This window comes from Lissotriton helveticus, chromosome 7 (genome assembly GCF_964261635.1).
Source record: "Lissotriton helveticus chromosome 7, aLisHel1.1, whole genome shotgun sequence".
Lineage (NCBI taxonomy): Eukaryota > Metazoa > Chordata > Amphibia > Caudata > Salamandridae > Lissotriton > Lissotriton helveticus.
Window position 1 is genome coordinate 764,499,913 of NC_136068.1, and position 1,112,780 is coordinate 765,612,692.

General features: G+C 46.3%; 2 protein-coding genes across 4 annotated transcripts; both read left to right on the forward strand.

Moving 5' to 3' along the window:
- The first annotated feature begins 60,547 nt into the window (after nucleotides 1-60,547).
- MEIKIN (meiotic kinetochore factor) lies at nucleotides 60,548-897,261 on the forward strand. 3 transcript variants are annotated; one of them, XM_078650674.1, is made up of 16 exons: nucleotides 60,548-60,867; nucleotides 78,198-78,288; nucleotides 232,576-232,660; nucleotides 319,449-319,515; nucleotides 445,207-445,347; nucleotides 557,101-557,238; nucleotides 606,331-606,370; nucleotides 633,835-633,893; nucleotides 645,657-645,751; nucleotides 650,098-650,177; nucleotides 658,838-658,994; nucleotides 772,511-772,594; nucleotides 819,913-820,050; nucleotides 863,963-864,055; nucleotides 875,788-875,896; nucleotides 896,621-897,261. In XM_078650674.1, the coding sequence occupies exons 1-16, from the start codon at nucleotides 60,723-60,725 to the stop codon at nucleotides 896,638-896,640; spliced, it is 1,542 nt and encodes a 513-aa protein (XP_078506800.1). In that variant the 5' UTR covers nucleotides 60,548-60,722; the 3' UTR covers nucleotides 896,641-897,261. The 3 variants fall into 3 exon arrangements, with proteins under 3 accessions (XP_078506800.1, XP_078506801.1, XP_078506802.1); XM_078650675.1 differs by lacking the exon at nucleotides 650,098-650,177 and having other exon boundaries at nucleotides 557,101-557,250; nucleotides 658,833-658,994; XM_078650676.1 differs by lacking the exon at nucleotides 650,098-650,177 and having other exon boundaries at nucleotides 658,833-658,994.
- LOC144769126 (uncharacterized) lies at nucleotides 78,596-84,905 on the forward strand. Its single transcript, XM_078653127.1, has 5 exons — nucleotides 78,596-79,918; nucleotides 82,493-82,592; nucleotides 82,697-82,795; nucleotides 82,937-83,077; nucleotides 83,246-84,905. Exons 1-5 carry the CDS (start codon nucleotides 79,661-79,663, stop codon nucleotides 84,901-84,903), a joined length of 2,256 nt encoding a protein of 751 aa, XP_078509253.1. The 5' UTR covers nucleotides 78,596-79,660; the 3' UTR covers nucleotides 84,904-84,905.
- Nucleotides 897,262-1,112,780: the final 215,519 nt, after the last annotated feature.

The window sequence follows — 1,112,780 nt, forward strand, 5'->3', positions numbered from 1 at the left end:
CATCTGGGGCAGGTTGCTGAGCCCGTGGCGAAGTACTGTTGGATTTTCGCCGGGGTCAGATATGCCCGATGGAGTATGTAATAGTGGACCAACTGAAAACGGGCGTGGCGCGTCCCCTTCCAGGCCCGTCGTACGAGCTGAGACCAGGTCGCTTCCGGGATTTCCTTGCCTATGTCTGCCTCCCACCGGGCCTTCAGGGTCGTAAGGGGGGCCAGCCCTTCATTGATCAACCTGCCGTAGAGGCAGGTGACCGCCTTCACCGTGCCCGCAGACATCATGACGTATTGGCACACCGGAGACGTAGGAGGTTCCTCCCGTCCGCCTTTCCAATGTGCCTGGATCGCACGGACCAGGGCCGAATGCAACAGGAAGTCGCCGTGGGGATTCCCGAAGCGGTCAATGAGCTCCTGAAAGGGCAAAAGCACCCCAGCCTCATAAAGATCCCCCACCAACTGCAACCCCGCGTCTTCCCAGTCCGCCAAACGCGACCAATCGCCGCCATGGGGCAAGGTTGTCAACATCCCCAACAGTATTTCAGGCGCATACGGTATCCGCAATTGTCCCCGGGCGTGAGCCCGGTTCCAACATAGGCGAAGGGTCTTTTCCTCCAACGTCAGATCCTGCAAGGTCAAGCGTTGGCGTAGAGCTATGAAGGATAGGACATGCCTGGCTATCCCTATACCCCTCCTGTCCTCTGGGCCACGGAATTCCCTGGCAATCTCCTGGGTGAGGGTCTGGAGCTGCGCCGCCAGATAGTATTTCTCAAGATCCGGCACCGCGTGTCCCCCCTCGGCTTTCGGCCTCATCAGGGTCTTAAGGGCCACTCTACGGCGGCCCGAGCCCCAGAGGAAGCCGACTATCATCGACCGGAGGAGCCTAAAAGTGGCTGGCGGGATCCAAACCGGTAGCGCCCGGAAATAGTACAGCAGCCGAGGAAGAGCCACCATTTTGAGGAGAGCGACCCGCCCCGCCAACGAGAGCGGCAGCGTAGCCCAGAAGTCCATATTCCCCCGTAAAGCTCGACTGCATCTGGTAATGTTTCCGTCTAGGAGGTCAGATGGATCATGATAGATGTACACTCCCAGGTACCTGAAGCAGTCAGGTTCCCATCTAAGCTCTCTATTGAGGACCGGATTAGGGGTGCCTCTGCGAACCGGGAAAAGGCATGTCTTGGCCCAATTCACTCGTAGGCCCGAGACCACCCCAAACGCCGTGAGCGCCGTCTCAGCTCCATGTAAGGCCTCGACTGGGTCCTCAAGGAAGAGCAACAGGTCGTCGGCATATAACGAAACGTGGTGCGGGCCCGAAGGTGTCCAGAACCCACTGTAATGCGCCCCCGAACGGAGTAGCAATGCGAGGGGCTCCACCGCTAGCGCGAAGAGAAGTGGGGATAACGAACAGCCCTGTCTCGTACCCCTTTCTACTGGGTACTCCGAGGAGATTAACGGACCCGCCCGAACCCTGGCCGATGCGGAGGTATATAAAACCGCGGTCCACCTGATGAAGCCCTCGCCGAGACCGAATCGCCGCAACACAGCATGTAGGTAGTCCCATTCCAGGCTATCAAACGCCTTCTCTAAGTCCACCGATAGGACCACCGGGCACGGGGCATCCACCAGGGGGTCCCCCAGCAAGCGGAACAGCCTACGGATGTTCATTGTTGTGTTGCGCTTGGGGATGAACCCAGCCTGGTCCTCATGCACCAGGGAGGTCATATGGCCCAGCAGTCTCGAGGCCAAGATGCTGCTCAGAATCTTATAATCGACCGTCAGCATCGATAAAGGACGGTAGGACGCCGGATCGGTCGAGTCCCGCCCCGGCTTGAGGAGGGGAACCACCAGGGCCTCGCGCATCGAGCCAGGCAGTCGGCCAAGCCTCTTCGCCTCTCTATAAACAGTCACCAGTCTTGGAGCCAAAAGGTCGGCATAGGCCGCGTAAAATTCCACAGGAAGACCATCCAGGCCTGGGGTCTTATTCCGCGCCATCTTCTTAATGGCGCTGCGGACCTCCCCTAGTTCAATATCGGACCCCAGGGCTTTCGCCACGTCGGGCTCCACTACTGGGAGTTCCAGGGGCCTCAGATAGTCCTCGAGAAGGTCAGGGTCTTTGGCAGCACGACTGCGATACAACTGGTCATAGTAGTGCCGGTAGCAGCCTAAAATCTCCGGTTGAGTGTGCACCATGGACCCATTCGCCATGCGCATGGACGTCGTCAGTGAGGTCTGGCGCGTAGGGTTAGCCAGCCATGCCAGCAATGCGCTCGACCTATCCCCTTCTGCAAGGGACCGAACCGTATAGGCCTTGTAGTCGAAGCAGCGCAGCCGCTCAACCTCAGCCGCCACCGCCTCCCTTGCCTCCGCCGTGCGTCCCTGGAGTTCAGGGTGCCCGGGGCGGCGGAGTTCCAACTCACGGAGCCTTCGATCAGCCACGCCCAAGTCCTCAAGGATAACCCGCCTCACCCCTACCGTCTTGGAGATGCAATAACCCCTAACCACCACCTTAAAAGCGTCCCATTCCAGTGCCCTCGAGCTCGCAGAGCCCCCATTGGACGCAAAATACCCCTCGATCTTATCACCTAAGTCCGCTCTGAATACAGTGTCCTCGAGGATCTCAGGGCGTAACTTCCAGGTGGGCACCGCCGGCGCCCCTGGAAACCAGCGAAGGGCCAGCAGGAGGGGATTATGGTCCAAAACGGTCCTAGTCAAGTATTCGGAACGGACGGCCGCTGAAACCAGTTCAGTCGAGCCAAGAAACCCGTCCAGCCGAACGTGCAACTCGTGAAGACCCGAAAAGTAGGAGTAATCTCTAGCCTCAGGGTGTTGCGCTCTCCAAATATCCGTCAGACCCCACCGTGCCTGCCAGTCCCTACGGCCCTTGGCCACACGGCGGACCGGAGAATCAGGAAGGGGCGGGTGTGAACGATCGGTCTCCACATCCACTACCGAATTGAAGTCCACACCGAGCAGGAGGGGCCCCGTGAAAAAGTGGGCCAGCGAGCCCGATAACCTAGAAAGGAAGGCAATCTGGTCCATGTTAGGTGCGTAAACACAGCAAACGTTCAGGGCCCTCCCCCCCAGAGTACCCGAGATGGCCACGTAGCGCCCCTCTGGATCTACCACTGAGTTCGTGACCTGGAAGGGAACCCCAGCCCTAATCCAGATTAGCGTCCCCCTGGCATACGCTGAGTACGACGTATGAAAGACCTGCCCCCTCCATCTGCGCTGTAGCGCCGCCCCTTCCGCCTTGGTCAAATGGGTCTCCTGCAGCAGCGCCATTTGTATTCCCCTACGCACTAAATAAGCGTGGACTTTATGCCGCCTAGACATGGTATGAAGCCCCCGCACGTTCCAAGTAATACACTTCATATTAGCAACGTCAGCCATTGTCCCATACTGTTCGTGCAAAGTCTCCCCATCTGGGTCTCAACAAAAAGCATACAACAATCCCCCCAGCACTGATGGCGGTCATTTCCCCCAACCAGAACTCAACAACTCTTACATTAACCAAACCCCTGCCCACCCTCCCCAGAACAGGACCCAAATAATTCCATCTAGTTCCCATCCAAACCAAGCCCTCAGAAAACCCTTCGTCCCAAACTAATCCTACGGTCGCCACCGTAGGAGGGCCTTAAGGGCCGGGTGCGGGCTGGGCGGTGGCAGTGGGCCCTCGATGCCCTGGCCACCAGGACTAATGCAAGCCCCAAACAGCAACGGAAACCCTCGGGGCAAAGGCAAGGCACCCCACCCCCCGCTTCTTCGAGGATCATGCTGAACCATCGGCTCCCGCCACCCCCGCTACGGGCCCCCACCCAAAAGGATGCAGCTCACCCCGTCAACCTTGTCCATCAAGAAGGTCCTCAGCCGATTTTGGCGTAACCTCCGGTGTGCCGGTGCTATCAGCCACCGAGTCCTCCGAGTCCGTCGATGCCCCCTCGCCACCAGGGTTCTCCTCTTCCGCGATGGTATCATCTCGTGAACCAGACAACGCAGACAGCACCTCCAGTACCCCCTTCCGCTCCGTCGATGTCTCCGCAGTAGAAGGGCCGCCCGACCGGCCCCGTCGACCCCGCACCCTCGTGGATCGCCGTCGCCGTCCTGGCTCCGCCGTTGGCTGAGATGTGGAGGCAAAGCCATCTTTCCCAGCTCTATAAAGTTCAAGCCAATTACAGGCATCTTCCGGGGTATCAAAAAATTGAGATTTGTCATCGACAATGACGCGGAGCCGTGCAGGAAATAAGAGCGAGTATTGGATGCCCTCGCTCCGAAGCTCGCGCTTGACCGCCAAGAATGAAAACCGCCTGCGTTGGGTTTCAAAAGTGTAGTCCGGGAAGATGTTCACCTGGCTGTTCTCCACCTTGAAGGGGCCATTATGTCTAGCGGCATTGAGAATGAGGTCCCTGTCGCGAAAATGGAGGAGGCGCGCCACCACCGGGCGCGGCGCTCGGCCTTGTTGCGGTGGCCTCGCTGGGACTCTATGAGCTCGTTCAAGGGTGTAGAAAGAGGATAGGCCCTCCGGGGCCACCGTGTCTCGGAGCCAGGCCTCCAAGTAGGCCACCATGTCGCCATCTTCGATCTTCTCCGGCAGGCCCACCACACGGATGTTGTTGCGCCTGTTACGGCCTTCCGCATCCTCCGCGCGCTGCTCCAGGGCAGAAATCCGGGTCAGGGCATCTTTCATTGCCGCGGCCAAAGTGCGCTGCGCCGGCTCCAAGGTCTTCACCGAGCCCTCCACTTCCTTGACCCTGTCCGACAGCTTGCCATGATCCGCCCTGAGGAGGCCCAGGCTCGTCGCCACCTGGGCAATGTCCTGCTGGAGGGCCGAGCGTGTGGTCGCAATCGCCTCCAGGACGCGATCAAACTGTTGCTGCAGCGGCGCGCCACCAGCGCTCCCCGGGTTTCCATGGCCTTCCTTGTCCGTGGTCTCCGAGTCAGAGGCCGCCGGGGTGGCCCCCTTGGTCCCTCTCGGCTTCCCCATGCCGCTGGAAGTGCACAGTGTGGACTCAGAGGAGGGCGCCACCCAGTGCGGGCGCCGACTATAACTCCCCCGAATGCAGGCCCTCGGGGTGAGGGCCGGTGTTCCTCCTCTCCAGGGCCAGGCGGGTCGCCTCAGTTTCGGTTCGCGCCACCCCCGTGTCGTCTGAGAGCGCCGAGGAGGAGGCGGAGACACTCGGCGCCAGGCCGGGTAGGCCCGTCCGGCTGACGAGGATCTGGAACGAGGGCCACCCACACCACCAGAGATTTTTGGACGCCAGGGGGTTGTGCTTCCCATGGGATCGGGTCGAACGGTGGATGCAGCCAAGCGCCGCGTCGGGGGTCGGCACCCCCGTCAGGCCCTCCAGGCGTCCGTGTGCCGGGGTCCACTATGGTAGGGGCCTCCGACCGCCCGGGCGCAGTTACCGATATCAGAGTCACAGCAGTGCAAAGTCCAGCTCCTCACTCTCCAGGATAACACAAGAGCGGAGGGCACGCCATGACCAGCGACGTTCTCTCAGGCTAACGGTCCCGTCCAAGGGGACCAAGGGGTCCGGGCGCCATATTGGGTCGCTCTCCGCGGGACCACAAACTTCAAGTTTCGGGCGGATCACACCCGTCCAGGCCGTGCCAGGCGTCCCAGCAGGGTCCAGTTGGGCTGAACAACGATTTGCGGGGGCTAGGGTGCCCCGCGGCCTCCGATTAACAGGATAATCTCGGGCTCAGTCCCGGAGCCGAGCTCTCAGGCGACCATCGCCATCGGCGCCCAAGCCACGCCCCCGTGCACTATGTTCTTATGTGATGTATTCCTTTCCACGCTCGTCTCTTGAAGAATGTTTTCCTTCAAGAGATGCATTTCTCGTGACACCCCTCACCTGTAATCTTCAACTGTGAGTCTGTGCACTTCTACAGTTGGAGGTTGCTGTGTGCGGACGTGCTCCTGTGATGCGCCTTGGATTGTGAGATTAAAACTTACCTGTCGACATCCACAACGTCTCCTGACTATTCCTGCTAACTTAAAACCTCCACTTCACACCCACCCGAGACCCAAGCTGCTGTAGTCCACAGTCTCAGGGGGCTTGGAGACTCTCATCCGCTCTCCGCAGCCGCTCCAGCCCTCTTGGCCTCCTGCAGGCCCACTGCAGCACGACTAGTCCCGCGGGCTGCGCCCTGCCTGCCTGGCGTCAGGCTCCGCGAGACCGCCGATCGTTTCTTCCTCCTGTGCTTCGTTGGAAGCTCGGGCAGCTCATCAGCTCTTCTGATGCCTGTTCTTAGTGCGCGTCTGTGCCGCGCTCGTGGGTTCTCGCCCTCCTCCACCAATTAGTTTCGGTCTCCAGCCGGCCTGGAAGCAAGCCGCCCGGCGAGAAACCCCTCCTTATTCACAAGGCGGGCCGGCGCAGGGACACATCGCCAGCCAGGAACTTCAGCAGCACCGATCAGTGTCTGCGCAGGTCCTGGGTCCCGCTCATCCAAGCAACATCTCCGCAGCTTTCTGAACTACGGCGCCGGCTCTGTATGGTAGGCCTGGAATTTCGATTAGTCCTGCTCACCGTCCGCGTACTCCTCACTGTGGACACTGATGTCTCGCCCTTTCTCCCTCTTGAGTCATTCCACAGAGAGCCTCAGGCCAGCCGGTACGCTTCATTTCCGGCCCTGGCGGCCCCGAGACTCAAAGCTTTAAAAGCGGGCCCGACTGGCGAGATGGAGCGACGAGCAGGCACGTCCTACTCGGTCGCCATCTTGGCCACGCCCCAGCCTAATTTGAGATTTAGAGATAGTTCAAACTCACCTACCTTTTTGAACAATAAGGATTTAGGTTCAATATAATAGCAGAGTCTGCTATACTCGCAAAGGTAGGTGATGCATAGCCAGTATCATCTGATTTGCATGGGACAAAGTTCCTCTCTAACCCTTAACAACCTGTGTTTAGCTTATAAAACATCAGTCATTGTTGAATCTTTCAGGATAAAAAATTAGCAAAGTGGCTTGATGCCCTTTTACTTATTTTAATTCTGGAAGACTTCCCCCAGATGCATCAACAACCCAATTTGCGATTCCTAAAAAATTGCGATTTCTTAGAATTCCTTAATTGCGACTCACAAATTGCGAGTCACAATTAATGAATACCTCCCCATTCATTCCTATGGGCCTAGAGGCCCATAGGAATGAATGGGAAGACAATCTCAATTTGCGAATCGCAATTAGCGATTCGCAAATTGAGATTGCAATTTCAAGGGTGCAGGGGTGTCCAAAGGACACCCTGTTGCACCCCTGAAATTGATATGTGCACATATGTTGCGCACACACATGCCCCTGGGGCATGTGTGTGCGCAACATGAAACTTTGAAAAATGCACTTTAGTGCATTCTTCAAAGTTTTTGCAAATTACCATGAAGTTGTACTTCATGGTAATTTGCGTGCCCTATTAGCGATTTCGCTATTTTAAAAACTTTCATGCATTGCATTTAAGGAATCTCGGCAAGATGGCGGTCTGACTTGGACCGCGTAGCAGCAGCTCACCTGAGCTCCGATATCCGAATGGAACCTAAGGGATCACCTTCTTGAGCGTAGGATGCATTAATGGACTAATTCCCATCTACGAACCTATATTTAACTTCAAAACTACTCAAGCTCTAACGTACAGCCATTTCAAGGTCGTAAAAGGCTGTTTTTGTGCGGAAGGGAAAAGAGAAACGGAGCATCGCTTTCAAACAATGCTAAGCGACTTCAAAGACTCACCGTTTTGTGAGTCGTGTGCCGCAGGTACGCAGCAGCGGACGATACTCGTCTACCTCAATCACGCAGTCCTGAAAACTTTGTGTGCCGTTCTGCTCGGGAGTTCACACCGGGCTCAGGGTGCTCCCTGCTCATTGGGTTCGGATCAAACGCTACAGCCGCAGGAACACTGCTCTACTCCCGAGCCGATAGTGGTGACTCGGGCGGATCCAGAGGTTCACAGTAAAGCACTGCTAACATTGAATCGCATCAGTTCCGCTCTCGACCACCTACCAGAACCTACCGATATGCCCCCGAAAACGGCATCAGTGATATCATCCGCTGCAGCCCGGGCGAGGCTCGTGAAAGCAGCACGAACAGTTCGGGAAGAGACGGACCGGATTCAGAGAGACGGAGCCGGATCCGAGAGTGCATCCACTCCGACAGGGAAGCGTAGAGGAAAAACAAAGAAACCCCCGACAACTGAATGCTCTCCAAGACAAGAGGCACTCGCCGTCAGAAGGAAAATGAATCCCCAATCATAGCCCTCTTCTGGTGGCTCAGTAATGGATCTGTTATTGCGAAAACAAGGCACCCAAAACAGAAATCAGCTTGGCTCAGTGATCCTGACTGAGCCCGTGATCGACATTCATCCTTCACAGACTTCATCGACTGCTGAGCTCTCTACCCCAACACTTTTGACCCTGCCAACTGTAAGTACTGTGAGTAGTGGGATGACGATAGAGTCTAGTGTCTCCAATGAGGCCAGCAAGAGCATTGGGGTAGCTCCTAATTATATTCAAAATGCTGAACTGATCGAATACGATACAGCAGGGCTTTGCATGTCTTTTTCAGGTGAAAGCGCAAACGTACTTGGAGTTGAACTTCAAGATGAATTAGAGGTTCAGGCGGGGGGTCAAGCCGGGGGTCAAATCAGCGATTCGAACACCCCTATTTTGGAGCAAACGCCGACCAATCCCACGACGATCTTAGAACTCTGTACTACTAGTCCTTCAAATATTGCCTTAAAATCCACCCTGCCCTCCGCTAGTCCAGAACCCGTATTACCAATAAATATGGCACAGGAAATACGCACTATGGCAGACGGGGATAAAGAACCTTCTGAATTCTATTCTTTTTCCGACGAAGCGGGGGTAGATCTAGAAACAGAGGGCTCTCTAGAACCTGAGACCGAGTCGGATCTGGAGTTTTCATCTGATTCTGAGGAGGGGCTGGGGTCGGAGTATATATGTAGCTCCTCGGAAGGTACCAACGAAGAAAATTTAAAGACCAATACAGTACGTACCAAACCAAACGTTAGCTCTAGACCGCTGCAAAGTTGTACTGAGGGGGATCATCCCCCTCCGAAGCTGTCTCTCTCCCCTACACAAGAGCCTGAGCACTCCAACACTAGTGAGTTTTCATCAGCAGCAGTGGAGGCCATTCTGCAAGCTATCGCAGCCCACAGGGAAGAGACTACCCTTGATAGTAAAAGATCTAGAGCTGCGCTACGAAAAGTCCAAGGGGTAGTCAGAAAGCTCACTCAGACTTGCACTGTATTTGGTGAGAGAGTGACTGAGATTGAGTCAAGAGTGCTTCTCAAGGAGAATGAGGTAACGGGTAATACAGAAAAAATTAAGCTGCAAGAAGCCGAACTAATGGATATGAAATGGAAACTCGAAGACTTTGAGAATCGGCAACGTCGCAGCAACCTACGCATTTTAGGAATTCCTGAAAATATCGAGGGCGAGAACATCCGTACTTTTGTAGTGAAAATGCTCAGAGACTCAATGCCTGAATTAAATGATTGGAACTGGGATGTGGAAATACAGCGAGCACATCGGATCCCTTTTAAACCACCTACTAAACCTGGTGTATATCCACGAGCCATTTTAGTGTATTTTGGAAATTTTTTGTTGAGGCAGATAGTCGCAGAGAAAGCTAGGCCAGACCGTAAGCTGAAGTTCAACGACTGTTCTTTTTTTACAAGGCTTGACTTCTGTCATGCAACAGTGGAGCGGCGATGGCGCCTACGCTCATTGATCAAGCCCTTTCAGGATAAAGGAGCTCAAGCCTTTCTGAATAATCCAGCTAAACTAAAAGTTGTGCGTGCAGGACAGACTATATTTTTTACCTCAGAGATTAAAGCCAAAGCGTACCTAGACGAGATGCAGTAACTAGATTTCTGGCTATAACTCTGTGGTTGGTTTTTTGGTTTTTTTTTTCTCTCAGTATTTCTCATTTTTGTTTTTGTTCTTGTGGTTGGTGATCCTGTGGTGATTATATATATATATTATAAATTTAAGTAGGTAGCTCAGGTGTAGCTCTGCTTCTCATCACCCAGACTCTGGTAGAGTCTGAATGCCTTTGGTTGGGGGGAGGGTGCTTTGGGGGAGGGTTGGTCAGGGGTGGTAGGGAAGGGTGGGGGGTGGAGGGGGGGGGAGCAGCTAAATCAAAAAAAGAACCAGGCCAGTTACTAGGAAACACAGTATGTATGAATTATAATAAAAAAAGTTCCAAACAAAAGAAGTTACCGTTGCATATTAACCATATTCAAATATGTTTTGGTAAAATATGTTGGCCAATTTACAACTATGATAATGGGTAAGCTAACTATTCAAACACTGAATGTGGGGGGTTATTGACTACTAATAAACGACAGCTCCTGGCTGAATTAATTCACTTAAACCCAGTTGATATCCTGTGTCTCCAGGAGACGCATATACCCTGGGAGAAAAGATCTCTGTACAAATTGAGGGGGTACAACTTATTGGCAAGTTCAACTCAAACTTCTAATATAAGGGGTGTGGCGATTATGGCAAAAACCTATCTCGGGGCGGCTATCCGGCAATTGTCAGATCCTCACGGTAGGTGGGCGGTGGTTAAATTGGCCCTAGGAATTACAATTTGTACCATTTACGGCTCTAATCAAGACAAACCAGCTATCTTTGAATTTCTAGAAACAGAGCTCCCGACTTGGCAGGGTCCACTCATCATCTGTGGGGATTTTAATATTTCTCTTAAGGTACAATCAGCCATAACTCCCCTCCAACAGAAATATGTAGGCCGCAAACCTAAGGTATTCAAAGCACTTACCAGATTGGCTAATAGTTTAGGTCTAGTCGATTTTTGGAATCATTCAAACAAAGATGATCCAGGGTATACATACTTCTCGAATCCTCATCAGAAACACGTTAGGTTTGATTATTTTTTTGTTTCACACGATCTTTTAGCACAATCTTCAATCAGCAAACATCCAAAGATTATTTCGGACCACAATCCGCTTATTTTTATAACAAAAATACCTGACCCCGCTAGTCAACACAGGCCTTGGACATTTGACCGGAAATTGCTGGTGAATAGTCAATACATTACTCATATCAAACACTGGATGACACAATTCTTTGAGGCCAATCGCTTTAGTGCACCTAGGAATATAGTCTGGGACAGCTTTAAAGCATCTCTCAGAGGCGAAACTATTAGCTTTCAAAATCATGCTAGGAAACAGCAATTTAACGAATATAATCTAAGGATGCAAGCCCTAGTGAAAGCAGAGGAAAAACATATTATACAAATCTCACGAGGCTGTGATGCGAAGCATGAGATGTATCAGGTGATAGCATTAAAAACTGATCTTAATCACAGTCTTAGTCAGAGTGCGGCCCAAACATACAGAACACATAGAAAGGACGTTTATGAGAGTGGAGAAAAAGTTGGCAGACAGTTAGCACTACGCACACGTCAGAAGAACGCCACTAAAAATATCACCTCTATTCATGATAACGGTCAGATATATACCCAAACGGAGGATATTGCTAAGCAATTTCAACAATACTAACAGAAATTATATACTGAAGATGTAGCGTATACCGAAAGTGATTCTGCCACTTACTTACACAACTTACTTAACTCCCCAGAGGAGGAAAAGCGTCTTGATGACCTCTCTCGCAGAGATCTAGAAAAAGAAATTACATTAGAAGAGGTGCTCGCTGCTTTATCGGCACTTTCTCCCGGTAAGGCTGCAGGCCCTGATAAAATCCCAATAGATTTATATAAAATATTGTCCCACCAGCTCGGGCCGCTTCTCCACGACCTATTCTTAGGTACTCAATATAATGGGATTCCTCCTGAATCCTGGAATGAAGCCAATATTGTTGTATTCCCAAAGAAAGGTAAACCTCCGCAACTTGTTACTTCCTATCGTCCAATTTCATTAATCAATTCGGACTCCAAATTATACGCGAAAGTGATGGCCGCCAGACTGAGCAGGGTCATTGAACATCTGGTCTCCCCGTGGCAGCATGGCTTCGTCCCAGGGAAAGGGACCACCGACCATGTTAATAGGGTTATTACTCTATTCGACGCCATGTCTGTTACGGGGGGCCGGATGTCAATGATCCTGCTGGACGCAGAAAAAGCCTTTGACCGCGTCTCTTGGTCATTTTTATGGGCGGTCATGTCGCGTTTCAATTTCGGCCCTAAATTCTTAAAATCAATTAAATCTATGTATTTATCTCCCAAAGCTAAGATCCAGATACTAGGGCAAGACTCCGGTCACATAAATATATTTAGGGGCACTAGGCAGGGTTGTCCTTGTTCCCCCCTCTTATTTGCACTCTATATTAACTCCTTAATTCTAAAACTCTTAGAGAGTCATTTAATCAAGCCAGTGGTCTGCGGTCAATACAAAACGAAAGTGCTAGCGTATGCAGACGACATAGCTGTTGTTATTCCTGATCCTTCCGAGGCTATCATCACTATTGAAAATTTGACCTCCGAGTATGGTAACTACTCGGGGTACTCTCTCAATAAAGGGAAAACAGTAATAGTACGTACTGACAATGTAGACTGTATCGATTCTAGGGTAGCTAATAAAGCTACATATCTGGGAATTGTGATCAGCCCAGATATCAAAAGTATTATTAAAATACATTTTGATCCTCTCCTGGACAGAATTAAATCTGACCTAGATCGAGTGAATAGTCTTTATCTCTCAATTATTGGCAGAGCAAACTTTTTAAAAATGAACGTGCTACCTAGGTTTCTATACCTATTCCGGGCCATCCCTCTAGCCATTGACGATAAGATTTTAAAACTGTTAAATTCTCTGATGTCTAAATTTATCTGGCAGCACGGCAAAATCAGGAGGTCTCATAAATTGCTGTCTTTACCTTTGGATAGAGGAGGGCTAGCCATCCCCAACACTACCTTGTATCACTGGGCCGCCTTCTTACATATTTTTGCTTATTTGATCAAACCAAAATGTGTAATTGATAATAGGGAAATCAAACCGATACCATCAATTTATGAGCTTCTCCTTGGGAGCAATGCGGAAGGCTTGTTTCTGCGATATACAGATTCCTCTTACTACAGAAACAATTGCCAATACGCAACTATAATCAGTGCCCTTAAAGTCTGGAATAAGATTTATAAACACATGCATATTAGCAAGATTAATAGATATACACCTTTGTGGCACTCGACTCTCACATCTAGTATAGGTTTTGACTCCATTGCAAAAAAATGGAAACTCCTTGGTATCCTAACGGTCCATGATTTCTTGTTTAAGGGCTTTGAAACTACCTTTTTTGACTTGAAAACGAAATATAATTTACTTAATGGAGACTATCTTAAATATGTTCAATTGTTTACTAAACTGAAAGCTAATGTATTATCAGTGGATTTGTCAAACATCGAGCTGCTTGAGCTAATGCGCAGACCCAAGATCAGAATTGGCACCCTGTATGATATTTTTATGACCAAAACTCAGGATGATCTTGAGAAAACTGAAGTAATGTGGGCAGCGAAGTTCGAAAATCCAAATGTTGATTTGTATAAATGTATTGAGCTCTCAAACTGTCTTCTCATGTCTAGCAACCTCAAAGCCCAGTTATACAAAACCTTGTTTAGTCTGTACTACACCCCGGCTAAGTTACACGCTTGGGGGAAAAGAGAAAATGACCATTGCCCTAGATGTGCAGTGGGGCCCGCTGATAGTATCCATATGTTTAGTAGTTGTTGTAAGCTTGATTTAATTAAAAGTATGATATCAGATTGCTGGGAGGCACTATTTGGCCACAGACTCCCCGAATCGGATTGCTTATATTTACTGGGCTATGATAGTTCTCTAAAGCTGTCAAGAAGGGAAAAAAGACTTGTTTTTATCGGTACAGCTATACTAAGAATAATTCTATCCGCACGCCGGAAAGGCTCTGATCCTCCCAGTTTCCAAATGTGGTTAGCCCGCTTTTTAGCGGTATGCAGCTATGAGACATCAATTTATTCTACTAGGGGACTGAAAGCTAGGAAGTTGGGAGACGCAATCTGGAGTCCGGTATTACACTGGAAGGATGGAATAAATCCAACCTTAAGTTGCAACATGTAGTTTATTGGGTAAATGCTTCTAGTTTCGCTAAAATTGCCATCTGTTTTCTCTGTATTTCTCTCTGGTTTTTTTTGTAATAGAAATTACATTAATATATCATTTCTGCTGTTCTCTGTACAACTTGCTGTGTATCCAATGTACTGGTCTGGTTTAAAATAAAAAAAATTAAAAAAGCATTTAAGGAATCTCAATTTGAGATTCCTTAAATGCAATTAATCGCAATTTAGCGATTTCTAAAATTACGATTTTTCCATTTGGGATGATGCATCCCAAATGCAAAAATACCGCTCGCAAAGGGCCAGATTCTCAGAATCTGGCCCTGTAGTTATCAGCTTTCCATAAAACGTTGTTCAATAACATTTACTTAGAACAGAATGGTTTAATACTGGGAATATATTCAAGCCAACTTGAGTATCACGTTGCAAAACAATTTACATAAAATAAATGTGCCTTCTATAGTAATCACTTGCATTCACATTTAAATGATTATCTTGTGTAACTTAAAAACGGAGACCCCTTGAAATGAGAAAACATAATAATCAGAACAGCAGGACTTCAGGAACAGTTAGGGGTAGAGAGAGGTGAGTAAACACGAATTACCCCTACCTTTAAACAGCAAAAAAGGAGAAACTAAGCACACCATCCAAACAATACTAACTAATCACAAACAAAGAATATGAAGACAAACAAGCAAGGTGTTGATATTCGATCAATGACTATGAAGGAAAACAATTCTGTTAACACTGTTGTCACTCACACCAAATATACTGGCCAATTCCCATGACATCGTATGCGCTAACAACTTAAAAAGAAACCGAACCTATGCCAAGAACCAAGCCACTTGTACATGCAGCAAAGTATGTTTAGGAAACTAAGCGATACAAAAGGGGATGATGGACGGAGCGTTTGAGCAAATCAAACACTCACCCCCAGTCAACTGATCTGGGTTTAATCCATCACCATTCTTTAGCTCACTCAGCCACCCCAGTTCAGACATGGCCATATGCAAATCAGTCTGACCCTGTGCCTCATGGGAACAGTCCAGCCCGAACTGCCAAGCCAAGTCTTCCCTGGACCGGAAACAAGCATCCTGGGACCGGTTTTGGATTCATAATCCTCATCAGCCAGGCTATCTTGAATCCAGTGACCAAGTGAGCAAGGGACTCACGTCTGAGCATACCCTGCCACACTTAGGGCGAACAAAGCGATACAATAGGGGATGATGGACGGAGCGTTTGAGCAAATCAAACACTCACCCCCAGACAACTGATCTGGGTTTAGGAAACTACCAATGCACAGAAAAGTCACTAGACTTGATGGCTCTGGCCTTCCACCACAACCGAAGAAATGACCACAACACTTTACTTGAATAAAAAATCAACATGGCAAAAAGTTCAGGCTCAAAACTGGAGATCTGATCTAAGTAAAATGGTACTGATCTAAGTAACATGTCTAATGTTCTAAAAATGGTAAGCAAAGAATCATGAGAAGTACTTTGGAAAACTGTTTTAAGCTGGTTTAAGGTCAATATTGGGTATGGGGCGGTCTGGCATCAAGATGGGTATACATAGAGCCCATATTCCTGACTGGTCTTATAAGGCCTCGCTCATCACTGGACGCCGGTTGGGCAATCTATCTGAAATTTTGGATCGTACTAGTGAAAGCCCAAATACTTTTGTACTGAAGCTATTCGCCTGACTTATTTGAAGTCCACAGTGTTCATACCAAAATCCAATTTTGTTTTTACGCTTCCCCTGATTTTGAGTACTAGCAGAGGAGTATTAAAAGGGTGCTTTTAATGACTATGCAAAAGATAATTAGGGATTTTTGTTTTTCTTTCACTTTATTTGTATGTTATTGTAATCTTGTTCCTCTATGGTATTTTTATTTGTATATTTTGCACAAAGACAAGTAGATGACAGTTTTAAATAAATCGAACCTCACAGGCTAAGTCCCCACTTGATGTTTTTATCTCTAGAAGGAACCTGCAGGGATTATCAACTGGTGTGTATTTTTGTTATCTTTTACCAGGCTCTCTCAGCTCTTCTACTTACCACTTCACCCTCTGGTTCTTTAAATGATAGTCACTTTGTAGCACTGGTTCTGGATTTGGTCCCAAGTCCCCAGGTTTACTGGACCCAATATTGCAAAGGACAGCTGTTTCTGAGAGGGTTGTATTGTATATTTCAGTGTAGAACACGGGTACTCATAGTACGGCCTGCGGGCCGCCAGTGGCCCGGCAAGCCTTCCATGGCAGCCCGCGGACCTTGCAGACATCTTACCTGAGTTTTTTAAAAAAAATTTAAAGAGTGTCAGCAAACACAGACTCTACTCTATGGGGGCGGGTGATTCCAGCTATACTCAGAGTGGAGCTGCAGGGGCGCTAAGAAGAGGTCAAATATAACAAAGCCTCATTAACAAGTGAATGGTCTTTTAAAGACCTGTGAAGTACTCGGGCGGCTGTGTCTGTGCCCAGGAAGCTGTCTCCGCCTGGGCTGCCACACACACACACAGGGTGAGGTGACAGAGGGTAGCAGGGAGTGAGAGCTGGGGCAGACAGATGAGGCAGAGACAGGGAGACAGAGGCAAAGACCGGGAGACAGAGAGAGACAGAGTCAGGTAGCCAGAGAGACAGAGACAGGGGAGACAGAGAGACAGAGACAGGGACGACAGAGACAGACAGACAGAGACAGGGTGACAGAGACAGGGAGACAGAGACAGGCGAACCGGCAGAGAAAGGGGGACAGAGACAGACAGACAGACAGAGACAGGGAGACAGAGACAGGGAGACCGAGACACAGACAGACAGAGAAAGGGAGACAGAGACAGACAGACAGGGATACAGAGACAGGGAGACGGAGGCAGGGGGAGACAGAAGGAGGGAGACAGCGGGAGGGAGAGACAGAGGGAGGGAGTGACAGAGGGAGGGAGACAGGGAAAGGGAGACAGGCGAAGGGAGACAGGGGGAGGGAGACAGAGGGAGGGAGACAGGGGGAGGGAGACAGACGGAGGGAGACAGAGGGAGGGAGACGGGGGAGGGAGACAGGGGGAGGAAGACCGAGGGAGGGAGAGGGAGACAAAGGGAGATAGAGGGAGGAAGACAGAGGGAAGGAGACAGAGGGAGGGAGACAGAGGACGACAGAGGGAGGAGGGCGGCAAACAGAGGGAGACAGAGGGAGAGAGAGGGAAACAGCCCGAAAGAAGAGACAGAGACAGGGAGACAGAGAGGGAGAGAGCGATAGACAGACAGAGAGAGAGAGAGAGAGGGAGACAGACAGAGTGAGTGAGACAGAGGGAGAGAGAGAGACAGACGGAGGGATTTATATTATATATATATATATATATATACACATACATACACATATATATATATAGAGAAAGATAGATATACACATATAATATATATATATATATATATATATATATATATATAGATATATATATATCTTCACACGCTGGTTCCAGGTTACCCGGCCATTGAGCGCTCGTTGTGGGTGCGTAACCCTACGGCAGAACCTCGCCGTTATATATTTAAAGCTTTTTCGCTTTCACGCGAAAGAAATCGGGCGCACTCCCTCTGTATATCACGGTTAGATTTATTACAATCTTTTCAGCATGAAAACCAAACGATCTACGCGTTTCGGTGCTGCAAGCACCTTGCTCACGATGAACTTCCCATATTTTTTTCAAAACATTAAAGCAATCAAAGGATTAGATGTTACATCACTTCCTGTTCCTCAATGCTGGGCATTGTGGATATTGTAGTTTTTATAGTTTTTTATAAAATAAAAAGAGTCTCTGGGTGTGATTTTTACCGTTCATTTTACACAGAAAATAATAACCCCTTATTTTCAGTATAGAACTCTTTTCATGTCTTAAAGACAAGTGACATTATTTTTTTAGGTTGTATTTTTTTCGTTTTTTAGTGTCTTTAACCAACAAGGTTGTTGCTTTGTTTTCCAATCCCTCTGGTGGGATTTGTCATCTTTACTCTGTTCTTTTTATGGGGTTCTTTTCGTTTCCGGATCTTTTTCCGATTTTAAATTTTCGGTTTAGAGCTTTGTACTCTCTTCCCTTCTCATGTGTTCTATTATTTTCAGAGATGAATGTATAACTCCTCCGATTGGTTGAGGCCATACGGAAGTTCTGAAATTTAGGATGTGGCGTGACTCTTTTTGCCTTAAGGCTTTTTCTCGATCTCCTCCACGAATATTCTTTGGTATTGTTTCTATCCCAAAGAATTTCAGTTTTAGCCAGTCTCCATTATGTTGTTGCTCCATGTGTTTGGCCACCGCGTTTGCTCTGTCCTTATGTGTTGTGGCTCTTGCATGTTCCATTATGCGTTTTTTTAATTCACCTTTTGTACTGCCCACATACATTAGAGTATTTACAGCAAGGGGTGGTGAGGGACAGAGTCTCTGAATTAAGCAGAATACTCTCACCCAGTCAAGAGATCAGGGCTAGGTCCAACACCGTTTTTTAGCTCATTGCACCATCCCAGTTTCAGAACCCGGCTGTATGCAAATTAGTCTGTCCCTGGCCCAGTGCATCATGGGAACAGGGCAGACCAGACTACAAAAGCCAATTCTTACACTGGGAAGGAAACAAGCTTCCGGGGACCGGTTTCTGGCATTTCAGCCGTCTTTGGCCCGGCTTGCTTGAATCCTGATGGTGCAATGAGCAAGGGACTCACATCTGAGTATACCCTTCCACGCTTAGGGTGGACAAAAATATTTACAACAAGGGGTGGTGATGGACAGAGTCTCTGAATTAAGCAGAATACTCTCACCCAGTCAAGAGATCAGGGCTAGATCCAACACCGTTTTTTAGCTCATTACACCATCCCAGTTTCAGAACCCGGCTGTATGCAAATTAGTCTGTCCCTGGCCCAGTGCATCATGGGAACAGGGCAGACCAGACTACAAAAGCCAATTCTTACACTGGGAAGGAAACAAGCTTCCGGGGACCGGTTTCTGGCATTTCAGCCGTCTTCGGCCCGGCTTGCTTGAATCCTGATGGTGCAATGAGCAAGGGACTCACATCTGAGTATACCCTTCCACGCTTAGGGTGGACAAAAATATTTACAACAAGGGGTGGTGATGGACAGAGTCTCTGAATTAAGCAGAATACTCTCACCCAGTCAAGAGATCAGGGCTAGATCCAACACCGTTTTTTAGCTCATTGCACCATCCCAGTTTCAGAACCCGGCTGTATGCAAATTAGTCTGTCCCTGGCCCAGTGCATCATGGGAACAGGGCAGACCAGACTACAAAAGCCAATTCTTACACTGGGAAGGAAACAAGCTTCCGGGGACCGGTTTTTGGCATTTCAGCCGTCTTCGGCCCGGCTTGCTTGAATCCTGATGGTGCAATGAGCAAGGGACTCACATCTGAGTATACCCTTCCACGCTTAGGGTGGACAAAAATATTTACAACAAGGGGTGGTGATGGACAGAGTCTCTGAATTAAGCAGAATACTCTCACCCAGTCAAGAGATCAGGGCTAGATCCAACACCGTTTTTTAGCTCATTGCACCATCCCAGTTTCAGAACCCGGCTGTATGCAAATTAGTCAGTCCCTGGCCCAGTGCATCATGGGAACAGGGCAGACCAGACTACAAAAGCCAATTCTTACACTGGGAAGGAAACAAGCTTCCGGGGACCGGTTTCTGGCATTTCAGCCGTCTTCGGCCCGGCTTGCTTGAATCCTGATGGTGCGATGAGCAAGGGACTCACATCTGAGTATACCCTTCCACGCTTAGGGTGGACAAAAATATTTACAACAAGGGGTGGTGATGGACAGAGTCTCTGAATTAAGCAGAATACTCTCACCCAGTCAAGAGATCAGGGCTAGATCCAACACCGTTTTTTAGCTCATTGCACCATCCCAGTTTCAGAACCCGGCTGTATGCAAATTAGTCTGTCCCTGGCCCAGTGCATCATGGGAACAGGGCAGACCAGACTACAAAAGCCAATTCTTACACTGGGAAGGAAACAAGCTTCCGGGGACCGGTTTCTGGCATTTCAGCCGTCTTCGGCCCGGCTTGCTTGAATCCTGATGGTGCAATGAGCAAGGGACTCACATCTGAGTATACCCTTCCACGCTTAGGGTGGACAAAAATATTTACAACAAGGGGTGGTGATGGACAGAGTCTCTGAATTAAGCAGAATACTCTCACCCAGTCAAGAGATCAGGGCTAGATCCAACACCGTTTTTTAGCTCATTGCACCATCCCAGTTTCAGAACCCGGCTGTATGCAAATTAGTCTGTCCCTGGCCCAGTGCATCATGGGAACAGGGCAGACCAGACTACAAAAGCCAATTCTTACACTGGGAAGGAAACAAGCTTCCGGGGACCGGTTTCTGGCATTTCAGCCGTCTTCGGCCCGGCTTGCTTGAATCCTGATGGTGCAATGAGCAAGGGACTCACATCTGAGTATACCCTTCCACGCTTAGGGTGGACAAAAATATTTACAACAAGGGGTGGTGATGGACAGAGTCTCTGAATTAAGCAGAATACTCTCACCCAGTCAAGAGATCAGGGCTAGATCCAACACCGTTTTTTAGCTCATTGCTCCATCCCAGTTTCAGAACCCGGCTGTATGCAAATTAGTCTGTCCCTGGCCCAGTGCATCATGGGAACAGGGCAGACCAGACTACAAAAGCCAATTCTTACACTGGGAAGGAAACAAGCTTCCGGGGACCGGTTTCTGGCATTTCAGCCGTCTTCGGCCCGGCTTGCTTGAATCCTGATGGTGCAATGAGCAAGGGACTCACATCTGAGTATACCCTTCCACGCTTAGGGTGGACAAAAATATTTACAACAAGGGGTGGTGATGGACAGAGTCTCTGAATTAAGCAGAATACTCTCACCCAGTCAAGAGATCAGGGCTAGATCCAACACCGTTTTTTTAGCTCATTGCACCATCCCAGTTTCAGAACCCGGCTGTATGCAAATTAGTCTGTCTCTGGCCCAGTGCATCATGGGAACAGGGCAGACCAGACTACAAAAGCCAATTCTTACACTGGGAAGGAAACAAGCTTCCGGGGACCGGTTTCTGGCATTTCAGCCGTCTTCGGCCCGGCTTGCTTGAATCCTGATGGTGCAATGAGCAAGGGACTCACATCTGAGTATACCCTTCCACGCTTAGGGTGGACAAAAATATTTACAACAAGGGGTGGTGATGGACAGAGTCTCTGAATTAAGCAGAATACTCTCACCCAGTCAAGAGATCAGGGCTAGATCCAACACCGTTTTTTAGCTCATTGCACCATCCCAGTTTCAGAACCCGGCTGTATGCCTCACATACGATAATTTAGTGCAATTATTTGAAAATAGTACATTCCAATAGATTTTTGAATTTTACACCATTCATTAAAGATTAATACAATGATAGGTAATGTACAAAAAATAGTAAGGAGTCTGGGAGTAGTAATGACTCCTAGATGCTCAAGCAGACCAGTAGAAGAATGGCCTACGCGTTTCAAATCCCCTTCTAATCGTCAGGGATTCTCATCAGGGCCTCAAACACACCCAATGGACTGTACGTAGATCCTATGGGGGTAGGAACAGAATCGGCTTCTCTGAGATGACAAAGCCACTAAGTGGATGGAAGTGAACAAAGGTTGGTCAAGATTTATGGTGTACGATGAAACATTCATTGACCTCGTTTGGGTTGAATCCAACCGCCGATTATGCAAGGAGATATGACATCGGCGTGTTGAACGGGAATAGTCTCCGTCGCCGTCAGACGGGGTAACAACAGCGCATACCCGCTAAATCGAGGGTCGCAAGTGCTGCGAAATATTTCTTTAGAAACGGTAGAACGTGGAAAGCTATTTCGGAATTCGTCTCCGTGGCGTAGTGGGGAGGGGCAGCATCAGCACATACCCGTTTAATCGCGCATGCGGTGGGCTTGAATCCAACGGTGTCTCACTTCGCACTGGAGTCTGTCGGCGTCTAACTTCACACTAGTCTCTCGCGCACTAAATTATCGTATAACTTGTGCAGATCCAGCTTATATTTTCTTTCCATTGTAGCAGCAGTATGTGGTATGTTTGATTCAGGTATGAATGCGGCGAATGTTTTTTGACTGTGACATGATTGAGGTTTTGGGATGTTATAAGTTTCTACTGAATGTAGTTTAATGTGTCCTCAATTGTTCTAATTTCTCTAATGCTTCTCTTTTTTATGAAAAAATAAATTTTGTAATAAACTGTTGAATTTCTATAAAATAAAATTGCGACTAAGTAGCAATACCCTATCTCGAATCAATTTTCTTGATGTGGATGATGAATTCTACCATTGAATAAATGTTATCAGTATTGGCACTTCTCTTTGTTATTCAACAATAAGAAGCTCTGGGTGTAATCTTGGGTCTGCAGTAATCGGCGGAAGAGGCAGGTGGTTGCATAGCTTTAAGACCAGCCTCTATGGTGCAATCCACAGCAACCTTTTTGTTGTGGCTCAGCTCCCCACCACTAAGTGGAGACAATCCTTTGAAGCTGCTGGAAACCCTTCAAGCCCAAGTGCCGACACTGACTGCTGTGCGTGCAAGCACTACTCCACCACAGCAATCTTAATTAACATCATAACTTGCAGTCCTTCTTCCTTTACATTACTCACAGAGATTGAAAGGCTTGAACAAATGTGTGGTGCCTCAAATATGACATTACATTTCCACAAATTGGCGAACAAATGTGTGGTGCCTCAAATATGACATTACATTTCCACAAATTGGCGAACAAAAGCAGTGGAAAACCTCAGGCAGGGATCTGGATTTTTAATGACGCAGACAACCTAAATTCTTATTCGGCTACTATACACTGCAGCCACCCTCTAATTTATACTCTCTTGAATTCCTTGCAGCAACACTAGACCACATAAGCTGTTCTAAAGTAAAGGTCACGCCCGCGATCTTCCGGGTGTTGTGATTGACCATAAAAGTTGAAGTCAAATCATCTAGTAGAGCAAATGTACCTGTATACTCTTCAACTTCTATCACCACATGTTTTTTTCACAGCTAATTAATGGTAAAAGCCTACAAAGAATATGCTTGAATCTCATGCTGAGGAAATCAAGAGAGCTTCTTAGGGGTCCTACTGATACTTGGTCCTTTTAAACCAACAAAGAAGAAATTGTCACAGAAGCTGAAATATAAAAGAGCATCTTTATTAACCTCAAATGAGTGAGACTACGTCACACAGAAGCTTTAACAACTGAATGAGACAGTCTGAGGAGTACAGAAAACAGAGGCCTTATATATGCTTAGGGTTACATACTCAGCAAAAGACCAAAGTGCAGTCCTGGCACATGTAAGCATGCAAAAATGACTGATATGGGCATACAAGATCTGCTTGCTCAACAAAGTGGGAGGAGAGTTACTTCTCCATACAGCAGCAAAAATAGCCTGACAGTTATACTAGAGAAGCAGGTGCATTCTACTAGCTAGGCCCTTCTGGACATGTGCGAAGGTGGAAGATGCTAAATATAGTTAGTTTCTAGGCAGATTACAAGAGCAGTCAACACTGAGGGAGGACAGAGCCCATGGCAAGCACGAGGCAGCACACGGCAAACAAGATGGCTGCCAGAAATACAAAATGGCTTTCAGCTCATGCTAACAAATCCGTCCAATATTTAACAGATAGTCCTTTTAGCATGAGCTAAAGACATTCCTATGATCCAGTAGGAACATAGAAAATATTTGCACATTAATTTTCATAAATTTATCAATATCCTAATTCATTGCTAGGTGGGCATTTTCCATTCTAAACATTTCATTAAGCGGATATATATAAGCATAAGCAGGAATACAAAGGGAACAAAGCATCGGGTCATAATTAACATTCAGAGAGTAATGACCACTATCACAAACAGAAATATAATTTTTCCTAGTCCTAAGAAAAAGCAAATCCTAAAATCATCTAGTAAACATTTTCAGGGCTCCTATGCATTTCAGTGACTATTCATTCCAATTTCAGAATAGCTAACAGGACATCTCTAATAAAAATATATTCACTAGACTGTTCCATTTTCCTTTTATGAGGGCTAGAACAACAATTTAATACATTCAAGGAAAGGGCAAAGTCACATTTTTCAATTGCTCAGAAAAATGTTTTTCGTGCATAATAAATATAACTAATGCAAATATTAAAGCTACTAAACAGATTATTACAAACACAATCCTGGCTCCAAGGGACCAGGAGGACTACACAGGACCATAGGAATTAGAACGAAAAGCTGCAAAGGGCTGTTCCTCCTCAAAAATGGGACTAAAGGGGTATATTATTGACAAAAAAAGAAGTCCTTGGGGACATTGAAGCTGCTGTACAACCAACCCAGAGGGGAGTCTTCTCCCTGTGTCCATTTGAGCCTCACAGGCAGGCTCTTGTTGTTTCCACGGTGGAGCTGTACAACTCGCAACTCAAGAATCACAGCCCAGTTTCAAGGAAAAAGTCTGTTCTTTCAGGATAGGGCAGTCACCCACCAGGCAAATGCTCTTAGCGATCCTGTCCAGTGTCTCAGGCAGTGCACCAGTTTTCTTCACTTCAATCTAACAGGCCCCAGAGACACAGCACCTGTACCCTAATCTCAAGTCCTTCCCTAACTCCTGTGTTGCTCTGCTGGCGCACTGCTCATTCGTTGGGGCCACACATTGCATCCAGTGTACCCAGGTATCTCTTGACCAACAAACAAAGGAGCAAACTTGCATTCACTTTAGGACCAGGATTCAGAGGCCTGATGCTAGGATCTCTGAAGCAACCCTTGTTTCAAAAGGGGTCGCCTCAGGCAAAGCCTCCTCGCCATACAGGTCGGTCTGTGACTCTCAGCTGGGCATGATCCACAATTTCTCCTTTCTGATTTGTGACCCCATCTTTCGCCCAAGACAGTGGAAGGGGTACACACTTCATTTCAGGGCTTCCGCCTTCACTGAGGTCCTAGTTGCCAGCAATGTCTGTGCTGGTTATGTTCAAGCTGGACTGATGAACAGCCTGGACCTACTGGCAAGTATAAAAGGAACTCTTTGGTGAACAAGAGTAATACATCACCCAATCCCAAGCAGCCAAGGCAGTCTGTATCAATTTACTAAACTCAGAGGAAAAAGAGAAAAACAACACAGACAGACCCTAAACCTTACATTGGTGTATTCCTGTGTGCTAATCTCAAAACCCTCAAAAAAAGGAAATGTTCTACACTTTTGCTCATAAACTTTACATTACTTGTACAGGACTGCAGACACTTCTTAATAAAAGGACCTACATTGTACATTTTAGGACCATGCTCTCATGTTATAGGAGCAGCAGGAAAATCTAAAACTGCTAATTTAACAGGGTTCTTATCTATAAAACAACATTTTCTTCAAAACATTTTTTTGGTAAGGATCACATGGGCATCTTCCCTACGTTCTACTTTTCATGATCCAAACCATGCCACATCAGCTCTAATAAGGACTGTCAGTTTATTTACACAGACTAGCTAATAAAAAACTAGCAATGCCCTTGCAAAACTATGTAGCATGGAAAATCAAACAATAATGGTTTTATCACCTAAGAATTTTAGAACAAACACTACCCACATATAGCTCCCCTTAAAAGGTCAAAATAAGGGAACAGCAATCTTATCCTGTCATAATTTCATCAAACTGGATGGGCAGTAACATAACATATATATTTTATTAATTTTATTAATGCTAATAATGTTTAAAACAGTATTACTGAATAGCCAATTAAATGTCTTATTGCTATTTCACAGACAATTTAGAATTTTGAAAAAAGGAGAGAGCAACATACATATTACCTAGCCTTAATTTGTAGAGGAGCTAGCCTCCTTCCCCCCATTTTGACAGTGTGAAACCTGAAACAGGTTTCGCTTCTGTCAACACTATTGACCCCTATGTGTAGCAACTGGGCATAAACAAAGTTATAGGAGGTACATAGCACTTTTGAACGAGCTAAAAAAAACATGAATACCCAAACCCCAATCCATTTAGCAAATGTACAAATGAAACATGAGGGCACATGAAGTCAAACTAAATTTCATTTCCTCAGCTTTAAGCATTAGTACTGTATAAATATGGCAAAGCTTATCTGTTAATCAAAGTTCACATATACCATTATATCGTTTTCTATCACATCAGAGCATAAAGTGCTTGTTTTTTGCCCCCCAAAAAGGTACAACTTCTCGTTTTTCCCTGCGCTGCCATCTTGTCTTTCAAAAAGTTTCAGATGTCAAAATGTCAAAGCAGACCTTGCTCTGGTGGCCCTGCCAGGCTTCTAAATATAGAACTGACTTTTAACTCTTCCCAGCTGTCCTATTATGTGTGCAAAGTATTCCATGCAGCTTTCCCTATTCAAAGTCACCCTGAAAACAGAAAGCTGACCCATTCCCCTGTTAGTCAGTTTAACAACTTCTTCTGGTTTTTTATACATATTTTCAAAATGTAAGCAGTGTGTAATATACTTGTCTAACAATATAGAAGTCAGCTATTTGTATTATACCTAAATGTATGCATTTACTGAAGCTTAAGGCACTTTAAAAGCTGCTCTGAATGGGAAAAATGCTGTTTAAATACCAAATTTCGACTTTGATATTTGGGGCACTTAAAAATGAACATCCCATATTTTTTTGCATAATAGTCATTATCAGAATGTTCTCTAGATAGCCCAGGAGTAAGAAATCAAAAATAATCATATATACCCTTATACAAATGAGTTTATTGCGCTTGCGCAGAGTGATATTCCATATGCAAATTTCCTCATTATGTGATACAACACAACTTAAATTAAGTTTTAATGCTAGGAGGTCACAGTATGAGTATTAAGCTTTATGAATATTAAAAAACGAATTTAAAAACACTTTTTTTTAAATAACTAATATATATATTTTTTTTAAATAATAAAACCAATCATTTTGATAATTCCACATAGGAAAAGCAAGCTTCATTCCTTGCCTATCATATTTAGATGCATTCATTCATAAGCCTAAGCACAGAAGCCTAACTTGAAACATGAAAAGTTTTGCGCCACTTGTTTAAAAGGAGTCATTATTTAACATCAGAACCAAGAATGTGCTTATGTAAAAGGCTTTTAGAATGGTAATCCCTACCTTAAATGTTTTCCTGGTATCTAAAATATTGAACCTGATTTTTGTAACTTTTTAAAACAGCAGTCTGAAATGCAGGATTTTACACCATGCTAGCACTGCAAAATCCTGGCTGAATCAACATCCCTGTCTCTCCGTGGCCGACAAAAACAACAGCTGCTTGCTTAGCGGCAGTAAAAACACAGCTGAGGAAAGCTTTTTTCAGTGTTGAAACGTAAGCACTGTGCCAGTCTATTTAAAACTGAGGCATTTCAATGCATGTTCTATAATATGTGTTTAGTTCAACAAAATCCAATGTATTCAGATGAATTGTTTGCCTGTTAATATCTAATACAATGTATCTAAGGAAAATGCTTTATAATTGTTTATTTATTACAAAACACACAATTTAGTTTTTGAGGCCTATTTTATTCCTATTGAATGGTGAATTCTAATGTTATCTTTTAAGCATTAGCAATTTGTACATGTGCATAGTTGCTTACTCTATCATTTAAATAGTAACATATAATTATTTAGCATATCATATGGTTCATTTCTGGATTTTTATTTAATTTTTATTTAATATTAATTAAATGACATTTTGCATAACAGACTGATGACAGCAAGAAAACACAAACACACATTGAGCTCATTCCAGACATATACAGAAGGGGTCATACACAATCGCTATTTACTTACAGAAGTTGCAATGTAAAACCACGAACCACACAGACATCCAAACACATGATTAACCCACAGATCAACACTTAGGGCAGAAACAAAGGACAGCCCACAGACAGTACTTGAACCAAAACATTTGTAAATACTAGTTGTAAGTCATATTTACAAGAAGCGCTTCTCAATATTATTCCAAAAGACTGCAAAAAAAAATAGCCCAACAGAATGTTTTATTTCCAAGAAGCCAAAATACACTCAATTCACTAGCTTAGGCTGGCAGAACACCAAAAAATCGCTCTGCATTTCTCCATTCATAAAATTGCGCAGAAAAAGGATCCTTGTTTGTATTTTGTCATATTTTAATTCCCTGGGGATACAGAATCACCAAGGAAGAAATATGTTTTTATACCTAAACCTATTTAGGTATTCCCTCAGGGGAGCCGGCTAATTTAATTCACATCTCACTATGGTACCTCCAAAAAGCAACACATTCTTCGATGTGTGCTTGAAACAGGCATGCCAAAAATATTGCAGAATATGCAAATATTATACCCAAAGTAGCGCTTAAGGTACTCTTCGTATGTTGCGCCGTTCAAATCTTATACAAAGTAGAGAAAAGTCTCCTCATTACCAGCCTACACAAATTGCAATTCGTATATCTATACCATACAGATCCAAAGTTGGCCAACACAAATTCCAAAATTCCAAAGCCACAGTAAGCGTTACTAAACTACTTTACCAATCAAAGGCATCAAACCAACAGCAAGTGCTGCAGAACGACTCTTACCAAACAAATGGTTGTCCAAATTCTAACTGCCAAGTTCTGACTGACCTAACGGTCTTTTTTAGAATACTCACTCCAAAAAAGGTTCTCAGTCAGGAGTGACATCATGTGGAGGATCAAAATTAGGAAGATCAGAAATATACTGGGCTGCAGAGACAGAGAATCCCCAGAATCTCCGTGCACAGAGTACCTCCTTAGTAGATTCCTGTCCTGTCCTCCTCAGTAGATTTCTGTCTCCTGACAAGATCACTCCCTTAGATAGCCACTTCTCTGATAAGGTCCACGTTGGAGCGCCATTTGAAGAAATAAAGAGACCTTCTTAGGGGTCCCACTGATACTTGGTCCTTTTAAACCAACAAAGAAGAAATTGGCACAGAAGCTGAAATATAAAAGAGCATCTTTATTAACCTCAAATGAGTGAGACTACGTCACACAGAAGCCTTAGCAACTGAATGAGGCAGTCTGAGGAGTACAGAAAACAGAGGCCTTATATATGCTTAGGGTAACATATTCAGCATAAGACCAAGGGGCAGTCCTGGCACATGTAAGCATGCAAAAATGACTGATATGGGCATACAAGATCTGCTTGCTCAACAAAGTGGGAGGAGAGTTACTTCTCCATACAGCAGCAAAAATAGCCTGACAGTTATACTAGAGAAGCAGGTGCATTCTACTAGCTAGGCCCTTCTGGACATGTGCGAAGGTGGAAGATGCTAAATATAGTTCGTTTCTAGGCAGATTACAAGAGCAGTCAGCACTAAGGGAGGACAGAGCACTTGGCGAGCACGAGGCAGCACATGGCAAACAAGATGGCTGCCAGAAATACAAAGTGGCTTTTAGCTCATGCTAACAAATCCGTCCAATATTTAACAATGCATGTCTTCATTGCAGACTCTGCTTAGTCAGTTCCAGTTTAATTTAGGAGCAAGCATATCATATATTAAACATTCTTGCTAAATTTCACCTGCTGGTAGACTTCTATCTTGCAATTAGCTCTGCAATCTTGCTTTTGCCATCTCATTACGTAAACCACACTAAGGGTTTATCATCCAGACAACATTGCATCTGATAAAACTGGCCAATCTAGTGATATGCCGCACCTATGTCTCCATATCAACCCACAGCCTGTGATCTATTTACAGCAAAGAAAATACTCTTGGAAGGATCATGTCTTCCAGAGCAGAGACCCCTTTTTAATGGGGAACGTCGTTTACGACGCAACTTTTAGCACGCAGTGCTATTACAACGCGGTCTTCCAATCGCATTCTATTACAACGCATGAGTCTGGGGGGCGCTCAAGGATAGGGAATACTTTTAATTTACTATCCAACACCTTCCCTAGTGTCAACGGGGACTGGTGTTGGAATAGTAAATTAAAATATTCACTATCCAACACCCCTTTCTGTTATGCGTTGTAAAAGAATGCGTTATAAAAACCGCGTTGTTACAGCATGCGTGCTAAAAGCATGCGTTGTAACAACGTACATCCCTTTTTAATTTCAGTTTGAAGACATGTTATTCAACATATAACAAGTGATAAACTGCTATCTCTTCAAACGCACATTTCTGACTTGCTTGTGTTCTGTAAATGTATAATGAAAATGTCTGATAAGCAAGATGAATCAAAAACACTCAGTGATAATTTAGTGACTATTTAGCTTAGACTTTAATTAAGGAATGTTATAAATCTTATGACTGTTTTCCTCAATAATTCTATTATTTTATCTATTTTAATCTGTTGCTCTTAGGCTTCTTTCTTTTAGCTTAAAATTCTTAAACACATAACAGGTCAGGTTCCATTTTATCTATAGTCTCCATTTTAGTTAGCCTGTCCACTTTGTTTACCTTTGTCCCCGAATCAATCCTAGTTAATGGAGGTCGCCATTTTAGACAAGGGAAGCTGCCATTTTTCCTCAAATTATGGAGAATCATCAACATGTCTGCCTTTGACCTAGATGTCGACTGTGCCTATCTTTCCAAGAACTGTGAAAGTGTCAAGTCTTTCAGATATAGACATCAACAAAACCCCCAGTGTGACATCAGTCTGGGAAAGGTGCCTTTTTCAAGGTCATAAAAGATCCACAGACAAAACAGTGTAGTCTGCAGTAACGTTCTTGTGGAGCATTCCATTCTGCCTTAACGAATTGGTGCCAGGATTGTGTTCTCTCGTAGACACAATCTTCCAGCTCTTGGCTTTTAGCTTGTAACAGCTGACAAGCTATTCCAAACAGACGACAACCCTTTTGTGCAGGTATGCACACCACCTCCGAAACTCAGGCTTATTATTTATTCATCTGCTAGAGCTAGCATAGAGCTTAGAAATAGCATAATGAGCGTAAGGGTTATAAATTGTAATGTTGTGATTTTTCTCTGCTTTCACTGTTACTGGAAATCTTAGTTGCTTTTTATTATCTTCTATGATGATATCAATATTATGTGCACTAAATTCCGGCATTTTAAAATAACTATTTTAGAATAAATATGTTGAACGTATTCAGTTTTTAGTTATCTTGAGTGTGTAAATCATTAATAAACAATTATTTGGATTACCACTTCTCACTGTTAATAACTGACAGCAATGCTTGTGGGTTATTAACCACCTTATTTGTACATTGGGAGAGGTTCTGCGGGACTACAATAACCTGTCTTTCACATTCAGCGCTGGTGAGGTGGATTATGGTCACTCGTGTCACCCTGGATGTGAAAACAGACCTTGTAGACCTGAGGAGAGAATCAGTTTACGCAATATTACAGCCACTGCTATAGTCATTTACCTCTGTGGCACCAGCACACTAGCGTTAAACCCTATAATGGCCCAATCCAGTTATCCTGGAAAGTGCCAATTAAAGCTAGCCCTGTCAGTTTTGAAATGTTATAGCCTTCGGTAATGACATGCAAATGTAGCAAAATCCTATTTAAATTCTTCCCTGCATATCATAAAATACTCTTTCCCAAAAAGATGAAATCAGTGCAAATCTTTGGTTTTACACACCTGACATCAATACATGAGACAACACCTTTAAACATATCTTTCTTTATTTGAAGAGGCTAAGACATTGGTGGCTTGCAGAAACTTCACAGAACGTCTTCTGTACACTGTTCACTAGAAACAGCTGTAAAACTCGAAATATATACTGAAACATGCAAGTCAGGACAACCTATTTTCTTTTATCTCCATTTCAGGAAACAAAAGAAATCACTCTAATTCAGTCTCCTGAAATGTGCAAAGTTTTTGACCATCATAACTCTCTGTAAGCGTTATACTTCCTTAATCACATCCCGTTTTCCTACTTATAAATTAACTAAGAAGATCCACCCATCAATGCCGAATTCAGCAACACTGGCCTATATTTCCTGACCTAAATACCTCAATGGCCTAAAACGTTTACTGACTCTTGGCACCAATCCTTCACCACAACCCTCGCCTATAGTTACACCCATCAGGGTTGTCATCATTTAGTTTGTAGGTGTCCTCTACAATGAAATGCCCACTCTATCCACAATCTCATATTAAACAATGCCTTTCACCTTTTAGCCATATCTAAGATGTGGTGCAATGTTTCATTGTCACCTGACATTAATGATCTGCTCCTGGAGAATTATAAAATAAATCTTACCAAAAACAGAGAGTGGTAGAAGTGAAGTTGGCACAATTTAACCCAACTCGTTCATTTGCAAAGAAATTAGTGGGCAGTCTTATGAATCATTCAGCTAACATTGATCAAATGAATCACCAGCCCACTCATTATGATTGTCTTTTCTTTAATCTATCTCTCACCTAAACAAGCATTGGCATTGCCAAAAGGTCTCGCTTTTGAGATCTTATAAGTATTTATTTATGCAGCACAATATACTTTGTGCAACAACATCAACCGTTGCATGGTTAAACAGTTATAATGTCCCAAAGGCGAGACCTTTTGGCTAGCCAATGCTTGTTTTCCTTAGATTTTGATCCGTAAAATCTGGAGACGTTACACTATTTTGCGACACAAAATCTTTAAGTACAACACAACATACTGAATCCCCTCTAGCTGATGCTGTGGTGGTGCTGAGTGATGCTGTGGTAGTGCTGACTGATGCTGTGGTAGTGCTGACTGATGCTGTGGTGGTGTTGAGTGATGCTGTGGTGGCGCTGAGTGATGCTGTGATGGCGCTGAGTGATGCTGTGATGGCGCTGAGTGATGCTGTGATGGCGCTGAGTGATGCTGTGATGGCGCTGAGTGATGCTGTGATGGCGCTGAGTGATGCTGTGATGGCGCTGAGTGATGCTGTGGTGGCGCTGAGCGATGCTGCTGTTGCGCTGGGTGATGCTGTGGTGGTGCTGAGTGATGCTATGGTGGTGCACAGTGATGCTGTGGTGGTGCATTGAGATGCTATGGTGTTGCTGAGTGATGCTGCCGTGACACAGTGTTTTTGCTAGTTAGAGTGGGTAGAATAGGGGTAGAAGAGGGATAGTAGAGGGGTAGACAGCTAGTAGAGGTGTAGAAGAGGGGTAGAAAGGTGAAGGTTAGAAGAGGGGTAGAAGAGGGATAGAAGAGGGATAGAGGAGTAGAGATGTAGAAGAGGTATAGACGAGAGGTATAAGAGGGCTAGAGGGGTAGAAGACGGGTAAAGGGGGAGAAGAGGGAGATAAGTGTAGAAGAGGGGTAGAAGGGTAGAAGAGGGATAGAAGGGTAGAAGAGGGATAGCGGTGTTGAAGAGGGGTAGAGGTGCACAAGAGGGGTAGAAGGGGTAGAAGAGGGGTAAAAGGGTAGTAGAGAGTTAGAAGAGAGGTAGAAGAGGTGTAGAGGGGTAGACGAGGGGTAGAAGAGTAGAAGTGGGGTAGAAAAGGGGTACAAGAGTAGAGGGGTAGAAGAGGGGTATAAGGGTAGAAGAGGGTTAGAGGGGTTGAAGGGTAGATGAGGGGTAGGTTGGTGCAAAGAAGTGGCAGTGTGAGCACTTACCATTCCAGTCTGGAATGTTTGCCCGTCCAAAAAAGCTTACAAGGCGGGATGGACATGTTGGAAGAAGTGTCTAGTGAGAAGTACTGGCAAATGAAACTGACAGAGGGGGATAAGGGAGGGGGGAGTGCGAGCGGAGCAGAATGAGTCACAGCAATCTAAAAAAAAAGCTGACAAGAAGGGCGGATTGGCAATTTGAGGATAGGTCGCTGAGGGAGGTCAATTTGAGGCAGCTCGTCTGGGTGCCTACACTTCCATCTGCAGTCCGCAGTATTGTTGTGTTCTGTAGCATAGGAAGTCCTGTAACAAATAGGTAGTCTAACTTTGCTTGCTGTCTAAAATGGTTGCAGGACCATACAGTGCACCTGGCCAGGTCGACGCCCACTGTCGGCCAACTGGCAGGGGAACAAAGTGCAGTGTTCACTAAGCACAATGACCATACTGTCAATTGTGTGAAAAAGGCATAGGATGGTGCTAGAAGTGCACAAAGTGTGCTTGAGCACAGTAGTTTTACAACTCCATATTCCAAACGCACATGCTCTACCTCACCCAGCGCACCTCAATACAACGCATCTGGCCATGTTGATGCCCATGTCAGGCGACTGGCAGAGAAACAATGGGTGATGCACCTACACCAGATTGTCGACTTTCCATGTAGGGTAGAAAAGGCGAGGGTTGGTGCAAAGAAGTGGCAGTGCGAGCACTTACCATTCCAGTCTGGAATGTTTGCCCGCCCAAAAAAGCTTACACTGCGGGGATGGACATGTTGGAAGAAGTGTCTAGTAAGAAGTACAGGCAAATTAAACTGACGAAAACAGAGGGGGAGAAGGGAGGGGGGAGTGCGGGCGGAGCAGCACGAGTCACAGTAATCTAAAAAAAAAAAAAGCTTACGAGAAGGACAGGGTGAGAAAGGAGGGGGTAGTGAGGGGGTAGTGCAAGCAGAGGTGACGAGAAGGGCAGGGGGAGAAGGGCGGTGTACATCTGCACTTTAAAACACCTTTTAATCTACCTAGGGTGATTCTGTGGCTTCGTGAGGCCATCTGACTAGGTCATGTGCTTATATTGACTCTACTTAAATCATGTACACCTGCACTTTAAAACAGCCATGTGACTTTATGATTTTATGAGTTCCTCTGATAAAGTTGTGTGCCATGTTAGCACTCCTTTTTAGCCTGTACATTTGCACTTTAAAACACCTTTTTAACTTTCCTGGGGTCTATACTCATGCAATAGCACAATTGCTTAGGGTTCTCTTTTCTTGGTTTGCTTTAGAAACTATGATTATTGTTTTCTCTTCTCTTGCTAGAATTGTTATTATTTGGCGCAAATTTAACTGTTTTAACTTTATCCTAAGTTCCACCAGTTCAGATAACTTCAGTGGAGAATTTAAAGCCCCCTTGGCAGTTTTATCTCAATCTTCCTATTCGTTGCACCTGACAGCTGACCGGTCCGGAATGATATGAAATACCCGGACTTTACCATTAACTATACCACGGTGACTGCAGTGGCAGGTCCCAGCTACACCTTTAAAAAGTTCCCTAGTAACATTGCTTTTGTGGTGATTGGATCTGACCTATACAATTAAAAAATTCTTTTGAAGTTAACTATATATTTTATTATATTTGCTTACACACTATACGTTATACTACAGTCAATTATTGCTTGGGGTCAATTTAGAGTGACGTTAAGCCTGGAAACGAATCCAGCGTGCTGCGCATGCGTACAGTCCACCGACCTCCCACAGGTGGAACGCAGTCCTTGTACGCAGCGTGGTTGATCTCATGCAGCACGTGCGCGCATTGGCTGGCAGAATTTACATGCGCCTCTGACACAATGGCCTCCCCATGGGGCGTTGATGACATGGAGTGGAAATGTGACACGCATTTCCAGCTTCCCCTAGACTTTTTCAGCGTGCATTACGTAAAACTAGGTGTACAAAAATAGCGCAATATATACCTGAGTAAGGATAAACGCATACATTACGAAATTGTACCTTTAGGCTTGAGTCTCGAGGGAATGCACGTAAACGTCCAGATGGTAGTGAACTACATACTGGCGAACATGTCAACGTAAACACTTGCCATGCACAAGTCAAATGATACAGGATTCATCCCACAGTTTTCACGCTTTTAAAACATTTTTTTTAAAGAATAGTTTTGCTACTTTTGTTATTTTCATCCGGCCAATCTGAGGTACCTATGTTAGGTGTAGGACTGCACAGAGTCCATTCTGAAACCACGATTCACACACGTGGAGCCCAGAAGCGTTTCTCTTCTGACTACTCTGAGCGCATAACATTTTATTTAACTATCTGGACGGTTATTTTAAAGACATCCAGGATGTTGTGACCCTAAACTAATGGACTGAAGTGGATTCGAATTAGCCTTTTTTAGTCATTATTCAATCAACCCTCTCCTCCTATGAGAAGTCTGTCAACCACCCGCATCAGAGAGAGCCGTTTCAGAATTGGGAGGGGGGAGTGCAAGCGGAGCAGCATGAGTCACAGCAATCTAAAAAATAAAATAAAAGCTGACGAGAAGGGTGGGGGGAGAAAGGAGTGAGTAGTGCAAGCAGAGGTGGCGAGAAGGGGGGGAGAAGGGCGGAGGTGGGGGTAGTGCAAACAGAGGAGCCTGAATAAAGCTGACAAGGAGGGAGGGGGAGAAGGAAGGACGGAGTGCGAGCAGAGGAACCATTATAACAAGGCTTAATGAGTTAAGAAAGGCAGATGGCGGCTGAGAGCGTTCACGCGCACATGCACGCAAGCTTTAGGCCAGGAAAAGCTTGTGGGTAGCACTTTGAAAAGCCCCTTACTAAAAGTCGAGCAAGCAGCGCATGCGCTTCTCTAGGCTCGACCTAAAAATAACACATGTACTTCCCAACTCCTTGTTCTTGCACAATATACATTAAGTATCTCTGACTAAGTCTTCATTATCGGTGATCGTTACATTCGGCTTGACAATCCAACTGAAACCTACAACATTAGTATCATTGGGGACCTGACCACTAATGTAAATCCCCACTGGTTGAATGGTCAAACATTTTGGACTAGTCACAGCTTGGAAATTCTCTTCTCCATAATATCTGAACTTCGCCTCAATGGTTACCAATGCTTCTCTGAGTCAGACTAAAATATTGTTAACTTTTTGATTGAAAAATAGCTTTGCTATAACCCAATCATTTTCCCAACCAGGATAACAAAACCAAGGAATATTATTTCCCCTCAAGCACCATTTACTATTGATACCATCAGCTGGATAACTCCACCTAGATCCTTGCAAATCTAAATCGAAAGCCCCAGCAGCTGTCAATGCTTTTCTCCCACCATTAGTCACAAATCTGCTCTCAACAATAAATGGTTTAATTATAATCTTCCCTAAATTAAAGGTACCGGAGAGCACTGAAGAGACGTTGGAACATATCAAGACTCCAGGTTAACAGCATTGTCTGTCTGCCTTTGACTCCAAAACCTTGAAGTCAGCATCAGGGCTGAAAAAGGTGGACTTCCAGGTTCGTATTGGCTATTACTGACAATCATACAGAGGAACTTTCACTGCAGTGGAAAACGGCTAGGCCTGCCCCAAAAAAACTATTTGATATACTACTGTTGTCGTTTTTCAGTAAATATCGACTCCATCGATCCATCAGTATTACTGCCTTAGAAGTTCCTGACACGCTACTGAAGCGCTGGCTTGAAAAATAGCTTTGCTATAACCCAATCATTTTCCCAACCAGGATAATAAAACCAAGGAATATTATTTCCCCTCAAGCACCATTTACTATTGATACCATCAGCTGGATAACTCCACCTAGATCCTTGCAAATCTAAATCGAAAGCCCCAGCAGCTGTCAATGCTTTTCTCCCATCATTAGTCACAAATCTGCTCTCAACAATAAATGGTTTAATTATAATCTTCCCTAAATTAAATGTACCGGAGAGCACTGAAGAGACTATGGAACATATCAAGACTTCAGGTTAACAGCATTGTCTGTCTGCCTTTGACTCCAAAACCTTGAAGTCAGCATCAGGGCTGAAAAAGGTGGACTTCCAGGTTCGTATTGGCTATTACTGACAATCATACAAAGGAACTTTCACTGCAGAGGAAAACGGCTAGGCCTGCCCTTAAAAAACTATTTGATATACTACTGTTGTCGTAAATATCGACTCCATCGATCCATCAGTATTACTGCCTTAGAAGTTCCTGACACGCTACTGAAGCGCGCTGGCTTGTACATTTGTACTTTTAAAATCGCCGTTGTGACTGTCTGCCGAATGAATGACGATTCTGCACAGTACCTGTATTTTTTTAATTCTTATAGCCTAAGTTACCTGCCACATTAGTATTTTATTATTTACTGAGGGAACTTACTGTCCTGGGCACTGCTTCTCTCCCCGGTCCACCGCAGCTTGTTCTGTTTGTATGGAGGAAGGCAGATAGCGCGGTACACAGGAAGTGAAGGATACTCACTTCCGGGGGTACATTGGAGGAGGCCATCTTGGAGGAGGTGACGGTCTAGTGTTTGCACTGGGACCGGTCTCGGCCTCCTATTTAAAGCTCACATGGCGCCGATGCGCAGCGGGCGCGCCCAATTGTGTCCAAAACAACATCTGACCAGTGATACTATATTGTCTCTAAATAAATATTCCAATCCTTGCCATCAGGCCCTTAATGTGGACACCTGGGTGGGACTTATTAGCTGTTACCACTGCAAAGAATTTCTTGATCCCAAACAAGCATCTAAGGGAAAAGGCGTGCCTAAAAGTCTACGGGGGGGGGAGGGGAGACTCATAAACGCTAGATCAATGTGCAAAAATGCGTTGCACATCTTTGACTTAATAGGGGAGAGGGAATTTGATTGTCTCTTCATAACTGAGACTTGGTTGAAGGCTTGGTGCAACCCGGATATTGTGCACGCCCTACCCCCAGGCTATCTAATCCAAAGGGTGGATAGACCGGAACAACGTAGTGGGGGCCTCGCAATTGTCTATCGAAACTTCATGAAATGCACTATAAATGAACTTCCAGATTTCAAAGGGGCAGAAAGCATGGGCTTCTGCCTACAGGCTCACGAGCCCTTCACTTTTGCAGGAGCATTAGTTTATCGCCCGCCAGGACAGCAAAAAGAGTTCTTGGAGAGCATTGGGGAGGTGCTTAGTAACCTTACGCTCCTAGGCGACCTAAATCTCCATTTGGATGCAACCACAGATCCAGGTGTAATTTGTTTTAGGGACATGTTGAATGTCCTCGGACTAACACTACTCACCCTGGTCCCCACACACAGAGCTGGCCATACTCTGGACTGCATCTGTTCTAACTTAGACACGCTGATAGTGAAACCCCCGCTTAAGCAAACTTGGTCTGACCACAAATTCATCCCTTTCGATTTCTTAGTGGAATGCAGGGCCTCTGGTAAAAGCATTGCGAATACTGATCGGTTGGGCAAACCCAGCTGGAAAAAGATCATAGAGCACCCTGATTTCCCGAGGAGAGCCAATGAAATTAAACCCACAATGACAGGAAACACCTTAACAGACAATCAACTTTTTGGGGACTGGATCTGTGAAATAAGCAAGCAGGCGGGCCACACAGGTTCAGACACTATATCTCGCCGTAAGAAAATGTCTGCACCTTGGTTCTCACGGTTCTTAAAAGAAAAACAAGGTGAAGTCAGGGCGCTTGAACGTAGATGGCGCCGACATTATGATTACAATGACCTTAGCACCTATAAAATGGCTAGGAGACTCTACCATGCCCTGATTAAACGCGCGAAAGCTGATTTTTATACAGCAGCCATTGAAGCTACTAATAACAATCAGAAAGAGATTTTTAAGATTGTAAATTTCTTTAGGAACCCCAATATATTGTTGCAGGAAATCCCACCCTCCCAGACCCTTTGCAACACCATAGCCGATATCTTTGAACAGAAGGTACAAGCCCTTACTAAAGACTTCCCCCATCCTGTTTCTTCTATCTCTGATGGGGGGGGCTATGGATGATGTTACAAACACTGTCTCTATGAGGACTTTTTGTCCCATCAGCCTGGAGGGAACCCGCCAGGCCATCTTATCTATTAAATCGGGATCCCCTTTTGATCCTTGCCCCCCCTATGCTGTTACAAGCTATGGTGGACACGGTTAACCCCATTATTAATAGTATTATCGACTCCTCAATGTCCTCTGCTGAAATTCCGTTGGAATGGAAACTCGCAGCAGTAAAGCCGCTTCAGAAAAAACAATTAGCAGAACCTACAATCCTCTCGAATCTACGGCCCACCTTCTTCCGGCACTATGTAAGTTAGCAGAAACTTTTGTTAACAGACAGCTTACTATGTTTCTAGAGGACAATAACATACTACATACCAATCAATCGGTTTTCAGATCCCAGCATTCAACAGAGTCCGCCCTTCTGTTTACAGCAGAAACCCTACGGGCCGCCATGGATCAGGGCAAGAAGGCTGTCTTGATCTTATTAGATTTATCCGCGGCATTTGATATGGTCTCACATGCTATCCTTATAGATCGCCTAGCAACATCTGGCATAGCAGGAGTCGTATTGGAGTGGTTTAAGAAATTTTTAAACATAGACGCCAAGAGACTACCCTAGGACAGTTCTGCTCAGAAGAAAAAGCTTTGACGACAGGGGTCCCTCAGGGCTCCAGTCTGAGCCCAACGCTTTTTAATCTTTATATGGTCCCCCTGATCAAATTAATTTTGTCCTTTAAGATCAGCACCATCTCTTATGCGGACGACAGGCAGCTGATCCTAGTCCTTGATAAAGATATGGTAAATGCCGAAGAAAACCTTAAAAACTGTCTCTCAGCCACCTTCGAATGGATGAGAACCAATCACCTGAAGTGTAACTCGGGTAAAACTGAAATCCTGCCGTTTGGACAACAAAATCTTTTTGTCCCCAAAACAGTGGTGGCCTGAGGATACAGAAGCGCCCCCTAATACAATTAGTGCTGCCCGCAATTTGGGAATTAAATTTGATGACACTTTGTCCTTTAAACAACAGGCGTTAGCTGTGGCAGGCACCTGCTTTAACATCATAAAGGGATTGAGAAAATTCTTTGATCTGCTCCCATTAGAAGCCAGACGAACGGTGGTGGTTGCATTGATAACATCAAGACTGCTCATAATACATCCAACGAGTTTGGAAGAGGTTGGAAAACATGGCGGCCGCCGGCTAGGGCAGGTCGCGTCTCTCTGTTGGAGCTCCCGCACCCTGACGAAAATGAACCACCGCCTGACCCGATAGAGCACGGCGTGATAGGCAGCCTACTGATCGGAGGTTTGCTCTCCACCCGAATTTCAGTCGAAGAGGTTTTCGTGGCAGCCGCAGCGGAGACTTTGGGGCACTGAGAGCCGAGAGATAAGCAGAGCTGTACCTGGCCGATGTGCGGCCACTGGGCCCCGCCCCCCGCTTCTCTCTCGCGGTGGTCTGTAGCAGCCGTGGAGCTGCGGCGGAGCCGCAGGGCAGCGGCTCGCGGACATTTGAGAGGCAGCATCCACACTTTGCTGAAAGGGGTAGCAGCGCAGAAAGAAGCCCACTTGGAGCCAGTGAAGGATACTAGCCCAGGACCTGAGCCTCCCCGCAGGGGAAAGCCGAAAAACCCCCGCCGTCCCCGCCACCCGAAACTCGAGGTAAAGCCTGGAGCGGGGCTGGGAGCAGGGCTGGGAGCTGAACTAGCTGATTTAGAAGCGGAGTCGGTACCTGAGTTTGCACGACTTGCAAGTAAGGAGTGGGGGTTCGGGGGTGCAAAAGGAGCTATCAAAGGAGGTATTTGCTCACAGGGGGAGGCCAAATTTGCCTCGGCTGGTAATGGTTTAGAAGAGGGGAGGAGCACTCCCTCCGATCAGACTTTGGAAGCATTACAGGAGTGTGGGGCTGTAAGGGGGGACAGGGTCCCCCGTGTTCTTAGTGTTGGGAGAGTCGCAGCGGGCGGTGTGGAAGTGGATGTGGAAGTAGAAGGAACTAACACTCCAGGGCCCTCCACCTTTATTTTTTCAGGCAAAACTTCCACTACTATCCCCCGGGTTTCTGATCTCAAGCCTATAGCGAGAAATAAATCCCGAAATCTCCGCAGTAGTGCGGCGCGTCTCACTCTCTCTCTTAGGACTTACTTCAAAGTGCTACCGCAGGTTCTGGAATTTACACACAGAGCAGGGGAAGAGCTGCCCTCAAACAAAAATAAAAATAAAAATATGAGCGAAGCAGACAATACACAGGGGACTGCGTCTACGAGCCCGGGGGTCGCTGAAACTCCAGATATCTCGCGGGGGGAGAATGCCTCAGGGGGGTCTGAATCCTCGACCTTAAAGGCCGGTGGTAACAGCATTGAGCTAGCGCCCAGTGATAGGGAGAAAGGGATATCACTGGAGGTACTTCTACATGAGATTAAGAACGGATTTGCTGAATCAAAGCGTAACCAGAATGAGATAAAGGCGGCTTTCGACGCTCTGGATAAGAGGGTAGACATGCTCTCTGAGAGAACAGATTCTATAGAAAGCACTGTGGGTGAGCTAAAAGCGAAATTGGACCGCGCAGAGGATAAGATTCAATATCTAAGAAGAGAGGGTGATGCAACAAAAGACAGAGTGAAATCTATGGAAAATTATTCAAGAAGGAACAACATCAGACTCTTGAAGGCCCCGGAAGGAAAAGAAGGAGGTGATATGAAAAAATTCGTCGCGTCCATACTCAAAGATGCCCTGATTTTGGAAGAATCCGTTGAAGACCTGGAGAAAGACATACAGAGGGCCCATAGAGACCCATTTCGCCTTAAACCAGGGAGAACAAAACCCAGGAAAATCTTGGTAAATGTTCTAACCTACACTACTAAGGAGAAAATCTTAAACCTGGCACTTAAGTCTGGTGCACTAAAGGCCCCAGACTTCTCCTTTGACGTTCGCTCTGATCTGTCCAAAACGACCTTAGACAGACAGTGGGAGTTGGGGCAGAAAATGGAGAAATTTAGGGCCCTGGGGGCGACGGTCCAGTTGAGGTTTCCCGCCTTCCTGAGGGTGATGCATAATAACAAAATGCACAACATCCGCTCCCCTATGGAAGCGGATGAACTCCTAGCAAATATCAGTGACTATGAACAGGGGGCGCGTTAGCCACTTAGTCACTCGGTTTTGGTATAACACCTAGAAAGACGTTTGATTACCTCCCACCTTGCACTAACTAGCTTATTTTTTTACTCTGTTATCAATCCTGTTTTAGAAATCCAAAGTAGCTAACGTCCTTTGATAACTAGTATAATAGGAACACAGAAATCCAAATCTACTTATAGGGAGGAAAAAAAAAGAAAAAAAAGGGGGGGGGAAAGAAGAAAAAAAAAAATGGGATGGGATGGGTGGAAAAAGCTCACAATAACAAATAATTAAGGGAAAAAAAAATGGGGGGCTCACAAGAGAGATCACAATAAAAGGAAGAGTTTATTTAGGGGGCATACACTATTTCACATATCTTTGTACCTTTTTCCTTCACTATCATCTCTCTCTAGGGACGTACCCAACACTATCGACTAGGGTTCTGTCGGGTAGTTTACTCCATACATATATGTAGCAGGGTCGGGAGAGGGGCTCCTCAGAGAGACGAATCTGGCTACCAACTGGCCAGGTTAAGTAAGGGGAGGGGTTCCAGGAAGGGGAGGGGGGGGGAGGAAAAAAAAAAAAGCAAAAATTCCTCATCTGTCGGACTTCGTGTCACAAATTATTATTATTATTATTATTTTTTTTTTTTTTTTTTAAGGATCCGTTTAATCTGCCTTGGGAGCTGTGGGCCTTTTTACTGTCTAAGAGGTATGAAGGGCCTGACGAACAGGGCGGGGGCGGAAGACACTAGATGGGGGGGATAAAGTTTTTGTCCTGGAATGTCAATGGCCTGCGTGTAAGGGGGAGGAGACACAGAATATTACAGTATCTGAGAGATTCCCCTGCTCAGGTCATCGTCATCCAGGAAACTCACCTTCTCCAACAAGAGGTGAAGGACATGTTGAGGAAAGTTAGGTGGGTAGACAACTTTATATGCACTAATCATAATGCCAACATTCGGGGGATTCTTATAATATTCAAAAAACAAGCCAAGGTACAGATCATCGAGCATGAAGAAGATCTCAGTGGAAGATGGTTATATACCAGAGTAAAATTAGAGGGGAGACCCTACAATTTGGTGGGATATTATGGCCCTAACCAGGACGACCTTTCATACTTGCATAAAATTCAGAGCCATCTGTTAACAACTCAAGACCCAATAATTTGGATGGGTGATTTTAATCTAGTACTAAATCCTAAACTGGACAAATCCCCCAATTCCAGGGCTCTGACTTATGAGAAATCCAGACAAACCCTTAGGGTGATCATGTCAACGCTTGGGTTAGCAGATGTGTGGAGGGAGAGGGCGGGCAACGCACTAGGTGTATCTTACCACAACTTAAAATACAATCATAAATCCAGAATAGATTATGCCCTTTTCAGCTATGAATTAAGAGACTCTTTGGAGGAATTGGATTACTTGCCTTCGCACCTATCGGATCACTCGGCCGTTTTTTTCTCTTTAAAAACTTGTCACCAAACCGGACATACGTCTTGGTCTTTTGACCGTACGATCTTGTTAGAGGAAAGCGAGACAGATCATCTCATTCAGGAAGCTAAGTCTTTTATGGACATTAATCTAAACTCAGCCCCGTTGGGGATTGTGTGGGAGGCCTATAAAGCGAATTTGAGAGGGTATATCACCAACAGGGCTTCCTACCGAGGGAAAGTCTATAGGGCAAAGATTGCCAGTCTAGAACAAGAACTTGCCCTCTTTGATCAAAACCTTGGCTCAAGTATAGGTACCAAAGAAGATCAGAAACAACGGATGGAATTAAAGGGAAAGCTTGAAAGTATCCTCCAAGAAAGGGTGGCAAAAAGGTGGGAAGCTAGTAAACTTTCAAACTTCGAATACGGTGAATCCTCAGGCAAGGTTTTAGCTTGGAAAATTAAATCCGACCAGGCCAAAAAACATATCAAACTCATCAGTGTAGAGGGGGAGCCTAATGATAGAACTTCCACCACATACATAGGGAATGCATTTCTTGACTTCTTTAGCACTATATACAGCGAAGATATATTGGATGACCCGGTGGTAAGGGGTAGATGGTTAGATAAGATATCCCTCCCGACTCTTTCCCCAGACCAAAGTAAGCGGTTAGATAGACCAATCTCGGAGTTAGAGGTGAGCGATGCCATCAAAAAGGTGAAGCGGGGCAAGGCTGCTGGACCTGACGGGCTCCCTGGTGAGATTTACCGTGTTTTGGCGCCCGCAATCACCCCAGTGCTTAGTACAGTATTTAATGAAATTCTATTAGAAGGGGCTACGCCACCTAAATCGTGGGGGGAGGCAACCATCGTTTTAATTCCCAAATCTGGGAAAGATCCAGCTAAATGCGGTTCTTATAGACCGATTTCGCTACTTAATTGCGATTATAAGATCTTTGCCGCAGTATTGGCGGCACGGTTGCGGAGCGAAGTCGGTACAATCATTCATACTGACCAGAAGGGCTTCATTCGAGGACGGCAACTTGCGGATCTTACTTATGACTTAATAGGGGCAGTAGACATCGCCTCAACTTTCTCTCTGCCTCTGGCCATTATGACCCTGGACGCTACGAAAGCGTTTGATAGAGTAAACTGGCCATATTTGGCCGCGGCAATGAGGAAGTTCGCAATTGGGCCCAATTTTTGTCGGGCTATAGGTCTTTTATATCGTAACCCCAGTGCGAGTCTTTCGGTGAATGGAATCTGTACCCAGCCCTTTCAGATAAGCAGGGGAACGAGACAGGGCTGTCCCCCCTCCCCCCTACTATTCAATATTTACATCGAACCCTTTGCACAATCCCTGAGAGATGATCTAGGTATCCCCTCGTTTCATTTTGGTGGTTGGGCAAAAAGGGTGGGGCTATATGCGGACGATATCGTTATCTACACCACCGACCCGGCTGTGGCTTTCCCTATAGTTGTTGAGAGAGCAAAAGAATTCGGAAGTATCTCGGGTTATGATATAAATGCCGAGAAAACCGAACTTATGACATGGAACATCACTAACCCAAGCGTTGCGGTGACTCCCTTAATCCGTTACCTAGGAGTTAGGATAACGCAAGACATAGACATCCTGGCTAAATCCAACTTAGATCTGGTTTTCCAGGAATGTAGGGCCTTATTGAAATCTTGGGCTGGTCTCCGATTGTCAATTTTTGGGAAAGTCAACATTGTGAAAATGGGGAGGAGCCTAGCTCGCGGACGTAATGGCCGCCTTTTAGCTCGGCTCCGTCGACCCTCCGGCTAACTTCGACTATCCTGTCATATATCCTGCACTGCGACGCTACTTCCATACAGAATTCGAACTTTGAACACCCACTCTTACTCACCGTCTGATCCGGAGGTCCCTGGGTGCTGTGGATCCGCAGCTGTGCTCTCGGTGAGATTGGGGCCTCCGGGCGCTCGAGACCGGGACCTCGCCTGCGGGACCCGACCGGCGGAGGCGTGATTCCTGCGGGACCGACCGGCGGAGAAGAGTTTGCCGGCCCCGGCCGCGACAGTGAGCCACTGGTGGGAACCGTTGTGCGTGTGCCCCGGAGATCCTGAACCGGCCCGATGACTGGGCCGTGCGGCTGGAGGGGGACGAGCTGTGTTGGGGGCTGACCGTGTGAAGGGGTCCCTTCGCCTTTGTCTTGTCCGGCGGTCCTGGACCCCGCGCCTGGCTCTCGCCTGTGGGGCCTGCCGCTGTTCGGAGAAGATCCCCCCCCATCGGACGCTCTCCCATCCTGTGCCGGTGAGGCCGTTGTTGGGAGCCTCCGGGGGTCTGTAAAGTCCTACATTTGGGAACTGTTTGGGGGCCCACAGTGGAGTGTGGGGCGGCGAAACTCACAAGATGGCTGCCGACAACGTGGGGGACACTCCGCTCTGCACCGATGCTCCTTGCCGGCCGGGTTGTGCAGAGGCCTGGGTGTGTACTCGAGCGCCCACGCCCGGAGATGTCCTGGACGCCTTGATGTCATTGTATGCTGTCTTGGCCCCCGGTGCCTCTGCTGCCCCCGTGCGGCTCGCCGCCATTTTGGGCCGCCGCTCTTTCATGCACCCCTATCGTCCTGATGCCGCCATTGCTTCGCCCCCTTCGGCTGCGCCAGGAGTTGCTGTTGTTGTTCTTCGGCCGCTGGATGGGCCGGTGACTTTTGACCCTCTGCTTCCTCGTCGCCTGGATTCCGAGGACTTCCACACGCCGCGGAGATCTGCTTCTTCTCGGGTGCCTGGGACTCATGGTGGGCCGCTGCTTGCTCCCGCTTTGTTGGATTCGAACTTTTGTTCTGGAGGGATACCTTTGTACTGTCGAACTGTGCACCTGGACTCCGGCTTGCCTTTGCTTGCCTTGTCGTTATTGCTACAATTGATTTGCTTAATTGACTTTTTGTATTCCCTCCGTACGAAAACTCTACCTGATTTATATCATTATCGTGACTCTGGACTACGTTATGATTATTTTTTGCTGGGTGGTCCGCTCCACATTATCCTTGATTGGGTTGGTTTCGTGATCAGGAAGGGTTGGGGGTGAGTTGCACGACATGATAGTTTGCTGGTCCACCGGCCCGTTGCTTTGATGTCTGTATTCCCGACACGGGGAAACGTTACGATCTCTCCCTCCTCCCCCTCCCTGTGGTTCTTGCTGTACGTGAAGGTGTAGTACTGATTTGACATTTATTCATTTGTTGGCCGGGGAGGGTCGTGGCCGAATGTCTTTGTTCATATCCTCTGGCTCCTCCCTCACACTTTATTTTTTGTTTTGTACTTTATCCCCTTCTCTTTTTGTCTTCTTCCTTTACTTTTCTTTCACTATATTTCGGGTTTCGGATTAGGGCGACAGGCACGCTGTTTGGAGGGTAGGCCGTAGCCTTCTGCAGGGGTGCGGGGTGGGACGGGTGGGTGGGGTCTTTCAGATGTTTTCTTTTGGTTCTATGGCCCTTTTCTATCCCTTTATAGCGGTGCCGCTTCTGTCCTCGCTTCTCAGGCTTGGGTGGGTTGGGGTCTATTGCTTTGCCGCTTTTCTCGGTTTCGATGCTTCGTTGCGATTGCCATACCCTTCTTTTCGCCAGCTACCACTTTCTTCTGTACTATTAGCCACGGGTCGCTTGGCCCGGGGTGGCGCCCGTCTCGCACGATTGTGTTTCACTTTTATTTTCTTTATTTTGTTCTTCTCCCTTCCTTTCCCTCCCCTTTTTCTGTCCCTTTTTTTTTGGTTTCCTCCCCCTAGTTTCCTTCCTATTTTTTCCCCCCTTCCCTTCTTCCCCCCCCCTTTTTCCCAGGCTCGTATTGTGAGACGTGGGCTTGGTTCGTACATTTTTCCGTTCCCCTTGCCTCCGTTAGCGTGTTATTGGGTGGGGGTCATTAGATCTTGGTAGCACTTGTATGCTTCTCCACTACATTTTGCGTCTGTTTGTGCTATGGTCGTATCATGCCCTTACATCCTCCTCCCCCCCCCCCTTCCTCCTCTCGTTCTGGCATGGGTATAATCCTGTTTCTGGGTTTTTCCGTATTTGTGAGTCAGCCATGAGCCTTGTCCCCTCATTATAAAATAGACCTCATTGATCCTGATGTTGGGCCGTCATTGCTGCTTCTCCCATTTCGAGCATTGTTCGATTATGTTTGCTTGCCTGCCACCTGGCCTCGTGTTGCCTCTTTTGCTTCTTGATTGTCTTTGATTTGTGGCCGGCCGGAATGGTTGTAGGCCCGTACATGTTTATCCTAATGATGCAAATAAAGGTCTTCTAAAAAAATAAAAATAAAAAAAAAAAACATTGTGAAAATGTCTATCCTCCCTAAACTCACTTTTATTTTCAACACCATTCCCCTGCCATTCGACTCTAAGCAACTCCAAAAATGTCAACAAGAAATTAATTCTTTCATCTGGGGAAACAAAGCAACAAGGCTGGCATGGAAAAAACTAAGGAGGAGGAGGGAAAAGGGAGGGCTCACACTGCCAGATTTGCAGTATTATGCGTGGGCATTCCAGCTTTCCCACACAAGGATGCTCCTAAAGTCCCCAGTAAATTCCTCAAATGGGAGACTATTTAAGGCTATGTTGGTCGGGGCTAACCTTCCCCTAGACGGGTTTCTATTCAAGTTCGGAGATCGAAGGTTCTTTAAAAAGGTGAGGCTAAAGATTCTTTTAGCACTATTAAAGACCTGGGTGCAAATTAAAGCAAAAGTGGGGCTGGCATACTTCTCCAACTATGCCCAGATATGGGACTCTCCCGGACTCCCAATGTGTTTGAAAGACAGCCTGGCAGTCCCTTTGGTTGAAGCTGGGCTCTCAAGATGGGGCGAACTGTTTGTTGGAGGGACACTGGTGGGGTGGGAGGAGCTTAAAAAGAGAGTAGGGCCAACCTTATCAAGATTTAAATACATGCAACTTAGTAGTTGGGCCAGGGAACTAACTAGGAAGAATCCTAACATTGGGAGAGCTAGCCTCCTTGAACACCACTTAGTAGGAAGACAAACGGGAAGTAAGGAGGTTGCCTTCTGGTATTGGTCCATCTTGGAGGAGTCGGACGGGGATTTCAATCTCCCGATGGAGCTATGGGGAAGAGAAAATGGGTTGCAGGATGGGGAAGCATGGATAAATTCCTTTTCGCTTCTATATAAAGTTGTTAAACCGGCTTGGTTGAAACGGAACCATTTGTACACCTTACATCGGGCATACCTTTCCCCCTTACGGCTATCCAAATACCAGGTAGGGAAATGTTGCAACAAGTGTCTACTCCCAGCAGCCTCCGACTCCCACATGTTTTGGGATTGCCCCAACATAAAAGTTTTCTGGGAAGAGGTAAAAGTCACCTTGGAATCAATTCTTAAGACAAATCTATCCCTAACTCTATCATTAGTTATATTTGGTTTAGATCAGAACATCACGGGGGTGGCGCGGTCTTTCCTATTCTATGCTATTCTCTTAGCTAGACGCCAGATATGTACATATTGGGTAGATACCATCGCTCCCACACACTCGGCCTGGCTGACATCCCTGTACGAAACATCTAAACTAGACCTGGCCAGATCATGCAGTCCGCAGAGCGTCACCTTTTGGAACCTACTGATTGAGTGGAACTGAGCTTTGTCTAGGCTCGTTGGGGGTTTCCCCCCCCCCCCCCCCCCAAGGTCCGATGATTAAGCCCATTCACTTCATGGCCCAGTTCTGAGGTTGGCTCCGATCCCGCTATTTTTAAACAGGCCCAACAGGCAAGAAGTTGCTTAGAGGAGTGTTAACTCGGTGCAAAGACATCTCCCGCCAACGTTGCTAAGTACTGTCTTCAGTGGGAAGCGGCTCAATGTAAGGGCCTTGCTCCCCAAGGCAGTAAGGTGGTTGGTGTGTTTTCTTATGCATCCATGGAACGAGAGTTGGGCAGATGAGGACAAAAAAAAAAACACCAAAAAAAAACATCAAGACTGGACTATTGCAACAGCCTTTATGCGGGATCGAATAAAGCGGTCCTACATAGGCTGCAGATGGTCCAGCATGCAGCCGCTCACCTAGTGCTCAGATGGCCCAGGAAGTCCACTGCCACTGCAGCGCTGGATGCTCTTCATTGGCTTCCTATGCACAAACGCATCTTGTTTAAAATACTAGTTATCACTTTTAGGGCCTTTCATTCTCAAGGACCTAAATACCTCCAGAAAGCTTTCAGTCGCTACTGTCCATCGCGTCACCTTAGATCCTCAAACGCGAATCTGCTAATCATCCCCAAGTTTAGGCTTGCGACCAAGGGAGGGAAATCCCTGGCAGTGATCGGGTCCAGGGCTTGGAACAAACTTCCATCTCAATTACGTCAAATTCCCTCTGAAACACGGTTCAGAAAATCACTGAAGACCTGGATATATAGCCTTGCGGACACAGCGTGCAAAGCGTTAGTTTGAGTGTTGGACCCTACGGATAAGAGCAGTTTTGATCAGCTTTTACATCTGTCTCTGGTTTTTATCGCCAAGATGCTCCTTGGAGTGATAAATGCGCTATAGAAATGTTTCTTCACATCACATCGAGGCAAGGATTGTATCTCCTAAATATAATTTGGAAGAATTACATTTTCTACTACTCAACTGCCCACTCCCTTTAATTATTTAAGTTAGGGCAGGAAATAGTGGGGAAATAACATGATACACAGATTGTGGGCACACAAGATTTAGGGGACATTCACAAAGATTAAACTATTAATATTCACTGAGGTTTGGCGCTGAAGGGGAAGAACTTTCTCCACAAGGAAAAGTGTTGCCTCTTTGGAGAACATACACAAATTAGCTAAATGCCTAAATGAATTTCAGCACATTGCAGACAATCTGCATGTGAAAATACAAAGCCACTAGAGAACTAATGGTAATCTACAGCTTTTGTAGATTTACAAGTGTACTCCACAGGATTGTACACAATCTCATAAAAGTCTGGAAAAGTAGGAGGAAATTTTAGAGTAGATTTCTGACTTTTAAATAAATGTCTGAATTTGGATTCATAAGTTTTACAAGAGTGAATATAAGTGAGGCTAGGCTTACATGTGTGAGTCAGGCTGTTAATGTGCAGGAGCTAAAACTGAAGTAGGAATCCACTCTACTGGTGTGATATGGGTTTAAATTTACAGACTTACTGTGTTAGTCACCTTGAACTGACGGAACAGAATAACTGTCAATCTATGAAAAACAGTAAATACAAAAGAGGTAGTAAATATGTATTTCTTATATTCATGTATGCCTCAAAAGGCATGTACAGTATTCTTAACTGGATCTACAGTATTAAATTAACTCATGTTCTTGCTCCTTCAATATTTGTCAAATCTAATGCTTATGGGTCACATTCACACCGTTTTTTTTAACCGCATGCGCGCTAGCGGTTTTCTCGCTGCGTTTTTAAAAATACCGCGTTACGTGACGAGCTGAGCTCGTCATCAGTGTAGCGCAGGTTACGCTCATGACGAGCTCAGCTCGTCATCATCCCGAAGGGGTTAATAAGTAAATGTGTCTTACTCCTGTTTTGTCTGTGAATTCCTCCTGAAGATCAGGTCTGAATATAAGGCCCGATTATCCACAACTCAATCACTAAGTGTCAGGCCATGCTTGGGGGTGACGGTCACAGAGCCGACAGAGGCTACTGGACCCCAATCAGTTGTGATTGAGGTTGTTTGTCATTGCTGTCTGTCCCACTACGGCTCTGCAACCTAGGTGAAAAACAACCTTTCCTGCACTCGACTCTCAGGGTAGTGTGGGTGAGCAGTCACATGCTTTTCAGGGAGGTAGTGGGAGTGGGCACGAGCTCAGAACTCAATAATCAATTAACAGACACAATAAATCAGTGCTCATCTTTTTAAAAAGAATGTACTTTTAATCAAACAGCAATACTAAATATTACACACATTGAGAATACAAGGTAAAATCCTTCATCACCATGTGCCAGTGGGCACTACATCTCCTTCTATCTGTATTTTCTTCCACACAGATGATCCTGATTCTTATATTCTCAGTAAACTCTGACAAGAGCATGAATTGCAGGCGTAGGCCCACAGTATTCATGTGAGGTTCTTGCAGTGGTTGCGGGGGAGGCCGGATACACATCATGTCTTTAGTGTGTGCCTCTCTAGGAAACAGGCAAATGCTGCCCTCAAGCATCAATCCTGGGGTATTCTGCAGTTGTAGCCTCCTCTGGACCAGTGGCAATAAAGCATGGGATAAGGCAGTAGCTGCACTTCTCAGACCAGTGTTCAGATTGCACAGCAAGCCAGTTGCAGCCCAATTCAAGCTGGTATTCACACACCAAGGCACTTGTAGTCAGCCTGCAGCCCGACTCAAGCTGGTGTTCACTCACCAAGGAAGTTCTAGCCTAACATGGGCCGACGCAAAATTCACACAGCGAGGCAGATGCAACCTAACTAAGGCTGGTGCATGGATTACACAGAAAACAGTTGTAGACAAACCTGGCTAGTGCGGAAACACATTTTTGTAAATAGAAGATCAAGCTGGCTTCACTTACTTTTAGTACAGGCTATAGTCAAAGGCTATGCTCACTTTCAGTAATGCATCTCAGTTTAGCACTTCTCCACACATTTAGTCTTGAAACTTTGATGGTATTAAACAACATTTGAATATTCCCAATTGTTTATACCTCAACAGCCGCCTCACATTCTACACCCCCACCCGCCAGCTCCGCTCCGCTAGCCTCGCCATCGCTTCCGTCCCACGTATCCACAGATCCACCGCCGGAGGAAGATCCTTCTCCTACCTGGCGGCCAAGACATGGAACTCCCCCCCCACCCACCTACGGCTGACCCTGGACCACCTCTCCTTCAGGAAACAACTCAAGACCTGGCTGTTCGGGCAGTAGCAACCCCCCCCCCCCACAGCGCCTTGAAACCCTTACGGGTGAGTAGCGCGCTTTACAAATTTATTGATTGATTTGGTTTAATTCCCACATAAAATTATGGGGATGTACGAAAATTCCACATATAGACATGTCACTTTGATTAAAGGTGCTCTTCTGCTGGTAGAAGACTACCTGGTGAGAGCTATGCCGAGGAGCAAAGCATTCTTTTTAGATATTCCTGTGTGTACTGAATGCTAGCAGTGCAAGTAGGGGGTGAAACAGTTGACTGGTTTAAAAACTAGGCTGATTTATTTTGATCTCTGCTACTGAACTGGAAAGATAAGCACACTGTCCATACCCTATTACAATATTATTATTTACTACAGATACATCAGCCCCGAATAAGAAGGCCAACATAGATATTAAAAACAATCGAGTTCGTTAACAATCCCTTGAGCCAAACCGTAATGTAGTATACGAACGATGGAATGATAGCGATCAATAAGAAATTATGTTTACTAGTCTAATGAATTACCTTGCATTCCATAGTTTGCCAAATGAGCCAATAGAATTGAATGGTTCATGGTGTCGTAAAAAGCTGACAAATTAAAAAGAATTCTATGGCAGGACAGGAGGCTTCAGATTATGCTTTCTCTATTTCTTTACTACTAACAGCAGCCAATAGAAACACAGTAAAGAAACGAAAAAACTACAACTCCCATGAGCCCTTAGGCCAACCATAGAGAGTGCATGCTATATAAGGAACCATAGAAGACAACACTTCCTCTTTCTTTGCTGCTTCGCAGCCAGTTAAGTGCTTTTGACTTTCATTACTTGTTTGTATGTTGCTTGGCACTGTTTACTTGCTTGTTTACCTGTATGCCGGTTTCGCTCTAGCGTTTGTTTCACAGCCGCGTTGTGCGTCGCGCTGCCACCGGCGTTTCTTTTGAAGGTTTACTCGTTTGTGCTTTCGCCGCTTTTGTGCTTTGAGAGCGCGTGTTCGCCTCTCTGGTATTTGCGGGCGCGTTGTGCCCGCGCTGCTGTTTTGGTGGAGCGGGACCGGAGCTTGGGGACTCGCGCGCGCGTGTCGCGCGCCGCTCCTCTTCCGGCAATAGGCACGTCACCGCGCATGCGCATTGGTGGCACTTGTGACGCTCCGTTTGACAGGAGCTTCTGAACGCTGTGAGGCGGCGCGTTTTCAACTTTGCCTCGGCCCACTTTGCCTGCCGGAGAGCTCCTCTGACGCCCTCTACCTCTCGGAAGGTTTTGGGCTGCATAACTTTTAGAGGCAGTGTCTAGGGTGTCATTCTTTGCGCAAGCTGGTCCCTCCACGCTTTATTCTGTTTGTTGGGTCGAGTTGTGACTCTGCCTGTCTAGCTTGCGTGGGGCTGTCACCCCCCCCTGTCGGAGTCACTTGATTGTGACCTTTTTCATTGCATTTCCATTTGCTGTGGGCCTCTAGTTATACTTTGGTATTTCTAGATTTTGTTATTTCTGGGTTTCTACCTCATTCCTCAGTGCATCCCATCATCATGGCAGATTATGTCGATGCTGAGGGATATTTTTATGAGGAGGTTCAGGAGGAATCCTTTGAATTTGATTTGGTCGAGGCCCTTGACCAGGGCGTTCAGCAGTCTGTTAATACTGCGTTGGTCCGTGCCATTGGGCCTCTGAAGCGTCATTTGACTGACTATGCTCAGCAGCAGGGTTGGATCCCATCCTCTGCCTCTGCGCATTCATCTAAGTCTCCTGGTAATCCTCATAGGTCTGACTTTGCTCGTTTGGCCAGGTCTTTGTCTGCTCCTGCTCCGGACACTGAAGATACCTCTTCATCATCATCTTCTGGTCCCTCTGGTCCCTCTCCGGCGAAGAAATCCCGAAAGGAACATTTTGTGGACGCTTCTCCGCATCCACCAATCTTGACCTTTGAGCCCTCCGATATCGTCCACCCTAACTCCAAGGTTTGGTGCCCAGCCCCAGAGGTCGCGGATTATATTCAAGAGCATATCCGCGATTCTTTTGATCAGGAGGTGCGTGCTCGGTTACGTTCTGAGTGCCCTCGTCCGGAGTTGGCGGACAAATTAGCGGATACTCCGGAGGTCGATCCCACGATTTTGACCTACCTTAAGAAATTTAATAAGGATCCCAAGAAGGGTATCGATCGCTCTTGGCGACTGTGCCAGGACAAGTTACTGGATGTCCTTGGTCCTTTGACAAAAATCCTGGATCTGGCATACCAAGCCCAAGGGGAGGCGTCTGGCCTTGATCCCGATGTCCTACTTGGCTGGGCCCAAAGGGCTATCTGTCTCTTGGGGAACGCAAACTGTGCCCTTTCAACGGAACGTCGCCGTTCCATCTTAATCAAAATGGATCCGCGTTTGTCAGAGCTGGCTACTTCCGAATCCGGTGCTCTGGCTCAGGGTCTATTGTTTGGTCAGCCGTTTTTGAAGGAACTGACTACGTTTGTAGCGACTTTTAGTGGCCTGGACAGGGCGCAATCTTCTTTGCGTAGGGCGTTCCGCCCGGTTTTTGCCAAGGCCGGACGTTCAGGGGGACGTTCGTTCGGCCGAGGTTCTGGTCAACAACGTGGCCAGCAGTCCCATCAGGGTGGAGGCGGACAGCGCCAGCAGCAGCAGCAGTCCTATTCCGGATCCAAGTCCACCTTCTACCCCTCCCGGAAAGGTCGAGGCCAGGGCAACAAAGGAGGCTACGGTGGTAACCAGGGAGGACGACAGGATTACTCCTCTGCAGGTGAGCCTGATCCCTTTCGACAGTGTTGTTTTGGGGGGCAGGATTCAGTGTTTTCTAGAGAATTGGCGCTCGATCTCCAGCGATGCATGGATCTTGCAAACAGTGCAGGGGTACCACATCGAGTTTTACCATCCCCCTCTTCAGGGTCCCGTCCCTTCTCCCCTTGTTTTTTCCCAACGAGATCGCGAGGTGATCTCCAAAGAAGTCGATTCCCTTCTTCTCAAAGGGGCCATAGTGCGAACGAACCGCCATCCACAGGGGTTCGTCAGCAATGTGTTTCTGGTGGAGAAGAAGGGGGGCGGGTCTCGCCTTGTACTCAACCTCAAGGAATTCAACAACGGGGTGATTTATCGTCACTTCAAGATGGAGGGCATCCATCTTCTCAGGGATCTTCTACGCAAAGGCGACTGGATGGTTCGCCTGGATTTGAAGGACGCCTACTTGTCCGTTCCCATCTATCCGCCACATCGCCGTTTTCTGCAGTTCCAATGGCTGGGGACCTGGTTCGAATACACGGTCCTCCCGTTCGGTCTCTCGTCCGCCCCATGGTGCTTCACGAAGCTCCTGCGGCCAGTCATGGAGTTCCTGCGTGCGCGGGGGGTGAGACTTATAGTGTATCTGGACGACATTCTTTTGATGGCTCAGTGTCCTCTACAACTGCGCTCCCATTTGTCTTGGACAATCGATCTACTTCAGTCTCTCGGCTTTCTAGTGAATCCGCAGAAATCTCATTTACTTCCCACTCAATCGATAGAGTTTCTGGGTTTCCTTGTGGATTCGGTCTCTTGCCAACTTCTTTTACCTGCTCAGAAGGTCAGGTCTATCAAGAGGGAGTTGAAGTCACTGTTGTCTGCACCGAACGTATCGTTGCGGTCGATCGCTCGGATTGTCGGGCTGTTGGCTTCTTCCATCCAGGCGATATTTCCGGGTCCTCTGCATTATCGGGCCTTGCAGCGCCTCAAAATCAGACATCTGCAGAAGGGTCTTCGGTATTCCGACCTGGTTCCTCTGTCCCAGGATGCGAAGTCGGAAATGCTGTGGTGGCTTCAACACATGGAGGCTTGGAACGGGAAAGCCCTTTTCGGCTCGACTCCGGATCTGGTTTTGGAATCGGATGCGAGTCTTTGGGGCTGGGGAGCCCGTTGCGGGGACTTGACAACGGGCGGCCGTTGGTCTCAGGACGAATTAGCCCTCCATATCAACTGCCTGGAGCTTCTGGCGGGGTCGTTTGCGATCCGCAGTTTGGCTCCACAAGCCACCAGCTGTTGCATTTTGCTTCGCATGGACAACATCTCGGCGGTGCGCTATGTGAACAAATTGGGGGGGACTCGGTCGAAGTTGTTAGCGGAGATTGCGAAGGACTTCTGGCATTTCTGCCTACAGAGAAAGATCACTCTTATTGCAGAGTATCTTCCGGGTCGCCAAAATCAGGTGGCCGACTGGAACTCTCGCCATCTCATGGACTTCAGCGACTGGCGTCTTCACCCTCGGGTCTTTCGCTCCCTGTCTCGCCTGTGGGGTCGTCCCTGGATCGATCTCTTCGCCTCTCGCCTCAATGCTCAGCTACCCAGGTTTTACAGCTGGCGTCCGGATCCGGAGGCCATAGCCACGGATGCCTTTCTCCAGACTTGGCCTCCACAGCTTTGCTATGCCTTTCCCCCGTTCGCAATGATCCCGCGAGTCTTGGCCAGGGCGAAACAGTTTCTGTCGGAGATTGTTCTGATCACTCCTCTTTGGAGAGCTCAAGCTTGGTTTCCGGACCTTCTGGAAATGAGTTGCTCGACACCATTTCTGCTTCCAGCGAGGTGGAACTTGCTGTTGGATCCTCTGCTCCACCCGCATCCCCTGGTCTTGTCGGGTCAGCTCCGTCTTGTAGCGTGGCGTCTCTCGGGGAACGCTGGAAAGTCCCTGGCTTATCTGGAGACGCTGAGAGGTTCATCAGTGAAGCTTGGGCCCCCAACACGCGCAAACGTTATGCGTCAGCTTGGCGTAGGTGGTGTGATTGGTGTTCTGAACGGAATCTGGATCCCACTTCTGCAGATATCTCTCTAGTAGTTAATTTTCTTGCTTCTATCGCTTCTGCTGGTTCTGCTTACAGGACCGTCAATTCTTTCCGTTCCGCTCTCTCTGCGGGCCATGCTTTGGTCGACGGTAAGCCTGTTGGGGAACATCCTCTCGTCTCTGCATTGTTGCGTGGTGTGCGAATGGCTAAACCACCATGTCCGAAATATGTGGCTCTTTGGGACGTCTCTGTTGTGCTGCGTTTTCTGGAGGCTTGGCCTCCCAACGCTTCTCTGTCCCGTAAGCAATTGTCTGCAAAATTGACAATGCTTTTGTGCTTAGTGTCTTGTAAGCGTGTTTCAGATGTCCGTGCGTTGGACCTCGCTGGTCGTTCTTTTTCTCCGGAAGGGGTTACTTTTACGGTCTCCAGGCGTACCAAGACTAATCTGTCTACTGTCACTTATCCTGCATTTCCTCATCACCCACAATTGTGTGTGGTTCGCTGCATAAAGGATTATGAGGTGAGTACTGCTCCTTTTCGTCAAGATATGTCTGGACAGTTATTGATTGCTTTGTTGAAACCTTTTAAGCCTGTGGCGTCAGCTACTCTTGCTCGTTGGGTACGCTGGCTTATGTCTGAGGCAGGCATTGATACCTCCATCTTTGGAGCTCACTCCGCGAGGGGTGCCATGGCCTCCAAGGCTTTTCGTGTTGGTGTAAGTTTACCTGACATTGTGAAAACAGCTGATTGGTCTTCTGATACAGTGTTTAAAACCTTTTATTTCAAACCCATTGTCGATATTGCATCTGTTGTGGTGGAACAGCTTTGAACAAGCATAATCTGAAGCCTCCTGTCCTGCCATAGAATTAAAAATTTGCAAACATTCGTGACAAGAATTTTCAATTCTATTAAGGACACGGAGGCGAGGATTATCCCACCCATTGGTATTCTACTGCATTGTTCATGTGCATCTTGGCTTTACTATGATATGCGTTGTTTTGCATTGATATTTTTTCCCCACCCTATGTGATGCGACCTTCAAAGGTTTTTTTTGGGGATGTGTATTACGGCTCTGTTTTTGATTTCAGGTTCGGACCAGAAGTGATTTGTCATCTTGGTCTTTCCGGCACCGTTTTCCACGCCTTGGAGCCTGGAGTTGCTGTGTTTCCTGATGCACCTTCGGCGCTTGTGGAATGGTTGCCTGTTTTCCTGTTGGGTTTCTTGCGCTTCAGCCTTCGGACTTTCCTTTCTGGATGGTTGGCGGTACTTTTCTTCAAATGACTTTAGACTTTTATGGTTCCTGGACAAAGAAAGAGGAAGTGTTGTCTTCTATGGTTCCTTATATAGCATGCACTCTCTATGGTTGGCCTAAGGGCTCATGGGAGTTGTAGTTTTTTCGTTTCTTTACTGTGTTTCTATTGGCTGCTGTTAGTAGTAAAGAAATAGAGAAAGCATAATCCTCGCCTCCGTGTCCTTAATAGAATTGAAAATTCTTGTCACGAATGTTTGCAAATTTTTAATTAGCACTGAACTTCCTCCTTGGTCCCAATTCATTATAAGATTCTCGACTCAGGGCGCGCTACACGAGTACGTTTTGAGTGCTTTTAATTTCTTTGAGTTCCACTTTTGTGCCTCGCAGGGTGCGGTAAAAGGATTTTAGTCACCCGAGGCCGCGCGCCGTGCCGTTTCAAAGGCGCACTTGTGATGTCATTTTTTTTAATATACTAGTTCCCAAATTGTGCCTCGCACAGTAGGGCTCTGGCGGCCAGACACACTTTTAATCTCAAACCCTAAATGATGCACCTATAGCAAAATATTTCGAGCAAGGTTTGTAAACAGTGAGGTAAGAGAAAGGAAAGAATGTCAAAACAACAACACACAAATACCATTGCCTGAAATGGTTTGAAACTGTAAGCTTTTGCTTCTTTTCTACGATTTTTAAATATGCGATTAAAGAATATGTGTACAATGCTTTTGTAGTTGTTAAGAACGTGCAGCATTATCACTCGGAGACTAATACTCTACTAGTATGCTCCGCGCATTAAATACAAATACTACTAATGTCATACTAGGTTTCTGCAACAACAAAAATTGCATGTCATTAGCCACCAGGAAAATTAAGGGGATAGACTAGAGACATGACAGCTGTGTATGGCCTAAGAGAGAAATGGCTCGTGCAGTACTTTGCATTCTGGGATTAGTAGTTCCAATTTTAACATAGCTACACATTCCCGGAATGCAAAGTAAAAAAAAATGTTTTTGACGATTTACTAACACATAGACACGAGGAACTTTACAACTCCGAGAAGATACATTTTAGGAGCATTGCAGCAGAATTAAATGCATTTCTAGTCCATTATATTGAAAAAAATATCTAAGTTCTGAAATCTATCTCACTAAATGGACACAACCTTTGTTTTATTAGCGGGAAGGCACAACTCTAACTGCAATACATATACACGTGACTAAAATGAGACAGGCAAGCAATATAAACACTTGGGGCCAGATCTACAAGCCCCTTGCGCCACTTTTAACACGGGAAAAGTGTCGCAAAAGTGTCGCAAGGGGCTTGTAAATCTGCCCCTTGGTACCTAGGGTAAAGGACAGCCCCGTATGCACCAAATGTATGCCTTAAGGTTTGTTACTCATTCTCCAAATGTAAAATACAGCCAAGTATGACCTCTGAAAACATAAACGATCTACCCTAACTCGGTATACTGAACCTCTACATCCTACCACGCACGCACTAGAAGGTTAGTCACCAATCGTACAATTTTCTGTCTCAAACCACCCAACGGTTGAGGACCGCCCAGGCGGATGTTGCGCAATGGTCCCACCCACCTGCCTTCCATTGGACAAGGCGGCAAATGACAGGCAGCCTCTTCCCAGACGTTTTACCTAATTAGGGCTCTTCCTCCAGGTCCCTGCCGCAACCGTTGTCTGACCCCTGTCGTCGTGGCGTGCATTTGCAGTGATAACGCCTCCTTCGTTGGAAGGGGCTTGCGGCTGAGTCTTCTGATTGTTCTGCCCGACCTTCAAGCCAAAATGAACCGGTTAAAGCAACGAAGGGCCTGCGTCACTAAAGAGCGGGCTGGGATAGGCCGCTGCTCGTCGCCCGTGCCACTTCTGCATCTGAAAAGAGGCGGTCGACCTGATTTGGTGATGCAAACGGAGACCCGACCGCCAACAAGTACAAGTCATTCTTTATTTATGTACTTAAATGCAGCCCCGGTCCGTGCAGGTAACCGCGGCGGGGCTGGGTGGGCGGAGAGGGGAATTTCGAGGGACGATGCCGAGGAAAAAGTAAAGAAATAATTAATTTTCCGTCGGCATCGTCCCTCGCCCCCAGCTGGCCCCCGTTGTTACCTGCACGGACCTCGGCTGCGTAAACGAGTGTACATGTTAAAGGCGCGCATGGTCATGCACGTTCCATGTCATGGCTTCATTTGTAGGGTTCCAGTGACTTTTACTCCTTTGAGCCTCCAGATAAAGAAGTGCATATAGACATAAATAGATCACTTCCATTAACAAGCATTGGAAATGCAATAGGTCTCGCAGTAGTAAAGTTTGAGCTATAGGTGTTATTTTTTTTTTGTTTTTTATTTATGTGTTGTTTTTTCTAAATAGCTAAATTAATAGCTTTCTTCTTTACAAAGCCAATAGTTATAATTTTTGTAAATGTGACACCTCTAGCATTTGTAAAGCAACATGTTTTGTATTAACGGGACTTATATGTGACTTATATGTATTGATATAAAAAAAATCAATGGCTTAAAAAAACAATTAATAATTAATACGTAAATAAAATGGATTTTATTTTATATTGCCAATAGCTTAAAGTTTATTAAATATATTTAGTGAAGATGCTGTGGTTGCGCTGAGTGAGGGTGAGTGAGGGTGAGGGTGAGGGGTTGAGGGTGAGTGAGGGTGGGTGAGGGGTTGAGGGGGAGTGAGGGTGAGTGAGGGTGAGTGAGGGTGGGTGAGGGTGAGTGAGGGTGAGGGGTTGAGGGTGAGTGAGGGTTGGTGAGGGTGAGGCTTTAATTGATGGAGCCCTTTGAAACCTTGTGATGACATAGATCTATGCTACTTGAGAGGCACTGTAAGGGTGTCAGCTGCTGAGCTGTGGAGTGCGTGATTGTAATGGACACGTATAAAAATGTTTGCACGAGTTACAGTCTGATGGTGTATTACAAAAAATCTATAATTTGAAAGCGCTTTTTTCTTAAACCTATTTTTTTTTTACACATTTTGTGACAGCCTACCGTATTCTGGTATAATGTGAGTTTAAAACAACTTCATTTTCACAATGCTTTCTGTCACATTCTGGGCCCTCAAAACACTAAAAATACACAAGTCATTCTTCCCCACAATTGCCTAAGAGGTACGTCCAAAGGAATGAGTGGTGTCAACAGAGATGCATTTATTTGTAACGAGCTGTAGTGTAAGTTCACATGCAGCTTGCAAAATGCATTATTTTTAAGGCATGGCGATCAGACTTTGAAAACCAAACACCGAGACATTGCTGAAACACAGAAGCAAGACCACAAGTTTGCATCAATTGAGGGCCACAGAACACCAATGTAGAAAACAAACATAAGGAGTAAATAAATGCAAACTTTTACACATCAGATCTTCTCAGTTAATTATTTTCCGTAGAGGGCTTCTAACTCATTCTGCACTGGAGCGCATGACAAATCACCTTTGTTCACTCGTTTGTCTACTTGCTAAATGTACTGGCTAGAATGATGTTGAAACCCGGGACAGTCCCTACACATTCGGGTCACCCGGATACCCTGTGGTGTGGATCCTAATTAAGGAAATGCACTGCAGTACATGCTAAACAGGTAGATTTCTGTATTATTTGCGCTTGCTTGCCAAGAAATAAAGTTGGGACGGTGTCATGATGTGTGTACATTCTGTCAAGAGGTGGGGCTGATAGAAGTATATCTCATTTCAACAGCGCAACTACCATAAATCAAAGATAAGAGCTTTATTTCACGATTTTTGCCGTGGGAAATTGTTTATTCAACTCGTCGGTGACACACCACAGCGCCCACTCGTTTGTTTACTTCTTTGCAGCCCTCGCACGCATCTGCGCTCTAGAACCACATGACCGGGCTTGGTAAGAGGCCAGAAAGGCAGACAAAATACACAATTCGCTCACTGATCCAGCGGCCACGTTAAAGTCAGGCAGGAAATTACATGTCCCATCCTTCAACAAAGGAAACAAGCATTTGCACCGGAGGCCAGTACTTACCAGCATAGTCCTAGGTCTGTACCGCATTGATGCTGGCTGCGGGTCGGCGGCTCTTTTGCCGAGGATGATCTTCAGAGCTGGGAAGAGAGCAGTGGGCTAACTCGGGAGGGGGCGGAGCGGGTAAAATAAACAAACGAGACGGAGGGAAGAGAGGGGAGGGGGGAGGAGAAATGCGACACGGCGGGAAGGGGAGGGGGCGGAGCGGGTTAAATTAAACAAACGAGACTGAGGGAAGAGAGGGGAGGGGGGAGGAGAAATGCGACACGGCGGGAAGGGGAGGGGGCGGAGCGGGTTAAATTAAACAAACAAGACGGACGGAGGCGAGGGGAGGGGGGAGGAGAAATGGTACACAGCGGGAAGGGGAGGGGGCGGAGCGGGTAAAACAAGACGGACGTGCACGCGCTTTTAAGCTCAATGCGCATGCGCATTGAGCTTAAAAGTCACGGGCACTGCAAGGAATCGCCACGATTCCTTGCAGTGGATCAAGAGTGGATAAGCCCCCATAGTCTCGCTTGCTCGATGCGCATGCGCATCGACAGGCGAGACCTAAAAACCTGTATCGGCCAGTCCCTTTAATTAAACCACCAGCAGTCGAGCGGACCCAAATGTCTTCTTTGGCTCTTATTATGATGTGTTGGAAAAACGAAAAAAAAGTTTATTTTTTTTAAAATATGCGGAAGATGTTCACCTAAGTAGGTAAGATTATATCACTGCAGTAGGCGACGGCGTTTATCGTTAGTTTTTAAAGAACGAAGAGACATTCCTGCGCCCTCCTTCCCAGACCGTAATGTCCTTAGTGAACCAAGAAAAGTCAGTTGCTCGTGCAACCTATGTGTGGGCTAGATTACTATACATGGAGCAGCACTATATACTCTTAAACGCAATTTTTTTGTACAGCACGAATTCTGACCTCATGTCTTTTAAAAGTATTATATACAATCAATGGTCGAAGTGGGTGGAAGCATGGGAACTGTGTGCAGAGAACTAGAGGGCGGGATTAACCCGAAAACGGGGTCAGTGGCAGGGTCGGTTTGGGAACACAATTGGGCCCGGGCACCGAAAGAAAACGTGGCCCACTTTTGTTTATAATGACCTTTCATGAAACGTTGCTTAGTATCGGGAGTCATTTTGGGAGAAATCTCTTATAAGTTAAGCATTCTAAGCTCCCGGGTTTGGTAGCAGTGGTCAGGACTAGACGCACCACTAAACATACCATTATTCCATTGCAACTCACCCCACCTGATCTTCAGGCCTATGCATTTGCCTGAATGTGTTACTCACCTATTGGTCCTCTAGTCTGGAATGTATGACGTTACAACGAATTCCGTTGCAACGCATGCCTTTACCACGCATGCGTTACAACGGAATTCGTTCACCACGCATAACCTTTACCTCGACTACTTGCATGGTGATGTCATACGTTTTAAACGACGCTGATTATGTGCAGATCCCGACGTGACTTCTGGTGAGTTTTTTTTTTATTTGGGGGGGAGACCCCCAAGCCCCCCCTTTTTTTACTTTTTACCTTTACCACATATGCCTTTACTACAAACCTCGTAGTAAAGGTATGCGTGGTAAAGGCTTTAGTGGTAACCACGCATGCGTTGTACTGCATGTGTGGTTAAAGATTTCGTGGAAACGGCTTCGTCGTAAAGGCAGTTTCCCCTAGTCTGTGCTTCCACCCCAAAACCCTGAATGCCTGTATTCTAGCAAGCCATGAGTCAGAAAACCATTTGCAACCATTGTGTCTGGAGGCTTCTGTTCACCTTCAAGGAACCAGGGGTCTCACTTGTTCACTCGGGAACCTCTTTGCAAGCGATGTGTTTGGGGATTGCATACTACTTCGTACTTGATGTCTTTTGTATCGTGGGTAGAGACTTGATCTGAATCTGGAAAAGCTGCAGGAATTCAATCAAATGCCTTTGATTCTCTCTATTCCCCTTTCTTACTTGATGTGTGCAGCTCTCTTGTTCTCCCTATCACTTTTTGCCCCTCTCCTAGTTCTTCCCTTTTCTCTCTAACTCTACTTCTTTTCCTCTCCTTGGTGTCGCTCATTCTACCTATGTGCTTCACTCAGTCTCTCACATTTGCACTCTCTCTTTTCCTTTCTTTCTCTGTCTACAAATCCCCCTCTCTCTCGCACTGCCGGCTCTCCTGTGGTCTCTTTTTTTTTTGTTTTGTATATCTTCTAGGCCCTTATTCCTCCTGTCATTTTGCATCTCTCCTTTAAGTTTTATTTAATTTCTCTGTATTGCAAACCTTTCCTTTCCCTCGGTCTTGCTCTCTCCTGTCAGCCTCTTTCACATCTCTCTGCCCCATGAATTTCTTTGTACTGTTCTTGATTTTATAATCTTATGTCCTCTTTATTGTTTCGCAGCAGGCAGTATCAGAAAGTCCTCATGTGCTTGGAGGCAGTGTTTAAACCAAAGGAGAATCCACAGGTGGAATTTCCTTTATCATTCCATCCCTTTGATTAAGGAAATTCCACTGGTGGATTGTAGTCTACAATTAGCATTATCTCCTAGAATGCCAGCAACCTCTAAAATAAGCACTAGACTGAGGTAGAGAAGTAGGAAAGTGCATGTGAGGTACCAGTAAACATCCTTCTTTTTTTTTTCTCTTTCTCAGAGACCAGGAAATGTTTGACACCCTCGTCTGCTTTTCTCTCCTCTCCATCATTTCCTTTGCCATTAACTTTTTTTTTGTTTTATATAGTGTACACTCTACCAAAAAGAAGTGCTTTACATGTACACATTAGTTTTTTAAGGCACTGGCTTAGTGATATGCCCAGAATCACAAATTGTTGAGCCAACGCCAAGACTCAAACCTGGTTCTAAAGTTCCAAAGTCGGAAGCTCTAGTCATTACACCACATCCTCTATCACCACTTTCCTGCCTCTCTTCTCCACTTTCTCTCTATCTTTATCAATTTCTGCACTTCTCTCCACTGCCTTCCACAACTTCTTCTCCCTAATCTCTTCCCCCTCACTCCCACCATCTCTCTGCAGCTCTACCACTCTTATCCTCTTTTCTCTGCCTTTCCTTTCTTTGTCACTTGATTTCGTTTTCCCCTTCCCATATTTTTGTCATTCTTCTCCACTCTGCTGTCTCACTTCTCCTTTTTCTCTCTCCACATTGCTCTCCTTGCTCAGTCCATTTTGTTACTGTCCTGCCATGGCTGTTCTTCCTTCCCTTTTGTAATTTTGGTCGCAAATGAACGTTTTTCACACATTTATTTTGTGTTGTCAAATTGTTTTTTCTTTTTGCTCATTTTGGTTGCTTGCATTATTTTTTATTGTCGTGCAGTGGTGAACCGGAGTCCCTCCCAGATAACAAGGTAGCAGAGGGCTACTTCTGAAAGGGAAAATAGAACCTTATTTATATATATATATTTGTGACAGATGGCTGTCACACTTCATCTTTGACCCTGCACAGTCCCCTTTCTCGTCACCCCAGGTAAAATTAAAACTGGTTGTGACGCTCAAAAAGATCCCAACCACTCCCAGTGGCCTCACTGTATCTCTGAGAGACTCAGGATGGGAGGGGACCCATCACATGCTGTGCCTGCTCAGTTTGGCACATTGTCCTACTGTACCAGAGGACGATGAGCCAGCCATTCTCGGTACTTGATTATAAGAAGCTCAGATCTTCTCTCCAAGGCTACAGCAGCCTTTAAGCTACAGCACAGGAAAATGTGATTTTATCTAAGGATGAAAAACGTCTCACCAGCTACCTTTTCCTCGGGCAATGCCCGATTGCCTGCCCTGCCAATCTGACACTGGTCAGTGGGGCGGAGTTAGGTGTGGCCAAAGAGAGAGAGAACCCAGTTTTTAGCATTTCTTTGGCATTTCACTGATCAGTTACTTCTTATTATGTTATTTAATTCAACCAATGGACAGTTATGTTTATTTAAGGTTCAATATTAGTTATTGGCATTAAAATATATTAACAAAGTGGGATAAGTTTCCAATCACAGAATGTCCCAAATGTGCTTAAAAGTGGAATCACAGCTATTTGTTTCCGAGCCATGCAGTTTCTGTCATTAGCACTTCTCCTCCCTTTTTGCAAAAGAGCAGTTCAAACATGAACGACAAAATATCCTAGTTTGTAAATGTGTTGATATGTTGTTATACTCAGAGTTTACAGAGTTGGTCCTTCTGAGATTTTGAAAAATTTCTTAACCTATGACACCAGTTTGTTCTTGCTGCTATCATTTAAATTGTGCACCTTTATGCTGGGTTGAATAACCTTTATCTGTTTTTGATACTCCTAATCCATTATGTAATTTTAGGTTGTGATGGCAGTAAGTATGAATATTTAGCGAAGCAAAATCCGGATCCAGAGGGAGGCATTGATCGGCTCCGTGCACTGATGTTCCCGACCCCTCTGAATCCGGTCCAGCTTCAGTTGTGCCTCGCTACCTTTGCTGACGCTCCCAGCTCTGCTAATGGCCCCCACTCCAGCAGCGCCAGCCCAATTATGATTCCCGACACAGAGCTTTTACCGCCTACCGATCCCAGCAGAACCTTCAGGTCCAGGGTCATTTCCTGATCCTTATTCTGAAGGGCTAGGAGTGCAGAAAGATTGGAAGGGGTCGGTGGACCCTTTAGAAGACCATCCTTATCATGACCAGGACTGGTGTGAGGAGTTGAGTGAGGTCAGTGGTCTGGACACTTCTCCAGATACTGGCATGCTTGCTCCTCCTACAGTGGCTACAGAGGAGAGCGCTTTATTTGCTATGACAGTGCGAATGGCGACGGAGGTCCTCTACCTTTTGCTCCCTTCGGTGGTAGTCAAGGCTAATAACTTGACTGAAGTCTTGCAGCTAGGTGTCATCTCTTCCGAACCCGTGCTATCTTTCAATGAGGCCCTTACAGATGTCCTACTATGTACCGGGTCCAAACCCAGTACAGGGGCTCCTGTGAATAGGATAATCGCCCATTGCCCTGCCCCGGACGACCCAAGCTTCTTCCCCCACCCACCCTAAACCAGAGAGCTTGGTGGTCCAAGCCTCTACCTCCCATAGCGTGTTCACTTCTGTACCCCCAAGCAGGGAATCCAAGAGGCTGGAAAGTTGGGGTAAGAAACTTTTTTTCTTCCATTAGTCTTTCGGTCGGTGAACACAGCATGCTTATTGGGCCGTTATTCCCACTCCCTGTGGGAAACTGGTGCGCAAGTGCTGCCACAGGTCCTGGAGGAGGCCCGGGCAATCTTTCCCAAGCAGTATCAGACGGGAGAGATACAGATATGTTTGCCATCCGTTGCGGTCTCGATACATCCAACTCGCTGGGCAGAGCGATTTCATTGACGGTGGCTGTTCAATGCTGCGCATGGTTGAGAACATCTGGCTTTGCGGGGGATGTCTAGGCCTCTCAACGACATTCCCTTTGATGGCAGCTGTCTCCTCGGAGACAAGGCACACATGGGTACGGCCAAGTCCTTGGACCTCGGTGACCTCTCTTCCGAAGTCTGCCTTTCACCCCTTTCGAAGCTATGGAAGGGACTTTGAGTCGAGCCAGCCCTATCCCAGCCACAGGACCGGGTAGGTCAAGCAACCTCCCCACGACCAAGGGTGCCACTCGTTCCGACCCCTTGGGTCAGGCAGTCAGAGGTTAGGCCAGTCCACCACCTCCCCTGCAGCCTCACCCTCCAAACCCCTCCTTATCTTGCCCTTCATGGGCGTCCAGTTGGTGGCAGGATCCGTCATCACCTTCACCACTGACTCAGTGTCACATCGGACATGTGTAGTCGCCAGATAGTCCGAAGGAGCTACTCCCTCCTCTTCAAGACTACCCCTCCCTCTATGCCTCTATCTTACATCTGACAGCGGATCATCTCATTTTACTTCAAGAGGAAGTAATTGCTCTCTTGGCCAAGGAAACCCTATAGAGGGTTCCTACGCCAGAAGTAGGCTGTGGTTGCTATTCCTGCTACTTTCTGGTCCCGTCATATCCTAGATCTATGAGCCTTCAACTCCTTCCACAAAAAGGAAAAGTTAAAGATTCTCATATTGGCTCAGGCCTTGTCTGCCCTGGACCCAGAAGATTAGATGGTAGCGTTGGGCTTGCAAGATGCCTATTTCCATCTTCCCATCCTGCCTGCTTATTAGTGCTACCTGCGGTTTATGGTAGGCCATGAGCATTTTTAGTTCATCGTGCTCCCCTTTAGTTTTACCAGCGCCCCTTGGGTGTTCACCAAGGTGATGGCGGTGGTTGCAGATCATCTGCACAGACCAAGGATTTCAGCCTCCCCCCTATCTCGAGGACATGCTGTTGAAGGCGAGCTCGCCCAGGCTTTTGTCTCCCACCTCCAGACTACTACAGACCTGCATACGCTGGGTTCACTGTCAACATGCTGAAGTCGCACCTGACTCCCTTTCATACACGCTCCTTTTCATTGAAGCTGTCCTAGACACAGTGAATTTCGGACCTATCCTCCAGAGTGGAGAGTCCAAGATATTCAGGCTATGATACCAATGTTTCATCCTCCACCCTGGATTTTGGTGAGAATGACTCCTGAGGCTCCTGGGGCTCATTAACTACTGCATCCTGCTAGTGACATGTGCCAGATGGCAAAAGCGGGCTCTGCAGTGGGACCTATACTTTCAGTGGGCACAGCATCAAGGGAATTTCTCTGACATGGTCCAGATCTCCAAGGGAGCTGCACAGGATTTCCAGTGGTGGCTCACAAATTGTGATTGGTTGATGGGCAGACCCCTCTCTCTTCCTCAAACAGATCTCGCAGTAGTGACAGATGCATCGCTCCTGGAACGGGGTGGGCACCTGGGAGAGGTGGAGCTCAGAGGACTCTAGTCTCTGGCCGAATCCGGACTCTACTTTAACCTGCTGGAGCTCCGAGCCATTTGCTTGGCACTGAAAGTCTTTTTCCTTCCTTCAAGGGGAAGCTAGTGCAAGTGTTCACAGAAAACACCAACAGCATGTGGTACTGCAACAAACCGGGCAGGGTGGCGGTCGTAGACCCTTTGTCAAGAGGCTTTGGATCTCTGGACTTGACTGGAACACTTGGTTCATCACCTGGCAAGTTTGCTGAATGCTAGGACGGACAAACTCAGCAGACGATGGCTAGCAGATCTAGTATGGTGTCTCCAACAGTGGAAGAGAGCCTTGGTTAGATCTGTTGCCTCTGTAAAGAATAAGCTATATCAGCAATTTTGCTTGCTAGAGTTTCCAAGGCAGCTTTCGCTCGTAGATGCTTTTTGTCTCGGGTGGAGCTCAGGCCTCCCGTACGCCTTCCCGCCCATTCCACTCATGCCCAGAGTTCTAAAGAAGATCCCCAATGACCGGACCCAAGTCATCCTTGTGGCCTCGGACGGGGCATGAAGAGTCTGGTATCCTGAGCATCTCCACCTGAGCATCGTTCCTCTGATCAGGCTGCCCCCTCTGGAGGATCTTCAGTCACAGCAGCAGACGAGGGTCCTCTATCAAACTGTCAACACTATGCCTTCTTGCGTGGAGATTGAGCGGTGGCTGTTGACAGCATTCAACCATCCTCCCGAAGTCTGTAATATTATTTTGGGAGCCAGGCGTCCCTCTACCAAGTCGGGGTTATGCCTGCTGATGGAACACATTTGTATTATATTGTACAGAAAAGTTGATTGACCCTCTTTCTGCTTCCCTATTTGACATTTTACTTTTTGTTCTAACCCTTGCCCAGCAGGGCTCTACTTTTGGCACTCTCAAAGGGTCCCTTTAAGCCCTACCTGCCTTTCTGCAGCTGCCAAACCAACCCTCTTTGTTTAAATCTCCCATTGTTTACAGATTTCTCAAAGGGGTGTACATATGTCTCCTTTCATCATGCATAAGTGGGCCTTAATTTGTTTTTCACCTTTCTAATGTTCGCTCCATTTGAACCTCTGCACAATTGCCCCCTCCGGCTGCTTACTATCAAAACATCCTTTTTTAGTAGCAATCAGATCTGCCAGGAGGGTGAGCGAATTGCAGGCTCTGTCATCCAAGCCTCCCCACCTGACCATTTTCCCAGATAAGTTGGTGATTCACACTAGGGTCTCTTTCTTACTAAAAGTGGTAACATCTTTCCACTGGGGCAATCTGTCACCTTGCTCACTTTCTCGGCTCCTCTGCATCCCTCTAAAGAAGAAGTGACCCCACTGTCTGGAGCCAAAAAGAGTTTTGTCGTTGTACCTTGACCACACTAAAGAGTTCCTGTGGGACCACCAACTCTTTGTGGGGTACTTGGGAGCTAAGAAAGGTCAGGCGGTGCAGAAGAGGACCCCCTCAAGATGGGTTGTCCTCTGCATCAAGATTTGCTACACCCTGGCAAAAAAGCAGTCTCCTAAAGACTTAAGAGCTCATTCTACCAGAGTGAAAGCTGCTACAGTGGCTTTGCAAAGTGGAATTCCAGTCCAGCACAATTTTCCGGATCCAGTCTGACGCCTGCAAAATGCAAAGGTAAGGAATCTGCGGCTAGACCATGTCTCTACCAGATAAGGTGCTTGAAGTGACTGAAGACGTTCTGACAAAACGGCCAACATTCTAAATAGCCTCCAGCAAAGGATTCTAAGGAAGAGGCTAAGGGGAGAACAGAGGAGGGGGAAAGTGGGAGAGACCATGTAAGATACAACACATCTCCCTCCCTAAAGGAGAGAAAGCGGAAAGTAAGGGCAAAGAGAAGAAAAGGAGGAGAAAGAGAGGGAGCGAGAGAAGGAGTCAAAAGAACAAGAAGTACACCGAGGAAAAAAAAAACAGGTAGGCAAAACAGGAACAGTAACTTAGGTCATTACAAAATCTTTCTGCCACCTGGGAGGGAACGCTGTCCTGCAAACCCTTTTTTCAGGACCTGAACCCCACTTGGACCAAAACTGTTCCTCCCCCTTTTCAGTTGGAATCAAATTCAGGGGGCATTCTGTAAGTCTATCCATGCTCCACATTTTACCGTTTTCCAGAACCACTGCATTGTTTTTGACAAGTTCTATCTTCTCTGGCTCATAGAATTTGTCCCCTTTGCTGCTTGCCACCTGGGGCTTCCTTACCAGAACCCACTGCCCTGTTCTCCAGGCCTTGCTTCTGGCATCCCACTTTTTGTCGTAAGCATCTTTGTATACCTTTTGCTGAATACAACTGACTTTTGTCAGGAGCTACATCATGCGTCCTGCGTCGCTGTGACCAGGAACAAGCAGATCCCCACATTACATGCAGACACTGTCTGAAGTTAGATGGCCCCCGGTCATTATCTCTGTCCAGTTTTATTACCGGCACGAACGTCCCTGACCAGTTTCTTCTAATTAACTTGAGTGGTATTTATGATCCGTTTAATTGGGTATTTGACTGACGCAATACCATACCTTTAGGATTTGAACTTGCTGGAGATCTGTGATATATATCAGAGTTTTACCACGTTTATTTATGCTGATGTGTCAGGCACCTTTTGGTGGACATTCTCCTGCCTTTACACATTATCAACTTTGACCTTCTTTAAAGTTCTAACTGGACCACCAAGTTTTGAGCATCAATAGACTGACAGTGAGGCTATAGTCTGCTATTCTATCATGATGTTAGAGCCTTCCACATCAATTATAAGGTTCTGATTGAACTATATTCATGGCTTCCTGATGAAGGCTGAAAGCCAAAACGCGCGTAGGATTTACCAGAATTTACAGCCATGTCATCACTGAATGTTGTTCTTACATTGTAAATGTGTTATTTGATTTAATGAACTCAAAGTTACTCCTGAACTTTAAAAACTGTGAAAATATAAAATTGAAGCACAGTAACAAAATGTATACAATTTATATTGGGCAACAACATTTGAAAAGTGTAATTGCTAGATAATTTCTTTGATAATAAAAAGAAAAAATTCAAATAACAAAATAAAAATAATTAGTTGCTGTCCATTGTGGATTAAATAGGCTGCATTTATACCGCACTTGATTATGTTGTATCGTGCTAGTTGTTTAGGTCCAGAATTACTATTTTTATCTTCCTAAATGTACTTTTTTCACACCTACCCTTTGCTGTCTCACCACCCTTTCTCTGACTTCCTCAGGGTCAAAAGTGATCGTCTTGTTCTTGACCAACCAACTGGCAGAGAGCTTAGATCCCAACTTTCGCCCCCTCAACATTTCATATGGGGACCATCCTGTAGTGGCATTGGGGGTAGTGTGGTAAGACCATAACTTGTCTCTCTCATGGTGCTCTCAATGGGTTTCCCTGAGGCCAGCGCCAACAGAATGGACTCTTTAACCCCTTCGCTCATGACGAGCTCAGCTCGTCATGAGTTTCGCCTCTCGTACGCTCATGACGTGCTGAGCTCGTCATGAACCGCGGGTTTTAGAAAAACTCAGCGCACGGCGGTAAAACGCTTAGAGCGCATGAGGTTAAGCATTCTGTTAGCCCTTTCAACTTTGCCTTGGGGCAATACAAAGGCCTGAACACACGTGAGATGGAAAGATCTCTTAAAGTCTCTAATTTCTTACAACACTAATTGTACACCATTGTCGGTGATTCCCTCCCTGGAGAATACCTCTGATAGGAAATCAGTGAGAGTCTTAGTATTGAAGATACATACTAGTTTGTGTGATATCCAGTGTGAGAAATAGTCTGAGTACTTGGTATGAGAACCCATGGCCTGTAAAGGTCCTTCAATGGCCAAACCCAATTTTTTTCACTGAACAGTAGGTACTTCTACTGGAATGAGGGGGGAATGTCTGGTACATTTGGTTTTGTCACTAAGACTGCATGCCTGACAGTGTCTGACCTTTTCTTCCATGTGTTGATCCATTAGGGGAAACCAGTAATCCGATCGGAGTTTAGCTTTACAGATGCTCCTCCCCAAATGTCCCTCATGGGTCAAATCCAAAATCTGGTCCCTAAGGCCTTCAGGAGGGACAATTTTGCCTGACTTCAATACCAAATCCTTTTCGAAGGATAATTCATCCCTAACATTCCAGAAGCACGGTAGTTCCTCTGGAAGATCCTTGCATCAGTGTGGCCAACCATTGATGATAAATCTTTTGACAGCCTTGTGCTCACAATCTTGATCAGAACACGATTCCCACTGTATCAATGCAGGTACTCTAACGTCTGAAATGGCATCCTCCAAAAGCTTACAACCCTCCTCCTTGGCCACAGGTGCCCTAGGCAAGTAATCTGCCGCACTCTTCTTGCATCCAGGCACATATGTTGTTCTGAAATTGAAAGTTTGGAGCCCCAGCACCAACTTGGCTGTGGGCAGTGTTTTCTATTTCTTTTTTTGAAAACTGCCACAGTAAGGGTTTATGATCTCTCCTAAGCTCAAATGGGAAGCACCACAAGTAAAATCTAAAGTGGGTGATGGCCTAGTAACAAGCCAGTGCCTCCTTCTCTACTGTGGAGTAATTGGCTTCTAGACGAGTAAGTATCCTGGAGGCGAACGCTACAATTCTCCCTTGATTGGCTATTCTTTGTGACCAAGTGGCTCCTATTCCCTGGTTACTGGCATCAGTGGTAAGAAATGTATCTCGTTCCACACTGAAATTACCAATGTGAGGTGCATTAGCAATCAAACTCTTTATCACCTCAAACGCAGCATCGTGCTCCCTCTCCAATTCAAACTCTGCCCCTTTCTTGAGTAAGTACCTGAGTGGTTGAGCGAGGACGGAAAAATTCTTTATGAATTTTGACATATATTCAGCCAGTCCCAGAAAAGACGTAATCTCCACTTTGGATGTGGGTTTAGGGGCTCTATGTACTGCTTCCATAAAATCTGCTTTGGGTTTTATTCCCTCCTCTGAAATAGTGTGACTAAGTCCACTGAAGTTATACTCTGCTTACACTTGCTTTCCTTGGTGGTAAAACGTTTTCCTTTAGTTTGCTCAAAACCTTTCTAAGATTGTAATCGTGTTCACTTTCACTGGACCCATATATCAGTATATCATCTTGAAAGCACAAAGCCTTTTGCACACTCCCTCAATATGTGCTGCATTATTCTTTGGAATGCTGCAGCAGCTGATGCCATTCGCAAAAATTTAAAGTTACCAAATGAGGTGGTGAATGCAGTCAACATTTGTGAGTCCAGATGTAGATTCACCTGGTGGTACGCCGATGATCAGTCCAAAACACTGAAGTACTTGGCGCCCTGTATAGTACTTAACATCTCATGTGTCCTGGGTAAGGGATGCCTGTCCAACCAGATGGCGCCATTAAGGTCCCTTAAGTCTACACACAGACAAATGTTTTGTCCATTGTCCTTGGTGGTAAAGACTATGGGTGCCAACCACTCTGAGTTCACAATTTCTTTTATCACCCCTTGTTGTACTAGTTGGTGCAACTCCTCTTTTAAAGGTTCTCTCATGAGGAGGGGAATTGATCTGATTCTGTGGACCCCAGGGACAATTCCTTCTTTGAGGGTAATCTTGTGCTCATAATTTTTTTTAACTCCCCAACTGCTCAGTAAACACCTCCAGGAACTCCTTGGAGATGTTGCTGCCTACCTCTGGTGGCTCAACTAGTAGCACTTGGTCAATGTTGTTGGGATCGAGAGTAATGCCAAGCTCCTTCTGGTGTTGCCATCCCAACAAACTGGAAACTTTATTTGTAATGTATACCTTCTTTGCTGGGTATCTACCCTTGAAGTTGTTCTCATTTTTACCATACCCACTGAAGGAATGGGTTCTCTGTTGTACCCACCAGGATGGATGTCAGCAGCCTCCACTACAAGATTGTGTGCTGCAGATTTTCTCAAACAGTTTATCTTCTATAAGTGTATACGGTGAGTATGAGACAGCGAACACTCTGATATTTACACCCTCAAGAGTTATGTATCTTCCACATCCACTTACTTTATTTGAAACACAAAGTCTTTGTTTTCCTCACCTTTGGGGTCTGGACCATTTAAGAAGTGTACTCTTTCACTCGCAGTTTTGCACAACATGGCGAAGTGGCCCCTTTTATTATTTATTCTGCATACCACATTTCTTGCTGGACAACTGAAATTATTCGCCAGATGATTATGGTTAGCACACCTGTAGCAGCGAACATTCTCCTGCTTGTGGTGAACCTCTTTTTTACTTTCACTGATCTTGCACACAGCGTCTTCACTAACACGGGTTTCCACCTCCTCTTTCTCCCCCACTGTCACCTTTTTCATCTCCCTGGTGCATAATGCGGTATGTTCTATGCCTTTGGCTATGCTAAAGGCATCTGTTAAATCAGGATTCCTGGTAAGCAGTTCCTCCAGGTACTCTTTGATCATTAGAGCATCTGACAACCTGGTCCCTTATAAGGGAATCCGTCAGGGTGCCAAATTCACAGGTTGCTGACATTCCCTTTAAAACAGTTACTTACGCTGATACTCTCATCTTTCCCTTGGGCCCTTTTGAAGAACTTATGCCTCTCTAAGACTACATAGATTTTTATCTCTGAAGTGTGCGGCCAATATTCTTAATGTATATTCATATACATCCCTCTCCCTCTAACACTTTCTCAACATCTCTTCCTGTTTTATCCTCGTACACCCTCCTTTGAATACCCAAATGGTGCAGTAAAATGTGTTGCTTCCTTTCTGATGGGAAGTTCACTCCCCCAATAGCTATGAGATAGGATTTGAAAATCCCTAATCACCTACGCCAAGGTATGTCTGGTTTACCTGATTCATTAAGGAAAGTCGGGGGCTGGCTCATGCTTGCTGCTGCCATGGTGGGTACAATGTGTATCCGTAGATTAGCAAAAACTAGAAAACCAGAACCAAAAGCAACTAATCACTACTGTTTCGAAGTGAATGTTAGCCCACAAACAAAAGCACATAAATACCCAAAAATAAATTGTAAAGATTTTAAGAGGCTGAAGTTCACTGCTACGTACCACGTTGTGAATCTGAAGAAATACAGCGAGCAAAAACAAAGTCCTCTTCCTATGACTTCGATCAAAGGAGTCACTTCCTGGAGATATTCCTGTCCGGAACCACTAGAGGCACCACAAAGAGGAGCTGATGTGGCTGGAAATCCACGAGGGAGGTGCCGTTAAGGGATCCTGAGGAGGAGAATGAAGGCACACAAGCTGATCATACCATGAAGCACACGTCGTTGCACATATGGGGTAACTACATGCTGGACGAGAGGAGCTCCTGCTGAGCCTGTGGAGCACAGTCGGAAATCCGATGAGGTCAAAAACAGAAGAAGGCCAACGAAGGCGCAGTCCATAAAGAAAGTACGCAGCGGGTAGGCTGCCTCAGCGTTCTCTGAGAGGATTCCCTTGGAGCAAAACAAAACTGGCTAGGGTAATTGACAGGCGGTTGAGCGTGGGTGCCGGGGCGCGCAGGCAGCAAAGCGGACTGGAGGCCAATGTCACCCCACTGAAGTAGGAGGGCTACCACAGAGGTAGCACTTGCGAAGCACCTTAGAAGGGAATGAGTGGAACGCTAGTCCAAGTGGGCTCAGTGGGAAGGGTGCAGTAGTCTGAGCCCGCCCTGACAGGAACAGTGAAAGGGGGTGCACAAAAATGATGCGCAGACGGTGACCTTGACCGGAACAGTGATCACACGGCACTTAAGGACGAGGCAGGAGGATCAAAGGTGGAAGAGAAGAGGACACCCTCCAAAAATGCGTTCAAGGTTAGGAGCAAGCAGCAGAAAGATGCCAGGAGCTACCCGGGGGGTAAATGCTGAAACACTGGACGCAGGAGCTACGGAGCAGTGTGGATACGGAACTGACCCACCACAGCCACACTTAAAACACCGCAAATGGCTACTGTCCAGTGCTTGGAACCAAACAAACACGCAAATAGTTCCACAAGAACAGCTCCTGGGACTAGCAAGATGTACATCAACAGGGTGGAGGCGCAACGCTGTCCCTGTCGCAGCATTCCATCCTTGTTGCCAAAATGAAGTGACTGAAGACGCCAGAAGATAGGGTAAACTCCTTTATTGCAGGTAGAAAGTAAACACCTCCAATTGATAGTCTGACAGGACAGCCAACATTCTAAATAGCCTCCAGCAGATGATTCTAAGGAAGAGGCTAAGGGGAGAACAGAGGAGGGGGGAAAGGGGCAAGTGGGACAGTCCATGTAAGATACAACCGTGTTACCAAGGCAAGTAACTTGTCTATTCGGAATCTGAAAGGGCGCTCAGTGCACTGGAATATTAGAGTTAACATAAAGGTTTCCTTTGATAATATACAAAAAAGACTCAAACCAGGTTAGTAATACTAACTTTAAGGTTATAGCTTGCAGGCTTCACACGTGACTTAAATCTTTTTTAATTTCGTAATTTAATACCAGGACAGTGTAATATCCATTTATTTTCTTTTTTTAGGAAAACTGGTTAAACGCACTGGTAAAGTTTTGCCTAATATACTGGAGAACCTTGTTTCGGATGAGAATGGGAACCCATCAATGCAAGACAGGTTAGTAAAGATTATTTAAAAGAAGGTGCTAAAGTGTTGATGTTTTTTAAGTGTAAACCAAGTGTACATGTTGAGGCATCCGGATGTTTGTTTGCTGTGCATTTGTATTCTTGTAGATGCAGTGGGCACTGCACAGTTGCATGTCTGTAAAAACTGTTTCTTTGAATTGATCCTACCAGACAGTGTCTGTTGTAGTACCAAACAAGCATTGGCTAAGCCAACAGGATGCTTTTAATGGCAGTAGTAAGCCGGGATACCACTCATCAAAAAATCCTGGTCGCAATTTTGACATGTCTGGTCGCAAAAGGCTGGTCGCAATTTTGACAGCTTTTGACATGTCTGGTCTTAAACTTCTGGTCTCATTTTTGACAGTTTAAGACCAGGACTGTTTAAGACCAGGGTTTGATCTGGCCTTAAACAGTCTGGTCTTAAACTTCTGGCCTTAAATTTAACAGCTAGGGCAGCAAAAACATGTGGTAATTGTGTATGTGTTTAAAAGTGCATAGAAAAACTGCCTGGTTGCAGGCTGGAATGTCTGGGCACTTTTAAAACTGGGGGTTTGCAGCCTGCTGCTGTTTGAACAGCTGCTGGGGCAGGCCTGAGTTCCCCAGCCCAGGGCCTGGGAAGAAGAATGTGTCATGTAGGTGTCAAAGCTGTAAAGGGTCCTCACAGTCTTAAACTCCTGGTCGCAATTTTGACAGTTTAAGACCAGGACTGTTTAAGACCAGGGTTTGATCTGACCTTAAACAGTCCTGGCCTTAAACTTATGGCCTTAAATTTAACAGCTAGGGCAGCAAAAACATGTGGTAATTGTGTATGTGTTTAAAAGTGCATAGAAAAAAACTGCATGGTTGTAGGCTGGAAATGTCTGTGCATTTTTAAAACTGGGGGTTTGCAGCCAGCTGATGTTTGAACAGCTGCTGGGGCAGTCCTGAGTTCCCCAGCCCAGGGCCTGTGAAGAAGAATGTGTCATGTAGGTGTCAAAGCTGTAAAGGGTCCTCACGTCTTAAACTCCTGGTCTCAATTTTGACAGTTTAGTTCCAATTTGACGTGGCTGGCAGGAAATTTGACATATGAGTCCCAAGGTAGATTCTGTTCCCGGGCTCCCTAATTCCCAGGAGAAGGGGTCACGTAGGGGTGAAGAGTTTTACACCGGCCCCCATTGTCTAACCCCACTCTTCCCAGGATAGGCCTTGAGTTTGAGTAACAGGTGTCAAAGTAAACAATGTTGTACTGTTTATACTGTACAAGGATAGAAAAAAAGGTTCCCATCCAAAGGCCACCATGACATTGTTCTAAACACCCCTCAAGTCATAAAGGGGTGTGGGGGGCTTCTAATTAGCATGCTAGGACAGGTATAAAAAGGCCCCTCATGGAACACTGCCAAACACCCATTCAAAAAACCCCCTTTGAGGAGCGACTGGCGTGGATTGTTCTGCTGTACCTGGAGGACTCCTGCATCTACAACCCAGTCAGAAAACCTTTGTGGATTTCTACACCATCAAGCCCTTCAAAACCTTTGGGGAGTGACTGGCCTGGATTGTTTTGGAGCCAACCCAAGGAACTTAAGGCAAGAATGGACCGGAGCAACTTTTCCCAGATTGACACCGCCTGTCAACATGTAGAGAAGGTAAATAATGGATGGCGCAATGGTGTATTAGGGTGTACATGTAGTTTGGAAAAAAGTTGCACTTTTAAAAAATAGTACTATGTAGTGTGGATTGTAAACTGTTAATCTTTAAGGCGATGTGCTGTGTTTAATGTGAATAAAGGTTTTGTTGAAGGATGGAGTTTAAAAAGACCTGAATTGTAATGTAAAGGTATTTAAAATGAATAAAGGTTTTGTTGAGTTTAAAAAGCTATGTGTGTAGGTATTTAGTGTTAATGGGGTGGTGACGTAGGGTAGAGTTTGCAGGCTATGTATTTAAGGGGCATAATGTTGTAGGCCTTAGGAGGGTACATGCAGAGTGGAACAGGGTATTTTACAGCTCATAGAAACATTTAACCACACTGTAACGGTACCATAGGGGCTTTAAATAATATACAGGGCATATAATTAAAAAATTAATAATGCCTGGTTGCACTCACCAAACCGCTGTAGAGAGTTGGAGGGGTCCATGGAGGGCTCCGGGGTCCTTGCTGCTCCTTGGGGGGTCCTGAGGGCCTTGTATTTAAAAAAATAAATAAACCCTGGGGCCAGTTGTCCAGGGGGGCTCCTGGTGGGGCGCCATAGTCCCTTGGGGTGTCCTGGGGGTCTCTGGGTCCCTAGTGCAGCGTTATTTTTAAAAATATGCCCCCAGAGCCCGCGTGCCTCGGGCGCTGCTCTGGGGGGTGGGGGTCGCGGTGTCTCTGGGCCTCCGCGGCCGTTCCTTGTGTAAATAAAAGGCCCCCAGAGCCCGCTTGCCTCGGGCGCTGCTCTGGGGGTGGGGGTCGCGGTGTCTCTGGGCCTCCGCGGCCGTTCCTGGTGTAAATAAAAGGCCCCCAGAGCCCGCTTGCCTCGGGCGCTGCTCTGGGGGTGGGGGTCGCGGTGTCTCTGGGCCTCCGCGGCCGCTCATGGTGTAAATAAAAGGCCCCCAGAGCCCGCTTGCCTCGGGCGCTGCTCTGGGGGTGGGGGTCGCGGTGTCTCTGGGCCTCCGCGGCCGCTCCTGGTGTAAATAAAAGGCCCCCAGAGCCCGCTTGCCTCGGGCGCTGCTCTGGGGGTGGGGGTCGCGGTGTCTCTGGGCCTCCGCGGCCGCTCCTGGTGTAAATAAAAGGCCCCCAGAGCCCGCTTGCCTCGGGCGCTGCTCTGGGGGTGGGGGTCGCGGTGTCTCTGGGCCTCCGCGGCCGTTCTTTTTAAAAAATAATCCCCCACGAGCCCGCTTGCTGCTGGCGTTGCTCGAGGGTGAGGGGTGTAGGGCTCCGGTGTCCTTGGGGGCTGTGAGGGTATATACCAGCCCCGGGCTCCACGTGGATCCAGCAGCAGGCAGCATGGCGGCGTGAGCTTCTCCGGGGCTGCTGTGTAAGGACCGCCCCCAACAGTGATGAGTTGGTGACATCACTGAAGGGGCGGCCCTAACCCTGCAGCCCCGGTGTGGTTTTTTATTGAGAATTATCTAGCGCTGGGCTTTACCCCGAATGTGTCAGGGCGCTTCACAATAGCGGGACACGCCTGGGGCATAGCGCTTCACATAAGAACTTGCTGCAAAAACATAAGGACTAAGGATTACATGCACTACATAAAAAGATACAAACAGGAAAACACACCACGGAGCTGCAGGGCAGGGTCCGCCCCTCCACTGATATCACCAGTGATGAGTTGGTGATATCACTGGAGGGGGCGGACCCTGCACTGCAGCTCCGAGGTGTTTTTTTTTTTTTTTTTGTGTTTTATTAGCTAGCGCGAACTGTACACGAAGGCTGGCAGAGCGCTTTATATATGACCCATTTGTAAGACATAAGCACTAAGAATTGGATGAGTTATATAAAAAAGATACAAGTAGAAAAAAATGTAGCGCAGACTTTATCCCAAGTTGTCAGAGCGCTTTACACAAGAACCTGTTTGCAAAACATAGGGACTCAGGATTACAGGTGTTACATAAAAGATACAAACAGAAAAAATACTGCTTGTTAGCGCAGACTTTACCCGAAGGTGTCAGAGCGCTTTACATAAGACACAGTTGCAAAACATAAGGGGAGTGACATGTGTGCCGGTTACAAAAGCAAACGTTAAGTTACATGAGTAATAAATAAAGTGACAAGTGTGCAGGTTACAAGAGAAAACAAAGTACAGTTAGAGCTATAATACTGTGATATAAGGCAGACACTCAAGCACAAGAATAAGCGTTATGTAGGCAATTGTGGCAATGGCGCAACTATTTAAAGCACTCAAAATGTGAGAGTTATTAAACAATGTGTTACAAGAGAAAAGTGGCATGTACATGTTACAAAAGAGTAACCGGTATATAGGGTAGTGGTTAAATGTCAGAAGGGCCATGTGTACCTAAAGTGGTTTACCCCATAAGCAAAGGATATGGCGCAGGTTGTTTTTTAACATATGTTTTAGCGCAGCACTTGCAACGCTTTTTTAAAAATGTGTGTTGGTGCACCCCGCTTATCAGGTTTTAAATGTATACAAGAATTGTTTGAAGTTGTGATACTTTTGTTTAAGAAAGGCGTTTACTAAAACCGCTGCTTTTTTTTTTTTTTTTTTTTATGTTTAATACAGGTGCAAGACCTTGCAAATGCAACCGTCACCAATGTGCCCCCTGCGCTGGCCCCAGCTGTAATAAATAGCAACGCTGGGCACTTGTCAGCCCCGCAGCCAGGTATATATATATTTAAAGCTATGTAGTTCTACGTAGTTTTGTACACCAGTCTCTCAGAAGTTCTCTTTTTTCTAATGGGCTCTCATGTGTGTATGCTTTTACAGCTTATGACCCCGACCTACAACAAGCTTTTGACGATTTTATGGAGTACATCGAGGCTCAAGACGCTCTGAACACTGTGCAAAACACTTCAGTTCCTACAGGTAAATAAAAAGACAGCTGTTATTTAAACTGTCTAAGACGCTGGGTAGTTGGTGGGGTAGGCCAGAGTCCTGACCCTGAGGATGTATAGAGGTAATCATCAGAAAAGATGTCTAATGTTGGGTATTATTTTTTTTTTACAGGTGTCCCTACGCTATGCCAGGACGTCGTCAAGGTCCAAGAGGCGGCGCATGGTTCAAAAGAAATCCCCTTGAAGAGGAAAGCTTCAACTTCTAAAGTGGGACCACTGTCAAAGAAAGGAGCTGCAAAAAGACCTCTTTCAGGTGTGTTTTTTACAAAAGGGTGTGAGAAGTACTAGAGGTGTTACAGCTGCTTGTAGCAAAGCCTATATCAAAAAAGGTGGTTGTGTAGGACGTAGTCCGCTGGTGCTTGTATGTGTTGTTTTTTTTATGCTTTCTCTAATATATATATATTTTCTGTTTATATTTTAGAAGCGGCTCAGAAACATGCTGCTGAAGAGAGGTCGGTGGCGCCCTTAACGGACATAACAACATCCGTCCAGAACAACGGAAGCGGCGCGAAAGGCGTGAGTAGGCGTGTACGCCAGGAAAAACTCTCTACCTACTATACACCAAGCAACACGCTGAACAACCAACTACAGCAATCTATTCTGCACAGGGGTGGGGTCAACACTGGAGGCCTGCCTACAAACCAGGCCTCCCTTAAGAAGAAACAGCGGGACTCAGAGAACCTCCCCAAACCTTTAAAACGTGTGAAGGCCTGTAAGGTATTCACAGATCCCCAAACAGAACAGTTAAACATGAAGAAGAAGACACCGGAGGTGCTCCAAGAGGGTCAGGCAAAGCTCTTAAGTCCTGAGAAGAAAAGCCCTAGCACCCCTGAGCCCCAAGCTAGCCCCCTAGATTTATCTATAAAAAAGGATGCTAAGCCCTTGAATGAGACCTATACAACCTTGAGCCCCAAGGAGGTGTTAGTTGCACCTGTGGGTGTAGAAGAGGCGTCGCCACCACAACCCCCTAAAACATCGCGCCTCTCAAGGAAACATCTGAAGCTGAAACCGGGGGTCCCTAAGCTACAGTTAGCAGAGACCCTCAGCAACCCTAAGGCAACGCCGGATCCACCAAGCGTCCTGAAACCCCAGACAGTGCCAAATAGAATAACTGTACATGTAGAGGTGCACGCCCCTGAACAGCCCCCAAAACCGGTTGTAAGTGTTCAGGCACAGCCTAGGGTCTCAACAGGTGATACTGCGCAACCCCTAGAAGGTCCTTCTACCACGATTAGCAACTCTCTTGAGGCGTTGAGGGGGTTGGTAGACACCATAGGTAGAACCCCAGAAGCGGTGTACCAAGGGTCTTTGAGCACAGAGGGTTTACAGAACACAGGTAACCAGGCACCACACCCTACCACCGACATTTCAACTAGGCCCCAGGATTACAACGACACCTCCTCACAATCCTCATACCCTTTGTCCCCGAGTACCCCTCCAGGAGCATACGACCCTACCAGCCCCACGGCCATTCACATGTACACCCCCGTGTCCAGCCCCTCTGCCAACCCCGTGTACAGTCCTGTGTCCAGCCCAGCTGCCAATCCCGTGTACAGTCCTGTGTCCAGTCCCATGGCCAGCACCTCTGCCAACCCTGTGTACAGTCCCGTGTCCAGCCCCGTGGCCAGCACCTCTGCCAATCCTGTGTACAGTACCGTGTCCAAACCCGAGGCCAGCACCTCTGCCAGCCGCGTGTACAGGTCCGTGTCCATCCCATGGGACATGCCCGTGTACAGACCCGTGTCCAACCCCGTCTTTGAGGGTTGCAGTATAGATGGGACTGGGGGGGTGCCTCCATTTATAAGACCTCGCAAGGTGTGCCCCCCTAAGCAGGAACAAGATGGGTCTGTAAACACAGAAGATGTATTGAAGACACACGTAAGAGAGATACAGATGGCGGTTCGAAAATTAAAACGGCAGGCGAACCGTGCACTCATAAGAATGGATATGGGGTATTCCAATCTCATCAACAAGAGGGAGGCCCAACATCTGGTCGTGGCCAGGGTTGGGGTTTGTAAAAAAGACATCATACAGATGTGTCAGGCGGCTGTGGCCGACATACAAGGTACACATTCATGACTATGTAAGCACCAACCCCTAAAGACCCCCACAACCACTGGTGCTCATAAGAGACCCTCAAAATATAGCCGTACGGTCCAGAGGTTAGTGACAAAGTCTGCACGCTTCTTAAAACTGCTCAAGCAACGCCCAGTTGGTACCCCACAAACCTTCAAACAAGACCCCAATGTTTCCATAGAACCCTTCAAACAAGACACCCCTGTTTCCCTAGACCCTTTCAACCACGGTACCACAGCTTCAAGATCAACGCCTGAAGCATATAAGCCAGCACTTCACCACCGACAATACATAGGGGCAGGGTCTAACATCCCCAGGGTCGGCCATTTAAAGGGGGTAGGGGGGATGGCAAAACTCCAAACAACGCAACATTCAGAAGGACCCAGGGGTGGAACTGTAGCGGGGGCCTCCATGAACAAGACATCCAACGACAGCGACCTACCTGTTCAGATAGGCTGGGGCTTGGTATCTAGAAAAGCCTGGGCCCGTAAAAAAAAACAAAAGTGGCTTAATAGTACAAAGCAACGCCGGCTTTTAATAAATAAGCTCAAGAAGGCTAGAATATGCGCTACCCGCAGGTTTACAAGGACCTCTGAGACAGGGACCAACCTGACCTCCCAAAGTGACACATCAGAGAACACCTCCACAAATCACACTCCTACTGATGAGGGCCCAGAGCCCTTGTTTTTAGAGAGTGTTAGGAGTTACACTCGCAATGTAGAGAGGTTTAGGGCCGTAGAACACTATGAGGAGTTTAGATTTGTTAACCTACATCAAATAACATCAACCACTCACGGTGTTCTGGCTATACATCAGGCTGTGCAGGAGCTCATAGTAAGGTTGTTACACGCTGTGGGGCCTAATGACTTTTTCCAACTCCGCTTCCAGGGGCAGGGTTTTGACACACCGTTGTTCACCAGGCGGAAGACCCGAGATGTTTTTGATGCTGTGCAATTTTTAGAAAACCTCTCAAGGCTTTTACAGAGTAAGGCTGAACTAGTCGCCTATGGCACGTTTAGAGTCATAGCCCTCATTGTACGGGGGCGTGAGGGGGGTGTTTCCAGACCCTTAAAGAGCGTACTATACAGTAAAATAATTGGCAAGAAACAGAGGTGGCTGCTCAACTTTAGCAACGCCACTGCCAATACATGTCTGGCGGCCAGCATCGTGGGTCTGTTGATGACTCGCAAGACCCCTGACGCTGTCATCATGTCTAGAGCTGCTGAAGCCCATGAGGTTCTTGAAATACCTCCTGACCGAATGGTCGGCTTTGGTGATATAGGTCTTTTTGAGAACTATTTCGCCGTGACGGTGAAAGTTCTCTATCACAGCGGTTCCTGGAAGTACTTTACAACCGGGGAACCTGTGAGAAACAAGACCGTATATGTCCTCCACATGGAAAATCATTTTTACGGTATCTTGAACCTTAAAGGTTTTCTGGGGGCCAAATATGTGTGCGCCCACTGCGATCATATATACAACAATAAAACATACCACCAGTGTGAAATGTGTTGTAAGATGTGTCAGAGGGACGGCTGCATAGAAGACGCTACCCTAAAGGTGAGGTGCGGCATCTGTAGGTTGTTTTGTCGCTCGCAAAACTGTTTGAGCATACACGAGCAATCTTACAGCTGCGTCCCTAAAAAGGACTGTAGCGAGTGTGGGCGGTATGTGGCAGTGAATCACAAGTGCAAAGGTATGATATGTCCCCGTTGCCATGTATCTTACAAAGCCGGTACCAACCATCAGTGTTATATGGTTAAAGGTCCATCTCAGACCAAGACCGAAGACTATATAGTGTTTGATATAGAGTGCACACAAGAGACGGGGGTACACCAGCCTAACTACATTTACGCGCACCATCTAACTTCCGACGACAGTTGGGAGTTTGAGGGACGAACGTGCGTTGGTGATTTCCTGAGCACTTTCATTCAGGCCAAATTCCAAGGATATACCATGCTAGCCCACAACTCGAAAGCCTATGACTCCTTCTTTATTCTACGAGACATGATTCGTGAAAAGATACAGGTGGAACTCATAACCCAGGGGTCTAAACTGATGCTGATGACGGTATGTCCTTTAAAAATACGCTTCATAGACACCCTGAATTTCCTACCCATGAAATTGAGCAAGCTGCCAAAGGCCTTTGGGTTCCAAGGTTGTAAAGGGTATTTTCCACACTTTTTCAACACCTGGGCTAACCAGAATTATGTGGGACCCATGCCGCCTCCTGACAGCTACGGGGTTGAATACATGATGCCTGATGAGAAAGTGAGCTTTCTAGAGTGGTACTCTGAAAACCGTGAAAAGGAGTTTCACTTTCAAACAGAGTTGAAAGCTTATTGTCAGGCTGATGTAATGATCCTCCGGCAAGCTTGTAACCTTTTCAGAGATGTTGTGGTGTCTATGACTAAAGAAGTCAAGGCCTTGAAACCTAAGACATTGACTAAGAAAGTCAAGGCCTCGACATCCAAAACCCCTGAAATACAGCATGCGGTCGAATACATAGACCCATTTCAAAACGTCACTCTGGCATCCATGTGTATGTCCATCTACAAACACATGTTTTTGAGGCCAGAAACTATCGCTCTAGTACCGCCAGACCTCTATAACGGTAAACAGAAACGTTATTCAACCCCCTCTATCCAGTGGCTCATGTACGTCTCTGAGAAGGAAGACATCCAGATTCAACATGCATTACAGGCTGGTGAATTCCGCCTGGGCCCCTATTACCTGGACGGGTACTCTGTAATTAAGGGTGTGCCGACAGCCTTTGAATTCAACGGCTGTTTTTACCACGGCTGCCCCAAGTGTTACAAGCCCCACGAATATAACAAAATGCTGGGTGCCAAATTTGAACACTTATACAGACGTACTCTGACAAAGGCCCAGTATGTTGAAAACAGTGGCTTTGCTATGAGAGTTCTTTGGGAGCACGAGTGGTTAGACATGTTAAAAACCGACACAGACCTCTGCTCTTTTCTTAAGACTCATGATTTACCCACACCTTTGGAGCCCCGAGATGCCTTATTTGGGGGGCGTACAAATGCCATACAACTGTACAAGGCCGTTGGTGAGGGTGAGAAAATACACTACTATGATTTCACCAGTCTGTACCCTTTTGTGAACAAGATGAAGTTGTACCCGGTGGGTCATCCCACCATCATCTATAGAGATTTTAAGCCCCTAGACGAATACTTTGGGCTTATCAAATGTGAAATATATCCTCCTAAGCAGCTTTACTTCCCGGTGTTACCATGCAGAGTCGATGGCAAGCTAATGTTCCCCCTCTGCCGAACCTGTGCGATGCTTAAAGAGGTTGACGGCTGCACACACACCGAGGAACAAAGGATGCTCACAGGGACCTGGTGTAGCATCGAGGTACAAGCTGCCTTAGAGAAAGGGTACAGGCTAGGTAGAGTACACGAAGTGTGGCACTTTAAGAACACTACAACACAACTCTTTGCCCCCTACATTAATTTGTTTCTCAGAGACAAGCAGGAGGCCTCAGGGTATCCTGACTGGTGTACTAGTCAGGATGCAAAACAGAAATACATCGATGACTACTACGCTCACGAGGGTATCCGTTTACGATCCCATCTGATAGAGGTCAATCCTGCACGCCGACAGTTAGCCAAACTCTGTCTCAACTCCTTATGGGGAAAATTTGCACAGCGCACAAACCTTTCAAATACTACCTTAATATCAGATCCTGATGAACTGTTCAAGTACCTGTTTGCCCCATGCTACGAGGTGTCCAGCTGCGAGTTTATCGATGACGATACCGCGGCTTTGTGTTGGAAATATGCCCAAGAGTACCCCACATCGAGTAACAACATAAACATTTTCATAGCCTGCTTCACGACAGCCCACGCTCGTCTAGAGCTTTACGGGGTTATGGATAAGCTCCAGGATCGCTGCTTGTATCACGATACAGATTCTGTGATTTTTCTGAGCAAACCGGGGGATGAAGACCCTCCTCTAGGAGATTATCTGGGTAACCTAACCAGTGAGCTAGATAAGGACGAGTATATAAAAGAATATACTTCCTCAGGGCCTAAAACATACAGCTACCGTACCAACAAGAACAAGGTGTGTATGAAGGTCAAAGGGATAACATTAAATGTCAGCAACACCCTAAAAATCAATTTTGATAGCTTGAAGAATCTGGTGCACGAATACGTTACAGCAGACGATTCTGAGAATGCTAAAACCATAGTCGTGAACCAGCCCTGCATAGTCAGATCCAAAAAGAAGTGGGAAATCACAACCGAGCCTCTACATAAAACATTGCGAGTTGTTTTTGATAAAAGGGTCCTGACCACCGACTATAAAACACTGCCTTATGGTTATTAGGCCCATTAGAGAGACAGCCGCCACAGCATGGACACCAGGTTACAGCATCCATTCTCCTGCGTGCTAGCAGGACCCTCAAACTGTGGTAAAAGCTACTTTATAAAAAAGCTCTTAGAAAATGCCAACTCTGCTTTATCACAAACCCCTAACAACATTGTGTGGCTTTATTCATGCTGGCAGCCTCTTTATACAGACTTGGGCAGTCGGTTCCCACATATCAAATTTATAGAGGGTATACCGAATAACCTCAACGATGATGAACTACTACCACCAACCCTTGTAAATATGATAATTGTTGATGATCTGATGCGTGAAGGTGGTGATCATCCAGAGTTAGAGAGAGCTTTTACTCAATATTCACATCATCGCAATCTAAGCATCTGCTACATTGTGCAGAACTTGTTTTACAAAGGCAAGAACAGTAGGTCTATAGCTCTCAACGCTTCATACCTTGTTTTATTTAAAAACCCTCGGGACAAACAACAAATAGCTGTCATAGCTAAACAGATGTACCCCGGAAACACACACTTCTTCATGGAGGCCTTTAACGACGCTACATCAAAACCCCACGGGTACCTGTTGGTAGACTTAAAAAACGAAACTCTAGAAGACTATAGACTAAGGGCCGATATTTTTCCCCCAGAGCTACCTGTAGTTTACACACCAAAGCCCAAGACCAGGCCCTATAAAAAGCAGCGGTGAAGTCTTTTAGAACCATTTACAGGCCAGCCCTTATAACGCTCAGTGGTGACCATGTCTACACACCTACGCCGCAATTTAGCTCTCCTGAAAATGCTTGTTACAGCCAGCCCCCAACACCGAAAGGCCATCCTGGGCACCGCTTCTGACGATTTAGTGGCCGCCATTTCAGAAATAGCCCTAAACACCCTAAAAGGCAACGTCCCTATATCAAAGCGTCAGTTACAGGTTCTGAAGAAGAAGAAGGGGCTCATCAAGAAGCTCAGTAATAAAAGGGGCTCACTCATAACAAAGAAGAAACTGGTGAAACAGTCTGGAGGTTTTATAGGTAACTTGCTGGGCATAGCTATACCTGTAATTACAAGCCTCCTCTCGGGTCAGTGATGGATCATGCCACCAAAATGTATCTGGTTCCTAGGCAGCAAATGGAGCAGCTGGGGTCCACCACGGACAATGCCTGGGATATTCGTAGAAATGAGACTCTACGCCTGGATACTGAAATTAAGGACATTTTGAGCAGGACTGATCTAAACCCCTACGACAAGGCTAACCTTTACAACAGCACTCTAAAAAAATTCTTAAATTACTACACCCAGTGGAATACTGAGAAGAACAAGTTGACTCTATATACCCCAGACTCTGAACAACCAGCTGCTCAGGCCCCCGACCCTCAGCCCCTACAACCGCCTCCCGATGGGGCGACAGCTTCAGATACCTTTGCTGGAGACCTCCTAAAAAATATAGGTCAAAGGCACAGAGGGGCTGCGCAGATGCTGATGAGTAAACTAGCCGCTTCTAAAGACCTAGCCTCTTGGAATGAACGCGGTGAGTTTCTCTACAAGGGCCAACCTGTTGCAGGGTCGCATATGTACGATCTAGTCAAAGGTCTGACCCACCCCAAAATCCTAACGCCTCAAAATGCACCGAGAGGCTGGGAGCAGTTTCTGAGGGCCGCTGCTGAACTCAATATACCCTCCACGCTTGTTGGTAATAATGAACACCGGCGCCTGCTAGACAATTTGAAGAGTCCCCTACTGCCATCGCCTACAGGTTCTGAAGGCCCTAGACTATCTCCTACTTGGTCTACCCCTACCCAGCCGACGACATCTCGAAAAAAAAAAAAGACATTGACCCAGCCACCCATCGCTTGGATTTTTGATTAATTGTGTGTGATTTTTTATTCCTAGGTTTCTGCAGTAAAGTTTTGTCAACTAAATATTTGTAATAAACACCTTGTTATAACTTTACAAACCGTCTCAGTCGTCTTTCAAAAAATCATTTCATGTTGCATGTATATTGAAATAACGAGTCTGAATGCATGTTTTTAAAAAAATATAATGTCTTTTATTTTAAACGTTCAACTTTAGACATACAACTGTTATAAACCCTTACAGTTTTGACAAGGTACATATTCTGTTTTCACAGGTCTGACCGACACCCAGGTGTTTTCTTTTACATATTTCGCAACTATACGGTCATTGTTAACAAGATCCCCCGGATATAGATTTAAGAAATTTCTAAACGAAAGACCCTGTGACATTTTACTGATAAAATAAATACAATGTTCCCCGCATGTGATGGCCATGGAATCCTGCACCCTTAGTTTGTTATACTCCACCACAGCTGCAGCTTTTTTCACAAACTTGAATATAGGAGTTGTATAGAGTCTGTGCTCAGGGAACTCTGCGGTACTGTCAAACACTATAACCTTATCAACATCTATAAACATGGCCGCCCAATGTGTCCCAGCCTGGTCATGCGGGTCTGTGTTAAAGACTAGGGTGCAGGGCCTTTCTGCCCCTATTTCGCCTGGTAACCCATCGCTAGGGAAAACACCCAAAAAGTATTTCCTAGCGTATTTATGTCTGCTTAAGAAGTCACGTATCTGCACCGTATCCATTTCACCAATGTTTTTAAAGATAGTCAAACAAAATCTGCCTTGCGTGGTTGATCTGAATGATGCTGTCGAATACAGAGAATACGACCATGTTCACATTAGTCTGTAGTGGAGCAGCGAATCGTATTTCAGCTTTTAGATTCCCATTTTTGACCAGGTTGTAGTGATCGCCATCTTCCATGTCCGGTGTCAGGTCGAATGCGAACAGCGTGTATCCACGGCCATAGCCTTCTCTTGACACGGCTACACCGCAGTCCCTTTGATGCTTTCCTGTTATCGAAACCAGTCCTTGATATTCCCTGATGTAATGCCTTGCTTCAAAACTGGGGGTGTAGGGTTTTGCAGGAATCACATTGCCCTCGTGGACCAACGCTGCGTAGTTGATGTTGTAGTGTTTAAAATTGAAGGGGTTTGAGCCATAGGTGCCACTAAAAGCTGTATTGTCCACAAACCCTATGATGATGAGTTTTGGTAGCTGTCCCAGAAATAAATTCTGCTGTTGTGTTAAGCGGGTACCTGCAGGGATGCTGAATACCTTCAGAGCTACTCTTTCCACAGCGTACTTGGCGTTGGATATTTGCAAAGCTTCGGCGTGCGCTAACCTGACGCTCGGGGACACTTTCACTCTCTTTACAAACAGACTCGCAGACAGTATGTTCAGCTTGTACTGTTCAGCATCCCCGTTGATGAGGCAGAATGAGTCCTTGTTGCGATTGAGCTTGATCTTAAGATCAATTCCGTTGATGAGCAGTTTATCTTGGAAGAAGAGGTCCGAATGTATGCGCCCCAGGAGGTCAAAGGTACGGCTGGCTGCAGCATGCCCCGCTCTTTTTATAAAGCCCTTATTATCACCATCCAGAGCTGTGATTTCAAACTGACCGTGTGTATCCCTGTGAAAGAGACCCGCTGAAAGTTGTGTGTCAAGGGCTTCGCTACTGTAATTTAGAATGCTTTCTATGTAGGCTCTGTAGGCGTACATGTTATCGTTCTGGGTGATGAGTCGGTCGCCCAGGGTGATGTCCACTTGATTAAACATGGTAGCTAGAGGGTAAGCGATCGGTGCCACTTTAGCGTCGTCGGCAATGTCGGACCCATCCGCTTTTACGATTTTACACATAAGATGCAGCAGAGTGTTGTTGAGATCCAAATACATATCCGTGGCCCCTGACACATAAAACTCTATAGGTGCCAGAGGTGTCAATGCTGCTAAAGGTGACACCTCCATGAAGAAGCTGTTTTCGATGCTTGTCTGCGTAGGTTTTAGACTAAACAAGTCTAACTCTGATTTGGCGCACTCTCCAGATCCACAATGTACGAAGGCCATGGCTGTGTTTACAAGTCTTTAAAAAATATTTACTTTAGAGCCGGTTCGTTTCTTCGCAGCTCTCTTCCGTCTTGGAGCTCTTCTTTTCTGAGGACGTTTTGAAGAGGTCCTCCTTTTTTTATAGGGGGCTGGGGGACCCCTGCGTCTGGAAACACGCCGTTTCCTTTTGACACTAGCGCGTGGCTTATACATCAAACCAGCTCCTTCTTGAGGTTGCTTGTTCATGCGCTCTGCAACCGCCGATGTAACAGACCCCACCACCTCCTGGGCAATGTTCGTGGCAGCAGCCTTAACATGAGGCTTTGCAATTTCATAGCCTCTTCTCAGGAAAGGCATAGCTCTTCTAAACAGACTCCTAAAGAATCCCCCTAATCCCGCCCCGTACATAACAGGTGAACCTTGAAAGTACGGTGGTCCTCCATAACCGGCTTGACTTCTGTAATAGTCTCTGTACATAGACGGATCTCCGTAGGTTTTCATAACCACCATGATGGCTGCTTAATACCCTCTGTCGTGTCTAGGCCTTAAATGAAGCTTGACAATAACTTTCCCGTATTTAAAGGCCACCGGCTCAGACTGATCATCGTAGATCATAATTGAAATAGTGTCAAAATGGTTTTTAGAAACTGCGACGTAGTCGGGTTTGTTAAATTGTATGTTGACCATGGTATTATTATCACCCTGTACATGCACCCACCTTAACAACGGCGAGTAACTATCACCTATCCTCTGAGACTCTACAATATCGCTGTACACATAGAGCGTGTAGAACCCCCCATTAATATCGGGGCACGTGTGATCTGGTTCCACGGGGCTTTTCACATGTTGTACTGTCCCTAAAATCCTTCTTAATTTACCTGAACAGTTAAACAGGTTGTTTCGATTTACGGATTTAAGAAACACCTTCCTTCTCACATTATCTAGCGCCAGATGAATATTCGGATGTGGTTCTATACTGGCTATGGATTTGTTGATGGCTTCGATAATGCTTGTTACGTGTGGGTAGTAGCCTGGTGGGAAGGATGTGTGTATGCCCATGGGGTCCTGGTCCCTCTTGATGTAAAACTTGGTTTCAGCCGCTGTAAATGTATTCCATGTTCTAGGGTATTGTATTTCTGTTAGGGCGACCTCCCAGCCCCCCTTCAGGTCCACAGCCTTAGCCAATTTGACGGTGTAATTAGAAATCTGATTGTTGGGGAACATGTCCTTAGAAGCGTTGGATGGTAAGGTTATATAAAAGGGTGTAGTCTCCATCGTCGCAGAGGCTTTTAGTTCACACACCCTTCAGGGAGCTGGCCAACACCCAACTGTTAAATTTCTCAGGCCATCCGCGCCATTTGACATATGCCTGGCTCTTAGCACCGGTACCTTTCCTTTTCAGAACCTTTTCAACCCTATACACGCGGTTTGGATCATCGGGCACCTTTTGTAACTCTTCCTTGTAAAAGGATCCTGACACCGTTTCCCCATCGTAGTCCTTTAGCCTGTAAATATACACCCCTTCCTTAAGCTCCACACTTTCCACTATAAATATTTCATCACTAAAGGTCTGTTGGTAACCCTTCGTGAAGACTCCTTTCAGTTTTGAAATCCTGACGTGATCACCATTTTTAAAAACAGACTTCTTCACCTTTGTACCAAAGTTAGACCCATACACGTTTCTCCAGGCAGTTAACGAATTATCAGTTGTTACCTCTTCAGGTGCCATTTTGATGGTCCTATGATAACTGGCATTATATACAGCTATAAAAGCCTGTAGAACATCCACGTATCTGTATGTATTGTTGGCCGTAAAATACCGCCACATCTTAGACTTTAAAGTTCTGTTAAACCTTTCTACAACCGCTGCTTTTACCTCCGTGTGTGTTACAAAATGTTGAACATTATGCTGCTTTAATAATTTCTGAAATGACTTGTTTAAGAATTCTTTTCCTGCGTCTGTTTGTAGTTTTTGAGGAATACGCCCCTTATCGAAGATGGCTTTAAAAGCGTCTGTGACGCTAGCTCCACTTTTATCACGCATCGCCTCTGCATACGCATACTTGGACAACACATCTATGACTGTTAATATATAACACACACCGTCGTTATGTTTTGCTATATCTTGAAGGCTGATTATGTCCGCTTGCCACTGATAATCTATACACGCATTAACGATTGTGGGTCGTCTCTTAAAACGTCTTCTGGCAGGTTTATGTAGTGAATATGCCTCCTCTCCTGATAACCATGTCTTCACAGCTTCTCTGCTTACAGACTCCTTTTCAGCCACAGCCCTTCTATATAGAGCTGCGCCGCTTCCAAAGCTGCCAACCCCTCTTGTATCATAATAAAGTTTTCTTAACAGGCCCTCCGACATGTTAGCGGGCATTACAGTACAGGAAATGAAAGACGCTTGTTTTGTGTAAGAACATTTTATTAAAAAAGAATGAGTATTACCATATCACAGACATTTTACATTATTACATAGCAAGTATGGTTTACATAAAGGTATCTTGAGGGTGTAACATTCTACTACATTACTTTAAATGCACGCTATAAGGTCACAATACATCAGGCCTTATCTATTATAAAACAGCCTTTGTGGTGCCAAGGATACCACTTTTCTGTTTTTTAGATACAGATTACACATGCGCCTTTCTATAAGTCTCTGTGCCATCTTTTTGTCACAGCACACACCTGTGCCTGGCATGCTTCTTAGTTTTGCGTAGGGGTCGTTGGCATAGCGTATCTCCTTGACTGCCGCTATCATGATCTTCAGCATGTTCGGATGGACAAAACTATTTTCAGCGCTCAGGCCGTGCACCACCCTTAGCAGTTTATGCATCTTGTACGGGTCTAGCATACTACATATGTACCGGATTACACGGTCTCTGTATGATCCGGATAGACACTCGTGCGCCCCCTGTTCAGGGTCGTTAATACGATGGCCGAAACACAGGCTGTAATAGTCCCTTTTGACGCATGTGTATACAACCACAGCTGCGAAACCTTTAACACTTGATATGTCATCAGTGGTGAACCCAACTCTGGTGAACCCTGGCGTTGGTTTTTCAGAGTCGTCGTTCTTAGAACACTCTTCACACTCCTTAGACATAGGTGTCCCCAGATTTGTGGAACTCCCCGTCTGGTTTGCACAGCATATACAAGACAGATTCAAGCTGCGACCTTTTGCAGTCTGCCCCTGGGCATCAGTTCTTTTCGGTGTTTCATCCTAGGTTCAAAAGACAAATATTGACAACCCGTTAGCGTTAGAAAGACAACAAACGTTCATGTAAGGGGTCTACTCCTAACATTTTTTTTTTTTTTTTTTTTTTGACTTACCACCACATTTTCACCATCCTCTGCAGCGCCTCTGAAATCTTGAGAGTCGGTAATATCCATTGGGGACCCTTCATCTTCCACGCTTGTACCAGGCTGTTGCACAACTACTTCCTGAGGACTCGTCATGTGAACATCCGGGGTTTCATAGATGGGTGTGTTAGGAGCTGGTGCTCTCTAGAGGGGCCATAAGTAAGATTAACGTTTGGTAGTTGAAGAAATAAAATACATCCTTATGCAAAATAGTTGCTCCTAACATTTTAACTCACCTCCACATTTTCAAACCCCGCGTCGGCTACTCTGACATCTTGAGAGTCGGTAATATCCATTGGTGAGCCCTCATCTTCCACGCTTGTACCAGGCTGTTGCACACCTACTTCCTGAGGACTCGTCATGTGAACATCCATGGTTTCATAGACGGGTGTATTAGGAGGAACTATGGATTCTTCCTCATCCTCCAACTCCAAGAGCATGCTTTGCTCAGACGCCAAACCGTCACTCGAACACTCGCTAGAGCTGCTGTAACGCTTAATCGGGTCCACCCGGCTCGGCCATTGCTTAACAAACCCCCAGCCAGAAGGTTCTCCTGGTTGAGCATTATGTTCCATTACCGCAGGTCTGGTTCTGTAAAAGCTACTGACGGGGATCTCTGAGCCACCAAACCAATGTTTTCTCTCAAATGGTTTGTAGCTCTTCCTTTCTGCCATGGTGACCCTTCACGTTGTCCAGCGGCTGCTTGCTACAACAGGCTCCTGACAAAGGCTTATATGTATTCAAAGAAATCACCACCCCTAAAAGAGGCGTATACCTCTACACCACAACAGGGACACATGGCCGTAGGGCTGCTTTGCCACGCCTCTACCTCCAAAAAAACAACCCGCCCCCTGTGACTCATACGCCCCTTCCGGGGCACCTGCCGGCCCTTGTCAACACTCGGGCCACCTGTCACTTGTTTGAGACCAACAGTTTAAGGCCAGGACTGTTTAAGACCAGGCCTGAGCACTCCTGGGCATGTCCATTTTTGCAGCCCTAGCTGTTAAATTTAAGGCCAGAAGTTTAAGACCAGACTGTTTAAGGCCAGATCAAACCCTGGTCTTAAACAGTCCTGGTCTTAAACTGTCAAAAATGCGACCAGGAGTTTAAGACCAGACATGTCAAAAGCTGTCAAAATTGCGACCAGCCTTTTGCGACCAGACATGTCACTTTTGCGACCAGGATTTTTTGATGAGTGGTATCCCGGCTTACTACTAATGGCCTCCCACTGAGTTATTAACTTAGCCAATGCTGTGTACATGTAGATGGCCATCTTAGAACTAGGTTACCCTTCCTATAATTGTAATGAAGTATGGCAAACACCATTGATCTTTGAATGGTCTTGGTATGCTTTGATATTCTTTACTGTTCCAAGATGGCTTACACTGTGTTTTAACAAAAGCATTGGCAAAGCTAGTTGATCTTGGGTTTTCTTAAACATGCTTCTTCTCATACTGCCAGGTTTGTGCTCATGTGTATGTGGATGAGTGAATGTAAGAATGATCCTTGGATGGAACAATAGGATAGCAAGTGGGTGAATTAAGTGGTAAAGGAAGTGCCAAACAAAGTAAGTTGATCGATGCAATGAGGGTTACCATAGTGTTGATGTGTGAGGTTTAGGGCTGTGTGAGGGCAAGGGCTGCATGTGGGGCATGATATTGCAGTGTGGTAGACTGCTTTTTGTGGCGGAGTTAGTATTTATTGGTTAATGTGGTACTGACCATTGGAAACATTGTACATGTAAAAGGGATAGCTTTTCTTGGTGTTTGAGAGAATATTCTCCTTGTGGAGACAAGTGTGTGTTACAACATTATCCTTGCCATGCATAGTGACCATTTATTTTTAAAGATGAGAGATGCTTTTTGCTTAGCCTTAACAAATATAGGTTTTACTTTTTTTAAACATAAATAATTTGTTACCATTATCTAAGTTCCTGGTACTTTATTTACTGGGATGAAAGACTGGCAGAGCCTTCCTGCATAAGTCACTGCAGAGGTCAGCAGCGAGCAAATACAAATACGCAACACAAAGTCACTCAAAGAAACACTCTTTTACATTAGTTTAAAAAAAGTATGCAAATTATTGCACAGACGTATGCCAAACAGACTCTAGCAAATGGAAAGCATAAAAAACAAGCACGTAAACGCACCCGGAATGCAGCACAAAGATATCGTATCAACGTGCCAGCGGGGCTACACCAATTATTATGGCCATGCCCAAGCAAGTACATGGACACCTAAAACACTAATATAAGTATCCAAGTAAACCTCCCTCAAAAGAAGCAGCAGGAGCCCAGAGTGGACCGGTTAGAAAGGCTTTATTTTCCAAAAAACAGCTCCAGTGGCGGCGAATGCATTTCGGCTTTCGCCTTCCTCAGCGCCCAACACCAGAAGTGGAAATCACGGTGTGTTGTTGCATGCTGCCTTTAAATGAGAAACATGCAAAAAACAAGTTGATGGACATAATGTAGAACAATGTCATACATTCACCCTAGTACAAGGATCTGGACCTAAATCCATCGTTTTTTTGCACTCCACACCACCCTGGGTTAGAGACTGGCTATATGCAAATCAGCTCTGACTCTGTGCCTCATGGGAACAGTCCAGTCCGAATTACCAAGCCATGTCTTTCCCAGACCGGAATCAAGCATCCAAGGACCGGTTTCTGGCTATCGGCCTTCATTCAGCCTGGATAGCTTGACTCCAGTAAATGAGTAGCATGGGTCCGCTCCTCCCCCTTCCAATGATGCTCACCTGTTGCAGATCCTTCGTGTACTACGGACTGCAACTCCCAGGATGCCCAATTTATACAGCAGCGCAGGTCGGTGATAATGGGGGGAGAGCTAATGTAAAGATTCACTGCTGCGGAGCACAAGTAACGCAGGACATGTTGACACACTCCACTGTCCCCAGATCACAAGGCCTCTTCTTGGGTCCCCTCGTACCGCCACAGCCCCCAGAATAGGAAGTCCAATGTGCAGGGGCTAGTTGCGATAGCTAATTGCCACGAGAGAGGTACAATACCTCAACTACTCATGTCCTTCCAATACAGGGGCGGGTGCCAGCCTCATTCCGTACAGGAAAAAACAAAGTTGCCGGGAGGCGAGCCAGCAAAGTCCGGACCCAGATGCGTGGCAGTGGCTTCTGAATTGCGCTGCCAGCGCAGAAATGTTTCCAAACAAACCTAAGTATATGCACAAACCTGCAAATAAACACACATGATACCAAACAAAACGACAATCTGTCACAAACAAACAAAACACACAGTCGGGACAACTGCCCATTCCGTACAAGAGTTTCAAACTCTCTTCAGGTTCCAGCGCAGTGGCAAATGTCCTTATTCGCTCTAAAGTGATGACCGCAGGCACTGGACAGGGTGAGTGTGTCGATCACCCACAAAAATCCGCGAAGCACCACCTGATACAATCTGAATGATAGCAGTCGCAACAAATTAGGCCAACTCTTTCCCCCTCTCTCATAAATGCACACATAAAAACGATTTAGAGAGGAGGAGGGAAAGAAAGAATAGGGTGAAGAGAGATATAGCTCATTTAAAAAGTAACACCGCTTCCGAAAATAGCATTCTGAACAAGTTTCACTTTTCAGCAATTCAGCTGTCACATTACAAAAGGAGGAATATGAGGGGAATAGATGGCACAGGCAGCAGAATATGTCAAGCAAACGGATAGCTCTACATGGGCTTCTGCTGAGCAGGGAGCACACTTCTACATGGGATCCTGCTGAGCAGGGAGCACCCTTTTAGAAGTGAAAGAGAAATAGTTCAAATTAGGCTGCCATATGCAATTCTGTCTTCAGCACAATAGGAAGGGGAAACAAATCCCACTTTAAACCAGAAAAATAAAATGATATAAATCACATATTATTTACAAATTCTGCATTTATTTTTTGTTGCCTTTTGAAATGTCTTGCAGGTGTGCTAAATATCATGTGAACATAAAACACATTAAAAGCAAATATCACCATTCTTTTTTACACACAATCACTCACCTTTAAAAAAGTAGACCCAGCAAAGATTGAGTGTGAAACTGGCATACACTTTTTAGATTTACAGCTTACCCAGGAAACTAAACAATAACCACATACTATCAAAGAAAACGTTGCAAGAAAAAGAAGACCACATTAAAGAAAAGATCAAACGAACAAAGAAGACCGATTACACGAAGACACATAGTGTGTGTGAGGAATAAACAGAAAACATAAAAAAAACTGAGATGCCACATTTGTGAGTGCCATCTTTCTTGCACTGGTATGCCCCCACTTTTTGCTGAACTGCTGATGTACTTTGACTGAGTGTGCCCTGGGCTCCTGCCAACCAGGTGCCCAGGGCCTGTGTTCCTTCCCTAAAACCGTGTTGAAAACAAAACCCTATTGGCATCTCTGGCCACCTGTCAGCCCCTAGTAAATGGTACCCTAGGTACCAAGGGCATGGTGACCAGACAAAACCCCTAAGGGCTGCAGCACTTATTGTGCCACCCTTGGGGGCCCTGTACCCTGACACCCACACCCTGCCTTTGCAGGCTGTGTGTCGAAGTACAGAACTAAACAGTCGACATGGCACACATCCCTGTGTGCCACGCCCACAAGACCCACTGCCCTGGCATACCTCAGTCACCCCTCTAGCTGGGTGCACTATGCCAGTGGTGTGGGCACAGGTGCATGAGCCCTGTGCCCCTACAGTACCCAGGGCCATTCCTGGGCACTGTAAGTGCAGTGTTGCCATTAAGAGTATATGGTGCTGGGAGGTTGTCATTATGAACTCCACAGCACCATAATGGCTACACTAAAGACTGACAAGTTTGATATCAAACTTCTCAGCACATTAAACCTGCACTGATGCCAGTGCAGGATTTAATGTAAAATGCACCAGAGGGCGTCTTAGAGATGCCCCCTGAAAACCTAACCTACAATCCACGTCTGGACTGAGAGGCTGCCACACAGCAGACATGTTGCTGGACCCCTGGGTGGAGAGCCCCCCGCTCTCTTGGGCCTGCAACAATGCACATCCTGGGCGCGGTGCTAGGTCTCCTCCCCCAGGATGGGCAGGGGTAAGCTTCATAGGCATGCCGACCTTGTGAGCTTCTCCAGACCATTTGCTGTACTCAGCAACTGGCCCCCACCAGTTCCGACCCCCACTCTGGTGGGAAGACTGGCGGGAAACTCTACGTCAGGAAGAGGGGGTGTGCCAGCCTGTGCCAACTCCACCCCTCAGGTGGGAGAGGCGAGGTGAAGCACGACCCGGGGCTCCAGCCATCTTGAAGATGGGGAGCCCTGCCCAATCACAGCTTGGCTCATGCCCCCCTCCCGCAGGCTTGGGTTGTACCCACCCCAGGACAGGGAGCCATTGGTCCCTGCCCTTGCCCTACCTGTAACACCCCTGAACTTAGTATTTAGGGGCACCCTGAACCTTCCTTCCTCAGATCCCGATAAGAAAAGAAGAAAGAAGATCAAGAAGACCCGCCGTGCAGCTGCTAACAGGACGACACCAACTCACTTGGCCCCAGCCCTACCGGCCTGTCGATCCTGGAACCTGCTCCTGCTTAATCCCGGCAACTCCTGCGGACAGCAACCTTGGGACACCCGGAGGACCTGCCTGCCTTGACCCTCTTAAAGATTGGGACTCCCATAAGCAAATGCTCTGCTTCAACAACCAGACACCTGGTGCCAGCCAGGAATCACAAGACCAACCCACTCTGCACCCGCCGAGCCCGGCCCGTGCAAGAGTGATCCAAGGCCCCGAGGGCGCCCCCCGGCGACTGGGACCCGAAGTCCAGTGCCCAAACACCCTCCTCGACGAACCAGACGACGCCTGAAGCCTCAGAACTAGGGACCCCTCCAACTGCGACCAGGCGAGGGTAGGATTTCCCGACACCCCTGCACCTGGTGGCTCCCTGTGCCTCCCTTTGGGGTACCTACCTCTTCTCCAAGATCCCAACTTACCTCTCGAAGTGGTGGTCGCACCTGAAGCATCACCGTCCCCGAGTCTGCAGCCTTTGTTCCATTTTTACCTTTCCCATTGAATAACATTGAGCGCTCGGCGGCTCAAAAGCACCCTGCAACCAGCTGCCCGAGTGCCGCTGGCAGTGTACCCTGTGTCCTGTCCTACTTCCCCATTTGCCCTGAACAAGTAACCAGGAGCCCAGCTCCCACTGCCGCGTGGCCTCCTAGCCAGCAGCCACCAACCGAAACCCCCCTGCCTCTCATTGGGTAACATTGGGCCTAACTACCTCTGCACCTGGCTGCCCCTGTGCCGCTGAGGGTGTACCTACCTGACCCTGGGGGACCCCTGAGTCAATGCCTAGAACCTTAACTTCACCAGTCGAGTACTCACCTGGAAACCGATAACTCACTTTCCTTCCATAGGATAACATTGACTGGTTTGACTCAAAAAATCATCTAAGTGTGAAGTTTTGAAACTTTAAAATATTCCTATAAAATCAGCCGAGTAACGAATTTTGAAATACTCACCTGGAATTGGGAGAGGAGACAGTACTGTACCTTTCAGCCCAGTACTGACCCGCAAAAGTAATTTTTACCGTACTTACCCATAACTTGAATTTTCTTCCATAGGAAACAATTGACTGTTTTGCTCTGAAAAAGTGTCTACTTTTGAAAACTGCAAATATTCTTTACAAATCGTGACAACTACAAAACCGTAAATACTTACCTGTATAAGTAGAGATCCCAGTGCTGGACCTAGGAGCCCAGTAGTGGATTACACCAGTAACGAGAACCTACTTTACCTGTGACTTGATTTTCCTTCTGTTGGATAACATTGCTAATTTTTCACTGAAAAGTTTCCAAGTGTCAACTTTTAAAATAGCTTTTATATTCTTTAAAAATCAACACAATAACCAAAACGTTTTTACTAAACTGTTATCAGCTTAGACCCCAGGACTGAATCTAGGATCTAGTCCTGGAATTACCAAAGTAATCTAGAAAGTAATCAACTGCATTTATGTAGAAAAACCATTGAGCTCAATGTTGAATTGTGTTTAGAAGTGTGTTGCCTACTGCAACATCTGTACCTATTGTGTTTGCAAAGTCGATTACCTTACTGCAAAGTAATTACCTGAAGTCACTTATATTGAGAAAAGTATATTTTGATGCCTGTTGGTTCAAAAAATAAAACAAGTATATCTTTTGATATAAAAACAATTGGCCCGGAGTTCAGTCCTTGAGTGTGTGAAACCTTTTGCTGACTGTGTACAACAAATGCTTTACACTGTCCTCTGGTACTGCCTTACTGCTCGACCAAGCTACCACTTTAGAGAGTAAGGTCACACCTGGCTTTAACCTCTGCTATACCTCTGGGGATTGTGGACTCTATGCACACTGGACCTTACTTTGGTCCAGTATATAGTCACTTTCTTACAACATTCAAGTACGTACTCGAGTAATAGCATAGTTTGTGGCACTGCAAAAACAATGGCAAATGAGGCTGACTCAAAACCATTTGATATTTTTATGAAAGACATTTTTCCATTTTTTTAAAAACTTTTTACAAAAGCTTGATAGCAAGCCTCACTGACCTGTTATGAGAAGCCATGATTTTGGAATCGCAGAAGGCCTAGTATTTCGTCTTTCTAAAAGAGTGAAACTGAATACGATTAGAAAAGGCTAACGTCATGAGCTACTATAAGAATGCAAAATACATTGCAATTTGTCATTTAAAATGCCGACAAAAACACGTGTGAGGTGCTATATAAAAACAATTCATCAATGTTATCGCTTTTTCTTCCGAACTTTTAACTACCAGTGTAAGTAAAAAAATTGCACCTAGGTAGTAAATGCGCCCTGCCAGACATGCTGTACCGGGAAAAATGTAAAGGGATCGGTTATCCGCCCCTACCTAAAATTGCATATTCAATTTCCTTATTCGAGGCTGCTTGAAAAGGAAATAAAGAAGCAACTGTTAATTATCAATACAGTTGAAAGATCATTTATTCTATACTGACTATTGATAGTGAGTCATAGTTAACGGCATGCCTTGCAACTGATTGCAGAGTTTGGTCAGTGGTTCTTTGTAAGTGTGTGCAGTCTAAAAATATTAGAACTGTAACAGACCCACAATAACCAGCTCATAGATTTGTTTTCAGTGACAGTTCTTAAATGACTTCTGCCTTTAGAAACATAAATAAGTATGTTTAGGTCTCGCCTAGACGAAAGCAAAAGCAAAGCTTTTGCTGTCTAGTGCGAGACAACTTATGTTGTCACTTTTGGGGGAATGTGGACAGCAGACTGCCACACACTTTTTGTGGCAGAGATTTGACCTCGTGGGCGCGCACGCCTAGCCCGGCGCCGTGCACGTCCCCTGCCACAGATTCCCTGAACACACACATGCACACGCAGGCAGGAAGGCACACGCACACACATACAGAGACCCACCGCATACATACAAGCGACGCCGCCGCATACATACAAGCGCCCCCCCGCCCCACTTACCGCCATTCTAAACTCTTGCAGCCTCCGCGGGGCTCTCCCTCGGGCATGGGAGCCCTGCGTCACCAGCACTGCTTCTCTCCGTGGGCGCGTGCGCAGGCTTCCGAAGACTGAAGTCCCGCTCCATGGAAGGTTTCGGTTACGCTGTCTGAGCTGGTTTTGCTGGGAGGAGGGGGAAGGAGCCAGGTGCTGGTCCCGCTTTGGCACACTTGTTGCTGCTGCTGTAGTCGGGCAGGATGGCGGGCTGCTGCCTTTCGGCGGAGGAGAAGGAGCAGCACAGGATCAACACGGAGATCGAGCGGCGGATCAAGAAGGACAAGCAGAACGCTCGCCGCGAGCTCAAGCTGCTGCTGCTGCTCGGTAAGTGGTCGCGGGCTTGCAGCTAAGTATCACTACAGTCTTAACATGGCCGCGCCCCTCCTAAGGCAGGCTATACTGGAAACGTGGCTTTATGGTACCCTGTTGGCCTTGTTGCACTTTACTCTGTTAGGTGTCCCCAACATGGCAGCTGAACACGTTCCATGATGCTGATGCACACAGGATCGCCGTGCATGCACACTATATAGCTAGGCAGCCACAAGCAAGAGCACTCAAAACTGTTTCCCACAGACCGTGTTTACAACACCCCGCATGCGTGATGAAAGACGAGTTAGCGCAATGGCGCTCCCTGCTGGAGCCTCCCTCACATCTACCTGGAGCAGCGTTCCATGGCCGCAGTACTGCAAACTAGCGTATGTTTGAGGCACTACACCTTATTCCCTCGCCAAGGCTGTTTACCCGCTGGCTTCCCATCCCAATAGTCATAGGCACTGCGGTCGCAGCTCTGCTGAGCTCCAAGGCTACCCCTGCCTGCTCACCAGCGAAGGGCTGGGCTGCTCGGCACACTGAGGCAGCAGATAGAGTAGGTGCCAATGTTGCCGTCATTTTTACTGCACACACTGCTCCGCATGGCTCGGAGCGGCTTATAGAACGCAGGAACATACCCGCAGCACCGCAAACTAACAACCAGCGCATCCGCGGCCAGAAACTACTATGCCTGGCTCCCACCTGGGGCTGAGGGTCATGGGCTCCCATGGCCCTCTCAGCCCCCACTAGACAGTGCCTTGCGGCTCTGTAGGCGGTTCTGGGGGACTGGCGGGCGGGGTGCTGGTGCATCCCAAGGGCTATCTTTGAGCAACCCCAAAGACCAGATGCTACACCTCAGTGTTCCACGCCATCCCATTCTAATTTCCACTACATCCCCTTCTACATTCCCCGCTGTCTCCCTCTCCTTCTACCCTTCACCCCACCCCGAAGCTTCTCACCCACCGCACACTACCCTTTCTCATCCACGGCTCCTTTCCTCTCTTGTTTCCTTCTCTACTCCTGCTGCTCTGTCTTCCTTGTCACCCCACTGCATTCTTCGCTCATCTGCCCCCCGCTCTCTTATTCTGTCCATCAAGGCCCACTTGCCACCTCCTTCTATCTCACGCACTTTGCGCTAGTCATTGGCTTGTATCCTGTTTAACCTCAACCCCTCTTAGATCCCCCTGCATTTATAATGCAATAGGACTCGCATTTGCAAGAGGTTAAGCTATTGGCATGGTCATTTACAAGGCCAATAACTCAAACTCTCCTAAATGCGAGACCTATTGCATTGCAAATGCTTGTTTTCTTGGGGGAGGAGGATGCTAAAAGTGAAAACATTCCAGAGAAGGTAAAGTCAAAATGACATGGGCTATAAAACTGCACTGACACCCATGAAGAACTGTCCTGTAAACACTGCAACACCGTAGGGTGTAACTAACCGACAGGTTAACATTTTACAAACCAGCGAGGCAGACGCTCCCGCCTGTACGAGTGAAACCTCACATCTCTTAGGCAGTAAACAAGAGTGCAGATTTACATCAGCACAGCCTGAGCATGGAAAGAAGAGAAGCACGAGCAGGCTCATCCCGTGTCCTACTTCCCGAATCCTGTCAGAAAGCACTTTGGTTGCCACTCTAAGGTGTACTTCAAAATAAAGGAAAATGTTCAAACCATTGCTAGTTTCCAAGTTCAAGTTCAACTTTATTCGGGTTCCATAAAAGCACATCGCAAATTTGATAAAATTAGTTCCATATTGCTAGTTTCCTATTGAAATGTAGTCCAAAAAATGAAATGCACCGCAAGGCGCCCTACAAAGAGGCTGCCTACCGAGACCCCACCAGGAGGAGGCATTTACTGAAGAAATGGGAGGGGGGCAGGGGGGTGACAGTGCATGGCACACACATGCCACTTATATGCTGCAAATATATTCAGTAAATAAAAGAGAGCTCACATTTAAATCAAAGGAGAGTGACCATGACCCCTACAACTGAATCCTACTTTTTTTTTTTTTTTAGGAAGATGTGTCCCTTTGCACAGGCAAAATGTTGTCACTCACAGTGAAGAGTGCCAGTGACTGAAGTGAGCTGACCCCTAGGCCTACGCGAAATGCTGTGGAGTGCGGAAGAAAAATATGAATGGCACTTGACCAGACCAATGAATAAACCCTATAGACAAAAAGCCATGTATGTATGTGTTCATATAGTTCTTAAAAAAAAAAAATAATAATAATAATCTGGCTAGACACTAAAGCTGTTTAAAAGGCCAGGCTTAAAAATTAGGCTCTTGCCAACTGCGTGCTGTGAACATAGTATGGGGTGTTCAATCAATCAGAAATGTTTAAAGATCACAGCTACTCTAGTTTCCTGGCGCACAGACCATATACACAATTATCACACAAATTAATTACTGAAAAGCTGTTTGAAACCGACAGGTTTTGAGGATGCACCTGAAGCGATTTGTGTTACTCAGCGACCACAAGTGCAAAGGGAGACCATTCCAGGCCTGAGCCGCAAGATAGGAGAAGGACACATCAGCCCCCTTTTCCTCCTTATTCTTGGTGCTAGGGCCAGGCCTGCACCAAAAGAGTGGAGCGTTCTAGCGTAGTGAAAATGGGAGATCCTTGCAGAGAGATGCATAAGGCGAATCTAATAAGAAAGCTTGATGGGCTAACGTTTGAGTTTTATACTGAATTCTCTCCTTGAAAGGCTAAGATAAGGGCGAATATGTGTGCCTAGGGCCTTTTAAAAATAGTCTTGCAGCCGCATTTTGCACCAGCTGTAACCACCTCAGCCAGTAGGCTGGAAGTCCCAGATAGAGAGATTTGGCATAATCAAGGCTGCCAGCTGCTTCACTCCGTACTGTGCCAAGACACTGATCGAGATGCGGTCCGGGGGTGCAGGACGCGGGACCCGACCATGGGCTCTGCGTTAAGTTCCTCCCGCGGCATCCAACTCTCTCGTTGCCCAACAGATCTGCGAGTAACATCATTTGGATCAGTGCGAGGCGGCTGGCGGGATGAGGTGATGACTGCACTGGGAGTACAGGTGAGGCTCAGAGCCACGATGCAGCTGGCATTAGGCCAGTGCAGCTTGCTTCCGCAGGGAGGCCCGCTTCCAGTCTCCCCACTACTCCCCCAGTTTTGGCTTGTTTGGTGCGTGCAATTTTTCATCTCTTCACCTTTGTCTTGTTTGGTGCCATCCTGCACCACTGGATCTTTTCACTTGTTTAGACAATCTGATCTTTTTGGCATGCCCGATATGGTCTAGTAATACGTAGCAGAGAAGAGAGGTAAAACATTATCATAAGTATTTGTTTGAACATTGACCTTCATTGTGGCTGCTGTGAAGGACATAGTGTGGACATATTTTTCTAAATCTACCAACTGAGCCTTTATGTCTAGATACGAGAGCGTCCTGGTTGTTGGAAGTTCTGGTTGTATGTCCCCTATGTAAAGGTGTATTATTGAAAATTACAGATTGATTCTTCTTCCCCAGTGGTGGCACCTCTCCCCTGCTCCATCCATTCTCTGGCTGCTTTCCTGGGGTGCTGACAATCAGAAGGGGGTAGGAGGGTATTGCTAGCACCGATCAAGTTGGCTGGTAGTCTGTGGGCAATCGGGTATCTACTCCTAGTAAATATAGCCCTCTTTAAAGTTACTTCAAACTTGGTGCTTCTGCCAAGAAAGCCTAGCGTCTCTAATTGGTCAGTGGTTAGGCATGACCTTTAAGAAGATTCGAGCTGAAAGGATGGTAGTCACAAAAGCTTGTAAAAATACCAAAGTCAGTCCTCTGAGAAAGACCTTGCAGGCGAATGCTCTGAAAGGCTTTAATGCAATTTCCACCTTTTTCTCCAATTGAGAGGCAGGATCAAATAAAATAGCTTCGATATAGTCATCCGGAAAGACTTGCAAAATCTCCAGTAGGAGCCGAAGCATCCACTAGGCTAAATAAATCTATAGTGGATAATACCCTGCTCATTGGGGAAGAACTACCCTTAATTGAAGATTTCACTCTCCCTGATATTGATATTCCTACTGCCTCTAATCTGGCTCAATCTTCTGGAGTATCGTCTGATCCTCTTCCTTCTCTGTTTTCAGTGGAGAACACAATGGGTACCCCTTTGCGCCTCCACCCCCAGGATGCAGCTTATTAGTTGTACTCAGTGAAAGGTATTCAGCTAATTTGAGGGTGTCTGTCTTTCTTGAAGTATGCCTGAGTTCGCATTCTTCCTGCAATCATCTAGGTAGTAAGGATCTGTTATCTGATTCACTTCATTGTTTAGAAAGAGTCCTGTCTTAAATTTTGGCTCCGATGGAGAACTCAATAAACAGGTCGGATCACATTCTGGACTCACTCTCGTCTTTAACAACATTTTTGATTTAGGACCAAAGAACTGGAGTAGAAAAGGCTTCGTCCCTTTTGGTTAAACTTTGTGGCTCCAAGAGTAAATGTTTGCCTGAATCTCAGCATCTCAGTCCCCCCATTAAGTAATGCTCGTAGGGTGCATTATGCCCTTAATCACATTTATAAGGATGAAAGTACACCGGCTGACCCTCTCCAATGCAGGAAAGAAAGCAATGAAATCCAGAATGTATTCAAGAAGGATTAGTCCTTCTCTTTAAAGAAGTTCTTTAAGTTGGGTCCATCAGTGCCCTCGACCCCCGTCCCATCAAATGAGAAAAAAGGAAAAAAAAAGTTTCCTATTTTTCAAAGGAAGGAGGCATCTGTAGTATCGCTACCTTCAGTGGAGGAAAAGGACAAGAACGTGCAAAGGACTGCAAGGGGGGAAAAGCTACACAGAATCAACAAAAAAACTATCAAGAAAGCTCTACTTTGACTTAAATGTGGCTTCAAACTTTGTCCCGACTGCGGTCTCATTTCTAATCTTAAAAAAGGTGGAGGAAGGTTCTACAGAGGAAAGAAGAGGACTTTCTCTCTCTCTCTCTCTCTCTCTCTCTCCATCGCCCTTAGAGACTATCTCGGAGCCAAAGACAAATCCACAAGGAGATAATGTACTGCATGCACTTGTTTCTGGTCCTGTAATGGTGTCTTCCCCCTTCTATTTTGATCCTCGTGCTAAAATGTTTATTTCCAAAGTGGGGGATAATGTTGTTTATAAGTCCAATGTGTGGGGGCATGTTGGGGAAATTCCTGTCAATAATTTGTTGTATGTGCCATTGTCTTTAGAATTTTTCTCCATTTTTGATCAGGAGATTTATTTGAACAGGCCCTTCCCATCAGGCTGTTTAGACATCGCCGCTATCCAAAAGGTACAAAGTAGCAATGTTGCGTTGGTTAAAGTTTTTAATCATTGAAGGAATGGTGGGGCGAGAGTGACGTTTAGCTCTTGGGTGATATCTAATTTGGTGATCTTGAATAGCTACAAGTTGCGTTGTCACGGTATCGATGTACTCCTATCACAGGAGGAGAGGGCTTTTAAAATCTCTTCACATAGCCCCATCGTCAGGGCAATTTTCACTCTGACCCTCCTCATCAAGATCGACCCCCCCCCCCCCACCATTTCGGATACAAAGACTTCTCGCATGTTTCTAATTAAATTCAGGCGGTAAAATAAGCTTAAATGGGAGTCAGGAAAGCTTTGACTCGCTGCTAATAGTAAATGTATACATTCCACTGGACTCTTCTCATACTTACATGTGGAAGTATATGTTTGATTTAATTTCTATCGCATGACAAGAGAGGTTTGTACATAGTTGAAACTGGTAGGTGATCTGAATGCTAACGTTTCTAATCACACTTTAAGGCTATTTGCACATGTCCCTGAAGATGAAGCATTACAAATTGCCCCAGCTATGTTTCCTACTATTAATAGAGAAGATAAAAAAAGATTGCTTCTATTAGAAGGCTTAAGGAAAGCTGAACTAGTAATTGTAAATGGGAGAATAGAAAATGATACCCCTTGCGAAGGTACTCCAATGTCCCTCTCCAGTGGTTCCATTATTGATTATTTAATTGTCTTGTTTGTTACTTTTAATAGGAGATCATGTGTGGAAGTCCTTGATCATACATATATAGTGATCACATGCTGATCTTGTGAGATTGACTTGAGCTTAATGGAGGTAGGGCCTTGGAATTTTCAAGATAAACCAGTAGGGTTTGACAAATCTAAGGGCAGAATGTTGTAATGCCACCCCCTTTTGTACCGCTTTGTTCGCCATAAGTTGGCAGGGTATGCTCAGACATGAGTCCCTTGCTCACTTTTCCACTGGAGTCAAGCAAGCCTGGCTGAAGACGGCTGAAATGCCAGAAACTGGTCCTAGGTAGCTTGTTTCCGGTCCAGGGAAGGCATGGCTTGGCAGTTCAGGCTGGACTGTTCCCATGAGGCACAGGGTCAGACTGATTTACATATGGCCATGTCTGAACTGGGGTGGCAGAGTGGGCTAAAGAACGGTGATGGATTAAACCCAGATCAGTTGACTGGGGGTGAGTGCTTGTATTGTCAACGCTCCGTCCATCATTTCCTTTGGTGTTTCTTTGATTTGCATATGGCCATGTCTGAACTGGGGTGGCAGAAAGGGCTAAAGAACGGTGATGGATTAAACCGAGATCTGTTGACTGGGTGTGAATATTATTTTTTTTATTTTTTTATTTTATTTCATCAGTTAAACATAACAATCAAGTACAGTCTCATCCAGTTACAGTTCCGCAAGAGCGGTATCTCATGTCTGTATTTCTAACATCAGAACACTACACATAACAGAGCATATTCCTGATCCATCCCCCCTCCCTGCACCTCTAGTCCACATCTAGTATATAGATCTGATCATTTATGGACTGTTCTCAGGTGTGCGCTCTGTATGTGGCGGCTCACAGAGATCTCCTCTGGCTTCATTCCACTTCCCCCATATTCGTGTCCATTTCTTGGGGCAACCTCTGTGTACGTATACCGCCTTTTCAGCTATCATTGCCATGTCCATATCATCTTCCCACTGTGATTGTGAGGGCGTCACTCCGGAACCCCAGTTCCTGGCTATATTCCGTTTTGCAAGCGCCATCGCCATTGTAGCCCACGTTTTTTGTGCCATATTGAGGGGATCTGCCCTAACTTCTACTTCACTCACTTCTGAGATTTGTTCCAACACCCCTTCCCAGTATGCTTGAATTTTGGGGCAAGCCCATAGCGTGTGATAGTATGTACCTGTTTCTCCACATCTCCTGAGACATAGTGGGTCAGGTGCGCGCCCTTTTTTGTGTACCAAGGTACGGGAGTAATACACTCTGTCACCTTTGGGTCACAAGAAGGAAGGAGCCAATACTGGAGAGCGACAGTACAACATTTTTATTTGAGTCCAAAACACAATACTCCATATAACACAAAACATTAAGGGTCCAGTATCCTTTGCTCCACAGGTTCTTGTCCCTTGTAATGGATGGCCGGGTTCCAGCGCATGTAAAGAAAGAAAAACGAGGCTTTAGTGGACTGTCACGTTATGAGCTAATAGCCAGGACGGGGAGTGAGGGAACAGGTAACCACCACCATCCATGTTACTGCTACTGAAAGAACAGAGACCTGTGTCTTGTGCAGAATGGATAACACGGTGCCCCGACGGTACCTCGGCTGCCTACCCTGTCCCTCCCCTCTTGTAATGCAACAGGGAACTTAAACGGGCACGCACCTGGAGAAGCCACGCGTCCTCCTTCGCGTGGCTGGGCGGAACACCGTGACGTTGGCCTCCTGGCTTCGCTGTCTCCGTTGTCTGGTTCTCCTTGACGCCTTCTCTGCTCCCGGTGTCGGCTTTCCGGAGGGGCTCCGCCTCGTTGTCCTCGGCTCCCAGTCCTGTCGGGTCGCTGTCACCGTCCTCGTTCCGGCTCGCGTTGGCCTCCTGGCGCTGCACGTCTTCTTCCCAAGACGTGTCCTTTGCGAACACACGAGCGTTGGCGTCTTCCGGGTCTTCCCCCATATGACGCATGGTGGGACCTGATAGGCCCACAAAGTCAGATGGTCCGGGGGCGGGGTTCTCCACACGAAACCCCAGGCCGTCCTTAAAGGGCCTGTAGCTGTCGGTCTGTGGGGGAGACGAAGAAGTAATTAGCTCAGCCTGTGCCGAGCAGGGGACCCCCTGACACACTCGATGGAGGATTTTAAGCTGAACCAATTTCAATCGGGAGGGGATTGCCGCCTCTCTAGCCGACGCAAGCGCCTCCAACCAATCCGAGTCGTCTATATCTCAAAGTTCTATCTCCCATTTGCTGCGCAGTACCACAGTGGGGTCTGAGATTGTTCACCAGTTTACGGTATGTTAGTGAGATGGCTTTTTTACTCAGATGGTCAGTGAGGAGCCTGTCCTCCAGTGGTGAGGCATCGACCAGTGTGGTGTCGGGGGTGATGGCACCTTGAAGTGCGTGCCGGATCTGGGAGTAGCGGTACAACTCTGAATCCGCCATACCATATTTCTCTTTGAGCGCGGCAAAGGAAAGGATTTCTCCCCTGACCCACAAGTCTCCAATGTTCGTATTGCCTATGAGGTCCCAGTGTCTGAATCCCTTGGTGTTCCTCAATGTGCCTAGTCGCCTCGTTTCCCAGAGTGGTGTGGCCAGTGTCAGAACCCCTTCCCATCCCAATGTTTTTTGAGCCGTGTGCCATATTTTGATAGTGTGTGCCGTGGGGCCAGTCAGTGTTTGACGTGTCCTGGTGTTGTATAAAGCCCTCATCAGCCGGTCAGTAGGCACTATCTCTCTGTCCAGTCGATAAGCCGGGTCATCGTGGGGAGCATGGAGCCACTGGTTAATAACTAGTTGTGCCGCCCAGTAATATAGCTTGACGCTTGGTAGTGCTATACCGCCATCATACCAACTGCGGGTCAGCTTGGGGTGTGCTATCCGCGCCGGACGTCCATCCCACAGCAGGTTTGACACTTCAGCATTGATGGACTGGAAATAAGAGCGCGGCACCGGGAACGGCGTGTTCTGGAGTGCATAGAGGAATCTTGGGAGCGCCAGCATTTTAAAAAGCGCTGCTCTGCCCAGCAAAGTGAGCGGGAGAGATCGCCAGTGTGTTACGTCAGATTTTAGCCTATTCAGTGGTTTCATCAGGTTTTCTGCCACAGATGTTGGTCTGGGGTGTTACGTAAATTCCCAAATACATAAATCCCCTGGTTGTTATTTGCACCGGACATTCCGGAGGCAAGGGTGGGGCCGCTCCACGCAGTATGTAGAGCATAGATTTGGACCAGTTAATAGTGTAGCCCGACTGTTTCCTGAACCTTGTAAAAATATCGAGGAGAGCCTGAAGGGAGTCTGCTGGGGAGGTCATGTAAATCAGTAGGTCATCGGCATATAGGGAAATTCGGTCTTCCCATCCCGTCTCCCAGGTTATCCCCCGGATTAGCGGTGTTGTGCGTGTCCAAGACCGCCAGTGGCTACAAGACCAGGGCAAAGAGGAGCGGCGATAGCGGGCACCCCTGCCTTGTCCCTCTGCCAAGCGTAATCTCTCTGGAGATATGACCATTTACGATCACAAGTGCCAATGGTGCCGTATAAAGAAACCGTACCCAGCCGCAAAATTTGGGACCAAAACCCATCCGACCCAGAACGGCATTCTTAAATGGCCACTCTACCTGGTCAAATGCCATGGTCGCGTCTAGGGAAAGGATCGCCGCGTCTTGGCGAAGAAGGTGGGTCCGCGCCAGCACGCCGTGTAGGCGCCGCAGGTTGAGGGAGGTGCTGCGGCCGGGCATAAAGCCCGATTGGTCTAGGTGGACCAGTGTCACCAGCTGCGACTGCAGTCGTATCGCCAGTGTCTTGGCTAGAAGTTTCGCCTCCATGTTAATCAGGGATATCGGGCGGTATGAGGACGAGCGCTCAGGGGGCTTACCCGGTTTGTCGCTAATCTTTGATCTTGGGGTGGGTGTGAATGTTTGATTGGTTCGATGCTCCATCCATCACCACCCCATTTTGTACCGCGTTGTAATGACAAAGCATCTGTACAATTAAAAGAATCATTGACCGTGTTAGTAGGAGAACAGCAGCTCTTTTTTTTCAGATCCGTTGATAATGTAAGGAACCTATATAAAAACCCTGGACTCTGCCTGTAAAAATAATAACTTATCTTTCTGGGCGGAAATCATATCAGGATCTGGTTATCACCCTAAATAGGGAAATAAATAAACTAGTGAGTGCACAATTTAGAAGATACAGGAAAAAACTTACTTAAAGAAAAGGAGAACTATAACTGGGTTCAGCTAAAAGAGGCAGCTTCCAGTAAAAATATCAAGTTACTAGGAAATTATTTGACTGCTGTGGCTCCGGAGTAAAATCTCTTATCATAAAAGAAGCAATATGGAGAACACATCTTGAAAATCTTTATTCTGGAAACACTGACTCCGTCTGGTTGCCCTCCCCCCTTTAGTAAATTCTACGTCTCCTCCAGTATGTTATACTTCTTTGATGAGCAAGATCATAGGAATCATAAGGAACATGAGCTCCTCGGGGGCAATGGGCCCAGATGAAATTCCCATGACAGTTATTAACAAGCATTTGCAATGCAATAGGTTTCACATTTGCTAGAGTTTGAGCTATTGGCATTGTAAATTACTATGCTTTTTATTTGTGTGTGGGTTTTGAAAACAAATAAAAGCCATTGTCATTACAATGCCAATAGCTTAAACTCTGGCAAATTCGAGACCTATTGCAAATGCTTGTTTTTATTATTAAATGAGCTTTTTAATTCTTACTTTTTTTGAGTGCATAAGCTCTGGCAAACAGTTAAAGCCATTTCGAACTAGTCTTAACAAGCACTGGCAAAGCTAATAGGTCACCCCTGTGTGCTCTTTTGGCTCTGCCAATGGTTTAGCCATGCTGCACAGCATCACTGATGCTATGCCACATGACTTGTAGACAGGGGTAAAAAAGCCTGCTCGGACAGCTGCATCATTTTGCAGATGCGTGCGCCAAACATGTACGTGCCTACAAAATGACAAACCTTTTTTTATTTTTGGTTACGGATTGGTAAGCAAAAAAAGTAACAAGAGCAGGTGGGTCAAAGAATTCAGATATGGAGCAAGAATACTGGTTGTGGAAAGCAACAAGAAAGCGGGAGGGACAAGCACCGAGAACGTGCAGAATCTGCACAGGTGTGGGGGAGGAGCAACACACAGGGCGCACAGAGGAAAGCTAACAGAAGAAGAAGGTAAAAGGGCGGAAGCAAAGCAATAAGAGAGTGCAATGTTGAGTTAAAGGGCACGGGAGAGTAGCTTGAAGTGCAAAGTTGTATAAAATTGAAATTGTCCAACTCTAAGGACAAAGTTGTGGAAAATGTTTTTTTTCTGTTATGAAAGGAAATATGCTGGGCGAAGTTGGCAAAGACACAGAACATAATTGTATACTCACTCATGGAGTGCTTTTAAGAAAATTGAAAAAGAATTCCAGAAAAGCAGACACTTGTGAAAGAATAAATGGAGAAAATCAGAGCGATGCTAAATCGACTATGCCCCTCTGGAGAGACAAAGACTAGATGGGCTAAAGCAAAGAAACCATCAAATACAAGGCAAGAAATGAAGAGTGAGAAAGCAAAGATCTGGAGTGTTCACACAAGCATTGGGAGCACATATTCAGTGGTAAAAAGAGCACATCCGCACCCAGAGGGGTAAAGAGGTACAGATCTTCAAAACACGGGGAAGTGTGGCTCAATGGTTAGAGCAGCAGACCCTGATGCAAGGTCTAGCCCGCGACCAGGGTTCAATTCCCGCCTCGGCAGGGTCTTGCGCTCAATTTCCTCAGACCTGATATTTCTCGCCTCGGTGCCTATTCTAATCATGAGTCCCACTCTGCAACTCTGGGCAATAGCTTGCTTAATCTCCACAACTGCCCCAACAACGCTAGGATGCCTGGCTTCGCCTTGGGGGTGCCCAGGAGTGGGCACTTCACATGGAAAAGCCAGGAAGGGTTCCACAGCGGTATGCGTGCAAGCGCCTGAGATACCCCTTTGGGGGTCGATTCGGGCGCTATAAGAGTACTACTACATTTACAGTCCGATGTCTTTTCCTGACCGTCTTGACTTAACCAGCCCAAGTATCTCTCAGCCCTTCAACTAGACAACCCCATTCAGAAGCGAATGCAGCCTGTGGCTTCTTTTTCCCGATTAAAACATGTCCTACTCACTTCTTTTAACCCCCCACCACGTGCAAAGCCACGAGGGAGAACGAAGGACCATGATCTTACCCTGAGAGCGTGAATCCTGCAGTAGCAGAGAGAAACAGAACAGCGCCAGCAGGGGCATTAGCGAGGGTTACGTCACCGCCAGGGACGAAGGTCTAGCATCGCCTCGTTTGGGGACAATAAACCCAATCGAAGATGGGCACTGCATTAATAAATTTTTTCTTTAAAAGAAAAAAAAGGCAGTAGTGATCATATCGTGTGTTTGAATGTGCTCTTTCCGAAAGAAACAAGCACTGGCCGCGCGTGAGGGAGAAGCGGGAGTTGTGTGCGTGCTCGGCCAATGCTTACAAAAACAAGCATTGCGCGCAGGCGCACGTGCGGCCGAGAGCAGACAGCGTTTCCCTTGCGGGAGCGTGCGACCATATGGCCCTGCGCGCTCTCGCAAGGAAATTGCCAAAACGTGCACGCGTTGCTTTGAAAGCAATGCAACGCGTGCACGTTTTTGCCTGGAAAGCTGAAGAGCTCTCAAGAGGTCTCTTTCCTATGCAGCGCATGCGCACTGCGTAGGCCAGACCTAAAAAGGAGTTTTTGCTGTGGGCCTCCTATCTCACTCCTTTTTTGCTTATTGTAACCAGCATGGGGTGACTCCCACTTCCTGGTCTGGAAACATTTAAATCCCGTTTTGTTAAAAAGGGCCAAGGCGTCTTCCTTGCAATTAATGCCAAATAGCATTGCTAGATGTGGTAGGGATATTTGCCTGGGGTATTCTGGTGCACCTTAACCCCTTTGCTGCTAGGATTTTATCCCTCCTGTGCTAAGCCTTTTTTTGGCTATTTGGGGTAGTTCGCGATAAGGCCCCTGTAACTTTTTGTCCACATAAGGTATCCATGCCAAATTTGTGTCCTTTTCTTCCAACCTCTTGAGGATTGTAAAGGTACCCAGGGTTTGTGAATTTCCCTTGAGGGAACCGAGAAATTAGCCAAAAACAGCTAAATTCTTTTTTTTTTTTTTTTTAAATTAAATAAAAAATGGGGAAAAGTGCTGCAGAAGAAATTGCCAGCTTTTCACTGCAAAAGGGTATCAACAAAGGCTTTTTTGTTGCTAAAATCACCAGCTTTCAGGAACAGGCCGACTTTTGTCAGAAAACCAAAATGTTCTATAGTTTTGGCATTTTACTGGGACATAGCCTATTATTCCTATCTTGTTGTGCTTTCAACCTCCTTCCAGTTAGTGGTAGAAATGGGTGTGAAAGCAATAATGGATCCCGGACAATTATATATTTCTGAAAAGTAGACAACATTCTGAATTCAGTAAGGGGTCTTTTGTGTAGATCCTTCAAGGTTTTTCTATAGAAACTAAAAGTTGAAATAAAAGAAATATTGAAATGGAGTTGAAAAAAACCTCCATTTCTGCCAACGTTTTCACCTGTACCTTCTTCTAAGTTTGTGTTTGACAGATTTTTAAAGCAATATACTGTTACGTCCGCTGCACCCTTCTGGTTGCGTGGATATATATGACTTGTAGGTTCACCAAGAACCCGAAATACCCCGAGCCAATTACTGAGCTGCATTTTGAAAAGGTTTTTCATTGTGTCCCAGGTATATAGTCATTAATTTGGTTAAATATAAAGAATGATAAATGGGTATCAAAGAACCCTATAATTTCCCGAAATGGGAACAAAATGTAGAGTTTAGAAGCAGTGGTTATTTGCACACCTCCGAAATTGTGGGTATCCATACTAGCATTTGAATTAGAGGACATTTTTCAAAATGACTTATTTTTTACTTTTAGTTTCATATTTGGAAGGCAGAAATGCAAAGAAAGTCAATTGGTACGAACACTTTCTACTATTCTGTGTTCTCTGAAGTCTCCCGATACAAATGGTACCTCACTTGTGTGGGTAGGCCTAGTGCCTGCGACAGGAAACTGCCCAAAACGCAAATTGGACAGATCATGTTTTTCCAATGAAAATGGACCCTTCTTTTGCAATGTGCCTAGCTGTGGATTTTGGAGCGTAGCTCAGCCAGCACCTAGGGAAACCTAGCAAACCTATATGTTTTTTTAAACTAGACATCCCGGGGAATCCAGGATGGGTGACTTCTGTGGCTCTCACTATGTTCTGTTGCCCAGAATTCCTTGCAAACCTCAAACTTTGTGAGAAAAAAATATTCCTCATTTCTGTGATGGAAAGCTCTGGAATCTACGTGGAGCAACAAACTTCCACACACCCAGCATTCTCCGTAAGTCTCCAGATAAAAATGGTACCTCACTTGTATGGGTAGGGCTAGTACCCGCGACAGGAAACTGCCCAAAGTGCAGCATGGACATATCATTTTTCCACTGAAAACGGACCCTTTTTGCAGTGTGCTTAGCTATGGATTTTGGGCCCTAGCTCAGACAGCATGTAGGGAAACCTAGCAAACCTGTACATTTTTAAAAACTGCACACCCAAGGAAATCCAAGATGGGATTACTTGTGTGGTTTTCATCAGGTTATGTTACCCAGAATCCCTTGCAAACCTCAAACTTTGTAAAACAAAAACAAATTTTCCTCACATTTCTGTGATGGAAAGTACTGGAATATGTGAGGTCCCACAAACTTCCACCCACCCAGCATTTGCTGAAGTCTCCCCGTAAAAATTGTACCTCACTTGTGTGGGTAGGTCTAGTTCCTGTGACGAGAAACTGCCCAAAACGTACTATGGAGACTTAAACATGTTCTATTACAAAAAGACCTGGTTTTGCAAGGGAGACACCTGCATTTTTGATCCCGGGCCCAGCGGCCATCTACGGAAACCTGGCAAACCCAGACATTTCTGAAAATTAGACACCTGGGGGAGTCCAGGAAGGTGTGACTTGCTTGGATCTCCCAAAGATTTCCTACCCAGAATCCCCTGCAAACCTCATATTAGGATGAAAAATAATCACATTCCTATGTGGAAAAGTTGTGGGATCACTGGGTTGACTCCCATTTCCTACCAACCTGCTCTCCCCCTGATAAAAATGGTACCTCACTTTTGTTCGAGTCTAATGCAGAATTCCCTAAAAAAGTATATATAAAAAAAATTGAACGCTTAGAGCTCTCTGTGCTGTCCCCTCAATCCATATGTTTTTGGCTTTCCCAGTCACAGGCCCTTGTCCCACCCACAGAAGTGAGGTATTTTACTCGTGAGACCGAGCGAAACGCTGCGTGGTAGGAATTTTGTGCCGGTGTGGTGATCCCAGACAGAAATGTGAGGAATTATTTATTTTTTTCTAAATGTGGGGTTAGCAGGGGATTCTGGGTAGGAAAATGTTGGAAGATCCACGCAAGGCCTGCCCCCCTGGACTTCCCTGGGTGTCTAGTTTTCAGGCTGTCTTGGTCAGCTTCTGGGAAGTCGAGTGTTTGTCAGAGCCAGTAATTTATTGCAAATTCTGCTTTTATCAGCGTTCATTATTTTTTAGACTTACTTAAAATTTGCTCATTTTGAAACTCACCGTCTACTTGTAACTGTTGAATTGCACTTTTTTCTTTAACACGTGGCGACGGTGGTAGCTGTATGTAAGATCTGGTCCACCATTGCAGTTTTGCGCTTTAATTGGGAGGTGGGGGGCTACTTATGTGCAGCCTGTCGTGTACCCGGTGCGTACGCGCCAAAGGCAAGCTCGTCTGCGCGTGGATTGCTCAAGGGCCAGAACCCCTGCCCAATTTACCTCAGGAAGGAGGCACTTGCGACAGTACGCTAGTGGAGAACTTCGTGCACTGGGATCAGCTGGTAAGAACTCAAGTTGCTCTATATTAAAAACTGACACCAACCCAAACATAACTATCTGCCCCGATTGCAAGTCGTCACTAACAGACTTATTAGCAATTAAGAAAGAAGAGACTTCAAGTCAGAAGAAGGCGTGTAGAGAGGCAAGGTCTTTACATTTCCCCTAATAAACGCTAGGTCTCTAATCGAACACAAATTTGAATTTGTGCTCTTTGCTGAAATCAATAACTTCGATATAATATTCATCACAGAAACATGGGCCGATGAAACTCAGGCCTGGATTTAATCTAATCTATTCCCTCAGGATACAAATGGCGCAGGTTGATAGAAAGCTGAAAAGAGGAGGGGGGGCCTAGCTATTTTCACTAGGGGCCTAATGGCTATAAAACACACGCCAGGCACAAATGATGCAAATTGCGAATCCTCTCCTTCCAAATCGAACTAACCAAAAACTACTCTCTGAAAGGAACACTATTGTATTGCCCTCTGGGCCCAAGGGAAGCATTTATTTTAAACACAAGCACAGTGATAGAACAAAGCATCTCGATTTCAGATTACCTAGTGCTGGGAGATTTCAACTTCCATCTTGACAATCTGAAGGATAGGGGGACCACCCAATTGCTAGAGATCATGGAGACTATAGAGCTGCGTCAGTAAGTTGAAGGCCCTACTCACTCAGAAGGACATACACTAGATGGGATCTTTATTAATATTTTGCTCATGGAACTAACAAATATTTTCGCCTTGGTATGGTTGGACTCTATGGCGGTGTTCTTCTCAATCAATCCACCACAACCACAAAAAGCAGCTGCGTAGCCATAAATTTAGAGCATGGGGTAGATTTAACACGCAGACCTTGAGCAGACCATGCAATCCACACTACCCATAATCAGTGAATATCCTAACCAAGGTGTCGAAACAGCTACACAGATGTACACAACAAGGGAAAAAAGGCTATGGACATTCTAGCACCTGAAAAAGCGCGGAAAATCGTTGCAGTACCCCTTCTGAGCACTGGTTTTCCGAGTGCCTGAGGAATCAAACAATTATACAGGAAATAAGAGCGAGTATGGAGGTCCAAGTATGATCCTCAGGAGAGAGAGGTCTACAAAAGAACGATCATTGAATATAAAAAATCTCTTACAAAGAGGAAAAACAAAGTAACTCACTGATAAAATTCAGCAAGCAGAAAATTCAGCCAAAGAACTCTTCAGTACGGTAACAAAAACTATCAAAGAAGGTCATAAAAACTGGTATCACTGAAAACAGAACGGATATTCCACAACCAGTGGAATATCCTTCCCATCGACATTAGGATGGCCATGACCGAAACGGTTTTCAGGAAGCTTCTAAAAACCCACCTGTTCACTCAGTAGTATCGGTTCGGTCTGCTCTGTCTCTCTCTCCACAGCGCGGGGACACGCCGGGATGGCGTCACCAGTGCGCTTTACAAGCCCCTTTATTATTATTATTATTATTATTATTATTATGTGATACTCTTGCAATTTTTTTTCAAAACAAAGTAACAAAGGTCTTTGACTCCTTTACCCTAAATCACCAAGATGAACCCAAACTGCTAAGGAATAATTAACCACCATCAGATATAATACTGGACAGGTTTATGCCTCTGAACGAAGAACAGGTTCTGAAATTGATAAAATCAAGCAAATCAGGATCTCCATTAGATCCCTGCCCCACGAAAATCGTACACTTACCGCCTAGAATGTTTGGAGACCAATTGACAAAATATTTGGAGATCAATTGACAAAAATAATAAAGTTATCAGTATGGGACACTTTCCCGTACTGGAAAGTGGCTTCAATCCTTCCTCTACTGGAAAAAAAGCAATTTCAACCCCTACAAACCTAGTATCTATAGGCCCATCTCCAGGCTTCCTTTCCCAGCTAAACTGCTGGAAAAACTGCTGGAAGAGCCGAGATGGATAATGGAGGTCAAGCCGCATTGATACTGCTCGATCTCTCAGCGGCCTTTTATACGGTCAACCATACCATTCTGACTGACCGTTTTAAAGGAGCTTGGAATAAGAGGTGCAGCCTTGAAACTGCATAAAGCCTTTCTTACAAACGGAACAAGCCATGTAGCCATGGGGGAATTTACATCAAACCAATTCTGCTTGCCTGGCGGAGTACCGCAGGGCTCTCATTGAGCCCCACCCTTTTCAACCTGAATGTTGCCTCTTTGGTCAAACTCATAAAGTCCTTAGGTTTTTCAGTGGTGTCCTACGCTGATGACACCCAAATCGTGGTGTCCCTCTCCAGTGATCATGAGGAAATTGGACAGTTTCAACTCCTGCATGGTCCAAATAGATCATTGGATGAAAGGAAACTGCTTGAAACGAAATGCAGGAAAAACAGAGGTACTATTATTCGGGAAAGAGAACCCGCCCTGGTCACCAATCTGGTAGCCTAAGAATATGGGGCCTGTACCAATGCCAGGACAGAAAGGAAGAAAACTTAACTTTGATCATCAAGTAAAGGCACTCACATCTTCTGTGTATTACACACTGAAAATAATAAGGAAGATTTTCCCTTAATATCCCCCATGATCTTCCAAAAACAGTTATCACCAAGATAGATGGAAATTCCCTTTTATCGGCATCCAGAAAAGGTCTTTACAAAAACTCTAAATGCTACAAACTGCTGCTGCTCGACTCCTTACCGTCATCCCCAAACGCAAGTAAGGAGCCCAAGCTTTGACCAAATTGCATTGCTTACCTATAGCCAAATGACTGAATATTAAGGCGTTATGCATTACCTTTAAGGCGCTGCACAACATGGAACCGAGTTATTTTCGTTCGAAATTTGCACGGTACTCTCCTGGCAGAGGGCACAGATCCTCAGATGCAATGCTATTAACTCTCCCAAGAGCAAAGCGTACCACCTGGGGTGGCAGGAGCTTTCTGCTTAGAGCTGCCTCGCTATTAAATAGCCTACCAATTAATAGACGGAAATGCTCCGATTTCCTGGCCTTTCGGAAACTGATAAAGACCTGGCAATTCACACATTAGTAACATCAGCAAATCAGTCTTCCCTCTCGGTTTTTGCTGAAAAGCTAGACCGCAGCAGGGCCAAGAGGCCTCTGGGCATTCGAGCGCTTTACAAACTCAAAATCAATCAAATCAGAAATGTCTGGGTTTGGTAGCCTTCTTTAGATCGCTGTAGAGCCGAAACAAAAAACGCAGGTGCCCCCTTGCCGTTTTGTGATACCTTTTGCATTTAAACTAGAACTATAATTGTTCAACTTTTTTTTTTTTTCCCTTCAGGCCTGGCCCTAGCGCTCAGCTATGCTCGTGTATCGTTTTTCCACAGAGTAGATTAGCCCCTGAGATAGGATTCCATAATCTGTTCTTGAATAGGATCTATGTGCATGCGAGTAGAATAAATAATCCTTGCATTTAAGGTGGAGCATATGCCATAATTCCACAAGACCCTAATCACAAAGTTTTCTCTTTAACTTTTGGACATTGTCCCAGCATGTGCATACCTAATACCTCTCCTGCCCTACCAAATCCTCCTCTTGTCCTTATTAGGGTCTCTCACCATATTCACATCTGCACCTGGATCACTTTACCCTCACTAGTAGCTACCAGTTTTGCTACAATTCTTTTCAGGAATTAGTTTTTCCCTACATTGGGGGTCATAGACCTTGATTAGTAATACTTATTAGTGCCACTTATTGCTGACACACTGCATATGCACCCATATGTGTCTGCCTTCTGGATTGCTTTACTTTCAGAGGTGCACCGAGCTGTGCTTATTTGCACAGTACGGTTAAGCCTGCTGATCTGGGTGATGTTGAGGCACAGAATTCTAGGAGATAGCATTTGTGTCAAACAACTAAAAAAAAAAGGGACAGGAGCTGAGGGATAAATCCGGTCCAGCACACATCCATCATTCAATATATAACAAAACCATAAACTGGTGTGCTGCTTCAAGAACCATTTGTTGAGCAAAAATAGACATGTAGGTGAAGTCTTTGTGGCAGGTGAAAATTTTCAAGGATTACCAGAATGGGCTCTTTATGTATATTTTTAATGTTTTTACAGGTCCATTAAGAGGAAATCATCCCTTACCAGATACACAAGCCCTCACCCACCTAAGTGGCATGCTTCATCATTGGGTTGTGCTCCTTGCTGGGCGGGCGCTGCAATGCTCAGCTGTCCCTTATGAGAGGGGATCTTTTCCAGAGGCCTTTTATTTCCCAGAAGTTTATGTAATACCCTGCACTTAGTTGGGAAGAGGGATGAAGAAGTAGTAGGTTGGGGATGTCTGTGGTCTAAAATTAGCTATGGGTTTTAAAATAAGGAAAGCCTTTTATTATGACATCTGAGAACTCATTAAAGTCTCACAGGGAGGGGCGGGGGCTTGATAGGTCCAGCATACAGGCCCCACGTACATTGGTGAAGAGAAGAAGTATGCTGTTCCTAAGGGTGTGGGGGGATGAAAGAAGTGACAGGCCATGTCGGTATTGGTGGTTTTACCATACGGTGCTAGACAGGACAAGGTAGGGAATTCTAGTCCAGGGATAGCTCCAATAAGGAGCAAGGGCCCTCACACACCCGCAGCGTGCAGGGGAGCATAATGCCGGAGGTCTTCTCGGTTTGTCGTCATGAAGCTAAATGGTATTATGGTAAATGGTATTATGGTGCCTGTGTGTAGTGAGTAGAAGTGGGATAGTGTATGTGAAGTTTAAAAATGGCTCCTGGAATCTACAAAAAGTTTATTCGAGGAGTACCTGGACCATGAGTAAAGAGTCGTGGACTGAAGAGGGAGAATTAAACCAGTATCCGTCCTAGTGAGTTGTGCAGGGGGTCAACAGGTTTCTTGCCTTTATCAGTCAAGTAGGATCTAGGCAATTCTTCAGGACCTATTTATCCTCATCTACTGTAAGGGGGAGGCAAGTGGTGTTTAGCCAAAAGGGAGCTAAGAGTCACGTCCCTTTATGTCTGGATCCACAGTAGTCCTAATATGTGAAAAAGTTATGTGAAGTATAAATATACCTTCTGGAAAGGTGTGCCCCTAAAATTGGGATATTATTGCCCCAGCAGGGACAGGCTGGGCTGCTCACTTTTTGTTGGGAGAGGGACCAATTTCAGTCCACGCTGTTCTGAGTGAGGGACCTGCCCATGGCCGTCTGTCCCTGGATCTGAGAACTCATGCCATGTTTAAAAACAAATGTTGAACCCAGAGGGCCGCCAATGAATCCTGGGTTCGTGGAAAGGCTACATGTTTCTTTGCTGAAACTGCTCATGAAGGAGTCCATGACAATTCATCAGTACCTGGAGATAGAACCTAATGTACCTAATCAGAAATACTGAATGGATATAAATTACATCCTAGCAGTAGTATAGCAAGCACATGTCATATTGGACTAATGTATTAGAACAAATACCAGTGTTATATTGGAGTTGCTACTGCCGTTAAAAACATTCATGAAATCAAAATTGAAAAAGGCAGAAAATATTATTTCTTATGCATAGATATTGAGTTGAGTGCCTCACCAATAATGATCTGTTAGCCTTTGAACAATACTACACGTTTCTTTAATTTTAAATCCATGCATAGCGTTTGATTTGTAGAAATATAAGATGGACATGCAAGCATTACTATGTATAGTTGCGGTATTCCATATGAGGGCTGTGGACATTCCCTCTGGGCCTCCATAAACCTTGTCTTGCACCATTCTCGGTGTTGTCAGTGAAGAATGAAGTGTTGTCTCTTCCATTATCTCCTTCTTTAACCTAGTATCAATCGGATGGATGCCTGTGGTACTTCATCTTCTACTGACGGTAAAGTACACTGCACATTGTCAGCCCCAATTCTATTTGCACTTAGGCTTATGGAAATGAGTGGGTTTAGAGTTATTTCTACCACGGCATACGCTTCTCAGAAACCCGATATTTAATTGATACAAGGGCTGTGAGAGGGTTTAGAAAGACAGCAATATGTGTTTAAATCATTGGAAGATGAGCACAAGACATGATTGACAGTTGAGTATTAGTGAATGGAGAGGGTGAGGATAGGGCCTGTAGATACTGGAGAGGCAGAGCAGTTGGGGAAATAAAGGTCCAAACCAGGTGTAAGGCCAACGGGAAACCGGGACAAGCCAGGAAGGAGGTTCCAGGTTGGTTTCTGCTGCGATAGCGGAACGGAGAAGTGGCCTCTCAATTTCATTTGTTGTAGGGCCCTTCTTAGCTGTTAGTTCATTAATTGTTGGTGTTTTCCCCATGCGTTTGTTGGGTTTCCCTCCTATCATTAGGACGTTGTAGGTTCTGGAGGCTTGTTCCTGGCAGCTTCTGTTTGGGGTTCTGCACGTGTGTGGCTGCTGGTGCACCAGAGTGAGGAGGCTTCCTGGAACTCTCCAGGGTCTTTGAATGTCTTTAAGTAGAGTATCGGGTAAGCTGATGATAGAGTTCTGTGATACGTTTTTATGGTCATGCCTAGTAAGCAGAGTAATTAATATCTTTCTTGTCTTTTTCTTTACGTATTAGCATAAGCCAAGAAACTAAAGCCGATTTGAACCTTGTGAGAAGTGCCTGGCAGTGTGGGGCCATTCACAAAGATCAAGCCAGTGGTGCCATAGTCAGTATTTTTCGCCCCCTCCCTCCCAGTCCCTCATTCCCCTTTGAACAATTGGGGTTACAGAATTTCTTATTTTAATCACATTTCGGCATACCATTCCACTTGAGTTAGCAGTGAACAGTGGCATTCTTTGTTACAGCATTGTCCCAAGAGATTGGCTTGTGACAACACTGCTGGTCTAACTTCTTATATGTGATTTGTGTGTTTTAGCCCTCATGACCCTGCCACTCTTCTTGTACAGACCTCAGTTGCGCAGAATCTTGCCTCTCAGCTTGGAGCACCTGATATTCATCATTTCACTGTCTGCTTCCAAATCATCCTCGTTTCCATCTATTCCGCATTAACGTTCTTGCCCTCCAAAGAATCTTCATGCTGGTCAGGGGATACATATTTTGGCAGATGTCACTTCTCACGTCCAAAAGAAGGAGGCGGCGGCCTTGGCATTCCAAATTGGATGTAAATACCTTTTTTAGATGTTCAACTGTGCTGTTCCCGTGCTCACAGTGCCACCTCTTTTGTTCCAGCCCTAGACTCGCCTTCCCTCCTGTGATGGGGTTGGGCAAGGAGCCAAGAAAAGCTTTTGGAACCTCTTCCCCAGTGGCTTCAATGCTGGTCATAATGTTCTTTGTAAGGAAACCTCATCCACCCCACAGAAGCTTTCATTCATGACCAGATGGGTTTTCTTTTCCTATGTCACTTTCTTTAGCGTGTCAACCAGTTCCTTACCCCTTTTGTTATCCTAAAGTGAAGCCCCCGTCTGAAACGTCACTAAAAAAAAACATTGAGGCTAAACCATGTAAGCTAATATCCCATTATGTTCGTGGGAACCTGCTGGGGGACCTGTATTCCACCCTGAGAAGTTACACCATCATGTACTTTGGTGATGTGTACACCTCTGTGTCATTGCATCCAGCCAAACGAGCTTTACCAGGGAAAAATAGCCAACAGATATTCCTGTGGCAGTGTGTGAGGACCAGCCTTGTGCAGGACGGAGAACAGAGTGGACAGGACTGAGGCTGTGCTGACCGGTGTTGTGGCACGTGCTGTGTGATATATTACCTGAACACTTGAGCGGGGCAGACAGAGATAGGACTGCAGCACTTAGCTGTCAAGTGCCTCTCCCTCTATTCCCTTTTAGACTACGGCAATTAAGATGCAGTACACCTCTTTCCTTTCGCTGAAGCAGTTGCAGGCTCTTCTGACGTAGAACTATGTCATGGCTCAGTGGATACCTGCAGGAGAAGCTGCTTACTACTAGCACGTTGGCTACTCAGTAGATGTGCCGGATCCTTTCTTCAGGGCAACAAAGAAACAAACTTGCTACCTTAGCAACCTATGAACCGAAAATAAATCGCCCTAAATAACAAGATGGTACTAATCCATGGCCATAGAGGAGCAAAGAAAGGTAGAGCCTTACAAATACTTTATGACCCTAGATGGTTGTGATTGATTTTATTTATCCTATGGTTTCAACATCCCTGGATCAAGGAAAGTGTATTTTACATTTTTAGTGTTGGTGTTTTGGGCTATTCAGTAGCAAAGCGAAGAAAGGTAGTTTTCCTGGCTCCTGTCCTGACTTCGCATTATGAGTTTTGCAGGTTTGTGCAGGTTAAGGCAAAGCTATGATATGGCTGTGTGGCCTGCACACTTCAGGTGTTTTCACATCTTCAACTAAGGAGTTTAGTTGCTGGTGGCAAGATATTATTACTATATTTGGGTAGAACTTAAAGAAGCATTTCCAGTAGAAATTATAGTATTTTTCAGAAATGTGTATGATTCAAACAGTAATCAAGGGGTCTTACAAAAATGGACAGCGCTCCACGTCGCTGCACAAACCAGTTTATTCAGATTTCTTGGTGCACGGTTGGTGCAAAAGAAATCTTTTGTTCCATTCCTGTGAATTGCATTGACCCCTATTTTCCCTCATGTATGTCATAATAAGGTATAGCCTTTGGGTATGCAATGTCATTCTGTTTGACTGCACCAAAATGCCCCAGGACTTTTTTCAAACTTATAATTTTTTACTTTGAGTGTAAAATTTAAACGTGGGACATCTTAAGGGATACTCCACATATATGATCCGTTTCCGAAAGTCGTATTTTTATTTCCCATTGATAAATTGTGTGGTGTCTGTGTTATTTTTGCATGTCTTGCATTTTGTACACATATGAAATCCTGTGTATTCCTTGCTCGGCCAGTTATTTTTTACTGAAGTGTCATCACTACCAAGCTATTATTGATTTTGCTTGACATATGTGATTGGTCTGCGTCTGACTTCATTTTTCAAATCTTTAAAAAACACTGATAATCTGTGGTCAGTCCTGACAAGTTATACGTTTTCTCACTCCAGTGTAAATTTGGTTATAAATCTTACTCTTGATCTGTTTCGTTTTTCTCTTTACTTTGTGTCCTTGTTAGTAAGTCCCACCTCCGTACCTCCTTTGCTCTTCTTCAAGAATTTGCCTACACTTCCATCGGATACTTCCTTGTTTTGAATATTTGCAAGCAATCTTATGCTGTGTATTGTTATTAATTGCACCATTCTGTTTGATCCTCAAGAGCGCTTGAAACAGGATGCTGGATTTGAGTGACAGTTATTGGAACACCATTTTCTGTTTTCTAGTGGTGCAGGGTAGTCTTGAGTCATTCCATTCTCCACGTATATCCAGAAACATTATCCTTTTGTCATTTATTTCATATGTGAACCTTGAGTTAAGATCATGCTCATTCCATATTTAAAAATATGGTTAGAACTCATCTTCAAATCATTCACATAGGATGAAGAGACCCCCCTGTCTTTTGTAACCAAATTTTTGTTTTGTTGACCTGTCTTTCTCCTCACACCAAACTAAAATATTTTTCCACTGCCAAATCTGCATAGTTTACACGCGTGGTTTGCATAATAAATTACCCATTGTGAGTGCCACATATCTGTTCTACAGCACTTTTATGAAAAGGCCGTAGTCCATCATCTGATATGATTGTGTAAAGTGATACTATCTGCATGTAAGTATGGAACTAGTGCATTCCATGAATCTGTTGCAAAAATAATTCTGCAGTATCCTTTATATATGCTTGTTTTTTTTTTTTTTTTTTTTAATCTGGAGGTGCTGATGCAGTGATACATATACTCTATTGGTTTCTCCAACAATGATCCAATTGATTATGTATTTCTTGGAGTGTTCGGCTGTTTCTAATGCACTTTGAGAATAGGACCGTGTCTTGCTTTCGGCTCTCAGATAATACAGTGCCCACACGATGGCTCAAACCCACAGGGCGAAGCAGGAGACATAACATAATACAAACAACACTTTAAGAAAAGGGTTTTATTTTACAACATGCAAGGACTCTTTCTTGTAGAATTAGGCTTGGGGTTTTATTTTACACAATGCTCTCTAACAAAGGCTTTCCCAGATGCCAAATGCAGAACAATAAAATACACCAAGATATATATATATATATATATATATATATATATATATATATATATATATATATATATATATATTTAAGCAATAATAACACACTGGGTAAATTTAACAGCTAAATGCATAAATAATACTGATGAATAAACAAGCAGCAAATAATATGAAAAAAGACTCGAGCAAATATACTGGATGCCCTGCAAGAGATCAGAAAGATGTATATTCACTCACTAAAAAAAACATAGGTTTCAGGGATGTTATAGTTCGTTGGACATTGGACTCCTTTAAAACCATAGAAATTCGCCTGTTATAGTTAGTTGAGCTAACGATAACTCTCGCGCTCGCAATGCACTGCTGATGTCACATATTAAATCACTCATAACCTGGTCAGTGACATCACTGATGACATCTCAAATGACATCACTGATGACCTCATCCAGTGAATGTGTGTTTCTGTAAAGTTTAAATATTTTTGATATATATCTATGCCAAGGTGTATTGAAGAATACGTGGATTTACAAGGGCCTGAATGGATTATTTAGTAGGTACGTGACTGACTGTATAAGTGAGTAATTGAACGTGTTTTATGAATGCATGGGTTAGTGACTAAACTGTGTGAAAGTCTGTATTAGTCTCTCAGTTGGTGTGTAAGCGGCTGCATGGGTTGGTGAGTAACTACATGACTGTCTATATGGGTTATTGATTTGTTGTCTGAGTATCTGTATGGGTGCCTGGGTGTCAGTGTGGGTGGGTGGAGGGGTGTGTGACTGTGCATAGATGTCTGATACTGGTTGTATGGATTCAAAAGTGCATCTGGGAAGGGCTGTATGGGTGAGTTAGTGTGTGTATGGGTGTGTGGGTGAGTGAATGAATGTCTCAGTGGTATATGTGTGAGTAACTACATATGTTTTAAGGCAGTATATGTGAGTGTTGGAGTATATAAATGACTATACGTGAGAGTAAGTTATTTGAAGAGTGGATGTATAAATGAGTGTCTGCTTGTATCAGTGATTGTATAAGACAGTAAGTATTTTTTAGTATCTGCATAAATAAGTGATATGGTGTGTGTTTATAAATAACTGAGTTGGTGTGTATAACTGTATGCATGAGTAAATGGGTATGTGATTCATTCTTTGCATGACTAACTAGGTGTGTGAGTAACTATGGGTGAGTGTGACTGTATGTATAGGTGTATGAGTGCATAATATAATACTGTATTGATGAGTAACTGCATGTATAAGTGACTGGATGTGTGTATAGACCTAGGAAATAGTGGGTGGTATGTAGTATCTGGCATTGTTCCGTGTATGGTTTCAAAAATAGTAGTCTGTATTTTACAGTGGGTGTATCAATGTTTATATTAGGGCATCCGTATCTGAATCAGATTATCACGTAGATGTCATCAGTGATGTCACTGACCATGTCATAAGTGATGTAATATGTGATATCCGCAATGCATTGCTGGGGCGCGAGATATAGTTAGCTCAACTAACTATAACAGGCGAATTTCTATGGTTTTATGAGTCAAATGTCCAACTAACTATAACGTCCCTGAAAACTATGTTTTTTTGTGAATTTCGAACGTTTTTTAACCCCTTCCATGCTGGGCCGATTCCGCCGCTGTGCGGTAAACAAAAGAACAGGGCGGGCCGTGACGAACCCCATCCGTCATCAGCACACAAGCACCGTGGAGCGTGACGGCTGGGGTTCGTCATCAGCATGGAAGGGGTTAAATGTTAATTTCATATTTTAATATTTATAAAACCTATATTTTTTCTAATTTTTTAAATATTTTGCAACTCTATTATCCTTTTTTTAATTTTAAAAATGATGTAATGCTTTATATCTTCAAAAAGAATATCTATATTTTTTATTTATTTTGGAGAAAACTAGAGTCCCGTACCGATAGTCTCCCAAGCTCCATCAGCACACGAATCCTATTAGCCATATTGCATATTGCTAAACTCGTAAATGATGCGCATTTCGTATCCGACGGGTTCGTGGTTCTGCGTAACAACATATACGTATGAAGTCGCGACAGCTACTACTTTGGTATGCGACGGGTACGCAGTACCAAGCCGCACATTACGTCATGTACGTATGAGGTCGCGCCCGCTGAGTGTTGCGTATGCGACGAGTGCACGCTGCCAGGCCCTGTGTTACGTCATAGACGCATGCCATTCCTTAATTTTTTTTTTTATGTCTCAAAACCTATATCTAAATAACTTTAAAGTATATATGAGAGCAAGCGATAATGTAAAATATTTTAATCGTTTATATATTTCTAACTGTAATGAACTTATATTATAGTAATTTTATTTTCTCAAAATCACGTTGGGTGCGATCTTCTTGCGCGCTGGGTGCACGATTGCCATGTGACCTAAAAAAAAAAAAGCATTTGATTAGTTCATAACATTTCCCATTGTAGCATTTGGAAAACACCACCCATTTTAGTCATTCTCTCTACAGCATATGATGAGACACACCTCTTCTGCTTAGAGAGCTTTTTTGAAAACTTTTTGCTATGTACACATCTTACACTACACACAACATGCAACCATCATCTTAATCAATATTCATGGTCTGTAAAGTAGCCTTCCACCTGTGATAGCCATGCACCTAAAAGTTACATAACCAATGTTTTCCCCACTGCCAGAGGTAACATGGTTGCATACGCTGTCCACAGCACAATGTAATGTGGTACGGCCCAGGGGCAGTATCATGCATAGATAATGAACACACGGACACAGATAGATAGTGAAAGTGGGTACGGGCACGTGCGCTCGACACCATTTTATTACCAGGGTCTCATACCCAGTGAAGTCTGCTGCATGCGTGTGGGGTGAGTGTAAAACAGCCCTCAGGGAATGGTTGCTGCTAGCATCAACTACAACAGTAATCATTGGGTCACACACAGAGATTCAATAATTAAAGGGTCAATAGTTTGTGCTGCAGTAAGGTACGTTAAAGAAATCTGGGTGACCCAATAAACCCCTGTAGGCTTGGGCAGTCAATAATATAAAGGAAGATTGTCTACAAGGGATTTTATTTGTTTGTCAAATTTGTAGTTGTTTTAAATCTAAGTCAGAGTGTTTGTCATATGATCAAACAGCAACGTGCCCACAGATCTACAGCAATGAATGTAGATCACGAGTCAGAAAAAATTCATCAAAAGAAGAAATAAGGGGGCGTGGCCAAGATGGCGACCTAGCTGGATGTATTTTCTGCGGCTCCCCGCCCTGAACCCCGTTCTGCCCCTTAAGATAGCCTGCATATCCCCCACTTCACAAGCTTTTGTCCGGAGCTGTCCGTTGGGCGTGCCTGTGACTGCTGGGAGGCCGCCGGAGCCCCGCTGGCCGAGCCGCGAGCACCCGCTGCACAACATGGCGTGACGGCAGCCGCGAAGTCGAAGCAGCTGCCCTGGTGCGGTGAGGCTCGGCGCCCTGAACGACTCCTGCGCTGCCCCGCACTCGTCATCTGCTGTGACTGGAACCCGGGTTCCGGTGTATCCTTGCTGGTGCTAGGATCCTGAAGCCGTGACGCACTGGTGCGGCCAGCGGGCAATCACGAAAATTGAGGCTCAGGGCCTGGCCTGGTCAAGACCCAGCATTCTCTCGCAGCGGGGGCCCGCCGCAACGCCCTCTGAAGTGACCGGGCTTGGGCAGGTGCCGGCCCCCACTCCCCACTGCTAGCGAGGAGCCTCCTGCGAGGGGTCTGAGGCCGGCGTAGGCAGCGCGGGTTGCTGCAAAAATTGAGGCCCCGGCTTGGGGCCTAGGAGGACTTGGCCGGCCCACCTGTTGCAGCGCTGCGGCTGATTCCTGAGAGGGGAGCCACACTTCCACCGACGGCGAACACCCCCCTCCCCGGGGCTACCTTCACGCGGGTCAGGTGAGAGGGGGCTCGAGAGGGATGGAGAGGCCCTGTTGCCCATCCCACAATGTGACAGACGGGCTGCTGACCACCGGGGGCCTACGGGGCAGCTGCCTCCTACTATAGACTGTCTGCGGAACAACGCCCACTTCCCGGACTTGCCTGAACCCCACCAGCCTGCCTAACTCTTACGAGCGGGTGGCGCTGCTGTGGGTGACGACCCGTCGTGCGGCAGGAGCGTCGGAGGCCGGGGTGCCCTGGCGGGCGGCTGCAAAAACTGAGGCCCCAACATCGGGCCTACCACGCATAGGGAGGCGAGGCCTGACGGTGCACCTGATCCGGGCCGGTACCTTCACACCGAACCCAGCAGCGCATTAACCCCCTGAGAGTCCGGCGTTGGGAAACGCAGAGCTGTCCTGCCGCTAAACTGGAGGCCACGGTCTGGAGCCTAGCCAATTCCGACCACCTAAGAGGGGAAGGTGGCATACGCCCAGTGCCTGGAGGTGCAGAGGACTCCCTTGGCCGCTGATCTGGCTGCTACACACTCGGCCGACCAGTAAGGAGGGGTGCAGGGGGAGTGCAGATGCCCGGCGCTGACTCGGACAACCGACCGCCAACCCCCGGAAGACCCCGGGAGAGAGCCGGGTGACTGCCCCTCGCAGCCTGAGCACGACGATACAAAGCCCCGGCGTTTGGCATGGACCTCATCACTTGCCCACCGGCCCCTGTCACCCGGATCCCACGCCACTACATACCAGGTGGGGAGAGGCACGCTGACAGCGGAGGGGCCCCACAACTATCCTGCAGCGCGACGCCCCGACCCACCACGTACCACGAGCCCGAGTGGGAACTGCCTAACAACGTGGGACCCCCTCTCACGTAGCCCACCCTCCTGGGGCTGCTTGGACCCCGCCTGAAACCCGGAAGAGTGCCCGGCCAACGCATCCAGCCCGACAATAAATCTTGAGCTCCCCTGTGTGACGGGGAGTGGCAGACGGGATATGTCCAACGCAGGAAGCGGACCACACTCGCAGCGAGGAACTCTAACTTATAAGGCAGGAGGTAATCCAGCTTCGGGAACAACAGGTGGACCTCCAAGCACATGCAGAGGACCTCGAAAACCGCTCCCGGAGAAATAACATACGCGTTCGGGGAGTGCCATTGAAAGCCGAGGGAAACAGCGTCACATGCTATTTGCAGGAACTCTTCAAGGAAATTCTCGGAGAGCCAGCTGACTTTGAGGTCCGCATTGATCGCGCACATAGAGTGGGCCATCCAGCCCGACAACAAATCTTGAGCTCCCCTGTCTGATGAGGAGTGGCAGACGAGATATGTCCAACGCGGGGCGTAGAACGGGCCGCACCATACATGACATGCTGGCCAAAGGGACCGCAAAAGGGGAAAAGACCCAAGAGAAGGCCCAAATGCCTCCCTCACCTACAGCGCCGGCTGGCACCCCCGCGTGGGAAGATGGGGAGTCCCCCATCACAAAGGCGTTCCTGGAGTCGCTCTTCAATACTTTGCGCGACGACTTCATTGCCTTAAAACAGGATCTGGCTGGAGAACAACGAGAACTGTGACGCGACGTGGACGGCTTGGGCGAAAGAGTGGCTGCCGTAGAGGAAGCGACCACACTCGCAGCGAGGAACTCGAACTTATGAGGCAGGAGGTAATCCAGCTTCGGGAACAACAGGTGGACCTCCAAGCACATGCAGAGGACCTCGAAAACCGCTCCCGGAGAAATAACATACGCGTTCGGGGAGTGCCATTGAAAGCCGAGGGAAACAGCGTCACATGCTATTTGCAGGAACTCTTCAAGGAAATTCTCGGAGAGCCAGCTGACTTTAAGGTCCGCGTGGATCGCGCACATAGAGTGGGCCTGGCGCGACGAGCTCCAGCCCCCCCGCCGGACATCCTGGCCTATCTCCCTGACTTCCCCTTAAAAGAGCGGATTCTAAAGGAGGCCCGCCGGCAGCAACCTCTCCGCTTCCAGGGCCACCCGGTGGCCCTATTTCAGGACCTATCTGCCATTACTCTTCAGAAAAGGGAGGCTTTCCGAATGGTCACTACCTTTCTCCGGGATAAAGAGATGCCATACTCCTGGGGGCATCCTTTCCGACTGATCTTCCTACACCAGATGCGCTCCCTCCGCGACACTTGCGCCCTGCTGGGCATCGACTTGACGGAAGAGGACTTACCTGGAGAAACTTCACCACGACAATCGCAAGAGCGGCTCTCGCAGCCATTGATGGAAGGGTGGCAACGAGTGCGAAGACGCCGCCTTCCCAAAGCGCACCTTAAACCTGACCCGGAGACTATGGCCCAGGAACAGGCGGCAGCTGTCCAGGAGGTGGTCAGCGACACAGCAGTTCCACAGTGACACACTGAGATTGAAAGAACAACACTCGTGAAGCAAAATATCAAAATCAAATGCTGTTGGCAGCACATACGGAGACGCTGGCAGCTAGTACGGAGGCGACGCTCACCTAAAGCACGCCTGCCACTAGACCCAGCGACTGTCGCCATGGAACACGCAGCGGCCATCCAAGAGGTGTTCAAGGACACGGCGGCTCCATCCTCGGGCGACGTGGTTTGGGGATCTGCTTCCATTGCCTGACATTTGAGAGGGCGGGGGGAGGGGCGGTGGGGACTCAGGGGTTGCCACTGCCACGTTCTCCTCCTTTTTGGGACTCTACGTGCCTGACTCTCGGATAGGCCCGGGACTATGGTTCATGTTTGGGACTTACAAGTTGGGGTTCGGGGGATGAGGGCGGGGCTGGTGGATGGGAGTTTCCAGGGGGGGTGTTGGGGTTCCGGGGAGGGGTCAGGTTGGGGCTGGCGGGTGGGTAGGGGTAGACTTCAGTTGGGGACTGAGGGGTTGGGGTCCGGGAGATGTTTGGGGGAAGGGGGAGGTGGGGGAGGGGGGTTCGTTGGGGTTGGGATGGAGTTGGGGTTGAGGGAGGGGCTGTGGGTGGGAACCAGTGTTCCGAGGGGTCTCACAGTGCTGGATCGCTCACTACATCTCCATTTGATGTAGAGGCGTGATTACGCTCACAGGACATCCCGCTCACCTGACTTATTATGGCAGGTTCCAGTTTGAAGGTACTGACCCTTAATGTGAAGGGGTTGAACAATCCTATGAAGCGGAGGGCTGTGATTTCATATCTGGAGAACTCTGGGGCCGAGATTTGTTTATTGCAAGAAACTCACCTTCTGCCCAAGGACTGGCACAGGATGCGCTCCCGTGCCTTCCCCCAGCAGTTCTTTTCTCTCTCCCAGCGAAGAGGGCAGGGGTGGCCATACTGTATCTAGGCGATTCCAGGGAAGGGTGGAGAACAAAGCCGGGGAGGTCAAGGGTCGTCTTTTGGCTTACACCTTTCTAATAGGGGACCGGCGCTTGACGATCGACTCCATCTACGCCCCAAACACGGGACAGGTGGTTTTTAAAAGGTGCTGTTTCAGAATCGCTTCAACCCTCCAATTCCCTCTTGCTCATAGGGGGGGACCTCAATTTGGTTATGGATACGAATAGAGACAGGTCAGGGCATCGCTATGGGGAAACATGCGCTCTTGCAGCCGCCGGTACAGAGCGGCTACAAGAGAGGGGTCTGACGGACCTCTGGAGGGCCAAGCACCCTAACACGACGCAATTCACCTTTTATTCCCACGTGCACCGCACCTATGCCAGATTGGATTACTACTTGGGCTTCTCTGAGCTGCTTGCGACCCACAGCGATGTTTGTATCGTGCTGGCGGCCCTCTCGGATCATGATGCGGTGGAGCTGTTGCTCAAGATCCCCAAGCCCACCCGCCCCACAGGTCATGGCGGCTGCGTGAAACCCTCCTGCAGCGACCAGACGTCACTAAGCAGCTTCACAAGTGTATCACTGACTATTTAGCCATTAATGATAATTCGGAGACATCGGTGTCGGCCCTGTGGGGAGCCCTGAAGTCGGTGGCCCGAGGTGAACTTACCGCGATAGCCGCGGCAGAGGCTAAAGTCCGTAAAGCGAAGAGAGACGACCTCACCGCTCAGGTCTCTGAGCTGGAGAGGGTTCATAGCCGCACCTGCGCTCCACGGGTCTGGAGACAATTGAAGGCTGCCAGAACCCAGTTAGCTAGCCTAGACACTGATAGGGCGGCATTTGCTGCTCTCCGTCTCCGTCATACGTATTACGTTGGGAGCAACAAAACTGGCCGCTTACTTGCTAGTGCCCTGAAGGCTAAAACCCAACATTCGAAGATCTCCGGCCTTACAGATGACTCAGCCGCAGTCCCCTCTGAGGAGACTCAAGTTTCAGAGGCGTTTCGGACCTTCTATGCCTCTTTATACAGGGCCGACACGGTATCACCCGAAGACGTCGATGCTTATTTGGGTTCGGCGGAGATCACCGCGCTGTCTCAGGCAAACGCGGACGCTCTGGACGCCCCCATCCGCCTGGATGAGGTGCTGGCCGCTATATCCCGCTTTCGCCCGCTCAAATCTCCAGGGCCGGACGGCTTCTCGGCCGGTTTTTACAAAACCTTCAGTCAGCTGCTAGCTCCTGTTCTCACCCGGCTCTTCAACTCCTTTGAGGGCCCAAGCTCCATCCCCCCGGACATGCTGGCGGCCGAAATAGTAGTGCTACCTAAACCGGGTAAGACACCTACGCACTGTTCTGCGTTCCGCCCTATCTCTTTACTTAACCTGGACCTGAAACTCTTTACCGGTATCTTAGCTGCGCGACTTGGTCCATGCCTGCCTGGGATTCTAGAACCTGACCAGTCGCGCTTTGTTCCTAATCGCCAATGCAGCGATAACACCAAGCGGGTACTCCATTTGGTTGACAAGGCCCACTTCCAGGACTCTGACTCTGTGCTGCTGGCCATCGACGCTGAAAAAGCGTTTGACCAAGTCGACTGGACCTACTTGCAGCGAGTCTTGACGTGCTTTCGGCTGGGAGACCACTTTCAGTCCTGGATCGCAAGCTGTTACCACCGTCCCCAGGCTCGGGTCCGCTTGGGTGGCCTCCGATCAAGCCCTTTTGAGATCCAGCGCGGTACGCGGCAGGGGTACCCCCTCTTGCCCCTCTTGTTTGCCTTGTACGTGGAGCCCCTTGCGCAAAAGATCCGGGATAACCCTGATATCCATGGCATCACCTTCGGCCGAGAACCTCACACGGTTGGCCTCTACGCCGACGACATAATAGCCGCTCTCGACCATCCAGACTGCTCTATACCCGCCTTTCTGGGGGAGCTGGAATCTTTTGGAGTTGTCTCAGGCTTCAAAATCAACAGGGGGAAATCCCTGATATTGCCCCTGGGCAAAAATGCCCACCCTTGCATGACTACAACCACATACGGAGGCGGCTTACAGTTGACCACACAACTCCCATACCTGGGTGTTACTCTCGCTTCCTCAACGGAGTCGACGATAGCTCTCAACTACAATGCCCTCTCCTCCCAAATCCGGACCGATCTTACGCGCTGGTCCAAGCAGCCCCTCTCCCTGCTGGGACGTGTCGCGGCGGTGAAGATGTTGGTTCTACCAAAAATCTTATACCTTTTTCAGACCCTCCCGGTCCTGCCCCCGACTGGCGTCCTTGCGGGTCCTACAAACCGCTCTCCACCATTTCATCTGGGATGGGAAGCGGTTGCGCTTACACAAAAGGCTAGCATACCGGAGCATAGATGAGGGGGGGGGTCTTGGAGTCCCCAACCTTTTGCAATATTTCCAGGCCTTCCAACTCTGCTACTTGGTGGAGTGGTATAGGCCGGAATCCGAGAAACTGTGGTTATTTCAGGACAGGTCGATGGCCCAGACGTCCCTTTGGAAAGTTCCCTTTCTCCTCAGGCAGCACCGGCCGCGATACCTCTTGAGATCACCCATCAGTCGCACCATCATGCGGGTTTGGGATACGGTCGCTGTTAAAAGAGGTTTGACGACTTTCCCCTCCCCACTTACACCTATCCTGGGCAACCCGGAGTTCCCACGGGCAATGATCCCTATGCCTTTTTGCAATGGCCCGGTACCAGCTGCCGTTCCGCCGGCCACCTTTCCGATTTGCGGGGCTTTCTCTCCCTCTCGGATATCTCACAGGGCTATGACATAGCAGATCCTCACGTTTTCCAATACTTCCAACTTCGACATTGGCTCACGAACCTGGTCTCCGCCCCTCTAGGTGGTCGACAGATGACGGTCTTTGAGAAATGGCTGGTGACAAAAGACTCGGATAGATATCTTATTTCAGACATCTACAAAATGCGTCCTTACGGACGACGCTATCGACCGGAGTTTGACCCGTGCTTCAGTTAGCCTTTTTGAAATAATACGGACAGACTGCCTCGTTTACGATTTTCCTCATTATTCGTGGAGTCTGTGATTTTAATTATCAAGTCAGTTTTGGAGATACCGAAAGACGATGTGGTCACGTGACTTGCCTTTAAACACTCATTACAACACAGCAGCACTCCCTCAACTGAGTCACCTAAGGGGCTTCCTTTGCAATTTTCATTTGTCCTGATGATGGTCTTGTAAACTACTGCTTCAAAGACGAAACGTCGACCTGCACATCATCTCCCCAGGAATTCTTGTCCTTAAAGAGCGACATCTCTCAACCTTTGTTACGGAGTCGCTTTAGCATATATTTTGGAGTTGATGTTTTGTTGTGATTTGATTTTTTTAGTGAATTTATACATCTCTTCATGACATTTGTTGCTTATGTTTTGCTCAATGTATCCCCTTGGATCAATCTCTGATAAACCAAATACAGAATATATTTTCATATAAATAGGATTTTTCGTGTGTTAATTCCTTCTTTCTTCTTTTGATGAATTTTTTCTGACTTGTGATCTACATTCATTGCTGTAGCCCTGTGGGCACGTTGCTGTTTGATCATATGACAAACACTCTGACTTAGATTTAAAACAACTACAAATTTGACAAACAAATAAAATCCCTTGTAGACAATCTTCCTTTATATTAGCAGTAAGGTACGGGCAGTAGATGTGAAATAATACAGAAACAATTCTATTGTTAAAGGAACCACAACTTGTGGTATACTGAGACACAGGCAATAGATCTGAAATAATACACAAAAAGATTGTATCATAAAGGGTCCATCAGTTCTAGTGCACTCAGAGAGCCACATCAAAAGCATTCAGCATGTGCACAGCCAGCGATGATTCGTGCTGCGGGCAAGCCGTACTTGGAGCAATGTCTGTTGCCATCAACACTGCATCAATTGCAACAGCGACTGGATCTGAATTGTGAACACTGCTGTCTGCAGTGTAGGCTAGAGAGCGGCCAGCAAGGGCCCACAGCCACGTAATGTGGACTTGAGCTGCCCAGTTTGCCATACGAGAAGCAACAATAAGCGTGTGTGGAGCCTGCAATATTGCTTATGTGTGGTGCGGACAGAGCGCACTGGAGCAATGTCTTTTGCCTACAGGACTGAGTCATCTACAATAGCGACTCAATCTGAATTGTGGACACTGCTGTCTGCAGTGTATATTGAAGACAGTAGTCACACAGACATCCATGAATACGTTTTCTCACTTCCTCTTCACAAAATACATCAACATAAATGACAGAAAATACTGCAATAAATGAAAACAATTCGAATTGCGATGTCTGCTGTCCACAATGTAGACTGTTATTCAGTGTTTCTTTGGACTTGCAAGATGAATTTGGTTATTGTACTAAACCTATAACTCACCTAAAAGAAGTACTTCAAGCAAGTATACTAAAAGGATATTGTGTATATTTCAATAGATGTTGTAGTTACTGGACTACTGGATTCTGTAATTAAACCATCACCACTCGATCTGAATTGTGAGCCCAGCTGACCGTCGTGTAGGCCAGAGGCAGTGGTCATTAACGCCTCACAGCCATGTGCCGTTGGATTCAGAAGCGCGCAGTTGGTTGCACCATATCGGAGGGGGTACACAGAAATCATCACATACTTTAACTTCTGACATCCTCAATCATAGAATCAAGGCCCCGTTTCTCTGTTTGGACTTGCTGTACCGCGGTGTAGTCCAGCGACTACAGTCAATCAAACCCAATATTCATGTGCAGCAGTTGGCCACGGAAGCACAGAGTCTGATTCACCTCAACAGAGGGAGTTCTATGAAAACCAAGCAGCAGGTAATATCGGACATTGTCCATTGTGGGATCAAGACACCGTCCAACTGTTGGGACCTAGAGTTGGTTGCACCTGGTCGAAGGCAGTACCTTCATCTCCATACTCAGATGCAGTTCTAACATCGTCCATTGTGGGATCAAGACACCGTTCCACTGTTGGAACCTGTTGACTACTGTGTTAGCAGTATACAGAGCACTCCATGCTGCTCTGCCTCAGGCTGGACCTGTGTGCCTGTGTCGCGGTAGCCAGCGTTAATCTCAGGAGCCTTCCGACTTCACAGACCTCGGCCCAGGAGCTTCTGCTGGCACTTGGTGGACCCTTTTTCACGTATGGTGGTGTCGAAAGGTGAACTGTGGGGCATATGTGCGTCGCAGCGGCCATGACGGTTTCAGAGTATCAGCAGGCTGAGAGCATCATTCACGCAGCCACCTTCGCTCACAGGCCCATCCTCATGGCGGTGTAAGCAGCGCAGACCTGGCAGAAACGTTCGCCATTCCTGAACAAAACCACACCCACAGAAACATGCCTTTTATTGATACCCCTACGCTAGCCTTGCGTACGCTGAGCCAGCCCACTACGCTAAAGATTTTTTGGGCGGGGAGGGGCCACGTACGTGCTATGTTTTCGTAATCTTCCCTACTAACTGTACTATCATGGTTGCGTCCACTGTCTACTGCACTCAATAGACCATCAGTGTATGTTGACATGTACATGTCTGTGCTCTGCATATTCAAGTCTCTCCGGCACATCCCGTCAACACTTTGCATTGTATACTTTTATAATCGAGAATCACTTGCCACCTTCACACATACTTTGCTCCCATCTCTCCTCGCATTCTGCATTGTGTAGCAGAAGTGCCATGCCATGTTCGGTTTGGGTACATGGCTAGCCATGTTTCCCACAGTACGTAGTGTCGTTGTGTCTGCTAGGTGTACATGTTGTTTGTCTTGTTGTATGTGATTATACAAGGTTGCCCATTTATTCAGGAGCAGTGGTTTCTCCCATTTACATATCGCTGTTTTAAGAGGATACAGAACTTTTTCTCACAGGTGAAAAGTGCGACCACAATGGCAGTCATTCATTACTATCCAAGAATGTACAACTACACGACTCCTCTAAGCTTACAGCCCCCAATCTTGCGTGCTTTCTTAAAAGTACACCTATTCCCACAATCAGACCAACATTCACACAGCTCTTAACGGCAGTTATCTGCTTCTCAATAACGTGCACTCCTACGGAATGTGAGCTGGCATACCGTATGCCCCTACTGTGTCAAACCGAGTAACTTCCTGTGGCAATTTCTATTCCCACCCACACAAAGTAACTCCCAAACTTCAACTTGGCCTTCAATACCTACTTTGAAAACAGATTTCATTAAACTAACCAAACTGAAAGCGCTTTTGTTCATAACAGAAGTGTCCCTCACTTCTGCAATAGAAATTTATCGACTGCAGATAGCACGATCTTCAAGTAAAATACAGTCCCTTTTAAATACGAACCTCCCATTATACTTTGTGATTTGTTACACAATTTTCAACACCTCACACTCAATTTCTGGCACACTTTTTTAACATGGTCTCCTCCGCCCTTGTCACAGACTTAATTTATTTGATAATCTCTGGAATAACAGGAACAGTGCCCATAATTCTCGCTCTCTTTTTTCGGCCATCCTACTACTATTTTTGCTTGTAAAAAATGGCTGCGCTTCCTGTGGTAACAACCATGTCCGACAGAATATGCCTCTACGCAAAGGTACATCAATACTCTAAAAAAAAAAAATTAACAACTTTTCGGCTGCCCATTTATTTACATATATGCAATCTGCGTGCAACCATATTTTTATTGCAAAACTTGCCCATTCAACTGGCGAATGGATCTATGCCTTGCCAATATCCCAACAATCGCTCCCGATAACCAGCAGGTAATAGAGTATCTTGGAAACCATGAACTTGATTGTTCAGGCAGTAGAGAAATGGCGGATGCAATGCAAAAAGGTATCGTGGTGGAATGGGATTTCTGCGCAGCCGCGAAAGATCTCCTGCAACGTGCGACCTTTGACAACATCGCAGATTGCCGCTCCAACATTCAAGGAACAATACTGTCCCTTCGAGGATATGAATTGGATCGCTTCTCTTTTCTCACACGATGGCAACAATTACCTCTTGGAACATTACACATCTCAAGCAGCTAAAGAACTTACAGACTGCAATCTCCAAGACTTGTAAAAAAATTCATGTTATTCTTGGATTGAATTTTTCCAACTTTTTTTTACTTTTTCCTTTACATCTTTTTAATACACTTCAATTGAACTATTTTCATATAATAACTTTCTAAGTATGCTCAGGCATTTGAACTCTGTTTTCATTATTGCCCCTTACGTCTCCAGTTTAACCAGGGATGGATGATGTATGGCCTATGCAAATACGCTATTTACTTGCGAAAATAGCCTAAACCCGACATCCATTTTGAAACCATGTCTATTCTTTGTGCACACGTCTCTCTGCCTGCCTTTTATCCACGAAGCCCTTTAATACAAATTTATTCATCCTCAGCCTGGCGATCAAGATAAAAAACACAACATTGTTTAGAAAGTGGTTGGCACAGTGTGGTAATCGTTGCCCCCCCTTTATTTTCATTATAGAATTTAGTCATTCATGTCTAATACCTATTGTTTATGTCACATGGAACTGTAATGTGAAATTCACTGATGCAGGAGCTTCGGTTTGAATACAGCAGAAGCGGTTGGAGTTTTCCTCCGCTCGATGCTTTAGCTCTTTGCACAAGAATGTTTTTTTGAAAGAGCTGAAGACAATGATGTATGGTTTGACAAGAAGGGTACCGAATGTGCTTCTCAGAAGTGCAATGTTTGTGTTCCTCCTCAAAGTTCCGATGTGGGTAGAACTATTACCAATTCTGACACGCACCAGATTGAATCTACTGTCCTAGAGATTGCTGACTGTTCTAATGTTTACAATTTTGTGTTATAAAAAGGAGTACATGGGTACCTAAGAAGTTTGATGATTACATTTTGCTAATTTTTTTTTGTTTGGTTTCTTAAAGGATACATGTTGTAATCGTATCCTACCTTTATTTTCATTATAGAATTTAGTCATTCAAGTCCAACAGGTATTGTTTATGTCACATGGAACTGTATCATGTATTGTAGAATTCACTGATGCAGGAGCTTATGTTTGAATACAGCAGAAGCGGTTGGAGCTTGCACCACTGGACCCATTTATGGCACTTAAAGACAATTTTGATATAACTTTCAGACTCCATCGCTTTATTACACACAGCCACTTTCTTAGACACACCTGATTTCACCATTTCTCTTCTGTGGCATTGCAACATTCTGCATTATATTCTTCACGATTATTTCTTTATTCCTGCTTGCTAAAACACTGCATTCCAGTCTTCAGACCGCTTCCCTCTCCCTGTATAGTATAAACGCATACTAACACTACTTACACAGGTATGCTACAGTGACCAGTATCCTACAGCGCCCACATCACTTTACAGCAATCAGCTCACTGCTTAGGCTCACGGTTTCATCCCAGAGTCTTCAGACCGGTACAAGTGAGTAGTTTGCTTCCTACTCCCGCCATAGTCTAAACGCATACTAACACCACCTGCACAGCTATGCTACAGTGGCCAGTATGCTACAGCGCCCAGAGCACATTGGTTTACAGCACTCGGCTCACGGTTTAGCTGCATGCTTTCATCCCGGAGTGTACCGGCACCTCACATCAGCACCATCTCACTTTTAGAAAAACAGCACTTTCACACCGGTAGGGGTAAATACTTCGCTTCACACTCCCTGTATAGCGCACCCTAAACACCCCACAGCATTACAGTGCTCCTACCCTCCTCTTTCCAACTTTTTTCACCCTTTTTTCCCTTACTGGCTTCAACAGAATCACTCAAAGACACACGAGGGTCCCTGAATATGAATGCTAGGCGGAGGAGGCAGGGGAAACACTGTAATCAAGAACAAGGAAACCTCCCCTAGGACAAAATATATAATCGGGTAATCACTCTAATCTTTTGTTCAAAACATCATCATTGTCCCACACTGAGAGTATTTATTTGAAAAACATATGTCTATTTATTCTTCTTTCTGAAATATTCATTTTCTGAAGTGTTCATTCATAAATCCAAAAGCAATAACGACATCAATATATATATACTCTATTTACATTTCAAAACATGTGAACGCCCTCTCATAACTTCAATACATCCACCAATCACACCATCCAGAACATCATCAATCATACCACTCGACAATATATACAAAGGACACAGAATAAATACAAATAATTAACATTCATATATATATACTAAAGATCAAATAAACAGGGAAAAAGTAAAGCGAAAACAGAAAAAAGGCAGAAAAAAAGCGCTGACGCGCGTTTCGGGACAGGACCGATATCCACCAATCCTTCGTCAGGGCGCAAATGGATAAATGCATTTTCTTCAGTATCTTCTCAAAACATCAGAAGTATACCAGAGAGTTCAAATTCAAAGAATAATTTTAATTGCTTAAAATTGCGTGTTGAAATGAAATCAGGGCTGGAGCTTCACATCTTAGTATTGAATCTTTAAACCGTATCTGCGGGGACAATGAGACAACCCATCAATAGGACTGATAAAATAAAATATATGCTGGAAAACTATCACCCAAAAAATAGATGCACCCGAATACAATTTTTGCCAAGGAAAAAGATAAAGAAAAAGAAATTAGTCGAAGAAAAGAAGAAAAAAGGAAGAGAGAAAAAGAGAAAAGAGAGAAAAGGAAAGGTACCACAGGGTATCAATAGATAACCACAAAGCCAGATAAGTTCAGACAAAGTGCAGAGAATGCATGAAAATAGACAACAAGCCATCACCATATTACAAAATACACTCAGCCCGTGCACCATACTTCCATGCATCTGGTGGAGAAACCCAATTATCAAAGGAGCACATACCCCTATCTTCAAACAGGGAAACAAATTGTCGGTACACGTACTGAAAATTGTAATTCACTGGAGGACTGAATTAGACTCTAGAAAACGCAAAACAATGGTTAAGTCAAAACGAACACTGGTTGAACAGCCTCAAATAGAGAGCAACGTTCGATAATTAGTATTTCTTAAATTGGGAAATACCATCAGAATCGCCACATATTCGTAGCACCCACATCAAGATAGACTCCCTCCATATGTCAAAGCTACTCTCTCTCTAGGCCTTCACCCGAGAGATAAAGAAATCTTTTATTGTCGCTAATGACAGGCTCAATTGTAATATAGGACCTACCGATATAGAATAGATCCTAAACAATGTAAGGTGATCACTACGATGTTTGTGTTCAGGCCCAGACTCCTGAATGTGTCTCCAGGCGGAATAAACCTCCCAATCTAAATAGAAACTGAATTAGTAATTAGAGAAAACACTGCCCGCATCAAGATGTGCCATAAGTCTATTTAAATTTATTATGCCACCTACCGAGGAAATATATATCTCGCAGAAAATAACAAACTGGAGGCGGTAGTCCAGTCAACGGTAATAGACGGGGCCCAGTTCCCTCTGCAGTCCCCCGACGATTAGAATCCCGTGGCTACAAAATCATATGGAACACAAAAGCAAAGAGTAAGAAAAGGTGCCGGTTAGGCAGGCCCTGGCAGCGTGGGAGATAAAATTTCCCCACAGAGAGGAACCTTACCGCATAGGGGTAGCGCGCCTCCTTTCGAATACGTCGCAGCGTGGGTCCAACGATGGAGCTGAAGCGGTCAAAGAACCCAACAGAGAAAAGTTCTTTTATATAATCGGAAAGCCCGCTAGAAAGCGATAGATTGCACCTGGAGGTTTGTGGATTAAGCCATACTGGGCATGCGTGACCCTAAAGGTAAAAAGGGGACTAAGCGCGGGGCCTCCGGACGTACAACAAACTCAGAGGCTGATTGGTGTCATAAAGATAGAAGAAGTACTCGGCACAACACCTCGTATTGGGTCAAGACTGAAAATAACATTAGGAGGGGGGAAAAAACTGTACCCCTAAATCCATAGAAAGAACAAAAAAGATACACACCGAATAAACATATTAGGACAACTAACGGAAAACCGAAAATAAAACAAAAGAATATCAGAGATAAAAAAATATATATGAATGCATATGGAACCAAAAGCGCCGGGGGTCAGAGCATACTATCGTGGCAAGGGTGCAAACAGAGCAGAGTTCAAGCTAATTATATAAGAAGGACCGGAATCCTGTCCATAACTTATATAGGAAACCTCATATCCGGGCATTATGCCAAGGAATGGATTCATTGAGTCCTAATTCTACCGTTTGTAAAGTATAGATCCAAAACACCTCTCTTTTGCCATTGATGTTATTGTCAATGGGTTTGTGTACTTTTTCCAGAATTCTCCATCTAAGGTCACTTAGGAGATGTTGTTTTTCCTGCCAATGGGCTACCAACGGTGCTCCACTCTTGCTGTTTTTGATGGCTGACCTATGCTCACTAAGTCGGAATCTAAATTCTCGACTGGTTTCGCTCACATACCCCAGGGGGCAGGGACATAAGATGAGAGAGATCACGTTAGATGATCTACAGTTTGTCATTTCTTTGGCAGTGAATTTATTTTTACCCCATGTCAGTTCTGAAGAGACAATTGCTGACTCACATGCGTGGCAGTGGCCACATTTGTGGGTGCCAAGTACGGGGTTAGACCCTGTGATGGATTTCTGAAGAGCTTGGGGTCCTGATGTAAGTTTGGAATGGACTAGATTGCTTGGATTTTTATTTCTGCGAAATGCAAAAATAGGTTTAGGAATAGCCATTCCTGCTGATCCCGAATTAAGTATATGCCACTGGGAACAGACAATCTGTAGGATCTGATTATTGTAGTTGGAGTGGCGTGTCACACAGACAAGTTTGGACTCCGTCGTCTTTGTCTCGTTATTTAAGAGCGCATCCCTATTATAGTATTTTGCCCTCTTGTATGAGTTTTTTAGTAGTCTAGGTGGATATCCTCGTTTGAGAAGTTTCGTTCTTAATTCTTCAGCATGTAGCTCAAAATTACGCATGGTCGTACAATTGCGTCTCAGCCTCAAGAATTGACTAAATGGTATCCCATCTTTCTGGCATCGAGGGTGAACTCTCGTATCTGAGGAGAGTATTGCGTGCCGTGGGCTTGACATACAGTGACACTTCGATTCGACCCTCCGATGCCATAATCCAGATATCTAAAAATTCAATCTTGATCTTACTTTTGTTGGTACTAAATTTGAAGTAAAGATTGCATAGATTGAGCCACAGAGTGAATCCATCCAATTGCTCTTCAGGTCCGCTCCAAATGAAAAAGACATTGTCAATATAGCGATGCCAATGAAAAATGTTTTAAAAAAAGGGAGCGATTTCGTTATAAATAAAACAATTCTCGAACTCACCCATATATATATTGGCCACATTTGGGGCGCAAGCCGCGCCCATACTTACTCCTTGCACCTGTTTATAGATGCATCTGTTAAATGCAAAGTAATTCTCTTGAAGCACTGTGCTCAGACATTCCAAAACAAATAGATTATCCGAGTGACTATTTGTCCTCTCTAAGGCAGTTTTAACTGCTTCGAGTGCACCTCTTTGAGGGATTGAGGTATAAAGTGCCTCAATATCCATCGTAACGAGTATGTCCGACTGGTGGTTAAATGTCAATCCTTCTATGACACTGATGAAATGGCCAGTGTCTCTAATATAGGCTGGCAAGCCCAGGACAAGAGGTTTCAAAAATGTGTCCACATACTTCGACAAAGGTTCAGTGATTGAACCAATTGTTGAGACAATTGGCCTATATGGGGGCGACAGAATGCTTTTATGGGTTTTGGGTAACCCATATAACACAGTAATACTGGTATATGGAGGGTTCAAATACTCAAACTCTTGTTTGCAAATGGTACCTCTATTGAGGGCATTCTGTGTGAAGCATAGTACATCACTTCTGATTCTCCTTTCAGGGTGGCTTGCCACATGTTGGTAATGCTCTGGAATACTCAACATGGCTTCAATTTGTGAAACATAGTCCTGTGTATTGAGAGCCACTATCCCTCCTCCCTTGTCACAAGGTTTAAAGGTTATCTCTTTATTCTGTGACAGGGACTTGAGGGCCATATATTCCTCATATTCACGATTGTATGTTACTTTGGGAACAAATTTGGTCATGTTATGGATTTTAGAGCACACCACCTTCTCAAAGACCCTCACCTCGGGGCCAACTTCATCCAGGGAGGGTGTGAACAGAGAATCCGGTCTTAATCCTGATAGATTAAGAACTGTAGGTGGATCGTGATTTTCGAAGACTTTTTTTAGTCTTATCTTTCGGAAAAAAGATTGTAGATCACGATTAAGCTCAAATCTATCTATTCCAGTACTAGGGACAAAAGAAAGCCCTTTAGAAAGAAGATTTACAGTGGAATTGTCAAATGGAACTTTGGATAAATTAAATATCAGGATCACATCCAGTTCTGATTCTCCCAAATTAACAGTCTTGATCTGCTTTATTGTTCATTCTCAATATCTCCAATATTGGTTCCCCCTCCTGTTCTGATTTTGAGGGTAGTTCTCTGAGTAATGATATTCTTCCGTCGGTTGGTATTAACCCCTATCCCGGGACCTGAACCTGGTCCTCGGTGTGATCTGCTTTATTGTTCATTCTCAATATCGGTTCCCCCTCCTGTTCTGATTTTGAGGGTAGTTCTCTGAGTAATGATATTCTTCCGTCGGTTGGTATTGACCCCTCCCCCGGGACCTGAACCTGGTCCTCGGTGTGAACTGTCGGTAGCCTAAAAAACGACCCCCTCTCTGTTGTTGGTTGGCAAACGGTCTTCTGTAGTTATTGCCCCTATATGTATTGGGTCCTGTATCTCCCTCAGAGTCAGAGGACTCTGAGAAAGTCAAGATTTTTTTGTTGGACCAATGGGCAGTGTCACCTTGATATCCCTGATCCCTAGAGGTATTAGAGTAATATTGAGCCCACAGGTATGGGTAGACTTTCTCCTCAGAAAAATAACGGATATCTTTTTTCAGTTTCTCCGTTTTTTTCTTTGAGATAGTCGTTAAAGGAAGCTAGTTCAGAGTTAACTTCTTCCAGCTTCTTTTTGGCTTTGTCCACTGGATCACTCTTGCTAAGAGTTTTCTCTATCTCTGCTATTTCCTTCAAAAGGGTATCTACAACCTCTCGAGCTGTTTCAATGATCAGGATCATAAGATCCCTCGAGCATCGATTGGCGATGAGTGACCACTTTTCAAGGAATTTACGAATTTCTACAAAAAGACCTGGAATATTGCGAACACGAAGTCCATTAGGTATCACTCCTACCTTTAAATAGGCCAGCATAAATTCGGCATATGACTGTTCTTTTGGCTTTCTTTTTCAAATGTAAAAGTTAGTGGGTCACTGGCAGAGAATCACTGCTATCATCTTGCAGAAGCGAGTCAGTGGGAGGAGCACATAACAAGAGAATCGCAATTGACAGCCCACGATGCCATGAGGAGGCAGCAAGGAATACTGGGGGACCCTTTTTGAGCGCAGAGGCCCATTAGAGGAGCTAGAGCAGCTGAGATGGGAGTGTGTCAGGTCAGGAGGAATGAAGAGGTTAAGAGTGGATTGCTCCACTACTTTCGACCACACCGGTACCCTCCTTCCCACTGTTGTCCAGATTGTCCATACTGACTACTACTCCATTGCTTAGGCTATCTCTATCTTGTTTGCTTCTTGCTTCCTGATAACTACCATCGCTACCTTAGAAGCAGCTGTTGCACATGTGCCCCTCTCTCCTGCTATAAACCTGAACCATCTTACAGTAGCTTTCCTGCTCACTGGCCCACTAGGACACTCGAGGATGCCAGAGGGAGGAGGGAGCTAGACCACTCTTGGGGGAGGAAGGCAGCATAGCTCGCTAGAGATTTAAATCGGTGCCAAACAAGACATTAATTAGAAACAGAAGCGAAAAGGCACAAATGAGTGCTAAAATCGTCAGAGACCAAATAAGTGATAACACTGGAAATTGAAGCACAGGAAAAGATCAAGCACAAGGCAATTCGTAATGACCATTAACAAAATGATAGCGGAAAAAACTGCGGAAAGCATGTAACAAAAAGATTTAACAAAAGCTCTAACACTAATATAAAGTCATTGAAACGTAAAGCTTCTTAAAAAAACACATTAACTCTGGACAAATTGATCCAGTTATTCGAAATAATGCAATCATCTCAGAAATCAACTAACTACATCAAAACGTATGATAACTAACTTCTAATGCCGTTACATCACAAGCAGATTTGATAACTAATAAAAGCCAAAGTCCCCCCAGGTAAAATGTGCTAATACTAAGGAGAGAGGCAAATACAATGGCTTGAGATACCGCCCAACACATAAATTATTTAACCCAATTAGGCAACTGAGATTTTGAAACTCCCTTATTAACAAGAAAAAAAACAGAACTCTTCCTAAGAAAATGACCACTGCACAACACAAGGCATTACACAATATTCTGCAAACAAAAAGCTGATGGAAACAAAATAGACCAGATCGATTGAACACAGGGGCGGGAGCCCAGAAGGCTGAGCTAGGAAAAATTTAGTTACTGGTGCCCTTAAGAAGGAAAGACATGACCTCTTAAATCAAAGAAATTTCCTCAAACTACTGAACACCGATGAGGAATTATTGTTTCTGAACTTGACACATATAATTGCCATAGAATTCCAACCAGCATGTGTCGCCCGCAATGTAATGAATCTAACCTGGTAACCTGCCATTCAGAGGACGTTGAAACCTATGTTTACTCAAAGTCTATATTCAAGAAATGGGGAAATCAAATCGCAAAATAAATAGAGGATGCCTATCCAGAAATCATATTCTTTAATCAAGAGGAAAATCCTCTCAGAAAAGTGGCCATTAGATTAAAATGTCCTCTAGTAAAAGAGGAAGAATTAGTTACTCAAATATTTTAAAAAGCCATAGGTTTACCAAAAATTAATCAATAACATGCCAGATCCAAAGCAAGGCCTCCGTGAGAGATGGCAAAAAGACATGGGGTAACTAGACGACACTGACTGGCAGGAAGCGTTGGAATCCCCGCTGTAGGTGGCAATACCCTCTAGATTGCGATTAGTACAAGGTGCTCCGCAGAACTTACCTACCCAGGGAAACACTAGTTAGAATGGGGTAAATTGATTCCCCGCTCTGTTTGCATCAGTGTGGAGGAACAGGCACATTCTACCACATCTTATGGGACTGTCCAGAGATCAGGAAGTACTGGAAGACAATCATGCACACAATCACACAGGTATGCAGGACCCCTGTACAACCTCAACACAAAAGATGCCTTCTCAATATATGAGAGGCCACCGACCTTAATCATAATAACCAAGACTCGGCGACATTAGGCATGATGATTGCAAAGCGCAATGTTGCTAAATAATGGGAAGCGCAGCCTACACAAACACCTGCTGAATGGTGCAAAGATATGGATTGGGCCATGGTTGCCAAGAAGGCAGTCTATGTAAATAGGAGATGCCCCACAAAGTGGGAACAGGTATGGGGAGGATGAAATGCGTACAGGAGGGATATGCCCCGCCCTCCCGGGCTTGTCACTGGAGATCTGAAGAACATATCTGGACAAATTGACAAAAACGACATATGAACACCATAAGGGATGGACATAATTTTATTACAGCTATTTTGTTGCAATATTGCCAATATTGTTTGAACTGTATTAATATCTTATGCTGCTATCAATAAAGAGTTTTAAAAAAGCCAAAGGTGCGGAAAGTAATAAACAAAAGGAAAATGCACTGAATGTATCAATTTCCTACGGTCAAAGAATCGGAAGACTCAGTAACATGAAGGATCAACAACCGCTGCCAGAAGTAGATTGGAGTTGGCTTCTGATTGCATTATTAGACACATCGAACAAATGAATAGTGGATCAAATTGCATGGCTATCATCTGGAACCTTAGTTTTTCTCTTTGAATGTAGGTGGATTAAAAGCAATTACCCAAGACACATAGGTTCTAACCCGTTATTTTACTACACAACACTTGAATTCTATGTTAGGACCCAGACGTAAGGATTAGGTTTTTCTTTCCTACTTTAATTTGTCCAGCATCCTTTTACAAAAATGATTTCAATAAACACAAGCTACATTTCCCATTAGTCCTTGAGGGGGAAAACATAAAAACAGACTTCTCCAGTATTACATCTTTCATAGATTCACATGCTTGTATCTTCCCTGTCTTCATGGTGGGAGTCTCACAGTAACATAATGACCAAAGCAGTATCATAGAGAAGAAAAACTGCATAGAAAAGCCCATAGGGCTTGTATTATTTAGTAACCAGACCTCCTAATTGTTTGGTCCAAAAGTCAGCCAATCAGCATTACTGCCCTGACCTCACACTCCCCAGCAGAACCTTCCTGCCTCAGATTTCCAACCGCCTTCGTGTGAGGAAGGAGTCTCCCTGAGATCTGCTCAGTTTGGTATTTCAAAACTGAATTTTTGGCCTTTTTCAACTGTTTTTTTCTTCTGGATAAGGCATTGTCTATCATTTACTTTACCTTATTATGGCTGAGAGCTCTAAAAAGAGGCTTTTCAGGCCTTGCAGATCCTGTGGAAAAGCTAGGCTTTTCTCTGAAGACCCTCACAAGGACTGCTTATACTGTCTTCATCCAAGGCATATTGCCAAGGATTGTAAATATTGTAGAACCTTCTCTGCTAAGACTTTGAGGGACAGAGAGGCTTGTCTGCTGCTGTGGCTTCAAAAAAAGAAGGCCGCATCAGATTCTGATTCTGGTGAGGAGTCTGCTGCTCAAACACCAAAAAAGAGGAAGGCCTCACATTCTGAGGAGATGGTAGAGTCTAAAAAGTCTGAATCTAAGGGGAAGGAGGCATCTTCTCTACCTCAGACTCCTCTCAAGAAGTCGTCAGGTCAGAAAGTGGCATCTTCTGCTCCGGCGACCAGTTCCAGGATTTCTTCTTCAAAATCTGAGGTAAAGACCTCAGCCCCGTCGACGACTTCAACGTCGACAACAACTATTTCGACGACGACAGCGGCGCCGACGACAGGAACTAAGTCAGTGTCGACGACGACTACGTCGATGAGTGTGACTATCCCGTCGACGAAAAAGACGGCGACAATGATCTCGTCGACGACCTCGACGACTGTGATTCCGTCGACAAGTGTCCCGTCGACGATGGCTTTGACTACGACGATGGCTCCGACGACGACGGCTCCGTCGAAGATGGCTTCGTCGACGTTGAGTGTGATTTCGATGGCGAAGGCCTTTAAATTGCCGAAGTCGAAGACTTTAATTTACATTCGTTCATATCAATCGTCGAGAGGATCGTCGACGATAAGTAAATCAGCGGAATTCACGTCGTGGACGCAAATTTCTCCTCTACCTCCGTCCAGCCTGCTGGAGCAAGACTCAGATGATGAGGGGTCATCTGGAGCGGCCTATAGTCCATCACAACTTCAAATAAGAGTCAGGACACAGATGAGGAGGAAGTCTTTTCATTTAAAGAGCGGGCCGAGTCAAAATCTTCAAGATATGAATCTTTCCAGGACACTGGTGACTATGGTGAGGAGGAAGAACAGCAAGAGGAAGCAAGAGAAGAGTCAGTCTCTATGCCTTCATCTCTAGTCTCTGACCTGAGGCTTATGATTAATGACTATTATCGTCGTTTTCCAGAGGCAAATGTGCCTCTGTCATCTACACCGGCTCCTGTTCCACAAACTCCGAGGGCGCAGAATACACAGCCAACGAAGCCTTTACGTTCACCACCAGTGGTGACAATTAGAGATGATCTGACTGATACAGACGATGATGATCAGCCTGAGGAGGGTGAACTCACTCAGGATGCTTCTGGAGGCCAGGAATGGAATGAGTATATTTTGCCGTCTGCCCCCTCGCCTATCCCGGCGCCATCCACTTCTCCTCCTCAAGATATTGGAGGATTTCACGACATTATAGAGAAAGCAGCCAAAAGATTTGATTTAGAGATGGAGGTTCAAGAAACGGAATGTTTCTTATACGATTTCAAGGATGATGCTAGGATGACATCCAGATCAATCCCAATCATCCAGCATATTTGGGATGAGGGTCTAAAAATTTTGAAGACGCCGGCTTCAATTGCAGTTTCGGTTCCTAGAATCAAAAAGAAATACAGAGCTCCAGAGTCTTTTCCGGCCTGCCTGATAGGGCACGCTAAACCAGAGTCGGTGGTAACACAAGCGGCACAAAGAAACTCCAAAAACCCAGTTTCTACTTCTATGGTACCGCCAGACAAGGAGGGAAGGAGAATGTCTGGAGCTGGAAAGAGGTTTGCAGTGATGGCAGCATCTACTATTAAAGCAGCCAACGCTATGGCTTTAATCAGCCGTTTCAACAGACCAATGTGGTCGGATTTGGCGCCCATTTTTGCTGCGCTCCCGGAAGACAAGAAAGAAGCAGCTGCTATCATTCGTGATGGAGCGAAATCAGCTTCGGAATCTATTGATGTGGCAATGGATATCTCATCCATGGCTTTTAGACAGATTGCAGGAGCAGTTTCCCTTCAGAGACCGGGTTGGTTGAAGGCGACCTCGTTCCGACCGGAAGTGCAGGCGAAGATTGTCGACATGGCCTTCGATGGCGAAAATCTATTTGGCAAGAATGTGGATGAGGCCCTACAGGCCATTAAGTCGGATACAGATACAGCCAGAGCACTGGGATCCCTGCAACAAGGAAGGTTTCAATCCTTTCGCAGGAGAGGTACGAGAGGACAGTTCAATCAGCGGTCCAATTATCAATCCAACAGATATCAACCCTACAACCAGCATAGTTCTAGGCAATACAATGCGGGTCAACAATATAGATCTTCAAACTCTTCGTTTCAGCAACAGTCCAGAGGCAAGCCTTCCAACAGAGGAAGGAATCAGCAGTCTAATAGACGACAATGATTCCAAGATGGCACTCTCCACTCAGCAAGTTCCCGAAAACGACCACTATCTGTCTCTATTCTTCAGAAATTGGCTGTCCATAACATCGGACAGGTGGGTTTTGGACGTGATAACCAAAGGCCATACCTTAGAGTTTGTGCAAATACCACCAGATCACCCCCCGGTGTTCAAGCACCATCAACATGCACAGGAATTGCAAAAGGAGGTCCTTTCATTACTACAAAAGGGGGCTATAGAGGAAGTACCGCGGAATCACAGAGGGAAAGGCTTTTACTCACATTTATTCCTCATCAAAAAGAAGCAAACAACAAAATGGAGACAGGTACTGGATTTGAGGGATCGAAATCAATATATAAAGAAAATTCCCCTTTGGATGCTCTCGCTGCAAGAGATCCTTCTTATGCTGAAGAAAAAGGACTTCATGGCTTCGTTGGATCTCATGGATGCATACTTCCATATACCAATCCATCGAAAGCACAGAAAGTATCTGAGATTTGTTGTGGACAGTCCATTTTCAATTCAAAATGTTGCCATTCGTCCTCAAATCGGCCCCGAGGGTATTTACGAAATGCATGGCCCCGGTGGCAGCCCACTTAAGGTTGAAGGGCCACTGCATTTACCCGTATCTCGACGATTTGCTGGTGACCGGTCCATCCTTCAAGAAGGCAGAGTCATCCCTACATTGCTGCATCAGTCTGTTTCAGCGGTTAGGCCTGGGGACCAACTTAGAGAAGTCGTGTCTGGTCCCAGCACATGGCATTCAATTCCTAGGAGCATGGATATGCACACAGGAAGCGAAAGCATATCCTTCGGAGGAAAGGATCAGGAAAATTATAGGCCTAGCAACCTCTCTGCAAGCAAAAAGGTTCATTTCTGTGAGGATATATAAATCCTTGTTGGGAATGATGTCATCTTGCATCCCACTGGTTCCAAACTGCCGTCTTTGGATGAGACCGTTACAGGAACAGCTAGAAGAGCAGTGGGTTCAATCAAAAGGAACATTCGAAGATCGGGTCATCATATTTCATCTAATGAAGGTGGCCATGTCATGGTGGAAGATTCGGGAGAACTTGAAACAGGGTCTGTCTTTCGAACTCCAGAGCCACGAACATGTGATGACGTCAGACTCTTCATTGCAAGGATGGGGTGCGCATCTTCAGGAGCTGGAAATCCAGAGGCTCTGGTCGGAATGGGAAGCGCAACTTCACATAAATATGTTGGAGCTCAAAGCTGTGTTTCTGGGGCTTCAAGCCTTTCTCCCCAGAATTCAGGGATCGTCGGTGCTTGTTCAGACAGACCGCACCACGACAATGTTTTATCTCCTCAAACAAGGGGGAACACGATCCAAACAGCTTTCCATGCTAGCGCAAAGGATTTAGAAATGGCTCATAAGGCACGACATTTCTATCCAGGTACAGCATATTCAGGGCATTCTCAATACAAGAGCAGATGTCTTAAGTCGCACGAAGACTGTGTTGCACGAGTGGCAGCTGAACGACACCCAGCTTCACAGAGTGTTTCAAAAATGGGGCACACCAATGTTAGATTTGTTCGCGACTCAGGACAACTCAAAGTGCGAGTAGTTTGCGTCCAGGTACCCTCATCAAAGGTCAAAGGGAAATGCGTTTCATCTGAACTGGACGGGAATGTTCGCTTACGCGTTCCCACCATTTCCTTTGATTCCAAGAGTGATTCGCAAGATAAGATCAGAACCATGTCAGATAATTCTAGTAGCACCAGCTTGGCCGAGACCAGAATGGTTTTCAGACCTACTACAACTTTCAAAGGGCAACAAGTGGCAGTTCCCGATGGTCCAGAACCTCATATCGATGAACGGCGGCCAGATCCTACATCCAGACCTGACATCGCTAAAATTGTCCGCATGGAACCTCATGAGCGAGAATTCCAGGCTATGATCATACCACAGGACTGCAGGGATATCTTAACGCAATCTAGGGCCCTGTCTACGAACAAAACGTACACAGCGAAATGGACCCGTTTCTGTCACTGGTGCGCTAGTAAAGATCTTCACCCGCTTACAGTACCACCTGAAGGTATTTTGCCTTACTTGCTGTCATTATCAAAAGCGGGACTATCTCATGCCTCAGTAAAGGTGCATTTGGCGGCAATATCAAGATTTTCAGGAGGACGCCGGGTGAGCCGTCTATTTGGTCTCATAGACTAATCAAGCTAATCAAGGAATTTGTCAAGGGGCTCTTTAGAGCTTTTCCACCCATTGAACGGCCGCCAATACCATGGCAACTCAACACAGTTTGGACGCAACTGATGAGGCCGCCATTTGAGCCTATACACAAGGTAGACTTGCAATTTATCTCCTGGAAGACAGCTCTGCTTCTATCACTCACCTCGGCAAGGAGAGTTAGCGAGATTCAGGCCTTCTCAGTGGATGAGCCTTTTCCCCAATTTCGAAGGGACAGTCATACTGAGGACGAACCCGAAATTTATACCTAAGGTTCCCACTTCGTTCCATCTTAATGAACCAATTATTTTGCCTACTTTTTTCAGCAATCCCTCTTCTGATGCAGAAAGGGCTCTGCATTCCTTAGATATTTCCAGGTGTTTAAAATTCTACATTAAGCGAACACAGACATTTCGAAAATCGAAACAATTGCTTGTCGCATTTGAGTGTCAGAGGAAAGGAATGTCCCTGTCAAGACTGAGTATTGCCCGATGGATATCGTCGGCAATCATTAAATGTCATGAAAAAGCTGGAAAGACGCTGCGTTCCAGGGCGAATTCTCACTCCACAAGAAAGATGGCGACATCTACGGCATTGTTTGCAGGAGTGTCTCTGCCGGACATCTGCAGAGCGGCAACGTGGAGAAGTGTGCATTCATTTACCAAACACTACTGTCTGGACACTGCGTGGAAAGAGGACACCGCAGTGGGGCACGCTGTACTGAGACGTCTGTTCCAATAAGGTATTCTGTTCTCTGTATTGGTGTTATGTACAGTATATATATATATATATTTTAATATAGATGTTTTAAGTTTTTTTCTGTGAATTATAGATCATGTACTATGCAGCAGAACCATACTGCAGAGTTCTACCATGGAAACGCTCCAGGTTTTGGGTACTACTTGCTACTCTGATACAAGCATGTGAATCTATGAAAGATGTAATACTGGAGAAGGAATTAGTTACTTACCTGTACACTATAGTTCTCCAGTATTATCTTTCATAGATACACATGCGCCTGCCCACCTCCCCGTTTCTCAGGTAGAATCTGCGATCTCGGTATTTATCCATGTCTCACACGTGGGGCTGGAAATCTGAGGCAGGAAGGTTCTGCTGGGGAGTGTGAGGTCAGGGCAGTAATGCTGATTGGCTAAGGTTTGGACCAAACAATGAGGAGGTCTGGTTACCAAATAATACAGGCCCTATGGGCTTTTCTATGCAGTTTTTCTTCTCTATGATACTGCTTTGGTCATTCTGTTACCGCGAGACTCCCACCATGATGACGGGGAAGATACAAGCATGTGAATCTATGAAAGATAATACTGGAGAACTATAGTGTACAGGTAAGTAACTAATTCCTGTCCAATCAGAACTCATCACGTTCATATAATAACCGGCGCAGGCACTCTAACCCCTCTTTCTTCGCTGCTTCAGCAGCATGTAAAAAAGTACCTTTAATGCAAGAAGTCAGTATTGATTTTCCAAGATTAGGGTCCACTCAGGGAGATGGGCCTTGTCATCCAAAGGTTTTTCTTTGGTAGCTAGATTAGAAGATATTTTCAACGCTGGAGACTGGTATACAGTATAATGAAGCTCAATATGATGAATATAATGGAGATTTTATATGTCAGTAATTACTGTGATCCGCTGGCGTGGACTCGTATGCGCCACATCGTACTCGGCATATGCGCGCGGTGCACTCATCTGGATTCGACCAGGCGCCCCCTTTCGGGAGACACGTAGGGTGGTGGATAAGGAGGGAAGGTATGTTCTGTTGGAGGGTCTATAGGATGGGCAGCCGATCCTCTTAGGTAGCATCTACGCACCCAACACAGAGCAGGGGAAGATTCCGTAGCTGGGTCACACACTGGTCACTAGTAGATGCTTGGAGAGCACACCACCCCCATAGTCAGTTGTACTCATTCCACTCCATCCCACATAATCTGCGGACAAGACTTGACAGATTTTTATGCACCCAGTCAATAATACCCATGATCCACCACACTGACTACTTAGGCCGCGTAATCTCAGACCACGACGCACACAACCTGAGCATCCGCTGGAGACCGCCCCACCCTCCGGTACCCACTTGGCGCCTCCCGAAGGACTGTCTCACAGACCAGGTCTTCAGACACGAACATGCACAGACGATCCAAGAATATTTCACTTCCAACACCGGGACCGCCACCACCGGACTCGTGGAATGGGACGCATTCAAACTAGTGGCACGGGGCGCTAGCATTCAACAGATAACGGGGGCCCGCCGCACGCTTGAACGCACACTCGTCGACACGGAACGTACGCTAGCAACACTCACCAAGAAGGAGGATGCACAGGCGGCTACAGCGGCCCAGGTGGCTAAGGCCAAAACTAAATACGCCACCGCTCTGGCGGATATGCACAAGTTCAACTTCCGAGCGTATGCCGCCCGCGTCCACAAGGAGCGGCACAAAACGGGCACACTACTTGCGTGGTTGGCATGCCAAGACTCGGATGCGACACCTATTACCGAAATTCTGTCCCCTGCGGGCACTCTAGTACGCTCTCAACAAGACATACTCGATGCGTTCCAGCACTATTATGCCGCCGTGTACAGCACTCAGACACACGATCGGCAGGATGCGGCCTCACAATTCCTAGACTCATTGCCACTTCCCCATATCGAGAAAGCAACCAGGGACACCCTGGATGCGAAAATCACAGCGACCGATGTCTCCAGCGCGATACGTTCCCTAGCTCGAAACAAGGCCCCAGGCCTTGATGGGCTACCTCTCGAGTACTACAGTACCTTCTCCACATTGCTGACCCCCCGGTTCACGGCCATGATCGGGAACGCTCTCTCTCGAGAGAGAGGGGAGCTCCCGAGCTCTCTCCGAGAGTCGGTGATTGTATCCTTTCTCAAACTGCACAGAGACCTGCAACAGCTATCCTCATACCGCCCCATCACACTCCTTTCAGCGGACTGCAAAATCCTGGGGAAAATTCTGGCCACCCGATTTGAACAAATACTTCGTCCCCTAATACACCCAGACCAAAACGGTTTTGTCCCCGGCAGGAACACATCCCAGAACATCAGACGATTCATTCATATTCAGGACCAGGTGGGCGACACCTTTCCACACGCGGCCTGTATTATCTTAGATCTCGAAAAAGCCTTCGATACTGTGACCTGGCCATACCTCTTTGCTGTACTCCACCGGACGGGAATAGGTCCCAACCTTACACAATACACTCGACTGCTCTACACAAATCTGACGTCTCGGGTCAGACTTGACAAATACATCTCGGCCCCAGTGCGAGTCGAAAGGAGTACAAGACAGGGCTGCCCCCTATCTCCGCTGATGTTTGCCTTAGCCGTAGAGCCATTGGCGATTTGCCTGCGCCAGGAGGGCGCGGAATGGGGCATTCCCATAGCTGATACGATTCACTGTGTCTCCATGTATGCGGACGATCTATTATTATACGTCCGGGACATCACCAGGGACCTAACCCCCATATGGACGATCCTTTCCGAGTTTGCAGAGGCACCTGGCCTCCGAGTGAACTGGGAGAAATCGGTGGTGTATCCCCTGCATCATTCCCTAAACCCTCGAAGTCCAGATCGGTATGCAGCACCTCTCCTGGGCCGAGGGAGCCCCACGGTATCTGGGAGTCCACCTCTATCGGTCGCCCACTGATATGTATGAGGGCAACCATCGCAGAGTCCTCGCCAGCATCCGAGCCTCGGTAGGCTTTTGGAAATACCTCCCACTGGCCCCTATCGGTCGTGTAGCACTCGCAAAGTTGGTCATCGTCCCCCGACTATTGTACTACTTCACTAACCTCCCGGTTGTCCCACCTAGAAGCTTCTTCCGCGAGTTGGACACGCTACTCCGCACACTGGTGTGGGGAGACGGCCGGCATAGAATAGCCCTCGCCAAACTTCAACTACCCACCACACTGGGAGGCCTGGGTGCCCCTGCCTTCGAGTCATACTTCCTAGCAGAGCAACTCCAGTGGTTGTCATACTAGACGGCTGGCAGACACGCTGGGGAAACTCACACATCACACGGCCCTATCCCCACACCAGAACTCTGTCGCATGCTGCTCCCCGGTACCAAGCCCCGCCGGACATATCCTTTGCAGGTATCGGTTGCCCGCCAATGTATGTTACGTATACACCGTTTGGCGCCAGGGACTCCTTGCTATTCCCCCCGAATACCACTAGTGGGTTGGCCACGTGGGGACTCCTACTTCACGAGCGCCATGATGCACGTATGGACAGAATCGGAGATCACAGAAGCGGAGACGCTATTTGCAGAGGGCCAACTTCGTCCATACGACCAACTTATAGAGGACTACGACCTCCCGCCCGGACAGTTTCTGACACACCACCAACTCATTGACTGCTTCCGCCCACATGGTGACCTAACGGCAGGCGAATCTGCAACGCACCCCGTAATCCACTCCATCCTTTACATGGGCTGCGGCAGACACCTGTCACTTGGCTCTATAAGTCAATCAGGGAACTCACATACAAACCTTTACTCACTCTGAGGGCTACTTGGGAGGACGAGTTCGGACGGCAATTGCGCGACGGGGAGTGGGATAGGGCGCTTGAATTCCCAAAGAAAGTCTCGAAACGCAATGTTCAAAAATATCCAATTCCATATTTTACACCAGGCCTATCAGTCCCCTGCACGCCTACAGCGGTTCTTCCCCGACACGCAGTTCCTATGCCCCCGATGTCATTCTCCGGACGCACACTTCCCACACATGTTCTGGAGTTGCCCGACTCTTCAATCCTATTGGTCGGCCATTCTTGACTCACTTTGCACCCTCTCAGGCCTCGCAGACCTTCGCTCCTGGGAGGAAGTTGCGTTGAGGATCTTCCGCTGGCCGAAGACACGCAAGGTAAAGGTCAGATATGCAGCCCTATCCTTGCTCTTAGCAAAAAGGAACATAGCCATGCAATGGCGGGCGGCTGCCGGCCCCTCATTTGAGACATGGGTGGGAGCGGTGAAAAAATGGGCTATGGCTGTCACGATCGCGGATGGCCGCAAACTACATTTCCCGGCATGCTCCAGGAAAGAACTACCGTTCCCGGCATCCTCCGCGACGCGCCGCATTCCCGTGAGACGTCTTTTAAGGAGAATGGCGGCGGGGAAGCGGTGTCGGGTATTCCTAACCTGATGCGATTGCTGACCTCGGAGTTCTTGGTTCGGGTGCGGTAAGGGTGCTGGCACCGCGTTGCTGAGCGGCAAAACTCTGTTTCTGGCTTTGTAAATTCCTGCTTTGCTGCATTTTTCGTCGTAATCCTTACTGGTGGTAACGGATTATTGCTGAGGGTTTTCTTTATTGGATTTGTCTCGGTTGGCATTTCCGGCCAACGGTGAGGTGGCATAGTTGCTATCAGACTTTGGATAGCCTCTCATGTGGTACTGATATTCATTGCTGGATATACGAATATTCCTGGAACCCAGCTAAGGCGTATTAGTTGGTGGCTTCCCCTATGGATTTTCCAGAGGAGCTTTGTGTGTGATGATATAACTGTGTGTGGAAAAGGGCATTTATGATATCCTTTGCTTGGTGTGTAACAGTATATGTAACTCTTCTGTTAACAGGGGATCTGGAGGTGTGGGATACACTCTACCCCTGTGAGGTTTAGTGGAGTCATACTTAGGTAGGTTTATGTATCTGGGATAGTTGGTTTGTACAGGAGCACTGACCTTCATGTCCACATATTTCATTTATGTACCTGTATTTTGTGTATCCTTTTAGTTACATCATACCAAACCCTACGTTGCCTCTACACATCCACAAAGCTTTTTCTTCTTCTTTTTCAGGTATAAACCCGCATAGCAACATTTATAGCATTGTGTTGTGTACTGTTTAGGAATCTAGTCTTATGAGTTCTGTTTATATCTTTCAGATCTCCCTCCCCTTCCTTTCCTTCCCTTTCTTATTTTTTCCCATCGCTTAATCTTGTCAACGCTCTGTGCCATTACGGCTATCCAGGCATTGGCTCGATTTAGAGGTGGGCTTACCATTCAACAAAACGATCCTGAGGACTAATTCGCAACAATGGCAGAGGAAGATATACTGCGGGAGGAGGAGGCCAGGGGCCAGCGGAAAAACCCTATATCCTTAGTGGGCCACACTGTCCCATCAATTCCTGAAAGCCCACCGACGCGACGCCCCGACCGTCTCACAACACACCGCGGCGTCCCCGTCAGCACCAACGCCTCTCAACACGCACATAGCCTAATCTCCCATCCATTCCTCGCATCCCACCTCCCCAGCTGGGCGCCCGACGTTCTTCCTCCCCTGCCTTTTCATCGTCCCCCTCGCTGCCTTCATCACAGATATGCCTAGTACAATCCGTTAAACTCTGCCCCCCTGCCTCAGCCTTCGACCCTTTGATTCCTCCCCCCCTAGCTTCTCCCCTCATTAGGGTATTCTCTCCCATCTACCTGTAGTCGCATGACCTATGGTCTCAAACTCCCTCTTCCCACAACTGGCACCTAGTCCCCCCCCCCTTTCCCCGGAGTACCACCCGCCGGTCTCACGCTGCGTCAGTTATGTGTGACCCCATGCCCTCAATCTGTATATTCGCAAACTAATGTATACATTCTATTGGCATGACTGCACTGTTGTACCACCTCCAACAGCGATTGATGTATTGTGAAGTTTTTTATGGCCACAACATTAATCAAAATAATTTGGAAAAAAAAAAGGGCGGTAGTACTACTGATCTTGTTCTGCTGACAGCTAAGACAGGTACTGCTTTTCTGTAAGAAGGCCCAAATTCCTTCTTCACCGCAATCTTTTCTCTGACCAGATCCCCAATCTTTGGAATCCAGACAGGTCTTGCTGGGAAGGTGGTTTTTCTTCAGTGGCCGTTGGCTTTAGCTTTGTGTTACTTAGACTTCTTCTTGTTTCATTTAAGTCCTGTAAAACAGCCAAACGATCTTTGATATCAAAGGTTTTTTGTTCTACCACTGAAGTCTGACAATAGAGATCATGAATGATCATTCTAGTACCAATCAAAAGTTTGTATGGAGTGATACCTCCTAGAGAATTTCTTGGCAGATTATTAAGACTACGTTGGACACTTATTAGATGTTAGACCCACCCGTCACCCGAACCTAATACCCTCGCTGTTATAGATTGCTTTATGTCACGTTTTTTCTCTCTCCACTACCGCATTTCCCTCGCGTTGGAATGGACTAGAGTACCGCAATGCAATGCCCATGCTGGCCATGGCCTCCTTGTAAGCTTGAGAGCTAAACGCAGGACCCTGGTCAGAATGTAGCATGCCAATTGCGTATGTGCCGATAAAGACTCGCAAATCTTTTATAACAGTTTTGGCGTCAACCGAGCGCTGGGGCCACATCCAAATTAATCTCGTCTTAATAATTATGGGATCGCATTTTTCCATCTGGATGTCTGCGTATAGATAGCCTAATGCTGTCTAATAGAGGTGTCTGGGCAGGTTTCTGGTCTGGTTCACAACTGCGATCTCTATTGCAGTTTTGACAATTCATTGCAAAGTTATAAATTTGCACGCTCATCCCCGGCCACCAGTATTGTGATTGCAATTCTATTAGAGATCTCAAGATCTCTTGGTGCGGCAGACCCATTCCCATGTGTGCTTCTTGAATCAAGTAAGCCCTCGGGTTCGTGTTTGGAATTACTCTATTCCCCCACTCCAGGGATTTGAGCAAAACGAACGGAGTTTGCATCAATTATGTATGCATTTCCAAGTGGATAATTTAGAGGTAACGCCGCATAGTTGCCTTCCATTGAGGCTTTTACTGCTAGTAGCGTTTCACCATCTATTTGTTTTTTAGAACGCTTTTTTGTGGCTATGGAAGCCGGTTGAACAGCTGCCTCTGTGGCTCTGTTAGCCAATGAATTCTCTGCAACATGAACGCCATCACGTTGATGACTCAGTGTATGTATCACGTGAGTCTTTCGTAGTTCTTTCTGTAAAAGAACTACTTGTTCCCAGAGCTCTTTATGCTTTATTGTGGCACCTGTATCATCTTTGTAACCGTTTTTGATCCAGGTCTGCATGTCATTACTGTAAGACTGGACGCAGTAATGCGAATCGCACACTATTAGTGTGGGGAATTCGCGATCAGCAATTTCAAGCGCCATCTTTACAGATCTTATTTCAGCTCACTGAGCTGTACAGTTTCTGAGTGATTCAGTTTTAGTGACCATCGGTCTGAATTTACCTAAGCGCCAGGGACCTTTAACAATCGCGCATGCTGCATTGTAAACTTGTTTTTTCACAACGTAGTGTTGTGCAAATCTGTCCGTGTAGATTACACAGGTGTATTGTTCGAGAGGCAGAATTTTGATTGACGGAGGACATTCATGTTCGTATTCCAGATCTTCTAGCTTTTTCATTTTGGGATCAAATGCGTGTTTCACGTCTGTTGCAGCAAGAGAAGTTTCCCATTGTATCCATTTTGGATCTAAAGCTTTAGCATTTGGAATGCTTGGTCTTGTTACTGCCTCAAGGGCTGATACTGCTGTTAAAACAGATATGCTCTTGCCTTGGGCTATGGCTCTTTCTTTTGCTACAGCAGTTTGAACCACAGTCAGAATTTTTTCAGTAGAACTGAATTTCATTTCAGTTTGTGTGTACAAGTGTGATTTATAAGCTGTTGGTACCGTTTCTCCCTCATTAGAGGTCAGGTATGTGAATCCGCATCTTCGTGGGATGACTCGGATTACAAGGTTGCGTTCGTTTGCGCGTGTTTGCAGTTTTGTTTTAGTTAACATGTCTGTTTGTAATGAACGTAAAATTTCTGTGTTTCTGAGTCCAATTAATTGGTTTGAAATCAGGTTTTATTAATTCGCAGAGAGGTTTAACCCTCTCTGCATAATTTAGAATGTATGTTCTTCCGAAATTCAGGAAACCTAGAATTTTTTGTAAGTTCTTCAGCGTTTTTGGAGCTTGGAGTACTGCACACTTCTCTAAGAAGTTGTCTGCTAGGCTTTTGCCTTCACTAGATAATTCATATCCTAAAAACAGGACAGTGAGGTGGGCAATTCGTGAATTTATACCCTTCAGCTGCGAACACAAGTATTATGGTGTTCACCCTTTTCAAGTGTGTCTCCAGGTCATCGTCTGTAAGATAGATGTCATCGACTTAAGATAATGCTTCATCATACATTTGTAGTAACTCTGTTACCCTGGCTGAGAATAATCCTGGGCTAGTCTTGAATCCCTGTGGGAGACGACAAAATTGCCTATGGGCCCCCATACTGGAGAAAGCGGTCAAATACCTGCTTTCCGGTGCTATGTTTTGACAGAAAAAAACATTTGAGATATCTAATGTCGTTTTATATTTTTTGCACACGATGTTATTCATTAGTGCTGCACTGTGTGAGTTTTGTACTGCAAATGTTTTGCAGCATGAGTTTAGATGTCTGTAGTCCAAAACTAGACAATATGAATTGTCTGGTTTGGAGACCGGAAACAAAGGATTGTTCATTTGTGAGGTGCATGTTTCAATCACCCCCTGATATTCAAGTTGATCTAAGATCTCCCTGACTTGTTTTTTAGCTTCTTGCTTAACAGGATACTGCCTCTGTGCAGTAGGTTGATTTTTTTAACTGAATTTTGTGGTGAGGAGAACCCTCATCCCATCCTACATGATTTTTATATAATGTAGGGGCTTGGGCCACTGCCCATTTTCTAGCATATGTGTGTTTTTATGAATTGGAATGTGATTAGAGAAGGCAGGCATAATCATTTCTTCGCCATGTGGGCTCTCCTTGACTAACTCTGGTGGCCAGTCTTTCTCTGCTAGAAGGATATCATAGCATTTAGATAGGTTCTCCCAAAAGAGACCTCTTATTTTCCTAGTTTTGTCCCCTTCTATACGTAATGTTATTTCGTAAATTTTATGGGTCACGCTAACTCTGGTGTCTGCAGTTTCCACTTTAATGTATTCATTCGTGTCCACTGTCTCCAGAAGATTCATCAGGCTCTTGCGAGCTATGGTCACTTCTGCTGCGCTGTCTAGCATTGTCTGGGCCCATTCTCCGTTTTTCAGTTGTGTCCTGAGAATCCTCGGCATGTTTTATTTTAATACTAGCTACCTTCTTTTTGGGAAATTGTAATTTTTTTCTTTGATGAGCAGGTTCCTTGTCTTTGGACTTGACATGCTCTTCTTTGTGTTCTGACCGTCCTCTTCTTTCCGATTTCTGTGAGGAAGTCTGAAAAGATCGAGAGGGACGTGTATCAATATCTTGATACCCGTCAGGTTTTCTCAAATTGTCCCTATTTCTAAGGTTGTATCTTTTTTCAGAGGGCTCCCTTTGTGGATACTTGCCTCCTCGTTCTGGAGATCTATCTCTCCGTTGAGGAGACCTTCCTCCGGACTGAAACTGTTTTTCTCTGGAAGTGATTTGTTTATTAATTACCCTCCCTCCTCTTTTTTTGGAGTATTGAGATTATTCTTAATAAAGGTTTTTTCAGGATTTTCAGTTAGTTGGGGTTTTAGTGGTTTCCCACCCAAACTATCTCTACCTAGTTCTTCATAGGATTTTCCAATTATTCTTGCAAGTTCAAAAGGTTGTTCTGCTATATCTGTTTCTTTCAATTTTTGGCAGATTGCCACAGATGCTGCTTCTCCTTTTATATTGGCTAGTAATATAGCCGAGACTTGCTTAAAGTCTTTCAGTAATTTCATACCTAGAGTTAAAGCAGGTTTTGGACCGTATTCATTTTGAATCCGTCTTAGTACGTCTGGTATAACAGCCATAGACTGAACACCATGTGTTTTTGTGTATATTGAAGCAAAGACTGTGCCCCAAGTGTCACAGTCCTCTACATGTGGTGCGATCCCCATTGGAAGACAGATAGTCAGGATTCTGTGTTTCTCATTAGGTGTAGTATCAGGAAATACTGCCTCTATTTGAGTAATTTTTTGAGTTAACCAGAACGGAATTTGTTCCCGTTTTGCGGGTAATTTGCCAATGACTGATTGTATAGTCTGTGGTGTAATTTTATTTGTGTTCCCCTGTTGAGGCGTGTGTTGTGGAATTCTTATTGCTGGTTGGACTGTTAAAGTCCGCATGACATCTTGAACCAATTGTCTATGTATTTTAATTAGTTGTTTTAGCTGAGCTAAAAGTTCTCGGTCTGACATTTTTTCAATGTCCGGATGTGGTGCGTAGCCGGCCATGTGGCTCCTGGTCTACCTAGTGGACCCAGCCTGGTAATGTGATTTTGATGTTTTAGGGCGCCATTAAACCAGAGCCGGTGCTCTTGGTATGTTAGTGGAATGTCAACGTCCTCGAAAGGGGCGTATTCCTCTGGAGATTCACCTACTTTGTAGTAGTGAAACTCGCGTGTCACAGCATGTGCTGCTGGAAAATGTATCCAGGAATAGAATACCTCTGTCTGCCGATATTCATGGGCCTCTACCACAAATATGACTGTACCACCTCTTGGTGATACTCCATTTTTTATAAGTTTCATAGTTATAGTTTTTCTTATATTTACCGGGATGAGTATTGCATCCTGGTCATCATTTTGGAGAGTTGTGTCTTCCGCTAAAAGTTGAGCTGCTAATTTAGCTCTCTCCCTTTCGTCTTCACTATCCAACATTTTTCTGACAAAGTTTTTTTGTTGCAGAGCAAGTTTCAAGGAAACAAAGATTAGGTGCACAATATTTTGGAACACTGTATCCTTCAACGTTGACTAAACCAAAAACTAATACATAGGATTCTCATCCTACTAAGTTCTGGCGGATATTAACCTTTTACCCACTCCAGACGTCTTTTGGAGTTTTTACGGGAAAAAGGGGTCTGTGTGAAAAGCACAACTGAGTTACTCTAGTATCTAGCGTTAGATTATCGCCTTACCAAACGTTGGGCGCCATGTAGTGTAGTTCGTATATTCCCAATAGGCTCTGCACATTGGAATAACATAAATGATAGTTTAGACGTAGGACTGAGGTCGACTAGGTCTCTACTGAATATGTTAGACTTAATTATGAATGCCAGCTAGCTCAGAGGTCACTAGAAACTTCTCGAGTGAGCAGGAAGGAGTTAACTTTCCTGAATAGACAAGAAGGGATTAGTTTCTGACAACCGCATAAACATGACAACTTTGCTCCCCCCAGAATAAGGAGTATATCTCCAGAGTCGCGGAAACAATAGACAGCTATTTCACTCAGTCAATCGTGCATGCTTAGTTTCACCAGGAGTGCAGAGAAATAGAGAGACGGGCGTTTTCAATAAAAGTGGTTATTTATTGAGCAGTCCTCTTTCTCATGCAAGAGAAGTGAATTGCCACAATTGCAATACTTGTCATAAAGTAAAGTGCGTACAGTAAAAGGAGTATTATGAAAATAATACTGTAAAAGCATTTATATGGTTTCTAAGCCATAAGATACTTAAAACGGATAAAATACATACAATGATAAAAGTTGACTAAACGTGCTCAACTGGTGTTTCTAAAATACGCCTACCCCGGTGTACCTAACCTAAGCCTAGTACGTGGGAAGGAGTAAGTGAGATATAGTTTTAGTTAAGATAGTTTTGCCAAGAATCTGAATCAAGAATTCTCTAAGGATCTAATCGGCTCCGTACCTTGGTTATAGAATGAAGGAGGTCTTGTATCTCTTTCTCAGGACTCGATTGCCCAGTAACCCGCAAGGGTGACTGGAAACACTGGAGCTGGATTTCTCGGCAGGAGAAAAGACAGCGTCTCTCTCCGTGCGTCAAATGGGAGGGTCGGCTTCCTTCGGCACTCGTTTTCCAGCAGGGCGTCTGGTAAGTAGATAGCCGATCTGCTCCAAACCGCTGTGTGTTTGCTAAGGCAGATGCTGGTATATTTATACCTGGAAGGTGCCGTGTTTGACGTAAGGTTGGACATAAGACGTCACTAAGAACTCACAGTTCTTTTAGGACTCCAGGAGTTCTTGGACAAATCAAAACGGAAGCGGGGGGGAATTCTCGGGCTGCTGGAGGCTTGGTTTGTTTAAAGAACGCGTTGTACTTTCTAGGAGTCTATGGGAGTAGCCTTGCCGTATTTGGACTGCATTGGCTATGGCTAAATATGGATATGGATATGGATATGGATCTTATGCCTTTATAAGGATATTATTTGTTATAACCACATAAGGGCATAAATCGGGAATATTTAAATAGGGTCCTAGATACGTTCGCAACAGGAATGCTTTGTTTTGGGCTCCGTGGGTGGAAGCTTTTGAAATGTAACAAAGTATTCCTTGCGGTCGGTTTTACATGCAAGTCAACTTCCAGTTGTCCTGATCGATTTTTAATTATAATATCTAAAAATTTGACCTGAGCTGTATTGCTGTTAGCAGTAAATTTCAAATTAGAATCTGTGAGGTTTAACCATAGCACAAACTCTGGCAGTGTGTCTTCCCCACCTATTCTTTTCATCACCTGTGTTGGTTTTTTCTGTACTTCACAAATCAATTTGCCTCCTAAAAAAATCCCCCCCCCCCTTCTTTTCCTCTGTTCGAAAACTGTATTGTCTTTATTAGGTTGTGTGTTTTTAATTAAGAAAGATAAAATGAAGGTATATTTAAACTAATCAAAAAATATATAGCTTTGTATGTGTCAGTCAATTGATGTAACGCAAATTGAAATCTAGATGAAAAAGTTAAATAACAACAAATGTCAACTCTTTTTTAGAATGTTTTTTATTGATTTCAGGATTTGTGGTTTTTCCTGATGAAGGCTTACATTACGCCGAAATGCAAGTTGAAGAGTAAATAATCTTGCCATGAAACTGTTTTAAAGTACTTTTTTTTAAAGATATTCTCTGTAAAATGTGATAACAGTTCTGCATGTTTGTACAGAATAACATTGTTTTTATACCTTGTGTTATTTAATATGTAAAGAATAAAAACCAAACAAAAGAAAAACTTTTTTGTATTTTGGAAATGAGTTGTTGTTACTTATAGTTACGTTGACTAGACACAAACTTAGCAAATGATTTTTAATTTAACAATTGCCTAGGAAGTTACTTTTCACTGTGTATTGCCCGGCCCTAGGAATTTTATGTCTAACATATCAGGGGGTCCTTGTTATTTGCAAATACCACCACCATATTATACATGTTTTCTGCCCAGTCGACGAGTCGACCGGCGGAAAAGCAGCGGACGGTCTTTCTGTCCGTTGCGGACCCCCCAGCCATCCTAAATGGTAAATGGCATACGGGCGGTGTATTATGGCGGACGGATCGCCACCGCCGTTTGGGCGGTGGCGATCCGCCTGCCATTGTAATGACCTCCTAAGTTTTCCGGATATAATTTTGACTCACTTATTTAGTCGCTATTACCCTCCTCATCAGCACTCTAGCCCAAATCTAGGTTCCACTCCTTACATACCATCATTCCTTCCTCTTGATTCTTGTTTTAAAGAAAACCGAGAGTATGTATGGTTTTTATGTCTTTCAATCACTCTTCTCTGTCCTACTCTTATCACTTTTCATTATGGCATGAGATTCTATTAAATGTTTTAGGTAAGTCCATCTTCATTTCACCCACATTTAATTTTATGGTTTGGCAAAAGAGGATACATTTCTTAATTAGTTATTTCTGTGCTTGAGTGAACGTTCTGTCTAAAAGGTTTATATTACACATTGGCAATGTACACTGTGTAGTTATGTTTGAGTTCCATTTTTCAGTGAAAAGGCATTTTTTGATTTGCTTAGAACTTTGGTCCCTATGGATAAATCTGCACCAAATTTTGTATTTGCTTAGCATATGCCACCAAGTCTCGTGCACTTCCATTAAGGAGAAAAAATATTAAGAGATGGGTGGGTTTCAAACATGTTCCCATGTTTATCTTCCATAATAAAATGTTGGCAGCAGCAGCTACATCAAAAAAATACTAAACAGATTTACAGCAAACTTGGCCTGAAAGTACAACTTTACGTTTGGTTTAAATCTATTCAGTAGTTTTTGTGATATTACTGTTTGAAAAAGGTGTCTGCTGGGCTCAAAAGGGTTTACGTTTTTGTATATCTTGTCACTTGAAAAGTAATTTGTTGATTTGCTTATAACTTTAGCACCATTGACAAATATGCTTGAAATTTGGCCGACACTTAGGCCCTCATTTTGAGTGGCCCGGAAAATTGCCCAGATTTTCTGTACCATGAGTTACTGATACAAGGTTACCGGTGGTGAGGAAAATCTGAACCTTGATGTGGTGGATCCTGAGGGTCCCCTTAAAAATTATGAGTAAGTGAAGGAAATTGTAATTCTGGGTCAGATTCCGTCTCAAATTCCTCATTCCCCTAGATCTACACACAGATTTTCACTACTTTCAGTATCCAAAATCTTCTTGTAAAAAAGAACAGATTCATGGAAGCCTATATCTATGGCCAAGTTAAAGGGGATGGGAATAACAATTTAATTTGCTTCTAACTCAGGAACTGTCTGATGAATCTGCATCAGATGTGGCAGGCATGTAGCAAGTTACCAACAGTTTAGATATTTCAGGTTTTATGCCGAGGAAACGTGACAGGGAAAAATGTTCAAAGGTGGGCATTTTATATTCTAGGTCAGGACCAGAGGCAAGGATTATGCTTTACTTTAATTTATTTCCAGGCTCCAACACCTCAGCATATATCAATAAAAACCACCTTTCCCATAACACCCCAGGAAAGGAAATAGAAAAACGTTAACCAATAAACAGTTTCTCTCTTGTCCTCGAATTAGATGGCTCCCCCTGTAACTTCCGCTTTCTTTCCTGTGTCGGCACGAAAAGATGAGTGTTACTCTATTCTCATTTTTCATATTGCTTGTTGGTGATATAATTGTGCACCAATCGTGCTAACGTGAGTTTTCTCCCTCACGCTGGCAAGATGGCGGTCTGACATAGGACCGCGTAGCAGCAGCTCGCCTGAGCTCCGATGACCAAAATGAGATAAAAGGATCATTCCCTCTTTCAAACGATACAATTATGAGCTAACTACTCTTAAACGTATCACTATGGTGCTACATGGTATTTGAGCTCTAAATCGCATACATTTAAAGGATATCGAAGGTACTTTTAAAAAAAAAAACAAAAAAACTGAGTACTCATTTTTCCCCGTGATGCCAAGCGACGTCAAAGGCTTACCTTCAGGGGAGACGTGTGCCGTGAGTAGGCAGCAGCAGTTAATCCTTGTTTTGCTTAACCGAGTGATCTTGAAAACTCTGAGCGCCGTCCCACTCGGGTGCTCTCTGTGTGCTCCCTGCTTGTTGGGCTTCGTTCAAGCGCTGCAGCCGCAGGTACATAGCTGTTTGTTCGAACCGGATCTAGCGGCTCAAATAGACTCAGAGGTTTGCTGTAAAGTTCTACGAATATTGTGCCACGTCAATTCCTCTTTTGATTACCTAGCAGAGCCCGGCGATATGACCCCTAAGACGGCATCAGCAGTGTCATCCGCTGCAGCTCGTACAAGATTAGCAAAAGCAGCTCGAACACTTTGGGAAGAAACGGACCGGATTCAGAGGAATGGAGGCGGACCCGAGAGCATCTCTACTCCTGCAGGGAGGCACAGAGGGAAGACAAAGAAACCCCCTTCAGCCGAACGTTCCCCAAGGCAGGAGGCACTCGCTGTGAGAAGGAAAATGAATAATCAACCACGGTTTTCCTCTGGTGGATCAGTTATGGATCTCTTAATGCGAAAACAAGCTACTAAAGGTGGAAATCAGCCTGGGATGAGCCCTGTAAATCTGACTCAACCTGTGATCGATATCCAGCCCTTGCGGATTTCATCGACCGATGAGCCTTCTGTCCCATCTCTCCCGACTCTGGAAACTGTAAGTACTTTGAGTTGTGGGGCAGTGATAGAGCCTAGCGAGCCCAGCGAGGTTTGTAAGAGCACAGGGGTAGCTCCCAATGATGAACTGAATGAGCACGGCACAGCGGGGCTTTGCATGTCCTTTTCTGGCGAAAGCGCAAATGTACTTGGAGTCCTAGAAGTGCAAGATGAGTTGGGGGGTCAAGTCGGTAAATTGAATACCCCTATCCTGGAACAAACTTTGAACCTGACGGTGCCCAATCCTACGGCAACTCCAGAACTCTGTACTACTAGCCCCACAATAATCGCTATAAAACCCATCCTGCCCCCGGCTATCTCAGAACCTGAATTACTATCAAACGATGTGCAGGAAATGCGCTCTATTGTAGAAGGGGATAAAGAACCTTCCGAATTCTATTCTTTTTCCGATGAAGTGGGGGTGGAGATAGAAACAGAGGGTTCTGCAGAATCAGAGACTGAGTCTGACTTGGAGTCTTCACGTGGGTCTGATGAGGAACCTGGGTCGGAGTATATCTGCAGCTCCTCCGAAGGCAACCTCGAAGAAAATTTAAAGGTCAACACAGTACGTGCCAAGCCAATCTCTAGTTCTAGACCGCTGCAAAGCTGCACCGAGGAGGATCATCCCCCTTCAAAGCTGTCTCTCTCCCCACACAAGAGTCCGAGCACCCTAATTCCAGCGAATTTCCACCAACACCGGTGGAGACTATCCTGCAAGCCATCGCAGCTCATAGGGAGGAGACGACCCTTGATAGTAAAAGATCCAGAGCTGCACTTCGGAAAGTTCAAGGGGTGGTTAGGAAGCTCACAAAGTGTTGCACTGCATTTGGGGAGAGAGTTACTGAGATCGAGTCAAGAGTGCTCCTTAACGAGAATGAGGTTATGGTTAATACAGAAAAAATTAAGTTGCAAGAAGCCGAATTAGTGGACCTGAAATGGAAACTCGAAGATTTTGAGAACCGGCAGCGCCGTAGTAACCTACGCATTTTAGGAATCCCTGAAAATATCGAGGGCGACAACATCCGTACTTTTGTAGTGAAATGTTCAGAGAATCAATGCCCGAATTGATTGATTGGAACTGGGACGTGGAAATACAAAGAGCACATCGGATCCCATTTAATTTACCTACTAAACCTGGTGTATATCCACAAGCCATTTTGGAAATTTTTTGTTAAGGCAGATAGTTGCAGAGAAAGCCAGGCCTGATCGTAAGCTGATGTTTAATGATTGTTCTGTTTTCACAAGGCCTGACTTTTGTCATGCTACGGTTGAGCGACGATGGCGATTACGCTCATTGATTAGGCCCTTTCAGGATAAAGGAGCCCAGGCCTTTTTGAATAATCCAGCTAAGCTAAAGGTTGTTCGTGGAGGTCAGACCAAAGTATTCACTTCAGAGATTAAAGCCAAAGCTTATTTAGATGAGATTTAAAATGAGGTCCGCTAAGTAGATCTTTGGTCATAACTCTGTTATTTTTTGAAGAGGTCTTGGTAAATTCAATTGACTTGTTTTTCTTTTTTTAATGTATTTTCACTCTCGATCTTGTGGTTGGTGATCCTGTGGTGACTGTATATTAGAAATCAAGGAGGTAGCTCAGGTGTAGCTTTCCTCTCCATCACCCAGACTCTGGTAGAGTCTGAATGCCTTTGGTTGGGGGGAGGGTGTTCAAGGGGAGGGTTGTTCAGGGGGGGTAGGGTGGGGGTGGAGGGGGGGGGGAGCAGCTAAATCAACAAAAAAAACATGCCAGTTAAAAGGAATCACAGTGTGTATGAAGTACAATAAAATAAGTGTCAAACAAAATAAGTCACTGTTGCATATTAAGTATACTCAGTTATTTTTTGGTAATACAGGTTGGCCAATCTACTGTTATGATAATGGGTAAGCTAACAATACAAACATTGAATGTAGGGGGATTACTGACTGCTAATAAACGACAGCTCCTGGCTGAATTGATTCGTCTAAATCCAGTCGATATCCTGTGTCTTCAGGAGACACACATACCCTGGGAGAAAAGATCACTGTATAAACTGAGGGGTTATAACTTATTAGCAAGCTCAACTCAAACTTCAAATATAAGGGGTATGGCGATTATGGCAAAAACTCATCTTGGGGCGGCTATGCGCCAACTGTCCGATCCTTATGGTAGGTGGACGGTGGTTAAATTGGCCGTTGGTATTACAATCTGTACCATCTATGGTTCAAATCAAGATGAACCAGCTATTTTTGAATTCTTAGAAACAGAGCTTCCAACCTGGCAGGGACCAATTATTGTCTGTGGGGATTTTAACATCTCCCTTAAAGTACAACCAGCCATAAATCCCCCTCAACAGAAATATGTAGGCCGCAAACCTAAGGTGTTTAAGGCTCTTACCAGATTGGCTAATAGTTTGGGTTTATTCGATTTTTGGAATCATATAAACAAAGAAGATCCAGGGTATACATATTTTTCGAATCCTCATCAGAAACATGTTAGGATTGATTATTTCTTTGTTTCACACGATCTTGTTGCACAATCCTCAATTAGCAAATATCCCAAGATTATTTCGGACCACAATCCGCTTATTTTGACAACAAAAACACCTGACTCCTCTAGTCAGCGTAGGCCTTGGACGTTTGACCACAAATTGTTGGTGAACAGTGAATACATTACTCATATTAAACAGTGGACAAATCAATTTTTCGAGGTCAACCGTTTTAGTGCATCGAGGAATATAGTCTGGGACAGTTTCAAAGCATCTCTTCGAGGCGAAACTATTAGTTTTCAAAATAGGGCTAGGAAACAGCAAGTCAACGAATATAATCTAAAGATACAAGCCCTAGTGAAAGCAGAAGAAAAACATATTACACAAATTTCACGGGGTTGTGACGCGAAGCACGAGATGTATCAGGTGGCAGTACTAAAATCAGATCTTAATCATAGTCTTAGCCAGAGAGCTGCCCATACTTACAGAACATATAGAAAGGGTGTATACGAGAGTGGAGAAAAGGTTGTCAGACAGTTAGCACTACGTACGCGGCAGAAGAATGTCACTAAAAATATCACTTCTATTCATGATAATGGTCGGATATACACCCAAACGTCTGATATGGTTACGCAATTTCAACAATATTATCAGAAATTATATACTGAGGACGTAGCCTATACTGAAAGAGATTCCTCGGTTTATTTAAACAATTTACTTAATTCCCCAGAGGAGGAAATGCGTCTTGATGATCTCTCTCGCAACGATCTGGAAAAAGAAATTACAATAGAGGAGGTACTGGCTGCTTTGTCGGCACTTTCTCCAGGCAAGGCCGCAGGTCCTGAAAAAATTCCAATTGTTTTATACAAAATATTGAGTCACCATCTTGGGCCTCTTCTCCACGACCTATTTTTAGGCATTCAATATAATGGGATCCCCCCTCAATCCTGGAACGAAGCCAATATAGTTGTATTCCCAAAGAAAGGTAAACCCCCAGAATTCGTTACTTTTTATCGTCCAATCTCGCTAATCAATTCGGACTCTAAATTATATGCTAAAGTGATGGCTGCCAGACTGAGTGGGGTCATTGAACATCTGGTCTCCCCATGGCAGCATGGCTTCGTCCCTGGGAAGGGGACAACTGACCATGTCAGCAGGGTTATCACTTTATTCGATGCCATGTCTGTTATGGGGGGTCAGATGTCAATGATCCTCTTGGATGCGGAAAAAGCTTTTGACCGCGTCTCTTGGTCATTTCTATGGGCGGTCATGTCACGTTTTAATTTCGGCCCCAAATTTTTGAAATCTATTAAATCCATGTATTTATCTCCCAAAGCAAAGATTCAGGTATTAGGGTATCATACTGGCTACATAAATATTTCTAGGGGCACCAGGCAGGGTTGCCCTTGTTCCCCCCCTTTTATTTGCACTATATATTAACCCCTTAATTTTAAAACTTCTCGAGAGTCACCTAATTAAGCCAGTTGTCTGTGGTCAATATAATACGAAAGTGCTAGCATATGCAGACGACATAGCGGTTGTCACACCAGATCCCTCGGAGGCCATGAACACAATTGAGAGTGTGACCTCCGAGTATGGTAATTATTCGGGTTATTGTCTTAATAAAGGGAAAACAGTAAGAGTATGTACTGACAATGTTGACTGTTACGATGCTAGGGTAGCTAGTAAAGCTACATACTTGGGAGTTGTGATTAGTCCAGATATCAAATGTATTATAAAACTAAATTATGATCCTCTCCTGGACAGAATTAAACCAGACCTAGATCGTGTAAATGGTCTGTACCTCTCAATCATTGGTAGAGCCAATTTTTAAAAAATTAATGTGCTCCCTAGGTTTTTATACCTATTCCGTGCTATTCCCCTAGCCATTGACGATAAGATTCTAAAACTGTTAAACTCTTTTATGTCCAAATTTATTTGGCAGCATGGCAAAATTAGGAGTTCACACAAATTGTTGTCTTTACCACTGGAGAGAGGAGGGCTTGCTATTCCCAACTCTACTTTGTACCATTGGGCTGCCTTTTTACAAACCTTTGCTATTTTGATTAATCCAAAATGCGGAGTTGACAACAGGGAAATCAGGTCAATACCATCGATATATGAGCTTCTGCTCAGGAGCAATGCGGAAGGCCTGTTTTTGCGATATACAGATTCTCCTTATTACAGAAATAATTGTAAATTTGCAACCATAATCAGTGCCCTTAAGGTTTGGAATAAGATTAGTAAACATATGCATATCAGTAAAATTAATAGGTATACACCCTTGTGGCATTCGACTCTCACATTTGGTTTAGATTTTGATGCTATAGCAAAAAATGGGAGTTGCTCGGTATCAAAACGGTCAATGATTTTTTGGTCAAAGGTTTTGAAACTACCTTTCTGGTTTTGAAAATGAAATATAATTTACTTAATGGAGACTATCTTAAATTTGTTCAACTGTTTGCTAAACTTAAAGCTAACGAATCATCAGTCGACATGCTTAGCATTGAACTGCTTGATTTAATGGGAAGATTTAAGATCAGAATTGGCAGACTATGATATTTTAATGACCAAAATTCAGGATGATCTTGAGAAAATTGAGGTAACGTGGGCAGCGAAGCTCGATAATCCAAACGTTGATGTGTATAAAGGTATTGAGTTGTCAAACCGTCTTCTTATGTCTAGTAACCTCAAAGCCCAGTTGTACAAAACTTTGTTCAGTCTGTATTATACCCCGGCTAAGCTACATGCTTGGGGAAAAAGAGAAAATGATTTGTGTCCCAGATGTGCAATGGGTCCTGCTGACAGTATTCATTTGTTCAGTAGATGTTGCAAGCTTGATGCAATTAAAAGTATGATGGCAGACTATTGGGAGGTACTATTTGGTCACAAACTCCCCGAATCCGATTGTTTATTTTTAATGGGCTATGATAGTTCTCTAAAGTTATCAAGAGGGGAAAAAAGACTTGTATTTATTGGCACAGCGGTACTAAGAATTATTGTGTCCGCACGTTGGAAAGATTCTGATCCTCCCAGCTTCCAGATGTGGTTAGCCCGCTTTTTAGCGGTATATAGTTACGAGACTTCAATTTATGCTACAAGAGGACTGAAAGCCAGGAAGTTGGGAGATTCAATTTGGAGTCCGGTATCTCACTGGAAGGCTGGAATTAATCTGACCATAAGAGACAGCATTTAGTTTATAGGGTAGTAGTTATTGGTCATTGGTAACTTGTGATTTGTTTCTCTCTATCTTTCTGCTTGTACTGGATACCATGATAATATGATAATATGTTGTGTCTTCATTATAACTTGCTGTGTATCCTATGTACTGTCCTGGTTCAAAAAAAAAAAAAAGTTTTCTCGCTCACAGCAGCGCACCATTCGCAGTGACTTATTTTCTATCTCGGTAACCACGAGAGCCAGTTAGGCGCATTAACCCAGTAGAGGGTGCAATCTTGACAGGCGATGAGCTTTACGCACCTTGTTGCTCTGCAGGCTGCACGCTTATCAGCAGATAATCGAAGAGCCACCTACCTCATAAAGCTGGGGCCTTGCCTGCCAGCTACCCCGGGATTCCTGGAAGCCCAAAACGCCCTGCGGGGTCTGTATTGCAACTGTGCATATAAGCGACAAAATGCCTGTGTTGGAAACCGGTCTGTGTATTTTCTCCTCAGCGTTATGCTCAAGCCCAAGGGTACAACGCAAATTGCAATTCTGTTTAGCGTGCCCACAGCCACTGGTGTCCGCCAGCACGATATTTTGCGCAAACATGTTATCACCCAGTCCACCCTCCACCCGAGGGGTTTCCTCAACAATATTTTTCTTGTGCAAAACAGAATGGAGGTCAACAACCCCTGAATTACCTTCGAGAGTTCGGTGGGTGGTTGGTTTACCGTCACTTCAAGATTTTCAGCCATCCATTGAATTGCGTGATTTGCTACAACTATGGGACTGGATGGTGCATCTTGATCTCAAAGATGCATACCTCACAATCCCCATCTTTGCACCACATCGCAGATTCCTTCAGTTCCTATGGTGGAACCAAGTCTACGAATTCACAACCCGTCCTTTCATTCTCTCTTCAGCCCTGTGGTGTTTCAGCAAGATACTCAAACCAGCAATGGAAACCTCTCAGCGCGCAAGGTTTCTTTCTGATTATTTATCTAGACGATCTTCTGCTCAATCAATGTACAATGAGACTGTGCGGGCCATTTCAAACGACAGTTCACCTGCTGAAAGGCTTTCATTTTCACGTAAACGTAAAGCAGTTTCTACTGACCCTATCCAGCAGAGGACCTTTCTGGGTTTCGTGATCAACTCCACTGAGAAAGCCCTCAGCTTACCCTCTCTGAAGATTGCATAGATCCGAAGAGAACTAAGACAGACCCTGTACAAACTGACAAACTCTTTAAGCATATAGCCTCTCATCTTCCCTGGCCCGTTACATTACAGGAACCCTCAGAGACTCTGGATCTTTCACCTCCACAGAGGTCTTCAGTACTCCGAAAGAGTGCTGCTGACAGAGGAGGTCCAGGAAGATCTGTGTTGGTGGCTGGCCCACATGGTAGCATGGAATGGCAGAGCCATTTTCAGTTACGATGTGGATATCATAATAGAGTCCAATGGCAGCAACTCTTGATAGGGAGCGCGATGTAGGGACTCATTCACCGGAGAAAAACGGTCTGCAGCAGAGTAACTACTCACATCAACTGCCTGGAATTAATGGCAGGATCCATTGCAGTCTAGTGTTAGGCAATGGAAAAGGTGAATTCCTGCGTTCTGCTAGTATCGGAGAATGTGTCAGTGGCCCAATACATCAATCACCTAAGCGGTCCCTGATCCAAGATCCTGGCACAATTGGCCAAGGAATTCTGGACCTTTTGCCTTCGAACAACTTATCGGTCAGAGTGAAATATATCCCAGGGGTGGCCAACGAAGTGGCAGACTGCTGTTCACGAAAATGATCAGATATGAGCCCCAGATATTCAGGCTCCTCAACAACCATTGGGGCCCATTGATGGTGGACCTATTTGCATCTTGCCTTGATTACCAGGTGAACCAGTACTTCATTTGGAAGCCGGATCCCCAGGCGATGGGAATGCATGCTTTCCTGCAGGATTGGTCGGTGGAACAGGGATACGCCTTTCCACCTTCTGCAATGATAATGAGCCTGTCTACACTGGTCTGAAAGCAGCCAACAAGAGTGGTCCTTATCACGCCATTTTGGAGTTTGTAAGTGTGGTTCCCAGTTATTTTGGAACTTTCCGGGAATTGTCCAATTCTTTTACCCCATGCTCCAGATTCCCTCGGGGATCCTCACCCACTAGTTCTCCAAGGCAGTCTACCTCTTATGGCATAGTGAAGAACAGGGAAAGATGGAGAGTCCCTGACTTTAAGTGGACAATAAGAGAATGTTAACTGCCGCATGGGCAGATGATACCACCATGTGTTACAAATCAGCCTGGTTAAGATGGGTTCATCGCTGTATACAAGCAAGTAGTGATCCCTTGGAGTCTGATGTCCAGGTCATGACTGGTTTGGCTCCCCTAGTATCTCAGGGCATGACTTACAGGACAGTAAATACCTTTAGGTTAGCCACTTTGGTGGGACAACCCCCTAATACAGGTCAACGTGCATAGTAATGGATGCTCACCTACCTGAGCATCCATTAGTATGCAAGCTGATGAGCGGCATCGTTCTGGTGTTAGCTCCAGAAGGTAGCCATTCTGCTTTGTGGGACGTAAATCAGGTCCTATATCTCCAAGTCCTGGCAGAGAAACACATTTCTATCCCTTAAGGAACTTTCTGGGAAATTAGCGATGCTGCTCTGTTTAGTATCTTGTGGTAGAGTCTCGGATGTATGGGCTCTTGATATTACAACCAGAATTAGTTCCTCAGATGGAGTTGCATTCAATATCTCATGCAGAACAAAGTCTAACTCTAGCGTGATCTCTAACCCGCCATTTGATAAATCATTGAAGTTGTGTCTGGTACGATGTCCGAAAGCATATAAGCACATGACAGAAGAGTTCCGGCCTCCTGCTAATATACCTAAAGAAACCTTTTAAAGCTGTGTTGTATCCAACAATTGCTTGGTGGGCAGGCTTGGTCATGAGGAAGCTGGTATTAATGTGTCCAGTTTTGGCACTCACTCAGTGAGAGGAGCCATGGCTTCTAAGGCATTCTCTTTGGATGCTGAACTTGAAAATAAACTTAATGTGTCTGATTGGTCGTCTGACTCCATGTTTAAAAAGTTTTATTAAAGCCTGTCTTGAATATGGCATCCCTGGCAGTGGAAAAGCTTTGAATTAGCATAATCCTCACCTCCAGTCCAGACTTAGAATAAAAAGTTTCCAAGCATTCATGAAGGAAAGGTTTCAATTCTATTAAGGACACGGATAATGACATAGTGAATGAAATGCATGGAATTTTGCAGAGAGCATGTTCAGCCTATTCCTGTTTTTCTCAGTTTCCCCCAGTTCCATGATCGGGGGTATAGGAGGAATCAAGTTATCATTAAGTAATAACTTTCAGGCACAGCCTGTGCAGGTAAGAGTGGAGGGACGAGGCAATGGGGGGGGGGGGGGGGGGGGGAGGGGGGCTGTGGAATCAACAGACGACAAGGTAAACTTACATTTAAAAAAAACTGATCTTGTGCTCGCCACATCGCTGAGTCTGCGACGTGTCTAGCGCAAAGTAAGTGATTTTGTTAAATCTAAGTTTACTTTGTCTGTACACTCCCCCCAACTACCCCCCACCCCACAGCTCTTACCTGCAAGGGCCCTCGCCTGCTAACTTTACCTTTATCTGGCAAACCTTCAGCAGGTTTAGCCTTCTATTATGTCACTTTTTAACCACACCTTGGAGTGAGGCAAATATATATGATGGCAATAAAAGTTTCATCGACCGACTAATAACTTTGTGCTGTATGATAAATCTGTACAAAAAAGTGTTCGGGAATAAAGTTGGTGCAAAGCCAGACGGACTCTGCGTACAGCCAAGGAGCAGTGTGTGCAGCATGGAATGAGTACGTGGCAGGTGAATGTGGTAGATCAGTGGTTCTAAACCTCTGGTCCGGGAACCCCTGTGGGTCCACAAATCCTACTCTGTGGGGTTCTGTGACAGCTTAGAAAATTAAATATGTTAATAAAGATTAATAAAGTGTATATAAATTGTTAGAAAGGGGGTCTCTAGTTGGCAGAGGTAGGTACCTTTGTCCGAATAGAGACCCTTGTTTCTAGTCTGGGTGAGGGGGATTCACTTCTAAAATAAGCCCTGTTCACCCCCTTTGTAGCTTGGCATGAGCAGACAGGCTTATCTCAGAGGCAGTGGGTAATGCATTTGTGAACACATACAGTAATACAGTGAAAACACTACAAATGGACACCACACCAGTTTAGAAAAATAAGTAATCTTTATCTAAAGACCAAATGACAAAAATCCACATTACCGTAATAAAAATATGACTTTCAGATGGTAGAAATAGTTCAGTTCAAAGCAAATTGCAGATGCAATACTTTTCTCACAAAGTACCTTGGATATGTCACGCAAACAAACAAAATGGGCCTCAGGGAAGGTGCTGTCGGTTCCTTACACTCAGGGAATATGATGCCTCGGTTTCTTGCTGTGAGGGAGGTGAAGCACCGGTTCCTTACTGCCGCAAAGGGGAGATAATGCGTCTGTTCCTTACTGCATCCCCCAACGATGCGACAGACTTGGCGCTGCGATGCGATTATCCGGAACGATGCGTGAAGTCTTGCAGCCGCACAGTAGGCATTGCGTCAAACTCGGTGCGATGATCTCAAACCTCGGAGATCGGTGTGCCCGGTGCGGCGATTTCACGAGCCGCGGCAGGTGCTGCGACAATTTCTTCGGCGATGCGTCGAAAACAGGTGCAGATGCGTCTCGCTTCTTTGAAGTTGCATTAATTTTCCAGCTCCCAGCGGAAAACTTTCTTTTGTGGTCCAAAACAACAACAGGCACCTCTTTGAAGGGCAGAACTCCCAGCAAGGCAATTCAGGGGAGCTGGTGGTGAAGTCATTTATTTATTTATTTATTTATTTATTTATTTATAACACTTATATAGCGCGCTAATACCAATCGGTGTCCTGGCGCTGAAGTGGTAACTCCCTAAGAATGGGCCTTCGGAAACTAGAGGGAAAAGAGCCATATTTTCAGATCTTTCCTGAATGCCAACAGATTTTCGTTTTGTTTTAGGGTAAGAGGAAGGGAGTTCCACGCCATTGCTGCTCCCCTAACAAAACTCCTGCCGCCCCAGCGCGCCTTCCTGATGCGGGCTGTTTTAACCAGCCCCAAACTGGCCGACCTAAGTTGTCTCCCTGGTCTGTACCATTGAAAATGATCCTGAAGGAACAAAGGGCCAAGACCGTGTAGCGCCTTAAAGACAATACAGAGGGCCTTGAACAAAATCTGCTTCCGCACCGTGAGCCAGTGCAGCTTCTCCAGTTCCTTGGTGACTGAAGAAAACTTGGGCAATCCCCCAATAAGGCGGGCAGCCGCATTTTGTAGGACCTGAAGTTTGTTGAGCACCCCCTGTTGTGCCTCCAAAAAAAGACTATTACAGTAATCGAGGCGTGAAAGTACAAGGCCCGTCACCACCGTCTTTCTACTTCCCTCCGGTAGGAAGGGGAGAACCTTCCTAATAATTCTCAGGATCCAATGTATGGAGGAAGTCAACGCCTTAACTTGGGGTTTAAAGGAGAGTTGGTTGTCAATAATGACACCAAGATTCTTCACCTTTGAAACCGGAGAGGGCGGAGGTCCCATATCAATAGGCCACCAATTGGGGCTCCAAAGGTTGGTGTTTGACCCAAAGATAAGCACCTCAGACTTGGAGGAGTTCAATTTTAAGCAGCTTTTTGCCATCCAGGAACTGACTGCTGACATACAGTCCTGGAACCTAGCTGCCACACCCACCTCTGTCCCCGGGAGCACCGAGACCACAATCTGGGTGTTGTCTGCGTAGGATGTTAGCTCGAACCCAAAGGATCGGATCACCAGGGCAAGAGAGGATACATAGATATTGAATAAAGTGGGGCTTAGGGAGGATCCCTGCGGGACCCCCCCGGGGAGTTCGAAAGGTCTTGATTCGAAATCCCCCATAGCCACCACTTGTACCCGGTCTGTTAAGAAGGCTTTCAGAATGTTAAGTGCTTGACCCTGGACCCCGCAGCCCTCCAACCGATCCACCAGCATAGCATGGTGGACCGTGTCGAAGGCCGCAGACGGGTCCAAAAGGATCAGCACTGCCTGGCCCCCTTCATCAAGCACCTTCCGGACCTCCTCTGTGGATTTAATAAGAACGGTCTCGGTGCTGTGACCTTCCCTAAACCCATATTGGGCTGGGTCTAGACCCTTCGAGTTACGCAGAAAGAACAGAGCTGGGAGTTCATGATTTTCTCGATCGGCTTAGCCGGCAGCGGCAGCCTGGCTATTGGCCTATAGCTATTGGGGTCCGTGGTATCAAGCGAGGGTTTTTTGAGAAGTGGGCAGATCGAAGCCCGCTTCCAAAGTTTAGGGAAGTCACCCTTCTCAAACATCAGATTGAATATGCAGGCCAAGGAATCTGCAATGGGAACGGCTGCCAGCTTTGCAATTGATGTAGGGCAGGGATCTTGGGGTGAGCCTGATTTGGTTGCCATCAGAAGTTTTAGCACATCGCCAGCATTAACTGGCTCGAAGGTCAAGAATTTAGCCCCCGGGGGTCCGGCCGGGAGAATCCCGTGGGACTTCTACGAGAGACTCTGGGCCACCAGAGGTTCAAGAGAGGTAAAAATTAATTGAACTTTGTTCAGAAAGAAATTTGCTAAATGATTCACAAGGTTCGATATTGGGTGGCACAGTCACAGATTTAGGAGAGGTCAGACTGGCCACTGTCTCGAAAAGTTCCTTTGCTGAGTTCTTGACCTTCTCAATGCGGTCCGTATAGTAGACACTCTTAGATTTTCTAATGCTATCTTTATAAACCCTCTGACTAACTTTTAGTCTCTCTTTATCTAGCTCGTTGTAGTTAACTCGCCAGATCCGTTCTAATTTTTTGCATACTGCTTTGGCTTCTCTGAGCGCGTCAGAGTACCATGGAGCTGATGGAACCGACCTAGTGGGCCGACATCTCTTAGGAGGGGCTAACTTATAACAGGCCCTGTCAATCCACTCCGTGTACACGGTGGTAGCTGTGTTTACGTCTGCAGACAAGGCCGACCCAGAAGCCGTTAGCAACTCCTCCAAGGCTCTGCCGTCGATGTTTTTCCAAGCCCTGCACATTCTAATTGTTTGCCCCTCACACAAAGTTGTCTTAACCCGTGGGCTGAAGATGGAAAACAGCACCACCCCATGGTCTATGTCCCTGAGACTTCAGAATAGGAGACAATCTCAGTTTCAAGCCCTTGGAGAACTTTTCCTTAAGCAGGTGACAAAGCAAACAGCAAAGTCCTTTTATCCTTTCCTTGGCAACAAGTAACCACTGCAGGCCAACCCCAGACAGACAGCAAACAGCACAAGGACAGAATTCTTCCTCGGCTTCTCCGGCTCTTCTCCTTGGCAAAGGTTCCTCTTGATTCCCAGAACTGATCTAAATGTCTGGGGTCTGGGCCCCTCTTTTTATACAAAAAAATCCTTTGTTCTCTGAAGGCAGAGAATGTCTGTACCCAGCCAAAACCAGTTATGTCCTCACTGGTGCAGCCTACTGGCAGGGGGTGGAGACCGCATTATGGAAGGCAGACCAGGCCCATTCAGGTGAACGGAAATCTCCTCCCCCTTCTCTAAATGCAGCCCAGGTCTATTCAGCCCAGCCCTGACTCATCAGGCTCTCAGGAGCCACTGCTCCTCCCCTGCCCCTGTCATCCAAAATCCAGGCATGCAAAACGCACACCTAGCAGAGGCATTCTGGATGGCTAAGCAAGAAAATACCTATTTTATAAAAGTGGTATTCTCAAACATAAAATGCAAAAATAACCCTCACTAAAAGATGCATTTTAACATTATGAGTTCAGGCATATCAAACTTTACTTTCCTACCTTGTTCCCAGGGGCAGTTATGTTTATAAGATGCCATAAACAATCTCCCCATTGGTAGCCTTGCAATAGTAAAAACCAAAATTGCCAGTATTTCACTATCAGGACATGCCACACACATCAGGGTATGCCCTACCTTTAACATACAATGCACCCTGCCCACAGGGGTACCTTGGGCCTACCTTGTACGAAATGGGAAGGTTAGGGTCTGGGAAGTGTGTGCACTTGCCAAGTCAACATGGCAGTACCAGACTGCACACAGGCTCCGCAATGGCATGCCAGAGTTACATTTTACAGGCTGCTTCTGTAGATGGCGCAATCAGTGCTGTAGCCCACTATCAGCATTCGATTTACTGCCCATGGGCTCAGATAGTGCACTGTACCAGGACCTGACTAGTAAATCAAATATGCCAATCATGGAATCACTAATCCATAACAACAATTTACAAAGGGAGCACTTTCACTTTGGCACTGAACAGCAGTGGCAAAGTGCCCAAAACATCTAGACTAGCAAAACGGAGTCCAACACACAGCAAAAACACAAGAGGCAAAGGCACAAATAAAGGGGAGACACACGCCAATGGTGCCAGGTCTAACATAAATAAAGAAGCAAAATGTACAATTGAACATTTTAAAACATTTTGTAAATGTCAAGGAATTGAAGGAATTTAGCGGCTAGAATTGTTAGTATTTTCAGATTGATTCATGGGAGCAGTGCATGTGCATCAAACAGAATATAGTATGGACCCTGATTGCCCTAAATTGAGTTTATAAAAGATCCAACCCTCCTGTAGGAGAGTAGGGTCTGCTTCCTATGGTCACCCCCACTTTTTGCTGTGATTCTCTGGTTTTTCGACTTTAGTGTGGGCCTGCCAATCAGACCCACAGCCCAGCTGTTCTCTCTCTATATTGAAACCATGTACTTTAGGTACATGCCAGATTGGTTACTGGGTCACTCTTGTGAGCCCCTGTATAGTGTACCATAGGTACCCAGGCTGCAGCATGTATTGTGCCACCCCTGGTTTGCCTTCTAAACGGACACCACAGGTCTGTTCACACAGCCTGGGTAAGGTGGTGTAATCACTCCTTACTTAGATATAGTATACCGATACCTACCTTTACATGTATACACACATACACCTATAAGCCACTCCTATGGTAGGCCTCGACAACCCTGGAGGCAGAGTGCTTGGTTTTATGTGAGAGGGTGCCCTAGCATGAGCTGAGCCCCTCTGCAGCTTTCGGAACCATCTCCTTATAGCTGTTCTATGCTATAGCCATACCATATACTCTTAAGAACATTATAAACCTCGCGGTTAATGCTATCTTTGGTTTGGCTTTATCAAAACATGTAGTGTAAGGTGTCAAACACTTTGGAATAGTCCTGGCGGTGGGGGTAGCATTCCACCCTTCTAGAGGGAGAAGACATGTAGTTACTAGTTTACCCGGTTAAAGTTAAACAGAGCCTCAGCATCACAAAATGGATGCTGCTGCCACAGACCCGAGTCTTACCTCCTGTTGCTGGATGAAACTCCAGCAGGGGAGGCCTGGACAATAGGTTTCCACCTCCCCAGACAGGGGTTTTGTGTATTGGGGCAGGGAGGGCTGCGTTCAGTGAATGCTTCTAGACACTGCCTGGGGCACACAAGGTGCTCCATGCATAGCCCAGTTCAAACCGGTTGCTGGGGCACACAGCCCCAGCTCTGGCGCAAAACTGGACAAAGGGAAAGGGGTGTAACCACCCCCTTCTCAGGTCCAGCCATAGGAGGGACCTAGTCAGGTAATCCAGCCTCCATTCTTAGTATAAGTATAGGAGCTGTGTCCCTAGGACTTTAGATTATCCTGGACGAATCTTTGAAACGCATATCTTGGACCTTCGACATTCCATTCTGACTGGAAGACAGAAGACCTCTCCCTTGTGGTCAAGGAGTGACCACCCTGTGCAAACAGGCACCAACAGCAACTTTGCCGGTCTGCAGTTTCAAGGCTCCCGTCGGATCCCGAAGACTCTGCGACACAGGAACTGGACTTCCAGACTTCTCTGACTTAGACCGAGATACAGAGCAAAGCTGAGACCCGTGGCGGACACGAGAGATGTGGGACCGGACACCCTGGACATCCTGCATTTTGCTACCTACACTCCTTTCCTGAAGCCTCAGTAAGTTATGCATTGGGGTACGAGAAGCCCCAGCACCATTTGCACCGGAGCCCAGGCCCCCACACTCCGCGAGTGTCCCGTGGGCCCCGCCTTTGCATTTGAGCTCGTCACGTCTGCTCGGTTCCTTGCCCGTTGGCTTGTGAGCTCCCTGAAGACCTTCCTTTGAATTTCATTTGCTTTCCTGGTTGCTTCAGGCTTGCTCCAGCTTCCCTGAAAAGGAGAAGCGCCACAGACCTTGCTGGTCTGCAACAGAGCCAATCTCGACATCCTGCGTGGGTTGTGGTTGCCAAGGCTTGTTGGGTCCAATCCGGATACCGACACCGCAGTCATCTAGATCCATCGTGGGACAGCTCGAATCCAGCGCCTGGTCATCGTCGATGCCTCCTGGACCTCGTGGCTGAAGAGACAAGTTTGACTACTTCACCTGAAATCACCCGACATCGCCTGGTTCCTTCCTGGTCACTGGCTAGTGACCCAGACTCTGTCCCTTCTGCTTTCAGGTTCTTCAGACCTTCGATCCACCCTTGGATCCACCCGGACACTTTTCCTCTGGTCGCCTGCAGCACTTCTTTTCAGCTCTCCATAGAAAACAACGACAAAACCCGACACACAAAAACACCTATGCACCCGGCTCCCTGGGTGAGGTAACATGAGTACTCCGGTGCTCCCGTGGGTCTTGACTCTCGAAGTGTCCTAGTTTAAAAGGGTTCCATCCGGAAGTGTCCTTAAATTGTATATTTGTAACTTATTTGTTTCCCATAGAAAGTCAATGGTAACCTGCGTGTTTAGACACTGCACGCGTCTCCCGTGGGCCTCCTCCTTCCTATCCTTTGGTCGAGTAGAGTAGCCCCAGCGATTCAACAGGCCCCAGGCCTTCTTTATAACTCTCGTGTGGTACTTATACCACTTTCTTAGTATATGGTTTGTGAGGACCCTAGGGCATAACGTATACTGTGCGACTTGTATTGTATTTTTACCTCTGACCTCATAAAGAATGCAGAGGGGTGGGGGTGCTAGAGGGCGCACACACAGAATGGCTGCCTGACGGTGAGGCTCCTGTACCCTGGGGCATATATCCTCCATTAATCCTCACTTACTGGAAGCTGGAAGGTTCCAAAACCTGCTTGTTTTGCTGCTGACCCGATCTTCCTGACTCGGTTCGGGTTTGGAGTGAATCCGGGCAGCGGCGCCTGCTCACTGAGTTACACCTGTTCCCCCTGGTGCTGTCACTGGAGCTTCTGAGGGAGGTGAGCCGGGCTGCCAAGTCTAGGCAAGGCCGGGGATTACCACGAGGTGGTGGGCCTCGTTTGCGGGCACCGGTCAGGAACATCCTCGCCATAGCGTTCCTGCCTACGGAGTTGTCACGCGAGTCCCCACCCTGTGCTGCAGACTGCTTCCGATATAACAACAAAATTTGCCAATACTGCAACCTATTGATTATGATCTCAGTTGCCTACAACTAATTTGAAATAAAACAAAAAGAGGTTAAAGGACTATTATTTGGTCCGATTCAATCAGGTAGTTATTTATTCAAATTATTTCATATTTAAGAAAAATTATTTTTCAGTTTTTTCATTTTTTGATAGCGGCGATCATACAATTATAAATATACGAAAAATACAAATCCAGAAAACAACATTTAGACAATAACCTGTGTGCTTTGCGGCCTTACATTCATACCCACTCTACACATTCATCCTACACAACATTACAATATTTACAATAGTTCACATTTTTGACATATACACATCATTTCTTCTTAGCCATAAAGAAAAACGATTCAGATTTATTTTTCTTTGTGCATGATTGATTTTAAAGCAATACTGTTTTAGCAAGACTTTTATGGCTGGAACATATGCAAAAAGAAAAATAAATCTGAATCGTTTTTCTTTATGGCTAAGAAGAAATGATGTGTATATGTCAAAAATTTGAACTATTGTAAATATTGTAATGTTGTGTAGGATGAATGTGTAGAGTGGGTATGAATGTAAGGCTGCAAAGCACACAGGTTATTGTCTAAATGTTGTTTTCTGGATTTGTATTTTTCGTATATTTATAATTGTATGATCGCCGCTATCAAAAAATGAAAAAACTGAAAAATATAATTTTTTCTTAAATATGAAATAATTTGAATAAATAACTACCTGATTGAATCGGACCAAATAATAGTCCTTTAACCTCCTTTTTTGTTTTATTTCAAATTAGTTGTAGGCAACTGAGATCAGAATCAATAGGTTGCAGTATTGGCAAATTTTGTTGTTATATCTGTTTCAAAGGCTTGGCCTTACTGCTTGGGAGTCTAGACCCAGTAGTGTTGTTAAAGCAGACTGCTTCCAGCATCTCCCTACCGCTTGAAGCGACGTGGGCTGCTATTGCCGTCCCTGGGTCCTGCTCGGAGCCGCTGCGAGCTGTAGCCCCCTGCTACCGAGGGGATAGCTGGTGACATCAGCGTGACCTGCCGGTGGCTCCCGCGGGAGGCGGCCATTGAGGGGCGCCTGCTTTGCTGAGCGGAGTCCCCAAGCACCGCACTACAGTGCCACTGACTGCAGAGACGACGGTGATCGTCTACGACATTTCCGCGGCGCCATTAGAGGATTCTGCTACTTCTGCCGCCATTACTGTGAGAGACCCGACGCGCGGCAGCGCTGTACCAACTGAGGAGCCCCGCATTACCGGTTAGTGCACCTGAAGTTGGGGCGTACTCGAAGGGTGGCCCCATAACACTGTGGCATAACAGCTGCCTCCACATTGCTGAGTTCACGCACCTCCTAGCACTGATTTTGGCGGCAGGTTTGACCGCATTGCCACGAGCCTGAAGCCGACTCTACTGGCGGCGCCGGACGGAGCGCATTGTGTAAGGCTACCTCCTGCTTTCTGCCTGCACCAGACAGCGCCTCCACGGACTGAGGCGAGCCTTCTGCGTTATAGGGGTACTTTATCGTTGTGGCTGCCCTGCTGAGGACTTGTGGAGTTGGTAGCCCGGCAAATCCATGTGTATTATTGCCCCATTCTGAGTCCCTAGTGGATCGCGTATATTACTGGTGCCTCTGGCGTCAACAACCGCTGTTGTGCTGTGGCATATTGCGGGGGATTGTGCCTCCATTGCAGGCCCTTGAAGGAGCTGGCGTAAGCACACGGGCTAGGAGATTGGCCGCGGTGGCACGATGGTTAGGCAAGACAACCGCCAACCGAAGCTATCCTTCGAGACCACAAAGAGGGGGCAGAAAGCGACGGTCGAGAAGCCCAGCATGAGCGGTGCAGGTGCAGCTAGCGCTGCCCCTCCCCCTGACAGCCATGATCTGCAGCAAATCCTGCAAGAGATGCGGCAAGGCTTCTTCACAGTGGTGGACAAAGTGGACAGGATGTCATCTAGGATGGATGCCCTTGTTCACAAAGTTGATCAGAATGAAGAAAGGATTGCGGCTACTGAGCAATGTATCTCCGACAATGATGACACCACGTCATCCCATACCACCCAACTAGCCCGGATGGACAACTTGCTGCGGGTCATTGCGGCTAAGAATGAGGATTTGGAGGCCCGCAGCAGACGCAACAACATTCGCGTCACGGGCGTACCAGAATCCACAGATACGGGCAGAATGGAACTGTATGTGGAAAAGATGCTCCTAACGTCCATTGGGGAGGATGCTTTTTCCCTGCAGTTCATCGTAGAGCGGGCGCACAGATCCCTAGGCCCGATACCCAAACCAGGTACGCCGCTGAGGCCCATAATAGCCCGTTTACTGAACTATCGCGACCGCGACACAGCTTTGAGAGCGGCACGTACCAAGCAGAATCTCTCCTATAACGGTGTGAACTTTTCCATTTATCCCGACTTCACTCCGATGGTTCAGGAGGAAAGACGCAAGTTTGTTGAAGTGAAGAAAAAATTGCGCATGGCACAGATAGACTTACTCTATCCGGCGAAACTCCGGATCACGCACCAAGGGAAGCAGCGCTTCTTCACCATCCCACAAAAAGTGGAAGATTACTTAAAGGCAACTAAGAGGGCGCAGAGAGGGATGCATGAACATGGCGCGGCGCGCGGAGACGACCCACCTGAATCGGATGGAGACGCCTGAACTATCCTAAGTTGCAGCAAGCACCGGACTATGTGCGGCGGCCCTGCATTGATGAGACAATGTTTCCTGTGCATAACGGACAAGTTCTGATACTTGGACACGGAGCAGTGACCTACTTCCAGTGGTAATGTACTCCAGGGTCCACTACCCCTCCTCAGCCCCATTCGAGGGCGGTACACGTTGAGAGGCTAGAGGAGGGAGTTGTGGTTGTGCGCCGTTTGATGCTGTTCCCCCTACGGGTGTACCCCACACTTGGGTCTTGATTTTCGAGGTTTGTTTGGATCGGGAGGGAGGGTAAGTGGGTAGGGATAAGGAGTACCTCGGCGAGTTGGGGCTGCTGCGGAGAGTATGGGGGAGGGGTGGGGAGGGTACAGGCGGCTGCTGGCATGATTGGGATGCAGTAGTGGGAGGGTGGTGGAGCTATGTTTATGAAGGTTTTTTCTTTACAGAGGGGAAGGGCCTGTTGTATGGAGTGTATGGTTATATGCATCGCCTGAATAGAGATGTTCTTTTCGATTACGATATGGCATGTTGCAATTCTACAATGTGTTCTTTAACATATGGCTGGGGTGGGACTTGATACGCAATTGAGTTGTATGTCATGGAATGTCAGGGGTCTTAATAATGCAAGGAAATGCCGAAATGTGATTGCATACTTGGATCGTCTCCAAGTCTCCATGCTGCAGGAGACGCATATATCACCACAGACTCGCACCACATTTGCAAGCAGGTGGGCCGGTGTCTGCTCTTTCTCGTCTTACTCCTCATACCCAAAGGGGGTGACTATCCTGGTCAGACGCAACTTCCCCTTTCAAGTGGTTGGTGAGGTCTCGGATGCAGAGGGGCGCTTTAGTTTGGTGTGGGGGCGCCTAGGTCGCGACACTACTACGTTGGTGAACTGCTACGCCCCTAATGTGGATCAGCCTAATTTCTTTACCACATTATGGGGTAAGGTCCTCGACATAGGGTCCCAACATATCATCTGGGGGGCCACTTTAATGTGGCACTGGTGCCTCACCTCGATAGAGCAGACGGAGTGGCACTTTACAAGCCCAGATCCAGAGAAGCTCTGGCGGGTGTGACCGAGGAGGGAGACTTGGCGGATAGCTGGCGACACCTACACCCATCCCGTAAAGAGGGCACGCACTTCACGTCACTGACTGGTACATGGGCACGACTGGATTATTTTTTGTTGTCTAGAGGAATGAGTGTTGGGGTGACTAGGGTGGAACATTTACCTAGGACATACTCTGACCATAGCCCGGTTCTGGTACGCCTGCAAGTGCCCGGTTGGGACAACCCCCGACCGCATTGGAGGCTGCAACCTGCGGCACTGCTGGATGCGGTGTTTCGCGCTGGGCGAGGAGATCGATGCTTTCTTCCCTCGCAACAAGGGGTCTGTGGACTCGGTTGAAACTGTTTGGGAGGCGTTCAAAGTTACGGTCAGGGGATACTGCATATCGAAGAGCTTCGGAGTGCTGCGCGATATACAGCGCACAATTCGCACCCTTGATAGAGACCTGAAAAGTCTGGATGATAGAGGGAGACAACACTGAAGCACATGCAGAGTTTAGGGAAAAACTAACACAATATGAGGAAGAAGCGGCCAGGGAAGCTAAATTTAAAGGAAAATATTAGCAAGCGAGAAAATATTGTGAGGGAGATAGACCTGGCAAGGCACTAGCAGTGCTGACACGCGCTCCCCACACTTCAAATACCATCCTCGAGGTCATAGATAACCAGGGCCAAACAGTCAGAGATGCGGATGGTTTACTGTCTGTGTTCATGTCTCATTATCATGCGCTGTATACCACAGCCACGACCAATGACGTATTATACGACGACTTCCTCGGGGAAGTAGCTCTCTGCTGGCTTAGTGACGTTCACAGGACTTTCCTCGCCGCTTCCTTTGAATTGGATGAAATTAGAGATGCCATTATGTCACTCCAAAATGGTAAAGCCCCCGGCCTCGATGGGTTACCTGCAGAGTTCTACAAGGCGTACATAGATATAATGGCTGCTGTCCTTCGAGAGATCTTTGAGGAATCTCTGGCTGATGGGATCCTTCCTTGCTCAATGCGAGAAGTTATCACGTCGCTCCTTAAGCCTGGTAAGAGCCCCAGCAACTGTGACTCTTACCGCCCACTCTCGCTCTTAAATTGTGATGTAAAAATACTAGCTAAGGTGCTGGCCACCAGACTATCCCTCCTGATGACCCAAATTATATTACCTGACCAATCAGGATTTGTCCCTAGTCGATCCACTTCCCACAATCTGCGCACGTTGTTCTTGATTCGTACGGTGCACCCAGATCTTCCAGTTGCGGCGGTCTTCTTGGACGCCACTAAGGCCTTCGATTCGGTCGAATGGCCATATCTCTTTACTGTCCTCACCCGTATGGGATTCCCTAAGCTATTCATTTCCTGGGTCCAGTTACTTTATACGCAACCTTCAGCGAAAGTACTGATCAACGGCTACCTATCTTCCTCAATTGAGATTACAAGAGGCACCAGACAGGGGCTGTCCCCTCTCCTTTTTGCGATAGCCGTTGAGCCCCAGGCTTGCAGGCTGCGACAGCTGCATCGCGAGGGTGCATTTCGCTGCTTTCAGTGTCAGCTTGATGTGTCACTGTATGCGGACGACATGACGCTTTATGTCAAGGACCCGTTGCACAACTTGAACCCTCTACTGAGGGAATTTGTTGTCTTCGGCAGACTGTCCGGAGTACATATCAATTGGGCTAAATCACAGTTCTAGCCCCTCACGGATGCAGTCACCGACTTTCCGCTGGATTTTCCCTTAGAGTGGTGCCGATCAGACTTACGCTACCTGGGTATTCAAATAACGCGAGATAAGGACGAAACACTGCGGCTCAACTATGGGGTTGCAATCCCAAAGCTCACTGCCTCGATTGACCGCTGGATTTCTCTTCCCCTATCTATGGCTGGGAGGGCATCGCTTATCAAAATGGTGGTGCTGCCCCGCTTTTTGTATCTTTTTCTTAATATTCCTTATCACCCGGGCGTGTTTTTCTTCAAAACATTGAGGACGGAACTATGCAGGTTGTTCTGGGGGGGGGGGTAAGCACCCACGACTTCGATGGTCAATATTGACTCAACCTTATGAAAAGGGAATCTTCGACATACCCGATTTTGAGGCTTACTATGTATGTGCGCAGGCTCATTACGCCTATCATTGGATGACCCCAAACCTTTTATGCCTCAACAGGCAGTCGAAGACTGGATTGCGAATCCTCTTCCTCTGAGTGGGCTCATTCATTGCCCAGTGGCTTCCATAGAAATGCCGTTTACTACGGTTACATGCACTGTAGATGCCTGGCGTCACATGACGAAGATGCTGGGCTGTGCCATGCCATATTCTCCTCGGCTGCCATTGACATACCACCCTGCGCTGGAACTCCTACTGGAGCGTAGCTTCCAGTTGCTTTGTCGACGTCTGCAGGTCGCCCGCTGGGGAGACCTCTTTACCGACGGCCAGTTCAAAGCAGTGTATATGTTTTTTAAAACTCATCACCCTACTCCTCTCGAATCGTTCTATTACCTACGACTGCGTCAAGGGATGAAAGAGATTCTGCCTGACTTTCCCAGAGAACCTACGGTCCTATCCCCCTTACACTTCATGCTATGCTCACAGGACGGCTCCCATTTGGTGTTGGGCATTTATCGGCACGTCAGGGCGTCCAGAACAGGGCTGGAGAACTCGGCCCGATCACACTGGGCTACTGACCTGGCAGTGGAGATCACTGACGACCAGTGGCTCTACTGCTGCTCCTCACGGCTCGAATCTCTGCCATCTGTAGGCTCAGGATGATTCACTATAAGTTCCTCCAACGACTGTACTACACGCCGGTAAAAAAGCACAAGTTCCGATTGTCCAGCGATGACAGATGTGAGCGTTGTCGCCCGGAGCACGCTGGATTCCTACACTTGTCCTGGGAATGCCCCTTGGTCCACGACTACTGGCTGCAGGTGCATGTTGCCCTTGAATCCATGGTCGGAGAACCAATTAGCCTGGATCCTTTACTGATGCTGTTGGGGTACACGCCACACATCCCTAAGACTTGCAGGAAATTCCTGGACATTGCTCTCCTTCTTGCAAAACGCCGTGTGGCATGCAGATGGGGTCGTGGTAGGGCACCGAAGTTTAAGGAGTAGCTTGCAGATCTGACCCACTGTCAAGAACAGTCCACTATTTTCGCTGAGACACTTCCGATCTCCAGTAAGCCTAGGGATGTCTGGGGCCCATTGACCACATATTTACTTGCCCAGGGACATGAGGATGATGACTCATCCGAAAGGGATTTACAGACTGACGATGGTAGACAGGCGGTACTTACCGGGCCTACTTCATGATGTTACTTGTGAGCGGGGTATACTATTGGAAACTGACTACCTGTGCGAATGCATGGACGTGTATCTCATACCTCATGTTACTGTTTATTGTTAATCTGTATGTGGGTCCGGTTACCTGCCACTGTACATCTTTGAAATAAGTCAAACTGTGTTGTCTAATGTAATATCGCCTCTGGATGCTATCTCTTCTGAACATGTGTTTTATTCGATCAATTACCTATCCCTCAATGTGTTGTAATGCTCTACTGCCATGATTTATTTGAGTGAAATGCCACAGGTGTTACTGTAACGCTCCATACTGCCAACCTCTGGTTTGTTTTGCAAAAAAACTATAAATAACGTTTTTTTAAAAAAAGATTGCAGAGGGGTTGTGTTTAGATTAAATACAAATATATTTGATATATACCTTGTGTGGTGTCCTTTCACTTGGTACTCAAGGGATTATATATGGTAAAACAACTTGCTTAACTCGCCTACTGAAGTCTTAGCCTGAAGACTGCTGGTTCATGCTGCCACTAGGATAGCTTTCTAAAGGTTGACTTTACAACCACCATTAATAAGGGTCGATTAGACTGGTGCAAGGTACCCACTAGAACTAGTGGACATCATATGCCAGGCTAACTTCTCACATTGGTTTGCAACGGTTGGGATAAGAGCTTGCAATTTGTTTTACCAAATAATCTCGAGATATCATCTGAAAGATCATATCAAGGTACCTGTAGATGCATATAAATCAAGTCTTATATAGATAAGTACTACTGAACGTAGTAAGGGCTTAGCACACCCTGACTACAATTCCTAGAGAGGTTCTAGTAGGAAAGAAAGTAGTGTAGGTAGGTGCACACACCACACCAGAAATGTCCTTGGAAGCAGGGCCTAGTGGGCCTCTGCCAGAAGACAACCAGAGGTTGCCTTCTAAGTATGACTCATTCACTTTTCAGGAATTGAGAAGCCTATGTGCAGTCAGAAAGTTGAGACAAGGGCAGAGTCCAACCTTTAACCACCTGGTAGATATCTTAGTGGCTCATGATGTAGAGAATGCATCAGACCCAGGTAGCCAAGGGGGTAGAGAGGGGGGCCATCTTTCAACGAGGAGAACACAACTTGGGAAGATCCAGTGGTCTCTGAAGATGATGCAGATGATGACCAGGAATAGGTTGATGAAACTGACCTGGGCAACCTAGGACTGTCTGGAGGTGGAGAGGGCCAAGGTAGGCCCCCCTCTAACATTCCAAGTAGGCCACTGGAAACAGAAGGCGCAGATCACTTTCCAGTGGTTCTGAGCATTCTGACTCGCCAGTAGTGTCCAATGCCTCTGCTCTGAGGAGTAGGACTTCCCCTCAGAGGAGAGAGCATAAAGCTAGAATGAAAGAGGTCAAGCTTAGGATCAAGAGGCAAGAAATTGCCCTTGCATAAGAGACCCTAGCTGTTGAAAGAGAGAAGAAATTGAGTGGGCTAGAGCCCACTGGTGGCAGCATAATTCCTAGAGATAGGGAAAGGTCTCATGACCATAGAAACCTGAACAAGATTGTCCCTCCCTATCAGATTGGGGATGACATCCACAAATTGATAACTGCTTTGGAGAGGGCTTGCAAAGTACAGCATGTACTCCAAAGTCAGTGGGCAGCAATGTTGTGGCTCTCCTTTGCAGACAAAGGAAGAGACAAGCGCCTCACTGTTAAAGAAGAGGATGCTGACAACTATGTCCTGAAGGGTGCTCTGATAGATGTTTTTGGCCTAACCACTGAGCAGGATAGGTTGCCGTTCAGGGATACCCAAAACACACAGACTCAGGACTGGGCTGATTATGTAGATTTTGCAACTAAGGCTCTGGAAGGCTGGTTACTGGGCAGTAAAGTAAGTGACTATACAGGATTGTTTAACCTTATTATGAGAAAACAAATTCTTAACAACTGTCAAAACCAGTTATTGCATCAGCACTTGGTTGACCCTGATCTGACCTCTCCCCAAGAATTGGGAAAGAAGCCAGACAAATGGGTCAGAACCAGGGTGAAGCAGAAGGTACAGAACCAAGGTGCTGATCAGAAGAAGCAAGACCAAAAGGGTGGGGGAAAGCAAAAGACCAGAAGTCTTCTCAAGGTCCCCAAAAAGCTTCTAATGGTGGGGGTTCCCAACAATCCAGAAAGAAAGAAGGCCCAAAGGAACCATGGTGCAAGTTTTGTAAAAGTAATACTCACTGGACCAGTGATTGCACCAAGAAGGAGGCAGCTCCAGCCACCATTGCCCCTAAGGCAACTGTTCCCCCTAGTTCAGCTCCAAGTGGTGGTTCTCAACAGAAGGGTGTAGTAGGGTTAACCCTGGGAACTGAGATGGATTCTGGCCTAGTCCGGATACCAACTCAAGCTGTTTTGGTCTGTGATGGGGACACCATTTTGTCCTCTACTGTGAGTCCCAATAACTTGGGCAAGTACAGACAAACTCCTTTAATTAATGACAAAGTGGCCCAGGCCTACAGGGACACATGTGCTAGTGTCACAATGGTGAAGCCTGGCTTTGTGGACCCTGGACAGATCATATTAGGTGAAAATTACCTAGTGACCAATGCTAGCAATGTTACTACCACTCACAGTATGACAATTGTTAATTTCTCCTGGGGAGGGCTAACTGGCCTGGGAGGGGTAACTGGCCTCAAAAAGGTTGTGGTTAGCTCAGACCTCCCTGTAGAATGTTTGCTTGGAAATGACCTGGAGACTTCAGCTTGGGCTGAAGTGGAGTATAGGACCCATGCAGAAATGTTAGGGATATCAGCACATGTCCGTGCTGTGACTAGGTCACAGGTCAGAAATTTCAACACTGAACAGGCACTGGATTCTGGAACAATGGACCAGTTGCCTACCACGAGGAGAAGCAGTAGGGTTAAGGTTGTGCCTTCCCTCTTGCCTCAGGAAGAGGATCAGCCTTCTCAGGAAGCTGATTGTGAGACCCAGGAGGAAACTGCCCTAGAAGAGCTTGAGCATGATCAGGTTGAGTTTCTTGGGACAGGGGGACCCTCCAGGGCAGATCTGAGACCGGCGCAGTTGGACTGCCTTTCTCTTGCACCCCTCAGACAGCAAGCTGCTGCTGAGGCTGCAGGGAATGCTAGTGGGACCCATAGAGTTTACTGGGATGATGGGCTCCTGCATTCAGAGGCTAGAGACCCCAAGCCTGGACCTTCCAGGAGGTTGGTCATACCTTTGGCATTCACGGACTTCCTTCTCACACTAGCCCATGATATTCCCCTTGCAGGACATCTTGGCCAGAACAAGACTTGGGACAGGCTTGACCCTCACTTTCACTGGCCTCAACTTGGTGTTGTTCAGGATACTCCAGTTTCCATGTTTTGCGTGTGATCCAGGAGAGCGGGAGCGGGAAGCAGGCGAAGCGGCGGTGACAGCGGCTCGGACCGAAACCGGAGAACCGCGAAGTATTTGCTGTGAACTGCGGGGAAACCTGCCCATGTCCTGCATGTAAGCGCCCAGATAGTGCTGGAGGCGGCCTGAGCTGGAGCCAGAGCAGGAACTCCTAAACTGTGCTATTAGCATCAGAGACCGCGTCCTTGACTTCCACGTCGACTTCAGTCTTTGGCGGCTGCAGCGGCGGGTGAGTCTCTTGCAAAGCGTGGAAGCAGCAGCCGCAGCAGCCGCAGCCTGCATTCACGGGCGGCGGGGGCAGCGAGGGTTCAACGCTCACCTTATTAGACCTCCGGTGAGCGGGAAGAGTGGGGAAAGAGCCGCAAGCTTTTTCTTAAAGCTCAACAGCAGCTGCGAGCAGGAATCAAAAGCGGCAGGAGCCAAGAACTCTAATTTTAAAAGTGGCAGATACCGCAAACAGTATTTTCAAAGCGACAGAAGCTCCACATATGGGGAGTGAGCTGCTAACTCTTTTGGAGCCTAATTTGACTGTGTGGAGTTGGTAGCCAGTGGCAGCAAGCACCGGAGAACTGGGGCGGGCACCTCCCTGGCAACGTGAATGTTACTGGGGGTTGAGAGACGAGGGAAATGAGATCGGGGAGAGTTAGACAGGCCCCAACTCAAAACTCAGAAAACCAAGAGTGACAAGCAGAGCAAGAAGGGGGGAAAAAAATGTGCGAAATTAGAAGCAGAAGGCTGTGCCACCAAGCTAAAAAGCCCTCTAATAACACCGATAACAACAATGTTCAGAAACGCAACGGAAGGGGCCAAAAGAAAGCTAGCACTGGGCGAAAGACTGCTATTGCTTAAAGACCCTGGTGCAGCCATTTACTCTACAACAGCGGAGATCCAAGGTCTCAAGACTCCTCTGGCTCCCCAGACTTTTTCTCCACCCAGGAACAAAAAAAAACAGGGTACAAAACGAAGTGGGTCAAAAACCAGATGGCTCCATCAAACAGTGGCTTTTACGAAAACCAAGCCTGAACGAGGAAAAGTCCGACCTGACCCTGGCAGAAATGGAGGAGTTGATTAACAGCACTAGTGCAGGTATGGCGCACAAAGAGGTCTCAAACCTGAGCTCGGATCCCGTACAAACAGATGGGAACAAAAGTGAGGGTACTTCTTTCAACCCTACTGAAGACAATCCAGAGCAAATGAATCAAACTGACCAGCAGAATCAGACAGCAGGCGCATTAAACCCAGAGCAAAGGGCAACAAGCTACAGGGAAAAATCCTACTCGCTAACAACAATTCTCAAAATGGCTCAAGGGGACCTTACATCTTCTACCCCGAAGCCAGCAACAAACAACGCAAGACTAATACGGCTCCAGACAGCCGCCCAGGTCCACCAGCTGGACCAAGAAGACCAAGAAGGAATAGACAATGCCTGGCTAACTGAAAGAATGTCACCTACAACCAAATACACCATGCAAACAACTCCTTCGGAAGTAATAGCCCAAACGGGCAGAAAGTTCCAAGTCAATTAAAAAAACAATACAACTTTAAATGAATCCCTTCAGGGAACTAAAACCATGCCAAGAAACTCCAACAATAACTCCGGCAGGGAGGGCGATGAAAAAATCCATTGGCTTGACCAAGATCAAAACCCAAAACAAACCCAGGAAGTAAAATCGCCGTACCAACAAGGAGCGACAGCCAGTAGTCAAAGTATTTTCTCGGAGACATTCAAATCCTTATTGAACACACTACGCACAACAATAACTGCATTCAATATGCAAAATGATAATATGGATATCAAAATAGACCTGATGAACATCATAGCAGCACAAATAGCTGGGATCAACACCAAACTGGAGAACATGAACAATCTCATCTCAAGAGCCCAGGCAAAATATTCTGTTCAGTGTGCATGCAGTCCAATAATCAACAAACTAAGCCTGCTTCCCACACTCCTTGAACAGATAATCCAAATAAATAAAACAACCATGGGGGTGAATGTAGAAAAAAAAAGAGAAAACGAACCAATTAATCCTAAAACAGAAAACAACCAAGTTCTCCTAAAACCAGAACTTTGTGAGGACGATAAAACAGACAAGCAGGAGAGTATAAGCAATAAAGATCAAAATCTATCGCGTAAACAAAAAAAAACGCGATAGGAAAGCACGCAATAAAATGTCCCTCCCTACAGAGCAGCACACAATAAAGACCTACCCAATGTTCTTCCAACCAAAGACCAGTAACACAACAATAGCCTCAGTTATTTCAACTGACGATCTCTCCGCCAGCTTCCTTAGCTCAGAACTGGCAGAAAAGGATGACAACAAACATGGGCCAATTAAAAAGGCCACTGAAGCCGGTTTCCAATAAACAATGAAGACCAATTATTTGAAAAACCTGCAGAACAAAAGGGGGCAACGGACTGAAACCATTAAAGAAGACAAGAGAAAACAAGAGCAACAAGGAACTTCTTCCAGCTTTTCTACAGCCCACAATTGTCTTGAGGAAATAGGCCCAGGAAATAAAGCGGCAAGTAATCAAACGCAATCTAAAACAGAAACGGGCCATGACACCAAAAAAGACTGTGCAGATGGATGGCTAGAAATAAGAAAGGTCCATGAACATCAAGACAATTCAAAAACTGGGAACCAAAAAGGCGTCGATAGCAAGATAGATGGCAAGAAAAAGGCCACTCCAAATGTTCAGTCTTGGAGAAACCAATGGAAGGGAGCATAACCAAAGGATATAGCAATTGGCACAGGAAGGCGAAACAACTCTAAGGAACACTGCCCTGGAAGCAGAAACGATCTATAGTTCAGGAAGCCGGGCGGATGATCTCTTGGTCGATCTGCTCCAACCACCCAGATTCCGGCCAGAGCTTTCTTGGGCCTGACTGGGTACTATAGGAAATCTGTCAAGGGGTATGGTTCCATAGTGACACCCCTTAATGACTTAACTTCTAAGAAAATGCCAAAGAAAGTCCCGTGGACAGTCAGCTGTCAAAAGGCATTTGATGACCTGATCAGGCCATGTGCACTGCTCCAATTCTGCAAAGTCCAGACTACTCCAAAGAAATCATTGTTCAAACGGATGCTTCTGAGTTGGGGGTAGGTGCTGTGCTTTCACAACTGAATAAAGATGGTCAAGACCAGCCAGTAGCTTTTTTTTAGCAGAAGGCTGACCCCTAGAGAGAAACGTTGGTCAGCTATTGAGAGGGAGGCCTTTGCTGTGGTTTGGGCCCTGAAGAAGCTGAGGCCATACCTGTTTGGTACTCACTTCAAGATTCAGACAGACCATAAGCCCCTCTTGTGGCTAAACGAGATGAAGGGTGAAAATCCCAAACTGCTCAGGTGGTCCATTTCCCTACAGGGGATGGACTTTACAGTGGAACATAGACCTGGGACTGACCATGCCAATGCAGATGGACTCGCCAGATATTACCACTTAGAACATGAAGACTCAACTGGTCAAGGTTCCCCAACGGAATCCCCCAAGCGATCTTCAAACACGACATTCCGTTTTGGGGTAATCACCTCTCCGAATTATATCAAGAGATAGAGAATCTAAATATACTACCAGTAAACTGGCAAGGTTCGATTCTGACGCCTATATTTAAAGGAGGAGACCGAGCAAACCCAGCACACTACAGGCTGATAGCCCTGCTAGATGTAGAGGCTAAAAACTACGCATCCCGGGTGCTGGAATATCTCAAGGCATGGTCTGACAATCTCAATCTCATCCCGGTCAACCAGACTGGGTTCAGACAAGGATTAGGGACGACGACGAACATATTAGGTCTATCATTAATCGCAAACAAGCATAAGCTGAGGAAACTTCACCTCTACCTCTGCTTTATAGACCTAAAGGCAGCCTTCGACAGCGTTGACCGCCACCTCCTATGGAGAAAGCTGCAAGCTTGGGACGTCCCTGAAAGACTACTAAAAGGCACTTTGCTGTTCTATTCAAACACCTGGTTAAGGATCAAGATCGGTGATGGGACCAGACTATCAAGGAAGCTGACAACCACCATAGGCTTAAAACAAGGGTGTGTCCTGGCCCCTCACCTTTTTAATTTGTTTCTATCTGACCTCTCTCAAAGGCTAGACAGCACTAATTCCCATCCACCAAAGGTTGGGGACTTGAGACTCTCGCATCTTTCATACGCGGATGACGTGGTGCTAATGAGCCAAACAAAGATTGGTCTCCAAAGATCCCTGAATGAAATGTCAGCATACATTTCAGAAAACAAACTTGAAATAAATATATCCAAAACCAAAACAATGGTGCTTGGGAGTCAACAGCGAAGAAAACAGACAATCTGGCTCAACAGAAACCAATTAGAGGAGGTTAAAAAATACAAATACTTAGGCCTCTACATTGACAACTCAAGAAACCTTACGGAGCAAAAAAAGTATATGTCGCTGCGAACAAGTGCCATAACGTTTGCCTTCAGCTCATTGGCCAAAAACCTGAGGGGCCCCTCCTATAAACCCTTGCTCGCTGTAATGAAGGCAAAAATCCTGCCAACTCTGACCTATGCCAGCACTGCCTTTCACGGCGAGGATGGCGAACTTCTAAACCAACTAATAGCCTCCATCTATAAAAAGGTATTTCACATTCAAAGGTCGGCCTCTCCAGCTCAGGTTCGCCTTGAATTCGGCCTACTAAATGAAGACGTAGGCAGAATGTACGCGACAGTGAAAACTTGGTACCGATTGAAGCAAAGGGTAGCCATATCAAAGATCAACGAAGCCCTCTGGTGTGAACTAAATGAAGACCAAACTTCTCCTTTTAAGCAATATCTCTGCAAATCACTGTCTTTTACATGCACAACGGAACTATGGAATAAAAACTTGCTGTATCAATCTTTCAAACAAGCGGTAAACAAAGTTTCAAAAACTCATTCATCGCTTCTGGATAAAAACCTTTTTAGACTAAAATCGCATGCCTGGATGGTGATGAACCACTAGAAGTCTCTTGCACCGGCGGCATATTTGAGCGAAACATTTTCAATCAACGTAAAAAAACAACTTATGATATTACGCTTTGGATCCTTACCATCTTTGGCCGATCAACCCTCTTGGCTGTACACAGGCCCTAAATCATGTCGGCTGTGCAATTTTCAAATAGAAGATTTCATCCACGTAATCTGCACTTGTAAAAAACTGCAAGCGGAACGAGTAATCCTTCTAAAGACCTGCTTCAATGAAAGAGGTATTCGATCCTGCAGAGCTGCAATAATGGCGTGCCTAAACCCCTCAGATCCTCCACTGAATGGCAGGCTGATTACATTTCTTAAAGCATTCTCAAAGTTGTGCTAAAAGGGTCGGAAGCACAAAAAAAACTGTGGACTAAATTCATTACACTGAACTTTTTCTAGCACTGAACTTGTATGTTTTTAGAAACCACGGGAAGATACAAAATGATAGTATGTTTAAGTCTTTCCTTTTAACCTTTTGTTACAATATTGTTCTTATCTGCTTTTGCTACCTGTTCTAAATTGTTATGGTTTTAATTAACTTAACAATAAATATTACCTCAAATACTTCACTGGCCTCATATGTCAGAGGATACCAAGGAGTTTTGTTGCTCCTGTGTCACCTGCCAAGCCAGTGGCAAATCAGGTGGCACCACAAAGGCCCCCTTAATAGCACTACCTGTGGTGGGGGTTCCCTTTGAACGTGTAGGGATTGACATTGTTGGACCAATGGATCCCCAAACAGCCTCTGGGCACAGGTTTATTCTGGTGGTAGTGGATCATGCCACCAGATACCCAGAAGCAATTCCACTTAGGACCACAACAGCACCTGTAGTGGCAAGAGCCCTCCTGTGAGTTTTCTCAAGAGTGGGCTTTCCTAAGGAGGTTGTCTCAGACAGAGGTGCAAACTTTGTCTGGATACCTAACTGCAATGTAGAAGGAGTGTGGAGTGAACTACAAGTTCACCACACCCTATCATCCACAGTGCAATGGTCTAGTTGAGAGATTCAACAAGACCTTAAAGGGCATGATTAAGGGTCTCCCTGAAAAGCTCAGGCGGAGATGGGACATCCGGCTGCCCTGCCTTTTGGTTGCTTACAGAGAAGTTCCACAGAAGGGTGTTGGCTACAGCCCTTTTGAACTTCTGTTTGGGCATCCTGTGAGAAAACCCCTGTGTCTGGTAAAAGAGGGATGGGAGTTACCTCTCAAACCTCCCAAACAAGACATTGTGGATTATGTACTTGGTCTCTGCTCCAGGATAGCCGAGTACATGAAAAAGGCATCCAAAAACCTTGAGGCTAGTGAGGAATTGCAAAAGGCCTGGCATGACCAAAATGCTGTGCTGACTGTTTACCAGCCAGGGCAGAAAGTGTGGGTGTTGGTGCCTGTGGCCCCAGCAGCTCTCCAGGACAAGTGGAGTGGACCCCACACTATTGTTGAGCAGAAGGGAGAAGTCACCTATTTGGTTGACCTTGGAACTCCCAGGAGCCCCCACAGGGTGCTTCATGTCAACAAATTGAAACCATATGTTGACAGGGCAGACATTGGCTTGCTCATGGCTACTGATGAGGGACAGGAGGAAGAGAGTGACCCTCTCCCAGACCTGCTTTCTCAGAAGCCTGATGATGGTTCAGTTGATGGTGTAGCCTTGGCAGGCAGCCTCACTGACCAACAGCAGCAGGACTGCAGACAAGTTCTACAGTCCTACAGACATATGTTTTCACTGACTCCAAGTCAGACTACCTGGTGCACTCATGAAGTGGACACTGGGGACAGTCTGCCTGTTAAAAGTAAGATTTACAGGCAACCTGATCATGTCGGGGACTGTATCAGGACAGAGGTCCAAAAGATGTTGGATTCGGGAGTCATTGAGGCCTCGGAGAGCCCTTGGGCCAGTCAAGTAGTCGTGGTGCCTAAACCTCACACCCAAGATGGTAAGAGAGAGATGAGGTTTTGCGAGGATTACAGAGGCCTCAATGCTGTCACTAGGACAGATGCCCATCCAATACCCAGGGGAGATGAACTCATTGACAGATTGGCATCTGCCAAGTTTTTGACTACATTTGACCTGACAGCTGACTACTGGCAGATCAGACTAGCTGATGATGCAAAGCCAAAAACAGTATTTTCAACCCCTGGTGGGCATTATCAATTTGTGGTGATGCCCTTTGGTCTACAAAATGCACCTGCCACATTCCAAAGGTTGGTGAACCAAGTCCTCTCAGGTCTGGATGACTATTGTGCTGCTTATCTAGATGATATTGCTGTCTTTAGCTCCACTTGGGAAGATCACCTGATCCACCTGAAGAATGTTTTGGAGGCCCTGCAAAAGGCAGGCCTAACTATCAAGGCTACCAAGTGCCAGATAGGGCAGAGTCATGTTGTAAACCTGGGCCACCTTGTAGGTGGAGGCCAGTTTCAAGCATTGCAGAGCAAGATCCAGACCATAATGGACTGGACTGCTCCAACCACCCAGACTCCGGCCAGGGCTTTCTTGGGCCTGACTGGGTAATACAGGAAATCTGTCAAGGGGTATGGTTCCATAGTGACACCCCTTAATGACTTAACTTCTAAGAAAATGCCAAAGAAAATCTTGTGGACAGTCAGCTGTCAAAAGGCATTTGATGACCTGAAGCAGGCCATGTGCACTGCTCCAATTCTGCAAAGTCCAGACTACTCCAAAGAATTCATTGTTCACAACAGATGCTTCTGAGTTGGTGGTAGGTGCTGTGCTTTCACAACTGAATAAAGATGGTCAAGACCAGCCATTAGCTTTTTTCATCAGAAGGCTGACCCCTAGAGAGAAACGTTGGTCAGCTATTGAGAGGGAGGCCTTTGCTGTGGTTTGGGCCCTAAAGAAGCTGAGGCCATACCTGTTTGGTACTCACTTCAAGATTCAGACAGACCATAAGCCCCTCTTGTGGCTAAACCAGATGAAGGGTGAAAATCCCAAACTGCTCAGGTGGTCCATTTCCCTACAGGGGATGGACTTTACAGTGGAACATAGACCTGGGACTGACCATGCCAATGCAGATGGACTCTCCAGATATTTCCACTTAGAACATGAAGACTCAACTGGTCAAGGTTAGTTTAATGTCCCTGCCTTTAGGGGGGTTGTGTAGGAGAGTAGGGTCTGCTTCCTATGGTCACCCCCACTTTTTGCGGTGATTCTCTGGTTTTTCGACTTTAGTGTGGCTGTGGGCCTGCCAATCAGACCCACAGCCCAGCTGTCCTCTCTCTAAATTGAAACCATGTACTTTAGGTACATACCAGATTGGTTACTGGGTCACTCTTGTGAGCCCCTGTATAGTGTACCATAGGTACCCAGGGCATATGTGTACCCTAGGCCTACCAGGGGCTGCAGCATGTATTGTTTCACCCCTTGTTTGCCTTCTAAACTGACACCACAGGTCTGTTCACACAGCCTGGGTACGGTGGTGTAATCACCCCTTACTTAGATATAGTATACCTGTATCTACCTTTACATATAGACACATATACACCTATAAGCCACTCCTATGGTAGGCCTCGACAATCCTGGAGGCAGAGTGCTTGGTTTTATTTGAGAGGGTGCCCTAGCATGAGCTGAGCCCCTCTGCAGCTTTTGGAACCATCTCCTTATAGCTGTTCTATGATATAGCCATACCATATACTCTTAAGTGCATTATAATCCTTGTGGTTAATGCTAACTTTGGTTTGGCTTTATCAAAACGTGTCATGTAAGGTGTCAAACACTTTGGAATACTACCCCCCCCCCTCCCGCCCCCGCCAGTCCTGGCGGCGGGGGTAGCATTCCACCCTTCTAGAGGGAGAAGACATGTAGTTACTGGTTTACCCGGTTAAAGTTAAATAGAGCCTCAGCATCACAAAATGGATGCTGCTGCCACAGAAACGAGTCTGACCTCCTGTTGCTGGACGAAACTCCGGCAGGGGAGGCCTGAACAAAAGGTTTCCTGTCCAGGGAGGTGCTGGCACCTCCCCAGACGGGGGTTTTGTGTATTGGGGCAGGGAGGGCTGCATTCAGTGAATGCTTCTAGACACTGCCTGGGGCACACAGGGTGGTCCATGCATAGCCAAGTTCAAACCGGTTTACATCAGGTACTGGGCACACGTATGGGACAAACAACTTTAAGTAATTCAGTTGTTGTGAGACAAAATATTAGACACCGGTTGTATGGTGAAGACAATACATTAGACTTTATGTACGTCTTTTTCTTTTTGGTATATTTACAGAACGCCAGCCGACACGTGTTCCATCAACAGGGCAGTGCCTGTGACTCATCAGGGCTGAAATGGCGCTTGTTTACTGATCGATGGTTCCGGTGAAGTCAGGGCAAGATCTCATAGGGAAAATGACGGGCGAAGGTCATCAATCTGACGGATGGCTTGCACTCACCGTCGGGTATGACTGGGGCGTTTTCTCCTGGGAAAGCGTGGTAGCTTCACTTCTCGTAGGGTTCAAATGGAGTGGAGAGCTTCCCCTCCACTCCATTTGAACCCTACGAGAAGTGAAGCTGCCACGCTTTCCAAGGATAAAACGCCCCAGTCATACCCAACGGTGCGTGCAAGCCATCCGTCAGATTGATGACCCTTGCCCGTCATTTTCCCTATGAGATCTTGCCCTGACTTCACCGGAACCATCGATCAGTAAACAAGCGCCATTTCAGCCCTGATGAGTCACAGGCACTGCCCTGTTGATGAAACACGTGTCGGCTGGCGTTCTGTAAATATACCAAAAGAAAAAGACGTATATAAAGTCCAATATATTGTCTTCACCATACAACCGGTGTCTATGTCTCAAAACAACTGAATTACTTAAAGTTGTTTGTACCATACGTGTGCCCAGTACCTGCTGTATACTTTGTGTGGTGTTTAGGCATCCTATGCCTGACTGCCTCTGAGAGGTTTCGGGTTTCCCTCTCTACTGGTTGCACCGTCCAATTCTTGTCCTTCTTAGCCATCACGACTTATTTGTACCTTCAATGCACTGTATGAGCGCCTGATACTGTACATATCCCAACCCTCAGTAGAACTCTTCAGTTCAAACCGGTTGCTGGGGCACACAGCCCCAGCTCTGGAGTGAAACTGGACAAAGGGAAAGGGGTGTAACCACCCCCTTCTCGGGTCCACCCATAGGAGGGACCTAGTCAGGTAATCCAGCCCCCATTCTTAGTGTAAGTATAGGAGCTGTGTCCCTAGGACTTTAGATTATCCTGGACGAATCTTTGAAAGACAAATATTGGACCTTCGACATTCCATTCTGACTGGAAGACGGAAGACATATCCTTTGTGGTCAAGGAGTGACCACCCTGTGCAAACAGGCACCAACAGCAACTTTGTCGGTCTGCAGTTTCAAGGCTCCCGTCGGATCCCGAAGACTCTGCGACACAGGAACTGGACTTCCAGACTTCTCTGACCCACATCCACAGCAAAGCTGAGACCCGTGGCGGACCGGACACCCTGGACATCCAGCATTTTGCTACCTACACTCCTTTCCTGAAACCTCAGTAAGTTGTGCATTGGGGTACAAGAAGCCCCAGCCCCGGGCACCATTTGCACTGAAGCCAAGGCCCCCACACTCCGCGAGTGTCCCGTGGGCCCCGCCTTTGCATTTGAGCTCAACGCATCTTCCCGGTTCCTTGCCCGTTGGCTTGTGAGCCCCCTGAAGACCTTCCATTGAATTTCATTTGCTTTCCTGGTTGCTCCAGGCTTGCTCCAGCTGCCCTGAAAAGGAGAAGCGTCACAGACCTTACTGGTCTGCAACAGAGCCAATCTCGACGTCCTGCGTGGGTTGCGGTTGCCAAGGCTTGTTGGGTCCAATCCGGATACCGACACCGCAGTCATCTAGATCCATCGTGGGACAGCTCGAATCCAGCGCCTGGTCATCTTCGATGCCTCCTGGACCTCGTGGCTGAAGAGACAAGTTTGACTACTTCACCTGAAATCACCCGACATCGCCTGGTTCCTTCCTGGTCACGGACTAGTGACCCAGACTCTGTCCCTTCTGCGTTCAGGTTCTTAAGATCTTTGATCCACCCGGACACTTTTCCTCTGGTCGCCTGCAGCACTTCTTTTCAGCTCTCCATAGAAAACGACGATGAAACACGACACGAAAAGACACCCATGCACCCGGCTTCCCTGGGTGAGGTAACACGAGTACTACGGTGCTCCCGTGGGTCTTGACTCTCGAAGTGTTCTAGTTTAAAAGGGTTCCATCCTAGTCCATCCGGAAGTGTCCTTAAATTGTATATTTGTAACTTCTTCGTTTCCCATAGAAATTCAATGGTAACCCGCGTCTGTGTTTAGACACTGCACGCGTCTCCTGTGGGCCTCCCCCTTCCAATCCCTTGGTCAAGTAGAGTAGCCCCAGCGATTCCACAGGCCCCAGGCCTGCTTTCTAACTCTCACGTGGTACTTATACCACTCTCTTAGTATTGGTTTGTGAGGACCCTAGGGCATAACGTATACTGAGCATCTTATTGTTTATTAACTGTGTGACTTGTATTGTATTTTTACCTCTGACCTCATAAAGAGTGCAGAGGGGTTGTGTTTAGATTAAATACATATATATTTGATATATACCTTGTATGGTGTCCTTTCATTTGGCACTCAAGGGATTATATATGGTAAAACAACTTGCTTAACTCGCCTACTTAGTCTTAGCCTGAAGACTGCTGGTTCATGCTACCACTAGGATAGCTTACTTTAAGGTTGACTTTACAACCACCATCAATAAGGGTCGATTAGACTGGTGCAAGGTGCCCACTAGAACTAGTGGACATCATATGCCAGGCTAACTTCTCACACCTCCCGTTCACATTTCTATTTTTTTTGTAATTCGTTTTGGTATTTGTGTGTGAATGAAATAAAATGTTATTTGTATATGTTTAATGAATTCTTTTTTCTGTATTGTTATGTATTGTTTTGCGAGGTAAATGACCAAAAAAATTTAGACCAGGGTCCCTGGCTTCCAGTAATTACTCAGTGGGGATCACTGAATTCCAATAATGATTAAGTGGGGGGTCCCTGGATCCAGTAATGATTAAATGGGGGTCCACAGAAGTCAAAAGGTTGAGAACCACTGTGGTAAATCATTAAAAACTCGAATAAAATTTACTGGAAAAAACACGGTTAATCCTTTCCGTGCGCCCGTCTGCCAACGGCCGTCGCAAGCACTACCTCTGTAGTGCTGTGCACGTCCGTTGGCCGATGGGGGCCCACCCACTCAATTAAATCGCCGCACTGCGGCTGAATTGCCACAGCGGTTAAAGGTTAGTTATAGCTCAATGAACACAAAACCAAAATAGGCCTGGCATTTTCTAGGCATGGTGTGCAATTCTCCATGTACACCATAGCTCATTCCCTATGACATCCATGATCATGGCATAATAGCATGTTCAAAAAAGGATCTATACAAAGAAGAAAAAATGGCAGTCGCGCTAAGTTCAGAAATGGGGACAGCTCTATGGAAAAAGGCTGTGTCACCTGCTTATAAAATAGTTATATAACCCGCCTACATCTTTTTGTCATATAATGTGAGGAAGATTCCATTTTCTCTATGCACATGCTATATTTACCACCAAATTTCACTTAGACCTGCGTTGTGAGATTTCTATTTGTTTTGACCTTTTTAAGTACCATTTCCTTTTTTGCAAGGTGGTTATTTCGATTTTGCTTCCTTGGATGCTATTCATGTATTCCAAGCAATCGCCGTCCGTGTGACCATCTTTTAGAATCAATGACTTCCAGGATAAGGAGGCGCGTGGGATAAAATGGTAGTGAAAATGTACTTTCATGTTCATTTAGCTAATGGTAATCCTCAAGTTTCCTGCTTCATAACATCTACCCACCAAGCCATCTCGTTATATCCTGGAGAAAAACCTAGCGCAGCCAACTGTGACTCTTCGTGAAAGCTTGAAATCTGGTTTTGAGTGGGTGTTGGGGACAAACACTGCCACCTGGAAATTTGAGCAGGGGGAAGAAGACCAAAGCATTTAAAACGGCTAATAACTCTTTCTTCCTTGGTCATACTTGACGTGGAATTTCCAAACAAGTTGTCTAAGAGAAAGAGCAAGGGCTGTATCACAAAAAAATAAAGGTTTCATAATTAACCTCCAACACATTAAAGCAATTTGAAATGCACGCTGGCAGGTAAGTTAAGTTTTTAGTTTTGGCCTGGTATCATTTTTGTTCATTCTCATATTGGTTATTTTTTTGTAACCATGTCTATAAAGGATTCTGATTGTTAAAACGGAAAACAGCTAGTTTTTAGCCGCCTCATTCCCCCTGACGTAATTCAGTTGTCATTACAAATATGTTGCATTGTCCCCACCTGCCTAGAACAAAATGTTTAATACAGCTTATTTTTCTTTTATTGTTTTAAATTGACTAATAAGTGGGAGGGAGTTAGTGGTGTTGGTTTTCCCATTTATTTTTTTTGTAAATCGTTTTTACATAGAACCCATCCATCCTTTCACTAGGCAACATCACTGGTGTGAGAAGGTACTTGGGTATAGAGCATGTGTCCAAGAGAGATAGTCTGTGGCCTGTACTGAGGCCCGGGCGTAGGCTCTCAACTCTAGCCCAGTAGGTGACTTGCATCTATGCTTGAAAATAACGATTTGAACTCTTCTAAACTGGGAAGTAGAACCGGGGTACACTGTGACTATACTGGTGTCGTAATATGAGCCAGCGGGGTTAAGACATCTGAAGTAAGGATCTGGTTGCGTGGCACTGAGAGGGGGCAGGCAAGGGCATCAGACTAGGAGCACTATAATGTTTTTTTTTTTTTTTGGGTGTAAGATGTTTATTGCACATTCCAAAGTAAACCAGTTACAATCGTGGCGCCTACAACCTCAATGGGCCGGCTACAATTTTACACAGCAGATAAAAGATGTCATTAAAGTTACACAGCCCATCAGCCGACATCCAACGGACCGGCGGCGTCCCGGTTGCATATTTCAGATAGCGCTGTCAGTGCTGCAATCGTGTACACGCATGTTTCCGTTCTTACTTTTGTATTTTTAAATTCAATTAACATAACATTACTTTACTCAACCTGTATTTAACCTCTAACCACTAGAGCTCCGTATCACAGCATTCTCCCTCCTCAGTGCCATCTTGACAGTGAATTCCATTCATATGTCTATATCTGCAGCCTGTACATTTCAGCCCTCATCCACATCCGACTCTGATGTACCGTGTGCAAGCAAATAATCACGCAAGAACCCCCAATAATCTTTGGGTCTAGACCCAGTCGGCAATTCTTCCTCATATGTGATGAGTGTGTCCTGACAATACGTCATATCCTCCAGCCACTGCTTCGCCTGCGGACCCCTTTTGCTATTCCAGTGGAGGGACACCCTTCTTTTGGCCAACAAGAGTGCCACAGCACAGAACTTACGTTTCAAGGCCCTCAGTTGCGGAACAATACCCAACAGGCAGATCTTCACCTCGCATTCCAATGATATTCCAAGCATTTCATTCAGAACTTGTATAACTTGTTCCCAGTATCCCGCCACTTTGCGACAGTGCCATGCTAGATGCATGAAATCTGCATCTTCCTGACCGCATCTGTAACACTTGGAGTCCTCTCTTAGGCCATATCTGTGTAATCGCTGTGGTGTGTAATACACCTGATGTAAGTATTTGTAGTGAATAATTCTCAAGTTTCCGTTAGGCGTCAACATGTTAGTCAGCATACAACAGGCACTCCACTCGTCATCAGTTAGCGGCATCTCCAACCCAGCACTCCACCTATCCTTAGCCTTGTCCGTATTTCCACCCATCGCGTTCTGTAAGCTTGAGTATAGTTTGGACACCAAGTGTGATGCAGTGGGCGTGGTAAGGAGTAATTGTAGTGGAGCTAGCGTTTTAGGTTCTACCGGATGTGTAGGATAATGCTCTTTCAGTGCCCTTTGCAATCTATAGTAATTAAAGCTGAACAACAGGGACGGGTTGCTTATGTAGTGTAAGTCGGCCAAGCTCTGAAATTGACCCCCGTCATACACGTCGCCTAGTTTGTCTATACCAGCTCGTTGCAGGAGGTCCATGCCTACTTGCTCCTGCGTCATCGAAATGGCCGGGTGATGTGCTAGTGGAAGTTCTGGTGCATAGAGCGGCAGGCTGTCCGTCACTTTCCCCATTAGTCTCCAAGCCTCAGTGGTAGTGTCTACTGTATTAATATCGCGTTCGTGTAACCTGGGGCGTTTATGTGGCAACATATTGGCTAGCGGTATTGGGGCGGTGTCGCCCGCTTCCACAGCCACATGGGTCAGAAAGGGTATTTCGTGGAACCAGTAGTGCGCGAATTGCGCTTGTGCGCATAAATAGTAAAGATAGAAGTCTGGAACCTTGAACCCTCCCTTAGCATATGGTAGTGTCATGGTGCGTAGCTCCATCCTAGCTTGTTTCCCCGCCCAGAGCAAACGGAGTACCAGTGTGTTGATAGTACGGAACACTGCTGCTGGCGGCCTTATCGGGACATTATTAAACAGGTAAAGGAACTTGGGTAACAACACCATTTTAACGATCGCGGCCCTGTCGGCCAGTGACAGAGGAAGTCTATTCCATTTTTTAATTTTGTCTTCGAGGGATGCAATGGTTCTGCCGTAGTTCGTTCTGATGACCAATTCAGGGTCCCTATGGAACCAAATGCCTAGGTATTTCGTCGGCTCGTCTTGCCATCCCAGTGGGTAATCTAATTGTGTGGGGCGCGTACTATCTGTTAAAGACAGGATTAGAGATTTATCCCAATTGATTTGTAATCCCGAGTGCTGACCGAATTTTATGTATTCCCGTAACAGTGGATTTAAGTGCTGTTCTGGGTTCTTCACATATAATACCATGTCATCTGCATATAGCGAGATGTGAATGGGGCGTGTAGGCATTTGTATTGCAGAGTAATGATGGTGTTGTCGTATTTTACAAGCCAGCGGCTCTAATATTAATGCAAATAACATCGGTGAGAGCGGGCAGCCTTGTCTGGTACCCCTACTGATTCGTATCGGTTCCGAAACATACCTGTTTACTCTAATGCGAGCCGTTAAATTTGTGTAGAGCATCGTTATCCACCCCAGAAAGATAGGGGGAAACCCCATCCTCTCCAGTACTGCATGCATGAAAGGCCATCCAATAGTATCGAATGCCTTCGCTGCGTCCAACAGCACCGCCACTGCCTTCGTCTCGGGGGTTAGATAGTGTGCCAATGCGAACAGTGTCCGGGTGTTATGTGTGGTGGCCCTATCTGGGATAAAGCCTGACTGATCAGGTCTTATTAATAGGGGCATTAGTGGTTTCAGCCTATCCGCCAGCAGACTCGCTATTATTTTCGTATCTACGTTCAGTAGAGACAGGGGGCGATAAGAATCACACTTGTTCATCTCCTTGCCCGGTTTCAGAAGTGTAACTAGTAACGCTTCCCTCAGTCGCTGGCATTATCTGGGCTTCATGCGCTGCGCCATATAGCTTCACTAGGTGCGGAGCGAGCAAGTCTGCATACGTTTTATAAAATTCTGTCACATAACCGTCAGGGCCCGGTGCTTTGTTGTTGGGCAATCTCCTAATGGTGTCCGTCACCTCTTCCACTGTGACAGGGCGTGCTAAGTACTCCCTATGACTATTTGCTAGCCATGCTATCTCCACATCTTCCATGTATTTTAACAAGTCTACTCGCGATGGCGATGGGCGTGCCTCGTAAAGTGTGCCGTACGTTGTCATGAATTCCCGCATTATTCCTTTTACATCAGTAATCTCTTCTCCGGTATGTGTGCATATAGATGTGATATTTTGTGTTTTCCTACCTGCACAAATTTTCTCAGCTAGCGCTCTACCCGGCCTGCCCCCCTCACCATAACGCCGAGCAGTCGCTCGCTTAGTAACATATTTAAGTTCATCAAGTGCAAATCCCCTATGTTCCGTTAGCAGAACCTGGATGTCCCCAAGGACCTTAGTATCCCTCGTTTGTGTGTAGTGTTGTTCCAATACTTGTATTGCTGTTTCACGTGTTTGCAGTTGGTGACGGATATCCTTTAGTATGCCTGAAGTTGTACTGATGCACACTCCCCTGATTGTGGCCTTAAAGGCTTCCCAGAGCAATCCCGGATCTTCAGTCGTCGGGCTATTCAGATCAAAATACTCTACAATAGCATCGTGCACTGTGGTGACATATAAGGGGTCTCTCAAAGCCGCTGCATTGAAGCGCCATGTGAAGGGCGGTGTCTCGTAATGTGGGATATTAACGTCCAGGAGCACTGGATTGTGGTCCGATAATGTTCGTGGCAAATGTTTGATGCTCACTACCCAATTCAGCACCTCTTGCGTACCCAACCAATAATCCAGTCTAGCCCAACTATTGTTAGCTGCATTAATATGTGTTGCCGTTATCTCCCCAGGGTTACCAACTCTCCACAGATCTACCATCCTCAGGTCCTCCATTGCATCATGTAGCATGCTTCTAGCATTCCCATGTTGTTCCGACGTGTGAGCCGCCCTGTCTAGCGTGTCTTGCAGCGTTACATTAAAATCTCCTCCCCATATCACATGTGTCATCTTCAGGTCATCAACAGTATGCCATACCTTTCTGAAAAATCCCGGATCATCAACGTTAGGGCCATAAGTATTCACCAACAGTAGCCTCTGCCCTCTCACCCTACCCGCCACCATCACGCTCCTCCCCTCTGAATCCGAGTGTACATCCATGATCTCAAAATTCGTACCCCTCTTTATGAATATGCTCACTCCTCTGGAGTAAGTTTAGTAAGACGAGCTGGACACAGATTCAGCCCATTTAGTTCCCAGAGAGGTTGAGCCGTCTCGTGCCAAGTGCGTTTCCTGTAAGAAAACTATGTCAACATGCATACGGTCTAAATAAGCGAACATTTGTCTTATCTTTTTCGGGTTACCCAGGCCCCGTACGTTCCACGTTAGGAATTTCAGCGTATTATTACGTGACATTTGTACATTGGTGGACTGCTTACCAAACAAGATAGGTGTTTCACATGCAGTGAGTGGCACAAGCCATAAGCATCATACAGCATTAAGAACAAAAGTATCAAAGACATATGTTCAAATAAGTTCGCTGAGCCTTTCGCAACCAAGGAGTTCGCCATGCTTCTCAGACACGGAGATTGCAGTTGAGTATAACTGGAACATTTTCCCCTCCCCCCACCCACTTTAGCACCCAAACTTTGCCAAAGCCATTCCCAATTAACTCGTAACTTCAAAGAAAAACATGTCATGGGGTGCACCCTCGCGGGGGTGTCACTAGGTTCGCACGACTCCATCCACATGGTGGACGTGGACGGACGCTTACACGTACGATAATATATTGCCTACACATGACCTCCGGCCTCCCCTCAATCCCTCAAATAGGAGCAAATAGTGCTGCAAGGTGTAGCTCCATCCACCCAGACCCCCAATGCCTCCGCGATGCACAGGTACAGCGACTTAGAGCCGCATAAGTTCCACATTTTGCATAGCAGGCAATTAGTATCAGCCACAATTAATCAATTCGCGAAGTTAAGGTCTATAGTGTGCTTCTGGCGTCATGCAGTACCCACCATATCCTCCTGTTCTCGCCCACTCTCCTCAGACATTCACTACTCAACAATACCTACATCGTGCATCCGTCGATGTCGGTCATAGACTCAGCATTCAGGGAACTGCAGCGTCATACCATTGTCTATCGCATTCGCTGCTGATGCGTGCTTCAATAGTCCCCATTGCACGCTCTAGCGAGCAAAGTCCACAGTCCGTGTCTCGTGCCCTGTAGTGATGTCCAGAAGAGGTACAAGCAGAATATCACTCAACATCGCTCGTAGGTTCGTTTTGCTCTTGATCCTTTCGTCTTTTACTTTGTCTCTTGATGTACTCATGTGCCGCCTGCACTGTCAAAAATATAACCGGCTTCCCTACATTCGTGAGCTTGAGCTTCGCTGGGTACATCATGGCGTATTCCGGACCAAGGTCCCGTAGCTTCTTCTTCACCGGAGCAAATTCCTTCCGTGCCAGTTGAACCGCCATGGTGTGATCCGGGTAGAATTCCAGAGTGTTCCCCTGATGAGTGATCTTGCCCATTTCTCTGGCCAGCCGTAAAATCGTGTCTCTATCCCTGTAGTTTAGCATGCGTGCTATTATCATGCGTGGCGCTGCTCCAGCCTTTGGTACGGGAGCCAGGGATCTGTGAGCTCGTTCCACCAAGAACACCGAGGATAGTTTTTCGGAGCCAAAGATGTCTCATCAGCGTCTCAATGTAAGTTTCCATCCTCCCTGTATTGGTGGATTCTGGCAGGCCAGAAATGCGGACGTTGTTGCGTCTGGACCTGGCTTCCTGGTCTTCCACCTTAGCTCGTAGGGTCTCCACTGTTTTTTCCAATCCATGGCAGGTCTTTGACGTGATACTGTGGTCGTCTTCCACCCTGGAAATACGCTGTTCAGCTTCCCCGATACGGCCGTCGTGTTTTTCAATCTTCGCTGCCATACTGTCCACTCTTAGCATTACATTATCCAATTTACCGTTCATGTCTTGCAAGCTCTGCTGGATTGCGCGCAGCACTGACTCCATGCCCGTTCCCTCCGCCATCTCTCGATGTTCCTCTGCCGCGGGGTCCGTTTGTGGAGGCCTGTCTTGTCTTCGCGCTTCAAATGGGAGCTTGGTTTGCTGCTTATCTGGTTTCCCCATTCCCCCACGTGATTGCGACAGGGTCTTCCCTGGACTGTCAGCTGGTGTAGTCTTGGCAGTGGACGTAGCTGGACTGGTCGCTATCGCTGCCCTCCACCGCGACGTGCGTGTAGACATCTACTGAGTTACTGGTTTGGATGCCCAGTACCGCTGAGGAAGGGAGCGCGCGCTGCTATTTCAGAAGTTCTCGCCACCTGGGCGGCACACGTGGCCCTCGCGTTATATGGCGTGGTTCGCTCGTTCCTCCCGCCGCCTTGAAGTTAGCCTGGTCCGTGATCCGGTGTTATTGCAGACGGGGAGGGCCCTCTGTGCAAAGGTGTTCTTCCCAGGGGTCTGTCACTGCCGATGCCTCTCAGTCCCTGCGGGGTGTGCAACCGCCCCCACCGCCTGCATGCACATCTCCTTAAACGCGGTGCGTGTTGGAGGCAGCTCCACCCCCCACAGCCACAGCCATTCCACAATTGCGCTTCCCTTTTACCTCCAGAGCTCGCGCCCACTTCCAGTCAGCATCGCGGGGGTCCACAGCCTCCGTCCCGATCAGTTGCCGCTCCGCAGTTTATGCGTTTCAGCGGCGCCGCCATTTTGTGCTCGCTGGAACGCACGTCAAAATACAGCGATATCTCTCGCCGCCGCCGTTTACCTTCGCTGTCTTACTCCGCAGGGTGTCTCAGAGCTGCTTCCCAGGGGACGGCCGCATTTCAGGTCGCCTATACCTTAGCCTTCGTTGCTTTGTGGCGAGCACAACAATCTTCACGGGCGGCCATGTTGGAGTGCTCTCTCGTCCTTTTCACCATTCGCCCCGTTTTTTTCTTTCATGCCCTTCGCATAGTCATCCGCTGGACATAATCGTGTACAGGCCGGGTTCCGCCGCCAGATTTATACTTTTTCGGGACGGTCTACGGGGATTAAAGGGGCCAAAGGCCGTAAATGGCGCGCCCGTCCGGCGGAGCTGACGCGTCAGTCAGCCATTCCGCAGTGCGCCCTCTAGCGCCCCCAGGAGCACTATAATGTTTGTATGCCTCGGGCTGCCACCCAGAGACCATCGGGTGCCTGATCTACGGGGAGACTGCAGTGGACCACCATGGTGCACGCATTCGTTGCAGGGGCACGAGCGCTCCGGGACAGTGGCGCCTCCGTCTCTTCCTGTTTAAAGGAGTGTAATAGGCTAGCCCATGACATGGATATGGGATGCTTGTGGATACCCTTAAGCTCTTCAAAACAAAGCACCTCGGGGGCGTGGCCAGCAGCCGACGATGGCGGCAGCTTAGAGGGCAAGCTCCGTAGTTGAAGCGGCCTCTCCGAAAATCCGGCTACTAATCCGTCACATATCTGTCACAGGCGGATAGGTTCTGAAGCCCGGGACCGGGCGGCACAATCGGGGATCGGCGGATTCCAGATCCGAAGGCGAGAGGTGCAGTTGGTGTAACGACCGGCAAGGCTGCTGTGGTGGTCGTGAGCCGGGGTGTTGACTGCGGCGGTGGGCGGACAGGAAGTGCGGCGATCCGGGAGAGGCTGCGCCGGAAGTATCCGCTCGGGTCCGAGGACCCGTAAAGTCAAGGTATTCCCAGACGGGGCCACCGCTGGAGACACAGCCGGACGAGAGGTGATCACTTGTGGAGCTCGCCTGACCCACCCGGCTGGAACGAAACAGCGGAGGTATCCTGGTCGCCGCAAGGGTCGTGGGCGCCATCTTGCCGGAGGTTGGTGGTGAGACCCGGGGACCCGGAGGGCTTGAAGGCGGCGTGAGCCGCATTGAGGACCGGACACTGCTCTGACCCACGAGGGCTGCCCAGCGGAACGTAGAACCACCGGTGAGAGGAGGGGCCGATGTGAGACGGCTTGCCGGGTGGGGGCGCGAGGGAGAGGAGACTCGCGCTGCCGTCTGACAATTTCTGACTCCTGGAAGCAGCACACTGCCCTCTGGACCCAGACCTGGTATTCTGGAGCCCCGCAACTCATTGGGTCCGAGGGAGCGCATCTGTGCCTTTAAACTGATTGCAGGGGCAAACACCGCGCTTGGCAATTCATGAGGTGTGGTGCACCTCCCAGCATCGTTTAAGTGGATTGTGGTGGCGTCGCGACAATACATGTTGAGGCACACATAGACCTGCGGAGTATACCCCCGACATTGCGGGTTAGGAGTGGTGGGGGCGAACTGACCTACATACCCCGAAGGGTTCACCGTTTCTTGTCGCCCTGCTCTCGTAGGGGCCTCACCCACCATTGGCTCAACGGAGCTGTAACTGTGCTGGTGCGACGCACACAATTCCAAAGTGGTTTACGTGGGGGTGGTCTCCCTTTCGCCTGCGTGTCTGCAGTGATTTTGTCCACCAAGATCGTTCCCTGAACGCCAGGTCGGAGGTCACCACCAAGATGGCCGGGAAGGGGTCGAAAGGTGGAGCCGCACAGGCCCGGTTGGAAAGGTATGCCTACGATAGAGCCCCCTCCTCTTCGCCTGATGCGAAATCGATACAGGGCAAGACGGTGGAGTCAACGGGGGGCAAGAAGGCGACAATAGACGACGTCATGAAGGCCCTGGCTCAGGTGCAGATGACGGTGGGAACGATATCGACCGATATCACACTCCTGCGGGCGGATCTCCATAAAATATCTGAGAAAGTGCAATCGATGGAAGTTGTAACTAAATCTTTGGTGGAGGATGTCTCAGAGCTGCAGACCAACATGGAGCGGATCGCGAAAGAGAACAAGGACTTACGTGATAAGCTGGACGATCAAGAGGGACGCTCCAGGCGGAATAACATCCGTATTATTGGGGTTCCGGAGTCGGAGGGCACGGGAGCCATGGACCTCTACGTCGAGGAGCTGATTAAACAACACTTGCGACCGAAAGGCCTCTCGGACTTTTTCTCTGTAGAGAGGGCACACCGGGTACCAGGAGGCCGCCCGAAACAAGGAGCGAACCCACGGCCGGTCATAGCGCGCCTCTTCAATTTTAGAGACAGGGATGCGATTTTGCAGGCGGCGCGGAAATCACCACCAGTTCGAATACACAACTCCACACTGGCGTTTTTTCCGGACTATACGGCGGAGGTGGCACGGAGGAGAAGGACCTTTTTTGAGGTGAAAAAGGAACTCAGGGCCAGAGAACTGCCTTACTCAATGCTCTTTCCAGCCAAGCTCAGGGTGGTGGCAGACAATAAAACGTGGTTTTTCGAAAATCCGGAATCGGCACAGGATTGGTTAGAGGGGTGGAGAACAGCAGCGCGGCCGCGCCGTTCCAATAGGCCGACCGAACACAGAAACGGAGAGGCACACCAAAGCTCCCAAACGTCAGGAGAAGAAACAAGTCAACGCTCACCTTTGCACGGAATTCAAGAAGCGGAAGATGCGACAGAACTATGATCTCTACCAACTGCCATTAGGGATCACTTGTAACGCTGCCCGGGCGTGCCGCCATGGACCCTGGGCGGAGGACCTCCGTGAATGAGGAGGGAGGCCGCTGACTCCGGAGGGTCCTTCACCCCAGCGCGCAAGTACTATGTTTTGGGATGGGTTCAGGCACTCTGCTGAGTTGTGGGGGCGGGCAGTTTGGAGTCCGTTAAGCAGGGGGGCAGGGAGGAGGGGAGTTGGGAGAGGGGGGGTTTTGCGTTTTGAGTATTGTAATGTTGGTATGGTTAGGATGTATATGGCTAGTTTGCACCACGTAGCAGGAATTAGGTACAACGATCGAGCTCAGTCATGGCTACACAATACTACATCCACGCACAGCACCTATGGCACACACAACGCGGTCTGAGGTGGAGAGGGAGGGTCGGGAGATGAAGCGGGTAGCGCCATTGGGCGTTATGACCTGGAATGTACGGGGCTTAGGGGACAGGATCAAGCGGGGACTGGTTTTACAAAGTATAAGGAGGTTTAATGCGGCCTTGGTCCTATTGCAAGAGACACACTTAACGGGCACAACTACACGGGCCTTGGATAGGAAGGGATACTGTATGATCGCCCATTCTGAATTCACGAAGGGGTCCCGTGGCACAGGAATCCTCATGCACCGTTCCTCAGGGTTCATTGTCCAATCCACAAAAACAGACACACAAGGACGTTTTGCAGCTGCACATGGTCAGTGGGAAGGGAGGCCGCTGAACGTGGTCTCGGTCTATGTTCCACCGGCTCTGCATGCAGTGGCTCTCCCTGACCTGGGGAGGTTTCTGTTGGATTTACCGGAGGGAGATCTTGTTCTGGGGGGGGACTTTAACACTGTGGCACACAGCGCACAAGATAGATTCCCGATACGTACTCGATCACCTGGGCCCTCACGCCTACATGGCTTCCTGGAGGCACAGGGTTTGGTGGACCTATGGAGACACTTACACCCAGAGGATAGGCAGTATACCTACCACTCGGCGGTCCATGACAGTCTGTCACGGATTGATTACTTTTTGACTCTGGGACACGGCCTCCTCACTATTGAGGACGTACAGATTAGACCCAGGGGTATTTCGGACCACTCTCCACTGACACTGACTCTCTCCAACCCTGAACGAACAAGGAAACGTATCTTCCCGATACACCCGGGATACCTTGAAATACCACAGATATCCAAAACACTGAAGGAAGGGACTAGGTCATATTTTAGCGAAAACGAGGGGACGGTTGCGTCTCCTTCAATTCTATGGGAGGCATACAAAACGGTTCTTCGAGGACTAGCTATTTCAGCGATTACACGACATAAACACACACAACAACAGGAACTTTTAGACCTCGAAAACAAATTGGAAATGGCCATTAGAGATCATGAGACCGATCCGACGTCGAACACACGACATGCACTCCAACTATGCCAGCGGAGTCACTATGGTCATGTGCGCAGCGGGGTGGTGAACGCTATAACGTCCACGCAACAAAGACTGTATGATGTGGGCGATAAGGCAGGTAGACTCCTAGCCTGGTTAGATAGGAAGCGGGAGGGACAAATGGCCATTCTACTTCTGAAAGACCGTACGGGTGTGTTGCAGTCCCACCCTTCACAGATAGTTGAGCTACTAGCGGACCATTTCCAGGCGGTATACACCCCCGATACTGAGGTGACTCGTGAGATGGCAGAGACATCCCTCGTAGACGTACCCACTCGCGTCTTGTCACAGGCCAGCATCGACGACCTGGAAGGGGACGTAACCGCTGATGAGATTCAAATAGCTATATCAGCATTACACTCAGGGAAGGCTGCAGGACCTAACTGTATTCCGATAGAATGGTACAAGGTAATGTCGGAAAAGCTCTCCACACCCTTGTGCAACATGTTTCGGGATAGCCTGGAGCGGGGTCAACTGCCGCCCGACCAGCGTGCGGCGACCATAGTGACAATCCCAAAACCCGGCAAGCCACCGGAGGAGTGCGGCTCGTACCGCCCAATCTCCCTCCTCAACGCTGAGAACAAAATCTTAGCTAAACTACTGGCGAATAGGCTACAGCCGCATTTGGTGCATCTAATACACCCGGACCAGTCAGGCTTTATGCCACATAGGAGCACGGCAATGAACCTCAGGCGGCTGCATGGGGTGATGGCGCGGGCTCCACTGTTGACGGAGCAGGCGGCGATCCTCTCACTGGACGCCAAAATGGCATTTGATCTAGTGGAGTGGCAATACCTTTTCGCAGTTTTGGAACACATGGGTTTCGGCCCGAAATTCATAGCTTGGATTAAACTGTTGTACCAAAACCCGACGGCGCAAGTGACGGCAAATGGTCGTATCTCCAGAGAGATATTGTTGGGGAGGGGCACGAGGCAGGGCTGCCCGCTCTCGCCGCTGCTGTTCGCTTTGGTCCTGGAGCCTTTAGCCACTGTCATTAGGACTACTCGGCTGTTGAGGGGTGTGCGGTGGGGGGAGGATTGGGAAGACAGAGTCTCATTATACGCTGATGACATGTTAATTTACCTGATGGACCTACCAACGGGGATACCAGCGTTGCTGGCAGTGTGTGAGAGACACGGGCTGGCCTCGGGTTACAAAATAAACTGGGCGAAATCAGTGCTATATATGATACACGGCGCGCCACCGGCTCTGCCCACTGACTGTCCATTGTTGGTGAGTGACGTTTCTTTCAAATATCTGGGGATCAATATTACGCGAAGCCACGATACCTTTCTAGAATTGAACTTACAGCCACTGCTCAGGAGACTGAGAACAGACGTGGGACACTGGAAGACTCTCCCCCTGACTTTGCTGGGCAGGGCAGCGTTGTTTAAAATGATGGCGCTGCCCCGCTTCCTTTACGTCCTGGAAAACACCCCAGCGGCGGTCCCGCCACCGTTTTTCAGACGGGTCTCGGCACTGCTGTCGGGCCTCATATGGGGAGACAAACCAGCGAGAGTAGCACATCTAAAATTGGTCAGGGATTGGTATAGCGGGGGGATAGCTCTCCCCAACCTGGAACTGTACTACTGGGCGGCACACCTTAAGGTGATCAACCAGTGGATACATGGGCCGAATGATGACCCGGCATTCATGGCGGATAGGCAGCAATTAGGTGCTGCCACCCTTTTGGCTCCACTTTATAATAAGGGGATGATTAGGGAACTGAGAGGCCCCACTAGGCATACCGTAGCAATATGGCAAGGAGCCCAAACGCGACTGAAATGGGGAGGGGTGATTACGCGTATGACGCCTTTGTGGGACTCCAAAGTCTTGGGTAATCTAAGGAGTAGTAAGGGCTTTGACCAGTGGGACGTCATAGGAATTTCCACGGTTGGGGACTTGTGGACAGGGGAGGGAGTGGTGACATTTGAGACCCTCAGGGAACAATACGAGTTGAGAGTTACGGAGACGTACCGTTACATACAGATCCGACACGCATTGCTGTCGGCGCTGGAGCCTGGGAGGACGGTCCCGGAGTCGGCTCAGTTAGAGGACCGGCTTCTGACAGAATACATGGAAAGTAAGGCCACCTCCCTCACTTATCGTAAACTAATAAATAACATGCCAGACCCGTTGCAAAAACTAAAAGTAACCTGGGAGGAGGAGCTGGGTGAACTGAATGAGGAGGAGTGGAATGCCGCATTGGCGTCACCCAGGGAGGTGGGCATATCGACAAGATTTCGGTTGGTGCAGTTTAAAATACTGCACCGAGTCTATTATACACGTGTTCTGCTACATAAGATTCATAGAGCTGATCACCCACACTGTCTGAGACAATGCGGAGCACAGGGTACACTATTTCACACTTTGTGGGAATGCCCTGACATCGTGGTTTACTGGCGGAGAATAACACGCACAATGGCTCAGGTATTACATGTCCCCATCACACCTGACCCCAGAATCTGCCTGTTAAATGTGTGGGGACCAACCGACCTGACGACATATGGGAGGCAATGGGTAATAGTCGGCATGATGCTGGCGAAGAGAGATATAGCGCAGAAATGGGGGGCAAGGGAAACCCCTACCCTAACGCAATGGTGTAGGAATATGGATATGGCGATGTTAACGGAGAGGGCGGTGTATCAACAAAGGTGTAACCCACGTAAATGGAATAAAATCTGGCTCTCATGGAACACTTATAGGGGAGATATATGTGAGCCTTTGCCGGAAGGTGAAGACCTAGATAGCGAGGGGGAGGACGAGGACCTAGAATGAGGGGGGGAAGAAAAGGGAGTTGAAGCTTGGTGTGGGTCTGATGTACACTGGAGGTGATCTATTGAAGGGGCCGCAGATTGAATAGGCCGCAATGTGTTGCATTTATGATGAAGAGTAGCCAGTACTTATAGGGAGGATGCTTATGATGGTCATTGCCATATATCCAATCAGTTAAATTTTCAGTTACTCGTTAATGTACTAAAATAAAAGTTGCAATGTCGAAGAAACGTGGCTGAATGTTGAGGCCACACTTAAGAATGTGTATAAATGTGACCGAGTTTTTCACTGTGCAACAATAAAATAATTAAAACAAAGCACCTCCTCTTCTATGGCACCCCATTTGCTGACAGCCCCACGCCAGACCTATATCGGAGGTCCCCCCGGCGGCTGTTTTTCACATTAATAATGATTAGTATTTCTCTTATTAGCGAAGAATACATGAAACTGTCATGCTTCTTTATTCATGTCTTGATGTTTTTGTTGAGAATTGTTAGCCGGGTGATGAGTACCTTTATTAAAATAATTCTGCTTTTAAAATAAAGTGATATGTGCGAGGTAGAAGATATGAATGTGAATATTTCAAATATATCAAGACAAGTGTTCCCTTTTCATATAAAAAGAATGGCTCAACTACCTATGTTATTTTATTGCATAGCACTGAAAATCTTGGAGTGGCCGAAAAGTCAGATACAAATGAAGAAACAAGCCCTGTTAGTCAAATGAATCTACTACATGAGACAGTGAGTACATCTGTGTGCTTTGCTTGTATTTGTTGTTGTGTGTGGACCATGCAGTTTGCAATTGTAATGCTTTGCTTTGTTACAGGTTACGCAGGACAGTTTCATGATCTATTCTTTGAAATGTAATCCTTCTCTTGTTTGTAGAAATCCACCTGTCAATGAGGATGACCAGAGGTGCTAATGGCCAAGGTTACACTCTCAGAACAATGTTAATAGTGGCATTGCAGGCTTTGATTGATGCAGGCCACCTTGAGCGGCTACTGGAAAGTAAATGAGTGTCCAATAGTAAGTTGTGACGACTGATTCCTTATTAGTGCAGGGGAACACAAACCGAATATTCTTAAGTGAGAACCATTCCTCTGTGACTGGCTTTGTGAATATTAATTGGGGTCTTGTTCCAAGTACACTTGGATTTTTTTTGCGGATAGATTAGAGTGATGTGTACCAACCAGGGAATGTTGCTTGGTTGTGTTTGTTGGAGCAGGAGTGACATCAATGTTAGATTCTGGACTAATTTTATACCATATATTGTCTTAATCGCTTTTGTTTGTTATATGAACATTTTCTATAAAAAGATTTAAACAAAAAAAAATCCAAATGAAAAGCAAAGTTTAAGGTTTTTCCTGCCCAATATTGAGGGGAAGGGTCAAAAGGATTCAGCAACACAAACAATAAAAAGTTAGATAATTAAAAATATTCCAACTATCGTAACCAAAAGTTTAAATTACATAAAGAATATGGAGGCGAGGATTAGGCTTTACTTTCTTCACTTCATTTTTAGATTTTTAAATATAAACTACATTTCCCATAAGTCCTTGGAGAAAAAAACAAAACCGTTTATCCAACCAGAGGGCTGCACTTCCATATAACGTTTCCTAATGTAGGGATGATGAGTGGATTGGGTAGGAACTTGGGGAGGATACCCCTGCTGGAGAGCTATCGTTAACCCTTTTGCTGCGGCGGCAATTCCGCCGCAGCGCTAACGGGGTGGGGCGGCCGCGCGGCGCTCCGACTCTTATGACGGAACCGCTCCGTCATGGCCCTCGGGTGGGCTGTGCTTGTGACGGAGCGGTTCCGTCATGGCCCCGCCCGTTCTTTAGAACGTCAGCGCAGGCGTGAAATCAGCGCCGCGCAGGCGCGGCGAGCGGGCCATGACGGAACCGCTCCGTCACCAGCACAGCCCACCCGAGGGCCATGACGGAGCGGTTCCGTCATAAGCGTGGGAGGGGTTAAAAAGAAGTACCTTTTCCTCTCCTGCAAAGGATCTTTGCAAAATAAATGATCTTCTAGATAAAGCAGGGAGGTTTGTTTTTTGTTTTTCCACTTTCCTTGATTCATCCAACTTTGTGAACCATGTTTAGCCTTCAGAAATAAACTTTAGTAAACTCCTGCTCCTTTTATTGAAACAAATGTTTATTTTAATTCCATACAAGTAAACATTACGAAGGCAAAATATGCTCAATGTAGCAGCATTGCAGTAAACAATAATGCCACTTTGAAACAATACATCCAAGTGCCCTCGTCTAACAGATAATAAAGGCTTACGAGTTGTAGAAAGCAGAAGTAGAAACAAAACCAATATGCATAGATAGACAAGCTTACAATAAACTTGAGTAAAGCAGTAGCGGAAATATGTACTAATACAAGATAAAATAGTGAACAAGAAAAAGAGAGGAGGAGAGGAGAAGGGAAAGTGAAAAAGGGCTTCTACACACAGGTGAAAGCTTAAGTAGAAATGAACATGGAGGTGCAGGAGCTACATAATCCCTCCCTGGCATTGGGGCATAGAGGGAGGGAAAGTGTATAGAGTGTATCAACAGGTTGGGGTAGGAGGAGCAAGCATAAGGGAAGTATGTGGGTAATAAAATGAGGAAAGAAAAACCAAAGGTGGTGATGGACGGAGCGTTGACAATACAAACACTCACCCCCAGTCAACTGATCTGGGTTTAATCCATCACCGTTCTTTAGCTCACTCCGCCACCCCAGTTCAGACTTGGCCATATGCAAATCAGTCTGACCCTGTGCCTCATGGGAACAGTCCAGCCCGAACTGCCAAGCCATGTCTTCCCTGGACCGGAATCAAGCTTCCCAGGACCGGTTTCTGGCATTACAGCCGTCTTCAGCCGGGCTTGCTTGACTCCAGTGGCAAAGTGAGCAAGGGACTCACGTCTGAGCATACCCTGCCAACTTGGGGCGAACAAAGAAAAACCAAAGGTGGTGATGGACGGAGCGTTGACAATACAAACACTCACCCCCAGTCAACTGATCTGGGTTTAATCCATCACCGTTCTTTAGCTCACTCCGCCACCCCAGTTCAGACTTGGCCATATGCAAATCAGTCTGACCCTGTGCCTCATGGGAACAGTCCAGCCCGAACTGCCAAGCCATGTCTTCCCTGGACCGGAATCAAGCTTCCCAGGACCGGTTTCTGGCATTACAGCCGTCTTCAGCCGGGCTTGCTTGACTCCAGTGGCAAAGTGAGCAAGGGACTCACGTCTGAGCATACCCTGCCAACTTGGGGCGAACAAAGAAAAACCAAAAGTGGTGATGGACGGAGCGTTGACAATACAAACACTCACCCCCAGTCAACTGATCTGGGTTTAATCCATCACCGTTCTTTAGCTCACTCCGCCACCCCAGTTCAGACTTGGCCATATGCAAATCAGTCTGACCCTGTGCCTCATGGGAACAGTCCAGCCCGAACTGCCAAGCCATGTCTTCCCTGGACCGGAATCAAGCTTCCCAGGACCGGTTTCTGGCATTACAGCCGTCTTCAGCCGGGCTTGCTTGACTCAAACGCTCCGTCCATCATCCCCTTTTGTATCGCTTTGTTCGCCCTAAGTTGGCAGGGTATGCTCAGACGTGAGTCCCTTGTTCACTTGGCCACTGGATTCAAGATAGCCTGGCTGATGAGGATTATGAATCCGAAACCGGTCCCAGGATGCTTGTTTCCGGTCCAGGGAAGACATGGCTTGGCAGTTCGGGCTGGACTGTTCCCATGAGGCACAGGGTCAGACTGATTTGCATATGGCCTTGTCTGAACTGGGGTGGCTGAGTGAACTAAAGAATGGTGATGGATTAAACCCAGATCATTTGACTGGGGGTGAGTGTTTGATTTGCTCAAACGCTCCGTCCATCATCCCCTTTTGTATCGCTTAATAAAATGAGGAACCAGCATTGGCGAGAACAAGCATTTGCAATGCAATAGGTCTCGCATTATTAAAGTTTGAGCTATTGGTGTTGCATTATTAGCCCTTAGTTTCACGTTAACTCACTCAACAGTTCTGGCTAGTGTTCCAATATTAATAATATGAAACCGCAATATGATTATAACTTCTTTTTAGTACAACTAACAGTTTGTCTGCTTTTTTGACCTTGAAGTGCTGTGAGAGTACTGTGAGAGTGCAATGTACTGTTCCTGACACCCCGGGGCTGTATACGAGTTTAAGGACCGTACACTAACTCGGTGTGTGTCTGGATACTGCCCACTAACAGCGCTGTGTGTGTGTGTAGTGGAAACATTCCACCCCATGGACAGTACTGGGGTGTACAGAGCCCTCATAGCTAAGCGTCTGCTAAATCAGCCGGTGTAGTGAGCTCTTGCTCGATGGGTAATGCTGGCTGGTTGCTTTTTGTTTGTTTTTGTAGTTGTATATAGCGCAAAGTCCACCCAAAGGTATTGGAGAGATTTACAAGACAACCAGTTACATTACACAAGAACACATTGCCTATTGGAAGGCGCAGGGAGATGAACTAATTTGCCCAGAATCACAGGATGGTGAGCCAACGCCGTAACTCGAACCTGGTTCCTTAGCTTCCCGCTCGGCAGCTCTGGTCATTACGACACATACTTGTGCTTTAGGGAGTTGCCTACTGTCATATTGTGTGCCTATGCTCCGTTTTTGTACAGTTCTATTGCAGAGAGGGCTACTGTGCCCCTTATATTCTATGCAGTGTGCCACAGTGATGCAACGCATCAGTTGTTAGTGGGGAAGGAGGGGGTCTGGGGACACAGTGAGGAGCAGCAGGTTATAGAGTCTCCAGAAGTGTGCCCTGGGTGGTACTGTCCCTCTCGTTCCTTAGTATGCAACAGGCTGAATACTCTACACAGGGTACCGCCTTTAAATAATAAGGTAGTCCATACATTGGAAGAACTGTTCCAATCTCAAACTCTGAAAAAAAAAAAACATGATCAAACGACAGAACGAGGAAATACTGATGGCTGAAAGGCCTGAACCCTATGCGTCTGTGTGCACATTACCTTCCATCCCTGCCCAGTAACTAGAGTAGTGCGCACGGCTTCAAACATAAAGTGGGATACTTACTATACAGGATAAATGTGAATGGGTGGAGGTGATTGAGGGCGTAAGAGGCTGGGTGATTAGTAGGGATTGCGCTGCAAGTAGGGTGAATGTAGAGGAGTGTAGGAGGATTAGTGGTGAAAAGTGAGGCGCTGACAGGGAGTGGGCTTGAAGAACGGATTGGGTGTAAGCTCTGAATAAGCATACCAGGAGATAAGTAACAAAGATTATGAAATGTACAGATCACATTCAAAAGAGGGGTCAAAGTTTGAATTCCAGAACGGGAGGGAGTGTTGGGAATCCGTTAGGGACACAGATTAGCTTTACATAAAGACAGGCGTAACATTTGTGTTGCTTTTCTTGAATGAATGAATGAAAGGCGTTTTATAACGCGCGAACTTAGCCCCAAGGGGTATCAAGGCGCAAAACAGACACACAAAAGTCCAGAACTACCAACTGCAAAATCAAAATACCATTAGGAGCGGAGCCGCTAATAAGCCTGAGAGAAAAGCCAGGTCTTCAGGCGCTTCCTACAAACCACCAAAGAAGACTGACTGGAGAGCTCCAGAGGGAGGGAGTTCCAATGTTTTGGAGCCAGGGTGGAAAATTCTCTACCTCCCCATTTAGCCTTCAAAAATCTAGGAACCGAGAGCATGTTCTTAGATGCCGAGCGGAGAGTTCTTTGAGGGGTATAGACGCGTAAGAGGGACCTAATACCCTCTGAGCCAGAGCCATGAAAGGGCTCTATGAAGGTAATAAGTATGGGAAAGGCTACAAATGTGATATTGTGTATTGATACAGTGTGTTGATTTCAGATGTTAAGTATTGCTAAGATGGTAATGAACATTCATTTTATTGGTGTTTCCAGCTTACCCTGATGAAGGGCACTTGATGCCCGAAATGCATTGGTTTTTCGCAATAAACGCTGTTTTGGACGAACCCCTGCACTAGTCGTGTTTAAGCAAGAGGTCCGGATGGGCACAGCCTTTACACTAGAAACTTGAAAATGGCATAATATCCCGCGTGTGGATTGAAAGAAATGTTGAATATTTATAAGGATTTGCAGAGAATGATTTACGTTGACAAACATTAGTTGAAATGTGATGGGAACAAACTGTTTGCCAGAGTGGCGCTATGTAGCTGTGCGGCCGGTTTGGAGCAAAATGTTGCTCCTTCTATTCATGTTGATACTTACTGTACAGCCACAAGAATAGTTTAATGGAGCACAGCATTTCTTTGAAGCCACAAGTTGTGCAGCCACGCCCGAGAGCCTTATACCAGCATGTGACCTGAGACAGATTGTCATTCAGCTCCACCGCTTTGGGTGGCCAGTCGTTGCTCCATGGTCGCTGAGAGGAAAATGGAATTGTCTGGGCCACAAAACAGGAGGGAATCATGCGTGAGAAAGGGGTGGAAGTGGGGGGGTCACCTTTCCTATAAAATAATAACGGTCATTTCTTGATTTAAGAGTCTAACTCCACCCGAAGTAGTCAGAGCACTTTATATGAGCACCAGTTGCGTTACAGACGGACACATTTAAAAAAAAAAAAAAATGTTAGGGCACTGGGGAGATGAAGTAATTTGTTCAGAATCATAGGACGTTGAACTGTTTCTGCCAAGACTTGAACCTGGTTCCCCAGATTCAAAGTCGATCGCTCTATCCGCTCGGCCACATCCTTTGTCATTACTTTCTGTGACGTCGTGGACATCATTAAGGCCTCAAGTGCAGTAACCTGGGCTATCTTCAGGTCACAAGTTTTTCATTCTTGATTAGCGTGGGAAATGCCATCTCCAGCTCGTAAGGAAATGTCCTTGCCTATTATGAAACAGATTGTGGCAAAGCCCTGGAAGACTTTTAAAGGCATCATTAAGCAAAGAGCTCTCCTCGCGACATGACCGACTCTCCCCTGCCAGACTAGATTTCTGGTGCACTGGCCGGCAGCTGATTTGTTTTAATTATCCTTTGAGCAGCACTGGTCCAGCCCAGCACTAGTATTTAAGAAGCACTGTCCTCTACGGAAAGCTAACCAGACCTGCAGTCCTTTCAGATGCACCTGGCCTTTAGGGATTCTTGCAGAGGCCGCCGCACCCCTCCGAAGGGGGGGGAGGCTCAGGGGCCGGCGCCATAACCCACGCCGAGCCCCAGTGGGGGAACCAGTTCTGGGCGCCCAAAAGCGCCCAGAAGCAGCAAGCAAGGCCTACCGCCTCTCGCGGGAACACTTCGGGGGCACCAAGAGACCCCCGACCAATGGGGGGGTCCTGCTAGGTACAAACCCGCCAATGGAAGAGCAGCACCTGGTTGGCGGGAAGAGAGAAAAGGGGGATATAAGCACCGCTCCCCCAGCTAGCTCCTAACTTCGTGGAGCGGGGGAGGCGGCACACCTGCATTTTCTGGACCCACCCACCCACACCTAGGAACCAGCAGATGTCGCAGTGCTGGACAGCAAAACAAGCTTTGGCGGAAATTGGTACAATGGTTGGCTAAGGAGACACACCGACAGGGCGGTGTGTAGGAAGTAGGCCACTCATCTTGGGATGCCACACGGCAGGGTGAGGTGGCCGGGCCAAGGAGGGGAGTAGCAAACGGAGACGGCACTCGCGGCCCAGACCCGGCCGGACGGCAGGGCACAAAAAGGTAGCGAGTTGGGGGCCTAACTCCTTGGAGAAGCTACCCCTCCCTACACGCAGAGCGCGTGGGGTGACCAACCGAACGGTGGTCCCAGAAGTAACTCGACAAAGAGGACTACCAAGGACTAACAAAAGAACTGGTTTTTGGGCGTGCCATTTACGAACTGAATGTACAACAATATGATCTGCACAATATGATGATGACATGTATGATTTATGACCCCAGATATGATTTATGACCCAGATATGGCAGTTCGCAAAATGACACAAGGTGACCATTGTTCATGCTAACGGTGATTGGATAACCAGTTTAAGTTTGTGTATAATCCCAATAAAACTGCAGCCAACAACAACTCTCTGTTGGCTAATGTTATTGGGATACCAGGTAATGGGTTGGGGAAGATAGTCCCCACGGTATGGGCGAGTGCCGGGGTTATTATGTGCCACTCCCAGCTCCTCCAAAACATTGGCTTCCAATCAGCTAGGCGCCCCAGGCAGCGAATGAGCTATGTTTACCAAGGTTGGGCTCCTCTGCGGGGCATCATTAGTCCGGCCCCAGGACAGAGGGCGGAGGGTCACGGGAGGGCAATGGTGTTTTCTTACAGACCAGTGCCCCCTACAATCAGGGGCCCAGCAGGGCATCGCTTGTAGCCACTGTATTTCCTTTGTTTATAACTTTTAAATCCCAGAGTCCCGGGGGTCCCAGTTAGCAAACAGCCACCCATTAGCGCCCCATTATACTCCATTGAACTGGCCGGGGTTCAAGTGACACTTGTTAATTGCCAGTGGTTAATCAGCCTTAAGGATTTGTGAGATGTGAGGGGAGGTACAGGGCATGCTGCAGACCGTGGGCTCTGTTGGGGGCTGTTTGAGGAAAGACTCCACTGAGTGCGTGCCAGGGGCTTAATCTGTCTGCCAGGGCCCTGCCAGGCTGCCTCAGGTGAAGCCCCGCTGGGAGACAACTTGTACGATGGAAGCTAAACCGCTGCAGTAACTGGAGAGGCCCCTGTAATTCTTAATTCTACAAGCCAGGAAGGCATCTGTGTGGTCTCAGGGGCTAATGCACGGCGCCACCCTTGCATTTCTATTGTTGCCCAAGAAAAGACATGGCCACCAGCTCATCAGCGCATGAAAGGCCATGTAAATGATATACAGTGCTTCATTTACGTCTATTTCAGTGCATCTTAGTCCTTGGGCAATTAAAAAAAAAAAAACATTGTCCTTGGAATCAATTTTCATATCATAAAACATAGAAGTCGCTACATTGCACGTGTTTCATCGAATCACATTCAAGTTGCGTATTACATACAAGGGAGTAAGCTTTGGTTTGGTAATACATGACCAGGCATCTTACATGAGGAAGTGGCAGGTGCATGCGTATGGTACCAGGTAAAAGCAACAGTTGCATCTGAACCGGAAGGACTTATGTCTCCTGCACCTCTGGGATCTTTAGGGACACCGCAGAGGGGTTTCAGTAGTGTCAAAGGTACTAGAAGTACAGGAGGTGGCACCGTGCCTATTGGGTACACTTGGTGGCTTCATGCGATGGCGGAAAGAAGGGACACTGGGCCTATGTTTTTATCATGGCGTGATCCCGGCATTAGTGCACATAGGAACACACTCCCCGCCTCGCATACCAGAATTGGCATCAGGACTGTAGGAGAGTAGGGTCTGCTTTCCTATGGTCACCCAATTTTTTGCTTTTTGCTTCACTGGTGTTCGACTTAATGTGGCTGTGGGCCTGCTAATAAGACCCACAGCCCTGCTGTTCTCTCTCTAAATTCACACCATGTACTTTAGATACATCACCAATTGGGATTTGGGTCACTCTTATGAGTCCCTGTACAGTGTACTATAGGTACCCAGGGCATAGGTGCACCCAAGGCCTACCAGGGGCTGCAGCATATCTTTTGCCACCCCTAACTGGCCATACAAACTGACACAACTGGCTGATCACTCAGCTGGGGCAAGGTCGTGTAATCACCCCTTGCTTAGATATAGTAGTCCTATGTCTAACCTTATATCTAGACACATATACACCTATAAGTCACTCCTATGGCAGGCCTTAACAATCCTGAAGGCAGAGTGCTTGGTTTTATGTGAGATGGTGCTCTAGCATGAGCTGAGCCGGTCTGCAGCTTTCGGAACCATGTCCTTATAGCTGTTCTAGGATAATGCCATACCATATACTCTTCAGTGCATTATGAACCTCGCGGTTAGATTCTATCTTTGGTTTGGCTTTATCAAAACATGTTGTGTAAGGTGTCATACGCTTTGGAATACTACCCCCTCGCCAGTTCTGCGACGGGGGTAGCATTCCACCCTTTTAGAGGGGGAAGACATGTTACTTCCAATAATCCCGGTTAAAGTTAACCAGAGCCTTAGCATCACAAAATGGATGCTGCTGCCACAGACACAAGTCTGACCTCCTGCTGCTGTGAGTCCTTCCAGCGAGGGAGGCTTGGACAATAGGTTTCCTGTCACAGGGAGGTGCTAGCACCACAGCAGACAGGCTATAGTGTATTGGGGCAGGGAGGGCTGAATGAAATGAGAAACTGCCTGGGGCACACAAAATGTCCCATGCATAGTCCAGTTCAAACCGGTGCTGGGGCGAAACTGGACAAAGGGAAAGGGGTGTAACCACCCCCTTCCTGGGTCCCAGCCATAAGAGGGACCTAGCAGGTAATCCAGCCCTTAGATTTGGTATATAGGTAGGAGCTGAGTCCCAAGACTTTAGATTTATCCTGACTGAAACTCTGATACGAAACTCTGGACCTTCGACATCCTACTCGACGTAGAAGACTGAAGAATCTCCCTTGTGGTCAAGGAGTGACCACCCTGCACAAGCAGGCACCATCGAGCGATCAACGGTTTGCTTTGTCGACGCTCCTGCCGGAGCCCGAGCACAGAGCCTGACAAGAACCAGACTTCCTTCAGCCCGATCCACAGCCACAGCAAAGCTGAGACCCGTGGAGGCGACGCGAGACGTGGGACCGGCCATCTTGGAAAGCCAGCAAATTGCTTTCCGTGCAACTTCTGAGGCACCCTCGAAGTTGTGCATTGGGGATTGAAAAGCCCCAGCCACGAGCACCAACTGCACACTCCACGAGTTCTGCGTGGGGCCCTTCTGCATTTTCCTGCTCGACGCGTCTGTCCGGTCACTTGCCCGTTGGCTAGTGGCCTCTGTGACAACGAAACCCGAAATCTACACTGCTGGTCTGGTTGCTCCAGACTGGCCCTTGCTTCCCTGCGAAGGAGAAGCCCCTCAGTCCTTGCTGGCCTGAGTAAGAAGCCATCTTCGATGCCTGCGTGGGTTGCATTTGCCAAGGCATGTTGACTCCGAATCGAGAACCGACACCGCCAATAGCGAGAGCCTTCGTGGGACAGTCCGTGCCCAACTCCTGGTCGTCGTCGACACCTCCTGGTCCACGTGGCAGCGGAGACCAGCTTCGCGACAGCACCTGATTGCTTCCCGACATCGCCTGGTTCCTTCCTGGTCACTGGCTAGTGACCCAGACTCTGTCCCCTCTGCTTTCAGGTACTCTTCATCCTCGATCCGCCCTTGGATCCATCCGGACTTTTCTCTCCTGGTCGCCTGCAGCATCTTTTCTCCAAGGCTCCATAGGAATCCACGACGAAACTCGACACACTTTGGGTCCTATGCACCCGCTTCCTGTGGGTGAGGTAACGCGAGTACTCCGGTGCTCCTGTGAAGATTGATTATCCTAGGGTCCTAGTTTCAAGTGGTTAGCTCCTGGTCCAGTCGGAAGACTCCTAATTCTTTAACTTTATAACTTTACGCACCCATTGACTTCTATGTGTGCACGCGTGCACAATTAGACACTACACACACATCCCGTGGGCCTCCTGCTCCCTAACAACTGTTAGTCCAGTGTAGCTCCAGCGATTCCCAAGGCCCTAGGCCTTTCAACTGTTCGTGACGTGGTTCTTATACCACTATTTTAGTATATGGTTTAGCGGGCCACCAGGGCCTATCCATATTTGTGCAACTTATTGTATGTTGTGTTGAGTTGCTTGTTATGCGCTTGTGCCTCTGCCCTCATAAAGAGTTCAGAGGATTGATTTAGAAATAAATACATATATATTTAGAATATATAACCTGTGTGGTGTCCTTTCATTTGGTATTAAAGGGATTGCATATGGTAAAACAGCTGGCTTCACATGCCCTCTTGAGTTTAGCCTAAGACTGCTTTTGTCCATGCTACCACTAGGATAGCTGGCCTATAAGGTTGACTTTACAAACATCACCATAAGGGTTGTTTGGACTGGTGCAAGGTGCTCACTAGAATAGTGATCATCATATACCAGGCCAACTTCTCACAAGGACATTGCAAACAAAGGGGCGCTGATTCTGCCATGAAAACGCTTGTCTGGTCCCCAGGACCCACGTCAAGAATAATGACGAGGTCAAAGTGGGTAACTCGAATGTAGCTGATGGAAAGGTTATGTTCATGTACATCAAAACGTAGACTGCAGACGTAGTCATTAAGCACGAGTCATGAAATGCTTGCATAATTAAAAGTGATTAAGCGTTAGGAAAGAAACACTAATTCTCTTTTATAATTCTTAAGACACATTCTCCTCCGTTTAACTTACCATGCAAACAGCATGTGTGTGTATACCAATAGGTCAGCAGTATAAAACCAGTGGTGCGCACGCACCACAGAGGAGTGGGGGAGGGAGCGCGGCAACGAGGCTAACGCCCGTTGCTGCGCGTACTGGCCACCGGTGGGAATGGGCAGAGCGAAGGCGGGACATGCGCCCACCTTTGCCCAATTGCGTTTTTAAAAAAAGCACGCAAAAGCCAATGGCAGCCGCGGAAAGCTGCTTGCACGAGCAGCTTTCAGAACCCCATACAAAAGTGCTCTCGCTGCGCGAGCAGTGCTGGCCACTGCAACGCAGGCGCGAGCCCTAAACAGGATATCATGGTAGAGGAGAGCAAGGGATGTATGCGAATTGCTTGGGATGAATCACATAAGCAACCTTGAAAGTTGCTGAATCTTACCTCATCCCTATCATTGCTAAAACTAGAGACCCTTGTTCCTGATAAGCTAGCTTCTCCAGTATTGGGGTGTCTTTCATAGATTCACATGCTTGAATATTCCCCGTCGTCGGAGTGGGAGTCCCACGGTACATAAAATAGTAGTAAAATAAAATCACATTTATAAATATATATGTCAGAGTAATAATAATAAAATAGAATTTAATAATAATAATAGAATGCTTGAAAGTACCATAGAACAATATTAATACATAAGGAAGCACTGAGGGAGAATCACTTTACTGGCATGTCCATGTCGTTATGATAGTCCAAATTCCAGCCAATCAGGCTGTCGCACCCTCTAGAACCTTCTCCTCAGAAGCTCAGGCCCTCAGATTTTCTACCGCACGTTGTGTGAAGGGAGTCTCCCTGAGCTCTGCTCAGTTTTTACTTCAAAATTTCTACAATCTGCAAGTATTTTTACTTTTCTTCAAAGAAGTCTTTATTTTCAACTCTGCTTCGCCCTTTTTCTAAGAACCCTCCCGATAGTCCTGTCTTTTTTCTGAACATCAGGTGAGGAGTCGCAGGTTCTGTGGAACCCTTTTCTCAAAGGACCTTTGAGAGCGGAGAGGCCCGTCTTCTTCTGTGGCTACAGGAGTTGTAGACTTTCTGTCACCCCTGTCTCTGACATGGTGAGTGTTTGTTCTGGGCATGCTAACTCTCTAAGCGTGGGTGTGGAACTGAGATTCTTTCTTTTTGGCCTCCAAGGATGAAGTAGAATCCTCTGGATATTGTTCCCCCATGGAGTCTGCTGGCCTCCACGCCTACGGGACCTGGTCTCTGGCGTTTTCAGACTCTTAATGCCACCTTTACACTTAAAAAGGTTGCAGTCCGTCGACGGGCTCGTCGACCCGCCCGTCGACGATGAAAGACTCCGTCGTCACTTCGTCGATGACGACGTTGAGTGTGTTGACGAGTCTAAAGGCCATTTTCTACTTCTAAGTTTCCGTCGACGGTGGCTCTTTCGACGACAGTGAGCACAGTGCCCTCTCGTCGACGGTAGGCTTGTCGACGGTGGCCTCGTCGTAGACGGTGGCTTCATCGTAGACGGTGGCTCCATCGACGACAGTGAAATATGCCTCGTCAACGGTAAGCCTCGTCGACGGTTGGCCCATTGACGGTGGCCTCGTCGTAGACGGTTGCTCCATCGACAGTGAAATAAGCCTCGTCGACGATAAGGCTCGTCGACGGTTGGCCCATTGGCGATAGTCCGCTTCGTCGACAGTGGGCTCGTCGGCGGTAGCTCGTCGACGGTAAACTTCGTCGACGGTGTACTTCGTCGACAGTCATTCTCGCCGACGGTAAACTTCGTCGATCATTGGCTTCGTTGACAACAGAGCTGCGTCGATGGTGGGCTCGTCGACAGTGGCCTCATCGACGGTCAGCTCCGTAGACGTTACAATTCAGCAATTACTTCATCAACTTTGTCCAACAATGGACTTTGTCGACGGCGGAAAGCTTCGTCGACGGTTGGCTTAGTCGAGGGTTGGCGTTGTCGCCAGTTAGCTTTGTTGACGCAGATGGCCTCGTTTACGGTTGGCCTCATCGACGGTTGACCCAGTCAACGGTTGGATTCGTCGACGGTTAACCTAGTTGCCAGTTGGCTATATGCACAGTGCTTTTGTAGCCTATTTATTAGTCGTACACTGCTTTTCCGCTACATCAATGTGATGGCGTGATGGCTCCTTACTCAACGCCATAATTTCTTAGGCTGGCAAAAAACTTTGCCAGACTCTCAGCCTCTGGTTCCTTAAGACCAGAATTATGTTTTTCTGACGAGGCTGCCATGTCCTGTTCCATGGTGAAATGATACCCTCTCTTACACCTGAATCTCCATTACATTACCATCCGGTGGATAGTGGAGGATCAAACCTCCTCATGGAGAGAACGGCAGCTCGCTTTCATCTTCCCCTCGTCACGAGGAAAGAAGCAGACCGTTTTTCTCCTTGATTTTACAATTAACTACGGACACAAGTTCGTTCAGTTCCTCTGATACCTTTTATTTGACAAGAGGTCTTTGACTCTTCCTGAGCCCAAGATCTGCGCTGGCGGTTCTTTCACGCCTCGAATACAAATTTAAAACGCCAGACAATTCACCTGCTTGTCTTGTCTCTCAACTACAACCTGACAATGGCTGCAACCACAGTTTCAGCAGGCAACTCTTTAGCCATTTCGGGCAGGTACCGCTGCCTGAGGTAGTCTGGCATGTTGGCGCAGGTAGGCCTTATTCCCGAATCCTCCTCGGCTGACGTTTCAAGGATCATGCAGAAGAATGGAAGGAGTGCATCAGAAACAATAAACCGTGCAGTGCACATTGCGTCTCCGAGTTTTTAGACAGCTCGCAGCAGCGGCAGTATTGCATAGACAAGGTTGGCAAAACGCCCGTTTTTTTCGCCCAGAGGTTCAGACTAAAATAATGGACGTACCTTTTATGGGTAATCCCTCTTTGGCCAACATGTTGAGCAGACACTGCAGACACTACCCGTGCCTTCGGTTCTCTCCAGTACAAAAAGCAGCCCTTTCGAGGTGCCCAAGGTTGCAGCTCCACATCCTCTTTTCCAAGGAGCTCCACCCAGTTTTACTCCTACAATCAGAACCAACTGCATTATTCGACTCAAACTCGTTTACAGGAGGTAATTCTTCCAGGAAACAACGACTTGCCTTAGAACCCACCCTTAATCCATCCCAAAAAGGCTGACGGTGGAATTTCTCTCTCTTTTATTCCATTTGGTCAACAATGCCATTTGTCTGTTGGGGGTTCTAGTAGTTGTCGAAATGGCACGCTCTAGAATTTGCCAAATTCCCTCTTGCAACATCTTCAAAGGGGGACCTCTACCACCTCATTTACGCGAGTCGTTTTCACAAGTGTCTATATTGTTACACACAGGGACCGTGGGGTGGTTCCGAATCTCCAGCAACAGAGTTGGGTTTACTCTCAGTTCCTCATCAACAAGCAAGTCAGGAAGGAGGCGCCTGATTTTTGATCTTTGCGCAAACTTTTCAAATGTTGTACCTCCAGAAGGTCCTGAAGTACTACTGCCAGAATGACTTTATAATTACACTCGACTTCCAGGATCTCTATTTTCATGTGCCAATCCTTCCACAGCACAGGAAGTGGCTATACTTTACAATAGGTACAAACCTTTTCAATTTAAGGTCCTACCTTTGGACTTCGGTCCGCTCCACGTGTCTTTACGTGGATCCTGGCACCAGTGGCAGCCTGTCTACGTCTGCAAGGCATACAAATGTATCATTACCTAGACGGCTGTATCATAAGGGCTCGCTCTTATCAACAGGCAGTCCAGCACAACCAGACTTGTCAGTCACTGTTTCAAAACCTAATTTAAAAAAAATCATGACCAGTCCCAACTAGTCCTAGCTCCGATATGAACATTTCTCGGAGCATCAATCAATACAAGCCTAGCAAAGGTGTTTGTTTCACACGAACGACAGGCCTGCATCTCCCACATGGTGGTTCTTCTACGTACAAAAAAGGTCCGTTTCAGTAGATCCTCAAAGTCATTCCTGGCCACGGCCTCCACCTGCATCCAGTTGGTTCCCAACTGCAGATTACACATGAGAAAATGCTAGAGGAGCTAGCCAAGCAGTGGCGACAGCTATCTGGCTCATTCGACGACATCTTATTTGCCTTTCGAATGAGGACACCGCTGGGCTGGTTGTCCCACACTCCCAGTGTCGCAGCAGCCCGCTCCCTCCTCGGATGCTCCACCGCTCACCCTTACCAACGATGCCTCTCTGGAAGGTTAGGGAACGCACCTTCAGGGTTTTTTCCATCAAAAGCCGATGGATGCCTTTCAACGCACGTCGCACACTAACCGCTTGGAGCTGTTATCCAGTTTCCTGGCTCTGAAAGCCGTCCGCTTCCTAGTAAGAGAGGAATCGGTGTTAGCGTGTACAGACAATACTATCACTATACACTATCTCAACAAGCAAGGAGGTATGCGATCACTGTCTCCCAAACAAGCACAACACATTTGCGAATAGGCCATTCACCATCGCGTTGATATTTCTGCAATACATGTTCCAAGGGTCTCAAACGTCATGACTGACTCCCTCAGCAGATCCGCCTAGGACAACCACGGGTGGGATCTCCACCAACGGATCCTGGACCACATCTTATGCCTGGGGGGACAACCAGACCTGGGTCTGTTTGCAACGCCTCTCAACCGCAAATGCCTATACTATGCAATCTGCCTTCCCCACAAAAGATCATGCGGAACTGCATTCGATGAACTCGTCGACAGTATTTGCATTTGCTTTTCCACCGATTCTGTTTGTGCCTCGTCTCCAGTGGAAAATGAGGTTCTAACCATGTCACATCACACTCTTTGTGCTCAGACGGCCTCACCGACCGTGGTGCATGGGTCTCCTCCTACTACCTTGCTGCGAACCTAACACGCTTCGCCCTCAGCCGCACCTTCTGACAGTACAGTACGGACGGATTCACCATCCGCATTCCTCAGGCCTCCAGCTTGTGGTTTCAACCTGTGCAATCCGAATTTGCTCTCTTGTGCATTGCGCAGACTGAAGGGAGGTTTCTGACGAATGCAAGAGCCCCTCCACTACTTAGAAATATAAACTAAAATGTAAACGCTTTGGTATCTGGTGCGAGTCTGTCTGCATCAATTCTGTGCATGCTACACCAGAGCAAACCCTGCCTGTTTTTCTCCTTATGGCAAAGTCAGCGTTTTTCTCATTTCGTCTTGAAAAGTACTGGCTGCACTTCTCGTTTTTGCCATGATGGATTCAGGTCTCTCTATTCCTCCCGGATTATTCGCAAGTTCTTTTAGGGCCTCTACAGGATGTGTCCGCCCATCGGGCGTTCCCCGCCTACTCGGCGCCTCAACGTCGTATTAGCCCAGCTTCTCTAAGCTTCTTTTGAACCAATCGAGTTTCGGATTCGACATTTCTAACAGGGAAAGTTTCCCTCCTACTCGCTCTCACGTCTTCTCGACGGGTGAGTCCTATTCAAGCTTTTACCATCAAATATATTTAACTTCAACTTCCAAGTAACTCTCTGGTGCTGCGCACCAATCCATTATTTATACCACAGGTTCTATCTGACTTTCACGTTTATGAACCAGTCATCCTATGAAACTTTCTTTCCAAACCCTCAGTCTTCAGCTGAGCGCACTCTACATTCTTTAGATTTCGAACAATGTATTAAATTCTACATACAACGGACAGCTGCCTTCGCAAGCTAGACCACCTTTCTTGTGTATGAGCGGATGCGTTTAGTGCATCCAGTGACCAAACAAACCATTGCCCCATGGTTTGACATCAGCTATCTCTTTTTGTCATACAAAGATGGGCAAGCCCTTACCTACTCCGGTGAGGGCCCACTCGACAAGGGCAGTTTTCATACTCCACTGCCCTATTCGCTTGAGTGCCTCCATCAGATCTGCTGAGTGGCAACGTGGTCCAGCAGACGTATGTCTCACAAGGCAATACTGTCTGGAGGTAATTGACAGCGCAGACACTGCTGTGGGTCAAGCGGTGCGTCTGAATTTTTTCAAGTAAGGTGAGCCTCTGTTGCTTTCCTTCTTCTGTCATAAAAGGTTTTTGCATTTTCGCATCAGTGAACCATTAATAGTGTTTGTTTAAATATTCGATATGTTCATGCATTACAGTTGTAACCTTTATGGATATATTGGCTATTGCTTGCTATTCTATTCAAGCATGTGAATCTATGAAAGACACCCCAATAATGGAGAAGAACAAAAGCTACTTACCTGTAAACTGTGGTTCTCCAGTATTGGTGTCTTTCATATATTCACATGCGACCCACCCTTCCTACCCTCAGAGGCTCTCTTCTCCTCATCCACTCTTTTGTCACTCTTGTGCTACGAAAATCTGAGGGCCTGAGCTTCTGAGGAGAAGGTATTAGAGGGTGCGACAGCCTGATTAACTGGAATTTGGACTATCATAACTACATGGATATGCCAGTAAAGTGATTCTCCCTCAATGCTTCCTTGTGTTAATAATGTTCTATGGTACTTTCAAGCATTCTATTATTATTATTAAATTCTATTTTATTATTATTATTACTATGACATATTTTTATATATGTGATTTGTTTTTTTACTACTATTTTATGTACCGTGGGCCTCCCACTCCGACGACGGGGAATATTCAAGCATGTGAATCTATGAAATACACCAATACTGGAGAACCACAGTTTACAGGTAAGTAACTTTTGTTCTTTTGTTCTTACCTAGTCATCAGATGTTGGGATAGAAACTATTCTACTGGGAGGCAGTCAAAAGGCGCTGCTATATAATAAAGGACATCACTTTTGATTTCATCTCCCACTTTTTCCTAGCTGGTTGTACTGACTTTAGGACTCCTCGCACCATGCCCCTGTTACGCTGTGACAGTGTATGTAGCGTCACCTTTAAACATTGGTTTTACCTAATTGGCTTAACTTTTCAATAAATCCAAGCGAGATGGCTTAGGAAATTTGATTATTAGAAGTTATTTTCTACTGAATATTAAACATTTAAATCAGTGGTGAAAGTAGAATTATTATTATAACTGTAGTGGAAAAGCAATGTTTGAAAAGTGTACTTCTGCCTGGAAATACACTAGTTTTGAACTTGTTTGCCTCGCAGTTCTACTCCAGGGACTGACTGCACATCCCTGAATTACTACCAACACTCCTCCTGGAAGGCAATGGCTTGGTCTTTGGAAGCAGGAAAGCAAGAGTGACGTTAACAGTGGTAGCTTTGCAGCAGTCAACCATGTAGGAAGCGAAGGTGGCAACACCAACGTATAACACAAGTCATTGTTCACCGCTGTTCCTTTAAAGTGGAAATGCCAAATGGGCTTGTAAGGAACTGCAACTTTTTATTCCCAGAGCCACCACACAATTTCAGTCTGACACCAGCAGGAAAGACCCCAATCTACCATTGACACAGGGGAGAAAACTTAATTTCTTTAGGTGAGTGACTAGAGTAAGGGGAATGGCTCCTGCATCTGGAGGAAGGCTATGGAAGTTTTGATTTAAGGGATATGAAAAAGGTTGTGAAAAAGGGCTGCAGTAAGTGGGGGGAATTATGAGGAAGTAGTTATCATTGGGTGTGGGGAATTCTCAAATCATGGAATTTGCACAGGGTAAGAAGGGTACACCACCACCATCTCCTCAGAACTTTCCTGGGATTGGGTTTAAACATTTGAAAGTAAGGAGACTGAAAGTTGGAAGAAAGTCCTGTGACGTTTGCTACCCCAGGACTGCAACTGCTCTCCACGGGTCACATAGTTGTCTTTCTGTTTTCTGCTACTAGGCAACAAAAGCAGATGGAAGATGAGCCTGCAAAAGTCCTGACTGGAGAGAGACCTGATGCCTATAAATCAATTTTGGGATCTAAAGCATGCAGGAGTGTCCAGGAAGAACATTTCCAGCTGTTGGAGAAATTTGGACCTTGGCAACTCTTTTTATTCCTCAGGGGACCAGGGCTGGGTGACTAGTTTTCACCATACATGGAACGTCCTGGATGGACAAGAAGCCCAGGTGCATCCTGCTTGAAACTTTTTGATGCGCTGAAAAATGCTTCAGCGTGACCTTGTTGCAATGTTACCCATCCTCTTGCTTCCCTGCCCAGCTGCAGATTCCATCCTTGCCCCACTAGTGGGTTTTGAGAACCAAAAAAGTGACTAAGTGTGAAGGTAATACCCTAAACTGGGGGGAGGGGCAAATCTAGTTGTAAAGTGACTTGGCAGCTACCAAATCATGCTTTGTCACATTCTGAGCTTTTGCCACTAAAACTGGAGACTTCAACAGAAACTTGATGCCGATGTATTCAACTTTGAGGGACCCTCACCAGCTTCAACATCTTGCCTGGCACTGCTCAAGTATTTGTTGCTCCAAAAGTAGACTTAAGTCTGAAGGTAAAAACTTTGAATAGTGCAACCTGCTTGGCCTTGCCATCGTAATTGGCCTGAAGTCATGTTGAGGTCCCACAAAATGTTATGATGGGCAATGTGTGTTAGCAGGTTCCCCTTATCCATTTGTAATTATTTTGGTGTCTTTTTGCTTCAAGGTGTGTCTATATTTCTAAATTGGTTAGGGATTTCTATTATGATCTTGACTTTCTGGTGCTGCGCTTCTTGAACTTAACATGTTTTTCTCTCTGGGAATTACCTGCTGCTTGTGCCATTGCTACCAGAGGTTGAGCAGAGATTCTCTTAGAGGTGTTGTTGCCTAAACATAGTGTGATTATTAAGGTGGAATGTGTATCCCTTGAAAATAAATAGGCCACTTTCTTGCAACTACTATCAGTACAGATCTGTCACAAATCTTCTGTAGTGCATGTAGAGCAGAGGCAACTCTATCCGGAATATGATGGGGAATTTCATAGTTATCAAACACAGGCATTTACAGGAGCTCTCAGACAGATGTTGCATTAAGCCCAATACTTTTTTGTAAGATATCCTGGTCAAAGGCCTGCCTACATGGAGTTTGGGCATTACTCTGGCAGGCTTACGTCAGGATCTGGTGACTCCAAGATACTGGCCAATCTTGTTGTGATAACAGCAGCCTCTTGGAAGTGGACCCAAGGACTGAATGCTTAGGAAAATAAACTGTGTGTTTTGGTAATGAACGTCATGGGGAAGCAGTAGAGCTACTGAATGGACAAGGGCGCCTCATGGAAACCTACAAGAAAAGCAGTAATTCACCCATAGTTTTCTTGGACCCTTTCAGATAACCAAACCTTTAATAGAGAAATGTGGAGAGAAATTGCATTTTCCCTCCTAGGATCTTTGCTGATATTCTGGAACGTTGAATTTCTCCACCTCTTAGCAGTATAAAACTTTCATTTAAGTTTTCATATGTTTCTATTCATGTTTTTCAACTTACAAAACAGAAAGCATCTCCTGTTCCCTTCTCCGCCAACTCCCAGGTTCCCCCACCATACCCATTCAAATGTTCTCCCTGATTGTCTTTGTGTAGTTTGAAGTGCTCCACAACCCCACTTTATATCGGTCTTATTATATGATGTGTATTATATCATACTGTAGTATAAGTTAAGCTTGGTGTCTTTGAGGATGTATAATGTCCTCTGCCTTTTTGGGCACTGTAGTTATTTGTAATCTTTTCCTAAGTAATCTAGGAGTTGTCTCAACAGTTCCTTAACATTGTTTTCATTGCTGCAGTGATCATAACCATTTTCTCCATTCCCAACAAATTTGATCGTTTGTTCACCCATACTTCTCTGTCAGGATTGTTGCAATAACCTAGGTAAGTTGAACAGGGTTTTCGTAGGCAAGAAGAATTGGCGCTCAAGCAGTATTTACGTTAATTTGTAAGTGAAAAAAGAATTTGGTATGGTGCTGCCAGGAAGGGGAGACTCTAAAACCCCTTACTCTGTGACGGAGAACAAAACACAATTACATATAACCATAGTCCTGCGCACTCATACAAGATAGTACATCATGTGGACGAATTTCGAAAGCAAATGGAACTAATCCAGCGTTGAGGTCTTTCATCTTTTTAATCTGTCATCAAACACAATACACACAGCCAGCCTACACGTGTTTCGTCAGAGAAACAGTGCTCTCTGACTCTTCAGTGCTCTGTGGCTGAATCCAAAATCATTAATATCCCACAGCCGGTGTTGATTCCAACCCGTGGGGTATTCTAAGTCTCGGCAGAAGGAAGGTTAATCATAAGTAGAACAACAAGCTAATCAAGTATACGGTCGGGATAGACGCCAGTGTGGGTTGATAGTGGGATATTAATCTAATCAGTACTGCAAATCGAAGCAATTAGCTTCCGGTTCTGTCCCGGTAATGCACGAGTGCATGCTGTCCCATCCTTTAGTTACGATATAGTGCCTGCATCCTGGCGTCTTCACTACAATCCGGGAGTGGGAGTCACCACCCCCGGAAGTTAATATATTGCCGTGAATGGCCGCAACAACTAGAGCGCGGTCTATCATGTTAAGGGGACGTCAACTCTAAGTAAGACGTTGACGACGTGAGCCCACTTCCCTTGGAGATACGTAATCGCCGATATGGCGTTTCCTCTTTAGCACGTACGAGGCATTACCAATTCAACTAATTATTTTGATAGAACAATGGAACATCTAATAAAAATGCTATGTCCTGTGAAAAAATTATCTCCTATAAAACCGCTATAAATGTAAAAGAGTTTAGAAAGCTAAATTCTATAATGTATATATATTTCCAATCAACAAACCTAAGTAAAATAATTCACATCGATAGTGGGCAAAAAAGAAAGACGAAAAAGTCAGAAACCACAAATAGGCAAAAGAATGTGCACAGGAAAGTGCCAATATATGTATACACAAGCGGAAGTACAAGAGGCTAAGTAGGGGCCCGTGTGTGAAGGCTGCCTGGGTTCATAAAGAGTATAAACTCCACTAAATGTTGAGTTAATTTGATTTGACACTGACTACCCGTGTAGCAACCGTACCTCATTGTGAAGACACTGGCCTAATTAGCCCTGATGAAGTTCTCCCAGTGAGAAAAGAAACATATTGGCTGACTATAAAACTCCAATTTCGTGAGGATTAACCGATTGAAAATAAAGACTTATTTTGAAACTCAATGTTGACTTTCTGGACTTTGTTACTTGGCGCACGCCCAACCCCTGCTTTGCTTCGGTATTTTCATATAGCTTGACTATAAGTAGGAAAAACCTTCTGATTCTTTCTTTTAATGCTAACGGTTTTAACAAGCGCAAGACCCATGCAATTGAAAGTTGGCTCAGAGGATATAACCCTGACACTATTTTATTACAAGTGATCCATTTTCGGAGTGCATTAGATGCTAGCAAAATGTTTACGAAATGGGCAGGTTTTCACTGTTCAGCAAATGTAGGGTGCACACAGAAGGGGGTGGGAATATATGTTGGTAAACATGTACAATTCTGCAGACGGACCCACGGGGGAGATGGGCATATGTCTACGGAAAACAAAACCAGTCCAATCTTACCTTGGCTACAATCTATGCACCCGTTCTCGGTAATCCTCTCCTGTTGCTACAGCTCAAGCAGGCCCTTTCCTGTATTCCCAGCCCTATTATATTGGGGGGTGGGGGGTGATTTTAACTTTATCCAGGATTCCTCAGTAGACTCCTCTAAGAAGACTCGGAAGCAAAATAAGCCACAGGTGTCTATTGCCTTGTCTAGCTATAAAAATGATTTATACATGGTAGGTCGATGGCGCCTTCAAACCCGGGAAAGCAGGATTATTCATGCTTCTCGGCAAAGTATAATTCGGCGTCTAGAAAATACTTTTCTTTTTTTTTATCTCACATGACCTCATTATTAACCGGTACGATCATATTTCAAACGCTTTCTCTGACCATGCATTAATTAAGATAAAATTAGCTGTAATGGGCCCGGGGAAAAGTGCCTAGAAGGTGGTACTTTAATAAACTCAATTTGGAAAACGAGAGCTGGTGTACAGAGGTAGCCCATGCGATCAGTGTCTTTTTTTTCTATCAACACAGACTCCGCTCCAATTAATATAGTCTGGGACGCATTTAAGGCTACATAATTACATCGAAAGAGATCCCGCAGCAAAGGGCAATAAAAGAGGAAAGACTAAAGATTGAGGCAGGTAAACCTAGAGTGCATTAAAGATAGAAATGTCAAGACTGATCAAATCAGGACTCATGGCTATTAGACCAAGCAGGGTATGAAATGTAATGCATTAGAATGATCATGCTTTGTATCTACTTGTGCCGCGGTCAGCGGATCTACTGTACAAAATGTAAAAGGCAATAAAGTTTGTTTAACCCCTTCCATGCTCGTGACGGAACCATTCCGTCATGAGTCACAGTTGGGCTGTGCTGATGACGGAATGGTTCGGTCACGACCACGCCCGCGATTGGAATTTCCAGCAGAGGGCTGGAATTCCTGCCGCATGCAAGCGGTTAATAAAAAGATAGAAATTTCAAAACAAAACAAGAGCTTCTCCAAGCAAAAATACAGATGCAGGAGTATTACTACCAATTAGGGGATGCAGCGAGTATGACTTATCTTCAGACAGTGTACAAGAGAGTGAACATACAGGGAAGCTTTTAACATAGCAGACAAAAGAGAAACCTGTCCAAAATAGAATCAATAGCATCTGGGATGAGATAGCTAAAATACAACTAACTAGAACCGAGGATATCTGAGATGCCTTTCTGAAGCACTATTGGGAAATCTATCACTCAGACCATCAAATGCCATCCGAGCACATTATAGGTTTCCTAGATAATTTACCTATCCCTTATTTAAATAGTGAACTCAGAGAAGAATTACTAGATGAATTCACAATAGAAGAACTTGAATTAGTGATCGCCTCTATGGCAAATTGTAAAGCGTCCTGAGAGGACGGACTGCCAGTAGAATTATATAAAAGGTTCGCCTCAACCCTCAACGTACACATTTTTAAATTGGCTAACCACTTACTTAAAGGAGGTGAACCTCCGGCCTCTTTCCATCCAGCAGTAGTTGTAAGCGTTCTGAAGAAGGATAACAGGGAAAATGTCAACTCTTATAGACCTATAAGTCTTCTTAACATTGAATACAACATTTTTACAAAGCTTCTCACAAATAGACTTAATAGAATCGTGGCAATCTAAAGAGGCTCGCTTGTGGTTTTCGGATGCAGAGAAAGCTTTCGACCTGTTATCATGGGATTGTCTTTTTTTAATCCTGGTCTCCCAGAAGGGTTCATACACCTAATAAGAAGCTTAAATAAAGGCTCACAGGTGCAAATATTAATTAATTCTACAAATGTGGGTACCTGTTGAATAAATAGGAGCACAAGACAAGGTTGTACCCTATCCCCTATTTTATTTGCCCTTTTTATACAACGCTTGGCAATAGCTATCAGACAAACAGCGGCACATACTGCCCCCCTTCAAGGTATGACTAATATAAAACTTTATGCTGACGATATCGTCCTTTTTTTAAAATTCCATGGAACATACTCGGGAGGAAATCCTAGGGATTTTCTCGGAATTCCAGGCGATAGGGGGCTATAAATTAAATAAGGCCAAGACTGACATGTTACTTTTTTTTTTTTTTTTGCAGAGTTTTATATAGCGCGAACTTGACCCAAACCGAATCGGGTATCAGAGCGCTTTACATAGCACCAGTTACGTTACATGAGGACAGACATTCATTTTTGTTAGGCACGGGGAGATTAAGTGATTTGCCCAGAATCACAGGATGTTTGGCGTCGTTTCCGAGACTCGAACCCGGTTCCTCCAGGTCCGAGGAACGCTGATACGCTATTGCCAAATCTTAGGTTAGTATATAATTCTCGTCCGAAGAGATATTTAGGGATTTATGTGATGGAAAGATTACAAGAACTATTCTGTTCGAGGCATGTGGGCTGCTAAATTCATATCTTAGCATTAGATCGCCGCCTAGTGTTGGGTCCGGATGATCGCACATTGTTGTCCTGGAAGAGTCTTCGAAGTATCCTGAGATAGGTGGCTCCTCCCCTGGACTACAGTGCGCATGGGCATCGGCTCCATCCTCAGATTGTTTTTTTCCGCCATTGGGTTCGGATGCGGTCTCGACTTCTCTCTGTCGGAACCGAGTAAAACTTACTTTTTAAGACCAAAAGGTCTTATATTTCATAGCGTCGGTATTGTTTGCGCACGGTCTCGAGTTCTTCCAACTCTTGGAGTCGGATTCAGCGGAGTTTTTCACTCTTCGGACGTCGAGGCCTTCTCATCGCGACACGACCGCAACTTTCCAGCATGGAGCGGAGTCCGTTTAAGTACTGTCCGCTCTGTGGGTCTAAGTACCCACATATAGACCTGCACCCGGTCTGTAACAAATGCCTTTCACCGGACCATGACGACGGCAAGTGCAAGGCTTGCGCTCAGTTCCGGTCAAAGAAAACTCTTAAGCTCCGGCGCGCGGTGCGCCTGGAGGCCAGACAAGCGGCCCCGGATCCAGAAAACATCTTCAGCGACCAAGAAGAAGATGAACAGGGTCATCATCTCCAGATATCCCCACCCGAAACGGAGGTCGAGGCGGATCCGGCGGACGACGACGGAGTCGCGGATCAAGGCCTTGAATACGTCGACGAGGTAGGGGACGTCGAAGAAATTTATGGGGCCGCGGAAGATAGCTCAGGGGACGAGCTATGCCCCGAAGGTTTCGAAGATCACGATCGGGTCACGGGATCGCCAGTCGGCCTTACCCAAGACCCCGTGCCGCAAGCCACGGCCCCGCCATCAGGCCCGGCCACGGACATACTTGCTGAGCAGGCCACATCGAAACCGAAACCTAGTGTCGACTACACCTAAAATGGCCGACCCGAAAACGAAACCGAAACTTATGGACTCGAGCGTCCCTAAAATGGCGGCCGGCACACAGAAAACTACTGCGCCCGCCGCCGCATCGGCTCCGTCGACCTCCGGTCCGCAGAAGTCAAAGAAGCCGGTCGATTCCAAAGGGTCAAAATCGGCGCAAGAGGAGGGATCCTCTACAAAAGGTGGTCGGCACGGATCAACCGCGGCGACACCGTCTAAGCACGCCAAGGCCAGCGGCACGGCTCCTGTTACGCCTGGGACTCCGTTGGTCGGTCGCGTAGTGGACGCGGAACCGACGAAGGCGCACGGATCGACAGCTGGCACATCTGCGCATCGATCCAAGGACTCTGGGTCGGCGACGACTGCATCGGCGTCCAAACCTAAGAAAGGCCACCATGACGTCGGATCCGAGGGGAAGGTCAAGACACCCTCGTCAGCGCCAAAAGACACTGTGAGTGAAGCGTCCCCCATCGCCGCTTCGCTACAGAGAATCAGGGACAAGGCCGCTGCTATGTCGGCTCCGTTGCCGTCGCCTCAGACGCCGAAGGACGCTCCGGCAAAGCCTAAGAGTAAACTTCAATCAATCAATCAGTGACACTTATAAAGCGCGCTACATACCCGTAGGGTCTCAAGGCGCTGGGGGGGGGGGGGGGGTGCCGCTACTGTTCGAACAGCCAGGTCTTCAGCTTCTTCCTGAAGGAGAGGTGGTCTTGGGTCAGGCGTAGGTCGGTCGGGAGGGAGTTCCAGGTCTTGGCGGCCAGGTAGGAGAAGGACCTTCCTCCTGTAGTCGTTCTTCGGATGCGGGGGACGGCGGCGAGGGCATGGTTGGCTGATCGGAGGTGGCGTTTGGGAGCGTAGAAGTTGACCGAAAGAGGCTCCGAAGGCTTTTTCCACGAAATCGACGCCAAAGAAGTCAGATTCTTCTACGGCAGGTGCACCTTCAGGTCGAGAACTCGAATCAGAGGACGATTCGGAGCACTTCATCGACGCCAACACAGGCAAATTAACCCTATACAAAAGGAGGATCACTTCGGAGCCTCTGGACTCCTATGTCATCCCGCTAAAAAAGAAAAGGGTGCCTCAAGACGCTTCTAACCTGATAGAGCCTATCCAGCCTCCTCCTAGAAGAAGCCCTACTCCCTCACCAGACCAATCTGAGGGTGAGGGATATAATGAAGAGGACCAATACACCTTCCCCGTCAATGAACCAGATGCACATCCAGATGCATATGATGACATTGGTGACCAAGGCACCCAGAGTGTGGGGCAAGATCCACAACCATTCAGTGCACGTGCATCCCCAACAGAGGATTCTGCAGGTTTTCATGCACTAATTGAGAGGGCAGCTGCTAATCATGATGTGGACATGCATGCTGACCCGGTTGAAGAAGACTTTCTCTTTGACACGTTTTCAGTCTCTGAGAGGACTGTAAAGACACTGCCTATGCTCAAGGGAGTCCTCAAACATGCTGCGGACATCTTTAAGGAACCCACTAGGGCGAGAGTGGTCAATCCACGTATTGAAAAAAAGTACAGACCAGCACCTGCAGACCCTGCATACATTCGGGGACAGTTGCCGCTAGACTCCCTGGTGGTCGCCAATGCCCGCAAACGGGCCAACTCCCAAACAACGGGTGAAGCTCCTCCCCCGGATAAGGAGTCCAAAGTGCTAGAGGCAGGGGGCAAAAGAGTAGCTGCACAAGCTGCCAACTTTTGGCGTATTTCTAATACACAAGCACTCTTAGCACGTTACGATAGGGCGCATTATGACACCCTAGAACAGATTGTACAACACCTGCCTCCAAAGTTTCAAGAGGGCACAAAACTGCTTATAGAGGAAGGAAAATTGATCTCTAACGCAGCCATCAAGTGTGCACTTGACGCCGCAGACACAGCAGCTAGGGCGATCAACACTAGCGTCATGCTGAGACGACAGGCTTGGCTCCGCATATCTGGGTTTAAACCTGATATTCAGACAACCATCCTTAATCAGCAAGTCAATCCTGATCGACTGTTTGGTCCAGATGTTGACACCACCCTCGAAAAGATAAAAAAGGACACAAACTGCTAAGTCCATGGGGGCCCTACAGTCACAACAGTTTCGTGGCAACAATTTTCATCGCTCAGGTGCACGTGGAGTCACCAGAGGACAAATGGGTCAACAATCTCAATTCTCTAAAGGTGGGGCACAATCCTCGTTCACAAAACAAGGGAGGTTACAGAAATAACAGCAACAGAGGTCGCGGCAGAGGAAACAACAGCTCCCGCTCCTCTACCCCAAGCAAACAGTGACTCTCTGTCACTGCCCCCCGACCACTTAACACCTGTCGGGGGGGAGACTGCAGCAGTTCCTGCCCGTCTGGAGAAACATCACCACAGACAGGTGGGTGCGTCAACTAGTCCAGTATGGTTATTGCCTAGAGTTGAAATCCACTCCACCCAACATCCCGCAAAGGCCTATGTCCGCAGAGCACTTGCACTTATTGCAGCAGGAGGTAGTGGTGATGCTGCAAAAAGGCGCAATCGAGCTCGTGCCAGTGGAGGAGGAAGGCACAGGGGTGTATTCCCTGTACTTCCTTATCCCAAAGAAGGACGGATCTCTCAGACCCATTCTGGATCTACGTCCCCTAAACCTGTATATACTGTCAGAACATTTCCATATGCTCACACTGCAACAGATTCTTCCCTTGTTAAACCAGGGGGACTTCTTAGCAACCTTAGACCTCAAGGATGCTTATTTCCACATACCACTACACCCGTCCCACAGAAAATACCTCAGGTTCACTATCCAAGGCAAACATTATCAGTTCAAAGTCCTACCCTTCGGAGTCACCACAGCCCCAAGGGTGTTTACGAAGTGTCTGGCGACAGTAGCGGCGCACCTCAGGAGGCAGGGCATCCATGTCTACCCCTACCTGGACGACTGGCTCGTTCAAGCCAAGTCAGAACAACAGTGTGCCGCGGACATGTCGACTACCATTCACCTCCTTCACGATCTAGGTTTCTCGTTGAACTACCCAAAGTCGCACCTTCAACCGGCGCATGTCCGGCAGTTTCGAGGCGCGACAATCAATACCCTGACAGCCGTGGCTCAACCAAACCAAGTCAGGATAGACAGCATGCAGTCTCTGATCCAGAAGTTCAGATCACAACACTCACTTCCAGCGAGAGTGTTCATGCAGTTGATAGGCATGATGGCCTCCTGCATCTTCATAGTCCCTCACGCACGGCTACATATGCGCCCGCTCCAGGAGTGCTTAGCAAATCAGTGGACACAGGCTCAGGGACAATTAACAGACCTAGTGTTGGTTACCAGTCGGGCATAAGACTCTCTGCATTGGTGGACTCCACACAACCTTTGCAAGGGCCGACTGTTCCAGGAGCCAGTGCCACAGATTACCCTGACAACGGACGCATCTCTCCAGGGATGGGGAGCTCATCTGCTCAATTACACTGTGCAGGGACTATGGACGACGCAGCAACAGAAGATGCACATCAACTATCTGGAACTGATGGCAATCTTCATGGCACTCAAGTCCTTCATTGTACATCTGTGCAACAAGGTAGTGTTGGTCCGGACAGACAACATGACCGCGATGTACTACATTCAAAAGCAGGGGGGCACCCACTCGCCACAGCTGTCTCATCTGGCTCAGGGCATGTGGAAGTGGGCCATTCAGAGGAACATCTTCCTCATGGCAGAACACCTCCCGGGCAAGGACAATCTAATGGCGGATCTGCTCAGCAGACACAGCCATCAAATGCACGAGTGGGAGTTACACCCATCTGTACTCCACCCGTACTTCCAGCAGTGGGGTCATCCGGAGATAGACCTGTTTGAAACAAAAGAAAACGCAAAATGCCAACACTTTGCCGCCAGGTTCCCTCACCCACAGTCGCAGGGGAATGCGATATGGATGAACTGGTCAGGCAAATTTGCGTATGCTTTTCCGCCAGCCCCTCTGATACCGCTGGTGGCAAGAAAGCTAAGGCAGCACGCGATGACTCTCATCCTAGTTGCTCCAACGTGGGAGCGCCAAGCATGGTACACCACGTTCCTCGAACTCTCAGTGGTGCCGCATCAAAGACTGCGCCTCACGCCCAGACTTTTGACGCAGAACCATGGAGAAATTCAGCATCCAGATCCGCAACAGCTCAACCTGGCGATCTGGCTCCTGAAGTCCTAGAGTTCGGATACCTTAACTTACCTCCAGAATGCATGAACATCATCAAGGAGGCAAGGAAGCCAACTACCAGAGCATGCTATGCTGCAAAATGGAAGCGTTTTGTCATTTACTGTACGGCTAATGACATCACCCCGCTAGATGCATCTATCCCTAACATCATTTGTTATCTGCTACATCTGTACAAGTGCAATCTAGCGTACACTTCCATTCGGATACATCTATCCGCCATCGCAGCATATCTTCAGAATAGGCAGCACCTCTCTGTCTTCAGAGTGCCGGCCATCAAAGCTTTCCTTGAAGGTCTGAAACGAGTCATTCCCCCAAGAACACCGCCAGCTCCGGTGTGGAACCTCAATGTGGTCCTCACCAGACTGATGGGACCACCATTTGAACCACTGCACTCGTGTGAACTCCAGTTCCTAACGTGGAAAGTGGCTTTCCTAATTGCTATTACGTCACTGAGGCGTGTTAGTGAGCTGAAAGCGCTCACAATCCAAGAGCCATTCATTCAGATTCGTCCAAATAGAGTAGTACTACGTACTAACCCCAAATTCCTTCCGAAGGTGGTGTCACAGTTTCATCTCAACCAAACTATTGACTTACCGGCATTCTTCCAAAACCCACAAACGGTGGCGGAAAGAATGCTCCATACGTTAGACGTACGGAGGGCGTTGATGTACTACATTGACAGAACACAACACTTTAGGAAAACAAAACAACTTTTTGTTGCCTTCTCACCACAACACAAAGGCAACCCTATTTCCAAAGCAGGAATAGCCAGGTGGATTGTTAAGTGCATCCAAATATGTTATCACAAGGCCAAGCGCACTTTAACGATACCCCCAAGGGCGCACTCCACACGCAAATTGGGGGCATCCATGGCTTTCCTAGGAAACATTCCTTTAGAGGATATTTGCAGGGCAGCCACGTGGATTACACCACATACCTTTACAAAACACTACTGTGTTGATGTACATTCCAAGCAGCAAGCTGCTGTAGGACAGGCTGTTCTCAAGACACTTTTTCAAGTTTCTGCAGCTGGCACGGGCAACCGCCGCTGATGGAGGGACTGCTATGTATTCTATGCTAAGATATGAATTTAGCAGCCCACATGCCTCGAACTGAATATGCTACTTACCAGTATGCATCTGTTCTTGGCATGTAGGGCTGCTAACATTCATATCGCCCACCCTCCTCCCCGGTGCCTGTCGCAGCTGCAGATATACTATTGTATTCAATCATTAGCATGGACATCCTTTACACTTTTCACTCCATCTTCTGCCACAATGGCGAAAAACAATCTGAGGATGGAGCCGATGCCCATGCGCACTGTAGTCCAGGGGAGGAGCCACCTATCTCAGGATACTTCGAAGACTCTTCCAGGACAACAATGTGCGATCATCCGGACCCAACACTAGGCGGCGATCTAATGCTAAGATATGAATGTTAGCAGCCCTACATGCCAAGAACAGATGCATACTGGTAAGTAGCATATTCAATTTGAATTATACCCCCCCTGTTACAAAAGGTTAAACGTTTTTTAACCTGATGGAACCAACTCCCACTAATAATACTGGGCTGTGTGGCACTCATACGTATTTTTTTCTTGCCTCTATTTAACTTTTTATTCACGGCTGCCCCGTATGTGTTACAATCGTCTGTCTTTAAGGAGATGGACAGTTTGTTTTCACCCTTTTTATGGGCCAATAATGCACCAAGACTAGCACTAAGCACTTTAAATTATCCTACTGAGGAGGGAGGATTGTCCCTTCCATACATAAGAGTATTATCATGCAAATTTTGCACACAACAATCGTAGGTTTTATTCCCAGCCGGACCTTCCAGAGATGGACAATTTTTCTATGGATAAAATGTTAATGGAGTATAATATCTCAGATCAAACGAGAATAGTTAAGTAGCCTAAGAAAGTGCAATATAAGGTACTCCAATGGATTTTTAAACAAAAAACCCAATTATTAGTATTCCAAAGATAAATGGTTCAATGAGGCTGTCCTTTCTCTATACTGGGGAGGAAAAATTGCTGCAAACAGGTATCTTAAGAAAGTGGGAGGAGAACGGATATATGCAAGTGAGAGATTTTAACTCTGACTCCTGGAAAAAGTGGCCCGAGATAGAAATTGGGCTTCTTTACTCAAAAGATGCGCCGAAATGGCCATTTATTAACATAAAGCACTTTCTGGAAAATATTGATGCTGGAATTCTAACAGAACGTTCAGGCATAAGTGAAGCTTTTGAAGCTCATGTAAACGGTCAGTAAGTGCATGGGTGAAAATCTTTAATGATAATAAATCCGTCCCCATTTATGAAAAATAAGAGATAGATGGTGGAAAAAAGGTTTGCAGCTCCCACAAATAACCTGGAACAGAATTAACAAACTTAACCCTACAGTAATTAGAGGCGCACATTTTAAACTTATGCAATTTAATACCAAATGTTAATTTAAAGGACTCCCCTTTTTCTGCATAATATATATCCTCAAATTGAGGATAGATGTTCTCGTTGTGCTAAGGAAGGAGGCGGCACTGGGTCACATACTGTCTGGGACTGTCACAAAATGAAACATTTCCTAGTAACCATGACAGAAAGTTTCAATTCTATTAAGGACTCTGAGGCGAGGATTATGCTAATCTTTCTTTTATTTTCCTGCAGAGCAATTTCAACATCATCAAAAGAATAACTACAAGTCCCATCGTAACTGTAGTCCATTCTGTAACTCCAGCCAACCAATCAGGAGTGACCATCACCCTCTAGAGTGCGACGTTGCTCCCGTCCTTCCTCTTTCTTGACTGGGATCCATTGGACACCCAAGAATCCTAATCTGTTTTGAAACCCTTGGGACCTAGAGGAAGTTAAACAAGAATCAATGAAACCATTCTCCAGGACATCGAAGAACACAACCTCAAATTACACAACAAATGTGAATGCAATTGAAGATAATATCTGAAAGAGGAATACTTATTCCATACGAGTATCCTAGCTGGAAAGATTGTAAACCAACTGATCCGATAACTCCATTAGGGAGGGCACAGGTCTCCTTAATCCTAGGGTGGGAATAATCCTCGTCTCCGAGTCCTTAATAGAATTGAAACTTTCCTTTATGGTTCCTAGGAACTTTTTCATTCTATGGCAGGACCGGAGGCGAGGATTGTGCTCGTTCAAAGCTTCTCTACCACCAATGACGCCATATTCACGACTGGTTTTTAAAGTAGAATCTTTTAAACCTGGAGTCCGAAGACCAATCTGCTGCATTGAGAATGTCTTCCAGTCTGGCTTTAGATGCCATAGCTCCTCTTACTGAGTGTGCTCCGAACTGCGAGACATTAATGCCCACTTCCTGCATCACCCATCTGATCCAGTGAACTATTGTTGGTGGTGAAACCATCTTGAAGGGCTTCCTTAAGGAAATTAAGAGCTGACTCTCACCTGGAGGCCGTTGCTCCTCGGTCATATTCTCGTACTCCTCAAGGCAACGAACGACACACAGCTTTGGGACTTTGTCAAACGCCGGATATGAGATGACTCTAGTGTCTGATTTAGTCCTTCGCGTGAGGTGAAATGTAACCGCATCCAGGGTAAAGCTGCAATCTGTAATGTCCAGGGCCCTGACGTCCGATACCCGCTGACAGGACACCAAGCAGAGAAACATAGCCAACTTGGCAGAAAGCTCCTTGCGAGAGAGGTACCTGCTAGCCTGCACCCTTGAAACAAGTGTAAAACTTTGTTGACATCCCATGAGGAGGAATATATGGGTTCCGGAGGAAGAGAACCACGGATTCCTCGCATCAACTTGCATATGAGAGGGTGTTCTCCAGCCGGTGTGCCGTCGATCGGAAGGTGACCAGTAGAAATCGCTGATTTATAAGAGTTGACAGTGCGATAAGCAAGACCCTGTGTCGCCAGAGAAGCTAAGAAGTTCATGATATTCACCACTTCATACCCAATGGGATTGTGACCACCCCGAATACACCAACGAACCCATCTGGCCCAAGCCGACTTGTACCTCTTGTTTGTGCCACCAACCCAGGCTGCTCCCAACAAAGACTGAGCCGCTGACGATGTGTAGAAAACTCTTATCTGCTGACCATTTTCCTCCTGTAAAGGAGTCCCCGCAGCGGGCCCCCCAGCCTGACTTGCTGGCATCGTATTCTATTACCAAATTCGGTTCGCAGTCAAAAATGGCCCTGCCATTCCATGCCTCCATGTGGTTGAGCCACCAGGTCATCTCAAGACACACTTTCTCGGTCAGGGGAACCTTATCCGAGTACTGTAGGCCTTTGTGGAGGTGCAAGGCTTTCAGGCATTGTAATACTCTGTAATGGAGCGGGCCTGGGAAAATTGCCTGGATCGATGCACTCAAGAGGCCTACTAGACGGGCGATCTGGCGAAGTGAGGTGGACCGACGTGCAAACAATCTTTGTTATCTTGGGAGCCGGAAGGCTCAAGGTACATGAAACAGAGTCCACTACAAACCCGAGAAAGGTCATCTGTTTGGACGGGATCAGGATTGATTTCCTGGAGTTTATAACAAACCCCAGGCTTTGTAGAAGATCTATCGTCTCTCGCAAGTTCTGAGCAAGCTTGACCGGACATTGATCCAAGAGAAGATCATCCAAATAAATAATGAGGCGTAAACCCTTCACCTGAAGCGTCTCCACCACTGGCTTGAGAACCTTGGTGAAGCACCATGGTACCGACGACAGGCCGAAGGTGAGTGAGGCGAACTCGAACACTCTGTCTTGCCAGATGAACTGAAGGAACCGCCGGTGAGGGGGAAAGATGGGTACCACTAAGTACACGTCTTTTAGGACCAGCCGGACCATCCAATCGTCTGATTGAAGAAGGTCCCGAAGTAAATGGATCCCCTCCATCTTGAAATGTCGATATACCAACCATTGGTTGAATCCTTTTAGGTTGATTACGGGGCGCTGCCCACCATCTTTCTTGTCAACCACAAAAATATTGCTCAAGAATCCCCTGGGATGAAGAACTGTTGGGACTACCGCTCCTTTTTGCAGCAATTCGGACACCTCGCGATCAACAAGGGAAACCTGATAGGCTGCAAAAACCAGCGGGCGTGGGCAAGCCTCTTGTTTGGGAGACCCGTAGAATTCTATATGAAAGCCTTGGACCGTCTGCAGCACCCATGCGTCTGAGGTAATAAGCCACCAGTTATCAACAAAAGCCCCCAACCTGCCACCCACCTGGAGGGGGGATAGAGTGGGAGAAGGTCTCACCTGGATTAGAGACGTTGTGGCCTGCGCCTCGTCCACCACGGCCTCTGGAGCCCCGACGGGACTGAAAGAATTCTTGTCGGCCCGTGTCCTGTTGTCTTTGGTCATTGCCTCGTTGGGAGCCTTGATTGAAGGAGCAGCCTGTCGAGCGCCCCCTGCCACGGCCGGCCTCAATGAAAACCTTAGGGCGGAAAACACGTTTTATTGAAGCTTGTGCTTTATCAAGCGAGGTAAAGGTTGTGACAAACCTTATCCGCTCCTTTACGAACGGCTCCCCAAAGGGGCCTCCTTGAGCCACTGCTCCCGCCTCAGAAGTGGAGAGGTCGCCCAAATTCAGGTCCACTTTGATCAAGAAGGAGCCTCTCCTCTCAGTAGAGAGGGCGCAATTAGCGTTGCCTAGGAATACTATGGCCCGCTGTGCTCAGTTCGAGATCCTCTCAGCCGAAAGGGGAGCCCCAGAAGATTTTTACCCCCTCTGCTAGTTCTAAAATTTTGGTGAGGGTCCTGCAATGTCCGATAGCTTATCCTGGCAGGAGCGCCAGGAGCGATCTAGCCCTTTCTTGGGATCCCAGATATATTTCTGAAGAAAAGTGGCCATTCTCTGGTCCACTTCTGGGGTTAAAGCTACCTTGCCCGGAAGGGCAGGGCGTGGGCACTCCGCCTTGAGGCACACATGCACCTCCTTCTCAAGAGGTTTTTTTTGGTGCCCGCCACGAACGCAGAAACCCTAGCAGAAGGTGTTCAGTCCTCTGGGACCAACATATCAGACTGATTGACACCCTCCGGTTCGCCTGTGGCCGAATGCTCCGCGGGGCGCCAAGGCCTGGAAGGATCTGCCTCGTCGGCTGACTCCTCTAAAGAGTCCTCATCATCATCATCATCATCATCATCTTGCACGGGTGGTGAAGCTGGTAGTGTTGGTGGGATGCGATGGGGGTCCCTTTCTGACCTAGCCAAAAACGCCTTTTTGAGGTGATCAAAGGCGCCCAACTCTACCTCTGCCACGTTTTTCCTTTTTTGTGGGTGCTGCGACTGTATCGCAAATGCGTATTGCATGATACGCTGCTCAAAAGGTCCCATGGTCTCATTAACCGCCTGATGGATGGAGACATCCATGGAGTCCCAAAACTCGTCATCTAGTGGGATGACTTGGACAGTTTCTTCCTCGGTGTAGTCCTCCATCGTGATTAAGCGGAACAGACTACCTTGCCACAAACAAAGCGGGAAGAAAAGTAAACCCCAACGTTCTAAGCGGTAGTAGAAAAACTACCTCTAAGGGGATGCCAATTTGGGCGTGCCAGGCACTGAATATGGGCCACACAGAGTGTGGGCTGGGATGAAACCCGCAGGGGCGACTCACCCTTCAATTACTGGGTATCAGCTTCTGGGCCTGCCCCTAATCTCCTGAAAGTGCTAATAAGCGCTGTGTGCACCTCAAACTCGCACCGCAGGCAAAACACACACTCACTTCCAATACCGACCTGCTATGCGGGCGTTCACAAGGAGATTCAGGTATTGATAGTACGGACCTGCACGAAGCAGGCGTAAGGGCTTCCAGAGCTCGTGCGGGCCGTGCACGATGGGCTAACGATCGGCGCTCTCTGATCCCGCCGCGACTAGCGCGGCCGAGATCAGCGAGACGCCGTGCCCCTTGTCTGCTCAACACCACACCGCACTATCACTTGGGCCGCGAGTGGAGAGTTAAAGCTCCTGCGGCCCTCCCTGTGGAGAGAAACGTTATAAACGCACAATTCAGGAATAAGACTGATAGACAAATGCATACAGAGAAAACACCAGTTGAAGAAACTCAACTGCACGCCAGAGCGAGGGCAAAATAGACTTATCTTGTGGTCGAGGAGGAAAGAAAGAGGAAAGACTGGAGCAACGGCACGCTTTAGAGGATGATGGTCACTCCTGATTGGTAGGCTGGAGTTACACGATGGACTACAGTTACGATGGGACTTTTAGTTGGTTTACTGTGCAGGAAAATAAAAGAAAGGTCAGCATAATCCTCGCCTCCTGTTCTGCCATAGAATTGGCAATCTATGGGGAGAAATAGAAAAATATCTCAAAATTACAATAGACCACTCTATTTCCATTGATAAATATATTGCAGTTCTTGGATGCTCCCCAAGTATAACATTGAACAATATGCAAGAAGAATGCCTATTTATATCCGCCTTAGTGGCAAAATGTTTAATCCTCCAAAACTGCAGTTGTAATACGGTACCTTCTTTTTCAAGTTTGGAGAGCAAAGCTTATTAAAGTTAAATAATTTGAGAGAAGATATGCATTAAGATCAGGATCATTTAGGAAATTTGAGAAACGGAGCTCCATAGGAAATTAGTCTGCGTTCTGGGTTAAAAGATTGTTAGTAGAGAAACTGTGCAATATATGGTTTTTGAATAGATGTTCTGGGACTCTAAGTACGAAAGTTACACTCCTCAAAGATTGCTCTATGTATATTTATATACTATGCTGTTAACTCTATTCCATATTGAGCACCTATACATCTTATTTTGTATTTTTTGTGTTTTTTGTTACTTGAGTAATTGTGCGATATATCATTTTCTTTGGATAATCTGCGCTGTTAAGAATTATAACGGGTGAATTTTTTAGATTTACATATTTATATATTTTTTAATTTTTTTATTTGTCATGCCGTTAAATAGGAAGTCATCGCAAGCACTTTTTCACTTTGCACTGAACTCTCAATTAAAAAAAGAGGGAACGCAAGTCCAGTCCTTTTAGGGCTCTTCTCCGGTTGCAGACATCAGGTTCAGTACTCTTCTGATCTTACTCAGGTGCAGGATAGTTCTAAAGTGGGTAGCTGGAGATGTCAGATTTATGCCTGTCATGAGCTGGTGGGTGGAAATTACTCCTGGGCATGCCCTAATCAAAGGGGTAAAAGTCCTCAAGGCCTACCCTAGCCACTTTAGGCATTTTGAAGATGGCAAAAGTCTTCAGCCACACAAAACTGGGAATCCGAGGGCTGTGTGTGTCGGGGGGTCGGGGGGCTATACAATGGTAAACCTAGTGTCCTCCCACCTCTAATACTAAAATCCAATTTGGGGCAGCTACTGTACCTACAATAAACGTGGAAACAGATGTCTGGTAGATCAAAGCAGGGTTTTGCAGCAACCAGACAGTGGATACACAAACATTGTTTTGCCATCCTATTTCCTCCTTTTGAATTGCACCTCAAGTGTCATATATAAAGCCCCTGCAGACCTGTCGAGCACGATTTGACATTGTAATTTCAAAAAGAATGCTCATAGCCACACCATGATTAATCTGAAAGGTTCTTGGGGGTCTTCTCTGCCCAGTCAGGTCATCCTATTGTTTGCTCGTGGGAGGTATTTCCCACCTATGCAAATGATATTTACTGGCTGGCAAAAGTGGGAGAACAAACGCGCCTCCAGAGGCTTTCGTTTCGGGGAAAAGGTAACGTTTTAGAAGTACCTTTTCCTTAATAAGTATCAAAAATCTGACATCACAATCAAATTGGATTCTTAGGAACTATTAAAAATATTTATTTGTGTTACTGTTTCCTAACCGAAATTAGCATTGTTAAATGTAATAAAATAACACTGTGTTTCTCTATGGAACAGCCTGCTTTACTACGGTAAAAATTGCTTTTGGGGCGTTTTCATTGTAAGGATATGTCTAACAGTAAATTCCTAATAGTCCTACTTTAAAATACCATGTGCCCTGAATGGGGCCTATATAAGGGTGACTTATAAAAATGTAAAAGAAAAGTTTAGACCTGACAAAAGGGGTATTTAGACAGGTAGAATTTGCGGTTTAAAACTGTAACAGCCAAGCTACAATTCGATCATTCATGTTTGCACTGTCACTGTAGTGGGTGGCCTACTGAGTGCTGGAGTCCACTACTGACATTTAACTTGCTAAGGACTTCTATGTAAGTTAAATATGGCAATTATGGGTATGCCAATTTCAACACGTTGAAAGGGGGACCACAAGCACTTCATCACTGATTAGCAGGGGTAAAGGCTTTAAAGTCCTACAGCCAGCAAAAATATAGGATCCAGCAAAAGGTGAAAAATCTGAAGTGACCCTGCAGAAAGAACATTTCCTTCACAATCTATGTGCATTTCTCTGTGCAACATCCTCTGACCTCCTCAATGGCCTAACTTATTTCTTGACAAAAGGTTTTTATGAGTAGCAGGACCAAATGATTTCTCAAGGACCCAATGTTGCTACAACCCCTCCAACAGAACAGGACTTTTTGAGGCCCTATACCTCCCAGTCTTGCATGGGTGTGTTGCCAGTGCTTTATATTGCCAACATCTTTTATCAACCCCTACAAAGCAAAATATATTATTTCTTGTGAGGTACTATTTAATTGGTCCTCACTTAATTTTGTTCCCAGGATTTTGTCCACGCGCTGTCTGGAATAAAAATGTGTCTCCTTCCATTACCTTGTTTAACAATCTATAAATCCTGGAGATTGTCGATCACTGTCGCATTTAGGGAGGCGTTTTCCAAAGGGAGTCGAATCCCTTATTGCTGCTTTTTATTTTGGGGTTGCTGGATCCATTGCCGAACATGGAACTATCAAAAATGCTTCATCTGGCAAAACTCCTCTTTAAGTTGCTTAAATGGTTTTGCCTGCACCATCCACATCATGTTCAGTAAGGTTTTGCAACATGACTCCCGCTGTTTCTGCAGAGCCTCTGGAATAATAATGTCTGGTGTTAAATCAAGGTTCCACCCTTAGAGTTGTAAATGGGGAAGATATGAAGTCAAGCCTTTTTGTGTGACCAAACTCTTAAAGTGGTTCCTCATAGAGGATATATAGAATTTGTGGTCTCTTGAAACTTTTGTGTCCTCGGGCCTCACATAATGGTCCACCTCCTAAAACCTGGTCTTTCATACACAACCCTTTGTTGGTTTCTCTTCTAATACAGCCGATGAGAAACAGAAAATGTGCTGCATATTAATAAAGTAGGTTTGGGACTCCCATCGCTCCCATATCTTGACCCTCATCATGCATTGCTTCTTAATAATTCTCTTTCATCCTCTACTAAATGAAATGATTATAGGTTTGTTTTTCTGCTGTGTAATCTTTGCATATATGTAGTGTCGTTATTTTAAAATAATTTACAGCACTGATGCGCCGTGAGCGAATACGGTTTTGTATTTAAAACTTTTTAGACCTTTTCTTGTCTCCCTCTTCAGTTCAGTGGGGTTAATCTTCTTATTTATTTGTAGGCACCCTGATAAATCAAGACCCAGGTGCTTAGTTGACGTTTTTGCTCACTGGAGAGGAGTCCCGCACTTAAATGAGTATATATCATTAGGGGGTGTTGGGAGTCAAGGGCCTGGTAAGTAAAAGAAATATGTCATCAGAAAACACACTGAGCTTGATTTCTTGTGGCCCCAACGTTATTCCCTTTATCAGTTTATTAGCTCGAATCATCAAGGTAAGTTGTTCAAGGGTGAGGGCAAATAGGAGAGGAGAAAGAGGAGACCCATGCCTAGTACACATTGGGAGAGAGTGCTAATAACCCTAACCGTTGCCTTGTGAGTTTGGTATCTTGAGCGGACCCAGTCGGGATGCTCTTACGAAAACCCATTACTCACAGGGTGTCTAAGTAAAGTCACAATTAACCCTTTCAAGGTCTCTTTCGGCATCCAGGATGAGTAGAACTGCTTTACTGTTGCACTTACTTCTGTTGGCCGTTAAACAGAGGGCTTTGTTGGTGTTATCCCTAGCTGATCTGCCTTGAATGAACATTGATTTATCAAGGTGGGCAAGATCCTCTTTCACTGTTTGCAACCAAAGCATTGCTATTTTCATGAGATTTTCTGCATCCATAATCGGTAATGAATGAAATTTGTCGGTATGAGGCACAATCATCAGTATTTTGACCAGGTTTGGGGATGAAGGATATATAAGATTCTGACCTAATTGGAGTCACTCTCCCCTCCAGAATTATTTCCTGTAGACTATGAGGAGTATAGGCAGCAGTGAAGTACTGAAGAGGTTATAAAAAGCAACTGTGATTTTATCTTCTAATTTATTTGTATCTGTAATTGAGATGTTGGACAGCTATTTCAGCCATTTAGGTTTTCAGACATTGGTTTTGAGGTATCTCTATGGCATATAGCCTTCCCTAACATTTTACAAAGCACTATGCTTTTATTTCCTTCCCTCACACACAAATGGCCCTCCTCTTTCTTGACTTTATGTGACTTTTTGCCTGGTGTGCGCTAAGCTGGCTTGCAAGCAAGTTATGAAGTTTCTTGCCCAATCCATAAAATCGGCTTATCTAGTCCGGTAAAAAGCTAGTTTGATCATTTTTTTAAGGCTCTAATCTCTCCCCATGCTGCTATGACATTTCTATAAATTCTCTGGAGCTTTGTGTGGTTGTGTAGTTTCTCTAATTCTGTTAATTTGTCTTTCCTGTTCATAAGTAGTGCTGCTGGATCAATGACATTTCCAAGGAGAACAGATTGTAGGGCCTTTCATAGAATAAAACTGCAGATTTTCCCCATGTCATTGTTGGTAGTGTATTCCTTGATACTGTTGAATATGTTTTTTTGCGTCAACTGGATCATTTAATAGTGCATTGTTGAGGCGTTAAAGTACTCCTCACCCCCACAACAATATAATTGGTCCCTGTGTCACCTCTTGCAAGTCTGATACTAGTGTTTTGTCAAGCAGGATGTAATCTGTACGGGCATAGCTCGCTTGTCCTGCTGAAAAGTGAGTGTAATCTGCTCCTAGTGAATGTCTCACACCCCATCTATTAATCCCAGCACTTTCAACCAAGTCATTGCTGAGATTTAAACCAATGTCTTCCTTCCAAATTTGCTTTGTTCTCTATCCTTTTCACCTTGCCTGACCTAGTTTAAGCTAACACCCCTATTGACCACAAATTCAATTTGTATGGTCTGGCTCAAGAATTGTTCTTGGTCTTGATTAGGGCTGTATATAGAGGCTATTGTTATAGGTTCCCCATTGTGCATACCTATCTAACAGAGACTTCTAGTTGGAGATTACTTACCTTAGAATTATCCCCAGGCATCAGACTGGATCCAGAATTTATTTTGTGCGCTGTCCACTTGTGGCGTCATTTGGCTCAGTGTGGCAGCATCGTCTGCGCCTGAAGTGACGTGCACAGTGCCTATATATACTCCACTCCAGCACGCTGATGTCTGTAGTTCTCTTTCTATGCGAGCAAGATGTGCCCTGTTTCATTTTTGACTAACCTGTTTCAACTTTTTGTCAGTCTTTATTGAGATCTTCTCCTTGTGTGGCAGAATGTCCACTAAGAAAGGCCGGCTTCAACACCTTCAGCTCCTGTCACTGATAAATGTTGGTAATGAAACCCACACCTTGTCTGCCTCTGGTGCCTCAAGCAACCACAGCGCTAAGACCAGAGTCTATTGCCATGCCATGCAACCCGAGGCCCCTCCCTCACGCTCCTTGCCACTTAACTTGCGAAGCTGCAACGGTCTTGATCCAGATTTAAAGGAAGGCCCTAGTATAAGTTGCGGAGCCCAAGATCCTTGTCTCATTCAAAGTCATCTTTGGGTAAGTCACACAAAAAAATCAAAAAGTAGGAAGTCGTAGAGATCTTCAGCTTCGCCCTGTCCGCCAAAGTCATCCGACGAGGCAACGTAATTCGAGGCCTGGCTTAGTGGTTGAGGCCTGGGCCTGCTCCGCCTCCCCAAGTTTCTAATTGTCTGAGCGACTCCTGCCCAACTTTGTGAGTTCTGTGAAGCCATGCACCTCATATTTGAGTGGCCCGTTCCCACTGGCGCACCTTCGGACCCCACTGGTTTAGGAGGTGTCCCCACAGGTTCTGTCCCTGGCACCAGTCAGGCCCCGGGGATCCATGGATGGATCCGGGACCGGCACTGGTCATTCCACATTGGCTTTCCCTGGCGCCGGTACTGGTGCATATGCTCTTGGCAGCGGCATCCTCCCCATTCTCTTCCCTGACTCCAGCATGCAGCTGGAGGGGTATTGCGTGACTATGGAGCCGATTTGAACCATGCTCTCCATACCAGACCCTAGACCCTATTCCTGTGGGACTCGGGGGAGGGGGGGAAGGGGGGCAGGGGGCAAGGGGTGGGAAAGGGGTGGGACGTGTTGCTGGAGCCTAAAGAATACCAGCCCTCTAGACCCTAACATGGACAGGTGTGAGGAATTGACAGATGCTAGCAGAAAGGACACCTCCCTCTCCAAATACTGCCATGTTCTCTCCCCCTACCATGGCTACGGGATAAGGAGCCTTTTTTGATATGGTTGTGAGAAAGGCAGTCAAGGTCCTATGCCTTAGCTTACTCTCAGTGGCAGTCAAGACTAACGTCTTGACAGAGGTGCTTCAGCCGAGAGTGACCCCCTCAGAACCGCTTCTCCCATTTAATGAAGCCTTCACTGTCGTCCTGCTTTTGACTTTACCCCAAACCTAAATTGGGGCTCCTCTAAAACGACGATGACCTGCTGCCTGCCCTAGGGGACTCCTATATCCTCACTTACTTCCACCTCTATTTCCCTTTATATCATTTACAGAGCACGACAGCTGCCCCAGCCAAGAGGCGTCCCGGCGCTAACAGCAAAATAGGCAACATCAGCACAGGAAGAAGTCTACAGAGTGGGGAAGAGAAAGGTTTTAATAGCTTTCCTTAATTCAGACAAGTTGTCAAGCCCACCAATGTAGAGTAGCAAAGAGTTCCAAAGAGTCGGTGCTCTGTACCGGAAGGAGCGGCCTCCGGCCCGGATTCTCCTGACCGGAGGGACCACCAGCAAGTGTTGGCCCATGGAGCGAAGCTGACGGGAAGGAACATAAAAGGAGAGCATATCTGTCAGGATATTAGGGGAGGCCACTTTCAAGATCTTAAAGGCTATGCAAAGAGCCTTGAACTCGATTCGTTGAGCCACAGGCAGCCAGTGAAGGCGACAAAGTGTACTGGTCACCGAACAGACTCTACGCAGTCCCAGAAGAGCTCTTGCTGCGGCGTTTTGTACTCTCTGTAACCTATGTATTTCAGCCTTGTTGGGCCCCTAGGTACAGAGAGTTCACATAATCAAGTCTGGATAGAATCAAGGCTTGAATAATGATCTGTCTGGTCGGTGCAGCAAAGAAACCTAAGATAGGTTTCAGCCCGCGCAATAAACAGGTGCCCGCCACCTTTCTTCGTTTGAGTCTGGAAACTAAGAGAGGAATCCATCCAAACCCCTAAGTTCTTTACCACCTGTTTAGGAGGAAGAGGGGTGCCTAGGTTCATGGGCCACCAGAATTCATTCCATAAACCATGATCAGAGGGCTCAGAGAGGAACCCTGTGGTACTCCGTGCTTGATGGGAAAGGTAGATGAGGAGAACGGGGAGGCAATCACTTGATCAGAGAGGAATGACGCTAGCCACTTCAATGCAAGGCCGCCGATACCAGCCTCTTCCAGACGGTGCAGCAGGATGGCATGGGATACCGTATCGAACGCGGCATTGAGATCCAAAAGGATCAGAGCCGATGTCTGTCCTGCGTCCAACGCTGTCCAAAGGTGTTCTGTCACTGCCAGAAGCGCCGACTCGGTGCCATGGCTGGGGCAGAAGCCGTTTTGCGAGGGATCTAGCGTGTTGTTAATGGTCAGATGCTCTGAGAGGATGGAATTAATGTATGCCTCCGCGATCTTAGCAGGCCAGGGGAGCAATGAAATTGGCCTGTAGTTCTCAGGGTTTTTGGTATCCAAAGATGGTTTTTTGAGCAGTGGTAACACACTGGCTTGTTTCCATGCTATGGGCACAACAGCAGAACTTGACGATTTATTGATCACCTGACCAAGAAAAGAATTTTCCTGAATTGGTCAGGTTTCAGTGGGTCAGTCGGTGAGCCGGACTTGATTTTAACACAGAGGGCAAGTAAGCGGTCCTGTTGAATCCGAGGGAAAACCTCGGAGGTGGCCATTGTACCATTATTGGTTGGCTCAAGGAAGTCTGTTTGGGCCGTAGGAAAGCTTTTATAGATGTCTGCCATCTTTTTTGAAAAAAACAAAGCTCCTCGCATTGCATACTTCAAGTAATTAATGGACCAGCAGACCCTTTTGGGTTTTTGAGGCCTGAGACAATGGAGAAGATACTCTTCGCGGGATTGGTGCTGTTACTAATTTCCTTGGCGTAAAACGCTGTGCGTTCAGTATGAATAGCTTTGTGGTAGATAGTTACTGCCTCCTGATAGCGATCTCTAAAAAATGGATCAAAGTCTCTTCTCCAAGCCCTTTCGCATTTTTTACAAATTTTTCGCAGCAGCGCAAATTTTTCGTTGTACCACGGATTAGCTTTAGATATACGATTGAGTGAACACTTAGCTGGGATCAGCTTCTCCAACGGCAGATTGATCTAGTCTGAAAAGGCAGAATTGGCCTCATCAGGGTCCGTCGGCAGCGACGGAACTGAAGTCGAAAGATGGGCTTGAAATTGATCCCAGTTTAGCTTATGCCATGGGCGTTTAAAAGAGTGGAAGTTGTCTAATTTTTGCATAGGTGCAATGCCCTGAATAGACAAAGGGACCAGAAAGTGGTCCGACCAAGCCATTGGGACCAGCGGTTGGACCTTGATAGACAAAATGTTGGTAAAAACAGGGTCCAACAGGTGACCAGCCGAGTGTGTGACCAGAGACCCGCTGATCAAGCGGACAAGCCGCTAAATCCATGAACGTCGCATACTCAACAAACTTAAACAGACACCTCCGTTACCTTCCAACCGGCAGATAAGGGGGTTGCTCTGGTAATCATGGATACTGATTTTTACATAGACAATGTCAATGCACATGTGAATGATGATAACACTTCTATACACATGGAACAAGATCCAACAAGAGTTTTACTAAGCACGTTGGAAAGCATTCTAGAGTAGGGAGTAGAAATGGCAATTATTGATGAAAACACACGGAAATTTCTGATAAACTTGAATCCAAAAATCCCTACAATTTACATGCTACCCAAAGTGCATAAGAACAGATACAACCCCCATTTCGTCCCATCGTGGCAGGATGTGGATCGATACATGAAGGACTCGGCCATTTTTTAGATCATCATCTTCAACCGCTTGTCCAAAAATGGGTAACTTATGTAAAAGACACGACCGACTGCTTATTGAAACTTGACACCATCAAGGAGTGTTTCTTGGACAACATTTTACTGTGCACCATTGACGTGGTGGCTCTATATAAGTCGATAGTGCATGAGGAAGGGCTGGAGGCAGTCGAGTGGATACTTTTGAACTCAGACATAGCAGAAGACAAAAGTGTATTCCTTTTGCAATTACTACACTGTATCACAGCTATTTTGAGTGGCAAGGAGGTTTTTATGTACAGAGGACAGGGACATCCATGGGATTTCCGGGGGCACCGGCATATGCCAATACATTCATGGCATATTTTGAACACAAATACATCTTGAATCATCTGAACTGGCAAGAAAATGCAGTATTGTTTTTACGATACATTGATTACATTTTAGTCATCTGGAAAGGAACCAGACAGTTACTAGAAACATGTATACAAGATTTAAATTTATGCAACCCTAGGATTCAATTTACCCATGAGATTGGCACGGAAGTTATACACTTTCTGGACATTGAAATTCAAAGAACTGACCAGGGTATACTAACGAAAGTGTATCACAAACCAACTGACGTAAATACTACATTGCATTACACCAGTGCGCATCCTTTATCATTAAAGAAACATTTGCCAATCTCACAAATAATGAGGATAAAGAGGATTACATCAGAGGAGATGACATGCACTCATTTGATTCAGGAACAAATCATTAAATACAAACAGAGGGGTTACCCTGATGCAATATTAAAAGAAGCTGAAAAAGTGGTTCTTGAAAAAAAGAGGGAGGATTTGTTGCAACAAAAAGTCAAGACCCCCTTAAAAAGAGAATTATTTGTGTTGAAACATTCGACACAAGCTCCGCAAATCAAGGCAATCATACGACACAGGTGGGAATTGATTGAGAATGAACCAGATTTTAAGAACATCTTTCACGGTTCTCCACACACGATCGCAAAATATGAGAGAAATATTAAAACCATCAGCAACAGTCCAGAAAATGGTACACAAGGGAATGAGAAAATGTTATAATTGTGGTCAATGTGTCAATGTCATGGAGGGGAAAGAATTCAGACACCCACATACAGGAAAAGCCATCAACCTTCTACATACATCTGATTGCACCACGGAAAAGGTGATTTATGCGATAAAGTGCCCATGTGGTCTTGTATACGTGGGAAGAACCAGCAGAAAAAGAAAGACTAGAATTGTAGAACACAAGAGCCGTATCCGCAATAAAAACATGGACTCTTGTCTAGCAGCACATTGGGTAACAACCTCCCATACAATTCCGCAACTACGGTTCACTATTCTAGAACACATTGACACTCATACAGGCATTGACTTAAACACAGCACTTGCACGTAGGGAGACACACTGGATCAAATTTTTAGGAACCTTAATCCCAGGGGGCCTCAATGATCATTATGAGCTTCTGTGTTTTTTATAAACGACACATGTATCAACAGTACTTCTTAGATTGTAAGGGACTTGCATTTTTATCACAACATGTACTGGTATACATACCATTCACTAATTTCACAATTATTTTTACTCGGGTCTTGTGAATTTATTCAATTAATTTTTAGTTATTGGATAGGTTATTGATTTTGGAACCTACATTTTCGGCACAACGCATCGAAATGAGGAAAGCCTTCCTTCTAACCTTGGTAGGAGACACGTTCAGAATATATAGATATTTTGAATAGGAGACACTCGTACATTGTTTTGTTTATTTCACAATCATTAGATTGGCATTCTCCTAAATAGGGACAGGTAGAATACCTTGGGATTTGTTAGGTGGATGCAAGTTGGTCCATAAGTTATATAGGTACATCAGACTTGGAATGCATAAGTCGATTAGACTAGTTGTTCCACAAGTTATATAGGCACATCCGATTTGGAATGCATCAGGCGATTAGACAACTCTCACGCTCCTTGCGGTGTTTACTATCACTTTTAATTGTACTTTCTGTCACTCGGAATCCTGCTTTTGTAAATAAAGTTTTTTCGGCTTTAAAAGCAACACAATGAGGTTCAGATTGATCGCTGCTGTAATAGACAGTCCTCTGTCTTTGTTCATGAGATAGAAAGTATTTCTAACCGTGATTTGTTAGGAAGCACACACGTGATTGCAGGACGCGTAGAGGGGACGCCACCGACGTTTGCAATCGGTAAGCTCTAAGACGATAAGGAACTAGTTATTTTGAATATGCACTTATGGGACTTGGTAGTGATAGTTATTCACATTTTTTAGCTCCGCATCGGATGGGGAACTGGAGGTTAGAGGCATGTGGGCTGCTAAATTCATATCTTTTGCATAGATCGCCGCCTAGTGTTGGGTCCGGATGATCGCACCTTGTTGTCCTGGAAGAGTCTTCGAAGTATCCTGAGATAGGTGGCTCCTCCCCTGGACTACAGTGCGCATGGGCATCGGCTCCATCCCCAGATTGTTTTTTTCCGCCATTGGGTTCGGATGCGGTCTCGACGTCTCTCTGTCGGAACCGAGAAAACTTACTTCTTTAATGTCAAAAGACCTTCGTTACCTACGTCGGTATTGTTTGCGTGCGGTCTCGAGTTTCTCCCGTCTCTTCGAGGCGGAATCTGCGGAGTCGAGTTACTCTTCGGACATCGAGGCCTTCTCATCGCAGCAAGACCGCGACTTTTTCAACATGGACCGGAGCCCGTTTAAATACTGTCCCGTCTGTGGGTCCAAATACCCACATATCGACGTGCACCCGGTCTGCAATAAATGCCTCTCGCCGGACCATAACGAGCAGAACTGCATGGCCTGCTCCAAGTTCCGGTCGAAGAAAACGCTCAAGCTTCGGCGCGCGGTGCGCCTCAAGGCCCAGCGGGCGGCACCGGCACCCGATAACATCTTCGACGACCCAGAAGACGAGAGCCTAAGCCATCATCTTCAAATCTCACCACCTGCGACGGAGGTCGAAGCTGATCCCGACGAAGACGACGGGGCCATAGAACAAGACCTTGAATACGTCGACGAGGTAGGGGACGTCGAAGAAGTTTATGGGGCCGCGGAAGATAGCTCAGGGGATGAGCTATGCCCCGACAGTTATACGGATCAGGCTCAGGTCACGGGATCGCCTCTCGGCCTTACCCAAGACCCTGCACCGCAAGCCACGGCCCCGCCTTCACGCCCGGCCACGGACACACCTGCGGGGGCTACGCAGCCCATATGGAAACCGAAACTGAAACCAACGGTATCGACTGCACCTAAAATGGCCGACGCCAAATCGAAACCACCGGATTCAAGTGCACCTAAGATGGCGGACGTTCCATCTAAGACGCCAAAGCCTGTTACCTCATCGGCTCCGTCGACCTCCGGGCCACTGAAGCCGAAGAAGACTGTTGACTCAACAGTGCCAAAGTTATCGGAGGGGGATGCGTCCTCAAAGAAGGTCGTCCGTCAAGGGTCGACCGGAGCGGCACAGACGAAGTCCGCAAAAGTCGTCGACAAACACTCGGTGCCGACAGGGGCACCGTTAGCCGGACGCATGGTCGAGGCGGAGTCTACGAAATCCCTCGGATCCAAGAGCGGAGGCTCGGCTCATAGGCCCAAGGACTCCGTGCCTAAAGCTGCGGCATCGACGTCTAAGCCTCCAAAAGAGCCCCAGAAAGTCGGGGGCGGCGGCCCGCTGGCGGACTCCTCGTCGGCGCCAGGTGCCTCGGCGGGTGGAGCATCACAAATCGTCAGTTCATTGCAACGGATTCGTGAGAAGGCTACTGCGACATCGGCTTCCGCGCCGTCGCACCAGAAGACACTGGACGTGCCTGTAAAGCCTACTGCCAAGCTCTTATATATTCTGCCGCCGAAGGAAGCCCCGAAAGCCTTTGCCCCAAAGACGGCGCCGAAGACATCAGAATCTTCAACGTCTACCGGCCTATCGGGTCGACAACACGACTCAGGAGACGAATCTGAGCGTTTTATCGACGCAGACACTGGCAGGCTGACCCTTTATAAGAGGAAGATCACTTCCCCGCCAGTGGACTCCTTTATTATTCCACTGAAGAAGAAAATCCCTACACAGGACATTCCTGCCCTAGTTGAACCTATCCAGCCTCCGCCTAGGAGAAGTCCAACACCTTCCCCCGACCACTCTGGGGGAGAGGAGGAGGGACTAGATGACCAGTATAATTTCCCCATCAATGACCTTGATGCACAACAGGATTCCTATGATGACGCTGGTGACCAGGGACACCAACCTGTGGGGCAAGACCCACAGCTTTTCAGTGCACGGGCATCCCCAACAGAGGATTCTGCAGGATTTCATGCACTAATCGAACGGGCAGCTGCTAATCATGACGTGGACATGCACGCTGACCCAGTGGAGGAAGACTTTCTATTTGACACTTTCTCTGTCTCTGAAAGAACAGTCAAGACACTTACTATGCTGAAAGGGGTCCTTAAACATGCTGCAGAGATCTTTAAGGAGCCTACCAGAGCGAGAGTGGTCAACCCACGCATCGAGAAGAAATGCAGACCGGCACCTGCTGACCCCGCATATATTCGGGGACAGTTGCCTCTTGACTCTCTGGTGGTCGCAAATGCCCGCAAACGGGCCAACTCCCAAACGACTGGTGAAGCTCCTCCCCCAGACAAGGAGTCTAAAGTGCTTGAGGCAGGGGGCAAAAGAATAGCTGCGCAGGCTGCCAATTTCTGGCGTATTGCAAATACACAGGCGCTATTGGCACGTTACGATAGGGCACATTACGACACCCTAGAGCAACTTTTACAACACCTGCCTACACAGTTTCAAGAGGGTACCAAACTGCTCATAGAGGAGGGAAAACTCATCTCCAACGCAGCAATAAAGTGTGCACTTGATGCCGCAGACACAGCAGCTAGGGCTATTAACACTAGCGTCATTCTAAGGCGACAAGCGTGGCTACGCATATCAGGGTTTAAACCAGACATTCAAACAACCATACTCAATCAGCCCGTCAATCCTGATAGACTGTTTGGTCCTGATGTTGACACCACCCTCAAAGATTAAGAAAGACAACGAAACGGCTAAGTCTATGGGGGCCCTTCAGTCACAACAATTCCGGGGCAACACTTTTCGTCGCTCAGGTGCACGTGGGGTCACCCGAGGGCAGATGGGTCAACAATCACAGTTCACTAGAGGTGGAGCATAGTCCTCGTACCCCAAGCAGAATAAAGGAGGTTATCGAGGAAACAGCACCAGGGGACGTGGCAGAGGAAACAACAACTCCCGTTCCTCTGCCCCAAACAAACAGTGACTCTCTGTCACTGCCCCCCGACCATTTAACACCTGTCGGGGGGAGACTCCAGCAGTTCCTGCCAGTCTGGACAAACATCACCACAGACAGGTGGGTAAGACAACTTGTCCAGTACGGTTATTGTCTAGAGTTAACGTCCACTCCACCCAACATTCCACCAAAGCAACGGCCTATGTCCGCAGAGCACTTGCCCTTATTGCAGCAAGAAGTAGTGGTGATGCTGCAAAAAGGCGCAATAGAGCTCGTGCCAGTGGAGGAGGAAGGCACGGGGGTCTATTCCCTGTACTTCCTTATTCCAAAGAAGGACGGATCTCTCAGACCCATTCTAGATCTGCGCCCCCTCAACCTGTATATACTGTCAGAACATTTCCATATGCTCACACTGCAACAGATTTTTCCCTTGCTGAACAAAGGGGACTTCCTAGCAACCTTAGACCTCAAGGATGCTTATTTCCACATACCACTACACCCGTCCCACAGAAAGTATCTCAGGTTCACTATCCAAGGCAGGCATTATCAGGTCAAAGTCCTACCCTTCGGAGTGACCACCGCCCCCAGAGTGTTTACCAAGTGTCTGGCGACGGTAGCGGCGCACCTCAGGAGGCAGAACATCCATGTCTACCCCTACCTAGACGACTGGCTCGTTCAAGCCAAGTCGGAACAACAGTGCGCCGCGGACATGTCGATTACCATTCACCTCCTTCACAATCTGGGCTTCTCGCTGAACTACCCAAAGTCGCACCTTCAACCAGCACATGTGCGGCAGTTTCTGGGTGCGACAATAAATACCCTGACAGCTATGGCTCAGCCAAACAAGGTCAGGATAGACAGCATACAGTCTCTAATCCAAAGGTTCAGACCACAACACTCACTTCCAGCGAGAGTGTTCATGCAGTTGATAGGCATGATGGCCTCCTGCATCTTCATAGTCCCTCACGCAAGGTTACATATGCGTCCGCTCCAGGAGTGCTTAGCAAATCAGTGGACACAGGCTCGGGGACGAATGACAGACCTAGTGTTGGTTACCAGTCGGGCGTACAACTCTCTGCATTGGTGGAATCCACACAACGTTTGCAAGGGCCGACTGTTCCAGGAGCCAGTGCCACAGATTATCCTGACAACGGACGCATCTCTCCAGGGATGGGGAGCTCATCTGCTCACTTACACAGTGCAGGGACTATGGACGACGCAGCAACAGAAGATGCACATCAACTATCTGGAACTGATGGCAATCTTCATGGCGCTCAAGTCCTTCAATGTACATCTGTGCAACAAGGTAGTGTTAGTCCGGACGGACAACATGACAGCGATGTACTACATTCAAAAGCAGGGAGGCACCCACTCGCCGCAGCTGTCTCATCTGGCTCAGAGCATGTGGAAGTGGGCCATTCAGCGGAACATTTTCCTCATGGCAGAACACCTCCCGGGCAAGGACAATCAGATGGCGGATCTGCTTAGCAGATACAGCCATCAAATGCACGAGTGGGAGTTACATCCATCAGTACTACGCCCGTACTTCCAGCAGTGGGGTCATCCACAGATAGACCTGTTTGCCACAAGCGAAAACGCAAAATGCCAACACTTTGCCGCCAGGTTCCCTCACCCACAGTCGCAGGGGAATGCGATATGGATGAACTGGTCAGGCAAATTTGCGTACGCTTTTCCACCGGCACCTCTAATACCGCTAGTGGCAAGAAAGCTAAGGCAGCACTCGTTGACGCTCATCCTAGTTGGTCCAACGTGGGCACGCCAACCATGGTACACCACGTTTCTGGAACTCTCAGTGGTGCCGCATCAAAGGCTGCGCCTAACACCCAAGGTCTTAACGCAGAACCATGGAGACATTCAGCATCCAGATCCGCAACAGCTCAACCTGGCGATCTGGCTCCTGAAGTCCTAGAGTTTGGCTACCTTCACCTACCTCCAGAATGCATGGACATCATCAAGGAGGCAAGGAAGCCGACTACCAGAGCATGCTATGCTGCAAAATAAAAGTGTTTCGTCATTCACTGTACAGCCAATAACATAAACCCGCTAGATGCATCTATCCCTAACATCATTTGCTATCTGTTACATCTTTACAAGTGCAATCTAGCGTACGCTTCCATTCGGATACATCTATCCGCCATAGCAGCTTATCTTCAGAACAGGCAACATCTCTCTGTCTTCAGAGTGCCTGCCATTAAAGCCTTCCTTGAAGGTCTGAAACGAGTCATTCCCCCGAGAACACCGCCAGCTCCGGTGTGGAACCTCAATGTGGTCCTCACCAGGCTGATGGGACCACCTTTTGAGCCACTGCACTCGTGTGAACTCCAGTTCCTAACATGGAAAGTGGCTTTCCTTATTGCTATTACGTCACTAAGACGTGTCAGTGAGCTGCAAGCGCTCACAATCCAAGAGCCATTCATACAAATTCATCCAAATAGGGTGGTACTACGCACTAACCCCAAATTCCTTCCGAAGGTGGTGTCAGTTTCATCTCAACCAAACTATTGACCTGCCCGCATTCTTCCAAAACCCACAAACGGTGGCGGAAAGAATGCTCCATACTTTGGACGTTAGGAGGGCGTTGATGTACTATATTGACAGGACACACCACTTTAGGAAAACAAAACAACTTTTCGTTGCCTTCTCGCCACAGCACAAGGGCAACCCTATTTCCAAAGCAGGAATAGCCAGGTGGATTGTTAAGTGCATACAGATCTGCTATCAAAAGGCTAAACGTACCTTAACAATACCCCCAAGGGCGCACTCCACACGCAAATTGGGGGCATCCATGGCTTTCCTAGGGAACATTCCTTTGGAAGACATTTGCAGAGCAGCCACATGGGTTACACCGCATACCTTTACAAAACACTACTGTGTTGATGTGCATTCCAAACAGCAAGCAGCTGTTGGACAGGCTGTTCTCAAGACACTCTTTCAGGTTTCTGCAGCTGGCACGGGCAACCGCCGCTAATGGAGGGACTGCTATATATTCTATGCAAAAGATATGAATTTAGCAGCCCACATGCCTCGAACTGAATATGCTACTTACCAGTATGCATCTGTTCTTGGCATGTAGTGCTGCTAACATTCATATCGCCCACCCTCCTCCCCGGTGCCTGTCGCAGCTGCAGACATACTCTTGCATTCAATCATTAGCATGGACATCCTTTACACTTTTCACTCCATCTCTGCCACAATGGCTAAAAACAATCTGGGGATGGAGCCGATGCCCATGCGCACTGTAGTCCAGGGGAGGAGCCACCTATCTCAGGATACTTCGAAGACTCTTCCAGGACAACAAGGTGCGATCATCCGGACCCAACACTAGGCGGCGATCTATGCAAAAGATATGAATGTTAGCAGCCCTACATGCCAAGAACAGATGCATACTGGTAAGTAGCATATTCATTACTTGGTTTGGAAATCTTAACGTGAGGTTCCAACTGTGTATAATCGACTGGTGGTGATAGGACACTGGAGTTCACCGCCAGGTAAGATCCTCTCCTTGTTTACTAGTTTCGCACTCCTCATAAACTCGGGGGTAACCTGACACGGAATTTGTTGGTTGGTTATTTCACAGCATCGTTTACAGTCCTGTGTATGGATAACCATTGAAACTTTATGGGAAGATATCGGGTATGAAGCTGGGCATCGCATGCGTTTAGAGTTTCACTTGGATGGGTGTCATCGATCTTTTCTGGTTTTTTAATGTTAGAACATAGTATATAATTAGCTCACAGGACAGTCTTTTGAGAATGTAGGTCAGTTTTGCTGGTACGGATTGGATATTTCTGACTAATATCCATGAATAGAAGACCCAGAGACACTTATCACTAGGAGGTGGTGTTGATCTCACACACTTTTCCTTTCTTTTTTTCTAGTTCTTCTTCTTTTTCAACTTGGATAAACTTGCAAGTCTTAAATTTTTAGAACGAGCAAACAATAAGTACTGTCATGATTTCCTTTTGATATTACACTTTGTGTTGTAGATTCAGGACGCTACGTCATAAGAAATGGAATGATTCTCTCATCAAGTCCGATAATTGTTATATGTTACTTATATCCCCTGATGAAGGGTTCTGGAATGAACCCGAAATGCATTGGGTTTTGATGGTACAGAAGAATTAGCATTGTATGTCTTTTGATTTTTTAACAATATTCAAACAAACAATACGGGTGAACAAATAATGATGTTGTGAGTACAATGTATAATGAATTGAATTATATATTTTGAGCTATTCAGATTTACCGTGTTAAATGTAGATAAAGGACTCTGCATAACTAAGTTTGGCACACAACTTGTTTTTTACACATTTCCTATAACATTTACACAATTGGTTTATTGAACTAGGTTGTTTAACAACCTCACAGATGTGCAAACGCATAGTCCTTGGCTGTCCAGGACTCGCTCTTTAGTTCATTTTACCCAGGAGGGAGGTGGGCACTCTCCCCCACACATGTTAGCACGCGCAACACTAACATTCAAGATTTAACTTTTTACAAAGGTTTCTATCTTTACAAAACAGGTGTGCAGATCCACGAACACTTTTTGTATAAGCCGCTAAATCCGCCATTAAGTTGGCCACATCCCATCTAGGTGGATACCAAAATGTAGATTAAGTTCTGTAGTAGGGGATCTCTGTGTATAGTCATAATCTAGTGAATAGTCCCGCTCATGAGCGTGGACCCCGGAGCAATCAAAAATAATGTCTTAAGCTGTCTAAAATTGCAGTCCTGCAAAGACACTTAAGAGAGAATTTAAAGACATATAATGCAGCCTATATCCACAGGCTACACTGTCCAGTACTTTAACTAGACATACCACCAAAACCACAACCAGCACAGCTTGTCAAGTTTTCTTCACAGAGAAAAACTTGCCCTTTTACCAATAAAGCCTCAGGAATGATAGAGAGGAAGGGGAGGACAGACAAGCCCCATAGGCTGCTATTATGTGGCTCAAAAAGGGATACTGTGCCTTTAAGAAAACTTTCTAGAACTTTCCCAGTATCCCAGAATGCCCAGCAGGTCCCATTTACTTTCAGTTCTTTTTTCCGGCTCCTGCTAGCAGGACCCTGGAGCATTGAGCTCTCCATTTTTTGGGTTTATTATAGAATTTTTGCACTTTTAAAGTGTGTGAGTGTTTACACCCGACGTGTGTTGGTGCCCTCTTCCTATTCTAGTGTTCTGAGCAGTTCTTTTATCAAAAATGCCTGCATTATTTGATAAATGCCCGGAGTGCTCGAGGAAGAAGGCCAAGTCGGACCCACACTCTGTGTGTATCCTGTGCCTCCCTTCTACTCATCTCCCTGAGAAGTGTGAGATTTGCCAAACCTTCTCCTCCAGGACCCTGAGAGACAGAAAGAAGATCAGGCTCCAAGGACTGGAAGAAAGAAGGCTGCAGAGTCAAGGTGGGTCTGGGCAGGCTAGATCTGCTTCCTCTGCCCATGCTGAGGCCTCTGGGGGGCTCCCCAGCGTCAAGAAGGCCAGAAAACGTCGCTGTTCTCCGTCGACGTCAATACCGTCGACGTCGATACCATCGAAGACGGCGTCGAGAGGCATGACGGCGATCTGCTCCCCGTCTCCCCAGGGCTCTGGGTCGAGTCGACGTTCGGCATCGAGGGGACTGACAAGACCGCCGTCGAGGTCACCGCCGAAGACGTCATCTTCATCGACGTCATCATCATCGACGTCGTCTTCGACACTTCGACGTCGTGAGGATTCCAGACGGCGTCGGCGCTCGCCGTCGAGGCGACACCGCCGTTAGCACTCGACGACGGCTCGGCGATCAGCGTCGAGAAGGAGGCGTTTGACGTCGAGACACAAATTTTCGGCGGCGAAGCCCGCCGTCGAGGCATAGGTCTTCGACGCCGAGTCGGCGTTAGTCGGCATCGAGGAGGCGTTCTTCGACGCCGAAGAGGCGCTCGGCGCCTAAGAGGAAGAGATCATCCTCCAGGAGGAGTCCTTTCAGATCCTCAGGGGCATGACGGCGACGTCAGTCACCGACAGGGGGCACTGCCTCTCGATCGCCTACACCGAGGAAGAAGATGGAGTCACCGGGCTCGGTGTACTCTGTGGTGTACTCTCCTCCCAAGCCGAAGTCACCTACTCCTCCTCCTCCACTGCCGAAGGAGCCGCCTCCCCGCACTCCTCCGCCACCACCTCCTCCTCTCCCTCCACAAGCACCGCCACAGCCTCCGAGGTCGGTGTCACTGACGCACATACCTATGCCGCCTAAGGGGGCACCTCAGCCGAGGTCCCCGGTCAGGCCACCACCGCAGGCTCCGCCGCAAGCACCCGCGGAACGCTCAAGGCCTAGAAGACCCAGGTCTCGCTCCGGACCGAGAGGGAGATCAAGGAGTCGCCGTCGCTCCTCAACGAGATTCAGACGACACCGTCGAAAGGGTCGGTCTAAGTACAACACAGATTCGTCCAGCGCAAGGGATTTTTCTCCAACGCTATCTGAATCCCCTCAGACGAGGGTATCCCCTGTGGACGACGTGGTCTCCCTTCGGGAAGTCTTGTTGAGGGGTGCGAGCAAGCTGGGCATCCAACTGACTGTGCCCACGCCTACGACCTCCGTAATATTTGAGACTCTCCACAAGAAGCACCTATCTAGGCCCCTGTTGCCCTTGGTGCCTGGATTAGTGGAGCCCGCCATGGAGCTCTCCCTCACTCCGGCGGTGATGAAAGCAGCCTCCTCCAGGCTACAAAAGAAGTACAAAGTTCCTGAGGCGCACCCGACTTGCCTCCGATTGGATCCAACCCCGGATTCCGTAATTGTGACCGCAACACGCCAGCACCCCGTCCTCCAATGTGCCTCCGGACAAGGAGAGTCGCTGGTTGGACTCGGCGGGCAGGAAGGTGTGCCGGACCGCCGCTACCTCCATGAAGGCTGCCAGTGCATCTGCGCTGTTGGGGCGTTATGATCGGGCGCTGTGTGAGTCCCTCCAACAGTTCGCTGACCTCCTCCCACGGGAGAAGGAGGATTTTATGGAGATCCTGAATGAGGGATTGCTGGTGTCAAACCAGCTGATCAGCGCAGCTGCAGACTCGTCGCTCCTGGCAGCCCACGGGTACTGCCATGGAGTTAATCAGAGGCGCCACGCTTGGCTCAGATTGACGTCACTGAAGCCCAGCAGAGGGTGGCCAACCTGCCCTTCTCGGGCGAGACTTTATTCGGGAAACACGCCTACGATGAGATGTCCCGCATGAAGGCGGAGGCCGAGACTCTTAACAGCTGTGGGCTTGGAGAAGCCCAAGGACCACAGGAAGAACTACCGCCCATTCCAGAGACGGTACGGAGTGCAGGGCAGGGGGCGAGGTCAACAGTCTGGACAGCAGCAACAGTTCCAGAGGAAGCCCTTCCAGAAACGTCAGAGGGGCAGGGGTGGGCAGCAGTCTGCCGCCGCGACCAAATGCCCGGCCGGGTCTCGGCCCTGAGCGATTACTTCCCCGTCATCCGTTACCCGCTCCGGTGGGGGGAAGCGTTCAATATTATTTGGCAGAATGGAGAAAAATTACTCAGGACAAGTGGGTGCTGAATATTGTTTGCAATGGATACAGTCTTCCGTTCATCAGCCCGCCTCCAGCAATACCACCGGTTTGCTCGCAGTTTCAGCTGCGCGAGCTCCAGGCGGAGGCCGATACCCTGTTAAGGAAAAGGGCGATAGAAGACGTCCCTCTGTCCCAAAGGGGAAGAGGTCTGTACTCACGGTTCTTTCTAGTCCGAAAAAAGGACAAGAACGAGTTAAGGCCTATTCTGGATTTGCGACAAGCAAACAAGTGGATTCGCAGAGAAAAGTTTTGCATGCTGTCCTTACACCAGATTTACCCTCAACTGCAAAGGGGAGACTGGCTGTGCGCGATAGATCTGCAAGATGCATACTTCCACATGCCCATTGCACAGAAACACCGGAAGTTCCTGCGATTCCAAGTCTGCACCAATCACTATCAATACACAGTGTTACCGTTCGGGCTGAAGTCAGCGCCCAGGACCTTTTCCAAATGCATGGCAGTGGTAGCGGCATACCTGAGAAAGAACAGGGTGTTTGTCTACCCGTTCCTGGACGATTGGTTAGTCAAGGCATCCTCCTTCGCGGAAGCACAAGCGCACTTCCAGAAGACGTCCGTTCTCTTGAACAAGCTGGGGTTGCACATCAACATGTCCAAGTCTGTCCCGACTCCGGCCCAATGCCTACAGTACTTGGGAGCATCCATCAATACGCTGTCTGCAAGCGTGTCTCCTTCGGAGGAAAGACGTTTATCACTCCTTCGGAAGTCTCAGGCTCTTGTGACCGCTCCATCTACGACAGCGAGGACGGTGTCTTCTCTACTGGGGTCGATGGCCTCCTGTATCTTCCTCACACCACACGCACGGCTGCACATGAGACCGCTGCAGGAGTGTCTGGAGGATCAGTGGGACCAGAGGAGAGGAAACTGGGACGACAAGATACAACTGTCTCTGCATGCTCTACAGTCTCTGAAATGGTGGTGTTCAGCGGAGAATCTCCTCAAAGGGGTTCCCTTCCACAAGGGCATTCCCACTCAGACGATCGTGACGGATGCTTCTCTCCACGGCTGGGGAGCGCATTCCAGAGAGTTACAGATACAAGGAACCTGGTCCCCGACGGAGTCCACGTATCATATCAATTTCCAGGAACTCAGAGCGGTTCACTTGGCACTGAAGGCCTTTCATCCGTCCTTCCAGACCAACTCTCTGCTTGTACAGACGGACAATACGACCACAATGTATTACCTCAACAAGCAGGGGGGCTCGAGATCGCGCACCCTGTCGCAGGAGGCGCAGGCGATCTGGCACTGGCTTCTTGCCAGAGGACTGACGATAACGGCTACTCATCTACCAGGTGTGCAGAATGTTCAGGCGGACGCACTGAGCAGGCTGATCCAGGAAAACCACGAATGGGTCATAAACGACGAAGTATTCGGAGACGTTTTCGACAGGTGGGGCACTCCAGACGTGGATCTGTTCGCCACCGCCGAAAACAGCAAATGCCGAAACTTCGCATCCAGGTACTACCAGCAGGGAACTCTGGGGAATGCGCTATGGATCGACTGGTCGAACAGCTTTCTGTACGCTTTTCCACCCATTCCCCTGATTCCGGTGGTGCTCATCAAACTAGCCCAGTCCAGGGCGCGGATGATCCTGATTGCCCCGGAATGGCCAAGGCAGTGGTGGTTCACGGACCTGCTTCACCGGTCCCTCCTTCCTCACATTCGGCTGCCGTGCCGGTAGGACCTTCTCACGAAGTTCGGGGGCAGATGGTGCACCCCAACCTCTCGTCTTTGAGTTTGGCGGCATGGCTCCTGCGATAGTGCAAAATGGCCATTTAAATCTCCCTGCAGATTGTATTGACATACTGAAGGAAGCCAAGAGACATTCCACTAGGACCTCTTATGCGTACAAGTGGAAGAGATTTTGCATCTGGTGCAAGTCCAAGAACTATGATCCGACGACATGTAAGGAAGATGTCATCCTTCCATACCTTTTACATTTGGCGCAGTCTGGCCTTAATTGTCATTCCATTAAGGTTCATCTAGCTGCGCTGACTGCCTACAGGAAATGCCCTTCACAGACCTCCTTCTTCCAGATCCCTGTGATCAAAGATTTTTTGGAAGACTTGAAGAAAGTGCTTCCTCCTGTCGGGCTTCCTTCGCCTTCATGGGAATTGAATGTGGTGCTGTCCAGATTGATGAAGGAACCTTTTGAAAACATTCATAAGGCTTCGCTGCAGCACCTGTCCTGGAAGGCAGCGTTCCTCGTGGCCATTACATCGGCCCGCAGGGTTAGTGAAATTCAGGCGTTGTTGCCAAGAACCTTATACTGTATTTCATGCTGCTATGGTTGTTATGCGTACTCACCCTAAATTTCTTCCTAAGGTTATTTCTGATTTCCATGTTAACCAGACCATAACTTTACCTACGTTTTTTCAGAATCCTTCCTCTCCAGCGGAAAGGTCCCTGCATTACCTGGATGTTAGGAGGGTGTTGAAATTTTATCTGGATAAAACCAAGGATATTCGTAGGTCAGACCAATTGTTTATCAATTATGGATCAGTCAGGACCGGTCTTGCTACCTCTAAACAGTCCATCTCGAGGTGGATTGTGTCCTGTATACAATTATGTTACCAAAAAGCTAATAAGACCTTAGGGGGTAAACCTAAGGCTCATTCCACCAGGGGCAAAGCTGCTACTACTGCTTTGCTACGTAATGTTCCCATTGCAGAAATCTGCAGGGCAGCCACATGGAAGTCAGTCCATACCTTTGCTAAGCATTACTGTCTGGACTCTGATGCCAGGGCAGATGCTCAGGTTGGGCAGGCTTCGCTGCGAAATCTGTTTGCACAGTAATGGTGTTGTACTCTTTCTCTCCACCGCAGCTTTTGTGTGGAGATGGGCTTGCCATTCTATTCACTAGATTATGACTATACACAGAGATCCCCTACTACAGAAGGAGTAGTTTCTGTCCTGTAACTCCAGTTCTGTAGTAGGGGTATCTCTGTTATAGTCATAAGCGCCCGTCCTCCTCCCTGGTGGAGACAAATGTTTATGTTCGGAATGCTACAGGTCTGGCGTTATACGCCTTCAAAAAGAACTGAAAGTAAATGGGATCTGCTGGGCATTCTGGGATACTGGGAAAGTTCTAGAAAGTTTTCTTAAAGCCACGGTATCCCTTTTTGAGCCACATAATAGCAGCCTATGGGGCTTGTCTGTCCTCCCCTTCCTCTCTATCATTTCTGAGGCTTTATTGGTAAAAGGGGAAGTTTTTCTCTGTGAAGAAAACTTGACAAGCTGTGCTGGCTGTGGTTTTGGTGGAATGTCTAGTTAAAGTACTGGACAGTGTAGCCTGTGGATATAGGCTGCATTATATGTCTTTAAATTCTCTCTTAAGTGTCTTTGCAGGAATGCAATTTTAGACAGTTTAAGAGATTATTTTTGATTGCTCCGGGGTCCACGCTCATGAGCGGGACTCTTCACTAGATTATGACTATAACAGAGATACCCCTACTACAGAACTGGAGTTACAGGACAGAAACTACTCCATATCCCAGGACCGTAAAGTTGGGAGTGTTGACCGCCAAAGTACAGACTGTTTCAAAAAGCGCTTCCCTGAAAGCTTTGGATGGGGCTGGTGGCCGGTATACCAATAGACCTGTCCTAGTGTAGTTAGAGTTAAAAGTGATTTTAAAACAAGCACATTCACAGCCCAAAATGGGCTCTTTAGTGAAGGTGCAGGAGTAGCCAGTTTTAACAATAGCCGCAATACCCCAACCTCTTGTGTCTCAATACCGCCTGTGTAAATCCTGCCACGTTCCCTACCAATCCAATGGATAGGGAATCCAAGAGGCTGGATGCCTTAGGAAGGCAAATGTTTTCTTTCATCAGCCTGGCACTGCGGTCTGTGAACATCGCATGCCTTTTGGGCCATTACTCCCATGCACTGTGGGATTCAGTTATGCAGGTGCTGCCCATGGTACCGGAGTAGGCCAGGCCTTACTTTCCCAAGCTATTATGGGCGGGAGAGATGCAGCCAAGTTTAAAATCTGATGTAGTCTGGACATGACCGATTCGCTGGGCAGAACGGATTTTCTGTCAGTGGCCTTCCAGCGCCATGCCTGGCGGAGAATAACTGCCTTTTTTTTGGGATGTCCAAGCGTCGCTTAAGGACATGCACTTTGATTTCTTCCGTCTCTTCGGAGACAACGCGGACTCAGTGCTGGACTACTTCAAGGATAGCAGAGGTACGGCCAGGTCCTTGGGCCTTTCCGTGGCCCCTTGCCAGCTCCAGTCCACCTTTTGCTCTTTTCGTGGCCACTGAAGGGACTTCCAGCTACTCTTTACCAGTCCAGCAATCACAGCGCTCGGCCTCTTAACCTCTGCGTGCCCGAGGGCTCGGTAACCACAAAACCTGTGGTTTGGGCAGCCAGAGGTCCGGTCTGTACACCCCAGGCAATCACCGCCCTCTAGCCCCTTAACTTTGCCCTCTTACCATCCAAGGCACCCTGTGGAAGGTAGGCTTCTACATCACCTATCCCACTGGAGGTCAATAACATCAGGCTACCAGGTTCTTAAGATTGTCTGAAGGGGCTGCTCCCTCCCCTTCATGAACTCCCCTCCAACCATGCCACACATTCGGGACAGGCTGACGGAGGACCTGCTGTCCTCCCACTGCCAGGAAGTGACTCCTCTATAGGCCAGGAGAGCCATAGAGAAGGTGCCAACGCCAGAAATAGGTCATGGTTGTTATTCCCGCTACTTTCTGGTGCCCAATAAGGACGGAGGACTTTGTCCTATCCTAGACCTGCACTTTCTCAATTTCTTCCTGAAAAAGCAGAAGTTCAAAATGTCCTGCTTGCTCAGGTTCTGTATGACCTGGACCTGGGAGACTGGATAGCAGTTGCAGGATGCAGACTTCCACATCCCCATCCTGCCTGTCAACAGGCGTTCCCTACGGTTCCCAGTAGCCAGGAGCACTTTACTTTACTGTACTCCGATTTGGCCTTACCAGCTCCCCTTGGGTGTTCACCAAGGTGATGGCAGTGGTTACAGCTCATCTGAGTATATCAGGGGTGCCAGTCTTCCCCTATCTCTACTACTGGCTGTTGAAAGCAGGCTCGCCTCAGGTTGTAATCTCCCTCCTCTAGACTGATGGACCTCCTGAACTCCCTGGGGTTCACTATCAACTCGCCAAAGTCACACCTGGCTCTCTCAGACGCTCCCTTTCATTGGAACTGTTCTGAACCCTGTACAGTTTTGGGCCTATTCTATATTATTCTTTGCAGTTCTAAAGCGCATGGCTACCCAACGGTCCTCCCAGTGCTATCCTGAATGGCGAGTCCAGGATATGCAAGCTATGATAATGATGTTTCAGCCTCTAACCTGGATATCAGTGAGACTGACTCTGAGGCTGCTGGGACTCACAGCCTCCTTGCATCCTGCATATGACACATACCTGAAGGCATATGCAGGATCTGCAGTGGGGACTGAAGTTCCAGGCGACGCAGTATCAGGGGAATCTCTCCGACATGTTCCCGATCACAGAGGGATTACAAAATATCCACATTAGTGGTTAACGAACCTCGATTGGGTCAGCAGCAGACCCCTCTCTCTTCCCTGTTAGATCTAACAGTGGTGACAGATGTGTTACTCCTGGGATGGGGCGGCCATCTGAAAGAGGTGGAGAGCAGAGGCCTCTGGTCTCTGGTGGAATCCGGATTCCACATCAACCTTCTGGAGATTCGGGTAATCCGGAAAAGCCTTCCGACCCTCCATCAAGAGAAGGTTAATACAGGTGTCCACGGGCAACACCACCATGTGGTACAGCAACAAACCTGGCAGGTGGGGTTGTGGACCCTTTGTCAAGGAGACCCTGCTTCTCTGTACCTGGCTGGAACGTCGGGCATATCTCTGGTGGTTAAACACCTTGCAGGCTCTCCGAAATCCAAGGGGGATGGATTCAGCCAGAGGTACCTTGCGGACTCTTTGAACGCCAGGGCAGACTAGTTCAGCCAAAGGTGCAGAGCAGATCAAGAATTGTCTCCATCCGGAGTTGGTGCAAGGTCTCTTTCAGCATTGGGGAGATCCTTGGTTAGATCTGTTCGCCACTGCAGAAAACGCACAATGCCAGCAGTTCTGTGCACTGGAGTTTCTAATGCAGCTCTCGCTCAGAGATGCTTTTCATCTGGAGTGAAGCTCAGGCCTCCTGTATGCCCTTCTGCCCATACCACTCCTGCCCAGAGTTCTCAAGAAGGTCAGGAACGACTGGCCCAAATTCATTCTTGTGGCTCTGGACTGGGTTCAGAGAGTTTGGTATTTCGAGCTGTTGAGCATGGCCATCAGTTCTCTGATCATGCTGCCACTTCGGGAGGATCTTCTTTCGCAGCAGGAGGGCAAGTTTTCTTTTTTGGTTTGCTTTTTTGGGGAGTTTTATACAGTACAAACTAGACCCAAAGGTATCCGCGCGCTTTGCATGAGCACCAGTTGCGTTATAGAAGGACACATTAATTTTTTGTTAGGGGCCAGATGTGTCAACGGGTTTTACCCATTCTGTGTCTCTGGGAAAATGTGTTCATAAATATGGCCCCAAGTGATTTGCACAGAATCGCAAGATGTTGAGCGTCCCTGCTGAGACTCAAACCCAGCTCCCCAGCTTTGAGGTTGACCGTCCTAGCCGTTAGGCCACATCCTTTCCAGCCGAACCAGTGAATGGTCCGCCCACATGAGTGGAGATATAGCGGTGGCAGTTGACAGCTTTTGACTTTGTGCCTGAAGTCTGCGATGCTATCTTAGAAGATAGGCGTCCCTCCACTAAGTCAGTATACTCCTGCCAAAGGGGAAAGTTTGTGGGGTGGTGTGCAGAGAAACCGGTTGACCCTCTTTCTGCTCTCCTCTCTCACGTCCTGCACTTTATCCTTTCTGTTGCCCAGCAGGGCTTTGTTCTGGGCTCCTTAAAGGCCTATCTTTCTGCCAACTCAGCCTTTTTGTGGTTACCTAATCAGCCATCCCTCTTCAAATCGCCTGTTGTAAATAGATTCTTGAAAGGTTTGCAACTCCTTTTTTCCACCTTTACCCTTCTTCATGCCTCAATGGGACCTTAATCTAGTGCAAACTGTTTTCTGAGCCACTGCAAAACTGTCCTCTCAGGCTCCTTACCATCAAGACGGCCTTCCTGGTGGCAATAACATCTGCCCATAGAATCAGTGAGCCTCAGACTTTGTCATCTAAGCCTCTGGACCTAAACATCTACCCAGACAAACTGGGTCTTTGCTCTAGAGCTTCCTTTCTGCTGAAAGTTGTTGCTCCTTTTCATATATGCCAATCCATCACTCTACCTACCTTTTACACTCCAGCACAGCCCTCTAAGGAAGAGGAGCTACTTCACTGACTGAACCCAAAAAGATTGTTGTCAGAAAGAGTTCTGGGTGGGCGACCAACTCTTTGTAGGGTATGTCTGAGTGAAGAAGGGAAAGGCCGTGCAGTAACATACCATCTTGCGATGGATCGGGCTCTGCATTAACATCTGCTATGCATTGGCTAAGAAGAAACTCCCTGAGGGTTTGTGTGCTCATTTCACCAAAGCTAGTGCTATGACCTCTGGGTTAGCATGTGGCGTTCCGGTCCTGGATAACTCCCAGTCCGCAACGTGAGCTTCTTTATACATGTTCATGAAGCATTACTGCCTAGACAGTCCGGTCCGTCGTGATGGACATTTTGCTTATTTGATGCTGCAGGACATTCTAGTGGGTTTTTTTTAGTTTTTTTTTTTTTAATTCTTTTTATTATTGAAATTAACACCATACATCGGCCATCATGGCCACACAATAGGGTTGCAAAGACGTACAGTGGGTCACACAAGGAACAACAAATTACATTGAAGTCATATCAGTGGGACTACAATCCATCAGGACATCTAAACATCTGCCTCAGACGTCGATCTTCGAGGCTGGGGGGGGTTCACATACAATGCCCCTGTATTCATTCCATTTGTCCCATATCTCCCCCCATTTCTTGGGGTACCCACGGGCAACATACACAGTTTGTTCCTGTAACATGCACCAGTCCATGTCACGTTTCCAGTCCGCGAGTCGCGGATGCGTGACCACCCCCCAGAGTCTTGCAATGTTACGCTTAGCCACCATCTGGCCGAGTGTTACCCAGAGCCTGCCTCTGGCTGATGGGTCTGTCGGCTCCCATATGTTCAAGATACATCTCTTAGCCTCTGGGCGTAACTCTACCCCCCAAACGTCCTGCATACAGCGCGTCACTTTCACCTAATAGGCCTGCAATAGCGGACACTCCCACAACATGTGAAAGGAGCCAACCATTCCGCACCCCCTCCTGCACCTGTCATCGTCACTCCTGCCCATCCCTTTCAACCTAGTGATGGAAATGTAAACTCTGTGTAAAATTTTAAGTTGGATGAGCGGCAGCCTAGACGAAATAGCTACCTCCTTAGGGGAGGCCAGCGCACTCCTCCACTCCTCCTCGTAAATTTCGAAACCATCATCCTCCCACCTCTCTTTGAGCCCTAAGAGTAGGTCAGGGAGGTTATTTATCAACTTCTTGTATAGGAGTGAGATTGCATGTTCCTGTATGGGGCCATCTAAAATCCTATCCTCCAGGGGGGAAGCCTGAGGAGGCAGCGTACCCTGAGGGATATTCTTCTGCAGTGAGTGGCGAGGACATTCTAGTGTTAAACAGTTTCGCAGACCCTCCAATGGGGAAGTATTGCTTGGGAATCTATTCTAAGGTAAGGAAACTGCGGATAGAAGTCTCTTATCAGATGAACAAGTTACTAACCTTTTGGTAAACAAGTTACTTATTTTCAGTAACACCTTATCTAGTAGAGACTCTGTCTAGTCACAGATTCCTTACATTCCCACCCATCCTCCTTGCTCTACGACCTGTGTCTAAAGAGAGGGCTGTTCCCCTTTCAGAGCCCTAGTTTTCCACACCAGTGGTCAGTGGTCAGCGTTCTTTGTGGCTTCGTGCTGCTGGTGTGGAAAGTCGCAAAATGAAACTGACGTCAGAGCGCTGGGGTGTCGCTTATCCAGGCACTGTGCACGTCACGTCAGGCGAGGCCGACTACACCACGTTAAGCTGAAAAACACCATCAACGGTGCATAGGGGTGTTGCTCACGAAAAAAATTCTGTATACAATCTGATGCCTGGGAATAATTCTAAGTTCAGGAATCTGCAGCTAGATAGTCTCTACCAGCTACGGCATTACCAAAGGTAATTAACTTGTACTTTACTTGCCCACATCCAGACTTGCCCTTTAACTTCTCTTCTGCTCTTAAGGCACATTTCAAATTGATTAGTACCCTTACACCAGCCATTTTCTCTTGCTGATGAAAAGTCTGGTACTGGAAAATCTTTATATTTAAGGCACTGCTGTAATCAGTGAGTTTAACGAATGAGCCATATGTCCATGTCAAATAATTACAGTTTGTGAAAGATCCCTTTTCGCTTTGTGAGGCTGTTTAATCCCTCGCGTCAGATGTAATGAACAAGCTAACCTTTTTTGTGACCCTTCCAAACTATGTTGCCTTAAAGTGTGTGACATATGAATGCTCAAGAGCGGTTTCAACTCTCCCCCAACTTTTCCCTTCTCCCAGTTCCCATTTAGAACTTCCCTTTCCCATCCCAAACAACCAACAGTATAACATCCAAGGGATCTAGCAATCCACAATAATAGGTATCTGATGTCCTATGTGTCCTTTACATAATGCTGGCTCAGACTGCACCCCTGAAGTATAGATAGAAGAAAAAACAAAGTATGCATAGCTGAACAGCTTCTTTTGGACTGGTCCAGCCACCACGAGGTTTTTTATTTGCGCTCTTGATAGTTTGAGCCTCCAGTCTTTTTCTGTTCTTATAGAGCTTAGCCTGGCTGTAATTCTTCGCCTATTATATGGTTGTTTCCGGAGTCCTTGGTGTCTTTTGTTGGCTGCCCACTAACTTTATGAAGGTGTTTTTACTTATCTCTGTATCCCAACAATAGTTCCTCTTTCCTCTAGGTTTGTCCTTTGTGAGTTTAGGAGACCCTTCACCATATTGGGTCTGGGGCAGTCCTGGTTATTTCCTTGTCCTTCTCTTTCTCAACTTTGAAAAGGGATTTTTTTCAACCATTGTTTGCCTTGCCAATCAAAACTGATATGGAAGTGGTGGCACCATCTATGCTTGATGTCTTTGTTTCTCTAGAACATTGTTTTTGACCTGATGGTTTGCTTTTTTGTAGAATTATATCTGATAGATCCGGAAATATCTCAAAATCTGGTTAGTTGTAAGAGATTGGTCTTCCTCTGATACTACAGTCAGAAATTTGTCTGTGGTAGCGATGTACAGGAATGTCTGGAGATATGTTTGCTCCGGGATGTCGCCCAGTATCCCTGGGGGCTCTGCAAATTTGAATGGGTTCTCCTTCCCTTCACTCGAGGATCGTATTCAACACATACTTTGTTACATCTTTTTCTGCTCTGCCCTTTGGTATCCCTGTAATTTCAGCATGTGACGGGGTTTAAGAATACAAACACATTCACAAACTATAACATTCATCATACTAACCCTTTCCGTTTTATCATGACAACATTTACTAAACTGTTTAACTGCCACCCGGTTGGCAGCTTTCTGATGTAGAGACTGAAACTTCACTGTCCTTGTTATTCCTTTTTCTTTTCTTAAACCACCAAGGAAATACTCTGGAGGTAGGTTCCCTTCTTGTCACCACCGTAAAGGCAGTCTCTTCAGTGGTGCTACGTGGTTGTTAGTTTGGAGACTATATAGGGCAGTTGTGATATGTGTGATGCAACAATTTTTAAGGAAATCTTTCATGTTGACAGACAGTAACTGGATGCCATTGTCAGTGACTAATGTCCTAGTACATCCTTCTCTAGGAAACGATCTTTGTAAAACTCAATAGCTACTTCCATGGTGGCTTGTCAAACAAACTTAGCCTCCAGCCATATAGAATGATAATAAATGGCTACTTAATCTGTGATTAGAAGGCAATTGCTAAGTAGCGGTTGGCAGGTGGAGCTAAGGCAGGGCCTGTAGATACGCCCCTCACCACCATGCATACAGCTAGTATCAACCCAACAAGAGCACTGCATTGGCAGATTGCAACCTGCTCAACATAGCTATGATATATCCTATCCCCCTAAGACCCGAAGCTGCTGAAAAATACTAGTCAACAGCCAATTTTACACATCACGCCGTACGTAATGCCTGCTTATATGATATAGTACTGTGAAAACCAAGGGGGGAATTGTGTGCCATAGACAACTTACAATATGTACTGAAGGAAAGTTGCTGTCAAATGCTCAGAAGTTATTGTTATTTCTGTTAACTTGTTGCAATAATCATCTGTATAGGAGAGTCTACCAAGGGCAAAATAACCAATATGGTATTAATTACAGACTTTGAAATAATCTCTCAGAATGACGAAATGCATGTACAGATATGGCACTGTTAAAACATTTAAATCTCAATACACAGATATTAAAAAAAAAAAAGAAAAAAAAGAAATAGAAGGCAACTGCTAAAATGGTCCTGAAAGTTCAAAAGCAAACTTTTATTGGGAGGTTGCACTGTCCTGATTTTCTAAATGTCCCTGCTTCTTCTGAAGTATAAACAGCAATATAAGGTGGACTTTATGTTCTTCCAGGTCAAGAGTTTCTCTTGGACATTTTTTTATATTTTCAGCATATTGCCTTACTTTTCACTTCTTTCAGACTGCATTTCAGCTCCATATAGACTACCTTTATTTTTGCATCACCTCAAAGTAAAATTGCTTCGTAATCAATCAATCATTTGTAAAGCGCACTACATACCCGCGAGTGTCTCAAGGCACTCGTGGGGGGGGGCGCTACTGATCGAACAGCCAGGTCTTGAGTATTCTCCTGAAGGTCACCAGATCTTGGGTCTGTCGTAGGCTCAGTGGGAGGGTGTTCCATGTCTTGGCGGCGAGGTGGGAGAAGGATCTCTCACCGGTGGTTGTTCTTCGGATGCGCGGGACGGTGGCGAGTGAGAGGTCGGCAGAGCGTAGCTTGCGGTTGGGGATGTAAAAGCAGAGCCGTCTGTTGAGGTTGGCTGGGCCAGTCTTGTGAAGTGCCATATCTGCGTGGGTGAGGAGCTTGAAGGATATCCTCGTGTTGACGGGAAGCCAGTGCAGGTTTCTCAGGTGGGGGGTGATGTGGCCGTGGCATGGTACGTCGAGGATCAGTCGTGCCGAGGCGTTTTGGATGCGTTTGTAGTTGTTTGAGATTGGTCGGGGCTCCCGCGTAGCGGGCGTTTCCGTAGTCGAGTCTGCTGCTGATGAGGGCCTGGGTGACTGTCTTGTATCTGTCGGGATCCATCTGTAGATCTTGTGGAGCATGCGGTGGGTGTTGAAGCAGGCAGGAGGAGGAGACGGTGTAGACTTGCTTGGTCATTGAGAGCGTTGATTCGAGGATGATTCCCAGGTTGCCTGCGTGGTCGGTGGGTGTTGGGGCTGCCCCCAGTGCCGTCGGCCACCAGGAGTCGTCCCAATGTGAAGGGTTGGAGCCGAGGATGAGGACCTCCTTCTTGTCCGAGTTCAGCTTCAGGCGGGTGGTCTTCATCCAGTCGGCGACCGCCTTAATTCCTTTGTGGAGGTTGGCTTTGGCTGTGATGGGGACCTTGGTGAGGGAGAGGATCAGCGGAGTGTCGTCGGTGTAGAAGATTATGTTGAGGTCGTGCTGTCTGGCAACGTGTGCGAGCTGGGCCATGAAAATGTTGAACAGCGTCAGGCTGAGGGAGGATCCTTGGGGTACGCCGCGGATGATCTCGGAGGCTTTGGAACGAAATGGGGGGAGGCGGACGCTCTGGGTTCTGCCGGAGAGGAAGGAGGTGGTCCAATCCAGAGCCTTGTCTCGGATCCCTGTGGCGTGGAGGCGTGCGCATAGTGTGCGGTGGCAGACAGTGTCGAAGGCGGCAGAGAGGTCTAGGAGGATGAGGCAGGGGTCCTGATGTCGGTGGCGGCGATAAGGGCAGTCTTGGTTCTTTGCTTGCTGCGGAACCCTGACTGGGAAGGTTCCAGGATTCTGTTTTCTTCGAGGTATCGGGTTACCTGTCTGTTGACGGTTTTCTCGATGACCTTGTCCGGGAAGGGGAGCAGAGAGATGGTCCGGAAGTTCTTGAGGTCTCTTTGGTCTGCCTTAGGTTTTTTGAGTAGGGAGTTGATCTCAGCGTGTTTTCAGATCTCGGGGAAGATCGCGGTCTCGAGGGAGAGATTGATGACGTTGCGCAGGTGGGGTGCGATGGTGCTGCTTGCTCTGTTGAAGACGTGGTGCGGGAATGGGTCCGACGGAGAGCCAGAGTGGATTGAGCGCATTGTCTTGATGGTGTCATCGATGCTCATGCGGGCCCAGGCTAGCAGGGGGTCGTGGTCGATGGTGTACGGTGGGTCTGTTGTGTTGCTATCTGTTGGGGCTGTCGTGGATGTCTGCTATCTTGCGGTGGAAGAAGGTGTCGAGGGAGACGCACAGGGCTTGCGACGGCGGGATGCCGTTGGTGTTGGAGCTGGGGTTGGAGAGTTCCTTCACGATGTTGAAGAGCTCCTTGCTATTGTGTGCGTTGTTGTCGAGGTGGTCTTTGAAGGAGGTCCTCTTGGCCTCCCTGATGAGGTGGTGGTGGTTGCGGATGGTGTCCTTGTGTGCTTCGTGGCTGTCCGGAGTTTGTTCACTGTGCCATTTCTTCTCTAGTTTCCAGCAGGCTTGCTTGGAGGCTAGGAGTTCTGGGGTGAACCAGCTGGCCCTCTTGCTGGTGTCTCTGTGGGAGGGTTTCTTCAGCGGGGCGAGGGTGTTGGCGCAGTCCTCGATCCAGCGTTTGAGGCTGTGGGCAGCGTCGTCGGTGTTGGAGGGTTTGGTGGGTGGGCTGAGAGCGAGATATGCGTGTAGTTGCTCTTCGGTGATTTTGCTCCAGCAGCTGCGGGTGATCTGTTGGGTGCAGTGGTGTGTGGTGGTTTGTGGCAGGCGAAGTGGATGCAGCGGTGGTCGGTCCAGAGGAGTTCGGTGGTGTGGCTGATGGAGACGTACGGACTTGAGGAGAAGACTGGGTCGAGCGTGTGGCCAGCGGAGTGGGTGGGCGTTGTGACGAGTTGCTTCAGTCCGAGGTTGGCGAGGTTATCGATCAGGATTGTGGAGTTGTTGTCGTTCTCAAGGTTAAAGTTCAGGTCTCCGAGGAGGATGTAGTTGGTGGAGGTCAGGGCGTGTGTGCTGATCAAGTCGGCAATGGAGTCACTGAACTGGGGGCGGGGTCTGGGGGGTCGGTAGACAAGGGTGCCTCTTAGGGTGGAATTAGCATCTGTGTGGATCTGGAAATGCATGTATTTGGCGGTGCTGAGCGTATCATCGGTGCTAGTCGAGACCCTGATGCTGTTCTTGTGGATGATGGCGATTCCTCCTCCATCTAAGTTGGTGCGGTCTCTGCGGGTGATCTTGTAGCCGTCTGGGATGGCTATGGCGATGTCGGGTGCCGAGGAATCGTTAAGCCAGGTCTCCGTCAGGACGGCGAAGTCCGGGGATGTTGTGTCGAGCAGGTCCCAGAGCTTGACGGCATGCTTGCGTGCGGGGCGGTTGTTCAGTAGTATGTATCGGAGGTGGTTGGGGTCTTTCTCGGCGGGTGGTTCGACGGCTCTGAGACTGGTGTAGCAGCAGTTGCGGCAGGTGAAGGGGCCATGTGTGCGTTTCGGGGTGGCCTTGAAGCAGGTGTGGCTCCGTCCGGAGTTCAGAGCGTGCAGAGTGCTGGCATTGTAGTGGCGGCGGTCGTCGTGGCAGGGGCCAGGGGTTCTGGCACTGGGCACGGACGGGCGCGCCATCGGCGCGGCAGCGCAGTGGCTGGCATATATGGGGAGGTGGGAGGGAGGAGCAGCTGGCAGGCGAGAGGCGGGGGCAGCGAGTGGGCAGTCAGGGGGCGGGGCCGCAGGGTACACAGCGGCGAGGGACAACAAAGGTAACAGGAGGAAAAAGGGGCACAAAAATTGAGGGTAAAACAATTGGCACAGAAGGCAAAAGGGCACAAAAAAGGAGTGGAACAGAAGGCAAAAGGAGCACAGAAACGAGGGAAAAACGAGTGGCACAGAGGGCAGAAGAGCACAAAAAAACGAGTGGAACGGGGGCAGAAGGGCACAAAAAACAAGGAAAAAATGAGTGGAACAGAGGGCAGAAAGGCACAAAAAACAATGGAAAAACGAGTGGAACAGAGGGCAGAAAGGCATTAAAAACGAGGGAAAAACGAGTGGAACAGAGGGCAGAAAGGCACAAAAAACGAGGGAAACGAGTGGAACAGAGGGCAGAAAGGCACAAAAAACGAGTGGAATAGTGGGCAGAAAGGCACAAAAAAACGGGTGGAACAGATGGCAGAAAGGCACAAAAAACGAGGGAAAAACTAGTGGAACACAGGGCAGAAGGGCACAAAAAAACTAGGGAAAACGAGTGGAACAGAGGGCAGAAAGGCACAAAAAACGAGGGAAAAACGAGTGGCACAGAGGGCAGAAGGGCACGAAAAACGAGGGAAAAACAAGTGGAACAGAGGGCAGAAGGGCACAAAAAACTAGTGTAACGGGGCAGAAAGGCACAAAAAAACTAGGGAAAAACGAGTGGAACAGAGGGCAGAAAGGCACAAAAACGAGGGAAAAATGAGTGGAACAGAGGGCAGAGAGGCACAAAAAAACGAGGGAAACCCGAGTGGAACAGAGGGCAGAACGGGCAGAGAGGCACGGGGGCAGGGAGGGAACAGAGGGGAAAACCGGGCAGAAAGAGCACGACCTCAGCAGCGGCAGCTGGGGCAGGGAGGCACAGGCAGTGCTATGCAGAGGGGAGCGACCTACCTGGTGGGGTCAAGGTAATGCTTTAGTATCTTTATTATCGCCTCTTCAGTGTCCAAGGTCTCGCCACCTGTGGTTTTTTTTGGTGTCAGGAGGAGCCACCTGATCCTGCTGCAAAGGGTCTCTAATATTATTGTCCCTCTTGTTCCTGCCTGCTGCCATTTTGAGACTAGGTCTGGTTGTTGACATAAATAAGACTTGACAGACATTTCCTGCTATGTTTCAGATTTTGTTGGGGCATTCTCTGCTACACAATCTTTGCCTGTGTATCTCTTTATGGGGTTCATCTTCCATGTATTTTCATCAATGGGGTATTTCTGCTTATGAAAGTGGTGTGGGAGGGCTTATCTTCATGGCTGTCTATTGTCCTGTCTGAGGCCCCTTTGTATTATTGCCAATTATGCTTATTTAACTGCCTCGCGCAATTATATAATTTAATTTCCTGTGGCACCAGATGCCCCAATGCAACCAGATTAATTGGCGTGAGCCTGTTGTGGACCGCCTTAGCCCCCCTTGCCCCAAAAACATTGCTCTTGAGTATTTGGCCAGCTTTTCTTGCTCATTGCATCCTCCAGTTGACAGGTGAACCTTATTAAGTTTTGGGTCTGCTCTTGTACATTTCTTAATCTAACCTCTGGCTTCTATTGTTGTGTCTTCAGTGCTCTCTCCTGGACCTCCAATGCTCCTTACTGCTAGTTTGTGTGTTGATCGCCTTCCTTGAGTGGCCATGAGGGATCACCTCATTCCCCTGCGATTCTGCACTGATGGGTGCCCAAACTGTTGTCCCTCTAGCAAGACGTTCACGTCCGCGATCTTTGCCCCAGTCCGTATTTGTCTATCAGGCCCTCCGCTCTGTCCACGAACACTTCAGCTCCTGTCAAGTGCCTGCTCTCAGAATTGCTCCCACTGCTACCTACAACCTGTACTTCAGGGTCTTCATGTCTTTCTTGGTTGCCTTTTCTCAGCAGTTAGTCTCCTGTGTGGCTTAAGTGGCAATTTGGTATAGTGCCCACTTGGTTTCTGCTACGCTATGTCTTCTTTCATGGTTCTTCCAAACTCCAGCTCCCCTGCTGGCTCTCAGGGGGGGTCATTGTGGCTGTCTCGATCACCTTTCTTGGCATCCAGTATGTCATGCATATACTTTGTTACATCTTTCCTTGGGTGTTGAGAGCCACCAGCTTGACTTGCTATCCAAGCATTCTTGCTCCTGATTGTGCTGCCATTTAGGCACAATACTCACCTCACCCGTTTTTCATCATTTTCTTCCTGTGAGAGGTACCTTCCTTCTTGTCCACCACTTCAACCGTGTGTGTTGTCCGACCAGTTCAGCTACCCAGGGGAGTGTTTTAGTTTGTTCTTCAGGGTGGTCCGATAGGAACTGCAGGGCTATACATTCGGGGCCAACTTAGCTCAGGCTTAACCCACCCCCCCCCTTTCATTTGCATACGGCATGAAAAGCCCTTCTTAAAAACATTTTTTTTAATTCATCTTATTACCCTAAAGAAGGCATTTTGTTTAATTTAATCCATTTTTAAAAGAAAACCTATTCCGCCTACTTTAATGAAAAATCCTCAAACTATTTTCTTAAAGAAAGACCAAACATTTAGCTTTTGAAACGTAGGAGAAAGGAAAGAACAATGCAGGCAAAGGCATAGCTGACCTAATGGCTCTAGCTTAGAGGAAAAACTGTGCTGAACCTTTAAGGCTGACCTGAGTATCAGAGTTATCCTTCATTTCATCATTTTGCACTGGCCAAATGTTTCCAGTAAGAAGCTTCTTCCCTTAAAGCTTTAGGATGTTTAGTTTAGCTTATCTTCATCTTGAAGTCTAGCTTTTCTCTTTCAAAGTGTCGTCTTTCCTGGGGAAACATCCCTTCATCAGTTGTGAAATGCTTTAAATGTGGGAGGAAAAAAATCTGAAAGACCCCCATGATCTTTGTGTCAGGTCTTCCCGATAACCATGAGCAGTGTCCTCACTGTCTGAAGATGTCAAAGAGAACTGTGCGAGACTATAATCGGATAAAACTGAGAACAAGGAACCATGGCAAGCCAAATCCTCCTGCAGTCTTGTCTGGTTCTTTCTCATCCAAATAAAAGGCTGGGTAGTCTAAAAGAGTTTCTGCCTCCTCTTTAAAGGTTTTACTGCTGCACAAAGGTCATCACAGGAAGAAACAAGTCAAAAAGCTCAGATCGGCGCTCCCTATCACTGTCGGGGCATTCTCTGAGAGAGATCCAGTGCCATGATCGCGGACACTATTGACGTTAGTAAATTTGCTGGCATCAGGAGGTTTTTCAACACTGAGGTGATCACCATCATACTCTCCTTCTGCATAGTTGGGATTGATGCCAAAAACAGCTTGATCAAAGTCACCATTGAGGGTGAGACCCCTGGTGGCAAGATGTTCGTTACCCAGAGCACAGCTAATGTCAGGCAGACATTAGATGTCAAGGAGTACATCGCCAGAAACAGCAAGTGAGAGATGGATGTAAAGTGTACCACTGATGTTGTGGAGATAATTGCCATGGAAGTGAAGCCCGAAAAACTCCAGGACGTCTTCCTTTGATTCCAGGCTATTACGTTCTCCTTCCATGGTAGAATCTGTCTCTGTTATGGGAAGTTGATATTATTCAGATGCACTAGCAGATACAAATTCCAGTGACAGAGTAATCAGCTCCTCAAACACCTGTTGTCGCTCCTAGAAAACATTGTCTGCTTCTCAAAGTCCTTCTAGAAAAAAAATTAGATGACTAACTTGGAAGTACCCCCTCAGTGCACGTCACCAGTTGGGCCGCAGTCCTGTGGACAACAGGAACAACCCAGAGAACATCTTCATCTGCATTTCACTTATTTCCTTCTCAGATTAGTAAACTGATTTAGTTTACAGACACTGTCCAAGGAGCGATAGCTGAAGATCAAGAAATCCCCTTCTTCATGGTATGGTAAGAACTCCAGCCAGATGAGACCATTCTCCTTTTTGTCTGCGGGATCGCCTTGGCGAATGTCACCAGTAGAGGACGTTTTCAGTTTCCATGAAGTTTTGTGCAGAGACGCCTCCAAGCTGAGCATCACTTTTGAGGCTCGACAAATTGCTTCTTCAGTGATTTTCAAAACTCTTCAACATAGAGCTCTTCCAAAACGGCTTATGCCATTTGTTTCTGGTCTTTTGGAGCTACTCTTATAGATTTTCCAAAACCATCTACTACTAAACAAACAAGCAAGACTTAAAGAACATATATACATAAAATCCCTTCTCAAGACTTGACTCTGAAGCAATTTCTTCCAGTCATCAAGAACGAGAAAATCCATATTCAAAAGGACAACTTGACAGTAATGTATTACTGTAACAACCAAGCAGAGGTCATTTTGAGAGCATTATTCCTGGGGGTGGGGGATCAGAATATTTGGCATTGGCCAATATCTAAGAACCTCTGTATTTAAATGGATTCAAAACGTTCACCTGCCAAGAGTTCACATCAGGATGTGAATGTTCTAACCAGGTATATATAAGACAGTGAATTGGTCATCAATTAAGGTTCTCGATCAGGTATTCAAATGCTGGGGAACACCAAGCAATGATTTCTTTGCCATTGCTGATTCAGCAAAATGGCAAGGTTTTCGCATCCAGGTTCCTGGAGCAATTCTTTTGATGAAGTGGTCTGTATAAAGCCCACCCCTCCACCGCAACATAATTGATACGGGTAATGCTGGCCAAAGTTAAACGAGATAAAACTAGAATTATCCCGATAGACTTGAAGGCCAATTCAGTAGAAGTACACAGATTGCCTGTACCTGTCCAATGAACCAAGCATGAAACCGAGCAGGTACTTCCTGATTAAAGTCTTTTTTTTGGAAAAACTTTATTCACAGCTGCAATTTCACATGTTTCCGCTTTTCATTACACAGTGTAAACATTTCAGCCGGTGTTTTCTGTTTTCTCCCCATGTATTATCCCACTTGTCATTTCTCAACCGTGACTTTAGACAGGAGAACTCAGACCTTAATAATTTACAATTCCGTCTTGTCACGGATACAAAGGGAGTGTCACAACATCCCTTCCCCCTCCCATCTCCCCCACCCATCTGTGTACATGAAATTGAACTTCCCCTCTCCCGGCGGTATTTCAATTTCCCTATCTAAAGATTGCTCGGGCTTACCCGGCTGTCGTGGGCGGTAATATATGTTGCCTCGTGGGGCATTGCAGGTACTAACACGAAGAGTACAGCTATCCGGGGCCCTTCCGCACTCATTATAGTCCGTCAGGTCTTTCCATTCTAGGTCTCCGGCCCATTCCCTACACTCAGGCTGAGGTCCTCACCCTCCAGTGTAATGAGCATAGCCTCCCATTCTAGGGAAATCGGGAATTTCCGGAGGCCACGTGTTTCCTCCCTCCGAAGTGTTGTCCCCTCCGCCCTGCCCCATTTAAGTACCTCTGCCTGCCAAAGGAGTATCCCTGGTGGTCTGGGGGACTTCCATCTCATTGTGATCGTCCTGAGTGCCAACAGCAGTGCGAGGTCCAGTAATTTCAATTCGGCCTTTAGCGTCTTAGGTGTTCTGCGCAAACCCAACAGGCAGGTTCGTTACCGTCCGCAGCGTCCGGCACACACCCATCCAGTACTCCCGGAGTCGTGGGCACAACCACAGCATATGTAAGACCCCAGCGAGGTCCTCTCCACATCGTGGACAATTATGAGGGGAGCCCGGGAACATCTTATGGAGCCTCAGAGGGGTTAGGTATGCCCTGTGCAGAACCATCACTTGTATAAATCTGAACCTGACATTACGAGATACCCGCCTAGGATGTTCTAGTATCGTGGCCCAGTCTTTGTCAGACAGCTCTTGACCTGTTCGCATAAGTGCAGTAAGTGAGACTGCTGCATGTGCCCTAACCCCTGTATACAACCATCTCACTAGGTGACCTCCCGATCCCATGTAGTATAGCAAGTGTACTACTTCATGTTGTGGGAGTTGTAAACGTTGTGGTGCCCATCTGTGTTGTATGAAGTGCGTAACAGCAGCATGTAGTATGTACAGTCCAGGGGGGGCACCAGTGGCCTGTACGAAGGCCTCATGTGTAAGCAGGTGATCATCTCCAAAAAAGTCCCCGACTCTTTCCACGCCCGCCTCATGCCATGACCGGATCGCTCTGTTCGAAAGCCTGCCTTGTGGCGTAGGGACACCTAATAAGGGAATGTTAGCCGCATACGCCTCAGCCGAGGACGTATACGCTAAAGCTTCCCGCCAACATCTCAGGGCTGTGCGCAGGAGTGGGTGACATTCCACAGGAATGCGGCTCTTCGGGAGTAGCAGGGCATGCAGCTCTCCGCGACGCAATTTGTCAGTCGTGTAATCTATTTTGTGCAGATTCCGTCCTGCCGTCCAGTAAGATAGCCATTGAAGTTGGCTAGCATAGTAATAACCTCTAAAGTCCGGGGCCCCCAGCCCACCTGCTCTGGTGCCCAACTGTAACTTCCGAACTCCAATCCGTCTTCTCCCCGCCCCCCAGATCAGGGTGGTCAGGAGTGAATTGAGGGTGTCAAAGATAGATTGTGGCAGGATTACCGGTAGATTAACAAAGAAGTAAAGCATGCAGGGGAGCATGACCATTTTAGAGATCGCAATTCTTCCCATGATTGAGTGGCAATGTCGTCCAAAACCCCACCGAGGCGCGGAGGCCCGAGATGGCTTAAGTAATATTGCCCGCTATCTGGTCCTCTTGTCGTCTATAGACCTGAATCCCCAGGTATTTAAACGTGGCGGAGCCACCGGGATAAGGTGATCCCCAAAAGGTATAAAGCCGGGATTCGGTACATCCCTGAAGTAAAAGCCAATGGACTTCTCAGGGTTAATGGCCAGGCCCGAGATTGCAGAGAAGTTCTCAAAGATCTCGAATATGTCTGTGTGGTCAGTCTCTAGGTTGCGGAGGAACAGCAATATATCGTCCGCATAGATTGATATCAAATGTCGAACGCCACTGCTGGGGGTACCCCTCCGTTCCATCCTAGTCCGCAGGGCCACGGCCAGTGGTTCCAGGGCCAGAACGAAAAGCAAAGGGGACAAGGGGCAACCTTGTCTAGTGCCCCGATGGATCGCGTATGCGTCAGAGATATGCCTCCCCGTGCGTGCCCTTGCTGACGGAGCAGTATAAAGCAATCTGATCCATGCCAATAAGGGGGCAGGGATACCAAATCTCTCCAAAGCCTGGAACATATACGACCAGGTCAATGAATCAAAAGCTTGTCGGAGGTCTAAGGCTATACAACCCGCTCTAGGGAGGGTCGGAGGCGTGGCCGCCATGAGTGCGTGCAACCGTCGCGTGTACATGGAGGTGCTTCTACCCGGACTTCCTGATTAAAGTCATGTGGAAGATTCTGCACCACAGTTTGATATTTATGTATTTGCCTGCTTACTTCCTGCACATGTTTAAAAAGTCCCAGTATACAATTAGGCTAAAAGGTATTGATGGCCAGTAGCAGTTGATATTATAGAACAGATGTCTTTCCGGTACTTCGCAACTCGTGAGCAATCCCAGAGCATATGCTTAAAGTCCATGCAGACCGGCTACTTGGAAGCCAGTGTAGTGTAGTTCCTATATTCCCAATAGGCTCTGCGCATTGGAATAATATATCCTGTAGTTTAGGCGTAGGACTGAGGTCGACTAGGTCTCTACCGAATATATTAAACTTAATTGTGAGTGCCAGCTAGCTCAGAGGTCACTAGAAACTTTCTGGAATTCACAAGAAGGGACTAGTTTCTGATAACCGCATAAACATGACAACTTTAGTCGTGGAAACAATAGATAGCTATTTTACTCAGTCACTCGTGCTTGCTTTATTTCACCAGAGGTGCTGAGAAATAGAGACGGGCGTTTTCAATAAAAAGTATTTATTGAACAGTTTTCTTCCTCAAGCATAAAAAATGTACTGCTACAATCGTAATACTGGTTATAAAGTACAATGCATACAGCACGAAGAGTATTATAAAATAATACTGTAAAAGCATGATATGGTTTCTAAGCCATAAAATACCTAAAATAAATAAAATACGTACAGTGATAAATAATGACTAAAAGTACTCAACTGGTGCTTCTAAAATACGCCTACCCTGGTGTACCTAACCTAAGTCTAGTACAGGGGAAGAAGTAAGTGCGGTGTAGTGTAAGTTTAGTATTCTTTGCCAAGAATATATTCCAAGAATTCTCTAAGGGTCTAATCAGCTCCGTACCTTGGTTTTAGAATGAAGTAGGTCTTGTATCTCTCGCTCAGGACTCGATTTCCCAGCAACCTGCAAGGGTAGCCTGGAAACACAGGAGCTGGATTTCTCGGCAGGAGAAAAGACAGCGTCTCTCAGTGCGTCAGCTGGAGGGTCGGCTTCCTTCGGCACTTGCTGCTGCATGGCGCGTTGGGCAAGTAGAAAGTCAAACTGCTCCAAACCACTGTTTGTTTGTCTGGGTAAATGTAGGCATATTTATACCTTGAAGGTGCCGAGTTTGACGTATAATTGGACATAATAACGTCATCAAAGACTCAGTTCTTTGAAAACTCCATGATTTCCTAGATAAATTAGTATTCAGGCAAGGGGAAGTCCCTAGCTGCTGAAGGCGGGTTTTTCTAAGAAATCGTTGTTGATTCTCGGAACTTAGTGGAAGTAGCCATGCCGTATTTGGGCAGCATAGGCTCAGTCTAAATATGGTAATGATTTCTATGCCTATATAAGGATCGGGTAATTTATACCTATATATGGGCATGAATAGGGAAAATTACACTAGGGTGCTAGATTCCTACACAACACCAGAGCATACTTTTTGTTAAACACGATTGTCTGGATTCAAATGCCAGAAGGGAAATCCAAGTTGGTCAAGACTCTTTGTGTAAACTATTTGCCTAGAAAGCTCTCGGAGTCCTCTCGACTCTGCACATTGAGGGAGTTTGATAGTCTATTCTCCATTCATGAAAATCATCAAGAATCCTATGATGATGGATGTATGAGAGTAGGGTCTGCTTCCTATGTTTACCCCCACTTTTTGCTGTGTTTCACAGGTTTTTCGACTTTAGTATGGCTGTAGTCCTGCTAATCAGGACCACAGCCTAACTGTTCTCTCTCTAAATTGATACCATGTACTTTAGGTACATACCAGATTGGTTACTGGGTCACCCTTATGAGTCCCTGTATATGGCACCTTAGGTCCCCAGAGCAAAGGTACCCAAGAGGCCTACCAGGGGCTGAAGCATGTATTGTGCCACCCCTGGTTAGCCTCCCAAACTGACACCACAGGTCTGCACTTGCAGCCTGGGTAAGGTGGTGTAGGCACCCCTTACTTAAATATAGTATACCTATATCTCCCTATACATATAGACACATAGTAACCTATAAGTCACTCCTATGGCAGGCCTTGACAATCCTGAAGGCAGAGTACTTGGTTTTCTGTGAGACGGTGCCCTAGCATGAGTTGAGCCCCTCTGCAGCTTTCGGAAATATCTCCTTATAGCTGTTCTATGATATAGCCATACCATATACTATTAAGTGCATTATAATCCTCGCGGTTAATGCTAACTTTGGTTGGGCTTTATCAATACATGTCGTGTTTGGTGTCAGACACTTTGGACTACTACCCCCCCACCAGTGAAGACATGTACACACTGGTATACCCGGTTAAAGTTAAACAGAGCCCCAGTATCACAAAATGGATGCTGCTGCCACAGACCCGAGTCTGCCCTCCTGCTGCTGGATGAAACTCCGGCAGGGGAGGCCTGGACAATAGGTTTCCTGTCCAGGGAGGTGCTGGCCCCTCCCCAGACAGGCTTTAGTGTATTGGGGCAGGGTGGGCTGCATTCAGTGAATGCTTTTCAGAAACTGCCTGGGGCACACAAGGTGCTCCATGCATTTCCCAGTTCAAACCGGTTGCTGGGGCACTCAGCCCCAGCTCTGGCAGAAACTGGGGGAAGGGGTGTAACCACCCACTCCCCAGGTCCACCCATAGGTGGGATCTTAGAGTTAGTTCAACCCCTAAACTTACTATAAGAATAGGAACCCAGTCCCTAGGACTTTAGATTACCCTGGACGAAACTCTGCAACATATATCTTGGACCTTTGACTTTCCATATTGACTAGAAGACGGAAGAAATCTGCCTTGTGGTCAAGGAGTGACCACCTTGTTCAAACAGGCACCGACAGCATCTTTGCCGGTCTGCATTTTCGAGGCTCTCTCCGGATCCCGAAGAATCTGCGACACAGGGCACGGACTTCCAGACATCTCTGATGCTGACCTGCGCTCCCAGCAAAGCTGAGACCAGTAGCTGACATGAGACGTGGGACCGGAACTCCTGGACATCCTGCATTTTTGCAACTGCACCTACTACCTAAGGTATCTCGAAGTTGTGCATTAGGGTATTTGAAGCCCCTGCCCCAAGCACCTTTTGCACCAAAGTACAGAGGCCATCACTCCACGAGTGACCCGTGAGTCCCCTTTCTTCACCGCAGCTCGAGGCTCCTTCGCGGTTCCTAGTCCGTTGGCTAGTGAGCCCCCACGAAGGCTAATCCTTTATTTCTTGAGCTTTCTTGGTTGCTCCAGACGTGCTCTGACTCCCCTCCAAAGGAGGAGTCCCCCAGACCTTGCTGGTCTGAACCGAAGCCAATCTTGTCATCTTGCGTGGGTTGCTGTTGCCAATGCTTGTTGGGTCCAAACCGGATTCTGATGCTGCAGCACTCTACATCCTTCGTGGGACAGCTCGAATCCAGCTTCTGGTTGTCGTCGATGCCTCCTGGTCCTCGTGGCTGAAGAGTCAAGCTTCACCTCTTTCACCTGAAAACACCAGACATTGGTTGGCATCCTCCTATCGCCATCCTGGTCACTGGCTAGTGACCCAGACTCTGTCCCCTCTGCTTTCAGGTTCATCACATCTCCAATCCACCCGGACACTCTTCCTCTGGTCGCCTGCAGCATTTCTTCGAAGCTCTCTATTGGAATTGACGACGAAACCTGACCCCAAAAGACACCTATGCACACGGCTTCCCTGGGTGAGGTAACACGAGTACTCCGGTGCTCCCGTGGGTCTTGACTCTCGAAGTGTCCTAGTCTAAAAGGGTTCCATCGTAGTTCATCTTTGAGTGCCCTTAATCTTTAAAATTGTAACTTGTTCGTTCTCCATAGAAAGTCAATTGTGATACGCGGCTGTGTTTAGACACTGCACGTGTCCCCCGTGGGCCTCCTGCGTCCCTACCTTGGGTGGTTCCTGGTAGCCCCAGCGGTTCTAAAGGCCCCATGCCTGCTTTCTAACCCTCACATGGTTCTTATACCACTATTTTAGGATATGGTTTGTGAGGCCCCTGGGGAATAACGTATACTGTGCAATTTATCGTATGCTAATTAAGTTCCTAGTATTGTACTTTTACCTCTGACCTCATGAAGAGTCCAGAGAGGTTGCGTTTATATAAATACATATATATTTGATATATACCTTGTGTGGTGTGCTTTCATTTGATCATTCAAGAGATTTTAACTGGTAAATCAACTTGCTTAACTCTCCTCGAAGTCTTAGCCTGAAGGCTGCTCTCCACAGCAACCACTAGGATAGCTTTCTATAAAGGTTGTCTTTAAACCTACCATCAATAAGGGTCGTTTGGACTGGTGCAAGGTGCCCACTAGAATAGTGGACATCATATGCCAAGCCAACTTCTCACAATGGAGAAGAGAGTTTCTTACCTATATAACTGGTTCTCTGCCATAGGAATCTTTCCTCAATTAATGAACAGCCCTCCCTCCAGCCCGGAACGCAAGAGAAATCATAAAATCCTGTAACAGTTCTCATTTTTTTTCCAACTAGTCAAGATGAATTTAAGGCTAATTGCCTCAAGCTGCCCGACATGACGGTCAGTGTAATCAACGACTTGAATACTGAGCTACAATTAAAGAGAGCCAATGAAATTCAATTAAATCTTTCTTTGTGCAGTGTCATTCCCATGGAGATCAGGCTTCCCATAATATTTAAGCAGTGCTTAAAGTGCATCAGACTCCTTGGTAATGGGACACTTCCAGTTTGTATATTAAACCTAACTTGACAAGTTGAAACTTTGCGAGTTGTGCTAATATCTTTTTTTATCAGTTTAACCAAGTATGTACATTTTGCAGCTGCACCCTTGAGTGAATGAGCACGTTTTACTTTGATAAAATAATGATAATGAAAAAGAAGCTGCTGTGTAGATTACCGCATCACATTTTAATAAGCGAGTAATTGGTATAGAGGTATTGCTGTTTGTATGTGCAGGATTACATTTTTTTCCTAATGTTCCATAGCTAATATTTTGCTCATGGACATCTACAAAAAATGCGTATTTTTTATTTCAGGGATCCGTCTGCAGCAATTTGGATAGTAAAACAAATATGAAGACTGTTGAGACCACATCAGATACGGGTACTTTTAAGTATCTCCTAAACTTTTTCTTTTAATTTCAAAGTGGTTATCCAGTAGTCATTAACATCTGCATGAAGTAAACAGTGTATCTTGCTTAAACCTATTCTGATTGCGCAGCATCATTGAGAATTGGATAAACTTGTATACTTGTAGCAAAAGAACAAAAATGGGAATTTAAATGAAGATGTAATTTGATGTATGATTACCATTTTTTGTCGCAAAGGGCGATAATGTGAATATGCTAACTCTCTGCTTAAGTATATCCTGACTATTTTAAATCATTTCTGTTAGTAGGGGATTTTGGCAATTCAACATTAGCACTCTGTACTTTTCAGCGTCTGCTCTTTCTTTCAGGTTCCTTATTTATAAACGTGTACGAACTGTGCAATCTGTTTGCTATTGCAATATAATGTGTCAAATATACATGCAATTGCCAGGGCCCAATACAATTACCGACCTTGAAGAACCTTCTTCATGCTGTCTCTGCCTGCAGCAGAGCTGGGAGCCGATTGTTTCCAGTATGTCGTTTCTAGCTTTAGAGAGGTAAAGGGCTACAGTAGGTTCATAGAGGGGGCGCACATGTGAAGACTGTGGCGGTCTCTGTCCCATGCTCTTACCAGATGTGCAGCTTGGAGTCATGTTGACTTGATCACCCTCATGGGAAGGCAGTAAACCGTTGCCTCCCTAGGCTTTAGACTAGCACTTGGAATTCTGCTTGGCTGTAATGATCTGCAGTATCCCTTCCAGGGGATCAGCATCAAACGAACGGCATCTTTAGGCAGCTGTGTTGTACGGTTCTCTTTATAGGTATGACCTCTCTGCTGCTAGTGGATCTGATAGCGACTGAGGCTCTACCCTTCAAGACCGCTGTATTGAAAGGTCTTGGGTCCACCTCATTTATTATTAAATCTCAGAGGCTCCGATACTACACTGTAGAGAAGTAGGACCGTAATGTTGACATAACCTACAGACCAGCCAATTTGGTTACATGGTAAAAATCCTAGGGTGTGGAGCCTTCTGGAAATGAGAGAAAGAATTTGCATGCATCTGAGACCAGGTGGTCCCTTGGGTTTATTACAGAAACTATGTAGCTATAACTACAGAAAAATACCAATATGCAGCTCTTGCCGCCACGTCCTACCCCTCAGGAAAATTCTCAGTATAGGAATGTTGTAGCAAACCCTAGACCTGCCACACCCATAACGTAACTGGTACCAAGTTGTAATGTCTTGGTGGTTAGAGATTAGTGGAATCTTGCACCCAAACCAAAACCTGAAATAAACAGGTATCCACTTTACACAGATTGCGTGGCTTACTATTCGAAAGATATGCCACCCACTTCTCTTTATGCAAAATGATGCAATTTTTTAGATGAAGCAGATGCTTGCGTGACTAAGAAGATGGGTAGGCTGAGTAAACCGGTGTAGAAAAGGGATGTTGTAGTTATACAGACATATCTCAAATTAATTTGTAGCCCCTTAAAAAATAAATTGTGCCTCCTACGACTAAAACCCCGTATCTCCCCTCACACTTTTATTAAACCTGCTTGTTGAGACGGATAGCAGTCAATGAAGGCGAAGAAACGTACTGTTTCATTAAATCTTTACTGCAGATTTTAGACCGGCCCGCAAGATAGGTACGGCACAGCCACTGTAAATTATTACAACCACTGTGAGTGCAGCTCTCCAAATGCCCCAACATTCTATTTACCCTAATATAAATACACTTTATACATTTTACATTCTAACATTACATAATAACGTTTCCAACTTAGCCATAGAGTGAACAACCACGAGAGAATTAAAGCAATGTCTGTACAACGCTGCTGTTTGTACCCCTGCAACACAATGCGCATTTACTTCATCCAACTCTTCGGGAAAGGGTTACAATTGAAGAGAGCCTCACTTTTATATTGATGACATAATATTAGCGATCTAGGTGTTCATTAAAGACAGGAAAAACTGCAGTTGAGTTAACTGGTAGACTGTGCTTAATTTGTAAAAATAAAATTTAAAAAAAGTGCCAGGGCTCTAGTCAGCAGACCACTTCCGCTTGCACTGCCCATTGCCACTGTCAATTACAGTAACAGCATAACTAATAAGTCACACTCCTGCGAGTGTGACAATTCTGAAATTTCAGAACCCCAAAGTTAAGAGTGGCTTTGGCAGCAGGTATCAGTCATTCTTGGTGTGTATATAATTTTTAAAAAACAGTTGTGTTCATCTCTGAATTCAAAAACAGCACCATCATGTGGGTGACTGTCATAGGTACCGGTGCTGGCAATTAAGTGCGGTGTGGAGCACCGGAAACCACCCACTCAAATTAAGCACTGACTGCTGCTGATGTTGGGAAGTATGTTTCACCCTGCATTTAAGAATGTTTTATTGAAATAGATGAGTGATATATTTGAGAACTCGTAGAAAATGTATCTAGTGTGTGTGTTTTTTAAGACATTTTTATTGTAATTTTACATTTCATACAAGTAGATTCAGCACTTGAATTATTGACAACCATGTTACACCTTCCATCAACCGAAATTATGAATGTATTTCTGTAAGATCCGTAAACAGGTCGGGGGGTAATAGGAAATCATCAATTATTAAACTTGTTCTTTAAATCTGAAGACCCGAGTATAAACCAACCATCAAGGTATAGGGTTCTGCATACAATTGGTATATAACAATCACCCCCGAAAAGCAAAGCTAGTATCTCTGTGGGTAAAATAGAGGAATTAATGCCACTCCCTGTGGCCCTTGGATGAAGATGATTTAAGTGAAAAATACGCCACTTTTTCATGTAATCTCTCATCCACCTGCCCCCTAGATCGCGGACTTAACTGAACATAACCTTGTATAGGGCACAGCGCAACCCAAACAGTCAACACCTCACCTATCTCATTTCGGACAGTTGCAGTCAGGCCATTGGACAGATAGTCCAGGAGATGTCAGGGGATTGGAGTTGAGATGAGTAGCTCGATATTAACAAAGCCAGTTGGGATTGCCAAGTGGACAAACATGATGGATATCAAGCACATTACTTACTTACTTACATTAGAAGCCATCTAGTGTGCAAATGTCTAAGAGATGCTCACCAATGGGATCCGTGTGAAAATCTCTTGTGCTTATCAACAGGAAGGATTGCTCTCCGACAGGCACAAAAATATGAGTCCACCAAATGGCTGTAATGGCCAGACACAATTCCACGGTGATTTCCCCAGGTCTCAAGCTATGACAATAGGTGTATCATATCCTAGGTGGCCCCCCGCCCTAAGGCAGTGTTTCGGTTGGGTAAATGACCATTGTTGAGATTGTGGAAGGCCAAACTCCAGGTGGAGTGCCTGAAATGTTTAAGTGCTTCCTGCAAATAAGGCATCATTGCGTGCAAATCGTGTAGACTTCCACGTTGGCCAGGACTCCGAGCAATCCCCTTTTTGTACAACCTGATTAAGCAATATGGGAGCAAAGGCACTAATCCACAGGCTAGCTTTCAGAAGGCCATTCGCAGATTTCAACATAACATGGATGGCTCCAATCACAAGATTATCATTCTGTGGCGAGTGGGCACTATATTTGTAGATAGGATTAAGAGACTTATAACACCTTAATCTGGCTTTTTCTCTGGCATTCCAAGTGGGCAGGTCCGATATCTTTGCTATCCGGTAGATCAATTGTAAGGTTATGAGCAATATAGTAGGAGGATATTTGGAGGAGATAGAGGCCCCCTGATTTCATGTACCCATATAACGTGTCCATTTTTAATCAGTGACACGTGCTTACCCAGTTAAAGGTTTAATGTTTGAATACATTTGTGACGTAAGGGTTTTAGATACCAAGGCAGGGAGCATCCCCAACACATAATTAAATTGGGGTGCAATAACCATCTTCACGGGCTCCACCCGGCCCCAGAGTGAGTTGGAGAGGGACCGTTTTTCAAAATATGGTCCGGTTTTAGCTGATATGGGGAGTTAATTATTTTATATCATGTGAGGTAGGCTCTTGTTGAGAAAAATCCTGAAGTATCTCATAACCCTGGTACCCACTGAAAAATTATATTCTTCAATGCAAGTTTTAGTAGTAACCAAGGACATGGCCATTACCTTACACTTGCCCCAGATATGTTTATACTGGGAAACAGTGTCCAGATGGTTTGTGAGAGCACATAATGATTTCTCTCAATGTTTAATAGTCATGAGAATGCCATCTGCATAAAAAGAGCTCTTTCACAATGACTCCACTGACTGTAACACCATGTATCTGATGTGAATTCCAGAATGCTAATCAGTGACTCCAAGGCTAGCAGGAACAATAATGGCAAAAGGAAGTGAACAGCCCGGTCATGTTCCTCTGTCAATGGGGAAGCTGCAGGAGAAGGAGCTACCACAGTAAAGTTGGGCCTCTGTTGTTTAGTAGAGCCACTTAATCTTTTTAATGAACTTGGGCTCAAGGAAGACTTTGTTTTAAAGTTCCATGGGCTATGTCTTGGGCACCAGGCTGTGGTGGGATAAGACCATTCCATTTGTCAGAAACCTTTTCCGCTTCTAGGGAAATGGCTACAATTTCTTAGTATGAGTCAAAGGAAGCCCATAGTAAGTGTGCTGGTGTCCTAAGATGATTCCTGGATGAGCGCCCAGGCACACACCCAACCTGAAAGGAATATATGACCTTGCCCAGTTTAGGCGTCGGGATTTAAAAATCTACATTGAGAGATATGAGCCTGTAGCTCCCACAGTCTAGAAGGTCATTGCCATCTTTTGGTAATAGAGTAATACTTGTTGTTTTAGAAATGACACACAGGGAGATTGGAGTTTCTGCTTCAATAAAAGCCTCATACAGCATAGGGGTTATCAGTGGTTTGCAGGACTTTAAAAAATCCCACAAGAAACACATCCTTCCCCAGGAATTTGCAGGTTGGGTGGTTAGAGATGGCTTTACTGATCTCATCTGATGTAATCTCACCTTCCAGAAGCACACAGCCCTCATCTGATATAGAGAGAGGGAGCTGGGGGAGGGATTCAAGGACGTGGTTCTCCTTATCATGATTGATTGAGGTCGAGGCTGAATAAGCATGATGCAAGGCAAAGACCTCCAGATGGGTAAGGAAATTACCCTGCAAATCGCAGCTAAACGGGATTGCCAGCTGGAACTCTCCTTGCTGGAGGAGGAGGAGCATTCCACCTGCTTTCTTGACCTTTTCATAGTGATGCCATTTCAGTTTCATCAAGGTCCACTCTGCCATGGATGTGTATTGTTGGTTAAGGGTATGTGCTTCCAATTGGTGCAATTAGTGCTATAATTAAATGAAGGGAGTGCGTTTTACAACGCTTTGGCTATTGCTAATGCCACCTTCAGGCATCTTCTCTCAGGACTCTTTTCTCTGAAGGCCATGTCCCTCATTAAGAGGCTCCACCAGGTGTCCTGGCACGATGCCCACAGCATCTGTGGTGACCCAACTGAATGAGCGTTTTCAGTATTGCATTCTCAGACATGCAAACTGAAGGGCGCTTGTCATCTGTGGTTTTATAATGAGCAGTGTTCATCCGCCATCCCTTCCCTATTGGTTGCTTGTGCACCAGGTGGAAGGACTGTCCAATTGGGCAGAGATGTCTCAGGGCAGAATGTCTTTTTGTTAGGTGAGTTGCAGCAGAGGGCCTCATGTAAGTAAGTAGCATATTCGTGAGGGTTTATTATGTACTCTAGAGTAAATTGTATAGTCCTTATGCCTCGGGTGGGAGATTCACCAACCATCTAAAGGACAGTTGTCAGTAAGTACATCCTCCCGGATCACTCTGTCTGGCACATTCCAGGTGTATGGGGGACCCTTGCGGTCAAGAGCGGGTTCAGTCACAATGTTCCAGTCCCCCTCACCCTCCCAAGAGCACCTTGCTGATACCAAATTCAGTAATTAGTCTGGAGATGGGTGCTGAAAAGTGTGATTTGCTTGTGTGAGGTGCATGAGATTTGTATGTGTTAGGCGCATGAGCTGAGCCCAGTATCAAAGTGTGTTCTAGTATGTTGATCTTAAAAATCTGCCCTCTTGATTGTCTAAGTTCGACGAACTTGATAGAGGGAAAGATTTCCTAAGGAGTATAGCAACCCCACATTTCTGTGTTGAGGTAGTAGCGAGCGGTTTATCAGTGTCGCTCAGATGAGTCTGAACACTATGGACAGCCTTATCAACCAAGTCCCACCTAATGACTGCTGTTGGGGAGAGATGGGTCTCCTGGATCATTGCCACATGCGTATGTTTATGTGAATGCTTGACAAATACAAGTACACATGTTAAGGCAAGTCAAAATTATTTGTGGATTGACAACTGTTTAAACCATTAATGCTTAAAGGTAATATTGTGATGTATGTGCGTGGGCATGAGCCTGGCCATGTTTCTCAGAAATGTGTTGGATGTGGACTCGCGACGAACAAAGTTTTTGTCAGTATGGCAAGAATGGGACACCTCTCCATGGGGGCGGAAGGGAGTGAGATATAGGTAAGGCGGTGGGGTGAGGGGAAGAACAAAGAGAATCCTAACCTCTGGCCTGCAAGCTGTACTCCGCTATCCTCTTACAACTGGGGCCACCAGGGGTGCGGTCAATGCATGTATAATGGCTCATATGAAAAGTGAGATTTCCAGTCTTTTCAGTGAGGACACAGGGGATACGTATGGCCCCCGCGCCATGCTTATGTGAATTATGGCCATCTCTTTGTGACGTTGGGTGTAAGTGAGGATGAGGCCCCAGAGTATGCCTGAGATGAATGACCTAGTTATATCAAATGGGTCAGGCATTTGCATATACCTGATAAGAATCTCCCCTGGTGAAGGGGGGAAAAAATAGCAAAAGAATAACAATGACTGATATATGCACAGGGGCGTGGCTTGAGCGCCGATGGTGGAGGTCGCCTAGTGGCTCGGCTCCGCGACCGAGCCAACTATTATCCTGATCCTGGGAGTCCCGGACCCCGCGAGAGAGACCCCTAGGACCCGTGCACCGCTCACCACCGGTGACGATCCGTGGCGGGCTCTTTATTCGAGAGCTGGAGGATCTGAAAGCCCGCGAAGCGGAAGGCAAGATGGCGCCCGCTCCGACTTGGGAGCCGTAGAGACGACCGGGAATCCTGGTGAGGCCGGTGCTCCGGGCGCCCCTAGCCGAGGTGGCCGCTCCCTTCCCCAACAGGGAGCCGCCGAGAGGTTTGCCCCGTAATAGCCCCTGAGAGCCCGGAGACACCTGGAGGCGGACCGCGGAATGCCCCGAGCAGCTACCGCCGAACACTGCCGGGGAGTAGTGTGGGGGGAGCGAAGAGGAGAGACGGCCCAAGCCGTGTGACGGACCCCACAAGGGAGACCCCAGTGTTCCGTGTACCGCTTGCCGCTGGCGAGGATCCGCGGCGGGCTCTAAATCCGAGAGCCGGAGGATCCGAAAGTCCGTGAAGCGGAGGGCAAGATGGCGCCCGCTCCACCTTGGGAGCCGTAGGGACGACCGGGAATCCTGGTGCGGCCGGCGCTCCGGGCGCCCTTTGCCGAGGCGGCCAATCCCTTCCCCAATAGGGAGACTCCAAGCGGTTGGCCCCGTAACGGCCCCTGGGGGCCCGAAGACGCCTAGAGGCGGACTGCGGAGTGCCCCGGACTGCTGCCGCCGAACACTGCGGAGGAGCCGTGCGGTGGAGAGGAGAGGAGAGACGGCCCTCGCCGTGCGGCGGAGTTTGCCGCGCCCGCCCAATCTCCCGACCTCCTGGCTGACCAAGTGAGTGGACCAGATTTGTGGCACTGAGGGGAGATCTGAGGCGGCTTGCTTACCCCCCCCCTTCCGCTGACGGAACGGAGTGCGTAGCACCGCGGTGCTTGGACTAGGAGCCGGCTATCACTGAGGGGGCCGGGGGCTCCTTGGAAACACACCGCTCCCCGGGCTCTGTTCTGGCCCCCCCCTGCCCCTGAAACTAGGGCTAGAAGATTGCAACTACTCTGCGCTGGGGGTGAGGAAGCTGCTAGACCGCCTACGCCGCGCTGCACCGGCGAAGCCCATCACCACATTCTGCCCTGAAGGCCCGAGCTAACCTGTAATTGGTCGACCCTATTGACCGTCGTCAAGAGGCCTGCTGGTGACCGCAGAGGGGAAAACCAGGTGGTGACGCCATTTACTGCGGCAGCTCCGCACTGACCAGCATCCCCGGCTTGCTCATCCCCCGCTCCCACTGGGACCCCTCACCGGAGACCCCACACAATATGGGTAAGCCAAGGGGACCTAAAGGTAGTGCCCAGACTGCCTCTGATGTGGAGCCGCCGGATAGCGAGGATTGCCTACACCCAGATGGATTAGGGAACCCACACCTTCAACAGCAGCTGGACACAATCCTGCTGGCGATCACTGAGACTCGATCAGCCCTCCGAGAGGACATAGCTCAAGTTGCGACAGGCCTGGGGTTGTTAAGAGCGGACCATGGTAAGCTCTCAGACAGGGTGAAAGAGGTGGAGAGTACTGTGAGACACCTGGAACCGGCGCAGAAAACCTTGAACGCCACAGTGAAGGACGCACTGTCCCGAATAGAGTCCCTAGAGAAGCGGGCGGAAGGGCGCAATCGGAGAAATAACATTCGTATAGTGGGCCTTCCAGAAACAATTGAAGGCGAGGACATGGTGGCGTTTCTAGGGGATTGGCTACGGACGGTGGTGGCACCGGAGGGGTTGTCCCCCTTCTATACCCTGGAACGTGCTCACAGAGTACCGGCCAAACCGCCGTTACAGGGCCGCCCCCCCGACCGGTGGTGGCGCGACTGCTTCACTTCCGCGACAGAGACTTCCTACTGCAGGCTGCCAGGCAGAAGGGTCCTTATCAGGTGGAGAACAGCCGGGTGAACATTTTTCCGGACTATACATATGAGACGCAAAGACGTCGATCCTCCTTCCTGGCTATCAAAAGAGAACTACGCGACAAGGGCATCCAATACTCCCTACTTTTTCCGGCACGTCTCCGCATCAGCCTGGACGATTCAACTAAGTTCTTTGACACCCCGGACGATGCGTGTCGTTGGCTTGAATTTTACAGAGCTGGCAAGGATGGTTTTGGGGCCTCCTCCCAATCCACGATGGAGAGCAACCAACAGAGGAAACCTAAAAGATTCCGACATCGCAGAGGTAGAACTACTCGACCCTCGACGGTGGAAACTGAGGCAGAGAGACGTGATGCGCTGGAGATGGTCTCCACTATCTCTGGCCCCCAGAGAGACCTGGGGACTACACACTCGGAACCTGGAGAGAGTGGAGGCCACACGGACACGGAGGGTTCTGAATCAGACAGCGTGACACTCCCAGTGGTTACCCCGGAGACGGCGGAGGGCCTGCTCGATGAACAATGAAGCTTTCGGGTGAGCCGGCTCCGATCGGGGGGCGGGGGTGGGCGGGTGACTGTGGGGGGTAAGGTTTCATAAGGGGAACTGTTAGATTCCTGGCTATATGTAGGGTTACGGTGATTCCCTGTCTAGGCCCAAATGCCTTAGGGCTCGGTCGCATTGTGGCGTTGCAGTGCGGAGACCCCCGTCGATGCTCGGCCCCCCATATTGTCCTTAAGGCACACCTGCGGTGACTACCGTCAGGTTAGTACAAGGGGGTTTTCTTTTTTTGAGGATACAGTTTGGATGGGGACTAGATGGTACTTTTTGGAACCTGTTCTGGGGGGGTGGGAGGGGATTCATGTTTGAAGGTTGTTTTATTATTGTTGTGGGAGGGACTCGTCATCGGTATGGAATTAGCTTGGTACTTGCCTATGCTTGGGATGTGTTTGGAGAGACAGGAGAACGCTGCATGGGACAATGGCTGATCTCTCAACTCTGAAATGCATCACCTGGAATGTACGGGGTCTGCACTCCATGTCCAGACGACATAAAGTCCACGCTTACCTAGTGCGCAGAGTCATACAGATTGCACTACTGCAGGAAACGCACCTCACCAAGTCTGAGGGACTGGCGCTACAGCGTAGATGGCGAGGACAAGTATACTACACCACGTATTCAGCTTATGCTAGGGGCGCGCTAATTTGGATAAGAGCTGGGGTGCCCTTGCAGGTAGATAGTCACACAGTGGATCCGGAGGGGAGGTACGTGGCACTGGCAGGCAAACTGGGGGGATGAGATGTGAACATTTGCTGCATTTACGCGCCTAACACGGACCAGCTCGCCTTTCTGACTGCGCTGTCGGGCTCTCTGACCCGCTACCTATCGGGGCCCATCCTATTGGGGGGCGACTTCAATTCGGTGGTAGACGTTGACCTTGACAGGTCCCATCCTCCCCTCATGGACTCACCGACCCACCGGGTGGCCAAGGGCAGGGCGAACTGGCAGACTAAGTGGGGACTGACAGATATCTGGCGAACACAACACACACACACACCCGGGACTACTCCCATTTTTCAGGCATGCACGAGTTGCATGTGCGGTTAGACGGCCTGCTGGGGTCGAGAGAATGGGCTTCCTCAGCTGTGCGATCTGAGTATCTGACGAGAAATATCTCCGACCACAACCCACTATTGGTTGATTTCCGGTGGCTTCAGAGCACCCCCTGTGTGCCGACCTGGAAACTACGTCCCGAGCTGCTGGAAGACCAGGTGTTCCGTAGTAACCTGGAAGATAAGATCACGGAATACTTTGAGGTGAATGAGGGCATGACAGACGAGAGGGCTACGGAATGGGACGCCTTTAAGGTTGTGGTTAGGGGCTATTGTATAACGCAGAGAGTTGGGGTACGTCGGGTCATCCTAGAAGATCTGGCTAAAGCGGACCGAGTACTCCGCGAACTGGAAATTGCCCGCCCCGGCCGCCCGGAGCTCCAACAGCAGATCTTGGCGGCAAAGGAGGCGGTGGCCGTGGAGGTTGAACGGCTGCAAAGCTATGACCACAAGGCTTACCTGACTAGATCGCTTGCTGAGGGGGATAAATCGGGAGCGCTGCTAGCTTGGCTTGCCAACCCGACGAGGCGTACCTCGCCCACTGTGGCCATGCACACTGCGGAGGGCAGGGAGGTATATACGCAACCCGAGATCCTTGACTGTTTCTGGCGCTACTATAAGCTGCTATACCGCAGTCGACTATCACCGGACACCACTCCGACTGAGGTTTTCCTGCGTGATCTACCGATCCCCACTCTGGAACCTGCACAGGCGAAGGACTTAGGGCGCGACGTGGAGCTGGGTGAGGTCAGAAGCGCCATTAAAAGGATGGCGCGAAATAAAACGCCGGGACTGGACGGGCTCCCAGTCGAGTTTTACTCCACCTATGTGGAACTCCTGGCCCCCAAGCTTTTGAGGGTTTACAAAGAAGCGAAGACCCTGGGGCGCTTACCGGGCTCGATGCGTGAGGCCGTGGTGATTCCCCTGCTCAAACCCGATCGGGAAGGCGTAGAGCCAGCGTCCTACAGGCCGCTATCAATGCTCACCGTTGATTACAAGATCTTGAGCAGCATATTAGCAGCACGACTGCTGGATCACATGAACTCCTTAGTGCATATCGACCAAGCGGGCTTCATTCCCAAGCGTAACACGACAATGAATATCCGCCGTCTGTTTCGCCTGCTGGAGGGGGATCACACTGATGCTCCCGATCCCATGATCCTCTCGATTGACCTGGAGAAGGCCTTCGACAGCCTGGAGTGGGTTTACCTCCGCAAGGTCCTGGAGCGATTTGGCCTGGGAGAGGGATTCCTGCGATGGACCACGGTATTGTATACCTCGGCGATGGCTAGGGTTAAGTCGGGCCCATTGATTTCTCAACGATACCCCGTAGAAAGAGGCACTAGACAAGGCTGCTCGCTTTCCCCATTGTTATTCGCCCTTGCAGTGGAGCAACTGGCCGTATCGATCCGCACAGGGGCCCATTACAGGGGATTGCAGTCTTTGTCGGGACACCAATACATTTCCCTATACCCTGACGATCTACTGCTTTTCCTCGAAGACGCTGGAACGGCCCTGGCCGGAGGTGATGCAGTGCTCACAGCTTTCGGTGAAGTGTCAGGACTCCGGGTAAACTGGACGAAAACTTGCCTGTTTCCGGTCCACAGCGATAGACCTCAGCCGGATACTCACAGGGAGATCAGATGGGAGCCTGTTTGTTTTAAGTACTTAGGGGTGTATGTTTACCATCATCCTGTTGATACCCTAGAGGGCAACATCTTCAGAAGCATCCGGGCGTTGAAGGGTAGCATGTCCTTTTGGTCCACCCTGCCCTGATCGGTGGCGGGACGGATAGCACTGCTAAAAATGGTGGCACTCCCCCGCCTGTTATATTACTTCCGGACACTTCCGATCTGGATCCCCAGATCTAGCTTTCAGAACCTAGACTCGATGATCGTAGCGTTCCTATGGGGCTCGGGCCGCCGCAGAGTAGCGCTCAAGACCCTGCTGAGACCAAAAATGGAGGGGGGGGGGGCTGGCGGTGCCCGACTTTGAAAAGTACTATTTGGCTGCCCAATTGCAGGCCTATACTCAAGAGATACCGCGGGAATTTCGTGGCCCAGAAGAGACGCAGGGCAATGGTATACCCAGACATGTCTTATCATATATTGCACTGCAACAGAAGCTTGATCTGAAGGACCTCACCCAGGAGGAATGTACTATACGGTTATGCTGGAACCGAGTGCATCGCAGACTGGGAAGGCCGCGACCCTATGCCCCGGAGATCCCGCTGGGAATGCTCACTGCATTACCCCATGGCGGTGACTGGTCGCGCTTGGGAGCATGGGAAGAGTTGGGTGTGCAGTCCCTGGGAGACCTGTATGAGGGCAGGGCGTTACTGCCTTTTCAGGCACTTTTAGACCGCTACGATGTCCCCAGAGGCGATTTTTTGCTGCACGCGGCGGTCACGAGGGCACTCCAGGCGCACTGGCAGACTGGTCTTGAGGAGCCGCAGCTGTCCGAGACCTGCCAATACGTCATGATGTCTGCGGGAACGGTTAAAGCAGTGTCATGCCTGTATTCCAGGTGATCAATGAGAGATTGACTCCCATGGTGGTGCTCAAGACCCGCTGGGAAACTGATATAGGGAAGGAAATCCCAGAGGCCACGTGGGCCCAGCTGCTACGTCGCGCCTGGAAGGGCACACGCAGTGCTCGATTCCAATTGGTCCACTTCTATATATTGCATAGAGCCTATCTGACTCCGGAGAAAATACAGAAATATTTCGCCTCGAAGACGGCGGCCTGCCCTAGATGCAGGACGCTTGGAGCGGACCTCATCCACATGTTATGGTCCTGCTCCGCGCTGACCCCCTACCGGTCGTGTGTAGTAGACACGCTATCCGAAGTAACTGGAAGACCCTTGCAGATTGATATGGCGGTGGGACTTCTACACTGGTTCCCACATACCCCTAAAAATAAGATCTCTAGCAAGTTCATAGACCTGGGGTTGCTCCTGGCTAAACGGGAAATCACCAGACATTGGAAGGCGAGAGTTAGTCCAACGGGCACTAAATGGCGCAACGAACTTCTCAAGTGGGCAGGGAGCGAGAGCACGTTGAGATACCAGCAGGCAAGGCGGCGGCAAGATGAGCGAGCACTGGAGGCAGCGCAGGCTTGGAAGACATTAGTGCAGGCCCTGCGCGACCATGACCCACATACTGACTCTGATAGTGTTGATGAGGAGTTACCTGCACCCCAATAACATAATATTGATGAGATATCCCCAATAGGAAGAACTAAGTCTCTTGGCACACGCTCTTTGGCTGTATACTACACTACCGATGACGGACTGGGAGGGGGGAGGTGAACTGAAAAAAGGAGAGAGCCATTAGTTTCCACGACGCATCAGAGTACTAAACTATCAGGTCTTGCGACCCACTCCTCGGGGGAGCTAGGACTGTTGGGGGAGGGAGGGGTGTTTATTTGGGTTGTTTAGAAAAGCAGTGGAGACCGATTCATTTTCGTCTGTTTTGCTCTGTTGGAACGTGGAGCTATCTACTGAACATTAGATGCAAATGCCGCCCGACCCCCGGGTTGTGGGCTGAATGGCCGTGTATAGATGTTCTACCACCACTGCCGACTGTGATATGCACCTTCTAACAGGCGACTATTGTATACTTATATTTTATTCCCTGCAATAAAAATATATTTCGTAAAAAAAAAATGACTGATATATGCACTGCCATAACTCCAGTATCTGGGTTCCCAGAGAGCTTTAGGATTACATTCAAGTATGCTCAGTAGGAGTTCCAGTATCCTCACCCTTGCTGTCTTTCAGTGGCAAGAAAGATTTATCCCTGTCTTGTGAAAAGGCTTCAACGACCTTTGTAAGTCATGCATTGTGTGATTGTCTATGGTGCTAAGCATGGGACCTGTTCCGGAGGTCCACGCTGTTTTATCAATGTTCTTGACCACTAGTTTGCACCGTCTTGTCACTTGTCGTGGATTCCTCGCACTCGATCTCCATCAGAGTAAGTTATTTTGCATCCCAAAAATCTTCAAGAATGTTCGTGTTGTGGAACTCTGATGTTTGTCCCTTAAAAATGATAAACATCACTGTAGGAACAAGAAGACCATATTTGATTTGATGTTGGTGGAACAGTGAATGTTGGGCTAAGAATTTCTAGCGCTATATGGCAACGCTATATGGTTATCTTTCCAGATAATACTTAATAAAAACTATACTCTAAAAGGACTTCTTGTATATCGTCCACCGAATGTACAAACCCCGCTAATGGAGAATATTAGCCCCTTTTTGGAGTCCAGTATAAACTGTTCAGACTTTACAGTATTAGGAGATTTTAATTATCATCTAGAAAGGGAAGATGATGATAATACTGCAGCGCTTAATGATGCAATGGCAAGTTTCTCTCTGGGGCGGATAATCAGGCAAGAGACGCATAATGCAGGGCATACCCTTGATGGAATCTTCACTTCTAATCCCAGGGTAGAAGTGTTGGAAGTTATTCCTGTTCTGTGGTCAGACCACAAAGCCATAATATTCACTGTACGGGAGAACTGGCAACAAACATTCTCCAGTATTAGGGGTGTCTTTCATAGATTCACATGCTTGAATATTCCCCGTCGTTGAAGTGGGAGTCCCACGGTACATAAAATAGCAATAAATGCTAAAAAAATATATGTATGTGATAACATAACATAAGAAGAAATAGAAGTAAATACATAACTGAAAACCTCTAAAACAATTCCTCCATAGGAATGCATGATAGAGAGAGAAAACACTTGTAACATATCACTGTCATTATGTTAGTCCAAACTACAGCCAATCAGGCGCCAGCACCCTCTAGAACCTTCTCCTTTGAAGCTCAAGCCCTCAGATTTTCTACCGCATGTCGTGTGAAGGGAGTCTCCCTGAGCTCTGCTCAGTTTTTTCCTCAACTGCTTCTTGTTTCCTGAACTTTCATCATGTCAAGTAAGAAGTCTTTATTCCGACCTTGCTCTTCTTGTGGGAAGTTGCGTCTTTTTAAAGAGGACCCCCACAAGAAATGTATTTATTGTCTCTACCCTGAGCATGAAGTTGGCAGCTGTAAGTTTTGTAGAACCTTTTCTAACAAGACACTAAAGGACAGAGAAGGCCGTCTCCTCCTTTGGCTCCAACGTCTTAAAGACAAGGATTCAGCTCTGTCTGATGCTGAGAATTTTCACTCTGGACCCTCCACTGCAGCCTCTAAGCGTGGTGGTGTGCAGGATATGCCTTCTCCTGTTCTAAAAAAGAAGAAACTGGCCCTGCCTTTGGCCTCTGTGGTGTCCCCACCAGCTCCTACTACTGCTGCGCCCACGAGACCTGGCTCTCGGGCGTCTTCTGCTGCCTCTCAGCGTGTTTCCACACCTAAACATGCTTCGTCGTCGACGGGAGCGTCTACGAGCGTTCCGACGACTAGATCTGCAGTGTCTACATCGTCAACGACACTGACGACGACGTCAGCTTTCACTTTGTCGACGACGGTCTCGTCGACGGCCTTTACAGCGACGAGAGTTTCATTGGCCTTTCAGACTCTCGTCGACGATTCCTATCACCTCGTCGACGAAGAAACCAGCATCATCGACGAAAGCCATCAAAAAGTCTTCGTCGTCGAAGAAAACTCCGTCGACTAAAGCCTCGTCGACGAGGGCTCTGTCGACAGGGGTGTCTCCTGCGTTGACGACTTCGTCGGCGGCTTTGCCATCTACAATACTTCCGTCGACGACGACTCCGTCGACGAGCCTTCCGTCTACGATGGATTCATCGAAGTCATTTTCTTCGACGGCCATTTCAGCACCGTCAATGATAACGTAGACGGCACCGTCGACGGTGACACCATCTTCCTTTGCCTCGTTGCCTCTGGTGCCTTTACCTTCTTCAGGTTCTGCATCTGTCGCCCCCAATCTTTCACACCGTCCCCGACTAGAGCCTTGCCACCAGTTGTCCGCTCCAGATCCGCAGCCTCCTTCACCTATGTTTGCCACTAACTCTGAGCACGACTCGGACTCTGGTGATGATGTGGATGACACTTTCGGGGCGGCCCACAGTCCGTCTGATCTAATCATCAAATGTCAAGATTTCTGCAGTGACGACGGCGGCGACCAGGAGTCTCACGCTGAGGAACAGTGCATCCAAGTTCCAATGGCTACTTTGCCTTTGTCTTTGATTTCAAATCTCCAGCATATGCTGGTCGACTACAACCGGCGTTTTCCACCAACGCCACAAGGTACTCCTAGACCATCACCTGCTGCGACTGCGACAGCTCCGCCTTCTGTTCCGTCAACTTTGCCACCGACGCCTTCTCCCCAGGTTCAGACGTCGGTCAAAATTCACACAACTGTGTATCCACAGGATGCGTAAGATGAGGCGATTCCAGAACAAGAGGACGGAGAGGTCCACGATGATACGGATAATGACGATGCCGCAACCGGCATGGCAGAGTGGGACGACTACCAAATGCAGACGCCCTCCCCTCCGCCAGGTGAATCTGGGGATTCCCCTCCAGTAGATATTGCCAGTTTTCATCTGCTGATGGATAGAGCGGCTCAGCGCTTTAAACTACCAAGGACACAGACAGAGGAGGACTGTTTCCTCTACTATTTCAAGAATCAGCCTTTCAAACAAGTCCACACAATTCCAATAATCGATTTTATTTGGAAGCAGGGAGTTAAGCTCATGCAGGCTCCGAATTCGTTACCTGCCCAAATGCCGCAAAGAAATATAAGGCCCCAACTGGTTCACCAGCATGCCTCGTCTCTCACCCTAAGCCAGATTCGGTTGTAACACAGGCAGCCCAGCGTCGGGCCCGTAATCCAGTGTCTCCAATCCACGCACCTCCAGATAGAGAAGGTCGGCGCCTAGACGCCATTGGAAGAAAATTCTCCACCATGGCTTCCACTACAGTACGGGTGGCAAATGCCTTAGCCATCTTGGGCCGCTACGACCGGCAGATGTGGTCGGACATATCTGCCCTAGTCAACCTCATCCATGACGCTTCCAAAGCGGACGCTCTGCAAATCCTCCAGGACGGACAAAGAGCATCTGAAGAGATGATTGACTGCGCAGTCGATATTGCGGGCACTGGCTTCCGCCAGCTTGCTAGTGCGGCTGCCTTACGACGCCAGGGTTGATTGAAGGCCACCGCCTTCCGGCAGGAAGTTCAATCCAAGATCCTTGATATGCCATATGATGGTGAATCGCTGTTTGGGTCACACATTGACGAAGCTCTAGAGTCCATTAAAAAGGACACTGATACAGCTAAATCACTGGGCACTTTGCAATTTCGGAAGCAGCCATTTCGAGGTGCACACAGACGCAGCACTTCTTCCACTTTTCGAGGAGAACAATCTCAATATCGCTCCTACAATCAGAGCAACCAACGTTCCTCTTCCAACCACCAGCAGTCACATCGACAACAGTCCTCAAGGCCCTACAGGGGAAAGTCATCCTATCGGGGATCCACTCCCAAACGCCAATGACTTTTGTCATCCCCAAAGTGTTGGAGGTCGAATCTCTCTGTTTTATTCTCAGTGGTCTTCCATCACCTCAGACCGCTGGGTGTTGGACATTGTGCTGAAAGGTCATACCTTAGAGTTAATCCAGATTCCTCCTCATACTCCACCGTCTGGCCCGCCTCCTCCCCATCTCAAGGAGCTTTACCATCAAGTCAGTCTTCTTGTTCAAAAAGGTGCAGTCGAAGTGGTTCTAGTGTCTCAGAGAGGAGAGGGGTTTTACTCTCGTTTCTTCCTCATACTCAAGAAGACGGGAGATTGGCGACCAATTCTGGATTTGAGGACTCTCAACAGATAGCTAAAGAGCCAATCTTTCCGAATGCTGGCACTACTGGAGATCCTGCGTCTTCTGGCCAGCGGGGATTTCATGACCACCATAGACCTTCAAGACGCATACTTTCATGTCCCAATTCTCCAACATCATCGAAAGTACCTGCGCTTCAGGGTGGGGCAGACACATTATCAGTTCAAGGTGTTGCCGTTCGGACTCCGATCCGCCCCTCGTGTGTTCACGAAGGTGTTGGCTCCTGTCGTGGCTCCCCTACGTCTCCGAGGTGTCCAAATTTTTCCATATTTGGACAATTGCCTCCTCAAGTCTCAATCACGCCATCAACTGAGCCAAGACACTCGTCTTTGTCAAAATGTGTTTCAATCCCTCGGCTTGGCCATCAATGTCGACAAGTCACAGTTTGCACCAGCGCAAACCAGGATTTTCTTGGGAGCGATCTTAGACACAGTGCTTTCAAAGGTGTTCGTTTCAAACGAACGACAACAGAAAATCCTCCGCCTGGTGTCTCTCATTCGATCAAGGCAGTCCGTTTCTGTCCGGACATTAAAGTAATTTCTGGGGATGGCATCATCTTGTATTGCACTGATCCTACATTGCAGACTGCGGACCCGTCCCATTCAAGAGGAACTGGACGTACAGTGGAGTCAGGTCTCTGGATCTTTCAACGACCTGGTGGCCGTTACAGCTCACAGGAGAGAGGGTCTGTGCTGGTGGGCACAGCCGACCAACCTGGCGACTGGAACATCCTTCCTCGTCAACGCGCCAGATCTCGCGCTCACAACGGACGCCTCTCTGGACGGCTGGGGTGCTCATCTTCAAGGTCTCTCCATCAAGGGCAAATGGTCTCCACCCCAACGCTCTTGGCATATCAACAGGCTAGAGTTGATGGCGATCTTTCTGGCACTCAAGTCGTTTCTTCCTGTAGTTCAAGGGGAGTCGGTGCTTATTCAAACGGACAATACCACCAGCATGCACAATGTGAACAAACAGGGGGGGGGGTCAAATCTCAACGCTTGTCTCGACTGGCTCAGTCGATTTGGGATTGGGCTCTCCGTCATCAGTTAACCTTGACGGCGGTGCATCGGCGTTTCAAACATCCTGGCAGACTCCCTCAGCAGGTCCACATCGTCGACACACGAATGGGAGCTGCATCAACCGACTCTTGATCTTGTGTTTCACCCATGGGGTCGCCCATCTCTAGACCTCTTTGCGACACCAGAGAATCGGAAATACCCGTCCTACGCAAGTTGGCATCCCCACCCCGGATCGTGCGGGAATGCCCTTTTGATGGATTGGTGCGATCTATTCGCTTACTCATTTCCGCTGATCCCGTTAGTGCCACGGGTGCTGTGGAAGATGCGGAGGCAGCCCTGCCACATCCTATTGATCGCTCCTCGATGGCCCAGACAGGCGTGGTTCTCGGAGTTGCTCCTTCTGTCCCAGTGCAAGCCCATTCCTCTTCATCCTCGTCCAAACCTCCTTACGATGGACAGGGGCCAGGTTTATCATCCGGATCCATCTACTCTACAATTGTCGGCATGGAACCTGAGCACCTTGAGTTCACAAACTTAAATATCTCGCAAGACTGCAGAGAGATCCTCGCTCATGCTAGGGCTCCGTCTACCATCAAAACTTAAAAACTCAAGTGGAAGAGATTTTGTCATTGGTGCATGGCAGCAAATGTCCATCCAATCTATTCTACTCCGGAGCAGCTTCTTTCGTTCTTTTTGAGTCTAGCTCAATCTGGACTCTCGCATGCTACCTTGAGAGTTTTCCTAGCTGCAATCTCTCGCTTCAGGCAAGATGGCACTTCCTCCCTCTGCTTGTCAAGAATTATCCGCCAGTTTTTCAAAGGGCTTTTCCGGAAGTTCCCACCTATTCGGCGCCCTCCTCCACCGTGGCATCTCAATGTTATCTTGTCGCAACTTATGAAATCACCATTTGAGCCCATCCATAGGGCGGACATTAAGTTCCTCACCTGGAAGGTTGTTCTTCTTCTTGCTCTGACCTCATCTCGTCGTGTGAGTGACCTCCACGCCTTTACTATCAGACCGCCTTATCTTCAATTCAGACCTGACGGCGTGGTGCTTTGCACCAACCCATCTTTCCTACCTAAGGTGCCTACTGACTTCCATCTAAATGAACCAGTGTTCTTGAAAACTTTCTTTGCTGAGCCAAAGTCTCCGGCTGAGCAGCGATTGTATTCCTTGGACATCAAACTATGCCTTAAATTTTACAGTAGCAGAACTGCCTCCTTCCGCAGGTCCGACCAACTGTTCATTGCTTATGGACGACTGCGTAAGGGGCATCCAGTTACCAAACCAACGATTGCCCGTTGGATTTCTTCGGCCATTGCCTTCTTCCATCAACAGGCTGGCAAGCCTTTGCAGTCTTCGGTGAGGGCTCATTCTACAAGGGCCATGTCTTCATCCACCGCCCTGTTTGCTGGTGTGCCACTTCATCAGATCTGCCGTGCAGCGACATTGTCCAGCAGGCACACCTTCAAAAAGCATTACTGCTTGGACGCCATCAATGAGGCGGATACCGCAGTGGGACAGGCAGTACTTCGTCATCTTTTCAAATAAGGTGAGCCTCTGTTCCCTCCTCCTTTATATTTTTTCAATCATTGCTATTTAACCCCTTCGATGCGGATGACAAAGCCAGCTCGTCATGGGCGTTACCTGCTCTACGCGGATGACGAGCTGGCTTTGTCACAAACCGCGCGATTTTTAAATTTCAGCGCACAGCGGGAAAATCCGCTAGCGCGGTAGCGGTTAAGCTTCCATAACTGTATTACTACTGTCTTCGAGCTTTTCCATGCTGTGCTTTGCAATCTCATTGGAGGTTACTGCTTTCTACTCTATTCAAGCATGTGAATCTATGAAAGACACCCCTAATACTGGAGAAGAACAATTGTTACTTACCTGTAAACAGGTGGTTCTCCAGTATTGGTGTCTTTCATAGATTCACATGCGACCCACCCTCCTCCCCTCAGAGGCTCTCTTCTCCTCATGCACTCTGGGTCACTTTGGTGCTCCGAAAATCTGAGGGCTTGAGCTTCTGAGGAGAAGGTTCTAGAGGGTGCTGGCGCCTGATTGGCTGTAATTTGGACTAACATAATGACAGTGATATGTTACAAGTGTTTTCTCTCTCTATCATGCATTCCTATGGAGGAATTGATTTAGAGGTTTTCAGTTATGTATTTACTTCTATTTCTTCTTATGTTCTGTTCTCACATACATATATTTTTTTAGCATTTATTGCTATTTTATGTACCTTGGGACTCCCACTTCGACGACGGGGAATATTCAAGCATGTGAATCTATGAAAGACACCAATACTGGAGAACTACCTGTTTACAGGTAAGTAACAATTGTTCATATTAAGCGACACCCAGGCCACAGTCGTCTATCACGACTGGGCAAAAATTAATATCCCAAATCTACAGGCCCTACTATGTGCATCAAAACTAAATTTACAGCTAGATTCTAACGCTATGGTTAGTAGAGTAAATACCATGGTTAAAGCAGCAGTAGATACAGTAGCCCCCATAAAGAGCTCTCTACCCAAAAGGAAAAAACCCTCTGAACCTTGGTTCTCAGAAAAACTTGGGGAACAGAAAAAAGCATGTAGAAGGTCCGAAAGAAAGTGGAGACTTAACTATGATGAGGCGAGGAAAGCTGAATATGCACACACCTTGTCAGAATATAAGAAAATGATTATAGAGGAAAAAAGCAAATATTTTACACAGACAATTTTGGGGCCAAGAACTCCAGTAGAGAGTTATTTGACACAGTGGAAAAAACAAGCCAAACTTCCAGGGAATTCTCAGAAGATGAATTGTCCAGAGTTTTTTTACTAACAAAGTGGAGCCAGTATACAAAACCTTTAGAGATAGTAATAACTCATCTTCTGATAGAACCAAGCCAGGGCCACATACACTAACATCTGGCACTCGTTTATCCTGCCTCCCACCCACGGAGGAACAGATTACCTAAGTGGTAAGGACAACGAAGTTAGGAGCCCCATCTGACCCTTGCCCTCCCAAAGTTTTGATATATTCACAGAAATGATTAGTGAGCAACTCAGAATAGTATTAACTGAAATAACAGTCAGGTCTGTTCCCAGAGTCGTGGAAAACAGCCTCAGTTCGGTCTCTATTAAAAAAAAAAAAAAACAACCTCGACCCTAGTAGCTATCAACCAATTTCCAGGATTCCGTTCTAATCTAAGGTGCTGGAGAAACCCCTTAACAGGCAGATTATAACCGTATCGCGCCAGGATACACCCGAGTAATTGTGCGCGTTGGAAGTCTATTAAAACATAACATAACCTTTATTTGCGATGGAGATCTCCTAGACCATTCACAATATGGGTTTAGAGAAGGCCATTGAACAGAGACTGCTCTGGTTATAGCAGTAGAGGAACTCGGAAGAACATTGGATGCAGGAAGGAAGGCCGCTTTGATTTTGTTAGACCTATCAGAGGTCTTCGATACTGCCAGCCATGAAATTTTAATTTGTAGATTAGAGGAGTTGGGATTCCAAGACACCGCACTCACTCTACTGTCATCGTCATCATACTTAACAAACAGATCTTTTGTAGTTGAAATGGATAGACTGGCTTCTAAATCTTTCAAACTGTCGTGTGGGGTGCCTCAGGGTTCATCCTTGAGCCCCACTCTTTTTAATATTTATGTGGCCCCTCTGGCAGCGATTATCAGGCAATGCAGCTTCTCGATTGTCTCCTATGCCGATGATACGCAGGTGGTGGTATCCCTGTCAAATGATAATGAGGAGACAGCTGATCGTTTTAACATTTGCATGTCACATATAAATATATGGATGCAGAACAAGTGCCTTAAATTAAATGGCGAAAAACAGAGGTTTTGCTACTAGGGTCAAACATCTCTTTTTGGTCCCCAAGATGGCTGATTTGGGCGAGTGCCTAACTTCTGTCACAAAGGTCAGGAACCTAGGGGTAGTATTTGATGAAAGACTGACATTTGAATGTCAAATCAATAAGCTTGCCTCCACCTTTTGGGGCATTTTAAAGATGATTAGGAAGATCCGTCCTTTCATCCCCTTGGATGCATTAAAAACAGTGGTCACAGCCCTGGCCCTATTACAACTGGACTATGGCAATGCTCTATATGTGGGACTTCAGTCACAGTACCTACTCAAACTTCAACGAATGCAGAATGAAGCGGAAAGACTGATTCTGGATATCCCTAAATATGAACCTCTCTCATCGACTGAGAGATCTCCACTGCCTCCCAGTGGGTAAGAGAAGTATATTTAGGTTGCAATGCCTAGGATATAAGGCTCTACAGGGGAAAGGGCCACTGTATCTGAGGTCACACCTCAGGAAATATATGCCAGCTAGAAATTTAAGGTCTGCTCAGGCCCAACTACTGTCAATCCCTAGCAGGCTCGCTGGGAGGGGGGGGATGCAGGCAGGAGCATCCTATTAGGAACAGCGAACATCTGGAATTCTCTACCTATGTTGACAAATAAACAGCAAGTCGCTGATGTCATTTAGAAGACTGCTGAAAACATGGTTATTCACTAACTGATAGGTCAGAAGCACAATGAATCTGCAAATTTCAGCATTTCCGCCATTCCCAGCGCCCAGACGCCCTTGGGCATACGCACGCTTTCTGTAAATCAAATCAAATCAGTCATGTGTGGGAAACCTGCGGTAAGATAAATCTGGTGACTGTCCAGCTGTAATTGACCCTTCTGCTTTTTAACTGCCTGTAGAGTAGTCCATACCTGGATGCGTCGGAGAAGACATGGAATGATCGCTCAAGGCTGTGAGGAGGCATAACCTCGGCATTAGCAAAGTTTAAGCGAGCTCTTGTATTTGTATTTTTGTATTTGTGGTATACTTGTAGAGCGCAGACCTGTCACCCAAAGGGCATCCTGGCGCTTCGAACCGTAAGCCAACAGAATACAGCAGCTTAGCCTGACCTTGGGAAGAGATAAGTTTTTAGGGCTTTCCTAAAGGCTAGGAGGTCCTCAAGATTCCTTAGAGATATCGTCAGGGAGTTCCAGAGCTTGGCCGCTGCTACTCTAAAGGATCGACCACCCATCCTCACTCTCTGGAAGCGCGGAACTACAAGTAGCCTTGAAGAAGAGGACCGTAAGGCTCGGGATGGAAGGTACCAAGCGAACATCTTCCGCAAAGAGACCGGGCCAAGACCATGGATAGCCCTGAACACGATGCAAGCTGCTTTGTAATGCACGCGTAGATGGACCGGCAGCCAGTGGAGTTCCTGTAGCGCTGCCGTGGATGAGCTGTAGTAAGGGCTCTGGAATTCCAAAGGTTCCAAGAAGCGGATGTTTAGGAGCCATGGTAACACGAATTGTAGGACGGCTGACACATTCTCCTCCGCCCCTTCCCGTACTCTTCTTTCCATACTCCATGGATGCAGATGTTGTTCCAATGGGAGCGACCTATAGGGTCCATGGCCTTCTGTGTGAGGCACAAAAGCTCAGTCCCCGCCACTCCTTTGGGGTTGTTGATTCACCAGTTTATAAGTGAACCTCAAGGCATTTGTCAGCTACCTCCAGGCGTTTACAGACCACTGCGGCATTGCAGTTTAGACATTTTATTTCACCAGATAGGCTGGAAATTGTGGTGTAAAAGCTGGACATTTTGGAGCCCAGTCATGTAATATCTCTGAGGGTCATGTCAAGGGCCATGTCTGATGTGGCTTTAGGTTTAGAGGATGATCCCACTTTAATACCTGCAAGCTCCTCAGAAAATGTGAATTAATGTGACGCCCTCTGGAGGACGTATGGTAGGTCGTGATACAATGGATGCAGACCTTGGGTAAGCTCAATTCAAATGCCAAAGAGGCAATCTCGAGTTGAATAGAGGCAGCATTCGGACCTAAAGTGGAGTAGTGGTAGCCAGATTGCCCCCAATGTATCATTAAAATCATCAGGAGTAAAAAAAAAAGGTAAATCGGTCGCCAAGAGAGCTAACACCCCAACTGCTGGGTCTATGGCATGCTCACCCATATGCACAATAGAATACGAATCCCCGGTCAATGCCCGCCACTGCAAACCTTGAGGCGCGTGAAGCAGGATTCCTCTGTAAAGAGAAGTGGAGCAAATGCAGATAAGTGGCCGCCAGCACTGGCCATACACTGAATCAGTCAGTCCCCGAACGACTAGTAGACAAACAGGGGGCCAGAGAGGTGCTGCCCCCCATGAAAGCTGAAGATTTCCAAAGGTATGTCTCGCTTGGGTGGCCGGTCTCAACGTTCATGAGATCGGGGTTGCGTGTGCTTTTCCGTGTCATCCCTATGTGCATCTGTTGATCCATGTTCCAGCAGTGCTGCTCCATTTTTGGGAGGTCCCCCGACGGGGGAAGATGTTGCTGCAATGTCTAAATGGTTACACAGGCCTCCCGGGCAGTGCTGCACCACCTGAGCAGCAGCAGGAAGCTCCTGGGATGGTGCCCAGAGGGGTCAGCAAGCTTCACATGGGCTCAAATGGGTGGGGACCATTCCATACCCCTTTGGTCATCTGCTCCTATTGGAAGGAGCCCCAGACTCGGGCAAAAGCACCCTTCTGCGTTCCTCAGCGCAGAAGCAATTCGGGAGCAGTTGTCTTGTTTTGCTGGTGGCTTTACTCATGTATTCCCATTTTACTTTCTAGAGCACAACTATAATTTCTATGACAAAAGAACCCACTCACTTTGTTAATTTTTAAAAGAAATGCCTTAGATTTTACAGCTTTGATTCCATCAAGATGGATTCAGATGTGTCACTCTTATCAGGAAGAGAAATAGTATTATCCCTGTGCACTCAAATTTTCTCTAATTATTTGTTCAGATCTTGACTGTAGTTGATGTTAGCGCTACACGCGTCGCACGTAGTCAGCCGTGCCTTAGAATTACAAAATGTAGTGTGGGCAGGGTCTTCTGCCTACTAGAGTGTGCGCTCAATAATTCATGAAACACTATGGTTTCTTCACGAGATTATGTTTATTTTCCTCTGAATTCAATTAATATTTCAAAACATATTTCCTTTGGACTGTTGCATTCACAATCTTGTTTGCAGATATGATATCCTTATTATATCACCAATTAGGCATCGTCGCAATCAATTTGTCCACCCAATGCATTTCGGGTCAAAGCAACTGGACCCTTCGGCAGGTATCTATAAAATAAAGGTCAAAACAGGACCAGAATAAGTAACTCCAACATCACATATGTATTCAAGTTCACTAGTTTTTCCGACATCACATATATATTCAAGTACGCTAGTGGTGCTCATAGTGATCAGGTAAACAAGTTAAAACTGGAAGCGTGAAATAATAGTGAGCTGTGGTGTGTTATTTAAAAAAAGAAATGCCAAGAAACCATAAAAAACAAGGTTTGGCAGTGCGTTGCATGCAAACAAAATCGCGTGATTAGCAGTGTTGTGTTGAAATACGAACGGTCAAGGAAATGGACCAAGTTGGCAAAATATCCTGACTTAATACAACATCATGCAGGGATTAAACAATGCGATTCATCGGCGTTCGTGACTTTGTACAAAGACTTACGTGAACTTCGGACGGTGCCGTTTTTCGAAGAACCAAACCGGTGTTTGACGAGTGAGTGAGATGCACTGTGATAGGTACTAAGATATGACGTATGAAAATGGTGGTGACCAATGAGATGAAGGGAACGGAAAACCACCCCCGCCATGTGATCAGGGTGTACAAGGCTTCGCGGAAATGATTAATGTGCACGAGCCGGTGTCGAAGTGCCCTATGATTAGTGCGAGATGGACATGCTGATAACCAATGAACTAGGAGATGTGAACAAAGCTTCGCGCGAAACAATCGAAGTGCATGCAATGATTGATAAAGTTATGTGAACATGGTCGTGTGCAAAAACATACAAACAAAATATCAAATGCTTTGCAATACCTGTGGAGAAAAAAGCAAATAACCACAAGATTAAATGATTCAATGAAAGTCATGACTATAACAAAAATATAAGGGGACCCAGGGGAGGTCAACAAGATAATGCTATATCATAGAAAATGACAGGTCATAGAAAACATGAATGTTCAATCCGATCATTCAATCCGATCGGGTGAATGGAATTGAGTTTTTTTATCCAAAAAAACTCGGCTCTCAGTCTTTGTTTTAGAGGGTCCATGTCTCGCCGTTGTGAGATGGTCTCCAGCACCATGAATCTCAATTGTGAAGTTTGGTGGCCCACCTCTTTCCAGTGACATGCTATACTTGATTTCATATTGCCAAGGCGGATACTGCTCTTGTGTTCCGTGATTCGGATTTTCTGCTCCGTTTGTCCTACGTATACCTTGCCGCAAGGGCACTTGATTGCGTAGATACAATTGGCTGTGTCACAGGTGCTGGTATGATGTAGTTCAATAAGTTGGCCTTTCGTTGGATGTCTGAAGGTTTTACCTATCATCACGTTATTGCAATGTTTGCAGTTTTGACATCTCAACATTCCTTTGAAATTTACATTGGCCTCTTTTTGTCTGTTGAGGAGTTCTTTGAGATTCTTAGATCTTTGGAATGCGAACGTGATTTTGGCACTGTACAAATCTTTTAGATCAGGTTCAGATTGAATTAATGGCCAATGTTTGTTGATGATTCGTTTAATTCTGGTAGATTCCACTGAATATTTCATCACACACACTGTCTTTTTTTCAGAGATTTTTTCTTTCTCATGTAACAGAGTTTCTCTATTGAGTTTCTCGATCTTTTTGAGAGAAGTTTCTAGGATATCTTGAGGATATCCTCTTTGTCGATATTTCATTGACTGAGTTTGCAAAGACTCTTCTAGATCACATGAGTTGGTGGTGATCCTTTTCAACCTGATGAACTGGGATGTAGGTAGGTGTTTTTTCAATGATTCTGGGTGGAAACTTTGAAACAAAAAGCTTGCGTTCTTGTCTGTCTTTTTCGTGAACACCTTTGTGCTTATAGTATTGTCGACTATCTTTATTTGAATGTCCAAAAATGCAATTGACTCTTACTCAACAGCATGTGTAAACTTGATGCGTTCGTTGCATGTATTTAGTACAAAGATGTTGTTCAAAAGTTGTTCCTTGGAGCCCTGCCATATTATAAAGATGTCGTCGATGTAGCGCTTAAATAGTACCAGACCTTCTATCCATGTTGGATTCTGTAGGATATGATCAAGTTCAAATTTCTGCATATAGATGTTGGCATATGAGGGTTCCCCCCCAAAGCCCATGGATGTCCCGTTGCATTGGTTGAAAAATTGTCCTTGCCACTCGAAGTAGCTGTGATATAGTGAGTATTGCATTAACTCCATGATGAATATTTTTTGTGGTTCTTCAAGACTGCTGTTAAGTAAACTCCATTCCAAAGCTTCAATGCCCTCGTTGTGAGGGATAGATGTATATAACGCGGTGACGTCAATTGTGCATAACCAATAAGTGGTGTCTTGTGCCAATGTAACCGTTCTGAGAAGGTTTAAAAATGCCGTAGTGTCTTTGATGTACGTGACACACTTCTGTACGATGGGTTGTAGAAACCTGTCTACAAACTTTCCAATGGGTTCGGAGATTGACCCGCAGGCCGAGACTATGGGTCTGAACGGAGGGTGAATGAGATCCTTGTGGATTTTTCCACCCAGAATCATTGAAAAAACACCTACCTACATCCCAGTTCATCAGGTTGAAAAGGATCACCACCAACTCATGTGATCTAGAAGAGTCTTTGCAAACTCAGTCAATGAAATATCGACAAAGAGGATATCCTCAAGATATCCTAGAAACTTCTCTCAAAAAGATCGAGAAACTCAATAGAGAAACTGTTACATGAGAAAGAAAAAATCTCTGAAAAAAAGAGTGTGTGTGATATGAAATATTCAGTGGAATCTACCAGAATTAAACGAATCATCAACAAACATTGGCCATTAATTCAATCTGAACCTGATCTAAAAGATTTGTACAGTGACAAAATCACGTTCGCATTCCAAAGATCTAAGAATCTCAAAGAACTCCTCAACAGACAAAAAGAGGCCAATGTAAATTTCAAAGGAATGTTGAGATGTCAAAACTGCAAACATTGCAACAACGTGATGATAGGTAAAACCTTCAGACATCCAACGAAAGGCCAACTTATTGAACTACATCATACCAGCACCTGTGACACAGCCAATTGTATCTACGCAATCAAGTGCCCTTGCGGCAAGGTATACGTAGGACAAACGGAGCGGAAAATAAAAATCCGAATCACGGAACACAAGAGCAGTATCCGCCTTGGCAATATGAAATCAAGTATAGCATGTCACTGGAAAGAGGTGGGCCACCAAATTTCACAATTGAGATTCATGGTGCTGGAGACCATCTCACAACGTCGAGACATGGACCCTCTAAAACAAAGACTGAGAGCCGAGTTTTTTTGGATAAAAAAACTCAATTCCATTCACCCTATCGGATTGAATGATCGGATTGAACATTCATGTTTTCTATGACCTGTCATTTTCTATGATATAGCATTATCTTGTTGACCTCCCCTGGGTCCCCTTATATTTTCGTTATAGTCATGACTTTCATTGAATCATTTAATCTTGTGGTTATTTGCTTTTTTCTCCACAGGTATTGCAAAGCATTTGATATTTTGTTTGTATGTTTTTGCACACGACCATGTTCACATAACTTTATCAATCATTGCATGCACTTCGATTGTTTCGCACGAAGCTTTGTTCACATCTCCTAGTTCATTGGTTATCAGCATGTCCATCTCGCACTAATCATAGCGCACTTTATTCCATTGTCAGACACCGGCTCGTGCACATTAATCATTTCCGCGAAGCCTTGTACACCCTGATCACATGGCGGGGGTGGTTTTCCGTTCCCCTCATCTCATTGGTCACCACCATTTTCATACGTCATATCTTAGTACCTATCACAGTGCATCTCACTCACTCGTCAAACACCGGTTTGGTTCTTCGAAAAACGGCACCGTCCGAAGTTCACGTAAGTCTTTGTACAAAGTCACGAACGCCGATGAATCGCATTGTTTAATCCCTGCATGATGTTGTATTAAGTCAGGATATTTTGCCAACTTGGTCCATTTCCTTGACCGTTCGTATTTCAACACAACACTGCTAATCACGCGATTTTGTTTGCATGCAACGCACTGCCAAACCTTGGTTTTTATGGTTTCTTGGCATTTCTTTTTTTAAATAACACACCACAGCTCACTATTATTTCACGCTTCCAGTTTTAACTTGTTTACCTGATCACTATGAGCACCACTAGCGTACTTGAATATATATGTGATGTCGGAAAAACTAGTGAACTTGAATACATATGTGATGTTGGAGTTACTTATTCTGGTCCTGTTTTGACCTTTATTTTATAGACCCCTGACGAAGGGTCCAGTTGCTTTGACCCGAAATGCATTGGGTGGACAAATTGATTGCGACGATGCCTAATTGGTGATATAATAAGGATATCGTGAATGCAACAGTCCAAAGGAAATATGTTTTGAAATATTAATTGAATTCAGAGGAAAATAAACATAATCTCGTGAAGAAACCATAGTGTTTCATGAATTATTGAGCGCACACTCTAGTAGGCAGATGACCCTGCCCACACTACATTTTGTAACTCTTATCAGGAATACAGAATGTTAGCACTCTAGTTTTTCTTTAGACTGAAATCTGTTATATGGGCTCCTTTTTGTGGCCTTCATGAATGAATGACAGGAATTTGTAAAGTGCTCAGCTACTCCAAAAGGAGCGTAACCTCACATTCACTACAATGCATTTCAATGAGGGCCATGCCCCCAAGCCATTTAATGGCTGCCACAACATGTTGGCGGATCTCTTTGCCCCTCCCACTCCCAAATGTCCTTTGGGACCAGAGCATTTTTACCCTGCCCACTCATATTATTTTTAATTCATTCTCAGTCCCCGAGTTTTGAGTCCAATCTACTATACGCGGACGACGTGTTCCTACTTAGCCACACGCCAGTTGGCTTGCAACATCATCTTAATGGCTTGCAGGTCTACGTAGAGGAAAATAGCCTGTCAATAAAACTAAGACCATGACAATAGCAAAGGAAAAAAATGCTATCTATGGCATCTGGGCACCAAACATATTGAACCAGCGGAGGATTACAAGTATCTGGGAGTCTACATAGACAAAGAAGGATCGTTTACCCATCAACAAGAAGATATCAAAAGGAAAGGGGTGATCCTTGCCTGAACCATGAAAAGCTTATCAGCCAAACTACTAGACCCTACGCTGAGCCCTCTCTTAGTGGTAGCAGGGGCCAAATCCTACCTACTATTACCTAGGGCAGTGAAGCACTGCGCGGGAGAGATACCATTCTTCTGGACAAAACGCTTGTAAAAGCATACAGAACTATGTTCAGCCTCCTGAACTATACCTCCCTGGCGCAAATCCGACTGGAGTTCGGCCTGTTAAAGCAAACCTGGGCCAGCTATGGAGCATTGATCAACTGCTGGAATAAAATCAGTGTTTATAGAGAGTGGAAGACCCAATATACCCTTGTAGGCGTGGGCAATGAATAATTCAAAGGAAAAGGTGTCTACAAGGGATTTCACTTTTTCTAAATGTATTCTATTATTTCAATTGAATCAGATTCAGTCACATTTAATCAGACTCTCAAGTGTCACAGAAGACAACCACAATAAGTAAACTTTCAAAAGGGACAAAGATCAAAGCACACGGAGAAATCTTTTAGTTTAAAGTGAATTTATCTGATTTAAATTTCTTGAATTTAAAAAGGGTACATTGAGACAAAATGAATATCGGCAAAAAAAGTTATGGACAGATGTACAAATCAATTTAGACATGCATATCATAACCTACATCAGCTCCTGAAAAAATAATAAGCAAATATTAACTTAGTATAGATAAATATTGCTAGAGAGACTGGATGTTCTCTTGGAGTTGATGGGACTGTCGACGTTTCGGTCTGTGTGGCGTCAGTCCGTTAGACCATCCTCAGGACGATTGTTTTTTTGCAAAATATAGAACCTTCTTTTATGTTCAGAAGGAAGTTGTAAATGACCTTGAGTCAGAGTAGTAAATTTAAAAGCCACATTCAAATCACTTATAATATATGGCAACCAATCAATATTTCTGATGAAGCCAACTTCCATTTTTACTTAATCCTTCACAGTTGGGATGAGGCCAAATTTAGTAATGTGGCTCTAGATCGAATCTGGCGAGAGAAGCGTCCAGGCATGGAAAGAAACAACATCTGGCGGCGGGGAAGCGTCCGGATATATCATATATCTGGGCGCTTCCCCGCCGCCAGACGTTGTTTCTTGATTGGTTGCCATATAGCATAAGTGATTTGAATGTGGCTTTTAAAATGACCACTCTGACTCAAGGTTATTTACATCTTCCTTCTGACGTCCAAACCTTTCTCTTTCAAACGCGGCACTCTTCAAGGGTCCCCCTTGTCACCGCTGCTGTTCGTCATTGCACTGGAGCCTTTGGCGTGTGTGATACATCAGCTGCACAGGGAAACGGCTCTAAATTTTAATTATAGACCGGTCGGTATCTCCCTTTTTGCCGATGACATGGTGACATGGTGCACTTCTTCGGAGAACCTACTTGTTATCTGGCACAGGTGTTACGAGAGTATATAAGATTTGGATTCATATTGGGCCTCACTATTAACTGGGACAAGTCAATGGTTATACCTCCAAAGGCGAACACCCCCCCTCCGACTATGGAATACCCGCTGATCTGGACAACAGACCCGGTTAAATATTTGGGGGTCTAGGTCCATCGAGACCCAGACTTAGTCATACGAGAACTATGGGAGGGCATGTGTCACACTAGACAAGCAAATCGACAACTGGATAACATTGCCGCTGTCCCTAGCAGACCGCATTCCAATCATAAAAATGGTGCTGTTGCCGTGTTTCCTATATTTATTCGCTAATATCCCGATAACACAAACACTAAATGTTTTTAGTACGTTGCGGACTTCTCTGATTAGATTGATCTGGGGGGTTAGGCAGGCAAGAGTGGGTTGGGCTACCCTCACACTGGACTCTGACAAAGGGGGATTTAGCCCACCGGTCCCATATGTATATTATTAGAGTGCTCAAGAACAGTATGCATACTTTAAAAAAAAAAAAAAAATGTTTATTGGCATTTATCAACATACAAACAATGAGCACATTGTGAGCACTTGCAGGACATGAATGTTTCAACAAGCAGATAGCATGGACGTTACATTGTGAAACAGCACTGTTCCCACTTCACCCAAACAATACAGCATGGACTATCAGAATACCCATCTAGATCTCCCAGTTATCTCCTCATTACCTACAATCTTAGTCAGTTTGAGGTGACTCCCCTTCCCGTGAGTCTCCCATATCTGGTATAGAGCATGGATCTACTCGATCGCCCTCATCCTGTGTATGTCTGTGTTCCAGGTATATCGCCCAGTAGTTTTTGCGTCTGTTGCGTGGCGGTTGAAGTTCACTGTAGTTTATTTTTATTTATTTTTATTTTGGTTTTTGTATAGCGCGTAGTCACCCTTGAGTATCCCAGCGCTGAAACCTCGAACTCCTAACGGGGGGCACAGGAAAAGAAAAAAAAAAAAAAAAAAAAAAAAAAAAAGAAAATTCGGAGAGAATCAGGGAAAAAGGAGGGTTTTGAGGGACTTTCTGAATCGAAGGAGGTTTGGCTCAGCTCTGAGGTTTGGGGGGAGAGCGTTCCATTTTCTTCTGTGTAGTGTTCTGATTGTGTGCAGCAATACAGCATATCGTTAGACCAATGTGCTAGTGTAGGAGTCGGGCCCCGCATCCATGTAAGAGCCACGCATCGCTTGGCCACTAAGAAGGCCAGATCCACTAGCCAACGTGTAGCTGGTGGCACATCCTTTGAATAACCTAACAGAGCTAGTAATGGGGATGGGGACAGCGACCGACCGGAAACCAGATTCACCTCATCCTATACCTTTCGCCAAAAGTCCGCCACTCTCTGGCACAGCCAGACTAGATGTAGGAAATCGGCTGTCATAGCCCGGCATCTTCCGCAACCTGAATTATCACGCAATCCATATCGGAACAAACGCTCTGGGGTGTAATATACCCTGTTTAAAAATTTGAAATGTAACAGTCCATGTCTGCCGTTCAGGCAGACCCTACGGACGTTAGCACAACAATATCTCCACATCTCCACAGTGAGGTCTATTTCTAAATCTGTCTGCCAAGCCAGTCGCGGCTTGGTGTAATCCGCAGTCCGTTCTGCGAGAGTGATACGGTATAGGTTTGTGTTCAATTTAGTGGAGGTTTTAGCAGTAATGACATAATCATACGCCAAAACTTTGGGAGGCTCCGACATGTCCTCGCCCAGCAATCCGCGCAGGGCATGGCGAACCCGATGAAACTGAAAGCGAGAAAGCAACAGAGTCCCAGCGCCCTCCCTCGGATGAAGATCCTCCCATGTACAGGCCTTCTCCGACACAAAGAGATCACCCATGGTATTGACTTTCAAATCTGACAGGGCCGCTATCACCGCTCTAACTTTACAAGGGGCAAGCCACGAACACCACTCTATTTTCGCCTCGGGGGCATATAACAGCGAGCAGGCCTGGACAATAAAGCTGGTAGCGGAGCAGGAGCAGCCACCAATGCCTCAATACGGAGATGTGGTGCGTCTGCTGGACCATGTATCCATCCGTACGCGTTTGCCCCTTGCGCAGCCCTGTAATATAATTCAAAGTCGGGGGCATCAAGCCCCCCATCTTCATACGAGCGTATGAGAATTTTCAAGGCAACCCTGGGCTGCTTCCCAGGCCAGACAAAACTGAGTACCGGAGCATGAATCTGACGAAAAAATGCACCCAACAAGACCATGGGGATATTACTAAAAAAGAATAAAAAGCGTGGAAGCACGATCATCTTTAGCAATGAAATTTGCCCTGTCAGTGAGAGAAGCGTGGCTCAGTGGTTAGAGGCGGCAGACCCGGAAGCTGAGATCGGCCGTGGACCAGGGTTCGATTCCCCGCCTCGGCGGGTCTCGGGCTCATAAATTCCACGGACTCGATAATTCTCGTTCCGGTGCCTACTCGACTCACGGGGTCACACTCTGCGACTCTGGGCAATAGCTTGCTTAATCTCCACTACGGCCCCTCGCGGCGGGATGCCTGGCTTTCACCTTGTGAATACCCTGCCGGGGTATCTCACAGGGGAATACCAGGACGGGTTCCCTAAGCAAGCGCTTAGACACCGTGTTGGTGATTTGCGCTATATAAATACATGTACAGTGACAAGGGCAGTGCTATCCACTTGTCGATATTCTCCTCCAACTTAGAGATAGCCACGCCAAAATTTCTCCCTAAGCACAACGACAGCATCCGTGTGCAGCTTAACGCCCAGGTATCGGACCGCCTCAGTGGTCCACTGTATGGGGTAGTCCGAATTCACCCTTGCTGTCGCGGGGGTGAGGGGAAACATTATAGTCTTGCTCCAATTTACATGTATCCCGGATAATGAACTGAATAAAACCACCTCCCGTAGCAGTCGAGAGATTGTCTTCTGGGTGCCGCACATACAGTAAAGTATCATCCGCATATGTGGACACGATTAATTTATACGTAGGAAAACCGAGACCGCGATGACTATGGTATTCTCTCAGCGCACATGCCAGTGGCTCCGCCACCAAGGCGTACAACAGAGGCGACCGCGGACATCCCTGTCGAGTACCGCGTTCCACTGGGAAGGGTTCAGTCGTGATGGAGCCCATGCGCACCCTGGTCACCGGAGAAGCATACAGCGTATCTAAAAGTTGTATGAAGAGGTCTCCCTTTCCATCCTTCTCAATACTAGGCGAAGGAAAGGCCATTCAACAGAATCAAAGGCCTTTTCCATATCGAGGAAGACCGCAACCGCAGGGACATTCTGCCTCGTGTGTTGAAAAGCCGCAAAAACCGTTCGGAGATTGTAAGTCAAATTTCAATTGGGCACAAACCCTGCCTGCTCGGGGGCCACCACCGTAGGCAACAACGGACTTAATCGGTTGCCCACGATCTTAGCAAATATCTTTGCGTCTACATTAAGTAGTGATAATGGTCTATAGGAAGAGCAATCATTGGGAGGCTTCCCAGGCTTAAGAATAGACACAATAATAGCTTCCCTCATCGAGGGTGGCATCATTGCCGCCTCTGCCATCTCTGCAACCAGGGTCAACAATTTGGGAATAAGAATCTCTGAAAATGTCTTATAAAAAGATGCTGGAAATCCATCGCTGCCAGGCGCACTTCCAGCCTTCATGGAAGAGAGAGCCCATACTACTTCCTCTCTCTCAAACGGCCTAACTAGGAACTCCCGGTGCATGTTTGTCAGACCGGGCAGTTGTATATGCGTCAGATAATCCAAAATACGTTCCTCTGATGCCGACCCCCTCGATGCGTACAGCGCCGCATAGAAATCTCTAAACCTGTCCGCTACACGTTCCTCTGACAGTATCTCATCCGAGTTTTCCTCTCTCATCGTGGGCACCATAACTCCCTGCCTGCGCTGTTTCGCCATTCGCGCCAATACGGCTCCTGGCCGTTCTCCCTCTCCATATGACTTGGCTATGCTATATTTCCCTAAATGTTTAACTTCGGTATCTGCCTCTTCGTGATATTCACGGAGCGTCTTAGCTAATTCACTAATCAGTTCCGCACTAGTGTCGTGTAATCGCCTCGTCTCTATGTCCTTCAGTTTGGATTCTAACAATGAAAGGCGCGCCCTTATCGATTTTAGAACACCCGTATGTTTAGCAAGAGCCAGCCCACGCATATAAGCCTTAAAGGCCTCCCATACGGTTAAGGAGTCCACCGAGCCTAAATTATTTTCAAAGAATTCCTCAGCCGCAGACGCCAATTCTTCGCGAAATGCCCCATCCAGTAGCGCGTACGGGGGAAGACGCCAACTAAAAGGGGGAGGGCGGTTCGACAAAGCTCTAAGTTTAATGAGGACTGGGGAGTGGTCAGAATACGTACGCGATAGTGTCAAGCACGGCATCACCGCCGAGATGTAAGAAGTGGGAAGTAGCCAGTAATCAATCCTCGTATGTATATCATGCTGCGCAGAATAGTGCGTGTACCCCCCCTGTGTGGGATGTCTAGTTCTCCAGACGTCTTGCAAACCCAATCGTACCATCCCAGCCTCAAGAGCATGGGCGGAACATGGCGGGCGCCGCACCGGGCTATCTGATCTATCCAGCTCGGGATGTCGTACCATGTTAAAATCGCCTCCCCACAGAACCTGTTCCCCACAGTGTTCCCGTATGGTAGAGGCCAGATTGAAATAGAAAGCCGGGCAATCATAATTCGGGCCATACGAGTTAACTACATGAAAAGTCATGCCCTTACCTACACATTTGGAGATAACAAATCGTCCCTCAGTGTCTGAGATAACCGGGAGCAGCGTTATGTTCGCCCTTGGGTTCACCCATGTGAGCATTCCCCGTGCGTGTGATGTAAACCCTGCAACATGTATGTGTCTATGAAGCCCCCTATAGGACAACGTCGGGCTATCCGGTCTTAAATGGGTCTCTTGGAGAAGGGCAGTGTCAATAGAATGCCTCACTAGATACTGTAGAACGCGCCTGACCTTTCTATGGTCATTAAGACCACGTACGTTCCACATCAATAACGTAACGGTATCTGCATCATACGTCAACTGATTCACTTCAGGTGGCAGCGGGCAAGTGATAAACAATCAGAACCATCCATATCAGCAATATCTTAGTCCAGCGCTCTGTGCTCATTCTATATGAACTCAAAACACAGCTCTCAAAAGTAACAATATGTCTGCCAATGCAATTTTCTAGACCTACCCCAACAGCAATACCTTCGATCCTGCATAGAATCAAAAACATAACACATTCGCGCATCCCCGTCCTCCCCCCCCCCCCCCTCCCACGCATGCCCAACAGTAACAGAATCATACAGGACCCTTAGGTCCCTCCCCCTCATTACCTTTAACGAAGACTAAAAAAAAAGAAGCAAAAAATCAATGCAAAACAATAACAAACAAGCCCTCCGCAAGGAAGGCAGGCAGTAAGAGTGGGTCACACTCAGGGGCGTACGTAGCGTGCTCACAACTAGTCGATAGTAACTGGTAATATGAAAACTTCCCGCCCCCCCGCCTGTACAAAACCAATTGCAGGTGATGTGCAAAATCTACTAAAAGGTCCAGAGTGTGTCCAGCGTCCATCAGGGGCCTTGCCAGCCCACCAGAGCTATCTCACTGTACCAGTCAGTCCCCCCTACATACGCAACGTGTAAGGCAAGTGAGTATTCTCCCTAAGGAATCATACATCGCAATCAATATCAACATTGGGAGCTCCCATAATGACAACTGCCACGATAGGGGCAAATAGCTTGTACCTACAAGTCGCATTCTGACATCCCAACCGTCATACTTATGTCACACTTAGTGCAAACTCTACTCACTGCCACCTCACATCTACACAGCAGTCCTCAATGTGTCATCCTCTCCGTCCAGGTCCAAACTGACCGTAGGGTGGGAACAAGTGAGGTAAAAGAAAAAGGAGCTCCACATCCCAAAGCCACAGCAGCCGACGTGCACAATTGTGGATAGGTCTCTGAATCAGTCTTGATCGTCCAATTGTCCGTCCGCAGCCTCCTCCAGTGGCCCGCTGTCTAACTCCCGAAGTCGACCCTTCCTCCAAGTCTTCATAGCTTTTTGCTGAGCTTTGGGGTCCGTGAAGATCGTGGAGCTTCCCTGCCGGTTGATCCGTAGTTTTTGCTGGATAAAGCATCGCATAGTCGACCCCCATCTCTCTAAGCTGGCATTTCTTTGGTGACAAATTGTCGGCGTGCCTCTTGCACCCTGGCTGTGAAGTCCGGAAATAGGGATAACGTGCTCCCCTCATATTGCAGAGGTTGTTTCTCTCTGGCCAATTTTAGAGCAACGTCGCGGTGATAGAGCGCGCGAGGCCACCCGACCAACAGTTTTCGCCGTTTCCGGCTTCAGGGCCCATATACTTTTCTAATCACCATATACATCGATCAGGTGACTTCACGAGCTCTACCAAGTTGGTGTGTGTGTGTTCCCTGCTACCAATTTTCGGTGCACCCGACTTACCATCCACCGATGCGGGTGCCTAATGACCACAATGAATCAGGGAGCTAGCTGTAAAGGAAAGGCAGCAAAATACAAACCCAACCAATAACATTCAAATACTGTTAAAATGACCACGGACAACTGGAAGTTTTAAAATGTTTATCTAAAGTTCAATATTTTCTTGCATGAGGTACAGTAAAATAAGGCAATCAATAACCAAGATAACGTAAATCACATAGGCAGAAAGAAATAATGACAGAGTAATCATCAAGGTACTAAATAAAATGTAACGAGAAAAGATACTCTGCAAGTCAGTATTATCTAAACAGGGATAGACTAAGTGTGAGTGACTATAGGAGAGTTTATAATGAATAACACGCTTCACTTAAGGTGAAGGGGCCTTTGAACAATCTAGGCAACGAAGTTCTAGACCATATCAGGAAATGACACACTGCTATGCAAAATATAATTTCTAACAAATGAGAAGACATAGGAATAACTTTGCAAAATTATAAATGACTGTTCAATAGTTGCGGAAAGGCATGGAAATATAACATATGCAATGTTGAACTTTATTTAAGCAAAAGTTAGAAATTCAGAAGGTGCAAGAATTTCAAGAGGTTCAGAGCAATATTTACCTAGAAAGGTGTGGAAACCAAACCCTGGCCACGGGTCAGTTAAGGACAGGAAACCCTCAAGGAAGGATACCCCTCAAAGGACAGCAGGTGCAGAATGGACACCCAGGATAGGACAGGATACCCTCGGAATAGGAATCAGGACAGGACCCTCAGGACAGGACAGCAAACCCTCAGGACAGGACCCTCTTCAGGATAGGATCGGAACCCACAGTTCGGAAGCAACGCCTGCGCTCCACCCGCTCTGCAGCTATCGATCAAGACCCCGATTGGGTCAGCGAACTCCCAGCTAAGTGCCTTGCCAGCACTTTAAGGTTCAGTAGAACCTTAGTCTATAGTCAAATTCGGACAGAGTGCTCCGCAGCTCTCTGTATCTTCAGTCACCTATTGAGTGCGTTGGGTCAGTGACAGGTCAGCTAAACCAGACAAGTCGGACGGTTCACTAGGTGAACCCAGGGTAGATATACAGTTTGGGGACAGTGTACCACCCCCCAATGTTGCAAAGTGTCAGAATCCCTCAATTTTGATTGGTCCTAAGGTAGGGTTTGGGTAACACACCAATCACAATACGCGAATTGAAGCCTTCATTAACATATTTGGGTACCGCCTAGCAGATTTGGGGTTCCCATGAGCTAACAGTAGCGCAATATTACAATGTATCACATAAGGAGCCACATTCGCTGTTCTCGCAGGGCAGAGGTGACTTTCTCAGGAGCATCTCGCCCATCACTGCCAGCTGGCTATGTTCCATCAGCCAAGGTCCCTCGTGCTGCCGAATGTCGCACAGGCGCAGAAGGGACCTTCAATATGGCTCTCCTCTCACTCAGACCCCCATTTCCCGCGGTACATGAAAAGTAAGCGAAAACAAATTAATACATAATAATGTCATTAGGAAAACACATCACAGGGTTTGTACTTTTAACTCATCATCAAGAAATAAACTTATGCATTTAAATGTTAGCTACATTGAGACGGACACAAGAGCAGTGGCACGAGCAGTACCACATGATAAGCACAGCTATGAATTACGCATGCGCATAACTTTCCCTCCACTTCTGCAGACGCGTCAGGACACGTGAGTGTGGCTGACGCATGCGCAGTAACTAAAATACAAGCGACGGACATTTTAAAAGGACACGGATTAATTCATTAGAAATACACATAGGCAAGCTTCGGGAACTTTACTTAAACTAAATATAAACGTTAGTAAAACATACACGGGTTACCTTATTATACATAAATGAGGTTCTTGATTTCGGCAAGCCGCAAAATATGCGAAGCTTTGCTTCATCAATCCCCTCTTTGATGATATCTACTATCATCACAAATTATAATGGAACCAGATGCCAACTTTCTTTCACACTTTATAAAGTTCTATTTCTTCCAGCAACCGCTCTAACTTTTCTCTTTCAGTTTTAGCAGGGTGAGAAGTTTTCACCTTTTTGTATATCTGATCATTCACTTCCTCTAATTCAATCTCATCCACACTTCGTTTCACTCCTCTTGCATTTACCTCGTGCTTTTTGGTGCGCTTGTGGTATTTACAGCATAAGAAAATGGAAAGTATAATAAGACCTATAATACCAATTGGCATCAGAATTTTGAATAATAAGCTTTTACCTATGCTAGCAAGCCAATGACCTACATTTGAGAGACCATCTACCAGTCTCTTCCAGGCACTATCAACCTCGAGTGGTTTGAGTTCCTTTGCCAAATTAGTAATGTTTTTCACATATCTTTTGATCTGTACACTTTTATCCGGAATATAAGTGCAACAATGTTGCGCCTTCAACATCCGGCAGACTCCGCCCTCTTTCGCTAATAAGGTGTCAAGAGCAAGTCGATTTTGTAAAACCATTGATCTGATCGCAACCATTTCGGTATTGACCAGCAGAAATCCATGAGCTGTTTCAGTAGACAGCACATCTACTATAGTAGACAATTTGCAAATTCTGTGAGTGTTCAGAACCACTCCCACTCCAGGTATCAGTGCACTGAAAATACTACCCATAATTTCACCTATACTTTCTCTTTTACTACGCACTAAGCCATTAGTATCTTCATTGCTTCCAGCTTTTCCATTCACATGGTATATTTTCGGGAAAACAATGCCAAAGTAGCAGCTCCCATACCAGTGATCCGGCAATTTGAAATAAGCCTTGTCCCCACAAATATAATAAATTCCAGGAAACACGGGCTCTGACCCATTTTTGAAACCCCAACCTCCAATTACCTTGTAATTATGTTCGCATTCACTGGAACCAATGAAAACATTATTATAATAGCTAGTCTTCTCGCGGTGAAGACATAGCTTGCCTTTCTTTTCAAAATCCAGCAACAGAGCAGGACCCGCTCCACCAGATGAGGTGCCTTCCATGTTTTCTGCCCACTTTGGCTTTTTCTGACTTTCGTCATTAGCCTTCTTCTGAATTTTAATTCTCCTTTTCTCTGCCATGTTCAGGAACATCTTTTCCTGCTCACGCAAAGAACAAGTCAAGTTATCTCTGTGTGCATCTGCTATGTCAATGTTCCCTATAGTCAGAAAGTAGTCTCCCATATATCTTATGGTGTCAGTTTTGGTATGTACAGGATTCAAGTTCCCACGTATAGGAAGTTCAGAAAAGATCACGTCATTGTTAGAGTAATAATACTGTAACGGTCCCCTTTTGTAAAATAAACTAGCTAAAATGCTACAGGAAATTCCATATGTCAATGGCAGATGATGGTATGTCACGCCTTCAGCCACTGAAGTAGGTAGCTTCATGCAGACATAGCAATCTTCAATTTCCATAGTCTATACATAGTGTATTAACAAGTTTGCGAAAACATTCAAATGTGTCCTGTTTTTCATTCCATGATAATGTAGTCCTTTCTCATCTGATGCTTCTAAGTCTCGTTTAGTTTGTCTCAATGCTCTCTCATGTCTTTCTACACTCTGTGTTGTCAGCTCCTCATTGTCAGTATTTACAACTTCAGTAGGGACAATGTTAGTATCTTTACTTACAGCAAAGGGAATGAAAATTGTTAATCCTATCCAGATAACTATCAGTACTACTACACTACATATACACACCTTGCAACACGTCTTAAAACGGCTGCAACTAGGTCTACCATTCACTGTTGAATCAGACATTTTAGCTCAGTAGGAGTGTTCTCACCCCTCTTTTTTACTTTTTACACAACTAGCTTACTTTGTGCAAATTCACGGTGGCTCGTCTTCCTCTTCAGCTGAGTACTCTGGGACAGGTTCTCCGTCGCTCACGTCAGTTATATCAAGATCTTCAAGTTCTTCCAAAACCAATGTCCATTCAGGAGACTTGTACTTTTTGTTTTGTCTTTTTATTCGCTCACTCCTTCTTTTGGAAGAGTCTTCTTCTTGCTCTGCTATTCGAGCACTTCTTCTTGCTTCTGCACGTTTTTCTTCCACTGTCTTTATCCTTAGTCTCAGTCTTTTTACAAACCTAGGCTCAAGGTTGTTTCTTTTCTTTAGTCTCTTAGTCGGTACTTGGACTTCACTTTCTTTTCTTCTTCTCTTGTTCTCTTTATCTTGTGGTAATTCTTCTCCACTTTCTTCTCCTACTTCCCTTATCTGACTAGTTCCAGGGCTAGCATCAAATTCTTCTGCCTGGTTGCTAATCTGGCCTTGTTCAGGAATATTTTGTTTTATGCTTTCGATTGTCTCTGTTTCTGTTTCTGTTTCCTGAACTCGTTCTTTTAACCCTATCTGATCCTGTTCAAGCACTTCGATCTCTTGATTTTCTTCTGCTCGAACTATTACTCTATGTCTAGTCTGTCCCTTATCCACATCAGGAGTTAGCGGAGGAGTATCAAACACTTGCTCTGTATCCTGCACTTGTTCAGTATCGGGTACTTGTTCAGTCTTATTCACTTGATCTGTATCAATCACGTGCTCTGTCCCTGTCTGACTTTCTCCTTCCTCAGTTTTGATTTGAATCTCAAGTGGCTGAGGTTCTTCGCCTGTGCCTTGCTTTTCCTGACTAGTCCACTCTCTACCTTCACTAAGTCGTTCCCTTGTTCTGATAGGATCTTCAGTCAGATCAATCATCGGTATCCATTCTTCTGGCCATATGCTTGGCAGCTCGTCTTCAGCTACTCCTGGCTCAGTTTCCTGGACCTCTTCAGCAGGCTGGATTCTTGGCAGTTCGTAGTCAACTACTCCTGGGCCAACGTCTGCTGTTCCTGCAACCTGACTGGTGCTGGGCTGCTCGTTGTCAGTTGCTTCAGGTCGGGCTCCTTCAGGGTCCTCTGCTGGTTGCCCTGGTTCTTCAAATCCTTTGTCTGGCAATACCTTCTGGGTGTGTCCAGCGTGGATCCACTGGGGAACACCTGCGACTTTCACTGCAGTGGTTGTCACCAGGATTACTTGGCGTTTCTTCCCCCACCTTGGTGCCAGACAACTTGATCGAGTGTGCTTCTTTATTTTGACCCAGTCTCCTGGAACCAAGCTGTGGAGAGGAGTCGTTGGATTGAGGATGCCGTCGTCTCCAATCTGGCGAGAGATAGAACGCACTTGGTCACCCAATCTTCTGCAGTATTCAAGCAACAAATCATCAGTAATACTCAACAGTTTGCTTCCTGGCACCCATGCTTGTCTCATCACTCTTCCCATAATGATTTCATGGGGACTTAGGCCTGTCTTGCGGTCTGGAACACTTCTCAGTCCCATCAGGACCAGGGGCAGGGCCTTCACCCAGGTCATGCCAGTAGCATCTGTCAGCTTTGCTAGTCTGTTTTTGATAGTTCCATTTACTTGTTCCACTATTCCAGAAGCCTCTGGGTGGTATGCACAATGGAGTTTCTGCCTTATTCCAAAGGCCTTACAAAGTTCAGCCAGTATGTCATTCTGGAAATGTCCACCCTTATCTGATTCAATAATGCATGGTATTCCGAACCTAGGTATCAGTTCTTTTAGTAAACACTTCGCTACTGTCAGTGCGTCACTTTGAGGAGTAGGGTAAGCTTCTACCCATTTTGAAAATACGCAAACAATGACAAGGACATATCGTTTCCCTTCACAACGGGGCATGGTGATGAAATCAATCTGTATCTTTATAAAGGGACCCCCTGATCTCCCAATCTTGCTCAGCTCAACCATTGTCCTTTTGCCTGGGTTCATCTGTTGACATGACAGGCACCTCTGGCAGAGGGACTCTGCTACCTTCCTGAACTTCTTGCTGTACCAAGTCTGTTGAAATACCAGAATCATGGCATCCCTACCAATGTGTGATCCTTCATGTATCAATCTTGCCATTGTGCCAAGCAAGTGTCGGGGTAACACAGGCATACCAGTCGGGCCCAAAATCACACCATCCACACGTCTCGGTCTACAGCCATCCTCCTTCCATTTCTCTCTTTCTTGCCAAGGAGCCGACTCCTGCCACTCTCTCACCTCATCCCATGTAGGCACTTCCTCAAACACCTGAAGCTGGCAGCTGGTTCCTGGCCCCCCTCGTTTTGGATTTACAATATACCGATCTTTGGCACACCATTGAGCCACTCGATCAGCATAATCGTTTCCCATTGATACTCTGTCCATGCTCCTTTGATGAGCAGTACATTTTACCACTGCCAGTTCTTTGGGCAACTGGATGGCCTCTAAAAGGTCATGAACAACTTTTGCATTCCGAATGGGAGTACCTGAGGAAGTCATGAATTCCCTCTGCAGCCATAATTGGCCAAAGTCATGCACAACGCCATAACAGTACTGACTGTCAGTATACACTGTTATGCGTAAGTCCTTCCCAATTTTGCAAGCCATTATCATGGCTATCAATTCGGCTACTTGTGCAGACTTGATGTTATATAGGTAACCTGCTTGTTCAATTTTTGTGAAAGACACTACTGCATAAGCAGCACTCAAGCCTCCTAATTCATGTCTTAGGCAGGAACCATCCACAAATAGTTCTTTATCATGCTCAGGCAATGGTACTTCTTTTATGTCTGGGCGTGGCTTGGTACTGAACTCTGTCAGATCAATACAATCATGTTCATCTTCATCCCCTCCTTCCATTTCCAAAGGGTCGGGGAGTAAGGTGGCAGGGTTCAGAATACCGCACCTAACAATGCTCACATTTGCGGCACCCACAAGAATCCTCTCGTATTTAGTCAGCCGACTAGGGGTGAGATACTGTGTTTTAGTTCTGGTCAATAGAATTACCACTCCATGTGAAACATACACGGTCACAGGATGTCCCATGACAATGGACTCACTCTGCTCCAAACTTGCACAGGTAGCAGCTACTGCTTTCAGACAGCCTGGTAACCCAGCAGCTACTGGGTCCAGTGTGGCAGAGAAATAGGCCACAGGCCTCCTGGTCGTGCCATGTTCTTGAGTCAGGACAGACAATGCGCAATTATCGCGAGTGTCACAGAAAAGGGCAAACTCTTTGGAATAATCTGGCATTCCCAACGCAGGGGCTGTACACAGACAGTTTTTCAGTCTTGTGAAAGCCATTAGACTTTCATCGTCCCACTGTACAACATCTGGCATTCCTCTCGTGGTCATTTTTATCAAGGGCCTGGCTAAGGCTGCAAATCCCAGAATCCACTGCCTGCAGTACCCTAATACACCCAGGAACATTCTGACATCTTTTTGAGTACGGGGCAACTGCATTTTTTGAATTATTCTCACTCTTTCTGATGTGACTTTTCTGACACCCTTTTCTATTTGGTGTCCCAGATATTTTACAGATTTCGCACAGAACTGTAGTTTGTCAGGGGCTACTTTATGCCCTTTCTCACACAGATGATTTAGGAGGGCAATGGTGTCAACTACACAGTCCCGGTGACTTTTAGACGCCAATAGAAGGTCGTCTATATACTGCACTAACACAGAGTTCCCAGGTAAGATCAAAGTCTCTAGACATTTTTTCAAGATCTGATTAAAGATAGAGGGACTCTCTGTATACCCTTGAGGGACCCTGTTCCAACAATACACGTGACCCTCGAAAGCAAATGAGAAAAGAAATTTGCTGTCGGGGTGCAGGGGTATCGAAAAGAATGCATGACACAAATCAATCACAGTGAACCACTCAGCATCCCAAGGAATCTGGTACAGAATTACTGCAGGGTTCGGGACAATAGGGCAGCAAGGAACTACAATTTTGTTAACCTTTCTCAGGTCCTGCACTATCCTATACTTGCCACTAGGCTTTTTGATGCCCATAATCGGTGAGTTGCATGGGCTGCTCATCACTTCCTGTATGATGTTTCCTTCCAATAATTTTTGTATTTCCAGAGTGACACCTGCTTTCACTTCAGCATTCATTCGGTAGGGCCTAGTGTTAGGATATACTGCATTGTCCTTGATGGCTATTTGTATGGGGTCCACATCTTTCATCAGCCCCACATCCTTTCCAGTGAAATCCCACACCTCTGGCTTTACGGCTTCCTGTAGTTCTTGGGGCAAGTCCTGCAGGGTCAATCTTTTAATTTCTGAGTCAGGTCTAAGCAACAATAATTTATAAATGCCGTCTTCATCTGGGGTCTGTATTTCAACACCTTTTGGTGTGCAAAAGATGGTACAGTTCATTTTGCACAGCAAATCACGTCCCAGTAAATTTACTGGACTGGTGTCACAGACGACAAATCTATGCATCTGTTTAAAATTTCCAATTGAAATCTCCATTGGTTCGGTAACAGGAGTACTAATCAATTGATTAGATACACCTACTACTTGGATATTTTCTCCCGAGAGGGGTAGGTTTGGAACGTCCACTGTTCTTACAGTAGAACGGGTAGCGCCAGTGTCCAACAGAAAGGTGACATCATTTCCGTCAACCTTTCCTTCAATATATGGTCCAGACTGGTCTACCGGCAAGGAAGCGCCAAGTACGCACTCCTCGTCCTCCCCTCTCAGGCCCCGTCAGTCCTGATCATTACAAAGGAAGGTATCATTCAGCAGATACTGCGAAGTTGCTGTATTTCTGTTCTCCCCGCTTTCCCAAACCTCTCTCTCTTCATTTTCTGCCTGTCTTCCCCTGTATACCTGCTTGGGTGCTCGAGGCACCTGAACTGTTTTTACCTGGGGTTGAGTCTTTCTTGGTCTTTCTTTCTGCGTCTGTGGAATTAAATCAGGAGTTTTCTCATTAACATCGACTAATTGGGGACACTCGTTTCGCCAGTGTCCAATTTCGCCGCACTGATGGCAGGGAAATTTTTTCATAGCCTCTTCCCTGCTAAATTTGGGCCGGGGCTTTCCTCCACCCCCTCCCCCAGGACTTTTGTTCTCAGCATTTTTAACCATGTTACTCAATTGTTTTTCCTGTTGTTCTGCGAGCTTCACCTGAGCCCACATAACCTTCTCCTTAAGGGCCTTTTTCTTTTCTGCCATCTCGTCCTCGCAGTACTTAGCGTACCGCAGGACCTCATCCATTTTCTTAGTATGCCAACAGATTTTATTGTCTTTTATCCACTGACAAATTTCAGGTCTTAAACCATTTACAAACCTGTAAATAAAGTGCGTCATATCCTTCAGGTCGATGTTGTCAATACCACTGTATGTTTTAAATACCTGCAATAACCTCTCATAGAAAGAGTGCACTGTCTCGTCCCTTTCCTGTGTTGTTCTATCTATTTTTGTCCAATCAGTTTCCTTAGCGGGCACCTTTTCTTTCAAGTGCTGAATTACCTGCTCATATTTTCGCATGACTTCCTTTGATGGCTCCCCTGTTTCCTTGTTTCTGGGATACTCTTCACTGGGCCAATCTATGTTTATTTTACACTGGGTCCATAAATCTACTGGAACCACAATGTCGAAAAACCCATCCAGGTCTTTCCACAGACATTTTTGTACCTTCACGAACCTCTCCACCTGCCTGTACCAGTCAACTGGTTTCTCTCGTAATTTTGGAAAATCGTTCGTGAAGGACACAATATCCTGCCTAGACCAAGGAACATGCACATATTTCCCTCCTGGAACTTCGCGCATGGGGCATAACTGCTCAGGTTTTTCTACCTCTCTTAAAGCAGACTCGGGAGTCACTTGTCGGGAGCGAACCTCTTCCCTCTTTTTCGCCCATCTGCTTCTCCATCTTTCCACATCTCCCCATTTCTGCAGTACTCCCATTAATTCTTTAATCTGCAACTTCTTCCCTGCCACATTCAGGTGTTCTATATCTTTGTCTGAGAAGTCTGCTCTGTACGGCTTCTGTAAGGGCTTGGATTTTGAGATATCTACCCCCATACTAACTGCTGTTTCGGTCAGTTTTTCGTGGAGCACTCTGGTGTTCCTTGTAAAGCTTTTACATATGAACGACAATTCTTCCTCAGAGTAGGTATTCAATCGATCCAACCCCACATTTCCTGCCATTAATTCTTCTATTTCAACCCTCAGCTTGTAGAGGTCTAAAGGCTTTGTTTGCGGAGTCTGCTTCTCTAATTCACGACTCCAACTCTCAATTTCATCCGGAGTTACCAGAGAGACATTCCTAGTACCGGTTGCTGTCTCTAATTTAATTTCTTTTGTATTAAAAGGGTTATACCTCTGCTGTGTTCCCTTTCCAGTCTGTTTGTTTGGCAATTCCAAAAACGCAACTTCAGACTCGCATTCACTGGACTGATCATCTATGATGATTGGTTCCTGTCTCGGGGTTGCCATGACTGGGGTCATAACTGGAGTAATCGGATTTCCCTGACCATTTCCGTATAACGGGACCACCGGTCCAATAGTTACTGGAATAGTCAATGCCTCAGGACTGGTATTTATCTGAGAAATTTTCTGAATTATTTCTGTTCTTTGTCTAGCTAGAGCCTCTTGCTCCTTTTCCACTAGTACCCTTCTTAGAGTTGTGTCATGTAATATCTGGGGGTTCAATGGAGGAGTAAAACTCGGGGCAGTAGGATGCGTTTCACTTGGTCCTCCCCCATAATTTGGTTTCGGGAATAAAGTTCCAGTATTAAAGGACCTGCGCTCTTCCCCATATGGAGGTTGAACAAAAGGCAGTCCCGAATTCGAGGGTTTCTCTTCGCTTTCATACAAGGGTCTGGGAAAAAAAGTTTTCGTACGTGGATATTTTTCTTCCTGACTTGCGGGCACTTTGGGATATATATCCCTTGTTTCCGCCAGTTCGGGTTTCTCAGGATAGGGTAATACTTGACCACCCCCTCCCAGTCCCAGGGACCTGTCTTCTTCCTTTAGGAAGTGGCGTCGGGGAACATCTCCTACACTGGAAGGTCGGGTTCCCTCATTGTAAGGTGGCGGACTTCTGGTACAGATGTCATCTATTAGTTCATCATCTGAATCCCCCAGGGCCCCCCAATGCTTACATTTTTCAGTACTTTTCTCACCCGTTCCAATGTTATGACATGCCGGCATCATGGGAAACAGACCCTCAACAATCATGCTCTGTCTCCACTGTTTCATCCTTTTATCCCTGGACTCCTGTTTCTGTCTAGGGTACCACTTGGTCAAACCCTTGTCCATTCGGGGTCTTTCTCTTTCAAAAGCCTCAATCTCCCATTCCTCTAATGCCTCATACTGCGTTAGTCTTGGTCTGGGATGCAGCTCATTCATTCGGGTTCTTAAATTAAATAAGATCCTACCATTGAAAGTACCATCTAACGGAAAAGCCAATACTCCGTCATCTTTTGTGTACTTCACCCAATTTTCCAACCACACACAGGTATTGTACCCTCGGTCAAACATCATGAATGAGGCGGGAGTATTGGGTGCTGGGACAAGAACACCCTCCCTAGATTTAATCGGTTTGTCCGTTTTGAAATAATTTTTCACCTTACTTACAAGGGACATTTTTCTCTTGGTTCCGTACATAATATCGTATCTATTAGCCTTCCACTGATCCCTTTCAAACCCTAGATGCCTTGAAACAGGTCGAGTCTCTGTAGTCCGCGAGTGCCACATACGACTTCTGCGCTAACTTTGTTTACAAACTACCTCCAATCAGAACGCGCTTCAGAAAATTCGTGCAACCAATGGGTGCGCGACACAAAATAAGCTCCGCCAATGGGTGCGCGGCCCCTTCGTGAGACAGTTCCCACGCTCCAGCGTTCACCCCTCCTTTACAATTTCAGCTCCGCTACCCGCCCGCTGCTTCTACCAATCCCAGCGCGGCACAGAGTGACGTCAGAGGCGCTTCGCGACTGACTCCCTCCCTTCACAAGGTAACGGAAACTTTCTTTCTTTTAAAGTGCTCAGTGCTTGGTTATTTTACAACGAATACACATTCGCCACAGTGCTCAAGTGTCTAGACAGAGAAAGAATTCTATTACTGCAAGTAAACTACTTCCATTTACTTTTCACTCGCTGCGGGCAGATCTCTTCCGCCTACCCTTCACTCTAGCATCGGTGAACCTGTTATTCCCCTAAACTCATCCACTTCTTTCCGGGATATATTCCGAGTTTAAGGTTTCTCAGCGGACCCCTCTGCTTTCACGCTAGCTCCGAGGAACCTGCTACTTTTCCGATGTGACCCTTACTAGGTTACGCCACTATGGGAATTTTGCCAATGAACCCCGTTACTGTCATTTATTCACACATGTATTCAGAAAACCCTAGTTAGTGCTTCCCGGTTATCCTAACCTGCACCTAACTTTCCTCGAACCTGTGACCTCAGGACAATGGATTCTATTCACCACTTGCCCTTTCAATTCCCCGGGGAGTTCGGACAACACTTAACTAGACGATTGACAATTGCATGGATTAGTACATATAACAATATAAGAACAAGAATAATGGCAATACAGTAATTCATGAATTTCAGCAGCGTATTCACAAGAGAGTGATCAGTTCCCTCAGAACAGCCGCTCTTATAGCAGCATTAATATAATAGCAGCTTCCGACTTAACTAGTCCAACTAATCCCTGCCTTACTCTCAACTAGTCCCTAACCATCCTCTAGCTACCAGAAAACTGATAGAGCGCGCGAGGCCACCCGACCAACAGTTTTCGCCGTTTCCGGCTTCAGGGCCCATATACTTTTCTAATCACCATATACATCGATCAGGTGACTTCACGAGCTCTACCAAGTTGGTGTGTGTGTGTTCCCTGCTACCAATTTTCGGTGCACCCGACTTACCATCCACCGATGCGGGTGCCTAATGACCACAATGAATCAGGGAGCTAGCTGTAAAGGAAAGGCAGCAAAATACAAACCCAACCAATAACATTCAAATACTGTTAAAATGACCACGGACAACTGGAAGTTTTAAAATGTTTATCTAAAGTTCAATATTTTCTTGCATGAGGTACAGTAAAATAAGGCAATCAATAACCAAGATAACGTAAATCACATAGGCAGAAAGAAATAATGACAGAGTAATCATCAAGGTACTAAATAAAATGTAACGAGAAAAGATACTCTGCAAGTCAGTATTATCTAAACAGGGATAGACTAAGTGTGAGTGACTATAGGAGAGTTTATAATGAATAACACGCTTCACTTAAGGTGAAGGGGCCTTTGAACAATCTAGGCAACGAAGTTCTAGACCATATCAGGAAATGACACACTGCTATGCAAAATATAATTTCTAACAAATGAGAAGACATAGGAATAACTTTGCAAAATTATAAATGACTGTTCAATAGTTGCGGAAAGGCATGGAAATATAACATATGCAATGTTGAACTTTATTTAAGCAAAAGTTAGAAATTCAGAAGGTGCAAGAATTTCAAGAGGTTCAGAGCTATATTTACCTAGAAAGGTGTGGAAACCAAACCCTGGCCACGGGTCAGTTAAGGACAGGAAACCCTCAAGGAAGGATACCCCTCAAAGGACAGCAGGTGCAGAATGGACACCCAGGATAGGACAGGATACCCTCGGAATAGGAATCAGGACAGGACCCTCAGGACAGGACAGCAAACCCTCAGGACAGGACCCTCTTCAGGATAGGATCGGAACCCACAGTTCGGAAGCAACGCCTGCGCTCCACCCGCTCTGCAGCTATCGATCAAGACCCCGATTGGGTCAGCGAACTCCCAGCTAAGTGCCTTGCCAGCACTTTAAGGTTCAGTAGAACCTTAGTCTATAGTCAAATTCGGACAGAGTGCTCCGCAGCTCTCTGTATCTTCAGTCACCTATTGAGTGCGTTGGGTCAGTGACAGGTCAGCTAAACCAGACAAGTCGGACGGTTCACTAGGTGAACCCAGGGTAGATATACAGTTTGGGGACAGTGTACCACCCCCCAATGTTGCAAAGTGTCAGAATCCCTCAATTTTGATTGGTCCTAAGGTAGGGTTTGGGTAACACACCAATCACAATACGCGAATTGAAGCCTTCATTAACATATTTGGGTACCGCCTAGCAGATTTGGGGTTCCCATGAGCTAACAGTAGCGCAATATTACAATGTATCACATAAGGAGCCACATTCGCTGTTCTCGCAGGGCAGAGGTGACTTTCTCAGGAGCATCTCGCCCATCACTGCCAGCTGGCTATGTTCCATCAGCCAAGGTCCCTCGTGCTGCCGAATGTCGCACAGGCGCAGAAGGGACCTTCAATATGGCTCTCCTCTCACTCAGACCCCCATTTCCCGCGGTACATGAAAAGTAAGCGAAAACAAATTAATACATAATAATGTCATTAGGAAAACACATCACAGGGTTTGTACTTTTAACTCATCATCAAGAAATAAACTTATGCATTTAAATGTTAGCTACATTGAGACGGACACAAGAGCAGTGGCACGAGCAGTACCACATGATAAGCACAGCTATGAATTACGCATGCGCATAACTTTCCCTCCACTTCTGCAGACGCGTCAGGACACGTGAGTGTGGCTGACGCATGCGCAGTAACTAAAATACAAGCGACGGACATTTTAAAAGGACACGGATTAATTCATTAGAAATACACATAGGCAAGCTTCGGGAACTTTACTTAAACTAAATATAAACGTTAGTAAAACATACACGGGTTACCTTATTATACATAAATGAGGTTCTTGATTTCGGCAAGCCGCAAAATATGCGAAGCTTTGCTTCATCAGCGGTCCCTATAATTTAAAAGCTTAGCCACTATAGGTCGAGGGGGGGCCCCCGGCTTAGGTCTAGGTCCCAACGCGCGGTGTGCCCTCTCCACCACAAACATCCCGGAAAATGCAGTCTCTCCCAACAGCTTCTTGAGGGCCTCCACAAAGAGTTCCATATTACCAGTTGGAGTACTTTCCGGCAGGCCAGTGATGCGAATGTTGCATCTTCGTGACCTTGCTTCTAAATCCTCTGCCTTATCTTGCAATAGTTGGATCACTTTGCCCAATTGTTTATGGTCGGAGTCTAGGGTTGTTTGTGCCTCTTCCACCTCACCAAGGCGTCTCTCCGACATGTCCAGCCGTTCGGCATGCTTGTCGAGTCGTTCCGCCATGCGGTCCATGCGATATGTCAATGCGTCCATTTTGTTCCCCAGAGACTCCATACCTCCCTGTAGATTATTTTCCATGGCAAGCAATATGTGTCGCAGATCTGTCCCAGGGTCTTCGCCTCCAGTCGCTCCCCCCTGCTCAGCATCGTCCTCCCGGGCCTGGGTGTCAGTGGGCGGTGGTTTTCTGTTGGTGCCAAAAGATATCTTGGGCTGCGTCTTGTCTGTGTGTACCATATTAGCTCCCTGTGGTCGTACCATCTGTATTGGTGCTCTAGGTACCGAGTGCTACGTCTCTATTCAGGGCCGCAATGCGAGGAATAATAGATCGATTACAAATTCCCACTTACTGCTCCAATCTGGCTATTCAGTGCTCAGTCGTGATAATCCCAGTCTCAATATCAGGGCCCCCTCCTTTCTCCGTTACCCAGATGCTCCGCTGATTGTGGCGCCTCACTCCTTGCCCAGGCAGCCGATTCAGGCACACAGGCCAAGGCTCCGAGCCCGTAATACAAAATGGCGGCCCAAAGAGAATGTCCAATTGGGGCTCAAGCCCACTGAAATCAAGCTGTGCCCCGTAGAGACGAGGGGGGGGGAGGGTGAGGGTCGGTGGCGTGGATGTCCTCTCCCCGTGCTGGCCTCCACCATCCGAGGCCGCCGAACAAAGCCTCAGCACACCGGGATCCCCAACGGGGAAAGCTAGTGCGCCTCACCTGGCCCGCGGTCGCACCGCTCCCCACCAGTGTGCTCCCGGCTCCACTCTTGGTCCGCCGTGTAGCGCCCGCCTCAGCAGGCGCCAGCCACGCCAGTCCCCGACTCAGGAGCAGGCCCAGCGGCGCGTCCGAAGCCGGGAGCTGGAGGCCGGCGCCGCGATGGAGTCCCGAGGTCGGACGCCTCCCTTCCGCACGGCGCCTCCGCTCTTCTCTGTGGGGCAGAATCCGGCTTCCCTGCGCGCTACACGGCCACAGCTCCCAGCTCCGCGCCGTCGGGTGACCGACGCCGCCTCTACCAAAAGCGTGTCCCCAGAATCCGATCGCTCCACTGTGCCGCTCCCCAGAAGGCCTCTGCTCCACTCCGGGCGCCTCTCTACAGGGCTTCCCGAAAACAGCGCTTCCCAGCTGCGATGTCGGTCAACACCGAGTCAGGTTCCGCTCCAAACTTCTCAGGCCTGTAAAAGAGCTTTATTTGTCAAATTAGAGTGAATCACCTGCAGGATAATTGAAAAGATCGTGTATTAGGCGGAGGAGCTAACGGATCAGGCGGCCATCTCCGGCGCTGGCTAGCTCCGTCCCCCCACAGTATGCATACTTCTGGTCCCACGCCTACACCCCACATGTGGCGGTTGAAGAGGGCGATGCACACCTGATACCTCTCTGTAGTCTTTTCACTCACGTGCGATGAGGCACTCCAAAGACTGAAATAAATACGCTAGATACCACAATTGCGCCTTGGCAATCCAAAGGCCAGCTCGCTGATAAATTACCCATATATGCCCCAGCGCAGCCTCTGAGTCATCACGCTGCTATATCAGTGGCACAGGAGGCTGGCCCCTTGCGATTACTCAAAGAAGCAGGCATTACTATAATGCAGGACCTGTATGCGAATGGCACTTTTATAACTGCTGAGGATCTCCGGTATGTCATTAACACTACCCTTCTTTTTCAGTTCACTATTCATAGATTGAGATTAGCAATGCAAAAGCATTACGCTACATATCCACTAGAGCCTCCTGTTCTACAATCTCTGTAGTTGCTATTGACTACACTCACAAGGAGAAAGTTAATCACAAAATTGTACAGAGCAATAAGGGCAGAGAAGATCACTGGTCCAGATAGGAGTCTTGCTAGATGGAACGATAGGTTGACCAACCCTGTGACCGTGGCGGAATGGGAGCATATCTGCAGCCTTTCCAGTTAGCTCACGCCGAATGGGAACCTCCAAATAATTGACTTTAAATTTTTACATCAGACATATCACACGACTCTCCGACTACACAAATATGGTTTGCGAGACACTAGTGGATGCAAGCGATGTGGTCAAATGGAAGCTGATTTAATGCATCTCGCATGGGAGTGTGAGAGGCTGGCGCAATTCTGGAGGCAGGTGGTACAACAAATACAGGAAATGTCTGGGTCGGAGCTGCAATCTACACCACTGGTATGCCTATTGTGCTATGTTCCTCATGTGAAAGGGGCGCTGGGTAAATTCATGTGAATTGCGCTATTTGATGGCTAAACGCCGAGTCTCTCTTAAGTGGAAAGGGTACAGGTACCAAAAGCTGAACACTGGCTTAAAGACTTGGGGCCAGATGTAGGTAAATCTAATTTACCGATTCATAAATACCGAATTTTACCAATTCGGTATTTATGAATCTGTAAATTAGATGTAGATAAAAAAATCGGTAATTTTTACCGATTCGGTAAGATTCGGTATTTACCGATTCTGTAATTACAGAATCGGTATTTGCCATTGATTCCTATGGGCCTTGGAGCCCATAGGATTCAATAGCAAATCGGTAAAAATACAGAATTTCCAAGGGGGACAGGGTGTCACTTTGACACCCTGTTGCACCCCTGTAACTGGCTTGTGCGCCATGTGGCACACATACATGCCCTTAGGGCATGTCTGTGTGCCACATGGCACAGGTGTACATGCACAGATGTGCATGTACACAGGGATTCGGTATTTACCATGCAATGTATTACATGGTAAATACCGAATCCTGAAAGGCCTGAAGCACTGTTCAAAGTGCTACCTACATCTGAAATGACAGATTCGGTAATTTTACTGAGTGGTAAATTTACCGAATCAGTAAAATGTACAGAATCGATAATTTTACTGATTCTGTAATTTTACTGATTCGGTAAAATTACCGAATCTGTATGTTTTTTGAGCTCCTACATCTCCATAGCCCAATATTAATATTATTATATGAAACTTGTAGCGCGCTCAGCTTACCCGGGGGCATCCCGGCGCGAGACAGAACCAAGGGGAGAGAGTCAAGTCCAAACACTACTGTGGGAACAAATAGGTCTTTAAGAATTTCCTGAACAGAAGTATCTTGGGCTCTGAACGAATCTTAAGGGGCAAAGAGTTCCACAGAGTCGCCACTTGCACTGAGAAACGCCTGCCCCCAGAGCGGGCTCTCCTTACTCTCGCTGACTGCAGAAGATGTTTTTGGTCTGAGCGCAAAAGACGTGTGGGTTTGTAAGGACGGGCCATATTAAAAAGAATGGGGGGGCCCTTACCATACAGGATTTTATGGGCCGTGCATAACGCCTTGAACTTCACCCGCTCCTTCACGGGGAGCCAGTGGAGCATCCTGAGGGCTGGGGCGGCAGACTGTCTTCTGGGAACATCCATTAAGACTCTCGCAACCGCATTTTGCACCTGTTGGAGGGTTTTAAAAGTCGCTTCGGGAGCACCAAGGAACAGCGCATTCCCGTAGTCAAGCCTTGATAGGATTAAACCACGCATCAAAAGCTTCCTTGCTGAATCAGGAAGCAGTGGTAACACCTTGCAGGCTGACCGCAGCAGACCAAAAACAAACCCCCGCGGTCTTCCTGGCGTGGGTCCTAAAGGACAGGTCTTCCTCCAACCACACTCCCAGTGACTTAATCTCCTTCTTGGGAGATGGTGGGTCGCCCAGAGACCGGGGCCAACAGCTAGCAATAATGGAGGGACTGGCATTACCCAGGAGCATCAGCTCTGTTTTTCCTCCATTAAGCTTTAAGGCAGAGTGAGACATCCAGCTATAGACATTAGCAAGGCAGTCGTGTAAAACTTCCGGTTGTTCTGCCAACTGAGTAAGGCCCACCACCAGCTGAGTATCATCAGCATAGCTGATGACCCTCACCCCTGAAGGGGCAACCACTCTTTCAAGTGGAGTCATGTAAATATTAAATAAGGTAGGGCTCAACGATGAGCCCTGCGGGACTCCACATTGAAGAGGGAATGATGTCGACTGCTCCGCCCCTTCCCAGACTTGGTAGAAGCGGTTGGACAGAAAAGATTCCAACCATTTCAGGGCCATCCCCGAGACACCTACCTCTGACAGACGTTGGAGGAGCACCTGATGACTCACGGTGTCAAAGGCAGCACTCAAGTCCAGGAGGATCACTGCCACTGACCCTCCTGTATCAAGAGTGCTCCTTGCTTCCTCCACTACTGCCAGTAGGGCCGTGTCCGTTCCGTGGCCGGGGCGGAAACCAGTCTGGGTGTCTCCCAACAGGTGGTTGGACTCCAGATGATAAGATAGCTGGCGGTTGACCAACTTCTCTGCAACTTTAGAGAACCCAGGCAACAATGAGATTGGCCTGAAGTTGGTCAAGTTGGAAGAGTCCAATCCAGGTTTTTTCAACAAAGCTTTTACCACTGCCTTTTTCCATCTCTGGGGCACTATACCCTGAGAGAGCGAAAGAATAATAAGGTCAGTCAGTGGAGCAGACAGAGTGTTTGCCACAAGCTTGAGGAATTTCATGGGCACTGGGTCACTCGGAGAACCACTCTTCATCTCAGACAGTACTTTTAAAACCTCCTCTTCTGCGAAAGGGCCAAAGGAGGCAAGCTCGGCCGTACATCTTGCTGGACTGCCAGCCACCTCAGGACTTTGAGGGGTCGCGGGCAGAGAAGACAAAATCTTCTCTATTTTTGAATGGAAGAAGTAGGCTAGTTCTTCGCATTTTTCTTTAGGATTGTCATACACGACTGGCGGGACCGGGGCCTTCAAAAGTTCCTTACAAATTTTAAAAGATTCTCCTGGAGAATTATTTGCCCTCTCGATCCTGTCACTAAAGAAATTCCTTTTCGCATCCTTCATTGCACTTTTATACTTCCTCATCTCTGTTTTATAATTTGCCCGACTTTCTTCCGTCTGCTCTCTCCTCCAAGTACGTTCAAGCCTTCGGTATTTTCGGCCGTTTCCGACCGGTATTGGGCTACCTACATCTGGCCCTTGGTATACTGCAATAAAAATATGGAATTATATGCAGAAGAACTCCCGACGGCATTCAAACCCAAGGATATCTGGGAGCCCCTACGTCAATTTCTGCTGCAACAAGCCATGGCCGATTCCCAATCTGGAGCAGTTTAAACCCATGCAGGGAACGATGTATCATTTCCAATGTACGCTGGAGTTTGTTGATGTGATATATAATGCTTATGTCCCCCGGTGTTGATCAATCACATATTGTTAATTTTGTTTGGTTTATACATGAGCTGCCTTGCATGGTATCGATGCTGCTTACCTTTGCTTGAAAATCAATCAAAAAAGACAATTCTGAAAAAAGGAGTAGCAAATGGTGCATTTTAAAGGAAATTTAAGGAAACAAAAAGGTTTATAAAGTAATTGTGAGCGTGTAGTCTTGAAATATCTAAACACATAAAAAACTGTCCATATTTTACTGCATTGAATACATTCAACAGTTGGTGTAGTGTGAAAAACGAGGATTTAATTTTCACTGCTCTTCTGCTGTATTTTGTCAATATACAGACAAAACCTGGTGCCCACGCTGTACAGTCCCTCTGTGCTTCTCTGTTCTGTTGATTTGTGGTTGGTGCACATTAGGCAGACTGTCACCTATGCAGCCACCTTTGTCCGCCACCAAACGTACTGCATTGAGTGCAGCACATGTGCTAAATCCAACGGTCACAAGAACAACCAGCCAATGCATCAAAGGGAAGACTGGCTGGATTTCTTCACCAAAGCTTACAGCCCATATATCATCATGATCTTCATTTATTCCCACCACCGTATGCAACTCTATCAAACGCAGCTGTCTGTTACCCTACCCGTGTTTATGGGCCAAGTCCTGGCAAATGGTTTTCATTATAGAGACTAAGGGGCTGATTACAATCTCGATCGGAAAGCCTCCAACCTCAGGTCGGTGCCTTGTTAATCCCTGCACTGTGTGGCAGGCACCCTGAAGTACCTGCCATTCAGTGCAGGGATGAACACAATCTACCATTTCCCTATGGGAGCTTGTGCTATGGTCGGTTCACGGCCTTAGCATATGCTCCCATAGGGAAATGTCAGTATGCGGCCGCACCATGGGGCTCATTAGGATCATGGATTTCCAGCCACCGCCGGCCCGGAGGATGCGGGAAAACCGCCGCGGATGCTTTAAAGACCCACCGCCAAATTAGGATGGCTGGTGGGTCTTTGAATCTGTCCGCCGCTTTTCCGCCGCGGTCGCCTTCCGACCGCGGCGGAAAAGCATTACCATGGCTGGTGGTGTCTATCAGACACCGCCAGCCATATTATGATGGAGTAGAAAGTATGCTTTTCCACAGCGGCTTTTCCGCCGTGGAAAAGCATGCGGACCTTCACTTCGGAGGTGTGGCGCCGCGGCCAGGGCGACTGACGCTGGAATCTGGGGACCACGGCTCGATCCCCGGCTCCGGCGGCAGGTTAGCCCAGCACCATGTGACTCTGGGTAATAGCTCTCTTAATCTTCCCGACGGCCCCCAGCGCCTAGAGACCCTTACGGGTGATTGTGCGCTTTACAAATGTGGAATTTTTTTTCTTTTTCGGGGGACCGTTGCAGGCCCCCTGGGTGAAGGGGGGGTGGGGGGTGCACATGGGGGGGTACCTATGGTACCCCTCTGCATTTGCGTGAACAAAGCGGCAGGCACCGCGCGGTGCCTGCTGCTTTGTGCACGAAAATGCCGTGCATGCATTTTTAACATTGCGGCGGGTGCAGCTTGAAGCTGCACCCGCCGCAATGTTAAAAATAGAGGATGTGACCGCCACCCTGGCGGTCACATCCTAATCTGCATGGAGGGGACCGCCACTGCGGACGGTCCCTCCTACTCTATGGTGGCGGATGGACTCGGGTCCGTCCGCCATCATAATCGGCCCCCATGTGCGGTTGCAACGCGATTAGGTGGTCGGGACCGCTGACCAGAGTTCAGTCGGATCTAAATCCACGCCACGTCTGCCCTTAGACTTCACTGGCCCACTCTTTACTGCTGTTTACTATGCAAAACTTCAAAAACAAATAGCTTTTTCTGTGTTTGTTTAAGCTGATTTTGCAGGTTCCTTGTTCCTGCTTCCACCCATGGCATCCATTTAGCCTACCTGTGCCTGGACTAGAAGAAACCCCAAGTGGGCTATGGACTTTCCACAGCTCAGCAGTTCTACGGTGTAGCTGCACTTCAGGGTGAAAATTAACTATATATTTTTGGGCAGCGCAAATCTTAGACCAGTTTAAATTAACATGTTACACGGACTGTCAGTGAGAGTTAGGGCCATATCTACAAAAGCATTTTTGCGATTGAAAACGGCCCGATTCGCAGATTCGAGCCATTTCCGACCGCAGAAATGCTTTTACATATATGCAGAAAACAGATTGCGATTCTGTAACATGTTTCCGAATCGCAGTTTGTGTTTTAGCCATTCAGTTTTTGGAAGGAGCTTATTTAGGAAGTTCCTACCAAATACCGAATTGCAGTGCTATGTATGAATGTTTTGTGACCAAATTACAGGCCCAAAACATTCAGTTTTTTATCGACACTGTGCCTGGGAGAGGGATTTCACTTGTGAAATTCAGCAGAGTTGCTAAAAATCTCCGCCAAATTGTGAGCAGGCAGAGAATTGCTCATCCACCCCGAATGATGTCCCCCTGGTTACTGAGTGTCGGGGGCCAAGAACCCCTATTTTTACGACAACTAAGCCCCCCACAGCCGGATATGTGAGATGTGAGGAGGCTCAACCCCCTTTCTCTGTCCCGTTGCTCACACACCAAAAATTCTGCTCGGATGCGGAGTGCATGTATAACTCTGCGTTCTCCGTGAAACTCAGAGTTGCCGAATTCGGCAAACTCTGCGAGTGGAGCGCAATTTTGCACTCTGGCCTGATGGACACCCCAAGCGTGGTGGTAACCATTCGCAAGTGGGAAGGGGTCCCCAGGGGCACCCTTCCCATTTGTACATTTTCAAACAAATAATTTTTAGGAGCAGGCAGAGGTACAAGCGACAACTTTACACTGTAAAAAAAATTTCAATTTAAACGTTTCATTTTCTTTTTTGAAACCCATCCCGTTTTCCTTTAAGGAAAACTGGCTGCATTAAAAAAAAGTGTTATAAAAAAGCAATCAGACATTGTGGTCTGCTGGTGCAGCAGGCCACCACCCCTGTGATTGCTGCAATACTTATTTATTCTTCAATTGCGGCAAACCTCATTAATCATCCCCATTAGGAATCACTATTTATAACTTGTACATTTTTGTATATTAGGAATTGCGATTTCCTAATTGTGATTCGCAGAGAATTGCAATTAGGAAATCGCAATCCAAATGATGTACATATTGCCATTCATTTCCAAAGTACTTGCATGCGATGCAAGCTTTCTTTTAATTATTGTTTCTATTGTAATGTTTTTCATTTTGCGCTTTAACCAATACCCACAACAAGTAGTGCTGCTCACGTTTACAGAGAGCAGCGCCGAACTCTACCTTGCTGTGACTGGCCTAGGACCCCGCGGAGGCCCAATGTCGATATCCCAACTGCTTTCCATCTTGATAATACGCATTCTTGCTCAACTCCACCTGGTCTGCACTCTGTAATTCACAAAGTCTGTGATAAATAATACGACAGAGTCGCGCAAACCAGAGAGCAAGCATCGGCCTCTATCCAGATTACGGTGCATTTCATTTACATGTTTGTAACTTTAGAAAGCCAAATACTAGACTATATTTCCATCCATGCCAACAGTCTCCACGTGTATGTACATTTAATTATGCGATTAAATTACCCAGTAGAGAGTGATACGTGGTGAGATCTGATTGTGGGATATAGAGGGACTTTCTATATGCACCATGAAGGGAAAAGTATTTTTCTAGTGCGAGATACATTACCATTGTTCAAGCTATCATACAGCACTACACGAATTCAGTGTTCTTCGTAATCATAACTCCAGCACAGAGAATGTTTACCCCAAAAAGTTACAGACCCACCAGAAGAGATGAACTTTAACAACCTACTGAGTCAAATCAAGTCATAGTTTATTTCGGTTACAAATGTAACCATAAAAGTACATCGCAAAAGATTTCTTTTTTAAAACAATGTTAAAACAGCTCACAGCAGCCCTGTACACAAAGACGAAGGCAACAGAGGCAGCAATGCACCTATACAATACAAAAATCAAAACATCAGAGGGTCGCCAACAGATCACATAGGAGTAATAAAAGCCCACTTTTTGACTGACTTTGGCTCTCCTATGATGTAAAAATTGACATATTTACAAGAAAACAGTGCCCACAATAAATGAAATCAAACATGAATAGAATAGATAGTTAAGTTAATATTTTAAGCACAGTACAGGGCACTGGGAGAGAAACATTAGATTTCTTCTGTTAACAGCCCATTTTAAAATGGAACGTAAATTAACAGACGGGGAAACCAGCAGTTACACGTATTCCACCGGGATTCTAATGCACCGTTTACTAATAATTAGGATTAAAAGCACCCTCTACTAAAATCAATTTACAGATAAAAGTAAAATGTAACGGACTCTGTGGTGAGATCTCATCGTAAGGGCACAACAGAATGTGACCCAAGTGCCATCTCACGAAGTCTAGTCTAGTGTGTGAGTAGCATCCTATCCTAAGAGCAGTAGTTATACTCCAAGTATGGTTCCAGGGTGAATGTACAGTGTAGTGAGGCAGACTCCCTAACGGAAGTTTTGGTAAGCTCGTGGGCCTCTCTAAGGCTGTGTTTAGCTTAAAGGTGTTTTTTATCCAGACCATATCATGTTGTGTCAGGGTCTCCAGCTCATAAAATAAATGCGGCTCGCCCAGTTCTGTCGGGGGGTCTTAAAATAATGAAACCAGGGAATGTTCAGGCCTTTTTCCGTATTGAAGAAGGCATGCAGGTTGATCATATCGAGCACCACAGGAGAAGGGGGGCCGGTTTGATAGTCGTCCACATAATCCACCTCACGCTCCTAGAGCAAAATAAAAGTAGAACACGCAGGTGGAACAACCAACAATCTCCTCAACACTCTTATTTTGTTCGCCCTGAAAGGAATTTGAGTTAATATAACCCCAAATACCTGACCCATACATTAAAATGGGGCAACTCATTCTTTTATTTATCTCCAGCAGTCAGGCCTCTTTTTTTTTTTTTCTCCCGATGCGGCTAGTAAGAGTGAAAACATAATTCAGCCGAGCTTTACATTTCTGGCAAACTTTAACAATGCAAGGATCACAGCTGCTCTTCACATAAAAAACAACCATGTCGCTTTGGGTCAACAGGGGGTGATTTCATTGGCGGGGAGGAGCTGGCTGATCAGTAGAGGTCTGATAGACCTATGGCGGGAGGTTCATCCTCCTAGCACACATACACATTTTATTCACATGTGCACCACACTTACGCTAGGCTAGACCATCTTATAGGATCCACAGAGCTCGCCCTACTAGTAAACTAAGTGGACATTGTTCCGGCTGCACACTCAGATCACGACGCGGTAGTAGTGACAATAGCCATCCCCCGGACTAAAACGCAGGGAGGACGTTGGCGTCTGTGGGAAGCCCTCTTACAACGGAAAGGAGTAGCCCAACAACTGCACAAAACCATCACTGACTATATCTCACTCAACAACAGACCGGATGTAACCCTGACGGCTTTTTGGGGAGCACTTAAGGCAGTAGTACGGGGGCAACTCATAGCTATTTCAGCGGCAGAGGCCAAAGAGATCAGGGAAAAACAGGAATCACTCTCAGCTCAGGTAGCCAAACTAGAGAGGGTGCATAGTCGAACCGGGGCCCCCAGGATATGGAGACAACTAAAAACTGCTAGGACGCAACTCGCCGGACTAGACCTGGACCGCGCGGAATATGCTGCCCTGCAGCTTTGACACACATACTATGTGGGAGGCGATAAAACGAGGCGGTTGTTAGCGAGTAAGCTCACAACGCGAGTTCATCGGTCCAAAATCACAACCCTCTATGACACTCGGGGACTGAAGCTAAGTGACGACTACAAAATAGCTGAGGCCTTCAGGGAATTTTATGCCTCACTGTATAGCGAGGATCACTCTATAGACAAATAGGGGGAAGTCTATCTCAGTAGGGCAGCGACAACGGCGCTTAACGCAGCGGGAGCCGCTTCATTAGATGCACCTATCAGGATAGAGGAAGTGGTCAGCGCAATCTCACGCCTTAAACCTCTGAAATCGCCAGGGCCGGATTGCTTCTCAGCCGGCTTCTACAAAAAGTTTTGCCCACTCCTGGCATCGCTCCTGACTAGACTCTTAAACTCCTTCCAAGGGCCTGGCTCGATACCGTCTGACATGTTGGAGGCCTACATCATAGTATTGCCTAAGCCTGGCATTTAACGTTACCCAATGCGCCGCCTATAGACCAATCTACATGCTCAACCTCGACCTCAAGCTTTTCACAGGGGTAATTGCGGCGAGACTGGGCCCGTGACTACCCGACATCATTGAGCCGGATCAATCGGGCTTTATTCCTAATAGGCAATCTAGCGATAATACCAAACGCCTCCTACATTTAATAGATAAGGCCCACTATAACGAGTCCAACGCTATAATCCTATCGGTAGAGGCCGAGAAAACGTTTAACAGGGTGGACTGGTATCAGTATTGGAGACCGCTTTAGGGCATGGGTCGCCAGCTGTTATAACAAACCCAGAGCAACGATTCGCGTCAATGGCATAGAATTGCAGCCTTTTGACATCAGGCGAGGCACTAGACAGGGATGCCCGCTATCACCCCTCCTTTTCGCGCTTTACATAGAACCCCTAGCGCAGAGGATTGGGGATAATCCCGATATAGTGGGCATCGCCTTTGGGGGGGAGCCACATGCCATTAGCCTATACGCCGACGACATTCTGGTGGCGCTAGATAACCCCAAACAGTCAGTGCCTGCCTTCTTAAAGGAAATGGAAGCCTTCGGGAGGGTGTCTGGCTTCAAAATGAACAAAGGGAAATCTATGCTCCTTCCGTTTGGTCGCAACGCACGCAAGTTTGACGGAACGTCCCCGGTATATGGGAGCCTACTGCCTCACACCTCAATCCCATACCTGGGGATCACACTGACACCGACCAGACAGTCACTCGGAATTACTCAGATCTCACCTCCCAAATACAGGAAGACCTGCGGAGATGGCAGCAACAACCACTATCACTGCTTGGCCATGTCGCAGTGGTAAAAATCTCAGTCTTACCCAAAATTCTCTATATATTTCAGATCATACCAGTCAGCCCCCGATGGGAACTATACGGAAGCTGCAAGACGCAGTGCAACATTACATATGGGCCGGGTAGCGTCCGCGGATGCGAAAAGACTTTGCCCACTGCCCCCCTGACGAGGGAGGACAGGGCATCCCTAACTTGCTGCGGTACTTCCAAGCGTCGCAGCTACACTGTTTACTAGAGTGGAACCTCCCTGAATCGGAGAAGAGATGGCTCTTCCAGGACAGGGCGATGGCGCAAACATCGCTCTGGAAGATTTCCTTCTTGAAACGATCCGACAGACCAGCTTACCTCAATAAATCCCCCATCATGCGAACGGTGCTGCGAGTATGGGACACGGTGGCGGTCAAAAGGGGACTTACTACTTTTCCCTCACCACTCACACCTCTATTTCATAACCCAGAATTTGAACCGGGACTGGAAGGGCGGGCATTCCCACAGTAGAGAAATTCAGAATGTAGGTCAGGGATGGCTTCCTTCAGTTCTCCGACCTCACGGAGTTATATGACCTTAAAGCCCCGCGGCGTTACCAATACTTTCAAATTAGACACTGGTTGACACAGCCAGAGACCCGCCCACTTGTTGGCAGGAAGCGGACGGCCTAGGAGAAGTGGCTCCTTACCAAAGAATCCAACCGACAAACGATCACAGATCTCTACAAGATGATAGGTTCCCCAGCCCCCTCGCATCACTCTGCAGGCCAGAAACGATGGGAAACTGAGCTAGGGAGAAGCCTCTCTGGGAAAGAATGGCAAGCCATATACTATAGGGCCAATCACACGGCCAAGAACACTGCCAACAGGGAGACAGCTGTTAAGGTCGCAACCTATTGGTACTTAACGCCGGTCAGGCTCAACAGAGGTAACCCAGACCGCAGCCCCACCTGCTGGAGGGGATGTGACGAGGTAGGAACCTTGACCCACCTTTTATGGGAGTGCAGAGAAGTGACGGACTATTGGACGGCAATCCTTGATGATATTGACAAATAATTCGATTCAGAAATTCCCCGTTTCCCTGCCTACAGAAATTCCCCGTTTCCCTGCCTACACATTTCTAGGGCTACCCAACGCGCTCACATTCCCACTAAAATGAATCAGGGGGATGCAGATGGGGCTGGATATCAGGGCTGCTGTACAGCACATCTTGTCGCTCTGGGAACTCAAAAGCGTCCCACACTCACAGGCTGGCTACACAAACTTTGGTACATAGTGGGCATGGAGCGGATTCAAGCCAATCTTACCCAACCAATGGTATCCTCCGCCACTATCTGGCAGCTCATTCTTTCCCTTTTAGCGATGGAATTCAATGAAGTTACGTGCCGAAATACCTCCGCCTCCTGCGGCCTACAGACACGCCCTCAGATGACGCCCCAAACATTTAGTCACATGGCGGTTCTCTCACACAGCGCTCTTGAAGGGCAAGGTTATGGCACAATGGTAGGGGGAGGGGGACGGAGGAGGTTTCAAGAGGGAGGGGGATTCTTGTTGTTTCCTTTTAGTAGTTACTCGGGAGCGGTTAGACGGAAGACTGGCGGTGCCAAGCCCAGTCACGCACCCAAGGACACAAGCCATCCCAGTGAACTCTGGGCATGATGCTTTATTACTAGGGGAAGGGTTAGAGAAGGGGTCTTCTAGTGTTGTTCCAAGGGGGCATATAAGAATTGTATTGTTTGATACCTGCTGCTTTGCAAAGTTAAATAAAATAAAGTTGAACAAAAACAACCATGTAAGAAAAATCCTGGGTGAGAGACGCAGCGAGACCCCTCGTATCTTGGTTTGTTTGAGATCACATGCCATGATAAAGGTTTTGGATCAATCAGTGGCTAGACCAAGAGAGCGCATTAAAGTGACGAATTCCCGAAACAAAATATGAAGGCTGTTAGGAGTACACAAGATCAAAACTGCGTTGTCCGCATTTAGTAGCACATAGGCCTTTTTTCTGCCGCTGGAGGGGGCATCAGAGACTTTAGAGGGCAGAGCGGCACCTATGCCATTGATATACAGAAGGAACAATAGATGGGCTAAAACGCACGCCTGACATACCCTTCTCCTTATCTTAAAGTAGTCGGTGTTCTCTCCTGAGGGACTAAGCCAAACTGATGCGAAGTGGTCATAATAAAGGGATCTCAAAAACTGAACTAAATCATCCTCGATCACCTCCATATCAGTCAACCCAAAGTTTGAACCTCAGCATGCTGTCAAAGGCACAGAAGAGGTCAATGAAGGACAGGCACATGGAGTCCTGCTTGCCAATGGTATATTAGCTAATTAACAGGTGCAGGTTAAGGTGTAGCTCCATCGTGCCAAGTCCCTTGTGGTGCCCATACTGTGCCTCTGACAGAATGTCAGTATCCCTCACCCAAACTTGAAGGCGTTCCAGCACCACTCTTCCTACTGGTTTAACTGCAGCGTCCAGGAACGGTATCTGCTGGTAGCACTGGGGGGGATGGGGGTTGCCATTTTTAAATATAGGGACAATAACAGCTGTGTGCCAAGATTGGGAGAGGCTCATCTTACAGTTGGCGTTAAAACAGTTACATAGCAAACAGTACATAACACCATAGTTCAGGTGCAGATCTATACAGGTCCATGGAAACCCCGTCCCGGCCTGGGGCCTTCTGTAGTGGGCTTCGATTTATTGCTTACCTCTCATAATCTAGGGTGAATACCAGAGTTAAGGGAAATGCCACCTCCTCAGCGGGCGAAGTGGCGCATGTGGGCCCCATAGACTGCTTTAAAGTGATTTGCCCAGGCTTCTTGACTGATAGAGGTAATCACTGTATTAGGACTTACACTATGTATATAATATTTGCCGCACCAGCCCAAAAGGCTCTTCTATCTTTCAACCTGCAAGCCCTGAATAGCTTGCACCAGGATTCACTCTGGAGTTCTTTGTCTTATCCTTTCGGTGGCCCTTTACTCCACTCTGCATTGGTGCCCTTTGAGTATCCCTCATTTTCCTGATCCGTCCTCATTTTCCTGATCCGTCCTATCATTTGAGCCATGAGAACCTCGGAAAATAGGCAAGCCTGAAGTTCCCTTTAATCTGGTGTATGGTTTTGTTAATAAGATCCAGGGTGGCCTCACTCGCCTCGGGACGCAATACTGGAACATTTGCCATGATGGCAACATAACGACATACAGCTGGTGTAAGGTCACATCTAGAGGCACAACCAGGTGCTTACCCCATGAATTTATTGGACTGGAGAGAATTTCCTGGTAAAGAATGGCCACCGCTAATGTGTCAGACAGTTCAGAATTCCTCAAGCTATGGGGAATTAAGATAACTGGACCTGGTGTGGAAGCCTCCCTGGGCAAACGAGAGGACATAGACACCCTCCCCTTGTCCAGGGGCCTTTGCTCCATAGCAGAGCTAAGGGGGCTCTTCCCAGAAAGTGAAAGCTTATGCATCCGCCTGCATTGTGCACCTGACCTGGCCTCTGGCTGATTTAAAAGTTAAGCGGCTGAGGAAAAACCCTTTAAATTAATTTTAACATATTTTAATATTTTTAATATTGGGGATAGGGCGGCAACAAATACTGGGCAAATGCTGACGCCTTACCACCCCCATTGAGAAACTGCTGCTGTCAAAACTTTGGGTCTCTTAAGTGTTTATGGTCCAGAATCATTCTATGGCCTGAAACAAAAAAACATGTCTAGCAAACTGAAAAAGCCCATCAACCTCAGTCAAATGGCTCAGGCCTTTTCACCTAATAGGTCTAGCAGGGGAGTAGACACTGAGTTCTAAGCTGTGCTTAGGGGCAGAATTGTATGCTGAAAGGCTTGGGCCTGGTATTAAGTGAAGTGTGCCCTTGGAGACTGACCTTTTTGTTGCAAAGCTTTGCTTAAGGAGAGAGCTGTGTGTACATGTAGCTTCACCTACCAGTATAAGGTTTGTATGACCTGGGACTGAAGTGTGCACACTCCTCTCTGTTCAGGGAGAAACTTGCATATTTAAGAGGCTCAGGCCTTTTAATCCCCAATATGCCTGGTAAGAGAGTGCACACTTCGTTATAAGCTTTTGAGTTCAAAAAGTAATTTTATTGAGGGAGAACAAAAGAATAATACAAAAGATATTGTAGCAAGGAAAAATTACATATGATAAAGCAATCTAAAATTCAGCAACAAAGAAAATAAATGTGTAAGTCAGTTTAGCATAGCTTACAAGGGAGAATGACGGTGATATACACATAGTCGGTGAACAGAGGATAGTTACATTTTATGTCGAGATTGTGATATAAAATGAGATGTGACTTTACAATATAATATTAATATGAGGGAAGTCATGGAGGTTTAGACACTTCTTGTTGTAAGGGGTTCAAAGACTGAAAACGACGTGCACTAGCATCAATAAACAATGTAACGGGTAGCCATAGATCTGAACGTTTCGATGCCATATGTATTGGATATATAAAAGTTGTGTCCAGTCAATGTTTGTAATACAGTGTACCACCATGCTTGATAAGCCAATTTGGTGCAGTCTTTCTAATTCTTGGTTATTTGCTGAAAGGCAACTGCTAGCAACAAGTCTATTATCTTTACATTAGATTCACAGTCCGCCCAAATAGGGGATAAACTTCCTAAGAAGACATGCGAAGCCGAGAAAGGGCAACTGGAGTCAAAATTCAAGTTAATTTGAGACCATATCTTTTCCCAAAAACTAGGAACAGTTGCATATGTAAAAAGTAAGTGATATAGATCAGCATGTGCCGAGGAGCAAGTCCAACAAACGTCTGAGAGGTCAGCGTGTCTTGCATTTAGAGTAAGTGGGGAGAGTAGGAGTCTATTATATATAAAAAAGAGTGTTTGTATGGTGTTCGCTGCTCTAGAGGACTTCCTGATTTTCAGCCAAATCCTGTTCTATAATTCTATGGACAAACAGACTTCTAAATCTTTTGCCAAGAGAGCTCTACTTTAATCTTTTCTCTTGGGATGGGTGAACTGTGTAAATAGTTATATATGACAGAGGCCCTAGAGTTATTGATAAGAAGAGCACGTTATTTATTAACAGGAAGAACCACAGGGTCAGAGGAAGAATGTAAGATTGTGTAATGGGTACGGGCATTCTGAATAGCCTGTGTTAGGAGAGCATATTTAGAGCAGAAAGACGTAGGCAAGTCAAAAGAACTACTAGCGTGCAAGAAAGACAATCTCATTCTGAACATATAATTGATGTACCCAAATAAATCCTTGTTGCCGCCAGGATTTCCAATATAGAGGTTTATTTCGTATTAATATGCGAGTGTTATGCCATATGGTGGAATTGAGAAAAGATTTCCAATCTATGGGGTCTGAGGAAAGAACAGATGGTATGATTTTGGCAGTATGTTCAATTATAGGAGTGCATACAGATTGGGGCTTACGTTTGAAGGATAAGTATTCTTGAAATGAGAAGGGGGAGATGAAAGATGGTTCAAGCCTAGTCCAAAGAGGAGAATCCACAAGAGACTCAGAATGCCATCTTGATGATTGGCAAAGTAAAAAAGATTTATGATAAGTAGGAAAGCCAGGGATATTAACCCCACCCTCCAATTTTGGATGAATTAATTTTGATATGGACATACGTGTTTTTTTTATTACTCCATAGAAAAGAGGATAAGATAGAATTACATTTCCTAACATTTTTTAAGGGAATAGAGTGGAATATTGGAAATTGTATAAAAAATTATTATGGATAGCATCATCTTTATAGTGTCCAGGTGACCCCACCACGATCGGTATAGAGGGTGGCACTTCGTGGTTAGAGAGGACAACCTCTGTGTACAATTTTCCATTCATCGTGAAATTGTTCCTCAAATAGAGGGAGTGAATTGTAAGCCTAAATACTTAATATCTTTGGGACTCCATGCAAAACCTGAGGTGGTGAAATCAGCTTTGAAGGTATATTTTGTTAGAGGTAAAATTTCACATTTGTCTTTGTTCAATTTATAACCAGAGATGGATGCAAAGGAATCAACCTCTTCCAAAAAAGTGGGGAGAGAGGATTGAGGTTGCAAGAGAAATAACAGAACATCATCAGCATAAGCTGCCATTTTGATTTGAGTCTCCTTGAAATCAAAACCATGGGTGTTATCATTTTGACGAATTTTTAACAAAAAACTTCCTGAAGCTAGATTGAATAGAAATGGATAAAGTGGACAGCCTTGTCGAACACCCCTACCTAACTGGAAATAAGACATACCACCATTTGCACACACTGCCGCTCGTGGATTAGAGTACAAAATAGCTAATAAAGAAATTATTTTGGGGCCAAAGCCAAACCATTTAAGTATGTGAACAAGATAGGGCCATTCCACTCTATCATATGCTATTACCGCATCAAGAGCTATTGCTGATAAAGAGTGTGGGACATGTGATGCTTTGGATAGGATGTCAAAAAATAAACGAGTATTATCTGTGATAAGGCATCCTTTAATAGGGGGGCTGTTCTGAGGGGGTAGAATTAGCAAACCTGAAAAATCCAAGCCCAAACTAACATTTGAACTCCGCAAGGTCGGCAAACCGCCTCATACTGGTGCCCCTGATGGAGAACGGGACACCACCACACAGGGTCCATCCACCTTAGAAGCTACGCTGGTTGCGATCCAAGCCAGTTTACAGGCGATCGATGGGAAAATAGAAGCCCTAAACGGCCACATGGATCAGTTTTCTGCCAAGTTAGATAAACAGGCGGCGCGGATAGGGGATGCGGAGCCGAGAATCTCAGACGCAGAAGATGGTCTACAGCAGGTCGCGGACAAAACCTCTGATATTGCAAAACTCCTGGCAGTAATACAGGCTAAGAATGAGGACATTGAAGCGAGGTCCAGACGCAACAATGTCCGCGTACTGGGCCTGCCGGAATCGACTAATGTGGGGCGTCTGGAGGATTATGTAGAAACCATGCTGCGAGAGATATGCGGTGCAGATGAACTATCCCCCATGTTTGCGGTAGAACAGGCCCATCGGTCGCTGGCGGCCCGGCCACCCCCTGGCACGCCACCGTGTCCATTTCATCATACGCCTGCTGAACTACAGGGATCGCGATACGGTGCTGCGTATCACCAGACAAAAGGGCAAGATAGTATATCATATCAACCAATTGTTGTTCTATCCCGACTTCACGGCGCAGGTGCAGGCGGTACGTAAAGAATTCCAAGCTGTAAAGAAACTGCTGCAGCGGGAGGAAATTCCCTACGCCATGTTATACCCTGCGAGGCTGCGCATTGGCGAATTTGAAGGTGGCAAGATCTTTTCTGCGCCAAAGCAGGCTATGGCGTACGCTAAAACTCTACAGAAGTGGCGCAAGTCCCCTGGTGGTGCCTCGGATGTCGAAGACTGAGTGCTGTGCCAGTGCTGCCAATGGGTGGGATGGGGTGAAAGCCCTGACATCGATGATTTCACGGTTTGTGGTAATGAGGGGGGGGGCTGGTTACCTTTCGGGGACCTTTAATGGATTGGAGACTTGGGGGCTATGTCTGCTGTACACTTTATGCCGGCAGTTTGCTACATAGCTGTGGAACAATGGACCACCTAGTTATTATGTGTGGCTGCTGGCTATGTATACGATGATTGGTTTGTTCGGATGTGCATGCTTAACTGGATCTGAATGACACATTTACTGGCCGTTATGTCTTAGCTGCGGTGGCCCACTTCCGCCTCGTGCGGGAGTGAAGTCGCCGTCGCAGTCCTTATGGGTATGGCCTGAATACTACTACTGTTGCTGTTGGGGCTGCCTGGGTTGGGGGGGGGGGAAATTCGGTGTCTTTGGCGGGTTGGGGTTGCCAAAGTGGGAGGGGGGCAGGGGTTCTGGTCTTTCTTTCTGCCTCAGAGGCTGTATAACGAGTTATGGCTTTATGGAATGACTTGCCAGGAGAGTGTCGCTAAATTTGTTGGTGTGCAACGACGCTGGTTCAACACTATCTTTAAATTTCTTGGATGGCAGGTGAACGATACAACTGTCTCACATGGAACGTACGAGGCCTGAATACGCCTAAGAAGACTAGGCAGATCCTTGCACAGTTAGGCAGACATGGTGTGCATATTGCACTGTTGCAAGAGACCCATCTGACAAAAAATACTGAGGGCTCTCTGGCGAAGAAATGGGCTGCTTACAGGCTGGCCTCCTCCTACTCCAACTATGCCCGTGGAGTCTTGATTTTGATTAAACGTGGGACGCCCTTTCACCCGATAGACTCCTGTATTGATGGGGAGGGACGATTATTTATTTATTTATTGCATTTGTAAAGCGCGCTATCACCTCGAGAGGCATCCTGGCGCTGGCAGCATAAAAAAGCGAGAAGAAAGGCGGCTGGAGGCAGGCTGAAAGTTAAGGAGAGCGGGGAAAAAGCCAAGTTTGTAGCTGCCTTCTGAAGGCAAGAAGGCAGTTGATCTGCCTAAGTTCAATGGGCAGAGAATGCCAAAGCTTGGCCGCAGCTACACTAAATGATCTGCCTCCTGCTCTAGATCTTTTAAACCTGGGTACAGCCACCACCCTGGCCAAGGAGGAACGCAAGTTACGGGCCGGTACATACCACGAAAACATCCTTTGGAGACGGGTCGGGCCCAGCCCATGAAGGGGTTTGAAGGTCAAACATAGGGACTTAAAGGTTACCCTCTCCCTCACTGGGAGCCAGTGTAACTGAGCCAGAGCCGTAGCAGAAGAGGATCTCGATGGCCAATCTAAGGCAAGTTTAGCTGCTGCAGACTGGAGTCTCTGAAGCCTATCCATGAGGTAGCTCGGGGACTCCAGCAATAAGGCGTTGCAGTAGTCTATCCTACTAAGCACAGTGCAACGTACCACCTCTATCCGCGGAGTAGGCGGTAACAGGGGCAAGATTTTTCTCAAGAGGCGGATAATGGACATGCAGCTAGCTGCTACCTTAGAGACCTGCGACTCCAAGGAGAGGTCACTGTTGAACATAACACCCAGGTTCCAGACTACCTTCACTGGCTGGACCAATGAGGAAAAGTCCTTCGGCCAGAAGTTACAAGGTAATGAAGAACTTATCCTAGGCCGAGGGCAGTATAGCACCTCGGTCTTCCCTGAGTTAAATTGCAGCGAGTTAGCTTCCAGCCATTCTGCAGTGGCTCGTATGCAGCTGTGAAATTTCTCCAAGGAGGTAGAATCATTCCCCTCCAAGGACAGAATCAGCTGCGTGTCATCAGCATAGTTGACAATTTCGATCTTAAAATGTTTGATAGCTATTAAGGGCTTCATATAGATGTTGAAAAGAACTGGGCTAACTGCCGAGCCCTGTGGAACGCCATGCGAGATGGTAGAGAAGGCAGATTGAAAGGGAGGAAGGGACACAGCCTGTTCCCTACCTTGAAGGAAGGACTGAAACTCCCGGAGGGCACTCCCCACAACTCCTACATCTCTCAGCCTGTCCAGCAAAATATCATGGTTCACCGTATCGAAGGCGGCAGACAGGTCAATCAGGATCAAAACCCCTGCCTGTCCCCTGTCTGCCCGCCAACGAAGCTCATCAAGTACGGTCACAAGGGCCGTCTCGGTGCCATGAGCTGGACGGAAGCCAAATTGAACATCGTCCAGAAGCTTATGCTGTTCGAGATATTTAGAGCGGGTACCTGCCACCACCCGCTCTACAATTTTAGCTGGATAGGGTAAGAGCAAAATAGGCCTGAAGTTCTTAAGGCAGTCCGGGTCAAGGGAGGGCTTTTTCAATAAAGGGGTCACCATCACTTGTTTCCATTGAGGTGGAACCCTACCCGTAGCAAGTGACTGGTTACACACCCGCCTAAGCGTAGGGAAGAGCTCCAGCTCACACTCCTGCCAGATTTTCAATGGGAGCGGGTCCAGCGGAGACCCAGATGTTATACCAAAAGCCACTTCCTTGAACTCCTCCGCTGACAGCTGTGCAAATTCTGCAAGGGGCTCTTACACATGGTAAATTGGGGAACAGGGTGGTGACTATTGCCAATATTTATGGTCCAGTGGTGGACGACCCAGCGACGTTTCTTTCTATGATTCAGGTGCTTCGAAGATGGCCGGAGTCGGCACTAATGCTTGGAGGGGACTTGAACACACATTTGACCCTATGCTAGATAAATCTGCTCTGGCTGGTAGTCGTACGCTATGGACGGCTCAGTGCGTTAGACAGTTTATGGAAGAGTGGGGTTTGGTAGATGTGTGGCGATGGAGACATGCTGGGGTCCTAGAGGGCACACACATCACGCCGTCACACAACACCTGGTCCCGCCTGGACTATTGTTTACTAGATGAGCTGGCCAACGCTTGGGTGACGGAGGTCCACAATTTACCCAGAACATTATCGGACCACAATCCGGTTGTGCTTAAGATTCAAGTCCCACATAATGTTCGCCCTCCCTTTACCTGGCGATTCCGGGCTGATGCTCTTTTAGCATAGTATACGACGACACTATACATAAGTTCTTTGGCATAAATTTGGGTACGGTAGATAGCGCGTCCACATTGTGGGAAGCGTTTAAAGTGACCATAAGAGGAGTGTGCATAGGCACTACGGCGGGTATTCTCCGTGATTTAAGAGGGCAGCTACACCGCGTGGAAACTAAGCTGCGCGGGTTAGAAGCTTCTTACGATGCTTATCCTGCATCTGAGACTCTGGTGCAAATCAGAGAATACATAGAGGAGTACAATTTACTGGCGTCTTCGGAGATGAAATACATATCAAAGAGGTCGGTCGCTAGAGCCTATGGAGAGGGTGGCAGACCAGGCAGAGTTCTAGCCAACCGTTTGTGGGAACATGCGACTGCCCCTCCAATAGACCATATAGTGTACGATATGGGTGAGGATCACTTCACCCCTGACAGCATACTGGGGCAATTTCATGAATTCTATCTTGAGTACTTGAGAGACACGGCGTGTGCCTGGTTGTCAGACGTACATAGAAAGTTTCTCAGCCTCCCTATAGATGAGACAGATATAAAGGATGCTATTCTCTCTATGCCCAGCAAGAAGGCTCCAGGACCGGATGGGCTGACAGTAGAATTTTATAAGAGATACGCTAATCTTCTAGCCCTGTATATCTTAGCAATGTACGCAGAGGCGCACGAGGTGGGTCATCACCCTTTGTCTCTCCGACAAGCGCTTATTATTACTCTGCTAAAAAAGGACAAGACCCCCACTAGATGTGAATCTTAACGGCCATTGTCTTTAATTAACATTGATGCCAAAATACTGGCTAAGATTCTTGCTACTAAATTGCATCCTCCAATGCCCCTACTGGTTTTGCCGGACCAATCCGGCTTCGTCCCTGAGCGTTCCACGGCATGGAATCTCCGTACGATCTTCGCCCTGTTCCATGTTCTGAAACCGGACATACCAGCGGTGACTGTGTTGCTTGATGCAGCCAAGGCTTTTGACTCGATCGAATGGAGGTACATGTTTTTTATATTGCATAGGATGGGTTTTCCCCCCATTTTCATCCGCTGGATCGAGATTCTGTATACTGACGTATCGGCGAGGGTAAGGGTAGGGGGTTTCACGTCGGACCCCTTAGCCATCCAACGCGGTACCAGACAGGGCTGACCCCTTTCTTCATTCCTTTTTGCCATCATCTTGGAGCCACTGGTGTGCAGGCTTCAGCAGGCTCACAGGGCGGCTGCTCTAAATTTCAATACCAGGCCGGTGGGCATATCGGCATATGCAGACGACATGGTCGTCTATGTTAGAGAACCGCACATGTATTTCTCGAGAGTCATTAGGGAATATGTCCGCTTTGGACTCCTCTCTGGCCTCCATATTAACTGGGAGAAGTCTGTTGTCATTCCCCTCACACCAGGCACTGTGGAGCCCGTGATGGAATACCCCTTGGTATGGACGGTTGACCCAGTGAAGTATCTCGGCATATGGATCCACCGCGATCCTGTGATAGTCGTACGTGAAAATTATGGGTGGGCGTACACTAACCTGGTACAACAAGTGGATAAATGGATGGGTCTTCCTCTGTCGCTGTCAGACCGCATCGCAGTGACCAAAATGGTTATACTTCACAAATTCCTATACCTTTTCTGCACCATACCTATTCGTTTGAATAAGCAGTTTTTCGCTACGATACAGTCACAGTTGCTTCGACTGGTCTGGGGTACGGGACCTCCCCGAATAAGCTGGGCCATGCTCACGCTGCCATTTGACCGAGGGGGGTTTGCGCTCCAGACTTTCATTTATATTACCTGTGTGGACAGGCGCAATACGCCCTTTTTTGGCGGTGGAGGAGGGAGACGCGGGAGACACTCCTCTCCAGGGCATCCTATCACATAATCGCAGACTCACGCCTAGGGCTGAGATCAATACGCTGGATGCCACAATATTTTCATGGCATGAGATCGGCCGACGGACAGACAGGCTTCCGTTGTACGCGCCATCTATGCCTATAGCAGGCCACAGCGCACTCTCGATTGCACAAGAGCGTGGTCCGATGCGGGCGCTTAAGGAAGCTAGCATTTTGGTTCTGGGAGACCTGTACAAGGATGGGACTTATGTGTCGGGTGACGACCTAAATTACATCTCTAACTCCTCTCCGCTGTTTACATACACATGTTACCGGCTGCGCAGTGCTATGCAGGCCCACTATACCACGTTCCCGCAGGAACCGGTCATATCTAACTCGCTACAACTAGTAATCACTGCGGCCACCAGGAAACATTTGCTTACCAGACTATACCGGATGGTCATGTCAGAATCGGTGCTCCCGGAGGATCGTAGTATGGGGCGTTGGAGCAGAGCTTTGGGTATACCCATCACTGAGGATATGTGGGTGCAGATATGTTCGGTCACAGGGAGACTGTCGTCGAATAGCAATTTGAGAATAATACACCTGAAGTTTATACACCAGATATATCACACTCCCGTCAAACTATGCAATATTGGTTTCAGAGACGCTGACTGCTGCAGGAGGTGTGGGAGGGAAGGAGCTGACTTCATGCATCTTGCATGGCATTGCCAGGCGGTGTACTCCTACTGGGCGGAAATCCTACATAAACTAGATGCCATGACTGGCTACACTCTGGACTGCACTCCATTAGTATGCTTATTGGGACATGTACCGGAGGCCAAAGGGGGGGTGGGCCGCTTTATCATGGTGGCACTGTTGCTGGCTAAACGGCGGATGTTGTTCACATGGGATGGGAGACGCTGTCCTAAAGTCGCCACATGGATCTCAGATATGGTATACTGTCAGGAACTATTGAGTCTCTATGCGGAGGAACTTCCACGGAGTTCCAGACCTAAAGACATATGGGCTCCACTGAGAGAATATTTGCTAGCGTGTAGTGAACGGGGTAATGGGGAGGGGGGCACTCCACATGACTAACTTGATCTGCTCTTCTTGATGTGATAGATTTTTCTTTACTTGAGGACACTCGATTTTGGCGTAAGCTGCCTCTATGTAAATGCATTGCACCGGCTTGGCCAACAACAACGTTGCTGAGATTGTAAATTTATGCCGCAGGAAGGGGACCAGGGTGGGGAGAGGTTAAATTGTTGTCTGTTTTCTGTTTGCTCATTTACAAAAAGTCACTCTACCATGTACTGCCTTTGCTTGACAACTTTCATAATAAAAAAAAGGCATCCTTTAACAAAGCCAGATTGTTCCTTACCTAAAAGGTCAGGCAAGTGGGATTCCAAATGTAGAGCTAGTGCTTTTGAACATTTTTTATTGTCAATATTAACCAGACAGATGGGTCTGTAGTTTTTTACAATATTTTGGATCTTCGCCATCCTTAGGAATAAGACAAATTAAGGCATCTGAAAAGGAGCCAAAAGATTCACCCGATTGTAAAATAGTATTTATGAGAGTATGTATTTTGGGGTTAGTAAATATGCAAATGGGTGAAAAACTCAATAGTAAAATCGTCTGGACCAGGAGCTTTATCCTTCTTGAGTGTTTGTAAGGCAGTGAGAAGCTCCTGTTGTGTTAAGTCAGATTCTAAGAGCGAGAGATTAGGTTGTGTAGCGGAAGAGTGTTGAATGTTGGATAGAAATGGAGAAATAAAAAGATCAAGGAAGGAATTTCTGACGTGTACAATGTTTTATAAAATTGGAGAAATTCACTTAAAATATCCTTAAATTTCATTGTATTATGTTCATCCATAATAGACTCTATATTGAGTTTATTCTGCTTAGCCTTCAAATAGTTAGCTAAAACTTTCCAAGCTTTATTCTGGCCACCATAAAATTTTGCAGTAGACTTTAGTAAATAAGTATAAACATTATTAGTTGTCTCCTTATTAAACTGGAGTTTAGCCATCTATAAGTTCTGACCAACAAGCTTTCGACTCAGAAGAATAATAAGAATGTTCCAATCTCTTTATTTTGGCCAGAAGGATTTTGGTGAGTTCCTGTGACTTTTTACTCTTTTTAGAAACATATCTGATAGCAAAATCCCTAGCTGATGCTTTAAAAGCATCCCAAACCACATGAAAAGATAAAGTATATCAGATTGATTCAGGAGAAAATATTTGTGGAAAAAAAACAAAGGTAGACGTAAATGTTGAGTCTACATGCAGAGCGTTATTAAAACGCCACTTTCTAGTTGAACTGGGTTTCTGTAAAATGTCCAATTGGATAGTAATAGGAGCGCGATCAGATATTAGAATAGATCCAATATCTGCTGCCAACAATGATTGAAATATGTTATGTGATGTAAAGAAATAATCTAGTCGTGATTGGGTGTGGTGTGCCGGAGTATAATATGTATAATCTCCTAATGTGAGATTACAGAGTCTCCAAGCATCTATAAGCTTCTATTGCTTAATAATTTGTGTGAAAAGTTTGAGTTTTGTGAGGAACAAAGGAGATTGCCGAATTACGATCTAAAAAAGGGTTGAAGATTTGATTACAATCATCTGTAAGAATAAAGTTATCATCAAAACAATGTGTAATTTGTTGGGCCAAGGATGTCCAGGAGGAGGAATCTCCAGCGGTGGGTCCGCAAATATTGAGTAAAGAGATCGGAGCATTACCCACCAACAATTTAATAAACAGCTATCTACCATCCTTATCAGCACATTGCAATAACATTTTAACAGGAAGTGATTTTCGACAGAGTGAGAACTCCATTTAATTTACCATCGCCTGGAGAGAAAAAGACCTCCCCCACCGAATCTCTCTAATTTGAGAGGCACTTCATCTGTAAAATGAGTCTTGTAAACAAGCTATATTTGCCCCCAACTTGGCTAAATGTGTCAGAACTCTGTCTTTTAATGTTCGAATGCAAACCTCTGACATTCTACAAGACACGTTTTAAAGACATAGGACGAAAATTTAGAAAAAAATTAACGCCAATCAAAGCAAATCAATAAACAGCATAGAATGTACCAAGTAACAAACCAACTATACATAAATTGGAACAAGTGCAAGGGAAAAGAAAGAGAAATGATTTAAGTGAATAAACTTTTGCGATACGAAAAAACAGCAAGAAAAGAGTATTTGAGTGAGAAAATAGCAAGATAAAGCTATAAGAAAGAAGATGATGTAGGAGAAAATGAGATCAATGCAAAAGTCAGAAGAACAAATCTAAAGACTTACAAGTAATCCAAGACATATGAAGGTTGGGGGAAGTGAGGCCACAAGGAACAATGACGTTTCCAGACCCCATGCGGGAAGTAAGGTAGAACCGACGGATAATGAAACATAGGGGAAGTGAAACATGGAGACGTAACCTGTAAGGAAGAAAAAAGATTAATTCCAGAATCAAAAAATATTAATGAGAACAGGTAATACCTGCAAACAAGTAAAGTTGCTAACAAATTAAAACATGTTGTTAAAAAACTAGTTGGTCTAGGTCGGTATTCTTTTTATACACCTACAATACAGAATTTGGATCTCCCGGAAATATTTCAAGATTCAATATCGAATAGATGGGCCGAATTAGGGATAAAACGACTAGGGTGCTTTTTTTCTGAGAATGGTATCAAGTCTTTTGAAGAACTAAAAATCGAGTTCAAACTATCTAATAGACATTTCTTCAAATACCTCCAAGTGCGGGATTTTATTTTAAAGAAAGGGGGAGGTCGCATCAAATTCCAATCGTGGCAAACGATGGACAAATTATTATCTATAAAAACCCCTAGAATTGGCGAGATATATGAAGGACTTAATTTACTTTTGCCAGACGACATGGAGAAACATACGGAGGCATGGCAAAGCAGACTTGGCATCTCTCCACGAACTTCCTTGGAAGCCTTGGAGATGTCAATATCAACCCTAATGTCCATGAAACTCCAAGTACAATTTTATAAAACATTTTTTTCACTTTATTACACCCCAGAAAAAATGGCAAAATGGGGGAACGGAAACTTAACACACTGTCCTAGGTGTTCACTTTCATCAGCAGATCTAACCCACATGTTTGCCACATGTCCTATATTAGGGAATATCATATCGACAATCTCTGACTTTCATTCCAACCTCGCAAATTGCCGTATTAATATATTAACCGAAGAAATTTTATTAGGTACGTCCAGCATACCACGACCACATTCAATGCATGGGCTTATCTTCGTGGCTATGGCTGTTCTCAGATTGTGCATTGCGTCAGCCTGGATAGATCCATTAGCACCTTCGTTTGTATAATGGAGAACCAGGCTGTTATCAACCTGCAACCTGGAAGTGGCGATTTATAGAAGCAAAGGGAGGACTAAGCGGAATAAGGGCATGATGATATGGGCACCTCTGCTAGACTGGATGCAAGAGGAATGAAATGTTTGAATCACCTAGGTTTTCTATTTACTATCCCTCTTCTCTTTTTTTTTTTTCTTTTATTTGCTCAGCTTCATGCTCACTGAACAAATATATATACTTCTCTTTATATTTTCTATAATCAATAAAATGTAAGATTTTTCTACCTGTTCTGCGGGGGTGGGGGGGTAATGTTGTTTATAAATTTCAAATGCAAATATATATATATATTTTTTTAAAACAAAAAACAAATTAAAACATGTAACAAAGATGAATGCATTTCAAAGTCCAAAACGTCTATCTCATATGTGAGGGAGAAGTATCTATAAAATCAACGTGGTAGAATTAAGGAAACTTTAAAGGAATAACAGCCAAGGCAACTACTTGTTATGCGGTACAAAAGTGTCCAAAGGAGTTGCATGGTAAGAATTGAGAACACTTCTACATTTTACAGGATCCTCGTATGTGGTAGTCTTGTTGTTGATGGTCACTTTGAACAGGCATGGGTGGAAGAGGCCATAGTGTGCACCCACCGAACGAAGATTTGGCCTCAATGCCAGGAACTCTCTACACCTGTCCGCGGTGGGTTTTGAGTAACTTTTTTTTTTTATTCCTCACTATACATTGCTCCTTCACATTACATTTTGCAAGACTATACAAAATAGAAAAGAACATGGAGATCTACTTAATACAATGTAACATCCGTATGTAGATTATTACTACTTATTTTAGAGGTCTAGACATTGCATGTCATAACTCTCACATCCAAGATCAACAATTGGCAAACTGTGCAATGCCATGATTTCCTATTCACATTTCTGCAGCGTTGTTTCTGGCGTGCAATAGTAATTTTTAGCTCCATGCATCAGTATAGTTGATCCTTATACATAACATATACATTGTCGGAAGACGGAATGGAAACCCATGTATAGTCGCTGCAATCCCCAATAGTAATACTTTGCAATAGAAAGGAAGGAGAGAGGATGAGGGTACACCAATAAGACATTCGTTTTCCAATAAACATCTCCTAATAATTCTACTTAAAACAAATAAATAAAGGGGCTGTCATTGAGTAAAAAGTTTAATATTCTTACGCTGGGCTGCATATAGGACGGTGTGTTACTACCTCCGCAGCAGGGGAATGTATCAGGGCGAGACTTGAACTTATCAAGATTTCTGAGGAGTGGTGGAGTGTCGGTGCGCGTTCTGGCATCCAAAGGGTATATGGAGTCCACCACAATAAATGACACCTGTGCTGCAGTTCCTAACCGGTGGTAATTCTCTTCCACTAATATCGCATCCCCCATGAACTAGGGCCGCTAACAGGCGTATTATGTGTTAATCTGGTGGGTGTCATCCGCGTCTTCAGTGCTCTAGCCATTATACGCTGAAAGTATAGTGTCCCAGTATTGCGCAATGGGGAATTTGCGTAGCCCTGCCGTTTCATCCCTATGCAGTGCTGTGCTTTCTGCTTGAGCCCAGACTGTAAGAGACCGTTTCCAGCTGATCAGTTCAGGAGGGTCTGAGTGTTTCCATCGTTTAGTAAGCAGGCGCTTTGCGACTATCCACCCCATATCCTTAAACCTTGACGTTACTTTGTTTTTCTTGGTCCTCGCCTAAAGTCCCAGTATGCAAACCTCCCAGGGCAGTGGCAAGGCTGTGTCTCTGCAGAGCGCTAGGGAGGTGGTGACCTTGCGCCAAATGTTTTGGAGGGAACCACAGTACCACAGCATATGCAGTAGGTCCGCGTCAGGCTGCTTACAGTGCGGGCATACGGAATAGTAATGTTGAAATATCTTTTCATTTTATCGGGGGAAAGATACGCCCTGTGTAAGATGTAAGTTTGTATTAATTTGAATTTGGAGTTTCTTGGGATATAACTGGGGCAGGCCAAGATATTGTCCCACTCCTTGTCGGTCCAGGGTTGACCACGGTCCATCTCCCAGGGGGTACGGAGGGATGTCATCGGCTTCAAAGTGTGCACAAGTAATGCAGTCGCCAGACAATGTACTATGTGTGACCCTGCCTACAAGACGTACAGATATTGTATTAATAAATGCATTGGGGGCTCAGTTGTTATATCTCCCCAAAGAATCGACAGGGCTCTCACTAAGGAGGTGTGTAATAAGAGTTGTCTTACAGGTAAATCTGTGTCATCTGACAGAGCCTCGAAAGTCAATAGTACACTGTCCCTGTAGAGGTCTCCTTGAGTGTCTACGCCTGCTGCACGCCAATGTGTGAGGGCCTCCTCAGAAGTACCCGCCCTCCCTCTTGGTGACCCTAGGAGTGGTACAATCGGGGTGTATGGAAGAGTCGCACGGGTGAGATGTAGGCTTCTCCTATAGCATCTGTATGCTAACCCTAGATGCAGCTGGGATGGTCTTGGGGCCTTTGCCGAAGGGTGAAACAGATGACATATTTGAGTGTGAGTCCACGACCGTTGCAAGAGTGCTGTGTCATCCAGAGCCACTTAGCCATTTCGTTACCCATTGTAGCCGGGGGGCTACATAGTTCAGCTCCATGTTAGGAACTGCTAACCCACCCTGACTGGTAGGTGCATGTAATTTCCACAACGAAACTCAAGGCCTGCCCTTATTCCATATGAAGTCTCGGGACAAGCTCTCCGAAAGTTTTGGCCGGGACATAAACCAGGAGATTCGAGAAATAATATAACCGCTTGGGGACAACTATCATCTTCAATAGTGTGAAACAAATCATTACATTCAGCGGGAGCGTTTTCCAGAACTGCACTTGGCTCGTATTGCTGAGATTGCCCTCATTAAGTTTCCTTCCAGCAAGTCCTCAGGAGACCGATAAATAAATAAACCTAGGTATCGGAAAGTGGTAGGGTACCACGGAAGTCGTGAACCAGTGATGCACACATCCGTCTACTCCATACGCGCATCAAATGGGTACACTCCAGATTTAGCCCAGTTGACCCAGAGGCCCGACATCGCTTCAAAGGCCTTCAACACGCCCTTTATGGATGCGGGGAAGGCAGCAATATCACGGACGTATAATAATAAATAGTCGGCGTACAGGGTCACCCCATGAGCCCCATCCCCCAGTGATACGCCCCAGTCTTCACCACCGCTATGGAGTAGCATCGTCAGCGGTTCCATGGCTAGGGCAAAGAGCAGCGGGGACATCGGGCAACCCTGGCTCGTGCCCCGCCTTACTCATACGCAACTGGATCATATTAAGATAATGGTCTCCGAGTTCATTCATTCGAGCACCGCCGCCAGGTAGGGTCATTCCAAAGAATCAAAGGCCTTTTCCAGATCAAGTACCAGGCAACCGAAGCGAGGCCATCTATGGAGTATGTATTGCTGTACCCGAAAAAAACGACGGAGGTTCAGTGAGGTATTCCTGGTTGGAACAAAACCGTTCTGATCCGTATGCACCAACGTTTTTAACCAACGGCAAGAGTCGTCTAGCCAGCAGTGACGCAAAGACTTTATAGTCCGTGTTAAGTAGCGCCAGTGGTCGATAGGACTCCAGGGATTCAGGGTTTTTTGTCAGGTTCCAGGAGAGCAACTAATAATGCCTCATTTTGCGTATCCGTTAGCGTAGACGGATCGAGAGCAGCCTGATACATCTTCAACAATTGTGGCACCAAAATATACGTATATGCTTTATAAAATTCAGCTGGTAAGCCGTCCGGACCCTGCGACTTCCCATTGGACAATGAGAATATGCTCACCTCACCTCTGAATATGGTATCCACTCAGGGTATTCTTTGAACCGGGAGAAGACAATTGTACTATGTATTGACAACATTAATTATATCGATCAGAGAAGGGCTGATAGAGCTACCTACTTAGGAATTATTATTGGCCCTGAGGTTAAGGTAATAAATGTTCTTAACTATAACCCTCTTATTGAAAAAATCAAAAAAGATCTGGATCGGGTTAATGGTTTACACTTATCAATCATTGGAAGAGGCAATTTTCTTAAAATGAATGTGCTGCCTAGATGCTTATATCTGTTCCGTGCAATTCCCTTTGCAGCAGACTCCAAAACCTTAAAAACACTCGACTCTGTTATGAGTAAATTTTTATGGCAACAAGGGACGATTAGAAGATCCCACAAGCTATTATTATTACCGAGAGATAGAGGTGGGCTTGCCATTCCCAATACAAGTCTATATCATTGGGCAGCACTCTTTAAACAAATGTCACCCATGTTTAATTATAGTCCTGAGATAGCTATCGTGGACGTCAGTGTAACACCATCAATTTATGAGCTAGTTCTCGGAAGAGATGTAAATGGGCTGTTTTTACAACAAACAGAAGCCAAAGATATTAGAAATATATGTAAATTTGAAATTGTAAGCAGTGCTTGGAAGGTTTGGGCTAGGATTGTTAAACATATGAAAATTACGAAATTTAATAGATACACCTCACTATGGCAACCGAGAACCACTCATTGTTTCTCCCATGATGTTATAGCTAGGAAATGGCAAAGACTTGGAATTTGTAGAATAAAGGATTTTCTGTTAAATAATTTTGAAACTAAGTTTATAGATTTAAAGAATAAATATCAATTATCTAATGGTGAATATATTAAATATGTACAAATTTATGCTTATCTCAAAGCAAAAGGATCAGCCATAAGTCTAACAAGAGTGGATATTATAGAAGTTGTTAATAGACCAAATATAAAAATAGGATTACTGTATGACATTTTATCAACTCACAACCAAGATGATTTGGAGAAAACCGAAGCAAACTGGGCTAGAAAAATTAATAATCCTAATGTCGATATCTATAAAGTGTTGGAACTAAGCGATTCTTTGTTTATGGCTAGTAATCTTAAAGCTCAGACGTATAAAACTGTATTCAACCTCTACTATACTCCTGCTAAACTATTCAACTGGGGTAAAAGGGAAAATTATTTATGTCCTAGATGTTCGCAGGGCCCAGCGACACATACATATGTTTAGTAACTGTCCAAGGCTCGATCATATTAAAATAGCGATTAGTGGTTTTTGGCCGGTGATATTTGGGCGTAAACTCCCTGAATCCGATACTTTGTTTATGTTTGGTTATGACTTCTCGTTAGAACTCTCAAAACAAGAGGAGAAATTGTTATTTATTGGAACGGCTGTCCTTAGAATTATTTTGTCATCTCGCTGGAAAGAATTTGAACCCCCTAGCTTCCACATGTGGTTAGCCCGATTCTTAGCAGTTTTTAGCTATGAGACAGCTATTTATGCTACTTGGGGAATTAGAGCAAAGAAACGTGGTGATTCAATATGGCATCCAATAACAAATTGGAAAACTGGTGTCGTAACTATGAATTAAGACAATGTTCTTGTTATATACGTATTTTTGTTATGTGTTGTAGTGTAGTTCCTATTATCCCAATAGGCTCTGCGCATTGGAATAATACCTTCAATAGTATAGGCCTAGACCAGACGTTAACTAGGTCTTCTATTGTCGATATTATTCCAATGCGCAGAGCCTATTGGGATAATAGGAACTACACTACATGGCGCCCAACGTGGGGCGCCATGTAGTGTAGTTCCTATTATCCCAATAGGCTCTGCGCATTGGAATAATCCCTTCAATAGTATAGGCCCAGACCAGACGTTAACTAGGTCTTCTATTGTCGATATTAGACTTAAAGTTTTGGGTTTGCCAGCTAGCTCAGAGTTCACTAGAAACTTTCTCGAATAGGCAAGGAGGAGTTGAACCTCCCTGGATAGACAAGAAGGGATTTAGTTTCTGACAACCATAGAACATGACAACTTTGCTCTCCCCTAATCAAGAGTGTATCTCTAGAGTCGTGTGAAAACAAAAGACAACTTATTTTACTCAGTCAGTACGTGCATTCTTAGTTTCACCAGATTGTAGAGAAAAGGAAGAGACGGGCGTGTTCAATAAAGGATGGTATTTATTGATCAGTCTCTTTTCTCATACAAGAGAAATGGATCGATATTATCGCAATACTTATGGTTAAGTAAAGTGCATACATTAAAAGCAGAAGTATAAAATAATACTGTAAAAACATTTATATGGTTTCTAAGCCATATGAAGGTTTAAAATGGATAAAATAGATACATACACATTTGACTAATCGTACTCAACTGGTGTTTCTAACTACGCCTACCCCGGTGTACCTGACCTAAGCCTGATACGTGGGCGGGAATAGAAAGTAGCAGTTTAAGTTAAGTTTGTTTTGCCAAGTGACTGACTCAAGAATTCTCTGCAAGGGGTTATTCAGTTCTGTACCTGGAATTTAGGATGAATGAGGGATGGTATCTCTCGTCTCTGGTCTCGATATTCCAGGCTGCCTGCGAGGGCTACCCGGAAGCGCCGGAGCTGGATTTCTCGGCAGGAGAAAGCAGCGTCTCGTTCTCAGCGCGTCAGGAAGGCGGGGTTGCGCCAGCGGGGTCTGCTCTGCTCTGGGCTTCGGCAAGTCTGGCTGCTCCGATCTCGTCACCACCGCGTGTGTTTGCATAGGGCAATATCGGTAATATTTATACCTGTAAGGTGCCGAGATTGACGTAAGGATGGACATAGATACGTCAATAAGGATGTCATACGACTTGGTCGTTAGCACATTCTTTTGCTGAAGTTCTCGATGAAATCAAAACAATGGCCGCAGGGTTTTTCCCAGGTTGTCATAGGTTTGATTTGTTTTGAGAACTCCGTATGCCTTATCAGGGGCTGGAGGAATATCGCGTGTCTAATTAGACGGCAAGCGTTATGACCTAATCAGATAACACGTTCCTGTGCCGTAGTGTGGTTTAATCAGATAACGGTTTCTGCATCATGGGGGTTTTCTGCCTCATGGGATGGCTGCTAGTTAACTTGTTAACCAGAATAGGGTCAGGAATAGGGGGATCGATACAGAACCTATAGGAATACATCACAGTGTGTTATGTTTTACAACTGCATGTCGCTTCTTTTAATAGCCTTATTGATTCAGTATTGAAAAAAAAAAAAAGAGAATATGCTCTCTCGTATTTCCTCCCCAGAAAGTGGAGCATTCAGATCTTCTATCTGTGTAGGCGTGGGATGTGGCAACTCCGTTCTAGATAAGCCTGCAGCTCCAAGGGCGTAGCTCGTGTCTTAGATTTGTAGAGGCCCTGATAACGTGGCGTGAATATTGCACTGCGTATATGCTGTGTTTCCTATCGCCGTTTGCACAGATGTTATAGGGGACAGCGACTCTTTGTGACCAATAAGCCATGTTAACAGCTTTCCTGCTTTATCCCCCATGTAATGCGTCCGCGTGGAGTCTGCAGTATAATTGAGGCATCGCAGCCTCTCTAGTAATTGTGTATGTTTCTCGCTTCAACTGTCTTTGGGTCCCATCAACTGCCTCTTTTTCGTGATCTGCAAATTGCCTCTCTAATGCAGTAAGTTCTTTTTCCAACTGCACTCTGATGCCCGCCTGCGTTCTTAGGCAATGACTCCTGACTACTACCTTGAGGGCGTCCCACTCCACCAACAGCGACGAGGCAGTACCCGAGTTGTCATCAAAATATTGAGCCACACTGGTGGCCAGGGAATCTCAGAATGGTGCATCAAGTAGGACGTTAGGCTGTAACCGCCACATGGGGATTGGCGGTGTCGCGTCCTCCCAACCCACCTCAACTATATGCGATTAGGATCAGAGTGTGCCCGCTCCATAAAAGATGTTCTTAAAATGCTCAGAAGAAGATCATTGGAAACCATGAAGCGGTTGATACATACATGAAGTCCATGAGCCCTGAATAATAAAGATTATACCCTGTTGTTTGGGTTATGGTGCCTTCATGCATTTGACAGGCGCCAATGTGCCACCCAGTGATTTAACGCCCTTGCAGCGGTGTTTGTGGATGTGCCAGACAGGGGGTGGGGGGGGGGGGGAGAGATCTGTCCAATGAAGCATCCGATACACTATTGTAGTCACCACCCAGTATCAAGGGAATATCATGCCATCCTGCTAATTTAAGGAATATCAATTCCAGGAAGGCCGCTTGCTCTGTGTTGAGCACATATAGCGAGGTCAATATTATTTGCCTCCCATCCAAGATACCCTTAACTATGACGTATCTGCCTTCTGTGTCAATGCGGGAGTCTACCACTCGCAAAAGGGGTTCCAGGCTTTAGCCACACCAACACCCCTTGTGCTAATGCTGAATAGCCCATTGCGTATAATTGCCCCCTCCAGCGCCTACGCAGCCGTTGTAGCTCGGACTCGTGCAAGTGTGTTTCCTGTAGCAGTGCTATTTGGAAATGGTGGCGATTTAGATATGAATAAATAAGGTATCGCCGAGACGGATTATGAATCCCTCTCACATTCAAAGTCATTATCATGATGGGTGCCATGACATTGGTAGGTTAGTCGTGTACGCAAGTGTACTAGTCCCAGCTGTGGAGGTGGGAAGAGGTGTGAGCATACTGTGCGCCCCAAAGTGTGTCCCTCCACACCCAATATTGGCACATCTATCCCAACCCAGCCCCCTAAGCATGACATGACAAGCCAAAATAAAAGCATAAGAATCAACAACGATGAATGATGAAATAAACATTCTGTACAATCCAGTATGTGTCTGACATATGCACAAAAAGAGAAAAAATACTAAAAGGGCGAGTGTGCAACAAGCAATCGTCCAAACCATATGCGAAGCATCTAACTGCCTAAATCAGTGGGGGCGTGCTGTGCCCTCTAATCTGAATGCAGCAAGGGGAGAAAAGGGGCTCCCCAATCGCTGACCAGCCATGAATTTTACTACCCTAAGTCTATCAACAAAAGGAAAAACAGCAATGGGGGAGTCTCCAGCCACACCTAAGGAAATCACAGATTGAGCCATCTATCAAAATTAAATGTGAATTCTCAGGACCACTATATATCATGTGGGGGGTGCTGCTAACCTGAAGCACAAGGTTATCAGAATAATATTTAACAGCCATGGAGGGGAGCGAGCAATAAAATAAGTCTTTCACATCCAGCAGCACATGTTAATGCACAGCATACAAATATATACTTGCGTGCATAGGCGTGAGACATGGATAAGTCCAATTAGCTGGAGGCGGTAGTGTTCATCAGACTGTCATCGGCTGTCTTAGGGGTGACATCTGGTAGTCCACACATGTCCTGCATGGTGAGAGGATCGTCCGATAAATCATCAGTATCTACATCGCTTGCTTGGTCTTGTAGGCTGGAGACGGACACATTGTCTTCCATCTGCGTTCCGCTGATGGTTGCTATCGCCTGCAGTGCGCCCTGTTGTCCCTGCAATTGTTTTGCCTGAGGCGTCTCTTCACTGCCATGTACGAGTACCTCTGCTTCTGCACTCGAAAGGTATAGTCATGTAAGAACATCACTTTGTGATTATCCACTTGGATGACGTGTAATTTCCTGGTGTCCTTCAAAATCGTGTCTCTATCCCTTTAATTCAATAGCCGGATCAGTAGAGGCCTGGGGTTAGACCCTGTAGGTAGAGGGTGAGCTGGCACCCGGTACGCCCTTTCCACCACAAAATGTTGGGAGAGGGTACCTTCCGGTAGGAGGTTATGCAGCCAGGATTCCACATACTCAACGGGATTCCTCCCCTCCTTGCCTTCCGGCAAACCCACTACTCGTACTTTATTGCGGCGGACCTGCCCTTCTGCGTCTTCCACCCTGTCCTCAGGGAAGTCCACTCTGTTGAGGAGTTGTTGGATGTGTTTTTCTGCTTCTGTCACACGAGGAGTCACCTCCGTCACCGTGACCTCAAGCGCATCGGTACCGTCTGTCAACTTACGATGATCAGCGTGTTGCAGCGTCTGATCTATAGCTGCTTTGTCAATTTTGCTTTCCAGGACGGTGCTGGTGTGATTCAGAATTTCCCCCAGCTTCTCCACTGCAACCAAGACGGCATCTAGTTTGCCAGACATTTTGGCTTGCGATTACGTTCCTGCCATCTTTCCCGTCTTGGCTCGTATTTGTGGAGGTGGGGCCGATACGTCAGGCACGGTTTTGGTGGGTTGCCTACCCCGCGACATCGATCTAAGGGTGACATTGCTCTGGAGCCGATACCTCACTGTCCGATATCCGGCACAGTGGACGTTATAAAGAAAGGTCTTCTCACCACTACTCGGAGGTCACTTCCAGTTGAGGCATGCCTAACAGCTACTCCTGTGCCCCATGCCCGTTCCATTCCTTTGAAATCAAATACAAAAGCCAGCTCTTCCAAATAACAGGATCTGTTCCAGGGCCATACAGCAGGGGCCAGAGTGCGGGCGCTCCTTCGACGCCAGTATGGTCCCAGGTCTTTCAGGCAGGTAAGTATATGAGAGCCTCGCCACTGCAGTTGCTTCATAGGCTGCAAGGGCGCCACCAGGCGTGCGATCACATCAAGGCCCCCTCACGAGCACTAGCTCCCACCTCGCAGCCTCCTCGAGTCACATGCATCAATAGATCCAATGCAGGGCTACAGGGGTATCCCACTGGCTTCAAGAAGCCCATGGCATCACAATTGCAGCAGCCCCAACTCAATTACACTCCTCTAATTTGAGAGCTCATCCAGTGGAGGCCCAGACCGACTCCAGGGCCAGCTACCAGTGCACACCCGGTCTTAGGCACAACCAGAATTCCATGTAGATCTCCTCCTGGCAGCTCTGTCATGCACCCAGGAGTGACCGGGTCGTGTCTAGCAGTAAGAAATGTACGTTAGGGCCACAAGTGTGTGGTTGCGATGTCAAAATGACGGGCGACTGCGGGCTAAGGATAACCCCTTCTTCTCTGTCAGCTACGATATGTGCGGGGCACACCTCCCCCGGCAGCCTGATCCCACAGCCGCTACCTCAGAGTAGTCGCCCGTTTCAAGATAAATCTCCCGATGCCGGCACCCCGATATTCGCATCAGAGGTCCGGGACAGCTGTGGAAGGTCACCGGTCAAGGCCGCGTCCCATCAGTGCAGGGTAGATAAGCAGTGCCTCCCGTGTGCGGACCCGTTGATGTGGCCTGCGGGTGCACAGCGTCAGAATCCGGGGTGCGTCCCGTGGGCCAAGCGGTCTCCGCTTCCCGCAGCGCAACTCAGCCTCTAGATCCGCCGGCCATGTAAGGCTGGGTTACAGGGTCCACAGCGTCGCAGTAACTCGACGAGACCTCACACAAGGCTAGCGCTCCATGTACTCACTGCGTCGCAGTGGGGCTTCGATCACTGGTAGTGTCGTCCCCAGGATCTAACTGCGCCGCACAGGTTGGCCCTTGTGGGCGGCGCTCAGCCCCGGGCTTTCTTGGTTTTCTTCCTTAGCCCGCAGTGAGTTTGCCCGGCTTGCCACACAGCCGAGAGCTTCGGCGCAGTGCACAGTCACCAATGCAGGCAGGGCTCGTCTCGGAGCTGCATAGGGCTTTCAGGTATCTCGTCGTCGATTTCCATCTGCCACAGATACCTATAGTTGGAGAAATGCAATCATTCAGGCGAGGCCTCAGCAGAGCTCTACCCCAGCACTTCTGCCTCCATTTCTGGTGAAGCCACGCCCCGTGGGTTTTGAATAATCTTGAGAGAAAAACAAAGGATTACCTGACCATGTGACACAATTGATCGCTCTGGCAGCTTATAAAATCTTAATTAGGTCAGTATATTCCAAAAAAATACAAGCTTATCCCTCTCAGTTTCCTCACAGCAGATGGTCATTGGAGATGGAGGGCCTAACCTGTGAGCCCTTTGGATGTTAAGATCAGTATCCTCTGGCAATTTAAGAATTTTTGGCATGAAGGGTTTGAAAAAAGTGATTGGATCCGAGCCCTCTGAACCTTCTGGTAATACATAAATGTGAAGATTGTTTCTTCTATTCCTGTTTTTGAGATTTTCAACCTGTTTTTGTAATGCCGTTACTTGATAATGTAGCGTCTCCACTTTGGTGTTGGAGGAGTTCAGAGACTCAATATTTTGCTCCATTGTAGTAACTCTATCCTCTAGACTTGACCACCTGTCTGTTAGAGTTTTTAGCTTTGAGTTAGGTTCTTCAACAAAAGGACGTAGGGCTCTAATTTCTTCCAGCAAAAGGTCTAACGAGACTGAAGATGGTTGCTTAGGACGAGGAGCATGATCTTTCTTCAGACGTTTGCTCGGTGCCTTATTAGTGCCAGAGGATAAAGTAGTAGTAGACGATGCCCCCTTAGGCGATATATTTTTTGAGTCTTCCATCGATAAATAGCAAGAGGGAGGATTGCGACAGGTAGAAAATTTGCGTGGTAAGAGTGTTGAGCGTGAGAATACTTTAATTGGTTTGCCCATGCACCTAGGCATGAATGTAGGAGTTATAACTATTTCAGTAAATGAAAGTTTTATTGCTGCCCCACCTTCCACCAGTGATGAAACAGCACCTCGGTATTCTGGAGATGAATATGCGTTTGAGGTAGAGGCCCAGAATAGCAAAACCATTATGAAATATGGAAGAGAGACAAGAAATGACCCATCCTATTAGAAAGGGCTTTGTAAATATAAGCATTAATATGTCCTCCTCATAGCTTTTTGCATGACATTCATAAAAATGAATAAAACATGAAGGAGTAAATTCCCCATGCAAACAGAGGAGTAGAGCTGGTGCGAGCTGAAAATACATGCCCTTATTTTCTTAGGAGAAAAAAAGACGAAAAAAACATAGAGGTGTCCATGAAACCTCTAGAACAAACTGTTCCTCATGAGGAGTGAAATGGTGATAAATGGGGGGAAAATGCAGTCACTGAGCACATTCATTCATGGGGAAAGAGCAGCTGTTTAATGATTAGCACCCATAATGCATTGATTTAAGCAGTAACAAGGTGGCTATATACAATTGCTCAATTTACCGGCAAATCCTCGTTGCGCGCAGAGTCACGTCAGGCGCGATATAAAATGGTGGCCCCTCCGTCACAAAGCTGCGTTGCAGTGCTGCAGTAAAAAACTGTTTCGGGGCACCACAAGGGATGAAAGTCCGCTCCCTCGATGCTGTAGTGCCTCCGGTTCCACAACCATTACTCTGGAGGTTGCATATTCGGTATGTGCTGCGCCAGGTCCGTCCTCTCTGCTGTCCCGGGAGAGTCACGGACTAGCCACCATCTTGCTTGGGCGCTATCCATGCCCCCCTTAGTTATAAGCTTTGATTTGCTTACTTGGAAGAGTTGTATTCAGAAGTAGGTTGGCCCCGATGGAAGGGATGAGTTGACTTGGAGACTGACCTTTTGATGCAGACATCTGTTTAGGGAGGCAACTGTGTGTACAAGTGAATTCACCTACCAGTGCATGTTATGTATGGTAGGGTACTGGATTCTTCATGTTCCGCCGTGTCTGAGAGAAACTTGTATGTGAGACGTTTGAGCCTTTTAACACCTAGTGTGTTTAGTAGAAGACAAAACACATATGTCTATGCTTTCCTTAGGAGTAGGTTTGTATGCAGAAGTGATAGGCCTATAATTAAGTGATATGTTGACTAGAAGACTGGCCGTTTAATTAATACCTTTGTTTACGGAAGCAACTATGTACAAGTGACTTCACCGACTAGTAAATAGATTGTTTGGTAGGGGACTGAAATATTTATGCTCAGTTCTGCTGTTAGAGAAATTTGTATATATATTCTTGTTGTCACTTTTTATCTTGTATTTTATTGTCTTGGTTTCATGTTTTTTTTTTACACTATATAAAGACTGATATATTAATTAAAGCAAAGAAAGTAAAACCATCTTCAGCTCCACAGCAGTCAAGTTTCTTCCCACACCAGTTTGTGGGAACTAAAGGCAGTCATGTTATCCTTTAGAGGTTTTTTACTTAGTTTGTGGGGAAAGCAGATTCAGACACTGATGGAAAATGGGTTAACAATACATGACCTCTACCAGCTAAGCATTATAGGGTCTAAACAAATAGGTGCGGAAACAGGGCAGATATGGTTATGCATTGTAAATGGAGAAATGAGTATATCTGCAGCTTTTCTAGTGGGTAAGGAGAACACAATGGTGGATCTTTTCAGTAGGATATTGGTCATCAACCACTAGTGAGGACTGCTCTCAGCTATAATCTGCTGGTGAGACACTCCAGGCATTCATTTTTGTCAGTAGAAAGAACTTGAAGTGCAGCCTGTTTGCTCCCTCAAATTAATAAAACAAGATCCCTGGGAGACAGACTATCACAGAATTGTATCTTCACAATGTGTCTACCCTCTTTCCTTCATTTTAAGTGAATCTTACTGTTGTGGACTGGTCTCGAGAGCTATTGTTTCTACTTCTTTCACCACTGAGCTTTACTCTGCCACTGTCTAGTCCAATGATTGAAAATCCTGGAATTGGAGATGCAAGCTTTATCATGTGAACTCCCTTCTGTATAAATGGAGGGTTTGGTATCCACCAGGTGTTCTTGCAACTGCTTATTTTAGTGGGTGGGATATGTATGCCTTTAGGTGTCTACGGCCTCAGTAGTACCCCAAAGGGTATAACAGTATGAATTGTAGAGTTTGTGGTTTTTCTTTTCATTCCAAGATTTGAATGGTAAACGTCTTTCTGTTCGTTTGTAATTCTCTGGTCAAGGCTGGTTATTTAAACTACTAGTAGTTTCTAGATTCCCAAATGTTTTACAAAATCTGTTTTTTTTACAGTCCCTTTCCATGTGTCCCCATGGGACCGAGATCTAGTCCTGACGTTCTTGCCTGAGTGAAGGGACCATACTTGAACTACACCAATGAGACATGCACAATCCAGGTATCCAACTACATAGTGTTGTGTTATAGCATCACTCTGGAAGGGCGAGATTTTGATCGATACCTCATCACTATTGATCCAAACCTCGATCTGGTCGACTGAACCTTTGTTGCCTGTCTTGGAGGAAGAAAGTGCCCCTGTTACCAAACCAGTTCACCCAATAAAGGACTCTGCTCCCAAAGATCACAAACAACTTCTAGCTTTCAAAAGTTTATTGTAAAGATATGATAAGCTGCAAATACAGGCATCTCAGAATAAGATTCACGAGATACACAGGTCCAATTACATACATGTGCTCTCTGAAAGCCCTCAGACGAGCAACGGAAATTACTAACACAAGTTCTAAAAATAACAAAGCTATCAGCATTGACGCATATCTCTCCTTCATTTAAGTTGGAGGAAAACGCACAGGTTAGGCTATCCCTACCCTGCTCTAGATGGTATCCCTACTTAACCAAATCCCAACCTAACAAAGGTGTCAGCAGTGAATGACCCCCAAGGGAAATCACTCACTCTAAGTCTCTTGGTGAAAACCTATAGTTCTCCAGTCATGACCCCTCTCTGCCTACCCATCCGCTCTCTAAAGGGTCCTCAGGCATCTGCTCTAACTCCACCCAGGGGTACTGTCCCTAATACAAAACAGTCAACAACATTTGAGACGCCCCTCGCAAGACGCCTCTCACGTGGTGTAGCTTCTGGCTTTTTCCATGCTGCTTTGTGTTGGGCCTCATACGTTGGAGTTGACCTTGCTTCTCAGACTCCTCTCCGGCCCGCTGATACCCCTTAAACATTCCGGAACCCTCCTCCATGTCTGGGCCGTCTACTGAACAGACCTCTATTCATTCATTTATAATTGGATCCCCCCTTTCCTTGCAGACAGACATCTGCAGCCAAGAACCCAACTCTCATAGACTTCCAAAAAGGCTTGCAACATTTCTTGGCCCAGACATGTACGTGTAAATCAATGTTAAAACATTTCAGGCCTACAATATTTCTCATAATGATTATAGCATTCAACTTCTTCATTAAGTAAAGCATGTTAATACTCTTATTCTATTATTCAATAAACACATCTATAAATCATGGCCCATTAATGCAATGACCAAAACATTAATACAATCTATGTCGTGAAAAGAAACACCTTCCCTTTTAGCTCTGGCCCTGAGGCCTACCACATTCTGCGTTTAACCACATACCATCTTACATTTTAGCAGCTACACGACATGGATTCAGAAATAATCACATCTACTAAAATCATATAGTGTCACACATTTCTGTATTAGTTCCACTTCTACTTAAATCTCTACGTTAGCTATACATTCAGAATATAATTTCAGATACTATTAGCACTCATGGCATTTCTCCTCATGATTTGTGCTTACTACAGGTAAGTGTGATGCACTCATACATTTAGGTCAGTTTGCGCTCTCTCAGTTCCCCCCTTTGATGACCTCTCGGGGTCATCACTAACATTTAAACTGTAGTTATTGCTAGCATAACTTGTCTCTGCGCTTCCAGAGCCCTCAGACTCCTGTACTGATTATCTTGTATGGCAGCCAATCTCTGCAGCTGCTCTCTTTGGGCCCTTTCTGACTTTCTTGCTTTGTACCATTTGAATACCCTCACCAATCCCCACAATATGATCCCACAGATCAATATTATGATGATAGGTTTTAGTATATACCACACAAAGCTTTTGCCTAGGGTGGAAATCCACCCTCCAACTGCACTCATTCCATGGCCCACCTTTTCCCAGACATTTTCTCTACTCAAGTCTTCGATCTCTTTGTGAATATCCGTTATGTTCCTAATAACTTTTTCAAGGGGCTTTGAATTGTCTGGAATGTAAGTACAACATTCCTGAACCTTCAAAGCCTTACAGACTCCGCCCTCTTTTGCTAGTAGGACATCTAACGCAAGACGGTTCTGAAGAACCATAGCCCTTATCGATTGCATCTCTCCTTCTACCAGCATTAAGGACTGAGCAGTGCTGGCAGACAACCTGTCGACGACTGTTGCCAGTCGTCTAATTTTAACATCATTAAGGATTAGACCCAAAAGAGGGAACATAGCTCCAAAGACATCTCCAACCATTTCTGCATCTCCTACTTCTCTCCTTCCCCTCGATGATGCCTTGCCCTCAATGATCTCTAAGTCTTGTGCATGATATATTTTGGGGAAAACAATTGCTAGGTAACATGATCCATACCAGTTGTCAGGTAGTCTCACATAGGCATTTCTTCCACATACAAAATACACATTTGGAATCACTTGCATTCCTTTCAGGAAATCCTTAGTATAGTACTCTATATTGAAAGCATGTTCACAGTCGACTTCTCCCACGTATACATTTTCATAATACGTTTTGGCTCGGTGAAGACATAGCTTTCCTCTCTGCGTCTTATCTAAAGCTATTGGACCACTACTACCCTTTCTCTTGTGTGCCTTCTCTTCCTCGGTCCAATCTGTTTTCCATTGTCCTGATTTTTTCAAAATCTTTTGTCTCCTGTAACGATCATCCACCTGCCCTATGAACTTCTTCTCGACTTCTGACACCTTGCATGTCAGGTTGTTTCTACGGGCATGTGAAGTATCTAAGGTAATCCAAGGAATGAAGAATTTGGCCAATCTGTCTTCACTCTTCCAGTAGTCCCATTTGTTCATCTGCTTATAATTTGGGACTTCTGGCAACACTGAATCATAGTTGGAGAAATAGTATTCAAAACTATCTCTCCCATAGAATATACTAAGCAATAAGCTACATGTAATGCCATATGTCAGCGGGAGGTGATGGTATCTAATGCCTTCATCTACAGACGCCGGCAACTGCATGCAGACATAACAGTCCTTAACCTCCATGGCATCCACGTATTCATATAAGAGTTTAGCATAAGCATTTGACCTAAAGTCTCCTTGGGACTCATCTACGTGTAACCTGCGGGCTTCTGCAGCTAATAACGCTTTCTCTTGAGTGTTTTCCCTTTTCTCACCAGCAACAGTAGGTGTAAGCGTTTCTACAGAATTCACATCGGTTACCTTTGCCTCTTCCTCATGTCCCTTTACATAAGAAATTGTTACCACTAAAGCTATTAATATTATCACTCCTACTATTAGTGTACCTATTATACATTTAGCTCTGCGGTTCTGGGTGCCGGCCTCCATTTCGTCAGACAATATGGCTCTCTCTTATCTTAGCAAAAAGTTCTTTTCCTCTCGTTCCTTTACAGTCTCTTTTTTTCCTTTTTGTCTTTAGAATCCACACAACTGGAAGCTGACAACCTTTTTCGCAAAAGTCCTTTAACAGTTCAATAAAGACAACCCTAGCCCTTCTCCATCAACTCAAGGGAAGTTCCCTAAAATTCTCTGCTTCCTGGGCGCTAGGTAATCTTCTTTTTTCTGTTCACTTTATTACAAAGTCCTTTAACAGTCTACTATCAAGCCTGTGCCTGCAGCTTCGATAGCAAAGTTCAGTATTTCCAAACGAAGATTGTGCTCTTCATGTGCTGTTATCGTTGTACCAAAGTCGGGGAATTGCAATTCTGAAAGAAACATATGTTTTAACTTGCTGAGGCGGGGAGGTCTGGGGAGCATGAATGTTAGTGACCCTTCTTGTTCGACTCCGGGTACCAACAGTCGTATTTCCACGGTGACAATGGGCTCAGAACTGGACACCACCACCGCTCGGATCCTCCCTGTCTCCGGTTTCACAGACATTTGTCGCCAGATATGTCCACTCAGGTGTGGAGTATCTTCTGTTAGGCACACGCACTCTTCTTGACCTTCTTCGGTCGGGTGCTTCAGCGCCCTGAGCACCTTCTTCCGGGTCTGAGTCTTCTGATATCGGAGGAAGGGTTACCTCTGGAGTTGACCTCAGGCTAGAGCTCCTTCTTTGCGGCCAATTAGCTTCTCCACGTGCCCTTCTACTCCTTCTCCTTCTTGTCTGTTCTCGCTCTCTGTCAGACCTGTCAGTGTCTGACTCGTACTCCCAGCTACTTTCTCCTTCTGTAGCGTCTTCCGTTTCGCTGTTGTACTGACCGTCCTCAGCTTGGTCAGACTCGTTCCCTGCTTCCGCTGGCACCTCTACAGCTTGGCTAGCCCCCTCTATGGCTTCTCGGTCCTCTTCTGGACGTCTATCCGAGAGAGGAGCTGTTTCTTCCCGAGGTGCTGGAACCCTTCGCGTATGTGACGCGTGGATCCAATTGGGCAGGCCTCCCACCTTCACAGCTGTGTTCGTGATCAGGATGATCTGGAAGGGCCCACGCCAACGAATATCCAAGCAGCTTCTTCTCACATGTTTTTTCACCAGGACCCAGTCCCCAGGGTACAGGTCATGGCACGGGCCCTGGCACGATGGAACCTCGGCAGCCTGCACCTGAAGGGACACAGAACGAATGGCGTCAGACAGCCCCTTACAATAGTCCAGGATCATATCATCTGTGATATTTAACAGTGCAGTAGTCGGGACAGATGGCAACCTCATTGCTCTCCCCATTAACACCTCATGTGGTGACAACCCCGTTCTTCTGTCTGGGGTACTACGAAGGCTCATGAGGACCAATGGCAGGGCGTCAGGCCAACTCAGGGTCGTTGAGGAACAAACTTTAGCTATTCTGGCCTTGATCGTGCCATTGATCTGCTCCACAATTCCTGAGGCTTCTGGTCGGTAACTGCAATGCAACTTCTGATCGATATTCAGAGCTGCACAAATCATTTTCACAAGCTCGCTGTTAAAATGTGTTCCCCTATCTGATTCCAAAAAGGCCGGCACCCCGAAGCGCGGAATGAGTTCCCTAAGCAGTAACTTGGCCACTGTGAGGGTGTCGCACCTACGTGTAGGGTATGCCTCAACCCATCTGGAGAACACACAAACAACCACCAGGACATAGCGGAGGCGGTTGCACCTTGGCATTTCAATGAAATCTATCTGCATTCGATTGAATGGACCTCCAGACCTTCCTATGTGACTTAGTGCAACTGGTGTTCTTTTTCCTACGTTCAGCTGCTGGCAGGTCACACAACGCTGGCACACTGCTTCTGCTGCTATTCTAAACTTAGGATTGTACCAAGTCTGTCTAAACACTCTCAGCATAGCATCTCTCCCTAAGTGTACGGGACCATGTATGAGTCTAGCCATTGGACTCACCATCTCATTGGGCAACACTGCTCTGCCGTCTGCTGAGACCCAAAAATGGGACTCACCCATTACACATCCTGCCTTTTCCCATGTTTCTTTTTCAGAATCAGGAGCATTTTCTTGCATGTTTGACAGTTCATCCCAAGTATCAACAGTTTCCAGTATCATGGCTAATTCAGTCCTTACATTTATTCCACCCACTTCCACCTCTGTGAAAGAGTACCCTTGTTCCGCGCAATACCGCGCAACTTCATCAGCATATCTATTGCCTTTCGAAACGAAGTCCTCATTTCTGGTATGTGCGGTGCACTTTACAACTGCGATACCTGCTGGGCATTGCAACGCCTCTAACAACAGGCGCACAAACTCTCCATTGCGAATGGGAGAGCCTGAAGAGGTCATGAACCCTCTTTGAGACCATAACTGCCCGTAACCATGAACCACCCCATAACCATATTGGCTGTCGGTGTATATGGTGACTCGAATTTGATTGCTTGCCAAGCAAGCACGTGTCAAGGCAATAATCTCGGCTACCTGAGCGGAGTGTACTCCTTCCAGGCACCCAGCTTCCACAACTCCAGTAATTGTACAAACAGCATAAGCTGCTCTCAACTGCCCAACTTCGTCTCTTACACATGAGCCATCGACAAAGAAAATTTCGTCTGGGTCGGTCAGTGGCTCATCTACGATGTCGGGTCTGGGTTTGGTGCATAGTTCAGTCACATCAAGGCAGTCATGGTCTGTACATTCATCATCATCCTCGATATCATTTGGGAGTGGCATCAAGGTGGCAGGGTTCAAAACAGAGCATCTCTTGAGGGTCACATTCTCTGCAGCAAGAATAACTTGCTCATAGCGCGTGAGCCTGCTGTTGGTCAGATGCTGTGTTTTGGTCCTGGTCATCAACAGTTCAACAGAATGGGGCACGCACACCTCTAACGGGTGCCCCATGACGATATTTTCACATCTTTCAATGCTGACACCCGTTGCAGCAACGGATTTGAGACATCCGGGCAACGCTGCGGCTACTGGGTCTAAAGTAGCCGAGAAATAAGCAACTGGTCTACGGGCATTCCCATGGATTTGGACTAACACAGACAACGCGCAACCTTCTCTCTCACAACAGTAAAGAAAAAATGGTTTATTGTAATCAGGCATTCCCAATGCCGGAGCACGACACAGGTCCTCTCGCAGCTGTAGGAATGCCATCAAACAGTCTTTGTCCCATGGTACCGGGTCGCTCACCTCCTTGTGCGTCAGTTTTTGCAAGGGCTTTGCTTTCAGTGAAAAGTTCACGATCCACTGTCGGCAATAACCCACCATCCCTAGGAACATCCTGACCTCTCTCTGTGTCTTAGGCGCATTCATTTTCATGATCGCCTCTATCCTGTCTGGTGACACCTTTCGTTTGCCTTTCTCTATTCTGTGTCCCAAGTACTGCACTTCTGTCAGGCAGTACTGCAACTTCCCCGGGGACACCTTGTGCCCATTGGCAGCTAGGTGATTTAACAAAGCAATGGAGTCCTCCCTGCAAGCTTCTTCTGTTTCTGACGCCACGAGGAGGTCGTCTATGTACTGGACCAGAACTGACTTCTGGGGCAGCACTAGACTTTCAAGATTTTTCTTCAAAAGCTGGTTAAAGATCGATGGGCTCTCTGTATACCCCTGAGGGATACGACACCATGTTAGGACGCGATTTTCCAGCTTAAATGCGAAAAGAAAATGGCTTTCTTCGTCCAGAGGGATCGAAAAGAAAGCCTGACAAAGATCGATCACAGTGAACCACTCAGCTTGGAATGGAATCTGAAACAGTATCACTGATGGATTCGGTACCACTGGACAACACGAAACGACTATGTTATTAATCTTTCGAAGGTCCTGCACTATCCGAAATTTCCCATTTGGTTTCTGCAGACCCATAATCGGGGAGTTGCATGGACTACCCACGATTTCTTTCAGTATTCCCTGTTTAATCATGGACTCGATCACGGGTTTTATGCCTGCAATCGTTTCTGGAGTCAATTTATATTGGGGTGTTCTTGGGAACTCAGCATGCGGTTTCACTACAATTTTCACTGGGTCCACCCCTTTGACCAATCCAATCTCTTCCCCAGTGAAATCCCATACTTCTGGTGCCACTGTCTCTCTCAAGTCCCAGGGGAGCTCATCTACTGTCAAAGTAGGGTACAGCTCCACGCATATTCTTGAGTTTGCAACTTTGAAATCTGCGTCATCATCATTGGTCAATACCTCCACTCCCTGCGGTGTACAATATATAGTACAATTCAATTTACACAACAGGTCTCTCCCTAGCAGACACACAGGACTTGAATCGCAAACCACAAACTGGTGCTCATCGCTGTACTTCCCTATTTTCACCTGTACCGGTTCTGTCAATTGGCTGGTTATTCTCCTGTTTGCGACCCCTACCACTTGTATGGTCTCTCCAGACATGGGCAGGTCTGGAACTGCAGCTGATCTGATCGTGGATCTAGTGGCTCCTGTGTCCACCAGAAATGTCGTAGGGCACCCTGCTACTTCTGCTTCTACATAAGGTCCCCTCTGGTCCACCTCCAAGGCTGCCCCGAGGGTGCAGTCTTCTCTTTCCACTCTCTGTCCGGTTAATGGGTCCACATAATAGCACTCTTCCCCTTCTACAAACAGGGGCATCTGTCTATAGGTCTTACCCATAGTCCCTACTCGAGGAGGTTGCGGGAACTGGGCTCGGGGAGGAGCTCCCCCTTTTAGCACCTTTCCCTGGTATGGCGTCACCCCTCTTGTAGGCGCGCTCTGGACCTCTTCCTCCTCTATCTCTTGCTCTCCTATCTCTACATTGTAGGGGCACTCGCGTTTCCAATGCCCCACCTCGTTACACTGGTGGCACCTAGTCGTTTTCTTCAAGGCAGCTATGTCTGTTCTGGGTCTAAAGGTGGAACTCTCCTCATTACCCTTGTTCTGACTGTACTGCTTCTTTCCTCCCGTACCTGTCCCTTGCTGCTGTTGCTGCTGTCCCCCCTTTCCTGCTGCCTGCATCTGTACCACCATCAACTTTTCTTTTAGTTTCTTAGCCTTGGAGTCTATCTCATCACAGCAGTACCTGGCATACCTCAGTATTTCGTCTAGGGGTTTACTTTGCCAACAAATCGAGTGTTGCTGAATCATTAAACTAATATCCGGTCTCAGTCCCAGGACGAACTTGGACACGAATTGCCCTATGTCCTTTGGATCCATTACATCCAGGCCGCTATACTGTTTAAACGCCTTCAGCAATCTCTCGTAATATTCGTGGACGGTCTCTTTGGGTTCCTGTCTGGTTCGGTCTATTCTGACCCAATCTATGTCTTGCATTGGCACTTTCTCTTTCAGCCAAGTCATCACTCTCTCGAATTTTGCCATTACAATCTCGGACGGCCCATTAGTCTTAGCATCTCTCTCTGGCTCCGTTGTGGGCCACTCAGCGCTAACCTTGCATGCTGTCCACAGATCTCCTGGTACTACGATGTCAAACAGCGTGTTCAGATCTATCCATAGGACCTTTGAGATTTTTACAAATCTCTCGACTTGCTTGTACCACTCCACTGGGTTTTCCCGCAATTTGGGGAAGGAGGTGGTAAAAGCAGCTAAATCTCCCCTACTCCAAGGGACATGCACATAGTTCCCATTTGCGACTTCACGCAAAGGGTAAGCTTCTATTCCCTGCAGTCCTCCTGGTGTCATACCAAGCGTGCTTCTCCTGCCGGTCCCTTTCTTGGACCACCTCTCTTCCCACTTATCTAGTGCCCTCCATGTCCTTATTCCAGTAATCAGTTCCCTTATGTGCGTTTTCAGCCCAATCGTTCTCCTCTCATCTAGGTCTCGATCTGTATAATGTAGCCTGTGGTTACCCTGTAATGCTTTGGTTCTTGACAGGTCCACCATATATTTGCCTGCTAGTTCGACTAACTTCTCATGGATTGCTCTCGCTTTTCGAGTAATGTCCTTTGCCATATACAGTATTTCATCTTGCTCATACATTTCCATTCTTTCCAAAGGCAGGGTACCATCTATCATGTCATCCAGGTCTGACCTTAAGCTGGCGACATCAAGTCTCTTGGCTTTTATCTCAGCTCGCAATATGTCTTTCGAAGGGGGCTCACTGGTCTCCCTACCATCCCAACTTCGAGCTCTACGTTTGGGCTCAGGAGAGTTAATGAGTGGTCTCCCTTGCTCCCATCTCTCCAGGTCCCATGCTCGGCCATCCGATCTTGGAAGGTGATGGAACACGGGCCTGTTACCCCCACTCTTTCTCTGCCCACTCTCTTCTTCTTCTCTCCTTTCACCGTGCGCCTCTCTGTTATTTTCCCTCTGGTCGCTACTCTCCCTTTGCCTAGTATCGCTCAGTATCCGATACGCTCCTTCCTGGTTCCCCATATTCCCTGGGCTGCGCTCATTTCCGTCATCACAGGGACTATGGTGCGACCTCTCACAACTCCCATTCTGTTCTCTGGTGCCGGGCACACAGTGTGGACACTTAAAGCTGTTTCTGTACTCTTGCGCTCTCCTCTCCCCTTCACTGAGTATTGGGCACGCCACCCCTCCACTCCCGGGGCCCCCGTTTTCCAGATCTGTTCTATTCCCACTCCGGGCCCAATGGGTGACTCCCCTACTATCTCTCTCTCTACAGTCCCACTCCGGGCTGCTCTCCCCAGCCCCGCAGTGAGTCCGAGGTCTGCTGTCCTGACTTTCCCTTTCAGCTTCTGCAGCTATGATGCTCTTGTGAGCCTCCACTGCCTCATCCCACTTCTTCATGTACTCATTTAGCTCTTGAAAGGATTTTCGTCCAGATCCCCTCAGATCCACTGGCCATCTAGGGCCCCCAGGATCCCCTCCTGGGTCCCCTGCTGTGTGCATCGGGGTGCTCCACTCTCTCGGTATCGGCATCTGACTTGGGGAATTAATCGTATCGTTCCTCCTTGCCGTCCCTGCTCTTTCTCTGTCCTTCCGTACCCGTTCTTCCCCTCTCGCTCTCTCTTGGTCATATATCGATATTATAGGACCTATGGTAACAGGTACCTGTAGTGCATCTGGTAATCCGTAGGATGTGGCGCACTCCGTTTCCGGCGCTCTTTGTACCACAAACCTCCCGACTACCTGTTGCACCTGACTAGGCTGGGACAGCTCTTTCTTTGCCTCAGGATCCCACTCTGAACTGGGAAGCGGTCTATGCTCTCCTGCATTGCCCCCCTTTCCTCCTTCACTATTCTCGACCTCTCCCCCTGCTCTATTATACGGGGGTGGCCTGTCTGTCAGTAATCTGTTTATCAGGCTGTCCTCTGTTTCGCTCTCATCATCTTCTTCTAGGGGGCTTTTATTTACGGGCACCTCTAACACTGGGTACAGTTTATTTACTTCCATGTTATGCACTCTCCATCTTTTAGCATCCGCATCCCACCTGGCATCCTGCACTGCCCTTACCGATCGTTTCACCCTTTCTTGTCGTCTGTTCATATTCTTTTCATGCGCTGCCCTAATCCATGCTTCAAGAGCTTCAAACTGGGTCGGTCTAGGCAAGGGTCTCATTGAGGTCATGACTGATTTTATTCGATGTAACACCTCTAATCTGAACGTCCCGTACTTCGGGAACGTCAGTTCCTCATTTCCTTCAGTAATCTTACTCCACTCTGATATCCAAAGGATCGTATGCAACCCAACATTCACTGCCATGTAACGAGCTGGCGTACCCTCCGGCGGGGCTTCTTCCCCTTCATACGATCCCCGCTTCTCTTTTTTAAACACCGCTCTCAGCCATTTAAAACACTTCATAATTATGCGCACAATATCCAGCCTCGCTACCCTGTTTACTTCCTGATGACAATCCACCAATCCTGTCGCGGCTTTGTTAACTTGGCCTATCGCAGCGCGGTCTTTCTCCGGTCGGCCAATCACGTCGCGACACTTTCTGACGTCTTTGCTAGCTGGCCTATCACGGCGCGGTCTTTCTTCGGTCAGCCAATCACTGCGCGACACTACCTGACGTCACTTTTCTCCGCTTCGCAGCAGCACCCCTCCTTTCTCAACTCGTCTCCCGGTCATGCATGCGTCCCATTCATACACCGAAAAATGACTACTTCCGACCAAGCGGTCACTTTCCTCGACTGTACGTCCACAGTCGATATGTAATTGTCAACACAACTGACGAAATGTCTATCGTCTCTCTGATAGGTTGCTTACACACACAGTAACCTCCGACCAGCGTCCGTTACTCACGCACTCACTCTTACATTCCCCCTATCTCGGTCTTTCGGGTGATCAATGGTACCTCATGACCCCCTTCACACTAGTTAACAATTACTCTGGGTGTCCGATACACCCGAACCACTTAAGCTCTCCTTGAACTTAAGATTTCCACCGGTTGCGCGCGCTCACAACCTGTTCCACAGTCACTCTACAGACATTCAACTCCGCCAGACATTACAACATAGATACAATACAAAAACACCGCAATCTAACACGCATGACCCTTTATACTCACTCTCGACCGATACTGCTGCTTTTTCTGTCTCACGTCATCCGGATCTTCTTCAGCGGGCGGTTCTTCCGATCATCGATCTCTAGGGGCCTTGGGGCAAGCTAACCTGGCCTAGGTCACCGTCCTCAAGAAGGCAACCATCCTCTATAGCTACCAACTGGAAGGGCGAGATTTTGATCGATACCTCATCACTATTGATCCAAACCTCGATCTGGTCGACTGAACCTTTGTTGCCTGTCTTGGAGGAAGAAAGTGCCCCTGTTACCAAACCAGTTCACCCAATAAAGGACTCTGCTCCCAAAGATCACAAACAACTTCTAGCTTTCAAAAGTTTATTGTAAAGATATGATAAGCTGCAAATACAGGCATCTCAGAATAAGATTCACGAGATACACAGGTCCAATTACATACATGTGCTCTCTGAAAGCCCTCAGACGAGCAACGGAAATTACTAACACAAGTTCTAAAAATAACAAAGCTATCAGCATTGACGCATATCTCTCCTTCATTTAAGTTGGAGGAAAACGCACAGGTTAGGCTATCCCTACCCTGCTCTAGATGGTATCCCTACTTAACCAAATCCCAACCTAACAAAGGTGTCAGCAGTGAATGACCCCCAAGGGAAATCACTCACTCTAAGTCTCTTGGTGAAAACCTATAGTTCTCCAGTCATGACCCCTCTCTGCCTACCCATCCGCTCTCTAAAGGGTCCTCAGGCATCTGCTCTAACTCCACCCAGGGGTACTGTCCCTAATACAAAACAGTCAACAACATTTGAGACGCCCCTCGCAAGACGCCTCTCACGTGGTGTAGCTTCTGGCTTTTTCCATGCTGCTTTGTGTTGGGCCTCATACGTTGGAGTTGACCTTGCTTCTCAGACTCCTCTCCGGCCCGCTGATACCCCTTAAACATTCCGGAACCCTCCTCCATGTCTGGGCCGTCTACTGAACAGACCTCTATTCATTCATTTATAATTGGATCCCCCCTTTCCTTGCAGACAGACATCTGCAGCCAAGAACCCAACTCTCATAGACTTCCAAAAAGGCTTGCAACATTTCTTGGCCCAGACATGTACGTGTAAATCAATGTTAAAACATTTCAGGCCTACAATATTTCTCATAATGATTATAGCATTCAACTTCTTCATTAAGTAAAGCATGTTAATACTCTTATTCTATTATTCAATAAACACATCTATAAATCATGGCCCATTAATGCAATGACCAAAACATTAATACAATCTATGTCGTGAAAAGAAACACCTTCCCTTTTAGCTCTGGCCCTGAGGCCTACCACATTCTGCGTTTAACCACATACCATCTTACATTTTAGCAGCTACACGACATGGATTCAGAAATAATCACATCTACTAAAATCATATAGTGTCACACATTTCTGTATTAGTTCCACTTCTACTTAAATCTCTACGTTAGCTATACATTCAGAATATAATTTCAGATACTATTAGCACTCATGGCATTTCTCCTCATGATTTGTGCTTACTACAGGTAAGTGTGATGCACTCATACATTTAGGTCAGTTTGCGCTCTCTCAACTCTGTAGCTGGATCGTGCCTCAGCCGCCTCCTCCTCTTGTCATGAGGAGCCTTACTCTAGATCGAGGGCTGACCTGCACACTAGCAGTGTTCATGAAAACAGTAAAATCATGTTTGCAAGAACACTGCTAAATTAAATGACGGGCAGTTTCAGGACTAAGAGAGACAAAGTGCAGAATGTGGGGCCACACAGGAGGCAGATGGGCTGCTTCATGGAGCCCTTGACAAGAAGCCACCACTACGTGTTTGTCCATCAGTTGTTGTGGAAGCATACTAGATCTGGTACTTGTTAGTCGGAAGACATTTTTTCTGCATTGGTAAGAAATGTTAATTTCAGTATCCCACTGCCATGGGAAAAAAACAGATGTCCTACAAGCCAGGGAGAATCAGGTTAAAATCCTATTGTCGTCTGGCCTCATCTGTGAGCCCCATTTGTGTCTGAGTGGCTGATAGGTATAGAATGTGTGTTGCAATCCAACCCTTGCTGGGCTTTTGGTAGTCTGTAGGTTTTGAAGGTAATATGTCAAGCAGTATTGAAGCACAAACGAAAACAGGGTGCCAGAGTCTGAAAAACGCTCAAATAGTGGGTGTTTTCTATCCTACATAATGCCCTATGTAGCTTCACACACGTGCGTTCTACTGGAAACTGGGAAGGAGAGAGAAAACACTTTTAATGCACTGGTGTGCAGTGTTTGCTAACGTGTTCCAACCTCTCACTTAATGCCTACGTTGGTCAGCAAGGTGATGAGAGAACCATGTATTCTGAACCTAATGATACCGATGTGGCAAGAGATTTTTGGTTAATGGATCTGGTTCAAGTAACCTGCAGTCGTCCAGCAGTTGCATTCAGGGACAATTCTAGCACTTGCCTAGGAATTAAGTGTATGGGCTACTTAACATATTTGCATTCCTCATTTCAATCACAAGGCCCTCGAAGACTTAGAATACAAACATATTGAAATTCCTCCAGACTGTTTGGATATTCTTGCTCGAGTGCTTTTGACTAAGTCATTCATGCTGAAATTGATTTTTTTTTGGGCATCTGGTGTTCTGTGCAAGGATCGCATGCCTTGTATTTCTAACCTCATCAACTAATGTTATACTTGCTGTTAATTCCTAAATTCGGTTACAAACGTAAATCTTGAGGTTCATTTCTCAGAAAATGTAAGATGTCACCGGATCCATATTTCTGCTTTGCTGTTTCTCCGTAGAATTATAAAGGTTTTTAGGACATTCTCCCTCAGTCCTGTCAGAACAGACGTGACTACCTTTTAAATCCACAAGACTGAATTTAGAAATATTGCCTTATAGATGGCCCTAATGTGTTTCAGACGAGTCTGAGAGACAGGCCTTCTCCATACAGAATCCTTGTCTTTGTTTTCACCGAAACATTTGTGGTATGTAGCGAGTGAAGGCTCTTTAAAAAGGTTCCACTCAGTCTTCTAAAGGAATGGCACAAGGTTCATACATTTTTGGGTACATTCACTTTGGATTAAAGGAAACTATTCACTTGGTGTGTGTTCTTGACTAAGGTCCTATATATACAAGGACTGCTATTCTTGACCAGGTAACGTTCAGTCAGGATAAGTGGGTTAACGGACTAGAGAGCTAATCCAGACCCCCCCCCCCTCCCCAATAGGCACTGAAACCGGAGACTGACTTAAAGTTTAAGTGCTAAAATCCTTAGTCTTTTTAAGAAACCAAATACAGCTACTCAACACTGTATACCCTCAGTAATAACATTTGAAGCAATAAACTATCACAACTTAAAACTGCTTTCCAAAACGAGTTAACCAGGGGTAGCGTGCCCAAAAATAATTACAGGGTAAAAATACCAAATGAGTTATAAATAGAAGATTCACCTCTGATAGTGTAACAGAATCAAATGCCAAATTAACTTTTCATTTCTTTTTAGCTAGAACCCTTCTTGTTACAAAATGCAGACCCTTATTCATTGAAATTGGATATACTGGCATTTTAGAAGCTGTGAAAAAATTATTTATTTCTATACGTATTGTACATTTCGTTGTTTAATGCCATACGTGGTCTAAAGATGTTCTAACTGATCAATAGCAACTGGCAAGAATCGAAAAGCAAAGGTATTCAAGACAGCTGCTTAAACATCTAGACTTATATGCCTGTATTTGTAAATGTGCACTTTAGGACTGTTGTCCAATGTAAAACTGTTCTCAAGGTTGGACTGGATTCGGTGGCCAAACGTCGGACCAAGATGGCCGCCTGAGACCACGGCTCAGTTGAGACCGTCTCCCTGACCTGAACATCCTGTGAGTAATCCTGCCCCACTAGGTCCCTCAATTGTAACGGAAGGCGAGCGGAACCATTTCGTGCCACTCTGACCCCCGAGTGACGACTGGGACCGGAGATGCGAGGCCCTGTCTATTTGGGCCTTGACAACTAATACACGCCGGGGGCTGGAGCGCTGAAGCTGCCGGCGAGGTATGGGTTAGAGCCGGCCACTCGGACCGGAAGTTGCCGGTCGGCGTGGCGGGGCTCCCCCCACCCCCTGAGATCGTGCCTGGGGTGGTTGTGCCCGCAGAAGTATATCCGAGATCGAAGCGGCGACCTGATGGAGCTGGTGCTTCACTAACCTGCCCGCCATAGAGGTACGAATTGCCCCTCGCACTGCTCCGGCGGTCCTGTGGTGTCTGTTGGCGGGGTGTACTCAGAGGCTGGGATGTGATCGCCTCATCGCCAGCAAGCACATGAGAGCCCGCGGCGGCTAAATCCATAGCTGCAGACTTCGCTGCGCCTTTCCGGGGTGCGGGTGCGCGGCGTCGACAGAAGAACCCTCCTTGGGACCTGGGCTCCGTCGAGGCTGTCAATCTGGACGTGCAGCTGCTGACTTTGCATGATTGAGGTGGGTTGCGGCACCCTGCGGGAGAACGCATGCGGCTACCCTCACTCCCTGCTTACAACCACCTCCTGCTCAATACGATGCCCTCCTATACTCGAATGACACCCACCTGGTCTGATTGGCTGTCGCAGAGGGACATTGACTTCCAGAGGTGAGGTGTACAGGCACTAGCTCACCAGCCAGATATTGCCACATAGTGCGGATATGCCTATTTCGCCAACTACATCCGACCCTGGCACCAGCTGTGAATAGACAGCACTAGTACAGTAGTCCTGCCATCTTTGCCGTTCCTCCCCATGCCCGTAACGGAGGACTCGGCCCAGACTCAGCTGGAGTGCTTAGGGGCGCGGGAGAACAATGGCAGGTAGACAAGAAGCGGATAAGGGCCCTGCCAGAGGCCCTAAATGCACGAAACAGGTCCAATTAAACAAACTGGACCGGTACACACTTCCCAAGGGCTCGCCGACGGACCTGCATCACACTACTAGGGTGGTGGAAGACCCCGAGAGTACCGCCTCAGATCGGACGCTGCAGAACGTCCTAGCAGCCATCAACGGTGTTAAATCCTCTTTAGAACACAAAATAGACACTATATCCATTGAAGTGAACCTCATTCGGGCCGACCTTGCGAAAATGAACGAAAAAGTGAAGTCCCTGGATATAAAGACAACCAGTTTGTCAGACGATGTATCTCTGCTCCAACAAGAGGTGCGAGATCTTAAATTCTTCTGTGAGATGGCCGAACGTAAACTGGATGATTGCGAAGGGCGGTCTCGACGTAACAACGTCCGCATCTAGGGAGTGCCTGAAAAATCGGAAGGACCAGCGCCAAACCTGTTCGTAGAAGACCTCATCTTAAACCACCTCAAACCTAAGGGACTGGGAAAATTCTTCACCATAGAGCACACACACAGAGTCCCGGGTTGACAACTCAAACCTGGTGCACCTCCGTGCCCCTTAATAGCTCATGTCTTAAACTTCAGGGACGCAATTCTGCAGCACACATGATCTGCACCCCCTTTGCACTATGACCATGCCATCCTCTACTTCCCGGATTTTACACAGTTGGTGCAGAGGCAACGTCGAACGTTCATGGCCGTCAAGAAAAAACTCACAGACAAGGGACTTAAATATGCCATGATGTTCCCAGCTCGTCTCCATGTGGAATGTGAGGGAAAGGCATGGTTTTTTGACAATCCAGAAGTGGCATCGGATTGGCTGGAAAGTCGCGTCATCGGTGGCCAAGTAGAAAGGAGCGGGGGCGAAGATGATGAGTTGCAGAACCCAGAATGAGTTGCTGGGTGCCCCTGTCGTCCGCACGATCTCCCTCAGGTAACGGAGTCCATGAGGCCCCACAGTTGGACATAATTTCATCATGCTCCGTATCACACCAGCAAAACTCAACGTGGACCTATTGGGAACACTTGACTTAAAAGTAGGGATTGGGGGGGGGCGGGGAGATGGAGTGTTGACTTTCCTCCTCTTTACTACCTTTAGTTATTTTCTAGTATTGGAAATTGGGTGACAGGCACTCTGCCAGTTTTGTATGGGCAGGTTTAAGTCCAGAGGGCAGGGAAGCGGGGAGGGGGGTTGTTGGCGGGGTGTTCGCGGGGATTTTTCATTGTTAATTCTTTTCATGGACGCGTAACTACAGGCACAGCGAAGGCACGAAAGACACACTACGCTACTAATGCACACACACTGGGCCAAAAGCATTCTAATATTGTGCTGAAATGTCAATGGGCTGGGGGATAAACTTAAGCGAAGTACAGTCCTGCAATATATCAAGAAGCAGGGCCCAGATGTCGTGCTTCTTCAAAAGACGCACCTCATGGGTCACTCCTGTAGGGCGATGCACCGATAAGGATACAAACTAGTAGCACACCCGGGATTCACAACTGGCTCCAGAGGGGTGGCCATTATGGTTAGGAACGCATTCCCTCTCAGCCTAGCCTCCAATTGGACCGATGACAGGGGTCGTTATGTAGGAATATCTGGCTCCTGGGAGGGACGGATCCTCACACGGTTATGTATCTATATCCCACCTGGTCTCCAGTCAACTATGTTCCAGGACCTCCGTACTACCCTTCTCTCGCTACCGGAGGTACTATTGGTGTTGGGGGGCGACTTTAATTAAGTGTGCTCGGGCAAACTGGACCGGCGTCCCCCTCGTGAGTCCGGGCACTCTTCCCGCGGATTGCCAGATTTCCTTGAGGCCATGGGACTAATAGATACCTGGGGCACGTTCAACCTGTCGCAAAGCAATAAACATTCCATTCCGGAGCCCACCACAGTTTTTCCTGCCTTGATTACATCCTGGTTCCCAGCTCTCAAGCCTCACACATTGGGGAGGTCCGACGCTTAGCTAGGGGCTTCTCCGATCATTCGATACTATGGGTACAGTTTCTCCTAGACCACATGCGGGTGGGTCATGTCACCCCCATCAACCCTTGGCATCTTCGTAACCCCAAAATACGCAAAGATCTAAAGATCTCCTAGCTGCAACAGGCAGTTACTTCACAGAGAATGTGGGCACAGTGGCCTCAACCCAAATGCTCTCAGAGGCCTTTAACATGGTGGTCAGGGGGGAAGCCCTGTCCTTAATATCAGGTCACAAACGAGAGCAGCAGAAAGCAGTGCCTGACATAGAAACTGACATTCTCCGACTTGAGGGAGAACTGGAGGAGCAAAACTCTTGTGAGACGCTCCACTTATTGCGGCTTATGCAGGACGAATATAAAGCTCTAGTTACGGATGCAGCTCGAACGCTGGGACAAGAAAAGCTTGGAAGAGTCTATGACGCGGCGGACAAGGCATGAAAACTGATAGCGTGGTTAGATAAGCGAGAATAGGCAAGTAGACTGGTCCCTGTCCTCCACGATGCTTTTAACACCAAAATAGTAGAACCCCAGAACATCGCTTCTCAATTCGCTGCAGATTTTGAGGCGGTTTATAGGGCGGGGACACCCTATGCCGAGGTAGACTCCACAGAACTGTTGAGACATTACCCTGCCCACCCTCGCCCCGACTGATAAACAACTAGTGGATATTTCTCTGACCACAAACAAAATTGCCCAGGACATTAGATCGCTTCAATCCGGTAAGGCCTCCGGCCCTAATGGGATACCCATAGAACTTTATAAACTCTACCCGGATAATATATCAGCTTCCCTTAAAGCCATGTTCGAGGAAAGTAGGGAGTTGGGATAACTTCCGCTTGATCAATGCATAGCTAACATTGTCGTAATCCATAAAGACGGCAAACCAAAAACAGACTGCATCATATTCGCCTATTTCTCTTCTCAATGCCGAGCCGAAAATCCTCGCAAAGGTTCTTGCTAATCGCCTAGTTAAAGTCATACCAGCTCTCGTCCACCCAGATCAATCCGGCTTCATCGCACTCCGTAACACGGCATTAAACCTTCTCCTGGTTCATGGGGTGCTTGGCAGAGCGGATACGATACGCGAACCAGCGGTCTTGGTTTCCCTAGACGCCACTATGGTGTTCGACATGGTCGAATGGCCTTATCTCTTCGCCGTACTTCAGAAGCTGGGGTTTGGTGCAGAATTCTTCCGGTGGGTCGGCCTCTTATATGCTGCACCATTGGCGAAGGTTGTAGTCAATAGTAAGCAGTCTGACACCTTTCCTCTGAGCCGGGGTACCCGTCGGGGTTGCCCGCTCTCCCCCCTTTTATATGCCTTGGTGCTTGAGCCGCTTGCGGCCTGGATCCGTCCGGACCTAGTGATCGGAGGATTCCGCTGGTCAGTAGATTGGGAAGATCGGATATCACTTAACGCCTATGACGTCTTACTCTACCTTACCGACCCTTGAAAATCTTTAGTTGCCTTATTGGACATTTGGCAGTGTTTGGGAGATACTCCGGATTTAAAATCAACTGGGCTAAATCTCATCTGTATCCCCTTCATGGGGAAGTACCTACCTTGTCCCCCAACTGCCCGATCCAAATTAGTACATGGGGTTTAAATATTTAGGGATATTCGTATCCTTGAATCCTATTCTCCGATATAACAACAATCTCCTTCCCCCTCTCCGTCGTCTGCAGCGAGACGTAGCCAGTTGGAGAACTCTCCCAGTGTCCCTTCTAGGGAGGGCCGCCCTTTTCAAAATGATGTCCCTCCCCCGCTTCCTTTATGCCCTACAAAACTCGCTAGAAGCAGCCCCTCCTGCTTGCTCCAAGAATGAAATCGTTCCCTCTCAAGACCTCTGCGAAAATGTGGCTAGTTTCTTCCAAGAAAAGATCCAATTGATTAATAATGACCTTGCGGGTGGCCAGCTGGCCGCCCGGAACCCCATACCTAAGGCCAGGTGCCCAGGAGTCCCTACTAGGGAGGAGTCGGAGGGTATGAATAATGGCTTGGGGTGGCAGGATGCTGAAATCCTACCTGAGTTTACACCACTCTCAACGGAGGATTTCAATCGCATGGCACATGGTATTACAACCGGCTCCACCTTGGATCCAATGCCACATAAGATCTGGAAGGAGTATGAGGAGGAACTCCTCCCTACCCTTCGGCTGATCTGTAATCAGTCGCTGGTGAGTGGAATAGTGCCCAGACAATGGAAACAAGCGCTAGTGTCCCCGCTACTGAAGAAGCCGTACTTAGATCCAGAATGTTCTAAAAATTATAGGCCTAGCTCCCTATTGCCATTGCCATCTAAAATTGTGGAACTTGCTGTTGCCATCACACTTTCCGAGCACCTTGAACAACACAACTGGCTGGAAGAGGCTCAGTTCGGCTTCCGGCCGGCACATGGGACGGAGACTGCCCTGGTGGCCGTCATGGATGAGCTTCGAAGGCAGGCAGACGGGTCAGGCAGTTGCGTTGATTCTGCTTGACCTGTCTGCTGCCTTTGATATGGTAAATAACGGGATTCTGCTGGAGAGACTTAACGAGACTGGAGTGAGAGGCTGTGCTTTACGCTGGTTCCGCTCCTTCTTGCACGATAGACAGCAGGCAGTGTCCCTCCCTCCCTTTCAATCCGCCTTTTCTAATGTGCGGTATGGTGTGCCTCAGGGATTGGCAATTGTCCCTATTCTTTTTAACATTTATTTAAAACCTTTGATTGCGGTCATAAAATCTCACGACATAGACACGGTGAACTATGCCGATGATACTCAGATGATCCTCTCCTTTGAGGGAGAGGATTCAACGTCTGTGGAGGTTTTCCATGAGTGCCTGCAGGATACGGCCCGATGGCTCTGGGCCAACTCCCTACAATTCAATGCTGGAAAGACTGAGGTGATTGTGTGTGCTGCAAATAAAATCCCCCGTCCTCTTCCTGACAACTTTTGGCCCCCGGGCTTTTCTAACATTGTGCAGCCAATAAAAACTGCTCGTAACCTAGGTATTATGTTTGACTGCAAGCTTTCCCTGGAAGCCCAGGTTACAAAAACAACAGCCACCTGTTTGGCAATCAGGTCCCTCCGCAAAATTTTTCCTCTTCTACCTTTTCAGGTGCGCGCCGCAGTAGCGGGGTGCACAATCCTCAGTAGGCTTGACTACTGTAATGCTCTCCTCCTAGATTCCCCTAATTTCCTCCTGGACAGGCTGCAAAGGTGACAATCAGCGGCTGCCAGGTTGGTGCTAGGTCTGTCCAAAAGGTCCTCAGCCTCTGCTGCCTTGGCAAAACTTTACTGGCTCCCCCTGAGACAGAGAGTGTACTTTAAATCACTCTGCCTGGTTTTTAAAGCCCTTCATGGGGGTGGACCGGTGACTCTGCGCAAAAAAATTGTCTGGTACACTCCATCGAGACTGCTTCGCTCGTCCTCGGCCAGACTGGTGAAGGTGCCAAGCTTTAAGAAAGTCAGGTCAGGAGGTAGATCCTTTGGAGTGGCAGCAGCCAGATTGTGGAACAAACTCCCCTGGGAGATTAGACAAATCAGAGAACTTCTCCCTTTTAGGAAACGTGTTAAAATCTGTCTGTTACCCTAAGAATTAAACGACTGCCTCGGCCCGACTCACTCCTACCTTTGAAGCTGCTCAGCGCCAGGATACCTGCAAGGTGACAGTGCGCTTAACAAGTTGAATAAATAAAATAAAAAATACTTTAAAGAAATTGGGCGACTCCAGAGGGAGCTACTGTGGAATGGAACCCCCGCGTATAGCTCTCAATAAATTGACTCTGAAATGGTCTGACGGAGATATTGCCTTTCCTGATATCAAAAAATATTATTGGGCCGCCCACCTGGCTGCCATCAACCATGGCACCTATGGCGCTCCTGAAGACCCTGGCTACCGAATTGACAGATGGCTTCTCCCGGGTGGGAACTATAATAGAGCACTATATTTCAAATTAGTTCGACCTGCACCAACAGGCCCCACAGGGCACTCGATAACCGTCTGGCACACCGCCAATAGAACTCTGGGATGGGAGGGTAAATTGACTTTGGCCACCCCCTTATGGGAGTCCGGGAAACAGACGCATGGCAGCAAAGGGATTTGATGAGTGGGATATGATGGGCATCTCCCGCGTCCAAAGCATGTGGGAAAAGGGAGACATCAAAACGTTCGCTTCCCTGCAGGAGCAACATGAGCTGGCCGACTCAGAACACTTTTGCTACAGACAAACACGACGCGCCCTGCGCTCACCCTTCCCCACAGGTTCCCCCGCCCTGAGTCCTCGCCACTGGAAAGTAGGATTTTGGATGGACACCTCCCTGAGAAGTCTATCTCTCTGATTTACAATAAATTAATACATAACATGGAGGACCCTCTCTCACAGATCTGACAAAAGTGGGTGGCGGACGGTATTGAACTGGACGACGAGGACTGGCAGGGGGCATCGTCATCTCCCAAAGTGATAGCTATCCCTGCAAGACTGCGACTGGTCCAACTTAAAATCCTACATAGAATTTTCATGACGGGACCTCGGCTAGTACTAATGGGAAGGGCCCCCACGGGGGACTGTCATAGGTGGTGTGGCCGGCTGGGCACGTTCCTGCATATCATCTAGGAATGCTCACTCATACAGTCCTACTGGAGGCAGATCCATGGAGTGGTGGGGACGGTCCTGGGAATCCCCCTGCTCCCACAGGCACGTAGGTGCTTGCTCAACATATGGGAGCCCACTGACCTTAACGCACACCAAACACAATGGACCCCACTCTGCTTTATGGTGGCTATAAGGAACATAGCCCAGGCTTGGGGGGAAGCCGTCCCTCCAAACGCTGAAGGACTGGAAGGTTAGCATGGACTGGTGCATATTCCGTGAAAAGACTGTTTATGTGGCTCGAGGCTGCCCCAGGAAGTGGTCCCGGATATGGGGGCCATGGAATCACTACAGAGGTAATATTTGTACCCCATCAGTACAACTAGCCCTTGATGAAATGCAATCTCCTTGACTAGTTCCACAGTGTACAATGTGAAATGTCGTGGTTAACTTTTATTGTGCCTAAACGGATTGCCTGCATTATTGTAATGCCATATTTTCTACTTGAAGTCGATGACGGTTAATAAAAAAATTTTTTTAAAAAAGGTTGGCCTGGATTAAAAAAGAAGGCTGCTTATTTGTAACTTTGTGTTGCCAAGTGTAGTACACTGGTTAGCTTATTTGTAACTTTGTATTGCCAAGTGTAGTACACTGGTCATCTTGTCCAATTTAGCCTCCTTGGTTTTGTATCTTGTCAAATCAAATCAAAAATTATCTTTATCCAGTTTTCATGTGATGGTAAGGAAAATCCATAAAAGAACAATTTAAAAACAATAGTAAAACACAATTTTTCAATCTCATTATGCATTAAAGTTTAAAAATGCAGTGCAATTAGCAATGATGTATCTTGTCAACCCTGTTGAAGAATTGCATACGGTCCATTGCAATGTTTTGGATGGTCTGCTACAGTGTTGAGCTTAAATAATGCAATGCCCGATGGCTTGTATCTCTGTTATATAGAAAACAGTTATTGCATGAATGGGATGTATTCCCCCCACACTATGATGGTAATCATACCATGGATTTGGAGGAGACCAGTGTATTGGACACTTCCACGGACACAGTTGTGTTCTCCCCAGACCAGGAACAGAAGAGGGTACTTCCTATATATGGTCGCAAGATTTGCAGCTGAAATATTAGAGATACAACTACTATCTATGGAAGTTGAAACTAATGTGTTAACAGACGTTTTGCAATGTGGGTCGGTTTCCTCTGAACCTCATCAGTCATTCAATGAAGCCCTGACTGACAACCTAATGGCCACTTGGTCTAAGCCTTGTTCCTGTCAACCGCTGAAAAGGCAGTGCCAGGTGACCCTTCTTGACTCAGAACCTTACACCAGAAAGTCAGGTGGTTCAAGCTTCAATTAGCAGGATAAACCGAATTCAGTCTCTTATGACTCCTACCCCCTCCACTTATCTCCCCCATAAGTCATAAAGTCAAAGAGAATCGAGGCATTCAGGACTCAAATGTTTTCTTTGGCCAGCCTTGTCCTCTGAGTATTTGCCAGCTCGGGAGATATTCCAATGCTTTTATGGGACATGTTTAGTGCGGTCTTGCCGGCAGTCCCGAGACATTTCGAGCCAACTCAAACCATCTAGGATGGTTCGGATACGGCCAAATACTTCCTAATTTCTCGTCTGAACATTACTGATTGCTTGGGCAGGGAAAACGTCACTAACATGGGTCTTCGGCATCACACATGGATGAGATCCATGGGCTTCTCTGGTGATGTGCAGGCTTCTCTAGTAGATATGCTGTTTAACTGACCTGTGTAGTGGGAAGGCCAAAAGCTGCACTGGAATGCTTTAAAGAAAGCCATGACACTATACATCCTTGGGCCCCTGTACTCTGTCAGTTCAGTACCTCCAGAAGTTTCTCAACTTTCGAGGCAACTCCAGAGGGTTGGCGTACCAGCATCGCTAAGAGCCACAGCCTCTGTAGTAGGCACACCAGCCCTTTCAGGGTCAAGGTTGAGATCAAGCAGACAACCTCCAGGCTACCGAGGACAGTGAACTTTCAGTTCCCCGCACACTCAGCAGACAGCCCCTGGAAGATCACAAAAGGCAGTTACATCCTGAGGTGGCACAGGGTACCTTCCAGCAATGGGGAGTACCCTGGCTAGATCTTTTCACCACCATCGAACCTGCAGTGTCAAAACCCTTCCATGCAGGAGTTTTCATAAAGACTTTCCTCCAGAGACACGTTCTGGCTAGATTGGAGCAAGGGACTCTGTACGCCTTTCTCCCACTGCCTCTCCTTCCCAAGTTCTGGATTTTTGTATGCTTTAATAAGTCCCCCTAAATGGGACAAGTATGCCTAGGCGTGGGTCCTGTGCACACGGTCACTGGAACCAAGCTATACTCTGCTGATGAGCACTTAACAAGTCCTGGGTTGCTTGTGTTCTGGTTCAGAAAGGACATGGCTTGGCAGTTCAGGCTGGATTGTTCCCAGTGGAGCAGGATCAAGGCTGATTTGCTTATAGCTGGGTCTAAAGTAAACTGAGGTTTTACAGTGCGAAAATTAACATTGGATTGATATTTAAATAATTACCAGTGGCTGAGATTAATTCAAGCATTCTGTTTATCATTTTTTATGTAACTTGGTATGTACCCCTAATAGACGGGTATGCCCAGATGTGGGTCCCGTGGACACTGTCACTGGAACTAAGTTATACCCAACTGATGAGCCCAGAACAAAGGTGAAAACAGTTCTGGGTCACTTATGTTCTGGTTCAGGAAGGAACTGGCTTGGGAATTCGGGCGGGACTGGTTCACATAGGGCTGGGTCTAAACTGAGGTGTCATGGTGTTCAAAATAAACATGAATTGGGATGTGGCCCGAGAAATTACCAGTGGCTGAGATTAAATCAAGCATTCCGTCCACTTTTTGTTTTAACACTTTAGCAAGTTCTGGATTAGGCACAAATCATCCTAGTTGTTGCGCTGTGGGCCAGGAGTGTCTGGTACTCAGAACTTCTGGGATTGAGCATTTGTCCTCTGAACAGGCTCATGCCTCAAGAGGCTCTCCTTTCTCTGTGGCAGGGAAGAGTCCTGCACCCCAACTTGCATACTCTGCATCTTGATGCATGGATGTTGAGCAGTGGTAGATGACTGGATGTGATCTTGCGTCTATAGTCTTGGATCTCATCCATGCTGCCAGGCATCCATCTACAAAGTCTGCCTATGCCAGGCCTTGGGACAAACACTAGTTTGTGGCCTGATGTCTTTCATGATACGGACCTGTGAAAGGTCAAACTGTCAGATTTCTTGCGGTTTGTTTTATATCTGGCCGAGCAAGATCTTGCAGTGAACACCATTCAAGGTTCCTTGCCTGCCCTTTCGTTCTTTTTGCATTTGCTGGACCGGCTGTTCTTGTTCCAATCAATAACCAGTTGTGATGAAGTGTTTCAAAGGTTTAACACCTGTTTCCCCCCCCAAACTCTTTGTGATGCCACCGTGAAAAGTAAGAATCTGATTCTCACTTTCCTCATGTGCAGTCCCTGCGAACCGATGCACAGCTGTCCCCTGTACCCTGAGAAGTGTTTTCCTGCTTGCGATAACTTGAGCTAGATGCTTGAGTGAACACCATGCGCTCTGTGCAGTACTTGCACCAGTCTTTTCTCAGATAAAGTGGTGCCAAGGATGAGAGCAGCCTTTTTGCCAGAGGTCGTGACTCATTTCCTTTTTGGGTAATCAATCACCCTTCCAATATTGTTTGTTTCGCTTCACCCTTCGAATGTGGAAAGATTCCATCGGCTGGACCCCAAGGGAGCCTTGAACCTTTGCATAGATTACACATCAGGCAAACAGTCATCTTTTTGTGGGGTTCACTGGAGCAAAGAAAGACAAGGCAGTGCAGAAAAGGACATTCCAAAGGCATAGTCCTCTGCCTTCGGATCTGCTACACATTAGCCAAGAAGCAACTTCCAGAGGAGAGGGCCAATTCCGCCAAGGCTGCTACTGTTGCGTTGACACATGGAGAGCTTGTTCTTTATTTCTGGCAGGTCGTGATGTGTGCATTAGGGCACATTTCATGAAGCACTACTGCCTTGACAGTCAGGTCCATTGGTAAGGTTTTTTTTTACCCATTTGGTCCCACAGGAGCCCATTCCACAGACTCACTGCTTTCGTGTTTGTCCTAAAGGTGATGAATCTACAGTTCGAAATATCCATCTGAAGTTACTTACCTTTCATAACGCTGTTTGTGGAGGATTCTCTATATAACCACATATTCCTCACAGACCTCCCACCTCCCTGTCTTGTGGAGGGCGCTCCCTTTTCTGTCTACAAAAGTTACGAACTAGAGATCTGCACACTGGTACCTCTAATTATGGGAGTTCATACTAGTGCTCGACAGTGACATGAAACAAACTGACGCTGATGTGCAGAGGTGGCGCTTAGATGCAGCTCCATTATCCCTTCCAAGATGGAATAAAGTTAACGTAGAGCTGCATGATGTCACCTAGTAGTGCACAGGAGCACCAGATTCAGTATGGCTCCTGGGGATATTCTAAAGGCAAGGAGTTGAAGTTTCTATAGAAAATCCATGAGAAACAGCACTAATAAAGGTGAGTAAGTTGTTCTTCAAGGACTAAGGTACATGTTCTGAGAAGGCTGTTGCTATTGTAGTGCAAAACTAGATTGAACTGGAATGCATCCATGGATTGTAGTGCTTATAGTACATATTTATTTAATTGTGTTTGCTCATGTTTAACTAAAGGTGACAGTGTAAAGGAAACTTTTATTTAAGTCACCAACATCACTACATATATTACTATTATATTTACAGTTGTACAACCAATCACTGCACACATTTCTAATATTGTTAAGCTTAGTTATGCAATATTTTTTTTGTATTTCAGGACTTTCTGTTCCTACTGGTGTTTCTTCATATTTAATTAATTGTTTAGACACAGTGTACATGTCTGATTCCACAGAGTTGACCAGCAACTTGTCCATGTTCTCATCACCCGAAGTATTGAGGGGTGGAGATGAATGTTCAGGTAAATTTGACAATATATTGTATTACCTTTTGCCCAGAGTGTTTATTCATTTAGTTACTTATTCTCAGGCCATTTTATTCTCCAGCGTTCCTATTCATTCACATTTCCAACTAACTGGTAAACCTAAGTATTTTTGTGATGCACTGTAAAAATATCCTTTCTGTTTGATCTAACTTGAATATTTTTCTTTTGGAAGTGGTGATAATGGTATCTAGTCGTGTATTTATGGCACTTACATAGAGCTCAATGCTTATAAAACTGCTAATGTGGAATGTGAAACTGATACAATGTTGGGAGTGAAGGATTTTAAAGTGCATTGTCTTAAGCTATCTTTTTGAAGATTTATAAATGTTCATCTTCTCTCCGCATGTGGATAGAGGGATGGATGGAGGGATCAGGTGATAATTCAGTTTAAGGCTTAGGAGTGCAAGACTGTTTCCATCCAGTGTTATGAGATGCACAAATTCCTTGGCTGTTTGGATCTTGAATGTCACTGTAATCAAAAAACTGTTTGATTTTGTTTAATTAATATTATTTATTTTAAAGGAAGACTACTCCCTAGATATGCGATTTCTGCTTCCTAGGATCTTCATTTATCATCATAAATAGTAGAATAATTCCCCTTAGTGTGTGTGGACCCCATAACACTTCAACTTAATATACTTTTCCGAAGATTTTCCTTATGGGTTGTATAGGTCCATCTGATGTACAGCACACTTTAAAGCATATTCAAATCCAATTGTGTGTTCTAAATGTAAACTTTTAGTCTAAAGGGCCCATTTCTAGACAGTTTTTTTGTGATTGCAATGCGAAAAAAGGCTTAGAAAACTGTCATGGAAGGGTAAATGCAATTTGGGTAAATAAGTGGATGTGTATGAACTCCCTAAATGTAGATCAGATTAAAAAATGATCGATATGATGTAACTCACTGTAGAAAATGACGATGGTAATGTAATGTAATGTATATCAAATGTGTTACTGGAAACCACAATAAAATATGTTTTAAAAAAATTAAAGGGTAAATGCAATAGGCTTACATTGAAAGCTGAGTGAAAGTGTTCTGTCTATTCAAAACTCTAGGAGATTTCCCATCCATGATGCATTGCACTAGCACTGGCCTCCCAGATCCATTAATTTGTTTCTATCTTGTGAGGCATTGATCTCAGAACACTTGAGATGCTGCACATCTTTTGTGTTTTTTCTAAAGAAAATCTTCTCTGGGAGTTCATTTTACCTTTTTCAGTCAGTGGTCTGCTCTCTAGTGAAGACCTGTTTTTCTTGTTCTGGCAGAAACGTCTTCTGTTATCCAGTATTAGAGTATCTTTCATAGATTCACGTTCTTGAATCATTCCCCGTCGTCGAAGTGGGAGTCCCACGGTACCACAACAAAGCAGTATGTAACATATTGGAATAGGCTAAAAGGTCACTAGGCCCTGAAACCTTGGAGCCAGTCTATCTCCTTTTAAAAAAGTAACCAAACTTAAACTATGACGAATCAGGCCATAGCACCCTCTAGAACACTCTGAAGAGCTACTCAGTTTTTCACCGCACGTCATATGTGAAGGCAGTCTCACTGAGCTTTGCTAGGTTTTCTTCTTCATATATCTACAACCTTGGATCTGTGATTCCCATTACCATGTCTGATTGAAAAGGCCTTTTTTCATCACTTCAAGACCTGTAGAAAGAAAGGTTCACGTGGAGACTCGCATAAGGATGTTGATACGGTCTTCATCCCCAACCTGAGGTAAACCAGTGTCACATCTGTTGCACTTATTCCTCTAAGACCTTGAGGGATAGAGAGGGAAGGCTACTTTTGTGGCTTCAAATTTCAAAGTCACATAAGACTTCTTCAGATGAGGACCCCAAAGTCTCTTCTAGGTCTTGCAAGAGAGCCAAGTCTCATGAGAACACATCTGAGGGGGCCAAGAAGCTTTTGAAAGGCTCTAGGGCTAAGGACTCTAATAAAAGTAGAAGCATGCTAAATTCTCCTCGAAGCTATCCTTATCTGTACCATCTACTCCTTCTGATCAGGAAAAAGTAAGCCCTCATGCCTCCTCTTCACATAAAGGGAAGCATAAATCCTCTCAAAAATCCCTGTCAAGTGGGACTGTCCTAATATACAAACTTACTGGAGGCGTGTGACGCGAACGGTCAGTCAGACCATACAGAACTCGTTCATACCTGACCCTAGGGTTTGCTTACTGAATGTGTGGGGCCCAACCGACCTGTCACCACATGGGAAACGATGGGTGATCATTGGTATGATGCTGGCGAAACGAGATATCGCACAGAATTGGGGGGCGCTGGAGACCCCGACCCTGGCTCAGTGGTGCAGGAACATGGACATGATTATGTTAACAGAGAGGGCGATTTACCAACAAAGGCTTAATCCACGCAAATGGAACAAAATATGGTCACCTTGGAACACATACAGAGGGGATATTTGTGAACCTCTGCCTGAAGATGAGGATGGGGACAGCTCAGGGGAGGACGAGGATATGATGTAATGGGGGGGAACCAGGGGAAGGGCATTAGAAGCAGCGGAACGCAAAGGGCCCCAAGAACCGAAAATGCAGGCAGGATTGTTTGTTGCTAGGGAATATGTAAAATGCTTGCTATACTTCTATTCACGCCAATGCTATATTTGATTTATGACACGTATCGTTTATCTTGACCCTTTTAGTAGTACTGTTAAGAGTTTGGATGCAAAAACAAAATTTGAAAAGTTGCTATACTGATTGGATGCAGCTGAATGTTGACACTGCAATGAAACGTGACTATCCGTTGATGCTTATTATGTGATGGCAACAATAAAAACAAAATTAAAAAAAAAAAAAAAAAATCCCTGTCAATGGCACCATCTCCATCGACGTCGCAAGCTCCGATGACGAAAACGAGCACTTCTATCTCTTCGTCGAGACTGGTGACAATGTCGACTACAACCACCATCGGTGCTCCTATCTCGTCGATGGCAAGGCAACCGTCTACAAAGACCTTGCAGATGCCACCGCAGATGATGACTCCATCGGCCATACCACTGTCGACGAAGTCTTTGACCCCGGTGACAGCGATCCCGCTTAAGATGATACTTCTGCCGATGGTGGTCCCGTCGATGAAGGGCCCATCGACATCGGCACTGGAAGATAACTCCATCCAGCGGAAGAAGGCATCGTTGACGCCACAGTCGACGAGGGTGCAGATTAAAGCGACCAAGACATTTTGCGCCCACAAATCACTTTTCCAAGGAATGTATCTCCATTACCTCCAAGTCACCTGCTAGATCTTTTAGAATCTGATGATGAAAGTCCGTATGGCACAGCTCACTGCTCGTATGAGCTCCATGCGAAATATCATGAAAAGGACGAGGACTGTGATCAAGAGGAGCAGTATTACCAGCATTACAGCCCTGGTCCTCAGGGCCAATTTGAGCCTCATGGGTACTATCCAAACCTCCCTAAGCAGGATACTGCACACCTACTGCCTATCTCAATCCAGGGCGTGCAGGCTATGCTGTCTGACTGCAGGAAGGGATTTCCTCAAGTTCAGGAGGAACGTCCTCCAACACTATTAACACAGCCTACTGCTGTGAGAAGTTGACCTGGCATATGCTGTCCACTATTTTAGTGGGCACCTTGCACCAGTCCAAACGACCCTTATTGATGGTAGGTTTAAAAACAACCTGTATAGAAAGCTATCCTAGTGGTAGCTGTGGAGAGCAGCCTTCAGGCTAAGTCTTGAAGGAATGTAAAGCAGCTTGTTCTACCAGTCTATAATCTCATGAATGACCAAATGAAAGGAGAACCACACCAGGTATATATATATAAAATATATGTATTTATTCTAAACACATCCCTCTAGACTCTTTGAGGCTAGAGACGAAAGTACATTCAGTAAACTTAATTAGCACACAGTAAATTAGCACAATATACGTTGAGCCCTAGGGGCGTACCAAACCATATATTAAGAAAGTGGTGTAAGAACCACGACTAATATAGATACAAGGCCTAGAGCCTTTAGAACCGCTGGGGCCAACAGGAACCACCCAAGGTAGCGACACAGGCGATTCAATAAATTCAAACAACAAAAGAGTGTAATTTCTATAAGTTCCGAAGAGCGAGCATGGAAAAAAGACATAAATCTCTTTTAGATTTATATAGAAGGCCCTCACTCACCAACCTGGTTGGTGACATGCTTCATCATTGGGCCGCACCGGGAGAGACCGAATGCCTCCCCGGTGTGCTTCGACGCCAGGTTACTGCGGAGCTGGTTTTTTGTTTGGTGAGGATGTTTAGATATGAAGACTTAAAAATGTCTGGATTGTGTCTCACACAAAAAATATTTTATTAAGTGGCCAATCAGACATATTAAAAACAAAGTGTTGGGAAATTACCAAATAAATTGTTTGGATATTTCCTTTGTGGTGGGGTCAACATGTTTCTGCCATTAGTGTATGATTTTACCTGGCATTCGTCAGGACCATGGGAAGTGTACCTCGGCGGTATGGGCACGCTAAGGCCCACCCTGACCAGAGGACGTGAAAGTAAAAAAGTGTAAAAAAGGTGCAAACAAACCAACAAGGTTGTAGGGTATTTTACCTCTAAGTCAGAGGAACCTGTTGTACCTGTAAAAGAGAAAAATATAACAAACATACGCAGAGAAGACAAGACACACAATTAATATTCTATGCGTCAATGGTTTGTTACATGTAAACCATGCTCTAAGAAGAGGTGCTCTAACTGTCCATACTGTAGGTCACAGCTGACAGAAACCAGTAATAGTTATTTTACAGTGATATAGGAGCTAGCTGTGAAAATAAGGCTTGGGGCAGTGCATGCGAAGGGAAAACGTTTCCAAATCGTATAGAACACCTGCACGCCGGCTAGGGCGTTTAGCAGTAATGGTAGTGTGGGTTCACGATCAATGGGCCACTGAATCGGACCTGTGATCCAAAATGGTGTGGCATCTACCAAACACACTCATGCACCAACTCCGGATAAATCATGATTAAAAGAATCTCACTTGTATTGTGAGTGATCCACACCCCATGGTTCTCGGGAGGGGTGTCGCGGCGAAAGTGGCACGCCCTGTCGGAGGCAGGATGACAAAAACAAAAAGTCATGGCGTGAGGCGAGAGCCAGAATAAGTGGAAAGCTACTTCGCTCCGATATCTGAAGAGAAGACTCGCGTCCGCATGGCAGAAGCGGACAGAGCAAACGGCGCCATTCATACACTCTTGATGCCGAAGGTTAAAGTACCTGGATCTGCACCACTACTACTTAAACTCGCTGTTGGCTACTGGAAGAAAGCAGTGAGATATGCGAATGCGTCGACATCATATGCTCCCACGATACCACTCTTGGGGATTCCATTAGGATTGCACGCACTTACAGACCATGACCTAGCAGCTTGGCATGACGCAGGCGTCACGCAGGCGGGAGACTTGTTTGTGGATGGCAACATCATGACATTTGCAGACTTTAACAGAACACATCAGACACCTGAGAGGTTATTTGTATTATTTGCTAGAGTTAAACACTATGTGACACGAACATGGGCACAGACTGGTGTGGAGCCGCCCACAAACTCATTGCTTACTATGCAATATTTAATGGGAACGGGTGGCCATTTGACAAAATGGTTAACGAATGGCATCAGGTCCAGTAGGGCCGTTTCCCTTCAGCCCACACGAGAACGTTGGGAGGGAGACATGGGAAGAGCCTTTAGAGACAAAGAGTGGGAGGCTTCTGAAATTCACTAAAAAAGTTTTGAGGAACCCAAAATTTAAGTTTATCCAACTGATGATTATACACAGAGCATACCTCACTCCACATAGGATACACACCATGTTTCCCACTGCTGAGGCGACGTGCCCCCGATGCCATGTGGAAGAAGCACAACTATTACACATGCAATGGGAATGCCCAAAGTTAGGATACTTTTGGACTACAGTGCATAAAGACTTATCCAAGGTGGCTCCGGCACGACCATACACCTCTGTAGAATATTGTGTACTGGGGCTAGGCCCACCTGAAAAGAAGAGGAGTGTAGCATCCCGCTTCGCGGATATGGCATTATTACTAGCTAAGAGAACAGTAACCATGAGATGGAAATCGGCTAGGCCACCAGAACCAGACATTTGGCGTGGAGAGGTACTGAGATGGGGGAAGGCATAGAGTATGGAAATACAGCGTGAGGAGCGTAGAGGTCTACGTAAGCACCCCATTTCAATGGAATGGAATACAATACTACTAGATTTTGAATCAGGTAATGTCAGCCTGACTCCCACAACAAATGAAGACAATGGGGGAGAGTTGCAAACTAACTAAACAGGGACTGTCGTCCCCGCCCCTTAAGCCCATTTTTCCGCCCCCCTCCTCCCCTCCACTGCTACTGCCCCCCCAGTCTTTTCCTCCCCTCTTTCTCATGCTCACCCCCCTCTCTCCCCGCCTTCCCTCCCCCCTTTTTCTCCCCCCCATCATCCACCCCCCCCCCCTTTTTTTTCTTTCTCTTCTCCAATGACGCCCATATGGGGACATCTGAGGATGTACAACCGGGTGCGGAAAGGGACTGTCCGCAAGGACAGTACAACAATGAGTAAAAATGGCTTTGATGCCATAGGGAGTAAACTGGAAATGGCAGGGGATCGTTAGACGTTGAAACTGTATATTGTTTGTACTTATAAGAAAATACGAACACAGTATAAGAAATCTGAGATTTGTATATACAAGTGCCGGGGTAATTAGAGGGAGGGGGGAGTTACTGTAACTGTTATGACCTAAATGAAAGCTGCAGTACTATGCATATTTGAATTTGTAACTTGCACGGCCTGTGACTTTATGATATGTATTTGATGTAATACTCATGTTTGACTGTGCATATATTGGAATACTGCAATAAAAATAAATTTTCAAAAAAAAAGAAGACTCACGCCCGCAACGCCACGCACCCGCTCGGTTCCTGTGTAGAACCCTCTTACCGGACCCAGTGGATGAGGGGACTAGTGCCGGTGCCGTATATGAAGTAAAGAAGTGGTCCGTTCATTGGCAGGCAGGGGTGCGGCCACAAACGTCAGAACGTGAGGAAAGGATTCCCCTCCAATCACGGAGCACGTTCAGAGTGACGACTGGCGCAGGCTGTAGGAAGAGCTAGACTGCTGCCCTGAGAAGCGGGTGTTTCTGTAGGTCCTGATCAGAGTTTTGAAAAACTTTATTCTACATGCCTTGGAGACATAACAATGCCACAGCTACTGCGTGTAACAAGGCACCGTGGGAACCAAATGAAACAAAGTTGAAGGATAAGCAAAAACATGAACCGAAGCACTCATGGCGACTCCATCGTCAGGGCTATTCATGAGAGCGTGCCTCGAGGGTGGGTCACTAATCCCAGGGCTACAGGCGGCAACAAAGTTTAAAGAGGTGGTAGCTAGTGTAGAAGGGGGCCAAAAAACATCCCCGTGGGGATATAGTCAGCGGATGAGATATCCGTGGATCAAAATGAGACTGTAATGTTAAATTAGGATACATCACACGTGTGTCTAGTACAAATTAATTTGTGCCTAACCCAAGTATGAAAAGGATTTATTAAATCATACAAAGTTACACAGGGGGGAGAGAGAGAAAAACACCGCTATTCAGAAGCAGGGTGGATAATATTCTGAACTATGGACAAAGGGGCCAATTGAATAACTTAAGTGTTTGAATAGCCACGTTTTGTGCATAGGTTAGGCTCAATATTGGCCCAGTGTCTTTGGGCACTATCCTGTGCTAGTGTCGTAGTACTGTTGCCCATGGTGTACCTTCATTCAAACTATTGTGGTGGGTTCCAGCCGGTAAACCTATCTTTGTTCTTTTTCGAACAGTATTTGGGTGATGTTTTTCCCAATGCATACATGTTTGATGATGGTCCTTTTTAGATCGTTCGTGGTGTGGTTAAATTAAAGGAAATGCTCACTCATTTTGGTAGTAACCTTGCGACATCTGATGTTACTACGATACTCACAAATTCTCTGCTTGATTTTTCGTGTGGTCATGCCTACGTATCTGAGTTGGCACGGGCATGTGATCAAATATACTACGTTCGTAGAATTACAGTTCGTATGTACTCGTTGTGTCCACAATTTGCCCGGTTCCAAAGTAAGTTGTTTTGTGTGTGTGGTTAAACGACACACGCTGCAGTTCGAACATGGAAAATAACCGGTGACCTGTGGGAGACCCCACGTGTCTGTGACAGATCTCATTGAAATGGGGGGATTTTCTTTATTGCGTGTGTGAACCAAGGAGTCTTTCAGGCTCCTTCCTTTTTTGAAAGAAAATAAAGGTTTATTCCAAGTTTTGTTGTTACTTGTAATAATACTCCAATTCTTATTGATTGATTTCTTCATGGCGTTCGATCGACTGCTGTAAGTGGTGACACAAGTGAGAGGTGTTTCTTGACGCTCCCTCATGTTGTCTTCCACAGTGACACATAGGGACCCATGGGGACGCGTGCAGTGTCTAAATACAGCCGCAAATCACCAATAACTTCTATGGGAAAAGACGCGGTTGGAAATTTAAGGATTAAGGACACTTAGAAGAGGACTTGGAGCAAACCCTTTAGAACTAGGCGGTTCTACAGTCAACACCCACGGGAGCACTGGAGTACTCGTTACCTCATCCAGGGAAGCCGGGTGCATAGGTCTCTTTTCGTGTCGGGTTTCGCCGTCTATTTCAATGGCGAACTGCTGCAAAGTGCTGCTGGCGACCAAGTGGAAAGTGTCCGGGTGGATCCAAAGGTGGATCGGAGATGTGAAGAACCTGAAAGCAGAGGGGACAGAGTCTGGGTCACTTGCCAATGACCAGGAAAGCGATGAGCGGATGCCTACCGATGTCGGGTGATTTCAGGTGAAAAAGGTGAAGCTTTACTCTTCAGCCACGAGGACCAGGAGGTGTCGACGACGACCTGGTGCTGGATTCGAGCTGTCTTACGAAGGATGACGAGTGCTGCGGTGTCAGTTTCCGGATTGGACCCCACAAGCCTTGGCAACAGCAACCCACGCAGAAAGCAGAGATTGGCTTCGGTGCAGACCAGCGGAGCGGTTCCGTCACGAGCACGGGACCGCCGCGCGGCCCCACCTCCCCCTTAGCGCTGCGGCGGAATAACCGCCGCAGTGAAGGGGTTAAGAGTAGATGGTCTGGTACAACCAAGATGTAGTGCATGTAGATGGACGAGTAAAAAGTAGTTCACCACAGTTGGTGCGAGTGGTTACTCGTTATCCCCAAGATCTCTGGACCCGAGACATGGCCCGGGTTTCGGGACAGTTTCCCTCGTCAGCAGAGCCGTGTTTGGGGTGGATGAGAAGGCCGCCAAGTAACCGTCACAGGCCCTGATGCCTCTCCGGCGCGCAGGTGCGTCTCCAAGAGCTCGTCCGCTCAAGGCTCACGGGAGCCGTTTAAGTACAACCAAGATGGATCGCACACCGCTAGCCTCTCCTCCGGGTCGCCCCTTAGCACTCTGGTACATGTAGTGCATGTAGATGGACGAGTAAAAAGTAGTTCACCACGGTTGGTGCGAGTGGTTACTCGTTATCCCCAAGATCTCTGGACCCGAGACATGGCCCGGGTTTCGGGACAGTTTCCCTCGTCAGCAGAGCCTGTTCCCATGATGCACTGGGCCAGGGACAGACTAATTTGCATATAGCCAGGTTCTGAGCTGGGATGGGGCAGTGAGCTAAATAACGGTGATGGATCAAGCCCTGATCTTTGGACTGGGTAAGAGTGGTCTGCTTAATTCAGACACTCTGTTCATCACCACCCCCTTTTCTGAATCGGCATAATACATGCTTCAGCCCCTGGTAGGCCTCTGAGGTACCTATGCCCTTAGTACCTAAGATACCATATACTAGGGACTCACGAGCAACCCAGTAACCAATCTGGAGTGTACCTAAAGGACATGCAATCATTTTAGAGAGGAAGCAGCTAGGCTGGGGTCCTGGTTAGCAGGGCCCCAGCCAGACTAAAGTCGAGAAACAGTGAAACACCAGCAAAAAGTGGGGGTAACCATAGTAAGCAGATCCTACTCTCCTACAACTGCCCCTCTTACTGCACCTATGCCACCTCCAGCCAAACTGTGAAGAACTCCTCATCCATTGACAACATTACCTGAGAAGTAAGATCCATCCTCTTTTGATGAAGATAGAGAAAAGGGTGAAATCGATGACCCTCTATCAACTGATGAGTGGGATGATTGTATAATCCCTACACCTCCTCATCTTGCTGACTCTCCGCCAGAGGACTTTGTAGGATTTCACAATCTGATGGAAAGAGCAGCTACTAGATTTCTCCTCCCCATGGCAGTAAAGCAGTCGGACTGCTTCCTATATGATTTTATAGATCAGACAAGAAAATCAATCCGCTCCATACCCATTGGTTTTTTTTTTAAACTGTTTTTATTGGCATTTTGAATCAAAGCACAAATAATCGACATAGCACAATTAATTTTCCAGCTCACCGAATACTCCCCCGTCCCCCTGCCTCCCACCCACTGCGTCAAGATTACATGCATTAATTCAAGGTCCTCATGTCCAAGCCCATCGGGCAACCTAATCCCATCTGTGCCCACTGCCAAAAGGGGTGACTGTATATCCAACTTCTTGGGCCGTAGGCCTTGGGCCCGGGGTAATATCTCGGCTGGTGTACTCAGCGGCCCCTGTCATTCCCCAACCCTGCATCGAACCCATGATATTGCCTCCATTTTCCCCAGACCCTGTGGAACTTACGGGGGCAACCCCTGGCTTTATATGTCACTCTCTCTGCCGCCATATACATATCCATTCCTCTCTGCCATTCTCCCACATTTGGGGGGAGCGGAGCGCCCCGTTCCCGCGCCACGTCCCTCTTCGCCACCACCAGGGCTAACAGTGCAAAGATCAGGTGTGGGCGGGTCAGATCTATTTCTGTCGTGATTCCCAGTAGCACAAATTTAGGGTCCATCGTTAGCGTCACCTCCAGGATCTTACTCAATTCGTCTAGTATACGAGTCCAGTAGGGGACTATGTCGGAGCACTCCCACAAAGTATGAAAAAAGGTTCCCTGTCGGTGTCCGCACCTCAAGCAGGATGGATCACTTGCCCTCCCATTTCCGGTGCATTCTGACCCTGTTGTAATAGACTCTATGGAGTATTTTATATTGGATGAGGCGTAGTTGGGTCTTAACCGCAACCTCCCTGTGATGCATCAGGGCCGTCTCCCAGTTGTATAGTGTCCATGTCTCCCACATTTTGCTCCCAGGCCGTCCTCAACTTCCCTAATCCGTCCGGTGTGTTATTTATCAAAGTTTTATACGTCAAGGACACCAGTTTATTGGGAACCTGTACTTGTAACAGACGACCCTCCAGGGGGGCATTCTCAGGTAATGGCTATGTCAGCGCCGCCTCAGCCTTCCAAGCATGACCCAGACGTGCATATTTCAGGAACTGTGCTGGGGTTAGTCCATAGTCCGCCCTCAGGGATTCGTAGGTCCTAAACTTCCCTCCTCTCACTAAGTCACTCAATGTTGAGATCCCTATGTTGTCCCACCCGCGGAAGCCGGCAAGCTTGTGTAATTCTCTTAACCAAGTACAGGTCCAAATCGGTGTCTGTTTGGTCGGCTTGTGTGTCCACCCCATCATCCTTGTCGCCCTGTCCCATACATCTATAGTGAGCTGCGTGGCCGGCAGCAACCGTCGCCTCCCTATTCCCCCATATAGATAGTGCAGGCTAGTGCGGTGTGCCATGGAGGCCCTCTCTAATCTGTATGTCGGGTGATCCGCCGGTGTGTGCAGCCAATCATTTATTGGTGAGAGATGCTCTGCCCAATAATGGGCCTCCACATCTGGCAGGGAGATCCCCCCATTATATTGGTTTAGTTGGAGGGTACCTAGGGCTATTCTCAGTTGTTTCCCTAGCCAGAGAAGAGCTCGCAGTTCAGCATTAATTGTTGTGAACGTCTGTCGGGATAGGGGGAAGTATTCATTCTGGAGGGCATACAGAAAGCGTGGCAACGTGATCATTTTGAACATTGCCGCTCGTCCAAGTATCGTTAAAGGCAGTGACTTCCAGCTGAGGGCGTCTTCTGCAAAGTTCTGGATTACTCTGAGTATATTTTTTTGATATGAGGTTTGTTTGTCGGTAGTCGGGTATATTCCTAGATATTTAAAACCAGATTGCGTAATCTGTAGGGCTCCCGGAAGCGAGGGCCAATTGGCTTCCGGCCGAGGGCTGTATAAGATTTATTTGTGCCAATTTATCTTATAGCCGGAGAAGGAACCATACCTATCCAGGAGTTCAAACAGTGCAGGGATTGTAGTTGTTGGGTGCGAAATCTTCTCCTCCAGCAGGTCCTCCTGTGCTATGCGGAAGCCATGAACTCCCTTTGCCTGGCGGATATTACACACTACTATTTCAATCGTGAGGGCGAACAGCAGCGGGGACAGGGGGCATCCCTGTCGGGTCCCCCTCCAAACTGGGAAGTCCTCCGACAACACCCCGTTCACTAGGACCCAAGCTCTCGGGTCTGTATATAGTAGGCCCACCCATCTTCAAAAGTTGGGGCCGACCCCGAACTTGATCAGCGTCGCCTCCAGAAAGGGCCAGTGGACAGCATCAAACGCCTTCTCAGCATCTAAGGAGAGGATCATATGCGGGTCCTCCCTCTGTTTCACCTCCATGAGCCAATTTTTGCCCTATCCGGCAGAAATCCCGTTTGGTCCTGGTGAACCAATCCTGAAATCACCCGACTTAATCGGAGGGCCAGAACCGTGGCCAAAAACTTGGCCTCTATATTGAGGAGGGAGATCGCTCTATATGACTCGCAGGCGTCCGACGGTCTGCCCTGTTTATATATAGGCACAATCGTTGCCATTCTGAGGTCCGGCGGGAGCTCACCCTCTTGGGTTGCATCCCCATATAGAGCCAGGAGATGGGGTATTAGGAGGTCCGCCCCTTTCTTAAAGAACTCTGCAGGGAGACCGTTGGGGCCTGGGGCCTTCCCCGGCCGATGCCTAGTTATCGCCTCCATCAGTTCCGAGGCCCAGATATCGACGTCCAGGGCGTCAGTGTCTTCCTCAGTTAGCACTGGGGTGTGGATCTCGTCCAAATAAGCTGCAATATCGTTTGCGTCGCCCAAGTCTTGGGACGCATAGAAGTCCCTAAAGTAGGAGGCGAACGTGTGGGCTATCTGGGCGTCTCCTCCGTGTATACGTCCTGTCTTATCAAGCACACCTTCTATCCACCGCGAGTCCCTCTCTCAGCGGCTCAACCAGGCTAGGAGCTTACCGGACTTGTCTCCGATGTTGTGCAGGGTGGCAAGTGCCTGTGCTTTCGCTTCATTGGTGGCCAGATCCCTGTACTGTTGCTGGGCATCAAGTAGGTGCCGAAGCACCTGTGCATCTCCATCTATCAAATGTTGTCGCTCTAATCCTAGAACTTTAATTTCCAGTGTGCCTAGCTCCTCATGGGCTTTCCTTTTTTCCCACGATACCCTATTATGTGCCCTATCTCGGAGTACTGTCTTGTAGGCCTCCCATAAGGTGACTCTGGACTGCACCGAGCCGGAGTTCTCAGCGAAGTAGACCTTGGTGTCGGCCCGAAGGCCCTGAAGTATTGCATGGTTCTGTAGGTCCCATGATGTCAACCTCCAGCCCCCCGTCCGCGATCTCGGCCCACCCCCCAATCGAGCCAGTAGCGGTGAGTGGTCCAAAATACCACGTGCCACATAATCGGCCTCGTCGTCGGACCCTATGGCGTGTCGGGGAAGGAGGACATAGTCTAGTCGGGAATACACATTATGTGCCCTTGAGTAGTACAAGTAGGTTCTCGCATCAGGGTGCAGCCATCTCTAGACATCTGTCAGTCCCAGTGTGCCCATGATTCTAGCCAAAGGTGTCGTGGGCAAACCATCTGGTCGTGTACCCGGCCGGTCCAGGGAGGTTTACATGACGTCATTAAAGTTGTCTGCTATAATATGTAGTGAATCGGGCGTGTCCAGCACTATTTCCGCCATCCCGGTCAGTGTCCTGGCCTGCAGTTTCAGGGGGCATATACAGAGACCACCGTGATCCGCTGCGTCATCCATGTCTCCGTTACCCCCACATAGGTCCCCTGTGGATCTGTCCAAGTGCGAGTCACGGTGAAAGGTGGGGAGTTTGTAATCAGAATGGCCACCCCCCGGGACCCAGATGTATATCCCGCATGGGCCAGGACCTTATAGGCTCCACGCGCCAGGAATCCACATTTTGTGCCCTTAAGATGGGTCTCCTGGAGGCAAACTATGTCGGGATGTATCCTCTTCATGTATGCAGTCACCATCCCTCGCTTTATTTTGTCTCCCAGACCATTTACGTTCCAGGTGAGCAGGCGGTAGCATCCCTTCCCCTCTCTACACCCGTAGGTGTTGTGGGCATCTGTTGCGGTCATGTCGTATTTATAAGTGTGTGGGTTTCGTGGGCGGGTATGACAGTGAGTATGTCTAGCAGCATGGAGCTGTGTGCCAAATGCCAGTCAACCTGAAAACAGAATATAAAACAACCAACTTGTAATCCACATCCCCTTGTAACTCCCTCCCGTTCCCAACCCACCCCACCCCCTCCTCCCCGGTAAACCCCTCCTAGCTGAAATCACATGGAGGTAGACTTCTAGGGCAGGTGGAGGTCTGTTGCCCTCCCTCAAACAAATTACCCCACAGGTTCCAACTCCTATGGGTACCCCTTAACCAGCCGGGTCAGGCCCGACAAAATATCGCAAGTACCACAAAGGGAAAATCAGAATAAACAAAATCCAACAATAGTGGAAAAGGAAACGGAACAAACAGGCAATAGGGGGGTGTCCCACTTGCGTGCTCCAGGCATAGTGCAGCATCTCTTGGTCAGCAATCTGGTCCCAGTTCATGAGTTAGAGTCCAGAGGGTCCCCCTGGGAGGCCACATCTTCTGGCGTCTGTCCTTTCTCAAGTTCCGTTATTTGCAGTACCAATGGGTGCAAGGACTGGTCATCTACTTCCTCCCTGTCCGAGGAGGCGCCCCCCGGATCTTCTTCCCCCTCAGAGTGGCGTTCCCCGCCAGGCATTGGTAGTGGGATCCCGAGGGTCTCTGGGTGTCGAGGAAGGCCATGCTCCGGCATCTCCGTCTTGAATGTCAATCCATCCGGTATGGGGTTGCAGCCGTGATACGGGCCCCTCGTCCTCGTTGAGAACTGTGTGGCTTTGGTACCACACCAGGGCCCCCTGCTCTACCGTCCTTCTGATTGGCCATGAATGTTCCCGGCTCCTTCCGTGTCAAATGTGGGCGCTCCTCGAGCCACTGCCAAGCCTCCTCCGGGGTTTGGAAAAATAATGACTTGCCCTTAGAAATTACTTTTAGTTTTGCCGGGAAGAGTAGCATGTATTGGATTTGAAGGTCTCTCAGCTTGGACTTCACTGAGTCATAGGAGCGTCTCTGTCTTTGCACTTCCTGGCTGTAATCCGGGAAAATCATAATGTGAGCATTATCAAGCCGGATTTCCCCAAACTTTCTTGCTTCCCGAAGGATCATGTCTGTCTACAAAATTTAGGAAATGGGCAATAACCGGTCTAGGTCTTGCCCCAACTGGTGGCTTGGCCAACAATGCACGGTGAGCCCTTTCGATGACGAAGCAGTTCGAGAATGCCTCCTTTGGGAAGGTGCGCAGGAGCCAGGAGCGAAGGAGTTCCACCATGTTTGTCCCTTCAATTCCTTCCCTAAATCCCACGAAGCGGAAGTTATTCCGTCTCGCTCTGTTTTCGGCATCATCCACTTTCCACTGCAATTGCTTGTGGGACGACTGGAGCTCCGCCATCCCTTTCTTTAGGTCAGTTATAGTGTCCTCCGCATCTCCCAGCCATGTCTCTGACTCCTTCACCCTCGCCGCTAGGTTTCGGAGGTCTTTCCTTAGGAGGGTTACCTCCGACCCCACAGCCCCAATCTTGTTCTCGAGAGCTTCGCAGGAGGCCTGGATCGCGTTCATGAGTAGGGCCGTGTCCGAACGGGTAGCCCCAGCATCTTCCTCCTGCTGCTGCAGGCCAGTCTTGGTGGAGCGGTCCAGCGTTCCCTCTTTAGGGGGTTTGGGGTCTTTCTCCCTCAGTTTGCCCATGGCGCTCCGCCGTGCAGCCCCCACGTCCAGTCGTAGAGCAAGCCTCAGACCGCAGCGAGCTCCGCTCCACGGGGCACCAGATATCCAGGTAGTCCCTCCAGTCGACCCTTCACAGTGGTGCCTCTTTCATCAAGAGTTGTCGCCATGTGGCAGCCTCAGCTCGGCACCTAAGTCAGTGCCTCACAGGCAGTCCCCAACGGGTGCAACAGGGCTTCTTTGGCGCGGCCGCCTGTCCAGCGCGGGCCCGGACACCACAATCGGGGAACGCACGGGGCGGAGCACAGCAGCGGCTCCAGGACACACACCCCCCACCCCCAAACCTATCTGCAGCCTTTATGTGCAGTATGGCGCTGAGCTCCATACCCATTGTTGACTTCATTTGGCAGGAGGGGATAAAGGTCATAAACTCCAGCTACAGTGGTTACTATCCTGCCTTGAATTAATCAGAAATACTGAGCCCCAGAAGATTGCCCTTCATGCTTAGCAGGGTACCTCAAACCGGATTCTGCCATATCCAAGGCAGTGTAGAGAAGGTCCAAAAACCCATCAACATTGATTGCTGTGCCACCTGACTAGGAGGGTCCTGATTGGATGCTATTGGCAAACCCCTCTCCTCCACGTCTGCCATCACAGTTTTGGCGTCCAATGCCTTAGCAATTCTGGGCCGCTATGATGTGGTCAGATATGACTTCTGTGTTGGACCTTATCCCAGAGGACAGGCAACAGGAAGTCAGAAAGATATTACAAGAAGGGGTGCGGGCAGCATCTGAGGTGATTGACTGGTCTAAAGCCTATGGTAGGTATATTGATTGCCAACTAGCAGGCGCAGCTGTTCCACATATGCCAAGGATGGCTGAAGGTGACATCGTTCAGACTGGAGGTTATTATTATTATTATTACATTTATAAGGCACACAGCTACCCAGAGGTTTCCCGGCGCCAATGGACACAGTGCGAAAGAAAAGATAACATCTACTGATTGAATAGCCAAGTTTTGAGGCCCTTTACGAAAGATTTTATATTTGGTTTCGTGCCTGAGCGGCACGGGTGGCGAATTCCACAGTGAGGGGGCCAGATACGGACCAACCACCCATACGTGCCCGTTTGAACCTGGGAACTAGAAATTTGAATTGAGAGGAGGATCGAAGTAGACGTTTCGGAAGATATGGATGGGCTAAGGAGCTCCGATATATAGGTGCTGTGCCCAGCTTGATCTTATGCATATAACATAAGGCCTTAAATTTAGTACGGTTCTCTATCATGAGCCATTGGAGGTCACTGAGAGAGCTTGAGATAGAGGACTTTTTCGGCACATGACAGAGCAGTCTGGCCGCAGAGTTCTGAATCACTTGCAGTTTTCGAACTACCTCCTTATTTGCTCCTAGGTACAGGACGTTGCCATAGTCCAGCCTGGACATAATCAAGGCTTGGATCACAATTTTTTGTGTGGGACCAGGCAACATCCAAAGTACTTTGCAGAGCCATTTTAGGATGGTGAAGCAAGTTGATGCGACCTTGACTGCTTGCTGCCTCATAGATAGCTGATCATCTATGATTACGCCTAGATTATGTACTGTTTGCACCGGTTGAGGCAAATCGGGGGGGGGGGGGGGGCTGGGCTGGTCAATGACGGGGGCCCCAGAGATCTTTGTTTTTCCCCAGGATCAGAACCTCAGTTTTTCCACCATTTAACTTTAGCCAATTTGTGTGCATCCAGATAGCTATCTTTTGCAGCACTACCTGTAGAGATGACCCCGTAGATGGCTCGTTGGAGGATAAGGAGAAGATTAGCTGGGTGTCATCCGCATAAGAAAAGATAGACAATCCAGCTTCTTCCGCAATTGTAGCTAGTGGGCTAACCTAGAGATTAAATAGCTCTGGGCTAAGGATCGAGCCCTGTGGGACTCCATACGGGGACGCATGGGTCTTAGTGCAAGACGCATGGGTCTTAGTGCAAGAGGATGGGGAAAAGACCTGAAAAGTCCGACTCGTGAGGAAATCTTTAATTCAAATAGGAGGGGGTGGGCACACACTGCCTCACACTCCAGCACTCAGTTTGCCCCGATGAATCATAATAAATACAGTGCATGACAAGTTTCTTCGGTGTCAGGCTTTAGTTTTTCACTCTTGTTGGTGCAGCCAGTGCTGTGTATCTCTAGACGGTAGGACAAGCCCTGATGTGTGTGGCATGTCCTAATAGTGAATTACAGCCATTTTCGTTGTCCACTATTGCAAGGCTACCTATTTCCAATAGGCCAGAATAGGCAGTTAGATTATTACATCTTATAATCCTAACGGACTCAGGGAACATGGCAGACATTTGAGTTTAGTATGCCTGAACTCATAATGATAAAATACATCTTTTAGTGAAGTTGGCTTTAACATTGTGTTTGAAAATACCACTTTTAGAAATTAGGTATTTTCTTGTCCAACTATCCAAGCCTGCCTCTGCTAGGTTGTGTATTCCTTGTCTGGAGTTTGAGTGACAGGGGCTGGGGAATCCAGGAGACAGAGTGAGTCAGCCCAGTGGTGAATAGAGAGATCTGCATCTAGATGGGAGGGAGTAGTGGCACCTTGGACCTGAATAGAGTAGTGCCTTCCCTCCACAATGCTGGCTCCACCCCCTGTTGTGCGTCTGATTTTTCTGCCCTGCACTGTGAAAGGAGAGGAGTCATGTCAAAAGAGTGCTCCAGGGCTGGGTCTTCCCTCGACAATGCTGGCTCCACCTCCTGTGGGGCGTCTGATGTTTCTGCCCTGCACTGTGAAAGAAAAGGAGTCATGTAAACAGAGTGCTCCAGGACTGACCAGAACTGGTTTGGATTAGGCAAAGGCCCCTCTGCCCTCAGAGGACAAATGGTTTTGGGGTATAAATAGTGGGACCCTGATCACAAGAATGTAGATCACTTTTGGAATACAAGAAGAAACTTTTGCTGAGGAGAGGAACCTGAAGAAACTGAGGAGAGACTATCCCTAAGCTGAAGTGCTGCTTGGGGGATTGGCCTACAGTGGTTGTCTGTCTGCCAAAGAAAGGTGAAAGAACTTTGTTTGCACTTTATTCAACTTGTGAAGGATCTCCAAGGGCTTGAGAAAAGAGCTTGCCTCCTGCTGAAGTCTCAGGGACAACAGACTTCAAACCCCAGCTCCCCAGTTCTTTGGAAGTGCCTGCTGCGGTTTTGGGCCTTCTAAGGGACTGCGTGTCGCAACGAGCTGGAAGCGTGACTCAAGAGGAAGAAGCGTGTCGCCGTCGCATTGTGGATGTCACCGCTGTAGCTGATGCATTCTACCGCATCTCAAGAAACATCCTGCAACCCGAAGAAGCGTGTCGCCGTCGCATTGTGTATGTCAACGCTGTAGCTGACGCATTGTACCGCATCTAAAGAAACATCCTGCAACCCGAAGAAGCGTGTCGCCGTCACAGCCGCTGCCGTCGCATCACTAAGTTAGGATGTCGCCGCTGTAGCTGACGCATTGCACCGCATCAAGAGAAGCGTCTCGCACCGAAGAAGCATGTCGCAACCGCTGCCCTCACATTTCTGAACAAGGATGTCGCCGCTGTAGCTGACGCATTGCACTGCAGAAGAGCCTCTCATCCACGGAGAAGCGTGCCGCCGTCGCATCTCTGAACAAGGGTGTCGCCGCTGCAGCTGTCGCATTGAGCGGAAGCGTCCCGCATCGAGGGAGAAGTGTCGCCGCCAAAGCTGCTATCTTCGCATCTCTGGACAAGGGTATCGCCGCTGCAGCTGACTCATCGAGTCGAGATATCTCGCAACATCTGAGAAGCGCACTTCATCAGGAAGACGCCATCTTTGGTTTTTTGGACCCGATCTTCAACGCATCACCGTCCTTGCATGTCAGGGACTACCGCATCACCTTACCTGCAATACTTTTGTTGCCCTGCGTATCGCATCTTAAGGTACATTGACTCAAAGTGTCGCATTTTAAGATCTAAAGAGAACTAAGCTAATTCTACCATTTTAAGCACAGTATTGTGGATTTTTGTTGTTTATGGTCTTGTGTTAAATCTATATAAAGAATACTTATTTTCAGTATACAACTCTGTGGTGTCCATCTGTAGTGTTGTCACTGGATTACTGTATTTGTTCACAAATGCTTTACACACTGCCTCTGAGCTAAGCCTGTCTGCTCGTGCCAAGCTACCAAGGGGGTGAGCAGGGGTAATTTTAGGAGTGTACCCCATTACCCTGACTAGACGCAAGGATCCCTATTTGTCACAAGTACCTACCTGTGCCAACTAGAGACCCCCAAATCTAACATGATGCATCGGGCAAACTGAGTGCTGGGGTGTGAGGCAGTGTGCGCTCACCCCCCTCCTATTTGAAAACTCTTTAATCCTTTTAAACGCTGAGCCGACTATTCCCAGAGATTGAAGTACTTTTAGTAGAACAGTGTGTGACATAAGTCAAGCAAAATGAGTGCCACCATTTCACCCCTGTTAAGGTGTTGGTGCAGTGCTTCAGTGACTCCCTGGAGTGTGGTCTCGGTGGAGTACCCTGCTCTAAAGCCTGATTGTGACGCATGCAAGATTTTATAAGCTTCCACAAACTGCGTGAGTTGTTGGTTAACATGTTTTTCCAAAATTTACGAGAAAGAGGGAAACCATGAGATCAGGCGGAAATTCGTGGTTTCAGCCGGATCGGCATTGGGTTTTTTCAGCAGGGGAAGCACCATATCGTGTCTCCACGCGGCTGGTAAGATTGCTTCCCTCAATGATGCATTAAGTAACTCCATGATGAGTTCCAATGAAATAGGTTCTAATTTTTGGAGAATATGAATCGGGAGCGGGTCGTTAGGTGAACCAGATTTAAGACTATTTAAAATGCGATTAAAAGAAAAGGTGTCCAATGGCAACCATTTTGTTATCCTATTAGTTGATTCAGAGTCATAAGTCCCTTGTGGCATGGCACAGCCTAATGTGGAGGGATCGCTCTCTATTTGCTGCTCCACATTAGTTGTTTCTGTATTTAGTTCGGAGTAGATCTTCTCTATTTTGTCAATGAAGAACATTGCCACGTCCTCATATTGTGCTTCATCAAGCACGGAAGGCGTTGGTTGGCAGGTTGCTCCTGAGAGTTTCAAACCAAAATCTTGAATATGGCATATGATGTTGTTATTCAGAAAACATAAAGATGAGACTTTGCTGTCCATCAAAACCGACAGACACTGCCAAATCTCTTGGCACCCTACAGTATCGAAAATTGCTATTTCGAGGTGCACAAGGATGAGAATTTTCAACCTATAAGGGCGGATACCAGCGCACACCCAACAGTTCCTGACCTACCAGTCTCAGTACAGACAGGGTTATCAGCAATCTTCATATCGCCAGTCATCAACAGCGGGTTTCTCCAAACCGGGCTCCCGCAGGAGACCACCTTCTCAAAGTAGAGAGAGGGGTCTCAAGCAGTGACCTCAGTCAGGTACTAGTTACTACCCTTTCCTGTCCTGTTGGTGCGAAGATATCCAGACACATCCAGCAGTGGAAGGACATAACATCGGACAGATGGGTGTTTGACTTAGTTATCTAAGGCCGCATCCTTGAATTTACAGAACAGCCTATTCCAAAAGCGTCAAAACTGGTTTGAAGATTTGGCACAGAACATATAAAAAGATAGTACGTTTCAGTGTATCCATTCAAATCGCTCCTAGGTATGCTCGCTTTGGCATTCAACCTATTTTCTTGGCTTTCCTCAAAATGAGACCATTACAAGAGGAACATCAATTGCATTGTATGCAAACAAGACAATCCTTCGAGGACCTGATCTCAGTCACCCTAAGCATACTAGAAGCATTGAAGATGTGGTATCACAAACCACCTCTCTCAGAAGGCCTCCTATATCTACTGTCTATTCCCGTTTTCATTGTCACAATGGATGCGTCTGTGGAGGACATTTACAAGACCTCCATATCTGGGGCAAATGGTTTTCTTCTCAAAGAATTATGCACAGCAACAGCCTGGTACTCAAGGCAATATTTCTCTCCCTGCAAGCTTTCTTTCCAAGGATCGCAGGATCCTCAGTTCTGGCTCATACTGACAATACAACCAGCATGCATTACATCAACAAGCTGGGAGGAACCAAATCTCTGACACTCTCACAAGAAGCCAAAGAGCTTTGGCGTTGGCTGACAGATCACAGGATATCACTGCAATCCAAGCATGTCCCTGGTCTTCACAATACTTTAGAGACACTCTCAACAGGACAAAGGACAGTGACCACAAGTGGGAACTGGACCAGAATCAACTGAACAAAATCTTTTCATGATGGGTAAAGCCAGTGATGGACCTCTTTGCAACGGACAGCAACAGCAAATGCCAGATATATTTCAGGAGGTTCCCTCTCCCAGGGTCGAGGGGGAATGCCCTTTCAATGCAATGGTCTGGTACATAAGCATCCACTTTCCATCTTTCCCATTGATTCCCATGTCCTTACTAAAACGAGGACAGAAGGCTGTCTCCTCCTACTGAGCACACCCAGGTGGCGAAGGCAGCCCTGGTTCTCTGAGCTTCTCCTTCTCTCAGAGACCAAATCCATTTGCCTCTTATCAACACCGTCACTTCTGACCATTAACAAGGGGCAGATATGCCATCTGGAGCCAGCATCTCATCACTTTCATACCTGGCTTCTGAATTCTACGTTTTTCAAAATTTGAAAATAATGCAAGAATGAAGAACCATTCCTTCCAGATCTAGAGCAGAAGTCACCAGAAAAACTTACACATTAAAATGAAAGAGATTCTGTATTTGGTGGCAACAGAACAACTTACATCCTTTTCATGTCTCTCCAGAACAAATCTTGCCATATCTACTCGCCCTGGCAAAATTAGGCCTGGTGTATGCATCACTAAAGATACACCTTGCTGCAATTCCTTGATACAGATGCTCTCCTCACCCTTTGTCTTACTGCTCTTCAAGACTCGTGAAGCAATTCATGAAAGGGCTCTTCCAAACATTACCTGCAGAGAGAGCCCCACCTCCGGAATTGCAACTCAATGTGGTACTCTTGCAACCAATGAAACAACCTTTTGAACCCATTCATAAGGCTGAGTTAAAACTTCTAACATGGAAAGTTGCTCTTTTCCTCGTTTTCACATCCACCAGAAGGGTTAGTGAGATACAGGCTTTTACCATTAAGGAACCTTTCCTTTGCGTCACTGATGAATCTCTGCTTCTGAGAACTACTCCTAAATTCATCCCAAAGGTTCCTTCTCAGTTTCACCCCAATTAATCTGTCATTCTGCGAAGTGTCTTTCCCAAATCGGCTACGCTGGCTGAAAAGACCCTTCACACTCTGGGCATCAAACAATGCCTCAAGTTTTACTTACAAAGGACTATACTCATCCACAAAAGTGACAATATACTGGTGGCCTATGGTTGCGGCTTCCAAGGAAGAAACTAATCATTACCAGGTGGCTCTCTGCTGCAATTCACTGTTGCCTAGTCAAAGCTGGCAAACCTTTGTCGAAGAGGACTAAGGTGCATTCTACAAGAGCAGTCTCTACATTGGCTGCTCTGTTTGCTGGCATTCCACAGGAGAATATATTCCGTGCTACAATATGGTAGAGCACCCATACCTTAATGCAGCACTACTGCTTGGAATTTACACAGCGCAGTGACGCAGACATTGGTCAGGCTTTTCTACGACATTTATTCCAATAAGGTGAACCTATATAAATACAGGTATTCTCCATTTCTTACTTACATTAAGTATATAACTGGCTGATTCTTATACTTGTTTGTACTAGTTGACCTTCATGCATCAACGTTTTTCATCCCATTGTTCCTAATAATCCTCATGTTTATGTATTTATGCATTTAATTATTAATCTAATATATGCATGTATATTTCTATGTTTTATTCTGAAAACATTCTCAACAAATGTATATTACTGCTACCCACGGTCTGCTAAGGATAGATACATCTCTGGGATACTGCTTGCTTTTCTGATTCAAGGATGTGAATCTGCGAAGGATACCCCAATACTGGATAAGAAAATAAGTTACTTACCTGTAACTGCAGTTATCCAGTATTGGTGTCTTTCATAGATTCACATGCAACTCCCCGTCCTCCCCTGAAAGGCTCTCCTTGTCACTAGGGATATTATTCCCACTTGTGCTTGAAAATGTGAGGAACTCAGCCTCTCTTTGGAGTGTTCTAGCGGGTGCTACGACCTGATTGGTCATAGTTAAAGTTTGGTTCCTTTTTTGAAAGAAGATCGGCTATAACATTTCGGGGCCTACTGACTTTTTAACCTATTCTAATATGTTACATACTGCTTTGTTATAGTATTGTGGGACTCCGACTTCATTGACAGGGAATGAGTCAAGCATGTGAATCTATGAAAGATCTCAATACTGGATAACTGCAGTTACAGGTAAGTAACTTATTTTCTTCTTCAACTTCCCTTCCTGTGGAAAAAAGAAGGCAGTGTCAGACCGTCACACAAGCGCATTCAAAATGTATGGTATCTTGCCCACCTTTGCCATTGAAGACAAAGAAGGGTCCCAAGCCATCAGCATATTCTCCATTTATCTCAAAGAAAAGAGCTTATACTGTGTTGACACACTCTATTCCTCATAGACTTCTAGGCAAACACCCTATATGATGTCAAAACACTCCGCATTTTGGTCAAAGTGATCCAGGATTGCAAGATCACCTTCTCCCACAAGTTAATGGTCTTGTCTGTGACAGCTTCTCTGTCAGTTCATTCTAAGCATTGATATCTACTTTCCTCTCACTCAGAATGGAAATGCTATTGTCTTTAGTTTCGCCTAGTGTTGCACTCAGATTCTCTTCCTCTTCAATATCCTCCTTCGCCTAGGGTGAGATAGTTGCACAGAAGGAATGTACACCAAGACCAGCCTACGAACCGTGCCCAGTTTTTTCACCTGAATCTCCATCACTTCCTCTTCTACCTGTAAGACCAATCATTCAACCTGAAGATCCGGGGCATATATGGTAAGGACCTCTCCATGTATCTCCTCCAACAATGATGTCCTGACCCATTTCGATGTCACTTTTAAGGCAACCTAGTTTGAAACCCTACACACACACACACACACACACACACACACACTACAAACATCACCAAGGAGTAGGTAGGAGACATCGTCCCACTTGCTTGAAAGATGAGAAACAAAGGCATAATCACAATCAAGTGAAAAAACTCCTTATACACACTCTGATGCTCATTCATCCCCACTGAGGATATATTCAACAACTTAGCCCAAAACGTGTCCTCTGGGTCCCCTTTGGACCCCCTTCCACAGGCGATCTGGAAAGAGTTCCAGTCAGAAATGTTTCCCAGGCTGCGGCAGATTTGCTTTCAGTCATTAGAAAGGGGAATTGTCCTGGAGGTCTGGAAGCAGGCAGTGGTGAACCCTGTTGCTTAAAAAGCAGTCACTCGATCCTCACTGTCCATCAAACGTCAGACCAATTTCCCTCCTACCGTATCCAGTAAAAATCCTGGAGCGGGCAGTTAGTAAGTCCCTGTCCATCTACCTAGAAGAAAACCAACTGCTAGACCAGGATCAATTCGGTTTCCGACCAGGGCATGGAACAGAAACGGCCCTTTCAACGGTCTTGGATAACCTGAGAATGCGTGACGACAATGGCAATCTACCCGTCTTAGTGCTACTGGACATATCGGCCGCATTCAATATGATAAATCACAGTATCCTGCTAAAAAGACTAGAGAACATCGGAGTGAAAGGACGGGCGCTAAAGTGGCTGCAATCATACCTCTGACGGGTAGGCAACAAGTGATAACCATTCAACCGTACACTTCCCCCAAGACCCCAGTGGGACACTGGGTGCCCCAGGGCTCAGCAAACAGCCCAATTGTCTTTAATATTTATTTGCGCCCTTTAATTTCAATTATTAAATCCTTCGGCATTGACCTAGTCAATTATGCAGACAATATGCAACTGGTATTCTCTCTGGAAGGAAAGCAGGCAGTATCCCTTGGGAAATTCCAGGAATGCATGCTCAGAACCTCCAGTTGGCTTAGGAAAAATTCTTAACAATTCGTATCCCACGAGTTTAGACTTGCCCCGATGGAGAAACCACTGACTCAAGTCAGAACAATGCGCAACCTGGGGGTTCTAATGGACGAAAATCTACAACTTGAGTCACAAGTCAACAAAACAGTCGGTACCTGTTTTTCCTTGCTAAGAGCATGCGCCAGATCCTCCTGCTCCTGCCCTCCAGACCTTTGGTGGTGAGGAGTCTAATACTGAGAAGGTTGGACTATTGTAACTCCTTATATCTGGGAGCGCCGCAGTCAATACTACGGAAGCTACAGAGGATCCAGTCCATAGCAGCCAAACTGGCGCTAAATAGACAGCGTAGATGTTCAACATCTTTAGCTCTGAAAGAACTTCATTGGTTGCCCATAAATGAGAATTCACTTTAAATCTCTCTGTATGGTGTTCAGAGCAGTACATGGACTAGGTCCCATATCTATGCAGGAGAGATTCACCTGGTAGACCCCACGGAGAAATCTCTCATCCAGCGCAAATATGGTAACCACTACCAGATTTAAGAAGACCAGGACAGGTGGCAGAGCCTTTGGGGTAGCAGCCTCACGACTCTGGAATGATCTTCCCCTGAACGTCCGACAAATCAAATCTCTGCTTTCTTTCCCAAGAACTAGAAATTCGAGCAACCCATATTGATATACAAGCCATCTTCACATACAATGTCATCTAGGCAAGTTGAAGCGCCAGGATACCCATAGGGTGACAGTATACACTATATAAATCTAAGATGCAATACAATTCATTACATAATCTTGCCTGTCTAGGTGCCTCATTATCCCCAGTATCTCCTTTCAACAACATTGCAACATTTCGGGAAGTCCTTGCAAGGGTGGTGTTGAAATATAATATTCATCCTCCGGTATCTATCATCCTTTAAACTTTGCAAACTAGATCTGATCTTAGCCACTTTTGCCATTAGCGCCAGGGTTGTTGGATATCTTTGAAGAGATGTTTTTAGATCAACTGTATTTTATTGATTTTTGACATTGACAGTCCACAGCATGGTTTAAAACCACAATCAAACCCTGTCCCCCTCCAATCCTTCTCCCCATGTAGAGTCATGAGAGTATTTAAACTAAGAATCAATGGATAACCCTATTTTGCGCCTAATAAGAAAAATCAGAGTGTGCTGTGGAGTAGGCACAGTCTGAAACAGAACACAGGTAAGCAGACTAATTGCGTTAGGTTCAATGAGCGCAGGGATTGGGGGCAGCGTAACAAACCAGTTGGCTTCAAACTTTGCAATCATGTCATTCAAGTACCAAGAAAACATTTCTATTGTCAACATGGACCACCGCTCAGTGGGGCAGTCCTGCATCGACTACACATGTGCTTTTTCCAAAGGAGAGCCAATAATTGTTTAATATAAATCCAAAGGTATCCCCTATTAATTGCTTGCAGGTCTGGGAATAAGGGGGAGGGGGGTCAAAAATAAATCTACACAAAAACATTTCCCACTAGACCTATACGTCTTTTACATAGGCTGACTACAGCTCTATGGGGATCTCCAAGGTTATAACATAGTAGACTCACAATTTCTATATCTTTTGTTATTTTTATTTTTATTATTCATATTCACTTTTTATCATTTATGTGCAGAGCCAATAGTTGTTTAGCAGCAAGCAGCTGGTTTGTAGCTATTCTCCAATCAGTTAATGCAGTGGCTTTGATCTCGGAGGGCCTAACCCCAAGTGTAGTGATACTCGGATCTGATAACGCAACACCCCGTTTACATGGCTCAGAATCTCTTTCCAGAATGCAGTCTGTGGCAGGCATGCCCACCAGATGTGTACCTCATGTCAGTCTAATCCACTGTCTCCAACATAAACCAGAGGCATTGGGATACCTCTATTTCATTTTCGAAGGCGCGGTGTGCCATAACATCATGTGTTTGTACATGGACTGTTCGTTTTGGTGATCTCCCTCCTGTACTTTGAACTCCTTTTTGCACATGTCAAATGATTTAATTGTCCCTCTCACTAACGGGTCTTTAAGCATTCTGCAACCACCTTCTGACCAGTTCTTGAACCCTCAACCCTGGAAGGCAAGTTTTTAACACCAGCGAATGCAAGGTGACACCGTGCCTCATCTAAAAGTGCAGACTCCCCACCAGGATCCTAGTTAAACCCAAAAACGGATTCAAATAGTGTCACATCTGTATGGTGCAGACATGTATGAGCACCTGAAGATATAAACATTAGTGCCACTTCCATTCGTGGCGGGTATCACAGGGAAATATAAAGGTGTGATATCTTTAATCCGTCACCTACCCAAACATCAACAGCAGAATTTCCTGGAGATGGTAAAAGAAGGCTCCCCGGCGTCCAGCCAGGTAATAAGTGCTGCAGTAGACTCTGTAGAATTATCATCAATTGGAAACTGCCATTGACTATCTTTGAGGATATAATCTTGGTTTTGCTTAACCACCTTGAGGCTAGGGGCCCAGCTAAAGATTATGAACCTACCCGTATCGCGTTCTGCCTTATTCGGACAGCATACCAAAGAAGAAATGCTAAAAACGGAGATAGTCAGAGACATTGACGGCAGCGGCCCTAACGGAGCACAGAAAAAAGTACAGCCCGCAATATAAGGCAAAAGACAGGCAATAATTTAAGCGACGGATCAATTCTTTGCGATGGCCTTGCCAGCTGCTGAAACAGGAGCAAGGTTAAAAACAACCATATCAGCGGAACTACTCCAAGGCAAACACCAACCCACCGAAGACATCAAAATCAAGAGGGAGACATTCTTCAGTCCATAGGCATTGTCAGTCTTTCACCACCGCCTTACCATTCACAACTCCAGAATGGGGGAGCGGTGTGTTTTCATCAGGAAGTGTGAAGTCCTAGCACTACAGACAAATGGATAATCAATCTTGTATCAAATATCTACAATAGGTTTCAAACGGCTACCACTGTAGTATATGAAAATGTGATGGATGGAATGCTTGAGCTAATCTCAACCACTGATAATTACTCGGGCCGCTTCGCAATCCATTGTTAATTTGCACACCAGGCCACGTCCGTTTTGATTAATCTCTATTAACTCAATCGTGTTTTTTTTTAACAGTATTTTTATTTTTGCTTTATGCATGACAGCAAGACGGTCCAGCGCAACTAACGCTATTGCTAGCGAATACAGGCATAAAGAAACATTCTTATAATTTGTAACGTTATCTGCCAGGCACAGAGACATAAAGAATAAGGAACAAAAGATGGACCCCAGACCGCATCTGAGTAGCAGAGTAATATACCCTTCTATCCAGCTGAGCCTGTATCCCTGGTGTGCCAATCGTCATTCCAGAACACTCTTCCGTAAAATCAATCTCGTAGTAGGTCCTCCACCATCCCCACACCTTATAACATTTGTGGGGACGTCCTCTACTCTGGTTTGTCACCTGTGCAGCCGCCTTATAGAGATCCATTCCTTGCCTCCATTCGTGCATGGATGGAGCTACTGGAGCACCCCAATGCCTTGCTATGTCCTTCTTGGCCACCATCAGTCCAATGCACTAAACAGGAGTTAGAAGCGAAGGAGATCAACATCATTCGGGATACTCTGTATTTTGGGTCAAGTGAGAGTTCTAGTATGCAGGAAAGCTCCTGAATGATAGTGGACCAATAGTTCAGAATTGTTTGGCAATCCCATATCGTATATAGGAAGGCCCTACTGCCTCGGACAGCGTAGACCGGTTGCTTTGGGTGCCCTACACATGGTGTATAATCTACAATGTTAATCATAAAGTATTTGAAGGATTTAAGCTGTATGAGGCGCAAACGAGCCTTACTTGCCACCTCATGCAGCTGCATCAGTTCTGGCTCCCAATAAATGTTCTCAAACACACCCAAATACCACTCCTTCTCTCCCTGAGGCAACCGAGCAAATCTGGCATAGTGTTGTTTATTGTTATATACATCTGGGTTATTGCACCTCTGTCTAGTTCTTTCATTAGGATGCACCCCTCGAGAGGTGCGTATTCTGGAATCTCTGTCCCCCCCAGGGTCTCCGCTTGCCAAGCATGACGGAGTTGAGCGTATTTTAAGAACTGAATCGGGTGGAGATGGTACTTCAGTTGCGCTGCTTTGAAGGGCATATCATCCCCCCCAGAATGTCCCCGACTTTATGGAGACATATAGTGTCTCATGCACTAAATCCCAGCAACTTTGCAATGTCCCTCAGCCACGTTCCTTAGCAAAGGGGCGTTTCCCTAGTGATTTTGAGCACCCAACGCCTTTGTCACCTTCTCCAATACAGATAAATCCACATGTGTCGCTGGTGCCAGATTATTGGAGCCCCTCCCCCCATAAAGGTAGTGCAGGTAGGAATGTTGTTCTAAATCTCCACAATTTAATGTCTGAATGTCGAGTAGTCTTTTGAGGTGTAGATCCAGTCGTTGATGTTAATTTGATGCACCGCCCAGTAGTAACCTTTAATGAGAGGGACCCCCCATCGTATTGGGAGCTTTGTAACGTTTGGATTGATATCCTGGGGTGGCCTCTATCCCACAACAGGGTTCTCAATCCCTCGTTATTTTTCGTGAACACCAGCCTGGAAATAGAAAAATGTGTGTTGGCGCGCATAAAACCGTTTTGGAAGCGTATCATTTTACAGAGGGCAGCTCGCCACATCAGCAAGAGGGGCCGGCCTCTCCATCTGTCAACATCAGTCTAAAAGTTGAACAGCACCCACCCTAAATTCCGGCTTGCGCAGAGTTCTTTGTAAGGAGTTATGAAGATTCCCAGGTACTTAAATCCGTTCTCAGCCACACGGAGGGTCTGCGTCAGCAGCAGCATCGCTGCAGTTGAGCACTGCAGAGAGTAAAGCATGGATTTGCCTATTTTGATCTTATACCCCGAGTGGGCCCCATCATTCTCTAGTGTCTGAAATAGGACTGGGATGATGGTCCACGGGTCCGTTATGTAAAGAAGCATATCAGCCACATATAGGGATACATTAGTCAGTTGGTGAGATTTGGAACCCCTATTCCCTGGTGGGACCTCAGTTCGCATGCCAGAGACTCCAGTGCAATTGAAGTGTGGAGAGGGGACAGCCGTATCTTGTTCACCTGCCTATTGGAAATTCCATCGAAACCTTCCCATTGACCCCAACAAGTGCCACTGTATTTTGATATAGCACTGCTTCCCCGGATCGAAATTGGGGGCTGAAACCAAACTTCCTTAAGTGTCTGTTCCAGAAAGGGCCAGTGAACAGCATCAAACAGCCTTTCCACGTCCAGGGAGAGGACGACGTGTTGAGTCCGTCGGAATTGAGTAATTGTCAGCCAGTTGTGCATCTCAATTTGTGGCATGTCGATCTGCCTGGCATAAATCCTTACTGGTCATGATGTATTAAGGGTGTGATAACCTAAGAGAGTTGTATTGGTGTTGAATAAAAGAAATCGGGCGGTACGAGTTGCACGGCTCTCTTGGCTTTCCTTCTTTAGGAAGCACTATAATGGTAGCTTGCTGAAGGTCTAGATGGAGTTCTGCCTTCTCTTTCACCTCCCAAAAGAGTTTCAGCTGGTGTGGCCCCAAGTGGTTTGCATATCGTTTGTAAAAGTCAGCTGGGATGCATTTGGGACCTGGAGTTTTCAACGAGTTTAGGTTGGTTTTGACAGTCTGAATCTCTGGTAGCTTGAATTGCTTTTCCAGTAACTCACACGCCTCTGTGCCCAGTACTGGGCAGGAGATTGAGGCCAAGTACGCTGCAATGTCATGCGTCACGTAGAGGCCAGGCCGCATAGAACCAAGCATCATAGCGTGCAAATTTGTTGTCAATTTGGATATCCGTGTCGTAGGTAAACCCTGCGTGGTCAACAATGCTGTGCATCCACCGCACCGCCTGCGGCTCAGCCATGCTAAAAGCCTACCCATTTTGTCTCCCATTTAATACAGGTGGTGCAGAGTGGCCATTATCTGTTTTTTGGCATTCTCTTGAGCCAAGTCCCTCTATTTAGCCTGACACACTGCTGTCTGCCTCTGGATTTGGAGTTCTGTTGTGGAGCCTGGTGTCTCCTCGAGTTACAAAACTTGAGTCTCCAGTTCATTTAATTCAGCTATTTCCCTTCTCTTTCAGGAGGGTAGTGAGTCCACCACACATCATTTAGGCCTAGACAGTCTGCAAACTGTGCATAGCGCTGTGGCCTGGAGGGGCGTTGCAGGTGTCTGGGAACGATCAAGATGTGTGTTCATGACATCATTAAAGCCCCCCCCCCCCCCTCATCACATGTAACCTAGAGGAGGATTCCAGAAGGATGTCTGTTATTGTGGCTAGTGGAGCTGGGGGGGGGGCATAGACGTAAAACCCATGTTTGCCAATGTGAAGTATGCTCCTCTACCCAGGATTCTACTATGTGTCCCTTGAAGGTGCCACTCTTGAACGAGAACCACATCTGGCAGCACCAGTTTATTCTATTGCATGACAAACCCGCGTTTGATTTTATTACCTAGGTCATTGACGCTCCATGTCAAGACCTTGAGGGGAGAGTCCTCTATGTACCTAGGCTGTGGCATCCCATAATGTGTGAGCTTAGTGTTGGTCTGTGTGCTTAGTAAACCGTGTTGGCGCCAGTGTGTTTTCGCAGTCAAACATGCTGATGATATTGAAAACAACCAAACTGAACAGCCTCCCCATCTGACCGAAACTCCCTTCCCACCCCATCCCTCAGTATCTCCCCAGGGCCTTGAACCAAATTACCGAATCCAAGTTGTACCTGAAGAGGATATGAGGTCTGTAGCCCACCACCCACCTTAACTCAGAAACCCCATGTAACCTACAAACTGGCACCTACCGGAAAAAAGAAGAAAGATAGAATAGGAACAAAAAACACAAAAAAAAAGAGAGAACACACTCACAGTTCATACTGAAAGTCTATTGGGGGTGTAGTGAAAGTCTGGCCACCATCCACAGCTCCACCAAGGCTCGTCAATTCAATTCAGTTACAGTTTCCTGACCATCCTGCACCTCATTCATGCTCTGTCCGCAGCTGCTTGTTTCATTGTCATCAGTGGGTGACCTTCATCCTAGTCCAACGGGTGATTTGTCTCCAACAGTACCAATGTGACAACTCTGCTTTCCGGCGTGCTTGGGTTTTCTGAGTAGTTGCTTCGGTTCACCTTCCGAGCCTGAGAAGAGCCCTTATCTCTGTCTGTGTCCTCGAGTTGGAAGTGGGGTCCTCATAGCATATGATCATGGTTTCGCTCCATCGTCTCCACCCAGATCTGTGAGTCTTAAGTCGTGCCACTTCCGCTAAGGCTACACGTTGGCCCCCTGGGCCCTACCCCCTCTGTTATTCGGCGCGACGCTCTTCCAGTCAAGTCCAGGACTCTTCAGGGGAGTGAAAGAAAAAGGTTTTGCCTTGATAAAGGAATTTGAGTTTCACTGGAAATAAAATATATTGTAGCTGTAGGGACCTTAGATTTCTCTAGGATTGTATCTTTTTTAGATTCACATGATTGAATCTTCCCCGTCGTAATGATGGGAGTCCCACTGTAACAGTAAAATAGCAGTATAAAGCTAAAAATACAATCTCCCTTGAGAATAAACTGTAGTTGGTAACCAGTTAACCTCATTAAAGAACATCCAAACTCCAGCCAATCACATCGCAGGCCCCTGAGTATCCATCCCCTTGCAAAGCCACCATACCTCAGATTTCTTACAGCATGTCGTGTGTTAGGGAGTCTACCTGAGCTCCGCTCAGTCACAGTGTTTCTACTTGGAACTCTTCAACTGGCAGTTCTCTTTACTCAACCTTCCCTTCAACTGAGGTGCTGTTAGAAAGTGAGTTTACTGCTTATTTTCTGTATTTTCTACAGAATGTCGGAGCCTAAAAAAGGGCTGTCAGGCCCTGCAAGATTTGTGGAAAGTCCAGGCTTTTCTCAGAGGACCCTCAAAAGAAGTGCTTATATTGCCTTTATCCTGAGCACAAGCCTAACGACTGTAAGCATTGCCAGACTTTTTCTTCAAAAACCCTCAAAGACCAGGAGGGAAGGTTTCTTATTTGGCTTCAGAAGAAAAGGTCTATGAGGTATTCTGACTCCGAGAGTAAGGAGAGGCCCCATTCCTCCTCAAAGATAAGGAAGGAGGAAGATCCTTCTGGTCAGAGAGATCCAAAAAAAACTAAGATCTCTGAGCAAGGAGTCTTCATTGGAAAAGAGAGGTAAAGAAGAGCAGCGTGGCTCTTCTCAGACCCAAAAAAGATCTGGTTCTGCTCCTCCTTCTGCACCACTTACTCCCTCACAAAAAATCTGCCCGTCGTCGGACTTGTCAACAAGGCATTTTCCGCCTAAGATGGCGATAGGAAGACTCCGTTGACGGTTTCGTCAGCGACATTGATGACATCAACAGTGAAGACGACGACGGCTGTCTCGTCGCCGAAGACGGAAGTAGTGATGTCGTCAGCAGCTTCGGTGAGGAGTTTGTCATTAACAAGAGCTTAACCCTCGACGGTCCAATTGCGTGATGCGCCGTTGACGAGCGTCTCCGCCGAGTCGACGGATACTTCCAATCGTCGTCACAGTCCATGGTGATGATTCTATCGATGATCCCATTGACAAGGAAAATGGACATACCATTCTCAAAATGTCTATTACAGGACTTGTCTAAAATATATCCTCTGCCTCCTTCTGGCCTCCTGGATTTTCAGGAATCTGAGGATGAAGGTCCGTTTGGCCCTGCCTACAGCCCCTCTCAGCTGAGAGTGAAGTGCCAGGAATCTGATGAAGAGGACCAGTCAGATAATCCTTCGGCTTACCTTGAAGGTGACTATTCTTTTTTTGAGAGGCGCTCGAGCCGCAACGCCTGGATACCTTCCAGGAGCACTACCCATATTATGAACAGGAGGAAGAAGATCGTCAAGAACCCTCCATTAATGTGCCTATGTCACTAGTCAAGGACTTAAATTTTATGCTGGATGGCATCATTCCCTGAAGCCAAAGTGGTCCAAAAACCAGTTTATCGGCAGGAGGAACCTTCCATGACTCCAGTTCAGGAAACCCCACTGGCACCACTGAAACAGAAGTCCTTACCTCCTCTGCAGATCTCAACTAGGGCATCTGACAGTGGAGACCACCAACTGGAAAAGGGAGAGATACAAGTGGACACTGATATCCATGACAAGTGAATGGTATACGCAGCGCATACTCCACCTTCTCCCAGGTTGCCAGTGGCTGACTCTCCCCCCTGCAGATACCGGTGGCTTCCACAATCTGCTTGAGAGGACTTCAAAACGCTTCGACCTTCCTGTGCCCGTCAAGCAAGCGGAATGCTTCTTGTACGATTTTAAGGCTTCCACTCAACGTTCGGTTAGGGCAATACCTATTATCGACTTCTTGTGGCAGGAAGGTATCAAGCTAATGAGGAACACAGCGTCTGTGCCAGCAGTTACTCCAAAGCTGGATAAAAAGTACCAGGCGCCAGAAGACTTTCCGACATGTCTCATTGGCCATCCGAAGCCTGACTCGGTAATAATGCAGGCTGCTCATAGGATCAAAAAACCCTGCTTCTCCATGTACAACACGCCGGACAAAGAGTAGCGTAGGTTGGACAATATTGGGAAGAGATTCACCGCGCTGGCAAGCTACAGCTATCAGAGCCTCCAATGCGATGGCTATCCTTGGAAGGTACGATAGTCAGATGTGGTCAGACATCGCACCTTCTTTGGAATTCCTGCTGGAAGATTGGAACAAGCATTTGCAATGCAACAAGTCTCGCTTTTACGAGAGTAAGCTGTTGCATTGTAAATGACAAAACCGTTTATTAATCTGTTTTGATAATTAACACATAAATAAAAGGCATTGTCATTTACAATGCAATAGTTCAAACTCTTGTAAATGCGAGACCCATTTAATTTCAAAGAAGCTGCTGCCATTGTCTCGGGCTGCTTTGAACGTGAAAGCGCTCATGGCGCGCTGAATGTTGCAGGAAAGCATGTCGTGCCTGCAGTAGGAGAAATTAATTAAAGAAAATAGTGCTTGCAGACTAGGTAAATAAGACGTACTGTGTCACAACCGAAGTAAAAGGGCCAGTCCTCACAGGAGGTTACAAATGAAGACACTGCGGTACTAAGGGGGGTCTAACAAGCCTATTAACGAATCAGAAGCCAGCATTTACAAATGACACAAGCCAATGAAAAATATGGGCGGAGAGTGGGCGGAGCTTCAAGTTCATACTCTAATACAGCATGCCTGGCAGAGAAGCACATGTGCTGCCTAGGGTCAACATAAAAAGTGGGTCTCTTGTTTAATTCGGTGTATCCTTTCTGCTAGAGCTAGTCTCCTTTTTCACATGATTTGTGAGAATCTAGAGGATTATAAGGGCTCCCCCTCCATCTTTGTATATATGCTAGGCTTTATGGCAGAAAAAAATGATCAAAATGCCAGACTAACAGTTGTGAGCTTCAGGTCAACGTAAACAAAAGTCCAGTTGACATTGCTAGTGATGCACGTCCATAAAAATGTAATTCAGCCCTGTATCTCCAAAGAGCAGAGAACACATTTTTAAGACGCTATTAGGCTTTACACATAATTCACATTATTTTTCCTGCCAAGCAGAGCTTGGTCTCGGCTATCCGAAGAACACAATTAAACTGCCTCTTTTCTTGCTATGAGTGTTGACCTGGATAAAGTCTTTAACTAGTCTTCCTAGAGACATAAATAAGGACTATATTAAAATGTCTTTCTATGAGGACAATCTATGGATCAAATGCATCAAAGAGCTTTGTCAGACACTCGTAAGGTCAGATGTTTTCATTACATGATCTTGGATATTCACCAATCTAGATAAATCATGGATTACAACAGCTTTTTTTACGCTTTACACAATTAAGCAAGGAATCTACACAGAAATGTAAACTTTCTGTTCGGACTCACTACATATTTACTATAAGCATATAGAGTCTTACGTAAACGAAAGGACTCTGACCATATTACAGTTTGACCATATTAAATTATGTTTTGCAAGGGACTGGTTTAACCCAAGCTGTCTGATAATCAGTCCACGTCATAGGCTTTTGTTACAAATGCCAATGCATTTGACCTCGCTCTTCAATTTCCATTGACTTCTAAGGAGTAAATAATTTCCCCACTTCTTAAACTACCGTTAGCTGGTTCATATTTGTAAGCTGATACCATCAGTTACCCATGCATAGCGCTATATTTTATTATGTATATTTTACGGTTTTATTGGAAGTTTTGTATTGTAATGCAATGGTTTTTAGCAACTATGCAAATAACATTGAATTGAATTGTAGAGTTTCAATAGATGCAGACTAGCTATATTATTTTCATCACTATTGGATAGTACATTATTATCTTACTATTCAATGTCTCTTTAAATTAGAGAAAAAATAAATGAGATCTAAGGAACGTACCTTATTTGAAGAATTTTATATTGTGTTTTTTTCTTTTGTTTTAAACTCATAATGATTGAGATAAACTTTGCTGTGTTGATGATTTAGGCTATCACTGTGTTTGTTGTCCAGTCCTTATGCCATGTTTTTGAGCATTGTTTTTAATTACAATTTATATGGTTTTTTTAAACTGGTATAAACATATGAATCAACTAATTAAATAATACTTTTGTGTGAATCTATAATAGATTCACATTGAAAACTGGCAATGCACTGTAGGTAAGAGTATCTGTTTTATTTTTCTATAATAACCATCCTCCTTTGTTCACTAGATCCTGAATGTAAGCCTAGGGCAACAATCCATTTACACGTTTTTTTGTTCAATTTTGTAAAATGCCAACATTTATTTAATTAGAACGCAAGTGAAATTTAACGCGTGTTGGTCATTTAACGATTCTAGAGCCTATTGGGGAGTCTTCAAGCCATGATAATGTCTCACTGGTGCACCCCAGGAGGCTGAAGAGGGGGGTGATTGCTGAAAATCTTTGAGGGGAGTGTAATGTGAAACTGTCTTTAGTTCCATGTTCTCCAACGTTGAACATAAGGGCGAGTTGACATTCTTCTACATCCCCACTCCGGTCTCTCGGGGGAAAAATCTCGGAGTGGTGCTTGACGATGGCCTTTCTATGTCTCGCCAGGTATCCAGAACAGTTGCTACCTGTTTTGGACTTATCCGAGTGATAAAGATCTCCCAGTTTTTGACCATTGAAGCCCGGAAAAAGGTTGTTGTGGCCTTAATTTTAGCCAGACTGGACTACTGCAATGCCCTTTATCTGGGAATAGATAAGGGCCAGTTGGGCCGCCTACAGCTGGTACAAAACGCCGCTACTAGGCTTGTACTGGATCTTCCCAAGCGCTCTTCGGCCTCCTCTGCTCTCAGTTCACTTCACTGGCTTCCAGTGGACCGTAGAGTCCCGTTTAAGACTCTTTGTCTCGCCCATAATGCATACTATGGACAGGGCCCAGTGGGTATAAAGAATATCTTCCACAGGTATGCCCCTGCTAGGAATCTCAGGTCAGCCAATAAAAATGTGCTTGTGGTACCTAGATTTAAAAAGACGAGATGGGTGGGAAAGAGCTTTTTCACTTGCGGCGGCTAAGGCGTGGAATGCTCTCCCCGTTTCTCTTTCGGGTCAACAAGCTCACTCAAGTCTTCCAAAAGATCCTTAAGACCTGGTTGTTTCCTGCAAAGCTAACGGAGTATGTATGCTGGTTGTGCCTGTAGGCCTGTCTGTTCAGAGCGCCTTGAAGCCCTTGGGCTTAGTTCGCGCTTTATAAATTCTTTCATTCATTCATTCATTCGCTTGAATGAAAACTCACAAGCAGCCAGATGGGCATCTTTCAACACTCTTCCCTGCAGTAAAAAGCACTTGGATGTGCATTCACAGGTGTCAAGATCTGCATTCACAAGAACGCAGACGTGCATTCACAAGTGCTCAGACATGCAATCACAGGTGGCAAGCCTGTTAACAAGGCTCAAATTTACATCCATAGGCTTCACAAATACTTTATATGCTGCTCACAAGGAAACAGTCTGCATTCTAACAATTCAGCTGAGCCTTCACAAACCTTCAGAATTAATACCCACCCAGATGTTAATTCACGAGTACTCCGGTGTGCATTAGTAACTGCAAAGCTCTCCGTTCACAGGCGAGTAGGTGCAGTATATACACCTGTCTCCCCCATGCCTTTCTAGTTCTGCTCGGCCAAGCTTCTGAGGTCATGCGCCTAGATTTACTATGGATTTTGTGCAAGCACTTGTGCGCCGATGCACAATTAACGCTGTATTTGAAGGCCTTTTTATTGGTCAGAAAATCGGCGCAATGCTTTTGGTCACTTTGCGCCATGAGAACGCCCATGCAAAGCCACTTTAAATAACTCAGGTGGGATGTTGGTGTGCCACTGTGTAGCTGGGCTGGCATGTAGTGTTAATGAACTGCATAGGGCGAATGCTGCTCCAGGCGGGCCATCCTACTTTAGCCTTCATTATGAGCAGGGCCACTGGAATTATGGCGCAGCGGAGCAACAAAGCATGCATCAGGGTTGACTAAATTATGCCGCAAGAAAAGGCGAAAACAAGTAAGTTACAACCAGCGCCTCTGGAATTCTGTAATTTTGTAAATGCAGCATTTTCTGCATAATTATGGATTTACCACATTAACACATAACCCTCCATATGCTAACTTAAAAATGTCAACAAAAAATAATTCTAGCTCGCACAGATTAAGTTTCCAAATACACTTAGACCCTCTACGGAGGTCAGTCGTTTTTTTTTCCGTTGCTGATCATATTCATAGCCAGACTGATTCGAGTGCTGTGAAACCTTTACTTAGAAAATATTATTGTGCTTTAAAATTATAAAATAGATGAATGATACTACTATGGAATATGCCACATTATTCCTCATATTGCCTCTTCTTGCTGTCTAACCAACCTGCTGCATAAGTTGGTCGTCGTTTGCCACATAACTCCAGTGGCCATGCTTGTAAATTTGTTTCTACAATAAAACTATGACCTGTGTATCTACATGATGTGGCTGCCTGACTCCTGCTTCTCAAGGGAATATCTCCAATTTGACCAATACGCCTTCACAAGTGCTTGCCTCTGTGTTCACAATCGCAAACAAGTGCATTCACAAGCTTTCAGAAGTGCATTCACAAGCACTCAGAAGTGGACCTCGAGGCTCCCTGTTTTATTTATCCTTCATTTGCCAATGGATCACAAGGATTGATTTTAGCTGAAGTTTTCCAAGACATTTCTTGCAAGCAGACTGTTTTTACAAGAGTTCACAGCAGGGTGATATATTCCGTTTCTGTATGGAGATTAATGCTATTAGCCTAACCACGGAGTGACCTCTCAGAGTGGTGCCTGGAGAGGCGGTTTATGAATGCACCTTTCTGCGGACTGCATGGTATGTGAAAGACAACAATGGCATCTGCAAAGCTTCCCTAGAGATATGTTCACGAGACCCCTTCTATCCGTGCATCATTATATGCACCAAAGTACTCTGGGTCCCATTGGGGATTTGTGCAGCCCCGCCCCCTCCAGGGTAATTTAATCCAGACCTTTTAAGAGTGAACAGAAACTGACTGAGATACGGCATTCGCAGCCTGAACGGGCAGCTCCCAGTGGCTAATGGAGGCTGAGGGGGGCATTACTTGTAAGTGATAAACGAGCACCGTACTTGCCTATTTTATCCTATGCCTATTTTATCACAGCTTTGCACCCTTTCACATCACAGAAACCAGCCTACGAGTCCTACTGGCCGCAACGAACTCCCTCGGCAAACCTGCCGCCTGGGCTGCATTCAAGCTCAGCAGCTGCACAGTGTGTGCTCGGGGCTCCAGCGGCCGCCGAGGTCCGTAGGGTTGCAGAGATCTGATCATTCATGATTTTTTTTAAATACCACGCTGTGGCGGAAGCACTGCCATGGTATTGCCCCAGCCTCCATAAACAATACAAACAATACGTGACATCCTACCTAATGCCGCGCAGCCACGGGAATACTTCCTATTTTATTAATACATTGTAGCCAGCAGCCTGCAAAACTAACCTGGAGCAGCGCTCTCACAACTGTGTTTGTATTCTAAGCAGGTGGGGGTGCACACTCCTGGATACAGCTAAAAAGGCTCGCGCTGTGAGGGACCAGGAGAAAAATAAGCTGTGAATGGGGCTGCAATGCCAACACAGGAGGAGGGCGCGGGGCCATCACACGCTGTACTGAGTGATGGTCAAACGGAATACTCTCCGACTGAAATCGCCGGAAAGACAGCTAAACACTCAAAGGAGGGACTTTTACAGAAATGCACTAACAAGAAGCCAGCCTTTCTGAATGCCACAGATAGTAACCAATGGCAATTAGTGGGTTGCCAAGCTCTACAGAAGAGAAATAACAGGTTGATCAAAGCTCGACCTAAAAAGGAGGCAAAGGAGATGCTTTCAAAGGGTGAGAGCTTCATCGGAATCCATTGATGTGGCTATGACATTGCCTCTATTGCCTTTAGGCAGATGGCGGGTGCGGCGGTGTTGCGCAGGCAGGGTTGGCTGAAAGCTACAACATTTCGCCCAGAAGTCCAAGCAAAGGTGCTGGACATGCCATTTGATAGTGAGAATCTGTTAGGTAAGCATCTTGATGAGGTACTGCAGACTATCGAATCCGACACTGATATGGTGAAATCCTTAGCCAATTTATAACAGAGAAGGTTTTCTTCCTATCGGGGAAGAGGAAGAGTCCAGTTTACAGCTCGGACCCAGCCTAAACAGCGTTTGCAACCTTATTACCTGCAAGGTTTCCGTCCTCAGTACCCCGCTCAGTCCTTTTGGCAGATGCCTGCATTAACTTACTCCAGAACTCTAGAGCTCCAGCTCCAAGACGTCCCGCTTCGGGAGGTAAATCCCATGACACAGGCAGGAGACAATGAGATTCATCAGGCACCAGCCACCACAGTCCCATTTATTGGGCTCAAGACTGCTCCAAATTCTTTCTGCAGTGGAACTCCATTACCTCCGACAGATGGGTGTCGGACATTTTCAGTCATGGCCACACCCTAGAATTTCTTCAACAACCTCGAGATTATCCCCCAAGAAAGACTGCTCATCGCCATCTGGCGCTGCTCAAAAGGGAATAAAACTCCTTCTCAACAAGCAGGTAATAGAGATAGTGCTGTGCAGTCAGCGCAACTTGGGATTATACTCCCACTTTTTTCTCATAAAGAAAAGAACTGGAGAAATGGAGGTAGGTCATGGACCTCAGGTTGTTAATCAAAAGCCAAGCGTTTTGGATGCGGTCGCTCCAGGAGCTTCTCCTCTTTGATTCAGGGGATTGTATGACCTTTTTGGATCTTCTGGATGCGTACTTTCATATTCCTATTCATGCAAAGCACCGTCGTTATCTCGGGTTCCAAGTGGCAGGGTGCCTCTACCAGTTCAAGGTGCTGCCCTTCGGGCTAAAGTCGGTGCCCAGGGTATTCACCACATGCTTGGGGTTAGTAGCAGCCTTTCTCCGGTGTTCCGGTCACCAGTTCTTCCCCTACCTGGACGATTGGTTAATCAAAGGCTCCGACGTTTCAGGGTGCAAAAAAGTCCTCAAACACCTGTCTTTGCTTTTTTTGCTCTCTGGATCTCAATCTCAACGAAGAGAAGACTTCGCTCCTTCCTTCCAGGTCTATGGTGTTTCTTGGAGCGAGTTTAGACACCGACCTCTCAATGGCCTTCCCCATAGAAGAAATAATTTCTTGTCTACCAAAGATGGCCCAGTCCCTTCAAAAAAGTTTGTTTCTGTGAGGATTTACCTATCCATGTTGGGGATGATGTCATCTTGCATTCCGCTGATCCTCACTGTCAGTTGCGGATGAGACCTCTCCAGGAACAGTTCGACGCTCGAGGCTCCTTCAAGGAAATTTCAGTCACGCCTCAGATGATCAGGGCGATGTCTTGGTGGACAGTCAAAAGCAATCTTTCCCAAGGCCTATCATTCCTTCCGCCAGAGCCTTTGATGGTTATGACCACGGATGCCTCCATGGAGGGATGGGGTGCTCAACTCCAGGAGCTTCAGGCTCAGGGAAAGTGGTCCGATCAGGAATCTATTTGCCACATCAATCTGTTGGAGCTGAAAGCAGTGTTTCTGTAGTAGTGGATCTCTGTATAGTCATAATCTGTGAATAGTCTCTCTCATGTGCGTGGACCCTGGAGCAATCAAAATAGTCTCTTAAGTCGTCCTTCTTCTGCAGTCCTGCATAGACACTTTAGAGAATATGAAACAAATAATGCAGCCTGAAATTAACAAGGCTACATTGGCCAGCATTTCTTCCTGAAGTGAAAAAGGATAGCCAAATAATATCCCAAAGACATCGGCGCTCGCCGTCGAGGTGACACCGTTGAGGAGAAGATCGACGTCGAGGAGACGGTCGACTTCGAGGAGAAGGTCGACGCCCAGAACAGTGTCTAGTGGAAGTTCATCCTCTGTGGTTAGCATTTCCACATCAGAGAGCACCTGGTCGCCGCGACGCTGGCGCTCTTCATCAGGGAAGTCGACCTCCAGAGCACCCTCCCCAAGGCCTGATCATAACAAGAGGATAGTACTTTAGTCCCCGGACTTTGACCATTCCAGGACCTACTCACCTTCACAGCCTAGGAAACCTACGCCTCCTCCTCCGCTTCTTCCGCAAATACCTCCACCACCACCTCCTCCTCTGCCTCCACAACCGAGGCCTTTGATTCCGGCTCAACCACAGCCTCTTCAGCAACCGCCTGTGCCGGTGGTTCCGGCGGCACCCAGGAGACCAAGATCCCGGGGGAGACACCGCTCTCGCAGTGGGCGCAGATCTTCGACCAGATCACGACGTCGTCGTAGAGAAAGGTCACGGTCCAGGTACACTGACTCTTCCAGTGACAAGAGGTATTCACCTACTTTGTCGGACTCTCCCCCTACAAGAGTTTTGCCAGTGGACAACATTGTGATGTTCCAGGACGTGCTACTGAGGGGTGCAGCGAAACTCGGGATAGCACTGTCTGTCCCCGTCCACCTCTGTCATATTCGAAGCGCTACAGCGTAGGCACCTCTCTCGTCTGTTACTACCTTTGGTGCCAGAATTGGAGAAACCGGCCATGGAGCTGTTCCTTATGCCGGCTTAGGTGAAGTCTGCTCCATCTCGCCTTCAGAAGAAGTACAGAGCCCCGGATTCGGATACGGCATTTCTGAGAACGGATCCTGCACCGGATTCGTTCACTGTGGCAACGGCCAAGAAGTAACATTCTACTGCTCCTTCGTCTACGGTCCCTCCGGACAAGGAGAGTCGTCAAATGGATTCGGCTGGAAGGAAGGCTTGCAGTACAGCGGCCACTTCCATGAAAGTAGCAAGTTCAACTGCGCTTTTGGGTCGCTATGACCGGTCGCTATGGGAGTCACTCCAACAATTCTTTGAGCTCCTCCCAAGGGACAGAAGGGAAGATTTTCAAGAAATCTTGATTGAAGGTATGATAGTTTCCAATCAAATCATCAGCATGGCTGCAGATACTTCTCTGTTGGCGGCTCATGGGTACTGCCACGGGGTGAACTTGAGACGCCATTCCTGGTTGCGACTTACCTCCCTGAAACCGGAGGCGCAGCAGCGGATTGCCAATTTGCCCTTGGTCTAAGCCCTGAGGGATTACTTCCCCCTTGTCTGTTACCCACTCTGGTGGGGGGGAAGCATTCAGAATTACCCAGCAGAGTGGAGAATAATTACCCAGGACAAGTGGGTGCTAAATATTGTTCCAGCTATCCCACCGGTTCGCTTGCAGTACCTGTTACGCGAACTTCAAGCGGAGGCCGATACCCTGTTGCAAAAAAGACAATAGAAGGCGTCTCTCTGTCTCAAAGGGGAAAGGGTCTATACTCCAGATTCTTTCTTGTGCGCAAAAAGGACAAAAACGAGTTCAGGCCCATTCTGGATTTGCGACAAGCAAATAAATGGATTTGCAGGGAGAAATTTTGCATGCTGTCCTTATTCCAGATTTATCCTCAGCTGCATCGAGGAGATTGGCTTTGCTCAACAGATCTGCAGGATGCGTACTTCCATGTGCCCATTGCACACAAACATCGGAAGTTCCTGCGTTTCCTAGTTGGCAACAACCACTATCAGTACACCGTACTTCCGTTTGGTCGGAAGTCTGCAACAAGGACGTTTTCGAAATGCATGGCGGTGGTGGCAGCGCGCCTGAGGAAGAACAAGGTGTTTGTCTACCCGTACCTGGACAACTGGTTGATCAAAGCCTCCACCTTCCAGGAAGCGCAATTGCATTTCAACAGGACGGCTGTTCTATTGAACCAACTGGATCTGCACATCAACATGTCCAAGTATGTTCCGACTCCTGTTCAGTGTCTGCCGTACTTGGGAGCCTCCAATGATACTCTCAGAGCAAGTGTGTGTCCTTCGGAGGAGCGACGCTTATCGATCCTTCGGAAGGCTCAGACTCTCCTGTCCATTCCTTCAACGACGATGAGGACATTCTTGCATCTTCCTCACACCACATGCACGCCTCCATATGGGACCGCTGCAGAAATGTCTGGAGGATCAATGGGACCAGAAGAGAGGGAGCTGGGAGGACAGGATCACAATGTTTCAGCATGCTCAGCAGTCCCTGAAGTGGTGGTGTTCAGCAGAGAAAATCTCCTCAAGGGGGTTTCATTCCACAAGGACATTCCAATGAAGACCTGTAGTAATAATTCACTACTCAACGTGAGTTCCAGCAAGTAAGATTTATTAGTCAAAGCTTAACAGGTGCTTCCAGCTTGGCGGCAGCCTCTCACAGTGAACATTCTAACACGCACTCCTGAAGGCAGAGTGGGATGTACCAAGGGGAAGGAGGGGAGAGGGGTGGAAGGAGGGAAGAGGGAAGTTACAACACACCTTTCCCCCTAGGGAGAACAACAGGAAAGGAAGTGCGGCGCCCCAGGCGGGGAAAAGACGAGAAAAAGTAGAGGAGAGTGAGGAGGGAAGAGAGAAGGGAGGAATGGGGGAGAGTAAACGTGGAGACAAGAAAAGAAAGGGAAGGGAAAAGGAGAGCTGGGGATGCAATAAGGAAACAATTGAACAGCAACAAATAAAACCATCACTTAGACTTCCGAGTAGGACTGACAAAAAGGTTGTCCTGAGCATTAGGTTCCTTTGGTCCACTGGGACCCGTACAAAGTCCTAACCTTTCTCCCCACGGATGAACTCCCATGGTGCTACCATAAGTGTAGCCGGTTACTCCGATCCTTAGAAGTCCACTTCTGCCACTCCGCCATTGCGTTACTATTAACTGCGGGATAAGTCTCACGGCATGGGTGAACGGCAGAGAAGGGGTGCAAACTAACTGTTTAACCCTAGGATCCTCTAAATGTGAACATGCTATACAGATTCTTCCCCCCTGGAGTAGAGCACTCCTCTACTAGTCTTTCCATATCCCTCGGGGAGGGTGTATAGGCGGTAACGCTGTTTTCTTCCTTGGGCAGTAACTGGAGCCCGGACACACCCCGCCTGTTCCCTCTGACAAGGTAAGACTCTCCCTCAATGTCGTACACGATGACTGGTCTGGTCCCTCTTCTGCCCTCCTTGCCATGGCCATAAGCAGAGTCCAGACCTTTCCCAAACTCCATTTCAAACAGCTCCGGATCACTAGCATCAGTCTCTGCTGACCTCAGTCTGTCCTTCTGCTTCCTACCTTGATTCCCCTGGTAGGACTCCTTAGTGTATCCCGGGCCTTGACATTCCTGTTTACACCAATAATTATCAAAAGGAACCTTCTTCCCTGACAGGCCACTTGGTGGGAGACCTTTTAATATTTTCTGCATTTCCCTACTTTCACTCTCCATCTTACCACTGTAAGGCCTTTGATAGTATTTGGTTTTCTTCTCACCCGTATCCTCCGACAAACTTAAGTCCCTTTCTCTTTTCTGCCCACCATAGTCCACATATTCTTCCCTTGTTTCAGCCCCAAACTCAACCGGTGTGGTACTTTGCCTCGCCTCACTGCGATTTAAGAGGTTGTTCCTACATTCCATTTTTTCTCGCTCATTTCTAGCGTTTACAATGCGCTCCACCTTTCTCTCGAATTCTCCGTTTTTCGCAACTTCCCTTCCTCTGTATTTTTTTTTACATTTCTTACGTAATTCTCTTTCGTCCACCAACCCTTGGTGCATTTCAAGTTTTTTCCTTAGTTTGTCCCTTGCTACTTCTTTTCCACGTCCTTTATTGCTTGTAGCTTCTTGAACAACAATCGAACCTTTTGACGGTAACGTGCGAGCGAACAGCGTTTCACCCTTGTTTGCATCCGTGCCGGCCGCTCTCCCTTTAACTGCTTCCTCTCGTCCCGGTCTGTGGAGATCTGTATCTCTTTCCTGTTCATGTTTGTCTTCATACTCTTCCATCATTTCGGTCTTGGACTCAGACGATGTGGTACTTTGCCACGTCCCTTTGTAATTGCATTGGTTACTCTTACATTTTATCCTTCGCCGCTCTGTCTCTCGTTTTTTCTTTCGTTTGCCCTTAGCCACTTCCTTTCCACGCACTTCATTTCTTGCAGTTCCTTCCAAAGCTATCGAACCCTTTGATAGCGGCTCACGAGCCCCCTGTGCTTCACACTTTGTTCCATGCATGCTTCTGATCTGTGCCTGCTCACTCAAGTGTTCCTTTCTTACTCTATTACATGCAGTACTCAATATCTTTTGTTCCTTTCCCCCTTGCCTGGTGGGTCCACCTTCCGTTATATGTATGATACTCCAAGTATTATTTCCCTTGTGCATTGAATACATATCTCTGTACCCGTTTACGTTGATGTCCTCCCCTGTATAAGTCATTAGGGATATTTTTGCCTCTTTGAGTTCTTCTCCATATTTTTTAGCCACTTCTCTATTCCATACACTCTTGCTCATCAAACTATGACGTGATCCTGAATCTGAGATCATATCTGTCTTTACCCCTCCTTGGAAGATGGTACCCACTGGGTTTTTTCCGTATTCATCCCTCACAATCAAAATGTCCTCATACAAATTTCTGAGTGACCCTTTTGTCAATATTTTCTCCATTACTTGGCACCTTTACCGTCCTCAAGTTCCTAAACTGTATTCTGGGAATTCACGTGAAAATATATTCTCCGCCTTAAAACATGAAGATAGCGGTACGAATGCGCTTGGTAGGACTCTCTTGCGCCCTTAAACTGGTTAAATGATATACGCAGGATGTTACCACTGGGACTCTTCCTTTGGAGGTCACTTCTCCAACTCCACTTATAATTATCCTGCAGGGCTCCCTGAATTCACTGAATATGCTTTGCACACTCACGCGTGGCTCCTTGGGATTAGATGCCTACTTTGATCCTCACCAAGCTGCCTCAGAAAACTCAAAGCTCGGACCTAACGGTTCACTACAATCTTTGTTCCTCTGGTATTTCTTCATTCAGCTTCTGCGCACATTTCAAAGCGCTGCCTCAGCTCCTTTTCGCGCGTGGCAACAGGGATTGGCAGCCTTCCCTGATCCTCACAGTTACTTCATACCGCTCACGGTGCCGCCTCAGTCAACTTTCCAACACGGAAACAAAGGTTCGCTACACTCTTTGTTCCTCTGGTATTTTCTCACACAGCTGCTGCACACTGTTTCAAAGCGCTGCCTCAGTTCCTCTTCGCGCGTGGCAACAGGGATTGGCAGCCTTCCCTGACCCTCACAGTTACTTCATACAGCTCACGGTGCTGCCTCAGTTAAATTTTAAACATGGAAACAGAGGTTCGCTTCACTCTTTGTTCCTCATTGATTTCCTCACATAGCCGCTGCACGCTGTTTCAAAGCGCTGCCTCAGTTCTTTTTTCTCGCGCGTGGCCACAGGGATGACAGCCTTCCCTGACCCTCACAGTCACTTCATACAGCTCGGTGTTGCCTCAATTATATTTCAAACACGGAATCAAAAATTCGCTGAGGGTTTCCTCAAGTTGCCACAACTTGCTGCTAAAATTCTGTTCACAACACGAAACCCTGTGGATTGTCACACTCCCTCTGTTCCACTGGAATCTCCACTCACCGCTTCTAGGCACCACCTCAGATCTGAAACTTCCTCACACTGCTCCAACACACTGCTGCGGTTTAGTTACTTGCACAAAACCCTGTAGTTTACCTCACTCCTGAAATCTCCACTCACCGCTTCAAAGCGCTGCCTCAGTCCTGAATCTTCCTCACGCTGCTTCACCACGCTGATGAAGTTTAGTTTACCTCACCGAACCCTGGAGGTTAGCCACGCTCCCTCTGTTCCTTTGGGTTCTCCTCACGCCGCTTCCAACCACTCTACCTCAGTTCTAAGATTTCCTCACACTGCTTCTACGCGCAGCTTCGTTTTAGTTTTCCACACGGAACCCTGTTATTTTCCTATGCCATCTCCACACGCAGCTCCATTTCACTGCCTCAGATCTATATCTCATGTGGCTTCGAAGGTTCAACGCCTTCTCTGATCCTCTAAGACGTTTCAAACCACTAAAGACACTGCTTCAGTGGATATTTTTCCGTGGGAACCCAGGTTCGCTACCCCTTTGTTCCTCTGTTCTTTCCTCACGCAGTTTAAAAAGGCTCACCTCATGGAACGGTGTGAATCCTCCTGCATACGATGCAACACACAGGAACACCAGAGATCGCCTAAGTATTTCTTCACCTTTCTTCCTTTACTCCAGTATTCATACAGGAAGTAACTTGGGATGCGAAGTCCTATTTCTTCTTTCACGGTTGCCGAACAGGAACTTCCCGTCAACAACCCTGCGACTCCTCGGAGCAAGACCAGCTTTTTCTCCCTCACGAGCGTCGACTGCTACTCCCGGCCCATACACCAGTCCTCACAAACCTCGGAGGGGACACAGTGAGGTGCAAAAGGGCGCTCAGTGCCAGGAATGAAATCGATTCCTCCGTTGTTTTACAGTGCTGACACTTCACACTGCTCCTGGCTAAGCTCCGATTCCTTCCTGTTGACTTGTGTTCTTCTTTTACACTTGGTGAATCTGCCCTCTAATTCACCGCCGCCAGTCAGACCTCAAACGAAAAGGGAACGTTCCTCTTTTCTACACGGCACCAGATCTCCTTCACCGAGGACTCACACCCAACTTCCTTTTACGCTCAGGAATCGAGAATCTCACGTCCCCGCAAGGGAACACCTCGATGAATACAGCCTGGTGTGCCGATGTGTCCGCTGTCCGGTGAACTTCAATCATCAACTGGTGAGCTTACTTCATCAATTCAATTCTCCGCACAAGCATCACATATCCAGGGGGGAAGGCACCTAACTGACCCTGGCTCAGCTCCACGTCCTCGTCGCCAAAATGTAGTAATAATTCACTACTCAACGTGAGTTCCAGCAAGTAAGATTTATTAGTCAAAGCTTAACAGGTGCTTCCAGCTTGGCGGCAGCCTCTCACAGTGAACATTCTAACACGCACTCCTGAAGGCAGAGTGGGATGTACCAAGGGGAAGGAGGGGAGAGGGGTGGAAGGAGGGAAGAGGGAAGTTACAACAAGACCATTGTGACGGATGCTTCTCTCCAGGGCTGGGGAGTGCATTCGGACCTCCTGCAGATCTAAGGAACGTGGTCACAGGCTGAGTCCACGTATCATATCAATTTTCTGGAACTCGGAGCTGTTCATTTGGCACTGAAAGCCTTTCATCCGTCCTTCCAGACCAACTCCCTGCTTGTTCAGACGGACAATACAACCACAATGTATTACCTCAACAAGAAGGGGGGCTCGAAGTCGCGCACACTGTCTCAGGAAGCATAAGCGATCCGGCACTGGCTGCTAGCCAGAGGACTGACAATAACGGCTACCCATCTTCCAGGTGTGCAGAATGCTCAGGCGGACGCACTCCGCAGGCTTGTTCAAGAAAACCACAAGTGGGTCCTAAACGACGAGGTGCTAGGAAACATCTTCGCAAGATGGGGCACTCCAGAAATAGATCTGTTAATCACCGCAGAAATAGCAAATGCTGAGACTTCGCCTCCAGGTTTTACCAACCGGGGACTCTGGGGAATGCATTATGGATCAGCTGGTCGAACAGCTTTCTGTACGCTTTACCACCCATTCCCCTGATTCCAGCAGTGCTCATCAAGCTGTCTCAATCCAGAGCGCGAATGATCCTCATTGCTCCGGAGTGGCCTCAACAGTGGTGGTTCACAGCCCTGCTCCACCGGTCTCTCCAACCACATCTGCGGCTTCCATGTTGGCCGGACCTTCTAACGAAGTTCGGGGGGCAGATGGTGCACCCCAACCTCTCATCGTTGAGTTTGGCGGCATGGCTCCTGAGATAGTACAGTATGGACACTTGAACTTGCCCGATAACTGCATGGAAATTCTGAAGGAGGCTAAGAGACCATCCACCAGGACTTCCTATGCCTACAAGTGGAAACTGTTCTGCATTTGGGGCACGTCCAAGAATGCTGACCCTACCTCCTGCAAGGAAGATGTCATCCTTCCATACCTCCTGCATTTGGCGAAATCTGGCCTTATTTCCATTCTATTAAGGTTCACCTCGCAGCATTAACTGCGTATAGGAAATGCCCTTCACAAACATCCTATTTCCAGATACCTGTAATTAAAGATTTTTTGGAGGCTTTGAAGAAGGTATTTCCCCCCCGTCAGGCGTCCTTCGCCTTCGTGGGAGCTGAGTGTGGTGCTGTCAAGGTTGATGAAGGAGCCTTTTGAGCCTATTCATAAGGCTTCTCTACAGCATTTGTCTTGGAAGGCGGCTTCCTTGTGGCAATAACATCGGCTCGCAGGGTGAGTGAGATACAGGCTCTGTTGTCAGGAGCCCTATACTGTATTTCATGCTTCCAAGGTTGTCATGAGACCTCACCCTAAGTTTCTCCCTAAAATGATATCGGATTTTCATGTCAACCAGACGATCACATTACCTACATTTGTTCAACATCCTTCCTCTCTGGCGGAGAGGTCCTTTCATTCACTTGATGCGGGAGTTGAAATTCTACTTCGATGAGACGAAAGACATTCGTAGGTCAGATAAGTTGTTTGTGAATTACGGTTCAGTCAGGACTGGCCTTGCCACCTCCAAACAGTCCATATCTAGGCTCATTCGACGAGGGGCAAAGCGGCTACAGCGGCTTTGCTACGTAACATTCCTATTGCAGACATCTGTAGGGCGGCTACGTGGAAGCCTGTCCACACGTTTGCTAAGCATTACTGCCTGAATTCTGATGCCAGGACAAATGCGCAAGTTGGGCAGGCTTCGCTGAGGAATTTATTTGCTCAGTAAGGATTTTTCTTCTAGTTTTCTCCCACCGCTGGATTTGGCTGTTGGGATGGGCTTGCCATTCTATTCACAGATTGACTAAACACAGAGATCCCCTACTACAGAAGGAATAGTTTCTTACCTGTAACTCCAGTTCTGTAGTAGGGGTATCTCTGTTATAGTCATAAGCGACCCGCCCTCCTCCCAAGTGGAAGAAATGTTTTTCCTGGATGCTACAGGCCTGGCTTTAAGAGTCCTTCAAAAAGAACTGAAAGTAACTTGCCTTTGGGTGTGCATCATGGGATACTGAGGGTATCTGGAGGGTTCCTTAAAGGCACGGTATCCCTTTTCCAGACACATAACGGCAGCCTATGGGGCTTGTCTGGCCAACCCTTCCTATCATGATAAAGGATTTTTGTGAAGGGAAGTTTCTCTATGGGTGAAACTCTGTAAAATGTGTAAATTGCTATATTATTTGGCTATCCTTTTTCACTTCAGGATGAAGTGCTGGCCAATGTAGACTTGTTAATTTCAGGCTGCATTATTTGTCTTTCATTTTCTCTTAAGTGTCTATGCAGGACTGCAGAAGAAGACGACTTAAGAGACTATTTTGATTGCTCCAGGGTCCACGCACATGAGCGGGACTATTCACAGATTGACTATAACAGAGATCCCCTACTACAGAACTGGAGTTGCGGATAAGAAACTACCCCTTCTAGAGCTACATTCCTTCCTTCCAAGGATAAAAGGTTCTTCAATTCTTGTCCGTACAGACAACACAACCACAATGTTTTATCTGCAAAAATAAGGAGGGACGAGATTGCCGGCTCTCAAGTCTGGAGCAACAAATTTGGAATTGGTTGATTCACCACAATATCTCATTACAAGTCCAACACGTTCCACGGCTACTCAACGAATGGGCTGATTCTCTCAGCAGAGGTTCCAAGCAATACCACGAATGGGAATTGGACGCTGTTCAACTCAAAATAATTTTTCGGAGTTGGGGACCGCCAATCCTGGATCTGTTTGCGACATTTCTGAACAAAAAATGTGAGTTCTACACCAGCAGATTCCTTCAACCAGGTTCTCTTGGAAACCCCGTCCATTTCTCCTGGGAAGGGACATTTGCCAACGCATTCCCTCCGTTCCCACTGTACCCAAGGTTCTACATAAGATGAAACTGGAACCTTGGCGCATCATTCTCATTGCCCTGGCGTAGGCAAGGCAATACTAGTTCACAGAGCTGTTTCGCCTATCAGAAGTCTCTCCAGTTTGACATAGATATTTCTGAGGAGTGCTGTTCCATTCTTAACGAGGCCTGTGCTCCCTCCACGGTCAAGTGTTACTCAGAAAAATTGAAAAGATTCTGCACCTGGTGTGCAAATCATTCATGCCATCCGCTCTCTTCATTTCCCGGGGAGGTTTTGCCATATCTCTTGTCTCTAGCAAAACCTAATCTCTCTCATTCCTTTGTAAAAGTCTATTTGGCCACAATTTCTAGATATGGGAGACGTTCAAACCAGTCGTCCCTTTGGTCCTGCAGGTTGGTGACAGAATTCATGAAAGGCCTGCTCGGGTGCTCTGGCAATTGAACATTGTGTTGTCACATCTCATGAAAGCGCCATTTGAGCCAATTCACAAGTGTGACATAAATTTTCTATCTCGGAAGGTGGCTTTTCTCTGAGCCATCACGTTGCGTAGACATATTAGTGAAATTCAAGTCTTGACAGTAACAAAACCTTACCTTCAATTCCAGCAGGATATGGTGGTGCTACGCACTAATCCCTCATTCATACCCAATGTACCTACCATGTTCCATCTGAACGAACCTGTGGTCATGCCTCCATTCTTTCCTTCATCTACATCAGCAGAGAGTGCTCTGCATTCCTTGGACATCAAATTATGTTTACATTTTTACCTTCAAAGGACGAAATCTTTCCGCAAATGTACTCAATTGCTCATTGCCTTCCCTAACCCTAGGAAGGGTCAGGCTTTGACTAGAGCTTCGATTGCTTGTTGGGTGTCTTCTACTATAACCTTCTGCCACAAAAGGGCGGGTCGCCCACTTGCTTCCAAAGTGACTGCCCATTCCACGAGGAAGGTGGCAACATCTTCTGCCCTGTTTGCCGGTGCGTCCCTGCCAGACATCTGCAGGGCAGCACTTAGTCGTCTGTTCGCTTAGGGTAAGCCTCACTTACTGAGGTTTATTAAGAATTCTTATTATTATCATGTGTATTACTATTAAGGTTATTATTATTATCTCTACCAAATCTTATTTAGGTATATAGATATCTGTATTTTATAACTGCAGACGTTAAGTTGCTTGGTTCACTTTAGGTGATAGCATTATGCTGCATGGTGGGAGGGTTCACCTGTTTTCTCTCCTCCGATTGTTATTATGTACAGCTTACTAGTCTGATTCAAGCATGTGAATCTATAAAAGATACAATACTGGAGAAAAAATAAGTAACTTAGCTGTACACTGTGGTTTTCCCAGTATTGAAAGTTTTTATAGCTTCACATGCGACCCTCCGTCCTCCCCTTTACAGGTGCACCCTTCCATACCTCTTTTATTTACCCTCTACACCCATGCTCGAAATCTGAGGTATAGGGGTGGATACTTGGGGGTCTGCGATGTGATTGGCTGGAGTTTGGATGTTCTTTAATTAGGTTATCTGGTTCCTAAATACTGTTGATTCCCACTGGAGATTGTCCTTTTAGATTTATACTGCTATTTCACTGTTACTGTGGGACTCCCACCATGACGACAGGGAAGATTCAAGCATGTGAATCTAAAAAGATATCAATACTGGAGAACCACAGTGTACAGGTAAGTAACTTGTTTTTTACTTTGACCGAGTCAGTTGCATCGCTGCCTCTGACCATCAGCGGTATAATCTGGAAACACCATAATTTTAGTGTTTTTGTATTGAATTTCTCCTTGTTGGCGTACCTTCCTCAGTATCATGCCTGTGTGTTGAAAATTCAAACTTCTGCCAATTGCTGGCTGTGGAGTTGCCCCAGGAGGGGATTTGGCGCTGTGGGCTCTTTCTACAACAAACCAAGATGAAAATTGAATTGTTATGAAGGAGAGAGGCCCTCCGCCAGTCTTTAAAAATCCAATGGATTGGATCCTTCGACCCCCAGGTGCAAGATTGCATCCGGAAAATTTTTGCCACAGCATCCCTGCGCGGCGGGGGGACTGCATCACGTGACTCCACCTAGGTGTTGTCTGCGTACGTGATGTCAGCGAGGTCACATAAGTCCCACCCCGGCGGGCCTACGTCAGATTTTACTTTTTCCATGTGCAACGCGGATCCGGTTCGTGCTCCAGGCCTGTTTAGGCCTTTCCCTTTGCTATTGCGTGTGTTTGTGGTAACAGTGTGCGAATGCCTTCGGGCTTTAAAACATGCTTGTCTTGTGGACGTCTGACGTCTGCGAGGACCCTCACCTCATGGGTATGTGGTGCTTGGGGGAAGATCCCGGCTCCACTGATTGCGTGGCGTGTCAACGGTTGAAGCCGAAGTCGCAGCGGAAGCTCCGGAATCAACTTCTCTCGGCCCGTATTTCCACCTTGTTCAGCTTTTGCGGAAGATTTTCGAAGCAGCCGCCATAGTAGTCGTCCTCACCCCTCTCCCGTTCTGCAGGAGCGTCGCTCCTCTGTCTGCAAGTGTCGCAGTTTGTCCCGACGGCTGGTTTCCGGCCTGTTGGGGGCGTGGGGTTTCTGCGGGTGATGCGGCCCTGCGTATCATCTATTCACCGTTTCCCGGTGAGGGGGGTGTCAAGAGCCTAGATGGAGACAGATGCGGCGGCGTTGCAGGCCTCGCTGGCTTCTCCTCCTCCTCATTTCCCTCCTGGGACATCGGCGGATCCCTTGCTGGACCCTCCGCTGCGTCGGCTCTGGCCCGGCACTGACTGGCTCGGCTCCAGGCTTGGAGGATGTGGTGCCGTTGTGGTGCGGCCGTTCGGGGGGGGGGGGGGGGGGTGTGTCCCCCTCCTTTAGACCACAGTGCCTCTGCTTTGCCGCAAACTCTGTTGTGTCGCGCGAGGTCTCCGGGGCCTCGGGTCGCATCCCTGAGCCCCTCTCGGCCTTATGGACAGGCGGTGATCTTGCCTGAGGCCGAGGTGATGCCGCTACGGCGCCTGCAATTGCTGGCCCTGGCAGCGCCACAGGTGTCAGCGGACCCCCCTCGTCCCATCATTGGTCGAGTCTGGCGGGGACCCCTCGTCCCTCCTCGGGCCCCCCTCGTCCCTCCATGAAGGCGGGTGCCTTGTCAGAGGTCGAGTCAGAGGTTGAGTCTGCCTTGGCGGCACCACTGGGGTCATCTGGCCCCTCTCGCCCCCTCATGGGTTGAGGCTGGCTGGGGACTCCTTGTCACTCCCCGGGTCTCTCTCGTCCCTCCACGCAGGCTGCTGCCTCATCGGAGGTCGGGTCGGCGCCGTCCCTTAGCCGCCTCGGCTCCGGCCCCGCCCCGGTACCCTGCACCGTGTGGTGGAAAGGAGACCTGTCCGGCATCTCCTTTGGCGCTGGACGACGATGATGTCCCCTCTCAGGTTGCGGACTCTACGGCACCAGATAGGCGTCTGGTCGTTGATTCGTCTTCAGACGCTCCCTCTTCCCCGCAGGTTGGGCGCCTGCTGGTGTCATCCTCGCCGGAGGCGGGCCGCCGCGTCGTGGCTTTTCCCCCGGCATCATCAAAGGGCGGCTCCTCGCCGTTGCTGCGGCCGCAATTTTCGCCGGAGAAGCCACAGGTCTCCCACTCCTCGGTCCCTCTTTCTCCTTTCCGGACCTGGCCTTACCCCACACTGGCTGGTTATGGGGACGGCCGCCTCAGCTTGCAGCCGTTGCATACAGTGGAGCTACTTTCCCCACTGCGGGGCCCATGGAGGCGGAAGCGGCCTTCGCTCTCGCTGTTTCCACGGCTTTGGGTATTTTGCGCATGGGTAATCCGGCTGCCCATTTCCCCGTGGATCATATTCTGGTAGTTCTTCACCAGAGCTCTGGTGGGAGGGAGCTGCTGCTTCCTTTTGAGGGTTTGCTCCATTCTTCTACGGGGACTTGGGGGGGGGGGGGCCCCGCCATGGGGATCCGGTGCCCCAACACCTTCTGCACCATCACCTTCTAGCACTGCGTGACCCAGTGTGTCTTTCCCTCTACCCCTTTGCCTCAAGCCCCCTTTTGCGGACTGCCTTCCCTCCCCTGCCGTCGCTGTTATCTCCACCATCACGGGAGGTCCGCTGGCTGGACTCTTGGGGGTGCAGCATGTTCGCTTCGACTAGTGCGGCCCTGTGGGCCCTTAACACTTTGTGTGTTGGCTAGGGCCACCTCTTGCTTGTGGGACTCGGCGGAGTCCCTTGGATCTGCCGCTTCTTAGGAGGCTGCTGGGGTTGATTTGCGGCACCATGTGTTGGATGGAGGGAGCTGGCGGCCTTTATTCTTCGCTCTGCTCTAGACATCTCGGAGGTGCTTGGTCGTGCCATGGCTTCTTCGGTTGCCCTGCGCCAGCATGCTTGGCTTCGGGACAGTGTATTCCCGGAAAATGTTCGGGAACGGCTGGTAGATCTTCCTTCGATGGCACTCTCTTGTTCCATGCCTCGGTGGACTCAGCCATCCGGAGGTTCTTGACGGGGCTTCAGCATCCTCCTACTCCTTATTCTCCTTCTCCTCCCCCTCAGTGACCTGTGTGTTGATCTGGTCTTTCAGTGCTGTTCTTTTGTTGGGACAGGTCACCCGGTTGGGTGATCGGTGTGCTTCATGTGCATTCGAGTCCTCTTTGTTGAGACTGTGGTTCTGTTGCCTGCTGGTTGGCCCTTCTTGCTGTGTGTTTTTGTTTTGGGTTATCTACACCAGGTTGGCCCTGAGATTAGGCCTTCCGTTTTTTCTCTTTTTGGCTGCTTGACAAGCCTTCTGTGGGGTTAACTTCCTGCGGCTCTTTCTGTTGTCCTCTGCTGCGGAAGTTTCTTCCTAAGAGGATTCCCATGTCTTGGGACTTAAGGTACCCTATGTGGGGTAGTGGTAGCTGTTATATAGCTTGTTCTGACCTGGGGAGTAGTGGTTGCCTTCGGGCTTCTGCTCTCCGAGGCGTTTATGTACGTTGCAGGTGCACTTGCCTTATTGCTGGATTGGAATGCCTTGGTGGCGCCCCGGGGTGTTCTCCGGGGTTGCTGCGCTGTTCACCAGGTCTGACCTGCTGTCGTGGCTCTGGTTCTGCTTCTTTTTCGGGTCATGTACGCGGACCCCTCTCTGAGGTGTGGCCCTTCTTCGCCCTTGTGTTCTCTTCCTGGGGGCTGAGGTGGTCTTTGTGTTCCTCTCTCTTTCAGGCGCAGCCTGCCGGGTCTTCCTGGGTGCCTCGGGCTACTCTTCCTGCTTCCGACTGCTTTCTTGCTGTCGGTGTCGTTCTGTGTGATTTATTGACTTCCGGCTGTGGTGGGCTCACCTGCCCTCTTAGCGAGGCGTGTCCCCAGTGGGGAGGCTTGCATTCTTTTTCCCTTGTCTCCTTGGAGCCTATAGGTTGATTCTCTTCCTCTTCCTTGGCCTTGGATGGAGTGTCTGTTGCGTTGTAGGGGCGTGCGGTGCTTTGGCATCCCCTTGCCTAGCCCTGGTTTCCTCTGTTGAGTGTGAATGGGCTTCCTCTTTCTTCTTCTTTTCTTCTTCCCACACCCCTCCTGGGGTCGGTGGTGTTCTACTTGTAGCGGTTCCCCTTGCCTGGGAAGATGAGGCTCCTCGCCCTGTCCGTTGCACAGGTCCCCTGTGGGACCCTCTCTTATGTGTAGGCTGGTGGGGTCCTTTCGCAGGCCCTACTTCCCCGTGGGTATGGCTAGGATATCTATTCTACGTGCAGCTCGAAGTCTCTATCAGATATAGGAGTTACTTACCTTTGGTAACGATGTATCTGGTAGAGACAATTCTAGCCGCAGATTCCTTCACGGCCCACCCTTCCTCCCCGTTCTGCGAGGACCTTTGGCTTGGTCTTCTACACTCTCCTCCCGGTGGGTGGCTGTGTCTTCTGTGAGTGCCTTCTTTTGCTGCTTTTGACAGGATGAATCGTCTTGGTCTTGTTCCTTCCTCCTCTTTGGCGCATTGGAGAATGGATTTACAGGTACTCCTGTGCCCCTCTGCTCTGGTTGCTCCAGGACTAGGGCTTGCCTTTACTCTCTTCCCTCCCCTCCCTCTCCCCTTTTTGTTACTAAGGGTCTTGGCCCCTCTGCCTACCTCTGGGTTGGGTTCATCTGGCCATGCCTTTACCCTTTTTTCCTTTGGGGGGTTGTTGCACTCTGTGCTGGGGTTGCATTAGAGGTTTGCCATTCCGGTTTGTCCTGGAACTGTTTACCCTTCGTTGTTTTTGGTTGGGGTTGTAGTCCTGCTACATATTGTCATTATATTTTGCATATGTTCCTTGTCTCTGGGGGGGGGGGGGTGTTGCGGGGAGGACTGTCTACATCCTGGTAGGGTGGCTGCTCAGGGCTGTGCTCTGTTCTTTCTTATTTCCCTGCCTTTTGGGTACTCCAGTGTTGACACTGCTCCTTATAGTGTTGTTCGTCACCATTGCTTTTTCTGCTCTTTACGCACAATGTTCCCTTACTCCCACAGTTTTGTCTGATGGCTCTGCGTTGTGGCACGACTGCCGTAGGCGCGCAGGGATGCTGTGGCAAAAACCTTCCGGATCCAGTCTCGCACCTGGGGATAATTCTATGTTAAGGAATCTGCGGCTAGAGTCGTCTCTACTAGATACATTGTTACCGAAGGTAAGTAACTCGTACGTCTGGCCTACTACCACATTCCTCCAAAACCAACACTACAGTACCAAATTTCCAGCCTGAGAAACAAAACATCTGTATTTTTGAGAAATCTTGCAATGGAACCAGTTCAATTAAATTGAAATGGCCAAGAAGTGTAGTCAAGATACTTTATGCTTTAAAAGAAAAGGCACAATCTGTAATACAGACTGATTTTAGATCTTTGGCTCACAAACAAATTAATCAAAATGCATCTTATCTGCGGGGCTTGGGACACAACTCTGTTGTGTGGTAATTAAGCACACAATGAAAATCTGAGGCAAGGAGACTAAGTTATTTTCCCACCAATCACAAGAAGTCGTTGCTTCCTTCGCTTAGGTACTGCTCAAACTCCAAGCTGTGGGCCCGGACTTGGCCACTACTGCAACCTTTCAACTTCGTGCTTGAATTCCTCTGGTTAGTCAAAGTCAAAAGGCAAGCATAAGAAAGTGAAGCCACCACTCTGAATCCAAGGAGAAGGTGCAAGGAAGTAAGTGTCAGCCCTATTCCTTCGAAGTCTCTGGTCACGGAACTGATTCCTTAGTTGGTCCTGATGCACCCTGATTTTCCTGGGACGTTGCCAACTCTGCAGCAGATGATTGCTTTCAAGCCGCCATTTTTCAAATTGTCAGTTTTCTCCTTGCACAACTTTGGGCTCCATGTTACTTCAGGTGCTTCCAGTCAGATTACCACTTGCAGGTCTGTCCCCGGTACCATTTGTCCCTTTTGGACCCATTACCAAGTTGCACCAACAGCAGAAGAGACTTCTACTCTGACCCAAGATCAACACCAATTCCTGCCACCCTGGCACTGGTACTGATGCCGCTTACATTGGAGGACGATTTGCACGTAAGCTAGTTTCAGAGGATGAACCAACGTAAGACCAAGCCTGACCGATGTCATGCTAGGATAATCACAAAAGAGCAATTGGTGTTCATGCAGCATGGCTCTAGCCCAGTGCCTATGCCTTGGTGCAGCTTCCCAGAGAAGCCCCATTATCTTTTAGGTTGTGCTCCCCATACCTAAGCCGGAGGCACCCCAGAATGTTGTTGATGGTGATAAAGATGACTTGCTGCACCCTTTTTATACTGATGATGCATAATACATTGATTTACAGAATGCCAGTGGGCTTGGTAACTGCCATCAACTTCTTAGACTTTCCTTTCTTGTAATGATGCTCTTACAGATACTTTGATGGTTACTTGGTTGAAGCCTATTTCTTACCCGCCTGTAAGTTGACAGGTGGCAGACCTCACAGACCGGCACCTGGAGACGTGGCGTTTCTCACCAAGTATTTCACCCCAGAGACACTTATTGCACAGGGTACACCCAGTAAGGTGAATCCAAACTCATTTCCTACCACTGCTTAAAATAGGAAATCCAAGAGAATTGATGCTTTTGGCAAACCTATGTATTCTGACATTACTCCAGCACTGCTGTAAATAAATGCATTTTGTCGCCGAACACTTTACACGTATGCTTTGCAATATAACTAGCAAGATCTTTCTGACAGTCCTGGCTTCGGGCCTTTTTGATTAAGATACTACATGCTGAACAGGATTCTGTCTAATTGGTTATCTGTACAGGCCTGAATACTACAGATTGCATGGGTAGTACAGTTGTTACAAGTGCTCTTCATAGATACACACTGATTCAATCCACAGGATTGTCTTGAGTGATGATCCCTAATGGATATTTTCTTTGTTGGGCCCATTTCTTTTGAAAGAAATCAGGCAGCAGAGCTGCAGGGGACTTCTTAGGGTATCTGAACCCTGGAAGACAGTTCCTGTATCAGTGCTGAAAGTTTAGCGGCTATTCTAGAGAGCTGAGGTATAGACGTTTCCCAGCTAGTGATTCAGCAGGCATCCCAGTCCTTTTGAGGCCTGGTATATGGGTCTGACATGAAGCGTGCAGGCTAGCAGGGGCCCAAGTCTTCCAACTTCTCCTCCCCTGCTATAAGGTCCAACAAGCCACTTGACTTTACCTTGATGGTGCATGCACATCGTGTGGTAGGGTGGGGCATGATTCAACATTTTTTTCCACATTGGTGATTCATCAAGTTCGACAGTTGGGTCTTATAGTTTGTTGAAAATGTCTATTTTACTTCTACACTTATCCGCACCCACTATCCCTCCCAAACCAAAACGGATTTCTGATGAGCAGCAGCATCTTGTTACAAGGTGTTGCTTTCCAAGGAAGTCATTGAGAGGGTGCTAGGCTCGAAGCTGGTGAAGGTGGTTTCACTCGCTATTTGCTCACCCATATTTATATGGGGGCTTCCCTCCTGTCTTGGACCGTTGACCCTTAAATGCCTTCCTGCAGAAGGACAAATTCAGAATGTGCACACTGGGCCAATTCTTGCCTGCTGTGGACTGGGGCGACTGGAGGTATCCTTGAACTTTCTGGATATGTATTTTCATATGCCCGTTCTACAGGCCAACTGACCTCATGCGCGAGTTAGGGTAAGCCAGGTGCATTTTCAGTTTACCATACTCCCCTTTGGCCCTACCAGTCCCTCTCCGGTGTTGACGAAAATGATGGCAGTGGTAGCTCTTCGTTTTCTCCAATATTTCCATACCTCAACCATTGGCTGCTGAATGTGGGCGCTACCACAGTCGATCGTGGAGCATCTTCAGACAGTGGACCTCTTGACATCATTGGCGTTCACTGTAAACTAGCCGAAGTCTCACCTGATTGCTTCTCCGAGGCGGTCCTAGACACAGTGGAGTTTGGGGCATTCCGGTTTGCGCAACGAGTCCTGGACATTCAGGTTAATATCCTGATGTCCTAGACTCAATTCTGGATCACGAGTGTCTCTGAGACTTCTCTGCCTCTTAGCCTTGTGCATCATGTTTCTTGGCTGTGCCAGGCGGCACAGGCATGGTCTGCAATGGATCTTTAAGTTTTGATGAACCCAGAATCAAGTCACAAGTGCCAGCACAATTCAGGTCTCCGGGGAAATATTTAGAAATTTGGAATGGTAGCGGCACAAACAGATTTGAGCCAGCGGGGTGTCCCTCGCCCTTCCCCAACTAGAGCGGACAGTGTTGGTGGACGTGGACATTTCACTGGTGGGCCTGAGAGGTCATCTAAGGAGAGCTGCAGATCAGAGGACCCTGGTCGCTGGCTGAGGGCCATCTCCACATCAGTCTGCTGGAGCTGTGGGCCGCTTGTCTGGCTTTGAAGCCCTACCTGCCATTCATCAAAGGGAGGCTGGTGCAGTTTCTCAAAGACAACACAACCACCACCAAGTGGTACTGCAACAAGCATGGTGGGGTGGGGTCCTGGGTCCTGAATCAGGAGGATGTGTGTCTGTAGAGGTGGTTGGAGTGCCAGGACATCTTCCTCAAAGCAAATCACTTAGCAGGGTCCTTAAATACCAGAGCAGACTAAATGAGCAGGTGGTGAATGCCAGAGCAAAAGTGCGATCTTCATCCAGTGGTAGTGGAGGGTGTGTTCTAACAGTGGGAGATCCCTGGCTAGATCTTTTTTGCCACCATCAAGAATGTGCAGTGTTGACATTTGTGCAAGTTTGAGTTTTTGCAACAGTAGTCATTAGGAGACAGTCGGTTTGGAATTGAAGACGGGACTCCTGTATGCCTTCCTGCCTCTGCCTCTCCTGCCCTGAGTTCTGATGATTAAGAGAGACCAGGCCCCAGTCATATTGAGTGTATGTCCTCAGATATGGCTGCCACTTTGCAATGACCACCTGTCTCAGTAACAGTAGAAGGGCCTGTACCCAAATCTATGGATTCTACACCAACAAGTGTGGACTTTAGTGGCGGCAGTTGACTACATCTGATTCGCCTAAGGGGGTGGATGCCAGGCTTGCTGCCAGGAGCCCTTTCTTATAGCATCTCTATTAACAATGATTCTCCGAACATTGACAAGCTTCAGGGTCAATTGTGATGTAGTCCGCCAGATAGAAAAACCAATGAACAAGTTAGATTTGAATTCCCCATTTTCTGACAGAACTATGACACACAGAGGGATCAATAGTTTGATTGAGGGCCTGCCACTTTGAGATCATTTAGTACCTTACGATGCATTATGCTGCAAAAATGGGAGCGGTTAGGAAGAGTTACCCGGCCATACTTAATAACTTAACAGTAAAGAGGGGCTAGTAAAATCGAAACCAGGGGTGCTGTGCAGGTGCAAGGTGCTACAAAGGAAGGCAGAATGGTCGCCTGGGTAAATAAGACAACTAAGTCTGCCCTGGTCTATTCTTCAAAGAGATTGTTTTCACTCAAGGGTGAAGAAACATCAAAAAGTAATGAATCTAAAAATAACTTGTCAGATCTTACAGGTATGACATCGGCCCAGATAAGTATAAGTAAAAATCATGCAGCTGATGTTATTGTTGGGTGTCTGTCTCCACCTATCCCATTTGTAAGACAAATGTTTGTAGTCCAGATAGTACGGTACGGAAGATGCCCCGAAGCTGGAAGAAGTGTCCAACCAACTATGTAATGTGATCCAGAGTAAGTGGCCTAAAAGGCATAAAATACTGAACAAAAAGCTTTACAAGAGAAGGAAAAACATTTTGTTAGACCCCTCAGCCTTAGTGTCAGGCCCTGTTCCTCTGAAGCGATGCTCTCAAGATGCCCTCCTACTGGCAGCCCCGACTCAGAGTTTTATACTTCACCAGAGTATCAATATGGCGAAACGGGTAGAAGGGAAGTTAGGGTTGGTACAACAGGGAAGGAGACCTGGAAGGAAAAAGGTTAGTTAACAATTCTTAATTTTACTTTCATGAAGAATTGTTCTTACATTTCACACTAGAAAATGCTGGCTGTTTCCACTAAACGAGCAAAGTCAAGAATTACAGTTCCTTACGTTAACTAACACAAAGTTCTTGATATTACTGAATCAAAAACTGTAACCGTTCTTTTCAAGGTTCATTGAAAGTTCCCCAAAGAAGCCTATATATCAAAAGATAAATCTACTGAGGGAGAACTAGAAATTAGTTCCCATTTTGTGTCTTGTACTATGGTTGGTTGATCTCCCTTCACTAATGACTAGTGCTGACCTAAACATGCCACTCTACTGGAGGGCTGTTTTTTCCCAGAAGGATTTCTGCTCGAGTACCAGAAGGCGGTATCTCTTCCGAACAGCTGAAGGTGAGCAGGGACAGAAAGCTCAGAGTTAAAGAGTGCAGTGTCGGGAAACACAGGCAGCCTTGAACTGTGAGACAACCAGAACAGCTCTCTGAAATTGAGAGAATCTCGTGGGTGTTTGGCTGCTCAATGTGGCAGCTCCTTTCAATGAAAAACATGAACAGCTTGAAACTTTAGAGGTGCCGTCTCAGAAGGCAGTGCCCTTATGCATTGTCCAGAACGTGCATCTTTTGCCAAAGGAAAACAACAATGAAATCACCAGTCAGCACAAACAAATGAGTCAATCAGGGTCAGCAGGTCATTTGAGCATGTTCCAGACGAACCCCTGCTGCTAAAGAGGAACAACAATGAAGTCATCCAAGTCAGCACAAACAAATGAGCTCCTTACAGGCATGTAATAAAGCACAAAAAACAAAGACATTACAGTAATACATATCTTCTTTTTTAAGTATTGCAACATTATTGTTACATGTTGTTGCAGGAAATTTCTCTTATTATATCAAATAACGGGATATATTATAAAGCATCAAATGAGACTTTTCTGCAACAACATGGAAACGAAAAAAAGATAAAAGAAGAAAAAGACAGCACAGCACACATCATAATAAATCCAAATCTAGAGATTAGATTCATCTTTCCAATGCCTAATCGGGTCCCAAATTCGCTCCCCCAGCTTTCTCCCTTTTTTCCCCTTTCTAGCATATATTGCAGTCTCTAAATTGTATATCGACAATAATCTGGCTAAGCATTGATGATATGTTGGAGGCATAGCGTCTAACCATGCTGAAGCTATACATAGCCTCAACACTGCCATTGCGACGAATATAAGATATCCCCCCTTCATATGCCTATCATTATTGTTAACACCTAGGAGAATTATCGAAGGGGTCAGAGTGATTTCACCACCTAACACTCTACTAAGGAATCTCTCAATATCCTTTTGGGTTGATTGCAAATGTGTACATATCGCAAACATATGTACTAAATCAGCGTCTGCACTTCCACATCTAGGGCAGCTAATTCCTGAAGTCCCTCCCCACTGTGCAATTCTCGCAGGGGTATAATATAGATGGTAAACCGTTTTATAATGCTGTGCCTGGAGGGATGCAGAGCATAAGATACTGTGCCCCGACTCTAACAATATATGGAAGCACTCTTCTCCTATTTCGAGCTTGTTCGCCCATTTCTCCGCCATCCTATCCCTGTCGTCCTGCTTCGCTTTTATCAGTTCCGAGTAGAACCTCGTAATCGTTCAATCCGAACCTGTTTGTATAATATCCATAATTGGACTTTTACCGAACCCTGCCGGTCCCCCCCTCTTTGTTTCAATGTAGCTTCTCACTTGTAGAAATTTGAAGAAATGCCTCGACTCTATTCCATACTTTTCCGTTACTCTGAAAATTGCAGTAACCCTTGTTTACTCCTAACATCGCCAATCATCCTTATCCCCTTCCTCCCCCATTCTCCAAAAACCAAGCCCGTAAAAATATCTACAGGGAAAGTAGGATTAGCACTCATCCTAGTATAAGCATTATATTTCCCAAGTCCAAATCTTTTTGCAAACGCTTTCCAAATGCTGTATGCTGCCAAAATCGTCTTAAATCGTGTCCTTTTGAAATAACTAGTCAGTATGTTTCAAAAACAAGTTCTCTGCTTCTGCTCCCATAACTAAACCGTATATTGCTAATGTGCCAAACTCATCCTGCCCTTCTGCTTCTGCCCCTCCTAAAAGACCTGCCATATTTTGTAATGCCTCTGCCCAATAATAGAGCTTTAAATCCGGTAACGACCATCCACCCCTATCCCGAGGCAATGCCATATACCTAAGCGCTCTCCTTGTCTTTCCCTTTGCCCAAATAAATCTATTAATCATGTGCTCACATCCCTTAAACCATTTGAGTTCGAACAACAAAGGTATTGCTCTAAAGATATATAAGAACTTGGGTAAAATCATCATCTTTACGATGTTAGTACGTCCCACGATTGAGAGATGTAAATTCTCTAACCTATCCAAATCCTTCCTCACTTTAGCCAGAATTGGTGTTATATTTTTCTCCACTAGGGTATCTAAGTCAGAGGAGATGGTTACCCCCAAGTACACTCCAGCCTGCACCACTCGATGATCAGAGCAGTCAACATAATTATTTTTTATTATTTGCGTCTTACTAGTATTCAATGCATATCCTGAGACCTGTCCAAATCTCGTAGCCTCAATCTCGACCTGCACTATACCCTCTGTGGGGTTAGGTGTTATAACTGCCACGTCATCTGCATATGCAAGCACTTTACAGTGTTCCATACGCGTATGCAGTGGGGGGAATCCTCTCACACCTCTCTAATCTTCGAATCAGCGGATCCATATACATCGCAAATAGAAGCGGGGAGCATGGACAGCCCTGTCTGGTGCCTCTCCTTATTTGAAGAGGACGAGTTGAACCTGCATTAATCCGAATTGCAGCCCTGTATAATGCTTGGATTGCCTTGATGAAACCACTACTAAAGCCCGCTCTTTTTAAAATATGCCCCAGATAGTCCCAGGAGACCCGATCAAAGGCTTTTTCTGCGTCTAATAGCATTACTGCCATCGGGTCTCCTGTAACCTCCATGGCATCGAATAACGTAATAACCTTACGCGTATGGTGAGTCGTACCCCTACCCGGGATAAACCCATGTTGATTACTGCTCACGAGGGAACCTATTACTTGAGCAAATCTTGTTGCTAATATCTTAGAAAATATTTTCGTATCGGAGTTCATAAGCGTAATTGGCCTGTATGAGCCAGGTTCAGTGGCTGGCTTCCCCTTTTTTAAAATCATCACTATGTCAGCAGAGACCAGCACCTGTGCCTTCTGCATCGTTGTAACCATGTCCTCCCAGAGAACGTCCCAAAATACCTTATAAAATTCCATAGGGATTTGGTCAGGACCTGACGCTTTTCCAGAAGGGAGATTTGATAGAGCAATTTTAATCTCTTCTAAATCTAACAGTTTTTCCAGTCCTTCCGATTCTTCCTCCGTCAGCCGCACCACTGGGATGTCTTCTAAGTATGTCTCTATTTCCTCCGGATCTCGACCTTGCTGATCATCATACAGTGTGGCATAGAACTTCCTAAATACCTCTCTTATCTCGTCCGCATCTGTGTGTAATCTACCTGCAGAGTCCCTGATTTCACTTACTTCCCCTGAGGCAGCCTTTTGCCTTGTACGTATGGCTAGGGTTCGCCCAACTGTTTCGCTGAACTCATGGCATCTCTCCCTTTTGGTCAAAAAGATCTTAGCTGCCTTATTTGCAATGTCCTCTTCCGCCTCCATTTTTGCCTTTGCTATTTTTAGGAGAACCTGGTCCAACGGAGCCCCTGTTGAGACACAGTGATGCAGCTCCTCCTCCAAATCCAGCACTGCCCTAGCCAAATCTCTATTCCTAAACTGTTCCAGGTTTCGTTTATAAGTATTAAAACTTAAAATTTCACCGCGTGCTCCCGCCTTAAAGGCGTCCCAAACTATGCCTGCAGCCGCTCTACCCCTATTGATTTAAAAAAACTCTTCGTTTTCGTTGCCATGTTGTTGCAGAAAAGTCTCATTTGATGTTTTATTATATATCCCGTTATTTGATATAGGAGAATAATGTAGAAGGTGATTCTTGTAACCAATTCGTGCAAAACATGTGTTTGTTTGTATAACATTTGACTCAAATGTCGTGTCCTGTATCAAAAAAGGGGATAACATTTTCAATAAAAATATTTTTTTTTAAAAAGCAACATTATTGTTACAAACAATATGATAAGATGGACTTTGAATGCTTGTTTTGATACTTGCGGAAAGGGGATTAGGATATTTAGGGTGGTCTTTCCCCAAACTTTTTTCCTTCACCCCTCCTATTTTTCTCAATTTGTTTTTGTTGGAATTAGGATTCTGTGCATTTTACCACTGCTAACGTGCTTGGGATCACTCCCTGAAACATGGTGAAATAGACTTACACCTGATTGACATACTTAATGTCCTTGTAAGTGGTATGCCATATACACAGGGATGGTAAATTAAATACTACTACTTATTAATTATGCTACCCACTTGAGTATCCCCTTAAAACATGCCCCAGGTCTTAAAGTGCCAGTTCTACTTGGCATAATAACCCCTTAGCCAGAACTCAAACTCCCATTTTAATAAATATAAGCAGACCCTAAAGTGGGCCCTAGACAGCCCACAGGGCAGGGTGCTGCGTAAATTAAAGGTTGGACATGTACTTAGAACTTTGAGATGTCCTGGTAGTAGAAGAATGTACAAATTTGTTTTTCACTACTCGAAGGCCTACATTTCCCTTACGATAACATTGGGTTACCTTATTAGATTTAATAAGAGCTAAATTTTGATTGGGAGCAGGCAGAAAAGTCCTATTTTGTGCCTGAGAAATTGTAATTTTAAACCTTGTTTAATGTTAGTCGGATTTTAAGTCTTTGTGTCTGTGACTGAGATGCAGCCCTGCAGACTCGAAATCTCCATACTTGCAGAGAATGGTAGCTTGCTCTACACCAGATCGGCTTCCTGAGACATGACAGACAGATATGGGGGTTGGAACATCCCAAAAGATCTGGCAGAGGTACTCCAACTAAACTCTTGTTTTGTGTAGGTAGTGTTAGGATAGTATAAATATGATTTATTATCACACTGTAACATTATAATAGTTGAACTGTTTAGATTTTTCACCTTGTAATGCTGCTTACAATGCTTTTTCATCTTAATAATTGCAGCTCATGCTTTTTGCACAAGATTACAATTGGATCAATAAATGTTTGAAAAGCCAATTAGTATCTTTCTTGTGTCTCCCTTGGGCATGCCTGAGTAACAACGAAAGGGCAGATCTGTCACGATTTTCTTGGGGAATTAGAGTGGTATGTTCTGAAGTTGCAGATATCTGGTCCCCTGAAAGGTTAGTGGTTCAGATGGCACACTGTGAGCTAGCTGTGAAATAGGCCAAAATACTCTGATGGGACTCAATCCCCATGTTTGGTTATGTTGTCCAGATACGCCGTCCTTCTTGATTCGTAGGAACTGTATGACATTCCCTTCTCTCACACAAACTAACTTCACTTTAGACGATTGTACCTGCAGACAGACTGGGAAGAGGGCTGGGATGCAGGAAATTCCAGACACTTCTCGAAGGAGTAACCTCTAGAAGATTCTCCCACTTCAAAGGAGTCACCAGGTAAATAAATGGGACCTTCAGACGCCCTCTTTGGTTCACTTTCTGGACCTGCGGAAAGACTTTGAGGACTGTCTGCTGGTGTGGCCTGTTGCGTACTTCAGAAGACTACTTTATTGCACCAAGAAAGATTGCCTGCTTGCTGCTTGAAGCCTGCTCCAATTCCCCAGAGTTCTGCCCTGCTGCTTGCACCTAGCTCTTTTACTTGACCCCAGGACTTGAAGTGACTTCAAGGGCTAGTTGGCTTTCCTCCTGATCAGAGCGTTGGGGACAGAAAAGGCTCCAACCATCTGGAACCCTTATCTGGACCCTGCCTGAATGAGTTCTGACCCTCTAAGCCATGCCTCTTCAGTCCTTGACCCTTGAAAGTTGTGCTAAAAGTGTCCAGATAGCCAAATCCACAAAATGGAACTTTGCCCAAAAAAGTGCTGAGAACCAAGAGGAGACCAGGACCTACCTGCTCGTCAATCTAGCCAAGGTGCATCCCCAATTAGTCTGACTTTGTGGCAGCTCCTGCTACGTTCTTCTCCACAGCAGCACATGCTGTTTAGCGTCTCTTTGCAGATGAAGTAACAGGCCTTGTGGAACCCTTGTCGGTTATAGCCTGCAGCTTCGTCCCACTGGAGATTTTCAATTTTCTAACCTAGGAATCTTCACTACAGCTTCGCTCAGCGGCTCCCCTATGATAATGCTTCTTTCACAGTCACCACCATCTGCCTTACCTTGCTAAGCTTCGAAGAACAAAGGTAAGCAGAGATGAGTCAATCCACTTTGTGTATCTGACCCACGCTCCATAGCTGTCAGCCATATCTTTTTACTTTGCCCTGGTGTCGCAAAATGGATGTCTAAGGTTGGTGCTTTAATCGTTTAGGAGCCATCTTTCACTTTAAACTTTAAAAATTAATCCGATTCTGTTGATTGGAATTTTGTCATTGATGTCAGATGATTTATGAAAATGTATTTATATTTTTCTGAAGTGGTGTGGGATTTGTTTTAGTTGTGTTTTCAATGTATTACTGTTTGTGTGCTGCATAAATACTTTACAAAAAGGGGATGGTGATGGACGGAACATCTGAACCAATCAAACACTCACACCCAGTCAAAAGATCAGGGTTTATTCCATCACCGTTCTTTAGCCCACTCTGCCGCCCCAGTTCAGACATGGCTATATGCAAATCAGTCTGACCCTGTGCCTCATGGGAACAGTCCAGCCCGAACTGCCAAGCCATGCCTTCCCTGGACCGGAAACAAGCTTCCGAGGACCGGTTTCTGGCATTTCAGCCGTCTTCAGCCCGGCTTGCTTGAATCCAGTGGCAAAGTGAGCAAGGGACTCACGTCTGAGCATACCCTGCCACGCTTATGGCTGCCAAAGCGGTACAAAAAGGGGATGGTGATGGACGGAGCATCTGAACCAATTGTGTCCATCGAGAGGGGTAGTCTATACTTGGCCTTCATTGACCTCAAAACAGCATTTGACGTAATCCCCCGTAAGAAGTTGTGGTCTGTCTTGTTGGACATGGGGTTACCAAGCTACTTGTTGCAGTTCGTTCTGAGGCTCCACGGGGGAAATTATGCCAGAGTCCGATGGGGGAACCAAGGCCAATTAACAGAGAGGGTGCCAGTTAGCAGAGGGGTCCGCCAGGGTTGTGTTATGGCCCCGACATTGTTCTCCCTCTTCATAAATGGGGTGGTAGACTATTTGAGGGAGGACACTGCCGATGCCCCAACCCTGGCCGGGGAAAAAACACCAACCCTACTATTTGCAGACGACACCCTCCTGATGTCTAAAACCCCATCCGGTTTACAGAAACTGCTTGATCGCTTTAGTTTGTTTTGTGAAGAGCGAGGGCTAACAGTGAACACAACAAAAACTAAGCTGATGGTCTCATCTACTAAAAAAAAAGCCAGGAAGGTTTATCTCACCTTAGATGGGTCTCTGCTAGAGGTGGTGGAAGAGTTCGACTATCTGGGGCTCAGGTTAAGTAACAACATGAAATGGGACTCCCATCTAGCAAAGATGCTCTTAAACCTGAAAAGGGTTTCAGGAGTTATCTTGAGAGACCAACGAGCGACCACTAGTAGGCCAATAGCATTGGCCCTCGCGGTCTACGAGGGGAAGGCGCTGGCCTCGGCGATCCATGGCTCGGAATTGTGGGGGGATGAGAACACGAGAGATCTGGTTACAGCCGAGAATAAGTTTGTGAGAGACTTAGTGTCACTGCCCCTCTCAACCCCTTTGAAACCCCTGTACAATGATATGGGTAAACGCTCAATCGCAGACATAGTGCGCCTTCGCCCACTGCTATTCTGGGTGCGCCTGAGAAGGACCCCAGATTTAGCAAACTATGCTCGGTGTTGGATGAGCTGATTAAATTGAATGTGGCAAATAAGATAAAATGGCTAAACTCCTTGAGAAAGTTAGTTGTGAAGTTAGGAATGGTAGAATTTTGGAACTCCCAGACGCCACCCCACAAACAAATTGTTAAGAAAATCTATTGGGAGTGGGTTGAATCTGAGGAATCAAAATGCACAAAGTGGGGCCAACTAACTAATCAATTTCTTGATCACAAACCAATGAGGAAGTTGGAGCCCTTTTTGGATTTTATCCAAATCCCGAGAGACAGATCCCTCTTCCTGAAGATGAGATACGGTATACTCCCCCTCAAAAAGTTCACAGAGGGGTGGAAAGGAGTGAGGGACCATGATCCTACTTGCCCAGGGTGTCCATGCAAGAGGGAAACTCTGCCCTGTTTCTTGTTTGCTTGTAAAGCCTACAAACTCCCCAGAGCAAGATGGTTAAAACCGGTGTGTAGGGAGATGGGAGTTAGAGACTTCAGGATCGCTTTGCGTATTTTCTTAACGGACACTACATCGCTGTTTATTGTGTGCGGAATTGCAAAGTTTCTGGCTAGTGCCTGGTTCATTCGGACCAGGCTGATAAGCAACATTAATAATCAGATCCCCGTACTTACATAGATGAATTTCAGATTGATTGTACCTTCTTTGTAACTACTATTTTTATTGTACATAGATTTTAGCCTTTTTAAATGATGAGAGATGTAATACTTTTGTACATTGGTTTTATGTATATAAATGTTTGTACTTTTATGATATGTAATATTTTGAATAAAGTATTACTACATATATCTCTATATCTCTATAGCTCTCTATAGCTCTCGCTCGCTCTCTCCACACACACTCCCCATCAATTGTTTTAATTTTGATACAATAGAAATTATTTACTGTTTTTATTGATATCGTGACCAAAATGATTATCCAACATTATAAACATATACTAGTCTGTTTTTTCTATTTATATATCATGTGTTCATGCACTTGTCACTTTAAATATTGCTATCCTACTGCAGCCGCGTCATGTGATCAAGGCCTGTTCAGGCTGAAATGTGCCATGGCAGCGTGTTATCAATAAAGTGGGCAGCACCAGTTAATTGGAGTACCTGTTCGTTCTTTCACAGCCAGGAAATGATTGAGCAAAATCTTTATGATTTGGAATACTGAAACTGCTTTTTCGGTATTGACGGACCCCCTCTCAAATCAGGACCGAGCAGCAGGAAGTCGAGTTCGGCGGCAAGTCGGAAGTCAAATACCTCCTGGGAGGAGAAGGCCGCGGCAGCCCCCTGACAGCATCCTTCTCCATCATTTGTGGAGCGGTGAAACCCGGGTCGAAGGACGCCAACAACACAAAGGTATGATCGAGGCGATTGTCAGGCGATAGGTGTGCAAAGTACGAGTGTTTGCAGTGGAAGACACTCTAATGCTGTAAATCTTGAAGTTTGGCACCGAACAAAACATGTCCGCCGACGCGCTGCGGGACCAGGAGGTGGCAGCAGATGAAATGTCTAGTGATTCCCCTACTGCAAATTTGCTAGCACAAGCACCCAGTACTATGGCGAAAGGAGGAACATCTAATATTAGGATGTTCAGAAAATTAGAAAAGCCCAAGAAACACGAGCAAGCAAATCCCTTCTCAGATATCTGGAGGTGGGCAGGATTCCAAGGAGACTGAGAACAACGATTGCTCCAAGTTTTGAAACCCTCAATCCTAACATGCTTACAGAATGGGCAGAATGTAACCTTGATTCATCAAAGAAACTAGTAAAAATGTTAGTTAAGTATGCCAAGATTGACCGAATAAAACTATGAAGGCAATTAGATGATCTCAATGAAGCGATAAATAAATGGAAACCGACACAATAACTAAATATCGGGAAGAGATTATCTCAAGATTACACAAGGAAGAGGATATAATTAAAAAACGGAAAGCATATAAATTCCAGTGGGATAAGACTGATTACGAAAACGGACAGATATTCACATTCTCATGGAAATATGATTCGCTAAAAGCAATTAAGAGTGTTTCCCAACAAGACAAACGGCAAGCGGTTAATACGAGCACAGATTTACAGGATTCCACATCAGTTTCAAATCTCAGTTCTGCATTGGAAAGTGAGTCAGACTCTGAAACAAATAGATCAGGGGCCGGACAACCGCTACAGACACTCTTCTTGGCAGAAGAGCTTGATTTTTTTTACATCCAGAAAGACGTCAAACATTACGTCCCAGGACTCTAAATGCCAAACAAAACAAAGGAGAAATAAAACACGTCAGGAGAGACGCAAGCAATGTCATAAACGAAAAAAACTGACGGAAACAAATAGGCGGCAGGTGACGGCGCAAGTAGAATCTACATTACGAGATACGAACACAATAATCAATTTGTCACAAACCACCCTTGACCAAGCAGAAGTACAGCTACTATCATTAGGTTTGCCGTTTTGTCCAGAGAGCAACTTCAACTATTGGCAAATGAGAATGGATGTATATAAATTTGTTCGCAAGCTAAAGCTTAAAAAATACCATCTTTTATGCAACATAAGCAACAACAGCCATCATACATCACAGGACATATCCTCGAAGTCTGAATATTTTGTCAACCTCGAATGTACAGTTAATGTGTGAATTACAAGAGCTACAGAACCATGAATATCAGTGAAGTGTCTACACAATCAGTCATAGTTCAACAGCAACTTAATAACTTTGGGTCAGTCTTGACTACCTTTAAAACAAAATCGGCGTTTTAACCAATTATGCCACGCGACGCAATTGATATATCTAACGAACATGTAATATTTCAAGTGAAGAAATTAAACCATTACGTTTAAAGAGCGCTCAAAAATACAACTACTGGGACTGCAAATGTTGTCAGTTGATTGGTAAATTACAAGGCAATAATCAGATTATCTGGAATTCTGATAAAGGGAGTAATATTTTAATTTGGCCGAAGCAGTTTACATGAAAGAAGCCATAAAACAACTAAATGACCGGGATTGTTATAAGAAAAATAACATTCAGACAACCTGTGCCACCCATAAGGATTACTATTCCAAATTACTGGCATGGAAAAGTGCAGGCCTCCTCAGTGCAGATGAATACTAATACCTCAAAAACGAATTGCCAGTTATGCTGGTAATATATTGTATCCCAAAAATTCATAAAAATCTTACCAAGCCATCAGGTAGACAAATTATTTCGGCACGCAGAAGTCTTTTGGAAAATACTTCCAGCTATATAGACTCTTTCCTGCTAGAACACGTTCGAAGACTACCATCATACATTCAGGACACTAGTGATTTCCTCAGACATATCAATAATTGTCCATGGGAGGAAGATTATCTCCTAATCACAACGATCTATACTAGTACTAACTACAAGGATGGTATTAGAGCATTGGAACATTTTCTGGGCACCTGACCAATTTGGCTATTTCAACATAACAAATTGTTGGTCAATATGACATACTTCTGCCTAGATAATAACTTTTTCATGTTCCAGAATCCGATTTTCCAGCAGGTTCAAGGAATTGTCATGGTGGCCAGTTTTTCCATCAGATTTGTAGTTCTTTACATGGGCTGGTGGAAGGAATTGGTCCTCATGGCAAACCATAAGGAAACACTAGACAAACATGTAATTGTATGGTTGAGATACAAAGGCTATCTTTTTGTAATCTGGCGGGGTTCCAAAAAAAGTGCACTCAAGGTTGTGTCCGAAATTAATATCCATGACATTAATTTGCAGTTTACAGCATCCTTAAGTGCAGAATCGGTCTATTTTCTTGATGTGCAGGTCTTTACTGCCAATGTGAACATTTAACAAAGGTTCCATTGAAAGGAGACAGCAGGAAATAACGTATTACATACCACCAGTTCTCATCTAAAGCATTTAATACATAGCATCCCTTTTGGAGAAAAGATAAGACTCAAAAGAATTTGGAGCAATAGGGTAGATCTAAGGGCATTCAGAATGCACAATAGATACAGCAATCAGAAAAACACAAACCCTTAGTAGATCGGACTTGTTGTTTGGGACCATAGAAAATAGAGAAGATCTCACTACAGCATTACAGAAATAAAAGGGAGATATGGGGACTAGGTTAATCCTTACATTCAACAAACAAGAATGTAGATTAAGAAATATACTCAAAAAGAACTGACCACTGATAATAAGTGACCATACCATCGGCCCTTTTTGGCCCAAATGCCCAATGGGCCCATCACATTTAGAAAAGCCGCCTCCATGAGCGATGCTTTAGTGAGAAGCAGTCCAGTGGTCTTGACAACTAATAATTGGTTAACACAAAAAAAGGGATTTGTTAATTGTAATACTTGTCGTCCATGTACGTTTGGCATACACAAAACATATACAACACCGTTTCAGGACAAACCCAACATAATTAAAAAACTTCTAACTTGTGAGACGGATTATGCAGTATATGTTTTGGAGTGTTCACGTGGATTACTCTGTGGGCAGTACTAAATTACAAGCCCACAAGCAAATACTTCAGCACATTAGGGCAATTACTAATTCTGACCCAACTTAACCTGTTTCTCACCATTTTAAAGAAATTCACAACAATATTTTAGAACATCTTAAATACTTTGTGTCCCGACCGCGGAGGGCCCCAGGAGGTGGGAGGGGTGGAAGAGGCCGGCAGGGCAAGGCCGCTAGGCTCGGTAAAGCGAGGAAAGGTGCAAAGGGGGCTGGAGGGCTCCTGGGATGCCCTGCTTTGCAATTTGTGGGGAGGGGCGGGAGGGGGCTCAGGGAGACAGCGGTGCGGTCCCTGGCAGGGGGGCGGGGGTTGTCGGGGGGGGGGGAATTTCCAGGAGCGATGGGTGAGGGCCAGGCGGCAGGAGACAGGGAGGGCCTTGGGAGGGGTGCGGGGGCGTGGCAAGAGCTGGAGGGTGGGGGGGAGGGAAGTGGGTGGGGGCAGGGCAGGATGCAGGGGGGGCGGGGTCCCCCTATTAATAGTCGGATATGTAGGAAGAGGGTGCAGGGAAGGGAGGGGGGAGGGGGGAGGAGGTGGACGGGGAGGGGGGGGCGCAGAGAGTGAGCTGGACTGGGGGTCTTCTTCCGGGGAGGGGGCGAGCGTGGTGGGCCCGAGCAGGTCCCCGTCACCGGGGAGGGGGAGCGAGGTTGGGGGGCGGTGCACAGAGGTGAGGAGCGTGGGGGTGCGGAGGTGGCAGGGGGGGACACGGTTGGTGGGTGGGGCCGGGAGGGAGGCGACAAGGAGCGGGGGTGGTTTGGGGGGTGGGACTGGGATGGGACTGGGATGGGGGGTGGGGCGGGACCGCAGTGGCCGAATGGGAGGAAGGATGGGGGTCAAGGGATTGGAGCAGGAGCTGGGGGCGCCCGGCGCGGAGGGGGGGCACTCTGCGCGGTGGGGCCGAGGGGCACAGAGGCGTTGGGACGGTAGTAGCGCGTGGGGGTCCAGGAAGGGCCCTTTTTTCCCGACATGCTGGACTCTACCTTTTTTCATTGGCAGGACATGTTGGCGAGGGTCTCGGGTGAGCAGCATGCGGCTCCGTTCCACCGAGGGGGTGGGCCGGCTCTGCCTTGTACGGGCGGTCACGCTCCAACGTGGGGGCTCCAAGTAAAACATATTCCGGTTATTTTCACTGAAGACTCTGAATATAAGAAAGGCTTTAGCTATATAAACACAGTGCAGTCAATATCTCATGGTGCACACCATAGAGACTGCACAGAGACTTTGTAGCCAAGAAGAGAAAGAAATTGAGGAACTTATAAAGGCTATTTCAGACAATCAAACAGTGACTTAAGCCAAGACACTACTGGAAAAGATAGAGAAGGAGATTCAGACCTTCAAGGACAATACAATCAATGCTAAAACTGCTCAATTTGAGAGAGATTCAAAATCATTCAAAATAGAACAGGTTTACCCGTTTCTAAAAGAAGATTATTATTCTTTGGCAGATTCAAGGAGAGCCTTGATCTCTTTTCAAGGTAGATCTAAGAATAGATTCATAGGTTTCTCAGATACTTCATCATCGGACTCTTCCCCTGACTCTAGACCTGGAAACAAGGGACTTCCAATTCGTCTTTTTTAGCCAAGGGCGGACAACCAAGGGTTCGTTTCAAACAACCCTGGGAGATGAGGACACGCAGCAGGTATTACAAGAACTAGATAACTCAACTATAGTCAATCTTTCTGATAAACAGCTGACAAAAGACGAAAAAATGATTCTTAGTTTAGGGCTCAAGTTTGTCCCTAATAGGCGGACTGATTTCACCAAATTGAAGCTAGAGGCATTGGACTTTTGCTGAAAAATTAGGTTGAAATCTTATTTTGCCGGGGTTGAACCGACATTGAGTCAAGAAACTACTAAACTGAGGGTCAAGTCCAAGTTTACTCCTATCCAAAACATACCGAAACAAATCTATGCCTTTGAGCAGGCGGTACTATCATCCATTACCAAATTGGAAAAAACAAAGGGCTTTGTACATAACAACATAAGTAAGGGTCAACTTACAGCCATTCGGTACCTCAAGGCTGATACCTCAATTGTGATAAAACAAGCAGATCGGGGCTGTAGTCTTCTGGCCCCGCTCCATGTACCTGATTGAAGGTAAACTACCTGTTGAAAACCAGGAATGGTATAGACCGGTCAGAGAAGATCCCATCTATGAAATACAGGATAAAATTGGTAAAATAACTAAAGCTGTCTTGGATGAAGGGTTCTTGGGCCCTAAAGAATTTGAATTTTTGAATAAAAAGCAACCCAGAACCACTGTATTGTATTTTTTACATAAAATACATAAGAATAGCCAAACGCCCCCGGGAAGACCGATTGTTTCGGGCTGTGACTCTGCTTTAGAGCCAGTCTCGAAATACATTGATTTCTTCCTTAAACCTTTTCTGCCGGGCGTTAAATCATACCTAAGAGACACGACTGACTTTATCACAAAAGTGGAGGGCAGGCCATTTGATGAGGAGACACAAATAATGCTGACATTAGATGTCACATCCCTTTATACTCAGGTCCCTCAAGACGAGGCACTCCAAGTGATGGAACTGTATTTGGAGCTGAGGGAAAGACCACACAGGGTACCTACATCGTTCATTATTGCACTGGCTAAAATATCTCTTCGAAGAAATTACTTCAAATTCGACAATTACTTTTTTGTACAAATCAAAGGCACAGCAATGGGTTGCCCTTATGCGCCGGAAATGGCGGTGCTGTATATGGCCCAATATGAAGAGAGATTCATATACAGCAACAACCCTTTTATAAGCAACATGCACCAATGGCTCCGGTATATCGACGATGTCTGGCTCCTGTGGCAGGGGAGCGAGGCAGAGTTGAATCAATTTTTTGATTGGTTAAACACAAGACACAGCGACATTAAATTTTCCATTCAGTCTAGCAAGACGAAGATGACGTTTCTCGACGTCTCAGTTGGCCCTGACGAATAAAAATTAACAACATCTCTGTACAAAAAAGAGACGGACAGAAACACTATACTTCATTACAAAAGCTCACACCCACAGTGTCTAAAAGAGAATCTTCCGTACGGGCAACTATTAAGGATCAGAAGAAATTGTACAGAATTGGCGGACTTTGACACTCATGCAATGTCTTTTTGTCAAGAAAAGGAGAAGAGGGGGGTATCCAAAAAAACTGCTAAAACACTCTAGGAAAAGAGCAAGATTCACCCCTAGGGAAAATCTGCTACAGAAAAAAGAAAAAGTAGAACTGGATAAACTTGTTTGTGTGACAACATATGGGGCTCACAGCAACAAGCTTAGACAAATTATCTTGAAAAACTGGCATCTACTTGAGAATTTAGAACATCCATTGCAGAAACCAATTTTTGCAATGCGGAAGAATCCAAGTATTGGCCAGCAGATAATAATGGCAGACAGTTATATCCCCAAACCCAAGAGCGACTTGATCACACAATGGAATTTGAAACCTTTTTGTGGGCACCACAAATGTGGTAATTGTGTAGCCTGCTCCGCAACGATAGAAGGCAATGTATTTGACCACAATGGGGTCAAATGGAGACATGACAGTTTCACAAACTGTAAAACGAAAAATGTAATCTACGCAGTGGTGTGCCCATGTAACAAAATATATATTGGTAAAACATGCCAACAGATCAATGTGAGAATAACACAGCATAGATCAAGGAGAAAAGTCCTTACGGCTCACACTTTTTGTCTGTAAATCACAGTGAAAATGAGTTCCGATGGACCGTCCTGACAGGGATCGACCCAAAACATCGGTCTCCATGCATTGAAAGTGCCCTGCTACGCAAAGAAGCGTATTTAATTATGAAATTTGACAGCATTAATCGGGGCCTGAACTGCATGAGCGAGTTAAATAAAGTGTAAATTATATCCCGCATTTCAATCCTATTGGGCTGCTCTAAACAGGCAAAATAGGAGGCAAGCAAGCTTGTTAATACTTGAAAAACATCCTTAACGGGGTGAAAAATTGCTTTTCTTTGTCCGTCTGACTAGTATTTGACTGGGAATTACATATCTGCCAATTTAAACTTGAACGGCATATTCATGATGGGGAGGGCACCCGAATAAAAGGCTTATTTCAAAAATTTCTGTCACTGAAATACAACCCCCACAATCCACCACTAATGTCACAGGGAGGTCCGCCACCGTGATTGGATATAATAACCATCACGTGACAATGCGGCTCGGCAAACTAACCGGAGAGCCGTTTTGGTGTGTTTTCCCAAACACGGAGTGAGAGCGTAATTGAAATATTTCCAGAAGTCTAATAAGGTGAGCTACTCTTGGAACGGATTAATTTCAGCCCAGTGTTCTCCATGGAGTAATTCGGGGACTAATTTTGTCCTTGTCTCCACAGTCGAACACAAATAATCCTAAACAAAGAACGACTGGCAACGAAAAATGAAAAAAACTTCCCCCCTGATGTGCAGTTCTCGCCCTTGAACGAATAAGTAGCTATTTCTGGTCATTTGGACACAATGTTTCCACACAGCGCACGAACATATGGTTAAATCGTAATTACTTCGTTTTTGCAGAAATAAAGATCTGCAAGTGTCCCGACTAGAAAATTACTGAAAGAATAGGTGGGTCTGAACAAGCACACCGCTAACAAGGTAAACATTTCCCTCCTCACATACAGTCGTAAGGTGGAATTTATAAAGTATAGAGAACCAGTATCACTAAGAATTCTGCATTTTGTTGCAGAGTGGCACCCACTACGTTGAAATACATTTCTAAGGCTTACAACCTATATTGACACCATGCAGGTATGTGGCCAGGAACCTTGTAAATAATACAATGAGCTGTTAAGGCATTGGGGAAGCCTTCTAAAATTACTTTTTTGTGTTTTTGTCATAAACAGCCTTTTATGGAAAAGATTAATCCAGCCCTGATGAGAGTCCGGTAATCCACAAACCAGAACTCGAAACGCGTCGGCAATGGCATTAAGTGGCAATGGCATTAAGTCCTTGAGTAATTAGTAAACGGATTTAAGTCCATGATTGTTTAGGGAATCAGAATTATTCATTCTCCAAGTGTAGGGTTGTTTAGTTGTCGAAATTCTTTCACTATATGACAACTATTTATGATTAATTATGTATATATCAACTGTTTCTTTGACATATCATTTTTTGTGCGTACATGTATTGAATGTGTGTTTGTAGTTATATGTATGATAAGACACAATTTATTTGTTTTGTATTAATGTGGCATCCTGTTTAGTAGATGATGCGTTCTTTTTGTGATTAAAATCATAAATCCCCAAAAAAAACAAGAAATAAAAGGAAAAAATCATTGCCAAGATAAACGTATTAATTTTTCTTTATCTTACTTCATATCAATAATATGTTTGAAGCGAGTTTGAGGCTTAAGTTAATTTTTCTATTTTCCAACGTGGGGCATGGCATGGGACGGTGTTGGGCGGCGACAGGAGGAGTCACCGCCAGCCGGTCAGAGCACAATCGGGGCCTGGTGGGACTTCAATAAGGGGGCATGTGGCCGGCAGGTATGCCGTTTCCGGCACGAGTGCTCCAAGTGCGGGCGGCGACACCCGGTGGTACGCTGCTGGGGTGTCACGGGCCGCCAGGACAGCAGCCCGCACAAGGTGGATTTCAGGGCGGGGGGTCACAGAGCGGGGGAGGGGAGGTGGCCGGAGAGGGGTCTGTGGCCTTGAGAAAAGGCTTGTACGCCGGTTAGATTGGTAAAGATGCAGCCATGGCTGGCGGCGTATCCGCGAGCGGACGATGCGGCCGTGTTGCGAACGGGGTTTCGGGATGGTGTACGGCTGGGCTATGAGGGCCCGCGGATTGCGCGCTAAGTGGACATTCTGAAATCAGTGCAGGCCCACAGAGGTATTGTATGGGAGAAGCTGTTAAAGGAGGTTAAGGAGGGCCGTATGGTGGGCCCATTTGCGGAGCCGCCGCTGTCGGGGTTGATTATATCCCCAATAGGGGTGGTGTCCAAGAAGGAGCCAGGGCAATTCCGGCTGATTCAACACCTGTCGTGGCCGGTGAATGGGTCAGTCAACGACTTCATCGCGTCGGACTTGGCGTCGGAGTCCTACTCGTCGGTGGATGTGGCGCGGAGGCTCGTGTCAGGGGTGGGGTTGCTCCCGGTACACCCGGAGGACCCCCAGTTACTGGGGATCCAGTTTGGCGGTGGCATTTATGTGGACAAGGCACTGCCGATGGGGTGTTCCATCTCCTGCGCGCTTTTTGAGCGATTTAGTTCCTTTTTGCAGTGGGTTTTTTCCAGGCGCACAGGCACTGAGATGGTGACGCACTACCTAGATGACTTCTTCCTGATGGGGCGACCCGGTGCGACAGACTGCCAGCGTTTGCTGGACAGTTTGGCGGGGATGATGGAGGAATTTGGGGTTCCCCTGGCGCCGGAGAAGATGCACGGTCCCAGTACGGTGTTGTCCTTTCTCGGTATAGAGCTCGACTCAGCGGCCATGGAAGCACGCCTGCCGGAGGACAAGAGGTCGGCTATGTTGGCTTTGGTGAGCGGCATGCTGGGCAAACAGAAGGTGTTGGTACAGGAGGTGCAAGTTCTCTTGGGGCATCTTAACTTTGCATGTCCCGTGGTGCGAGCGGGTCGTACCTTCTGTCGGCGGCTGGGTTTGGCGCTGTCGGGCTTGATGCTCCCCCATCACCACGTGCGTCTCTCTGCGGGGTTGAAGGCGGATTTGCGGATGTGGCGGGTTTTCCTGGAACGGTTCAAAGGTGTGCCGATGGCGCCGTCGGAGGACTGGGAGTGGGACGTGACGCTGTACTCCGATGCGGCAGGTGTCTGCGGTTTCGGCCTGTATTGGGACAGGAGATGGTGCGCAGAGCAATGGCCGATACAGTGGCAGGCGGGGGGACGGAGCATTGCTTTCCTGGAGTTGTTTCCGTTGTTGGTAGCAGTCACGGTGTGGGCGGCTGAGTTGGCGCACAAGCGGGTGTTGTTCCGGGTGGATAACATGTTGGTGGTACATGTGGTGAACAGGCAGTCGGCACGGGACCCCCAGGTGTTAAAGCTGATGAGAGTTTTTGTGCTGCGCTGTTTAGAGAATGACATTGTTTCATGCGTGCCACGTTCCAGGACTGGGCAATGACATTGCGGATGCTTTGTCTCATTCACAGTGGCAGAGGTTCCATGGGCTAGCCATGGCGGCGGAGACGGTCAAGACGCCGGTCCCGGGGGAGCTCTGGTCGGTGGGAGACACCGGGTCGTTCAGCCGGTGAGGGCATCAGTGGCTGCGTCCACATGGAAGGCATATGCACAGGCGTGGGAGGGGTTTCGGCACTCTGGTGCGGTAAGGCGGGAAGATCTCTGGCGGCGGGAGGAGCAGGTGGTGCGATTCATGTTGAGCTTGATGGACAGAGGTTTGTCGTGGGTCACGATTGCGGGCAAGCTGGCGGCGGTGGCGTTCATGGGGAAGTTGTGGAGGGGGTATCCCCCCTCGGCGGGTGAGTTGGGGGACTCGTTTACTGGAAGGATGGGCAAGGGAGAGGGGAGCAGGCGTGGCACAGCGTCGGCTGATACCTGGGGTTTTGCTGGTGGACTTGATTGCTGCGCTGCCGTCGGTGTGTCGCAACGGGGAGGAGACGGTATTGTTTTCTATACTCGTGTCCTGGCTGTTTTTTGGAGCTTTTCGGGTGTCGGAGCTGGTGGGTGTGAAAGGAGGGCGGGGACTCCTGTGGGAGGACGTGGAGATGCGGGCCAAGGAAGTGGCGGTGCGCTTGCGACGCTCAAAGACGGATCAAAGGGGTGTGGGGACGTGGGTAGTGTTGGGACCTGGGGGTCGGGAAGGGGTGTGCCCGGCGATGTGGGGTTGGCGATTGGCGGCGGGGCGGAGTGCGGCGGAGGTCGAGGTCTTTGGTCGGAAAGAAGGCGGCAGGATGACGGCGGCTCAGGCTTTGTGAGTACTGCGGCACGCGCTACGGACTATGGGTGAGGACCCGAAGGCGTTTGGGACGCATTCTTTTCTAATCGGGGCGGCGACGGAGGCAGCGCGGTGTGGGTGGGGGACGGAGGAGATCAAGCGGCTGGGGCGGTGGAAGTCTGATTGCTACAGGCGATATGTCCGAATGCGGAGGGTAAAGGGGACGGTCTGAACTTTATGTTTCGCCCTCTTACATGTGTGTCTTTTCAGGTGCTGTGGCGGGGCCGGAGGCGGCGCTTCTGAACATTTACATTGTGGGACACATTTATCAAGCGGGCTGAATGGGACAAACACCGGACGCTCAACTTGGAATTGGATGACAGATGTCATTGGCGGGGAAAAGAAGGAATGCGTTGGCACGATTTGATGCCCTTGCTGAATAATGTGGTCGGGGGGGGATGTGCCCGGATGTTGTAGTTACCCATCTGGGTGAAAATGACCTAGTGCAATGTAAAGGTTTGGCACTGGTCAAGCAGATGAAACGAGATTTGTTAGAGATTAAGAGACATTGGTCAGGCTGTCATTTGATTTGGTGGGATTTTATTCCCAGAAGGTGTTGGAGGGAAGCTGAGCGCCCGGGAGCTATTGACAGGACGAGGAGAAAGATCAACAGGGAGATGAAGGATTTCTGTGCCAGGGAGGGGATAGGCAGGATGGAGCATCCCAAGCTTAGGTACGGGGCGGTGTATTTCTTTCGGGAGGATGGGGTTCACCTCTCACGGTATGGGATGGAGCTATACATCGTTCAGTTGAAAGAGGCACTGGATGCGGCGTTGGGGGTGAGCAGGTATCCGAGGAGGCTGGAGTCCTAGGGGGGTCGAAATATGCTAATGCGGCTTTCGAGTGGCGCTTCTCCTAGTTTAAAAGGGGGTAGTGGGGGTATTGGAAGAGGCCTCGGTTGGCTTTTGTAGGCGGTGGGGGACTCTGAGGTATTTGGCAGTTGTAGGAAGGGGGGCATGTTGCGGACGGGATGTATATGATGTTGTATGAGTTTGCAATGTTGGGGATCCATTTAGGGGTGGTGGGGGGGGGGGTGGTTGTTAGGTATTCACTTATTTAGTGAGACATAGTTTTGTGTGGCGCAGGCCAAGGTTCGGATTAGGCAGGGTGCACCTGATTCCAATAAAGCGGCCTTTATCACACCATTTCTGTGTCTGTGGTCAGTGCCCCCCCCCCCTCCTACTGGTGGGCCCCAATGGGGATTTGGGGGGGCAGCCGACCAGCGAGAGGCTTGCCCCCACGGGAAATTTTTGGGCCGGTAGGAGGGGAGGGGGACACGGGACGGACAGGAAGGGCGTTTGGGCTGTTTGGGCTGGGGAGGGCAATTGGGCTCTTTTTGGGCTGTTTTTGGGCTGGGGGATGGATATAGCCGATCAGCGCGTGTCATTGTCCACCATTTTGTGGGACAGTGACACAGCAGCCGGCAGTAGGCGTTGGGGCACGTGTTTTTTGCCCGCCCGCCCTGTGTAGGGGAAAGTCCGGGGGGCGGGGGGGTCTCCGGGGGATTGTAGTTGGTTGGAGGATGTTTTCTTGGATGACGATGCACAGGCGGTTGAGGGTAGTGGGGGACAGCTGTGTTGTCGTTGGATCAGGTGCTGGTCTTCTGCTATTCATTGGCGCTTCTCCTAGTTTAAAAGGGGGTAGTGGGGGTATTGGAGAGGCCTGGGTTGGCTTTTGTAGGCGGTGGGGGACTCTGAGGTATTTGGCAGTTGTAGGCAGGGGGGCATGTTGTGGACGGGATGTATATGATGTTGTATGAGTTTGCAATGTTGGGGATCCATTTAGGGGTGGTGGGGGGAGGTTGTTAGGCATTCACTTATTTAGTGAGACATAGTTTTGTGCGGCGCAGGCCAAGGGTGGGATTAGGCAGGGTGCACCTGATTCCAATAAAGCGGCCTTTATCACACCATTCCTGTCTGTGGTCAGTGCCCCCCCCCCCCTACTAATGGGCCCCAATTCCCTTATGAACCTCTTATAATCATCCTAGAGGTTTGATACCATCTTGGATAAGTAAAAATTGGAAGATTAATCTGTGTAAGATATTAAATACCATGGGGATATCACTAGTTAACCACATTTAGATCATACACTGCTACCCCCATATTATTAATGTAACAATGTTTGTTCTACCACAATGGTATTTAGTAATCTTTGCGGGGCACTTTTTCGCACTACACTTTCAACACATTGCAGTATTAAATATATAGCAGCATTAGGCCCACATGGGCCATACTATGTAAACATGTTCACAGAAATTAAAATCCAGTCTAGTTCAAATAGTCTTTATTCGATAATTTTTCAATCATAAAAGACACAATGCAGTCATAAAAGTGTTGTTAAAAGGGTAAAAACCTTTAAAAAAAAACAAACATTAAATTCTTGCCAAGTTTAATACAAACATTATCGAAAGACCCTGACAGTATAGCATTAAAATAGCTTTTTAAGACAAAACCATCTACGAAAAACATTCTCGTTAAACATCTACAGGGGAGAAGCAGCTTGGTTTAGTGGTAGGTCCGAAGCAGGGAGATTTTTCCTTTGCAGTGCCCAGGCCCAACTGAAAAAAATTGTGATGCTATAACCCTGTCTACTTGTGTATTTGTTGCCAGAATACACAAATCTACCATGCTAAACCTAGTACCTAGATTTAAATAAAGCGGCTTAAGCCACTTGCAGCGGGGGGCCCTTATAAGCCTGGCACTCAAAAAAGAAATGGGATATCGACTCTTCCTGGGTTAGACACACGGGACAATTAGTGTCTAATGAGTTGTTCCATTTGGCAGTGAATGATCTTAACGGGAGAGTGCCCACTCTAAATTGATGATATAATTTCCTGTCTCCAGGTTTTGTAATTAAATTCTAGTAGGCTTTGGCTTTCACTTCAAACTTGTGTTCCAGGAAGATGCCTGTAAGGGAATTACTGCCCACCACTGACAAGGACTTCTTAGTGATCATATCCCAATAGAGTGCTTGGTACTCCTTTTAATTGGGAAATGAGTTCCCTATAGGATCTTCCCACAGGTGTCCAAGCCCCATGTCAAACAAATTGCGCTTAATCTTCTGAAGCCATTTAATTTTTGAGGACAGGTCAGCATTCCTGACATACATTAAGGCATCGGCATAGGACGCCAATTCGGGGGTGGTCCATAGCCTCCTCCAGTATGCTAGGGGTCTGAAACCCGCCACCTCATCAAAGGAAGTGCAGCCTAGATATAATAGCAGAGGCTTAATAGGGGTTGATTGTGGGAGAGCAGTCAATGACCTCAGAAACTTATTTTGTGCCTGAACTAGAGGGACTAGATTTTCGAACCCCAAGAGTTTGGCGCCATATATTATGGAAGCTCTGATTTTCCCATTATAAATCGTTAAAGCCGGCCCCACCGCTTTAGTGGTTGAGAGTCTGTGTTCTTTTACTAGGGCTCCTGCTAACTGATTATGCCTGAGAAGTAGCATGTCCAGCTGTGGTGACCAGTTCATCCTTCTACCCATAGTCACCTAAGTATGTAAAGGTATCAGTTTGTTCCAAAGGTGCTTCTTCCATTTCTACTCTGCCTTTAACAGATTTATACTTATGCAGAACTATGAATTTTGATTTGTCAACATTTACTATAAGATCATGGTCCTTGCAGAAGTCTGTAAATCGGTCAAGGGCACGTTGCAGACCCGATTGAGTTTTGGATAAAATTAAAGTATCGTCTGCAAACATTAAAAGTGGAACCATTAAACCGGCAAGAGTTGGAGCATCAGTTGGAAAGGTAATATAATAGGTGATTACCTTATTTATGAACAGGGAGAATAAGGTAGGGGCAAGGACACACCCTTGCCGCACTCCCTTATTTACTGGGAACCTATCAGTTAGTTCACCCTGCTGTCCCCACCTCACCTGTGCATAATTTGCCTCATGCAGTTTAATGATAAAACCTAGGATTTCTAAAGGCACCACTGCCTCCTTTAATGAGGCCCAAATCTTGTGGTGTGGCACTAAATCGAATGCTGATTTTAAATCAACAAATGCTGCATAAATTGTCCCCCCTGCAAGCATTACTGTGTTCCAATAGATCATCATAAATCTAAAAACTTGATCTATGGTGCTGACATGGTGTCTGATTCCCGCTTGATAGGTAGGTAATACATTTTGTCTGCTACCCATTCGTTGACCCTACATGGCACAAGTCTAGCCACTATTTTCTGTAGGGTGTCAATGAGGCTTATTGGCCTATAGTTGCTAGGGCTGGCACGGTCACCCTTTTTATTAATAGGGATGATTTCAGCCCCACGCCATGTGTCTGGAATTGGCGCACCTCTAGCAATGGCATTTATGTTGATAAAATTATATTCTGTCCAGTTTTTCCTATCAGACTTATAAATGTCGGCCGGGATGCAATCCGGGCCAGGAGCCCTCCTGCAGGTACCCCTTCCAAGACCCTTTCTATTTCCCTTTTGTCAAATAGGACATCCTCTGTGTTAACCTCAAAGTCGGCTGTTGCATCGCTAGATAGAGAGGCAAATTGGGCTTGGTAGTGCTCCACCCAGAGATCAGGAGGTACATTATTAACTGGTGTAATGTCAATCGCACCACTGCCCCATTTTACTAATTTCCAAAATTTGTCCCAGTTCTTCCCTTTGGTAGCGTTGGTTAGGCTCACCCATCTATCCTCGTCAGAGGCCTTTTTTGCCTCGAGTTGGACTTTTTGTAGTTTGCCCTTGCTTTTTTGACCTTGCTGTGCTCCGATTTTTATTGCATTAGAGAGATGCTTAAATGCTGCTCCACATCCCTCATCGTACCATTTGACCGATTTTCTTTTAACATGCTTAAAGGGTCTTCTACTTCTAGTAATGAAGGACTTTAATTTTACAAATAAATCCTTGTGAACCTTCATGAGGTCTATTAGGAGAGCTATCCAGAATATCTATAGAACCAAACCATGTTAGAGTTCCTCCGATTGTAGATTTAATCTGCTTTAAGGCGCCTTCATCTTCGGAAACTACTGCCCATTTCAACCGACAGCAGTCTTGGGTCATAATTACTTCTCCTTTCTCGGTTTCCAAGGTGGCCTTGGAGTGTTCCGAACCGATCCTAACTAAAGTTAATAAAAATGGGTCGTGATCCCTCTCCGGTCTGTGGTGGACCAACATATCCACCAATCTAGGCCATAACTCCAGACTAAGGAGGATATAGTCAATTCTGCTACCTCTAGTTCCGTTGGAATAGGTGTTATTACCTTGCATATCTGAGGGAGATCTCCCATTAGCAGCCCTTAGCCCTTTCCCCAGGGATAAGCTTTTTAACTGCAACGCCACCTCAGACCATTTGTTAATAAGAGGCAGCGATAAGGATGGAATCCCCCAGTTCTGGTCTTCCTCCATACTAAGGCTACAATCGTCTAGGTCTAGAGGCTCAAATGTGCAATTTAGATCGCCTGCGATGACCAAAGCGTATGTGCCAACCAGGTCCTCTATAAATGTGTCCAGGAGGGCAATAGTTGGTGAGGCTTTCCCACCCGGGATCCCTCTTGCATAGACATTAACAGATATGAAATCTGGGACTCCCGCTAAACAAATCTTAATAGCAAGAATGTCAGGGCTATCTATTGATAGTTCCTCTATTTGGAATAATGTCTGTTGCTTAACCCATATTAACAATCCTCCACAAGGCCTCCCTTGGGATCTGCAATTGCCGATTTAACAAAGGCCAAATACCGACCAAGTCTCCTGAAAGGCAATAAAATCATACCCCTCAATAACATGACCATTCAGTGGACAGTGTTTTGGTATTTAAGCCGGCAATGTTCCAAGATAACAGGGAAATCTGTGGTGGATGTACACCCTCAGAATTTATGGGGGGTGTTGGGGACTCCATATGAGCCTGACTATCATCCCCCGTTTGATGCGGGACCTTGTTAGGGTTTTGGGGTGAAATTGCACAGCTTTCAGAGTGCACTCTCGATATCTAGGTAGGTGTAAATAGTCAGTCGCATAGATCTAGGCCGGATAATGGGGCAAAGCTGTTAAACAAGGGGACCACTAATGATCTTTGTACCTGTATTCGCCTGTCCATACCTTGGCAGACCGACCTAGTAGGGAAGCGGGGGCCCAGGGTGTAAAAGTATCCTAAAGGTAAGATGTGCACTCTGTTACTGTGACTTCCCTGCATTCCTCCTAGATTATCCAACAGAAATGTTATGTACATGCTGTTAAAATTGACAACTACACAATCACCATGCCCTTTTTTCTTAAAAGGCCCTATCCACGGTATTCGTCTAGCCATGATAATATGCTTTTCTACACCCTCCTCCCAAATCCCAGCGTCCTTGAGTCGGATGTTAAACAAATGCAGCGCTTTAAGTAACAGTTGTTCTGTAGTTTCAGTCTGTGTTACCCGCAAGGGGGTAACATTCGCCAAGACAACTACTAGTGGTGCAGCTGCCGGAGGAAGATTAAAAGCAGTAGAGTTAAATGGCACGCCATTGTGTTCTGATCCCTTATTTCCCTGTGGTCCAGTAGTTGTGCTTGGTCATCTATCCAAGGTAAAGTATTTGTGGTTAATGATCTCCATTGGAGCTACTACTGTCACCCCTCTGCCATCGCCCGGTGTACTCGAGATTGATTGGGCAAATTCACCAGATTGATTCCTTGAGTAGACATCATTCCTGTGCGGGGAAGCGATTGCCTTTTGTGGAGCTGGGGCTAGATTATTGGTTGTCCTGGAAACAGTTTGTATCGTTGCTTCATGCAGCAAAGGCTTGGGTTTGACTATATCCCCAACTGGCACCTTAGTCCCAAGGTTGCTGGGTGTAATCACAGGAGCAGATTTAGATTGTGCAAGAAGACCTTCTAATGCAGAGAAACCTGTCTTGACCAGAGATTCAGAATTTGTTGACCGTTCCTCAATTCGACTAAGTCTATAGGAGATAGAAGTGTTGCCAGTAGGTTTTCAAGTCTTCTCCACATTTCCTCACTTGAGCTCGGCCCACCCATGGATGCAATATTAAAATCTGAACAAGCATCTGCAATATTATCTTGTGTGCTGCGGTTGGCGCTTTCGCAGTGACTTGCCTCTGTGGGCCACCGCCCCTTTTCCTTTTTACTGCCGGATCATGAGTCGATTGGTTAGGTATATTGTTTTTTTTAATATAGATCTGGCCGACGTCCGTGGGGGCACACTAGTAGCGGTTTTAATTATTGCTGACGGTAATGAAACAGCGACCTCACATGACCCAGTTGAAGGACTCAGAACGCCACTTGCCTCCTCGTTAGGGGTTGGTGTATTGGAACTGGCAACTGAATAGACTGGAGAACAGGCTGTTGAAACTAAACCCAGGGCTGACCGTTTACTCTGTTGTGGATCCAGGGATAGACGATGCTCTGTTAGTGCTATCTCTTTTTCCAGAACAGACATAGCCCTTAGTATGAATTGGTCGAGGGCCCCCGCCACGCTGCCTCTATTGGGTGCACCTATCCTCTTCACATCATGTTTACTCATCTTGGTATTGTTGACAAAGCCCGCACAGACAATGTATCACTATTTGAAAAATTTGAGGGATATGTTACAAAACTGACCTTGCGATGAAGTCGAGGTTAGAGGGAAGGGCCCAGCCCGGCCTTGTCGGTCTCCATGCGGGAGCCCTGGCCCCCTTTCGAGCGCTCGGCGTAGCGGTGCGCGGCGTTCACCCCGGTCGATTTAAACATCATTTACTACGAAGGCATCCCCACGCATAACGTTTACCACGGTACACTTACCACGCAAACGTTTTTTCAACGTGGGTGCCTTCCACGACCGTCTATACCACGAAAGTACGTTCAGCGTGGATTGGGGGGAGACGTGGTATTCCGTCCAGTCGTGCTGGGGGGGCTGGGGGAGGGTTGGGAGGGGGGCTAGGGGGGCTGGGGGGGTCTCCCCCCCAAAAAATAACAACAATTAAGGAGCGAGTTAGATTTAAAAAAAAAAACGCTGTGTTATTAATGAAGTAAAAGGAAAGAGCCTCCCCCAAAGACGTGCAGTGTACGTCAAAAAAGAAGTCCTTTATTTATTTTGGAAGACGTGTTTTGACGCTTGTTTCCATGGTAGATGGAAGTAAGGGCTGCTGGAGAAAGACGTGCAGGTAAGACGTGGTACAATCCTTCGTTGTAAATTCCAGCGTGGTAAAGCCACTTGCGATGTAAAATTCGCGTGGTTATGCCATGCGTGGAACTTGAAATCGTTGAAAAATCATATATTCGTCGGAGTCCCCTCTGCCTGCAACAAACACCGGACCCTTCAGCAGCGGGAAAAACAGCAGTTAAAACAGCCCTCAGTGGTAGGAAAGCGGTTTGTACTCAATTGCTACAGGCCTATCTGGCTGTCCTAAACCTTCCAGAGTCAGGCATCCGCAGCAGTCCTCGCTCAACGTCCTCACTGACCAAGCCTGTGGCCAGCACGGGTAACATCACGGAAAAAAACAGCAGCAGCTGGGCTCAAATCATCGCTGCCGGATTGCAAGCTGAGCCGCGATTTCGGGCGTGCTCAGCTGGTAGCCTTCCGCGTCAAACAAAAGTTTGCGGCTTCCGCCGCGGCACAGTGAGGCCAGTAGGCTCAGTAGATTGTGGCCCGGTTGGGGGACCAAGTGGGGGCCAGGCCGTCAGCAACTTTCCGGTGGAACTCCAGCTGCAGTGCTCAGCGCTCGTCACCCAAAACGCCAGCGGCCTCTGCAGCCCGTTCGCAGCCTGCTCACTCGCCGCTCCTCCTACCAAGCAGTTTCAAGGGCATACAGTGGTCACTTAAACGAACAAGGATATGCGGATGCTGGCAATAAGCAGGTGCCACTATTAGCAATTAGTTAAACCGTCGTACCTGATATACAGACAACAGTGGCAAAAACGGATTCGGGCACTTTGTATACAATTTGATGTATTATGAAAGACATAATTTATTGCTCTATTTTAACAATGATACAATTGGAATTATATATTGTTTTTATTGTTGAAGTGATAAATCTAGCGATACAATTACACATCATTTTGTAGCGTGACCGTCACATTCAATTGTTTTAATTTTGATACAATAGAAATATTTAATGTTTTTATTGATATCATCACCAAAATGGAATATCCAACAATATAAACATATACTTGTCTGTTTTTGCTATTTATTGATCATGTGTTCATGCATTTGTCACTTTAAATATTGGTATCACTACCGCATGGGATCAAGGCATGTTCAAGCCGAAACGGGCCATGGCAGAGTGTTGTCAGTAAAGTAAGCTGTCATATACACAAATAAAGATTTAATCCTACAGATTTTTTTATTCATTTTTTTTAAATGTATGCGTAGCCTCTTCTCGCAGCTCACAGCGTACTTTACCCATGTAATTCGGTTCCAGGACACTACTTCACAGAAACTGCTCTCACCCTTGTATCGAACTTTCCCTCAACCATGATGCTTTCTGTTTTAAACTTCTTCTAAATATTTTTAAGCAGAATGCATATTTTTTGACTGACTGGAACCATGCATACATTGTGATGGTCTGTAGCAGTGATTTCCTTCAACAGGAATGACACTTTAGGAATACTGAAGACCATGCTGGAAAATGGTTGAAAACAGCGGAAACACCTCTATATGTTTCCTAGCACTGAGAAACATCGAGAAGACAGTATTTCCAGGAACATATGAACAAACATGTGAAGTGTTCCAGGATGCCACTCATTCAAAAAGGATGAAAGAAGCCAATGACAAAACTGCCAGTACAAGGCCTTCTGAGATGTTGGAAGCCCCGGGACTAATAAAAGGGCTTGGTGTTTTTAAAAAAGTTTTCGAATGTAAGCCTAAAATTCTAGTCATTTCTTCTTAGCAGCACGGAAACAAACCGGCAGCCTCTTCCAAACAGCAGTAATCAGTTTTTTGTGTAATTGTTTGTGACGGTTTTTCAGCTGATCTGCCCTGCGTTTCACCTTGGCACCAGGCCTGTGGTGTGGGGTGCGGCAGGTTGCAGACTCCTCTAAAGGCATATGAATACCCCTGTGACGTCACTTCCGGTGACCGCGTCCCCCAAATCTTTTTTTAGGTCGAGGACCGTAGGCTGCGCTTGCGCAGTCTCGGTCAGAGATTGTCACGTTGCAGCATCTTGCCGTCCCGAGCGACCTCCAAATACATGCAGGCATCGGGATCCTCACTTCCGGGCGGAAGTTGAGTCCCGGTCTAGTTTTTCTTGGCCCAAAGCACTTCCGGGGGAAATGTTTAAACTCTGCGTTTCCCACCGGCTCTGTGCTTCTGATCCAGTTCCTGAACCCGTTTCGGAGCCCAGAGAAGCTGCGGACTGTCCTCCGGTCTCCGTTCACCGTCGCACAGAAGCGTCTGCCATGGTCTTCCATCACGGTACCGTAACCGCACAGGAGCGCTGTTCCTGACTATTGCTTTGCCACTAAGAGCTTGACTAGGGTTTTCCTTTTCTTGTTTCCAGCCGCGCAGGAGCGCTGTTCATGACAATTGCTTTGCCACTAAGAGCTTGCCTGGGTTTCCCTTTTCTTGTTTCCAGCCGCGCAGGAGCGCTGCTGTTGTTGCACCATTTCCGCGCAGGAGCGCTGTTTTGGGCCACGCTATAACGCTTACCCTTGGTCTTTCCTTCTGGAGCACTACCGCGCAGGAGCGCTATATTTCATTTGGTCAGCATAGGTTTACCGCGCAGGAGCGCTGTATCTTTGGTTGTTATCATAGCGCAGGAGCGCTTATACTTGGTGGCTATACTTTGGTTACCCTATCACCGAGCAGGAGCGCTTTTTTCTCGTTTTTTGTTTCCTTTCCTGTGTTCCAGAGTCCACACGAGCCTTGGTGAGTTTATGGACGAGGTGCTTCTACCTGCATGTGTTTAGTGGTCTACCCTGAAGGGGGTGGTGTGGTCTGTCCTGATTGGGTCTTTCTTCTTTCCCCAGCTATATCAAAATCCTTCCCTGCTCCTCAACCACCAAGACCTCTTCATTCCTTTTTGGCTCCCTTCCCTGGTTCCATCTCATCCCTGCTGGGTGCCTCTCTCCGCACGGGTCAGGTGGGTACAGGGGCAGTGGCTCTTGTCGTCTCTGTGGAATCGCTTCACAAGCAAAGGTGAGTCTTGTGGGGCATCCAACAGAGATTTAATGATTCTTAGTACGGGCTTGAATCCGCCCATCTTCTCCATTGGCTGGCCTCGTAAATGCTGGCCAGGCATTGGAGGAGAGGGGCGTCACTCCATTCAAGCCCAGTCTTTTTCGGATTCGTGGGCGTGTTTTTTGCAGTCTTTCTCACTGTGACGTCATCCGTCACTCAACAAAAAACACGCCCCCGATTCCGAAAATGTCAGAGCTTTGCGGCAGCCATTTCTGCCCGACCGCGTCCGGCCCTTGCATCCATCCGCTTGCTTCGTTGGCCATTCTTTCCTTTGTTCCTCCACTCTGCTCTGCACCAGAGCGCCAGAAGTCTCCCGGAACCTACAGGACGCCCGGGACTTCCGGCAACAACGCACGCACACGTGGGTCCCGCAAACGCGTTGTTGATTTAGGTAATACACACCCGAAGGAGGGCAGCCTCTTTCCCAGACGTCGAATCAACAACTTATGCTAGCTGCCCCGCCAAGTAATGACCCCCCGGCTGAGGCTTGAAAGCACCCCTTTACATACACACGCCTAAATGACGAGCTGGCGGTTCCATTAGCATAAATGCCCCCATTATAACTAAGTGAAACTGGAGAGATAGGTCCTGGGACGTAGGGTCAGCTGGACCATATACTACTGGGAAAGGGCAAAATGCTGGCCCCACTATTATCTTTACAAGCTCTTGAATGTGAGCGACAAATCAATACTTAATTCAGATTTGTACGGTACCATTTATTTATACCATTTACTTCTTCTTTTTAAATTTTTATCAAACAAATCCGATTGTGTGAGAAAGATACTACATTGGCATTACAATTAAAACATTAACATGAAAGGTTAACACCACAATTCATTATATACACATATATACATTGCATCATTATTGCACCTTTGCTATGCAGCAAATTCAAATCTTCGCATTTGTGATTGGACAAATCATATTTCCACAATGCTTATCAAGGATAAAGTCGCTTAGGAAAAGGAGGTGAACGCCATATAAATGCCACGAAACTTTTAAATCAAAACAATCCAACTGAGACTATACAACTTAATCTGATTTCTAGTCAGTCCAATTATTTGGCTTGTTCTTTCCTATCAAATATCAGTTGCCTCCTTTATTGCGTACAAATCTGAATTAAGTATTGATTTGTCGCTCACATTCAAGAGCTTGTAAAGATAATAGTGGGGCCAGCATTTTGCCCTTTCCCCCATTATAATTAAGGCCCTGTGTAAATGTGTCAAAGCTGCTGCCCTAGAGACCCCCCCCTGAGTCAGCCATGACGCTGCTTCCGGTATAAAGAGACAGGGCCCGAGGGCACCTCTGTACACATAGCCCGAGGCCTTGAAGAGACAGAGGAGAACCAGGATGCGTCTGTTGCTGTTTCAGCTTTTGGTGATGACCTGTCTCGCAGAGGGCAGGCTAGCAAGAGGGCTGCAGGCTAAAAAGAGGCGGCAAGCGCAACTGCTCTCCTACCAGGACCAGGTCCGACTTGGGAGCGAGGGCCAAGGCGTGGAGCTGTTGGAGGTCGAGCCCAACGCCTCAAAGACATGCTGCAGCACTGTGGGCAGAAGTTTTGGAACCTCTTCCTGCTTAGGAGGAACTCGGCCTCGAAGGAGCTGGCTCTGCCCATGAAGACTGATGGGATGCAGCAGGAAAACTGCCGCATGCTGCCCTTCTCCCAGGTAAGAGGCATCTACTGGTGATGGCTGTGTGTATAACCTTCCATTACCACTTCTCTCCCTGGCGTCTTTGCGCACTGAAGCGGACTTCTAACTGCCCGTAGCAATCTATATATCAACAATGGTACCACAGCACAATAATATAACATGATACAAAAGCAGAACATAGCCACATAACACACAGAAACACTTGGCACACTATAATTCAGAGTAGCATACAAAGCACACAATTCCATTCAGCATCAGACTAACCCATACATGACATGTTTATGACGTAAACAAAGGGATTCATTATGGCGGCTCTATCAAAGTTGCCTGATTGTTACAATAATTTCATATCCTTATAATGTTGCTCTCAAATTTTTACGTGGAATCTAACCTTCTATTTGAAACAGCAGGATCAAAGACATTTAACGTATTCGAGTTCTTCAAATACACACTTTTGCCATACCCCGCCTCCTTCTGAAAACAAGAAAGGTGCAACTTCAAAACACGACCTGTCAGAGGCATGCGTTCAAATAATGGTCTCGGCTAGTAGTGACCGAACGGGGGACTACGGCCACGTCAACGCCTTGCTTTTCATTTGCGCCATCTGTAAATCCTCCTACCAGCGCCTTGAAGCAGGCACAGGGAAGTGTGGGCTCTTTTCAAGAACAAGAAATACAGTTGCCGCGTGTTTCTCCGAAGTGTACGCTACAAGCTATGGTTACTTACTGCCTGTTACTGACAGACGCGAGGCAAGATTTCCCAAAAATTAGCACCAGCACAAATTGAATTTGCACTTATGTAATTGCATATCAACGCAACACCTAAACCTCATAATTCTGTAAAGCAATTGGTTTTCTAAGGGGTAGGGGCTCAGCAGTTGATTGGAAGTGTGCCTAGGTCACAGGTTTAAATGCCGGTGTGTCCACTCAGCCGTTCATCCTTCCGAGGTCAATAAAATGAGTACCATTGAATTGAATTTGAATTTTAATGTATTTATAGAGCGCGCTTATACCGGACCGGTTTCATGGCGCTAAAATAGCTGTGAATCAGTGGAGGCGAGAAAGGGGCTAGGCTATTGCAGATCTAGAAAACAGGAAGGTCTTCAATAATTTACGAAATTCCAGACAGGAAGATGAAGTCCTTAGTGTAAGAGGGAGTGAATTCCAAAAAGATGGAGCTAGCACTGCAAATCTGACCCCCCCCGGACTTTTGTTTCTTAAAACGGGGGACTGATAAGAGAGCCTGGTGGGTAGAACGGAGCGCTCTGGTCGGAAGATAGGGAGAGATGGCTTCACAAAGGAAGGCGGGGGCAGTCCCTGTCCTGGCCTGGTAGGTAATGCAGCCCAGCTTAAAGAGCGCCCTCTCCCTCACTGGAAGCCAATGCAAAGACTGTAACAGAGGGGTTACATGGTTAGACCTGGGGAGTCCATATATCAGGCGGGCCGCCTGATTTTGGATCAGTTGGAGCCGACGGATCAGATAGGCCGGCGCACCGTTGTAAATCACATTCCCATAGTCAAGGCGCGAAAGCACCATGGCCATGAGGATGAGTTTGAGTGCAGCAGCAGTGAAAAAACAATAAACATCTGTTATTCAGCGCCAAGATACATTTGGGTGGACGTGCGCTTCATACATGTTATGTAGGACTGATTGTACTGAAATGGTTTAGGCAGGTTGGGCTAAGACGCTTAACTAGTGTCTATTTGACTTTGAGGCCTGGTGCAGTTTGTGTGCAAGGGGCAATGCACAGTATATTTGGCCTCTCCCTCTAAATAGCCAGTGGTCAGATTGGGACAAAAACTATATCTTGCCACCAAAATAAAATTGCACCCAGATCAGGGAACCAGATAGCTAAGAAGTGACCCGCGTTTGCAAATCGGTCTAGTATTGAACTTTTGAGGACACGCTGTATGGGCATTTTGCAAAGTATAGGAGACTGCATGCTTTTATGTATGCTGCATGCAAGGTTTGTTCAAATATCATGGACATCTACAGTAAAAAGCGGCTCACCTGGCCACACACTGCAAAAATACAGGCCCGTGCACTGATCCGATAGACCAGTCCATAGGGCACTGCCTGGTCGCCCTATAGGCCAGCCCGACACTGGAAACAGCTCTTAGTAACATAGTAACAATGCAGGTTAGTCGATAACAACAGACACAGCGCTAAGACCCACCAGTTTCTGCTAGTAAAGCATCACTTCCCCAATGGGAAGGCGATATGTAATGAGGCAGATTGCAGAATGAGGTGTGTTCCTAACTCACTCCGTCCTACATTGGGCCTTGAGTTGTCCACATATTTGTTTTCCAGGCAAAGCCTTCGAGTCCTATTCTTTTCAAAGCCTGCAAATGTTTAAAATCTAATGCTAATAATGTACAAAGAGTGCACATGGCCGGCTTTTTCCACTTAACCATAATGCGATGCTCAAATCGGGATTTGGTTCGACCTTCCATGTGAAGCAATGGCCAGAGAGGAGTCTTACGTAGAAAAACGCATGACAACGCACAACTGTTGACATTTTTAGCTGCCTTCAGATGTGCATTCCCTGCTGGAGGGGCACAGTTGGAAGTCACGGGGGTTGTGTCCTAATTTAGGTTTCTCGTTTTTAGGAAGGCCTTTTCAGCTCCGCAGCTCACGTGCCTTGGCCCTATTATTCAAGCACCAACGAGCGCCAATCCGCAGCTCTACCGCGTGTGGCGCAGTCACTCAGATGACTCTGAGGGGGAGTCTCTTGAAGACGCCGGCGGCAAATATTATGGCAGCTGTTCAGGGCGTGACCACCAGTCACGTCACAGTGACAGCGCAAAGCAAATGCAACCACTAACATTCTCATTTAGACCCATTCGGGCCTGCATAAGCAGGCGCAAATGAAATTAACACCTGTATAAGTAATAATAGCACATAGGAACAGTTGAGGGCAAATTACACCCACTGCTCTGTACAAGCAGGTACCAATGTGAGGTGGTACTCGCACATACAAACACAGCGGAGTAGTATTAATTACAAACATAACTTAGTTGCATCTTCTCACTTCACTTCAGACTGCAATTTTAACCCAGTTTCTAAATGAGATTCAAGTACACCCGGTAAAAATAATAGATGCACCAGGATGTTTTTTAAACCTCTATTTATTGGTCGTGTCCCCATGACCCAGAAGTTTGTAAGTCAAAAACATAACCGTTTCCTAGAATGATTGTTTCTACATATGCACACGCACAGCTGTCAAAAGCTTCTGGACGTTAAACAAAGGAAGGTGGAAACCTCGCCACACCATACTGCTGTCACAACCCCTGACCGCTGCTGACCCACAAAAGCCTTGAATGAAATGCGCAAAGCTCTGAATAAAAAATGTGCACAGACGATAAATAGAGCAGTTTCAGCGGTGGTGGCCTTGCAGTGATGCTCAGAGGAGCCTGGGCTCTCCCGGAGGATATCTCTTTCGTGGAGCTGAATCTGTCCTCTAAAATGCCTTTACATTTTTCTTAGAGGCAGTGGTCGAAGTGGACGGGTCTGAGGGGCACGACATCCCCATCCTTTTTAGGTCGAGGACCGTAGGCTGCGCTTGCGCAGTTCGGTCCAAAGATTTAATGCTTTTTAGTTAGGGGGCTTGAACCCGCCCCTCTTTTCCATTGGCTGGCCTCGTAAATGCTGGCCATCCATTGGAGGAGAGGGGCGTCACTCCCTTTAAGCCCCGTCTTTTTCGGATTCGGGGGCATGTTTTTTGCTTTCTTTCTCACCGTGATGTCATCCGTCACTCAACAAAAAATAAGTCCCCGATTCCGAAAATGACGGAGCTTTGCGGCAGCCATTTCTGCCCGACCTCATCCGGCCCTTGCATCCATCCGCTTGCTTCGTTGGCCATTCTCTCCAGAAGAACTTTAAGCTCCAAGATAACTTCCTTTTAAGTTAAATTTGAATAGTCGTTTTCAAACTTATGCGACCTACAGGCATTTTTTCCACTGGTTGAATCACAATTCGGTTTCGCACAGTGTCACAAATGAAACATGGAATGTCACACAAACAATGGCAAAGTCGCACATAAGCAATCTGAAACATGGCAACTATGAGATTACGTGATTTGCCTACAATCACAAGACGCTGTGCCGACGCCAAGACGCAAGTCTGGTTTCCCAGTTTCCAAAATCGGCAGCTTTGGTCGTACCGCCACATCCTCTCCAGAAAGCTGCATGGGTATTAAAACACAACAATCATGGTCCACATGAACCCTTAAAACTCTAGTCCCTTGTGCCACTGCACCTAGCTGTGGTGAGGTCGTCAAGCTACGTAACATAACAATCTGTCACGTCAGAAAGCTGCGCATAGTTTAAGAATCAAAGCACATCTGCGCGTCGATATGCTGCGCATGGGAGGTGTCCTGATCACAACGCCAGTGTTTCCTGCCTTGATTACTTTGGGCTGCTATATGCAGATATTCTCGCGAGGGTTCGGAGGGGCGTTTCGAAGCCCGCGCTGAATGGGAGCTTTGTGCGCGAGCGAGGGCCGAGGAGCTATCCTAGCATGAGACATCTGCAGTTAAGCAGCAGATGTTCCCAGAACCTGCCGCTGCGTCTGCTGCCTTAATCGCACTCATTTGACGGCTCTCCCCAGTGTAATGCAGCGGCCGCGTATCGGATCCCTGCAGACACTGGAAGCTGAAGGCGAAGGCAAGAAAAGCTTTGACATTCTGTCAGGGGGATGACAGGACAAAATGGTCCGCTATAAACAACGGTTTGAGCCGGGTAATTTGATGCATCGAGTTTCCTAAGCTTCTCCAGATGCCGAACTCGGCTTGGGATGTGAAATAAGGGCAGGGCATTTATTCGGTGATTGGAGCACGGCCTTGTGTAGCCGAGGAATGGAGCCATCTCTATGCAAATGCGGGGCATAATCTACTCTCGAACCTGCTGTTTCCTTCCCGTTCCCAGGGCAGGCCTGGCCTATAGGGCACTCTGGGAGGGCTGGACTGACAGGTCAGTGCGTGTTTTATGGTCTGGTAGGTCCGTTTTCACTCTCGATTTCCATGATATTACCACAGACCTTGCTTGTAGCAAGCACTGATATATAAAGCCCCCTTGCCTTGTGAAACACCTATACATGTCTTCGCTAGTTAAAAACTACCAACGTTCTATATTGCCGCGATTTGCAAATGTGGGCCACTTTTTTAAGCAATCTGATTCGCTAATCTGTGTGTGTGTGGCTCTGTGTGTGTGTGGCTCTGTGCGTGTGTCTCTGTGTGTGTGTGTGTGTGTGTGTGTGTGGCTCTGTGTGGATAGCCTTTTTTTTGTAGGTGGCTCTGTCTGTGTGTGGGTGGCTCTGTCTGTGTGTGGGTGGCTCTGTATGTGTGTGTGTGTGTGTGGCTCTGTGTGGGTGTAAATGCAATAGGTCATGCATTTGCGAGCGATTAAGCTATTGGCATTGGCATTGTAAATGACAATGCCATTTATTTAACGATTAAGCTATTGGCAATGTAAATGACAATGCCATTTATTTATGATTAAAAAAAAAAAAAAAAGCAAAAAAAAAGTCACGAGCAATGCCCTGGCTGTAGGTGTTTCACTGTAGAGTAAGGAAGTGGTTTGCTTAGTTGCAACTAGTCTTTAAATATGCCTGCACATGCTTTTTGAGGGTGAGTTTCTGCATTTGATGAAGCTGGCCTTGTCACCCTGTCGTAGTTTGATATATGGGATGAAAGGTGTTCTGTAGTACCCACGTTAAGCGGGAAATTATTTTAATGTCTGACTTCAATGAAGATTCCTAATGAGGAGAACCAGAACTATAAGTATTTATTTTACACTATAAAACCAATGCAGTAAATATTATAGAGAATCATAGAAACTTCCACAGCCAGCACATCTCTGAAACAGAAGAAATGGATACCTCAGCGCGTCACTGCCTATGGAGGAACAGATCAGCTCCGGTGCCATCCATGCATACATCTCAGCCACACTCATTTTGGTGGTTCAACACCATTGCTTTGCAAGGCCGAAATCTGCGATGTTCAACGTCTTATTTCTAAATACAGCATTCTGTACCTTCTGGAGTAGAAAGGGCTGAAATATAAAGAGGAAAAACAAACCTGCTTAATTGCTGAAGATTCTAAATATCAATGGCTTACTCAAGTCATGAAGAAATGTCAGTCTAGCTAATCCTATCATATGCCAGAAGAGGCGAGGGTGAATAGACTAGATTTAGAAGAAGCTACCTTGAAACTTTCAATCGATGGAGAAGCTGGAGAATAAATGGCCCATTCATATCGTAGCATTTGGGAAGGAGGTCTGGAGGTCAGATTGTCCAAAAAGTCTTGCCTTAAGTTAAATACTGCATTTGCCATCCCATACATAATAAGCTGTTGTAAATATTGTATATTTTGCTTCCTTTCCAAATCACGAACAATTTCGTTCATCTAATTTTACGTGTAAGATTTTTTTTTCGTAGGCTGTCGCCCATTTAGTGGATTGGTTTCATCCCTGAAAACAGGAATTCAGAGGAATTAGTATTGGAACATTTCATAAGGTCTACTTCAAAATGCCTCTACAATCAACAACTTTCCAATCAATATATTTAGGAAAACATCCTTCGAAATGTATCATGTGACATTCTTCTGAAAAAATACATGTGAGAATTTCTTCTCTGGAAAGATTTGTCGACCTGAGGAACCTGTTTACAGTTTCTACCTTTGACTACGTTATGACCATCTATTTTGGCTACTAATAGAACCAGATAATGTATATATTTTTTGGTATTACCGCTAATATTATGTTCAAGGTAGAACACAGTGACTGCTATTTGCTGTCACCATTCACACTGTGCAGATTTGGTAACTGCAGGTATGGTGCAACTGTGATCTTATTCCTCCACTCGTTGTCCACCAATTGATAAACAAATAAAACAAGATCACACATACTGCCTGTTTTTTTAATGTGGAACACTTCTGAATTCATTTCTATTAAATATCTATAAGCGACATGGTGTGGCCCTCAACCTTGAGCCTCAGCTGTCAAACACCAAGAACCCGCTTTGAAGTTGACACATTCTCCCAATAGAGGAACACACTCAGTTTTTCTACTGATGGAGTATGATCAGTAGCCCAATCAGATCAATCAACATTCAGAAGACATCAGAACCACCAAAACACTGCGAGGCCGCATCATTAGCAGACGAGAGCTAAACAGATGCACCTATCAAAACATACAAAAGAGTGTGACTGAGAGGATGCGTTCTCACTTTCCGCCCCAAAAAACCAACTACTTATTTGGCACTCCTGCCTTGAAACCGCATACAAATCAGTGTAGATGAGGGAGCAGGTGGGAATGAAGAATGTACGCAACGGTTGGATCTTCTCACAAACGTTTTAAGATCCCTTGGGTTTCTGCTCTCCCAGCGCACAGCTCCCCCTCCGCACAACCAGGCAGTGTTTCTGCCTTTCGTGAAATCGGACTGTGCCTCGCTCTCGGACTGCTCCTGTTCCTGCTGGTTACTCTTGCCTGTCATTTTTCGTATTTTATTTAGTTCTTATTTCTTTATTTCTTGGTTAATTATTTCTTTATTTTTTTCTCTTACTGATTTTTTTCTCTTTTCTTCCTCCCTCTTTCGGTTTTCTTTCCTTTCCTTTCCTTTCCCTCCCTGCCTCTTCTGCTGTTTTCCCACCGCTGCTGCCCCGTGGCCCCTCCAGCTCCCAGCTGTCACGCCCTCCCTTGACCCCATCTTACTGGGGGCCGCTGGTGCGCCGAAGGCAAGCCCGTGGGTGCCCTTCCGCGACCCGCCTGAATCCAGCGCTAGGAACCCTGGTCCTGCTATCCGCAAACATTACAGCTCCTCAGCTTTCAACACACTCTGTGTCGGAAAGAACAACAACTGCAATTTATCTTCACCTCTCGGCACCCACGGTCCCTTCACCTGCCAAAGCTGCCGCCACTCCTTCACCTTCGCCGAGACCCAAGACCCACCTCCACCCTCCAGAAACAACTCCACCGCACCCCAGACCCTGTAATGCATCCTCCTCAACGTTCGCTCCCTTCAGACACGTCGCGGAAATCTGGGACCTCCTTGACAGCACCACCCCTGACGTCTCCTTCCTTACCAAAACCTGGACGAGTGCCACCTCGGGACCAGACATCGCGATCACCATCTCCGAAGGCTACAAGATCTCCCGGAAGGACCGCCCCAACCACAGTCCGAGAGCGAGGCATCGCCGTCTCTCACAAGGCCGAACTCCATCTGAGCACCTACCATGATAAACCCCGAGACCTGATGGAACACCTCTACTTTAAGATACATATGAACCCGTCCACCACCTTCCGAGGCACCCTCAACCCTGCGCACCTTTCTCCTACTCCATCACTGACATCATCACCCCGCAAGCCATCACCTCCACCGACTACACCTTGCTGGGATACCTCAACTTCCACCTCAACAACCGCCAAGACCCCAACTCCATCTCCCTCCTTGACAACCCTCAAAACATCAGACTCAAACAGATCCTACCAGAACCAACGCACTCAGCAGGACACACACAGGACCCCATCTTCACAGCAGGAAACTCCATGGTCTTCAGCCACACCTCCAAACTCCCATGGACGGACCACTGCTGCATCCACTACGCCTTCTAAACATACATCCCCTGCAGACGCCCACACCAGCTCCAGTGCAGGAATTGGAACAAGATCTCAGACGACCAGCTCACTGCCTCCCTCAGCAACTCTGCTCCACCCGCCACAGACGGCGACCCTACCACTGACGCCCGTACCATCTACAACTGGATCACCAACACCATTGCCCCCCTCAGAAAAACGTCTAACCCACCCTCCAAGAAAGCCAGCTGGTTCTCCACCGAACTCAGAGAATCTAGACAAACCTGCAGACGCCTTGAAAAGCTATAGAGGAACTCCAAAACCCCAGCAGACCGCGACAACTTTAGAGCGGCCATCACTGCCCACTACAAACTCATCAGATACTCATGGAAGAAGGCTCTCCAGGACAGAATCTCCACCCACGTACACAACAGCAAGGAACTCTTTGGCATCATCAAAGAGTTCGCCCAACCCAACAGTGACACTACCGACATCCCTCCCTCCCAGGACCTCTCCAACAGACTCCGTGCCTTCTTCCATCACAAAATCAAAACTATCCATGAAAACTTCGATGACAGCAACCTTCACAAAGAGCCCACACCCACTGTCCCCACACCACGCAGACGACACAGGACAGCTGGACCACCCTAGCATTGAAGACATCCTAAAGACTATGAAGACGACCCACTCCGAGGCCCCCATGGATCCCTGCCTCCACCACATCTACCACAGAGCAGAAGTCATTGCCCCGGAGCTTCAACAAATCATCAAACACTCCTTCAAGACCTCCTCGTTCCCCGACAAATGGAAACATGCGGAGATCAACCCTCTTCTGAAAAAACCCTCAGCAGAACCCTGTTTGCCTTAAGAACTTTAGACCGATCTCCTTACTACTGTATCCGGCAAAAGTAATGGAAAAAAGTCAACTCGCCTCCTTCGTAGAAGAAAACAAGATCCTCAACCCTTCCCATTCACAGCACCGAGACTGTCCTTCTCACTGCAACAGATGACATCTGCTCCCTCCAAAACAGAGGAGAGACTGTGGCCCTCATCCTCCTGGACCTTTCTGCCACCTTCGACAGTCTCACACCACACCCTAGTCCACAGACTCTGCACCGCAGGAATCTGGAACAAGGCCCTCTACTGGATCCGCTCATTCCTCTCCGGCAGAATGCAGTGAGTCAGACTCCCACCCTTCCTCTCGGATCCCACACCGATCACCTGTGGAGTTCCCTTAGGATCCTCCATCAGCTCCACCCTGTTAAACGTCTACACGGCCCGTTCGCCCCCATCATCAGATACCACAGTCTCAACATTGTATCCTACGCAGACGACACCCATCTCATCCTCTCCCTTTCCAATGAACCCAACGTCTCCAAACAAAACTTTCAAGAAGGAATAGAAGCAGTCACCAGGTGGATGAACAACAGCGGCCTACAACTCAATACGGACAAAACCGAAGTACGCCTCATGGGACGACACCTGGTGCCCCCCCATCCTCGGGAACCACCCCTCCCCCACATACCACGCATGCAACCTCTGAATAATTTTGGACTCTGGACTCAAAATGGACCACCAGATGAATGCTGTCACTTCTTCCTGCTACCACACCCTCTGCCTAGTCCGAAAGACCTTCAACTGAATTCCTCTTGAACACAAGAAAACTGTCACCCACTACCTCATCAGCAGCAGACTAGACTACAGCAACACACTCTACGCCGGGATCAACAAGAACCTCACTCGCAAACTCCATAACCCCGCCGCCAGACTAGTCCTCAACCTACCGCACCACTGTCACATTAGCCATCACCTACAGGCACTACAATGGCTCCCCGTCTGAGGGAGAAACACCTTCAAGCTTCTCACCCACACAGCTCTCCACAACACCTGACCCGCCTGCATGGACCACCGCCTCTCTTGCACGCATCCAACAGATCCGTCCACTCAGTCCAGCTCTCTTGGAACGGTAACACGCATCAAGAAGTCCAGAACATGAGGACGTTCCTTCTCCCTCCTCGCGGCCTGGGCCCTCTCCACCTCGACAGACACCAACAGTCTTCAAGTTTTTGAAGGACCTCAGGAGCTTTCTCTTAGAAGAATCAATGTGAACATCCAGAAGCCATGCCCTCCACCCCCACTGCCTTGAGACCCTTTCGGGTGAGTAGCTGCAGTTCATAAACCCTGATTGATGATGTTCTAAGAAAGTTGTTCAATAAGCTGAAGGCTCCTAGCAGTAGCCTCCAGAACCCTAGAAATCATGAGTCAGTGACGAGCAAATGCACAGCGTCAACCGCTCATGTCCTGTTCACTGTCTCAGGTTCTGAATGGACAGTTAATGTGGCCCTGGACAGTCTTTGTGGTAACTAAGGGAGAATGTGGAAACAAATATATTGCTCTCCAGCATTTATGAGGGTGATCCTTCTAAAGTAAATGGTGAATAAATCCACTTAAGGCGAGTGGTATAGGTTTAGAAAGAGGAGGGTGGACCTTATTGAAATCTATTGAGGCACGTTGAGTTTTTGAAGTTTAATATTTTTTTGAGAGTGACACCCTCCGAATGGGGAGTGAGGTGACATGTATGCAATCCGTTACTCAATGGTATTGACCATGGCTGGTAAACAATGAATGTGAAAACTATTACGGCCGCTGTATTAGCACACCCATGCAGATAGATCATTTTGGGATGGCTTTGGCTTAGCCAGTGCATCTAAAGCAAGTCAACAAGAACTTTAAAAACTAAAATAGGAGCAAGCTGACGCTAGAAAGAGGATAGTGCAAGGGCCACATCCTGACAACAGTTAAGGACAATATATAGGATAGGTGACCACAGGGAACCACCTTATGCCCGTGTAACCCTGCACAAAATGCCATGGCTTTAGAACATACTACCCAGCCAATAGCAACTTTAAAAAAAAAATGTTTTTAAAAGCAAGCATTAGCAAAGCCAATAGGTCCGGTGTTGGAAATTTTTTTGTTTTGCCATGGTTTTTGCAAACCTTTGTTCGTGAAGCGGCTGGGTCCTCATTAAATCTAAAAAAAAACATTGGCTAAATGCAAAAGTGATTTTCCTGGTCTCAAAAACGTACACATTGCCATGGTATACCCGGCACTGAAAGACACTGCTTTGTGTGGATGTGGTCCTTGTAAAATGACAGTATGCTGTAACTCATCGTAAAGTCAGTCGGTGACTGAGTCTAACATTGCCCCTTGTTGCATGGTGGAGTAGGTGGAAGAAAAACGTGAATGATAAAATCACAGATTAATTAAAGAAGCCTGGCTGAAAACCCCTATGAGTAACTATGTCATACATACTTGGAGGGGTGGGGGGGTGGGAATCAAACGTTCTTGGCTAACACAGACCTAAAATAGCCATTGGTGTGGGATAGCCTGCTGTCCTCGCTTTTGAAAAAGAAGGTAAGAAAAAAGGGAAGGAAGTGTGACAAAAAAATAAGGAAGAAAGAAGGACAAAACAGGAGGTAGGTAGGCCAAAAATATGAAGGAAGTAAAAAAGGAGAAAGTCAAAATTATGGAAAAATTAAAGAAAGCACAAAGGAAATAGTAGAAAGAGAACAGAAAGGGAAAAAGGGTAAGAAAGAAAAACAAAGGCAAACAAGAAAGCAGGAAGGAAGAATGAAAAAAAGGAAAGAAAAAAAGAAAGTGCAAAAAAGCAATAAAACATGAATCGTGGCAAAAAAGAAAGACAAAAGAAGCAAAGAAATAAATGGAAAAAAAAGGCAAGAAAACAAATAAAGACGGAAAGAATAAAAGAAGCAAGGCAAAACAAAGATAGAAGGATAGAAAGTAAAATACAGAACAAATGAGAGAAAGCAGAAAAAAAGGAAGCAAAAGTAAAAAACAAAAAAGGGAAAGAAGGTGAAGAAAAAGAAAGAAAATACAAAAAGAAAGAGTGAGGAAAGAAGAAAAAATAAAGCAGGCAAGAAATACAGATGCAAAAAGGAAAAGATGAAATTAAAGAAAAAGGCTAACAAGAAAGAGAATGAAAGAAAAACGAGGGAAAAAAGTAATAAAGAATGAAAGAAGGAACAGAAAGGGGAAGTAGGGAAAAATAAATGAACAAAGGCAAGAGAAAGGTAACAAACGAAAGAAGGCAAAACGACAGTAAGAAAGGAAGGAGCGAGTGAAAGAAAAAAGAAGGTAACAGAAAGGAGAAAGAAAGTAAGAAAAAAGGCAAAAAAGGACCAAAAGTAAAGGCGAGGAAGTAAGCTGGAAAAATGGGAATAAAGACAAAAAAGAAATAAATGATAGAAGGAAAGAAAGTTTGAAAGAAAAAAGGAAGGAAAGAGAGAGCATTCTCAGTATAAAATATTGGATACTCAAACCCAAATTACTCCCCACCTATGTTCAAAGAAAACAGTTGCAAATGTGCTGCAAATAAACCGTGATAAAGTTTTTCTTCCTTGCCAATGTTTATTTAAAGAACCATTGGTGAAATAGAGTCCAGGAACACAATATGGTATGCTGTGAAATAGCAGCAGTCCACTTCAAAAAGAATTTACAAGCATATTAGAAAGAGACAGGACGTAATAAAGCTGGAATATGTCCTGTGTTCACTTCAAATATATCCTACTACCACATCAAGCAACACTGGCACTAAAGTGAAATAAACTACCTTGTTTGGGGTTTTGCACATTATGAAACAACAAAATGCAGCCCCTGAAAGTGATGCTAACCAGAAGCCTAAGTAGGCTGACCCATTGCCCCATGCTGAATGCTGTAGTGAGCGGAAACAAAACTGAAATGACACAACAGACTCATGAGTGAAGAGAGGTGGCTGAAAGCTCACTTAGGTAAGTATATTCTACATATTGTTTCAGTACAATCAAAAGGTCTTGGGTAACTCCAGACCTAAAAGGGTAAACAGCCAGTGGATGAAGGATACTGACCTAAAGCCCACTTTTCTTCTATATGTATTTGTGTAATGGTAAAGACGTCTCCAGCAGAAGGCTTCAGCTTTCTGTAAGTGAGATGCTTCTTATTTTTTGTAAGCATGTTTTGCCTTTACGGAGGGGCTTAATTGATTTTTAAATAAATGTTTCATGACATTTGAACATGGCTATAAATATTCATGCTTATGAATTAAAAAAAGATGCCCATGACGAAGAACTAGGATTATAGGTAATTGATGTTCTCCTTGAAAACTAAGCACATCAGGAATGCTATAGTAATTGGACTTTTCTTTTTTGCTGTTCATTTATATCTCTTTGTGTTCCTTAATTTAGGTACATCTTCTCTGAAAACAGCCATAAACACAACTGTTTCACGGCGGCTTAAATGCAAAAATTCCACACTTTTGGATTCAAGCAATGCTGTTGACATCGATTTACTGCCACAGCTTTCCAACGTTTCAGAAATTATAGGTAATCGTGCCGGTCAGTTTCTTTTAAAATGTTCTTAACGCATTATTGGTACTGTAAGATTTACATTTAGAGCTGTTGAACATTGCCTTTCCTTATAATCTGACAATTTTCTGTGCCCATTTAATTCGCATTCCTGCCAACCGGTACTAGGAATGGGACCTTCTTTGTAACCTTCATTGTCGCCTTCATTGTCTGTTGGCCGCAAGCAGGTTCCCATTCTTTCATCCCTAACCACCTTGAAAGGTGACTCTGTGGCACGTTAATTGAAGCGTCTTACATCGCTGCATTTGCTGTCATCTAAACCACGTTGTCGTATCACTGCTTCTAAATATATTTGCTAGTCACCAATATTTCAGAATACTGCAAGTGAGCCTATCTGGCTTCTCCACAGAAATGTGATTGAGGAGGTAGCTGAGCATGAGTGGTTTCCTTCTAGTAAATGATGAGATGTCTTTGATGGCTCTTTTACTTGCATCTTCTCTCCTTTTCAATTTTTTAACATCTCTTAGATTTGTGTTACAAGTGTGCCAGTAACACCTTTCGATTATCATACTAAAAGGATTGTTTGGCTTTCCGGTCAACTTAGATACAAAAAAGTATTTCCTTCTAAGATTCTGAGACTTTGTGGTCCTGTCTACACCCACGAATGTATATTGTCAGTTTTGTTTAAAAAAGGTAGCATTTCATCTCAACCACTCAAGTGTGGTGATACAATTGGCTAAATGAAGGTATGGAAGGGACACGAATGAATGTTGTACTCTAAACCTGACACTTGCTGGTGGAAGGTGTGATAATGTATCAATGGGTGCACTTGTGTCAGAGCCACAAATTTATGCCACAGGATTTTGGGTTTGCACATATCATTTTTATTTGTTGAGATGGACGTTTTTAGGATTTTATTTATAGATGTATGTTTAAATGTTGTGTCCACGTTGTTTTTATACATATTTGTTTGGGAGGAGAGAATTGATACATTTGTCCTAAAGAAAGGTGGTATATGTCAGTTCAAATAACTTTATTTGATTCAGTTGAATCATAAAAGTTTACATACATTCATTAAACAATAAGATAGAAATACTTGAGACAATTTTGTGCAAAGGGGAAGAGGCTCATACCATTCTGCAACACATTTATACAAAATAAAAAAATATTAAAAACCCTTAATCTATAAACATGCGAGTTCCTTTTAGGACTCGTAGCGTTTCCTGATTAAAAAAACATTTCTGAGAAAGTTCAGCACAGCACTACATAGAGCAACAGTAGATAGCGACCGCAGATAATTAAAGCCCTCCTGATGAGAACGGGAACGAATTCCCTTTAAAATGGGCTTGATAAAACATGCCCTTAGGTCTTTATAAAGTGTGTAAAACAGTGCATTGTACTCTGATGGGCTAGATTATTACAAGGACAGGAGGTTAGCCTCTCGCACCAACCCGCCTGTTTGGGAAAAGCCACAAGAAAGTGCAGTGTGCAAAGACAAAGTCTAGTCATAAGGAAACGTGAATGAACATTCATGTAAAAGACAAGTAAAATGGCTGTTGGCTCAGAGGCTCATAATCTGAGATTCCATTGTCTTAATTGGAAATGCTTGATTCAGTTCGAAATGCGTTTTTAAAAACCTGTTTCATGTTTGAATGGATACCATCAGGGTTATCATAATAATTTTCCAGGCCTATTTTATAGAAAGTGTCCTTGACATAACGTAGCCAGGGGAGTGACATTGCGTTATCAAGGCTCATGCAGTCTCTAAGGATAATAGGTCCTCAGAAGTCCAGATTGTTCCCCATAACATCAGTGGGGCAATATTTATCCTATCTTTCCCGAAATCCAAACCTACCTCAGAGTGACAAAAAAGTGTAGGAGAGCTGCAGGGGATCATCAGTAATCTCTTTAAAAATGTGTTCTCTAAAATCTGTATCTGGGAACTTTTATGGTAACCCCATACTCCTGCACCAAAGGTGGCTACAGATAAGCATTTTAGTTTGTATAAAGTTATAATTTCAGTTACCGGCTTATGACCAAGCAAACCGCAAAAGCCCCTCAATTGTTCTGCTGGTTTGTTGAGACCACCAAAACGTGTTAACTGATTTTACACACACGACCCACAGTGCTTGGACAAATATAATATGTCATTGAACATATTCAACGATACACTATGAACGCTTAGTGGGAGTATAACTATTTTTGAATAATTGATTGGAGTTTTTTAAATACTTTACCTCCCCTTTGGGTTTTAAGCTATTTTGGTTACATTGTTTTTATTTATATGTGATGTTGATTGTATTATTTATGTTGGATATGAGAAGACACTGTTGGATTTCTTCATAACATTTTTATTTATTGTTTTATTAAATATTTTGATCCCATTTTGTATATGCGTTTTCATGAGGTCATGTGATAGTGTGGGGACTGGATGTAAGAAGGTTGTTTTGTGTTTTTTAAGATCTCGTTGTGCTTTGATTGTTCTTTGCTTTGAAGTGAGATCCTGCTTGTACACCATTAAATCATGCTTTCGGTCCCTGCTTGTATTCAGAGTTGAAACAAAAACTCCCATTAATAAACAAACCAGTCTTTCTGTTAATCGCAAAGCTCATGTCCCACCTTCACACTGCATGTTTGTGGCTAAAATGCTGGCTTTTGCAGCCACCATATATTTTCTTTGCCTACTAATATTTTATATCCTTGAAACTGTCCGGGTTCCTGGATCGGTCTGTCACATACACTATTTTATAGTTCAAATCTTTTATTGAGTTTCATTAAATCAATAAACAGTGCCAACAATAGACCTTGCGTGAGTCTGGGCTACAAAGGGCCCTGCTATAAGTAACTTACAAGCAAGTGTCATATAGACAAACCAACACCACCCACCTCCCTCTTTGCATTCATCATTGCGTTCAAATTCAGGGGGCCCCTGTCCTCATATATGTGTTCTAGTTTCCGGATTTGCTGGGAAAGGCGCTCCCTTTTCTTGCTCTGGAGTGTATTGTCCGCGGCGGATATCGCTATGAATTCGCCCTGTATGGCGGTTTTGAGTGCTTCCCACAGTGTTGTGTGGTTTGAGTGTTGTTGTGAGTATCTCTGTGTCCCCCGCAAGTGTGTGTTTGTCTTTAGTGCCAAAGAGGTAGTCTAGTCTGGCATATGTTTTGTGGGCATTAGAATAAAAGGAATATTCCTTGGCCTGGGGATGGGATGCCCTCCAGAGGTCCACCAGTCCTAATTCCTCATCTTGGTTAGACATGCTTTGGATAGTGCTCCCGGCTGTCCGTGTCGCTGCGCTGACCTGTTTGTCGCATTGCCAAACACTAGGTTGAGGGGTTAAGGTCCTCCCAAAAATATTTTACGTTGTCCGTGGCCATTGCCTCATACAGTGCCATATGAAGGAACCTCTCATGTCCCTTTTTTGGGGCGTAGATTGATCCCACGATCAATGCCTGTAGTGTAGTTCCTATATTCCCAATAGGCTCTGCGCATTGGAATAACACAAACAATAGTTTAGACGTAGGACTGAGGTCATCTAGGTCTCTACTGAATATGTTAGACTTAATTAGGTATGCCAGCTAGCTCAGAGGTCACTAGAAACTTTCTCGAATGAACAGGAAGGAGTTAACTTTCCTGATTAGACAAGAAGGGATTAGTTTCTGACAACCGCATAAACATGACAACTTTGCTCCCTCCAGAACAAGGAGTATATCTCCAGAGTTGTGTGAAAACAATAGACAGCTATTTCACTCAGTCAATCGTGCATACTTAGTTTCACCAGGAGTGCAGAGAAATAGAGAGACGGGCGTTTTCAATAAAAGGTGTTATTTATTGAGCAGTCCCTTTTCTCATGCAAAAGAAGTGAATTGCCACACTTGCAATACTTATCATGAAGTAAAGTGCGTACAGTAAAAGTAGTATTATGAAATAATATTGTAAAAGCATTGATATGGTTTCTGAGCCATATGATACTTAAAACGGAAAAAATATATACATACATAAAACCATTGACTAAACGTACTCAACTGGTGCTTCTAAGATACGCCTACCCCGGTGTACCTAACCTAAGCCTAATACGTGGGAAGGAGTAAGTAAGTTGCAGTTTAAGTTAAGTTAGGTTTTTGCCAAGAATCTGCATCAAGACCTCTCTAAGGATCTAATCAGCTCCGTACCTTGGTTTTAGAATGAAGGAGGTCTTGTATCTCTTTCTCAGGACTCGATCTCCCAGCAACCCGCAAGGGTGACTGGAAACACCGGAGCTGGATTTCTCGGCAGGAGAAAAGACAGCGTCTCTCTCAGTGCGTCAAATGGGAGGGTCGGCTTCCTTCGGCACTCGCATCAGCTGGGCGTCGGGCAAGTAGATAGCCGCTCTGCTCCAAACCACCATGTGTTTGCTTAAGGCAACGTTGGTATATTTATACCTGGAAGGTGCCGGGTTGGACATAAGACGTCACTAAGAACTTACAGTTCTTTCTGGACTCCAGGAGTTCTTGTGCACATCAAAACAAAAGCAGGGGGAATTCCCGGGCTGCTGGAGGCTTGGTTTGTTTAAAGAACGCGTTTCTAGGAGTCTATGGGAGTAGCCTTGCCATATTTGGACTGCATTGGCTATGACTAAATATGGACATGATTCTTATGCCTTTATAAGGATATGTTTTGTTATAATCACATAAGGGCATGAATCAGGAATATTTAATTAGGGTCCTAGATACATTCACAACACGCCTTGCCCCCCAATGTAAATCAATAGGTGAGAAGCTTTCTCCAATGGGCCTGGAGGACCATATTCTTTGGCAAATGGGTCCTAGAAATTGTAGAAAATGGGTATCCCTTACCTTACTACCGTTCCTGTCCCCTGATTTGCCCTGCCCATTCAGATCCTTGCAGGATTGCCGCCTTCTACTGTTACTCGTGTTTTCATATACAAATCGTGAAATTCCACAGGTGGTACTTAGGATTTGTAGCGGGCACGACTCACTCAGTTTGCAGTACAGCTTTATGGTTTAACATCTTCCCCATGGATCTTCACAGGGTGATGGCAGTAGTGCCCCCATCTCAAATTGTCAGGGAGTCAAGTCTTTCCTACCACGATGACTGACTCTTAAAAGTCAAGACTCCTGTGTTGAAGGTTTTCTCCTGTAGTCAGCAGTATCTCTTCTGCGCAGTCTTTCCAGAATGTTGCATTCAATAGTGATCCCATGTGATACTTTGGTGGACCTGACCTGGTGGGGTGTGGTGGAGAAGCTGTCCAGGGGAATGTCCTTCCAACCCCCTCCAGCTGTGACCACAGTATTGGCAGATGCCTCCAATCTAGGGTGGGGAGCACATCTCGAGGAACAGGAGATAACTGTGCTCTGGTTTCCAGAAGAGCAGAGGTTCCGAATTGAGGACAATTCACCTGGCACTCAAGTCATTTCTTCCTTTTGCAGTTGGTCATTGCAGATCTTGACGGATAATAGTGATGTGGTATGTCAGCAAGCAGGGGTAGGGTCTCAGGCTCCCTTTGGAGAACCTCTGAGGCTCTGGTCTTAGATACACAAGCACGGAATGTGGTTGGTGGCGTTTCATCTGGTGGGCTCTCTCAACAAAAGTGCAAAGGACCTGAGTCTTTATCTTGTCACCTGGTAGTGGTGTCTTCAACCAGAGGTTGTGGAGAGCATCGCTGATCAAGGGGGCATTCCTCACGTGGATCTCTTTTGATACTCTTTCTAGTTCACATTTCCTGAAGTTCTATGACCTTCAGCATCCGTGGAAGCAGCTTTGGGGGACTTGTTTTGGTTTAAGTGGAACTTTCCTCTGCACTGCAGTGTTTCCTTCCATACCCTTGATTCCTCAAGTTCTGGGGAAGATTCGCCAAGACTGGGCTCAAGTAATCTTAGTGGATTGAGTTTGAGACCAAGAGGGGTATGGTACGCAGACCTTCAACACTTCTTCCTGTGTCAGTCACTCCTCCTTCCTTTCATGGTGGATCTTCAGGAGTGATGTTCTTTAGATACTGTGAAAGCTAGCCAATGCCTCCCAGACCAACCACCCCTTTTCCAGTCCGCCCTTAGTTATTTTAAGGTCTGACCAACATGGTTTGTCCTCCTCTTTTTAGTATGCAACAGTGGGATTTGAACCTGGTTCTTACTGTTTTTTAATGGGAGCTCCATGTGCCCGCTCCCACCCCCCACACAGGCTCTTTTCCTTTCAAATATTTTTTCTGGTGGCCTTTACTGTGTGCTTGCAGCTCGCTAACATGTCTGGCTGGAGTGTCCAGCTGCCCTTCGCCTCTTTTTATCCTGACAAGTTAGTCCTCAGAACCAGAGCTAATCTATTTACATCTCTGTCAACCTTCACTTTACCATCCTTCTTTATCCTACCGCACCCTACAAAGGAGGAGGAGAGGCTGGATAGGCTAGATCAAAAAGAGTAGTGAGTTTTTATATTTACCTCATATAGGACCAGTGTTGATGGTCACCTCTTTGTAGGTTTTATAAGTAATAGAAAAGGGAAACCAGTGCAGAAAACAAATTTATCGAGGTGGATTATTTTGGGCATTAAGATATGATTTTCCATGGGAACAAAAAGAACAACCAGTGGGCATTCGGGCTCACTCTGTGAGAGCCGGGTCCTCAATATCTGCCTAGGGCAGGGCAGCCTCTGTGGGTGACATCTCCAAAGTGGCCACTTGGTGATTCCTCCACACCTTCACCAAGCACTGTTGTCCGGATTCAGAGGCGAAGCTGGATGGACATTTTGCTCAATCTGTGCTACAGGACATTCTGGTATAACCATCTAGTTAGGCCCTCCGCCTCTTAGGTGAGTATTGGTTGGGAATTGTATGTAACGCCCTTTCTGCACCATCACCCCAGATTTTCAGCTTTTTTGCTGGTCCCTATAATTTTGCTAACTATATAGGTTGCAGTTTTAATTTGCAAATTCATCCTCTCAAAATAACCCCTTTTGACAAATCTCAACCTTGCTTTTAAATATTTAAAAGTCACTCCTATGTCGGCCGAATCGCCCATAAGGCAGGGTGAATGGTATTTAAAAGTAGGTCATGTAGGATTTGAATGTTAAACATGTCCCTACAGTTTATAAAAATAAAAAAAACGTTTTCACTGTAGCAAGGCTAACTGTTCCATAGCAAACCACTGAATTACATTATTACATTTAATAATCATAAGTTTGGGTAGAAACAGCTAGATAAAAAGTAAGGAAAGCGGTTTTTTTTTTTTAGAAAGTTACGTTTTCCCTGCCTAAAACATCTACAGGCCCATTTGCCTTTGTTCTCCCACTTATGCCAACTAGTAATTAGCAGTTAAATGTGAGTGAATGGGTGTGAAATGCTTCCCAGGAGCAAACAGTAAGCCAACCTGAATGGATGAGATGACCCCTCTAAACCCGACCAAATAAGCCGGGTAGGGGTGTGAGCATCCCTTTTGACATTAGTGTCAGATCTTGCTGGAGTGTTATATCCTGTTTGACAGATCTGCTTGGGTTGTACATATAATACTTGAGGTTCACTTGAAAGGAATTGAAATAGGATGCCAAGACAATTCATGTGTATCCACTTTCTGGTTGATGAAAATCCTGCCTTGTTCTTGTGTGTCTGTGTTTATTGGGAGTACAAGGACTGTCCCAAACTTGATTTTAGTGTTAGATGTTGGTGGACACTGGTATTACCATAGTACTATCCACAAACGCACCCCCAGCCTTCAGAGCCCAAGTTTAATAAGACTTTCACCATCCTGAAAATACCCCGATTGGGGTAGGCTTGGTCTCAGGAACTTTGACCCCATTGGTTGTTTAGGGCTTGGCCAGGAGTCATTCCCACCCACTAGCTCATGCCAGGTATAATATAAATGTGGCATTACCAGCCATCCGCTTCAGAACACCCCTGGACCTGTGGAAGATCATAATAGGACTGAACCAGCTGTCTGAGACCTAAGAAGAACCTAGAAGGCTGCACCTACTGCTTTTTGTACCTAGAACAAATGCATCTATTAGAGGTCATTTCCTGCATCTGTCCAATTGACCAGTAGTAACTGGACTGGATACTGCGGTTTTACTTCTGCCTGACAAATTGTGAGTCCCAAAGTGCGTCCCCTAAGGTCCTGGAGGGCTTACAGTGGCCAACCTGCCTTTACACATTTTCTTATGCCTCAGGACTATCAGACCACCTAGAGTCTTTGAAGTACATTGTGGAAAATTTTCTGACCACCAACATCAGCCTCTTTGCTATTTGTGACAAGCGGCTCCACACTGTTCACCAACTCTAGCAGCTCCGCAGCCAGTACCATCTCAAAACAGCACTCTGGCAGCGCTAGTCCTGCCAGTCAATGCTCTGCAGCAAATACCGGAGTATTTACCTCTTGCTGAGCCAACAGCCGTATCGTAATTGTCATGGATACTTCTACCGTCAGATATCTCTCCACTTGAATTTTCCAGGCAATAGACTGGATCTGTGAACCTCAGACCTAGCTCTCCATTGCGGGTAAGGGCACTGGCTGCATCTTGATGCAACAGGTAGAGTCATGGAGATGTCAAGTCGGGCCATGTAGTGCTCTCTCTGGTGCCTTACATTAGTTCCCTTTACTTTGCGCCTTCAGACGCAGATCCACAGCTTCTCTGCACAGGTTTGAGGTGAAAATTCTGCAAATTCCCTTGCCACAAAGTGCAGGATATGTTCCCCATCGATAAAATCGGGGTTTAAGTCCTGTCACAACTGTGATGGCAATATGTTGAATACAAACTCACAAAACAAAACGGTTGTCCTAGATGCCTTGGTTCTAGGCAGGAATCTCAATCATGCGACAAATGCCTTAGTATGAACTCTTAAGGCAATCAAAGAAAGGAAGGCCAAACTCTTTTTTTACCCACGTCCAGGATGATCCTCAAGTTCGGCAGCAGTTGAAACGAAGATCCATTATTACTGCCACCACTTTGTCTGCGTCCAAGTCCTCCATAATTTAAGGAGGTGAACATAAGAAGAGGAAGCATTCAGATTCACTAATGGGACGAGCAAGGTGTAAGTCACCACCACGCTTTTTCCCCCAACTCCATCTTTACCTGAGCCAGAACTTGTTGCGATTATTGCTCTTCAGGAAACTCCTATGCCGTTTCTGCCTCTTCTGCCAATGTCCTTTGTTGTACTGGGGCTGAACTACCCTGAGTTACTGGCACTGGGGTCAGACCCAGCCCTATTCCCCACCAATAGAAATATTTTGTTAGCTTATGTTCTCCCTGATACACCACTAGGTTTTCCCTTGGTGCTAAATGTCCCTTTCGTCCTGCTGGGCCATCTCCTTGCACTATAGGTCATCTTTACCACACCGGGACCTTCACCTCTACCTCTTTGCCGCCTCAGGATGTTCTCCTGGCCACAATCATGAGTTTGCAGTGCATGAGGAGACTGGGAGACTGCTAAAGGCGGAGGAGGATTGCTGGAAGGGTCGTGCTAGTGCCCATTACCATTGCTGGCACACCATTCATTAAATATGTGGCAGAACCTCAGATTCCCTGCAGATGCAGGGGCACCAGGACATACAAGAAGCTGCCAACTATATAGCGCTGCAGAATGCCAGTCAATAGGTAGATTTATCCATCTCCTGGATCGGCTCCATGCAGTTAGACATCTGGCAGCCAAGATGCTGGAGACACGCCACTCCCTTCTGCGAATCCCGATCCCAACATCTTCGCGAAGGTTCCTCAGTTCATTGTTACTTCTGCTGAAATGGTACCATTTAAGGAGGCCCATCTAGAAGCTGTGAAGGATATCTAGCCAAAACATGCATCAGCAGTGAACTGAACAGTGGCTAGGCATTATAAGCTACCATCGGGGATCCTAGCATTTATTTCTGTCCACCATCTGCTGGAGAGTCTTGTGATACAGGCTTCCTCCACCAAACTCAACCTGAGACTTTCTACCCATCCCCTGGGCAGGAAGTCTAAAAATCTGGAAGAAAGTGTTAATAGCAGGCAGCTTAGCAATGCGTTTGTTCAGTGCCACCTGCCTCCTTAGTTGTTATACCCATGCTTTGAGGGATATGAGACTAATGATTGTTCTAAACCTTCCTCACCACCTGAAGGATCTTTTTGCGGAGATTGCAACGGTCAGAATGCATTGCGGCTTATTAAAGCTGGTCTGAACACAACACATTTAGGAGCCAGAGCAATGGGTTCATCTATATCCCTGCTCTTACACAACAGGCTGAGATCTACTAACGTGATAAAGACATCTAGCTGCAGATTCTGTACCTTAGAATTTTCCCCAGGTGTCCAACTGGACCCAGAAATGACTTTTGCACAGTACCCCTGCCTGCCGGTTGGTGGCATTGTTCAGCTCCTAAGTGGCGTTGTCTGCGCCAGAAGTGATGTGCATGGTGCCTATGTAGGCGCCACCCAGTGCGCTTACATCAGTTCTTTACTTTCTGCACCAGGCAGCGCAGATCCGTAGAGATCTAACGCTAGTCATGAGCCCTATTCTTATGGGCTAGGACTTTAGGAGTAATGGGAGGGGCCACTGGACCATGAGGAAAACTAGCCCCTAGACCCCAACATGGACTGATGAGAGGTATTGGTGAATGCCAGTGGACTGGGCACCCTCTCCAGATACTGGCATGCTCTTTCCTCCTACCGTGGCTACAATGGAGGGTGCATCTTTTGCTGTGGTGGTGAGTAGGGCGGCCGAGGACCTAGACCTTAGCCTGCCCTCAGTAGCAGTTAAAACTAACGTCTTCAGCCAGGAGTGACCCTCTCGGAACCGCTGCTATCTTTTAATCAGGCCCTTAAAGATGTCCTGCTTGGGACCTGGTCCAAGCCCAGGACAGACTCCTGTGAACAGGACAATTGCCCACTATCATCGCCCAACCCCAGGGGATCCAAATTTCCTCTTGCAACACTGTACCCTGGACAGCTTGGTGGTCCAAGACTCCACTTCCTGTGTAAACCCTTGCCCATTTCCTACCACCTCTTCGGATAGGGAATTCAAGAGACTGGACACCTTCCGCAAGGAAATGTTTTCTTAAACCAGCCTCGCACTGCAGTCTGTGAACACCATGTGCCTTTTGCACCGTTACTCCTATGCACTGTGGGAGTCAGTTGCACAGATGATGCTACAGTCCCGGGGGAGGCCTGGGCCATACTCTTCCAAGCTATGGCAGACAGGAGAGATGCATCCAAGTTCACAATCAGATGTGGGTTGGATACGATCAACTTCCTAGGCAGATCGGTTTCTTCATCGGTGGCCTTACAATGCCACGCCTGACTGAGAACGATTGGCTTTTCAGGGGATGTCCAAGCCTCGCTTATGTAAATGCCCTTAGGGGCTCCAGTCTCTTTAGAGACAAGACAGACTCAGCGCTGGTGCTCTTCAAGGATAGCAGAGCTCCGGCCAGGTCCTTGCGCCTTTCCATGCCCCCCTCCCAACCCTAGTTTACCATTTGCTACTTTCATGACCACAAAAGGGGCTTCTATCTTTGCCTGCCACCACTGCACATAAGCTTCCCATCCTTTGCGTGGGTGCAGTACCCCCAGACCTTGTGGGCCGGGCTGCCAGTGGTCGGGCCCTCTTCCCCCCATTTCCAAACCTCTTTAGTTAGTCCTCCAACCATCGATCGATAACAGCAGACCGTTGGGAATTCTCGATTGTCGGAAGGTGCTACTCCCTCTACTTCGTGACTACCATCCACCCACTTGTAACTTGCAATAGAGTTCTAGCTCACCTTACTCCGACAGAAAGTGGCGCTCTCTTGACCAAGGGAGAAGTTGTGGACGTCAGAAGTAGGTTGTGGTTGTTATTCTTACTACTTTCTGGTGCCCAAAAACGACGGAGGCATTTGTTCTATCTTAGACCTGGGCCCTCTCAATTGTTTCCTCAAAAATGAGAGATTCAGAATGCTCAGGCTCGCTTAAGTCCTGTCTGCCCTGGACCCGGGAGACTAGATGGTAGAGTTGGACTTGCAGGACACATATTTTCACATCCTCATCCTGCCTTCCCACAGACGTTACCTTCAGTTCAAGGTAGGACACAAGTACTTTCAGTTTTCTAAGGCTACTTTTTGCCTTAGCAGCGCCCCTCGAGTGTTCACCAAGGAGATGGCTGTGGTTGCAACTCATCTGTGGATATCAGATAATGTGTGCAGAGAGACAGGTTGACCTTTCTGCTCCACTCTCTCAACTCCTTCTCTTTAATCTTTCTCTTAACTAGAAGGACTCTGCTCTGAGCACCTAAAAGGGCTACCTTTCTGCCACATCTGCTGTCTGCAGTTGCCAGATCAGTCATCCCTGTTCAAATCCCTTGTTGTACATAGGTGTTTGAAAGGTCTTCAACAAGTTTCAACGTTCACCCTTCATCATGCCTCAGTGGGACCTTAATCTAGTACTCACCTTTCTTTCTTTTTTTCTTTTTATAAATTTTTTATTGGGAAACATGGCATGTAAACCAATCATAAAAAACAAAAACACAAGAAAAAAAACAACCTTAAAATTCCATACATGTCATGTATCCACAATTTTCCCAAATTGTATCCCCTTCCCACCCACCCCACCCCAGAGGGTCCGGTCAGGGAACAGGGGAAGTAACCGAAAAGAAAAAAAAAACAGTGTTACATGTATAGCCCATAAAGACAAGAAAAAATTATATGAATCTTGGAGTAAAACAGAAACCATAATGGAGAGCTAGGAGTCTTGTTGCTCTGAATTAATCCAGTTCCTTAGAGCTCTCCCTCTCTTCTAGCCCTAAGCCCTCTCCTTTTATATACAGATTTGTCCCATTTATAAATATATAGGAATTTACTAAACCAAACATGAATCGTTGGTGGTACAGGATCTAACCATACTGTCGCCAAACATAATCTCCACACTGTCATGGCTGCAAATAAAAGCTTGCGTTCTGATCCTGACATATTTTGTTCAGACACCCCTAACATTATTAACCTAGAAGACCTTACAACTGTAAAACCCAGAATTTGACTGAGGCGTTGTTCCATTTTACACAGCAATTGAATTAGAGAGGGGCAGGAGGCAAACATGTGTATACTGTCTGCAGCTAATTCCCCACAACGGGAACAATTACTACCTACATTCCCTCCCCATTTATGAATACGAGACGGTGTTATATACAAGTTAAACCAGGTTTTGTAGCATTGGAACTGCAGGTTAGCGGAGGTAAAGACGGATGAACTAAAAAAAAGTGAATCCTCACAGGCCCCTTGACTAGCTTGGAGCCCTCTCTCCCAATAAGTAAAGTGCTTAATCAAATCATCTGGTCTCCTATTTCTCAATAGTTTATATATAGAAGAAATAGTTGATTGATTCCCATTAATAGCTTCTACCAATGGAATACGCTCCCAAGAGATAGACCTTTTAGAAAAAAAATCTCTAACCTGTAAATATTTAAAGAACTGTCTATGTCCTAGTTCATATTTAACTTTAATCGCTTCAAAAGACAAGTCTCTCATCCTTCATTATATCCCTAACCCCAGTGATCCCCTTAGCTAACCATTCATTGAAATAGGCATCCTTAAAAATTTCAGGAAAAAGAGGGGTCATGGAAAACGGTGTATATACATGCAACCGCCCAATGCCAAACATTTTTCGAACCGACGTCCAAACTTTAAATGCTGCAAGAAGAGTTTTAAACCTAACCCTTTTAAAATATCTATATGCCTAAATAAAAACCCCGTGCCTCCTCCCCCAGAATTAAATGATAAATCGAGACATCAAAACAGTCTAGAGAGCCAAAATCTAACATCGGTGCTATATGTCGAAGTGTTATGGACCAATAATACATCTGAAAATTGGGTACTGCCCAGCCTCCCCTTTCTCTGGATAATGTCATAAATTTCAAAGCTCGTCTGGGGCGTTTACCAGCCCAGAGAAACCATGAGATTATCTGATCTAATTTTTTAAACCAAATAGGATTGATCAATACAGGAATGGCTCTAAGACAGTATAGAATCTTTGGTAAGAAGGACATTTTCACCACATTACATCTACCCATTAAAGTTAAGGGTAGATTATTGATCTGCCGAGCATCTAAATCTAGTTTTTTCACTAGTGGTTTAAGATTAATTTCAACAATCTGGTAAATTTCTGAGGTAATCTCTATCCCCAAATATTTTGCATTGTTAATAAAGTAGTACTCGCCTTTCTAATGTGCCACTGGACAGCTGTACTCTCAGGCTCCTTACCATTAAGGCGTCCTTCCTCGTGGCGATCACATCTGCCTGGAGGTCAGTGAGCTTCAGGCTTTGTCATCTAAGCCTCCATACATGAACATCTTCCCAGGCAAGTTGGTTCTTTGCAATAGAGCCTCCTTCCTGCTGAAAGTTATCCTACTCTTTCATGCAGGCCAGTCCGTCACCCTGCCTACATTTTACACAACATCCCTCTAAAGAGGAGCGACTCCTCCAACTGGACCCAAAAAGAGCTTTGTCATTCTACCTGGATCGCACAAAAGAGTTCTGGTTGGACGATCAACTCTTTGTGGGGTATGTCGGAGCAAACAAGGGAAAGGCTGTGCAGGAATTGACCATCTCCTCACTGATCGTGCTGTACATTATAATCTGATACTCATTTGCCAAGAAGTCATCTCTTTAGGGCTTTTTTGCTCATTCCACCAGAGCCAAGGCTGCAACCACTGCCTTAGCACGCAGAGTCCTGGACATCTGCCAGGCAGCAAAATGAGCCTCTCTGCACATGTTAACGAAACAGTACTGCCTGTTCAGTCAGATCCGTTGGGCTGGCCACTTTTCGGTCCTAGAGGACTTTTTGGTGTAAAATTGTTTCCCAGACCCACCTCCTGGAAGGTATTACTTAGGTATCAATTCTAAGGTAAGGAATCTGCAGCTAGATGTCTCTATCAGATGAACAAGTTACTTACCTTCGGTAACCCTTTATCTGGTAGAGACTGTATCTACCTGCAGATTCCTTATCATCCTTCCTGCTCTGCGAACAGATGGTGAGTGTTGAGGCTTTCCCTTTTCAGGGCCCTAATAAGCCACACAGGTGGGGAATTGTTCCTCGTGGCTCCGTGTTACTGGCGTGGAAAGTCATTAAAAGAAACATGTCAACACGCTGTCTTGGCACCTATATTTTCACCGCGCATGACACTTCTGGCATGAATGATGCCACAAGGAGCCAAACGACGCCACCTACCAGCACGCAGGAGTACTGTTTATAAAAGATTTCCAGATCTAGTCTGATGCCTGGGGATATTTCTAAGGTAAGGAATCTGCAGCTAGATAGTTTCTACCAGATAAGGCATTACTGAAGAAAAATTGCTTGTTTGTTTCTGCCATGCTCCTCTTCCTCCTTCTCCCACCACCACTCATAACTAATTGGGAGTGAATGCCTTCAAAACCTAAAGCTTTCACCAAGGTGATACCGGTGGTCATGGCCCATCTCAGAAGTCAGACATCCCTGTTCCCATACCTCAACATTGTGCTGCTCAAAGCTGGGTCACTGCTATTGATTTCATATAACTTGCAGGCAATAATATCCCTGTTGTTCGATTTGGGTTTTTACATCAACCAGCCCAAGACTATTACATCCCTTTCAGTGCCTCCTGTATGTAGGGAAAGCAATGGATACAATTTCACTTTAAGCAATCCCTCCTCTACAGAGGATACAAGACTTTCTGGATACGATTCCATTATTTTGATGGAAGCTTACGTTTCAGAGATTATGGTTATTCCCCTCTTGGTCTGCTGGTGTCCTGAATTATCCTGGTCACGCACACATGTGGGCACATGAGGGCTCAGCAGGAAGTAATACCAGCTCAGAAAAGAACTGACAAACTATTGTGATCTTCAGAGATACTGCTCTGGACTTTTACTGGTGTTTGGCAAAGAAGGACATCCAGCTGGAAACCTGATGGTGATGTATGCATCTACCCTTGGGTGGGGTGCTCGTCTGGGGTAATTAGAAATGGGAGGCTTCTTATCTCCAGAGGAACAGGTACTTTTTATCAACCTGCTTGAATGGAGGGTAATCTAGCTTGCACTCAAGGCCGTTCACTTTTTGTTTGTGGCCAGTCTGACCAGATCTGGATTCACAGTACAACAGTTTTTCATATATCAACTAACTGGGTGGAATTTGGGTAACCTTCTGCGTTGGGAACCATTGAGGCTCTGCACATGGACCCATTGGCATAGAAAGAGAATAGTCGTCAACCATCTTGCTGGCTCTCTGACACCAGAGCCAACAGCCTCAGTCCGCATCATTTTGCCAACCTCGAATGGTGTATCCCTCCAGAGGTCGTTCTAGACATCTTTGTCTAGTGGGAAACACCTCAGGCGAACCTCATTGCTGTTCATGACAGTGCCCAGTACTCGATGTTCTGTGCTCTCCGCTATGCATGCATGAAGCCATGGTGGACACCTTTGGTTGAAGTGGAATTTACCACTTCACTACGTTTCCTCCTATTCTCTTGATTACTTGGGTTGCCCAAGCCATATTCCTTTCTCCTGACTGGCTGAGAATGGTATGGCATACATTGTTGCAGCATCTCTCCCTGTGTCTCCGCCCAGTCAGATCTCCTCTTCCATTCTGAGAAGCAGGTTCTGCCCCCCACTAGCCTTCAGAACGTACACATTCATGCCAGGGGATTGAGATAGGTCACCTAAACTCTTTCCAAGTCCAGTCGGAGGTGGACGACGTGATCCTTTTTTTGTGCTGAACAACATGTGGGTCCCTTGAAGGCTTGTCTGTTTGAAATTTTCCAATGTGTGCTCGCTGTGCCAGTAGGGTTGTGCAGTGAGCACTGTCAAGGAGTACATTTCAGCCTTGTCAGCATTTCTGTGCCTTCCCAATCGGCCTTCCTTTTTTAGGTTGCCTGTAGTGATGAGATCCTGTTGAATGTTTCGTCTCATTCCCTTTGCACGCCCCACTGAGATTTGAACTTGATTTTGACTTTTTGATGGGTGGTACTTTTGAGCCCCTCTAGTGTCCGCTGCATTTATTAACTCTCAAGACTGTTTCTCTGGTGATCATTACTTTGGCAAAGCACATCTGTGAATCACAGGCGCTGAGCATTCGCCTGCCGTTCTCATGCTTCGTCCTGGACAAGGCTTTCCTCCGAATTAAGGTGGCTTTCTTACTCAAAGTGGTGAGTCCCTTGCAACTGGGGGAGCAATTGTTTTGGCTGTACCCCAGGTGTATGGTTAGCTTTTATATTGGCCCACCATAGAGATAAGGTCTCACAACCACTGCTTCATTGGGTCCATGCAAGGAGTGCAAGGTATTCCTGAAGCGTACTTTGTCGTGCTGGATATTATTGTGCATCCGATGTGTCACACCATTGAATCTGGTCCTAATCTTCCACCGCATCCTAGGGCAGATGAGTCCCATTAACTGGGATTTGCAGAATGGTGAGATGGGATCCTTTCACCAAATATAATTGTTTGGATTTAGACTTCAGGAGAGATGACCCATTCATATGCTCGGTCCTCGAAGATTTCTTTATCTGGCCATTCCTTCAGACACTCGAACGAGTATCCTTACTGCATGGGAATCTATTCCAAAGGTGAGGGCTCTGCAGGTAGAAGTTTCCATGAGAAGAAAAAGTTACTATTGGTAAGAATCTCACTAGTGGATACTCTGCCTACTTTCAGATTCCCCACCAATCCACCCACCTTGCTGTTCTGGAGGATGGTCATAGGCCCGATTAGTAAGGTTCAAAATCAGGTTGTTGCTCCTCACTACCATAATTCTTGGCATCTTTCCTCGTTTCCACCTCTAGGGACACTGATAAAGCAAGCATTGGCAAAAACAAATAGGTCTCGCCTATGCAAGAGCTGTTTGCTTTTGGCAATGTATTTTAGCTATGTTGTAAACAAAATGCCATGAAGAGACAATTGCATGCCCTGTTTATGCAAGACCTAAAAAGGATGAAAACAGAAAATAAGATGTAGAACAATCTAGAAAATAGTATGTTATAATTTGAACTCCCCAAGAACCAAGTGCAAATATAAAATGTCAGGCAATGAGAAGCCCACCTAAAGAAATAATAAAGATGGATCGTCTTCTCCTCCTCCGCTCCCCAGGAGAGGCCTCCAGATTGAAGAAATAGAGGGCAAACATATATGCTGATTACAAGTAAGTTATTTAGAAAGAATAAACATGGAACATAACAGAGGGACAAGCAGTTTCCTCATGCATGCGCTCTCCTATGAAAAACCCTAGCACATCACTCTACCCTGTGGCGTCCCTTTGCAGCCGAACAGAAATCATTGACCAAAGCACTGCATCATTAAAAGGTCTATCCATGTGACCTGTGCATATCAACAGGATGTCATGGCCACAAAGCTTGGTAGAAAATATGAAAACTGTCTCTAGGCCGTGTGACAGAAGAACAAAAGGAAGGAGTCCGGCCAGTGCACAAATTCACTGCAGCCTTACACCCTTACCCAACACAATGGGAGAGTCCAGTCGGCTTGTGTCCCATTCACTTCTAAAGATATGACTGTATTGACTACCTCACACCCAGATCTCCACAAGGACTTGGACTCATAGACATTTGTAAAATACAAAAAAAGGAGAGATGCCATGGTCTTCATATGTTGGGCTAATTAGTGCTAATTTCTATCACTCCTTGCCCCCGTGTTTGGGCTTTCTCTAAGCCTGGGAAAGCTTAACACCAAAAGGAAGAGAAGCCCTGTGCCCATGGCTCTGAAGTCATTGATGAGGACTTCCTCCACAAGCCCTAAAATGAAAACCATACTTTTAAATAAGTAACTCAAAATGCCCTGCCAGAGACTGTGGAGGTCCTGGCTACTGTTATGTGCTCACTGTGCCTCACAGCTTGTGGTGTGAGCATAATGTGTGTAGTGTTCCCACATGCCATGGGTTTGAGCTGTTCACAGCATGTGAAGTGTGCTTGCAGTGTGTGATATGTGCTACAGCATGCATTGTGCTCAGTGTATGCAGTATTCTCACATGCGGTGTGTTCAGAGTACTCGATTGGGAAAAGGAGCAACATGAACGGGGATATGGGAATCCCTGAAAACACAAGCACTCATGTGGAGTGCTTGAAAATGAATGAAAAAGTAGCTCCATAACCGAGAGCTGTGCAAGGACACAAGTACTTAGTTCATGCTCCTAGGGATGGACAAACTCAAGAGTCAATATGATGCATGCTTGCTGTGCCAAATGGAAAAAAAGCAAATGCGATCCACGCTGAAGCTAACCTATGGTAAGCCTATGAATGGGTTGCAGCTCACTAACTGTAAACAAAATGTCTTCAAGAGAAATTACGTGCTGTCTATGCGAGACCTAAAAATAGATTGATAACTGAGTTTAGGGTGCTGTATAACTCCAATGACGTCACCTCAACTTCTGCCATCGAGATGAACCAACTCTCCTTCCAGGCAATAGAGAGCCAATTCAAATGTTTCCGGTTCCAATCTAGCATCTAGACTACTCAAGAGGTGAGGAATCTGCAGGTAGGTAGGGTATCCACCTGAAAGATTATATTAAAAAAGCAACTAACATTTTCTTCTCGCCCCAGAAGTAATGGGGGATCTACAGCATCCTGACTGACATTGCAGAGTAGAGTTGGAATGACAGTGGTGGTTATGGTGATAATCATATCAGTGTCCTTGATGAGGCAGTGACTGAGTTCAATGAGTAAGTAATGAATAATGGAGCAAGCTAGATTCTTGCCTAGAGTTATACCTCCTTATGATATTCATAATTTTCAGTTTTTTATAGACCGTCTTTAAAAAAAAAAGTGTCAAAAATTAAGTCTACTTACTTGTACAGTGGATATCAAGACTTTTATTATCGACTTCAAAAACAAGTAATGAAACTCAGTCAGTCATTTCATTTTGATACTCATCCTCTTGTGATAGCACTTAATTGCATGAAAAATCCAATAACAGGCATACAACTTCGATTGATGGAGAAAAAGCGCAATGCAACAGAATCTGCTCAAGCTTGCCTTCTCTACCAAGTCAAAATAAAATCTGCCACTTCAGTAGCTACCAAGAGACAATTTTGTTCTCCCTCATTGCCCTATTTGGTACTATCAGACAAGGAAAACCGCTGCCTGGACACCATGAATAAAAGGGTAAGAGCCTTTGCTTTAATTGCATTCAAGATTTTGAAGCATGCTACGGTAGGGAACTATGGCACTGTATTGAATCTTTCCTAGATAAATTGTGTAAAGGCTGCAAAAACAACAGGCCAGACCTTTCGTCTTTGAATATGAACTAGTTTTACCTGCATGAATAGGTGGTTTCTTAGAAGCCTCAAATAAACTTTTCAGGCAGATGGCAACAGTGTGTCTCCAGTCACTTCCAAAGACCACCTCTAAAACTAAAGCAAGCTGGTCTAGCTGATAATAGCTCCCAGGTTAAGTTAAGACATTTGGTAATCAGGCCTGTGGGCCCTGCCAGTGAATGCCCTGCTTCAGTTCAAGGGGATTCTTATCTGCTAAATAGACATTACGGTCCAGTACTGTTCTTCAGTTCACTACACCGAACTGCATGAGAATGTGGCTCCCTCAACATCCCTTCTGAATGTCAAACCATCCTAACAGTGGTGGAAGCAGCTTCAACAACCAAGACTTACTCCTACAAATGGAAAATTGCATTTTGACATATCACTCAACATAGTCACTAACTCCAGTAACACCATCTCTCTTTCTCCACAATAAAGGTGAAAAGGTCTGAGAGGTGTATTTCAAGCATTTACATAAATAGCAAAACACTGACCAGTCTGGGAGCTAAATACCATTGTAGGGATGCTCATGAAAAGCTATTTTGAGATCAATCGAAGACCTGCTCAACAAAGTCATGGAAATTACCTCTTTATTAGCCATCATATCAGCCAGGAGAGGGGGTAAATGCTTGCATTCGCTATTCAGTTTTGATATCTTAATTCCATTAGGTTGAGATCCATGCTCGCAACAAACTCTTGTTTAATGCCAAAAGTACTGCCGTCATATTTAAACCAAAATATGTATCTTCCATTCTTTTTCCTAGAGTCAGAAACCCTGGTTTAGAGGGCCCTGCACCTCTTGGATTTAAATAACTGCTTAAAATTCTACACTGGTAGGGAAAAGACTTTTAGGAAATCAGATCAGCTATTTGTGTCATTCTATAACATTAACAAAAGCGCAGCCTTATTTAAGCAAGGCATAGCCTATTGGATTTCATCAAGCAACACTTTCTACCATCGAAAGACCAGCAGAAGCAATGTACATGTTCACTCCAGATGCTGGTCTGCCATACCTGCACTCTGTGCTGGAGTACCATTTGCCGACATCTGTAAGGCAACAACTTGTTCTTCAGTGCACACCTTTGCAAAACATTACTGCCTTGTCATCCAGAAGACATCTGAGAGAGAAGTAGGATATGCTGCACTGTATAATCATTATAAAAGTGTGCAAATCTATAAAAAAATCAGTCTGAGATGGAAAACTTAATTTTACCTGCAACTACAGTTCTCAGCGTTGGTATTTTTCATTGGAATGGTATTTTTAATCAATTTACTTGCAACCCCCACTTCCCCGGTAATGAGGCTTTTTTTAATGCACAATATGTTGACAGGCTGCAAAAGTCCTAGCAGCCAAGCCTCAGTTCATAGTTGGAACTCTGAGTCTTTAAATGTCATTGGCTAGAGTTTAGTTCAGGTCTTATAATGAGGTGTGTGCATGTCATGTGTATATTTATGCGTGTGTGTGTTTCTGGCTGTTTCAATGGTATTTGAGTGTCTGTGGGCGATGGCTGGAAATATTCAAGCATCTAACTCTAAAAAAAAAATGCAAACGTTGGAGAACTGTTGCTAAAGGTAATTTGTTTTGCCACTGCTAGAATGGGCAAATAATGGAGCAAAAGACTTTGCCCCAGTATTGGAACTTTCATAGATTCCCATAGCTTGTATCATTCCCCGTCGTCAGAACGTCAGAAGATGAAGTCACGGAAAGAAGTAATTTCAAGTGACAGTGAAGATTCCTCCTCAGCAACATATTTTAGGAGGTCTAAAAAGAGTGGTAGGTCTTCCCCTTCCACTTCAACTCAGCCTCCTGCTAAGGCCTCTCAAAAGACCTCTGATAGGTCTAGCAAGCCCAGTCCTAAGAAATCTCCTCACCGAGGTGTAAAGGAGAGGAAGGGACTTGTTCCTGAGGTACTTCCATCTCAGGTGATTCTTGGACCTTCTATTGCCTCTCCACCAACTGAAAAGGCTAAACTTTTCAAGAAACCTACATCTGTCAACGACGATAATTCTAGGTACGACGACAACTAAAAGCCACCAGACGTCTACTTCGGCTCAGTTGACTGTCCTGTTGTCGAGAGCTTCGCTGCCGACCGCTTCGATGACGACTTGGTCGACAGTGGCGTTGACGATGCTAACGACGGTGCCGACGGTGATGACGACAGCTATGATGGTGCTGATGTTGAGCTCGTCGACGATCAGTCCACTGTCGACGATGCATTATACAATGATGATTCCTTTGACAACGACGTCCTTGACGACTCCGTCGACGGTGCCGAAAGTCAAAATCTCTATTAAAAGACACCAAATAACACCAGAAATGACATCACCGCGGAGGGTAACACCATTACCTACTGCATTACTTTTGGGTGACGAATACTCAGATGAGGATGATAGTCCTTATGGAGATGCGTACAGCCCTTCTCAGCTCTAGGTGAAATACCAGGACTCAGATTCTGGTGACTATTACTTGGAACAACGGCAACTTCATCCTCGGGATCGGCCTCAAGAACAGTCACATCAAGACATGGTGGCCATGCCTTCTTCCCGTATAAATGACTTGCAGATTATGTTAGAGGATTATAGGAGGAGATTTCCATCTCAAGCCTCCGAGTCCATTCAACCACCTTCACTGCCACCACCACCGCCGCCTCCATCTACGTCTACGGCTCAGCTGCTAGAACCAGAACCTTTGCAGGAATGAGGGGATCTCATTTCAGGACAGGATGATGATTCCTCAGGTGATGAACAGAATGTTGACAATGTCCTGAATCCGGATAGAGAATTGGACGATTATATAATTCCGGATCATGCTTCCCCTTTACCGGATCCTGTTGATTCGCCTCCAGCAGACAGCTGAGGTTTCCATAATCTTATGGAGAGAGCTTCAAGGAGATTTGGCCTTCCCATTCCGGTGGCCCAATTGGACCATTTTCTATATGATTTCAAAGAGCCTTATAGAAAATCCATCCGTTCTATCCCCATTATAGAGCATGTATAGAGTGAAGGAATTAAAGTCATGCAATCTCTAGCTACTGTTATCCCTGTTCTACAGCGACTGGAGATAAAATATAAAGCTCCTGATGACAGTCCTGCTTGCGTGGTTGGCTAACTGAAGCCAGACTCCGTTATCTCTCAGGCGGCTCAGAGAAAATCGAAGAATCCATCTGCAACCCTTACCACACTACCAGATAAGGAAGGCAGATGACTGGACAATGTGGGCAAGAGGTTTTCCTCCATGTCTAGCCTCTTGGTTCGAGCCTCCAATGCACTAGCAATTTTGGGACGATATGATCACCAAATGTCGTGCGATTTGTCTCCATTTATGGACCAGCTGCCGGACAGTTCCAAGGCCGATGTGAAGAAGATCCTTGAGGAGGGGGAACGATCTTCATCAGAAATGATCGATTGTGCTATGGACATTGCCACAACTGCTTTTCGCGCTTTGGCAGGCTCGGCTGTCCTAAGGTGTCAAGGCTGGCTTTGGCCTACCTGGTTTTGCCCTGAGGTGCAAAATAAGATTTTGGATTTACCATTCGATGGAGACATGCTTTTCGGTAAGCATATAGATGATGCCATACAAGACCTCAAGAAGGAAACAGAAACAGCAAGGTCCTCGGGCACTTTACAATACCTTTCCGAGGGGCTAGAGGGAAAGGTTTCTCTTCCTACAGAGGAGGTTACCAACAAAACTACTCCTCCTATTCTCACTCTTCACAATCATACAAGCCTGAGTACTCGCAGTGCCAAGGCCAATCGGCGTCTTTCTCTCGCCAACCTTCAAGGGGTCGACCGGGGCGTCATGGGAGAGATTCTTCCAAACGCCAATAGCGGCTTCTCTGCTCTAGCTTCTGTTCCTCTACCCCAGTAACATCAGAGGAGGCAGGATATCACACTGTCTACGCAGCTGGAAGATCATAACATCAGATCGGTGGGTTCTCAATATTGTCCGGTTTGGCCACACATTAGAATTTCAACACCTCCCACCTTCCACAGCCCCTCGCGCCACTGAATCAAAACATCTACATCTGTTACGTCTCAAAGCTCATCAGTTGCTCATCAAAGGAGCTATAGAGCCAGTACCTCTATCACAACGAGGAGAAGGGTTCTATTCCAGGTTTTTCCTGGTTCGCAAGACGGAGGAGAAATGGCGCCCAATTTTAGACTTGAGAGAGCTCAACACCTATCTCATAAAACTGTAATTTCGGATAGTTTCCCTTCACAATATTTTGCACCTTCTCAATCCAGGAGACTATATGGCGACTCTGGATCTCGAGGACGCATACTTCCATCCCAGCATACAGACGGTTTTTACGCTTCACAGTAGCCAAGAGCCACTTTCAATTCAAAGTCCAGCCTTTCGGGCTCAGATCCGCTCTGCGGATATTCACAAAGGTGTTGGCCCTGGTGGGAGCGTTTCTCAGAAGACCGTCTCTACTGTTTTTCCATACCTAGACGATTGGTTGATAAAAGCTCCATCTTCTAAAGCAAATATGAAAGCAGTCAAAAGTTGCATTCAGCTTTTCAATCATCTGGGTCTTCAACTCAGCAAGGACAAGTCGGTCATCCTCCCATCCAGGTCTGCCAGATTCCTAGGTTCCATTCTGGATACGAGATGCTGCAAGGCTTTCCCATCGGAGGAGAGACAGAAAATGCTGATTCTTTCTGCTCGTCCATTGAAAAGAATCCGATCCCTGTCGGGCCGTCTATACAAGTCTCTCCTAGGATCAATTTCATCCTGCATACCCTTAATTCCGGATTACAGACTGCGGATGCGCCCCTTACCGGAAGAACTGGCCAAGCAATGGCGCCAGGCAGAAGGTTCGTTCGTAGACAAAATAAGGGTCACTCCTCTTAAGAGGGAAGCAGCCAATTGGTGGACGGTCAAAGACAATATCTCAAAAGGTCTCACTTTCAAGATTGCTCCATCTCCCATGGTTCTGACCACGGACGCCTTTCTGGAGGGCTGGGGAGCTGTTCTACAAGATCTACATGTAAGCGATCATTGGACGCCCAAGCAGCGTACTCCCCACATCAACCTTCTGGAGCTCAGAGCAATTTGTTTGGCTTTACAGGCTTTCCTTCCGAGGATTCAGAATTCCACAGTGATTGTCCGTACGGACAACACGACGGCCATGCATTACGTCAACAAACAAGGCGGAACAGGATATCCCTTCAAGGGAGGCCCAGAAGATATGGGAATGGACAATTCTACAAGGGATTTCTCTATCACCGGACACCTCCCAGGTACCCTCAACATGACAGCGGATACATTGAGCCGTCTAAAATCAGTCTGTCACGAGTGGGAACTGGATCAGGACACTCGACGGGGTCTTCACACGTTGGGGCACTCCTTCTGTAGACCTATTCGCAACCCCAGACAACAGGAAATGCCGCTTACATGCAAGCAGGGATCACCATCGCGGCTCGTTGGGGAATGCTCTTTCGATAGCCTGGTCCAGCGCATTTGTTTACGCCTTTCCTCCATTTCCCCTGATTTCAAGGCTCCTCAGGAAGCTCAAGACAGAACCCTGCACAATGATTTTAATTGCACCAGTGTGGCCCCGCCAATTCTGGCTCACAGAGCTTCTCCTGCTCTCTCAGGATCAGCCAATTCACCTTTATTTATTTATTTAAAATTTATAATGCGCAACAGCTACCCGCAGTGGGTTTCCCGGCGCAAGGGATAGACTAAAGAAGGAAGAAACTGACATCAATCATAGCTGTAAGAAATAATTTTTAAAAGAGTAGGGTTTTCAGTTTTTTTCGAAAACTGAGCATGTTGGTCTCAGTCTTCATAGCAATGGGCAGGGCATTCCAAAGTTTGGGGCCAAGATGGGAGAAAGATCTTCCACCCATCTTCACTAACTTAAATCTGGGGATGACATAATCACAGTTGGCCGATGATCTCAAAGTACGACAGGGCCTTTGTCCCTTCCATATCTATTGACAATGTCGTGGGGCCAAGTGTTGCATCCAGATCCGAGCTCGCTGCAGTTGACAGCGTGGCTCCTGAGCACCGAGAATTCCAAGGTTTGAATATCCTTCAGGAGTGTAAAGAAATCTTATCTCAAGCCCGCGCACCTAGTACGAATAAGACCTATCGTGCAAAATGGAAACGGTTCTGTTTATGGTGCCACCGAGAGAACCTTCATCTGTTCTCTTCTGCTCCTCATCAAATATTACCTCACATTCTCTATCTGACTAGGTCGGACCTAGCACATTCCTCCAAGGTACACCTTTCGGCTATCAAGATTCAGACGGACAGCCTCCGGTCCTTCTCTCTGGTCCGCTAGGATTGTCAAACAATTTCTGAAGGGTCTGTTCAGGGTTTTTCCTCCAGTTCGGCCTCCGCCTTCAATGTGGCATCTCAATATAGTTCTGGCTCATCTTATGAGACCTCCGTTCGAGCCTATTGACAGAGCGGATTTGAATTTTTTTCATGGAAGTTAGCTCTCCTTTTAGCCTTGACGTCAGCTAGGAGAGTTGGGGAACTGCAAGCTTTCTCCATAATTCTAAGGACAAATTCGAAATGTATTTCAAAGGTCCCTTCGGATTTCCATTTGAACGAGCCTGTAGTTCTGAAATCTTTTTTCCCTTCACCTACGTCTTCTGCAGAAATGTCTCTGCATTCCTTGGATGTCCAGAGGTGTCTCAAATTGTATCTTGAATGTACAAAGGATTTCAGGAAATCTTCACAGCTATTTGTGACTTGTAGTGCTCCTCGAAAAGGATTTCCCCTATCAAAACAAGGAATCTCACGTTAGATTTCAAGTGCAATTCACTATTGTCGCCAGGCGGCGGGTAAACCGCTAGAAAGACATGTACGAGCTCATTCCACAAGATCAGTTTCATCTTCTGCTGCTCTCTTCGCTGGAGTTCCGATCAAGGACATTTGTAGAGTGGCAACATGGAGCAGTGCCCACACTTTCACGAAACACTACTGCTTGGACGCTTCCACAAGGAGTGAAGCAGCAGTTGGGCAAGAATTCCTGAGGAATCTCTTCCAATGAGGCGTGAGCTTCCCCTTATATCCCTCCTTCCTATTATTGCACATTTTGTATCTGATTATGTTTACGGACTATGATTTCAATGTCTATTTTCTTCTTATAAAGGTATGGATACTAAGGTATCTCATTGTTAATGTCACAAAATGTGCTTTATTGCTAGCTACTCTGATATAAGCTATGGGAATCTATGAAAGTTCCAATACTTGGGCAAGAAAACAAGTAACTTACCTGTAACTTTGGTTCCCCAGTATTGGTAACTTTCATAGATTCCCATGCGCCCACCCTCCTCCCCTGGGAAAGCTCAGCCTTCAGCAGATGTGGTTACTGTTACACAACGGCTGCAAACATCTGAGGCTCTCTCAGGAGGGTTCTATGGGGTGAGGCTGATCTGATTGGTTGTTGCAGTTTTTTGGTCTCTTTTACAAAAAGAGGTGGAAATTCTACAAAATGAGATGTGGCCTAGGCCTTTCTTTATCTTTTGTACCTACTGCTAGGGTATTTTTTGTTTACCGAGGCTCCCGTTCCAACGACTGGGAATGATACAAGCTATGGGAATCTATGAAAGTTACCAATTCTGGGGAACCAAAGTTACAGGTAAGTAACTTGTTTTCTTCTTAAATATGAGGTTGAGCTCCCTAGGCCGAAAGTCTATTAGCATGCCCTCAGATACCTTTCAACACAAAGCTTCAGATTGCCTGGAAAACTAGGATAGGAAATTAAATAAAAAGTGAATTTGGTCTTCTTGACAATAGATCATAGTCATTGTTACCCCATCTTGGCTAAACACCGTGCCTGACCAGTCCAGTTCTCGAACATCTGCCATGCTCTTGTATGTAATAACGCATAACAATGAAATCAGCTTGACTGATTATTGTTTTTTAAACCTCTCTTCATTCAGTACCAAGTTAAGTAACATATACAAACTTTGTTAGTATCTCAAAATGTAATTGCTGCAGGCCAGGTAATTATGATGATGACCATGCCTGCTGAATGAAAGAGGGTGCTTGTCAGAACAGCCCGGGATTATCCACCATCTCTTGTAATCCTCTTTACCACTAGTCAAAGGATGCCGTCCAGCGCCATCAGGTGAGAATGCCGTAGTGTAATTTTCAGCATTTCTGAAACTGGGGGAGATGTTTTAGACAATCCTGCGAAGTTCCATAAGAACTAGAAATCTGACTCGCCACCTTCATAGTGGCATTATGAGGATCAAGCTTGCATTCTGCTTTATCACCTGAGATGCCTCTCGTGTTACTACGAATGGAGGAAAGATGTAGTTGATTGCTCCCGACTAGTTCTATATGAATGGCCCATCTCTGCTGCCGCCAGCTCTCGCCTCCAAATGCTAAAGGGGACTATATGATCATTAAGCCTCAAAGCACAGCGGTCTGCTGAGCAGGAAACACATCGGTCAAGCCATGCTCTGAATTACCTGTGTCAAGTTTCCAATTGCTGGAATTCTTGAGATACCACAAATTCCTATCCAGTCATTTACCTTCCTTGCAAGACATTCAACTGTCAAGGAGATCTCTTGCTCCAGATAATGTTTCCTGAGCCCTTGGCTAGATCTGCTAACAGTCTGGACTTAGTGGCACCCATGTACTTTGATGTATTGTACTGCTGAGACATTGGCTGCCCTTTGCAGAATGCTACAGCTCTGTCACTGTCAAATAGTCTTTATTCGAATACAAATTCATAAAAGACATTTATACATTTAAAACACTTATCCATAAGCCATAATTAAAAAAGCAGTTTCATATTTAACAAATCAAAATAATCATAACTCCCGCCATGATATCCATGCAGCTCAGTTCATAGATACTAGAAGTACATAAGTTCATAATAAAAACGGTAATGAATGAGATAAGATGCGATAAAAATACAATTTTAAAATTATTGATCGTGCGTCAATTTTACTGTGTGATTTATAAAATAAAGACCAGGACCAATAAAAAGCAATGGGGGTGTTCCTGTCACGTTGTACCTTATACTGACAACCTTTTCGCCTGCTGGATCCACATGTCATGTAAACATTTTGATATGGCAATAATACAGAAGTCATTACCATCGGTTTTGAGGATCCTAATGGCTTCTGAGCCTGATGTAATACCCAACAAGAGACATGTTGGCTTGATCCATTTATGTCTCAAGTTCCTGTATGTTGGGCAAATAAAAAGGACATGGGCAATGGATTCCACTTGGTCTTGGCAAAACGGACATTCTTTAGATTTTCCAGTACCCCATTTACTTGTGAAAGAATTTAGATGGAGGGTACCAATTCGATATTGATGATACCATTTCCTATCACTTGGGACTGTAATAAGATTCCAATATTTTTCAAATTCCGGTACATGTTTGGTCTCCATAAAAGCTTTAGATAAGGAGTGACTCGTTAAAGACGAAAATCTTTTAAGCATCACCATGTTCCAGTACAGTCCCTTCAGATCCTTGCGAGAGGGAAATGGGGAACTGGTTAGATTAAGACACAGATGATTAAGAGCCATTTCCATCAGAGCCAGCCTAACTTGCCTTAGCCAGGGGATTTTGCCTGATCCATAGGTGTCCCTGACCTCCAAAAGGGAGTGTGCATAGTCCATGAGTTCCTCGGTTACCCAAATCCTCCTCCAATATGCCACTGGTCGAAATTGGTCAATATCCTCCATGAATTGACTGCCCAGGTCATAAAAGAGCGGTTTGAGAGGAGTAGATTGTGGCAAGCCCGTTATAGACCGCATGAATTTATTTTGGGCATTTGAGAGGATAGATATATTACTGAATCCCCATAATTCTGCCCCATATAAAACGGATGCAGAGATTTTGGCATTATAGATCTTCAGTAAAGGGGCTATAGGCTTAGAATGGGATAATCCGATTTCTTTGGCCAAAGCCCCTGTCATTTGGGCATGTCTGAGTGAAATCATGTCCACGTGCGGGGACCAGTTTAATCTAGAGCTGAGTGTAATGCCCAAGTATATAAAAACATGGGCCTGTTCAAGCGGGACATTGTCCATGGTGACCTGCCCTACAACTGGGTTGTGATTATGGAGAACCATGAACTTAGTTTTGGCTATGTTAATTACTAGGCCAAAGTCTTTGCAGAAAGTCTCAAACCTGTTTATGGCTATCTGGAGGCCTTTTTGGGTTTTTGACAACAACAGGGTGTCGTCGGCAAACATTAACAGGGGTATTTTCCTTCCATTTAGGGATGGGGCATCAGTGGGGAAATTTGCAAAATAATTAGTCGCCCTGTTAATGTATAAAGAAAATAACGGTGCCAGTACGCACCCCTGTCTTACCCCCCTTTCTATATTAAATCTGTCTGTCACTTGGCCAAACCTACCCCAGCGGACTTGGGCAAAGTTTCCTTCATGTAATTTAATCACAAATGCCAACAAGTCCGTTGGCATCCCCAGGTCGGCCAAGGTTTCCCACAACCTAGATCTAGGCACCAGATCGAAAGCCGTTTTCAGATCCACAAAAGCAGCATATATTCGCCCTCCTTTTAAAAACACCACATTCCAATATATTAAAACAAATCTAAAAACCTGGTCTATAGTACTTTGGTGAGCACGGAACCCTGCCTGTAGGTGGGATAAAATACTACACTCATCAATCCACGTTTGGATATGGCCCAGGACAAGTCTAGCGATTATCTTTTGTAGGCAATCTATTAGGCTTATGGGCCTGTAATTACCTGGGTCCGATTTGTCACCTTTTTTGTAGATGGGTAGTATTTCTGCTCCTTTCCAGGAGTCCGGGATTGGGGTTCCCTTGGCAATGGCATTTGCCAGGATCTGAATGTAGACTACCCAGATCTCCTTGTTGTGCAAAAACAAATTGGCAGGGACACAATCTATCCCTGGGGCTCTACCACTACTTACACTATTAAGGGCAGCTTCTACTTGCCCCAGTATTGGAACTTTCATAGATTCCCATGCTTTTGTATCATTCCCCGTCGTCGGAATGGGAGTCTCGGTAATAACAAAATACCATAGAGTAGGTACAAAAGAGAGAGGAAAGGCCTAGGCCTCATTCCCTTTTGTAGCATATCAGCCTCTTTTTGTAAAAGAGACCAAATATTAGGCATCAGCCAATCAGAAGAGCCTCCCCCCTGGAACCTTCCTGAAGGAATCTCAGAGCCTCAGATTTTCTACCGCACGTTGTGCTAGGGAGTCTCCATTGAGCTCTGCTCTATTTTCAACTCTTTCAAGTAGATTTCTACAGTTTTTTCTTCAGGATTTCTTCAGTTCTACTTCAGAAATCTCTCCTTTTCATCAAGATGTCTGAAGTTGAGAAAAAGAAAGCTCTTTTCAAGCCCTGTTCCACCTGTGGGAAGAAGAGGCTGTTTGTAGAGGACAAACACAAGGATTGCATTTACTGCCTTTATCCGGATCACAAGGCAGAAGACTGCAAAATTTGTCGCACTCTCTCCACCAAGACCTTGAGAGATCGTGCTGGAAGACTGCTTACATGGCTACAGAGGCAAAAGGAGAGGAAACATGGAGTTTCCAGTGATGAGGAGGAATCGTTTTCATTTGCTTCCTCGAAAAGGTCAGTGAAAAGGGGTAGAGGTTCCCCATCTTCCTCTGTTGGGCGCCCCACAAAGGCTTCAAGACAGACCCCCAGAGAGTCTGAGAGCCGGGGTTCAGGAAGCTCCCCCCACCGCAGTGGGAAGGATAAGGCAGAACTGGTTTTGCCTCCAAGGGGTGAGAAGACAGACCCAGCCTTCAAGAAACCCTCATCACATTCTTCTGAGAGGAGTTCCAAGTCCTCTGCGACGAAGACGTCGTCAACGGTGGGTCCGTCGACGAAGAAAACGAAGGCCAAGATTCAGTTGGTCCCGTCGACGGGCTCGTCGGCGGTAGAATCGTCGACGAAAACTTCGTCGTCGATGAATGTAGCGCCGACGGCAGCGTCGATGAGGGGTACGACGACGACATCGTCGACGAAGATGTCGTCGACGGCTTCATTACCATCGACGACGAAGAAACCATCATCGTTGACGGCAGTGACGACGACGGCGTCGTCGACTGTATCGACGACGGTGGTGTCGTCGACGAGTGCATCGACGACGACAACAATATCCACTACGTCGGCGGGCTCGTCGACGGCGGTGTCGACGACGACATCTGTGATCCCATTATATCGTCGACGAGAATATCTCCGGCTTTGACAGAGCCATCGACGATACTGGCTACGGAGAGACGAGTGACGATTTCTTTGACGAGGATCACTCCGGAAATGACATCCCCAGGAAAAGTGACCGAATTACCGCCAACTTTGTTGTTGAATCAAGAAGAATCTGAGGAAGATGGACAGGATGTTTATGACTATGCCAGTAGCCCGTCTCAGCTACTAAATAAGAGTCAGGAGACGGATTCGGATGGGGCATATGATCAAGGAGAGGGAGAATATCATCAAGTGGCCCATTCTAAGGGCTATGTGCCACAGGACATGGTTTCGGTACCTACCACATTCCTGCATGACCTCCACAAGATGCTGCAGGACTATAAGTCGAAAGCAGAAAGACCAGCACCACATAGGTCTGCTCCTTCGACACCAGTCAGGAACCCCTCATCTGTAGTCCCTTTGGTACTTCCGGCGCGGACGCCACCTCAACCTCAGCGGCCTACACCTCCGACTTCATCAGAGCCAGCCGATCAACCAGAGGGGGATGATGATGATGATGATGTCTCATCTGATGGTAACCAAGACTCGGATCAGGATAGGGATGAATATGATGACTACATCATCCCAGACCAAGCTTCACCTCATCAAGACTTGGTAGATTCGCCTCCTGCTGACATCGGCAGTTTTCACCAACTGATGGAACGTGCAGCAGGAAGATTTAAGCTGGCAATGCCCGCGGAAACCACTGAATGTTTCTTATATGACTTCAAAGAAACACATCGCAAAACAACAAGATCGATTCCAATTGTGGATCATTTGTGGGATGAAGGTTTGAAAGCTATGAAAAACCCAGCGACGGTGGTCCCTGTGCTACCGCGTCTGGATAAAAAATATAAAGCACCAGATGATGGACCGGCAGCGTTAACGGGCCATCCAAAACCTGACTCTGTCATCTCACAAGCAGCACAGAGGAAGTCGCGGAACCCTTCGGCTCCATTAACGGCCCCTCCTGATAAGGATGGGCGACGACTTGATAACACGGGCAAGCGGTTTTCATCGATGGCTAGCCTACTAATACGTGCCTCCAATGCTTTGGCAATATTAGGACGATATGATCGCCAATTATGGTGCGATGTAGCCCCATATCTGGAACTCCTTCCACCGGAGTCACGGGCGGAAGCGAAGAAAACTTTACAGGAGGGTGAGGCGGTCTCCATGGAAATTATAGACTGTGCCATGCACATCGCGACAACGTCTTTTCGGACGTTAGCAGGAGCGGCAGTGTTGAGACGCCAAGAGTGGCTGAAGGCGACTTGGTTTAGACCGGAGATTCAGAACAAGGTCCTTGATCTGCCCTTCGATGGCGAAGCCCTATTTGGGAAATTAATAGATGATACTCTTCAAGAGATCAAAAAAGACACAAACAGCCAGGTCTCTAGGTACCCTCCAGTATCGCAAATCTCCCTTCAGAGGTTCGAGAGGCAGAGGAGGTGGTTATAGGGGTTCATACCAACAACAGCAACAACGCTATTCTTCGAACAGCTCTGGATACCAGCAAAATCGCCAGTCATACCAGCAAAGGCAAGGCCAATCTTCGGGTTATTCGAGGCCTTACAATAAGGGCAAGCAGGCTGCCCGTGGACGGGACACGTCCAAGCGCCAATAGCGGCCTCCTGGCTCTGCCTACTGTTCCCTCCTCCAAGAAATCTCCAGTTGGAGGCAGGGTGTCAAAATTCCTTCAGAATTGGTCCAAAATAACATCGGACAGTTGGGTGATCAACATCATAAGGCGAGGACATACTTTGGAATTTATGGAAGTCCCTCCACCCAGGCCCCCGGCAGCCGTTCCGTCAAAACATCTGCGTCTCCTAAGGCTCGAAGTACGACACATGCTCCGCAAAGGGGCGATAGAGCCGGTTCCCTCCAAACAACAGGGCCAAGGTTTCTATTCCAGGTTCTTCCTGGTGAGAAAGACGCCGGAGAAATGGCGCCCCATCTTAGACCTCAGGGAGCTAAATACCAATCTCGTCTCCCTATCCTTCCGGATGGTATCCCTACAGGATATATTGAAGATGATCAGCCCGGGGGATTTCATGGCCACGCTCGATCTGGAGGACGCATACTTCCATGTCCCGATTCACCCAGCACACAGAAGGTTCCTACGCTTCACAGTAGCCGAGCCATTTTCAGTTCAAGGTTCTGCCGTTCGGACTTCGCTCTGCCCCCAGGATTTTCACGAAGGTGCTGGCACCGGTGGCAGCATTTCTGCAAAGGAGCCACTTCCAGGTCTTCCCTTATCTGGACGATTGGTTACTGAAGGCCCCGTCCAGAAGGTTAGCGCAGGACGCTGTGCAGGCTTGCACCAATCTGTTCCGGAATCTGGGGCTCACTTTGAACAGAGAAAAATCCACGCTGATGCCCTCAAGAAGAGCACGGTTCCTAGGAGCAGTGTTAGATTCAAATCTCTCGAGGGCGTTTCCTACTCAAGAGAGGATAGAGAAACTGCAACGGTTGTCACGAAACCTTCGGGTAAAAAAGTGTCTTTCTGTACGCAGTTACAAGTCGCTGCTAGGGGTGATGTCATCATGTATCCCCTTAATTCCACACTGCAGACTTTCGGATGCGTCCCCTGCAGGAACAACTGGACCTCCAATGGAAACAAGTGCACGGATCGTTCGAGGACAAGGTGGTTGTCACTCGGGAGATGAAGGAGGCAGTGATTTGGTGGTCACTTCAAGACAATTTGTGCCAAGGTCTATCCTTAGCAACCGTACCATCGCCTCAAATACTGACGACGGATGCGTCATTGGAGGGATGGGGAGCAGTGATGCAGGACCTGCAGGTGTCGTGCCCTGTAGTTGGATGCCTCGGAAACACCACGGAGTTGAAGCTCTGTCCACAACTCCCCCACACCGGTTCACTCTACACCAAGGATATATATACTGGTGAAAAGAGATGATGCCAATGTAGGGAAAGCAGGGAAACAAAACAAGGAAAGGTTGGGGAGACACAGGAATTGGAAATCCAGGAGGCGAAGAGAACTGGTTAGCACTCACTATGGTCTTCAGGTTCTTCTCCTTAAATATAATGATATTGATTAATAGAAATGTTTAGTATACCTGTGTATATGTATCTGATTAACAGAAATACTTGGTACCTGGTCAATGTGTGCAAATCGTCTACCTAGACGTGACTTTACTTCTGTTATCTTCACAGAAAAGTAGGTAGTGAGGTGCAAAGAACAAAAGCACTCCTATAAGTAAGGGATATAGATTAACTCTAAATGCGTACCCTGGACGTATCTGTATATAAGGAGTGATATATATATATGTACCCAAATATGTGGCGTGCCGTAAGAAGAGTGTCTACCTGTTTCTCCACAAGAAGTCAGCTGGTCATCTTTTGGCGATTCTCTAAAACATATATGAGATAATTAGTCTCTCCGTAGTAAGACTTGTGTAGCCAGTGACCCTTTAGGGAAATGGTCGTACCTGTTTTGTGTCTGTAACAAAAACTCAGAAGTCTTCTAGGCTCTCGATAGCAATTCAGAGAGGCTCCTGAAAACACCTTAAATTACTCCTGTCTGTACATATAACTCAAATACACCTCCGTTCTGAGGTTCAACAATAATGCAAAACAAAACCCCAGCACCAAGCAGGCTCTGGTTGAAAACTAGTACCAGAATACAACAACACAAAAGAACACCCGTACTTAGCTCAGTATAACGAGTGCTCACTAACGGGAGGACGATGAGGAACCGCAGAGAGGACTCCCGACGATGTCCGGACGCCAACACCCTAACCCGGAAGCGATGCGCATAACCCGAATGGAACGCAAAGCGTCGTACCAGAAGAAAGAAAGGACTATATAGTATAATCCCGCATGCGCTAGTCCTTGCGCATGCGCTCATCAGCACCTAGCGGCACTCGCCAACCAAGCCTTTGCCAACCACGGCATTACCGAATCGGCAGGCATGACAGTAGGTCAGCGGCCATTGGTCCCCTCGCGAGCAAAAACTGCATATAAATCTGTTGGAGCTGAGAGCGATCAGGCTAGCTCTTCAGGCTTTTCTTCCGCGACTCCAGGGTTCACATGTGCTCGTCAGAACGGACAACACCACAGCTATGCATTATGTGAACAAGGAGGGAGGAACGAGATCACTCCTCTTGTCGCGGGAAGCTCAGCAGATATGGGAATGGTCAATTCTTCAGAGAATTTCACTAAAGGCGGAGCACTTACCAGGAGTGCTGAACGAAGGCGCCGACAGACTGAGCAGATTATCATCAGTCAGTCACGAGTGGGAACTAAAACAGCAGGTTCTGGATCTACTATTTCAGACATGGGGCACACCGGAGGTGGACCTTTTTGCAACGCCAACCAACAAGAAGTGCTGCTCTTACGCCAGCAGGTTCCACCATCAAGGCTCATTGGGCAATGCCCTGTCGTTAGCCTGGACAGGGAGGTTTCTCTATGCGTTTCCACCGATTCCCCTGATTCCACGCCTCATCAGGAAGATGAAAACAGAACCATGCAAAATGATCCTGATAGCGCCAGCATGGCCGCGCCAATTTTGGTACACAGAACTACATCTGCTGTCACTAGTCCCTCCATGGCAGCTGGAGGAGGTTCCGGATCTTCTGACCATGTCCGGAGGACAGGTGTGGCATCCAGACCCAAGATCATTGCACCTGACTGCATGGCTCCTGACCAGCGAGAATTCATGAATGTCCCTCTTTCCAAGGAGATCAAGGACATCCTTTCCCAGGCAAGAGCACCTTCAACAAACAAGACATACAGATTAAAATGGAAAAGGTTCTGTATTTGGTGTAAGAAGGAAAAGGTTGATCCTTTTACGTCAAAACCTCATCAGATCTTGCCTTACCTACTCTCGCTAGCAAAGTCTAATCTGACCCATTCTACGATCAAGGTCCATTTGGCAGCACTTTCCAGATTCAGGAGAGCTGACTCTGGTCCTTCATTGTGGTCTTCAAGAATTGTCAAGCAATTCCTCAAAGGCCTGTTCAGGGTCTATCCACCAGTGAGACCTCCTCCTCCAACTTGGCATTTGAACTTGGTCCTGGCCCAACTGATGAAGGAACCGTTTGAGCCAATTCACCGCTCAGACCTGAAATATTTGTCATGGAAATTGGCCCTACTTTTAGCCCTGACATCGGCTAGGCGAGTGGGAGAGTTGCAAGCCCTTACTATCCAGGAGCCGTTTTTACAGTTCAAGAAGAACACGGTCATCTTGCGGACGAACCCAAGATTTATTCCTAAAGTTCCTACAGACTTTCACTTGAACGAACCAGTAATTCTAAAGACATTTTTTCCAAACCCAGTCACTCCAGCTGAGAAGTCATTGTACACTCTGGACTTACAACGATGTCTTAAATTCTACTTGGCCCGTACCAAGGAATTTAGAAAGACTTCGCAATTGTTCATCGCCTTTGGTGGTCCAAGCAAAGGTCTTCCTCTGTCCAAACAGGGGATCTCCAGATGGATTTCAAGTGCTATTCTGCATTGCCACAACATAGCAGGAAAACCTTTGGTGGGCAGGATACGTGCTCACTCAACGAGATCAGTGGCATCCTCAACGGCCCTCTTTGCGGGGGTGCCTATAAAAGACATTTGCAGGGCTGCTACCTGGAGCAGCGTGCACACTTTCACTAAGCATTACTGCTTAGTCATTGCAGCAGGATGATGCAGCAGTGGGCGAGGCTGTCCTGAGGAACCTCTTCCAGTGATTGGTGAGCTTTCCTTTCTATCCCACCTTCCAGTGGTAACACATTTTGTGATTTTATTTGTGATGATATATAGTGCTTATTTACAAACTGTGTTTATGATGGTTTACTGCTTGCTATTCTGATACAAAAACATGGGAATCTGAAAGTTCCAATACTGGGGCAAGAAAACAAGTTACTTACCTGTAACTTTGGTTCCCCAGTATTGGTAACTTTCATAGATTCCCATGCGCCCACCCACCTCCCCGGGGAAAGCTCAGCCTTCAGCAAGTAGGGTGTCTAGCACACAACGGCTACGAAAATCTGAGGCTCTGAGATTCCTTCAGGAAGGTTCCAGGGGTGAGGCTCTTCTGATTGGCTGATGCCTAATATTTGGTCTCTTTTACAAAAAGAGGCTGATATGCTACAAAAGGGAATGAGGCCTAGGCCTTTCCTCTCTCTTTTGTACCTACTCTATGGTATTTTGTTATTACCGAGACTCCCATTCCGACGACGGGGAATGATACAAAAGCATGGGAATCTATGAAAGTTACCAATACTGGGGAACCAAAGTTACAGGTAAGTAACTTGTTTTCTTCCTTCCTAGTGAAGCTTAGGTCAGGTGTTCCTATATGGTTGACCACATGCTCTTGGGGAATGTGAGGGTCATCTACTCCCCTAGCAAATTGGTTTGCGTAGTGGGAAACCCACTTCTCAGGAGGGACATGATTGTCAGGTGGTTTGCCCTGACTGCCCCTGCCCCATTTCAGGAGTTGCCAGAATCTTGCCATATTTCGTTCTAAACTGGCACCATGTAGTTCCTGCCAATATTCTTCCTCCCATTCTTTTTTGGCTATCTGTTGGGCCTGCTTATAGTCTATACGTGCTTGGTCGATAGTATCTCTTTTTTTTGTGCGGATTGCCTTGGATAGTGCTGTGTAGGCCCTCCTGCAAGTATTACCATACCAAGATTCTACAGGGGGTTTTACGGTACTTTTGGTTTTAAATTTATCTATAATAAAAAAAAATAGTTGATTAAAAGATTTTTTTTATGGACCAAAGCAACCTTGGACTCATAGCTTAGGGTGTCAGAACATCCTGAGAGATCTTCAATTGCTTTCGTTACCAAGGCATTTATTTCCATTAGCTTATCCTCCTTCAGGATGACCTACGACCATTTTAACCGTCTGATCGTTGCTTTGAATAATTTCTGCACCCACGGTGGGAGCCACTACTGTGGATTTAAACATACCAGTCATCACCAGTAGTAGGGGATTGTGATCACTCTCGACTCTTTCCTCAACAGACATATCGACAATTTTTGACCAAAATTCCTTGTTTACAAGAATATAGTCGATACGGCTACATCGTAGGTTGGTGCTATATGTAACAGAACCACACTTGTCTGACGGGGTTCTGCCGTTGGCTGCTCTAAGGCCATGCTCCACACACAAAGCTTTGAGTTGAATGGCTGCCTCCGACCATTTTTTTATGGGTGCCAATGTTAATTGTGGAATGTTCCAGATGGCATCTTCATCCTGTCCCATATCAAAATCATTGGTGTCTAGTGGTTTGAATGTACAGTTAAAGTCACCAGCCACCACTATGTCATTAGATCCTGTATACTGGTTAAGGAATAAGTCCAGGAGTGTGATTGTATTTGAAGCTTTCACACCAGGTAGACCTTGTGCATATACATTAATAATAATTAAATCCCTTACTCCAGGTCTTGTGATCCTAACTGCCATTAAGTCGTGCCCTTCCACATCCATTTCATCTCACTCTGTCTTCCTACAGATGTTTACACCAAATGGAGCCAGTAGCAATTAAGTGCAAAATATATGTGGAGATTCAACTCTGCCAGACCACCTTTCGATTGTATAAAGTTGTCCACCACTGGCTTCCCAAGCTGGCCATTGTCATCTGATTTTGTTATGAAACCTGATGTCATACCAAAAATTGCTCTCTACCTCTAGACCTCCATGTGGTTCATCCAGTATTGGATCTCTGTCCTGCCCCTGCCTTTGAAGCCTATCATCTCCTTGTAGGACAAGTCTCCCAGAAATGAACAGTCTTCTGCCTCTGAAGGACTTTGTAGCAGAATCACCTGTGTAAAGGATGTCAGAAGGCTAACTATCCTTGCTACCTGTTGCAGCGAAAGCTTGTCTCTTCTCAAAATCTCCCTGAGTGCTTTCTTGATCTTTAACATAGTTGACTGGTAGGTCGAACACCAGGGACCTTTTGGGAACGAAGTCTGACTTATTCTTGTTTATAACTTGCCCAAGTTTAGGAACATGTCAACTTCCACTTGCACTTGCTGATGAAGACCCTCCTGATCATAAGCTATCAAGATCATGTAATCTAACTGTAGGTCTGACACATTCATAGCTCGGAAGTACTCGGATACCTGGCACCTTTGTGAAGCTTCACGATACAAAGAGGAGACCGAATGGTAGAACACAGACCTTAATAAGTGAATTCCCAAAATCTGCGATGTTGACCAAAGATGGGCGATGTCAGATAGGTATCCTCAAGGTCGCAACCTTGACATCCAGTTTCTTACAAGATTGGTTCCGTCCATCTTGAATTGCCTGTAAACATGTCAGAACCTGAATTCTATTATTTTTATTACGTATCTGCAACACTATTCTTTTTTCTTAATTATTTACAAACTGCGTAGAAAATCTGACAAGTGTTGATGAGAATGACTGATCGCATATTGCACTCCCATTTCTGCAACCTCTTCGGTCAGCAGCTGTTTATGCAAAAAGTTGATTATACCTTGTCAATTAAATTGGGTAACCATAAAACTCTAAGCAGAGACCACCCACACTGTATGCAAAAACCAGTTGTCCCTTGTTAGCCTGCCCCACTTGTGGATAAAATGCACGTTCTCCTAGCTGCCAGCGATTCAGCCTTGTGACAGCCAGGATGGGTGAAAGCCGTGCTGTTGTATTGGGCTCCGCTGGGGACCATGTTTCCCATCTTCCTCTGCGCTTGAAGAACACGCTCAAAAGTGCGATGCCGGCCTGCGGTTGGTGTAGCCGCTAATTATTCAGCCTTGTGACAGCCAGGAGGAGTGCAAGCCGTGCTGCAGTATTGGGGTCAACTGGGGACCACATTTCCCATCTTCCCCTGCGCTTGTGGAATGCTCTCAAAGGGGGAAAGTGTGTGGGGGGCGCACCCGGGCCAAGGGTAGGCTTGTCCACACTTGGAGAAGGCTCGGCTGGGCCACCCCTCTAACCTCTGGGGTCTAATTTCAGTATATTTCCAACAAAGGATTGGTCAAATGGAAAACAATGCGCTCCCCCCCCCCCCCCCCCAAGTCAGGAGGAGAAATTATCAATACATTGGACTCCTTCCTGATAAGGGCAGCGGATGTGATCTCCAAGGGAATTGAGATTACGGTGCGCCACCTCTCCTTAGAAAAGGTAAGATTTTCCATTGTAACCCCCAACCTCTCAGGAATGGGTTCTATTGAAGAGCCGTCTGTACATAATACAGTTCCCAGTACTTCGGCCCTGACTAATAATTCTAAATCTTCTAGGGCCGACAGTATTCCTATAGTGGAACCCCTGGTAAAGAGGAAAAGGGGAGGACTAAAACAGCTCCCATGACTAAATCTCTTAAGGCTCGCAAAAACACCTCCACGGATTCACCTCTGGGGCCATAAACAGACGCTGCTCCCAGCCTACATCCACCGCCCCCAGGAGATGCCTTATGCCAAACAGGGTACGAGTGATCTGAACAGGGAAGGGCACATGAGGGAAATCTAAGCCATTCACACACCCATTTTACTAACCCAACATCAAACTTACAGGTTGAAACACACTCAACACAAACATTACCAAAAAGGAGATCAGTAGTTCCCACGGATACCCCAAGGCAATCTGGGGCTGTGGGCACTAATAACCCCCCGAGAATTCATCCTGCCCCATCTGCTGAGGGTCGCCATCCGGGGAGAGAGGGGCCTGTTAACAACTGTACCGGTATAAATGGAAGTGAAGCCAATGGAGCTGCTGCTGTCCTAGTCCATGGCCCCATGAATTCTCAGAGTACCCACAACCCTTTGCAAGGGGGAAGATTAAAATTGCAACAGGCAGCTTGCCCCCTTGTTATTATTTTAGTCAACACCCCCGAATTGAACCCGATTCAGCAGAAATCCACAGGCCACCTGATGGACAAGGTTTTACACTGGCTCTCTACATTTTATATGGGTAACCCTAAGTTATACAAACACATTAATGTTGCCAGGCATGTAAACTGGATGGGTTGTGGCCCAAAATCTATCGGGGGACTGTATAGTTGGTAATTTTAATAATCAACGATTGGTTGAGCATTTTTTTTATATATTGCCTAATACTGCACGGTCTGATACTCAGATTTTTGCACTTCTATAGTGTATTTTCTACAAACCACAGAGGTATACCCGTAGTTCTAAAGTCAGGGCTAGTCCCTTTTTTCATCCCAATTCTCGACATGTTTTAGCAAGTACATTCCTGCCCACTAGAACTAGATATGCACCATTGAGCGACCTTGCAGCATGCGACTGACTCCCTATTTCCAAATAAGCCCCAGAGTGTCACTCGTCTACCTCCCACTCATGAAGAAACCGTTATATCGAGAGTAGACATGGACACTCTAAAAATTATCTCCTGGAACATAGCGTGCTACAACCAGAAAAAGAACAATTGTTATTCGTTTTCCCTTGTAACAAACTACAATATCCTATGCTTCTAAGAAACTTGGGAAATCGAACAAATTAATATAGATTGGTATTGTACTTTCCAGTCCGATGCAGAGCCATCCAGAGCAGCTCATTCGAGTGACACTTTGCCTTGTTATCACATCCTTTAATGTGAAGGTCAAAAGGGGAGGGACTGGCTTTAAATTAATTTTTGTAACAACAACTTTGTAGGAAATATGGCTACAGCTATAGAATCAATAGAGAAGGATATTGGTCATCTTCTGAAAGCCCATCACAATCTTCTTGATATAATATGGTTGGGTGACTTCAATGCCCACAGCTGTAGTAGGGCTGACTCTGTGGTGACCTGGCTGATGGCATTGGGGATCCTATTCCCCACTTTCACCATAATGATTACAGTAATGTACTAAATAGACAATTGGTGATTAACAACCTTGAGGTAATAAACTCAGTTGACATCAAAATGGGTCAACCAGATTATATATAAATTTTCTTCCCGGTCTCACAACTCAACCATTGATTATATTCTGGTCTTTGAAGCTATAAGAGGTCAGGTTTTCCACTCTGAGACCAAATGTTATGCTTTTAGTGATCACGCTGAGATTAACTGTCAATTGCTTAGCGGTTTTTGCAAAATTTCTCCCGGAAACTGATATCCAAAGCCTTTAATTGCATGGAAAAATGGGATTGTCCTGAAATGGGAAAAGATTGACACTTCGAAATGTATGTGCAGTATTGTTGTTAAGATGACCCAGGAAATCTCAAACTGCTTGGATTAAATTAAATCTAATGAGGAAACTCTACTAGCATTCAAATGAATTCTAGTTTAAATCCACAGTAATCTTCTCTGGCCGGGTGCTCGTAAGGTGCCGGAAGTAGCATGCTGGCTTGATGATGCCTCCTCCAAGGCACTGAAGAACCTTCATTCTGCCCGAGAGCAAAACCAAGAGATGTGGCCTTGTTAAAATTGCTAAGCCTCTAATACAAAGTAAAAAGAACTAATAGGATGAGGACTCTAAAGGAGGAAGCCTAGGACAAGCTTACACAGGCGGCAATTTTAAAGCAAAATAGGGACTTTTGGAATGTAATTAATGCCCCATTCCTCAAAGATCACCTTAGATTTACATGTTACTGAGAACGCCTGGCTGACCCATGTTAAAGATGTTATTTGGAATCCAGGTGAGGGTTCTCTTTTGTCATCTGGGTCTATGGTGTCCTCATCTGAAGATAATCTGTTCAGCTTGTATGAGCTTGTATGAAATGAAAAGTGCTTGGAATCAATTCAGCAGCACATCTAGGGCAGCCGGCCTGATGCCGTTCCAATAGATTTCTTTTTATCTTCGCAGGAGCTATGGTCCCCACTACTTACTAATGTTTTTTATGTTTTAGCCGAAACAGGTGTCCCCTCCTCCTGGAAAAAGACAGTTATTATTCTGAGCTATAAAAAGGGGGATAGGGCCATCCCAAGAAATTATAGACCAATCTCAATCTTTGATAGCACAGCAAAATTAATGGGCCGTCTACTCCTGAATAGGCTAGAGGCTTGGGCTCAAAAAAGGAACATACTAACTCAAACTCAGTATGGCTTTAGAAAGGGACTATTGACCAGTGTCTCAACCTAAATCTGCTAATTGCCAAATACACTGTGGCTAAGGGAGACCACCTTTATATGGCCTTTATGGATTTATCAGCTGCCTTTGACTGTGTGGCCCACGTGAAATTATGGTCAATAATGGAAGGCATGGACATAGGGAAGTCCATAGTTCATTTTATCCATGAGATTTATTCTGTCATGGCCTGTGTTCGCTATGGGAGAGAGGGTGAATGTACTAGATACATTGGAATCACTTGTGGTGTTAGACAAGGGTGTGTACTCACTCCTTTTTCATTGTCATTATATACCTAATGGTACAGAAGCTTCTTTGGCCGGGTCTACTGTTGATGTCCCTATCATTAATTCCACCCCAGTGCAGTTACTTCTCTATGCGGACGATGCGGTGCTATTGGCACGGACTGGGAATTCACTTCAGAGCCTGATCGAGACATATACCACATTTATGAAGAGTATTGATCTGAGGGTAAATTAAGCTAAGTCTTTTGTGCTTGTGGCAGGAGAGAGAGCTAAAAAAAACTGCCTAGATTGAATATAGAAGGGTTAAAATTGGAGGTAGTGGATACTTTGTTATTTAGGGGTACTATTTGACTCAAAAAAACACGTGGCACAATATGGTGGCCAACAGAGGGCTTGTGATGGAAAAAAGTATAGGGGCTCTATTTAGGTTTATAAAAAAAAAAGCTCGAGTCTTAACCAGTGGATAAAATCAAAACGATATACAAAGCAAAAACAACATCTGTTGCCACGTATGGGGCAGCCATGTGGGGAACCACTTTAAAACGAATTTAGGATAGCTTTTGAAAACGTTTGGTAGGCGTCCCTCAATCCTGCTCTTCCTATAAATGTTCCTTCGAGCTGGACGTTCCTTTTATTAGGGATCAGATCCCTTTCTGCTCCACCTCTTTTGTGGCACTCAGTCTGGAGAAGGGAACAGGTGAAGTTAACACAAGAAATTTTGAGACTCTCAAGCTCCATTGCTTACGTAAAATAAAGTGGCTTCAATTTGTTCAGAGCAGTATCTATTCCATTGGCTTGGCCAAATTATTTGACAATTCCATCACATGTACAACTGTTTCAAGTTCCGAATTGAAAGAATTACTGAAATAAATGCAGAGAGTGAAATGGCAGTCTAACTGTACTAAGTCTAGGGTCAAAGAATATATTACTTAGCACCCAGAATAAATACTACTGATTTTACGTATGTATCTTTTGTAACGAATTCCCAACATAGATACCTTTTACTAAGGTTTCGATAGAATTATATTCCTCTTATTCTGGGATATCCCTCTAACACTTATTTTATGGATGCTCTTTCTGCTTGCCATGTGACGCTCGTTCATTTCAGTGTGATATCCAACTCCTATTCTTCTTAAATCTGTACAGTGAGGAAAGGAAAACGTATAGCTTGCCACTTATGCATAGTCTCAAATTCAGTCAATGTCGTCCAGCTCTGCACTTTTTTTAAAACCATTATCTGACCCTTTTACTTGTTATTATCTGGCCTCGTTTCTTTGGTGTGCTATAAAAAGAATTTAGGATAATGTGAACAAGATTGAAATTTTCTATACATGCTCTCATTGTCCCCTTTTTAGCTGTACGGGTGTCTTATCATATTGCTCTAATTGTTACTGTTTTAATGTACTGTATATTTTTACGTATCTTTTAAGATTGGAAAAATGTATCTTAATTGTTTATAGAATACTTTTGATGCTGTCTTTTGTACTGGTGATTACGACTGACACGTTCCCCCAGGTTTCCCAGGGAAAAAAGTTTACTCTCAATTATGTACATTCTAGCAAAGATTCATGTATACCTGTGGGCCCTTTCCCTACTTTATTGAAAGCAACTGTTTTAGGCTGTGCCTTGCGGTAAGAAGAATTTCTTGAATCACCTTTAGCTCCCTCTCCATCACAGGCCCCCCGAAACTTGCATTTGTTATTTGAGGCAGCTGGATGAATGTCACCTGCCTCTCTAAAAACTGCATAGATGTTTACTCTTTTCCAGGGCAGTAGAAGTATTTCCAGACTTGAAGGTTACTTCTCAAAGGGGCCCCCAAACAGGCATCTCTTTGCCATGGCCCCAGTCTTGGATGTGGCTACGACTCATATATATACCCTTCTGTAGACATAGCACGGTCCATATTACCTAGCAGCCTGCTTTGCTCCCATGCAGATACAATATCTGCCAGTATCTGTGAAACCGTTTTATTGCCTCTGAGGTCAATATCCAGAATTTTTAGTAGAGAGACAGACATGCCTAGGAGTTTGTCCTGGCAAGCCTTCTAGAAGCATGCTTATCTCTTCGTTGAAATCATTTTAGGCTCAGTATCTGACGTGTGTGCAACCTGCCCATCAAGTGATTGCCTGAGGCATTTAGTGCTTCACGTTGACAATATGATTAGAAATCGTAGCATAACACCTCTCAGACATGGGGTCTGATGACTATTCAGTCTCGTGCCATCCTAATTTGCTTCCAGGTACTCTGTTCCTTAAAATGAATGAATTAATGAATTATGTCTTATACTGCGCGACTTAGCCCAAGGGCATCAAGGTGCCTACAGATCGTGCAGCTTGTGTGTAATGGAGAGCCAGATTACAGATAAGCCTCTGCAAAGAGGTACGTTTTCAAAGCTTTACGAAAGAGAGTGATGGATCATTGCCCTGCTAGTTCAGGGGGGAGAGAATTCCAAAGCCTAGGAGCAAGGGAGGCAAAGGCTCTCCCACCCCACCTTACTTTGAAGGACCGAGGGGCTGACAAGAGGTTTTTGTTGGAACAGCGGAGGGCTCTGCCGGGAGAGTAGGGGTGGAGAAGGGCCCTAATACCCTCCGAGCCAGAGCCGTATAGAGCCCCATGGGCAAGGCAAAGGATCTTGAAAGAGATCCTGGACTGAATGGGCAGCCAGTGAAGGTTCTTCCTGGCTATGGAAGCTGAGGAGAGTCTGGGGAGGTTAAGGACCAGCCTGGCCGCCGCATTTTGCACTATCTGTAAGCGCTGAATAAGGTTCTTGTTGATACCTAAATACAGCGCATTACAGTAGTCTAGCCTCGAGGAAACCAGGGCCACAGTAACCGGCTTCCGTGCTTCGGGAGAGAGGAAGTGAGCAATCTTTCTCAGGACCCTGATGATTCCACAGCAGGCTGAGACAGTCCTGCTGACTTGACGGTCAAAGGAGAGGGTGGAATCGATCAGTACCCCCAAATTCCTGGCAAATTGAGACGGGAGAGGACACGCCCCAAGGGACGGGGGCCACCAATCACTCGACCAGATGTCCTGATTAGCTCCAAAAATCAGGACCTCTGTCTTCTCCACGTTTAACTTCAGGAAGTTCTGAATCATCCATTAAAAGACGAATGTCTCTGACGCCAAGAGCAGGCTTTAACAAACCCCCCTTCAGAATCATTGGAAGAAAGATTTTCCACCTGTCACAATCTCCTCACAGATGAGGAGAAATTGTCCCTGGTGGGTGTCTCTTGCACACCTAAATTTCACTAATGACTGGAAAAGTAAGCCTTACTTGTGGTAAATTACCTCATCTTAGATTCCTGACCTGACACACCTATTACACAACACTGTTGCATGAGTGCAATGAGACATGGGTTGATAGGAACTTGACAATTAAGTGTCCCACTATGCCTTCTGGACACCTGCATAATAGAATTGATTCTGGAGAAGATCAGTCCCTATCAGAGTTTGGTTTGTAGGCTAAGAATAGAATAGAAGACTGAGATTGGATAAACAAACTGGCACATCACTAGCAAATATATCTATGTTGTTACTTGTAAAATAAAAATAATCTAAAAGTGTATCCACTACAGAAAGTTATGGTGGATACTTTAGAGCAACTAAGAGCTATGCGATGTAAGCGTAAATAAATATTGTTCATTTGTCAGTACTAGGTTTGTAATTTCACTCTAAAAAACAACCCTTTTGTGTACAAAATTGTGTGAACACCTTACATGAATAAAGCACAATCTATGGGGCAATTGGCAAACTGTCAATAGGCATGTAAATAAAGAGATAATATCGCCAGATTATGAGGCAGGGTTGAGTAAATTATGTGGCAAGAGCATGCAAATTAGGCTATTTAATTGGGTACATTTTGTGATATTATTCCACAATGTTGGTCTTTTTTTAGTTCATGTTAGCACTGTCCAGGCCAAGGGTTTACATCATTCGTACCAGTTTAACACCCCAATACAGTAATAAGCAACTAAAAGATAACCAGGCAACCTTTGCATAAAGCCGACCTCTGATTGGCAGCTAGAGGCACCACTATTTTAATAACTTTTGATCTGTTTAAGCTAAATTCAATTTATTAAAATAAATCTGCAGATTATGCAGCAAATGGTGGAATATGTGGCATATCTTTACTTACGCTGAAAAGTCTGCTGCTAAAATCACATAATTCCAGTGAATCTGCAGTGAGGTTGAAGTGGCGTGGCTGCACCAAAATGTTCCTTCCGTCACATACTTACCACTTAAAAATGGCACCATCGTTTTGCAAGAGCAACAGAGGGCAAGGAATCTTTTTGTTCAGTCGGCTCCCAGTGACCCTCATGTTTGAGTTAAAAAATATAGCAAACATGGCAGACTTTGTATAGTAAGTTATAGAAACCAGTCAAGTAAGACTTAGGGTCTTATATCTAAAACAGATTGTATAGTATGAAGGTTAAATAAACAAAATGTATTATGTTGAGTTACATTTTTTTGCTATATTTATTTTAGATCCATCTTCAAAACATCTACCAGGTGAACAAATTGAGGGGTAAGGTACAGTGAACTGCTGCAAATAACTGTATTTATGCGCAATCACTTGAAAAAGCATTTATGTTGTGATTTAGACAATGCAAACATAAGTAACTTCCTTATTTTCATTTTTTTTTTTACATTTTGTGTAGTGCAAACCAGGTCAGCCAAGCGTGGGAGTGCTTTACCTAGCAGTGATACAGCATTGTGAATGGTACATGTGCGTAGCATGTTTAGGCAGATGATTGACAGTATAAAAGATTGGTATGGTAAAATCTTTAAAAACATGTCTCGGAGAAAATTGCAGATCCAGCTTAAAGGGAAATTATTTACATTTAGTACAAATGAAAAGGCATTGAATGGGAGGAACTAATGACATAGAAGCAAGATTGCAACATGTACATTACTTGATGGTTACTTGCATTACTCCATTTCTAAGGTTGCTTAGAATTAGTTTGCATTCAATAGGTTTTACAAGTAGGATAAATCTTGTTGAAACCGTTCTAAACTGAAGCATATTCCTTTAAACAGTATTTGAAATGTGATTTATTAATGCCTAGAAAGGTGAATAGAGCAAAGTAACTAAGTTATTAAGCCTTAATATGACGCGGTATCAGGAGATTTTTCAGTTGCGTGGGATGAGGAAGCCCTTAGGCAGTGTTGGAAGAGTCACAAATCTGGTACACTTCTTGTGAAGGGTGTGCATTTTATGAATGTATCTCATAAGAAGAGATTACTAGCTTGGGAACTAGCTAATTCCCTCAGACATTGTATCATGATGAGAGAGGGTACCAGAAACAAATATTTAACTTACTCGAACTTGTCTTGCCCCCATGACGGACGACTTTGAATTTAAGCTGTACCTACCAGGAGAGAATTGCGAATTGTCTAGTCTTGTGAGTAGAAGTGATTGCTCTATAGTTTTGGCATCTGATATAGATCTGAAGAATTTCATCCCTCTTAGAAATTTCAACTGCAGGTGTGCATTTCTAGAAGGACTATTGTCTGCTTCAAATTTTTCTGTTTTCAAGGGTACAACCTCCATATTTGTCACGCTCAGGAATGAGATATTTTCAGTCAATGATGTTGAGGCGTTCGAGGCACAAGTTGAAAGGTGCTTTGACGTGAGAGCAGTAAAAAGTTTGTCTACTCTGGGTTGACTTTTAGGTGATGTGTCATCATTGATTTTAAGGCCCTGGTTGTCTAAATTGAATTAGATTTGTGTTTGAGGGGAGAAAAAAAACAGCTGACCTATTGAATTGCTCTTAAAGGTTCCATATAAAGTTTAAAGAAGGTACTGGTAAGGATGTAGCTTTGAATTATCGGTCATATAATCTGTTAAGATATTCACGAATACTGAATATCTCCACCTTATGTAATATAGGAGCACATTTTATTAGAGAAAATGCTTGCTTTTGGAATAAACTATTTAAACCATCGCAATTGTATCATAGTTTGACTAAAAGGCATCTTTTAAATGTAAACTATTTTTCCATTCTTTTTACAGGCAATATGGTCATCTGTCACAAACAGCACTGTATCCAATACCTTAATGTACTCTTAAGGTGTGCCCTGGAGTCTGCCTTTGGTCATGAGTAGATGGTTTTCATTTTGTTTTTCATTTCCCAACTCCTGATTCAAATGCTTTCCTTCCTTGTGTTTGTCCCACCCCTGAGGAATTTAGTTTTCAAACTGCTTTCTGATTGCTTGAGTGCATCTTTCTATGACAGACATTAGTGAATTGTTTTTCTTTTTGCTTTTTCTTTGCCATTTACACTTGGAGTGTGCATTGTGCCGGTTTCTCCCTCCCCCTCTGTTTCCTAGCCCCCCCAGTCATCCTTGGTTCCCTTAACTCCTGCACTGCCTCCTTATTCCTCTCTGACACCAAGCTTTGCGGCTGATCAGTATCTCTGACTCAAAGCCCATTTCTAGCTCTCTCTACACTTCACCAGTTGCTCTTAGTTTGTGCGTTGCCTCCTCCTCTTGTATCCACATTACTCGGTCTGCTGATGCTTCTACAGTTGTGCCAGCCAGCCATTTTAGAGTGTTATTTCTTATACTTAAAGACGCCTGGGACTCAAATTTATAAGAATTGGAAAAGTGGTAATGACTGGAGCGACTATTTTGGAACATCATTTTCTTTACTTCCAAGATGACATTATCTGGCCCAACAACAATAACTGTATGAATTTTGGCATTAAGGCAGGCTAATTAATATCATTGATATGTGAATTATAAGTTGTGAGATGGAACGGAGATGTAAAAAATGAGCATTGGAAGGTGTAGTGGCATAATGTAGGGATTGTGCAGGCGTTTGCCACAGGTTAAATCTATATATAATGTGCAAATAGATGACCTTATTGGAGACAAGTGTGGGGTTTATTGGGGATCTACCTTCCCCGTCCCCCCCCCCCCCCGCCCTCCTAAATCCTGAAACAATGGCAGCATTAAAGGTTGAAATAATCTTTTAAAAGCGGCTGTCAGTTAGCGGACGTGTGGTGACAGCCAAGCTGAGCGTGGTATGCGTGCTTGAAAAGGGCATTTTAACATGTGACAGCTGCTTTTAAATTGCGCCTTTTTCGCACTCAACTTTATTTTAGCACCCTCCTCCTGACTCTTCACCCGCGCTGCTCCCTGGTCCACCACGGGTTTTACCCGGTTGTTGTGGAGGGAGTAGCCGGCAACTTTCTCTCTGGTCTGCTGATCTACCGCCCCCAGACCCACCAGGGCAATTCCCTACTGCCCTCCCTACCATTGTTTCCAACTTAGCCTGTACACCTTCGAATTTTACGGTGCTTGGGAATCTTAATCTCCATTTAGATGACCCCTCTGACTACCCGGCCAATGAACTGATATCCAATTTTTCGGCTCTTCAGCTCACTCTGAGAGTCCTTAAAGCGAAGCTCTGTTAGAGCTGGTTAGCTCATCAGTGGTGATATCTGCTAACTTTTCTATTTTGGGAGACATGAATCTCCACTTTGATCAGACACTGGATCAGGCTATTTGTAATCTGCTGGCAGATTTAGCAGCTTTTCAGCTTGATTTATTAGTACACGATGCCACCCATTCAGCAGGACATATATTGGACCCTATCTTTTCTAACATCCCAGCAGTGCAGATAGCCCAGCCTGCGCCTATGGGATGGACAGATCATTACCTGATTAAAGCCAGCTTGAAGATAGCTGAACCGTTTAGGATTGATAGGACCACTTTGGTTCTCAAAAGGCCTTGGCACAAACTTAAACTAAAGGATTTTCATGCCTTCCTGGGAGAGTTTCCCTTGGGGGACTTGGTTGATCCTGAGGTGGCATACACCTCCTTCTGTGCCTTTATTCCAGCTAAATGGGTTAGGGGGCGTGGGTCGCTCTCCAATCCATGGTACTCTGAGGCTCTGAGAGCCCTAAGAAAGGACTGCAAAAGAGCCGAACGGATATGAAGAAGGAAGTATGAAGATGGTGATAAAGCTGCTTACCTGGCCAAACTAAAACACTATCATAAAATGATCTGTTCTACACGTGCTAAGTTTTATGCCGAAGAAATTAGGGCTAGTTCCAACCCTACGAAATGCATTTTTAAGATTGTCCAGGAGCTGAAGAGCAACAGAGTCTCTGGTTCTTATATAAAATCGGCACAGCAATGCGAAGAACTCGCTTCTTTTTTTGTAAATAAAGTGCAAAAAATGTACAAAACATTTTCGCAACACTCCTCAGTCCCGAGTTCTGTCAGTGTTAGAGATGGGGTTTCTACTTTGACAGCTATACCAGAGATCTCTTGTGAAGAACTTGTTAAACTCTGTATGAAGGTCAAATCGGGATCTCCGTCAGACCCCATGAGGCCGGCGCAATTAATGGAGTCACTGGCGCTTTTTCAGCAGCCATTAGGCCATATATTAAATCTATCCTTCCCCATGGCCTGGAAACAGGCCTGGGTTTCCCCTATCATTAAGAAGCCCACACTGGATCCATCTATACCAGACAGTTTCGGGCCGATTTCTTTGCTTCCGTGGGCAGCTAAGCTTGCAGAGGCACATGTGAACAAGGTGCTATCTCGGTACATGAGCCTCAATGACATCTTGGATCCGTCGCAAAACGGTTTTAGACCAGGTCACAGTACCAAGTCTGCCCTATTAGCCACCACTGAGCATTTACGAACGATTCTTGACGCCGGTCAGAGTGCAGCGCTTATTCTGTTAGATCTTAGCGCTGCCTTTGATACGGTGTCTCATGACTACTTGTTGTATCGCCTGGAGGCAATAGGGATTACGGGCCGGGCCTTGGAATGGCTTCGAGCATTCCTTATGGACAGATCTTTCCGGGTGTCGGCACCACCGTTTCTATCTCAAGCCCACTCCATCGCCAGGGGGTTCCGCAGGGCTCTGCGTTGAGCCCGTCTTTGTTCAATCTTTACGTACAACCTCTTGCGGGAGTGGCAAAAGACTAAGGCCTAACGCTGGTATCGTATGCTGACGATACTCAGCTGGTCATCACCCTAGCTGAAGGGCCTTCTATATCAGCCACGAGGTTCAGAGATGAGATGGCAGCAGTTGCTCAGTGGATGGCTGACAACTGTTTGCAGCTAAATGCTAGCAAAATGGAAGTGATGCTGGTAGGGAAAAATACCTCCCTCTGGAATGAGCACTGGTGGCCGGCTTCGCTGGGTACCATGCCAACACCTAAGCCAGTGGTTAAGAACTTGGGAGTGTGGATGGATGTGGCTCTCAATTTTTGCTGAGAGGTCTCCACCCCATCCTGAAGTTCTTCAAGGCGCCAGTTCGGCAGCTTATTGTCCAGGCCACGATTTTATCGCGCCTGGACTATGCGAGCGTGCTGCTTCTGGACGCAAACAAAGCTGAGATCCTGCGACTCCAACGAGTCCAAAACTCGGCAGCGTGAATACTGGTTGGACTCCCTCGTAGATGCTCTGCCAGAGCCACAATCAGAGGCTTACACTGGCTTCCGATTGGCGCACTGATCCAGTTTAAAACACTCTGTATGGCGTTTAAAATCTTAAAATGTAAAAGTCCTGAACTATTGCGGCCTCTTCTAACCTCATACATTCCCCAACGTAGCTTGCGCTCTTTGGGACAACATCTGGTAATTATACCTAGGATTAAACTGTGCCGTGCCGGGGGCCGTTCATTCCGGCTCTTGGCAGCTAAGTTGTGGAATTCTCTGCCAGTCTCCATTCGTGGCATAGAGGACACATTGACTTTCCGGAAAGCCATTAAGACCTTCCTCTTTCCATTGTCTTGGGGACTGTGATTTCTTTGGCCAGCTTTTGTTATTCTGTATAATTAGACTGACAGCGCCGGGACGCCCCTTCGCTGGGGCAGCTGTGCGCTTAACAAAATTATAACATAACATAACATATCAAAGGTTATCTACTCGATCCTGTTTTTAGTAATTTACGAGAGCTCACTTTAGGCACCCCCACTCCACTTCCTTGGTCGGACCACTTTTTAATCCCCTTAACCTGGGAAATCTATGGACCCAAGTTCTCCCCTAATATAATCTCGGCTCTGGAACAGAATTTGTGAAAGCTTCCCACTGAGCACTGGATTTCTGTTATTGAAGCCACTAAACCAGCCAGTGATCCGAACCCCATTGTGGCCAATGAAAAGTTTAACAAGTGGATCCAAAGCTCCCTTGATGTAGTTCTCCCTAAGAAACCCACCCACAAACAAGCCAGGCTGAAGACTGCTCCCTGGTTTTCCCCCATGTTAAGAGAACTAAAACAATCATGTAGAAGGCTTGAACGTTCCAGGAGACAAAATTATTCTGATTCCAGGAAACTTATAGAGAGGCAATCAGATCATACAAAGCTGGAATTAAATCTGCCCAAGCTGCCTTTTATGAGGAGAAAATAATACTAGCGGCAAACTCCCCCAAAGAAATTTTTCGAATTGCCAAAACCCTCTCCAATCTGCCCCAGAAGTAGCCAACATCAGAGGGGGCACTCACAGGTGTAATAACTTGGTGGAGTTGTTCCAACAGAAAATTCTCAACATTTACATCTCCCTTCCGGCCTTTCAGAATCAACAATCTATGACACCGACCTTGGAGCCACTGGCCGGAACTCAAATTACATTAGGGCATTTCCCCCTTTTGGATCTTGCCTCATTGGACTTGATCATGGCAAAAATAAAGTCGGGCTCCCCCACTGATCCCGCCCCTCCTCTGCCCCTGATTTTAGCTGCCGGAACCATTAGTCCTGTCATCCTTGATCTGGTCAACTCCTCCATCTCTTCCGAAACGGTTCCATCTGCATGGAAGTGTGCACTGGTAATGGCCCTTTTAAAGCAACCCAATCTTGACCAGTCTAATTTAGCCAACTTTTGTCCCATCTTGCGCCTTCCCTGGATGAGTAAGATTCTGGAAAAACATATAATTTCTACCCTAGTAGATTTTCTAGAATCCAACAGTCTTCTTCATCATTCCTAAACTAGTTTTCACCCTCAATTAGGTACTGAGACTCCCCTTTTAGCAGTAACTGTGGAGGCAAGGCGGATACTGGATCAGGGAGGCATGGCATCAATCATCCTCCTTGACCTCAGTGCTGCCTTCAACACTGTCAACCATAGCACTCTAATCCACTGGCTAAGAGTGTGTGAGTGACTGGGTCGGCTATAACATGGCTACAATCCTTTCTCAACAACAGGTTCTTTCAGGTTTTTGAGGGTAATGTCTCCAACCAGCTGTCTCTCAGCTGTGGGGTTCCCCAGGGCTCCTCCCTGAGCCCCACTCTGTTTAACATCTATACGAGACCCCTGACCGAGATCGTCCAACCATTTGGCTTTAAAATCATCACATATGCAAATGACACCCAGCTTGTGGTGGCATTGAACCACCCCGAGAGGTCATCTAGCACCCTAGGCCCTTGCCTAGAGGAAGTTGCCAAATGGATGAAACTCTCTTGCTTCAAGCTGAAAAGGGATAAGTCCGAGCTTATGCTCCTGGGCAACTCACCCTCATTCGATCCTATTTTGCTCTGGCCTAACTGCCTTGGTCCTGCTCGAGATCCGAAGACTCAGATTAAGAGCTTTGGCGTGTGGCTTGATCGCTCGCTCAGCTTTAATCACCAGGCCGTTAAAATCTCAGCCACCTGCTATGACCTCTTGAGGATGCTTCGCAAGATCCTTCCCCTTCTCCCTTTCCAGGCGAGAAGGATCATGGTTCAAGCCCTCATCCTCTCTCGCCTGCACTATGGGAATTCCCTTTACCTGGGAGCCCCCCAAGCCACCATTCATAAGCTCCAGATCATTCAGAACGGTGCTGCTTGCATGCTTCTTCAGGTCCCCCGATGGCAATCTACGAAACCTGCACTATGGAGCCTCCATTGGCTACCAATCAAGGCAAGGATCCAGTTTAAGGCTATGTGCCTGACTCTCAGGGCCTTCCGGAAGAAGTGCCCAGTGGCAATCCAATCCATGATCACCCCTATCAACCTCCCAGAGATCTCCGCTCTGTCTTCCTTCCTAGTCACCACACATAGAATAAGGAAGGCTAGATGGGCAGGTGCCCCTTCCCTCATAATTCTGCCAACTCCTGGAACACCCTCCCACTCTACCTGCGAAGGAGCGTAACCTGCTCTCATTTCGAAAGCTCCTAAAAACTGTTCTTTTCAATGAATGCAAGTAATCCTCTCCTTTCGCGTTATTCCGCAGCACTGGGAGGCCTCACGTAGCTATTGAGTTATATAAATTCTATTTCATTTCATTTCAAAAGGTGGAAACGGTGTTGGTGCTTTTTGCCATTCGAAGGGCCAATAGGGCTATGTGCTACTCCCAAACGACAAGAGGTCTCTGCACTAGAACTAAATTACTACCAACCCCAAAAAAGCCACATAGAAAAAAAAACACAATGGAAAATCCTTACACGACAAGGATCAAATACAAACTTTAAAGTTTAATTTAAAATGTAAGAATCCTTACAGAAGGCAAAAAGGTAAATGGCTAGTCAATCAATTCAGCATCAAGCAGTGTTTTTAATAAAAGAGAGCCAACTTAGGGTTTTCCTCCTGGATAGAGTAAGCAGAAGTCCCGAAATTTCTTCAAGTATAAATAAATAGAAATCTGACATCGAGTTTGCGGAGTAAGGAAGAAAGAAAGATTGTTTAAAATGGTTTCAGACATATTGTAAGTCAGTGTGGTATGAAGAAAAAAATACATCGTGTCATCCAAAAGCAAAGCAAAAAGCGCCTCATGTTGATACCACTAATATATAATCTTGCAATGTCTTACTAAGAAAACAAAAGCACATTCAAGTAGTATATAAACAGCCTCCATTTGGCCAGAGGGAGTGGTCTTCAAATGAAACAGTTATGCTCTCTTTTTTTCTTCAGGTACATCACAACCAAGAAAGAAATATATTTGATACAAGACTAGTAAGAATGTAGAATTGATTCAATTTAGGCAATTTATAAAATACTGAAAGTCATATTTACCGCTCTCGGTGTATAGGCAGAGTAATAAGAATCCATGTCAACTTTTAAATAATACACAATGTGCAAGTGGATTCGAAGCAAAACTAGGTCCACTAATGTCAACTTTAAAACAATCGTTGTTAAAATACAGTGCAAACATTCCAGTTGTGACTTATTCATGTTAAACACTTAAAACTGTTAATTTTTTAATTCACTTCCACAACTACACCAACCCTGCTACTACAGGCTTAAATTATATCACCCTGAATTTCTCCAATACAGTGTTAAATAGTTTTGTTGGTCCTGTTCTTCACATATTCCTACTTTGGTGCTTATAACTAACATGAACAGAGACATGACTATATATTGTAGTTTATCTTTGATGCTGAAAAGCATTTAACTCTGTTGAAGGACGTTATTCATCACAATATTAAAGAAAATTGGGTTTGGTCCCAAAGTCTGTAGCTGGGCAGAACTCCTATATATATTCCCATTAGCTAAGATAAAGTTTATTGGGACCCAATTGAAACCATTCTTATTAAGAAACGGTAATAGACAGGGATGCCCCATCTCCAATTTGATTTCCTTTAATTCTGAAATATCTAGCACGCTGGAAATGGGGAGACCCAGGCCTCAGGTAGCATAGTGACCGGAAGGGGCAAACTTCTATGTATGAAGAAGATGTACTCCTGTATTTAGCAGACTCTTAGTCCTCACTGGACAGAATAGTGCACATCCTTTGAGTGTTTGGACCGAATTCTGGTTACAGATGAGCACATCCAACAAAAACATGTCCCTCACTGCAGGGTCACTGTAAACATTTTGCCTTCACTCTTTTTACTCTTTTTCTTTGCCGAACCAATTTTTGTTGGTTTTGAAGACTGTGCATTTTACCACTGCTAACCAGTGCTAAAGTGCTAGTGCTCTCTCCTTGAAACATGGTAAAATTGGACACCTAATTGCCACATATAATTTACTTGTAAGTCCCTAGTCAAGTGGTACTACAGGTACACAGGGCATGTAAATTAAATGCCAGTAGTGGCCCTGCAGCAGTCTTTGTGCCACTCACTAATGTAGCCTTTTAAAAACATGTCTCAGGGCCTGAGAGGCCCAGAGCTAGAGCACCAAACCAGGATAAAGCCATCATGGGGGCATGCTTGGAAGCGGCCAAGATAGCGATTGCAGCGGCCCGGGGTAAAAAAGCACTACCAGTGCTCTCACAGTGGCATTCTCGCCTCTGGATGAACATAAATGGGGCCCACTGGTCACCTACCTGACAAAAGGCCTTCCCTTGGCGGTCTGCCCTCCTTCATTACGTGATATGCACCTGTTTCAGTTTTAGCTATGAGACGAGGTAACACCTGGCTGGACCAGCCAATCACAAGTAAAATACAAAAAAGACGATGGACACATATATTTGACCCAGAGACCAATGCTCACAAGTTTTTCTATTCGTCCTTCATTTGTTCTTTATTTAGGGTGGGGAGGGTGGGGGCTGTTTGATAAATGTATCTTGTAAAATAGGATGAGCAGGCACATATATAAAGAGTTGGGCTGATCCCCCTCAATGTGAGAACATGTACCATCATTAGATTGTCAATTTAACAGGGGGTTGGTGCTCTGTTCTTATCAATGTGGTCGCTGATGTCATGTATTTGGTTAAAATGCTCAATGAAAAAAACTTTGGAAAAAAATAAAACATGTCTTAGGGCTGCATCTGCATCCTGTAGTACATTTTGAAACTGCCATTTCGACCTGGCAAAGTTAAACATTTTGCCAGGCCTAAGCCTTGCTTATCTGATAGAGCCTTCTAGCCGCAAACTCCATACTTTTAAATTTCCCAGGCATCAGACTGGATCCGAAAGATATTTCGTGAGCAGTACCCCTGTGTGCCGGTAGGTAGCGTTCACCTTTTGATCCCTGTCCACCGAAAACTCTCCACCCGGGATCAGGGACGATTACCATCTATCTTAACGCCTTGCGCGCTGTGTTCATTCTCCCGCTGTGCAGGAGAATTAACAAGTAGGTGGGATTCGGACGGCCCCCGGCCGTCCTTAGCACATGCCCACCGTGACGTCGGACCGGGCCGTCCTGAGCACCGAAGGGGTTAAGGACATCTTTAATAAAATGTTTAGCTAAGGTTACTTTCTGAAGGAATGGAAAAGGGGCTCCAACTTATAAAGAAGGCAAACCTTTATGTGAAGGACATTAATAACTACAGACCAATCTTTTGCCTCCCCCTCCCTGCAAAAGAATAGCAGAAAAGGTCATAAATTCAGAGCGATCTGCCTTTATTTTAAACAACAATCTATTAGACTCATCCCAATACGACTTTAAAAGTCAACATGGCACAGAATCCGCCCTGCTCACGTCAACTAAGGAAATAAGATTAACATCGGATAAGGAAGGGAGGGAGGGCTGCTCTTATCCCATTAGATTTGTCTGCAACCTTCGACACAGTGAACCATAATATCCATCGATCGTCTAGCAGCTATTGGGATTGGAGTTATGGCCTTAAAGCTTTTGTCCACCTTTTTGTCTGATAGAGAGCAGTTTGTTAAAATTAATGGCTTTAGGTCAAATGCGTTCTCTCGCCCCTTGGAGTCCTGCAGTGTCCGTCCCTGTGCCCCACGTTATTTAATATTAACATGGCGCCTCCAGCTAGCCTCATACAAAATTTCAGCTTTTCTGTGGTCTCCTATACTGATGGAACATAGATTGTGGTGTCACTGTCGGATGATCCAGATACTAAGGCTCATAGATTTCGGGATTGCATGCATGAGGTGGGAAACTGGATGTCAGGAAACTGCATTAAACTAAAAATAGGGAAAACAGAGGTTTCCTTGTTTGGGACATCCAGGTGGTGGCTGGTAAAAATGGGAGATGCCCCTGCTCTGGTCACGAAGGAAAAAAATCTAGGCGTTTTCTTCGATGATAAACTTACTTTTGAAGGACCCATCAACTCTATTACCCACCCTGCTTTTTAACCCTAAAGATTCTTCAGAAAGTCCTACCTTTCATCCCTTTGGACCTTCGAAAGCCGTCATCTCTGACTTAGTCCTATCAAAATTAGATTATTGTACTGCCCTCTTCTTAAACATCAGGATTAAAAGCCTTAATAAACTCCAGATTCTGCCGAATATAGCTGCTCATCTGCTTATGTCTATCCCAAAGTTTCAATCCGTCTTTCATCTCCTACCACAACTGCATTGGCTCCCTATGGAAAAAATCTAATTCTTTTTAATTCTCTTTGTATTGCTTTTAATACTCAACAAGGTCAGGTCCCTGACTTTTTCAAGAATACATTTCGCAGGTATGCCCCTTCTTGGCAACTTAGATCATCTTCGGCCTTTAATCTTGTTATTCCAAAAACTAAAATTGCCAGTTGGGATGGAAGAAGTTTTATAGTGGGTACCACCAGGATCTGGAATACTTTTCCCATCTCTCTTAAAACCAAAACTGACCACATGCCATTTCATAAATCATTGAAAACCTGGCTGTTTAACAACTAAAAAGTCAGTTACTGCTCCTCCTTCTTGGTCCAGATCCTTAAGTCCCCTAGACACCTATAGTACCTATGGTACATTTTCATTTAATTTCAATCGGCTCTGCATGGTTTGGCGTTGTGTGCACTGCAAGTGATGTCCACAGCACATATATAGGCACCCCCTAGGTGTGCTGAAGTCCGTTCTATTCTTTCCATGCCAGCCAGCGCTGATCCGGAGAACAGCTACTCCTCAGTCACTGACTGAATTTTTTCAACATTTTGTTGAGTGTTTTTCGAAGATTGTCCTGCTGGTGAGCAGTAATGTCCTCTAGAAAAGCAGGATTCTAGCTCTTTGGAGCCTGCCATCTGCCGGTGTCTGTGACTTAGTGCATCTTGTCTGCCTGAGGTGTCTGGAACACGACCACGACCCGAAGTCATGCTCCCATTGCAGCGCCATGAATCTGAAGGCCTTGTGGTTCGGTCCGCCAAGCTCATGGTGTCCTGTTGTGCGACTTTGCATCATTCGAGCTCCCTTTTGAGAGGAAGGTCCCGGGAGTGGTTGCAGAGTTCAAGTCCTTGGGATACCCTGGGTAAGTAGGAGCACAAGAAGTCTTCGACTTCTCCTCATCCATCGACCGACAAACGAGGGAGGTCAACATTCAAGTCCTTGCTCTGTCGTAGAGCCTGTGCCTGGGCCAACTCTGCCCCTCCCCAACTTTCTGGGAGCCAGAGCAACTCCAGTCCACTGAAGGAGTATTATGAGGCCATGCGCCTCATTTGGGCATCCCGACACCTCAGGCGCACCTTCAGGTGCCACGATTTCAGCGGGGACCCCACCTGTTTCAGCGCCGGCACCTCTGGCCCTGGCTCTAGTGGACCCCAATGGATCCATTCCTGAATCCGGTTTGGTGCTGGACATTCCATGTCGACCTTCTCCGATGCTGACTTCCCCAGCGCCCACCAGTGGCGCCATCCCCATTCTGATCCCGACTCAGGAAATGAGCTAGAGGCGCGTCGCCCAACGCAGAATCCGGTGCCCACAGGAGCCTTGTTTCATAGACTGCAGTCTGAGCTCTATTCCCTTGGATTAGGCCTCTGGGAGAAAGGGAGGGGTCGTTGGACCCTGGAGACTACCAACTATATGAGGAAGACCCTAACATGTATTGGTGTGAGGAACTGGTGAAGCCAGTGGACCGGATACCTCTCCAGATACTGGTATGCTTTCTCCCTCGACCGTGGCTATGGAGGAGGGAGCTTCGTACGCAATGATGGTACAGAGGGAGACTGAGGTCCTTGACCTTCAGTTGTCTTCCTTTGGCAGTCAAGACTAACATCTTGACGGAGGTGTTGCAACCGGGAGTCTCCAAATATGAACTGCTACTCCCGTTCAGTGACACCCTCACTTTTGACCTTTTAGGAACTTGGTCCAAACCCAACACCATGGACCCCTGTGAATAGGCTGATTGCCTGCTGCCACTGCCCTGCTCCAGGGGAACCAAATGTCCTTAACCTACCCCGGAAAGCTGGGTGGATCAAGCCTTAACATCCCATCACGCATTCCATACCACTCCCCCACTTAGAGAATCCAAGAGGCAAGACTTCTTGGGGAAGAATGTTTTCTTTTGCCAGCCTAGCATTGGAGTCTGTGAACACCGCATACCTTTTGGGCTGTTATTCCCACACTCTGTGGGACACAGTTGACGAAGTCATGCTACTGGTCCCGGAGGAAACCTGGGTGTACTCTCTCAGGCTTTTGTGGATGTGAGAGATGCAGCAAGGTTCACTATCCACTTGACACAACCTACTCAATGGGCAGAGCGGTTTCATCGACTGAGGTCCTGAGGCGCCACGCCTGGTTGAGTATGACTGGCTTTTCGGGGATGTCCAAGCTTTTCTTATTGACATGCCCTTTGATGGCACCTGTCTCTCCAGAAACAAGGCAGATTCGGCACAGAAGAGCTTCAACGACAGTTTGGCTACGGCCAAGTCCTTGGACCTTTCTATGGCCCACATCAACCTCAATCTGCTTTTCGCTCCTCTTGTGGCCATGCAAGAGGCTCCAAACAGTGCCAATTGCCTCCTAGCCACTGAGCTGCACATGCTCCCCAGGCTCTCCGTGGGCACAGTACCCACAGACCTTGTGGGAAGGGAATGAGCGGTCTGGTCAGTCCGCCACCACTCCAGTAGCTGCAGTCTCCAAACCCTCCTAATCTGCCCCTTTACCACCATGGGCATCCAGTTGGCTGCAGTATTCATTATCGCCTGCCCCACTGGCAGTCCATTACTTAGGACAGATGAGTTTTGCAAAACATCCAAATGGGCTTACCCTTCGTGACAACCCCATCCTCCATGCCACCATCCCACGACCGGCTGACAAGGATATTCTATCCTTTTTCCAGGAGGAGATCATGTCTTCTTGGCCAAGTGAGCTATAGTGAGGGTTCCGGTACCAGAAGTAGGCTCTGGTTGCTATTCCTGCTACTTTCTGGTCCCTAAAAAGGACAAAGGCAGTCACCAAGATTTGCAGAACCTCAACTTCTTACTCAAGGAGAAATTCAAAATGCTTACATTGGCTCCGGTCTTTTCTGCCCTGGAACCAGGAGACTGGATGATAGTGTTCGACTTGCAGGATACCTAATTCCATAGCCCTGTCCTGCCTTCCCACTGGCGCTGTCTGTGGTTCACTGTAGGCCACGAGCATTTTCAGTTCACTGTGCTCCTATTTGGCCTTACCAGCGCCCCTTGGGTGTTCACAAAGGCAAGAGTAGTGGTTGCAACTCCTCTGCGGAGATCAGGGGTGCCAGTCTTTCCGGAACTTAGCTCTCCCCTGGGAAAGTAGGGATTAATCAAATGTAAGATTTGCAGGCCCTTCATGTACAACGCATGGTGGACCAGGCATAGAACTTTAAACTGAATTCATTTTTGTATCGCAGCCAATGAAATGTGGGTAGTGCGGGTGAAGCAGCCTGATGCCTTGGAATTCCCACAAAAATCTGGGCTGCGGCATTTTGGATAACTTGGAGTTTTTAATGACTGATTGTGGACTCCCTGGGTATAGGGAGTTCCCATAGTCTAGACGTGGTAGTACCAAGCCTAGTATATTCACTCTCCTTACAGGGGCCAGCATCTTCTTGAGGGCACTTACTAGACTGAAACAGCTGGATGACAACTTTATAGGCTGAGCCTCCATAGTGAGTTTCTTATCAATTCTAACACCCAAACTTTGTACTTCTGACTTGAGGGAGGGGCGGTTCTGTAATATTTCTGTAAAAATGTAAAATGTATTAATCGGAGTTTGTAGTTCGGGGATAGCAGCTCCAGCTGTCCACAGCAAAACTTCCACTGCTCCTCAGTGAGAGGTGTAGGTAGCTCCTCGTTCCAGTTCTCAAAAGATTTGAGGCTAACAATCGGGGACGTGAGTTGCATAGAGTTATATAATCTAGTGATTAACTTACTCTGGGATGCATTGTTTAGTACCTGTTCTAGGGCTGTCCATGTGGGCGGGGGGCAGGGAAGGAGTTATGCAATTTGTGACTGCTCTGATGCGGTAGTATAGAAGTAGGTCTGAGAAGTGTACTGCACCATCTCCTGATGCCTCTGGAGGGTAGACACATCTAACCCCTGAATATAAATCAACAAAAGTCTTCCAGCCTAGTCTACTTGTACTCAGAACCTCGCCACACTATGTCGCTGTCGATATCTGAGGTTAAATGCGATAAAGGCTGAGGGCCCATGTTGGACTTAGCCTTTTCCCCCCAAAATGTTTCGCTTTTGACCCCCTTATCTAGATTGTCTCCCCCATGGGATTAAACCTGTATAGGCCATGAGTGGTGTGAGACACCTTGTGAAAATGTAATTACCTGACATAATGTGAGCACTTGTGAAATCCCCCATTTTAAAACTGCACCCCCATTTTAAAACTGCACCTGACTGAAATGTATTGCTTTTAAAATGGATGCCATGGCCATGGGTTTTGCCACTGGACTGACATAGGTCAGCGGTCTAGATAATATTACCCAGCTACCCCTAGCTTTTGGAGGGAAAGCCTGGCACCCAGGGTGCTCACCCCCTCCCCTAGAACCAGTTTAGGCTAGATGTGCCAACATTCTAGAAGGTCCTGGCACTGCCTGGGAGGAGGGTATAAATAGGGAGAAGTGTCACCAGAGAGTCAGTCAGCGCAGGGACAAGAAAGAGAGGGGACCTGCTGTGAGGTGCTACCGCCACATGGGCCTGTGAGCTGGGCCCTGCACCCCTAGAACCCCCCCCTCTGCTGTCCCCATGGGCCCCTGACAAGGGAGGGCCCCTGTCTAGGTCCCTGTCACAGTTGGGATCTTGAACCATGCCAGCGCCGCGCTGAAAGAGCACTGGGAAGGGAAGGAGCTAATTGGATTCCCCCCAGGAGGTGAGGAGTTGCCCCTGAGGAACTGCAGTGGGACTTTCTACCCCCTCTGGAGGAGCTGTGGCCCCCCTTGGAAGTGCTGGGCCGGGTGGAGCCGCCTGGGGAGGATTGAGCCCCTGTGAGGTGTACCTGCTGGACGCTGTGCTGTGGAAGCGCTGTTTTGGGGAGGTTGGTGCCCCCAAGGAAGCTGTGGCCCCCTTTGCCAGCTGTGTGAGGAGCAGTGCGCTGTAAATAGCGCCATCTGCTGAGGAGAATCGCGCTGTGCAGGTGCTGAGGAAACTGTGAGGAGGAATAGCGCTGAGGAGCCTACCCTCGTTCCAGCGCGCTGTCCGCTATATAATTAATTAATTACAAGGGAGCCTACCCCTTATCGCCGCTGGGAATCACCGCCGCGGCCCAGTGTGTGTGGGACCCCCCCCCCCACTGCTGTGGGCCTCGTTGCGGCGGCCCCCGGTGCCAGGAGAGGGCCGCCGAAGTGGAGTGAGGGCCGCGCTAGGCCCTGAAGCCGCCGTCTACCTCGTCACGTGACGGGGGCCTGACCGCGTCATCGGCCCGCCCCCGCCACGCACTGATTGGCCTGCGCGGCCGTGACCCCTGAAGGCCGCGCAGGGATTGGCTATCGGCCGGGAAGGCCGGGAGAAGGGGAATCGAAGCCCCGGGTCCCCGTGAGGTAGGAGGGGGACCCGGGTGAAGCTCCGTTGCGGGGCCCCCGTGCCGAGGAGGGAGCCCCGAGAGAAGCGACCGGAGCGGGAGGCCACCCCGCCGGTCTGTGCCCCACGCGAGGGGCCGGTGGAGAAGGCGGGGCCGGGGCACGCTGTCGGTGCCGGCCCGCCAGAGCGAGAAGAGCGTCGCCAAGCCCTGGGTCCCCGTGAGGGAAGGGGACCCAGGTGAAGTGTTGGTGCGGGGCCCCCGTGGTCAATGGGGAGCCCCGAATTGGAGCGACCGGAGCGGGAGGCCACCCCGCCGGTCTGCGGTCCTAAGTGAGGGGCCGGGGCACATTGTCGGTGCCAGCCCCGCCCCCTCCAACGAAGCCGGCTGCAGGAGCCTTGTGACGTGGGAGGAAAGCCAGGCAGGCTTCCCCCACGGGTGCCCAGACACCGTGTTGAAGCCCCAGGCCCCTCTGAGAGAAGGAGGCCCGGGTGAGGCGAGTGTGGCCGTCCAGAGGCCGTTTTGGAACCCCTGGGCCCCGGGTGACGCCGCGGAAAGGGGGGCCTCGAGGCACATTGTCGGTGCCTGGTCCCCCCCTGCAGAGGAGACCCCAAAGGACGCCCCGCAGAACCTATTGAGCCCGGTGAGTGGGGCCTACATTTAACTGTGTGGACGATAAAGAGGGCAACGGGGTACATTGCCGGTGCCCGCCCCGGGGACTGTGTTACTTTGTCAGGCGGCCCGTCTGGCAGAGGGCACCTGCAACTTGGGCACGAGAAGTATTGAACTGCCCTACATCGCCTGTACCTAACTGTCCTTCTAGACAACTCAGGAGCAAGCCGGTTGTCCTTATCGCATATTTTGGGGTAGAGAGTTTTATTCTCCCTTAGTGCAAATATAGGTCCCTGCTGAACGGGTTGCCCTGAGGTCCCCAGTTATTAAGGTACCCTGAGGAAGGAAATGTCTCAGCTAGTCCCGAAGTAAGGAGGGTTAACTGCTGTGTACACCCTGATGTTGATACCCCTTAGTGATGGTAAAGGGAGCCTAGTTGAGTCCTGACAGGTGTTCCTGATCTAGGAGGAGGGCCCCTACCTGATATCATGCTGGGTGATGTATATTCCGCCTAGGTTGGTCAACGGGTTGGCCTGATGTTATTCCAGGCCCTTGTTATGTACCAGATTGATGGGCCAGATAGGCTGATTTATTGCAGGTGTTCCTGCCCATGTTATGCCGTGATGCCCTAATGTTTTCTTTCCCTAACAGGGGTTGGGTTGGTATGGTCACGCATGAGGTGTACTTACGCTAATGTTGCAACTTACAATTTCAGCCAACCCCCTAAGGATGAGAGCCTGAGTTGGCCCCGCCAGATTGGCCCCAGGTCTACTGTTATTTAATCACAATTGTTCTTTATTTCAGCATGGACTACTTCCTATGTAAATAATTCCCCCCTTTATTCACTTGGCTCTGGCGCCATTTGGCGTCCTGTGTGACACTACTGTTTTGCATTCTTTTGCCTTGCAGGTTGGAAACCATACTAAACGACGTATCTTTTTCCAACTCAAACTGGTGTCCTGCCTCTTTTGTGGTGTGCCTGGTGTGTTGACTGAGGGTACTGCGTGAGTGCTTCACATGTCCTCGAAGTTTGGCCTGCCCGCTTGATGCCATGCTACCCCCTTTGAGACTTGGGCAACCCCCAATTCCAACATTTGGTGGCAGAGCGGTGGGATAGGACTTGTGTTGCGCAGTACCACAGCGGCCACGGGTTACACTGCAAGTAGAGCTTTGGATGTATATATATAGAAGCTCATGTCTTGCCCTCCGCCTTAGACCATCCCAAGCCCACCTAAGCGTTTCGGTGGTATCAGTTTAATTTTTTGTCTTGGTCTTTTATATTTGGAGAATACTGCGATGTTTAATGGAGTGGGCGCCGATCTGTCCAGCTCGATAGCCAGATGTGGCTGGAATGGAGTAGGATGTATCCAGTGATTGAGGAACTTCACTTGAGTGCAATAGGCATATAATTGGCGATCTGGAGCTCCCAGTCCCCCCTGATTTAAAGGTAAGGTGAGCAGCTCCCAAGAAATTTGTGCCTGTTTCCCAGTCCACACCAGTTGTATTAGCAGGGATCTCAGTGTTTTAAAAACGCTTGTGTAAGAGGTATTGGGAGGTTAACAAACAAACATAAGAATTTGGGCAACACGATCATCTTGGCTATAGCAATTCTTCCTGCAAATAAGAGGGGTAGTCGTGACCAAGTTTTAATTTTTCCCTCTAGCTAGCTGACCACGCGGCCAAAATTAATTTCCCAGAGCTCCTGCAGTTCTCGGCTTAACCAGATTCCCAGGTATTTAACTGGCCCTTCAGCCCATTTGAGTGGATAATCTAATGGAAATGGAGTTGTGCAGTCTGTTAAAGGGAACAGAGTGGACTTAGACCAGTTTATTTGAATCCCAGATAGCCCTCCAATCTAGTCATTTCGTGGAGTATGGGGAGTGTATTTTCTACCGGATTATTTATTGGTAGTGTAATGTCATCCACGTAGAGCGAAATTAGCAGGCCTCTGGTAGAGAAACCCACACCTCTATTAGCATGATGTTGTCGGAGTCTAGCAGCCAAGGGCTCCTTGGCAATAGCGAAGAGGGGTGGGTATAAAGGGCACCCTTGCCTTGTACCTCTAGTGATAGTGAAGTTCTCTGATAGGACACCGTTAATGCGTAGTCGGGCATTCGGGCCTGAATATAGAAGCCTAATCTGCTGTATGAATACTGGACTAAATCCTAGTCTTTGCAGTATAGGGAATAGATTGGACCATTCGAGTGAATCGTATGCTTTGGTCGCATCCAGTAACACCGCCGCAGCAGGAGTCTTAGGATTTAAAAAATGAAGTACAGCAAAAAAGGTTCTTAGGTTGTGTGCAGTCGACCTGCCAGGAATAAATCTGGATTGATCCGGCCTCGCTATCATGGGAAGCAGGGGCTGTATTATTTGAGCAGTTAATTTGGCATAAATGTTATTATCTACATTAATAAGGATAACAGACGATACGAGCGTTGACTAGCGGTGTCTTTATCAGGCTTTAATAATGTTAGTATCATTGCTTCGCGCATCGTAGGTGGTAGTCGTCCCATGTCTATCGCCTCCTGATACACTTTCAAACGTTGTGGGGCTAGTAGTGGGCTGTAGGTTTTATAAAATGAGGTTGTCAGAACATCTAGGCCCGGATCCTTGTCATTCGGGAGGCTATTTATGACCTGGATAATATCTACTACTGTGTAGGGTTCATCTAGGTATTCTCTGTGCTCTACTGAGCCAAAGCAGTAATATTGATTCTAAGTATGAGTGTAGTTCCTCCTTGGTGTCTGGGATATTAGAGGAATATAAATTGGCATAGAATTTAGTTAAGTGATTGCGTATCTTGCGATCCTCTAATTTGGTCCTGATTGTCATCCCTTCACTCTGTGATGATGACTGAATTTCTCGGAGGTCTAAGCATGGCCGCCAGTTTTACCAGGTGGATCACCTTCCCCATATCTTCTGGCAGTTCCATATTTCCCCATGAATTTTACTTCTCAGTCTGCCTCTTGAGTATATTCGGAGAGGAGAGCTGTGAGTGAGGCTAGGTGTTCCCTCTCTCCCGTATTGTCGAAGTTAGTTTCCCCATCTTTAATTTGTGTCTCAAGTCTCGGTCTGATAGCCCTAATACTCCTGCTAGCCTGGCAATGCAGCATCCCCTGATGAACACTTTAAAAGCCTCACACAAAGTTCTTGCCAATTTAACTGAACCCATGTTCACAGTAAAGTAGTCATCAATGTCCTTTCTGATTTCCTCCTGAAAGACAGGGTCTAGCAGGGCCAAAGGGGGAAGCCTCCACATAAAGGGGCCTCTAGCTGGAGCGGGGACGTCTATTTGCAACAGACAGGGCGGATGGTCAGAGAGAGTTTGTGGCAGTAGGCGGCACACCTCAGAGGTCCATGTGGCAATATCCAGAGAGGCTACCCAGTAGTCCAGTCTGGTCCAGGCATTATTATGTGAGGTGATGCCGGATCCCACTACACTTTCTGGATGACGGCTTCTCCATATCTCTACCAGATCATTTTCTTGAATGAGCCTTTAGGGCTTCTCTTTTGCGCGGGTGTAATTTACGCGCCACTCCCCTTCTATCAAGGGAGTCATTTAGTATGGCGTTGGTCTCCACCCCAAATGATCATTTCACAGCCCGACCCAGCGATTTGAGCCCAGCTATTGTGGGAAAATTCAGGTTTGTCAGCGCTGGGGCAGTATATTGCCACAAACACAATCTCCCAACCTCATAATGGGCCCTTGAGGATGACGGATCTCCCTTCAGTGTCGAAATGCATGTACGTGGATTTCCATTCCTGTCCTCCCAGCGTGAGTATAGCAACCCCCATTGCATAGTTATAGTATCCAGTGGCGTGCACCTCCCCCCAGTAGCTTGTCCCTGGATGTGTCAGTGAGATGCGTCTCTTGCAGGAAACAGCAATTCATTTTGTGTCTTATCAAGTATGCTTGAGTGAGCCTGACCTTTCTATGGTCATTCAGATCTCCAATATTCCACGTTATGAGCCTCAGGGTGTACATGTTCATACGATGCGGTGTCCCCGGATTTCACAGGGTGGTCCCCTCTTAAAGCCCCTACCATCACCTTTAGAATAAGCCCACTCATTCTGGGACTACATTTGGGATGTCCTTTTTCCAGTGTCTGGAGCTTATACAAACACCTTTACTAGTAGCAGACATATACTTCTCAGCTATTTGGTAACATACTACTGTATTGTAAAACTACCCCCTTTCCCCCACCCACACCAACCCCCCAATTGGGCTGAGCTATATCGTCCCACCCCGACCCCAATTTCAAACAGCCTCCTAACATAGGCATATGGAAACAGTCACAGTAGACCTTCCTAAGGGCGAGGTGTCTCCGGCATACACCCTGGCCAAAAGCCAGAGTGTTTTTATGAGATTTCTATGTAGATTACCCAGTTCTTTTTAGAAACATTGAGTTTGTTGAGTATTGGAGGGTGCAGACCAACATCAGAACTTTAGCAAAAATAATACCAGCTCCACAGCATTTTCCTTACAACCATTCCAATTAGTCTGAGCATTGCAAAGCTTTTAAGTATCGCTTCTGTTCTTCCTGAGGCTTTCGATGGCCATTTATCGACGAGATGTTTGTCAAATTTCATTGCTGATTTAGCGTACGTGAATAGGTGGTGGCTGCCTTCATGTGTGACTTTAAGCTTGGCTGGGTACAGGAGGACATAGGTGATTTCCGCCTGGCGAAGAATGTGCTTTACCGGAGTAAACTCTTTCCTTGCTGACTGTACCGCCGGGGTGAAATCAGGGAAGAAGGATATCTTGGTATCCTGGTGTGATATCTGTCCAATTTCTTTTGCTGTACGAAGAATTCCATCCCTTTCTCAGTAATTAAGTTGTCAATCCAAGATCGGCCGTGGTGTGCCACCCACAGGAAGTCTCGTGGCAAGGGATCATCGCAGAGAGAGATGACCCAATTATGTCACGTAGTAGGGTTTCAACAAACTCCTCAACCTTACCCATGTCTGTAGTCTCTGGAATGAGAGTTATGCAGGTATTGTTTCGGCGGGACTTGGCCTCCAAGGCCTCATTTTTAGATTTAATAATCTTCGAGACTTTTTCCATGTTAAGGAGTTATTCTCTGGATTTGGAATGGAACTCGTCGGCATCATAAACTCGATTTTCCAGCTCGTCGAGTCTTACTTAATGAGTGTCTACCTGTTTTTTAACCTGGTCCAGCTTGTCAGTAAGTTTGTCTATTTTATTATCAATAGTTTTAAGGCTGGATTTAACTTCCAATAAGATAGTCTGCAGGTCGTCTGTAGAAATGAAAGAAGACTTGTAGACAGCTCTTGTAGTTGGTAGTTTATTCTTCAAGTTACATCTTAGTAAGTTCCAATGTAAGTCTTAATATTAGCCCCACCAGGAGCAGCCGCCTGGCTGCTCAGTCCATCTTCTCCAACTGCTAACACCTAGTACAAACATTTCTCATATTCCAAATGACAACAGATTGTTAGAGCATCAGGAAGAGCACAAGGGCAGGGCAGGTGCATTTCTTAACAAGCAGATTACTACACATCTCCCCCTTATAATGATTAAACAAAATCAAACAGTATAGACATATATAAACATAGAAAAAGAAGATAAACATCCCTGAAAAAAACCTAATATAACACAGTACGAAAATGAGAAGAGAACTCTCCTTATGAGTAATAATAATAACAATAATAATGTAAAATGTAATAATAGTAATGCAGTAATAATAATGCAAATAATAAACTGTAATTTAAAAATAATAAATGTAAACAATTAGCAGGATCCGGAAATATCACATGCCCACTACTGCACGCACATTAATATCCCTTACACTTACCCCTACTGCACACTTTTGCAAGATCAGGGACTCACACTCCCGCAAAAATACTCTGTTCACATCCCGCAAAAATACTCTGATCACATGCTGCATTACCATGCAGTACCAATAACTTTATAAAACACTGTAATAAATCATCGTAAAGGAATCTACCTCCCTATAAACCATACATATACGCATTAACCTCCCAATAGGGGAAAATCCACCTCCCAATAAACACACACACACACAATAACCTCCCAAATCATTGTAAAGGGAGAATCCACCTCCCTATAAACCATACACCACACCATACACCACAATAACCTCCCAATGGGGAAATCCGCCTCCCTATCAACCACACACCACAATAACCTCCCAAAGGGGGAATCCACCTCCCTATAATCCACACACACATTAACCTCCCAAATAATTGTAAAGGGGGAATCCACCTCCTTATAAACCACTCACTTGCATTAACCTCCCAAATAATTGTAAAATGGGAAATCCACCTCCCTATAACAATACTGTAAACAGAAAATACACATTGAGTATCAATTTAGAATATGACAAGTTGCAAATGAAAAACAGATGTACATAACATTGGCATATATCACCAAATTCAATGCAGTGTCACTGAGTGTTAGCAGTCATCACATGCACCACAACAAACGAGTGAGTGACTTGATACTTCTCAATCATCTCACACAGTACAGTTCTGGGTTTCTCATTTCCTTTGACCCACACTCTAACTCCTTATAGCAATATTCCGTTACTGTTCCAGTTTTGAATTCTCCTTTCTCTCCGAGTGAACTAGTTAATTCCATTTCTTGGTGCAAAGCGCTCAATAGCCATAAGATGGCGTTGTTGCACTAGTTCTAAGTTTTCCAAAGCAACTTTCTCGGTAATGCGTAGATTTCAATTAGTGTAAATGACAGTATCTGTGATGATCCTCAGGCAGCAACGCTCATGCCAACCCTCACATTAAATAATCCTTATCACCAGAACTTGACTCACAAAATTAACTTTGATGGCAATCCCGGTCAGCTACAGAGCACAGAGACACAACAACAAACTGGGGCCTTCTTGCAATTCCGTTTCAATACCATGGAGACACCAGTCGTGGTTGTCAAACACTGCACAGTTACAATAGACTGTGCAAAGGCCCGTAGACTACAATCCAAAGATGGCAAGATGCTTCGTGACGGCGCGCCGGGTGGCTTGCAGCAACAGCATGCACCTCTCCATAACACAAAGCTTGGACAGCATGGAGGTTCTCAAGTTCGGTAAGCCGTGCATGAAAAGTATGTGTCCTTTATGTTGGCTCAAGAAGCATTTGAATGATAACTGTCATAACTCACTCCACGTAATATTAACAAGCATTTCATTTTCCTTCAAACCATTGCTCAACTCCTAAGTCCCGTGATCACACTCGAGCCACTCACTTCATTATTGTCTTAATTATTCTTTTCCCACGGCATACTTTCAGAAAGTATACCACACATTGTGGCTGACTGCAGTTTAACTGGACGTCATCAGTTAACCCCTTCAGCGCTAATGACAAGGGTAACTCGTCATGGACTTTCCATTGATTTCAATGGAAAGTCAATGAAGCTCATCGACCACCCTTAGCAGCCAAGTGGTTAATAGATCATTGCTCACAGTTGCAACCGTAAATTGATGTTGACTGCTCACAGTTGAAACTGTAAATTGATGTTGACTGCCGTTTTCCCCACATTTGTTCTCTGTCACATTTTTAACAGCGGGGCTTGATAATTCTTTAAAAGTATGTGATGAAAATCTGCCCCCGATTATTTTCTACCATGTGCAGCCACTTCTCATCAGGGTACGCCGGAGCCTCGTCAGCATTTAACACCGGGGCATGACCTTCGCCCCTACCGGGGCTCGATGTGTGCCCCCGACATCACTACATCACAGTCCATTTCAACACAGCGCTCCATCCCATCCTCGCTGCCAATGTAGAAATAAAAGAAGTCTTGTAGACAGCTCTTGTAGTTGGTAGTTTATTCTTCAAGTTTCATCTTAGTAAGTTCCAATGTAAGTCCTAATATAAGCCCCACCAGGAGCAGCCTCCTGGCTGCTCAGTCCATCTTCTTCAACTGCTAACTCCTAGTACACCAAAAAAATGAGGAAGGTACCCCTATAAATTTTACAGGGAGCGGGTATGTGCAAAACTCAAAGGACATAGACCTTGTCACACAGTTTTTACATGGAACGAGTTTCAATAGCAATAGGTATTCCTAACAAATATCTACACACTATATTTTGAAGCAGGCAGAAAAAACATTTAGCAACAAGAAAAAATTCAAATAATAGTCTAGATATCACAATGTATTAAAAAGTCACATCTAAGAAAAACATTGGTTAAAAGAAGATATTTTATTTATTATTCTTCATGTGTCATTAGCCTGGGGCCTCCCTAATGGTTACAGTCCAAAAGGATAAAAAGAGCCTGTCTCCGTTGAATGAGACAAGTACAGAGAGTTAAAAAACAGTCAACGCGGCGTTTCGGTGTACAGTAGTTTCCACCTTCATCAGGACGTAACAATTTCTTATATTAAAATCTTGTTGTATTTAAAGGGTTATGTATCCTCAATTTCATAATCCCTGAGGTGCTTCAATTGACCACCTTTTGGCTGTTGGATTGGGGCCTTCTGATTATGTGTAATAGCTCCCTCTTGCCGTTACACGTTGGAGCCACCGTCTTGTAGTATCAGGGAATTTCAATTTCAGCGCATAAAAATCGGCTTCAATTTACAAATGGTACTTTCTGATTCCACTTAATATTGGTCGTCAGATTATGTAGAGTCTTTTCCTCAATTAAGACCTCAGGTGCTCACATCTATGGAGCGGCCTCCCTGCTCCAACTTATTATTCCGGAAGTTCACAAGAGGAATAATGTGAACTTCTGTATTAATACGTTGGCCGATCCACCTTTAACGTGGCCGAACAGCTTGCACATGGTCTTCCGGCTAAGAACCACCAAGCGCCTCATCCACAGGGTATTCAACTGCTATTTAGTGAATGCAAAGACTGCTGTGTGTTCCCCAAGGGACTTAGTTCCTTAATGTCCATAAGCTTAGGGGGCCCGCTTCTGTGTGCGAAGCAGTTTTGTCTGCAGGGGCGGTGACTGCCGCAATCACGGCAGTCCTCCACTGGCGGTGCTCAGCCTCAGTTGCCCACCCATCCGCTCCCACCAGCTGCGACCCCTACCAGCCCGCCGTCAATCTCCAGCGATGAGACTGGCTCAGTTAATCCACCTCCTGGAGCCAGAAGGCCCGAGGTAAGCCGCGGCAACAGGTCTCGGGGCAGAACGTGGCCCAGCCGTCCCCCCTCACTCAGCTGCCTCAGTCGGATCCGTCTGGCCTATCTCCACGGCGCACCTCAGAGGCCTGTGCTCACGCCGCCTCAAAGGCCCAGGCTGCATCCACAGGCGTTCTTCCTGCCACAATTCCCCTCCACAGCGACCAGGCCCCCAGTGAATTACTCAGGGTGCACTCTCAGCCCTTGCGTGTCGATCACCAGCCAGCAGCACACATCCGCGGGTCAGCTAGGCCCAGCCTTCAAATGGTGAATTTTCGGCTCCACAGACTCTGAAATGGCCACAGATTGTGCACAATGCATAGTGCAATCCATGTCTATTGTCACGATGTGTTAATTCTCTGCGATTTCATTGGTTTATGGCCGGATGATGCATCAGCAGGCGGAGCCCTCTGAGAGCGGCCATCTCTCAGCTCGGCCAGTCCACACCCCGATGGGCAGGAATAGTTGGCAGAACAGTATAAGCAGAGGCCCACATTGTTCCATGGATGAGTGATCCTGCAACTGAGACTGGGGTCTGTATGGGCACAGGTAATATATCCAATCCAAACATGTACTCCAAACAATGTGACATTTAGCTAAAATGAGAGAGACAAACCTGTAAGTAAATTGTAAAAGGTTCAACAACAATAGTAATAGTATATGAATGGCGAAGATGAATAGCTCCTAGTATTTGTATGTTTCTTGTAGGTAGTAAATTGCCTGCAAGACATAGCATTTTTCTTAAGTTTGCCTTTGTTTCAGTTTGTGTGTATATCATGATGCTATTTTATTTGTAGGGACCTTTCCGTTGTCAAAGAAGCTTCATCATTTGTCCACTTATCTACCACCATAGCAGGTAATTTCGGCTTTGCTAGCATTTCTTGATTTTCTGTTATACATGAACAATATTTGGATACTCGCTCTTGTATTTTTTCAACTCACTGATCAATATTTTGTGGCAAAATCAATACCCAATCTAGTTCGCTTAGAGAACATTTGAATAGTTTGAAAACCTGCATGTGCAATCTTGCCGCTCCCTAATCTAACCTTGCCTATCAGCCTCTACCTCTGTTAATTCAGAACATAATCATTTCATTTTTGTTGCTGTTAGGTTTTTGAAACCACCTACAGTTACCATTAAGCCAGTTCTTCATTTATTTCCTCAACACTGCTTTTCTATTTCTTCTTTCCGTTACCCCCATCTTCCTCAAACCCGTCCTTCGTGGTTTCCTAAGTATGGCTAATGAGGAAGCTACAGTAATATATTTTCTGCACTTTTGTTCACTATTCTGCAGTGTTTATACTTCTGTACTTCAGTATATGGTTCATAGGTATGAACCCCCATGACACTTGGTTGGACAGTTTAAACTAGAAAGCTTCTGTTAAATGTCATGGTTAGGCAAACTATTGGCCACGGAGATTAGGAAAGATAAGATATTCTGGTGGAAATAGCTTGGCATCAGCGAAGATGACTGCTTCCTCTGAAAGTTCCAATTTCCTCAAGCCACCAGTCTCTAGAAAAGGGGTCTCCAATGTTTTCTCTGAGAGCTATTACTAATCAATGAAAATAGTTGTTTGACCTGGCACCTTGGCATGGGCCTCCCTTCCATTTTTGCCGTTGCCTCATGTGTTTTTGCTGGTGTTAAGATGCTTTGGGCGCTGTGCCACTGCTGTCCAGTGCCACAGTGCAAGTGCTCCCTTTTGTAAATTAATGTATGGATCAGTGATTCCATGATTGGCTGGTTTGGTTTACCTGTCAGACCCTAGTACAGTGCACCAGGAGTACCCAGGGCTGGTAAATCCAAATGCTGCTGGTGGGCTTGCAGCACTGGTTGTGCTATCCACAGAAGCAGCCTGTAAAAGTGTGTCTAAGGCCTGCCATTGCAAAGCCTGTGTGAAGTCTGGTACTGCCATGCTGACTGGACAAGTGCACCCACGTGCCAGTCCCTAAACCTTCCCTTTTCTTCATATCAGACACCCCTATGGTAGGCCCAAGGGCAGGGTGCATTGTAAGTATAAGGTAGGACATGCCCTGGTGTGTGTGGCATGTCGTAATAGTGAATTACAGCCATTTTCGTTTTTCATTATTGCAAGGCTACCTGTTCTCCATAGGCTAGATTGGGCAGTTAGATTATTACATTTTATAATCCTAACTGACTCAAGGAACACGGTAGAAATTCGAGTTTAGTATGCCTAAACTCAGAATGATAAAATAAATCTTTTAGTGAAGTTGATTTTAACATTCTGTGTTTGAAAATACCACTTTTAGAAAGCCTGTATCTGCTAGGTTGTGTATTCCTTGTCTGGAGTTTGAGTGACAGGGCTGGGGATTCCAGGAGACAGAATGAGTCAGCCCAGTGGTGAATAGAGAGATCTGCATCTAGATGGGAGGAAGGAGTTTCACCTGGGACCTGAATAGGGCTGTGCCTTCCTTCCACAATGCTGGCTCCACCTTCTGTGGTGTCTGAAGTCTCTGCCCTGCACTGTGAAAGGAGAGAAAGAGTCATGTCAACAGAGTGCTCCAGGGCTGTGCCTTTCCTCCACAATACTGGCTGGCTCCTCCTGTGGGGCGTCTGATGTTTCTGCCCTGCACAGTGATAGGAAAGAAGGAGTCATGTAAACAGAGTGCTCCAGAACTGGTTTGGACTGGGCAAAGGCCCCTCTGCCCTCAGAGGACAAAGGATTTTGGGGTATAAGTATTGGGACCCTGATCCCAAGAATTTACATCACTTTTGGACAACATGGAGAAAATTTTGCTGAGGAGAGGAACCTGAAGAAACTGAGGAGAGACTATCCCTAAGCTGAAGTGCTGCTTGGGGGATTGGCCTTCAGTGGTTGCCTGACTGCCAAAGAAAGGAGAAAAGACTTTGTGTGCTTTATTCAACTTGTAAGGATCTCCAAGGGCTTGAGAGAACAGCTTGCCTCCTGCTGAAGTCTCAGGGACAACAGACTTCAACCCCCAGCCTCCCAGAGTTCTTTAGAAGTGCCTGCTGCTGTTTTGGGCCTTCTGGGAGACTGCGTGTCACAAGGAGCTGGAAGCGCGACTCAAGAGGAAGAAGCGTTTCGTCTCCGCTGCTGCCATCGCATCGTGGATGTCGCCGCTGTGTCTGTCGTATTGCACCGCTTCGAGAGAGGCGTCTCGCAACGAAGAAGAAGCGTGTCGCCCTCGCTGCTGTCGCCGTCGCATCGTGGATGTCGCCGCTGTAGCTGTCGTATTGCACCGCATCAAGAAAAGCGTCTCACATCCATGGAGAAGCGTGCAACCGACGGAGCTGCTGTCATCTCATCACGGAACAAGGGTGTCGCCGCTGCAGCTGAAGCATCGAGTCGAGACTTCTTGCATTTTCGTAGAAGTGTGTCGCATCAGGAAGAACTTGAACGTCTTTAATTCTTTGCACCGGATTTTGCCGCATTTCCATCCTTGCAGCACTTTTGTTGCCCTGCGTGTCGCATCTTAAGGTACATTTACTCAGTGTCGCATTATAAGAACTAAAGAGTACTAAGCTAAAACTACCATTTTAAGTACAGTATTGTGGATTTTTGTAGTTTGTGGTCTTGTTTTAAATCTATATAAAGAATACTTCTTTTTAATATGCAACTTGTGTGGTGTCCATCTGTAGTGTTGTCACTTGATTACTTTGTGTTCACAAATGCTTTACACACTGCCTCTGAGATAAGCCTGTCTTGAGCCAAGCTACCAAGGGGTGAGCAGGGGTTATTTTAGGAGTGTACCCCCTTACCCTGACTAGAGGCAAGGGTCCCTATTTGTCACAAGTACCTACCTTTGCCAACTAGAGACCCCCAAATCTAACAATAGTCATGAGCAGCTATTGGCATTTACCATTGTTGCAGTACTTTCTAGATGGAATACAATCACCATAGTGACCACACCTTGCAGGATCACTAGTGGTGACTAACCAGATATATGTCACAGTTTAGAGAGAAAATATTGTCATTCCCAAATATCTTTTTTTTTTTTTTTTTGTGGAAAATCTGTTTATTAGCATAGTGTTAAGAGCATAACATAAAAAGTCATTCCCAAATATCTTATCCAGCATATTGACTAATACAATATCATCAAAGTACTTACAAGTAAGTATAGATTTACTATTCTTTTCTCCAAATCTATCCCCCGGATTCATCAAGGTCCCGATTTGAGAGTCCTTAATAGCGATTATTAAGGAATCGCTATTAAGGACTTGCAAATTGGGATTCATGTAGAAATATATTGCGATTCCTACAGCCTCCTTATTTGCGATTAGCAAATTGCTAATCGCAAATAAGGAATAACTCCCCAGGCCCATAGGAATGAATGGGGAGTTATTCCTTATTTGCGAATAGCAATTTGCTAATCGCAAATAAGGATGTGATTTCAAGGCTGCAGGGGTGTCCAAAGGACACCCTGTTGCACCCCTGAAATGACATTGGACGCAGGTGTTACGCACACAAATGTCCCAAGGACATGTGTGTGTGTAACATACAACTTAGAAAAATGCATTTAAGTGCATTTTTCTAAGTTTCTGTTATTTACCACGAGGTTTGACTTCGCAGTAAATAGTGGCTGAAAATTGCGAATTTGCTATTTTTAAATGTTTCATGAATTGCATTTAAGGAATCTCAAATAGAGATTCCTTAAATGCAATTCATCGCAAATTTGCGATTTTGCTATTACCGATTTTTGCATTTGGGATGATGAATCCCAAATGCAAATATTGCGCTCGAAAAGGGCCAGATTCTCAGAATCTGGCCCTTTGCGAGCGCAATTTTCAATGATGAATCTGGATGTTTGTACCTTGAATACAGATATTTCTGATGGATACTTTTAACTGCAGATTCCACACCTTGTGAATTTTCCCTAGGTATGTGACTGGATCCGGAAACCTTAAAGGAGTACTCGCGCACGCCGGTAGGTGGTGTTGTGGGCTCCACGCCAAAGTCGTGTCACTCCGGTAGTGATGAGTGGGGCTGCATGTGAGAGCCACGTATGCACCCGGACGTCAGTTCCTATCTTTGTATGCCTTTGTTCACAGATCCAAAGCTTCTCCTTGGTCTTTCCGACCGCTCTTTTTCTCCAAATTTTACCAGTGTACATAAGAAAATGATACCCCGAAGACTACTGTTGCAAACTGAGGTCTTGACAGACCCTCACAAAGTCTGCTTATTTTGCCTAGGGTATGAGCACAACTTCAGAGCCTGCGCATCATGTGCACAGATGAACTCGAAGGGCATTTGGGACTATGAGGCCAAACAGAAAAAGACTCTATGCTACCACCTGTTCAAGTTGAAAGGAAGGTTCCATTCTACTCTCAAAGCCGTTCCCACTGCAGATCATCATTGTGGTCAAAACCTTCAGTATCGCCAAGAAAATATAAGAATTTGAAGTGAAAATTGGCTCTACCTACTGTTCTCAGACTCCATTCTTCCCATTGAAGCTGCTTCAAATTCTGGTCTCAGCACACCCTGAATTTGCAGGGTGTGCTTACATAGTAGCAAGCAGTGGCATTCAGATAGGCCATTCTGTGCATTTTCAGTAGTTTACCGGCCGTCTTCGCACATTCTGGCCCCAAGGATCTGCATTAGGATTTCCTTAGTGTCAGCTGTGCCCCTTGAGCTTGTATTGGGTCTAGCACTGACTCTGATGCTGACTTCGGTCACGGTGCCGTCTCCCGCAACGGTCTTAATCACATCAATGCCATTGATGGCAGAGCAGGATGTACAGCCCATCGTGCTATCCGACTCAATGCAGAAACCACCTTGACTGAGATCACTCCAGCTCTGATCGGCATGCTGCCACTAGGCAATCCTTTATATTTTAATCATTTACCCTTATCACGTGGTAGGGCCCAAACTTTACACAATCTTTTTGGACTGACTTGGACAGCGACAAATACGATGAGGGGGGTGACTGTGTTCCCTAATATGATGAGAAAAACTGGAATGAAGAAGTTCAAGATGTCAATGGCCTAGACCACAGCTTTCCAAACTTTTCATGTTGGTGACACACCTTTTTGTGAAAACATTTTCAGGGACACGGTAATGCGAGGAAGCGCAGCGAGCGAGCCCGAACCACCTATGGTGAGTTCAGGCTCAATACACAACCCCACAGACACACCACCCCACAGACACACCACCCCACACACACCACCCCACAGACACACCACCCCACAGACACACCACACGCACACACAACCCCCCCATACTCACAACCCCACACACACCCCACACACACCCCACACACACCCCACACACGCACACCCCACACACACACCCCACACACACACCCCACACACACACCCCACACACACACCCCACACACACACCCCACACACACACCCCACACACACACACACACCCCACACACCCCACACACACACACCCCACACACACACACCCCACACACACACACCCCACACACACACACACCCCACACACACACACACACCCCACACACACACACACACACCCCACACACACACACACACACACACACACACCCCACACACACACACACACACCCACACCCCACACACACACACCCACACCCCACACACACACACCCACACCCCACACACACACACCACACACACACACACACCCACACCACACCCTAGCACTCGGATTACTATATTCCCTATGGTCGTTATGCTCCAGGTGAAATATATTTCCTTTTTAGGGCTGCCAGAGTCTACCAATATGTGGGAGGTTGAAACGTGTTGAAATTCTCCTACTGGACTTGTTTGGAAGGAATTTGTCCGTTATTTTCATTACTGAAAAAGTCCACAGAATGCTAGCACAAACTCCTGTGCCAAGGTAAAGCAACAACCAATACTTGCGGACTGCCGCCTGAATTAAAGAGATAAAGAGGTCACCCTGCATATGACCAGAGAAAATGGAGCACTGACGCCTCAAGATCTGAACATCTCCATGTAACCACATTTTACATTGGTAATCCAGGAGGCTAAGAAAATATTTGCACCTGTCAAAAAGAAACTACAATAGCAGGTAAAATATGCTAAGCCTAGCGTCGCTGTAGTGGAGAAAGCTTTTCGCTGCTCTTTTTTGGCACTGTTCGATCTTGATTCAGCTGCTGACCACATGTTGATTAATGAGTAATAAGATTAGACAGACCCATCTCTGAAATGCAGTAATTGTTACATTTTGGTCGATTTGACAAAAGGCTCGGGGGATGAAAAGGTACCACACAACTTGAAGACATATGTCCTTGCTAAACTCACCAGGGGATTTGTTTAAAATGAGAGCTAAGCAAACAAAATGCCTGTATATCACCTTCACATTGAACAAGAGAAAACAAATACAATTAACTTCGTTTAATGTTGCTGCATGCTCGATTTTTATGGGTAAGAGCTATTCAGCGTCTGTGACTTTCGAAAATGTAAAATTGGACTATTTTTTCAATAGGTGGGGCTTATTTGCGACGGCTTGTAGTGCTGAAAATAGTACACCAGGCACAACGGATTACCCCCGTTAAAGGCACGCTTGTTGGAAACTCACTGCAGTCGCCACTGATTAACTAAATGGTCTGGTAATTCTCCTATATTGCTTTGCATTTAAAATACATTTGAAAGGCGAAAAGTAGTGTCCTTTCATATTCTACGCAGAGGTTTAAGGCTGCGCTCCGCCCAAAAAAATGAGGCTGATTGAAGAAGGTGGGAAGGCATAACAGATCATTGTTCCAGTGGACCCAGCATTACATCACCTACAGCACTCTGCCAAAGAAACTCCAGAAAATCCTCGTTCTATTCAGCTTCAGAGCTGTCCACCTGTGGATACTCCTGCATCCTAAAGGGCTTCAGCCCGCCCCCCCCCCGTCGTGTGGGGCATCCCGGGACCGCTCACAGCCGCAACCGAGCACTTCACAGGTCATTAAAAACCCTGTGCATGTTAATAGGGCTTTGTTGTTGTTTCACCCCTTCTAAGAGCCCATGCCCCGATTGCCGGCAAATGTCAGATCATCGCATCGCGCGACACACCTACATATAGGGCGCGACACAGTCATGTGTCGCGCCACACAGTTTGGAAAGCTGTGGCCTAGACACTGTTCCATATGCGTCTCCGCGGATCCTGCCACAAGGAAAGAGCCCCCTTGGCAGTTGATATGCAAAGTGTGGTAGGTGTTATAGACTTTCAGCTCTCTGGTATGGATGTGAAGACTAATGTGTTAACTAACGTACTTCAACCAGGTCCATCTCCTGCAGTGCTCCTGTTTCTTTTGAAGGAGGCCCTTACATATAGCCAGTTGGGCATTTGGTCAAAACCACAAACCCATGTTCAGGTCAGCCTGGTAATAGACAGGTTGCTCATTGCCCTGAACCATATTACTCAGGTTGCTCATTGTCCTGAACCATATTATTACTCAACATCCAATGCCGGAGAGCCTCGTGGTACACGCGTCTGTAAGCAAACTGAATCCTAAAGCTTTCCCTCCACTCAATCTATTTGGAATTCTAACCAAATATAAACATTTGGGAAACAAAGCCTTGCCGTAGTCTGTGAATGCCAGCTGCCTTCTAGACCACTACTCTAATGCTCTTTGGGATGCGGGGATGCTCTGGCATTTTACTGGCTATTCCGGACAACCTGAGGATATCCCTCACTCAGGCTACTGAAGATGGTTGCATTACTCCAAAGTTAGTTATACATACTGGCTTGAAAAATACAGACTGCTTAAGTCGAGCAGTAGGCACTAGTGTGGGTCTTCTGTGCCACACCTGGATAGGGGTCTACGGGTTTTTTCAGAGATGTACAGGTTTCCTTAATGGCTATGCCGTTTGACAGCTCTCTCCTTCTTGGTGAGAAAGTCGACTTGTTCTTATACACTAGTGTATTGATTGAAGAGTCAAGTGCTGGTACCCAGGTAGGACAGGCTTCCTTCAGTAACTCTTTGGGCATTGCATGCTTCTCTCTTGCCTCCCAATGCTCTTTTCACAGGAGTGGTTTGCTGCGCCTAAATGATAATGTCCATCACTGAATATACTGTTAAGGAGAAGGAAAAATTTCTTATTTTCATTATGTCATACTTTGAGGAACATCCTCAATGAAGTCCTAAGCACCCTCCATCCTTCGCGGTGGTAAAAAAACAAACTAGGAGACATTTGATTTATAAGCAGTATCCTTACTTGAGTACGACAAGATGGGACAGGAGTGATGTGCACTTTTTTAAAGGAATAGTCATTTTTATCTGCTAAAGTCTGCAGCCTATTTTGCAACTTGCTATGTCACCATTAAAAACGTTTGCACAGGTTTTTCTTGTTGGGTATGTTACTCTAGTGACATTCTCTAAATTGCAGAAAATAGGCCAGTATGGCAGGAAGATAGGCTACCACAGATAATGTTCTTTTTTTTTTTAACAGTATTTATAAAATGTATTACATGATCTTGAATGTGGGTGTGTCTGTTCACTGCTTGACTCTATAAATGAAGATCACTGGAAGGAGAGCTAAGGTAAGAGATGAGTGACCCTTAATTATATTTACAGACGATATTCAACAGTAAGGAAGCAAGATTTTCCATTCATATCTTAAACACAGCCTACACATTTCCTATCTTGTAGTATAGTGGTTTGAACAGTTTTTTTGTGCTGTTGCTCAAAGGGATGTTTTACTACTGTGTGGTTGTGAAGTTATTGATCTTCAAGTGACTTTGGAAAATTCTCAAACTCCGTTTCATCTGTGAAAAGTCATAAAAATTGATAAAAAATGCTGTGCTCCCGATTTCACTATGATAGTGTTTTACAACTAGTTTATATCTTTCTGACTATTATGGGAAAGAAGTAGGTTTCTGAAATGTTGAAAGATACGAGGATAGGACCTCTCCCTCATGAGCCTCTCCTTTCGACTCAAACTCTTCCCCACTCTTGCTTGGGTTAACTAGTCGTGACGTAAACCCATTACTGTGCCCACTATGGTCATATATCACGAGGCGAGAGTTAAGAATGTCCCCCTTTCCTCTTTTTGCGACCTCTCTGCCTACTGCCTGACTCCTGATCTCACTTCCCCTATAGCCAGACTCCTGTTTAGGTAGGCCTTGTATTCAGACATGCGGTCCACTGGCTCACCCATTGTATCGTTGGTCTGTGATCATTGGCTTATTTCCTGTACTCCAGTACTGCGCATCCTGGGGTCTTACCCAGGTCTATAAGCTTTGAATTTCCAACCAACAGGATCAGGGACACCGAGTTCAATGCACCATCGCTTGAGCAGGGAATTCCAGGTTACTGTATCCTCAACACAACTCACTGGGCACATCTGTTAATGTGGTTTCGTGGGATACTAATAGTCCCTTGCACACTCATGGATAACTAGAACCGGTATATCCATTTTGACATTTGTTTTAAACCAACTAGTTTACAGCTTCTGAATCTAGCAAGCACAATATTGTTTGGTAACATCAAAGAAGATAGAAATTAAAAGTAAAGCATTTCACAAACAGTGAAATGGAGAGCTAGTTCAAGCACAAGGAGATTGTGTCTATGCGAGATCACAATACTGGCACGAGTTACTGAAGGCAAAATGCTTTGCTGGGCCTCTGAGTCTTGCTGGAGCCTTCTTCAGTTAAGATGACATCTGATGCTGTGGCCATCTGGATCTACGCCCTGTCTGATGTTTCTCTCTCTTCAGTGGTCAATTCTGGGGACTCATATTGGATTGACCACTGCCATTTAGCTTGCATTGCAGAATCAGGTGGGGATTTTTAAAACACTATATCTAACCGGATTGAAACAACCGGTTGTAAAGTACATCACTTATGTAAAAAGCCTCTAAGTATTTGCATCTACTTTATCTTATGTTTACTATAAGTGTCTGCTTCTAAATCTTTGACATGTAGATATCGAGAAGATGTACTAGGCGTGTCACATGATAGTGTAGCAATTGAGGCTAAATGATGCTTAGACATAAATACCACTTTTACTAGTTCTGTGAAAAATGACAAAAATGGTGACCGAACAGTGCAGACAGACTGGAATGGAATGGAACCTGGCCTGTATGGGTTTAGGAACCTACAACTAAAATGAGCATAAAAGCAAGTGATATAAATAAAATAATAGAATTATGAGGGGAAACGGTGATAATGTTTGACACACCTAGAATAAGTCTTAATCTAAGCAGTCACTGAATGGGTTTTTGCATGATATTGCTCACCATAACTTAATGACACATTTACCGAACAGAAGCAAATGCAAGAAATGTCCATTTGATGGAAATAGTTCATCACTTGTTGTTTGTTCAACAAAACATCTGTTCAAATAGAAATGAAAGGAGTCGCTGCATTGGAAGACATAAGTTCAGGACATCAGAGTTTCATTAGTCCTTCCCCTTCCTACTTTATCACGTTTACCTACCTCTATTTGAGTCTGTATACTCACTTATTCACTATCATGACATCTGCTTTCAATTGTTTTTGCCTGTGTATTTTCCTCTTCTGTCTCTTAGAAGAGGACTTACTGTAAGCTTTGATTTTTGGGCAGAGTCCTGATTTCCATATCATCGATCGCACTTCTCTGTCCTACACTGATATAACCCTACTGTTTTTGTCACAGCTGCTTTTGCATTGAAAGCTGCTAGTTTTTAATGCAAAATCAATAAAAAATGATATTTAAAGTAAGCAGTGTTCAAGTTAACTAAGAAGCATAAAATGTGTAAAATAGCACGAGACAGATGCAACATTTTTAAAAGGAGTCCTTCATTTTGTTTTATTGCAATCTTTGATAGATTCGATTCATAGTGTGGAGTACCACCGAACATACCACTTGTGCTCTGTTCCATCTCTGTAGAGCATAGGTTTAGGCTACCATATTCCTAAATCTTTGTAAAATGTACTAAAAGGAGCTAGTTGTGGTGCTGTATGTTGATTTACCTTGGTTTAATATTATGAATGTATCATTTAAAGACTTAAGGCATTTAGCTTAAATGTTATTGCCCCACCCCGCACCCCCCAGTCAAATCGTACTGGCTTTCAAGCAATCAATATTTTGCATGTTATTAGTATCTAACTCTCAGTATTGGCTTTCATTGGGTGGCAGATAGCATCCATCACTTTTAATCCAACATATATGTTGATTCACAAATAAAGGCACCCTTTACAGGTTCTGTTAATATCGAATGGATCTGGAAACTAGAGTTACCAGGCCCATCAGCATTGCAAGCAATGTAGAAATAATGAAGGCACAGACATTCTCCCCGTGGGACCCTGTGGATCAAAGCACCCAAATCTGTTGGTGAAAATATTGTCAAGAATAAGGCAGTACCAAAAGAGTTGAATGCAGTTAATATGATTTCTGTAATATTTGCTGTTTCTAAGTAGACTCTCAGTCTCCATCTTGGAAAAGGGGCAAATTTCCAACCCCCAAAGTCTCTTCAGGGCTCGAATTTGCTGGTCTGATCAATGACTGTCTCGTGCTGAGGTCCCATTTTGCTAAATGATAATCCTTAGTGCCTATTACATTTATGGTGCACAGTGACTTTGAAGCACTAGCTATAGTGTGCCCCAGATCATCAAACAATTGTTTAGCTGATGTAAGATAGTACAACCTCATGACAATCTGTTTTATCCATTTATAAGTGTTCATGCTACAAAAATTAATACTATTGCATTTTTGTAGGAAAACCTCTGTATAAAATGAAACATCAGAAGGAGAATACACCTAAAAGTATACGAAGAGCAACTCCCAGTCGACCTGTGAAACCTCGTAAAAATGTGAGTGATTTGAGAACAACAGTCTGTGTAGTCAAGGTTTTATTTCAGAAGAATTGCAGGGTGCTATTATGTAGCAATGAAGGTAACTAACCTTTCTGTTATAATTTGCAAACCCCTGGTGTAAAAGAAAACAGTGACAAAATTCAAACTCTCTTTCTGGTCAGCCACTTCCCTTATCATTTTCCAATTGAATTTAAAGCATCATATTCTAAAAGAAGACTTTACGTATTGCTATGACTGAGTATTTGAAAAGAATCTTCTTTTCACTGGTCCTAGAGAAGTAAGACCGGTTTTTGAAGAGTAAAATTTGAGCCACTCAATTTAAGATCAATAGTCGAATTGGACATATATTTATCAACGATCCTTGGTGATATATCACAATTGCTTCCTTGACATTCTGTATTGATTGACAACCTTTGATGTAGTTAAACAAAATTGTGTGCTGTTAATGTCTGAACAATTAGCACTTTGTAGCGGAATACAGAAAAAAAGATAAAAGGTGAAATGTTAAAACGTACTTTTCAGACAATTTCTACTGCAGCATTTCCAACTAGTGAAAAAATGCACTTGTAAACGTTTGGCAGTTGGAGAAATCCTTGTAAATTGTTAATACATTTTTGGGAGTATTGTTAAGGATATTTGTGAATCCCCAAAATATTAGAAGTGTACTCCAAAAGTAGGTTGTAAGCTACAGAAATACATTTCCAGCTGTATTTTTAGCATAGATTTGTGAAACAGACACTGCAAGTGCCTGCACGCCTTATGATAGAGAAAGCTTTAATAGTATTAGGTTTGTGAAGAAAACGGAGAGTGAAATTTATTTTAAGAATTTTATATAGCGCTGGCTAGACCTGAAGGTATCAAAGCACTTTACATAAGGTTCCACATAGTTGTCAAATTACATCAGTTACAAATTACAAAAAACATACCATTAAAAACATTTAAAGAACATAGAGGGTAAGTAAAATGGAGTGAAGAAGGGAAAGGTGGTAAGGTATAGATACAACTGAAAGACGAAGGGAAAGTGTGCCCCAGGTCTGGCTGGGTAGGTGACGGCCACGGGGGAATCCACAGCCCATCTCCTCTTCAGCTATCAGGTAGCTCCCCGGGCATCGGTCAGATAGCTAGGTCTCAATGGAAAAACATTTAAAGAGCAAAGATGACGAGAGGAAAGGAGCGTCGAGGGGGAAAGGGGTAGGGTGAAGGAGTAGGAGGGGGATACGACAGAGAGACAAAGCACTGTCTGTCCAAGGTCCGGCTGGGTAGGTGACGGCCAAGGGGGAATCCACAGCCCATCTCCTCTTCAGCAAACAGGTAGCTACACCGGGCTACAGTCAGATAGCCAGGTCTCCACAGTCAAGGGAAAGATCAACGAGTAAATGCTCTGGAGGGAGAGCAGGATGAAGGGTCAGTGAGGGCTGTAATCAAGATCAGGTAGATGGCCAGATCAATTGTCCACGAGTGGTAGGGCGTCGTGGGGAGACCAACTGAGGCGGCCATCTTGAGGTCAGGCAAGGTGGTGGAGTCTTTGCTGCTAAACTCAGTCCGTCTCCAAAATTCTCAAACTCCGAGGCAAAGGGGGTGTAGACAATGCAGTGGTGCTGCACGAGGACAGGGCCAGTGTCCACATGTCTTCATATCACTCAAATCAATTATGTAATCGTATGTACTTAGGGTGGCTGAAGCTCCTGCTCCGCTCTCCTTTTCCTGTTTCCTTCAGATGCAGAGGGATCCATCACTGACTCAGAAGCTTATAGAGTCGCGATCATCATCGCGGTGCCTCATCGACTTGCATTGCACAAAGTGCAGTTTGCATTGGGTCTTGTCAGTTTTCCCCATCTTGCCCACAGCTTCTGCACCGATGAGGACTATCTGCGACCCTGCCGCGTGGGGGAAGGCGACACCAATATTGGACGCAGATGCGCAAGAGTCACTCAAAATCACAACTATGAACTCCCAGCGCAGAAAACCAAGTCCCCAACTTGATAGAAGCAAAATTAGAAGTATCACAGGGGCGCTGCTGTAGTAGTCATGCCAAAAAAGGAGGTATTCCATGATTAATGCACAGAGAACAACATTATTACGACACTGCCAACCTGACCCGAGTCCTCTAAAGCGTTGCTAAAGTGCTCAAATATCAGAGTCCTGGCAGCCACCCAAGCTCCCGCCTGCCCACCTGCTGCTATAGCCAAGACTGACCACGCAGAAGTAACAACTGCACCATAGGATGTACAATGCTTGCCCACGAGATCTACATGGGTAGGGCACCAGTAGGGGGCAGAGTCAATTCAACTGTGTAGTTGCAAAGGCCCAGATGCACCGGGTGAGCACTGCGCTCCTTCAGGGACACTCACCACACTATCAGGCTAGCGCAATCTCATGAAGTCAACAGGGAACCCTGTCCTGGCTTAATAAGCCGTGCAATGCGCAGTCCAACCGCGGCACCTCCCCGGCAGCATCGGGACGAAATGGCAGCCTCTCCGATACTGTAATGAGGTCCGTTATGTAATTAGGCAAGGTGGAAGGGGTAAAGTCGCACAGCAAACGTGGTCCCAAGAATGATGCTACCACCTAGCACTGGAGACCCATGGCCGTGTGACACGGCGCACCCGGGCCCAAATGACCTGACCCCCCACACTGATATCTCCTCACCGCTTATCCCACGCAGTATCCACATGCTCCGATGAACCCAGCCCGATCCGTGAATAGGGCGTGCCGGAGGTAAAAAGCACACCTCAGTCAACAATCCAGGCGGGCAGCACTACACAGCGCCGCTGGGATCACGCAGCCCCAGCACCACGCAAAATGGCCACCGGAGGCCTCAGGCAGGGCGTAGAACGCAGCAACTCGTAGTGCAGCAACCAGGGACAGCGGAGCTTCCAAACTTCCCACATACGCTCCCTGCTGCCTCCGACGCTGATAGCCCAGTTTTTTGGGCAACCAGCTAACTTGAAGGTGCAGAATAATTGAGGATTGATGAGGAAACAGCCGGAGTCCACTTAGGCAGTGGCCATCTCAGAGTCAGGCTAGCCACGCCTTGAGTGTCTTGAGTGTGACCTATAAGGTTTACTGAGGTAGGTCAACTTTATTTGTGATGTGAAGCTCTTGTTTAACTAAATTTGTAGTCTTTTGCAGTGAATCAAATTCTGGTAGTCTTGATGGAAAGCGGTTGATAGTATAGGTGGTGGCTTGATGTTTTTTAGTGATCCTGCAGTGACATCACACGAGAATGTCAATCACTTAAAGTTCTGAAAAAGACTTCAAAAACATTTGTTCCAGTGAGAGACCTTGTGGTCGTAATACGCTGGCTATCCTGAAGGAGCAGTTCTTCTCTGGAGAATCTATATTTAAAGTCGCGGAATTGTCTGTCCATTGCAAGGGATCCTGGGCACAATTTATCTTTTTTTTTAATACTCACGCAGAGACACATACATACGTGTGTGCATGTATAGAACATGCATTTCAATTTTGGAAAGTACATTTTTAAAGAGCTGGAAGAAAAGATTCGAACAGCCTAACAGAGTTTGTTTATATTTAACCAATATAAACAAAGTTTTTTAAAGAAAAAATTGAAGTAAAGAGCTCTATGTAGCCAGCCAGAAATATCGGGAAAGCTGACATTGCCCTTTTAAGGAATAACACTTCACTGGTATTTCATCATACCCTGCCAGTGGTATATAAGTGAGTACTGTTCCGGAATTCAAGGATCCCGAGAAAGAAATACTCCATTTCTTTTCTAATCAGCTGCGATTAGGTAGTGTTGAGCATTTGCCTTCGAATCCAAATCAAGACAATAATGTGTTGAACAAACTGTTTGCTACAAAAATAGATGGGGAGGGGAACAGAGGCTCTCTAAACGGTTTGACACAGACCTTAAAGTAAATTACAGGACAAAGTCCAGTCCTGTGCGAAATTTAAGCAAACACTGACTGTTTTTGGAGGTCTAGTGCTTAAATGAGTGAAACTCAAAATTCTAAAATGTTTGATTGATCATAGATTTATTCAATATTTTTGTACCAAAAGGCATTCTTCACCGGCCAACACGTGTTTCACGACTACAAGTTGCTTCATCATGGCCATGTATTTCACGTTTTACAAATGCTGGTTAATAATACACAGCCAAACACTGCAGCACTGGTCTCATTTGTCGTTGTGCATGAGAAATACAGAAGATGCACAGTTCCATGGAACCAGCAGAGAGGTGATCTGATGGACCATCGGATGTAAAGCCTTTGGAAGATTGCGACCCTTCAGGCAGATAAAAGAAAATCTGTACTATATCTTGGAGTGCTGTCAGATAGTGATTGGATTGGGAATGATGTTGATTTTGCTTGAGTTATCCTTAGGGCTTTAGAGTAGTCATTGACATCTGGAAAAACTGCTTAAGCTCTGCATACGTGGGCAATTTCAGCAGTCCATCATCCAGGTAAGGATAAATGAAAAATGTTTTTGTCCTGATGTATGCAGTGACCATCACCATGCATTTAAAAACAATTATTGTCACAGATTTGAGTCTGAAGTGAAGAATTTTGTTTAGGTAATGATTGGAATGTGCGATATCTCATTGCAATCAAAATGTGAACGACATTCTATAGATCTCTGGTACGCATCTAGTCTCCTTGTTTTGGTTGAGGGTAGATCTGATGGAAGAGTAACATATGAAATCTTTTCATCTGATTGGCCTGAAGTATTGTGCTGGTCTTTTCTATTCCTTTTTGGGAAGGGGTGATCTTCTTTACAGTCTACTTGTCCAGAAGAATGTTGACCTTGCTGAATTAGATTTTGTTAGATTTGCGAAGAAGTCTGTGGAGGTAGGGATGGAGGACAAAATCTGAACCTCAGATTAGCCGTTTTGTACAATGTTCAGCACCCATTCTGTCTCGTGATAATTCTTAATTGATACTCCAAAATTGGAGATTTCATAGATTCACATGCCTGAATCATTCTCCGTCGTCGAGACGGGAGTCTCCGGTATAATGCAAAGCTAAGCTTAGTAGTAAAGCAAACTGAAAAAAGGCTTAGGCTCATTTTCCTTTTGGAACCCATTACATTCGTTATGTAAAAAGGACCAAACTTTTCTCTGAACCAATCAGAGCTCCTCACCCTCTAGAACCCTCCTGAGAGAACCTTTTGCCCCTCAGATTTTCTACCGCACGTTGTGCTATGGAGTCGCCTTTTAGCTCTGCTCAAACTCTTCAATTCATCTTACTTTGACTGGGATTGAAGGTTCTCTCATTTTCTACTTTCTTCTTATTGAAGTTCCTTATACCTCTATCATGACTGATGAAGAGAAGAAAGGATTATTTAGAACTTGTGCCACCTGCTCTAAAAAAAGGCTTTATACAGATGACCCTCACAAAGACTGCATATGCTGCCTCTATCCAGACCATCCGGCAAAGGATTGCAAGGTATGTTGAACCTTTTCAAATAAAACCTTGTGGGATCGTGAGGGAAGATTACTTCTTTGGCTCCAGAAGGTTAAAGCCAGAAAAGAGATCCTCTCAAGTGAGAGTGAGGAGGAGTCATCTTCGTTTAGGAGATCTCAAAAAAGGAGCAGATCTCCTCAGGCGCATACCTCAGGTGAGAGACCCGAGAAGGCCCCAAAAAAGACCACTCCAGGGTCTTCAGGGTGCAGTCCCTCAAAATCTCCTTAAGGCAAAACTAAGGAGAAGAAGGGTTCTGCTTCTGAGGTGAAACAGGTGAAGAAAACTGCCTCAGAACCTTCAAAATCTCCTCCAAGGGTCAAGATTACCATCAAAAAGTCTTCCTCTACACCTCCTGAGGAGAAAGTGAAAGGATCTACACCGTCGACGGGGGCGTCGACGAGGAAGATGACATCGTCGATGACGAAAACACCATTGTCGACGAAACAGGAGGTAAAGACTGTTGCTAAGACGCCGTCGACACTTTCACCGTCGACGGCGGGTTCGTCGACAGCGTCGACGACTATGGCTACATCAACATCGACGACGGTAACCTCAACATCGACGGTATCGACGACGACGATAATATTGTTGGCGACGGGGATCTTGTCGACGGGCTCGTCGACGAGAGAAAAGACCCCGGAAAAGAGGTTTTCATCCTGGAAAAGAACAATAACACCAGAAATTACATCTCCAAGCAAGGTGTCTCCATTAGTCCCTTCTCACCTTCTGGAAGAGGAGGACTCCGAGGTCGAAGAGGAAGGTGGTCCTTTTGGATATGCGAGTAGTCCTTCGCAATTAAGAGTGAAATATCAGGAGAAGGATTCGGAGGAAGAATATGGGGAGTTTCACCATCATCCCCAGGAACAGCAACAATACCACCAAGAGCATCATGAGGAGATTACTAGTGTGCCATCATCTTTACTGAAAGATCTACAGATCATGTTGGAGGATTATAGAAGAAGGTATCCAGTGCCTCAAACTTCTCAGGAAATTCCTGAGGTTACACCTCGACCTCGATCTGTACCAGGTACACCAGTACAAAGAAGGGAAATCTTTCCGGAGTCTATTCCTGGTCTCCACCACCAAGATCTCAACGTGATCCGGATACCTCGGAAGACGACCATGAAGATGGAGAGATTGCCGAAACTAGTAGAGAATGGGACGACTATCTTATACCTTCTCCTTCAACTCTTACTCCGAAACCGGTGGACTCTCCACTAGAGGACATTGGTGGTTTTCATAACCTAATAGAAAGAGCCACTAAAAGATTTGCACTTACCATAACGGAGGATAAGGCAGAATGTTTCCTGTATGACTTTAAGGAACCCTATCGAAGATCTGTTAGTTCCTTACCTATTGTTAGTCATATTTGGGAAGAAGGCCTGAAGGTTATGGAGATGCCGGCCACAGTGACTCCGGTTCTAGCCAGACCGGGAAATATAAAGCGCCTTCAGATGCTCCGGCGTGTCTTTTGGGTCGTCCAAAACTGGATTCGCAGGCGGCGCAGCAGAAATCGAGAAATCCGTCAGCTCCAATTACAACACCACCAGATAGAGAGGGTCGGAGGCTAGACAACGCAGAAAAGAGGTTTTCCTTAATGTCTGCCCTGCTGGTGAAAGCTGCAAATGCTCTCGCTATTCTAGGAAGATACGACAGGCAAATGTGGTGCGACCTGTCGCCTTATATTGACCGGGTGCTGGAGCCAGAGAAACAGGAGGCCAGAAAAATTCTTCTGGAGGGTGAGAGGACTTCGGCGGAAGTCATAGACTGCGCTATGGATATAGCGACCACGGCATTTAGGTCTCTGGGAGGAGTGGCGGTTCTGCGCAGACAAGGGTGGCTACAAGCGACGGCTTTTAGGCCTGAAGTGCAGAATAAGATCTTAGACCTTCCCTTCAATGGTGAAGATTTATTCGGTAAACATATTGATGACACACTACAGAGTATCAAGAAGGATACAGATACTGCGAAATCATTGGGAACCCTACAATACAGAAAGGTTCCTTTTCGAGGCTCTAGAGGTAGAGGGCAATCTTCTTATAGAGGAGGATATCAGCAGGGGAGATATTCCTCTTACTCCGCTTCATCCCAGCCCTACCGCCAGCAGAATTCTCAGCGTCAATCAGGAGGTTATTCGAAATAGACTCCGAGAGGCAAAGGAAGTCGTATGGGGAAGGACAACACCCGACGACAATGACAACCTTCAATCTCCGTCTACATCAATGCCTCTAAGATCAAGTGCTTCCCTGGGTGGAAAGATTGCTCATTATTTTCAAAATTGGCAAAAAATAACAACGGACCAATGGGTCCTCAACATTATTTGATTCGGCCACACTGTAGAATTTCTACAGACGCCTCCTTGTACACCACCGGTGCATCAAAAGGTCAATAATCTGCATCAACTCCAGAAGGAGATTCGGACAATGCTCCGAAAGGGAGCAATAGAACCGGTACCGAATTCCCAAAAAGGAAAGAGATTTTACTCCTGATTTTTTCTGGTCAGGAAAAACATCCTCCAATGGCGTCCTATTCTGGATCTCAGATCCTTAAACACCTATCTCAAAAAGCAATCTTTCAGGATGGTCTATCTTCAGAACATCCTTCTACTGTTGAACCCAGGAGATCATATGACCACTTTAGACCTGCAGGATGCATATTTTTATGTCCCTATCCATCCTTCACACAGACCGTACCTTCGATTCATGGTAGCCGGAGAGCATTATCAATTCAAGGTACTGCCATTCGGCCTAAAGTCAGCACCTCAAATCCCTGGCTCCAGTGGCGGCGGTGCTAAGGAAGCAAAAACATCAAATTTTTCCTTACCTCAACAACTGGTTAGTCAAAGCACCATCGGAAACATAGACCAGTGCGTCAACACAGGCCTGCTTAGACTTATTTGCCAAACTGGGTTTGACTCAGCACGAGGGAAAATCAACCCTTCAACCCACAAAACTGATCACGTTTCTGGGAGCCATACTGGATCCGGAAAGAAACAAGGCATTTCCCTCCAAGGAAAGGCAACTGAGGATCGTGTCTCTCTTCCAAGACTTTATAAAAAGAAAGTGTCTTTCAGCACGCAAGTACAAGTCATTACTGGGCATGATGTCATCTTGTATTCCCCTCGTACCTCACTGCAGGTTAAGGATGCGCCCGTTGCAAGAACAGATCGATCTTCAGTGGCGTCAAGTGGAGGGATCCTTTGAAGACACAATCCAAGTGACACCAGTCATAGTCCAAGCAGCGACATAGTGGAGGCAAAAAGAAAATGTCTCTCAGGGTCTGTCATTTCTTTCCAAACCAGCCCCATTGGTAGTGACTACCGATGCGTCCCTGGAAGGATGGGGAGCTTTTCTTCAATACCTTCAAGTCAGCGGTCGTTGGAGATTGCACGAGCAGCAATTACACATAAATATGCTAGAACTAAGAGCAATCCGCCTCGCATTGCAAGCTTTCCTACCAAGAATAAGGCGCTCGCCAGTGTTGATAAGAACGGACAACACTATGGCAATGCACTACTTAAACAAACAAGGAGGAACAAGATCACTCTCCCTGTCTCAGGAGACCCAGAGAATATGGGAATGGGCGCTACAGCAGGGGATATCCTTGACAGCAGAACATCTCCCGGGAGATCTGAACATCAAAGCGGATACTCTCAGCAGGCTCAAATCGTCCTGCCACGAGTGGGAGCTGGATCAGGGGATTCTGGACAACATTTTTCGAAGATGGGGAACACCAACAGTGGACCTCTTCGCCACAAGAGAGAACAGGAAATGCCGGTTCTTCGCAAGCTGGCTTCCCCAGAAGCGGTCTTGGGGGAATGCATTTTTTCAATGGCACGGTCCAGCGTCTTTGCTTACGTTTTTCCTCCAATTCCTCTCCTGCCCAGAGTGCTTGTGAAGATCAAGAAAGAACCGTGCAGGCTGATCCTGATAGCCCCATGGTGGCCCAGACAACACTGGTTCACAGAACTGCTTCTGTCGGAGGACCTTCCAGTTAGTCTCCGACCAATTCAATCGCTTCTGACAATGTCCCGGGGACAAGTGCTCCATCCGGACCCGGAATCCTTGCGCTTAGCGGCCTTTATCCTGAATACGGTGAATTTCATCATCTGAAGATCTCAGAGGAATGTAAGAGAATCCTCTCCAAGGCTAGGGCGGATAGTACCAACAAAACCTACAGAATGAAATGGAAGAGATTTTGTCTATGGTGTCGGAGTAATAGCATTCACCCTCTAACTGCGGCACCTCATGAAGTTTTCCCATACATCTTGCTTCTAGCCAAGTCCGGATTGGCTCACGCTTCTATTAAGGTGCATTTAGCTGCATTATCCCGCTACATGAGGTCTTCCTCGGGTCCTTCCTTATGGTCTGCAAGGATCATCAAACCGTTTATGAAAGGTCTATTCAGGGTTTTTCCTCCAATAAAAGCACCACCACCGCTTTGGCGTTTGAATATAGTGCTATCTCAGCTAATGAAACAACCCTTTGAACCTATACATAGAGCAGATTTTAAATTCTTATCATGGAAGGTGGTGCTTCTCATCGCTTTGACATCAGCAAGACGGGTAGGAGAGCTACAGGCTCTGACGATTCAAGCTCCTTTTTTGCAGTTTCAAGAAGACAGGATGATTCTTAGAACTAACCCAAAGTTCATTCCTAAAGTACCAACTGACTTTCACTTAAATGAACCGTTAGTATTGAAACGCTTCTTTCCTTAACCAGTGACAGCGGCAGAGAGAGTACTGCATTCACTGGATGTTCAGCGATGTCTCAAATTCTACTTGCAGGAAACTAAAGCTTTTAGCAAGTCCTCACAGCTCTTCGTCGCTTATAGCGCACCCAGGAAGGGTTTTCCTTTGCCAAAACGTGGGATTGCCGGATGGATTTCCAGTGCGATTGTCTACTGTCACCAAGCGGCTGGAAAACCTCTGAATGCACGGGTTCGTGCTCACTCAACGAGGGCAGTGTCCACATCCACTGCGTTGTTTGCAGGAGTGCCGATCAAGGACATATGCAGAGCAGCAACCTGGACATCCATGCATACCTTCACCAGGCACTACTGCTTGGAAGCAACAGCTGAGACAGATCTGGCAGTGGGAGAAGCAGTTCTGAGGAATATCATTATTGACGGTGAGCCTCTTTACATCCCTCCTTCCTTTATTTTTGCTCACAAATGCACATTTTTATTACTTACTGTGTATAAGATTATTCATACTGTTTTGCATGATGTCAGAATGCAGAAGACAAATGTGCTTTGTTATATCACTGCTTGCTATTCTCGTTCAGGCATGTGAATCTATGAAAGCTCCAATACTGGAGTAAGACAACCAGGTATTTACCTATAACTGTAGTTCTCCAGTATTGGAAGCTTTCATAGATTCACATACAACCCACCCTCCTCCCCTGAGAGGCTCACCTTGGATTTGGCACAAAAAGTGTTTTATGCACAAGTGCGTGAAAATCTGAGGGGCAAAAGGTTCTCTCAGGAGGGTTCTAGAAGGTGAGGAGCTCTGATTGGTTCAGAGAAAAGTTTGGTCCTTTTTACATAACGAATGTTATGGCTTGCAAAAGGAAAATGGGCCTAGGCTTTATTTCAGTTTGCTTTACTACTAAGCATAGCTTTGTTATATACCAGAGACTCCCGTCTCGACGACGGGGAATGATTTAGGCATGTGAATCTATGAAAGCTTCCAATACCGGAGAACTACAGTTACAGGTAAGTAACTTGTTTTCTTCTCTCTCTCTGAAATGGCAAAGAGAAAAGGGAAAAGTCGATGCTTAATAGGAGGCTTTCCTGCTGTAGCAGACGCCTGATATCCTCCTCAGTGTTTGGCTGATGACCTGAATTGTTTAGGTTGTTTCTTTTACTGCTGCAGGAAGTACTACTGTGACCACAAACACGTTTGAATCTTGTTTTACAAACCGATAGGGCTTGTTGCAGGACTGCTTTCTATATTTATTTCCTTTTATTCTAAGGCATTTGCCTTCCGGATCTCCAACTTCATGCATTATAGTTCTTCATCCACATAGGAGCCAAATAAAGAAGTCTCATAGAAAAATTGATTTAACTTCTTTACAGGGCTGCTGGCTTTATGCCTGAAAGTCTGAGTGTTTCAATGTCTATTTTGTTGGATCCCACATTACACCTGCTGCTCTCAACAGCAAGCATGTGGAGCTATTCCCGACCTCTGTTGTCCAGGAGCATGAGTGCTTCATTCGGCGGGATCTCTCTCTAAAGCTCTATTTTGGGTAGTCTTTGAGGTGATTAAGCAAACTGTGGTCGAGGAAGCCCCTCTCCATGCCTCTCGGGCATTATAGAAGTGAATTAATGGCATTGTTGCTTGTCTTCAGCATGCTCTTCACCAGGTCTTCCTCTCCTTAAGTGTCATCCCAGACATTTTTCCCCTTTAAGGACATTCCTTGGGATGTTGAGAATCTTGAAGACAAACAATGCAGATGCTGTAGAAGTTTGGCACAAGGTAGAGAATACTGTTAATTAGATCTGTAGCATGGTACATAAGCATTTATCAGGCTGTTAACATTTACGTTAAGAAATGGTGGATCAACATGGCGCGGACAATACAAATATTTCTACTCCTATATACATATTGTAATGCCATATTTCTAAGGAAGTAAGGATTTGCTGTAGATATTTTTTGAGAGTCTTACAAGATTGGGTGTTGTGTGAGAGCAGGCTTGCAGGTGTTGAGCAACGAGATCAATAGGTTTCAACCATTTGGATGCGCTCAAGCAATTAAGGTTGGCTGAGAGTAAATTGCTTTTTTTCTGTAAAGTTTTATTGAACAATTAAATAGATACAGCATTATTTGTGGCAAGGGAGTACAGTGATATAAAATACAGTTGATGGTGCAGGCAGCAGATCATGAACAGCCCCATAGCGATAATTATATGGTACACATACACAGGGACATTGCTGCCAGAACAGTGTCTTAGTGGACAGGCATTCACAGTGGTGTTGGCGATTCTTGTGCCAATAGGCGTGAATGAAGTGAACCTCAAAAATCTTTAGGTATTGATTTAGGGCAAAGTCCCTTTGCATAAATATCTATTTGGTGTCTGCAGTAGATCATATCTTGGATCCAATAACTGTTTTTTGGGCTTGATTGCCTCATCCAGAATATTGCTTCCCATCTCTAGGCGAGTAGGAGGGCCGTTCTGACAGTTGCCTCACTGTATTAGGCACCTGAGCCGTAGCTCTGAGGATTGTCGGCTGCGGGTTCGGTGCCAAAACAATATAAGTCGGCTGAGAGTAAGTTATCTCGTTGAAACATATAAACTCAAGGGGAGGATCATTATGGCTTTCAAAACTGAGGTCAATAATGTTGTTTGGGAAGATTATTGTTTTTTTTTGTGATTGGTTAGTACCTCGTTTAATGTTTCAAACGACTATTTGCTGAAAGTTCACTAGAGAACTGTTAAAAGTAGTCAATCATGCTAGGAGCAAGTGAGGAAATCAGTGTTAAGTAACTGAAATCTGACTGCTGTAGCTGCTGAGTGTTGAGGCTTGAAGTGGATTGAGTTTTCTGGTTGAGGGCTTAGGAGTTGGGGTTTATGGTTTAGTCCTAGTCTTTCAGGAATGTTAATTTTTTAGGATTCACTATATGTGTATTGTAATCTTTTCACATTTTATTCCAGCACAGTAATACTACTAAAACAACGAAACCTCGATGCAAGAAGAAAGTGGCATTTTCACTCCCTGTGGACTACAGAACTCCATCATGCACCAGAGTTGAATGTTCAAATGCCCCCACCAACGCATCTGTATCCGAACCCTCTGAAAATGTCAATATTTATTCGGTATGTGTTGATGAATTTTAAAATTTGTATCTTTTATTTAAGTATTTATACTGCTCTTGGCACAGAGGTAGCAAGGGTTCATATTCTGAGCAGTGTGTTTGGTGAGACATGCTTAAATTGGAAAAGTGGATGCAGTAATCTTAGAGCTGTACAAATATGAGATGTGACATTGATTCTTTATTGGTGTGATTAATAAAAACCAATACAAAAGGATGATCAATATAAAAGGGATAGTTAAAATTGAATAATATAATATATATATATGCAACTCTTATTCCTAAAACCACCATTTGGTGTTTTATAAAATGCAATTAATGTTAGACCTTTAGATGCGCCAAGGCAAACTTTCAGTAGGAGCCAGATTGCGTGGGACCCTCATCCAGATAGTTCCCATGCGGTGCCAAGGTTGACCTGTCCATAAGAGCTCAGCGCGCGTGATAGATGAACTTAGCAAAATTGGGCATATGCTTCACTGTTTCCAGCAAACATAACTGAAGAACAGCCTCATTTGCTGTCCGCATGCCCAGATGGAGAAAAATGGGCCTTAGATGGATTCAGCGGACTGGCAACAGGGCAGGACAGCATAGTAAGATGTGAGCCAGGGATTCATGCTTGTAGTAGCAGAGACGGCACTCCGTAATGGCTGGTCTTACTTCCACTGAAGGGTACAGATATTTTAGAGGTGGGAATGTAGTCTGGCTGCAAGAATCCTGTGTAAGGCTTGCCTCCCCACCGGCTGTGTGAGATGTGGTTTAAGGCCATATGATGTACAAGGGGAGCTTTGGGTCTCATGGAAGCCTCTAGCTGTCAGAGCTTCGATGTCCAATATTCAAGAGCATGATCTTACTTGCTTTTTTATTGATTTTTTAATGGTGGTATACCTAATTATATTGGTATCCCAATTCTCTATAGATAGTTTCAAGAGTTCTTTGGCTTAGGCAATACCAGTTGACCACGGGTTGCCCGTTTTTTTGGAATATTTTGTTTAGAACAGTCTTCATTGAATTCTCTGGAGCCACAGTGGTTAAATAAAAGTATTTTGCCAAACTCTCCAGTTCTTCCAAAGATTGTCTATTAAGGTTGAATTCCAGGCAAATTAAAGTATTCCTAGTGCATGCTGGAAGACAAAATAACTTTTTGTAAGCTGCACAGTGGATCTTTTCGAGGTCCTGCGTAAATTTGCCTGGGAACGCCTGTGTCGCATAATTGAGGGACGGTAATAATTTTGCCCTCAGGACTTGTTGAATGGCCGTAGTTGTTGGCCTTTCTAAAGTGGCATGAAGTTTACAGATGGCATAGGTAACCATTTTTCCTTTCTGCTGGAGCTTGTGGCGGTGGGCCTGTGAACGGCATGTTTCACTGAACCAGACTCCGAGATAGTTGTACGATTGTGTACTGTTAAATATTAGTGGGCCAAAACTCCATTTCATAAGTGTCTTTTTTGGATGGCGTCCAAAGATCACTATCTTGGATTTCGTTGGGTTTGCAACCAGCTTATTTTTAACGTTATACTCTGAGAGTGCTGTTAAAGCTTTTTGAAGGCCGACTTTGGCGTGTTCCAAAAGGACCAGGTCGTCTGCATATTGGGAGTCGCTAAAGTGGGTCCATGCAGAGCGCTACCCAAATCTGCTGTTTATAGATTAAAGAGAAACGGGGCAAGGACACAGCCCTGCTTTAACCCGTGATCTGTGATGATTTTTGCTGTAGCAGATTCGCACGAGAGTTTGACTCTTACCCAAGTTTGGGTATACAATGATCTGATGGTTTGTAACAGTTTCGGGCAGATGTTCCAACAGGATAATTTCTTCCATAGGATGTTGCGATATGCCCAGTCGAATGGTACTGTATAGTCGATGAAACAAGCAAAAAGCGTCTGATTGCCATTAGCCATCATTTGGTGTACTAAGTATGATAGGGCAATTATGTTATCTAAGGTGGAACCTCCTGAACGGAACCCGGTCTGGTAGAAAGGGAGCAGATCTTCCTTGCCGACCCAGTCTGCTAGTTCTGTCAGAAGAGTAATTGCATAAGCCTTGCCCTCCATGTCCAATAAGGCGATCATACGGTAGTTCCTAGGGTCCGTGCTTGGCCCTTTTTTGTAAATTGGATGTAGTAGTGATCCCCTCCAGGAATCTGGGACATCCTCGAAAAGCCTACACTCTGCATAAAACTGTGCCAAATTCTCAGCCCAGAAGTGGATGCCCTCCCTGAGGAGGGAGCCAGGCAGGCCATTCGTTCCAGGAGCTCCATTACGGTGTATTTTTTCAGAATAGTTCATATTGCCTGTTTTTCTAAAGGGGTGGCAACGGCCAAAAGATCCATAGGTTCAGTTGTTACTTTGCTTGGTAGTTCCCTGAAATTTGTTATTCTTTCTGTTAGTTTTATCTTCGAGTTGTCGGTGTAGAGGGTTTTTACATGGGCTGTCCAAGTGCTTGCATCAAGTGGGTTCTCTCTGTTAGAGGGCCTATGGATTACCTTGCTTAAATATTGCCAGAATTCTTGGGATTTGCTGGGTGCAAGCAGCTCAAATATCTTCAGCCATTTTGCCTCTGTAAGTTCGTGTTTTATCTGCCAGACCAGTGTTGAGTGGCTCTTTGACACTAGTTATAGTTCATTTTTATATTTAAATTTGTTTTATTGTTTTCAAAGGTAGCAATAAACATTACAGCATGAAAGAGGCACATCAGGCAAAAGAGGCCACTAAAGCAGAGAGGTACACAGTCTGTAAAGCAAATAGATGGCCGATTGTATTTGACATGGCGAAGATTCGGTGCCGGAGTCGCAAATGTCCCTTATAGCGAGGCGATGAAATTGTATAAGTGAAAACCAGAACCAAAACTCCCACCCAGTCCCCCACCCCCCCTCCCATCTCCCACCCCACTCAGTGTGCCATACCAGTGAAACAAACACAGCTACATTCATATAGAAGATAGTGCAATTATCCAAATGGGCTCTAGGGGTCATGTGTGGTTGCCGTGAGTTGTACTATGTGAAGGTATTTAGGGCATGTGACCTTGTTGAATTCTTTGGATAGAAGGGAAAGCAGTGGGAGCCAAACCTTCTGGTAGGCAGCCGTGGAGTGCGTGAGCGTGGCAAGGATACGTTCCATCATCAACTTGGGGCTGTCTTTCAGCCCCAAAACCAGTGGCACAGCTCATATCGCATTTGCAAGTATTCTCAATGTTTTCAATGTTATATACTCCAATAAATTCCAAGTTTTTTCTCTCCATTTTCATTTACACTTTAAACCTTTCTGGTCCACAAGCAGGGACATGCAATTTTCAAAGTTTCTCATGTTTTAAGTGGGCCATCCGAACCTCTTCTTCAAAAAACACGATAAAGGCAAAATTCATCAAGAGCAGTTTATTAGCACCAATGCATTTCGGGCCACTGGGGGCCCTTCGTCAGGGTGTAACTGGAAATAATTAAAAAACATACATTAAAAAACATCCGGTTTGTGTACATAATATATGGTACAAATTTCACTCCGCTAAATGTAACATCTCGTTCCTTCTATGATGTTCTGCTTTGTTACCCCCAATTTTATTGCAACATTGTTCCCTCTTACTTAATAAATAACTGCCCTCCTCTAACCCAATCAACCAAACCTCCCCCACCTTTATCCTCCCTTACTTCCATCTTATTAGTGCAGGCCCTCCAGTTCCGCTCTTTACTCGTCTCCTCCCCCGCTTAACAACCATCAGTCAAGTCTACTCCTTCCCCCACCATCTACGCATTTACCGCTAAATCTTCAGTTCACACATTTCCTGAGCATGAATTCATACTCCGCTTTAACCACACTAGTTAAAACACCCCTCTCCCTCCAACAATCTATCCGATTTAACTTCCGCGTACCTGCTCAGTTTATATTCATCTTCCTCAATTCCTGCACCAAAACGATTAAGCTTTGTGTTACCCGTCCTTCAACTCTTTATACAATCATTCTCCCCTCCCCCTCTACCACGTGACATTCTACACCCGACCAATGTTCATCGATGACACCTTGTCAAAGCACTACAACTCCCATAATGCTTTAAAAATATAATCGAATATACGAAGTTCAAAACTGATGACTTATGTTACAAATCCGTACCACTTTTACATATAAACAATCAACTGTATAATGTCCAAAATTTTCCAGTGTTCGTCTGATTTCCCAGAAACAAATAATAAGCATGCTCAGTGAATTGTGTTGTTCCGCCCTGCTTGGGACAAACGACAATGTTTTTTTTCTCTATTTCAACTCTTCGTTTTATGATGGGTGCTAACCCGTTAGGGCATAAACCATTGAAACATCATGTATAGATGGGAAGCACACCGTTTTTTAAAACCAATTTTCCTCTTGTTTTCAACGTCCAGATCCATTTTTTCCATGTTTTGCGTGCTTTAACACCGGTGACGTGCCTAGCCCAAACGCACGTGTAAACTAAAACATCATCAACTTGGGGCTGTCTTTCAGCCCCAAAACCAGTGGCACAGCTCATATCGATACGTTCCATGCCTAGGGTGAACCATATTGTATGCAACCAACCCGTATGAGTGGGCCTAGTGTTGGAACCCCAGAGGGACAGGATGTGTTGTGTTGCGGCTTGCATGGCGATCCCCATCTGGCGGCCTCTGGGAGATTTTAGGGGGAAGGTGAGTGCGTTAGGTAAGCCTAAAATGGTATAAGCCGAGAATCTAGGAATTTCACTATCAAACGTAAGATCAATATCATCTAAAACTGCCTTCCAGTAGTCCTGGACTTCTCGGCACTCCCAGAGGAGGTGAGTTAAGGTGCCTCTTTCTCCGCAGCCCCTCCAGCATAGCGCGCTACGCGTGGAATTACTTTTGTTGAGCCGGACTGGGGTAAGGTGCCAGTATATAGCTAACTTTGTCGCCGCCTCCCTACCTGCGGTGTTTCGAGTGGTGTGTGAGGCTCTGTAGTACACGAAGCTCCATTCCTTGGGTGATAGGGCCCTCCCTAGTTCTGTCTCCCATCGCTTTTGACCGGCCGGGGGGCGTAAGCATTTTGTAAATCTCAGTGATAAGACGTCTGTCCGTTTCCTTCGTCACAAGCCACTTCTCAAAGGTCGTCATGGGTCTACCAACCAGGGTGACAACGTCTGGATGTGTGAGCCAGTGTCTAAGCTGGAAGTACTGAAATAAGTGGGGGGAGACAACGTCATAACCCTGGACGATATCCGGTAGGGTAAGGAAACCCTGCAGGTCGAAGAAGTGGCCAGCGGAGAGGCGGCTGATGCCGCACCATTGCGGGAATGCATGAGGGGCGTTGCCCAGCGGGAAGTCTGGATTGTCCAGGACAGGAGTAAGCGGAGAGGGGAAGGTGGTAAGCCCTTTTTTGACTGCCACCGCGTTCCAGACTTGCAGAACAGCGCGAGTAATGGGAGACCGCAGGAGGTAACGTGGCCTGTGCTGTCGGGGCAGGAATGGAATTTTCCAGAGAGATGTTCGGGCCATTGCCCTGTCTTGAAACAACCAGCGTTTCTCGGACTCTGGCCTGAACCACTCCACCAGATATCGAAGCTGTGCAGCCTGAAAATATTGGAAGAGGTTGGAGACCCCAAGGCCCCCTTCGTCCGCGCTCCTATATGCTAGTCGTTTGTGTAGGCGGGCTCGTTTGCCCTCCCAGATGAAATGGTGGAAAGCAGCCTGTAATGTCGCGATGGTGCCGGCCGGCGGGAGCACCGGAAGGGTCTGGAAGATGTACAGTATTTTAGGCAGGGCAGACATTTTCACCGCCGTGACACGTCCCAGCAGGGAGAGGGGTTGCTTGGACCAGCGTGCGAGATCGGATCAGCGGAGCTAGCCGCTGGCCAAAAATTTTGTAGAACCCGGCTGAAAAGCCATCGGGTCCCGGGGATTTAAGAGGACGAAGGCGAGAGATAGCAGCGAGTACTTCGTCCAAGCGGATAGGGGCGTCTAGGGCGTCCGCACTGTCCTGAGACAACTCCGTGACCCCTGCCGAGTCCAAATAAGTACGAACATCCTCTGGTGGAACCGAGTCGGCCTTGTATAGAGTGGCATAGAATGTCTTAAATGCCTCTGCCACCTGGGCGGCACCGGTGACCTCCAAGCCAGAGTCGTCCGTAATGCCAGCTATTTTGGAGCGTTGGGTCTTCGCCTTCAGGGCGCTAGCGAGTAAGCGGCCCATTTTATTCCCCCCGTGTAATAAGAGTGACGAAGGCGCAGTGCAGCAAACTCTGCGCGGTCCGTGTCTAAGCTGGCTAATTGGGCTCTGGCGGCTTTCAGTTGTCTCCAGACCCGTGGGGCTCCCGTGCGGCTATGGACCCTTTCTAGTTCAGAGACCTGAGCAGTAAGGTCATCCCTCTTCGCTTTGAGGTCCTTGGCCTCAGCCGCCGCAATGGCGATAAATTCGCCGTGAGCCACCGCTTTCAAGGCTCCCCAAAGGGCGGACATCGAGGTCCCGGGGACTTCATTAATAGTCAGATAGTCAGTGAGGCATGCATGGAGTTGCTTGGTGACCTCCGGCCTCTGTAAGAGGGTCTCCCGCAGCCTCCACGCCCCGGGGGGGGGCTGGTGGATTTGGGAACCTGGACTGTCAACTCCACTGCGTCATGATCGGACAATGCCGCCGGGACAATGTTGACACCTCCGAGAGTGGCGAGCAACTCAGAAGAGCCCAAGTAATGGTCCAACCTGGCGTATGTGCGGTGGACGTGGGAGTAAAATGTGAAGTGTGACGTGTTGGGATGGATGGCCCTCCACAGATCCACTAGGCCCCTCTCATGTAACCAATCTTTACCGGCAGCAGTCATGGCACCCGCGTCTGACCCAACCGGTCTACATTTGTGTCCATTACTAAATTGAGGTCTCCCCCAATGAGGAGGAGAGAGGTAGGGGATTGAAGTGACTTGGAAATGGCGTTTTTAAAAAGGTTTCCTGCCCTGAGTTCGGGGCATAAAGAGAGACAATCATGAAGCGTTGGCCCCCCACTAGGAAGGCGTGTGCCAGCAGCCTACCCATAATCTCCCCCATCCTGTCGCCTACGCTGCCGCGGAAACGCTTGGAGACCAAAATAGCCACCCCCGCCTTTTTCGTTTGAAGTGAGGAAAAAAACTGCTGGGGGAAGGCGCGGGAGCGCATCCTATGCTAGTCTTTAGGTAAGAGATGGGTTTCTTGCAATAGACATATGTCCGCCCCTGAGTTCTCTAGGTAGGATATCTCAGCCCGTCGTTTAATCGGGTTGTTCAAGCCCTTCACATTAAGGGTTAGTACCTTTAAGCTAGACTCCATCCCAGAAAGTCAAACCAGCCCTAAGCATAAGAAGCACATTCCCCTGATGGAGCTGACATCGAATCAAGGAGCGTTGCAGTCCCACAGAACCCCCCGGCACACTGAGTCCCTCCCCCTGTCCCACCCGCCATCCCCCACCCCAACAGCACCCCCGCAAACCTCCCCGTGTCCCCCGACCCCCCCCAAGGATCAACCCCTCGCCTCAACTGAGGTCCCTTCCCCATTACCCCGCTCCTCCCCCCCCCCCTCCCCAATATCAACTGGAACCCCAACTTTACCATAGTCCTGGGCCTATCCAAACGTAGTTCAGGCCCACAGAGTCTTCTCCGTGCGGAGTGTGTGGCGATGGCAACCCTATCGCCCCCCCATCCCCCCGACCTGCTCATCCTGAAGCAAATGAACCCCCACATACAGTTGCAGCTAAGACCGGTGCTCCGGGGCACCTTTCGTGTCCTACTGGATCATTCCGCCGTCGCTGTGTCCTTGGCTACTTCCTGGATGGCCGCCGCCTGCTCCTGTGCCATCAGTTGGGGATTCGGTTTCAGGGACCACTTGGGCCCTCTCCGGTTCTTTACTCGCTGCCAGCCATCGTCCGGAGTTCGTGATGGAGACCTGGGTGAGGACCGCTTCCCGGCGCCCTCCCCCTCGGAGTTGTCGTCAAGGGTGATCCCCAAAATTGCACATGTGTCCTGTAGGGATCAGAGTTGCTGTAAGGCCCCATTCCATTTAAATATTATCCGAAATGGGTGACCCCACGAGTACGGAACCCCTTTGTCCCGCAGGAAGGCGGTGACTGGTTTGAAAGTCTTCCTCTTCTGCATAGTTATGGCTGAAAGATCCTGAAACAGCGTCACCGAGTGGCCCCGGTACTGAAGGGATTGTTTCTTACGGGCCGCCAGCAAGATGCGTTCCTTCAGCGGGAAGTCCGGAAGGAATGCTAGGATGTCCGGTGGGGGGGCAGACGCGCGTCTCGCCAGGCCCACCCTGTGCGCCCTGTCAATGCGCACGTCGAAGTCCTCTCCCTCGTCCAAAACGTCCCTGAAGAGGCCCTGCAGGATGAGTGACATGTGTCCCTTCTGTTTTGAGTGGCACGCCCTGGGCCCGTATGTTATTTCTTCGAGACCGATTTTCCAGGACTTCCGCGTGAGCCTGGAGATCTACCTGCTGCTCCTTGAGGCGCACCACTTCCTGCTGCAGTTGCTCTATCTCCTCACCTCTGGACAGGTCGGCCTCCTCCACCGCGGCCACTCGCTCCCCTAGGCCATCCACGTCTCTGCGCAGCTCCCTGAATTCCCCAGCCATATCCTGCTTCAGCGTCTGGAAGTCTTCCCTCAGGGTGTTGAAGAGAGTCTCCAGGAAGGACTTGGTGATGGGGGCACCCTCGTCGTCCGGTCCCGTGGTGATCTTCGGCGGCACCGAGGGCAATGGGCTTTTGTCTCCCTTGAGGGCGCTCTTCCCTAACATGTCCGGAATCGTGCGCCCCGCTCTGCGCTGCCCCGTAGCCATGATGCCCAGGGAGGTTGTCCGCAGGGGGTCTCAAATCCCTCCCCGCCGCGGGGGGGGGGGGGGCAGAACTGAGATGTCGCACCGCAGCACCGGGGCGGGCCAACCAGCGGATCTAGATGTTGGAGTCGATGTAGGCCGCTTTACTCGTCTCTCCGCGCTGGTGCCCAGTGCCAATGTCCACAGCGCAGTGGTAAGTGGTGCCCCACACCAGCGCCACCGGACTCTCAGCCGGGTCCTCCCAAGTCCTCGTGCCCCCACGCACCTGTCCCCGGGGCAGCACCTCGAGTGTCGCCGGTACCAAGTGTCCGCACCGGGCCACGTGTCGCAGTGTAGCTCCTCCAAGCTTGCTCCCGGGTGCTATCTCCAGGTAACAGTCGCTATTAGGAGGGGGCACCGGAGTATCGCGCTGCCAGCGCTGTATTCTCAACAGCAGAGTGTGCGGAGTCTTTGTCGTGCACCCCCCCCTCGCGGCCGCAACACCGGGCCTGCAAGCCGGGGGCTCGGGTGGCGCGCAGCAGGCAGCTCGGTGCGGCTCACGGCCCAGACCAGCTCTCACTCACCGGGCGCTGCTGTTCACTCTGTGTCGCTGCTCGGGCCACCACGCCACACAGGCAAACAGGGTACCCCCGCCTCAGGGGATGGCACCGCTTCGGAGCTGGACCCGGGTCTATGCCCAGAAGCCGGGGGCTTGATTTGCTCGGTGAGCCGGCGTTGATGTGTCCCACTCGCGGTCACCTCCCTCGGCGGTCTGAGAGGCACGAGAGGTCGGACCCTCCCTCACAGCCCCGTTGCCGCTCTCCGACCAGCCGCCACACCGGGGCCTGCTCACCCCCTCTCACAGGACTCACAGTCGCCTCCAACGATCACTGTTCTGCTCGCCCAGCAAAATGGCGGGCCGGACCTCGCCGCGAAGGAAGGCTCGCTCAGGGCGGCTGCGGGATCACTCCGACCCAAGAAACAGCGGAGCCCCCGGTCTAGGCCCAACGGCCGGGGGCTCGATTTGTTCGGCGGGCCGGCGTTGATGCGTCCCACTCGCGGTCGCTTCCTCGGCGGCTGGAGAGTCGCGAGAGGCCAGACCTCTCCTCACAGCCCTGCTGTCGCCTTCCGATCAGCCGCCACACCGGGGCCTGCTCACCCCCGCTCACAGGACTCACAGCCGCCTCCAGCGACGTCCGCTCCGTTCGTCCAGCAAAATGGCGGGCCGGACCTCGCCGCGAAGGAAGGCTCGCTCAGGGCGGCAGCGGGACAACGCCGGCCCAAGAAACAGCGGGGTTCGGCTGTCTGTGTCCCAGGCGTCAAGCGCTCACGTTTTATGGGATGCTTGTAGGGGGTAAAGGCTAATAGACAGTCTGGATAGGGGACTCAGGCCGGGAGCCTCACTCAGCAACGTCCGTCCCGGTCGCCATCTTGGCAGTTATAGTTCATTTTTGGCAGACTCTGATCTATTTGCTCGATAGGCCCTGCGTTTAGAATCCAATTGTCTGGAGCATTTCTTAATTGCTGGTTAATGTCCCAATTTATATGTGGAGTTAAGATAGGTTCTATGAATGTCGCTCCCCCAAAGCCGAGATTCCCCTATTCGGCCCTTGTCATTATGGCCTGTCTGCCAGCCGTTCCATGTTAGTTTCCATGAGGCGAACTTATGACTCTGCAGCGGCCCCCATATGATTCTTCTAAGGAGTCTATATAACTCTTCCCCCTTTGTAGCGCCAATACAGCGAAGAGTATAACGTATTTTCGCAGTAATGGACAACTCTATGGTTAGAGCAGCATGGTCACTTTCGTTCCGGGGTTGGACTGCATAATCTAACATATGTTTTTGTAGACTCTCACTTAGTAGAATATAATCTATTGTTGTCTGGTTGTTATAAGTGGGTGCTATCACTGCTGTTGGGTTGACTTTTGTGGTTTGAGAGTGTCGTTACCAGGTTATTGCCCGCATTAGGGCGTTGAATCTTCTGGTGCTCCCATTGCGGTGATTTTCAGGTGCATTTAGCCCTATGCCGTGCATGTTAAAATCACCAAGAATGATGGAATTCATGTCTGCATACTGTAATAGCAGAGTTTCGATCTCATTTAATAGCAGATTGAGTTTATCATTCAAACCCGGCCCATGGCGGTTACAATAGACGTTGATTGAGAGTATTGATATTGGGCAGTCTGTCTTGTTCAAGCCTTTCAAAGTGCCAGCCACAAACATGTCTGATGAATTCTTTATAACTGAAAAGTGTACTTTAAAGGCATGCTTGACGTATAGTGAAATGCCCCCTGACGGTCTCCCGAAAATATTGGCTTTAATTGCGGGTTTGAAATATTCAGCATAGTCCCCTATCTGTGTTGAAGAAATAACCCATGTTTCCTGGGTGCAGATTATGTCTGCTCCTGCAAGAAATGTAATTGCCCCTGGGCTTTGCAAAACTTTATGTATCCCTGCAATGTTCCAGGTCAATATATTGATTGTTCGATTATTCTCAGCGGGGCTACTGTGCTAAACGTGGCCGATGTTTAGGACATATGTGATCTTTGATGGTATCGAATGATTGCCCAATGAGGGTCTAATATTAGTTAGGATTTAAAGCCAGTGGGAGCCAGGACCAATCGTTGGTACTGTTCCCCTTAGTTGAACAGGAGCGATTGCCTCCATCTACATGTTTGGTGATTTGAATTGAATTGTTACTCTGCGTATTGGTTGTGTGCCACCTGTAGAGCCATGTAAAATCGATCCAGTAGCTAGTAAAGTTGGGTGTTTGCCTTTCATCCATTTCTGTGCATTCAGATCTTGTTCTCCCTGTTGAGCGCTTGGCCCTTTATTTTTCAGAATCTCTGTATATTTAGTAACAGGTGGGGGCTTAACTTTTATGACCAAGTTATCCAGTTGCGTTTTGTATCCTTTCAAAACGTCCGCCATGATCTGGTTGGAGAAAGTCTTCTCAGTTGTTTCATTTAATTCGCTCAGCCCTGGACCGGAGAAAGCCACCCCCTCAATATCAGTTGTTTTGATGTTTTCCAGACCCGGAATGTTTTAGCAGAGCTTCAGAAGGTTCCCTTTGTTGAGAATATCCCAACTCACCTGCGAAGTGTATTCAGGATATAACAAAACTTTTGGGTTTTCATGGTCTGTGGCAAGGGCCTGGGGGGGGGGGAGGTGTAAGTAAGTTGGAAAGAACCTTGGTAGTTTCCAAAGGCTCTGTTAAATTCAGAGTTGCGTTTTCACGGAGAGCAGGTCCCCACGGTCCAATTTGTGCTTGAGGTACAGAATTGCGAATCACTCCTGAGGGTGAAAATGCAGTCCGGGGCGGATGGACAGTCATTGAGACTTACTTGGGCCACATTCCTCTCCCGTTGGTCATTGAGTGTGTTTACAAATTGAGGCTCATTATGGGCTATTGGCTGTGTAGCGGCAAGTTTGTTTGTGCTGTCTTGGTGTTGCTCTTCGATCTGTGGAACTGTGTGTTGGTCAAGTGGTCCCTGGGCGCATGGGGTGTTATGGTCGGGGTTTTAATTGAATTCCCGCTTGAGTTACCTAAGAGGCTCTGAGGAGGTATTTCAGTAGTAATTGTTTCATAGATTTGTGCGCCTCTGTTTTGATCAGCAGTGATTGGTGTTTGTATGGGGCCACAGCCATTCTGATTCTCCTTTCTATAATCTTTGTTTTCCTGTTTTTCTGGTACAAGCCAATGCTTGATGGTCCCTTTAGAATGTCTTTTCTGGGGAGGAGCCAAGCCGGCGTTGAAGATGGCCGCCCAGTCCCCCGGCTCCGTGTACCGTCTCCTCCCGAGGGCGCCTTCTGCCTGATATCCTGATTCAAACAGGGCACACACGGGCGCAGGAGCAGCTCCGGTACTCGATGGCGCGTCCCCGAGGTTTGTACCACTTCCACACGGGGAGAAACGGACAGCGGCGTTTGCGGCCCGAGGCAGCTTGAAGACCGGGGACTCGTCTGACTGCAGGACCGGCCATCAATTGAACAACAACGGCCACCAGCTGCAGTGAGGGGCCGGTCGGCTCCGGATTGAATCGGACCGGCCGATTTTCGGATCGCTCGCTCATCTGATTGGGGGCATGAGTTAGAGATCGACCCTTCATGGTTCCCCTGGGTCGTTTGTCCTTTTTTTTTTTGGGAACTTTGCTCGCTTGCCGCCGGGGACCGTGGTGAGACCCGTCCCGCTAATTGCGGGAGAATCCTGAATTTGAGCCCGCCCGCGTTTAATAGCGCGGACTCCCCCGGCGGCTGTGTTTTGGCTACGTCTCCACTGTTTGGGTGCCCTGCTGGTGATACCATGACGCCTGATGCCCTGCTGCGCGTGCCCCGGCCCCGATCTATGATGGTGCTTCCTCGGAACGTAGCGAGGGGAGCAGAGTGCTGCATCCGTGAAACCGAGTCCCGACCTGATTTGCATCCTATGGAGGAAGGGAGCTTGACAAAAAAGGGGGCACGGAGCAGAACTACATCTTGGCGGTCTCCTTGCTGCCCTAGCTGACCTTCGCGATACCTTGGAGCAGGATGCCCGTTCACTGGGTGATAAGCTGGATGATGTTGTCTTTGTGGCGGAACTACTGAGCCCGGGTCGTTCGTGGGCGCACAGTGGTATGCTTCACTTCTTACCCAGACGCGACAATATGGCGCCGGCACTGATATCCTAGAATCCGGTACACGGGCTCTCGAGCCATCTCCAGTTGGTGACATTCGTGATCTAGAACTATCCGTGGGCTCCTGCTTGGAACCGAGCGATGGACTTTCTTTCCACGCCATGCTGTTGGTATCTCTGGTTCTGCTCCAACCACGTTTTAACACTGTGACAATCTTTCCCTGCTCTGCTTTGCCGATTGCGATGTGGCAGTCGTGTTATTGCGTCAGGTTGGGTCCATCACGCTGGCAGGAAGCGGGCTCGGATGAGGTCCGATCGCATCGCAGCACTAAAGAATTGCTGCTGTCTGCGTTTGCTCTGATATTCCTATTCCTTACGATTGCGGATTTGGAGTGCAACAATTTGGTGGGCCATCGTGATATACGCAGGACAGGACAAGGATAAATTATGTTTCCTCCGTCTCGATACTTCCTGCTTGCGGGTTTATGAGGGATGTGTGGCATATTGTCTTATTTGTTGCCATGCTGGGCTGCTCCTGTGCCTAGTGCACTGTTTTATTGTATTGCTTTTAGCGGAGGTGTTTTACGTCCTGTCCGCATACGTTATTTGCAGAGGGAGAGGCCGAGGGACTGTTAGAGGGCTCCCCTCCGTTTTTCATTTCTTTCTTTTCCTTCCCTCGCTTGGGTTCCTCTTTTAGTCTAGGTGGGTGGTAGTTTCTTTTCTCTCTCTTCTAAATCTCGGGTTTCATAAAATGGGCGACAGGCACTCTGCTGAGGGGGAGGCCGTAGCCGGAGGCAGGGGTGCAGGGTGGGGGGTATTCTCTGTTTTTCTTTCCCTTTTTCAGTTTCTAGGGCCTCTTTTTCTCTCTTGCTCTGCTTGGCTTTTTCTTTCCTTTCTTTCTTTTTCTTATCTTTGGGATTCCGAGTAGTAGGTGGCTTACCGGATGTTCTTCTGTCTCAAGCCAGTATGGGGGATGTTATAATAGTTCCTTTTTAGGTACGGCGGGCGTGTGCTGCATTGGGGGGCGTAATGTACTATTTGTTGTCTATCCTGTTTAGTGCGCGTTAGTGCCTGCGCCCCGCCTGCAGTGGTCCCGAATGTGCATATCCTGATTTGTGATGTCCCCTATCTCTGGTGTTACTAGATTGTATGACATCGGATCCTGTTCTATCTCTGAACTTTAAAAAAAAAAAAAAAAACCTCTCTTATCCTGGTACCACTATGGTGCGACAGTATCCTGGGTGTTGATGTGGACTTTAGGAGGTGGGATGTATGTGTTTTGACTTATTGATTTGCATTGACCGTCTCTGTGATAATGGCCGGCTGTGCTCTTGCTGGCCTGCAATTGTATCTGCCTTATGTCACAATAAAGGTTTTAAAAAAAAAAAAATAGAATGTCTTTTCTCGTGTTTTTTTTTTTTTACTTTTTCAGTTTTTTCTTGTTTTTCCTAGATAAAGACAAAGTGCAAAGCACTAGAGAGACAATGGCGAAAAAATTATTCACCCGAAAGGAAGGTGATTTATAACAATGCAAGAAATAAATATCATGCTTCTTGTATGAAAACTAAAGCCTTATATGTGTCTAAAACCATTATGGAAGCGACAAATTGTCAAAAAACCTTGTTTCATATTGTCAAAGAACTGGATGGTGCTCAAACAACTGCAACTGCTCGACCTTTAAATGAGCAATAATGTCAGGATCTCGCCCATTTCTTTATTGGGAAAATTGACAATCTAATCCTAGAAATAAATAGCAATAAGCCTGACACCACTTGTCTTGATGATACGGTAACCACCTTTGTCGCCACAGACACCTTAGAGTGCTGGTCTCCTAATACAATGGATAGCCTAAAGACCATCTTAAATAACATTAAATCAGGATCCCCTATAGATCCAATTCCCATAAATATATTAAAACAATTGGATTCTCCACCTCTGGAGATAATCCTGGATACTTTGAACACCTCCTTGTTACAATCTATTGTTCCCACATTGTGGAAACACGCAATGGTGAACCCTCTATTGAAAAAGCCAACGGCTGATCCAGAAATATTATCTAATTACAGACCCTTTTCACTCCTTCCAGTGTTTTCGAAAATCCTTGAAAGACACGTCCACGCAGTCTTAGTCTATTTTACTGAAAACAATAATCTTCTTCACCCCTCTCAATCCGGATTCCGGTCCGGTTATTCCACTGAAACAGCACTTTTGGGAGTCACAGAAAAGATCCGTAAGCTCCTTGATGAAGGCCAAACAGCTGCCCTCATTTTATTAGACCTCAGTGCGGCCTTTGACACCATCTCGCACAAAAAGCTGTTAAATACACTGGAAAATACTGGTATATATGGGGAAGCACTAAAGTGGATCTGTTCCTTTTTGGAAAACCGTACCTTCCAAATTATGTCAGCCTCAGCATGCTCAAAAAGTTTTATTTCATCTCACGGAGTACCCCCAGGGCTCAATTATGAGCCCTTTGTTTTTCAATTTATATGTTAAACCTCTAGCAGACATAGCTGACAAAGTAGGTCTCACCCTTATGACCTATGCGGATGATTCACAAATCATCTTTTCTCTTTCTGAATCCAATCCATCGGCTCCCTCACACCTTAAACAAGGTCTTAGTGATATATTCAACTGGATGACCAGCAACCAGTTGAAGCTAAATGGAGACAAGACGGAGGTTCTCGTTCTGGGAAAATACAAAGACCTGTGGAATTCCCTCCACTGGCCCACTCAAATGGGCAATCTTCCTGTGCCGACTTGTCATGTCCGTAACCTTGGGGTTATTGTGGACAGTACTTTGTCAATGAACCAACAAACTGGCAAACTGGTGGTTCTTTGTTTTGCCATTCTGAAATGGCTCAGAAAAATTCTTTGGATGTTGCCCACTACCACCCAAAAAACTGTAGTCAGTGCTCTTATTACATCTCGACTTGACTACGGTAATATCCTCTACCTTGGGTCAAACAAGGCTGTGGTGCGTAGATTGCAGCTAATCCAAAACTCGGCTGCCAGGTTGCTTTGTAGAGTTTCAAAAACGTCCAGTATCTCGGGGCATCTACGGGATCTACATTGGCTCAGGGTGGAGAACCGTATCAAGTTCAAATCCCTGAGCTATATGTTCAGGATAAAAGCTGGTACTGCCCCTAAATATCTGCAAGCGCTAGTACATCCTTGTACACCTGCACGTCACCTACGATCTCAATCCGCAGCCAATTTCTATGTGCCTAGGTTTAAACTTTCCAGAATGGGAGGAAGATCGTTTTCATATCTAGGTCCATCCATCTGGAACTCTCTACCTTCCTACATCCGCGGTTTCGTAAAAACGTCAAAACCTGGTTGTTTAATCAGTAACATCTACGCATGGTTCCTGCACTGCTGTATGTTCCGTCATGGCACTGGGAAACCCTTTTTGGGTAGCTGTGCGCCTTATAAGCTTAACAAATAAAATAAATGAATAAATAAAGGTTGAAGTTCTAAAGATGATGATGTTAGATCATCTGATTTCCAAGGACCATTATCAGTAATGGGGCAAGATTGTGGTTTTGACTGCGAGTTTGGTTTCAAAGCCAAGGTATTAAGGCTCAGTGGGCGTTTGGGGTAGTTACTATCGGTGTGAAGGTTTCCTGCATTTTGTCAAAGCTATCCTGATTATCCTGTGCCCATTGTTGTGGGTCCGGTGTGGACTGCGTATCTCTTGTTCTTATTTTGTTTGTTTGATCTCTCATTAGCCCTGATGGAGCGTACATGGCTTTTATTGTATTTTTTTCTTTGTGTAGTCTTCGTGCTTGGACTCTGAGTTGGTTTGTGGTGAGGGAGGCGTGATGTATTGCTCGTCCACCTGTTGACCTCACACTTAAGGTCCATAACTAGAGTGCTCATTATTTCTGGGAGTTTTTCCAAGGTCTGCAGTATTGGGGAGCACCCACAGTCGTTTGGTTTTATCTTTGCATCTGTGTCTGCCTGGTCTATGCGTTTAGGAAGTTAAAATTTTCCAATTTCAAGTCCACTCCAGAGATCAGACTGGTAACTTCTTGCAGTATGTTTATTTGAGTGTCTAATTTGTCTGTGCGCATTATGGCTGCATTTGCCATTGAAATCAAAGCTTCATTAATCAATGCAAGAGGGTTTTCTATTTTTTGTGGCACGAACCAGTTTCCATTTCCGTTTAAGGCGAGTCGGATAGCCATTAATCATTTGCGCTTAATGGGCTTAGGTCTGGGTCTGGGTCAGAACTCTCTTTTGTTAGAAAGTCCTCGTCTCCAGACTTAATGGGCATAAAAATAAAAGCCAGGGGGTCCAACTGGGGTTTCAGAGATATACAGTTCTCCAGTATTAGGGGTGTCTTTCATAGATTCACATGCCTGAATCATTCCCCATCGTCGGAGTGGGAGTCCCACAGTACATAAAAAAGCAATAATATGCCATAATAATATAGGAAAAACCAGTAATTCCCAACCAGGAAGTAAAATAGCCTAAGCTACAGGAGAAAAAACTTCCACACATGACTATCCTAGTCATTTTGTATAGTCCAAACTGCAGCCAATCCGGCGACAGCACCCACCAGAAGGTACTCTCCAGAGGCTCAGGCTCTCAGATTTTCTACCGCACGTCGTGTGAAGGGAGTCTCCCTGAGCTCTGCTCAGTACTTTCTCTATTTTCCTTGTGGAATCTAGTATTTTGAAGATGTCTTCCAAGAAATCTTTATTCAGACCTTGTGACTCTTGTGGTAAGCTCCGCTTTTTAAAGAAGATCCCCCCAAGAAGTGCATTTATTGCCTTTATCCAGAACATCAAGTAAAGGACTGCAAGATCTGTAGAACCTTCCCTCAGAAGACCATCAGGGACAGAGAGGGTCGCCTGCTTTAGTGGCTACAAAAGCTTAAGGATTCGGATCATCCTGTTTCTGAGGTAGGCAGTATTGCCTCTGGTTCTACTTCAGCCTCTAGGAAGAGAGCTGCTGCTGAGTTGTTGACTTCTCCTGGGGCTAAAGTTGCTAAGAAACAACTATCAACTAAGGGTTCTGAGAGGTCTTCCACATCTAAGGCTACTCCCCCTGTTAAGGAGAAAGGTGGTCCATCTACGTCCCCGAGAAGATCCACCAAAAAGTTACCTCAGACATCTGAGAAGATTTTACCTCAGATTCAGCCCCTGTCGTCGACGACGCTGTCGTCGACTCCTTCGTCGACGCTACATCCATGTCGACGGTAACCTTTTCCTCTCCTAAACCACAGATGATTATGTCGACGGCATCTTCGTCGCCGACAATGGTCTGTCTCTATTAGACCTATCTCGTCGACGGCAGGGTCTTCCTCTTCTGCCATCGTCGGCGCCCCCTCGACGGCTGCTCTGAAGAAGATTCCGTCGACGACATCGTCGACGCTTGCTCTTTCGTAGACGAAGAAACTACCGTCGACGGGCTCGTCGACGAGTACCACACCGCCGACTAAGACATCATCGTCGACGAAGGCACCATCGTCGACAAAGACGTCGACGAAGATAACGCCGTCGACGAAGTCAATACCGTCGATGAAGCCAATACCGTCGATGAAGCCACTATCGTCGACGAAGCCAACATAGTCGACGAAAACACCACCGTCGACGGAACCATCATTGTTGACGACGATTTCTGCAAGTCGTCGTCGTCTAAACCCAAATCAATGAGTCCTTTGGTGGACCCACCGTCGACGCCGCAGCTCTCCTCTTGTACCACTCTGCAAGTGTGGTCGCCGTCTAAGGCTTGTCTGTCAACATCAAAACCGTCTTTGCTCCAGAGACGTGGTTCCACCTTGGAACAGTTATCACCTCTGCATTTTTCACCACAAAAGGTACCTCTGCATGTTCTGAGCAAGCTTCTTGACTCTGAAGACAGTGAGGAGGATTCTGTCATTGGAGAAGCCTTTGGAACGACGACAAGTCCTTCCGAGCTGAACATAAAGTTTCAAGAGGACGATCAGTATGATCAACATTCACCTGAGCTAATGACATCACAGGAAACTAATGTCCCTGCAACTCAAGTGCCAATTGCATTGCTCGCCAATCTTCAATGCATGCTAGACGGACTATTACAGGCGTTTTCCGCCATCAGAATCTACAGGCACTGTGCCTCCTACACCTGCTGTTGAAACGCCTTTACCAGACTTTAGACCTCGAAGATCTCCTCCTCCTCCTACACCGTCCAACCAGCCGGACAAACAACATTATTCTGATGAAGAAGAAAGAGAGGAAGGAGAGGTTGATGACAGGTCCGTTATGTCGGAGTGGGACGATTATCAAGTACAAACTCCTTCTCCATCTCCTCCGGCTACCTCGGATTCACCACCAGTGGACGTGGGTGGATTCCACCTTCTCGTGGAGCGAGCTACAAAGCGCTTCCATATAGACATGGAACATACGGAGCAGGAATGCTTTCTGTATGATTTTAAAGACCAGCCAAGAAAGCAAGCGAAATCTATACCTATTATAGGCTTCATCTGGCAGGAAGGTGTTAAGGTCATGTTTACCCCAGCTTCCATACCTCCGGTCCTGCCACGGATCGATAAGAAATATAAGGCACCTGCAAAATCTCCTGTTTGCCTTATAGGGCAACCAAAACCGGATTCAGTCATTGTTCAAGCGGCCCAGAAGAGATCTAGGAACCCTTCTTCTCCAATTCCAGCCCCACCGGATAGAGATGGCAGACGCTTGGATGCCATTGGTAAACGTGTGTAAACGATGGCAGCTACCACAGTCCGGGCTGCTAACTCCTTGGCCATCCTAGGCAGATATGACCGGCAGATGTGGTCAGATATTTCCCCATACATAAATCTACTTCCTGAGCCTTCGAAATCTGAGGCGCTGGCAATCATGCAGGAAGGGGAAAGAATCTCGGCTGAGATAATCGACTTGGCAGTTGATGTTGCCTCAACTGGGTTCAGGCAATTGGCTGGTGCTGCTGTCCTGCGTAGACAGGGGTGGCTACGATCCACTGCTTTCCGTCAAGAAGTACAAACAAAGGTATTGGATATGCCGTATGATGGAGAGTTTCTGTTTGACCCGCAAGTGGAGGAAGCCTTGCAGACTATTAAAAAGGATACAGAAACAGCGAAATCCTTGGGCACCCTGCAATTTCGTAAACCGCCCTTTCGAGGAGCGAGAGGACGTGAATCGTCCTCCAACAGGTGGATATACACAACAATCTTCCTACAGGCAGGATAATCAGCGCTACCAAACCCAGCGCTATCAGTCCTACGGCCAACGAAGAAATAATTATTCCCAGAACAGGGGAAAACCGGCCTACCGCGGAAAGGACAAACGTCAATGAGACTTATCACCTGCCACCGCTACTGCCCCACTCTCAGGTAAAAATTGGAGGACAAATATCAACATTTTACACAAAATGGTCATCGATAGCATCGGACAGGTGGGTCCTGGATATTGTAGCCAAGGGCCATGCCCTAGAATTCGAACAGTTTCCTCCAAACGTTCCCCCGAAAGGTCCACCTCCGGCTCATCTAAGCAAGCTCTTTGTCCAGATCAATTTGATGTTGAAAAAAGGAGCGATCGAGAGAGTTCCTCAAACTCTGAGGGGAACAGGATTCTACTCCAGATTTTTTCTGGTAAAAGAAGAAATCCGGAGAATGGCGTCCGATTCTGGATCTCCGTGCCCTAAACAAATATCTAAAGAAGCTGACATTCAGAATGTTGTCACTACAAGAAATACTGCATCTTCTAGCAGCTGGAGACTACATGGCCACCTTGGATCTCCAAGACGCGTATTTCCACATCCCCATCTTACCTCGTCACAGAAAGTTCCTGCGATTCAGAGTGGCTGGCAGGGATTATCAATTCAGAGTTCTTCCCTTTGGGCTGTGCTCGGCACCCAGAGTGTTTACAAAGGTTTTGGCCCGGGTGGCGGCGCACCTCCGGCTGGAGGGGATACAAATATTACCATATCTAGATGACTGCCTTATCAAGGCCAGTTCTTACGAGGACGCAGACAATCATGTACAGCAGTGTCTAACCCTTTTTCAGTCTCTGGGTCTCTCCATCAACACCAGCAAATCTCAGTTGATACCGTCACAAAGACGGGCTTTCCTGGGAGCAACTTTAGACATCCAGCTGCTCCAAGCCTTCGTCTCGGACAAGACAAGATACGGAACATGGCTCAGGATCTACTTTAAAAAAAGTCAGTTTCAGTCCGATGGTTCAAATCCTTTCTGGGGATGGTATCGTCTTGCATTCCATTGATACCGAACTGTCGACTCAGAATGAGGCCTCTTCAGGAGGAACTCAGCTTACAATGGCTGCAGGTCTCCGGCTCCTTCGAGGACCTCATCAAGATTACTCCTCGCATTCGGAGTTCTCTCCTCTGGTGGCTACAAGTAAGGAATCTTCGACAGGGCTGCGCGTTCCTTCAGGATGCGCCGAGTTTTACGATCACCACTGACGCATCCCTCGAAGGCTAGGGAGCTCATCTTCAAGGGCTGACAATCAGCGGCAAATGGAGTCCTCAGCAAAAATGTTGGCACATCAATCTGTTAAAGCTGAGAGTCCTCTTCCTTGCACTCAAGGCATTTCGCGCAATCATCCAAGGAGCCACTGTGTTGGTGCGCACAGACAACACAACAAGCATGCACTATGTCAACAAACAGGGAGGAACAAGATCACCTCTGTTGTCTCAAGAAGCCCAGGACCTGTGGGCATGGGCAATACGACACAGTATCAATCTTCAGGAGGTTCATGTTCCTGGAACAGAGAACGTCCTTGCAGACACTCTCAGCAGGACAACAGTGTATACTCACGAGTGGGAGCTTCATCAGCAGACGGTGAATCGGATCTTCCGACAGTGGGGTCATCCAGATCTAGACCTCTTTGCTACCAAGAACAACAGCAAATGCCGGTTCTTTGCAAGTTGGCATCCCCACAAAGACTCTCAGGGGAATGCGTTTTCGATAGACTGGTCTCTGACATATGCTTACGCTTTTCCACCAATACCACTGGTTCCCAGAGTCCTGAGGAAGATGAAGAAAGAACCGTGTCGGCTGATTCTCATTGCTCCCAGATGGCCTCGCCAATACTGGTTCACCGAGCTCCTTCTCCTATCGGAGTGCGAACCGATTCAGCTGAATCCGATTCCAGACCTACTTTCCATTCAGGACGGTCAGATTTACCATCCAGACCCGACATCGTTGAGATTAACGGCCTGGAGCCTGAGTACATTGAGTTCACCCATCTAAACATTCCTGCAGATTGCAAGGAAGTTCTGGCCAAAGCAAGAGCGCCTGCTACCATAAAGACTTACGGTCTCAAATGGAAACGTTTTTGTATCTGGTGTTGTTCAGTTGGACTTCATCCTTTTTCAGCTAGTCCAGAGGAAATCTTGCCTTTTTTCTTACATCAAGCAAGATCGGGTTTGTCTCATGCAACCCAGAAAGTTTTCCTGGCAGCGATTTCAAGATATCGACAAGATGGGACCACTTCTTCTCTTTACTCTTCAAGAATTATACAACAATTCTTTAAAGTCCTGTTTAGAATGTTTCCTCCAGTACGTCGTCCACCTCCATCGCGGCATCTCAGTGTAGTGTTAGCGCAACTTATGCACCATCCCTTTGAACCTATCCACAGATCCGATTTGAAATTCCTTACGTAGAAAGTGTCACTTGTTTTGACCTTGACTTCCTCTAGAAGAGTCAGTGACATCCAGGCTTTTACGGTTCATCATCCTTTCTTACAATTCACAAATGACTCTGTGGTGCTCCGCACTAATCCGAAATTCATACCCAAGGTGCCTTCGGATTTTCATCTCAACGAACCTGTAATTTTAAAAACATTCTTTCCTAATCCACAATCGCCTGCGGAAAGGGCATTGCATACTCTGGACATTAAGAGATGTCTAAAGTTCTATTTGCAAAGAACATCTACTTTACGCAAATCGGATAAACTGTTTCACTTATGGTACAATTCGTAAAGGCCAAGCAGTTTCTAAGCAAACAATTGCAAGATGGATTTCGGCAACCATTGCTTTTTGTCATGCACAAGCAGGAAGACCTCTGCAAGCAGCTCCTAGAGCGCATTCTACAAGGGCAGTGTCTTCTTCAACTGCCCTATTCGCTGGAGTCCCTCTTCAGCACATCTGCCGAGCGGCAACCTGGGCCAGTCGGCATACTTTCACCAAACATTACTGTTTGGATGCGGCCAGTGAGACCGATGCTTCAGTGGGTCGAGCAGTTCTACGTAATATTTTCAACTAAGGTGAGCCTCTATTCCCACCTCCTATTAATTCTGTCAGACGCTTGCTATGATTTTATTGTGCACATGCTCAAGTAATTGCATTTTATCATGCTTTAATGCTGCATTATTTACATATTGCATGGTTGTGTTATTTATATTTATAAGCTTAAGCTACTATTAGCGTCTGCCAGACACGAATATGTACTGCTATCTACTCTGATTCAGGCATGTGAATCTATGAAAGACACCCTAATACTGGAGAAGAACAATAGGTACTTACCTGTATTCTGTGGTTCTCAAGTATTGGTGTCTTTCATAGATTCACATGCAACCCGCCCACCTCCCCTCAGAGGTTCTTTGGCTACATTGGTTTATCATCACTCCTTGCAAGAAAATCTGAGAGCCTGAGCCTCTGGGGAGAACCTTCTGGTGGGTTCTGTCGCCTGATTGGCTGCAGTTTGGACTATACAAAATGACTAGGATAGTCATGAGTGTAGAAGGTTTTTCTCCTGTAGCTTAGGCTATTATACTTCCTGGTTGGGAATTACTGGTTTTTCCTACATTATTATGGCATATTATTGCTTTTTTATGTACCATGGGACTCCCACTCCGACGGGGAATGATTCAGGCATGTGAATCTATGAAAGACACCAATACTGGAGAACCACAGATTACAGGTAAGTAACTATTGTTGCCCCAGTATTGGAACTTTCATAGATTCCCATGCTTTGTATCATTCCCCGTCGTCGGACTGGGAGTCTCGGTAATAAAAAATATCATAGTAGTAGGTACAAAAGAGAAAGAAAAGGCCTAGGCCTCATTCCCTTTTGTAACATATCAGCCTCTTTTTGTAAAAGAGACCAAACTCTAGGCGACAGCCAATCAGAAGAGCCTCACCCTTAGAACCTTCCTGAAGGAACCTCAGAGCCTCAGATTTTCTACCGCACGTTGTGCTAGGGAGTCTCCATTGAGCTCTGCTCTATTTCTACTCTTTTAAACCCATTTCTACAGATATTTCTTCAGGATTTTCTTCAGTTTTTCTTCAGGACACTCTTCTTCTTCAAAATGTCTGAGGTTGAGAAGAAAAAAGCCCTTTTCAAGCCCTGTTCCACCTGTGGGAAGAAAAGGCTGTTTGTGGAAGACAAACACAAGGATTGCATCTACTGCCTGTATCCAGATCACAGGGCAGAGGAATGTAAGATTTGTCGCACTCTCTCCACCAAGACCTTGAGAGATCGTGCTGGAAGGCTACTTACATGGTTGCAGAAGCAGAAGGAAAGGAAACATGGAGTTTCCAGTGATGAGGAGGAATCTGCGTCTTGTGCTTCCTCTAAAAGGTCAGTGAAAAGGGGTAGAGGTTCCCCATCTTCCTCTGTTGGGCGCCCCTCTAAGGCTTCAAAGAAGACCCCCAGGGAGTCTGATGGCCGGGGTTCAGGAGGTTCCCCCCACCGCAGTGGGTCGGGCAAGGCAGAACTGGTTTCGCCTCCTAAGGGTGAGAAGACAGACCCAGCCTTCAAAAGACCCTCTTCACACTCTTCAGAGAGGAGTTCCAAGTCCTCTACGACGAAGACTTCGTCGACGGTGGCTCCGTCGACGACAAAAATGAAAACCAAGATCCAATTGGTCCCGTCGACGGGCTCGTCGACGGGAACGTCGACGACGAAGGCTTCGTCGTCGGTTAAGAAGACCTCGACGACGGCGGCATCGACGGGAAGTATGCCGACGGCGAAGACGTCGACGAAGAAACCATCGTCGTCGACGACGGCATTACCGACGACAACGTCGTCGACGATTTCGACGACGGTCATGTCGTCGACGAGTGCTTCGACGACGACAACAATTTCTACATCGACGGCGGGCTCGTCGTCGGTGGCGTCGACGACGACATCTACTATTCCTATCTCGTCGACGAGGATTTCACCAGCGTCGACGGCCCAACCAACGATACTGGCTGCAGAGAGGAGGGTAACAATCTCTCTCACAAGGATCACGCCTGAAATGACGTCCCCAAGGAGGGTGACCTCATTACCCCCAACGACGTTGCTAGACCAGGACTACTCTGAGGGAGACGGTCAGGATAGCTTTGAGTATGCAAATAGCCCATCTCAGCTTCTCATTAAAAGTCAAGACACGGACTCAGAGGGGGCATATGAACAAGGTGGAGGTGACTACCCACAAACAGACCACTTAATGGACTGTGAATCACAAGGCATGGTTTCAGTACCGACGTCCTTCCTGCATGACCTGCACAAGATGTTGCAAGACTATAAGTCCAAGGCCGAGCGTCCAGCGCCGAGGAGGTCTACTCCGTCAACACCAGTGAAGGGCCACTCTTCAAGTGTCCCTCAGGCACACCCAGTGCAGACTCCTCCTCGACCACAGCGGCCAGTGCCCCAGACTGCGTCTGGAACAGCGGAGGATCCGGATGAGGATCATGATAATGATACGGATGCGTCATCCGGTGATAATCAGGACTCGGATCAGGAAGGGGATGAATACAATGACTACATCATCCCGGATCCAGCATCGCCCCACCAGGACCTAGGTGACTCTCCTCCTGTTGACATTGGCAGTTTTCACCAACTGATGGAACGTGCAGCCGGCCGATTTAAGTTGGTATTGCCTGCGGAAACCACAGACTGTTTCTTGTATGATTTTAAAGACACTCTCCGCAAGACTACGAGGTCCATTCCGATTGTGGAACATCTATGGAAGGAGGGTTTGAAATCCATGAAAAACCCAGCGACGGTGGTCCCTGTGCTACCGCGCCTTGATAAAAAGTATAAAGCGCCGGATGATGCACCGGCTGCCCTGACAGGTCATCCCAAACCGGACTCTGTCATCTCCCAAGCGGCGCAAAGGAAGTCACGGAACCCTTCTGCTCCCTTGACAGCACCTCCTGACAAGGATGGACGACGGATGGATAACACAGGCAAGAGATTTTCATCCATTGCTAGCCTTCTGGTTCGCGCCGCCAATGCTTTGGCAATATTGGGGCGATATGATCGCCAGTTATGGTGCGATATAGCTCCCTACTTGGATCAGCTTCCACCGGAAAGCGAGCTGGAAGCCAAGAAAACCTTGCAAGAAGGTGAAGCGGTCTCCATGGAGATAATAGATTGTGCCATGGACATTGCCACAACGTCCTTTAGGGCTTTGGCAGGAGCAGCAGTACTAAGACGCCAAGGGTGGCTAAAAGCGACTTGGTTTCGGCCAGAAATCCAAACCAAGGTTCTTGATCTACCTTTTGATGGCGAGGCACTCTTCGGCAAATTGATCGACGAAACGCTGCAAGACATCAAGAAGGACACGGAAACAGCTAGATCGCTGGGAACACTCCAGTACCGCAAAACTCCTTTTAGGGGCACAAGAGGCAGAGGTGGCACCTATAGAGGCGCATACCAACAACAGCGCTATTCTTCCAACACCTCTGGGTACCAGCCGAATCGCCAGTCATACCAACAAAGACAGGGCCAGTCCTCTGGTTATTCACGGCCTTACAACAAAGGCAAGCAAACTGCCCGTGGACGAGACTCGTCCAAACGCCAATAGCGGCCTGCTGGCTCTGCCTACTGCTCCCTCCTCCGAGAGATCATCAGTTGGAGGCAGGGTGTCAAAATTCCTTCTGAACTGGTCCCAAATTACATCGGACCGTTGGGTGCTCAATATCATCAGACGGGGACATACTTTGGAGTTTACGGAAGTCCCTCCACCCAGACCCCCATCAGCCATCCCTTCCAAACATCTGCATCTCCTGCGACGAGAAGTACAACAAATGCTCCGCAAAGGAGCGATAGAGCCGGTCCCCTCCAATCAACAGGGCCACGGTTTCTATTTCAGGTTCTTCCTGGTGAGGAAAACGCAGGAGAAGTGGCGTCCCATCCTGGACCTCAGGGAGCTAAATGCCTATCTCATCTCCTTATCCTTCAGGATGGTATCCCTACAGGACGTTTTGAAAATGGTCAACCCGGGGGATTATATGGCCACACTCGATCTGGAGGATGCGTACTTCCATATCCCGATTCACCCAGCGCACAGAAGGTTCCTACGCTTCACAGTAGCCAAGAGCCATTTTCAGTTCAGAGTCTTGCCGTTCGGCCTTCGCTCTGCTCCAAGGATTTTTACGAAGGTGCTGGCACCTGTAGCAGCATTTCTGCGCAAACACCACTTCCAGGTCTTCCCTTACCTGGACGATTGGTTACTAAAGGCCCCGACCAGAGCATTAGCGCAGGACGCGGTGCAGGCTTGCACCACTCTGTTCCAAAATCTGGGTCTCACCTTGAACATGGAGAAATCCACGCTGCTGCCGTCACGGACAGCACGGTTCTTGGGAGCGCTGTTGGATTCGCGGCTCTCAAAGGCATTTCCTACTCGAGAAAGGGTACAGAAACTGCAAAGATTAGCAGGAAGCCTTCAAAGAAAAAAGTTTCTTTCTGTCCGCAGCTACAAGTCGCTGTTGGGGGTGATGTCATCTTGTATACCCCTGATCCCGCACTGCAGGCTACGGATGCGCCCCCTGCAGGAGCTGTGGTAAATAAATAAATAATACCCTATTTTTGAATGTATAAATGAATAACAGATAGCTCAATAAATAAGAGTCAAAATTCGAGGTAGTAGGAGTTTCGCAGGTTTATTACAGCATAAAGGACAGGAACAGGACAACCTGCATAGGAATAGGATGACAGGGCCCAGCAGCTGCTGGGGCTGGATCTGGGATGAGCGCGCCAACTTTTAATAACAGTACATGAGCATATATACATAACGCAAACACATAGCATTACATTGCAATAGGCGTAGCAGTGGGTGGAGCAATAGGTGTGACGCGTAGCAGTCGCGAAAGATAAGGGTGAAAAGAGGTGTAACAGGGCGTATACATAGACATGTGATGCAAACGTAACAGAATATGTCATGAATGGGGCGGAAACCATGGAGGGGGCTACCTGAGGAGCCGGGACCTCTAACCTGATGGTGCGCGCAAACTAGCAATGACGTATCACTAGGAGAAGCTGGGGGCTATGAACTCTGTGCTAGGAGCAGAGACTGAAGTCTGGAGAGTCAGGGCGACATGTACCTAAACAGTATCTAGTATCTGATGTTTAGAGAACATGTTGATATAAACTAGAAGTCAGGAGGGGAAAGGCTAACAGACACTAAGACTGGACCGTGCATTATTCTACATGTAGTGCGTGATGAAGAATATGGAATGACCATTAAATGCAGTATTTCTCTAACGTGGAGCCGGAAAGGCTAGACAATGACGGAAACTATCGATGCGATTCAGTAGCTTAGGAATGCAGAGAAGGAGGACTGAACTGATAACTGGAACTATAACATACTTTTGGCAGACTCAGAGGCTGAGCCAGGCTGAACCGGGCACTGCAAGGCAGGAAGTAAGTGAAGGGTCGAGGATACAGGTGGGGGCTGGATGGCTCCTCAGCGAGGCTTCAGGAGACAGGAGCTGAATCTGGTGTCCAGGCCCTTTTGAGACCTAGAAACGGGGACTTTATAATGGAATAACGTGCACACTGAGAAACGTGGCAACGTAGTTTTACATAGGCCTGATATTCTTAGTATTCACGAGGACTAGAAACTGGCATATTAGAGATGGACACAACTATAATTGCGTCATTAATCGAACATGGGGAATGCATATGCATATTTAATCATGCACACATAACATATGATGGATGACACGTAGGGACACAGAACATGGCAAAATTTACTTTTCCACATACCCTCCTTGTCACTACGTTTCCATCAGGAAACATCAATATTCATGATACCGTCTATCATTTCATACAGTATCATTTGCTCGTCTCGAATTATCCTGGAACGGGATTTAGAACGGGGCTTGGGACTAGGAATACAAGAGGTAGCACAAATGCCGCAAATCGCAGGGCCACATTGTATACAGAGGCAGCAGCTGAATATGATTGCTACTGCAATACCTAGGAAGGACAAGACTTTCCATCCCCAGGCGGAAATTATATTCCAGAACCAACCGGACCATGTCCAGGTGCCTGGATCTTGGTGTATCAGATGGGCAATTTTATGGAGGCTGGTTATAGCTGAATAAACAGACGGCGCGTTATTTGGAATGAAAATGCAGCAACTAGATCCGATGACTCTACAGGCCCCGCCCCTATCGGCCAGTATGACGTCAAGGACGAGACGATTCTGTAAAACGACAAATCTCATAGCAGATTGCTCTTCAGTTAAATTACCTAGAGCAGAAGCAGTCTCATTTACTACAGCTTCAAGGGTTCTTGTTAACCTACGGATTAGCTTACTATTCTGGATAGGTCCTATAAAGAAAAAGAAACCTCTGTTGAAATCTGTATACTGTTCTAGAGCAGTTTCAGTATAATCGACAATTGGGGACTCCCTTCTATGTCTAACGTGTACTAGATGTGTATTTCTATGATAATCAGGTGGGGCTAGAAAAACTGGTGGCAGTAGGAAGGCAATGTAGCAGGTTCCCTCCCAATCGAGGGGCAGACGAACATATGCAGTTTGACCACAAATAAAATAAGAATGACGTGAAGCTTTAAAAATAGATTTCCCACTGTCACTATACTTGACAATAGTAGTACAATCACTATGTCCTACATGTACGGAACCATAATTTCGGACACATAATTCGCCTTTGACTGGTAGTACTGAAATAGCAGGTAAGTCTGGAGTAGTATCAGACTGAACATTCAAGACCATGAAATTCGAAGAATAATTACCTAAATTATACACTTCATTTTCTAGATCTAACCCTGTTCTGTGGGGAAGACCTTGCTTGTCTGGGAAACATGTACTGTTAAGAAAAGACATATCTGTTGAGGATGACGTTAACGTGGACCATGCTCCACACGAACCATTATGTGAGAATGGATAAGGAAAAAGTGGCAGAACTCCCTTCGGTGTCTGGAAAGGGGGGAGTCGACCACACACCCAACAGTTAGTGGCATTGCTGGACTGGTGTGAGTAATGTAACATGCGGATGAATGAGTTATTTCGCATAGCGAGGCGGTAGGAGAGTTCATGAGGAGGCAGATCACTAAACGTGTGCTCTACTGTAGCATTAGCAGACTTATTTACATGAAGAACTGGGAAATACAAGAAAAATGCATAACTGGTGCAGGAAATCATAATGCTGAGAAACAATATGAAACATAGAAAAACGATACATCGGATTGAGTTTTGACTAACTCTCTCACTATGGGGGTCTATTTTATACATGTCAGAAACAGTCTAACCGTTTCACCTAGGGGAGGACTTAGACAATCAAACTGACTGACTTATTTTACTAGACCGGAGTTTTAGTTTATACTCCTGTTGCGGAGTTTTCTCTAACAGGGGAGGGTTTGTAGCAATGTCTTTTGCGGGACAGTCCTTGAGAACAATGCTTTGGCAATCCTTCAAATCCTGGGAAATGTTCTTTAAGACGGGTTTCAGTCCATTAAATTGTTTTACATGAGATAGGTGCACCCAGCCTTTGCGACCTTCCAACTTCACGGCTGTACGGGTGGTGAGGAGGACCTGTCGGGGCTCTTTCCAGCGGGGCTCCAGCGGACTTGATCTGTCAAAGTTGCGGACCATCACCATGGATCCTGGAACGATTTCATGCGGTGCCACCTCAGTATTGTCTGGAAATGCGGCAGCAACCTGTGAACGACATGAGTTGAGGGCAGACATCAAGGAAGCTAGGTAATCTGTCAGCATATTACTTGAAACATCGGTAATACTTCGGGGTCTAGGAGTACCCCACATGTTTGGGGGGCGGCCGAATACGACCTCATACGGGGACAGACCTGATCTGGAATGTGCGACCATGCGCATATAAAATAAAGCGACTGGCAGAGCTACTAGCCAGTCCACACCTTTTTCTTTACACACTTTTGCAATACGGATTTTCAGAGTCTGGTTATGTCTCTCTACAAGACCGGCTGCTTCAGGATGGCGTACACAATGAAACTTCCACTGGTACCCTAACAACAGGGAAACATGCTTCATGAGTTCAGATGAGAATGGCTGGCCGTTGTCAGAATATACGACTCTAGGGAGTCCATAACGGGGGAAGAACTCACGAACCAACTGCTTGGCAGTGGTCGCGGCTGTGTAATCTGGGACTGGATATGCTTCTGTCCACCTGGACAAAGCGCATACAACTACAAGAACATACTTGAAACCTCGACATCGCTCCATCTGAATATAATCCATCTGGAGGACTTCAAAAGGGTGGTCAGGGGGCTGGAATCCACCTTGTTCCACCGGGACACTTTTACCTGGATTAAACTGACAACATATCATACAGGTACGGACTTTCTGCTTGGCTGCAGCTCGTAAATGCTTGTTGAACCAAATGTTCTGGATACTGTCTAACATAGCTTTTTCTCCTAAATGTGCTGGACTATGTGCGGTATTAATAATGACTTGAACCATAGAGTCGGGGAGAAACCATGTGGCTCTACCCTTTGTTAACCATCCTTGATCTGTCTGGACCCCTCCTTGTTCGGACCATTTCTTGATTTCTTCGGGAGTAGCATGTAACTGGATATCTATGACATCTTGTGTAGGGTCCTTAACTGTCATACATGTAATCGGATCTGGAGTGTGGGTCATGTTAACTGGAATGTCTGGAGTCTGTGCTGTAAGCTTGGCTGTGCGATCTGCTAGATCATTACCTTGGGAAATGGTGTCAGTAACTTTCGTATGTGCTTTGCATTTCATGATAGCGATAGATGTCGGTAAATGTATGGCGTCTAACAGAGCTTGAATAAGGAGACCATGCTGAATCTTGGTTCCATGAGAAGTCATGAAACCTCTCTCCTGCCAGAGCACTCCGAAGTCGTGTACAACTCCGAATGCGTAACGTGAATCTGTGTAAACATTAACTTTCAAGTTCTTGGCGTGTATGCAGGCTTGGGTCAGAGCAACTAGCTCTGCTGCTTGAGCGGACAGGGTGTCAATACGGTGTGTTTCAATAACTTCGGTGTCAGTAGTCACTGCATACGCGGCGACTAGTTCTCCTGTACTAGTTCTCATACATGAACCATCCACATAAAGTGTCAGGTCGGGGTCTGGTAACGGAGTATCTGTCAGATCTTGTCTTGGCTTGGTCATAATGTTAACTACTTCCACACAGTCATGTGGGTCAGGATTCGAAGTAACTGATGGTAACAGTGTAGCAGGATTAAGGATGTTGCAGCGTCTGATTTCTATGTGTGGCTGGAACAGTGTCAATTCATAACCTGTTAAACGTGCAATTGTCAAGTGCTGAGTTTGTGTTCGGTTTAAAAGAACTTCCACGGAATGTGGAACTTGTACTGTCAAGGAGTGTCCTAAGACTATGGAATCACTTTGTCTGATAGCTAGTGCTGTGGCTGCAACTGACTTGAGGCACGCAGGCAGAGCCTGGGCTACAGGATCTAATGTGCTCGAAAAATAAGCACATGGCTTGTATTGTCCTGCTTGATCTTGTGTGAGAACAGATAATGCTGTACCTTCACGTTCAGTAACAAAAAGTGTAAAAGGCTTACTGTAGTTCGGTGTAGCTAGAACTGGAGCTTGGCATAGGGCTTTCTTTAACTCATTGAAACTAAGTGTATGTTCAGATGTCCAAGGGAGAACAGTCGATACGGCTGCCTCCTGTGTCGTTAACTGTATCAGTGGCTTGGCTAGGAATGCATACTGGGGAATCCATTGTCTGCAGTAAGAAGTGAGGCCGATAAAAGCACGTACCTCCTTCTGGGTCTTGGGCTGAGGAAGACTCGCTATTAACTGGATACGGTCTGGTGTCAACTGTCTACCCCTCTTGGACAGTAAGTGTCCTAAGTAGACCACTTGCTGGACACAGAATTGAAGCTTAGAAGGGGACACCTTGTGCCCCATCTCGGCTAGGAAATACAAGACTGTAAGGGATGCTTGCTCGCAAGCACGTTCAGAACGGGCTGTGATCAGTAGATCATCGACATACTGGAGCAGGGCAGTGTCAGTTGGCATGTGAATGTTGTCTAGTTGTCTCTTGAGTGCTTGACTGTAAATACTAGGACTTTCTGTGAAACCTTGAGGAGCTCGTGTAAACATATAGCTCCTTCCATTTAAACAAAATCCGAAAAGGAACTGGCTGTCTGGATGAATAGGGACACTGAAAAATGCGTTCTTGAGGTCTATGACAGTGAAGAACGTGGCTTCGGAATCAATGGCTGTTAATAGGGAAGAGATATCTGGGACAACTGGGTACTGAGGAATAATACATTTATTAAGCTCTCGTAGGTCAATCACTAATCGATATACTGGGGGTGCATTTGGATCAGTACGTTTCATGACTGGAATGATCGGAGAATTACATACGTTGGAGTCAGTTTCTACAACTACTCCTTGAGCAATAAGCTCGTCAATAATTTTGGATAAGGCTGCTACAGCCTCAGGTGGCAATCTGTACTGTCTGATTCGTGGTAACACTACACCTGGCTTGAGAGTCACACGATAGGGTGTGATTTGCATATAACCAACATCAGTTGGACCTTGCGCCCATAAATGCTGCGGAACATTAGACAATCTTGAATCAAAATCTCGTAATACATAGTGACCCTTGAAGTCACGTAGGAACAATCGTATTCCCTCTGGGGAACAGCATATAACTGCACCTAACTCTTTCAGTGTTTTAATGCCTAATAGATTTTCTGGACATGACTTAGTAAGTAACAGATCAGTAGTACGGGACAATGGACCTACTTCTAGAGTAACTGGCTTTGAAATCTCATTTACGATAGGCTTTCCTGAAAATCCAAGGGAAACATTTCTTGAGCCTGAGAGCGGAGCCCCTGGAACTTCGGCGTGACTAATTGTGGTCCTACTTGCCCCTGTATCAATCAAGAACTTTCTGTCTTTCCCTAATACTTGACTGTGAACATAGGGACCTTCTTGATCTACAGGTATCTCGATGAGAGGCAAGCCTACCTCCCTCTCTAGGCTGTTTCATGAATACTGCTGGTACTCTGGATACTCAGACTGTGCATACTGGTACATCTGCTGTGTAACGTGCTGTGTTGCAGCAATAGGCTGCGGTACTGGAACTGTCTGTGGTGCATTCTGTGGCTGAGGAGTCTGTGTAACTTGTTCTTGTCTAGGCAAACGTGGTCTTTCTTTAGTTTTTCCGGTAGCTATGTTATGTTTCAGAACTGCACACTCGTTTATAAAATGACCTGGCTGTTTACAATAATTGCATGTCCCTTTAACGGGAGCTGCAGGATGACTGGCTTGATGCGGACCCCTCTTCTGACTGTCTTGAGGAACAGATTGTGCAACTAGTACTTTCATTTTCGTGTCTTTCATACGTTTTCTCTCGTGTTCTTGCTCTTCTCTGATTCTGTTCTGATGGTATTGAAGCATCTGTAACATCTGGGACGGGGTATTAGCTTGCCAGGTACTTTCGACTTTCAAAACTCGATTTTTAATTTGTGGGCTTGAATTCTCGACTAATTTAGTAACAAAAAGGTGAGGGTATGACTCACTACTTGTCTTGAGGCCACTGTTGATGCTAAAACATTTTTCAAATCTAGAATAAAAATCACTAATATCCTCATCTTGTTTCTGTTTACAGGCTGAGATTGCATCCCAGTCTTCTTTTCTAGTTGTCAATAATCTGGGTAAAACTTGTATTAATAATTCCGGTAATTCTTTACATTTATCTCCAAGACCGGTACCTGGTACTCGTGCCTTGTCTTCAGCTTCTAGAACTGCCCAATCGATCTTTTTCTCCCCCACCTCCCATTCTTTTTCCTTGAGCTTTTCATACACCCCTGCGGGCAGCAGAACCTTTAACATTTTAATTATATCTGGATACGTGTATTCTCCCATACGGAGCATGTCTTTTAATTCTCTATGGAACCCTGCTGGATCTTTATCATGACAGGGAATTAATTTCTTCATCTCGAGGAGTTCCATCTTTGTAATCGGAGTGTAAACAAACACTCGTTCTAGTTCGCCACCCGTTCCTCTAACTGGGTGGACTTCTCGTAATGGATTCTGTCTCTCCATGTAAAATGGTTTACCTTCTGGGGGTGAGGCAGGAACAAAATGCGGATTCAAAAACGTTCTATATTTGTGGCGCTGTTCTAGAATGACACTAATTAAGTCGGTACCTAAACCTTTCCATCTATACTGGAGTAACTCGTTCAGGACATCATGTAACGGACCTGGATCAGAGTGTTGACCCTCATACAAAGTAATGAGGTGCTGAATCATATACATACCCACCAGTCGTTGTTCGGCTGGGGGCAATTTCAGAAACATTTGTGCCACTATTTCGTCTGGAAAAGTGGTAGAATCAGTAATCCATCGGACTGCTGATCGGGCTAGTTCTTGTTCATGCATGGTACTTAACTCACTGTAACCGATTCGTGATTTCAGAATGTGATCGGTAGCTTGAAACACTTGTTCTAGTGAACCTTGTTCTGGTGCTGGAGAATGAAAAATAGACTTGTGTTCTAGGCGTAAATGGCGATCTGGAAATCTAGATTTTCCTACATACGCTATTCTGGCGGGATTCTCGTCGTCTACCTCTTCAGTATCAGAATTACTTTCTTTCTCGCTTACTTGTGCTGCTTTACGTTGTTCGTGTATCTTTATTATTTCTCTACGGATTTTCTTGTACATACTCTCCATAGCACCGACGGTCTTGTGCTTACCCTCGGCTATATTATCACTCCACCTTGTCAGGATTTTCATTTCGGCCGGATCTTTAAACGGGTAATCTTGTTCTCCTATTAGACAGTTAATCAGAAACTTTAATATCATGAGCTGGATCTCGGCTTTCCTTTGAGACATGGCCTCGCTAATGCTTTCGGGATCATCCCCTGTACGGATGAAACGATATATTCTGTCTAGATCTTCTTTCATATTCGGTAAGGTGACTAGATACTCGGCCACCTTTCTTACGCGGAATGAATATAAAACCATATTATCCTCGCCTGGGACTGGATCATAGCCGCATTCGGCAAGGGATTTTCTTATTTCTGCTACAGTCTGATGTCTGGGCGTACGCTGTGACGCTTGTGCATGTAATTCGGCTGTCGTTAAACGCTTGTGTGGCGGCGGGGTTTGAGGAGTACCTCCCCCTGCGGCCCCTAAACTAGAGTCGTCTACTGAGGCTCTTCGTCCTGGCAGAGTGGGAAATGGAAATGTAGGCTGGACTTGTATGGCGGGCTGGACCGGGGGTACCGTAACAGGTACTCCGGTGTCTGGAGGAGCGGGAAGTGCCTGATTTACAGGGACTGGCGGAGCGCGAACAGGATTTGCATATTCTGGGATTGTGTCATCCAAATAGGACGAAATAAAAATATCAGCTGCGGTCTGTTTGTGACGTAGCTTGGTCGGAACTAATGGTGGCGGGAAATTACTGGATGCCTCCGGGGTCGCTTTTGGCAAGCCCTCGGCAAGAAGAGGATACATACCCTTAATAAGGGCATGCCTCTGTCTGTCTGACTGTTCGGCTTTGACTTGTTCACCTATCTCGATTAGTTCTTTTTCTTGTGCTCGTTCTAAGGATTCTCTACTTAATTCTGACTTTCTGATTTCCTTTTCAGTTCTTTTATGAGCTTCTTTGCGCCATAACTCGATGGCATCTTTCTGTGACTGTCTGGCTTTCTTTTTCCATAATGCTTCTTCTACTCGCATGATGCATTCGGCATCCCATGTACCCGATACGGGCCATCTATACTTTTCTTCTAACTGTTTTGTATACTCTACCCATAAATCTAGATACAATATGGCGCTTATGCCATGCTTCTGATACATAAAATGACCTGGACTGTCCCTAGGCGGAACTGGAACTGCTGCTTCCAGCAGACCCTTTCTGGTTTTTAACTGACGTAATTTCGAAAAGAGCGGCATGACTGAACTATAATCTAGACACAATACAATACACAATAAACACGATACTTATTCCCCATTCATACCACGACATTAACATACATGAAGAACATTTAAAAATAACAGTTCGAACAGAGTACTACCTGGAATACGGAACACAGAATACATGAATTTTCTCGAGAACAGAACTGACTAGAACAGGAGCTAGATGCACTGCTGAAACAGTACGAAACTTACCGGTCTCATAAAGAGACACGTCAGGACCCGCATCCACCGAAGTGGACACTTCGTTTGTGGGTCTGTGTACCACCAACCCACGGACCAGAGTCAATTAGATTGACCCTGTCTAGATACCACCCCAGTAACGGTACTCACCGGGCAGCAAGAACGGAAGGCCTCGGACTGGACTGGACTGCTTGGACGCCGGACGGGCGAACTTCGGACTTCAGTTACGGGTGGGCCTCCGGATACCTCGGACCTTGGACTCTCAACTTGGGCTCTGGTCGGGACTCGCCGCGTTCCTCCACCGTCTCGTTTGGATGCTGGACCGCCTCCTCCGTCTCCTCCGTGGGCCTGAGGGATACTTGAAGCAGAAATATCTGCCGGTGCGCAGAAGAGTTCCGTCACGACTGCAGAGGGTCAGGGGGTCGGCGTGGCTTCACCGACGCGTGGGGAAAGGGCAAGTCCCTATTCGGGCACCATTATGTGGTAAATAAATAAATAATACCCTATTTTTGAATGTATAAATGAATAACAGATAGCTCAATAAATAAGAGTCAAAATTCGAGGTAGTAGGAGTTTCGCAGGTTTATTACAGCATAAAGGACAGGAACAGGACAACCTGCATAGGAATAGGATGACAGGGCCCAGCAGCTGCTGGGGCTGGATCTGGGATGAGCGCGCCAACTTTTAATAACAGTACATGAGCATATATACATAACGCAAACACATAGCATTACATTGCAATAGGCGTAGCAGTGGGTGGAGCAATAGGTGTGACGCGTAGCAGTCGCGAAAGATAAGGGTGAAAAGAGGTGTAACAGGGCGTATACATAGACATGTGATGCAAACGTAACAGAATATGTCATGAATGGGGCGGAAACCATGGAGGGGGCTACCCGAGGAGCCGGGACCTCTAACCTGATGGTGCGCGCAAACTAGCAATGACGTATCACTAGGAGAAGCTGGGGGCTATGAACTCTGTGCTAGGAGCAGAGACTGAAGTCTGGAGAGTCAGGGCGACATGTACCTAAACAGTATCTAGTATCTGATGTTTAGAGAACATGTTGATATAAACTAGAAGTCAGGAGGGGAAAGGCTAACAGACACTAAGACTGGACCGTGCATTATTCTACATGTAGTGCGTGATGAAGAATATGGAATGACCATTAAATGCAGTATTTCTCTAACGTGGAGCCGGAAAGGCTAGACAATGACGGAAACTATCGATGCGATTCAGTAGCTTAGGAATGCAGAGAAGGAGGACTGAACTGATAACTGGAACTATAACATACTTTTGGCAGACTCAGAGGCTGAGCCAGGCTGAACCGGGCACTGCAAGGCAGGAAGTAAGTGAAGGGTCGAGGATACAGGTGGGGGCTGGATGGCTCCTCAGCGAGGCTTCAGGAGACAGGAGCTGAATCTGGTGTCCAGGCCCTTTTGAGACCTAGAAACGGGGACTTTATAATGGAATAACGTGCACACTGAGAAACGTGGCAACGTAGTTTTACATAGGCCTGATATTCGTAGTATTCACGAGGACTAGAAACTGGCATATTAGAGATGGACACAACTATAATTGCGTCATTAATCGAACATGGGGAATGCATATGCATATTTAATCATGCACACATAACATATGATGGATGACACGTAGGGACACAGAACATGGCAAAATTTACTTTTCCACAGAGCAACTGGACCTCCATTGGCAGCAAGTGCAGGGATCGTTCGACGACAAAGTAATGGTCACTCGAGAGATGAAGGAGGCAGTGCTTTGGTGGTCGAATCCACAGAACTTATGCCAAGGTCTATCCTTCGCAAGCGTTCCATCACCTCACATACTGACGACGGATGCGTCATTGGAGGGATGGGGAGCAGTGATGCAGGACCTGCAAGTCAGCGGCCATTGGTCTCCAAGCGACCAAAAGCTACACATCAACCTGTTGGAGCTGAGAGCGATCAGGCTAGCCCTTCAAGCCTTTCTTCCGCGTCTCCAGGGTTCACAGGTGCTAGTCAGGACGGACAACACCACGGCTATGCATTATGTGAACAAGGAAGGAGGGACGAGGTCACTCCCCTTGTCGCGAGAGGCTCAACAGATTCTGGAATGGACTATTCTTCACGGAATTTCTCTAAAGGCAGAGCACTTACCAGGAGTGCTCAACGAGGGCGCAGACAGGCTGAGCAGGCTCGCCTCAGTCAGTCACGAGTGGGAGCTGAAACAACAATTGATAGATCTACTCTTTCAAAAATGGGGCACACCAGAGGTGGACCTTTTTGCCACGCCGGCCAACAAAAAGTGCCTAGCCTACGCCAGCAGGTTCCATCACCAAGGCTCATTGGGCAATGCCCTGTCGATAGCCTGGACGGGGAGGTTTCTCTATGCATTTCCACCGATTCCCCTGCTTCCTCGTCTCCTCAGGAAGATGAGGACGGAACCATGCAAGCTCATCCTTATAGCCCCGGCATGGCCAAGACAATTCTGGTACACCGAGCTCCATCTGCTATCGCTAGTACCTCCGATAAAGCTGCAGGACGTTCCGGATCTCCTTGCAATGTCCGAAGGACAAGTTTGGCATCCAGACCCGAGATCGTTGCACCTGACTGCATGGCTCCTGACCAGCGAGAATACATGAATGTTCCTCTTTCCAATGAGGTCAAAGACATCCTCTCTCAGGCAAGGGCTCCGTCCACAAACAAAACATACAGACTAAAGTGGAAAAGGTTCTGTATCTGGTGCAAGAAGGAAAAAATTAATCCTTTCACGTCAAAACCTCATCAGCTCCTACCTTACCTACTCTCGCTAGCTAAGTCTAATCTGTCCCATTCTACTATCAAGGTTCATTTAGCGGCGATTTCGAGATTCAGAAGATCTGATTCTGGTCCTTCGTTGTGGTCTGCAAGAATTGTCAAACAATTCCTCAAAGGCCTGTTCAGGGTCTATCCGCCAGTGCGATCTCCTCCTCCAGCATGGCATCTGAACTTAGTCCTGGCTCAACTAATGAAGGGACCTTTTGAGCCGATTCACCGCTCAGACCTAAAATTCTTATCATGGAAGTTAGCTTTACTCTTGGCCCTCACATCAGCGAGGCGAGTGGGGGAGTTGCAAGCCTTAACTATCCAAGAACCGTTTTTGCAGTTCAAAAAGAACACTACCATCTTAAGGACGAACCCAAGGTTCATTCCCAAGGTCCCCACGGACTTTCACCTAAATGAGCCGGTCATTCTAAAGACATTTTTTCCGAACCCAGTCACTCCAGCAGAAAAGACATTGCATACTCTGGATTTGCAACGCTGTCTGAAGTTCTACATGGACCGCACCAAAGACTTTAGAAAATCTTCACAATTGTTCATTGCTTTCGGCGGTCCAAACAAAGGTCTCCCTCTGTCTAAACAGGGGATCTCGAGATGGATTTCAAGTGCCATTCTGCATTGCCACAAGTTAGCAGGAAAACCTCTAGTGGGCAAGATCCGTGCTCACTCGACGAGATCAGTGGCTTCTTCTACGGCCCTCTTTGCGGGGGTACATATCAAGGACATCTGCAGAGCTGCTACCTGGAGCAGCGTGCACACGTTCACTAAGCATTATTGCTTAGAGTCATTGCAGCAGGATGATGTGGCTGTGGGCCAGGCTGTCCTGAGAAACCTCTTCAAGTGATGGGTGAGCTTTCCTTTCTATCCCACCTTCCATGGGTGACACATTTTGTAATTTTCTGGCTAATGTTATGATATACTGCTTTACAAAATGTGTTTATGATGCTTACTGCTTGCTATTCTGATACAAAGCATGGGAATCTATGAAAGTTCCAATACTGGGGCAAGAAAACAAGTTACTTACCTGTAACTTTGGTTCCCCAGTATTGGTAACTTTCATAGATTCCCATGCGCCCACCCACCTCCCCGGGGAAAGCTCAGCCTTCAGCAACTATGGTGTCTAGCACACTACGGCTACGAAAATCTGAGGCTCTGAGGTTCCTTCAGGAAGGTTCTAAGGGTGAGGCTCTTCTGATTGGCTGTCGCCTAGAGTTTGGTCTCTTTTACAAAAAGAGGCTGATATGTTACAAAAGGGAATGAGGCCTAGGCCTTTTCTTTCTCTTTTGTACCTACTACTATGATATTTTTTATTACCGAGACTCCCAGTCCGACGACGGGGAATGATACAAAGCATGGGAATCTATGAAAGTTACCAATACTGGGGAACCAAAGTTACAGGTAAGTAACTTGTTTTCTTCTTATCCATAATGCCCGAGGTATATCGTGTTAAGGAAGTAAGTTCTTTGCTTATCTCACTTTACTCTGGGGCAGAGGTGGAGGAACTTCCGTGAGACCATTGTCTACATTTAGGGGCGCCAAAGTGCTGATTCCTGTGTAGTTAGGGCAAAACAAGCTGTATCCGATTGACACTTCTTCTGCTTGTGCACTATTGCCCTTAACTATGAAAATTTCTGGTGTAAGAGGTGCAGTCAATAAAGAGCTTTGATTCAAAGTTTCGTATTTTCCAACACATGCTGATGTGTTAGCAATGGTTTTGTTGATTTCGGTGCTAGTTGCATAGCAGGATGTGTCAACTGTTTTTCCACGGTTGCTAGAGTTGCCTTGTTTAGACAATTGTTGTAAATAGTTTCTAATATCTTTGTTGCCTTTAGGACTGTTACTGATACTGTTACTGTTGCTGTTGTCAATTTCGGTGTATTCACTCCGGTTTTGGGTTATATTTGTGTTCCTGGTGTTTGTCATTGATGATGGAGAATTTGATTGCTCCTCTCCCAATTGTTGCCCGTCCTGTAAGGTCAGACTGTATCTTACACTGTCTTTGCCAGGGAGATGCAACATATTAGCTTTTTGACGTCTCGCAGATTTATGAGGACGGTAATTGACTTGGGGCCGAGTCAGGCCTGCATTCCTTGTCCGCATTGTTGTTCTACGCACTGGTACTCTAAGCTCTAAGGTCCACTATCCGAAGTCTAGGGTCCCTAGAAGGTCAAATGGGTCCTGATGTCCTCCCCTGACCCACTCTAAATTTAGCAATACAGATGTTCCTGGCGGTTCTAATGGTTGACTCGGGCTGAAGCTGATTTTGTAACTAGTATTATGGGTAGTGTTAGCCCTAATTCTTTAATCTTCTGACTTTGTCCGATTTTTTTACCGTCCTATTCGGCAAATGCCTGGTCCTTGAACCTTGGTCGTTGATCGTTGGGCAAGAAGTTCGAGGTTGAAGATTAGAGGCCTTCTTTTTTCCTGTCAGTGTCACTTTTCACTGCTTACAATGTCGCGGTTCCTCCTGATGGACGTGGTAGACACAAAAGGGCGGAGGAGTAGGAGGTGGTGGATGACGGGGGCAAGAGTCAGAAAGCGTGAGGGAAGTGGCGGTGGGGCGGGGATAGAGGGAGCAGCCCAGTGCCCCAACAGCGGTACCTCTCACCTCCTTCTGACCCCTCTAGTCGCCGCTGACCCCCTGCACCTCACTCCGCCCCACTCCTTGCTGGAGTATCCACCCTTCACCCTTAGGGTCTCCTTGCCCTGGGGAGGGGGCAGCCCTGGTGCCCCTGTGTTTGCCTCTGTGGGGGGGGTGTGGGCATGAACGCTGCCTAGGGTGCTGGGGGAGGCGCCACTCTACTCAACCCCTACACACAGTCACCACTTGTCGCCCAGATGACAGGCAGACTGCAGGCGGCAACGTGAAGGTGGGAGCCAGAGACTGGGATATCAAGAACGGAGAGAGCGGGGGGAGGGGAGCTTATAACGAGCGACAAGCAGGTCGCAAAGGCCAGGAAGGCTAGGCTCGAGGGCAAAAACAGCTGCACCGCGCGCAACTCACCCCCATAAACCCCCTGAGCTCCAAGCTCGACCCGACTCGATCCTAGCTCAATCCCGGCTCAGGCTCCAGGCCACGGCAACTCCGGCACCGGGTACTGGCCAAAGTTCGCAGCTCCATTTAGCGCCAGTTAGCCCCCGCCGAAAACGGACTCCCCACGGGTCAGAGCAGGTCCGCGGCAAAATCGGCGGACTCTGCAAGGTAGGCTCCTCCTCCTCGCTCTCGCTCTCATCTGAGATGTCATACTTTACCCATGTGAATGAATTAACCTTCTGGGCTGGAATTCAGTTACATTTTTTCATTGATTAAGGATATCTGATCTCTGGCAAAGTCAAAGGATTACCACACCAACATAGGATATTTGGGGTAGGATATGATTTGGGCTTGCCTGCTTTTTGGCATGAATTGCTTGACATCGCTTCAGCCGTCTGCAATGTATTTAAGGAGATTGCCAATGTGATATGGCCATTTCCCCAGACAGAAACTATATGTTTGTGGCATGTGTGGCTGTAGTTACACATGTAGATACACATGCTGTGCATTCTCCTACCATCTAGTGTCAGGCTTGGACATGCACAACTTGTTCTGCTTCGAAGAAGTCTTTTCAAGGCATGGGACCTAGTGACTACTCCTATTGCTGCTATTGCGTATGAGCATCAATTCCATTGTTAGATTGATTTTTTTTTTCTCAGATGTACATCTTTTGGACTGCGGTTTACCGTTGTGCTGCGTTTGTACTGGGCTTGTAGGACCTCTTTCCCCTGACGATTGAAAGAAACTGTGTATTCGTCCATCTGTTCCCATCATCTACATGCCTCAACACTGGTCCGCGGTCGATTTCCTCGAAGGCCCTGCATGGGATTTATCCACCCATGGTCTCTTTCCATGACCTCAGCTTTGGAGAATGACCAAGTAATGTATAGAACTCTATTGTGCTTGTGCGCAAAGTGTCGCTTGAAGTACCCCAGCATAGACTTCCATCTGGTTTGCGGCCTCTGTCTGTCCCAGACCATCAAGAATTTTCATGCTAAGCTTGTCTTGCCTTCTGGGGTAAGGAGATCCTTCGATATCATTGAGCTCGACGTCTCATATCGGCAGCTATGGTGCATCACCGTTTGGAAGACCCACTGGGAACAGGTCCCTGACGCCAAGCAAACTCCCAAGAGTTCCCGGAGCAGTTCTGATCCACAAGTTTGAACGCTAATCGGACGTGGATGAGTCTCCACCTGCTCAGCAGCCTTCCGACAGATTGACCGCAGTAAGTACCAACATCCCTTCTCCTATTCCTTTACAACACACAGTACCCAATCATCGCCCTCGAGGGGGTTTAAATCTCGCAGGCCATACACGAGACCTACGGTCTGCAACTGCCTCACGGTCATGGACCGCACCGAGATACCAAGTTGGAGCCGAAGGAACCATCCTTTGTGTCAAAGCACAGCTGCTAGTCACACCTGGCAGCTTCGATACTTGCTTCCAGGTCTCCCTTGACATTGAAGCACAGAACCAAGCTGCACTCATTGACTTCGACCAGATCCTCCAAGCTTTGCTCGAGGTCGAAGCACGTTTCCAAAAACCCACCCGGTGACTTTGACAAGTTCCTTGGTGGCGGCACTTCACTCCGAGCAACACCAGTTGGCTTTGGCCAGCTGTCTTGCTTCTCCTTTCAGATAATACAGAATCTCCCACACAGTGGCTCAAACACATGACGAAGCAAGAGACATAACAACAACACCTTTAGAATAGGGTTTTACTTTACAAAATGCAAAGACTCTTTTTAGAATAAGACTTGGGGTTTATTTTACACAATGCTCTCTAACAGAAAGGCTTTCCCAGAAGCCCAAATTAATGAAATTCAAATACACAAATACATATATATCTATTTTTGTGCATTCAATAAAAACACACTTGGTAAATGCAACAGTTAAATACATGAATAATACTAATGAATTGACAAGCAGCAAATAATTTGAGATAACACTCAAGAAAATATTATAGGACGTCCTGCAAGAGATCAAAAAGATATATATATATATATATATATATATATATATATATATATATATATATAGACACACTAGATACATCAAATATTACTTTTGATGTGCACCTCACTCAGTCACACATCACAAAGAAAACACCGCAAATGATCAAAGCCACGGGCCACACATCACAATGGCAATAATCAAAACTCAAACACCTTAAATGACCACATCCACTGGTACCACGGATCACAATGGCACTAGTTAGAAACAAATCACCTCACCCGATCCTTCACTTGACATCCTTGCCCATTCTCGCTGGAGGGCCCGTTCACAGCTGGCTTTGAGGCTCGACCCTGACTCGTGTTCCGTTTGTCTTAGAGCAGTGCGTCTACTCCCCTCATTCAATGCAAAAAGGTTCAGCACTATAAAATATGGTATAAACGTGTCATATCAAAGGTGTCATATCAAAGTTCAATAACAGTTAGCACACAGAGACATCCAAATCCAAGATGTGTTTCTTGAGGTAGTTTCTCTTAATTTTTCTTAAAAGGATTTTTCTTTAATATTCCATGAACAAATGATCAAAGCCATAGCCAACGCGTTTCGTCTCCCAAAGAAACATTTTCAAGGCTTCACAGTATGGCATAAAGTGTGTTCATTAGATGGTCGTACAATTCAACAGTTTAAAAATCCAATGTTCGGAAAGCTTCTATAAAGTTCAAAGACTCAGTGGCATGATAACCAGCAACATATATCGTCGTCGTTTTATCAGCTCGAAAAGCTGATAAAATGAGGACCGTTGCGGCTGAGGGTGCGGGTGATGCCACCCCCGCGTATCAGGTGGAGCTAGCGACATCGCCGCTGGCCTACCCACCCTTTCCGGGTCCATCCGGTGCAAGAGTTTCTTGCTGCCATGACCTGACTTTTTGGGCTGTATGGCCCCGCGGGCATGCCTTTGGGTCCACCTCTTGCGACGCCGGTAGTTCTGACCCCGGCGTGGACTCCAGCACGGCGGGACGGCACTGGTTCCGGGCGACACCGGTTGACCTCATCACACCTCCACCGATGTCGACACCACCTCCGGCACCACCTCCGCCGTCGTCCCCTGACGCGACGCCAGAACGGCGTTAATCGACGCAGATTCCGATACCAATGGGGCCTCTACCCCTATATCCGTCCTCCTTATTTTCAGCCGGTTTCACAGACTTCATAGGAAGGGGAGGACTGGGAGAGGTCTGAGGACCCTCTCGCACAACAGTGCGGTGTTGACCTGGACTGGGCAGAGGATTTGGGGGATGCCAGTGGTCTTGACACCTCGCCTGACCTTGGCATGCTGTCACCTCCTTCCGTGGCTATGGAGGAAGGAGCAAGTTACGCAGTAGTGTTGTGTAGGGTGGCCGGGTCTCTCCACCTCGAACTCTCTACAGTGACTGTCAGGACTAACCTCCTGACTGAAGTGCTTCAACCGGCGGCCACCTCCTCAGAACCCTTGCTGCCTTTTAATGATGCACTGTCTGACATTCTTTTGGGCACTTGGTCCAGGCCCAACACAAGGGCTCCTGTTGACAGGAACGTGGCCTGGCTTCGGGCGACCCCCTCTTTCTCTCCCAACACCCCACCCCTGAGAGCTTGGTTGTCCAAGTCTCTGCATCCCAGAGCGCATTCCCTTCCGGATCCCCGGACAGGGAATCCAAGAAGCTGGAGCAGCTTGGCAAGAAGCTGTTTTCATCTGCCAGCTTAGGACTTCGGTCGGTAAACACCGCATGCCTCTTGGGCCGTTATACCCACTCTGTGTGAGACACGGTTGCGCAGGTGCTGCCCCACTGTCCGGAGGAGGTCCCGACACTGCTCACCCAGGCTATTGCAGCTGGAAGGGACGCAGCTAAGTTCACCATCCGTTGTGGACTCGCTGGGCAGGATTCACTGGGCAGGGCGATTTCCACGGCGGTGGCTCTTCGGCGCCACGCCTGGCTGAGAAAAACTGGCTTTTATGGGGATGTCCAGAACACCTTGATGGACATGCCCTTTGATGGCATTCGCCTTTTTGGCAACAAAGCGAATAGTGCGTTGGAGCGCTTTAAGGACTCATGGCTACGGCCAAGTCCTTGGGCCTCTCGGCCTCCTCCACCTTCATTCCAGAGAAACAGGCCGGGGCAGCAACAACCTCAGTGTGGACATAGTAACCGCTGAGGCGGTTCTGGGGGCCAGCGGACGGGTCAGTCCAACTCCACCTCCACCCTGCAGCATCCACTTCAAAGCCTTCCTAGTCCGACCTTTCAGGCCCATCAAACATAAGTGGGCGGCAGAATAAGCCATCACCTCCCCCACTATAGCAACATCACTTGAGACAAGTGGGTACTGCAGATAGTCCGCAGGGGCTACTCCCTCCCCTTAAAGACTCCCCTCCAGCATGCCACCTCGCTACCACTGCATGTTGGGGGACCATCTTGTGCTCTTTCAGCAGGAAGTCACGGCCATCTTGACCAAGGGGGCCATCGAGCGCGTTCCTGGACCAGAAGTAGGTCTTGGTTGCCATTCCCACTACTTTCTGGGCCCCAAGAAGGACAAGGGCCTGCGTCCTATCTTGGACCTCAGGGACGTCAACGGCTTCCTCCGGGAGGAGAAGTTCAAGATGTTGACGCTTGCTCAGGTCTTGTTTGCTCTCGACCCTGGAGACTGGATGGTAGCGTTGGACTTGCAGGATGCTTATTTTCACATCCCCGTCCTGATGGCCCATCGGCGTTACCTGCGGTTCATGGTAGGCCACGAGCATTTTCAGTTTACCATGCTCCCCTTCAGCCCTACCAGCGCCCATCTGGTGTTCATGAAAGTGATGTCAGTGGTCGGGTTTGGAAGCAATATACCATTACATCCGCTGGACCTTTCTGGTTGTGGGAATATATAGGACTTGTAGGTTCACCAAGAACCCGACAAACCCAGAGCCAATAACTGAGCAACGTCTTGCAATGGTTTTCACATACCGGGTATATAGCAATTAATTTGGGAAAATATATACATGGAAAAATCGGTATGAAAGACACCTATGTATTTCTGAAATTGGAACAAAATGTAGAGTTAAGAAACAGTAGATATTTGCACATTTCGAAATTGTGAGCACCCATACTAGCATGAGAATTATAGGTCATTTTTCAAAATGACTTATTTTTTACACATTGTCTTTCATTTGGAAGGCAGAAATGCATCGAAAGTCAATAGGTAATAACAGTTGCTCTACAATTCTGTGTTACCCTAAGTCTCCCGATAAAAATGGTACCTCACTTGTGAGGGTAGGCCTAGTGCTCGCCACAGGAAACAGCTCAAAGTGCAATGTGGACACACTTTATTTTTACAGTGAAAACTGACCCTTTTTTGTAAGGTGCCTAGCTGTAGATTTTGAACCTTAGCTCTGCTGGCACCTAGGGAAACCTAGCAAACCTATACATTTTTGAAAACTAGACACCCAGGGGACTCCAGGATGGGGTGACTTTACTGTCTCTCACCGGGTTCTATTACCCAGAATCCCCTGCAAACCTAAAGATTTGTTTAAAAAAAACAAATTTTCCTCACATTTCTGTGGTAGAAAGTTCTGGAATCTGCGTGGATCCACAAAATTCCACCCACTTAGCATTCCCAAAATATCTTCCAAGAAAAATGGCACTTCATTTGTGTGGGTAGGCCTAGTGCCCGCGCCAGGAAATGGCCCAAAACGCACGTGGCCACACCACATTTTCATAGTGAAAATGGACCCTTTTTCAGTGCCGAGCTGTAGATTTTGAACCATAGCTCTGCCGGCACCTATGGAAACCTTGCAAACCTATACATTTTTGAAAACTATACACCCAGGGAAATCCCGGATGGGATGACTTGACTGGCTCTCACCAGGTTCTGTTACCCCAAATCCCTTGCAAACCTCAAAATTTGTCCCAAAAAATAACACATTTTCCTCATATTTCTGTGGTGCAAAGTTCTGGAATCTGCGTGGATTCACAAAATTCCACCCACACCGCATTCCCCAAAGTCTTTTGTGGTACCTCACTTGTGTGGGTAGGCCTAGTGCCTGCGACAGGAAACGGCCCAAAACGCAACGTAGACACCCCACATTTTCACAGTAAAACTGACCCTTTTTTTGCAAAGTGCCTAGCTGTAGATTTTGAACCCTAGCTCTGCCTGGCACCTAGGAAAACCTAGGAAACTTATACTTTGGATGCGGTGACTAGTCTGACTCTCACCAGGTTCTGTTACCCAGAATCCCTTGCAAACCTCAAAATTTGTCAAACAAAACACATCTTCCTCAAATATCTGTGTGGTAAAGTTCTGGAATCTGTGTGGATCCACAAATTTCCTTCTAACACATCATTCCCCCAGGTTTCCCAATAAAAATTGTACCTCACTCGCATGGGTGGGTCAAGTACCCTCGACCGTCAACGGCCCAAAACCTTTTGAGACGACATCAAAATTACCTATTACAAAACAACCTGGTTTTGCAAGGGGTTCCCATGATTTTTTGGCCCCGGGCTCGGCGGAATAACTAGGGAAGCCTACCAAACACACACATTTCTGAAAACTAGATACCCTGGGGAGTCCAGCAAGGTATGGCTTCCGTGGGTCCTCCAACATTTCCCTACCCAGAATCCCCTGCAAACCTCGAATTTTGTTGAAAAAATCTATTTTTTCTCACCTTTCTGTGTGGGAAAGTTGTAGGATCACCGGGCAGACACATATTTCCTACCACCCAGCATTCCCACAGGTCTTGTGATAAAAATGGTACCTCACTTGTATGGGTCGGCATAGGGGCTGCAACAGGAAATGGCCCAAATTGTACTGTGGCGACTTCAAAATTACCTATAACCTATAACAAAACTACCTGGTTTTGGGGGTGGGGTGGCACCTGGGGTTTTGGCTCCGGGCTCGCCGCCATCTAGGGAAACATATCAAACCAAATAATCATTTTACTCGGGAGACTGAGGGGAGCGCTGTGGGGTAGGACATTTGTGCCGGCACAGTGATTCCACCCAAAAATATGTGGAACGTGTTTTTTTCAGCTAAATTTGAGGTTTGCATGGCATTATGGGTAGGAAAACTTTGGGGGATCCACACAAGCAATACATCGCTGGACTCCCCCGGGTGTCTAGTTTTCAGAAATATGTGGGTTTGGTAGTTTTCCAAGATGGCGCTGAGCCCGGGGCCAAAAACCCAGGTGACTCTCCCCTTTTCAAAACCAGGTTGTTTTGTGTTTAGGTAATTTGATATCTCCTCAATTCGTTTTGGGCCCTTGCCGGGGCGGATACTTGACCCACCACGCTAGTGAGGTACCATTTTTATCAGGAGAACTGGGTGAATGCTGTGTAGAAGGAAATGTGTGCATCCACGCAGATTCCAGAACTTTCCCACACAGAAATTTGAGAAAAGCGATTTTTTTTTCAGCTAAATTTGAGATTTGCAGGGTATTCTGGGTAAGGAAATGTTGGGGGACCAACGCAAGCCGTACCTTGCTGGACTGCCCTGTGTGTCTAGTTTTCAGAAATGTGTGGGTTTGGTAGGTTTCCCTAGATGGCCATGGAGCCCGGGGCCAAAAACTCATTGGACCTCCCTTGCAAAACCAGGTTGTTTTGTAATAGGTAATGTTGATGTTGCCTCAATAGGTTTTAGGCCCTTGCCTGTCGCGGGTACTCAACCTACCCACACAAGTTAGGTACCATTTTTCTCGGAGACTTTGGGGAATGCGGGGTGGGTGGAATTTTGTAGATCTGCACATATTCCAGAACTTTCACCACAGAAATGTGAGGAAAATGTGTTTTTTTGACAAATGTTGAGGTTTGCAAGGGCTTCTGGGTAACAGAACCTGGTGAGAGACAGACTAGTCACCCCATCCTGGATTCCCCTGGGTGTCTAGTTTTAAAAAATGTATAGGTTTGCTAGGTTTCCCTAGGTGCCGGCAGAGCTAGGGTTAAAAATCTACAGCTAGGCACTTTGCAAAATAGTGTCAGTTTTCACTGTAAAATGTGGTGTGTCCACATTGTGTTTTGGTCCGTTTCCTGTCATCGGCACTAGGCCTACCCACACGTAAGGTACTATTTTTCTCGGAAGACTGGGGAATGCGGGGTGCATGGAATTTTGTGGATCCATGCAGATTCCGGAACTCTCCACCAGAGAAATATGAGGAAAATGGTTTTTTTTTTTTACTAAGTATGAGGTTTGCAAGGGATTCTGGGTAACAGAACCTGGTGAAAGGCACACAAGTCACCCCATCCCGGATTCCCCTTGGTGTCTAGTTTTTTAAAAAAGTACAGGTTTGCTAAGTTTCCCTATGTGCCAGTGGCACTAGGGCCCAAAATCCACAGGTTGCCTAGTGGGCTTTCTGCCGCACGGGGGGTGAAATGGGGGGGGGGGGGGAATTTGGTTGGGGGGGGGTTCGCCCATATGCCCCCAAGGGGGGCAAAAAGTGTTGGCTATTTTTTTGAGGGTGGGGGCATTGGTATGCACATTCTGGGCAGCCCCCACACATAAAAGCCAGCGTAATCACTGGCGCCTGGTGGGCTTTCTGCCCCCCCTATCCCCGGGGGGCAGATCAGTGGCCAGTGCCCCCATTCGCCACGTTGGGGGGGGGGCAGGAAGACTGTGGCATTTTTTGAGGGAGATGGCAGTATTGGCATGCCCTCACCCCTGAATTAAAAATAAATAAATCCCGAAGCCTAGTGGGCTTTCTGCCCCCCCCCCCCCCCTGCGGGGGGCAGGTAAGGAGCCAATGCCCCAATATGCCTCCGGAGAGAGGCAGAAAGACTGTGATAATTGTTTTGGGGGCTTTAATCATTCCCATTCCGGGCAGCCCCCACCCCTACATTATTAAATAAAAATCCCTGGTGCCTAGTGGGCTTTCTGCCCTGCCCCAGGGCGCAGATCAGGGGCTATTGCTCCCATCTGCCCCTTGGGTGAGCAGAAATATTTTTTGGGGGGGGATTGGGAGCATTGGTGTGCCCCCACCACTGCATCAATTAACAAAAAATCCCTGGTTTCTAATGGGCTTTTTGCCCCCCCCCCTTCCCCCGGGGGGGGGCAGATTGGGGGCTAATGCAATTTCACTGGAGGCATTGTCAAGCCCATTTTAAGCAGCCCCCACCCCAACATAATTTTTTTTTTTAAATCCCTGGTTTCTAGTGGGCTTTCTGACATTTCTCTGAGGGGGCATTGCCATGCCCTTTTTGGGCAGGCCCCACCCCAACATCTATAAAAAAAATCCCTGGTGTCTATGAGCTACTGCCCCATCTGACCCCAGGGGGTCAGAAAGACTTGTGCCAAAAACAAAATGGGGGAGCAAAGGCCCTTGCCCAAGGGGCCACTCCCCCCTCCCTGGTGCTAATGGGTGGATCCCTGCTTGGGTATCGCCCTCCTGGGGTGATCCCCAAGCAGGGATCCACTAGGGAAGGGTACCATTGGAAAGGAGAGATTCTCCCCTTTCCAACAATACCCCTCGCAAGTTTTTCGGTGCTCGGAGGGGCTGAGATAGCCCCATGAGCACTGAAAAACTGAAACTAAGTTTCAGTTTAGTTTTCAATGTTATGACGACAGCGCGCCATGCACGCGATTTTCATTACATTGAAAACCAAGGAAGGGCCTCAGGAGGTTGGGAAAGCTCTTCCCCACCTCCTGAGGCCCCAGAAAAAATGGAAACCCCTCTGCTATTTACAGCAGCCAGATTTCTTGCTCCTCTCCTCATGACGGAATGGTTCCGTCATGAGCACCGAAAAGGTAAAGTAGCTGGCGTAAGCTTGTGTTATTACACCAAGGGTGGGCAGAAAGTTTAAAGCTGCCCTCCAAATGTTTACTGAGTGCATGGCCATGGTGACCACTTACCTCTCAAGGCACGCCTTCCACATCTTCTCTTACCTGGATGACTTGCCTGTCAAGAGAGCCATGCAACACCAGTGCCTAGCTCACACCCAGGCTACCCATTTGTTTCCTCACAGCCTAGGGCTCCTGATCAATGTAGCCAAGTTTCACCCTCCATTATTTTGCAAGCACACTGCTAGTAGCACTCTCAAACTTGCAAAATCTTCTCAGCTTACCTGGTAACAGTCAGCACAGGGTTGCACTTGCTTATCATGATGGTATCCACCATCGCTATACTCCCTCACATCCGGTTACACAGGCACCCGCTGCGATGTACCCATAGACACAAGGGTTTTATGTGGAGGATTTCCTAGAGAATGTAGTGATGGTATTTGGGACCATAAACATCACTCTCTGCAGTAGACTAACGCAAAATTACCTGTTGCAGGAAAATTCTTCTTTTCCTCAACCCGGTTCCACAGGAGACCCTCAACACAGTTATCTCACTCACCAGCTGGCGAGAGCAGCTATAGCATTTCACCTTTTGCGAGACATGGACGTCTGCCTACAGATCTCCACATCGGCCATTCAGATGTCCTCTATCCAACTGGTCCTCAGGGCCCATTTTTTCTTCTACTTCTAATGCACAATGAAGTACTCAGTCCAAACAGACTTCACTGCTGTTCTGGTTTTAATTGCAAAGCAGGGAGTAATGCATTCACCATTGTTGTCAGCTGTTGTTAAGAATGCGTCATGCCCAATCTTCGCCACACCATCCACACCCAACCCTAAACAGTGCATTGTGCAGTAAATTGGTCAAGAATATTTGTTTACATTTAATACTCCTTTCCCACTCTGCCTGTTCGAAGCCCAAAGGCTGTGGTGACCATAACCCGCTTTACTTCTATCAACTGTAAAATGGGTATGCTAATCAAGGTTTGGCACATCGCGTGAATTGCCCTTCATGAAAAGCTCCCTAACAGGTCGAACTTTCTCACCCAAAAACCACAACACCCTATGGCGCCTCAGCAGCATAACCTTTTGTTGGGTTCCTGAAGTCTTAGTTTACGTACCTTAATCTCCTGGTAGAGTGCATGGCTTTTCACAAGGATGGAAGCAGACACACGTAAAGGTCCCACTCCAGCCACAACATGGCTGAAGTCAATGTCATGTTTGTGCAGTTCTACCAATGCTGATATTCCTTGCTTATCCTGCAGAGAGGGATTGCCAATTCCGCACCAGACCAAGTCACTCAAATATGGGGTATCAGGAAATCCTGAGAGATCGGACTGAGGGTACACACAATATGCTGTCAGAATAGGGGTAGTGTTGGGTAGCAATATATATATATATATATATATATATATATATATATATATATATATATATATATATATATATATATATATATATATATATATATATATATATATATATATATATATATATATATATATATATATACATATAAAACAGACTGCCATTATCTGACTATTCATTCTTTCACCAAGTTCACAGTGCTGGTTACTTTGGTTTGTTTTATCTACTTAATATTCACAGCTCATTCTTTCTGTGCAAGACTACAATTTTTTCAATAAATGCATTGATAATCCTACTTGTTTCCTTCCTGTGATTTACCAAGGGCATGCATGAGTAAACAAGGAAAGGAGTAAGATCTGTTTCTGTGACTCCGTTGGAGATCAGAGTGTCCTGTTCGAGGCTGCCAAAATCACTTGCCACCCTGGAAGGGTTAGAGGTTAGTGTGAGACACTGTTAACTAGCTAGGAGTTGGGCCAACAGTTTCTGATGATGTAGGTGGACTCAGTCCCTGCATTCTGGAGTCCTGTTGTCCTACTACGCAGTCCTACAGTTTCTACATTCCCTGATACTTCCTCCACCAGCTGAAAGCAGGTCTTAAATACACTTCCATTATGTTACATTTGGTTGATGTGTTGCCTATTTACAGTATAGGCGGCATGCGACCCTACTCCTGCTTCTAGCCATTTAGGCTTTCATAGAAGGCCTCCTCCACTCTTGTGTGTACATTCAACATAGTCCTCCTGAGGATCATGGATCCTCCTTTCAAACCAATTCACTCTTCCTCACTTTAATTCTTTTCCTGGAAGGTGGCTTCCCTCGTCACCGTCATTTTCCCCAGGTGGGCCTTTACTTTGCATTATCATCTCTGATATATCGTTATGCTCCATCTACAGTTTCGCCCACTGTGCAAGAAAAAACAATCTAACAATGGAGTTGATGCCCATGGGCAGCAATAGGTGGAGTCATTAGGTCTGGTTTCTCAAAAATATTCTTTGACGGAAAATAAGTTGTACACGTCCAAGCCCAACTCTAATTGGCACTAGTATGCACAGAATTTTAATCTACAGCACTACATGCCATGAGCAGATGCTTACAGGGTAGGTAACATGTTCCATCTCTCTATGGAGGGCTGGTAAATTTATCATTAGAAGGTATTACACTAAACTCTAAACTATCTCATGCACAACTCGCTCATTATAACAACAAACGTAGAAAGGAACGAGGAAAGGGCCGCCTTGTTTTTGTTGAACATGCAGTCTCTTTCAGGAAGTTCCATTGATAATCATGAGCACTTTGTTGCCCCTCCCACATGTGGCATCCCAGTGCACTTTATAAAATAAAAATATATACACTCCTGTAGAAAATCGAATATTTTCTTTTCAAAATTAAAACATATCTGACAGCCTTCGTTGAAGGCTGGATTGTCAATTTTGTAGCATCCTCCCGAGCCCGGGTAGTTGCAAATGATCACACCACACAAAGAGCTTGGTATCACACTTTTTTATCGCAGTGTGTATCTATTAATCAAACCTATCACCTACATCACTGTTCTTTGGAGTCCATCAAAAACCAAAAGGGTCCCATCATCTCTAACTCACAAGACAGTAATTCTCCCCTTTGTTAAACAAAAAGTACCATTAATACATATATACATTAGAACTCTTCAATAAGTCATTTAGTGTTCGAATCAATTGTCCAGATCTGGTCATGTGAGGCTGCGGAGATTCCAGAAAAGTGCCCATTACTGGCCCTGGTGACAGAGACATTGAGACAATCCTTGGGCTCTCTAGATTTTCAGGTGGACAAGTCTCACTCCTGACATCTGGAGTTGGCGAAGGTTGAGGCTGGTGCTTGAAATGCGAAGAATCTTGTACAGTGGACTTTCTAGGATGGTGAGCCATGTGTCTTTTACTAGTCACAACCCTCAGTGGGTGAGCATCAAAAGGAGCATGAGACTTGCCTTTCTGTTTCTGCCTGACGATAACTTGGTCTCCGAGCACAGCGGCATCTGTCTGCATAGGTCTTCATTTCACATTTGTGAGACGCATCAACATTGCCAATTGATCTCTTAGTGGTCCATTGTGGCAATTTAGTGCCTATGGCTCTCCCAAACATTAATGTGGCTTGTCTTTCACTCGTGGTAGAATGGGGAGTTGACCTGTTTGCACAAAGCGTAGACTGAAGAACAGATTTGAGTTCAATCTTTTCCAGCACAGCGCACTGCAGGGTCTTCTTGAAGGTGCCCATAAATCTCTCAACCACACCATTCGCCTGTAGCCAGAAAGGTGTGCTTTCCTGATGCTTGACAATTAGATGATTGAGAAAATGTTTAAATTCTTGACTTTTGAAAGGCGGGCCTTTGTCAGATTTCAAAATTGAAGGAACACCCTATGTTGCAAAGATACTCTCCAATCTCTCAATGACTCTTTAATGAGTAGTCGACAACAGGGGAGCGTGGCCGAGAGCCGAGCATGGTGGACGCTTGCTGAATTAGCTCCGTCCTCTGCCCGGTAATACAAGCTTGACATCCTGCTACCCTGACGGCCCCGACGACCCGCCCGGGTCTGCATGAGACGGAGGTGTCGGTGGGCAGCCCGGTCGGGGTCCAGCACCCGGCCATAACAACTTACAAGGCGCCGAAGCACCCGAGGCGGAAGAGGCCTGTTACCAGCCCTGCAGCCGCGGCCTCAAGTGAACTGTGGGGCCGCAGAGTGAGCGACCTGCCGGAAGCGCTGAGCGGACGATAGGCGGAGCTGGCGGGACATCGGCGGCGGAGGTAGGGTGGTGACACTGCTGATACCCCGGACCCTGCCAGGACACTTGGGGTGCACCCCCTGCGCAATCAGCTGGAGAGACACTTGCAGAGCGCGGGGCCGCCCTGCCGGGCAGAGCCTGGTGGAGACGGGGAGGCGACGGCCTTGACTGCTGTGCGAAGGATTGGGAAGTGCCTAGTCGGGGACGGCGAGCGGAGGAGAATCGGAGCATAGCGGAGGCCCCGACTTCTGGGATCCGCTCTTTTCACGGCCCCCCGACGGCTCACGGCGGTTCAGGAGGTGAGGACTGCGGGCCGATGCGGTGGTGCGCACTAACGCCGGTGAACCATGATGGCGGACTAGAGGAGCTGCAGGGGCAACCAGAACAGGACGTTCCTAGACGCATACGAGGGGCAGGTCTGCCATAGCGGAGAAGACACTACGACGTTGGAGGAGAACCCGGTTCTTGCGGAGGTGTAGGGCGGAGAGGCGGCCGTGCTGTTCACTGCTTGGAGACCGGCTTTGAGACATAGCGTCTGGGAGAACAACCCCCCCCCCCCCCCTGGTTGATACTAGCGGTGCCGGAGGCCGAGTGGCGGTGACCGCTGCCATACATTGGGACTGGTGGATTGGGGAAGCCTTTTATCGCGCCTGCAGAGCACTGCTGGGTCTGTGAGAGGAGAGGACACGCCACCACGGGATCCCCCGGGGAGCCGGACGGAGGGACATTGGCTTTCCTGCTTGTGAGGGGTGGACCCCATTGAAGTGCAGTGGTCACACACGGTTACGTGCATTGAGGTGCCGGAGGGGAGGCGCATGGCCGGCCGATTTTGCCCCGGACGGCGCCAGGACAAGGGATCAGTACTTGTGTGCCGCTCTTGACTGGGCGCGGTGCGACCAACCACCACTGGGACGCAGGCCAGGCCTATTGTTATAGGCTTAATACCCACATAGGCGCGTCACGTGAGCGACTTGTAGATACCACACCACTCCGCCAGCACACGGAACACAGGCGGTAGAAGAGTTGGGAACGGCGCAGGTGGGACACCTGAGGCACGACCTGCTGTCCGCTGGAACGCTGCCCCCCGGGGGCGCACACGCCGCCATCCAGTTGATGAGAAACATGGGCAGGAACAGGGCCAAGATGCCTGAGAGGGGCGCTGATCTGACGCAACAGTCTACTGGCTCAGAAGACCCACTGGCCTCGTCTAATGTAGAGATGGTGCCTCCAACGGGCCAGACATCGCAGGAGGCCAAACTGGACCTTATCCTGTCAGAGATACGGGCTTCCAGGGAAGCGATGGAAACGCGCATGGACCAAATGGCGACTGGCATGTCTCTACTGCGCGCTGATCACAACAAGCTGGCGGAGAGGGTCACGGAACATAAACTGGCCCTGGACGATCTGATCCCGCAACAGACGGAGCATTCCACGAAAATGTAAAACATGGAGAAGCAGCTGAAACAAATATGGGCGAGGATGGACGATGCGGAAGGGCGGGCGCGCCGCAACAATGTGCGAATACTAGGAATTCCGGAGCGGAGTGAGGGGAGGAACCCGACGCAGTTTGTAGAGGATTGGTTGAGGAACCTTGCAGGGCCGCAGGTGCTTACGCCCCTATACAGTGTGGAGAGGGCGCATAGGATACCGGGTAAACCGCCAAGGTCGGGTGCGGCACCTCGTCCTTTAATAGCTCGCCTGCTCAACTACAAGGATAGGGATATAGTCCTGCGAGTGGCAAGAGAGAAGGCGCCTATACGCTTTGAGGACAAGACTATCTCGATTTACCCGGACTTCACCCCCACGGTGCAGAGGGCCAGGTCTACGTTCCTGCATGTGAAGAGACGCTTGCGGGACAAGAACCTGAAATATGCCTTACTGTTCCCAGCCCGCCTGAAAATAATTCACAACAACAAATCACTTTTCTTTGACACGGCTGAGGAGGCGGCGGAGTGGATGGAGGAGACGCTGACGCCGCCCGGCTCGCAAGACCCTCTTGCGGAGGGACAGCTGAGGGACGACCCGCCGCGCAGACGGGAGGAGAGGCCTGAAGAGGGTGCGGCACACGAGGAGGTGGAGATAACGAGCGGGCCGGACGGCCTGACGGGACTGAGTGAGACACAGGAGAGGGCTCGGCTGACGGAGGCCGCACTGGCTGCACACAACGCGGGCGACGCGGTGGTCCTCGATAGCGCCTCTGATGCCAGGACGGAGGTATCTGGTTCTGCGGACAGCCTGCAACTTTTTCAGAAAATAACTGCACAAGAGGCGAATGAACTTTAACGGGACTACGGAAGACACCGCCTGGTAATGTATAGCCTGCATGAAAGACCTTGGGCGGGCTAACCGGGGCCGGGGGTACGGACACTCGCTGGGGCATGCCGTAAGGACTCCGGCGAGGCCCAGGCGAGGGAGAGCGGGACCACACCCCCAGGGCGCAGCAATGGTACTGTTTGCTTGTCACCCCAGTTGGGTGCTAGTGTTTGGACCTCATAGTTCTTTGAATGGGGACCTTGATGTTTTGGGGTTGTTAGTAACTGGGGCACACTCGGCAGCAATTACTGGGAAGTTGGTAACAAGGTTGGATACACCGGACCTAATTGTCGCAAACGGCCATTGGGCCACTTAGCGAATACAAAATGTGCACCTGGAATGTGAGAGGTATGAGCTCAATCCATAAAAGGTATAGGGTGCTTGCGCAACTGAATAGGAGACGTATTGCAGTGGCATACTTACAGGAAACACATCTGAATAGGGATGAAGGTGCGAAACTGCTCAAGAAGTGGAAGGGGCAACTATTTGCCACTACTTATTCTGTGTTCTCCCGGGGAGCGGCGATATGGATTAGGAACTCAGTCCCCTTCAAGGTGATGGAGGTGAGGTTAGACCCTGAGGGCCGGTATGTACTTGTCAGGGGATTGTTGGATGGTTCCCCTGTTGTGCTTGGCTGTGTGTATGCACCGAATGTGGGACAGGGGGGTTTCTTGACCTCGCTTAACAGAGTGATAGCTGACTGGTCGGAGAATGTGTGGATTATTGGAGGGGACTTTAATGCAGTCCTAGACCTCTCGCTGGACAGGTCCCACCCGCCACTGCAGGCTACTGAAAGCAGGCGACAGGCGGAAACGCTTTCTCAGTGGGCGGCGGGTTGGGGGCTAGCAGATATTTGGAGATGCATGCATCCGACGGACAGGGAGTATACCTTCTTTCCCCCCCCCCCCCCCCCATGAATAGACCACATGTTTTGCAACATGACATTACTGGGGGAGATGGTAGGCTCGGAACACATGGGTAAGACCTTCTCGGATCACAATCCAGTCGAGGTCACGCTGAGATGGGGCACGATACCCACGCCGATACCGACGTGGCGTATGTCCCCGGATCTGCTCGAGGACACCGTTTTTAAAGCTACCATGGCGGAACACATCGCACAACATTTCCACATAAATGATGGATCGGCTAGTACACGCCAAATAGAGTGGGATGCCTTCAAGGTTTATATAAGAGGGGAGGCATTGAACACACGAACAGGTATGAGGCGTATGGTCATGGAGAAGCTTAGTGATGTGGAGGGCCGACTGGCCATGCTGGAGAGGGAGGCTGCGGGCACGAACTTGCTTTTACGCCATTGCAGGAGGCACACATTCAACACGCCGAGCTGTTGGAGGAACTGCGTGTCCTGGATTACAGGGAATATACATGTAGACAACATGCCCACGCAGACAAATCCGGACCTCTATTGGCCCGGATATTGCGAGATGCCCCGGCCCCTACTCCTGTGTTGGAGGTTATGGATCAATCTGGGAGGCTGGTAGCGACACAGTTCGGTGTAAACGTTGCCTTTCGTGAATACTATGAGTCGTTGTACGGCCCACATCGAAGTATGTCTGATGAGGCATTTGAAGAATTCATGTCGGGAATCGAGCTGCCGCGCCTAGGTAGGACCCAGAGTGACGACTTGGCACGACCTATATCGGTCGCGGAAATACGACAGGCAATAAAAGCACTCCCAAGGAACAAGACCCCGGGAACCGATGGCCTCCCGGCTGAGTTTTATGGGGCGTATGTAGATTTGCTGGCCCCGCGACTACACGTGGTGTTCAACGAAGCGAAGAAAGCGGGTGGGTTACCGCAGTCTACGCTGCAGGCCCTGATGGTTTCATTGCCTAAGCCGGGTAGGGACAATTTACGTTTAGCTAACTATAGACCGTTGTCATTGTTGAACACCGATCACAAGGTACTGAGCAAGGTGTTGGCGACAAGACTGGCGCAATATGTCCCGGGCCTGATCCACCCGGACCAATGTGGTTTCGTGCCTGGCAGAAGCACGGCGATGAACCTGCGGAGGCTTAGCCAACTCATGCTTCACGAGCATTCACCCGTGACAACTGAGGGCTGTATATCGTTGGACCTGCGGCAGGCATTTGATTCCCTTCGTTGGGATTATATGTTTGCGGCGTTGGAACGGTTTGGGGTCCCGGCTGACTTCATTGCTTGGATCCGATTACTATACACCCGCCCCACTGCTAGGGTCCGCACGAACAGATGTATCTCACCTCAATTGGCTATAGCGAGAGGCACAAGGCAAGGTTGCCCGCTATCCCCGCTGTTGTTTATTATGGCACTGGAACCGCTCCTGTGTAAACTCCGGCTTCAAGCACGGCACAGAGGTATCAAGAGGGGGGGTGTAACACATGTGGTGTCGGCGTACGCCGATGACATCATCCTTTACTTGGGGGACTTAAAGGGGGGACTGGATCCCATCCCCGAGCTTTTTGAAGACTTTAGTGCACTATCGGGCCTTACGATCAGCGAGTCTAAATCTCATGGATACTGTTTTGCTGCTCTGGAGGCAAGTGATCCCTTGTTTTTTCCACCTCACAGCTTCCAAATGGCGGAGACTACTTTCCGCTATCTGGGGATACAGATTTACAGAGGGGCGACAGATATGCTTGAGGGCAATCTGGGTCGGGCTGTGGCAGCACTGAGGTCGCAGGTACAATTTTGGACCGCACTACCATTGTCAGTGGCGGGCAGGGTGGCCGTCTCTAAGATGGTAGTCCTCCCGAGGCTCCTTTATTACTTTACGAACTTGCCCTTTATGGTCCCAGCTGCGGTATTTCGAACCTTGAATACCATACTAACGGAGCTGGTCTGGGGACGGGGCAGACCCGCATAAGTTTGGTGAAGCTACAGCTACCCGCGGCGGCTGGAGGGATGGGAGTACCTGACTTACTGGCGTATTACTATGCGTGCCAATTACAGTGGCTGGCCTATTGGCTAGCGGGACGCAACCTGCACGAAATAGGCATGTCTGAAGAAGACAGGGTAAGGGGTGCCATCCACACACTGTTGCTGCCCAACGCGGCGATCTGTGGGCAAGCTCCTCCCTTACTCAAGATGGCCATCTCCTGCTGGAGGAGAGCTGTGAGATACACGTCCCCCACCTACCCTACGCTCCCACAATACCATTACTGGGGATCCCATTGGGGACGGGTATTTTGTCTACACGGGCGCTCACCACGTGGACGGATGCCGGGGTGTCGCAAGTGGGCGATTTTTTCAATGATGGACACATGATGACATTCGATGACTTTTGCACAGCACACCACACGCCTGGGGGAATGTTCTTACTCCACGGAGGGGTGCGCGGCTACATCACACGGAATTGGGCACCGGCAGGTGACGAACCACTAGTCAACCCATTACACACGATGCTATACCTGATGGGTTCAGGGAGTCATTTAACAAAATGGATTGCGAGTGGTATTCGTGCGGGGAGGGCGATTTCGCTGCAGCCGCTGCGTGTAGTGTGGGAGAGGGATGCAGGCCGAGCGTTCCGAGATAAGGAATGGGAGCGTGTTCTTAAATTCCCCAAGAGTCTCGAGAAACCCGAAATTTAAATTTATACAACTTATGATCTTACACCGCGCGTACCTCACACCTCACCGCCTGCATTTAATGTTTCCCACCGCGCCAGATTCCTGCCCTCGGTGTGGACTGGCGGATGCAAGGTTAATACACATGTTATGGGATTGCCCGAAATTGGGATATTTTTGGGCTACAATACACACTGCACTACACAGAGTGTCCCCCACCAGACAGTTCAACACTATATCCTTCAGCTTGCTGGGACTAGGGACCGCTGAACGTAAAAGAAGTGTGGTCACGAGGTTCATTGACCTCGCACTACTAATAGCCAAGCGTGCTATTACCATGAGGTGGAAATCGAGCAGGCCACCTGACCCGGACGTATGGAAAGCGGAAGTAGTGAGGTGGGGTAAGGCTGAAGGTATGGCATTACAGACCGAAGAGCGCAAGGGATTGAGAAGGGTTCCTATATCTCTTGAGTGGAATGCTGTGATGATATCCTTTGAAACGGCTGAGGTGGACTCTACCACCGGGAGCGCGTCTGTGTATGACTGAAATGGGTCGAACGCCATGGGGATAGCATTTCCTTGGACCCACTTACGCTTCTGAATGGCAAGGGACAGTAGCTCGTACACAGACACAGGTGCACGAAAGGAGAAAAGAGTAGTAATTTGGTCATGGCTGCATTGTGGCTTATGGGACACAGAGGGCATTGCGGCAAACCTTTGGAGAAAATACGAGACGGATACGGATTGTACCACCATGGATAGTTGACACAATATGCTTACTTTGATGTGCCTGGGGAGGGATGCTGGGTGGGGGGAGTTGGGCGGGAAAAGTTGGGGTTGAGTGGCAATTTGAAAATAAGAAAAGGTGATTGGAGCTAATACAGTATAACTGAAATATGTGCCTACTTGAGCTGAACTGTACTGTAATGTTTTTTACATTGATATCCTGCAAATAAAAAGAATTTACAAAAAAAAATGAGTAGTCGACAACAGATCTTACACTAGGGCAAAATAGGAATATTCATCAATTATTAGTAGATGATGTCCATTGTCAAGGGGTCCAAATATATCAATTGCAATATTCTTCCATGCATGGAAGAGCAGACATGTTTAACTGAAGTGGGGTTGACTTGGATGACCAGGAGTTGCCCAAATGACATGTCTTTAACCCTTATTCAAATCTTTTATCAATACAAGGGAACCACATGTTCCATAGAACTTGTTTCGTAGCAGCAACTTCAGTGTCCCTTATGAACCAGTTCAATAACTTGTTGTCTTAGTTTCTCGGGTATGCCTTCTGGAGTAACTTAAAGTTCTTTATGCACATTTTTGAATTTCTGGTGTTCAAGGTCATCATGAAGAGGTTGATTTATGTATTCACCCCGATTGGTGTGTAATAATGTTTTTGAGTATTAGCACAAAATGTTCTTTAAAGAAAATTATAGAAATAGAGGGCAATGTAGGTAGAGACTGAAAATCCGACCGTGCTCCTTTAAGGGAACACAAATCATAGGTATCTCATCATACACTGTCAATGACAGTTGCTCCAGGGTTTTTTTTTTTTTTGCTTTTGGCTGCATCAACAGAATTATGAAGTATATAACTCCGCTTTTCTTGCCATTTTGTGGAAAGATCATTCAAATCCTTTGCTTAAAACATTGCCTTTGACATCAGGACTTGTTCTCTGACCGAGAGAGAAATGACCTCCCTTTGTGAAATGCCCTTCTTGTGATAGAAAGAAGGTTCAGAGTGTCCACATTACATCCACATAGTCTCTCGTCCTGATTTCAGTCGTCCTGAGAAGTGTCCCCACTGTCAGAAGATGTCAAGGAGGATCCTCCGGAATGGGGAGAGGATTAACCTCCATGGGCTTGAAGACCATCGCAGGCAACAAGGGTTGGCGTCAAGGGGCATGGAGAGGTGGCACCCTCTAAAATAGCACCATCTTTATTCTCTAAAGATGCCTCCAGACTGAGGTGTAGAAGGAAGTTCAGGTATGGAAAAGGCCATACTTCCCAGTTGCAGATTTAGTTTTTTTAAAAATATTTTTTATTGGAGGTTTTTTCACATATAGCACAGCACAGCATATAATGTAAAAAAAAAATACACACATCGTTACTTGTCCATCCAGAATAAATTGTTCCCATGTAAAGAGAAAAGAAGAAAAGGGAAGAAAAAAAAAGATGATTTAGCATTATCGGTCGTAAACACCATAAAGGAAAACATTTGCTCGCATATTCCAATAGCACAGAGCGGGATCTACCCGTATATCGTTACTAGCGCCCCTCCACCATACCTCCACCCTATCCCCTTTCCACATCATCAATGGTTTCCAAATCTTCTTACCTAATGCCCTACCCCTTTTACCTTTCCTTTCGTATATCCCTTTTTCAAGATTGTAAAACGCCAAAAGACTAGCAAGCCAATGCTGCGTAGCTGGGGGAGTCTTATCCAGCCATGTCCTGGCGAGCATCAATCTTAAAACAGCCATAGCTAAGAATAGAAATTCTTCGTACATACTATTATATTCTGTTGCTACACCTAACAACATTAACTCTGGGGTAAGGACGATGTTGGCCCCTGTGACCTGTGATAAGAATTGCTCAATACCTTTAACCAGCGTATACAATTGCGGGCATGTAGAAAAGATATGTATGATGTCCGCTTCTGGTGCAGCACAACGAAAACATGTCGTCCCTGAAGTGCCGCCCCACTGTAATGCTGAAATTGCAGCGGGGCTGAACACAACACTGTACAGCCTAACTCCAGGGAATCTTGGAATCTAGCCATCTCGATCCCCAGCTTATTCGCCCATTTACCACCATCATCTGGCTTAGTAATAACCAGGTTTGCGTATACACTGCGGATCGACACCCCCCCTCCCGTTCCTATCCGGTCCAATATGCAATTATTATTAAATCCTGCCACTCCCCCTGTATATTACACAAGAAGCTGCGTACCTGCAGGTATTTAAAAAAACTATTCCTACTTATATTAAACTTATCCCACAGTTCCACAAATTGAACAATCCCCTGAGGGCCCATCACATCACCCAGTTTTCTAATCCCTTTCCCTACCCCTTCTGCCATGACTAAATCTGAAAAGATTTCTAAGGGGAGGGATCTGTTTTTATAAAGCAGAGTATACCTGTTGTATCTTCCTAATCCCGCTCTCTTCAAAAAGGCCTCCCATACTTTGCATGCAGCCAGCACTGTCTTGAATCGTGTCCTTTTAAAATATGAGTCCAGACAGTTAAGAAATGCGTTCTCTGCTTCAATCCCGAGGACAGTGGCATAGACCTTGGTGGAATTGGCTGTGATCCTTGGACCCAGCCCCCCCTCCTATCAATCCCTGGATATATTGCATTGTAGCTGCCCAATAATACAGTCTGAAATCTGGGGGCCCCCATCCTCCTCTATCCCTGGGGAGAGAAATGAATCTATATGCCCTCCTTGGCTTTCCATGGGCCCATATAAACTTGTTCAGAACCGCCTCTAACTTACTAAACCAGCTGGATTAAAAAAACAATGGAATTGCCCTAAAAAAGTATAAAAACTTTGGCAAAATAATCATTTTGATCACATTCGTACATCCTACCAGAGTTAAATGCAAGTTGTTCATTCGTACCAGATCTGAGTATACTTTGGCCATTAGAGGTGACATATTGCATTTGACAATGTCGTCTAAATCTGCGGTGATCTCCACCCCCACGTATACGGCAGATTTCACTACCCGATGATCACTGCACATGTCATATGAGTTTTTGACTATCTGGGTCTTCTCCCAATTTATTCTGTATCCTGAAGCCTCTCCAACCCGCTGGGCTTACGCTTCTATCTCTCGGATAGCTAATGTGGGAATAGAGGAAACGATTGCCACATCATCCGCGTAGGCGAATGTTTTGAATTGCCTGTGGTTTATGGTAACTGCCGGTATGTTGATATTGGCTTCTAACCTCCTAAGCAGGGGATCCATGTACAGCCCAAATAGTAGAGGTGAAGGACACCCCTGTCTAGTCCCTCTGTGAATCTGCACCGAGGCTGTGTACCCCCTGTTGACCTTTATCCTGGCCGTTGGCTCTGTATAAAGTGCCCGAATCGCTTGAACATATCCTGCACCTAACCCATATCGGATAAGTACTGCCCATAGGTATTCCCAGGAAACCCTATTGAACGCTTTCTCGGCATCTAAAAAGAGAGCTGCGATAGGATCCCCTGGGACGCCTGTGGCGTCAAACAGGGTGATTACCTGCCTGATATGCTGCGTAGTTCCCTTCCCAGGTATGAACCCTTGCTGGGTGTCACTAACCAAGCCCTCAATCACTTTTGCTAGTCTGTTTGCTAATATCTTTGAGTACACTTTTGAGTCGGCGTTCATCAAGGTGATTGGCCTGTAAGATCCTGGGGCTGTAGCGATCTTCCCTTTTTTTTTAAATGACAATGACATCTGCCCCTCCCCAAGACATTGGGATAGAGTTCCCCTGTTGGGCCTGCATCAGCACGTACAACATCTCACTGATAATCACCCCTTGAAATATCTTATAGAATTCAACTGGCAGCAAATCCGGGGGCCTGCTGCCTTCACAGCTGGAAGATCTCCTACTGCCTTAAGCACTTCTTCTAGGCCGATCAGGGCTTCTTACGTTGCCTTATCTTCATCCGAGTGGTGCGGGACGTTTTCACCTATGCTCAGGTCAAGGTATTCCGTTATACCTACTCCTCAATAGCCATCTTCTACATTATATAAGTCTGCATAGAACTGTATGAAAACTTCTCTGATTCCCTCTGTATCCGTCCTAATGGTCCCTTGATTATCCATAATCTCCTTAATCTCCCCCGAAGCCAATTGCTGTCTGGTTCGGATTGCCAGGATATGCCCGACTCTTTCACTAAGTTCAAACGCTTGCTCTTTCTTAACTAAATATTTCACTGCTGCCTTGCTGCTGATTTCCTCTACCACCTCTGCTTTCAGTTGAATGATTCTAAGTAGCTGCATCTCCAGGGGCGCATTCTGCTGTATTAAAGAGCACAGCTCTTCCTCTGCCTGTCTAATTGTCCTAACTAATTGTTCCACCCTGGCTCTTTCCCGCTTCTGTTTAGACAAAGTGTAACTCAACGTCTCCCCCCCGGACCGCCGCCTTGAACGCATCCCAGACAACCCCCGCTGACGCATTCTCCCTATTAAACTCCCAGAACTCCTGTATCCATTTATTCATATGCACAACATATTCTGTATCCTTCAGGAGTGCTCTTTCAAATGTCCAGCCATTATCTCTGCCTACCACCCCCTCCAAGTTAACCGCCAGGGCCAGAGGACTATGGTCTGATACAATCCTTGGATAGTTCTGAATTCTAGACCTTGCCAGCAAGAAGTTTGAAATTAAAAAATAATCTAGTCTTGCCAAGATCTTATGTGGTGCGGAGTAAAACCTGGTGCCATCTACCATCGGGTGAAGCCCTGCCCACACATCGCAGAGTGAGTTATTTTGTGCCATGGCTGTGACAGCTCGAAGTACTCTTTTTTTCCTGCCAGCATACCCCTGCCCTACTTGTAGTCCACTGCCAAAGGGCATGCTAATGTTCAAATCCCCACATCATATAATTGGTTCTGACCAGTGCGCCAGTTCTGCGTCAAGGTATTCAAATATCTCCGGGTCATCCTCGGTGGAGCCATAAACCGAGACAATTGTGAACTTCACCCCCTTATGCATTATTTCAACTATCACCCACCTGCCCCACTGGTCTTCAAGTTTCTTAACCACTACGCTATCCCTCCCTTTGGCCAGTATCCTAACACGAAGAAACAACAAATTAGGAAGGGTCAAGGGGATTAATATTTAAAGACCCTCCATATTCCAACACCCCTACTTAGACTAAGAACTAACACGAAAAATTGGAGGGTCTATGAGACAAGAGGCTGAGTCTGTAAGGTCCCTATTGAAATGCCACACTGTTGGATTGCACAAGACCAGTCCAAGTGGTCACATGACACTAGCTGTGTAGTCGATATCCTATCCGACCACCCACTTGGCGGAGCCTCGTCATATAGGACAACTAGAACCAGGGTAGTGCGTCAAGGCCCAGATGAATTGGCCATACAACCCACAATTCCGGTTCACACGATGAAAGTGTCCATGCCACTACATGGTACTGGTCGTGTGCAGTGCAAACAAAAAGGTGAACAAGTGATGTTTAAAATGGCGTTCCAGGCAAAAAAAATTCTTTATTGATATTCACCAGGACGTCAGGTTAAAAACAGGTGTAGAACAGTGTGAAAAAAATCACTGTTTGCTTAGCTATGTTGTAAAAGCGGCCAACATGTTTCTGCCAACTGGTGTAACCACACCGGCATTCTTCAGGGCCATATAGATAAGCTGTTGCTACTGCATGGAAACACGCTAATGTTTTCCTATAAAGTGAAGAAGACAGACCTAGAATCCTCAAAGACTGTCAAACTACTGGTGTGGTCAAATTGACCATCCTACCGTATCCCCTTGTGCAAATATCTTGATGGAGGATACACTCCTGTAAAAGAAACAGAAAAGGAAAAAACTATTTTGTGTTCATAAAACAATGTAACCTACAAAATGTCATAAGGACCAAAAATAGGCTCAGCAAGGCTAGTCCCTATTAGAACAGCCAATGAATAGTATTTAGGTTGCACAAAAAGTAAACCATAGACATTGCTAAATGTAATTTAACAAAAAGTAAAGTAAACACGACTTACCCAGCAGTATGTGGGAGTCAAACCTCACCTCACCCGGCAACGGCTCGGAGAATGAGGCCCCGCTCTAAGCACAAAAAACATATATAAACATGTAAACCTAAGTGACTCAGAGGGCTTAAATAGTGTCCTGAGTCAAAACTATGTTTTAAAGAAGTTTGTGCATATTGAAAACTGGTTGTTAGATTGCCCACAATGATCCTAAATCCCATGGAGAGTAAAGGAAGGCTGGTTGATTGAAACTAATATAACAAAACTTAACTGACTGAACAGATCCTCTGTGAAAACATATTCTTCACTAGTGGCAATTGTCACAGGGAAAATGTACCGTGGTGTATCTAATTCACAATGCAGTTTAAGGTTTTAGGCTGTGAAAAACAAACATAGCCACTGTCTGCCTCTAAGGCTAAATTGCAATATTAGGCACATTACAAGTCCTTGCTCAATTGTAAATTGTTGATCTTAAAGAAGTAAGTAAAACTATTCAAAGCTACGTGGCTAAACCAAGCTCCTACAACAGTTTGGGCACAGCGCGACGCTCCTGCTTACCTCTCCGTCGGTACCTCTCGGCTGAATGCGAAGCCGAAGGGGAGGCGACGAAGAGAGGCGAGGCGCGTGGTTTTATACCCGCTCTGATTGGAGCAATTGTCCGTAATGTCAGACAACCGCTGTTCAATTGGTAATGACAAACTGCGAGCGTCTGATACAGCGCGCATGCGCGCCACGATGCGTTCAGTACCTTGGGCATGCGCAGAAGGATAGAGGCGTGCCCTCGGTTATGTAAACAAGCACCGCTCAGTCGCGCATGCCCCGCTGTGAGTTCCAACAGTTTTTAACACGAAAAGTGGCTCGCAAATAGAGCGTGGTCGCTCGTCGTGCTGGATATAATTAAAAAACACAACCCGCAGAGCATACGATGCAGACAAGGAAAAGCTCTAGATATAACAGTGTCATCTCCATAGTCTGGAGACTTAATGGAGGCACTGTGTAAGTACAAAAGGAAAAGGAAAATAACATCGCCTCATGTTTCTAGCAAGTGTTAAAAAGGTCTCTTGATGTACAGGACCTTATGAAGTTTATGACGCGCCCAGGTTGAATAAGTTGCTTGGAAACACCACAGGGCTAACTTCAAAGTATAGAGACCGTGAAAGGGTATAAGGTGGGAACTCCCCTAACACTGATGTTGATCGTGTGGCTAAGTGTGAGCCAATAGGGATACAATCTGACCACTATAGACCATGAGTTTAGCTCCCTGATAGACAGGGCGAACACATCATGGGGGACTCAAAGAATAGAGCCACCCGCGATTTACATGCTAACCCCCCAGACAGATGCCAATGGGATGAAAGTCATTTGTTCCCAATGTCTGTGGAGTATGGTTTTGGTCAATGGAGGGGTATGATGAAAGAACTCTTGTACTTTGATTCAGAATGTATAGAATTTACAAATCCTAAGGGTTATATTCCATGGAAAATCGAGGATAGTCATATGGACACCCAAGGGATGTTGTCGTTCAACCCTGATATATCAGTCTTCAATCTGAAGATCCAGCGTTGTTCCTTAATAAATAGAAATCGTGAGACATCTGTTATGTGCGCTGGGATGAAGGGTTGTTCTAATACCACCCACCTCAGGTCATCTGCTTTGTGCTTTTTAGTTAGAAAGTGGTTCGTCAGGCAGGTGGACTGTTTGTTGCACCTTATCGTGCTCTTGTGCTCACCGATACGTAGCTTAACTTTTCTAGTGGTATGTCCGATGTAAGCCAGACCACACGGGCATGTGATCATATAGATCAATCGCTCAGAGTTGCAGTTCGTGTGGTTAGTCAATTTCCATGGCCTCGATGTACCGATGTCAATGGAAAGGGTCTTGCGGGTCTGCGGGCAAGCCGTACAGCTACCGCATGGGTAGTGCCCCTGTACCGGAGTGGTATTCCAGATGGTGTCCAGAGTGGTAGTCGTCTCTCTCCTCTGAGTCCTTGGTCTCGTGTGGACCAGACTGTCTCTGATACTGGGTCCACGTTTAAAGGCAAACAAAGGCCTGGATATCGCACCAGAAGCAGTGTTGAGCATTTTCCAGTGCTTCAGTACTATTTTCTTCACCGTGTTGGATCGAGTACTGAAGGTATGTACCATTGTAATCCTATCAGTCGGTGTTCTGTTTTGTTGATGTTCAATTAATGCCTCTCGGTTGTTATTGAAGGCTCTTTTGTGCGCCTTACGTATCAGATGATTAGGATAATGCCGTTCCTTCAGGTTCCGTGATAACTCTTTTGCGTGTTGTTCATACAGGCGATTGGAGGAACAGTTTCGCCGAATCCTCAGAAATTGACCCACCGGCAGGTTATCACGTAATGATTGTGGATGGAAACTCCGGTATGACAGTAAGGAGTTTCGAGCCATGGGTTTCTTGTATAATCGACTCTGCAGGCCGTTCTCTTCCGGAAAGATGAGAAGATCCAAAAATGGAAGTTGTTCCTTGCTGTACTCAACTGTAAATCGGAGATATTGATTTCTTGAGTTCAACCACGTATGGAAGTCATTAACCTCCGGAATAGTGCCTCTCCATATGACAATGATATCGTCTATATATCTGCGCCACAGCAACACCTGATGAAAGTAAGGGTTGCTGTGGTTTAGGATATGGTGTTGCTCGAATTGATGCATATACAGATTTGCCAAACTGGGGGCAAAGACACTCCCCATTGAGGTCCCGGAGACTTGGAGATAGAGGTCATCTTGATATTGAAAATAATTCTCCATCATAGCCAGTCTGGCGCACTCCATGATGAAAGGTATTGGAGTGATAGTATCCGGAGGTTTAGATTCAAGTAATTGCCTGATACAGTCCAGAGTTTCTTGCTGAGGGATACACGTATAGAGGGATTCTACGTCGAAACTCACCAGTAGGTCGGTCTCGACGTTGAACTCGGTCTCTGCAAGTAGTCGTAGAACGTCACCAGTGTCCTGCAGGTACGTGGGTGTCTCTCTCACTAGTGGTTTTAGAAAAACATCTACGAAGGTGGATAGTGGCTCAAGTAGAGACCCGATCCCCGATATGATTGGACGACCCGGAGGGGGTCTCTTCTCCTTATGTATTTTGGGGAGGCAGTAGAAGTAAGGGACCACCGGATGTGTCGTGGTCAGATACCTAGCCTCCTGAGGTGTAATCCAGCCCTCGCAAGATGCTTCCTCGATAAGACTTCTTATTTCATTGGAGATTCTCGTAGTAGGGTCCTCCGTTAGTCGACGATAGGATTTGGAATCGTTCAATTGACGTACGCATTCCCTGTGGTAAGTGTCAGTGTCCTGGATGACAATAGCACCGCCCTTATCGGCGGGCTTAATTGTAATGTTGGTGTCTTTGGACAAGGTAGTGAGTGCCAGCCTTTCTATTCTGGTCATGTTGGAAAAAGATTTTTTGTTCGCTTGGTCCATATTCATGATATCGTGAGTGACTGCCTGCTCGAAAGCAATAACCCTCGCTGGCACTTGATGGTTGAGAGGCGTATATGTAGATTTCGGTCTGAGGCCAGTGTTCCGATCAGACAGGTCCTCCAAATCTATGTTTTCGTTGACTGATTTGAAGAAAAAATGTAAACGGACCTTCCTGAAAAAAGATTCCAATTCGCATCTCAAATTAAAGGAATCTCCTTCATTAGTTGGAACAAATCCTAGTCCTTTATTAAGGACTTGAATTTCGGTGGATGTAAATGTTCGGTTGCTCAGGTTTACCACTAGATCACTAGTCTCTTCTAGGATTGTGCTCCTCTGCTGTTCGCAGTCTCTGGGGCCCAATTCACTGACTGTTGGCCTCTTCTTTTCCCGCGGCTTCTGCCTCGGCCCTGCCACAAAAAAGACTGGTCATAGTGGAAGTTTGGGTTGGGTGGGTAGTTAGGCATTTGATGGCCCATAGGGGGTCCCATAGGTAGTTGAGGATAACCCCAAGGTGCGGGCGGCCACCAGGGCCCTGGATTAGGGTAGTATTGAGCCCCTCGCCCTCTGTTGGATCTTCTCTGGGGACCCCTCCCTCTCCCTCGATTAGGTGTACCTCTGTTTGAATCACCTTGGTCACTTGACCCTGAATCTGAACCGGTGGAAGAGTAATTAGACCCGTATCTCTTTCCTCTCGGGTTATATACGGGGGCTACATAGGAGTCACTGATGTAGGGGTAAGTGGTTTCCATTGAGAAACGTGCTAGATCTTTTTTAAATTTTTCAACTTTGGTCAAGAGGATGTTGTCATAGTATTCTTTATTAGTTTTGTTGGTCTCGTCCAAGTTTTTTTTGAATGGTACTGACCGAATTGCTGCATTAATTTGGCCCTCAAGAACTTGGATTTCAACCAGTAAAGCATCGGCTGTCTTTTTAGCAGTTTTGATAATCAAGATGAGCCAATCGCGTGTACAGCGCCACGCAATGAGCGCCCAATCCCTTAAGAACCCCTTATCTGTTAGAAAGAGGCGTGGTGTGTTGGTAACTATCAGGCCTGATGGTGCACACTTGCCATGCAAGTATTCGTTCATAATTACTCCATGTATTGTGGTGCGGGAATGATTTTTCTTCATGTTTAATAGAGTCACCCAATCATCCTCAGTTGTGGTGGTGGTAGTGGCAGATGTTGAAGCCAAACCATCTAGGATGCTAGGGTTGTCAGTCAGGAGTGTGTTGAGATCCTCGTCATCAAACGCCAACCCTCCAAAGTCAGCCATGGTAAAAGATCAAAATGAGGCAAAACAATCAACCAGTGAGCAGAAAAAAACAACAACAATGGCGTGTTGTCAAAAGAATAGACCCGCAGCGAAAGCTGCTCAATACTGAGAAACAACAAATTAGGAAGGGTCAAGGGGATTAATATTTAAAGACCCTCCATATTCCAACACCCCTACTTAGACTAAGAACTAACACGAAAAATTGGAGGGTCTATGAGACAAGAGGCTGAGTCTGTAAGGTCCCTATTGAAATGCCACACTGTTGGATTGCACAAGACCAGTCCAAGTGGTCACATGACACTAGCTGTGTAGTCGATATCCTATCCGACCACCCACTTGGCGGAGCCTCGTCATATAGGACAACTAGAACCAGGGTAGTGCGTCAAGGCCCAGATGAATTGGCCATACAACCCACAATTCCGGTTCACACGATGAAAGTGTCCATGCCACTACATGGTACTGGTCGTGTGCAGTGCAAACAAAAAGGTGAACAAGTGATGTTTAAAATGGCGTTCCAGGCAAAAAAAATTCTTTATTGATATTCACCAGGACGTCAGGTTAAAAACAGGTGTAGAACAGTGTGAAAAAAATCACTGTTTGCTTAGCTATGTTGTAAAAGCGGCCAACATGTTTCTGCCAACTGGTGTAACTACACCGGCATTCTTCAGGGCCATATAGATAAGCTGTTGCTACTGCATGGAAACACGCTAATGTTTTCCTATAAAGTGAAGAAGACAGACCTAGAATCCTCAAAGACTGTCAAACTACTGGTGTGGTCAAATTGACCATCCTACCGTATCCCCTTGTGCAAATATCTTGATGGAGGATACACTCCTGTAAAAGAAACAGAAAAGGAAAAAACTATTTTGTGTTCATAAAACAATGTAACCTACAAAATGTCATAAGGACCAAAAATAGGCTCAGCAAGGCTAGTCCCTATTAGAACAGCCAATGAATAGTATTTAGGTTGCACAAAAAGTAAACCATAGACATTGCTAAATGTAATTTAACAAAAAGTAAAGTAAACACGACTTACCCAGCAGTATGTGGGAGTCAAACCTCACCTCACCCGGCAACGGCTCGGAGAATGAGGCCCCGCTCTAAGCACAAAAAACATATATAAACATGTAAACCTAAGTGACTCAGAGGGCTTAAATAGTGTCCTGAGTCAAAACTATGTTTTAAAGAAGTTTGTGCATATTGAAAACTGGTTGTTAGATTGCCCACAATGATCCTAAATCCCATGGAGAGTAAAGGAAGGCTGGTTGATTGAAACTAATATAACAAAACTTAACTGACTGAACAGATCCTCTGTGAAAACATATTCTTCACTAGTGGCAATTGTCACAGGGAAAATGTACCGTGGTGTATCTAATTCACAATGCAGTTTAAGGTTTTAGGCTGTGAAAAACAAACATAGCCACTGTCTGCCTCTAAGGCTAAATTGCAATATTAGGCACATTACAAGTCCTTGCTCAATTGTAAATTGTTGATCTTAAAGAAGTAAGTAAAACTATTCAAAGCTACGTGGCTAAACCAAGCTCCTACAACAGTTTGGGCACAGCGCGACGCTCCTGCTTACCTCTCCGTCGGTACCTCTCGGCTGAATGCGAAGCCGAAGGGGAGGCGACGAAGAGAGGCGAGGCGCGTGGTTTTATACCCGCTCTGATTGGAGCAATTGTCCGTAATGTCAGACAACCGCTGTTCAATTGGTAATGACAAACTGCGAGCGTCTGATACAGCGCGCATGCGCGCCACGATGCGTTCAGTACCTTGGGCATGCGCAGAAGGATAGAGGCGTGCCCTCGGTTATGTAAACAAGCACCGCTCAGTCGCGCATGCCCCGCTGTGTGTTCCAACAGTTTTTAACACGAAAAGTGGCTCGCAAATAGAGCGTGGTCGCTCGTCGTGCTGGATATAATTAAAAAACACAACCCGCAGAGCATACGATGCAGACAAGGAAAAGCTCTAGATATAACAGTGTCATCTCCATAGTCTGGAGACTTAATGGAGGCACTGTGTAAGTACAAAAGGAAAAGGAAAATAACATCGCCTCATGTTTCTAGCAAGTGTTAAAAAGGTCTCTTGATGTACAGGACCTTATGAAGTTTATGACGCGCCCAGGTTGAATAAGTTGCTTGGAAACACCACAGGGCTAACTTCAAAGTATAGAGACCGTGAAAGGGTATAAGGTGGGAACTCCCCTAACACTGATGTTGATCGTGTGGCTAAGTGTGAGCCAATAGGGATACAATCTGACCACTATAGACCATGAGTTTAGCTCCCTGATAGACAGGGCGAACACATCATGGGGGACTCAAAGAATAGAGCCACCCGCGATTTACATGCTAACCCCCCAGACAGATGCCAATGGGATGAAAGTCATTTGTTCCCAATGTCTGTGGAGTATGGTTTTGGTCAATGGAGGGGTATGATGAAAGAACTCTTGTACTTTGATTCAGAATGTATAGAATTTACAAATCCTAAGGCTCAGCCTCTTGTCTCATAGACCCTCCAATTTTTCGTGTTAGTTCTCAGTATCCTAACACCCCTTGTCTTAGACCCCTGCCTTGTGCATGCCAGGAGATTGAAACCCAGCTGGTCCAACGGGAACATCCTCCCTCCCTCGACATGCGTTTCCTGCAAGCATATCATATCTAACCTCATTGTTTTAAGCACTACGGTCACCCGAATCCTTTTCTGAGGATCATTCAAACCGCAGGCATTAATTGAGGCTATTCTACAACTCATTTAGAATACAACAAAAGGTTTCTCTATATACCTGTCTATCTCTGATGCTAAACTAAGAAAAAATGTGCTGTGCTGTTTGTGCTGTGTGCGCCCCTTACACCCCCCCACCTCCCTCTTCCCCCCCTGCTGCCCCCCTCCCTTGCCCTGACACCCCCCCCTCCATTCGCTCCCCCCTCACCCCCCTCCCCCCCCGCCTGTTGAGACGTCCTGGGTCGTAGGGCACCCAGGTGTGTTTGTCAGTTAGGGCAGTGCGCCTCAGTCATGCCCCGTGGCCCGGTTTTGAGTTAGTACATCTAGGGTAAATAGAATACAGATACCCTATTTCTCTTTGCTAGCGAGTCATCCTTTATGCTAACATATATTTTCCCCCTTTGTTTGACACTCAAGACCTAGTTGATTTGATCAGATTATTCTTTCCTGCATTTTGTCCCTTTATCTTTTGATTGTTCGTTTTCAGAGTTTTTATTGTTTTCCAAAGTTTTGCTTCGTTCTCTCCGAAATTTCTTTCAGGTAAGACTCGACTTGGATTTCGCTGATGAAGCTTTTAGTAGTGCCCTTGTGGATTACTTTCAGGCGTGCTGGGTTTTGTAGGAATACAGTTGCTCTGATTTGCTCGGATGGGGTAATCAATTGCCTCATCCTCCACCTCTGTTCTACTGTAGAGTGTGCGAAGTCTGGGCGCACGAAGGAGAAGCCTTTGAATTATTTTTTATTTGAAGGTCTAGCGATGTGGTAGATAGCCTCTCTTAGCCTAAAATTCCCGAACTTGACCAGCATTACTCTTGGATATTGGGGTGTCTTATGGGTGCGTTTAGGGAGTGCCAAGGGGACGCGATGTGCTCGTTGAATTTCGCTATTCATATCCCAAGTTTCGAGTTTGGGAAAAGCTGTTTTTAACAAATTGGTCATGAAGCCCCTTGGATCATTTCCCTCCGCACCTTCAGGGATGCCGAGAAAGCGAAGATTATTTCTCCTGCCTCTGTTTTCTAGATCTTCAACTTTTTGCATCAGGTCTTTGATGGTTCCTTCATGCTCTTCTCCTTGCATTTGGAGTTTACTGACGTCAGTCTCTAGCTCTTCTGTGTGAGTTTCCACAGACGCCATTCTGTTCGATATTTCAGAGCATGTTTGGTCTACTTTTTAGATAGCTCCTTGGAGTTTTTGTATGGCAGCAAGGTTCCTATTGCTGTCATTCTTAACATCTTTGTGAAAATGCTTGATGGAGTTTAGTACTTTGCTCAGTGATGGCTCCCTTGACTTTCCCGTTCCACCGCTATCTTCATTCAGCAGTGGGGTATTTTCTTCGGGATCCCCCATATGGTGGCTGTATGATTCCGGATCTCTTGCGGTTTTTGGGGTTGAGCCATTTCGTGTGTGGTTAAACCTTGCTTTAGTTTGATCCGTGTTGCTTCTGGGGTCTGTGGTTTCATCATAGGATGTTTGACAGTGCCTTCTATGTCTTATTCTTTTTTTTCTCCTGTCTTTTCTTAGGAGTGGTATTTTGACCAGGTGCCCCTGGTTTCCCCAAAACTGTGCTGTCAGATACCTCCAGGGTTGTTACTACTGGTTTATGGCTTGTGCTCATTTCACTAGCCTCACCTGCTTCTCCCGCCTCGTCTGACTCGCTTGCCAAGCTAGAGATGGAAACCCCTGTCTCATAGATATCCGAGTCAGACTCCTCGGAGGATATTTCGGTCTCTGGAGGTAGTTTATTTCCCGGGGAGGGTTTGCGCCATAAATGAGGTACGTTTGGGTCTCGGGGGATCGTTCTAAAGTGAAGGCAAGAATTTGTTTGGTGCGGGTGTGATTGTAGTTGAGCTTGCGTTCTGTACCTCTTTTCCCTGCATGATATCTATGCACAGAGACCTGTTTTCTAGAGCCAGTTGCAGATTGTGACAGTTGCAGCTGGTCGGCGTTGAGGGCAGGATGGACGTCGACTCACTCTAGGAACAAGACGTCATAGACTGTGAGCCACTCATCTTAGACACCAAAGCTTTTGATAAGGAAGGTTTCAATTACGAGACATTCATCTCCACTTATGACATCATGCACACTGAACTTGTCTGCGGAACGGGTCAGAAAACTTCAAAGGATTATTCCATCAACTGTAGATTGAATTTGTGCTTATTGTCCTTCACCAGTGAATATACTGTCTTCTCCATCACCTACTATATCCTTTCCCAGGCACACAAATATGTTGTGTGTGTGTGTGTGTGTGTGTATATATATATATATATATATATATATATCAATCGCGTTCCAAGACAAAGAAGCAGGTGCCGACACCGTTTATAGTGAAACACCAAAATTATTTATTGCACAAAGAGGCCCTGACGCGTTTCGGCAGATGTACCACCTTGCTCACAACCTATTTATAATGTATTTGTATAGCGTGAACCTAGCCAAAAGCCAGCGGAGTGCTGTAAAAAAATGTTAAAAGCAATCTTTATATAGGAAGATGTTGTTCCAGATTCTGGGTGCAGAGGTGGAAAATGCTTGCTCAATTTTTTTTGTCTTTTCAATTCTTAGTCTCCAGTCTGACGATATACTGGCTGTGGTTGTGTTGGGAGCGCCAGAGATGGAGAGATTGCCTGAAAGATAAGCAGTGGTGCTGGTCATGATGTCTATGTAAATGATGCAGGTGGTTTTGATGATGGTGCGGGCTGGCAGAGAGAGGTAGTAAAGTTCTATCAGGATGGGGTGATGTGATCGTATTTCATCAGGCCTGGATGAGTCATGCTACGGCATGTAGTTGAATCTGGAAGGCCATGGAGCCGTTATGACAATCCACGTGCAAGTGTACAAGGGCCTGAACAGCAGTCTGAAGTCTCTTTCCGGACGAAACAACTTCACTTTCTTTAGAAGAGAGAGCTGATACCAGGCCGTAGTTGTAGTGTTCGGCATTGTGATCTTTTGAGGATGATATTCTTATCAAGGATGGGTCCAGGTGATTTGGCAATCAGTGAACGTTGATCTCAAATCTGTCAAAGTTCAACTTTGTACACTTTGATACTTATTGGCTAAAAACAATTCTGTCTTGGTGGGGTTGAGCTTCAGGTAAGTGCTGGACATCCAGATCCGGCTGAGGTGCAGGCAATGTTTGAGGTGTTGGAAGTCAGGAGCAGAGATGAATTTCAAGTAGAGTTGTGTATTTTTGGCATATTAGTGAATGTTAAAGCATTAACTGTGAGTAGAGCTCAGTGGGGTTCCATGTAGAGTTTGAAGATTACTGGGACAGTTTCAAACCATGAGGGACTACGCAGATAAGTATTTTGTTTAGATCTGAAACGTTCATGTGAACAAACTACTGTCAATTAGAAAGGTAGGAGGAAAACCAGTTAAGGACAGTGACAGTGAATCATGTTTCAGACTCCTGGGTGTGGATGAGTGGGATGGTCGACTGTATCAAAAGCAGATAGCTGTGCAGGAGATGGTTAGCATTAATGTGATCTTGGAGTTGTATGCTTTTTTGGTACTCCTGCTAATGAAAGAAAGCCGAGTGATGGGCAAGTAGTTGGCAAGGTTATCACATTCTAGTATAGGTTTCTTTGGGAGTGAGAGAATCTGGCCAGAATTGTGTGCTTCTGGGTGAGTCGAGGTGACCGCTTCCCTGGAGAAAGCTTTGGTGAGGGAAGAGGGTAAGACATCCTTATTATGGGAAGCAATTTAAAGGGAGTTCAGTATGTTCTTCAGATCTGTGAAGGATAGTGCTTTGAAGGGTGAGCATAGTGGGATTCTGCAAGAAGAGGTTGAGTGTTTAAGGGGAGAAGCAGTCGTGGTGTTGTAGGTTGTTGGAATTGCATTTGTCCGTGGATTTTGTGATTGAAGCATAAGGCAAGGGACTGATTAGCTTGAAGAACATTCTGCTTTTGTCAGTGGCATTATTGATGCTTTTGGTATAATACTTTGTTTGACAGATGTTATAAACTGCATGTTTCTAGGAGGAATTTCAGCGTCATTAGGAGTTTTAGATTTCTTCCATTTCCTTTCCAGTCTGCGGATGAAGCCTCGCCATCTACCTATGCCATCTCAAAGAGACACGTTAGTGATAGATTCCTTACCTTAGAATATCCCCAGGAGTCAGACTGGATCTGGAAATTTTTTGCGTAGCAGTACCCTTGTGCGTCGGTAGGCGTCGTCTGCGGCTCCGCGTCCGTCGTCGGCGTCGTGGGCGCCGTGATGACGTCGTCGGAGTACTTAGACGCCGCCTCCGCGTGCTGGCGTCAGTTCTTCTTTTTTCCGCGCCAGCAGCGCAGATCCGGAAAAAGTGGTACCGTAGTCACTTTTTGACTAAACTTTTTTGATCTTTTAATCATCCTTTTTCGAAGTCTTCGACTCCGAACAGTGCCGGTAGGGATGCCAGGTTTTAAGCCCTGTAAGGATTGCGACGGGCTGATGTCAGTCACCGACCCTCACCGTCGGTGTCTCCACTGCCTCGGCATCGATCACGACGACTGTCGGTCCCTAACTTCGAAGGCTAGACGGGAGCGGTCCCGTAAGCGGCTCGAACTCCGGCAGTCGGCCCCGCGCCGCGAAAGGTCCCGGTCCGGACGGAGGTCGAGGGACCGGTCGCGGGAGAGGAGCCATCTGAGCTCCGGGAGTCGACATCACTCCTCGGGGTCGAAGTCGTCAGGTAAGCACATGAAGTCGAAGAGACGTCATCGCTCTTCCGACTCCCCCCGACGCTCGCGCAACGCAGCCGGGGGTTCTGGTGACACCGCCCACGCTGCTCCGTCGGAGTCGCAGGCGCCGCGTCCGGCCTCATACCCTCTGGTCCCTGGGCCTAACGCGGAGCCGGAGGAGATCGAGCGGTTCCTCATGGCCATGAGGTCCCTCTCCCCTATGACGGGCTCCGCGACGCCTTCGGGCCCAGCAGACCCGTCTGGGGGGCCTAGCGGGTCGGGGACTTCGGTCCCGATGCCGTCGGGTGCTTCGGCTCCGATGCCGCCGGCGCCTTCGGGCCCGGCGCCGCAGGGCCCCGCCGGATCCGCTTCCGGACCCGGGTCGTCACCGGTGGACTTGACGACCTCCCCGGCGCCGACCCCTCAGGTGTCACCCTCGGGCGGCGCCGTCCCCGATGCCTCCCTCGACCCGGTTCCGGCGCCGGAGCGTTCGGAGAGTTTACTTTCCATGAACCGGCCCCATCATTTTCTAACCCTGAGTACCAGGAGATGGGTGATGAGGAGGATTGGGAGGGGTCTGAGGACCCTCTGGCACGTGAATGCCAGTCTCAGGACTGGGCAGGTGAACTTGGGGAGGCCAGTGGTATTGACACTTCGCCGGACACTGGCTTTGTCTCACCTCCTACCGTGGCTACGGAGGAGGGGGCAACCTATAGTCTGGTGTTGATGAGGGCGGCCAAGGCCTTGGGCCTTGAGCTCCCTGTCGCGGCCGTGAGGACTAACCTCCTCACTGAGGTCCTTAAGCCGCAGTCATGCTCAGCCGAGCCTCTGCTGCCGTTTAACAAGGCCTTGACCGACGTTCTTTTGGGCACTTGGTCCAGGCCCGCTACAGGTTCGCCTGTAGATAGGAACGTGGCCAGACGCCACTGCCCGGCCCCGGGCGATCCTTGTTTCCTGTCCACCCACCCCACCCCTGAGAGCCTGGTGATCCAGGCCTCAAATTCCCAGACCGCATTCCCGTCGGCGCCGCCTGACAGGGAATCCAAGAGGTACGAGCAATACGGCAAGAAAGTATTCTCCTCCCTGAGTCTGGGACTGCGGTCTTCCAACACCGCGTGCCTCTTGGTCCGTTACACCCACTCTTTGTGGGACACGGTCGCGGACGTGCTGCCAGAATGCCCGTTGGAGGTACGGGCTAAAGTCGGCCAAGCCCTTGTGGAAGGCCGAGATGCGGCACGTTATTCGATCCGGTGTGGACTGGATACCACCGACTCTCTGGGCAGAGCGATGGCAACAACGGTGGCGATTCGTCGCCACGCCTGGTTGAGGTCCGCCAATTTCTCAGCTGATGTCCAGAATACACTCATGGACATGCTGTTTGATGGCCGTCGCCTTTTTGGCGACAAGGCAGACCATGCGCTTGAGCGCTTTAAGGACTCCAGGGCTACGGCCAAGTCCTTGGGCCTCTGGGCCCCGCGCCAGCAATCGGCTGCCTTTCACTCCTTTCGTGGCCACGGAAGGGGTGTACCCACACGAGCTGCCAGCCACGCTCCGCAGGGTAATACACAAAGCGGTGGCGGCCGTGGAAACCGCCGTGGCGGCGGTCGGGGACAACGGCGAGGTCAGTCCACACCTTCCCCTGCAGCATCCGCCTCATAACCCTCCTGGTCCGTGCTTTCAGGCCCATGTGACGCCAGTGGGGGGCAGGGTTCGCCATCACCTCCTCCACTGGCGCACAGTCACGTCGGACAGGTGGGTGCTGCAAATCGTCCGAAGGGGATACTCCCTCCCCTTCGAGGCGACCCCTCCAGCCATGCCACCGCAGTACCACCGCGTGTCGGGGGATCATTTGCGGCTTCTGCAGGAGGAAGTTACGGCCCTCTTGGCCAAGGGGGCCATCGAGCGCGTTCCTGGGCCAGAAGTAGGCTGTGGTTGCTACTCCCACTACTTTCTGGTACCCAAGAAGGGCAAAGGGGGCCTACGCCCTATCTTGGACCTAAGGAACGTCAACGGCTTCCTCCGGAAGGAGAAGTTCAAAATGCTGACACTGGCTCAGGTCTTGGCTGCCCTGGACCCAGGCGACTGGATGGTAGCGTTGGACTTGCAGGACGCTTATTTCCACATCCCCGTCCTACCGGCCCACCGGCGCTACCTGCGGTTCACGGTTGGCCACGAGCACTTTCAGTATACCGTGCTCCCCTTCGGCCTTACCAGCGCCCCACGGGTGTTCACAAAGGTGATGGCGGTGGTCGCAGCTCATCTGCGCAGGTTGGGGGTTTCAGTCTTCCCCTACCTCGACGACTGGTTGTTGAAGGCGGGCTCGCCCCAAACAGTCGTCAGCCACCTCCAGACAACGGCAGACGACCTGCACCAGCTGGGGTTCTCCCTCAATGTGCCGAAGTCACACCTGTGTCCCTCTCAGAAGCTCCTCTTCATCGGAGCGGTTCTGGACTCAGCGCGGTTTTGGGTTTATCCTCCCGAACAGCAGGTCCCGGATATTCAGGCTCTGATTCCACTCTTTCAGCCTTTATCCCGGGTCTCGGTCAGGTTGACGCTGCGGCTTCTGGGGCTGATGGCCTCCTGCATCCTACTTTTTCACGCCAGGTGGCGGATGCGGGCTCTGCAGTGGGACCTGAAGTTTCAGTGGGCCCAGCATCAGGGCAACCTGTCCAACCACGTCCTAATCTCGGTGGGCACTGCGAGAGAACTGCAGTGGTGGCTCACGGACCGCGATAGGGTCAGCGGCAGATCCCTCTCCCTTCCCCAACCGGAGCACGTAGTTGTGACGGATGCGTCCCTCCAGGGCTGGGGAGGCCACATGGGAGAGGCGGAGATCAGAGGCCTCTGGTCTCCGGCGGAGGCCCGGCTCCACATCAACCTTTTGGAGTTGCGGGCGATTCGTCTAGCACTGAAGGCATTCCTCCCCTCTGTCCGGGGGAGTGTAGTGCAGGTGTTCACGGACAACACCACCGCCATGTGGTACTGCAACAAACAGGGTGGGTGGGGTCGTGGACCCTTTGCCAGGAGGCTCTGCGCCTCTGGCAGTTGCTGGAACGCCAGGGCGTGATCCTGGTGGCTCAACACCTGGCAGGTTCTCTGAACGCCAGGGCGGACGAGCTCAGCCGTCGGTGCGTGATGGATCACGAATGGCCTCTTTCAGCAATGGGGAGAGCCTTGGTTAGATCTATTCGCCACCGAAGAGAACGCGCAATGTCATCAGTTCTGCGTGTTGGAATTTCCAAGGCGACACTCGCTCGGAGACGCTTTTCGTCGCGAGTGGAGTTGCGGTCTATTGTACGCCTTTCCGCCTATACCACTTCTGCCCAGAGTGCTGAAGAAGATCAAGCGCGACTGGGCACAAGTCATCCTTGTGGCTCCGGACTGGGCACGAAGGTAATGGTATCCAGAGCTACTCAGTATGTCAGTCGATCCCCCGGTTCGTCTGCCTCTTCAGGAGGACCTTCTGTCGCAGCAGCAGGAACCCGAACCTGTCCAGTCTCCACCTCCATGCTTGGAGATTGAGCGGTGACAGTTGAGGCCATTTGACTTGCCTCCTGAAGTCTGTAACGTCATTCTGGCAGCCAGGCGTCCCTCTACAAAGTCGGTATACGCCTGCAGGTGGAACAGATTTGTGGCATGGTGCACAGCAAAGGCTGTGGATCCTCTTGCTGCCCCTCTATCTGAGGTTCTTCTCTTCCTTCTTTCTCTTGCCCAGCAGGGCTCTGCTCTGGGCACTATCAAGGGCTACCTTTCTGCCCTTTCAGCCTTTCTAAGGCTGCCTGATCAACCTTCTTTGTTCAAGTCCCCTATTGTAAATCGTTTTCTCAAGGGCATCACAGACACGTTTCCTCCTGTTCCGTTTGTGATGCCTCAGTGAGACTTGAACATTGTTCTTACGTTTCTGATGTGCGCTCCCTTTGAGCCACTTCACAACTGTCCTCTCCGCCTTCTTACTTTGAAGACTGCTTTCCTGGTTGCCATCACCTCTGCCAGGAGAGTGAGTGAGCTCCAAGCCCTTTCTTGTACTCCTCCTTTCCTTTCTGTCCATCCGGACAAGGTTGTGTTGCGTACTAAGCCATCTTTCCTGCCCAAGGTTGTCACAGCCTTCCACTTCGGGCAGTCTATCACCTTGCCAACCTTCTTCCCGCCACCGCATCCCTCTAAAGAGGAAGAGCGGCTCCACCGTCTGGACCAAAACGTGCGCTCTCATTCTATTTGGATCGCACAAGCCAGTTCCGGGTGGATGACCAACTCTTTGTTGGTTACGTGGGCGCTAAGCAGGGGAAAGCGGTGCACAAGAGGACCATCTCCCGGTGGATCATCTTGTGTATCCAGGCATGTTACTCCTTGGCTAAAAAGGAGCCCCCTGTTGGATTGCGGGCTCATTCCACCGGTGCCACGGCGGCTACAACTGCCCTGGGCCGGGGAGTGCCCTTACAAGACATCTGTCAGGCAGCTACGTGGGCCTCGCTGCACACGTTTGCAAGACTGCCTAGACAGCCAAGTCCGGAGGGATGGCTTCTTTTGCCGTTCTGTCCTCCAGGACTTTCTGGTGTGATTATTGGTTCGCAGCCCCACCACCGGGGTTGGTATTGCTGGGGTATCTATTCTAAAGTAAGGAATCTATCACTAACGTGTCTCTTTCAGATGCACAAGTTACTACTTGTGTAACGATATATCTGTAAGAGACATTAGTTAGTGATAGATTCCTTACCGACCCACCCATCCTCCCCGTTCTGCGAACCGATATCTAGGGTTAGGGTTATCCCCTTTCAGGGCCCTAGTTTCAATGGCACCAGTGTTGGTTTTTAACATGGCTCAGCGCTTCTGGCGCGGAAAAGCTGTGTCTAAGAACTGACGTCAGCATGCGGAGGCGGCGTCTAAGTACTTCGACGACGTCATCACGACGACGGACGCGGAGCCGCAGACGACGCCTACCGACGCGCAAGGGTACTGCTACGCAAAACATTTCCGGATCCAGTCTGACGCCTGGGGATATTCTAAGGTAAGGAATCTATCACTAACTAATGTCTCTTACAGATATATCGTTACACAAGTAGTAACTTGTGCAACAGTGCTAGTACTTGCTACAGGATGTCCAACTTCACTAGCAGCGGGGCTTTCAACACAAACTTGTTGTCCTTTTCTCAGTGCCACCAATACTCCACCCATTCACATTCTGCTGGGAGGTTACATGGCTGTCATGGACCCCATACAGCAGGGACCATCTTCTCCAGATCATCTGCTTCCTCTTTTTCCTACAGAAGATACTCTCCTACCCTAAATGAGTCTCTTCAGTTTAAAGTTTCACCTAATGATGACATCAAGGAAGTCTTGATAGGTGGAGCTCCAAAATAATATTCCTTTGTCTAGGGTTTCAACATTGGTGGTCATTTTTGAAAAACTTTGTTGCCAGTCTACTCTCTACATCTCGGCCATTACTGCGGAACAAATGCATGGTCAAAGACCTGGATCCTCCTTTGTTGAGAACAGAGCCTAGATTTTTTGTTTTTGGCTCGTAAGGAGCTACTGCTGAACTTTACTAACTTTAACAGTTCCTGCTGTAAAGGAAAGCAAGCTCCTAGTCTGTAGGTAGGAAGATCTGGGACCCATCTGGTTCAGTTTACGTGACAAATATAACTGGTACATTTGGAAATCATTACAATGTGTTTTTGGTCCGGTTTCATCGTGAAGACAGAAGATTTAAATGAGGAGCTAACAGAAGGCATGATGGTCTCAAAAAAACAGATAATTTGTTCAACTTCAGATTTCTCCCACCTTGATGCTCCTCACTATTACTGTGGCATAGTAATCCAACAATCATGGCTAAGCCTCATTGTGTGAAGCACTACAGCACATTTTATGCCTACCCTTTCCTGGTGCACCATGTTTTGCTGCTCACACTGATAAGAAGAACTGAAGACTGAGATGGAGACCTTGAAGGCCTTAGGTCTAGAAAGGACAAAGGAGCACAGAAAGCACAATAAGGTTTTCGATAATCAATACTTACCTTAAAAGGTTCAAACCCCTCTGTAGTTTCCACATCAGCTGCCACAACAGCTAAAGTTGTACCAGTAAGAAGCAGAGATTGCGAGCATCCATTGACAGCCATGCTGAAGCCTCCTGCAGAAGGTAAACAGTGACTACTCCATTCCTCCTCTTCCATATGAAACTCCATTGGTGTGAAGCATCTGAAACACCTGCATGAGTGGAAAATCATCAGAAAAAAACAGATCGGTCCTGACGATTGTGCAACCTGTCTATTCTCTATGGTTCACATTATATCCTCCTGCCATTCCTCCAAAAAGACTTCCCAGTTCACATTGGAGTTGCTTAAAAAAAGTCACTATCCTTCAAGAGAAATAGGCTGAAAGGGATTTTATTCCTTTTACTTTCAAATTCGAAAAAGGATACAGGCACACATATTCAGGCCCATTCTCTAATTGCCAACAAGTGGATATAACATTAAATATTTTGGATGTATGCCTTTCACAAAACCTACCCTTAACTCATACAAGAGGATTTGATAAATACAGTAGACCTCCAGGAAGCATATTTTCATATACTAATAATACAGGATCATTGAAAGTTCTGAGGTTTATTGTTGAAAACCAACATTGCTAATAGAATGTCCTTCCATTGGGCTCATATCCACCACAATGACAGTTTCCAAATGCATGGAGAAAGTTGCTACCCATGGTAAATAAAAAGATTTTTCGTCTACCCATCACTAGACGACTGGCTGATAAACACATCAATACCTTGAGAAGTCTAGTCTTGTTTTCAAGGAACTCTAGACATTCTGAACAAGCTGAGTCTACAAGTCAGTCAGACAAATTCCACTCCAATAACATTTTAGTCTATCCACTGCTTGGGATAGCTGCAGAATACACTGGTGGAAATAGTGTATCCTTTGTAGGAGAGACTTGTGTATCTGCTTAAATGTTGAAACCCTCTGAAGACATCACTGTTAACAGCTCACCAGGTTTAATGTCTGCTGAGATCCCTAACATTCTGCATTTTCCTCATACCTCATGTCTTTTTATGAGACCTCTTCAACAATGTCTGGACACTATCAGTGGAGTCAAAACACTGACAGTTGGGAGTGCAAACTCGCTCATACCCCAGCAGCAGGCAGGTAGACGTTTTTTCTAAAGTTGTCCCATTTCATCAAGACATTCCACCTCAGACAATTGTATCAGATGTGTCCCTAAATGAGTGCTTGCTCATATGGATTGTGTACGAGTTCAAGGCACATAGTCCCACAAAGAATGTGTGTACCATAACAACCTTCAGGTGTTAAGTGCAATCCACCAACCTCTCAAATCTTTTCTTTCTGTAGTAAAGGCTAATAGCTGGCTTGTTCAAATGGGGAAATCTTACAGTGCATTACTTTGAAAAGCATGGAGGGACCAGATTCATCAGATCATGGCAGTTGACTTTCCAGGTATTCAAAATGAGGAGACTGATTCACCAAACAGGATTTTTCAAGTGACTCATGAGTTGATCATAAATAAAGTATTTCACACAATCTTAAGTGCTTAGGGCATTTGCAGTCAGATCTCTTTAGAAACAAGAAAACCCAGAAATGCCCACACTTTGCCTCCAGATGCTACCTTACACAAAAAAGGGAATATCAGTTTGATCAACTGACCAGAGAAGTTTCTATATGCATTTCCTCTGATACCCTCGTTTCTATCAGTCATCACCCAACTGACTTACTACAAAGCAAGGCTGATATTGTAGCGCCCGAATTGCAAGGCCAATGTTGGTTTACGATCTTCATTTTTGGAAGTGACATGAGGCTTCTTTGCAGAGTACAACTCCAAGCTCCTGAACTCGTACAGTACTAACAACTGAACCTTTCTCAAAAGTGTATGGGCATATTAAAGTAGAGTTCTTCAAACTGTGGGGCTACTCCATGTCCAGGTGGGTAGGGGGTAAATGGCATCCACTAAAGAGGACACGCTTCCAGACTCAAGAAACTAATGTCTGTCCTTATCGATTGTGAACAGGCAAACAAGGACAAATGAATGTTAAAAACAGAATACAAAAATCATAACCCACTCTGTTACGATGGGATAGTTGGGGCTTCTTTTCACAGGTGGTTGCAGTTGCTGTGTAAAACAATCATTAAGGGTTGAGATTTGGCTTGGAGTAAGGGACCAATGCTGGGGCCTCGGAGAGGAATGGAAGCCTTCATAATTTCTTATTAATCGGCTGTAGTTAAGGAATTAGCAGTGGTAAGCCAGTTTAGAAAAGTGACAGTTCCTTATCCCAGATGATGTGTTTCAGTGACTTTGTTTCTCATGCACATGCGAGACGTCTGTAGGAGAGTTCAGTGTGTGGCTAGGTCTACACGATTCTGCATGACTGAGCTCTTTGGTGGGAGGCTGAAGGCAAAGAGACTGTCTCACAGCACCTGTTACTGGCATGACTATAATACTGCTAGACCTGACGTTCTTGTCATGGTATTCCCCCAGACATTTTGCCTTCACTCTTCCCGTTTTGCTGAATTTGTTTTTGTTCACATTATGACTCTGTGCACTTAACATGTGCTAAGTGATTGTGTTTTGGTCTTCAAACTTGGTATAACTGGCTTACACCTAATTGGCAGATTGAATTCACCTGTAAGTCCCTAGTAAAAAGGTACTACATGTACTTCGGGCCTGTAAATCAAGTGCTACTAGTGGGCCTGCAGTACTCACTATGCCACCCTCTAAAGTCGCCTTTTAAAACGTGTCTCAGGCTGGCCACAGCAGCACCTGTAGTGTAGAGCAGTTTTAAACTGCCATTCCATGTAACAAAAAACCTTTCTGTAGGCTTTACGTCAGCCTCCCTCAAATACCTATCGACTTTTACATATGCTTCTCTCAATCAATATGTCAGGCCTACTGCCTTTATCGTAACTTTTCATAATAAGCAATCAGGCATATAGCCTTTATCATTGGCTAGTCACCGTAACCAACTTTAGCCCATTGTCCTGATAAGCTTTCCACAAGGCAAATATCTAACTGGTAAAAGTACAAATGTATACAAAATTACAGTTGGCACAGCCTAGTCAGGATTATTGTGGTGCATATCTTTTATCCCCATATTTCCAGTAGATCACCAATACCAAAATCATAGCCTAATGTGATAATCTGTGAAGTTCTGTGTAAAAAAGTAACTGATGACTTAACACATAATATTTGTAAATCTGTAACAATGTGACATTGTTTCTGCATTGTTGAATCGTATTTGATATTTATTAACACTTGAAAATTCTCACTTGCAAGCAGAGGTCCATATCCCAAGAACATTTTTAGAAAATAAGAGAATCTGACATGTTGAAGAAATATTCTATATAGACTGAAAACCCACATTTTTGTGACCGCCCAAACTGGATTTATAAATAGCATAACTTAGAATAAAATTACCGATTCCTTTCCACAATTTCTTGTTTACCAATCCAACAAACTATTATTTAAAACTACATTGCAGCATAAACCTTTTCTTTGCTTCCCAGGGAGAGAAGCTATAACAAGCATGTAGAAAAATGCAGCCTGGTGCACAGCATCAAAGGAAAAGCTCAAATACTATATACTTTTGATTCGAGGAGCCAGCAGCTTCCATGTCATGTGCCTTGTACTGGAAGTTACTGCAGAGTTGGTTATTTTTTCCCCATTCGTGAGAGTCGGTTTTTTGAACATCACAGGAGTTCTATCACCTTTCCTTTTCTCTGAATTGGAGAGATGTTTGTTTCATTCAACTTTTTTAAACATCCTTTTAAGTGCACTTCCTGTTGGAGAAAGGAAGCAGCCTTTGACCCACATCGCCTGCATGTAGCCTGCCTACCAATTTAACATTCAACAGTGGTTTGCGGATTTTGTAATACTATGCAACGATCAGGATAGCAACTGCCTTCAAGGAAAACTGTTACAAAGACAAAATGTTCGCAAGTATGTGTAGAATCTTCTTTATTCTTCCACCACCACAGTTCCAGTCAGCTGTGGAATGGTGTAAACAGTCCTTGGTAGGGTCCATGAAGTGGGGGGGGTGTAACGGAATGCACCAAGTAAAGTCAAAAGGTAAGTTTATTTAGATCATAATCTTTAAACCAATGTACAGTACTATGTGCATTAAAAATATTATCTATTGACAACAGTTCAAACAAAACTCTCGTAAAAATCTCATTTCTTAAAAGAAGAGTGTAAATGGAGTTCTCCCAGTCATATGACATTTGGAGAAGGGTGCACGTATTAACAATTACTCCAAATGATTTTTGTCCTAATAAAATTCATAAAACCGGTTTTCTCTAGACCTATTTCTATCTAAAACATTAAAACCCATTCCTAACTTATTATAAGACTCTGTACAACCTTTATAAATTTCCCAAGTGCAATTGCAATATCAATGCTTGGAAGTTCGGTAATTAGCTCAAGTGCTTCTCTCCTATTTCTTATATAATATTTTATAAATATTGGACGCAGCCAAAGTTTACGCTTTTCTAAAATATTTATACAGTCCAACAAAAAGTGTACGGTATCCCCTTTTGTACCCAACCTGCATTTACAGTGCCCATTTGGGTCCAGTATTTTGGTTTTGAATTCTTTGTTTGATATTCAATGGTTAATCCCAATGCGTAATCTTAGGATCTCTTGTCTATACCACGGGTTAGGCAACAGATCCAAATAAGGTAACCAGGTTTCCTTTCCCCATGCGTTCATCATAAAATCCACTGATATTTTCTTTCCAAGATATTCCCTGTCCATGCTTCTAGTAACAGCTTGGCCATTGGATCTTAGTTCATGTTTTGAGCACTCTATTGTCAGTAGGTCCCGGGATATATCCACTTTTATATTTCCGCAGGCTAGTAACATTCTCTTTCTACACATTTTTGCCCAATTTAGGTCACTTTGTTGTATTTCATTTCGGCACCACTGTGCAACCTTTTGATCGTTTCAAAGGCGATTCCAGAATCTAATTACTGCACATTGTGCCTGGACCCCCCAAGCAGTTGTCCCTAGCTCCGTTCTTATGGCTTGCACCATTGCCGATTGGGGTAGAGACAAGAGCTTTTTCAAGCATTTTCCTTCCTCTAAGTCCCAGACTCCCTTACCGCTCAAATAAAGGATTTCTGCTCCATAGAGGGCATGTGGTGGAATCATCGCATTAAAAGCTTTCAGAAGTGGTCGATGCGACTTGTCCCCATAATCCCGGTTAAACATTTTTAACCCAGCAATTGAGGTTTGTGACTTCGCTTTTTGGGCTTCAAGGTGTGTTTGCCAATTTAATTTTTTGTCGAACCACACCCCAAGGTATCGATATTCATTTACAGATTCTGATTTAAGATCCCCTAAAAACCAATTAAACTTAGTCGCTTTTTCCCCAAAGCATAACATTTTTGTCTTGTCTAGATTTACCTTTAAAAATAACTTTTTACAATATTCATTAAAAAAGTTTAGTTTCCTTTGAAGGCCGATTTCTGTTTGATCCACTATTACTAGATCATCTGCATATAGCAGACACGGCACCTTTTTGCCATCCATCCTTGGGCTGGCGCTACCCTTCACCTTAAGGCATTTGGGTAAATCTGATAGGAAGATGGAGAATATTCATTCATTAATCTTTATTTCGGCAATTGTGCCATAAAAGATCAGCATAAAATTGATACAAACATAATCAAACATCAGTGTTCCATCAATAACGGAATAGCACATAAGTACAAAGAGAGAATGCGTCACCTATTCTGTATAGCAATCCAGTAAACCACTACTGATTCTTTAAAACAGTCTAAAATATTACAAATTAGCAAATAAAAACAATTTTGACAGTAAACTAAAAGCTTACATATAGTAACCTAACACAGAATTTTAGCACAAAATAGCACAAACGGAGGCTCAGGAATATGGTACCCTAGGAATTAGGAGCAATCTCTTGTGCCATGCTGCTTCTAGAAATTTGGCCATTGCGAAAACAGTTACTTTTGATAGGTCAGTTTTAAGAATTCTGAAGGCCTCAGAGCATTTGCGAAACCCTAGATTTTTACATAAAGGAATTACCCAAAACCTTCTGGCCGCAGTGTAGGCAGGGCAAAAGAAGACTAGATGCAGATCATCTTCAAGCCCACAATTGCAACCAGGACAGTTTTCCAGGGACTGCTGCTTCCATTTACTGGTGAATGCTCTTAGCGGAAGAGTACTGTACCGCCATTGGAGATATAACTTCCTGGCCAGATTTGGAAAGATGTCATCGAAGACTGACTCGAACTTATAGAAGTCTTTCACCCCGAGAAAAATGTTATCCAAAGAGTCTGGACGTGTACCCTGTGTATGGGATGCCAGGTTACATGCGTAAAAGGTTGCCACCAGATGTTTACGGGACAAACCCTGGCATGCCACTTCAGGATCGCTCCACAGGGACGGAAGGCCCAGCCGGGCAGATTCAGTTTTTATGTATTTAAACCACGGAATGTTCTCTATAGCAGGAAGAGCAAGGATTTCCTGCAATTCCTGCCTATAATTGGCTAACTCAGGAGTGGACCATAATCTTCTCCAAAAAGTTAGAGGTTTCACACCCACCACTTCATCCAAGGGCTTCAGCCCCAGGTCCAGCCTAAGAGGCCGAAGTGGTGTACTTACCGGTAGCTTTAGGAGTTGTCTAAGAAACTTGTTTTCTAAAATGACCAACTCTTTTTTTACAGGCATATCCCCAAAGTTCACTACCATAGAGGATCACTCCTCTGGCCTGGAGTCTATAAATCTCCAACGAGGGGGCTAGCGGCCTAACAGATGATCTATTGGAATTTACTAACCTAATTATTCCCCCTGTTAATTGAGCCAATCTGAGCTGGGACTTAGCCTGGTGATCACCCCATTCCAGTTTATCATTAATGGTCACGCCCAGGTACTCAAACGTAAAGACTCTTTCTAATCTATTCAGGCCTATAGATGGATTAGGACGTATTTTTTGGGGGGGATTAAAGATCATATACTTAGTTTTCATGGCATTTATTTCGAGACCATGCTCTCCACAGAATGCCTCAAACCCCTCCAGGATACGCTGAATCCCCATAGGGGATTTCGACAGCAGCAGGGTGTCGTCCGCAAACATAATTGCGGGCACCCTGCTGCCGCCGAGCCTAGGTGCATCTGTGTTGGTGACATTGTTTAAAAAGTCGATTACCCCGTTGACAAAGAGGCAAAACAGGGTCGGTGCAAGAACACAGCCCTGCCTTACCCCTCTGCCAACGGGAAATCTTTTAGAGAGGCAACCCATCCTCCCGCACCTAACCTGTGCATAATTATGTGTATGTAAGCGAATAATGATGTCTAGGAGAGCGGGGGGGAGGCCGAGTTTGGCAAGTACCGTCCAAAGTTTGCTCCGCGGAACCAAGTCAAACGCTGCACGGAGGTCGACAAAGACGGTATGCAATGTACCCCCCTCCACCCGCACCGTCTTCCAGAAGAGAAGGGCCAGCCGAAAGATTTGATCCGTGGTTGACACCTTACTCCTAAACCCCGCCTAGAATGTGCTTAAAATTGAGTGGTCCGTCATCCATTCCTGCAGGCGGTCAAGGATCAGCCTCGCAAAAACTTTTTGTGAAACATCAATGAGGCTGATTGGCCTGTAGTTGGCTGGGAGCAGAGGAGAGCCCTTCTTAAAGATAGGTACAATCTCTGCTCCCAGCCAAGTACTGGGGACCGCCATTCCCCCAAGGATTGCATTAAAAACTAGTAGCAAGTAGGGAGCCCAAACCCTAGGTTGGTGCTTAAATAGATCACCCGGGATTTTATCTAATCCGGGGGCTTTTCCTGATGACAGTTTGGATATTGCGTTAGAGACCTCCCCTAATGAAAATTCCAATGGCTCAGCGCCTTCCAAAGTTAAAGCTTGCGCAGTTGGCCCACCGGGGGATAAAAGATGTTCAGATAATGACCCAGCTTGGGGCTTGTGCAGGCCCGGGCCAGCCTCTTCGTAAAGACTGCGGAAGTGATCTTCCCACACCGAAGCCGCTATGTTGGCCTCCACAGCTTGAGTCGGCTCGGCAGACCCTGTTCTCACTATCTGCCAAAATGTACGAGCATCTCTAGCCTGTAGGGAGGCCAACATATTTTCCCAATTGGAATAGTCCCAATCCACCTTTGCATGGTGGATGGCTTGCTTCAGCTCCGCCCTCCTCGACTTAATTATCTCTATGTCCCTGGGGTGCTTCAATGCAGCGAGCAGTTTGGCCTTTGCCTTCCTACAAGCTGAATTGAACCATGAGGGTCTTTGCCCCCTGCGGGGCCCTTTCCTCACAACTGGATTTAAGAGTTCCACAAGGGTATCCACCAAATCCGTATGGGGGGTACCCAGCTTGGGGAAAAGAGGATTGATTAATGAGGGCCCCTACGCATTCGAATGTGGGAAGGATCCGTGCATAACGCTCGGAGATATGGGCAGGGTTATCCAAGAGCTTAATCCAACGAACTCTGCGCCTATCGTTAGTTAAAATTAAATTAAGATCTGGGGTTGCCTCAACCGGCTGATCATCCGTAGAACCACTGGGCGAAACCAGCGAGAGAATCAGCGCATTGTGGTCGCTGTCACTTCTTTGGACTACTTCGAAGTCAGAGACCTTATTCCAGTCCGAGGTCTGAACAAGGATGTAATCCAAATGAGACTCCTGCCCGGGTTTGTTAAAAGTAGGTTTTAAAGGGATGTCACTCCTAGATCGGCCATTACAAGCCTCAGAAAATTACTGAGAGTAAGTGCCAGAATTTGTGTTGCTAGGGGAGTCCATGGCTTAGCTGGGGGGCCAACTAATTGCGGAATTCCCCACTGGTCATCCTCCTCCAGAAGTGCTCCCTCCATAGTCAGGGTTAGCGGCTCAAACTGACAATTAAAATCTCCCCCCAACAGGATCCTAACACCCTTGGGTAATGTAGGCAAAAATAAGGAGAGCTCATCAAAGGTGGGTGATGGCCTTGTTATACCCACCGGTCTGGAGTATACGTTTATCAGAGCGAGTTGTGTACGGTTCGACCATTCCAACAGCACGCACTGAACATCCAGTGAGTTAGTTTTAAGGGCCCTAGCCATGCATCCCAGATGGGATGCCACCCAGATGCAAAGGCCCCCCGAGGGCCGTCCTCTCCCCTCCCATTTGGCTGGGATTGAGAAGGTTGCATAGCCTGACCGCCATTTGTCCTCCGGCACCCATGTCTCCTGAAAACAAGCATACATCCTGAGTGTCAATAAAAGACCCCCAATCTGGGGAGTCTAGTTTGCCCTGGAGTCCGGCTAAATTCCAGGAGAGAATAGACAAACAGGATATATGCTTGCCGGAAGACGTCGCAGGGGAATCAGGTAGCGTAGCCACAGTGATGGCTGACAACTCGGGAAAGGGTTCAATAGATTGGACTTCCCCACCGATCACACCCTCGCCCATTTCATTTATTTGGCCACCCATGCACTGGTCAAACTGTAATCTTCAATCGCAGTCGTCCAGACCAGAGAAGACATCAAACCTGTTTACTGACTCCAGGGGTGTGAAAGGTCTCAGGTGTTCCATTCTCCTATTAGGATTTCTATTAGACCTGGGAGGTACCGTATTCCACCCGAAGGGGTCAGCAACATGATGAGGGTGTGGGGGCTTGTGACGGATACCCAGTATTGTAAGACATTAGGGGGACCATCTGGTTAGGTACCTGGCCACCAATGTAGGTGGGGGGAAACACCAGGGATCTGGGGTAGAAATAAGTCAGGGGACGCGGGACAATGGAGTTGCTGCCTCCACCCTGGGGCCAATTTAATATATAATTGACTGCTGGAGGGTCTCTAAAATTTACGACAACTAGATCTCCATCGTTGTCCTTGACCCTACTACCCAGCCAAGAGAGTCGTCTAACGTGCACAATATCACCATTGATGTTATGTGTGAGTGGTCTAAATTGGGCAAGCCAGTGCATAATTTTGTTTTTAAGCTGGAAAAACCCCTCCCTCTTGTTAACTGGCAAACTAGGGACCCCCGTCAGAACAACCACATACGGGGCAGCTTCAGGAGGCAATTCTACATGAGGGCTTTTACGAGAGGGTGACCTGGTATGTCTAATGGAACCCCTTATGGTCTGCTGTGGATTCCCAGCAGATGGTTTTCCAGGTCCCATCATGGCTGCACTAACTGGTTTGGAAACTGAGTTGTTATTCTGCTTGGGGGAAGGAACCTTCTGTTGCTTGGAGTTCGTTAGTTTAATGGATTGGGAAGTGCCTTTAGAAGCGCCGAGAGTGCACGAAGTCACCGCGGCTGGTGGTGCCGGAACCCCACTCACCAATGCCTTGGATGGTCGCTGGTGATTATTAACTACAGCCTCAATGTCTTCAAGCTTTTTCTCCACCCTCCTCAACCTCTCTATAATGGGTAAGATGAAAGACCTTATTAGGTGTTCCATGTTATCCAGTGAGGCGGCAGTAGAAACATCCATTAGGGAGGGGTCATCAGGAATATCAATTGGGACATTAGTGTTCACAAATTGTACAACTGGTACCAATGGTGGCAAAGGTGCCGGATTTGGCGTGTTAACTTGAGCGACCACTGTAACCAGAGCAGTTCTGATGATAGGCTTAGAAGGTTTTCCAAAATCAGTATGACTAATCTTTGGCTTTTGGGCCCCCCCCCCCCCCTCCTTCCGTCTTCTTTTTGCAGGTGGTGGGCCATGAATCTTTGCCTGCACTGGTTTTTTCAATTTATTTTGAACATGTTTAGCCTGGGCCAAGGTCCGAGTAGTCAAGTCCGCATCGAACAGTATCGGACTAGAGGGAGGAATGTCACTTACAGGCTGGTCTATATGGGCCAAGGGTGTTGGAGTGCAGTCTCGTAACAAAAGTGGGAAGCTTTCCAAAGATAAAAGATCTGCATTGCTGGGAGTACATCCAACAGTAAGGGGAAGGGCATTGAGCGGGGGATCTGCGGAAACCTTATTCTTCATACTTTCGACAGAGCGACGGCGCTCTGCCCTACGCTCTGCCAGGGTCTTCTCCCTATCTGGATCGATGAGAGCCTTTGTGAAATAATGGTCAAGAGGGCCGTTAAAACTACACCCAGCCTTCTCAGGAAGTGGTTGCTCCGGACTTAGGAGCATTGTGGATAAGTGGACCAAATAACTGCAAGAATCAATAAATGGAAGAGAGTAGGCCCTGCCCGGCCTCACTCGGTCTCAGAGGGCCCGCCCTTTGCCCGGGCTTCGCCCCGAGCTCCGTCCCGCGCGCGTCCCGCGTTCGCGAGAGTAAGTGGAGTTAAATACAGGGGAGGGGGTGGGGCGGGAAGAGTCGCAGGTGCGCTGGTGCCTCACGCGCTTGTCCTGCTGGGACTCGCAGTCCCACACCCACTAACCGGACTGGCTCTGGTCTCTCCCCGGGATTCTTGCAGGAGTTTAAGGGTCCACGGGCATCCAGGAAACAGCAGTCCAAATGTAAAACGAGACGGCTGCGAGCGGGGGCCGCGAGCCGTTATCAGCAGCAGGGGGAGGGGTGGGGCGGGAAGAGTTGCAGGTGCGCTGGTGCCTCACGCGCTTGTCCTGCTGGGACTCGCAGTCCCACACCCACTAACCGGACTGGCTCTGGTCTCTCCCCGGGATTCTTGCAGGAGTTTAAGGGTCCACGGGCATCCAGGAAACAGCAGTCCAAATGTAAAACGAGACGGCTGCGAGCGGGGGCCGCGAGCCGTTATCAGCAGCAGGGGGAGGGGTGGGGCGGGAAGAGTCGCAGGTGCGCTGGTGCCTCACGCGCTTGTCCTGCTGGGACTCGCAGTCCCACACCCACTAACCGGACTGGCTCTGGTCTATCCCCAGGATTCTTGCAGGAGTTTAAGGGTCCACGGGCATCCAGGAAACAGCAGTCCAAATGTAAAACGAGACGGCTGCGAGAATAACTGGGGTGCCAGTACGCAGCCTTGCCTTAGGCCGTTTCCGATAGGAATTTTCGGCGTCAGTGACCCCTCAGTGTCCCTGATCACTTGGGCCCAATTTTCCCGGTGCAGTTCTTTTAGTACCGTCAGCAAGTCTCTTGGGATATTTTTCTTTATTAATATTTCCCAGAGACAATCCCTATCCACCGAGTCAAATGCGGCTCGGAAGTCCACGAAGCAGCAGCAGAGTTTTCCGTTCTGCTCCGTCGACTTCCTTGCCATTGCCCATAGGGAGAAGCAGTGGTCTATCGTTGAATGTCCTGCTCTGAATCCTCCCTGTTCAATCGGTATTATTGAGTTCTCCTCAACCCAGTCGTTCAGTCTGTTTAAGACTAGTTTTGAGAAGACCTTTTCCCCTATGTCCAAGAGGTTTATCAACCTATAGTTTTGCGGTTCCCCTGGGTTACTCTTTTTATGGATAGGTCTGATTATAGCCCCCTTCCAATTTGTTGGCATTTTTCCCTCGGTTAGGATTAATTGAAAAAGGTGGGAGAAAAACTTTGCCCACCAATTTGTTTGAGATTTAAGAATTATGGCTGGGAGGTTATCCGGCCCTGCCGCTCTAGTTAGGTTCTGTTTCTTAATTATTTCTGCCACATGATCTTCTGCAAAGCCTAATTTGAATTCATTTGAGATTTCCTGCCAACTTGGTGGCACTCTTGCTCCTGAGACAAACCTAGCTTCATACAATTCCCTTATGTATTTATCCCAGGCTGCCTCGCTTATGATGCAAATCAAGTCTCCAGCTGGGGGAGATGATGCTGCTTTTATCAATTTCCAAAATTGTCTCAAATTCTTATTTTCAATTGATTCTAGCAGTTCTCCCCAGTATCTCTCTTTATACTCCCTTTTTGCGTCGAGGACCATCTTTTTAAACTCTACTTTTAGAGAAATAATATATTTTTCCCTCTCTTGGTTGAATTCTTTGTTTTGGTTTCTGGCTTCTGCCCTTATCTCCCTTTTTTTATTTGGCAGTCCATTGAAAACCATTTCAGACGGCTGGCACGGTTTATTAAGCTTTTACTTTTAGTCTTTTTTTAATTCTATCTTTAGACATTGGACTGATTGGGCTATTTTCTTCTCATACCATTTTAGAATTAACTTTTCTAAGTTTACTAGTTCTGTTTTTTGTTGAAACACTTTTAACTTTTCCACATATTCTCCGGTTACTCTAGTTGTTGCCCTTTTTGGATACTCCATTTCTTGGTGAATCACCTTTTCCCTTGGTTCCACCCTTCCCTATTTTAATTTCACGGTGAGCAAATTATGATCACTACCCTCACCGTGGAGAACCTTAAAGTCCTGCACTAAGGGGTAATTCCAAGCTGGCATAAAGACATAGTCAATTGGGGACTTTTGTAATCCTTTTTTAAAGGTCTTCTTTGCAGGACAGTCTGTTTTAAACCTGCCATTTAGACAAAAGAGTCCCTTTTCCCCCAAGTAATTGACCAATTCCCAATCCAGCTTTGAGGGGTCACATGGTGGAAAATTAGCGTGACTTATTCCATAAGTGTCTAATAATTCTGTGTACCAGCGATCGGTCTTCATTGGATTTAACTTATGGTTAAAATCCCCTAAAATTTATACTATGTCTGAGGAATACCTTTCAAAAATATCCTCTACGTCCTGTTTGAAGTTTCCCATCTCTCTTACATAGTCACCTACATTGTCCCACTGTATATATACATTTATGACAATTAGCTTTTCATATTTCTTATCCTGGGAGAGATGGTTTATCCTGCACACCAATAACCATTTACACTTTACTTCTAACAATGACACATTTCTTAAAATTTTTGTTGAGATAAGAGTCATTATTCCCCCCGAGGGGCGGCCAAACTTTTGTCTTGTTGCTGGTCGATTTAGCTGATAATAGCCCTCGAAGATAGGGGTTTCGCCGCATGCCCAAGTCTCTTGTAGGCAGGCAATTGCTACTTCGTTTACTCCGTTCTTTATTTGTTCCCTTTTTAGGACATTGCCTAGCCCGTTTACATTCCACGTTAAGAGACTTAGGGCAGACAGCACCCCTCTCTCCTATTCTATCTCGCTTAGTCTCCCGGCTGCCCCACTTCCATCCATATCGCACTCAATTGAGTCACCTACATAACTGCAATGGCTCCAGTTGCCCCACCAAACCTCTTTTGCAGTATTATTTATCACTATCCTTAGTTGGTTACCTGCTTCCTCTTTGCCCTAGTGTAATCTCACCGGTCTCTTCCTTAGGCCCGCATGACAATTTAGGAAGTCCCTTCCTGGAAGTACATTTCCCCTTAAGTCTTTTTCAGTCAACACCTTTACTCCCTCTTTAAGGATCTCACTGGTTGCCCTCAAAATTGCTTTCTTTACCAAGTCTGAGTATAACCATACTTTTGTTATATCCCTGCCTGGCATGCTATCGATGAAGCCCACCTGTCTTAGGTCTTTTGTATCGATCCCACTCAGGCTTACACATTTAGAGAAGATCGCCAAAATTTGTGATCTATTTAGGGGTTTTATTTTTCTTGACTTCTTACCCCTTTGGCCATCTTCAGCTGATTCTAGGTAGACCCATTTATTGTTCCCCTGATCATCTCCCTTCTCTAGGGGTGCTATGGTTATCTGTCTTGGACCTTTCTTCCCTGTTGCACCCATTTCGATCTCGTGTGACTGGGATATATCTTCCAGGTTACGATATCTCGGGAGGGTCTGCCTTTGGCTTTTTGGTGGGTTGGTAATTCTCTGGCTTATAGGTTTGTTCTTTCGTACTATCTCTTTTGGGTCCTTGCCAGTCTGCCTCTTTTTCTGTGTGTTTGGGGCCTTCCTTACCGCTTCCATTTCCGAGGGTCTGGTCTGTGCAAAGGACCGAGCCATTACATTTAGTGTACCTCCAGTTTCCTTACTCTTGATCTTTCCCTTTGGCGCTACCTGTCTGGCCTGCTTTTTGCCTACCCTACCTTTGGTATAGGCTCTTACATAGTCACATCTCCTTCTTACCACCATTGGGCGCCTAGATAAATACACATTATCTGGAGGCTCTACCGGCTCGCTTCTCAAGCTTTGTTCAGTCACTTGGGGAGTTCCTACTGGTCTTATCAAGGTAGGCATTTGTCCTTTGATTCCAGTCAGCTCATACTCTGTTTTCTTTAGGTATTGTTTTTGGGCATTCAAAACCCCATTATTCAACAGTGAAACTTCAAGGATCCCTTGCAGGGTTTTTGTAGCATTAGTAGAAGGTCCATCATTGATGTGGTAGGGGCAGCTGAAAGATCGGGATCCTGTTGGCTGTTTCTCTCGGGGTTTGTTTGGTTTCCGTTTTCTGCGTATTTAACATATTTCCCCTTTCTTCACTCGATGGTTCTTGGTTGGGGTTTGCCCCCCAAACGAAACTTGTCTCAAGGCTGTCTCTTCTCATATGCTCTTCGTTCCCCACAGTTTGAAAAGAGAACAGTTTTGGGCATGACGAGAGCCGAGCTAACAGCATATTTGAATTCGGACTATGAAGTGATAAATTTATTAGCAGGGGGTTCTCCAGCTCATCTTCCAGCTCATCTTCTAGTATTTTTTCTGATGTTTCTCTCCGGTTTTGATCCACTTGAGGCACAACATCTGAATCTTTATTTGTTGTCTCGGGGTCATCCTCCTCTTCCGAGTCCACATTGATTGCCGTTGGAATCTGGGCTTTGTAGTGTTTACCTAGGAAAACCTTTACAGGGTTAGGGGACTCGGTGGTCTTCTTTTTAGGAGGTATTAGGGTGCGCCCCTTTTTTGCATACGGGGCCTATTTAGATCCTTTTTTACATTTCCCTTTCTTGCGTCTCCCCGCGGAAATGTCCTCCTGAGACATCAGACTCTCTTGACTCTCTTCCCTTGACCTGGATCCTACTAGTATTTTGCTCGTCTCCAGGCTGTTTTCTTGCGCGTCCTTCCGTGCTTTCTGTCTTAAGTTGGGGGCCATACCCTTTTATAGGAATATACCGGGGAGATTATTTACTTTATCCCTATTAACTTCCTTTTCTTCTTACTTTACAGTGTGGATAAGAATCACCAGTTAATATTAATTTGTTTTAACTTGAGGCAAACACTCTTTCACACTCCTCCACACTGTAGCTCACTTACCTCTGTTGTGCACTGACCACCAGCCTGCCTTGCCGAGAGTTAATTAAATTCTCCTCCTTCTTTTCCTTCTCTATAAGTCTTTTCCGTCTTTTCCCCTAAGCTGGGGTATCCAGGAGAATAATTCCAATGGTTCCGGTTTCGGGCTTATTACCCTCTACGCGTCCCCCTGGGTCGCAATTAGCCTCTGCTCACGCCCTTCTCAGTCTCCTGAGCCCAGGTTTTTCTCCAGCCCCGACCGGGGGCACTTGGGAGCTTTTCCGTGTGTCACAGGCTTCCCCATACAGGGGGCGCGGGATTGGGGGTAGTGATTTGACCTGCCGCATTCCGTTCCTCACTTCTCTGCTCAAGCGACCCGAGCAGGCTGCGGGAGATGTGCCCCTCTGGCCTCACAGCACACCCCGGCCGTACAGCACTCCCCGGCCGCGCCGCACTCCGCGGCCGCCCAGCACACAGCGTTTGATGGTAGAAGGTATGCTCACATCCAAGGCCTGTTGGGGCCGCGGCTTTTATTGCGCCGTTTTCCGGCGTACTCCGTGTAACTACCGCGTGTGCCTACCGGGTTACAGGGCTACACACCCTCGGTTCAGTTTGGTGCCGCGGCGTCCACGGGGTTTTCGCGCCGTTTTACTCCGGCGTCTCCTCATTGTTCTACTCCGTCTCTCTCTCGTCGAGCCTCCTCCTCCAACGTCGACGTCGGTGCTCCGTTAGGCAAGGCGGGGCGTGGCAACAACAGAGAGCCGGCGCCGACTTCAAGTACATGTGCTAGTTCTTCTCAACTGTCTCCAAGTCACAGTGGTGGGAGCAGTGATGGTCAAACTCCACTTTGTACACTTTAATCCTCACGCCGCTCTCCTACTCCCACTCTTTCCTCCGTGTCTCACCCTGCCACGCTGTCCGCGGTGACCCACAACACAGGCTCCAAGTAGATTATAACACATCTCTTTTGCAAGGAAAAGAAAGAGGATGAGGGAAGGGGGATAGAAAGAGGAGGAGATAAAGGAAGCAAGAGTTACAGTGACAAGTCAAATATACAATTGCGTAAAATTGAGACAATTGAAGAAATATGCTATCATAACTAAAGGTTAGGAAGTAAAAGCTATGTGAAGTTGTAGTCCTTGAACCACACCGTAATTGTCTTGGTTCTCTGGGAAACCCTGGGATCCTGAGGTACATTATCCCTTTCCGCTCCACTTGGATCTATGTTGTCTGTGGCTTTTTTCCCCAGCTTGTGGGAAATGATTCTGTCCATACTCCAAGTTTGGCCATTCTGCAGGTGAACCACATTCTTTCCCACTTTGGTAACTTTAAAAGGTTCAGAAAATCTGGAGGCTTTCCTCCTATGGGGTTTTGGAAGGTCGACTCAAACTAAATCTCCTTCCAGAAACCCACCAGACCAGACACACTTGGTTTGGTCATATCTGTATTTTAATTTGTTCTGATGTTCACTCACTCTTGGAAATCTCATTCCGATCCACAACACACTGACTCATATTTTTCAAAGTGGGAGGTGATAATTTAGTCTTAGGCGCTCTGCCTTTCAATGACATAAATGGAGAGATTCCTGTGACACCATTGGGAGTAGAGTGATACTCCCAAATGGTTTCCTGTAAAGCGGATAAGGCAGATGTGCCCAGAGTTTCGGCCCTATGTAAGCATTCCTTAAACACCCGGTTCATCTGCTCTACCAGTCCATTTGTGCGGGGACAATACAATGCTGTTTTCTGGTGACTTATGCTTAAATCATTCAAGAAACTTTTCATGTTTTCTCAGGTGAATTGTACTCCGTTATCTGTGATCAAGGTGTCAGGAATACCTTTGTCTAAAAATGTTCACTTTCAGGACGTTATGGTGGCTTCTGTGTCAATTTTGTGCACACACTTAAAAACCACCCATCAGGAGTTATAGTCCACTAACGCCAAGATGAAACGTTCTTTAAGCATTTTGAGATTAAGTGGTCCTATAATGTCCAGTGCTAATTTAGACAACGGTTTACTGGGAACCTCTACAGGAGAAGGAGGAGGTTTACGTGTTTGGTGAGTTTTATCACTCCTAACACTCAAAACAATCTTTCACCATACTCTGTCATGGAGTCCATACTCGGCCACCAATAGTACAGGCGTACTTTGTTCTTGATGAGACTGATCCTAGATGAGTAATATATACTAGCTCCACAATTTTCTCTCTCAACTTCACAGGAGGAATGATTTTCTCCCCTCTACATGCTGTCCCTTCCTGTATATTAAGTTCAAGCCTCACCTCCCAGTACTTGCACAGTGATGCCGGAAGCTCATTTTTGGTGGTAGGCCAACCCTCCCTTATGTACTCTTTAAGAGAGTTCATCTCCCCCATCAGCTTCAACACAAGCTTCTCATTCCTCCTTATTGAGACATGTTACTTGTAAGACAATCTCCTCGCACATCCCATTGTTGGGTTCATCCTCCAAATCCATCGGAGCTCAGGATAGATAGTTTGCCATAACATTTTGTGTACCAGGTACGTAATTTACCTTGAAATTGTAACCTTCGAATCCCAACACCCATCTTGCAATTCTGGGAGTGGTCCTGTTTGACCCTTTTGTGGTGAATACCAATACTAGAGGTTTGTGATCTGTTCTTACCTTAAATGGTATTCCCCATAGGAAGAATGTGAAGTCTTCAATGGCCCAAAAACAATCCAGCGCCTACTGAATAGGTATTTTCTGCTCCTTTAAAAGTATGAGAGGCGAATGCCACTACTTGTTATTTACCATCAGCAAACTGAGTAAGGCTGGCACCCAAACCTTTGTTGCTGGCATCTGTACACAGGAATGTGGGTTTGGTGGGATCAAATATACCAGGTGACGGTGCAGATACAATTCCTTCTTTCACTGCTGTCAAAGCGTCATTACATTCTTGACCCCACGCATATGGGACCTTGAATTTAAGCAACTTTCGTAATGGTACAGCAATACTAGCATAGTTGCAAACAAATTTGGAATAGTATTCCGACAGCCCTAGGAATGACTTTGGGTCTTCAGTACATGACGGGGTGTCCGTGTTTTGAATAGCTTCTACCAGATTTAATTTGGGTCTTATGCCATCATGTGAGATAGTGTGGCCAATGTATTCTAATGATCCTACCCCTATGCAACACTTCTCTTTTTTAAGGTCAGTCCTGCTTTTTCTAGGTTGGATAGTATACTTGTCAGCCTGACATTGTGCTCATCCACATCTTTTCCATGACTGAGGGTATTGTCCTGTAGGCACAATGTTCCAGGAAGATCCCTCAGCACATGCTGCATGATTCTTTGGAAGGCAGCCACAGCTGAAGCCAATCCGAAAGGCATGCGCCGGAATTGGAATGCACCCAGCGGGGTTATGAAAGATGTAAAGTGGTGGGAATCCGGATGAAACTCAACCAGATGGTATGCTGCAGACAGGTCGAGGACACTGAAACAACTGTCTCCATTAATTAATGTGAGGACCTCATGAATCCATGGTAGGGGATGTCTGTCCACCCAAATGTTTCCATTAAGATCCCTGAGGTCTACACATAACGTTATATCTTTGCTTGAAGCTTTGGTTGTGAGAACTATTGGGGCCAGCCACTAGGAATGTTCGATGGACCAGTAAGCTGTCTAGTTCCAGCCGTAGCGCAGTTTGCATAAGGTGGGGATTGGGTCTGACCTTATGTGCGACTGGTTTGGCATTAGATTTTAGTTTGATGAAGTGTTGATAATTTTTTACTAATCCTAAGTCTTAAGTGAACACCTGAGGGAATTCATAACAAACCTCCTTTCCACCAACTGACTTGTCAACAAGTAAAACTTGGTCGGGGGTATTGGGGTCTAACTTGATACCCAATTCCTTTTGGTGCCTCCACCCCAGCAGACTATACCCTTTTGCGTGACAGAGATTTTCCCATTAGTGCTCCTACCCTTGAATTCAATCTCCATGGTGGTCATTCCCAAAAGGGGTATGGGATCACCGTTACAACCCCCGGGTTGTATGTCAGGGGATTGTAGGATTTCTTGCCAGGTGGGAAACAGTTCAGAAAAGCATTTGGCGTCAACTAGGGTGTAGGGTGAACAGGAGTCCGCAAATACAGTCGCAGGTTTTTTATCAAGTGTGATGTTGCAAGAGGGAAAACAGGTAGCTTCGCTACCATCTTGTAATTAGAAAACAAATTTAGTATCATGATGTAGGTCTTGCTCAATGGCTAATACCGGTTTGTTGCTCTCCGCAGGTATGTGTATAACCTTCTTTATTCTTCCACCACCACAGTTCCAGTCAGCTGTAGAATGTTAAAAACAGTCCATGGGAGCGTCCATTAAGCGGGAGGAAAGCGGGGGAAGGTGGGAAATGGACCAAGTAGATAATAAAAACCTGCTGTACAAGAACGTGAAAAAAGAGGGCAGAGGTTGCTCCTTCACTATCACCTAGTCATTTACTCCCGATGATCACCCCCCACCCCCCACTTCGGGTCCAGGACACTCATTGGAAGTTTGTCCAGCCTGTAAATGGCTTTTGTTGAGGAAGCTCTCCATAAACGTAGTACACCTCCCAGCAATTCAGTTTTCACCAGAGGATATACTCCGCAAACACTACAAAGTAAATCATGGTTGATTTGTCAACGTTAGCCTACTTCGGCACTTCTATTCAGATCAGGGTATCTTACAAATGGATATTTTTACCACGTTTAGGTGACTGAGGGAATCAACAAGGGCCCCCTGCCAGACAACCGCCCTTGCTAGTCCTCAATCAAGCTATATCATAATGAATCTGCTGGGAAGACCAAGTATGCAAGTTTTGGAGGTGATTCTTCATCTGCAGCATATGTTGGTGTTCAGAGTATGATAGGATGAAGTCAAGGTGATAGACTGCAGGAAAGCAGCTATGTGCTGGTTGACCCATTATGTGCATGTGGCTTCAAGGATGTCCTTCAGTGATCTGTCTAGTGGTGGATACTTCCCTGGAAAGTTGGGGTCTCACCGTATTTGTTCTTGTTCAGGTGCCTACCTTTCAAATCCCATAAAGCAGATGCAAATCAGTGTTCTGTAACTGTAGAAGGTAGAGTTGCTCCTGAGAATGCAGTCACTGGAAAGATGTTGATTTTTGACATACAGTTAGACAACTGTGTTCTACATACTAATGCAAGGCAGAACCCACTCACTGAACCTGTCCACTGAGGCACAGTAAATCCGGAGCTGGACTGTCAAACGTAACTTTTGCCTAATAGCAAAACACTACTGAGGCGGCATGAGCGACAAGGTACACAGTCTCAGTAAGTTGGCTTCTGAGTCACATAAGCGATGGGTGATCGGTTTTGTCTGTAGGGCAAAGGTAAGGATAGACCTCTTTCTGATCAGGAAAAACTGCAGATTCTTTACCTTTGTCTCCAGATTCTAAAACAAAGGTCACCGGAGGACGTGGTCTCTGTCCATTGGGAAGAAAATGTGCTGTACCTTCAGCTGAGAATGGTGTACTCGCTGAGGAGGTTTGTAGTATTCCTTTGCAGAACTATTGACCCAGCATGTGAAAAGGGGACTAGATGTGGATGTTTTAGCTGCTTAAAGAACTGGTACCAAGGCCATCATTGCCCATTAGCTAGTGGATTGCACCAAGTTTGCTTACCAGAATATGGTAAAAAACCAAAAACATTCAGCTGCATGACTACCCATTCGATGATAGGGAGAGCGATGTTTACTGTCAATATGCCGATTATCAACATTTGCAAATTAGTCACCAGGAGGTCATCGCAGACCTTATACAAGCATTACTGCCTGGACACTGAACCAGTAGGTTTATGCTGACCAGGTGGTTCTAAAAAGCTTGTTTCGGGAAAGGGCAACTATTCACCCTTCTCCCAGGTACTTACTACTTCAAATAATAAGCTAGTCGATAAATGATTCAGTGCAGGAAAATAATATATTGTTTACCTTACCTTTAAAAGTGGTTCTTAACCCGACAGCTCTTTTGGTTGGTGCAGCATGTTATAAATAACATCCTCAGAATTTGAACAGAAGTAATGGTAGATTCTGGCATCACTACAGTGCCGGGGGAAGGGGGTAAAAGTAAGCCACGTGACTGCGGAAAAGATGATCTTGGGGGAATTCTCTGTAAAGAAATAAGTTCTATATTTATTTGACTGAAGTATTCCCTGCTGGGGAGGGGGTGACGGGTATGGGGGGATATTGAAATAGCATGTCAAGGTACTGAAGTTTGAGACGCACCCTTGTAGATCGCTAACAGAGTCCTGCCCCCCACCCTTACCAAGCCTTTTTGAATTCAGTAATTGTCACCGCCACTATTTTTCCTAAGAAATGAATGCAAAGAAATGTGCATAGTGCGAGCAGCTGCTTCCCAAGGAAGCGTCCCAGTGCTAAGGCAGGAGGATAAACTAAAACGATAACAATTTTACCCTCCAGAAAACCATCTACACTTCTCAGAATAAACAGGTTTTTAAATTTGATTTAAAAACGGTTTCAGTAGCTACACCTGGAAGATGCTAGGACAAGGAAGCTGCCAGAAAGGCAAAAGACCTCCCACCTGCTTTCGCCTTTTGGGGGTAAAAGTAAGCCACGTGACTGCGGAAAAGATGATCTGGGGGGAATTCTCTGTAAAGAAATAAGTTCTATATTTATTTGACTGAAGTATTCCCTGCTGGGAGGTGGTGAAGGGTATGGGGGGATATTGAAATAGCATGTCAAGGTACTGAAGTTTGAGACGCACCCTTGTAGATCGCTAACAGTCCTGCCCCCCCACCCTTACCAAGCCTTTTTGAATTCAGTAATTGTCACCGCCACTATTTTTCCTAAGAAATTAATGCAAAGAAATGTGCATAGTGCGAGCAGCTGCTTCCCAAGGAAGCGTCCCAGTGCTAAGGCAGGAGGATAAACTAAAACGATAACAATTTTACCCTCCAGAAAACCATCTACACTTCTCAGAATAAACAGGTTTTTAAATTTGATTTAAAAACGGTTTCAGTAGCTACACCTCTAAGATGCTAGGACAAGGAAGCTGCCAGAAAGGCAAAAGACCTCCCACCTGCTTTCGCCTTTTGTATCCTGGGGACACACAGGAGATTTTGACTTGATGAAAGAAGTGCTCTAAACGGTGTGTATTTGATTATTCTCATCTGAATATACAGTGGGCCTTTTTTGTATAAGGCTCTGTGTGCAAGCCTTAGAGCCTTAAATGTGATTATTTGCCTGACCGGCAACCGCACCAACTATCTTTTAGGGATGTTTAAAACCTGTCTAGCTGCAGCATTCTACACTCTTTGCAGCCTGTTTATCAACGTATGTTTTGCTTCCAGGTAGAGTAAATTGGCATACTCTAGCCTAGATGTAATTGGAGCATGTACAATATCTGTAAGTGGGAACTGGGAGACATTTTAATGTTTTTAAATGATTTTAGTAAGGCAAACCAGACTGCTGCATTCGACTGTACCTGTTGTGAAAATGATAGATGTGCTAGGTTCTACCCCTAGACTCTTTGCCACAGAAGTTGGAGTCAGTGAGTCCCCTAGCTCTACTGGCCTTAATCTCTGTATGTGCAATGGGGATACATTGCCAAAGACCAAGATCTCTGATTTGTCTGAGTTCAACTGTAGGCAACTACTGCCCATCCAATTAGCTATTGCCGAAAGACAACCCGGGAAGTTAGCATTTGTGATGTGATATCTGCATAGGAGAAAAGATTAATGCTCCACGGCTCCACTTCTAAGGCCAGTGAAGTAACATACATATATATATGAAACGGGGTTGGGTTAAAGGTCGATCCCTTCACATCCTATTTCTCTAAAGCAAGAAATTTTGATGGTAAAGACATTGCTTGTTGCCTGTTGGTTAAGGATTGTATCCCCTGCCAGGTTTTTTCACGATGGCCACTTGCTCCAATTTTTGCAATAGGATGTCGTGGAACGCCATGTCAAACACGCTCGATAGATCAAGGAAAACAGCCCACAGTTTTTTTGCCTAAATCTAGGTTACTGTTCATATATTCTGTAACCTCGGAAGTGCTGATTCAGTTCTGAAACCATCCTGGAAGCCAGGTTGGTACATGTGGAGTTCATATTTTATTTCTAGTCCCTGGTAATTTGAGTATTCACCAAGTTTGTAGCATTTTTCCCACTGCAGGAAGTAATGTGGTTTGCATTCCTTATTTTGATTTAATATTCAGATCCCTTTTAGTGAAGTTACTTTCATGCCCCTTTGTTCTGGTGCCTCCTGGTTGGTTTGCTTGAATTGTGCTTACTGCTTGTCTCTCCTCTTGGGTATTTTCTGATTACTAAAGTAGTGTATCTGCTTGCTGTCTCACTGACCAGTTCTAGCTTCCTTAGTTTCTCACCAGGATTCCAAGCTACCTTCAACTTTTTCCCTCCACAATAAAGATCCTAATCCATCTTCTTTTACCTTGTCAGACCTAATCATCTAGTAGTTGGCCTGGACAGAGAAACAGAGAACTGAGGTAAGGGAGACTCTTCTCCCTGGTTGACAATGATGCATTAATATGAAAATGCCTTGTATAGGGGTTGTCTGTGATCTCTCAGTGATGACCATCTGTACTTCTTGGCTCCTAAAAGTGTAGCATTCTTCAATGCTTAATGTTTGTTTCTAGCTCTGGGTGTGTTGGGTCTCTGTACAGCCCACAGAAGTCTATTATTGATATTATCTTTCTTCTGACAAATGATGCTGTTTAAATGTGTCTGCCCGTGGGGATTCCTTATTTGAGGCCAGGCGTAGATTAGAAATCCAGCAGGGCAAAGGGAGGCCATAAATAACATGAGGATGTGCGCTAGACATTCAATAATAACCAGATGCTTGTGATTATACAAAGCGAGAGGGAGCCAGCAAGAGCTGCTGGAGAGGATAGAAACAAGGAGGATGACTCCTGTCAATGGAGGACGAAAGAATGAGGCCTATATCCACCATAGAAGTAAGGCTACCCAGAATTCTTGCGAAATAGAGATCCAAATAAGCTTAGATCAAATTGCACCCGAGATATGTAAAGCACTCCAGTAAGACCTAGATAAACAAGGACACAGTTGCTTGCAAAGGACTCCTGCACAAACCTCTCTTGCGGCAATGTGTATGTAGCTCTTTTGTTTATTCTGCAGTATGTATATTAAAAACTTTCAAGTAGTCTTAAGCTGATGTGTTTTTCTCTTGTTACTATTATGCATGCAAGGTCCATACTTACAACTTTTCTGCGAATGTGTCCAGGTCCAATTACTGTAGATAGTCTACTTTTTCAAGAACATATGAAGGTTTATCCCTGTGAACTCCATCCCTCAGACCGAGTTGTAAGATTGACCGAAGCATTATCTTTTAAGCTGTCATGTCATTGGTCCGCTATTCTAATGGCGCATAAGAGTTGCAAACTTGTAATGAGTTTAAAGTAAATAAAGCGTTCAAGACGAGTATTATTAGATGAACTATTCTGAAGACACCATTTTTCTTCTGTACATACAGCAAGCGCAATGCAGTGAAATAATTGCAGAGAAAAACAAAGCTTTACTAACAAGTACACCATTCGGTAACCAAGAAGATTTGGCGGTAAGTGAAATGTAAAAAAGGTATTACTAAAAAATGTTAAAGAAAAATTACGTGGCAATTAGCCTGAATGTCCTGTTATCATTTGTTAATTATTTGATTGCAATGTTCTAACTTGGTGTTTTCAGGACAGATGTTTTTTGAAAACTCAACGCTGTTACAGTAAAATTCCTAGCATGCATTAGGTACCTTTATTATGCACAAAATCCTCTTCCGGACAGCCTGTGCACTAGTCAATCAGTGAAAGGCTAAACTGCAAAGTTCATCTGTGATTCTTATTGCTTTTAGCCATAAAATGGAGTTCCGACACGCTCTCCCGCTCACTTAGAGGATTTTTTAATGTAAAAAATAGAATTCAAAGGACAATAAAGTCTTCTGTGACATTATTAGCTTTTTGTTACACGGTGGGGATGGTACGCTGCTCCCAAGCAGTCCTTGCTTTTGTGCGCTTTGTGTCATGGATACAGGTTTCCCTAGAGGTTAAGGGGCAGCTATCCAACATAAGACTCTATTTTATATCTTTCTAATAACCGCCTTTATTGAACATCAGTAGATCACAAAAATAAAATTACAGGAGATTACAGTAGGTAAACGTTATCACAACCAACCTTTTTTAATTCCCTTTAAACTACCCAGATAAAAAAAATATAAACTTTAGCAAAAATGATGCCATTGAGGACCAGGGTGACAGCGTGTCTGTCTACAGCCACATATTCTCAAGCAAATCAAGGCCACAGAGTACCAACATGCAATGAGCCCTCATTCACATCCTAAGCGATGAGCCACAATCTAAATCCAAATGCTCTTTATCCATGTCAGAGTATACAGCTGAGAAGCTCATAGACTGTTTGATTGACTGCTGGGTTTTATAGAGCGCGCTGTTATGCCAAAGGGTGCCCTGGCGCTATGCAGATATGAGTCTAAAGTAAGAGTCCAAGCGGAAATAGAGAGCAGGTTTGTTTTTTAACATCTTGCATGAAAAAGAACTCATTGTTCTTTTTCAAGAGTCTGGTAACTGGTTCCACAGATGAGACTCATGACTGAAGAAGGATCGACCAGCTGCTCTAGCTTTGTAAATCTTAGGAAATTCATGAAAAATTCTGAAAGAAGAATGTGAAGGGCACAGAAGCTTCTAAATGTTTGACTTACTTTGGAGGTAGGGAGAGTGAGATACCAGAGTTACTCATTAGCAGAAAGAAAGATTTGAACATGATTCGCTTTCCGAAGCCAGTGAAGTTTCACAGAAGAAATTAACTAGAAGCATGATGGGTGATCAACAAAACAGGGCGCAGCAATTTCAATAATTTTGAGTTGCTTTATGAAGAACTTTGGGAGTACAAGGTGTATTGAATTCCCAAAGACCAGCCGAGATAAAATTAAGGCTTGGCTCATGGTACTCCAACACTCTTGAGGGAGAAGGTGCCAAATTCTATGGCGCATTCTATGGCATATCTTATGTAGAAGAAAAGATTGGAATTATTTTTCCTGATTTGAGCCAAAATGAAAAATGACTGGTCGAATGTGAATGCTACATTTTTAACTGGGTCACAGAGTGTAGTTGTAGGACTCAGATGGGAAGGCCACCAGGCCATGGTCCAAGTGAACGAGGACTGCCAACAACCTGTGTCTGTTTTAACCGAGATTAAATGTAATCCATTCATTCTTTGTCATCCAGAAGGTTACTTTTGATATGCAAATGCGGAATGTAGCTTGAGCAAAAATAACATGCCATCATGTCCAAGGGTGATCTCAGTTTCATCTGCATATGACATTGGTATGAGGACATGGAATTGAATAATTTGGCTAGATATAAATATTTAAACAGGATGGGGCTCAGAGAAGAACTTTGAGGAACCCCTCTAGGCAGAGAATGTGATTCTGAGAAGAAAGGAGAAAAATGAATTTCATTTTTCTTAGGCCACTGAAACCCACGTAGAGGTGTAAGGAGAAACTTCCAAAGCTCGGGTGGGAGAACACAGTGTTCTCCTAAACATGATTTAGTTACACAAAAGTGCAAAATCAGAGGGAAAAAATGGCTGACGCGTTTCAGCTAAATAGTCTACTTGTTAGGGGTGTGTGTGTGTGTGTGTGTGTGTGTGTGTGTGTATATATATATATTTTGTATGATGATATATAGATATATATATATATATATATATCTATATATCATCATACAAAATGCCCACAGGCTTTAGAGGAGCACACTCGGTTTGCCTCCCATCCAGGATTTAAGATTCAGCCTGCAGCAATGTTCCAATAGTTAGCCTGACGCGTTTCAAGGATAAACCTCTTTTTCAAAGGCTGCTTGTGTGTACTTCTTGTGCCGTGGCTGCTTGATGTGAAAGTAAAGGGCACAGTAAATGCTCATTTTCGTTTGGATTGCTTTTATTGGTTGGCTGGCTCCTTCGTTATCCCAGCTAATTACCCTTATACCAAATTGCATTATGGGACAGCAAGTCCCTCGAGCTGGCCTCCTTCAAAGTTCCACATGTTTTATTTTATTTAATATTCTGTCCTTAAGTAGGATTGTTTGCAGGTTGAAATGATGGCTCACCGTGCTCTGTGTTACAAGGAAAAGTTCCCAAACTCCGCCTCTCTTTGTTTCCGAGATGGTGCTTCCTCTCTCGGCAGGGCTGCCGAGTGTAAATGTCATCATACAAAATGCCCACGAGCTTTAGAGGAGCACACTCGGTTTGCCTCCCATCCAGGATTTAAGATTCAGCCTGCAGCAATGTTCCAATAGTTAGCCTGACGCATTTCAAGGATAAACCTCTTTTTCAAAGGCTGCTTGTGTGTACTTCTTGTGCCGTGGCTGCTTGATGTGAAAGTAAAGGGCACAGTAAATGCTCATTTTCGTTTGGATTGCTTTTATTGGTTGGCTGGCTCCTTCGTTATCCCAGCTAATTACCCTTATACCAAATTGCATTTTGGGACAGCAAGTCCCTCGAGCTGGCCTCCTTCAAAGTTCCACATGTTTTATTTTATTTAATATTCTGTCCTTAAGTAGGATTGTTTGCAGGTTGAAATGATGGCTCACCGTGCTCTGTGTTTCAAGGAAAAGTTCCCAAACTCCGCCTCTCTTTGTTTCCGAGATGGTGCTTCCTCTCTCGGCAGGGCTGCCGAGTGTAAATGTCATCATACAAAATGCCCACGAGCTTTAGAGGAGCACACTCGGTTTGCCTCCCATCCAGGATTTAAGATTCAGCCTGCAGCAATGTTCCAATAGTTAGCCTGACGCGTTTCAAGGATAAACCTCTTTTTCAAAGGCTGCTTGTGTGTACTTCTTGTGCCGTGGCTGCTTGATGTGAAAGTAAAGGGCACAGTAAATGCTCATTTTCGTTTCGATTGCTTTTATTGGTTGGCTGGCTCCTTAGTTATCCCAGCTAATTACCCTTATACCAAATTGCATTATGGGACAGCAAGTCCCTCGAGCTGGCCTCCTTCAAAGTTCCACATGTTTTATTTTATTTAATATTCTGTCCTTAAGTAGGATTGTTTGCAGGTTGAAATGATGGCTCACCGTGCTCTGTGTTTCAAGGAAAAGTTCCCAAACTCCGCCTCTCTTTGTTTCCGAGATGGTGCTTCCTCTCTCGGCAGGGCTGCCGAGTGTAAATGTCATCATACAAAATGCCCACGAGCTTTAGAGGAGCACACTCGGTTTGCCTCCCATCCAGGATTTAAGATTCAGCCTGCAGCAATGTTCCAATAGTTAGCCTGACGCGTTTCAAGGATAAACCTTTTTTTTTCAAAGGCTGCTTGTGTGTACTTCTTGTGCCATGGCTGCTTGATGTGAAAGTAAAGGGCACAGTAAATGCTCATTTTCGTTTGGATTGCTTTTATTGGTTGGCTGGCTCCTTCGTTATCCCAGCTAATTACCCTTATACCAAATTGCATTATGGGACAGCAAGTCCCTCGAGCTGGCCTCCTTCAAAGTTCCACATGTTTTATTTTATTTAATATTCTGTCCTTAAGTAGGATTGTTTGCAGGTTGAAATGATGGCTCACCGTGCTCTGTGTTTCAAGGAAAAGTTCCCAAACTCCGCCTCTCTTTGTTTCCGAGATGGTGCTTCCTCTCTCGGCAGGGCTGCCGAGTGTAAATGTCATCATACAAAATGCCCACGGGCTTTAGAGGAGCACACTCGGTTTGCCTCCCATCCAGGATTTAAGATTCCGCCTGCAGCAATGTTCCAATAGTTAGCCTGACGCGTTTCAAGGATAAACCTCTTTTTCAAAGGCTGCTTGTGTGTACTTCTTGTGCCGTGGCGGCTTGATGTGAAAGTAAAGGGCACAGTAAATGCTCATTTTCGTTTGGATTGCTTTTATTGGTTGGCTGGCTCCTTCGTTATCCCAGCTAATTACCCTTATACCAAATTGCATTATGGGACAGCAAGTCCCTCGAGCTGGCCTCCTTCAAAGTTCCACATGTTTTATTTTATTTAATATTCTGTCCTTAAGTAGGATTGTTTGCAGGTTGAAATGATGGCTCACCGTGCTCTGTGTTTCAAGGAAAAGTTCCCAAACTCCGCCTCTCTTTGTTTCCGAGATGGTGCTTCCTCTCTCAGCAGGGCTGCCGAGTGTAAATATCATACAAAATGCCCACGAGCTTTAGAGGAGCACACTCGGTTTGCCCCCCATCCAGGAGGATTGTGCTATTTCTACCTTCGCTTTATTACAAAATTTTCAAACAGCAGCTTATTAAAGACATGTACAAAAACTACATTTCCCATATAACTAGGGAAAAGAAAAAGTCTTTGGGCAGTCCTTCCACAGTGTCCATGACTCTATCCAATAAGATGCTATGTCATTTCCTGCACTTCCTCTTTCTTCGCTGGAGAAACTCTCCCATGTTTACGCATTTTGTTTCGCACCATCGTTGCCTGAAAGAAACAACACCAATCAGTCATAGAATAACACAATACTAGGCATAAGAAGCAAAAGTGCAATTGATAAGGCAACAAGCAACCAATCATGAAGAGACTACCCAGTTCAATCACATGACTCCTTTATAACAGATAAAAGGATTACGTACAGCCATATGGAGCGTGCTAGCAACCAAAGAGCTTGCAGAGAGGGATAATCCTTGCCTCCTTGTCCTCAATAGAATTGAAACTTACCTTCTCATAAGCTAGGCAAATTTCTATTCTATGTCAGGACCGGAGGCGAGGATTATGCTCCTTTAAAGCTTGTCAATGACAACCTGAGCCACATTCAGCAGTGGTTTAAAATGGAACCTTTTAAAGGTAGTCTGACGACCAATCGGCTGCAATCATAAGGTCTTTTAACCGAACACCTAGGCTAAACGCTTTCGAAGCCATCGCCCCTCGTGCTGAATGTGCACCAAACGCTCTTGTATTAATGTCCGCCTCCTGCATTTTCCGCCGTACCCGGCGGGCTATAGAGGGAGATGAAACCGCCTTAAATGGCTTAAGGGCTTTCAGGAGTTTTCGTTCGCTCGAAGGACAGACTTCCTCCGTAGCCTCCTATAGGCTTTCAGGCTTTGAACCACACAGAGCTTTGATGACTCCTCAAAAGCAGGATAAGAGATTGTACGGGTATTGGACTTAGTGCGCCTACCTTCCATGAAAGTTACACCCTCCAGAGAGAAAACCCTCGCTGTAATATCTAAAGCTCTGACATCCGATACTCTCTTGCACGATACCAAACATAGCAACATTGCTAATTTGGCTGACAATTCCTTCCTAGAAAGGAAACGGTTCAGTTGCCCAGATAACAGTAAATTCAAAACCTGATTAACATCCCAGAGGACTGAATAGCGGGGTTCTGAAGGTAAAGCTAGCCTAATACCTCTGAGAAGCTTACAGACAAAAGGATGCTCCCCCAATGGGGCTCCATTCACCGGTGCATGACCCGCTGAAATGGCTGAGCGGACTGTATTCATTGACCTATAGGCCAAGCCTTTCTTTGCCAAATCCGCCAGATAATTAGGAACATGCGTTAATTCTGCAACCACGGGATCTACTTCCCGCCGCATACACCAATATACCCATCTCGTCCAGGCCGATCTGTATCGTTTGGACGTGCTGTCTGCCCAAGCTCTGGAAAGTAGAAGTTCAGCGTGCTCCGAAAGGCCTGGCATTCTCCAGCATTGCCTGTAATCCGCCATGCCATGAGTCGAAGTGAGCCGTCCTCCACCAGGCGTTGAGGAACTTCCTCTGAACTCAACAGAAGGTGGGGAGTTTGGTGGAGTAGGATTGGAAAATCCCAAGAAAGTTCCAGAAGAACTGGAAACCAAACGTATTACCTCCAAAACGGCGATACCAGAACCACAGAGGCTCCCTGCCTGCGCACTTGGGCCGCCGCCCGGGTGATCATGGAGAACGGTGGAAACGCATACCCGCTCTCCTGACTCCAATCATGAGTGAACGCATGGGTCGCCACCGCCAGCGGATCCAGTCTCCAACTGAAAACTGAGGAACCTGGTAAGTTGCCGATCGAGGCGCCTAGCAAAGAGGTCGATGGAAAAAGGCCCCCAGCGTTCCTGCAGGTAATGAAAAATCTCCGGATCCAGCTTCCAAACACTGGTGTCCCACAGGTAACGGGAATGCCAATCTACCACTAAGTTCTCTCGCCCTGGGAGGTACTCCGCTGTGAACGAGATCTGATTGGAAAGGCAAAACTCCCAGAATTGCTTTGCCATGTTCGCCAGGGCTTTAGACCGAGAGCCCCCCCGGTGATTGATATACCTGACTGCCGACACATTGTCCATTTTGAGGAGTACCAAAGCTTGGACGCAATCCTTGGTCCAGCAACGGACTTCAAAGGAGCCCGCTAGAAGCTCCAGACAATTGATATGAAATTTCTGCTCTTGAGACCAACTTCCGCCGGTGGAGAACTCCCCACACCGCGCACTCCAGCCTGCTCGGCTGGCGTCTGACTATCACCAAATCGGGAGCGGAACCGAAGATGGCTCTTCCATTCCAGGCCACAATGTGGGATAACCACCACTCTAGCTCTTCGCGCACCTCTTCTGTCAAAGAGACTATCTGCGAATACGTCAGGCCTCTCTGCAGTTGATGTGCTTTCAAGCGCTGAAGGGCCCGGTAATGCAAAGGACCCGGGAAAATCGCCTGAATGGAGGCTGAAATAAAAAACACCAGGCGGGCTATCTGATGCAGAGAAGTCCCCTGTTTGGCCAGAGTTTGCTGAATCTCGTGTGTATCTTCGCCACCTTCCTGGAGGGTAGACTTAGCGAAGACTTGACTGAGTCTATTACGAACCTCAGAAAAACTGCCATCTGAGTTGGGACTAGGAGGGACTTCTGTTCGTTGATCACAAACCCCAACTCCTGAAGCAAAGACACTGCCATCTGCAGGTGACTCCGCAGTTGCAAGGGAAATTGAGCCAAGATAAGAATATCGTCTAAGTAGACGATCAAGGGGACCCTGCGTGTTCTCAAGTATTCCACCGCCGGCTTGGGGACCTTGGTGAAGCACCACGGGCAGAGGAAAGCCCGAACGGAAGACACTTGAACTCGTAAGCTTGTCCCCGCCAAAGAAATTGAAGGAACCGTCTGTGCGATGGGAAAATGGGTACCAAGAGGTACTTATCCTTCAGGTGCTGTCTCACCATCCAAAACGAGTGGCAGGAGTACATCTCTGAGCAAAAGAATGCCCTCCATTTTGAAATGCCTGTACACCAGCCACTCGTTGAATTCCCGAAAGTTGATCACCGGTCTACGACCCCCGTCGGTCTTGTCCACCAAAAATAGGTTGCTGAGAGAACTTCCGGGATGGACTTCCGTACAACACACGGCCGGCCTCTATGCAGAGCAGGTCGGCCACTTCCTTGTCTATCATAGCTGTGTACGCCGCATAGAAAACTATTGGGCGCTGACAGACGTCCTGACGGGGGGGATCCGTAAAACTCTATTTGGAACCCTCTCACTGTTTGCAGCACCCAAGCGTCCCCTGTAAGAGCTTCCCAAGTGGGGAAGAACTGTGCCAGCCTGCCCCAAACTCGCAGCTGGCAAAACACTCACAGTTAACATTTCCGTCACCGCCTTTGTAACCGCCTCGGAAGCGCTATCCTCTTGTCGGGTAGAAGTTGGTAAAGTGCTGATCCGTTTGGTACTGCCCACGTCTGGAGCCTTGCCCCCTGCCCTGGGGGTTCTGGTGTTGAGCATGATCGGGCGGGTGGCTCCTACCCCGACCGTCCCCGTGGAAAACCCGAGGGTTAAAGACTCTTTTAATATTCGCCTCGGCCTTATCTATGGACGTAAAGGTGGCGACGAACTTGCCCAGTTCTTTAACAAAGGGATCGCCAAATAAACCCCCTTGTGTCGTTGCCCCCACCTCGGAACAGGCCAAATCACGAAGTTTGGGGTCAACTTTTATCAAAACGGACCTACGTCTTTCCGTTGAGAGGGCACAATTGGTATTGCCCATAAAGCAGATTGCCCTTTGCGCCCAAGCCGACAGGACCTCAGGATCAATCAAGGAGCCTGAACTACGGGCCTTCTCCGCAATGTCCAGGATTTTCGTAATTGGACCAATGGCATCTAATAGCTTGTCCTGACACGCACGCCAGGAACGATCTATCCCTTTTTTGGGATCTTTGATGAACTTCGCTAGGAAGGTGGCCATCTTTCCTTCAATTTCGGGGGTAAGGGCTACCTTACCATTCAGGGTAGGTCGTCCGGGGCATTCCACTCGCAGTCGACTTCTGGCCTCATTCTCTTAACGGTTTTCTGAGCCGGGACGCTACATATAAGGCGGCCTCCTTGGAGGGAATCTACTCAGCCGACCTCGGATGCACAATATCATCCGGGTCTAACATGTCGGCAATGCCCGCATTAGGTGGTTCAATAGTACCTGTTGGGCGCCAAGACCTCGAGGAACCTGCCTCATCAACCTGCCTCATCTTTGCTGAGTCTAGGGTGAAAATGGTTGGGGGTCCGAACTGGGAGGAGCCGACTCCTGGGGAAGCACTACGAGCGCCGTGTGCTCCAAGAACGCCTGCTTGAGGCATTAAAAGGCATCCTGATCAACCCCCGTCACACTTCTTCTTGGGGGGAGGGGAACCGTCTGGTTCCCTCTGGGTCTTCGCTGGGTTAGTCTGGGGCGGCTGTCCCACTCTGGCGCACAGCTGCTCAATTTTATCAGCCAAACTCTGTTCCTTCGGGGTCATAAGCTCAGTGACTGCCCTATAAATGGAGTTATCCACCTTATTATAAAAATCATCATCCCACTGTAGATAGGAAAGGGAGTCCTCCTCCTCTTAATATTTGTGCTCCATGACCAAGGAAATAACACACTCAAGCTCAAAGACAATAAGCACACTCATGCAGCGCGCGAGAAATGTATAGGCTGAGGGTCTCTCAGGGTATTAAGGGGCCAAAGGCACACAATTTATTGGGGGTTGTCAAATCCCCAGGACACCACAACACCCTCAAGGTACAGGAGGTAGCTGCCTGGACGAGTGTCAGAAAAATCACTCAGGCCCGAAGCCAAACAGATGTACTGACCCTGTAGAAGTGCTCACTCAGCCGGTGCAACCACACCACCACCTATCCGTGTATGAAAAACGGGTGTAGGACCAATTGGGGGCAATACAGAACCAGTCTCGCTGGGCGCTTCAGGCAGCAGAAAAGAGCGTGGGCCGAAACGGTGACCGGAGCGCTTCTCCACTCGATATGACAGAAGCGTTCTCCGAATCACCGAGACGCGGCGGCTCCACAGCTCCCACTAGCGGCCAGCGAGCCGCAAGTGTTAATATAAGCCGCGTCAAGCGTTCCCACGGCAACAAGAATCTCGGAAATGAATATTCCCAACAGAGACCACGAAACAAAAGCGTAATACAATATTCCCGCATGAGACATTAACTGCACAATTGAAAAGACTCAAAAAGCACTTATCTCTCGCTGCCGAGCAGCGAAGAAAGAGGAAGTGCAGGAAATGACACAGCATCTTATTGGATAGAGTCATGGACACTGTGGAAGGACTGCCCAAAGACTGTTTTTCTTTTCCCTAGTTCTATGGGAAATGTAGTTTTTGTACATGTTTTTAATAAGCTGCTGTTTGAAAATTTTGTAATAAAGCGAAGGAAGAACTAGCATAATCCTCGCCTCTGGTCCTGACATAGAATGAACCCAAAAACCCACAGAAATGTGCATGTTATGGTTAGGATACTCTATATATTCTCGCAACATCCGTGCAAACACAACTTGCTCAGCAAATGCAATGCTTTTGACCTAACCCTTAATGAAACAGATGAAATTATAAACTTTATAGATCATCTTACTTATTGCCATTACCAACTTGTCAGAGACAACAATGACTGTAGTATTGTGCATTAGTTTGATTAGGTATTTTTCTTAATTACAGTTTGCTTTTAGGTGTTATTTAGTGGTATACATATTATGTCAAAAGCATTACATTTGGTTTGCAAGTTGTGGTTTGCAAGGCTTTTGTGCGAGTTATAGATTGTGTTTCTAAACATCCTATTCACATTTTAGTGGATTTTTCAGGTTTCGTTTTTTAACTATAAATTTTAACTGTAACGTTTTTTAGGAACATTTCTGATTTGCATATGTTGAGTTGTTAAAACAAAACCAACTATGACTTCATGTTAAGCTTTTTATTTTTTCAGTGAATTTTGTGATTTTTGATCATATATACCACATCCAAGAGTTCCCTATGCCACACCCCAATTAGCGGCTAACTCCCCACTGCACACGTCCTTCAGTGCTGTGTCAATCACAATTTGAGCCCACCACCACGTACAACATAGGGTTGCGGATAGCCCACTACCACTAGTAGTTCTGTTGCACTTGGAGTGAAAACATTTGCCTGATCACATATGCGCATCTGTCTAAAAGGAAGTGCACTTCCTTTGCAGGGCTGGTTGGCAGTGCCATGCATTGTCTATGATTTTGGATTATTTTTTTTGATAATAAGACAAAAGACCAACAGCAGGTGCTGATCTCAGCACACATGAGACAAAGTGTCCATTCGGCATTATACATGACTTGAAGGAACAAGAAGAAGCAGCGTAACACCCATCACAACTCGCAAGTGATCAAAGAGTGCATTAGTCCTCAATCAACCCCACCCATTTGCCCCACACCTTGCGATACTACTTTGGGCATCCTCTGGCCTCTTACAGGGATCGCTCCTGTGCCGCGAACCAGTCCACCCCCCTGCTCCACCTTGATAGGACGGGGCAGTGACGTTCAGCCGGTGCACCGCAATGTCTCTCTTGGCCCCCAACAGAGCTGCATTCAGAAAAAGTTTCTCGGCTCTAGAGACGTCTAGACTTTCAGTCATTCCCAAGAGTACATTTGTTGGGTTCAGAGGCGCTTCCCAGCCCAGGACTTCATTAAGTTCCCCTGTGACTAATTCCCAGAAGCGTGTGATCGCTGGGCAAAGCCATACCATATGGTAGAAGTCGGCCTGTGGGTGTAAGATAAGTGGTGTGTATGTAGTATATTTGGACCAGGCGAAGCCGCGCTGAGGCTGTGACTGTTCTGGGGGCCATTAACGCATTTCTCCAGTCGTTATCTAAAGACCCAAGCCATCCCTCCCACCGGTCTCTCAGCTTTGACAGCGTATTGTTCGTGAGGGAGCGGTAGATACAAGAAATTCCTCCCTTCCCCAGATTGCCAGTCATAACCTGAGCTTCAGGCGGGCCGTATTAGGGTATCGACGTATCTACTGGGACGTGTGAGTGGAGAGTGTGGCGCAGCTGCAGATGGCGGTAAAACTGTGAAGTATGGAGGGAATAAAGGTGCTGAAGGTATTGAAAGGTGTGCACATGTTGTCCTTCTTCCAGACATCATCTAGCTGGGAGATCCCAATTAGGTCCCACGATCTTAAGCCAGAGAGGCCGGCGACCTCCCGGAGCTGGACACCCTGCCAAAGTGGAGTGTATTGAGTCAATTTGCCCGACCAGTGGGTGTGGCACAGAGAGGCCCGCCAGGCCAGGAGTACCGCACGTGTGACCTCGGGTAGGGTTCTGGGGACAGCGTTCCTGTATAGCATCCCCTGAATGACGGGCAGACCTAGGGTGTGTAGTTCCAATCTATATGCCAGGTCCGACCAGCCCCCGTTGAACCAGTCATGCAGGGTGAAGAGCGGAGTGGCTAAATAAGTGGTACAGATTCGTCATCACCAGACCGCTGTCAAAGGGTGGGATCTGGCACTGCGTGAGAGCCAAACGGGGTCTCCGAACCCCCATCGGATCGTTAGGGCCAGGATGTCAATTTCCTGAAACCATGCGCATGAGCAGGGGAGAGGTGTGTTTTGAAGCACGTGTGGGAACATTGGTAAATAGCATTTTTGAAGAGGGGTATTCTGCCCATTGGGTTTAGCGTCAGTGCCTGCCATCGGAGGTCAGCCCGAGCATTCTTCACTAGGGGAGTGACGTTGAGCGCCCAGGCGAGGTCCGGCAGGAGGGTTATCCAGATCCCAAGATATTTAAAAGACTGTGGAAGGAGTATCATGGACTGCCATTCAAAACACTCGAGAGATGAAGGGGTACCAGGACGGGCTTAGTAGAGTTCAAGCAAAGGCCGGAGGACTGTTCAAAGAGACCCAGCGCCCGGAGGCACCGGGGTCCTGACTGGGCAGGATCCGCCAGGTATAAGAGGAAAGTCGTCTGCATAGAGAGCGATTTTGTCCTCCCCTAGTCCAGGCCATTTCCACCCCAGGATCCGCTCATCTGAGCATATGAAACACACCAAGGGTTCCATTGCCAAAGCAAAGATGAGCGGCGAGAGAGGGCATCCCTGCCTTGTACCCCTTCTGATGGGGAAGGACTGCTCCGTTGACCAATTCTCTGGCCCTCGGCCGGCAATACAGTATCTTCACCAATTTGCAGAAGTTGGTTCCAAAGCCCATTTCCGTCAACACTGCCTCCAGATACCACCAGTCCACTGAATCAAAGGGCTTCTTGAAGTCAACAAGAAGAAGAGACAAATATGGAGTCAATCGCAGGCGGTTCTCTAGGGCGAGGTGGAGACGCCTGAGGAAGTGCCTGGTGCCCCGCAATGGCATAAAGCTGCATTGGTCAGGATGAACTAATGTGGCCAGGCACGGCCAAATACGATTGGCCAAGACGGAGACAAAGACCTTAAGCTCCGAATTGATGAGCGAAATAGGACGGTAGCCGGAGCAGTGTTTCGATGGGGGTTGTGACTTGGGAATCACCACGATGGTGGCCATGTCGGTTTTGGCACCTAACGAGCCATTCTCAGCTGCCTCCACATACAACTCAAGGAGGTGGGGACCACTGTATCCCAATAGGTTTCGTCAAACTCCTGTGAGAGTCCGGCTGGCCCGGGGTCTTGCCGGAAGCCATTCGAGAAATTGCCTTATGGACTGCCCATGGAGTAATCGGGAGGTCCAGTGCCTCTGCCTCGGCATCACTAAGTTGCGGGAGAGGGATCCGCTCTTTATGGAGCAAGTCTGAGAGTAAGAGAGTCGGGAATTGCTCAGCACAGAGGGCGGCATAATATGCATCGAAGCACTGGGCCACCGCCACCGGGGATCGCTAGACTACGTCATTTGAAAACATCACTTCAGGATTGATGCGGTTGGCCATCGGGTACGTGGCAGGCCTATGGAGGAGCTTCACATTTTTATCCCCCCACCTGTAGACACGTGCCACAGAGGACCTCCAGAGCAGTCTGGCAGCCTCCATAGAGGTCTGCCGGATCTCATCACGCAGGAATGCCAGTCTCCGGTCCTCTCTGCCTGTGCCTGACTTTCGATTAGGGTGGCTTGAGCTTCTAGGAGGGTAAGCCTGGAGTCTTGTGCGGTTCATTTAAGGTTGAGCTGGCTCTTGGATTAACAGCGAATAGTGGCCTTACCAGCTTCCCATAGAGTAGCCAGGGAGGGAGAGGATCCTTTGTTAGTAGGTGAAGTAGTGACGGAGCTCGCTGCCCACTGAGTCACGAAATTCTTGGTCTTGGAGGAACCAGGCTCCAAATCGGGCGCAAGTACTCTGGGAGATCACCCACCCGCATCGTCACTGGTCGGATAGGCCTCCGGGGTATATGGTCACTTCTACGATCAGTCGACAGTCCAGGGCTGGCATAAAAATGTAATCGAGTCGTGCATGGGTGTGGTGAGCTATGTGGGTGTAGTGTCGGGCCACGGGGTTCCACATTCTCCAGGCGTCACAGACCACTAGTGCAGTTGCCCAGTTCGATAAAAGTAGGTGCCCTGGGGATCCGTCGTGACTTTAAGGAGAGCAAATGGGAGGGCGCAGCGCACAAGAATGGCGACACCTCTAGACCCCCCTAGTAAAGCCAGCATGCCAAACCCTCTCTCTCGTAGCCGTAACACATCAGTAAGGGGCAGTCATTGCCTACCAAATGGGTTTCTTGGGAGTAGCAGTACATCAATAATGTGGCGCTGTGCATAACGCAGGACCGCAGTGTGCTTGACCCTAGCTAGTAATCAATTAACATTCCAGGACATTATTTGAAGTGACCCCTTCCTTTTGTGGATGTCGGTCATGGTGGATGTGCGAGTGGGAGGAGACATCTAGATTGGAAAATAGACGTGGGCGAAGCATGGAGACCAAGTGAGGTGCTAGGAAAATCTCTGCAGATCTGGCGGTGGACGCGCTCTCTATTCTAATGATTAAGGATGCGAGTGTGGTGTGCTACATGTGGCAACGAAGAGCCGGGGCAACAGCTTCTGTTGTGTGTGTGGGGTCATCGTGCTGCTGGTCGAAGATGTTAGTATAGCAAACAAAGTGTGCCAAAGAACAACCGGGACAACGGTCTCCGCTCCCAACCCTATCCTCTAGCCCCTACCCCCTCCCTATACTTCAGGAATGGAAGCATCTGACACCCAAACAAGAAAGAACTAAGAGAGAACCAAACTAGAACGCTTGGGGATGGGGAATCGTGGAGGACCCCTCCTCCTAGAAGGATGATCTGTGACAATGTCCATCGGGAGATAGAAGTGATAGTGAGCTGAAGTGTAGCACCAGGGCCGCGAAACTGGATGCGTCTGAAAAAATATGGTGGGCCCTGTGGGAAGAGTCGGGCTCCGGGAGAGGTCGTGTCTGCTAGTTCCGGCAACGATGGGTGGGGTGAAGCGCCTCCAGAGTCTGAACATTTTGAGCAGCCAGTCTGCTTCACTGAGAGAAGATCACTCGGGACCGCTCCGGATGCTGGGTGGCGAGAGGGATCCAAAGGTGAATCTGAACGGGCCCGCCTCAAACCCCACCTCTTGCGTGAGCGGGTGCGCTGCTGCGGTGGGCCATTCCGGTCCCGGCTGGTACCTCCAGTGCTGTCTGTCGGAGATGGACTCCGGGTGTTGAGCCTTAAGGGGCGCTCCTCTGTCACCAACGCCAAGGCCTCCTCAGGAGAGTCGAAGAAAAGGGTGTTGTTTTGTAACACCACCTGGAGGTGGGCCGGGAAGAGCAGCCTGAATTGGATGTTAAGGGCATGCATCTTCTGCTTAAATTCTCCAAACGAACGACCCGGGCCCTGGACCTCAAGGGTATTATCGGGAAAGATCATAATTGTCTGGTTTTAATACTTGAGGCGTTGCTGCTTACGGGATTCAGCCAGGATGGAGTCCCAGTCTCTGAAGTTGATGATCCACAGTATTATCGGTCTATAGGGCACACCTGGTGGCGGTTTAGGTGCAAGAGATCTGTGCGCCCGTTCGACTGCGAACCAAAGGGAGAGGGAGCCCTCGGGCATCCACGAGCGCAGCCAGCGCTCTGTGAAGTCGACTGTCTGTCCCTGTTCCGCACCCTCCGGAAACCTCACCAGGTGGAGGTTGTTGCGCCATGGCCTGTTTTTGCCATCATCAGCCCATCTGTGAAGCTGCTGGGTACGAGATTGGAGGCGAGCGACCTGGTCCTTGAGGTGTTGAATATCATCCTCCACTGCGGCTATTCGGGACTCCGTTTCCTTGATCCGGGCTGTGGCATTACAGAGATCTTGCCGGTTAAGGGTCATGTCAACCCGGACTTCCGCGATTGCTTTCCACCGAGGATTGTGAGGTATGGATGGCTTGAAGGATAGTAGATAGGTCTGTAGCGGAGGGGGGCGCCTTTGTCCGCCGTCCCACTGGTCGCCCAGAGTCTGTGGTAGTAAACTGGTCCATTTTAGTCTGCGTGGCGGGGGGTTTCGGTGCCTGGTCTCTGCCCATAGCAGCCACTCAGCAGGCCCAAGGGTGAGTGGAGTCCTCACACGACCGGACAGGGGTAACGGAGAGAAGAAGATGATGAAGGAGGGGGGGCCCAAACCATCTGATTCCCCACTGCCCGACCTACGGCTAATACTCACCTCCAGCTGACCCCCTCCGCGCCCCCAGGTTAGGATTCGAGTGAGCTGGTCCCACAGCCGGCCCGGATCTCCTAGGCGGCTGCAACGAGTCCCGTGTAAGGGGTGTGGGCTTGGAGGCGACCAGCCAGCCAACACCCAGCTCTCTCCGGGACCCCCACCCCCAGGCAAGAGGGCGCCCAAGGATCAGGAGGGCGTCCGGTGCAGACCAACGGCCGGGTGCGTTGCCCCCTGACACAAGGACCCCCTGCTGCCTGATCAACAGCCGATCTGCTCCGATGCGGCCGAGCCCCACCAGAGCAGGTACACAACTGTGGCCCGTGGGTTTCGCTCCTTGCGCCAGTGCGAGGCCCGTTGGGCCGATGCAGCAGATCTGCGGGCATCTCCGCCCATGTGCGTCACCCCACACCGCCTCGGCAGCCTCCGGTCCCCTTACCTCTCCACCACCTCAGGCAGTCGGCGGGCGGGCCGAGGGCCGGGAGGGAGGGAAGGCCTCTGGGCCCCAGGAGCAGTCCGCATTCCGGTGGTTATGGAAGATGGGGGTAGTGGAAAGAGGAGGGTATCAGAATTACCAACCCCTGCTGATTGACGTGTCAGCAGGACCCCTCCTGCGCCTCCACTCGCAGCGCCAGGACAAGCCGGGTTACATGTAGGGTAAGAGCCCAGAGCGCGAGGGAAGGCTCCAGAGCACAGGGCAGTCCCCAAGCCAGTCCCGAGGGCTACGGTCCGGGGCCTCTGTCACCGATGAGGTATGCCGGCAGCGAGGGAGGGGGCGGAAGGAGCAGGACACAATGCACGCCCGCCATGGCGCTGGATATCCACCAGGTCCGGCGGGATCAGGAATGAGCACGGGTTGGGTCTCAGTTACTGCCAAGCGTGGAACTCAGCACTCCCCCAGGTGAAGGCCGCAGTTTCCTCAAGCGGCGCGGGGTCCAAATCACAGGGGGGGGGGGCCAGTCTCCTTGCCGCCCAATATAACGGCTGGACTCCCTCAAGTCCCCAGCACCACCTGCAGCCAAGCAACACCCCAGGGTCTGGCACGGCACCCCCAGCACCTCTCACCTGCGCACCAAGGCAGACACGGTTAAGTCTCAGCCTCCAGTCCGGGTCACAAGCGCCCCGTAGTGCTCCGCTGGCAATCTCCGAGTGAAGCCCGGTGTCGCCTCTCAGAGGGCCGCCATCTTGGAGCCTGGTCAGCCCGGAGGATCCCAATAGGTGAAGTTCGGGGCACCAAGGAGGCAGGAATCCGCACCCTGCGCCGGTCCTGAGCCACCACCACACAGGCAGCAGTATTACAGGGTGCTCAGTCTCCCATGTCGGCAGATGACGGAGGGGTTCAGAGCACTTCTAAAGTGCGACCGCCATCTTGACGCTTCTGGCCACGCCCCCTGTTTTTGGATTCTTCCTCTTTATAGACATCCTTTTGTGTTTAAACTGTCTTCAGAGTACAATAATTCAAAGGAAAAAACACCTTTTCTTTACACCATTAATAATCCTATTTTTGTATGAATGTGCATTAAAGAAATAAAGGGCTTTTCTAATGTTCTCCAGTATTGTATCTTTAATAGATTCACATGCTTGAATCTTCCCCGTTGTCATGGTGGGAGACCCACGGTAACAGTAAAATAGCAGTATTAAAATTTTACATTCAATTGCCATAAGGAATTCAGTAGCCTTTAGCAACCTACTACCATTGTTTTAAAACATCCAAACTTCAGCCAATTAAAGCATAGACCATAGATTCTCACTCTCCTGCAGGGTCACCATACCTCAGATTTCTTACTGCATGCCGTGCTTTCCCTGAGCTCTGCTCAGACACAGTGTTTCTACTATTGCCCTTTTGAACTTCCAGTTTGCAGTTCATTTCTTGCTTCATCTCTTCTTCTGTGGTACAGTCCAGGAGTATGAGTACCTATTTTTCTTCATCAGGTCCAAGTCTAAAGGGTTGTTTAGGCCCTGCAAGACTTGTGGGAAGTCCAGACTGTATTCTGTGGACCCATATAAGGAGTGCCTTTATTTCCTGTATCCTGACCACAAGCCCAGAGAATGTACTGTTGTACTTTTTCCACAAAAACGCTTAAAAGATCTTGAGGGTAGGCTGCTTCTCTGGCAGGAAAGAAAAAAGGCTGCTAAGGGCTCCAACTCTGAAGGTGAGGAGAGACCCCATACCTCCTCCAAGAAAAGAAAGGAAGAAGGGTCTTCCTCTTCGCATACAGATTCTTTGAAATCTAGATCTCAAAGTAGGAAGAGGCCTGAAAAATAGAGGGTTAAAAAAAAACAGCCTGGTCCCTCTTCCTCTCATCAAAGAGCTGCTTCTGCTCCACCCTGAGCACCTCATACTCCCTTCACGGATTCTTCATCTGTGAAAATTCTCTCGTCAACGACTCATTCGATGAAGAAATACAGTCTACAGCCTCCGTTTTCACAAAATCTTGCTCTCCATCAATGGTATCTCCAGCGACTTCGACTCAGTCGAAGACGGAAAGTAATGGTGTTACCATCGTCGACTGCTATACGACTGTCTCTGTCGACGAGGGCTTTGCCGTCGATGGTCCAGCTAGTCACCTCTCTCTCTCTTTCTCTCAAACTGCAGCTGGCGGTTCTACCGTCGGCAACAGAGTCGACGATCCAGCCTACAAGCCAGTCGACAAGGGGAAAAGACGTTCTGCCTTCAAAGGCGATACCTTCTCTACTACAGGACTTTAAAAAAATATCCCCATTGTCTCCTACTCACCTCTTGGATTTCCAGGAGGATGATGGTCCATATGGCCCTGCATACAGTCCCTCGCAGCTCAGAGTCAAGTGCCAGGACTCGGAGGAGAACGAGGCGATCATCTACTTATTTAGAGGGTGAATATGACGAGGGATTCCAGTCGCTCAATACTTGGATGCATTTCAAGAGCATTATCCTTATGAAGAGCAAGAGCATCATGCACAAGAGCCTTCCATCAGTATTCCTAATTCATTGGCCTCCGACCTTCTCATGATGCTGCACGACTACTATAAATGTTTTCCTGAGGCGAACTCTGCTCTACAACCACCAGCTACACAGGAGGTCCATGTTGTTCCTGCGCCGCTGGCTGCCCTTGCGCCTCTACTTCCAAGAACCCAACATTTTCCTCCACCTTCGGAAATCCCTGTTCAGGTGCAGGACAATGATGATCAGCAGCTTGAAGAGCAGCTGCAGTTGGATCCAGATGTCCATTGATGAATGAGACGATTCGGTAGCTCCTACTCTGCCTGTAGGCGACTATCCGCCTGCAGATATCGGCGGCTCCCACAATCTCTTGGTACACTCTTCAAGGCGCTTTAATCACCCTATGCCTGCTAAAAAGATGGAGTGTTTCTTGTATGATTTGAAACTTTCTATGCAGTGCTCCACTGTGGCCATACCCACTGTGGACTACTTATGGCAGGAGTGCCTGAAGTTAATGAAAATGCCAGCCTCTATTCCTGCGGTGGTTCCAAAACTAGATCAAAAGTACAGGGCACCGGGAGACTCTCCTGCTTGCCTTATTGGTCATCCTCTGCCTGATTCAGTTATTATGCAGGTTGCTCAAAGAAGATCTAAAAATCCTTCTTCTCCATGTGCAGTTCCGCTGGACAAGGAAGGACGCCATCTGGATAACATCAGCAAAAGGTTCTCCGCTTTGGCAGCCACCGCCATCAGAGCCTCCATCGCCATGGCTATCCTCAGTAGAAGTATCTTTCAGAGGACAAGAAGGAGGCAAAGGATGTTCTATCAGCACAGGAGAGAACCTCTTATGAGATCATTGATGTGGCTCTAGACATCTCATCGACCACCTTCAGACAGATGGCAGGAGCAGCTGTGTTAAGACAACAGGTGGCTAAAGGCTAGAACATTTTGCCCTGAGGTTCAGGCCAAGGTGTTGGATATGCCATTTGATGGCTAATTCCTGTTCGGCAAACACGTGGATGACGCGCTGCAGTCGAAAAAGTCAGACACGAACACCGCTAAATCACTGATGAATCTGCAGCAAAAGAAGTTTTATTTTTGGGGGGGAAGAGGTTGAGGTCAAAATCTCTCTCAACCTAAACTCCAGCAGCATTTTCAACCCTACTACCAGCAGGGATTTTGATCGCAGTACTCTATACAGCCCTTTCGTCAAACCTCCACACCCGCCTGCCGCCCTAAAACCTCGGTGCGTCGTCGCCCAGCGTCAGGAGGAAGAGCTCATGATGCCAACAAGAGACAATCAGGAGCCACAGGCCTCTGCTACCATAGTCCCACCTCAATTTGGCCCCGATTGATCCAAATTTTTCAATCCATGAAAGCTCATATCTTCCGACAAACGGGTGTTAGACATCTTCCGCAATGGTCACACGCTGGATGTACCTCCGCAAAGAATTTCTCATCGTCATCTGGTAGTTCTCAATAGGAAAATCTGATTGCTCCTCTCCAAACAGACAATTGAAGAAGTGCCATGCAGTAAACACAATCTAGGGTTCTGCTCTCATTTCTTTTTAATAAAGAAAGACCGGAAAATGGAGTCACATTTCGTTTGTCACCTACGTGTTTGATAGGTGTTGTTATATATCAGAAATATGGTTGAATTTGAATTTGAATGAATTGAATTTAAAATATTTATATAGCGCTACATTCACCATACGGTTTCTTGGCGCTGTGGAGACTAATTTAGCAGTAGGAACAAGGAAACCAGTAAGGGGAATAGAAGATAAAATCAGATTACATTAGGAAAAGCCTGGGTGAACAAAAAAGTCTTGAGATCTTTTCGGAAGAGGGAGTAATGTCTGGCCAGACGTAAGTGATCGGGGAGGGAATTCCAGAAGGATGGTGCCAAGAATGAAAAATTGGCTCCGCCCCATTTCTTACGTCTGTAGCGGGGTACCTGGAGAAGAGATTGGGTGGATGAGCCGAGCTCACGGGCAGGGGTATACTCTTTTAGCAGGGAGGAAATGAAGGCAGGAGCTGTGCCCTGGCGCGCCTGGAAAACCATGCAGCCAGTTTTAAAAAGGGATCGCTCCCTAACAGGTAGCCAGTGTAATGCCTTCAGTAAGGGGGTGGAGTGATGGGAGCGGGAGAAACCATACACCAATCTGGCCGCCTGGTTTTGAACCAGCTGGAGCTTCCGCAAACTATACGCTGGAATGCCGTTGTATAGAGCGTTGGCGTAGTCCAGCCGGGAAATCACCAGAGCGGACATGATTAGTTTAAGTGCAAGGGGAGAAAAAAAGCGAGAGACAGAACGGATAGTTCGAAGAGCAAGAAAGCAAGAAGAAACAACAGAATTAATTTGTGCGTGAAGATTAAGTTGGTTATTGATTTTAATGCCCAGGGTTTTAACTGAGGGAGAATACGTGGGAGGGGGTCCTAAAGAAGAAGGCCGGAATAAAGAGTTCCAGGGACTGGAGGAACCACCCGTAAGGACCAGTTCTGTTTTATCAGGGTTCAACTTCAGATGGTTGTGGTTCATCCAGTCCCTGATGAAAATCATAATAGTCTGAAAGTTAGAAATAGAATGAGAAGAAGGGGAAAGAGAAAAGATAAGCTGGAGGTCATCCGCATAATTATAAACGGTGACCTCCAGTTGTTAAAGTGCAAAGATCAGAGGATAGATGTAGAGATTAAACAGAAGAGGGGAGAGAGAAGACCCCTGGGGAACACCACATGTGACCTTGAGTTGGGTGGCCGAAAAATCCCCCAGCCGAACCGCCTGGGTGCGGTCCCTCAGGAAGGATGATAGCCAAACCAGGGCTGAGCCCCCGACCCCCGCCGCTCCGACACGGGAAAGTAAGATGGAGTGGTCCACCGTGTCGAAGGCGGCGGAGAGATCGAGGAGCACCAGAGCCTGGTGGTTGTTTTGGTCCATGCCCTCCCTGAGGTTGTTCAGGACCGACACCACAACGGACTCGGTGGAGTGCCTAGGCCGGAAGCCTGCCTGGCGGGACGCTAGGCCCCCATTGGCTTCTACATGGGCACTGAGGACCGATGTTGCATGTCGCTCCAGCACCTTGCCCAGATAGGGCAAAAGGGAAATGGGGCGATAATTTGCTGGCGCAGAAGGATCCGCGCCAGGCTTCTTCAGGATGGGCACTATGGTGGCAGATTTAAGAGCCGGGATTACCACCCCCTGAGCCAGCGAGCTATTGAGAAGGGAAATTGGCGGTTTGGTTATTGATACAAACTAACAGTACGTCTCTCTGGCCATGGTGGGGCTGCGACTCCTACATATTGCAAAATAACCTAATAAAATGTGTTATTAAAAAAAATTTGAGTCACGTAATAGACCTCAGATTGCTGAACAAGTTCATCAAAAGTCAACCCTTCAGGATGTTGTTGATCCAGGAGATATTGCTTCTCATGGATGCTGGGGAGTATGTGTCCTCCCTCGATCTTCTGGTCATGTATTTCCATATTCCCATACATCCAACGCATTGACGCTTTCTCAGGTTTGAGGTGGAAGGATGCCATTACCAGTTCAAGTCGGCTCCAAAAGTCTTCACAAAGTGTTTGCCGCCAGTGGCGGCCTTTCTCTGGTGATCAGTCACCAGGTATTCCCTTACCTGGATGACTGGTTGATCAAGGCTCCATCCTTCCAGGCTGCCAGAAGGTCTACATGCACCTGTGTTTGGCTCTTTTGCTCTCTGGGTCTCGAACTCAACGAGGAAAAGCCCCCTCTCGTTCCTTCCAGGTCACTAGTGTTCCTAGGAGCAACTCTGGATAGCACGCTTTCCAAAGGCCTTCCCACACCTCCAAAAAACAGTGCAATCCTGAACAAAAATAGTGCATTTTAGTATGGACATTCAAATCAAAGCTATGCATGATGTCATCCTGCATCCAGCTTATCAGACAGTGTTGCCTACGAATGAGACCCCTTCAGGAGCAGCTCTATGCTCAATGGATTCAATCTCAAGGCTCATTCGAAGACATTGTTTCACACCAGAGAGGACCTCAGCAATTTCATGGTGGGCAGACAGAGACCACCTTTCTCAAGGTCTGTCCTTCCTTACAACAAAACCGAAGGTGGTGATGAAGTCTGATGCTTCCATGGACAGGTGGGGAGTCCACCTACAGGAGTTACAGATTCACAGAAAATGGTCCGCTCAGGAAGCGCAGTGTCACATAAATCTGTTAGAACTAAAAGCTGTTTTTTTGGGCCTCCAGGCCGTCTTGCCAAGGATCTGGAAATTGTCAATCTTTGTTTGCACGGACAACACCACCACCATGTTCTGTCTGCTGAAGCAAGGCGGACAAGATCTTATGCCCTCTCAGTCCTGACTCAGCAGATCGGGGAGTGGCGGATTGCCCAGGAGATATCAATACAAGTTCAACATGTACCAGGAGTCCAGAACAAATGGTCTGACTCCCTCAGCAGACACCAAACAGTGTCACAAGTGGGATCTAAACGAGGATCTGCTGCAAAGAGTTTTTCAATGTTGGGGGTTTCCAACCCTGGATCTTTTCGGTACTTCTCAACAGAAAATCCACGTTCTACACCGGCAGATTTCCTCAGCCAGGCTCTCTAGGAAACGCCTTTCATTTCTCCTGCGAGTGGACATTTGCTTATGCATTCTCTCCGTTTCCTCCCATTCCAAAGGTTCGGCGGAAGGTCAAACAGGAGCCTTGTTGCATCATCCTAATCACCCTGGTGTGGGAGTGGAAGTACTGGTTCACAGACCTGTATCGTCTCAGTGTCCGCTCCAATCCTGTTCCAGCCTAAGGAGAATCTCCTCTCTATGAACCAGGGCCAAGTGGTTCATCCACAAATTCACACTCTTCTTTTGTCAGCTTGGCTCCTCATCACATAGAATTCTGAGTGCTAGCAATTTTTGAACAATGTCAAGTAATACTGAAGAAAAACCCGAGCTCCTTCTACGATCAAGTGCTACATGGTCAAATGGAAAAGATTTTGCTCATGGTGTGTCGGGTACACTTGTGATCCTCTCTCATCGCCTCCTGAGGATGTTTTGCCCTATCTCTTGTCTCTCACCAAAGCTGGCCTGGTATAAACGTCCACCAGGGTGCACTTGGCGGCAATATCCAGATACAGATGATGTTCTGGTCACTTGTCTTTGTGGTCTAACAGGCTAGTGAAGGAGTTCATGAAGGGACTCTTCAGGGCCTACCCTCTAATAAAACCACCTCCAGTTCTGTGGCAATGGAACCTTGTTCTGTTGCAGCTTATGAGGCCATCTTTTGGATCAATCCACAAAGGCGATTTAAAGTACCTGTCCTGAAATTTGGCTTTCCTGTTGGCCATCGCGTCAGCTAGATGCACTCGTGAAGTCCAGGCCTTCACAACAACAGAGCTTTAATTGCAGTTTCATTAGGATAGAGTAATTCTACGTACCAATTCTTCTTTTAATCCTAAAGTACCTTCTACGTTTACTCTAAATGAGCCAGTGATTTTGCCCTCCTTCTTTCTTGCTCCATCTTATCTTTTGAGTTGTACACTTTTGTCCGGAATATAAGTGCAACAATGTTGCGCCTTCAACATCCGGCAGACTCCGCCCTCTTTTGCTAATAAAGTGTCAAGAGCAAGTCTGTTCTGCAAAACCATTGATCTGATCGCAACCATTTCGGTATTGACCAACAGAAATCCATGAGCCGTGTCAGTAGACAACACATCCACTATTGTGGATAATTTGCAAATTCTGTGAGTGTTCAGAACCACTCCCACTCCAGGTATCAGTGCACTAAAAATACTACCCATTATTTCACCTACGCTTTCTCTTTTGCTACGCACTAAGCCATTAGTTTTTTCACTGCTTCCAGCAATTTTATTCACATGGTATATTTTCGGGAAAACAATGCCAAAGTAGCAGCTTCCATACCAGTGATCCGGCAATTTGAAATAAGCCTTGTTTCCACATATATAATAAATTCCTGGAAACACAGGTTCTGACCCATTTTTGAAACCCCAACCTCCAATTACCTTGTAATTGTGCTCACATTGACTGGAACCAATGAAAATGTTATTATAATAACTAGTCTTCTCGCGGTGAAGACAGAGTTTCCCTTTCTTCTCGAAATCCAGCAACAAAGCAGGCCCTGCTCCGTCATTTGAGGTGCTTTGCATGTTTTATGCCCATTTTGGTGTTTTCTGTCTTTTGTCATTTGCCTTTCTTTGGAAACTCTCCCTTCTTTTCTCTGCCATGTTTAAAAATATTTTCTCTTGTTCATATAATGAACAGGTCAAGTTGTCCCTGTGTGCGTCATTTAGGTCTATGGTACCTATAGTCAGAAAGTATTCTCCCATATAACGTGTAACGTCACTTTTAGTATGTACAGGGTTCAGGTTTCCACGTATAGGAAGTTCAGAAAAGATCACGTCAGTGTTAGAGTAATAGTACTGTAACGGTCCTCTTTTGTAAAACAAGCTTGCTAAAATACTACAGGAAATTCCATATGTCAGGGGCAAGTGATGGTAAGTCATGCCTTCAGCTACAGAAGTAGGTAGCTTCATGCAGACATAGCAGTCTTCTATCTCCATAGTCTCTACATAGTGTACTAACAGGATTGCGAAAACATTTAAATGAGTCTGGTTCTTAACTCCATGATAATGTAGTCCTTTCTCATCTGATGCTTCTAAGTCTCGTTTTGTTTGTCTGAGTGCCTTCTCATGTCTTTCTACACTTCGTGTTGTCAGTTCGTCAGTGTCAGTAGTCTGTGTAGGGTCGATATTAGTATTTTTGCTTACCATAAAGGGAATGAAAACTGTTAGTCCTATCCAAACTAATATAACTATAACTATACTACATGTACATACTTTGCAGCATGTTTTGCAACAACTACGACTAGGCCTTCCATTCATTCTTGAATCAGACATTTTGGCTCAGAAGAAGTTTTTCAACCCCTCTTTGTAACTTTACACAAGTAGCTTACTCTGTGCAATTTCAGGTGAGCTCTTCTTCGGCAGACAAATCAGTAACCTGATCTTCGTCGCTTTCGTCAGTTATATCAAGGTCCTCAAAATTTTCCAAAATTAAATATGTCCATTCAGGATCCTGATATTTTTCATTCAGTCTTTTTATTCGATCACTTCTTCTTTTGGAGCTATCCCCAGGCTGTTCTGCAATCCGTGGACTTCTCCTTTTGTCTGCAAGTTTCTCTTGTACTGTTTTTATTCTCAGTCTCAGTCTCTTAATATATCTTGGCTCAATGTGTTTCTTTTTCTTTAGTCTTTTAGCTGGCACTGTGATCTGGCTTTCTTCTAATGCTCTTTTGTTTTCACTTGTTTGTGGCACTTCGGTTTCTGCTTCTTCCCTTCCTGTCTGACTAGTCCCAGGTCTTGTATCTATTTCTTCTGCCTGGTTACTAAGCTGGCCTTGTTCAGGTAACTTTTTGTTTTGGCTTTCAAATGTCTCTGTTTGTTTCCTGAACACGTTCTTCTAACCCTATCTGATCCTGTTCAAGCACTTCGTTCCCTTGATTTTCTTCTGCTCGAACTTTTACACTAGTTCTAGTCTGTCCCTTTTCAACTTCAGGAGTCAGTGGGGGAGTGTCGATCACTTGTTCTGTCCCTACCTGACCTTCCTCTTCGTCCTCAGATTTGATGTGTATCTCAATAATCTGAGGGTCTTCGCCTGTGCCTGACTCAACCTCTCTATTCCACTCTGTCTTCGTAGATTCGCTCTCTTGTTCTGATTGGGTCTTCAATGAGATCAATTAGGGGTATCCAATCATCTTGGCTGGTGCTCGGTTGCTCGTCATCAGCTACTTCCGGACCAACGTCTACAGGACCCTCAACTGGACTGGTGTTCGGCTGTTCGTCATCAGCTACTTCAGGACCAACGTCTGCAGACCCTTCAGCTGGACAACCTTCAGCTCCAGGCTCCTCGTCTGGTATCACCTTCTGGGTATGGCTGGCATGGATCCACTTGGGATCGCCTGCACACTTCACCGCTGTCGTGGTTACCAGGATTACTTGGCGCTTTTGCCCCCACCTCGGTTCAAGGCAACTCGAACGAGTGTGTTTCTTTATTTTAACCCAGTCACCCGGAACCAATTTGTGAACTGGGGTTGTCGGGTTGGCGACGGCGTCTGCCCCAATCTGGCGAGAGATAGAACGCACTTGGTCACCCAGTTGCTTGCAGTATTCAAGTACCAAATCATCAGAAATGCTTAACAGTTTGTATCCTTGTACCCATGCTTGTCTCATCACTCTTCCCATCAATATCTCATGGGGGCTCAGGCCTGTTTTTCGATCTGGAATGCTCCTGAGTCCCATCAGAACAAGAGGTAAGGCATTTACCCAGTTTATGCCAGAAGAGTCACACATCTTTGCCAATCTATTTTTTATGGTGCCATTGATTTGCTCTACCACTCCAGAAGCCTCTGGACGATGTGCACAGTGCAGCTTTTGTGTGATCCCAAATGCTTTGCAGAGTTGAGCCAATATTTCATTCTGAAAATGTCCGCCTCTATCTGATTCAATAAAGACTGGAACCTCAAACCTAGGTATCAACTCTTTTAGTAACAGTTTGGCTACTGTTATGGCATCATTCTGTGTGGCAGGGTAAGCTTCCACCCATTTTGAAAATAGGCAGACAACTACAAGGACATATCTTTTCCCCTCACAACGAGGCATGGTGATGAAGTCAATCTGTATTCTCACAAAGGGACCCCCTGACTTCCCAATTTTCCCTAGTTCGACTACTGTCTTCTTGCCAGCGTTGAACTGCTGACATGTCAAGCACCTCTGACAAAGGGACTCTGCTACCGTCCTGAATTTCTTGTTGTACCAAGTCTGTTGAAACACCAGGACCATGGCATCCCTACCAATGTGTGACCCTTCATGTATCAATCGGGCCATAGGGGCAAGCAGGTGTCTGGGTAACACAGGCATACCATTTGGGCCCACAATGACACTATCCTCACGTCTCGGTCGACAACCTTGCTCCTTCCATTTCTCCTTCTCTTCCCATGGCGCAGCATGCTGCCATTCTCTCACTTCATCCCATGTAGGCACTTCTTCAAACATCATAAGTTGGCAGCTGTTTCCAGTCCCACCCAGTCTGATATTCATTGACATGCGATCCATAGCACATTGTTTTGCTACCCGATCAGCAAAATCATTTCCCAATGACACAGGGGCAAGGCCCTTTTTATGAGCAACACATTTGACCACTGCCAATTCCTTTGGTAATTGAATTGCCTCTAGAAGGTCTTGGATAATTTTCCCATTTCGAATGGGAGTACCTGATGAAGTCAGGAATTCCCTTTGTAGCCATAATTGGCCAAAGTCATGCACAACCCCATAACAGTACTGGCTGTCAGTATACACAGTTATTCTTTTGTCTTTTCCCAATTTACAAGCTCTTATCAGGGCAATCAATTCGGCTACTTGTGCAGACTTTACTCCGAATAAACAGGATGCTTCTGTAATTCTGTCTAAAGCAACCACAGCGTAGGCAGCACTTAGACCCACCTGTTCGTGTCTCATGCATGAACCATCCACAAACCATTCCTCATCATGTACAGGCAAGGGTGTTTCTTTGATGTCTGGACGGGGCTTGGTACTGAACTCTGTCAAGTCAATGCAGTCATGCTCGTGGTCTCCCCCATCTTCCAGAATCATTGAATCAGGGAGTAGAGTGGCTGGGTTCAAGACATTACACCGAGTAATGGCTATATTTGCAGCACCCACGAGAATTCTCTCGTATTTAGTCAGCCGACTAGGGGTGAGATACTGAGTCTTAGTTCGGGTCAGTAGGATCACAACTGCATGGGGAACATACACAGTTACAGGATGTCCCATGAAAATGGATTCACTCTGCTCTAAACTTGTGCAAGTTGCAGCTACTGCTTTCAAACACCCAGGTAATCCAGCAGCCACTGGATCCAAAGTGGCAGAAAAATATGCCACGGTCGTCTGATCAAGCCATGCTCCTGAGTTAGGACTGACAATGCACAATTGTCACGAGTGTCACAGAATAGGACAAACTCCTTAGAATAGTCAGGCATCCCTAGAGCAGGTGCTGTACACAGACAATCTCGTAATTTAATGAATGCTGTTAAGCTTTCATCATCCCATTCCACTGGGTCCTGAGCTTCTTTTTTTGTCATTTTTATCAAACGCTTTGCCAGGACTGCGAATCCCACAATCCATTGCCTGCAGTATCCTACAACTCCAAGGAACATTCTGATTTCTTTCTGAGTACGGGGTAACTGCATATTTTGAATTATTCTGACTCTCTCTGATGTGACTTTTCTTACGCCTTTTTCGATCTGGTGTCCCAGATATTTCACTGATTTTGAACAGAACTGCAATTTCTCAGGGGCCACTTTATGTCCCTTTTCACTCAGGTGATTCAGTAGGGCAATGGTGTCACTCACGCAGTCCCTATGACTTTTGGACGCCACCAAGAGGTCGTCGATGTACTGCACCAAAACAGATTTTCCAGGTAAAACTAAAGATTCAAGGCATTTTTTCAAGATCTGATTAAAGATAGAGGGGCTTTCTGTGTACCCCTGGGGGACCCTATTCCAGACATACACGTGACTGTTGAAAGCAAATGAGAAAAGAAATTTGCTGTCTGGATGCAATGGAATCGAAAAGAATGCGTGACATAGGTCTATCACTGTGAACCACTCAGCATCCCAGGGAATCTGATACAGAATCACTGCTGGGTTCGGAACAATAGCGCAACAAGGAACCACTATCTTGTTTACCTTTCTCAGGTCCTGCACTACTCTGTACTTGCCATTAGGCTTTTTGATGCCCATAATGGGTGAGTTACAGTGGCTGCTCATTACTTCCTGTATGATGTTTGTTTCTAGTAATTTCTGTATTTCGACGGCAACTCCTGCTCTTACTTCGGCACTCATTCTGTAGGGCTTGGTATTGGGGTACACTGCGTTTTCTTTCATTGCTATTTGTATGGGGTCTACGTTTTTCATTAGTCCTACATCCTTTCCTGTAAAGTCCCATACTTCTGGTTTCACTGTCTTTTGGAGTTCTTCAGGTAAGTCCTGTATAGTCATTCGTTTGATTTCTGAGTCAGGTCTGATTAACATTAACTTGTAAATTCCATCCGCGTCTGGGGTTTGAATTTCGACGCCTTTTGGTGTGCAAAAGATGGTACAGTTCATTTTGCACAACAAATCACGTCCCAGTAAGTTCACTGGGCTGGTGTCACAGACGACAAATCTTTGCATTTTCTTTAAAGTTCCCTATTGAAATCTCCATGGGTTCTGTAACGGGGGTACTAATCAATTGATTAGATACACCCACTACTTGGATTGCTTCTCCCGAGAGGGGTAGGTTTGGAACGTCCGCTGTTCTCACAGTAGAACGGGTAGCACCAGTGTCCAATAGAAAGGTGACATCATTTCCGTCAACCTTTCCTTCAATGTATGGCCCTGACTGGTCTACCGGCAAGGAGGCGCCAAGTACACACTCCTCGTCCTCCCCTCTCAGGCCCCGTCAGTACTGGTCATCACAGAAAAAAGTGTCATTCAGTAGATACTGCGAAGTTGCTGTATTTCTGTTCTCATTGCCTCCCCAGATCTCTATGCCGTCACCCTGCGGTGATTTACCCTTAAAAGTTGGCTTTGGCGCGCGGGGTACTTGAATTGTTTTTACCTGCTGCTGGGTCTTTCTTGGCTTTTCATTCTGCGTCTGTGGATTTAAACCAGGGGTTTGGGCATTATCAGACTGTAAATATGGACACTCGTCTCTCCAGTGTCCAATTTCTCCGCACTGGTTGCAGGGAAATTTCTTTTTCGCTTCCTCTCTGCTCATTTTAGCTCGTGGTTTTCCTACACCCCCACCCCCAGGGCCTTGGTTCTGAGTGGCTTTATTTAATTTATTTAATTGCTTTTCCTGTTGTTCTGCGAGCTTTACTTGTGCCATAGTATCAAAGATTTCCCTCATCGACCATATTATTTACATATAAAAATTACTTCACATAATTTGTCAATTCAATTCAAAAAGTACACCTATAAACACTAAGGTTTATCTCAAAAATACATTTTTATTTATATCAAAAAGTTATTCATTATTTTTTTTAAAATTTTTACTTTTCTTTTCTTTTTTGAAATAAGTCCATTTGGCAGCTTTACTTGTGCCCACATCACTTTCTCCTTTAAAGCTTTTTTCTTTTCTGCCATCTCATCCTCACAGTACTTTGCGTACCGTAGGACCTCATCCATCTTTTTGGATTGCCAACAAATTTTCTTATCTTTTATCCACTGACAAATTTCGGGTCTTAAACCGTTTACAAACCTGTAAATGAAGTGGGTCATGTCCTTCATCTCGATGTTATCTATACCACTGTAGGTCTTAAATACCTGCAACAACCTTTCATAAAAGGAGTGCACAGTCTCGTCCCTTTCCTGCGTTGTTCTATCTATTTTGGTCCAATCAGTTTCCTTTGCGGGCACTTTTAGCTTCAGATGCTGAATTACCTGATCATATTTTCTCATCACTTCTTTAGAGGGTTCTCCTGTTTTAGAATCTCTCGGGTATTCCTCACTAGGCCAAGCTATGGCGATTTTACACTCGGTCCACAGATCTACAGGGACCACTATGTCGAAGAACCCATCCAGGTCCTTCCACAGGCATTTCTGTACCTTTACAAACCTTTCTACCTGTCGGTACCAATCCACGGGCTTCTCTCGTAATTTTGGGAAATCATTAGTAAAGGACACAATATCCTGTCTGGACCATGGAACGTGTACATATTTTCCACCTGGCACTTCGCGCGTAGGGCATAACTGTTCTGGTTTGTCAGCTTCCTTTAGAACAAATTCAGGAGTTGCCTGCTTAGACCTGGCCTCATCTTTTTTCCTAGCCCATCTGGCTTTCTACCTCTCCCCATTTCTGCAATACTGTCAATAGTTCTTTGACCTGTACTTTCTTTCCTGACACATTCAGGTTTTCTAAATCTTTGTCTGAAAAGTCTGCTCTGTAGGGTTTCTGTAAAGGTTTCGATTTTGAAATATCTATTCCCATGCTAGCAGCCGTGTCCGTCAATTTTTCATGGAGTACTCGGGCATTTCGGGTAAGACTTTTGCAAATGAACAGCAGCTCTTCTTCAGAGTAAGTATTTAATCTGTCTAACCCTACATTTCCTGCCATTAGTTCTTCTATTTCTACTCTTAATTTGTAGAGATCTAAAGGTTTCGTCTGTGGAGTTTGTTTCTCTAATTCTTGACTCCATCTTTCGATTTCCTCAGGAGTCACCAACGTGACACTTTTAGTACCCGAAGTTGATTCCATTTGAATCTCCCTCGTGTTGAAAGGATTATGTCTTTTCTGCATCCTTCTCCCTGTATTTCTAATGGGCAGATCCAATAGTGAGACTTCAGATTCGCCCTCACTTGTCTGTTCATCTACAATTAAGGGCTCTGGTCTTGGCTGTGCTATGACGGGAGTAATGACTGGAGTTTTCGGACTCCCTTGACGGTCCCCATACAACGAAACCACCGGTCCGATAGTTACTGGGATTGTTAAGGCTTCAGGACTGGTATTTAACTGGGAGATTTTCTGAATGATTTCAGCTCTCTGTTTTGCTATAACCTCCCGCTCCTTTTCTTCCAATATTCTCTCTAAGGTTTTGTCATGTAACACCTGCGGGGTCAGAGTGGGAGCATAACTCGGGCAGTGGGATGTGTTTCACTTGGTCCTTCGCCATAATTAGGTCTTGGGAACAAACTTCCTGTGCCTAGGGATCTTGGTTCCTCCTCATAATGAGGGTGTAGGAACGGCATTCCTGACCCTGAGGGTCTCGCTTCACCTCCGTAAGGGGGTCGAGAGCAAAAGTCTTTTTCACGGGAGTATCTTGCCTCCCCACTAACGGGTATCGTTGGATAAATATCCCTCTTCTCTACAGGACCTAGACTTTCGGGGTAGGGAGGTATGAAGCATCCCCCTCCTGCACTGGCAGATCTGGCCTCCTCCGGGGGAGGAGGTCTTCGGAAAATTTCCCCTTCACTAGAAGGTCTACGTTCTTCATTATAAGGAGGTGGGCTTCTTGTAAATAACAATTCATCATCCGACTCTCCAATGGGCACCCAATGTTTAAATTTTTCTGTTTTCTTCTCCCCTGTAGGAGGGCCACATGCTGGCATCATTGGAAACAGCCCTACTACAATCATATTCTGTCTCCACTGTTTCATCTTTTTGGCTCGGGCTTCCTGCTTCAACTTTGGATAAAATTTAGTTAACCCTTTATCCATCCGTGGCTTATCTCTTTCAAAAGCCTCGATTTCCCATTCCTCTAGTGCTTCGTACTGCGTTAATCTAGGTCTGGGATGTAAATCATTCATTCGGGTTCTCAGATTAAATAGAATCCTGCTGTTAAATGTTCCGTCTAACGGAAAAGCCAATACTCCGTCATCTTTTGTGTATTCCGCCCAATTTTCCAACCATACACATGTGTTGTACCCTTTATCGAACATCATGAAAGATGCGGGAGTATTCGGTGGTGGAATTACAACCCCTTCTCTAGTTTTAATCGGCTTGTCCTTTTTGAAAAAATTCTTTACTTTATTTACAAGGGACAATTTTCTCTTATTTCCGTACATAATATCGTATCTATTAGTTTTCCACTTATCTTTTCCAAACCCTAGGTATCTTGGATCAGGTCTAGTCTCCGGAGTATACGTGTGCCACATACGACTTCTGCGAGCGGCTTTGTTTACAAGTCACTTCCAATCAAAATGCGTCTTTTATTTTCGTGCGGCCAATGAAATGCACGAGTTCAAATATTTTCGACCAATGGGTGCGCGGCCCTTTCGCAAGACAGTTCTCACGCTTCGGCGCTCACCCCTCCTTTACAATTCCAGCCCCGCTACCCGCCCGCTGCTTCTACCAATCCCAGCGCGGCACAGAGTGACGTCAGACCAGCTTCGCGACGGACTCCCTCCTTTACAAGGTAACGGAAACTTTTACTTTCTAAAGTGCTAGTGCTTGGTTATTTAACAACGAATACACATTCGCCACTGTGCTCAAGTGTCTAGACAGGAAAGAATTTTTCACTGCAAGTAAACTACTTCCATTTACTTTTCACACACTACGGGTAGATCTCTTCTGCCTACCCTTCACTCAAGCATTAGAGAACCTGTTACTTCCCTAGACTCATCCACCTTTCCGGGATATATCCGAGTCTAAAGTTTCCCCAGCGAACCCCTTTGCCTTCACCCGAGCTTCGATGAACCTGCTACTCTTCCGGTGTGACCCTCACTAGGTTATGCCACAATAGGAATTTTACCAATGAACCTCGTTGCTAACATTTATTCAAACATACATTCAGAAAAAAACCCTAGTTAGTGCTTCCAGTTCTGCCTAACCTGCACCAACTTTCCTTGTAACAAGTGACCTCACAGCAAGTGGATTCTATTCACCACTCGCTATTCAATTCCCCGGGGATTCCTAACAACATAAAAAACGTTTTACGTACGAATGGATTAATACATATAACAGTATAATAACAAGAATAACGATTTTAAAACATTTCATAATTTTTCAAAGTAAACACTTCAAGTGAGTGATCAGTCCACCTGAACTGCCTACTTTCGCTAGCAGCTTCCGACTTAGCTAGACTAACTAGTCCTACCTAACCTTTAACTATTCCCTAACCATCCTCGATGCTACCAGAAAATTACTGATAGAGATCACAGGTCACCCAACCAATAATTTCGCCACTCTGGCTTCGGGCCCATATACTCCAATTCAACATATATACATTGATCAGATGACCTTACAATCTACTACCAATAATCATTGAGTCCCTTTCGATTATTTCCAGTGTACCCGACTTACCATCCACCGTTACGGGTACCTATGACCACGATGGGTCAGGGAGCTAGCTGTAAAAGGAAAGGCAGCAAAATACAAAACCCAACTTATTGTACTTTTATTTTCATGAAATGACCACAGACAACTGGAAGTTTTAAGAATCTAAAACTCAGTTTCGGAAAATATAAGGTTCACAGTTAAGAGGCAGTCAATAATCAAGATGACGAAAATCACATATCCATAAAGGAACAAAGTAAGGGTAAACATTTAGGTTTTTCTAAAAATAGTGAGACAGGGAACACGCTAAGTAGAGGTAAAAGTGGATTTCAAGGATGGACATCTATAAATGGACAAGCTTATGGATGTACTAAACGTATACTATGGGAACGTACTTCATAAATCTGAATTAAACTAGGACTCCTATACATCTATAGAAAGGGGAAAATGGAAACACGCTATAATTCTAGGAACGTTACTTCTAATCAGAGCGTAGAAGAAAACTTGTAAATCACATTTATAATTCATAGGCAGTGTGGAAAGAATATCCTCTAAAAGGTAGGGTAACATAGGAACACGCTATGAAATTAAATGCAAAATGACTTTATGATATGCAATGATTGCGGAAAGCATGGAAAATGATCATATGCAAAGGTATGTCTTTATTGAAGCAAAGACAGAAAATAGAAAGGTGCAGTTTAGAGTTTTCAGCAAGATATTTACCTAGACTGGTGTGAAAACCAACCCTGGCCACGGGTCAGTTAAGGACAGGAAATACCCCCAGGAAGGACAGACATCAACGGGACAGCAGGTGCAGAATGGACACCCCAGGACAGGAAACCCAGATTAGGATCAGGACAGGACCACCAGGACACGACCAGCACCCGCAGTTTGGAAGCAACGCCTACGCTCCACCCTCTCTGCAGCTATCAGTCAGGACCCCGATTGGGTCAGCGAACTCCCAGCTAAAGTGCTCCGCCAGCACTTAAGGTTTAGTAAAACCTTGGTCTATGGTCAAAGTCGGACAGAGTGCTCCGCAGCGCTCTGTATCTTCAGTCACCTATTGAGTGCGTTGGGTCAGTGACAGGTCAGCTATTCAGACAAGTCGGACAAATTCCCTAGGTGAACCTAGGGTAGATATACTGTTTTGGGACAGTGTACCACCCCCCAAATGTTGCAAAGTGTCAGAATCCCCAATTTCGATTGGTCCTAAGGTAGGATTTGGTTAACACACCAATCAGAACAGACTATTCTAAGGCCTAATCTGCATTTTTGGGTACCGCCTAGCAAAATTGGGGTTATCATGAGAAACCGCACAGAATACAATAGGATGAATACATATGTATCAGTTGAGGAACATTTTCTCCATCCTCCTGGGTCAGAGGTAACGCTCTCAGGAGCATCTTGACTGTGGCTGCCAGCTGGCTGTGTTCCACTGCTCAAGGCTGTTTCTTCCCGGGCTGCGTGATCATGCGCAGAAGGGACTTTCAATATGGCTCTCGACCCATTCGGACCCCCCCGTTTACCACGATACATGAAAAGTAAGCGAAAACAAATTAGCACATGGAAATAAATGAATGTATTACATGTCAAGATTTCGTACTTCAGGTTTATCATTTATAAAAATATACTATGCAATTAGATATTAGTGCAATATATAACAACACGAGAGCAACAGCACGAGCCTCACCACATGATTACTTTGAGCAGCCATTTTATGGCTATTACGCATGCGCACCCTTTCCCTCCAAACTACATCTACGTAAAGTCACGTGAGTGTGACTAACGCATGCGCAGAAGCAAACTTAAAAGCGGCGGCCATATTATGGACACGGGTTATTTGTATTAGTAAAACACATAGGCAAGCTTCGCTACTACACACGTATACCCAAAATAAAAGAGATTAGTAAAACGTACAATTGTTATAGTGTTACAACAGATTCGAGGTTCATGAATCGAGCAAGTCGCGATGCGAAATCTTGCTCTATCAAAGGAGCCCTCCATTCACTGCACATTAAATGATTTTTAAAGTTCTACTTGCAAAGGACTCCGTTTTCCCTCAATCTACTCAGTTGCCCATAACTTTCTCTGCCCCCAGGAAGAGTCAGACTTTGACGCGGGCATCGATTGCTCTCTGGGTCTCATCGGCTATACTCTCTTGTCATGAACTGCTATCACAGCAGCGGACAGACAGGACATCGTTCCTTCGTCCCCACTGAATCCCAATTCACCACGGAGCACTTGAAGCCTAAAGGCCCCTCGGTGGTACCGCCCTTATCATACATCAAATGTGGATATAGGACCCCGTTTCTTCTGTTCGCTAGAACCCCGTCGGAATCGTGGCCAACACGCCACGCGGATGCAGCGTCTTCATTATTACAGACCTGTATGTAAACCCAGACTGCCAGCTTGCAGGCGGTCGTATTGTAAATACAAACAGGCAAATGTTTTTCAATGTTGTCCTGATGATGATCCCATGTAATTAGAGCAAAAAGGGATCGAAACGTCGACTATAATTGGTACTCCCACAACCTAGCCATTGTGTTGTACCTTAGTTGTGTTGTAGTACTAACTGGCAAAAACTTTAATTTAACACTGATGTAAAAGTGGCCAGTATTGCTCTTTTTTGCCTGTGTAAACTTTTTCCATGTGTTGTTTGTCCTTCTCGAGTAAGGTACAGGACTGTGCCTCTAACGATTCACATATTTGTTTCTGATTTTGGTTGAAATAAATACCCTGTCCGGCTGGACAGAGGATGAATATAGCTTCCTAATATGGCCTATATATCATTGACTTTCCTTAATTTGATAAGCTTAGGACCCTTGTCTTCTAAAGCATACTCTCATGTCATGACAGAGCTGGCCACCCTCTGGCTACCAATTCCAATTGCAAAAAAGCTTTATTTGAGATATAATCATAAAAGCACAATACAAACAAAATTTATATATACACACTTAAAAATTTATTGGGTGAGTTATACAGAATCCGATTGATTAAAAATTTAATTAAGGACTACAGTCTGCACAAGTAGAAAAAAATAGAAATTTCACATTATCAGCTTCCTTACAGTAAAAAATCAATTTCGAATAAAGCTGAAAACAGTTTAGTATTGAATCAGTCACATTCTATATTCGAACTAGGCAAACTAAAAATAATGCTCAAAATAGAATGATCAGATATTGAATTCAGCCTTATTACCCACACCCACCCTAGGTATTTAGCGACCGCCATTTGGCTACCAAAATCACGGGTCATTCCACACGCAATGTGGCAACTTCCTCTGCCCTATTCGCCGGAGGGTCCTTGCCAGCAGACCTGTGACATGGACGAATGTCCATTCCTTTATGAAGCATTACTGCCTGGATGTATGGCAGAAGGCGGATGTAGCGATTGGGCAAGCTGCTCTGCGGCGTCTGTTTGAATAAAGTATGATCTCTTCGTGCTTTTTATTGACTATTTGAATTTTTTGCTTTGGGTCGCATCAAGGGATGGTTTACCTTAACCGCACCCGCTGACCCTTTTTTATAACTGCTTACTATTCGGTACAAGCATGTGAATCTATAAAAGATACAATACTGGAGAAAAAATACGTTACTTACCCGTACACTTCGGTTCTCCAGTATTTATATCTTGTATAGATTCACATGTGTCCTACGTTACAGAAATGAATGCAGATATCAACTGGATCAGACAAGACGCATTTGTCTCTGGAATAAGGTACATTTCAAGTACTTCATATATGCATAGAGATACCGAACTTTGAGGCAATAAATCAGAGTTATGCCATTATTATTGTTGAGGCCTCTTTTTATCGGCAGTGTGTCATTTGCACGCTGTGTAGTCTGACAATGAGACTGCTGTCAAACATGATTCTAATGGTAACTGGTACACCAATCCGCTGTCCATTGTTTACGTTTCTGCTGTATGATAATTCTTCGCTGGGATATTCCTTTATAATTAATTTCCAATTCGCATCTCTGACCATGTAGTCTCTATAAATTTTCAGTTTCAAAACACGTATCTGAATGATAGATTCTATACATTTAATACATTAATCCAAGAGGGACACTTTTTCAACTCATGATTTTATTGTTCGCTTACACCTTAAGCTTACACCATCTGTCTAAAACAATAATTTCTTACAATTAAAATGCACACAAGTTGCATTTTTCATTGTTGTCCCTAGATGGTGCCAGATAACCTTTTGTGTTCTTATCCTTATTTTAAAGCAATCAAGGACACATTCGTAGCGGATCCACACGTGAGGGCCTGTTGTGGTCCGCAGATTGGGTAGCTGGAAGTGCGGATCCTGAATTAAGAAAAAATTGATTTCTTAAATGTGTCATCTCTTCTTTTCTCTTTTTCGCTGTTTATTTTTACAGGGCCCTGGTACTGCCACCTATTCTTGTAACTGCTTGCAACATTTTATTTGTCATTGTGTCCAACCAATCTGGTAATTTCAGAACCCCGGATCAAAAATGGCCATGGGAGAATACGCTCCCTCTACCATTAGGATTTATATTTTTATTGGTTTTAATGTTTTTATTTCATGATTAGAGGATTGTAACGGTCCAGATAGTGTTAACTTTTTAGACCGTAGTCTACCCGGCAGCGAAGCTTTCGTGTTGCACAATGACTTCGTGAGAAGCTTCTGAAAACGTCTTTGAGAATGCATTCCGTCCATTGCTTATCATTTTTTTTTTTTGCAGAGTTTTATATAGCGCGAACTAGAACAGAACCGAATCAGTTATCAGAGCACATAGCACCAGTTACGTTACATGAGGACACACTTTCATTTTAGGCACGGGGAGATTAAGTGATTTGCCCAGAATCACAGGGGGTTTTTGGCGTCGTTACCGAGACTCGAACCAAGTTCCCCAGGTCCGGGTCGAGCGCCTTAGCCGTTAGGCCAACCCCTCTCCCCCTTGGCTTTGTAGTTTATTATTCACATATGTTTGCTTTCTATTTGCTGGCTTTTTTGTTTTTGGCTGTCCAGCATGTCTTTGTCCCTCCTGTGGAACATAAACTGTTTACTGTATTCATCCACGAGTTCTAACCATCAATAAAAATGTTGTTCTTATCTTGTCACTTTTGCTGTGCATTCAAAGACAGAGGTCAAATGTCAGGCTCTGTCTTCAGAGGGAGCTTGGTGTTTATTTTTCTTTTTTCTGACTTCAAAGTGAGAGGATTTATGATGGAAAATTAAAGTAAATATGAAAAAAGTTATTCGACACCAAAACGAACTAAGTCCAATCAGAAGAACCGGAGTTATGAATTTTTAAAGTTTTATGTGAAAACTAGCACCATAAAGATAAAAGTGCCAACCTTTGCCATCTACTCTCGTGAGTCCGGGTCAAAGTTGAAAGTTAAGGCCAACCAGGATGGAGCGTCGTTCGGATACAAGAAGTGGATGGAGCCCAGTCTTTGAAAAATTCTTAAAGAAAAATGCCTGAAAAGATAAAGTTCAGAAGGGCAACACTACAGGAGGTGTACAAGGAGGGTGTTTTGTCGTCGCATGGCCGTGGGTCCAACCCGCGGTGAAAGTTTCTATGTTCAGACTTAGTCGCCAAAATGTAAGGCGAAAAACTCCAGCTGGACAAGGCAGAGGGATGTAGGCGAAGACAGTTCTATGAAGCCAGATACCCCTGTTAAAGAGACTGGTCATTTTCTTTCTTTAAAAAAAAAGTCCTGATCTGGATTGCTCCTTGCCTCTATGGCAGAACTCTCCTCAGTTTGTTTTCTTTCTCTACCTCCATGCCAAATGCTTAATTTGAGCTAGTAGTTGTAGGTGGAGGAATCATTTTGGGACCTTGGACTTAGCTTTCAGTCATCAAACTCCAAACAAGAGTGTGAAAGTCAGTAAATGAAGAAAGGAGGAGAAAGAGAATGACCTAAAAAAAAAAACAGCGAAAAAGGGGAAAGAAGAGATGAAAATGAGCCTGCATAAGTGAGAAAAAGGGGCAGGCAGTGTAGGGTGGTTGATAAAAGAGGCATGAGATGGAATGAAGACTAGACATCCTTAGTATTCGGGAAACCTAACATTCAGCTGCGCTCATGATGGACTTCTGAAAAACCCTTCGGGCACTGGCACTTATTTGTTCACAAATTAAGCACTATGTGGGCCATTTAACTCCACAACTGGTGTCTCGTAAACATTATGTTGCTATTTGACTATTGCTCCTACCTGCCTTCTTTTCCTCTTTAATTTTCAAATGCTGCAGGTGTCCCATTGACAGGCAAGTCATACTGACGCAAAAAATACTCTACTTTTCCCTACACAGCAGAACAACACCTATACGTGCACCACCTTTTTCCCCAGACAAGTTGGTTTTGTGGACATGGGCTTTTTTGCCTAAAGTTGTGATGCAATTTCACATCGGTCAGAACATGACCATGCTGGCATACTCTTCTCCACCTCACCCCTCTTAGGACTCCTTCGCTTGGACCCAAGAGAGCACTGACCCTTTACATAGATCGCACCAAAGAACACCGGGTGGATGATCACCTCTTTGGAGGGTTCTCTGTAGCGAAAAAATAGAAGATTGTGCAGAAGAGAACCGTCTCCAGCTGTATCTGCTATTTATTGGTTAAAAAGCAGCCTCCAGAAGGACTGCGTGCTCATTCTGCCAGGGCCAAAGCTGCTACCACTGCGTTGGCACTCTTATCTCTCTCCTGGACATTTGCCAGGTGGCTACGTGGGCATCCTTCCATATGTTCACAAGGTTCTATTGCATCGCCAGTCAGGACCGCTGAGAGAGGCATTTTGCCAACTTGGTCCTGCAGGTCTTTCTGGTTTCAATACAGCCACGGACCTACTTACAAATAGGTACTTCTTTGGTATCTATTCAAAAGGTGAGGATTCTGGGGCCTGGACTTGGAACCACCTCCAGAGGAAGATGTCCTCCAGTTCGCTTGATGGCCCGACAGCCTGAGATACGGGCGGACACTTTGGCACGCTTGGCAAGTGTAATATGTTTATGCAAAACACGGGCGGAGTAGGCAGCGGCGCACGCGGGGGTGGGGGGTTGTGGGGGGAGGCGGCGGGGGTTGTGCCACTTCTGTGTTTCTGTTGTTTTCCTTAATTGTTTGATTATCTATGAAACTCATTGCATGTCATTGTGATTGATAATTTGATTCTAGTGATTGTCCCTGGTTTTCAGAGCATTACTTGATGTGTCCACCATGCAATCAATAACATCTGTTTAACCCCTTCCACGCTCATGACGAGCTGGGCTCGTCATGAAGTAGCCTCCTCGCACGCTCATGACGAGCCCAGCTCGTCATGAGGAGTGGCATTTTCGATTTTCCAGCACAGCAGGGGAATATGCTGAGCAGCCATGGGGTTAAAAAAAAAAAGTGAGGATTCTGCAGATAGAAGTCTCTATCAGAAGAGCAAATTACTTACTTTTGATAATGCTCTTTTTGAAAGTGACTGTCTAGCCACTGATTCTTCACCAGCCTTCCCATCCTCTCCGTTCTGTGAATGTATTGTATCCATTAATAAGATCCCAAGTCAATGAATATGTACATTGATCACAAAATTTGCTTTAGGCACTCTGCGTCTGGGCCACGGACACTTTTAATATAGGCTTCGTATGTTATTTCTGAAGCAGAATGGTGTTGGTGTGGATCTGCTCGCACCACCTACTGTCCCGCAGAGGTGCTTCTGAAAAGTTTACGGTTCCATTTTCCACTTGCGGAATATTCAAAAGATGAGGAATACGCTGTAAATTTGCATAGTAAATGTAGATAGATTTGAGAGGTCTTGGGGGTCATGTTCAGCTCTTAGCAGCAATTGCTTCCTCTTCCTCGGAAAGAATGAACAGTTTGATACATTTGCCTACAAAATATGGGAGCATGTCTCTTTTTTCATTCTTTTTATTTTGGTAACTAGGCATCATACAACAATTTCATCCAGGGAATCCATAGAAAGACAAAGTATAAGTGGCATACAATGTGGAACATGTCATCACAGTTCATCAACCACTCAATTAATGCTCGTTTTGAACTACTTCATATTGTGAAGAATTTCTTTGGAGGAGAGGGTAGTTCAGAGATTCTTTTAAAAATAAAATACATTAAGATTTCTGTTACATGATTCTAAAAATAGCAGTGGAGTTACAGAAAGTCATCATGCAACATTTATCATGTACAGTTCCCACGATAATAGCGTGTTCATCGATTTGTATTGATTGTTGTAGTATGATGCTAATGCATTGGAGGAACAGGTGGGGGTTCACAAGTATAAGATTATTTACATACCTTTCAATTACCATCACTAAACAGTGCTTTGAGCAGAAAGGTGTCTGGTGGGGATGTCCATGTAGTCAGGAATTCGGTTCATAGAGCACACATGGATCACCAAATATGGGGTTAAAAAATGGCAAACAAGGATATTTTAAATTTTACCCAAGAAGATAAACGTTAGTCGCATGCCTAAAGCAGACCAGTAGTATAATAGGATCAGGAGGATCCCTTTCAGCCCTGAATAAGAGTACTGAAAAAAGCAAAGGCCAAGCAGCAGTTAGTTATACCCCCAGAGAAACAAAGTTTCTGTATGATGATTATAGAAAACTGAGGTGAGCCTGGAATACATAATGCAATTTACTTAGTAACAGAAGGTTAACGTTTCAACTAATAACGTAATATTCCCACTATGTTCAAGTTTAATGCTACTCGTAATGGTCTTCTATAATATTCTGAAATACCATGCCGTGGCTCTGTGCTTTTAAAACTGCTAGATAAACTCTGGGGTAATCTACGGACCTTTCAGTCACATGCATCCTGGTGTGTTTTTTCCCATATTTAGTTTATATCTAATAGATTCTCTGAACTCAACTGCCACTGTTTGTTACTAGCAAATATCTAAATGTATCATAGTTCTAGATGGCAGTGGTCTCAGCATTGACATTAAGCCTATGTTCTTGGACTATGAATACAGTGAGAGGGATGGTAATATTAGATTCTAAAAATACTAAAGAGTTTCTCATAGACAATGTGTATAGAAAGGATAAGGGCAACGCTGTCTAGTACCGCATTGTATTAAGTCGTGAGCCAAGTTATACCGAGAAGGCTCTTGCAAAGCATCTGGCCCCATCTAATGGAATTAACCACTGTTAACATATAAGCCACGACAACACTCGAATTGGTATGAAATGCCATTAAGTGTTTTCTCAGTGTTATCACTAGAATATGTCTAAGACGTTAGGCCAAGTCGATTAGCCCCATGGCTGTACTGGTAGAAGAAATTGTGTCTACTGGAGACTAGCCCATAAATACATTTTAAGCAGATTTTTAGAGCGCACTATCACCTGGGAGGGTATACTGGCGTTGAACAGGTGAGTCTAGCCAAACCTAGGGCTTTGTGGGACTACTTGAACTACACTACTTGAAAAACCACATCTTCCGCTTCCTGCAGAAGTCAAGTTATGAGGAGTAGGCTCTCGGGTTGTGGTAGGTGGTCCACCCTTTTGGAACGATCTATGAAAATGCTCAACTGTTTGTGAAAGCAGATGTGATTGTTTATGCTTGTCCATTGTTATGTATTGTTTTGAAAGTGTGGGTGACGAGTTTGAATTGTGCTCATTTGTGTATGGGAAGCCAGTTGAACTCCTTCAGGTGTAGTACGATGCAAGTGCTGCGTGGGGGGGGTGAAATTTATTTTGGCTGCAGATTTCCAAATTGTTTGCAGCTTTTTGATGAGTTTGTTGATCCCGGCATGATGGAGGGTGTTCCCGTAATCCAGCTTGCTTGTGACCAGGGTGTGTCTGATGCCTTTCTAGTTGTTGATTGAGAGCTATTTGAAAATCTTTCCCATCGTCTTTAGGGTATGGAAACATGAGGCGGTGATGGTGTTGATTTGGGCGGCCATGGCAAGTTGGCTGTTCATTACGATCCCAAGGTCCTTGGCGTAGGTGTTAGGGGTGGGTGTCGGTCCTAGCTCTTTGAGGTGCTCTTCCAGAAGAGCACAAGTTTGGTCTTCTCATTGTTTAGGTGTAAGCAGTTGGTCTACATCGAGGCGATTTCAGTCATGCACCCGTCATGCACCTGTCATGAACTTGTTCCAGGTACTGTGCATCTTGTCCGTGAGGGAGACAATGTGTTGCACGTAGTCTGCATAGGAGAGAACGTTAATGTTGTAAAAGTGCATGATGCTGGCTAGAGGGATCATGTGTGCATTGAAGGGGGTCGGGCTCGGGGACGATCCTGGAAAAACTCATCAGATGAGGTTGTAAGCTTCTAAAGGGCATGGTGCCAGACTAAATGATTAGGTCCTTCCAGTAAGGAAGAATCAGATCTATCAGAGCATGTGCCCTTGGATTAAAATGTAATGTAGACTTTGGATGAGGATGGGGTAGCAGACAATGTCGAATGCTGCTGAGAGGTCTAAGAGGATGAGGGCCTTAGTGTTTCCTCTGTTTAGAGTCATGCGGGTGTCATCTGTGGCGGTAATAAGAGCAGTTTCCGTACTGTGTTGGGTCTGAAACCAGACTGAGTGCTGTTGAGGAGTAGGTGGTCACTGAGGTATTCGGTGAGGTGTCCGATGATGATTTTCTCTGATGGCCGGGAATGGTAGCAGGGAGATCGGGCAGCAGTTGTCGAGCATTAAAGGATCCACAGAGCGTTAGCCACTTTCTTTTCCATACATTTCACATATATAGTTAGAAGGGAAATGTGTCAGTATTACCTACATGTACAAATATGGTTTGTTTTTATTGCAATAGACCATAATTCTTACCAAATACTACGAAAGGGGGGATATCCCATATGAATTTCTTTTTTATTGCACTACACCATCAAATATTAACACAACAGTTTTATATACACATTTTTAATGTCCCACAGAAGACCACAGAAGACCATCTGTTCCAGCCACCTTCCACTTTGAAAAATATTACATGGCGGGTAACCCTCTTAGGAAGGTTTTGCTCTATCAGTTTGCAGGACAACTGGACTCTGCATAAACATATGCATGTCGGCTTAATTTCCAGAGAGTTTTTATTTAATGCCTAATTTGTTCAATGAGATGTATTCTGCAATATCATAAATGAAAGAATCGTTCCACATTGCCCTCCACAACTCTGGAGCATTGGCTAAGAGTCATTTTTATTATTTTGACACGTTTTATAGCCTAAATTTGTGCTTTAACCTGTGCCAAAATCCTCCCACATATTGCTCCATATTAGAAGAGCCACAAACCAAAACAAAACGGGCACATTTTAGTTCATTTTGACGGTCAGCTCACTTTCATTCTGATGAATGTTCTTAAGGGTCAGTAAAGACAGCACTAATGAAATGCACTTACCCCTCAGGCGAGTCACCTAACTCCGTCGTCGTACTTGACAGCCCATAGTGCATAGTACTGTTTAAGAACCCCAAGACAGTGTTTCTCTTATGTCACTTGGATTCAATGCATAGTAAAAATAGCTAGGTCAACTGAAAAAAAATCTTAACGAGTTTAGATTTTGGCTCCATAAAAATGCTTATAAAAATATTATGTAATGGTGAAGATGTAGTGAAAATATATACTCAGATGCTTATATTTGTTGATCTGTCCTATAGTGTAAACATTACTCTGTACAAGACAGAACATAAGGTGAATATATTTATGGTCTAACCTGTATTCATTTTAAGATTTAATAAAGCCAAACTTCCTACTATCTTAATTTGAATACCCTGGGTTACACTGAACAGGACAATATACGTTTACGGTCTCACCAGTGGTTGTCCTAATCCCCAGGATTTTTTCCTAAAGCCAGGTTTTCGGCCATTCTGATTTGAGCACCCTGGGTTACATTTTTGAAGCGGAATATGTTGCATTTAGAACAGCGTTCACTGGCGATATGGATGGAGAGGCCTACTCCAGAACTGAGATTACCCCGGAGGACTGTACATATGTAGACAATAATCTCTTATGAAATAATCTGCATGTAGATTTTAGAAAGCTGATGTGGGAGAGAGAAGATTTATTGTGGGTCTTCATTAGTATTAGTCGTGGGCAAGAATCTTATTGTTGGTTGTGATTTAGCACCACAGCGCCACACTCACCACTGGTTATTGGGACCACAGAGTTTTAAGTGTGGTCCTAGAAGGTAAAGAAAAGACATAGGTACATAAGTACGGCCAGCATTGTCAATTGACTATCTGGCTGCATCGGTACAATTTGGGAGAGCTGTCAGTTCACAAATGGATCCATAAGACATTGTTTGTCCTGTTGTCTTGGGAAAATCCATGCATTAATTTATGAAATAGTTCACAAAGAAGTTGTGTTGTGCTTTTTATAGGTTTTAGTTTTAATGTGTGTTTATTAACTTTTGTTTTTGTAGCTGGATATCTCACCAGTGCACATGCCAACGTTGGATGAAGAACTGGTGCCAAATTCAACTGGTCCTTTTGTTTGTTCTAGTGAAATTGTTGCTGCTTCTTCCAGTCTGGAAAATAATCAACAAAGCATAGTTTCGCAGGTGTAAAATATGTATTTAACTGTTTTTTTATATATAAGTCTATAGCAATAGAATACAACTAATGTTAACACTGTTAGTGCAGCTGCTACTGTTACATGATTAACAATGCATTCTTAGCCAGCAACAACTTGTAGGTCAGGCGTGGTCCATATTAAGTTGATTTCCCTTGGCCCAGGCATTAATTATTGTTTGAGACAACAACCAAGACAATCTTTGACTATCGGACAGTCTTGCCTGGCCATGTTCATACAAGCAAATTGAGCTATACCCAACGTGTTTTGACATTATTTTTTATGTAACGACAGTCTATACTAAGTTGTGTTTTGGCTAAATATTGCAATCTAGTATGAATAGCGACCTGACAGGATGTTATACGCGTCCTCTTGATTGGTTAATTTGCAAAATAAATAAGAGCCAGGGCTCCCGTCAGACTTGACCTCTTGAATCTCCTGTTAGTGCCGCCTAAAACAAAACCAACTACTAACCATGAAAGTGGGGAGGTGATGTAGCATAATGGTCTGAGCTGCTAAATTCGGAGCCTGGGAACAAGGTTCGAGTCTCAGCGTCTGTTCAATATCGTGTGATTCTGCGCAAATTATTACTTAATCTCTCTGTGCGTACCATATATGAATATGTCCTTAACTGATGCTCATGAAAAGTGCAGGTGCTAAGCACCGGAAACCACCGGCTCATATTAAGCATTGCATGGCCGGGGCGCAGCCTCCTCTTATAATGTCCACTCCTTAGTAGGTTAAGGAAATCATGGCTAAAACCAATGTTACTAAATAAACCACAGGATACAGACCTCAACAAGCTCCTGTTTTATGTACTGATGATTTTTCCATGACTGATAGGGTTGTCCAATTTGTAGCTAGGTGTATGCATGCAGTGGTGTAAGTTATCTGAATTTTATATTATTATTGTAACTTGAAACTATACCCTAATTCTATCTCCTATGAGCTAAAGTTTTAGATTTCATACACTCCTTTCTCAAATCGTTCATTATGGTCAGGCTGGTAGTCCCTGGTAATGGTATTAATAGAAATGAAATGAATACATGGTGTAGCAGCATTGTTTATTTAGTTATGCATTCAACTAATTATAAAATGCACAATGAGCCCCAGAGGTGATTACCTACCCTCTCTACTCTACCCCTCTAGAAGCCATCTTAAATTGCAAACCTGCTCATTTTGCGTGAGGAAGTCCAGATCAAGTGCTGTACTCCGCAGGGGTGTGAAATTTAATAACATATCTACTTGTCCATGGGGCAGGTTGCTTCATAAATCTACTTGTCCTGTAACAAAATCAACTTCTCCCTTTTGTGCCATGTAATGCGACGACAAATTGTGACAGCAATCTCATTATATAAGAGCTCTGAAATAGCCTCTCTGATTATGTCAGGGCTCCTCCCTAGTATGGTTTCAATACTAGCAATTCCTTTATGTTGCCACGTTTCGGCAGCTCTACATACTGGGGCTGAAGGTAATGGTAAGCGAACGTTTCTGGGTTGGAATGCCCTTTTGAGTCTGTGCAAGCCTACTAACTTGTATGTTTTAAGGCTTTTCTCCAACATTTCTCTGATCTTTTTCCCTACTGAGAAAGGTTGGAAATTCACTGCTGAAAATGGCAGACATAAAACTTCTTCCAGGGTTGGGGAAAAAGTGGTTGGAGGGAAAGTGAACTTGCAAACACTCATATTTTCGCATGTGAAAATCTACAGCTGCAGATTTGCTCATGCTAAAATATAGTTCATAAATATTTTCTAGGCGTACTACTTCTTGGCCTACTTCTGTAAAGTCTTGTGAATTTTATGAAAGCTGTATATCTACACTTAATGCAAGGGCATGGGTGCACGTTTGAGACTTTGTTTAATAATTGGGCCCCTAATTAGGTCTGGTGTTAACCACTACCTTTTGTGTTTAGTAAGATTCTGTTTCTCTCTCTGTCTATCGGCTAGCTTCACTGTGAGTGGCAGCATTTTGATCTTTCACAAGGAGCTTACTGACAGTCGTTTTGTTCAGTGCCAGGAATTACCGTGGAAATGTTTCCATTTTAAGACCAAAAAATGTTTGCTTTTTCCAATGTTTGTTATAATTGTGAGGGCCAGGCTGCTTCCACACCAATAAGGTTTTACAGAAACCATGCCAGAACAAGTCACGCACTTGACAAACCAAAAGGCTGCCTAGCAATTTCAGACCTATTGGCTTTACCAATGCTTGTTTATTTTTATGTTTCACATAACCTTCTTCAAACTGGTTACACTGATTGTCCATTATGGATTTTTTTGGGAAATACTTGCATACATCAACACGTTACTACATAATGCTGCTAAGAAATGGTACCTGACATTTTACAGTAGTTTAGCTAAATGTTTTTGCATTTTTTTGTGAACATTTTATTTTGAAAGCAAAGAATCATCCATCTTGATTTCAAGATTATGCAAATATTTGCATCTAATCAGAAAGCATTCTGGGAGCATTATACATAACCTCATATTGCTAAATATTAAAAACGTGTGTACACATTTTTACACTAGAACCACTGTCAGTAGTGGTGCAGTCTGAGCTTACAACGTTTACTTTGAGCGCTCACCCTAATAATAAAAGCTTTGCATTAATGAACCATACATACAAGTATGATCAGCATTAGCACAGACACAAATATTACCTTAACTGCAGGCAAAGCCTTTCCCTGATCCATAATGTGGTACTGTAAACTGGCAGCCAAAGGGTTTGTTCTGTAGTGGGTTGGGCCTACTTGCCCCAAGAACAAAATTCACATAAACACTTGTTGACCTTGACCCAAAGCAATATGTCCCGGGCGTCAGGCTATAGGAATTCCACATCCCTTGCTTCGGATCATCCGGTGGTCCCGACCACCATCTATTACATTTCAGTTTTTTATACACCGTTTGCTTGTTTATTTGTTGCCCCCTGGTTTTGTCACCAGTTGATTCTCAGTTGCATCATTGGCTTTCCCTGGAGCCTGTGAAGTGTATGTGGGTCACTGGATAGTTAGTCCAGATCATTATGGCAGAATCCTACACCAAGGAGAAATCTTGTGCCTCATGCTAATATTCTGCATATCAACTGTTTGTACTATCGACACCAGTGGTCTTAAAACTTTTGATGACAGAAATGGGGTAGAGAGGATAGATTTTAGGAATATTTGGATACTCTTCCCCTTTGACATCCACTCCCAGCCAGTATATAGATGACAACAGATGTTATATATGACCCATTACAGAGTGGCTTGCTGCAACTCATTTTTGTCATTTAAAACAAAAAACTGTTATCAGCATGATGCTTCTCTTGACCAGAGATTGGTGCCAACTCTCGTCCCCCCAAATATTAAGGGCCCACCCCTCCCAGGGGGTCTGCACCCCAGTTTGAAGACCTCTGGTCTACACCCTAATCATGTGCTGAATTACAGCATGGTTTGCCAAACATTTTCCACAAATCTTTGAAGGACACAAAAAGGCTTGCTTTCTGACTCAGTTACTACGTCTAGGAATGCCTCACATCAGGGTATGAGGCAGTAACAAGTGTTCCACTTTCTTCATCAATAAAGACAAAAAAGGAGTTATGAAGTTTACGTTACCAGACCTAAAGACATTAAAGATGCCATTACCCAAATCATTTATATGCTGAATATTTCTTCTTTATTAGAATCCAATTTGCCTTCTCAGAAGAGCCCACACACCTGCACTGTATATCTCTCAGAGGATTTTGATACAGTTGACCATTCACCATTACTATCTCTTTTGTCGTCTTGGATGAACTTTAGTGGAATTAGGATTATTTTGGGTTAGTTATTTCATTCCTTTCAGGCTGTACCTGATCCTCCCAAATGAAATGTGAAGTGTCCCAGGGATCTATCATTTCTCCACCATTTTTCAGTCGAAACGCTAGTGCATACAGTGGCCAGGTTTGAGTTGTCCATTCATCAGTATGCTGATGGCACCCAACTCTATTACGTCTCATCAGAGTTAATATATTTGACCTTGTTTTTAAAAAATAATTCTTTGTTTTGTGTTTTTTCTTCTACCCTTTAGCTGATAATGTAATTTCTGTGATTGTAGTATTTGTTAATGCATTTTCCTAGTTAACTTGTTTAGTTAGTTTAGATAGTGGATAAAATAGTCACATTGCACAATGGTCTGTAGGACCATCAAATAGCTAGACATATTGGTTCAGCAGTCAAAATATGTCTTGTGAAGCAAACATATAAGCATCACACAGATCACAAGAAAATCACATTCATATTTCAAGCACAACTTAGATCATTCCTCCAGGGCTCCCTAATCTTAAGATTCTTTTGACGGGATCTGCAGTTTCATACATTGAGGTCGTACTTAAATACATCCAGTTGCCCATCTTTTAAGTCCCAGGGCTCTGGGACCATAACAGTTTTGGGCAGGGCCCTTTTTTGCCATGACCACTTGCAAGTTGACAAAGACTTGTACATATCTATTGATTTTGAGCTCATCAAAGATGTTCACCAGTGTCCTCTTTCAAGTGCGGGTAATGTTTTGTCCAGGCACCTTAAAGTGTCTTAGTGACCCTATCCTAAATGGTCACCACTAATATGCAGCTCTAGACCGTATCATAGAAGTTGCCTTCAGTAATTGGCAGTGTATTTTTATTAATCTATTCTGGTTATAGTGAAATATACTCAGTTCTAATTGAATTTGATGAGCCAGAAGCTGGTCAAGATAACTTGGAATGACTATGGTCCTTTAGACCCGGAAGGTGTTTTTTTAGTCAGACATGTAATAGTTTATTCGACCCATTGAAGACCTCAGATTCCAGCCTGATGGTCCTTTGCTTCATGCATGATGTTGGTCACTCTTGTACATGATGCTTCTCTAGTGGTGTCTCCATTTTGAATGGTCCCAACATGGTGGAATACTGTTAGACATAATCAATATCCCTCCAGACACTGCAACAGATCTCAGGTGGTGCTTCGTAGAGGAAAGCCTGTCCTGTGTACAGTTCTTTTCCCCACCACCAGCAGTGCCATCTGGCAACGAAGATACATCCGTGTTATTGGAGGAGTGGGCGGGGGACAAGAGGTTGTGGGGACTTCCTGAGGGAACTCGAGATCAAAGAAACATGGCTTCCATATCCACTTGCTTCATCTGTGGGTGATTCACCTTGTCCTGAAGGCCTTACTCCCATAGTTTGGTCTGCCCTGTTCCCATGATGCACTGGGCCAGGGACAGACTAATTTGCATATAGCCAGGTTCTGAGCTGGGATGGGGCAGTGAGCTAAATAACGGTGATGGATCAAGCCCTGATCTTTGGACTGGGTAAGAGTGGTCTGCTTAATTCAGACACTCTGTTCATCACCACCCCCTTTTCTGAATCGTTTTTGGCCACTATAGGTGTGGCAGGGTATACTCAGACATGAGTCCCTTGCTCACTGCTCCATCAGGATTCAAGCAAGCCGGGCCGAAGACGCCTGAAATGGCAGAAACCGGTCCCCGGAAGCTAGTCTCCTTTCTGGTGAAGAATTGGCTTGGTAGTTTGGTCTGCCCTGTTCCCATGATGCACTGGGCCAGGGACAGACTAATTTGCATATAGCCAGGTTCTGAGCTGGGATGGGGCAGTGAGCTAAATAACGGTGATGGATCAAGCCCTGATCTTTGGATTGGGTAAGAGTGGTCTGCTTAATTCAGACACTCTGTTCATCACCACCCCCTTTTCTGAATCGTTTTTGGCCACTATAGGTGTGGCAGGGTATACTCAGACATGAGTCCCTTGCTCACTGCTCCATCAGGATTCAAGCAAGCCGGGCCGAAGACGCCTGAAATGGCAGAAACCGGTCCCCGGAAGCTAGTCTCCTTTCTGGTGAAGAATTGGCTTGGTAGTTTGGTCTGCCCTGTTCCCATGATGCACTGGGCCAGGGACAGACTAATTTGCATATAGCCAGGTTCTGAGCTGGGATGGGGCAGTGAGCTAAATAACGGTGATGGATCAAGCCCTGATCTTTGGACTGGGTAAGAGTGGTCTGCTTAATTCAGACACTCTGTTCATCACCACCCCCTTTTCTGAATCGTTTTTGGCCACTATAGGTGTGGCAGGGTATACTCAGACATGAGTCCCTTGCTCACTGCTCCATCAGGATTCAAGCAAGCCGGGCCGAAGACGCCTGAAATGGCAGAAACCGGTCCCCGGAAGCTAGTCTCCTTTCTGGTGAAGAATTGGCTTGGTAGTTTGGTCTGCCCTGTTCCCATGATGCACTGGGCCAGGGACAGACTAATTTGCATATAGCCAGGTTCTGAGCTGGGATGGGGCAGTGAGCTAAATAACGGTGATGGATCAAGCCCTGATCTTTGGACTGGGTAAGAGTGGTCTGCTTAATTCAGACACTCTGTTCATCACCACCCCCTTCTTCTGAATCGTTTTTGGCCACTATAGGTGTGGCAGGGTATACTCAGACATGAGTCCCTTGCTCACTGCTCCATCAGGATTCAAGCAAGCCGGGCCGATGACGCCTGAAATGGCAGAAACCGGTCCCCGGAAGCTAGTCTCCTTTCTGGTGAAGAATTGGCTTGGTAGTTTGGTCTGCCCTGTTCCCATGATGCACTGGGCCAGGGACAGACTAATTTGCATATAGCCAGGTTCTGAGCTGGGATGGGGCAGTGAGCTAAATAACGGTGATGGATCAAGCCCTGATCTTTGGACTGGGTAAGAGTGGTCTGCTTAATTCAGACACTCTGTTCATCACCACCCCCTTTTCTGAATCGTTTTTGGCCACTATAGGTGTGGCAGGGTATACTCAGACATGAGTCCCTTGCTCACTGCTCCATCAGGATTCAAGCAAGCCAGGCCGAAGACGCCTGAAATGGCAGAAACCGGTCCCCGGAAGCTAGTCTCCTTTCTGGTGAAGAATTGGCTTGGTAGTTTGGTCTGCCCTGTTCCCATGATGCACTGGGCCAGGGACAGACTAATTTGCATATAGCCAGGTTCTGAGCTGGGATGGGGCAGTGAGCTAAATAACGGTGATGGATCAAGCCCTGATCTTTGGACTGGGTAAGAGTGGTCTGCTTAATTCAGACACTCTGTTCATCACCACCCCCTTTTCTGAATCGTTTTTGGCCACTATAGGTGTGGCAGGGTATACTCAGACATGAGTCCCTTGCTCACAGCTCCATCAGGATTCAAGCAAGCCGGGCCGAAGACGCCTGAAATGGCAGAAACCGGTCCCCGGAAGCTAGTCTCCTTTCTGGTGAAGAATTGGCTTGGTAGTTTGGTCTGCCCTGTTCCCATGATGCACTGGGCCAGGGACAGACTAATTTGCATATAGCCAGGTTCTGAGCTGGGATGGGGCAGTGAGCTAAATAACGGTGATGGATCAAGCCTTGATCTTTGGACTGGGTAAGAGTGGTCTGCTTAATTCAGACACTCTGTTCATCACCACCCCCTTTTCTGAATCGTTTTTGGCCACTATAGGTGTGGCAGGGTATACTCAGACATGAGTCCCTTGCTCACTGCTCCATCAGGATTCAAGCAAGCCAGGCCGAAGACGCCTGAAATGGCAGAAACCGGTCCCCGGAAGCTAGTCTCCTTTCTGGTGAAGAATTGGCTTGGTAGTTTGGTCTGCCCTGTTCCCATGATGCACTGGGCCAGGGACAGACTAATTTGCATATAGCCAGGTTCTGAGCTGGGATGGGGCAGTGAGCTAAATAACGGTGATGGATCAAGCCCTGATCTTTGGACTGGGTAAGAGTGGTCTGCTTAATTCAGACACTCTGTTCATCACCACCCCCTTTTCTGAATCGTTTTTGGCCACTATAGGTGTGGCAGGGTATACTCAGACATGAGTCCCTTGCTCACTGCTCCATCAGGATTCAAGCAAGCCGGGCTGAAGACGCCTGAAATGGCAGAAACCGGTCCCCGGAAGCTAGTCTCCTTTCTGGTGAAGAATTGGCTTGGTAGTTTGGTCTGCCCTGTTCCCATGATGCACTGGGCCAGGGACAGACTAATTTGCATATAGCCAGGTTCTGAGCTGGGATGGGGCAGTGAGCTAAATAACGGTGATGGATCAAGCCCTGATCTTTGGACTGGGTAAGAGTGGTCTGCTTAATTCAGACACTCTGTTCATCACCACCCCCTTTTCTGAATCGTTTTTGGCCACTATAGGTGTGGCAGGGTATACTCAGACATGAGTCCCTTGCTCACTGCTCCATCAGGATTCAAGCAAGCCGGGCCGAAGACGCCTGAAATGGCAGAAACCGGTCCCCGGAAGCTAGTCTCCTTTCTGGTGAAGAATTGGCTTGGTAGTTTGGTCTGCCCTGTTCCCATGATGCACTGGGCCAGGGACAGACTAATTTGCATATAGCCAGGTTCTGAGCTGGGATGGGGCAGTGAGCTAAATAACGGTGATGGATCAAGCCCTGATCTTTGGACTGGGTAAGAGTGGTCTGCTTAATTCAGACACTCTGTTCATCACCACCCCCTTTTCTGAATCGTTTTTGGCCACTATAGGTGTGGCAGGGTATACTCAGACATGAGTCCCTTGCTCACTGCTCCATCAGGATTCAAGCAAGCCGGGCCGAAGACGCCTGAAATGGCAGAAACCGGTCCCCGGAAGCTAGTCTCCTTTCTGGTGAAGAATTGGCTTGGTAGTTTGGTCTGCCCTGTTCCCATGATGCACTGGGCCAAGGACAGACTAATTTGCATATAGCCAGGTTCTGAGCTGGGATGGGGCAGTGAGCTAAATAACGGTGATGGATCAAGCCCTGATCTTTGGACTGGGTAAGAGTGGTCTGCTTAATTCAGACACTCTGTTCATCACCACCCCCTTTTCTGAATCGTTTTTGGCCACTATAGGTGTGGCAGGGTATACTCAGACATGAGTCCCTTGCTCACTGCTCCATCAGGATTCAAGCAAGCCGGGCCGAAGACGCCTGAAATGGCAGAAACTGGTCCCCGGAAGCTAGTCTCCTTTCTGGTGAAGAATTGGCTTGGTAGTTTGGTCTGCCCTGTTCTCATGATGCACTGGGCCAGGGACAGACTAATTTGCATATAGCCAGGTTCTGAGCTGGGATGGGGCAGTGAGCTAAATAACGGTGATGGATCAAGCCCTGATCTTTGGACTGGGTAAGAGTGGTCTGCTTAATTCAGACACTCTGTTCATCACCACCCCCTTTTCTGAATCGTTACTCCCATCGTGAACAGTTTGTTTGAATCCTTACGGACAGCACAGCTGTGATGTGGCATGTAAACAAGGGCTGCTTCCTGGCACAGAGTAGGAGGTTGCTCTGTGCCAGGAAGCACTGCGGCTGTGGGCTTGAGCTCATGCACACCAGCCCTGTCATGATAGCCAGTTACCTAATAGGCTCCCTGAACACGAGACCAACAACCTGAGTCAGGGTTCATCATGCAACCACATGTGGTGTCTCCATCCGGAGGTGGTACACACCAACTTTTACCTGTGGGGCACCCCTCAGGTGGATCGCTTTGATACATGAGAAAATATGCATTGCCTGCCGCTCTGTGCCTTCCAGTTTTTATTGCGAACTGCGCATTCCTCATTCCCTTGATTCCTCAAGTGTTGAGGTAACTGTGCCAAGACCAGGCATCAGCTATTCTGGTTGTCCTAGACTGGCTGCGAAGGGTATGTTATAGACCTCCTGCAACTGTCTTTATACTCCAGCTTTTGCTCATAGCAGACAACTTCTTCCTGAAGTCAGTGTGGCAGGTGGTGTGCCTTCCACCTTCATACCTGGAGATTGAGTTTATTCCATCTGCCACCAAAGGTGCTGGATATCACCCTCTCAGCACATCATCCCTCCACAAAATCGGCCTATGATGGGCTTTTTTTTTCCTGGTGTGCAGTGAAGGCTTATGTGCTTCCTTCAGGTGTGCCTTTCTGATGTTTTGCGCTTTCTTCAGTCCAACAAGGTTGTATAGTGGACACAGTTAAAGGTTAGGTTTCTGCCTTATCAGCTTTCATTTGCTTGCCAGATCAGCCTACTCTGTTCAAGTTTCTGATTGTTCAGAAGTTTTTGTAAAGCTATCATAAATGTTACCTGCCTCCTGTTTTGCCTTTTATTATGCCTCAGTGATACTTTAACTTCAGGGTGAATTTTATGATGGGGTTCTGTCAGAGCTAATACACAGCTACTAATTTGCAGATTTTGACCCTTAGGTGGTGTTTTTGTTGGCCATCACATTGCCCCATTGTGTCTCGTGAGCTACGAGCCCGGTGTGTCCAACCACCTGTTTACATCCTTTTGTACCTCAGCTGGTTTTGAAAAATAAAACAATCTTAAGTGAAGTGATTAGACGTAAAAGTAATCTGTATGGTAAGAGACATACACCCGTGCCCTGAGTGCCCAACTGTACTGTTGCCTGGATCTTAACTGTGTTTTTGTGTTTTTTTTTTTTGTTTCGTCTTGAGCAAGCATGGATCGTGTGTGTGCGCCATGTCTCCCACCCCAACAGATTTGTGTATTGCTGCATATCTGTGAGCTGGGTGGGACACACACTGGTGGAAGGGACTCTTCAAAGAGTGCCTGGGCACATATCAGGAAGGATATGGGGCTAATAAGAGAATGATAAAGAGTGAGGCAGAGAGCCGAGGATCAACCTTTTGGTGCACATATTACTGTAGCTGAAATCCAGGTGTGAACTCTGGTCACTCCCATGAACTATGGTGCGGGTCTATCTAATTCTGAGTCATTACTGAAAATACTCAGGCCCTAAATCACAGTTGGTGTTTTGAAATGGATTATAAGAAAGGGAGGTTGAACCCCCAAAATGTACAATTTGCCAAGCAAACAGAAGCAATGTGTGAGAAAGGGAAGCTCTTGAAGAATTGTGTCTGTGATCAGGATTGGGGGCAAAAGCTTGCTAGTCTCCATGCTGGGTGAGTGGACAACACCCAGGAAAAGCTAAGAGAAAGCGTGCCTGCCTTCTTGCCAAGACCAGTGTGCAGCTTGAGGAAGAGTTGAGCGCTGGAGGGAGCAAGGTCCAGTGCGAAGCCCTACATGGAAGACTCCTTGAGCGAGGTGTGAGGAAACTGTTGCCCAGGTGCAGGAGTGATCTGGCAATCCCTATATGTCAGGAGAGGGACACTGTGATCTGAGCCATGTAGTGAACGCCGTGTGGGAAGCGCTAGGCCCACACTGCTTTGTTGTAGTAACCCCATATTCCATAGAGGACCACTATTGAACTGTTTGATGCTAGAGTGTTGAGACTTGTGTCCGCCTTAATCTGCGGTTCGTATGCCAGGATGGGTTGCCATGGTGAGAGTGAGAGCACTGGAGGAGTCTGCATCTCTACTAGAAGCATCATGGCAACCTTGTGTGCCAGAAGGGGCTGTGGGTAATGACACTGCCAGAAGATTGCAGTTGTGACCGGCAGGTTAGGCCTACACTCCAAAACCTACATTTGACTGATTCCCTTGAGGACCTAAAAGAAAGCCACCAGAGACATCACACCCTCGCTGGGCTCCAGTCTGGAACTGGAGTATCGAATACTCATCTGTGAGGGGAAGAGTGACTTAAACCTTGTCTTCGCGGAGTCCCTGAGACAAGCCAGCATTGCTGCTCGAGGGAGCCTGCGTCTGCCGCGTGTACCAAACAGGAGCAGGACTTGTGAGCGCCCGTGGAGAGGGCTGAATGCTTCCATACTTGCGGAGTGGGTAAGACAAGAATTGGGCCTCTGAGGCCCAGGGGAATTCGCTGCTGATGGTGCTGCAGTACCATAGACACTTTTTACTAATTCCTAAATAGTAAAAAGTACAACTCTTGAGTACAGCCTATTAATGAGAATTTCCTGGATGCATGCACTAGTGCGTGGGGAATAACCCCAACCACGTTATAATCAAGAGTGTGGGACAGGGATTTGCCTGACAACTACTAGAGTTCTGACTTAAGGGGATTGTGTTTTTGCTAATTAACATTGCTATTCCTTTGCATGCCAGACTTTGAAATAAAGTACTTCTTTTTTTTTTATTAAAGTAAGTATTTGACTGGACGTTGATGTATTGTTAATACTTTGTGCACTTTCAGTTATTTTTTTTAAAAATATTTTTTTATTGATTTTCAAACACCCAACGTCATTGAGAGGCAGTACAATAACAAGCGGATAAATGACAATATAATATACCACAAGTCTTCTCAATATACCCCCCACATCCCTCACCCCTCGAATGGTGTGCCTCTAGATCTTGGTTGTTAATCAGTTAATTTGCATCAGAATCCAATACAGTAGCGAATCACAGTAATACAATACAGGGCTCACATACATCTTGAAGGTCACCTTGTGTCCCATTGATCTTACCCTAGGTCATTCCCCTTGTGTCGAAGTGGCAGCCGGTTCCTGACGGTCCTCCATTTCCGAACTCTCCTCTGAACCCGGTTCTGGAGTTTGCAATACTGCTACCAAGGCCTCCCACGCCCTTGCTGCCTCCTGTGCCTTGTCATTATTAGTGCGCAGGGCCTGCTGTAACCGAAGCGTGCCTTCGCTCCGCGCCCACTTGAGTAGTTCTGCCCGCCATCTCTCCAAACCCGGCCCCCTCGTTGACTTCCAATGCATAGTAATTTCCCTCTTAGCTAATACGAGGCCCATATCTATAAATTTACTTGTCACTTTCGTTTTAGCCGTATGCGGAAACCAATGCAACAAACAAATGCCTAGGTCTAGTTCTATTACACGATCAGTTATATTACACAGTAGCTCCAGCACCTCCTTCCAGTACGTTCCCAGACTCATACACCCCCACAACATATGACGGAAGTCGGCTCCCTCTGAACTACATCTCAGACATCTAGCGGACACTGCACCGAAATATTGATTAAGCTTAGCTGGTGTTAAGTACGCCCTGTGCAGGACGTAGAACTGTACCAATTGAAATCTAGCATTCCTTGTGCTCTTCTAACCTCTTCGGACCAATTGGGCCCACGTCTTCTCTGGGATTTCCCTGCCAAGGTCCACTTCCCACTTCTCCTGCAACGCGCTTAATGGCTCTAGTGCCTCCGTCAACATACGTCTGTACAGGCACGTAATAGCCTTAACAGTTCCTGCCGCCATTACCACATATTGGCACACCGTTGAGGCCCGCGGTTCCGTCAGACCCATCCCCCAATAGCGCTGTATTGCTGAAATAAGCGATGTATGCAGCAAGTAATCCCCTCGCGGGAGATCATATTTATGCTGAAGGGCCTGAAACGACAACAGGGTTTCATTCTCATAGAGTTCTCCTAGCATTTGTATTCCCATGTCTTCCCAATTAGTAAGTGCCGTCCAATCTCCGCCATGGGGGAGTGCCGTGCACACTCCCAGCGGTATCTCCCGAGCATACGTGCGAGTGAATCCAGCCCGACGTTTGCTCCGATTCAGCACAAACGCAGCGTCCTCTCTTCCACAGTGAGCGGTTCAAGAAGCATCTTCTGCTGTAGCACTATAAATGAAAAAATATAGCGTGGGATCCATCGTCCCTCAGGGCCATCCGGGCCCCGGAACTCCCGAGCCACAACCTGGGTGAGCCACTGCAACTGCGCTGTTAAATAGTACCATTCGAAGTCTGGCACTGCCAGACCCCCATCGGCTCTCGAACGTATCATTATGGCCATTGCAACCCACCGTCTGCCCGGCCCCCACATAAAACCCACAGCCATGGAGCGGAGCTGTTGGAAGACGGAGCCCGGTATCCAGATTGGCAGCGTCCGAAAATAATACAATAAGCGCGGGAGCGCTACCATCTTCAGGAGCGCCACCATCTTCAGGAGCGCCACCGACCCGCTAATGATAACGGCAAAGTGCTCCAAAATCCCAAACTGCCTTTAAGTCCGCGCATGGCCCGGCCCAAATGACCCTGCAGCAAATCCTCGGACGTATGATAGACGTTGGTGCCTAAATACGGTAAACAGTGAGGCTCCCATCGGAGGCCCGCCACCTGCAATGGCTCCAGCATAGTCGCTGCCACTGGGAACAAGCAGGTCTTTGCCCAGTTCACCTTCAGTCCCGAGAACCGCCTGAACACCCGTAGCAAATGTCGCGCGCCCTCCAAGTCCGGGAGAAAAATCAATAAGTCATTTGCATAAAGGGAAATAAACTGCATATCCCCCCCAGAGAGACAAACCTGGATAATGTGTTCCCAACCGAGCGTGTGAAGTCAGAGGCTCAGTGGCCAGGTTGTGCACTTTAAGTTATGAGTCACATTCACTCTCCTGTATCTAAGCTCCCCTCAAAACCCTCTCATCCTTTATGAGGAATCCTTTCACTGCTCATCCATAGCTACCACTGGGAGTCATATGCAGAATGGGTACTCTGCCCAGTTGATCAGGATCCGTAGTAGGTCACGTCCTGAGACATCAGAAGAAAAAGGTCTCAACACCCTAGTTTGTCCCAGTAATGCCTATGTGCCCTGTGGCCCTCTGAAGGGGGTTCTGACAGGAAGACTTTAGTCTTAACGTCTGAGGGAAATAGATCTTAGCACTTGCTGAGGTCAGCTGGGCATTCGGGCATTAGGATGGCGGTAATTACTGCATTGCCCAGGTCAGTTAGCAGATCTCCTTCACTTAATGAGGTTTTAAACCTCACATGCAGATGAAGCGTAAGCAGACTGAAGAGACATTGGGAGAATTCTATAGGAAACATATTGCAGGGGTCTTACATGACTGGAACTGGCCGAAATCTTTATTCACCTCATCAGCACAGACTCCATTCTGCAGAGAATTCCTCTCTGTCTGAGGTAAGTGTGCCATTGCCACATAATTATTCAAGCACTTCAGTTGGCACATCTTGAGACGGTGGTGACAAACAGTTTGCGATGATACTGTGCAGTTTCTTGAGCAGCTGTGTGGGAGTGAGCATCTAGTTGCCTTTCGCTATTCACTAAATTCCCCGGTTATTAGCAGTGTCTCACTTCTATGCCAGAAAAACTGTTTCTGGTTTTGTTTCTGTATCTGTAGACTCTGCGCAGGGAAAGCTATCCATATCCCCCAAGCATTTTTCAGTGGCCTGCAGTCTGGCGTGTATAACTCACTCAGTATCATTCTACCCCCAGCAGCATGGTATTGCACTTCTAGGTCAAGGATTACAGCTTCAAGTTGATGGAATAGCTCCATTTTGTATTTAATAAGTTTTTGAGATGTAACCCACAGCTCTGCCTCTCAACCCTTGTTTGTAAGGGTGTCTACGAAGTCCTCTTTCATAGCCGCTACGTTTTAATTATTGGGATTCCTTGATCACATAGACTTATGGTAGTGGTATGAAGACGCAATCTGTAGGGTAGACGGTAATCCAGCAGCTGCGGGCCAATATTGACACTGGGCAGAATTCTAAAAGGCATTATGGGCATTTGCCTGAGGATGTGGTCAGCATAGTGTCTCTATTGGGTACTGTATCGGTTAAGAGACTAATCCTCCTTAGTGGGACTATGAGAGGAGAGAGCCCAGGATTTTTTAAGAAGGTTCCCTACAGTGGTGGGGAGGCGTAGGCATTTAGGACTTGTGATCTGTATCCCTCCTTCTAGCATTGTGCTAGTTAATTTAGCATGTGCGGCACCATTTTGTAGTCAGTCGCCATTTTGGGCCATGATTGAAATTAAGCTTCTGTTTCATACGGTCTGCCTCAGAAGAAAGCACCCTCTATTGTTTCCTTTTATTATTCAAGGTTGAGCTTCGCTGCACTAATGAATAGCTTGTTCTGTTTTTGCATGCCTTTCCTTTGAAGGTAGCCTTGCTTCCACTCTCAGAGAGACTGGCCCGGTCTGAGTAACCTTGAAGCTAAGATAGTGTGTACCCGGTCTCAGGATGGTAGCTCATCCTTCTGTACCTCCTTTGTTCATCAGTGCCCAGGCTGGAAAATTCCAGTCTGGGCATGTCTTAGGGGTATTGGAAATGTATATCTGACTTTGCCTTGTGGAAAGGTCCCTCAGCAGCTATCTAAGGAGGCTGGTCAGACCTGATTTCTCCTGGACTTCTCCGCCGCCTTCGACACCATCTGCCACCGTACAATAGGTGCACGCCTCCACGCCGCAGGGATCGGAGACAAAGCCCTGGAATGGACCACCTCCTTTGTCTCCAGCAGACCCTAGAGCGTCAGCCTCCCCCTATTCCGATCTGAAGCCTCCGAGATCATCTGCGGCGTCCCCAGGGATCCGCCCACAGCCCAACGCTGTTCAACATTTACATGGCCCCACTCGCACACGTCGCCCGACAGCACGACCTCTGCATAATCTCCTATGCCAACGACACTCAACTGATCCTCTCCCTCACCAAGGATTCCATCACCGCCAAAGCCAAGCTCCACAAAGGAATGAAGGCCGTCGCCGACTGGATGAAGACCAGCCGTCTGAAGCTGAACTCGGACAAGACAGAGGTCCTCATCCTCGGCTCCAGCCCTTCAGCCTGGGACGACTCCTGGTGGCTAACGGCACTAGGGGCAGCCCCGACACCCACTGACCACGCACGCAACCTGGAAATCATCTTCGACTCAACTCTCTCAATGACCAAGCAAGTCAACGCCGTCTCCTCCTCCTGCTTCAACATGCTCCACAAGATCGACAGGTGGATCTCGACAGATATAAGGACAGTCACCAAGGCCCTTGTCAGCAGCAGACTCGACTTCGGAAACGCTCTCTATGGGGGAGCCCTGATCAAGCTCATCAAACGACTGCAACGCATTCAAAACGCCTCGGGACGACTGATCCTTGACGTACCACGCCACGGCCACATCACCCCCCACCTAAGAAACCTGCACTGGCTCCCCATCTACAAAAGGATTTCCTTCAAGCTCCTCATCCACGCACACAAGGCACTCCACAAAACCAGCCCAGTCTACCTCAACAGACGACTTTCCTTCTACACCACAAACCGCCAGCTCCGCTCTGCCGACCTCTCACTCTCCACCATCCTGCGCATCCGAAGCACAACCATCAGCGTGAGATCCTTCTCTCACCTCGCCGCCAAGACATGGAACACCCTACCACTGAGCCTACGACAGACCCAAGACCTGCTGACCTTCAGAAGGCTACTCAAGACCTGGCTGTTCAACCAGTAGCGCCCCCCCTCCCCTCACCCCCCCCCCTCCCCCACCAGCGCCTTGAGAGACTCGTGGGTATGTAGTGCGCTTTACAAGTGACTGATTGATTGACTCCGCTCAAACCAACACTAATAAATAACTTTGCTTTGTATTCTCTACTGTCTGACCGATTCTTCCTTTGTATGGAAGGCTGAGAGATGATCGTGAGTGACCTGGGTGGCCCTAATCAGGACATTTCCTTCACTATCACCATAAAAGACTTACCCAGATGGTCCTGCAAATCCCTGCTGACCTGAAAGCATGATTGACTTCAAAGTAGGATAGCTACTCCACTCAGTCATCACCAGTGTGCAAGACTGTATCTGAAAAATACTTCCCTAGGAATTTGAAATGGTGCCTTTAGGACTGCCTCTCTTCTGCATCGGTCATATTTATGTGAATAATGTGGCTTTCTGACTGTCAGCCATAGCGTAGCCCTCACTTCAGTTAAATCATGACTACAGAATTTCCCATTTAATGTGCAAACAGCTAACACTTGGATACTAGCAAGCTCACACAAGTGTAACATCTCCTTCCTACCACCTTCCTTACAACAAAGAAGTTTAAACTGAAAATAAGAAAAACACGCACAAATGAAAGACCTCTCCAACAGTACCAGTCCAACTATGTTCGCAAAGTAGCCCATTCCACTTTGAGAAACAAAAGTTATTATATTAGCTACTTCTAGGTAAGTTAAATGCGCCAGTTAGGATTTGTAACCAATTCATCAAGTTTGTAGGGGTCAAAGCATGTGCACTGAGGCCTGATTAATAGGTTCACTGTGTACAGAGTCCAAACCCCAAAAGCCTTCGGTTTAAAGAATAGACGTGGAGGGTGATCATGCAAAAGGGAATTCTCATACACTAGCCAACAGACAATCAGTCAAAACAAGAAAATGAATTACAACTTACTGATGCTGTGCAGCTCACATGTGGCTATATCAAATTGTATTAGGTAGGTTTCAAACAGTACATTACAATGTCACTTCTTTGAGCAGTTTGTTAAGAAAGGAAAGAAGCAAACGGTAAATTGTTGTAGATTGAGACAGACAACTAGGTTCTCACTCTCAAATCCCAGGCTGACTGAGTTTCACATTGAGTTATTCTGTCTTTTGATCTACTTTTTATTGAACTGGCCAGCTATCCTGGCCACATGGGTGTTTAGATTTAGCGTTGAGATTCTTCTGCACCAGCATCTAGTCCCAATTTTTTTCAGCTGAACCATAGTGGCTCGTTCTTCACCAGGAGCTGGGTGGGAGTGGTCATTGTGTGTGTGTGTGTGTGTGTGTGTGTGTATATATATATATTTTTTTCTTTTTTGTTGAGGATTCATCAAATGGCGTAAAAATTATAGGCAAGCCCAAAAAACGCTTTTGCTATGGAAACTAGCGCCTAATTATAACCCCCAGTAGGTATGCATGTGTCCATATGTATGTGTATATTTATATATATATATATATATGAATCTGTATATGTGTGTGTGTATATATATATATATATATATTTTTTTTTTTTCAGCCAACCAGTCCTGAACTACAGCACATACGATACCGCTTTCCCAGGTACAGACCACAATGCGCGAGAAAAGTTGAAAGTACAAAGTGCTTTATTCCTCCATAGTCTCCAGCATGACGCGTTTCGGCTGCGTCACTGCAGCCTTGATCATATATATATATATATATATATATATATATATACACACATACATACTGAGGGTCACCAGGGATGCAAACCCTCCACAAATCCTCCCAGGCGATCGGCCACCCTGGACCATGAGAACCACCACCTTCTGGGGCCAAATACCACTTTAAAAATTGAGAGGGGGGCTCCTGTTATCTCCTGGGGTGCCCACTCTTGGGAGATAGGAGATAGCTGTTTGCTTTTGCTTGGCGGGAGCTTTGACATCTCCCGCCAAGCGAGAGCAAACACTAACAAGTTTTCATGTGTTTCCCTGCTTGCTGTCATGTGGGCAGGGAAACAGAGGAAAGATTGCTTTCGCACACAGGGAGCTGTATATTTAGCAGGTCCTTGTGTGCAGGAGCAATGCCGGCTCCTGCAGGAGGTGGGTAACTAGCTGGAACTGCTGGGGCATTGAGGCTCCCTCGTGGTCCCCATCAGAGCACACTGGGTGTCCTGGGTGGGGCCAGGGCACCCAGATAGACGTGGGGGGAAAGACCTGAGCACACACAAACTTAATAAAAATTGTAATAAATTCTTTGATCTTGGTTTCACAACAACAACGAGGGACATCCAGACCCGGAGTAAGCGGCAACACTCGTGTGAGCAAGACGGAACGACAGTGAAGGGCGGTGCTGGCTACTTTTGCCCATTGAGGCTTCCTCGTGGACTGCTCCAAAACGGCCGCTACCTCGTAATCTACGACGGACCCGATAACGGTTAGAACTACCACAAAATATTCTTGTTTTTTCATTACTGCCCTTGCTGTTCCTGGCGCATAGAGCTCAATTTCATTCCTCAAGAATTGACTACGAAGTGCATTCTACACTTGATTGGCGCGCCTCATCAGAAGATCTTTTGTACCCAGACTGGGTTGGAATTATCACCAGTCGTGGGGGACTACCCTTCATTTCCATTTGGAGATAGCCCTGACGATTTGGAGTGCATTCCACTCCAATGAAACACGTGTCGGCTGGCGCAATAAACATTATTGCTGCACTTACCAACTGTCCCTCGTTGTTGTTGTGAAACCAAGATCAAAGAATTTATTACAATTTTTATTAAGTTTGTGTGCGCTCATGTCTTTCCCCCCACAAATTTATATGTATGTGCTTGGCGCATTACATTGTCAAGGGGTTGTACAGGTCACCCCTTTTCCTAGCAGCACCACTCCAGCATAACCACTGCATAAACCATACCAAAAACCCGTTGGTGCACAAAGTTCCCCTTCAGTTAAGTACCTGGTCCATTCTTTGAAACACCCAGATAGACGTGGCCGGGCCTCGGGGATGGGGTCCACGGGCTGAAATCGGTCAGAGGATGGGGCCTCATGGCCCCCCTACCCCATTAAGTTTTGGCAGGGCCGTTCTTGCCCTGATGCAGAAATTAAACCTCATTGCGAAGCATTTACAGATATAAACATAGCGGGTGCCCCACTTGAAGCTCCACTTCTGTAAAGGACAAATGATCTTGACTTACTGGGCATGATGAAGGCAAAGCAAGTGTGCATTCTTGGCAATTCCACATTGAAAGATGATCTGAAATGATTCATGGAGGTCAGTGTATCGGAGTGCAATCTGTAGGCTCTCCCTTTCAATGACTACAAGTATACAAATGTGAAAAATCACCTGGAGCTCTACTAGTTTAGCCCTGCCCTGTTCCCCTTAGTCTATGCAACTGCCTTCTGCCTTTTGCCCGAATGATGGGCAGCTTACCACAAGGCCCCTCCAGTGCATTATCCACTGATTTTCATTACTTGTTCTTGATGCCACGGAACATGAGGACATCACCACAAATAAACAATCATTTGCAATGCAATAGGTCTCGCATTATAAAAGTTTGAGCTGATGGCATTGTTAATAATAATGCAGCACTAACAGCTCAAAGATTGTTATGTGAGACCTATTGCATTGCAACTGTTTTTTTTTATATAACACGTACTGTGGTTGGGTGTGTGGTTGTGCTTGTGTGTGTGGTTGTGCTTGTGTGTGTGGTTGTGCTTGTGTGTGTGGTTGTGCTTGTGTGTGTGGTTGTGCGGTTGTGTGCGTGGTTTTGTGTGTGCGTGGTTTTGTGTGTGCGTGGTTTTGTGTGTGCGTGGTTTTGTGTGTGCGTGGTTGTGTGTGTGCGTGGTTGTGTGTGTGCGTGGTTGTGTGTGTGCGTGGTTGTGTGTGTGCGTGGTTGTTTTGTGTGGTTGTTGTGTGTGGTTGTGTGTGTGTGGTTTTGTGTGTGCTTGTGTGTGTGTGGTTTTGTCGTGTGGTTGTGGTTGTGTGTGGTTGTGGTTGTGTGTGTGGTTGTGGTTATGTGTGTGAGATTGTACGTGTGGTTGTGTGTGTGTGGTTGCGTTTGGTAGTGGTTGGGGTGGTTGTGTGTGTTGTGTGTGCGCGTGGTGTGTGTGGTTATGCGCGTGGTTGTGCGTGTGGTTGTGTGTGTTTGTGTGTGGGTGGAGGTGTGTGGTTGTGTGTGGGTGGAGGTGTGTGGTTGTGGGTGGTTGTGTGTGTGGTTGTGTGTGTGGTTTTGTGTGGTTGTGGGTGGGTGTGTGGTTGTGTGTGAGGTTGTGTGTGTGCGTGGTTGTGTGTGAGTGAGGTTGTGTGTGTGGTTGTGTGTGTGTGTGTGGTTGTGTGGGTGGGTGGTTTTGTGTGGTGTGTATGTAGTTGTGTGGTTGTGGGTGGGTGTGGGTATGTTGTGTGTAGTTTGTGTGTGGGTGGTTGTGGGTGTGGTTGTGCCAGCAACAGCAAAGTGAAGTTATACTCGCAGGCCATCAGTGATGTCTTCATCCATGCAGTGTCTCCAGTGTGATGTCCACACTAGGGACCAGTTGTGAGAAGTGAGCAGCGCTGCAGTGAGGATTGTCTGGCTTTGTATCTGATCCTGGGTCCTGTACTCCTCAGTCTACCAAGTTCACCCCTAATGGTCACTGGTCATTTCTCCATGGGAGAGACACCAAACCTCCTTCCTCCACTACTCGTCCTGTGTGCTTGTGGCTGGTGGGGGCACGGTGCGGGAGTACGTGAGCTCTGCCAGCCTCTGGCTCATTTACAGCAGTGTACCAAGAGGTACAGTTCTGCCCGCTCTCCACCACTGCAGTCAGGACACTGCTCTTCTAGCCTTCCCTGCTTTAAGAACCAAAGTAGTTTCAGTAGCCCAGGATGCTGAGAGCTCAGACCGTCCATCTGAGGGCCCTCATGTGAAGGTTCTGCTTGGGGGCCCATCTGTCACCATAGTTTTGACCTACTAGGGTTCTGCAGGTTTTTGGGGCAGTGTATGCTCTTTAGAGGGTAGAGAGGCTGTGGTGGTGTCCTTGACGTCACGGGTAATTAGACAGCTGACCTTTGCACTGCTGCCACATTGCTACTGCTTCACCCACAGGCCCTGAAGGTTCAAATTTTCTAGGCCTTCTCTTGCTGGCCACAGCTCTCCGAGGTGACTATTGCACCATTCTCGGTGACCGTATACATGCTCTGCTCTAAACCGCCCTGTACAAACAGAGAGCTTCTCACTAGTCCATTGTGATTGTATTTGGCATTTATTGCTGAGATACAAAAAATGTCTATCTCCAAGCAGAGCAAACCAGGTAATTGCCTTCGGCTGTATGCGGTGGTCATGTTATTGAACTCGGTGATGCTGAGAAGGATGGAATTTTTACCTGGCCATCCGGTTGTACAGATCTCTTCTGGTAGCATTGTACTATCAGAGACGCTTCTTGCACTTTCCATTTATCATTCATGTGACCGGCTGCTGATAAATGCGATATCACAAGTGTTCAGGCGCTGCTGCTGCTGGGGGACTGTCTTGCAGAGATGGCCTTTAGCCTTCAGCAAGGAGGTAGCAATCTGGGCCCAAGCTTCTCCAGCCGATGACTCCTGTGTATGGTGGTTTCATGGTGGCTCACTTTAGCCAATTGTTATGAGTAAGAACAGCCTTTCTAGCGACTGATCTTCAGTCTATACATCCAGCTGAGCCCTCTGTGAGCTGCCTCACTGAAGCTTGCTTGTGTTTCTCTATAGGTTGCAAAACTGTTTGTCCGTTGTCCATGCATTTTATTGTTTGCACTAGTATTTTTGATAACAAGAAGCCGAGGCTAGCCTTCAGTAGAGATGTCCATACTAAAGAGGACACAATGTCCGTATTTGTGGATACCGCCTATAACTGTATGATTTTCATACATTACCTTTGTGTGTGATTAATGTGGTGCCACATGTTGTGGAGATTTTAGGTGTCTTGTCAAATCCGCTATGCTCGAACCTTGCGCTGATTCCTATTGAGTTGTGTTGTGACTGTATTACTTTCTGCTGGCCCCGGCTGTGTCGCTGCTCAGGTGCATGCCTACGAATATCTGAAGCTGCAGATGCGATATGGGGGTGGCGTGGGGCACCGCGACAGGCTGGGAAAAAAAGGAACACTGAGCATTTCAGTGTAAATGTAAAAAAAACACCTGTGAGAGGTGCGCGCAGGCTCGCCACTGCGAGCATATGTTTTCAATTATCGCGCCCGTGTCTGGGCACGATAATTGAAAACATATTGTATTGTAATTGCATTTACATATCGCTTACTACCCCTGACGAGGCGTCGACTCGCTTTTTCGGCGAGTAACACGCTACTCCGGGACCCATAGAGGATTAGTGTTGAATTAGTATAGTCAAACATGAAAGTACATTTTAAGTGGTGGATAGGTTAGTCAGTTATTTGGATTTGGAATAATAGCAGAAGGATAGAGGAGGACAAAGGTTTGTATTTTTATAGAGCTTGTTGACGCACGCTATTCAGGAAGCCTACAAAGGATTAGTGGTGAATTAATATGGTGAAATATGAAGTAATTTCAGTGGTGGATATTAGTCAGTTACTTGGAGTGAGAAGGATAGCGGATGGATAAAAGGGGAAGAAAGATTTGCATTCATATTGCACTTGTTACCCCTGATGGGTGTTGAATCGCTTTTCTGGTGAATAGCATGCCACTCCGGAACCCATAAAGGATTGCTGTTGAAAATTAGTATAGTAAAAAAATATGAAGTAATTTGAGTAGTGGATATGTTATCCAGTTATTTGGGTAGTATATTAGTATAGTTTAATATGGAATTTGAGAAGTGATAGGAGGAGGCTTTTGGATGAGTAAAAATGAGTTTTGGCGGGGAGGACTCAGAGGAAAGACTTTAGAAAGGTTTGTTTTAGGGGATCGGTATAGTAAAAGAGGTGTCAGATGATACAAGAAGGGGTAGAGTAGGAGAGAGTCTAGAAAGGGTTATTTTGGCAATCAGTAGTGGTATGGGGTTTGGGATAAATGAGAGAGTGGATGTAGAGGATATATTGATAGATGTATAGGATGAGATGTAGGGTAGTGCATTGGAAGGAGTAGTAGAAGAAGTTTGAGATGAGTCAGAAGTTTGGGCTAGAAGATATATAGAGCGAAGTATAGGCTGAGAAATAGGGTAGTGCATTGGAAATGCTAAATTAGAAGAAAGTGATAAATATGTAGATCCATAATTACATTGAAAGTATGTGTTTCAAGGGTTACAAAGCATAGTGGTGTGCAGTGTGTGTGTTGTGCGTTAGTGTTATTATGGTAGAAGGGATAGGAGGGGTGTTTGTTGGATAACTGATGGAAGGTCTGTTAGGTGTTATTACAGCATCGAGAGTGTGTCGAATGGGATGTAGTTATGTATGGTGGTGTTGATTGGTGTTGTGTTAGTGATGAGTGTATTGGTTATTGGTATAGGATAGAGTTGTGTACTTTTTGTAGGTGATGTTGGATATGTGTGGTAGTTGAGATATTAGGGTGTGTAGATGTGGTTTGGTTGGATTTGTAGTGCAGGCTGGTACATTAATCTGTGCATAGTGTTGTGCACATTTGGTGCGAGTGTGTTGCTCTGTTTGTGGATGGTGATGGTGTGTGCTGGGTATTTCTAAGTGAGAAAAAGGGCAGCATTTCGGGCCCGAGTCCCGACAAGTCTCGAACAGGCTCAAAAAGGCAACTGCCCTTGTCCTCTCTGCCCTTCGCTGAGACGCCCTAAGCCTGGCCTTTTTTAATAGCCCTAGTAATCAGGCGACCCCTTCAGCCAATGGGAACCCTAGCCCTAACACTATCCAATCACAACACTAGCCCTAAAATCTAGGAACCAATAGGAGACCAGGACCTTACAGCCAATCTTAGCCCTAGTCCAAGCACCCTATCAGTTCAAAGACCCTGATCTCTACGTCCAATAAAGGCCCTAGCCCTACCAGTAGTCCCAAAACAAGTCCATGCAACCAATGGCACAGGTAGCCCGGTCCCTACTTCCAATAGAAAGCCTAACCCATCTCTAAGTCCCACACCTAGTCCAGCAACCAATCACACCAGAAGCCCTAATCGTTACTTCCAATTAAAGGTCTAACCCTAGCCCTACCCTATTCCCAACAACCAATAACATAGGAAACCCTAGTCCCTACTTCCAATAGAAATCCTAACCCTAGCCCCAACCCTACAATGATTGAATCACAGACCCAGAAACCAATCAGATCCCTCAAATACCCAACCAATGAGGACATTAACCCTAATCCAATAGAAATACCAGATACAACAACCAATCAGTGTAGACATGTAGCAACCACTAGCAGACCATATAAGGTCCCAGCGACCTAAGACAAGGTTTGCTGGCCAGGGAGTTGGAAGCTGCTTCTCCTGTTCAGAATCTCCTAGGAGACAGACAGGCTCAATCCACACTTTGGACTTCAGCAGGTAAGGGCCTCACTAACTTGAAATCTAACAATACTGTTTGAATAAAACTTTACTCCCCCTGCTGGCCAAAAAACGAAGTGCACAGGCCCTAGTAAAACACAGTTTAAACGGCTCACAGAAGCACCCTCTGATGTAGAAAAAATCCCTGTTGCGGGTGGGGGGGCGGAGGCAGGGGGCTGGTTTCACTGGCTTGTGAACACAAAATGGTGGCTGGGAGTGCACTGTCTTAACATACAGGTCTTAGCACAGAGCAAAGGAGAAATTTGGAGGGAAAACAGAATTGTCACTAAGGAATGAGAGGGACAAACTACAGAGGTTGGACTGCAAATCCCACAATTCAACACACTAAATGGAGGCAATTATGGGCAGGGAAAACCACAAATTTAAAACACAACACAGGTGATAAAATATGCAATTGCTCTGTTTTAAAAATACACGCACGGAAAGCCCAAGAGCGGAACCCAAAAGGAATCGCGCACGAGCGTGTGCAATTCCAGGGTCCGTTTCCAGACCCCAGACAAAAGGGCTCTCGCCCTGCGTGACCACTGCTGCGCAGTGCAACGCAGGTCGCGAGCCCTAGAAAGCACTTCATATAGTTATGAGGAAGGACCCTTGTTTTGTGGAGATTAACCTCTTTATAGTCTTGTTGTATTCTCTATAGAAGGATTTATGTTATCACAGATTTCTGGATGAAGGTGCATGAGGAACAATCACATTGGCAAAACACAAGCAAGGTCACTGGAAACTTTTTAATTCATGGTCTATTACACAGCTGTACCATAGAATTTGCAGTAGATATGTACCCAACGAAGTAGCACTAACTAATTAGCCAGTAGAAAGTAGTGCAGTTGGGTAGACATTTTGTGCAAAGTTGTGGACTCTTGTTGGATAAAGGAGCAAGTGAGGTTCAGTTCAGGGGTAGTCATTCACGCAGCTACTGATAGACCCATACAGATACTCCGACACCCACTCACACATCCATTCTGCCACTCACATATCTACTCACAGACCCAGTTACAGACACACACACACACTCACTGACCCATACAGCCACTCTCACACCCATACAGCCCTTAGAATGACGATTTTGCATATTGGGACCCCACTTTTTTCCAGCCCCCACTTGACAGATAACCCCAAAACTTTCAAATCACACACTAGACCAAAAAAATAAACTTTTTGTAAAGTTTTATGGAACTTCGTCAACCTGCTCCAAAGTTATCATTAAACTAACAGGCTTTCCCTCTGGAAACGCTGTCCTAACTATAACCACCTAGTGGCGAATTTATATATATATATTCACTAAACGAAAGGTTACAGGGACGTTACAGTTAGGCTCAGATTTCACTTGTACAAAACCAGTGAAATTCAGCTGTTCTATTTATCTTCTCAGCTAACCGTAACTTGCGCCCGCAATGCACTGCTTATGACCGCACTTATGACATCACTCATGACAATGATCATCTCAAATGATATCACAGGTGACATCATCCACAAAACCACTTACACCCTTTGCAACTTCTCATTCACCCACTCACCCACAGAACCACTCACATACCCATTCACAGACCCATACAGCCACTCACTCTCTATCTCGCTCACACACACACACACACACACACACACACACACTCACACTCTTAATCATAGAGCCACTCATACACCCACTCATTCACCTATGCAGGCACTCACACAGCCACTGACTCACCCATACAACTACTCACTCACCCATATAACAACTCAAACAGCCACACACTCACCCATACAGCTACTGACACAACCACGTATTCAACCACTTACACAGCTATTCACTTTCACATACAACCTCTGAACACAGTCAGTCACCCATCTAGAGACGCACACAAACATCACTCTCCAGTACAGCCACTCATACAGCAACTCACTTAACCAAACACCCACTCAAACAGATGCTTACCCATACAGCCAGTCATACACCCACCCACCCACCCACTCACTCACTATTATAGCCACTCACACACCCATCCATGCAAACACTCACTGATTTAGACACTCAGACACCCACCCATAGCGCTAACCACACAGCCACTCGCTCACCAGTACAGCTGCTCTCACACCCACTTATTCATCCATACTACTACTCACATTGCCACTTTTTCAACCATGGAGCTCCACACACTTTTTCACTAATACAGACACTCGGAGACCCACTCGCACATGGATGCAAATAGTCACATAGCCACTCACATAATATATGTTAGAACTAGTATCACTCCGTAATACTCAAAGTATACTAATTTAACTTTTATGTTACCTTGGTGTGTATTTTTAACACTCATAAACTTTTAAAAACCACTCCCAATCACTGGATGATGTCAGTCAGTCAAAATACAAATTTTAATCAGGCAAAGGCCATAAAAGGACAAGGTGATAAAACATCAATAAAAAATTCAGATACCGTTTCCACTACCCCCTGTGGGGGACTCCATGTGCCTGGATGCCTAGCCCCAGGAGGCGTGATGCAATTAGAAAACAATGTCCTGAAAGGTAAAAGCTAATAGACAATTCTAGATAGCATGCACAAAGCATTACTCAAGTGGACAAGAAGGAGATTACTCATTTTTCAGTCATAAGAAAATTATTCATCTTTATGTGGTAACATTAGTATAAAGGTCGGGCATATACAGTTAAGAACAGCACTGCATTAGAACGTATGACAACCACATAGAACTTGGTGCAGCAAACGTGAGAAAAAGTGCAGGTGGCGACGCAAGTGAAAAGAAGACAGCGTTGTTGGCGCACTGCATAAAGTGCAAACTATTTACAGTGAGTGGCTTAACGGCGCATGTGACATTGTGATATCACAGTGGGCACAGTTGATTTAGTTTGAGTCTAGAGCCACGTAGAAGAAGTGCGCCTATTGGTCAGGCTGTTAGGTCGACGGCGTTTCGATCCAGAGCATTTTGGATCATCTTCAGGACTGGTTGACTGTGTCTCACAACGGCTGACTCTTGCGACCGCCAACACGAGCTGATTAAATCAGTGCAGACGCAGCACGGCCGATTCCTATGGCCGGCGAACATCCAAACTCCCCAGCCAAAAAATATATATCAAGTACGACTGATCCTACGGCTGGTTAGAACACTGAAGTCTCCAGCCAGCTTTTCCCAGCGGTCCATACTTCAATTAGACTGCGCCTCCCCAAGCTACCTCGAGTTATCCTCCATTCGTGGGTTACAAGGTTCAATACATCCAGGACCCCTCCAGCACTCCCCATTCAGACAACCAGTCCTGAAGATGATCAAAAATGCTCTGGATCGAAACGCCGTCGACCTAACAGTGCTTCTTTTGCTATGGTTACGCAGGAGTTTGTTGAAGTCCTCGACCTTCAGTTCTCAGTGGACAATATGCACACCATAATCTCCTGTGGTCCATAACTTGGAGGGCATTTGTGCAAGTAATTCAGACACATCTTCAGACTTTGCAGAGCTATCGGTAACGGGCTCACAATCTGTTTCACACAAAAGGGCAAGTTGAGATAGACTCCTTCCAATCTGCAGACAGCAGTCCAGTTCATCTTGCATTAAATATCATGACCTAGTAGTTTAGCTGGTAAGGGGCAACATATAAGGAAAGCATTCTTGTCTATGATTAAACCTATGAATATTGAAACGTGATGTGTAATATACTGATTTGAAATTCCTAGTGCGTCTATGCACAAGTCTGAGAGAGGTAGTGAGGGGAACTCCGAGGGTTTCAGGGCAGAACGGCTTGCACCTCTATCAGTAATGCAAGTGGTGGGTTTTCCGTGTATCCTTGTCAAAATACGGACCTTTCAGATGTTTGGGCATCAGGTTGTTCATGGTACAGTAGACATATTTTGGGCTGTCCTACAATTCAGTCTATGCACTCTATGTAGCCTGATTTAGGTTTAAATGGGGCGCATTTGAGACAGCATGGAGACGCATCTCTTTTTCCAATGCCCCACCTGCCTGCAGACAAAACATGGCCATCCTGCATCTTTTACTCCTTCCCTCCTGTTTTCTTTCTCTATTCACCCTTCACTTTTTCCTGTGTGAGCTTGTCCACTTCATTTCACATTCTGTTGTACACTCTGCAATTACAAAGAAATCAGCTTAGATTCAACAGATTCTTTTGTTCTTGTGACACCATTCAATGGTTTGCAACTTCTACTGATTCAGACAGCTTTTCAGTTTACCAACCAGTACAAATAGTCATATAATTTTGTACATCCGGTAGTAATTCTTGCAAGGCTTTTGATCGAGTCAACTGGAACTTTTTATTTAACGTAATACAGCGATTTGATCTGGGAGAAAATTGCATAGAAGCAATTAAAAATATTTACAAAAACCCTTCCGCAAAAGGGAATCTCAGTAGCCAACTGGTACTCTGTTGCTTTTTTGTTGCCTTTGTCTGCTTCTCTGTATCCAATTTCTCCGACGATGTCTTCGAAGAAGACCGGCATCAAGCCCTGCAGGGAGTGCGGTAAAATGATGTCTATTACCGACCCGCACAATGACTGCATCTGGTGTTTGAGTTCTGACCATGATGTAGATGGTTGTTCTTCATGTCGGAAGATGAACCCGAAGGCCCTGAGGGAGAGAGAAGCAAAACTCCTGGTGGCAAGGATGAAAGCTGGGAAAGAAAAATCGTCGAGATCTCGTTCTCGAAGGTCGAGGACGATGTCGAGGTCTGGATCTCGTGAAGGATCATCCTCGAGGTCGATTTCAGATCATGCTTCGAAATCGAAGAAGCATAAGAAGAGGAGACATGAGTCCCGACGTCGTTCCGGTAAGGAGTCGGTGTCGAGGTCGAGATCACCGAAGAAGGTACGTTCTAAGGTGGTTACTCTTGATGTCTCTGAACCTGAAGGTGAGGCCTCACCTTCGGAGTCGCGGGTGCAGACTCCGGCTCTGGCTCCGAATCCGTCTCCGGCGCCGGCCCGAGAAGAGGAAGAGGTTCAGGAGGATGTGGATTCCGCGCCTGTCGAAGAGCCGAATCCGAACACTCCTCAAGATCAGCCTGAAGGTTTTCAGCCGCCCTTTCCAACCCCCGGCCAGGACCCATCGGCGTTTTTGAACGCTATGTATGGCGTCTTCTCAAGGGCATGGTACCCCTCTGGTGCACCTTCGGGTCCCATGGGTCCTCTGGCTTTCAATTTAGGAGTTCCTCACTCCTATCCTCCGGCTCCGTTTATGCCTTATATGCCGGCTCCGACACTGCCTTGGCAGTTTCCGGTTCCGCCGAGACCATCGACGCCGATTCCGACGTCGCCCGCTCCAAGTCGTCCTCTGGTACATTCCACTGAACCATCGGGTTCGATACCGACGTCGATCCCGAATCCGTCGGAGCCGATGGTGGATCCGGTTTCAAAACGTGTGAAGGAGAGATCCAGAAGGGAGGCTCAACGCCTTTTGGAAGAACGAAGGTTCTTGGATTCACATTCTGATATAGAGGAAGGTGAATTGGATGAGGAATGTTTTGAGGAGTTAGCTGACACAGGAAGCCTAGATTTCTCTCCAGAGTGGGAGTTGCCCTCATGCTCTGGTACGCCTTCTAAGGATGTTCAACCTTATCATTTAGTTATGAGGAAGGCTGCTGATCTCCTTCAATTAACTTTGCCAACTGTGGAGTTTAAGTCCAATATTCTAACTGAGGTCTTACATTCTCCAAATTCAGTTGTGGAACCTTTACTTCCATTTAATGATGCCTTGACAGAGCCCATTTTGGAGGTATGGAAGAACCCATTATCAGCTCCTGCGGTTTCTAAGAGTGTGGCTAGGAGGTACAGGGTTGCTCCTGAGGACCCTGCTTTTTTGACCTCTCATCCTTCGCCGGAGAGCCTGGTCATTCAAGCTGCATGTTCTAAGAAGAATGTAAGTGCCTTTCCCCAGGTTCCATGTGAAAAGGAGGCAAAGAAACAAGATCAGGTTGCTAAAAAGACCTTCTCCTCTGCAAGTATGGCATTAAAGTCAACAAATGCCACTTGTCTGATGGGGAGATATGTGCATGCCCTTATGGATTCTTTGCGTGTTCTTACTCCTAAGGTTCCTGATGCCAACAGGAAGGACTTTGAGGAGGTGATCTCAGACGCACAGGCAGCAGCTCGCCAAGTTATTCAAAGTGGTCTGGACTCTGTGGCGCGCATCATGGGCACTGCTGTCGCTACTAGAAGGTCTGCTTGGTTAAAATCCTCTGACTTTTCGGCGGATGTTCAAGCAACTTTATTGGATCTTCCCTTTGATGGGTCTGGCCTCTTTGGGAAGAAGGCTGATGCAGCCTTTGAGAGATTTAAGGACAGTAGGGCAGCTGCTAAGTCTTTAGGTCTTCAGATAAGAGGCTCTTCGACCAACAAGAGATTCAGGGGTTTTGGTCGCTCTTCCTTTCGGAATTACCGACAAGGTCAGCAGCAGCAGCAAAATTCCATGTACAGATCATACAGGGGAAAGCAGAGAGCACGTCCTCGTGGGCGTCAAGCCTCTTCCTCCTCCACTTCCTCCAACCCTCCTGCCCCAGAAAAGCAGTCCTAGATCCGCCATTCAGGATCATGTGGGTCCGGTGGGGGGTCGGCTTACCCATTTTCTACAGGATTGGGAATCGGTTACATCAGATCTTTGGGTTCTCAATCTTGTAGAAAATGGGTATGCCCTTCCCTTTCAGGAATTCCCTCCCAATTACTCGGCTTGCCAAGGTTTTTGCACCGAGGAACACCTGTTGCTTCTACAGGAGGAAGTGCAGACTCTATTAAGAAAGGGTGCGATAGAGGTGGTCCCAGAGCAGGAAAGGGGTCAGGGATGCTACTCCAGGTATTTCCTGATTCCCAAGAAGGATGGCAGACTTCGTCCAATCCTGGATCTCAGGATCTTGAATCTCTTTCTAAAACAGGAGAAATTCAAGATGCTCACCCTTGCTCAGGTTCTTCAAGCGCTGCTAGAAGAAGACTGGATGGTGTCACTCGACTTGCAGGATGCGTACTTTCACATCCCAATCCTGAAATCGCACAGGAAGTATCTCCGTTTTACTGTGGGATCGCAGCACTATCAGTTTGGGGTCCTTCCGTTTGGACTTACTACTGCGCCTCGAGTCTTCACCAAGGTGATGGCAGTGGTGGCGGCGCATCTCAGAAGATCAGGGATTCCAGTATTCCCTTATTTAGACGACTGGCTGATCAAAGCAGAGTCGTCAGAGAGAGTGCTCCATCATCTGCGAGAGACAACCCAGTCGTTGTACAGGTTGGGTTTTTCGATAAATGTACCCAAGTCTCACCTGGTGCCCTCCCAGCGCAACCTGTTCATAGGTGCTGTACTGGACACAATTGTATGTCGTGCATTCCCACCTCCTCAAAGGATTCGCGACATACAGGAAATGATTCCTTTATTTTACAATGAAGCCGTCGTTCCAGTCCTGAAGGTCCTTCGCCTGCTCGGTTTGATGGCTTCATGCATTCTGTTGGTCAACCATGCACGCTGGCACATGAGGGCGCTCCAGTGGTGCCTCCGCAGGCAGTGGTATCAGCACAACGGAGATCTCGGGGAGTCAGTGAGGATCTCCAGAGAAGCTGCGGCAGATCTATCTTGGTGGGGCGTGGAAGGCAATCTGTCTCAAGGGAAGCCTTTCCAACTACCTCCATCGGTGGCCACAGTGATAACGGATGCGTCCACTCTAGGGTGGGGTGCTCATCTGGGGGATCTGGAGGTCAAGGGTCTTTGGTCTCCAGAGGAAAGGTTGCTTCACATCAACCTTCTAGAATTGCGGACGATTCGTTTGGCGCTCAAGGCCTTCCTCCCTTCCCTTCGCGGTCAGTCGATCTAGGTCCTGACGGACAACACGACCGCGATGTGGTAGATCAACAAACAGGGAGGAGTGGGGTCGCAGTGTCTCTGCAGAGAAGCTCTGCTTCTCTGGTCCTGGGTTCAAGACCATCAGATTTGTCTGATGGCATATCATCTGGCCGGAGTTCTGAACGTTCGTGCAGACAGTCTCAGTCGGCAGTTCTCTGCCGACCACGAGTGGAGGCTTCACCCGGAGGTGGTTCACGACATCTTTCAGATGTGGGGGACTCCTCGGGTGGACCTGTTCGCCACTCGCGAGAATGCTCACTGCCTGTCTTTCTGCAGTCTCCAGTATCCGATGCAAGGAGCCTTGGGGGATGCGTTTCAGTTGAGTTGGGGAAATCAACTCCTTTACGCGTTTCCTCCCATACCTTTGATTCCTCGGGTTCTGAGGAAGATTCGCCAAGACCGGGCCCAAGTCATATTGGTCGCCCCGGACTGGCCAAGAAGGGTGTGGTATACAGATCTTCTCCACCTCTCCTCTCACCCGCCGCTCCGTCTCCCTCTCAGGGCAGACCTCCTCTCTCAGATGGAGGGGCAGGTTCTACACCCCCACCTCCAGACATTGCACCTTCATGCCTGGAGATTGAACGGGGCAACCTGAATTCCTTTTCTCTCCCACCTGATGTGGTGGATGTCATCTTGTCGGCCAGGCGTGACTCCACTAAGTCCATCTATTCTTATAGATGGTCGAAATTTGTCACTTGGTGTGGAGGGAATTCTATTGACCCTTTGAGAGACCATTTATCTGATGTTCTCCAGTTTGCCCTTTCTCTGGCGCAGCAAGGGCTTGCTGTTGCCACAGTTAAGGGTTATCTTCCTGCGTTGTCGGCATTTCTCTGTTTGCCTGACCAACCTTCTCTTTTCAAGGTTTTTGAAGGGCCTCACAAATAAGTTCCCTCCTACTCCTTTTATTGTGCCTCAGTGGGACTTAAATCTTGTCTTGACCTTTCTGATGGGTGCTCCCTTTGAGCCTCTTCATAAATGTCCTTTGAGGCTTTTGACTCTTAAGACAGTCTTCCTCGTTGCAATAACCTCTGCAAGGAGGGTAAGTGAGCTTCAAGCTCTTAGTTCCAAGCCCCCTTTCTTGACCATTCATGTTGATCGAATGGTTCTTAGGACCAGGGCTGCTTTTCTTCCTAAGGTGGTTACTCCTTTCCACCTTGTCAATCCATTACCCTCCCTACCTTTTATCCTCCCCCACACCCTTCTAAGGAGGAGGAGAGGTTACACCGTCTGGACCTTAAGAGGGCGGTGTCTTTTTACTTGGACAGAACTAAAGACTGTCGTTTGGATGATCAGCTCTTCGTTGGGTTTGCTGGCTGCAAGAGAGGAAGAGCTGTCCACAAGAGAACCTTGTCAAGATGGATCGTATTGTGTATAAAGATCTGCTACTCTTTGGCCGGTAAGGAACCACCAGAGGGTATAAGGGCTCATTCTACAAGAGCTAAGTCTTCAACCTTGGCATTGGCTAGAGGTGTTCCTGTAGAGGATATTTGCAGAGCCGCGACTTGGTCTTCCCTCCACACTTTCGCGAAGCATTACTGCTTGGATTCCGAGGTGAGGAGGGACGGCCACTTCGCGCGTTCTGTCCTCCAGGATTTCCTGGTTTAGAAGAGTGGGCACCCTCGTCCGGGAGTGGGGACTGCTGTGGGACTCTATTCACAAGGTGAGGAATCCACACGGCAGATGTATCTATCAGAAGAACAAGTTACTTACCTTCGGTAACGCTTTTTCTCGTAGACACAATATCTGCCTGTGGATTCCTCACTGACCCACCTGCCTCCCCGTTGTCCACTCTTCTATACCAGAGTTACTGTAATGTAATATTTATTTATTTTGTTGTCAAGGTAATGTTTCAATTGCTTTCCTGCATTTGCTTTACACTGTGTGTTTTACCTTGACTATTGTGTACTGTGTACATTTCTACTGTCATTGGTCCGTCCGTGTGCCTCGATGGCACCGAAAAAAGGGCGGAACTGATGTCATCACGCCGGCGTGGGCCTATTATAGGCGTCAGTGACGTCAGCGGAGTCGCGTGCGATGCCGTGTCTCTATGACGTCCAAGTCCACGTCGGCGCGAGGCTACGAAAATAATTTCCGAATGTTGCTGATGCAAGGGGATATTCACAAGGTGAGGAATCCACAGGCAGATATTGTATATACCAGAAAAAGCGTTACCGAAGGTAAGTAACTTGTTCTTTAGCTACAATGGATGGGTAAAAAAAATAGGGTTGTATGCTGATGACCTTATGGTATACACTGGGGACATTGAAGAATCTTACCCAGAATTCTGGCTAGAGATAGAGAGGTTTGGAAAGGTCTCTGGATATCTGTTAAATCAACAAAAAACAGAGTTAATGAAGTGGAATTCAGAGTTTGTAAGTACTTATGAAAAGAAGGAGATAAGGTATTTGGGAATACAAGTAACCCAAAATATAGATAAAGTTGCACAAGTCAATTTTGATAAGGTTACAAAAGAAGTAAGTTCACTCCTAGAATCTTGGGGGACCATATCTCTTTCTTTCCTGGGTAAATCCAACTTAATAAAAATGACAATTCTTCCTAAATACACCTTTTTATTTAACACCATTCCCCTTGAATTTCCCCAAAAATGGTTCAAGAAGGCGCAGGGTCTCTTTACAAAATTTATACGGGGGAATAAGAGTCCCAGGATCTCCCTGAAAAAACTTAGAAAGAAAAGAGAGTACGGCGGGATTGCTAGCCCGGATCTCTATCAATATATGTGTGCATTCCAGCTAAAAAGGTTTCGACAATTAATGATGGAGCATAGTGCATTTTCACCCCTTTTTAAAGCACTTACACTGGCAGTAACCCAACACACCGACGGTTTTCTTCTAAAATTTGGCAATCAGAAATTTTTTTAAAAGGTGAAGTTGAAGACCCTACTGACAGGTATAAAACTTTGGTCACAAGTAAGTCGCCTCATGAAAATTTCATATTTTAATGATATTACCCCGATCTGGAACTCTCTGGGAACACCAGCATGTTTGACAGATGCATTGGCACTGCCTCTGCGGAATTATACAGTGGGGCCAATTGGTAATTGAAGGACATCTTCTATCCTGGCCACATTTATCAGCGATAACTGGAAATTTGATCTCAAAGTTCAAATATTACCAATTATCAAATTGGGCAAAAGCAATAGGAAAGGATTTGAAAGGAAATTCACATTTATCAGTAAAGATTTGCTCTAAAAGCAATAAAGGAAAGGAGGTGTCAGTTTGGTATTGGCTATTGGTACAAAAGGGAGAAGAGGAGCAGGCCTCATTAATGGAAATCTGGAAGAAGGACCTGCCATATGAAGACCTTGAATCTTTGGGGCAAGTATCAATGTCACTTCTTTGGTCATGTATACATGCTGCATCATTAAAGAACCACCTTTTTACAGCCCACAAAGCATACTGGACCCCAAGGAGAATCTCAAAGATGGGAAATCGCGAGATAAAGAAATGTCCTAAATGCGGAGAAGACCACGCAAATGAGGTCCATATGTTTTGGAGCTGCCCGGTAATATACGAATTCTGGAATAAAGTGGGTAAGATCATATCAGATGTTATGGGGTCAGAAATAACATTAACCCCGAAATCAGTAATTTTTGGGATTTCTCCTAGTGGGGGGGGGGGGGGTGATTTAATATTAACAAAGAAACATAAGGCTTTGTTTTTTACCCTGATGTTACTAGCACGAAGGGAATTGTGTATAAAATGGATACTAACATGTCCTCCTACAGAAATTGAATGGATTCATTCTATCCAGAAGACGGCACGACTTGACCGTGCATGTAATTATACAAAAAATATATATATATTGGGAAATTTGGGATAATTGGGTGGAGACAGGGCCTCGATACACATAATGAGGAATGGGGTTTTAATTAATACATTTTATTGGATAAAGTTTCTGTAACCTATATGAAGATCCTGGCGATTCGGAAGTCCTATGATTAATAATATGCTTCAGACAGGGTCCTGGGGACAAAGTCTGAAATGGGCCACTCACTGGGAAGTGAGAATATTTGGGCCGCTTCACCTTTACAAGATTGTGGATTGGACTCCTTAAAGAAGTATCGAAGGTGCGGCTCTGGAGATACATAGTATCCTTCTTCTCCCCTATGAGGGAGTAACCAGACCGGTAATTAAAATAATACATCCTTCGGACATTGGAAGGGGTCAGAAAAGAACCATGTATCTTGAAAGGAAGCATATTATCTTTAAATGAGGACAAAAAAAAGTAATTCCTGCACAAAAGCATCTTCCTGTCCCGTCTGGTTTGGGGGGGCAATGTGTGATTATCTTTCAAACACATTCTTGAACCTGTCTAGATGATCTGCTGGTGACTCCTTTATTTTGCTATCAGTCTGAAGTCTTACTCCTACCTGTTTCCATTGGACATGTAATCTCGTTCAGCAAGGCATCCTTTGACGTTTTCAGAGCCCCATTGCTCCTGAGATCCTGTCCCAGCCGACTCATCTTCTCAACTAATCTGTCACTTCACTGGATACCACCAAACGCAACACTTGATTTACGTCTGCCCAGTTGGGCTGATAAATTTCAAACATTCTTTGCGATTCTTCATGTAACTAGGTAGGTTTTTCTCTAATATTGGCAAACGTTTTTTTATGCTCATTAAATCTGAAGGGATCCAGAGAACATGATCAATGATATACCTCCTGAGGTGGGAGTAATCTCTTATTAGGTGGAGGTGTCAGGAACTGGTAAAAAGGATCTTCATTGTCCGCGTTGCTAGAGTGAGGGAAGGCCTTTGCCTTCTCTCTCTACATCCAGTTCCTAGCCAGCTGATCTGTGGTATAAACTGTTTCGGGTAATAGTGAGGCTGCGTTCATGGTGATCCCTGGGCCCAGCTGGGAGTTAAGGCACTCTTGGTCTAGGCCACTTCACAGAAGGGTAGTCTGCGTTTCATCTAGCCAATCATAAGCCTGCTTCTAGAGCTCTCCTGGCTGTTGCTCCCATTTTAGCCTTTGCTTGTGTGTTACCTCTTTGAGCTCCATCTTCTGGTGTTCTCGTTAGAGCTGCCACTTTTCTAGGAGAATTCAGTGGCTCACTGTCTGCATCTTCAGCCAGCATGGAGAAAACATCCAGTAAATCTTTTTCCCTGGGATTGCCACTCTTTCTTTTGTGGTTCAGTGATCTGGGGAGTGAGGGAGGAGACATGACAATAGGGGCACAAGCCCTAACTCTTTCACTAAGATGGCTTAATGGGTATTCGTATTTCTCTCTTGTTTGTTTTATGGCACAGACTTGAAATTCATGCTTGAATGTGCTCACTTTCTTATATCAATTAAGAAATGTAGACCTTTACTCGGCATCTCTCTTAATTTTAGAATCCTTCAATTTCTTTCTCAAGTTGCTCAACTGCTCTAGATAAAAAGTATCATGCTCAAGAAAGGATTTCTTCCCATCATCATTAGTGAGCCCCTCCCACTGATTGCTAAATTGGCCCCTGATTTTATTGGAGTGGCATTACATGCCCTGGGCAGGAGTCCCTTTCGTTTAGGGTCTATTATACTTGGATTTGTCTGCCCCCTTCACTTTTCATTCATTCGTAAATGGAAAACAAGTGGTCTGCTGGCCTTGTGTCGCGGTTCATCTCTTTAAGTAAGGATGGCAAGGAAACTGAAAGAAGGGTAAGGTATCCTCTGTTTCTCTTGAAGATCTTGTGGAGGAAGGAAGAAAGGAAGGAAGGAAGAAAAAGTATTATGAAACTCGCACTCAAAGATTCCCTAGCTTTCATCCTTTATTCGGTTATGCACCCAGAAGGGCTAACAGAGAACCCTGTGCGTCTGGATCAGAGAGCCTTTCTCTCCAACATTAATCCTTCTATCCTCTGCGCTTTGGGTCCTGCTCATCTTATATCAGCATGAGGTTCATTACTTTCTAGAAGACAACAAAGAAGAAGTCGGAGCCATTGTGTGAAAGAAGTCAAAGTGAAAGGAGATCATTATGGCTCTCCGTATTATCAGGAGTTGTATCCTTACTATCCTCGGTGGTATATTCTCGCAGAACCAGTCATGATGCAGGATTCAGATGATTTCTTCTTTTGTCTCCCAACAGAGAATGGCTAACTTTTATGCAAAACTTTTACCTCCTGATAAATATCTATGACCGGCAGAAATGGACAGCTTTCCACTCTCATGTGTCACTCATCCTGAGCAAAAAGTACAACCTGCTACACATACTTGGAAAGAATAGGGAAGACAGCTGAAACCCCAGCAATGCCAGCTAGATATTATTGACTGCTTTCCATATGCTCTTAGAAAACGCTTCCAGGTCCTTCAACTTGTCCAGGACATGGAAAGAAAGTAATGCTTCTTATGTTTTTAAAGAGCAGCTTAGAAGTTTGATAAACAGTCCCTAGCCTGAACATTTGTGAGAAAAGGGAATGCTTTTCAAAAGCTCTGCTGCCTCTTCTACAGTAATACTTAGACTGGAGAAGAAGTCCAGATTATTTCCCTGTGTGCCTCATTGACCATCCACACCCAAATTCCCTCAACAGATATTAAGAAATTGTGGCACTCGGGCACTGTTCCACATTGACAGGGCAGATTGTTGGATACCTTTGTCAAAAGATCTGCTACCACAATTAAGGCAACAACCACTCCAAGTCATTGTAAGATGTGGCACAATGACTAGCAAATTATAGACCTACTTTTGAAGTATAACCCAGTAGAGACCAACGTTTTCGAAAAGAAACTGAGTTGGCTTCTGCAGTTGTCATGGACATGACCAACCTATTTTTTTTATATATATGTTTTTTCAACAGCTGGCAGTTGCTGCCTTTCTTTACCGGCATAGGTGGCTCTACAGCACATTTTTCTGGCCTAAGGTGCAGGCACATGTCCTAAATATACCCTTTGGCAGAGACTCACTCTTCATCAAGTATGTGGATGAAGACCTTTGAGGGACTGAACATGACCCTCACTGCTCATTGTGTTCACTGCACAGTACTATGCCTTAGGCACCTTTCAGAGGAGGCTATCGATAACACCACTGCTAATTATAAAGCCTGCTATATGACCAGCGCATATTTTGTCACTGATGACACACTATGCTTCCAGGTCTGCAGATTGCAGAGGCACCTCTCAACCCAGGTCGTAGGGCATAAGCAAAAAGACTTGACTCACTATGTGGCACTACCCATCTTCTCCATGACAGCAGGTGACAGAATGTTGCAGGAGTGTAAAGTGTTGAAAGCGGTCATCTTGGGCAAGTGGGAACTGGTCTTTTTTGTAAGGCATAGATTGCAGGTTATTTAGAAGATAACAGACGAAACTCCCCACAGACTAAATAGGACTAATTTAATAAAAACATAAAATTAAACTACTGTACCAGCTGTTCATAACGACGAACAAACATAGCACATATACCGAAAGATACAATTTATTTATCAAAACGACATGTATGATAATGATAACATATATATAAATATCCGGGTATTAAACAATTACACCATCCGTCTTTTAGGATTAGTAAACTTCTCATTTCTCATCATCAGAAAGTTGAATAGATCCCAAGTCCTTATTTAAAACACACAATGTGAGGAAAGAAGTAAGAGCCACATGTACAAAGCATAGAGCAGAATTGGGGTGTTTGCGCCAGAAAAATGCATTTTCTAATGTGCAAAATGCTATTCGATAACTTGGTACCGAATCGCATTTTCAACTCAGTATTTGGAAGGGGCTTGCTTTTGGGCGTCCCTTCCAAATACTCAAGCGATATGGTATGTATTACTGTTTTGCGACAGAATTCTGGTAGCAAAACAGTAATACTTTACCAACATTTTAAAAAGTGGTGGTAACCCATTTACAATTGGCATGGGGTCCTCTTGGGAACCCTTTCCCTTTAGGAATTTTGAAAAAATATGTTTTAAGTGTGGGCCATGGTCCCACAGACTGGGACCACTGCCTATTCTTGAGAATTGAAACTTAAATCAATCTTTTATTTCTTTTTGAATGGATCCCATTTCCATTAAGAAAAACTGCCAGCATTAAAAAAAATGTTTATATATATATATATATATGATCTATTCTAAAGCAATCACAGAATCACAGACATGGTGTCTGCTGACCCCTGTGATGGCAGCAAATCCTAGTGGGTTGCAAATTGCGACCTACCTCATTAGTATGCTTGAGGTAGGTCTATTTACGACCTATTTCAAATTGCTATTGAAACTCAAGAGTTTTATACATTATGAATAGCGATTTCCTAATTGCGATTCGCAGGAAATCTCAATTAGGAAATTGCTATTCCTAATCTTCGTACATCTAGCCCCATGTTATCAATATTAGTCAATGCATTTTGTGGTATATCTCTTTGACCTCCTTTTTCAGGACAGTTGTATGGAACTCTTACACACACAAATTCACATGGAGTTATTCACATATAAGCAAATTAAAAACATGTTGAAAAACAAGCATAAAAACTCTATAAACCCCAGGGCAGTTAAACGTTTCCTGGGGACAGCCGTGGCGGTGGTGAAAAGGGATATAGCTGCGCTCTGGTCTCAGGCTAAATTACCCACCGTGCAGAAATGGAGGAGGGGAGTGGATTGGTGTGGAGCGCAGGAGGAGCCCCTCTTCGAGGCTAGGGGGTGCCCCGAACTCTTCAGTAAAGTGTGGGGTAAATGGTTTAATTTGCTACCAGCGTGAGAGTTCAAGTGATCTTGACTGTCTCCTTGTATTGGGAACATCACATCTGATCCAGTTGATCTAATGTCCTCTGTCAAAAGTGTGGGATGTAATTTCTTCATTCACAATCCTTGATTTGCTACCAATGAATTTATTCGCTTTTGTTTTAAAAATCAATAAAGTTGATTATCAACAACAACAAAAACTCAATAAACCAATGCAACATTATGGGCACAGACATAACAGTACCCATCTGTTAACTCCTAGGTTATCTTCATCTCTTAAATAAGGAAGATATTGATAAAGCCCAAGGCAACAACTCCTCTACATGCAACATTGTTGTCCCAACTAAAAGACTTTGAAAAAGTGCATATTTCTTCTCATTAAATGTCAGAAACTGGTATTTTACCTTTGTCTTTTCACTTGTTAATGGACAGCATAAAACTATATCCATAGTGCGAGGGAAGGAGACACTTAAAGCAGCTGCAGCAGGATTTTCTAACCATGCGATGTAACATAACTCACTGATATTCCACCTTCCATCACACTTGTTGAATAATATGTCCGAAAAGTTAGTAAAAACAGTTCCGCTAGTGTCTGGACATGTGCTGCAAGGGCTTTAATTCTCAGTATCAAATTCTAATAGTGTGGTTCGTAGATGAAGTCAAAACTTATGCGAATACTGTATCGACTACATATTTCTTCCTTCCTCAGCTGCACTAAGATCAGATTTAGGGCCTGATTACGAGTATGGCAGCAGTGGCGGTCCACCGTCTGCCGTATTAAGACTATCACCTTTGTACCGACTTTGGACCACTGGCTGTAGCAGGGTACAGTTGTTGCCTGGCGGTGGCAGAGCTGCGCCACAGTGTAAAATGCTCAGTGGGATTGCCCAGTCCTTCTGAGCATATTATGAGTTCCTGAACCACCAGCCATTTCATGGCCAGAGCTCCACCATGAAAAGGCTGGTGATGCAGGAACAAAGGGGGCCCAGAAGGGCCCCCATGCCACCCACCAGGGGAATACATTCAGGGGGCACAACATGTGCCCCCCTATCTGTATTCCCCTCATGTTGCAGCACAGCAAGCCATGCTGAAACTTTTTTTTTTTGCCATTCCCATTGCGATGCCGGTTTTCTAGGCACCAGCATGAGAAAGGCAAAGGACCGTCCGCCTCACCAGAGTTCAACTCGTAATAAGGCGGGCGGTCCTTGCATGGCTTTGGCGGTGCTGTATTGCGGCGAGCCGGCGCTGCATAGCCAAAGTCTTAATCAGCCCCTAAGTCTGAACATTCCTTCGCTTCCTGTGCCCGGTCGCGTTTGACACCATTCTGGATGTAGTCATTGTGGTTGGATGCGATTCATTTTGTGATTCTTTTAATACTTTGCACCTTGTACCTCTTTGTTGATTTTGTGGAATGTTTTTACTTTCTTTCCAAATAGTGAATCTGTGTTCCATTGATGATATTGCACCACAGTTTCCGTCGTCAATAACCTTTGCAGGTGGTACATGCTTGATTTAAACTCCTCCAAATATGGCAGACTGTGCAAAATTCCCGCATGGTAATTCTTTGCCCCCCATAGTTATTCTCCATACTTAGGGAGTTGACTCATAAGTGCGCGGTACTGGCAGGGTGTTAATGTGTGGTAAATGTAATTGCATGTGCCTAATCTGCATCCCGCAAGTACCTCGCAACTCATATTTGAGGCCTTGGTGTTGGATTTGTAATGTACGTTCTATTGTCTCTATGGTAGAGTGAATTCCGTGGGTGGATTTGACATAAGAATGAACGAATGGAAAGAAAATATCGACATATCCTTTTCAGTTCTTTAAGTGCTGCGCTAAAGAACAGCAAGAGTCCCAAACAGTTGTGAATAAGGATACAAATAGCAGATTTAAGTACACTTTTATCACCCTAACTTTTTTAATAATTTGTTTGAATATTTTTGTTTCTTTGTTGCTTTTTAATGTACCACCTTGGTACAGTCAGCGATGGATGTCCCCACTGGAAAAGCCGAATTTGAGGGAATGCCACAGAATATTGGAGAGGAATGCCAGAATATCCGACACATGAGAGAGGTGACTTGGGTTTAATACATTGGCAGTATCTGCGCTCAGTCAAGGAAGTACAATAGTAAATATTTTGAACCTTAGAGGTGTTTCCCTGAATTGCTAGTCCTATGTTGCATGCCACTAGTACTAGTAGTATTATTTATTTTTATTATATTCTGTTAATAAAAACCATTACAATAATTTACAAGTAAAAACACATACTAAAAGATTCAAGACATAGACAGATGGGATTGCGTTGTCATTATGAACAATAAATTATAAAACACACAACTGATGGAGGACTGGGCCTAAGTGACCAATGGGTTTGTGGTATATAATGTACCTCAAGCATAAGAAAGTCCTGCTTATCTCGAACCTTGTGGTTCTGTGTCAGATATGCGAAAATAAGGCAACCAAGTAGCAGCAATATCAGAGGGACGCAGCAAAATTAAGTAAACAGCCTGATGTGCTAAAACAACCATGATGCCCGGGGTTGTCCCTCGAAACATTGTCGTGTGTGGGGGAAGTGGCTGGGACAGTTGGCTTGAACATGCACTCCATGGTACTTACACCACTGTCTTTCCACCAGGTGATACTATAATATCGTGTACATCTACAGCTCCCTTGAATCCCTTAATCTAGGTATGGCCCCTCCCATTAATGCTGCCCCTGTCAGAGGCCGGAGCTTGTCCGGGGTACACCCCTAGAGTTTCTTGTCCTTCCCCCTTCTCACTCCTGAGCTGACGAATCAGCTCTTGGATAACATTAAATCGGGCTCTCCGTTAGACTCCTGCCCGCTTAAAGTTTTGAAGGCCTGTCGGGAGGCAGTCATCCCTCCTCTCATGAATGTTATGAATCGCGCAATTTCGGAGGGAGTGTTTCCATCTCCTTGGAAGATGGCGGTTGTTAAACCCCTTCTAAAAAAATCTACTCTAGACCCAGGGGTTTTAAAAAACTTCCGCCCTATTTCACGCCTCCCTGCTCTTGCAAAGATGCTGGAATCTCATCTCAATCGGCATCTTAGCTCCTTCCTCCGGGATTCTGCCCTTTTGGATATTTCCCAGCATGGCTTTAGGAGCTCCCATAGCACTGAGACCGCCCTCACGGCAGTTGTTAATAACATCCACTCCCAGGTCGATAAGGGCCATACCACTCTTTTGGTCCTGTTAGACCTGACGGCGGCTTTTGACACCCTATCTCCATCTATTCTGGTAACTCGCCTTAGGGATGTAGGGGTCGGAGGGCCTGCATTGAGTCTCCTGGCTTCTTTTCTTAATGAGAGGGAACAGAGAGTAAAGCTGGGCAAATTCCTTTCTGCCCCCAAGCCTGTGCATTGTGGGGTCCCTCAGGGCTCTTTACTGAGTACTCTATTATTCAACATCTATGTGACACCTCTTGCCAGGGTAGTTAAATCATTTGGGCTGGTAGTTCTGTCGTACGCTGACGACACCCAAGTAATGTTTTCCCTTGCGCAGCCTGTGAAGGTAATAGCTTTGAATTTCAGGAACTGCATGGAGGCTGTGTCGCAGTGGATGGTACAGAACTTCCTGAAGCTAAATGGGGAGAAAACGGAGGTGCTAATATTTGGGTTAGTCAGGATATTTGGTCAAATGACTGGTGGCCTGCCTCTCTTAGAGACTGCCCTCCTTCCCGCCAGTTTGCTAAGAACCTAGGGGTGTTGATAGACACTACTCTTTCCTTTGACCGTCAGGTCAGTAGGACGGTCTCCACCTGCTGTGGTGTTATTAGGGTTCTTAGAAAAATTGCCCTTTATCTCTCCCCTGATGCCCGGAAACAGCCCACCGTGGCATTAGTTTCCTCAAGACTGGACTACTGTAATGCCCTTTATGTGGGCATTAACAAAAGCCTCATACACCGTCTTCAGATGGTCCAGAACGCGGCGGCAAAGATGGTCCTAAATTTACCTAGACTGGCCTCCGCTAATGCAGCCCGGAGAAGCCTACATTGGCTTGCCATTGAGTCCAGGATCTCTTTTAAGATTCTCTGTCTTGCCCATGGGGCTCTCCACGGTACAGGTGCTGAGGGTCTTGGGTCACTTATCCATCTCTACTCTCCTAGTCAATCCCTACGTTCCTCTAATAAAAACCTTCTTGAGGTCCCCAGGTTTGTAAGAGCAAAGTGGGGAGGTAGAGCATTCTGTACGGTTGTACCGAGGTTATGGAACTCCCTCTCCCCTGAACTTCGAGGGCAACCTTCACCCGCCTTGTTCCGTAAAGCATTGAAAACCCTTCTTTTTTCTGAGGTATATCTGTAAATGCTCTTATTGGTGTCTGTACATTACATTACCAGCTTAGGCGCCTTGATGACCTTGGGCTAAGTTGCGCGATAAGACTCCCTTCATTCATAATATCTGTTTGGCCTGGATCCCGGTTAACTGCTATGGCTACTGTTGGTGTAATAGCGGAGGTTCATGATGTGCAATCTGAGCAAAATTCGCTATAAATTGTTTTTTTTTAAAACTATTATGATGGTGAAAATGCATTGCAGACAGAAAGACCATCATTGGATAAAAAGGTGACAATTGACAAGGAGATATCTGGGTCTGCAGTAAAGTACTAGTGCAAAACCAAACAATAACAGAAATTCGTCATGTTAAAATGGTGCAGCCTAACGAGTTTACCGAACACAGGAGTTATTCGCACATAGTGGGGAACCCACTAATTTCGGTGGTTGATAACAGGTCTTCGAATGAGACAATCCATCTCGCAGTATTCGACAACAGAGAAATCGATTCCTTGTGTTGATAAAAATAGACAAATGCTACTAACAAGGCAGAGAAAAAAAGGTTGCTCTCTCACTGAACCAAGCAATTACACATGTTGGTGAATGTACCAAAAAGCCACAAAGTCTACTGTTCGTCAAACGGTGGGGTCACTGTAAAACCTCAGACGAACAGGTAAGTGCAGAAAACGCTGCTTGTCCGGAGCTGCCTCCCTGCTTAACTGTGGCTGAAAGGGAAGTACAGCAGGGGGAGGGGATGATGAGCGGGGAAGCAGAGACCATTGGGCTGCAAAACCTGTTGATATTGAGGAAAACAAATGTGGTCAATGCAATGTTTAATAAGGCATTATCTGGGTTAAGGGAGGGCATGATGGCTTGCCGACAAGCGGATTCCCAGAATGTTCCACTCTCGCCTTAGGCTAGTTTTGCGCTCATCTAGCAGGGCATGGCAGAGGCAAATTACGTGTTCATGAGATTCTTCGCACAGGCCACAGCTCCTGCAGGTTGTTCCATCCACGAGTCAACGCCTGTTGGCAAGGTGTTTCAGGAATGGCCATTCCCCAATCCGGAGAGCCACGAATCTTGCCTTTAGTCAGATGGAATAAGTGTACACAAGATATGATGGGGATGCTGTCTGGTAGGTGCTAATGACCGCTCAGGCGTGCTTGCGCTTGGCTAGTATGGCCCTGTCAGAGTGGTATGACCAGAGGTGGACACATTTTTTGATGCCCAATTTAAAGGGATGTTGTCTCCAATTCATGGCCCAAAGTTCATTTACCTCCAGAGTGCGCTGGCAGTCCTTGAAAATCTGGTAATGTGATTGCCTTGGGCCGATGAAGTTGATTTTGGCCCATAGTAGCGCCTCTAAGCCACCAGCGCTGGCTGCACCCTGATCCGGAAGGCCCAGTTCTAACCTGATCTGAGCGGCGGAGGAGGACCTTGGCAACTGAAAAACGCATTTGTATAGCCTAGTAGCGAGTTTATTCAGCAGGCTGCTGTTTTTACCCAATAATATTTTGCTGCCATAGGATAGTGATGGAAAGATTTTTTCCCTCATCCCTTCCAAAGTCCCAGCAAAGAATTTGATCATTTGGATAGGGTCACCTGGAGGGCCAGGGCCTTTGCTGCAATGTTCTTCCATTGCCTTGCAAAGGAACCTCTTGTGTCGATGTGGACCAACAGGTACTTGCGTGATTGTTCTTTCATGATCCTGCAACCATTGCAGAACCAGCAGCGCCCCTGATGCGTTTTCCTTCCGAATTATACTATTTTCGTTTTTTCCAGATAGTCCTTCAAATTCTTGGCGGTGGTTGTGTAGAGTTGCAGTTGGTTTAACAAGCGCTGTAGCTCAACTCTCATGAAGCAGAATAATGTTAGATCATTGGCACATAACAAGTTACTGATCTGTTCTCCACCAATCTTTGGGGGATGGCAGTTGATAGAGTTGAGGGATTCTGACAGATCAGCAACAATCTGAAAGAAACAGGTTAGTGTTAGATTCCTTACCTTAGAATATCCCCAGGCGTCAGACTGGATCCAGAAAGTTTTGCGTAGCAGTACCCCTGCACGTCGGCAGGCGTCGTCTGCGGATCCGCGCCCGTCTTCGGCGTCGTGATTGCCGGGATGACGTTGTCGGAGTACATAGACGCCGCCCTCTTGCTCTGACGTCAGTTCTTCTTTTTTCCGCGCCAGAAAGTGCAGATCCGGGAAGATCTCTTTTGGATCCTTCTCGAGTCGATACCACGACTCGCGGTGCCAGTAGGGATGCCCGGGTTCAAACCCTGCGACGATTGTCACCGCTTGATGTCGGTGACCGACCCCCACCGTCGGTGCCTTTACTGTCTCGGGGCTGACCACGATGACAGGTCATGCCCCGACTGCCGGGCCTTGACCTCGAAGGCTAGGCGGGAGCGGTCCCATAAGCGTCTTGAGCTTCGGCAGTCGGCCCCGCGCCGCTCGAGGTCCGGGTCCAGGAGGAGGTCGAGGGACCGGTCGTGGGGCCACAGTCATCGCCGCTCGACGAGTCAACACCACTCGTCGGGCTCCCAGTCCTCAGTTAAGTCGAGGCACTCTAAAAAGAAATCGAAGAAGCAACATTGCTCTTCCAACTCCCCCCGACGCTTGCGCGACGCGGCCGGGGGTTCGGGCGACACCGCCCACGTGGCTCTGCTGGAGCCGCAAGCGCCGTGTCCAGCTCCATATCCGCCGGTCCCTGGGCTGCATGCGACACTGGAGGAGATTAGTGGCCATGAAGTTGCGCTTCCCTCCATCGGAACCCGCCGAGGCACCTTCCGGCCCCGCGGGTCCGTCTAGGAGCCCAAAAGGGCCGGGGGCTCCGGCGCCGTCGGGTGCTTCGTCCCCGGCGCCATCGATGACTCCGGTCCCGACACCGCTGGGCTCCTCAGAATCCAGGCCTGGATCCGTGAAGACAGCGGTCGACCTTACGACCCCTCCGCTGGCGCCGCCACCTCGGGTGTCGCCCCGGATGACGTAGTCCCAGCCCCGGTCCGGATCCGGCGCCGTCTTCAACGCCATTCGGTGAGCCCTTCACCGACGACCCCGCTCCATCATTTATTCCTGACTTTAACTAGATAGATGACGAGGGGGACTGGGAGGGGTTTGAGGACCCTCTGGCACTGCAGTGCCAGTTTAGCCAGGACTGGACAAACGAGCTGGGGGAGGCCAGTGGTCTGGACACTTCACCCCAAAACTAGATTTGTCTCCCCTCCTACCGTGGCTACGGAGGAGGGGGCTGCTTACAGCGTGGTGTTGACTAGGGCAGCCAAGGCCTTGGCTCTTGAGCTCCCTGTCGCGGCCGTGAGGACTAACCTCCTCACTGAGTTGCTCAAACCACAGGCAAGCTTCTCGGAGCCTCTCCTGCCGTTTAACGAAGCCCTCACCGACGCTGTGTTGGGCACTTGGTCCATTCCCTCTACAGGCCTCCCTGTAGAATGTGGCCCGACGTCACTGCCCAGCTCTGGGCACCCCAGCTTACTGTCCGTTTACCCCACCCCCGAGAGCCTGGTGATCCAGGCCTCTACCTCCCAGACCGCATTCCCGACTGCTCCTCTGGATCGGGAATCCAAAAGGTACGATCAGTTTGGGAAGAAACTGTTCTCCTCCCTGAGTTTTTGGGTTGCGGTCTCTCAACACCGCCCTCCTTTTGGGCCGTTCCACCTACTCTCTGTGGGATAGGGTTGCGGAAGTGCTGCCGCAGTGCCCGGAGGAGGTCCAGGCAAAGCTTACCCAAGCCTTAGCGGAGGGACGGGATGCAGCACGCTATTCGATACGGTGTGGACTGGATACCACGGACTCGCTGGGCTGGGCGATTGCAACGACGGTGGCGGTTCGCCGCCACGCCTGGCTGAGGTCCGCCAACTTTTCTGGGGATGTCCAAGCCACCCTTCTGGACATGCCTTTTGATGGCCGCCGCCTCTGGCTACAAGGCGGACAGTGCGCTGGAGCGTTTCAAGGACTCCAGGGCTACAGCCAAGTCCTTGGGCCTCGGCCAACGCCAGCAAACTTCCGCCTTTCGCCCCTTACATGGCCAAGGAAGGGGCACTCCCACACGTCCAGCTAGCCACAGGCCGCAGAACCAAGCTCAAAGCGGACGTGGTAACCACCGTGTCGGTTGACAACAGCAAGGTCAGTCCACATCCGCCCCTGAGGCATCTGCCTCAAACTCCTCCTAGTCGGAGCTTTCAGGCCCATTCAACGCCAGTGGGGGGCAGGGTTCGCCATCACCTCCTCCACTGGCATTCCATCACATCGGACAGGTGGGTGCTGCAAATTGTCCAAAGGGGCTACTCCCCCCCCCCCCCCCTTAGAGGCGACCCCTCCAGCCATTCCGCCGCAGTACCACCGCATGTCAGGGGATCACTTGCAACTTCTGCAGGAGGCAGTTACGGCCCTCTTGGCCAAGGGGGCCATCGAGCGCCTTCCTGGGCCAGAAGTAGGACGTGATTGCTATTCCCACTACTTTCTGGTACCCAAGAAGGGCAAAGGAGGCCTACGCCCTATCTTATACTTGCGGAGCGTCAACGGCTTCCTCCGGAAGGAAAAGTTCAAGATGCTGACTTTGGCTCAGGTCTTAGCTGCCCTGGACCTTGGCAGACTGGATGGTAGCGTTGGACTTGCAGGACGCGTATTTCCATATCCCCATCCTGCCGGCCCACCGGCGTTACCTGCGGTTCACGGTAGGCCACGAGCACTTTCAGTTTACCGCGCTCCCCTTTGGTCTTACCAGCGCCCCACGGGTGTTCACAAAACTGATGGCGGTGGTTGCAGCTCATCTGTGCATGTTAGGGGTTTCAGTCTTCCCCTATCTCGACGATTGGTTGTTGAAGCGGGCTCGCCCCAGGCAGTCGTCTCACACCTCCAGACTACGGCCGACCTCCTGCACTTGCTGGGGTTCTCCATCAACGTGCGGCAGTCACACCTGTGCCTCTCTCAGAAGCACCTTTTCATCAGAGCAGTTCTGGACTCAGCGCAGTTTCGAGTTTATCCCCCCGAACAGCGGGTTCGGGATATTCAGGCTCTGATTCCGATCATTCGGCCTTTATCCGGAGTCTCGGTTAGGTTGAGGCTGCGGCTGATGGCCTCCTGCATCCTTCTTGTGCATCACGCCAGGTGGTGGATGCGGGCTCTGTCGTGGGACCTGGAATTTCAGTGGGCACAGCATCAGGGCAACCTGTCCGACCACGTCCTGATCTCGGAGGGCACTGCAAGACAGTTGCAGTGGTGGCTCACGGACCGCAATGCGGTCAGCAGCAGATCTCTCTCCCTTCCCCAACCGGAGTACGTAGTAATGACGGACGCGTCCCTCCTGGGATGGGGAGGCCATATGGGAGAGAGGGAGATCAGAGGCCTCTGGTCTCCGGCGGAGTCCCGGCTCCACATCAACCTTCTGGAGCTGCGGGCGATCCGGCTTGCTCTGAAAGCATTCCTTCCCTCTGCCCGGGGAAGTGTAGTGCAGGTGTTCCCGGACAACACCACCGCCCTGTGGTACTGCAACAAACAGGGTGGGGTGGGGTCGTGGACCCTTTGTCAGGAGGCTCCGCGCCTCTAGCAATGGCTGGAACACCAGGGCGTCACCCTGGTGGTTCAACACCTGGCAGGTTCCCCGAACGCTAGGGCGGATTACCTCAGCCGCCGGTGCATGAATGGCGTCTGAACTCTGACGTGGCGCAAGGCCTCTTTCAGCAATGGAGAGAGCCTTGGTTAGATCTATTCGCCACCAAAGAGAACGCGCAATGTCATCAGTTCTGCGCGTTGGAATTTCCAAGGCGGCACTCGCTCTGAGACGCTTTTTGGCACGAGTGGAGCTGCGGCTTTTGTACGCTTTTCCACCTATACCACTTCTGCCCAGAGTGCTGAAGAAGATCCTGCGCGACCGGGCCCAAGTTATCCTTGTGGCTCCGGACTGGGCACAAAGATACTGGTATCCTGAGCTACTCAGCATGTCAGTCGATGCCCCGATTCGTCTCCCTCTTCGGGAGGACCTTCTGTCGCAGCAGCAGGGAACGGTCCTCCACCCGAACCTGTCCAGTCTCCACCTACATGCGTGGAGATTGAGCGGCGACAGTTGAGGCCATTTGATTTGCCTCCTGAAGTCTGTAATGTGATTCTGGCAGCCAGGCGTCCCTCCACAAAATTGGTATACGCCTGCAGGTGGAAAAAATTTGTCGTATGGTGCACAGCAAAGGCTGTGGATCCTCTCTCTGCCCCTCTTTCGGAGGTTCTCCTCGTTTTTCTTTCTCTGGCCCAGCAGGGCTCTGCTCTGGGGACTTTCAAAGGCTACCTCTCTGCCATTCCAGCCTACATGAGGCTTCCTGATCAGCCTTCTCTTTTCAAGTCCCCGGTTGTAAATAGATTTCTTAAAGGCATCACGCACATGTTTCCTCCTGTTCCTTTCATGATGCCTCAGTGGTACTTGAACCTTTTGCTGACCTATTTGATGTGCGCTCCTTTCGAGCCACTTCACAATTGCCCTCTTCGTCTTCTGACACTTAAGACTGCATTCCTGGTTGCCATCACCTCTGCCAGGAGAGTGAGTGAGCTCCAGGCTCTATCGTCCAAGCCTCCTGTCCTTTCTGTCCATCCGGACAAGTTTGTCTTGAGGACTCGTCCTTCATCCTGCCCAAGGTGGTTACAGCCTTTCACATCGGGTAGTCCATCACCTTGCCCACCTTCTTTCCGCCTCCGCATCCTTCCAAGGAGGAAGAGAGGCTCCACCGTCTGGACCCAAAACGTGCGCTCTCGTTCTACTTAGACCGCACACGCCAGTTCCGGGTGGAAGACCAACCCTTTGTTGGTTACGTGGGTGCTAAGAAGGGACGGGCGGTGCACAAACTGACCATCTCTCAGTGGGTCGTGTGGTGCATCAAGGTCTGTAATTCCTTGGTGAAAAAGGAGTCTCCTGTTGGGCTGAGAGCCCATTCCACTCGAGCCACGGCGGCTACTACTGCCCTTGGTCGGGGAGTCCCCTTGCAGGACATCTGTCCGGCAGCTACGTGGGCCTCGCTGCACACATTTGCTAAACACTACTCCCTGGACAGCCAGGTCCAGAGATATGGCTTTTTCGGCCGTTCCGTTCTCCAGGACTTTCTGGTGTGATCTTGGTTTGCAAAACCACCACGGGGTTGGTATTGCTGGGGTATGTATTCTAAGGTAAGGCATCTAACACTAACCTGTTTCTTTCAGATGCACAAGTTACTTACCTTCGGTAACGATATATCTGTAAGAAACAGTAGTTAGTGTTAGATTCCTTACCGCCTCACCTATCCTCCCCGTTCTGCGAACCGATATCTAGGGTTAAGGACATCCCTTCAGGGCCCTAGTTTTATGGCACCAGTGTCGGTCTCTGGTATGGCTCTGCGTTCCTGGCGCGGAAAGCTATGTACAAGTACTGACGTCAGCGTGCGAGGGTGGCATCTATGTACTCTGACGTCATCCCGGCGATCACGACGACTGATGCGGAGCTGCAGACGACGCCTACCGACGCACAGGGGTACTGCTACGCAAAACTTTCCGGATCCAGTCTGAGGCCTGGGGATATTCTAAGGTAAGGAATCTAACACTAACTACTGTTTCTTACAGATATATCGTTATCGAAGGGAAGTAACTTGTGCAACAAGATAAAAAGAAGTGGGCTAACGCACCCCTACTTTCTGCTCCTCATAGTGGGGATTTTTTCTTGAAACACAGGCACCATCACCTAATTTGATTCAAATACAGGTGTTTGGGTGCAGCTGAACTATAGACTCCAACAGATTTGTGGGGATTCACCATTTTGTTAGTTTGGACCAAAGCACCCCCTTAGGAACGAGGTCAAACGCTGCCTTGAAATCCACGAAATAGCAATGCAACAGGGAGTGAAAGATTGCTTTATCCACTATGGTTTCTATTGCTAGCAAGTTGGATAGTGTGCCAGATTGCTGTCAAGTCTGTTTGCTTTTTCGGAATAAGCCCCTTCGATTCTACCCACTGTTGTAAGTCCTTCAGGAGGAGCCCCGTGCATATTTGGCTTCGTTGACAAGAAGCATAATTAATCTATAATGGCTCGAGTCTAATCTGGAGCTCCCTTTGTGAATGGGATTTATTATGGCCCCACACCATGATTTGGGTATAGTCGAACACTTCAGGCAATAATCAAAAAGTGATTTGAGCCTGCCTGCCCAGAAAGGAATATCCTGTTTAAAAGGGGCCTGGGAAAAGCTGTTATTCCTAGGTGCCCTGGCTGCGCTTGCCTTCAGCATTACTTGTTCCAGCACGCTCCTAAGGCTTGCGGCAAGGGAGTGGGGCGAACTTGGGTTGGGACCCTGCTGGGATGATGGTTGGGTCTGGGTCCGAGATGCCACTGTCCAGTATCAAGACAGTGTCCCCACTCGAGAAATGCTTGGTAAGAAAAGATGCCCTTTCTGGTTCTGTGATGGTTACGCGCCGGGCCTACTGGATCCAATAATTTGCCTGTTCATCAGGTCCCGAGAAGTTCATGGAGTTGGTGTTCTTGCTCTCACATAAGAGGATTGCCCACAAATGGTGCTGGCGCTTTAACTTCTCTGCGTAGACTGCCTGCCTGTACATTTTCTGCACCAAATTAAAAGCAATGATATATTCTTTTGTTCTTGGATTCTTACGAACACCCCTCATAGCGTGGTTGGGGGGGCCTTCTTAAGATACTAAATCATTTTCACGACAATGACTGGGATCTGGAACAGTGCGTCTGAACCGGTCATGAGAGTTAAACAAGAAGGCGGATGATAGAATTTGTCCACTCCTTGATTGACGACACTTCATGCCACTAAATTGAGTGCCAAAATATCAATCTTCAACAATATTGAGAACAGGATATCTGCTAACACTTTATTGTGTAGGTAAATATGTATAGGTAGGTGTAAATATACTATTCGAAATTCCTCCTCTATGTACATTCCAAGAGTAAATCTTTACTTACCTATGGATACTTACATTGGCCATTAATATTCGTAACTCCACTTCTATGGGACTTGGGTTGGCTCTTTCCCTAAATAGAAAGACACAGAAGGATGTTCCAGAGGGTTCTGAGCAGGAAGAAGTATGCTAAGGTAATTTTGTTGTTGAGAACAAATGTAAGAGATGCGTCAATCTGGGTGCTCAGTAAATAGGTGGAAAATATGCCATTAAAAGCTGGATAAGAATCATTCTGCAGTCAGCCTAGATTTAACAAGAACCCGGACTTCTGATCAGAGCAACTATGTGAGCTACTAATGTGTTGAAAAGGGTGGACACCACTGAATGCACCAGACAAGAGGGGCATAAAGAGAATTGGCTATATATAATCCATAACCTCTCGCAATGTTCTTATGCACACGTGTGACACATCTAGCACATCACATTAAACTTCTAACTTCAATAGACATAAGTTGAGTGTTGGCTATTATATTGTTTGACACCCACCCTAAATGTTGTGACAGTGGATACAAATAATGTATTTATTATTCCTTATTTCCTGACACTTTGTTTTTATTTGTTACTAGCCCAAGAGCTACCCACTTTGTTGCATTATAAAGTTATCGCAAGAAGAAATGCACCTTACACCAAAAGTTGCACCGGCGTTCAGACCCATACCAAAGGGGATTCCTATAGGTAATAGAAGTTTAACTTGTTAATGGGTGTGATCATCCTTTGTCATTTGTTAACTGGTTAGTCATTTCAATTGATTTTTTAGAAAAAGTGACGTCTGTATGGTTTTTTTTACTAATATCCCTTTCATGGTGTTTAATTTTTTCATGCGTTGCCCTCGTCTAGATTACCAACTCTGAGGCAGCATTAGAGATGTATTGGTTCAAAAACTCTTTTTTTTTTTTTGGAGTTTCAAAAAACCTTTATTGCTTTCTTGCACATTACAGCATTGAAGAATACCTCAACAATCGGTTACATCTGTTAGGTTACCACATAGCGAAATCTTAACCCAATTAGGTTTCAAGAAATACAAACAACACCCCTCCCTCCCGCCCAACGCCCAAAATATATACCTTTCCTGTCCTGTTGTTAGCAGTATAACCATGTATTATAGGGTATAGCAGCACATGTTTCCAGGAATCAGAATCTATAATGTCCTTTGTTTGGAAAGTCCACACTTACATCTTTCAAGTAAATAGGGTTACCATCACAAACTTGTGGATAGCTAGCTCTAGGCACTTCCAGCCCATTTCCTACTCCCATTCCTCCCGTCCAGACATCAGGTATCCAGAGCAGCGACCACTTCCAGAGGTACCTGAGGGTGTTACACTATCTCTACCTCCGTCTCTGCAGCGGCCCCCTCCGTTTCCCGGACCCCATCATGTCAGACCCCTGTGCTAGCAGTTATGCATTCAGTGGCCCCCAAATAACTTCTGGTCGGGATTTCAGGGGTAGCAGTTCAGCATAACAATTCAAATGTTTTTGCCAAGTGGATAAATCATGTATCCAATCCTTAAACTTAGGAGCGCTACCTCTCCCCCACCTACAGGCTATGCGGCGCTTTGCAAGAAACAAGACCATTGCGAGATATTTTTTGTGCACTGTACTTATATCTTGGGTAAGGCCCGGGAGAGCCACCAGTGGGGTCAGCTGTATCCGTACTCCAGTCATATTCGACATGCCTTCAAAAACTCGTGCCCAGTATTTCTCCACCTGTGGGCATTGCCAAGCTAAATGGAGGAAATCTGCTTCTTCCCTCCCGCACCTTTCACATCTGTCATCCTCCCTCAGCTTGAACTTATATAGTTTAACATGGGTACGGTATAATCTATGTAAAAATTTAAAATGGATAAGTCGTAGTCTACTGTTAGCTGTTACTGCCTCCGTCTGCGTGCAACTGAATTCCCATTGCTAATCCGTAAGTGGGGTCTCTAGATCCGTATCCCACTCCTTCCGAGCACGTGGGACCTGGGTAAGTGGTGCGGCCTGTAGGTGTTTGTACAACAGGGACGTGACCTGCTTAGGAGCGTCGGGTTGCAATAATGAGTGTAGAGGTGGTAGTGTAATCGGCTCTGCGGGAAATGCCGGGGTCGCAGCTTTAACGCTTTGTCTAAGTCTGCAGCAGAGGGTGGCGCAATAACGACATCCTAGGGGAGTATATCATGGAGGCCTCTAATCTTTTAGAAATTCTTCGCCACGCAGTAATAGTACAGTCTACCGTGAACGGGTCGCGCTCTCGCTCCTTTACAGCAGTAAACAAGTACTTTGTGGCTTTGTCGGAGCCATGTACCCGTCCTTCACTGCCAGGTGTGGCATAAACGTAGGTGGGTGAAACCAATAGGCAGCGAAGTGTGACTGGGCACAGTGGTAGTAGTATTAAAAATTAGGGACTTCGTACCCTCCTTGATGATACGGCAGTATCAATGGTGCAAGGTTGAGCTGTGCCTGTTTCCTTCCCCATATTAGGTGTGTCCGTTGCATATTGAGCTTTCTAAAAAAAGTCTCCCAGGGTGATACGGTATGTTAATAAATAGATATAAGAATTTTGGTAAGATTACCATCTTAAGAGTAATCCTCCCTGCAATCAAGAGCGGTAGGCGTACCCATTTGGATATACTGTCTGTTACCTTATCAATTGCGGACCCATAGTTTGTACGCATTAGCGCGTCTTTATCTCTAGTTATGATTATACCCAGATATTTTAATTTGTCACTCTTCCGTACCAGGGGGTAGTCCAGTTGGTGCGGTATGGTCTTGTCGGTAAGGGGAAATATAGCCGACTTAGCCCAATTCATTTGTATTCCTGAAATGGCTCCAAATTGTGTTATTTCCCGCAGCACCGGGTTTAGGTTTTCTTGTTTTTTTTTATATTAAGTCATATCATCGGCATATAATGATATAATCAGCTGCCGAGACGGGTAAGCCAGTGCTCTCTCTTTGTGGTGCTGCCTAATTTTTGTGGCTAGGGGTTCAATCGCCAAAGCAAATAAGATTGGGGATAGCGGGCAGCGTTGCCTTGTGACCCTGGAAATATCAAAGGTGGTGGATCTGGCTCTGTTCAGTAATACTGTGGCTACTGGCTGCTTATACAGCAGTTGCACCCGGTTTAAAAAAACAAGGGGCATCCCCATATACCCCAGAGTTCCTATCAGGTAGTCCCACTCTACCGAATCAAACGCCTTAGTGGCGTCAAGAAATACTGCTACCGCCGAACCTTTGAGGTCCATGTCCTGCATTACCACTAAGAGTGTTCGGAGATTGTGTGATGTAGCACGATTTGGGATAAACCCCGCTTGATCCGGCAGCACCAGCCGTTCCATCAGGAGACTGAGACGAGTAGCCAACTCTTTAGCAAGGGTATTAGTGTCACAATTCAGTAATTATAGGGGACGGTAAGAGTCACAGTAAAGTGGGGATTTGTCCGGTTTTATTAAAGAGACTATCTGGGCTTCACGCACAGTTTTCGGTAGGCTGGCCCCCCGAAGCTCGCCCCTCCCCACCCCTGCCGCATAGAAGACCTCTTTCAGGATGGAGGCCAATTGTGTCACATAAGTTTGATAAAATTCTATTGGTAATCCGTCCCATCCCGGCGCTCGTCCTGATTTCATGTGCATAATTGTGTCAGTAATTTCATCCACTTCTAAATCTAAGCTCAAAAATCTACGCTGAGTATCTCCCAGCCAGGCTAGGGCCGTGTCCTCAAAGCACTGCGGCAGGTCTAGCGTGGGCCCCCTTTGGGAGGTGTACAATGAACTATAATAGTCCACAAATGTTTTCAATTGCTCCTGGAGGTTCCTGTGTATCGTGCCCTGCGAGTACTTGATCTCTGCTATGTAATTAGAAAACTTGTGAACGATCCCCTTCACCATACACTCTTGCCCTGTGATGCTTTCCTCGAAATTTGCATTCTCTATTCACAGCGTCTTCATATTCTGTCATTGCATCCCGCAGTTTGGCTCTAGTTACACTTTCGTCTTTGCCTAAAGTATGGTCCCTCTCAAGAGCTTTAATGTCCCCTTCTAAGCTGTGCTGCTCTCTACGTATGTCTCCAAGTATGCACCCACCCTTAGAAAAGCACCACCACCTGCCCGTGACTTTAAATGCCTCCCATACAGTTGTGAGACTAGACATGACGTTATATTACGCGCAGAGAATTCCTGTATTTCCTGTTCAATTTCAGTTCTGAAAACTGAGTAGTGGAGGTGTAGAGGATTAAGGCGCCAGTTAACATAGGGGGCCTGCAGAGCCCCCAACACAGGGGAGTGATCGGAATATGTGCGGGCTAGATGAGTCACTTTTTCCAGCCAGTGTGCCATTCCCACGGATACAATCAAGTAGTCCAACCTAGACCATGTTGAGTGTACCGCTGAGTAATGCGTGCCTTCCCGCTGCATAGGGTGTTTATTTCTCCCCGTGTCTAGCAAGTAATTAGTGTAAATCAGTTCCTTTAGTGATTTTTGCGCATTTGTGTAGTGTGCAGGGGAGACCTTGGATCTGTCCATTTGTGGGCACCACTGTATTAAAGTCCCCACCCAAGATTATATAAGTGGTGCCTATCGCTTGGATCTTAACAGTAATAAGACATGTGTATCATCAGTGTTAGGGCCATAATAGGAGGCAATTGTTACATCATGAGCGTCTAGTCGCCCCCAAATCAGGCAAAACCTCCCATTGGTGTCCGTTTCCGATCCGCCATCACGAAGTTCACTCTGCGTCTGATGAGATTGGCTACCCCCCCTAGAGTGTCCAGAATACAATGCGAAGCAGCGTTGTGAAGCCCATTTTGCAGCAAACTGTGGTTTCTGAGTGTAAGTGTGTTTCTTGCAGGAGAGCTATCTTAATGTGATGCCTATCTAAGTACCCCAATACCTGCCTTTTCTTCCTAGGGTTGTTCAATCCACAGACATTCCAGGATACTATGTTGAGTGTATCGGTCATGTGCGGCGCCTGCCATTTCCCCATCTCACATGAATTAGATTTAAACATGTTACTTCCATTTGAATGCTGAGTGAAATACCACCCAACCAAACCAGGACATCCTCCTCCACCCACTCCAACATCCCCAACTTGTCGGGCATATGTACCATCCCAAACAGTTAGAAACTTAGTTCAAACAGTTGCCAATTCTCAGTACAGAAAAATTGGGGGATCGCCCTCGTGGGGAAGTCACTAGGGGCTCACAACTTGCCCACTCCCACCCCCCCCCCTCTATTGCACCCACACACCCCTCCACTATTGGCAAGCGGGCAGCTACTGCGGAATGGAGGCGAGTGCCCGGGTGGAACAAATTACAATGCAATGTCATGGTTAATACTTCAACAGTTGGGAACCATTCGCAAAGGTTATCTCGGTACATGCAGTCTTGTTCGCACTAGTAGAAGCTACCAACTTCAATCTGGGTTCGACAGCGGCGATTGAGATTTGGAGCGTTGACGTGTCTCCGCTTCCTTGGATGATGCTCGGCAGTACTGCTTGATATAGTCCTCTGGCTGCTGTGGATTCTGGGGAAAATACTGCTTTCCATGGTGTGTTATGCGTAGTTTCGCCGGGTACATCATGGCATATGGGATGTCCTGAGCCTGCAGTTTTTTCTTTACCGCTGCGAATTTGCGTCTTGCCTCTTGCACTGTCTATGTGAAATCCGGGAAGAACGCCAAGGTGCCTGTAATCGCAGAAGGGGTTTTCTCCAAAACAAAATCCAAATTCCACATACATACCTTGGGCGACCTCTATCTAAATTGTAAATTTAAAGATTTGGCGCAGCTCTTTAAAGGGCCATCGGCATCCTCTATGGATATATTTTTATACGTATGACTGAGGCCGGGATTGAAGTAACATACGCCGTCCTACCAGCGGGAACTCCCTACAGTGTCCCAATTACATCACATGTTGCGCGCTCCTGAAGCCTCGCACCTGGTGTCGACCCTATATTACAGCTTGCACACAGGGACTGAATACAGGCTGTGTCCTGCCCAAGCTAAATGGAGCACGGAGTTGGGATGTGAACTCACGGACCAACTATGGGAATACTGTTGTAAACAGACCAAACTTGTCTACTCAAATTTCAGGCTCCGTATAACACACTACAAATTCTTACGACGACTGTACTATACCCCTGCCCGGTTACTCCGTTATGGGTTACGTGATAATGCACGGTGCGATAGATGCAGAATAGATGGGGCAGACTTTCTATACCTGGCATGGTCCTGTGAGGCGGTGTGTGAGTACTGGCGGCAGGAGTTTGAGGCGCTGATGACCTTGCTGGAAATACAGGCGTCCCCTATGGTTGCTTTGCTAGGGTACGTTGAAGCGATTCCAACTGCCCACCGCAGATTTGTTGCCTTTAGTGTCACATTGGCTAGGTGTAGAGTGGCGTGCAGATGGAGCAGGGGGCGGACGCCAAAATGTAAGGTGTGGGTGGGAGACTTGATCTTGTGGCAAGAGAAGCTGCACAGATATGTTGTGTTGCTTCCGGTCACCTCTAGACCCAGAGACATATGGGCACCTCTCAGTATGTACCTTATGGACCATCCGATTACATAACTCATGGACAGGTGTTGGGACCCACCCGCAATCTTGTATTGTATAAGATTTGACTAACTTGTGTAACGTTGCTTTTCTAGGTACCTTGTCACTCGGGCATACGATATTTGGAGACCTGATATCATTGCTTGTGTTATGTAACGTGATGCATTGGAAAATGTAAAAGTCTACATAAGTGCTGGAACTAATCATTGAACATGTTTTATAAAAAAAAAAAAAAAGAACGCCAAGGTGGTGTTTTCATAGGGGACCTGTTTCTTCTCCCGGGCCAGGCGCAAGATCGTGTCTCTGTCCTGGTAGTTCAAGAAGCGCACTATCACTGGGCGTGGCGACGCTCCTGGAGGCAGGCCAGCGGCCAGAGATCTGTGCGCTTTTTCCACTGTCTGGTGCGCCAAGAAGGAGTCTCTCCCAAACTATTCGACGACAAGCTTTTCTATAAAGTCTTCCATGCGGCCCGTATTGGTCGGTACAGCCAGGCCAAGATTGCGGACGTTATTCCTTCTGGAACGAGCTTCCAAGTCCTCATTCTTATCCGCTATTGGCTTAAGAATCTTGTCCATGTGTAAAACTCACTTTTTATTCACCACGTCCCCATCCTCTAGTTCCGAATTCCTTGATTCCGTCTCTTTGATACGGTGTTCATGCTGGTCTAGTTTGTTGACCACAGAGTCCAACCGAGCCGTCACAGTATCCATTTTCGCATCTATGGACGATACGCTTTGTTTCATGCCTAGTAATAGTGCTTTCCAGTCTTCTTCCTGGTGTTCCGCTGTTTCTGAGTCTGTCTGCCCCGCTGAGCCTTTTTTTTGGCGTTTTGCGTGACTCAAATGGTATTTTCGTCTGCTTTGTGTTGTCCGCCTCATGCTTTTTGGGCGGTGCGTGCTAGGTACTTCCAGGTGTGATCTATAGCCAGTTTCCCCTCTCCTCTCTATGCCCTGTGATTATTTGCACTGGTGTCCGCTGTGTCCTACCTTCGATTCCCGAAACTGACAGGCCAGGGTGCTCCAGATACCGTCTCAGTAATAATACACTCAACTCCCAACCCCAGGAGTCAAATACTCGTGAATGGTGATAGCATCCCCCTGAGATCTTGCTGTGGCAGGACCAGGTACCTCGTGCGCCTTAAGCTGTACCGCACTGCTGCAGTTGTTTCCGCCCCCCCACCCCGCTCGTGGCAGCAGCTGTAAGTTACTAGGCGCCGTTATTGTGGGATGCTATATCCTACGAGACCACACGATATGCTGCTGTGAATCGGTGTCGGCACCACCATTATCTCTCCATAACCATCGGGGCTCCCTCTGTGCCTATCGGCATTCAGCTGTCCGTTCTGGCAGAGGCCGCATCTCACTTCTCACTTTGTGTCTCGAAATGACCGCCTCCAGTACCAGCCACGTGTTCTCTCCTCAACTGCACCCAACCTGGCAGAGCACGCCAGAGTCAACCCCGGCAGCCAAAGTTGCCCCTCTCTGCTTTAACACACAGATCCGAAAGTTATGGCTGTGTCCCCGGCGGGTCCCCTGTGCGTCCCCGGCCGTGACTGCTTACTAAAATGGCAGCCGCTCCTCCCGGTCCCGTTGGGCGCAGTGCTGTGCTTTTTTGCTACAGCAACAAGGCACCCAACGTTGCATGATAGCCCAATATGCCTCAATACCATCTTCTCACCAATTAGTAGCGCTGATTCACAGTCCGCTCACACTCCTGCGGTGCTCTTGTGCCGGAGCTCGCGCTATTCCACCCAGCAGCCCTTGAGTGATCCTACCCGGTGCTTCTTAGTGTTAACCGCCCAACGTTATCTTTAGCACCGGAGCAGCGTTTCCGTCACTCCCGTTTCCCTCTGACCTCAGGCACATGGGGCAGTGCGTTGTTATGAGTGCCACAGCCGCTGCAGTTCAGCCCTGGCGCTGCCCCACTGTCACAAGGGCCGGGCTGCGAAGTTCTGCTGAGCCCCGGACTTTCCTGGCGTCTTTCCCTGGCTTCAAGCACCAGACGCCTGGCTCAGTGCTCGGCTAGGGGTATCTCCGGTCACCGCTGCCCGAATGTCTGTTCCTCACATTGTAGTCTTGCACCTTGGGTATCAGTAATATCTCCTCTGCTCATTTATGTGTATTCAAGCCCTTATAATCATTGCAGGATGGGGAATATGAGTATTAATCCACCCAGCTCGGCAGGGACCTTACTGGTGTGCGGCCACCTAGCGCCTACTTGGTTAAAAAACTCTGACCCCATTTACTTACATCCTACATGAATCATTGGTTGAGTCTTCGAACAGTGCCGTCCAAGCTTCACATCGTCACGATTAACCCCTAAATGATTTGTTGTAATAAAATGCCATTTACCGCTTCTAGATGTTGCCACTAAGGTTGTTAAAAATGCATGTTCCGCCATAAAAATAAATTCCCTAAAAAGGTTCAAATAGGGGGCACCCCAAATGGGAGAGAGAACACTTTAAAGGTCAGTACAGAAGATAGTGAACTGTGATTACGTGGTCAGCATCTATTGTAAGCCTGGAAACATGCATTGAAAATGGCAGAGAATATAGCCAGTTTAGACATTGGTCATGATCCACATGAAGCAGAAATGCCTGGTATATAGAGAAAATAAAACATAATTTGGAAGGCTCCTCAGTAAAGATTACCTGGAGAGTGCTATAGTAGAGGCATGAAGGCTTAGACCCCCTGGTTGGTTTGATTCTGCAGGAAAACAGTTAAAAAAGCTTTTGTGGAGAAATCTTCTCCACAAAATTATTTTCTCAAATTTTGACAAGTTAATGGTCCCCCCTTAGTGTTGAATCCATTCTTGTAAATGTCTTTCATGTTGAAAAGATCAATGTTTCTCTTTCCTGGGGAGAATACCACAGCCTACCATTATTTTCCCTTCCTCTCTAACCTGTCTTTGCCTTGTTTTGATGTGGAACCTAGTGCCTCTGTCCCTGTATACACCCTAGGACTGCTACCCCTACCAAAGAGATTAAGGGCATATTCCTCTGGTGTCTTCCTTTTTAGGGCCTGTTGTGCCCTAGAAAGGACTCTGCACACAAACATCTGCCTTCCTTCCCTCGCCCTATTCACTTCTGATGGCCTTCATTGGATGTCCAGTCTGCCTTTCCTGGGTTACCTCAATAATGTACCATATTGATGGATTATTAGTCACAAATATGGCAAACAACACTCTTTAGTTAAATAATGAAAAAATTTGTTTGTGCCACCTAAACCCATTAGGCATCGGCTGGACGATCAACTGATAATTCTGGATTCATTAGATCGAAGAAGACAAAAGCAGCACAGAAACAGACCATCACCAAATGTCAGTCAGTCAGTCAAATATCTTTATTCGATTATTTAAAATCATAAAAGAGCGAGCAAAACACGGGAACATTTCATCATGACACATAATGATATAGATCAAAATTTTGTTTCTAAAAACACGTTATACAGAGTAAAATATACAAATAATGTTTAAAAAAGAGTAAAATCAATAAATATAGGAGGTACACATTAATCAGGGGCAAGGTGCCTAATGCTAAAACGATGCTTATTAATACGTGCACCAGCAACCAAAAAACTAGCAACATGAAATGCCACTTTTGAGTTCGATAAAAGTTGCAGGAACAGCATAGCTGGTTTTACCTGTGTAAAACCCATATTGCACAGTATAGGCAGCAAATATTTTTTCCTACTCTCTTTATAATGACCGCAGAACAGGATAAAATGAGTCGTGTCTTGAATAGAAAAATGATCGCAATCACATGAATCAGCATTTTCAGGTCTAGTCCACTTTTTAAAATTACCCAAAATAAAAGGAATCAGATCAAGGCGAAATCTTGTTAGAAGGAAACGATGGTATGGTTTATGTACCAAAAAGAGATACGGTTCCATACCTGGAACAGATGTTAACATACAATGTTTCCTAACCGTAGATTTGTTTAACTCTGTGGCTTCCCTCTCCGAGACATAACAGTCAGTCAAAAGGTTTTTGACTATCTTTGTCTTCCTGGTTTATACGGTGTGGGGAAGAAAAAAGTTCAGGTCGGCCCACTAGAGTTAACTGCGTCTTAACATATTTTAACCATGGGATGTTGTATGCTTTGTCCAGGGCTAAGCAATCTTTAAGGATGTGATGATTTAGAGTAAGCTCCTGGTTGAGCCACACTTTCAACCATCCAATAACTGGGGCTGACTTTAAAATGTCGGTAATATAGCCCAAACCGAGCTCTGTATGTATTATATATGTAGAAGTCGATTGGGGGACAGTAAGCAGAGTTCTCAGAAATTTATTTTCTACTTTCTGAATTTTGTCGTATTCATGATTAGTGTACCCCCAAATAACAGAGCCGTATTGAGCAACCGACAAACATTTGGGTTTGTAGACCTTTATAATGCTTTCCATGGGGCGGGCTCCGAGTTTTTTAGCAAAACCAAGCAGCCCAGCAGCCGCTCTTGCTACTGCGTTGCTTTTAGCCAAAAGCTGGGGGCCCCACTTGCCCTTTTCATCAAAGATCACGCCTAGGTAAGGGAAGGATGGGACTCTCCTAACCTCTTTCCCAGCACAAAAAAAAGTTTTGATCTTTCTTTTCCTGCCTGCGGCTCCTGCTATCATTACATGGGATTTTTCTACATTCGTTTTCATGTCCAGCAAGGACATGAAATCCCCAAAGGATAAGAGGAGTTTATTCAATGCCACTCCAGAGCGTGCTAAGAGGACAGCATCATCCGCGTAAAGGAGGACAGGTATCTTTATCTCTCCTGCACGCGGGATGTCAGTGTGGGACTCTGCCAGAGCTGCCTCAAGGCCGTTTATATAAAGTGTGAAGAGGAGGGGGGCAAGGATGCATCCTTGCCTAACCCCCCTCTGTGAGTCAAAGTGACAGGTGCATCTTCCTTCCCTAGTCACTCTGACCGAGGTCTTGAGGTCTCTGTGTAGCTCTGCCAGATACCCTACCAGGGGTGCATCGATGCCCATGGACAAGAGGACCCCCCACAGCTTAGCCCTGTTAACCAGGTCAAAAGCTGAGGAGAGGTCCATAAAGGCCATGTACAGAGAGCCCCCCTTGGCAATTACATATTTACTTATGATCAGTTCTAAATTTAAGCACGGATCTAAAGTTCCTCTTTTGGCTCTAAAGCCATATTGTGCATTTGATAAAATACCCTTCCCTTCTAGAAGCTGAGTCAGTCTTCCTAAAAGGACTCTTCCCAAGATCTTAACACTAGAATCAATTAGGGAAATTGGCCTATAACAGGCCGGATCTGTTCTTTGTCCCTTTTTAAAGATCGGTATTATGGTAGACTTTGACCAGCTAATAGGAAAAACAGAATCTCTTGTAGCATTAAAAATGTTAGTAAGGATTTTGGCACTTAATTCAGGAGCACTCTTAAAAAAGTCTGCGGGAACCCCATCGGGGCCCGGCGCCTTTTTGGCGTGTGTGTCACTGATCGCCTTTTTTACCTCTTCTATGCTAAAAGGGGGAATAAGAGCTGCTGCTTGTGTAGATTGTGTTCCGCAGCCTGAGAGATTATCAGGACGGCTATAAATATTACTGAAGTGTGTGACCCACTGTTCGTCGGGTATAATGCAATCTGCTCTCTGCTTATCTAGACCCACAAAAAAAGGATGGTTTATTATCGCCCAAAATCTTGAACTATCTCTCTGTATGTCGGGCGACAACAAATCGTTCCAGGCTTCCTTTTTAATCTCTAATTTCCTAATTCTGATAGCATCATTATATTTTTTTCTTAGCGACGCTATCTGTGCTTTATCTCTTGGTCTATTTTTTAAAGCCTTCAGGAGGATTGAGTGAGCCTTGGAACAGTTTGAGTCAAACCATCTTGGGCCCCTACATATATGAGGCTTTTTCCTTACAGTCAGGTCTAAATTGACCTGGCAGCAAATAGCATTAAATGCTTCTATCAGGGTAATAACAGGATTATTATTATCCAGGCAGATTGCAACCTCACCCTCCACTTTTGACAGGGTCTCCTGTATAAAGGTAATTGGGGTGACTTGGTCCCATTTCAGCCTGCGATTCTGATCTGCCAGGACTAAATTAGTCGCACATAAAACTTCAGACTCTCTTTCCCAGAACTCCCTGAGATACAATCTCTAAAATTACTGGGTTATGGTCACTGAAGACTGAAGTTTCCACCTTATAGGTTGAAACTTCAGACAAGATGCTAGACGATAAAAAAATATAGTCTATAATTGTGCCAATGTTACCCACGTATGTTGGTAACCTCGAGCATGTATTACTACTAAAAGATTCATAGAGATTAAAAGTTGCTAAGAGTGATTCCAAAGCCTCTCCACGTGATGAATGTTCAAAGTGCGGAATAGAGAGGAAGGGGGGAAAATCCTCATATTCTACACGGCAATCCATGTTACATGGGTGAATATTATAGTCTCCCATGAGAATCACGTCAAAACCGTGAGCACTGTTCTCGCTGTGGGTAGACAAGAAATCCTCTAGAGTTACCAAATGCTCGTTCAGGAGTTGACTGACGGGGGAATTATAAAAATTAACTAATAAGATAGGCTGTGAGTTTTGTATTGTTAATTCAACCGCTAATATGTTCGTCGAGTTAGATTTAATCTGTCTTGGCTTTCCTTGGATATCTAAAGAGATCTATATAGCCAAGCCTCCCTTTGCCCTTCCAGAATTACTAGGTACTGCAGGTACGGAGAAATGGGAAAAGCCGTCTAGAACAAGTCTGTCCGACGTCTCCCAGGTTTCTTGAAATACAAGAATGTCGTTGGATCTGACCATCTCCAGCCAATTCTTATTGTTGAATTTAGATCTGATACCAGCGACATTCCAGCTCAAAATTCTGCAGACCCTATTACCTGTGGATTTTGGATCTAAAGGTACAAAAACAGGCAAAGGACCCTCATTGTTAGTGTCTTCTGTAGAGGAGAGTCAGTCGTTTTGATCCATGAAAGACAATGGGGCATAGCGATTGAATAACTGAAGAGGTTCTACGAAAGAATTTTGGTGTGGTAGAAGGGGATAATGGGCCACTGCGTTATGCCTTATATCCTGCCCCCGTCTAGGGTCAGAATCCCAGAATCTGTCCCACCCTGTCGCAGGAGTCCTTGGATAAGTGACGTTCTGTTGCTCCCCATAAAAAAACTTCAGGGTTAGCGGAACAACAGTGCCTTGTCTGCGTTGGGGAGGAAATAAGTTAGCCAGTATGTTAGGAAGGATTTCTTGATTCGAGAGGCTCACTGCCACACAGTCCCCTTTAAACTTTTTCGGCCGGTTTCCCAGCCAGGGCACCCTGGTTGCAGACTTAATAACATTTGCCAATTGATGTTTCCCCCCTGGGGCTAACCGCATGTTATTGGTTAGCCAATGCAGAGCCTTACTTGTAAGGGAGGTAGGGCTTTCCACTGTTCCCCCTTCCAAGGGAGGTACATTTGCTAGCACAAGAACCACTGGTGTGGCCTCGACTAGAAATTGTAGGGGGTCCGTAATGTGGGTAGTTACTGGGGGTAAACTGACAGAGGGGATATCAACTGTTGGGATGTTAACTAGAAGGGAGCCCTCAGTGGCGATGGTCAATGGTGTTAATGGTTGAGGCAATACATTTTCAACAGGCAACTGAGTCCCTTCGCTATCACGAATAACTTCACTATTCACATTTCCCCCTATATTATTAGGCAAATTTGTGACTATCTTAGTGATGTTTTCTACCCCACCCGCAACCATAGTGTTGAGACCACCCAACCTCTTGATCTCTGCATGCAATTTGTCAAGTTTAGATATTAAAGGTTTGACAATGGCATTAATTTTTAGTTCAAGAAAGTCAGCAATCCTTTCAAAAAAAGCATCCTCGAAAATATGGTTTTGATTATCCTCCGATACATTAACTTGCTTTGTCTTTGGGGTAGTAGCCCTTTTCCTTCTTGTCCCCTGGCGTGGACCACTCAGCTTAGGAGGATTCTTAGTACATAAACGTCTCGGCCTTGTTACACGCCCTTTCGGTGTCACCTCGTCAGGTAAAACTCGTACATGACTCTCTTGATCAGAGTCAATGTCACCTTCGGCCTGTATGTTGGAAGTCTCAGCGGCCGGGGCTGCATTAGCAGGTGCACTGCTTAAATCTAGAGGAATGGAGCCACTGATTGCATGCTCCTGATTGGTTTCCTGCAGAATAGTGTCATCAATCAAGATCGATGCAGTCGGGGACAAACAGCAAAGGTCTGGGGATTGGCTTAGCCCAAGAGAGTCTCTCCTTTGCGTATTTATTTTCCTCACTGTCTGGACGAGGTAATTGTCAAGGGTGTTCTGTGGGGCTTCCTTCAGTTTCGATTTCGTAGACATAATTACAATATACTCACAGCCTTACTTTCCACAATAAAATAATGAGTTCAAAAATATATTCCACTATGTATCTTACTTGCATGTAAGTCCGGCAGCGTTTCTGGCCCTGCCCCTGCCTCTTCCTGCCGATGAGGGCCGTAGAGGGCCCGCCCTTTGCCCGGGCTTCGCTCCGGGCGTCCCGCTCGCGTCCCGCGAAGCTGGTCCTGTGGCGCTTTTGTGCGCCTCCCTGGCGCCCTCGCGGTGTCACTAGGCGCGCCGCCGCGTAGGCTGCCGGGATTCGTGGTCCCGGAGCGGCGGCGCGTTCACTCAGCAAAGAAGATGACTCTCGGCGGTGGCGGCGTGGATTCGTGCTGCCTGGCGTGCTGCGTCGTGTCTCAGGTAAGTTTTTTAATGATCCCCCCGCTCCGCCGGTCCTGTGGCGCTTTTGTGCGCCTCCCTGGCGCCCTCGCGGTGTCACTAGGCGCGCCGCCGCGTAGGCTGCCGGGATTCGTGGTCCCGGAGCGGCGGCGCGTTCACTCAGCAAAGAAGATGACTCTCGGCGGTGGCGGCGTGGATTCGTGCTGCCTGGCGAGCCTGGCGTGCTGCGTCGTGTCTCAGGTAAGTTTTTTAATGATCCCAAATGGATAGTACTCTGTATTAAGATCTGGAACGCATTGGCCAGGAAGTAACCCCCAAAGGGCTTGCAGACTCATTCGCCAAGGCTGCGACTACTGCATTAGTGTATGGAATTCGTGTTCTGGATATTTTTTGGGCTTCTATGTGGGCATCTTTGCACACCTTTACAAAACACTACTACCTCTACAGTCAGGTCCTTTGTAATGGCTATTTTGCCCCCTGAGTCCTCCAGAACTTTTTGGTCCGAGTCCCTTTGCTGACCCACCTCTGAGGAGGTATTGCTATGGTATATATTCTAAGGTAAGGAATCTGGGACTCAAAGTCCCTATCAGATGAACAAGTTAATTAGCTTTGGTAGCACTTCATCTGGGAGGGACTCTTATCAAGCTGCAGATTCCTTACCAAACCTCCCATCCTTTGTTTTGCGACCTGGCCTAAAAAGGTCCTTGTATGTCCTTCGAATCTGCCCACTTGTCATTGACCTTTTGCTATGGCTCCGTGCTTCTGGCGTGGAAACAGTCACAAACACAAAGTCGGCAAGCTGGGGTGATGCCTATCTAGGCACCGCTGACAACACCTATAATACCAATGCGGATCTGTTCGACACCACCTACTGGTGCGCAGGGATACTAGTCAAGATTTTCTGGATCCAGTTTGACATCTGGGAAATATTCTAAGTTGAGGAATCTGCGGCTACATAGTCTCTACCAGATAAGGTGTTACCAAAGGTAATTAACTTATTCTTTATTGCTCATTTTATGTACCCACCTTCTAAACCTCCATAACCCGCTGAATTGTAGCAAGCATTGCCTCTGCCATCTCTCTACACTCTGTAACAAATACTCTCTTCCTTTCGAGGGATAGAAGTCCTGCCTTGAACTCTGTTGCAGTGATACTGTTCTTGATGCCCTTTAATTTGGTCCTTTTCATTGTATTTGATGAGGCAGGGGGCGAATCTGTTTGTCATACTCCCTTTTGTCTTCATTACTCCCAGGACTTCTCATTGTCTTTATCATCTCGAAGGTGGCACTCTCCTTCTGGTCTCAGTTCCCCAGCCTATGTGGTAGTTTGAGTCTGTAATCATGCTAAATATGCGCAGTCATTAGGATCGCAATTTCCCAAGTATCCATCAGGAAATTAGTCTTGTGTTAATCTCTTTGGCCCTCTAAGAACTGCAAGATGGTGTCATCTCAAACAGTTATCCAGTACAGTCAATAATTACCAAAAGTTAATAGTCCCCTTTGTAGCAGTTCATTTGTTTCTTTAGCGATGGCACTAAATTTCTGGTGATAGGGCAATTGATTTGATGCGGCAGAGGTTCCTGAGGACATGGAATAAAAGTTATTCAAAGGGAAAATGAAATCCATAACCACGAATTATTAAAAGGGAAAATTAAAATTATTATTAAAATTAAATTTAAAATTATTCAAAGGGAAAAGGAAATCCATAACCACGAAGATACTGTCAAGGTTTCTCTTGATAGGCTGCAGGAAGTTGCCATGAGGGGGTGAACAAACTTGTGCAAAACCTGAGGTATCTAACTGAAGCCCCCCTGTAATGATGAAACCGCAATGAGTATGTTTCCCCCAGTTACATTGCATTTTCTTTGTAACTATTATGAAATAAATTTTGAATAATTGAGTTATAATCCCATTTACCAAATATATTGATTCTATGTTATTGGAATGGAGTATTTTGCAAATATTTTAGTATATTTTGATATGTTTACTTTCTGCAGAACAAGTCCTAGTAATTTGTTTTGATTACATTTGAGACAGGAGTGTTGATAAAACGGCTTCCATAGTCGGGAGGCACTATCCATAACACCTTGGCTGCTTGAGATATTCCCCTGCTGTACTGAAGGTCAATAGAAATGGGTGTGGTTATGACGAGCTCAGCTCGTCATCAGCACACGAGCACTGTGCCTCATGACGAGCTCAGCTCGTCATGAGCATGGAAGGAGTTAAGAGTTTAATATCTGATAGAGAATACTTGCTGCAGAATGCTTAATGTAGAATTATCCCCAGGCGTGAGACTGGATCCAGAAATTTTTTGCCCAGCATCCCTGCGTGCCGGGGGATGGCATCACACGGCTCTGCCCAGGCGTCGCCCGCGTATGTGACGTCAGCGAGGTCACATAAGTCCCACCCTGCCTATGTCAGTTTTTTCCTCTTCCGCGGGCAACGCGGATCCGGTTCATGCTCCAGGCCTGTTTAGGCCTTTCCCTTCTTTCCCTCGTGTGTTGTGGGAACAGTGTGCGGATGCCTTCGGGCTTCAAGACTTGTACGTCTTGTGGGCGCTTGATGTCGGCGACAGATCCTCACCTCATTTGCATGTGGTGCTTGGGGGAGGACCACGGCTCCACTGATTGCGAGGCGTGCCAGCGTTTGAAGTCACGGCGGGAACGCCGGATGAAACTTCTTTTGTCTCGAATGCCTAGATCGGCTTTGTCGCATCGCTCAGCCTCTGCGGAAAGTTCTCGGAGCGGCCGTTATCGTCGTCGGCCTCATCCCTCTCCCGTGCTGCAAGAGCGTCGATCGCCTGTGGGTATGTGTCGCAGCTTGTCCCCGAGGGCTGGTTTCCGGCCGGTTGGGGGTGTGGGCTCTCCGCGGGTGATGCGGTCTGCGTGTCGTCCCCCTATCCACCGTTCCCCAGTGAGGGGGCGTCGAGAGCCCTGATGGAGACATATGCGGTGGCTTTGCAGGCCTCGCTGGCTTCTCCTCCTCCACCTCCTGGGACGTTGGCGGATCCCTTGCGCCATGCGGGACCCTCCGTGGGGTCGCCGGCGGCTTTGCCGCCGGCTAGCTCGGCTCCAGGCTCAGAGGAGGTGGTGCAGTTGGGGTGGGGCCCTTCAGGGTTCCCTCCTTCTGACCACGTCGCCTCAAACTCCTGCGGGAATCCCTGTGGTGTCGCGGGAGGTCGCCGGGGCTCGGGTCACATCCCCGAGTCACCCTCTGCCCTTTCGACAGGTGGCGATGCTGTCTGAGGCTGAGGTGACGCTGCTATGGCGCCGGCAGCTGCTGGCCCTGGCGGCGCCACAGGGGTCGGCTGACCCCTCTCAACCTGTTTTGGGTCGGGCTGGAAGGAGACCCTTCGCTCCTCTCCGGGGCCTTCTCATCCATCCACGCAGGCGGCTGCCTCGTCGGAGGTTGTCTGGGCCGGCGGTGCCACAGGGGTCGGTGGGCCCCTCGTCACCTCGTGGGTCGAGGCTGACGGGGGACTCCTTGTGGGTCCCCGGGTCCCTCTCGTCCCTCCGTGCAGGCGGGACGAGAGGGATGCCCTTCGCCACCATGCTTGGCTTAGGGACAGTGTGTTCCCGGAAAATGTGCGGGAGTGGCTGGAGGATGGCACCCTTTTGTTCCACGCCCCAGCAGACTCAGCCATCCAGAGGTTCTTTGTGGGGCTTCGGCCTCCTCCTCCTCCTCCTCCTTCTTCTCACCGTCCGTGACTGGTGAGTGTGGCTAGCTCTTGGTGATCTTCTTCCTTTTGGGGGAGTCGCCCTCGTTGTTAAAGTTCTGTGTGTTTTATGGCCACTGGAGTCCTCCTTGTGTAGGCTGTGGTTCTGTTGGCTGCTGGACGGCCCTTCTTTGCTGTGTGTTTTTGCTTGGATTACCTGCTCCTGGTTGGCCCTGAGATTAGGTCTCCTGTGATTTTTCTCCTGGGCTGATTGATGAGCCCTCTGCTGGGGTTTTCTCCCGGCAACTTTTTCTGTTGTCCTCTGCTACGGAAGTTCTTCCAAAGAGGGTTCCCATGTCATAGGACTTAACTTACCCTATGTGGGGTAGTGGTAGCTGTTAGATAGGGGTTGTGGTCGCCTTTGGGCTTCTGCTCTTCATGGCGTTAATGTATGTTGCAGGTGCACTTGAGTCGTCTGCACGGACCCCTCGCTGAGGTGTGTCCGGGCTCTTCTTCACTTTCATGTTCTCTATCTTGGAGACTGAGATGCTTTTGCGTCCCTCCTTCTTTCTGGTGTAGCCTGGCTGGTCTTCCGGGGGGGAGCCCAGGCTGTTCTCCCTTCTTCCGACTGCTTTCTTGCTCTCTGCTCCGTTCTGTCTGGTCTGTTGTCTTCCGACTCTGGTGGACTCGCCGCCTTTTCCCTCGTTTCCTTGGGCCTTCTAGGTTGTTCTTTCCTCTTCCTTGCCCTGGCATTGGTTAGAGGTTTTTTGCCTTGTAGGGGAGTGGGGTTCTACGGCCTCCCTGGCTTTGCCCTTGGTTCCTCTGTTGAGGGTGAACGAGCCCCTCTTTCCTCTTCTTCCCGTGCCCCCCCTTGGGGTCGGTGGTGTTCTGCTTGTGGGGGTTCCCTCTTGCCTGGGGGGACGAGGCTTTTCGCCTGTCTGTTAGACTAGTCCCCTGTGGGACCCTTTGTTATGTCCAGGCAGGTGAGATCTTTTCGCAGACCCTCCTTCCCCGGGGGTATGGCTAGGGTATCTATTCTACGTTAAGGAATCTGCGTCTAGTAGTCTCTATCAGATGTACGAGTTACTTACCTTCGGTAATGATGTATCTGGTAGAGACGATTCTAGAGGCAGATTCCTTCATGGCCCACCCTTCCTCCCCGTTCTGCGAGGACCTTTCGCTTGGACTTTTGCACTCGCGTCCCGGGGATGGCTATGTCTCCTGTGGGTGCATTCCTTGTTCTTTTGATAGGATGTTTTGTCTTGTTCTTGTTCCTTCCTCCTCGGTTGGCGCCTTGGAAGATGGATCTAGGGGTACTCCTGTGCCACTTTGTTCTGGTTGTTCCAGATTGAGGCTTGCCTTTCCTCTCCCCATCCCTCCTTCTTTGTTACGAAGGGTCCTGGGCCCTCTGCGACCCTCTTGAGTTGGGGTCACCTAGTTGTGCCTTGCCTTTTGGGGGGTTGGTGCACTCTGTGCCGGGATTGCCGTGGAGGTTGTTGTTCCCTGTTTGTCTTGGAACTGGTGCCCCATCGTTATTCTTGGTTGGGGTCATGGCCCTGCTTCATGTTGTTGTGACATTTTGCGTATGTTCCTTGTCTCCAAGGGAGGGGGCTGTCTACATGCTGGCAGAGTGGCTTCTCAGGAATGTGCTCTGCTCTGCGCTTTCTTTCTTGACACTGCTCCTTGTGGTGTTTTGTCTCCAATCCTTTTTCAATTTCTTCTGCTCTTTGGCACACTGTTCCCATACTCCCACAGTTTTGTCTAATGGCTCCGCATTGTGGCGCGGAAAAGTTCTCCGAAGAAAACTGGCGTAGGTGCGCTGGGGTGTGGACTTATGTGACCTCGCTGATGTCATGTACGCAGGCGACGCCTGGGCGGAGCCATGTGATGTCGTCGGCCCCGGCGCACAGGGATGCCTGGCGAAAAGTTTCCGGATCCAGTGTCACTCCTGGGGATAATTCTACATTAAGGAATCTGGGGCTAGAATCGTCTCTACCAGATACATCATTACCGAAGGTAAGTAACTTGTACTTTGTGCTAAAATAATCTTGGTGTGTTTTGAGGCGCAGCTTGCTTTGCACAGAATTTTCCAAAATTAGTATGGGAAAAATATTTGTTCCTTTCAAACATTATTTGATTTTTTGTGGGAAAGATCTGTTTTTCTGTATTTACTCATGTCAGTTTGCAGTTAAAAACACATTTGCCTGCCCCTGCAAGGAAACTGCCAAGTCATCAATAATTCAATAGGTTCATAGTTCATTATGGTATACTAAGATCTAAATAGTATCAGAATTATGGGAATAGAATGAGTGCGAGTAGAATTTTCACTTGCCCTAAGCCTTGAAGCAAGCCTTCTCTACCCTCTTACCTCTTCCTGATCTACCTAAAGACGTAGCAGCTGTTTTGCACCTCTGAGAAAGGGATTAAAAAAGCATTTGAAAAAGTGTAAACTGGGGTCAGGAGGGGGGAATGTATCATGTCACGTCAAATATCTTTGATATGTGATACATTTTTATAGTGTCTCTTGTCTTTTTCAGATTTTCTGACTCTACTCTGAGTTGGTTCTGCAAATAACTTCATGGCAGATCACTTGTTTCCAGTGGTAAAACGAATTGTGAGGAGTGAAATCAATATTGAACATATAGCGACATGAAATCTTATTCTTGTCAAAAGACAGTTTTTAGTGGCATTTTGTTACGTACTGAATGCTGAAGAACATATCACGACACTATGCTTTTAAACAGCAAACAAATGATTTTGTAAACTGGTATTTCTTGGTTTGTTAATATCAGAGAACCTTGTTAAAAAAAATGAATTGCACTATTTAAGCTTAATACATGTCTTAGTCTTCAGGTGTGTGCTTATACCACTTCATGCATCAGCACTGACCGATTATAGTGTGGTTCATAACCTAGCACTAAAGCTTCGAAGACTTTACATTGAAACATGTATTTCATTTTCTTTCCTTACGTACTTTTTTTTGGCATCCTTGCAGAATTTTTGTAATATTTTCTATATTTAGAAAAAGATTTACTCGGAAAATGAAAAGTTAAGTATTTGTAAAGTTTCTTTTCTGTATTGAATTATTTTGGAAAAAGTTAAAATAAGCAGTGTAACATGTACATTACGAAAAATAAGAAGTATATTGGTTTAAAATAGTTGAAACACTGATTCTTGAATAAATGTAAAATGTATAAAAAAGATTCTGATTGAAAATGGCAAGGGTGCTGTGAGTTGTCAGCTGCAAAGCTGCATTGCCAGTCGTCTTTTTCACTTTCTTCTGGATACCACATTTTTAATATAATGTTATACATTAACAAAAGCTTGAGGAAAGGGTGTCCATGTTTTCTTAAGCTTCTATCATGCCACACTTCTAAGATCACTATTTAGTAGCAAATTGATCTAAATTATTTAAAATATGCCCTGCCACCAGTATAGGCTTATGAAAATGTATCTGTAGTACAGACAGCTTTTTTTGTCAGAGGACCGTGGGATGCACCATGCCTTGTCTTTTTTTTACCATCCAACGTTAGTGATGAGGGTATTACCTATAGCACCTTTATGCCCTTTACAAAGATGTTTTTGATTACGTCATAAGCCTATTGGGGGCCTTATAAATATATGGTTGGTTTTTCCTAATAGTTTAGAGGATTCAAGGTCTCCTCATGAAGTCCTCCAATGCTGTGTAAGTGGATATCAGGTCCTCAGCACTGCCTATGTACTGCTGAGAATATAATCTCCACATCCAAGCAATAGGGGCTGGAAACCTTGTGCTTCAAGAAGGAGCTTCTGTGCCAGGTCTTCAGCAGAAGTGCTTCCACTACAGCTTCTATGACCTTCTTCAATACATTGATGACATTAATGTAATTATTGTGATGCTGGCTCCAGTCTGAGTGAGGATTCCAGCGTGAGCAGTGAACATTGGGGGTTCATTAACCCAATCTCCTGTGGAATAATGTGCTAAATTACATTTCGGCTTTCAGCATTTAAAGTTGTGTTATATTGACTTGTCATCTAATTTAGGTGGAGGTGCATCCTCTTAGTCCTATTGAAGACTCCATTTCTAATTAACCTTCAGGTCGAAACGTCAGAGTTTGTGTTTGGCTCAAAATGGACTTTGCAGATTGAATATTATGATCTACTAGATATTTGCCGTGGCTAATGTGCCAGTCATTAACTAACACTTTTTTAGTGAGTTCCTATTTCTAATGTCATTACTTTGACAACTTATGTGCATTGGTCTGTTTTTGCACCTAATCATCTCAAGTTGTTTTTTTCCTTTATATGTATTCCATAAATTATCTTTTCTGATGGATACTTCGTACTGCAGATTCCTCACCTTGTGAATACTCCCCAGGCATCTGACTTTATCTGGGAAAAAAATCAGAGTACCTCTGCGTGCCAGCAGATAGTGCTGTTCTGCCACGTGTTGATCTGGTTCTGCTCTGGAAGTGAAGTGCAGAGGCGTATATTAACACCACCCATGCGCTCTGATGTCATTTATTTTCTTTCCACGCCTTCTGAAGCTGATCCGGAGACTCTCCGTTACCTTTTGATTTTTTTCATCACAAATTAATCCAGTGAGCAAAGGGAATGTCACCCCCTAAATGGCATGATTCTCAAACCATGCAGAGAGTGTTGGTTGCTGATGCCTGGGGTCGGATCATGACTCCAAAGCCTGGGGTGACTGTGCACAAGTGAACCCAAAAGTTATTTTGGAATGCAAAGCCAAACACATCATCAAGGACCAGAGGACTCCACACACAGGTCCAAGTCGAAAGGAAGGTCCCTCTCCCGATCTTGAAGTCATTTCATCAGCAGGTCCTCATCCAGGTCGAGGTATTGTGAAAGTCGAAGAAGAAACATCTAAGCAGAAAATGACCTCATACTGCCACTCTCAAACTCCAGAGTGCACGAGAGCATCAGCCTGGTTCTCGATCTTGCTCTTGATCGCCATCAGAGTATATTCGGTTGCTGGTCCCAACACACCCTGATTTTCAGTTCTGTTGGCAATGTTACAGCAAGGAGAAGTCTTCAGGGAAGCCACAGTGTGGATCTTCAGCACTTTACATGTTTTGTCTACCGCTCCTTCGGGCCCTAAGGGAATACAAGGACCTCCAGTCAGATTTCCTCCAGCAGGTTTTCCCTCTGCACTATCTGTTCTACTTGATCCCAAATTGGGTCCAGGACCAACTTCGGTGCCGGCTTCTGTGCCACCAACTGTGCCGGATCCGTTTGCATCAATGCTATCTGCAGTGAAGGAGGATGTACAGCCTGTAGTTCTATCCAACCCCAAACTGAATCTGCCATTACTACGACCGAAGGCGGTGGCTAGCGTGCAACCTTCTATTAATTCCTCAGACTCTTATACGTTACCCTGACCACGTGGTAGGGTACAGATTTTACATAACCTCTTCGACACGCCTTTGCACACTATCGGCAGGAGCCATTACCTGGAGGCTTTTAGCGACATTCTGTGCTGTTTGCTGGACCTGCCCACGGACTTCGCCGCACCCGCTCCGCGGGTGCCGCATCGCCGGCTGTGAGTGGGGCTGGACACTGGACCTTGCGGGGAGCTGAGGAGTGTAGCAACCGGGCTGAGGGCTGAAGCGGGGCTGCGAGCGTAGCAGGGACTCCATTACCCAGGAGTCCCTGCGTGACCGAGTGTCAGCTTCCGGTCCGCTCTCCCTGTTGGCCCGCCCTCCGCCCACTGGGAGGCTTTTTAAACTCGTGTCTCCCCTGTCACTGTGGGACGCCTTTGCACACTATCGGCAGGAGCCATTACCTGGAGGCTTTTAGCGACATTCTGTGCTGTTTGCTGGACCTGCCCACGGACTTCGCCGCACCCGCTCCGCGGGTGCCGCATCGCCGGCTGTGAGTGGGGCTGGACACTGGACCTTGCGGGGAGCTGAGGAGTGTAGCAACCGGGCTGAGGGCTGAAGCGGGGCTGCGAGCGTAGCAGGGACTCCATTACCCAGGAGTCCCTGCGTGACCGAGTGTCAGCTTCCGGTCCGCTCTCCCTGTTGGCCCGCCCACGGGACGCAGCTCCGGGCGAAGACCGGGCTAAGAGCGGGCCGTTTGAGGCCGTTCGAGGACCGAGAGGCCTGGCCTGGCCCACCCCCCTTGTTTCCTTGTTGCCATATTTTATTCCCGTTATTTTGTTTATCCTTTGTATCAATTATGTGCACACGAGGCAGTCGTAGCAAAACTGCTAAGGGGGTGAATAAGCCCAATGGGACTCTAGATGATTTCCTCACCAAGACAAATTTGGCCATTGATGCAGAAATCAGTAAAATGCAACATAGAGTATCCTTGGAATTAGAAGCTGCTCGAAGGCTTTCCCTGAACCTAGCGTCCTCAAAAAAATCATCTTTAGGGAAAATTGCCTCAGCTTTAACCCCGGAGCGCATATCTGGCCCCCGACCATTGTTAATACAGGCGGATATCCATCATGTCCCAACCACATTTTCACCTGAGCCTCCTCTCATTCCATCATATGTTCCCGGGTCAGGCATAGGCTTTACCAGTAAAACTGAGCTGTCTAAACAGGCAGCTAGCGTCCAAAAAAAAGATGCCACCCACAAAAGGAAATGTCTTGCCAGATCTTCCTATGTACGTAAAAAGGCCAAAATTGCGAGGTCCCAATTTTTTGATAGTCGACGACCCCTGGTGACACATGGGGTAGATAATGAGGCTCCAAAAGATAATAATTGCTCACTGGGAGAGGAAATTGGGTCTGGTTCATCTAGTGCTGTGTTAGATCCAATAATGGGGGCTTCTCTAGCTAACATTGACGAGAGGTCAACTGAGGGTAGGTTGAGCGAGCCAGGGAATGATCGGGGGGTGACAAAGAGTTTCTTAAAATCGTTTGGGTTACCTTGAAAAAGCTTTTAACTCCCCTGGAACTCAGACTTTCTTGTATTGAAAACAGCTTATTAGAAATGGACAAGACTATAGTTACTTTGGCTAGTCTTAGTCTAAAAAATATGGAAGCTAAGTTATCCCAGGGTGATGATAGTATCTCTCAGGCTCCGGTGTTAGAACCTCCGGCCTTGCCCCCCCCCCCCCCCAAAAACCCAAACCCATACCTAAACCTCGAACAAAAGCTTGTAACTCCACTGCCACAATCCTTAGTACTATAGCCCCAAACACCCGTCCCCCTCAAAGTATAGCCCCAACCACCCGTCCCCCTCAAAGCATAGCACCATCCAAACAGGGGCCTTATGCAGTTCCACACCAGCCTACTCAGCCAGCGACCATTTGTATACTTCCCCAGCAACCCAGCCGACCGAATTTTCGTGGGGGTTTTATTGATTTGCCACCACAAGCCAGCCCATTTGTTACCGTGTTAGCTGGCGTGCCTGCCCTGGACCCACAAATTCAGGAGAACCATTGTTCGTTAAAAAACAAGGTCATTCACTGGCTTAACGCAAATAGACAGATTCCAAACCACCTAAGAAGCCGGATACTAATGGTACGCAGAGTACCTTGGGTAGGTCCCTCACGTAAGTCCATTGCTGGTGATTGCATAGTAGTGTCCTTTGCGGATCCCCACACAGCTCAGCATCTTTGTTCATGGGACTCACGAGAAGATAATTTATCAATTGTTGTCAGACCCCTCACATTTTTCTACCCTCCACGGCAGAAAGTTGAGATAGAGGGGACCTGGTCTCAGTCCAAAATACCAGACGGAAAGGACGACGGGATGGCTGGCAAGGCCAAAAAACCTGGTGGGAAGGGGCTCCTACTTCCAATATGTTCGGTTGTTTGGACGAGGTTGATTGACTTGGGGGGATTGACGCCTCAGTGCATATCTCGGAACCTAATCCCCTTCAGGTGACGCCCCCCCCACCCCCCCAGTAGCTTGTATGGGTATTCCATCTCTCTCCGAAGGTCCTAGCCCAGTCCCTGGTCATGTCATCATTCCTACTGAGAACAGGGCGGACGATCTGGGCTTTCCGGAGACTATCCTATCTAGTAGTTTAGTGGGAACTATCAGGGTGGCTTCCTGGAATATTGCAGGACTAAGGGGTCGCCTGAATAACGACGATTGGGTCAATTTTATCGACACATATGACATTGTCGTTTTTCAGGAAACCTGGGCAACTGTTCCCTTATTTAGAGCAGGCTATCTGAATTATTACAAACCCGCCATTCAGGGCCCTAAGGGTAGGGCCTCTGGAGGCCTTACGGTGTGGATCAGAAACACCCTGGGATTCCGAGTTAAGGAAATCTTGGTAGAGTATGCCGACCTTCTATGTATCAGTCTTAGAAAGGATAACAGCAAGGACATTCTCTTAATTAACATCTCCGCCCGTGGCTGTCAGGGTGGCCGGAAGCAACCAGTCCTGAATGATCTAGACAGCCTTCTGAAGAAGCACGGTGGTGACCATTTTATTTTAGTAGCAGGTGACCTGAACTGCTCTTATGAACCCATCCTTAGTCTGGCTGAAGATGTGGGAATTGATGAGGACACTGCTTGGAATAACCCTCCGCTAACCATAAGCAATGGCGTCAGGGGTACGGAGGCAGCCCTATATTGGTTGGGATTCTGTCTGGAGTGGGGGCTTCGGGCAGCGAATGGCCGCACTCTGTCGGATAAAATCGGAAAACCAACCTTTGACAATGGGACCAGCGCGAGTCGCATTGACTATATACTGGTCAATGTAGAATTTTGGTCACACGTATTGGATATGGAGGTAGTGCTTAGGCCAGAGAGTGACCACAACCCCCTGTCCTTGGGTCTGAGGGTTCCCGGACTGGTTGACGGCCAATTGGCAACAACCTGCCTAACGTCCGATATAGTATTGTGTGATAACAGAAGACGGGTTAAATGGCCTAGGGTGATAGCTGACCCAGAGCTTACTCGTGAAATAGAGGAGTTGGTTTTAGATACAAGGGGTAAGATGACCGCTTTATCCCCCCTTGGTGGGGCCGCCTCCTTAGTTATTAATCTCCATGAGAAGTGTTTTATGGATCTTAAAAGCCTCCTCACCAAGCCATCAAAAAATAAGGTAGTTAAGGCCCACAAAAGATGGTATAACAAGTGCTGCAGGGAAGCCCACTGTAAACTAATAGCAGCTGTTAAATCGAGGATTTCTCACGACATCAGGAAAGCTAGGCAGCTCTATAAACAGGTCCTTTGGACAGCCAAGAGGGATTGGGATGACTCCTACTGGACGGATCTACTTATGGCGTGCAAGTCATCTAATCAAGTGAAATTTTGGGAGACTGTTAGGTGGGGCAGGGATCCTGATTCCCAAACACCGGTTAACCATGTTTCTGCTCTGGACTGGGTGAAATTTTTCTCAGCCCAATTTAAAGATATGAATGCCGAGCCAGAACTGGTAATCAAGCCTGCACTGGGGGCACAACCCCCAAACCCCGGGGCCCCACTCATTTTTTCTTCCTTAGATACGGTGCATGCCCTAGGATCCGTCCAGTCAGGTAAAGCCCCGGGTTTAGATGCTATCCCAGCGGACCTTTTTAAACTAAACTTAGATTTATGGGTCCCATACATCACCCTTTTGGCCAATGCCATTGCAGCAGGGGCAAGAATTCCACAATCATGGAAAGGGGCTGAGATACTACCTATATATAATAAAGGGGATCGATCATTGCCAAATAATTATCGCCCCATAAGTTTGATCGATTCATTACAAAAAATAGTATCAAGAATGGTCCTTGCAAGAATCCAGGAATGGATAGAACAGAATAATATACTTTCCCCTATGCAGGCAGGGTTCAGATTGGGCACTAGCACTATAGATCAGGTGTTCCGACTCACCATGCTCTACTGGAAGGTGGTCTTCTTGGGTGGAGGGGTTATTTATGCTGCTTTCGTAGACCTCAAGTCGGATTTCGACTTAGTTCCAAGGGTGAAACTATGGGAAGCACTAAGATGTATGGGCTTTCCGGTCGAACTCTTGGAATTAGTCATGAGATTGCATGAGGATAATTTCGCCCGAGTAAGGTGGGGTAAGTAGGGTCAGGTGACCAACAGTTTCCCAGTGCAACGAGGGGTGCGCCAGGGCTGCGTGTTGGCTCCCACCCTGTTTCTCCTTTTCATAAACCAGGTAGTCAAATATTTTAACCAAACACAGACTGATGCACCATCCCTGGGCGGGTCAAAGTATCCAATGTTAATCTTTGCCGACGACACCCTGCTCCTTTCTAAAACACGGAGCGGGTTACAGACAGCCCTGAACAGATTTGCAGAGTTCTGTAAGACAAATGACTTGCAAATCAATGTCGATAAAACCAAATTTATGGTCTTCAGCAACAGAACCCCAATCAAAAGTTCAGTTAGTTTGAATGGAGTTTTAATTGAACAGGTCAAGGTGATGACATATTTGGGTGTGACTCTTGATTACCAACTTAGTTGGAAACCCCAGTTGGAGGTATTAAATCTTAAATTTGTTCGCCTCACGGGTTGTTTATTGCATGAACAGAAAAAATCCTTGACTAAACGTATCACTCCAGCATTAAAAATTTACGAAGCCATGGTCAATGCAGCAACCCTCTATGGAGCTGACATATGGGGCTACAAGGATTTGTCAGTTTTGATCACAGCCCAGAATAGGTTTCTACGGAACCTGGTAGGGCTTCCTCAATCCACACCCACCAAACCACTGCTTTTAGACCTAGGTTGCAGACCCTTAGATGAGATGGCACAGTTTCGATTAGTGGCACTTTGGCGTCGCCTTTGGACGACTCCAGAGCTTAGCCTCTTCGCCCGTGAGTTGGATGAGGTCAAATCATTGTGGGGTGCCCATAGAATCCCCTGGCTCAGGGAAGTCAAACACGTATTGTACACAATGGGCCTTCCTGAGCTGTGGATTAAACCTGGGCAATCCCGTTTCCCCTCAAAACAAGATTTTAAAGATTTATTTTGGGCCTCGAAAAAATCTATCCTGGTTACCCATTCTTCAGACACAAATCTAACGGGGCTTTTCTTAACACATAAGTTGACACCTTTCCTCGAGCCCTATTGGGACTTGATATGTAAAACCCTGGATCGTAAACTGTATCACCAGTTTCGTGTAGGTACTTTACCCACTAATTCTTTCACTACTAAGTGGGCGAAGAATGTAAGTAACAAATGTTTTTGGTGTCCCGATCATGTAGAAAGTATTGGCCATATGTTTTTTGCTTGCCCAGCATACCGTGCCCCTCGACTCAAATGGCTGAAACCTTTATGCAGAAGTTTGGATTGTGGGGGATATCTTGATGCCCTACAGAAACTTCGTAATATCAGATCCGAGCTTTCTGTGATTTGTGTGGCTACATTTTTGGGTTGGGTGTGGCTGATCCGTACCAAGAAATTGATCACTTATTTAAATTAACTGCTATGATATGAATTGTATGTAGTATGCTCGCAACTTTTTTAGATACCTTGGGACATGTTTGCAGCAGTTTTATACTTTTTATGTATTGTATGTTGTCTTTTTTCTTTTACTTCGAAATAAAGACATAATGAATTGAATTGACACAGATTTTAACAATGACAACCATGAGGAGGGGGACAAATATTTTCCCCAATATGACGACAACAGTTAAAGGGTTCCAGTAGCTTGAAACTGCCTGATGCTGATGCTGACCTTTTATCTCCCTTTCAGGTCCTGCTATGGAGGAAAGTGCTTCTTCTGCTGATGTGACGTGAGGGGCAGCTGAAGTACTAGGTGTACAACTGCCAAGCATTAGGATTAAAACTAATGTACTAACTAAAGTATTGCAGCCTGTTCAGGCTCCCACTGAGACACAGAAAGTTTTGACAGTTGGACCATACCCTTTTCGGTACCACCGGTCTCCATTGCCAGGCGCTTATCGACCCTGCCTTCCAACATACCACTCCTAATAGCCTGGTGGTTCATGCTATCACCAACAGTATCAGTCCAAATGCTTTTTCTACCATTCCACCCGATTGTGACTTTTGGGAAAAGAATATTCTCCTTCACAAGCCTTGCTCTTAAAGTTGGTCAATACCAGCTGTCTCCCTGGCTATTATTCCCATGCCCTTAGGGACATGGTGGCTCAGGTTTTACCTACTGTTCCAGACGTCCTTCAGGCAACACTCACACAAGCTATTCACCTTCCCTCCTAACTTGGTCAGTAGATCCGGATGGCATGGCAATCTCCTGTTTGGTACCTTGGACCGATGAAGAAGGTCCGAGTTCCACCACTGGCCAATGAGCAGGTATATAGGAACAGGAAGCCCTTCCACTCAATAAATATGCAGGTGGTGTTTGTGTATTTCCCATGTCTGCCCCAGATTTCTCGAATCTGCCCATGACTCATAAATTCTATGGAACTGCATCATAATCCATTTGATGACTCAACTACTTCCAGAGCGGGTCTGGCTTGTTGGTAATTAAGGGTTTTAATAATGTTTGTCGTGAGTGGTTTGTGTGTCTATGTAGTAAATGGTTGCTTGAACATTGTACTCATGTCTATCTTTCATTTAGGAGACGCAGGCTACCCCAACCAGCCATGGTTACCAACGCCATTGTGGAATCCAGTTGCCCCAGGAGAAGTCTTCAATGAGGTCCATGGGAGTACAAGGCGGATAGTGGAGCGGGCTTTTGGCCTCCTGAAGGCAACATTCCAAAGTCTTGGTAAAACTTAAGAAGCCCTATAATATTCACCTGGAAAAGTGCAATCGACCTGCAGGACGCCTACTTTCATATACCTGTCTCAGTAAAGCATCGCAAATTTCTCAGGTTCCAGATAGCTTGTCCACCACTATCAGTATCGAGTGCTTCTGTTCTGCCTCAAATCTGCCCTGCGGACATTCTCCAAGTGCATGACGGTGGTGGCTGCCTTCCTCCACAGGCGGAAGATCTTCGTCTCTCCATACCTAGACGACTAGCTCCTGAAAAGCTCCACACCTGTTCTGCTTCAGAGCCATCTCTCGTACTGCCTCAACCTGATGCATTCTTTGGGGTTGCAAGTCAACTACAAAAAGACGGTCCTCAACCCCACCCAATGAATACACTATCTGGGCGCCTCCCTGGACTCCGCAGAAGCAAGCGTGTCTCCTTCGGAGGAGAGGTTGTCATCAATGCTTCCGAAGTGCCGCACCCTTCTCGACACCCAAAGTCCAACAGCCAGACAAGTGTTGTCACTACTGGGATCAATGCCCTTGTGCATCTACATTGTGCCTAATGCACGCCTTCACATGCAGCCTCTGCTGCAGGCACTCTAGGACCAATGGTCTCAGAGGTCAGGCCACTGGGAAGATCGTGTCCCTCGCCATCAAGTTGCCAAAGACTTCATCGGATGGTGGATGAAACGCTCTCACCTGCTGCAAGGAGTTCCGTTTCAGCAGTCGCCTCCAACGCAGACAGTGGTCACGGATGCCTCGATGCACGGCTGGGGTGCTCATATCGACCAGCTTCAGGTACAAGGTCTCTGGTCCGAGACAGAAAGAAGCTATCATATCAACTTCTTGGAGCTACAGGTGATCTATCTGGCGCTCAAGTCCCTGTACCCGTCTCTTCAGTCCAGCCACATTCAAGTTCAGACAGACAACACAACAACAATGTTCTATCTGAACAAACAAGGAGTTGTCCGAGGTCCCTCATCGGAGGCTGCCCTGCTGCCCAGACTTACTGACCAAGGACGAGGGAAGGGTGTTTCATCCCAATCTCCCTTCCCTTCGATTGACGGCATGGCTCTTGAGGTCATCCAGTATGGCCACCTAGACCTTTCGGCTGACGGGGCGTGGCTTGGCCGGGCGCAAGATGGCCACACTGCGTGGGCTCTGCCGGCCAAGCTTTTATATCCGCAATAATTCTGCTGGCATCGTTGCATTTTCCGCACCACACTGCTGAATCCTGAATCGGGGGAGCACTGCGCACCTACCTGTGGAACTTGGGTGCTTCTATGTGCCTTCCCTGCCAAGATCCTTTCCTCGTGGCCTGTTCTGGGCCTCTACTCTGGGTGTCTGCCCGCTCCTCCGCCAGAGCTGCTTCTGTCTGTGAGGCCACTGCAGGACGGCGCTGACGCTTGGGACCTGACGCTGCCTTCCACAGTGAGTCGTGCCATTACTGGGGGGGGGGGGGTTCGCCGGTGGGGCTGGGGGCCGCTCGCTGGCGGCGCTGCGGCCTGGTTGTGGCCGTGTGATCCTCCCCAGCCTCGCGTAGGTGTGGCGCCGCCTGTGCTGGGCTATGGGAGTGGTGTACCCCCCCTTACCTTCTCCGCTGGTGTTTACCCCTCGGCTAGTGCTGGCCGCTGCGCCCTGCCTGACCCCTGCTGAACGCCGCTGCGAGGACTGCCTGCAGCCGAGGTCGCACCGCCCTGGGCGTCCTTTCATCTGTGCCTTGCTGAGGCCCACCTGCCCGCTCCGGGGGTTCAGCGGGGAGTCCATTTTGGCCACTCCTTCCTGCATTAACTTTTAGCTCCCACCTGCCGGAGGCTCGCCTGCCCTGGGACGGGCCTTGGTGGCGCCTCAGTGCTTTGTTGCTGTGCTGCGTAGGCATCTCCTTTAGGTGGGCCCCCTGAGGACTGGCTCCCCCGCGGTGTGGACTTCCTATGTCGACTGGGCCCGGTGAGTACCCGCTGGGGCCCCTCCGCACCCACTTCTGCCTCAGCTTTTCCGAGTGCCTGACGTTCGGCTTCACGGCCCACTGGCCTGCCCCTGGGCCCTCACTTTGCAACTGCCCGGAGCCTGCCAGGGGCCCTCTTCTGCTTGCAGCTGGTGCACGATGCCCTCCACGATCTGCCACCCACAACTCTTGGGCTTCCTGGGACTGTGTGCTACTCTTTTTGCCAATTGGAGCGGCCTGGTGTGTTGTGAATACGCTGCCCTGGTGCCCACCATATGCTATACCTGCCCGGGGTGCCCCGCTCCGCCCCGTGGCCCGGTCTTGTCCCCCTCTGCTCCTGCTGGAGGCAGCTGGGCACGGGACTGTTTAGCAGCCCCCTTCATCCATCCCTGGCTGCCAGCTCGGGTCCGCGCTGTGCTGGAGGTGAGGCGCCTGAAGGCCTGCTGGTGCTGCTTCCCTCCGGCTCCCTGGATTGTGCTCCCTTATGGACTCTGCAATATTGGTCGCTGACTGCTTGTGAAACATCCCATATCACCGGCTTGCTCTCCTTCCTGGGTGCTTGGGTGCCCACCAGTATTGCACATCGCTATGGGGAAATCTGATGACCCAAAGCAGCCCAAGATTGCCTTCGAACTCCGGAGATCCTCGCGTCAGGACGGTGCGGTCCCGGACGGAGCTGACTCAGCTGGAATGATGGACCCCCCCAAACCGGGATGACTACCTCAAGGCTATCATGCTTGAGGTCAAGTCGACCGTCAGTGCTTCCCAGCTTGACCAACTATCCGCTCATCTTGACTCCGTGAAGGCTTGGGCAGATTCCCTTGACAATAGACTTCTCCATGTGGAATCCAGGGTATCTGACGCCGAGGACGCTGCCACCCAAGACGGGCAGAAGTTACTCCAGATGGATAAGATCTTGGACATAATTCGAGAGAAGAATGAGGATTTGGAGGCTCGCTCCCGTCGGAGTAACCTTCGCATCAAGGGCCTTCCCGAGTCCACCAACATCTCCAAGATGGAAGACTTTGTCGAGCAACTCATCAAGGAAATCTTTGGGGAAGTCCTATCTGAGCTCTTCGTGGTGGAACGCGTCCATCGTTCCCTGGGTCCGCGCCCTGGTCCTGGTCTGCCTCCCCGCCCCATAGTGGCGAAGATCCTGAACTTCCGAGATCGCGATCCCATTCTCTGGGCGGCACGCGATAAGGGTACCATCATGCACCAGGGCAACACCCTTTCATTGTATCCAGATTACACCTTGACTGTTCAGGCTGCCAGGAGAGAGTTTTTGCGGCCAAGTGCAGCCTCCAGAAGCATGAGGTTTCCTACTCTTTGGCCTATCCGGCGAAGCTGAGGGGTCCGACAGGGCTCCAAGACACTTGTTTTTCCCGATCCGCGTGAGGCCCTCGCTTTTGCTAAGAGATTGGACAAGAAATCCAGATCCTCCCCTCCTAAGTCTCCACACGAGGCTGCCGAACGCTTAAGTGACAATCACTAACTGTGCGGACAATGGTTTTCTCCTGTTTTCACATGTGACCTGTTTTTTACTACAGCTTGGTCCCCCTGCTCCTCTGCAGGGGTGTCCGCCGAGTCCTGCCATGCCCCCACTGAGATGATTCCCATTTTTCACTTTGTGTTGCCCTCTCCCAGTTGTGGGTCTGTAGTGTAGTTCCTATATTCCCAATAGGCTCTGCGCATTGGAATAACATAAACGATAGTTTAGACGTAGGACTGAGGTCGACTATGTCTCTATTGAATATGTTAGACTTAATTATGAATGCCAGCTAGCTAAGAGGTCACTAGAAACTTTCTCGAGTAAGCAGGGATGAGTTAACTTCCCTGAATAGACAAGAAGGGATTAGCTTCTGACAACCGCATTAACATGACAACTTTGCTCCCTCCAGAATAAGGAGTATATCTCCAGAGTCGTGTGAAAACAATAGACAGCTATTTCACTCAGTCAATCGTGCATGCTTAGTCTCACCAGAGTGCAGAGAAATAGAGAGACGGGCGTTTTCAATAAAAGTTATTTATTGAGCAGTCCTCTTTCTCGTGCAAGAGAAGTGAATTGCCACAATTACAATACTTGTTATAAAGTAAAGTGCGTACAGTGAAAGGAGTATTATGAAATAATACTGTAAAAGCATTTATATGGTTTCTGAGCCATATGATACTTAAAATGGATAAAATATATACATACATAAAATCATTGACTAAACGTACTCAACTGGTGCTTCTAAGATACGCCTACCCCGGTGTACCTTACCTAATCCTAGTACGTGGGAAGGAGTAATTGAGCTACAGTTTTAGGTTAAGTTAGTTTTGCCAAGAATCTGAATCAAGAATTCTCTTAAGGATTTAATCAGCTCCGTACCTTGGTTATAGAATGAAGGAGGTCTTGTATCTCTTTCTCAGGACTTGATTTCCCAGAAACCCGCAAGGGTGACCTTAAACACTGGGGCTGCATTTCTCGGCAGGAGAAAAGACAGCGTCTCTCTCAGTGCGTCAAATTGGAGGGTCGGCTTCCTTCGGCTCTCGCATCAGCTGGGCTTCTGGCAAGTAGATAGCCGCTCTGCTCCAAACCACCGTGTGTTTGCTTAAGGCAACGTTGGTATATTTATACCTGGAAGGTGCAGAGTTTGACGTAAGGTTGGACATAAGACGTCACTAAGAACTTACAGTTCTTTCTGGACTCCTGGAGTTCTTGTTCAAATCAAAACAAAAGCAGGGTGATTTCCCGGGCTGCTGGAGGCTTGGTTTGTTTAAAGAACGCGTTGTACTTTCTAGGAGTCTATGGGAGTAGCCTTGCCGTATTTGGACTGCATTTGCTATGACTAAATATGGATATGATTCTTATGCCTCTATAAGGATATGTTTTGTTATAACATATAAGGGCATGAATCTGGAATATTTAGATAGGGTCCTAGATACATTCACAACACCCACTCCACGTATTATGTAAATCATTACTAAAATACCAAGCAATACTAAACATATAACGATGCATGTGTTTTCCAACCATCCCCAAAATACATAGGATGCATTTGAAATGGTATATGGTATATACACGAAAAATGAGTATTTGTACTGTACGGTTTTCAAGCAGTGGTATCATTCAGATAATGCATATAAATATTGGCTGAATGAATTGCGAAAATTACATTTATGAAATGGCTCTTAATACAGAAAAGAAGGTCGAGACCATTTCATCACATATTTATACAATATTCTACATGTGCTAGAGGCTGAATCAAAATATTGTCTCTAGAGTTTCAAAATAGAAGTTCTGTTCTCTAAGAATAGTGCTACTTTAAGCAGAGTACAGTGTGCCAGAAAAAAGGTAAATATTTTGGAAATGGAAAAATAATTTCGCTTTCAGGGGAAAAAATAGTTCCAATTGTTTTCAGTAGTCTTATTTATCAAAACTGAAGGCCGAATTCAGAGTTCAGGGAACGCTGTATGCTCGTTATTTTAAAAGTTATTCTCATTGTTAGGAGAGAACATCATATCAGACAGGCTTGAGAAAAATTGGTCTACAACAGTCGGTGAAAGTTTGACCAAGTTAGAAAAAGCTGCAATAGTGCATATGTGAAAATCATTGCCATCATCGATGTCTGGATCAGCAGTGCTCACAGAAGGTTGTACCTGTGTGGTGCTGCTTTCATTTCGTACTTCACCGCCACCTAATCGTAATGGTGAAGCCTCAACGAATGCCGTCATCAGAATAGATAGCCGCTGGGGACAACACGTTGCATGAGCCGTTACCGAACCAAGCAAAGTATCGATATCCATAGGTACTGCTGATGGTAGTGTAAGACAGACGTCCAACACGCATTCTTCTCCGCATAGCAGACATCGAAGCACAGGTAAGATGCAATCTTACAGATTGGTCTAAATGAAAGAAACCAGGTAATACTCAGATCTCTTAGCCGGGCAAAGCCGAGGACTTTAGTGATCCGTTCTCGGTATCGTATAGCCACGATTGTCTCCTCCATTGTAGCCTGAGTTTTGTCTGGGGCTTGACTTGCCATATCGGAGCAGAAGGAACAAAAATAAAATTCCTGCTACGAGTCCCAAAAGAAGAGGCAGTCCGCCGAATACTGAATGCACAAAAGTCGGGAAGATGCCCAGAACTGTTTCAAAGGGTGCTAACAGTCCCGAAAAAATGGTCTTAAATACATGTTCGATGCCACTGGTATCTGACATGTTTAAGATTTGGCTTAACATTTCTACGAAATGTACGGGGCAATTTGTTGATAATAGGGATTGTATCTCTGCTGCTGTCCTTGCAACTTGCAGATCATACGTCTCTTTGGACGAGGTTAAAGGCACAGTTTTTTGTAAAAGAATAGACTTCATTCTGCTTAAAGTATCAATTCGAATTGAATAGAAGAGATATTCACAGAAGGACATAATGTTGCCTCCTTGTCTGGATTGCTGTTTGTATACAATACTTGCATACAGCAAATGACCCTGGAAGTAACGGTTACGAGATAGGCTTGTCCTGGCACCATGCCACAACAGCTGTGGTCATTTATTACAACGTAGCTGCCGTTGGAAAGCTGTCTGAAAAAAGGCTCTGTGTGTTGCAGGAGTGCCATGCAGGTGACATGAAAGGTTATTTGATGAACCTTCGCAGGCTCCGTGCAAGTTAATACCTTGACACAGAAGTGTACTGCTAAGTGCATTTTTAAAGTTATTACCACTAAGAAATACCTCTTTTTTTCCCTTCAATATAACATTTATGTGTATAAGGTAATTTCCAGGTTGATTTGATGTATCCTTTACCCAACCTTTCATACAGGCCTGCTGGTATATACTTTTGGCAATATTGAAACTGAAAAGTTGTTATCGGAATTGTAATTGTACCATGTATTATCCATTCAATGACAGGTCTCTCTGACATTGTCAATGGTAATCTCTTTTTTTCAATGCTCAGAATCGTATAATCTGCTCCTTTTTCTGCGAAACTGATTTGTTTATCAGTAAGGTTAAAGATAGAAAATAATGACGTTTTGTTGATTAGACGCCATGGCACGTGACCTGAACGCAGATTTTGTAACGTCCAGCCTAGCTGTACAATAGAACGTAATTGGGACTGGCCATGTTGTAACATTAGGAAGTCCTGCTCTATTATATCGATAGCAGATGATACAATGCTGTCCAGTGAATATATTCTGGAGGACAGAGTCGTTAACCCATTGTCCACTACAGACAGTGATTTTTCCAAATTAATACGATCAATTTCTCGTATTTTTTCAGCAGTTTCAATTTGCATTACTTTCCAAGCCTCGTTGTAAGCTGCGTATATACCGGCGCATATGAAACGTTTTTGACGCTGTTTGCGAGGTCCTAATAAGGTCCCAGTATGAAATCTCGCAAGTCAGCACCTTCTTTAAGTAAAATCAAGTGTTGCTTAATTTCCTGCAGTGTAGATCTCTGTAGCCAATCGAGGCATAGTTTTCCTACACTGTATGTTGTAACTATCCCTGGATGTTGTCTCTGGGAATATCTTGGGTCTGGCCTGGTCTATTTGAACCCCTGTGTTTTGTTCAGGAATCTATCTTGACAGTTATTAGTGTCTGTGGGCCAGATCAACCATTTTTTCCAATCAGGATTTGTTCTGTTTTGGTGAAAAATATGGGATAAGTCTATCTCAACATCTGTAGTGCTATTACTATCAGGCATTGGTTTTGGAATAGACGGTTTGTTTAAGTCTTTTATCTTGGCTAAGCCAAGACAGGTTGTTTGTTGAATGGTGTCATTCAGGAATATTATCTGTTCTGGGATCATGCAGGCTCTAAATAATGATTCTAGACCTTGTACCTGCCAGTCTTTTGTACCCCAGATGGTTTTTGTCTCAATATTTTTTTTTCAAATCCAAATGTAGACATTTTTTCAGAACATTTTTCAGAATAAATCAATTTAGTATTTGTCAACATGTTTTTCAATCCTGTCTTATTTAATATTTTGTAATAAAACGTTTCTGGATCTGTGTTGTTAAACCCTGAGAAGTATGGGAATTTCTCATGAAATGTTTTCAAGCTGCCTTTTGGCGGTGTTGGACAATGTTCCCATTGATTATAAGTAAAAACATTTCTAGGATTAGCAGATGTATGCAAATAGTGATGACCATAGTGGTTAAAACAGTACATTTCTTCATAGTTCGATGAACCCTGCAAATAGTCATGTTCTGTGACTTTTGCTGACATTTCTAAATCTGACATCATATTATTATTTTCAAAGTCCCAATCATCAGAGAAAGTACTTGGTGTCACAAAGTCACTTAATGAGACCTTGAACTGGTGTGGATATTTCAAGAGCTCAACCGGGCCATAGATTTCGTAATCCGTTTTGTCCCATGCTATACCCCCATATATAGGATTGGCTGTGATGTTCACTGATTGCCGTTCTCTTTTTTTTCAATGTGAGACGATCTGTGATGTTTTAGGGCCAAGTTGATGTCTGGCTTGCTGTGTCCATTGTACTATATTTTCCATCAATATATCTACCCAAACATAAAATCATGATGAGCCAAAGTAAAAGGAAATGTACACCTAGCACAATCCTTGGTGAAATCAGATATGTTTCTTTGAGTTGATGAAAGAGTTCAGTCATTTTTTCTTTGAAAGTTTTTGTTGCTGGCGTTTCTTCATGGTCACTTGGATCATCCGAAAAGTCATCAAAATTGATGAAGTAGCCAGATGCAGTTCTGTCAATTGTTGGGATTGCTTCCGGATTTTCATTTGTCTTTGGATATGTATGTTCAGAGGCTACATCATTGTAGACTGGTGTTTCTTGACGAACTGTTGCAATTTGGGTTTCAAGAGGCACAAGTTCCATGGCTTTGTTGCATAGTCCTTCTTTGTTCACTGTAGGTTTATCAAAAGTGATTAGTCTCTCAGTTTGAACCTCTTGGATTGTAGCAAGATTTGGTCTTCTGCTATTTCTTGGGAGTCCACTGGGCCTACTACTTATTATCGGCCACTTGATTGTGGTTTTACCAGGTCGATTGATACAACTCTGTTCTCCTTTTTACCAGCAAGGGGCGGTAGTCCTAATGATCTTGTTCCGCTGACAGCTAAGACAGGTACTGCTTTTCTCTAAGAAGGCCCAAATTCCTTCTTCACCGCGATCTTTTCTCTGACCAGATCCCCAATCTTTGGAATCCAGACAGGTCTTGCTGGGACCGGGGGTTTTTCTTCAGTGGTCGTTGGCTTTAGCTTTGTGTTACTTAGACTTCTTCTTGTTTCATTTAAGTCCTGTAAAACAGTCAAACGATCTTTGATGTCAAAGGATTTTTCTTTCACCACTGAAGTCTGACAATCTAAGTCCTGGATTATCATTCTAGTACCGAACAAAAGTTCGTATGGAGTGATACCTTTTAGAGAATTTCTTGGCAGATTATTAAGACTACGTTGGACACTTGTTAGATGTTTGACCCACCCATCACCCGAACCTAATACCCTCGCCGTTATAGATTGCTTTATGTCCCGTTTTTTTCTCTCCACTACCGCATTTCCCTCGGGATGGAATGGACTAGAGTACCGCAATGCAATGCCCATGCTGGCCATGGCCTCCTTGTAAGCTCGAGAGCTAAACGCAGGACCCTGGTCAGAATGTAGCATGCCAATTGCGTATGTGCCGATAAAGACTCGCAAATCTTTTATAACAGTTCTGGCGTCAGCTGAATGCTGGGGCCTCATCTAAATGAATCTCGTCTTAATAATGATGGGATCGCCTTTTTCCATCTGGATTTTTGCGTATAGATAGCCTAATGCTTTCTAATAGAGGTGTCCGAGCTGGTGTCTGGTCCGGTTCACAACTGTGATCTCTATTGCAGTCCTGACAATTCGTTGCAAAGTTGTAAATTTGCACGTTCATTCCCGGCCACCAGTATTCTGATTGTAATTCTATTAGAGATTTCAAGATCTCTTGGTGCCTCAGACCCATTCCCATGTGTGCTTCTTGAATCAAGTAAGCTCTTCGGTTCGTGTTTGGAATTACTCTATCCCCCACTCCAAGGATTTGAGCAAAAGGAACGGAGTTCGCATCAATTATGTATTTATTTCCGAGTGGATCATTTAGAGGTAACGCCGCATAGTTGCATTCCATTGAGGCTTTTACTGCTAGTAGCGTTTCACCGTCTATATGTCTTTTAGTACGCTTTTTTGTAGCTACGGAAGCCGGTTTGACAGCTGCCGCTGTGGCTCTGTGAGCCAATTAATTCCCTGCAACGTGAACGCCATCACGTTGATGACTCAGTGTATGTATCACGTGAGTCTTTTGTAGTTCTTTCTGCAAAAGAACTACTTGTTCCCAAAGTTTTTTATGCTTTAGTGTGGCACCAGTCTCATCTTTGTAACCGTTTTTGATCCATGTCTGCATGTCATTATTGTAAGACTGGACGCAGTAATGCGAATCGCACACTATTAGTGTGGAGAATTCGCGATCTGCATTTTCAAGCGCCATCTTTAAAGATCTTATTTCAGCTCGCTGAGCTGTACAGTTTCTGATTGATTCAGTTTTGGTGACCATCGGTCTAAATTTACCTAAGCGCCAGCGACCTTTAACAATCGCGCATGCTGCATTGTAAACTTGTTTTTTCACAACGTAATATTGTGCAAATCTGTCCATGTAGATTACACAGGTGTATTGTTCGAGAGGCAGAATTTCGATTGACAGAGGACATTCACTTTTGTATTCTAGACCTTCTAGTCTTTTCATTTTTGGATCAAAAGCGTGTTTCACGTCTTCTGCAGCAAGAGAATTTTCCCATTGTATCCATTTTGGATCTAATGCCACTGCATTTGGAATGCGTGGTCTTGTTACTGCCTCAAGGGCTGATACTGCTGTTAAAACAGATATGCTTTTGCCTTGGGCTCTTTCTTTTGCTACAGCAGTTTGAACCGCAGTCAGAATTTTTTCAGTAGAACTGAATTTCATTTCAGCTTGTGTGTACAAGTGTGATTTATAAGCTATTGGTACCGTTTCTCCCTCATTAGAGGTCAGGTACGTGAATCCGCATCTTCCTGGGATGACTCTGATTACAAGGTTGCGTTCATTTGCGCGTGTTTGCAGTTTTGTTTTAGTTAACATGTCTGTTTGTAATGTCCATAAAATTTCTGTGCGTTTCGTAGTCCAATTAATTGGTTTGAAATCAGGTTTTATTAATTCGTAGAGAGGTTTAACCCTCTCTACATAATTTAGAATGTATGTTCTTCTGAAATTCAGGAAACCTAGAATTGATTGTAAGTTTTTCAGCGGTTTTGGAGCTTGGAGTACTGCACACTTCTCTAAGAAGTTGTCTGCTAGGCTTTTGCCTTCACTTGATAATTCATATCCTAAAAACAGGACAGTTAGATGGGCAATTCGTGACTTTTTAAAGTTTAATTTATACCCTTCAGATGCGAACTCAAGTATGATGGTGTTCACTCTTTTCAAGTGTGTCTCCAGGTCTTCGTCTTTAAGATAGATGTAATTGACATAGGATAATGCCTCATCATCATACATTTGTAGTAACTCTGTTACCCTGGCTGAGAATAATCCTGGGCTATTCTTGAATCCCTGTGGGAGACGGCAAAATTGTTTTTGCGCCCCCATTGTTGAGAAAGCGGTCAAATACCTGCTTTCAGGTGCAATGTTTTGACAAAAGAAACCATTTGAGATATCTAATGTTGTGTTATATTTTTTTGTGCACTATGTTATTCATTAGTGCCGCACTGTGTGAGTTTTGTACTGCAAACGTTTTGCAGCATGAGTTTAGGTGTCTGTAGTACAAAACTAGACGATATGAATCGTCTGGCTTGGAGACAGGAAACAAAGGATTGTTCATTTGTGAGGTGCATGTTTCAATCACCCCCTGATATTCAAGTTGATCTAGGATCTCCCTGACTTGTTTTTTAGCTTCTTGCTTAACAGGATACTGTCTCTGTGCAGTTGGTTGAATTTTTTAACTGTCTTTTAGGAGAATCCTCATCCCATCCTACATGATTTTTATATAATGTAGGGGCTTGGGCCACTGCCCATTTCCTAGCATATTTGTATTTTTTATGAATTGGAATTTGATTTGAGAAGGCAGGCATAATCATTTCTTCGCCATGTGGGCACTCCCTGACAAACTCTGGTGGCCAGTTTTTCTCTGCTAGAAAGATATCATATTCTTTCGAAAGGTTATCCCAAAAGAGACCCTTTATTTTCCTAGTTTTTTCCCCTCTATACGTAATGTTATTTCATATAATTTATGGGGTTTGATAACTGTGGTGTCTGCAGTTTCCACTTGAATGTATTCATTCGTATCCACTGTCTCCAGAAGATTCATCAAGATCTTGCGAGCTATGGTCATTTCTGCTGTGCTGTCTGGGCCCATTCTCCGTTTTTCAGTTGTGTCCTCAGAATCCTCTGCATGTTTTATTTTAATACTGGCTACCTTCTTTTTTTGAAATTGTAATTTTTTACTTTGATGAGCAGGTTCCTTGTCTTTGGACTTGACGTGCTCTTCTTTATGTTCTGACCGTCCTCTTCTTTCCGATTTCTGTGAGGATTCCTGAAAAGATCGAGAGGGACGAGTATCATTATCTTGATATCGGTCAGGTTTTCTTAATTTATCCCTATCTCTAAGGTTGTATCTTTTTTCAGAGGGCTCCCGTTGTGGAGACCTGCCTCCTCGTTCTAGAGATCTATCTCTCCGTTGAGGAGACCTTCCTCTGGACTGGAACTGTTTTTCTCTGGGAGTAGTTTGTTTATTACCCTCCCACTTCTTTTTTGAAGTATTGAGATTATTTTTTATGAAGGTTTTTTCAGGATTTTCAATTAGTTGGGGTTTTAGTGGTTTCCCACCCAAACTATCTCTACCTAATTCTTCATAGGATTTTTCTATGACTCTGGCAAGTTCAAAAGGTTATTCTGCTATATCTGTTTCTTTCAATTTCTGGCGGATCGCCACAGATGCTGCCTCTCCTTTTATGTTGGCTAGTAGTATAGCCGAGACTTGCTTAAAGTATTTCAGTAATTTCATACCTAGAGTTAAAGCAGGTTCTGGACCGTATTCATTTTGAATCTGTCTTAGTACGTCTAGTATAACCGTCATAGACGGAACACCATGTGTTTTTGTGTATATCGAAGCAAAGACTGTGCCCCAAGTGTCACAGTCCTCCACATGTGGTGCGATCCCCATTGGAAGACAGGTAGTCAGAATTCTGTGTTTGTCATGAGGTGTAGTATCAGGAAATACTGCCTCTATTTGAGTTATTTTTTGAGCTAACCAGAATGGAATTTGTTCCCGTTGTGCGGATATTTTGCCAATGGCTGATTGTATATTCTGTGGTGTGATTTTCTTTGTGTTCCCCTGTTGAGGGGTTTGTTGTGCAATTTTTATTGCTGGTTGGACTGTTGAAGTCCGCATGACATATTGGACCAATTGTCCATGTATTTTAATGAGTTGTTTTAGTTGAGCTAAAAGTTCTCGGTCTGACATTTTTTCAATGTCAGGGTGTGGTGTGTAGCTGGCTAGAACCGGCCATGTTGCTCCTGGTCTACCTAGTGGACCGAGCCTGGTGATGTGATTTAGAAGTTTTAAGGGGGGCCATTAAACCAGAGAAGGTGCTCTTGGTATGTTAGTGGGATTTCAACGTCCTCGAAAGGAGCGTATTCATCCGGAGATTCCTCTATTTTGTAATAGTGGAAATCTTGTGTCACAGCGTGTGCTGCTGGAAAATGTATCCATGAATAGAATAACTGTCTGCCGATATTCATGGGCCTCTACCACAAATATGACTGTACCACCTCTTGGTGATAGTCCATTTTCTATAAGTTTAAGAGTTATAGTTCTTCTTACGTTTACCGGAATGATTATAACATTCGGGTCTTCATTTTGGAGACTTGTGTCATCCGCTAAAAGTTGAGCTGCTATTCTAGCTTCCTCTCTTTCATCGTCACTTTCCCCCATTTTTACTGACAGAAAGTTTTTGTTTGCAGAGCAAATTTCAAGGAAACAAAGATTAGGTGCACAATATTTTGGAACACTGTATTCTTCAACGTTGACTAAACCAAAAACTAATACATATGATTCTCATCCTACTAAGTTTTGGCGGATATTAACCTTTCACCCACTCCAGACGTCTATTGGGAGTTTTTACGGGAAAAAGGGGTCTGTGTGAAAAGCACGACTAAGTTACTCTAGTGTCTTGCGTTAGATTATCGCCTTACCAAACGTTGGGCGCCATGTATTGTAGTTCCTATATTCCCAATAGGCTCTGCGCATTGGAATAACATAAACGATAGTTTAGACGTAGGACTGAGGTCGACTAAGTCTCTATTGAATATGTTAGACTTAATTATGAATGCCAGCTAGCTCAGAGGTCACTAGAAACTTTCTCGAGTAAGCAGGGATGAGTTAACTTCCCTGAATAGACAAGAAGGGATTAGCTTCTGACAACCGCATTAACATGACAACTTTGCTCCCTCCAGAATAAGGAGTATATCTCCAGAGTCATGTGAAAACAATAGACAGCTATTTCACTCAGTCAATCGTGCATGCTTAGTCTCACTAGAGTGCAGAGAAATAGAGAGATGGGCGTTATCAATAAAAAATGTTATTTATTGAGCAGCCCTCTTTCTCGTGCAAGAGAAGTGAATTGCCACAATTGCAATACTTGTTATAAAGTAAAGTGCGTACAGTGAAAGGAGTATTATGAAATAATACTGTAAAAGCATTTATATGGTTTCTGAGCCATATGATAGTTAAAATGGATAAAATATATACATACATAAAATAATTGACTAAACGTACTCAACTGGTGCTTCTAAGATACGCCTACCCCGGTGTACCTAACCCAAGCCTAGTACGTGGGAAGGAGTAATTGTGCTGCAGTTTTAAGTTAGTTTTGCCAAGAATCTGAATCAAGAATTCTCTTAAGGATTTAATCAGCTCCGTGCCTTGGTTATAGAATGAAGGAGGTCTTGTATCTCTTTCTCAGGACTCTATTTCCCAGAAAAACGCAAGGGTGACTGGAAACACTGGGGCTGGATTTCTCGGCAGGAGAAAAGACAGCGTCTCTCTCAGCGCGTCAGGTTTTCGCCATAAACGACTGGCTTTCGGCCTCCTGCGATCTAGCTGCCCCCCTAAAGCTAGTTAGGACCTGTCGCTCCCATGAGGCCAATAGAGCGTTCACTGACGATCTCAAAACCCTCAAACTTGCACTTAGACTAGCACAACGCCTCTGGAGGTGCGGGTACTGTCCCATTCTTAAATCTCAATACTCTGCCCTCCTTCGCAATTATAAGAAAGCTATCCTCGTGGCCAAAACAGAGTACTTCTCCGCTAAGATTTTCCTTGCGGCTAACAAACCCAAGGAGATCTTCACCATTGTCCACAACCTAGCAGCCGCCGATCGAGCTTCCCCTAAGCCCGCTCCTTCTCAATCTCTTTGCAACTCCCTCAATGGTTACTTCATTGAGAAGATTGCCACTATCAAACACAATATTCCTCCGCCTCCCCCCTCTTTTTTCCCCTCCCATCCATTTTCCTTGACCAGTTCCTTGCTATCACTAGAGAGACCTTCTTCATTTTGTTGGAGAAAGTCAAATCGGGGTCCCCCTCCGACTGCTGCCCTGCTCGCATACTGAAGGAGGTCTTTTCCAACTGCGCACACTCTCCTCAACACCTCCATCCTTCATGGAACTATCCCAGCTGCCACAGTAATTCCCATCTTGAAAAAATCTGGGGCTGATCCTTCCCTTCCCTCCAATTTCCGTCCCATCTCTCTGCTCCCGTTCCTGGGCAAAATCCTGGAGAGCCACATTACGACCTGCCTCTCGGCCTTCATTGAGGGGAACCGTCTTCTGGCCTCTCATCAGGCCGGCTTCCGTCCAGCCCACTCGACTGAATCTGTGGTCCTCTCTGTCCTGGATGAGCTCAGGCAGAGTGCGGACGACAACCCCCCCCAGGCCCTCGTTCTCCTCGATTTGTCCGCTGCCTTCGACACGGTCGACCACTCCATCCTTCTCGACCGTGTCGGCGGCGCCGGCATTCGGGGGACTGCTTTGGCCTGGCTCTCCTCTTTCCTACAGGATCGGACACAGGCCGTTCATCTAGACGGCTTCTCTGCCCCCTCCTGTTCTGTCACCTGCGGGGTCCCCCAAGGTTCTTCCCTTTCCCCTCTCTTATTCAATCTTTACATTCACCCTCTCATTGCTGCTTTACAAACCATGGAGGTGTCCGTCTTCAACTATGCTGACGACCTCCAGCTCATTTTTAATCTGTCTTCCTCCCATGATTCTATTCTTAAATTCCACACTTTACTTACCTTCATCTGTGATTGGATGAATTCCAATCATTTAAAACTTAACCCGGACAAGACGGAGCTGATCCTCACTGGTAGCCGTCCCAGCCCTTGGTCCCCTGCCTTTTGGCCCCCTGCGCTTGGTCCCCCCCCCCCTTCCCCTTCCACCAAAGCAAAAACCCTGGGTATTCAAATCAGCCAAGACTTGACCTTGCGCCCCCAGATCAGCTCTGTCGTCTCGTCCTGTTTTCTGTCCCTTCGTATGATTCTTAAAATTTCTTGTTTTTTCTCCAGCAAGGCCCTTAAGCTCATCATATTAGCCATGATCGTCTCCCGCCTGGATTATGGCAATAGCCTCTATGTCGGGATACCGGCATATGAGCTCAGGCACCTCCAGCTTATTCAAAATCAGGCTGCGCGCCTTATCTATAGGCTTCCCAAGTGCCACCGCGTCACCCCTCTACTTACATCTCTCCATTGGTTACCCATCCTACAACGTTCTCTGTTTAAGCTAGGCTGCCTTACCTTTATGGCTCTTGCCGGCACTGCCCCAGGGTTTATCAACTCAAACATTCGTGCCTACTGCCCCATCAGAAATCTTCGCTCCTCCACTCAAGTCCTCTTGGAGGTTCCCCGCTTTAGGAGGAAAAAACGGAGGCATGCGTTTCTCCAGTTTGGCTCCTCGTTTCTGGAATGCCCTTCCTTTCACTATCCGGTCCCTTTCCATCTACATGGACTTTCGTAAAGCTTTAAAAACTCACCTTTTCTCTTCAGCTTTTCCTTTGCAATAATCTCCGGGCTCGTCCTCCCTCACTTGCCAAGACACAGCGCCAAGAAACCGCTAGGTGTTAGTGCGCTTTATAAATGTTTTTCAACTTCAACTGCGTCAAATGGGAGGGTCGGCTTCCTTCGGCTCTCGCATCAGCTGGGCTTCGGGCAAGTAGATAGCCGCTCTGCTCCAAACCACCGTGTGTTTGCTTAAGGCAATGTTGGTATATTTATACCTGGAAGGTGCCGAGTTTGACGTAAGGTTGGACATAAGACGTCACTAAGAACTTACAGTTCTTTCTGAACTCCAGGAGTTCTTGTTCAAATCAAAACAAAAGCAGGGGGATTTCCCGGGCTGCTGGAGGCTTGGTTTGTTTAAAGAACGCGTTGTACTTTCTAGGAGTCTATGGGAGTAGCCTTGCCGTATTTGGACTGCATTGGCTATGATATGGATATGATTCTTATGCCTCTATAAGGATATGTTTTGTTATAACCATATAAGGGCATGAATCGGGAATATTTAAATAGGGTCCTAGATACATTCAGAACAGGTCCCCTGGGTGGAGTGGGTGGTATTCTCATCCTGATTGGGGGGTTGGTGTGGGTGTGGGGTGCTTGGGTTTTTCTTTGGTTGCGTTGGTGGGGGGTGGTCTGGTTGTTGGGTTTGTGCCTGTTTGTTTTTTGACACTGCACTGTGCCCCCTACACAGCACCGTCGCTAGTCTTTCTACATCCGTATTCTGCCTCGCATGGTCTTTTGCACAGCACACCGTCCTCCAATTTATTTTGATTGGACTTACTCGACTCGTCTCACAGTCACACATGCTGCTTCCTTGGTCTCTTCCTCCTTTTATAGGTCGCGCCCCGCTCGCCCTCCCTGCGCTGCCCATTGATTACTGCTGTTTTTTACTTCCCTGTGGTTCTCCCCTCACCTGCTCCACCTTGCCATCGGCGGTTTCCCCTGCTTCCTGCTGATTTTTTCACCATATTTGGCATCTTATCTCCTCCTGCGGCTCCGCGGCGGTGGTTTGGGGCGGTGATTTTAATGTTGCTCTTTCAGCGACCTTGGACCGCTCAGGCTCTTACTCCTCTCACCTGCGTGCGGTTAGAGCTCTTCAATCCATCTTAACCGACAATGCACTCTACGAGGCTTGGCGTCATCTCCGTCCGGATGCCCGTGAGGGTACCTGTGTGACTGGGACGAGGGGTTGCTGGTAGCGAATCGACCTCTGGCTGATCTCTCTGGATATCCTGTCCTGGCTCATAGATGCTGAGCACATGGCCCGTACCTTCTCAGATCACACGCCAGTCCAGATTCGTCTTAGGCCTCCTCTCTCCCAGCGTCGGGCCTTAACGTAGCGTCTCCCCCCCCACGCCCTCTGGGATACTGTGTTTTGCTCGGACATTCATACGGTGATCACTAATTACTTTGAGCTTAACGCAGGCTCTGTCGATTCCGCCTCTACCCTATGGGAGGGTTTCAAGTTTGTCATCCGAGGTGAGTGTCTTTCCCGACAGGCGGTCGTCCTTCGTGCTATCCGCTCCACGCTGGCGCGGCTCGAGGGAGAAATCCTGGATCTGGATGCCGCCCAGGCAGCGTGTCCTGACCCGGAAACGCTTGCGCTCCTTCGCCTAAAGCACACCGAATTCTCAGATGAAGCCGGCCGCGAATTGTCCTTTCTCGGCAGGGAGGGTCAGGCGTGCTGCTTCGGTGAGGGGGACCGCCCGGGACGTACCCTTGGAAACCTTTTACGCCCACCACGGGATGCCTCCTACATAACCGCCCTCCGCGACGGTGGCCTGGATAGGACAACCTCCCCAGAGGATATCAAATCCCGCTTTATCGATTTTTACTCACAACTTTACTCGGCCACGTGAGGAGTTTGATCAGTATTTTGAGTCCATTGCCCTAGTCTGGCTTGAAGACCATCACGTAAATTTCTGGACGAGCCCTTTTCTAGGGAAGAAATACTGGCAGCCATAAGCAGCCTCCCCGGCGACAAGGCCCCGGGTCTAGATGGCCTGCCCGCCTCGTTTTACAAAACATTTGCGGATATCCTGGAGCCGCATCTGGCGGCCATGTACACCGGTCTTTTCCCACTGCGCGAGTCCCTGATTACCCTGCTCCTTAAGCCTGACAAGCCAGCTGACCGTCGGGATTCCTACCGCTCCCTCATTAATATTGACAACAAAATTTTTGCTAAATTGATTGCCTCTCGCCTCCTCCTGTTAATGCCCACCTTCACCCTTCCCAATCAATCCGGCTTTATACCCGGGAGGGCAACCTCCCATAATCTGCGTACCATTTTTTCCGTATTACATCAAATTAACCCCACCCTGCCGGTAGTGGCCGGTAGTGGCCGCCCTTCTCGATGCCACAAAGGCGTTCGATACTTTGGAGTGGTCCTTCCTTTTTTAAATTCTTCCGCATATGGGTTTTAATGACATATTTCTGCGCAAGATCAGACTTCTTTATACTAATCCATCTGCGCGCCACCGTATAAATGGCCAGGTTTCTGATCCCATCTGCATCGCCCGCGTAACCCGACAGGGGTATCCATCACCCATGCTTTTTGCCATTGCTATGAAGCCCCTGGCCGCTAGGTTATGTCAGCACCATGCACACTTGAGCATTGGTTTCTCGTTTCACTCCCTTCTTGTCTCCATGTACGCGGATGATTTCACTCTATATGTCCGCAATCCACAGGACAACCTCAGTCCTTTAGTCCGGGAAATCATATGATTTGGTAGGCTCTCGGGCATTTAGGTGAACTGGAGCAAGTCCGTTCTGTTCCCCCTGACTGACGCCACTGTCCCTTTCTCACCTGACTTCCCGTTTGAGTGGTCATCCGGCCACACACGTTATCCGAGCATCTGGCTCAGCAGGGATCTGGATGAGCTATGGAGGGCCAACTTTGGGCGGGCGGTCGACTGGCTGGAATCCAGGATCCCCTCGTGGAGCAGACTACCCCTGTCCCTGGCTGGCCGGATCGCCATTGCCAAAATGGTGGTCCTTCCTAAATTCCTTTACCTTATCTCAAATATACCTATCTTCCTCACCTATCATTTTTTTAGAAAATTGTGCTCTTTCATCATCTTGCTGGTATGGGCGGGCAAACAACCCAGGGTAGCGTACGATATCCATACTCTTCCTACGTCTGCCGGAGAGATGGGCCGCCTGATTTTCGTATCTATGCCCTATGCGCCCAGGCCAGTTTCTTACATTTTGGATCCACCCCACCCCCTATCAGCCTCATGTCGCGGTGGAGACCGACTTGGCTTCCCCCTGGCCTCTGTCAACCGCACTCTTCGCGCCCGCGGTATGCCCCCGGGTGGAGGTTGACAAAGTTGAGACGCTGCGTTGGGCTTGGTCTTGCCTGCGCCGACACTCGGGCCTTTCCCTTCTCTATGCTAACTCCATGCCAATTGTTAATCACCCTGACTTCCCTGCGCTTCAGTCGTCCAGTATGTCCCGTCATGCGGTGCGCTTGGGCCTCAGGACAGTTGCGGATCTGAACTCAGAGAACTCCTTTTACTCTCTGCCAAACTCTGCTAGACACACTGCTATTTTATCAGCTGCACGCCACTTGCCGAAGACTGCACCCTACCTTTCCCCGGCTCCCGCCTACCCTTCCAGCTTTGTACTTCATATACTCCTCCTCCTCGCCGCACAAGTTAGTTACCAAGCTTTATGCTCTCTCTCTTGCGTCTGCCCACAATTCTTCTGATCGAGCGTGGGAGGCGTGGAGTGCGGACCTGGGCTTGGAGATATCGGAGGCCGATTGGCTTTACTGTTATAATCAAACCAAAAAGCTGTCCCCGAACTATCGGCTCCGCCTAATCCACTTCAAGTACTTGCAGAGGCTGTACCGCACCCCCGTGCAGCTCCATTGGCTTGGGCTCGTCCCAGGGGACAACTGTCTGCGCTGTGCTGCCCCTGCCGCGGACTACGCCCACTTGGCTTGGCTCTGTCCTAAGGTTCCCGAGTTCTGGCTGGCAGTGTGCTCCACCATCTTTGACATTACCAGCTCTGACATACAACCAGTGCCTCCTGGGATTCGTCAAGTTCTGCCCCGATGCCTCTCGCTGCCTCATCTCGATGCTATTGGTGCTCGCTAGGCGTAGGGTGGCCATGTGTTGGGGGCGTCGACCTGCTCCCAAGGTTGAGAGTTGGCTTGAGGATGCCTCTCGGTGCCAGACTCGCCTGTCTGAGTTCTGGGGCTTAATGCCTGCCAGATCTCGCCCTGTTGATATCTGGGCCCCGTTGGTCTCCTATCTTTTCTCCTGTTCCCACCCCAGCGGTGCTTCCTCTCCCTTGCTCCCCGCCGGCCCTGAGTCTGCGGCTGGTGCTGGTCGTTGACTGCTCCTCACCCCTTTCCTCTCTACCTGTGCCCCCCTGTTGCTTCAGATTCCCTACTAAGTATGCTTTTTCATGTGTGCTTTCTTCTCCGGGGACTGAAACTCTGATACTGTTCAGTTGTGTCTTTATATGCTGGGCTTACTATGATGCTGTGACTGTTACCTAATTGCAATCTGCCACATTTGTTGTGCTGCATTCTGTCGTAACTTGCGTTGGTGCTGCACGGTGTAATGTGCCTGATGTGTCTTTATTCTTTAATAAAGGTTTTTGGGAAGAAAAAAAAAGACCTTTCGGCTGACTGTATGGACATTCTTAGAGAAGCGAAGAGGCCCTCCACCAGAAAGTCTTATGCTTTCAAGTGGAAGAGATTTTACATTTGGTGTATGGACAATGCTCTTGATCCCCTTCAAGGTCAGGAGCAGGTGATTCCCCCATACTTATTACACTTGGCAAGGTCACACCTGAAGTACCCCTCCATCAGGGTTCACTTAACGGCGATCACAGCGTACAAGAAGTCTCCTTCCCAGACCTCTTTCTTCCTCATGCCTGTGGTAAAAGATTTCTTAAAGGGGCTGAAGAAAGTGTTTCCACCAGTGAGGTCCCTCTCTCCTCCCGGAAGCTTAACATCGTGCTTACTAAGTTGGTGGGTGCTCCTTTTGAGCCTATTCATAAGGCATCTTTGCAGCATTTGACCTGGAAAGCTGCTTTCTTGGTAGCCATCACCTCAGCCCGCAGGGTGAGTGAGATTCAGGCCCTGTTTTGCAAGGAGCCTCACACAGTCTTTCATGCCAATAGGGTGGTGCTGAGAACACATCCAGGTTTCCTGCCGAAGGTGGTCACGGATTTCCATATCAATCAGACCATCACACTACCTACTTTCTTCCCTCAACCAACCACTCCCCCGGAGAGATCTTTACACTCCCTAGATCTCCGGAGGGTTTTGAAATTTTATCTGGCAAGAACTCTTCCACTTAGGAAGCCTGACCGGCTCTTTGTTAATTATGGTACGACTAATACCGGTCTGTCTGCTTCAAAATGCTCTATCTCTAGATGGATCGTCTCCTGTATAGCCCTGTTTTATCAATTAGCTAACAAAGATTTACAGGGCAAACCAAGTGCACATTCCACTAGAGGGAAAGCTTCTACAACAGCTCTCCTTTGCAACATTCCGATATCTGAGATTTGGAAGGCGGCTACATGGCGCTCAGTAAATACCTTTACCCGCCATTACTGCCTAGATTCAGATGCACAGGCCGATGCCCTAGTGGGACAGGCCTCTGAGGAATTTGTCTGCATAACTGCATTATAAATGTGATATTGATGCATGTTTTTCTGTGTACTTGGTTGCTCGTCCGCTAGACTTTGGGTATGGTTTGCTAATCTATTCATAGATTATGACTATTGAGGAGTATCCCCTGGATGAGAAGGATTAGTTACTTACCTGTAATCCTAATAATTTCAAAAAGGGGGTGGTGATGGACAGAGTATCTGAGTTAATCAGAACACTCCTACCCAGTCAACAGATCAGGGCTTGATCCATCACCGTTTTTTAGCTCACTGCACCATCCCAGTTCAGAACCTGGCTATATGCAAATTAGTCTGTCCCTGGCCCAGTGCATCATGGGAACAGGGCAGACCAAACTACCAAGCCAATTCTTCACTGGAAAGGAAACAAGCTTCCGGGGACCGGTTTCTGGCATTACAGCCGTCTTCGGCCCGGCTTGCTTGAATCCTGATGGTGCAGTGAGCAAGGGACTCATGTCTGAGCATACCCTTCCACACTCATGGTGGCCAAAATAATTTCAAAAAGGGGGTGGTGATGGACAGAGTATCTGAGTTAATCAGAACACTCCTACCCAGTCAACAGATCAGGGCTTGATCCATCACCGACGATGGCTGCAATGCCAGAAACCGGTCCCCGGAAGCTTGTTCCTTTCCAGTAAAGAATTGGCTTGGTAGTTTGGTCTGCCCTGTTCCCATGATGCACTGGGCCAGGGTCAGACTAATTTGCATGTAGCCAGGTTCTGAACTGGGATGGTGCAGTGAGCTAAACAACGGTGATGGATCAAGCCCTGATCTTTTGACTGACTGGGTAGGAGTGTTCTGCTTAATTCAGATACTCTGTCCATCACCACCCCCTGTTATGAATCGTTTTGGCCACCACAAGTGTGGAAGGGTATACTCAGATGTGAGTCCCTTGCTCACTGCACCATCAGGATTCAAGCAAGCCGGGCCGAAGACGGCAGCAATGCCAGAAACCGGTCCCCGGACGCTTGTTTCCTTTCCAGTAAAGAATTGGCTTGGTAGTTTGGTCTGCCCTGTTCCCATGATGCACTGGGCCAGGGACAGACTAATTTGCATGTAGCCAGGTTCTGAACTGGGATGGTGCAGTGAGCTAAAAAACGGTGATGGATCAAGCCCTGATCTTTTGACTGGGTAGGAGTGTTCTGCTTAATTCAGATACTCTGTCCATCACCACCCCCTGTTATGAATCGTTTTGGCCACCACAAGTGTGGAAGGGTATACTCAGATGTCAGTCCCTTGCTCACTGCACCATCAGGATTCAAGCAAGCCGGGCCGAAGACGGCTGCAATGCCAGAAACCGGTCCCCGGAAGCTTGTTTCCTTTCCAGTAAAGAATTGGCTTGGTAGTTTGGTCTGCCCTGTTCCCATGATGCACTGGGCCAGGGTCAGACTAATTTGCATGTAGCCAGGTTCTGAACTGGGATGGTGCAGTGAGCTAAAAAACGGTGATGAATCAAGCCCTGATCTTTTGACTGGGTAGGCGTGTTCTGCTTAATTCAGATACTCTGTCCATCACCACCCCCTGTTATGAATCGTTTTGGCCACCACAAGTGTGGAAGGGTATACTCAGATGTGAGTCCCTTGCTCACTGCACCATCAGGATTCAAGCAAGCCGGGCCGAAGACGGCTGCAATGCCAGAAACTGGTCCCCGGAAGCTTGTTTCCTTTCCAGCAAAGAATTGGCTTGGTAGTTTGGTCTGCCCTGTTCCCATGATGCACTGGGCCAGGGTCAGACTAATTTGCATGTAGCCAGGTTCTGAACTGGGATGGTGCAGTGAGCTAAAAAACGGTGATGGATCAAGCCCTGATCTTTTGACTGGGTAGGAGTGTTCTGCTTAATTCAGATACTCTGTCCATCACCACCCCCTGTTATGAATCGTTACCTGTAATCCTAGTTCTCATCCAGGGGTATACTCATCAAAGTCATAAGCGACCCACCCACCTCCCCTGACGAGCATTACTGCAAAGTTATTGTATGATGATTGCCGATTTACTCAGGTGTTTATGCACCTGTACCCAGGAGAGGTTGGCCTGGACATCAGTGGCCCCAGCTGTTTGCTGACGTGGATCCACAGTCCCCTCCAACCACCTCTACCCCCACGGGCCGGCACGGGTTTTGCCTGCACAGTTGAACATGATCCTCATAGACTGGGTTTGTGTCTGTTAACTCCAGAGTGGACTTTGTTGCTGTGTTGATGTTGTTGCCTGTGGTTGACAGTGTATCTATTGTGGCAAGGGTCAGCTGTGTGTTGTTAGCTGAACATGCTGGTGACATCTGCCGAGCCAAACCTGCTGGGCCAGGTTCTCCTCCTCGTCTAAGGGTACTGGAGAGTCTTCATCGTCAGGAGCTCATTCAGGGTTGGAGTCTGATCCTGGCTGGTTTCTTCAGTCTGCATGGAGGTGTTCCCCGATCGTCTTGTTGGTACACATATGTCACTGGCAATTATGTGATTATATATTGTCCCTCAACTGGCACCCATTAAGAAAATGCCTGGATCCCAAAACAGATTTAGATGGATGCTAGGATTTTGGGGCTGCGAATTGTATTACTACCCAGCTATTACTTTTAATACTAGAGTATTAATTTATGAATTAATCTTTACAATGTGACATTGATAATATTTAACAATTCAGTTAAACTAATTTTAGGGTCGGGGTGCAAGAGATATAGGTGTATGGGGTGGGGAAGTGTATTAGTACCCAGGTATTAACTATATTACTAGAGTATTCATTTATATATTAATATTGAAAATGAAACTCTAAAATTGAAAAATGTTAACTAAGCAAAAAATATTTTTAGGGGCGGGTTGCTAGGTACATAGGGGTGTTGGTTGGGCAAGTGTATTAATACCCAGGTATTAATTTTAATACTGGAGTATTCATTCATAAAGATCGATAACACTCTTTTCTATATCAAAAGAGTTTTAAAAAGGGAAAGGAATTTTTTCTTTGAAATATATAAGAATTTAGCAAAAATAATATAATCATTTAATGTTGAAAGCACTAATTACTAATTTTTGGGAGAGGTAAAATAGAAATAAAACGAGACTGGTTTTATAAAAAAAAAATTTACAATTGTTTAAAATGTATTAATTACAGTAAATCTTTAGTAAATATGTTAACATTTTAGAAAGCCTTCAAATTCTGTGTGCTATTTCCAATTTGTTTTATTTTTACTAGACTTACATTATATGCTGACAATTTGCTATGAGATCGGAACTGTTTTCTCACTGTTGTTCACACTGTTTTTGAACGTGATTTGTGTTTTGGACATAAAAATGTTTACTGCTTACATTCAGTTTACACATGATTTCAAAGCACAGTCTCTCCCCAAAATCTGTCCAAAAAAAGGTATCCAGAGCAGTAACAAAGGTAAGATTAGTTTGCAGTCACTGTCCAGAACCTGCTTTCTGGCAAGTTGAAAATGGTGTTATAATACTTTGCTTTTACTCAGAAAACTGTCCAGCAGAGAATAGTAATTCTATCCTCAGACAATATCATGCACCTGCCCGTAGGGAAGCCCACTTCTGGAGTTAGAATAGTAATTTTGGCCCCTGACCCTATCCAGCACCTGCACTGAGGGACGCCCCCACTGGAGTTAGAATACAAATTTCAGACCCAACACTGTTCAGCATGTGACCTGAGGAATGCCCCCACCGTAGTTAGAACAGCAATTTTGAACCCTGTAACTGTCCAGCACATGATCTGAGGGGCGCCCCGACAGGAGTGGTAATATTAATTTTGACCCATGTCACAGTTCAGCACCTGCCCTGAGTGACGCCCCCACCGGACTTAAAATATTAATTATGACCGGTGTCACTGTCAAGTGCCTGCCCTGAGGAACGGCCTCACTGGAGTTAGAATACCAATGTTGACTCCTGTCACTGTCCAGCACCTGCCCTAGGAACGCCCCCACCGGAGTTAGAATAGTTATTTAGATGCCTGTCACTGTCCAGCATCTGCCTTGGGGGACGCCCCCACCGGAGTTATCATAGTCATTTTGACCCCTGTCAATGTCCTTCACCCACCTGAGGGACACCTTCACCGGAGTTATAATAGTAATTTTGACTCCTGTCAATGTTCTGCATACACCCTGAGGGACACCCCCACCAGAGTTAGAATAGTAATTTTGGCCTTCGATTGTGCATCCAGGATCTCATCCACCCCGATCAGTCGGGATTTATGCCACAGCGCTCTACCAGACATAATATTAGGTGAAACCACAACGCAATTGCGGGAGCTCACAGACTCGGTCGCCCAGCACGATTTTGCTAGCCGACATAGATAAGGCATTAACTCCCTGAGTTGGACTTAACGCTTCAAACTTCTTCATGCCATAAATCTTGGACCGTGGTTCATAGCGTATACACGATTGCTATACACAGATCTCTCTGCCTCTGTTCGAGAGGCAGGATCTCGGTCGGCCCCTGTTCCTATTCATCGAGGCACAAGACAGGGCTGCCCCCTGTCTCTGCTTCTATTTGCCCTAGCCGTCGAACTTCTGGCGGCCTGGGTGCGTCAGGACCTGCTGATCCGCGGGTTTCAGTTGACGCAGGAGTATTCTGACAGGATCGCGCTCTACGCCGATAATGTCCTCTTGTTCAGGACAGACCCATGGTTCGCTGGACCTAGAGTCCTTCAAATACTTCGGATCTTCAGAAAAAGCACTGGGCTGTGTACCAACCCCTCCAAATCCACACTTTTTCCTATATGCGGAGATCAGAGGCGACAGGTTTGGGCATCACAACTTTCCATCGCTACAGAGGCTTTTAAATATCTGTTTTTTTTTTATATCACCGTGCCCTATGATCTCTTGGACACAAAACATCGCCCCGCTGCTCCCTGTGGCCCGTAATGAGACACCGGTTTGGTCCCAGCTGCCCCTATCATTATATGGACGATCCGCTAGCTTTAAGATGGTATCCCTTCCACGCCTGTTATATCACCTTCAGAATTTTCCGTATAGTGTTCCTCCGTCGTGTTTTACACAACTCGGCGCCATTCCAAATAGGTTCCTATGGCAAGGAGGAATGATCCGGGTTGCACTCCATACATGTACACAATCCACTTACTGCGGCGGCATCGCCGTGGCAAATGTTCACGCATATTATTCCGCCTCTCACCTTCTGGTGATTAATAAATAGTGGTACGGGTCTCGGTCGGATCCTGCCTACGCAGTTGAACAGTTGGCCATGGCTGGCAACCCCTTAGTACAGCTCCTGTACAGCCACATGTCTCTTGATGCACTTCCTCCAGCTTGCAGAACAGTGTTACACACCTGGAGATGCACAGATAAATCCATGGGTTGGTGGGGAAAATTGACATGTTCCACTCCCCTCTGGCAGGGCACGTATCTACGGTCCGTATCCGCCCTTGCCGGATTTCTTAAGTGGGACCTTATTAGAATCTCTACGCTTGGGGACGTCATGCAAAGCACCACACTTAAACCCTTTCAACACCTACAAACCGAATACAACATATACAAATCCCAGTTTCCTCGCTACTTGCAATTACAACACGCCTTGGACCCCCATGTCCGTCATTTGGAGGCTTTGCTGGAATTCAACCCACTAGAGGTTCGCCTGTTGATGGGGGACATTGGGGCCCATAAAATTAAACAAATCTATCAGACGCTCAATACCCACACTCAGACCACAATCCATACAACCAGAGCGGCATGGGAGGCTGATCTTCTTGCCTTGACGGATGATGATTGGGCTGAAGCCCTGGCTAGCCATAGGGGCGCAGCAGTGTCTACACGCTACCGCCTCATTCAGTTCAAATACCTCCACCGGGTATATTACACCCGATGCCGGTTGTGGAAAATGGGGGTTATTCTGTCTCCTCAATGTCTTCACTGCTATGATGAGGGCTCCTTCCTCCATACTGTGTGAAGCTGCACGGGGATTTAGTCCTACTGGGCTCGAGTGACGGCTTGCCTTGGCCAGGTCTATCCCGCTCGACCCCCGATTGATAGCATGGAGGACATAGGGGGGAATCGCTACAAACAGCACCTTCTGTTCCTGGACCTCACCCTATCTAAGAGAGATATTGCATATAATTGGAAAGTTACGTCCCCACCCAGTATCATTGTATGGAAGAAGGCAATGGAAGGTGTATGGCTGCAGAAATTGTGGTGTTTCAGGCTAGGGGTTGCCCGCAGAAGCACAGAAAGATTTGGACCTGCTGGGCAACTTACAGAGGCATTGGCTTGCCCCCATTACCACATCCAGATTCCCACGATCCTATTGAACAATTAGTGGTCAGCATTCCACGTGTAGTCCGATGACACTGACTATTTACAGCCCGGTTCTTGTTACTAATGTTCAACACGATTCCCTGGGTGTGTTTGGTGTAATTTGGTGTATTTTTGGTCTGATATTGTGCAGCCTATGTGGGTTTTTGCATATTATTACTTGGCACTATATAGTTATTTTGACTCCTGTCACTCTCCAGCACCTGCCCTGAGGGACACTCTCAACGGAGTTAAAATGGTAATTTTGACCCCTGTCACTGTCCAACACCTGATCTGAGGTACGCTCACACTGGAGTTTCTTTCAGGGATGTCCACGGTGAATTTTGATGATTTAGAAATCTGTTAATGGCAGTCATCCAGTCCGAGGACTTCACTTTTTTTTAATTAAAATTAAAATTTGAAAATGTTTAAATTGATCTTGGAATTTGTAATAGGAAATAACTTATGTAGGAAATATTAAATGTGATAAAGGATAACCAAGTGTAAAATTTACAGTTCAACAAAATCTGTGGAAAAAATTTAAATATCTAGTAGTTGGGTGATTTCTTTTATAGTTAACAAGTGCATCACTGTAAGGTACTACTTACTTTGACTAGTAGGTGGCACTGTGTGGAGAGGAAAGTGTCTCAGGACGCTCTTGGTAGAAAGAGAGGCGTGGACATGAGCCGTGTCAGAGTACCACATGTAACAAAACTGTGGATGGCTCGTTTTAGACAGTACATTTTAACGTGTTTTATACTGTGACTTAGCGTGTATTTTGTTTTTTAAATGACATGTAAAAACGTTTTTATTTTTCATTACTTCGAATGACAGCCATTTTAGGTAAGCAAAGGTATCCTGGAATGTCTGGATATAAATGAAGGACTACTTTTGTAACGGGAGTGTTTCCATTGTAAATGTGTACGCTATGTTTATGATTTTTTTTCCAGTTTTAAAAAGCATATTATGTGTAGTAATGTTTTAAAAATATTTTCAGTGAGTCAAGCAAAAACAAAAAAATAGAATAAGTTAAAAAAAAAGAAAACCTAATTTCTTTCGGTTTAAAAGAGTGCCTACCATATATATTATAGAAATATGTGGTAGTGGTATTCGTGGTAAGGGCATGCTTTTTAGAGGTATGTGTGGTAAATGCACTTTTAATGTTGGAATGTGTGGCAGTGGCATGTGTGAAGAAGAGTTGTGTTGTAAAGGCATTTTCACGGTTAAGACTGCATGGTAAAGTCATGCGTGGTAGTAGTATGCGGAGTTCCATCATACATCCACCTACCAGGGTCGGACACTTTGTCTGTGGTGGCAGGCTGGATGATACCAGTCAGCCAGCACACTAGAGGACTAGTAGGTTTTCAGAGGACACCTCTAAGGTGTCATCTGGGTGCACGTCAGAATAAATCTGATACTGGCATAAGTATAGATTTATTGAGACGAGGTGTTTGATGCCAGACACCATTATTATCAATGCAGTCATAATGTAGCTGAGTAACTCATAATGACCAGTGCCCAGTGCATACCTTTAACATGGCTGCCTGATCACCTCTAGTAATGGAACTAGGCATGACAGAGGTATACCTGCTCATACAGATAGGCCTTCACATGTATTATAGTGCACCCTGCCTTAGGGCTCCGAGGCCTGCCGTAGGAGTGAGTTGCATATAAAACATGCAGTGTACTTGGGCATTGCACACAAGGAGTGTGCAATGTTTCAGGATGGCTTGCACCATTTCACCCACCCTACAATGGCATTCTGCATGCAGTTTGTTTGTGGGACCCTTAGGGTCGCATAATACATGCTTCAGCCCTTAGGACCCTCTTTAGTACCCATACCCTGGGTACCAGGGGTACCATTTACCAGGTACTTACGAGGTTGTAAAAGTTCTTGCCACTTGGGTTATATTAATATGTCTTGCTTTAGGAAAAAAACACTGGCACTGGAGACTAGTTAGCAGGCTTCAGTGCACTGTCGAAAGCCAGCATTTAGTAGTTCAAATGAGGCAAAAGTGGGAGGGTATCTGCAATGAGAAGTCCAGCTTCCTACAGAACCTTACAACTGTAAGTTAGTAACCATTTGACTACTTACCTCAGGAGTGACTACACGCCCTATATGACCACTTCCTGTGGAGAGGGGGCATAATCCTGACCCAGAGTTCCTAGTTTCGCCATTTCCAAGATGGTTATATCCTTCTTCAACAGTCCACTTCATGACGCACCTTAGGGGTCTATCTAGTCCGAAAGTGTGCCATGCCTTCTAAGTAACTAAGTTCCTGCATGTCTTGGTGCCAATTGGGCCCCAGGGCAGTGGGTGGCGTTATTCAGGTCTAGGAGGAATTCATGGTTGCTTATCAAAGGTGGCATAGGCTTTAAAGCCTTTGTCCTTGATATGCTAATTAACTAGCCATCCTGCTGAAGGTGTGAACACCTTCCTCCGGAGCAAGCATTGTTTGTGTCCTTCGAGAGTGTGTGCTGTCACATACAGGGGGTCAGAAACTTGTCTGTGGCGGCAGGCTGGATGATACTAGTCAGCCAGCACACTAGAGGACTAGTAGGTTTTCAGGGGGCTCATCTAAGGCCCCCAGCCTGATGGCAGTGTCACACTGCCCTGGCAACTTGACATTTAAACCCCTTTTACTTGCCTTAAACTCTCCTTTCATTGCATATAAGACACCCCTAAGGTAGGCCCTAGGTAGCCCATAAGGCTGGCCGTGGTATGATCAAAAGGTAGGACATGCACTTTTAAGTTTTCCATGTCCTGGTGTGGTAGCAAGCCCCAGCCAGGCTTACTAGTGCAAGGGATTCACCCTTCTGTGCTTAGAGTCCTTAGACCAATAGTAAGAAGTTGGCACAGAAACTGGAATAGAAAAGACAGAGTTTATTAAACCTCATGAGATGGAACTACATTTACACAACACCCTTCGGTATAGTATGAGGTAGCACACTGACTAGAAGGAGCTTGGTCCTTTTATACCCACACAGGGGCTGAAATGAAGGCGGTACAGGGCACAGAGTGTTGGTTTCAAATACATATAAGGCCATACAGAGAGTGTGCTAGCAACAAGTGGGAAGGGCTGACAGCTATTTCTGGTGGACACATCTTGACAGTTACAAATGGGAGACAGCTGTATGCTCAACTGAGCATGTGCAAAGCAGAAGAGGATAAATATAGCTTGTCTCTAGGCAGATTTCAAGAGCAGTTAACTGGAAGGTAGGACAGAGCACATGGCAAACAAAATGGCCGACAGAAATACAAAATGGATTCCGTAAACGGACAAGATAGTCTCTAAATACAAGATGTCTTCTGCTAATGCTTAACCTAATCATAGCTAAATTATGACACTGGTATTGAAAAACATTGTACATTCACGTAACTGTAATTCCTAAATGAGAGGCGGTAGGGATGTCATGTTTGGTACCTATGAAATTGTAATAATAAATCCTCTTTAATAGTAAAGTCGGATTTTTCATTACAATTTTGAAAAGGCCACTTATAGAAAGTTGCCATTTTCTACCCTTAGCCTTATTGTGCCTGCAGCCTGTCTTGGGTCCATCTTGGGTCACATGTCTGGGTATAGCTGACAATCGTTGTGAATTACTCCCAGACAGTCAATCAATAGTGGTTTTAGCTGAGCCTCAATGGCTCATCAACTGGCAGGATGGTGAGGCAGAGCTGAGCATAGTCCCACTTGCACCTGAATAGGCTGTGTACTGTGTCCTCAGAGTAGGCCTAACAACACTTTATTGTCAGTGAAGCCAACTTAGAGCCAGGGGAGGCAGGAAACTCCCAGAACATCGAAGAACCTTTTTTGAAACTTCTCCCAGCATCTAGGAGCTGGGCACCAGGGTATAAAATAGGGCTCTCAGATCCACTATTCACTCCACTACTGGATATGTGGAAGGACTTTCAGAGGACTGCCTGCTGCTGTGCATTTTGGCAGACTGCTGCTGTACCTGGAAAGACTGCTTTGCTTCCTGGAGAATGCGATGAACCCTCGGAGGCTAGCCCTGCTGTTGAGCCCTTCTGTTGAGCCCTACATCTACTCCTGCACCCAGGACTACCGGAAATGACTCCAAGGGATAGTTTACTTGCCTCCTGTTCAGAGCCACTGGAACATAACAGGCTCCCTCAGTCTTAAACTCACACCTAGACCTAGCCTGAGTGAGTCCTGAACCCCCAAAGGTCTCCATCCACTCCTGGACCCTTGGTTGTGGTGCTATAGGTGCCCTGATGGCCATTTTGAAAAACTGAGGACTTGGACAAAATGTGGCCAAAAGGGGTTCTGAGAGCCAGGAGTAGACCAGGACTAACCGGCTCGCCTATCTCCCTGAGGTGTATCGCTGGTCAGATTGACTTTGCAGCTTCTCCCGCTATGTTCTTCTCTGCAGCAGCATATCCATTTCAGCAGTCCTTTGCCAAAAGAGTATCCGACCTTGTGGAATTCTCTTCGGCTACATTCTCTTGCTTCGTCCCGCTGGAGATTTTCAACTTCCATCTTGATGGCTAAGTCCAAAGGTAAAAAACTTCACTGCAGCTTTGCTCCACAGGTATTCGAAAATGAAGCTCCCTCGAAAAACCCATCCGAATTACCCATGGCTATTAAGCCCTATGGGTGCTTTTAGACGGGCGGTAATGTTAGAAAAACTTACACCTTAACAAATAATTAATGTACACGTATGAATTCTTTTAAACAAAATATAGAAGCAAAAGCATTACTTAATTATACATCAGCAGGTTGACATTGTTCCAAAAAGTTATCAACCTCCTCCACGAATCGAAAAGTTTATTTTATTATTCAACATAACTTTTAGCATCGCGGGGAATTTCAATTGGACCGAAGCCCCCAATTTCCTCAACGGCTCAATCCTTTTGCCAAGCTCCCATTGTCTGTTGGCTGTCGCTGGCGATAGATCAGACCTGACCTCCACCTTTACACCAGCTACTTCAATTGTCTTTTTCTTAAGGGCACTAGCTAGGATCTTTTCTTTTAGAGTATATGACATAAAGTTAACCAAAGTTCTCCTAGGTTTAGCCCGATTCGGGTTCAGCACTCACTGAATATCCCTCGCTATGTCCTCGACTGTCTCCTCAAACTGTAACCCGGTCTTTAGTAGCTGTACTACATAATTCTTTATATCTGTTCCTTCTTTGCCCTCCAGGAGTTTCAAAATTTTCAAATTATTCCTTCTCTGCATGTTTTCCAACCTTTCCACCCTTTCCTCATATTCCCTCTCTTTAATCTTGACTTTCTCTAATTCCTTTCGGTTATCCGTCACTTCCTGCCTGAGATTCTTAAAGTCCAACTCTAATGCCACTGTACGGCTACTTAGCTCTTCCATCTTTTTCTCTAACAAACCGCAAGCCGCCCTAATACTTTCCTGGTTTAGCTCAGAAATCTCATATCTTTTATGCATGTCCGAGTTTAATTTTTTAAGCAAAGAAATAACAGACCCATCAGTACCCTCTTGCTCTGTTTCTGTCACTATCAGCTGGACCCCCTGATCCAATTGCATTCCCTCTGCATCCCGTATGCTTGGTCTATCTGTTGGGAGAATACTAAGCCCAGGAGGATTTACTTCTGGGGGCAAAACCTGCTGTATTACATTTACATTCCCCCCATCCTGAGCCTTTGGAGCTTCGACCACATCCTCCATCTCCAATGATAGAACTTGAAAAGGGTTTGGACTTAGATGCATAGACCAATCAACTGTGTCTGTCAGAAGCTTCTCCCAGAGAGTTTCCAGTAGCGACCAAGGTGGATTCCCCGTCTAAGTTATACTGTCTGGTTTCTTGAGATACCAATGGACCCACTGATTTAGTTATAGCTCCCCCCTTCAAAATCAAAGTCTTTGGTAGAACCTTGAAAAATGATTTAAGTGAGGGGGTTACCTTAATCTTTTGCTCTAAAGGCGCTCTCTTTCCCGAATTCTTACTGGATTTAGTATTGTTACTGTTAATACTTGTCTTGACAGTGAGCCTACTCTTCACCTTGATCCCAGACAGCTTTGTTTTTGGGGGCACTAATCTGATTTAATAAAGCCTTCTGTGACTCCCTACCTGCGCTCCTTAAGGCGTACCTAGAAGTCCCACTTACTTCTCTTGGTACCCCAATTTCCAAACCCACATTAGACTCCCCAGCGCAGTTCACCACAACTGCTTTATCACAGAACTGGGGCCCCTTAAATCTAGATATAGAAAGGTTTTGAGGTTGTTTTTTTATGCAGGAATACGGAAAAGGTGCCTTTAACACTGCTGATGGAGAAGACTGATTATTTGCTCTGAGCTGCCTAGCGTCTTGCCTACCAGCCTGCATGTCAGTCCCCCGGCTCTTCTTCGAAAACAAACTCTAGCTGCCGCCCGGCGACTTTTACCGAGCCCCAAAGCTGCTCTGTCCCAACTTAGCTCAGCTTGTATTGCCGGATCCAGCTCCAGGTCCCCCTCCTCCCGTGACGCCAAGCCGCGATCCGCTACGCCCGCCATGCACCGTACACCGGCCGCGGCAGCTAGCTGGCTGGTTCCCGAACTCCCAAAGTAGACACACCACAGTCGTACTGGATAAAAGATTTTACTCAAAGAAATACGACGTTCAAATCTACTCCGGCTCTCGGCTGCCTCTCGCCTGCCTCAAAACGGCATACAGTACTGTATCACAGCCTTCCCCGCCGCCCACCACGAAAGCACCCGGGTTTTCCAGGGAGGGGGGGTGGGATTTAGGTCGCTTTTTGGGTGGGGGTGGAAAGTGGGACAGGAATAAAAAAAAAATGGAAAATTCCTCAAGAGCTTTTTTGTTAGTGGAACGATGGGAGTGAGAAGTCGATTTTGATGTCTGGGATGAGTGGGGGTAGATCTCAAGAGTTGAGAATACTATCTTGGAATGTAAATGGAATGCGTGTGAAAAGAAGGGACTTGATTTTGAATTATTTGAAGGAGTCTAAGGCAATAATATTACAAGAGACGCATCTAACAGGGGAAGAGAGTAAGAAGTTGTTTTTGGCTCAGAGGTGGGTGGCCCATGCCATTTATTCACCTCGACAGCTGTGACGAAAGGGGTTGCGGTGTTGATTAAGCATGGTTTAAATATTTCGCTGGAAGGGAAAGCGACCAGTGTAGGATGTAGATGGCTGATTGCGAAATTAAAGGTTTGTGGGCAGGTTTTTATTCTGGTGGGTTATTATGGCCCGAATCAGGACGATATAGAACCTCTAGATGATGTGGCTAGAGAATTATTAAACTTTACGGGACAGATCATCATGGCGGGTGATTTCAATACAGTACTGGATCATAGGTTAGATCGCTCTGAAGGAAGTAGAGCAGCGGTTAACCCTAAAATGTCCAATAGAGTCAGGTTACTGATCTCCCAGTTTGGTCTATGTGATATTTGGAGACATAGGTTCAGTCAGAAGTTAGGATTTACATTTCATAATAGAAAATATAATCATGAATCCCGGATTGATTATTTTCTGCTCGATAGGGGGTTGGTTGACTCGGTAGTTCAGGTAGGAGCTCATCTGTCAGATCATTCAGCTATAATACTCCATCTGATAATAGGGGAAGGCACTTCGGGTTCAGTCTGGAGATTAGATCACACAATACTCGCAGACTCTGAAGCGGTGAAGGTTCTGAAGGAGGAGACTAAGCTATTTTTTTTAAAGAACCAGGGATCAGCCAAGATAGAGTTTGTCTGGGATACTTATAAAGCGTTTTTACGGGTGAGATTTGGAGCTTTGGCGGCAAGAAAAAGGAGATTCTATTATGGAAGGATTACAGTCCTCAAGGAGAGGATATATAATTTAGAGGTGGCCATGACAAAAATTAGTAGTAGTAGCTCCATTGAGAAGTCCCGTCAAGATCTTACAATATTAAAGGCAGAATTAGTGGGAATACTGAGGGAGAGAGTTAAGGAGAAGTGGGAATCGAGTCAGTTGGCCCATTTTGAATATGGAGAGGGATGTAGTAAACTATTGGCTTGGAAAACGAAGAATGATCAGGTTCGAAATTTAATTAAAGAGGTCAAGTCTGAGGAGACGGGTCTGATGATTGCAGACAACAAAGGCTGGTGCATTTTTTGATTATTTTGGGAAAGTTTATAAGGAGGACTTGGTAGTCTAAGAAAAAGAGGTCCAAACTTGGGTGACATTGTTAGACCCTATATCTGATGAATGGAATGAGGAGTTGAATCAGCAGTTTACGGAGTCTGAGATTGAGAAGGTCATTAGTGAGGGGAAGAGAGGTAAGGCGGCCGGACCGGATGGTCTCCCTGCCGATGTTTATAAATTACTAGCTGGGATAATAGCTCCATTTATCGCGTTAGATGCCGCCAAGGCATTTGATTGTGTAAATTGGGCCTACTTGCAGGCATTGGTAAAACATCTTAATTTGGGAGTACATTTTAGTAAAGCTTTATCGGCAATATATCAAGCCCCTACCTCCAGGGTATTGGTTAACGGGACACTAACTCAGCCAGTGTTGATTATGCGAGGCACCAGACAAGGGTGTCCGCTGTCACCACTTTCATTTGATTTATATATAGAGCCTCTAGCGTGTAAGATAAGGTCCGATGAGGACATTTTACCCTTTGAGTTTGAAGGTTGGTCCAGAAAGATTGGTTTATATGCGGACGACATAAACATATATACTCCTAATTTACAAAAATCTTTGACCTCCCTTTTAGTTTTAACAAAAAAGTTTGGGTCTGTTTCAGGATACGATATTAATAAAGACAGAACAGAAATTATGGCCTGGAATATGAACACAGAGGGTACTATATGTAAAAAAGAGATGAGGTGTCTAGGAGTAAGGATCATGCAGAATATTGCAGACCTCACTAAGGTGAACTTTATTAAGATCAAAAAGGAGATAACTGCTAGCTTACGAGGGTGGTCGCATTTGCCACTCACAATATTTGGTCGGACAAACTTAGGCAACAACATAATTTTAACCAAGTTAACTCTTTTATTTGAAACAATTCCACTGATGTTTAAGAGGGATTGGTTTGCAAAGCGAGGTTAGTACTTTTTTGTGGGTATCAAAAGGTCCGCACCTATCCTGGAAGAAGCTTAGGAGAAGACTTGTTAAAGGAGGCTTAGCGGTTCCGGACTCACAATATTATTCATGGGCTTTCTTATTGAAAAACAGTAGGATGCTGTTGGATATCCCGACCAATACGGTGATTGATGAAATGTTTGAAGCCATGCTCAGGAAACAAAAATGTAATGAAAAAGGTTTTATGTACAAGTTCGCTGGTTAAAGGTTTTAAGGGACATAGCAGAGACTTGGTTCCTAATTAGGAGACTTTTGAAGATTCCTTATTATAATCAAATGGCCATGATTTGGGATTCGCTGGGATCTCCACTTTGGTCCAGGGATTTGCTGGCTCAACCACTAAAGGAGATGGGCCCGCATAGGTGGAAGGATTTATTCCCGGATGGAAAGCTTATCTGTTGGGGGCAGTGTGAGGAGAGATGGGGGCGTTGTTTCTCCAGATTTAAGTACTTACAGATTCAGAGCTGGTCGGTGGGATCAGGTAGTCAAATCGGTCTGTACAACGAGTTTGAGAACAAGTTGTTTTCTAATGTTGTGTTTAAGAAAGAAATATCACTTTGGTGTTGGCTGATGTTGGAAATGGAGGATGGCCCATTGAAGTTACATGAGACCTTGTGGAGGAACAGCTTGGCTGGGATCGCGACAGAAGACCAATGGCAAGTAACAATGACTATGCTTTATAAAAGAGTTAAGCCTGCGAATTTAAGAAGGAATCATTTCTTCACGTTGCACAGGGCGTATTGGTCTCCACAAAGACTCTCGAAATTTGGTCCAGGGGGTATGATGGCATGTCCAAAATGCAACAGTCCTAATGAAGATGATCTACATATGTTCATGCTATGCCCGAAGATTCAACCGTTCTGGGAGGAAGTGAGTAGCTGTCTGTCGAAAGCCCTTGGGTCAGAAATTAAGGTAAGCCTTGAGTCAGTAATATCTGGAAGATTTGACTTACAAGGTAAGGGCACGGACGACGCTGCCAAGCCTATTTTTTATTCTGTACTGTTGGCACGTAGAGAGATTTGTAAACTGTGGGTCTCTCCGGTTGCGCCTATAGTGGCAGATTGGCTGCGTGCCATGAGATACTCAGCGAAACTTGATATTTCGGATCAGATGAAAAAGAGATCTACATTTTGGACTCCTTTTATGACTTATTTTGGGTGAGAATGGGGGGTGTGGTATCTGAAAGAGACACGTTAGTGATAGATTCCTTACCTTAGAATATCCCCAGGCGTCAGACTGGATCCGGAATTTTTTTGCGTAGTAGTACCCATGCGCGTCGGTAAACGTTGTCCGCGGCTCCACGTCCGTCGTCGGCGTCGTGGGCGCCGTGATGACGTCGTCGGAGTACTTAGACGCCGCCTCCGCGTGCTGACGTCAGTTCTTCTTTTTTCCGCGCCAGCTAGCGCAGATCCGGAAGAAGTTGTACCCTAGTCACTTTTTGATTAACCTTTTAAGATACTTTTTAATCTACTTTCGTAGTCTACTCGACTCCGACGGTGCCGGTAGGGATGCCCGGGTTCAAGCCCTGCGCCGACTGATGTCGGTTACCGACTCCCATCGCCGGTGCCTGCACTGTTTAGGTCTGGATCACGACGACAAGTCCTGCTCCGACTGCCGGGCCCTGACGTCTAAAGCTAGACGGGAGCGGTCCCGTAAGCGACTCGAGCTTCGGCAGTCCGCCCCGCGCCTCTCGAGGTCCCGGTCCGAGAGGGGGTCGAGGGACCGTTCACGGGGCCGGTCGCGGGGCCGGAGCCACCACAGTTCCATGAGTCGTCATCGGTGTTCGGGCTCGAAGTCCTCAGGTAAGAGGCACAAGAAGTCGAAGAGGCACCATCGCTCTTCTGACTCTCCCTCCCCCACCCGACACTCGCGCGACGCGGCCGGGGGTTCAGGCAGCTCCGCTGGAGCCGCAGGTGTCGCGACCTGCTCCACACCCCCGGTCCCTGGGCAGGACGCGACGCCGGGGAAGATTGCAGACTTCCTCATGGCCATGAGGTCTCTCGCTCCTCCGTCGGGTTCCGCGGCGCCTTCGGGCCAAGCGGCTCCGACTGGGTCCCCACGCAGGCCGGGTGCTTCGGCCCCGGCGACTTCGGTCCCGACACTGCAAGGCCCCACTGGATCCGGTTCCTGATCCAGATGGCCGCCGGTCGACCTCACGACTTCGCCGGCGTCAGCCCCACGGGTGTCGCCCCCGGCGCCGTCCCAGGACGACTACGTCCCTGGTCCTGCCCTCGATTCGGGTCCGGCGCCGCTCTCGATGCCGATGGGAGATTTTTATTTCTATGACCCGACCCCATCTTTTGAGCCTGAGTACCAGGCGGTGGGTGACGAGGAGGATTAGGAGGGGTCTGAGGACCCTCTGGCACGTGAGTGTCAGTCTTCTGAGGACTGGACAGGAGAGCTTGGGGTTGCCAGTGGTCTGAACACTTCGCACGACACTGGTTTTGTCTCCCCTCCTAGCGTGGCTACGGAGGAGGGGGCTGCCTATAGCGTGGTGCTGATGAGGACGGCCGAGGCCTTGGGCCTTCAGCTCCCAGTCGTGGCCGTGAGGACTAACCTCCTCACTGAGGTCCTTAAACCGTAGTCCAGCTCGGCCGAGCCTCTGCTGCCATTTAATGAGGCCTGTCAGACGGTCGTTTGGGCACTTGGTCCAGGCCCTCCACAGGGCAGCCTGTGGATTGGAACGTGGCCAGGCGCCACCGCCCGGCTCCGGGCGACCCTTGCTTTCTGTCTACCCACCCCACCCCTGAGAGCCTGGTTATCCAGGCCTCCAATTCCCAGACCGCATTCCCGTCGGCTCCCCCGACCGGGAATCCAAGAGGTACGAGAATTACGGAAAGAAGATATTCTCCTCTCTGAGTTTGGGATTGCGGTCAGTCAATACCGCGTGCCTCTTGGGCCGCTACACCCACTCTCTGTGGGACACGGTCGCGGACGTGCTGCCAGAATGCCCGGTGGATGTCCGGGCTAAACTCGGCCAGGCCCTTGTGGAGGGCCGAGATGCGGCAAGTTATTCCATCCGGTGTGGACTGGACACTACCGACTCTCTAGGCAGAGCGATGGCAACGACGGTGGCGATTCGTCGTCACGCCTGGTTGAGGTCCGCCAATTTCTCGGCGGATGTCCAAAACACACTTATGGACATGCCGTTCGATGGCCGTCGCCTCTTTGGCGAAAAGGCAGACCATGCGCTTGAGCGCTTTAAGGACTCCAGGGCTACGGTCAAGTCCTTGGGCCTCTCGGCCCCGCGCCAGCAAACGGCTGCTTTTCGCCCCTTTTGTGGCCAAGGAAGGGGCGCCCCCACACGTCCTGCCAGCCACGGGCAGCAGACTACCATCCAGCGCGGTGGCGGACGTGGAAACCGCCGTGGCTGCGGTCGGGGACAACGGCAAGGCCAGTCCACACCTATCCCTGCAGCATATGCCTCAATACCCTCCTAATCCGTGCTTTCAGGCCCATGTGATGCCAGTGGGGGGCAGGGTTCGCCATCACCACCACCACTGGCGCACTGTCACTTCGGACAGGTGGGTGCTGCAAATCGTCCGAAGGGGCTACTCCCTCCCCTTCGAGGCGTCCCCTCCAGCCATGCCACCGCAATACCACCTCGTGTCGGGGATCACTTGAGACTTCTACAAGAGGAAGTTACGGCCCTCTTGGCCAAGGGGGCCATCGAGCGCGTTCCTGGGCCAGAAGTAGGGTATGGTTGTTACTCCCACTACTTCTGGTACCCAAGAAGGGCAAAGGGGGCCTACGCCCTATCGTGGACCTACGGAACGTCAACGGTTTCCTCCGGAAGGAGAAGTTGAAGATGCTGACATTGGCTCAGGTCTTAGCTGCCCTAGACCCTGGAGACTGGATGGTAGCGTTGGACTTGCAGGACGCTTATTTTCACATCCCCGTCCTGCCGGCCCACCGGCATTACCTGCGGTTCACGGTAGGCCACGAGCTGTTTCAGTTTACCGTGCTCCCCTTCGGCCTTACCAGCGCCCCACGGGTGTTCACGAAAGTGATGGCGGTGGTCGCAGCTCATCTGCGCAGGTTAGGGGTTTCAGTCTTCCCCTACCTCGACGACTGTTTGTTGAAGGCGGGCTTGCCCCAGACAGTCGTCAGCCACCTCCAGACTACGGCCGACCTCATGCACCTGCTGGGGTTCTCCATCAATGTGCCGAAGTCACACCTGTGTCCCTCTCAGAAGCTCCTCTTCATCGGAGCGGTTCTAGACTCGGCGCAGTTTCGGGTTTATCCCCGAACAGCTGGTTCGGGATATCCAGGCTCTGATTCCAATCTTTCAGCCTTTATCCCGAGTCTCGGTCAGGTTGACGCTGCGGCTTATGGGGCTGATGGCCTCCTGCATCCTTCTGGTGCATCACGCCCGGTGGCGGATGCGGGCTCTGCAGTAAGACCTGAAGTTTCAGTGGGCCCAGCATCAAGGCAACTTGTCCGACCATGTCTTGATCTCTGAGGGCACTGCAAGACAGTTGCAGTGGTGGCTCACGGACCGCGATTGGGTCAGCGGCATATCCCTCTCCGTACCCCAACCGGAGCACGTATTTGTGACGAACGCGTCCCTCCAGGGCTGGGGGGGGCCACATGGGAGAGGCGGAGATCAGAGGCCTCTGGTCTCCGGTGTAGTCCCAGCTCCACATCAACCTTCTGGAGCGGCGGGCGATCCGGCTTGCACTAAAGGCATTTCTCCCCTCTGTCCGGGGGAGTGTAGTGCAGGTGTTCATGGACAACACCACCGCCATGTGGTACTGCAACAAACAGGGCGGGTGGGGTCATGGACCCTATGCCAGGAGGCTCTGCACCTCTGGCAGTGGCTGGATCATCAGGGTGTGACTCTGGTGGTTCAACACCTGGCAGGTTCTCTGAACGCCAGGGCGGACGAACTCAGCCGTCGGTGCATGATAGATCACAAATGGCGTCTGAACTCGGACGTGGCGCAAGGCCTCTTTCAGCAGTGTGGAGAGCCTTGGTTAGATCTATTCGCCACTGAAAAGAACGCGCAATGTCATCAGTTCTGCGCGCTGGAATTTCCAAGGCGGCACTCACTCGGATACGCTTTTCTTCGCGAGTGGAGTTGCGGTCTATTGTACGCCTTTCCGCCTATACCACTTCTGCCCAGAGTGCTGAAGAAGATCAGGCGCGACTGGGCCCCGGTTATCCTTGTGGCTCCGGACTGGGCACGAAGATATTGTTATCCAGAGCTACTCAGCATGTCTGTCGATCCCCCGATTCGTCTGCCTCTTCGGGAAGACCTTCTGTCGCAGCAGCAGGGGACGGTCCTCCACCCGAACCTGTCCAGTCTCCACCTACAAGCTTGGAGATTGAGCGGCGACAGTTGAGGCTATTTGACCTGCCTCCTGAAGTCTGTAATGTCATTCTGGCAGCCAGGCGTCCCTCCACAAAGTCGGTATACGCCTGCAGCTGGAACAGATTTGTGGCATGGTGCACAGCAAAGGCTGTGGATCCATTCTCTGCCCCCCTTTCTGAGGTTCTCCTCTTCCTTCTTTCTTTTTCCCAGCAGGTCTCTGCTCTGGGCACTATCAAGGGCTACCTTTCTGCCCTTTCCGCCTTCTTAAGGCTACCTGATCAGCCATCTTTGTTCAAGTCCCCAATTGTAACTAGGTTTTTCAAGGGCATCACACACATGTTCCCTCCTGTTCCATTCGTGATGCCCAAGTGGGACTTGAACCTTGTACTTACTTATCTGATGTGCGCTCCCTTTGAGCCACTTCATAACTGTCCTCTCCGCCTTCTTACTCTGAAGACTGCTTTCCTGGTTGCCATCACCTCTGCCAGGAGAGTGAGTGAGCTCCAGACTCTTTCTTCCAAACCTCCATTCCTTTCTGTCCATCCGGACAAAGTTGTGTTGCGGACAAGACCCTCTTTCCTGCCCAAGGTAGTCACAGCCTTCCACATCGGGCAGTCCCATCACCTTGCCCACCTTCTTTCCGCCTCCGCATCCCTCGAAGGAGGAAGAGAGGCTCCACCGTCTGGACCCAAAACGTGCGCTCTCATTCTATCTGGATCGCACACGCCAGTTCCGGGTGGATGACCAACACTTCGTTTGTTACGTGGGTGCTAAGAAGGGACGGGCGGTGCACAAACGGACCCTCTCTCGGTGGATCGTGTTGTGCATCCAGGCATGCTACTCCTTGGCTAAAAAGGAACCTCCTGTTGGGCTGAGGGCCCATTCCACTTGGGCCACGGCGACTACTACTGCCCTGGGCCGGGGAGTCCCCTTGCAGGGCATTTGTCAGGCAGCTACGTGGGCCTCGCTGCACACGTTCGCAAGACACTACTGCCTGGACAGCCAAGTCTGGAGGGATGGCTACTTTGGCCGTTCCGTCCTCCAGGACTTTCTGTTGTGATTATTGGTTCGCAGACCCACCACCGGGGTTGGTATTGCTGGAGTATCTATTCTAAGGTAAGGAATCTATCACTAACGTGTCTCTTTCAGATGCACAAGTTACTACTTGTGTAACGATATATCTGAAAGAGACATTAGTTAGTGATAGATTCCTTACCGACCCACCCATCCTCCCCGTTCTGCGAACCGATATCTAGGGTTAAGGTCATCCCCTTTCAGGGCCCTAGTTTCATGGCACCAGTGTTGGTTTTTATCATGGCTCTGCGTTTCTGGCACGGAAAAGCTGTGTATAAGAACTGATGTCAGCACGCGGAGGCGGCGTCTAAGTACTCCGACGACGTCCTCACGGCGCCCACGACGACGGACGCGGAGCCGCGGATGACGCCTACCGACGCGCATGGGTACTGCTACGCAAATAAATTCCGGATCCAGTCTGACGCCTGGGGATATTCTAAGGTAAGGAATCTATCACTAACTAATGTCTCTTACAGATATATATCGTTACACAAGTAGTAACTTGTGCTTTTGGGTTTTTTGGCTTTTGGTTTTGATAAGCATAAATCCAATGATTAAGCCGTAGCTCGCCTCGGTTAGTAAGAGCCTTCTTGTTATCAAGGAGATGTAGGATCGGGCCAGACGTGCTGTGGAAGTGGACCCCTTTAACTTTACCAGGTGTCCTGGATGGGAGTCTCTATGGTTGGGAGCGCTGTTGGACCCTCCCTTCTCTCTGTCACCAGCAAATGAGGTGGAAAGCCCAGGGTGGTCAAGTTGAGTTATGGGCAGCGAAAAGGCAAATGAGGAGGGGGAAAGAAAATGAAGCTCCCACTTCAGACACTCCTGCAGCCTTGCCCCCCTGAACTGCTGCCTTCTCAAACAAGTTTCTAAGTCCAAAGGTAAGCGCTGACCTGAACCAATCCACTCTGTGTATCTAAACTGCGTTTTATACGCAGTAAGCCTTAACTTTTGGCTTTGCCCCGGGCCAGCGCGACCATATGTCCAGGGTTGGCGCTTTTATCTTTTAGGCACTATTTTGAACCTTAACCTTTAAAAATTCTTAACTCCGGTTCTTCTGATTGGATTTTTGTCATTTTGGTGTCCGATAATTTATTAAGATATACTCTTTTGTTCCTAAATTGGTTTGGGATTTTTCTGTGTTGTGTTTTAATTACTGTTAGTGTGATGTATAAATACTTTACAAGTTGCCTCAACTTAAACCTGACTACTTTTTGTGCTAAGCTACCTAGAGCTTGAGCACAGGTTAATTTAGTGACTTTTTATGGTTCACCCTGCAAGGGATCGTGACTTTTGCTTGGCACGGGCTTACACCTCAGTAAACTAACAACCTGTTATATTCCATATAGGTACCCCAATATAGGCTCAGGTAACATCCTCACCTTTCACCCATATTCTTCCCTATATTACACACATAACAGTTCTTAGGGACTGACCTTTTACCTAAATATGACACTGAACACAGAACGCAGGATTTTCCCTGGTAAAAGCCTCATACATTATGCATGAGGATTCCTGGAAACTCAGCAGGACTACCATCTCCTAACAGAGATCAGGACTTCCCTGCCGAGACACTGACGTGCGATGCGGAGGTTCCTGCCTGCAGATACTCCAGCTTGCAGTGGTCTAACATCCCTTGCGCGATGTCCAGCTTGAGATCAAGACGGGATCCCACAGTCTCTCATTTCAGGTAATGTGGTTGACTTTATCCTAGAGGGATTCTTAGCTTAACAACTACATACATGCTAGGTACACTTAGGTACATCTAGTTAGGGTAGCATCGTAGGAGTACGCATTTTATTGTCCTGTATTTTATATACTTGCCTGTATTCATGGTCATAGCAAAATGGTAGAAATCTTACTTTCTTAGTGCTTCTGATCATTTATATCTGTTTCTGTCTAGTGGTTGTTTCAGTACACCTGTTTTACACTAGAATGACGACTGTTCGATAAATGCTTATTGAAAAACGTCCATACCGTTTATTCTGTGTATCTCTCTGAGACTAAGTGAGGACAAGTGACGGAACAAAAAGTATTACACTGTTTTCACAGTCCTGAGGGAATCAGGGTTGCCATGTTCAATAGTTGCCAAGAACTATTCTCTCCTTGGTAAGAGGGGTTTCTAGTGGGACTGTAAGCTAGCTGGTATACAGGCCGACATACCCAGTTGGGGTGTCTAGAATCAGTCTGACACCAATCCTATAGTGTATGTTATCTAATCTCGCAGATCTATTATAGGTTTATAGGAACTACTCGACAAACCCACTTTTTCACACCCATATATCCATTGCCAGGAAACCGTTTATTTTATGTGTACTTTACAAACACTATGTCTGTTTCACTAGCTTAAAAGTCCCCCTCTTTCTAAATCCAGCAATGCCCTTTCCTCCACACTGTAGACAATAACTGTGGTTTTTTGCCTGTGGCCTTTTAAAGCACTCTGTTGCCTCCCCAGTAGCTTTGTGGTTTATAAATACAGATTTACATATTTTTCTTAACGTTGGTTACATGTTATCCCAAGTGTGCCTCATCTTCTGAATCGTTTCTTAATCTTCCAGAGCAATACATCTCAAGAGAAGGGGCATCTATCCATCTCTGTTCCACAACCATCCATATTAGACTCCGGAAGAAGGCAAGACTCCGTCCTCGAGAAAGCAATAATTTGGACCTGTGTAGTGCGCTAGCTTTTCATGAAAATCAATGTTCTTTACCTATAATTTCATCTTCATTGGTAGAATTAGCTTTGTGTTATGACACTAAGGGCCTGATTACGATGTCGGTCGGAAAGCCTCCAACCGACAGTCGGATTCTCCTAGACCATGTCGGAACCCATCTACCGGACTCGATTGGAAAAATTTCCGACCGACCACGATGCTCATGGTCGGAAGGGTAACAGTTCGATTCTTCTGAATCGGCTCCGACCGGCATTCAGAGAATCCGAGTCAGTCGGAGCCGATGCATACAGCTCAATAGACAACGTTTCCGGCCGACCGATCATGATTTTCGTAAACTGCCTTTGGGGCCCCTAGCAGTCCCCCTTCATCCTGAGTCCTCTGTATTGGGGTCTAGCGGGTACCCAAGCGACCGCCCTGTAAAACCATGCACAGTGTGGCAGGCACCGTGGGTTGCCCGCAACCGGGTGCAAGGTTTTCCACAGACACCCTTTTTCCCCATAGGAGCATGTGTTGTCTGTTGGAACACAGGTTCCCATTGAAGTCAATGGAAGTACTACCGAACGGTGTTCGGTAGTATAGTAATCAGTCAGGAGGAACCGCCGACTGCGAGTCAATCGGAACTGAATCCGTCAAGGAGTCGGGTGTTTAGTTTCCGACCGACATTGTAATCAGGCCCTAAGTTGATAATTCTCAACATGTCAAAATCCTGCAACTCCTGCATTACTGATCATCATAATCTTATATGAAGCAGGATGTGTTGAAATCCAGAATCTTGAGCAATTTGTGCTGGGTGAAAAATGAATATGTCAAAACCTACTGGTCTTAGTCGTTCTTTTCCAATTCTTCAAGGTTTATGACCCACAATTACGTCAGATCGCTTTGTGAAACGTTAGCATTTAGGAATACATGGTAAAATATTGTTGTTTAAGTTTACGTGACTTGATCATTTTGTGCATTGTACTTTATACTGATGGCCTTATATTGCAAGATATGTTTTAACTTCATAGGTTTCCTGCAATCACCATTTCGAATACATTGCTCAGTAACATAGAATATCATCAAATGGCTCAAGAAGCCATCAGTACTAGAGTGAGACCCTTTTGTGGAACATATTCTCAACTAAATGTTATCATCTGCAGAGGTTTGTGAATGGGCCCTGTAAGGAGCTACACATGCCACTTTATTGCCAACCGTATTGGACTGACTCCCAGATTTCTAGGTCAAACAAGTTTAGGCTATATCAAAAACCAGGAAACTGGCTTATTCTTGTTGCTGCAAGAGCTATGGATATCTTACTCAGAGTTCTTTGTTATTTTTCACACGTGACCCCTCTTTTGTGGGACATTGCACAGAAAATGGTCTGTGGTCATTCTTGCTTACATATTTCCCCCATATTCTATCTTTTTTTACTTTATTTATGTAGTTTATCCGATATAGAATCGTAAAAACATGTAAATTTTGGCCCACCATCAGTATTTTACATGGCTAATACATGTACCACAAGACAGTTCACATCGCATGGAGGTTGGTGACATCTGCGTGTAACTGCATATAGCAATGGCAGGTCATTGACAGGCGAGTCATATCAGACGGGTTGCAATATACATGTTATAGCATGTGGGGATAGTCGGAGGGCATCATAAGTGTCTTGTTAGCAGGGTTACTCATGGTAAGCGGTGGAGGGAGGATTGGGTGTGCATATCATGAGGCAATTAAGTCACTCAGTGGGGTGTTCTTGCCTTCTCATTGAAGCAAGGTATGCAACAATTGGTCCCAAAATATCTGCAGGTCGAGATGCATTTGGCGTGAGGTCTCAGTTATGCTCCAGTTGCGCGTGGCAATGTGCTACATTGGTTATCTAGCCCAGCAGTTCGGGGATCGAATTCCTACCACAATGTACTGCCTCTCTGCTTGGCTAGGTGAAACAGCATCGCCATGAGTTGGCAGGAGGAAACGTATATCATGGAGCCAGAACAATGCAAACAAGGGAGACCTAGGGACCTGAATGTCTGTAATGCATTGGATCGTGTCAAATATGTCGGGCTACTAGGAAGAGATCTGTGTTTACTCCCAGACGAGGTACAGGAACCCCACATCTGGCATTCAGCATCTCGAGCATCTCCAGTGCAACTAGTGAGATGGACCCACAGGAAAGAGCCATGCTGTAGTATAGAAACAAGTCAAGGGCACGCAGTGTGGGCTTTCTGTGGTGTACTGGGGTGGGTTAAAGTTTCTCCACTGGTGGTCAGCTAAAGATGTTTCAGTTCGAAGCAAACTCCACGCTCTGCCATCAGAGGCATCGCCAGATTTTGTAACGTGGGGATCCGAGCCACATACAGGAAGGAAAAACCTGGCTCATTTCCTCAGTTGGTTCAAGGGCCGTAAAGTGCATATAGTTGCATCCGTGTGTCATATAGGGCGTTGCACAGAGGTGCAAATGGTAATGCTAAGTGGGCAGGTATCAACTTTGTTCCAATAGTGGCATGTGGTTGGAATGGTGTTCGGTGGTGGTACAAGAAGTGTGCAACTTGTGCCAGGGCAGGAGGCACCGTAAGCGAGCTGCTCCGCAAGCTTGCGACTCCCCATCCCCAATAGCCTCCACACACCACTGTTTGTGCTGGCCTCGGGCCCCCAGGCTGCTGACAACTTGGTGGTGGCCGCAGGGAGAGGAGGCGGGTGAGGGGGGACCACGAGGAGCCCGACCCCACAGAGTCCAGATGGCTGCTTTCGAAGGCAGCAAGATGGCTTCCAAGAGGTGGAGACCGCAGCGCTCGTCGCATAGGACCCAGCAGACCATGGACAGGTTTAGAGGTGATGGAGCATAACAGTTCAGAGACTGCTGCCTCTGTCAATTCCCACCATTGGACATGATCTACTAATATAATATTAATAAGATGTGCTAAATAGAATGATGACCAAAACATGAGATGTCATACTGCCTCATAAAAGCATGCAGAAATGTTCTGAAAACGTAAAGAAAGTGTGAAAAACTTGAATAAAGGGTGAAGAGAAATAGTTTTAAACTTATGAAGTGTAGAAAGTGGTTTAAACAATAAAACGTGGTTAACTTAGAAATGTACTGCTGATTACCCAATGTGCCATAATGAAAAGAATGCTTAAATAGTAAATCATAATGAATACGAATAATTGATTTGGTTGAAGATGCTTAGCAGTAAAGGTTTTACAGCATTTTGTTAAAATATGTAAATTCCAAATGGGAATAACAAAGTGACGTATATTATTCCTGCCAAAAAAATTAAAACGTGTGAAGTATTTTTTAGTAGATGCCTAATATTGACATGTAACCTTTGAAGAAATGAATAATGAGTGAATTTACTAAGAGAAATTGAATTATTCTTGTTAATGTGTTTTATATTAATCTTAACGTGCTAATTATATTAGTGAGTTTTCATGTAGGACTCGAAAGCATCCTTTCCAGGTCTAGCTGAAGTTGTCATTTTAGATGCTATGAGAACTTCTCTGAGAGTTTCCTTTTCATGATTGTGAACAAAAAGTCCCATTCTTTTTCAGCAACAGTTTTGACAGAAATGCAAACCCAGAGAGAGCATCTGGTAATGGACAGACCGGGACCACATTTAATTTTCTTACTTCTGAGGAGAGAATGCAAATTATAAAAGTGGTGAAACTGATGATTCAACTAAAAGATTACTTAATGTATCCAGATTTTGTAGTGAGGTACTGATCACACCATGAGCAGCCCACCGTGAATAACCAATGGAAACCATGGCATACGACTGAAATGATACTTTGTGGGTGTAAACTGAGAACTTTTGGAAGTATTATTGTCCCCGTGAAGGAGGAGTCGGGGCTGGTTATTTCCGATTTTCCTGCCTGGCATGCTGTCGTACTGAACTTTGATTTCCTATGGCTATCCCATTTTAAACTGAACTTTTGAACTGACTCAACCTGACCTTTACTGGCTGGTAAAGCGTGCAGGTATAACTCTTCGGCTGGAGAGTTATGGACTCAATCCTGTGACTCCTCACCTGTTCTTCACTGCATATTTGGTTTGTATAAACTAAATTCTGAACTCAACATTTACCATGTTTTCTCTCTCTTATTCCCAGGAAATCAACAAATGTTTATTCATCTGTATTGATTTATGTAGTGTGACTACTTGAACTAAATGATTTTAATTAACTAAAAGACTAATTGTGCTTTGTGTTTCTTGGCCATTCAAATTGAGGCATAAATAAATGCTATACATGAGCCATATTATCGTTTTCAGTCATTATTGGTGTGAAATCATTTGTCAACCATTTACCCACGTTGATATAAAGGTTTCATTTTTTGTTTTCTGCATGAAGTTATTTTCTTATTCCAGGTCCTCATAAGGATTTGCTCCATGTTCTCCTAATATCCAAGTCCCTGTTAGCGCACATAAAAGATTCATTGGAGGATCTAATGGTTTGTTTGTATGTTTTGATAAGGAGAGGAAATAGGCTGAAAGAGGTGATGTAAGTAAATATATGTGTATAAAATGTATTACGCTTTGAGCTGGCTCAGAGGGGTCGGAGTTATCTCATCCCTCAGGGGTACCTGTCCGGCCCCCACAGCCCCAGCCAGCATCAAGGCCTTGAACTGCTGTATAGCACTCCTCTGCCTGCTCAGAGCCCTCACACCTTCGTCATCCTGTCCCCCGTGAGAGCGGCATCAGATTGCCGGGGCTGGAGTACTTCTTGCTTACAAAGGGGCGATGCAGTGAATGCCGTGGGTAATCATCTGGACAGACTGTGATCCTGGAGGCTGAACCAGTGGACTCCTTAGGCCCGATGAGGGGGAGTAGTGAGCCACATTGCTATGTTGGGTGGCCCTGCAGCTGGATTATGTGGAAGTGAATGAGAGGTCTGGATCTTATCTCTGGGCTCTTGTCTACCTCCCTATGCTACTGGTGGCTTGGTGACATTGCTGGGGTGTACCAGCTGGGGGTGAGTTGCATCTCCTGGTGGAGAATTGTTGGTGTCCTGCTCTGAGGAGGTAGCTGGAAAGCCAGGAGAAGACCCCCTCTGGCCTGTGGGCTCCCTGTTGTAGTGGAGAGGTGGGACGGCCTCCAGGCTATATACAGATGGGGGTGCTCAGGGGGACCCATCTGCACGTAGAACACTGACTGTTTTTGTGGAAAGTACTGTGGGTGACACTCTCACTGTGTTGCGTGATTGAAGACTGCCTGTGATTTGTGCCTTAGTGGCAACTTTGGACACTGCTGGCCCTTCTATACCCACCACTCACTCCCCGGGTGCGACTGCTTTTACTGCACCTTGGTTACTGGGCCCTGCTGTGGTTAGCTCACTCCTGTCCCGCCACACTATGGGTCGCTCCCAGAGACTTAAAGAGGATGCCACAACGGGTGCCCCTCCAGGAACAGGGGGGTCAAACAGGGCAACGGAGAAGGTCATGCCTCGCAGCTCACTGATAAGTTTGACAAAATGCTGGCAGCAATTGATGCCACTGGTGGGCGTTTGGAGAGCAAGATTGATTCCATAGCAGTCAAACTGGGCCACCTTATGGAGGATTCTAAAAATATGTTGGAACAACAGGTTCCTTGAAGACCTCAGTCCAAACCCTAATGCCTGAGATGTTGAATATGGACTACCGTCTTATGGATCTGGAGGCTGATACCAGTCGGCTGGTGGCCAAGATTGATTATTAAGATGGAAGGACCTGCTACAACAATATTAGGATAGTTGGATTACGGGAGAGTGTGAAAGGCGTGTACATTCTTAGTTTTCTGGAGGACTGGCTCCAGGAGGTCGTCACCCTGGAAGACTTGTCCATGTTCTATGCTCTGGAACGTGCACATAAAGTTCCGGCCCAGCCGGGGGGGCCCCTTCCAACCAGTAGTTGTTTGCTTGCTTCATTTCTGTGACAGGAACTTGCTTCGTCAGCAGGCACGAAATCACAGCTCCTTCACTGTGGCGAATGCTAGGGTTTCTGTTTACCCAGACTTTGCCTTTCAAGTTCAGACTCAGGGGCCTCCTTCACTGCTGTAACGAAGAAGCTTTTAGAGCTGGCACTATCTTGCGCATTATTGTTTCCAGCCCGCCTGAGGATGCAGGCGGAAGACAAGTCTAATTTTTTCTCAGACCCTACTGTGGCATGGGAATGACTGGAATCCTATTACAAGGGCACCATATGGCCAATTTCTTTGGAACAGCTTCGGCCGCGGAGACTACAGCGCCAGCGATCCTTCGTGTGTTGAATGCTTTGCCTGACTAAGCACCAGACGGCTGAGGAGCAGACCAGGGCAGTGGCCTCTTTGAGAACCAGAGAGAGCTCGCCGTATCCTGGGTCGCAGTCTCACAGTGGGTACGCATCGAGTTCAGTGAACTCGACAATACCGTGCCTGAAGAATACTCTTCCAGGGATGACCCCAGACAAAGCTGATGATCTCATCTGGATTTCCCCTGAGATGCTGCATGATGCCGGGAAGGAAAGACCTCATCTATGGTATTGAGTTGTGAGGACTGTCATATATCCTAGCATAGTTTACTTTGTTTTCCTATTGGGCTGTGTATGAGCTGAGTGAGGGTGGAGGCCCTGCACTGTGTGGGACTTTTTTACCGGGCATAACTCTGGTGCAAATTGTCAATCTGGTATGACTCTTTCCCTTACGGAACTTTTCGTTATGCAACCCTAACAGCCCTGGTTGGAGCGCTTTGGCTTGTAGGCGGCCGTTGCCTACCTTTTGATTGGACAGGATGTCTCTATAGTACTATAAGAACTCTCCCTCACGACCCATTTATTTTAAGGATTCATATCAAGAATTCCAACCGGGGCACTAACAAATACAAGAAAACCATTTGTTTTATTTACTTCCTCATTTCACTTTATTTCTTTATCTTTTTTTTGTGTGATTATTTTGTTACTTTTTTCCTTTTACATTCACTTTTCTTTAAAAAGATTTTTATGGTACATAGAAACAAAGTTTTTAAAAAAATTAAACGGTATTACAAAAAGATATATTTTGCTATGTAGTATACACACCTACTAGACTTTATGTACATCTGGGTAGAGACAACATGCAACTATCGACATACATACACACTACACACACACACTATTCATCCATCACAATCCTTCTGCACAAGTTAACACATTTTAGTTGTCGAAGTCCATCCCGCAAAAAGACGTACCCAAAGAAGTATATCGACCCTTGGTAGAAAGCGCACTACTTCTAATGGAGTGTGAGCCCACAGTCTGTCAGCCTCTGTAGGGTGGCTCTCAGTCTGGCATGGTGTTCCTCTAGGCACTTCCACCGCGGAGGACACACCAAAGCTAAGGCGGTTATCTCTTCAGAGCCCGACGTGCGTTGAGAAGGTGGTGATGTAACAACTTTTGGAGCCAGTTCCAACTGTTGGGATCCGAAGTTCCGGTCGAGCTTCGAGAACCACTGGACACCGCTCAGATCTGACACAATGTCATCCATCGTTCGGGTCATGTGCCTCTCCCTCCGGATGGCTTGATTGGGGAGCCTCATGTTCACACATAGCCTAATGGCGCCGGGTTGTTTCGGCTTAGGAGCCACCACCAGCGGAAACACCCAAGGAGTGGGGCCCAACAACTTCTCTATGACGCCCAAGTCCTCGAGGATTTGCAGTTCTTTTTCCACCGGGGGCGGAGGTGAAAGGGGATGCGTAGGTGTTGGAGTGCTTTTGGTTGAATTGCCTTGTCGATGTGGAGTTTCACTTGGCATCCTCAGAGCTTGCCTAACCCCAAAAAGAGATGAGGGAACTCATTTAGCATATCCTTGGCATGGGTTTCGTGAATCTGTTTGGCAAAGAACACCAGCTCCAGATGTTCCGCTGTGTGACACTCCCAACAGCGTCCCTTTTTTTCTTTCGGTTACATAGAACTTGGTTGTCACTGAGTACTTGGGACCCGAGACTAAGACCTTCATCATTCTTCTAAGGGGTGTCGGCTCTGTGCCCCCGTACGTGTAGATTTTGGCCAGACTGGGTGTGAGGCACGGTTTGGGTGACAGCCTTTCGTACTGGCCAGAGTCCATCACATTGACGGATGCGCCGGTGTCTATTAGGGCTTGTACCGATGTCCTATTGACTTTGATGCTGCACATCAATGGTGGGCGCCCCTTCCGTCCGGGCGTTCCTGCGAACGAAATGACGAACGTGTCATCATCGTCCTCATAGAAGGCGGTGGCTCCTTGGTCCCGCCGAGCTCCAAGGTTTTCTTGCTCCTCCAGCGATAGATTTTGAAGGGGCGTCGGACGCCTTATGGACACGCTACCTCTGGAGCGCCCTCCTCCACTGTGGCAGACCCTGGCGTAGTTGTTGGCTTTGCTGCATTTCAAACATGTTTCGGGGGGCATCTGTATTGCTCCCTATGATCGAATCCGCAGTGCCCACACTTCCCGCCGGGCCGATTTCCCACACAGTGCCTCTGGTTTGGCACGGGGCGCTTCTGCACGACCTCCACAGTCTCCTCTTTAACCTGTACTACTTTCTGCGTTGACGCGGCTGGAGTGTTTCGAACGAGGACGGCCTCCATTTTCTCCGCCCGCTTGTCTGACAGTTCATGGGAGCGAGCTAGGGCCAAGATCACGTCGAGGGATATCCCTGGTTGTCGGAGCATCTGGCACCGCAGCGCGACTGTGTATTCCTGAATAATCTTTGCCCGGATCTCTTAATTTTGGTCGATGCCTGTGCCCGGGCGTGCCAACTTCCGGAGTCGGGCAGTTTTCGCCTTGGTTTGCCGGGCCTGACACAGCTTAAACCGCTAGTAGTCTGGGTTCATTTGCAGGTCAAAGTACCTGTTGAGAGCTGCAATGGCTGCGTCATTCTCATATGCTGCTCCTGTGTCTGGCAGTGTCTCGAACTGCTCGTAGAGGTCTCTCCCAAAGTGCATGAGTAGGGAGTGCTTCACCGTCCTATCAGTTTCATGGGTGCCCGTAAAAGAGAGATTGAGGCGACCTACTCATAGTTTCCATCTAGGTGCGGCAGTGGCCGGGCGGCCAGCTGGCAGAACGGGGGTATCAGCGTCGCTGATGTGTGAGTGTATGGTGCTGTCGGCACCAGCCAGGGAGCCGGATATGGCGGAGGATCCCCCATGCTGTGTCCAGAGTGATACTCACCTGTGGTGACCTCTCCTACTATGCAGATCGTGTGTTGTCACATGAAGTGTCCTCTTTCCATGTGCTGCGCCTTCCCCTTTCTTGTGTCTGGACTGTGTCCCTTCTCTTCTTCCCAGACTGACCTTAACATGATGCCCTTGTCTGTGTTGTTTGGCCTTCTATAGCTGACTTTAGCCCTCTTTATTGCCTTTCCTTTTGCTCTTCTACTTTGACGGTCCTCTCTCTTGTAATTTTTTTCCATGCAGTCCCCAATGCCGCTCCTCGCTCTCACTGCACTTCGCAGGCACACTAACCTTGTTGCCGGGCCTCCAGGCGGACCTGCAGGGGAAGTCTCCTGGTGAAATCTTCAGGCCCCGTCCTCGCGCAGCGTGACACACATGAGCGGGCCCGGGCCTGGGAGGTGCTGCCAATGAGGATTTCTGTCTGCATAATGGCCGCACCGCTGCGAGCGCACAAGTGCAGTGTTAAGAACGCCAATACATGTTGTATGCTTGAAGTCCTTTATTCATAGAGCCAGCACATTTGCTCCTACAACAGTTGGAGCGGAACTGTCATCAGTTCGGCGATCATCTGGGAACTGTCAAATGGCACAGTATCCCAGCTGATGACCTCACTGTGGACGGTGTCCTCGCAGGGACACAGCGCAAGCATGAAGGTACGGTGTCCCTTGATGGACACCAGTATGTTAAACACAACACATCCTCCTCCTATAGGGAGAAACAGAACACAATGCTGAAACAAGGAGAAGCTCCCTTAACCACATATATAATCCTTTAGATTAGCAGGCGGTCCCAATAGTCTGCCTGCCCTGCTCCTTTCGATGGGTTGCGCAGGTTCGCACACCGGGACGGGGGGTAACCTGCGTCTTGTACCTACAGGCAAGGTTGGAACGATCGTGCTTTCCTCAGGTGGTTTGTCTCCATGCTCCCCTACATCACTCCGTTCTCTTTGGTGAGCTGGAATGTCAAGGTCGGATTCATTGTCTGAAAAATACTGTGAGGCAAAGCCACTCTTCCGCGTTCCAGTACTCTCATGCATGGGTGCAGAAGACGTGTCGTCTTCCATCTCTTCCACCGAATGTTTGTGGGGGGACAGCGCTGAAAAATGCCAAACCTTCCCATCACTTAGTCGCGCCGAATTGCAAAATATCTCTAGCACGACCAGTGGTTTGGTGTATCTCTCTAGGCCCTTTCCGATGTGACCACTTTTCTTTACCTTCACGGTGTCTCCTGCCCTGATCACCACTTCCTTGCATCCGTGCTTGTTGTCGTAGGTACTCTTGTTCTTTAATTGTGCTTTGGTTAGTCTCTCCATCACTGTTTTGGATGACCAGTGTACTCTGCGGGCTGCCTTGACCCAACCCACATTGTCCTTCGTGAGTGGAGTTCGTCCACGCATCAGTTCGAATGGACTGTGGCCTGTAGACTCACAAGGTGTAATTATGTAGGCCCACACAGTTATCATTATTTCTTTCTTCCAGTCCAGTTGGTTTGTTTTTGCTATCTGAATGGTACCTTTCAGTACTCTGTTGAACCTTTCTACTGCTCCGTTGCCAGCTGGGTGGTACAGTGAAGTTGTTTTATGCTCAATGTTATGCTTCATGTATTCATTAAACAAATCAGAGCTGAATTGCACGCCGTTGTCACTGACTACTTTTTTAGGTAGTCCTTCTCGTGTAAACGTGTCCTCTAAAAATTGGACAACGTGCTGTGAATCTGCCTTTCTGGTGACCTTTATTTCTGGCCACTTCCTGTAGTGGTCTATTAGGACTATGACATACTGCTGTTCGTACTCATCGGACACTGGTCCCATTATGTCGATCCCGATCCTTTCCCAAGGCATGGACGGGCACTGAATAGGCTGCAGAGGAGGTCTGAATATCACCTGAGTTTTGTCTGCCTCCGCACATAACCTACAATTTCTCACTGTTCTTTCTACATCCCGGCTGACCTCTGGCAACCAATACATGTTTTTAACTCTATTCTTGCTTTTCGCTATGCCCAAGTATCCCTCATGGCATATTTGCAATATTTTTTTCCATATATCCATCGGTGGTACATACCGTCCGCTTCTCATGAGTAGTCCATTCTCCATGGACAGTTCATCCTTCACTTCCCAGAAAGGTTTAATTTCTTCTCTCAATTTATTTTTGCTGGTCCAACCTTCTTTGGTCATTTGAATTACCATTTCAATGTCTTCATCCTTCATCTGTTCTTTCAACCATTCATCCTTCGATATTCCATTCGAACATTCCCACAGATTCGCTATGCACAACTCATCTGTTTCATTTGTCTCAGTGTTGTTGTTTGTCTTGATGGGCATCCTGCTTAAAAAGTCAGCCACCACGTTCTGTACGCCCGGGACATAATGTATGTCGTACATGTAGTCGAAAAGTAGCATTGAGATTCTCGTCGAAAAGTCGCATTGAGATTCTCGCAAGACGTGGTAAAGCTGTGTGTAGGCCTTTCGTAGTGAGCACCTTCGTTAGGGGTTTGTGATCTGTGCATAGTTTAATTTTTCTGCCCCAGATGTACTGCCTGAAGTGTTCGAGTGCCCAGACACAGGCTAATGCTTCTCGTTCAATTACTGCATATTTTTCTTCGGCTGGTATCCAGGAACGTGAAGCGAATGCGATCGTGTATTCTGTCCACCTCGCATCTTTCTGTGTTAAAACTGCTCCTATGCCCTTGTTGCTTGCATCTGTTGTAACGTAGTTCTCTATGGCAGGATCAAATCCCTGTAGGGGTAGTGTCTTGCACATATCACCCTTAAGGTCCTGGAATGTTTGCTCACATTCGCCAGTCCATTCAAATTTGTTTTTGATTTTAAGTTGTTGTCTTAAAGCGTATGTTTTAGCGGAAAAAATTCTTATGAATTTGGAGTAGTACTCCACCAATCCGAGGAATGATCTTACCTCATCTCTGTTGGTGGGTACGGGTGCATCTTTAATGGCTTGGATTAATTCATTTTTTGGACTTATGCCATCACCTGTTATCTGATGGCCCAGATAACTGACAGACTTGCATGCAAATTTGCATTTTGAATGTTCGGCCGTTAGCCCCTTCCTGTTCAAAATGTCAAGGACTTGCTCGACCCGTCTGTCATGTTCCTCTTTCGTTTCCCCCATTACCAGTATATCGTCCTGGAATAACAATATTCCTGTGACACCTTCAAACATGTTGGTCATCAACCTTTGAAACATGGCAGCTGCTGAGGCTAACCCAAAAGGAACACGGGTGAACCTGAAACAGCCGAATGGTGTCACAAACGTGGTCAATGATTTGCTCTCCCGGTGTAATTGGACCTGGTAATATGCTGATTTCAGGTCGATGGTGGTAAACCATTTTACTCCTTTAGTGGAGGACAGCATCTCATTTATTTTTGGGAGCAAGTACTGCTCTACTACAATGTTTTGGTTTAGATCACGAAGATCAATGCAGAGTCTCAGCTTCCCATTGGGCTGTTTCGCTACGACAAGTGGTGCGACCCACTCAGATGCCTCCACCCTCTCTATTATTCCGTCATCGAGTAACTTCTCAAGTTGATTCTTAACCTCCTCCTTTATTGCGAATGGTTCATTCCTTGCTTTGTGCACGGTGGGTGTGGAGATCGGTTTCAGTTTTATCTTATGCTGGTATCCTTTTAGTTCCGCCACTGAACACCTTGGGGTATTTTGCAAGTATTTTGCCAGCATAATCGTCGTCATCTGACATGCTAAGCACTGGTTCTCTGCTGTTGGGATCGAGTTTTATTCCCTGACTTCTCTGGTCCATCCACCCAAGTACAGATGGTCCCACTTTCGATACATAAAGTTTACATTGGGCCTCTCTACTTTTGAATATGAATTTCAGGCTTCTGTATCCAAATATTTCTATAGGTGTCTCATTGTACGATTTAATACAAATGTCTGGTTTATTAAGTCTTTCACCGATCACCTCTTTAAATTTTGCTTGCCAGACTTTTTCATTCACGATAGTGTACGGTGAGCCAGAATCCGCTACTATGTTTATTTCCACCCCGCCAATCGTCATTGTACATACTGTTTTTTTTTGTTCTAGCTCTCTTTTCTGACTTCTTGTCTCCCTCTTGTTCATCATTTATGTTAAGGATGTACAGGTTGATATCTTCATCCGTGTCATCATCCAATTCATCTTCCTCATCTACCACTGCCTTTACTTTCAGGGGTTTTCTCTGATTGCATGCCTTGCTAAAATGTCCTATTAGTCCACAGTATGTGCATTTTGCTTCACGGGCAGGGCATTTAAAGTCATACGCCATGTGTGCAGTGCTCAGGCATCGGTAACAATATCTTTTGCCCCACTTCTGTTTTCTTTCTTGGTGCATAGTGTCTTTCTTCCTTTCAGTTTGTTTGCCGCTTTTCCAGTTCTTCTGCTCAGACACTCTGCTGACGTGGTCACTTTCTTTCTTTACTTTCTCTTTTTTTAGCGCTGCTTTTGCGCATCTACCTGTGAGTTCTGCCTTCCTGGCGATGTCTATAATGTTCTGCAAGGGGTACTCCCCCTTGGCCCACAGGTTATCCTGAATATTTTCATTGGATCCTTGCATAACGATTTGATCCCTTATAAGTTCATTGTGTAGTTGACCAAAGCGACAATTTATAGCCAAGTTTTTAAGAGCTGAGACATAGTCGTCAATAGACTCTTCCTTTCCTTCTCTCCTTTTGATGAATTTATACCTGTCCACACCGACGCAGACCGTCGGTTTATAATATGTGTTTAGGTCATCTATAGCATTAGTGAATGCATCACCCTCATTTTCTCCTCGTACCTTCTTGTTTATGGACTTATACACCTTTATTCCACCTGCTCCTAAGCTATGCTTCTGCGTCTTCCTCAAGAGTGGAGATATAGTTAAGGAAATATTCCCTCCACTCTTCCCATTTTAATACCGGTTCACCACCAGCTCGTAGGAATGTCTCAGGGGGTGAAAGGTTCCAAATACAGCCTGTGTCTAAATCACTCATAGTTCCCTTAAGTTTATTTGACTCTAGGTTATTCTACTGCAATATCCTGTTGTTATTTCCTAGGGTTCCCTGTGTGTCAACTTCTTTTCCAGTCACACATACACTTTTTTAATCCTGTTATTTGTATAAAATCCAATATTGTTAAAAAAAATTTTTAACCTTATGCGTTTCCCATGTCTTTAAATACCGTTTTTTATCCGGTTCCTCTTCCTTGTAAATGTGCCTTCTGCCGCGCAGCTTGTCTCACACTTGCCGATGCTCCAGCAGCGCGTCTCAGACTCTTTTCCGACGCGTTCGTCAGCGTCCTTTCTCTCTTTTATTCTCTTCATAAACTAGACTGCACACGCTTAGTTTTTTGTCCTTTCAAAATGGCCGCCAACGTCGTTTACGTGGGGGCGTGATGACGTAGAGGCCGGCTGTTACACCTCAGCTGTTGCGAAGCCGGTAACTTGACAGTTGGTTTTTGACAGTTTGTTCCGTTATCTTCCCCGAATCTTCCTCACACGCTATTTCTTTTATTTCTTCAACAGTCCGTTTTAGCTTAATCTTTTGTAGATTCTTGTACGGTTAACTACTGCAAAAAATATTCCGTTTACAATTTACCTCATGTGCACATGCTCGTTCGTTTTTCTTATGCTTGCTTCGTTGTCTTTATTTTTCTTTATTTCATTTTCACCAAATTATTTCTTTTCTCTTTTCTTCCAGATGTCCAATTTTTCATCTTTTATTTTGTCTTTGACATACGCCGCTAAAGTTGATGTTCAGTTTTCTTTTTCTGTACACTGACAAGTTTGCCGTCGTGGGTTCTGCGCTGGCTCGTCGTCACCACTATTAAAAACGCCAATACATGTTGTATGCTTGAAGTCCTTTATTCATAGAGCCAGTACATTTGCTCCTACAACAGTTGGAGTGGAATTGTCATCAATTCGGCAATCATCTGGGAACTGTCAAACGGCACAGTATCCCAGCTGATGACCTCACTGTGGACGGTGTCCTCGCAGTGACACAGCGCAAGCATGAAGGTACGGTGTCCCTTGATGGACACCAGTATGTTAGAAACAACATGCAGCCATCTGGATCTACTTCCCCCACGCAAGGGCCGCTTCCTCTGCCAACGTACTTGCAGGCTTGTAGGCGCCTGTGCTGCGCACACCTGTCAGGCGCCAGGGATCAGCAATGACCGGCCGCACAGGCACCACTGCATGACTGCATGTGCTCCAGGGCAGACATGATCTCACGCTGTCTTCCGGTGCAGCAAACTTGTGATGCTGGGAGACACGAGGGTCCTTTAATCCCTCGTCCCCCAGTGTAGCGCGCTGGGTCTGCTATGCTGCTGGGCCTCGCCTGCGCGCTAAGACAAATGTCAGGCTCTGGTACGTGTCGGCCGAAGGTCACATGCAACCTGGGGCCTGTTTATTTATCCCCTCGCACAGAGCCTGGTCACGAGGGGTGGTGCACCGCAACAATGTATTGTAGAGCCCGGATGGAACTCTACATCAGGGAGCACAATAGGGAAGTGATATGCATGCAACATAATAATGTCAGCTGTATCTGAATATAGGAGTGATTACACCAATAATGATATACAGACCTCTTTAAATCTGATTTACTACCTAACGGAATCATGATGGTAGCCTTTGAATAACGAAAGATTAAGAGAATGACCAGTAAGTTTGTAAATGTAAGCCTTGCATTATGAATGCAACTCCTTGTTGTCGGCTCTTGGGTTTTTTATGGCCTGCATTCTCTTCTTGTAGACGCATGGGGGACCGCTCTCAACAGCGAAAGGTACTTGTTCTCAGCGTCACTGAATTGGTAGGTGTTAGGAGATATTTCGTTATTGACTTAAGCAGTGTAGTATCATTTTGTGAGATTGTCCCAAACATGAGACACCTTAGCTACACACGGATAATTTCAGTGGAACTAAAAGACTGCTTTTCCCAAATGCAGTTCATTCGACTTAAAAATGAATTCAGTTTTGTGTTCGCACGTATTGAAAAAAAATGAATAGATAGGCAAATACATTTCTGTGAACATTAAGAGGAAACTTGAATCTTTAGTAACTGCTGGAAAGCAGAAATTTACATTAATTATCGAAGATTGTGTCAGCAAAACATCGGAAATATGTTTGAAAGTTTGCTTTGTGAACATTCATGTAGTTTCTTTGGAGATTTCCAAAGGCAAAGAAAACTCCTCTCCATATATCTCTTGCTGCTTTCACCATCTCATGGTGTTTTCTTTTGACAAGATGTCGTCGTATCCTTCCTCCCTATTTTGAAGGCAGGCCATTACATTTATTTCCCGCAATTCCCCCCCCCCCCCCCCCCCCCCCTCGTGTAATCGAATATCAACTCAAACCACTTGTGGAAGGAGATGGGCAGATTAGTGCCATCTCATTGGACAACAGTGAATTTGACAGTTTTTCAAAATCAAGTATTTTTCCCCAGTGAGGTGCCATGTTTGCTGTACAAGCGTGGAGTGGCGCACTCCCAAAGTGTCTTTTCCAATTAGTAAGACTGACCAGTTCCTTTATGTAAGGCAATCCTTTATTTAATAAGTGTAGGATGAAGAGCGTGGTGTGTCGTTGCTCTATACTAGTCATCCACGAGGAAGCGTGGTAATCAGGCGCAAGCTACTCTGTCGACCCGGGAAGGAACAGCACATGAGGTTCACGCAACCAGGCCCTTTTCAAGGATGCCTTCACAGGACGTAGTAACGTGCGCCTGATTACCACGCTTACTCGTGAATGACAGTATAGAGCATCGACTCACCACGCTCTTCATCCTACACTTGTACCATTCGGGGAACCAAGAACCAGGGCTCTCCATCTGGTTTCAAGCCAAGGTGTTGGCTGGAGCTCATGTCTGATGACGTTTAAAATAAACGAGGGGGCGTGGCCAAGATGGCGGAGTGAGCGGTCGCACTATCCGCGAGCTCTCCCGGCCCTGAACCCCTAAGCCACGAAATAGCGCAGATCACCCCCCGATCTGTTGATCGTTTGCTGCGGGGACGGAGAAGTGCCCTCTGCTCACCTTATTTCTGACCCTGCATCGAGATCCCGACAGCAGAGCGCCGACCGGACGAGGGCCGAGGCGGAGTGGAGGTGCGGCCTGGCGCAGAGGCCTGCTGGTGGTCAGGAAGGTCCTCCTGCCCTGCCTACGGTAGCCCAAAGTGCAGCGGCCTTCTCGACTGGGGAGCACGGTGCTGGTGGAGCCTCGGGCGTGACCCTGGGTCCGAGGGGCGACCGGAGAAGGCTGGTGGAAGCACCGGAGCGGCGCAGCCGCCGTGAGGCTGATACGCGAGGCCGGGGTCGCGGCCTGCAGGAGGCAAAAGCTGATCCCTCCGCCGCGGCCTGAGCGAACATCGACCCAGCCACCGGGAGAGGACGGGTGAGGAGTCGGCACCGGTGGGGAGAGCTACGGAGGTCGAGCGTCCTAGACATTGGCATACAGCGGCTGGCAGGGGGAGTAGACCCAGGATCCGGCCCGCCCGGAGCTCGAAGCCCCGCTGGGGCGTGGTCGGGCGCTAGACTGACCTGAGTGCCGGTGGAGAGCGGGACACGGCGAGCCCCTACGGTCCCACTTAGGCCCCTGGTGGCGGTGGTGTGCTACGAGCTGAGGGTCCCTGGGCCCAGAGGGCGAACGGAGAGGGCCGGCGGGAGCACCGACGTGAAGCAACCGGCGTGAAGCTCTCACGCGAGCCCGGGGACGCGGCCTACAGCTGGAACAGGCCGGCCACGACCTGAGCAAATACCGACCCGGCCTCCGGGGGAGGACAGGTGAGGAACCTGCAACGGTTGGGAGAGCTGCGGAGAACGCGCTTCATGGGGCATTGAGGTGCAGTGGCCGCCGAGGGGAGTGGGCTCAGGATCAGGCCCACTCGGAGATCTGGGCCTCGCTAGGGCGCAGCCAGACGCGAGACCGGCCTGAGTATCAGTGGAGAACGAAACACAGCGGGAGCCCGGGGGGACATTATCAACACTCCACGGGGCCAACAGGGGCACGAGGCTGACTCCGACGAAGACATTTGGAAGGGCTCAACGGGCAGGGACTGATGGCGGCCTGCTGATACGGCCTCGGCACTGAAGGGGACCCGACTGCGCATTGTTAGGAGGGTGCAACTGAGACGTGAAGGAGTCGCAGAGCACTGGCCCGAGGTCTCGGTCCGCAGGGACGGGAGACTAGGAGGTCCCGATTGCACCGGCATAGCCTCCCAAAACGACGAACTGCACCTGGGGAGGATTGGTGACCCTACAGAAGGAAAGGTCGATCCACAACTTCGGCCAAGGGAGGTGGGCTGCATAGCGGAGTCCGAAGACGCGCCCCCCCCCCCGGTCCGACACTAGCTTGCACATTGCCACTCCTCGCACCGGCCTTGCGGCCCGGGCAGCTCCGCCCACGCACCGCCACCCTCAGCGATGGCTAGCAACAGAGGGGCTAAGAAGGGGGAACGGACACTGCCCGAAATGTTGAACAGGGGTCCACCGAGACCTGACAGAGGGCAACACTCGCCGGGCCCCTCGAGAAACCCGCTGGAAGCGGAGGGAAGGGAACCACCAGTCACCAGGTCCTTCCTGGAATCTCTCTTCAGTTCCCTACGAGAAGACTTCCAGACGCTGAAACAGGAGGTAGCCGGAGAAGTCAGAGAAGTGCGGAGAGAAGTAGATAGCCTGGGCGAGAGAGTGGCTACCATGGAAGGAGCTGGACATTCCAGAGATGAAGAGATCGAACACTTGCAGCAGGAAGTGCTCCGCTTGCGGGATCAACAACTGGACCTCCAGGCGCACAATGAAGACCTCGAGAACCGGTCTCGTCAGAACAACATCCGGGTCTGGGGAGTGCCATCCAGGGAAGAAGGGGAGGACGTTGCCAATTATCTACAGTGCATGTTCAGGGAAATACTGGGGGAATCGGAGGACTTTCCCATCAGAATAGACAGAGCGCACAGAGTGGGCCCGGCGCGCCGGACCTCGGCACCGCCGCCAGACATCCTGGCCTTCCTGCCGGACTACCCGCTTAAGGAGCGAATCCTCCGTGAGGCTCGGAAGCAGCAGTCGTTGCACTTCCGAGGGCACCCGGTCGCACTCTTCCAGGACTTATCAGCGATTACGCTCCAAAAGCGCGGGACATTTAAGATTGCGACTGACTTTCTGAGAAGCCATGAAACACAGTACTCGTGGGGGCACCCTTTCCGGCTGATGTTCCGATGGAATGGCACCCTGCACCAGCTCCGTTCCCTCCAGGACACATGCGAGGTACTGGGCATCACCGCGTCGGACGAGGATCCACCCACACCGCGTCGCAGACGCACCACCAGGGACGGCTGGCAGCAAGTCCCAGACCGCCGGTCTTCAGCCTCATCCGCCCGCCCGGATTTGCCTACTTTCCGGTCCGACATAGACAGAGCGGAACAGGAAGCAGCCAGAGACACGGCCACTAATGGTGTTGCGTTGACAGCTTAAGATGACTCCGGGGGGAGATCGACGCAGCCTTTCTATAACGCAGGTTTGGGGTTTTGGGGAGTGGGGGGTGAACGGTAGTGCAGTGGCGGGACGTCCATTTCAGTAACCAACCACAGCCTTGTCCTTCAGGGACCGGACTGGGACTATGAGAACTTGGGACTTGTTGCGGGATGAGGGAGGAGGGAGGTGGGGAATGTTGGGGTTGTTTATGATGCTCTGGGATTTGTTGGCAGCCACAGAGGAAGGGGGGGGAGAGAGGTGGTGGGGAGTTTCTGGGGTTTGGTTGGGTAGAGGGGGGTGGAGGGGGAGTTTTGGGTAGGGGCTAGGGGGTTGGAAGGGAGGGGGTGGGTCGTCCAGTGCACTATGCAGGTCCTACGCGCTTTGGTGACATTCATATACCTTGCCTCGCTCAGGCGGGGATACTACACTTTCTCCTATGCCTTCCGGCAATTTTAAGGTGGTGACCCTTAATGTTAGGGGCCTCAACAATCCGGTCAAAAGGCGGGCGATCCTGTCTCTCCTAGAAAGCACCCAGGCTGATGTTTGTCTCCTTCAAGAGACACACCTACTATCCCGAGACACTCGCAGACTGCGCTCCCATAAGTTCCCAACACAATTGTTCTCTTCTTGCACCACTAAGACGGCGGGGGTGGCAATCCTGGTGGCCAGACACTTTAGGGGGGAAGTCCTCCACAAACATGCAGAACACAAAGGTCGACTGTTGGCATATCGGTTTAAGATTGGGGGTATCGCCTACACAATTGGGTCCTTGTATAGCCCTAATGACCAGCAGGAACGCTTCTTGCACTCAGTGCTTGTGGACATTACTGCTTCTCAGGATAGGCACATTATCATAGGAGGGGACTTTAATATGGACTTTGACTCGGCCATGGATAGATCAGCGCAACGCTCTCCGCAGATCGGGGAATTCTCAACTGGGTGTAAGGCACAGTTGGCGGAGGTAGACCTACATGACCTCTGGCGCCATATGCATCCCACTGAAAGGGGGCATTCGTATTACTCCCATGCCCACAAGACGTATGCGAGGCTTGACCATCTCCTGGTCACGACTCCGGTACGGGCTTTGGTCTCTGCGTCGGAGCTGGGAGTGCTGTCTCTATTGGACCATGCCCCGGTCTCCGCCACTTTGTCTCTGCCGCCGGTGGTCAATCCTCCCAGAACATGGCGCCTCCGCGAAACTCTGCTACACAGGAAAGTAGTGGTTGACCGAATCGAGGGAGCGATCCGGGAGTACCTGTCCCACAACGATAACCCTGACACCACCCTAGCGACAGAATGGGCGGCCTTGAAAGCAGTCCTTAGGGGGGAATTTCTGGCGATGTCCTCTGCTGAAAACAGGGAACGTCAGACCAAGAGGGATGAACTTACCCAACGGGTCGGGGGGCTCGAACAGATACAACGCAGGACAGGAGCCCCCCGAATATGGAGGCAGCTTAAGGAGGCGAGTAAACTCCTGTCGGCCCTAGATTTGGACCGCGCGGAGTACGCTGCGCTGTGCCTACGCCATGCGTACTACACCGGGGGGGACCAATGTGGCAGACTGCTGGCTAATAGGCTTCGGGTGGCCCATCAGAGTCAGCAAGTGAAAGGGATCTCTGACTACTCAGGGACGGTTGTAACGGAAGACGCCCACATAGCGGAAACGTTCCGCAGATTCTACGCGGATCTATATGCAGGAGATCTGCCGGATGACCTGGCAATGTCCACATATTTGGTCTGGGTCACCCTGCCCTCCCTAGACTCCTCACAGGCGGAGCACCTGGATAGGACAATTAGAATAGAGGAAGTCATCCCCGCCATCGCCAGACTCAAACATGGCAAGGCACCGGGTCCGGACGGGTACACCTCGCTTTTTTATTAAATGTTTTGCACAACATTGGCCCCAATCCTCACCCGCCTTTTTAATTCGTTCGCTGCTCCCGGGGCCATTCCACCTGACCTCCTGCGGGCCTCGGTCACGGTTATCCCCAAACCTGGGAAGGATCGGATGCACTGTGGCTCATACAGGCCGATATCCCTCTTGAATGTGGATCTTAAATTGTACACAGGGATCCTTGCGGCACGTCTAGCCCCCCATCTACCGGGACTTATAGATCCGGACCAGGCGGGGTTTGTCCCAGGGAGGCAGACGGTGGACAACACCAAGAGGATCGTTCACCTCTTGGAGAAGGCCTCCCGGATCCCTGGGGAGAGGATGATGCTGGCGGTGTACGCCGAGAAGGCGTTTGACCGAGTGCATTGGCCTTATCTCGAACAGGTCCTAATGAAGGCGGGCATAGGTGAGAAGTTCCGCTCCATGATCCTTAATTGCTACAGATTACCGACTGCGGTGGTGCGAGTGAATGGTTACAGTTCTGGGAGCTTCAACATCGAGAGAGGTACCAGGCAGGGATGCCCGCTCTCGCCACTGCTATTCGCCCTATATATGGAACCATTCGCCCAACGGGTGCGTACCAATCCGGCGGTGACTGGGGTGCGGTTCGGGGGCTTTACTCACGCTGTAAGCCTCTACGCGGATGACGTTATACTTCCGCTAGACGAGCCCCGGACTGCCCTTCCGGCATGCATTACGGAGCTGGACTCCTTTGCAGCGGTCGCAGGTTTTAAAATGAATATGGAGAAATCGATGGCGCTAGACATCTCCCTTACCCGAGCCACTAAATCTTATCTGCAGGGCCGATACCCCATGCTCTGGACGTCGGAGCTGGTGCCTTATCTGGGGATACAACTAGCACCTACCTTACCGGCCATGGTGACGGCTAATTACGCTGCACTGGGCACGAAGATCCGGGAGGAAATAGGGCGATGGAACCGCAGCACTCTGTCTTGGTTAGGCAGAATTGCTGCTGTCAAAATGACGGTCCTACCCCAGGTTCTGTACCTGTTTCGGGCCTTACCGCTCCAGCCACCGGTCGGGTGGATCCCACAGTTACAGGCAGATCTCTCGCGCTTTATTTGGCAAGGCAAGAAGCCCAGGATGCGCAGATCTCTCTCCATGCTAGCCCCGGAGGCGGGTGGATTGGGGATACCGAACCTACGCAAGTACTTCCAAGCAGCACAGCTGCGTTATCTGGTTGAATGGAGCAGGTGGGAATCAGATAAGCACTGGCTCTTCCAGGATCAGGCGGTGGCGGGCCGACCCCTACAGGAAGTCCCGTTTCTACGCCGGCCTCACCAGCCCGCACATTTGTATGCCTCCTTTGTCACCAGAGTGCCCCTGCGAGTCTGGGACGCCACCAACCTTGCCCATAACCTTACTACGTTCCCGTCACCATTCACACCGTTGGTGGATAACCCGGATTTTACTCCAGGGATGGAAAAAGGGGCCTTTACTCACTGGCGAGCGGCCGGGTGTCGAGCCCTGTGTCATATGTATAGCCTAAAAGGATTCATCCCCTTCCAGCGCTTTCGACAGGAGTTTTCACTCCCTGAATCTGAGAGACTCCGCTATATGCAGGCTCGTCATTGGGCATTACACCCGCAGGTACGGGAATCGGCCGATAGACGACTACTCCCATATGAGAAATGGCTTATGACACGTACATCAGACACGAAATTGATCACAGATCTCTACCAGCTGCTGCAACCACTCTCTTTGCACCTATACAACCCAGGAGGGAGCGCTGGGAGTGAGAATTAGGCAGGGCACTGAGCCACAAAGAATGGGAGCAGATATCCTACAGGGCGAGACACTCGGCATACCACATGGGCCTCACTGAAACGATGACTAAGGTCTCCACCTACTGGTACTATACGCCGGAGCGGCTCCATGAAATGGACCGTAGCAGGGACGACACCTGTTGGAGGGGGTGCGGACACCGGGGCACACTGACACACATTCTATGGGACTGCCCGCTCCTAGGACCCTACTGGAAGGAAGTGCTAGATGACATTGATTCACACTTTGACACAGAACTACCACGCTTCCCCGCATATACCCTGTTAGGGCTTCCAAATGGGTTGATGTATCCCCTCAGATCACGCAGGGGCAGACAAATAGCCATTGCATTGGGTTCGGCAGTTCAGAATATATTGTCACACTGGCGCACTACCACACTACCCTCTCTCACGGGCTGGCTACATAGATTATGGCATGTACTGGGCATGGAGAAGTTGTCGCTCACAGTAGCGGGGGATACAGAGCAATTTAACGATCTATGGCAACCGTTCCACTCTTTACTGCTCACTGAATTCAAGGAACTCACCTGTCCTAAATACCTTCGCCTCTTGAGGCTCACGAGTCCTGCAGCACCGACCTCCTGAGCAAATACGGGACTCTCCTTCCTCGCTAAGGGTGAACAAGGTAGACAGCCTGGAGATGACCTGCGCACTGAACGAAGGGGGGGTGGGAAAGGGGGGGGTAGGGGTGTTGGGGATCCGGGAGTTGGGGTTGGGGGGGGGGGGGGAGTTTGAGGAGGGGAGGTTCCTTTATCATTGCAACGATGACTATCATTCGGTGCTGAGGCAGACTGGCCCATGATCGACCTGTCCTTTGCAGATATACCGCTAGAGGCATGGCCTGGTCCGCACTAACGTGATACCTCCTACATTTTGTATGTTTGTCCCTTTATGTTGCACCGAATAAAATATTTTAAACATAAAATAAACGATTGCCTTACATAATGGAATTGGTCAGTCTTACTCACTGGAAAAGACACTTTGGGTGTGCACCACACCACGCTTGTACAGTTTCTATTCTGCAGTTTGCACCTAACAACGGCAGGTGCAGGAGTTGTATGTGCACACCAACTCATCACTTTCGGATAATTACAAGAGGAACATAGCAGCGAGGTGTGGCTATTGCGGTCCGCCGTTGATAGTTGCTCATTATTGTGCCATGGTTGCTGTTATTATTTACCTAATTAATGCTGAAAAGGGTTGTGCACAATCTGCATACTGAAGTTGCTGCATACAGAACACAAACAACTTTATCTGATAGAGACTGCAGCTTCTTCACCTTTTGAATTTTTCCCAGGCGTCAGACTGGCTCTGGGCATTTTGAGCAGTACTGCTGTGCGCCAGTGGGTGGCACTGTGCAGCTCTGCACTGACAATGTTCTGCTTGGAAATGACGTACATATAGGTGCCACTTCCACAGGCTGTCAGTTACTTTCGAGGCTCTCTGTGCCCCAACACAAAATTGGATTTGACCAGTGTGAAGATTCCTAAACTTAGGGTCTTATTAAAGGGTAGAGCCTAGTTCACAGAACGGGGAGGATTGGAGGGATGGTAAGGAATCTGTGGTGAAAGTCTCTACCAGGAAGAGCTTTACGAAGAACCGTTACATGTTCTTCTGAAAGAGAATTCTAACCACAAATTCCTCAACTTTTTAATAGATACCAGTGCAGTACCCATTAGTAAATGGGCCTGTGAATTTGCTCAAAACAAAACTCCTGTAGGACAGAGTGAGAAAATGTCCCTCTCTGAAACCTAGCTGTCCAGACAGTAGAGCTTCATGAACATATGTGGAGTGACGCCCACATTGCCGCCTGACAAATGTCCAGGAGAGTAACTCCATGTAACAACACTGTGATATCAGCTTTGGCCCTTATGCAATGAGCTCGCAGTCTTTCTGGAGGCTGTTTTTTCGCCATTGCATAGCAGATCTTTGTAAAGTACGATACAGCAGGAGATGGTCCTTTTCTGCATGGCTTTTCCATTTTCACTACAGCAAACAGCACAAAGAGCTGATCGTCCACCTGTTAATCTTTGGTATGATCGATGTAAAACCTCAGCACCCTGGGGTCCAAGCAATGGAGTCTCTCCTTATAGGAGTGAGGCAGAGCATAGAATACTGGCAGGGTGATGGTTTGACTGACGTGGATTGGCGTAACAACAGTCTGCAAGGATGCTTGTGGCCACAGAACCCGTTGTCTGGAAAGAAGGTGGTGAATGGCGGGTGGATGCAGAGAGTCTGCAGCTCACTTATGCGCCACATTAATGCTATTGCGATGCAGAACACTGTCTTGGGGGTTAGAAACTGTAAAGGACAGCTGGGGTGCACATCAAAGGGGGCTGTCTTTTACCAAGGAGGGACGGCATTGTGGCAGGGTGTGCTTCTCGATTTCCCTCCAGAGGGCATAAGGTAGGGTGGAGGTCAAAAGGACTGGCATTCATTGCAGATGTTTAGGAAACGGCTCTGGTCCAGACTGACACCATCTTGGAGATGGGGCATACTCATGCAGCCCAATCCAAGATGGTGCCTTAGAGTTGAGAGCTGGTCACCCAAACTAAGATGGAAGTATTACTTCTTGTTCTCCCATGTTCTCTTTCCATGCCTATTTTTAGTATTTAAGGTGTAGGAAGGTGGATACCTGACTATGGTTACCCCAGATTTTTTGCCTTGTGTTTAGCTGGTTTTCGACTTAGTAGGCCTGGGAGCCTGCTAATCAGGACCCCAGGCTATCTGCTCTCACTGTAAAATGGACGCTGCTGCCACTGACACAAGTCTGACCTCCTGCTGCTGGGAGTCCTTCCAGTCATGGAGGTTTGGACATTAGGTTTCCTGCCTGGGGAGGTACGAGCACCACCCCAGACAGGACTTTGTGTATTGGGACAGGGAGGGCTGAATAGAATGAGACACTGCCTGGAGCACACTAGGTGCTCCATGCATACCCCAGTTCAAACCAGTTGCTGGGGCACTCCAGCCCCAGCTCTGGCACGAAACTGGACAAAGGAGAGGGGGTGTAACCACCCCCTTCCTGGTCCCACTCATAGGAGGGACCTAGAAAGTAATCCAGCCCCTTTTAGTTGTATAAAGGTAGGAGCTGAGTCCTAAGACTTTAGATTAATCCTGAACTGTAAACTTGAAACGAAACTCTGGACCTTCGACATTCTGCTGAAGCTGAAGACTGAATAATCTCCCTTGTGGCCAAGGAGTGACCACCCTGGGCAACCAGGCACCATCCAGCAAATCAACGGCTTGCTTTGTCGACGATCCCGCCGGAACCCGAGCACAGAGCCTGACAAGATCCAGACTTCCAGACCTCTGACCCTCTCTTCACGACTGCAGCATAGCTGAGATCCGTGGAGGCGACGAGACACGTGGGACCAGACATCTTTAAAAGCCTGCAACTTGCTACCTGTGCAGCTCCTGAGGTACCCTCGAAGCTGTGCACTGAGGATTGAGAAGCCCCGATCCTGAGCTCCATCTGCGACAGAAGATCCGCCCCCCACACTCCACGAGTTCTGCGTGGGGCCCTTCTGCTTTTGTTCTGCTTGCCACGTTGTCCGGTTGCTGGCCCGTTGGCTAGTCTCTGTGACAACAATCCTTTTGAACCACATCGCTGGTCTGGTTGCTCCAGACTGGCCCTTGCTTCCCTGCAAAGATGAAGCACCTCAGACCTTGCTGGTCTGCACCAGAAGCCTTTGTTGTATCCTGCGTGGGTTGCCTTTGCCAGGGCTTGTTGACTCCGATCCGGAAGTTGACCCCTCCATCTGCGAGATCCTTCGTGGGACAGTGCGTCTCCAGCACCTGGTCATCGTCGACGCCTCCTGGTTCACGTGGCTGCCAAGACAAGCTTCAAGACAGCACCTGATTGCTCCTCGACGTCGTCGGGTTCCTTCCTGGTTCCACCCGGTCACTGGCTAGTGACCCAGACTCTGTCCCCACTGCTTTCAGGTCCTCTTCATCCTCGATCCACCCTTGGATCCACCCGGACATCTTCCTCCTGGTCGCCTGCAGCATCTTTCTTCAAGGCTCCGTAGGATTCAACGACGAAACCCGACACATCTTCACACCTATGCACCCGCCATCCGTGGGTGAGGTAACGCGAGTACTTCGGTGCTCCCAAGGGTATTGACTATCCAAGTGTCTAAGTCTTTAGTTGTTTCCTCCTAGCTAAACCGGAAGTGTCCTAAATCCTTCTAAATCTAACTTCTAAGTTCCCATTGACTTTGCATTGACTCACGCGTATGTAAAGACACTGCACGCGCCGCCTGTGGGCCTCTTACTCCTAAACTATTGTTCAGATAGTGTAGCCCCAGCGATTCCTTAGGCCCTAGGCCTTTCCTTTTCTCGTGACGTGGTACTTATACCACTTTCTTAATATATGGTTTGCTTCGCCCCTAGGGCTAACCGTAAATTGTGCAACTTAACGTATTCAGACTAAGTATCTTGGTATGTGCTTTGGCCTCTGACCTCATAAAGAGTTCAGAGGAGTGTGTTAGTAAATAAATACATATATATTTTATATATATCCTGTGTGGCGTCCTTTCATTTGATATTCAAGGGGTTGCATATGGTAAAACAGTTTTTTAGCCTAAGACTGTTCTGTCCACGCTACCACTAGGATAGATGGTCTATAAGGTTGACTTACAACCATCACCATAAGGGTTGTTTGGACTGGTGCAAGGTGATCACTGGAATAGTGAACACCATATACCAGGCCAACTTCTCACATAAGGGATAGAGATTAAGAAGCTATGCGATTCAACGATTCCAGTTAAAACATTTGTTGGTGGATCTGTTGCTAGCTGCCTTAATTTTCCCCCCTAGATTTTTGTTTTGGTTTGTTTCTTCTCCAGAATCTTCATCACTTTCCCAACTGTTCAAGGGTCCTTGGTCTTCTTTAACTTTTCATGTCTTCTGGCCAGTCATTCCTGGACGTTTGGCTTATTCTGAATGAAAGTGATTTTTGGGGCCCTTAATGTGTACTGTTGTCCAATCACCAATCTGTACAGTGTCTAATGAAAGCAAATAACTTTAGCTCGGGGTCCAGATCTTCTGTATTAAGGAGCGAGCATCACAACCTACTCTTGACACTTGTCCTCGGGTCTGTATCATCAATTTTTTGTGACATCTTTAATTCCTTTACAGGAACAGTAGTTTAGTCTCTCCTCACATGACTGCAAAATATCTCAGGGTTTTGAGCCCAACTTCTCTCATTCCCCATTACTAATGACATCACCACAATTAGTGTTAGACTTTTTAAATAACTTACACCTAATAAAAAGCACTTTGAAAAGTTGTATTTGAGTAACACCCGTCCGTCACTAGCTGTCCCTTACAACCTCCCATCCAAATTATTCTAACCCCAACTATCACTGTCCCTTGGCATCACTATCTTATCCCCACCAAACCCCATTCCCAACTAACCCATTATCAACACCTAAAGACTACCCTTACCCTGCCCATTGCGGCCATATCCTACCCCACACCTAACCCCAATTATCCCTGTCCACTAGCACCATTATCTTTCCCATCAAACCACTATTATCTCTCTCCACTAGCAATCACTCCTAAACACTACAAGTACACTATACCGCACATATGTACAGTTATGTGCAATGTGATCCAATGGAACAAACTTTGCAGGACAGTTCTGAGCTGCAGTCTTCTGACCAACAGAAGCTGACTTCCTCTGAGGCCTGACATAGGACACCTGCAGGGTGAAGTGGGACAGAGAAGAGGTGGTTTGGGGGCGAGGGGGGACGGATTGTAAGGTACTGTTGTCCTTGGCACTGCCTTGCAATTGGCTGGTAGGCATCCTCTGTTGTTTAATGTGTTATGGCATTAGATGTTTCTCGAGGTGTATGACCAGCTGTGCTCCAGCTTACTGAAGGTAGAGGCCATCCTCCATATCACCCAGGTGATGGCCTTGAACCGACCTGATGTCCTGCCTGTTGTTTTTCAGATCTTGCCTTTCGCCTTTGCACTGTACCCAAGTCCTTCAGGAAATTCCTAATCTCTATGATGGCTAAATAGTTGTCTTGAGACTGGTGCAATATATTGACTTGTGCACCCTCCATGGAAGTCAGTCTCTGTCCCATTTCAGTTGCTTCTTTGCTCTTGTCTCCTATTGAGATGTTGGCTGCAGGTGGGTGCCCTGCAAGAACCGCTGCAGGAGGAACGCTAGTTGGTTTGTCTCCATATGGCCGTTGATGCTCCATGCATTATATTCATCATCAGAGGGTTGCAGTAGCGTGGATTCACCCACTCCTCCTGACTCCCCGGCTCACATCAAGCTTGACATCCATTAACATGCATTTTATGCCACTGATGTTATACCAGGAGTGATGGATGTATGTCTAGCCAATAGATAACTGGTGGTGGTGATCATCATAGGTGCAGTCCGGGCAGAATTGGCAGTGTAGTAGTGCAAGAGTGGTGAAGGTTACAGCTGCTTCATCTGAGGGATGATGGTGGTGGTAGCAAATGTTCTATCACACATTATTTGTGTCCTTGATGCAAGGATCGGTGAATGGCTATGATCTTGTAGATTACATTCTGTTCTTGCAATGTCTACCTTGCAAAGGGAGTAGTTGACTAGTCAATTGCAATTGTGCAGTCATGGGTCACAAGAAGTGCATTATGCATGGATTTTTTTTTTAAACGTAGTTTATTGGTTTTTGTTCCACAAAACATACATAGTCTGTGGCATATCCTCGCTATCTCTATCCCACAGTGTCGGTCAAGGAAGCCCCCCCCCCCCCCCAACTGCTTATGCAATACGGGTCCTGGATACAAATCAGCTTATGCAAACAGTGCACCAGTGTAAACTAGGTTTTTTAGGACCGCCCCTTACTTAACTTCTAACAAAAGCCCTAACCTCCCTCCCTCCTCCCCGACCCCTCATCACCAATGCGCTCAATTATGTCTAACCTCTGTAATATGAGTGCACAGGAGTGACCATGTATTGTTCTGTGAGATGTGCCCGTCATGTCTCGAGGTCAGTCTCCAATTATCATTCTACTCTAATCCTACGTCTTGTGTCCCGTATTCGCGCAGAGCCTGTACTAAAGCGTCCCATGCCTTTGCTGTTTCTAACACTTTTTCATTGCGTTGCCTACGCGCAAGCTGATATCGTATCGCGCTCTCGCTGCCGGCCCACTTGAGGAACTCATTCTTCCACCTAGCGCTATTGGGCCCTACTGTTGCTTTCCAGTGTTTCGTAATTTCACGCTTCGCCAATATTAGCCCCATATCTATGATTTTGCTTGTGATCTTATTCTTGGACGTATGGGGGAACCAGTGCAGGACACCAGTGGCCACATCAAACTCCAATCGCCGCTCTGTTACCGCATTTAAGGTATCTCCCACCTCCTTCCAGTAAAGAGCTATCATGGGCAGGTCCATAACATATGTTCCAGTTCCACCCCGGCTTTCGTGCACCTAGGGCACGCTGCGTCGTCTACTTTAAAGTATTTCTTGATCTTCCCTGGGGTCAGATATGCTCTGTGAAGGATATAGAAGTGTACTAACTGGAATCGTGCGTTTCTCGTGCCCTTCCAGGCTCTCCGCACTATCTGCGTCCAAGTCGTCGCAGGGATGTCCTTTCCTATATCTGTTTCAAATTTTTCTTTCAGCGCATCTAGTGGTGCCAATCCTTCATTGAGCATTCTGGAGTATAGACACGTGACCGCCTTATAGGTCCCCGCCGCCATCATGGTATATTGGCAAGCCATCGTTGTCTTTGGTTCCATCAGTCCTTCTCGCCAGTGTGCTTGTATCGCTCTCATCAATGCCGCATGCAGCAGGAAACCCCCTCTCGGTAAATCAAACCGTTCCAGGAGTGTCTGGTAGGGCAGTAACGCCCCGTCTTTGTACAGGTCTCCCAGCATTTGGACTCCCGCTTCCTCCCAGGCCTGCAATTGCGACCAGTCGCCGCCATGTGGTAGCGCCGTCACCTTCCCGAGCGGGATTTCGGGGGCATATGGGTGCGCTACACCCGCCCTACGCTGCGAGCGGTTCCAGCACAGTCTGATCGTTTTCTCCTCTTGTGTTAGACCCCTATGGTCCAGTCTCTGCTACAGCGCTATAAAGGAGAGGACATGGCGAGGCATACCTCGGCCCCTTTTGTGTTCTGGTCCTCTAAATTCTCGTGCTACCTCCTGTGTATAGATCTGCAGTTGGGCTGCTAGGTAATACAACTCAAAGTCTGGGACCGCCATCCCTCCCTCTGTCTTAGGTCTCATGAGCGTCGCCTATGCTACCCTGCGTCTTCCCGCGCCCAGAGGAAAGATACTATCAATTACTTCAGTGATTTAAAAATGGAGCCAGGTATCCACACTGATAGTGTTCTAAAATAATACAAGAATCTAGGAAGTGCTATCATTTTTAATAGCGCTATGCGGCCTGTCACTGACAGTGGGAGGGTGGCCCAAAAGGCCATGCTGCCTTTCAAAGCCCATATCCCGCGGCCAATATTGCCCTCAAGCAAGTCAGCCTCTGCATGATAAACGTACACGCCTAGGTATTTCAGGCAAGTGAGCTCCCATCTCACCGCTCGTATCGTGGAGAGTTGGGTCTCCCCCGTCTCGCTGGGAACAAACACGTCTTGGACCAGTTTACTCTCAAGCCTGATATTTCCCCAAAGTTCGCTACTAAATTTACCGCTCCTGCCATTGCATCATCAGCATCTTCAAGGAAGAGCAGGAGATCATCCGCATACAGTGATACATAATGTTGACCATCCCTATTTTGCAGACCCCCGTAGTGGTCCCCCGTCCGGATCGAGACCGCGAGGGGTTCCACTGCCAAGGCGAAGAGCAGTGGAGACAGCGAGCACCCCTGCCTCGTTCCTCTTTCCACCGGGTATTGTGATGATATCAACGTGCCCATTCGCACTCTGGCCACCGCCGACATGTACAGTACTTTCGTCCATTGTAAATAGTCCTCTCCCACACCAAAGCGCCTCAGTACCTTGTAAAGATACTCCCACTCTAAGCTATCGAAAGCTTTCTCAATATCTACCGACAGTATCATTGGTTGTCGTGCCTCTAGGTGGTTTTCCTCCATTAGGCGTATTAACCGCCGGATGTTTGCGGTCGTATTCCGCGTTGGTATAAAACCAGCCTGGTCTTCATGGACCAGCGTGGTCATGTGATGTAACAGTCGAGATGCCAGAATGCTGCTCAGTATTTTATAGTCGGTGGTTAGCATCGATAGCGGTCTATAAGATGCTGTGTCTCTGCTCTCTCTCCCTGATTTTAACAGAGGTATCACTAACGCTTCCCGCATAGATTGTGGTAGCCGCCCTAATTTTTTTGCCTCCTTGTAAACTTCTATGCATTATGCATGGATGTGATGATCTCAGTTGGTCTATTGTTTTTCTGTAGCCTTTATGAATAAATCTATTGTGTGCTGATGGCATTACAAAAATGTAATTGCCCATCCAATTGTCTCAAACCTTACTGTTATTGTGAGTTCTCTATAGGCCCACTGTAGTTCGATCCCTATGTTAGCCTAACTGTTGATTATCACCTTAACCGCTTCGGCAATTCCGCTGTGGTGTGGGTGTTCTGATGAGTGGTCGGGGCCGCGGCGGCCAATGGACGTGCGCTGCACTACGGAGGTAGTGCTCGCGACGGCCGCAAGGAAAGGGTTATAGGCCGCTTTTGCTTTCCACGCATTACGAAGTAACACTTTTGTTTTTGTGCCACAATATTATTTTAGAAATAGGCTGCACATGTTTTTTGTTATTTACTTCTTCTGCTGGATTCAGTTTAAACATTTCATACAAACACCAACCTCCCATTACATATTTGCGAATTGGTTCACCGTAAATTTAATACATTGAACACTGCAGGACTTGCCCACTTTTTGGCTATGATCCCATAGATGACATGCTGTTCTTGCATTGTCTACCTTGCAAAGGGAGTAGTTGACGGGTCAATTGCAATGGTGCAGTCATGGGTGACAAGAAGTGCATTATGCATTGATGTGATGATCTCAGTTGGTCTATTGTGTTTATTGTAGCCTTTATGAATAAATCTATTGTGTACTGATGGCATTACAAAAATGTAATTTCCCATCCAATTTTCTCAAACCTGACTGTTCTTGTGAGGTCTCTATAGGTCCCACTGTAGTTCTACCCTATGTTAGCCTAAATGTTGATTATAGGCCGCTTTTGCTTTCAACGCATTACGAAGTAACACTTTTGTTTTTGTGCCACATTATTTTAGAAATAGGCTGCACATGTTTTTTATTTACTTCTTCTGCTGGGATTTAGTTTAAACATTTCATACAAACACCAACCTCCCATTACATATTTGCGAATTGGTTCACCCTATATTGAATGCATTGAATACTGCAGGTATTGCCCACTTGTTTAAAGTTATCGTTTCTCGTCTAGTCCGATCCTTCCGGAAAATCTTTAGAAGTAATACCAGCTTTTATTCATTCTAGTTTTTTTAAGGTTTTCCCGCTGCTGTTATTCCTCATTTGTGGCATTTTGGTACTATTTTTCTTCTCCCCAATTGATGTTCCATTTGCAAACCTACTGGAACTACCACCACTCCAGCAGTGAGCATATGCTTAAATTCTTTGGAATGTTCTTGCTCCAGGAATTGGACCTCGATTGGTCATTGTAATTACGACCTGCTTAATTTACCAGTGTGGAACCCGTATTTCCCTGACTCTGGTGCCCCTTTAAATGGGCAATAGATATTTGCCGGGCTCTGCCAATGCCAGCTCCCCTGGACATAGACCTGTTGATGAGTCCTTTAGTGGCCCATTTTCAAAGTTTTCCCTTGGGCTTACCACTTCTTCAGAATGGGAGCTATGAGCCACTTCTTAAAGCAGAAACAAGTGAAAGAAACAAGCACATAGAGCAAGAGCAACTGGCTCTAATAACATGGATGCAGGTAACCCCGTTACTTTCTCAGCATCGGCTCTCTGTTGAACAATCATCGTCTGTGGAGACAGAATCTGTTCTGGGTTCATTGGCATTTGAACTTGCGAAAGGCTTCATTAGATTGGCTCCTTTTTCAAATTCACTTGTGACAGTTTTTCATTAAGATTATAATCCTTCTTTATAACCTGCTTATTAGCAAAGGCTTGAACTTGCTTAGCTTGTTTCGTAACATTTCATTGTTTAGTTAGTGTTTGTTACGGTCCCGACCAAAGGGGGGTTGTTGTGAGTTCCCTATTGGCCCACTGTAGTTCTCCCTATGTTAGCCTAACTGTCATTTGTAGGCTGCTTTTGCTTTCTACATGTTATAAGTTTGTGGCACATTATTATTTTAGAAATAGGCTGCACATGTTTTTTGTTATTTAGTCCTTCTGCTGGGATTCAGTCTGAACATTTTGTACTGGGTCAAACAACACTGTGCCCTGTTTTTCTCTGTGGCTGGTCACCAACACATTTAACACATAGACGTTGCTGCTGTTTTCTAGCATGGCATTTCTATATAAGCCAAGACTTGCTTTTTGGAAAATAGAGAGAAGTTCTTGCAGAGGAAAACCCCCAGGATGAGCATGCCAGCCTTGCACAATCTGAGATTCGGGCCAGCTAACTGCAAATGGCAGGTATGTGGCCTTGCTCTAATCCCAGAGATCTGTGATATATCAGTGTGCTAACGTAGTGAGGTAAGGCTTAGGCAAATATATAATTTGCTAGGGCTTTTCATTGTGTACAGTCTACTGATAATGCTAATCACTCTTCTTAGTTGCATATGTTTCCTAATTGTAGCACAGTTGCTACATGATAGAGCACGATGGTTTCAAAAAATATTGTAAACTTTCCTTGTGTCTTTTATTAGTTTATTTATGGACATGTATGAGTGAGAAAACAGGTGATGATTGTTACCGCAATTCCCTTAGGGGGCTAATGTGTTGTGTTCTGAGGTGCCAGCTTCCCTGTTACTCAGGGAAGGTTAGGAGGGCAGGTAGGCACTATGAGCTAGTCAGGATTTGGGCCCATAGGTACTGATGAGGTATGGTGACTCAGTCTCTACATACTAACGTTCTGTGATCCAAGGCATAGTTATGTTTTCAAACAGAATCCCTGCAACACTGTCATGGAATATCTTACACTAAGGACAGAAAACTCAAATTGTCTATGTATGCTGGAGGCAGTACTTTGTGCATTACACAAACTGATAATATTTCAGCATTTCCGTGACTCCTTACACCCATCATACAAAATTCCTCATGGTTCCATTTCATCCTTGTCCCCAAGACAAGGTTACAACAAGCATTTACAATGCAACGGTTTCGCCTTTGGAAAAGTTTGAGCTATTGGCATTGTGAATGACAAACTTTTTATTTATGTGTTGGTTTTGAAAACAGATAAATAAATGGCATTGTCATTTACAATGGCAATAGCTTAATCTCTCGGTCCTTGGTCCAGTTGAATAGAACTCCTGGGTGTAGTACTGAAATCGTCAACTTAGAAAGTAAATATACCAGAGGACTTTGTGTAGCTAAGCTAGAATCCCCTCTGTGCTCGCTAGTATACACAGAGCTCAGAGAAAGCTGTTATTATCTGGCCGTATGAGTGATTCCAAGATAGAAAAGTAAATAAACAGCACATACATAATAAAGTCACGCACAGCTGAACATATAAACAGATTTAAAAGTAAATTCATGCATATAACTGCAAGTGTTCTATATATTTAAAGACATACTCACCAACGTATGCACCTAAATCCATAATACACAAGGGAGTACATATATTTGGAAATAGATCAAAACATTGCAATAAATAAAAATATGCACAGCATATACCAGAGCGTGAGTACACGCATATCAACGCAAAGAATGGAAAATCAGGTAAATGTAGACACTTAATTGAAAACCTAATCAATACACATACAAACCTAAAAATTAATGGAAGAGCCGCCTACGTATCCAGACAAATACGTACCTGATACATAAACACGTGGGTATATTCATGTACACCTGGATAAATCAGCGTTAAATACAGAAAATGCTTACATGCGCAGCACGTTAATACTAATGCGTGGGCCAATCCCTAGCGAAGCACACAAACACGCAATGACATTATATATATATATATATAGAGCTGGGTACAGGAGGAATGAATACATACATCAACATACGTGCACACAGATAAAGCATGCATTAGGGAATATGCCCCCGCATGCGCACATAAACACATAATGGATACATAATTAAATGCATGCCTACTCATACACGTAAAAATAATATGCAAAAGCCACATAAATAAATAAACGAACGGATGCGATGAAGACCCCTTTAGGTCTGTGACTCAGCAAAGCAGTGTGTCTTTTTTCAGTTCGGGTAGTTAAAGTCTAAACATGAATACGGGTCGCTCGCAGTGAGTTCGCCAAAGTCGGACAGCACCTGCCAGGGGCGAGGGGGGATGTCAAGGCGGGCAGGGTGTTTGCAAACATCCGCCACCGGTTGCGTTCACCAAGTGTCATTCCAGGTTTTGCGTCTAACTTTCGATTATTTTTATTTACACCCGGGTTCTGGCTGACATGTAAATTGGGAAACCCAACCCAAAACCTTCCGAAGATGGATTTAGAAAGTGGATTTTGAATTTGAATCGCACAGTAGGTTTCAACAGCTTGAATTCTGTGTTTTTTCACATGAAGCCTTTGGGAGTACGCCTTGCATCCATCTACCCATGCCTAGCTATCAACCCACGCAACCCGTCCATCTATCCACCGATTCATTCATTTATCCACCTCACTCACTAGTTTTAGCATTTTTATCTGGATGACTGGGACATTACAATGATTGTTTACTTTATATTGTAACTTAGATTGAGAAGTTTTCCACAGCGCCTCTTACGGCGTGACAGCACAAACGCATTTAGCGCTACTTTAAAAAGTGCACGGGCGAACAATTACTTACAAAAACTATTGACACATTCAGTTAGAAGACAGTAGTAAGTCCATCTCCGCTGCGATTCGAAATATAAATAAACCGGGTAAGACTAGGACGACCTGCTGTCCGAATATTTCTCACCTTCACGTGCAATATTCTAAACCAATTTAACGCTGGCTCAGTTTAAAAACGCCACCTTTCGGGAGCACCGCGGGAGATGGCTTGCGTCAGGAAATGTGGGCGGTGCGTGCCCAAATTCACACAGAAGTGAAGGGTTTTTGCATGAGGCAAACGACACAGAGAAGTCGAGAAGCGACATAATAATAAAAGTAAGGACGGAGCTCCTTGTAATGAGACAAAGTTGACAGCAGGGAGGCTGGTGGGTGGTTTTAGAGCACCCGCATGTATTTCGCGGCCTAGGCATGTTTGGCCTCAAAACCTAGGATGCGAATTTCCTACCGGTCCGAGGTCCTGTCTGCAGAATCTGGCAGAGGAACCTCCACGAACCGCAGCCCACATTTACGGGGGTCTCCCCATAGCGCCTCTCAACAGCCCTCCATTTCAAGCCACAGGTTAAAAAAAATAAACACGCCCACCGCCGCGATGACAATCAGAAAAGGGTGGAGAGGGAAGAAATCGCGGGAACGCCCACGAATCTGGTCCGGCCATGACGGACATAACTCTGTTCCAATGGCTAGCCTCCATTTATGGAGCTAGCCAATGGAACAGAGGGCAGATTCCCAAGCCACATACTATTCTCATTAGGTTTTCACCTGCGTGAAAAGCTGCGCAGTGCGCAGCTTTCACTTAGGCGAAACCTAAAAAGGAAAGGGTTCGAAAAGCATCAACAGTTGTTCTACCAAACCAGTGTATTTCAAAATAAGTACTGGAGATTAGAGCCAGTGATTAATTCTCCCTGAGTCCCATATACGCACTGTTCGATCATGGCCCATTCAGTTAGGAGCTAAAAATGTACATATAGCGCACTCCTTATGGGCGTGCAAAAAGTCAGAACTTCGTCATAAGAGAACATTACAATTTTCTATGTGGTATGATTTAACTGTATGTTGGTTTTTTTTATGATGATGTATTGTGTTGCATTGATCTGCACATAAAAAAATTGATTTACATGTCTTTGATTATGTTCTGTATATGTAAAAACAGTAAAATTGCTTGTAATTTTGTTAATGAGATTTTTCTAAAAAGTCCTTTCAAAACTGATAAAAATAATTGGTGATCACAATAAATAAGGTGTGTGATCACACATTGAAATTAATGCATGAAGGTGTATCAGTACTGGCATTTGAGAGGTTTTCTGAGTCTTTGCTAACCTTGGCATGTCTTTTTATGATGCATATTCGGACAATTTCCTGTGGTCGAATTGTCTTTCTGGATTGATTGTCTTTTTCGACTGATTTTATTTCTGTGGACGGATTGTCTGTCATTCTGAGCACTGATTGTCTTTCTTTCTGTGGGCTGGTCGTCTGTCTTTCTGTGGGCTGGTCTGACCAGTCTGTCAGTGAGCTGCTTGTCTTTCACTACTTGCCTTTCTGTGGGCTACTTGCCTTTTTGTGGGCTGCTTGCCTTTCTGTGGGCTGCTTGCCTTTCTGTGGGCTGCTTGCCTTTCTGTGGGCTGCTTGCCTTTCTGTGGGCTGCTTGCCTTTCTGTGGGCTGCTTGCCTTTCTGTGGGCTGCTTGCCTTTCTGTGGACTGCTTGCCTTTCTGTGGACTGCTTGCCTTTCTGTGGACTGCTAGCCTTTCACTTGACTGCTTTTCTTCCACTGTGTGTCTTTCTGTGGGCCACTTGTCTTTCACTGTGTGTCTTTCTGTGGGCTGCCTGTCCCCTTATGGACTGATGGTTTCCAACGCCCCTCTGAGTGCAAGAGGGTGTCTCTGTCGCTCATGCCCGCTCTCTCGGGCAGGTTATGAAGATGGAGTGCTTCCTCAGTGACTCTGCTTCAGCACTTCACACCCGCAGAGGTTCAAGGGGTGATTTGTCACTGCAGATGCCATGTTGTTTCTTGCCTTTTGCCCTCCCTTGTCCCACCCTCTTCATTGTCTGGCCTGCTCCCAATTGCATGTCTGAGGGCTTGGTTCCTGTGCATCCCAAACGGTGTTGGCGGTTCGTTAAAGAGGGCTGTTCCCATCTGTGTTTAATGAGAAAAGATCATGACCGGCCTGAGTGCGTCTCCCGGTTGTTTCTGGCAGGCGGCCAGTTTGCTGCATTTGACGCTTGGTGGGGACCGCAGGCTGAAGAGAAAACAAACAATGAAAACCTGCTTTTCTGATATCGACCATTTCAAAGGAAACTTTTAAAAACGGAAGGGCTGCTGTCAAGCTGAACACAAACAACAGTTTAAAACCACGCAGCCGATTGGCCCAGCAACCAAGCCAAAAATCCACGCGTCCAGTTGCAAAGTTATGAGACGTCAACAAAAGTATTCCCTCTAACCTCAGGCTGTCAGTTTCGAGTTTGTCTCTCTGTGCTCAGGGTCACAGTGCAGTCAGTAGCTAGTCACTCGTAAGAGGCAAACATTGGCAGCCCTTTGTCAATGTGATGTTTAGGGCAAACAAACACCATCTGAAGACCGCATGCGCCCCCCCCCTCTCCCCCCCAGCCGTTAGCTTCGGTTGGGGGTGAAAGGCTGCACAGTTACGGCGAATCCTGTTGGTATACATCGTATGTCGGGTCACATGGCACGCCTCTTGTTTATACAGCCGCCCGGGCCCAGGCAAATCTCTGCGGCTTCCAGGCCTCTATTTCCATACACGCCTGTTATTTGCAAAGCGAGCGAGTGTGCTCGGCGGCGGCGCCCTGTGCGGCTGCACGGTGTTCTTGTGCAGACGGCGGTCTCTTGGCATTCAGCGCAGGCCGTGCTGGGTGTGCGCTTTGTCCGCTCCCGCTCTCGGAGCCTTTCACACGGGCCGGAGCAGATGGCAGGGACTCCCCGTGTGTGTTATTTTTGAACATTCCTATTGAACGTCTGGGTGGGTCTTTGTCTCTTTCTAAGTTTTTTTTTTTTTTGTATAACCATGTGGGATTTTCATCTTGCTGCTCTCCTGCTCATTAAAATTCAGCATTTTGAAAGAGGTGAGAGGGAGCCGAGACTTGGGCTGTCTCAGGCAACATGTGGGGGCCCGGGGCAGTATCCATACGTGCAGTGTTTTTAGTAATTGATTGCGGTATACTTTGTTGAACATCATCAAACGTTTTTACTGAAATTAAGGTATGGTCCTCTTCGAATTGAATGGCAACAGATCATTATTGAATATTACAAAAATGCAAAGTGGTGAGCACCAGAAAAGGTCAAATTCCAAACTTGGATAAAAAGAAAAACAAGTCAGGTCCCGGGCCGGCAGCCAATCACAGTGTGGCCCGGGGAATGACGTCACGGGGGTGTCCCGGCCGGCAGACTTGGGGGCGTGTTTTTCGTGCTCTCCCCTCACCATTGGCTGGATGGTAAAATTCCAGCCAATGGGAAGAGGAGAGGGCGGGACTTAAAAAAACACACGGAAACGCCCCCGAATCGCGTTTTCACGGGGAAAGCGTGATTGACAGCCAATCTCTTCCAATGGCTAGCCTCCATTTATGGAGCTAGCCAATGGAAGACAGAGGCGGGACCAAAGCCCCATATGTAGGACATAAGATTTCGCCCTGGGCGGAGCAACTGCTACGCAGTTGCTACGGCCGGGGCGAAACCTAAAAAGGGACTACGAAAGACCACACATCTGTATTGCCTTGTTTAATTGATGTTTAGTGTTTGATGTTCGTTGATCTGGACAAGTCTCATGTGTATCAAATTACAAATAAGGGAAATTTGTACGGGGAGAATAATATAAATGCATGTACACTTTGCAGTACACTAAAAGTGTACACTTTTCAAGAGGTTTACAGTAGCAGTGCGATTGTTTTTTAGGGGACGGAAGAATATCTGTTAATGTCCAAAATACTGTGTAGTCCTGATAATTTAGTAAATTACTTCTGGATTGCTGACGATCATGACGAGTTGCAAACTTGCAGTCCAACGTCCTTCATGACTGGCTTTGTGCTCACCGATAGTGCTTAAACTGAATATTCACCATTGTCATTTAACGATGAACACCAAATAATGTAGGTGCACCATCTCCTTCAAGCATATGCATTCATACAATAGTTGTGCAACATATCTTTTTGCCCTGCAACCTATCACTGAACACTGCAATAAAAAGTTCTGAACTGAGGAATATGAGAGTACCTTAGGAGCAGAAGGATTGTTTGAGACAGCTACAACGAGAATGCAAAAGACAGCACCAATAACAACATAAATGGCAGCTGCAGTGGGCTTGTATAGAGCTGTAATACATTGTGATTGAATATGCCTGAAGCTTGGCTGAAGAATGTGAGGGAAAAGCCTTGTCAACAGTTTTCCCAAAACTAGCTTTATTTTCAATGCCTTTCATGTGCGTAGTCAATAAATTTAACATAGGTGCACCAAGTGCAGATAACGTAATTTCTCTTGCATGTTCGATTCACACACGGGGAATTCTGAGTTGAAATTCTGCTAAACTGTTTTTTCCTTAGAAGTATTTGGCCCCTTAATTGCAAAGCTCCTGGTAATGCATGGACAGGATTGTTAATTTAGTGCTCTATTCCAGATGCAACCAGTGGAGAGTGCAAATAGCTGGTGGAGCGTGGTTGCTATGGCGAGGATCTCCTCAACAGATGAGCTATCATCTTCTGCAGTATCTCAAGGGGTTTAACACTTGAGAAGACAAAAGTAAATTCCAACAGTGTAGCCGTTTTGACAGTATGAGAACTTGCACTGCTCAAACTTTTTGTGTTCCTGGCAATTATGGGCCTGATGCAAGGTTCATAGACTGGAGTGGCCTGCTTTGTTGAGCACCCTTTGAGAGTTTTCAGTCAAACAGACGTTCCAGGTCATTCTCCCACTCAGCTGCCTTAGTCAGTGAGAAATTACTGAGCATCATGTGAGGGCCCATGACCAACACCAGCATTTTCAAGGGATTTTACCAGAATGTACTGTTTCATCCAAAACCTGTTTCTGAAGGAGTGAACCATTTTACAAAAGGTTGTGTATTGCAGGTCGAATTATAGGCTGAATAACTCATATAGATATAAAGGGGAATGTAGACATTGAAAGATGATGGAGACAGAGCTGAGCACTTGTCAACTCAAACTCACTCCTACTAGAGCGACCCAGGTTCATGAAACTGAGTCCCCACCTCTAGGTCTTTTAAGAAGAGCATGAAATCACTCCTGATCAAAAGATATTTAAGGCAGTAACTGGGTATAAGTGTACAAGAAGAACTGCCATGGATGCCACTCACATAGCTGCCTTACTCTGCAACTGAGATGCTTCCTCTGACTTGCTTGGTTGACTGTTGCACCAGGCCAAATCACTCTCTAGTTAACTTGTGGATGCTAACTTGTAGTTGCTTACAGTTTTTATCCTGTGCAGCGCTCTGATACTCCCTGGCCATGTTTGTGCATTCTAAAACGTTCAATAAATAAACACCACAGCTTGAATGGAGACAATGTTACCAGACGAGACAAGGTCTCTAAGTAAGTATAAGCATCACTTCAAGGCTGCTGAGCAGGATTATGATGCATAGCATCCAAAGCTGCAGGTTCTCCAGGTCTGTTTACGGCCTGGGATCATTTAACCGCATGCGTGCGGCGGCTTTTTTCGCGCTGAACGCGTTACATGACGAGCTGAGCTTGTCATGAGCATGCGAGAGGCGCAACTCATGACGAGCTCAGCTCGTCATGAGCATGGAAGGGGTTAAGATTCTGACCACTATGCAATGTGATAATGGAATTTAGGCAAAACCTAATAAGAAAGAAGTTAAAAAAATAGATTGTGACCACTATCTCGGTTCCCTGGTCACATCTGAAGCTTTTCTGGCGGTGAGCTGAGCAGCTAGGGATAAAGTACCAAGGTAGACACATAGACAGGATATTACAAATTACTCTTTACATTTGTGCTCCAGCAAATAGAGGTAAAGCGAGGCAGAGTCGAGCGTGTTGTCAAGGGTGCAGGGTCTGGGGAGCCAGGTGGGAGCGAAGGCTTGTTATGCTTCCGGTGACGATGTAGTAGGGTACGGGTTGGGAGCACTGCTGCCTCACAAACTTTGTTACAACTGTAGAGACAAAGTTGATGTCAAAATAGCATTGGATGCAGAAGAAGGCAGCCCCAGTTCAAGATCAGAGGAGTACTAGTCTTGTAAACGCAAACACACACGGAGCTGGACCCTACCGATAAATAGACAACAATCTGCTTTCTTCCTGTTACCCTAGTTACGGCTATACTACATCATCATGCAAGAGTTCTAATTCTTTTTTCCAGACTTGTATGATTATTTTCCCAGTAGTTAAAATACTCTATAACAGTGACTTGGACATGGAGCAGTCAATGGGGATAGTACATTGAAACAGGCAACTGGAAAGTCCGGCATAATATTTGGAGGTAGGTACTTTAATAAAAGTGAAACTAGAGGAGGGATGGTGGCCTAAGTGTAATGTGAGGTTGGCCGTTCCTATGATGGCAGGGGCATGAACCATCAGTACTTACAGCTGTTTACAGATGATGGCTGCCCTCGTCTTGCCATCAGCCTGGTTATGTTTAAAGAAGAGGTAACTTTCTGGCACCGCTTCAAAGAAAACCGGGGCTTAAGTATATGTGAGACCTGTTTCAGTGACTAAGAGTATATCTGGGTTATTATTAAATCGAAAATCATAAGTCGCAAGCCAGTGTTTAACAAGTGAATATGCAATCATATATGCAGTGCTGATTGCCCTGTTTTCTTTCATTTGGGAGAGATGTTTACAGTGTTAGACCTTGCTGCATCCTGTTTAGTTAGAAGATGCATGATAGCTAGAGGCGCCTGCGCTGTAGTGCGTTTAAATGTTGTGAGAAAATATCAAGTTTACTTATATATTTGAACTGGGTGGCTGCCCCGTCTTCCCAGGCTGTTGCGGGCGAGCGCAGCCAGGTTTGACTTTGGTGTCATATCTGTGTCCATCCTCTGGGTATTTCCGTATGTAGGTCAGTGGGTCCTTGCACATGCTCCAAGGAGTAGCTCCAGGACTGGACCACTTACCTGAAAGATGCAAAATGGCTGCTGCGGCAGAATAGAAATACCCATGTCTGTTGAGTGAAGCTCAAAACAATAAACTAGGTATCTAAAAAAAACATGTAAAAGGTCCTAACCTCATTATAATACAACAACTGGTGAGCTTTTTGCAAGATTTTTCTGGATGCAGTCTGGGTCCTGAAATGATTCAAAGGGTGAGAAACCTGCAGGTAGATCGGGTATCCACAAGATAGATCAGAGCCATCATCCCTTGTTGCAACTGGGGTGGGTGTTGCACGCCTGTCTGGTGTGGCACCGGTCCTTCTGCCACCAATCTCTATGTGCCTCCGGGTGCTCCTGTGGTCTGAGCTCAGAGGTGATCCGTTTAATGAGAAAGAGTTCTCCTTTTGTGGAAGGCACCATTCTTCTGACTTTTCCATCCTTACATCCCCATGATGTATCCCTTCTAGAAGTCTGTCAGATGATCCATTGTAATCTCTCCCACCCCTAACATCGATTGTGTCGGTGGGGTCTCATGCACAGAAACAAGATGTCATTCACCACCCCATCAACTACTAAGTGTCTGAGAATCAATGCTGTGTAGTGTAACCACAACCCCGGCACTTTTGATGACTTTGTTACAGGTTTACAGTCACCTAGTGGTCAAGGTTCCTTGATCGAGAGAAGGGTGTTGTCCTCTGCATTGAAGCCACAGTATGAAGAAGCCCAAACCAGGTAGAAAAATATCAGAATAGACAATCTCTTTTAGGCATGTCAATCCTCTTTTCCTTATTAGCTCACTTTTTGGACAAACTTTTACACTTTATGATTAAACTGCTGGATGCAGTCTGTGATCACATAGGGCAGCAGCAAATGGCTTTACACTTTATGTTTAGGTCCAGTTACATGCATTGCTTAAATTGTTGTGTCTGACACCAGACGCCCTAGGAAGTGCTGGTCCTCCTCATCAAGTGAGAGGTGTACTTCACCACTAAATCAAGACAGATGCTAGTCTTTTACAAATTCTCAAGCAGGTGACCTAATCTGGGCTGATCTTTCAAAGAAGATATCAGAAGACTTTGTAAAGAAGGTTCTGTGCTGCTTCTATCCACCAGAACCCAAAAAATGACAACTGACTTCTTGAGGTTGCCCCTGCTGAGTCTTATTTTTATGAGGGTGCACCACAGGTACATGTTATGTGAAGATTCTATGTACCTTGATATAATTTCCAAATACCCAAGGACCTTTTCTGTGGTGCTTTAAAGGTTTAAAGTTCAACTATCCTCTGTATGCCCTTCCTTCTGGATCATTATCGGATGACTCCTGACCTCATGCTAGAGATGGAGTCACTTGCAGTATATTTAGCAGCGGTTCTCCGCTAACGCAGAGGAATACCACCCTCTGCTCTCAGCAGTGGAAAAAGGAAAATTAAAATAATATTATTACAATTTTATTTTTTAGTACGGGCTGCAGGGCCAGGTTAGGGCAGGGCGGGCTGGGGTCACAAGGAGGAGGATTGGTTGGTGCACCATATGTCCGCATGACAGTTTGGCCAGCCATCTTGGGCTGGCCAAACAGTCATGCACACTTAGCATTTCTCCACTTGGCTGTGTTGCACAGCCGGGTGGAGAACAGTCCCAAGGCACCAAGGCACTATCTGAGTGGTGGCCAGAAGCGTTATGATGGACTTAGGGGAGCCTGTGTGCTGCTGGGAGCCCAGAAGAGAAGCAGATGGAGTGGACCCTGAGGCCGAACCAGGTAAGTGATATATATATTTTTTGTTATCCTCCCCCCAAGCTCCCGCCCCCATTCTGTAGCAGCCGCCACGGAGTATATTGTCCCTTTGTAACAATTGTATTTGAAATCCAGTTGGGGTTTTGTAGTTCTTAACTGTATGCAATCAGGCTTTACAGGAGCAAAGAAAGGTTCTCTGCTTTACGTTTCTAAATGAGGTAATCAAAATTATTTTTGTTGGGTTATTCCATGTTTATCCCCTGTGCAAAACTCTGCTTTTCTTTGGGATTTAAATAATTATTTCAGGATTATTTCATATTTCCTTGCAACCACGTCCCCTAGTTGCATTAAGGTGTTCCATAGAATAGAGCCTTCCTTATATGGTACAAGTTAGCCAACTGAAGCGATGATGTGTGTTAAGGAACATTACATGATTTTAATAGGAACAAAGTGATCCTTGGGATTAGCTGAGCCTTCGTCCAAAGGCCCATTTGAAGTTAATGTAAACCAAGTAATCTTCCCTGGACTTTTTTTCTAATCCTTCATTGAAGGGGGAAACCGGGCATATATATGTAAGGATGAACCTTAATGTGGTCTTGAATATATGTTATGTGCAATCCAACCCTATAATTAGTTAACTACACTGGCTTCCCATTGAGGAAAAGATCAAATTTAAAGTATGCATATTACATTTAAAGCAATCCCCCAAAATAATTTCCCACACCTCCCCAACCTGCTGTCTCTGATCAACGTGACCTCAGCAGTATGAACTCTAGTCAGTTGGAAACTAGTCTTTCACATGTGCTGGAACAAGACTTTGACGCTCATTTCCATTCAATGTGCCATCTTCTTCAACGAGCTCTCATTCAGGAAATCATTAAAGCCCATCTCTTTCAGGTGCATCAGATTTGTGTTTAATGTACGTGGTTATGGCCTGTTAAACTCTAATCCTCTTTCATATTATTAAAATGTAAACACCATGCTCATTATAAAGTGCTCTAATGCTTCATCTGGTGCAGGAGGGCTATAGAAAATAATAAACACTAGGGAATACTGCAAATTCTAAATTGCGATTGACAGCGAATCGCAATTTAGAATTCGCAGACCGGCATTCATCAAAATCTTGTAGAAAATAAAGCGATTCGCACGCGGCCGCAAAAAGCGTTAGCGAGTTACAAAATTCGCTGGAAAATCGCTATTTCCGTCAAAATCCGTGTAGGAATAGCGAATTCGCTATTTGCGAGATCGATAAATGCGATCTCGCTAGTAGCGAGATCTTTAAAACGGGAAGTCCCATTTCGAGCACAGTGATGACATCACAACCAGGAAGCAGGCAGTTCCCACCCCCATTCAGAACAGTGAGGCAGATCTCGAGGCTGCATCTCACAGAGCTCCTTCCAGAACACCTCCAAACTTTAAAATCCTTCACTTTTGTGACTGCAGCAATGGCAGAGGATGCAGCACCAGGGCACAGTGACTCCGGGCGCAAGCGGAAGCTCAAATTCAGTGAGCAGGAGTTGGAGCACCTGATAGAGGGAGTGGTAGAAAACCACTCAAAACTATTTGGAAAGGACTCCAGGAGGGTGCCTGAAGCGGAGAAACGCCGACTGTGGCTGGGGATCGGCGCCAAAGTCAACGCTGTGGGCATGACACACAGGTCGCTCGAGGAGCTGAAGAAGAGGTGGTACGACCTCCGAGGTCGTGCCAAGGAGAGGGTGGCAGAGAGGCTGGGCGAGACCCTGGCTACTGGAGGTGGAGATCCTACAGTCCTTCCCAACACCCCCTTGGAGGACCGTGTGGCGGACACACTTGAGCCAGAGGCGTGTATAGGGGTCATCACACTGGACTCATCCCGAACCACCCAAGACAGCCAAGGTAAGTGGCATGCGACTGCGACCCTGTCCCCTGACAATGGCCATGACCCTATAGCCTCCCATAATCAACCCAAGTCATGCAATCCATGCACATTAGGTCATGCCCAAAAGCATTGTGGGACATGTAGTCTGCCCACAATGTACAAAAACCCCAATGCAGCTAGACATGTCTCAAAGTACGCAATGCCACAGCCAGTCAGGGAATGTCAGCCAGCATGCATGTAGCAACTGCACGTGTGACAGATACATGCAATTAATCAAGGTCCACTTCCCCTCACAGGTGGCGCTGACAACAACAGCAGCGACAGCGACAGGCTGCTCATAGACGAGGCACCAGAGGATGCAGAGGAGGTGCCAACAGCCACACATCCTGCACCATCAGGCGCTGCACCGATCCCTGCTGCCAGACCACCACGATCTGCGCCAGCACCATCAGGCGCTGCACCAATCCCTGCTGCCAGACCACCACGATCTGCACCAGCACCATCAGGCGCTGCACCAATCCCTGCTGACAGACAAGCACCATCTGCGCCAGCACCATCAGGCGCTGCACCAATCCCTGCTGCCAGACCAACACCATCTGCGCCAGCACCATCAGGCGCTGAACCAATCCCTGCTGCCAGACCAGCACCATCTGCGCCAGCACCATCAGGCGCTGCACCATTGTCAACCGCAACACACCACCAGCGGGAACCTCAACATCTGGTGCTGCTAGTGCAGAGACAGTGCGCACACCCACTGTGGCCAGGCAGCACATCAGGCATGGCAGGGTTCGCCAGCAGAGCACAGCACGCAGCGGCAGGAGGGGGATGGCTGTGCGCGTGCCAGGGCAGAGCATAGAGCGCCGGATGCTGTCCATCCATCAACTGCAGGCACGACGCCAAGGGGCAATGCAACTCCAGCTCCACAACATTGGCCGCAATGCCGCAAATGTGTCGGACAGGATAGAGCGGATGACAACTGCTATGGAGGCGAACACTGCGGCCATCATCTCGCAGCGCAACACCGCCCGCCACCGCCAGCTACTTACGCGGCTAACTGCCTACACGCGCTCGAACTATGTCATTGGTAATGCCACCTCCCAGCTCTCACGTCGGTGCCTAGCTATGCAGCTGCAGCTGGTGCAATGCAGCGAGGATGTGGCGCGAGTCTTGGAGCAGGTCAACAGTGCTGTACTGGCACTTCATCCAACCGGCCCAGCCAATGGTGGTGGGGACGACACTAGTGAGGGGACCTCCAGTGTCAGCAGCCTGTCTGCCTCACAGGTTGGTGTGCTACGCCGCAGCAGCAGGCCCACTGCGGGTTCACGTGCCGTCCCAGAGGATGAGCCTGAAAGGCGATTGGGTGCCGCGCGCCAGAGGCGCACTTGACTTTACTGTCCATTGGCAGGGACATGCTGACGATAGAAGCATGTCCTGTGTATGATTTAGAGGAGTATGGCGCAATACTGCTCACATGTTAAGAATTGCAAAAAGTCATTATTTTTGTGCCTTCAACAATAATATTTATTCTAGCATTGTACATCGGCCTCCTGTCATTATTTCCATTTGCATGCCTTTGTGAATTGTGGGGTGAGGGGAGTGGGTGCACTAGAAACTGTTCATTGAGATGTGGTTGTGGCGTCTGTGTCCTTCAGCTGGATTCTCCCCACGTGCTTGACGCACATGTGCAGGTGGCCGGTCGTCCCCTTCCGACTCACTGCCAGAGATCTCTACAGGTATCCGGCGCTTGGTAGCAATGTTGTGTAGTGTTGCACACACAGCCACAATGCGGCAGCACACATCAGGACTGTAGTACATGGCCCCACCAGTCTTGTGCAGTATGCGGAATCTGCTCTTTAGTAGCCCAAATGTCCTCTCAATGCAATTCCTTGTGCGTATGTGTGCTACATTGTAACGCCGTTGCTGTGGTGTAGCAGGGTTGAGATATGGGGTGAGGAGGTATTCACGGAGGGCGTAGCCACTGTCACCTGCATGAGAGGAGCAGATGGTGAGTGCCTGTGCAGCGCAGCTACTTCATCACAGTGTAACATTGTGGGCCAAGTGTACTTACCAAGTAGGTGTCCTTCACCAAAGTCTCCCCTGGCCGGTCGTGTGTGGAGGCCGCTGTGCCGGAATATGAAGGAGTCATGTGTGCTCCCCGGGTACTGTGCCACTATGTCCGTGATGTATGTCTTAGCATTGCACACCATCTGGATGTTGAGGGAGTGGTAGGACTTGCGGTTGCGGTACATGTACTCCGTTTCAGCTGGTGGGCAGATGGCGATGTGGGTACAGTCAATGCATCCTATCACATGTGGGAAATGCGCAACATTGTAGAATTGATGCTTGGGCTCATCCAACTCCTGTTGGCTGGTGGGAAATTTGATGTGCTGGTGTAGCTGGGTCAGCATTGCATTTAGGAAACTCCTCAGGCAGCGGGACATGGTGGGCTGGGATATCCCCCCTGCAACAGCAACTATCCCCTGGAAGCTCCCGGAGGCCAGAAGGTGCAGGCTGCACAATACCTGGACATGTGTGGGCACGGCATTGGTCCGCCTTGTTGGGTGCTGCATCAGGGGGTCAAGGTCCTGAATTAGCTGGATGATCATTGCCCCATTCAGGCGGTACTTTGCGTATATTTGCTCTCTGGTTTGGCCCAGCAAGGTGACACGCTGGCGGAATATCCTCTCCTGGATCCTACGTCTCCTCCGTGCTGCTCGCTGTAGCCTTCGCCGCCTGACCACCATGTAGAGTCCTGGCATTGTGAGACTCCTAATGCAGCTGCTGCATCTCCTTAAGTGTGGTTGGTCAGGCCAGCACCTGTTCCTGATTGGGTAACGGTTTTTCAAAAAAAAAAATCATAGGCGTTGATGGTTACCACCTGCTTTGAGTTGTCCTTAAAATGCGCCTCGCAAATTGCGATTTACGGGTTTTTCGCTATTAGCGATTTTTCTTGAATATCGATTGCGATTATATTGCGGTTTCGCAATATTTCTCGCAGTATCCGTGGTTCCTCGCTATTTCCGATTCGCATATGGGCTACTGCCGGGATTCTGTGAATACTTTTGCATATTCGTTATTCTGTGTTTGCGAATTCGTTAATTTCTTCATGAATACCGATTTTGACTATTGCACTCGCATTAGCTTTTTCGCAGCTATTGCGAGCGCTATTTCAGTTCATGAATCAGGCCGTTAATCTTTAGCGAGACACCAACCAAGCAAACTATAATTTAACGCCTCTGATGTCCATTAGGCAGTATCCTCCATGGAGGAATGTAATCTGTGAAATGACTATTATCATCTAGTAGCTGACTACTGCCTCATGTAGTTATTGAGAAAGGAATACCAGTGGCTTTCCAAAAGCACTTCCCCATAAATGTGATCTACATGTCAGCCAGTCACACCTACAATATCCATATGCGATAAGACAAAAAAAGTGTTGGAGGCTAGCTGTAAGGTTGGTGCTTGCTTTCCCATGCCATGCTAAGCAACATACTGGGCTGAATGATCATGGTTGCCCCAACCTATTTCAGTATATATGTTATTCATTCTAGATGTAGTGGATAGTGATAAGAGGAATAAGGATGCAGGAGTCCGTAGATCCCGTGTTGTGTATGAGGTACCTCCTTACTCTATGACCCTTCCACCATTTCTCTTATCTTAATGTACTTTCTAATAGTTTAATATGAAGAGTGGAACTGATGAAGGAAGGATGTCTGTGGAAATAGGCCTGAGTATGCCATTTGTAATCTTGAGATTCACATTAGATATTTCAGTTATGAGAGGAGCTTTATTACCTTTCCCTAGAGAGAATCTGCATCCCCGATGTAAGGATAAAGGTTAATAGCTATTGTGTACCAGGATGCTCAGCAACAACATTCATTGCCAATCTCTATATCTTTCTTCACTGCTAGAACCAACTTTGCTTTCAGCACTAAAGAGAAATAGGGTTAAAGGGAGCGAAGCAGCATACACTGGCGACACTAGAGTCATGTTTGAAGAAATGAACAATGTTAAAATACAGCAAGTAAAACATCTAAAACTCTACCTTACCCCAGTAGAATCACACACTGAACTCCTCCCTGATGAAGCGAAAGAAGGACAGAAGTCTAGAGAATCCACAGAAGATCTTGGAGGGACTTTCAGCTAAGAGGAATAACCCAAGTAAAATGTTAACAAACAAGTCCCGATAGGAAGGGAAGGCAACAACGGCAGAATGAAGCTGATAAATCACTCAACAACTACATATGATGACTAAACAGTTCAGGTCCTTCATAAGTCTTTAAAGTCCCTGCTAATAGTCCAACAGTAGGCTCCATTTTTTTTCCAAAAATTGCTCTCCTTGCTTTGGGGAATCTAGACCGTTTTTCCATTCCCAGCATCAACCACCCATTTGTTTTGAGTGGGTATCGTTGATTGTCCCCACATCATAAGAACAGCCTGTTTTTGCTGCTAGGTGCAAATAAGAAATACGCTGTCCATCTCTCCTTGTAGGGGGTATATTTCAGTTAACGTTCTGCCCATGTTTCTCAGTTCGAGGCAGCCCGCCATCTAAGATCATGTGATTTCTTCAATTAATTGGAGCACCTTTTTCCAAAAAGATTGTATCCGGAGGCAGGATTAAATAATGTGTGTAAATGTCCTTGCTTCACTGCAACCCAGCCAGCACTCCCCCCAACCACCCCCCCACACACACACACTTCCCGGTGAACCATCTGTGTTAGTCTTGTAGAGGTGTAGTGCTGTATATAAAATACTTTTCTCATTCTGCAGTGCAATGAATCTGGAAAAATATTGTTGCTGGATCCCATACAATGGGACAGCATGGAGCAACTATGTTATTAATTGTTCGAAGATGCTGTAAAATTTGATATTTCCCATTTGGTTTCGGTAAACCCATAATAGGTGATTCGCAAGGGCTTCCAACAATTTCTTTTTAAACTCCCTGTTTTAGCATGCTCTCAGTCACTGGTGTTATTCCTGCACTGTCTCTGGCGTCAGATTATGAGGTGGTGCTTTTGTGAAAATGGTGTTTGGTTTTACTGTGATTCGGACCACACTTTTAATTAGTGCAATGTCCTTTCCTGTAAATTCCCATACTTCTGCATCAACTGTATCTTTCAAATCAGGTGGTAAATCTTTAACTCTTCTTGCTAGGTACAATCACACAGCTGTTCCTTGTTTGGCTATTTTAAATTCAACATCTTCATCCCATGTGTGGCAAAATTATTTGTTTGAATAAGAATATCTTTCCATTGCCTTTCATCCAGCGATAATTCCTTCTCACGCTTTTTGAGAAGGTAGTTAGCCTCCCATCTCTGCTTCATTAAGCAGCATGTATATGTGAGATATTGCATGTTTTTTGTCTTCGCAGATCAATAGCTATTTCTTGAAAGGCTAAGAGCTCTAGACACACCCTGCATGACGCTGGGGTTCCGTAGCCATTGTTTCAATTGGATATAGCGGAAGCTTTTTGTGTCATGTAGCTCAAGCTCCTCATTCAAGTGTTCGAAAGACTTCATGTTGTTTTGTTCCACCATATCCTTCATGGTTTTACTCCTCCCCATCCTGCTACTGATGAAAGACTGACCTAAGTAGGCACAGTGTCAAATCTCTGGCCCCACAGTGTTGTGAACGGTGAGGGGACCGTTGCGAGGCTCCTTTTGACTGCTAGCCTGTTCCGTACCTTCAACGTTGCCCTTGTCACTTCTGAGGTATAAAGCTTGAGATCTCTCAGTGCCTTTGGCTTCCATAGGACTTCACATAACGGTCCCACGCTCAATGTGTTAGTCCATCATGCACCATGACATTTCTGTTTTCTAGTCCAGTGCACCAGGAAACGCAGGTGAGCTGCATAATAGTAATTAAGAAGTTTGGGAATCCCAAGTCCACCCTGCACCGGTTGTACATGCCAACATTTTATACGAAAGTGAGAGGTTTGAAAAACAATACTCATGATAATGTATTTTTCCCACTGACTTAGACTGAAGAATAGGCAATCTGCTGAATCGAGAATTTTGGCATGTATGGTGACAGACAATCAGCACTTCATTTTTGGGAGATTAATCTCTCACAAATGGGACAATCAGTGGTGGAACGCTGCACTGGGCCCCCCTCCCCAGCCGAAAAGCACAGTTAAGAACTTAGGGGTCCTGATGGACAACTCCCTCTCCTTCGAACTGCATGCCAAAAAAGTGGCAGGTACTTGCTTCGGCAACGTACGTGGGTTGACACCTATCTTAGGGTTCTTTGCCGCACCCATCCGTCAAGTAATCATTCAATCAGTGGTCTTGTCTCGTCTTGATTACTGTAACGGACTTTTATTGGGTGCAAACCAAAAGGTCACAGAGACTACAACGGGCTCAGAATGCTGCTGCCTGCACCCTCTCGCCCTCCCTAAACACTGCCACACCTCCCATCTCCTGCACCGCCTACACTGGCTTCCGATCAAATGGAGAATTCACTTTAAAACTCTTTGCTCTCTGCTCACTGTTTGTGCCGACGCGAGCACTGCGTTCTGCAGACTTGCACCTGGCCTGTATTCCCAGGGTGCACAGGAGCAGAGCGGGGGGGCGATCATTTAGGTCCCTGGCTCGCTGGGCTTTCAGGAAACAGATTAAAACCTGGCTATTTTCCTCCATCCAGCCGGGGACGCCTGCGTTGTGCGCCTTTGCCCCGTGGCGCCCACCTTATAGGCATTTTCTGGCTGTCCTCCATCTAGCCTCTCACGTCCATCTTTGCTGCCTGTGTGCTAGCGCTGGGACACGCCGTTGCTGGGGTAGCCATGCGCTATACAAGCCCTACTAACATAACATATCAAAGTGCAAAAAAAAGAGTTGTAAACTCTGTTTATGAATGCGCCATGTAAAACTGATATAAATAAAATGTCGAGGTCTTTCACACACACTAATCTACCACTCCAAAAATGAATTACAAAGAGATAACCTTTGATGTCAGAAGTAATTCTTGGAGGGGGCAATTGGAGTGTGCGTGACAACAACATTTCACTTCAATCTGAAGGGTTGGCATGTATGCTCAATGTGCATTGCTGTTTATTGTTTCTTTCTTCCCCTATAGTATTTGAGGATACGAAGAGTCATTGATTGAAACATAGAATATTCTCTGTAGGATTGACATTTGGATGGTTGCTATTCTACGCAATAGGGACTGTGTTCTGTGGAGCCAGCTTCTTAATTCAACTTTCACCGCCATCCTTAATTGCTGAAGGTTAATTTCTCTAGTTCACGTTGGTGTACACAAGTATCTAATTGACTTTTTATCCCATTTAAATGGAATCGTATATTATGCTTTTTGAATTTGTCTCTGGTCGTAGAACTTTTTGAAATCTCCGGTTTTGTAGCCAGACACCTATTAGTATGCTCTGCGTTTTTGCACTAGGTACAGGAGTGTGCTAAAGGGGTTCAGCTACAGAAAGCACAATGTCATCTACAAAAATCGTAAATTTAGTTACTTGTGCTCCTAATTTAATACCGCCTATGTTTGCATTTGATCTAATCCTCAGGGCAAGTGGGTATAACGTCAGCACAAATTTGAGATCTGAGAGAGGGCTCCCTGTCTCTTATCTGTGCTGATCCACACCCATTATGAGAGGGATCCATTAACTTTTATCCTTGCTCTTCTGGCTTGGTAGGCCGGCTACAAAACCTCTCTCTGAAGCCCATTGATTGAAGAGTGTCTGACAAAAAGTCCCTATCCACTCTATTAAATGTTTTTTTGGCATCCTGGAAGATCAGGATTGCTCACTTATCCCCCTTACTCCCAAATTCCATCAAGTGTATGTCTTTTTTTTGTATCAGCGCCGACCTGTCTTCCCAAAATGAAACTCAATTTGTCTGGATGAACAATGTCTCCTATTACTGTCTGGAGGCATAGGGTTGTTGCCTTAGTGGATATTTTCACATCAATATTTAATAATGAAATTGGCTCATAGGAGGTACAGTTGTTGAGTTGCTTACCCGGTTTGGGGATCAAAACCACAGTAGATGTTGTCATGGTGGGTGCTACTCTTTTGTCTTAAACTTTCTGGAGCAGAGGGTTCTGATCATTTCTTACTCCTCACCAAGAACCCCACGTGCATAAGTCATTAACAATTATCATTACTTTAGTTCAGTCAATAAAGCGAGTTAAGTTGAGCTAAAGGGTTTTATTTTTAAAAAAAATTGTTATTCATTCTTTTATTGAAGTATTCTCCAAGATTCATCAGTAAAGGTTAACAATCAATCTATCACTCAATATTTAGTACAACCAAGATGGATCGCACACCGCTAGCCTCCGGGTCGCCCCTTAGCACTCTGGTACATGTAGTGCATGTAGATGGACGAGTAAAAAGTAGTTCACCACAGTTGGTGCGAGTGGTTACTCGTTATCCCCAAGATCTCTGGACCCGAGACATGGCCCGGGTTTCGGGACAGTTTCCCTCGTCAGCAGAGCAGTGTTTGGGGTGGATGAGAAGGCCGCCAAGTAACCGTCACAGGCCCTGATGCCTCTCCGGCGCGCAGGTGCGTCTCCAAGAGCTCGTCAGTTCAAGGCTCACGGGAGCCGAAAGTACAACCAAGATGGATCGCACACCGCTAGCCTCTCCTCCGGGTCGCCCCTTAGCACTCTGGTACATGTAGTGCATGTAGATGGACGAGTAAAAAGTAGTTCACCACAGTTGGTGCGAGTGGTTACTCGTTATCCCCATTACGCACCTGCGTGCCACGAGTGGTACCGGACCTGAGAAAATTGTTTGGCAGCCTACGCAGCAACCCTACATACATGCCTATTCCCTGCTGACGAGAGGTAACAACCTCGAAACACGTGTCCAGGGATGGCCAACGCGACAGTGATTTTTGCTCAAGACCCTGGCAGAGGCGCACCCGCTGATGCATACTTTCATGGACCATAATGCTTTGGGGTAACACGTTGGTAGGACAAGCAGTGTGCGACCAATTGGACTTTCTTTTATATTCAGGCTCCCTTGAGCTGGTGGGGCTGACGAGCCCGGGTTACGCACCTGCGTGCCACGAGCGGTAGCGGACCTGAGAAAATTTTTTGGCAGCCTACGCAGCAACCCTACATACATGCCTATTCCCTGCTGACGAGAGGTAACAACCTCGAAACACGTGTCCAGGGATGGCCAACGCGACAGTGATTTTTGCTCAAGACCCTGGCAGAGGCGCACCCGCTGATGCATACTTTCATGGACCATAATGCTTTGGGGTAACACGTTGGTAGGACAAGCAGTGTGCGACCAATTGGACTTTCTTTTATATTCAGGCTCCCTTGAGCTGGTGGGGCTGACGAGCCCGGGTTACGCACCTGCGTGCCACGAGCGGTACCGAACCTGAGAAAATTTTTTGGCAGCCTACGCAGCAACCCTACATACATGCCTATTGCCTGCTGACGAGAGGTAACAACCTCGAAACACGTGTCCAGGGATGGCCAACGCGACAGTGATTTTTGCTCAAGACCCTGGCAGAGGCGCACCCGCTGATGCATACTTTCATGGACCATAATGCTTTGGGGTAACACGTTGGTAGGACAAGCAGTGTGCGACCAATTGGACTTTTTTTTTTTTATTCAATATTTAGTATTAAGATTAATCAATGAATTACATCAAAATAAAGCATCAATACAATAAGTGTAACAAGCGCGTTCCATTAAGAAACATCCCTATTCTAAGTTAGGTCAAAATAAAGTCTAGAGTCTAAGGAAAAAAGGATGAGGACAAACTCAATCAGTTTGCTCTGCTTTGAAAGGGTGAAAGGGTAGAACAATCTGCCTTACTAGTCTAAGGACATGCACTAATTTAAACACACATGTTCTATGTTGCAACATTAATATTCTTTCTTCTTCACGTTGACTAATAAGATGTCAGCACCCTCCTGGGAACACGTCTACTCTCCATCTTCTCACCAGAGTACAATTGTTTTCCAACCAAGTGTCCCTGAATGTTTCAGGCACATCCTTGCTTGTTTATCAGTCAGTCAGTAAAAAAATCTTTATTTCGGCGTAAGCCATAAAAGAAGCAGCAAGTTAAACATTTAACAATATTTAAAAAAATTAAAAAACAGGAAAATTCCATTTTTACAAAGGTGACAATAATAAATAATTTTAAAATCATCCCAATTTAAAAATTTCTGACCTTGCCCACCACAAACGACACAAAAACCTGGAGACTGCAAATACAATATGCAAGTCCGTATTTGTTTTTAAGAGTCTGTAGACTTCCATGCAGTGACCAGAGCCCAAGTTCGTGCACAAATGTATAAGCTCTTCCTGACGTATTGTTTGCAATATCTTCTTCCTATGAATCAACCTCTTGTCATCCATGTGCTATGTGGTGGAAACCTCGTTATCAGTCATCTAATATAAAAATATCTATTCATTAACTAATAAACAGTAGCTTCTGAAAATGCAACGTCTGCAGCACAGGGAAGAAAAGCAACTTGCACAATTGTTGTTTAGAGTGAAAACCAAGCATTTCAGTATTAATGGACCTTCATGTTAAAACATTGTGTCTTCACATAACCCAATATTAGAATTCACACTTATTACTAGGTTACAGGACTATAGATTTTAAGTATGGTTGCCTACTCCAATTTTTGCATTAAACATACTTAATTTATAAACGTAAATTCTTCATATTTGTATTTTTAATGAAGCATTTGGTAAATACATTTGCAGTTCCCCTCCCCCCCACTGATGGTTGAAAAACCATCACAATTTCTTCACAAATGAATTGTTAAAGTACACTCTTCACTCTCTGTCAAGCCTTCTTTTTAATTTGTTTCCAAGTTCTCTCAGTTTCTTGCATCCTCTATTCTTTTTCAAATTCTCTCCCGAATTCTGTTTCTTTCTCTACTCTTTCTTCTGTTTAGACAACATCTAACTATTATATATACAGCATATGAAATTATTAAACAAGCAGCTATAATAAGTACAGGTTCAAACATTACTCCTAAGATTCCTCTCCCTACTGTTGCAAACCAGTTACCAATAGCAAAAGCTCCTTTGTCAACATGTTCTAATATATCAACAGTTACTAATGGTTCAAGTCAGATTTCAAATTAGAAATGTTCTTTGTAAATTCTTCTATCTTTTGACTCAACTAGTATGTACAAACAACAAAACGGAGTTTTCAATATCTTGCAAACTCTGCCTTTCTCTGCCAGTAAAATGTCTAAAGCTAATTGATCTGGTAAAACCAATGATCTAATAGCCACTAATTCTGTGTTAACAGCCAGCCAAGTACCAGATGTACTAGTTGCTAATTTATCTACCACTGTTTCCAGCTTTTTAATCTTTTCTTCATTTAAAGTATTCCTCCAGGTGGTATGATTGCTTCTAAAATATCTCCTACTGTGTCCCATCATAAACACTGTGTGTATGTTGATGAGATGATGTCATGCTTAAAGAATCTATACTATTTACATGGTATATTCGAGGAAACAAAAAGCTATATAGCAAATACCCCCTCCCCCCTCCAATCTGCAGATATCTGGAAATATGCATCTTGTCCACAAACAAAATAAACCCCTGGAATGACTGCTTCTCCCACTGCAAGAATATGAACAGGTCCTCCCAAAACTTAAAATGTGTTGTGGGAAGCGATGAAGTCGACTATTTGGGGTGTGGATATATCCTACTGCTCTGCGGCGCTCCAAAAAAGAGTCCTTGGTATGCTCGGAGGCCCATCTGTTAGAATTGGAACGCGCTGGTAGAGGAGGGGAGAGCGCTGGGGCGTCGACAACTGATAGTGGCGAGGTAATCGCACGCAGATTTGTTGCTGGATGAGGCCCGATTGGCGTGCTGGCGTCCCGCAGTAGGATCTATCAATGGGGCGATAAGTCCAGCAAATTGCTCCATCGACTATGCTAGGGGGAGGGGGCGGTGAGTTCCCTGGATCTGCCTGGGCTTCTGGGGCCGGATTGGAGGTCATTGGGTGATCCCTTAGATCATGGCGTAGAGCTTTGCGCATTATTATGCCGATTTGTATGCCCCACGGGAGTCCCTGCCAGAGGACAAGGTTTGCCAATTTATTACAGATCTTCCGCCTCGGTCTCTTTCTGATGAAGCTCATGAGGCCTTAGATCTCCAGCTTACGGTGGAAGAACTGGGTGCGCCGTTGGGTGACCCGAGTTCCAGGAAGGCCCCGGGGCCCAATGGATTCTCCTGTGACTTCTTTAAGTGATACTTCTCGCAACTCGGACCCCTATCTCCTACAGGTGGTGGAGGAGGCGCATGAGCGTGGGTGCCTGCCGGGTCGCCCTCTGGACCAACACTCTTCATATCGTCCCATTTCACTGTTGAATATCGAGGCCAAGATATTGGCCAAGGCGTTGGCCACTCGCCTTCTTTCCCATATCTTCTCGCTGGTCCATATGGACCAGGTGGGCTTCATGCCTCAACAGGACACACGGCACAATATCCGGCGGGCGCACATTGATATAGACATGATTCGGATGTCCCAGTGGCGCTTTTGTTGGCAGATATGGACAGGGCTTTTAATTCCCTTAGTTGGCCATATCTTTTTGCGCTACTAGATAATTTGAATCTGGGCCCACGCTTTTTGGCCTATTTAAAACTTCTTTATACGCAGCTCATGGCGTCGGTCCGGGTTGCAGGAGCGGTCTCTTTCACTTTTCAGATTGGGCGGGGCACCCGGCAGGGGTGCCCGCTGTCGCCCTTTTTGTTTGCCCTCGTGATGGAGCCATTGGCAGCATGGGTGTGGATTGATGCGCAAGTGGCGGGCTTCAAATTTGCATCGGGACAATTGGACCGTATCGCGCTCTACGCGGATGATGTTCTTTTCCTCTTGGCTAATGTTAATAGGACGGGCCCTAGATTGATGCGTATCATGGAAATATTTGTGGAGACTTCCGGCCTATTTATGAACGTGGGTAAGTCCCTGTTGTGGATATTAGGGCGTCCGGTGGAACTGGGCGCCTGGGCTTCTGCGGTACAGGTCACCTCAGTTGGCATGAAATATTTGGGTGTCTCTTTATCCGGTTCAGCAGGCGAGTCTTGGGATCGTAATGTGGCACCGGTTTGGGTATGTGTGCTCGATGAATTGCGAACCTGGTCTCGGATGCCCCTTTCTCTTCCAGGTCGGTCGTCCATTTTTAAAATGGTCTTGTTGCCGTGTTTGCTGTATTAGCTGCAAAATTATCCATTTCCTATTAAGATTTCTTGGCCCCGCCAGGTTAATTCAGTTCTGGGACAGTTCCTTTGGGATAGGAAAATAGCTATGGTGGCGATCCGGACTTGTTTTCAGTCCACGTATTGTGGCGGCCTGGCCACCTCGAACGTCCAGTCCTATTATGTGGCCTCGCAATTATTGATTTTGAATGAATGGTGGTATGGGGACCGCTCAGATCCGGTGTATGCAGTGGAACGGTACCAGATGGGTTCCTATTCTTTACACATGGTCCTGTATTCGGCCTCTTATTCGCAGGACGTTGCCATCCGCTACAAGTGTAGTTTTCCAGATGTGGAGGCAGGCCCTGCCCAGGATGGGGTGGTAGGGCAGGTTGACACGGGAGACTCCCCTGTGGTCTAATGGCAGGCTGCCGCAGCTTGCGGGTCTGGGGGTTTCCGTGATTGGGATAATATCGGGATCTCTACCCTAGGGGATGTTATGCGGGGCACCATTCTCAAATCTTTTCAGGATCTTCAAGTGAGAATATCAGATGCCGAAAACACAATTTTTCAAATATCTGCAGTTCAGACATGCTATTCTTCCAAATGTAGCGGAGTTGGAGTCTCTTCCTGAGTTTAGGCCCGTTGAAGCCAAAGTATTTATGGGGGACCTACAAAATCATAAAATCTCTCAAATATATCAAACCCTGGTGACAAATAGTCCCACCGCGCTAGATAAACTTAGGGATGGGTGGGAAGATGACCTGGGTCCTTTGAATGAGGAAGACTGGACGGAAGTGATTGCGTCCCCTCGGAGAGCGACGGTAGCCATGCGTCTCTGGTACATCCAATTTAACTATTTCCACCGAGTATATTATACTCGTGTTCGATTGTGGAGGGATGGTCTGATAGAGTCACCAGTGTGCCTGCGCTGCGGCTCAGAAGATGGTACTCTATTTCACACAATTTGGCAATGCTCGGTAATAGAAAGGTTCCGGCGAAGAGTTCTGGCTTGCCTCACGGAGGTTTTGGAGTGGGAGCTCCCTTACTCCCCAAAATTGGTGCTGTTACATGTAATGGAGGGGGTGGGAGGGAATATCTATGCGTGCCACTTCGTGATGCTGGGCTTTACGCTGGTTAAGCGGGACATTGCCCGTACGTGGAAGGCTGGAGCTCCAACCCCACTGTCGGCGTGGAAAAATGGATTGGATTTTAATATGGGTCTGGAGGTTCCCATTTTTCAGGCATGTGGGTGCCCGATGAAGCATTTTAAGATCTGGAAGAGGTGGGCGGTGTATCGGGGCTTGGATCTAGAGCCCCCTTTCGTGAGAGATGTAACACTTGAGGAATAAGCTGGGTAGGAGTTGTGGTTCTGGGCTTGTTGGGTCCTGTCATGGTGCTTTCTTTTTATGTGCGGGCGACAGTGTATTTATATTGGTGGTGCGTAAAGACAGTGCGGGGGGGGTTTGTTTCCTTATAATTTCAGTTTTTGTATCATGTTTATGTAAAATGTTAACGCAATATGTTTGTGCAATATGTGGCAGGTTGTCTTTGGGTTACAGAGCTCTGCATTGCTTGTGACAATTGACCAAATAAAATTTGCTGTTAAAAAAAAAAAGTAAAATTTGTGTTCACAACTAGTAATCCCAATGCGTCTTTTTCTACATTGATTTCTTCATTTTTAAACACATCATTTCCCTTTTTGTCGTCGGTCTGATTTTCAATTTTGGATATACCATTTCTTTTTATATTCACTTTATTTCATTCTTATAAATGTCATTTTTGTCTTCACTATGAAAGATATGAGAGCTCCTTTCCTCTAATGTCAAAATGTATGTCTTTTTTAATGGTCTCATCAGACAGGTCAAATTGTTTTCATATGCATTATACAGTGTCTATAAAAGTGGGTGAGCTAAGGAAATACCATGCAGTGACTTGATCCTTTGCCTGTAGGTGTAGAGTCCTGCTTTTGTGAAGGAGTGCTTTTAAAAGAATCATGTTGTAATTTAATAAATAATATTCAAAGCGTTCCTGTCATAAAATAAGCTAAGCAGTATGCTATATGTAATTGCATGTGACAGTGTAATGTGATAAGTCGTCTGTGGCTGAAGAAGGTATATGAGCACATACTTAGCAATCTTTGGCATCTAAAGCTTGTGTATATTCTTTGAACTAATCTAGAATGAATGTTAGTTGAAAAATCTTCTTTCGAATAATCTACATAGGAAGCTTTCAATTTTGTTTCATATTTTGTGTGTGCAGATGTTGTAGTTTCAGGTGTAGATACAGGCATCCCTATCTATAGTGTAAAATGTAATCCCACTAACAATGTTATGATTACTGGAAGTACAACTATTGAAGTAACCCTAAAATTATCCTACAATTAGCTTTGACCAAGAAACACATTTTTGTCTACAGTCAGTTGTGGCAGTTCAGAAGGAGGGACATGTACAACTGAATGGGGTAAATGAGGTTTTATTCGGATAAACGTTTTCTTTTTCCTTTGAGTAAGTCTTTCCCGTGCAAGGGTCGCCGGATTCAGGGACTCAGTAAGGCTCCGGGGTCTTCTGGGACTTGTTCCCCTCGGTCTAGTCTCGGTGGGGTCCTTGTCCTTGGTATTCGCCCAACGCCACATGCAGGAAAGAAAAAGAGAGCTCTTAGCGTTTTGTTCAGGCTGTCTGTACCCCAGGGGGACCAAGGACGTGAGGGCACCGGTGCGTAGGTGTGCTTTACAACAGTATCCGAGCATGATGGACAGGTGCACGGGACGAAGGTGAGGAAAGGAGGCAGGGGGGCGTTAAGGGAAAACTGGTAGGGATAGAGATACGCTAATTACACTATTTACAAGGCGTTGCCACGCCTCCCAAGCCAGCCCGCCACACGTTGACGCACCTGAGTGGACCACACTCCGCCATGAGCGTGGCTGGGCGATTCGTGTAAACGTTGGCCTCCTGGCAGTGCTTCTCCTCGTCTCCGCTCCTCTGCCGTCTCCGCTCTCCGTTCTTCCTCCTCGTACCTCCCACGCTCTCCACTCTTCTCCTCCCAGGTGTCGGGACACGCCGATCTCTTTCCTTCCGGGTTTTTGTCCACTCCTCTCGACCATGCGTCACAGGGGGCGTGACTACTTGATTCATGCTGGTTCCGCTGAGGCATACCAACGCGCCACAGGGGGGCGTGTCTTCCCTGTCTTCCTCTTCCGTGTTAAAGGAACAGTCCTCCTTTCTGCTGTCCTGCCGGTTCCACCATTCTTCGGACTCCAATTCCCAGGACTTCTGAAGCAGAGAAGGGGCGGGATGGTTACCAGGGTTCCACCAGTCGGTGTCGTTAGCGATTCCCTCCACCCTGCTACATCAGTCCTTTGAGTACAATTTACCAACAAGCCGATTCAATTATCTGCCTTAACTTCTACTTGTGCATAAAGCAAATGTTTTCTTTCTTTCGACAGTTAACTTGCGATTATTTTATTCAGTTTATATACAATAATCTTTGTGAGTCATCCCTAACCCTTCTCCATCTTCTTCTAAATGTGTTATCCCTACTCTTCTACTGCAACCTTGGACCTAGGAAATTCTTCTTAATTCTTTTGTATTTGTTATTATTAGTTATTTTTATTATTTCAGTTTTGTTTTTACTTTTTGAATTTAAAGCAGTTAAACACTTGTCGTTGAAGCTGTTTTCAGCCTCAAGTTCAAATAATATTGTTTGTCAAGTTGTCAATTGCAATATCTATTTAAAATATTTTGTTTTAATCAATGGTGTTTCTCCTCAGTCTCTGCTGATCCTCTATTGTGTCACTTATACTGCAAGATTATGTTTCTTCAATGATTGTAGGAGATATATTTTTGATTGACACACTTGATCTTAATTCTTTTTTCCCATTTGGCCATTCAAATCTCCAGATCCGTCATTCTTGTCTCACACTCCTTCCTTCATCTGGGTCATTCAACTGTCTTTGTGTAACTCCAACTGTTTCTCCTGAGTTTACTTCCACCTCACTCTGCGATATTTCAGGAAATTACACTGGTGTGAGATTTTGTTCCGCCCTTTCTTGTTTGTCTGAATGTGTTTTTCACCCTCTTCTTGTTTGTCCGAATGTGCTGTCACTGGTGAGCTGCGACCTGGTGCAAAGAACACTATTTCCTCATGTGGACACTTTACTCTCTGAGTGTGCGATGCATGTTGTTTTGCTTCTGAAACCTCTATTTGCAACCTTTTGACAACAAAATAGAGAAAGCAATGTCCTCATCAGATTCATTTCTATAATCTCCATTAAATAAATATCCCACAAGAGCACAATATCGGGCAACTTTATCTGGATATCGATTTCCAACTGTGATATAATTGTTTCCTGTTATGTGAGCATTACACTTTACCACTCCAATTTCCTGAGGCAACTGTAATGCATCTAGCAATTTTTTCACATAATTTCACGAATGGGAGAGCCAGAGTCGTGACCATAACTGCCCTAAATCATGGACCACACCAAAACCATATTGACTATCTGTACATATATTCTGTAACAAGATGAGGGAGTGAAGAGGTAGTGTCGTACACGGACACTAGGGCGGGTAGGTCCTCCTCTAATACTCTGTAAATAAATAAAAAAGATCCACCACAATGGTCTGACTGTGTTCAGGGAAGTGTGTTACTCATCCTTGTGTGATGCACACAGTGGTTGCTTAAATACCCCTCACATACCAAAAGGGCCCTTGCTGTCATGCTTCATCATAGGGGTCTTCCCGAACCGCTGTGGGACGGGACGTGCTACGACCTACGACTACGCAGGAGCCCTGTTCTAACAATACTATGTGTAGTGATGGGGTAGTGAGAGGAGGGGTCAGGAGTGAGTATGGGTAGGTGAATTAAAAAGGACCTGGTCTTATGGACTTAAAAAAACTTTAATAGGTCATCGAGGCTGTTAAAAAGGTGATGCGGAGATGTCCTACCTATAATGTGCGGATACTCCTATAAAGTCAACATATTTCGAAGCAAAGGCTTGGTGTCATGCTTCATCATAGGGGTCTTCCCGCCCCGCTGTGGGACGGGGCGTGCTATGACCTACGACTACGCAGGAGCCCTGTTCTAACAATACTATGTGTAGTGATGGGGTAGTGAGAGGAGGGGTCAGGAGTGAGTATGGGTAGGTGAATTAAAAAGGACCTGGCCTTATGGACTTAAAAAAACTTTAATATGTTGTCAAGGCTGTTAAAAAGGTGATGCGGAGAGGTCCTGCTTATAATGTGTGGATACTCCTATAAAGTCAACATGTTTCGAGGCAAAGGCTTTTTCATCAGGACTGAAAGATCCCCTCAGTACTCACTATGTTGAAATTCCCAAATAGGTGTGCTATATACAAAAGTGATAAATGAAAAATGCAAAATGCATGAATTTTATGCACTTAATACGATACCTAATAGTACCATTTAGGTGTTAATCTGAAAGAGAAAGTACCATTAATAGCGCTTTCCCATGCACAAACACTCGAAATCTGCGAAAGGAGAATGGTTAAAAAGGTGAAAAATCTACAAGGTGACTGTAGCGTGATCTTAGTGCTATTGATACTGTGGTCTACCAGTGCAAAGACCTGTGGAAAAAAAGGGAAGGGGACACACGAGACACACACACATAGAACAGAAATCACACACTCTATGTGGCTAGAGTAATTGCTTGAAGGTTCGTATGTACATGATATCATCAGTCATTAGATAATACATACTATGTAATGCAGGAGGTAATGCTCCATGAGCCTCTTGTAACGTGTAGGGAAGGGGGTTGCCACACGTAGCTCTGTTATGTAAAGCAGGAGGGAGAAGTTTGGTACATTGCTGGCGATGGTCTGATGCCTGCAAACACTCTCCAACGGCTATGCCGTACTTATATTTTAGTCGATTCAGCCTCGCCTCAAATGATGCCAACCTGCGGCTCCATGATGGGAAAGGAACTGCGGGGAAACTCTATTTATGTTGCCATTAATTGGCTTTAGTTGTCTGCACCTGCGCAAAAGAAACACCCGGAAGCACCCGGAAGTGAAAGCCATTACTAATTACGGAGGTGTCGAAGCGTCAGGAAATGTTGCCATAGTGACAGGCATCATGCTCTTGTTTCGGCAGTCAATTCTGCCCCTTGTGCAGAGGTAACACCTCGAAACCATGAAGCTTCTATCACTTCTTGTATTTGCAAACCACCTAAGCTGCTCTCAGAGTTCCTTTATTGTTTCTCAAACATGAGCCGTCCACAAAAATTACAATCCGGCTTATCAAGAGGTTCATCTTTTGTGTCTGACCTTCACACATAAGTCTGTGACGGCTAGACAATCATGTTAAACTTCATACCCATCAATTTCATATTCAAGAGTGGGCAATTGGGTAGATGGATTGAGCATGCTTCATCTCCTGAGTAACATGTTTTCAGCTGCAAGTATCTATTTTTAATATTTTGTGGGTCTGCTGTTTGTCAAATACTGTGTTTTAGTTCGGGTGAGCAATACCACCACCAAATGAGGAACCATCACTGTAAGAGGATGTCCCATCACTATTCTCTCGCATCTCTCAATACTGCCACCACTGCTTTAAGGCAGCTGTGCAACCCTGCGGCAACGGGGGGGATGGGTAATCAAATAATATGCCACAGGTCTTCGGGAATCTCCATGCATCTTAATAAGCATATAGCCTCTCCCTCTCACTGCAAAATAATGTGGACATATTTTTGTAATCAGGCATTCCTAGTGCTGGGGCACAACAGAGACTTTCTTTCAATCTAGGAAAGCTTTCAAGCAATCGTCCCATGGAAGTGGATCGGGCACATCCTTGTACATTATACTCTAAAAAAGCTTGGCCACTAGGGGAAAAGTTTGTAATTCATTGGCTAAAGTAGCCAACCATTCCCAGGAATATTCTGACTTCTCTATGAGTTCTTGGAGGATTCATAGTCCTAATCGTTTCGACTCTCTCTTGTGACACCTATCTCATTCTCTTCTCAATTATGTGTCCCAAATAGTATACTTCTTTTCCTTTAGACAATATTCCAGTTTGTTTGGAGACACTGTATGTGCATTCTCAGCCAAATGATTTAATAATGCAATTGGATCCTGTTTGCAAGCTTCCCGTCTATTTGATGCCACAAGTAAGTCATCAGTGTAGTGCACGAGAATGGAGTTGCAAGGAAGTTGCAGAGTTTCAAGATCTGATAAAGATTGATCGACTCTCTGTATACCCTGTAGAACTCTGCACCGCACTAAAACTCTATCTCTAATCATAAATGAGAACAAGTACTGGCTGTCCTCATGCAACGAAATAGAGAAGAAAGCCTGACAGATTCACAACCGCAAACCATTCTGCAGTGCAAGGAATCTGAAAAAGTACTGTTGCTGGATTCAATACCACAGGACAACATGGAACAAAAATGTGTCAGGAGCGTGTTCCTCAGAAGCAGTACCCTCAAATGCCCACCTTCTTACATCACCGACTCGGATTAGAATCACCAGTGGTTCGGTGTGGTCGGATGAGGTAAAGGATGTTTGGGGAAGGTACTGTGGGGAGGGAGACCTGGAACAATAACGGACAGTGATTAAGACCTCAATCAACAGGATCTGTAAGCCACTCAAAAGTATTGTTATTCTTAAACTGTACTTTCTCTAAGGACTCTTACCTGTGTGGAAGTAAAGGTGTTAGATATCACACCTGTAAACAGTTTTTGGCATTCGTTTTTCACTGTTGTAAAGAGATTCTCCTTTGCTTAACACATAGTCTATAATTTCTCTACTTTACTTGTATAGTTCCACACTTATCATGCCAATGGTAATAATCTCAATGTTCACTGTGATGGTCAACACATTGTTTTAGGAGCACAGCACTGTAACATATACTTACTATGTAAGTTCTATTGTCTATGCCAATGTTAGTACTCTCAATGGTCAGTGTGATTTCCGAGATGTTGTTTTATGAGCACATCATAACATGCACTTATTTTAGTAGTTCCACTTATCTACGCCAAGTAATCTCAATGTTCACTTATTTTACAGCTTTTTCCTTTTTATGACATACCGAGTCTTTGATAAAACTCTGATCGCTGTCTCTACAAATTCACAAATCCACAATACAAGAAATACGTACTGCAGTCTCTGAAATGCGCCTTCGGCTATATCATATGCTCTCTGCTGTAACAAATAAAAGAGGCTAACCGTGATTGAGAAGGCTCAGCCCGATGACTGCTGTCTGATTGCTGCGAGGATCGCCACTAATCACGTGTGCTGGGCTGCAGACAGGATCAGCTTTAAATAGACACGCCGGTTCCAAGATGGAGGCCATGACTTTGCTACAGACACGTGACTGCATATTAACTAGAATGCCAACCAGTTTAAGTGGTGCATGGTACTGTACCCATGCAGCGTGCTCCCCACTGAGAAGAGACACAACAAGCCCAGGCAAAGGAAAGAGTCTGTGAGCAGCACCCACAATGATGGTTGTTTGCTGAGGCCACATAAGATACAGGGGTACAGCAAGTGCACTATGATCTGGGACTTCCACCACATGGGATGGTATCAGACACCAGAAATCTGTGCACGCCATTCAGGAAGTTGCCTAAGTGTTTGGACTGATACTGAGCAATCATGACACTATTATTAATCGTGTGAAGCACCTGTATTTTTTTTTTGTAGAGTTTTATATAGCGCGAACTAGACCCGAACCGAATCGGGTAGCAGAGCGCTTTACATAGCACCAGTTACGTTACATGAGGACACACATTCATTTTAGGCACGGGGAGATTAAGTGATTTGCCCAGAATCACAGGAGGTTTTGGCGTCGTTACCGAGGCTCGAACCCAGATCCCCAGGTCCGAGGTCGAGCGCCCTAGCCGTTAGGCCAGCTCCTCCCCCCGATGTATGATTCAATATTTCCCATTCGGTTTCTGTGAAACCATAATAGGCAAATTGCAAGGGCTTCAACAATTTATTTTAAAATTCCCTGTTTTAATATGCTCTCAATCACTCGTTTTATTCCTGCAACACTCTCTGGCATCAAATTATAAGGTGGTGTTCTTGGGAAAATTGCATTTGGTTTTACTGTGATTCGGACAGGGTCTACACCTTTAATTCGTCCGATGTCCTTTCCTGTAAAATCCCATACTTCTGGATTTACTGTATCTTTCAAATCAGGACATAAATGTTCAACTGTTCTCACTAGGTACAATCCTACAGCTCTTCCTTCTTGGGCCATTTTAAATTACACATCTTCATGCGTTTGGAATTCAACACCCGCCGGTGTGCAGTAAATTGTGCAATTTAGCTTGCACAAAGATATCATTGTAATCATTTTACACGACTAGAATCACATATTACAAACAGATGTTTTTCCTCAAATTAATTTTACAGGCACTTTCTCAGAAATTTGATTTGCTATTTGTTTATTCATAACTCCTACAACTTGGATCTTCTTTCCCCTAGAGGGGTTTGGTCTGGCACAACCGCAGTGGATGTGGTTGCTCCGGTGTCAATAAGAAATTACACTTGGTGGCCATTAACTTTTCCTTCTACAATTGGTCCACTTTGGTCTACCTCTATGACTATGCCAAGTATGAAATCTTCCTCCCTCCTCAGGCATCTTCATTGGGAGTTGTCAGAATCAAAATTATTTTTTTCCAACATGGGGAACTGTTGAAATGGGTTCTGGTTTTGAAATAGGTTTGGATATGCCTTTGGTACAAGTTTCAAGTTTTATTTTATTATGATAAGGAACTCTTTATGAGGTCCACATAAAACAGCATATACATACAAACAAAAAATACTTAAAATATTATTCCATCAAAATTACAAGAGACATCTTAATACAGGTCCAAAAAACATTTAAAAAAGTTGTACAGTTTAAAAGCAAACATTTCATTAGGTGGGTTAATCAAGGCAGCCTTAAACAATGAAGCAGATAATATGTTGAGTTGTAAGCAAATTGGTCTTAACCATCTACGCCTGCAAGGCATCAGTGTCGGACAGACAAACATGACGTGATCTAAGTCCTGATCATACAATTGACAAAGATCACAGCGTGCCGAATGACCAAACCAGCTGGCATGTAGAACTTTCAGCGGAAGCAAATTGTGTCTTAATAAATACACAAGGCGCCTGGCGCCATAGGAGATATTCCAATGCATATATGGTTGAGCTTTCCGCAGGGTATAAGATTCAATAACAGGCGTACAACCTTTTTTTGCTAGACAAAGGTCTCTATCCTGACAAAACCCCAATTCCCAGGAGGCTGACTTCAGAACCGTTTTTAATTGGAGAGAGGACAATAGAAATAAAGTCTCCTCATCCAATTTCAATTTTAACACGGCAAATCTGAAGTTTTTTACAATCAGTGAGAAGTCATTAAAAGATCCTAATAATTCATTTTTTATAAGAACTCGTAAGGTATTAGGTTCACCTTTAGATAAAGCTACTACCCAACGTATGATACTTGCCAAACCTTGGACCCAGCTGCTACGTAAACCCAGTTCCTGTCTCAAGGAGGCAGTTGAATTTGCAGTACCTACAGACATTAAACTACGTAAAATTTTCCCTTCCGCAGAGTTTAAAAAGCTCCACTTTTTTAGATCAACTAACTCAATACCGTATAACAGGGAGGCAGGAACTTTCGCTCTAAAAACATCTAAAAGAATAGAAAAATGCCTTCTACCTGTGGCTTTATATAGGGAAACTAAGCTCTTTCCCTGCGAAATAGCCTTACAAGAGTTATTGTCAATGTGTTGTTTGTCACTTAAATTATAAGTGACAATTTTACCTAGGAAGGTATAAGATTTCACACATTCCAGTTTTTTCCCCCCCACAACCCATGGATAATTAAGGCATTTAAGCTTCTTTCTACCAGAAAAACAAATAACTTTGCTTTTTGCCGTGTTTATAGATAAGAAATGGCTTTCAGCATATTCAGACAATGCATGCAACCGATTGTTCAGGCCCTTTGGGGTGAGATCCAAAATCAGGATGTCATCTGCATACATAAGGCATGCAATTGGAGCTCCACCCAAATACGGGGCAATACCGGCGCAAGCAGAGAGAGTGACGGGTAAATCAACTGTATATAAGGAAAATAGCAATGGAGCCAAAAGGCAACCTTGCTTCAACCCGTTGGAGGTGGGAATTAATTTGGATACACCACGTTCACCTCCAAGTAGAACTCTGCACCAAGTGTCAGAATAAAGGGCGCGAATTAACTTAATAAGGAATGAAGGCATACCCAAGTTAAATAACTTTCTCCAAAGCAAAATTCTATCTACCTTATTAAAGGCGGTGGAGAAATCAATAAAGGCGCCATATACCTGACCACCACGGACTTTCACATATTTTTCATTGATAACTTGCAATGCAGTCAGGTTATCAAGAGTTCCGTGATTTTGTCTGAAACCTGTTTGCTCCATGGGAAGGATTTTATGTTCAAATACCCATTGATTCATTAAAGTAAGCACACATTTTGCAAAGACCTTACCAATCGCATCAAGCAAAGCTATTTGACGATAGTTTTGTGGTAGATCTCGTGCCCCTTTTTTATATAAAGGGACAATAATACTTCCTTTCCAGGAGGGGGGGACTGTTCCGCTAGAAAAACAAAATTTAAACACTGGGAAGAGTATTTTACTCCAAAGTTCGCTCTGGTTTTTTAATACTAAAATTGGGATTTTATCAGGACCCATCGCACCAGAGGAGCGCATATTCTTAATGGCACATTCAATTTCCTTTTCTGTAGGACAGTCAGGTATACGTGAGACATTATCCAATTCAACATTAAAAACATGAGAATTATTGCTACTGTACAACTTCTCAATATAATTAACCCACACCTGTTCCTCAATGGCAATAGGCGTAGGACTGGCTCTGGTACCACAACCTTTGCCAATTAGGGACCAGAATGTCTTGGCTTGGCCATTATAAGAAGCTTCCCTCAGTTGGATCCAGAGGGCATCTTCCTTAGACCGTTTTAAGCGGGCCTTAAGCCTAACTCTCCTTCTTTTTAAGATAAGCAACTTAGACTTAGCTTCTTGGGTAAAGAATAAAAATTGCCCCCTTACAACTTTGTTTATTTCTCTATTTAAAGCCCTTAGTGGATGAGGGACTACAAGGGATTGTTTCAGACCTGGTTTCTTTTTTGCACTAGCCGTTACAGAATCTAAAAAATTATTAAAACATAACAGCACTCTCCCTTCCCAGAGGGGTAAATTCTCAACAGTAAAATACAAAAGAGGCATCAGATTTCCAACAGTACAAGGGTTCCAAAAACATTTCCCTGAACTTGAGTCAAAATTCACAGAATCTATATCCAGACTCCACGGATCCGCTTTTTGAAGCTTAACGGAAACAGAAAGCGTCAACACATTATGGTCACTAAGATTAGTCTCAATGACCTTCATATCCTTCAATAGGTGAAAACCGGCATAGTCTACCATGATAAAATCAATAATAGATTTTCCCTTTTCAGATTTACGAGTATAAGCTGCCGGGATGTCGGATGGAAGCCTCCCATTTACTATTAAGCATTCAACATTAAGTAGACCCTCTAATATAATTTTTCCTCTTTTGTTAATTTTAATTTTGGAGGGAAACTGGGCTGATGGTATATTCAAAGACTCTTCCAATAAAATATTTCTAAACAACTCCAACCCACAGTTAGATATATTACAATTTAGGTCCCCAAACATTAACACATGCGGAGTTGGGGAGATATCAAACGCTTTAGTTAAAAAAGTGAACAGAGTTTTTAGACCAGCATTAAAACTACAATTGGGAGGAATATAAATGTTTACCACAATCAACAATCTATTAGGGCAATCCTCAAAAACATCTTTTAGCGTTATTGCTTGAAACAGTTTTCCTGGATCTAAGTAATATGAATAGTTCCAATGCAATCTGTTAGATAACAGGCATGCTAACCCTCCCTTAGCATGGCCTCTTCTAGTACTGGTTGCACTGCAATCCAAAACAAAGAAATCTTTTTCCAGAGCTAATCTTCCTTCAACCCAGATTTCCTGCAAACAGATTATGTCAGCCTTTTGAGAATGTAGGAAACCCAATTTCTCCTTATAATCCTTGAATCCAGCAGTGTTCCATGAGATAAATTTCAGCTCTCTGTTAAAAATTGGAATGATGTTTAAAACCGGGAGCAGATCTACTCGCTAGAACTCCAGGTAACCAACTCCATTTAGATTGATCATCCTTCACTGTCTGCTTAAGGGGAGGATTTTTGTATGAAACTAGCCTTTCATTCTTAGCCACACAAATTTTTAGGTCCTCTGATCTGGGATTAGACCAATCCGACAACTGCACTCCCGTATTTAAGGGAAGTGATAGTGAAGAATCAGCAAAAATACTTTGAGAACATTTTTCCCCGAAGTATGGCATGACATCTATCCCTCTAACTTGTAATTCCTCTGCCCACTGTAGAACAAGATTTAATACAACTTTCGAATAAAATTTCACCCTTGTTGATCTTAGTGGTTTCCCCATGTAGGAATTAAGGAGAAATACAATATCTAAATCGGACGTTTGAATTAATTTCAAACCTTCGATCTCTTTGAAACAGATCAACAAGGTAGATCGATTTAAAATTAAATCAGGTTCAAATAAGGGAGAGAAATCAAGATATAACGTATCCACATTTATTTTTTCTTTTGGGACACTAACTGTCGTTGAGGATGAAACCTGAAAGGGTCTTGCTGACGGATTCAACGGAGGCGCAAACGGGATGACAGAAGGAGAGGAAACCTCAGAAATTACTTGGCCGGATCCTGCTTTAACGTTACAATAAGAAAAAGGATTTGCGGAGGGGTAGGAAACCTTGGGAAGAAAAGGATTAGTAAAGTTTATAGGACCTAGACCAGGGGAGGGGGCATTTTCTTTGGGCGAGACAACCCTAACTTCTACATGAGAGGGAGGAGACTGCTCCGCCTGCGGGGAATCATCCATACTTAATTCAGCATTCTTATCAAAGAAAAGTTTCCTCTGTCTTTTATTAGCAAACCTTCGAATGGGTTTCCTCTTCTTTATTTTAATCTTTTTGTGTTTCAGAGGACTCTCTTTTCCCATCAATCCCGTATTTACTTTAGGAATCTCCTCTTCTTTACTTGATGGCAAGGAGAATATCGGAAAAAGAGATGGAATTTCGGATTTGGGAATGAGAGGAGAAGTTACTGTTGCCTCTATCTTGTCGCTAATTAGAGCTATACAATTAGCGCCAGCCGAAACCACTTTGGAAGGATTGGGGACAGCTAGGAGAACTACCGGCTTCTTTTCCTTTTGGCCTTCTATCAGAGGAGAAGATAGAGCTGAATCCAAAACTGCCGAAGCGGAGGGCGCGCTTATTTTCGGGTGTACCAACAGAGAGGCCGATGGTATGGGAAGATCTGACACTAACTCATTTTTACTTAACAAGAGAACTTGCAAAATTTGCGTTACAGTGTCAAAAATACATTCCGAACCTCCCACAAACTTTTCAAGCAAACTTAAAATCGAAGAGAGAATTGATTCCAAAGAGGACAAAGAATTAGAGATTAACCTCCCATTAATATTTGGGGAACCCTCCACTAAATTGTTCAACATTTGACCTGAACAAGATGTAAAGTTTAATTGTGGAAGGGAAAAATCTATTTTATTAGAAGGTGTGCTACTTAGAGGACCGGAACTTGAAATCGTTATTACTTCCTCTAAAGGTTCACCTTTAGGGTTCCCCTGTACCGATCCTACCCGCGCCCTATGAGCTGTTAAATCAATGTCAGGCAGTGTAAAATCATTCCCTACTACAGGGGATTTAACCAACGCGGCTGAAAAAAGATCAATATTCACTGGAACTTTAGGAGCATCCATTGGTGCAACTTGAGAGGGGACAATTTTGACAGATTTTGAGGGCATATTACCCAGAGATTCAAGGGGAACATTCTGTTTCAGATGCACATTGTTAGACGCCAACGGCGAACCCCTTAAAACTTCGGGACTAACTAGAATAGGCAAAGATTGACTAGCAACCAAGCTTAAACTAGAAGAAACATCAATGACCCGGTTAACAGGCACCGATTCATTAGAACCTGGAATTTCATTCGGGGACTGCAAATCAGTGGGTTTATCTTTCCCTTTGTCCCATAAGTTGAAAAGCTGGCATTGACCTTTCAATTGCATGGAAGATGCAATTTTGTTCCGTAGAGGGTTGGATTTGGTTTTAGACCCAGATCTCCCCACAATCACTCGCCCAGAGCGTAGTTTTTTAGCCGTCATGAGACTTATATTAAAAGGAGGGAAAAAATGAAATGATAACAATTATATAGTATAAAACCTAATAAACAAAGCCTTAAAATACAATACAAGCCTGTAGATGCAATAACACACTAATTTGATACCGGAGAACCAAGGGGGGGGGCCCAGCCCAGCCTTCTTCAGCCTCTGACGGCCTCAGACGGTCCCGCCCTTGTCCCGGGCTTCTCCCGGCGCGCTCCCGCGCGCTCCCGCGTTGCGGTGTCACAGAGGAGGTTTATAGCCGCGCTGAGGCGGGGGAGGAGCCAGCAGGGAGAGCGGGTCAGCTGCTGGTGATGCCGAGGGTCAGGCGCTCCTGGGACTTGAAGTCCTCGCCTGACCACGCTCGCAGCCCTGCCCACACCACCGCCACAGAGGCTCAGTCAAATAAAGTCCTCGGAGACACAGCGCACTTCCAGCAGCGCTGACACAGAACCAGGGGCGAAGCGGGACCCGCGGAGCGGGTTCCGCGAGGAGTTGAATGAGGGTTGAAGGAAGAGCAGCTCCTGCGTGCTCGCAGTCCAAAGCTCCCTCGTTAGTCCACAACAGGCAACAGGTGAGAAACCAATGGAAGAACTGACGCGCTGGTTTTAGCCGCGCTGAGGCGGGGGAGGAGCCAGCAGGGAGAGCGGGTCAGCTGCTGGTGATGCCGAGGGTCAGGCGCTCCTGGGACTTGAAGTCCTCGCCTGACCACGCTCGCAGCCCTGCCCACACCACCGCCACAGAGGCTCAGTCAAATAAAGTCCTCGGAGACACAGCGCACTTCCAGCAGCGCTGACACAGAACCAGGGGCGAAGCAGGACCCGCGGAGCGGGTTCCGCGAGGAGTTGAATGAGGGTTGAAGGAAGAGCAGCTCCTGCGTGCTCGCAGTCCAAAGCTCCCTCGTTAGTCCACAACAGGCAACAGGTGAGAAATTGTGCTTTACTGTCTCACATAGACGTGTCTTGCTCGGTTAGGTATCTGAAGGTCTCCCCTTGAACAGACTCTGTAACTCTCCATGGCTAAGCATGTTTTAATTAGAAGCCGGGTGCCAGCTCTTGCGTTACATGCATAAATAGCATAGCTCCAAGAAGGTGGGGGTGGAATCCACAGTTTAGCCAGTTTATCTGAACAAAGTTCCACATCCTCGGTTGTATCCCTCAAACCATTCTTCGTACGCGAATAACAACCACATTGGGAAGGTTGGTTTTCCAAGGCTTTCCAGGCTTAAAACTTTAAAGTCCACAATAGTATGCTAAGGTTAACATCTCATTTCCCGGAGGTCAAGACAAGACTGCAAGCGTACAGTCAATGTTAAGAGTATGTCAACATCCCGGCCCCTCCAAGAGAAGCACGCTCGGCTTTGAAAACGTCTGGATGAAACTGCTGCATAAACGACCGGACTCCTCCGCTATTCCAAGAGACTAGACCAGAGAAAGGTTATACTTTGCCACCTCCTGCCAAAGACACGCACACTCAGTTTGGTACCTGATTCACATTAAATCTAGGATTTACCATATTCCGTGGGGCCATTGGGACTTGCAACTGTACTAGCATTTGCATTCTTTGTACAGGCATCTAGATTGGAATATTCGGCATCTATGCTTGATTTGCTTCCTGCATTTGCTCATCGCCATTCACTCTATTAGGTTCTGTCTACACTCCCTCTTCCAATGCCCAATTTTGTTTCAATAATGACAAGGGGTCGACTTCTTCAACGTTGTAAAATCTAGTCCAGAATTTTTATCAATTGGACCACCTCTACCTCTACCCTGTGAAGCACCAACTGCTCCTGGGCAACTTGAGCTCCAGCTTGAAAACCAACACAGTGCATGTCACTAAGATTCCCTCCAAATGACTGATTCTGAAATCCTTTCTGTGCCAATCTGTCTGTGCCAGCATACATTTCTCCTTCAGTCATTTCTGCTTAATTTCTTGCTCATCTCTACAGTATTTTTCATACTTCAGGATCTCATCTAATGGTTTTGCCGGTCAATAAATCTTGTTTCGCTGTATGCGCATACTAATCTCTGGTTGCAAACCAAGAACAAACTGTGATGCAAAACCCCCCATATCACTTTTCTCTAGATTCTTGTCCACTGTGTTGTTTAAACACCTATATTAATCATTCATAATAAACATGCACTGTTTATTTTGCCTCTTGGGTCGTTCTATTGATTTTCAACCAATCAATGTCTCTCGCTGGAACTTTTCCTTTCAAAAAGGTAATAATCACCCTGTGGTGTTTTGTTGTGAGGGTGCACGCGTACATGCATCTCTCAGAGGTTCGGAACGTGGTCACTGTAAAGCTATTCTACACTCAGCCATCAATTCACTGGGCAACCTCAATGTCAAAGAAAGTATTCAAACCTTTCAACAAAACAGTTGAAATGTTACCAAATCTATCAGTTTGTGTATAACACTGTTTAGGATTCTCTCTCTGTTTCGGCAAATTATTTTTATATGTTGCAAGATCACCTCTACTCTATGGCTTTTAAACATAACCTCCACCTGGTATTTCCCTCATTGGAAAAGTAAATGCCTGCCCTTCATCATGAGCTGCTGGTGGTGTCTTACTATTTGCTTCTGCTGCATCTGATGGTTTCATTTTCTTTTCCTGTTTCTTTGCCTATTTGCTCTCTAATCTGTGAAAATAACTCAATTTGCGGATGAATTAAACCAACTCTGCAATGTGTGACCTCATCCCTGAAGATTTAATTGTCACAATAGAATCATCATCTAATTGTGCCCTAAAACCTCTCTGCAATGGATTACTCTTTGAAGGATCCACATCATATTTTCCAGCTGATTCAGTTAATCTATCATGAGTTGCAGCTGCACTTCTTATGATTTTTTTTACTCAAATATATAAGTTAATTTTCCTGATAATGATACAAAAGTCAAATGTCCAGACAAACCCTAATGGTCTCCTCTAATTCTGCCTTCCATTTAGGCATACCTAAAGATATTGCCTTTTCTTGACTAGCTCGTAGTCTCTCTGATTCCTTCACTCTCTTAGTCTTTGAATTCTCTTCAAACCTAAGAGGGAAAATTCCATCCTCAAACAGTCCTGTCTCTCCCTAGGCTATGGGTGTCATAAAGACAACCCTCCTTCTTTCTCTCAATGATTGAACATTTATTTTGTGGTGGCTTCCAGGCAACAATCTGTTACTTCTGCAATGTTGGAATTAACTATGTTGCAGCTACTCCTCCTACAGCTCCTTGAGCTTCCATATTCAGAACAATATTTATTGGGGTAGTGGCAATTGGCCTTGCCAATGTCTGTGCTTCCCAACTTGTGGTACTGGTATAGGCACAGTCACTAGTGAAGCAGTAACACATGGAGTCATTACAGTATGAGCCACTTTAACAGGTACAGACACAATTTTAAGTGCTGGAAATTGTATCTCAATTCTAATTATACTCTGTTCAAAAGGGGCTGTACCATTGAGGCACTAGTAGCTGTGTCACTATCAGTGTTTATTGTAGGTGCCACGTAATGTGGTGGATGCAAAGCCAATAAAGCATCTGGAATATCATCCCTTGAATCACTATCAGTGTCAAATTTCATTACAGCTTCTTCCTCGTTTCCCTGTTTTTGATTTTTTTTTTTACCTTTTCTGTTGTTATAACTGGATACATTCTAGCTCTCTCGATTATACATATTCTCTACCTTTCCTGTCCTTCATCCTCTTGTGCATCTGCGTAATTTTGCACAACTTTTTTTGCCCATCTCTGATATTTCTCCTTCTCTTTAGCATAAGCTGCTCTTCCCCACGCATTTAATGCTTCATATCGTCTGGCTCTAGGAGGTGGTTTCATCTCCTATAATTTCCCCCTCAAACATTCAATATCCTTAACCCCTTCGATGCTCATGACGGATCGGTTCCGTCATGAGCATCATTTGCGCTGTGCTCATGACGGAACCGTTTCGTCATGACCACACCCACAATTGGAATGTTCAGCACCAGGGAAGAATCTGCGCCGCAGGCAAGGTGTTAAAATTGAATGTACCATATTGTGGAAACTTTAACAGACCCTCATTTTCAGTAATCTTGCACCATTGAGAAAGCCATAAAGATGCATGTTGTCCTACATTTGTCATCATGTAATGAGCTGGCATACCCTCCGGTGGCGCCGCTTCACCTTCCCTAACTGGGACCCATATCATCCCTTATCAAATCTCAAAAAGTTTTAAAACATCTAATTTCATCAATAATTCAAGAGTAAATGTACCACAACCAAATAAATTTTCAATGCTTTGATTCTGTTTTAATTCCGTACATGTCAATTTCTTTCTCTGATCCCGTTACAGCTTTAATACTTGAAGACTCATCAATCAATCTCAACATGGCACTTTCACAACACCCGACCTATGCCAGTGCGGCACGCTGTGTAACCATCAACCAATACCAGCACAACAGTACACCCACCAACCAATCTGAATGCAACACACTATGACGTATTTTCTCATTTTTCGCAGCAGTTCACCCTCCTTTACAACTTTGTTGTACACAAATTCTACAACTCTAAGCAAGCATAATAAACAAATAATTTTGTCTGCTCCACTAAAGAAAATCAAAGCACTTCACGCACACAATCATCAATCGGAAATAAGGTTTTAACACCCTTTGACTTACACACACACACACACACACACTCTCACTCACTCACTCGCTCTCTCTCTAACAGTGGGAAATCTCTCTAACTCATGCAGCTTCCCCTTTGTGCAATAAGCTCCACTAACACCAATCAATATCCATAAAATCACAACAAGGTTATATTCCCCATCTCAATTGTACTATTCGATGGTGTGAGAGCACACCTTAATAATAAGGAAGATTCTCCCCCCAGTCACAACTTACCTCATGTATTATGTCACTTCTTTAGGAACAGCTACCCCTTGTGTGCTACAGGATTGTTCTTGGGAGCAAGGGTACTGGCCCCCTTCCCCCTCTATTGTGGTTTTTGTTACTAGTATGGTGGCTCAGCCGTGGGACATTCTATCATCACGTTTTCCTCTTCCTTTATATTTTTCACCAAGGTTAGAGCTTTGACTTTCACCTAACCTTTTCTTGAGTCACCTTACCAACGCATACATGAGTACCATCCTGGTAATATAAACATAACCGACAACTTAGGATTAAGTTTTGACGACGACAACGTAGTGGCCGAGATATTATAAAACTCTATCACTGCTGGCAGCAGAAGGTGCCATAGCCTCAGGGAGCCACACTGAGGATTGTAAATTGTTGGGGGCCCTAAGACAGCAACAGGTCAAGATAGCACTACATGGGTCAATCGTGACAGAGTATCTAAGAGCAAACATCCCCCCAAATGGCCTATTAGTGACCCTTACACCCCGCATTTTCTTAGATGACATCAATTTTAGACGCAAATGGTCGAAGATAGCCTGGAAATGATCTCGCAATTGGCTAGTTTTGATCATTAATACAGCCAAATGCATTACAGAGGCTCTCCTAATCAAGATAACCATTACTGAGAATGCCTTGTATGCCGGGATAAGTGTATCTGCATTTAAGACCCACGTAGCAGAAATCAATGAAGAAATGAATTAACACAAAGATTATTTGACACAACAAAAGATCACAATCTCCAAAAAGATGTCAAACGATTTGACAGGGAAAAGGTCTATCCCTATATTAGAGAGGAGTTCCAGGCATCAATGGGCGTCACTTCATCTGATGAGGGCTCATCCTCCTCCTAGCGAAAGACAGACTCATTTAGTAGTACCTCCATTAATGACAGTAGGGGTAGTTATAACATGCCAAAAGGGACCCAACCCCCACCACAAACACAGTTCCCACTGTATCTGTAAACCCCCCCCCTTTTTTTTCAACAGAGGTAGGGGCAGAGAAAGAGGCAGAAGAGGTCACAACAAAAGGGTTCAGTGGCAAAAACCAGAACCCCAGATGTTACTGAGGAGTCACACAACTTCAACAAAACACCAGGGGCCAGATGTACGACCCATTTTTGCATGCGTAAACGGGTTAGCAACCCGTTTGCGCATGCAAAAACTGTTAGGGCCATGTACAAACCCTATTTAGCGAGTCGCAATTTATTTGCGACTCGCTAGATAGGAATTGTGACTCCCAATTAGGAAGGGGTGTTCCAAGGGCGTCCCTTCCTAATTGTGACTCGCAACCCTAAGTAAGAATGTTTTGCGACCGCAATTGCGCAACTCACCGCCCTCTTCAAGAGGATGGTAATGCAGTCGCAAATGGGAAGGGGTCCCCAGGGACTACTAACTGCCCTTAAAAAATTAAACAAAAACGTTTCATTTTTCTTTTTTTAAAAGCAGTACCAGACATGGAGGTCTGCTAAGCCCAGCAGGCCACCATACCTGGGAGGGCCAGCCATTCCCAATGGGGTCGCAAATTGCGAGTGCCTCATTAATATGCATGAGGCACGCAATATGCAACCCCATTGGAAATCGCAATCAGTGTCGCAGACACTGTTGTACATTCCAATTCGCTATTGCGATGCAATTTGGGACTCGCAAATTCCTTCGCCGTACATCTGGCCCTAGTATTCAACCTGTTCTCATGAACCTTAAGCAATGATGAGACCAGGGTTCTGGAAAAAGGGCTAGGCTTTGTCCCCACCCGAAGGAAGACTCCTACCGTTTAAACTTGGAACTTCGGGTCTACTGCCTCAAGGTCTGCAAAAGGCACCTACGACCTCTTGCCTCACAAAGCCCCGGGGTGATTGCCCTCAACTTTGTCTACCAGCTGCCTTTCCTTTTAAGATGCGGCCGGCCCTGTTGGGTTGTAGACGGCATGCTGTGTGTAATAGTTGAAAGTCTTAATGCCTCGACCTCCTGGTGCAATTGGAATTCTCTTCGCCGGCCCGCTGGGTTGTAGGCAATTTGACCTGTCCAATGCTTTTTATCCTGTCAATGAAAAGATTTAATACTAAATTTGGAACTTCAACAGTTCTTTTGTAAAATTGTAATTGTAATTGTAACTGTAATTGTAACGGTATTTGTAGAGCGCATGGCTACCCTGAGGCCTCCCAGGGCTGTGGAATCTGATCTGTGAGTACTCCGTTTAGCTAGATGGAAATAGCAGTGTTTTCAGTACCTTCCGAAAAAACAAAATCAGATTGCGGGCATTTTTTTTTAGGATAAACCTCCCCCAGTATCAGAAGGCTAAGGGTTACGCAATTGTTCTAGGTTCACCCCACCTTCTCCGGTGATGCCTAGTGAAGTTTTAACTTCTGAAAAAGCAGTTCTCAATGAGGTGGGTAGGACTACCCCCATGCTCCTTACAACAACTTATCCAACCAAAAATGGAAACCATATGAGGAATTACAGAGGATCTATCTATTGTCATAAAACCTGCTGACAAGGGAGGAGCTATTGTGCTACAGGACATCATGGCCTATGACAAAGAATGCGGACAACAACTAAACCACAACCGATATTACTCCCCGATAAATAGCGATCCTAATCCCAGGCTTACAACGATGATCAAACTGTTAGTGACTACAGAAGAGTTAGAAGGGTGGATTACCAAAAATTAGGCAGATTTTTAAATCATTCTGAAACTGAGGAGCCTATACTTTTACACCATTCCTACCCTAGGAAGACCCATAGTATCTGGCATTGACTCACTATTTGAACTACTGAACACATTCTGTGATCATTTTTTCAGACCCATAGTGATGAAGACACCCACATATTTGAAGGACACTATGGAAGTGTTGACTCTTATACAGAACTTAACAGACCCGGCAGGCATCGATCTCCTCATCACACTCGACGTAGAAGCCTTGTATACTAATATTCCACAAGACGCTACTATAGAAGTTTTGAAAACCATCTTGAAGACATAGATACCATGGACATCTGTGACGCCTCATGCCCCCCATTTCATTTTGTATTGTGCATCTGTAGCCTTGAAAGAGAACTTCTTCCAATTTAAAGAACAGCTATACCACCTGATACAGGGCACATCTATGGGAAGCACTTTCACCCCAAGTCTAGCCTGGCTCTATATGGCAGCATTCAAAGGTCAATATATCCTCACTAATGACAATCCATACAAGGAGAATATCCTTACCTGGCGAAGATATATTGACAGGGCCGGTTTAGGGCTGTGCGACTGGTGTGGCCGCACTGGACGCTGACTTGTGGAGGGGGCGCTGTGACATCAGGGGGGCGCAGTGCTTAGCAATATCTTATGATGGGTTAGATGAGGGGCAATTTTGCAGATGGAAAAGAGAATTTGAGGAGGCGGTCACGGGTGCGCCAAAAGTGATTGCCGCACCAGGTGCCACCAGCACTAAAGCCGGCCCTGTATAATGATGACCTACCCATCCTATGGCAAGGAGACGTATGTACGTGTATGGACTTCTACAAGTGGATTAACACACTTGACCCCTTTCTAAAATCAACTATCACAGTGTCGGAACACTCAGTACCTTTTTAGGACCCACTGATCTCAAGAGAAGGAGGCAGGGTACTCACTACTAAAACCAACAAGCATTGGCATAGCCAATAGGTCTTGCCCCTGGGACCTTATAAGTGTTTAGTTATCCAGCACAATATCCATGGTGCAACAACATCAACTGTTGCATGGATTAACACTTATAAGGTCCCAAAGACGAGACCTATTGGTTATGCCAATGCCTTGTTTCACCCTTGTGCTTGCCCAGCCTCGGCGCTTATTTGATATTAGCAGGTTATTTTAATATCTTGACATGTTTACTGATGAGCCTTTTGAGGCCTGCAGAGAGGCTAATGCTCCTAAACCCTCAGCTTGTAAACATACTTCTGCACGTGAAACATGTTGATAAGAGGCATGTGTCTATTTATGCAGTGAGATGGAAAATGTGCTGGGTATAAATGGGCGGCCTGGGGCACTCCTGACATCAGTTTCCATGAGGTGCAGTCTGAGGCGGTTCCTTTGAAGGTGCACTCCTGTAAATACAGTAGGTGACCCCAGTGCCTGCACTAAGACTTTATTTACTTGTGAAATCTAAAACACGCCAAAGAAGGCATAACATAACATACCATAAGCCAGAAGGCACTGTGTCTAGGAGTGATTGTGTAAAAGACTATTTTGGCAAGTTTTTAGGTACAAGAAATAATTGAGGTGAAGATGGCTTTCACTGAACTCTAGAAAACACAAGCATTTGCAATGCAATAGGTCTCGCATTTATCAGAGTTAGAGCTATTGGCGTTGTAAATTACATTGTTTTTTATATGTGTTTTTGTGGTTTGGAGTGTAGTGGATGTATGAACAGAGGCACAGCTGCAGCACTGCCTAGATGACTTAAAATGAGGAATTACCGATAGAAACAGAGAAGCAGGTAGCAGCACTTTTTAGAGGACTAATAATGAGGAATTACCACTGTGATCAGAGACACAGCTGCAGCACTGCCTACAGGATTTAGAATGGGGGAGTTACTGACGGCTCCAGAGAAGCAGCTAGCAGCACTGTCTCGAGGACTAAGAATAAGGATTTTCCAACGGGAACAGAGCAGCATGTAGCAGTACTGCCTTTTTTATTAGATAATTTACAACAAGGGGTGGTGATGGACAGAGTCTCTGAATTAAGCAGAGTACTCTCACCCAGTCAAGAGATCAGGGCTAGATCCAACACCGTTTTTTAGCTCATTGCACCATCCCAGTTTCAGAACCTGGCTGTATGCAAATTAGTCTGTCCCTGGCCCAGTGCATCATGGGAACAGGGCAGACCAGACTACAAAAGCCAATTCTTACACTGGGAAGGAAACAAGCTTCCGGGGACCGGGGCAGTGAGATAAATAACGGTGATGGATCAAGCCCTGATCTTTGGACTGGGTAAGAGTGGTCTGCTTAATTCAGACACTCTGTTCATCACCACCCCCTTTTCTGTATCGTTTTTGGCCACTATAGGTGTGGCAGGGTATACTCAGACATGAGTCCCTTTCTCACTGCTCCATCAGGATTCAAGCAAGCCGGGCCGAAGAGGCTGAAATGCCAGAAACCGGTCCCCGGTAGCTTGTCTCCTTTCTGGTGAAGAATTGGCTTGGTAGTTTGGTCTGCCCTGTTCCCATGATGCACTGGGCCAGGGACAGACTAATTTGCATATAGCCAGGTTCTGAGCTGGGATGGGGCAGTGAGATAAATAACGGTGATGGATCAAGCCCTGATCTTTGGACTGGGTAAGAGTGGTCTGCTTAATTCAGACACTCTGTTCATCACCACCCCCTTTTCTGTATCGTTTTTGGCCACTATAGGTGTGGCAGGGTATACTCAGACATGAGTCCCTTTCTCACTGCTCCATCAGGATTCAAGCAAGCCGGGCCGAAGAGGCTGAAATGCCAGAAACCGGTCCCCGGTAGCTTGTCTCCTTTCTGGTGAAGAATTGGCTTGGTAGTTTGGTCTGCCCTGTTCCCATGATGCACTGGGCCAGGGACAGACTAATTTGCATATAGCCAGGTTCTGAGCTGGGATGGGGCAGTGAGATAAATAACGGTGATGGATCAAGCCCTGATCTTTGGACTGGGTAAGAGTGGTCTGCTTAATTCAGACACTCTGTTCATCACCACCCCCTTTTCTGTATCGTTTTTTATTAGATAAACAGGTCTCAGAGATGAGAAGTAGCTCCAGATCTTCGGCTGTAGGTGCAAAAAGAAAGGAACTTACATCAGTGCCTTGAAGTGGCACCTATATAGACTTCACACGTCATTCCTAGAGCAAAATGGCGCCCCAGCAGAACCGCACAGCTCCTTTTACCAGCGCACAGTGGTACTCCTGAAAAGTTTCCGGATCCAATCTGACACCCGAGCAATATTCAAAAGGATTGGAATCTTCACCTAGAAGTCTCTATCAGATTAAATGTACCCAAAAACACATTTCTGCCAACTGCTGTCTGCAATATCTAGTTATTGGTTAGGGTGGGGAAAGGGTGGTGTGAAAGGCTAGATATGAGAAGCATTTTCTAAGGCATTCAGGGAATCGATGGAAGTAAAAGGGTTTGGCAGAACAAGAATAATTTTTAGATCTTTGGAATTTAATGATTCTGCGTGTCAGGATTGAGGTTTATTGATAGCGCAGTCATCACTTGTTACAATAAGAGGGTTGAAGCATGATTGCATTGTGGTGCATTGGCAGAGCGCATGTGGGCCAAGACTCACAAGACTCACAGGCGCTAGATGAGGTGATTTGCTAGAGCAGCTGGTGGCCATAGCATCTTAATAAAGAAGGGGTGCTTCACGGAGCACAGAAGGGCACTGATGGGGCTGTGGCTTTCAATCACAAGGAGACCGATTTCACTTGGACGGTGTTAACAAGCATTGATCCAAAACATCGATCACCAAATGTAGAACAAGCGCTGTTACGCAAGGAAGCGTACCTAATAATGAGGTTCGACAGCATCAACAAAGGACTCAACTCAATGAGTGAATTGAACAGACTCTAATGAAAATTTAATGTGAATCGTTCAATTCACTACAATTCCCAGAATGCACTCCCGGGGCTTCACCGCAATACCCACATTTGATTGGTCAAGAAAGTTTAAAGAAACGTACAGGCGACTGCCTGTTTGACCAACACTGGTGATTCAGAACAAGGAGAGCATTGAGAGGAAAGCAAGCGGAAGAAATAGGTAAGCGTGGACCCTTAGTTTGCTGGTAACACGATCGCGGTCCTTGCTTTCAACACAGCGTCCCTAACGGGTCTTTTCATGTTACAGATCCGCAGTCAGTGAACGGTTACCGCTAGACAAGGCTGGTGAGAGACACCGCGATCAACGTGAGGAAACTCGCGGTGAGTGGTTTAGCGGTTCCCCTAGTAGTATAATGGATACAAACCTAAATGTAGAAATAGACATAATAACGCCACTGTCGGTTACTCTTTTCACAGAAGGAAATTTAAATTACAAGTGGTCCCGTCCTTCTAAAAAAACGATGAGAGAAAATAGTTCACACAACTGAACTTTTGAGACACTCCGTGCCAGGTAGGAATGTCCTGCCCCGGCTTTGTATATTTTTAAAAAAAATAGGAAATGATTGTTGGATCTTCGTAACTAACAAATACACAACAATCTTTATTTTAGAAGCGTGCACACAGCTTTATTCACAAGCTTCAAGTGTGACCTTCACCTCCACAACTTCGAGGTAAGGCACCTTGATGCAATCTATGTAGACATTTAAGAAACTGAGAAGGTTAAGGAAAGCGGTCCTAACAAGTATGCACATTTTGTTTTTTTATTATTAGGATAAGGATTGGAAAAACGATTGATTTGGCCCTGATGAGAGTCTGGGTACAGGAAACCCACACTCGAAACGCGTCGGCAAAAAGGATTAAATCCTATATTCTTGAAAACACTGTTGACAAAGGGGACTGAACCTTATCTATTGCAAACATTGTTGACATTAATTTTATACTGAGTATCTACAGTGATTGATGACATTTCAGTATTTCGAAAAAATTGTGCTTATGTGTTGATGTCCATTTGAAATAATTTTGACATCGTTTTTCACTTTAAAATTTCTTTTTCCACCTGTTTTAATTTTTTTTTAAATAATACGATGTACCATGAAATGAATCGTATCAATTGTATGTTTCACTCTCTTTACACATAGGTTGTTGCATAACTCAGACAACAAAAGTATGTGGTTATGTTTGTGAAGAACGTCTTCTTCTCTTTCTAGAAACAGTATTGTCCATTCCAAAAAACGATTAAAAGGCGTAAATAATTGCCGAGATGAACATGACAAAGTTTGGTCATTTCTCTACTTGAATAATACTTGTTGAAATAACGTGAAGTGTGGGTTCTTCTGTTTTGTTAAGCATATATTGGGCCCAACCCCACTTCAGTCCAAAGGGCCATACCCCCCAGTTTCTCAAAGTTTAGAGCGGGTTGTTACCCGAGTGGGTCTGGACTGTGACCTTCACGGTCCCTCTCTGGATCATTTGATTAATTCAAAGTCAGGAGAAGAATCTCCTGTCAAATTATGTCAGAGAAGGAGACGCTGTCCTTCACAGAAAGCCACATCAATAATTTAATAGCTTCCAACCCCTTCTCAGGTCTTTCATTGAGCACTACTGCAAAACATCAAAATGAGGCAGATAAATTAACTCGCCTCCAAAAGAAACATATAAGAACCGAAATACATGGGTATTTCCTTCTGCAGCACCTCCGGGCTGGCACCATACCGTGGGGTTTACAGGTTAAAAATATCCCTGTGATTTTCGTCGAAGACACAGAATATAAAAAAGGTTTCAGCTACACTAACACAAAATGTAGCAGGGACCTTATGGTTCATACAATAGAGACGGCCCAACGCTTATGCAGTCAGGAAGAACAGGAGATTGCTGATTTAATAAAGGCCATTGCCGATAATAAGACAGAGACTGAGGCTAAAGCCCTATTAGAGAAGATTGAAAAAGAAATACAAACTTTTAAAGATATTACCATCAATACCAAAACCTCCCAATTTGAAAGAGACTCAAAGTCATTTAAGCTTGACCAAGTGTATCCGTTCTTAAAGGAGGACTACTACACAACAGCCGAGTCAAGAAGGGCCTTGAACTCCTACCAGGGAAGATCAAAAACAAGGTTCACCACCTTTTCTTCTACCTCGTCATCGGGGTCTTCACCTGAGTCAAGACAAGACAGACAAGGGGGACAGAACAAAAAGGGTTTCAATCAGCCTTTTTTAGGGAAGGGCGGCCAACAATCAGTCCGCTTCAAACAGCCATGGGAGATGCGCACGAGAAACAGATATTACAACAATTAGACACCTCTACAATTGTTAATCTTTCGGAAAAAACTTTAACCACAGATGAAAAAACGATTTTGAGTTTGGGTTTAAAATTTGTACCCAGTAGAAGAACTGACTTCACTAAACTCAAGTTGGAGGCAATTGAGTTTTGCCGAAAAATTAGGTTGAAAACCTTCTTTGCCGGTGCTGAACCCACTCCAAATAGGGAAACCACTGGATTAAGGGTCAAATCTAAATTTTTGCCAATGTCAAATATACCTAAACAAATTCACGCCTTCGAACAGGCGGTGTTGTCGTCACTGACAAAATTGGAAAAGAGTAAAAGCTTCATTCATCACAATATTAGTAAGAACCAACTGACGGCCATCCAAGACCTCAAAGCAGATGCCTCAATCATAATCAAGCAGGCAGATAAGGGGGTTGCGGTGGTAATTTGGCCTCGACCAATGTACTTGTCTGAAGGCAGGGCACATGTAGACAACAGGGAATGGTATAGACCTGTAAAAGAAGACCCAGTTTTTGAAATTCAAAATAAGATCGCTAAATTAACTAAAGAAGGACTAGATGATGGATTCCTGGGTCCTAAAGAGTTCGAATTTCTAAATAAAAAATCACCAAGAACGCCCGTTCTATACTTTTTGCCTAAAATCCACAAAAACCAACAGACACCCCCCGGGAGACCAATTGTCTCTGGATGTGACTCAGCATTGGAACCTATTTCCAAATATATTGATTTCTTTTTGAAACCATTTTTACCTCAGGTTAAATCGTACCTGAGAGATACGATTGATTTCATCAATAAATTACAAGACATGACAGTTGATGCAGAGAATGAATTGATGACCACAATGGATGTTAATTCATTATATACACAGATCCCCCAAGATGAAGCCCTTGAAGTTATGGAATTTTATCTTGAGCAGCGGGAGAGACCCCATAGGGTCCCCACTACTTTCATTATATCATTGGCAGAAATCTCCTTGAGGAGCAACTACTTTAAATTTGAAAATGAGTTTTTTATTCAGATCAAAGGTACGGCCATGGGCTGTCCTTATGAGCCAGAAATGGCTGTGTTGTACATGGCCCAGTACGAGGAAAAATTCATTTATAGGAACAACCCTTACAGTGACAACATAAAACAGTGGGCACGGTATATTGATGACATCTGGCTCCTGTGGCAGGGGAGCCAGATAGAACTCGACAATTTCTATGGCTGGTTGAATGCACGACATCCAGACATAAAATTTTCAATTGATTCGAGCAATAAGAAAATGACCTTTTTGGATGTGGAAGTTGGCATCGAAGGAGACAGGTTTTCAACCTCTCTATTTAAAAAGCAGACGGACAAAAACACTATTTTACACTACAACAGTGCGCATCCCCAGTGTCTGAAACAAAATCTACCTTATGGTCAGTTGCTGAGGATAAGAAGAAACTGCTCTGAAATAACTAATTTTGATACACATGCAGCCACATTCTGTGATGAAATGAAGAAGAGGGGTTACCCAAAAAAACTGCTAAAGCATTCAATAAAAAGAGCGAGGTACACTCCTAGGGAAGAGCTCCTAAAAATAAAACCAAAAAAGGAACTAAATAAATTGGTTTGTGTCACCACCTATGGGGCTCATACTAATAAATTCAGGCAAATAATCTTGCGAAATTGGCACTTGCTAGAGGGACTTGAAAACCCTTTGGAAAGACCAATTTTCGCTATGAGAAAAAATCCCAGCATCGGCCAACAAATCATCCGGGCAGACAGCTATGTCCCTAAAACCAAGAGTGACCTTATATCACAGTGGAAACTAAAACCCATCACTGGACACCACAAATGCGGTATGTGTGTCGCCTGCAGTAGTACTATAGAAGGAAATGAATTTTGTTACAACGGCATCAAATGGAGACATGAGATGCATACAAATTGCAGAAGTAAGAATGTAGTATATGCAGTATTGTGTGCCTGCAATAAAATATACATCGGCAAAACATGCCAACAAGTGAACATTCGAATTTCACAACATCGATCACGACTACAGAAAAGAGTCCCGAATGCCCCAATGGTAGACCATTTTGTGGCTTTCAATCACAAGGAGACCGATTTCACTTGGACGGTGTTAACAAGCATTGATCCAAAACATCGATCACCAAATGTAGAACAAGCGCTGTTACGCAAGGAAGCGTACCTAATAATGAGGTTCGACAGCATCAACAAAGGACTCAACTCAATGAGTAAATTGAACAGACTCTAATGAAAATTTAATGTGAATCGTTCAATTCACTACAATTCCCAGAATGCACTCCCGGGGCTTCACCGCAATACCCACATTTGATTGGTCAAGAAAGTTTAATGAAACGTACAGGCGGCTGCCTGTTTGACCAACACTGGTGATTCAGAACAAGGAGAGCATTGAGAGGAAAGCAAGCGGAAGAAATAGGTAAGCGTGGACCCTTAGTTTGCTGGTAACACGATCGCGGTCCTTGCTTTCAACACAGCGTCCCTAACGGGTCTTTTCATGTTACAGATCCGCAGTCAGTGAACGGTTACCGCTAGACAAGGCTGGTGAGAGACACCGCGATCAACGTGAGGAAACTCGCGGTGAGTGGTTTAGCGGTTCCCCTAGTAGTATAATGGATACAAACCTAAATGTAGAAATAGACATAATAACGCCACTGTCGGTTACTCTTTTCACAGAAGGAAATTTAAATTACAAGTGGTCCCGTCCTTCTAAAAAAACGATGAGAGAAAATAGTTCACACAACTGAACTTTTGAGACACTCCGTGCCAGGTAGGAATGTCCTGCCCCGGCTTTGTATATTTTAAAAAAAAATAGGAAATGATTGTTGGATCTTCGTAACTAACAAATACACAACAATCTTTATTTTAGAAGCGTGCACACAGCTTTATTCACAACCTTCAAGTGTGACCTTCACCTCCACAACTTCGAGGTAAGGCACCTTGATGCAATCTATGTAGACATTTAAGAAACTGAGAAGGTTAAGGAAAGCTGTCCTAACAAGTATGCACATTTTGTTTTTTTATTATTAGGATAAGGATTGGAAAAACGATTGATTTGGCCCTGATGAGAGTCTGGGTACAGGAAACCCACACTCGAAACGCGTCGGCAAAAAGGATTAAATCCTATATTCTTGAAAACACTGTTGACAAAGGGGACTGAACCTTATCTATTGCAAACATTGTTGACATTAATTTTATACTGAGTATCTACAGTGATTGATGACATTTCAGTATTTCGAAAAAATTGTGCTTATGTGTTGATGTCCATTTGAAATAATTTTGACATCGTTTTTCACTTTAAAATTTCTTTTTCCACCTGTTTTAATTTTTTTTAAAATAATACGATGTACCATGAAATGAATCGTATTAATTGTATGTTTCACTCTCTTTACACATAGGTTGTTGCACAACTCAGACAACAAAAGTATGTGGTTATGTTTGTGAAGAACGTCTTCTTCTCTTTCTAGAAACAGTATTGTCCATTCCAAAAAACGATTAAAAGGCGTAAATAATTGCCGAGATGAACATGACAAAGTTTGTTCATTTCTCTACTTGAATAATACTTGTTGAAATAACGTGAAGTGTGGGTTCTTCTGTTTTGTTAAGCGTATAAATGGGCGGCCTGGGGCACTCCTGACATCAGTTTCCATGAGGTGCAGTCTGAGGCGGTTCCTTTGAAGGTGCACTCCTGTAAATACAGTAGGTGACCCCAGTGCCTGCACTAAGACTTTATTTACTTGTGAAATCTAAAACACGCCAAAGAAGGCATCATAACATAACATACCATAAGCCAGAAGGCACTGTGTCTAGGAGTGATTGTGTAAAAGACTATTTTGGCAAGTTTTTAGGTACAAGAAATAATTGAGGTGAAGATGGCTTTCACTGAACTCTAGAAAACACAAGCATTTGCAATGCAATAGGTCTCGCATTTATCAGAGTTAGAGCTATTGGCGTTGTAAATTACATTGTTTTTTATATGTGTTTTTGTGGTTTGGAGTGTAGTGGATGTATGAACAGAGGCACAGCTGCAGCACTGCCTAGATGACTTAAAATGAGGAATTACCGATAGAAACAGAGAAGCAGGTAGCAGCACTTTTTAGAGGACTAATAATGAGGAATTACCACTGTGATCAGAGACACAGCTGCAGCACTGCCTACAGGATTTAGAATGGGGGAGTTACTGACGGGTCCAGAGAAGCAGCTAGCAGCACTGTCTCGAGGACTAAGAATGAGGATTTTCCAACGGGAACAGAGCAGCATGTAGCAGTACTGCCTTTTTTATTAGATAAACAGGTCTCAGAGATGAGAAGTAGCTCCAGATCTTCGGCTGTAGGTGCAAAAAGAAAGGAACTTACATCAGTGCCTTGAAGTGGCACCTATATAGACTTCACACGTCATTCCTAGAGCAAAATGGCGCCCCAGCAGAACCGCACAGCTCCTTTTACCAGCGCACAGTGGTACTCCTGAAAAGTTTCCGGATCCAATCTGACACCCGAGCAATATTCAAAAGGATTGGAATCTTCACCTAGAAGTCTCTATCAGATTAAATGTACCCAAAAACACATTTCTGCCAACTGCTGTCTGCAATATCTAGTTATTGGTTAGGGTGGGGAAAGGGTGGTGTGAAAGGCTAGATATGAGAAGCATTTTCTAAGGCATTCAGGGAATCGATGGAAGTAAAAGGGGTTTGGCAGAACAAGAATAATTTTTAGATCTTTGGAATTTAATGATTCTGCGTGTCAGGATTGAGGTTTATTGATAGCGCAGTCAACACTTGTTACAATAAGAGGGTTGAAGCATGATTGCATTGTGGTGCATTGGCAGAGCGCATGTGGGCCAAGACTCACAGGCGCTAGATGAGGTGATTTGCTAGAGCAGCTGGTGGCCATAGCATCTTAATAAAGAAGGGGTGCTTCACGGAGCACAGAAGGGCACTGATGGGGCTGTGCGACGTCTGGCCCCAGGAGGGAGCAGCAGAGAGGAGGCTACGAGATGAAAGGGACGGAAACTTGCCCTGTATGAACTGCAAAGCACACTGTGGTACGAGGCGGCCTTCTACTGTTAGGCATGCAATAAACCGGTTTATCCGACATCTACGCCAGGATACAATGGGCATCATAAATATTTATAAGGCAGCAACAACGTAACTGTCTCCTGACGCTTAATAACAGCTCTTGTTACCCAGCTCCGTGGCAGACATCAGCGCAGCACCGCGGGGAGACCTGCCTATTGTACAAACCTCTGCAGAACTCGCGAAGGTAGAGAAAGTAAGGATGGGACTTGATGGAATGATCAAAAAAAAGGTGACAGCAGAAGACCTGGGAGAAGTGGAGGAAAATGAAGGGAGACGTATATGGGCATGTAACAAGAAAGCAAGAGTGAAAGAACGGGTGATGTGGAGAACACAGAGGTAATCGGAACGGAGCCGAACACAGAGGAGATGGTCTGGAGCTCCAGGACAGGCAGAGAGAGGAATGACGAGGACACAAGGGCAGCTTGGGAAGGACTTCTGCTGATTACTTTCAAGTACCCTCTTCCACTGCCAAGTAAACTGCCCTCAGGACAGAGAGGGCCGAGGGGAAGCATGAAAGAGAAGACAGGTATAGTGACTAGGCAAAGGGCAGGGCGACAAACAAAGGGAGCCAGAGAGAAGAAGCAACAAGACCCGCAGCCGCGAGACGCGCTCTGTGGTGGGGGAGGGAGTTGAAGCGCGAGCAAAACAGAGAGGCGGAGCGAGGCGAGCGCGCTTGGGAGAGCAAGATGAAAGCCACATGGTGCCTCTGCTCGTAACTGTGCGCATAACCGCACACTCTATGCCACCCAAAAAGCTGTAGTCGGATTTTTAAAGTTATTTGGAAAGAAGGGGACCCCTACTATTAATGCTATCACTACTTGTAGGGAATCATATAAACTCTTTTTTTGCAAGACAGTAAGTAGTGAGCTAAATTAATGAGCCAACTAACCCACGGACAATATCCAACTAATTAAATGCTTATTGTGACATGTGAAAGGAACTAATAGAAGCAACACTTATTGTTATGGTATAAGTTGATTTTTTTAACATTTTATTTCAATCTTTTTCTTCATTTTTGTTGGACATATTCTCTATATAAATATACATATATTACATTGAAAAGTCTATGATAAACAATTTTGTAATCCAAAATATATGTGAGGACATACTATACTACACATAAGAAACATAGACAACCCAAATGACTCCGATGTTAAATGCGGCTAGTGGAGTAAGCAAAGCGGTGGATGGAAACTCTACGCGCGTTTCGGCATTTGCCTTCTTCAGGAGTCCGTCATTTGCAGTGAGACATTAGACACAACAATAGGAATGCGAAGGCACACTATTTTCATGGTGATATTCGAACTAGGCCGTTCAATTAGGGAATATCGGTCCCATTACTTTACTTATTATCTTGTGGTTGTTATTTGTGCGCTTCTTTGGAGACTTGCTGACAAGGTGAAGTTGATAAATAAAAACAAAGCACTTATATTCAGTTAGCTGTGGCTTGATATTATGCGATGTATATAACAGATGAGAATGACTCTTTTCTGGAGCCTACAGCGACTGCTCTATCCAATAAAAAATATATAGTCTTCACGTCTATAGTAGATACAGATCATTCTTGATAGGTAGCTGAAGGGCGCAAACACTCCACCAGGCCTATAGATTGCTTAACTATCACAAACGACGTGCTTAGTCTGGATACTCGGTATTGTTAATATGTGGCCTGGAAGCGCTGGCAGTCCTTATCGTCAGCAAACGCCATGTTATGATGGGGGTCAAATCATGTCCGTCGTCGTGGCCAAACCGAGCTAACTGAATATAAGTGCTTTGTTTTTATTTATCAACTTCACCTTGTCAGCATCGGAGTCATTTGGGTTGTCTATGTTTCTTATGTGTAGTATAGTATGTCCTCACATATATTTTGGATTACAAAATTGTTTATCACAGACTTTTCAATGTAATATATGTATATTTATATAGAGAATATATCCAACAAAAATGAAGAAAAAGATTGAAATAAAATTTTAAAAAAAAATCAATTTATACCATAACAATAAGTGTTGCTTCTATTAGTTCCTTTCACATGTCACAATAAGCATTTAATTAGTTGGATATTGTCCTTGGGTTAGTTGGCTCATTAATTTAGCTCACTACTTACTGTCTTGCAAAAAAAGTCGGATTTTTAAAGCCCACTCACTAAATTTCTCGCTAGAGCAGCGCAGGCGCTGGCTCAGGCGAGACCTAAAACCCCAACAGACAGGAACAGTCTGTTACTTTATGACAGTCATCATCAAAAACCCTCCAAGACGACTTACTGGTGGATCAGTTCCTCCGCCTACCTTGCAACTGCAACACCATGGGGGAAAACGACGCACAGGCTTCCACAATGAGCTCTAACTTTATCACTCAACACCACCCTCCCAGGATTGTCAAAACAACCATCAGGATTCCCTCCTGGAGACCAAGGTCAAACAACCAACAGACACGCTTACCTGCGTTATAACCTTTACTCCTTCATCCAATAAAATTAAGAAAATCATTAAAAAAAAATTGGTCCAGCCTAAAAACAGGCACCTTGGAGATGGCGTTCCCTCTCTTTGCATATAACAATACTAGCAACCTTGGAGATATGCTTGTCCATACATGCCCCACCTCTCTCAAGGAACCCAAGACCACACTCTGGGTCTTCCACAAGTCATGGGACATTACCCCTGTGGGTCATGCACAGTGTGCCCTTTCACAAAAACCACCATGAAGACTGATGTGGGCTTAACCCAGCCGTGGCAACAGTGGCACCATACTAACTGCAACACTAAGAACTGCATCTACCTTATTATGTGTCCTTGCGAACTAAGGAATGAGGGTATGACTACAAGGATCGTTAAAATCAGAATTACCGAACATCGAAGCACCATCCCCTGTTAGAAGGCTAGTACAAAAATGTCCTCTCACTATGTGGAAGTGAACAACACAGCAGACAGTATAAGGTGAACAACTATTGAAGCTAACAGTAGATACAACACCAAACCCCTCTTCTCTAGAGAGCAACTGTGTGTTTTTTTGTCTCAGGACTCATGTCCTTGGGCTAAACTGTGACATCCCCTGATCTGAGTGTACCTGTTAACTAAACGTTTCTTAATATAGTTGGGACACCTGAAATACATATACCCGCTATGACAGCCATTCAGAGGTACATTCTAAGCAACACCCCACAGGATTTACCTGGACTAAGCTTCACATTAGTTCAGCGACTAGCGTAAGTGAATATAGCCTGGTTATGTTTCCAGAATCTTATCCTATATAACTCTACCAGTTCCGACATTATTCTAACATGGCTGTAACTTCTGTAGATACCTATGCGTATTTGTGCATACATATGAAAACACTCTTCTGTGGTTTTTCTGCCTCTGCGCCTTTTCTGCCTCTGTGCATATATATACAAAATAGTTTTCCCACCTTTTTAATTGACTACTTCTGGTACCATCCTAATATGGCCGCAACCTTGTGGACATCCCTGCCTTTGCATTTATGTATAAAATATTATCTGTGGATTTTTCTGAGTATTTATATGAAAATCTTGTCTTTTAGACAAATTAATTATGATATACCTATAACGACAACAGTTAATTTTGGTGCCCACACAATGTCTGTTTTTCGCACATTACTCTTAAAAACACATACTGTTTGGAACTGCATATAACCTCAAACGGACGTTTCCACCATTTAAAGATGGCTGCCCTGGGAACTGGCATGCAGCACATACCTCCTAACCCCACTGAGCTCCGGGTTCCCGGTCACGTGAGAATGGACTGACTCCACCCTTGCAGACACCCGAAAAAGCCCTAATAACAGCTTCGGGCTGGTATCCCGTCATTCTGGGTGAGCAGGCGAAGGGGTAGGTGACTAAACCTAACATCGCATAGAGAAATATGAGTACATAATTCCAAGCGGCCCGAGTCCCCTAAAACTGCTCGCCTTCTTGACTTGACAACGAGCCTCTTATTCCTCCACTCTCACAGATTTCATGCTGCAGTCTTGACGCGGGCGCCTGCGCTGACCTAAGGGACACAGTTCTTACAATAGGAGGGTAAGAATATTGTTCCTCACAGCATAAGGATGCGTGACAATGCGCACATATCCCTATACCTGCGAGTGTATGCGCGTTAGTCGTGTATATATGTATGTATGATTTTAATTGCACGTGAATGCCTGTCACTCACTCTATACTGAGGAATGAGTGACACCATGCAATTTGGGAGTTTCATATTGCACCTTATGCATGTTTTTTTCTCACCAATATGTAACAATATGCAAAGTTTAAGCCCCTGTGGGAAATCCCAGGGACCCCCTACTTATTCTATATTCCTACCCTCTCTTACAGGTTGGATTGTTTTGGGAAAAATAACCACAAAAGGTTTAACCTCTACTATTCTTATCATTCTCACTACTACAAGTGTACAGGTTGGTAGTCAATTGATACCTGCATCCCCATTCTCCCACCTTAGTTAGGATAGAGATGGATTTTCTCTTTTACTAAACCACCCCCTGGTCCTGATGAAACGCCATGGATCCCTCCTGGACCATTAGGGCGTGAAAAATGTTGACCCACACTACTTGCAATCACCACTAAAAAGTATTTCCTCATTGTTGGGAATTTACAGTTTAGATATTGCTTTAAACCTTACCAAGGGGGCCAGGAATACAACTGACCCTGAGGGTATCTCTATGTTATTTTAACCCACTAATTTACTGGTTCCACACACCTGCACTCACCATTACGGCCTTCTACTAAAAGATATCCGCCAAAGAGCCCTTTCGTGGGGCCTACGGGCCAGCGCCGACCCCACTAGGAACAAAACTCCCTATGGAAGCATAACACCTTCACAGGTGTGTGAGGGCACAATTTCCTATTAAGGAAGATCCCCCTCAGTATCAACTTTCCTCCTGTATTATGTCACTTCTTTAGGAACAGCTACCCCCTTGTGTGCTGCACCTCATGAATATACACCACAAATCTTAGCAGACAAATATCAACACAAATTCAACTGTTCATTTATCTATTCTGTGATATTAACTACCTTAAGTCCAATAAGCGCTTCAACTGATCGACATTTAGTGCTTACACACCACTTATTCTCAAACACAACAATAAGACAAAATCTCAACAAAGACCATAGCGACGCATGACACTATTGATACTCACACCTTCACCACTGCAACTGCCTCCTGAATCTCAACTCCATTAATCTTCATGTTTGACCTTTTGGCTTAAGGACATGAGCATTTTGAAACAAAGTCTATTTATAATTACAGTTCTTGTCTCATAACATGAAGCACACTCTGCTACCAACTGCTGGAGTACAGGGTTCCGCTTGTCACTTACTCCTCACCAAGAACCCACATACATAAGGTCAATGGATCTTTGTTGTCAGCTGAGACGTTAAAGTTAAATGTCAACATAAATCATTAGCAATTACCATTACTTTAGTTCAGTCAATAAAGAGAGTTCAGTTGAATTAAAGAGTTTTTAAAAAAAAATTGATATTCATTCTTTTATTTAAGCATTATTCTTCAAGATTCATCTGTAGAGGTTAACAATTAATCAATATTTAGTAATATGATGAATCAATGAGGGAAATCAAAATGAAGCATCAATACAATGAAATGAACAAGTGTGCTCCATTAGTAAGTAAGTATTGTTTATTGTACATTTAATTAAAACCTTTGCAAACATACATCTCATGTCCTTTTTCCAGGACGACAAATTAAAACAAAATGCAAGGCATCATTTAAAACGCATTGAAATGAGACCCCTAAAACCTTAATAGACAAAATTGCAGACGGATGACTTTTATAGACAAAGGTTTAGCAGCAAAGCAGGAAACATTATCCTCCTTAGTCAGAAACTTAGCAGCAGAGTAGATAAAGCAGCATGCAGAGGTAGGTGGCAAAACGAGCAAAAGTTAACCCACTGTTGTGTCCGATGTTAGCACAAAGGGTACATCAAGCTAACTTTTCTGTTTCAGTGCATAGTTGATTAAGACCTTTGGTCTGAAATAGAACAAATGCATACATTTAAAAACCATTAAAAGATGGAAAACACTGATTGTAGAAGATAGAAATGGCTTCTATAAAGCGATAGGGTCCAGAACAACTCGTATTAAAAATTCAGTGCTATCGTTCCACAGCATGAAGCTCCTGGCCCGGTTGCTGCTTTTTGAGGGCTGTTAGAACGTAGGTGGGCTTCCCCCTCGACCTTTTAAAATAGGTTGAACCATTTATAGTGCATGATGTGCCAGGACTTGACGGTGCTAAAATTCTCAGTAGAGTGGAGATGCAGTTTGAGTCTTGTGCAAAATGGGTCAAGGTGCTGAGTCTGCAGTGCTGCCTCCCAGGCAAACAGTTTGTTGTTTGATCCTAGATTCTGCGGCGGTCAGGAATTTTGCCAAGCGGCAGCTTAGTTGGACGTCCTCGCCGGAAAAGCTTGCTAGCACTGCTTGCCTACGGGTCCGTATAGGTTTCTTATTAAAAAGTAGTCTAAAGAGAGACCGGCGCTCCCGTGTTAGTTCCCTGCATACAGTGATGAGGTGCACTATGTCCTCCTCTCCTTCCCCGCAGAGTCAACAGGTTGATGGCTTCGCAGGGCGCAGCCATGACGGCATGTGATATACAGATGGCAATAAGCCTAGGCTGATTCTCAAGAACTTCTCTTTGGTGGCTTTAGAGTAGCTGGTGTGGAGGTATGCTTGGGGTGAAGCTTTGCTTTGGATTGTATGGTAAGCCAGCCATGTGCACTTACTGACAAGATGGCTTTGTCGTGTATGAGGGACTCTTTTTTTTAACAATCCCGTTTACTATTTTTTTTAAACGTGCATAGGTCCCTGATAACTCCCAAAGGTGTCGTATCCCCAGTTGATCAAGTGCAGCGTCCAAGAAGCGTCTGGCTGGGCATGCCTCTTTGGCTTGCAGTTCTTTCCACAGGTAGGCATTTAGCGTTTCTGGCTACCCTCTTCTGCTTTTATACCAGCTTTTAATAAATGCTAATTTGCGGGCCAGCTCTTGTCTTTGTAGCCCAAATTCTAGCCTCATTTGTGCGGGAGATGTATATCCTGGTAACCCATAGATCATTCGCAATGCTCTTGCTATAGTGCCAACCAGCGTTCCAGCGTCTCTCCCTCTCATGGCTTGTCTTCCGTAGGTGATAGATGGTATTAGTTTTGCCTGAATCACCCTGGTTAGGGGGAGGAGACATGGGCCTGAGATCTTATTTTTTTGGTTTCTTAGTGCCATTGCTGTCATAATTCCCCTTTTTTTATGGCCTCACGTTGTGCTGTGTAGTTGCCTCTGTTGTCAATGAAAACTCCCATGTATTTCTAATCTTGTACGGCTTCCAACTTGTGTGTTGCCAGGTACCAGTTGTGGTTTATTTTTATTTTTATTGAACGTTTACACTCATGACTTGTTTTTTCTTGGTTAATGGTGAGTTTGTTAACCTCCGAGTATCGAGATGTGATGTCGAGCAAGCGTTGTAGGCCAATGGGAGTCCGACTAATGCGCACCAGGTCATCTGCATAGAGTAGATTGGATAGCTGGAGGCCCCATAGCTTAGGAGCATGTGAGTTGCTCCCATTGAGAATGGCTGATAACTCTCCCATAAAAAGATTAAAGAGTATTGGACGCAGCTTTGTTTTAGTCCTGAGTTTGTTGGAATCCTCTTTGTTAGATGGCATCCTGCGCCCAGTTTTACTTGCACCCTGGTGTTGCTGTGCAAAAGAATTCATTGTTTTAGGAGCACCGGTGGGATATTCAGTCTTTTTAGTTTTTGCCACAATAAGTCTCTGTTTATATGATCAAACGCTGAGCTATAATCGATAAAGCACAGGTACAGGGGCTGGTTTGCTGCAAGAGCAGCATCTATCATTAATGAGAGGGCTGAGATGTTGGTGGTGGTACCATGTTCTTGCGGAAGCCTGTTTGATTATATGGTATTGCTTCGGTTTCTGTGGCCCAGGACGTTAATTCTTGAAGTACTAGTCCTGCATAGTATTTGGCTTCATTATCCAATGGAGCTACCAACAGGTTGTTTTTTAGGTCATTCCTGTTGCCTTTTTTGTAAATAGGTGAAATGATCGAGCCCCTCCATGATGATAGTATCGTTGATGTTTGCAAGATTGATTCAAAGATCTTGCTTGAACAATATAGGCGGGATCCCATTTGGACCTGGAGCTCCCTCTCATCTACCCTTGGAAATCCTTTTGTGGATTTGCGTGTTTGTAATTAAAATCCTGTTCCAGTGTTGTATTGGGGTCGATTTGATATGATGGTGCTTCCAATTCGGGCAGGAGGTTGTTTATGCAGGTTTGGGTTCCTCTGCCTTTATTAAAGTATGACTCAAGGAAGATTGTCCATGCCTCTTCTGTAACATGTGAATTTATGCCTTGGCTCAATGGATTTGCCAGAGTGTTGATGTTTTGCCAAAATTGCGAGCTGTTGTTATTTTTGATATCAAGTAGGAGTTTAGCCCAAAGAGTCTCATCAGCTTCTTTTCTGAGGTGCCAGGTTAGTTTCCTGCGAGTGGCTTTTAACTGCTTCAATTCTTGCTCGCCAAGGGATCTTTCTTCAATCTCTGAAGAGCGTGGTTTATCAATGCTTTTTAGCTTTTTTGTTGCGCATTATTTCTGATGTCATAATATGGTCGTTGGTTTTGCCGGTAAGCCATTTTCCTGTTTTGGGGTATTCCCTTTTTGGCTCCATAGCTGTTTCGTAGAGTTTTTGTAAATGTCTCCCAGTTTCCTATTCTGTCAGGATCTGCTGCTTGTGCTTCTCCAAGAAGTTGCTTTGCAAGAGAGAAGAGGCCTTTTGGGTCATCTGTTCTGCATTGTACTCTTTTCTCGTTGAATGTATATTCTAGGCAGCATGCATTTGCTAGCAATGATTGAGTTGTTGGTGGTGCTTCTACTGTAATTTCCTGGGGGAGGTGATCGCTATAATCTAAGGTTCCAATGCGGTAGTCCTTTACTTTTGGAAACATGCAATGGAAAGAAAATGTGTAATCTATTGTTGTACTAGCTACTGCATTGTGAAATGTTGCTGTCTGTGGGCCATTTCCTGAGAATCTTCCATTTAATGCGCGAAAGCCCAGCAGCTCTAATGTAGCAAGAAGCTTCTGAGCTGTTTTCGTATGTCTTCCGCCTGTGTTGTTGTCTTGCGGTATTACATCCCATACGAATGGGTCCTCCTCCATGTGGTTATCTTCAGCTCTGGTGCTGAACATGTTTAAATTGAAATCCCCAGTGATAATCAAGCTGTTTGATTTCTCCTCCGTTAATATTTTCACAAGTTCTTCCTTCAGTTGCTGGTTGCCTTTAGTTTTATCGCGCGGGTGTAAGTAGAGATTTAGAATTATTATGTGCTAATTTTTTTGCAGCCCCTGTGTGGTAATTCGGAGCGCTTGCATTGCTTTGGGAGGCGCTAGGTTGTGATGCATTGGCTCCACTGCATAGATGCTTCTTATAAAGCTTTATGTAGCAAGGTCTCCCTTGCTATGGCGCTCTTTATTGCAAGTGGAAAGTGCAAGTTAAATCCGGGCAATGGTGTTGGTCATTCGCACCAAGTTTCTTGGAGCGGAATAATATCAAATTTTTGTAAGTAGGATTGCAGTTCCCGGGTCCAGGGTCTTATCTCCCAGGCCGTTGATGTTCCAAGAAAAAAGTTTCAGGGTGTTTTTAGTTTTCATTGTGGTAGGCTTATGTGTCACAGACTTTGACTTTTGGGGTTTATGGTCCTGGATAGCCAGCTCCAGTCTTGTGATGCTGTGCTTTTGACTGTATTTGTCCTATGAACCTGGTGCTCTTTGAGTGCTATGTTCTCGGGGCTTTTGCTGTGGGTTCCTTGCAGCACTGAGAATGATTGTGTGCTCGATTGGGGCAGCCTGGAATCTTTTTGGTTTTCTGCATCGGCTGTTAGGGGGTCCGGGTATCTTGGTTTGGAAAAGGGCCATAACTTAATGTCCCAGGCATTGAGTTTAGTTTGTTCTTTTAAGACCTTCTCAGTTAGGTCTGGTGTGGCCCAGACTGTTTTAGTTGCTTCCACTCCCGGTTGGTCTTGTGACTCAACAAATTCGACTGACTCCAGATCGTTGATTTTTAGGTTTTTCAGGATGCTGATGGACCTTAATAGGCGTAAAACGTTTTCCCTATTTAATATGTCAACCCCTCCCTTTGATTTATACTCTGGGTGGAACACAATTGTTGTGGTGCCGGAAGCAATATTTGTTCTTTCAATCTGCTCGCTTTAGCTGTTTGTTCATCCACTGGCTCAGTATGTTCACTTGTTGGTGTTACCGGGCCACGTTGGTACTTTTCGCGTGCTTGGTCTGTCTCTGTGCAAGGGCACGATATTGTGGTTGTGTCCCCTTTTGAGCGTCCTCTGCGCTGTTTGGCTATTTGTTCATCCACTGGCTCAGTAGGATCGCTTGCTGTTGTTGCCGAACCTTGTATGAACTTTTCACATGCCTCGACGCGTGGGCCTATCCTTGTAGTAGTTTCCCTTTTTAAGCGCCCTCTTCCTTACCCGAGTTCGTTCGTGAGATCAACACAATCACTTGTTGATTTGTTAAGGAAGGTGCTTCCTTTTGTTCCTATCCCCTCTTCCCAAGTCAACCTTTCTCTTGGTTTCCAGTCTGGGTCTATCGCTTCATCCACCATGGTTGAGCTGTCTCGTCGATCTTCCATTGGCTCATTTCCGGACCTATGGGTTTTACCCCTGCTGAGTGATAGTCTGTGTTGGTTTTTGGTTATGCCCCTTCGTCCTTCATTTCCTCCGCTGTTTGGAGGTTTGGATGCTTGGATGCATGCTCCATGAAGAAACGTCCCTATTCTAAGCTAGGCCAAGATAAATGAGAAAAATGGTTAAAGGTTTCAGTTCAGATACCCATGAAGAGTTCTGATGAGTGAATCGAGCATAAGCCTAAAGCTTTAGCAGAATAAGCTGGAAAGCATTTTCAGCTCTAATAAAAGCAGATCAAGAAATAAACTAAGACTTCTCATAAAGAGATGTTCAAGAAACTCAGTACAGAAGCACATCTCAGCGAGTCAGTAAAATGAAACCGAATGAGATGCTGTTCTCAGTCTAAGGGAAGAGGATGTGTGAAAACTCAGTCTGCTCTGCTTAGAAAGGGTGGAAGCAAGGGGCGTAACACAGGCCCCCACAGCCCACGTAGTGCGGGGGCCCCTAGCTCCAAGGGGCCCCCTTGGCACTGCATTCTGTCTGGAAAGTTCCTGATTGAGCCCAGATGGGGCCCCCCTAAGTACCGTGCAGGGAGGACCCCCTCACTTTTCGTTACGCCAGTGGTGGAAGCATTTGCTTAATTAGACTAAAAACACGCACTAAAACCGCTAGCGCGCATGCGGTTAAGGAACCATTTGGTAAATACTTAAATTCATGTTAGCAAAAATATACAAAAAAATGATGGAAGGAATGCTTGAATTAATCTCGGGCCCTTGGTAATCACTGGGGCGGCATCCCAGTCCATCCTTATTTTGCACACAGTGCGACCTCAGTTTGAACTCAGTCACATGCAATTCAGTCTTTTCTCTTGAGTCATCTCTTGGAACACCATGAAAAGAAGATAGAGTAAGGATGCTCTGAACAACTTAGAAAACGGGTTCCCGAAAAAGAATTTGGGTCAACTCACTGGATGCATGCACTACTCTAAATGTCCCTTTGCTAGTACTTACTTGTTTTTGGTTGGTTCTTTCAAACTTCGCTGGTCCCCACAAGATAGGTAGATGTACCCCTGCCAGGTATTTTAGTTATTTCATAGAGATACAAGTTCTTTTAGATGCAGATGGGAGTACATGTTATGAAAGCATCTGGTTTACCCTTCTCCTTTGTGCATATGACATCTTTTTTTGCACACTAAGTAGCAGTCGCTTCTGCGGTCTGTGTAGGTGCTTATTGTGACTTAAGTGTTGCCATTCCATTTCCTCAGCTACATCTTTCCTACTGCTCAGCCAGGATGAGTGCTGGGTGATGAATGGAATGATGAATGCTTGGTGATGTCATAGAATGCATGAATCCAGGATGTCTGGTAATGTTCTGTAAAGTAACGATCAAACCATTAGCTTTAAAGCGTAACTTTATTCCTGGTAATTAACGACACACCGGTGAGAGAGGCAGCGCTCCGGTCACCAGCTCACAATAACAGACAGCTGCAACTGTCCTCAATAACTGTCATCTCAACTGTCAGCTGGCATAGGACAATGCCATCTGACGTAATGCATGCAAATGTGGGGAGTCGCGCAGCAGGGACGGGGGCAAGCAGGGGACAAACGCAAAGGGAAAGATAACCAACGTAACACATCTCCTTACGGAGGGAAGAAACAAAACAAGAAATAGGAGAAAAACATGTAACTGTTAGTCACAAACGACATCCTTGTACTTCATGGGCCTGACCACAAAGCGTCCATGCCTACTCGTGCAACTGGTTTCCTCCCCGTTGTCATCAGCTGTGTTTAGTCCAACATTGGACCTCTTGTTGTTCTCTGTTTCAGAACCACGGATGGTGTTGCTGTCAACAGGGTAATTTCTTCCGTAATAACTTCCCGTAAGTCCTGTCCTACCTCCAACGTGGACAAATGAATTCCACAGGAGGATTCGGCAGAGTCCTCTGATCCGCTGAACTCGTACTCTCCATAGACTCAATGTGCATCCTGCTCGCTCCTAAGTCTACTTCAGGGTGTGGACGTTGTAAGTGTTTTTGTGTCTCCTCACCCTTATTCTCTGACTCCTCATAATACAACCAGTCATAGTAATCCTTTTTGTTGTTGTGCTCAAGTCTTTCCTTACTTGTACATTCTTCTCCATCCAGGTCAGTGTCGCCGGCCTGATAATCCTTTTCCTTAGGATACTTCATGGGCCTGACCACACTGCGTCTATGCCTACTCATGCAGCTGGTTTCCTCCCCATTGTCATCATCTGTGTTTGGTCCAACATTGGACCTCTTGTTGTTCTCTGTTCCAGAGCCACTGGTAGTGTTTCTGTCAACTGGGTCCATTTCTTCCGTAATAGGTTCCTCTAATTCCTGTCCTTCCTCCAACGTGGACAAATGAATTCCACAGGAGGATCCAGCAGAGTCCTCTGATCCACTGTATACGTATTCCCCCATGGACCCAATATGCATCATGTTCTTCCCTAAATCAACTTTGGGGTGTGGACGTTGTAAACGTGTGTTGTTCCCCTCACCCTCATTCTCTGACTCCACATAATACAACCAGTCAAAGTAATCCTTTTTGTTGTTATACTCTAGTTCATCCTGACTCGTACATTCTTTCCCATCCAGGTCAGTGTCACCAGCATAATCTTCCTTTGCTTTAGGTTTGCACACAGATAGTGCAGTCGCGTGCCACACTTTCCCATCACTGAGGCGGACAGAATTACAAAAGTCTTCTTCTATCCCCATGGGTTGTGTATACATAGTTTGTCCCTTTTTGACAAATCCACTACTTTCCACTCTTTCTCCTTCACTTTTTTCTTAATTTCTTTGCTTATATGTTTTGCATCATTTTATTCCATGTAAGTACTTTGTTTTAGTTTGATGTTTTCCAATGCTGCTTCGCTGGTCCATTCAGCTCTCCTTGCAGCCCTTTGCCATCCAATATTGTCCTTAGATAGTGGTGTTCTCCCTCTCATCAACTCAAAATGGCTATATTCTTCACTATCGTTTTGAGCCATCCAACTCACAGGTTCTGAACTGTTGGGACTTAGTGTTATCCCTAATTTTCCCTGATCTTTCCATCCCAGTACAGAAGGACCTTTTTCTGAAATGTATATTATACTCCTGGTACTTCTCTCCTTGTAACCCAATTCCATCTCTCTGCATCCAACCAAATCAATGATTTCACCTGTGTATGTTTTTAGTGTTATGTCGGCTTCCTTTAACTCGTCTCCTAGTTTTTCTGCTAATTTACTTTTCCATACATTCTTGTTAACAATTGTACAATGTGACCCTGAATCAACGACTATATCTATGTCAACTCCTCCTATGGTGATGACACACTCAGGTTTTTTATACTCTTCCTCCTTCTCTTTGGTATCTCCATCTGTTATGATGAGCACACATAGGTTGTATTCTGACTCATCCGATGATTCTGATTCTTCTTCCTCACTCTCTTCAACATAACTCACTTTCCCCTTAACTCTCCTGTAGCACACTTTTTGAAAATGACCTATCACTCCATATTGGGTACATTTACTGTTCCTTGCGGGACATTCCCAATTATCTGCCAAGTGTTTGTTGCTTCCACATCGGAAACATTTTATATCCTTGTAACTTCTAGTTTCACTATGTGTTTCATTTTCTTCCTTTCTATTTTTTCTTATTATTTGCTTCATCATATTTCCGCATCTTATTTTAGCTACCATACCAGCTTCTTCCTGTTTATTCTTATCCTCTTTTAACACTGCTTTTGCACACCGACCAGTTCATTCTTTTTTCTTTACTATTTCAATTACTTCCTGGAGTGGTTTCTCTCCTCTGGCCCACAATGCGTCCTGTATGTCGGGATTTGCCGCACACATTACAATTTGGTCTCTTATCAAGTCGTCATGCATGTTTTCGAATTTGCATGTCAGTGCTAAATTTTTTAAAGCAGAGACATAGTCCTCTATACTTTCATCCTTTCCTTGTTTACGCCTATAAAATTTGTACCTGTTAACTGCTACACACACGGTTGGCTTGTAATAATTGTCCAAGTCTTCCATGGCATTAGTGAACACATCTCCTTCACCTACTCCACGTGTTTTTTTTGTAATGTTGTTGTACACCTTCAGACCACCTGCCCCTAAACAGTGTAGCAGTATCTTTTTCTTTTCCTGTGCCGGTAAAGTTTCTTCAGGCTTATCAAAAGTCGTTATATAGTTATTGAAGAAATCTCTCCATTCCTCCCGCTTTATTTCCGGTTCCCCTTTTCCTTTTAGAAATGATTGTGGGGGTGGTAGATTGTATATGTTGCCCGTTGCCATGTTGATTATATATCTGGATCTTCCCTTTCAATATATATATTTTTTTTTGCAATAGGTTTTCTTAAGTACTTATTATCATGTATCTTTTTTTTTTTATTTCAGTTCTATTTCCTTTTCATTAAAGTTTAACATTCAATTTTTTTTTCCCTAGTATTCTTTACTTTTACTCTCACTGTTAACTCAGCTTACTTGTTAATTATTTATTTATCCTATTACTTCTAATTAAACGCTACTGGTGCTTAGGGTTGAATTTGAATTTAAGGGTATTTATTAAGCGCTCGTTTACCTAGCGGTTTCATGGCGCTGTGGGGGAGAAATCCTACGTCAGGTGGCAAAGCGGTTTAGATGATAAAAGTCTGTGAGAACAAAAGAGTTTTCAAAGTGCTGCGAAACTCCAGGTCAGATGGTGTCGATCTCATGGAGAGAGGTAAAGAGTTCCAAAACAGCGGAGCAAGGACAGAGAACTTAGAACCTCCCATTCTGCTCTTCCTGAACCTGGGCACCACCAAGAGAGACAGAGAGGAAGAACGCAGTTGTCTACTGGGAATGTAGGGTTGAACTTTGGACTTAATAAAAGTCGGAGCTGTTCCCGCAAGGGCCTGAAATGTAATACAGCCCATCTTAAAAAGGGCCCTTTCTCTAATAGGGAGCCAATGGAGGGATCTGAGGAGAGGAGTAATGTGATGTGATTTAGGTAAACCGTAAACCAAGCGAGCGGCTTGGTTCTGCACAAGTTGGAGCCGCCGAATTGCGTAGGCAGGGACACCATTGTACACTACTTTACCGTAATCTAAACGGGAAAGAACCATAGCCATTAGAATCAGCTTAAGAGCTGAAAAAGAAAAGAACCGTGAGATCTTTCGAATAGTGCGCAAAATAAAAAAACAAGAAGAAACCACCGTGCTGATCTGGGAGTGTAAGGTGAGGTGTTGATTGAGCGTAATCTCCAGTGTCTTAACGGAGGAAGAAGGAGAGGGGGAAAGACCAAAAGAAGGGGGCCAGAAGATAGGAGACCAAGGGTTGAGTTTACCACCGGTGAGGAGAAGTTCGGTTTTATCAGGGTTGAGTTTAAGATGGTTGAAGTTCATCCAATCCCTGATAAAGACCATCACCGACTGGAAATTGTGAATCGAGTCAGGAGAATCAGAGAGGTTAAAAATGAGCTGGAGGTCATCGGCGTAATTAAACACAGTGACCTCCATCCTCTGCAAAGCAAAAATAAGTGGAAAGATATACAAATTAAAAAGAAGAGGGGAGAGAGAAGATCCCTGGGGGACGCCACATTGCACTTTACGAGCAGGGGAGAAAAAATCCGTTAAGTGGACTGCCTGTGAGCGGTCGCTCAAGAATGAGCTAATCCAGGTCAGGGCAGAACCTCCATTCCTTCCCATTGGCTAAGGAACGGGACATGCTGAAAGATCACATTTGTACCCCTGAGGAAGGGTCCCACATGACCCGAAATGCATTGGGAAGATATAAATTGTGATTTGTGATGATGTGAAAATCACTAACAGAGAGTTTTGAAGAAAAAACAAAAGAGAAGAAAGAAAGAAAAAATCAATAAACAAATAATATGGTTTGAAACTATTTTGAATTTGGTTTTTGAACAAGAATATAAAGGAGTAAGACCTCCCCGGTCTGTGTATTATAGTGCACACCACCTCTGAAAGCGGCAGCACCGCTTTCCTCCAATTAAAGTTCAAGAACTTTGGCCAGGTAAGGAAGGAGGGAAATAGGCCGGTAGTTTACTAACGCTGTTGAATCTGCGCCAGGTTTTTTAAAAATTGGGATGATGGTAGCTGTTTTATGGCAAGGAGGAACAATTCCTGACTTAAGGGTCTCTATGAGAAAAATGAGAGGGGGTTTATTCCTTTCTTTCCATTACACCACTCGCGTTACATTTGCCTCATTTAAACAACTGGCGCGGTGACTTCCTCACTCAAAATGGCCCCTTTACGCCAATTACGTTGTCACGTTTCCTCATCGATGCGCGCTGGAGATCTGAGGAGAATATTGCCTCTCACGCTTTCCCGCGTCGACTCAAATCAATTTCTACACACGGTATCGGGGAATTAACTTTGCCGCTAACTCCTCCTCCACTCAGCATCCAAGGCTCACCTCAACAACTTTGCGCAGATGCCACTGATCGTCAACTTCAGGTCTTCTTTTATTCTACTTTTTTTTTCCTCTCGATCACCCAAAGTTCAATCTTTAGTCGCAAAGACTCACGGAGACTGCGCTGTGTTCATGACTCATAAATCCTTTGTGTATGCCCATACACTTTTCACGATGCCATCACGCTGCTTTCTTTTTCAATTTAAATTAATTTTCTTGTCGTGGGTTCTTCAGTGTGTCATCACTCGTCGCCAATATTGTTAAGTAACGATCAAACCATTAGCTTTAAAGCGTAACTTTATTCCTGGTAATTAACGACACTCCGGTGAGAGAGGCAGCGCTCCGGTCACCAGCTCACAATAACAGACAGCTGCAACTGTCCTCAATAACTGTCATCTCAACTATCAGCTGGCATAGGACAATGCCATCTGACGTAATGCATGCAAATGTGGGGAGTCGCGCGGCAGGGACGGGGGCAAGCAGGGGACAAACGCAAAGGGAAAGATAACCAACGTAACATGTTCTGAGTGTCAGTTTTAGTGTGCAGTCTGAGCAGCAGCTGCTCCTGGTGGGGTTACCTGTTATCATCTACCTACTTACCTGGACCTTACCTTGTAACTAAGCCTAAATAAAATATCTACATAATATACACCTGGGTAATGGACTTTGTATTACAACAGTGCTGCATGCCTGTGATCCAGCGCTCCTATTGAAAAACTGTCTCAAAAACGATACCTTTCACCTCAATACTCACCATTAATCATGAAACGCACATAAAGGCCCATATCACCAATGAGACAATTTTTGAGCGACTCAATCATGTGGTCTGATTAATCAAACTAATCATAAATTATTTACAGAATTTATATACAACAGCTGTTTATCTATTTTCACCAAGGTTTTGAACACTTATCATTCCTTAATGAGGCCACTAAGGCGATTGAATCAACTGATGGTAACTAGATCATGAATAAACAAGACCAGCTTTTCATTTCAAATCTAATTTTATTAATTTTATTATCATAAAGAAAAAGCATTTACGTTTAAGAATCTTTATTTTATAAGCAATCAAGAAAGCAGCATTTTAGTGAGGAAATTAATTAATAAACTGACATTTGCAAAACAAGTTCAGAAGCATGAATAATTAGCAAAATAAAAGTTTCCATTCCCTAAATCTATCTTCCCTGTTTGTTTCCCTTTTCACCTAGAATGGAAAAAATCATTTAAAGTCTGCTGTCCTTACGTGCGCCAAGGTCCGACAGCATGTCACATCAATCAGGAATCGGAAAAGAAAAGAGTTTTTTTCCCTGCTCCAAGTGTCAGGTTTTATACCTTTCTTTCTAGCTAAACTTACTACATTTTACATCTTTTCATGAAAATCCAAGCATCTCATTGGCTGTCCGGTGTCAGTCCACGATAAAACATTAAATCACGTCCGTTACCTGACCAAGCCCAGGCTTTTACATAAGCCCTATTGTCTCTCATTACCACGTCTTCTAGCTTCCTCAGGAAAGATACTTTTTTACCACGAGTTCCAAACTTTAACTTCCCAGCCTTGGCAGGCAAATTCAGTTCCTGTCCTTGAGCCTTTTTCTTCGAGTGGACGTTTAACTCAGCTGAAGAACTGCTTTTTCAATTTATGATGATTTTTGCAGTAAAAAGTCTTCACAGCTGCGCATGTGCAAGAAATCGCTCTGGACAAGTTGAACCACCATTAGGCCTCACTTCGGAAACTATTATTAAACAAACACAAGACATTAATTAATTAATTAAAGAATTGAGACCCATTCTGTTACCCACCCCCTTTGCTAATTAATCCTGTTAAATATGTTACCTGGCTAAAGCACAAATAAGCAGCATTATATTTACCATTCCTTTAGGAACTACACAAACTCTTTTATGCTTTTGTCACAGAAAGACATAACATAAGCACACAAATAAGCACATGCCATTAGTTAAACAGCCGCATGTAATACTGACAAAGACAATAGACAAGGTTAGTTTATTATTTTTCTCTTTAACGTTTGCAACATCAAGCACATTAGTTATCCCGCGTGTACTGATACATATATCCTTTAAAGTAAGTTGATTAGTAAATTCACCACAAGCATATTAATTCAATTATGATTATGGGAGATTAACTTCGCAAGTTTGAACAAAATTTTGTTCTTCACCTTGCTTCATCAACTCCCTCATCTGGTGATTTTAAAATCACCAAACAATACCCAAAAATGTATAAATTTTCAACCCTTGAACATGTTTTGGACTTTCTTAATATTAGTATTTCTAGAGTTTAGATTCATTTACTTTTCTGCAACTCTCATATTGAGTTCTTCGAAACTCTTCTAATTCTATTTCTTTTTCTTTCTCCTTTCTAAGTTTGCAAATTCTTTTCTTTTCTATAACATGTTTTCTTCTCTTGTGAATCATGCAACTAGTTTTTAACAAAACTACCACTATAGCTATGACTATTAAAGGAAAAACTATTCTACCTATAATTGAACTACCAATCTCTTGAAACCAGTGTCTAATTGCTACCAATCCTTTACTAAAGCGTTCTGTAAAACTATCATCTTCTAAAGGTTCTACTTCTTCATGTAATTCAGTTATGTTTCTAATGTACATTTCTATATTTTGACTCTTATCAGGTATGTATGTACAACAATGTTGGACATGCAAAATTCCACAGACTCCACCCTCTTTTGCTAGCAAAATGTCTAAAGCTAGACGATTTTGCATTACCATGGTTCTCATAGCAATAAGCTCTGTATTTACTAATTGAAATCCATTTGCAGTATCAGTTGACAATCTATCAACAATTGTAGACATTCTTCTGATTTTGTTTGCATTCAGGGTTATACCAACCATAGGTATTAATGCACCAAATATATCACCCATTATTTCTGTAACACTTTCTCTTCTAAATCTATTCAGGTGATTGCTAATTTCAAATGAACCTTTTGCATTTCTATCTACATGAAAAATCTTTGGAAAAACTAAACCAACATAACAAGTCCCATACCAATGGTCTGGAAGATTGTAATAAGCTTTATTCCCACACACAAAATAAATTCCAGGAAAAATTGGATCGTTGCCCCCTTTGAATCCCCAACCCCCTATAATACGATAAGTGTCTTCACATTGACTTGCACCAACAAAATAATTATCAAACAAAGTATTATCTCTTCTAATACAACATTTTCCACTAACAGGTGTATCTATGTGAATTGCAACATTTTCATTTCTACCATTGAGCTTATCATCTTCCATCTGCCAAAATTTAGACTTTGTATGTTTCATCATCTCATTTCGTTTGTAAATTGCCCTTCTCTCTTCTACCATATTCAAGAAGATTTCTCTTCTGCTCTCGGTTTACATGTTAAATTATTTCTAAAAGCATAATCATAAGTGAGTTCATTAGTTACTAGGAAAAATTCCCTCATCTGTTTAGCATATTTCACTTTATTCAAGCTATCTACAACTTTTAAATTTGCAAACATTTCATCAAAATCAGAGTAGTAATATTCCAAACGACCAGTTTGATAAAACAAGCTAGCTATCACACTACAGGTAATGCCATAAGTAAGAGGAAGCATATTGTAAGGTACACCTTCCGACACAGAAGTAGGTAATTTCACACAAATGTAGCAATCTTTTGCATCCATCACCTTAACATATTCAGATAAAAATCTTGAAAAGGTATTACTAGAAAAATCTCCAATAGATCTATCTCGATGAATTTCTGGTTTATGAACAATAATCTTATCAGTTTTATCAACTATATCATGATTAACCACAACTTTACTAGTCATATTAGTTTTGTACATCTCTTTATCAATTCCAAGAGGAAAAATCACAGCTAAAATTAACCAGACTAAAATTATCAGGATTACACATATTGAAGACAATTTGCAGCATCTCTTAAAAATTGAGCATCTCGAATTATTATTATAAGAAGGCATCTTTACTTTCAACAAGAGCCCTAAAAATAAAAGGAGAAATTAAAAATTACTGAATATACTCCCCTCTTTTTTCTTCTTTTTTTTTAACAGATAACCCTATTTTCTAACAGCTTTTCTTCGACCTTATGTCATTCATCAATGTGTTTTCCAGCTAACACAATTTCTTCGACCTTGTGTCACCTAACACAGTTTCTTCAACCTTGTGTCACCTAATGAACAAAATCAATCATTATCACTTGCATCATCAAAATTACCTTGACTACTGTTTACCTCTACTACTGGAGGAATAATGATATAAGTCCACTCAGGAGACTTGTACTTCTGAATTGGCTTTATTACTCTCTTTGTTTTTCTGCTAATCACTTCTATTTTCTTTCCTGCTTGCTCTTTCTTATTTGACTCTTCTTCTTTTTGACTTGTGATCTCGTTGACCTGATCTTTTGCTCTATTCACTAATTTATTTTTTAGCCCTGTGTTTTCATTTGGCCAATTATCTCCTTTTCTTCATAATTTTCTTTTCGGTTCTGCTAAATTATATTCCACTCTCCAAGCTCTTTTCCTTGAACTTTTCACTTTTGATTCATCTCCACTTTCATCTGTTTCACTTTCTGTGTTATCAGCTGATTAATTAATAATCAGTTTTACTGTATCAGATTCTTCTTTAGATTCAGGAACTTCTTTACTCGGCAGTTTCACTCTGTTAGGAACATCATCCTTATAGCTGGTACTTGGAAATTCTTCTTCTTCGATTACTTCCAACTTCCCAGTTTCAGAATCTTCGTTCCTGCTTCCAGAGCTTCCAATCTGCTTTTCAATACCCTCCTGATCTTGAATCACTTCTTGTTCTGTTTCTTTTTCTGCTTCTTGATCTAGCAGATCTTCATCATTTTCATTTTCCACAGAATCTTGTATCACAACTTCTTCATTTTCTTCATTCAATGCCTCATTCGCAATTGAATTTTCCAGATGTCGACTTTCTTGTCGATCTTCAGGATCTGGATTTCTTTCAGGTTCTTCTTCTGAATCTGAATCAGCTGTTGTTTCACCTTCGTCAGGATTCTCAGGTGCTGGCACTCGTATGGTATGGCTAGCATGAATCCATCTCTTCAATCCCTTACACTGTACTGCATTTGTTGTGACTAGTATCACCTGTCTTGCCTTTTGCCACCTTGGTACTAGGCAGTTTCTTCTTCAGTGTACTTTTGTCCTCACCCAGTCTCCAGGTAACAGATTATGTGCTTGTTCTTTCTCTTTTGTAATTACTTCAGTTCCCACCTGATGGAACACCGAAGTCACCACATCAGATAGATTTTTGCAGTAATCCATTATGATGCTATCATTAATACTCAACAGTTTATCAACTGGAACAAATGCTTGCCTCATGACCCTACCCATTAAAATCTCATGAGGGCTCACACCTGTTTTTCTATCTGGAATGCTTCTCAATGACATTAAAACAAGTGGAAGTGCATCAGTCCACTTCATTCCTGTAGCTAAACACATTTTTGCTATTCTGTTTTTTATTGTACCATTCACTTGCTCAACAACACCTGAATCTTCTGGTCTATATGCACAGTGTAACTTTTGTTTTATATCCAGAGCTTCACAAACCAATTGTAGCAATCTGTTTTCAAAATGTGTGCCACAATCTGTCTCGACCGTCACAGGATATCCATACCTTGGTATGATTTCTCTCAAGAGCAATTTTGCCACAGTAATTGAATCATTGCGGTGTGTTGGGAATGCTTCCACCCATCTTGAAAACAGGCAGACTATCACCAAGACATATCTGAGTTTGTTGTGAGGTGGCATGTCAATGAAGTCAAGCTGTAATCTGGTAAATGGACCACCCTCCCGTCCTATGGTTCCCATGCTCACAGCAGTTTTTCTATTTGGGTTTATCTGTTGGCAGGTAAGACACCTCTGACAAAGGGATTCTGCAATTATCCTGAATTTTGGATTGTACCATGTCTGTCTAAATAATCTAATCATTGAATCTCTTCCAATATGTCCTGGACCATGGTACATGCGTGCCATGTCAGAAATCATACTGTCTGGCATTACTGGTCTGTCATCTTTGTAAACCCAAACCTCATCTTCTTCTCTCCGTCTGCATCCTGCTTTTAACCATGTGTCTTTTTCCTCATCATTTGCCTCATCTTGCAACTGCTTTACTCCCTGCCAAGTCTCAACTACAGATGTTAGCATAAGTGAGTTCAAAACATGTTCATTTGCCTTTTCCCGATTAATTGCCATATTTTCTTTTGCACAGAATTTTGCTATTGTGTCAGCATATGAATTTCCTTTGGTTACGTAATCCTCTCCTTTTTTATGTGCTGTGCACTTTACCACTGCAATTTTTTCTGGAAGTTGAATTCCGTCGATCAGTCTTTTGATCAGCTGTGCATTTCTGATTGGTGATCCCGCAGAAGTTAAATAACCTCTTTGAGACCAGAGCTGGCCATAGTCATGGACTACGCCATATCCATACTGACTATCAGTCACTATTGTGACTTTTAGCTCTTTTCCCAATTCACATGCACGAATCAAAGCAATTAATTCTGCTACTTGAGCTGAACGAATTCCTTTGAGACAAGAGGCTTCAATTACATCTGCAACTGTACAAACCGAATATGCTGCCTTCAGAACACCTTCATCTGTTCTTAAGCATGAACCATCAACAAATAGAACATAATCTGATTCAGCTAATGGGACATCTTTTATGTCCTGTCTGGGTTTTGTGCAATATTCTAATACATCCAGGCATTCATGATCAACCTCATCTCTGATTTCTGTTTCTGTACCATCAGGTAATAAAGTGGAAGGATTTAAATTCACACATCTCGCTATTGAAACATTATCTGAGCCAAGGATAACCTTTTCATATTTTGTTAACCTGCTGTTTGTCAAATGTTGTGTTCTGCTTCTTGTGAGGAGAATATCAACTGAGTGTGGTACATATACTTTTACAGGAAATCCCATTATTATTCCTTCACTCTGTTCCAAACTTACACTAGTTGCAGCTACTGCTTTTAAGCAACCTGGTAATGCTTTTGCAACTGGGTCAAGAACAGCTGAGAAATATGCTATTGGTTTTCTCAGTCTTCCATGTCTTTGAATCAGAACTGATAATGCACATCCTTCTCTTTCACTGCAATATAGCTCAAACTCTTTTTCATAGTCCGGCATTCCCAATGCTGGAGCTTCACACAAACTTCTTTTTAACTGTTCAAAAGCTTGTAATTCAGTTTCTGTTAGGCTAATTGGGTCTTTTATGTCTGCTTTTGTCAGTCTCTGCAGTGGCTTTGCAATTACTGAAAATCCACTAATCCATTGATGACAATAACTAACCATTCCTAGAAACATTCTAACCTGTCTCTGTGTTTTTGGAGGTTGCATTGCTTGAATCATTTTTATTCTTTCTGTTGTCACTTGTCTGACTCCCTTTCAAATTCTGTGACCAAGATATTTTACTTCTTGTTTGCAAAACTGTAATTTTGCAGGAGATACTTTATGTCCCTCATCTGCCAGATGATTTAAAAGAGTAATGGTATCTGTTACACAATTATCTCTTGTTTTTGCAGCTACAAGGAGATCATCAATATACTGCACTAACGTAGATTTTCCAGGTAAATCTAGATTCTCCAAGGATTTCTTTAGCAACTGATTAAAAATGGATGGAGTTTCGGTGTACCCTTGAGGGATTCGACACCATGCTAATATGCGCTATTTGAACCGGAACGCAAAAATTTGTTGGCTTTCTGGATGCAATGGAACAGTAAAGAATGCATTACATAAATCAATAACTGTATACCAATCTGCATCATGCGGAATCTGATATAGAATTACCGCTGGGTTTGGTACAACTGGGCAACATGGAACAACAATTTTGTTAACCTTTCTCAGGTCTTGAACAATCCTGAAAGTTCCGTTTGGCTTTTTGATTCCCATAATCTGTGAATTACATGGACTACTCTCAATTTCTTTTAAGACACCTTGTTTTATTAACTTGTCAATTACAGGAATAACTCCTTCAATCACTTTCATTTTATACTGAGGAATGTTCGGATAATCTGCTCCTTGTTTTACTGATATTTTTACTGGATCTATATTTTTCATCAGACCCATTTCATCTCCAGTGAAATCCCAAATTTTAACATTCACTGTGTCTTTTAATTCTTCAGGTAAATTATTCTTGTCAAACACAGGAAATAGTTTACTTTCTTCTGCCTCAACCATTGACATTGTTAATTTCTACAGCCCATCTTCTTCTGGAGTTTGTAGCTCAATACCATCCGGTGAGCAATATATTTTACAATTCATCTTACAAAGAATATCCCTACCTAAAAGATTTACAGGACTGCTATTACAAACTATAAATTTATGCATGTCTTTAAATTTACCTATTTCAACGTCAACTGGTTCAGTTAGATCTGTTTTTATTTGCTGATTAGCTACACCTACTACTTGGATTTTTTCACCAGAGAGAGGGAGGTTTTCTATTTCCACTGATCTAACAGTAGAACGGGTAGCACCTGTATCCACTAGGAAAGTAATTTCTACATCATTCACTTTACCATTTACAAATGGACCAGACTGATCTACCTCAAGAGTGGCTCCAAGCACACACTCTTCCTCCTCTCTCAGGCACCGTCAGAAGTAATCATCAGATTCACTCCCACCATCTTCTTTCAACCAATATTGTTGTGACGCATTCGACCCATTCACTCTTGGTGGTCTGTTTACCTGTTCACCTCCGCTGAATCCTGTTTATGCACTGTATCTCTGCACATTTACACAGTTTGGAAGTGGCGGTTGTGGTATCTGACTTTGCTGATTTACTACCTGTCGCTGTAGCTGTTGCTGCTGATTTATCTCATTCTGCATCTGTGGATTTAATGATGCATTTTTTAAATTTCTGGGTGGATTCTTACATTCTCGCTTCCAGTGTCCAATTTCGCCACAATTAAAACATGGGAGTTTCTGTTTTAACTCTTCTATATTTCCCATCAATTTTGGCTTATTATAATTACCTTTAAATTTTCCTTGATTCTCATCAAAAGTTTTATTTCCTAAAGTTGCTATCTGCTGCTCAGCCACTTTTACCTGTGCCCACATAGCTTTTTCTTTTAGTTTCTTTTGTTTTGCGTCTAATTCATCACTACAGTATTTTGCTTTTCTCAAAATTTCATCTACTGTGTTTGATTGCCAACCAACTATTCCAGATCTAATTATTTCACTGATTTCAGGTCTTAGGCCATAAACAAATCTGTATATAAAATGGCTCATGTCTTTCTCACTTAAATTTTCATAACCACTGTATTGTTTAAATACCAGCAGTAATCTTTCATAAAATGAATGTACTGATTCTTTTGGCTCTTGGGTTGTTCTATCTATTTTAACCCAATCTATTTCTTTTGGGGGAGTCTTATTTTTCAAAAACACAATTACCTGATCATACTTTCTCATTACCTCTGGTGAAGGAGCACCTGTTACTTTATGTCGAGGAAACTCTTCTGTAGGCCAAATTATAGAAATTGTACATTCTGCCCAAAGATCTGATGGGACAACTATGTAAAAAAATCCATCAAGATCAATCCACAAGACTTTTGAAACTTTCACAAATCTGTCTACCTGTCGATACCATTCTACAGGTTTTTCTCTTAATCGAGGGAAATCATTTGTAAACATTAAATTGTCCTGCCTTGTCCATGGGACATGCACATATCCTCCTCCTGGTATTTCTCTCATTGGAAGTTCATTTACTACCTCTTCCTTTTCTCTGACAGGAAAAGCTAAACTTGTTCTGTCTTCATCCCTTTTCTTTGTCCATTTTACTCTCCATTTAGCTAAATCACCCCATTTTCTCAAAACCACAATTAAGTCTTTTATATGAATGATTCTTCCTGTGGTATTCATATTTTCAATATCTTTTTCAGAGAAATCCACCCTATAATGTTTCTTCAAATTCTTCTGCTTACTCAAATCTACTTCTAATTCAACAGCCATTTCCTCTAATTGTTCATATTTGTTTTTCGTTTTCCATGTTATGCTTTTGCAAATAAACAATAATTCATCATCCTGATATGCTTTTAAACTGTCAGTTCCAATCGTTCCAATTATTAATTCCTCAATATCTGCTTTCAATTTTACAACATCAAGTAATTTACATTCTGGAGTTTGTGCTAAATCTATTTTACTTGGACTCTTTTCTGGAGTTCCAGAGTCAGATTCTGCACCAGATGGACTTTTACTTGTCAAACTCTGATTAAAAGTTAAGTCTGGCATCATTCATTTTTCTCGATGTATTTCAGACAAATCTGAATAACATTTTTCAGTCACCTTCTGTATTTCTGAATTTAATGGTACAGTTAAAGCTGAATCTCTGATTTCTTTTTGATCAAATACTGGAAGAACAGGTCCGATTGTTACAGGTACTGTTACTGCTTCCATGCTTTTAGTTAACTGCTGTATTAATTCATTCGTAGAACGAATATTTTCTGAGGTACTCGGTAATTCCTCATCCCTTTCTGTTCTTTTTACATTTGGGGTTTCATTTCTTTGGACTGGGGTATCATTTCTATGGACTGGGGTTTCAGCGTAATTTCTATTTTCTCCTGATACATTAGAACTACATCTTGTTACTACTCTTTCAGGTGTTTTTTCATTATTCGAATTTGTTTTAGGGGACGACTCATCAATAATTTCTCTTGGAGGGGCACTTGGAGAAGTCCATGAACAAACTGGTTGATAAGGTGGCGGTTTTCTAGTATAAATTTCTTCTAGTACCACATATTCTGAATCACTTTCTACACTAACATTATTTTTCTTTTGAGCACTCTTTTGTCCTGTTACCTCACTAATTAGTCTCACTGGGTATAAACCATCCCACATGTCTGCACTTCTCCATCGACGCATTCTATCCTCATGTGTTTCTCTATCAAGATCTAGTCCTGCTCTCCTTGATATTCCTCTACTCTCTCGTTGTAATTCAAACATTTCATCCTCCCATTCAACTAACGCTTCAAATTGAGTAGGTCTAGGCTTTGGTACGAGATTCATCATTTTTTCTCTTAAGTTTTTCAAAACTGCCATGTTAAAAGATCCATCTTCCGGCCATGCTAATAAACCATCATTTTCAGTATACTTCATCCAATTCTCAATCCAAAGGCAAGTATGATAACTATATTCACCCAACATATACGCTGCAGGTGTTTTATACTTATGAATTAATCTTCCACCTCGCGTTGCAATTTTCTTGTCAGGTTTAAGTTTGTTTTTCAATTTCTGAAACCATGAAAGCTTCTTTTTCTCTTTCATGTAATAATAATCCATGTTTTTAAACAATTTCCCTTACTTCTGTAAAGATCGTAACAACTTCCTTGTTATTCCGCAACACTAACCAATACGTGCGCGAAACTCACCAACAAGCCAATCAGGTTAGACTTCGTCACTATTTTGCTCAACCAATAGAATTACTGTTTTTCTGGATGAGCCAATCAGCTGTAAGCTTGCCTAGTCACATGAACCAATCTGTGCGCGAACACTGTGACATATGTTAGCCAATCACAGCGCGACTCTTGTGAAGTATACTGCCGCTGCAGCTTCTCTGTCTCTCGCTCCGCTCCTTAAACTGACACCTCCTTTACAATTTTAAAGCGCCATATTTACAAAACCTTCAATTGAATTCCGTTAATAACTCCACAAATAAACAAACCATTTGTCTGTTTCACTAAAGTAAAGTGATAGCTTTTCCAGTCATTCAAGTATTCTTTCACGTGAAATAGACGATGCTATTTTCACAGAATATTTAAATTCGCTGATAAAGTAAGGCTACTCTACCCTTCTAGCAGGTAATAACGAACTCGTTTCTCTCTAAATGCACATAGACAATTCAGAGTTTAACTCAATCGTGTATTACAAATCATTTACGCACATTCATGCAGAGAAATCCCTAACCATGCATACATCAATCTTTAGTAGGACTTTAACCCACCAATAGAAATCCTCACTCGCCAGTAAGATAGACAACGCTTCCTTACCCTTCATTCAAGCTTAGATAAATTCTACTACTCTTTTCACAGTGAGTTTTAAAACAGGCTCCAAGTCCCTATACTCGAAAGCTACGATTTCATAGACAATCCTCACTATACATTCTACCTTACATCCCTAAAATCCCTAAACTTGTGCTGTACGTCCACAACACTAGTGATATACGGCGATACCACTATTTTGAAACAGAACAAATGCACTGTGTAACTTCACCTGTCACACTACTCATGCCGGAACAACTAGGAATTTTCACACTGCTGGAAAAAACCTTTCGACTACATACAACAACTGAGCAAACTTAACAAACCTAACATATGTTAAACACTGATCCAATGTATTTACCATGTAACATGTCAGTTACCATAGTAACAATCCTCTGCTACCAAGGAATTGATCCAGCGCTCCTATTGAAAAACTGTCTCAAAAACGCTACCTATCACCTCAATACTCACCATTAATCATGAAACACACATAAAGGCCCATATCACCAATGATATATAAAAATTGTGGTCCTAGACAAAAAATCTAAATATCAATTAATGTGAATCTTGATTTTTCACAAAGTAGTTAGTCAGATTTAATCTGTACCCAGAGATGTATTACTTGCATATTATGCTATAAATGCAGTAAACCCAACACAACTGTATCAAAGAAAAACATATAGCTAATAATCACATTTATATCACAATTTTATTTACATATTCATAAAATAATAAATGAAAGGGAAAGGGATAGGAGGAAAGGGGTGCTCAAGTGATTTAGAGAGAAAAAAGGCTCAAGGCACAAGATTAAAGTAATTCTGTACAACTGGAAAGCAATTTAAGTTGCACAAACAAAGCCACCCATACAATTCTATGTACATTATTTCACAGAAGGACAGGGGAATAAATGGTGTAGGCCTCAAACTAAAAAGGGGGGCGTAATCGTCGACGTTTCGACCCTGGCGCAATACGGGAAATTCACGACCTCTGCTGCGGGTCTTCTTTAGTCCTGATACACACATCCTGCGGATTTATCCAGAACCGAGTGGTTCTTTTCCACTCTAACAATGGTGTTTTTCAGCTAATCAATACTCCTCTTGCCGGTAAATTAGTCCTTCCTTTATCTTTATCTTTACCCGGCACTTCCCAGACTAGGAACACAAGGGAATTAGTCCTTTGTTTATCTTCACGAGTTAGTTCTCTAACTAATGGATGTAATTGGCGGCGTCTATCACGTGGTTTCTGGTTGCGTGAGAGACTGTACGTGCCGCGTATTCGTTGCAAAACCGCGAAATTGACTCGGTCTAAGTGTACGCCGCTTTGCCCCCAATTAACCTTTCGGTGGATTTATCTAACAATCGAAGAACAAAAATAAGGTAAATTGCTCATGGAACGCTGACGGATTTATGTCTGGTTGTGTACTGACTTTTTGGACTCAACCTCCGTTTTGTTTGTTCCTGTACAGGTCCCATAAATAGTGTTTCAATTTCGAATGACCTCCTACATGACCATCTTGTCACCAGACCCGGGTGAGTTGCACTTGTGGTTCACACCCTGTGGGTTCTTATTTTGATTCCACTAAAGGCCTTTGTGATTTGTAATTAATTTCGGCCCCTTTCTTTGCCTTTTAATCATTTAGAACGATCCATCTCGATATCCATTTAAACCATCCCTTTCTATTTGAAATCGAACGGACGCACCGGTCAGAGGTGAGTCCGAGCCTGTTTTAATATCTGATACTTGGTCCATCAGAATTGGGACTGTGCCTTGGGAGATGGGCTTACAGTCTGTTCCTCCTTTTGTTTTTATCTTCTTCAGGTGGACCTCCCAGCAGATTTGGCGTGACACACCTCCACAAATATTCTGTGGTAATGTACCCAACACCTTCTAATTTAATTATTAAAGGAACCCCTTTATATTATGAGTAAATCTAATTCGCGTTTAACTTACCTTTTAGGTCTCCCCTGTCTACCCCCCCGTCCACCCCCGCTCTCGCTATTGTCCTGAAGAAGATCCGCAGCAGAGGTCGTGAATTTCCCGTATTGCGCCAGGGTCGAAACGTCGACGATTACGCTCCCCTTTTTAGTTTGAGGCCTACACCATTTATTCCCCTGTCCTTCTGTGAAATAATGTACATAGAATTGTATGGGTAGGCTTTGCTTGTGCAACTTAAATTGCTTTCCAGTTGTACAGAATTACTTTAATCTTGTGCCTTGAGCCTTTTTTCTCTCTAAATCACTTGAGCACCCCTTTCCTCCTATCCCTTTCCCTTTCATTTATCATTTTATGAATATGTAAATAAAATTGTGATATAAATGTGATTATTAGCTATATGTTTTTCTTTGATACAGTTGTGTTGGGTTTACTGCATTTATAGCATAATATGCAAGTAATACATCTCCTCTGGGTACAGATTCAATCTGAATAACTGCTTTGTGAAAAATCAAGATTCACATTAATTGATATTTAGATTTTTTGTCTAGGACCACAATTTTTATATATACTACTACCCAGGTCCTTTGACTTATTGGGTCTACCCCATTGTTTTCAATGATCTCTTGAGCAGGGATTCCTGCGAGGGTTGCGTTTGTTTATATTTGTTTGTATTATTGTATGTTTGTACATTTGGAAGATATAAGGACATGTCAGAGAACGAAACACTTGTCTATAGTGAAGACTATATAAAAAATCTAATAGAAGTACAAGTAAGCGGCAGTTTCCTGGGTCGGACAACAACCTCAATTGATTCGACATTGAATGACAAAATAAACAAGTTAGAGAGACTTGAAAAAAAGCTAATCAGAACAAGATTGCATGGACACTCACTCACCCAATATCTACAAGCGAATGTTATTCCAGTAGGCTTACAGGTTCGTAATGAGCCTGCAATCTTTGTAGATAACCCCAAATTTAAGGGTAAATTTAGTTTCATCTCAAATAACTGTTCAAAACATTGGATGGTCCTTGGGGTGGAAACTGCTCTGGAGGAGGTAGAGCGTCTAATCAAAGAGATAGGAGATTTAAGAAAAGAGATCATCGAAGACTCAGCCTTGCTTAATGCTAAGGAAGCCCTAGAGCGACTGGAGAGAACGTTGAAGGAATTTGATATCTTTACCCAATCCAGCAAGTTAGACAAGTTGTCTAAGGATATCAAATTTTTTGATAAGAAAACTGTTTACCCGTACGTAGCAGAGGGTTATTATAACCAGGAATCCCAGGGGAGATATACAACTAGGGGTAGGGGAGGATATAAGAGGTATAATGCTTTCTCCAACTCCTCTGTAAGTGGTGGTTCTGACTATGAACAACCGACCACCAGTGCGGCTGCACAACATGACTTCCAATCTGATTTTTTAGAGCAAGACCCATGGCAAGACCAGCGTGGCAGAGGCCGCCCCTGGGGACGACGACAAACCAACTGGAATCAGGGCAGAGGGCAATCGAATTGGAACCAGGGGAGAGACCGACCAGGGAAACAGGTTCAGTTCCGACAGGAGTCGCATGGCGAAATTCGCACTCGCAAACAACATTACAGGTGGTAGAGCCTCAAAGTTTGGTTAACCAGATTAGCCCTTTGATCAACCTCCCTAACTATGCCCTGACTACTGACGAACAAAAAATTATTGAGAAGGGATTGTCTTTTGTTCCCACTAATTTGCCGAACAGTTTCAACTTAAAATTGGAACTTTATCAGTTTTTTCGGAAAGTGCGTCTGAAACATTTTTTCAATAAAATACCACATCAACCTGTATTTAGCAATACTGGGCTTAGACCACCTTCCACTTTTACACCTCCCTCTCAGATGATGCCACCTAAAGTGTTGGCTTATGAACAAATCGTGATGGGGGATATAAACAAATTACTTATGGACATGAAATATGTAAAATACAATGTTTCTAAACAAGAACGTACAGCCCTTCAAAATCTGAAGCTGAACCAGGACATAGTGATTAAGCCCGCCGATAAAGGCGGGGCTATTGTTATTCAGAACAGGGACGCCTATAAAATAGAAATCCAAAATCAACTATCAGTGGTTGGAAATTATATGAAACTACCAACGGATCCCACCAAGGATATTGCACTTGCCATCAGAGCGGTGACGGATAATGCGCTTCAAGAGGGCTTTATAACAAAACATGAATATGAGTACTTAAATAACATCCACCCTCGTCTACCAACTATTTATACCTTACCCAAGGTACACAAAAGGCTTAGTGACCCACCTGGGAGACCTATTTTATGGGGTGTGGTTCAATTCTTGAACCGCTTTGCAAATTTATTGACATCTTTATCAAGTCTATAGCGGAGAATACAGCGTGTTACCTTAGGGACACCATGCAGGTGATTAAATTGGTGGACGAGAGAATATTTGACCCCACACAGGAATTGTTGGTAACAATGGACATCACCTCATTGTATACCAACATTCCGCAACATGCTGCCTTGGAGGTCATAAGAACTGTATTGGAAGAAAGAATCAGACCACATAGAGTTCCTACGAAGTTTATAATTGATCTTTTGGAAATTGCCATGAAACGCAATTTCTTCATTTTTGATGGAGATTATTTCATTCAGACAAATGGCGTTGCCATGGGGGCGATTTCGCCCCAAATTTGGCAGTTATTTACATGGATCGTTTTGAACATGATTTGGTCCTCTGTGAGAACAATCCACATAGAGAGAATATTACTTTATGGCGTCGCTATATTGACGACGTTCTTCTCATGTGGAAAGGTTCACAAGAGGATCTGATGGCCTTCCATAATTGGCTGAATGGGAGAGACAATAACATCCAATTTACTATAGAATGTAGTAATCAAGCCATACATTTCTTGGATATCACCATTAAGGAAGAGGAAGGTCTTTTGCATACTACTCTGTTTAGAAAACCGACAGAGAAGAACACCCTGTTGAGATACTCCAGTCACCACCCACGCAACCTCAGGGACAATCTCCCATTTGGACAGTTCCTGAGGTTGCGGAGGAACTGTAGTCGTAAGATAGACTACTTTTCTGAATTCTCCATCCTGATGACAAGATTGATGGAAAGGGGTTACCCTAGAAGTTTGGTAAGGAAGGCACGAAAAAGAGCATGGTTTTGCCATAGAGAGGTACTTTTAGACCCTAAAATAAGGAATGAGAGTGATGAGAGGAGGTTAATATGTGTAACAACGTTCAATACCAGGAGTACAGATATCAAAAGGGTCATTAATAATCATTGGCATCTGGTGGCAGAAGAGACAGGTCTGCCGGATCCCCCAATGCACGCCTTTCGAAAGGGAAGGAGTGTGAGAGACTACGTAGTGCATTCTATGCTACATAAGAAAAGTGGGGACTCACAGACAACACTATGGAACCTTCCACCTTTGGCAGGCCACTATAAATGTGGATCCTGCAAGGCATGCACTATGGTTGTGGAAACTAAAGAATGTACATATAATAATTACACACATACGTTGCAAAGTCACACTAACTGCAACACCATGGGGGTAATTTATGCCATCCTGTGCCCCTGTGGGTTCATGTACATAGGGCAGACTACCCAGAAGGTGAAAACCTGTATCCTGCAGCACTGCAGCAGGGTACGCTGTAAAGTTCAGGGAGCCCCCCTGGTTGAACACTTTGTCAAATGTAACCACCACCCTGAGAGTCTCAGGTGGTGGGTAATTGAGAAAGTAATTCAGAACCCCCGTGGAGGCAATTTCTCACAGGTCATCAGTATCCGAGAATGCAGGTGGATGCACCTTTTTGATACCGTGAATAGGGGTTTGAATGAACAGGAAGCAGTAATGAGGCAAATAGCTCTAATTCCCAATGGCTGACTATCCCTACCAAATGGAATGCATTTAGACTGTTAGTATTCCACATGAATGTACTATTAATCCCTTTAGATTTTTAGAATTCCACCAGAATGTACTAATTAATCTATAGGGCCATGACACTATGTATATCTTCATATGTTTGTTTATGCATTTGCATTATTTGTTGTGAATTGTTTATGTATACACTTTCATGTGTTTGTATATATTTGTAATAATTCTTGTGTTTTGTTGTCTAGTAATGTAGCAATTGCACATATATGTACAAATGTTTCCAATATACAATGTAAGCAAATTAACTTGGGCATGAATAAAGACGTTGATGCTGTCTTATCTATTCTCTTGCAGTCGCCGAGATGATTTTGAATTAATTCAATTCATCTGTACATTGCAATTGCCGTTTATTTTCGGTTGGAAATCGACCAAATGTTTTTGATTAAATAAATTGTATCTGGCTCGTGCTGAAACACACATCCTGCGGATTTATCCAGAACCGAGTGGTTCTTTTCCACTCTAACAATGGTGTTTTTCAGCTAATCAATACTCCTCTTGCCGGTAAATGAGTCCTTCCTTTATCTTTATCTTTATCGTTACCCGGCACTTCCCAGACTAGGAGCACAAGGGAATTAGTCCTTTGTTTATCTTCACGAGTTAGTTCTCTAACTAATGGATGTAATTGGCGGCGTCTATCACGTGGTTTCTAGTTGCGTGAGAGACTGTACGTGCCGCGTATTCGTTGCAAAACCGCGAAATTGACTCGGTCTAAGTGTACGCCGCTTTGCCCCCAATTAACCTCTCGGTGGATTTATCTAACAATCGAAGAACAAAAATAAGGTAAATTGCTCATGGAACGCTGACGGATTTATGTCTGGTTGTGTACTGACTTTTTGGACTCAACCTCCGTTTTGTTTGTTCCTGTACAGGTCCCATAAATAGTGTTTCAATTTCGAACGACCTCCTACATGACCATCTTGTCACCAGACCCGGGTGAGTTGCACTTGTTTTTTTTTTTTTTTTTAATCTGTTTATTGGTATTTCAACACAGTAAACATAAAAAAGAAAAACAAACATACATGGGGTTGGATCATTGAGGCATTGAAGTCACATAGGCAAATAGTAACAGTGATAGTATACTGCAGTTCACTATCATACATAGCGATAACATTCCGTTTTTAGGGTGAGTACAGTGTACGGTGGTATAGAACATTGTCAAAGGAAAATCATGCACATTATGGATTGAACTACAGAGACCTATTCGATGTGAGGGCACAACGTGAGTAACTCCAAATGTAGTGTGAGCTGGTAGCAGGTATTGGCGGACTGTGCTATCCGGTGGGACATAGACTAATGCATGGGGCTGATGACCCAGGTCAGAAGGGCGCTAGTGGTGCATGCATTGGCGGGCGAAGCCGCATACCTTCAAATGTCAGTGTGAGTGCAAACGCCATCTCCCTCTGGGTTGTCTTCCTCACCCGTCTGTGCTAGTAGGTAGCTGACCAAAGGCCCCCAAATGTCTTTAGGCTGACTCTTAATAGGCAGTAGCTCAGTGAAAGTTATGTGTTGCTCCTGGCTATAAGTCATGTCTGCTAGCCATTCCTTGAATTTAGGGGCTCTGCCCCGGCCCCAGCGACATGCTACTCGCCGCTTTGCCAAGAGCAGCGCAATATCTAAGAATTTCCTGCAAGTTTTAGGGATGTGCGGCGTGTACCCAAGGAGCATAAGTAATGGATCGAGAAGCATGGATTCACCTGTCATAGATACGAGGGCGTCATGCACCTGTTGCCAGTAAAGGCGAACAGGGGGGCATTCCCAAGCAAGATGCAGGAACCCCGCATGTTCCGCGCGGCTGCACTCGCATCTGTCATTATCAGTCAGTCGGAACCCATGCTTCTTAACTGGGGTGTAGTACAGTCGTTGTAGGAACTTGTAGTGTATTATCTTAAGTCTGCTGCTGCCCGATATTTGGGCCGTGAGGGTGCAGCAATACTGCCATTGCTCATCGCTGAGCTCGACCGCCAGGTCGATGTCCCAGTGCAGTCGAGCCCTGACCTCAGGCACTGGACCATTCGTTCTGAGATGACGATACAAACCAGACACCAGGTGTGAACCATCCTGTGAACATAGCATAAAATGTAGTGGGCATGAGTTTTCAGGTTCACTGGGGAAATCAGGCAGGATATCTTTCATTCCTTGGCGCAGGCGCAGATAGTAAAATACCTCGAGTGGAGTACGGGCGTGAGAGGCGAAGAACAACTCCGCGGTCTTGAACTGACAATCTGAAAATAGGTCACCCCAACAAGTGACGCGCACGCGTTTGCAGAGCAATTGGAAGCCACGTTCCTGCAGGAGTGCAAGGTTAGGATGGTATGTCAATGGTAGCCGAGAGGAGTATAATAGTCTGCAAGACAGGCTCTTAGCAATGTGACGCCAGGCATCTAAAGTGCATGAGACAGAGGTAAGCGGTGTCATTATAGATGTTTCCGGACAATGGAGGAGTCCATTGAGCGGGAGGGGATGAACAATCCAGTCCTCCACTGCCAATTGTGGCATGAAGGGTGTAGAAACCATCCAATGATAAGCATAATGTGCCTGCGCACATAGATAATAAGCCTCGAAGTCAGGGACATCGAAGCCTCCCTTGTCATATGGCTGTATCAGTGTGGACCATTTCAGCCTTGGGCTCTTTCCCCCCAGAACAGCCGACATAGCTCCAACTTTAACGTTTTAAAGAAGAAGGCACATGGATAATAAGGGATGTTAAGGAAGAGGTAAAGAAACCGTGGTAGGACTATCATTTTGATAAGGGACGCTCTACCCGCCATGGAGAGCGGCAGGGCGATCCAGCGGTCTACCGATGTAGTGAGTTTCGTGATTGCCACTCCGTAATTGGAGCGTAGTGTTTCATCTTTGTCGCGCGAGATCTGTATTCCGAGGTATCGTAGGTCCGACCTACACCACTCAAGGGGGTAATCTAGGGGAAAGTCGGCAACCGCACCCGTGAGTGGATAGAATTGCGACTTGGCCCAATTTATGTGCACACCAGACATCCTGCCGAATAGGACAAACTCTCGTAGTAAGGGATTGAGGTTCAAGGCTGGGTGTTTAACAAAAAGTGCCATGTCATCAGCGTATAAGGACACATCGATCTGGCGCTGAAAACATCGTATCGCGCCGTCGCCATGCAGCTGCCGGAGTCTACAGGCAAGAGGTTTTTTTTTAAAACCTTTATTGACATTTCAACCAAATACAAGTATGGGCCTACAACCCCCGGGGCTGGCCGCTAAGCAGTTAGATTAACAGAGAGCAATTTTTAATCACATGCAGCACCTCGGGGAGCAGAATCACCATGTTAGCGTACTCTTGGTCACTGAACAGCACAGTTAGAAAAACAGGATGTAAAAGGTTTTCATTTTATAGTATAGAATGGAAGGATCAGGTGCCGAACAATTTCCCAGCAGCGAAAAACGGCAGGCAGAATAGTAAACGTGTCAACAGTAAACAGTAATCGGTCAAATCAATGGCGCTGGAACAGGCGGTTCAGGATGTGAGGGAATATTACGGTCAAGTCGCGCCTGCTAGTCACCTGTCCTAAGACCCAGAGAACACCACGAAAATTGAAGCACAGATGAAAAAGCAGTGATTGATACCAAAGGAAACCCACTGCACTGACCCAGAAAAAGAAAAAGACAAAGAAAGATAAGAGAAGAGAAAAAAGGCCATAGAAACAAAAAATAAAAACGAAAAATCCCCTCCCCCAACCCCCCACCCTGCACCCCTGCAGATGACTACGGCCCCCCCCCCAGCAGTGTGCCTGTCGCCTGAGAACCAAACCCGAAATATAGAAGAAACAGAGAAAAAGGAGAAAGAAAGGAAACCCCACCCAACGGGGTAGTGGAGGAGGGCGATAGTCTATGCGCTCCCGGTCTCTCCCCCCCGCCCTAACAAAGGGGGCCCCCCTAAGCCAGCACGAATAAAGTTGTCCACCATACAAAAATGCCCCGGGGGAACCACAAACCCCCCGCCCCGGAATCCGTCGGTTAATGAAGCAGTCCCGTTACCAATAGATCCATCGTAAACAATTCAACCCACAACCTCAGCCTTGGCCCCGTCTATCAAAGTTGCAGAGTCCCTCGGATAAGTAAAGCCCCATCCCCGAGAAGTCAAAAGTCACACAGAAGCAGCAGAAGCTTGGGCCAGCAAACGGGAGAGGAATAGCAGATCCCAACGCACACGGCTTGCACAAACGATGTCCCTCCCCGTCTCCGAAGCCAAGCATTGTTACATCCGCCATGTTGGGAGACCGATTGGGGAGGGGGTGCGACTCGTCCCGATACAGATTATAGTGTGGGCCAACAGTGTCCAGGATGAGGGAAGCAGTGAAATGTTCCGATAACTGTAGGACCGATGTTTCCGAGAACGTAAGAGAGTCACCAATCTCAGCAAACACGATGAGTTCCATTTCTTCGGGGGCAGGCACAGCTTCCAGCACCGGGTCCAAACGCGCCACTAGGGCGCCCAACAGGAGGCAGGTCGGCTGCCAGGTCTCAAAAATCAAGTCAGGGCTTGCTCCCGGTCCTATGATCCCATCTGCTGCCGACAGTAAATGATTAACCTGGGCTCTCACCGTCGCGGGAAGCGCCGCAAGTTCCGCCATTACCATCCGCAAGGAAGGGCCACATTGGGTCCGTTCCGCCAAGTTCCATACATCCGCAGACATAACGATCCCCACGGAGAGGCGCCTTCTCCGGGGCAGGATACGCCGGAGCAGAAACAAGCCGTGAGGGACGGGCCAGCAGCACGCAGCAACGCGCGGCGGGACCCCCACCCCGGGGCACCAGCGGTGCTAGTGCCGGGCCTCCGGGCCGGGGCCCCCCGCGACGCAGCACCGCGCGCCACCCGTCACCTCACCTCAGGAACAGCACCAGGCAGCCGATGGTTGCAAAGTAGTCCAGATAAATATTCAAAAGTTCCAAGGACCGGACCCAACCACTCTCCTCAGTCCGTTGTTGTTCACTTTGGACCCGGGTAGACCAGCAATCGAGTCCCCGGCTTCCAGTCTGGGTTAGGCCTCAAAACATTTTCGATGTTACTTCACCCCAGAACATCAGAAAAATTCCGTGGTCACACCATCAGGGTGCCGACTAGTTCACCCACACGAATCCGAGGCAGGAGATCAGGATATTCGACAGGATAAGCGAGCCTAGGACGGAGGTCAGCGGAGCCGGGAGACTATGCGGCCATCTTGGTTGGTGTCGTAGCTCCTCTACAGGCAAGAGGTTTGACCGCAATCGCGAATAAGAGTGGGGACAACGGGCACCCCTGGCGGGTACTTGGTACTCCTTAGCACACGTTTAGTATTCCATTTTACTGATATATATATGTGTTTCCACAATACAGTTCGCATACAAAAATAAATTCTTAATCCTTTTGTTCAGGGTTGATTGTTGTTTATTGCAGGAGACGTCACAGCCGACACGTGTTTCGTCGTTTTGGGGAATGTCCTCTACCACCATTCGGACTTCTAAGGCCTTTAGCTCACCTTCAAGTGTGTGAATAGTGCGTTGAATGTCACGCAGGACCCCGAAACTTTTGGATATGCAATATCCCCTGATCGTTACCTTGAATGCCTCCCAGATGTATTCGACCGAATCAACAGATCCCTTGTTTCTAGGAAAGAAAGCAGTAATTTCCTCTCCAAGTTCAGTGCGAAACAGAGCGTCTAGCAGGGCTGTAGGCTGCAACCTCCATCGTGGTCTAGGGGTGTCCCAGCCAGGTATTCGCATGTGTATCAAGACAGGGCTGTGGTCGGAATATGTCCTTGGTAAGTGTTGTACCTTCTCCACCCCTGTAGATATCTCCCGGGTCATAAAGAAGTAATCCAGTCGTGCCCATGTGCCTGTCTGTGAGGTGAAATGCGTACCCTCCCTCCGGGAGAGATGTAAACATCTCCATACATCTACCAATCCGCCCTCCAAGATCACATCCCCTAGTGTCTCCCTGGATCTGGGCTTGTAATGCGGTACTCCATCTGCTCTATCTAGGTGCGGCTGCAGAGCCAAGTTAAAGTCCCCCCCCAAATAATGTGTCGGGACCCTACGTCCACAATTTTACCCCAGAGCGTAGTGAAAAAGGAGGGCATATCAATGTTAGGTGCATAGCAATTAACTAAGGTGACAGTGTCACGACCCAGTCGCCCCCACAATAGGGCGAAGCGTCCCTCCTTATCTATTAATTCGCCGCACATTTGGAATGGTACAGTGCGTCTAATGAGAATAGCAACTCCCCTTGCATATGTAGAGTAAGAGGAGAAGACTCGGGTGCCAGCCCATTTACCAGCAAAGGCAACTCGCGTTTGCGGAGGCAAGTGGGTTTCCTGTAACATGGCAATGTGGACTTGATGGCGGTCTAGATAGGCAATCACATTTCGGCATTTTTTAGCATTATTGAGCCCTCTAATATTCCACGACATACAGTTCAATTGTGCATCAGTTCTTATAGCAGTGTAAACAACAAGGACCCCCTGTTCAAGATTGATAGTTCACGGGACAGGGAATTAGACAGTGTGCATAGTATATCAACACATTTGACTGGCAGAGGGAAGGTACAGAACAAAAAGATCTACACAATTATTAAAAACTCTATTCTTTTTAATGATATATATATTTTTTTTAAATATATCTTTCCTAACGGCCACGGAACGCCGACTGGCTTCTTCGGCAGTTACCTGCAACAACGCCGTTAGAACTCTCGCTACTAATTTTCACCGAGTTATACGGAACGAGAGACAGAAATACGAAAGCGGTATTCCGAATCCATTGATTCTTGTGGCCCCTGACATGATTATTTACCATGCGGGTGTAGAACGCAGACACTTCATTTTTTCAAAAGAAAAGGAAAAGGGAACTTATGTAAGACGGAAAGCGTCTTTTTTGTTTTAACTGGTTGCATATCCAGCTCCTACAGGAACTTTCTTCCTTTTTATTGATAGGATAATCGTAAACATATAAACAGTGGGACACTATATGCTTGTGCTGGACGCAGGCAGTGAATGGCCATACAATTGGTGGTCGAATAATTGTTTTAATTTTCCTGGAAATATTTAGTGGCTCCTGAAGAAGGCGTTTCTTCAAACGCCGAAACGCGCGTTGAGATAATATTGATTGCCACCCCCCCCCCGCCTTTTTTGGTTTTGTTTTAATTTGTATGATTAATTCTTAGTATTGTGAAAATTGGTTATTCTGTTATTGTTTGTGTAAATTTGATGTATTTAACACATGATTTAAAAAAAAAAAAGAAATATCATTAAAAAGAATAGAGTTTTTAATAATTGTGTAGATCTTTTTGTTCTGTACCTTCCCTCTGCCAGTCAAATTTGTTGATATACTATACATACTGTCAGTTCTTATAGCAGCCATAGGTTGCGACACGTCACACCTTTGAAGCTCACCCCTACGAATGCAGTAATACCTTCCCTGTTCAAATGATATGTATTGTCATGACATTCTGTCGCTCTTCTGTCCATTCCATGTATTAAACTTCCCTCCCCAGAAGAACTCAACCCCCCACCCACTACTGCATCCCAATCATGCCAGCAGCCGCCCATCCCACCCCTACCCCTCCCCTTCTCCCCCCACAACTTCCACAACTTAGTATCATGAATGGGGTATACCCGTGAGGGAAACAACATCAAGGGCGCACAGCCACTTCTCCCTCCGTTAGCCTCCAGAACTGTACCACCCTCGGTGGAGGCCAGGGCAGGGATTGTGGTCCCTGGATTACGTTACCACTGAAGAGGATATGTAGTCCCGTTCTGTAACATAGTGTCCGGGCCCTCCGGGATCGCGCACCAAGGACAGAGCCCAATACAGCAAGATTACAGCAGTTCCGATCATAGAGGCCGTATCAGGTCAATGTTAGTCAGCTGCCGAGGACAGGTCATCTTCGGGGTTTGCCTCGGCATCCCGGCCATTCCTCTGTGTCTTGCGAATCGTCTTCAAGAAATCTTCTGCCTTTTGTGGATTCGTGAAAAAGCAATGTTTTCCCTGGTGTGTCACCCGCAGCTTTGCCGGGTAGAGCAGGGCGTAATCTAGTTGGGCTTCCCGCAATTTCTTTTTGACCGCTATGAATTTGCGTCTTTCCTCCTGAACCATAGGAGTGAAGTCAGGATAGATGGAAAATGCGACTCCATTGTAGTGCAGGTTCTGTTGAGTCCGCGCTGCTCTCAATGCCACATCGCGGTCGCGATAATTCAGTAATCGAGCGATAATTGGCCTAGGCGGCATGCCGGGCTTGGGGAAGGGGGCCAGTGATTTATGTGCCCTCTCGACGATGAATTGAGGTGAGAATGCATCTTCTCCGACCGATCCCCTGAGGAGCTTCTCCACGTATAATTCCATCTTGCCCGTGTCTGTGGACTCCGGAATTCCTGTGACGCGTATGTTATTGCGTCGACTACGGGCTTCCAAGTCCTCGTTCTTGGCTGCTATGATTCGTAGAAGGTTATCCATGCGGGCGAGCTGTGAAGTATGGGATGCGGTGACGTTATCGTTGTCGGAGATCCGTTGTTCCGTTGTCGTGATTCGCTCCTCATGCTGGTCCACCTTATGTACTAGGGCGTCCATCCTGGAGGACATCCTATCCACCTTCTCCACCACTGTGGCAAAGCCCGGCCTCATTTCCTGAAACAGGTGATGCAAGTCTAGGTCCTTAGAGGGAGATGCAGTAGTGGTTGGCGCCACATCACTGGGCCCCGGCTCGGTAGGATTTGTCCTCGTCCCTCTTTTTGCGCTGTCGAAGTTGATCTTCGTCTAGCGATTCTCGGGGCGCACCATCGTGCTCTCGCGCCGTTCACCTCCCTCTGCCGCCAGGCCCACCGAAGCTAGTGTAAGCGCCGCCGAGCCAGTTGGGACGTCGCGTTGAGAATAGGCACACCCTGCGCCGGGCACCCTGTTTGCGCCACGCTTGGTGTCCCCTATCGTTGGGAAAAATCCTCAATTCAGGACAGAGAAACACTGCGAGATGTCCAATCCGTCAGCACGTGGCAGGACAGCGACAGTGAATAGGGCTATCCACAAGGTATTATCAGCAATGATCGGTACCCCTTGGCATCCGGCGCGAGCTCCACTCAGACAGCACGCAATTAGTGGCGGCAGGCACAGGCAACACCTCCAGCCAGATAGTGTACAGCTGTGAATACCAGCGGCAACGCGTAGAATGTTCCGCGGAGGGCTCCGTCTCCTCCACAGTGCTGGAATGTGGTCAATGAGGCCGTAGACCCAGGTAGCTTAGCGGTGATATGTTGCCAGGTCAAAGCAGCGCCTAGCGTCGTCTCCTCTGCTCCCTCGCCTGCCGACAGTCATTAAGGCCAGTGGAAATGCTAGGTGCACTGTCATGATCGCGCTAGGACGGGACTACAGTTCCCGGCATACCCTGGGCCGGAACTACTTTTCCCATGATTCCTCGCGACGGAGCGCGAGCTTGCGTGAGGAAACAAAAGGAAGGCGGAAGCAGGGGATCGGCGTCGGGAATTCCTTTGGTGCACTTGCTTGTCGCGTTTAGGTTCTGGATCTTCGACGGTGCAGTAAGGGTGCCTGGCGCCACTGTGATTTCCAGCGGGCTCGCTGGATTCAGTAACTCTGTGTTTCCGCTCGAAGTAATCATGGTTACTTCTGTGTTTGTTTGACTAACTGCCGAGTGTTGGATTTTGTCCCGGTTGGCATTTTCGGCCGACGGAGGAAGAAGGTTGTTTTGGGTTTCCTTTGAAGACTTCCTCTGTTACTGACTTTTGGTGCCTTGGTGTGCACCCAAAACCCTAATGGTTGGGCTTTGTATGTACTATGGTTTCTTACCCCATCCATATAAGAGGCATTATATTGTTCTGTGAAAATACTTGTGCTCGTGGGGTCTACCATACTTATCTCCTTCCGGATTGGATTTCTATTTACGTATGTGGCAGCGTGCATTGAATTGTGTCTTGGTGTTTAACTACTGTCTATACCTCTTCTAATTAACAGGGGTTCCTTGGAGGTTTATTATTACACTCGACCCCTGTGAAGCATTATAGAGGTATACCTAGTTTCACCGCAACAACTTCAACGCTACCAGATACCTCTACACATCTAAGAGATTTATATTTTCCTTTACAGAGCTCCCTCCCTGCTGTCCCCTTCCTTTCCTTCCCTGTTCCTCCCCTTATTTCCCCTCACTTGATTTTCTCAATGCTCTGTGCCATTACGGTTATTCAGGCGTTGGTTCGATCTAGAGGTGGGCATACTATTCAGCAAACCGATCCTGAGGACGTTAACATAACAGAATTCCCGACCCACGTATTATAGTCCTCCCGGTCGGGTTGTGCTAGTATGGCCACTTTGGAAGATGTGATAGAGGTTCTGGCCAACCTACAGTTGGAGGTAGCAGCGTCCAGACTGGATACTGCAGACCTAAGGGCCAGGTTGGATGGCGTACAGCGCAATCCTTTTGATGCAGGGACGGCTCCTCCACCGCAGCCGGTGGTTGTGGAAATGCCTGTGTCTATACCGTTGGCTCCTCCTGAACGTTTTCATGGGGATACTGATAAAGTACAGGTATTCTTAACTCAAGTAGCTTTGCATTACTCATGTAAACCAAAATCATTCCCTACAAATCAGGCCAAGGTGGCCTTTCTGATTTCCTACTTAGCCGACAACGCTGCGCAATGGGCGGTCCCGTTGGTTAATCGCAATGATCCTTTATTGCATGATTGGGAGGCGTTTAGAACGGAATTCCTTAGAGTGTTTGATAGAAGGGCAGATTCCTATACAGCCGATAGGGAACTGCTGGAGTTACGGCAGGGTAAGAAAGACTTGGTTGTGTATTTGAATGCCTTTAGGCGTTTGGTGGCGGAAACCACCTTGCCAGAAATCAAACAGGCTTCTTTGTTCCATCAAGGGTTGAATGATGAACTTAAGGATGTCATAGCCCAGATTGATCCTCAACCCGTTTCATGTGAGGCTTTGATTCATTTGGCCTTGCGGCTAGACCATAGACTGGGTGAAAGGAAAGGCGAGTGCAGAAGGAAGCCAGTGGTTGAGACGCATGTTACCAAGGAAGTGAATCAGGCCGCCTTTTCCGAAACCATGGAGATAGGGGCCGTGAGGACGGCTTTGACACCTGCTGAAAGAGAATCACGGCGTAAACAGGGGCTTTGTTTATACTATGGGAAAAAGGGTCACTATGTGAGGGAATGCCCTGTGAAGCCTAAAAATAACCGTTTTCGGGGTAACCGTGGCGGAAAACTGATTGACTCTGGGAAACGTGGAGGGGTTTCTTGGAGTCCTATGTATGTCCCTTCTTTATGTGGCGGAACGAATAGGGTAACTAATCACCTTTTCATATCCATTGTATTGATGCTTGCTGGAGAATCTGTGGTCACGTCAGCTATGGTAGATTCAGGGGCAACAGGTATGTTTTTTGATATACAGGAAGCCCAACGGATGGGTGTTACCCTAGTGCAGAAAGAGAGGCCTGAGGATGTATATGCTGTGGATGGGAGGAAGCTCAGTACGGGTCCAATTGGCTATGACACGGAAGAAATTGAGGTGATATTTGGGGACACACACTCTGAATTTATCACCTTCAGCGTCATAAGGGCCCCACAATATGGTATCACCTTGGGTTTACCCTGGTTAGAGAAACACAATCCTGGTATAAATTGGGACACTAGAACCGTTCAGATGGGGTCTGAGTATTGCATAAAAAATTGTCATAAGGTGGTTATGAAACCTGCTCAAGCTCTGTCTAGTGGGTCGTGTATTGCCACGGCAGCGGAAAAATGTGTTCAACCTCCTGCCGTGTATCAGTCATATGGTAAAGTGTTCAATGAAGTTCAGGCTGAGGAACTCCCTCCTCATAGGCAGTATGACTGCCAGATCGATCTGGTCCCGGGAGCAGCGGTACCATGTGGGCGTGTCTATGCTCTAACAGAGCCTGAGAACTTACACCTTCGTGAGTATCTGGACAAATTGTTGGGCTTGGGTTTTATACGTCCGTCTAAATCTCCAGCTGCCTCGCCCCTTTTCTTTATACCAAAAGCGAATGGCGAGCTACGCGCATGTGTGGACTTTAGGGCGCTGAATGCGATAACTGTGAGGAATAGGTATCCTTTACCCTTGATCAGCTTTTTGCTGGAACAAGTGAAAAAAGCAACTGTGTTCACCAAACTTGATTTGAAAGGGGCATACCATTTGGTCCGCATGCGTAGTGGGGATGAATGGAAGACCGCATTTAAGACCAGATACGGGCTATTCGAGTACAGAGTGATGCCATTCGGACTCTGTAACGCCCCGGCGTTCTTTCAATTCTTTTTGAATGATGTCTTTCGTGAGATCCTGGACCGTTATATGATCGTCTACATTGACGCTATTCTGGTGTACTCAGAGACGGAAGAAATCCACAGTCAGCATGTGGCAAGCGTGCTTAACATCTTGCAGTCCAACAATCTTTACTGCAAACTGAGTAAATGTGACTTTCATGTTCGAACTGTAGAGTTTCTGGGGGTAATGCTGAGTCCTGAGGGCCAGGAGATGGCGGAACGGAAAGTAGCAGCGGTCAGAAATTGGCCTGTTCCATGTAATGTCCGTGATGTACAATGTTTCATCGGATTCGCCAATTTTTATAGGCGATTCATTAACAGGTTTTCCCATGTAGTGGCGCCTATCACTCAGCTTCTGAAGAAAGCAAGCGTGTTTGTATAGACTGAAGAAGCTCAGGCTGCTTTCTCGGCTCTTAAAACCGCTTTAGTGTCGGCCCCGGTGTTGGCTCACCCGGAACCTGACAAGCCGTATGTAGTGGAGGCAGATGCCTCGGATGTGGCAATAGGGGCCATCCTGTCCCAACGACATACGGACACGGGTCAGCTACACCCGGTGGCCTACATGTCCCGTAAACTCAATCCGGCAGAGAAGAACTACCACATAGCAGAGAAAGAGCTTCTGGCTAATCGGGACTCCTTTCAGGAATGGTGGCATTTCTTAATCGGGGCCCGTCATGTGGTCACAGTTTACTCGGACCACCGGAATTTACAATTCATGTCCGCCGCTCGTCATCTCACGCCCAGGCAGCTCAGGTGGATGATGTTTTTCTCTGGCTTTAACTTTGTCATCACGTTCCGCCCAGGAACGGACAATCGGAAGGCTGATGCACTCACTCGCCAGTCGACGGTTTCTTCGTTTGAGGAGAGGACTGAGACTAGCATTGTGGATCCTGAGAGAGTGGTGGGTGCTATGCAGCCTGATACCTTCCTGAGGGATGTCAAGAGGGGGATTGACTCTTTCTCTTGGAGGCGCTGGCTTAGGGGTCACCTGGAATGGAGGTCGTATTGGGGGCCTACCGATGTTTCACAGCAGGTTGTTGGTGCCTACATTGGCCTTGAGGAAACAGGTCTACGTGTGGTGCCACGAGTCCCCATGTGCTGGTCACCTTGGTTCTGCTAAGACCCTGGAGCGTATACTGCGGCATTTCTGGTGGCCTTCTGTGAGTCCTGATGTCGGGCGATGGGTGTCCGCTTGTGCTCAATGTTCCAGGATGAAGTCCGACCACTCACGTCCGCAGGGCTTGCTACAGCCTCTTCCTACTCTCTCCGTCCCATGGGATAGGATCTCGGTGGATTTCATCGTGGGTCTTCCTGCTGACAGGGGTTGTACTGCGATAATGGTGGTGGTAGACTACCTGTCGAAGATGGGGCACTTTGTGGCCTGCAAACAGGTGCCTTCAGCGGGTCAGTTGGCTGTGCTGCTCATGGCTAATGTGGTCCGGTTACATGGGTTGCCTAGTGTTATTGTTTCCGACCGAGGCTCCCAGTTCACTGCCCAGTTTTGGAAGAAATGGTGTTCTTAGCTGCAAATTGATACTGCCCTTTCTACGAGCTTCCATCCGCAAACGGATGGACAGACTGAGCGGTTAAATCAGACTCTCAAGCAATATCTTAGATGCTACGTGGATAACGGCAAAGAGAATTGGGTGGACTATTTGTGGTTGGCTGAAGTGGCATATAATAACGCCACGCATTGTTCCACCAAGAATACACCTTTCTATTGTTTGTATGGAAGGCATCCCAGGTTTCTCCCTTTTGTTCATCCAAGTGCAGAACCACTCCTTCCTGAGGTGGCACAAAGAGTGGTACATATCCGAGAGACATTGTCCAAGGCGCAGGAGCAGCTTAAGGCGGCGAAACTCAAGTACAAGGCTGCTGCGGATAAACACCGGAGGCAAGGTCCGTTGTACTGCAGGGGAGACGAGGTGTGGTTATCCACGAGAAATTTGCATTTCAAGAAACACAGTGTTTTCAATCCTAGGTATATCGGGCCATATACTGTATTGAAACGCGTGAACCCGGTGGCGGTTAAGCTGAAACTCCCTTCCCATCTACGTATCCATCCGGTGTTTCATGTGTCACTATTGAAGCCTTCATTGTCGAGAGGCAGGCCTCATCCACCTCCATTGCTTGTACAGGGAGTACCGGAGTACGAGGTCAGACGATTGTTGGATTCCAAGTACCGGGGGCGTAAGTTGTGGTATTTGGTGTCCTGGAAGGGGTATGGGCCGGAGGAGAACTCATGGGAGCCTGCTAGGGGCATCCATGCCCCGGCGTTGGTGGCTGCCTTCCATCGGAGATGCCCCTCTAAGCCTGGTCCGTGACCTCCCCAGGTTGAAGGGGGGATGTACTGTCATGATCGCGCTAGGACGGGACTACAGTTCCCGGCATACCCTGGGCCAGAACTACTTTTCCCATGATTCCTCGCGACGGAGCGCGAGCTCGCGTGAGGAAACAAAAGGAAGGCGGAAGCAGGGGATCGGCGTCGGGAATTCCTTTGGTGCACTTGCTTGTCGCGTTTAGGTTCTGGATCTTCGACGGTGCGGTAAGGGTGCCTGGCGCCACTGTGATTTCCAGCGGGCTCGATGGATTCAGTAACTCTGTGTTTCCACTCAAAGTAATCATGGTTACTTCTGTGTTTGTTTGACTAACTGCTGAGTGTTGGATTTTGTCCCGGTTGGCATTTTCGGCCGACGGAGGAAGAAGGTTGTTTTGGGTTTCCTTTGAAGACTTCCTCTGTTACTGACTTTTGGTGCCTTGGTGTGCACCCAAAACCCTAATGGTTGGGCTTTGTATGTACTATGGTTTCTTACCCCACCCATATAAGAGGCATTATATGGTTCTGTGAAAATACTTGTGCTCGTGGGGTCTACCATACTTATCTCCTTCCGGATTGGATTTCTATTTACGTATGTGGCAGAGTGCATTGAATTGTGTCTTGGTGTTTAACTACTGTCTATACCTCTTCTAATTAACAGGGGTTCCTTGGAGGTGTATTATTACACTCGACCCCTGTGAAGCATTATAGAGGTATACCTAGTTTCACCGCAACAACTTCAGCTACCAGATACCTCTCCACATTTACGAGATTTATATTTTCCTTTACAGATCTCCCTCCCTGCTGTCCCCTTTCTTTCCTTCCCTGTTCCTCCCCTTATTTCCCCTCACTTGATCTTCTCAATGCTCTGTGCCATTACGGTTTTTCAGGCGTTGGTTCGATCTAGAGGTGGGCATACTATTCAGCAAACCGATCCTGAGGACGTTATCATAACATGCGCTTGGTTCGTATATGCGCCCCTAAAGAAGCGCGGCGGGCATCAGGGCGACGGGCGCAGCTCCAACCTTCTCACCCGCCCCTCGGCAGGGCGCCAGCACCCGGTCGCAAGCAGCGGTAAGTGCCGTCCGCCACGCCATGGCAGACTGCAGCGACAGAACCGATGTCTCGTACAGGTGCCCGCCTTTCCACAGAGGTCGGGTCGATAGCGTTGGCTCCTTCGTCCGACGGCCGTCTCTCAATGTGCGCCGCACAGCGTCCAGCAGCGCTCCTCCCGTCCGGTCACACAAGCTACACCGGGTGGATGGCCATAGTGGAGACCCAGCGGGTATGGGAGGTAGGTAGCGCAATCAAGGATGCAGGGCCATGGGTCGATGATTGGGCCAAACGCTAGGCTCGCACCGGGCACCGCAGGCAAACACGCAGGTAGGGCTCACAGCCTCGTGGCGAGCACCGGCCTCGAGTGCCGGCCCACAGCCGATCTCCTCACCCCGTGAGTTCCAAGGGCACCGCCGGCCAAATCTGCGAGGCCGATTTCTCTGTCACAGGTACCGCCAGCGGTCTAAGGCTCGGGTCTATTGTAGAGGGTCTCCTCCTGCATCGAATGAGCAGTTCTGATGAGACACTTCTCTCCAGTAGCACAGGATAGTTACGCATTAATGTTCCAGGGAACGGGAGCCACTCAGCTAGGCGGCCATTCCGTGAGTGCGCCCTCTAGCGCCCCCGGGTGAGTTGCACTTGTGGTTCACACCCTGTGGGTTCTTATTTTGATTCCACTAAAGGCCTTTGTGATTTGTAATTAATTTCGGCCCCTTTCTTTGCCTTTTAATCATTTAGAACGATCCATCTCGATATCCATTTAAATCATCCCTTTCTATTTGAAATCGAACAGACGCACCGGTCAGAGGTGAGTCCGAGCCTGTTTTAATATCTGATACTTGGTCCAACAGAATTGGGACGACTGTGCCTTGGGAGATGGGCTTACAGTCTGTTCCTCCTTTTGTTTTTATCTTCTTCAGGTGGCCCGCCCAGCAGATTTGGCGTGACACACCTCCACAAATATTCTGTGGTAATGTACCCAACACCTTCTAATTTAATTATTAAAGGAACCCCTTTATATTATGAGTAAATCTAATTCGCGTTTAACTTACCTTTTAGGTCTCCCTTGTCCACCCCCCTGCTCTCGCTATTGTCCTGAAGAAGACCCGCAGCAGAGGTCGTGAATTTCCTGTATTGCGCCAGGGTCGAAACGTCGACGATTACGCCCCCCTTTTTAGTTTGAGGCCTACACCATTTATTCCCCTGTCCTTCTGTGAAATAATGTACATAGAATTGTATGGGTAGGCTTTGTTTGTGCAACTTAAATTGCTTTCCAGTTGTACAGAATTCCTTTAATCTTGTGCCTTGAGCCTTTTTTCTCTCTAAATCACTTGAGCACCCCTTTCCTCCTATCCCTTTCCCTTTCATTTATCATTTTATGAATATGTAAATAAAATTGTGATATAAATGTGATTATTAGCTATATGTTTTTCTTTGATACAGTTGTGTTGGGTTTACTGCATTTATAGCATAATATGCAAGTAATACATCTCCTCTGGGTACAGATTCAATCTGACTAACTGCTTTGTGAAAAATCAAGATTCACATGAATTGATATTTAGATTTTTTGTCTAGGACCACAATTTTTATATATACTACTACCCAGGTCCTTTGACTTATTGGGTCTACCCAATTGTTTTCAATCATATCACCAATGAGACAATTTTTGAGCGACTCAATCATGTGGTCTGATTAATTAAACTAATCATAAATTATTTACAGAATTTATATACAACAGCTGTTTATCTATTTTCACCATGGTTTTGAACACTTATCATTCATTAATTAGGCCACTAAGGCGATTGAATCAACTGATGGTTACTAGATCATGAATAAACCAGACCAGCTTGTCATTTCAAATCTAATTTTATTAATTTTATTATCATAAAGAAAAAGCATTTACGTTTAAGAATCTTTATTTTATAAGCAATCAAGAAAGCAGCATTTTAGTGAGGAAATGAATTAATAAACTGACATTTTCAAAACAAGTTCAGAAGCATGAATACTTAGCAAAATAAAAGTTTCCATTCCCTAAATCTATCTTCCCTGTCTGTTTCCCTCTTCACCCAGACAGGGAAAAAATCATTTAAAGTCTGCTGTCCTTACGTGCGCCAAGGTCCGACAGCATGTCACATCAATCAGGAATCGGAAAAGAAGAGAGTTTTTTTCCCTGCTCCAAGTGTCAGGTTTTATACCTTTCTTTCTAGCTACACTTACTACATTTTACATCTTTTCATGAAAATCCAAGCATCTCATTGTGTCAGTCCACGATAAAACATTAAATCACGTCCGTTACTTGACCAAGCCCAGGGTTTTACATACGCCCTATTGTCTCTCATTACCACGTCTTCTAGCTTCCTCAGGAAAGATACTTTTTTTACCACGAGTTCCAAACTTTAACTTCCTAGCCTTGGCAGGCAAATCAAGTTCCTGTCCTTGAGCCTTTTTCTTCGAGTGCACGTTTACCTCAGCTGAAGAACTGCTTTTTAGGTTTCGACCTGGCGAAAAGCTGCGCGAGCAGCGTTTCGCGCAGGCGAAATCTTATGTCTTACACTGTGTGGCTGGGAATCCGCCCCTCTGTTCCATTGGCTAGCTCCATAAATGGAGGCTAGCCATTGGAACAGAGATATGTCCGTCAATTGCGGAGCAGATTCGGGGGCGTTCCGGCCATTTTTACTCATCCCACCCCTTTCCTACGTCATGCGGCTGTGATCCGGGCCCTTTGGACACGTCAGTGCGGCGGTGGGCGGGGTTTATTTTGTTGTTCGTCGAGGTTTCTTTTCGTCATTCCGCGGCCGACTGCTGCCGGAGGAAGTCCAGGTCCAGGTGAGTGCTTTCCGTGTGCCCGTTCGTTCCCGCACCCCCCTCCCGCTGTCCGTCTTCCCGTTCCTGCCCCCCCTCCCGCTGTTCGTGTCCCCGTTCCCGCCCCCCTCCCGCTGTCCGTGTGCCTGACAAAGGGCAGGGCCCACAGCTACCACTCTAAGTTACTGCAACAAGCCCTGCACACTACCAGCTCACCATGTTATTCCCTCTGTTTTTAGCATTAATTGTTTTATTGTTCCTTCTTGGTATTAATCTTTCTACTTAATCCTAATGTTTTTCGTTAACCTGCCTTTACTGTCCTTTCAAAACAAATAAATATACTCAGTACAAACACTAAAAGGTAAACTACCACAAGCACAACCCACAAAAGAGTGTGTAATGTAAGAACAGATAACAAAGCTGAACCGGGTGTGACCAGACTGGTAGTGCTTGCACGTGCTGCACACCAGGACTGCGGTGTGTGGCATTGGTAGGCCTGAGACAAAGAAGGTGCTTCTCCATGTCTTTTTCGCTAGCCTGCATGCCAGAGTGGTAGCCCAAGACGTAGACATCTTAAAAAAGAACACTCCAAGAAGCTGGCCCCAGTATAAGGTATAGAGACAGTGTGTGGTGATGGACTAGAGTCCGGAGGCGGAAGCAAGAGGTATTGTATTCTCTGTGATCGGCTGCCCAATCATTTGACTGAGTAGACTGCAAACACCTACATCTATTTTTTGTTTTACTAATTAGGCACTGCTGATGACTTGTCTTCCTGGTATTCTACATTACAGAGCAGCTGGCATATTCTATGCCGCATACTGAACTCTCATAAAGTTTGTGTTGTCACTGTTTGTTTCGCCTAGGATCTGTTCCTTAAGTGTGAATGATGGCTGCTCGGTGTGCTATGAAGAGGGTGCTCTATCTTGCTGATTAAAGTTGCCAATGTAATGGCAGTACCTGTATCTGATAGATGGGTTTTATATATTCAGTTACATGCAGGGTACATTATTAGTCAAACGTAATTGGATTGGTTGTCTATCATTTTTTTCTGTCTTGCGTCCATTTTGGAATGTTGAAAGAATGCAATAAACTATTGATCAATGAAATTTGGATTCTGACAGCAAATACAGTACCGATGGTGAGATCTGTGAAATAGTGTAAAGTTCATTCAACAAATACTTATTTACCTATTAATTGTGGGGGAAGTAATTACGGAAGCTTGGAGAAAGGCTGATATCAATGAAGTAATGAATGTCAAAAAGTATTCCTTCCGGTATACTCATATGCGCTCTCTCGCTCTCTCTCTCTTTCTATCTTTCGCTCTCTCTCTTTCTATCTTTCGCTCTCTATCTCTTTCTATCTTTCGCTCTCTCTCTTTCTTTCGCGCTCTCTCTCTCTCTCTCTTTCTATCTTTCGCGCTCTCTCTCTCTCTCTTTCTATCTTTTGCTCTCTCTCTCTCTCTATCTTTCGCTCTCGCTCTCTCTCTTTCCATCTTTCGCTCTCTCTCTTTCTAACTTTCACTCTCTCTCTCTCTATCTTTCGCTCTCTTCTTTCTCTCTCCCTCTCTTCTCTATCTCCCCCCCTTGTGTTTTGCAGAGTATTATAATTTTCTTTGCTAGTGTTGCAACGTCTAGTGGAATACTTAAGCCCAGCACACGTTTCTTTAGCCTTATTTCTCCATAAGATGCATGAATTGAAACCAATGCGCTAGTTTGCTTCAGTGTCATCCACAGGCGAAGATGGAAAACTCTGTAGCCACCACTGCAACTCTTATGATGTAGTTGGTATCCTCCGTACATATCCAGAGCAAACAGGAAAGTGATCAGAAGCTCTGGAAGGGACACACTGCATGTGTCTTAGAACTTCTTCCACCACAGGCCAGTGGGTATCAGCCCGCTGTATAGAGTATGTGTTGTCTGTGTAAAATAGCACCCACTGCTGTGTTAATAGAGTAAACAGCCTGTGGTTGGGTGTCACCGATGGTGATGTAAGGTTAGCCTCCCTTCAGACCGTGATCTGTAAGAATATCATAAATGGCTGACGTGGAAAAAATCCCTTTTCTTTTCCGTCACTGTCTTTTTCTCTTCTGTGGGCGGATTTTATGCTGATCTAGACTCTGGGATTGGTTCGAAACTGTACATACATTTGTGAGCTAACGGTCTGTGGTGGTTAAGGTTTTAGCGTTACGAGTATGGGTTGTATGAGCAGTTTAGTAAAGGTGCAGGCCAGTGTTTTTTTGTAAAGAGGAGTATCTCTTGTTATAGTGGTCTGACTTAGTGTTCAGTATGGTGGCAGTAGCATCATCATGTTAGGGGTGTAGAGTCTGAGTGACCCGATAATGATACGCTTTTGAGATTGGAGCCTGGACCCCTGTCCATCTCTCTTCAGGTTGTTGCTAGGTAGACAGGACAAGTGTAGACAGGACCAGTTTATCACAGGTCTGGATGTGATGGATAAGAACTTGAAGTGTGGGATGAAGTGGGGGGGAGTGGTAGTGGTCCATTTATGGCTTCTTTAGGATGGGGATGGTGTGAGTTAACTTGGGTGTTCTACTGCCTGGTATCAATGCATACTTTAATGATGGTGTTCATCTGCTTGGGCTGGGTAGCAGGCTACTATCGTAACTAGAAACTTTAGAACTATCACTTGGAAAATCATATGGTGTAGTAATGGGAGCAAACATTATGTGGAAGTTAAGGACCAAATAACAACAAGGAGGGTCAGAGGGGAATATTTAATGACCATACAATGATATCGTCCCCTATACCGTAATTCTAACAAAGATAACAGTAGGTCAAGGAAAGTAGTAAACTATCTAAAACTATGTGTTTGATTAGGGAACAGTCACGAGGTCCATATAAAATGATACGTGGTGACCATCAAATGATTCCCATCAGATACCCGTCCTGTGCCGCCCTACATCATTTGGGATCCTTCATCCGAAGGAAGTGATGTACAACCACTAAAGATTAGGTGAACTGTAACCCTTTCAAGTTAAGGACCGCCAATTGATCTTGGTGATTGCACAGCTTGGGCAAAATGTTTGGTCGTGTGTGGCTCTGGGTGTGTGTCAAGACCGCTCTGGCTATAGTAAAAATGGACAAGACAAAATGCAAGAAAACCCTCCAGAGAAAAGCACCTTTAAAACACAGACGTTGGAAACGACAACATGTGGTGTCCGTTTCTTTCCTTAAACAATGCTTGTCCAGCATAGGCGCTCCTGATCAGAAAATGGTGGGCGCTCTGCGCCCTCGGCGGAGTCAGAGGTTACCGCTCTAGTGTCTGAGGCATCGCTGCTTCAGCGGTAAGGCGCGCGCTCTGAATTTCAACTGCGCACTTCAACTGTAGTCTGACAGCAGCAGCAGCGTCTTTCCTGTCTTCGTCGTTTCTCTTCAAAATATCCAGGTTAAAGTGTCTACAATTATCGCATGCGCAACGTGGGAATCAAAGTAAGAGAACTCCTAGCCAAGGGTTTAGTTGGCAAACATTTTTCTTGTGGAATATTCGAAGTCACCGTGAACGTTGCTTGGTGAACTTTTCCTGCAATAATTCCGTCCTCAGTTTTCAAGTCACCGGTTCTTTTATTAACTGAAGTTTTTCCTATTCATGTCATAGCGAGTTCAAATACCCATTTCATTCTTAGCGAGTGGTTCAACTCCTATAACCTCAACAAGTCATTTTCAGGTAGACTTACACTTGCCCTTCATGACAAGGAACTAATTAAATAGAGTTTGATTGAAAGACTTTATTCAGTTGAAGGAAATTATAAACGCCACCAGAATCTGTGACAGGTATTTAGGAATTTAATTCTTGTGTAAATTTAGTTTAGAAAAGTATAGATATATGTTAATGCTAATTGTATTATATATTACAGTACCACAGATTCTGAATAACCACAGCAATATTGGGAGAGCAGCATTAGCCTTTGGTTCTTGGGGTAAGATTTAAAATTTAAAATGCAAGGTTGAGTAAGTGTATAAAATTCTGGTTGTGGTGTAGTACATGTGTTTTTTCCTACAGGGCGCTACCACAAGCCTGACGGAACCAGCAGAAGTACCACATCCAAAAACAAAGGCTGTCTCTCTCTCTTTTGTTATTTTCTCCACTACCCCTTTCCCTTCTGCTTCTGGGATTGCCTCATCATTTATTGTTGGGCGGTTACTGAGGTGGAGGGGCGTTGGGATCAGCATCGGCTCCTGTGGATTACAGGCATCTTGACAGATTGAAGTGCCCTTGTTCCACCTGAGTCGATATGGCTGAAGGGTTGGACCTGAAGTCGTTAGCAGGGGTATTAGAGGGATTACAAAATCAGTTATCACAGTCCGCAGAGGAGAATAGAGCCCTTAGGGATGAAATAAAACGCTCCCAGCATGAAACTCATCAAGTCAAATTACAGATGGAAAGGTTCATGGCGGAGTCTACCCCTCTGCCCAGGTTTAGTTCTATTAGCAGCTCAGCTACTGAAGCCGCTACTCAGGTCATACATTCAGTGGCTCCAGTGGTTCCCCTGGCTAATCCGGAAAGGTTTAGTGGGGACCCTAATAAGGCTCAAATCTTTCTTACCCAATGTTCGTTACATTTCTTATGTAGGTCAGTGGTGTTCAAAGAAGAGCATGTTCGGGTCGCTTTCATGCTGTCGTATATGAGTGGTGATGCCGCTGCCTGGTCTATGCCCTTGATCACTCGAAATGACCCTGCATTATACAACTTTGAGTTATTTAAAAAGGAGTTCCTGAGAATCTTTGATCGAAGAACTGCCAATCAAGCGATGGATAATGAACTCTTGGATATTAAGCAAGGGAATCGCGACCTCATTGCTTATATAGCTCATTTTAATCGATTGATTGTAGAGACCGACTGGCCTAATGAGAAACGCTCTGCAATATTCTATCGAGGCCTCAAGGATGAACTAAAAGACGCCTTGGCGCAGATTCCTAAAAGACCCCAAGAGATATCAGAGTTAATTGATCTGGTTCTGCAAATGGATCATCGATTGTATGAAAGACGATCAGAGAAGAGAAAAGATTTCAAACCATACATTCCTCGCTTAGATCGGATGAAAACCGAAAGTACCAAACCTGATGCAGGTACCGCTGACGAACCAATGCAAATAGGATCCATAAGAGGGCCATTGTCCAAAGAGGAGAAGGAGAAGCGAAGAAATAATCAGCTGTGTATGTACTGTGGGGCATCAGGACATTTCGTGAAAGAGTGTCCTAAAAAACCAAAATTCAGTGCAGGTTTAAAAGAACGATCCCACCAGTAGAGGGAGTTGCCCTGGCGGGATGTAACAAAGAGTCAACTCGAGAACAGCAACAATTGATCAACACCTTGCAGTCATCGGCTCCCCATCTCACTGTTTCTTTTACAGTGAAATTTGGTTCACATGAGATTAAAGGAGTTTCAGTAATGATTGACTCGGGAGCTACTGGGAACTTCTGCGATTTGGGTTATGCCAAAGAAATGGCCATTAACTTTATTAAGAAGAGAAATCCTGAAGCTGTGAAGGCGGTTGATGGTACAAATCTTACCTCTGGTCCGATTGTTGAAGAAACAGAGACTTTGGAGTTGATGGGATTGCACGGGCATCGGGAATTTATAAGATTTAATCTGATAGATGCCCCGCAATTTCAATTGATTTTGGGATTACCATGGTTGACTGAACACAATCCCACTATTGATTGGGAACGGCGTACTGTGACCATGAGCTCGGAATATTGCCAGTCAAACTGTTTTTCTGGAGTTAAACCTAAGATGGCAGAATCTCCAGTTGCAACCCTTACTCAGTTTAACACTAACATCTGCGTAGTCGAAACCCAATCCATTCCAAAAGAGTACCATGATCTGGTTGATGTATTCGATAAAAGGAATGCAGAAAGATTACCCCCTCACAGAGAATATGACTGCAAAATAGAACTGGAACCGGGAGCGACATTGCCATGCAGTCGTATCTACGCATTGACTGAAAATGAAAACCTATATCTAAAGGAATATTTGGAAGAATATCAAAAAATTGGGTTCATAAGGCCATCCCAATCACCAGTGTCCTCGCCTCTTTTTTTCCGGCCAAAGAAGGATGGAACTCTTCGAACATGTATTGATTATAGGGCCTTGAATCAGGTTACGGTGAAGAACAGATATCCACTGCCCTTAATTTCACAACTTTTAGATCAAGTAAAGGGGGCCAAAATCTATACCAAACTCGACCTTCGTGGAGCGTACCATCTGGTGAGGGTTGCAGAGGGAGACGAATGGAAGAACGCATTCAGAACTAAGTATGGGCTGTTCGAATATCAGGTGATGCCTTATGGACTGAGTAATGCCCCAGCAGCCTTTCAGCACTTTGTAAATGATGTCTTACGAGAATTCTTGGATCGGGTGGCCGTAGTATACATAGACGACATTTTGATCTTCTCCAATTGCATAGAGGAACATGTCGTACATGTCAGAGCTGTTCTGAAACGGTTGCTTGAGAATCAACTGTACGTAAAGCTAGAAAAGTGCTCATTTCATGCTGAACGAGTGGAATTTTGGGGGTTTGTTCTGTCAGCAGATGGTGTGGAGATGGATGATTCCAAGGTCCAGGCCATTCAAGATTGGACCTCGCCGAAAAGTGTAAAAGAGATACAAAGCTTCATCGGCTTCGCCAACTTCTATCGTCGGTTCATACCCAACTTTTCAGATAAAGTTTCGCCTATAACTCAACTGCTAAAAAAAGGGAAGAAGTTTGATTGGTCTCAGGAAGCGGAAAAGGCGTTTCAAACTCTAAAGAAGGCTTTTGTGACTGCTCCGGTCTTAATGCATCCAGACCCTGAGCAAGAATTTTTTGTTGAAACTGATGCTTCAGACTTTGCTACAGGTGGAATATTGTCACAAAGAGACAAACTTAGCGGGCAACTTCATCCTGTGGCTTATCGATCAAGGAAATTATCAGAACCAGAATGTAATTATTCAATTGCCGACAAGGAATTGCTAGCAGTCAAAGAGGCCTTTCAGGATTGGCGTCACTATTTGTTGGGAGCAAAACAATGTGTGACTGTGTTTACCGACCATAGAAATCTACAATTTTTGAAATCAGCAAAAACGCTCACGCCTAGACAATTAAGATGGTCTTTATATTTTTCAGAATTTGACTTCGTGATCACCTATAAACCCGGAGCACAAAATGGCAAAGCTGATGCTTTATCTAGGATGAATGCTTCTATAGAAACTAGGCCTCCAATTCCAGAACCTATTATTCCTTTGAGCAAAATAATCGGAGCAATCCATCTACAAGAGTTCACGGAAGATATCCTGAAAAATCACGCCGATGATCTGAAGGATTGGGCGGATTCTGATGAAAAGAAAACGGTGAAAGATGGTCTGCCATTCTATGAAAACAAATTGTTCTTGCCTACTAAGGAGATGCAAGAAAAGGCCATAAGAAGTTGTCATGACGATCGCCTAGCAGGTCATCGAGGAGTCAGGAAAACCCTGGAGTTGGTCAAGAGGCATTTCTGGTGGCAAGGCATGGCGGCTCAGATAGGACAGTATGTGTCGACCTGTGAACTGTGTATAAAGGGTAAACCTAGCCGTAGAGCCCCTCAGGGTTTGTTGCAGCCACTGCCTAATCCCCCACATCCCTGGCACACTGTGACATTGGATTTGATAGTTGATCTTCCAGCTAGTTTGGGGAATACTGTCATTCTAGTGCTGATTGACTCATTTTCCAAAATGGGACATTTCATTCCATTAAAATCTGTGCCCACAGCCCCGCAGTTAGTGCAGATATTTAATCAACATATAGTACGTGTGCATGGAATTCCAAAGGGCATTATCCCCTACAGAGGGTCACAGTTTGTATCAAAATTTTGGAAAAAATTTATGCATAGCTTAGGAGTGGACACACGATACTCGACCAGTTTCCATCCTGAAACAGATGGCCAAACAGAGAGAGTAAACCAGGAATTGGAGCAATATCTTAGGCTCTATCTGCTGGAACAGGAGGGCAACTGGTCGGATCTGTTGTGGACAGCGGAATTTGCATACAACAATGCGGTGCACGATTCCACTGGTTATTCTCCATTCTACCTAAATTCAGGCAGGCACCCAAATATGGTTGTAGGTAGAACAGATGATAAGGTCCCAGAAATCACTAAAGTCATGTCAGAATTGAGAGCGTCTTACAATCAGGCTCAGGAGAACTTGAGTAAGGCTAAAGAGTCATATAAGAAACAGGCAGACAAGAAAAGAAGAGTAGGGCCAGCTTTTGCAGTGGGAGATCAGGTATGGCTATCTACTAAACATTTAAAGTTAAAGGGGAATAGGAAGTTTCAGCCAAGATTCATAGGTCCGTTTAAGGTCTCCAAAATCATCAATTCAGTGGCTGTGAAACTAAAGCTCCCTAAAACCTTAAAAATCCACTCAACTTTTCATGTTTCACTATTAAAAAAGAACCCAGAAAATGCCAGGCTCAGAAACACCCCATCACCTATTAGGTTGGAGTCAGGAGATGAATTTGAAGTCAGCAGAATTCTGGATTCAAAAATAGTCAAAAAGAGACTGTATTACTTGGTGGAATGGAAAGGTTTCGGTCCTGAAGAAAGAACTTGGGAACCATCCACAAATGTACATGCTCAGAGATTGATCAACAGTTACCACAAGGCATATCCAAAGAAACCCAAGTTGGGGGAACCCATTTTGGAGGGAGGTACTGTCAAGACCGCTCTGGCTATAGTAAAAATGGACAAGACAAAATGCAAGAAAACCCTCCAGAGAAAAGCACCTTTAAAACACAGACGTTGGAAACGACAACATGTGGTGTCCGTTTCTTTCCTTAAACAATGCTTGTCCAGCATAGGCGCTCCTGATCAGAAAATGGTGGGCGCTCTGCGCCGCGGCGGAGTCAGAGGTTACCGCTCTAGTGTCTGAGGCATCGCTGCTTCAGCGGTAAGGCGCGCGCTCTGAATTTCAACTGCGCACTTCAACTGTAGTCTGACAGCAGCAGCAGCGTCTTTCCTGTCTTCGTCGTTTCTCTTCAAAATATCCAGGTTAAAGTGTCTACAATTATCGCATGCGCAACGTGGGAATCAAAGTAAGAGAACTCCTAGCCAAGGGTTTAGTTGGCAAACATTTTTCTTGTGGAATATTCGAAGTCACCGTGAACGTTGCTTGGTGAACTTTTCCTGCAATAATTCCGTCCTCAGTTTTCAAGTCACCGGTTCTTTTATTAACTGAAGTTTTTCCTATTCATGTCATAGCGAGTTCAAATACCCATTTCATTCTTAGTGAGTGGTTCAACTCCTATAACCTCAACAAGTCATTTTCAGGTAGACTTACACTTGCCCTTCATGACAAGGAACTAATTAAATAGAGTTTGATTGAAAGACTTTATTCAGTTGAAGGAAATTATAAACGCCACCAGAATCTGTGACAGGTATTTAGGAATTTAATTCTTGTGTAAATTTAGTTTAGAAAAGTATAGATATATGTTAATGCTAATTGTATTATATATTACAGTACCACAGATTCTGAATAACCACAGCAATATTGGGAGAGCAGCATTAGCCTTTGGTTCTTGGGGTAAGATTTAAAATTTTAAATGCAAGGTTGAGTAAGTGTATAAAATTCTGGTTGTGGTGTAGTACATGTGTTTTTTCCTACAGGGCGCTACCACAAGCCTGACGGAACCAGCAGAAGTACCACATCCAAAAACAAAGGCTGTCTCTCTCTCTTTTGTTATTTTCTCCACTACCCCTTTCCCTTCTGCTTCTGGGATTGCCTCATCATTTATTGTTGGGCGGTTACTGAGGTGGAGGGGCGTTGGGATCAGCATCGGCTCCTGTGGATTACAGGCATCTTGACAGTGTGTGGGTGTGTGTGGATCTGGGTGTGTGTGTGTGTGGCTCTGGGTGTGTGTGGCTGGCTCTGGGTGTGTGTGGCTGGCTCTGGGTGTGTGTGGCTGGCTCTGGGTGTGTGTGTGTGGTAGTAATTGCTGTCTGCTGAGCTCGTCCGTAGGGTACAATAGGTCTCACATTTACGAGAGATTAAGCTAATGTAAATGACAATGCCATTTATTTATCTGTTTTCAAAACCAACACATAAATACAAATTAATTAACGAATTGAGACCCATTCTGTTACCCACCCCCTTTGCTAATTAATCCTGTTAAATATGTTACCTGGCTAACGCACAAATAAGCAGCATTATATTTACCATTCCTTTAGGAACTACACAAACTCTTTTATGCTTTTGTCACAGAAAGACATAACATAAGCACATGCCATTAGTTTAACAGCCGCATTTAATACTGACAAAGACAATAGACAAGGTTAGTTTATTATTTTTCTCTTTAGCGTTTGCAACATCAAGCACATTAGTTATCCCGCGTGTACTGATAAATGTATCCTTTAAACTAAGTTGATTAGTAAATTCACCACAAGCATATTAATTACATTATGATTATGGGAGATTAACTTCGCAAGTTTGAACAAAATTTTGTTCTTCACCTTGCTTCATCAATCATCACCTGCATCTTGCTTAGCCTCATGACATCTATTTACTGCTCAGTACCAGTTTCGATTGGTACATTCCTATATAAACGATACACATAAAGAAAATTGATAAAATGCATAATAAACGGTAATTAGAAAACAGATGCCCGCAGACGCGGTCAATCTCCAGGAAGTATTTTTGTGAGAAGAAAA

What these genes read in the sequence shown, in the direction of transcription:
- MEIKIN (XM_078650674.1), top strand. Translation starts at nt 60,723, where the DNA reads ATGAACCGGTTAAAGCAACGAAGGGCCTGCGTCACTAAAGAGCGGGCT. An exon ending in CAACGTTTCAGAAATTATAG is followed by an intron (nt 557,239 to 606,330) that starts GTAATCGTGCCG and finishes TATTTATTTTAG; the next exon opens with ATCCATCTTCAAAACATCTA. An exon ending in CTTATCTACCACCATAGCAG is followed by an intron (nt 633,894 to 645,656) that starts GTAATTTCGGCT and finishes GCATTTTTGTAG; the next exon opens with GAAAACCTCTGTATAAAATG.
- LOC144769126 (XM_078653127.1), top strand. Translation starts at nt 79,661, where the DNA reads ATGGAACACTGCCAAACACCCATTCAAAAAACCCCCTTTGAGGAGCGA. An exon ending in CTTGTCAGCCCCGCAGCCAG is followed by an intron (nt 82,593 to 82,696) that starts GTATATATATAT and finishes ATGCTTTTACAG; the next exon opens with CTTATGACCCCGACCTACAA. An exon ending in TGCAAAAAGACCTCTTTCAG is followed by an intron (nt 83,078 to 83,245) that starts GTGTGTTTTTTA and finishes TTTATATTTTAG; the next exon opens with AAGCGGCTCAGAAACATGCT.